Source organism: Alligator mississippiensis, chromosome 2 (genome assembly GCF_030867095.1).
Source record: "Alligator mississippiensis isolate rAllMis1 chromosome 2, rAllMis1, whole genome shotgun sequence".
Lineage (NCBI taxonomy): Eukaryota > Metazoa > Chordata > Crocodylia > Alligatoridae > Alligator > Alligator mississippiensis.
The window spans coordinates 295913490-297044467 of record NC_081825.1 but is presented as its reverse complement, the minus strand read 5'-3'; the positions used below and the strand labels follow the sequence as shown (position 1 = coordinate 297044467).

The window sequence follows — 1130978 nt, the reverse complement described above, 5'->3', positions numbered from 1 at the left end:
AATTCCAAATGCGGGAGTGCAGACCCGTAAGGGGCCCTGCCACTGGCAAACATCCTCCCTGCCTCCTGGGGCATCAGACGTTTCCAAACCCTTTGGCAGGCATCCCATGTGCAGGCCCACGCCTGGAGACTTGGGGCTTGGATGCCCCTGAGTTGTGCTTGCTCTTTCTTAGCCATAAAGCCTGGGAGCGAGCAAGGGAGGAGAGTCCCGTTTCCAAAAACTGGGCTTAAAGCGGTTGCACCCCGGAGCCACGCCGGAAAAGCAGGTCCCAGATACATGGTGCTTGCCCTGCCAGGCTAAGAAGTGACTGCCTGTGACCTGAGCCTTCGAGAGGCCGAGAAATGATCCATTTTTAAACTTGGTTCGTGACCCTTTTCAGAGAGTCGTGCCACCCACTTTTGGGCCGTGACCCACGGGTGTTTTAAGCAGCGAGCCATTCACGCGAGTGGCTTCTGGGCTGTCCGCCGTGCCGTGGGGTAAATCGTGAGAGCCCCGGGGTAAATCGAGGAAGGGCGCTGGGTGTGCCATGCCCTCCAGAGAGTCCCTCGTCCAGCAGCAGCGGCCTGGACCAGGTCCCACTGCTCGTCGGCAGGGATTACCCATGTGGCTTGGATATTTGCTTTGCTCCATCACGATCATCTTACTGGCATTGCGGGCTGCGGGTGACCTCAGGTTACAAGGAGAGTCTGCTCTCCCCTCGTTTCACACCACGCTATTTATAGGGGACGGTTCAGCGTTTGTTGAAACAAGGGGCAGGACATCGTCATAGATTCCTCCGGATCTTTTCTGATCCCAGAGATCTCATGCGGGGGGGGGGGGGGAGGGGGTCCACCGTTCAGCCTTGTGGCAGTTCAGCTTCGTAGGAAAGAGGGTTAAAAAAAAGTGGGGCGAGGGGGAGAAGTCCAGGGTCCCATCACTGAGATGCACACCTGCATTTCCAGGAGTGCTGCAGTGGCAGCCTGCCCTCTGGCTCCTATTTCTCCCATGCAACTCGTCTGAAAATGGGTTGGGGGGCTGGGGCACATGACTGATGGGGAGAGACTGCGGGAACTGGGCTTATTTAGTTTGGAGAAGACAAGACTGAGGGGGCTTGGATAGTGAAGGGCAGTTCCAAAGAGGACCGACCTACACCACCGGTTCCCAAACCGTGGTTTGCGACCCCAAATGGGGTTGCAGCATCAGTGGATGGGGTCAGGGGTGGGGGCTGTGGGTTGGGAGCAAGGGACCCTGCTGAGGAAACAGGGCCTAAATGGGGTCATGCTGAGGAAAAGTTTGGGCAGCGTTGAGCTGGGCTGTTCTCAGTGGGGGCAGATGACAGGACAAGGAGCAATGGGCTCAAGCTGCAGAGAGGGAAGTTGAGGTTGGATATTAGGAAAAACTTTTTCACAAGGAGGGTGGTAAAACACGGGCTCCCCAGAGAGGTGGAGTCTCCACCCTCGGCGGTGCTGAAGACCCAGGTAGAGTGCTGAAGACCCTTGGGGTGAGATCGCTGGGGACAGTCTGGCTTGGAGCAAGGGCTCGGTCTACATGTTACCCCCTGAGGTCCCCTCCAGCCCTCACGGTCTAGGACTTCAGCACAGGTAGCTGCCCCCTGCTCCGACTTGCATTTCTCCCATGCAAGTGATCTGCAAAGCTGGGCTCCCTGCCCTGGCCCACCACGCTACAGCTTCTCTTTCCTCCAGGGGAGGCAGCGAGGGCGGAAACCCCCTTCCAGGAGCCCGGTGACAGAGAGAAAGAAAAACAATGTGCGTGTGAGCATGTGTGTGTATTTATATATATTTTATATATGTACACACATGTGTGTATATATATGTTTATCTATGTGTGTGTGTGAATACACACACACACACACATATATATACTTTTTACCTATCTATCTACCTATCTATCTATCTATATGGGGACGTAGGTTATAACTGCGTTGGCCTAAGGACACAGGCAGGCAAGGTTCTTTGGGTAAATCTGATATCTTTTATTAGCCCAGCTCAAATTTTGATCAGGTCTAATAAAAGACATCAGATTTACCCAAAGAACCTTGTCTTGTTATATATATATATATATAAATTTTATATATAGCTATCTATATCTAGATCTATGTATATCTAGATACCTATCCATAGATAGATATCCCTATCGATATCTATGTGGATACCTATAGATAGATGTCGATATCGCTGTGTGGCCCCCCCCCCCCCGGCTCGCCGCCCCTCCCCCGCCCAGGTGTAGGTGTTGCAGGGCGGCGGGGCAGGGGGCGGTCGCTCCGGGGGGCGGGTGCTGAGCGGTTGCCGCAGCAACCGCGGGAGGCACCGCCCCTCGGAACGCGGCGCGGCCAATGGGCGGGCGCGGCCGGGCCAGCGGGCGGCTTGTGCCATGCAGCGCGCGGCCGGGCGCGGAGTGCCGCCGGGGGGAGCGGCGGAGAGCGGCGCGGCCGGGCTGCCGGGGAAACCCGATCGGCCGCGGGCTGCCGGCGGGGGGGGGCCGGGAGGGGCCGGCAGCAGCAGCGGCAGCAGCAGCATGTCTTCGGCCGCCGCCGCCGGCCCGGAGCAGCCGGAGATCAAGCAGGAGCAGGCGCTGGAGATGCTGTCGGAGGCGCCCCGCGACGCCGCCGCCGCCACCGCCGCCTTCCCGCTGGAGCCGGAGCCGCGGGGCAGCGCCCCTCCGCCGCCGCCGCCGCCGCCGCTGCCGCTGGCCTTCTCGCCGGAGCACGTCGCGTGCGTGTGCGAGGCGCTGCAGCAGGGGGGGGACCTGGACCGCCTGGCCCGCTTCCTCTGGTCGCTGCCGCCCAGCGACCTGCTACGTGGCAGCGAGAGCCTGCTGAAGGCGCGCGCGCTCGTGGCTTTCCACCAGGGCATCTACGCGGAGCTGTACAGCATCCTGGAGAGCCACAGCTTCGACGCCGCCAACCACCCGCTGCTGCAGGAGCTGTGGTACAAGGCGCGCTACAGCGAGGCGGAGCGCGCCCGCGGGCGGCCGCTGGGCGCCGTGGACAAGTACCGCCTGCGCAGGAAGTTCCCGCTGCCCCGCACCATCTGGGACGGCGAGGAGACGGTGTACTGCTTCAAGGAGAAGTCGCGCAACGCGCTCAAGGAGCTGTACCGCCACAACCGCTACCCCTCGCCGGCCGAGAAGCGCCACCTGGCCAAGATCACGGGGCTCTCGCTCACGCAGGTCAGCAACTGGTTCAAGAACCGGCGCCAGCGCGACCGCAACCCGGCCGAGGCGCAGTGCAAGAGGTGAGCGGCCGTCGGGGGCGCGAGCGGGGCTCCCCGCCCTCTCCCGGCTCTTTCTTCCCTTGCAAACATGGCGCTTTACCTTCGTCCAGCTCCTCCCCGCACCGCGCCGCGCCGCGCCGCGCCGGCCGGACAGGCGGCCCCCCCCGCCCCGGCCCGCCCCGCACACGCCCCAGCGCGGCTCGCCCCTGCTTCTCCCCGGGCTTTGACAGAGTTAATGATTGAGCCGCCGCCGCCGCCGCGGGGAGAAGGGGGGGGGGGGGGGTCTGCCCGCTGCTCTGTTTTGAAACCTGATTCTGATCCGGATCGAGTTTCAGCGCCAGCCGGGCGGGGACAGCGCGATCCGGAGCAGGGCAGGGGTTGCTTGCTGCCCCTCTTCCCCCACCAGCCCTACCCCTACCCCACCCCCGAGCCTCTTGGAGGGGAGTGAGTGAGGCGGGTTTGCACTTCAAACCGGATCTGCCCGTGTGAACGAGCGGGGCCAGGTGGAGGTGACCTCCGCGCCGCATTCCTCCCGCTCCCTCTCGGCGGCTGAGGGCAGGAGCAGGAGGAGGAGGAGGAAGGGGGGGAGGCCCCGAGGCACTTCTCAAGCAAGGGCGCGATTGTGCTGATCCAGCCCCTCTCCTCGGGACACATCAAAGGGACAAATGGCTGTGGAGAGAGGGAGGAGAGAGAAAGGAGACGGAGGCAAAATGCAATCAAGGGCGACCGAGTCAGCAAAAACCCGGCCGGGGGCCCTGCGGGAAGCATGAGGCGGGTGCGACCCCCTGCTCACCGGCTCCCCCCTCCCCCACCGCTCCCCTCCAAGCCCGCAGGCTGCCCGGGGAGTTTGGGCAAACTCCTGGGCAGGTTCCCCTTGCAGCCACACAAAGGAGGAGGGAGCAGAGGCAGCTTTCCCCCCTGTCCTTCCCGAGGACTTGGAGGGGAAGGTGGGCTGGGAGCCGGCTCGGGGTCTGCTCCCCCTCCCCCCCTTCGGCTCCTTCTCCCTTGGCTAGGAAGGTTCCTTCTCACCTCATAAATCAAAGAGGTCTGGCAACCTCCGCGGTGCTTCCCCACCTACGAAAAGGAAGCGGAGCCCGGCTGGGGGTTGTGCACAAGAGATGCCCCCGGCTCTGGGAACTCATGGGGCTTGGGGGGGGGGGCCACTTTCCCCTCCTGGGGAGAAGCTGGGGTAGTCTAGACTAGCAAAGACTGCAACCAGGGGGGTGGGGGGGGTCTTCCTGCTCACCACCCTCCCACCCACCCTCTCTTCACTTAGCACACGGGTGATCCCAGCGGGCTTTGCAGGCTTGGCTTTATTTCTGGAGACAGACAATCCTTTCAGGGTTGAACAGGGGCTCCCTGGCCCGGTTTTACCTCTCGCAGCTGCCACAAAGCACAGAGCAACTTCCCAAATGGCGGCTCCCGGCCTGGCTGGATTTCGCACATGCACGGGCCACTCCTCGGGGTAGTTGAGCAGGCAGAGAAGTGGGTCTGGGGCGGCTCCTTGGAGGATTTGGGTTAGACCGTCCCTGAGAGAGGAGGTGTTGGCAGGCCTGCAATCCCACAAAGCTCTTTGGAAGTAGAAAAAGAGAGCCCCTCTGTCTTGCCTCGTGGGCTTGGCGCCTGTTTTCGAAACAAAACACAATTCAGAAACAGCCCCTTGTTCTCTGGGCCGCGGGTGCCGCCACGTGTGTTCCCTTTGGGTTGAAAACCAATGATTCTGTCACTGTCGTGAAACATCGCGTTTCCCCTCTTTCTCTGCAGTGAGTCCGATGGCAATCCCAGCACCGAAGATGAATCCAGCAAGGGCCAGGAGGACCTGTCTCCACATCCGCTGTCCAACTCGTCCGACGGCGTTACCAGCCTGAGCCTCCCCAGCCCCATGGAGCCGGTGTACATGCAGCAGCTCGGAAACGCGAAAATCTCTCTCAGTTCTTCTGGCGTTCTCTTGAATGGGAACCTTGTGCCTGCCACTACTTCTCCTGTCTTCCTGAACGGCAGCTCGTTTCTTCAGGGACCCAATGGTGTCATTCTCAACGGACTCAGCGTGGGGGCTTCCCAGACTGTGACTTTAAACGCACCCAAAACTACTTCGAGTGCGGTGAGCAACGGGGTGTCCATCACCGACATATTATCATCCTCTTCTGAAGATGTCAAGGACTTCAAAATCCTCCAGGCTTCTGTGTCTAGCTCTGCAGAGGCACCCACATCGTACAGTCCCAACAACGTGCCCGTCTCTTTCCCGGGGTTGATACCCAGCACGGAGGTGAAAAGGGAAAGCGTACAAACTGTTGCCTCTCAAGATGGAGGCTCCGTTGTTACTTTTACTGCTCCCGTCCAAATAAACCAGTATGGCATTGTCCAGATCCCGAATTCAGGAACAAATGGTCAGCTGCTAAACGGAAGCATCGGTTTTTCTCCTCTGCAACTGCCTCCGGTTTCTGTTGCAGCTTCGCAAGGTAAACCTTTTCTTTGTTACACTCAAGATTTTGGGGGAAAACAATGGCGGGCCCTTCGTCTTTCAAAACGAAGGGGTAGGGCGGCTCTCTGGCAGCAGCCAGGTGGGGTACATAAAATGATACATTGCCCCTTCATTATAACCCCGCTATGTAACACTCACTATGCTCAATTCTCAGGGGTGAGGTTATGTCTGCTTAACTTTTTCCTTTTTTATACACTAAAGTAAAAAGGAAGGCCAACTCTTTTGTTGCCTCTTTTTTTTCCTATTTCATACTATTTTCAAACATTGTCTGCATGAATCTTCAAAATTACAGGAATGTGTTAAATTTGTGAGTATGTTGCAGCTCAAAATCCTTTCCTGTTTTTCTACTTTGTTAAAAAAATATATTGATACTCAATCTTGAGGTGAAAACCAGCAGCTTGAGGTTGCTGTTTCTTTTCTAACCAAAACACAAGGTAAAATGACTAACCGTATGGATACAACATATGGAGCCAATCAGTTGTGCTCCTAAGTTTCCATCCTGTTATTAAGACTGAGTAAACTGAAGAGAAACAGTAGAAATATTGCTGGTAGATATAAAACATGAGGATGTTTTGGATAAAAGTCCCTTTAGCCTTAGGAAAATCATGTCATCATAGACTCACATGCAAAGTATGTTAACTCCTCCCAAAAGACTGCTGTAGAGTTTGTCTTAGCATTTATTGTAGACATAGATTGATTGTTCTGGGCAGTCGGAACAAAACCTCAGTGAAGCAAACCTGGTTCTAGATCATTGTTTTGATGGGGGTGAAGTATCAATTGTGTGCAAAACTTGCACCTTATTAATCATCGGTGTCTTGGGGTTCTGAAAATGGTTAAACTCAATATGAACCTCTCTGCAATAGCAGAAGCCATGAATAATATAAGGGAAATCAAATTGTGCTGAGTTTTAGCTTATTTGAGTGATGTGTGTGTAGGGAGTTAATTATTTTTCCATTAAAGGGAAATTTTATAAAGGACACTTAGTGGAAACTATAACTCGACACAATTTTAAATGGATAAAAAGAAATAATATGCAACCCTAAAATGTGGAACTTGCTGTCATTGAAAAGTATTAAATAAATAGTTTAGCGAGCTGAAAAAGGATTGGACATTTTATTTGAATGCCATCTTCATTTTACAAGAACAAGAATAAAAACTACAAGGGCTGTTCTGCTCCAAGGCATAAACTGACAGCCAGCAAAGCTGAGGAAGAATTTCTCTCTCTCTCGAGTAGATAGGACAGTTGCACACAGAAGCTAAGAAGTGGTAGAAGCTATTATGTGACACATTCAACATTTTCCTGCTTTTAGGGAGATGGCACCAGAGTAGGCAGATGGTTCATCAGTTCCCGGTGGGAATTCCTGCATAGAGAAAAATCGGAATCCATATTTATACTGCTTAAGGCTTTTCTATAACTGTGCAAGTAGTAACTGATTTTATAGTCATACTGAAATTCATTACATATTATCATAGGTAAGCTGTTATAATTCATTTCTGTCTCATTGTCCAGTGGCTTTGAGTTGTTACCCTTCATTTTTTCTCTTTTACTGTAATACTTTTTACAGTATGAATAACCAAAAAAGAGACTCTAGGAATATCCTTGAAAATAGCAGTTAATAAAGCTCGGAGGGAGATAAGCAGTTCTTATTTTACAAATGTTCCCCAAGTGAGCTATGCACCTTAAGTGTTATAACAAAATTGTTGCAATAAAGCTGTCCTTAAAACAATTACAGCCTCTTAAAAGTGCATGTATATAAATAATATACCTTGTCTGCCTATATATAAGTAACAGCTTCCTGAAAGAGGAGAAGGATCGGAGCTGTTTAAAGTGGGAAGTGGCTCTGAGTGACGATTCATCTTGCTCTTAGACATGCATTGCAATAGCGACTTTTGCCAGACCTGCCGTATAACCAATTTCAGGTCCAATTCTTTCACTGTTACTCACTTAGAGTAACACCTGACTCACAAGCAGTGCCCTATATTTCAGTGGAAGGACCCAACCTGAGAGCAGCGCTGTATCTCGGGAGTGAGGGTGGTCGAACTCAGCTCTTACAGATATGTTCTCAGAATTAGTTTGAATAGGCAAAGGGAGGTGGATCCACAGATGTAGTCAGCCTGACGGAAGGTATTGTTTCAAGCTTGTTTCTGCAGGGTTACACGCACAGCTTTAGCTTAGCGGTCATTTAGTTTGTGTGGGCTTTTTATATACTGTTCCGCGTGTGATTTAACTCTGAGCTGAACTGAATTCAGTAGAAGATTTTTGAGGTTCTATTCTTAGATGGAGATCTAGTGAGAATTGCTAGTTGGGGCCAAAGTGTATTTATTTTAATCACACGGCTATAACCTCTTTGGCCCTTAATGCAAGTCTGAAAGGTGTTAATATACCAGACTCCATTTCCTGGTCAAGAAACAATCCTGTCAGCCAGGGCTTTTATTCCTTCGTACCTAATGTTCTCAACGCTGTTGTGAATAAAATTGCTTCTATGCTGTCTCTATGTCTAGCAAAAATTTCCTAAAGAAGTGCTATACAGCTTCCTATTGCTTATAACCTATGCTTTTTTCTTTTTCTTTTTTTTGGTCTAGGTAACATTTCAGTAAACCCAAGTACATCAGACGGGGGTACTTTTACAAGTGACTCTTCAACAGCGCAGCAGGGAAAAGTTTTCTTCAGCCCCCTCACTCCCAGTGCAGTGGTGTATACGGTTCCCAATTCAGGTCAGGCAATAGGGACTGTTAAGCAAGAAGGATTGGAAAGAAGCCTCGTGTTTTCCCAGTTGATGCCAGTCGGTCAAAACGCGCAACTAAACGTAAACATGTCTTCTGAAAACGTATCTGGCGGAGGCCTCCCGTCCATGGCTTCCTCGCTGGTCAACGTAACTCCCCCCCATAACTTCCCCCTAGCTCCACCCACCCTTTTAAATGCTGCAGAGCTGAACTCGGGTATCTCAGAGAGCCAGTCCATGTCAGCACCTGTAACAAGTACGTCTACTGTGATATCTATCAGCAACACTAACTATGCAACTCTTCAAAACTGTGCCCTCATTACTGGTCAAGATCTAATGGCATTGTCTACAGCACAGCCTGCACTTGGGGAAATAGTTTCACCGCCCGAAGACCGCGTCAGCCATCCGTCCGCATCGGTTCACCCAGATTTTGTGAGAGAGCACAGGTTAGTTCTGCAGTCGGTACCCGACGTCAAAGAGAATTTCTTGTCAAATTCTGAGAGCAAGTCGCCCAGCAACTTACTGATGCTGGATACGAAATCCAAATATGTTATGAGTAACATGGTTGACCCCGTCTGCGAAGAACTGGAAACGGACAAAAAAGAGCTTGCCAAACTCCAGACAGTTCAGATGGATGAAGATATGCAAGACTTGTAACTTTCTTGCTTTTTGTTTCAGCAGAGAAGTCTCCTCGTGAGGCCGTAAAAAGCCACCAGGTGTTTTCTCACGTAGAGAAAATACTAATGCAGCTCAAAACAGAAGAGCATTGGAATAGTCTGCCGTAAAGTACATGGGAATCTACAGTAGTGGAATTAGGTCGCCACGCTTTGTTTGCATGCAATATTCTCTTTCCTCCAGATTAAAGGAGAAAGGCTAAAGGAAACGTGGGGGAAAGAACCAACCAAGTGGGTATTGGTTTGGCTTACTAATATAGCCCTGAGAGTTTAACCGAAATCTCCACGCCATGACGTAATTTCAAAAGTAAATATACGCTCCTCGCGTTCTGTAGGAAGATCTTTATAAAATGGTAGAAACAATGCAGGAAATTGAAACCTCTCTCTAAAATAAGTAGAAACAATGCAGCCTTTTTTTGTTTTGTTGTTGTTTACTTCTAGTCCATGGGCATTGAAAAGTTTTCAAGGAACTCTAGACGGTACCTCATAAGCTTCTTTTATGTGGCTCTTTGAGGTTAAGAAGCAAAATGCAATTGCAAATAATACTGTTACTGTCTTTTTCCAGCAAGACTTGTGTTTTATAGGGAAAATCTTGCATCAAACTTTTTCAGGTTTCTAAATGTTATAACTAACCATTTGCCAGTGTGGCAGAAAAGAAAGACCATTTGAAACTCTAATTATGCAACTCAGAAGCTTTCACTCCAGTATGAATGTAAATATTGTTCCAGTTATTATAAAGGAGACTTTTTTAATTAGTACAATGGATTTTATTTATGGTTTATGTTCCCTTTCACTTTAGACACAATGCATTGAAAAGGAAAAATTGTTTTCTGGCTGTTTTAATTTATTTTTATTGTTTGAGCAGGAAGTAAACATAGTTATTTCTGACAGTTTTACTTTTTTTGTAGGGTTTTCAAGCGATAGACTGTAAAAGTAAAATGTTAATCACACGGAAGCTAGAAAGTGATCTCCCAATATCTGAGTCTGGGACATTTTTTTCCCCACCTTTGTGTTCAGTTGTTTGTTTGGTTGGTTTTTGTTAGTAGTTTTCAAATGAGTTAAGTCGTATGTATTTTTTACAGAATTCTACGTGCCTTTCTTCTTAGTGGCCTTATATCCTTGTTACTAAAGCACAGTGGCAGGAAGAATGGAGAAACTGGCCTGCAAGTATCCGTCCTCAGGGCCAAATCTGCCTGCCTTACCTTCGTGAGTAGCCCCATTGATTTCAATGCACCTGCTTGCCTGAGTAAGACAAGTAGGTCCCTTGGTCATTGCGAGTGAAATTCTGCGGTGGTATAGAGCTAGAGTTGGGCCTTCTGCCCATGGTCACTCCGGGAATTTCCTATGCTGAACACCTCTGCGGAGGAGAAGGTCTCTGCTCTGGCCCCAGACAGGCCAGCACAGAAGGCTGTGATGGCCTGAGCCAGGGAAGGGGGCTCTACAGTTACAAGGATCCACTAATCCCAATATCCTGTGCAACCAGCATGGGTGGGCTTCAGCTGCTCTTCTAGCAGGCAAGCCCCGATTCTGGGATACGCTTTGCAATGAATTTGTGCATCCCCCCTGGGACCAGGGGCTAGAACAGCAACATCCCCCCCTCCCCCCCACCAAATGACTAGAAGGGGCTGGAGCAGCAGTGTTCAGTGACTGGGTGGAGATAGATTTCACCTCTCAGGCCTCTTTATGCCCTGCAGCCTGGACAACCAGGCTCTAGCCAGATGGAGCAGATTTCACCCTTAAGCTGTAGGACTTTTCTTCACCTGAAACAGCACATCCTTCGGCTTTCATAGCAATGCAGATGTACCAACTACCTTCTGCCGACCCTTTTTTTTTTTTAATTTTAATGAGAATATAAACAGTAGCTAGAGCCCTTAGTCATATTCCCCATCAGGGGCCTGGCCCAGAGCCCATTGAAACTGAAAACCTTTCCATCCTAGACTTCAACGGGTTTCCCATCAGGCCCACAGCAAAGCATCTTTGTAAAGGACGAGAGCAGTTTAAAGAAAAGGAAGCAGAGATCACCTCAGTCCTGCACACGTGCGTCTCGGTCCCGTCCTGTCCCGAGTGCTAGCAAAAGTGTTCAAAGGAATCTGTTTTTCAGTGTGCTGTGAGTGTGACACTGACATCCTCCTCGCTGTTGTTTTGCACTATACTGCGCACAGGTCGTTCTTGTCGGTACCTGCACAGACTCTCTGAGCTGTGCTGCAGATTGTTGTTCTAGTCCAGTGGTGCTCAACCTGTGGCCTGCAGGCCAGATCCAGCCCACAGAGCCATGTCCTCTGGTCCACAGGGCTTCCCATGGATCCAGAAATTTTGCAGCAGGAGAGTGGTAGCAATTAACACTGCCACCATTCCCCTGCCACCAAATTTCCAAGTCCTGCAGGCCAAATGGCAGGGTCTTGTGCATGGGACTAGGGCTGTAAGCATGATCTGGCACAGGTTATGATCCAGCATGTGGGGCCAAGGCAGGGGAGGGCCTGATCCAGTGCACAGGGCTGAGGCTATGCAGTACACTGGTTTTGTGTGCTGGGTCGGGCCCGTAAACTGAGCCCACAACAGTTCTCTTGCCTGCAGGGCCAAGAGGTTGGGCACCACTTCTCTAATCGATACTTCAAGCCTGCGTGGAGAGTGGGAGGAATATGAGGTTTAGGTTTTATAGTAAGAGGAGCTTACTGATGCTCTCCAACCTATATGGGGGAAAAAAAGGAAGCAACTAATCATTTGGCTACCTCCCAGCTTGCATAGAGGTTGCTAAAAGCAAGCGACTGAAAATGTACACTATTACTGAATATAAAACTTAGAGCCATAGATTGCCTTTGTGCACCTCCCAGTGACCACAGGTGTGATCTGAGCACAAGGCTTGGAGTCGGGGACTCTGACTCTCTTCCCAGGTACTTCTCTGGCCCCTATTTCTGTAGTGTCTAAGCAAGCAGTTTCCAATTGGTGGTACGCAGACAACCTGTCAGTGGTACGCATTAATTGATTTATTATAATTGTGCTTTATGACAAAAATTTGCTGGTGGTACTTAAGGTTGTATTCTTTTTTAATTGGTGGTGTGCAATCCTATGACCCCAGTTGACTTCCTGCCCCTTGGGCAGGGGACTGGACTCGATGATCTTCCGAGGTCACTTCCAGCCCTAATGTCTATGAAATCTGTCAAGAGTTTGGGAACCGCTGATCTAAGCATGTTTCAGATGCCCCGAATAGCCTTGGGCAAGCCCCTTGTCCATCCTGCCTCAGTTTCGCCGTCCAAAAATGAAGACAATAATAGTCATTATCTGTGAATTAATTTGCTAATGTTTGCTCAGTTCTTTAATGGTTAGAAGCACCATATGTTATCATTTATTATTACTATTACTGCGCTACTGGAAATTGTATGCATGGGTTGAGAGCCACGTATGACTCGAAGTTGTAATAAGGCTAATGTTTTGTTTTGCAAACCTCCAACCTTCAGTAAAGGGAAGTTTAACAAATACTGGAGACATTTTCTCAGCTGTTGAAACAGTCAGATGTTATAAAGGAATTACTGTGTTGATCTACCAATACACTTTGCTGGTTAACTTTTTTTCTTTTTGCATTATTTATGTTACTGAGGCTCCGAGTTACATGGCTCATCAGCATGGTTGACATGAAAATGGTATCTGTTGTTACAGTAATAGGCATCTCAGAGTGCCTGGTACTTCTGACAGGGGATTGCCCATTCTACAGAATGTGGGATTGGAGGATATATATATAGTGTGGTGGATTGGGACAAAGCGTAAGATCAATCTATCCTAGTCTTCCAGAGATCAAGTGATGACTTTTTTTTTTAACACTTTTTTTCCCTCCCCCCATCATAAATGTCATTCCCTCCACATAACTCAATTATAACCTCATTGGCCACGTCCACAAGTGGCATGGACGTTTGGTTCCCCAGGGAGCCGCACGCTAGTTGCCCACTTGTACGGCCGCGCTTGTCTGGACTTGGCCATTGTTTCTGCAGATACATATATGCACAGTATGAAAGGTCGTTGCACAGTACAATGTTTTAACTATCCATTGCAGAAATAGTAATTTTATTCCTACTGCAAAACAAGGATAGGTCTTTCTTATATGGCCTTTACATCTATGATCAGGCAAGCAGACTAACTGCTTTCATTACACGGTATCTGTAGCCTTTTACAATAGTTTGGGCTAGATCTTCAGCTGCTGTAAATAGGCATAGCTCTGTTGACTTCCAACCGAGGAACTGGGGTGAAACCTAGGAGATTTAGATGCATAAGTCCCATTGACATGATTGGCACTGTGTGTCTTGGTCCACTGTACAGCTTTGTAAAGGTCAGCCTCGATCTTTACTAGGGTGTTCTATTGTTTAAGTGGAAGATGTATTTATATTCCTGTCCATCATAAACATCCCTCTTTCTCCTTCTAAAGTGAATGAGAATAAAGGATCCTTTAATCTTCATATAGGCTAATAAACTTCCTTTAAAAAAGTGAAACTCAGATTGACATTACACAGTGGCCATATACAAAGTAGTAAAGTGTTCACTGACATAAAGCCAAGTCCACTGAAAATCTTACTGGAAACTTTCCTGAATTCTATTAATTTTTTTCCTACAGATTCTATAGAAATCTGTTTGGAAAAATCTGCTGAAAGGTTCCCTCAACATTTCCAATTGCCTCAAAATAGTATTTTTTTAAAGGCTGTATTTAGTAACTTTAAATAACTTTTATGTCACCCAGACTTTTAGTGAGAACCAGGGAGTCATTTAATATCATATTCTGCCAATTGCATTTTTAAAATATGCATGCTTATTCCTTTGCAGATGAAACCAGCTGCATGGAATAAGCTTGTTTATGGAGATGTCTAGGGCAAATCAACCACTGTAAATTGGAAAAGCTCCATTGATTTCAGCAACAGTTTGGCCCTGCCAATGATGTGACCTTGCAGGTACACCATGGGTGAATCTGGCCCACTTACAATGGCAGAAGTGAATTAATTAACCAGGCTGATACTGAGACTGTTATAATGGGGTTTCTGAATTTAATACTCTATTGAAATCTAGACCTTTTACCATTACGGTTTCACCCTGCCTGTGACTTCAGAAAGACCGCCCCAGTGATTCAGATACAGAATGCTGCTTGCCTAACCATGTTGATGGAAAACTTTTTCTGTAAAAGAACCTTAAATTCTGCTGAACAAACTGGGAATATTCAATATCCATCAGGTGGCAATAACAACTAGCTTCTGCCCTCGGCTCCTGTGCAGCTGGATTGATCATTGATAAAGCTGCAAGGGGTAAAATATGGCTCCAGGTATGGAGAAAGCTTGGAAATTTTCCTGTTTCTAGATTTCCAGGGCCCACAGCTTTTCTGGCAAAAGTGCAGATTAGTAATCAGCAAAATGCATCCCTTCTGCTTCATAGGAAACAAGCGTGTAGGACTCTAATAGATGTATGTCGAACAGCTATCATGACCATGAGGCATCTCAAGTCATTAAAATAGTCATACTTTTAAAAATCTGGAAATGAAATAGCGGCATTTTACCAGAAAGGAGACGCACAGTCTTCCTGTATCTCTTAGAAGTTAGATCTCAAAGGATATTTTCTATCTAACTTGTTTGTTTCCTATCATTTAAAACTACCTTTGTACGTTTCTAAACTCAAGGAGCATGGGGATCTTTTGGCTGTCAGTTGGGATTCATACTCAAAGGATATTTGTTTTGCTGCATGTACTATTTGTCCAGAACTAACCAGTTACGTTTGTAATGGATATGGGTTTCTTGTGCCTTACAACAAAGATGAATTCGATACAGAATGTGTGTGTTAAAGGAGGGAATAACCAGGAGTCTTTACTGCACTGTTCAGCGATGTACACCATGCGTGTCATCCAACATTTCTGTGCTTACTTACCCAACCAAAGAGATCTAAAGTGTGTATGTTTGTTGTACTGTAATAGGGGTTTGTGCCTGGACAATTAAGTGTTTTATTTGTATTCTGAGATGATGTGAACTTATTTTTCTAAACACTATACTGAATAAACTTTATATTTATACACATCTTGTGCTGCAAACCTTTCTGCTTGTATTTTAAATTGAGTCTGCTAATTTTGGTTGGAAAAGCAATCTAAACTGAAGGCAATTGTTTTTACTGACTTATGCTAAAGGTAGAGGCCATAGTAATTGCTTCTTGTTGCTATCAGCCTAATCCAAAGCCCAGTGATGCTTATATGTGGTTTTTCTGCTGACTTTGACAGGTTTTGCATTAGCCCTTAACATTTGCTTTTAAAATCTATGTTCTACCGGACCACAAGTCTTCAGATTTATCCTTAGCCTTGCTATTCAGTATCCCCATACAGTACTGCTTTTATACCTACCTTATGCAGATGTTAGCAGTCAAAAGCATGTTTAAACTAGTACTGTTTAATATGCATTGGATAAAATTGCTTCCTGTGCATCCAGGCATTTTCTAAGTTCTTGAACATGACTTATTATTTATACTGTAGAAGTAGTCCATCTTTGATAAAATCTCCATTTAGACTGAAGTACTTCAATATTGGCCTAATTACCACCCATTCTTTCCATGCAGATTTTGAGAACAAACTGAAATTTGTATCACCCCAGCTACATACGTGTTTAAAAGTATTGTTGAATTATTTTAGGGCTGCATCCAAATTGTTCTTGTAGACACCTTGATGCCAGGAAATGCTTCTCAAATCCTCCATCCCCTCCCTCTGAATCACCACTAGTACCACCAGTTTCTCACTGGACTGGGAGCAGTGTTATGGTTAGTGATGTCCACTGGTAGCCGAGGTTCTTGCCCTACCTTCCTCCTTAGGGAGTTTGAACGCTGATAACCTACCATATAGGTTAGTGTTCTTGTCACCTGGACAGGCAGGACTGTTGCAGGTGTGGGGCAAAGCATTAAGAGAACAAAAGGAGAGGGACGCTGCCCTGTCTGGAGACTCTGAGCCCTGCTTCCAATTCTGTTTGTGTCACGGGGAAAACTGTAAAGGGTGCTGGGGGCAGCACAGGTGCCCCTGGCTTCACATCCCCTCCCAGCAAGGCTGCACTATATACTCATAATGTATTAGCTTTTACCCCTAACTGTACCTACCCCTGCTCATCATGTACTATCTGGAAAGCCTTCTAATGGCAGCCCCTCTTACAGTCCCTCCTGTAGGAAAGACTTCTTGAAAGGTATTAGCCAGGATCCCTGTGTGCCTGTGTTTGGAGAAAGGGGAAAAGACCACTTGTGCCCAGCACTCAGCCTTCTCCTGCCCTCTGTCACACCCACCTGCCATATAGGATACCAGGCAGCTCTGTTCACTGTGAAATGTTTCTTGAACTGGTGCTTCTCTTGTGATGCCTCCCACCACACACCCAGCTTACCCAGAGGCTACAGTGCCTTTACCACTGAGCTTTATTTCACCCTTTGCACTGCAGGTCAGTGTCCCCTTGCCCTTGCAACTCCATTACTCCAGAACAGAGCTATTATGAGGGCCTGACCCCAGGCACACCTCTGTGTACATGATGCATTTGGCATTAGTCATAGAGCCAGGGAGTCTTGGTCCTTGTGAACACCAGTGTTGCACCAAATCTTGGCTCCAGCTCCACACTTTCACGCCTGCGCAGCTGTGGACTCTGCCCAAGAGCTCCAGCTGCTGAAGCTAATGCAAGTTCTGAACAGACGCAACCCTTAGGTACGTATCTGCCGTGGTTCCTCCTTCTATTCCTATATCCTGGTCTGCTCTGTGCTTCAGTTTCCTGCCTGTAAAACAAAGCCTTGACCGCTTCCCTAACTCGCGGCGCTGTGGGGACGGTTCTTTTGCCCATACCTGTTCAGCCCCATGGCAGCAGAGCTCAGAGCCAGGACCAGGAGCTTCAAGCCGCCTTCCCCCACCTGGAGCTTGAGGCTGTCTGAAGGAGGGAGCACTCTCTAGGGCAAGTTAGTGAAACCTCCAAGGGGAGTTTATTGCATGCTTTTCTGCACAAGCCAAAGGAATGGCACAGGACAGTTCACTTGACTCTGAACCTGGGAATGTCCCTTCCACCAGAGAGCTTCCCTAGTGCAGGACACGTTGGCTTTGCAACCCTTGTCAGCACACGGGGCAGAGTGCAGAGGCTGCAGGGAAAGCCAGAAGCAGAACCTCAGTGCTAATGCACCTGGCCAGAGCACAGGCAGATGCGTTGGGGCCTGACTCACCCCACACCTCATTCCTGCTATGGCAGCCTTTGGAGACGTGTTGCAGGTCCCCTTCGGACAGGAAAACCAGGCCAATCCACAGCTGGTGCTTCTCTGGCAGCGCGTAAGCACACGGAGAAAAGAGGGCATAGCTTGCAGAGGGCATGGAAGCGACACGCAGGCCAGCCTTTTACAGTGGCCACCTGGTCTGTTGGAGGGAGAACACTGCACTGCTGATATTGTGCTCAGTCACCTGGAAGAAAGCAGCCGAGGCTTTAGGTACCAGCTTCATCTCACCCGCTGTGGGGAGGAGAAGCCGGGGGGTGCTTGGGATGAGGTCAATACATACTCTGAATCCAGCCAAAAAGACAAGCTACAAGAGGAGCCAGTTTAGAAGGTCATGGCTTTTTGCCCTGCAGGTCTGGGCCAGATGGATGTATGATGCCATTAAACTCTCCATCTCCCTCGATTCCAGGTCAGGGGTGAATATCCCTATTCCCAGGGGAGAATACTAGTGCGTTTTAATGGAGGGCTCCATAAGTATCTCACATATGCATACTCCTGGCCTGGGAATTGTCTGTCTCTATAGATTTCAGTGCCAAACCGATCACTGCGTTCCTGTCTACTGAGCTCCTTGGTCCTGAGGCAGGCCAGTCTATCAACTCAGGCATAAAACATAGAGATTTTGTTTAAATAATTGGAAGTGATGCTTGGGATGGGAATCCAGCTGCCGGGAAATGCGTACGCTGGTGTCTTAACACCCATAGGAGCCAGAAAGTTTAGTACTGAAGCTAACAATAAAAACTGACACACGTGTGAAAGCTCTACTGTGTTAGGGCCAGCTTCAATAAAAATAGCACCTAGTTTATGTGCTGCAGAAGCTGGCGCGAGGCTGCGAGAGTAGAGAGAAGAGAGATAAAATGTTCAGGGTTTGCGGAGAGTCCAGGGAAACTGCACGGAGCTGGAGGAACATGGGTGGGTAATCAGGAGGTAAAACCCTCCTCTTCATAAGCAAGTGCACCTTGATTGGGGCTGTCTCTTGGGACGGGAGGTGGGTTTGGGCTCTCTTGGTCTCGACCCTATGTGGCAGTGTTGTGGTATGCATTTAACTGGAAATGCCACAGAAGGCTGAATCCTGCCTTCGTCATCATCTTCCTCACTGCATGTTGGCATCGTGATTGTTGCTGCGGTGGGGTCTAGAGGCCCCAGCTTAGCTCAGGCCACGTGATGCAAGGAGTTGTACTGACATAGGAAAAGACAGCCTCTTCCCTGAGCAGCTGACAGATGAGGCAGGCAGGTGGTGGGAAGGGGAGAGGAGTTGCAGAGGGGAGGTGACTTAACCAGGATCACACAGCAGGTCAGTAGCCAGGTTGGGATAAGCATCCAGGTGTCCTTGCTCCTAGTCTGATGCCCTGCCTCTGGGACTCTGCCTCTGGAGGAGCCGAAACTCAGCTAAGGTGCAATTCCCTGTGAAAACAGCAGGTGCTGAATCTGCTGTACCAAAGCTGAGTTTTCTCTGCTTTTCTTAAAAGCTCAACCTGGGTTTCCCTTGGAGTGGAACAAGAGTCTAACCTAGTGGAATTGCTCTCCACTGGCCTCTGTGTAAAGGGGTTAGAGGCTGCTTCTGCAGACACTGATGCACAGAAAAGCCTTTCCACACATGCAGTGAGTCGCATGCAGCTGGGGCAGGAATCGGGACCTGCATCCCCGCAATGAGTTCACTGTGCTACAGGGCAGGATCCTCCAGCCCTTCCCCTGCAGTCCTAGAGGATGACTGGACAGTCTGGACGAAGTGGGTGGAATTCACTCAGAGTTGAATGATGAATGAAATAAAGAATAACCAACGAATGAGAGCAAGGGGTCTCACCTTGCTCTTCCCACTGAAGCCAGCAGCAGTTTTTCTACCCCCTTCAATGAAAGCAAGCTCGGACCTTGGCATCAGAAGGCTGTTCTTTAAATGTATGGGCAAGTTTTCATCCCATTTGTGGGAGGCTGGTATCTTTGCTACCATCTCAGAAATATTTTAAAACCAACTGGTCAGTACAAGCAACCTCCATCTGTATTAAATACTTTTTAAAAGACCAGATTTACTCAGATACCACGCACACACCTTTCCCCAAAAATCAGCCCTCCAAAACTGGGGGCATGTCTTTATCTGGGAAGCTGATTCTCCATGTTGAAATGCAAGCATGGAGGAATAGAAACATGGAGATGCTGTGTTGTGATGGCTGCTGCTTCTCTCTGGGCCAGTAAACAGCAGAGGTAGAATCCAGTTTTAACCGTTTCACAGCTGCTGTCAGATTGGCCATGGCTTTTGGCTATTTGGAAGTGACTGTGACGGGACTGACTCTTGTAGCTTTTGCCTGAAGCCGGCAGTGAGCTGGCTGAGAGTGAGCGAGCTGCTGCAGGAAATCAGCTCTTGGCCATGACTCTGGAAAGGTCTTTTTCCCCCCTGCCTTCCAAAAACAAGGTGTGTGTCCTGTTTGAGGGTGTGTGGTATGCAAGGAAATGTGGTAGCTTCTTTGGTTTAATGTGGGGTCTTTTTAACCAAAGATAGACTCTGCAGGGGCTCTATTTCTAGGCACCACGTGCATTCATGCCAGGGGACCAAACACACCCTTCTTGTCCCTTGCAGAGAGTAGCTCAATATACAGGGTGCAGCATCAGGGCAATGCAAGGAGCCTCCACAGTACTTTCCCTTTTGTGCCTGCCTGTGTAGCGTCCACACTGGGTGTGTGTTTGGCACTCCTCACTGCCCCCACCCCGGAGACTAATGGATAAAGCAGAACCAGATCAGGGCTCAGACACGCTTGGATTCCTGCTTTGCACATTGAGCATTACAACCATGGGTGGATCTAGGAGTTTGAAAAGGGGAGTGCAGATGGTGAGGTGCATTATCATCACATATAAAACAATGCATATTTTTCTTCAGTTAAAAATCAACTAGAAGCTTTATTAATATTAAGACTGAGGGCGTTACACAAATTGCCAATTGCTCAAATCACAAGCAAGACCTTATGAGGAAGGATAAGGCAAAATGCCACGTTTATTGATTAAGTGCTTAATACACACACACACCACATTCATACCCCAATTTCAAGGGCTCTATTATTCAGTTTAAGGTTGAAGCAAAAAGAAATATAACTTCATTGGAATTAGTTAAACACCACTGGCAGGGCTGTGAAATAGGAGCTTGGTTGCCAGGAGCAGCTAGCAGACAGCAGCATTGCAGCACACAGGCTAGCTTGATTGGTGGAAAATCAAGACCATTAAAAAAAAGAGAGCCTCATTAACACGTGTGGAATGAAGAATTGAGAAGGGATCGGGTAGACACAAGGAGAGGTGAAGTCAAATGACTCCTTCAGCACTGCTGACTAGAAATGCTGCTGCCACAGTGGGGTAGTTGGTTTTAAACTAAGGGTGGAGCAGAAATCACCCCCCTGGATCTGCCCCTGAGCACAGCTGTGTGTCCTGCCGCTTGCTCAGAGCTTGTGGCAAACCCACTCCTGAGCCCAGAGTGGTGAGAAGACTTCACGACGGCCGTTCTTCTCAGGACCAGCCTGCTGCCATCTGGGAGCTGAATCAGTAACAGGCAAAAGCTGCGGAGGACTAAGAGGCATGATCTCATTACTGTGCAGGGAAAGTCTCATGTCCTGATCCCCATGGACAGAGATGATACCACCTTCCTACCTGTACTACATGCTTCCTTCTTCCTTGGCTGTGACTGTTGTGTCATAATATACTTCCCAATGCTACGGACCCACTCGGGAGTAATAAAACAAGCGTATCTTCTCTTTAAAAGCTACCCGTTGGTTTTTACAGTTTCCCCTGTCCTGTGAAAATACGTTAAACACAAAGAAGCCTAATAGGAAATAGTAGAGCTACTTTCCAAAGAAGTAAGGCAGAGATTTGTAGCAGTGAGAGCAAACCCAGGGACAGGCAATTATTTTGGGTGGAGGGCCGCTTACTGAGTTTTGGCAAGCCATCGAGGGCCGCATGACAGGCAGCCAGGGCAGATAAATATTAATTTTCTAAATTTTTTAGGGGCCCCGCGGGCTGGATAGAATGGCCTGGTGGGACGCATCCAGCCCCCGGGCTGCATTTTGCCCACCCCTGAGCTAACCACTGGGCCCAGCTGGAGGGTGTATTTCCCATCTCTTGGAGTCTAGATGACCTTCCTGAAGATATGTCGATAACATAAGAACTGCTATTCCTGGCTCCAAACACAGACCCATGACCTTATCTCTAACAGGGACAAGCACGCACCACACCCAAGATTTGGGGCTGAATACAGGTACAACTGGATGAGATCCTACAATTCAGGGGTGTCAAACTCATCCAGATCCGTGGGCTGGATGGGTGTCACTGGGCTTGTCTGTGGCCAGACCACCCCCCTGTGCAGAGCTCACAGTGCCAGATGCAGCTTGTGTGCCACACACGGCGTGTACCAGCCCCAGGGCTGATGGTGCATGTGGCATGTGAGGCCAGCATGGGGCATGCGCTACCTGCAGGGTGTGGGCTGAACCCAGCACTGCAGACCATGCAGGGGGTCAATTCAGGGCACTGCATGGGGCCAGGGCCAGTATGTGGGGTTGGTCCAGTGCTCCGTGGGCCAGGTCATATACTCCGTGGGTCAGACCCAGCCTGTGGGCCATACGTTTGACACAGGGTGTCAGAAGGGATGAGCTGACAGTCCCTGCTGGCCTTAACATGGCTGAAAGAAGGAACGTGCTTTCTTGCTCATAGTGGCCTTTTAGTGCAAACAAAAGGCCAGGCTAATCTGAATGGACACAAGCTGGCATGGGCTCTTCGAATGGTTTGAAAACGCCAGCCCCCCTGAACGTGGAGCTGCTTAGACAGGCTGCTTCTAGCTTGTGCCTGTTACCCCAGAACAACCTGCTGCCATGTTTGGAAACGCTCCCGGTCAGTTAATATTTCCCCGCCGAGAGCTTAAATCCTTGCACTACGCAGGAATAATCTCTGCACGTGGGAAGAATCCTCAATAGGACGACTCAGGGAAGCAAGGCCCAGTCCTTTGTTAGCAGGAGTGTGTGGTTAGGGTGTAGGACAAGTCTATGCTGCCGGATGAGAGAATAAGACCTGATATTTCTAGAGCTTCTTAATTCCTGGGATCTTGTATCGCTTCCAAAGCATTAATGAATTAACCCGAGAGCCCTCCCACCCCTCGGAAATAAACAAGTATTACTATCCCCGTTCGACAGCTGGTGAGCACTGCCACGCAGTGAAATTACCACTGAACAACCTGCTGCCGCTCACACGGGGAGGTGACCGAAGACCTGGGGAGAGAACACAGCACTCCTGACCCCCGTCATCTCTGGAGATGGTCCGTGCTGCCAGTGCCCTTACTCTTATCCCAAGCTCTGCAAAATCTGGCGTCTTGTGTCAGGCCCCTGTGCCATCAGGCACTCGGTTAGGTAAGGCTCTCTGGTCAGTATTTTCCCAAGCTCTTGGTGGTGCTTGCCCAGAAGAGCCCACAAACATGGCATAGGCGTGCTCTTAGGACTCGAACTCCAGAAAACAGCTGAACAGCATTAAATGTGTATATCTATTTTTAAATCTCTGTTTTTTAAACTAAGGATCAGGGTCATGCCTTTTGAACCTTTGGGGGTGGCAATACTGGATGGCATCTTTATTCAATAAAACAGAATCCATCGTGCTGATGTTAAATACACGTTGGTGTCACCATGCTGCTGCCCAACAAGAAGCTGCTAATGGGACAGCAGTGAATGGATGCAGGAAAGGAAAGAATGAATCTGAAAACAAAGGAGAGAACACGGTTTTATGGATAATACCCTTCCTCAGACTGGGTTCAAGTGAGCAAATGGATCCCAAAATCCCTTGTGGTGTCTTGTAATGTGTTAGCCCTCAACCTGCATTGGGGAGCCAAAGACTAGCAATGAGGATTGCTGGTATGTAGGACAGGAAAGGGACGGTGGGAAAAGGAGAATCAGACAGAATAGAACAAATACTGCTCATACCTCCTGATCCACCAAAGCCCTTGGGTATATGTTCTCCTAGATTGGGCTTTAAGAACGAAATTCCCTTGTATATATATTTATTTTATTTATTTTACATACATATATTCCCTTGTATATGTATTTATTTTATTTATTTACTAGATCCATATGCTGCCCTTCCCAAAAAAGGTGCAGAGCAGCTTGCACTGAAGGACAAAATAACTTATAAAAGCAGCTAAAACTTTAGAGTAAGCTACCTTAGGTCTACAACAACAAATCCTCAAGCAATGCCCCAGTTTACCCTGGCTTGCAAAACACCTGCCTACATAAAACGGTCTCATGGTCAAATATTCTTAGCTGCTATAATCTATAGAGATGATCCCTGAAAGTTGCTGTAATCTAATAGCGTGTTGCAAAAGTAGTTGTGCTGTGCCTCTTGTTTTAAAAACAACCATCAACACCAAAGACAGGTGCGAAGATGAAAACTGCATGACTTTTTCTTCCGCTTCATTCGTAAGTACAGCTCAGGCAGAAATGTTTCATGTTTGAAAATGTTAACAGGAGATGGAAGGAAATATCTAATTTTCTGGGTCTGGCCCGGATGCTACCTCCAACGGTGACTGTCTCACCCGGACAGCTTATATCTGACACGTGGGACCAAAACTTAGGTCCCAAGGACATCTGCGCCTCAGTTCCCACAATCTGTAACATGGAAATAATAGCACTTCCTTCCCTCCAGTAAATGGATGCAATGAAGATAGTAATTTATACAGATACTGCAGTCATGGGGCAATTACTAGGATAGATTTGATAGCTTGAGCCAAGATCTTGTCAGGTGTTGGCGTTATTAACCCCAGCAATGGTTCATTCTCAATCCTGAGCTCTGAAGGTGACCAGCGTGGTCAGATCAGGTCAAGAGTAAGGTCTGCTCACTTGCGCTGGAGGCTGACAGGGTAGTGTGGCTGCTCCCTGATTCACTTCCCCCAGCCGTGACACCTCTCCCACTTTCTGAGGCTCTGCCTGCTGGAAGGGCTGGAGCAGATACGTGCTGGAGGTCGAGAGCAGAGGTCCACCCAGCCCTGCAGCCATTGAGGGTATGCTTAAGGCACACCGGTGTCTGTAATGAGCAGCACACAAGTGAGTGATGCTGCTAACATCAAGCCTGGCTGCTTGTGATCCCCCAGTCCCAGATGACCAGGTCTCCATTTACAGCTGGATTGAATACGGGCAGTCTTCGGCATGAGTCTGGACTAAACCCATTGCTTCTGGACTGTACCGAGACAGGTTAATCTCTCTATGACTGTGTGTCTGTTCACAGAAGAGAGAGTGGACAATGCTCTGTAGCTCTCTTTGCTAGGCCTTTTCCTTCCCTTTTTTGTGGTATCCACTCCCCTCCATGACATGCCTGGAAAAGGGAATCTGAATTGCAAGGCTTTTTTCCTTGGGCCCCATTGGTGTCTGTGTCTCAGTCACTGAAGAACCAGCGAAGTAACCTTGCATTTATACCAGTGGGACTGAGATCAGACATTGAACCTCCAGGTGATGACGTGTCCTAGGTGCAGCTGCTTGAAAGGGTTGGCGATTACCAATACAAGCTGCTTTTTGCTCTGTTTCCCACACCCGTGAGATAGTGTCCTTTGTTACGTTGTCCTGTGCTCAGCACACTGCAGCGTTCAGTGACCCCAGGGCTGGAGCTTCCACGACGTTTCTTGGCAGGCCATTTCTGGGACTAATGTGTCCCACCATTTGGAACGCCTGCCTGGTATGCAGCCTCATTTTCTTTTCCATAATATGAAATACAATCTGGCATTTAATAGCCTGGTTTGCTAATCTGTGTAAATCCTATTAATAGCAGCGTTTAGACTGACAACCTACCATTCACATGTTTGTCTCACATATCTATGGAGGTTGACGTTATTTCCCCTCATCTCGGCATCGTCACGGAGGAGGCCTTAACACCTGCTCAGAGGTGTGCCAGACAGAATAATGCTAGCTCCTGTCACTCGCAGAAAGCTTGCGCTGTTATCATCCTACTGCTTCTGAGTTCTTTCTCATGGTCCTGTAAGTCCAAAATGATGGAGGCCGGCCCCTCAGCTAATGTAAATCATCATAGCTCCACCAACATCCACGGAGGGCTGGGCATTTTCAGCTAGGTCACTGTTGAGTTTGTAATGATCAGATTCCCCCTCTCCCCCCACACCTTGCATAGCTCAGAAGCAGAGTCCAAGTGCATTGGGAGGACATGGAGCTAAATATCTCCTGGCCATCAAAAGGTTTGTTCAAAACCTTGCAGGGGAAATGGAAGCGTGCCTGGCATCAAGGCCTGTGATGGTCTGAAAACACCGTCTTGCAGGCAGCCGGGTTGGCTACTATCCCCAGCTAGCTTAGTGTGGTCTCAAAAAGAGAAGGCGCCTCTGTTCCGTTATATAATAAACCATTCTTTATTAGGAACGACAATATTTACTTTTCCTATAGTGAACTCCACTGGCTTCCTACGTCACTGGCCAACAGCAAGGGAGGTCAGCATGGAAACTGGAGAGCACCACTCAGCTCCCATGACTCGCTCCAACTTCCTACTTGACCTACAAGTAATTAGATGATCCTCCCAGTGCCTCTCTCCCCCAGTGCTTGGTTTACACAGTCCCATGGAGTCCAAATGTCTGAATGCCTCTAGGAATAGCCACTCTGCAGTGCAGGCTCCTGGGGGGCTCCCAGACTCCATTAGAACAAGGCCCAGCTGCCAGGCATCTATTGACGGTAACACACCTACTGCTCACAGGTAAACAGAGCCTGCCGGCCAGGTGCTCGCAGTGGTTTCATTTACTAGGTTCTGTCCTTCAACACCTGCCGGCCAAGAGCTATTCTGTGCTATAATCACTTCTGACCTTTCCCTCCCCGCCTCCCTCCCACCAGTGGCGTTATCAGCACCTGCCAATACATACCATCCCCTTCTGAAGAGTCAGGCGGATGCAGTGAGCAGTTAATTAAATAAAACAATCACCTGCGGGCTAATTGCTGGCCATTTTGGAACATTTAATACTGTCTGAGGATTAAAAAACAACAAACAAACCCATGCAACTCATAAAGCCTCCTGAGATCTGGCTGGGCTTAAAAGCAGCCTTCCGAAACACCCAGAAAGCAGGGGAGCTGCAGTTAGCAAAACGGGTTGCATATGTGTATGGTGTTTTACTGGACTCTGCAGAAGCCCAAACCTGTTTCTGTCTGGCCCTTCTGCACTGAGGGGTCTGCTCCAGCTGGGCTGGAGGGGCCTGCCTCCAGAGCCTGCCTAGCCAATATTTTTTTCCTTTCATTGAAGGGCCAAAAAGGGGCTCTTAAGTGCTTTTATGAAACTCAATATAGGTCAAGCCTTGTGGTTCAGAACCCATTCCGGCGGGTCCCTCTAATAGCTTTTCCTACCAGAGGGTTAATTGCCTTATGAATCCATGGCATTTCTTGTCTCTTCTTACCCACCTAACCGGCATTTGTTCCCTTCCCAAACTGCAGATTATTTCCAGTCCCTCTCAAAGCATTGCAAAAACTGGTGCACTCTTCTCACCATGCCTTGCAGTTGCTCCTAAATTGTCTTTATTCTTTACTGGCTAAGTAAACTCCTCCTGCTTTGAACTGACATTAATTCAGGAATGGCTTACTATTCCTCAGGGTTGGGGAGAGGAAATGGTATAAATAGCATTAACTGTATCCAATAAATTCTCCCCAAACTCCGTTTTATAGGAGTCCTTTATTTGTACCTGCCTTAAAGCCTGACTATGAATCATGTGTTTATTTTTAGATGTTTAATCTATTTCTAAAGATGCCTGTTGTGAGACGCTAAAAGACCATACGATGAAAGCCAAGTGCAAAATACTATAAAACCTACAACAGAAGAAGAACCAAGCAGCCAAATACAATATATGGCCAGACAGAATCAAAAATGCTGGCTCCAATACAAACCCAATTGGCATCAGAAAAACCACCCCACTCCCGAAAGGGAATAGTTTCCAACCAGCCAAAGAATGTAGCAAACAAAAGGGCAAGGGGCAGGCCTGAATCAGAATGGTGCAAACAGATCGGCTGAAATGCCTGAGACCCTCAGGGCATCCAAAAGCCGCCTGCAAGGGGCTCAGTGCACCTCTCCGGGGAAGGAGTTGCACAATAAAGAGCCCTCCGTAGCCTTCAGACCAGTCTTTGCTGAGCCTTGGGGGAGAGAGAGTCAGCTCGAAGTACCAGTGACAGACATGGTAAAAGGCCCAGAGGAGCCCTCTGTTGTGTCTGACTAGTCCCCAGCTATCACAGGCAGCTTTGCCATTCATTAACCAACTGAGCTCCAGCAGCACTGACTCGGCTTCTGCCCCACGCTCCAATGGGGAGGCTGCTCGGGTAGTTTGAAACCTACAGTACTTCCATTGCAGCCAAAAGAGCTGCAAGTTTATACCTATTTGTTCTCTTTTCGCATTGTCCCTTAGCTTGCATAGCTCTTCTCCTGCTGCAGTGTTTACTCTCCTGGTGTATTTATAGACAGCCATCAGATCCCCTCTCAGCTTTCATTTTGCTAGGCGACGTGACCCTGGCTCTTTAGGGGCCCAGACTGTGGGGAGCTCTATGCGCCAGCAGAAAAAGCCTGCCTTGCCTCCTTTGATGTCCTAGCAGTTGGTGGGGATGGCAGAGAGAGATAGTGTAACTCATTCCTTACGGCCTATCCTATGAAGATTATGTACAGCCTGCTCCTGCCACCGTGGCAGCCTTTGCACGAACGCCAAGGGAAACTCAATCAGGAATGCCTTACGGTGAATGTGACAAAAGCACTCACATCAAATGACACCGAAGGACTTCAGAGAGAAGCCAAAGACAATTGTGGCCACTCTTCAATCTTTCTCTGAGATGTGGGCATTGGCCAGGGCCTCAGAAAACCTGTGGATGAATCATTTCATCTTGCTCTACTTTGCTGTGACTGTCTAATCCATTTGGAGGGTCTGCTTTTTAGGGCACGGACTCTCTCTTCTAGACATCCAGTGCCTAGGACAAAAGCAGGTAGCCCATCTCAGGTGGGGGCTCCAAGTACCCATGTAAAACAGCAAACAAATACAATTCCTCATCAGACAGCTGCTGCAGCTTGGCTTCCAGGCCAAGAGAACGGGTCACCCCAAGTTTCAGTGCCTGCACATCCGACACCTGGAAGGTGCCAGCACAATTTTTTGGACTGAATTGGCTGCTCTAACAATCCTACAGCAATTCTACACATTCAAGTGGAGAGCTGCCTGGTTAAAAGTTATGTATCTTGCTGTTGTCATCCTGTCTTAAAAAGCATGAAGCAGAGAGAGAGAGAGTGTGTTTAGAGATGGGCTATGAGACCGATTCGTCCTGGAAGCGCTTCCTTATGAGGTCAGGTTTAAAAAGACACCTGTTGTTTTGAGAGGAGGTGAATAAGAGAGGACCTGTGAACAGGACACAGAACATCAGCTGTGGACTTCCATCCAGTTCTTCTGTAATACATGGCGGGGAAGAACAAGACAGCAAGTAATCTGATGCCAAAAACAAAAAACCATACAAACAAACAAAAAACGAAGGGAAAACAAAGTATTTCCATATTTTAATTAGCCCGATGAATTAATTGCAACAAAGACATCATTGAGGGCAAGACTTAAGCAGGACTCAATAGGTGGATGATAACAAGACTCTCTCGGCCTGTGACAGTCAGGTTCCTAAAAAAATCTACTGAGAGTTTCACGAAGAACATCAGACCTCAGCTGCAGAGCAAAGGCCGTCCTCTGTGCCACGACTGCCTCCTGACACATTTCTTGCACCTTTTTTTTTAAACTTCTGCTGCTGGCCATTGCTGGGAACAAGACTGGATGAAGAAGACCACTGTGCTGATCCAGGGAGGCAGTTCCTGTGCCCGTTACAGTCCAGCCACCACCTTCTGTTTCCAGGAAGGTGAGCTGGCCCTGCGGTGGCTTGCCCATAAGAAGGCTTGTTAACTCATTTCTGACAGTGGGCTCTAATCTGTAACTGTTGTGTGAGCCAGAAAGGTCCCAACTTGGCTTGGAGGTGACAGGCTGGAGCATGAGGGGCCAGCATGTGAGGAAATATCTCTTTCCTTGGATCAGGTGTGAGAGTAAGAGAAATGTGCTCATTTTATAGAATTATTTTCTTAGAGTATTCCCACACTTAATGTTCCCTGATGCCCTCTGCTTTGGATGGACCAGACATTATTTTAATGTGTTCAGTTGCTACATCAGAGATGTTTCCAGACCATACAGATGTGTGTGTTATGGAAAGGGCTGGAAGAAGAATGAGTCTGTACATCTAGAATATGCAAATAACTGCAACGGAGAGTACTGTCTTTACAATGTCTTCTGGATATCTATTACCTAGACTTTGGGGTCTGACAATGCACCAAATGTTTCATTGCCTGGGGCCCTTCAAAGCCGACTTGCTTTTTTAGCTGAAAGCACTAATGCAGAAAGGCAATTGGGAATTAATTATTTAATGTGATTCTCACTGGTAGAAAGGTTCTGTTCATCTTGCTTCTCAGCTGCTATTATACATATGTTGCTCTCTTCTGACTACAGTGATTATATCACAGCAGAAAACGATGGGCTAAGCCCAGTTCTCACTTACGCGGCCGTACAAAGACTCCATTTCAATCAATCAATTTACATCAGCCTGGCTAAAAGCAGAATGTATCAAAAAAACCAGAAAAACCCCAGTGTATCTCACCACAGGAGCCCCCTCAGTGCTAAGACCTCCATTACTGAACCCTCTTTTGACAGTTGTATGGGGAAAACTGTTCCTACCTACAGATTAAAACATTCACAAGCACACTTACTAGTTTGGGAAGAAGCCCGGATCCGATTCCCTGGATGTATTTACTGTACTTCTTGTTGAATAAAGGAAGATTTCTGATTCTGTGCCGCACATTGGTTTGGCTGGGTTGTCTCCCTGATTCTGTACACAAGCATCTCTATTTAAAGACTGCTGGTCCAAGTAAATGTCCTCCGAAATGGTCTCAGGATCAGCCTCATACAAGCAATTCTCCTTTTAGATCCACCTTAAGAGCTAAAGAATCTGTATCTTTGGAAAAGAAAAGAAAAGCTGGTAAGGTTTGGCTCTTGAGAAAGCTGTGTTTTTATTTAAAAGAATAAATAAAGCATAAATCGAGATGAACACAAGATGGATCTTGAGTCTGCCTGTTTGTCTCTTCCAGGGAAAGAAATGTGGCTGCCGAGATGTGCTTTCACCAGACCCCATGGCATGAAAGCTCAAATACTCTATTACACCAGGAGGATTCAGAAACAGGGATTTAATAACTGCTGCAACATGCTGCTTCTGATGGGCCATGTAACTACACAGCATACTAGGACTAGGAACGGTGCGTTCATGTGCGCCAATATATAGAAACACCTTATTTTCTCCTGGAAAGCTATGGTATGTATTTCCAGGAGAAAATAAAAAATGCCCAAGGACCTCAGGAAGGGCATTTTATGCCCAAAACTTTGTCTAACATCTCTCTCAAGTGCGTAGTTGGTCCAATAAAAATGTTTACCAAACAAATCTTGACTCCTTACCAAATAAAGAGGCAATTTTTTAACTAGAAAAAATCAAACACCAGCCACAAAAAGAACCTGCCCGCTGAGGACCAAAGAAAAAGCAACCCAAGAGCACAAATGAACCCATTCTAAGTGAATTCTAAGAGGCAAAAAGTGAAAATCCGGGAAGCATCTCTTCCAATTAGATAGAGCAAGAGTTGGAGAGGACGGAGGCATATGGACACCCACTCAGCTCGCAGGGAAAGAATTGAGAACCCCCAGACTTCAGCTTATTAAAGATGACCTTTCCCCTCTCTAAAATTTCAAAGCTGATGTTCCAAGCGCTGAACAGACTGCGTGCCATATGTAACATGACCTCAGCTCTGCTCTGCCAAAGCACTGATGGCATCACTAATGAGAGGTGAAAGGTCCCTTTCTTGCAGCTCTCTCGAAAAAACCCACCAGCAATGTCTGTACACCAAGCCCTCCCCCCCCCCCCCCAATCCCTTCCTCCCTCTCTCTCACCCCCAGCTCCTTTCCGCACAGGGTCTTGCCACCCTTAAAAGCATAATAATAGAAGGCGGGTTTCCTCCTTCCCGCGGCTGCACTGCGATCTGCCCAGTCCTAAAGAAAATATTTGTTTTGTCTCAGCATGCAAAGAGTCCAGGCAACCCGAGCGGTGCATGGAAATCTTGCCCCCCACCCCCTGCACTTCTCCCGGCTGAAGGGGAAGAGCTGTCCGCTGTTTATAAAAGCGGATTAAACCCTTCGCAGCAGCCAGGTGCGAGGGGCGGGCTGGCGGGCAGGGGGAGCTCGCCCCCCGAAGGGGTGCGGGGGCTGCGGGCGTGTTGGCGGCGGGGCGGCTTTGGCGAGGAGCGCAGCCAGCAGCCTGGGGAGGAAACCCCGGGAGCTCCGGGCCCAGGGGGGCGGCAGCGAGCCGCTGGTGTCCGGGCCCGCACCTCTGCACCTGGTTCCGGATTAGGGCTGGCGGGCTGCTTCCTCCACAAGCCGGGCCCCGCCGGGCCGTGTGTCCGCCCCTGCCCCGGAGCAGGCGGGAGCCGACTCTGCGCTCCCGCGGCCGCCTGGCCCGAGGAGCCAGGGTAGAGCCGAGCCGAGCCGAGCCGGGCGCCAGCCTCGACGCGCTTCTCCGGGCAGACAGCGCCCCCTCGCCCGGCCGCACCGAGCCCGCTCCGCCCAGCCCGGCCCCGCTCCGCGGCTGCGGCTTCTCCGCGCGGGGCCGCGGCCCGAGCTGCCCGGGCCGGGCCGGGATCGCGGGGGTTGCCGGGGACTGCGTGCGTGCGTGTGCAAGTATGGATGAGTGCACGTGTGTGTGTGCGCGCGTATGGGTGAGCGTGTGTCTGTACAGGTGCGAATAAACGTCTGTGACGTGCGTGTGTGTATGTGCAGATGTATAGGTGAGTGTCTGTACTGTACAGATGTGTCAGGGATGTATTTAGTAGCCGTGTTGGTCTGAGACAAAAAGAAATGCAAAAATGCAGAGCTCTTGGTTCAGCGAGGATGCCTTTTATCAAACCAGCTGGGACATTCAAATATATATATACATATATATAGTGCTATTTCCCAGTTAGTCTAATAAAAGGTATCCTCTCTGAGCCAAGAGCTCTACATTTTTGCATTTGTACATATGTCTGTGTGTCTATATGTGGATATGCGAGTAGTGTGTATGTGTATGTGTGCACACGTGTGTATGTGTTTGTGTGTATAGGTGACTGTGTGAATGTACACGAGTGGATGTATATGCGTGCAGATATGTCTGTGTGGTGCATGTGTGCGCGTGTATAGGTGAGTGTCTGCTTCTGTTTGCGTGTCCCTCTGTGCGGCCGAATATGCGCGTGCTTTGCATACATGTGCGTGTGTGTGTGTAGCTGTGCGTGTGGATACAAGTGTTTCGTGTGTGAGTGTACGGATGTGAGTGCACACGGTTGTGTGCGTGCATACATGTGTGCGCGTGAGCCCGCGCGCTCTCAGCTCTCTGGCCCGGGAGAGCCGGGCCGGGCCCCCCGCGGGCAGCGCTGCGGGGCGGCTGGGCGCGGGCTGGGGGCGCTGCCCGGCTGCTTTGGCGTGACTCGGGCTGGGGGCTTGCCCCGAGAGACAGGTCCCCGCGCGTGGCTGCGGGGGAAGCCCCGGGAACTGGAGCGCGGCCCGGCCCGGCCCGGCCCTGCTCTGCCCTACGCGTGTGCGGGGCGGTGCGGTGCAGGGGCGCTGGGCGGGCGCGCATGGGCCCGGGTTGCGGACTTGCTTTAGGGCTGGCTCAGCCCCGGCTCCGTCCTGCCCGGCGAGCGGAGGCCGAGGGGGCCAGTGACCTGGGCCGAGCAGTCCCGCCCGGCATCTCCCGGGCCCGGCTGCGGGGGGCTGCGGGCACGGCCCCGGCGCAGGGCAGCAAAGGCGGCCTGGGCTCATGCGGGCACGTGCTCGTGCAACGCAGCTCCACGGTATGACACACACCCGTGCACACAGACGCACACGTACACATGCACACACGCGCACACACAAACGCTCCCTCCCTCCCAAGCAGCCCCAACATCTTGAAGCAATCAGCGCCTGGAAGGGACTCGTCCCCCGGCATCTCAGGTTAAAGAAGGAGCTCCAGGAAAATGTGGTGGAGCCATTACACGAAACCCGAGCCGCGCTCATCAGGGACCGCAACTGCCATCGCATTAGGATTGATTAGAGACCAGCAGTACCGTAATGACCCGGAAAGACGGGCACCCGGGGATTATTACTACCCAAACTTAAAAAACCCAACACAAATAAATAAACAAACGGTGTCTCTCTATTTCCAGGACGGCTCATTTTGGTGCTGACTCACCTGAGGAAACGAGCTGCTTGCCGAGCTGCGCCCAGCCTGTCCCCAACGCCCGCGAAAATGTTCCCCATGAAAGCGGATCTTTCCATGCTCATCCCCGTTGTGCCCGGGCGCTATTGCACACCCGGGTGGATCACAGGCCTGGGCGGGGATTTCCGTGGAACGGATACGTGTGCATATAGACATGTGGCTATGCATGTGTGTGTGTATTATATAGATACATCTACATAGAGAGCTGATAGATAAATATCGATATCGCCAAATATATAGATATAGATATCTATGTCTACCTACCATCTAGCTAGCTAGCTACCTACCTACCGATATATAATCCGTATACGTATATAGCTATATACCTACCTATAATCCGTATGCATATCTATCTATCTATCTATCTATCTATCTATCTATCTATCTATCTATCTATCTATCTATCTATCTATCATCCATGTGCATATATCGATATCTATATCTACCTCCCTACCTACCGATCACCCACCTACCTACAATCCGTGTACATATAAAATGACCGCTGGAACAACCCGGCGTGGGGTGCAGACAGAGGCCGCACGGAAATCCCGGCCCATGTCGCCGCCTGGCCCGTGCGGGGCTCCCGGGGCCCCGCAGACCTCGGACGCGTGAGGACAGCGGGTCGCTGAGTTTGGGGGTCTGGAAGCCACTAGGAAAAAAACCCGGCCCTGCTCGGGTAAGGCGGGGGGGTCTGCCCTGCTCGGCCTCGAGCCCCCGCAACCGTGCGACCGCCCGGCCCCGAGGGGCTCCCCCGCAGCCCGCCTGGCTGGCCGCGCACCCCCGGGGTGGGGAGGAGATCCGGGGCAGAGCCGCGGGCTCGGCTCCTCCCGGCGCTGCGCCCCCAGCCCCGCACCCTCCGGGCTCGGTTTCAGCGCGGCTCGCCGGGTAATGAGCTCCATCTTCGCGGCACCACGAGCTGTTTATTGAGTGTCTCCCGGCATCAGCATCACTGGCGCTTTCCTCCGAGCGGCGGGACCTGGAGGCTTTCCCCTCCGTCGGAGAAATGCTTCTTCGCTGAGACGGCTCCGGCGCCCAGCACCCTGCCCACCCTCTGCTCCCGCACCTGCCCAGCCCCTGCCCCCTCATCCTGACCACCCCTTCTACCCCCGGCACCCTGCCCATCCCCTGCCTCCACATCCTGTCCTACCTTCCGTGCCCCCCTGCCCAACCTCCTGCCCCCGCACCCTGCCCAGCCCTCCCTGCCCCCTGCCCCCCTGCCCCCTCACCCTGCCCCCCGCCTGCTCCCAAATCTTTCCCATCCCTCCCTGCCCACCCCCCGCCTCCGCATCCTGCCCTACCCTCCGTGCCCCCTGCCCACCCCTCCCTGTCCCCGCACCCCTCCCACCCCTGCTCCCGCATGCTGCCCACCCCTCTGCACCCGCACTCATCCTGGAGCCGGCAGGCACCGCAGCCCTGCTCCCGGCCCTGCTCCGGGTACCACTGGGGGGGGGGGGGAGGGCGGGGGAAGGGTCCTGAGACCTGCCCAGCCTGCAGCTCCCGCACCCCCTGCCCCGCCGCGGCCCCGGACAGACGGGGTCCCCCGAGCCGCAGGAGCCTGCTGTCACCGGCTTTGTTTTCACAGGTGTGGGGGGGGGCGGGGGGCAGCTCCCCAGCTCCACGGGGGCTGGCAGCCCGGCCCTGCTGCGCTGCGTGCGGGGAGGGCAGCACAGATCCTCCTTGTCGCGGGAGAGGAGAGGAGAGGAGAGGAGAGGAGAGGAGAGGAGAGGCCGGGGGAGCCGGGCGCCTCCCCGGTGCCTCGCTCGGGCTGGGGGCGGGGGGCAGGGCAGGCTGCCGAGATCCGGTCTCACGTTGCAGATCCTCGCGGCAGATAGCGAAACGCGATCTCTTTTGCAGAGCAGCAAGTGGATGGGAAAGCAGCGGCCTCCTGCCGCGCGGCTCGGTTGCTAATGGCCCGGGGCTCGGGTTTCTTGCTCCCCGGGCTCGGGTTACCGCCGCCGCGCAGCCGGAGCACAGGGGCTCTGTCCCGGGAGCCGCCGCCGCTGTCTGGGCTCCGGCCGGGCGCTGCTGTCATCTCCCGGGGGCGCCGCCGTCTGCTCCGCTCCCCCCGGGCTGCGCTCCGAGGCTGCGCCGGGCTGCGGGTCTCGCCACGGGTCCCCGCGCCCCTGAGCCCTGCGTGTCCGCGCCGTCGGGGCGCGGCAGTGGAAACAAAAGGAGCAGCGGGCTGTGAGGCCCGGGGCCCGGGGGGGCTGGGACGGGTGCGGGAGCCTCCCGCGGCCCGCCGCGCTGCTCCTGCCCCCGGACCGCCGGGCTCTTGGCCGGCTCTCGGCAAGGAGCGAGGGCGGCCGGGGCTGGGGGCTGCACCCCGGGGCTGCGGGCTACATCCCGGGGCTGGGGGGCTGAGGACATCACCCCGGGAACCGCACCCCGGGGCTAAGGACCGTCCCCCGGGGCTCGGGGCAGCACCCCGCGCCGCCGCCTGGTAAATAAGGAGCTGCCCCGAGCAGACGTCTGGCTGGCACCGGAGCGGGGGGCTTGCCCCTAGACCCCACGTGGCTCTGAGCTCGGCCAAGGCGGTTTAGGAGCCTCCCGGAGGCGCTGGGCTGGCGGATCCGTGCCTCTCCCCTTCCTCCCCCTCCGCCCCCCACGCGCGCCCCCCTCCGCGCAGGGGCCGGGGGCAGGACGGGTGCCCCCGGGGGGAGGCGGCTGCGGAGGGGCCGGCGGGGAAGCAGCCGCCGGGGCCGGGATCATTGATTCGCGCAGAGATGAGCCCGCCGCTTCCCCGAGGTGACACTTGAGCCGGGGCTCGGGTTTCAGGGCCCTGACGTTGCTCCCCCGCCTGCCTCTTCCCCGCCCGGCGCGGGCGCGGCCGCTCACTCCGCCCCGGGCAGCGGCAGCGGCAGCGGCAGCGGCAGCAGCAGCCGGGCGGGCGGGCGGGCCGGGGGCGCGGGGCCCGCAGCCATGTCCATGCTGCCGTCCTTCGGCTTCACGCAGGAGCAAGTGGCGTGCGTGTGCGAGGTGCTGCAGCAGGGCGGCAACCTGGAGCGGCTGGGCCGGTTCCTGTGGTCGCTGCCCGCCTGCGACCACCTGCACAAGAACGAGAGCGTGCTCAAGGCCAAGGCCGTGGTGGCCTTCCACCGCGGCAACTTCCGCGAGCTCTACAAGATCCTGGAGAGCCACCAGTTCTCGGCGCACAACCACGCCAAGCTGCAGCAGCTCTGGCTCAAGGCGCACTACGTGGAGGCCGAGAAGCTGCGCGGGCGGCCGCTGGGCGCCGTGGGCAAGTACCGCGTGCGGAGGAAGTTCCCGCTGCCCCGCACCATCTGGGACGGCGAGGAGACGAGCTACTGCTTCAAGGAGAAGTCGCGGGGCGTGCTGCGGGAGTGGTACGCGCACAACCCCTACCCGTCCCCGCGCGAGAAGCGGGAGCTGGCCGAGGCCACCGGCCTCACCACCACGCAGGTCAGCAACTGGTTCAAGAACCGGCGCCAGCGGGACCGGGCGGCCGAGGCCAAGGAGAGGTACCGCCGGGCCGGGGGGAGCGGGGCGCCCGGGCGGGGGGTCCGCGGGGCTCGCCCGGCTCTGCCCCGCGCTGCGCGGCGCGGTGTTGTCTTGCGTTGCGCTGTGTTATGCTGCCTTGTGTTGTGTCGTGTCGCGGTGCGAGTGGGCGGGCGGGCGGGGAGGCAGGGGCAGACACACGTTCACTCCCGGCCTTTGTTCCCCAGCCGGGGCAGCGGGGCTGTGCGGGGCCGGGGGGCGGGAGGGCGGGAGGGGAGGCCCTTCTCAGCCGCCCCCCACCGCCAGGGCCGCCGCTGATCCCGCTCTGTCCCGCAGGGAGAACACGGAGAACAGCAGCGCGGCGCCCAACAAGCCGGCCCAGCTGTCGCCCCTGGACGGCGGGAAGCCGCTGCTGTCCAGCTCCGAGGAGGACTTCTCGCCCCCGCAGAGCCCGGACCAGAACTCAGTGCTGCTCCTGCCCGGCGGCCTGGCCCACGCGCGCGGCTCCGGCTACGGCCTCTCGCAGGCCGGCCACAGCCTGCCGGGCCACCCGCTGCAGGACTCGCTGCTGGGCCCGCTCACCTCCAGCCTGGTGGACCTGGGCTCGTAGGCGCGGCGCGGCCCGGCCGCTCAGACACTCGGCCCCGCGGGCCCCCGCCGCCGCCGCCCCGCGCCCCGCCGGAGCCGGAGCCGGCCCGGGGGCCCCTCGCCAGCGCTGGGAGCCACGAGGATCCCCGGAGAGCGGAGGGAGCCTGCGGGCGGGCGCGGGCGCGGGCCGGGCCGGGCCCCCGCGACCAGCCGGCGGCGCCGGGGAGACACGCGGCCCTAGAGACCCCCGAGGGGCTCGGTCCGCGCCGGCCGGGAGCAGCCCGGCAACCAGCACAGCCCCCGACCCCGACCCCGCCGGCCCGGCGCTGCGGCCGGCTCGCTGCCAGGGGACCACGGGGGCCGGCCCTCGCCCGGCCCCGGCCCCGGCCCCGGCCCCGGCCCCCTCCTTGCGCACGTCCCGGCTCCTGCCCTTGCCCCGCTCCTGCCCCTTCCTTGCCCAGCCCCAGCCCGGCCCCCGCAGGGGCTAAGACCCGGGCCCGCCGCCCCGCCGCGGCCTGGCGCAGCCCCTAGGCCGGACGTGCCCGGTCCCCGCGTGTGGCCGCGGCCGAGGGGCTGCCCGAGGACCCCCCTACCCCCCCCCCACTCCCTACCCCGTAGCTTGTGCTTTCAGGTGTCTTTTCTACTGTACCGACGCGAGTCTAAATTAAATCTCCCTCGTCCCCGAAGCCGCCGACTCTGGTTTTCTTATGAGCCCCTGCTGCCCGGGCTTTGGGGGCCGCAGCCGCGCTTCCCACCTCCTCCCCGGGCTGTGCCGGGGCTCCGGGCCCAGGGCGCTGCGGGGAACCCGGGCTCGGTGCGGGGCCCGATCCCGGCCGCACTGCGCTGGAGCCGGGTCAGGGTCTGCACGGAGGAGCCTCCCCCGCACGAAGCGCCTGTCAGAGCATCCCCCGGCGCCGGGGCCTGCTGCTCCCGGGAAACGCTGATTTCTGCCGGGGACGGGGATTTATTTTTACTGGAGGCCAGGCGGATGCTCGGGGACATGTGAGGACCGGCCCCGCAACGGGAACGGCGAGAGGGGGGAGGAAGAGAAGGAAGCCCGAGCGCCGGGGCCGCCGCAGCCAGCGGGAAGGGAGAGAAGGGGGTTGAAAATAGCGCGCAGTGGGCCGTAGGCACTGGGGCTGCGGCCCTGGGAAGGAGGCAGCAGCTCAGGCAGGGGGGGCTGCCCGCGCCTGGGGGCGAGGTGGCCCCCACATCCCTCCTGCCTTGGCTGGGGGCTGAGCCGCAGCCTGGTTTCCCTGCCAGCTCAGTCCCGCGGGATCTGCGCGGCCCGGGCCTGGGGGCCTGCGCCAGGTGGCGGCTGGAGCCGGATCCAGGTGGCCTTCCCCTGCGGGTGCGGTGGAGGCGGGATCCGCGGGCGCCTGGAGGGGACCGAAGCGCGGGGGGCAGCAGCAGAGGGGTCTCTAGTACCGGGGTCAAGGCAGCCCTGAGAGGCCAGTGCCAGAACCGGAGGGTAGCAAACACCCAGTGCGCGGAGAGGGCGCATGAAAATACCGCGCAAGGCTGAGAGCAGCCACCGGGAGCCTCGGGGCAAAGCCGGATCGCCCCCGAGGCAGCGGGCTCCACAGTGTAGCCCGGGGTGCCCGTAGGGTGGAGAAGACCGGCTGGGCAGAGAGGGCGTTTGAAAATAGCGCGCAACCGCAGCCTTCGGCTCAAAGCTGGAGGAGTAGGGGCCAGCCAAGCCTTGCTCTGACTCGTCCCGCAACCCGTTCCCCCACCAGGCGGCTGCACCGAGGTGCGGGGCAGTGCGGGCACACCAAGAGCCGGTGCCGCCGGGGCTGGGGCGAGGGGCGACCCGGGGCGGAGTAGACGGGCATGAAACGCGTTTGCCGGGAAGCGGAGCAAGCTTTACCCTGGGGGGCCGGGAGTTTGGACGCAGAGCGGGTGCAGCACGGCCCAAGGCACGGGGCACGGGACACGGGGCACAGGGCACAGTCCCTCCCGTCTAGGAGCTGCACAGAGTCATAAATTCGTTTCCCACCGTCTGCTCCGCTGGTGCAGGGCACGGGCCAGGCATAGCGCGGGGCCGCGTCCCGGGGCAGCAGTGCGGGGCACAAATGTAAAGAACCATGAATGTGGCTGCTGGAGATGCCGTGTTACACACCAGGGCATACGGCACGGGGGGCACTCGCTGTTTTACCGCGCTGTGCGATGGCTGCGCTATCCCGCTAGAATGACAGCGGTACAACACGGTAGCTTCGCTTCCACCAATATAAGTCTTACTCCGGTAGAGCTGAATAGCATCACTATTCATCTACTGCGATATTAACAGTAGGGTGCATTCATACCCCGGGTCTACATCTAATCATCATCATCTATACATGGTGCCTACGTGTGTATGTACAATTTATACTTAGTACAGATGCACTACATCCGTAGTCTCCATCCCTATATATAAGTAACACATAGTTACATACATACATACATACATACATATATATAATTATATATAGTTATACAGAGTTATATGTATATAGTTAGACATAATGATATGTATATAGTTATATATCGTAATGCGCAGTTACATATATGTAACTAATTATTACTTATGCATAGGGATGGAGACTATGTTTGTATTCATTCACCCAGGTGTGTGTATGTGTGTGTGTGTGTGTGTATACATTTGGGTGGGTCGATACAAACATACACATTCTATACATCCAAAATATATACATTATACACACACACAGATACATGGGTGGATGGATATAAACATAGTCGCCATCCCTGTATATAAGTAATGTAAAGTAATACATAGCTACACTATATATAAGTAATACATGTAGGCTTGTGTCTACACATGCACACATATATCGTTTGTGCAATCTAATACAATACAACCTGGCACGATACGACACAGTAAAATTATAACATAACATAACATAACATAACATAACATAACATAATGTATTTATTGTATTGTATTATACGATTCGCTTAGATTCGATTTGATGAAATACGACGTGATGCGATGCGGTGCGGAGTGATACAATACAATACAACACAAAGCGATCCAATATAATATAATATAATATAATATAATATAATATAATATAATATAATCCGATCCAATGCGACCCGATGCGGTGTGATACGATCCAATAAATGTATTATATTATATTATATTATATTATATTATATTATATTATATTATATTATATTATATGACATGACATGACACACGTGCGGGCGGGCGGGCGGCGCGGGGCGGACACTCCCGCAGCCCCGCACCCGGGCGGCTCCGGCCGGGCCGGTCCAGCCGCGCTGCAGGGCGCCCCCGCCGCGCAAGGGCCGGGGCCGGGGCCGGGGCTCCTGGCGGCTCCAGCCCGTGCCCGGCTCGGGGCGCTCGGCCGTCGCCTCCTGGCCCCGCGGCTGCTCTTCCCGCCGGGCCCGCGGCAGCAGCGCTGGTTCGCGAGGCGCGTGGCTGGCCCCCGCGGCAGGCTGGCGGGAGCAGGGAGGCGGCTGCCGGAGGCTCCGGGGCGCGGGGCAGCTCAGCCCGCTGTCTGCTGGGGCGACGATGGGTCCGTGCGCCCTGGAGATGCGGCGCGCAGGCGAGCCCCCCTGCTGCGGCCAGGGCTGCTGTCAGATGAACCAAGCCAGCCCTCGCCCAGGCCTGGGGCAATCAGCCCGGGGGTCTCTAACCAGAGAAACACACAGAGCCGTGCTGGCCTGGTGCAGAAAGGGGAAAATCGCCTCCTAGGCAGGCAGCCCCCTGCCCTCAGAGAGGAACCCCCTTATTTCAAGCCTGTAGGACAAGGCAGCTCTTACCAGACTGTGCTTGGAAAAGACAGCTGTTGAAGGCCCGCAGTGTCCTATTATTACTAGTGAGGGCTCACCTGGGGAACACCCCACCCTAGAGAGGGTAAAGGGGGCCTGGCCTGTTCCCCTCGAATCTACTTCCAAATAAGCTTGAGCTTAATCTGCAGGTTTGCAGCTCCTAATAAACATCGTTAAAAAGAACTTAGAAGACAACTGACTGCCCCTGGGGACCAAAAACATCCTGGACATGGGCTCTAGGGAAGGATGAAAGATGGGGGCTAATCCCTTGATTCATTCTGTAGTGGTCAGGGAGACAGGCAGGGGGATGGAAGGGTGCATGTTATAGGGCCGCTGGTTGAAATAAAATTTTTGGTTTTATAAAAAACATTCTGTCGTTATTTTCTACCTGCCTCGAACAAAAGCGCAGGTGTAGCTCGGGGACAGGCAAGCCAAGGTGCAGAGAGCCAGGACGAGCAAAGCCTCTCCTCTTTCCACCAGCCTTCACCTGGATGTACTCTGCCGTCTCCCGCTGGGCTCTGTCCACAGCCTGCAGGCCCAGCAAGGACTTCACAGGTAACTCACCTTTGGGAGTGAGCTGGAAGGCACTTCACCTGTAGCGCTTTCTCACCTTGCTCTTAGTTTTTCCGCTGGTAAAAAAGGGTTAATTTGACTTTTTCCCCCACCCCTGCCCCCCACCCCTGAAAGATTTCACACTGTGTGCAGGTCAGCCAAAAAGGAGAGGAAATGGAGAACAGCAAAATGATTAATTCTACCTGCTTTTCCCATGAGTGATCACCTGCTTTCGGGGTCATGAATAGCAGGTAGCGCTCTCAGTCTCCAGCTCTGAGAGGCTCATTTGTTTGGTGACAGCTGAGTGACAAGACCTGAAATCCGAGCTCCCAACTTTGCCTGATGTGTGGATAAAACCCTGGATGTTCCCTCAAACATTTCAGGAAATGAAAGTTGTAATGCGATCCCTTTTGCGCCCACATCTCCCCCAGCAAACACAAAAGCTCAAAGGAACCTTCTCAGATTAAATTCGGCCTGGAGATGATGGAAGGAAAATGGAGAGCAGGCTGAGAAAGCTGGAGCTGGCAGGCTTTTCTTCAGCACTTATTGGAAATGTCTATCCAGGCAGGGATTTACAAGGGTCACCCCTATCACAAGCGTCTCTTCCTCCTGCAGAAAATCAGGCCTGGTTTTCTGGATGAAAATGGCAGCTCCTTTTTCCTTCACATCTCCTGGCAAAGATCGTGGTAGCTGTCTTAGCAGGAAACTCAGGCTAGGGAAACAAATCAAAAAGGAAAAACAACCCAGCACCTGCATTTCATCCACTGGTTCCTGTTTATCAAACGTCACGGCCTTGTTCGAATTTCAGACCCCTGCACTGTGCTTTAATCACACCTCGCACTTTGCCACCATTAGCTAATAAATCCTCCGACCAGCCCTGCGTAGAAGGCACGAATCGATAGCTCACTCAGCAGATGGAGTCAACTCCTCCGGTTTCAGCATCAGCTACCAGACGTTCTCAAATTCATACACAGGCCCCTAGTTCAAAAGATGTTTTCAGCTGCTGAATACAGACTGCATTTGGGACCTGCCAGCGCTTGGAAAATCAGGCCTTTCCGATTTAGGGGCATGGGTGTGGATTTAGTTTTAAGCACTCAGGTTTGAAAATACTAGCCTTAGTGTCCAGCTCCAAATCCCAAGAGGAACAAACAGCAGAGCCGGGATTAGAAGCCAGGGCTCCCAACTACCCCTGTGTGTAGTGCAGGACAAATCCCCAGGGAACCGCTGCACTTCAGCACCAATTAAGGTCTGATCCTCTACTCCTGCCTTACTCCGGCTTTATACCAGTGTAGCTCACTGAATGAATCCAGACTTAGTGCTGGGAGCCCGCTCCTCGGTGCTCTTACCTTAAGGTGCATTGACAGCTTTGCATCTACAAGTCCATCGTGCTGTGGGAACACAGCATCAGAATCACCCCGGAGATGTCCGGGTTGGTTTATTGCTTCCCCAAATTCTGCCATCTGGCACATCGAACTGATCTTCACACCTGTGTACTGTGAGCAGCCCTCAAGGATGGCCATAAGCATACACTAGACATAGTGAAGGCCGCATGCTGCCAGCCAGACAAAGCAACAAATCTCCAGGGCCAGATTCTGGCCCCTTAGTTAGACTGTGACCAGTGGGATTGAGAGTAAAGCTATAAAAGAAGCTTGCTGTGGCCTCAAAACGTGCAGAGTAACTGAACTGCTACCATCTTTCCCAGGTGGATATGAATACAGTGTTAGGCATAGCCAACTTTTGATGGAATAACATACATTTTAGTCTCTGGAGAGAGAGGACTGCCAAGCTACATGCAGTCTGTCAGTTTATCAACCTTTTCCCCTAACAACACATATTTTTGGCTTGGATTTAATGGGGAAATGAGGTTGAAACCCATCTGTGCCTCCTGCCAACTCTTGTTTTTTCTTGCTGTTAAACTTGTCATGATGCAACGTCCCAGTGATCATCCCGAAGTGTCAGAAACTTTCCACTTTCACTCCAGTATCTATCACCCTTCCCCATCCCCACCGATTTTAAATTGAGGCTGAAGTTTCCCTAAAGCATATAATCCCAATACTAATTATAAGGTTAAAGATACAGATTTAGTTCAATTACAACTTCCTGCTTTCACTTGGTCAGAACTTCCTGAAAAATTCCCCTCTGGGACAGAGCCCCTTGTAAATGGCATTGTTAGTTTTTTCCCTAAAATACGTCTACTTAGTGCACGAGGTGCATTTACAACATTTATATAACCCAAACCAGAACTTTTCCTATTTGATTTCAGACCTGTCATAACTTGGGTGGAAAATGAATAGGAAATCTGCTCAACTCATTTTCAACTGATAGGGGACAAATACATTTTTTTCAGTTTAAAAATAAAAAGCTAGATCTTTTTTCAATGTATGGTTACTATGGTCACTGCCTGTGGTGTTTTTTTTTAATTGAAAATACTCTGTAATGGAGGGCAGTGGCATGGCTCCCATTTTACAGATGGTGAAACTGAGGCACAGGGTGCTAAAGTGACTTGGCTGAAGTCAAAGGCAGACCTAGGAACAGAAGTCAGCTCTTCTAAATTCCTATTCTACTGCCTTATCGCGTTGCCTCGCTTTATCATTTAAATATCAGTATGTCATACAGGATCTCCGAGAATAAACATTAAAACAAACTAAAGAAAACAAAGTCCAAGCTGGGCTTGTGGCTAATGCTCCCTGAAGTAACGGTCTCTTTACTGAGTATGAGCAAAAACATTTCTCGCGGGCTCCTTAGAAGTGACTACAACTGAAACCATGCATGGAGATGATCAGCGTGCCTCCTCCAAGACGTAAAGGGTCTCCACCTTCCCTGTGCCTCTCAGGTAGTCAGATGAGAGATGCCGTTGTGACGGGTGTCACTGCAGAACCCTAAGGTATCAAGAGGGTCGTGAGATCTGATGTGAGGCTAGACAAAACCAGCAGCTGACGCCCGCTGATCTGACCGTGGACCATACGGGCGTGAGGAGAGCCCGACCCACAGCATCCTTCTGCTCTCCAGAGCTTTTCACAAGGACACACCGCTGCCCTGTCCTATATTCCTATAATCCATGGGCTGCCTTCCACAAAGCCCACTGTCCTCAGGCTGGGCAGCACCGAGTAGGTCGGACCCCTGCCTCACCCTGGGGTGAGGCACCCTTGTGAAGGCAGCGGATGGACCACTAATACAGGTTGGGCAGGCCTGCTCAGGTGCTGCTGGCGAGGAGCTCTTCTCTGCTGCTGAAGTGAACGTTGCTAGGCAGAAAACCGCCAGGAGCCTGACAAAAGCCGGGGGCGTGCACATGTGCTTAGATAACAGGGCCAGCACGGCTTATATAACAAGGCCAGTGCCAGGGTGAAGCCGAGGCGTCTGACCAGAGCAGACCTAACCAGTGTGCCCTCGCCAGGCCTCTCAGTAGGCGTGCCAAACTTGTAGGCTGTGTACCCTGTGGCACTGAGCAATACACCACCATGGCTGGGTGTGCTCTGTAAAGCTGTCCTACTAGATTTGCTAATAAATTCATTTTGACCCAGGCTCCTCACCTGGGGAAAGTGGATCCGTAACAGTGCAGGGTGGCCCCCTTGGGTTGGCATGGGAAGAAAAGGGTTTACTCACTCAGTGGGGAGCAATATCACACAGCAGACAGGCCTTGGGTTTCTCCTCCTGAGCAGCAGCCAGCACCTCAGGCAGTGCAGTGGTCCTGGGATCATGATACACTAAAACAGTGGTGCTCAGCCTTTTTGCCCCGTGGTCCGTATGGGCAGTGCCTGTCCCTCCATGGGCTGGATCCTGCTGTGGCCCCAGTCTGGTGCACGGGGTAGGCACAGCGGGGCCCAATCCACCTGCCAGGGGGAGGGCAGGGGCAACCTGGCCATGATCCAGCTGCAGAGGGAAAGGGGGCATGGCCCAGACCAGAGGGGGGAAGGGGACATGGCCTGGCCCTAACCCGGCCCTGCAGGGAGAAGAAGGGGTGGACCAACCTGGATCTGGCTGTGAGGGGCTCGGGAATTTGGCAGCAGGGAATGGGTGGCCCTATTAATTGCCACTGCTCCCTTGCTGCCACATTTCCTGACTGATGGGGAGCCCCATGGGCTGGATGCCATTGCTCTGCAAGCCGCATTTCGCCCACAGGCCAGAGGCTGAGTATCCCTGCACTGGAATGGCTGAAATGCTCCCAAAGGCTCCAGGTGTCTCTAATCTCTTGGAGCGGGTCAAAAAGCTGACAGGTGGGCAGTCACCCCAAAGTGGGCATCTGCTTTCCTACAGCCAGTCCAGTCCCTTTGTGTGACGGAAATGCAGAACAATACATACCTTTCCATGGTGATGGGGAGGCTCAAGATAGAAAGGAAAATTGGTGGGAGGCCCTCAAGGGCCGGGCCCAGAGCCGTGACTCCTGCTGGTGCGCCCGTCCTCAGGTGCGTGCTGTCCTGCAGCAGGGACCAGCTTGAGCGAGTGGTGGCCCGTCGCTGTGACTGCCTGACTCTGATGCTGGCCTTGGGAGAGGGAGAGCAATCACTTGCATGTTGGAGTGGGTGCCTCGGAGAGGTCTGGGTCGGGGTCAAATTCCAGCTCAGTCAATCAAGCAGATGCCCCAGAGCTTCCCCAAATGGTTGCCCACCTGACTGGTTCATTCCAGGTAACCAATATGAAACTGTCCTCTTGGGTTCATTGAGACTCCTCCTATATCCCTGCTTGCACGGAGAAAACAGGCCAAGGGTCAGGCCCCATCGTCCGGGCTCTCAGTGCTGTGGCCTGGGATTGACACCTCTGCTGAAGCCCCCTTGACTGTGCTGCCTGGTTTCCGCTCTACTTCAGGAGAGCAAATCTCAAGATCTGTGTCTGGTCCGAGTGGGAAGCACTGAGCTCCATTTTCCATTGGGAATGAACCGAAATGAACAGGGCTCAGCAGCTTCACTGCCCCAACTTTCAGCAAAAGTTGTGGCTCGTGGTCATTGGGACTGAGGTTGTCATTTCAGCTGCTGAGTGACTTGAGGCTGAAAAACACAGCATTGCCCCCTCCCCCATATACGGCCATTACCCAAGCCTCTGTCTTACAGGGACTTCCACGTGCAGAATAAAAAACCAAAAATCAAATGGGGAAACTGAGACATGTTTCCTTTTTGTGACAATAATACAGCCATTTCCCATATTCTCCAGAGGGCTCATCTGATCCCTATCCAGAAGTACCTACACGGGAATGGAAATGTGATAACTGGGGGCTCTTCATCCTATCAGATGGAAACACTGTAAGATCTGATGAGATGCTAGACAAAATCAGACTGGATAGAAAGTGCACATTTTGAACATTTTTCCAGTAGTTAAATACCCTCGGTTTGCTAAGCCTCAGGGATGATTTCCTATCGCTAGATATTGTTAATCAAGACTGGATGGTTTCCTGAAGGTTGTGCTCTGGTTCACACAGGGATTCATTCCAGAGAGTCCTATTAAACAAGACATCAGACTTGACAACTGCAATATCCCTTTTGGCTTGATTGCTGTTGTGTGATTCAAGAGAGTGGTAAGAATTGACTTGATCAAGGTTTATAGCTACCTTCAAGGGGAAGAGATGTCTAGCTGCAGAAGGCACTTTAACAGAAAAAGGCCCAGCAGAGCCCAGCAGCTGGAAGCTGAATGTTCAAACCAGACACAAGGTGATCAAAGAGTGGGACAATATGCCAGAGGGCTTGATGGCCTCTCCATTACTTCAGGTCAAGAATGGGTGTCTTGCTAAAAGATCTGCTACTGTTCATACAGAGGTTGTGAGCTGAATACAGACATTACCAAGCAAAGCTCTATTGCAACACAAGGCAACACAACACTTGGCCCTAAAACTCAGTCTCTGAGTGTAAAATACCTAGCATGGGGCATGTCTGCAGCTCCCACTTCTGTCAGGAGTACGGTGCAGCTCACAAGATTTGGCCCATAGTCAAAGGGACATCCCATTTGTGCCACTGAGGACTGTGACTCACAGCCAGCAAACAAATTAAGCACATGCCCAGTTTAGAGGACATGCTTACGCCCTATCCAAATCAAGGGGATTTAGAAACATCCTGAGAGATAAACAGGTGCTTACAGACTGAAGTGGGGCTTTTGCTGGGTAGCAAGTGTAGGACTTGGCTCTTACACTCTCATCTGAGGCCAGTTGCAGTCCCTTGGAGTGTGGGGACACTTCCTCAAGTGCTATCTAAGTTGTAGTGTGTGCAACTTGGATTCATGCACACAGTAATGAACCGGAGGAGATCTGTCAGTTCTGCCATTGCCATTCAGTTAGTGCATTTTAAAAGGGCGGTTGGGGGGGGCGTTTATACAGTGGCAAGGAGGCACAGGAAACACACCCAGGTGCAAGACAAGACTCCCAAAAGTTCATGAGAGATTGCAGCCCAGGTCAACATGTGCAGTACAGTGGGCCATGGTCCTAATAGATGCTATAACCAGTGCACAACGCAGCTGGCTGGGGGTGGGAGCACGTTGCCATCAGTGCTTGTGTAGCGGGCATCCTTCCCCACCTGAACACATGCTCTGTTAGGGCTGAATTTTTAACCAGAACTTTCCCTATCTCGACCAGTGAAACAACCAGGCCCAAGGACCGCGGGATGAACTCTGTGCTCGCTGAAGCCCCAGTCTGGCAGTGGGACATCCCAGTCCTCCTGTGAAACTTTAGTGATGTCAGGGGCCAAGGATTGACTTGGGGATAACACGTGACTCCTCTGCCATCCCACAGAACCTAGCTGGGCAATACAGATGGAGGCCAGGGCAGAGCTGGTCCTTCACTACCAATGAAACATGTGGGCTGGGGTGCGGAAAGCAGCACACATTTTCAGAGAGTAATTTTGCCATGGATGAAGTGGGACTGAGGAGCAGAAGAGAAGGTCTGGCCCCTCCCAACTGCTTCAAAATCCAGGCGTTTCCCCAGCCGAACTTGGGACTGGATTGTGGTTAGCGAGGCAGGGGTGGATCCTAGGGGGCTGCATGGGTGCACTTGTACCCCGCTTTGATTCCTGCTCACCCATGTTTAAAACCAACTGCCTGTCTAGTTGGGCAGTGCTGAGGGAGGCACTTGACTTCATGGCCTATTATAATTGACCTGATCCCTGCTAAACTTTTCATCCCATAGGTGTTAAAAACAGCCTTCTTTTTAATGGTCTTGATGTTCCACCAATCAAACACACCTTTCTTCTGTCACTCTGCTCTCTGCTCACTGCTCCTGATAATGAAGTTCCTATTTCACAGCCCTGCAAATGGTTTTTAACTCATTCCAATGAAGTTATATTTCTTTTTGCTTTGGTATTAAATTGAATAATGCAGCCCTAGGTCCCTAGCACATTAATAAAGCTTCTAGTTGATTTTTAACTGGAAAAAATATGGGTTGTTTGATATGTGAGGATGCACCTTACCATCTGCACTCCCCTTTTCAAAAGTCTAGATCCACCCATGCAGGGGGCCTTGCCCTCTGCTTTTTCTGGGCACCAACAAGACCCCGTCCTTGTGTCTTTAAAGGTAATCTGCTCCCTTCATACTTTGTGTTGAAGTTCAAGGTGCAGACAGACCTGAGCCAGCTTTAGAGGACTTGTTTTGGGCAGTGCCAGCGACGGAGCTGAAAACTCAGCTCAGATAGATGTACCTGAGTTACAACCCCACCTTAGACTTCTGTGCAGACAGACAGTAGGAAGAAAAGATTTTATGATCCTAACAACTGCTGGACTTATCCTCCCACTCTGAAGTAGATTTCTTTCCTCCCTTAGTGCCCAATTCTTCATCCTAACACGCCTATTGGCAAGGTTTTGAAAGCAGTACTGTGATCCAGTAGCTCTTCTACCCTCATGCCCCCTTTTCCTACAGGATAATATACCCATAGCTATTTGTTGACAGCTTCCAAGGAAACTGTATATCCTGCCTTTGCAATTGGAGAGAAGGTGCTGCAATGGTTGCCAGTTAGAAAGAAGAGCTTGGAGGAGGGGAAGCAGCTAAAATGGGTGTGCCAAGCGGTGGGGAAATCCTACTTACCCTGAAACAGAGAACTGCCCATTAGCACAAGTGAAGAGGCAGAAGCAAGGGTTGAAAGCAGCCCCTGGTTAGTAGACATCTGGGCAAGGGAACTTGCTAGCAGCCTGGAGTTGAGGTCATGTTTAATTTTAGCATCCTGAGCAGTGAGCCATGAGGAAGGCTTGGTCTCCTAAACAATAAGCAGAGAATTAGTGTTCAAATGATTTTCATACGTAGAATCTGAAACCGGTTATGGGGGGGGGGGAAAAACCAAACAAAGTCGTCTCAGTAGGAGTCCAGGTGATCTCTGCATATGCAACCCTATCCCAAAGTGCACTATCTCTGTGCTGAATCTCAGCTGATAAGATTGTTCTCTGCTGGAAATCAAAGCCACAGGGATACCAAAGAGCTAAACTGGAGTCATATTGTCCATGTGAAAACCAAAGCACTTTCATGTGGAAAAATAATCACCTTGTGTTTCATAGGAACGGCCCCGGTTGGTACTTGCTCATGGATTAAGGATTCCAGCCCCCGGCACCTTTCATGTAAACTCCTGTAGCATTTTAAAGAGAGGGAACAACACAAATATAACAGGCAAACAGCATGAACCCAAAGGAAATACTCACCTTGGGTGACATCCACCATGGAGCAAAGAGACAGAACAAGTCTGAAACACAGGAGATTTTAGTGGCTCATGAGGGGGTAGGGGGGGGAGATTTTCCTCTAACAGCTGAATTGTCCATGTTCCCAGGAAAGCTCAAGGCTCATTCTTACAGATTTTTTAATATAACTAGAACAGGCTGCAAAAGCCCCTGCCAGGTTTGCTTTTCTGAATAATCCTTGCTCATAGGAGCATCCTTTTAGGTCGATTGCTGTGAGTTTTTAGTGCCACTTTTAACATTGCCCACCTTCTACAGCCTATGGGTAATATGTGCATCTAACGGGTAATATCATATAAAGGCACTTGTTTATTAGGTGGCACTACTTCCCCGACTAAGGGTGATTTTCAGGAAGACAGTCTGCTTCATTCTCTCAAGACAGTCACCAACACAACTAAGTGCCTCTTAGGCAAACTTTAAGTGCCTAAGCTCCAAAAAGCAAACTGGGCTGGTCCTGCCCACAGTCTCCAAGGCTCAGTTGAGCACCTGTGCTCAGAAAGTGCTTCCATTTTGGACTGCAAAGCTCCCTAGGCCTTCTCTGTCTGAGCTTACTCGGAAAGGATCCAGTTCAATCACTCTGGGGTTTTGTTCATGTCTAAACGATTCAGGTTGGCTTCCAGGAGGTAGGCCGGGGGACTTAATCCCCAGGAGTCCTGGTGAGACGTCTTTTAAGGCCGTTTTAAACCAAGCACCCTCGGATGTAAAATGCACAGGCAGTCATGGGAACAGGGGCTAGGGCTCCTCCGCTCACTGGGCTACAGAGGCAGGCTCCCTCTTGCATATTCTCCTTCTGGCTCCGTGATTGTTTCTGGCTGTCCAGTAGCTCATTTCCAACATGAGAGGTGGAGGTTGCCTCCCCATTTCACCTTCACAACTGCGGGCTGGGGCCTGCCCCTTGGAAGGGAGAGACTTGGGTTTAAATATCCTTACAACGCAGGTCTCCCATTCCTGGGTGAGCGCTCCACACACTAAACCAGGGGTTGGCAACCTCTGGTTTGTGGAGCCGCAGTTCAGTAACGTTTGGTGGCAGGGGGTCTCAGTGACATTCATCATTGGGGGCTTTGCCTACAAGCGCCATCATTGCTCTGGGGCAAGGCAGTGGGGAGAAGGCGAGGCAGCAGCCAGGGCCTAGCAGCAGCCCACCTAGGACCCAAATGGGCCATTTTGACTTGCCACCACAAATGCTACTGACCCCTTCACTAAGCTGCCAGGCAGAGGAGGGGGCAGCAAGGTGTCCACAATTAAGGCTTCAAGACCAAATGGGAATGAAGGCCATTAACTAACTGGCAGCCTGAGTCAGCCCCAGGCTCCAGGGAGTTCAGACACACGCTGCATTTCCTGGTCCCTCTTTCTTAGTTTCTCTGGTCTTTCAGGTTACTCTCAGAAGGCTCCTACATCTTCTGATTGACTGTACAGATGCCTACTTTGGATCATCCTCCTCAGGAAAGAGTTTCAGGCATTCCAGCCCCAAAGTGTAGGAGCCTTATGGGCTTGTCTACATGGTGGCAGCAGCCTGTCCTTGCCAGGATGGGCCTGAACACAATCTACCCAGGCCCCATCCACCCACAGGCATGCTCCAAATCTAGGCATTCAGGGGGCAAGGCCACTCAGGGGTGCAGGGGCATGATAACCCATGGCTGCACCCTGGATGGCAGTGGTGGCAGTAGCTAGGCCAGCTATGTTGGCTGGGTCAATAGTGGTGGCGGCTGACTTTCTTGGGCCCCTCTGAGTGGGTTCCCAGGGCTGGTGCCTCAGTCACCCACTGCTCATTATGCTACTGCAGGGTAGTGCCACTGGGGCCACTTGAAAGTCTGGGGTGTCCAACGGGTTTGACATCAGTCACAAGGGATGAGCCCAGAGTGTCTCATGGACGTACGTCTGGGTTTGGTGCATACCTGAAGGCAGAGGCAGGTCCAGATGGGTACATTCACATCCTGCTTTGCTTCCTGCTCCATCCAAACTCTAACACCAACTGTTGGGAGGAGCAGTGGCATTTCTATTCAGGCAGTGTTGAGGGAGTCAATTGACTTTATGGCTTAGCAGGAGCAACGTGTAAAGGGTGCACGTGCACCCCCTGAGAGTGGCAGTGCACCTCCTGCGAAAAGGCCGGCGGCGTATGCAGGTGGTCCACGATCACTGATGGCCACCACTGACACTGCCGGTGGTGCCTGTGGGTGGTCACCCACCCCTGGTCAGCGCTCGTCACCCATCCCACCCCGCCAACAGTGCCGGCAGCATCTACAGGAGCTTCACGCTTACTACCGCTGCGCTCCTGCCTCCATGCTCCCACCACCGCCAGCACAGCCATGCCCCCCCAGCCACCAGGGGCACATGCCATTCATGTGGTTTATTGAAATTTCCCTGATTCCTGCTAATCTCTCTCCACTCCACAGGTGTTAACAACCCTCTCTCCTTGCTAATAGTCCTGAAGTTCCACTATTCAAACTATCCTTTCTTTTGCAATTTTGTTGTCTGTTAGTCATTCCTGGTAACGTCTCTTCTATTTCATAGCCCTGCAGACTGTTCTTAGCTCAAGCTAAAATCTCTAATTCAGGTGTGGTATTATTAACTCAGGTGTAGAAATGACTGACAGAGAAGTATTGCTGGCACTGTCATGATGCTCAAGGAGGCTAGATTTTGTTTCATGAATCTGAAGACAAGATGTCCACTTAATTATAATGACTGCAGGACTAATGAAGCAATATCTTTTGACTATTTTTTGCTTAGTTGTGTTTTTTAAAAACTTTATATATAATATAGCAAATTAGTGTCCATTCCAACAATTATATTTGTATAGCACTAGGCCGCTACCAAAGTTTCTAGTGTCTCTTTAACTGGAGAAAAATATGTGTTGCGTCATATGGGATGGTACCATACCATCTGCACCCCCCTTTTCAAAATCCTAGATCCACCCATGCCTGGGGGAGTGGGTTGGTAAGGTGGGGATGGGACTTACTCAAGCCCTCTCTCACTGGCACACACCACTGCTGCAGTGTAGACAAGCTCTATATGACCAAACTGGATCTGGTCCTTTATGCCTTAGCTGGATCTAGGCCCTCTGCACTTTGAAAGTCAAATAATCCCTTTCCTATTTCCTAACCAATTTCTGGCTATGAAATATGTGGACAAAAGAAAAAAGAAGGGAAGGGAGCTATGTGGCTACGCTCATCCCTGTTTATTGAGGGTTATCCTCCTTCTTTCAGTCACCCATTCGAAGGTCAAGGTACCATGCTGTGCTACAGACCTTTCACCCACCCATCCCTGGTTGTTTGCTCCTGTTTGAAATGGGGGTTGCTTTAGCAGTGTTCCTGTCCTGTTCATGGTTGCTTTCTACAGGCATCGAGGTTTGCCCGCACAAATGCTGGCATGAATGCTTCTAAGCTCATACATCCATGTAGTCACGAAGAGTGAGTTTTAGATTTTCATGCATGGAGATTCACGATGGAAACAGCATATTGATAGGAGATCATAGGAAAGTAGGAAGGGGCCTCTTGGCTCATGTAGTCCTGCTCCCTGCTCAGGGCAGGATCATCCCTGATTAAGGTACAAATCAACCCTGCCTTCTACTAAACTATCCCTGGGACACTGCTCAACAAAGGAAGGGGACCCCCCCCGCAGACCCCTGAAACAAAGGCAAATGACTGAGCCCGATAAAGATCTGATCACACCTTCTTATCTGGAACTGCCTGAGCCTGTGCAATTACTTTGAGTCAATGGCCCTGGAGAGAACAGCAAATTACAGAGAAGTGCATACAATACATGTGGTCTTTTTTATAAAAGGTTCAGACACTGCTTAGAGGGACATCATGAACCTAGAATCCAGTCAATAAAGGTGAGCTAAAATAATTATCGATACCACACCCAATCCTGAGGCCACCAGCAATTGCTGGAGTTTGGCAAGTAGCATTTCCAAGGCGGCTTTTAACTGCTTTTCTTCCTCCTGCTGCTGTCTGAAATACTCACATGGCCAACGAAGGAAACGGAGCAGCAGAATAAATGAAACAGGCTACACACACAGCGCTGTCAAATGCACAAAGTAAACACACCAAAAAACCCCTGCAGATTTTCCCCCTTCTAAACTCTTTCCATTGTCATAATCTTAGATATTGTAAGAATAATTTGTTAAAAAATATCAGGCAGAAATGTGATTTGAAAAGGTAAGGGCGTCCCTTTGGTACAGCAGGGGTGCCCGGCTCTCCTCATCCCTGACCAGACCCTTAGTAAGGAGAGAATTTAATAAACCATGCAAGGAGGACTGCCTACGTATGTGCACACATATACCACCACCTCCCCACACCCACAAATTATTTTATGCGATGAGAAAGAAAAAGCCCTTCCACGCTCCGCAGAGGCAATACAACATGTAGTGGCCTTCCCTTCCCTTCCCTTCCCTTTCCAGGGGTGATGTTTCTGGCAGAGCTTATGCGAGGGAAAAGAAGACATCTATACATTTCTAAAATTCCCTAATCTTGCTTATTTTCTTCCTTTGTCTGGGAGATTGAAAGCCACGGCAGTTTCCTCAAACCCTCCCACTAATTACAAGAGAGCAGCTCAACCAATTCAGGCCCAGAAACAACATCAAGCAGTGATCAAACACAACTAACCAACACAAGCAATGTTCTTGTTAACTGAGTATTGAATATTTGCAGAAGACTGGGTTCCAGTCAAGCCCTAAAGGTTGACAAATGATTTGTTAAGCAAAAGTGGGCTAAAAAAGAACAAACTCAAGAAAACCGACCTGCTCAGAAACACGGTCCACAGGCAAAAAAGAAACAGAGGCTGAATTTAGTCTGAAATGAAAGGATAGGTAGGATTTTCTGAACTCTAGTTTACACCCTATTCAGCCTGCCTAGGGAAGGGGAGGAATCTCCTTCATCGCAGGCGTGGGGCATCTGGCTGGGGTGGCTTAGGAACAGCAAATCCTGCATCTGTAGAGAGATTGGGTTAGATGATCCTTGAGATCCCTTGGTTCAACCTTGAGAGACTCTAACCCCACAGTGGTTCATGGGAAAACAGGGAGGGCCAGACACTTCCCTGGTATAAATCAGCACAGCTCCAGTGAAGTCTCTGTCATTTCTACGCAGCATCGCCAGTCTGGGCTGTTTCAAGCTCCTTCTCACATGCAACAGTTTGCAGACAGTCCTGGCCATGTCCCACTTCCCTGGATTACCTTGCTTCCTTGTACCCTAGGTTTCTGGTACAGTTTTTCTTGACTCAGTCAGTTTTGAAGATGTGTGCACTTTCAGCGATTTGCAATGGTAAAAATTAAAGCCTCCTTCCTGCTTGGGGGTGGGAGGAAATTCTTTCGCACACATGTACAACGCGGACAATGGCTTTATTGAGTGTGTAAATCCCACTGGTTTCTCCATGGATTAGGGATGCTATCCAAAGCTGTTCCACTCAGCGGTGCCTCACATTTTGCCCAGGTCCCCAGCTGGTATAGTTCCACAGACTGCAACCAAACTATTCGACAGCAGCTGAAGACTTAGCTCTGTGCACGCCTGTGGGAACAAAAGCTTCATAGGAAAGCACCAGTGTTTCTAGGCCTGTGACAAGCACATCTGTATGCTGGGATCTGAGTGCCATCTGCTGACTGGATTCTCTCATTACACTGCCACCTGAGTATGCACAGAACCACGAGGAAGGGTGTCTTTCGGATCAGTTCCTGTACCATCATGGCTACAACATCATTGCAACTACTGTCCCCACTGTGGGTGCTATGAAATAGCAAAGACTACAAGGAAGATAAAATGACGTGTACCTATCCACCCTGAAACCTGTGGCATGTTGTTGGGTGTCCTTGGGGTTTCTGGCTTTGTGCCTTGTAGTTGTGGAGTGCAAGGGTTTGGAGTAGGCCGTTTTTAGGAGTCTCTAGGAAAAGGCCTGCAAACACGGGGGACAAGATTCTGTCACCTGAGAGGTCCCTGCAGTCCTATGTTCCTCTCATGGGTTGATAGAAAACCTTGTGAAAAGTGGTGCACCCAAGACCTCAGGAAATACGCAGGGCTGGACCCAAACTGGAGCAAGAAAAGTGAGTGCAGGGAATTTGCCTGCCTGAAAGTCTCCCTCAAAGAAAATGTTTCCATTGCAGTGAGGGCGTCTCTTCTATTCAGTCCCATCCCTTCCTCCCCTGCCTAGAACAAACAAGAGGCTCAGTTCCCTAAAATGAGATGCTTGCTGCTCAGGAACCCCATGGAGATCGGGATCATCCAGGCAGAAACCCTCCTTGGGCACCATGCTCATGCAATGGCATGAGTTGTCCGGTAGCTTTGCTTCTGTGCTATTCCCAGCTGCCGCTACTTGAAGAGGATGTAGCACAGACCAACTGTCCTCCAACCCCAGCCTTCCCTATCCTACGCTCTCTTAAAACAGAGGCTTAACTAGGTCTTTTGTCCCTTGGGTGATGGTGGCAGTCAGGGCATTGCTAACAGCTGGGCTAATGGTGACAGTGGTACCTGGGCCAGTAACATGGTGGTGGCTAGCATTGTTCTGTCCCCTCTAAGTCAGTGTCCAGGACTGGTGCCCTGCTTGCCCACTATGGTTGCTACCTGTCAGTAAATTTACTGACTGTCAGTAAAAAAAAAAAAGGGGGCTAAAAATCTCTGCCAGTAAAGTCTTTAAAAAACTTTAGCTGTCAGTAGAAATACTAAGCAGCCACCGCTTGATTGAAGCTCTGATAGACAGAACCCAGCAGCAGCACCAGATCTCCAGTCAGGAGCACAGCACCCTGCATGGAGCATTCTCAGCCATGTGCTGCTGCTGCTGTGTCCCAGGCTGCCTGTAATACTGCTGGTCACAGGTAGGCTTCTTTGGGGATCCATGCAATGATGGGGGAAGCAGAGGCAGCAGGAGTAAGGCTGGGGCTGGGCTGGGGGGGAAGCAAGGCACAGGGCATAGTTGGGGGCATCAGGGTGTGAGTAGGGGGCCCCTGGTGGAGGAGGTAGCACAGTGTAAAACCATTGCTACAGTCAAACAAGGTTGTCAACCAAGACTTTTTTACTGCAAACTTTTTACTGACAAACAAACATTTTATTATGGTTGATGTGTTAAAACTCTAAATCTGAACCCAGCCCTTGTAACTGGAGCCTGGCAGCAGGATGGGGCCTGACAGGAAAGTGACATTTACATTATGTAAACTTTTATCAATAAAAACATATGTCAGTAAAAAAAGTTGTTTGTCAGTAAAAAGCTTGCAGATTGTCAGTAAAACTTCTTCTTGGATTGGCAACCCTATCTCCTACCCCTACTTACGTTACTGCCCTTGAAGCCCAAATCCTTGGTAGGGCAGGAAGGGGGAAGGGAAACCAGAACTGGTAGATTACTTTATTCAAAATCGTCCAGATTTTTAGGATTATTAGCAGGGTTGAGTGGGTTTTTTGGCCTGTAGATCATTTCAAGGAAATTGAAATGGAGAAACTCATCAAATATAAATTGCAAGGGCTTTAGCGGCTGGAAAATATTTTGTTCAGCCAAACCCCACAGAAGAAAGAAAGATTTCTTCGGCAGGGGGGAAGGTGTGAGTGGGGGAAAGAGAAGCAGGCGGTGGTGGGGTGGAGGAGGCAGCTTCCAAACACGAACTGAAAAAGAAAGTCTGGGAGATCAGCTACATCCCAGGAGAATCTTCAGTTCTCATTTGAACAAAGAGTTTCAAACTGGGGGGAAATTGTTGATGAGCCCCAATTGCTTTGGAGAGTCTGGTGCCACTGAGCACAATTCCTGCTTTGAAAAGCCTCTAGTCTGAGCAGGACTGAGTCAGAGCTCTGGGGATGTAGGAGGCCTTGAGAAGAGTGTGAATAGGATGCTGTTGTCTTATTTTTGTCTATTGTCTATATTGCATTATTCTTTCTTCTCTTCTTGGGGACAACCGGAGACAAATGATGTCTTGGGCATAGGTTAAACAAAGGGTTGGATTCTTAGCTGATGTCAATCAAACTATCCCCCTTGCTTTGGAGATCAGGAGAGCTAGGCTGAGGACCGAGCGTGAAGAAGGGAAAGGGGAGACCAGACCATGCAATGAGTATGGTGCGTAAGGAGGTTGGGATGGGTAAGAATCAATTGACTTGACTAAGACGGTAGAAAAAACCTTCTGTCCCAGAAGTTGGGGTACATGAGGGTAGATGTCGTCTTTGGTAACATCAGCCTGACATTTAAGGAAGAATGAAGTGAACCTGATTTTTATAGGGTGGAGAGAAGCAGAAGTTCCCGTCAAGATCTAGTGCAGCAGAAGGAGCTTAGGATCTCTTGAAATCCAGGCCAGGTTCCTTTAAGCAAAGCTTCCAAGGGATGGAGGAGAGTAACAGGTTGCCTTGGAAATGCATTTTAATGTAATACCACTGGGACGAGTCAGGGAGGAAAACAAACCAGGGAAGGCTGGATTTGAAACCCGGTGGTGGGAATCACACAAAACGAAGCAGGGGAAGGACAACAAGACAGCCTTGGCTACAGCTATTTCTTTCACAAGCTCATCACATTTGGTAATAACAGCCCAGCCCTCGGAGAGGGGGGCACATTACCATGGGCGGCTGCCATGTCCTGGGGAGCTGGGGAAACTGTCCAAAGAAAGAACAAACCCTGGAGCTGAGCCCATGCTGCATGCCAGCGCTGACTGCCAAAGGCAGGAAACTAGGGGAACTAATGAACGCCCCCACTGCTGACGGCACACCGCGCCTTCCTCCCCCGCTACCGCCGCACCAGGGCTGCGAACAGATCAAGGGCGGCTGCAGAGCCAGCAGACGTGGAAATCTGCATCGCTGGCCATACCTGCTCCAGCCAAAACCACCGCCCTGCGAGCTAGTTGTGCAGAAGAAGAAAAGCAGGGAATCAGATGCAGGGGGCAAAGGGTCCAGCCCTGCCAGGGCAGGATAGAGAACCACGGGGCAAATACCTGTGGAGAGGCTTGTGCTTCTTCCAGGTCTGAAATGGGGCTGCGACACTGGGCTGGGACCTAGATCAGTCCTCCCTCTTGAGCTAGTCACCCAGCCCCTGCCCTTGGCATCAATGGGGTTTCAATTCTTCTGAAGATCAGAGATTTCCAGCTGGCGCTGAGAGACTCCTGTCGACACCAAGGATGCCCGGCTATGCCTCTCTTTTTGCCTCCATTCTGCACCTGTAAAATGGGGATAATCATCATCAGGCTTGTCTTCGTTCTCCTATTTGGCTCGTTTCATCTCATGTGGGGCAGCAGCCGTCCCCCAGTATACACTCACCCAGGGGATTTTCTACTACTATTTTGTGCTCTAGAGCAGTAGTTCTCAACCCTTGAGACTCAAGGAGCCCTCCATAGCTTTTGTGAATCGAGCAGCAGCCCATTTCAAAAGCTGATTTCTATATTGCAGTCACTTCCTGGCAGAGCGGCTGGGCAGTGGGGGGTGTGCGGAGAAGCCAGGCAGGAAGCAGCCTCATCCTATACGTACCTCTTCACACCTGCTCATCTCCTCACAGCACCCTTCAAAAGCTCTGGTAGCAACTCCGGGTGCCCCAACATCCTGGTTGAGACTCACTCTCTAAAGTCCACTTCTGCTCGAGCATCTAGACCACTTAGATGAGCACATGGAAACAGGATGACACCCCCAGGGCCTAAAATAACAGGGCCCTGAGCAGGGCTGGGGCCTCTCCAGGCTCCCCCTGCAAGAGGCTGAGGGCTGCAGAGCAGTCACAGAGCAAACCCTCAAGCCAGGGGCAAGTAGCTGGGTCACATCACTGCCAGATTGTAGACTGGCCTTAAGTACAACAACAGCAGCAACGTGACTCAGAGTATGTCCCCAGGTGCCCCGCTCTCTTGCAAGTCCTAGGCAAACCCCTCAGCTGTGTCCGGCCCTGCACCCCATTAGCAATGTGCTCTCCCTCCTGTAGATGGGGAGGCTGTGGTCTGCGTGGGAGACAGACTGCACTAAGGCCCAGTTTTCTCCATCCTCCTAGTTTCTTGCTAAACTTCCCCCCCCCAAAATAACAATGCTAACTACTGCCCCAAGGACCCGACATCTCACCCCCACAGGCTGAGCATTCACACCTTGCCAAGCTGGCAGGCAGCCCTGGTTCCTGGCATCAGCCCTCCTTGGTTTCATTTTTAGACTGATTTTGAGTGTTTTATTTTTCTTGTTTTTAAAGGTCTTTGTTGGCTTTAACAAGGTGCCCGTAGATGAGTGGTCTGCGGGGGAACAGAAAGCATCCGAAGTCCAAGGCCAGTGCAGTGGCGGGCTGGCAGGCCATTCATGGCTTCTCCTGGAGGTTCCTGCATCACAGGACCTGTCACAATGAAGCACATTTTTTTTTTCTGCAAGGCAAGGAGGGCATGGTGATTAGCCCCAAACTAAGAAAGAATCTGCTATTAGCTAATGGAGACCTCCAACGTGCTGTGAGAATAAGCTTCCCATCCTACTCTGGAGAAGTCCAGGTACCTGCTGGAAGTGACTGCTTGCTCCAGGGACACAGCTGCAGCTGAAACATGTACCACTGCCTGGGGACCCCAGCTCCACAGTCTGCTGGAAGGTCTTTCCAAAGAAACACCGTGCCCATGAACTGTGCTGGTGGTTAGTCCAGATTAACCAGAGCCTGTGCTGTGCTGCAGGAGGAAGGGACGGGTTTTGTGCACGTGTGGGCCCAGATACAAATCCTACCTGACCCAAGTGAGGAAGAACCAGCCATGGAAAATCCAAGCCCAGAGTGCTTTATGAAGAGATGGCAAAGCTTGAACTGTGATCTGTGAGAAAGCATGGGCTTGTGGTTTGGACACCGGACTGCAGGTTCAGTTCCTCGCTCTGCCTCAAACTCCCTTCGACTTGTCACTCCACCCCTATGTTCCTATCTGTATAATGGGGCTAGTAATGCTAGCTTTGTCTAGTCTGACTGTCAGCACTCCCTGGCAAGGGCTGCCCTTTCTATGGGTTTGTACAGCATGTGGCATTGCACTGGGCTTCTTGGCATGATGGATGCAGGAGTGGAAGGATTTGGGCTCAGGATCACTTTTGTTCATGAATAAGTGGAGCTGAACTGTTCTCAGTGGTGGCAGATGACAGAACAAGAAGCAGCAAGGGAAGTTTGGGTTGGCTATTAGGAAAGACTTTCTCAGGAGGAGGGTGGCGAGGCACTGGAATGGGTTACCTAGAGATATGGTGGACTCTACCCTTGGAGGGTTTTAAGGCCTGGCTCAGCAAAGCCCTGGCTGGGATGATCTGGTTGGGGCTGGTCCTGCTTGGAGCAGGGGGCTGGACTAGATGTGACCTCCTGAGGTCCCTGCCAACCCTCGTTTTCTATGATTGTACAACTCCATGATTAACTGGGGTCCTTCTATTTGCGTGTATGTACCAATGCTGTTGGAGGCTGTGAATTTTAATTAGTTGAGCCTTAGCTACGCACACAGGAGGGCTGCCTTTATAAACTGGTAACACGTGAATGATAAATATAACAATAAACCACTGCAGCCGCCTGCTATTAGACGTGGCACATTGAGGTCTTTCCTGGCGTCACCTCCTGCACGTGCGGTTGTTTTTCCTGAAAGGCCCACTGCCAGGTAGAAAGCCACTTAGATAAAGCTTGCCGGCTGGGGGTGCCATTGTGTGAAGCTCTAGTTAATTTGTTTAAAATACCTTTTATATGGATGCTATAGGATTCAGGCCCTTAGTGACTGATAAGCTTCAGTGAGCCTGACCCAACAAAGGATGTTAAAGGGGTTTGATTCTGCAGTGGTTTAATATGAGTAAATGCCAGAGCGGATGAAAGGCTGGGGGATGAAGGGCGCAGAAAGTCAGAGCACTCGCGGCACAGCACGTCTCCGCAGAGCACAACCAGTGCTCTTCTACCTGGACTCAAAGGGACTCCTTCCCACAAGGAAGCCTGAGGTTTACTCCATGTTTGATCTTTCCTAATGCAGCCAGTAAGAGCACTTGCAGAGGGCTGACCTGAGGGACATGGGAAGGGGATTGGACAGAGATCACTCTTATTCCAGTTCACACCGATCAGCCAGTGGTCCAGTCGCAGGAGTGAGATCTCACCACTTCTGGAGATGAGCCTCTGGGTCTGCATCTGAGCATCAGCACTCGTTCCTGCCCAGGCAGCAGGTCGGCCTAGATGATCTGTTGAGGTCCCTTCTAACCTTAATATCTATCCATCTGTGAATTGTGTCTCCACCCCTGCTCCCTGCGGCCCATAGGTGATGTTCTAGTTGACAGACCAGGGACAAATTTCTCCACTTCTGCAACAGCTCTTCATCATCTCCAGGCTCTTTCCTTTAGCTCAGCTGGTAGCAGCCTGAGTGGGAAGTATCTGGGTTGGATCCCGGACGCTGACCCCTGCACGCGTGCGTATGCAGCTGTAAGTTGCTGCACAACCCTTCCCAGGGGCTGGGGGCCGGCTGCCAGGTAAGAGCCCGCTGCCCGTCACTACAAAACCGGCGTGCACCCACATTTGATCTCATTTGGATTCAACCCACGCGAGAAACACCATCAGTCTGCCCCTGGACGCTGGGGTGAGAGCACGGTGATGCTTCAGCGGGTAACAAATGAAGCCTCCGCAGGCCCCTGTCCGACCCCCAAGGCACCCAGCCCCTCCACCCCGATGTTGTTCTTTCCTTTTATTTTTAGATCTCCCGTTAGCCCTTCTCTGTTTGTTTTTGGTTCTTATTATTCCTGGCTCTTCCAGTGCTTCGGTTTCCCTCCTCAGCCCTCAGCCGGATGTTTATTCTCGGTGTTTGTTTTTCCACTTTCCCAAGGCACCTTCTCTTTCAGAGTCTGCCAGACGTCTTAGCATGGCTTGGGCACCCGTGCTTGCAAGAGCTGCTCAGGGACCAGTCATTAGCTCCAGGAGCTTGCCCAGAGGAGCCCAGGCAGGAGCGGAGCTGGATACTGTCCCTTGGCTTCCTGCTGATCCGCCCCTTTGACTCCCCAACCAGCTCCGCGGTGCCAAGAATCTGCAGAGTCCATTTTCTCCGTCTCGGTGGCCTCGACCCCGCCACGTCTCCATCTCCGCTCTGGCATGAGCTGTCATTCCAGGATCACCCACTCAGTCCTGCTTCCCCTCTCGTCTCAGCAGCCTGCTCGTGGGGGAGAAGATGCCTGCTGGCAGTTGATATGGCTGCGTACCCATCCTTCTTGGGTGATGTTCATGGCCAGGGTTCCTGGTTTTCTCTGATAAAAAGAATCCTCAATTTTCAGATATAAAAAAGTAAGCCAACATCCACATTTTTCTGTGATTAAAATGAAACACTACTTATATATATATATATATATATATATATATATATATATATATATATATGTGTGTGTGTGTGTGTGTGTGTGTGTGTGTGTATAGAGAGAGAGAGAGATAGTGGTGTTTCATTAAAATGAAACACCACTAATATCTATCTATCTATCTATCTATCTATCTATCTATCTATCTATCTATCTAGTGGTGTTTCATTTTAATCATGGAAAAATGCGGATTCTGGGTTACTTTTTGGGATACTATGTTATCACCCGTGGTTAAAATGAAACACCACTAATATATAGATAAAAGGCAATCAGGACTCGTAGTAGAGATGATATCTTTTATTAGACCAACAAGATTTTTGCAAAAAAAAAAAAAAAAGTCTTTAATTGCAAGCTTTGAGGGACAAACACCCTTCATCAGGCATTGGAGAAAAGATTGTAAAAGTTCTCCTGGGTAGAAATGAAAGTTCATATTTCATAGGATTTCACAGAGGAGTTAAGAGATGGAAAACTCTTTTGGGCAGGCAGTTCATAGGTGGTATGAAGCCTCTCACCTCCTGTGAGGATCAGTGATGATGCAGATTACCTTGAAACAAAGGCAGGAGCAGGATCTCAGGTTTCAGGTTGCAATTAAATAATTTTTTTGCAAAAGCATCTTGGTCTAATAAAAGATATCATCTCTACTATGAGTCCTGATTGCCTTTTTCCTCTAGACCAATACGGCTACAACCTGGATACCTAAGATCTATATGTATATCTATATATCGATATATATCTATATTTCATAGATTTAATTTTATAGACATTAGGGCTGGAAGGGACCCCGGAGGATCATCAAGTCCAGCCCCCTGCCCCAGGGGCAGGAAGTCAGCAGGGATCATAGGATCCCAGCAAGATAAGCATCCAAATGTATCTTGAAGGAGTTCAAAGTAGGTGCTTGAACCACCTCCGATGGCAGTCTATTCCAGGCCTTGGGGGCTCGGACAGTAAAGAAGTTCTTCCTTATGTCCAGCCTGAAATGGTCATGGAGGAGTCTGTGACTGTTCAACCTCGTCATCCCTTGGGGCGCTCTGGTGAACAAACGTTCCCCCAGATACTGGTGGTCACCCCTGATAAACTTGTAGGTGGCCACCAGATCACCCCTGAGCCTGCGCTTTTCTAGGCTGAAGAGTCCCATGGCTCTCAGCTTCTCATCATAAGGTCTGTTTTCCTGACCTCTGATCATGCGCATGGCTCTTCTCTGGACTCTCTCAAGCTTCTCCACATCCTTTTTGAATTGTGGAGCCCAAAACTGGATGCAGTACTCCAGCTGCGGCCTCACCAAGGCCGAGTACAGGGGGAGAATGACGTCCCGGGATTTGCTTGAGAAGCATCTATGGAGGCAAGCCAACATTTTGGTCGCTTTACTAGCCACAGCATCACATTGATGGCTCGTGTTCATCTTGCGGTCAATCATGACCCCCAAGTCCCTTTCATCTGTAGTGCTGACCAGCGTAGCACTGCCGAGCCTATAAGGATGCTGCAGGTTTTTCCTTCCAAGATGGACAACCTTACATTTTTCGGTGTTGAACACTATCAGGTTCTCGTCCGCCCATTTGCTGACCCTGTCCAGGTCAGCTTGGATCGCACTCCTGTCTTTGGGTGTGGATGCTTTACTCCAAAGTTTGGTGTCATCGGCAAATTTGGCCAGTCTGCTTCTGACACTAATGTCCACACCATTGATGGAGATGTTAAACAGTATACACCCTAGGACAGAGCCTTGAGGGACCCCGCTGGTCACAGGGCACCACGACAATTGACTTCCATCTGTTACCACCCTCTGGGTCCGACCGCAGCCAATTCCCCAGCCAGCAGATCGTGGTGAGGTTGAGGCCACAGTTAGCCTGTTTTGCCAAGAGGTGATTATAGGATACCAGAGCAAAGGCTTTTTTAAAGTCAAGATATACAACGTCGATCTCTTCCCCTTATCCAGGTGATAGGATAGCCAACAAACCCATGCTGGCTATCCCTCCGGATATTGCCGTCAGCTAGTCTGTTAAGGATGGCCTCTTTGATAATCTTTTCAAAAACCTTCCCCAGGATAAAGGTCAGGGTGATAGGTCTGTAGTTTGCCAGATCCACTTTCCTACCTTTCTGGCACAACATTGGCCTTCTTCCAATCTTCAGGCCCTTCACCAGAGCACCAGGAGCTCTCGAAGATCAGTGCCAGGGGCTGAGCTATGATGCTGGCCAGCTCCTTGAGTACCCTTGGGTGTAACCCATCAGGGCCGGCTGACTTGAAGGTATCCAGCCTGTCAAGGTGTTTTTTCATGAGGTCAGCTTCAATGGATGGCAAGGAATCTGCCTCGCCCAGGCCTCCCTGACCCACAGTGGGCAGGGGCGCCCCTTGGGACTGGTGAAAAACTGATGCAAAGTACCCATTTAGCAAGTTTGCTTTTTCATGGACATTGGTTGTCAGTTGTCCCTTCTGGTTCAGCAGGGGTCCAATGTTGCCCTTGCTTTTCCTCTGGCTCCCCACATATCTAAAAAAGGACTTTTTATTGTCCTTGATATTTGTAGCTAGCTGGATTTCCATTGCAGCCTTGGCTTTCCTGGTTTGCTCTCTGCAGGTCCGGACCAGAGCAGAGTATTCCTCCTTGGTGGCGGATCCAGTCCTCCATCCTTTGTAGGTCTTCCTTTTAAGATGCAAGAGGCCCACCAGTTCCCTGGAGAGCCAAGGGGACTGCTGTGCCCTTTTGCTGCCTTTTCTCCAAGACAGGATGGACTTTGCATGCACATCCAGGATTGCTCCCTTGAGGAGCAACCACTCGTCATGAACGCCTCTCCCCTTTGGGTTGTGGCCCTTTAGGGCCTCACCGACAAGCCTCCTTAGCTTGTCAAAGTCAGCTTTCCTGAAGTCTAGGACTTCTGTATTGCTGACTGACTTGCCAGCTTTACAGCAGATGGTGAAGGTGATCAGCTCGTGGTCACTGTCACCCAGCTTCCCTTTGATCATTAGGTCGCTGATTAGGTCATCCCTGGATGCCAGTATGAGGTTGAGTAGCGCTTTACCTCTCGTCAGCCCATAGACTTCCTGCATCAGATAGTGGTCATCCACGCACGAGAGAAAGCTTTGCGACCGCTCGGATTTGACTGAGCGCTCCTCCCATGAGATGTCTGGGTTGTTAAAGTCTTCCATGACAATCATGCACTGGGAGCACGCGGCCTCAGCTAATTCCCTGGCAAACTCCTGGTCAAGGTCTTGACCCTGGGTAGGAGGTCTGTAGTAGACTCCCACCATAGTATCCCCTCTGCCATGTTCTATCTATCTATCTATCTATCTATCTATCTATCTATCTATCTATCTATCTATCTATCTATCTATCTATCTATCTATCTATCAAGATATATGACGTCAATCTCTTCCCCCTTGTCCAGGTGATAGGTCACCAAACCCATGCTGGTGCATCTCTCAATAGATAGATAGATAGATAGATAGATAGATAGATAGATAGATAGGTGGTGGTATTTAATTGTAATCGTGGAAAAATGTGGATTTTGGGTTACTTTTTTATATCTGAAAATTGGGGATTTTTTTTTTTATCAGTGAAAACCAGGATCCCTGCTCATGACACTTAGTCCAGGAGAGCCCTCAGGTAGCTCTTTACCTGTGTCTATGAGGTTTCCCTGTAAAGCAGCTGGTTCCCATGGGTTAAACATGTTACAACTGGCTCCACTGCTGAATGAGAGTCCCATGTAATCCCCCACTTCAGCTCGACAAGCGTGCAAGAGGATTTGGTACTGACAGTCAGAGCACAGTGCGTGGAGGCTGCTGCTGTTTGGACTTGTTGGTGCAGCCAATGCATCAGAGTGTATTTCCTTTACCTGTATGTCAGCATTGCCGGCCCCTTGTGCTTGGTGCTGCACAGAAGGAGAGACAGCTCCTGACCCCAGAGAGCTTCTGGTCTAAATGGAAAAGTATTGTTCTCGTTTTATAGATCGGGGACTGCACAGATCAAAGCACAAAGAGGAGGCAAAAGTGTTGCGGGGAGTTTGGGATGGGTCTGGAAATGGACTTATCCCTCCTGACTCTCAAACTGATCTCTTCATCAGAACAGAATTGCCATTGACTGGGTCACACCATAGGTCCATCTTGCCCAGTCTCCTGTGTCACACGGGGCAGAGGGCAGATGATGAAAGGGAGAGTGTACAGGGGATGCCCAGGCTTTTTCCACTGTTCTCCCACTTCCAGCTTCCAGTATTTAAGGTCTAGGCACGGCCCCCTCCTCACACTTTTATTCTCCCTTAGCAAAAAATGTTGCTCATTTGAGTGGCAGAGTAGACACTGCATGTTCAGAGGTTGCACGCATATACACACAGCCTCAAACGAGCACACTCATGACAGCTTTGCATTTCTTCTGTTGCATCACAACTCTCAGCAAAGTCCCTTGGAGGGTGAATGTATGTCTGCTCTTTTTGGGTAGGAAAGAGATTCATAGATGCTAGGGTCAGAAGGGACCTCAGCAGGTCATCAAGTCTCACCCCCTGCCCTGAGCAGGAAAGACGACCCCAGCCAGGTGCTTGTCCAGTCTCCTCTTGAAGACCCCCAGGGTAACTGTGGGGGGGGCAGCCTGGGGATGAACACACGGGCCAAGGAACGTGCACTGCTTCTCACCTCTGCTCTTTGCTAACCAAAGAAATAGCTTTTCCTGTGTAGTGGATTTGAATGGATGGGCTTTGACTTATGCCAACCATCCTGTTTCCACTTAAAGATTTTACTGGTACTTAGTAAATAAAACCGCTTCACTTCTCCTGAGATGGATGTTTCAGCCAAGGTGTCCTTCTGCCCCGCCGGCATCATGGTTCTTGTTCTCAGACTATATTTTGAACACAGCTTTTTCCATAGACATGTAAAAAACACGTCTTCTCCTTACATCTTTATTCATACAGGAAATTGTGAGGGGAGGGGGGGGCCCTCCATTTTAAGCTCCAATCCTGGCTCTCCCTGTCATTCATTTAAGAAATGAATAGGGACAGATGCGGAGGGCATGGCAGTGAGAAGACGTGCCCTCACCCCCAGTTCTGTAGACAGGGAGCTGAGGCACCGAGACAGATTCAAGTTGCCCAGTGTCATGCAGGAAGCCTGGGCAGAGGTGGGAAATGAGTCTCAACCCAGTGCCTTCTTCTTAGGACCATCTTTCTTCGCTCCCTCCTGCGTATGCTCAAAGAAAATGGTAAGATGTGCCATGAACAACACGTCATCCGTCCCTCGATGACTCTGAACTGGTTCTGCCTTCACCCATTGTCATCTGACACTTTGCCTCTTGCTAATAGAGTTGATCTCTAAACACCTCATATTTCTTTACACAGCTGATGAATGGAAGAGGAGCCAACATGCACTAACAAATTCCTGGAGAGAACTAGCAGATTATATGGTTAAATTCTTTCATTTCACGTGCACAAGGTTTTTACAATGCTTTCACATTCTCAGCTTGTTCCAATAAGGGCCCTCCAGGCTCTCTGCTGTGCATGTATTTCATGTAAGGATTGTCTACTCGTGAGAGATATTCAAAAATCAGCGGAGTGCCTTTCACATTTCACCTGCAGGTACACTGAAGTGGGCATTTGCGATAGTAATGTTAAATAACCGACAGGGAACCTTGAAGCAGAAGCCGGTGTTATGGGGGCTTCCTATTGTCATCCATCAAATCACAAGAAAAGCTCTAGTTTCTACCCTGTTTAACCTCATCAAAGAACATTAGGACACCCCCCTCCCACCTTGCAAAGGTGATTTACAGAGACTTTCGGTGGTTTAAAACAGCTAGTTGGGAATTTTCCATCAAAACGCTTTCTTAATAGAAAATGCAGTTTCCCCATCAATCATCTGGAAATTGCTGAAATTGTTCAGTTTTGCAGTGGAAAAAATATCAGAACAAAACAGATTGGTTTGTTTCTCTGCAACATTTCATTTCAAGTCAGCCGGCCTTCAAACACCATTGGCCTCTAGTGTCTCAGCGCCTTACGGGAGATTTGGTTCAGATGCCCCATGTCTCCATCCTCTCCTGTGGATTGAGCATGTCTCCCACGGTGCACTGCAGTCTCCCTCTGATCCAGCCATTTGGGGCATGATGGATGGATGCCATAGGTTTCATTCACCATGGGCATTGGTTCATCATGGGAGATCACCCCAGCAAAGGTGCCTAATCAGAGGGGAGAGGTGTTCAAAACGTACCTCCCATGCAACCCAGGGCACCGCAGGCAGGTCAATCTGAACGCTGAGCTAATTCAGAACAAGAAACCAAATACACAAGGTTTCCCTCCAGGAATGTCAAAACATGTGATTTTGACGGAGAAGGCAGAAATAAAACAGCTCAGACTTTCCAGACCAGCTTTTCTGCGGTCCCACAAATGACCACAATTATTTTGACTGTGTCACCATTTCATTTGGGATGAAAACATGCATTGATACAGCAGAACGTCTAGAGGCAAAACCCCCCTGTTTTGTGCTTAATGGAGAAATTCAGGTTGAGGAGTAAAGCCCCATTTCCCCCAGATGGCCACTCACGCAGTACAAAGCATCACACTCTGGTTCTCAGAGGAAGATCTTTGCTGCTAGTAAAATATGTCCAGATGCCAGACAAGAGCTCAGGCCTCGCAACAGCAGCCCCCATCTCTTTTTCCCTTTATCTGCTGCCCTTTTAGAAGCTCTGGAGGTCTCTTTTTGTCCCTTTCTGATTGGCTTGAACCTCAGGAAACCCTCCCCACCTCCTGCAAGGGAATGGGAGAAAACTCCAGTCAGGAAAACCACAGTTGACCGCTCTGTTTCTGAGGCTGGTGTGTGCTGTAGCATGTTAGCCCAGTGGTAACCAACCTGTGGGTGGGATGAATGATCCGGGGTTGGTCCATGGGCCAGACCTGGTACACCACATCAGGCCATGGGCCTGATTGAGTTTGTAGTAGGCACAAGGGCCTGATCCAGTGCATTTGTCTCAGCCATGCACACTAGATTGGGCTGCTGCTTTGGACCCAGCCCTGACCCCGCATGCACTGGACTGGGCTTAATTGGGTCTGCTGCGCCAGCCTCTCATGCCAGCCCAATCTGGCACATGGGACCATGTCATGTGGTCCACAGGGCTTGGAAATTTGTCAGTAGAGAAGTGGCAGCATTAATTGCCCAACTTTCAGCATTAATTGCCCATTTATTATTAAATTACCTTTTTGGCTGAACAGTTGCATGCTTCCTCTTAGTCCCTAAATGAGAAAACCTTGATAGATTTCTGTCTGGTGAGTTGGGAGAAGCTAATGGAGGACAACAGAGAGAGCACTTGAAGAGTGTTTCTGTATTTTCTTATAATGCTCAGCTCACACAGCAGAATTGCAGATCAAACTGTGAGGGCGAAGGAATCCGATTTCCATCCAGAACGTGCAGCTCTCCAAAAATACCATACTTTAAATTGGCATAAAGTGATTTCCTTATGTCTAGCAATGCTCCACAGCCAAGGCTCCATTTTAAGTAGAGACAGACAGAAGAGCAGCTCCCTGTTGTAACTCATAGTGCTTTACAGGAAGCGCTATGAGTTACAACAATCCCCTGGACCCAAAAGATGTTGGCTGTTGGGTCCCAGGGTTTGATGGATTGAGCTACTGTTTACAGCAGCTGTGAGCCTGTAGCCGCTCTCCCCTAGCAACACCCCTCCCCACTCCCAGTCCCAGCGCTATTTTCAGAATGGGAGGGGGGAAAGGGAGCAGAGGGAGCTTGCCCTGAGGGTTGCCCCACTGGTGCTGGAGGGTGGGGTGGATGGATTGGAGCCCCACAGGGGTTTCCAATCCACCCACCCCACCCTTCAGTGCTGCCAGGGCACTCCCCAGAATTAGCTCCCTCCTCTCCCTTTCCTCTTCTTTGTGGTGCCAAAACAAAGATTCAGGGCCCTGCCTGCCCTGTCTTTTAAATACTTGGCCCAAAGTTCATCATGCTCTGTATCATGCCCTGGTATAGTCCCATGCCAGCACCACAGTACCCAGGAGTTCACATAGCTGCATCTATATCATAAAGATGAATCTGAATATTAGAAATAACATTCATAGCCCTTGAAAGTGAGTGTTTGGCTATGATAAATCAGCTCTAATGTGCTGTAACAGAAGCAGGAGCCACAGCCCTGTCCTGTGATGAAGGAGCCCACATTCCTTGGGTTTCAAGTCGTCTTCTTCATTATGTCTCCAGTCTATCCTTTCTATATGGTCTGCTCTCAATATTCTGCACAGGCCACTGTTTCTAGTGTTGGTGTTGCCAAACCTTGTGAAGTGCACTGTGGTGCTACAGGGCATCACAGGAGATGATCCATGGTTTGCTCCTCCTGAAAAACCCACTGATCAACTGGATAGAGGTCCCATGATTTCATGGGAACGTTGCAACTGCCAAGACCCACTCTCAACCTGTTCAGCCTCCTCCATTGACCAGCAGGTACAAGAGTCACATGACCGCCACCCACTCTATGGGTTTCAAAATGAAAGAGTTACTAGGACTTTCCTGGTTTGGCAGAGAAGCCTGATTTGCACAAGGATGTCTAGGCCTCCAACCCCTAGCATAAGGTGAAGTGTCCACTACACACAGCAGTGCCTGTGGCCCTAATCCAGGATGACGGCAGCAGAGTCAGGAGGCAGGAAAACCCGGCAGGGACAGAGCGGGACTGCAGAGTAGTAGTAAGTTACTCTGGAGAGAGGGTCCCCACAGGGGAGGCCCCCCACCTCCCACAAACTGGGTGTGATATAGCTGTATGCGTACATATTATCAGGTTTATTGTTTTGTAAACGTGTACATAGATTATATATATATGTCCTTACCCTTTAATGGTTTTGTTGTGATAATAAATCTGTATACAGCTAAGTAATTGATTGATTAGACCTGACTATAGGGGACAGAGGTGGCCACTGGGCTGTTGTGTCCCTCCACAGCACACTGCCCTGCCGATAATTCCCTCAATTGGAGAGGGAAGTACAAACCTGGGTACACCTGGGCTACAATAATTATAAGTATTATTACTTAGCTGTATACCCTGCTCTACCTGGAAGGACTCAGCATGGTTTACAGTACAAGGAAAAACAACCCACAGGATAAGAAACAAGACTAGGGTCCCCAAACAACAGCCCAGAACTTCAAACCTCCACCCTACCATGACCACTTCCCTGCCTGTCACCCAGGAGAACAAACTCTGACTGTGCGTTGCAGCCTTCCCAACCCTCATTCACATATAGGCATAGCAAACCGCTTCTCACTTCCCCCTGCCCCCACACCTACCTACTCCCCAACCTCTCACCCAGGGGAGATGCCTCTGTGTTTACCCCAGTGTCACCCCCAAGCCCAACCTCTGCTGTCTGACAGCTGTCCCCCGAAGTCAAAACAGGGAAGAATCAGTGGGGAATGTAGTAGTGGATGGCAATTTGGGCAGCAGTGACCATGAAATGACTGAGTTCAGGATCCTGAGGAAAGGAAGGAAGAAGAGCAGCAGAGTAAGGACCCTGGACTTCAGAAAAAAATACTTTGACTCACTCAAGGAATGCACTGGCAGGATCCCCTGGAAGCCAGACCAAGAGGGAGAGGAGTCCAGGAGAGCTGGCTGTACTTCAAAGAAGCCTTACTAAGAGTACAGGAACAAACCATCCCAATGCACAGGAAGATGAGCCAGTATGGCAGAAGACCAGCTTGGCTTAGCAGGGAGCTCTTCAGTAAACTAAGTCACAAAAAGGAAGCTCATAAGAAGTGGAAACTTGTACAAATAAATACGGAGGAGTATAGGAGCATTGCTCAGGCATGCCGGGATGAAGTCAGGAAGGCCAAAGCACAAGTGGAGTTGCAGCTAGCAAGGGATGCGAAGGGTAACAAGAAGGGTTTCTACAAGTTTGTCGGTAGCAAGAGGAGGATCAGGGAAAGTGTGGGTCCCTTGCTGAATGGGGAAGGCAACCTTGTGACAGAGGATGCAGAAAAGGCTGAAGCGCTCAATGCTTTCTTCACCTCAGTCTTCACAGGCAAGGTCAGCTCCCAGAGCACAGCACCAGGCAGCACAGTTTGGGGAGGAGGTGAGCAGCCCCCAGCGGTGAAAGACCAGGTTAGGGACTATTTAGAAAAGCTGGATGTGTGCAAGTCCATGGGGATGGATGGGATGCACCCAAGGGTGTTGAGAGAGTTGGCTGATGTGACTGCAGAGACACTGTCCATCATCTTTGACAATTCATGGTCATCAGGAAAAGTCTTGGATGATTGGAAAAGGGAAAACATGGTGTTCATATTTAAGAAAGGGAAAAAGGAGGATCCAGGGAACTATATACCAGCCAGCCTCACCTCAGTCCCTGGAAAAAATCCTGGAGCAGATTCTCAAGGAATCCACTTCTAAACACTTGGAGGAGAAGGAGGTGATTAGGAGCAGTCAGCATGGATTCACCAGGGGCAAGTCATGCCTGACCAACCTGATTGCCTTCTATGATGAGATGACAGCTCTGTGGATGTGGGGAGACCAGTGGATGTGATAGACCTTGATTTTAGCAAAGCTTTTGATATGGGCTCTCACAACAGTCTCGCAGGCAAGCTAAGGAAGTACAGGCTGGAAGAGTGGGCTGTGAGGTAGATAGAAATCTGGCTGCAGCATCAGGATGAGAGAGTAGTAATCAATGGCTCGATGCCTAGCTGGCAGCCGGTATCACGTGACGTGCCCCAGGGGACGGTTTTGTTCCATATCTTCATCAATGACCTGGGAGATGGCATAGAGAGCACCCTCAGCATGTTTGCAGATGACACCAAGCTGGGGCGAGCAGTAGATACACTAGAGGGCAGAGCTAGGATTCAGAGTGACCTAGACAAATTGGGCCAAAGTAAATCTGATGAGGTTCAACAAGGACAAGTGCAAAGTCCTGCACTTAGGACAGAAGATTCCCATGCACCGGGGCCGACTGGCTGGGCAGCAGCTCTGCAGAAAAGGCCCTGGGGGTGACAATGGACAATAAGCTGAATATGAGCCATCAGCGTGCCCTTGGTGCCAAAAAGGCTTACAGCATCCTGGGCTGCATGGGTAGGAGTGTTGCCAGCAGATCGAGGGAAGTGATTCTTCCCCTCTATTCAGCACTGGTGAACCACATGTGCAGTACTGTGTTCAGTTGTGGGTCCCCCACTACAGAAACGTTGTGGACAAATTGGAGAGGGTCCAGTGAAGGGCAACAAAAATGGTTAGGGGGCTGGGGGACATGACTTGTGAGGAAAGACTGAGGGAGCTGGGCTTATTTAGTATGGAGAAGAGAAGACTGAGTGGGGATTTAATAGCAGCCTTCAACTCCCTGAAGGAGGATTCAAAAGAAGATGGAGCTGGACTGTTCTCAGTGGTGGCAGATGACAGAACAGGGATCAATGGTCTCAAGTTGCAGCAAGGGAAGTTTAAGTTAGATATTAGGAAGAATTTTCTTATTAGGAGGGTAGTAAAACACCAGGACAGATTACCCAGAGAGGTGGTGGTGGATTTCCATCCTTGGAGGCTTTTAAGACCCGGCTAGACAATACCTTGGCTGAGATGATCTAGTTGGGTCTGTTCCTGCTTTGAGCAGGAGGTTGGACTAGATATGACTTCCTGAGGTCCCTTCTAACCTTAATTTCTATGATTTTCTGTGATTTTCCTGGGGGTGATCAATTTGAAGGATGGCATACCAGGAATAGAGAGAATCCATCTCATCCTTCCCAATGCATGGGATTAAAATAGCCTGTAGCTTGAGATATAAAAACAATAAAAATACCTTTATGGAGAAAGTCATCCAAGATCATCCCAAGAAAAATTAAGCTTCAAGTCTATAAAACCATAATGAGACCAATGGCAGTCAAACCTGGATTCTCTCAAGCAAATGAGATACTTCTAGATCGTTTCAAATGGAAAATATTATGAAAAATCTTTGGGGCACAGTATGACCCCATAACAGAAGAATAGTGCACAATCATCCTTAATGAGCTATATCAATTGTACAGGGGCCAACCCAACCCTGATGTAGGAAATCAGAGCCCCATGACTACAGTGGCTGGGTCCCATTGAAAGTATGGGTGTGATCTAGACACCAAAGAAAAGTCCCCCTCAGGGTACCAGAGGGGAGAAGGATATCTGGAGAACCAAGATGAGCATGGCTAGATGATGTAGTGTTAGATGTACAGGCACACAACCGACAGGAATGGATGAAGATAAGGGGGGCAGCCAAGGACCTCTAGAGTGAAAATATTCTTCTTATTGACGGAGAAGCAGTGCCCATAAATACCGACTGAATGCTCATGAGCAGGGCATCTCTTGGGAGGCTAGCGAGGGTAGCAAACACCACTGAACAAGTGTCATTCAGCATTGCTACCCAAGGTCAAGGCCAAGTCAACTGATGCTACATTATGCCAACATCAGGCATCAGTGAGGCCAGACCAACCATGTCTTATATTTTTTAATTTCCCAGAGACCAACAGCATATTTAACAGGCTGCCAGACTACTGTAACACAAAGACAACAGGCATATTTTCATCTATCAAAGCCTCCCCATTGCAGCTTCAAACTGGATGCTGCTACATGCTAAACAGCTTTGCTTCACAAGAGTTTCTGCTGCCACCAGTCACATGCACCTCAGTCACAGAAGCCAACAATGGCTTTCAGAAGCCAGAAGGACATTTCTAGACATGGTGCTTAAAAGTACCTGGGACAGCTGGGGTCAAAACAGTGTACCTTCCTGCTTTACAGCAGTTTTCCATCTCATGAAGATTTTGGGCTGGCCCTACTGAACAGGGACTCTAAGGAACTGATTTTGAAGAGCTTTCCAGGAGCCTGAATACAGAGAGCACAGGAAGGACACGGGAGCGAGCGAACCACCAGTGGAAATAAGGACACTTTAGACACCAGTGGTGAGGAGCAGTAGGGGGAGGAGGGGGAAGGAAACAGGTTTTCTCCTCCAGGGGAAATAAATGCAAATGGTGCATTTGGGAAGACAAAATACTGCACCAGCTAGAAAGACATCGGGGGCCAAATTTTCAACTTAGCTACTAAAACATTACACACACATGTAGAAACAGGTATCTGCCTACTGGCACACAGAGTGACTGAGCTAGACTCTCTGGCACCTTCAGCTGCTTTGCAGGGCTCTGGCTGTGTTGTGGTTATGGTTTCTTTGTGTCACAACCGGTGCAAGACAACTATATACCATCCTAGTGGATATGGATGACTAGGGCTTTCTATCATGGAGCAGCTGCCCCCCAGCTCCTGCTTCCTGCCTTAACACCCCCCAACCAATGTGGTATAGTTCCTACAGGCAGCAAGGAGACTGATCCTTCTCTCTCCCTCAATCCTCCCTTCTTATTTGTGACTCACCGCAGTCCTCCGTTTGATTGCCCTCTTCTCTGTTCTTCCCACACTATCCTGTCTACAGAAGCTGAAGTCCTTTCAGCTCTTCACTATTCCTCTCCTTCCCAGAGGAAAAAGTAGCACAGAGGGCCTGGAACTCAGGCTTTTGTGACCATGACCGTTAGGGCTAGATCCGGTTCTATCTATTGTGCACATAAGTGGATTTAGGTGCCTAAATGTGATCCTATTCTATCCTGCTCATGGCCCTGCAAAATCATTAATGTAAAGGCTAGGTGGGGCTTCCTGACTGGAGCTCAAATTTCAGGGCAAGATGACAGTGGGTGCATCTACACGAGACACCGTAATGCACAGTAAATTATTTTACTGCACATTAGTGCATCATGGCAAAAACCGTGCTAATACGCAGTAGAATTAGTCTACTGAGCATTAAGCATCATGAAAAAACTGTTTGCCTTTGCTACTGCACATTAGCACAGGTTAATGGGCCTTTATGCAGTACCTCATAATAGAGGTATTAAATTTAATGTGCAGTAGCAAAGGTGCATTAATGAATGTGTACACGTGCCCAGCGTATTACAAATGCAGACTAGTTAATGGTTCATCAGGGACTTGAGCAGGGTGGAATAAAATTGCACTTAGGCGCTTAAGTCCACTTAAATAGACAATGAATGGAATAGGATCTGGTCCTTAGGGTCAAGCTTGAGGTCAGCCTCAATCAGCCCAAGCCACACAAGCCTCTTATGCAGCATGCATTGCAGACCACAGTAATGTCATCCACGTTGTGCTGTTTATTTCTTCAGCACAACATGAAGATGAATCCCAGATTCATTTGTGAAGCTCTTCTAAGAATCAGTTGGCAAGCTATTGGTTTCTCTTTCCAGGCTTGTATTTACTTACGGGCAGCAGAGGGAAAAAGTGGGGAGCAGAAGGGCCAGATGTCAGGAATAGGGAACCATGGGATTGCTGCTGGCAGACTTCCTATGGTCTAGGTCTGCATGCCCAGGGAAGCCCTACATGCACTGCAGAAAGGGGCAAGCTAGGAGGCAGCTGGGAACGGGGTTGCCCCTAGATCGTGGAGTTCAGAGAGTCCAACACCGTTCCTCCTGTTCCCTGGATGCAGTACTAGTACTTCTCCCGCTGGGGTATTGTTGAAGGAAGAATGGTTACAAGACATGTGCTGTCATTCTGGGAGCACATAGGTAGATGCTGACATTTCATTGACATCATCATATTTCATAAGCAGCCCTTCCACCCCCAAAAGGCACATTCCAGTCTCACAGGCTTCCATACCGCCGACTGCCGGCTACCCAGCTTAAGAATCGCTAGGTTGTTTGCTATTGAATTACTGCAGTTCAGATAACTAGCTGCTGTCACTCTGAGATGCAACCATGCTATTATGGTTTACGCTGATGTACGAGTCTTTGCAGGAGAAGGATGCATGCTGCGAGCTCTTCAGGGCTGGCCCTATTATATTGCTGGTATTTACAAGTGCTGAGTACAATGGGGGCTTGGACCTTGAGAAGCCACTACAACAGAGGCAGGCCCAGGAGTTCTTGATGTTAACGGCAAAGCCAGATGAGCCCTGAGGTGTTGGCCTTGAAGAGCGCCATTGTGTCAGAGTGACTTTCTCTCAGATCCTGTTATTTCTTGCTCTGAGTAACCCTTCTAGTGCCATTTTCTTTATATTAACATCTCCCCCCCAAACACACACAAAACAACGCTTTTACCTGTATCACAGCTCAATGTCTTGTTGAAGTTAATTAAAGAAACGGTATCAGCCAGTGATGCTCGACAGCTTTTGCCTACAGAAAACTGCTGGGCTGTGCTCCAAGGTACCGTAGATGTAACGAGACAACAATATCTTCATCAACAGTAATGGCAGGGCATATTTGCCATATGTATAAACAGAGGCAACTCCACCGTTGCAGGTTTAGTGTGGGCTGATGGAGCGATATGCAGTCAAACCCACTAAAAAGGTCTGTGATGGGACTGAGTCAGCCAAGGCCTTGAGGGTACAAACTCTCTGAGAGGTGAGATACTCAAGAACAGGACAGCTAAATTTAGGGATACAAAAACCCAGCTTCAATATTGAGGGAAAACACTACAACAGAACGAGGGAAGCCAGAGCAGAACATAAAGGTTTAAAACCCACTTTTTCCTAACACTTTTAACTCTCACCCCTTCGGGAGGCAGACGGGATTCTTCACCGTCTCTGCAGCAAACTCCTGCTTTTCTCTGGATGCCGCAGCTTCCCTGATGCCCTCGGCAAGTTGCGTCTCCCCCCACCGCTGCAGCATTTTCAGTCTCAGTAGAGGTAGACTCCCTGGTTGCATCTACATGAGATGCTTACTGCGCAGTAGCTTGTAACTACTGCGCAGTAGTGTCACGGGGCATGAACGAGCTACATAACGAGCTACTGCCCATTCAGCACCACCAGGAAGCCATGCAGGGATGCCACATTGCAGTAATGCCAGTTACTGCACAGTCATTTAGTACTTGGTTATGCACAATAACAACTGCGCAGTCAGCGTCTTGTGTAGACACAGCCCCTCTGTCTCCACCCTCTGGGGCTTCCCACCGGCAGGCTCGGTGGGCTCCAGTAGGATGGCAGGCCCTCACACAGGTCTGTGCACACTCCAGCTCCTTGGCTTATATCTCTTCTCACAGCTTCTAGACAGAGCCAGAGCTCTCTGAAAAGGGATCCCTCCAATGCCATCTAGAAGGCAGAGTGCAATTAGCCAGGCCACACCTCTATAATACAGCCTTTAACTTTTCCCTACCAAAAAAAGCCCAAACAAAACCATTCAAAGAAACCCTTTCAACATATAACATCTCAACAAGCAACACACCCACATAATTATACCAAGGTCCTAAACCCAGGCCCAGCAAAAAGCCTGCGGTACGGTGGAGTTGGCAATAACCAGAGCTTCCCGCTGGGTGGCCATCACAGGTGCTCCAATTGCTTCAACAGGTGCAAGTGCCATGTCTCTGTATTGGGAAGAACTAGAACTCAGAGCCTCAGACCTCTGCCTGGCACATAGTTTTGTGAGGTCCCATCATGTCCAACCACCCCGGCTGTTTAACAGACAAAGCGATTCTATGTTAAACATTTTGGCTAGGGACAGGAATTACACACAAACTGATGATCGGAAACTGGTTCAAATTTGTAACACAACAGAAGTTCAGTGCACGTAAAACGCTTTCAAAACGGCCGAAACCAGTTTAAGATAAACCTGGATCGATCCAGTAACAGACTTCACTGATTTAGGCTAAATCAGTTTATTGAACTTCTGTCCAAGATCCCTTCCAGATTCAAGTTAGCTCAGTCCCCCAGCATCCCAGGATGCTTTGCATCTCCCCCACAAACACCCCCTTGTGCAGTAAGTGAGCTAGCCTTAGCCCAAGCTGTCTGCTCCAGCTGAGCAGGGAGGCATGCTCTATTGCCACCCCTCCTACCCCTGGCTTCTGGCCTGGGCCACTGCAGGCATGTGGCTGCATTTCCAGAATCAAAAGTGAATGTTTGTTCACTTGCTTATCAGTTCAATTTATGCAGTTTAGATTAATTTATGAAGATTGAATCGATTCAGCCTTGGGCTTTTTGACTGTCTCTACGTAGCCTATATGCCAATGTTGTGAAGAGAGGAAAAACTCTGTTTCCAAACAGAACTGGGATGTCTTAAGGTCCCTCTCCTTCGTGGTACCATCCCAGCACTTCACCCATTCTCAGACCCATTTTTTAGGGTTTTCCTAGGTCTCTTTTTCAAGAGCTTCTTAAGCACACCCTAGAAGTTACTCCATGCTAGTGGTTTTCAACCTCTTTAGACTCAAGGCATCCTTCAGAAAAACCCCAGTTCTTAGCTTTCACTCTGTTCTTGACTACAGAAAAATAATGAAGCAGCTCTTCCATTGCAAGGACCTCAGAAGACCTCAACTGATCAGAATGGTTTTGACTCTATGGATTCCTGCCTGAAATCTCTGGGTTTATCTTGTGTTGTGTGCAGGTGTTTGCACATCTAATGGTACTAATATTACAAGGCACCCCATGGCACTCTTAAAAGGGATCTCAGAGCACCCTAGTTGAGAATGACTGCTCTATGAAATAAGAACTCACACACCTGATACAACTTAACTTGGAGATGAATACATGCCTGGCACCTTAAGCCCTAGGCAGCCAACACTCAGGCTCCGATGGTACCTTAAATCCCCAGGTGTTGAGCAAGAGCCCAAGAAGCTGAACCTTAAAAACATATTTATTTTTTGCCAGTCTGTGTCTTTACATATATTTCTTATACAGTGTATAAGAATACTTTGCTACCTGATTCCAGCTTGGAACATCATTTGCTAATTGGGATGTTGAACAGTAAATCTGCCCGGAGGAGACTGCTGAAGTGGTTGACATAAAACAGTTTGTGACAAGGTACAGAAGGACAAGAAATGAAAGAGGAGGTTTTTATGCTATACGATGCATGGAAGACGGCCATTGAAGACGAAAGTTACTCTAACAGGAGGAGTGTGCTGTATAAAGAGCAATGTGATCTGGGTTTGACATTGATGCCATGTCATTTAGTTCCCTTTCTGTGCACCTGCTAAGGGCCGCTGTTAAAAAATAATCTGTTGGTGAGGTCTTCAGCTGCTGTAAGACAGTGTAGCTCCATAGACTTCAACGGAGAGGGTCAACATGGAAATGAATGGACTTCTATACTGCAGATGTGGCCTACGGATCTGGACAGAGATAATTTTAAGAACAGTTTCAGATGTCTCCTTGTTTTACTTCCATTGCTTGAAAATATTGCCACAAGAGGGAGAGAAAAACACAAGCTGCAGCACCTCTGGAGGGAGGGTCTGCTGCTATTTTGCTGGGACCTAAAGGACAGAGGAACGCTGCCTCTCGAACAAAGCTTTCTTTGAGGGATGAGCTCTGACCTACTTTGCACTTCAGCCAGATGTTTAAATTTATGAATGCAGAGATATTTCCGTAAAACCCAAGGAGGAGAGTTCCTTTACAGCCTGTCTATGTGGCCTCTTGGGCCAAAAAGCTGATTTTTTTTCATGTGAAAATACAATTTGCGGTAAAATGCAAGAGACTTTCAAGGCAAAGAAAACATGAGAGAACACTGCTCATTTTCAAATGCCATCTCATAGATACAGCAGAAGGGAAATGCACTGTAACATTCATACCAAGCCACAAACCCCTCTCTATTTAAATAAAAAGCATAAATCATCAGCACCCAGATACATTTTCAAAGTCCTTTGGCTCTGTATCAGAAACCTCTCAGCATGTCAAACTTTTGCCTCATCCACCTAGCAGCATATTCTGGGCTCCTGAATTGGGAACACTTTCATCACACCCTAGTGAAGGCATTTCCTCACCAGTTATTCTCTCAAAGAAGCTCTTCTGCAGTCCATGTGGCAACGCCAACAAGCTTGGACTCCAGCTTCCGCACCTGAGACTGCCCCGCTCTGTGCCCATTTCTCCATTTCCTATATGGGGATACTATTTAACCAGTGACTGTGGCATGGGCTACGAGGACAAGTCAATATTTTTAAAGTGTTACCCAAGAACCAGTATCACTCACCCAAACTGGAGATGCAGCGATTCCTTCTTTTTAAGACCTGAAACTAGATCTTCAGGTGCTATAAATCAGTCCACTGAGGGCTTAGTTTCTATTCATTTAGTTTGTTACTTTTATTTTTGTATTGAACCTACCCTGGTTTATAAGCCACAACCAGCACAACGGCAATTTGAAGGGAAAAGGAGTCAGGCAGGAGGAGCACATAAAAAAGAGATCAGAACTGGCCAATTGCATATTCAATAAGATCAAGCATGTGCCAATTCATGCTTTCCTCAAGCATTTGAGAGTCTGCACTTCCCCCTGCACATCAGCCCTTCATCCTAGCTCAAAGGTACAGCTCAGTGTCTGAAAGCAGAGCTGCAATGTATGTGATCTGGGCCATTGGGATCCATTCAGTTGTCACAGCCCTTGTATCGAGCCTGATTGGCACATGATTCAATCCAGCAGATAGAGGGGAGCTTCAGACAGAGAGGGTCCCTGGTCCTTGGAGGGAAATTCTCTAATAGGAAAGACGCCTCTTTTGTCTGAGGCCCTGCCGGTGAATAAAAACCTGGCAGTTAAGGTCCATTGGTATGTCTAGACTGACACGGAGGGTAACCATGAGGATGCTCCTCGGTTAGCTCAGGCCACGTGAGCCACTCCTCCCTGCGAAATCTTGCCTTGCTGCCTGTCCAAAGCTCTCTGCATTGCCCTTCTTGTCCCTTGCACAGCACCCTTCTAGGAATCGGTCTGCCCTTGGCTAGCCAGCCCCTTCTTCTGTGCCTGGCTCTCGTTTCAGACAGCAGAGGCAGGAAGTGGGGTGCAGCAGGGCTGGGGGTCAGGTTCAGGGAGTTATGGGACGGCTGCCGGAGGGCTTCTTTTGTTTGTGTCCTGCCACCCCTGAGTGAGCCCGAACACACCACGCAGAAGCAGACTCTCACGCTCTGTAAGTCAGCACTCCCGCTCTCAGGAGTTTGATCCAACAAGCATTTTATGTACTAGGCAAGAAGAGACCAAGGAGCATGGACGAAGACCTGGCACTCCCCTCTACCAGGTATTTGGCTACATCTCTTGTGTTCCTTTTTGCATTGACCCAACCTCAGTAGGAGCGTGCCTTACCCCCGACTACCCTCTAGCCTAGGGTCCAGGCTTCCTCCCAGGAGGTGCGGGCTTCACAAGCTCAGAAAGCTAGTTGTCGAGACCCTGAGAGGCCATGGTCTGACATGAAGGGGAGTCCACAATCCTCGAAGCATAAGGGAAGTCCATTCCAGCCTGCAGGAAAGGTAGTAAAAGGGCTCAGCAACCCCCCCCCCACCCGGCTCAGTAGGCAACTCATGGACCTCCTGTACCTAAAAAGAGAAGTTTATAAAGGATGGAAGACAAGAAACACCAGGGCTGTGCGAGGCTTTGGACAGAGCTTTGGATCCGGAGGAGCTTCAGACGCTTTGGTGTCCAAAGCAGCACATCGGGTTGAAGCTCTGGATTCGTTCGGCTTTCAAAAGTGGTTCGGAGCCGCCTTGGAGATCCAGCCATAGGGTCTAATGGGGAAACCATAAAATATCTGTAACTTTGTTGTTTTTTGTCTGATTTGGATGAAATTTTCAGAGGTGGTAGACTCTGCAGAGAGAATGAAGCCTGCCAAGTTTCAAGAAGGTCGGTGCAGGGGTTTGGGGGAATGGCACCCCAAATTCTTGAAAGCAAAACTCATGTCACATCTAGGTGTTACAACACGAGGCAGGTCATAACTGCAGGGGTGGTAGCTATTACTGAGACCACAAATCCTGCCAAATTTCAAGAAGATCAGTGCAGGGGTTTGGAGGGAATGGCACCCCAAATTCTTGAAAGCAAAACTCATGTCACATCTAGGTGTTACAACATAGCAGGGTGAAAACTACAGGGATGGTAGCTCTTAATTAGGCCACAAAGTCTGCCAAGTTTCAAGAAGATCGGTGCAGGGGTTTGGGGGGAACTGCCCCTCAAGCTGCGGACAAGCAAAACTGGTGCCATGGGTGCTGAGGGACTGACTGCGTCTGTCTTGGGGCGGGAGGGGAGGCACGGCTGCAGGCCTGGCTGCTCACCTGCTGTGGTCCCAGTTACCAGTCAATCAATCATGATTCACTCAGGGACCAGGGACTCAGGGACAAGCTTAATACACAGGACCTAGCTACTACATAATGACTTACCAAGCATCAACTAGCACCTACAAAACCAGGCTAGGGAAAGGAAAGAATCACTACAGACAATCAACTGCCCCAAGACAGACACAGTCTTGGCATGAGTTTTGTCTGTCAGCAGCTAGGGGTGCAGGGCCCCAGAGCCCCCCTGCACCGATCTCCTCGACAGCTGGCAGGCGTCGTGGCTGCAGCAGGGGCCACCATCCCTGCAGCTTTCACCCCACTGCACCTTAACACACGCAGTGTCGCCCATGGCACCAGTTTTGTTTGTCCACAGCTTGAGGTGCCGTTCCCCCCAACCCTCTAGGAAAGCCAAGGCTGTAACCGAACTCCAACAGGCTACACGAACCAAAAACAATAAAAAGTCCTTCAGATATGTGGGAAGTCATAAAGAAAACAAGGGCAACATTAGACCCCTGCTAAACCAAATGGGGCAGCTGATAACCAACACCCGGGAAAAAACCAATCTCCTTAACGATTACTTTGCATCAGTCTTTCACAAGCCCCAAAGGATCACCCTGCCTGACAAGATGCAGGATTACCAGGGTAAGGGTGAACATACGCCCATCATTGGCATAGATCTTGTGAGAAAGCACCTTGAGAGGCTGGACATCCACAAATCAGTTGGTCCGGATGGATTGCACCCAAGAGTGCTAAAGGAACTGGCTGACATCATATCACAGCCACTGGCAAGGATATTTGACAACTCATGGTGCTCAGGTGAAGTACCTGAAGATTGGAAGAGGGTCAATGTGGTTCCCATCTTCAAGAAAGGGAGGAAGGAAGATCCGGGGAACTACAGGCCAATCAGCTTGACCTCATCCCTGGAAAGATCTTGGAAAAAAATCATCAAAGAAACCATTAACAACAGGCTAATGGAAGGCAACATCCTGAGAGATAGTCAACATGGCTTCATTGCGGGTAGGTCTTGCAAGGTGCTCCACCTCGGGAGAAAAAACCCACATCATACTTATAGGCTCAGCAGTGCTGCACTCACTACCACCATGACTGAAAGAGACTTGGGGGTCATGATTGACCACAAGATGCACCCGAGCCACCAATGTGATACCGCAGCTGGCAAAGTGAATAAAACTCTGGCCTGCATCTACCGATGCATCTCGAGCAAGACCCAGGATGTCATCCTCCTGCTGTACTCGGGCTTGGTGAGACCACAGCTGGAGTACTGTGTCCAATTCTGGGCTCCGCAATTCAGGAAGGATGTGGAGAAGCTTGAGAGAGTCCAGAGGAGATCCATGTGCCTGATCAGAGGGCAGAGAAGCTGAGAGCCATGAGACTTTTCAGCCTGGAGAAGTGCAGGCTCAGGGGGGACTTGGTGGCTGCCTGTGAGTACATCAGAGGTGTGCATCAGGATCTGGGGGAACGCTTGGTCACCAGAGCACCCCAAGGGATGACAAGGTCCAACAGTCACAAACTCCTGGAAGACCGTTTTAGGCTGGACATAAGGAAAAACTTCTTTACTGTCCAAGTCTCCAGGGCCTGGAGACTCCCCCCAGAAATGGTGTAAGCACCTACTCTGGACACTTTTAAGAAACAGTTGAATGCTTATCTTGCTGGGATCATTTGACCCCAGCTGACTTCTTGCCCCTTGGGCAGGGGGCTGGACTCGATCTTGCGAGGTCCCTTCCAGCCCTAATGTCCGTGAAAACTATGAAACCTTTCAGGATGAGAAAGGCACTGACATGCAGGCCCCTGCGTCCTGTCTGACTGCTCTAACCACGAGGCTATTTCTGGTATGTAAAAGGTGGGCCCCAATGGCAGAAGCACTGTCTCCTCCTCCACTCAGGATCTGAGGCCTCGGCAGCCCCCACGGTGCTCCCCGCTCCACCATCTTAGCAGGCTGGGGGATACCAAGCTGGTCCGCTTTCAAGCCGCCCAGCGCTGCCAGCTCTACGTGCTCGTGCTCCACATGATCCATCATCCTATCCTCGCGTCCCACTCTGACAACAAGTGGCAGGATACCCTAGCCAACGGTGGGAGCAAGGGGCCCCGGTGGAGTAGTCCACCTTGACCCTCTAATGAACCCATGTTGTTGCCCCTAAGCATAATCTCCCCTGCTGGTCCCTCACAGATGTGCACCTGGATAATTTTCTCAAAGAGCTTTTCCAGGACCAAGGAAAGACTAACCGGCCTATAGTTTCCTGGGTCCTCCTTCCTCCCTTTTTTGAAAATGGGAACCACATTGGCCCTTTTCCAGACCTCCAGCACCTTGCCAGAGCACCATGAGTGCTCGTGAAGCTGTGCCAGGGGTCCCGCAATGACCTCTGCCAATTCCCTCAGCACTCTGGGGTGGAGATCGTCAGGACCTGCTGATTTGAACACATCCAGTCCCACCAGGAGGTCCCTGACTAGATGCTCACTGACCCTGGGCCTGGCTGCGCCTCCCCTGGGTCTGTCCAGGATCCCGGTGGGGAGGATGTCCCAGTCCCTGCTCAGAAAAATGGAGGCAAAGAAATTGTTAAAGAGGTTAGCTTTATCACCTGGTGCAACCACCAGATTTCTAAGCATGTCCTGCAGAGGCCCCACGTTATCCAGTACCTTCTTGTTACCCCCTATGTATTGAAGAAAGGACTTCTTGTTATTTTTAATCCAGGTCGCTAGTCCCAGTCCCATCTCTGCTTTAGCCTTTCTAACAGCCCCCCTACAATCTCGAGCAATGGAGGTATAATCCTCCTTGGTGATGGCCCCTCCCTTCCATTGGGTGTATGCCTCCTTTTTAGCTCTGAGACATTCCTGGATGCCTTTGGTGAGCCATGAGGGCTTTTGAGCACGCTTGACCCCTTTGATCCATGTTGGGACTCTCACCCTTTGGGCTTGGAGGATTGTCTCCTTAAGGAACGACCACTCTTCTTGGATTCCCAAGTTGAGCACCTGAAGGCACCCCTGCCCCTCAGGCTCAAGCCTGGGTCTGGCTCCACTTCACCTCTTCACCTCTTCAGAGTGCTGAAAACCCACACAAACTTGGCTTGTAAGATGTTGGCGTGCCAGGGGTGTACAGCGGGGGAGCTGCAAGAGGCCTGATCTTTGTTGTGGCAATGCAGCCCCCTGCTCCTTCCCTGCCGTCCTCCCTGAGGTACGTGTGCCAAGCAAAATGCTTTCATGCGTCACACTCTGGCACTCGTGCCAGGGGTTGCCTACCCCTGCCATAGGGTTTATTACTATTTCCTCTGAAGCTATGGCACAACCACAGTCAGGGTCTGGTCAGGCTTGGTAGTAGCTGATCTCTGGGGGAAGGAAAGAGAAAACAGTGCTTGGATGATATTCTCTGTTGACTGGACCAAGAAGGATCAGCATGGACACGGGTGCTAATCTCCATGGGCTGCTGTCCCTGCCTCTGAAAGGATGCGTCTGGCCTGCATCAGACAGTGTGAAGGGGCGCCTCTGGGAAAACCCACTCTGCCCATTCACACCTACCCTGCATGTGCTGTGCGCCAAGAACATGCCATGTTACCTCTTTGGGTGCACATCCTGGGCATGTCCAGTGCCCATCACAGGTATTTAGTAGCTAACGTGCTCAGTATTCAGTGGCCGCTACATGACATGGCATGAGCTGTGAGTGAGTACTGGGGTCAGGAGGGTCATGGCAGAGCTTCCTAGCACTGTCCAAGATGGCACAGACACACCCAAAGTCTCCCTCAAGTCTGGCTACAGTGCTGCCTTCACCATCATCCCTCCCCAGAGCAGTCCTGGGTCACGGAGAGAGTAGCCTCTTCTCAACCTGTTTTACAAAGCCCAATAAAACAGCAAAAAAGCTAGGTTGAGTAGATCATGTGTTGAGCGATGGGGACAGCAGCATTGTCACCTCAAGACCCATTCAGGGATCCTGGTCTTCTCTGATAAAAAACAATCCCCAATTTCCAGATATAAAAGAGTAACCCAAAGTCCACATTTTTCCATGATTAAAATGAAGCACCATTATTTATATATCTACATATTAATGGTGTTTCATTTTAATCACGGAAAAATGTGGATTTGGGGTTGCTTTTTTATATCTGAAAATTGGGGATTTTTAAAAATCAGAGAATACCAGGATCCCTGCCCATCAATGAGCTACGGTAGACATGATCCTTGAATTGAGAGATTGCCAATGATCATGGCAGCAATTAATGAAAAGCAGAGAGAGGGACAAATTCTCCAGCTGGTCCTCTGAGCTCTGACAGACGGGGCTTGACTTTCCTTCAAGCAAGAAATGAGGCCTGATGAGCATAAGATGAGGACTCAAACCTCTCTCCCCTGTACCCCAGAGAAGGCTTTGTTCCTCAAAGGCCATCTTGCTTTCTAGCCATCTGCCACTACTGCACGATAGGCGTGTCAATATGGAATATTTTACTCGAGATTGGAGCTAATTACTGCACAGTAAGTGTCACCATCTACACATGCAGATGCTTACTGTGTAGTAATTTGCTTTAATTATAAATACAAGTAGCAAATTTACTTTTGATTACTTACTGTACAGTATGGCACGTGTTGACAGCTGACTGGGAGCAAATGTGCCAGTCAGCCAGGCAGCAGGGGGTGGGAGATTGCTCCCTGCCCCTGGGAGCTGCCTGCTGCCAGATTGGGCTTCACCACTGAAGCCCAGGTGGGGACAATGTCCCCCTGCCCTGGCAGCAGGAAGCTCCCAGCTCCTGCTTCCCATCAATATCTGGGAGCTGGGGCTGGGAGAATCGTATTTCCCAGCCCAGGCTCTGCGGTTGCAGGGCCAGGCTGGCAGATTCTTCTCACCCAGCACCAGCTCTGTGGCCACAAGGCTGGCACTGGGAAACTCTTATCTTCCGAGCTTGTGATCACCCCATAAGTATCTCCCAGCATCAGCCCCATCACTGTGGGGCTGGCGCTGGGGGATAGGAAGTTTCCAGCCCCTGCTCCCCAATTGCAATCAGGAACAGGGGGGCTGGGAGCTCCCTGTTGCCAGGGCAGAAGGATATTGTCGCCAACCAGGCTCTGGTGGCGGAGCCCGCCCCAGCAGCAGGCAGCTTCAGGGGGCAGGGAGCAATGTCCTAGTTCCTGTCAGGAGACAGCTGTCTTCTGGCCCTGTGCTCCCTGCCAGCCCCTGGACTAGCACCCCAGGGGAGCCTAGAGCTCCCCCTGCTTCAGGGACCCAGTGCAGGGTGGCAGGGAGCTGTCTACTACTAGGAGCAGCAAATTTGCTCCCACAGCCTTGCATGTGTAGATGCATGTCTGGGAAAGTTTACTCTGGAGTTGTTTACTCTAGAGTACACTGATCCTGCATTATTTGCACATGTAGATGCACCCACTAGGCCCTAGCCTCAGACCCTAGCCTATGACCTCCCTATCCTTGCACCTCAGGGAAGTCTTAGAAGTGGTGCCTTTAACACATTTACACTACTTTCACACCACTCCTACTCCATTAGCTTGAGTGGAGTTACTCCCTATTTGTGCCAGGGTCAGTGGCAGTCTAATCAGGCCTCAGGTGTTTTGTCTCAACTGAAGTGTCATGGTAAAGTACTGTACAGCCAGTACATAGCCCTGTGTAAGTTAGTGTGGGCATGTCTACACGTTCATGAATGTGCCTTAGATACTGTGCATTTAGTTTAGTACTTGCTTAGTAAAATACTAACTAAATGCACAGTAACTAGAGTTACTGCACAGTAGTGCTGGCCCATGGTTATTTTGTAATGCTTACTGCACAGTAGCCTAATAACACTGCACAGTAGGCGCAGTGCTAGCGTGGTTTTTAACTGCCGTGTTACTACGCAGCGTTATTAGGATAATGTGCAGTAAGTGTCTCATGTAGACGTGCCCTGTATACACAAGAATGCTGGATCCATGTGTCCACCGGTCTAGCAGTATTTTATCTAGATCAAGAAGGGTCTTTTTTCTCTGTTTTGCAGACCATTATGTAAGAGACTTCCTCTCTCAGCCTCCTGAACACAACTGCTGGGTCCTCCAGTTCTCCCACTCTGCAGCCAGTAAGAAATGGTTCTACCCACCACCAAGACCACACAGCTCTTGATGTGAAAGCTACAGTGCTGTACCATACAAATGGCAGAGGCTCACATTCCCAGGGAAATATTTGTTCCCCTAAAAAAAGAGTGATACATGTCAGTGCCTACACATGGTGGAGCTATTGCTCCATGTCAAGCCAAAGTAGACTTCACTTGGCGCTGATCATGAGCCTGTAAAGCAATGAAGAGGGATATGCAACTGTTCAGGAAAGTGAGAGCCATGGCTGACTCAAAACTCAGCCTTTTGATGCTGAAAACTGGTTAACAGTACAAGGTGGGGGGGTATTTTAAGCTTACTTCTAACAAAGTCTTAGCAGCCTTTTTTAACCAAAGGCTGGACTAAATTAGTGCGTGTCAATGCAAACTTCATATGTCCCTGAATTCCCAGTTCAGGTCCAAATTCATTATTCAGTACCCGCACTTCACAAGAGAGCAGGGTGGTGGCTTTTACTCCTCAAGTGGGGCTCCTCATAAAGACAGGATACAGTTGCAGATTTGAGGACAAGTCCATAGCCAAGGGTTCAAACAGGCTTGTTTCACTCTAGCACAAAGAGAGAAACACTTTGGGTCACCAAAGACTGAAGGTCGAGATATCTCAGGGTGACTAGTGATTCTGGATGTTTCAGGTTTCGGCAACAGAACTAGAAATTTTTTCAAGTGGCCTGATTTCCCAGAAACTGAGAAGCACCCACTCTTTGTAAAAAAAAAAAAAAGGACTAAAATTTGGCACCTAAAAATTGGAGCACCCCCAAATCACTAGTCACTTTGGATCATCTAGACAGCCCTGCTTGAAATATAACAACACTTGGTTTTCCAGACTGGCCTAGTGACAGAAGCAAAGGACCAGGAGCTGGTGACACTGAGTCACTGTGTGACCTTGAACCATTTCACCTTGCTATGTTTCAGCTCCTCCATCTTTAAATAGGGAACAACAGTATTTCTATAGTTAATCCTTACCAGCATCCCTAGCATTAATCAGGTATTTTGTTACCTACCTTGTGCTAAGCCATACGTGCTGTTCAAATGCTTTAGATTAGAAAAGACGATGAGAGCTTATGCTTCTGTTTATAATTTGTATTGCATAAAACACAGTGAAAGTTAAGATTTCTGTCCCATGGAAAATTCCAATATTTTAACATCTGTTTTTCTCCTTAGTTAGGGATTTTCAGCATAGACATTATTCAATGTCACATGATGAGGGCAACTGTCCACTTCAGGGTTTGTTAGTGCAGAAAAATCATCACACTCCTAATCATCAGTTTTGCTGGCACAAACCTGAGTACAGACACAGTGGGTGCATCTACACATGCGCATTTACTGTGCAGTAATCAAAACTACTGCTCAGTATGGGCACTCATCTACATGTACACGGCTTTACTGTGCAGTAAGTATGGTCACTTATGCCAGCTTGAGTGTAAATTTGATACCCTTACCATGCTTGTATATAATTTATGTCCAATTAGTTACTGCACAGTAACACATGTGTAGATGCCTTACTGTGCAGTAACACTGTGTGTGTGGACTGACTCAGGACTAACTGTAGTCCCAACTCAGTCCACATGCAGCATTAAGGCACTTTAACGCCTGGACGTGTAGATGCCAGTCTATTCCCACTTACTATGCAGTAATTTACTGCGCAGTAAATTTAAGCTGGCATAAATGCATGCATACTAGAATTACAGTTACGCTAGAAAAAGACCCTTATCTTTTTCCATTAGGTAAACTGCTTTCAGCTATGCAACAGAAACACTGCTGGTGTTGTGTTTCCACTAGGGGGCTTTGCTAGCATGGCTATAAGACTGATGCTTTCAAGTGTGGATAGGCCTGATGTCTGGACAGAGGAGAGAACAGAACTCTTGAATCCTGGTTCAGAGCCTCTGGCTCAAGACCATCCTCCCTCAAACCCTCAGCCTCTTCCTTGAAATCCTCTGACCTGACTCTGCTCTGCCAACCAAACACACAGAAACAGCAAAGCACACCTTCAACCCATGTCCCTAACCCTGTGATTCTCCCAGCACCCGAGGATGCCTTAAGATCCTTTCAAGAACGCCGCAGGATACCACACAAAGTTAGCACTGCGAGGTGTGCAAACACGATTCATAAGATAAACCTAGAGATTTCCGATGGGCACCCAAAGTATTAAAAACATTCGGACTTGTGGGTTTTCTGAACTCTTTGCAATGGAAGAATTGCTCTATTCTGTTCCTGTAGTTAAAAACAAGTGAAAGTTAAAAGTTGGTATTGTCTTGCCTTTCTTGAGTCTGAAAAGTTTGAGAATCACTGTTCTAACCTATCTACTCCACACCCTCTCTCCTTTCCATCTATAACAGTTCGTCCTCCCGTTGGGTGCGCGCCTTGATAACATCCCAGAATGCATGTGTCTTTTGTTCTACCCAGCCCTAGTGTTGCCTGATGTACCCAGCCAAACCAGGCTAGGAAACTCAAACTTAAGGCTGACATGTTTCCTTTAATAACTGAACACTTCCTCCTCTGTGCTGTGAGACTGTCACCTGTATATCTCCTTAACTTTGCTGGTTTGAACCAAGCCCCATAATTCATTACTACTCCACTTAAGAGGACTAGCAGCAGAGCTGAACATTCAGGGTTTGCACTCAAAGTCCCTCAAGGTTCCTCTTACCCTGGGTTTCTATATGGCTCCATAAAGGCTTGGTCCAGGAGCTCCTTCCAGTCCTATGTGTTTAGGTTTATTGCAAGAGAAATGCTTCAGTGCTTTACATTTCAGCTGCTCTAAATGATGCCACAAAATATCCCATAACAATGGATCATTAAAGGGTGCAGGACATCCAAAGCCACCAACCTGTCACTGTTACACTCTCTGAAAACATGAATTCAAGGTAGGGTGGCCATCACAGAGGACAGTCTGGTTGTCCTCTGTCCTCTATTGATATGAAACGGGATGCCTTTACGTCCTCTATTTTTCTCTTCAAAAGAACCCAGTGCCTTTCTGTCCTCTATTTTTCTCTTGAAGAAAAATAGAGGACAGAAAGGCACTAGGTTTCGTATCAATAGAGGACAAAGTAGCCAAAAACTGGACTGTCCTCTTTGATGGCCACCCTAATTCAAGGCCCTGTATTCCAAGCCAGTTATAAATTCTCTTCTTAAATTAATTCACTGCTCTACTTCCTGGATTATAGGCAGTATATACACCTAAGCTATTTAACAACTGAATTTGATGAATTAATAAGGCACCATCACCTCCTAGCTGGCTTAATAGGGTAGATTTCACTAAGGAAAACATCTTAATTATATCAGCTCATCTTGAGCTTCTGGGGAGCACCAGCTGAGTTCCCAATGAGGGTCCGTAGTTGCGAGGGGACAGTGCCAGGGGGATGGACACCAGAGGCTGGACACACACCATTTCCCAGACTGGAGGGGGCTGTGTTGTCCCAGAACAGACAGCTTGAACTCAGCTACATAGATTTTCAAAGTGACTATTATACCAGGCTCACCGTGATCCTACATCCCCTGCTAGGGCTCCATTGTCTTAAGCAGAACTATCTTGGAAACACATGGCATGATGTTTTTGCACAAAGGCATTTCTTTACCAGTCCCCAGAGGACTAAGGATTCAAAGCGGATTAAAGCAAAATTACCAGCATATCTTTGACAAAGCACTACATCTGCCGCATACACCAGGTAAAAACTGCCCAGTTCAGTCTGGGAACACACATGAGAATGGGCTTCTGGCCACAGTTCTAGTTAGGATCTATGGAAGGTGGAGATTATAGGCCTGGTTTTGAGGTAAAGTTACCCCACCATGAAGAGGAGTGATATCAGTGAAATCAAGGGTGTTGTGTTAGTATGGAATCAGCAGAAGAGGACAGCCGTGTCCACTCTTTTGTCACTAGTTGGCTCCCATGCGGTTCTCTTATTGCAATATAAACTGAAGGAGAATAATGTGAAGAGACTGGATATAAGGGATGTTTTTAATGGTTAATATAACTGCATTTCCAATTCATAGCAAGTTCCACTGGAATAGAAGAACTGTGAGCCAAATATTTTATGCTTGCTCTGCCAAGTGTCTAAGAGCAGAGTTGTGGTTACTAATTAGCAGTTTGCCAATTGATTTGAAGAAAACAACTAGGCTATCTTTGCTGCAAGGAGGAAGAATTCTTTTGCATTTTTGGATATTCATTTTGGTGCATACTATTTTTCTAGTTCATCCGGTCTCTAGCGTAACATAAAGACACATTTTTGTTGTTAGTTCCTGCCTAATTTGAGTATCTAGAAAAAACCAAACCAAAACAAAACAAAAAAATCCCAGACTGACCATCATTGTTAGCAGGTGTGGCCTTCATCTCAGTCACACATCTGAATTGTGGTCTGGTCCAAACTCACAATTCCTGATTGCTGCATTTCTGTAGTGGGCCAAACTCAAACTTTGGGAAAGATCAAAACCATCTTTTGAACATCGGGGTTCAGGGGAGTGTATATATGGGATTTTATCCCCATACAGAGAGAATAAGATGTAGTTCTACACCAGACAGTATCTTGATTTTTCCCCTCCTCCTCAGAGGAAAGCACAGAGCGCACACACAAATATCAATGGGCTCCCTCTGCCCAGTTCTGATCTCTTTTAGATATGATTGTTCTAGTTCTTAAAAGAAAATAAATGAGAGAAATAACAAGAATATTTAAAAGTATCTTTTATGTAAGGACTAAATGTCCTGGGACAACATTTTCAAAAACACCTAAGTGAATCTAGCTATTAAGTCCCATCTTCAAAAGTGATTTAGGGACATAGGGTTTGTCCCCATGAGCGTGCATGTGCAAGGGTGCACGTTTTCCCTGGGACAAATAACAGTGGCACATATTTGTGTGCCAGAGCTCCGGTTTCTGGCACCACACCTTTTTTAGCGGCTGTTATTTCTGACACGTGGATCTCCCAGTGTCAAAATAAACCACCGTGCAGCTAATTAGCAGCGTAGCACACAGGTGTATGCATGCCACATGAAGCTTGTGTTTCAAAAGGTGTTGAGGCACCACAAACTGCATGTGTGCTCTTGTGGGGATGCCCCCATAGGAGCCAAAGGGATTCACAAAGGAGACTTAGGCACTAAGTGTATAGTTAGGCTCCCAAGTCCAGCATTTAGATACCAATGGCATTCAGAGCCCCTCTGTCTAGTTGTGGAGGTACATACATTTCTTCAGTGCCTGGATGTCTGCTGGCAAAATCTAATAGGATGCTCCATATATGTCCAAATGCCTAAGCCTTGAGTGCACTGAGCTGCCTGTCTCATTTCTTAAACCCCTCTAGGAATTACAACATAGGTATTCCCCTGCCCATCTGAGTCCTGGGGCCCGATCTGGTAGGTATGCTGGGGCCCACAGATGCAAGAGAGATTTATTTTAGACAATAATTCAATGGCTGGACCATTCACTCAGGATGTGAGACTTTTGTTTAAAGCTCTTCCCTACCTGAGGAAATTCTACCTACATCATGCAGGGGACTGCCCTCATCCCCAGGCTTCGAGACATCCTGGGATGGGCCTCTCAGTCCATCTTGTTGGAGTTGCAACACTTCCAATGTTACAGTTTTCTGTGAAAGTTATAGTTATCTACGTCAAAGGGACTGGACCCTACAGTGGACAGCTGAGGACATGCATGAAAAGGACCTCCAATGTTTTTTAAGGTTCAGAGATGTAATAAGATGCGGGGATGCAACCTCAGATATGCTTGCCTTTATTTTCAAAGCCCTTCATAGCTTAACACACCCTGTCTGTCACCCTTCTGCAGAAGTTTGTTCTCGATTCTGAATCAAGCTGAGCACTTGTCAAATCTTCTAAGAAGTCATTTTTTTCTTTCTTCCCTGTGGCCCCTCAGGTGTGGGATGAGCATCCCATAAACAGCCACAAACCCACTCATTAGCCTCCTTCTGAACTTCCCCAGCCAGGTCACTCTGCAAGACGTATGTCTACCAGGCTGACCAGCAGGGTCTCATTCTAGCTTTCTCCTCCCTTTCTTTCTATGGCGGACTGTTGTGTTGCATCTTATCCTTCATTTGCAAGCTCTCCGAGGCACAGCCTGTGTATTTTTACTTATTCACTGATGATCTCAGTGGGGTCCTAGTCCATGGCAAAGTCTCTGTACCAAATGATCACCTCTCAGACTAAATGACTGACGAGTGTTTCTGCCTTGACTGGGATCTATAGAAAGGGTGTGTAGTCCCGTCTCTGACATTTGAAATAAAGACATAGTATTAAATCTTAATATAGTCAAAATTCTAGATATCTGTGGGACAGACTAGTACATCTGAGAGCGGGTCAGACTAGACAGCCTGGCACATCACCTAGATACATCAGTTTTCAAGTAGTCACCTTCTTTTTCATGGGTCTAGAGGGCCTTGTCCAGCTAAGCATTGAACTCCTCTCGCAAGATATAGCCAGTGCCTCATTAACACAGAAGTCATAGGGAGGCCACTGTCCATTTAATCCTCATGGATTAAATGGACAGTGGCCATTTATACAACATAAATGGCCACTATATAGTTGTATATATTTATACAACTATAAATACAACAAATATATGTTGTATATATTTATACAACATAAATGGCCACTGTATAGTTGTATATATTTATACAACTATAAATACAACATTTGCCCCAGTGCAGCCCACCAGAGCCCCCCACTTCCTCCTAAGAGCATGCTTCTCTTGCCTCCCCACAGTCCAGGTGTGTATCCTCTCCAACACATTCCTGGACCCAGTCTAGAGGGTGGGAAGGGCAGGCTGGAGGGTGGGAAGGGCAGGCTTTACCCTTTATCTGTTACTCAGAAGGATATGGTTGTCTGGTCAGAAGCTCTGGTCCACACGTGACTCTCGGATGCAGCAGCCCTGCTTATCAGGGTTGGCAGTACTCTGCAGTCCGGCTTCATTTCCCATTGGGGTTCAGGTGCTACTATTTCTGCCATCACTTAGGAGATTTTCACACATTGGGAAGCAGGAATAAAGATCATCTGTTTTTTGTCGAAAAGAATCTGAGTTGCCAGAACCCTTTAGAAAAACCCTGTCCGGCACCGATGCTGCGTGAGACTGCTGGGCTGCTTCTCAGCCAGTCCATTCCTGGGGATCCGTAGGCCAGCAAAGCCGGCTGAGGCCATCTTGACCTTCCCTGACTCTAGGGCTGGGCTTATAGGTGTAAGGTTTACTCTAATCTAGGCTCTTTTCCTATCGCTAGTGGTCTACTTAACTGGCAGCAAGATGAAGCCATTTTTGTGGCTTGCTTGAGGCACAAAGGGCCAATTTTTTGCTAGTGGCCCTGCCTCTCATTTGCCCTCGCTGCAGATTGATGGAGAAGCCCTGCCATTGATGTAGACAGACAGTAAGTCTCAAGCATGTGAAAGTGGCTGCAAGGATTGCTGCGTTGTCTAAGTATTGCGGTAGGGTTGGGAGATTCTAAAATAGTGTATTATATGAATTATATGCTTTGGGGTGGCCTTGATTTTGTGGGAAATTGTGGCCAGTGGAATATTTCCTGGCAATTGCAGATACCCCACATTTTTTGCAAAAACCATGAAACTGCAAATTAAGTAAGTCCTTACCTATTGCCCGAGGCAATAAAGAATAGTAGCAGTGCAGTGCCCTGTGACATGCCTGATTCAGCCCTGTGCTGGAGTCCAGGAGCACAGCTCTGCACTGTTGAGAGAGGCATTTTCAAGAGGCTATTTCCCTCCATTTTAAGGCCTTTTTCTGCTGTCTGGGTGATTGAAATGGGCCTTGGTGAAACCGGGTGTGTTTCTTTTGAAAATTTCTGATGGCAACTTCTGTGCACTGGACCCTGCTCCTCTCCCACCGCCTCATTGGCAACATCCTGTGGTAGGTGCTGGGAGACACCTCTTCTGTCTGGGGCTGGAAAAGGATCCCCCCGCCTTACAGATCCCGGTGTGGCAGGTCCCTTTACGCAGGGGTGGGGGTAGTGATCCTGATTGACTCTTCTCTGCCTTGCTGCTATTTGGACACTAATTGTTTTCTTCCCACGAGTCACCTTTGGGCCTTGGCAGGAATCTGGAAGCATCTGTTCCAAATCATCCAGGATTACAGGAATTAAAGGACCCAATTAGGGACCCAAGGTCCTGCATGCTTAAATCCTTTTATCCCTAATCCAGCGGGGGTAGGGTCCACTCCCCCGCTTTTCTAAAGGGCACCAGGAGAATCTCTTAGGCTGGTTTCTTCTGCTCCAGCACTGTCCACTCTTCTCAGTCCTTATGATATAAGGATTTACTGACTCCACAGGCTTGTGATACAAGCCATCACCAGGATCCACTTCATCCTAGAACTGTTTGCTGTATCTGTTGTCCAACATGCAGATCTTGACTGGCCTCTTCAGTCATCTCCAGACTCACCAATGACTTCCCTGTCGCTGGAAGACCATCGTCCTTGTATAGGGGGACTGCCAACAATGATACAAGCCAACCCCAAATGGATGGGTGCTGCCCTACCTGGCCCTCATATTAAACCCAAAAGGAAATACAAGGATTGGAATGACCACGGAGCCTTAAACCCAGAGTGGAAGCCACGCTGAATGACTGTGGGGCAGTGGGGAAGGGAAGTAGAGAGCATGATGGTATCGGGATGAAAACCAGGCAATCCAAGGGAGTGGCTGATTGAAACACAACTGCTGCCCACAGCTGTGATAGATTGAGATGATTGCCATTTTGGCTGATGCCAGGAGCCTGAAAAGCTAGCAGCATGAGCTGTCACCATGTGAGTGAACAAGCTGAGCATTGTAAAGTAGGGCTCTCCAGCTTCTCCTTTGGGGCAATAGGAATGGTGCCACGAACTGAGTTAGCTTCCTGTACCCCAGGGCCCAAATTCTGCTCCCCTTCAGGCAGGCAAGCAACACCTACAGGGATCAAGTTAGCTGCATGGGTGGCATTTCGGGTAACTTGGGCAGGTTTAAGATCCTGCTGCCCCTGTGCCTCTCGGCTTGCCCTTCTTTTAGGATCTCTTGTGATCCTGTTCTGCTCAGCTGGGAAAGTCATTTCATAAAAGTCTCCAAAATATTAGTTGCAAAAACACCCTTCACTAACAACTGTTGGGGGGAGGAGGAAGGAGCCCTCCTACTTTTTAGCACAACAACTTCGTGGTTGGGGCACTTTGCTCAGGGAATGGGAAACCTGGGTTCGAGGACCCCTTGAGTGGGCTTGAGCCTAGATCCCTTACTACACAGTGAAGTGCCATAACCACCAGCTATGGACTTGGCCAGGCAAGAGCCCTTTTTTCCCCTCTCCTGTTGCAGCTGGTCCACTTGGCAGCCAGGAAAGGAAGCTACAGGAGGCCAGAAGGTGAGCAAGCCAGAAGGAACCTGGCTGTCTGAGATGGACACTGCCTTGGAGAGAGAAGACCCTGCTTTCTGGCTCCTGCTCCCATTGGTATTTTTACATTTTGCATTTAACAATCATTGGATTGTGGCTCGGCAGCAGCCAGCCATTAAGTGCTGCTTACCTGTTTAAAGATGGGTCTGGGTTTGGGCTAGCCAGTCCGGAGGAGAGACAGCTAGAACCACGTGGCAGGAAGGGCATAGCTGAATAAAAAGGATTTCTTTCAAGCTCACTTTGTGCCCAGAGGGATCCCAAAACCCCAGGCAGCAGCAGGAATAAAACAGAAACAGAGAAGAAAAATAAACTGAGTGGAATAATGGAGCCGCTCAAAGCTCCAGAGCCAAAGCACAGGAAATATGGAAGGTAACTAGGAGGGACGAATAACATTTCACTCGGCCTGTCAGCAATGAGGCCAGCAAACAGGGAGGCAAATCAGGAAGGAGCCTTGTTCTAAGGCACTTGATGCATTTAATAGTTTACAGGCAGCAGAGGTGGACTGTGAAACTGCCTTACAAGATGTAAATCATAGAAAAAGGAAACATGTGAGCAATGCTTTTAAGCAGAGGACAGAGAAAGGTGAGAGTTTGTGAAGGAGCCAGTCCTACAGCTTCTGTGGACTCACAAGTCCCTGCTATGAGACCAAATTGTCAATTCATCTGCATCAAGAGACCTGGAGACTACAGGAAGATGCAGGCTTTACCCATCACGAGGAGGTTGGAATTTCCCCAACAAATGCAGTCGCCCAGACTGAAGCTTGTGCAGGACGGGCAGCGCTCCGCTTCTGTAGACAGTGGTTGTCCACCCTTTTAGGCTCAGGACACCCTTTGGAAAATGCCAGCTCAGTTTTCACTCCATGCTCTTTGCTGGGAGGCAGAGATGCTGGTTCCAGCCCCTTGTGGGTGAGAAGGTAACCAAGAACCCAGGGTAAGTGCCTAAGCCACTAGGGTAAGTGCCTAAGCCACTAGGCTACAGGACTCCTTCCCCTCCCCTCTCAGCTAGCACACAGGTGGAAACAGAGTCCAAGCTGTGAGTAAGTGCCAAAAATGTCTGAGAAGCAGCTATGTAAGAGGCAGAGGTATGTGATGAAATAGGATTTAGCTCTTGAGGGTCACCACTGTAGATAAACAGAAACCAAATTATGAAAAGAAGAGAGACTGGAGAGCATGCAGAGCTCCAAGTCAGGATCGAGCAAAAATGCTCATGAGGCTCCACATGCTGTAGCAACTGGCATCTGCCAGGACAATGCTTGGTGCATGGGAAAATATGCGGTGCCTGAGTTACAAAGTACTGTCAGTTCTAGAGCATGAAAAGCATGGACAGAGGGGACAAGCAGAGAAGCACTGGCTCAGATGAGTTTTTCACAGGAGAACGGACACTGTAAATGATGAATGGTCTACATACTTGGAAGCAAACAGGACATTAGTTTTGAGTTGCACATTGATATGCAAGCCAGTGTCTCTAGCTTAAAGAAAAGCCACAGGTAGTGTGTAGAGGGTGACACATTAGAGACTAATGGGTTCAGAGAGGTATACGTTTTCCTATGCAACACATCACATGTGAACTAGATATACAGATATCAATGCCTATAGGAATAGCTAACAGGCAGAAACTCCTGGCTACCTGTCTTCTCCCCCTTTGAGATTGTCCAATATTTTCTATTAAGTTCTTCCTTCAACCTGGCCATAGCTTCTGCCCAGGTGAGTTAATATAGCTCTCTAGTTCTACTTACCTTCCAAGTCAGTGTGGGGTATAGTTACCTCAATACAACTGGACATTGTAGTATCTGGCAATGGGCCACAGTTTAGAGGGGAGCAGTTTCAAGTTGGGATTTGGAGGTGTAACTGCTAATTGTTAGCAATTGCTAGTGCCTTTGATTACCAATCCTGGGTTAGCGGAGAAGAGTATTACAAAAATAAAGTGTTATGGAGACAGACTGTTCTATCTTTAGTACTGTCAGATTATAGGAAGGCACCAATGAAACATGGCTTGTCACCTGCAGACATTTTGTGTAACAGAAAACTGAGAACTGGAATATTTGTAATGATAGAAGATGAGGTCAAAAGAGCAGGATTTGCAAAGTGTCAGACACATTTCTGCCTATCATACAATGGCAGAAAATGTAAAGGGCCAGATCCCATTTCCTGTTCACACACCTGATGGTACTTAGCACCTGTGGGTGGGGAGTTGTACCTGCACATCTCACTTCCCAGCAAAGCACAGCAACTAGGAGGTCATGAGCAATGCATTCCCTAGAGCACTCACCAGTCTTCTCCTTGGAACTGGCTGGCTGGGCAGTTGAGAAAGGATGATGCATGGGAACAGGAGGCAAAGGGTACACAATGCCCAGGGAGCTGTGGATTTTGCCCTTGGTCCCAGCCCCAGTGGAATAGAAACTACCTTAATGCTGGTTTTATGCAATGCATCTTAAATGAAACATGCAGGAAAAAAAATCCTGGAAGAATTTAAAGCTGGAATGCCCCTGTAAATGGGTCACGCACTCGGTTTCCTTATTAAGGCCAGTCCATGCCATGGTCAGGTTTGCAGACAGTTTGTTTTACCTGGGCAACCTTGTCCCCACAGTAAAGGAACTACAACAAGCCAAGCAAACAAACACAACTCAAAACCTGTGGTCCTTCTTCAGACCTGGGATGAGTGGCACAAGCTCTGTACTTCTTCCTTGCACTGGGCTTCAGGGCTCTTTAACCCTTCTTGTGGCTCCACCCGTATTTACGCACCATGAGTTGCAGCTGGCCCCTAGCCTCCCAGCCAGGCAGCCTATGAGCCGCATCCTACCTACAGTTGGGACTTCAGCCCCTGCCGGCTGTGCCTCCTTCCACCCAGCTAATCCAGGGGTAACACCCACTTCACTGAGACACTCTCTGGGTTCACTTTCCTCCTGGTCCTTCATGGATTCCCCGACAGTGCCAGAGAGGCATCTTCTGAGCATCTTCTAAAGGGAAGCATGGCACAAACATAGTTACACAACTGCAAATAGAATCCAAACCCTGTGTAAGTGCCCTTGCCTGGCCATGTAAGAGCTACTTTGGCATGTAAAACTGAAACAGGGTTTGGCTCTGAATGTCTTTATGGTGAACACTAAAGTTGGAAAGTGAATCCATGAACAGAATCCCTTCTCCCTGGTGAAAACTGTCATATCCCAATGATTTTTAGTGCCTCGGCACATTGGAATTTTCCCGCCACATGGAGCTTTCTTTGCACGGTGGATTTCTCAGCTGCAGAGAGAAATCCCGGGTGCAAAAGAGTTCCCACCATTCGTATGCAAATTAGTGTCCCACCATTGGTCAGTTCTAAATTATTCCCACGTGGCAGCTGGCAATTGGCTCGCTAGCCATATAAAAACTTAGGGGCGTTTCCGCCCAAGTTGGAGGACTCCACTACCATCTCGTGGAGAACTCTAAGCGTGCTGCGGAGCATAGCAAACTCCGCGTGTGTCTTGGAGGAGAACTTAGGGGCCTGATCAGCCTACTCCCCATCATCGTGGTTTATATATATATATATATATATATATAGTGACGTACCCCCATGTTAAGTGCTCGTGAAGTCGTGCTTCAACGACTCATCTCAGTTCAGTTCGGTGCGGTTCTCAAGAGATCTCATCCCTGTTTATTTTGCAACTGTAATTCAAGCAAGTTATCTTCCTGCACTGCGACCATCAGCGGTGTAAGTAAAGTTTTCTTTTACAACCAATACGCTTCCGTGCCTAACTCTATTCCATCGTGGAAAAAACCCCACCTTGCAGTCCGGGCTGCTGGCCATAGCCTTAGACCGCCTCTCGGCCCCAACAAAAACCATCTACCATATATTTCTTTTCATGCTATTAAAAGCTTCCCTCCCATATCCTTCATCAACAGACTCAGCCTAGTGTATTATCCATAAAAAGTGTCCATGTAAACTACTGGGGCTGCTGCTATGTCTGCTCTTGCCAACGTGAGTGTCTTTAAACCCTAGGGCTGGCTCCTACCTGGAATTTCCTCCTCCTGCAGTGCATGTGAGTTGGGGGTGAGGACTGCTGAAATTTAATTCCAGAGGGATTCGGGGTGGATAGGACAATCCTGTGCTCACCCAGGTGAGTGCAGGTAACTTAGGTGCTCATTTCATTTTTTGCTGGACAAAATTATGGTAAATATTTTTAAGCTTCCTCTTACACTGAGAATCGATTTTAATGGAGCCACAGTAGTGAGACGGATGGTGTGTGTGTCTGTGTGTTGCTTCCTGATTCTGACTTTCCCTCCTGTGTGTAGAAGATTCTGGCTTCCTTTGGAAAAGTATTCACAGCAGTCACTGGACGCTTGGTCATTGGTAGCACTGCCTGGAATCCTGCCATTTTCAGGTCTTAAAATTCTCATGATAGAGAGGCAGGCAGAAAAAAAAGGAAGGAAGGAAATCAGTCATCTAGTCTAACCTGCTCCAGTGCTTTATTACCTTCCTAGTGAGAAAGTTTTTCCTAATATCCAACCTAAACCTCCCTTGCTGCAACTTGAGCCCATTGCTCCTTGTTCTGTCATCTGCCCCCACTGAGAACAGTCTAGCTCAGGGGTGGGCAAAATGGCAGATCTGGCTGGTGGTCAAACGCCATTTCCCAACAGCTTCTGTCCACATTGCTGTGGCCAGGTGCCAAGGAGACTCCAGGAGTGGTGGGAACATGACAGCGCGGGGCCCAGGTTTCCATGAAGATCAGCCCCAGCAGCTCTGTCAAGGTACACACGCAAGCGGGAAGCTGCTCCGGGGCTGGGCCTGAGATCTTGCAGCAGTGACAGCAGTGGAGCTGGGGCAGAGCTGTGGTCTGCTGCCTGCATGCCCCTGCCTGGGGTGTGCGGGCATTGGATCATGGCTCTGTCCCAGCTCTGGGCAACACTGTCACCGTTGCAAGATCCCAGCCCCAGAGCAACTCCCTCCCCTGCCACATGTCCTGCCAGCGCTGCTGGGCTGGTCTCCATGGAAACCCTGACCCCACATTGTCACAGCTTGACCACTCCTGGGGTCTCTATGGAAACTGGACACAGAGATAGGAGAGAGGCTGCTGTGAAATGGAGTCCTCCAAGGGCCCAATCTTGCCTGTAGACCAGACTTTGCCTGCTCCTGGTCTCGCTCCATCTGCTTTGTAGCCCCACTTCAGGGAGTTGAAGGCTGCTATCAAATCCCCTCTCCATCTCCTCGTCTGGAGACTAAATAATCCCAGTTTCCTCAGCCCCTCCTGAGATGTCAGGTACCCAGACCCCCTAACCATTTTTACAGACCTCAGCTGGACTCCTTCCAATTTGTCCACATCTTTTCAGTAGTGGAGGGCCCAAAACTGGACACAGATGTGGCCTCAGATGTGGCCTCACCAGTTGCCAAATAGAGGGGAATAATCACTTCCCTCGATCTGCTGGCAATACTCCTACCAATCCAGCCCAGGATGCCATTATCCTTCTTCCCAACAAAGGCACATGGTTGGCTTATATTCAGCTTATTGTTCATTGTAACCCCCAGGTCCTTTTCTGCAGAGCTGCTGCTTAGCCAGTCAGTCCCCAGTCTGTACCAGTGGATAGGATTGCTCCACCTGAAGTGCAGGACTTTGCACTTGTCCTTATTAAACTTCACGAGATCTCTTTTGGCCCACTCCTCCAATTTATCGAGGTCTCTTTGAATCCTAGCCCTACCCTCCAGCATCCCACTACTCCCCTCAGCTTGGTGTCATCTGCAGACTTGCTGTGGGTGCTCTCCATCCCACCGTCCAGGTTGTTGATGAAGATATTGAACAATACTGGCCCCAGGACTGACCCGTGGAGCACTCCACTTGATCTTGGCTGCCAACTAGCCATTGAGTACTACCATCTGAGCCCAGCAACCCAGCCAGTTTTCTGTCCAACTTCCATTCCATTCATCCAACCCGTGCTTCCTTAGCTTGCTTGCAGGAATGCTGTGGGAGACCCTATCAAAAGCCTTCCTAAAGTCAAGGTATATCACAGTTACTGCTCTTCCTGTATCCATAGAGCCAGTCGTATTGTCATAGAAGGCAATTAGGTTGGTCAGGCATGATTTGCCCTTGGTGAATCCATGCCGACTGTTCCTAATCACCTTCTTCTCCTCCAAGTCCTTAGAAATGGATTCCTTGAGGACCTGCTCCATGATTTTTCCAGGGACTGCGGTGAAGCTGGCTGGTCTTTAGTTCCCTGGATCCTCCTTCTTCCCTGTCTTAAAGATGAGCACTCTATTTGCCCTTTTCCAATTGTCTGGGACCTCTCCCAATCACCATGAGTTTTCAAAAATGATGGCCAGTGGCGCTGCAGTCACATCAGCCAATTCTCTCAGCACCCACAGATGTGTCACATCCGGCCCCATGGACATATATATGTCCAGCTTTTCTAAATAGTCCCTAACCTATTCTTTTGCCACTGAGGGCTGCTCACCTCCTCCCCAAACTGTGCTGCCAGGTCCGGTAATCTGGGAGCTGACCTTGCCAGTGAAGACTGAGGTGAAAAAGGCATTGAGTACTTCAGCCTTTTCTGCATCACCTGTTCCCCATTTAAGGACCCACACTTTCCCTGATTTTCCTCTTCTTGCTGACACACTTGTAGAAACTCTTCTTGTTAGCCTTCACATCCCTTGCTAGCTGCAACTCCAATTGTGCTTTGGCCTTCCTGACTTCATCCCTGCATACCTGAACATATACTCCTCTTATACTCCTCCCTAGTTGTTTGTCTAAGTTTCTACTTCTTGTAAGCTTCATTTTTTTGTTTTACCTCGCTGAAGAGTTCTCTGCTAAGCCAAGCTGGTCTTCTGCCATACTTAGATTAACTTAAACTTACTTCTGTCAATTAAATTCAAAACATCAGGATGGTTCCTTCCTGCACCCCCAGTAAGGTTTCTTACTGATAACACAGGAACAAACCAACCACACAACAATATTAGGTCAAGGCTGGTGGCTCAGGGCTTAGTTTACATGGAGTTTCTTCCATGGTTAGTTCTCGCAGAACAGTTCTTCCATAGGTATTGTGCTGTTCCTAGTTTCTCTTGACAGCCCTGTAGTGGTAGAATTAAGATGGTGTTTGTCTTTTGTAGGAAAGTCCACGGCAATCCACCCTTCCTGAGCTTCCTGATGTTTCATTCCAGTCATTTAAATGCTCACAGTCAAGAAGACCATGCTGATCACAGGGCAGAGTTATGTGGTCATAATGTTAATTCCTCCTTAACTAAGTTTTGACTGGGTGAATATCCATCATGGATATGGCAGCATTGGCTTCAAACTATTCCAGACTCCGTGGGCACCTGGGGGTGTTATGTAGCACTAAGCATGGATTCATTATCATAAGAAGGCAAAAAGGAATATAATTAAAATATGTTAAGGGATTCAGAGGAAAAGCAATAAACTATATGGAAAAAATTGCAGTCCTAGCCTGACCACCTACTACAGCAAACAAATGTGGGGGCAAATACTCAAGAGCTCCTGCCATAAGGAGAGGGCACTAAAGCTGGCACTAAGGTTGGGTGTTTGATAAGAGATAGTTAGATTAAAAGAGGAGGAGGCAAGAAGAGTCTCAGAAGTCCAGTGTTATGGGCCTAACACTGCAAAGGGTTGATTGATGCCTGAGAGACGCTAAATATCCTCAACTCTTGTGCTCAACACTTCAGGGGAGAAGCTCAACAATTTATAGGCTGAAGCCATAGGTTAAATAAAAAGAAGAAATCCTAACTGGGCTTGTACTCACAGGAATCTAGTACAGGATGGGAAATCCCCTTTTTGCAAACCCTCCAACACCATTTTACGCCAGAATGTCAGTGATAGGCTAGTGTATTTTTGATGGAATTAAAAAGTTTGAATAGTTCCTTAAAAGCCTTGTACAGCTGGGGTCTACCTTGATATAGTTCCAGCCTTAGTGTCTGCAGAGTGTGGGACCTATATGAAAGGACTTTTTAGGCAAGCCATTGTTTGTAAGGTTTGGCTCTGAATTGTTTTCAGGGCAGAAATGGAAGTTCTACCCATTCACTGAGCTCTTCTATAATTTCCAAAATTGTGTGCTCATTCAGAGTAACTTCACTCACTATAAATGCAGTCAGCGATGTTCTAAAACTTCTCCATAAGTGCTATCCTTTCTATTGTAGCACGAGCATCAGCTGGATTAAGAACATTGGTAATGCCCTTGTTTCCATTAGATGAAAATCCATTGGTTGTGATCTATATATTTTTTCACGATAAGCCTTTCATTTATAAATTCTAGCACCTGTCTTTGAGCTGCAGAAGAATGGGGTGCGCTGTAGACTTTCTTGATAAGTTTCAGCATAATTTCTTGTGAAGTTATTCTATAACACTGCCACTAATGCGTAAAGTCTGGGATTTCCTGCCTCTGCTGCTAAGGGGAAGAAGGGTTCATTAAGAAGCTATAAACTGGAATTTTGTGATAGTGTAATTCAGTAAGGGACCCTTCCAAAGCCTACTTCTGGAAATAGCCTACTCAGCTTTTAGTTTCTAGCCTTTCATTGTCCAAGTTACTCTGTTCACCAGGGCATGATCTCAGTTAGTGCAATCTCTGTGCATCATTCCAGCAGAAAGAGCCATGGTATGCAATGTAATGATGATGGATCTAAAAGATAATAAAGTCTCTCCACTGAAAAATTAGAGTGCTGTGCAACTATTTTTAGTGACCTCTTTGGTTGAGATAATGTAGCCAGCTAACTAAAACATCCATCTTAGGTGAATTGATTCTTTCCATTTAAAAAGAGAGGTGAACTGCAGACAGTTAATATTCTTGCTCCAGTAGAAGAGATATCAGCTACATAAATGGATGTATAAAGTATATGTAAAGAAATATCACATTAAATATATATTGTGCATGCACAGATATTTTTTTCAAACATTTACTTCTGTAATAGACCTATCAGTAACCCTATGCTCCCCGTCCTTTCCCTTTCTATATATGTCTGTTAGAGACACAGCCAAAGAGGGAGAGTAGTTTTGATATAAGACACTGGGTACTTTAAGACAATTTGATACAGTTCTGGAGGAAAGTATCAACATACTTTATCTTACTCCTTTAAAGTTTATCTTTTTCAAAGTGTAAAGATATCAAAAAGATCTTTAAAAACTACTAATTCCCCTGCACACAACCCCTTACCCTTCAAAAATTAAGTACTTAGACCAACATTTTTCGATTATAAAATTTGGCCAGTACAATCCACACCTAGACAACTAATTGTAAGCGTGGAACATCTGCAGCTCTTGCTGATCTCAACAAGAATGGGAGCAGACCCGGGTTTGCAAACACAGGTGCATGTCTTAGGAATACTTAGTTCCCCATAACTCATTTCTTTCAGAAAACATCCACCTAACTTGTCTAGTGCAGCTCTCATGGTCCAACTTTAATTGTTTAATTTTGCTCACATTACAATTAACAAAACATAGGTAGACATTTAGATGCAATAGGATGAGCAACAGGTGGACAAACTAATGTATCTTCTTTTCAGACTGCATTCCACAACCCCTGCATTTGTGTCTTGTCTAAGCCTCTGTCCAACAGATGTGTAAGCGTGTGCACAATTTTACCAGTGGAAGTAGTCCTTCTGAAGTCAGTGAAGTTCTGCTGGACTGAGACCTGGAGCTACTGTAGGTTTGTAGGCTGAGACCTATAACATCTGCAAAATGTTCTGTTCTACCTCAATAAAGACTTTCAGTTGATTTCTATTAATTCTACTTGGTTTGGCAATATAATAATAAGCCTTTTGTCTCTTGGGGATAATGTTTTCCAGCAAAGGCAAAAACAAATAGAAGAAAAGGACAGAGAACAGCCAAAATATTTGCAGAGCCTACTTGAATGTTTAGAAATGTACAATAATAAAATAAAGCATAGCAAGGGAAACATTTGAAGAGGAATTACTTTATGATTTTCATTGCATAGGTGTAAGTGATATAGTAAAAGAAAGTTGCAAAGGAGGCTTGGACTATGCTATCACATCAGATATCAAGATAATGCTCCTGTTATTCATAAACAGCCCTAATTTGTTTCCAGGACTGATGTGCACAAGAAGGGACCTCCAAATCGAGCCCAAATCGAGCCCATAAAGGATTATTATCAGCCAGTGACCTGCCAAGTGGGTATTATGTGAAGAGGCATCTGAGTGGGCTGGAAATGTTCCAGTGCGCAAGTGGATGTATAACAGTTCAAAACAACTTTGGGCTTTACCCAACAGTCTTTCTCTGGAAAACCTCCCAATGGTTTCAGCTGATAAAGAGTAGGGTCTAAAGACCAGGGAGGCATGCAGATGTGGACAGGGAAGCAGGTGGGAGCAAATGAATGTAAAAGCTGCTGTGAACTATAACAGTTTTAAAGAACCATTTATAAGGTATTTTAAAACACATTTTAAAAATTGGCCTGAAAAAAAAGTCTTCAGTGTAGAAACTGATGTCCCCTCATGGTGATATTTGTTACAATTATATTTAACTTCTTATTCTTAAAAAAATTTACTATAAAAGAAGCAGAGCACTTCCAGCTGCATTGCTAAGGTGAGTGTATCCCTGCACTTCTTGAAGTGTCTTAAAGCAGTTGCCCCCTATGTCCCATACCGTTGCTGTGTGTCTCCACTGAACTCATCAGGAGGGAGGTGCCCTGATGTGACCAAGGATTCTCCCACATGAATATGTGTCCAGTTTATACGGCTGTCTGCGGTATTTGAGGTGAGGCAAATATTTGCACAGTGACTCCTTCTGGAGCAATGCTAGAACAAGGCAGTTCTCAATATGACCACTGGGTGCATTCAGGCTCTTCCCCTGGGGTGGTGGGAAGAGAGTGGGAAGAGCCTCCTTGGAAAGCAAAGTCATGGTCTTGTCCTTACATTCCACTCCAAAACCATCTTGGAGTGATCATTCAACTTTTAGTCTCCAAAGGAAACCAGATCCCTTCCAGAATCTACCAACCTCCAATACATCTTCCCATAGGTGACTTTCACCAAGGACATGGCCTCCTTTCCCCAGCAGAAGAGGAGGTCCCCAGCGCAGGCTGAATCCCTTCTTGGATCCTGACAACCCAGCTTCATCCTCACTTGCTTAACTTTGGGGAGCTCTCAGGAATTGCACAGACTGGGTCCCGTTCCTCTGTTAACCCTGTACCAGACCCCAGATCCTCGCCTTTAAGGTTCTTTTCTGACCAGCGCCCCACTCCACATAAGGGTAGAATATAAGGGAGGATTGTGTCTCATGGGTGCAGAGTTCAGAAGGGGAAATGGCAGCAAAGAGAAGTATATCAGTGATGGAGCCCTTCAGTCCCAGGAACTCTTAGGGCGCTAAACCTATTTGTCCCTTATACCAACCTCTGCATTGTGGCTCTCCGCCTTTTCGGCAATCTCTCATTCCCTCCTTTACTCCTTCCTGGCCCTTCAGAGATTGATTTCCAGACTGGTGGGGAAGGGGAGAACAGGTCACCTTCTTTCCCCTTCCACCTCCTCCGTACAAACACAAAGCCTCTAGCAGCTACAGACAGAAAGCAGATGACAAAGCAGTTCAAGGAAAGGAGATGGCCATGCAAGACATTAGATGGATAATGGTGTTACGGGAGGAGGTGCGCAGGGTTCTAATCCCAGGGGTTTTGGTTCTTCCTGAGCAATGCAGTGCCTGCAGCATTTAAATGGAAACCTGCTTTTACTGGAGTGGAGACTGCTCTCCCTGGGCGTCTAGGTGGGTCTCTCCTCCATGCCACATTTCAGGTTTGTCCTGTATCATCAGGAGTAAGTGGACAGAGTGCACTTGGGAGTGCTGGCACATAGTGGTCAGAGGCTGGTGGCCAGAGTACTAGTGCTTTGCTCACCTCTCAGCAGCAAAGAAGGATCACAGCCAGACAACAGAGGCAACAGCCTGCACCAAGTCCATTTTATGGCACTTAAGAAACTTCTTTGGCATCTCATGGGCAGTGACTGTGTCATGACCTAAGGAGGCCCCTGTAATTGCTTTTGGCAACAGGAAGCCTCCCAGAGAGGTCCTCAGGAGCTTTTGTTGAGCAAGAAGCCAATGCTAAACCTGCAGAGTACTGTCAGATAAGTGGTTCTGTCCACATGTGAGTATAGGTCTGGGTGTGGGTGGGACTGGCTGCTGTTTGTGCTCTGTTTAAATAAAAGTCAAACCACAGGAGCCATCAACAGCCACAGCAAGGTCCTGAAAAAATGGTGTGTGTGTATGCAGGAAAGGGGGGGGGTCTGTTCTGTTTTCTGTAAAAGCTCCTGATGTGACACCACTTTCTCTGTCACTGTGATAGTGAGCCAGCTCTCACACAATGGGCAATGTCCATACTGCCATGGCTTTGTCCTGAGCTGAGCCTGGTCTGCAGAACCAGTTCACTTCCCTCTGCTTGAAGAGGGGAGTGGGCACCATCCTGACCCTGAACCCTGCAGAGCTAGGCTAGTTCTGTTGACTCCAGCAGCAATGGCATGGCACTTACAATCACAGAAAATGAGGGTTGGACGGGACCTCAGGAGGTCATCTAGTCCAACCTCTTGCTCAAAGCAGGACCATTCCCAGCTAGATCATCCCAACCAAGACTTTGTATATCCAGGTCTTGAAAACCTCCAGAGATGGAGATTCCCCCACCTTTCTGGGTAACCTGTTTCAGTGCTTTACCACCCTCCTGGTGAGAAAGTTTTTCTTAATATCTGGGGAGCATCCTGGTGACACTGGGGAAGCATCCTGGTGACAGAGTCCTTCAGCACCAGGAAATCTAAGGGGGTAAAGCCCTCTGACTCCTATGGCAGGCTCAGCCCCATGGCAGCCTCTCCAGGACTCATTCCCTTCTAGAACCCTTCCTCCTCCTTCCAAACCTCTGTATGCATGAGACCCGTCTTCCAGGAATGAAAAGGCAGGAGACTCATTATCTCAAATAGGACTGCAGATAACCAGAAAGCACATGGGATCAGGGCTGCCTTCTACAACCCCTGGTTTCCACTCAAATCAGTGACTGCAGGCTGTGACCAACGGTCTAGAGGCAGAAAGAGCAGGGCCTAGAAGACAGGGTTTTGCAGTGGTGACCTGACCACCCAAGGAAAATGCTTTGCTGCCAAATAACCAGAGCTGCCTAAAGCACTGAGGGTGGCAGTGCTAGGAGGAAATAGGAAAGAAAATAACCTTCAGGAGCTACTCACGCCTGCAAAAGATAGACATTGTGTGGCTAATGTCAGGTATTTCATGATTATAGGACAAATGTCCTGCTGGAAATCTTCAGCCATGGTGTCACAGGGGGTAGCAGGCTAAAATCTGCTCTGCAGGGACTGGAGGGACCAGGAAGGATACATATTCTGAAGGGAAAGAGAAATGCTAGCTTCTCCCCAGGGGGGTGTTACTTCATGGTATACTGCCTATAACCACACAGGAGCTGCAACCATCTCATTCCTCTTCTTGCGTCCACCCGCCGTGAGCTGCTAATGCTCCCAGTCCATTGGAAATCAATGGTACACGTGTCCCACTGCTTTTCAATACTCTTTCCATAGTAACGAATTACGCAATTAAAAATCATCTCCCTCTAAGACAAACTGGCCGAGCACACAGCAATTGCCCATTCAGGTTAAGCCGCGGCAACCATTTCATTTTGAATGACAGAGGCCTATTGATGCAATATCCCACAGCAGTGCCACATAGTATTTTTTTTTGGTGGACTCAATACCTTGTTGGGAATTAGGAATAAAGCATCTTGTGTCATGACTAAAAACCATAAAAATAACAATTGCAGGGGGGGAAATGCCACTGCTCAGAAAAGGGCTTTTCTCACACATGGGCAGGAGGAAGCTGCTATCACAGGATGAGTTTTATTTCATTTTATTTCACAATATACTGGGGGATGGGAGTGGGGGGAAGAGACATTGCTTGATTCCATTTTAATTGGATTTTGCCTATTAAAGTAATACAAAAGAAGATCCACAGGGTGATAGTCCAGTAGCAGACTGTGGGTGTTGCCAGCGGGTCAGATTTTACTTGAAGGACTGAGAAACAGATTCAACCAACACATCAAATGTTTGTGATGGGGATTCTGTGAGGATTCCAGCTCCAAGAGGGGCGGGCGGCAATTGAAGGGTGCGCAGAACATCCTGTTAAGTGCATGGATAAAATCAAATAAAATCAAATAAAATCAAAGCCAGGGAGCCATCTTCAGCCCCTCCCTTTTGGAAAGGGCTGTTTCCCCATGAAAAGGAAGGGGGGGGGGATCAGGGTAAGGAGTTCAGGCCTTATAACCCGGTGTAAGGTGAAGCCTGGTTTGCCTCGCAGTGGGGAGTGAGCTCCTGGAGGGCAGAGCCACTTGAGGAAACTCATTAGGGGAAGGTCTGGTCCCGGGCAGAGGCCCCAGCTCCCAAGGGCTACACTGTAGCAGAAACAGGCGGAATCCAGCGCCTGAATCGGCCGGGGGAGGGGAGCAGGGCATCCGAGGGTGGTATCTGCCCGCCTGCCCGCTCCTCCTCGAGCCCGGGGAGGGCGGGAGGTTGCAGCCCAGCGCCCAGACTGGAGCCCCGAGCTGCACCCGCCCCGGGCTCGCCCCAAGCTGCAAAGGGGGAGGGAGAAGGCGCCCGGCTGCGCTGTGCGCTCCCAGCCCCGCAGGCCCCTCGTTAGCGCTCATTAAGCTGAGCGCTGTGACAGCTTCGCAGCCCGCTGCCGCTGCGGCCGCCCGCGCCTCCCAGCAGCGGGGATGGCCCGGCGCCCCCTCCCCGCCCGCGGCCCGGACCCAAGCGGGTCCCCGCCGCTGCGTGGTGCAGGGTAAATAAGCACGGGATCCGGGGGCTCCTCTCCGGCCGGACCCGCCCGCTGGTGCTAAGGGACAAAGAGGGGGTCTGGCGTCCTCCCCGCTGTGCCCTGCGTGTGCGAGCGGCGCCTGCCCCGGGGCTGCGCAGGCCGGGGACACACGGACCTCCGGGAGCAGGGCGGGCCGGGGCCGCACACTCACCACGGGCCCTGCCAGGGCCGCAGGGCAGCGCGGGGCTGGCGGCTTTGCTCCCGGGAGTGGCCCCGGCTTCTGCACGCTTAGCTCCCGCGCCCGGAGCGCTCCACGGCGGGCGCGAGTTAGATGGCTCTATCTATCTATCTATCTATCTATCTATCTATCTATCTATCTATCTATCTATCTATCTATCTATCTATCTATCTATCTATCTATCTATCCTGATGTTATTCTTTTTAAGATCCATAACACCACCCTATGTTTCGCTCACAGCATACCTATTTACACGTACCTATCTTCATTATCCGCACACCCATTCATATAGATGCACATGCGTGTATACATATTTTAATCTAGGCTATATTCACATGCATATATGTAGACACGCACGTGTGTTTGTGTAATTCATTATATCTGGCTGCACACTGTGTAATATTCCACACGTACAATAGATATATTATATAATATCTGCTCCTGCTCCGCACGCACACGCACGCACTCCGAGGACATCAAGCCGAGCGGGGCTGTGCAGAGCGGGGTAGTATTATCGCATCTGTCTGTCCGCACAGCCGGACGGTTCTGGGGGCAGACAGCAAAGGGAATATGAAAGCAGCGGCTGTGTCGGCCTGGTATTTATATGGCAAGCGAGTTCTCTGGAGGTTCAGCTCTTGGCTGTGTTTGCGGAGGGGACATGTATGTAGCCTCCCGTAGATATAAAGGCATTTTTGTCTCTCATCGTTTTGCAAGGCGGTGTTGCTCCTGCAGAGCTCTGCTCCCGTCCCTCCCTCCCCGTGGCGGCTCCAGCCGATTCGGTGCGGTCCCCGAGCGGATCTCTCCAGCCGAGCGAGCAGCCCAGCGCGCTCCTCCGCCCGGGCGAGGCAGCGCTGAACGCGGCCGCAGACGCGCTTCCCTCCCGGCTCCCGGCGAGCACCCGCCTTGCGGCTCCAGCCCCGGCCCGGGGCGCTCAGTTTTAGCGAGTCGCGGAGGTAAAACGAGAGAATTAAAAACCGGGACAGCGCATCGGGGCCGATACAGCCGGGGTGTCTGGGGACAGGCCCGGCTTGGAAGGAGATGCGATAACGGCGAGAAAAAAAAAAGGAGAGAGAGAGAGAGAGAGAGAGAGAGAGAGAGAAAGAGAAGGTAACAAGCCTGGAGAAACCCGAGCCAGGCGAGCACCCTCGCACCTTCCCGGCGCGGTATCGCCTCTGATGAGAGACAAGGGAGCTCCTGCTCCGGGGCAGACTGGTCTCCAGCGCCTGCTCCTTGTGCGCCTCCTTCTCCCCGGGTTGAGGGCTGGGGACAGTTTGTTTGTTTTTTGGTTGTGGCTTAAAAAAATCAAACCAGACACCCCGTGGAGCTCCCAGGCCCTCCTGCCTGTCCCTCCAGCTCTGCCGCTGTCAAGACTCCCGTCCCAAGGGTCTCCCTGTGACTTTAGAGGTGACTCGAGATGACCACGAGTCTGAGCTCCGGCCCTGCGCCGTGGCCCCGGCGGCAGCGGGTGCTTCTCCCGCGGGCACGCTGCAGGAGGCGGCGAGAGGGGGGCTGAGGACAGGGAGAGAAATGACACGAGACCGAAAAAGCACAGCTCAAGCGATTTGCAGATCAGTGTCAAGCGGCATCACGCAAAGCCCCTGTGCCGGGAAAGGGCTTAGCCGGCTCTCGGGCGGGGTCCGGGGCTCTCTGCCTGCCTCGCTTTCCGCGCATTCATTTATAATCCGGGAAAGCTCCGGGACCCGCCGGGGCCTCCTCTATTCCCTGCCCCGCGCTAGACTCCTGCCTCGCTCGGAGCTGCGTGAACGGCTGATGGCGCGTCGCCTCCGGGCGGCATCGGGGAGCCCCGGGGCATTGAAGAAGGGGCCCTTTGCTGGCCAGGTGTTGCTCAGCGGGTATTTTATTATCGCTTGAGGCTGCTGCATACAGTACGGACCCTGCACATGCTCTACACGTCACCTGTGCACACAGACAAGAAGCCAAATCATCGTCATCAAGAAGAACCATGGGGGGGGAAATCTACCCTAGCCATCCCTTAAATAAGTCAATAAACATTATATATAGACAGAGAGAAAGACAGAGAGAGAGAGACAGAGAGAGTGAGGAAGCCCCTCTCTTAGTCCAAGCCCGAACAGCGTCTGTGGGGCCGAGGAGCCCGCCAGGGCCGCGGTGTTTCGGGGGCATCGGGCCCCGTGCAATGAAGGCGGCGGAGACGCGGGGCTCCTGCTGCGGGGCGCTGGGGGCCGACAGCCCGGGCCCGGCCGGGGCTGCGGGCAGAGCGGCAGGCAGGCAGGCACTGTGTTGCTCCGGCTGTCCCCCTGCCCGCGCTCAGATGTCACACTCGCTGTCGCTGGACGTGATGGAGATGGCGGAGGCGGCCGCCTGGCCGGACAGGCTGGCCGCGGGGCTGGAGGCGGCGCCCAGCGGCTCCCCCGCGCTCTCCTCCTCGGCCTGCAGCGAGCGCCCCGAGCCCTGCGCCAGCACCTGCTGCTGCAGCCTGCGGGGAAGCGGAGACACGTGTCACAGCGCCCTGCCACCGGGCTCCCCACCGCCGCTTCGCCCTCTGCAGAGCCGGGGGCAGGCCCTCCAGTCCCCCCAGACCCCTCCATCAGCGCCTTCCTCCCTGCTCCGACCCCGCTGCTCGCCCCGCTGCCCTGCTCCTGCTGGCGCCCGGGCAGGCGCTGCCTCCTCCCCCCCACTACTTCCGAAAAGGCAGGTGCACAAGGGCCCCGGGCCGAGCTCAGGCTTCCCGAGTGCTGCAGGCTGCGCCGGGCACCCGGAGCCTCCCTGCCCCGGCACAACCCCGCACCGCCGCCCAGCCCCGCGGCTGCAGGCCGGGGACCGACCTGTTTTTGGCCGCCGCCGCCCTGTCCCTTTGCCGGCGGTTTTTGAACCAGTTGCCCACTTGGGTGGGGGTGAGGCCGGTGGCCTGCGCCAGTTCGCGCTTTTTGCTGGGGTTGGGGTAGGGGTCCTGCAGGTACCACTCCCGCAGCAAGTGCCGCGTGCGCTCCTTGAAGCAGTGCGTCTTCTGCTCGCCGTCCCAGATGGTGCGGGGCAGCGGGAACTTCTTGCGCACGCGGTACTTGTCCACGGGGCCCAGGGGCCGGCCGCGCAGCTTCTCGGCCTCCTGGTAGTGCGCCTCCAGCCACAGCGCCTGCAGCTTGGCGTGCGACTCCTTGGTGAACTTGTGGCTCTCCAGGAGGTGGTAGAGCTCGCGGTAGCTGCCCGTGTGGAAGGCCACGATGGCCCGGGCGCGCAGCACCGACTCGTTCTTGTTCAGCGCCTCGCACGCCCCCGGCGCCACGGGCAGGGACCAGAGGAAGCGGCCCAGGCGCTCAATGTCCCCGCTCTCCTCCAGGGTCTCGCATACCCCGGCCACTTGCTGCGGGCTGAAGTTGAGGATGGGCAGCTGGAACATGGAGGCGGGCGCCCGGCTGCGGCTTCCCCTCCCCGCCGCGGACACACGCACACACCGCCGGAGAGAGCAGGCAGGGCGGCTCCGCCAGGCGCCGGGGAGCCCCCACCCCCGGCCCCCCCCGGCTGCGGGGTCGCCGCTCCGCCTCGCGCCTTCTCCCGGCCTCCGGGGCCAGTGGGGCGGCTGCGGCAGGCGAGTGCCAGGCGGCGGCGGGGATGGCTGGGGAGCGCCGGGCTGCGGCTGCGAGCGGGGGAGGTGCGTGCGCGCCGGGCTGGGGCTGGGGGAGGCGGCGGAGGCTGGAGCAGGGGGGGAAGGGAAGAAGAAAGCCCCCCGCGCCGGCGGGGAGAGGCTGCGGGGAGTCTGCCGCGCGATTGGAGCCGCCCGGTTTCCATGGAGGGGCCTGTCCATCACTGTCAGCCTCTGCCAATCCAGGCGCGGGGCCATGCGCGGAGAGGTTTCAGCACCTCCCCGGGCTCGACAGCGCCCGGCGCCTCGGGGACGCTGGGGCTGGGCGAGGGTTCCGCTGCAGCCCCGGGGCAAAGGCGCGGCCGGCCACACGCGCGCGGAGCGGGGCGCCCCGGGGCTCCTCGGCTCTGTCCCCGCAGTGCGGGCTCCGTGCGTGGGGGGGGGTGTCCCCTGCAGTTACACCCCTGTGTCCCACCGCCCCCGGGCCCTGCTCCGGCTGCCGTGGGGCCATCTCTGCCCCGTGCACACAAAGCCGGGGAGCTCGGCAGCACCTCGCGCCAGCCAGCAAAGGAGGGCAGGGCCCGTGGAGACAGCACACGGCTCCTAGAGCATCCCCCTGCGAGCAGCAGCGGTGGGTGTCATCGCCGCCGCCACGGTCCTGGGCCCGATGATGGGGATGATGATCATTATCATCATCGTTATGACTAGTATTATTATTGTTATCGCCACCATCATGACCCTGATCGTTATTGTTGTTGTTGTTGTTTTTATTGCTTCCACCACCGTCATCACATTAATAACAATGATTAATCATGAGAAGGATGATGACCATGATTATTGTCATCGCAATAATAATAATGGAGGTGACCTTGATCACCACTATCGTCGCCATCCGTATCATCACCATGATTATTATGATTGCTACTAGTAGTAGTAGTATTACTATTATTATCCTCGTTCTTCTTGCTGCTGTTGTGATCCCCGTGTGAACCCCAGCCCGAGCAGCCGCGGCTCCGGAGCGGTCAGACGCTCCCCGCCTGCAGGGGGGCGCGGGAAGGGGGTTCCTGCAGGGCCCGCGGGGTCCCTGCCAGGCCCAGGCGCAGCTTTGTCCTGCAACGTGAAAGCCTCGCTGCTGCTGCCGGCTGCAGCTGAGAACAGCCCTCCCGAGTGAGAAGTCACCGCCAGGTCAGGACAGCGACTCGCAGCAGATTTCAGGAATCTCTTCAAATATTGATCGTCTCCGAGCCCTGGCTCCTGAGTCTCCCCCCAGCCCGGGGACGCGGGCAGGCTCTGCCCTCCCTCCCCGTGCACCTCTGCAAATAAATACGTGCAGCGGTGCTTCGCGGTCGTGGAGGGGCTTGGACAGGCGCGAGGGTCCGGGCTGGCTCCGGGAAGGGGGAGGGAGCAAGGCGAGGGAGCTGCGGGGCGGCGGCTTTCTCCCGGGCCCCGCGCTTGGAAGGGCAGCAGATATTGGGAATTAAGCTCAATATGCTCGCTCGCCCTGCGAGTTTTCCTGGAACTGCTGTCAAAGCGATGCCTCCCTAATCGGAGACGGGGATGTCTCTTTAAAAGGGAAGGAGATTTAAAAAAAAAAAAGGAAAAAGAAAAAGCAGCTCCTTTGCCAGTTGCCTATGGACTGAAATGAACCAGATTTACATTTTCTCCAATCATCTCTCGGCAACGAGGGCCGGGGCCGGGGCTCGCCGGCTTTTCGTTAGTATCAAGTACAATTTGTCTTTTGCTTGTGAAGATTTGGTAAATCAGAAGGCAGATAGATAGCGCAGATGGTTGGAGGTGTCGGGTCAGATTATGGCACGCCTCAGTACCGCGCTAAGCTCATTCTGACGGAAAACCCTGATATTATTTTCACAGATCTACACAGTTCACTTGAAAAAAACCCCTCGGAGCCATTTACATCATTTATGCGAGGCTCACAGCTAGCGGGATGGAAAGGCTTTCAATACTGCTCATTTTCATAAAAGCAGGCAGCGCTGGGGAGAGAGGCAGTGGGGGCTCCCGACTTCCGAGCCACCCCATGGAAACTTTCCAGTGGGAAACTCGGGGCTTGGCTTCCCAGGTGGAGGCTTCATTTGTCATTGCACCCGGGATGGTGACGGGGGGCAGTTTGGGGAGGGGAAGAAAAACAAAGCTCTGGAAGAAGCGGAGATCCCCGCGGCTTTCCCCCTTCTTCCATCCCTACCCGGTGGGGCCCGGAGAGAATTAAAATGCGCGGAGCCATGCAGAGAGCGGGGCTCGGGGAGGCGGAATCTAAACTCGCGCATGCAAAACCCGCATCCCAAAAGTTGCAGCCGCGGGTGACAAGGTGACCCCGGGACCCCCGGCTCGCTGCCGCAGCTCTGGCCAGCACTTCCCCGTGCCCCAGGGTGGGATGTCTCCGTCCTGCCTCCCCCGTTCCGCGCTCGGATCCACCCGGAGCCCTGGTTCGTTAGAAGGACACGGAGGCAGGCGAGCCCCGGCAGGTGCAAGGGCCCTTGTCTCTCCCTCTCCCGGCGGCTGAGACATTTCTGCCGCAGTGCAGGGCGGCCGAAGACCGCGGATTCCCTCCAGAGGGGAGAGAGGAAAGTAAAGTAAAACTCGCTTGGTTCAGGGCGTTCAGGGGCAGTTATTTATACTGAACCGCGGTGGATTTTTTATAGGCAGGAAAGTTATCAGGAGGCGGTCGGGGAGTTGGAGGGCAGCGGGGACTGCCGGCAGGCAGAAGGAATGGATCCCGGTGAAGGGGCTCGGCGCAGAGACAGCGCGGTCTCCAGCCCCGGCCCCTCCAGTGTGCGTGCAGCCCTGCAGACCCTGCCGGAAGGGAAGGGAGAGACATGAACTCCTGCATGAACCCCTTGGAATAAAACACCGGCCCTCCAGAAAAAAACAAATGAAGCCAGGTCTGCGGGGAAGCTGCCAGGCAGCCGTGCCCGGTGCGCTCCAAATTGTTAGACTTGAGCGCCCGCCGCCGGGGTTGAAGAGCGCTGCCCCGGGGAGACGGGCCCCCTTTGTCCTCCCCTCGGCCGTGTCTTGTGAGACGAGTTCAAGGCACCGCTGCTAGATGTGTTGCCCTTTTGTGCGGCTGGAGGGATCAATGGGACGGGGCTTCCCATTGAACTCCCTTCCCCCGAGAGCAGGGTGGCACCTCGAGGGCCATTTTAGCTGGGTTTTTAAATGCGCAGGATTTGACCCTCCTTTTGTTGGAGCTCGGGCGCCTTCCTGCTGAAGATCAGAAAAGAAAAGCCAGGTCTGAATGCAGATGGCTGCCATTTTCAGTCTGGGGCGCTTCGCAATAATACTGGTCCTAGGTGTACATTTGTAAGGGGAGGGAAATGTTGGTCTCGGGAAAGAAAACTCCGCCTCGTAAGAGCAGAAGGAGTCGGGGAGCTGCGTGCGTGCGGAGGGCGGGAGATGATGCGGTCGTTTCCCCCTTGGGGATCTGCTGCAGGCAGCGCTCGTACAGCGGCGGGTCCCCGGCCGGGATAGAGGGGTTTGCTCATCCTAATACGGGGGCGCTTTGTTTTTTGTGTGATCAAGATCCCTAGTAAAAGAAAATATATATATATCCCGATGTATGCCGTGCTGACGAGCTGTTCTACAAGAAAAGCAAATATCCTTTTACCCAGCATCTGTAGCCAGGAAAATCCTCTCTCTCTGCATGTGTGGGAGCGGGATCGTACAGACATTGTCTCGATGTGAAAAAAAGTCTGCGCTACACAGCCATATTTTACATAACGTGGATCATCCCGATCATAATGACAGAATATTGCTCGTGTTGCATGATTATTGGACAAGGATCTATAAGCACAATAACTCCATGCTGCCCACGCTGCAATACTCGGTCATTACTGCTGTCATTACTAGCCCAGTTCTGACCCCACTTACACTGGGGAATTATTGCTGTGTAGCGGAATTCATAACCCGGTCCTAAATTAGGGATATTATTGCCCATTAAACCGGAAGGATATTATGCCTGTTATAACTTGCAGGGATGAACGCCCCCCTATAGACACAATCCATTCGTTGGCCTGCGGACCAGGCATCCCTGAGGAAGTGCGATAAAGTGAAATTAGGCTGCCAGACCGGTGTCCTGTGTCTCTGAACACTTTCCCCTGCAGCAGATATTTTATCACGAGGCTGGTCACCGCAGTGCCTGGCGGTGAGTTCTTCAAAAGGGAGTTTTAAAACATAGCTGAGGAGCAACTGTATTTCGTCTTTGCAATAGGTCAGGTGGCACCAAATGGTTCAAATAAAAATATTCTTGGTGGGGGGGGGTGGACAATCCTGCATTAAATTAGATGGGGGGAATTCATCAAGCTGCGGTGAACAAGTCTGCGGTATGTCGTGTTCTGGAAAGGGAGACAGCAGTGTCGGGCTGAGGCTGGGGCTGGTACCCGTGCCCGGGGAAGCCGACGGGAGCCCTGGCACTCAGGACACAAGGGGCCTGGTGCAGGCAAGCTGCTGAATGAACACGGGGAGGTCTTAGGGCAGTTTCTGCCCCGCGGGGCGATCCTGCCCCACGCCCCGATCCGCGCCGCGCGGCGCAGACTGCTGGGTGCCCTGGTGCGCTGCTGTCCCGTGGCTCGGAGCCCCCCTATTTCCTGGGGGATCAGACGAGCTCCTCGCCGAGCCATTTCATTCCGCTGCGGCAAATCACAATTTACTGTCAGGAAGATGAAAGTGCTCCTTGTTTATACAGAGGGATCAATGCATAAACATGCTAGTGTCCCGCCTGCACGTTCAAGAAGACCATCACAAAGACACAGGAGCCTGAATGCTACAGTTCTCGTTCAAAAAACCCCATGCAAATGGACTCCATGATGGGAGCAAGGACGTCATGATTTAGGCTAATGCTTTTATGTGTTTGTGAATGATTTGGAGGGAAATCACTGGCACTTTTTAATAGCATTAATCCTGCAGAGAGAGGTCAGCACTATGTTGAATTCCATAGCTATTTGCCCCTTCAAATCGCCAAATGCATCGATCAACAGGGAAGCCGGATTCGCCAAACGGAATCCAGAAGAGGTATCAAGAAACCAGCCGTGCTTTTCATGTCTATCAGGCCTCTCACAGAAATAGAAAACACCACTCCACGTTGTCACGCATCGTTTGTCAATAGTATAAACGTTGACCCAAAGTGTTCAAATAATAAGAATCGAGCACTGGTGAAATGGGGCAAATTTACTCCTGCTGCTGACGTCCATCGATTTTGATGGGTAATCCCAGGTCCGATAGCTCATACAACAGGACATCCCAGCCATATGCAACTAGTCTAAGGCAAGCATTACTCTGACCATCCTGACCACGTGCTGTAAGGCTACTTGAACGAGAATGGGAAATGCAACGCCTGCTAAACACCTCTGGCCATTGGTGATGCACGCGTTTCCTTCCCCAGGAGGGAAACCGGGGGCAGTTCAGCATTTTTAGAGGACATCAGTGATTTAGCTGAACACGCCTGAAAAAAAAACTAAACTCCCCAATTTTGCGGAAATTAAAACAAAGAAACAAAAAGCCGCTTAATATATAAACATAGCTCTTTTTAGGAATAACTGTTAGCTGTATTTTAAAGAAAAAGTAGATACTCCACCGCTGTGAATGCAGGGCAGTCTCAGCCACAAAGCGTCTGATTAAAACAACCTAGAGAGAACGGGCAGGTCAGCAGCAAGAAGTGTTGCTGGAGGGAGAAAGGAAGTTAGCAAGTAACGCGTGTCCCATTCTCCCTCACGACATGTTCGCGACTTCACGGGGTTAGAGAAGGAAACAGGAACAGAGGAAGACGGAGAGGACAGAAGGAGAAAGGTGCGCGGCAATGTCCCCCGCGCTCGGAATTACACAGGACCGAGAGCCGAAGCATCTCTTTGCAAAGGCACCTTCGCCTGGCCCAAAAGACATGCCTTGGGAAACCATTTTTAAAGCAGTTGCTCTATCTTGATATAATTCATTTTGAAGACTTGGTACCTTTATATTTGAATGGAAGGAAATCAAAATTGTACGAGATCTCCTTTGGTGTTTGTCCTGCCCGTCGTGCATGCAGTTTGTGCCATTGCTTCCTCTTAGGGCTCTTTTGGACAACACAAAAGAGCAGATGAATCTGAGCGTTTTTACCAGTGATGCTAATGATTTCTTTCTTCCACTCTCGCCCTTTCCTTCCTTTCCCCGCCATCATGGTGGCAGATCCTTCCCCTAGCAGGCGCACCACCAAACCATGGGGTTGAAATAGTCTTGGAAAGGAAAGTAGAAAATGTAGAGAGGACTGTTTGATGTTAATCAAAAAACACAATACGGCTCTTCAATGGACAGTGTTGCAGGGACTGATATTCCGTTCCTGGGCATGAGGGCTATCATTAAAAGCCAGATTTTAATAGCCAGAAACTAGGAATCTACAGAATTCACAGAGTTTAAAGAGCAAAGAAACTGCTTGGAGAAAGAGATGTGTGGTAAACTCCGCAGTAGGAGAATGTGGTGGTTTTAATTAGTTTTTGAGTCCGTACATGCTATTGCGACGTCAGGAATGGGTAACTAGCAAAACATACGTTTGAAACCTGGATTTTTATAGCACTTGATCCCAGACCTAAAAAAAAAAAAATGCCATTTCTGTGAATGAAATTGTTCCGTATTTTGAGATGCCGAGAGGCAGCGCGGTTCTGCCTGTAAACGAGGAGGCAAATGTTTTTCAGTGTTGGAATATTCCTGAACTCTGGAGGATCCCCTGGAAGTCGGTAGCATTACACATCTCATCCTGTGACTACATCCCGAGTACCACGCTCTTTTTGACCAAGCTTCAGTGATGAATATCACTGTTGCTGTTTTTGTTTGCTGTTGTCTTCAATGTCGAGAACGGAGGCATGGGAAAGAAGGCGGACATAGGATTTTCGCCTTTAATGGATTCATCTCTTACTACAAAACCGGAGAAACATAACAATGGAAATCTTCTGAAGCAATCACCATGTCCTTAGCCAGTCTGGCTGCTATGTCTACTTTTGGAAAACGAGGGATACTGTACATTTGCAGAGCTTGTTTAGTGTCTTCCGACTCTCTGGGCGTCCCTATGCTGATCATCTTGGAAAGAGGAGCACAGAAAATTGCTGGATCATTATTTTATTTTTATTTTTTTTTTTTGGATTTAGAAGCAAGGCTTTTGCCTAGAACATTTTTCTCTCTCTTCTTTCTCTAGCTGGATGCCTATGATGTTAACTACATGGTTGCATATCATTTCAAAACACTTGGGGAAAAATAAAGCTTCTTCTCGGTGTGGTTTGACTGTTTACTTTTAGAAGCGAGGAAGAGAAGGAATAGCAAAGGCATAAGAAGCAAAGGAAAATGATGATTCCTTGATTGCTTTCTCAGAAGACGTTTTCTCAGACTTTTTTGATCTCTTTATCGTTTTAGATTTTTTGAGGGCTGACATTGACTCTTAGGTTTTATTTAGAAGATATTTCCCATTACATTGGGATTACATTGGCGGCTTTGGGGCAAGAAGGTGCGGTGTCCTCCGTGTTCTGGATACCGTTTGGGGCTTTCTAGTCATTTCCATTGTTTGGAGAAAAGAGAAGCAAAGATCTGAAGGCAGTTTACCAGAGAATGGCCCACTGACGAGGGAAATATTTGTGTGCCTGCCAAAAGGAGAGAAAAGGGGCATGAGTAATAAAGCAAAGAAAGTTTAGCACCAACAAAGTGCAGTGTTGGGAGGGCCGACTGTCTGCTATCCGAGTCAGAACTTCTGGTGGTTCGCCAGATGGGTGAGATCCTAAGGGTCCTTTCAAAGCACTGAATTGACCACATTTCTTTTCAGAGCAAGGCAACCCATTCATCGTTGATTAGTGATTATATTATGAAAGACTTCTTCTTGCTTTCCCACCGGTAATAGTACAAGTCATTTACTACTAAAAAAGGAACGGCACTTAAAAAAAAAAAAGAAAGCAAATCAGCGGCACACAAAGCTCATGATATTACAGTCTAGAAAAAAAATGTTCTAGTGGGTTTGCAATTAGTGCATCCAGGTCTCTCGTTTGCTTGCAATCTGAGAAGGAATGATAGGCTGAGGCACATTTTGGACTCTCAAAGCCTCCAGCAGGGCCCGGACCTTGACATTCCTGGCTGAGTCTGTAGGCTCCCTTCAGCGGAATGAAATCCCCACGGGACTGAAGGAAAGCCCACTGATATCAACAGGAGTCTCTCCGTGGCTTTTAGATCCTTGGCCAGTAACTTCAGGGAAATACCATCTCTCCTGGCTAGTATTGCTTACATAATAAAAACATAAATATGACAGAGATGTCGTATCACTGCTATAATTAAATCTTTGCTACGTTTGTATAACAAACACCCTATTACTGGAAGTTCATATAGTTATCGTCAATATATACTCGAGGCTAAACAAACCGTGAAGCATTTGTTTTAGTGAATTTTATTTAAAGAGTTTGGGAACAGGGATATAATCTTGTAGCTTCCGATGCTCTAAGCCCACCTGTGAAAAGCTCAGGGGTGGGCAGGCTTAAGCGCTTTTCAAGCCTGACAGGTTGCTGTAGGCAGACAGTGGTCCTGCAGGTGACAGCATGAGATGGATGGAAGGATAGAGAGGAAAGATCAGGGTAAGAATTGAAGTTTACTGAAGGTTTCTAATCTCAGATCTGCATGGGAGTGAATCCTGCCTCATCCAGAGATTTTTTCTGTAAACTGCAGGCAGTCTATCAACATTTCATTTCCAGGAGAAATTTGTTTTGTACTTCCCCCCCTTTTCCTCTTCATTTTTTACTTTTTGCTGAGTGAATCAGACCTTCTTCTTTACTCTTGATGCCTAATTCGCTTTTCCTGAGGCAGCATGCCCATTTTTCCTGCCTGTGATTGACAAGAAACGAGGTTTACTTCTTTGCCTTTCTCCCGTCTCAGCACCAGCCCTGTTCCTATGTTCTTTTTCTGCTGCTGTTTCTTCTATCTATTCTCTCTCCTCTCTCTCTATGTTCTTTCCCTGATTCTTTCTTTTCTTTCTCTTTTCAATCTTGTTTTCAAGCCATCCCTACTCATTTTCGGTCTGCTCTTGCTTCCCTCTGTGAACATTCATTCCATTTCTCCTCATCTTCCTTCTCTTTGCTCTAGTTAATAACTACCAATTCCTCTAGGATTTAGATGTGATTGCTAAACTGTAATTCAGGTACCTCTGTGATCCACTGATGCTGTAATAATGCTGGTTCTGTTCCTCATTGCAGCTGCTGCTGGCAGTGTAGAGTCTCCTCAATAGTCCTGAGTATACCACGGAATTAATATCTATATCTATAGATACCTCTCAGTTAGGATACCTTTGATTCACCAGAGAGAGCTTTAGAGTAGATAAACCTTCTGCAGCTGGAGCCATTTTTCCCATCATGCCAAGTTAACTCCTAATTCTCAGTAAAGATCATCTCCCTACTGTACATCTCATCCAACTATATAGATGGACCAATAAAAGATACCCCCCCCCCAAAAAAAAATAATTCTGGCCTCTTGATTATTTTCAGGACCATTCAGGCTACAACTCTGTCACACTACTGTGCAATTATGGTGAATGGATCATCAATTAGACTGCAGAACCAGACTCAGGCTTGAGAGAGCAAGCTGAACAGTACTCCATATCACAGGAAGGATTGTCGGGGGCATTTCTTTCCTAGAGAATTCTGTTCAAACCCTACTAAAAACCTTGTTTACATGCTTTTATATTGTCAAAATGCACATGAGCAAATACATCCCATTTTGATGCAACTTTTGCTCACACAAATGGCTTGATCATTTCAGCTGGGAGTGTTTGCATAAGTGAGTCAAGGGTTGCTGGATTGCCTCGGTTGCACATACCACAACTTTGATTTAATTTACTGATAAAGTACTTGCCTGCATTGAGTACCATTATACTTTTAATGTATTTTTTTAAAAACTTGGAAAGATCTCCAAGACTGCCCAAGCTGTACTTTTTTTGGTATGAATGTAACTCAACACCAGCTTTCTAATCCTACACGAAGGGTGTTTGAACCATATTGCAGTGGTCCAATATTGGTCCAATTTGGGGCCATATTGCAATTCATTTTTACCTAAAGTCTGACCCAAGCTAGTCTGGGGAAAAATAAAATACCAACACCAAAAAAAAAACAACCCACCCCCTGCAAACCCTCCAGCCACGTTTCCTCCTTGTACAGTAACATACATTAACACCCCAGTATTATGAAGTGTCATTGTGTAGTTCATATATAGAGAGCATCAGGGTTTTCTAAAGCCATAAGGTTAAACTTTTTATATCTGTTTTTTATTTTCTCAGAAAAAAATATTTTCTTCTGAAAAATTATTTTGTATTCTTGCCTTGGCTTAGACTTTTACATCAGTTATCCAGCATACCTGGAATCATTGAAAAAAATAACTGAAACCTGAATCACAGGATTTTTAATTTTATATTGCATTTTGGTTTTGAGATTGCCCAAACTCTCCAGCAGATGGAGCATCTTCATTGCTGGTTTCTTTTAAAGCCTTTGCAATAAACATGGCACTGAAAACCTTTGTTTCCTATGTCTCTTAGTGAACAAAATATTGATCCTTTTCTGGTTCAAGTTCACTGAAAGTATTTGGCAGTTTTTACTTTGGGAACCTGCTCGGTTGATTTTTTAGGTTTTACTCAGGGTTAAACCATGTGGATACTAGCACTGAAATGTGCAATGAAGGTTTCAGGGATGTATTTGGTCAGCCATGATGGTCTGAGACCAAAAGAAATGCAAAAATTGAGAACTCTTGGTTCAGAAATTATGTCTGTTATTAGACCAACTGGGAAATCGAAAAAAAAAATGCTCATTTTCTGCAAGCTTTCAGGCTCAAAAGTCCTTCATTAGGCTCTGGGAAAGTTAAAAATGGTAAAAAGTCCCCATAGGTCAGAAATAAACTTCATTTTTGCAGAGAGGGAGCTGGAGATAGAAAAGCTGTCCCTCTGGGTCCATGAAAGCCCGAAAGCTTACAGAAAATGAGCATTATTATTCTTTTTTGCGATTTCCTAATTGATCTAATAAATAAAAGGTATCATTTCTGAACCAAGAGTGCTTGATTTTTTGCATTTCCATCGAGGATTACACCTATATTTCTGAGGGAAAATTCCCGTTGTCATGAGCATACTCCAATTTCCCAAGGAGTTGACGTGCTTCAGTACAGCTAATCCGGGCCATTTATTAGTGCAGTGGCCTGGTGGTATTTGTGCCTTTTTGCCCCGCTGTTATGGAAAATATCCAAATTCATTATTTTTAATCAGGGGCAGGGATCTTTTGGGCTTCACCACTGAAAGCCCAATTGTACGTTGCTGCCAGCTCCCCTGTGGCAAGGAGGACCGAACAGGCCTGCGCATGCCGCACGGTCAGGGGTGCAGTCGACGGTGAGGCGAGGTGCCTCTTCCCTCCTTGGGCCGCCCTGCGAAGCCTGAGCTGCCCAGTCACCCTGCCAAGAGCTCCAGGGGCCGAACCCCAGCACGTCGCAGCATGAAACTGGCCTCGTCGGCAAGGGAGCTGGAAGTGGAGGCGCCAGCCACCGGGGTGGGCAGGCTGGGCTGAGGGGAGCAGGCCCCATGTGCTCTGAGGGGAGCGAGATTCCCGCCAAAACCGCTGAGGCGGGAAGGCTGAGGCGGGAAGGCTGAGGCAGGCGCCGTGCTGAGTCCGCTGCTCCCCAGCCTGGCGCCTCAGCACCGCGGGCCAATTCAAAGGTGCCTCTTCCACGCCAGGCGCTGGTCTGGGTCAGCCCCCACGAGACCTGGCCATGATGGAGAGCCCGTCCATCCCCACAGGGAGAGGCGCCCAAGATGTCCCCATGCATTCAGACGGCGGGCTCTGTTCACGCCCCCCTTGGGCGCTTCCCCCCGCCCTGGGCTGAAATCTTTTATGTGGGGCCAAATTTCCTCAGATCTAGGGTCTATCAATTCAGTGAAGGTTTCTTCAGAGAAACACGGTCCTGGGTAGAGCACGGGCACGGGATTAGGGTGGCCATCATAGACGACAGTCCGGTTGTCCTCTGTCCTCCATTGCTACGAAACCCGACGCCTTGATGTCCTCTATTTTCCTCTTCAGGAGAATTTACTGATGGGATTAGGGTGGCCATAGAGGACGGTCCGGTTCTCCTCTGTCCTCCATTGCTGGACACCTTTCAGTCCTCTGTTTTTCTCTTGACAAATGCCCTTGGCTGCTTTTCTTGAAGAGAAAAACAGAGGACAAAGGCGTTTCATATCAATAGAGGACACAAAGGCAGAAAACCGGACTGTCCTCTTCGATGGCCACGCTACATGGGATATTCTTGCGGAAAAAACCACCCAAAGGCATGGGATAGTCACGAGGAAAGAACACCTGCATTAACATCATTTTCTAAAACATAGAAAATCAGATGGTTCGTAAAGAAAGGCTTCCCCTTTTAGTGCTCGTTGGGACGCAGGAGCTGCCATTAACTGTCACCGGCAGGAGAGGACCTAGACGGTTTTATGGGCAGCTCAGTGAAAACATCTGCTTCAGGCACAGAGTGGTCAAAAAAGCAAACAGGATGCTAAGGAGACCCATAATAATGAGCACGGAGCCTGGTTTGCTCTGATTTAAAAAAACAACCCAATTTTCAGTTAAAAAAGGTAACCCCAAATCCATATTTTTCCATGATTTTAAATGAAACACCACTAATATATATATATCTATAGATACAGATATATAGATATAGATATATACATGTAGCTCTCTCTCTCTGGATATAGATATAGATATATCTATCTATATAGAAATCTATTTAGATAGATAGATAGATAGATAGATAGATAGATAGATAGATAGATAGATAGATAGATAGATAGATAGATAGATAGATGGTGGTGTTCATTTTAATCATGGAAAAAGGTGGATTTGGGATTATTATTTTTTAACCGCAAATTAGGGATTTTTTAAAACCGGAGCAAACCAGGATCCCTGCTCATGAGGGACATACACTGTGGGGATGTAAATAGTTGCCATGCCCTCGCCTTGAATACTGCGCTCAACACCGGTCACACCGTCTCAGAGGGATGAGTAGAGAGAGAAGAGGGCTAGAAAAGAGCAAGACCATCAGAGAGGCAGAAACTGTTAGGACTGCTACGATATGAAAGATTCACAAATGACACTGAATAGCGCAAAGGAGGTATTATTACCTTTTATCATATAGGGGTCCCAATGAAATTAAATCTTTTCTCTCTGTGAATCTGAGGAAACCACATCAGCATAACTGGACTCTAAATAACCATGCTTATTAGCTGGGTAGGGGTATAAGATCTAGCTACCTCACCTGTGTACACTGTTGCTCCACAAAGGACCTGAATGTGATTTCAGCAGTAGAAGCCACGGAGATCCAGTAGACGGCTCCCAAACTGTTTAAAGGATTTTTACCCAATTCATGTACACTATGTACTGCTTCACACTTAGAAAAACAACTGTCAGGCATACACAATATGACAACAATTAAATCTGGAAGATGGTTTCTGACTTCCTTCTGGTGACATCTCTTAGGCATTGCAACAGTTTCTCAAAGAAAGTCTTAGGTTTCTGATGTAGCTGCATCAACGCCATCTTCCTGCTCTGTGCTGATAGGGTCATGTCTAGTAGAAACAGAGAAAGACTCACTCGTGCTATCACAAGTCACCGGCTCTTTTCAATAGGTATCACTAGTATAAAACATCTTGATGAACTTTTACTCAGTAGGTGATTTGTGTGTCATGGAGAATAGCTATATGGTGATACTTGATAAGACTGAGGCCCAGTTTGTATTGTAATCACTCCAGGTTTCCATTTGCATAATCTTTTATGAAGACTTGTCCCCTTCCATGTGAAAACTGCATAATTAGGTGTGGCTAAATTGTGGACTTTTAATGACCCTACATCTGAATGTCCCTCTATAAATTAGGCCTTAACAATTCCAAGGAAGAATTAAATTGTATCCCATGGACTTGGCAGCATTCAATTTTTATGTTTTAATAATTTCAATGGATAATATCAAAGCTTATTTTTAAGCATTTATTTTGATTTTTATCAATGTAAATGTTCAGGATTGGGAAGTTTAACCACATGCCGCAACAAACGCAACTACTGTAGGACTGAGCAGCAGAGCTGCCATCAGTCCCTGCTCCGCTCCGCTTTGTCACTTCCTTTTCCTTTGTTCCCAGTCCCCGGGGGTTTCTAGGAGTTGCAGTCCGAACTGCAGTCAGCACAGTTCTGTAGGACTGCTTCCCCTGTCATCACACACTTCTTTCCCCTTTCTATAAATGTTGACTGCTAACAATGGAAACATTTTTTCATCGTTCTGTGAATGGGAGGTAAAATTGATGTTTATGAACATTTATGGATAAAAATCAAATCCTGCCGAGCCTACCCATAAACAGCGTTGTTGGTATCTGAGTTGCAGTAGTGTGCATAGCATTCCTATGGACTAACAGAATGTCTGTAATTTTCTGTTACGAGTTTCCTTTATTAAGGGCTATAGCATGGATCACTTGAGTTCTGGAATAAATCTTTTCATTAATCCATCTGTGCCAGAACTGTATGACATACTTGATATCATTTCCTTTAAAAAGCAACTGGACTTCAGATGTGAACTGAGTTCTGTTGTCACTTACAATTTGTTCAGGAATTCCTAGCCTTGAAAGCAAGGCTTAACATTTCTGCTCTCTGCAATGAATTAGTTGTACTCAAACTGAATGCAACGAGAAATGTAAAACAAGTATGTACTTCAATCAGAAACATATGCCCTGTAAATAATCCAGCACAGTCTAGATGGCTTCACTTGTATAAAGTAGTTGCACTACTCCAAACAAATGAAGCGGAGCATATTTAGGCATATGTTGCATATGGCTGGTGACAATCTTGATATCTTTTATGTATTCCTAGTGACCACACAGCATTTCTGATTGAGACTTTTATTTTTACAACTCCCAAGAGGCCTTTATGTAATTCGTAGATTATGTGGGATCCTGAACTTCTGAGCAATAGTGATGCTGATGACACACCTTAGGCATTTTTTAGATAACTGTAGCCCTTTTTGAGAGAAGAAAGTTGAAAACAGTTCTGTGCCTGGTTTCATTTACTTATTGTAATGCCACATACTTTGATCAGCCTTGGACCATTTTTAGTTTTGTTTTGTACTATGGCATTAGCCATTAGAAAGGATTGTGTTTGTATTGTACAGAACAGATTGACTCTTTGGTTTCACTTCAAAACAAGTATGCCCTGTCCACCTGAATTTGCTCACCCATTTCAGAGCTGAAATATTGCCAGTGAGATTGCTCCAGGCTTGTCCTTGGTGCTTGATCTTCAGTCCTTGGTCTTTAAAGCACCTGAAAGCAGGTGCTAGAATAGGTCCAGAACAGCCTCACTAGAAAAATTCCAGGTCTGGAGCAGGTCTGCAGAGTCTGACAGATGATATGTGTTCAAGACCTGCAGTGGTGGGACACCATGGCTGCTTATGAGGATTCTCTGTTACATGTGAAATTTCTGATCCTATTCCATATGTGGATGTTAACAAGCTAACTTTATAGGCAAAGTTACAGAGCGGCGTGTAAGGACCTTTTCAGATTATATAAGCTTCTTGGCTTCATCAAAGCCTTGGTACACTGTGCCCATGTCCACATGAGATGCTGACTGCACAGTCATTACTGCAGTCTTTTAGTACTTGTATAAACAATGACAGAAATTGGCTCCAATAGCTTGAAGAGAAAAGATCCCACAGGAAGCAAGCAGCTCCCGAACCACCCAACCACAACGTACACTTCCGTAACCACTGCCACAGATCATGCAAATCTTGGATTGGATTATTCAGTCACATGAGACACTTCAAACCACTATGTCATAGGCTGCAATATCCACCATCTCCTGTAGATGAAAGGATAAAGAAACACACAAAAAAACAAGTACTAAATGACTGACATGGAGCTGACCTGGTGTGGAGCTGACATAGCTAGCCAAAGAATGGCAAGTATGTGATCCTTGAGTAGGATATACTTTCTTCTGGAGGCAGTGTTCAGCTAAAGAATGTCATTGGCTGCCCAGATCTCAAATCTAGCTCATAGCCAGTGGGTGCGTTTACACACATTCATTAATGTGCTTTTGTTACTGCACATTCAATTTAGTGCCTCTAATGTGAGGCACTAAATAAATGCACGTTAAGCTGCCCTAATGCACAGTAGTGAAAGCACATGCTTTTTTAGTGAAGCTTAATGCGCAGTAGCCTATTTTTACTGTGCATTAGCATATTAGCACAGTTTTTGATGTGATGCTTTAATGCACAGTAAAACAGGCTACTGCACATGCGTAGATGCCCCCAGTTTGGACTAGAATCTACTCTAGATGGGGCAGTGATGATCTAGGTTCTATGGCTGTACTTCGGGATGCAATGGGCCTAGGTATTGGGACCTGCTCCCAACTATTCAGGGCCTCACTTGACTGTTAGATTCAGACCTGTTAACAGACATGCACATTCCTTACTCCTAGTGCTTGGCTGGTCTCCTTGTTCCTTTGCTTTGTGATTCTTGATGTTCTACTGATTTGCTGGCTTTTGCTGTTCCTGGCACTTGGCAGCTTCTCTGTTCTCTGTTCCAAGGCTTTGGATAGTGAAGGCTTTGGATACTGGCTATCTCTTTGTTCTGACTGATGGACCATTCATGTCCTAGTCTGTACACTTGGTCCTGGCCTTTGACTTGCCTCTTGACTTGCAGCCTTAATGAATGAGCTGGATGATCCACGTCCCATGTTCCTTACATTGACTTTGTTATACAGAATGAAGTTGTCACTCAATTGGACAACTTACAGAGAGACATAATGATTGATTAATAAGATATCTTCCTCTTTCACAAGGGTGCTGTGTAGCTCTCGTAAGTACTTATGCATCAACAAGCCCTGAAAAGGAAAAGGAAACATGGATTGTTAGGCTGCATCGCACAGGGGTTACCCTGTTACATTAAAATTACTACCTTTTTCTTATCAGTGATATCATTGAAGATTACATAGGTGACCCAATCCCTAAAGCCTCTACAGTAAGCTGGACATCCTCATTAGCTTCAGCCCCAAACCTGACAAGTTTGTTGTACTTGGTAGTTTATACAACATCAAGACTCATTTGAGAACTGTGATGTCAGCCATTCAACTTCTGCACAGAAAAAGACTGCTCAATCTGCACAGGTTCAGTCAGACTCAGTTGTTGACAAGTTGATTTGGAGGAAGGTTTGCCACAAAGTCCAAAATAAGGTTATGTTGGCTGAAATATCTGTGGGGGACAATAGGTAAACCACATATTTCATTATTCATGATGGCAGGAGAGACATACCCAACACGTGCTACTCCCCCCTCCCCACCAAAAAAACCCCCAAACAAACCCTGGCAATAAATAAAAGCAAAAATTTGATAACATTTTCTTCTAATTCATGGGCGATAAACAAAAGACACACTTATGGCTTGGGGTCTCAGTCTATCATGGGCAAATAGTGTTTCCAGTTATGCATCACTTTTATTGGAATAACATCCAGGGGACAAATCATTTGTATATGTTTTTAAAAGTAATTAGATTTTCTGCAACTTCATCTTTTTAAGTAGTCATAGTCTTGCTGTGAAATTACAGAAAACATCTTGTACCAACCTATTTTAATATTATTTCACTTATAAGGGTATCCAAATAAAATTTCATTTATTATTTTCTAAACAGTTGTAGAGTTTCTACTATAGTCTCCATAGACTCTTTATCTTGTCAGGTGTAAACTGATGAATACCGAGTTTTTTCGTATTACCCTTGTAAGATGATGTACGTGCTTTTTGCACTGATCTGAACATCTTCTGTGCATGTCCCAATTTCTTTCAGTCTCTGCAGGATGTGTCCTTGAACCAACAAACATTAACATTCTCACAATGAAAGCACACAGACCTTTGAGTGTTCTCCATGTTATACTTTCTGCTTGAACCTCCATTTAATTGTTGCACACACTTCTTGTTCTTGCAACTCCTTGGCCTCTAAATTAGCAGCAATCTGTATTGAAACACATTTTAGGGTCAAAACAGTCAAATCAGCCTCCATCAATAGCTATTTTTGGAGTGCTTCACTTTGTACATCACATGTTAACTGGTCCATTACTGCAGTGGTTCTCAACCTTTTTTGTACCAGGATCTATTTGTAAACATTGATGGCCAGTCCTGACCCAGTGCCTCTCGGTCCCGACCCACTGCCCCCAGGCCCCAGCTACGCAGTGTGTGGGGCAGGAGTGGTGGGTGTGGGGCGGGGGGGGGGCAGTGGGTCAGGACTGGCCATCAATGTTTAAAAAGCTACCGTTTCCCATGTTTTCTCCTTTAAAAGAGAATCTATTTTTAAAGTTTTTTTGATTGATTTTTAAAGTTTGTTCACGACCTTTTCATATATTCTTGCGACCCACTTTTGGATTGAGACCCACAACTTGAGAAATGCTGCATTAATGCATCATTACAACTCTTTCCAAACTGGCAACTCTCTGTTAGTTTCCCTAATCCTGTCAAATATTTAGGATTTATTAAGTTTTTGTTTTGATTCAGTCTGGAAAAGTGGAAGCAGTCAAGAATCAGCAGTTATGTGAGATTATGGATATTGTGCAAGCTTTTAGAATCTCAGAAAATGTTTTGTCTGCTGGTATAACATCGATTGTTAGGCTGCATTGCAAGTCACAGGTTTGAGCCTGTTACGCTAAAATTACTACCTTTTCTTATCAGTGATATCATTGAAGATTATATAGGTGGCCCTATATAGCACTTAACAGCACTTAACAGTGCTATCAAAGAAATCTGTTTCTGAAACATCCAGCAATTTTTAACACTCCTTCTTTCTATGTGGCTAGGCATTCATAGTCCCTAGGCTGATGGCTGCATTTATAGTTTTGCTTTCACTTTTACCATTTTTAGTGGTATTTTTGGATTTAGATCTCCTCCTCCTTACTAACTTGCTCTGTTTTTCCTTTCAGTATAATGTTAAGTATATGAGAGAATCACAGTAACATTCCAGATAATCATGCTTATTAACTATACCAATACATAAGACCTAGTTACTGATTATTGATTGCAGCTCTGGCAGGGTTCTGATGGCTTCTGCAACAGAAAATAAGGAGGTTCACTAGGTGGCTTTCCAACTATTTAAAAGGGTATTATCCAATTCATAGATGCGACCCTACACACTGTTGTCCTGACCCAGTACATTTTCTAAGTTTACATTGCATTTGTCTGAATTTTTATTACTACTCATATCGGAAAATCTGCTTCACTTGTGTTGCACTTTTTACAATGTTGGGTTAGCCTTTGACAGGATGGATGAATAGATGGAAGCACTGGCTGCATCTTTGTACAGGCACACTTTCTTGCATTCCCTCAGGCCTCTAGTAATATTTTATCTGTCAAAGACACCTCTGCTCAAATGGTACACCTTTGACTTTCCTCACTGTATCTCAGAGTCATAAAGGAATCACTTACTTACAATTAGCAATGAAATAGGCATGGAAGTTCCACTGAAATGTAGGAGTTCAGAGTGGTAAAGACCAGGGCAGACTGTGAAGAACTATATAAGGATCTCACAAAATTAAGTGAATGGACAACAAAATGGTAAATGAAATTCCATGTCGATAAGTGCAAAGTGATGCATTTGGGAAGAAATAACCCAAATATACAAACACAATGATGCCTTAAATGTTACCACACAAGAAAGATCTTGGAGCAATTTGGGGCAATTCGCTAAAAATATCATCTCAGTGTTCAGCAATAGTTAAAAAGGCAAATAAAATGTTAGGAATTTTATTAAGAAACAAATTTTAAACAAAACAAAAGGTATCATTATACCTCTTTATAAATTGATGGTGCTTCCATACTTTGAATACTGTGTGCAGTTTTGGTCCCCACACCTCAAACAGGATATGGAAATATTAGGAAAGGGAAAAAGAAGGTCAATCAGGATGATCAGAGACATGGAAGAGTTTCCATATAAGGAGAGATTAAATAGGCTTAGACTTTTCAAATGAGAAAAGAGATGTTTGAAGAGAGACATGATAAAGGTTTACAAGATAGTAAATGGTGCAGAGAAAGTAAATAGGGATTTATTTTTTATTGTGTCTCACAAACCTACAACTAGGTGACATAAAATGAAAATATTAGTTAGTAGGTTTAAAGATAGCAAAAGGAAGTTCTTTTTCATACACTATGTAATTAAGTGCAGGAACACATTGTCACAAAATGTCATGGAGGCTGATAGCTTAACCAAGTTGAAAAGGGGAGAAAGATCCATCAGTAAGTATTGATGATAGAGCTCCGGTATGAAACTGGAGCCAGGCCTGTTGAAAGTCTCTGGGTTAAGGTCAGAGGGAAGAGCAATAAGGGTGATGCTGTGGTGGGTGTCTACTAGAGACCAGCAGACCAGGAGGATGAAATGGATAGGACTTTCTTCAAGCAGCAGAAATATCCCAGTCACAGGTCCTGGTTCTCATGGGGGACTTGAATCACCTTAACACTTGCTGGGAGGACAATACAGCAGTGCACAGTCAATCCAGGAAGTTTTTTGAAAGTGTTGGGAACAACTCCCTGGTGCAAGTATTGGAGAGCCAACTAGGGCCCATACTTTTCTTGATCTGTTGCTCACAAACAGGGAAGAATTCAGGGGAGAATGTAGAAGTGGATGGAAACTTGGGCAACAGCAATCACACGATGACTGAGTTCAGGATCCTGAGGAAAGAAAGGAAGAAGAGCAGCAGAGTAAGGACCTTGGACTTCAGAAAAGCAGACTGAGGGGGAAAGGAGTCCAGGTTCCATTTTAAAGAAACTTTACTGAGGGCACAGGAACAAATCATCCCAATGTGCAGGAAGACTACCAAGTATGGCAGAAGACTGAGGTGCTTGGCTTAGCAGGAAACTCTTCAGTGAGGTAAAATACAAAAAGGAAGCTTACAAGAAGTGGAAACTTGGACAGACAACTAGGGAGGAGTATAAGAGCATTGCTCAGGCATGCAGGGATGAAATCAGGAAGGTCAGAGCACAATTGGAGTTGCTACTATTCAGGGACGTGAAGCGTAATGGGAAGGGCTTCTATAAGTATGTCAGTAACACTAGGAAGATCAAGGATAGTGCAGGTCCCTTACTGAATGGGGGAGGCAACATAGTGACAGATGATGCAGAAAGGGCTGAAGTGCTCAATGTCTTTTTCACCTCAGTCTTCACCGGCAAGGTCAACTCTCAGACTACTGCACCAGGCAGCAGTTTGGGGAGGAAGCAAGCAGCCAGAAGTGGCAAAAGATCATGTTAGGGATTAATTTAGAAAAGATGGATGTGTACAAGTCTCTGTGGCCAGATGCAAAGCACCCAGGGGCTTGGCTGAGGGAGTTGGCTGACGTGTTTGCAGAGCCGCTGGCCATTATCTTTGAAAACTTGCAGCGATTGGGGAAGGACCTGGACAACTGAAGAAGGGCAGATTCAGTGTCCATCTTTAAGAAAGAGAAGATGCCTGGGAAAATCATGTGCCTCAGTGCCTGGAAAAATCATGGAACAGGTCCTTAAGGAATCCATTTCCAAACACTTGGAGGGGAAGAAAGTGATTAGAGGCAGTCAGCATGGATTCACCAAGGGCAAATCATGCCTGACCAACCTAATTGCCTTCTGTGATAAGGTGATTGTTCTGTGGATGCGGGTACAGCAGTGGATATGATATACCTTGACTTTAGCTAGGCTTTTGATATGGTCTCCCACAACATTTTTGCAAGCAAGCTAAGGAAGTACAGGTTGGATACATGGACTGTAAGGTGGATTAAAAATTGGCTGGATCGTTGGTCTAAAAGGGTAGTAATCAATGGCTTAATGTCTAATCAGCAGGCGATATTAAGCGGAGTGCCCCTGGGGTTGGTTCTGGGGCTGGTTTTGTTCAATATCTTCATCAACAACCTTCAATATAGGATGGAGTGTACCCTCAGCAAGTTTGCAGATGACACCAAGCTGGGCAGGCGGTGGGGGTAGTATATAGACTGAAGAGTAGGACTATGATTCAGGGAGACCTCAACAAATTGAAGGATTGGGCCAATAGAAATTTCATGAGGTTCAACAAGGACAAGTGCAAAGATTTGCACTTAGGGATAGAAAAATTCCATGCATTGGTACAGGCTGAAGACAGACTGGCTAAACAGCAGCTTGGCAAAAAAGGACATTGGGATTACAGTGGGCAAAAAGCTGAATATGAGTTAACAGTGTGCCCTTGTGGTGAAGAAGGCTAACACCATACTGGGCTACATTAGTAGGAGCATTGCCAGCAGGTGGAGGGAAGTGAATATTCCCCTCTATTTGGCACTGGTGAGGCCACATCTGCAGTTCTGTGTCCAGTTTTGGGGCTCCCACTACAAAAAGGATGTGGACAAATTGGAGAGAGTCTGGCAGAGGGCAACAAAAATAATTAGTGGGCTGGGGCACATGACTGATGAGGAGAAGCTGAGGGAACTGGGCTTATTTAGGCTGGAGAAGAGAAGACTGGGAGGGGATTTAATAGCAGCCTTCAACTCCCTGCAGAGGGGTCCAAAGAGGATGGAGCTGGACTGTTCTCAGTGGTGGCAGACACAGAACAAGGAGCAATGGGCTCAAGTTGCAGCAAGGGAAGTTTAGGTTGGCTATTAGGAAAATCTTTCTCAGCAGGAGGGTAGTAAAGCACTGGAACGGGTTACCCAGAGAGGTGGTGGACTCTCCATCCTTGGAGGTTTTTAAGACCTGGCTAGACAAAGGCTTGACTTGGATGTTCTAGTTGGGGGTGATCTTGCTTTGAGCAGAGGCTTAGATTAGATGTGACCTCCCGGGTTCCCTTCCAACCCTAATCTTCTATGATACTATGAGTCTATAGCAGGGGTAGGCCACCCCTGGCATGGGTGCCAGAGTGTGGCATTTGAAGGCATTTTGCTTGACAAGCATGCCTCTGGGTGGATGGTGGGAAAGGGGTCAGGGCTATACGGCCACAACAAGGATTGGGCCCCTCATGACTCCTCTGCCATCCACCCCTGTCATACCAACATCTTACACATTGAAGTTGCGGGTGTTTTTGGCACTCTGCCCAAAAACATTGCTGACCCCTGGCCTATAGATAGGGATGTAGCCTTTGAATAAGAACTTTCTAAACCTCTGAAAGCTGCAACAGGAGAAAAGCAGGACATGGACAATACTGGACATGCTCTGCTCACCCTTCCCCTCATCATCTGCTCTCTGCCATCGTGACAGACAGGACACCGAGCTTGATAGACTCATGGTCTGACCTAATAAATGGCATTTCTTGTGTTATGAAATCTTTGAGACAATTCATGTACAGTTATTTTATAATAGCATATTTGCTTTTTTTTTTTAAAGTTTGACTGACTTACTGTGTCAATATGACTTTTGAATTTTGCTGTAAACTTCTTTTTTTCTTTTTTAGCAAAGAATGAGTGACAAACTCTTAAGCAATTTAGACAAACTTCTCACTGAGTTTGGTAGGTAATCATGACATATCAAATGTTCTAGAATTAATAAAGTTTATAAATTATCCCTTCATCAAATATTACTAAGTTTTAAGCTTGGAACAGTTATCCTACTTCTATTATTCAATTTTTATTCTTTTCTTTATTTTGTTCTCTTGTATATAGAGCTTTTTGGGTATTGAATCTAAAGTTTTATTAACAAGATATAAACTATTTGTACAGGTAGATAATGATTATAGGTAAATTGTCCTGATAGAACAATAAAAACTTAAAACATTAGGTTGTTTTAAAAAAATATGGTTTTAATCCTGCAATATCTTTTTAGAAGATTATATTAAAACAAAAATGAATATTTTCTTTTTAGTTTTTCAGGTACAACAAACTTCTTACGCTACGGACCTTGCGAAGCAACAGGTCTATTGTGAGTAGTCATGCATTTGAAGTCATTTTATCAATGGTTTGAAGCCAGCTCCTTTAACTCATTTGTCTGAGTATGCCTCAAGCGTTCTGAGCTTAAAAGGTGAACTAGCTCCTAGGGATTAAAGTTTCTTTATCCTCTGTTTATTCTCCCTCATCTCAGGCACCTTTGTTTGCCCCTCCTACTATTACCTAGTTGTGGTCAGGTCCTTCAGGATAGTTAGTGGCATGATGCTCAAGGTCTTGTCCTTGCCTTGCTAGCTGGTAGCATCTGCAACTCCTTCTAGTGCCTGGCTTCCATTTGAGTTATGTCCTCCTACAAAATCCTTAGCATTACCTGATCTGCCCCTTGTTTTTTTCCATGCTTTTTCCAAGTTTGTACCTTTGCTACCCAGCTCTTTCTACATGGTCTCTTCTTGCTGCATATTTTTCCCACATTGTCAGTCCCCCTTTTCTGACTCCCAGCTGGTGTTAATGTCCTTATTGTGCCTGAAATTTCAGTACTGAAATTTAGGGGAGAAAGGATTGATTGCTACACACAATACTCTTTTTCTCCAGATACATTTTGTAGCATGTCATTTAGTAACTTTGGTTATGGTTCTGGGTTGGTGGATACGGTTGTGGTAGAGGCTTGTGGGATGTTTACCGCCTAATTAGCTTTGCAGTAAAGTCTCTGTGTAAAGTACTTGTAATACAAGTACTATCCTGCAGCAGCATTATTTACTGCACAGCATCTCACAAGTGGATGCTGATGGGGCTGCCTGGGGCACAAGGGTGTTTTGTGGGGGCTGCCTGCAGGCTAGCCCTGCACTGAAGCATCCTTGTGTCCTAGGCAGCCCTTCTGCAGCACATTGAGCCAGGGCAGAGCAGCCCTGGGCTGGCAGGTTGACCCCCAGGCCAGGGCTGCTCTGACCTGACTCAGTGTGCTGCAGTCCTGGGTGCACATGTGAATGAGGTGCTCAGGAGCAATCAACTCCAGTGTGATATTATGCTCCAGAGTGTATTGTGTCACATTAATTTCACAGGTAGACATGCCCAGGGTGTTGCAGGGTGCTGCTTACTATTAGTACTGTTAAGTGTGCAAGCACCAATACCTGATTCACAAGATAAAGCCAGAGATTTCAAGTAGGAATCCATAGAGTCAAAACCATTCTGACTTGTCATGGTCTTTCTGAGTTCTTCAGAACAGAAACATTGTTCTGTTATTGTTCTGTAGCCGAAAAACTTGTGAAAAAAAAGACCTGGCGTTTTTCCCAGGGGTGCTTTGAGCTGCGAATCATTGATCTATCCACTGGTGCTTTAAGGAAGGAAATTAAAACTCATGGCTTTCTTTCCAAAAGATGAAGTAATAATTGCATTTCAGTTAATTTTCTCTGGTCATAGCGTAAAGCCCAATAAGGTTTATATCTGTGTGTGATCAAATGTTGAATATAATACTATTATTTGATGGAAAAACCCTAAGAATAAAAAAAAGTCATATTATTCTGTTTCTGTTGGAACATTCACATTTTGTGCTGGAGACTGAATCACCTTCATATTTTAATCTATACTTACAGTAAATGTTCATACTGCTATTTTTCATTTCTTCCTTCCTGTGCCTAAATTTCTATGACAGAGTTGTAGGGCTGGCCTTATGTAAAGGAAAGCAAATGGTTAATTGGAGCATCACCATTTAGAGTTCTGCAAGCCAATCCAATTGCCCTAATTGCAAGCCTCACAAGATGAGAAATCATAGTCTGATTTCTCTCTGCTTCGCTGCCAGTAGCTTGAAGCCATGTACTTGTTTGTGGATACTATAAAATCAAAGTCAGTTCTAACAATCATTAGTAAAATTACTTTAGTTCCCATTGCCAATAGTGACTCCAGTTAAACAGACTGAGATTTGGATGAAACAGTGCAAGTTAGTCTTCACATATTTTCTTTTTGAAACTCTTTGTTCTCAGAATATAATACTTATCTCAAACTTTCTCATTGCTTGAGCTCACACGCTTGCTGCTTTGCTCAGTTGCAGGCTCCTCACTCAGATGGTGTTGCTAAACTCAAGTGTGCTGGAAGAAATTTTGAATCCTCCAGAATTTAGGCTTTTTCAGCTTAGCACGGATATATTGAAAATGCATATGTGCAAAGCGCACTAGCTCCAAGGCTTAAGTAGCTCTGAATGCATTGCTTATAATAAAGAATGGCAGGTTCCTGTCATTCCATAATTTTTGGCCAGTGTTTCTCAAGAGTAGGAGAGAATACAATAGTGGAGTTCTCTCAAAGAAAGGCTTAAGATATTTCATATAAAGTCCTGTGGCACTTTACGTAATTCATAATGGTTCTTTCCATTTATTTTCTACCTTTAGGGAGAGTACATTTTAAAGACTTCTTGCAGGAAATAGCTCATTCACTACAGTACATAATAGTTCAGCTAGTCTGTTTACAAATACAAATTATTTGTTCTGTGGCTAACTTTATAATGCATTTCCTATAAAAATGGTGCAGAAAATTTTACTGCATTTTGCAAAAAGTCATAATGACACTTTAAAAAACAAGGGTATTTAAAATAAGCAAGAGAAAGGAAAAAAATGGAAATATAAGCAAGAAAACCCCCTTTTAAAAAGACAATACATATGTCTTATATTGTTTCTTTAAGAACTCCAAGTCCTGTATGGCCAGATTCTCAGGTGGTGTAAAGCTCATCTAGCTCCATGGGCCAAATGAGCGGTGCAGGACAGGTCCACAGGATGGGTTGGGCCCACAGACTCTCCTCTTCCCTCACCTCCCACATGCCAGCACCCATTCCAGTCGCTGTGGGATCTGTGCCGCGTGCAGCACCTGCTGTAGCTAGCCCAGGACTGATGCTGCGTGCACCACATGAGGCTCAATTCAGCTGGGGTGAGCACTATGTGTAGTGCGGTCCCAGACCAGCCAGAGCAGTCACTGTCTGTAACACATGGCATGTGCTTTCCTCTGGCCAGACTGCACCACATGCAATGCATATTCTAGGATCTGCACATGCGGTGCTCCCTTCCAGCTGGCCTAGGACTGTGCTGCATGCAGCATCTGCTCCAGCCAGTTCAGGACCTGTGCTGCACGTGGTGCCCACAGGCATCGCAAGCAGCACAGGGCCCAGACCAGCTGGAGCACACAGCATGAACAGTGCATGTTGGGGTGGGTGCTGCATACAGGGCATGTCCGGGGTTCTGCCTATGGGGCCATGCCAGCACATGCCACATATAGGTCAACTGGTATCCAAGGCTAGCACTGGGGGCCCGCCGATGGGACTCTGAAGGCCAGATCCAGCCCACAGGCTGTATCTTTGACACCCCTGGTGTAAATCAGCACAACTCTACTGCAGCAGAGAATCTGATTTGCTGAGAATCTAGCTCTTCGGGCCATCGCTTTAGATAGGTTTTGTAATATTATAACATTTTGAATGATGTGACAAATATGGAGCTCAACTTAATCTTTTCTTAAAATTTTTATTAGCTGTCAAAAGTTAAAGTTAGCTTTAAGTGGGACTGGAAACACTTTGTAGTTCTCTGGTTTTGTTTCCTTTGTGCACTTTTTGTATTTGGGGATTGTCAGTTTTATTGTTTCTCTTCTGCGATCAGCAAATCAGTTTTTCCTGTTTGTCTGCATCTTTCACTTAACAAAGGAGAAAAAATCATTTTAAGAGAAGAGTGAATGTGAATGTAAAACCACAAATATTGATATAGGAATTCAGCAGCAGCTATAGAGTATGAAGTTACTTTTATTTTTTAAAGAAAAAAGCCCAATTTCTGGTTGATGGGGGTCTCTTTAAATTTGCTTTCAATCTGTGTAACCAGAAAATGTTAGGAAGTCATTTATATTACAGTTGCACCAAGATATCACATTAAAGATTTGAACCTCCTTTTGCTAATTGTTGTGCAAATGCAGAATAAAACAATTGTCACCCTAAAGAGCTAATAATAACATTAAAACATGCTCTATAAATGGTAGAAATTTTGAAGCTGCCAAATTCAAATATTATATTGTATTTACTGAAGTCTGATAGTGCAAAATAGAAATATTTCATTAATTTGGCCAGGCCTCCCACCCAATATTTTTTTATATGCATCCAGTGTATCATTTTGCATCTGTATGAATAACAAATGGTTAATAAACATTTACTTTGTTTCAGTATATACTGCGAATATTACGGAAAAGAAAAAAGAAATTTCTAGATTACAAGAAAATATAAATAAAAGTAATGATGCAATTGTTCATTTGCACAAGCACAGAAAAAATTGTAAGGAGAACTGTAATACGTAAGTATGATACAAGCTGAAGTTTGATACACACTGCATTTTAAAATGACAGATTATTGTAATGTAACAAGAAAAGTTCTCAAACAACAACTTAAAAATCATATGTGAGAGCAGAGAGAAGTATTGAAGGGGTTTTTTTTCCCCTTTTCCCTGGTGTTTTTCTAAATTGATTCTGAAGCTGTAAAATATCATTGATTCATTATTCTGGCAGTGGTAAAATTAAATTCTCCTGTAGTACTTGTTTCTATGTTTATCTATCACGTATGTACCTACAAAATACATTCAAATCAGAAATCATCTGGAGAAATCACAGATACCTTTTTTGTAGCATGCCAATTTATTCAGTCAAGCAATACACATGTGACTTTCTTAATTTTACCTTAATCTAGGCCATATGTAAGTTCTAGAAGAGGAGAGTTCAGATATACTTATGGGGATCTTTATATCAGTTTTCACTGTTAAATAGCAGTCATTTTGTGTGAAAGACATTTTTACATGGGAAGAATAGTTTTGTAGCTTAAGATTTGGTTAACCTCCCCCCCCCTTCAATGCTAATCAAATGTTTACAGAATTAAGTGATTTAGCTTTCAAAGTGTTTTGTTTTTCATTGTAAACCTGCCCTAAGTAGTACTGAGAACAGTCTGTATTAAATGAGTAATAAGTATTATTGAGAACAATAATGCTCCAGTGTGTGTGTGCACGCACATGTGTGTGTACATATACATTTGTTAAATATTAACACATTTTCCTCTCTATTTGAGCCAAGGTGTTTTGCCTATAGTTCCTTCTTATTTCACTATTTTTCCTATATGTATTGTCTTTTAAGCTGTGCTATGAATGAGTAATACAGACAGATACACAAATACTTATGCCATGAAATTTTGGTGTCATTTACCTTAGTGACTTTAAAGTTGCTATTATAAATTTATACTATGGTAACTGTAAGCAGAATTTTTCCATTGCTTGACACTTAAGAGGGATCTCCTGAGTAAGCTCTTTGGAGTTCTCCGAAGTAGTTAATATTGGAATAATTAACTTACAAAGCCTCATAGTTAGGGCACACAGCTGAGAGTGGGGAGATTTGAGTTCTGGTCCATACTCCCAGAATTATTTTTATTTTATCCAATGACTATCTAACGTAAAATGCATGAATAGGCCTGGGAGCAGGGACCAGAACCAAAATCTTCCCTCTTCCAGCTGAGTGCCCCAGCTACTAACATAAAGTCAGGCTGTCTCTTACTTCTTATACGTCCTACCAACTGGCTGCCTAATTTCCTCCTCACTGACTGTATAGGGAGCCTACAAGCCTAACTATTTCTTTGAAGGCAGAGCAGGGTGGTATCTTAGGAGCTTAGATGCTACATTTATTACATGAGTAATGCGTCGCCTGCACAATAAATTGTAACATGTCACACATTCAACAAATTTATGCTTAATATGGCAAATCAACGACAAAGACGTATGACACCTTTGTGGCTGGTTGCCATGGTGCTTTAATTTGAATGTGCATCGTGTTAAATCTTGCATGTGAGTTGCAGGACAAAGCTTTAAGAAGTGCTAGGATATGGGGAGACAATGGGCTCCCTGTGACCTGGTTCATGTCCAGCCTTGCCCTGAACCCTGAATGTGAGCTGCAAGACAAGATGTTTAAAAGTGCCAGTGTAAAGGGACTCCTGCTGTTGGGATTGGGCAGGGGGCACACTCTGGATCCAGGCCACACAGCCCCCCTGGGGCTAATTTCCAGAACTGGGCAGAGAACAGCTTGATCTCAGGGGTTAGCCATGGGGCAGCTATGTCACGGACACCAAGGCTGCCCCCAGCCCAATCCAGATGATCAGGTGATTTTTGGGATTGGGCAGGGGCAGCCCTGGAGTCCCAATGCCAGGCTCCCTGAGTATGAGCAGTTGCATAATTGGGATCTGTGGAATTTTATGGCCAATCTGAAAAATCATGTGTCCTGCCATGCATGTCTGGTATGGTAAATCACATGATTTGGGGGATTGGGCATAAAATTCCTCAGATCCCAATTGCACGATTATATTAATGGCTGTCAGGGGCTGTATCAAAGGCTACAGCCTACCTCATTCCTTTTCTTTGGTCCACCCTCCTGGAGTCAGGTACCCAATCCTTATGCATCGCAAAGCCTAAGTAGGCAGTGCAAAGGTGTCTTTCCAGATCTTGCCCCCGGGGCCTGATATAGTTAAAATAAAAGGAAAATTTAGAATGACGGTCCTAAAAAGAATAAACATTGACAAAGAAAAGTGATTAGTTGACGGGAAGACTTATTAATGCTTTCAGTTTCAGGTGCTCTGCCACCTAGTGGAATTCACATCCAAGATTTAGGATTGGAAAACCCTATATACGCATATATGCAATGTAATTTCTAGCAGTGGGGTTCATAAAAACCAGCTTGCTGATCAGAGTGTGAATAAGAAATGATGAGGAGTGTGCTGTAGGTTGGGACCGACTTTGACAGGCATTTAAATATCTAAGTCCATGCTAGAGGGAAGTTTCAGCAGATTTAAGCAGGGTTTTTTAAAACTGATATAAATCAAAATTGATTCTCAACCAGAGTATCATGGCACACTGGGGTGCCTTGAAATCCTTTCAGGTGTGCAACGCAATGTTAACACTGTTAGGTGTGCAAACAGGAGTAATAAAATAAACCCACAGATTTCAAATAGGAATCCATAGCATTAAAACCATTCTGACCTGTTGTGGTATTTCTGAGTTCTTTGCAACAGAAGCATTGCTCTACTGTTTTTCTGTATAGTAGTAAAAAAAAATAAGGTGATAACGAATTGTTGGCAATTTCTGAGGGGTGCCTTGAGTCTAAAAAGATTGAGACCCACTGATCTGTATGATGGACTTGATTATCTATAACTTTAAGTGCCTAAGTCTTCCTAGTGAAGTTATTAGCTCTATGTTTTCTTTAAGACTAATATTTACTATCCAGCAATAACTGGCAAAGCCAATTAAAGCCATAGGTTTTCAATTTAAAAAGGCTTGGGAGCTATCTGTACATGAAAACTTTTTCTGTTTTCAATATATCCAGGCATAACTTTAAAAATAGAAACAGAATTTATTTGAGTTAGCACTATTAAAGATTTTTACCTTATTATGCATTTTGATATGATCATTTAAAATTATCTTTTTAATAATAAAGATAATTAACTTTTTTTTACTTGTGCCATAGCTGGAAACCAACCTATGTAGCTCTTAGCAGGCATGAAGAATATTTGAAGAACCAACTCAAAATCCGTCAAGAAACTACAGAAAATGACCGGTAAGTGTGAAAATCTGAGATTTAGTTTCACATTAACTGTTCCAAGTAACAATATTTAATAAATGTGCTGATGTTTACTGTAAAAATCTAAAAAATGCACAGTAGGGAACTACATTTTTAACTGGGAATTTTGACTTCCTTTTCCGGAGAATAGTAAGTATCTTAATGATTGAAAGAATATTTAATAGAGAGGGATACTTGCATATTCAGAATTTTCAAGGTTATGCTCATTTGGGTTGCATTTTATCCTTATAAGTATGCAACTCTCTTACTGATGCAGTGCAGCAAAAAGAAATAGGGTAAAATGTGACCCCTTTTTAGAAATTACTTTAAATTCATTGTTACCTACATACCTATTAGAATTTCTCAAAGCCTTGCCCTTCAGCCTACAATTTTGGAAAATAAAAAAATCCTCCTTGAAACAAAGATGAATACTTTTTCCACTTTAGCAAGAATATATGGCAAAAGCTAGCAACCACTAATAAAAATATTATGTATAAAATCTTCCACCTCACAACTTCCTTGATTTATGTGTCATCACTATAACATGTCTCTCAATACACAGGAGTAGAGTAACTTCAAAGAAGTAGTCAAGTTCAAAATAATCTTTTTGGAAAGCCTTTAGTTTTTGTGTTTTTGAAATGTATGTTTCAGTGGGAGCAGAGGTTGATTAGCACCTAAGAAAAATTGGGTCAGATTTATTCTGGTGCCTAAATACTGAATTGCAAACCAGAGTTTAGGTACTTGAAAATTTTGGCTTCAGTTCACATTTTGCTGTATATGTACTTCTTTGCCAACAATCTACAATTGCAGAAATAACATGATGAGCCTGATAGCCTTTAATTAACTCAGCTAGTAGCTTATCTGTCTTGTTACTGTTCGGAACTATGTATTTGGTGAAAAAACAAGGCCAACTTTGCTTTCTGTGAGTATATGATTAAGACATTCTGGCTTTCACTAATGTAAACTGACAAACCAGAGAAGCATTACTTTTAAATTGCTTCTTTTGCTGAGTAGTTACCATTCCAATAAAAATGGATTTGATTTAATTTATTTGTCTGAGACAAATTATAAGAATGAAAAACGTAAATCATAAAATAATAAATTTAATTTTTTTCTAAAAGTGGTCTTTGAATGTTTTGTAAACTATAGTCCATTTACAGTGAATCCTATGCTGATTGCTTCAAAGCAGCAAGGAGGGCATTCAGCTAATTCTAAGTATGAAAAACATACATTAAAAATAAAATAACAACATGTAAATGTAATGTGCTGAATGCCCCTTTTAGCCTGGCTGTTGGGGGCATTCAGCACATATTGCTATACATGGAGAACATTTTATTTAAAAGATAGGTAGATTGCTTTGTATTTAATTAGGCATATAATGTGAAGGTTCTGAAAATGTTACATATTTTTAAGGTAGTGCCTCAAGTAATAATGGAATAGAAGTAACTTTGCAACTGAAAAAACAATCTGAAAGTGAGTGATATGAAGTAGGAAAAAGGAATTGTTTTGATTTAATAGTAAGGTATTCTGCATGCCTAATCCTATTCCCATAGAAATGGAATGAGAATTTTTGCTGTTGACTTTGATGGAAGCACTATTGTGCTCAAAATAGTAAACCTTTAAATAAGTGAGCCTGAGATTTGGATTATTCATAAGGATTATTAAAAACTATGTCAGTTCCCCAAGACTACCAGGGATATATTTTCATACATAGATTTATTTGGCTGGTAGTATGGGGGAAATCTCATCTCTGAAAGAGACAAAGATAATTCAGTGTCCTGCCATTATTTTCAGCAGTTTGCAGTCTAGCATCCCCAGTCATCCAACCACTTTCTTTTTTATCTGATTCATATATATTTTTAAAAATAATTTGTAGGGAATCATTATTTGCATGGTGGCAAATATTCTGTTGCTCAGTTGCAGTTTCCTCTATATTTAGCGGCACTGTTTGCATTAACTAAGGGTAATGTTTTCTAAATAGCATTCTGCAAATCTGGTGAGGAGTGTTTAGAAATTCAGTTAATTCTGAATTTGTTTCCAATTTAAATTCAATATCATCTGTGTACCAGGCTTAATGATCTCCTCTTAGGAAATGAGTTTTATATGAGGTCCTCTGGATTCACAGGTTTGAAACTTAATTATGAAATGATTTTTCCAATCAAAAAGAAGTTGAGTCCCAGATAATTTAAAGATGTTGGCATTTCTGGTGTGACCTTAATTTAAAACTGAAGTTTTGCTTTTCCGGATTTGATGATCAAGAATCTTTGGCCCTTTTAGTAGGAACAGTGGTTTATCCTAGTATTCTTGCAAAAAAAAAAAAAATAATAACCCTTCTCCCCTATTGCCATATGCTGCCTTGATGTTGCCTTACATCATGAGATAGCTGCATTTCAAGTGGTATGGCATTGTTACCTAATTGATATAGCAGTTAGAGGTGAAACATACTTTACAACTGAAAAATATTATTGTGTATTTTACACAATTCATGATAAATCTTGATCCTGGTCTTGTTCAAAAACAGATAGAGGAGAGGGATTTGGGGGTCAGGTGTTAATGAACCCCCTTCTCTGCTCCTCCCTAACATTCCCATTGTTTTAGACAGTGTTATGCTAATATGTGGTACCTCCAGAATGGTAGCACAGTGAGTGTAGCTGTATTAGCATAGTGCTGTATGCATTCTTCTGGGACCTGCTCTGAAAGCCCTCCCAAATGAAGGGCAGAATCCTGTTCACCTTATTCACCCAAGTGGCAATCACCTAATCACATAACTGCTATTTTGGCACTTATGCAGCTTTTGCTGCTGTTCCATACACAGTGTGTACACACAAGCATCCATGTAGCTACTGAACATGAGAATTAGGCTGTACTCTGTATACACATACATCTATACATGCATAAGGTCTGAAATTGTAGCCAGAAAGAAATCTGTGACTAGTGGGTGTTAGATGCTGGCAGTGGAGGAGACTTCTATCGTTTAGCTTAGTAGCTTGGTGGTCAGACTATTCATATAGAAAGTGGGAAATCTAGGTTCTAGGCACCTCTTACCCAAAGAGAGTTAGAACCTACTTTTCTCTGACCATTTAACAGAGTATTCTAATCATCAAGCTACAGGTTTGTTTATCAAGTTCCCCTCTCCACCTCTCCTTCTGGAGCTGGCTCATAAGAGCCAAGAGATGCAGCCATGGCGATTGTGTAGTCTTATAGCTAGGGGGATGCAACAGGGCCTGTGTGTATGTCTGTGCTGAAATGTTTGGAAAACTTTTACACTTGGAAACATTTGAAAAGTGACTTCTGTTCCCACCTTTGTTTTTCTGAATATAAACTTCACCTGGACCCTCTCCTTGTATTAACTACAATTAGTTCCTAGCATGAAAAATGTTTGCATTTTTTTATTATTCAACTGCCTAAAAAGATACTACTTTTGAAATGGAAATTGTTAGCAGGGCTAGGTTTGTGCTCAGCAGAATTATTGGCAGTAGTCTATATGTGCACCAAGAGGGCTGAAAATACAATTTGGCATTAGCAAGCTATCCTATAAATAATTTGCATCAACGAGGAAACAGTCCAAAGACAAGTCTTTTGTAACATGTTTACTTTTATTGATTTAACACTTTGTGAATACTTTTCTGTGCAAACTGCTTTTCTTTGGTCTGTTTTCCAAAGGCAGTATTGATCAATTTGAAGAGTTTTTTTCCCCTTAATTGCTTCAAATGACATATTTCCTCTATTGTGTCGATTGAAGTAATGTCTACATAAGTATTTCCTAGCATTGCTGGTTTAAATTTAGGAAATGTAATGAACATTTATTTAATTTGGCCTTTTAATTAATAAAATAAATAGTATCAGTTTGGGGAGATACACTCAGATAGATTATTTCAATAGAATTATATCAGCGTAAGATTGATTTGGTGATTATTCCCGCTAGGTTTTGAGCACTCTGGTTCTTCTCCAGCTATGTAAATAAATGCTTGTTTAAGTAGAAGCATTGTGTCCCATTGTGTTAATGGAACTAACTCATATGTTTAGGGATTGTCTGAATTAGATCCAGAGTACTCAGCATTTACCAGAAGAAAACTTTTAAAGCATTGGTACATCAGACTCTTGTTTTAGGAATTTGGGGTGAATTTTTTTTTAGAGCAAATCATTAGTGACAAGGGAATAAGAATTGAGGCTAGAACAGGAAAGGGACATGTTATGGACTACTCAGAAAAATTCAGTGTTTCCAAATCAACTGGGTTTTGATCAGTGTCACCCTAGAGTACACAAGGAACTGGCTAAGGCACTCTCACAGCTGTTTGGGTGCCTGTAGACATGCTGCAGGGCTGCTCCAATGTACTGTAATTACAGCACATCAGAGCAGACTCAATTAATTGAATCTGGTGGAACATGATAATTACTGAACTCCAGCCAACCTCCGTGTCTCATGTATTAGTGTCCTCACACTTCAAAATGGTGATGGGGGCACTTAAATTAAAGCTTGTTCGACAAGCTTTAGTTCAAATTCCCCCACCACCATTTTGAAGCACAGGGACCCTAATGCATGAGATGCTGTGGTGCTTTAATTAGAGTGGCTCTCAAAGCCACTCTAATTAAAGACCCCCTCCTTACCCCCAGAGCACATGTAAAAGTGCCCTCAGCATTGGCGATGCATAGGGAGTGCACACAGGTGCACGTGCGTCCCCTGAGATTGGTGATGCATCCCCTGAGAGAAGCACCGCCAGTGCTGCCGGCAGCACCTGTGGGCAGTTGCTGCTTGCCACCCCTCCTCCCCCTTGCTGTCAACACTGCCAGCGGCATCTGTGGGTGGACACCGACCGCTAGTCAGCACTCACCACCCCCTTACCCCCTCGTTACCAATACTGCTGCAGTTGCCTGCGGGAGCTCCCCACTTGCTGCTGCCACACCCCCACTGCCACCGCCACCTGCGGGCAGGCTCTGTGCCCCCCTAGCCTTCAGGGGCATGCATCGTTCATGGCCCTTAGTGTTTATCTTTGTGAATCATGAAGGACTATGAGTTTGTAGAAGATTGGAAAAGGGCAAAAATCATGTCCACCTTACAAAGGGCAACAAAAAAAGGAGAACCCAGGAAATGGTAGACCAATCAGTCTTAACTTTAATTCCCAGAAAGTTCCTGAAGGAAACTATCCATTTGCAAACACCTAAAAAATAAGGTGATAAGTAACAACCAACATGGTTTTGTCAAAACATGTTAAACCAACCTAATTTCCTTCTATGGCAGATTAAGAAGCCTTGTGGTTAGGATAGAAACAATAGACATATATCTTGATTTTAGTTAGGCTTTTGACACTGTTTCACATTATATTTTCTTAAATAAGCTAGTGAAAAATGGTCTAGAGGAAACTACTACAAGGTGGGTACACAACTAGTTGAAAAACCACACTCCACAGGTAGTTAATAATCCATGGCTCACTCTCAAATTGAAAGGGTGCATGTGTGATTCTGGAGGGCATCTGCCCTGGGTCTAGTACTGTTTAATATTTTCAATTACGTGAATAATGGAATAGAAGGTATTAAATCTGCAAGTGAGACCAAGCTGGAGGAGCTTTACGAGTCACTTGAAGAAAGTTTGCAATTCAGTTTACAGGTCAATTTGCTGCCCCGCTCTTTGAAGGGGAGCCTTTAAGGTAAGCTTCTTCCTTAACTACCCTATGTGTATTTATTAGGGGTGTACAAAATGAGAAGTATTCAATTTGGATTCGGCCCAAATCAGGGACAGTGATTCAATTAGTTGTTTTGGATCACTGTCCCAATTCAATTTGGCTGAATCCGAATCTGAAGATTTGATGCTGATTCAGAGAATCAGTGATTCATCCATAGACACAGCTTTAAATGTTTTTTCTACATGCCTTGAGGTAACAGGTGAGGCTCATGAAAGCTGCCATGGTGGGGCAGATGGAGCATCCCACAGGAGCACAGGGGGCCCCCTGTGTGCTTGGCAGCAAACCTGGAAGTGGACCAGAAGTACTAGCTCAGCAATTGGCCACAGGGGGACCCTGGGTGCCCCCCACCCCTCCCCCCCAGACCCAGGAGGCACCAGTCGCCGAGATGGGGGAGGGGGAGAGGTCCCCAACACACTCGTAGACACGCCGGAGGGCAGGGAACAACTACAAGCAGACCTGGACAGGTTGGACAAATGGGCAGAAAACAACAGAATGCAATTCAACAAGGAGAAATGCAAAGTGCTGCACCTAGGGAGGAAAAATGTCCAGCACACCTACAGCCTAGGAAATGACCTGCTGGGTGGCACAGAAGCGGAAAGGGATCTCGGACTCCTAGTGGACTCCAAGATGAACATGAGCTGGCAGTGTGATGAAGCCATCAGAAAAGCTAACGGCACTTTATCGTGCATCAGCAGATGCATGACGAACAGATCCTAGGAAGTGATACTTCCCCTCTATCAGGCTCTGGTCAGACCACAGCTGGAATACTGTGTGCAATTTTGGGCGCCACACTTCAAGAGAGATGTGGATAATCTGGAGAGGGTCCAGAGAAGGGCCACTCGTATAGTTAAGGGCTTGCAGGCCAAACCCTATGAGGAGAGACTGGGGCACCTGGACCTCTTCAGCTTCCACAAGAGAAGGTTGAGAGGCGACCTTGTGGCTGCCTGTAAGTTCATCACGGGGGCACAGAAGGGAATTGGTGAGGTTTTATTCACCAAGGTGCCCCCGGGGTTACAAGTAATAATGGCCACAAATTAGCAGAGAGCAGATTTAGACTGGGCATTAGGAAGAACTTCTTCACAGTTAGAGTGGCCAAGGTCTGGAACGGGCTCCCAAGGGAGGTGGTGCTCTCCCCTACCCTGGGGGTCTTCAAGAGGAGGTTAGATATGCATCTAGCTGGGGTCATCTAGACCCAGCACTCTTTCCTGCCTATGCAGGGGGTCGGACTTGATGATCTTTTGAGGTCCCTTCCGACCTTAGCATCTATGAATCTATGAATCTATGAACTCCCCAGTGGACCCAGAAGTGGACCAGAAATCCTTCTGGTCCACTTCCGGGTCCGCTGCTGAGTGCACTGGGGACCCTCCTGCACTCCCATGGGATGCTCCATCTGCCCCAGCATCTCAGCATTCACGAGCCGCCTGTTACCTTGAGGTATGTAGAAAAACATTTAAGCTGTGTCTATGGCCGAATCATCAAATCTTTCTGAATCTCTCTGAATCAATTCAGAGGGTTCTGATTCAATTCAGAGAGATTAAAGGGTCTCCTGATTTGATTCTAATTCGGAGATTTGGCTGCCGAATCGGGCTGAATCTCCACTGAATCAAATCAGCAACTGAAGCTTTGCACAGCCCTAATATTTATCACAAGTGGCTAAACCTCAGAAGTTAGACCAGTACTTAAGCCTCTTGTATAACTAGAGACCAGAGCGAGTGGGGAGTCTACTAGGGAGTTTACCTGGAAAGTCTCTCTCAGCTTCCTTCACTATCAGCTTGGTGAGAAGAAGCAGGTTAGCAGGGAACAATTAACCTTTCAGGACAAAGGAGTAGCAAACATACCAGCCTACAGGGGAGTTTTCTAGGGAAGGTCTGGTTAGAGAGAGGGTCAGGCACAGAGAGATTTAAGAGACCTAGAGAGGTGGTTGGAGGATGTCACAATGCCAGAGCTACTGCCTCTGTGAGTTCTTCCTCCGCTTGTGCCTGTGAGGTGTCTGTCCAGGCAGGACCACACACTGTCAAGGCTTCCACCTATGTCCTGGATTGGTGCTGTGGAGACTGTGACTTACAGTTTCCTTATCTTTCGAGTGACAGCCACGGGGGGGGAGGCATGCCTGCAATGTGAGTGGTGCCTCCTGGTGGTGTCCCTCAGGGAGTAGGCAAGAGATCCAGGAGGAAGTAGCAAGGGTCTGAAGCATCCTCCAACATAAGGGTTTGATTCAATGCTGGAGAAGACCCCTAGGACTGCAGAGGCAGAACTGCCAAGACAGTGCTAAAGAAGGAGGAGGACATGGACTCTCAGAAAGGTAGTATCTGGAAGCTTGTGACCTCCTGCAACAAGTAGAAGTCTTTATCCCCACCTGCAGTGGTTTGCCTGGAGAAAAGGTATGGAGCCCTAGCAACGGAGGAGGAGGAGCACATTCTGTTGGTGGAAGAGGCCAGGCCTCCCCAAGGTTGGGAGGATTGAGACCACTGTCACGAAAAGGAAACAATGGGTGGAGGTGGTTAAAGATTGTCTTCTGTGGGGGATGGAGCCATCTATCTGCTGGCCTGACTTATTGTCTCAGGAGGTCTGATGCTTGCCCAGAGCCCAGATCCAACATGTCACAGAAGAATTACCAAGACTCATAGATTCATAGATTCATAGATTCAAAGATGCTAGGGTCGGAAGGGACCTCAATAGATCATCGAGTCTGACCCCCTGCATAGGCAGGAAAGAGTGCTGGGTCTAGATGACCCCAGCTAGATGCTTATCTAACCTCCTCTTGAAGACCCCCAGGGTAGGGGAGAGCACCACCTCCCTTGGGAACCTGTTCCAGACCTTGGCCACTCTAACTGTGAAGAAGTTCTTCCTAATGTCCAATCTAAATCTGCTCTCTGCTAGCTTGTGGCCATTATTTCTTGTAACCCCGGGGGCTACAATTCCCTTCTGTGCCCCCGTGATAAACTTATAGGCAGCCACAAGGTCGCCTCTCAACCTTCTCTTGCGGAGGCTGAAGAGGTCCAGATGCCCCAGTCTCTCCACATAGGGCTTGGTCTGCAAGCCCTTAACCATACAAGGGGCCCTTCTCTGGACTCTCTCCAGGTTATCCGCATCCCTCTTGAAGTGCGGTGCCCAGAATTGCACACAGTACTCCAACTGCAGTCTGACCAGCGCCCGATAGAGGGGAAGTATCACCTCCTTGGATCTATTCGTCATGCATCTGCTGATGCACGATAAAGTGCCATTGGTTTTTCTGATGGCTTCGTCACACTGCCGACTCATGTTCATCTTGGAGTCCGCTAGGACTCCAAGATCCCTTTCCACTTCCGTGCCACCCAGCAGGTCATTCCCTAGGCTGTAGGTGTGCTGGACATTTTTCCTCCCCAGGTGCAGCACTTTGCATTTTTCCTTGTTGAACTGCATTCTGTTGTTTTCTGCCCACTTGTCCAACCTATCCAGGTCTGCTTGCAGCTGTTCCCTGCCCTCCGGCGTGTCCACTTCTCCCCATAGCTTTGTGTCATCTGCAAACTTGGACAGAGTACATTTCACTCCCTCATCCAAGTCGCTGATGAAGACATTAAAGAGTAAAAAGAGACTAGATTAGTCAGGCACGATCTGCCTGCCACGAACCCGTGCTGGTTTCCCCTCAGCATAATTTGTCCTGCCGGCCTCTCGCAAATGTGAGCCTTGATAATTTTTTCAAAGATTTTGCCAAGGATGGAGGTGAGACTGACTGGCCTATAGTTGCCCGGGTCCTCCTTCCTCCCCTTCTTGAAAATGGGGACCACATTGGCCCTTTTCCAGTCCTCCGGGACTTGGCCCGTGCGCCACGAGTGTTCAAATATTCCCGCCAGTGGCTCTGCAATGACATCAGCCAGTGCCTTCAGAACCCTCGGATGGAGCCCATCCGGGCCTGCCGACTTAAAGGCATCCAGTTCTTCCAAGTGACTCTGCACCATCTCAGGGTCTACGCATGGCAGTCTGGCGCCTTGCTGCTGCCTCTCTACAATCCCAGTGAGAGCCTTGTCCTGCCCCTCGCTTAGGAACACTGAGGCAAAGAACTCATTGAAGAGTTCAGCCTTGCCCCCCCTGTCCGTCACCAATTGTTTCTGCCCAATTAGCAGGGGTCCTATTCCTCCCTGGGCCTTCCTTTTACTCCCTATATATCTAAAAAACAATTTCTTGTTGTCCTTTACTTGGGATGCCATCCTCAGCTCCATGGTAGCTTTGGCCCGTCTAACTGCCTCCCTACAAGCGCTAGCAGAGGAGGTATATTCGTCTTTGGTGATCTCTCCCTGTTTCCACTTTTTGTGTGCTCCCCTTTTGGCCGTTAGGCTGCCCTGGATTTCTCTGGTCAGCCAAGGAAGCCTCCTGGCCCCTTTCCCTCTTTTTCCTCGCATTGGGATCATCTCACTTTGTGCCTGAAGGATCATTTCCTTAAGGCACAGCCACCCTTCTTGGGATCCCATCACTTCAAAACTCCTACTCTGCAGTGCGTCCTTGACTAATCGCCTGAGTTCATTGAAATCAGCTTTCCTAAAGTCTAGCACTTTCACCCTACTAGTTACCTTACCCACTCGACATTTTATGAAGAATTCTATTATTAGGTGATCACTGTCCCCAAGATGGCTACCGATCTGTAGGTCCCCTACCATGTCATCCGCCGTTGCCAATACCAGATCCAGTATGGCATTCCCCCTAGTGGGACCGTGTACCTCCTGTGTCAGGTGGAGGTCCTGTACACAGGTTAGAAACCTGCGTGAATGGTGGGACTTTGCCGTCTGCGTCTCCCAGCAGGTGTCTGGGTAGTTTAGGTCCCCCATGACTACCGCCTCTTTAGCTTTTATGGTCTCCGAGAGCTGCCTCAGGAGCCCCGCATCTATTTCTTCCCCTTGGTGTGGGGGTCTGTAGCAGACCCCTGCCACCAAATCCCTTTCTCCTTGCCCCCCATGTAGCCTAACCCACAATCCTTCTACTTCCTCAACCTCGGATTCTGTCTTGATGAGGGTTGATGTATATTGCTCACTGACATAAAGTGCAGCCCCCCCCCCTTCTTCCCCGACCTGTCCTTTCTATACAATCTATAGCCCTCAATATGTACCGCCCAGTCATGGGATGAATCCCACCAGGTCTCTGTTAGCCCTACTAAGTCATAGGTGTTTAGTGCAAGCAGGAGTGCTAGTTCATCCTGCTTGTTCCCCATGCTCCTAGCATTAGTATATAGGCACTTGAGCCCTGCGACTGGTGCCTTTGCTGCCCCCCCGCTCTGAATCCTAAGGGGTCCCTTATTTCTTATCTTCTCGTTGCTTACCTGTGCTGTAGTGCTGGCCGCCCCATGGCTTGCAGGTTCCCAATGTTCTCCTTCTTCAGGCTGGGCTGTCCTTGTGGGTTCCACATGGTTTGGTGGTCCACAGCTTTCCCCGCCCTCATCTTCTTGAACCTGAAAGCCATGGGGAGGCCAGCACTACAGAACCTGAAAGTAAAGTCTTTGAAAAAATTATCAAGGCTCACATTTGTGAGAGCCCGGCAGGACAAATTATGCTGAGGGGAAACCAGCGCGGGTTTGTGGCGGGCAGATCGTGCCTGACCAACCTAGTCTCTTTCTATGACCAGGTTACGAAACGCCTGGACACAGGAGGAGGGGTGGATGTCGTATACTTAGACTTCAGGAAGGCCTTCGATACGGTATCCCACCCCATACTGGTGAACAAGTTAAGAGGCTGTGATGTGGATGACTACACAGTCCGGTGGGTGGTGAATTGGCTAGAGGGTCACACCCAAAGAGTCGTGGTGGATGGGTCGGTCTCGACCTGGAAGGGGGTGGGCAGTGGGGTCCCGCAGGGTTCGGTCCTTGGACCGATACTCTTTAATGTCTTCATCAGCGACTTGGACGAGGGAGTGAAGTGTACTCTGTCCAAGTTTGCAGATGACACAAAGCTATGGGGAGAAGTGGACACGCCGGAGGGCAGGGAACAGCTGCAAGCAGACCTGGACAGGTTGGACAAGTGGGCAGAAAACAACAGGATGCAGTTCAACAAGGAGAAATGCAAAGTGCTGCACCTAGGGAGGAAAAATGTCCAGCACACCTACAGCCTAGGGAATGACCTGCTGGGTGGCACAGAGGTGGAAAGGGATCTTGGAGTCCTAGTGGACTCCAAGATGAACATGAGCCGGCAGTGTGACGAAGCCATCAGAAAAGCCAATGGCACTTTATCGTGCATCAGCAGATGCATGACAAATAGGTCCAGGGAGGTGATACTTCCCCTCTATAGGGCGTTGGTCAGACCGCAGTTGGAGTACTGCGTGCAATTCTGGGCGCCACACTTCAAGAAGGATGCGGATAACCTGGAGAGGGTCCAGAGAAGGGCAACTTGTATGGTCAAGGGCCTGCAGACCAAGCCCTACGAGGAGAGACTAGAGAAACTGGACCTTTTCAGCCTCCGCAAGAGAAGGTTGAGAGGCGACCTTGTGGCTGCCTATAAGTTCATCACGGGGGCACAGAAGGGAATAAGTGAGGATTTATTCACCAAGGCGCCCCCGGGGGTTACAAGAAACAATGGCCACAAGCTAGCAGAGAGCAGATTTAGACTAGACATTAGGAAGAACTTCTTCACAGTTCGAGTGGCCAAGGTCTGGAACGGGCTCCCAAGGGAGGTGGTGCTCTCCCCTACCCTGGGGGTCTTCAAGAGGAGGTTAGACGAGTATCTAGCTGGGGTCATCTAGACCCAGCACTCTTTCCTGCTTATGCAGGGGGTCGGACTTGATGATCTATTGAGGTCCCTTCCGACCCTAACATCTATGAATCTATGAATCTATGAATCTTCCCCTCCCCCCGACGAGCCTAGTTTAAAGCCCGCTGGAGGAGATCTGCCATCCTAGAAGAAAACACACGCTTACCTTTGGGGGACAGGTGAAGCCCATCCCAACTGAGCATGTCCCTCGTTGTAATGCGCAGGTCGTTGTCCAGGAAGCCGAAGCCTGCCTCGAGACACCACTGCCGAAGCCGCCAGTTGGTCTCTCTGATGCAGTTCTCTTGCCGTCTTCCACATCCGCTCACTAGTAGGATGGAAGAGAATACCACCTGTGCACCGAACTTCCTCAGCACACCGCCCAGAGCACTGTAGTCCGCCATCAGGTGATCCGCCCAGAGCACTGTAGTCCGCCATCAGGTGATCCCGCCCAGAGGACTGTAGTCCGCCATCAGGGGATCAAAACCTATGCGCCCAACGTGGGGCTTGAACCCACGACCCTGGGATTAAAAGTCCCATGCTCTACCGACTGAGCTAGCCAGGCGCTCATCCAGTTCTTTAACTATGGCCGAATCATTAAATCTTTCCAAATCTCTCTGAATTGATTCAGAGGGTTCCGATTTGATTCAGAGAGATTAAAGGGTCTTCTGATTTGATTCGGATTTGGAGATTTGGCCACCATATCAGGCTGAATCTCCATCAATTCAAATCAGCAACCAAAGCTACGCACAGTCCTACCCTATGTTATTCATTCATGTGGACACCAATGATACCGCTAGGGGTGACCCTAAGCAGATCAAAAGTGACCACATGGTTCTGGGTGCAAGGGTGAATGGGATGGGGGCACAGGTGTCATTCTCCTTGATCCTTCCAGTCAAGTGGAAGGGCCTGGGCAGAACCAGATCCATCCTGTAGATCAATGCATGGCTGCACAGATGGGCTCACCAGCTGGGCTTTGGCTTTTTTGACCACTGGATGTTGTTCCAAGAAGAAGAGTTTCTAGGAAAAGACATGATCCACCTGATGAGGTGAGGGATGAGCATCTTCACAGACAGGCTTGCTAACTTAGTGAGGAGGGCTTTAAATTAGGTTTGCTGGGGGATAGAGACCAAAGACCTGAGGTTAGTGGGGAAGTGGGTGACCTGGAGGAAGGACAAGCAGGAGGGCTTTCTCATTCTTGCTGAATGTTAGGGCAACCAATTAGTTATCTCAAGTGTCCGTACACAAATGCACGGAGCCTGGGAAACAAACAGGAAGAATTTGAAGTCCTCACACAGATACAGAACTATGACGTGATTGGAATAACAGAGACCTGGTGGGAGCTCACATGAGTGGAGCGCTGTCATGGATGGGTACAAACTGTTCAGGAAGGACAGGCAGGGGAGAAGAGGAGGAGGAGTTGCACCTTATGTAAAAGAGCTACATGATTGCTCAGAGCTCCAGTAAGAAACTGGAGACAGGCCTGTTGAAAGTCTCTGAATTAGAGTCAGAGTGGAGAGCAACAAGGGTGACGCCATGGTGGGTGTCCACTATAGACCACCCACCAAACTAGGAGGATGAGGCAGATAACGCTTTCTTCAAACAGCTAGCATAAGTTTCCTGATCACAAGCCCCGGTTCTCAAGGGGGACTTCAGTCACCCTAACATCTGCTGGGAGGGCAATAGAGTGGTACACAGGCAATTCAGGAAGTTTTTGGAAAGTGTTGGGGAGAACTTTCTGGTGATAGTGTTGGAAAGCCAATGAGGGGCCATGCTTTTCTTGATCTGCTGCTCACAAATGGAAGAATTGGTGGAGAATATTGAAATAGATGGTAACTTGGGCAGCAGTGACCATGAGATGATTGATTTCCAGATCCTGAAGAAAGGAAGGAAGGAGAGCAGCAAAGTAAGGACCTTGGACTTCAGAAAAGCAGACTTAAATTCGCTCAAGGAACTGATGGACAGGATCCCCTGGAAGGCCAATCTGAGGGAGAAAGGAGTCCAGGTTGTATTTTAAAGAAACCTTAGTGAGGGCACAGGAATGAACCATCCTGATGCTCAGGAAGACTATCAAGTATGGCAGAAGACCAGCTTGGCTTAGCAAGGAACTCTTCAATGAGATAAACACAAAAAGGAAACTTACAAGAAGTTGAAACTTGGACAAACAACTAGGGATTAGTATAAGAGTATTGTTCAGACATGCAGGGATGAAATCAGGAGGGCCAAAGCGCAATTGGAGTTGCAGCTAGCAAAGGACATGAAGGGTAATAAAAAGAGTTTCTATCATAGAATCATAGAAGTCAGGTCGGAAGGGACCTTGTAGATCTTCAGGTCCGACCCCCTGCCTGGGCAGGAAGAAAACTGGGCTCAAATGACCCCAGCCAGGTAGGCATCAAGCCGCTTCTTAAAGACCCCCAGGGTAGGAGCCAGCACCACTTCCCTCGGAAGTCGGTTCCAGATCCTAGCCGCCCTACCTGTGAAGTAGTTCCTACGGATGTCTAATCTAAACCTACTCTCCAACAACTTGTGGCCGTTATTCCTTGTTATCCCGGGGGGCGCTAGGGGAAACAAGGTCTCCCCCCAAGCCCTTCTGGTCCCCCTTGTGAGTTTATAGATGGTCACCAGGTCCCCCCTCAACCTTCTCTTGAAAAGGCTGAACAGGTTCAGGTCCCATAGCCTCTCATTGTAGGGTCTGCCCTGCTGTCCCTGGATCATGAGGGTGGCTCTCCTCTGGACCCTCTCAATATTGTCCACATCCCTCTTGAAGTGCGGTGCCCAGAACTGGACACATTACTCCAGCTGAGGCCTGACCAGTGTCACGTAGAGGGGGAGGATCACCTCCTTGGACCTACTTGAGATGCACCTGTGGATACACGATAAGGTCCGGTTAGCCCTGCCGACCGTGACCTCGCATTGTCAGCCCATGTTCATCTTGGAATCAATGATGACTCCAAGATCCCTTTCTGCCTCTGTGCTCTCAAGAAGGGAGTTTCCCATCTTATAAGTGTTCTGCTGGTTACTACTGCCCAAGTGCATCACCCTGCACTTGTCCGTATTGAAACGCATCCTGTTCTTGTTAGCCCACCCCTGCAACCTATCCAGGTCTTGCTGCAGTCTTTCCCTCCCTACTAGTGTGACCACCTCACCCCACATTTTGGTATCATCAGCAAATTTAAACAAGTTGATTTTTCACCCCATCGTCCAAATTGCTGATAAAGAAATTGAACTGCATGGGCCCAAGGACCGAGCCCTGGGGGACTCCGCTGCCCACTTCCTCCCAGGTTGAATATGACCCATCCACCACCACCCTCTGAGTATGACCCTTCAGCCAATTTACAATCCATCTGACTGTGTAGGCATCGATGCCACAGTCACCTAGTTTTTTAATGAGGATGGGGTGGTCGACAGTGTCAAAGGCCTTGCTGAAGTCCAGAAAGACTACATCCACGGCAACACCTGCATCCAATGCTTTTGTGACCTGATCATAAAAGGCAATCAGGTTGGTGTGACATGACCAGCTCCTAATGAAACCGTGCTGGTTGCCCTTGAGCATCATCCCCGATGCCGGCCCATCACAGATGTGCTCCTTGATGATCTTCTCAAAGTGTTTCTATGAGTATGCCAGCAGGTAGATCAGGGAAAGTGTGGATCACTTACTGAATGGGGGAGGCAACCATGTGAGAAATGATGTGGAAAAGGCTGAAGTACCCAATGGGCGTGTCTAAACATGCATTTACGCCAGCTTAAATTTGCCGTGCAGTAAATTACTGTGCAGTAAGCAGGAATATGCCAGCATCTACATGTGCAGATGACCTGGAACTAAATTTAGTCCCAGGTTAGAGCAGCCTAGATGTGCCTATGTGGCCACAGGTGGAGCTCCAGCCTCCGGCCACATGGCTGCTAACACTTGGGACTAACTTTAGTCTCAAGTTGAAGCCAGGAGAGGCAGCCAGCCAGGAGACCTAGGGCTGGGCTCAGGCCAGCTCTCTAGTGACTGGGAAGACCCATCAGGGAGGCCGCCTAGGTTACTGTGCAGTAATGAAGCTACATGTGCGTTACTGCACAGTAACTAATTGGGTGTAAATTTGATACCTGCATCATGCAGATTTCAAATGGGTGTCCATGATGCAGGTACCAAATTTACACTTGAATCTGTGTAAGTACACTCCAGGGCAGAGCAGGACAAGCAGCGGTAAATAGATCCCTGTGCGGCTGCTCTGCTCCCTGTTGTGCCAAGTTGCGGGGGAGGGAAGCAGGGTGACAGGGAACAGTGGCGAGCAGCTTCTCAGTGCAGGCATGTTGTTCTCTGCCACCCTGCTTCCCTCCCCCGTGACCCAATGTGGCAGAGATCAGAGGAGCTGTGCAGGGATCTCCTTGCCGCTGCTTGCCCACGCTGCCCTGGTGATGCATCTCCTGCATGCAGGGCTGCAGTGAGGGCAGTGGCGCGGGACTGTGCCCGTCAGAGCAGTGGTAGGTGCAAGGGGCACATCACCAGGGCAGTGGGGGGCGAGGGGGACAGCTCGCAGCGGTGAGGAGATCTCTGCGTGGTCCCACTGTCCCCAGCTGCACTGGGTCATACCTGCAGGGCCGCAGAGGTCCTGGGGCAGGGAAGCAGGAAGGGAGCCCATGCTCGCAGTCTGCATCTACCCTATGCACAGATCAGGGGTTCAAGGGTCCCCTCTGCCCCCCGGTGTGTGCGGCAGTGGGAAGCTGCCCTGCCTGAGGCCACAGCATGGGGGATTGGGGGCAGGGGGATGCGGATCCGGGTACGTAATGTCTTTTGACTGGGGAAAAAAGTTTCCCTAACTCCCCCATTTACATTAATTCTTATGGGGAAATTGGATTCACTTAACATCGTTTTGCTTAAAGTTGCATTTTTCAAGAACCTAACTATGACGTTAATCAAGGAGGATATAGTGGTGTTTCATTTTAATTGCAGAAAACCCAGATTTGGGGGGTTTAAAATCATAGAATTTGCATTTTTATCAGATCATTTGGAATTTTTAAACAAAGAAAACCAGAGCCCCAGCTTATGAGGAGAGATCAAAGGAGCTGGGTTTATTTAGTATGGAGAAGAGAAGACTGAGAGGGGATTTGATAGCAGTCTTCAACTGCTGAAGTGCGGTTCAGTGAGATGGAGCTGGACTGGTCTCAGTGGTGGCAGATACAGAACAAGGAGCAATGGGCTCAAGTTGCAGCAAGGGAAGTTTAAGTTAGATACTAGGAAAAACTCTCTCAGTGAAGGTAGTAAAGCACTGGAACAGATTACCCAGAGCAGTGGTGAAATCTCCATCCTTAGAGGTTTTTAAGACCCGGTTAGACAAGGCCTGGACTGGAATGATTTAACTGGAGATAGTTCTGCTTTGAGTGGCGGGTTGGACTAGACGATCTCCTGAGGTCCCTTCCAACCCTAATTTTCTACGATTCTGTGACAGGTTTAGAATTCAAAATGCTCTTGACAAATTGAAGAAATAGTTTGAAATAAGGTGTAGGTCAATAAGGACACAAGTGAAGTACTGTGCTTAGGTAGGAAGAACCTACTGCACAAAATACACAATGGAGAACTATCAGTTAGACAGCAGTTATGCAGGACATTGGGACAACTCACTGAAATCAATACAGCCTTGCCAATTTACATCATCAGACAATTTGGCCATACAAGGAGATACACTATCTCACCGCACAAACTTTTATATTCAATGGAGTATACTCTGTATCTCTTAGAGAGCAATGTCATCTCACAACTGCTTACTTTATTTTATGTATCATTCTGTGAAAAGATTCAAAAGGGAATTACAGCCAAATCAGGTTGTACTAATAATCTGACTTTCTCCAGCAAAATATCTTATCTAATTGAGTTGATTCTTTTAACAGTAATTAACTTTTCTCTTTAAAGATTGATAATTTTATGTGAAAAGCTAAATGATTTGAAGTATATTACTGAAAGGCATATTTAATGTCAAAATGTTATTGCACTTTGATGTTGAACAGGAAAATGTATCAGGATTACATTATCCAATATAACAACATTTTGAAGCAACACCAAGAAAAATATTCAGAAACAGCTCTTTCACAAGAATACTATATGAAAAAAAAGGATCTTGAAGAAATCGAAAATAGAGTTTTGAAACATTCTGAACAATTTAAATCGAAAGAAGCTGCTCTTTTGGATATGCTAGGTACCAGTATTACCATATCAATAGCAGTAAAGTATGTTCTTCATTGCAAAATCAAAGCACTGCACAAACATTAACTCATTTTTCTTCTTTCTTTCTGTTGGACTGGTTAGTATAACTTATTTTCTTCATTTAGGAAAATGGGGTATAACAGTGGCAAAAACAGGATTTCAACTAAGGACATTGTTTATCTCTGCAAGCCATGCTTGGATTGGAATCAGCTTTGTCTTAGGTTCAGCATAAAGGGTTGTCAGAGTATAACACATTTGGGATGGATTTTTTTGCTGTTCTAATTTCTATTTGTTTTTCATACCATTGCTGGTACTGTTCTGTGTATCTGTACTATATGTTGCCATTTCTATAAAGATAAGAACTTTTCCAATCAATTAATTTACATTGCCATTGCAGAGAAAATGAGATTAGTGAATGAACAAACTAAAATGCAACTTTATGTTTTCAGAGCCTGCTCCTTTTCAGTCACTTTCTGATTGGGCCTTACAGATGTATCCATGACACTGTCATCAGTTTGTGGGGAGGAAAAAGTATACTGGGCTTGTTCACAGTAGCCAAAACCATACTTGTCAGTAAATTGCAGATTAATGTTTCTAGATTATTTTGGGAATTTTCCCCCAAGGGTTAATAAGAGTAACGACATTAGGTAGATTTTCTTATGGGAGGGAGCCCTGAAGGATGAAGAACACCAAGGTTCATTTTCTGAAATTTTAATCAAAATGTTCCATTAGGGATAAGGAAAGAAAAGAATAAAGCTTTGTTTCAAGAGATCCATTAGGGCTATATGGACCCATCAGAGCTTCCTGTATGTGTTACTATGGTTTGCAAAGAGGGAGTAGATTTATTATTGGATGGGGTGGAATTCCATGGAAAATGGTATTTTTATATTGGGCCCACTGTGACCAAGGAACCCCTGTTAGCACAACTCTGGTGAAGTCAGAACTGAATACAAATGGCCCTAGTTTTTTCTTCATTCATCATATTTGTGACTAGATCTTACACACTAGAGGTGGGCAAAACGAGGCCCATGGACCAAATGTGGCCTGCCAGGCCATTCTACCTGGCCCACGGGATCCCAAAAAATTTAGAAAATTAATATTTATCTGCCCCTGGTTGCCTGCCATGTGGCCCTCAATGGCTTGCCAAAACTCAGTAAGCGGCCCTCCGCACGAAATAATTGCCCGTCCCTGCCTTACACCCTTTTCTATAAGAAACAAACTTTGATCCCTCCACAGAGAATATGGGGAACTATCTGAAAAGCAATCTTCACTGAGTTTCCTTTGAAAATCTCCCTCCCATAGCTATTTAACATCAAGGAGTGTAGCTACATGTCACCCTATGGTGACATAGTGATCACATGAGTCTACATGTGATAGGCAGCTATGTTGCTGTGGCGGAGCTCTTTCCCGTTGTAGTGCACCGTTACAGCAACATAGCAGCGAAACCTAACCATGTGCCATGCACACGGCAGAGTAGGGGCAGTTACTGCAACATGCTTTAGTACTTCCAAAAGGAAGTACTAAAGCACAGCACTGTAGCAACATTGCCATACAGTGACATGTAGGCGCTCCCAAAGGGCATAATCAAAGCCAGAGTTAAAGTCCTCATCAAATGACCCAAGAGGAGTTTTGCCCTCTGTATTGCTGTAGGTATAATTCAGAGCCTGTATAGATGGAAATATTTTCAATATAATATTCTCATAGATTTAATAGCTTAATATTTTCTACATAACATGCATATTCCTTAACATGAGAGTGCTTCTTTGAGGCAAAAAACACAAGAGGTCCTGAAGAACACTGCTGTTTTAACTCAGAAATCATTGAAACTAGAAAAAGAAGCAGATGAGCTGGAAATGAAAATTAATTATTTGAAACAGGTAACAATTTTGCTTAACTGGGTGTAGTAATGATATATTTGTATATGCTGCTTTGTGACTATGTTTTTACAATGGATCAAATCATGTGTTTTTTCACACATGGGCAAACAGGATGATTCCAGATCTTGCAATTATTGTATTGTTGCTGTCACACCATACATGTTCCAGTTAGGGAAAAGGGGAACTCCATGAACTTATGGGATCTTGACAATTGCCTTCTACTTATCTCAGTGTATGCCATCACTTTCCTCAAGGCACTGTGTAAGGGCGACCTCTCTTTCAGTTCCAAAAAGGCTGAATTAAATGCTGCAAACATCAGTCCTATTTCGTAGTCAGCCACAGGGGTTAATGCATTCCCTGTACAGTGTTTTCAGCTCCTTGCTGACATTTGAAAAGACTTTGCTGGTTAACCTTGTAAATATGAATGTACTGCATGTAAATATGATGTACATACACAACATCCGGTACTGTACATTCCTATTATTCAAACAGATGTAAGGGTAGATAATGCTAAGGGCCATGTCACAAGAGACACTTAGCACATGTTAAATGCACTTAAAACTCAAGTGTCCACATGTCCAAGTGGGATAGCATGTGCTAAGCATGCTCTTATTCTATCTTACACCTTTTCCAACAAGGAGGCTCTCCAGATCGTGGTGAGCTAGTGTTGGACCGCTCCACAGAGATAATATGATCAACTGCAGTGTTTGGGTTGGGACCCACAATCCACTGATTGTGAGTCCCAACCCCAGGAATTCACAAGAGCCTGGAACTGGTTCTGGGGGTCGTGGGAATGAGACCAACAATCAGCTGATTGTTGGTACCAACCCTGGGTCCACACCAGAGTCTCCAGCTGGTTCCAGTGTAGTGCAGGGGCAAAGAGTGACAGTTGTGGCCCTGGGACCACACGGGAGTCTCAGCTGGCTCCCATATGGTCCTAGGGCTGTGACTGATAATGAGCTGATTGTTTCTCCCAGCCCTGGGACTGCTCTGGAGTGTCCAGCTGTCTCCAGTCCAGGGGTAATGGCAGGATCCAACAACAGAGACAGTACACTCTCCTGACATCAGCTCTCCATGCCTCCCTTTGCCCACTACCAGAGGCAGAGACCTGGCTTGGGAAACTGTAGTAAGCATTACTATATAATCACTCCAAATATGTTCTAACTTTTGGTAATGTTTACTATGAGTGGAATAAAACAAATGCTAAGTGTCCCATGCAATAATGTCCTTAGCCCTTTGGGAATGTACAAGATGGAGGAGAGTTCCCAACATGTCTGCCTGTGAGCACAATCCCTTTAGCAAGCAGAAGCACCTATCCCAGCCAGTACCAGCTAAGACGCAGGGTGTTGATACCTTAGATTGGAGCCCTCGTGGTGGCGGCTCCAAACCACCCCCACCCCTACCCCCCCCCCCCCCCCCCCAGCTCAGGCTGGGCTAACCTCAGCCTGCATCTCCCACCCCTTCCTTCTCCCCCTCCCTTCCTGCATACAGCACCGGGGTCAAGGCTGGGCTGATTACGTTCAGGGACAGATGGAAGTGAATGAAGGTACTCTGCTTTGGAGCACCTTCATCTGGACCCTCATTACATGAGGGTTAATTTGTTGCACAATTGGGCACTTTTAAAGCACTTTGTAGCTGTGCACTTCTGTCAGGGCACGGCTGCAGAGCACTGTCAAGGGGCCAATCATGTGACAAATGTCACTTCTATCAGCTCCCACATTTTCCAAAATAGAAAAAAATTGGCATTGGCCTTACTCCCTGACAAAAGGCCGAAGTTTGTCCCAAACTGATGTGGCTAGCATACCAGTGGCTAGTATCACATCCAGTTGCCTTTGACTCTCCAACTTGAAAGACTAGGTATTCACTTTTACTACTGGATCCAAAGCAAGATCCTTTATCTGCCCCCTGCCACACCCAGCCCAGCATGAAGAGAAGCCCATTGTGTAAGCCAGTGGTCACCAACCAGTGGATCTCAATCCACCAGTAGATCTTGGAGTCTCTTGTGGTAGATCTCCAAACCTCTTGAAGTCAATCCGAGGCTGGGGCGGGGGCTGAGTGCCCATGTGCAGGCACGCATGTGCCCCTGCCCAGCAGGTTAATCCATGGGGGAGGGAAGGGGCGAGGGCTAAATCAAGGCCCTCATGGTGAGGGACTGTGCCGCAAAGGCAGGAGCAGGGTAAGTTGAGTGGGGCCCCGGCCAGGTGGGACTTACCTGCTGGGGAGGCACACCCCTAAATAATTTTTTCTGCCCCAATCTGCCCTCTCCTTTCCTGCCCCACAGACTTACCTGCTGGGAGGGGGGATGGTGGTGGTGCACGGTAGATCTTAGGTTGCTTTTAAATGCCAAAGGTGATCTCCTACTTAAAAAGATTGGAGAACACTGGTGTAACCTAACCACTCCTAGGTATTTAAGCTGCTCTTCCAGCGCACACTGACCAGAAGGCAATTTAGCTGCCTAAATTGGCCCACCAATTTGGTTAAATCAAAGGCACAAAAACAATGAAGAGGTTACCCTGGAGTTCTGTAAACTCTGGGATTAATTCCCGTAGAGGTTAATTAGAAAGAGAAAACTTTAGGAATAAGGTCAGCTCCTATGTAACATTTACTTTGCTGCAGTCCCCAAAAGCTGCAACTGTAGATCGAAGTCCAACTGTGTTTGGTATAATACAAATGCCTGGTAAAAAAGATTCAAACCTGTAGTAATTACTGAACAAGCCATCTAAGTGGCTTGCTATGAATAGATTTAGCATTATCGAAAAAAATCTGCAGCATAAAACTATTGTTTTTCAAGCTATTCTGATTTGTATATTTATTTTGTTCATGAATTTTTCTTTTGAGCCATTTGAAAGGACTACCGAAAATCAAAACCATTCTGAAATAGCTGATGGAAAATATAAAAGAAATCTAGAGCAAAGGAAGCAGTTTAAGGAAAGGTACCTTTTTCAACTGAGTTTTAATAGCGTGTGAACAAGTGCAACGAGCCAGAGCTTGGAACCGTATGTAAAACCTGGAGTTATCTCTGGGACCAGGATCATCCTTCCCTCCTGTGCAAAGCACCAGCTCAGAGTTTGAGTACGCTTTGATTTTAAGAAGTTGAATACATGCAGAAACTCTTCCTTATATCTAAGGATTATTGGTCTTTGATCTATACCACCACTGGTCAGAGATGTGTGTGTAGCTTTTGCAGTGAAAATGCCTCCAGTTGAAAGGACCGTGCAATTTGAAGTAATATTCATGTTATCCTGACTATCCAAAATCAGGTGTAAATATGTGGTGAACAATTATAATTATATAATTATTTGATTTATAATATAATAATATATAATATAGTCATAGATAAATTATTTACACTTACATAATATATAGCTATATATATTTAATGCAACTTGTTTTGTGCTATGCTGCTTGAAAAGTCCTGGTTAGCATCATATTAGTAAATGTGACTATTCGAGGTTATGTTCTAAGATCATACTGTAGTGAAGAGAAGGTTATATATGCTAATGTTTCTTAGGCTCACCATGACGAGAGAGAGAAACAGCTGCTTTGGAACTCTAATTATTTTGGCTTTAGGGCCCAGCTTTTCCATTTAAACTGCACCCAAGGAAAAACAAAAAAAAACTGTTTTACAACTGGGTAAAGATTTCTTATCTACTCAGATAACTGCTAACAATGCAGCTGAAGTAAATACAAGAGACAAATTATCCTTTTTGTTGGCACTGCAATTTTGATCATTTTGGGCTTCAGACTCTAGTTTGATTTCTCTTTTAATGATTAATAATTATGTGAAAAAAGAATGGCAATGTGATTCTTGTGGATTTTTTTCAATAGCAATCCAAGTATCTTGTATATGTGTTTAGTTTAACCTCAAGGTGATTTGGAATAATTTATTTCTAAGACATCACTAAAAAATTTGTGCCACCTTAAAAAATTATGACTTACGGATGGAGTCTTCTTTCAACAGCTCTGCATAAAACATGATACTGTAATTAAAATGGCAAGTATATTTGTTCTCATGAGGCCAGGCTTTTAAAGACGTAGATTGGTGCCCAGTTGACTTTTTATCTAAGTCTCCAGATGCTTTTAAAATCCCTTAACACCTCAATACTTTAAAAAATCTGGTACACACTGGGCATGTACACATGTGCCCCTGTACTGTGAGGTCATTTAGTACTTGCTAAAGCAGTCCCAGTGGTGCACAAGTCATTCCGACCCGACTGTGCAGTAGTAGTGGCGTCATATTTAGTGCCTGCTGATGCAACATTACTATAGCGACAAGCTACGTTGCTGTAGCTTCAGCTTGTCACTACAGCAAGGTAGCGTCTCATGTAGACGTGCCCAGTAACAAGCAGTCTTTCCTCATAGCCATTTGGCCTGTGCGAGTTGGCAGAGATCCGATCCAGCTTCGGATCCAGCCGCTTCAGATGCCAGGGATCCGATCCGGAGCTCTGAACTGGGTTTCTGCCTCGGTCCGGCTGAAGCGGCTCTGAAATTTCGGAGCTGCCTCAGAGATCTGGCCATAGGGTATAATGGGGAATCGATGAAATATCTAGAACTTTGTTGTTTTTCGTCTGATGTGGATAAAACCTTCTGGGGTGGTAGCACTTGCTGAGAGCATGAGGTTTGCCAAGTTTTAAGAAGATTAGTTGAGGGGTTTGGGGGAACTGTACCCCATATTCTTGAAAGCAAAACTCATGTCACATTTATGTATTACATCACAGGGGGGTGAAAACTGCAGGAGTGGTGACCCCTAGTGAGGCCACAAAGCCTGCCAAGTTTCAAGAAGATTGGTGCAGGGGTTTTGGGGGAACTCAACCCCACATTCATAAATTCATAGATTCATAGAAATTAGGGTCCGAAGGGACCTCAATAAATCATCGTGTCCGACCCCCTGCATAGGCAGGAAAGAGTGCTGGGTTCAGATGACCCCAGCCAGATGCCTATCTAACCTCCTCTTGAAGACCCCCAGGGTAGGGGAGAGCACCACCTCCCTTGGGAGCCCGTTCCAGACCTTGGCCACTCGAACTGTGAAGAAGTTCTTCCTAATGTCCAGTCTAAATCTGCTCTCTGCCAGCCTATGGCCATTATTTCTTGTGACCCCCAGGGGCGCCTTGGTGAGTAGAGCCTCACCAGTTCCCTTCTGCACCCCCATGATGAATTTACAGGCAGCCACAAGGTCGCCTCTCAACCTTCTCTTGTGGAGGCTGAAGAGGTCCAGGTGCCCCAGTCTCTCCTCACAGGGCTTGGCCTGCAAGCCCTTAACCATACGAGTGGCTCTTCTCTGGACCCTCTCCAGGTTATCCACATCCCTCTTGAAGTGTGGCACCCAAAATCACACGCAGTACGGCGGTCTGACCAGCGCCCAATAGAGGGAAGTATCACCTCCTTGGTTCTGTTCGTCATGCATCTGCTGATGCACGATAAAGTGCAGTTAGCTTTGCTGATGACTTCGTCACACTGACGACTCATGTTCATCTTGGAGTCCACTAGGACTCCAAGATCCCTTTCCGATTCTGTGCTGCCGAGGAGGTCATTTCCTAGGCTGTAGGTGTGCTGGACATTTTTCCTCCCCAGGTGCAGCACTTTGCATTTCTCTTTGTTAAATCACATTCTATTGTTTTCTGCCCATTTGTCCAACCTGTCCAGATCTGCTTGTAGTTGTTCCCTGCCCTCCGGTGTGTCCACTTCTCCCCACAGTTTTGTATCATCCACAAACTTGGACAGAGTACACTTCACTCCCTCGTCCAAGTCACTGATGAAGACATTGAAGAGAATCGTTCCAAGGACCGAGCCCTGCGGGACCCCACTGCCCACACCCTTCCAGGTCGATACTGACCCGTCCACCACCACTCTCTAGGTACAACCCTCTAGCCAATTTGCCACCCACCGGACTGTGTAATCATCCAAGTCACAGCCTCTTAACTTGTTCACCAGTATGGGGTGGGATACCATATCGAAGGCCTTCCTGAAGTCTAAGTAGACGATGTCAACCCCTACTCCTGCATCCAGGTGTTATGTAACCTGGTCATAAAAAGAGACTAGATTAGTTAGGCATGATCTACCTGCTATGAACTCGTGCTGGTTTCCCCTCAGCATAATTTTTCCTGCTGGGCTCTCACATATATGAGCCTTAATAATCTTTTCAAAGACTTTGCCAAGGATGGAGATGAGACTGACTGGCCTGTAGTTGCCTGGATCCTCCTTCCTCCCCTTCTTGAAAATGGGGACCACATTGGCCCTTTTCCAGTCATCCAGGACCTGGCCCGTGTGCCACGAATGCTCAAATATTCTTGCCAGTGGCTCTGCAATGACATCAGCCAGTGCCTTCAGTACCCTTGGATGGAGCTCATCCGGGCCTGCCGACTTAAACACATCCAGTCCTTCCAAGTGACTCTGCACCATCTCAGGGTCAAAGCTTGGTGGTCTGGCACCCTGCTGTTGCCTCTCTACAATCCCATTGTGAGACTTGTTGTGCCCCTCGTTTAGGAACACTGAGGCAAAAAACTCATTGAGGAGTTCAGCCTTGTCCCCTCTGTCTGTCACCAATTGCTTTTGCCCATTCAGTAGTGGTCCTATACCGCCCTGGGCCTTCCTTTTACTGCCTATATATCTGAATAACAATTTTTTGTTATCCTTAACTTGGGATGCCATCCTCAGCTCCATGGTAGCTTTGGCTCGTCTAACTGCCTCCCTACAACTGTGAGCTGAGGAGGTGTACTCCTCTTTAGTAATCTCTCCCTGTTTCCACTGCTTATATGCCCCCCTTTTTGCGCTTAGGCTGCTCTGGATTTCTCTGGTCAGCCAAGGAAGCCTCTTGGCCCCTTTCCCCCTTTTCCCCCGCATTGGGATTGTCTCCCTCTGTGCCCGAAGGATTGCTTCCTTAAGGCACAGCCACCCTTCCTGGGCTCCCATCTCACCAAATCTCTTACTCTGCAGTGCGTCATTGACTAAACACCTGACCTCACTGAAGTCAGTCTTCCTAAAGTCTAGCACTTCCACCCTACTAGTTACCTTTCCCACTCTACGCCTTATGGTGAATTCTATTATTTGATGGTCACTGCCCCCAGGTGACCACTGATCTGTAGGTCCCCTACCATGTCATCCCCCATTGCCAATACCAGGTCCAGTAAGGCAGTCCCCCTAGTGGGACCGTGTACCTCCTGCGTCAGGTAGAGATCCTGCACACAGGATAGGAACCTGCGTGAACGGTGGGAATTTGCTGTCTGCGGCTCCCAGCAAATGTCAGGGTAGTTTAGGTCCCCCATGAGTATCGCTTCCCTAGTCTTTATGGTCTCCGAAAGCTGCTTCACGAATTCCAAATCTAGTTCTTCCCCTTGGTGTGGGGGTCTGTGGCAGACCCCTACCACCAAATCCCTTTCCCCTTGACCTCCATGTATCCTAGCCCACAATCCTTCTACATTCTCCTCTTCCGAATCCATTTTGATAAGGATCGATGTATAACGCTCCTTGACATAGAGCACAACACCTACCCCTCTCCTCCCCACTCTATCCTTTCTGTATAGCTTACAGCCCTCAATGCGTACTGTCCAGTTGTGGGTAAAGTCCCACCAGGTTTCTGTTAACCCCACTAAGGCATAAGTGTTTTCTGCAAGCAGGAGTGCTAGTTCATCCTGCTTGTTCCCCATGCTCCTAGCATTAGTGTATAGGCACTTGAGCGCTGTTACTGGCGCCTTTGTTGCCCCTCAGCTCTGATGCCCAAAACTTGAAATCAAAATTTTTAAAAGCAAAACTCCTGTCATGTCTGTGTTACAACACAGGGGGGTGAAAACTGCAGGGGTGGTAGCTCCTGGTGAGGCCAAAAAGCCTCCCAAGTTTCAAGAAGATCGGTGCAGGGGTTTGGGGGGAACTGAACCTCAAGCTGTGGACAAGCAAAACTCATGACATGAGTGACACTGTGTGTGTTAAGGCACAGCGGGGTGAAAGCTGCAGGGATGGTGGCCCCTGCTGTGGCCATGACGCCTGCCAGCTGTTGAGGAGATCGGTGCAGGGGGTCTGGCTTCTGGGGCCCTACACCTCTAGCTGCTGACAGGCAAAACTCGTTACATGGGTGCTTGTGCAACTGACTGTCTGTGCAACCCCCTGCACCAATCTTCTTGAAACTTGGCAGGCTTTGTGGCCTCAGCCAGGGCCACCACCCCTGCAGTTTTCACCCCCCCACCCCCCGTGGTGTAACAATACACGTGATATCAGTTTTGCTTTAAGAATTTGGGGTGCAATTCCCCCTGAACCCCTGCACTGATCTTCTTGAAACTTGGACCTGGCAGGCTTCATTCTCTCAGCAGAGACTACATTATCTCCAAATTTCATCCATATCAGACAAAAAACCACAAAGTTATAGATATTTCATTGTTTCCACATTATACCCTATGGCCGGATCTCCAAAGCGACTCCGAACCGCTTCAGAAAGCCTAAAGAAGGCAATCTGGACATGCTGCTTTGGACACCAAAGCGTCCAAAGCTTCTCTGGATCCGAAGCTGTGTCCGAAGCCTCACACAGTCCTAATAGCCATTCTCATCATAGCTTTGTTCAATTCACTAAAGACTAAAGTCTCAACAAAGTTTTGCTAAGCAAGCTGTTCTGAGCAATATGTATTTAAATAGACCTTGTGTAGGTTCTCATTTTAACTGCAACTTTAGCACTACTTACTTTTCATCTCTTGCCATCCACTGATCTTTGTTCTAAGTTAAGGGGACAGTGGGCGCATCTACATGTGCTATTAAGGCTAAGCAATAAACTCCAGCACTTATTGTGTATGAGACTTATTGTGCTGGAGTTTATTGCTCCCAGATGCCACATTTACATGTACACCTGGGACTGCTGCACATTGAGGTGGGTTGGAGCAGCCTCAGCTGGCAGGGAGCCAGGGGTGTTAGCTTGCCTGTCTGGGGCTGGTCCGACTCACCTCAACATGTTGAGGACTGGCTGGCTGGGGCACATGGGTACTCCAGTGAAGGATTAGCTGGCAGACGGTCCCTGCACTAAAGCACCCTTGTGCCCTAGCCAGCTGCATCAGTGCGTACACGTGCATTGCTGCACAGTCAAAAAAACTCTGCAGCAGGATAGAACGTGTATTTACAAGTACTATCCTGCTGCAGAGTTAATGTTTCTTGCAGTCTAATATGGCTGCTCATGTAGATGCAAGATATTTACTATGGAGCTAATTAGTCTCGTCCACAGTAAATAGCACATGTAGATGCACCCAGTATCAACTTAAAAATTACACTTTTTTTCCGCCAGTTTAGTATCTACCCTTGCTACTAGGAAATTACAAAAAGTGAAAAAGATGAGAAAAAATATGCTTTCTGGTCTCCTTTCCCCACTTGTCTTGTATATTAGACAGTACTCGGTATATATTCAGTTCTTTAGCCCTTGAGCCTGTAAAGCACTAAGCATCAGAATAGTACCATTAACTTAATTGGAATTATCCCCTTACTTAAGGTATGCATATGCTAACTATGATAATTGATCATTATTTTAGTATATTGACAGATCATTACCACTTCAGATTTTAATTCTTCAAAACCTCTTTCTCCCTGTGTGGAAAGCTTTAAGGCAACCTTGCAATTTAATGGCTTTCTGAGGCTAAAAGGCTTGGGATCATCCTCTAAGTAGTTGTCTTGGGAAGAAAATACCCTTGCAAATTTATTTTATTTAGAGCAGGGGTGTCAAACTCAAACAGCTCCACAAGCCAAATGAGAGGCCTTGGGATGGTCCATGGGCTGGATTGAGCCCATGGCTCTCTCCCCCTCACACGCCAGATCTAGGGCAGCAGTGCTCACTCTAGGACCCATGTCTCATACAGCGTGCCCTCTCTCCTCTCCTCTCCCCACATGTGGTGCATATCTATCTCAGACCAGTTTCTGGGGCATTGGTCCCAGAGCAGGTGCCATGTGTAATGTGGATCCCAGAGTGTGTGCTGAGTGTGGTGCACATCCTGGCCCTGCACACAGAGCGAATCTGGCAGTGTGTAAGTTAGCTCAGGTGCAGGTGCAGCACCGGGGGCTAAATGGTGGGGCCTCATGGGATGGATGTAGCCCACGTGCTGTATCGTTGTCACCCTTCATTTATCACAGAAATGTTTTACTATTTTTTTTCTTTAGGGTGTTTGAAGAGAATGAAAATCCATATTTAGTAAAAGAGAAACAGCAGCAGCAGCAGCCATTACATCTTCCTTCCATTCCTCAGAAATTTGTCCAATCTATAAGGACTATTAGACAAACTCTGCAAGAGACAAAAGCAGGTATAATGTGCATTTCTGATTATCTTTTTATACAAGGTTAATTTATATTAGATACATTTATATACAAAATCAATATATAGGAACCATGACAATAAATCTGGCCCATCATCTCCACCATGGCTGCTTGATCGAAACTTTCTGTAGAAATTGGGCATTTAATTTTTCGTTTTATTTGAAAATCTCCCATACTTATGATCCTATGTATTTGTCATGAATAACACAATAATATTTTGTCCATTTTAGGTAGATGCATCATTAATATTGGAAAATATTTCATTGGTGAAGTTTGGCAAATATAACAGACATTAACCGCATACAATATTCTACAGTGAACTGGCTGATACTCACATATTATATGACGCATTTCCCTCAAATCAATAAGAAGCAAAGTTGATTAGTTTGGCTCACAAGTTTAATTTAACTGTGGCATGCTGTGTATATTTAATACTCTAACAATGTTAAGTTATGTTTATTGAATAATTTAGTTGGAGAAGAAAGAGAAAATCCCGTGGATCATTCAGCAATTACCAGTGTTTCCTCCAGCCTACTAGAAAATGAAACACAGGTATGTAGCCCTCCTCTCAGAAAGGCATGAGTAAAATACATTCTGTGGCCTTGCTCATTTAAATTGGAAGTGCTTAAAGTATTCCCAGTGTCACTTTCTTAAAACTAGATAATACAGGAAATAGCTCAGGATTTGGTAATAAGAAACTGGTAATAAGAAATAATTTGGTAATAAGAAATCTTTCTTCCTTAAACTGTTATTTCAAGTGCAACCAAAAATATAGAGTGACTGAATGTTATGGCAGATGGCTATTATCCAATATTGGTAATCATACTAGGTCTTCTAGCATTGTCCCTGTTCCAAAGTTGATGTAACGTATGACTGTGCGTACCCAACCCATTGCCTGGGGCAGACAAAAATTTTAAACTAGAGGTAATTTACACTAAAGAACGTAATCCAAAGACATGCCGCATAACGACATTTTTGGAGGTTTATTTGTACTTAAAAATGTAGGAAAAGAGAATGAATTTGCAGAGTTTGGGGAGAAATCAGGATGTCAGTAACTTAACAATTTTGTGTATTCCTTCCATTCAAAGTTTTTCCTGTGTTTTAGAAATGTAATGATACCATCAGGACTAACAATCCACAAATTGCCCAAGTTCCATCCAGGCAAAACCAGATGCAATTCAGGTAAATTTTCAGCTAACTAGTTTTCATTCTTGAAATGATAGATTATGATGATTTTACACAGCAGCATAATAATGCAGCCTGGTACCCAGCCCAGCTGCTGCACACAAGGACTTCAGGTTGCTGCTGCCTCTGCAATCACTGTTGTGTGATTGTGGCAAAAGCCAGTTCCAGTTGGCACCCAGGGCAATTGCCTCGCTTCAGTTATGACACAGAATTTACAGCTATTATCCACCTTTGGACAAATTCAGACAGTGTTATTTCTGTTTGCTTAGATTGCTAGCTCCTCAGAAGCAGACAACTTCCAAGCAATGGTTTGAAAATGAAGCTGTGGTGACAGGTAAAGTACCACTGACATTATTGGATGGAAGGTGCTATCAAAATGCAATCTATTCTATACCTGGATAAAATACATGATAACTGAATAGAAAAGAAAGGACGACGTGCCAAATTTCACCCTGACTTTAATACATTTCTATTTTTGTACTTTCTGCTTAGGTCACTTAGTCAATTTATGTTTTTAGTGCAGGGATATTTGACTGACCTAGAAATTATGGACAAAAATTGCAGGTGAAAAATGAAAGTCAGCCTCTGAAAGTCTGTCTAAAACAGTTCAAGAAAACAGAGAGAATGGACCAGTAAGAAGTTAACTTATTCAGGAGTCTAAATGGTCAGGCTAAGATCAGATATATAACACTTGAAAAGGAGGAACAACAAACATTAAACAAAGGAAACAAACCTGTAAAAAGGCAAAGAAGAGCTGAGAGAATATGCACATTAAATGTAGTTTTGCTGGGAATTTGTAAAGGCATCAGTATTCATTTGTAAAATACATATGGAACATGTACAAAATAAAATAGAAATGAGTGAAGCAGTAGTTACAAATAAACTTAGAATATTAAAATCAGATGGCACAAGGTCTGGCTTCAATTCCTTTTGCATAGTGTTGTCAGATTAAACCCTCGTCACCTTGTAGTAAAGTTCGCATAAGTGAAGATTTTAACTAGACTTCCCCAGATACTACAGTATGGGATCTGTGCCCACAAGATATAGGACCTCTCAGGTCATAGAGTGTAGGTTCTGCTATTTAATATGAAATATCTTACAACATTTTTCATTTCCCTTTGTATAATTTATGTTTCCCAGCCTGGCTTTTCCCCTCTTTCTTAAGATCTGTTTTATCACTCCTTGAGTATCCTGTTCACATTGTTCCTACACCAGTTACTTGCCTTCTCAATAGGTCTCTCAATAGCAATATAGCATTGGCAAGCCTTCTTCAAGTGATCTTTTCCCACACCATTGGTGTTTTTTTTAGCTACGCTATCTTTTAAAAAGAAATTCTACAGTTTGTAGTACAAATGATAACAACTTCTTTGTTTAGCAAATAAAGATGCTGAGTGTGGAGATAAGGAAGAAGCAAGCAAGGCCAAAGATTCTTTACATGTCTCTCAAGTAAGTGAAGCATTTCTGTGTCATAACTTTTTACTTCACTGAAGTACTTGCATTATCTTGTTGGCAGTGAGACTACTGGCAAGAAATAGGAAAGCAGGGCTTGGCCTCTCCTTTTGAGAGCTTTCAGTATAGCCATCTCTCTACTCACAGAATGGTATTTTCAAGCATAAAAATATTTTTCTTCCAAATAGCTACTTTGCACTCAATGATAATTTAAATTCACCAAACAGCCTCCCAGATATGAATGCAATGTTTTGAATGCTATACTAATATTACTCATGAATGGTAGAGCTTTCAGAAGGAAAAGAGAGTTTTGTCAGGAGTCAGATGGCTACAGTATCTATATGTGTTCTTTTGTGATGCTCAATTTGTTCTTGAATCTAGAACCCCAAGTAAATGCCAGACTTCTATAGCTTTAAGGAAAAAATATTATCTAAAAATTCAAAGATATAAATAAGAGATTTCCTTGGATTCTGTTCTATGCTTAACTAAGCAAGAGAATTATTGCTGTTCTGAAGCAAGCAAGTTCTAGTGTCTATTTTGACTTTCCATTATTAAAGTTTGGTACTTCTGAAAGCATTTCTATTGAAAGCCAAATTAATATTACTTAGCTGGTAGTGAAAACTGCATTTTATATCTGTAAGTGCTCTGAACTTCCCCAATATCAAACTCTCTGTTTAGGCGGCAAGTACACTTTATAGGTTTTTTATTCCACAATAAATCCAAATAGTTGAATAAAGAATATGTCTTAAGAAATCCATGACTTCTTTCTTTCAAGATGCCACTGGACTATAAACAGCTGGTTTAGAACATTAATTAGAGAGCCAGATTCAAATCCAATTCACTTGTAGATTATGCAGGCTTCTCCCCACATAAAGGAGAGTGCAGGATCCTCGGTGACAGAAAATCCAATGGATAATGTGACTGCAAAGCAAAGCAGCCACAACTTTTAATCCATAGGAGCTCTGTAAGGTGCCATGACAGCATGGGAAAAGTATTGAATGCTGAATGTGGAAGAAGTGTGGACAAGCTTGGGCAAGGATGCTCTGATTTTAAAAGTATAAAGAATTTGATTCTGGAACGTAATGATTGTTTATATCATTGAGACCATTACAGCTAAAATCAAAGAATAATCCACATTATTATCCCACCAAGAAGCATTCATTCTCAGTCTTCTGAATCCACACATTACACAATCGAAACCAAGAAGGGGAAATTGTCTTCGTTAGGCTGCTAGTATTGCACTTTGCTATTTGTTTAAGTAAAACTTGCTGAGTTTTCCTATCTATACAACTTGTTCTTGAGTATGGAGTGCAGGATGTGGGCCATTCAGAGTAGGCATTAAAGGCATCTTGCATGAATTCAATTTGTCCTCAGCAAGCTAAACCCAGTTTTTCAGTAGTGTTTCAAAGGCATCCAAATTGAAATTTTGTGTGTGTGTTATTTTGACTTGTGCTCAAAACATAAGCATTTACTTATTGATAATCTCTGTTTTAAGTTCTGTTAAAAGCTCCCTTCTAGAGTGCAACTTGTGGAGAACAATGCGTTTCACCTGCATCATAATAGACATCCACATCAAACTTCCAAATGTAAACCTTGTTTTGGGAAGAGAAAATCTGTCAATTAATTGAAATATAACTTATTTTTGTTCATTTGATTTTCACGCTGCTTTCCCCTAAATAAGACTCAGGGCAGTTTGCAATAAGAGAACAGTATGACTTATAAAACAGGAAAGCGACATGTTTTGATGATGATATTCCCAAATTCCACTAGGAAGTATTTAAACAATATTCCTTTCCATTGCAGCTAGGAGCATTAGATCTAGCAGTTCCAGCCTGAGATTTGCAGTGCTGTGTAGTGATGTACAATTAATAAAGTTGAACTGAATCTAATCTATGTTTACACTTTACATATTCTTCAAATTTCTTATTATAATCACAATTCACAATGAAAATCCAGATAAAAGAGGATACACCAATAACTACTGTGTGTAGAATATTAGTTTCTTATTACAGTCCCCTTATTTTTCATGAATGTAAGATTCTTTAGCTTGAAACAGCCTCACACACACACGCACACACACACACACACGTGCAGTCAGCTTGGTTCAATATGTATATTGAATAAAAGGAATATTGATGGGTTTTTTAAAGTTGTATATGCTGTAAACATGCCCATTATCATGCTGGGCTCTCTTTTAACAGAACATACCCACAGAATCTTTTAGATCAACAGAGGATAATCCCAATACAGCAGAAGAAAGAACTGAGACTTTTTCAAGAACCCCTGAGACGCCTGCATTTATAAGAACACCTGAATCTAATGAGAAGTAAGCCCAGGTCCCTAAAACTCCTCCATTTGAATTGTAGGATTTCATTTTTTATTTAAATGTTGTGAGCTTATGTTGATTTGTACTGCATAGATGTTTCCATTAATTGTGACACGGAAGGGCACTTTTCATATAAGCAAACGCTACACAATATTCAGATTTAATTTAGCTTATTCCAAATATGGGTTTTTTCCACAGTAGTGCTCAGTTTGAAAGAAAGAGAATATTTACACATTCAGCCCTGAGCAACTATCCCTTATATTCCTAAATTTGAGGCACTTGTGCCTCCCCCCTCAGAGTTCAGCTTGAAGGCAAGAATCCTATAAGAAGGCAACCCTGTGCTAGCAGGATAACTTGGGCAATGATGAATCATTCAGTATTTTGTGGGTCTGCCTCATGGTGCGTGTTGTTACCTAATCCAACACTGCAGTGGATATTTTGCTGCCACACTAGATTATACATTTGTATTTAACTTGCCTTTTGTCACATTCGATCTTTTTCAACATTATTGCTTTCCAGGTCAGTTTCTTCTTGAGAATCCTTTTATGCTGGATTGTATTTTCCATCCTGTGTTGTTGTGTTTTTTCCCCTCAATTTTCCTCCATATTTGTAGCGGTTTGAATGTTTCCCTTACTATGTAAGTCTTTCTGTTAAAGAGAAGCAAGATTTTTGGTGATAGCTTTTATTGGACCAACTATAAATTGTGAGAGATGTTAGGCAATTTTCTGGACACAAAGTGCCCCTACCTCAGGCCTAGGAAAGAAGCAAGTAATGCCTAAGCTACAAGGGCACTTTGTGCCTGAAAACTCATCTAACATCTCTCCCACCTATACAGTTGGTGCGTGCAATAGAAGATACCACTCAAAAACATCTTGTTTCTTGCATTTTTCCTGGATCATCATAGCTACAGCAGCATTCCAGCTGCTGTTAAAGGACATTTTCACAGTGTATTATTGATCCCGATCTTAAGCAGTTATCTCTAAACCTGTTTGCTAATAAGAATCAGTAGTAAATTATTTACTCTGTCTGGCCACAATTATAAATTGTTGATGACCCAGGAAAACACTCAAATGATGATTATTTTGCATTGGACGTGATTGACTTCCTTCCTTAAACTGCTTTCTTGGAAAATGGGGAACATTTATTACTTGCTTAAACGAATATTGTTTGCGTTACAAGAAGTGTCAATGTAAAAGCTATAAACTTAAGAAAAGGAATAACAAAAATGAGAGCTGAAAGTAGAAGAATAACCCTGGTTATGATTTAATATTTGAATAAGGCAGGCTTAACTCCCTTAAAATCAGTGAAATAGCACCTGACTATAACCATTGTGAGCTCACACTCAAGTGCAGAAGACCTACATTGAATTAGAGGGAGGACTCTATTTGGTAGCTATAGTCAAACTAATTTAAAACTTTCTTAAGATGTTGCTGTGGTTTATACTTTTCTTTTCCTATAGAAGTCAGAATTCCGGATCTGAAAAAGCAGCACCAAAATCACCAGGTTTTTCTTTCCTTATGGCCTGCGCGGAGAAGTCACCTGGATTTAACCTGTTAAGTCAGAAATCATTGAAACTAGAAAAAGAAGCAGATGAGCTGGAAATGAAAATTAATTATTTGAAACAGGTAACAACTTTGCTTAACTGGGTGTAGTAATGATATATTTGCATATGTTGCTTTGTAACTGTATGTTTTTACAATGGATCAAATCATGTGTTTTCTCGCATGTGGGCAAACAGGATGATTCCAGATCTTGTAATTATTTTATTGTTGCTGTCACACCATACATGTTCCAGTTAGGGAAAAGGGGAACTCCATGAACTTACGGGATCTTGACAATTGCCTTCTACTTATCTCAGTGTATGCCATCACTTTCCTCAAGGCACTGTGTAAGGGCGACCTCTCTTTCAGTTCCAAAAAGGCTGGATGAAATGCTGCAAACATCAGTCCTATTTCGTAGTCAGCCACAGGGGTTAATGCATTCCCTGTACAGTGTTTTCAGCTCCTTGCTGACATTTGAAAAGACTTTGCTGGTTAACCTTGTAAATATGAATGTACTGCATGTAAATATGATGTACATACACAACATCCAGTACTGTACATTCCTATTATTCAAACAGATGTAAGGGTAGATAATGCTAAGGGCCATGTCACAAGAGACACTTAGCACATGTTAAATGCACTTAAAACTCAAGTGTCCACATGTCCAAGTGGGATAGCATGTGCTAAGCATGCTCTTATTCTATCTTACACCTTTTCCATCAAGGAGGCTCTCCAGATCGTGGTGAGCTAGTGTTGGACCGCTCCACAGAGATAATATGATCAACTGCAGTGTTCGGGTTGGGACCCACAATCCACTGATTGTGAGTCCCAACCCCAGGAATTCACAAGAGCCTGGAACTGGTTCTGGGGGTCGTGGGAATGAGACCAACAATCAGCTGATTGTTGGTACCAACCCTGGGTCCACACCAGAGTCTCCAGCTGGTTCCAGTGTAGTGCAGGGGCAAAGAGTGACAGTAGTGGCCCTGGGACCACACGGGAGTCTCAGCTGGCTCCCATATGGTCCTAGGGCTGTGACTGATAATGAGCTGATTGTTTCTCCCAGCCCTGGGACTGCTCTGGAGTGTCCAGCTGTCTCCAGTCCAGGGGTAATGGCAGGATCCAACAACAGAGACAGTACACTCTCCTGACATCAGCTCTCCATGCCTCCCTTTGCCCACTACCAGAGGCAGAGACCTGGCTTGGGAAACTGTAGTAAGCATTACTATATAATCACTCCAAATATGTTCTAACTTTTGGTAATGTTTACTATGAGTGGAATAAAACAAATGCTAAGTGTCCCATGCAATAATGTCCTTAGCCCTCTGGGAATGTACAAGATGGAGGAGAGTTCCCAACATGTCTGCCTGTGAGCACAATCCCTTTAGCAAGCAGAAGCACCTATCCTAGCCAGTACCAGCTAAGACGCAGGGTGTTGATACCTTAGATTGGAGCCCTCGTGGTGGCGGCTCCAAACCACCCCCACCCCTACCCCCCCCCCCCAGCTCAGGCTGGGCTAACCTCAGCCTGCATCTCCCACCCCTTCCTTCTCCCCCTCCCTTCCTGCATACAGCACCGGGGTCAAGGCTGGGCTGATTACGTTCAGGGACAGATGGAAGTGAATGAAGGTACTCTGCTTTGGAGCACCTTCATCTGGACCCTCATTACATGAGGGTTAATTTGTTGCACAATTGGGCACTTTTAAAGCACTTTGTAGCTGTGCACTTCTGTCAGGGCACGGCTGCAGAGCACTGTCAAGGGGCCAATCATGTGACAAATGTCACTTCTATCAGCTCCCATATTTTCCAAAATAGAAAAAAATTGGCATTGGCCTTACTCCCTGACAAAAGGCCGAAGTTTGTCCCAAACTGAAGTTGCTAGCATACCAGTGGCTAGTATCATATCCAGTTGCCTTTGACTCTCCAACTTGAAAGACTAGGTATTCACTTTTACTACTGGATCCAAAGCAAGATCCTTTATCTGCCCCCTGCCACACCCAGCCCAGCATGAAGAGAAGCCCATTGTGTAAGCCAGTGGTCACCAACCAGTGGATCTCAATCCACCAGTAGATCTTGGAGTCTCTTGTGGTAGATCTCCAAACCTCTTGAAGTCAATCCGAGGCTGGGGCGGGGGCTGAGTGCCCATGTGCAGGCACGCATGTGCCCCTGCCCAGCAGGTTAATCCATGGGGGAGGGAAGGGGCGAGGGCTAAATCAAGGCCCTCATGGTGAGGGACTGTGCCGCAAAGGCAGGAGCAGGGTAAGTTGAGTGGGGCCCCGGCCAGGTGGGACTTACCTGCTGGGGAGGCACACCCCTAAATAATTTTTTCTGCCCCAATCTGCCCTCTCCTTTCCTGCCCCACAGACTTACCTGCTGGGAGGGGGGATGGTGGTGGTGCACGGTAGATCTTAGGTTGCTTTTAAATGCCAAAGGTGATCTCCTACTTAAAAAGATTGGAGAACACTGGTGTAACCTAACCACTCCTAGGTATTTAAGCTGCTCTTCCAGCGCACACTGACCAGAAGGCAATTTAGCTGCCTAAATTGGCCCACCAATTTGGTTAAATCAAAGGCACAAAAACAATGAAGAGGTTACCCTGGAGTTCTGTAAACTCTGGGATTAATTCCCGTAGAGGTTAATTAGAAAGAGAAAACTTTAGGAATAAGGTCAGCTCCTATGTAACATTTACTTTGCTGCAGTCCCCAAAAGCTGCAACTGTAGATCGAAGTCCAACTGTGTTTGGTATAATACAAATGCCTGGTAAAAAAGATTCAAACCTGTAGTAATTACTGAACAAGCCATCTAAGTGGCTTGCTATGAATAGATTTAGCATTATCGAAAAAAATCTGCAGCATAAAACTATTGTTTTTCAAGCTATTCTGATTTGTATATTTATTTTGTTCATGAATTTTTCTTTTGAGCCATTTGAAAGGACTACCGAAAATCAAAACCATTCTGAAATAGCTGATGGAAAATATAAAAGAAATCTAGAGCAAAGGAAGCAGTTTAAGGAAAGGTACCTTTTTCAACTGAGTTTTAATAGCGTGTGAACAAGTGCAACGAGCCAGAGCTTGGAACCGTATGTAAAACCTGGAGTTATCTCTGGGACCAGGATCATCCTTCCCTCCTGTGCAAAGCACCAGCTCAGAGTTTGAGTACGCTTTGATTTTAAGAAGTTGAATACATGCAGAAACTCTTCCTTATATCTAAGGATTATTGGTCTTTGATCTATACCACCACTGGTCAGAGATGTGCGTGTAGCTTTTGCAGTGAAAATGCCTCCAGTTGAAAGGACCGTGCAATTTGAAGTAATATTCATGTTATCCTGACTATCCAAAATCAGGTGTAAATATGTGGTGAACAATTATAATTATATAATTATTTGATTTATAATATAATAATATATAATATAGTCATAGATAAATTATTTACACTTACATAATATATAGCTATATATATTTAATGCAACTTGTTTTGTGCTATGCTGCTTGAAAAGTCCTGGTTAGCATCATATTAGTAAATGTGACTATTCGAGGTTATGTTCTAAGATCATACTGTAGTGAAGAGAAGGTTATATATGCTAATGTTTCTTAGGCTCACCATGACGAGAGAGAGAAACAGCTGCTTTGGAACTCTAATTATTTTGGCTTTAGGGCCCAGCTTTTCCATTTAAACTGCACCCAAGGAAAAACAAAAAAAATCTGTTTTACAACTGGGTAAAGATTTCTTATCTACTCAGATAACTGCTAACAATGCAGCTGAAGTAAATACAAGAGACAAATTATCCTTTTTGTTGGCACTGCAATTTTGATCATTTTGGGCTTCAGACTCTAGTTTGATTTCTCTTTTAATGATTAATAATTATGTGAAAAAAGAATGGCAATGTGATTCCTGTGGATTTTTTTCAATAGCAATCCAAGTATCTTGTATATGTGTTTAGTTTAACCTCAAGGTGATTTGGAATAATTTATTTCTAAGACATCACTAAAAAATTTGTGCCACCTTAAAAAATTATGACTTACGGATGGAGTCTTCTTTCAACAGCTCTGCATAAAACATGATACTGTAATTAAAATGGCAAGTATATTTGTTCTCATGAGGCCAGGCTTTTAAAGACGTAGATTGGTGCCCAGTTGACTTTTTATCTAAGTCTCCAGATGCTTTTAAAATCCCTTAACACCTCAATACTTTAAAAAATCTGGTACACACTGGGCATGTACACATGTGCCCCTGTACTGTGAGGTCATTTAGTACTTGCTAAAGCAGTCCCAGTGGTGCACAAGTCATTCCGACCCGACTGTGCAGTAGTAGTGGCGTCATATTTAGTGCCTGCTGATGCAACATTGCTATAGCGACAAGCTACATTGCTGTAGCTTCAGCTTGTCACTACAGCAACGTAGTGTCTCATGTAGACATGCCCAGTAACAAGCAGTCTTTCCTCATAGCCATTTGGCCTGTGCGAGTTGGCAGAGATCTGATCCGGCTTCGGATCCGGCTGCTTCAGATGCCAGGGATCCGATCCGGAGCTCCGAACTGGGTTTCTGCCTCGGTCTGGCTCAAGTGGCTCTGAAATTTCGGAGCTGCCTCAGAGATCTGGCCATAGGGTATAATAGGGAATCAATAAAATACCTATAACTTTGTTGTTTTTTTGTCTGATGAGGATAAAACCTTCCGGGGTGGTAGCACCTGCTGAGAGCATGAAGTGTGCCAAGTTTTAAGAAGATTGGTATAGGGGTTTGGGGGAACTGTACCCCAAATTCTTGAAAGCAAAACTCATGTTGATGTATTAGTTACATCACAGGGGGGTGAAAACTGCATGGGTGGTGGCCCTCATTGAGGCCCCAAAGCCTACCAAATTTCAAGAAGATCGGTGCAGGGGTTTAGGGGCAACTGCACCTCAAGCTGCGGACAAGCAAAACTTGTGACATAGGTGACCCTGTGTGTGTTAAGGCACAGCGAGGTGAAAGCTGCAGGGGTACTAGCCCCTGCTGCGGCCACGAAGCCTGCCAGCTGTTGAGGAGATCAGTGCAGGGGGATTCTGGGGCCCTACACCCCTAGCTGCCGACATGCAATACTCATGGCATGAGTGCATGTACAATTGGCTGTCTCTGTCTTGGGGCAGTTGGTTGTCTGTATTGATTATTTCCTCTCTTTAGTCTGTGGTTTTGTAGGTGTTAATTGATGGTAATGAACTGGTTACATTAGCTAGATCCTGTGTATTCAGCTGGTCCCTGAGTGAATCATGATTGATTGCGGGGGTGTAGGTTGTAGCCTTGTTGGTCTAAGGACATAGGCAGACAAGGTTCCTTGCGTGAATCTGATATCTTTTATTAGACCAACCCAAATAGTTGGAGAATAGTTATTAAGCAAGCTTTCGGGTTCAAAAACCCTTCATCAGGCTAAGGAAGTTTCAGCAGTCGGTGCGTGCTCTTCCTGGATGGGATGAAAAGTAAAGAAGCCAGGGGCTGGGCTGGGGAGTCAGTTGCCAGGCAGATTGTAATGTGACAAAAATCCAATATCTATATTTAGTCCATGATTTTTAGTATCCAGGAGGTTGATGAAATGGAGTTCATAGGCTTGTCTCTGGGACGTGTTGTGTAAGTTTCCTTTGAGGATCAGGACTGAGAGATTGAAGAGAGAGTGATTTTCTTGTGAGAAATGTGCCCCCACCGGTAATTGGGTATTTCTGTCTTTGATAGATTTCCGGTGTGCATTCATTCTGGTGCGCAGTTGTTGTTTGGTCTCTCCTACGTATTTTCCATCAGGGCCTTTGGTGCATTGGATGAGGTATATTTCTGGAGGTGCAGCTGTAAGATCCTGGGATGCTGATGGCTCTGTTGTGAGGTGTAGTCATAGTGGGGGTGGTGGAGATGTGTTGGCAGGTTTTGCATTTCTGGTCTGGATCCTTTTGGTGTGTTCTGGGCTTGAGGAAGTTTGCTTCTGGTGATGAGGTTAGCGAGGTTCGGTGCTTGTCTGAAGGCTAGGATGGGTGGCTCTGGGAAGATCTTTTTAAGAATAGGGTCTCTTTCTAGTATGGGTTGCAATTGTTTGAGGATTTTTCATATAGGTTCAAGGGAGGGGTGATAGGTCATAACCAGCAGTGTGCGATTTGTGCGGGGGGGATTCTGTACTGCAGCAGTTCTTCACTTGGTATCCAGGTGGCTCTTTCAAATGTGCAATCTACCTCTCTGGAGGAGTGTCCTTGTTGGGTGAAAGCCTTTTTAAGATTGGTGAGGTGGCAATCCCGGGTGTTCTCTTCAGTACAGATGTGGTGGTATCTGAGGGCTTGGCTGTATATCACAGCTTTTTTGGTGTGTTTCGGATGATTGCTGGTTCTGTGCAGATATGTATGTTGGTCTGTGGGTTTCTTGTATAATCTGGTCTGTATTTTATCATTCTGGACACTGATCATCGTGTCTAAAAAGGAGATGCTGGTGCTGGACTATTGTAGAGAAAGTTGGCTGGAGGGATGGTGACTGCTGAATTTCTGATGGAACTCAATCAGAGATTGTAGGTTTTCAGTCCAAATGATGAAGATGTCATCGATATATCTTAAGTACAGCAAGGGTTTGATGGTGCAGTTCTTGAGGAAGTCTTCTTCCAGGTGGCTCATAAAAAGGTTGGCATACTGTGGGGCCATTTTAGTGCCCATAGCTGTTCCCATCATCTGGAGGAAGTGTTGATTATTAAAAGTGAAATTGTTGTGTGTGAGGATGAAGTGTATAAGGTCAGTAATATCTTTGGGCCTGTATTCTGAGTTGTAATCTTGTTCCTGTAGATATGTAAGGCAGGCTTGGATGCCATCCTGGTGTGGGATGTTGGTATATAGGCTGGTAACGTCCATGGTGGCTAGGAGTGTGTGTTGCTGGGAAGGTGGTCTATGTTTTTAAGTTTCCATAGAAAGTCTGTAGTGTCTTGTACAAAACTTGCTCTGTGGGTGACGAGCGGTTTTAGGATTGATTCAACGAAACCTGATATTTCCTCAGTTAGGGTCCCATGGTTGGGTATGATAGGTCTGCCAGGGTTCCCTTGTTTGTGGGTTTTAGGGAGCATGTAAAAAGTCCCTGGGTTAGGTAGTGGGGGGATCAAGGTCTGTATTTTTTCTTGTAGTCTTGATGGAAATGATTTGATGGTATTGTTGAGTTTTTTGTGAAAAGGGGAGTAGGATCTTCTTGTACTTCTTTGTAGTAGGTGGTGTCAGAGAGCTGTCTGTTGGCTTCCTTTATGATTGATTGGTAACTGGTAACACAGTAGCTTAGCAGCCAGTCCTGCAGTAGTGTCTCCCATGCCCCAAGACACAGACAGTCAGCTGCACAAGCACCCATGTCACAAATTTTGCCTGTTAGCAGCTAGAGGTGCAGGACCCCAGAAGCCAGACCCCCTACACCAATCTCCTCAACAGCTGGCAGGCATTGTGGCCACAGCAGGGGCCACCACCCCTGAAGCTTTCACCCCACTGCACCTTAACACACACAGAGTCACCCATGTCATGAGTTTTGCTTGTTGGCAGCTTGAAGTGCAGTTGCCCCCAACCCCCTGCACTGATTTTCTTGAAACTTGGCAGGCTTTGTGGCCTCAGCCAGGGCCACCACCCCTGCAGTTCTCACCCCCCCCCACCCCCGTGGTGTAACACATACATGTGATATCAGTTTTGCTGTCAAGAATTTGGGGTACAATTCCCCCCAAACCCCTGCACTGATCTTCTTGAGACTTGGCAGACTTCATGCACTCAGCAGAGACAACAATTCCTGCAAATTTCATCCATATCAGACAAAAAAACCCCACAAAGTTATAGATATTTCATTGTTTCCACATTATACCCTATGGCCAGATCTCCAAAGCAACTCCGAAGCACTTCGGAAGCTCCAAACTGATTCGGAAAGCCTAAAGAGGCCAGCGCTTTGATCCGGATATGCTGCTTTGGACACCAAAGTGTCCAAAACTTCTCCGGATCTGAAGCTCTGTCGAAAGCCTCACACAGTCCTAATAGCCATTCTCATCGTAGCTTTGTTCAATTCACTTAAGACTAAAGTCTCAACAAAGTTTTGCTAAGCAAGCTGTTCTGAGCAATATGTATTTAAATAGACCTCATGCAGGTTCTCATTTTAACTGCAACTTTAGCACTACTTACTTTTCATCTCTTGCCATCCACTGATCTTTGTTCTAAGTTAAGGGGACAGTGGGCGCATCTACATGTGCTATTAAGGCTAAGCAATAAACTCCAGCACTTATTGTGTATGAGACTTATTGTGCTGGAGTTTATTGCTCCCAGATGCCACATTTACATGTACACCTGGGACTGCTGCACATTGAGGTGGGTTGGAGCAGCCTCAGCTGGCAGGGAGCCAGGGGTGTTAGCTTGCCTGTCTGGGGCTGGTCCGACTCACCTCAACATGTTGAGGACTGGCTGGCTGGGGCACATGGGTACTCCAGTGAAGGATTAGCTGGCAGACGGTCCCTGCACTAAAGCACCCTTGTGCCCTAGCCAGCTGCATCAGTGCGTACACGTGCATTGCTGCACAGTCAAAAAAACTCTGCAGCAGGATAGAACGTGTATTTACAAGTACTATCCTGCTGCAGAGTTAATGTTTCTTGCAGTCTAATATGGCTGCTCATGTAGATGCAAGATATTTACTATGGAGCTAATTAGTCTCGTCCACAGTAAATAGCACATGTAGATGCACCCAGTATCAACTTAAAAATTACACTTTTTTCCGCCAGTTTAGTATCTACCCTTGCTACTAGGAAATTACGAAAAGTGAAAAAGATGAGAAAAAATATACTTCCTGGTCTCCTTTCCCCACTTTTGCTTGTCTTGTATATTAGACAGTACTCGGTATATATTCAGTTCTTTAGCCCTTGAGCCTGTAAAGCACTAAGCATCAGAATAGTACCATTGACTTAACTGGAATTATCCCCTTGCTTAAGGTATGCATATGCTAACTATGATAATTGATCATTATTTTAGTATATTGACAGATCATTACCACTTCAGATTTTAATTCTTCAAAACCTCTTTCTCCCTGTGTGGAAAGCTTTAAGGCAACCTTGCAATTTAATGGCTTTCTGAGGCTAAAAGGCTTGGGATCATCCTCTAAGTAGTTGTCTTGGGAAGAAAACACCCTTGCAAATTTATTTTATTTAGAGCAGGGGTGTCAAACTCAAACAGCTCCACAAGCCAAATGAGAGGCCTTGGGATGGTCCATGGGCTGGATTGAGCCCATGGCTCTCTCCCCCTCACACGCCAGATCTAGGGCAGCAGTGCTCACTCTAGGACCCATGTCTCATACAGCGTTCCCTCTCTCCTCTCCTCTCCCCACATGTGGTGCATATCTATCTCAGACCAGTTTCTGGGGCATTGGTCCCAGAGCAGGTGCCATGTGTAATGTGGATCCCAGAGTGTGTGCTGAGTGTGGTGCACATCCTGGCCCTGCACACAGAGCGAATCTGGCAGTGTGTAAGTTAGCTCAGGTGCAGGTGCAGTACCAGGGGCTAAATGGTGGGGCCTCATGGGATGGATGTAGCCCACGTGCTGTATCGTTGTCACCCTTCATTTATCGCAGAAATGTTTTACGACTTTTTTTCTTTAGGGTGTTTGAAGAGAATGAAAATCCATATTTAGTAAAAGAGAAACAGCAGCAGCAGCAGCCATTACATCTTCCTTCCATTCCTCAGAAATTTGTCCGATCTATAAGGACTATTAGACAAACTCTGCAAGAGACAAAAGCAGGTATAATGTGCATTTCTGATTATCTTTTTATACAAGGTTAATTTATATTAGATACATTTATATACGAAATCAATATATAGGAACCATGACAATAAATCTGGCCCATCATCTCCACCATGGCTGCTTGATCGAAACTTTCTGTAGAAATTGGGCATTTAATTTTTCGTTTTATTTGAAAATCTCCCATACTTATGATCCTATGTATTTGTCATGAATAACACAATAATATTTTGCCCATTTTAGGTAGATGCATCATTAATATTGGAAAATATTTCATTGGTGAAGTTTGGCAAATATAACAGACATTACCCGCATACATTATTCTACAGTGAACTGGCTGATGCTCACATATTATATGATACATTTCCCTCAAATCAATATAAGAAGCAAAGTTGATTAGTTTGGCTCACAAGTTTAATTTAACTGTGGCATGCTGTGTATATTTAATACTCTAACAGTGTTACGTTTATTGAATAATTTAGTTGGAGAAGAAAGAGAAAATCCCATGGATCATTCAGCAATTACCAGTGTTTCCTCCAGCCTACTAGAAAATGAAACACAGGTATGTAGCCCTCCTCTCAGAAAGAACATGAGTAAAATACATTCTGTGGCCTTGCTCATTTAAATTGGAAGTGCTTAAAGTATTCCCAGTGTCACTTTCTTAAAACTAGATAATACAGGAAATAGCTCAGGATTTGGTAATAAGAAACTAGTAATAAGAAATAATTTGGTAATAAGAAATCTTTCTTCCTTAAACTGTTATTTCAAGTGCAACCAAAAATATGGAGTGACTGAATGTTATGGCAGATGGCTATTATCCAATATTGGCAATCATACTAGGTCTTCTAGCATTGTCCCTGTTCCAAAGTTGATGTAACATATGACTGTGCCTACCCAACCCATTGCCCGGAGCAGACAAAAATTTTAAACTAGAGGTAATTTACACTAAAGAACGTAATCCAAACACATCGCATAACGACATTTTTGGAGGTTTATTTGTACTTAAAAATGTAGGAAAAGAGAATGAATTTGCAGAGTTTGGGGAGAAATCAGGATGTCAGTAACTTAACAATTTTGTGTATTCCTTCCATTCAAAGTTTTTCCTGTGTTTTAGAAATGTAATGATACCATCAGGACTAACAATCCACAAATTGCCCAAGTTCCATCCAGGCAAAACCAAATGCAATTCAGGTAAATTTTCAGCTAACTAGTTTTCATTCTTGAAATGATAGATTATGATGATTTTACACAGCAGCATAATAATGCAGCCTGGTACCCAGCCCAGCTGCTGCACACAAGGACTTCAGGTTGCTGCTGCCTCTGCAATCACTGTTGTGTGATTGTGGCAAAAGCCAGTTCCAGTTGGCACCCAGGGCAATTGCCTCGCTTCAGTTATGACACAGAATTTACAGCTATTATCCACCTTTGGACAAATTCAGACAGTGTTATTTCTGTTTGCTTAGATTGCTAGCTCCTCAGAAGCAGACAACTTCCAAGCAATGGTTTGAAAATGAAGCTGTGGTGACAGGTAAAGTACCACTGACATTATTGGATGGAAGGTGCTATCAAAATGCAATCTATTCTATACCTGGATAAAATACATGATAACTGAATAGAAAAGAAAGGATGACATGCCAAATTTCACCCTGACTTTAATACATTTCTATTTTTGTACTTTCTGCTTAGGTCACTTAGTCAATTTATGTTTTTAGTGCAGGGATATTTGACTGACCTAGAAATTATGGACAAAAATTGCAGGTGAAAAATGAAAGTCAGCCTCTGAAAGTCTGTCTAAAACAGTTCAAGAAAACAGAGAGAATGGACCAGTAAGAAGTTAACTTATTCAGGAGTCTAAATGGTCAGGCTAAGATCAGATATATAACACTTGAAAAGGAGGAACAACAAACATTAAACAAAGGAAACAAACCTGTAAAAAGGCAAAGAAGAGCTGAGAGAATATGCACATTAAATGTAGTTTTGCTGGGAATTTGTAAAGGCATCAGTATTCATTTGTAAAATACATATGGAACAAGTACAAAATAAAATAGAAATGAGTGAAGCAGTAGTTACAAATAAACTTAGAATATTAAAATCAGATGGCACAAGGTCTGGCTTCAATTCCTTTTGCATAGTGTTGTCAGATTAAACCCTCGTCACCTTGTAGTAAAGTTCGCATAAGTGAAGATTTTAACTAGACTTCCCCAGATACTACAGTATGGGATCTGTGCCCACAAGATATAGGACCTCTCAGGTCATAGAGTGTAGGTTCTGCTATTTAATATGAAATATCTTACAACATTTTTCATTTCCCTTTGTATAATTTATGTTTCCCAGCCTGTCCTTTCCCCTCTTTCTTAAGATCTGTTTTATCACTCCTTGAGTATCCTGTTCACATTGTTCCTACACCAGTTACTTGCCTTCTCAATAGGTCTCTCAATAGCAATATAGCATTGGCAAGCCTTCTTCAAGTGATCTTTTCCCACACCATTGGTGTTTTTTTTAGCTACGCTATCTTTTAAAAAGAAATTCTACAGTTTGTAGTACAAATGATAACAACTTCTTTGTTTAGCAAATAAAGATGCTGAGTGTGGAGATAAGGAAGAAGCAAGCAAGGCCAAAGATTCTTTACATGTCTCTCAAGTAAGTGAAGCATTTCTGTGTCATAACTTTTTATTTCACTGAAGTACTTGCATTATCTTGTTGGCAGTGAGACTACTGGCAAGAAATAGGAAAGCAGGGCTTGGCCTCTCCTTTTGAGAGCTTTCAGTACATCCATCTCTCTACTCACAGAATGGTATTTTCAAGCATAAAAATATTTTTCTTCCAAATAGCTACTTTGCACTCAATGATAATTTAAATTCACCAAACAGCCTCCCAGATATGAATGCAATGTTTTGAATGCTATACTAATATTACTCATGAATGGTAGAGCTTTCAGAAGGAAAAGAGAGTTTTGTCAGGAGTCAGATGGCTACAGTATCTATATATGTTCTTTTGTGATGCTCAATTGGTTCTTGAATCTAGAACCCCAAGTAAATGCCAGACTTCTATAGCTTTAAGGAAAAAATATTATCTAAAAATTCAAAGATATAAATAAGAGATTTCCTTGGATTCTGTTCTATGCTTAACTAAGCAAGAGAATTATTGCTGTTCTGAAGCAAGCAAGTTCTAGTGTCTATTTTGACTTTGCATTATTAAAGTTTGGTACTTCTGAAAGCATTTCTATTGAAAGCCAAATTAATATTACTTAGCTGGTAGTGAAAACTGCATTTTATATCTGTAAGTGCTCTGAACTTCCCCAATATCAAACTCTCTGTTTAGGCGGCAAGTACACTTTATAGGTTTTTTATTCCACAATAAATCCAAATAGTTGAATAAAGAATATGTCTTAAGAAATCCGTGACTTCTTTCTTTCAAGATGCCACTGGACTATAAACAGCTGGTTTAGAACATTAATTAGAGAGCCAGATTCAAATCCAATTCACTTGTAGATTATGCAGGCTTCTCCCCACATAAAGGAGAGTGCAGGATCCTCAGTGACAGAAAATCCAATGGATAATGTGACTGCAAAGCAAAGCAGCCACAACTTTTAATCCATAGGAGCTCTGTAAGGTGCCATGACAGCGTGGGAAAAGTACTGAATGCTGAATGTGGAAGAAGTGTGGACAAGCTTGGGCAAGGATGCTCTGATTTTAAAAGTATAAAGAATTTGATTCTGGAACGTAATGATTGTTTATATCATTGAGACCATTACAGCTAAAATCAAAGAATAATCCACATTATTATCCCACCAAGAAGCATTCATTCTCAGTCTTCTGAATCCACACATTACACAATCGAAACCAAGAAGGGGAAATTGTCTTCGTTAGGCTGCTAGTATTGCACTTTGCTATTTGTTTAAGTAAAACTTGCTGAGTTTTCCTATCTATACAACTTGTTCTTGAGTATGGAGTGCAGGATGTGGGCCATTCAGAGTAGGCATTAAAGGCATCTTGCATGAATTCAATTTGTCCTCAGCAAGCTAAACCCAGTTTTTCAGTAGTGTTTCAAAGGCATCCAAATTGAAATTTTGTGTGTGTGTTATTTTGACTTGTGCTCAAAACATAAGCATTTACTTATTGATAATCTCTGTTTTAAGTTCTGTTAAAAGCTCCCTTCTAGAGTGCAACTTGTGGAGAACAATGCGTTTCACCTGCATCATAATAGACATCCACATCAAACTTCCAAATGTAAACCTTGTTTTGGGAAGAGAAAATCTGTCAATTAATTGAAATATAACTTATTTTTGTTCATTTGATTTTCACGCTGCTTTCCCCTAAATAAGACTCAGGGCAGTTTGCAATAAGAGAACAGTATGACTTATAAAACAGGAAAGCGACATGTTTTGATGATGATATTCCCAAATTCCACTAGGAAGTATTTAAACAATATTCCTTTCCATTGCAGCTAGGAGCATTAGATCTAGCAGTTCCAGCCTGAGATTTGCAGTGCTGTGTAGTGATGTACAATTAATAAAGTTGAACTGAATCTAATCTATGTTTACACTTTACATATTCTTCAAATTTCTTATTATAATCACAATTCACAATGAAAATCCAGATAAAAGAGGATACACCAATAACTACTGTGTGTAGAATATTAGTTTCTTATTACAGTCCCCTTATTTTTCATGAATGTAAGATTCTTTAGCTTGAAACAGCCTCACACACACACGCACACACACACACACACGTGCAGTCAGCTTGGTTCAATATGTATATTGAATAAAAGGAATATTGATGGGTTTTTTAAAGTTGTATATGCTGTAAACATGCCCATTATCATGCTGGGCTCTCTTTTAACAGAACATACCCACAGAATCTTTTAGATCAACAGAGGATAATCCCAATACAGCAGAAGAAAGAACTGAGACTTTTTCAAGAACCCCTGAGACGCCTGCATTTATAAGAACACCTGAATCTAATGAGAAGTAAGCCCAGGTCCCTAAAACTCCTCCATTTGAATTGTAGGATTTCATTTTTTATTTAAATGTTGTGAGCTTATGTTGATTTGTACTGCATAGATGTTTCCATTAATTGTGACACGGAAGGGCACTTTTCATATAAGCAAACGCTACACAATATTCAGATTTAATTTAGCTTATTCCAAATATGGGTTTTTTCCACACTAGTGCTCAGTTTGAAAGAAAGAGAATATTTACACATTCAGCCCTGAGCAACTATCCCTTATATTCCTAAATCTGAGGCGCTCGTGCCTCCCCCCTCAGAGTTCAGGTTGTCATTCTGCTTTATAGTGTGTGAGATCATATTTTTTTATTTAAGATCTCACACTGTTGTCATGAGAATAATTGGGTTTGTGAAAATCCAATTATTTCTTCATTAAAAACATACAGTAAAAAAAGGGCTGGAGAAAGAATATTTATTTCTGCAGAGGAATCTTTATGACAATATAGTATCTTCTCAAGAGTAACAACAGGAATTGAGGAAGGAAATAATATTCACTAGGTAGAGGACAGAGTGCTACAGAAAACTAAGGCAGCTACTAAACAGCTTCTTCAGAGCTGTACTTTTGCTTTGCCACACTTAAAGAACCAACTATTGGAAGGCATGATGGGGGAAGGAATCCTATAAGAAGGCAACCCCGTTCTAGGAGGATAACTTGGGCAATGATGAATCATTCAGCCTTTTGTGTGTCCTCCTCATGGTGCGTGTTACCTAATCCAACACTGCAGTGGATATTTTGCTGCCACACTAGATTATACATTTGTATTTAACTTGCCTTTTGTCACATTTGATCTTTTTCAACATTATTGCTTTCCAGGCCAGTTTCTTCTTGAGAATCCTTTTATACTGGATTGTATTTTCCATCCTGTGTTGTTGTGTTTTTTCCCCTCAATTTTCCTCCATATTTGTAGCGGTTTGAATGTTTCCCTTACTATGTAAGTCTTTCTGTTAAAGAGAAGCAAGATTTTTGGTGATAGCTTTTATTGGACCAACTATAAATTGTGAGAGATGTTAGGCAATTTTCTGGACACAAAGTGCTCCTACCTCAGGCCTAGGAAAGAAGCAAGTAATGCCTAAGCTACAAGGGCACTTTATGCCTGAAAACTCATCTAACATCTCTCCCACCTATACAGTTGGTGCGTGCAATAGAAGATACCACTCAAAAACATCTTGTTTCTTGCATTTTTCCTGGATCATCATAGCTACAGCAGCATTCCAGCTGCTGTTAAAGGACATTTTCACAGTGTATTATTGATCCCGATCTTAAGCAGTTATCTCTAAACCTGTTTGCTAATAAGAATCAGTAGTAAATTATTTACTCTGTCTGGCCACAATTATGAATTGTTGATGACCCAGGAAAACACTCAAATGATGATTATTTTGCATTGGACGTGATTGACTTCCTTCCTTAAACTGCTTTCTTGGAAAATGGGGAACATTTATTACTTGCTTAAACGAATATTGTTTGCGTTACAAGAAGTGTCAATGTAAAAGCTATAAACTTAAGAAAAGGAATAACAAAAATGAGAGCTGAAAGTAGAATAACCCTGGTTATGATTTAATATTTGCATAATGCAGGCTTAACTCCCCTTAAAATCAGTGAAATAACACCTGACTATAACCATTGTAAGCTCACACTCAAGTGCAGAAGACCTACATTAAATTAAAAGGAAGACTCTATTTTGTAGCTATATTCAAACAAATTTAAAACTTTCTTAAAATGTTGCTGTGATTTATACTTTTCTTTTACTACAGGAGTGAGAATTCAGGTTCTGAAAAAGCAACACCAAAATCACCAGGTTTTTCTTTCTTTATGGCCTGCGCAGAGAAGTCACCTGGCTTTAACCTGTTTGATCCTTCTGTATTTGGAGCAGAAAATTCATCAGATCAGGTAAGAGAGACTCTTAAGAGTATCAGCTGTTGATTGTCTCAAAGCAAAATATTCTCAGACAGTGTAGACTGCAGAAGTTTCCACCAGCTGTTGTCCTCCCCTACCAGATCATTTGTTTACTTTTCTTGTATAGACTGAAGGCAGGGCAAGGTGGCACCTTAGGGCATCTATACACCTATAAATCTGCTCCAACTCATGCTTATTAGCGGACATTAGAACATGCTGGAGTATGCTAATTAGCATGCTCTAGCAGGCTCCGCATCGTGTGTATTCATTGTCCCCACACTTCAAAATAGTGACAGGGTACTTTAACTAAAGCTTGTTGAATGAGCTTTAGTTAAAGTGTCTCATTGCCATTTTGAGGCTCAGGACACTGAATAGATGTGAAGGTTCAGGCACTTTATAGTGGCTCTTGGAACCGCTCTAATTAAAGCGTTCCTCCCTCCACCTTGGAGCACATGTAAAGATGCCCTTAGAGACTAACTTCTTTAAAAAGCCATAAGCTTTCATAGATGATGCGTAGCAGGAGCAGCAGCAGCAGCAAAACTCAGCCCCTCCTTTCACAGAACCCAGGGGCTGGACGTTGCCACCACTTTTCCCTTACTTTGCCCTCCCGCTAAATTTTGGGGAGGGGAAGCATGCACAGCAGCAGGCCTGCTTGAAAGCAGGGGCTCTGGGTAGACCCTGCACTGACCAGCTGGTGAGCTCATAGACCTTACAGCATGTGTGGAGCTCCCAGCAGGAGTTGCGCTGACATGACAAAGTCATACAGAGAGCTGCAGCCACATTTCTTTCTGCTGTGTGCCATGGGCTGTGTGGTACATGATCAATGAACTCTCTTCAATACACATGCACCACACAGCTGAAGGGATGTGTTTGCACCCTGTTTCTGAGATCCTGGATCCGCCCATGACTGGCAGCAGAATTACATTGCCTTCGTTCTTTTAAATTTTGAAAACAGCAGTGAAAACTATTCAAAGCCTTGTCAAGTTTCCACTTGGATGGAATTTGTGAATGACCTGAGCAGCAGCAGAGACACTCACCTGGTCTGTCTGTGGATGCAAGCTGAATTCCAGTTCAGAAGGTTTTTTTGCTTTACAATTATAAAGGTTGAAAATATAAAATTTTAATAGTAGGTTAGTTTCTGCAGCAAATAGTAGCAGAAAATTCCTCTCTAATCCAGAACAAATGGATTTGTCAGGTCCTGAATATGATCATGCTATGGCACACCAGTACTAATGTAATGTTTGATCCAGATTCCCTGCCCTTTACACAAGACAACTGGCACATGTAAACTTGGCAGATCTGGCCAGGGGTAAAAGCACATGGCTAGAACTCGATCGTGTCCTTAATTACCTTGGGGACTGAATCAGTTCCCTGCTGCTCCCAGAGTTGGCGAGTCACAAATGTAGCATGAATTTACTTTTGCTTCTCTATTCTACATCCTTCGACCTCAGCTGGATAGAGCATCTGAGAATCAGAACATCTGTAGCAGTTGAGTTAGAGCAACACTATGGATGTCTGTATTTAATAATCATTCAACTAATCATCACTGCAATGTTTGATTTCACTAGCTCTTTCTAATATAGCGTATATAACTTTACGCACAAAATAATATATGAAATTGACTGTGAATGCATTCTTTCTCTGGGGTATCGAGTAGCTTTAATTATTCCCCACCTCTGATTACTTTTTTGACCTAAAGAATAATTGAATAAGAGAATATTAATTCTTTGCAGAAATATACTGCTAAACTTAGAAGCTGGTCAAAAGTTGGAAACAGCAAGTCGTTTTTTGGTTTTCATGATGTAGTTTTGATTAGTGCTTCAGTTGCTGGTTTATTTACATCTTTAAGTACCTATTGAAAAAGTGAAGCATGCAATTTTAATATTTTTAAATATAACAATTTCATCAATATAAAACCTTAATTGATTTTGAGATTATGTAAAATGATGATAGATCAGCATTATATTCTAGTTTTTTAATCGTTAAATGTAATGGTTACTATGTTTCAGATGGATGAAAGTTATTCTGCAGGAAATGTCAATCCTGTATCTCCACACAAAGATATTGGTATGTTTGGAAGTAAAAAGTACTTTTATATGCCAAAATAGTTTATTTATCATTATGTAACTGATTACTTAAATAGCTGTATCCTTGGCCCCTGGTTAGCCAAAACAGTAATGTCACAATGGTAAAATTGTGAATCTGTAATTGTGTGGTCCATTGTATACATGTGTATTTGGACCAACACAAAACTGTCCTGACTCATAAGTAATGAATCCTCAGCTCAGAACTGTGCAGTGATTGGACAGTATTTGCATGAAAAAGGAGGTGTAGAAGAAGAGACAGGCAGGGTTGACATTAGGCGTGCTTAAAACAAACCATGAAGGGAACACCAAGGTGAAAGGAACAGCTGGAGAGGTTCAAAGGCCAGTCCTTAGAAGGAACTGCTAAATATGGTGAAGTGGGTGTACATATAATTTTTTTTAGAAAAAGGTATGTGATGTCACATTCTGAAAAGCAAAATTCAGATGGTTCAAACAGTGGTTTTGCCTGTAGCAATGGTTCTCTAAGCATTTCGTTTTGCTGATAGCTTAGTAAGAGATCACCTCCCCTCCCAACAACCAATTTCACTGCTTCTTGATTTTCATTCAAGATTCAAAATATTTCATTTGTAGATAGCCAGGGATGGCTTTGTAGTTCGACAGAAGGTAGTGAATGCAGTTGTCTCGTGAAATCTTCATTACATGTAGTGGCCCCAAAATTGAGATCCTTGGAACAGTATTTCTAATGCACGAATAAACATACCATTGTATGTTGATAGTCAATAAGATATTAAAACACAATGTTATGGCAATACCAATATTCTTAAAATAAGGTTTTTTTCCTAATTTAACAGATTAAGTCAAAATTCGTTTTTTCTGCAGGGAGTTTATTTGGAAAATCAGAAAGTGAGGATGGCTTTACATTTTCCTTTCCCTCTGAGTCATCTTCTAACACATTTGGAGATGGAAAAGATGACTTTAGTTTTCTATTTGCATTTGGACAAGATCAGAGATCTTCACAGTCTTCCTCTATGAAAGGGTTTCACTCTTCTTCACAAAGTACAAAACCATTTACATTCTTCTGAATACATTTTATTTCCTCTTGAATTCTTTTGTGGCTTAGCCTTGACAAGTGTTTTCAGCATCTTAAGTAAAAATACAAAGCCTTTCACCTTCTCTGTCATTTCATGTAAAAATACATTATTGTACTTGCTGCAAAAACATCTAAATGTTCATTGCTCTTTATATATAAAGAGACAATTTTTTGTTTTTATATTTGTTATTTAATATGTTGTTTCAGTAAATCTGCTAATCTCCCTCTAAACTTGGACTTGTTATAAAGAGAAAAAATGACAATTGACAAGAGCATGTTGAGTTAATTTAATGTATGTTATGCAACTTTAAGCTTCCAGTTTGAATACATTAATCTATAACAAAGCAAGTAGTGGATGGTTTTACCCAAGCTACTGCCACTACTTAGAACAACACAGCACTTGTTCATGTAATAACGCAGAATTCTTTTCTCTATAGCTTAGTATAACATAAATTTAGCTATTTTTCTGTAGCATTAAAAGCTGTTTGAATGTATTTGTTATGTTAAATGCGATATTCATAAATTCATTAACTGTTTTAATGTGTTAAAAAGGTTAGAAATAAACATCTTTGTTAGTTGTTACAGTTTTTTTCTAAAGGATCAGTTTTGTTAACATCTTAACATCTTGTTTTTAGGGTATTCTACCTTCTATTGTTCAGTCAGCAAAGATGATGAATACACAACATAGTGGAAGTAGAATAGGGCCCTTTCCATTATATGTAGTGCCATTTGAAAAAATGTGAAAGCAGAAGAGCACAAAGCAGATTTGATGAAAAGACATCCATCAGCTCTCAGATAGCTGGTTAGAAGACAGCTGTCCAGCAGGGAATGCTGAGTAATTTGAAGGGACTTCCTCTAGAACAGACAGAACTGGATTTCTTCCTGTAAAGGAAATAGCAATTCATTTGAAGAGCTCAGAAAGTGCGCAACAGCTCAAAATGTTTTTAACACTCTGGATTCCTATTTGAAATCTCTGGGTTTATCTTATGAATCATGTGTGTACACCTAACAGTGCTAATATTGTGTGGATTGCAAGGCACCCCAGGGTGCCATGGCACCCTGGTTGAGAATCACTGTGTTAGTGGGAGTGTCTGTAATTATGGCGCATTAAGTTTAGATCCTGTAATGACAGGTTACGGTGCATTAAGTTTAGTACCTATAATGACTTAATGCCTTGTAATCAGTGCTAATGCTCATTAGTGCAAATAAATGGTCTTTTTGTGATGTTAATGCATAGTAGACTAAATATACTGTGCATTAGCATGGGGTTTGCCTGCCATGCTAATGCGCGGTAGAATTAGTTTGCACTCGAAGGGTCTCATGTAGATGCACCCAGTGACAGCCAAATCTTCCTCTTGCATGGGGGACAAATCCCATGCAGTATAAAATTTGAAACTCTTTGTTGGATTATTTTTCAGATTTGCCATAGAATGAACTTCTTCCCCAACAGCAAACTGACAACATACAGAAAGGGAAGCAAGGTGAGAAAAGGCAAGATAATATTATTCAGCCAGCTTAGAGGAAAATGCTACAAATGGGGGGACTAACCAGCTGGTCTAACAGTGATGTTGTACTGTGATGGTCCAGAAAATATAGAAGAGTAAGAATTTCTTAGGGTGAGATCTTTTATGGACCAGCTATATAGCCGAGAGAAAGCTAGACAAGCTTTTGAATGTAAAATATTCTTTGTCAGGTCTTTTATCGCATGTCTGGTTTCCTGTGATCAGAAGGCTGATGCAGAATGTCTTGTAATTGAAAGCTTGTTTAACTTTATCCCAACTACACACTTGGTCCAATAGAAGATGGCACCCTAAAAAATCCTTGCCTCTCAGGACTAACCAGGAAAGGCACTAAAGCCATGTTTATCATGCCAGGCAACACCTTCAAGCACAGTGCATTGCTCCACTCAGGCCGCCTCCTAATCAGGAAGCAGAGAATCCCCATCAGTGCTTTGAGCAGAATAATTAGAAGAACTTGTGATAGTGACAGCCTGCACCAATGCTAACTGTCCTGACAATAGCATCATGGATGTGACTATGCTACTTTCAGTTTAGTGGGCAGATCAGGCAGAGAACATGCTGCTGCCAGGCATGGTACATTTTTCAGACAGATGTAAACCAAGTAGGGCATGCTTGCTAAAAGCATCTCAGCAAGTCTGCATTTCTTGCCAGTAAAAGGTGGTCTTCCACTTAGTCTACAAAGCCCTAGGAGGCCTAGAAGCTACATCCCTTAAGTTCCACTTCTTTGCTAATCTGCCAAAGCCATAAATAACCAAAGCTGGACTTCTTTTGTCACTACTGGGTGTATCTACATGTTCATTAATCTGCTGTAGTTACTGCACATTAAGTTCAGTATTTAGATAACCATAGGTGATGTGTAGGAGGGGCACGTGCCCCTCCCCCCCCCCAAGATTGGCTCTCGCTGGTCGGGGAGTTGGGTGGTGATGGCCAGTGCCCCCCTGAGATTGTGAGGGTGCCAAGAGAAGCACTGCTGGCACTGCTGCCAGCAGCAGCAATCAGCCACTGGGGGACCACCCCCACTCCGGTCCTAGTATCAGGAGGCACCGGTTACCCAGAATAACCAAATATTAAATCAATGCGCCGTACTGGAGTTACTGCCAGCACACAAGTTTTTACAGACCCTAACTATTAGGTTTGTGCGAAGCGGCTAGTATTTGCTTTGGATTCAGATTCAGTCAACTTTGGGGACAGTGGTTCAATTCAGTGATTTAAATCACTGTCCCAAATCGATTCAGCTGAATCTGATTTTGAGATTCAGCTGCTGCCAAATCAGCCAAATCTCCAAATCATACAGGCCCCATCACCTACCCACTCTTCCAGCCCGTCCCAGCCTAAGCTCCCAGCTCTTTGGAAAAAAAAAAGCCGGCACTCACTGGCTCCTGCCTGGCAGGGGGGAGCAATCCCCACTGCCCCCCACTGCCCCATAGCACATGGGGGGCTCTGCATGAGCCCCCAGAAGCCCTGAGGCTGCTTCAGCAGCCAGTGAGTTTGGGGGGGGGTTTGTTTTTTGTTCTTAAAGGGCCAGAGCTGGGGCAGGCGGGTCAGCTATGGAGGGGGGGGGCTGGGGGAGCGGGGGGGGGGTCAGGGGGCTTGTGGCAGAGCTCCCCACATGGCGTGGGGCAGTGGGAGGCAGTGGGGATCACCCCCCCCTCCCTGCCTGGCAGAAGCCAGTGAATGGGGGCTTTTTTTTAAAGTGCCTGGAGCTGGGGTCCACTTGGGCAACCATGCTGCGGGGCTGGAGGATCAGCCAGGGGTCAGGGGGCACTTGGGAGGGCTGGGGGAGCAGGTAGGGGATGAGGCCTGGCAGGGGTCACCCCATGGTCCCCTCCCCACTCTTCCAGCCTGCCCTTCCCCGCCCCCTACTTACCAGCTCAGTGTCCGGGTCCAGCTCTCTGCTGCAGCAGGCAGGGATTGCCCGAATCACTGAAGCTCTCCGAATCTTTTCCAAATTGATTCGAAGAGCTCTGAATCAATTCAGACCTTTTAATTGGTCCTCCGATTCTATTTGGATTTGGAGATTCAGCCACTAAATCAGGCCGAATCTCCTCCAAATTGAAATCAGCACCCAAAGCTTCGCACAGCCCTACTAACTGCGCAGTAGCCTAATACTACTGCACAGTAGTGTATTAGTATGGGGTTTGCCCAGCACACTGCTGCACAGTGTTATTAGGCTACTGTGTGGTTAGCATCTCATGTAGACACAGCACCCTCTCTCACCTGACAAAATCCTAAACAGGTTCAGGTTCGTCTGCAGTAGGTATGTCCCCAGGTGGGGAAAGACAGCAGATTCTGGGCTAGCCACAGGAAAGTAGCCAGACAGGGACCCACATGCTGCAAATGCCTATTGTGGGGCTAGCTGCCCAGCAATAGGATAACAGGGCAAAGCCCTGGTTAGGCAACAAGGACACTCTACAGTTTGGCCAGAGAAACAGCAGCTGAAGGTTGAGGGGACACACCTGCAGCCAGACAGAAGAAGCCCTGCCCAGAAGGAGAGGATCCCTGGGACATAAACCTGGGTCCCTGAGGCAGAGGTAGTACAGTCCTGAACTCTACAGGGAAAAGAGCTCCTGTCCATTCAGAATGGCAAGGGGTGGGAGCTGCAGGCCGTGTCAAGTACTCTCAGGGCTGAGAGAGCCAGTGAGTGAGGAGGTGGCTTGGCAGCAGTATGATGACCAAAGAGGGAGTGGAGGGGGCTGTGAGTGTTGAGTTTAAAGTGGTGGCTTGAATTTTTGTTTTAGTTTTACACCGGAGGACTGAGCATGGCTTTAGGGTTGGAAAGGAGGCTACAGGGGTGTCTGAAGGGCATGCCAGGTTTGAGGCTTGCCAAGAGCAAGGGTGTGAGGCAGAAGCAAGATAAGGCTGAAAGGGCCAGAGCCTGACCCTGAAAGCAAAGCACAGGCAGGCTGAGGCCAAGAAGGCCAGAGCCTGGCCCTGACAGCAAGGTGACACAGGACAGCCTGTTGCTGAGGGGACTGAAGCCTGAGCCCAGAGGGGGCAATGGAAGTAGCCAGAGGCTGAACAGCCAGGCCAGAGCTAGTGGGACGAGGGTACCAGTCCACCACCAGACTAACCTGTAGACTCAGGCTAAGAAAGCCAAAGCCTATACAGGAAGGCAAACAATGGCAGTGTCATCTGAAAGGCATGCCTATGGCTATGGGGGTGGAAGGAGGCCATGATTAAGAGCCCTAAGGCTTAAATAAGGGCCAATCGGCCCATGGGAGGTGACCATTGGTTCACAGTGCCAGCCAGGCACGAGTAGGTCTGCCAGGGTGCAAGAGACTCTGCAGAGAACTCTGTAGTTCTGGGTAGTGGGCAGAGGACCTGAGACCATGAGCAATCAAGTAGGTTGGTCAGGCACCAGTGAGAACACCCCTGGGTTCAGGGGCAGCCTCCCAGTCAATATCAAGGAACATCAAGACTTGACAGGTAAGATCAGCAGAGAAGGTTATATAGAGGGCTGGGAGTACGGGCAGGATCAGGAAGGCCCCAAGGCAGGGGCGGGCAATTATTTTGGGTGGAGGGCCGCTTACCAAGTTTTGGCAAGCTGTCGAGGACTGCATGGGTAGCCCGCCCCTTGATAGATGCCCCACCCCCTGGTTGCTATCTTGGGAACAGAAGCCCTGCTCCCTAACCCCTGACCTTCACCACCATTACTCCTTTCAGCAAGGGGTTTTGCCACCTCTGAACCAGAAAAATACCAAATTATATTCTAAAAATCAAACATACTACAACATTCATTAATTTCATTTTAAAATATTTTTTTGTTCTGATTTACATGTGTTTGTGTAGTGTACATAGAAGTGATAGTATAATAGCTCTAAATGAAATCTTACTCTTGTATGTTGTGGGAGGGTGGGTATAGGTTTGTGGGTGTGTGGGGTGTGGGAGGAGGGTGTATGTGGGATTTGTGGGGGGCTGTGAGCGTGTGAGGGGAGGGGGGCTAGGGAGGGTTGTGGCTTGTTTGGAGGGGATGTGTTTGCCCACAGCCTGCCTCCCCACAGGAGGCAGAGCCCCCGCCAGTGCTCCTGCAAGCCCAGGCTCCAGGCTCCTGCCACTCCTGGCCCTGGGCACTGGCATGGGGCACTTCTGCTCACTGCCACTTGCCCCCTGTTTGCCACTGATGCCCTTCTCCTGCCACTTCCCTCCCCCCAACCCCTCACCTCTCTGGCACCACATCCCAAATGTTCCTGTGGTCCTGCCGCTGCAGCTGGGAACCACATGGTGCTGGAGTATAGTGGGCAGGGGCAGGGTAGTGGGGAAATGGCAGTGGCAGAGGAGAAGAAGGGGCAGCAAGTGGGTGTGCAGAGCACAGCAACAGCCAGGTGGGATTACAGGGCCTGCGCCAGTACAGTGCCAGTGGGGCCCAGAGCGGGTCAGCAAGAGCACAGTGGCTCTATGGAGCCGGGCTGGCTCCCTTCTCTCCCTGCTTGAGCAGCGCAGCCCGGCTCCATAGAACCTCTGGCAGCCTGGCCCCACGCTCCCGCTGCTCTACTCTGGGCCCCACCGGCACTGGCCCCAGTGTACTGGCACAAGCCCCGCACTCCTGCCCAGCTGTTGCTGCACTCTACGTAACCACTCACTGCCCTTTTCCACCTGCTTGCCACTGCCATTTCTCTGCTCCCCTTCCCCTCTGCCCACCTGCCTGCCTGCCTACCCACCCCTCCAGCACCACATGGTTCCTGACTGCAGCACTAGGACCACAGCAACTGGCCCGCCCAGCCCTGAGGACTGGGAGATCGCCCACGGTCCTCCGCTGGCTTCCCCTCCGCCTTAACTGTATTTCCCTCTGTGCAGGGAGACAGGAACAGCCCCAGGCCAGAAGCCTCCAACAGCCCCTGGTAGGCAGAGGCTTCTGGCTGGTGTTTGGGGTGGGGCAGCTGGAGCAGGAGGGGGGCCGGGCCTGGCTGGACTTGCTGCTGCAGCTGTTTAGCTCTGCCACTGGCTCCCCCTCGGTCCCACTGCCTGTCATTTTTGACAAACAGCCAGGGGCAGATAAAAAAATTTAGAAAATATTTGGGGACCCCATGGGCCAGATAGAATGGCCTGGCAGGCCACATCTGGCTCAAGGGTCATATTTTGCCCATCCCCAGTCTAAAGTTTGTCAATGAAAATTTTAGTTGGGAAATTCATTGTTACTTTTTTATGGAGGCAACACTGTCAAGCTTTAATTATGACCAGTACCCCAGCCAAAAAAGCTCATCCCTGTCCTGAAGGAGGTGACAAACAGTACATAATGACAAAATTAAACTAATGGTGGGTGGACAAGTTAAGTAATCAGGAATGAATGTAAAAGGTAAGAAGAAGTGAAAACTACTGGGAAGGTCTTTGCTATATTCAAGTGGCATCTTTTTCATATGCAGCATTTACTGAGCTCTGATAATATTAGAACAGTGATAGTGAACTATAGTGCATGGCTCCTTTGATATAAAATATAATACAAAACTGTAATACTTTGCTATAAAGATGTAATAGTGACAAACCTGAATCTTAGCATGTTCTGTCACTTCATGATTGACTTTAGTAATACAAATATCTATATGTAGTATGTATTATATGTGTGTGTATAAATATACAGGTACATAAAATGAGCCATTTTTATTACAAAGAGTGCTTGCGACCTCAAAAAAAAAAAAAAAAAATCACACTTGAAAAATAGAGGCAGGGTCTCCCAGAATTTACATCTCATGTTCTGGTCTGGGACTGAACTTTTCTCTGAACATAGATCGCCTGTTCTCAAACAATAGTGTTATAATTCACAGATGGCTCATTGCCACATTCCGTTTTTTAATGATAATTGTAAGTCAAACCTTTGAGAGAAATTCTCCCCTTAGAGTTGCACTGTTTTTCTCTGCCACATAATTCTTCACTAATTTCACGTGTGAAATGCCCATCAAGAAGAGTTCTGAGCTTGTAACTAATGTGGAAGGTCCCAGGGTTACAGCTCTGAGCCTAATCCACAATGGTGATTAGACAACATTAATTGTAAATAATGGCTTTCATTTCAGTTATCTGTTGGGAATAAAATAAGATGCAAAAATATGACCTGACACTTCACACCCTTTAACCTGACACATCACACTCTTAAACAGCTAATTAAAGAGGCTGTTTTCAGTTTTAGCTACTTAAGATGTGATCCTGCAGGTGAATTTTGGATATTTATTGCTGGCAAGGTCAGACCCTTACTAACAAAGGTTTTGTTTAGATCTGCCAAGAGTTTTCAAAGTAGCTAACGCTGCTTAGCTAAATGTTAGAAGTAAAGTAGCATAATTAGGTATCTTCTGGGAAATAGTATAAATACAAAGTTTAGTAGCAATGACAAAAGAATCACTACACCATAAGAAAACAATCTTATGTCCTACAGTATTAATACGCTTAAGCATTTCAAGGAATAAGCTTTAAATGCTACTTACTGTAACAGATTGGAATGTGTAGACTTACTGTATTAGAAGGCAGTAATCTCTCCGCTGCAAGGCTGATTGCATGGGCAGCAAGCGTTGCTTAATCCTTTTCAGCCAATGGCATAAAATAGGGATTAGTTTTTCATTTACTGCAACTGAGTGGGTTGTTAGGATCCAAAGACACTAATGAGCCTGAGCAGGTGATTGGGATTCTGCTTTCACAGTTGTGGGCTAGTCTAAGAGAAAATGAATCCATCTTATAAGACAGAATCATAATTTACAAACATGATGTTTCAGTGATATTTTTTTTCCCCTAGAAAAAAAATGAATGAAGACTCTAGCAGTAGAGCACAAACCTGGCCTGCTGACTTTCTCTCTTGGAATTTGAGTTCTTGCCAGATTACTTGCCTTGGAGGCTGAATGGCTCATTTAGAAATCTCTCTGTTGCCTTGCTTTTATGTTCTGCTCTTGATGTCTGCAGAGTTGACACAAGTCGCATGCAATCAAGTCTATGTTCCTGGTGGACAGGGCCTGTCCTAATGTTCTCTGACTCACACCCAGGTTGTTTGCAGCTCAGCAGTTCTGCTTCCAGACGCATCGCTTTGTGTTCTGAGGTTAATGTCGTGCTGAGAAATTGCCTCGTGGCACAGTGTTTCTCGAATCCTGTACCTTGCTTGATTTGATGTGAAGACGATGCTCTTTTTAGCACTTGTAACACATTTACCTTTGCAAAGGTAACTGTATTTGTTCAGCCTTGTGTGCTCTTCTATCATTGATTATAGTCTTTAAACAGCCCTTTATGGCTGGCGTTCCTGTCAAATCCACAGACTTTTAAGGAGATGATCACATAAAACATGAACAGACACACTTCTTTTTCAGTTAAAGCGGTTTAAAAATATACAGCGTAGAAGTAATTTAACCCGTGATTGTCAGAAATTGAGCAACATGGCACGTTTTAGCCACAAGAGTTGAGAACCGTAGATATGGTCTAAAAGCCGGAAAATGGCCAAATATCTCATAACACACCGTGGCCCACTGGGTCATGGAGAGAGACGGTGGGAGACCAGTGTGTATGTTAGGGTAGATAAGAGGCCAAGAATGGACATTAGTGATGCTGGCGGATGGCAGGGATGAAGAAATGAGAGCTGCTTGGGATTAGGGGGCAAGCAGTTCCTGGAATGGTTAGTACTGTTCTTCCTCCTCCAGGCTGCTGTAGGCTAGAGCTGGATTGCCTGGACCAAAGCAGTTTCATCTGCCTTTTCTCCCTCTCTTGAAGCATGGCGATAGCAAATTATATTTTTTCCCACGATGCAGTGATTGGTGACATTGCCCTGCTACCATGGCTGCACAGGACTGAAGCCACATCCTATTTGGCCCTTGTGCTATATAGGACATGGATGCACTTAACAATTGCATTGAATAACAATTGTTTTATTCCTAAATGTCACAGATTGAGAACTGGTTTGTAACTGTTGAGGGGCCATGGTTGACTAGGACATGAGGAAACAGCTGGCTGCTACAAAGATAGCTTTCTTGCCAAGTGGTGCAAGGGAGCTAACTGATAATATGTGCGAATAAAAAAGGAAAAAAATAGGGGCAGTAAAGCTTTGTTCACTTACCAGAGCAGCCAGTTGCAGCAGCTGGGGATAGAGGGAAAAATGTGCAGCAAAGCAATATGGGGTGCCTGGAGGACTGACAGGAACCACAGCAGTACAACATTCATAGATTAATAGCTAAATTTGATAACCATTCAACTGCTTCAGGGGTAGTTGCACGGACTGATTTTAGATTACCATTAAATGATCTAATTGGGCAATCGTTCACAATGTGTTGCACCATCTGAAAAATCACACCACAATCACAACCCAGACTCTCTTTGATTCTCCATTTATGGAGTAGGTGTCCACATTTTCCATGAAATGTCCAGATGCCATTCAGGGAGGACCAAAACTTTCTTGATAGATCAAATCCTGGCTGGAGGGTTGTAGGGTGTGTGGCAGGTTGGTATTTGCCCAGGCTTCCCTCTACTGTTCTTCAGTGTTCTTGTTAGCATCATAGAACATTTGGTGTCCACATACAACACTGAACCACTTCACAGTGAAATGGTTCAAAGGACTACCTAGTTTTCCATGTGCGCCTTTGAACTGTTCCAAATGGCTTGAAGGCTGTTTAATGGGCTTTTACATCTGTGCCTTTCAGTTTAAGTCAGTCTAAGTGTTACATACCTGCACCTTTAGGACTAGAAAGTGCTCGGATTAATGCCTAGCCTATGTGCTGGTGGTTAGTGCTCTTTGCTGGCAAGCAGAGATACTGGTTCCAGCCCTCTCTGGTTGAGGAGCTGGTCTAGAAACCAGGTCTTGGTCCCTGGGCAAGTGCCAAGGCCACTGATCTTTTCAGCTCCTCTCCGTCCCCACACGGCTAGCACACAGGTGGAAAGAGAGTCCAAGCTATGAGTAAGTGCCAAAAATGGCCATGAGACAACTACATCAGTGTAGCAAAGGCATGTGAAGGTGAAATAGGATTTATCACTTAGACAAGCCATAGGTAGCCTAGAACCAGGATTTTTGTGCTTCTGAAGTGATGGATGCTACTTTAGCTGGACAAAAGCTTCAGGACTTTCTGCGACCACCTTTTTAAGCATAATGACTATGACATTTTTAAAGGGAAGTTTCAAGCACTCAGAAGCCTTCTAGCTCTGACCCGAGTGGGGTAGGCATGCAACCCTGGGCTGGGAGCTGAAAAAGGAAAAGCTATCTGATATACATTTTAGAGCCATTTTCCCTTAGGGAACCTTATACCAGACAGATCAGCCCCTTCTGCATGCAGTCACCTACAGCTTTCCTACCACCTTCTCCCCCTTCCAGCCTCCATGGAACAGATGTTTCACCTGTAGAGGCATAACTATAATTTCAGTGGCCTGGCCAGACATGCTACTGACTGCCAAGGAGGCAGGGTGAGACGGTAGGAGTGAGAGGGAACGCTTGGGCTCCAGAGAGAGGGGGTATGGAGAGCTGCAGGATACCACTGGGTGTTATTAGAGACTCCAGAGCTCTTTGTTTTATAAGCATAGTGAAGGCAGCTTACTAGTTTCCAACTCCAAATAATTGCAAGTGTCCTAATTACTGTACTAGCACATTCTTACTGTGTTTTCAGCTAAAAGGAGTATTTATTTTTCTGTTCTGCCTGAGCTCAGAGCACCTTACACCACAAACTAATGCTCGTGAAACGTCATCTGAGGCCAAGCCGTTCCACAGCTGATCCAATAAGATAGCTTTAAGTCATAGGTCATGTGGGAATCTTTGAACACTGAACTCTATTGAAAGGCTCCTTTAAACTTGCCACATCAGCTCCAAGAGACTTGGAAGGCATTAATTTTGAGACACGGGGAGTTGTGTCCAGCAAGCCACCACTACACTTTGGACTGCTCCTCCAGAAGTTTGCACAAGAGAAATGGGTTTCTACTAGCATGAGAGCTTCATTCTGACACCAGAAGGTATGTTGGATATATTTTTCACTTTTAGCTAGCTTTTCAAGCGGCGGCACATTGTGTTAACTCCTGATATTGCTTTTGTTACAATTTGTTGAGTTCTTGGTTGCCAATGTAATTTAGTAGAGGGCAGCAGCGATCAAAACTTATACTCATCTGATGGTTCTCTTGTATGAGCACATTCAGAAGCAAGCTGGAAGGGCCACCTCAGCACCTCACTTGTGCCTAACCTCTGTTGTGATCCAGTTTGGCCATAAGAAAGTGACTCCATGGTGCAGTGATTCTTTTGAAGTAAAGGTGAAGAAAAGCCACATCAAACAGCACTGATAAGGAGGACCCCCCCCAACTCTTTGCCCAATAGTTAAGAGGTTAGGGCACTTGCCCAGAAAGTGGGAGACCTAGGTGATACACCTTCCTCAGCCTAAGGAAGCTTAAACTCAGATTTCCCACTTCCCAGGCTACTGAGTGGACTCGGTTGAAAGTAGCTCCCATTGACGCTGGGTCACAAGAGTGCAAGATTCATAGGGCCCTGAGGAGAGGAACCAAGAGGAAATATGGCTCTCTGGATGAGCAAGGGGCACTCTCCCAGAGCCTGAAGGGACATAAGTCTGGCAAATGAATGGCTCTGCAGCTAACTGCTAGGCATCAGCCTCCTTGAATGCACCACCAAACCCAGATTAGGGACCTGATGGTCCCCAGCATGTCTGGGGAGGAGTGATCCTGCATGTGCCCCACCTGCCTGTTCCTGCTTGCACACAGCCAGCCCGACAATGCCACACTGACACTGCCCCCAGCCACTCTTGGGACCTTAGGCTTTGCTGTGCAGGGGGATGCCCCCACAGGAGCTTCACTGCTGCACGTCTGGGCTTGGCCCATATAAGTGGGAACAGGTGCAGGGTGTGCTTCAGCCAGACCTCCCCAAGAGCTCTGGGGATGAGGTGTAGCAGTCCCCTGAATGCCCTACACTGGAAATGGGGAGAATGAAGTGCATATGACTGGGGATGACTATGCTCAGTGTGTTGGACAGGGGCTGAGAGCCCCTAAAATGGCCAGTTGAAAAGCCTGAAGAGGGGGAGTGTGTCTGGAATCCCACCTCTCTCCCAGACTCGGGTCTCTCCGTAACACTGGGACGTGTTCAAAGCCTAGACACAGTCCCCCTAGACACAGGCACACATCTCATTCCTTTTGTATACTGACTCCTCTCCTTTTAAGACACTGCAGTGGTGTCTGCAGTCCCCTTTTGCCTAATAGTCTAATGCACCCACCTAGGATGTCAGAGACCCAGTCTGAGTTCCTACAGGGTTTCAAGCCCATGTCCCCATTTTCCAGCTGGCTGAGCTAGCCATGAGGCTATGAGCTGGTCTGGATTGAGGGCACTCCCCTCTCCAGGTGCAGTGAGGTCGGCATGCAGAGAGGAACGCCGAAGTGGTGGGGTCAGGAGGAGACTGTGCATAAAGATGTCCCACACGTCACCTTGTCTGGCCTGAATGAAGTGTAATTGGGAGTGTAAACGTAGAGTTTTGAACCAACAGTAGGAAATTATTGAAAAACATGCTTATGCATTAGATCAGGTAAGCGGAGCTAATAAAAGGTAAGGGTAAAGGTATGAGAATGGTTAGACATACCTTCAAGACTGCTGAGGTGATATGCTGTCCAGGGGACCCTAAGGACTGTCTGAGCAACACTCTTGAGATAGAACAATCACTTAGCAAGGTAATGAAGGGAAAAGTTGCGTTACATTCAGACCATACTAAATCTGTGCAACGTTAAGCAGCGTGAAAGTCAAAATGTGCTGTGACCAGTTGCATGTTAAGGGTTAATATTGTTTCTTGCCTGCACAGCTCTGACTTGGCACTAGAGAGCTGGTGAGCAGACACTAGGGGCAGAATACCTGGGCTCTATCTCTGCTCTGGGTTTGGGGGCAGTGAGGTGCAATTGGGAGTGGTGCATCCTGGGATGCTGGAGGACTGCAAATGACTTGTTTTGTCTCTATAGAGCAGGCCGAAGTTACCCTAACATGAGCTAAGTAGCACAGCCCAGAGTTAAGTCTCCCCTGAAAGTGGTGTAACTTTGTGTTGCTCAGAGGGCACTTAGCATGAGTTAAATGATCTTTAAAGTATGGATATTTTGCACTTTAAGGGCCCTTGTATGGTCTAAGTTCAACATGTAACTTCACCCTAACCCATTGCTTGTTAATACATTGCATTTATTTCTGAATAAATACTTTCTAGAGTGGAACTTTTTCCTTCTTGTATGTCTCATCCCTGACCACACCTTAAACGCAGCTGTTCACGTAACACAGCTACAGGGTTGGGTCCTTTTTCGTTCTCCGTCCAGCTCCATGACTTCCCCGTTCCTTTCTGCACAGTGGGCAGGCTCAGCAGGAGGGGTATAGTCCCCTCAGCCCTGCCTAGCCTATAGCATGGTACTCGGGGACACTACTGGAAGGAGCGGAAAGATGTGGGTTTGTACTTTCATCTCGGGCTATAGAGGGAACTGAACCCAGGTGAGCCCTATAACTGCTTGGTTGCTATGTGAAAGGCAAACCCCAACCAGCAGTGCTTTCCTGTGAAGGTGGTCATGGGTGCTGAACTTGACCCTATTCAGGTATGTTCAGAGCCTCCTGGATCAGACCCATGGGGGCCCAAGGTGCACTTGGTTTGTGAATCCTGAATGGCCTTAGGCACTCAGGGCAGACAGGTTGGTGGCAGGCCTGAGCCTGCACAGTGTATGAAAGTCAGGTCTCTACGCAGTTAGGCAGGGTTTTGTGGCTTGCTCACTCGGATTTAGGGGTCCACGACATATCTGGGGTGACTTTTCCAAGGCCACAGCAGAAGGCCATGGCAAAGTAAGGACTTTTGATCACATCCACCATGGCCATCTCCCTGCTGTATGCAAGTTCAGGGGCCTTCACACTCAAGCGCCATTTATGTTGGGATTTTCCTGAGTCTTAAACCCATGTGAAAATGCTACAAAGTGATCAAGAGTGGGCCTGTTCCTTCTGTGCCAGCATAAGGGCTCTTCAAATAGTGCCACCAGGATTGCTGCAGTGTGGGAAAGTGTTCCTTTGGAGCACAGTCACCATGCCCTCTGTGCTCCTTGGCTCCTCTGTGCTCCGTGGCTGGCTGGATGCTAAGCTTTTGGACTTTGCTGGGGACTTGGGGTTCTTTGCAGCTCCAGGAAACTCAGCATCTTGTGTCATCTTGCCTTTTTTTGTCTGCCTTTCTCCATGAACATGGTTAGGTCTTCAGGGCTGGGACTGTCTCTAACTGTGTTCAGTGCCTACCACAATGGGTCCCTATAGAGGCTACTGAAATATGAACAGTAATCATCCCTAGAGCTCTTATAAATGATATTTTCCAACAAATTCAGCAGCACATTTCTTTTAACCACTTGCAAAAGCATAGAAAGGAGAGTGGCTTGGATGAGTTCCCCAAGCCTGCTGGCCTGAATATAGGGTTCAGTCCAATGTCATGGTGTCCCAGATATCTCAGTCTTCAAGATACACCCAGCAGTGTACACTGGTCTACACAGTCAGTAACCAAATGCCTAAATAATAATCTGGCCACAAAATTAGGGTCAGCAGCACTCTTATGGATGTAACAAAGGGCTTTTGATGAGTTCAATAAGGTAAAACATGTCTAGCAATACAGTCCTCTTCATACAGTCTGTGATTTGGTTTAGTATTAACTTTGAAGGGGTGAAGTGGGGTGTTGGGAGGTAGTCACACTTGTTGAATCACCAGAACAGCCTTCTAATGCTATTTGGGATTTTTGTTATGGGTCTCCCATTCAAAACTTTGACCCATCCATGTTTCTTTAGCGTGTTGGAGTTGGTCAGTCCACAACCAAGCAACACCACATCATCTACTCCCTTCCACGTGCAGTAAGATCATAAGAGCCAACAACAACTTTGCCTGGCCTTGGACAAGTACCTAAATGTCTAAAATCCTGTGTGGATACTATATGTGCCCCGAATCAGTGAAAATCAAGTTACTTTCCCTGTTGCTCAAACATGTATTTAGATGCCCTACTCCAGGTGTGCTGCTGATAGTTTTGAGTCTAACATTTCTGTCTTAGCTTTCTCTTCTGTGAAATGGAAATACTTCTTTACCTCACTTGAATTTATGATTACCAATCTATTGGAAACACTTAGAGAATGAAGCGAGCACCATGCATGTGCTAAATATTGTCATCTTCTCTACTTTACTCTTGCAATAAATTATTGTCACATCAATCAACACATGTGGGGTCAGGAAGAAATTCTACCCCATGGTCAGGTTGGTATAGACTGTAGGGGGTTTTGCCTTCCTCTGCAGTGAGGGAGTAGCCTCTACATGGGGTCTCTTGAGAGTATATTAACAACCTTTTACAGAAGAAGGATGTTTCCTGCTTTGCCTATAGCAGGTTAGGGTGTTATGTCTTGGGTTGTTTCAGGGTTGACTGTGTAGCTTTGCTAAGGGGTTAGGTTATGGATTTGCATAGGGAGGTTTGGGTAGGGATGATTCTGCCGCAGTTAATGGGTTGGGCTAGATGACCTATGGAGGTCTCTTCCTTCTCTATGATTGTATGATATTCAGCACTGGAAAAAATCTGGCAGTGCTGCCTTTCGACTGCAATCATGTCTTCAGTGATTGCTACCAGGACCCAAACTAAGCTTTCCATCTACCAGATGGTTGTCATCCCTACCCCGTCATATTGGGGTAAAACTTGGACAACAAATCAGAAACACCTCAAAGCTTTCCAGTGTTACCATCAATGATGTCTTTGGAAAATCCTCCTTATCAGTTGGAAGGACAGAAGAACAAATGCCTACGTTCTGGGTCAGGGATGCTGACAGCGTCAAAGCCACATTTACATGGCACCAGCTCTGTTGGACAGAATATGTCATAAGGCTGCCTGACGTCCAACTCCCCAAATAGTTCCAATACCCCCCATTCACTGATGGTCACCGTGTAGAGAAGGGCGAAATAAGAGAGTCAAAGACACATTGAAGGCCAACCTGAAGAAATGCAATATTAACATCAATACCTGAGAGCCTGAAGCACTGAATTGTCCTCAGAGGTGCTGTGACATATGACAAGGCATCAGTCATTTAAAGCAAACTCACTGCACTATGGAGGTGGATCGTTGAGAGAGACTAAGAGAAGTGCAAGGACCTGACATCGCCAAGATCTGCTCCTTCCTCCTGGAACTATTTGCCACGTCTGCAGTCAAACACACAGCTCTTGGCATGGCCTCTTCAGCCATCTATGGACTCACTGATGACTTCCCTATTTACTGGAAGACCGTCATCCTCGTAACAAGAGACTCCTACCTCCCCTTCCCCCTGCCCCTCTCACTTTCCTATTGCAATAAATGATTGCCTTAAAATTGTTTTGCAGCATATGAACTTCTAAGTCAGTTAGCAAAACTGCCCTATAGGTAGGTGACAACTGATCAATGGGATTAACCTGATAAAGCAAAGAGAAATATGCCCACTGATCCGAACACCACTTATTCATTTACAAAGACAATGTATAAGCACTGACCATCAGCTGTCACTCCTCATGTACTGAGAGCAACAGATAAATGTAACTGTTTTTGAAGCCCCGAAAGAAATCACTACCCCAGCAGCACTCTCTTGTCAAAAACATCACCACAACTGACAGCACAAGCCACAAAAGACAGAAAACAGAAATCCAAATCATTATTTTACTTTATGCCAATATTTGCAAATGATCTGAGTGCTTTGCCCAGCCTTAGACAATCTACTTCCTTTCAACAGTGTCACCTCAGATAAGCCTCAGCAAAGGGAATGAAAAATGCATGAAATCTTCTTTGGAATTTCTCTTTCTCTCTGTAGCTATGTGAAATGGTTTATCTTAAAATCTTGACATTAGGGTATGTGAGACAGCTGGTATTATTGCACAGAGGGAACCAGAGAGCTGCCAGGCTTATGCTTTTAGGGAACTGTAATTGATAAATCTCCCTGCCACCCTTTCCCTAAGACTAGCAGACAGGCGTGGGAAAAGGGGACAAGGGCAACGCTTCCCTCTACCCTGATGGTCCCTGGCTGTCTCATGGGCAGTAGAGCCCAAGACAAAGTTGCAGTTGAAATAGTTGCAGTCATTCCCAAGCTGCTTGTGAGCACTGGCAATTAAACACCATCCCCACCCTGCTTTCCTTAGGAGCCCTGGAAAGCCCAGTGACCCCAATTCAAGTCAGACCATTTTCATTAACATCGCTGCTGCTGACAAGTAATATGCAGAGCAGAGATGATGACAAGTCTGCTGGGAGAAGAGCAAAAAACTTGAAAACCAGCAGCCTCCAGAATATCAGTCATCCACGCACGCGTTCATCAGGCCTGGAAGACGGTTGGATGATGGAAGTAAGTCGGATGATGGAAGGCGAAACCAGTGGCAAGAAGGAAACATGTCAAGAGCTGAACTAACTTAAATACCAGTGGGAGAGAGAAATGATGGCATCAGTAGTGAACTGCTCCTAATGAGGTATTTAACTGGCCCTGGGTAAAGTTAATCAGTGTTTAAACTAGTGATTCTTACATCCTGACACCCTGGGGTCCCATGAGACCTTTTGAAAGGTGCCCTAGGGTACTGTTAGGTGTGCAAACACTTGCATACAATTCACAAGATACACCTAGAGATTTCAAATGGGAATCCAGAGTGTCAAAACCATTCTGCTCTGCTGCGGGCTTTCAGATTTCTTTGCAATAGAAGAATTGCTACTTTTCCGTGATTAAAAAAACAGGTGAAAGCTAAGAGCTGGCATCTTCTGAGGGATGCCTTGAATCTAACAAGGGGTGCCTTGAGTCTTAAAAGGGTTGAGAACCACTAGCTGAGACACTCTCCGGATAATCCCTTTCACAGTTTGAGGAAGACACAGCTTGGTAGATTCATACCCAGTATTTAAATGTCCCATTGTACCACAATGGTCCAACCGGGCAGCCCACATTCCCAGCTAGTGTAGACGAATGGACGCCACTGCAGTCAATGGAACTAGGTCAGTTTACATCCATGAAGGACCTATTTTCTATATTGCAAATACCGCATGCATTGGGGCTCTTTTTATCGCCATCAGTGGAATCAGACATTTAGCTTCTACCAGCTGTTGTTGGTAGAGGAAAAAAAGGCCTTCCATATGGCTCCATAAAGCTCATCCAGGAGATCTTGGGCTTCATAGGATTCCTTACAAAATGTCAATGGCAGGTCATGTGAGTCCTGATGCCACATCACAGAAATCAATGAGATGGTTCCATTGAAGTAAATGGCATCAAAGCACAAGCCTTTAATCCCCGGCAACTCTATTATGATCGGTTATTACAAGCATTATGTACTTAATGGGGCAGATGCACGTAGCTTGTTACAAAAACACACATGGCTACATCCTGCCTTCACTTGCCCTTTGCACAATCTCTCCAACATCAGTAAGATTGAATGCCATAGACACTGGGCAACTTAGACCTCAAGCGTAGACCATTGGCGCTCTACCTTTTCCAAGCCTCGATCCAATCTAGTCATTTAAGCAAGGGAGAATGGGAGTGGCTATCTGAAACCTATTTCTCACTGCCAGGCTGTAAGCCCCATTCTCAGCAGTCTCCTGTTCTCATGAGGCTTACAGTATGGCCTGTCCAGACTCAGTCAAAGATATGACAAGCCAAGAGGGTCAGAGCAGACTTGGAGGTGATCTACAGGCTAACCACGAGGCCTTTAAAAGCAGAGATTTCAAACAGGGAAGGATATTGGGGAAATAGGAAGGGAAAGAGATGCAAAAAAGAGGGAGCAACATTTCATAGATTTCATAGATTTCATAGACATTAGGGCTGGAAGGGACCTCGGAAGATCATTGAGTCCAGCCCCCCGCCTGAGGGGCAGGAAGTCAGCTGGGGTCATAGGATCCCAGCAAAATGAGCATCTAAATTTCTCTTGAAGGTGTTCAATGTAGGTTGCCTTCAGATCACCCCTGAGCCTGCACTTTTCCAGGGTAAAGAGCCCCAGGGCTCTCAGCCTGTCATCGTAGGGTCTGCTTCCCTGACCTCTGATCATGCGCGTGGCTCTTCTCTGGACTCTCTCCAGCTTCTCCACATCCTTTTTGAATTGTGGGGCCCAGAACTGGACACAGTACTCCAGCTGCGGCCTCACCAAGGCCAAGTACAGGGGGAGAATGACGTCCCGGGATTTGCTTGAGAAGCATCTATGGATGCAAGCCAGCGTTTTGGTCGCTTTACTAGCTGCAGCATCACATTGCAGGCTCGTGTTCATCTTGAGGTCAATCATGACCCCCAAGTCTCTTTCTTCCGTAGTGCTAACCAACATAGCACTGCCGAGCCTATAAGGATGCTGCGGGTTTTTCCTCCCAAGGTGAAGAACTTTGCATTTGTCAGTGTTAAACACCATCAGGTTCTCGTCCGCCCATTTGCTGAGCCTGTCCAGGTCAGCCTGGATCACCCGCCTGTCTTCAGGTGTGGATGCTTTGCCCCAATGTTTGGTGTCATCAGTGAACTTGGCCAGTCTGCTTCTGACTCCAACGTCCACATCATTAATGATGTTGAACAATACAGGTCTGAGGACAGAGCCTTGGGGGACCCCACTGGTCACAGGGCACCATGACGATTGGCTTCTGTCAACTACACAACTCTGGGTCTGACCACGGAGCCAATTCCCCAGCCAGTGGATCGTGGAGGACCCAAGGCCACAATTGGCCATTTTCACCAAGAGGTGATCATGGGATACCAGATCGAAGGCTTTTTTGAAGTCAAGATACAGGTCAGGCTCATCATACGCACATTTAACTTGCACGAATTCAACTATACATGGGGTGGGAGGGGGGGCGGGGCTTGAGTTTGCACGCGGTGCTGCCGCTTACCTGGAGGCCCATTATGGCGGTGATGGCCACTGCCTCCAAAACCTCCCGCTGTCACCATGGAGCCATGCCCAGAGCTGTGTGGCCGGCCACCGGGCAGCAGCAGCAGCGTGGTGGCGGCTGGGTGGCATGCAGCCATCCCCACCACCACCCCGTGCTGCACCACTGCCGCTGGCCGCACAGCTTTAAGCACAGCTCCACGGCGGCGGGAGGTTTTGGAGGCAGAGGCAGTCACCGCTGGCACCATAATATGCGATTTGACTACATGCGATTTTCACCTTATGCACTGACTTCAGAACCTAACCCCCATGTAAGATGCGACTGACCGGTATATGACATCAGTCTCTTCTCCCTTGTCCAGGGGATAGGTCACTTGGACATAAAAGGAAATTAGATTGGTCAAGCAAGACCTACCTGCAACAAACCCGTGCTGGCTATCCCTCAGGATGTTGGCATCGGCCAGTCCATTAAGGATGGCCTCTTTAATAAACTTTTCTAAGACCTTCCCTGGGATAAAGGTCAGGCCGATGGGCCTGTAGTTTGCCGGATCCACTTCCCTCCCTTTCTTGAAGATAGGCACCACACTGGCCTTCTTCCAGTGGAAGAGGGAATAAGAACAGACTTGAGAGAGGAGACAAGAGAAGCATATGGAGAGAGCAGTGGGCTGGAGCATTGATCCCAAGATGGAGAGGCTGCTAACTTCAGTTGTGTCTTCCCTTCTTACTAAGTTAATGTTCTCCCTCTGTTGTAAGCTGACTTCACCAAATCCCCGTTGTGCACCTAATAAACAGACCAACTGCATTTGGGCAAGGAACCCAGCTTTGTAATGTCCTGGGCATCCTGTCCCTAACAAGACAGTCGATGGCTAACCATGAACCAATCAAGTCAGGTGATTGGAGGAATGAGTAACATCTAGCTCTTCCAATGGCACAAATGTTACTTAAAGGGCTTAATTTCCACCATTTTAGTTAGCCTTTATCCCAGCATGAGCGAGGAGCGGACCTATTTATTCATATATGATGCAAACCCCTTCACTGGCATGTTTCCACTCCCAAGTGCAGTTATCTCAGGAAAAGGCTGCAGGAAAGAAACCCCAGTGTAAGGGACAACAGTATGATGGTCTCTTCCAACTCAGCATAGTCATTTACAACGGGCGAACAGGCTCTGACATGTTCTCTCACCATCTAATCGCTTGTCGCTCCACTTGGGACCATCGTGTAAGAAACATCACTCTACACGAGCACTGGAAGTTGTGCAGTAGGAAATAGGTTGTGTCTCCAGGCCCCCGAGTATCTATTCAGCCTCAGTTTTGATTTTCAGCACAATTCATCTCACCAGAATGCCAAGACTCTCGGTGGGTTCTGTAGTTTTGACCTGAACATACTCGAGACATGTCTGCAAAGCGCTCTACGCTTAGCCTGGGTGTCACACCAGGTGAACATGTTTTGCCAAGGGCCACTGCTCTGCGAATGGTGATCTCAGATTCTCAGCTCCTTCCATACCAGTAGACTAGCACTGGCATTTAGACACCTCCAAATACCTGCTAGAAGGATGCAAAGACATCACATCTGAGGCAGGAATGGCATTTGGGTTTGACTTCTTGCACTACAATGGGAGTTGAGGCACTTACTCCAGAGATAGTCCCCTCCGCTCTGGGACCTGGATGGGATTGAGAGGCAGCATCAGTACGTACTCCCTTCTCTCCATCCTTGTGGGAATTAGAATGACAATCCAGATGATCTGGATCAGGCTGGAGCTGTGTGAACACCAGGCTGACAACTGCATTATTTGACTCTTCCCCCCGCCCCCCTGCTCCCACTAAGTGGCAACGATCTAATGGGTAACCAAGTACAGTCACATTTCTAAACCTGTCTTGGGGATGAGAGCAATGGCAAAGTGCAGACTTTTTCCCAGTCTCATTTCTATGCAGTTCCTCTGATCAATATTTACAAAATGGGACCACCTGAGCTATATAATAGCTGGCAGTCTGGATTGGTCACGCACCAGCTTACACCAAGAGTTCTTTCCCTGGCACTCAATATATGAGCACAAACCATGTTGTGGTTAGGTATTTTCTATTGCTTATGCTCCCTGCCACTTTGGCACCAATATCCTCATTTTCTGGAGTCTCTCTCTTTAGGTATCAAATCCAAAAGGACGTTGGTGACCCTGCTCTTCCACAGATCTCTTCTCTTTGAGGTACACAGAACTTCCAGTGTTGATACAATCAATCATCCATTTGGATAGACTCTTGATGTAAATCTGTCTTCCACGAGCTCTCCTTCCTTCAGTCTTTCCAGTTATAACCAGGCTTTCAATTCCCTCTTTCCTCATAATGTGTCTGAGAAACTCCAGCTTCTCTTTCTGATGTTAATCAGGAGCTTCCTCCTGCACCCTGCTCTTGACAAAATATCTTCATTTGAAGTGTGACTTGTCCAGCATACTTTCACGATGCGCCTTAAGAGCCACATCCCACTTGCTTCAATTCTCTTTCCCATGCTTGGCGATACTGTCCAGCCTTCTGATGCATACACGAGGACTGGTCTAACATAGCAATCCACAGCTCTTTACTTCGCCCCATGGAAATTTTACTATTTGTCAAAATCTTTTTCATTTTCAGAAATGCATCATTTGCCATCCCTATTCTCCATTTTATTTCATGATCGCATTTACCATCTGATGTTATCCAGCTTCCCAAGTAGTTACATTTGTTGACCTGCCTTAGCTGTTCCTTTTCCACTTTGATGTTGCATACAGGAATGATCTTCTTCTTTGTAATTACCATGCATTCTGTTTTTCTACAGTCGATACTTCTTCGCACTTTCACTAACAATTTTATCTAAAATTCCTTCCTGGAGCACCCTTGGATATCCTAGGGTTATGCTGAATGACTGGAAGCTGCTTGGACCACTCTCCAGAGTTGTACAGTGTGTAGCAGGAGCACATTACCAGCACTAAACACATGCATAGTGTAAATCATTCATCACCCATGTTTTCAAACGATCTCTAGGTAAATGCCAACCTTAGGTCCATGGCAACCAATGGGAAATCAGCTCACTGGGTACTGGAATGACTCCCTTTTATAGAATCACAAAATCATAAAAATTTAGGGTCGGAAGGGACCTCAGGAGGTCGCATCTAGTCCAACCCCCTGCTAGGATGACTAGATTTTCCTAGCCAAAACTTTGCCTATCCAGGTCTAGAAAACCTCCAAGGATGGAGATTGCACCATTTCCTGCCTGTGGCAGGGGGTTGGACTTGATCATCTGCTCAGGTCCCTTCTGACCCTCCTACTACTACTACTACTACTACTACTACTATCTCTCTGGGTAACCTGTTCCAGTGTTTTACTACCCTCCTAGTAAAAAAGTTCTTCCTAAAATGTAACCTAAACTTCCCTTGCTGCAACTGGAGACCATTGCTCCTTGTTCTGTCATCTGCCACCACAGAGAACAGTCCAGCTCCATCCTTTTTTGAGCCCTGCTTCAGGTGGTTGAAGGCTGCTATTAAATCCCCTCTCAGTCTCCTTTTCTCTAGACCAGTGGTTTCCAACGTTTGTAAGGTGAACATCACTTTTTGAAGTAAAGGGCAACCCAGGATCTAACGCCCCAGCCCCACCCCACTGCCCAGCAAGTCATTCGGTGGAGTGGGGGGGGGAGGTAGAATGAGTCCCTGTGGTGAGGGAGGGAGGGAGTGGGGCAGGGGCAGGGGCAGGGGCAGGGATGAGTGGGGTCCCAGCCAGGCCGGGCTAGGGGAGGGTCAGAGCCTGGGCGATTTGTCCAGGCACGCAGGGAGGCTCCCGCCACTGAACGCATCCCGGCAGAGGCCCAGGGGGCATGTGCCCCCCCATATCTATGCACAGGGCAAGGCAGCTGCTGCTGCATGCTGGGCTCAGGCCACAAAGCTGGGTGCATGCAGTGTTGTAGGCTCCCCCACATGCCTGGATGAGCTGCCTGGGATCCAATACTCCCCTGTGCTGGCTTGGCCGGGGCCCCACTGGCTCGGTGGCAGGGGGCACGGAGGGGGATCATCCCACTCACCCAGCCCAGCCCCAGTGGCAGGGGGCATGGTTCAGCCCAGCCACATGTATCCCACCACTCCCAGACTGAATCCGGCTGCTCCCCATGTGCATCCCACTGCTGTCAATCATACAGCCTCTGACAGCTGATCTCAGTCTGGGGGGGCTCAGAGACTGACTGTCAGAGGCTCCCCAGTCAACCAGTTGATCATGATTGACCGATTGGTGACCACTGCTCTAGACTAAACAACCCCAGTTCCCTCAGCCTCTCCTCATAAATCATGTGTCCCAGTCCCTGAACTATTTTTGTTGCGCTCCACTGGATTCTCTCCAAATTGTCCACATCCTTTCTGTATTGGGGGGCCCAAAACTGGACACACTCCTCCAGATGTGGTTCACCAGTGCTGAATAGAGGGGAAGAATCACTTCCCTTGATCTGCTGGCAATGCTCCTACTAATGCAGCCCCGGATGCCATTAGCCTTCTTGGCACCAAGGGCAAACTACTGGCTCATATTCAGTTTAGGTCATTTTCTGCAGAGCTGCTGCCCAGCCAGTCACCCCCAGCCTGTACTGGTACATGGGATTGCTCTGTCCTGAGTGCAGGACTCTGCACTTGTCCTTGTTGAACCTCATGAGATTCCTTCTGGTCCAATCCTCCAAGTTGTCTAGGTCACTCTGAATCCTAGCCCCACCCTCCAGTGTATCTGCTACACCTCCCATCTTGGTGTCATCTGCAGACCTGCTGAGGGTGCACTCTATGCCATCTTCCAGGTTGTTGATGAAGACATTGAACAAAACTGGCCCCAGGATCAATCCCTGGGGCACTCCACTTGATATCACCTGCCAACTAGACATTGAGCCATTAATTACTACTCTCTGAGACCGATGCTCCAGCCACTTTTCTATCCACCTTACAGTCCATTCATCCAGCCCAGACTTCCTTAGCTTGCCTACAAGAATGCTGTGGGAGACCAAATCAAAAGCCTTGCTAAAATCAAGGTATATCACAACCACTCGTCTCCCCACATCCACAGAGCCAGTCACCCTATCATAGAAGGCAGTCAGGTTGTCTGGGAGCTGACCTTGCCTGTGAAGACTGAGGCAAAAAAGGCATTGAGCACTTTAGCCTTTTCTTCATCCTCTGTCACAAGGTTGCCTTCCTCAGTCAGGAATGGACCCATACTTTCCCTAGTCCTTGTTTTGCAGTGACATACTTGTAGAAACCCTTCTTGTTACCTTTCACAACCTTTGCTAAGTCCCTGGATGGAATGAAAAGCACGCACCAACTGCAGAGGCTTCCTCAGCCTGATGAAGGGTCTTTAAACCCAAAAGCTTGCTAAACATTTTTTTCCAACTATTTAAGTTGGTCTAATAAAAGATATCAGATTCACGCAAAGAACCTTGTCTGCCTGTGTCCTTAGATCAACACAGCTACAATTTACACCCCTGTAACAATAAATCTTCACGCACTTTACTCCATTTTCCTTTTGTTTCATGAGGCTGCATAGGGCGTAATTTAAACAAGCTTATCCTACTCTGGGGGAAAACATTCCTGCCACAGTTTAGGTAAACCAAGCAATTATTCTGCTACTGAGCATAATTAATGCCTAATGATTTGCTCTGATTAATAGCACAATCAACATCTGCTCCTGGTAATAAGGATTAGTATCCCCAAGCCCTTTCTTTACACTGGAAGGTAGGGTTTTTTTTCATTATAAAGATTTTTTTCACTTCGAATTCTCTCTAAGCAAACAAATCCTTTTGTGCTTCCCTTGATTACATTTCATAGAGATGATCTTTCAAAGAATCTGAAAAAAAACCCTTCAGGAACTCCATCAGTATTACATGCTTGTACAAATCAAATACTTTCATTTCCAGCAGTTTAAACCAATGACATGTAGAAGTCAACAGAAGGCATCAGAGCAAAGTACGACTACTGATAGTTTAAATGATAAATATTTTGGACAGAGGGGTATCTGCAGGAACAGATCCAGCTATGCTGAAGTGGAACCTCTGTTTGATATTCCTGGGCTCCTAGCTATTGGTTAGCACTTACTCTTTCTGCTTAGAAGATGGAGTAAAAAAAGGACACATTGGGCATGTCTACATGTTCATTAATGCACCACAGTTAGTGCGCATTAAGTTTAGTAAGTACTAAATCAATGCACAGTAACTCATGGCCTTAAATATATTATCCTGTAGCAGTACTGTTTGCACGTTGTAGAAGAGCCAGAAGCCCCAGATACAGACCACATCTTGTCCATGGCACGGTGCACACGCAGAGCCCCTGCCTCGGAGGCCTTGTACAGATTAGCTAAGCTATTGGTCTCCAGCATCATCACACAAGCGCAGCTTTACTGGCGCAATAGTGCTGGCGCATGGGTTTTTAGTGACACTTACTGTGCAGTAGCTTAAAACTATTGTGCAGTAGTGTATTAGCACAGTTTTTGCCCAGCACGCTACTGAGCAGTTAGCGTCTCATGTAGACGTGCCCTTTGTGTCCAAAAGCCCGTCTAACATCTCTCCCACCTGTAAAGTTGGTCCGATATCACCACCAAACAAGCCTTGCTTCTCGCTTTTTTCCACAGCCACAACACTCCCAGCAAATGGAAACGTTTCATATCCGTGGTGATCTTTGATATTTTTTCTAAATCTCCTTGATTAGTTTCCCCTGTATTTTCCCCCATCCTACTCCAAAGAATTACAAATACAATGAGTCTGCAAAGCTAATCATTCTTCGCCGCCACTCATCTTCTATTGATCCTAACAACAGAGATGGAGGGCTGCTAGACTCAAGTGCTAATCCAATCGGATAACAGACCTCCCCATATGGTTAGTCACCAGCTTTGCCTTAAGCCAATCAATAATCACTTGGGTGCAGAAAAATAAGATTGTGTTGTGAAGGTTACTGGGCAGTCACTTGGGCTGTGACAGCTGTGACGTGCCAGGCGGTACCTAGACATTCATAGCGGGGCTTTTCTGCTACTGCAGCGTCCGCGTGAAAACAATCTGTGCAATGCAAGAGAGAACTTTGTATGAAAAGACTTCTCCCTGCCTGGGAGTGGTGCAGAGGCAAGCATTGTGTTAGCTGGGCCCACACACAGTCTGGCAGCTTATTTTTAAAGGGCAGGACTGAATAGTTTAGAAAAGCAGCAGAATTGGTTAAGGTCCTTATGTAAAGACAGGGAAGTGTCCATTAGGACGCTACACAATTGCAAGCCTTGCAAGAACACAGGAAGGCTGAGATGCAGACCTACCTGAAGGCTTTTATATCTTAGCTTGTGCAAGGAGATGTGGCAGTATCAACGGGAAAATGCACGCTACTCGGGAAGCAGCGCTATTCTCCTGGGCATGTTCATGCGCAGATCCGACACCTCAAATCTCACCATCGGAAGAAAAAGAGCCCGTGAACAGTCAGCTATTTAAATGACTTTGTTATGCCGTGCTTATAACCTTTGGCTTTTGCCTTCTGCGACAGTTCATTGGACTGAGTGTTGTTGTCTTGTGTGTTAATCAAAAGTCAGTCTCAAAGTCCTGCATTCAAAGAGAACATCTTGCAATCCTGCATGAGAATTCACACAGTCGGGGGTGGAAACGTGGCAGTCGTACCAGCCCCAGCTGAGACAGGTCGCTAGCAGCTATTGCCGAAGGCTCGCAGAGCCCTGGCCTTCCAGAGATGTTACAATGGGGACATGGGCCCAGAAAGCCCCTTCTACTCTTTTGAAACCAGTCCCCAGTGGACCCACTAAGTCATTTCAAATACATAGATTTAAGGCAGCGATGATCTGCTCAAGGGTAGTCCATCAGCAGAAAAAGTGGCTACAGTAATTCATTGGAAACATTTGTGAAGAACTGTTTGTTCTGCTTTTCTAAGTATTTTCCCTTGCTTATACAAACAGGCCACCCTCTTTCATAAAGCCACATCAGTTGCGTGTTCATGCTCTTCCATTTACATTCATACACTTTATTTTTACTTCCTTTAAAGACCATTTGACCAGGCCTTTTGAGAAATGCAGGTGTACCTTCTCCTAGTCTCAAGGGTGCAGTATCTGTGCTATCCTCCACATCGCAGAAATGGAGCTGCCATTTTATTTACTAAGGTCCGCGAACAAGCATTTTGCTAAGTCCGTATGCTTGAACTTTTCAAAACACGACTGGATCTCCACTAAAAACAGCTTCACGTCTTCCTTGTCTGCCCTTCCCTTTTGAAACGAATGGCCGTTGTGTAGCGAAACCCACTTCATGGCCTTAAATATATTATCCTGTAGCAGTACTGTTTGCACGTTGTAGAAGAGCCAGAAGCCCCAGATACAGACAACTTCTTGTCCATGGCACGGTGCACACGCAGAGCCCCTGCCTCAGAGGCCTTGTACAGATTTGCTAAGCTATTGGTCTCCAGCATCATCACACAAGCGCAGCTTTACTGGTTACGTTATAATGTTGTAGTAAAAGACTATTCACACCTTGGGTCCACATGCCAGCCCTTCCCCAAGCAACCCTTTCAATAGAGATCTTCACTACTGCCCAATACACGGCACCTGGATCTGTTTGCAAAGGAGTTGGGAGTAATATTATTTGTAACAGATTATTCCAGTGCCTCTAGGGCTGGGAATGTGCCTTCCACCATCAGTCAACACCACCTTCTGCAGCACCAAGGGCTTCCCTATAGCCTTCCCTCCTAGCTAAGGAGCCAGTATGATGTGGTTTCATATGCAAGATCTGATCAGAGCTGGGATAGCTACCGGGCCAGACTTAGCAGGGGGCTGTGTCTGAAATGCACGGTGGGGCCAGCAGGCTGAGGTCTGTTCCCGTAAGTGTTGTCCTCTGATCCCCGTAGCACCAGTTGCACTGTCGTGTATCTAGCACCGTTCTGCCTTCTTCTCAACGGGAGTCACTTGGTCGTCTTGACCAGAGGTTGCAGCATGTTAAACAGCACCAAGAGATACTGCAGGTAGTAAAAGCCACAGAGCCCCTTCTTTCAGCCTTACCTACTCCAAGGCCTCCCTTGCAACATAAAGGCACAGACAAAGCCTCATCTGTTTCTTACCTCCCTTGCACTCCTAAGCTATACCACGGCTGTTTCCTTGAGCAGATCTGTGAGTGGCAATCACTATTCATGATTGCTTAATATTGAAAAAGCACTTTGTAACTCTCAAGATTGAAAAAGAGCTCCTGTCTTGCCACTAGGTCAAGGGAAGAAGGCTCTTTTTGGATTATCTTAACTCCTTGTTTGTCTCCTTTCTCTGCCTGAAAGAGCTGATGGGAAAGGTCTCTGTTTGAAGGAGCTGTTCAGAAAAACCTGACACTTTTAATCCAGGGCCTGCCCACCTCCAAGCGTGCCCTCGGTACAGTTAAAAAACATTTCAAGTGCAGAGAGAGTTGTATTCTGTCTGCACGCAGAACAGCTGCGGGTATTAAGCCATTCCCTACCTAACTGCTCCTTACACCTTTCTAGACGGTGCAATCTGTAGGCAGAAAATGGAGTAGAGAATCCCAATATTGTGTGGCAATGAGGGACCAACCTTTTTTGGCACATGTGACACAAATTAAGCCCCATGCCCTCTGGAGTGCCACTCTGACCCCCTTCCTCTGCCTGACCTGCTGCTCTGTTTTCTGCTCCCTGCCCTATCTGCTGCTGTGCTCCTGCCCCCTCCCTGATCTGCTGTGTGCCCTGCACAGAGCCTGCCCGTGCGTTTGTAAACCAGCACCAAAGAAATGAGAAGGTAAGCATGGGCTGAGGCCAGTATAGTCCTGTGCACGTTCATTCGTCTGGAGAGTTCAGCTGCCCAGTTTCCACTGGATATTTTGTCTGTCGGGGATGGACCCAGGAATGGAAAGTTGGTTACAGCCAGGCTGGGATGAGGAGTGAGCCAGAAGCTGGAGCACCCAACAAAGTGAGCTTGGGGCTCTCTATCCCAGACCAGGGTGTGTGGAGAGTCTGGAGGCAAGCTGAAGGACTGAGAGCAAAGCCAAGAGCCGGGAACACAGCTGAGCGCCGGGAATGGGGAAAAACAGCTGAGCATCAGCAGGCAGTAAGAAGCAGGAGACTAAAGCTGCGCACTACCTGCTTCCCAGCAGACCTGCCCCACACTTCTGCCCCCGGATTGAAGAAACAGCAGGTCTGTCCTCCCCGGCACTAAAAACGAAGCTCTTCTCTGCAGCCTTCTTGGCACAGCTCGGTCTCTTCTCCGTAACGACAGCTTTCCTTGTATGCTCTGCGCTCACTACTCACAAAGATCCCCACTTTGACACGGGTGGAAAAATTCATCCATGAATAGAGAAGAGAATATGCCGTCGAGCTTCTCAAGTGCAGAGGGGAAAGCTGAAATCACATCTCATGCATTACACTAACAGACATACATTCATTCTCCTTAAATGCATCCCGGTAAGAAGGGATGGGCTCTTTGTATCTCCTAATTATTACCATATATCTGCTCCCTTTGTTAGGGACAGAAAATGGAGACTTAATAAGATGTCAACAGACAAGGAGTATAAAGTAATTGCCCATTACACTATAAATGTGTTATAATCATTAGCCTCAGGGAAAGAAGTCTAATTGAATGCAAACCCTTGATGGTTTCATTATGTTTCTACTGAAAGAAGCCAATGCCCTGAATCAAATGCTGGGCCTGATTTTCCTTGCAGCCCTGGATAGATGTATCCGCTGTGGTCAGTGGCTTTACTGCAGTGTAAGGCCAGAGGAGGTGAGAGCCAGGATCAGCCGAGGTCTGAGCCAGGATCAGAAATGGGCATCGTGCATGTGGCTGGAGAAGAAAAATTCACCATGAAGTGCAAGTGAGCAGCACCCCAAGCTCACACAGTGGCTGGACACGGATGGGGCGTGGGAGCTGGTGCAAGGCACCTTTTGGCTCTTCACGCCACTGCCGTCAATGCACAGCAAATCCACCCAACCTACCATCGGGACTGACCACACTTTCTTTCCCTTGGGCCTCCCCATCCCCCATATTTCCTGCCATCCCAAGCACAATTTCTACAGTCACCATCTTGACCTGCCAGCATGACCCCATCAATCTCTCCCTGAACCCATCACGCTCTCCATTGCATTTAGGATCCTGATCCCGGCTGCCAGGGCCTGTGGAGTTCTGCCCTGCGCCCGGGCCATCTGCTTCCCACAGGGGCCTTGTCTGGGCCACCTCTCATGCCCTCCGTGAGCTGCTCTGCCCCTCTGCACAGTAGCATAACTAAGGGTGAGCGACCGGGACCTGTGCTCAGTAAACAGGGGTGGCAAAATGGGAGCATTGGGGCTGTATGGGAAGACACCGTAGCTGCAAGAGGAGGTGTCGGGGATTGCTGCCAAGAGCAAAATCAAGCCAACCCGGGCCCTGCAGCCACTGTGGAAGTCAGGGCTTTGGAGCCTCGCTTGCCGTATAAACCTGCGGCGGTTGCAGGGTTCACCTGGCTCTTGGCAGCAACACCCTTTGCAACAGCCTCCTGCCCCTGGGCCTCCGTGCCACGTGCCAGCCTGCCTCTGCCACTATTTTAAATACTTCCTAAAAGACCCTCTTCTTCCACGTGCCCCCGGGAACCCGGCTGATGACCACAGCCCCGGGGTCTTCCGTCCGTGTTAGCACCTTGAGGGCGAGAACTGTTGCCGCTCAGTGTATTGGCATCACCGACAGGGGCAGGACTTCAGTGCTGTTGTCTCTGTCCTTGCTCCCCACCCTCCCCTCTGTCTTTCCACCTGCATCTTCACCATGGTTTGTGAGTCCATTGTGGGAAAGGGCTTTTGCCTTTCAGCTTTACCTGGGGGCATCTCATATGCCTCTGGGGGCCTTTAAATGAAACTAGCAGTGAGCAAGTTCTCATCTCATTCCAGCCCCAGAGCAGGATGCTTCCAGGTACAGAATAAGGCAGGAGCTGTCTGGATTAAATTGTGTGTAATCATGTCATTCAAGACTGTTTCTTACTATGTGCACACAAATTAAGGTTGCCCAGGAAGTCTTAATTCTGTCATTTCCTGCTTGACTTTGCATCATAAGGACATTTCCACGTCATGCTTGGCTTGAAATATCTATTTTTAAGTTTGTTTGTGGGGTTTTCAAATTCCCTCCTTTCAAAAAAAGATAAATGGCAGTGCTCATTACTTCTCCAGTGTTAATATATAATTAATACAAGGTTTAAGTGGTCAAGGCTGGCCAAGAGGTTCAAGGATGGATGCCCAGGCTTCTAGGCTGGGATGGTTAAAGCCACGCAGAAGGTCATCCAGACGTTGAAATGGGATTTTAATGTTGTCTCTCAAAAGCAATGGAAGCTGCTGACTGCTCTGCACCCTGGAAAATCAGAGGGGTTATGTAGGTGTCCACACGTGGATTTCCTTCCTGCTCACAGCAGTCCAACTAAGCGTGGTAGCTGGAAGACACTGGAGGCACTTGGTTGCAATTTGATCTGGCCAAAGTCAAGGTTCACGACCAGAGGTATTCGCCCCCCGCTGAGACCCTCGTAACGTAACAAATCAGGCTCCACATGCTGCCCAGAACCCGGTGCAGTCTTTTGCATCCATCCACCAGGAACCCAAAATGGGTCCAAAACACCCCTCTCTCAGAGAAGAAGCATTTTACACCCACCCAGCCCAGGAATAAAGTGTCATATGAAGTGGAAGGCAGGAAGGAGCCAGGCCTGGCCTTGTATCAGTTGTACATATGTGTATGGGAGAACACCAACGTAGAAGTGTGGTCCATCAGTTCCCCAAACTGAGGGCCTCCGTACATCCTTGTAGATACAAATCCGCAACTTGCTCCTTCCAGCGTGATGCAGTGCAATCAGAGTTGGCTTTAGGGATGGGTGACGTGGGTGACTGCCCAGGGCACTGTGGTCAGGGGGGCACCACACGCACACATACATACACACTCACACACAAATGTGTTATCAGCCCATGCTCACAGCAGCACTTTCCCCCTGCACCACCCCGCCCCAGGCAGGAGGATCAGTGCCCAGCCCACCCCCTGCCTCCAGCCACTGCTCAGAGGAGCCGGGCTGGGCATGTGCGGGTGGGGTGGCACCTGCTCCAACCCTCCCGCCTTGCTCCCACCTGCAGCAGCGATGCCTGCCCGCCTGCCTGCCTACCTGCCCGGTGCACCATGCTACTCCACCTCCCCACCAGACTGTGCCCCACGCCCCTGCCTCGGCCTGCAGCAGCCCCGCAGACCTGGTGGGGGAAAGCGGGGCACCAAAATTCAAGTTTGCCCAGCACGCCATTTCCCCTAAGGCCGGCTCTGAGCACAATCAAGCAATCACGTGAGAGCCATGGCTGCTCTGCACATCAAGATGCTCTCCTTTTTCCATAGGCACGTCTTAGCGTTGTGACCTTCCATCATATCCATGCGTTACTAGTCTCAGCACAGAATAATTTACAAGAAAAAAAATCAAATAGCTTGTTTCTCCCGATAGAAACAGAACAATGGAATCAACAGTGGTTCTCAGGTGTTAAGTATCACTTACCACCACTTGGGGCTTTGTGCAGGAAAATATCCAATATGCGATTTACATGACACGTCAGCATACCAGTTGGTCTTCAGCTGTGGGATCTGAGAAACAAAGCCATTTTTTACATCACAGCTTTCATTAGGCTTATGGCCTCTTCCGATCCGTCCAGCGGGACAAAGCTTTTAAGCATCCAAACAGTTTTATCATCTTTCCATCAGGTTTGGACACGGTGATTTATTGGGCAAGGAAACCAATCTTTTCTTTCTCACCAGAGTAGATCTCTAGATTTCTGTATTAAGTAGGTTCATAATACTGTCTCCTGAGATTGCTGGTGGGTTGATGCACAGCTTGCCAAGGTTTTTAGAGGCTTAATAATATTAGGATCTTATTCTTTATCACAGAAATCCTAGCCTGGTTATATAAGGGCTCTTCATATCTTAGCTTGTTGTGCATTTTCATATGACCACCCACCGTCATACACTTAAAGGGAACTCATACAGTAAAGTAGCATCTCACATACAGCAGCATAGAAAATGAGGGTGGAAGGGACCTCAGGAGGTCACATCTAATCCAACCCCCTGCTCAAAGCAGGACCAGCCCCAGCTACATCATCCCAGCCAAAGCTTTGTCCAGCTGGGTTTTGAAAACCTCCAAGGATGGAGATTGCACCACCTCTCTGGGTAACTTGTCCAGTGTTTTACCACCCTCCTAGTGAGAAAATTCTTCCTAATATCTAACCTCAACTTCCCTTGCTGCAACATGAGCCCATTGCTCCTTGTCCTGTCACCTGCCCCACTGAGACCAGTCCAGCTCCATCCTCTTTGGACCCCCTCTGCAGGGAGTTGAAGGCTGCTATTAAATCCCCTCTCAGCCTCCTCTTCTCCAAACAAAATAAGCCCAGTTCCCTCAGAACTGTGTGGACTGTTCTCTTACACACAAGGTCCAATTTAAAGGGTATTATCTTTGTTAACGGGACCCTTTCCTAGATTTTCACTAAGCCTTGAATTTGGCCCATAGGGGACAATCATTTGAAGCATTTCTTAAATAGAGAGAAACCTTATCTACAATCATTGTGTAGTTTCTTAACGATGGTAGCAAAACTATTCACAGCAACTGTCAACGTAGTCTCTCTCTCTTTCTTTCTCTTTCTCTCTTTCTCACATACACAGAGTCATTCTTCTTTTAGGAAAAAAAAGCTGTGTGTGATAGACTAGAAACAAATCCTGCTCTGCTGTAGTATGTATTGGTGCTTTCCCATGTGTTAACTGATGGTCAGGTTCCTAGTTTCATAAGAATATGAGAACATAAGTGCCAGACTGGATCAGACGAGTGGTCCAGCTAGCTCAGTATCTTGTCTTTGATAGTGGCAGAAGTGGATGCTCTGGAGAGAGTGCATATGAACAGGGTATATCTAGAGTTATCTATGACCTATTTATTACCTTCCTTGGTATCCACCATTATTGGCTTCAAGATGCCAGAGGACACATCTCTGATTGTTCTTGTTTGTTACTAGCTATCAGTAGATCTATCATATATGAATGTGTCTAGTCCTTTTTTGATCCTGGTTATATACTGTCTGCCTCTACAACCTCCTGTGGCAATGAGTCGCACAAGTTAACTATGCACTATGTAAAAAAGTACTTCCTCTGGTTGTTAGTTGTCAACCTGTCTCCTGCTAATTTCAGCGGACGCCCCTAGTTCTAGTATTCTGGGACTTTGTGAATAACAGTTCCCTATTCTTTTGGTTCACACCCTCCGTGATTGTATAGACTCGCATGAAATCGCTAGGGATGGGAAGTAGAATAGGCTGGACAATTACAGGAGACCATAGGCAAGAACTGGGCTTCGTATGAAGGGCAAACAGTGATTGACTAAACCCAGGAAAGGTCTGTTAAAGGATGTTTAAGCATGATCAAACTGCAAATAAGCTAAAAATGCTGGAGTTGTTGGGTCCGCCATTGGTGGAACGAGATAATAACACCTTTAATAATACAGAAGACAGGGTAGGGTGGCACCTAGGACTAGGCCTGTGCGAGTAGGCCGCTATTCAATCTGGCTTCAATCTGGACACTTTGGATGCCAGGGATCCAATCCAGAGCTCCAGACTGAGTTTCCACCTCGATCCGCTCGAAGCGGCTCTGAAGTTTCAGAGCCACCTCGGAGATCCAGCCATAGGGTATAAAGAGGAATCAATGAAATATCTATAACTTTGTTGCTTTTTGTAGGATTTAGATGAAGCTTGCAGAGATGATAGCCTCTGCTGAGATCATGAAGTCTGCCAAGTTTCAAGAAGATCAGTGCAGGGGTTTGAGGGGAACTGCACCCCAAATTCTTGAAAGCAAAACTCGTGTCACGTCTATGTGTTACACCACAGGAGGGTGGAAACTGCAGGGGTGGTGGCCCCTGGTGAGGCTACAAAGCCTGCCAGGTTTCAAGAACATCAGTGTGGGGGCTTGGGGGGACCTGCACCTCAAGCTGCTGACAGACAAAACTTGTGACATAGATGACCCTGTGTGTGTTAAGGCGCAGCAGGATGAAAACTGCAGGGATGGTAGCCCCTGCTCAGGCCACGAAGCCTGCCAGGCTTCAAGGAGATAAGTGCAGGGGTTTGGGGGGAACCGCACCTCAACCTGCGGACAAGCAAAACTCATGACATGAGTGACCCTGTGTGTGTTAAGGCGCAGCGGGGTGAAAGCTGCAGGGATGGTGGCCCCTGCTGTGGCCACAATGCCTGCCAGCTGTCGAGGAGATCGGTGCAGGGGGTCTGGGGCCTTGCACCCCTAGCTGCTGACAGGCGATACTCGTGACATAGGTGCTTGTGCAACTGACTGTCTCTGTCTTGGGGCAGTTGGTTGTCTGTATTGATTCTTTCCTCTCCTTAGTCTGTGGTTTTGTAGGTGTTAATTCTTGCTAATTAGCTGGTTACATTAGCTAGCAACTGTGTATTGAGCTGGTCCCTGAGTAAATCATGATTGATTGGTAACTGGTAACACAGTAGCTTAGCAGCCAGGCCTGCAGTAGTATGAATTTTTACGCCACCACAAGGTCCCCTCTCAGCCTTCTCTTGGAGAGGCTGAAGAGGTTAAGATCCCTTCATGTTTCCTCATAGGGCCTTCCCTGCAGGCCTCTAATTAGGCGTGTGGCCCTTCTTTGGACCCTCTCCGGGTTGTCCACATCCCCCTTGAACTGTGGCGTCCAGAACTGGACACAGTACTCCAGCTGCATCTGACCAGTGCCACGCAGAGGGGGACAATCCCTTCCCTGGACCTGTTTATGAAGCACCTACGGATGCACGACCAGGTGTGATCGGCTCTGCCAACTGCTTCATCACACTGACAACTCATGTTCATCCTGGAGTCAACAGTGACTCCAAGACCTTTTTCTGCCTCAGTGGAGCTGAGAAGGTCGCTCCCCAGCCTGTAGGTGTGGTGGCAGTTCTTCCTCCCTAGATGCAGCACCATGCACTTGTCCTTACTGAATTAGGTTCTTGCAGTGGGAGCAGCCTGGTTTTCAAAGGTGCTGATCCCACTGACTTCAGTTTGTGGGTGCTCTGCAGGATAAAAAATCAGACCAAACCTTTTGGGTGCCAATAGCTTCTGCAACCCAAGTCTGACTTCCCAACTGGTGAAATCACACTGGTGTGAGATCCCAGGCCCAAGAACATGGGGGGGATGGCAGAGCAGAAAGGTCTTTTCAAGCATGGATACCTCACCTCCGGCAAAAGCTGCAAAGGATTATTGTAAGGCAATGATTAACGATCAGCGCTGCTAGTCTTTAGTCAATCCAAGGGGGCCACTGATATAATCCTATTAGTGTGCTACACTCATTATCCATACTTATATCAATTAGCTGAGCATTTTAGCAGAAAGGTGAATTTAAGAAATATGGTTTAAAAAAAAAATCCAGCATAGATTTCCAGTGCAAAAATCAATGCTGGACAGCCACCAGAGTTCAAGGTCCATTAATGAATCTTATCTGACACTAATATTGTCTAATTACATTAAAATGTCACAACTAATTTCATGACTGAATAAGGTCCTTGATCCACAAATAAATACAATTTTGGTTACATTTCAAAAGGATTTCAGTACTGAACAGGAAAAAATGTGATCTTGTTCAATCCAGGCTTTTACCATTTTACACTGCCTGCCATGCATTTTACATAATGCTACTTCCTTGGTTTTTCCTTGTCCTGAAATAGAGAGTTTACACCACTCTGGGCACAGCAGAACATTTACACCAGCGGTTCTCAACCTTGCTAGACTCAAGATGCCCCTCATGAGACTCAAGGCCCCCCTCGGAAAAGGCCAGCTCTTGGTTTTCGCGTGTTTTCTTGACCGCAGACGAATAGTAGAGCAGTTTCTTTGTTGCAAAGAGCTCAGAAAGGCCACAGCAGGGGATTGGGTTTAACACTTGGATTCCTATTTGAAATCTCTGGGTTTACCTGGTGAATCATCTCTGCACTCCTCACAGTGTTAACACCACATTGCACCCTTGAAAGGGGCTCAAGGCCGCCCAGAGTGCTGCAGCACCCTGGCTGAGACTCACTGATTCACACTGACAAAGCCTGGAGCCTATTGCTTGGCGGGGGGGATCCAGGACTTCCCAAAGGGGGTGCAGAAGCAGCAACCCACGCTCCAGGTTGCTCCATGGTTGGGGGTCAGGGACGTTCCCAAGTCAGCCGGGCTGAGCTGACGCTGGGCTTAACAAGGCAACTGAAGAGCTGCCTCCCACCTTGCCTGGTCACAGCTGCCCAGCTGTGCCTCTGCCCTAGATGTCCAAACACTGGAAGCTGCAGGGGGAGAGGGGCAGGGGACAAGTTGGCTCATCCCATGGCAAGACAGGGCGCTGGGTGGGATGAGCTGTGTGCAGGCCCCGTTCTTATGTCACTTGATGTGTGGAGCCCAAATGATTTGTCGGGCACTGGGACAACTCACCTGACAGGAGAGAAAGACCTGCCCATTCAGTGCCTATGCACCCAGGCATATCTCCTCCTAATCTCGCCCTGCCAGTGGCCTCCATGCAGGGGCAATGCCCCATGCCCCATCATGAGCCATAATACACGCTGACAGAGACTTTGGAGGGTTTTATAGTCCCCTTGTCAGGGCTCACAGTCCCATCGATTCTGCCTGGTCACCTGATTCCTCATCAATGTCCTCGTGGGTGGGACCGCATGGGGCAGGGGCTGGCAGCTCACCAGCTGTCTGGTGTGGCCCTGGACTTTGCCTCTGCCTGCTGGCTTGGCTGCTCTGGGTTCAAATCCCAGTGGTTTTAAGAGCCAGGGTCCCATCGAACCCATGCCATGGGCCATCATCTCTGCATGGTTACACCAGAGTCAAAGTGTGCCAGGAAACCCGGGCAGTCAGAGTGGTGCTGACTTGTCTTTCCCAAGCGGCCCACGGCCTGTGATTGCACAGGAATGGGGATGTAACGGGTGGAGCCGGTGAGGAGAGGATGGAAAGGAAAGAGGATCCTTTCAGTCAGCCTCAGCCTTCAGAGCAAGGTAGATGGGGGCCGTGGTTCACAGGTGTGCTGGCTGATACGGGCAGAGGAGGAGTTATTTGGCGACAGCAGAATTTCCCATGACCTCTTCTTTCCAAAAAACAGCCAGCATATTCCTGAGCTATGACCAGCCCTGGGGGCAGCAATAGCTCGTGATCATGCTGACACATGCACTGAAGGAATTAATTCAACACAGCATTGGGGGGAAAACCCCATGACTCACAAGAGGAAACTGTGCTGGGAAATTGCAGCGAAGTACTGAGACGTGTGGGAGGATGCGTGTTGGCTTTCCTCAAGCACCAGGCGAATTCTGTGTTATACACGCCACAGCTTTGATTTAATTTGGTTAATTATTAATATTGATACAGTGCTCGGCACCTTGCAGACTTCTAGGAAGTTGAAGGTTTCAGTCTTGCTTTGGGAGCTGCTATCACCCACGACCCCCGTTTCCCTTGGACAGTTTTCTGCAGGAAGCATCCACTCCCTGCTCTCCCGAGGATGCTGTGGGAGCCCGTGAGATCAGGAGTCCCGGCCTGTTCTCACCCCCATCTCTTCCCTCCCCACGCAGCCTCCCATGCTCCTGCCACCTCATTCCCTCCTCCGCTCCCTTGCTCCTATTCATGGCCAGCAAAGACTGCCTACAAATGGGCCAATTCAGCAACGGAGCAGCAAAAACCAGCAACAGCTGCCGCTGGAACAGTGAGAGGATTCAGACATCCAGAGAGAGTTTCCCAGCCCGGGCAAGGGGGGTTGCCTGCAGAGAATACACACAGCAGCCACTATGCCGGGGGGGCAGGGAAAGATTTGCAGAGATACCCTGCCCCCCCAGCCCATGCCCCTGGGATCGCTCCATCCATGTCGGCATCCGGCACTGGCCACGTCTCCCAATAATAAAGGTGCACGTTCTCTGCTGCATTAAAGCTACACTTCCAGGGAGTGAAGGTCACCCTCCAGGGTGCGGCTGCATTGTGCAGGCTGGAATAGGAGCCCTAGCCTGTGTTGCACAGGCCTGGGGCAACTCGAAGTGATGGCAAGTGTTAGCTTAGTGGCTCCCACTCCAAGCCAGCTCCAACCTGCCTGTTGGGGCAAGTCCGCTGGGTATGGAGGCAGCTTCTTCCCCCAGAGGTTCCCTCCTTCAAGACATCGCTCAGTTTTCCACCAGGAGAAGGAACTCACTCTCATACGGCACTTGCTACGAATGCACATCCCAAAGAATGGGGCTCTGCCCACTGGTTCATCCCAGCTGGGGGTCATACACTGAGCATCCGGTGTGCGAGGAGACGGACAGACTTTCCTTCATATATTGTATGTTATCACAGTGGCATAAAACATACCAGCTCTTCCTGTGTTAGCAAGGAAGTTGTACTTATTTGTGTCCTCATTAGGCCCGTTCGTTCCAGATCAGGCTGTAACACCTGCAGCTGGCATTACCGAGAGCTGTGGAGAAGGAAAGCATTTGACGACGACACGCTCCTAGGGCCTAGACAGAGGACAACAGGACCGCGATGTAAACTGCACTAGGTTTGCACCCCAGTGTAAGTTGCATTGGGATCTGGAGCAGACCAGGGGCACGTCCAGAGGGGATCACATCCCCGTTTTGGACCATGCTATGGGAGCAGCAGCTGCAAACCTTTTTAAGTGCCTGAAGCAGGTGAGAATTCCTGCCCACTCCCTGAGAGCAGGGCTCAGCCACCCCAGTAGCACCAGTCACTGCTCCCACAGCCCTTCCTACAAAATCCTGGATTGGCTCATGGAGCAACTGGACCTACAATTATTGTCGGGTTGTTGCTTGCAATTGGTGCTGTTACAGCACTTGGCTATTAGGTGGCAGGAGAGCAGATAATACCCTGCTTGCCAGTAGCAAATGGCTATCCCAGATAAGCCACAGACAGATGACACTGATGCCGGTGTAATATTACACTGGGGTAAATTACTCCTGATTCTGCCAGGAGTAATTCTATATCAGACTGGGCAAAGTTACCCCAATAGAGGTACCCACCAGGGCAAACATACCGCCTCTCAAGACTGCTACAGAATGATATTACTATCGTACATACAACTGTATGATAGCAGTTAGAGCCCCTGTCAGGGCCCAGGAGCCCACCAAGCCAGGCACTGCACAAACACAGGACAAAAAAGACCTTCCCCGCCTCAAAGCATCCAGAAGAGAGGCAATGGGCAGCTGATGGATGCAGACAGGGACACAAGGAAACAACGAGGCAATGTGTGTTGGCAGGATGGGCTGAGAAGGCGGCAAAGAGGACACCCAGCTGGAACGAGAGGCAAAGTCTAGTCTGAATCGTCTAAATCTCATGCACACAGACGTCCTGCGGTGAAAGATACACCTGGACAAGAGCAAAATGCTGAACAGACCAGAGACAGAGGAGATAAAGACCAGCCAGTGGGCACTGGACACAGGACCTGGAGGTGAAAGAACCTTCCTTAATATACAGTCTAATACAGGGGTGGGCAAACTATGGCCTGTGGGCCACATCCTGTCTGCCAACTGATTGTGCCCGGCCCCCGGGTCGGTGGCTGGCTTGTGGGGAGCTGGCGGCTCCAGCTGCTGTGCTGTGCCAGGTGGGCGGGCAGTGCCGGGCACATCAGCTGAGCTCCTCCTGCTGAAGCTGCCACCCGTGCCCACGACAGCTCCCTGTGCCCACAGCCCCATCCCACATAGGGAGGTTTGGAGAGCTGTTGCACGGGTTGGGGGTGCTGACCTGGCCAGCGACAGCTCCCCAAAACTCCTTATGTGACCCACAGGCCCAAACAACTGCCCACCCATGGTTTAATATGAGATAATAGCAATATAACCCTGTCTTAACGGAAAGTTCTCTGTGGCTTTGACATCAATAGGTGTCCCCGAAGCATGTCACTTTGGCAAATGCAGCCACTCGACCTCATGGATAGTCCTGCACTTATCGTGAACCCAGCTCACCTCTCCCAGGGGATATCTAGGGGACGTCCTAGAGAGATCTTGACCTATGAAGACCTCGCCAGAGTGTGCAAGTCCCAGTGGGGCCTTGTTGGGTGGTGAGGAGGTTTTCTGGAAACCATATCTGCATAAACCGGGAGGGAATCCCATTGTGAGGAACCAAGGCAGGGCTGAAATGGAGCTGAGATGACACCTGGACACATCACACTGTGACTACAATCTAAAAGCACGCTGTGACTGCTTTGTTAGCCCATGCCAACCCAGCCCCTTCCTCATCTGACCCATCCCTCCATCCTCCTCATGACAGAATCAGAAAGCCAAAGCCAGCCTTTGCTTGCCCTGGGTTTACACTGGAACTGGAGTAACTCCAAGTTGGCATGGGTATAAATGAGATCAGCATCAGCCCAGAAGAGGAGCATAGAAAAGAGGAGAGAGAAAGTAAAGAGAGGATAGAATAGAAGCGATCGGTTTTCAGGGCTGTATGGGTTGCCCACATTTCAAGAGCAAGGGGCTGCCCGCCCCTCTTCTGCGTGACCCACCCAAAAGGTTAGTAGGGGTGCTAAGGCCTGGGCTCTCTCACACAGTGGTAGCCACTCATGACAATTTAAGCTCTGAAGGTCCCAGGTCCAAACTGTGCATTGGCCAATGTGGCAGTGGGTAGATGGGGGCGTCTGGCACTTCTTGATCAACCCCATTCTTTCCCCATGTTACAAAGGTTGGGTGACATTAGCTCTGCCTGCCCATCTCTGCACACTGCCACCCTTTGCCAATGTTTCATGCTTCCTGCCTTTATACAGCATTTGCTATAGGAGAGGTCAGGGTTGCAAGCCCCACAGAAGCTCAGGAATAGCACCTGGCCTTTTCCCAAAAGTGGGTTTGTAAACCAGGAGGCCTGTGTGTGTGTTTGTGTGTGTGCGTGTTGGGTGGGGAGTCGCCTACATGGAACAATTTCAGTGTCTCATTAATGCAAGGTCCCAAGGAGATTCAGTAAACGTCTGGTCCTTTTTCTTCATGATGTTGGCACGAGCAAGATGTGAGCCACTGCTGACACAAGACACAGTGCTGGGTTTTGTCCTACCACTGCATGTTCAGTGGGTCACTGCCATGGCCCAGGAGATGCTAAGGAATGTGTGTGCAGTCACACAGCTCTCTTTATATACTCGTCCACTGGGCAATATCCAGCTGCAATGGTCAATGGATCTAACTCATGGCAGCAGAATTTGCAGCTCCTTGAACTGGAGGGAGGACTCACTGATGCGGAGGGAGAGCAGTGGTAGTCTTCTTTGGCATTTCTTTGGCATTTTGGCATTGTGACAGAGGATGCAGAAAAGGCTGAAGTGCTCAATGCCTTTGTTGCCTCAGTCTTCACGGGCAAGGTTGGCTCCCAGAGTACAGCACCAGGCCTCCCTCAGCGGTGAAAGAACAGGGTAGGGACTACTTAGAAAAGCTGGACATGTACAAGTCCATGGGGCCAGATGTGATGCACCTGAGGGTGCTGAGGGAGTTGACTGATGTGATTGCAGAGCCACTGGTCATCATTTCTGACAATTCACGGTGATCAGGAGAGGTCCCAGATGACTGGAAAAGGGCAAACATAGTGCTCATATTTAGGAAATGGAAAAAGGAGGATCCAGGGAACTACAGACCAGTCAGCCTCACCTCAGTCCCTGGAAAAGTCATGGAGCAGGTCCTCAAGGAATCCATTTCTAGGAGGAGAAGGAGGTGATTAGGAACAGTCATCATGGATTCACCAGGGGCAAGTCATGCCTGACCAACCTGATTGCCTTCTATGATGAGGTGACTGCTCTGTGGATGTGGGGAGACCAGTGGATGTGGTGTACCTTGATTTTAGCAAGGCTTTTGATAGGGTCTCCCACAACAGTCTCACAGGTAAGCTAAGGAAATACAGGCTGGATGAATGGACTGTAAGATGGACAGAAAACTGGCTGGACATTGGGCTTAGAGAGCAGTAATCAATGGCTCAATGTCTAGTTGGCAGCTGGTATCAAGTGGAGTGTCCCAGGGCTTGGTTCTGGGGCCAGTTTTGTTCACTATCTTCATCAACGACCTGGAAGATGGCATAGAGAGCACCCCCAGCAAGTCTGCAGATGACACCAAGCTGTGGGGAGTAGCAGATACACTGGAAGGTAGGGTTGGGATTCAGAGTGACCTAGACAAAGTGGAAGACTGGGCCAAAAGGAATCTCATGAGGTTCAAGGAGGACAAGTGCAAAGTCCTGCACTCAGGACAGAGCAATCCCATGCACCGGGACAGGCTGGGGGTGACTGGCTGGGCAGCAGCTCTGCAGAAAAGGCCTTAGGGGTGACAGTAGACAATAAGCTGGAGATGAGCCAACAGTGTGTCCTTGGTGCCAAGAAGGCTAACGGTATCCTGGGCTGCATGGGTAGGAGTGTTGCCAGCAGATCAAGGGAAGTGATTCTTCTCTATTTGGCACGGGTGAGGCCACATCTGCAGTACTGTGTCCAGTTTTGGGCTCCCCAATACAGAAAGGATGTGTGAAAACTGGAGAGAGTCCAGTGGAGGGCAACAACAATGGCTGGGAGACATGACTTGTGAGGACCGGCTGAGGGAACTGGACTTATTTAGTTTAGAGAAGGGAAGACTGAGAGGGGATTTAATAGCAGCCCTTCATCTACCTGAAGGGGGTTCGAAAGAGAATGGGCTGGACTGTGCTCAGTGCGGGCAGATACAGAACAAGGAGCAATGGGCTCAAGTTGCAGCAAGGGAAGTTTAGGTTGGCTATTAGGAAAATCTTTCTCAGCAGGAGGGTAGTAAAGCACTGGAACGGGTTACCCAGAGAGGTGGGGGAATCTCCATCCTTGGAGGTTTTTAAGACCCAGCCAGAGAAAGCTTTGGCTGGGATGATGTAGTTGGGGCTGGTCCTGCTTGGAGCAGGGGGTTGGACTAGATGTGACCTCCTGAGCACCCTTCCACCCTCATTGTCTTTGATTCTTCCCTTCCTACCAGGAGGTCCCTGAGGGGCAGGGAACCAGACAGGGTCTCCTCGATTACTGAGTCTAGTCCCCTGGCACTGTAGGGGCCACGTCACACACAAAATCTTAGGCAAGTTGGGCTGGAAGGTATCTCAGGAGGTCACATCTAGTCCAAACTCCTGCCCAGGGCAGGGCAGCTGTGTCTATACCATCCCAGTCAGGTATTTGTTTAACATCCTGTTCATCTTAAGAGCAGCTAGGATTTTGGCTTCTGCTACTATTATGAGGCTGCTCCACATTCCCCGCTCTGATCGGTAACATCTTTCTTCAAAGAACTTTCTAAACATCAAGCTGGACCTACCTCCTTCCCAGCCTGGCTCCCACAGGACTAGTGGGTAGCGAGGGTGTCACCGCTGTTTGCCAAAGGTTTTGTAGCTCTTCTTCACGGGGCTTTCAGTTACCCAGGTCCATACCCAGATATGACACAAAACTTTCCTTTGCATTTTGTTCCCTTTCGATGCAATGAGATAGATTTCCAACCTCATTTAAATTCCCTGGGTCAAAGTCTTGCCTTGTGTAAATGGGCAAAGTGCTACCAACATCAGTGGTGCAGTACTCATTGACACTCGCAGGGACCTGGCCCTTTGTCTCATTTGTTTGGCATCTCCTTTAAAATTGCCCAGTCCTCAATATAAAGACTCTCGGGCGCATACATCCATTCAGACCCATCATCCAGGTTCTGCCTCCAAGAATGAGAGCCCACACTGTTAGCTTGACCCCAACCATTCGGTCTCCCGAGAATATGTATAGAAAGGTTTAAAAAAAAAAAAGAAATCAGGTGCTACATGTTTTGCCTCCAAGAGGCTCTTTGAAGAAGCAAAATTAATTTTCATCTGACGAACAGGAAGAAAAATGTTGCCAGAATTGGTATGTCTGCTAAATACTTTATATTGTGTATCAGCTGTTAGACCCAAACTTGAACGAGAGAAAACAAACAAACCCCCTAAATGCATCACCCTTTCTTCTGGGCGACTCAAAAACAGATGACAAGAAGGCAATTTTTACACCAACAGCCATCCTCAAGACATCATGGAGTCACAGAAGCGTGGGTCTAACTAACAGGTGGTTTGAGCTTGAAAAAAAGAAGTGGTTTCAAGAAATAAACATGGTAAACGCTAGGCTTTGGTTGCTCTGAGAGCTGGGCGTCTACACCGTGCTCCATCGTTTAAGAAGGAGTTTCTCTGTGGGAATAAATTTTGCAAAGTATATCAGCGAAAGCTTGGAAAAGCCCCAGCCCGAAACAGGTAGAGGCAATTGCATTTCAATCAAGTTGCATTGCAATTATATTGCGCCGAGGCGAACGGGGCGCGGGAATAAGGGCAAGCGTCGCGCGGTTGCATGGAGCATTAGGATTCACAAAGCCCATATTTCCTGAAACATCTCCTAAGAGCCCTGTAATCACCGAACGGAGACGCTGCTTAACATTTCAACTGCTCTGAGCCAGGCCAAGCACAAAAACGAAGCCGTTCTCTCCCAGTTTAAGATGAAATAATGGCAATTCGGCCGTCTGAAGCACAGCAAAGGGGAAACAAATGGAGACAGGGTATTAAGAGAGTTAATTATAGATGCAGATTAAAAGGCAAGATTGAGTCGTGGAAGAAAAGGAGCGAGTAACCTCCGGCGCAGAGATACGGACATGCAGCAGTTGTCAGTCACCTAGCAACAAGTTTCCTATCCCTGCTGTGCTCTTTACTTCAGCAAATCTACTCAGGATGTTGGGCTGTTCTCCTGACAAAACGCATTATGTAGGAGACTGAAGGATACAAAAATCCACTGTACACAACACTCTGCTGCCTATTGACCACTGATCCTTTCTCTCAACCCACAAAAGAGGCTTGCATAATGCCCTGAAAAGAGAAAAGTCTCAGCAGAGAAAACATTTGCTTGTAATTGAGATTGACTACATAATGAAAATGATGTTCTTTTTTAAATTCGGCTTGTTGAGGCCACACTTTTTTGTCTCCTGGCACTCAAAACACCTCCCCGCTGGGAAAAGGGGCAAACAGTGGAAAAACTCAAACTGGTGGGCTTTTTCTTTTCACTGAAAGCGCACACACATTTTGTAACTAAATGGGCAAGTCCGGCTCCCAAGAACTTAAACAAGTCGGGGGGGGGAAAAGGGAAAGAAAAAGAAGCAAATAGGAAAATGATGTTGAGTTTCTGCCACAAATGGCTGGCTGGCTTAAGGGGGAAAGCCATGCCCGTAGGAAGGCATAAGCCAGGCGATAGAGTTTATAATTGATTTAGCTAAATAATGGGCACTCGCAGCTGAGAAAGAGACTTCTTGTATTGCTTTATGCAGCGAGCCAAACTACAGCCAATTACAGCCCAAACCCCAGGAATACCCTGTCTACCCCCCACCTGTACATTCGAGTCAATGGCAAATTTGGCATCCTGGCTCTGCGAATAGAGGGGAGAAACTGGGAGTTCAAAAAAAACCACCCCTTAATCTTGACCTAGTGACCTCTGCTATGATTAGTCTGGTGGGTCTCTGCTCCAAAGGATGCTCGTAATGATGTTGCTACTGCCTCCAAGCGTCTCACCATGGCTATCGGCCCCGCGCTCCAGAAAGGGAATGGCACGGGTACAAACAATGCATCTTATGGAAGTTTGTTTTATGACCCTGTTTAAATCTTGGTAATCAGCTTGCATTGATGTATCAGGAATGAGTTGGGCAGGGGTGGAGACAAGTAAAGAATGGCACCAAACAAACGGTTCTGACCCTGTCTGGATCCTAGCAGCAAATCAATGCACGTGAAAAAGCAACGGCAAGAACTGAGCAGTGAATTAAATCATCCGTTCTTTGGGGCAGGGACCATTTTTCTGCTTCGTGTTTGTACAGTGCCAAGCACAGGGAGAACCTGATCCATGACCGGTGCTGTCAGAAAAAGTAACTATGACAAGGAAATTATTCCATTGCCTTCAGTGATCTTTGGCCTGGGGCCCCAATGAGTGAAACACACACCTCTTGTGGCTACATCCAAGTCAGCAGAGTCGCAACCCCTAGAATGAATTTGGTCCAGGTCTCAGTTTAGCCAATCAATGAATTGGGCAGGAACAAATGTGAGGGGCAAGGATTTCTTAGGGTGGTATCTTTTATCGGACCAGCTGTATAGCTGTGATAGAGTTAGATACACTTTCAAATGCAAGACATGCTTCTTGGCAGGAACAAATTAACTATCTACAAGCATTTGTATCTATAAGCATTAACTATCTACAAGCCCAAATCAGGAGGGGAACAAAATGTTTTAAGCTGGGATAAGTGCGTGGGATAACTGGGAGTACTGGGGACATTCAGGTAGGACACAAGCAAAACTCTCATTCTGAGCTCTTAAAATCTCTGAAAGAGCCTCTTACATGAGTTGGCAGAATCTCCATGAATAGAAATGTGTGAAGTGATCTTCCCTCCATGAGAGTGTGTACACACGTCTAAGTCACCTTAAAATAAGGCGGCTTAACTAAGTCGACTTAAGTTAAGCCACATTGATGCATATACATGTACAGCTTGACATGGGCAGCCATCTTGTGATGGCTTTGAGTCAACTTAACTAATGTGACTCAAGATAACACACCTCGGAGGTGTATTATCTTGCACCACATTTAAGTTGACTCTGCTCCACAGGCGTGTGCACACTGACAGTTAAGTCAAGTTAAAAAAGGTAAGTTGACTTAACTGTCAGAAAGTGAGTATGTGTGTACACACCCTGAGTGACCATGTGGGACTGCTGTGGAGGTGGGGTGAGGGACAGCATCCACAAGCCATGGGGTAGTCAATATATGCAGCAAAAGGCAGGACCCTGTACATAAAGGAGATTTTAACTGCAAAGAGCTATAGGAGAAAGCAGGGGGAAAAAAATCTCACTACCCTAATGAAGAGCATATAATCATATTGATCTTATGCTATCATTAATAAATGATATTATATTAATCATATAATAATATGATTAATATAATCATATTGCAAGAACACTTCCAGAGCAGGATTACATAAGGAATTTATTCATGATTGTACCTGTAAATGGAAGATTAGGGACAACCTCTTAACTTACACCATTCACTCCCAGGAAACCTGCCTGAACTGGAGCCCAGACACTGCTGTGTGGTCCTGCAGCGTGGAGAGGTATCTGTCTTCAGATAAGTATATGGCTCCACCACTGTGTCTAATAGCAACCTCTCTTCCTACCAGTCCTGTGAGCAAGGGAAGTGTTATTACCCTTGTTGTAAAAATAGGGTACCAAAGGCACAAAAAGGCTAAATGACCCACTGAAGGTGACGGAGGAGGACTGTTGAGGGGCAGGGTCTTGAGTCCAAGTCATTGGACAGCATCCTACCCAGTGGGACATCATTGTTCTGCAACGCTACTGGTGGCGGCAGGTGGGTGGTACTGGGACACTACTTCGTTCTCTCTCTCTCCGTTTCCAGACCAGGAGAAATAAGTATACCCATTTTAACCCACTAATAGGTCACATTCAGCCCTTCTTGGGCCATCAAAAACCACTTAATGGAGCAAGCTTCTTTTCTGGTGCTTCATTAAAAAGTTTGGAAAGCAGAGAGAACATTTAGTTTAATTTCTGGTCCATTTTCTATGTCAGCCTAACTTAGCTTAAATTTTATTCTCTTTTTGTGTTCTTCTTTCATCTATTCAAAATCAACACGGACGGCTTTATTTCTCTCATTTTAAGAGCTGCAATGGGCAAGAGTGGCAATATGAAGGTTTTCAGTAGGATCTAACAGAATTCGCTCCAATATTACTATAACAATACATTATAACATTTATTAACAATAAATTATAAAGCATTATATAACAATAAATTATGCAACATTGACTCCAATAGTAATATAACAATAAATTATAAAATATATTTATAAACCACATATTTAAAAATAAAGGTTTTATAGAAAAACATATTCTATGAATGGTGCAGGTCTGCTACAGATTGAGATGATGAATATTACAAATGTGCGGACTGCCTTGCCATTGTGAAAATCTAGCTCTTTCATTTTTAAATATTTTTAAATGATTAAAAAAAGATCAACCACTTTATTTTTAAAAGCTTTCCCCCTATTCTAAAATAAAGCCAAAAGAAGAATTTTTAACAAAACGCCAGCCAATGAATGCAAGCTACTTCAGACTGGCTGCAGAGTCGGTTAAAAAAAAACCAGGAAACAATACTAGGAGAGGGAAGAAGAAGCAATTATGGAAACTCAACAACATGGAGAAAACAAAAAGCAACATGGGATTTGGGGGCAGGCAAGGGCTGAAACAGCGGCACAGAGAGCTGGTGAATTGTATTATCGCCTGCTGCAGGAATTATCCAGTGTGCAAAATGTTATGGTTGAAAAAAAGAAAAAAGACAAAAAAAGAAACAATCTGTAGGAACCTGTCACTGTCGAATGCTGTCATTGTATACGGGAAATAAAAACGACCCCGTGTGAAAGACTTGAAACACATTGACTGCAACAACTAACAAAAGCTGGCATCTAAGAACATGCAACGGTCCAAAATTTTAGCAGTCGTAAAGATGGTTTGCCTATTATGTCGACCAAATAATCTCTTCACATAGAGGGTATGCAGGAAAATCAAGAAGGGGTTTGCATACAACGCTGGGGCTTTGCATGTATGATCCACTGGAATATTTGCTCTAATCCCAAATACAAAGTCCGTGGGGCCAGATCCTCTGATGATGTAAAATGTTGTAGCTCTATTGATTGTTTAATTTGTTGGCCACTAACCAGCAATCTGGGTCTTTACGTGATGGGCCAGATGAGGATTTTGGGTAACTGTATCTGGATCTAAAGAAGCTTAAAATAAGTGCCGGTAACAAATACAGAACTGCTGAATTGCGTCCAGCCAAAAAAAAAAGTGATAAAACCTGAATCTTCGGGGATTCTCTCGTTGCGATGTTAAAGTTTTGCTCATGAAAGTTTTTATCAATTAAAATGTATTATCCACCCTCTTAACTTTCTCAGGGAGGATTATCTGACATTTACTATTCACCAGTTTTGCTGAAAAGGTTAATAGTTCACAGGCTGAAGTTGGAAGTAAACAGAATGGATCATTCCTAATGCCCTTGGTTGAAATGCAAGGGCTTTGTGTTGACAGCCTAGGGGACGTAATGAGTCTCTAGTACATTCTTAAATCTTGTTTCATTTGCCCTGTGAATGGGAAGAGTAAAATTATAGTCTATAGGTGTTTTCCATGGTTCTTTCATAAGCAGGCCTCCTGACACCAATTAAAGAGATTATGTCATCAACTGAAAAGAAAACTATAACCTCGTATGTTAATGCTGTGATTACTTAAGACAGGGTCACTGGACCCCATAGAACAGTGGGTGACCTTGGTGAAATTAACTTCAGAGCTCAATTCCTAATTAACTGTTTTCAATGAAAGAATGTGCGATTTCAGGCTATTGGTCAAAATACTCACTTTTTTGTGTACATGGAGTTTGCCATTCAAAGTTAGTCTCCAAAATAACTGTAAACCTGGGTTGTGGCACGATGAGTGCTGCGCCCTGAGCTTCGAGGTCAAATATTGTTTCATCAGACACTGTTTCCTGTCGCATCCAGATCCTGACGGTTGTGAATTGTTTTCACTCGCTGCGTAAGAATGAGTGGCGTCAGCAAGAGTCACTGTATCTGAGCCCTCGTATGGGAGGATAAAACTGGAAACAAAGCAAGAGTCCCACGGTCCCCCCTAATCAGGATCTTTCCATACAAGAAGTTATAAATAGCATAATGAAATACTTTCCAACTGAATTGAAATACATATGAAAGCTCAATCGGGGTATTCATCTATTGTATTTTTCTTTAACGTAGAGCAATGCTAAATGGAAAATGGGCAACATTTTTAATCAGTGCTATTATGTAGTCATCCCTCATGTAAGGGCTAGCAGCAGATCTTCAGCTGGTGGAAATTGTTGCGGCTCCATTGACTTCATTGGCTGCACATCGCACGCTCGTATTTTGTTGCAGCAAATTGGTCGTAGATATAAATGCTGTAATTGCGCTAGTTTGTGTATCAACACCTGAAACTCATCACGAATGTTATGCACGGTTTCCTAGTGGCCATGATTATCTCTGACTTGGCTACATTTACACACACACTCTGCTACGGGGGGGGGAAAACCCACATCATTTGAAGGGTTTTTAAGTTGGAATAGATAACCAGGTGATCCTTTTGTAATTTCTCCAGAGCAGAGACTCTTAAACCCCTCCTCCTCTCCTGAACAACCCTTGCTCACATACTAAGCAGTCTAGCTCCTGAGATTTTTATTAATCCATTAATTTGGCAAACTCCCTTTTTAAATTACTAGGAAGTCAATGGGAGTTTCCCTGCTAGCATTAACGAGGGCCTCAGTTCACCCATGAACATACGCATATTGTATTGGGATAAGTTTGTAGAATAGGATTTTACTTGCAGTGGAAATTTGGGGAGGAATAATTCTCATATCATGATCTTTAAGGGCAATGGGCCACAAAGTTATAAGACATAATCTGACAGCCCCTTTTGGCTGCTGGAGTGATGTAAAGGAGCCTTATAACAAAAAAAATCAGGTTCTGTGAATTTATTCACAGTACAAAGTATAATCCTGGTCCTGCCGACGTGGCCTATACTGACTTCAGTGAAGCTTGCTTTGCATTGCTTTGCATTGCTTGCGTTAAGTAAGAGCTGTTCATCTGAATAAGCATTCATGGGATGAAGCCAAACATTTTAAGGCTTTGTGGTAGCAATATCCGCAGCTCAGCCATTTCTTGTTTCTTAATATAAATGCTCAAAAGAAATAACACCACCATCTAGAGGTCTGCTGTGCCACTGCCTTGCACCTTGTGTAGCTGAATGTCCCTGTGCAGAGTCAGTATAAACCACCACCTCAAGGATCAGCTGTTAGAGCCATTTCATGCCAGCCTAAGTAACAGCGCTGGATGCGATGCAGTAGAGTCAAGTCCTGTATGTCGTACTCATATTTGATTTGCTTCTCTCCTTTTGAGTCTGCATCGATCTGAGTGAGCATGCTTCAGGGGTGTTGGTTGTCGCCGTGTTGGTCTAAGGACATGGGCAGACGAAGTTCTTTGGGTAAATCCAATATCTTTTATTAGACCAACTCAAATAGTTGGAAAAGCTCTTCTTTGCAAGCTTTTGGGTACAAACACCCTCTTCAGGCCAAGGAAGTGCCTGCAGTTGTTTTGTGCTCAGATCCCATCCAGGAAGAGCACAAACAACGGCAGACGCTTCTTCTGTCTGAAAAAGGGTGTTTGTACCCGAAAGCTGGCAAAGAAGAACTATTTTAGTTGGTCTCATAAAAGATATCAGATTTACCCAAAGAACCTTGTCTGGATGTAAGTACGGTATTCCTGGTTGAGAGAGACTGGATAACACCTAATCCTAATCTGTGTTGCAGCAGCATCGTGGAGCCACCGCAGACAGCGGGGCTATTTGTGCCAGGGGTGGGCAGCGCACACAGAAAGAGAGAAGAGTTTACAACCAAAGGAAGGATTATTATCTTCATAGAGTCTAAAGTGATTTAGTGAAAGTCAGACAGGAGCCTGTAGGAGAGCTAAGCATCAAAACTAGATCTGTTGAGCTCCCTGTGCCCTTGCCACAGGCTTCAACTGTATGAAAGCGCCACAGAGGGTCTGGCAGCCCCGCACGATTTCTTTTCAGTGTCTTTTGACACAGGCTTTCCCTGGGTTTGTCAAGACAGTCTCAGCCTGGAAACCCCAGGATGCATGAAGCAGTTTCCTGAAAGGTCATCGTAACCCGGGCTATAAAAAACCCGTATCCAGCCCTGGGATGTGACCAGGGCCGGATTAACTGTTTAGGGGTCCCTAGGCAAACTACCACATGGGCCCTGCGCTGGTCAAGACCCCCCTCCCCACCCCAGCACTGCCACCCGTGGGGAGTGAGCTAGGAAGCAGCTGCCGAGGTGGCAAGGCCAGCAGAGGGGAAGGGAAGGGAAGGGAATGGAAGGAAAGGGAGGAGGACAGGGCCATTCACGCCACGGCTGCAGAGGGAAGGACTGGGCCCCCCGCAGTTCAGGGCCATAGGGATGTGCCCAGTTTGCCTATGCATTAATCCAGCCTTGGGTTTGACTATAGAAAACTGACCCGGGAGGCATATTTGCTCCGTAACAGAATGCCTCCTTGTCTGAGGGACCTTTTGACATCATCTGACATGAACAGGAAGGTGCCAACAGTTTCTTTTAAGTGAGAAGGTTTCATAGGCTCACACAAAATTCGGGTTGGAAGGGACCTCAGGAGGTCACATCTAGTCCAACCCCCTGCTCAAAGCAGGACCAGCCCCAACCAGATCATCCCGGCCAAACCTTTGTCTACCCGAGTCTTGGAAACCTCCAAGGATGGAGACTGCACCACCTCTCTGGGTGACCTGTCCAGTGTTTTACTACCCTCCTAGTGAGAAAATTCTTCCTAATATCTAACCTAAACTTCCCTTGCTGCAGCTTGAGACCATTGCTCCTTGTTCTATCAAGAGTTTGCTCTTAGGAGAGAAGAAGTGAGTCTGGGCATGTGCAACCTTTAATGACTTATGTGAGCTTTACCTCATTAAGCAAAGCTGGGGACAGTGACACTGAACATGGACTGGCTTATTGCTGAAGGGCTCAGTTCTTGTTGGCCCGATACTGTCATAGAAGAGGCAGAAAAGCCCTCTGCCCCAATCCATCTAGAGAGGAAACAGCCATAACTTTGCTGAGATGTGCATGTGCAAGGGAGACTGGCCAGCACCAGCAGCAGGACTTTGTGGTGGAAGACAAGGGGACATAGCCGTGATCCCTCCGGCATGCAAGGACCGGCTGGGCCGGGCTGGAGAGAAAACCGACCGCACCTTGCTAGCACAAGCTCTGGCTCTCACAAAGCCGACCCTGGCTGAGGTTAAGTTCCCTTCACTACATTTGCTGAACAGAAAAGCTTCAGGACTTTGTGGCAAGAGCAGATCCACAACCATCCCTCCCCAGCACGCCATTCTCTACAATAGCCTCAAACCCGCACACACCAGCTCTCAAAGCAAAACCTAAATTGGACCCCTTAGCCTCAGCCTTGCCAGCAGTAGAAAAACTACCCCCATGTGTCACAAATATGCGAAGGCTACCTCACTCTTACATGGCATTTTGCACTCACACATCTCCCATCCCTTTTTGAAAGGGGAGAGAATCTATCCCCATTTTACAGGTGACAGACTGAGGCACAAAGCATTGTGCATGACTTGCCTAAAGTCAGAAACCAGTGGTAGAGTCAGGACCCAGGGCTCTGCCCTAGCAACTGGGCCGTGCCATCTGGCACTGCACCACAGCAGAGATCTGAGAGACCCCACGGCTGCCCTGATCTGATAAGTAAGTGGTCAGTAAAGCCAGCCGCACTCTTTCGTGCATTAGTAGATGCATCATGAGCAGGTCTAGGAAGGTGAGCCTCCCCCTCTAGGCGACACTGGTCAGACCCCAGCTGGAGTACTGCGTCCAGTTCTGGGCACCCAGCTTCAGGAGGGATGCGAATAACCTCGAGAGGGACCCGAGGAGGGCTACTCGTATGGTTAAGGGCCTGCAGGTAAGATCCGACGAGGAGAGATTGAGGGACCTGGATCTCTTCAGCCTCCTCAAGAGAAGGCTGAGAGGGGATCTTGTGGCCATCTACAAATTCATCAGGGGGCAGCAAGGAGTAGAGGATACTCTGTTTGCCAGGACACCCCTTGGGGTTACCAGGAACGACGGCCATAAACTGATGGAGAGCAGATTTAGATTAGACATTAGGAAAACTTTCTTTATGGTGAGGGTTGCCAAAATCTGCAATGGGCTTCCAAGGGATGTGGTGCTCGCCCCTGCCTTGGGGGTCTTTAAGGGGAGACTGAACAAGCACCTGGCTGGGGCTGTCTGACCCCAGCGCTCTTTCCTGCCCAGGGCAGGGGACTGGGCTCGATGACCTCACCTAGCCGGGGTTGTTTGACCCCAGCATCCTTTCCTGCCCATGGCAGGGGGTTGGACTTGATGATCGGCTCAGGTCCCTTCCGACTCGACCAACTATGAAACTATGAAACTATGACCTACTGGGGTCCCTTCCGACCCTAAAAATCTGTGAGATTTATCATTGCAACTCTAACACATAATGGCACTTGTCACTTCTTTAAGAAAACCCTCCATGTTATTTAATTGCTGTAGTTGCCGGGGGGTCAGAGCACACCTCCTTGATCGGATGTGAGTGTAATCAAGCGGGCACTCGGGCCGGATACTTTACTGAGGGGGAATGTAGCTCACCAAACTCACTTCCCAACAGCCCTCTTTTCAGACGGCATTTCCCCGCTAATGAATGGCAAAGGAGCAGTTAGTAAACTCACAGCAAGGTACGTGTAATTCAAAGCCGGGGCAGCATTCGGCCTGCTGAAAGCAACCGCTTCCTTCCTGCTTGTTTGTCGAGGAGGGACAGAAAAAGATTGCTTCCTCCGGGAGGACCACCCAGGAAACTTTTTGTCTCGTCATTCTGACACGGTGGAGAAAAGAGATACGCCAGCCTACAGCAGTGCTTACAGCCAGGCTGACTCCTCTCTCCTTCCCGCTGGTCATTGGGAAGCTAATTGCATTAACTCACGGGCAGAATAAGGTGTTGCGACCCCTCCGCTTTCCAAAGCTTAATGGCATTAAAAATCTTTGCATTTTACCTGCAACAGGCTTTGCCGTGTGGATAGGGGCAGCACTATGAGAGGTGATGCCGCATATATTCATCTCACTGGAAAGGTGAAGAACCTGAGCCACCACAAGCTTAAAACTGCCTTTCACTGAGGCTTAAGCCAACCAGGTGCTGTTGACAAGTCTAACCCCAAGCACTATCCATGTGTTTCACTTTAGGCAGATGCTTACCACATTTTCTAGTGTATGCACTGCTTTTCTTTTTTTTTACCCTGAAAAAAATCAGAGAAATCAGGCTGGAAGGGACCTCCAGATGTCATCTAGTCCAACCCCCTGCCTGAGGCAGGATCATCCCTATCCAAACCATCCTGTACAACTTCATAATCGAACTTCTTATTAAAACTACCAGCAAACCTGAGAACACATGACATAACGCTCTAACCTGCCACAGGTAAAGCAGGAGAAGCACAGCAGCCAATGTCCTGCTGGTGTAAAAGGTTGTTACTATACAGTCAGGAGATGCCAGGTAGAGGGCATGTCCGCTGCTACAGCGGGAGGCAAAAACCCCCAAAGTCTGTACCAGTCTGACCAGAAGGTGAAATTCCTACCTGACCCTAACTATGGCATCGGTCTGACCCTGAGCGGAGGGGCAAGATCCTCTAGCCAGGAACCAAAAACTTTAAGTCCTAGCAGGAGCACTGGCACACCCCAGTCCAAATCCCCAGCCTTGGTTGCTGCCAATGCCCAATGCCTCTGATGGAGGCTAAAAACCCCCCACAATACCTGACACGTAGCAGAAAAGGAGGAGGGGGGAGGGAACTGGGGGCGGGGGGCAGGAAGGTGCCCTCCCAGCCCCATGCTGCAACCAGAAAAAATAGTCATTCTAAAATTAAAGTGAGTCACATGCACCAAAATGACGTCATGAAAAAGTCAAAATCAATTGTAACCAAGCGTAGGCGTCTACAATATTATTCCTTTTGGAGGGGGGGAGTGGGGGTGCTTATACACATGTACATGTATACTGGAAAAAAATACCGCAAGTGCCTCACTGGCTCAGATCGCAATGCAGCATGTGGGATGGAGTCCCAAATCCCTTAACTGTTGAAAGGGGCTTTGCCATGGACATCCACGGGAGCCAAAATCAGGGGTGTTTTTATTAAGCAAATGCTCCAGTAGCTGGCTGCAAGGAGTGTGATGCTGGCATTTCCCAGCGGTGTAGGGATCCAAGCACCAAGGCCTTCTCAGCCTTGAGCAGAGGGTCTGGCTATGAGGTGCAGTCCTCCCCTCTGATGGGACTACTCCTGTGAGTCATAAAGAACTGCGACAGCAGCAGACGCTTAAGGAGTTAAGTGAAAATGAGATCACATACAAAACAACCTGGTGTTGCTCCGCTGTTATGCATACAGCAGCTCAGATCAGGCTAGGGTGCTACAGGCTTGCTACAGAGTCTCAGGCAAACCTTGCATGCCACCGACCATGGGTTAAGTCCTTGTTACCTGCAACAGGGCAGCAGCAACAATCATCTCCCTTCCAGGTGCTTCAGGAGCTTGAAAAATATTGAGGCCCTCCTATAAAGATGCTACAGAAGGATGGTTAGCACCAATCCGCTGTTCAACAGAGGGGTAATTAGTGAAATATTACATCTTGGGTGCAATTTTCACCCCATGCGTTGACCTCTTCATGTCACAAAAAGGGACTGGGGCAACATAAGATGTCCCTACAAGCCCAGGATCCTGCTGGTGAGAGAAAGGACCCCGGGGGCTCTGATGGGAGAAGAGGCAATGCATGCTGCCCTGCAGGGGTCCCAGGCAGTGCCCTGGCCATATGCAACATCCCAGCACTATCCAAGTTGCAGTCCAGGATTAGGCAAGTGCAGAGATAATCTGCAAATCACCACTCCTTCCCCTCACTGCCTGCCTGGCCTAACAGTTGTCTTAGCCTTTTTATTTCCCACTGAAGCAGGCCCACGGGTCCACCCCAGCACCTGGTGCCCCCTGGGCTCTGACCAGCCCCTCACCCCCAGTCTCTCCCCTGTCAGGCCCTTGACCACATCCACAGATGCAGGCATGTGCGGCTTGTGGAACCACATATTGCATACGCTGCACGTTAAATTGTGTGCGGCGTTGCCACAAGTGACTGGTGCCTCCTGAATCTGGGGGGGCACCTGCAAAAGCTGCCAACCCTGTTGGGGGGGCACCAGCCCTACCAACAGCATCAGTGTTGGCCATCGGTAGGGCACCAGCCCTGTCAGTGGGGGCACATGCACCCCCGTGCACCCCCTACCACTCGCCTATGGGCACTGCTAGTCTGCAGCGCCGGGCAAATTTGCTACCAGGATTTCTCAGTAGCAAAAAAAAAAAAACCCAGGAAAAAGAAGTGGCACAAAATAGATGAAAATAGTGTGCACCTGGACAAACGTGGGGATGGGGGAGCAGACAGCCCTTGCCCAGGGCGCACGCCGCACACGGTGCCCCAGCCAGTTGCTCTGCCCTGGGCTGCTTGCTCCTGTCTCTGCACAGGGGTTGGCTGCCAGCTAGCCCCACACTGGGAAACCCTGTGCTCCATCCCGCCCCTCCTCTCCCCCCATAGCACTGGGAGCCTGGCTGGGAGCCAGGAGGAGCTGGGCATGGCCTGCAAAAAAGGGCACGTGCAGGAGTGTGCCCTGCAGCACAAAGTATTGGCACAAATTTGTGCCGATACTATTTGTGCCACTGCAAGCACGCACCCTGCTCATCTGGATGCGGCCTTTGGTGTTACCGTTATACCGAGGAGGCAGTCTCTGGAGGCCAGGAGTAACTTCCATGCTGCTCCTCCCTTCTGGCTCTGGCCATGAGCTTCTCTGCCCCAAACTCAGTCCCAGGCAGGGGCCTGCGGCTCCATTTAAAGAAGCAGCTCATCCCTGCTGCCCCTTGCCGACACGCTTCTTGCAGTGAGCCGTGCCTGCACTCCCCACTTTCTAGTAGCCAGGGCAGGGTTCCCTGTTACACCCGTAGACGCGTTTCGTGTAAGCCTGAAGATCAAAACTCTGCCCTTCATTGCTAGCAGGAGCAGCCGTGCTGTTATCGAGTCACAGAGGAACAGGGCTGGAAGGAACGTCCAGAGGTCATCTCGTCCAGCCCCCTGCCTGAGGCAGGATCCTGCCTACCCAAACCTGATACCATTCCCATCCTCATTGCTCATGTTGGGCCTAAATGCTCTTCCTTGGTCAGCCTCCCTGGTGCCACCCGCTCACTCCAAGTCACTGCAACTTTGCCTACGGTGTGATCCAAGAGGGAAGACGCAGCCCCCGTGCATATTGTGAAAGGGGTTGCAATGTGCAGCCATCACCATCCTGTTTAACCTCAAAAATCCATGTTCCAGGACAATATTCCCATTTTTCAAATCAGGCAATGCTGGGGTGACCTGGGTAGGGCTAGGACAGAGCCCTGTCCTTCTCCAGTACAAACTTAATCATCATAATGGAAGAGACCAGAAGGCTCCTTGAAAACTCCCTATCCGCTAAACCAGTTTAGCCCTGTATTGAACAGCGCTGTAGTGTTTTAGCTTGACTCTTTCCCTTGCTTTTCCCACCAGGGTCCGGACGGATCTGTCATAGAAGCTGTCCAGCCCCCCGTGGACTAGGTACCTGCCTGTTTGCTTGTCATTGTGCTTCCCTTGTCTATGCCTCTCTCATGTGACAAGAGACTTTTCTTTTGTGGTGACCATCACAGGGCATCTCCGCACCCAGACACACACACCGGAGACTCCGCTCTTTCATTATTAACAGGGAGATAAAGAGTTGTAGCAGCATGGAGATAAAGATTTCTTCTGCAGCGCAGAGAAGCGCCGGGGGGCCTTTATAAACACCCCCTCCCAAAGCAGCCCTGCTTTCTAATGACGTGTGAGGACTCTCTAGTGTTGAAAGCAGGGGCTGAGCCTTTGCTTTGTAGAAATCCACTGGTTTCTCATTCGATTGTGGGCTGTTCTAGCATTGAATTCACAACTTTTAATCTTGCACAGCTCCTAGGTCAGACACTTATTTTTTTTGGTTCCTCTTTTCTTCCGAGGTGTACAAGTCCCGTGGCTCATCCTGCGTGTGGCTGCCTGCCTTCGTATCATAACCAAGGCTGGGTGACCCTGGCACCAGTCCCGATTGCCTACATAGGGAGGGCACAAGAATAGCAGCCCCTAGGCATCGCAGTCACCAAGGGTGCAGGACCGGATTGTTATAACTCTGCAAAAGTTCCCTACCAAGCAAAAAGCCTTGCGTGTAACTCTCTCTGCCCTGCCCCACACCTTTCTTGACTGTCCTACATAAAAGAGAAGGAGGGGTGGAGAAGTGATCCTGCCCCTGTGCCCAAAAGGGTAACAGCTTTGCAGGAGGGCGAGTTCAAACAGGTAGACATCTCCCAAAGAGGGCCACTGCAGCAGCTCCAAGTCACTTCAGCAATGATAAAAAGCTTTTGCACAACCCCGTCCATCAGCAGAGCTTAGGCTATATCCATCTAGCACAAGGGCAGGCCATGCCAGGCACCTGCACTTGCCCTTGTAGGCGAGCTCTTCACCTGGAAGACAGCGGCATTTGCACAGTGCAGCCCCCTGGGGTAACCCGCTCTGCTCCTCAGCAGAACCAGTGCCCGGTGCTGCACGAGCACGGCTCCCCGGTTCTGGAGCTCGTATGTGCAGAGCTGGTGCACGTCTCTCTGCCTCGCACTGGGTCCCAAGGCACTTAACAAAGACAGTCCCCATTTTGCCAGTGGGGAGCAGGAGGCACACGGCAGAGGGACAACTTGTCCACAGTCACCCAGCTGCCACCACCAAACCAAATATAAAGTCCCCAGGACTCAGTCTGGAGTCCACATTGGTAGGACCCATGCACAAGCTTATGACACAGGTAAAGCTGGCACCACCTTGGCTATCAGTGGAAATGGTTCATACAAAACTGGCTCCCCTCTGAGCTAGTTGGTGCAGGGTCCTGACCTGGGAATGTGCTCAGCCACAGGTGCAGAGATCTGCCAGACTTATATCAGCAGGACTGAGTGAATGGACTCAGACACCCGCCGCGCTGCAGAAACCGAGCCCTGGGGTCATTGTCTTTTAGGGAGCCAAGTGTCCTGGGGTGACAGTCAGGCAGAGCTGGAGTGGGGCACAACCTTCACTTGGCCATTCCCTATGTGTTCAGTGCTTGAGTGCTTCTCCCTGCTGTTCATTTAGCCCAAGGCTGCTCCAGCCACGACCCATGGGCCATATCTAGCTCACAGAGCTGTGTCATCTAGCATACAGGGTTCCCCAAAGGTCCAAAAATTTATCAGCGGGGTAGCAGGGCAGCCTTAAGTGCCGCTTCCCCATGGCCAAGCTTCTGGAGCCCTGCATGCCAGCTAGCACAGCCCCGCACACTAGATCAGGCGCATGGGGCCAAAGCTGGATGTGGTTGCATGAGGCTGGGGCAAGGCAGCATGGGGCCTGACCTGGGTGCACAGGGCCCGATCCAGGTGCTGACCCTGGGATCCAGCCCACAGATCCGCCTTGCCCATCTCCTCCGACCCTCATGGCCAAAGGGTTGAGTCCCACTGATGTAGCACATCTGTTTCTGACACGCAGCATTTTTTCCTGCGGTTTTGTTCATGTCACGGAAAAACTTCGGGGAAGTCCTCTAGTGATTGCTTAAAATGTTTTAATTGTGCATGCAGGAAGCAGACGAGTCATATGAAACAGTCAGCCAAGTCTGCAATCGGCTCTTTGTAGCCAGGCTTAAGCCAGACTACACTTCATCTCTGCTGCCCTGTGCGACTTCCTTCATCAGTGAAATCCTCCCTGACAAAAGGCACTGGAGCCCTCCAGCGGCCAGTCTCAGAGCGTGTCCAAGTTCCTGCATTAATCCCTCTTCCACTCACCAAAGTCAGCGACTTTACTGCTAACCAGAAATAGTAAGACCCAACGCCTTTGCAATAGTCCATGATGGATGCAATAAAACTAACACACTCCAGTTACCAAAGTTATGCTATATCACAGCAAAGCAAAAAGTCCTCATTTGGGGCAGCAGAGAGCCCCAAATCATGCTGATCGTACGGTGCTGATCGTAACTATAAAAAGGGACGTTTATTTACTGAGATCTAGTGGGAGGGAGCTGCATAGAAGGAGGGGGTGGGAAGAGAGATTAAATTTATCTGTGATCAAAAAAGGGTTTGTCACTTCATCTGTATTTTAAATCTTTGCAGTCGAACAGGTCAATCAGCAGCAGGCTTACTGCACATACAAGATAACTTACCTGAGCCTGGCTGAGTACTCACATGGAAGGACTATACACATTTTGGGGCAAAGAAAGAAGTTTATTGCTGTGCCTTTTGTGGCTTTCTGATTGACCTGAACTAACCTAATTCATCTCCTCTTTTTTTCTTTTCTATTTTCTTTTTTCTTTCTTTCGCCATTAAGTTTTACCTGGTACAACATTGTGGATGAAAGCAGCCTTTGAAACAGCCAGAAGGTAAGTGGGAGCATTTGCTAAGATTAAAATAAGCTCTTTTTTGCTTGCTTTTTTGCTTGTGAAAGAGAGCCCTCTCTCCATCCTTCGGGAAAAAAATGCAAGATTCATGAGGAAGCTGATGAATATTTCACTTGCCTGTTTTTATTTTTTCTGAAGCTCTCTTTCAGCCCTACCTTTCTATAATTGTATGATCCACTTCAAGCGCCTGACACTGCGGCATGTGCAGGTGTATAAGTGGCAAAATGTGCATCAGCCCTGAGAAAATGGTGGCAGCGCACTTCTGAACTAAAACACATCAAAGGCGTTTTAGTTCAAAACTATACCAACACCACTTTCTGCACGCTGATGCACATTTTGCTGCTTATACAACTGCACATGGCACCGCGCAGTGCATGCGGAGCAGACTCAATTAATCATGCTGGATCTCCGGCACATCACGGGACAAAAAGGTATGTGTATAAATGCCCTGTGCTCTTTAGTTAGAGTGCATTAAGTGTGCATTAATGCCTCATAATGGAGGTACTAGATTTAACGCACATTAACTAAGCATGTTACTGCATGGGTAGACGTGCACAAAAGGGATTAAACCAAGATAGCACTATGGAAGCTACTCTACGGACTTACCCAGCTTAACTGTGTAACCTTTCCCTGGTTGTTTAAAGCCATTGGAGTGGATTTATATCCATGCTGTAGACATCTATAAGTTGTCCTTAACTCTAGAAGGAGGTTATAATGCTTTATTGCATTCCCTAGGCCCGTTCCATTAGAAGTCATTAGCGTTGTTATCTGAAAGCCGTAACTGTATGTGATACTTCACAGATATCCAAGACAACCCCGTGCAGCTCACAACCTAGCGCTCTAGGATAACATTATGTAGCACCTGAACCTGTGAAGGCTCAGTCCCTGGAGAAACAGCGTCAGGGGGTCCCACACCGGAGGTATATTTGAAGGTGGAATAGGAAGGTGGGAAGAGAAGACATGTCACAAGCATAGACCCGATCCTATAAGGTCCTGAGCTCCTTTCTGGCAAATACCGGGCACCTTTAATTCTAGGCACAGAGTAGGTGCCTGAGCTGAGAGGCTTTTCCAAGCCCAAGGATCACCTAGAGGATGGAGAGAAGCCAAGTCATGCCAGGACACCAGCAGCCTAATTAGGAGTCAATGGCTGTGAATCTCACTGTCAGCCACTGAGGCGTAGCATTGCACGTTACCTTCTCCTTTTCTCCAAGCTTATGCTGTGAGATCACATATTTACCATATTTAAAAATAAGTGAAGCATTAACAAATATTTCCCGGGGTCTCTAGCAAGACTCAGTCTCCAGTCATTGCCCCCCACCCCCAAGTGCAGGCCCTGCCATCAGTCTCCTTGGTCCCAACAGCACTTTCACTGATCCCCAGGAAATCCTTTTCCCTGGCTAGCAGCCTACAGCAAACTCTGCAGCTATAACATCCCAGCAGCCTTGTAGGTATTTCAGTTTTCACAGTCTAGTTTGCACGAACACATCAGGCGTTAAGGAAGGTAGCGCAGTTGCTTGACTTTCACAACAGCTCAGGTGAAGCAGAAATAACAGAGGCTGAAAGTACCTCCCACGGAGCCCAGATGCCTAATCTTTGTGAAACAACAGGCATGCGTGGAGGTGTAACAAAGCAAAGAAGGTAGCGTGTGACAGCAAACATCACGGGAAGGGAGCTTGCTGATTTGAATAAAGGAGCGTGTAGTGTTACGTTCCACGAGCTCGCTGCTGGATGCAGCAGTGCCAGCGACAACACTTTATTTGATACACCTGCACGCCGTACAACCGGAGACAAGAGAACGCCTCTGGATTACAATACATTTCCATTTACCCTATAAAAAAATACATTTCCATTTACCCTATAAACATGGGAACTTTGCTCCCTGGTGGAAAACTGCCAGGTCTCGTGCCAGTCATTAGCGAGGCTTACTGCAGCATTAACATCATTTACCTCTTAGGTGCATCCTGAGAACTGGAATACTCTCAAGAGACAGCAGGTCAGTTTGCAACAAGCCATCTCGTACAAAAACACCAGGAGGCCTAGCAAGGAGGTAATAGCTATTAGAATAACTGTACTTTGCCATGAATGCAGAATGTAAAACAACTGATGTCCATAGAGTTATATACAGACAGCTAGAGAGCACAGCAGACTGCATCCAGTATCCCATTTTCTTGAGCCCTGATTCAACACAAGCCTAACTTTAAGCAAGCGACCCCATCTTTATTCAGCAAAGCAAGTGCTTAAGTGCAAACATGTGTAACCCCATTGAATTCAGTTATTCCACTACTGTCTTTTCCACCCATTGTTTAGCATCTTTTGCAGCCAGCTTCCTTCCTTCCCCCATCTGTACCAAGCCCATCACCGTTTCCCCATCTCGACATGTCTGAGAACCCCCTCCTTCTTCTCACTCTATTCAGCTGGGTTGCTTTTGTGATGAAATGCTGAAGGCTTCGGCCCTGTGGCTGGTGACCTCTATGGGCCATGCTTGTGTTAGAGAAACCCAGGCAGGGCATAGAGGAACCCATGCAGAAAGTCTCCTAGCAGGGAGCTGAGTGCTGCTGTCGCTTGAAAAAGGAGCAAGAGGGAAACTGAGGCTTCTCAATAAGTAAGCGCAGCTTATACTTGGGGCTGGGAGAGATGGAGAAGAAAGAATTTAGGGGCAGATCCTCTGCTCATGTTAGCCGGCTATGTGGGTGTAATGCTGTGGTCTGAGCAGAGCCAGTGGAGTCAGGCAAAGTGATGCCTCCAGAGGATTTTTTTTAGAATCATACAAAAATAAGGGTTGAAAGGACCTCAGGAGGTCACATCTAGTCCAGCCCCCTGCTCAAAGCAGGACCAGCCCCAACTAGATCATCCCAGCAAGGCTTTGTCTACCCATGCCTTAGGCCTTGAGGAACTGATCCTGGCCCCACTTCCACGGGTTTTGGGGAGGTGTAACTCCCCTGACATTATCCTTGCTTCTCCTGGATCAGTGGTGAGATCAGGAAGAGGCCTTCGGTCTTGGACTGCAATCGTTGTCTTCCGATGGGCCTGAAGTCATTTGTTGAGCTGTACAGATAGGAGCAGTATTGCAGTGTCAGCATTTGAGGGGTTGAGTAAGCCCACGTGTGCAATAGTGACGCTGCAAACCAAAGCAGTGCCATGCGCTGGGCCGCTGCTTTCTGTCCCTACGTAACCAAGCAAACAAAGACCCTCGCTGAGTTCCCCACAACCCTCCTCCACCTACGTCCATCCTGGGCACACAGGTGCTGTGCCCCTTGCCCTGCTTCCAAACCTGCTGCCTGCCTCCGACTGCGCTCAGGAGGCTGGGACCTCGCTTCCTTCTCTCCATCCGTGCTGAAGATGCTGGTGACTCACGTTGCTCGTTCTGAACTGTGGATGCTCTGGTCCATCTCTGAATGCTTCTCCCTCCATTGCTTGTCCCGCTGCAACGTCCACTGCTGCCATGAGGCCCTGCCCAACAACTGTCTGCACGGTCAGTCCCCTCCCTGCCACCACTGTCACCAAACCTGCTGTCCATGCTCCCCTTTGCCTACGCCCACCCTGGGCTCTGGCTGCGGTGCACTTGATGACCGGCACTCTCTAGATTAACACATAATCTCCACATGGCTGTCAGTACTATTAGACTTCATCCTGCTTAGGCACCCTGAAAGTAACAGGCTTAGAGGTGCAAAATAGGGCAACCCTCTGTCGGGCAGTAACACCTCAGGGGCACTTGGAGCCCATCCTCCCCTGTCCATAGCAATGCTGGAAGGAGAAGGAGGACAACACCAAGAGGACCCAGCGCCTTGCTCTTGACTGCAGGTTTCCAGGGTTGTAAACACACACAAAGATGCCAGGCCTCACTGCAAACACATTACTGTGCTCTGGGTGGTTTATGGCACCTCTTAAAATACAGAACACACTTGGCATCACCAAAGGGCTCCCTTATTGTTTCAAGCAGTGGTGCTCAACCGATGGATCCAGACCCCCGAAGTGACTAGATCTGCCCTGCAGCATTGGGGGATAAGTGTCAAACAGCTCAGCCTGGCATGTCCCCTTCCCTCCCCTGCACCATGCCTTTGTGGCCATCCCTGGTCTATCCCTCTCTTCCCTTCTCCCCTCTGACACTGGCAGCCACCCTCCCCCCCCACCAAAGGGGACTGATGGCCTGCGAGGCGTGCGGGTTGCAAGCACCTGGCTCCGCGCTCTAAAAGACTGAGCGCTCTCAAAAATGCCAGCTCTGAGCTTTCATTCTTTTTTTGGTTTTGTTTTTGACTACGGCAAGTCTCCTGGTGGAAAGAGCTCAGTAAGCCCATTGCTGGCCAGAATGGTTCTGACACGCTGGATTCCTATTTGAAATCTCTGGGTTTCCCCTGTCGATCACGTGCAGGTGCTCTTGCCCCTAACAATGCTAATGTTGGAGGACACCCTGCGGCACCCCGAAAAGGATCTCACGGCACCCCGGTTGAGAATCACTGGTCTCTACGCACCAGGTGAGACACCCCAAACCCATTGTCCTGGAAATCTTGCACTACCTGCACCCCAGCAAAGAGCTCTGTATGTGCAGGAGGAAATAATGCAGTGCTACCTGCCCAGTCTAATGCATGCTGGCTCCTGGGGTAAGTGCTAAGGGGCACCTTGTCACCACCTCTACAACTGGGAAGGCCCCTTCTTGCTCCTCATGTTAGGGAGAATCCATACTGTTGCCCGGCCTCACGGGGCAGAGAGTAGGAGCCGGTCATCGGGTGAGCCACCATTCAGGAGAAGATCCTTCAAGCTGAGTTTGGTATAGGCTTGGAGCCTAAGAGCCAGCACAGGGGCAAAAGGGGTTTTTTAAGTGTTTCTTTATGGTTCTTTAAGGGGTCTTCGTGTGAATGCAACTTAGGGTCTAGGACCTCAGCCTGCCGTGGCTCTGTGGTTGTCTCAGGATACAGCCATTCTTCGGCCCTGGCCTGGTGCACCTCTAGCCCCACTCTCAGACCACTTCCCCCAGGGATCTCCCCATTGCAGCCAAAGCCGACAGGAGACCGGGTTTGATGTGCTGAGCCTTCATGCATGGATCTTGCACCTCCCTGAAGCATGTCTGATTTTGGCTATTTCCTACTTTAAAAGGAAGAGTCTCTTCTTTTCTTTTTTTTTTTTAATATAAAGTGTCCCACCACCATCTAGCCATCACTTGCCATTTCTTCCTTTCCAACCTTTTTCAGTTCCACCTCTTATACGGCACCTCATTGGAGATGAATTTTATGAGAGGTAACTTGTTTTCTACTGGGTATTTTCCTCTTCTGTTTAGCAGAGAACCTCTTGCCTGGGGCAACGGAGAAATAGAAACGCAGCTGGGATTGCTGTTGAACAGGAAAGCAGGCTCGGCAGCGCTCTGCTCTGTAGCCGGCCTTTCTAGCAGCTCCTTTATTGGCATGACAGCTCCAAGAGCTTCGAGGCTGCTTCTCTGCCCCCCTACGTTAATACCTTCAGTCTACATAGCTCCGCTCTATTTTCCCTTCTCTCTCCTTCCAACCCACTTGTCTCCCATTCCTCTGCTTGCCCCAGCCCTGCAATCACCCCCTCCTACCTACACCTCCTTATTAAATGCAGACCTGCCTAGAAAAGTACCAGTAAAAACAGCACCTCCTTCCTGATCAGAGCTGCCTCTTGTACCTACTCAGAGCCACAGCTACTGATTGAGTTTTTTACTGTTGTAATCCCTTTGTAGCCAGCACAGCTAAGAGGCAGTAAGCAGGATCCTCTTATTCCTGCTGCACCATCAACAGAATTGGTCATTAGCTTCAATTACAGAGGCTATTTTGGACACCTGCCCACTGCAGGCCCTGTGGATAAGGGGCTGAAGTCTGGTGGAACTGGGGAAATCAGGAGGTCGGCTGAAGCTTGGTTCTTGTTGAGGATGCCTAACAAGAAAGATTGACTCTGAAGGGTTCAGATGGGTCTCGCCTGCAAACGAGGTACATGCAATAGCAATGCTCAAATTCCTGTTCTCAATAGCAGAGTTAGCTAACAAAGGGTCACTGAGGGCAGAGCTTGGCCTGCAGGTTAGGTGATGATGAGAAGGAAGAAGCCAGGTTGAGCTTGTAGGTGTGTTTGCCTTTAAAGCATGTTTCCAGTAGTAAATCAGAAAAACTGAGCTTGACTAAACTGGGAGCCTTTCCCCCCAGCCAGCCAACATGCAGTGATTCACTTTTGGGGGTGGCACTGAGGAGTGCCCGTTTCTCACCCTCTCCACATGCTCTGTACTTTATCTCTCCTGGGATGAATCAGCTTCTGAAAATGTTGGTCATCTCAGGCATAAATCCAGCTGGCCTCACCGGCCTCTCTCTCCTGGGGGCTAGCTGCAAAAGGAGCCCTGGAGGAAGCTCTGGGTAACGTTTGACCTGCGGGTGGTCATTCGTGCACTATGCTGCGATATTGGAGAGAATCTCCGAGCAGGCTCAAGCCCCCTCTGGGCAAAGAGGATGTAAAACCAGGGTCTCCAGCTCTTGGGTTAAAACATGGGAGAGCCTTCTTCCTCCTGAGCTGAACACCTGCTGGTCGTACCTTTTGGGCCCCTGCATTGCTGTGCCTTAGATGCCAATATAGGTGCAGAACAGGCAGAGATTCATAGCTGCACACGCGCCAAGCCAGTGTGTAAGCCTACTGTGTGTGCTCAGTCTGTGAACACGTTGCTGGGGAAATACCCGCTTTCATGCGGCTACAAACCTGCCATGTAGGTAGGCAAAGGGAAGCAGACTTCCACCCTATGTCTTGCAACAGATTGGGAATTTGTTTCTGCAGACTGCTACCTCCTTTCTCAAAGATGCTACATTTCTCCACTTGCCTTGCGTCCATGGTATACCAGGACACCTGGACCTGCTCTGGGCCCCTCCGGTCCTGGCTTAGGGTGCAAATCTACTTTGCGATTACCCATTAAAGGCTTCAGCCCAGGCTGGGGATTTTGACCAGGCCATGCCAGTGCTCCTGCTGGGACTTAAAGCTGGAGGCTCCTGCCTAGAGGGTCTTGCCCCTCCACTTGGGGTCAGGCCAGTCACCAGATTTGGGGTCTGGCAGGATTTTTTACTTCATGGTCACATTGGTATGGACTGTGGGGGTTTTGCCTTCCTCCGTAGCAGATCTCTGGGTGCATATTCCTGGGATCTCTTGAGCATATACTGACAACGTTTCATAGGAACAGGGCATTGGCTGGTGTGGTCCCCCTGCTTTCCCTGTGGCTAGTTAGGGTGTTAGGTCTTGTCTTGTGTCAGGGTTGACTGTGGTTTTGCTAAGAGATTAGACAGTGGATTTGTCTGGGATGGTTTGGATAGCAATGACCCTGCCTCAAGCAGGGGGTTGGACTGGATGACCTCGGGGGGTCCCTTCGAACCCGACTTCTCTGTGATTCTTTGATTAAGCCATCTCTGCCTCCGCATTAGTCAAAGCTCTCCCCTGCCCACATAGAGCACTAAAATCCTTCTTGGCCATGGCCCTGCATGCAGCCGCTGCACAGAAAGGCAGGAAGTGCTTGGCACTGGATGGGTTCAGTGCACAGGAAATCTGCTGTGCATCCCGGGTTTCGTGCGTTCCCTTGACCTTCTGCAAAGGTGGGAGTATAAAATGGAGCTATAAGCTGCTGGGAATCAGCCCAGGAGTCATGATTAATTTATCAACCTGTTCTAAATACATCGGTTAAAATAATGTAAATGTAACGTAAAGCAGCGCAATTCCTCATTGCCGCTGCCCGGACCCTGGTGACAGCGCCTGTAGTACAGGCTGAATTAGAGCGTGCTAAAAAAACCCCCAGCAAAAGTCTCTGTTTAATGTTTCCTGTGCATCAGAAATTCCTTTTGCTGCTCAGCTGTAAATATTCTGAACCCTGCTTCCACTGCCCACAGAAATTTCCTCCGCCTATTTATACTTTCAAATCCACGCCTGATCTTATACATGGATAATGCATAGTAATGGAATAAATACCACCATGATAATGTCATCCTGGGATCTTGCTGACATTTATTAATATCTAGAGCTTTTATGGGTCAGGACATCAGGAGAATGTATGGAGTCAGTGAGACGTCAGGACAAAATCGTAGATGCATTTGCTTTTTGAATTTAAAACGGTTGGCTCAGGGACATTTCTGCGAGGTAACATTTTGAAAAGAAAGGCAAGAAAGAACGAGAGGAAACGAGGCAGCTTTACCTGCTAAAAATGCTATTTGTCATATCTGGCTAATACAAAGCAGGCAGGACAAAGCAGTTCCCGAGTTTTCCTAAGCTTCAGAACATGATTATTTTTATTGATATTTTACTAGTCCAAATCAGATGGGGCTTGGGCCGCCATGTCCATCCAGCCCTGAAGTCCATGTGCACATGGTAAACTCACTGTCCTCCCCCCTGCCCACAACAGCGCCCTTAGGCATACTAGGCTGCCTCTTCAACCAGAAGCAATGCAACTACGTCCAGCAGATGCTGGGGGCGGGTTAATTAGCATTGCTGTATAACAGTGCCAACTCCCTTCCCGTAAGCCTGCCTGAGCTTATTACAGTAGCTGCACAGATCCTGGTTCTAGAGGCAGCCTGCTCACAGAAGTGCAGCGTGCTAGAGGCTACCATTAGTGGGCCCATTGAGTTTACCGTGTACACCGGGCCTCAAAGGCAATGCAGTGAGCTTAGACATTAAGTAAGCAGCGAGACAGACACAAAGTGAAAGGCTCGTGATGGGGATTGCATGACGCGGTGCCTAGGACAGTAGGGGCCTGGACTCAATGACCCAAGAGGTCTCACTCGGTCCTGTGTTGGAGCTAATAACAATAATTATCTCCCACTGGGTGCGTCTGCATGTTCATTAATGCGCCATAGTTACGGTGCATTAAGTTTAGTACTTGTATAATCGCGTACTAAATCAATACGCAGGAACTTGCGTTACTGAGCAGTACTGCTGGCGCACGGGTTTTTTCAGACATTAACTGCACAGTAGCCTAATACTACTGCACAGTAGCATATAGCACAGATTTTGCCCAGTACGATACCATGCAGTGTTATTAGGCTACTGCACAGTTAGCATCTCGTGTGGCTGCACCCAGCATGGACAAAATGGGAGAGGAACTCTACAGCAAAACCAAGACATGAGCCCAGATGGTGTAAGACCTAGGCCAATTCCTCAGCTGTCAAACCAGCCTTCCCTCTCCTCCGGGATGAAGTCAGCCTTGAGAATGGGGAGGATGTAGCATGAGGCTAGCTTTGCATAGGATTATAGGACTGGAAGGGGCTTCAGGTCATTTAATTCAGCCCCTGTTGTAGCTATGGTGAGGTTATAATGATCTTGGGGCCAAATGTTTATATCCCAGCTGTGAAATATTGGCTAAACTCTGTGCAAAAAGCAGTTTGGCAGCAGAACTCCAAGCACACAGAGACACACAGATAGAAGGATAGGAATATTTGCATACACAGAGATAGGTACGGAGGACTTAGGGATGGGATCTCCCTAGCCAGCACACCTGCTCCTCACCCCCCGCCCCCCACTGCCTTGTTTCAGATGTCCGTGCCCACACCCTTATTCTGGCCGACAGACTGGGGTCGTACTGCTTGAGCTTCCATGTGCATGAGGCTTATAAAGTCCTGCAGGCTTTGGAGTAGCAGATAAATGGTCCATGCATTTCTACCCTAGCCAGCTTCCCTTCCCTCTGTACATTCCCTGTAAAGTCCCTTGATTCCTCCCACCACCAAGAATCTGACATGCACACCCCAAAATGGTGGCTCTCCTTGACTTCCATTAGTGCCGTGTCGCTGGGCTACCCTCTAGATAACGTAACAGCTAATACTTGCCTGTCTAAGTGGTGCCTCAAGGAGCCTCATCCATATGCAGTGCCTAATTCAGCATTCGAAGGGGTGGTGAGGGCCTCGGGATAGTCATTAATGAAACCAGGGCTGTTCGGTCAGGGGAACTGGTTCCTTGCCTTGCTGCCAAATAATTTCAGTGTGAAAAGGTTCAGGACCTAATGGCATTGAATGAGAGGGTCACCGGGTACCCTTCCTAATTAATATTATGCAATCGCTTTTTAAATGGATGCTCCCGGCCTGTTTATGGCCCCAGCCATACCTTTTTTAAGAGAAGCTAAAACCCCTGGAGCATGCTTACAAGATACTTTGTGATAACTGAAACACTACCAACAGCTACCATTATGGCCGTGAAAGTAGTTGTTAGTTTTCAATGTTCAGCATTTCCAGAAACATCAAAGTCTCTCAGGATGAAATTCCCAGGTCCCTGAGCTACCCACAGATGAATATTTTTTTGAATAAAAATGGTTCATCTGCTTTTTTAGGGACAAAGCTGGGGCAAAAATGCGTATCTGTCCATTATTATAAAAAGCACAGACTTCTTCTTCCGACACCTGCAGCGCTCTAAGACTTGGGGCTAGAGTGGTGAAGAGGGGATGCCGATTTTAATAGTGAGAGGAATTAACCACTGGGATAACTTCCTGAGGGATAGGGGCGAATTCTCCCTCGGGCCATTTTGAAAATAGGAGAATGTTCTTGTAAAAAGATATGGTATAAATGATGGGCTTGATGCAGGAATATTGAGGGGATGTTCCTTGGCCTGTGTTATATAGGAGGTCTGACTATATCTGGCCTTACCATGTATAAGATCTGGCAGGGAAATGATGCTCATGTAGAAGCCCTCTAGTGAAAATTGCATTTGTCTGAACTGTCACTCCCTGAAGGTCCATCCCTTCCACTCCTAGGTACAGCACTTTGCTGGGAGGATCAGGAGGAGGTAACGTTAAGACACAAGGACCCAAACTAGAATGGGGGGATCAGGGGCTAGAAGGCAGGATCCAGACTGGAGTCATGAGCTGAGAACTAAGAACTGGGAGGAAGGAACTAGGACTTCATGGCCTGGAGGCAGGGATCTAGATTAGAGGAGCTACTCAGGGTGGTATCTGCACTTCTGAGCTTGGGAAGGAAGGGCTGTTGTTTTATGCGGGCAGACACTTGCATGCAGGTACCCAAGACCAGCTGGGGGGTAGTTCAGCCACTGGCAGAGAGAGGCTGGTCTGGGACTTCCTATGTGAGAGCTGTGTGGGGGCTCGGTGAGATGACTTGTTGGCCTAGCCCAAGTGGCTTTATCGATTCACGTGCCGGTCTCAGCACAAGTGCTGAAGACTTAGTGGATACAGCAGCTGACCTGCCCTTTCCTTGTGTTGGGAGGATCTCAGAATAAGGTGGAGGCCGTGCTGGTGAGAGGACATTTTCACTGCCACTTCCTGGGCTGTACTCGCTCTGCGGCTGGAAAACTTCTGTCTCCAGGGCGGCCAGCCCAGTTCCTTTCCGCACAAATGACTCGCAGGCTCCAGGCAGGCAATCCCAGAGAGCAGCGACTATACAAGACACCTTTCATCAAAGTCCAGGTTTGTCCTGGGATCTCCCACTAAAACATCCTGTGACCTTCCTCCTCCTCCTCCTCCTCCTCGCTTGTGGACCGGCACACTCAGCCTGTTACCGTTCATTTGCATCACATGTGAGTAACGTGCCAATCTTTTGTAGTTCTTACTATGCGACAATTAGGGACTGACTTAAATCGCGGTGAGACAAAAGGTTTCCGTGGCCCGTTTACAGCGTGCAGAGCCAATTTCATGAGCATTTTGTGATGGCCCCACCCCTCGGCACTGATTGGTGAAGAGGCCCTGGCAAGGGGAGGAGGGACGAGGGGACGGACACCGTCTCAGTAGGTGACTTTCCTTTGTGCTGCCCCGCCCCTTGGCGCTGATTGGCAGAGAGGCCCTGGCAGGAAGAGGAGGGATGGGGAAGCAGCCGACACCTTGTTTGCTGCTCTTCGCGCCCAGCCAGTGGACGCCTTCTCCTCCCAGCAGTGAGGACTGCTGGTTCCCACTGGGGAGCCTGCATTTCTTGCTGGTTTTACAGATCGTGTGGATGGTCCCCGGATTTCACAGTTTCCAGGAAACCACAAATTAAGTAGGTCCTGAGTAATAATGTACAAAGGTCCTATTAAGAATTAAAACCCCTGGGTGCAAGGCACCGTATGAATAGGTAGACATGGTCCCTTCCCTATTCTCTTATTTGAAACTAGGCACAACAAAAAAGGATAAGGAGGAGGAAAGGGGATGGTCAGGAAGAATGGAGTGATGAGATGAGTCAATTAATATGGACTACCTATGTGCCGGGAAAAAATGGGATAAAATGCTCTCTGAATATTACTCTGCAAATCAGACAGCTGGAAAAAATGTACTTGTGGCCTAAAAGGGACTAAATGTTCTTGAATGTCTTCGTGTGAACTCTTCACACTATAGCTCTTTTGCCTTCCATTGGTTATAACATGATCTCGTTTTCTTCAAACAGTTTCTTCAGCTATTTTCTTGCTTGTATGTATAAAAACTACCAGTTTCTTAAGCTCAAAATTAATAAAATAGAGCATCCTTTTTAATTTAAACAAAAATGTGTTTTCACCCTCCTAGGATGAGGACATTTAAAGGTCAGATTTTTATATCATTCTCTTTTTTTCCCCCCCTGTGGTTGTTAAAAAAGATCAGTAGTATTGACCTTGACAACACTGCCTCTGAGGTTTACTGACAATCTATTCTGTATCAATGAGCACATAAAACTGCTGTCATGGGCTGGGGCGGTCTCAGTGCATTTGATAGCAGGCAGATCGGCTTTTCTTGACAAGACCCCAAGTGAAAAGATTTAATGTATCCATCTCAATGTGAATTGGATCGTACCCTACTGACATTAGATCCCCAGCCTCGGGGAAAACCATGCTAGATGCTGTGTGGCTGTGTTAGACTGACTTAATGGCTACGTGAAGAAACAAAGCGTGACAAGAAGGAAATAATATTGCTCATGTAGAATTGTCCATGTTTCGCCAACCCTCCCAATCCTGTTAAATATTAAAACAGGAATGGCTAAACAATTCCAGTAAGGTTTTTTTGAAGCTAAGTTTTATTTGCAGAATGTATTTTGTCTAGGTTATATAAGGGATAAAGTCATCGGTCCCTTTGATGCTTTTCGACCCGTCAGAGTACAGAAAAATCCTCCCAGTCTGCATTATATTGCAGAGAAAGTGATTGTTTGTGTACGTACTGGTCTAGCATATAACTTTGAAAAAACGAAACAAAAAAAATCCATTAAAAAGTGGTTTAAAAGTAGTGGGCAAAACCCTAACCACAAAGAAGCCGATGGAGTCAATGGAGTTTGCCATTGATTTGGTGGGGGGCGGGGGTTGGGTCACAATACGATTCATATTCAGTTGGGTTTTGCTGTGACCCTGAGGTTTGGGTTTTCCTTGAGTTACAGAGATTGATTTCAAGATGTCTCGGGCAAGACAAGTGAAAACAACAAAAAAGTGTGTTTCGCAGTCTAAATTGGTTAATCAATCATCATTAATATTTGCAGATAGTTAGCCTTACAAATTAGTACCATTAGTGCTACCTCTGCAGTTCATGTTCCTGGATGCAGGAGCCAGTTGGATCATCAGGACCCTCCAGCTCCCTGAGGACCTCCACCCCAGGGACTTCCTAGCCCGCAGCCCATTGCACCACTGCAAAGTGGACCTAAATCCAGCACATCTCATCTCCAGCTGGTCTCCTCGATGCCAGAGAGTCTTCAGGGGTCATAGGAGCCCCATGGCCACTGCTATGCCAGCCTTCTCCCAGGGGCAGGGTGCGACAGGGCTTCCCTTCCTTCCAACTTTAGATGGAGCTCTGGGGTAGAAGTCTCTAAAATAATGAACAGCGTGAAAAAAAATCAAATAGTAGATCCCTGTTTACTATGTTTCACAATACTGGAGTTAGGGGACGTGCAAGGAAGTGATTAGGAAGCAGGCTTAAAACCCAAAGAAGGAAGTTCTTTTCCACGTGGCACGTAACCCGCTGGTGGAACTCCTTGCCACAAGATGTTGTAGAGGCCAGCAATCGAGCCCAGCTCCAAAGAGGGGTGGACAATTGCATGCAGAAACAGTCCATCAGCAGGAATGAGAGGCTGGATGCTGGGCTACATGGACCTGTGGGCTGGCCCAGCATGACGTCTCTTACGACCTCCACCTGCAGCTGCCACTGGAAGCAGCTGGTATAGTTTATAGCAGTTGGTATAGTTTATAGCAGGGTGTTAAACTCACCCCAGGCTTCACACTGGATCTGGACACAGACCATAGGGGCTTCTCCCAGGCTGAATCCACGGGGCCAGCAGCAGCTGCAGCAGGTCCAGGGATGGCAGTGTGGGTCTAGGGATGGTAGTGCGAGTTGGGCGGCAGCACAGTGAGTGATGGCTGTATGTGTAAAGCCCTCTCTCATACCCTCCTCTTCCCCCTGTTATCAACAGCCATGTCCATCGGGGCCCAGGAACCCCAAATTTTACTGCAGCCTAGCTCAACCCCCAACTCCTGGTAGCCCATTGGACTACCGGCGGGCTGGATAAAACAGTTGTGTTGGCTGAATCTGGCCTGCGGGCCGTATGTTTGACACCTTCGGTTTAAAGCAACTGCCGGGGGCTGGGACTGAGGGAGCATGAAGGGTACATATGACCTTCCTCCCCAGCGGTGCTGAGCACTAGTAGGTTGTAAGACAGGTTTGGCCCCGCTGTATCCATAGCATGCCTATAGTCCTCTGCCAAAAGTTGGCCAGATGTAGCCACAAATACATCAGCTGTACCCCCCACATAAATCTTGGTCTCATATATACCCCCACAAATCCTGTCCCAAGTGACAGGGGGACTTTTGAGACTGTATCAGGGCTATTCCTCAGCTTCATTGGTCAGTGTGTTCCTATATAAAGCCTACAAGCTTTTTAAAACTGATGCAGTTTTGTTTCTCTCTGGGCTTTCTGCCATATCCATATGATGGAGGGAATCCAACCTGATAGGGAATCCCTACTTTATGCCTTCAATCAGATAATCAAGCTCTAATTGTGAACAATAAGTAACCTAAATGGAGCTGGATTTAAGTCAGGGACCACCTCAGTTGCTCACCACATTTGAGTCCAACATGGTAGGTGCCGGCTTCTGAAAGCCCAGCTTGAGAAGCTCGTCGTGGAAGCACCAATGTTAAAATGCGGAGGGCGGTCAACTAAGGGGTTTTGGACTTTGCAGATCAAAAGGGAGTTTGAGAAATGAAGAATCAGGTTGCTTGAAATACAACCTCGGTTAGAATAAGCCTCAGCGGGGTTTCATTCCACCTCCAGCCGCATCCAGCAGGTGTTGGACAAAGTGGCGGGGAAAAAAGAATGTGCAAGAAAGAACGAGGAAGAAAAGGAAAAGATTAATCGTTCCATCAACTGCAGACTCCCGAGCATGTTTGTTCCTCTTCCATGAAAGGCTCTTCCCTTGCAATCCAACACAATCACCTGGCATTTCACTTGCCTTCAGCCTTCCCCCCACCCCCCATTTCAAGCATGTAATTATTTCCACCAGGTGCATTGCTTCCACCCATCTCTTATGACTCCACCATTCATGTGGGCCTGATTGTAATTTGCCAGCCTTCACTATAGCTGCTTTGTAGGAGTCTCCTACCCCGGGTGTAGCATTACATTGACAAGGAGCTCGGCACAATGCGAAGGGAAATAGAATTTACCCGGTGAACAAAGGGTATTAGTGCACCCTGCTTCAAACCCCAGGTGACTGTACAGAATTGATTGCTGGGTCTCCAGTGACAGATGGCTTTGGTCATATTAAAAACATGAATGTGGCGGCAGCAGCGGAAAAACAAATGCACGCTGCAGTGGTCGACGGTTGCCTGTAATTGCAGGGCTTTGGGTCGTAATTCTTGCTAAATCCTACTGGTGTCTTTTAAAGTTGAAGTTAATGAAAGAAATTAGCTAGCAGATTCCATGAGGCTGTCGGGGAATATTCAGCCAGGCCAGCATTCTCCAAAGGCAAGTCTCTCTGGCATTACTTTATGTAGGCCTGGTGGGTTTCTTCCCCTCTGGTACTGAAGACCCTTGTCTCCCCTACAAATCGTGGTCCCTCTGCACCTTTCAGACCAGGCACTGGAAAAGAAGCATGCTAAAAAATGTGATGCTCTGGCTGCTGGTTAGGCATGTGGTGCTCTGCTCCCTCCGAGCAGCATCCTCCCATCGTTTCACATTACACCTCCCATCTCTCAGTTGCATCCTTCCCTGTCTCTCGGCCCTCTTTTTACAGGGCCTCTCGCACAGGGGGGACCTGCAGCAGGATGGAAGCCCTGGGCATGAGGACAATACAAATAAATGCCGACAATAATCACAAGGCAAAGGTGAGGACTGGGATTTATTTAGCAATGTGGGCCCTCCTTGCACTTTTGAGTCTAAGGAGGGCGCTCCCCTTAAGGCAGGAAAAGTCATTCAGTGGAGCACCTGCCTTCTCATGCTGGGTTCCTTATTCACTTCCTCCTTCCTGACCCTCAGGGAAATCCTGCCCCCGGCTCCTTCAGACCCCTGGCATTATGTTCAAGTCTACCCTGGCCTCGCAGCCCTGCTGTGCTCTGACTACCTCGTGTTCCTCCCCATGCTGCCACCAAGGTCAGATGTTCAACAGCACCAAAGTCCCATTTTAAAAAATGACTTGGGTATTTATTACGCTTACAATGGGGATTAGGCTCCTAAATCCCCTATGGCAGGTCTATGCTGTGATGACAGCCACGGTGCAGTCGGTCAGCCCCAAGCACGCCCTGTTCACCTGCTCCTGCTCCCCTGGCTCGCATGTGGTGCAACTGCTTTGGGGCATCTTGCTATGGCCTTGCTCTCCAGTGTGCTTGAGTGTAGCCTCTGGGGCTGACTTTGCAGTGGCCTTGGTAATGTACTTCCAGGTTTGGAGCATGTGAGCAGGGGGTGCAGGGTGTAGATGGGACCTTCTCCCCAGTGTATACGTATACTTGGGCCTCACTTTCCAGGTACAATTTTCACATGCTGTCCCAATAGCTCAAATGGACCTTCTCATCTCAGCCCAGTATGTAACCCCTCTCTCCCAACAGCTAGACTCCTCCTAACAACTCCCTTCTTCCACAGATCCTACGTGCTGTGATCCGTCACATAGATGATTTCAGCGGGACCCTCACTCAGCAGGCTTTGGTTGCAGAGCAGTTACAGTGGCCTTCTTTGGTCCTACCAACCCTGGTATGGGTTGAAGGCCTCCTTCTGGACTTCTTGCCAAAAGCTGATCCCCAGTCAACGCAGTTATAAATGGCACCTGGTCTATCAGGCTGGGGAGTCAAAAGGGGCTGGATGCAATGCTGATCACATCACTCCCTTCTGCACTATTGACTGTAGACACGGGCATGCTCTCACCATGCTAGCCTTGGGTGGGCATTTGGCTTGATCTTTCTTTTGGGGCTTCCTTAGGACTTTCTTTCTTTGCCATGTCACCCTTTATGTCAAGGCAATTGGCAGGGCTGGACCCTTGTCCCCATTAAAGTCAGTGAGTTTCCCCAGGGCCAGAAAGGTTTGCCTCCAGGGGTTTGCTGGAAGTAGCATGGCTCTTTGTGTCTTTATTTGGTCTTGTGCAAAAATGAACAGATGATGATTTGCAACAATAATATACTATCAGTGGCATTAGCATTGAATTAGCTCTCAGCTCTGCCATCAGAAACTTTACGTGTAGACTTGTGGATTTATAACCCTACCATAAACATTTGTCTTGGGCTTAAATCTGCTGTGTAAAGCCTCTGGTGAAAAATAATTGGACAGGAGCAGAGATAAAATGAGATTGATTTTACAACCGAATATCCATGCCAGGGACAGAGCATGGTGAGCAAATGACACAGAATGTGTGTCCCTGGCAAAGAGCACCGAGTATGTAAGAGAAACCATGAGACCGGGCAGAGAAGTCAGCTAAGGTAACCAGCAATTTCTCTTTTGAAATGTCAGTAATCTCCCTTGGTGGAGGGAGGAATGAATGTAAATGGATATAGTCCATGTGAAATCTAGTTGGTTAATACTACCCTGGCCGTTCCTTCCCTTTTTTCTTTCTTTTTTTGTAGCTTCACATCCTAAATTTGTTGTCTTAAAATGATTTTGTCTCCTCTTCAGCTGTTGCTGAACAATCAAAGTAAACACACTGAAAATGTTGGGGAACCACAATTTCCTCTCAACCATCTCAGCTGCACGAACCTTGGGCATTACTTCTAAAACAGTAAGTCAAAATTCGGGCAGAGGTGTCCAGTGTCTGATTTGGGGTTTTATTTTAAGGCGATGGGGTCCATAAAGTGCCTGCTGAATGGAGATGATGATTTGGCCAGGCCACTGCTTTGCAGTTCATGAATTGTGCCTGATGCTGCGGGCTCTCTACATGCAGCTGTGTCAGGTCAGAGACACCATTTTCAATGTGGAGCTCTTTCCCTTTTCTGCTGTCTTTTTATCCCTGCATCGGCCTGTAATTCCAGTGGCAAAGAGCTACTTGTGCTTTATCTTTTCAGTGAAGAGCAATTGTGTCCAGAAGCCCTGTCCAATGCTGATCTGTGTGCCTGTGCTACACCTAGCACGTGCCCTTGAAGATGTAAACTGCAGAGCACCCACCTGGCCTGCAGTCCTGGAGAAGGATGTATTTAAATGGAGGGGGTATATCTCAGGGGTCAACAATAGTTTTGGGAACATAGTGGAGCTGAGCCGCTGGGCTCCATGTCTGTGAAGACAGAGCAGAGAGATCCTGCCCAGGAAATGTGCCATGGAAATCAAAGGAAGAAACAGCACAGAAGTTTGCTGAGACCCAGGGAAGCAGAGAGGTCTAAGGTTGGCAAGCTGGATTTTACCACAATCGTACACATGAAACATGAACTCTCTTGCATCAATCAGTCAAGTCATCACCTGTTGTCCTTGCTCTCCAATTGAGTAACACAACACAACTGGAAGGTGCTTTCTAAGCAGGGTGGCTAGGCACTTTGCCCTGAAGCATCTGGTATTGTCCGTTGCTGAAGGTCGGATGCTGAACCATCAGTGAAGCAGGCAATACGCTGCACAAGAACCACCCCAACACCAGTCAAGCCGGTGACTGCCCCGCAGGGCCTGGACTACACTTAACTGTCTCAGAACGGGTGTTGGATGGTTTAAGGCAAGGATGCACTCTCGGGGCCTCTCCATCTATGCTGGCTGCAGTGGTGGTGTTCAAGCTCAGACGACCGACCACATCATCTATGCACGAATGCCCTTACGGCCCTCCTTCGGGCGCTCAAGGTCTTACTGGCATTGACCGTTCTACCTGTTGCTGGCTTTCTGGTCCTCGTGCTTCCAGCAACTGTGTGGCAACACTCGCTCCATTCGGATACTGAACCGGCCTGAAAAAATGGTTTGATCTTTTCAGGCACATCCTAAATTACAATGCAGCCTATTTGCAAAGGAAATGTGCAGACCTTATTTTCTGGGAAGTGTCATCTACTGAAGGGCATTATCCTTGCAAGCTTTAGATCAGCTGGCAGTGAAGTTTTCTGCCAGCAGGACAGAGTGATCCAGCTCAGGTCCAAGCTGGGCCAGCACTACGACCCAGTCACTGCCATTGCTGCTTTTCTCTAGCACCACCCAGCCCTGGCAAGGCATGGACAAAGCTCCCAGATGCACAGCCACCCACCTATGGCTCAGCGTGGGCAAATACCCCTACCACCAAATGCTGCCAAAGCCCCCTGCTCCATGGGCTGGATCCAGTGGCTCCATGGGTTGAATCCAGCCCTCAGGCTATAGGTTGCCACCCCCTGCATTAGATGAAGAAGACAACAAAAAGGCTTTGTTGAAGTTCATCATGATCATCAGTTAAAACCAGAACCCTTTTTTGACTACTGGCTGAAAGCCAAGTCAGTGCCCTGGGACAGTACATTTAGCATGCTGATCCAGAAGATCAAGGCCACGTATGCCCACATAACCTGAAATGTGCCATTAAAAATGGTAGGAGACTCACCTGTGAGACAACACAGGTAGAGCTTGTTCACATCATGGTGGTGGCATGTCCCAACACTGGAGGGCTTCAGCCCGCCTTGTGCGTGTCCTGCCCACCTGAGTCCACGTGCCAGCTCCTGAGCTGGAAGTTCACCCATGAGGCTGCTCTCGACTCTCCCCCAGCACCTGCGCTCAGACCTGCTGATACCAAAGACTCCCCAGCAGCTGCAAAGGGATGAGCCCAGGACAGCCTCAAGTTTCTGGAGCCCATCAGTGGATCTGGATGGTCTGGACGTGCTCGGGTCATTCCGTGCCCGGTCGTGCCACCACCCTGGCATAGACAAGCCCATAAAGAGCTGGACTCTCCTTGAGTTCCTCTCCCACCAGTTCCCTCTGGGTCTGGAGGATGGAGGATGCTTTCCACACAGACATGACATCACTTGTTTTGCTTTGTCCTTTTATATCTTCCATATGTAGGAACTCTCATTCACAAACGGAGCCAGTCACCTTACTTCAGACACAAATCGGCACTTGGGCTCGTCAACCCGCCACACGAAATGTGCCACTTGCACAACTCCAGGATTTTGTAACCGGCCAGAAGTTTGACTCTCCCCTGTTGGAGCAAAAAAAAAAGGGGTGTTATGCCCTCCCTAAACCTGCAGCTGTCGGCACAGATCTCTGGACACCTGGAAGGGGCCAGAGCCATCTGCGCCGAGGCACCGTGCACTCACTGAGGCTATTGTTAGTGGCTGAATTCCCGACGTGCTGTCATTTCACTCTGGTATTATTATTACTCAAAGCCTTTTAGGAAGCAATTCCCTGTCTGGGTTCTGCCGGAAGGGAGGCACTTCTCTTCGAGGGCATTTCCAATCGCAGCTCCAGCAATGTTATGTGGCAGGTCCCAGAATGCATGTTTCTTGCAGGGACAAGGCTTTATAAACTGTTAAGAAATATAGCGCGTGATTTAAGAGTCCACGTCTTGTCTTCCTCCAAATAGCCCTCGTACCATGGATGTTGGAAACTGGCCTGCCCCTGAAATGATAGTCCCATTTAATGCAAATCCACCAGGTTTTTGCTTGCTTGTTTTTAAATGTCTTTCCCTGCTCCCTCCCCAAGACCACTCTACTGACACCCTCAGCTGGTTTACTTGTTCCTCGCCTGCTTCCTCCTGAGTTGCAGAAGAGAACAGGGCGGGAAGAAACACTTCTGCACCTAGGGGTTAGAGATGTTTCAAGCTCACTCACTACCTCTCCCTAGGAGATGTTGCAGAAGTCCTAAAACGGGTTGCTTTCTCTCTTGCTCGCTCTCTCTGGCATGTATATGGCTCCTGCTACTGTGCCATCGGAGCATCTTGCCATTTTTAATCTGTTTAGTCTCGCAAGATGCCTTGGAGGAAGGGAAGTGCCGTTCTGCCAGTGGGGAACTGAGGTACTTTCAGAAAAGCTGAGGGTATGTCTGCAAAGACCAAGCCACCCACTCCCACTCAGCACATGCCAAGCCCAGAAATGGAGGTGACTTTTCACTGCCACTCACTCACGGACTCACCCTGGCCCTCGGCGCAGCGGTGCTGCCTCACCACTGGTTTTAGCTCGGGTAGAGTGGGAGTGGATGCATGGGTCTTACATTTTCCTGTTCACGAGGCTGTTTCTCAGCAGTGTCTTCCAGGACTGCTGTGGAAATGGTGTAAACCAGTGATTCAGCACCCTGGGGTGCCTCAAGATCCTTTCAAGGGTGTCATGGGGTGCCACACTGTGTTAGCCATGTTAGGTGTGCAAACATGATTCACACGATAAAACCAGGGATTTCAAATAGGAATCCAGAGTGTCAAAAACCATTCTGATCCGTTGTGGACTTTCTGAGCTCTTCGCGAAAGAAAAATTGCTCTTTTCTGCAGTATCAAAAAAGAGTAAAAAGTAAGAGTGAGCATTTTCTGAGGGGTGCCTTGAGTCTAATGAAAGGTGCCTTGCATCTAAACAAGCTGAGACCCACAGATGGACACAGACCCAAACTGACCTGCCCGTGATCTGCGATAGAGCCGGTTCTTGACCCCCAGTGTCCCAACTGCTAAGCTAGTGTCCTCACCACTGGCCCATCTGTTGGGAAATGCCAGCTTTGCCCAACGTGTTGCAGATTGCAAGAGGTTTTTGCTGACACTCTAAATGCATGCTCTTCACTTTGCGTGATAAAACGGGACTGTACAATAAGGGGCCTCCTTTTTTCATATATTCATAGATGCTCGAGTTGGAAGGGACTTCAGTAGGTCATCGAGTCCGACCCTCTGCCCCAGGCAGGAAAGAGCGCTGGGGTCAGATGACCCAAGCCAGGTGCTTGTCCAGTCTCCTCTTGAAGACTCCCAAGGTAGGGGAGAGCACCTTTGTGACGTCTGTTTTTTTCTTGCTGGAAACAATGACCTTTACCCAGAAAAGGCCTGGTTTAGAGCATACAGACATAAGGAATGTTTTTCGGGTTTTTTCTTTTTTTTTTCATCCAGTCAGATGGAATCAATCTCTGTGTCTTTAGAAAACCATTCGCTTCAGACTTCAAAGACTCCCCTGACCAACCGATACGCTGAAGACAGGCCATTCTTTGGTACTAGATTTCTTTTCCAAAGGCTGGTCAGGAGAGAGATCTTGCAGGTTTCCTTCTGTTGAGAATTTTGTTTTTTTAAATATCATCCTTTCATAACTGAGCAGGAAGGCACTCTCTCGTGGTCAAGAGATCAGCCAGTTGGGAGCCCCAGTCTACTTCTAGGTTCAAAAGGAACTTTTAGGAATTAAACCAAAGCCACAAAAGTCTTAGACTGGCATTTTCATAGGACTCATAATATCAGTTATTTGGCAAAGGACTCTTAGCAATGACAAGCTTCAAATAAATCAGCGTTCATCATTTCTCTCTTTGTGGTTGCCAATTTAGTGAGATGTGGGGTATATTGACACTTGTATTTAGTTAACCTTCGGGGCCTTTCAGCAGCTTTAGCCACCTGACCTGTTCTTTCCCATCTATATCTCACCTGTGGCCCTGGCACATTGTGCTTTCTGTTCTTCAAGTGCAGCCTTTCTGGGAATGAGTCTGCAGAGTACTTGAGTGCTCAGCTCTAACTGTAGGCAGAAGAAAAAGGAAGTGGAGGCAGAAGGGCTGGAAAGTAGGGACAGGGAATGGTGGGACTGCTGCTGGAGGATTTCCCGTTCTTGTAGCCTGCAGTATCTGGGTGAACCCCAAACATACTCCAGGTAGTGATGAAGGAGGTAATCCACAGGGCAGGGTGGCCGCAGACTCTGGAAGTATGAGAAGTTGAACTAGGGGGTTTCACTGTGGGTGGTTGGAGGCAATGCGCTGAAAGGCAGCTGTCAAGTTGGCTCTATCTAGTAGAGAGACATAGTTAGCCATGTTAATATGAAGTGAAGTAGAAGGCAGGGTACATTTGCACCTTATAGACTAACCTGTGTGTGTGTGTGTGCGTGTGCGTGCAAGTATGCGCATGTGCATGTGTATAAATATGTATGAAAGAGCATCTTCACAGACAGGCTTGCTAACCTAATGAGGAGGGCTTTAAACTAGAATGGCCAAGGGATGAAGACCAAAGCCTTGAGGCAAGTGGGGAAGCAGGAGGCCTGGAGGAAGAGCAAGCAGGATTGGGCAACAGGGGAGCTGCTCTCATACTCCCTGAGAAATCAGGGCAAATGACTGGTCACCTCAGGTGTCTGCACACGAATGCACAGAGACTGGGAAACCAGCAGGAAGAATTGGAAGTCCTTGCACAGTCGCGGCACTATGATGTGTTTGAAATAACAGACATGGTGGGAGCTCACATGACTGGCACACCATCATGGATGGGTACAAACTGTTCAGGAAGGACAGGCAGGGGAGAAGAGGAGGAGGAGTTGCACTTTATGTAAAAGAGGTATACGATTGCCCAGAGCTCCAGTATGAAACTGGAGCCAGGCCTGTTGAGAGTCTCTGGGTTGAGGTCAGAGGGGAGAGCAACAAGGGTGATGTGGCGGTGGGTGTCTGCTATAGACCACCACAGGTAGATGGTGGATGAGGCTTTCTTCAAACAGCTAATGGAAGTTTCCTGATCACAAGCCCTGGTTCTCGTGGGGGACTTCAGTCACCCTAACATCTGCTGGGAGGGGAATACAGCAGCACACAGACAAGCCAGGAAGTTTTTGGGGAGTGTTGGGGACAACTCCCTGGTGCAAGTGCTGGAGCGGCAAACTAGTTAGCCCCTAAGGTGCTACCCTGCCCTACCTTCTGCTTGATTTCAGACTTACATGGTGAACCACTTCCGTTTCATATATTTTCCTCTTCCAATGACCAAAAATGAAGTTAGATTATTTGTTCGTTACACTATGTCACAAACGCTGGAAATTGAATATTCCATTTTAATTCTGCACAGTCTCCCTGCTAAAATGTTTATATACTTCTGCAGGCGCTTTAGACAGGTCAAAAGGGAAGGTCCCAGCCCAGCACTTACCACAATGTCAATTAGATTTAATACCTAGGGAATACCTAGGGGCCATGCTCTTCTTGACTCACTGCTCACAAACAGGGAAGAATTGGTGGGGAATGTAGTAGTGGATGGCACTTTGGGCAGCAGTGACCATGAAATGACTGAGTTCTGGATCCTGAGGAAAGGAAGGATAGAGAGCAGCAGAGTAAGGACCCTGGACTTCAGAAAAGCAGACTTTGACTCACTCAGGGAACTCATGGGCAGGATCCCCTGGAAGCCAGACCAAGAGGGAGAGGAGTCCAGGAGAGCTGGCTGTACTTCAAAGAAGCCTTACTAAGAGTACAGGAACAAACCATCCCGATGCACAGGAAGATGAGCCAGTATGGCAGAAGACCAGCTTGGCTTAGCAGGGAGCTCTTCAGTAAACTAAGTCACAAAAAGGAAGCTCATAAGAAGTGGAAACTTGTACAAATAAATACGGAGGAGTATAGGAGCATTGCTCGGGCATGCTGGGATGAAGTCAGGAAGGCCAAAGCACAAGTGGAGTTGCAGCTAGCGAGGGATGTGAAGGGTAACGAGAAGGGTTTCTACAAGTTTGTCGGTAGCAAGAGGAGGATCAGGGAACGTGTGGGTCCCTTGCTGAATGGGGAAGGCAACCTTGTGACAGAGGATGCAGAAAAGGCTGAAGCGCTCAATGCTTTCTTCACCTCAGTCTTCACAGGCAAGGTCAGCTCCCAGAGCACAGCACCAGGCAGCACAGCTTGGGGAGGAGGTGAGCAGCCCCCAGTGGTGAAAGACCAGGTTAGGGACTGTTTAGAAAAGCTGGATGTGTACAAGTCCATGGGGATGGATGGGATGCACCCAAGGTTGCTGAGGGAGTTGACTGATGTGACTGCAGAGCCATTGGCCATCATTTTTGACAATTCATGGTCATCAGGAAAAGTCCTGGATGATTGGAAAAGAGAAAACATAGTGCCCATATTTAAGAAAGGGAAAAAGGAGGATCCAGGGAACTGCAGACCAGTCAGCCTCACCTCAGTCCCTGGAAAAATCATGGAGCAGATCCTCAAGGAATCCACTTCTAAGCACTTGGAGGAGAAGGAGGTGATTAGGAGCAGTCAGCATGGATTCACCAGGGGCAAGTCATGCCTGACCAACCTGATTGCCTTGTATGACGAAGTGACTGCTCTGTGGATGTGGGGAGACTGGTGGAAGTGGTACCTTGATTTTAGCAAAGCTTTTGATATGGGCTCTCACAACAGTCTCGCAGACAAGCTAAGGAAGTACAGGCTGGATGAATGGACTGTAAGGTAGATAGAAAACTGGCTGGAGCATAGGGCTCCAAGAGCAGTAATCATACAGGGATCCTGGTTTTCTCTGATAAAAAGTCACAAATTCTCTGATTAAAACCCCCAAATCCGTTATTAAAATTAAAAGCCCCCTGCAGCCCCTCCTTGCCCTGCTGATGCCCCTCAAACCTCCCCAATGCTTCCTGCAGCCCTGCTGGTGCCCCTCCCTGCCTCCAACACCAGGCAGCTGCAGCAGGAGCAGCATGGAGCCGGCTCCCGAACTGCTGCTGCCTGCTCTGGTGGGACCAGCTCCTGGCTCCCTCCAGCCTTGCCGGTGACCCCAGCCATGATCCACAACCTCCCAGCCCTGCCAGAGGGGCCCTCAGCCCCCTGCAAGCCCCACTTACCTCAGGCTCCGGGAGCAGAGTGAAGCTGAGCTGAGCCCGGAGTTGTGGCTGATGGAAAATCTCAGGCCCTGCCCTTTCCACCCCACTTCCCCTTCCCCTCCAGGCAGGGCTGGGGGTTTCCCACCCTGTTTGCAAACAGCTCTTGCAGGCTGGAGCTCAACCAGCCTGCAGAGTTCTTTCCAAAAGAAAAGAAATCTATGGGTTTCTCTGCTAAATGGAGAAATCTGTGTTTTCTCTGATAAAAAGGGGAAATCCATGGTTTTCTCTGTTTTTCCATGGGAAACAGAAAACCCGGATCCCTGGATCAATGGCTCAATTTCTTGTTGGCAGCCGGTATCAAGTGAAATGCCCTGGATGTTGGTTCTGGGGCTAGTCTTGTTCAATGTCTTCATCGCCGACCGGGAAGATGGCATAGAGAGCACCCTCAGTAAGTTTGCAGATGACATCAAGCTGTGGGGAGTATGGAGGATAGGGCTAGGATTCAGAGTGACCTAGACAAATTGGAAGATTGGGCCAAAAGAAACCTCATGAGGTTCAACAAGGACAAGTGCAAAGTCCTGCACCTATGATAGAACAATCCCATGCACCAGGACAGGCTGGGGGTGACTGGCTGGGCAGCAGCTCTGCAGAAAAGGCCCTGGGGGTGACAGTGGACAATAAGCTGGAGATGAGCCAGCAGTGTGCCCTTGGTGCCAAAAAAGCTAACAGCATCCTGGGCTGCACTGGTAGGTGTTGCCAGTAGGTCAAGGGAAGTGATTCTTCCCCTCTATTCAGCTTTGTTGAGGCCAAATCTGCAGTATTGTGTCCATTTTTGCCCCCCCCCCCCCCCCCCCCCCCTACAGATAGGATGTGGACAAATTGGAGTCCAGGAGAGGGCAACAAAAATGGTTCAGGGGCTGTGGGGAGACATGATTTGTGGAGAAAGACTGAGGGAACTGGGCTTCTAGAGAAGAGAAGACTGAGGTGGAATTTAAGAGCAGCCTTAAACTCCCTGCAGGGGAGCTTAAAAAGAGGATGGAGCTGGACTGTTCTTAGTGGTGGCAGATGACAGAACAAGGAGCAATGGGCTCCAGTTGCAGCAAGGGAAGTTTAGGTTGGATATTAGGAAGAACTTTCTCACTAGGAGGATAGTAAAACACTGGGACAGGTTACCCAGAGAGGTTGTGGAGTCTTCATCCTTGGAGGTTTTGAAGACCCAGGTAGACAAAGCCTTGGCTAGGATGATCTAGTTGGGGCTGGCCCTGCTTTGAGCAGGGGATTGGACTAGATGTGACCTCCTGAAGTCCCTTCCAACCCTAACTTTCTATGATTGTGTGTGTATACATATGTGTGTGTGTGTGTGTGTGTGTGTAAATGTGTGTGTATACATATATATGCATATGTGTACACACACACACACACACACACACACACACATAGCACAAGATTTTGTGGGCTGAAGCTCACTAGACACACACACTTTGGTTAACTTATAAGTTGCAAACTTACCCTGTCTTCCATCTAGTAGTACACACTCATGCTTACCAGTCCAAATTCAAGGTTTCAACCACTGTATAAGGTGGCACTTGTCACCTATTAGCTATGATGATTCCCTGACTTTCAGTATTGGGATCAGATATAGCATCCATTCAAAACAGAGTCTGATACATCTCAAAATGTGATTCTGCTCTGATAGACCACTCTAGAAATGGCATCATGAGAGTCTGTATTAGTCGGGTTTCACAGGGGACAAGCTCTGGCCACTGCAAGCTTTGCTGTTTCCAATGGAAGGGAAGAACCCAGTGTTTACTGAAATCTCAAGGTCGGGCTGAAAGAATGGTCTGTCAGGAAAAATCCTCCTGTTATTCATGACTAGGCTAATGAGAGACAGAAGTGGAAGCAGTGATACAAACAGAGAACTCAACACTGCCCTTATTATTACTAAACAGTCCCTTCAGAGCAGATCTGCATTTTCTATACTAGTTAGCATTTTAATCAGGTTCTGCGGCTCACCTTTTAATATGCCTATTTGGCTTGAACTCACATTCACAGCTCCCCTGTATTTAATTTCTTTTCGGATTATTTTGTCCCTCCATTGGCCAAGTATAGAACAGTGCCTGCAGAGGGACTGCTGTTTTGTCTAGCTAATGTTAAATGATTCAGAAGATGAGGCTTCCAGCATATCCCAAGGTAGTTTCTCAATCAACTTCTGCCCACATGGCAGGCGTTCCTTCCGTATAAAGGAAGGTACAGAAGCCAGATGTGGTTTCATATAGCTAAAAATTTCAACTGGTGACAGCCAGCCCAACAGGCAATACATCCCATAACTAATGAAGAGTTTTTCACAGGGAAATTTGCCTTTCAGATCCCAGCTGAAAACATTCTGGACGTACAATTTCCTTTGATGCCATTGCCCACAACAGTTGGCACTTTGTCTGAAGTTCAAACTAAGATTCATGCTCTGGGCTGCTATTTCATTTTGTTGCCTCTTTTTTCAGGCCTAATATTTTATTTGTGAATCAGTTTTTCATTGTTCATTTCTGCCAAGAAAGTGGATATGTTTGTTAGTGGAGAACATGACTGATTTACTGTAAAATTTTCCAAAGCATTAAGTGACAAAAGATTTCTCAATACAAGCTCCCAAATGCCTCAGTCACTTTTGGAAGCATTACACTTCCATTTGTCACAATATCATCATGATTGTGTTTTAAACAAAGTCCAGATGCGACATTTTTAGCCGAATCAGCCCATTGCACTAACGGGGCTAAGTTAATTCTTAGGGCGTTCAATTCAGGTCTACACCTAAGCCATCATTCTGGGCACTGTCTGCAAATTTTAGTTTATTCAACTCACTTTAAAAAGAAATATGCAAAGGATTAACAAGACATGCACATAACTAGCATCTTACTCTTTCCCTGCTGTTAACTTTTTCTCTCTGCAGCATTTCCCTTTCTCTTTGTTTGTTATATTCTGGCGGTATTAAATCTAATTGACATTGTAGTAAGTGCTGGGCTGGGACCTTCCCTTTTGACCTGTCTAAAGCGCCTGCAGAAGTATATAAACATTTTAGCAGGGAGACTGTGCAGAATTAAAATGGAATATTCAATTTCCAGCGTTTGTGACATAGTGTAATGCACAAATAATCTAACTTCGTTTCTGGTCATTGGAAGGGGAAAATATATGAAATGGAGGTGGTTCACCATGTGAGTCTGAAATCAAGCAGAAGGTAGGGCAGGGTGGCACCTTAGAGGCTAACTGGCTCGGAGAGGCATGAGCTTTCATAGGCCACAACCTCCTTTGTCAGATGTGTTGAAACTATGCATCTCTATCTTAGCAAGAAACAAAAAATCTTTATTCAGAAAATTTCAACTCTGTTCCTCGTAGAAAGGAAGGGTCTGATCTTGTGGCCTCATTAGGACTCGGGTGAATAAGACCCTGCCAAATTGGACCGTAAAAGAAAGATCAGATCACAGGAAGGCCTCCAATTAACCCTCTGAGCAGTTAAATTTCCTCCGAGCTCTGAGTCTGGCAAATGACACGGAAGGTCAGCCAGCGGAAGTGCAAGCCTGGCTTGAATGTGTGGACTCTTGTGAAATCATACAACAAAGAAATCGAATCTTTGCAGCTGTCTAACATCTTGCAAAGGACAACAGCGCATCACCACGTTATCGCAAAATGTTGTGGGCGGAGGAAAAAAAAAATCAGGTCAAAGCACACAATGTACAAATCCTTGGGACGCCGGAGGGGGTGGAATGCAATGACCTCAAACTGTTCTGGAAATCGATTACAGAAGGCCTACGGCTGAGGAGAGTCAATGACCCTATCTCTGTGTATCAAGAAGAAAGCATCTAAATCTCCTCTGATTGAGCTAATAACTTCAAGGATTTGAGCCCTGAGATCTCATAAATGTTGGTGGACAGCAAGGAGGAGGGCCTGTGGGAACGGCACTACACAGCAACTATTCTTCTGCATCAGGCGCAGAAATGAAAGGATGAGCTTTGTGCTCATCAGGATTGGGTTTTCTGAAGATTGACAGGGAGAGTATGCTTGTATTTGTCTTAATTTCCAGCTGTGCTGTGGGTCGCAATATAATAGGCTGAGCATGTACATACTCGAGATATACAACTGCCCAAAGAAGAATATGTCAAGAGACATCTGTCCAAAAGGGTTGGGATGCATGGTATCTTTTATCTTAAGGTCTTCTCTGACTAGGAATGCAGTGTTACCAGTAGTAATACTGATGGGAAGGAAAAGCGTGTGTGGATATATTCATGCATACATGCCTTTCCCCTGATGTGACCGGGCATTATTTTAGGACTGAAAAAAAAAAGATTAGGTGTTCAAACACAATGCAAGTTTGCCCAAGTGAATTTCAGAAGGGATTTAATGGTACTGAAATCTAGTCAATTAAAAAAAATTCCATTCGCCCCCGTTTCCTAGTCCACGTATATGCTGAATGATGGCCAAAAAAGTACTACTCATCTGTTATTTATTTTTAAGTAATAAAACTGCCCACTTCTCCCCCCCACCCCTCCTGAAATCATTAGTGCCCCCTGCCCACTCCCCCACCCCCACAACTGAAATGACTGATTTCAATATATGCTCACAGATTCACAGAAAATTCAGATTCACTGGGAAGCACTTTGGACAGTCACCTAGTCCATTCCCTTGCCTTAAGGCGGGATGAATTATAACTAAAGCATCCCTAACGCATTTGTCTAACCTGTTTGTAGAAACCCTCGGCGATGGAGATTCTGCAGCCTCCCTCCGTAGCCTGTCCTCGCAATTAGGAAGTTCTTCGTAACGTCTAACCATGGGTGGATCTACGGTTTTGAAAAGTGGGGGGACACCCATAGCAAGATGCATCAGCACCTATAAAACAATACATATATTTCTCCAGTTAAAAAAGAGCTGGAAGCTTTACTCCTATGCTAGGGGCCTATTCCTCAGTTTAAGCTTGAAGCAAAAATAAATACAACTTGATTGCAGGCTGGGACATGGATGCTGCGTTACTAGGAGCAGCTCAGGCAGCAGACTTTCAGCAGAAGGGGTAGCTTGATTAATGGAACATCAAGACCATTAAAAAGGATAGAGGGTCATTAACCTGTGGAACAAAGTTTGGAGTGAATCATGTGAATTATAATGGAAGTCAATGGACTCCCTTTCTGCTGCCTGACTAGAAATTGGTTTTAAACTTTGGTTGGGGCAGGAATCAAATGGGGAGGCGGGAAGGGACAACTGCACCACTCGGGCTCCCTCCCTGCATCTGAGCAAAATCCCTCTTGATGCAATTTAAGCCCACTGCTTCTCAACCAGAAGGTGGGAAGAGTTTATAACCGTCTCCTCTGCCGTATGAGCTTTAACATATTAAACTGTGGCAACAATGAGAGAGCAGCTCCGCTCGCAGGCCCTTGTGGCAGAAGAGCCAACCACTTTTTCACGTTAACACCGTGACTGAAATGCCCAGCAGGTAACACAAGGGTCATAAATAGCCTGCCCACATCTTCTGCCAGCTGCTACCACTCCTTTCCCAGCTCAGCCTACGCAGACCGCGCTTCGTGCTCTGCCAGCACAGCTGAGCGAAGCAGCCAGAAGTTACGGGAACGCGCACGTATAACTAGGGCTGTGCAAAATGGCACTGTTTCAACTTGCGTTTTGAGGTTTCGATGGAAGAGCGTTTCGTTTCAATTCGAAACTGCTGTTCCATTTCATTTTGACGAAACAGTGATGCTGTTTCGAGGCTGTTTCAACATTTCACCCATAGGTTATAATGGGGAAGCTCGAAACAGCCTCTGTCATCTGGCAGGCAGATCGGGGCCCAACCCCAGGAGGGCTGCAGGGGCTGTGCCACTCCCGGGACTGTGGGCCCCTGTTCTGCCTGCCAGATGAGGGAGGGATGCCGCCTGGGACCAGGGAGTTAGGGAAGGGAACTGGGCCCCATAGCTCAGTCCCCCTCCCCAGTGTTAGGATCGATCGGGGAAGGGAACCAGGACTGAGCTGAGCGCTACCGGGCTGAATTTGTTTCCCCAGCCTGATGGCTGCGCTGGGGTTGGGAACTCAGCCTAGGTGGGCCGAGTTGCCTTCCCAACCCCATCGTAGGGCTGGGGAGGGAAACTGAGCGATCAGGCTCAGTTCCCTTTTGCAGCCTGATTGCAGCACTGGGGAGGGGAACCGAGCCAGGGCTCAGTTGCCTTGACCCTGCGCTGTGATCGGCTTCCTGCAGCCCAACCACGGGAGGCAGGGAGAGCCAGGGCTGCACTCCCTGCCTGGCTGAGCCTGGAGCTGCTGGGAGCGCAGCCCTGGTTCTCCCGTCTCCCACCATCTGGTTACTTCGAAACTCAAAATGTTTCGAAACGTTTTGACTAGCCTCGTTTTGTTTCGAGGCTGTTTCAAAGCCCTTTGTTTCGTTTCAATTTTGCTATTGCCGTAACAGAGACACGAGGGGAAGAGTAAGCAGCGCCTGCTTTAGGAGAGCGCAGAGGGCTGCGGAGACCAGTGGCATGGCACAAGGCATGGGAGGGGACACGCTGGACCAAACTGCTTGCCCTGCACCACTGGCCAGATTGGCACCATGGAGAACAGCGAGCACTCTCAACCCTCAAAGGGGGCATGAGGTTGAATCTTTAAGACACCAAGCTTTGCTCTACTTGAATTTAAAAAGGCGGGGACAAAACCAAACCCCACTCTATGATCTGTTTTAATTTGCAAAACAATTGATGTCAGAATCTCCCCAGGTCTCCAGTTGTTTGTAGAGTCTTTCTGGAAACTCAAGACCTGCATGGCTATAATTAGAAAGTATTTTTTTCTATTTATTTATTTATTTATTTTTATGACAAAAGGACAGAAATGAGTGCAAGCTGAAGATACTTTCCACTTTCCCCTGTCTGCAAAATAGCGATAACCTCCTTTTTCTTTCACCCTTTATCTCACAAGTATTTATACATACACTTAAAATTGAACTTCTATGTAGTTTTTTTCAGAATGAAGGGGGTGGACCGTGAGCTTTTTTGGGGAACGAGCGAACCCCGCTGGCATTTAGCTCTGGATCTCAATTGGAACCTCTGCCTCCTACTGATACTAACTTCAAGCCAGGCTAAAATGCAGGATTTCCAGACCACATATTCCTAATTATTCTAATGATCAGGGCTGGGATTTTCAAAAAGCGTAAAGGAGCTAGGCATCCACATCCACAACTCCTGAAAATCCCAGCCCATGTAGTCTCGAACACACACTACAGTCAAAACCAAGCACAAACTCTTCTATCCTAAAATTACTGTGCACAAAGGTGGTGGAGAGAAGGACAGTAAAGCTGGGGGGGGGGGGGGGGGGTGTTTCAGTATGACCAATGAATAAGCAAATAAATGCACAATATACCATTTTAATCAACAGACTTGATTTGTAACATTTAATGAGGTCTGATGTAGGAGTCTCTTATTTAAACAACAATAAAATAATAGAAGTGAGAATATTTTATACCATAGCAGTCAAATAAACACACAGGATGTAATTGCCTGTTTATTTAGTGGAACCACTTTGCAAAAAAGAAAGATTTCTAATTCCCTTCCCACAAACACAGTCTTCCACAGTTAACAGGCTTAATGCAATTTGTTCAACTGACTCCAAACAATCAAAAAAAAAAAGGTACAATCTCAAAGTTAGAAACTAGAGTCCACACATTTTCTTTGGGACCAGGAATCTGTACATAGTACAAAATATACATTTATTGAACTTTCTGTAAACACAGTTTGAATTGCGTAAAACTGTAAACAGTGGGTGAATTACTGGGAAGAATAATTTATTATATAATGTTATACATTCTACTTAAGGAAAATAATTTTGCTCTTGTATATTACTCTGTTAAATTTATAAATTTCATAATGAAGCTGTGTATTCTGCAAACATGCTTTTCAAGCTTAAATCCCTCCATTTATAACACACTATACAGTTTATCAATGAAAAGGTTACACTTCCACAAAACGTAAAGAAGAGCTTATGCATTTTCTACAAAGACAGGCACAGCAAGTCACTACAAATGAAGTCTTTTGCTGACATGGAGTCAGCTGTGTAAGGACAGGTGAAAAACTACTTCAGTGTTTCTAGATGGCCTCCGCACCAAAACAGATGCAATGATAGATTTTGTTCAAAGGATTTCATCAAGCAGCCAGTTCTAGAAACTAAACTAAAGACTCCATACTCTTAAAACTATTCCATTTCCCCTGCATAACAGAGTCCATGCTTTTGAACGTTTCCTCATATTAACCCTTTGGCACTGGTGGTTGGGATTTCCCGGCCCCAAGCTATATGGGGTATTTTTACAACTAGAATTTGCTTGATTTAGCACTTACAAGTACTAGATTCCTGGCACCAAAGAGTTAAGTTAATCAACAGATCAGGTTAATCCAAACACTTGGTACCCAAGGTTGCAATGAATCCCAATGCCAGCAACATCATGCACGCTAGGAAACCCTGACTTCCAGAATCAAGTGGTTACACTATGGTAGTAACACTTAGTGCTACTGGATGTTCTGGGATCTGCATAGTAAACGCGGATTTTCTAGTTTAATATTTTGGATGTTTCATGCTGCAGCACTGACACTGTATCAAACTGCCAGCAAGAATACCACCTTCGTCAAAAATACAGGTGCGGTCGGTTTTCATCTCCTTGCCAGACTGCTCGGAAGGTCTGTCACCGGACAGAGAAATTGTACTACCCGAGCCTAGCACTTAAAAATGGTTTTATTCAGACATTTGAGTGCCAGAAAAATTCTCCCTGGTTGCACCTGTAGGTGCAACCTGGTTTCACCCTTTTCCTAGGCTTTACCCAGCCATAAGTAGAAAGCCGCATAAGAGAAGGAATTTTTAATTTATGCCTATCTGATGCTTTCAAGGAAAACAGTTCATTTAGATCTTGGAAAGATTAAGCAACTGCTGTTTTCTACGAAACTAACACCTATTAACATTGCCACCTTGCTCTCCTTAAAAGAACATTGAGTCTGATCATCTCGTAAAAAAATTACTGAATTTTTTCCTCTTTAAATTCCAGTTAAAACCAACCCAAGGCAGGCTCTAAATCTGCAAAAAACATGGTGCATGTACATCAGTCTCTGTAAAACTGCACGCAGGGCAGAAACCTAAACGTGCCTGCAACATTCAGGATTGGGGCCATCAAATTTAAACTTGCCTCCATAGTTTGCGTTAAGAACAGCAGTGTTTTCCTAATGTCTAAAACCCAGGAAGTGAAATGGATAACCCTATTTTCAGTGTACAAATAGACATGAAATGCAAAATGTGAAGCCACCACGAGTGAAATTAGTTGCATTGAAAGCTGGGAATCTTAATCTAGAGCTTTTGACACAAGTAAGAAGTTTAATGATTATTTTTTTACCTAAGTTCCTTTAAACCCAATAGGAAGTTTGTTGTTTTTCCTCTATCAATAATGGCACCTTCTTTACTCAGAAGGCCTGCTCCCACTGCATATGAAGAGTCCCGCTTACTTTGTCAGCTACAGGTAAAACGTACTCCTGCTTCCTGCAGCTACGGGAGATCAGGTTGATTACTAGCATGGCTCATACTTCAAGAGACTGGAGAATGAACCCCTGTTCCCCATCCCCTTCCTCCCCCCTCAGAAGGCTTCACCATCCTACACAGTGCTTGCAGTGAGCAGCACAAGCCAGATCTAAAGCGATATATGGATGCATTACGGGATTTCACAAAAGTACCTAGGCACAAACCACAGGAAATTAAGGCACATTTGAAAAATCCCACAAAGCACCTATCTGTATTGTAGGCACCCAAATATATTCTTAAAGTGTGGCCAGCAGTCCTTGGAGGAGTTGGTCTAAAAACCCAAGGCAGAGGAGCTATCATCACTGGTGAAGTAGGACACAAAAAAAACCCAGCCTGACTTTTAGCAGGTTCAGAATCAGAACATAGGAAAAAACGTTTTATTGTGAACCGGACAGATATGACTGCTGAAGTGCAATCAGTATTAACCTTGTTATTCATTTGTTTTACAGATAACTTTACAGAGAAGAACCATATTTTAACAGGAGTCATTTTTCCATTGCCAGCACAAAAGGAAATGTTATAAGCCTAACTTCCTTCAATTTTCAGCTTGAGAGAAGCTAGTAAAGATGAACCAAGTATAGGATGGTCCTTCAAGCTTGAGAGAAATCCTAGAACTGTGACTATGTGCAATGAAAAAGGGCTTTGCAGTGAATCAAAGGTGACCTGCAAAGCTAAGACAAAAATTAACTCAGAAATATACTGACGATCCACTTCCTTGCAGGTCAACAAATCATTCAGCTTGCTAAAAGTGAAAAACCCAACTTTTTCTCTCACACCGTTATTCCATGACACATGAACTATGGTCAAGTTTAAATGTACTTGGTGGCGCACAGAAGAAACAGGGGCTGCTTCCCAGGATCTCAGAAACTAGGAAGGCAAAAGAGGGCAGGACAATCATTTTGGGGACTTTTAAGAGTAAGCTGATTAAGTTTTACAGACTTTGCTTTAAGAAAAAAAAGTTGTTAAAGAGGAAGGGTATAACCATGGTACTGTCAGTGCACATCACAAAAATGGTGCAGTTCTGGAATCAATCACCGCATACAAAGGAGGGGGAATGGAAAGTCTAAGAAGTTGTTACTAGGGCTTCCCGAGTTGCCATGCTGACAATTACCATGGTACGTGGCATGAGTCTCTCCCCTGCAGCCACTGGCTCTGTTGGCAGCACAGCAAGGTGATTTTGTGTAAGCAGGCAATCCTGCAAGAAGCTTCAGCTTCCTGCATCTGTGCAGAGACCCACTGGCTTCAAGACGACTCCACGTGGACGTGGAGAACCGGTCATGCAGAGCGCACTGAAGGATCAGATTCCCAGAGCCGACACTTCCAGAACCTGCCCAGCTAAGCAAGATACTTAGTATGCACTGCTCAGCTTCTTTCCCTTTTCACGTTAGCTTTGCGGCTCACGGCAGAGATGGCGCTCATTTTGCTCAGCGCAGCACCCTGAACATTCACAGGGTCCGAGTATATTTCAAGAGGCATAAATTGTTTTTAAAAGGCCTGTCTCTCGCTGAAGGCAGAAAACAACCTAATCTGAGCCAGCCCCAGGGAGATGTAATGCTGGTTTAAGAAGTTGAATTTTTAGAAAACAGTTTATTGAAGCATATTTTGACTTGTAAGGAAGTTCAACCCTTGCAGAAAACTGCACCATTACAATTTAAAAGGGTTTGTGTTTCAGAATTGGGGCAGGACTATTGCAGGTGTCCGTTTCTCCGTGAAATGGATCATTAACAAAAAGAGTACGTTAGCAAAATTTTCAAATAATGAGCTGTCCATTATGCAACATGCTCCGAACATGTTTACACTTGACACAAATTTCTGGTATTCAAACATACCAAGCCTTCTCTAACAAAGTCACCATAATTTGAGCTCATAAAGTTTTCAAGGTAACAAGCATTTGCATGAATCTTTGGAACAAAATTAAGATACGATAGGCATTTTTTGAGTCTCTTGATGACGGCAGCCATCTTGTTAGCCTTTTGTAATGGAAACTGTACCTTCGTTTGCACAGTCCTACCAGAAATTAATATATTTGTGATGCTTTCACCCTGGACGCCTCCAAAAAACTAATGACATTTCAATTCTGTGATTTTTTTTTTTTTTTTTTAAACGTTTTAATATGGAAGCAAAATCTTATAGCCAATTCTAGAAGAGGACCTTCAAGCAAAGACTGTTACCTTTCCTTAAAAGATTCTACTGAAAGATCTGGTCCTATCTTTTTTTTTTTTGAATGATGAACACTAATGTTGAGGAAGAAGCGTCTGCCAGTTGGAAATGTCACGGGTTACCTAAGATAGCACCACCCTCAAAAAAAGATCAGCTGTAATAAAAACTATGTTCCACGTTTCAGTTTATTTCAATTACCTTACGAATTTTCAAGTTCTTGGACTGAGCAAAATGACTCAAATCTTACAGCTTTTAACCAATTCAGTTGGAAACTATGCAGTAGATCATTTGATAGTCAAGTCAGTTAATACCCATAAATACAAGATGTTAATAACTACCATGCATTACAAAAATAACCATCAAGGAGAATGCTGTAGTTATTTAACTATTGGCTAATATTCTTCAGGCATCTTGTTGTAGTGACACACTGTCCTGGGATTACCACATCTCTTCATGACTTAAATGACAATACAGATGAAATTCTTTTCTCCGATTCTAATTTCTGCTGAAGAATGAAACCGCCGCATGGTGGCAAAGGAACAAGTCCCCTCTAGTGTCACTGATTGAGCAGGCCAACTGTAAGCCCCCCCCGTTTTGCAATCCACGGTGTGTGGGAAGCCCCCAACATGTCTATGCAGCGAGTCAATAAACGGGTGCAGGAGTCTTGCAAAACCAGGGCCCACTGAAAAATGCAACTGAATCAAGTTGGATAGTGGTTTTTTTAAGTTAATGCATTTTTAAAAACCCTATCTTGAGTGAATTCCGAGTTGCATACGATTATTTGAATACAGTGTCATCTACAAAAGCAGTACAGGTCACATCCCCCCTCAAAATGATCAGTGAAAACATTTAATCTGGCTACAACAATATTCACAGAAATTGAAACCAGTGAAGCTGTCAAATGTAAAGGAACAACAGAAACTTGAACAGCATGGGAAGCAAAGTTGCCTTACAAAATGGCATTGCCTTTTTTTTTTTTTTTTTTTAAATGAGCAAGTTGGGACCATCCTATTTGAATGCATATTCAAAATACATATTTGAACGTAACAAGTGCATTTATGTCACACAAAAAATCTTCTTCCAGAGGGAAATAAATAGCACACAATACTTCAAAAAATTTTGCTATCTTGCCCCTGAGGTGCTAATGTTTTTAGCATTAAAAAAAAAGTTTAACTGGTGCAAAAAGGAAATGCACAAAGGTGCAAAAGTGCCTTTTTAATTTTTCTTTTTGCTGCTTAGTGAAAAGTACAGCTAGTCCCTTGCTAGAATATTTTATGCACTTAATTCATGTACTTCATAATTCTACTCTGTACCTAAAATGGCAGTGTTTATGCGCACATAAGTGATTCAGTGCTCTCACCAGATTAAAGCGCTGAACATAAGGCAGAAAAAGAAGGGATGGCAAAAAACATTCCTCCTTTACCTCCAAATCTAGTTACAGCACTGGTAGCAATAGCAGAATTGTTCTTTATATTCTTTAGAAAGGGCCTCATAAGAAAAGGCTTTAAATATACAGTATGTCACTGACACATTTTAAGTGATTATTGTTTGAAATATGGCTTTCCACCACAATTCTGCAATTTTTAAAGGTTTTATAATCTCAAAGTTTCCACAGTCCAGTTCAAGGTTTTGCAGTTTCCAGAACTAAACTTTAGTCTATGTAGAAAAGTAATGAACAGAACTTTATCTGCGTAGTCTAGTCCTAGAATAAGTTTAGCTTCCTGTACTTGTATACTGTGTAGTATTAAATACATATGTTCATTAGGTGCCTGCGAAGCTATGACATTATTATAGTTTTGCACTCTACAACAAAATTAGACATTTTAAGCATTTATTTGTAGGTAGGTAAGGAATTGGTTCTTTAAGCAAAATTGCTATAAATTTATAAATACAAATAGTGCTTATGTTCTCTTCATTCATGCTTGAACAGGTTACAAATTGAATACAATGAAGTAACATTTAAGCACCACACATAAACAAAAGGGATAAAAGAAAAAAATGCTGGTATATACTATACTTAATTCTGAGACACTATAAGTTACTTTTGCACTGTTCAGTGATCCCTAACTCTGCATTAGTTTTAAGGCTATATATACAAATATGTATATTTCAAAGTTAGGGAGAAGACAAATTATAGTAAAACGCAACGTACTACATTTTCCTATCAAAAAGTAATTATACACCAAAGTTTTCACTTTTTTTTTTTGTTTAGTTGCAGTAAAATATTACAATCTACTTATTCATTTATTTTACTTTTGGGGAATCTGCCTACTGAATGATTAAAGTAAACTATATATTAATAACAAATACAATATCCTCAATCTAAAAAGACAATACAAGGTGCACAAAACAGTAGTTTTGCAAACATGACTGATCTGAAAACTCGGTTTTGAATGTTCAATGGGACAAAGCTACGCTTAAATCAAATTAGTTTATTACTCCTATAAAATTTAAAAATTAGAATTTTAATAACCAACAGTTAAATATTGTCAACATGCTATGTTTCAAATCACAAATACTGTTTAACCACTACTTTCTCATTCCAAATAAATGGGCCAATTAAAACAAAACAAAACAAAAAAACCCCCACGATAAAATGTTAAGATTGTCAGGCTCTGACAAATGTATTTTCATTAAGCAGTAGGCAAATTCAAGCCAATGCACATCTCAGTGAATAAAAAGCCTGAAAGAAAGAGAGAGAGAGACATGTAAAAATATAGACTAAGATTGCTACATCCTCTAGTGTCTGTCTATGCCTTGGGCAGAAGTCAAGAGTTCTCCCCATTTTAAAAATGGGCTACAATTATTAAAATATTTCCCACATGTGAAAACCGCATTTACAATGGCACTGAAAAAGGCAGGAAAAAAGGAATTACACGTATATGGTTAAATTTATTGTTTGTTAAATCAAGCTTTATTGATAAAATGGAATTCAGACTATTTTACTTGGAACAGCAGCCAACCCAGCCACTCAGAATAGTTAAAATGCTGTAGATGCTTACTGGTATGTAGAAAGTTGTTCCTCTGTGCTCAACTGATTAGCAAATTTCATGTAAGCGTTTGTAAGAGGCAGGTGAAGAATCAAGGATTTCTAACCCCAAAATTGGTATGCCTCTGAACCCGCTCTATTATTACAGAGCATGATCTTCTGTTCCACTGAAGTCAAGCCAAATCTCCAATTTATTTCAAATGAGAACAGGAGTGGGATCACCATAAACAGCAACAGAAAACATGAACAAGCGGTATACTGTGTTATTTTTCCACCGCCAAGCAATTCACACGTGATAGTTGGGATAAACTGTCCAAACACTCAGCTTTATATAAATAAGTAATTCTTACAGTTTTGTGCACCTCTTGAGCATCTACCTGGCTAGGCTGCTGCTCCTTGCAATCCAAAACCACAACATGATTTTAAAGGGCTATATATTTGTTGCATCACACAACAAGCCAAACGTTTCTTCTAACTTTGATAGTGAATTAAAGCAGTTCATAATTAAATATGAGCATTTTGTACAGGACAATTGCACTTTACAAAAACAAAATCATACAACATAAATTGCTGGAGTCTGATTTACAATATGAATTATGGTTTGAGATCACGTTTACAGAAGTCTGTTATACAAAAATCATCAGTTCCTGGGCTAGACGTCGTACTGCTGTAGTTTTCTGGTGTAGTCACTCTCCAACACATCATATTCCCTTCGTTAAATAAAGTTGAGGGTGGACGTTAAGAAGGGTCACTGAGGTTGGGCCGCACTTTCATTTGAAGGATGAATGTTAACTCCACAGCTAGATGGGCAGTTTTACCACATATCATCAGTTGATGCGGAGTCCTTAAAGAAAAAAGAAGGAACCCTTTAAAGTCTGGAGCGCCCAAAATTACAGCAGTTTCTGGATAATCCAGACTGAAAAGGGTAAAAAAAAAAAAATGTGGATAATTTTAGGATTCTGGGGTTTTTTTTCCTTTTCATAAAGAGCTTCTTACTGGGAATAATATTTTACAAGTATTTTATACAAAAGTATAAATTAGAAATATTTACTACTTTAAAAGCTTTATCTGTCATTTTAAAGCCTGCTGTAAAGTATAAAACATTAGTTGTTTACAAGACTTAAGATACCTTGAAACATCTTTAAAACATTGTTGGGCAGCTTAACTGTTACCTGACCTGGCTAGGATAAAAACTAGTTTCGTTTACAATCATTTGAAGTCCCACTTCTCAACTGCAATGTAGACATAAAATCGCCATGTTTAAATAGCAACAGCGTAAGTATACCCAAGCAATTCCAAAGTTCACTTCAAACCAGTTCAGCCCTATACTCCTTGCACATCTTTTAAAGTAGAAATTATTTTTTCCTTTGTTTTTTTTGTTTGTTTGTTTGCAGGAGCCAAAAAGGGAAGAATGATCATGAGGGAAGAGTACTGGAATAACTGTTTTGCTTACAAGTTAAACATGAAAAAGTAGTTCCCATATAGTACCAGATGCATCCAGAAAAGGAGAGAAACTAGAATCTGGTATGACCTGATTTACTGAGAGCATAAAAAGTCAACAGGAAGTGCAAAAACTATTATATAGTATGCATACTGCCACACAGAGCTACCAATGGTCCTTAAATTGTAGCAACGTGCATGCTATACTTTTGTAGAGCAATGACACACCACTGGGCACAATTTTTATATCCAGAATATAAAGCCAATTCTCTTTCAGCTACAGGTATGTCACTTTCTTAAAGACAGAAGAGAGCATTAATGAAAGTTGCTCGACAAAAAAAGGTAACAAAACTTTCCAAGCAAGCAGGCAACTTGTTATGCCGAAACATTTAGAGTCTATTTCATTTCTGTAATTGTTAATTAACCTGGTCCATTACAGTAGCTGCAAAATCTTGTAAAAGAATAGCCCTTACAAAGCAATTCTGTTGTCAATGGAGTTAATGCTGATTTTTAAATTGTTTTTATTTTTCCTGGTGTGAAAAAGAATAAATTACGTAAGTCTTAGCATAGGATAATCCACCTATTGGGAACATTATGTTAACTGAAAGGTAAGTGTGAGCAAAGCAACCATTATAAACTAGCAAACACGTGATCAACAGAAAGTTGCAATAAGAGTTCTTTTTCATTTATCTAGACAAATTACGACTTCCCAAAGCAATTAGAAATATTTTAACTTAAACAGGTAGAAATTGTCACTGTTCTTGTGGTACTGTAACGCTACAATTTCTCCCATCATGAAGGCATCTGAGATTGTATCGTTTCCCACATACTGGGAAACCAGGTACCACAGCCAGACAAGAGACTTCTGGGTCTTGAATTTGCAAAGCTTAACAACAAATAATGCATGGAAGTTTTGTGGTTTAAGATGAAGGCAAAAAACCAGGAAAACAGGGCACTTCTACAAAACAATGGTGTTGCTTATGGAAAAACTCTCTCCATTATCAAGGGAGCTCCACAAAGTTGCACACAAACAGCTAAATGGGTGTTTAAGGAAAAGGGATGGCAAAAGAAATACTTACAGTGTCATCATTCCTATAGGGGTTCAGTCTGTTATAAACAGCTTCAATCACACTCCGTCTAAACCAAACAAAACAAAGTGATCAGTATTGTTTTAAAACCAGGCCGCACATTTCTTAAATGCAATTCCTTAGAAATAATGGCTAAAAAGATTCTGAAGATAGGGAACTCAAGTTTGTTACAAGTTCGCTCCTATGCTCCAAGGTTGACATTAGTTTATGCAGTGCTCTATGACCACTCTAAACCTAAAAAGTTTTGGGGGGTTTGTGGAAAATTACATCTTTGCCCACCATTTTTTTTACTGGTGGATTTACTGCTTCAAGGGGAATGTATACAACATTCTGTTTTCAGAAGGGGGAAGGCAAGGGAGAGTAGAATGATGAGTAGCACATGTAACATGTTTTCGTATTCCTCCTGGACATGGTAGTAATAATATGTCACTAATATGTGGGGAGTGGTAGGAGCGGAGGGAAAGTACTACACTTTTCTGTACTACTGAAAGTCCTGCATTTTGGGTTCTTTTCAAACTAGCTTAAAATACACATTTTTAATTGACCATACTTTTTAAAATATAATTTTAAATCTAAACTTTAAGTCTTTTTTATTTTATTTTTGTTTATGAATGAGTAAAAGCTTCCCAATCACACATCCAGTTTTCTCCTCCTCCAAAAGAAACTCATCTTAAAAAAAAGTTTTTTGTTTTTTGCTTTATTTTAAGCGTATTCCCATCCTAGAGAACTCCATGACATGGTGGCAAAAGTGAGTTACAAGTGTTCTGAAAATTCTTCTTTTGTTCACTTTTAACATTACTTCATTTAACATCATCGCCAAGATACAGATTAAGCACTCCAAGTCCTCTCGTAAGCGCTCAGTTGAAAAGTTACAAAGATATATTAGAATTAGCTCATAATCATTGATTTCCTATTTGTATGGTGAAAGTATTTAGGGGTTTACTACAGCAAGAATCTGAAAACCAGAAGAATCAAGTGGGGGGTGGGGAGGGCGGCAAGGCAAGGTAAGCCAAGGCCAGGAAAAGGGGGGAAAACGCTTTCCTTACCCAGAGCACAAAGAATAAGTTGGGGGGGGGGGGGGATGCAGGAATATGCAGTACTGATTGAGACTCTTTCAAGCTTTATTTACTTTCTTTGTACACCCCAGGGTACTCAAGGAGCTGGCAAGCATCATAGCCCAGCCTCTGGCACGGATCTTGGAGAACTCCTGGTGCTCTGGTGAAGTGCCCAAAGACTGGAAGAAGGTCAATGTGGTGCCTATCTTCAAGAAAGAGAGGAAAGTAGATCCAGCAAACTATAGGCCCATCAGCCTGACTTCTATCCCAGAGAAGGTCTTAGAAAAGTTTATTAAAGAGGCCATCCTTAATGGACTGGCTGATGCCAACATCCTGAGGGACAGCCAGCACAGGTTTGTTGCGGGTAGGTCTTGCTTAACTAATCTCATTTCCGTTTATGACCAGGTGACCTATCACCTAAACAAGGGAGAAGAGATTGATGTCATATATCCTGACTTCAAAAAAGCCTTCGATCTGGTATCCCATGATCACCTCTTGGTGAAACTGACCAATTGTGGCCTTGGGTCCACCACGATCCGCTGGCTGGGAAATTGGCTCCATGGTCGGACCCAGAGGGTGGTGGTTGACGGAAGTCAATTGTCGTGGTGCCCTGTCACCAGCGGGGTCCCCCAAGGCTCTATCCTTGGACCTGTATTGTTCAACATCTTCATTAATGATGTGGATGTTGGAGTCAGAAGTGGACTGGCCAAGTTTGCTGATGACACCAAACTTTGGGGCAAAGCATCCACACCTGAAGACAGGAGGGCGATCCAGGCTGACATGGACAGGCTCAGCAAATGGACGAACGAGAACCTGGTGGTGTTTAAAGATGAAAAATGCAAGGTTCTCCACCTTAGGAGGAAAAACCTGCAGCATCCTTATAGGCTCGGCAGTGCTACGCTACTAGCACCATGGAAGAAAGAGACCTGGGGGTCATCATTGACCACAAGATGAACATGAGCCTGCAGTGCGATGCTGCAGCTAGTAAAGCGACCAAAATGCTGGCTTGCCTCCATAGATGCTTCTCAAGCAAATCCCGGGACATCATTCTCCCCCTGTACTCAGCCTTGGTGAGGCCACAGCTGGAGTACTGCGTCCAGTTTTGGGCTCCACAATTCAAAAAGGATGTGGAGAAGCTTGAGAGAGTCCAGAGAAGACCCATGCACATGATGAGAGGTCAGGAAATGGACCTTACAACAGAAGGCTGAGATCTAGGAGGCTCTTTAGCCTGGAAAAGCGCAGGCTCAGGGGTGATCTGGTGGCCACCTATAAGTTTATCAGGGGTGACCACCAGTATCTGGGAGAAAGTTTGTTCACCAGAGTGCCCCAAGGGATGACGAGGTTGAACGGTTATAAACTACTGCAATACAGTTTCAGGCTGAACATAAGGAAAAATTGCTTTACTGTCCGAGCCCCTAAAGTCTGGAATAGCCTGCCACCAGAGGTGGTTCAAGCACCTACATTGAACACCTTCAAGAGTAAATTGGATGCTTATCTTGCTGGGATCCTATGACCCCAGCTGACTTCTTGCCCTTTGGGCAGGGGGCTGGACTCGATGATCTTCCGAGGTCCCTTCCAGCCCTGATGTCTGTGAAATCTATGAAAACTTTCCTGGCTAGAGGCTTCTGACCAAGCTGAAACCTGCCGTGGTTCTGATTCAATACAACCAGGGTGCAGAAAAGGTCTGCAGAGGTATCTGCATGCCCTGATGTAGCAGAAGGCGACTGACTATATTAATAATAATGAATTTCTGCAAAGGACGAAGTGTTAAATGCATCTGAATACAAAGTGAGCTGCTATGACACTAGGAACAGAACAGAGTAATAGCAGAAGGGGAAAGAGGAGGAGGAAGATATAACGGTCATTCAGTGAATCCACTCTCCCAAGCATCACCTAGTGGCCGCAGGTTTAATGAGTTGATTGTAAGACCTTTGGAAAAGGCAGGATCTCAGACATTCTGTTCATTCCTAACCTTTGCATAAGATGTACAGATTTTGGGGAAAAAAAGTCTCACTACTTTCAATGTTACTATACTCCACTAAAGTTTTGGTCTTGACTTTTTCAACCAAGCATATTGCTTGTAAATGATAAAATTAAGCTTTCCACTGCACTTCCAAAATCCTACCTCAAATTGATATCGACCACTAACTTGACATCTGATCAATCTTTATAAACATTTTGCAAGCCGTTACACATACTACTACTGTGTATTCCCAGGAAAGTTTTAGTTTTTCCACATTTCTCTTTTTTTAAAGAAATTACTCATTATTATTGGAAAGTCCCAAATAAATGAGGGAAAACAGCAAAATGGATCACTGCAAAGTGATGTACCATACACACACTGGAAGGAGGGGGGGGGGAAATAATAAAAGACCTCTCCCCTTAAGTTCTCAGCTATAGAATTACCTTAAGGTGTTAGAAGTGCACAAAAAATTAGGAAAAACTATTTTCAAGTTGACAATCTCCCTTTAAGTTACATTAAGGCTCAGTAAAGCACAAACTGGGTGCTTCTACACAAGATGTTTACTGCACAATGGACTAAGTGCAGTAAATGTCTCAGCATCTATACATGTACCTCTATTAGGCTGGAATAAATCAATTTATTCCACAGCAGGATAATACTTGTAAATGTAAGTACTATCCTGTTGCAGAGTAAAGACGTCATAGCAGCACATGCGTATATGCTGGTGGGTCTGGCTGGGGCATAAAGGTGCTTCCATGTGGGGGCTCCCTGCTGGCTAGCCCTGTGCTGAGACACCTTCATGCCCCAGGCAGCCTCTTGCAGCAAGTCGAGTGGGGGGGGAGGGAGGAGCAGCTGCAGGCCGGCAAACTGACCTCCACGACCCCTTACTAGTCAGGGCTGCTCTACCTTAGATTAATATGCTGCGCATGAATAAACTGCAGAGCTTATTGCTCTAGGGTTAATTGCTCCCAAGTGCACGTTCAAACAGCGTGCCTAGAAGCAATTAGCTCCAGAGCAACATGTTCCACAGTTTATTCATGTGCCATAATTGCACATGTAGATATGCCCATTGAAGTCGAGTCCTCTTCAGACCTTTTTAAGCTCATGCATAAGCGCTAATCCTAATACATGAGATTTCTTGAATCAGAGTCTAAGCTATTTATTTGTTCAGAGTCCTTTTTATCCAACTATAAGCAAGCTAGCATATGCTCAGTCGCACAACAGATTTTAGGTGTATTTCTTTAGATAAGAAAATTGACAAGCAATGATTAGTTCACATGCACACAACCCGAATGTAAAACATGTCAATACAGGATCAAATATGTAGGAAATAAATCCAAGAGTAACTTTTTAAATTACAATCTAATTTACTCAGCCAAACAGTGCAGCCAGAATGTGCCTTTGTCCTATACATTGTTTTTCAGGTTAAAAAAAATATAAGGGTTCCAACATTTCAGGATGATGCAACTGTGTTGTAGAAGACCAACTGTTTCCCATGAAATGGTGCATTTCCACCCCTTTCACCACCACCCTCAGAGACCTCCCAAGTCAGGTGCAGCAAGAAAACACTTGCTCACAAGTCCATCAGGAAAAACACTGTGGAAGTCAGAGAACAGATACAAAAGAATGATAAACATTCCAATTTAGTGCCACAAGACTTGGATGTGCCAAATATATCATGAATGCTTTCAAAGAAAATTGGAATATACTGTCCAAATGGCATCTATTTACAACTCTCACCATATAGCTGGCTTGCTTTTTCTACATTAAAACTATTAGCATGAAAACAAGGTATTTGTTTCTTTTGCAGTTCATTTGTTCTTGTTGTTTATTCTTCACTGGAAGTCACGACGGGCATCAGAATTCTAAGAATACTTTAACAGACACCGAGAATATTTGCTTACTCTGCTAAACTTGGGATCTACAATTTTTGACTGTTTTGAAGTTTTAATGCCAACTTAAAATGGTTAGTCTCTCATTCAAACTGAATTCACTATGGACAATAATCAAAGCAAATGTACGTAAAGTCTTAAATTCAGTACCCTATTTACTGAGGATGATGCCCAGAGCTGACCTGAGCAGGGTGCGGAGCCCTGGGCAAATCAGCCCAGGCAGGGCCCTGCCCCCACTCTGATCCCACGGCCCCAGACCTGAAGAAGCTGCTGCCACAGCGGCAGCAACCAGCTGCGTGCGGAGCCACCGCTCCGCTCCACCCCGCTCTGCGGGGCCCCCAGAAGCCCAGGGAGGGCCTGATGCGGTTTGCCCCAATTCACCCCATCCTAGGGACAGCTCTGATTATGCCAATTTTCACAAGAGAGAATTTGTATTTAATCTTAGTGAATACACCATATTGCAAAATAACAATCCATTCTATTTCTTACATTTTTAAAACATAAAAGTTGTTAATACCCATTATCAAAACAAGCAACAGGTGAGGCCACCCTTAAAGACTTAGATTATAGTTGCAGGAAGAACAGATTTATTTTAGAAATTAATTATCCACTATCAACCCTAGTCTCTGCATCTCTCTCAGTTTCAAATAAGTCAAGGTACAAAAATAGAAATTGAGAATATACAACCCTTCTCCTCCACCCCACATAAATGCTTTTTGTTTTAAGAGTGGCCTTACCCCCCCCCCCCCCAAAATCTTAATCTAGTTTAAAAGTTAATTTAGACCAACGTAAACTCACTTGCTTGCCAATTCACCCCCTGGCGGGAGGTTTGGGATGCTCTCAGTTGCTAACGTGCGCATCACATGGACTAAGTCTGGTACGCCTTCACCCTGCTTCTTTATGATCTCTGAGAATCAGAAGTACTTTTTGTAAGTGCAGTCTAAATTTAACTTAAAAAGACATGTTTAAACTGACTTTTATCAAAAAGCAGTCTAGCATTTTTTTAAACAACATTTATCATGTTCAACATCATAAACTTACTTTTGTGCCACAACAGAAAAACAAATTTATCTTGTAAAAATGTGTCATGCATTTGGGGGGAAAAAATACCAGCTAGAATTTCTTATCTTGCAGATGAAGTCAATTATGCTTTTGTAAATACACAATATGCTATTAAAATGATAGCTAGACAACAAAGGTCATTTTAACAGGCTCCCCTGGCATATTATGTATTGCACTGTACCAATGAAACATATGGAGCAAAAAGCAGGTTGTAAAATGTCATTTTATCATCTGGAATACATTAGATTACTGTCATCGTAGAATGCATGATACTTTAAAGAAATAAGAGAAACACTTTATAACTACTTGAATGTGCAGAATTACAAACATTAAAAACAATGTTTAAACTAACAAGACCCAAGAATGTCAAAGTTAAGACAACTTCATCGCCGACTCATTTAAAGGATATTTGAACTGTGGGCAACAAATACCCAATTTAACTTTTACCTAGATAAATAAGAGAATATCTACTGCAGCAACAGCACAGTTGACTATGAATGAAGTTATAAAATGCTAAAATCGAACCATGATTTTCTGAAGCAGTGAACACCTACAACTTCTGCTGAATTTAGAGAAGCCATTAGGCTCTTATCACCCTTGAAAAAACAAAAATCAAGTCTCATCAGTTTTCCGATTTACCTATTTAAAAAAAAAAAAATCTTACAAAATAAGAACTGTCAACTACCGTCATGTTTAAATATGCATCAGTTTCCCAATAAACTAGCAAGTCTTCAAGAAGTATATTTATTAGTTAGACTTGAAACTGCTGATCTTCGAGTGAGTATTATGGCATATGTATAATATCTGCATATGCAGTATTTTGTATTTAGTAAAAATCTTGACAAAATTTGAAAAGTAGTTAGCTGGAACAAGTGGAGCATGCACTTTCCAAAACTAGATGTATAGAATAAAGCACCAGTTTCCAAGTTTCATTTTTTTAACTTAAGTGAGAGAGTTAAGACACACTAAAGTTTCTGAGATCAATATATTGATACATTGGTGAACTGATTTGTGTGCAGAACAGTTTTCCAGGCTGCAATATTCTGTAAAAAAACCCAACTTCATGACATTTTGAAGTTGAACCCTTGCAAACAATATACAGTGGAAAGTTATAACCAGTGTCAAAATTTGCAGCACAAACATTAGCTGTTAATTCTAAACCTACATTGTGAGTACAAAAGGAAAACAGGTTTTTACATACCACACATTAGGCAAACATCTCAAAACGTGCCATCTTTTCAAGACCTATGGTTAAAATTCATGCTTTGCCATCTAGCATTTGCTAAAGATAAGTCTAACACTGTTAATCTGAATAAAAAGCAAAGATCTCAGATTTGGTTTGCCAAGTTCCTTTATTGTGTAATCTTGAACATCTAGTATATTCTACATTGCTCTAAAACTAAAGTTCTGCTTTACAAAAATAAGGGATTATCGCTTGCCTAAACTACACAGTTTCACAACCTACAACTGTAGTACATTTAACATACAATCTCCACTAAATTAATACATTTATACTTTGATATAGGTACAGTCTGAGTGAACACTGATGACACAATAAATGGAGCCAATGTCCTGGCTTTTTTTAAGTTACTGAATTAATTGTTATTTCAATACATCTTGTACTCTCCTTCTCTTTAACCTAGTTTAAGCCCTCTACATGGTTGTATCATGTAAAATAATGGAAAAAATACCTGTGATCCTAAAATAAAGAATTCCAAACATACCTACTTATTTTCTACTTTGAATGGCATTTTCATATAAAAATTCTAAATAAAATTTAAAATTTCAGAATTTGATTAAAAATAAGGAATTTAAAGCAACTAATTTAAGATTCTCCATTTCAATTAGCTCCTTGGAATACATATTTAATCATCAGATTTGTTATGGCCTTTATTATGTATGTTTAACAAAGCTGGTTTTAAAGTGGAACAAAAACCCCTTTAAGTCATGTTATCTCAAAAATAAAGAATCAAGACATCTCAGTAAATGGAGTTGTAGTGCAATCAAAAAAAAAAAAAAAAGTACTATATTTTGGAATGACTTCTTAGACAATCCTTCTTAGATCATCATCAAATCTTTAAAACCATTTTAAAGCAACACTAATTTACTAGAACATGACACAAAGTGACTTTACACTTATTTCACCTCCAGACATTTATTTGGCCCTCCAGAAGCGAGCCATGGAAAATGTCTCAAAATGGACACAAAAAAAAAAAATAGACCGAAGGAGTGAAAAGTAGTCCAGTACAATGGGATGTGGATAATGTTTATATTTACTAGCCTATTAAAAAATATTTCCTTTTGTTGTTCAAAATGGCCATGGTCAACCAAAAAAAAAAAAAAATACACGTTATAGAATGCCTTTAACTGCATTACTTTCTGGACTTTGCTAGTCAAAATACATATTTCATAATGCAGTTATTATGCACTATATTTCTAGCAAGTAAACATTTAGCGCGTTTAATTTTCTAAATCACACGGACTAGTAAAAATACTTTTAGAATTTCTTTATATTTTATCATTTCCTTCAGCTAATTTTGAGAAATTTTTAAAATGTTTAGTAACAGTGGTACTTCATACAGTTTAAAATAACAGCTGTAAAATTAATTCACTACAGCTCTGAAAGTTTCAGCAACGGTCATATCAGTCCTACCTCAGTAGATAGTATTACGTTTACAACATGAAACAAACTTAGTTGCATAAGACTGGTTCAGTTTAATATAACAATAAGGTAAATTTGCAGCTTTATCTTGCCATCCTCCCTTGTGTACAGCCCCATTAACTTCACTCACACAAGCGCCATCTCTCTTCACCGCCTACATACGATTTACACAAATCACTCAGGTTGCATTTTTTTTTATAAGCATTTGTAAGTCTAATTAATGCAGCTATGTGCAACATCAGAAGAAAAAAAAATGTAAGTCCAATATAAAGTGTGGACTCTAAAGGGAAGTAGCAACGTATTTTCTAGAACTGTCCACATCTTATCCTATTAAAATTAGGATTAAAGTGCTTTATATCTACATGAAAGTCTTTCTCCACCCAAATATGATGTCTCCCTCATCCCTGAAATGCAGCATTTCTAAAAATGCAAGATATCACCAATCAAATGCATTGTTCTATACAGGATAATCCCATTCTCTTCCAGCACTTAGGGTCTTCATTTACACATTATGTTTTCCTTCCATGTATTGTCAGACATCTAGACAAATTATGTCAGTTAAAAATGACGCAGCCTTAACCTGAATAAACCTTGATCTTATAAAAAGCTCATCTACACAGTGGGTTAAGATGAATTAACTGAAAAGTGTGAAGTTAATGCACATGAGTACATTAGTGTGCAGTAGGCTAGGATGTGAATTTATAGCACACCAGTTACTCTTCACTAACTTCTTCTGAAGCTGGCCCCTTGGGCAGCCAAAAAAGGGAGATACGAGGGCTAGGAAGGAGAGGCACTCACTGGAATGTCTCCTGATCTCGTTCTGCCTTGGGCTCTAACTCCCAGTGAGGTAGAAACGTCCACACCCCACTGCACTCCATCCATTTTATACAATGACTATGATTTCATAGTCATTCTATAATGACTATGCTATCTTGACTATGCTATGCATTCTATAATGACATAGCTGCAACAGAACGCCTTCAGGAGGAGCGGAGAGGGGAAAGGATAATGCCTAACTTGTGGTGTGCCGATTAGCAGTGTATTCAAATCAGAGATGCAGGTTCCAACCACCCCTGGGTGAGGGGTGCCTAGAATCGCGGTCTTATTTCCTGCAAGTGTCCTAACGACTCAGCTATTGGAGCTAGAACATTGAAGGCCCCTGTTCCTCCTCATTTTTCCGCCCCCCAGACATGAGCCAGATATGCACGTATGAGCTCAGCATGCTGCATGTGCTTACGTGTCCACAGTGCGGATACTGCCATTTGGGTACGCAAAGGGTACTTACTACCCACTAACACAGCTTTGGTATTGTGTCCTGATACTCAGAATGTCCATGGGAGTTAGTGTAGAGCAACCAGTGGGCTTACTACATATTCAGTTCCCCATCATGTAGACGCCACGTCAAAGCGCACTTACACCATAAGCGGACACGCATACAGAAACAGAGCAGCCTCAATCTATTTGACTCTTCAGAATTAAGCAGCAACAAATTTAAAACCACGCTGCTTTTGTATGAACATCCATTACAGGAGTTGGTGTACTCTGAACTTGTACACTAACTGCAACTTTAGTTAACACATCTTAACTCCAGCTGTTCCCATATTGGCAAGACTTTTGTGAAATCTCCAAAGTTGAGATTTTTATTGTTAGTGTCACATAGTGAAAAAGGAAAAGTGCACAGAGCATTCATAAAATTCAATCACTGACATGATAGTTCTGCAAGAACTCTGCATATCATGCCAATGCATGCTACTAAGGACTGTTAGCTTGCATAGTAATACAACAGATTCATAACGACAAAATCATTACAAATCCATTTTAAAAATACTGTTTTAATCTAGAAGTGAAGCTGAATGTGTATGCTATGTATATTTTTGTTATTTTGGAAACCTTAAGCATTTTCATGGTATCCACTCTTCAAACCTGATCTCTGGTTCAAAAACCTTGTTTTGATTTTTAACTTGATTGATTATTAAAACCTTTTCAATCATGTCTTAATGCCACCACTGCTAGTAGTGGCAATCTCTGTTTCTTCTACCATTTTAACATTCAAAACCAATCTGATTTTTAAAAAGTTACTATCAAGTGAGATATTACATGGCCAGCTTCAGTTCAGCATGATTGTTTAGCTATAATACTGAAATGCTGCACTTTATAGTCGTATTAGAGGCAATATTACGATTACATTATTCAAAACTATGACCCTTCAATTACACAATATACTAATTAGGGCCAAAGTGTGCAACTGTACATGGCTTTACAGAAACAGAATATTCAAACTGCCATCTTAATATTATACCAGATTTCATTTAACTACATAGGACAGAAACCAGATTTTACCAGCCTGAAGTTATTGCTGCCAAAGGTCCCATGGAGCACAAATGGATTACTTTTCCCTACCACCCTGAATAGAATTTCCAGGGTCATGAACTGCTGCCTTTTTAGCAGCATTTTGTCAGGACATACAGTATACATCCACAGGACTACACAAGGGCATTTTCCAAGATGTACACTAGATGTCCAATGGCACACAAAGGTTTAATAAAAAGCATATATGTGTTAGGAGTTTAGTTGCTTGGGGGTTTGTTTAGAAACAAAGTTACTTATTTTTGTGTAAATGATCCACCTTCTACTCTGCTTTCCAGGTACTTGTCCAACTCTGTCTCTCTCTTCACTGCCTCTGGCAATACCTTTGGTGCATTTGGAAAACAGATCAATATCACGCTCATGTTGTCTCGACTTCCCTAGTGGGGAAGAAAAAGCAAAACATTTTTTTAGATAATATGCTGTATTCCAGACACTATGTATGCACATACATTGATTTTAATCTCAAGTCCATATCAAATCGGTTTACATATTAAAGTTTGTTGTGTAAGCACTTTCGCTTGTCATGCTATTTAAACAAGAAAAAGCTCTCTTGCAAACACCATTCCAGAAATCTGCATGTTGAGAATCATTCAGCACAGATTTTTCAAAATGTATACAAAGCCAAATTTCTAAGGGTGACCTTTATAACGAACCTAGAATTGATGTTTCGTTTGTCTGAAAACTGATGTTATCTGCAAAACGGACATGGTGGGAAACGTGATGAGACTGCAAAACCAGTTTTCATCCTGCTTTAATATCTTATTGTTTAGAGGCTAATATTAAATGTTAATTGTTCAAACATCAAATGAGTAAACACGAAGAGTAAGGATATTTAAAGCCATTTACAAAACATAAACTGCTCAACAACTGACACTATTGCTCATCTGCAAATGCTGCTATTATCAAATGGGTCTTCCCTATAAATGAGTGTTTCTTGAGCCTTCTATTGGCAATGATCACAAATGATATTATCAAGTGACACAGACATCATTATCTGAACATGAGAATGCTTCTCACCATGCAAAACTTTTAGAATACAAGTGAGCAAACTGAAGACAACTTGAAGAAAATACTTGAATACCATACTGCAGGTCCATGATCTGGGCACAAACTATTAAGTATCTAATTCAAAGTATTTTTAGCTGATGAGGTCCTTGTTCTGCAGATACTTGCATACATGCTTAACTTTACCTGCAAGCAAACTGCTGGTGCCAGTCAGACTGCTCAAGTAAAGTTGAGCATGAACACATATTTGCAAGAATGGTGCCCATAGGATGCTGGTACTGAAAGAAGCATAAGGTCCCTGCAGGTAGGTATGACTTTTTGAGCAGTGCTAACATTTTCCAGAGCTGAAATTACAAGTGAGCACATAAAGCTTGACTTTAAGATGTTAGAAACTATTAGCTAGTTAACATGGTTATAGTTAACTTTCTCTCAAGAAAATAGTGTCAATGCCAAGGATGTTATCTTGCCTTTACTTGCCACCTCCCCACAAATGTACAAGCTCAGTTGTATCAATATATATGATTAACTACTTGTCCAGGGAAAGAAAGCTACACCCATAAGAATATCATTTGACATACCCACTTTTCATTTTATTAAAAAACCCTCAAAATGCTGACACACTTACTATACATGGAAAACTTTCAAACTTGGCATCTGTTAGTAACTGTACAAGTTAATAATATGCAAAAAGCTGGTTGACAGCTAAAGGCCATAACAAAGAAATGTTAACAGGAGAAAAAAATATTCTCTGTGCAGAAATGAAATTTTATAAAGAAGTTTTTTGTTTTTTAAAAATAAAAAAAAAATCATAAGAGATTTTGGCCAAATATTTGAAATTTTAAATATCAATCATTTCACAGTGATCTTGGTGAAATCAAGCCAGCAGCTGTTTAATTGTCCAATGTCAGAAAATGAAGAAAATCAGGATTTCATGTCTGCCTCTTATCTACTTCTTTTAAGGTATATTTTCCTGTTCATCTGAAAAACATAATTTCCACTTAGTTACTTCACCTTTGTGATAGTGGTACTGTGATATAAGCTGCTCAGGGCACATCCACACTGCAAAATTATCATGGCAGGTATCACTGTCCTCAAAACACGGTGTTGTTTTGTGATGGCTACCCCATGAACCAAAAACAATGTACAGGCAACCCCCATTTAGCGCTCTTAATTGGTTCCTGAAATACTGAGCATTAAGTGAAACCGAAAGCTTTTGACAATCTAAAATGGAGACTGCAAGTGTTTTTAATGACCCAAGATGGCTACCATGAGCGTTATAATGAAACTCGAAGAGTGCTAAGTGGAATCAGGCATCAATTTAAAATGAGTGGTATAGTGAAATAGTGCCAAGTGAAACAGCAATAAGCAGGGGATGCCTGTACCTGAATGTGTGTGACACTCCTAGCAATACTAAGAGCCAGGGTCCATTCCCATGCCTACAATGCTGCAGGAATGCTGTACATTGCTTTCAAAATCAAAAGCAGTCTACACAGAGCAGCACAGCATGTTTCTGGCACTGCTGTCTACCACGTAAGCATGCAGCCTCCACATAAGGCTGTCTGGATAAGACCCATTATTTCCAAAGCATATAAAAACAAGTTTCGTACATCAAAAAAAATAAATAAAAATTTAAGGGGTATTTATTTTTCCTGAAAGTTATTTCTTAAAACTGTCAGACAGCTTCCAATATGCCAGAGCACACACCATGTCTTTACATGAATTCAACTCTAGCCACTCAACAAAACTCAGTATGGAAGCCACGCTGGTCCAAGCTGTATGTGCATTGCAATTCTTAGAAGTGATACAACTGTATCATACAGATACTGTCACAACAGCGTATAGGTACCAAACTTCAGATACTCTACAGATTTGAACCAAGATGTGTATTAATTTAACTGACAGAGAAATTTCAACTACTGTAGTGAAAATATGCTTCTCCTCTTAAAATTCTGACTACCTTGTACAAGCAGGTGTCGACTATCTCATTGCAAACTTTCTCAAGGTCATCGGTGACTTCAAGCCTGGATCTTACAAAGTCACACAGCTCTTCATTTCCCATAACATCCCAGATACCATCACAAGCCAGTATGATGAACTGATCATCTTCTTCTGATCTCTCAATTTCATAAACTTCAGGCTCTGGTGACACAAGCTGCTCTGTGGGACCTTTCCCATGGACACATTTGTAATCAAAGTCCCCAAGTGCTCTTGACACAGCAAGAGAGCCATTAACACGCTGAATCATTACAGAGCCACCTGCATTCTGTATACGCTCTTTCTCCAGTGGATTACTTGGTTTGTGATCTTGTGTGAAGAAATGAACCTTCCTGTTTCTACAAAGTAAACCTCTTGAGTCTCCACAGTTGATGAAGTAAGTGTGTTGAGGAGAAATCATGACACCCACAGCTGTTGATCCGCTTCTGTCTGCACCATGTTTCTTCTCAGAAATTACTCTCATATGTTCATCAATTTGCAGAAAACCTGTTCTGATTCCATTCTTTACACTCTCCACAGAAGGTGGTCCATCAGACCCTTTAAAATCCTGGTTGCTTGTGATGTGATCTAATAAATGCTCGCAGCAATATTTGGCCACCTGGGATCCAGCATGCCCATCATATACAGCAAAAAATGACCATCCGTCAAGTCCATTTGGCAAACCAATCACGGCTGTATGCGCATCCTCCATCTCGACTCGCCAACCCTGCATACTGCTTAGCCCATAACGAAGCCCATTACCCTGCCCTTGGGCATTATGTTTCTCCATCTTTGGCTTGTCTAAAAATGCTCCCATGATGAGTTGTTCTTTTAGCACTAATGGAAAAAAAAAAAGAAGAATATTGTTATTGAGCTATTTCTAGAAACCAAGTACCCATCTAAACATGTGTCACTAGAAACTATCAAATACAGAAAGTACAGTTGAAATGTTATAATGATCAGGAAAAGGAAAAGAAACTACAGCAAGAGAATTAAAGCTGGTTCCTAGTCCTTTCCGCTATATAAGAGTGAGCTTGTGTTCAAACACAAAAGTAAGCTTTAGCTCTGCACTGTCTTCCTTTGCTTGCATTGTTTTAAGAGACTCAGTATTAGCCGAAACAACGCCTCACTTTTTGGGAATATTTAGTTGGTACCCTCCGTTAAAGGACTGCACTGTATTGACAATTTGTAGTTTTTCCAATCAAGCACAATGAACCACCGTTCAAGCCATTAAATTAGCGCACATCTCAGATTCTTAGTTGTACTATATGGAAAGCATCTCAGACTCTTATATTGTGGTCCATATTTATTTAAAACTTCAAACTTTTTAAGTATTTAAAGCTTCTGTGAGGACTACTGCCCTTGACATATTTGAAGAAATCTGTTTAGAAAGTTACAGGTATTAGACATTCATATTTTATAAAGAAGCAGGCAATTTTTTTTCCATTAGTATTTCCCTTTCCCAGTCATATGTAGGTACAGAGTACTGTATATATAGCATACCATATACACACCGGCCAAGAAACAATGGTCTCACACACACAACTATGTATGCATGTACCCAAACAGAGTATTATACTTTAGACAGTATAAACCAACAGAGGTTTAGTCTCTCACACGCTAGATGTCCATCCCACCCTTTTGATCCCTATTAGTTTGTGTAGTCATTCAAACATCCAAATCAGACAAAATTTTACATGGTCAAAAATTCTGCATCGTTCAGCCCGTGTAAGCCCTTGTTGTATAAACACAAGGTAATTTAAGACCTGCAGACCTATTCTCTTTGTGGACTAACAGACTATCAATACAACTGATTGTGAGAAGGCCAGAACTATTTTCTGGTCCAGTCCCAAACTAGACTGCTACAATGGCAGAATTTATCACGTTCACAAGGGATATATACATCTATCTAAAGAACTGATCCACTCTGTATAAACAACAGTGCCACTTTGTTAGTGTAGTTCCTGAACTAACTGCAGTTAGAAGGAATAAATTTCTCCCAGTAACCTTGCGGATTTTCTCTCACCTTCTGCCCATTTGAAAGCAAAACATGTACAGTCAAGGGCACACCACACAAGATTATTTACATTTGATCTAACTGCGGCAGCACATTAAAATATATGCATAGTTGACTGAATATGCAGTATTCTGTTGATAAGCATTCAGTGGGACAGTCAATATTAAAAGTGCAATGCTGTTGTTATTAACAGAATAACAAGTTAAAGTAAACTGTCAATTTGTAAATTAAATAGATTTTTATAGTAACTAATTATGGTTCGCAAAGTGTAGCATACATATACTGTCATCTGTGTGTTAATGGCATATCCAAAACATACATTAGGAAAGAATCACATTACTACTGCTGTGGAAAGCATGTCTTCTTTACTCAAATCAACTAAAAACCACTATTGGAATGGGAATGGCCCAAGCTCCAGTGATTTACACAGCAGTAGAATAACTCAAGGATAGAATTACTTCAGCGAAGATGTGAGATTATTTATTGCACTATAATGATCTTTGAATATTTTGAAATAAAAACACAATAAGTGGAACTGAATTGAATAATTATTGCAAAGCTTTTAATTCCTGACCTGTAACTGCTTAATTGATTCTTATTTTGCCTTTTCAAGTTCTGTAAAATCTCTCTCCTTCCCATTTTGAAAAATTCAGACAAAAAGGGGAAAACTAGAAGATAAAAACACAGTAAAAATGCCTATATAAAAATGCTGTCAAATGCAAAGTATACAAACCAAACTTTTCTTCTAGTCATGATCAGGTAGGTGTGCCTTTTAAGTCACTGTCTCTTAAAAGGAATTTATATACATCTAATAAAAGGGGATACTAACTATACCTTTAAGGTAGTTTGACCAACAACAGTCTAATGGTGCTCAATGGAAAACAATTTAAGTTTGTTTGTTTGTGGGGGGTTAAGTATCTACCCCTCCACTCATCCCTCCTCTTTCATTTAGGGGCAGGCTGAAGCTTTTACTGCTTTGTCCAAATTAAGATTTCACATGGATAATGTTAACAAATGTTACCTCACACATTTAAAGATCTAGTCTAGCAGTGAATATATAATTAGACTGGAGGATAACTACAATGTGGCTGTGGAACTTGCATCTAAGAAATTTACTTAAGTAGAGGCCACAGCGTACAGTACCGTCATTTTGAAGGATTCATCATAAGGCACATGTGGGTTGCAACATATTTTTGTGAAAGAAAATGCCAACATCCAGTTTGGTTTTTTGGGGTAAGCGAACCAATTCTTTCCCTTCAGATACAATCAGGCCTTTAAAAATAATTTATTTGAAGGTAAAAAAACTCCCACTTGGAAGCAAAGGTGTTGAGCTTGCTGTTCCTAAAGAATTTCAGCTTTCATTAAACAAAACTAGAAATGTAAGTTAATAGAAATAGCCTTAAAAATCAGGGGCAGGCAGTTAGTTCAGGGGGAGGGCTGCTTACCCAGTTTTGGCAAGCTTTCAAGAGCCCCATGGATAGCCCCGCCCCTTGACAGGTGGCCCGCTCCCTGGTCACCATGTTGGGACCAATGTCCCATGGCCACTGCCAGCAGGGCCCAGAGCAGGGCACAAGCTGGCAGGGGTCTGTGGAGCAGAGCTGGGCTGCACCTGCAGGGAGTAGGGAGCTGGCCGAGACCCTGTACTCCTGTTGCCCTGCTCTGGGCCGCACCAGCGCTGGCCCCAGGACATCGGTGTGGGCCCCATGCTCCTGTGCCCACTCACTCTCAGTGCCCCGCCCCTCCCTTGAGCCCTGTGGTACAGGCGGGGGGGCAACGTGCAGCCCCCACTCCACACTCACCGGCAGGGAACAAGCTAGTGCTGAGTTCCCCAGGGGGGAAAGCAGGATGGGGCATCAGCCACAGGGCAGGGGAGGGGCCACTTTTCCCCACGCTCAGCACCAGCTTGTAAGCCACCACTGCTGCCAGGCTGGATCCCATGCCAGCTCCAGGCTCGCACATCGGGGCTGCGCCATGGCGGCAGCAGCTACTCGGCACGGAGGAAAGCAGCCCCCACACTTGCTGTGCTGGGCAGTGTTTGCTGCTGCTACCTGCCCGGAGCTTGCACGCTGGGCAGCACAGAGCTGGCATTGGCAGCCTCACCGCAGCCACCAGCAGTGCAAGCTCCAGGCAGGCAGCAACAGCAAATATTGTAAATACTGCACAGCACGGCAAGTGGGGGGGCCGCTTTCCTCTGCGCCAAGCAACTGCTGCTGCCAGGCACAGCCCTGATGGGCGAGACCAGAGCCAGCACAGGGCCCAGGCTGGCAGTGGGGGCAGGTTACAAGCTGGTGCTGAATGCAAGGAAAAGTGGCTCCTCCCCTGTCCCGTGGCCAGCGCCCCAAGCTGCAGCCCGCGTGGGGCTGACTGTGCCTGCCCAGGACATCCCCGCATGGGCAGCGAGCTGCTGCAGCAGGGAGTGCCAGCCACAGGACAGGGGAGGGGCCTTCTTTTCCTGAGCTCAGCACCAGCTCGTTCCCCGGCCACAGTCCTCCCTTGTCCTCCCCCTCCTTGCTTTGTCATCTTTGACAGGAACCAAGGACAGATAAATATTAATTTTCTAAACTATTTTAGGGGCCCCCATGTGCTGTATTTTGCCCACCCGTGCTTAAAATACTACTGCTTTTCTGAGTCTGCAGACAAAGCTACACTGCATCTACCGTTATTTGTAGCTCCCCCACAGAACAAAAAAAATTTGCTGATTCTGCTCAAGTATGACTACTACTATTGATAACCCTGAGAAAACAGTAAAGCAATTAAACCATAGCAGTTTACCCCATCAGATTAATGTAATCTTATGAGCAGCAACATACAAATGCACCAGAGCCATTTACCAAGGACAAGGACAAACAGAAGAACAATGATTTAAAAAAGAACAAGCTTGAGGGGTCAACACAGATGGATACTTTTTCTTCCAATTTTGACCCCAGGATAGGAGGGCTGAAATGGGGCAGAACTTCTCACTACATTATGATCCAGACTTTGCTGCTCATTCCACATGTATAACATCCCCCCAGTACCAATTTTTAGCTAGCAAGTCCTCAGTATATGTCACTTCATAGAGTAAAGTGAGGGCTTCTCTAGCTACAGAAGTTGCATTGAGTTTAAACAGGTAGCTGTCATAGTTACAGGCTGCAAATAGATTAGACCTGTGATATAATAGCATGACAGCCTAAGCTAGAGCATGATACTTTCACGCAGAGACAGCAGAGTAAAAGACACTGTGCACGCACAGTTTATAAAAACAAAGATATTTTATGAAGCAGAGGTTCTTCAACACCTTTACAAAGAAACACAGAAAGGTTTCCTTCTGCCAGCATTCAAAGGAACAGACTATTCTGATCTCTTTCAGACTAGATTTAAAGCACAGCTCAATTCAGCAAAGTTCAAGGGGAAGAAGATTCCCTCCAATTCAGTCATCTCAGCAGAATGGACTCGCCCCCCATGTCTGACATTGTGCTTATAAAGCCATTTGCACAATTATTTCCCCCATTTGATCAGCACTGTTGCCTACACTGACAGCAGTAGCTTCCTAGCCAAAGTGAAACTTTCACCTCTCCCCTTACTTGCATAGGATTGATAGGGTCCAAAGCTGTTAGTAAAGATTAAAGCATCCTTCTTATTATAGCTGGAGTTAGGTAAAAAATAATGTATTTCCTGGCACTTCTCCTGGCTAACTCATGACCTACTTTTGCCCTATAGCAGGCAGATCTTGAGCAGTAAGGCAGGCAAGCACAGCTCCGAGACAAATGTAAAAGTAAAACATGCAGGGAAAGGGCTCTGGTTACAAAACACTTTCTAGGACTTGCTTGACAAAAAAACATAAAGAAACTTCAACTATGAACTGATGACATAGGCATAAACTTTGTAGCATGTGAAAACAAGCTCTGGTTTAACTAAAATACAGACTCCTGTTTCAACACTTCTACCTAGCACCTTATTCAAACAAGGAAGGAGCTTTCTGCAGAAGTGAAACCTTGTCTTCAAGTCATCTTTCTTCAAGAGAACTGAGGTGTTTTAGCCAAATATAACATTACTGGGAACAATTCTGAGGAAGTCGTAACATGCATGATACATTATTCTCTTCTAAAGGATGCAACTATCATGCTCATCCTTGAGGTCCCTTCCAACCCTTAATTTCTATGATTCTACAATACACAAGCCAGGACTTCAGAAATGCTGAGCTTCTATATACTTTCATGGAACATCAATGGAAGGACAATATCCTGCGATTTCCAAAAAGTGCGAAACATTTTGGTTGTAGTCTACAGGCAATACAAACCACACAATGTCTTGAAAAAGTGGCACCAAAAAAACCCCAACCAGTAGCAAGCACCTGGACAAGGGCCGAAGCACCAAGATTCAACATTAGCAACAAAACCAAAATAGAGTGGAACAAGCCATGGAGGCAGGCTGTGAGAAGCTGGAATCCTAAAAATAGAAAGCAATGGGCATGAAAACAGACTGATACAGCAAAAGAGGGTTACTCAACTGGACCAGGGATCCTTTGGTGGCATTTGCTAGCCAAAGCATGACCAAAAACAGAGGAGCAAACAGAAGAGCAGCAAGCAGAGAGCAAGCTTGCCCGAGAGCTGCTTCTCAAGGAAATCTGCAGATGATAAACCTGGGAAGGACTGTGATCACGCTGGAGGACAGGAGTGCAATTCTGAAGGATCCTGACAGAACTGCAGCAAGTGAGATCGTGCCCTCTATTGGAGGGTGCACACAGGAGCAGCCATATGGTCTCTACCTGAACTGCAGTATGTGTCCATCAGCTGAGGCAGAGCACAAATCCTACAAAGTAGTCAGTGGGGGAGGGGGAGAAATCAAGCCATGTTTCATCCACTGTTTTATGGCCTTTAGAAGCAAACAGGTCATAGGTTTTCATTTCTGTGCTGGCTTAAGTGAGATGATCAGGCTGCATGTAAGCAGGCAAACAAACAAAAAAATCTCTTTCATTAAGCACATGCGATAACGCCCCCCCAAAAGGAAAAGAATGTGGAGCCAAAAGGTTTTGTGGCACGTGGAAGGTGGCTGACAGGAGAAGTAAAACAAAACCAAACTATGAAGAAAATACAGGGAGAGGAAAAGAGAAAGAAGTCTAGCAGCAGAGATCACATGAAGCAGGGTTAAGTGTGGGTTAAGCAGTGCTGAAAAAAGAACAGGGAAAAACAAGCATAACAAAAAGCAGGAGAAACAGCATGGGGGAGAGATCCCTTAAGTTCACAATTCACTGCACTCACCCTGAACGAGTTAGTTTGCTAGCTGTGTTAGGCTGGAGTCAGGCAGAAGATAGGGCACCTTTAAAGACTATCTGCATAAGAAAGGACATGTAAGCTAAATGAATGCCTGCCTAATCTATCCAATTCCTATACACAGATAAGCAACTGTTACCTTCCCTTCCACCTGTCCCCAATTCAGTAAGTTTTACTCTTCCACAAATAATTAACACTTGCAAGCTATTACTTTCCCAGCATGGTGGGGAGAGGCCAAGTTTATAATCAAGCCTTCCCTAGTAATGAACTTGAGACTGCTATTCCTTTAAATGCACCAAGGTTTTCTGAATACTCACTGGCGTGTCCTAGAGACAAATTTCATTTTGTTCAACTGGCTTTTTGGGAGATTTCAGGCTACTGAACAAGGATTATCTCCTTGCTTGGTCAAAGTGAGCTCACCCCAACTTGGCTTGCATCAGGGCAATTAGGTGCAAGACACAGTGATAGTACCTCTCTACTCAGCACTGGTTAAGCTTCATCTAACCAGTAGTGGGGTAGTGTTTGCAGTTCTTGGTGCCACATTTTTAAAAGGATATAAGAGAAGTTAGAGAGGACTCAGAAGCGGGCCCCTAACAAAGCTGATAAAGGGCTTGGAAAGCAAGTCATATGAGGAGAGGCAGAAAGAGCTGGACATGTTCAGCTTCCTGAAAAGGTGCTTAAAGAAGGGACATGCTAGCAGTCTTCAAATACTTGAAGTGCTACTATAAATGAAGAGGGAAAGCACCTTTTCTCTGTTGCTACAAAGAGAAGGACACAGACTCTTGAAGTTGCAGCAAAATAAGTTTAGACTGGTTATCCAGAAAAAACTTCTTCATTGTCAGAATAGCGAGGCAGTGGAACAGGCTGCCTAGAGGAGTTATGGACTCCATCGCTGGAGGTATTCAGGAAGAAGTTAGCCGACTACTGGTGAAGGATGATCTAGGCATGCCCATCTTCTATCGTGAGTACTTCCCATGCTTCTGGCCTTTGCCGATTTCACTGGCCCCCTTTCTGCTACATATGTCAAGATGTTTTTAAGCCTCCCCCAGGAGGTACTGGATGTTGGCTACAGCCAAGGCTAGGAACTTTCACTGGGCTGTGCCAGTGTTCCTGCTGGGACTAAAACCCAAAGGTTCCTGGCTAGAGGGTCTTGCCTCTTCTCTCAGGGTCAGACCAATTGCCATATTTGCGATCAGGAAAGATTTTTACCCTATAGTCAGTTGGTACAGACTGTGGGGGTTTTGCCTTCCCCTCTAGCACAGGGGCATGGGCCTTCTACCTCAGAACTCGACTATGTATTTTTTAACATTTTATAGGAACAGGACATCGGCTGCCATGGTTCCCCTGCTTCAACTCTGGCAAGTTAGGGTATTAAGTATGCATTGAGTCAGAGGTTTGTGAAGAGTTTGGATCAGAGGTTGGAAATGTTGTTGGGCGGAGCATCAAAAACACCCACAAACTCAACCTGTAAGATGTTGGCACACCAGGGGCAGATCAATGCAGCCCAGACACTTTCATACTCTCTGTTCCGAGGCACACATAGCAAGCAAAATGCCTTTGCATGCCACACACTGGCACGTGCCAGGGGTTGCCTACCCTTCCTCAGACAGAGGGTTGGACTAGATGACCTCTAGAAGTCCCTTCTAGGCCTATTTCTATATAATTCTCTTTTCAACATATTTTTAATTGTACAAAGGATCATTTTAGCCTTTGAAGTTTAGGAACTCTCTTCTAGGATTTAGACAAAAGGGACATTTCTTAGTAAAAATATAAAGAATATAAAACTTTTTTCTATTAAAAAAAAAAACCAAAAAAACCCAAACTTTTGAGACTTGTGACCAACTTGCTTTGGGAGACCCCAAGGGTATGGACACACTGTCCTTTTAACTGTTTAACAAGGAAAGAGGGAGCTGTTGTTAAAGAGTACAAAGCAGCTGTTATGATCTAACTGTTCACCTGCAAGATCCTGTATCAACACGGGAGAGCTACAGTGCCCTGGCTGAGACTGAAGCTAGCGAGAACTGCAGCTCCTTTGCTACACCTGTATAGCTACAGAACCATAGGCTAGAAATAGATGCTGCTGAATGAAGCAGATCAGCTGCACCGTGTGTCATGGCACAACTGATGCACTTCACTGAGCAAACACATGTCTCCTTGTCCTGCCCTTGATGGTTCAGGACAAAGGACAACGTGATCTCCCTGCTTAGCCAGACCTGCCTTCCCCCTGACTGCAGACAAAGGGGGGGGGAGGAGGAGGAAGAGGCAGTGGCCAGATCTTCTTCAGTGGAAGAAGCAGGGCTCTTACCCACTTCAGTCAGACTCGCTCCCACAATCACAGGAAACAAGTCTAGCTGAGCAGGGAGCCCTAGCCTCCCTGCTTGTAGACAAGCACCCCAAGAGTCCCTGGGGTACCTCTCTGTAAATAGGGAAAGCAGGAAAGTGTTCGGAGGGCTTGAGACCCTCAAGCCCCAAAAGCACTTGCCCAGAATGGCTGGAGAGTAGAGTATCGAGCAGCTCAGACTGCTCCTACTCCCCCACCACAGAGCTGCAGAGTCTATTACTATATCTTTTTGTCGTGACACTGGTTTTCTTTTCATGTGGCACAACAAGGGTAGCTACATTTATCTGCTCACAATTTGTGCCACCGTAAGCTTTATAGTGATACAAACAGGATATCCGACAATGTCTATTTCCACCCATACAGACAAAACTGTTGCACTGTAACAGTTTAAAAGGGTATCTATGTCAACAATGCAATCATTGTATTTGTCCATATCCTTAGAGATGTTCCTATGTTAATATCAAGGGAGACAATTTTCTGTATATCAACCTTTAGCAAATGTATTTAAAATTTGCTAATTCATTCTAAAAAAAAAAAAAAAAAGAAAGAAATAGCTCATTCCCTTTATTTCACAAGGACCCTCCCCCTTATTGGATCATTAAAGCTTTAACAAGAAAAGCAACAGTTCAGTTAATTTTGGAAGCATTTACTGATTTGTATTACTTTAGGCTGCCAGAGTTCCAATTGTGGACCAGGTGCCCATGATGACAGACTATACAAACAGAACAAGACAGCTTCTGCCCCAAAGAGCTTACAATGTAGGCATAAAACCAGAGACAGAGTATAAAGGGAATAATGACAGTATGCTATGTAGTGGTCTTCAAGCACCAATGTCCTACTGTCTTTGGTAAGATTAGGAAACAGAAAGGACTGAAAGAACATAAAAACACAGCTTTGCAGATGACTGTAGAGGGCTCTTCCCAAGATGAAGGTGCAAATATGTTGCACAAGCCTGGGTTACTTGCATTTTTAAACAAATATTTTCTTCCTGATTTGTGTACTATACTCTTTCAGCTGTCTCCCACAGTTTACCATACTGTTTGATTCAGCACTCTGAGCAGATTTATCATGATTTATGGCCTTTTAAATATGCTATTAAAAGCTGAATAAAATACACACCCTTCAGGCCCCAACCAGGATCAAACTCTGTGGTGCCACATACTGCAGCAGAAGTCAGAGCATGACCCAGAGCACACAACCTAAAGTAAACAGGACAGACAACACCTGGGAGAAAGTAGATTTCATGCCATTTGACAAGGAATACAATGAGATGCAACAAGATGAAGACCAGAAATACACTGCAAACTTCTGCAATCTAATTACATCTAACAGTGGGGATGTAAAGTGGTATGAAGTTCCCAGCATGCCTCCGTAGTTATGTCAGCAGAACTGCACTTTTGCCAGTAAGACTTATTTTGCTAGAGGGAGGTGAAGAGACAAAATAAGTTACACCTGAAAGAGTGCAGTTCTGCCCGTATGAAATGGTGTCCATACTAGGGAAACTTTACTAGTCTACCAGAGCAGTGCAAGTTATTCAGGAAACTTCCCTTTGCATAGGCCTAGCTTCAGTGATGGGCTCAGGGGTGCGCAGAAGTCTCCAATACAGCCCAAGATTTTATCTCCTAATCCAGTACCTTAATCAAGATCTGATTCTGTTTTCTGTTTACACTTTTCTCCAGTCCCAATCCTAGCTTTCTGAACACTCACCACACAAAGCAAGGAGTCAAAACATTATGAAAAACACATCTTGAATGCCCTTGTTGAAAATAGCAAACACCAGTTTCTCAGCCACTTAAAATATTCCTGCAAGTCTCCTGGTTTCTCTTCAGAGAACAAGATCCCCAATCCTACAAAGGGAAGCAGGTCTCAAAAATCTCCACTGATTTGTTCCCTGGCCATATTTAGAGCCATCTCTGCTTACTTGGCTGCAAAATATAGGTTTTATCTATGTTTTGCTCTATAGGAAAATGAGTGGGATTCTTTTATGGCTCATGTACCACAGTTGTTAATTAAGACCAAATTCATTTTTTTTTTTAATTAGTACATGAGCCAGGAAAATACAAACTGAAATTTGTGAACTTCAAAAAAAATTGAAATAAATTAAGTAAAAACAGGGACATGTTACTTTAATGGATCTACCCTTTGGAGTACAACTATTTCTGTATCATAATTTTCCTACTTCCTTTAAGTCATCTTACTATTGTTGATTTCTTTTTCTCATCATTTGAACCAAAAAAGTTACCCTGATATTTGGAATAACATGGATGGCTTGATCCACTGACAACCTTCAAGCGGGAGATAGTTGGTAATTAAGAATAGCAGGACCAATAATATAGCCTCCCCTTCTAGAATCTAACCTTAAGCCAATCAAACTGTTTTCAGTCTGTAGTTAACTGGATAAGATGTCATGTTGGACCCTGTTATAATATGGCAACATTCAAAGCAGCTACAACATGGTTTGGCCTAAGGGTGCATCGATAAAGATTTTCTTAGCCAATACCAATAGCCAATTATTAACCAACCATATCGACCAATGCCGATCTGATAACCAATATTTAGTAATAATGCTAGGCATTTTAAATTACTGACATAAACCTTTTTTTGGCACACTCCAGCAGTCTCATGAATCAGCGTCCTGGTGCTTAAAATTGGCGGCAGGGGTGCTTGAGCTATAGCTTGTCAAATGAGCTTTATTTGAAGAGCTGCCACCAGTACTTTTAAGCTAGGGGACACTTAAGCTGAGCCAAGCAAGCTGAAGGCAGATGTAGGCTGCCTGCTATGGGCTCAGAGCTCTCTGCCCCATTGCCTTTACCCCTGGAGCTTCATGTCAGCCATGTGCCCCCTGCTCACCTGACAGCAGGGGATACAACTTGCTATCCCCCACTGCTGCTGGGCAGGCAGGGGGTATGCAGCTGGCGGGGGGTTTCTAAAGGAAAGGCAGGAGAGCAGAGAGCCCTGAGCCCAGAGTAAGCAGCCCACATCTGTCCCCCAAACAGATCTGGAGGTCACGTGCCCCCCCCATGCCTCCCCGGGGTGGTACATGCAGTGGTGGGGAGCCACTCACCCCCCCCACTTGCCCCCCCAATGACCAACACGTGGCTTCATCCTACTTCCCACCCTGGCTGAGCAGCACACCCAGCCCCACTCCTTCCCTCACCATGGGGGCCTCAATCTGCCCACCTCCACACCGCTTCCCCTCCATAGATTTACCTGCAGGGAGCTGCTTTCCACGCTGCCCAGCTGTATTCCTGGCCAAGCTGCACACATGCTTATGACGTCCCCCGCATCTCACTCCCAGCAGCCCCAAGCAAGACCCCTTGCAGGCTAGAATGCTGCCCACCTGCAAGGGAAAACCTGCCATTTCCCGAGGGAACCCAGGCATCGGGGGCCCTGGCCCCATGGGGGAAAGGGAACCCAGGCATCCAGGGCCCTGGCCAGAAGGCATAATTATTGGTAAACATTAGCTGTTACAATGGCTAAAAAAAGCCAATAGCCAATAATGTAATTTCCCTTTTATCAGTGCAAATCCAATAGGCAACTGATATATCGGTGCACCTCTAGTTTGGTCTTCTATCATGGTTGTCAACAAGCAGGTTCTGCAGTCTTGCAACACAGCAGCTTTTTGTACTTTAGCAAACCTTGTTTTGAGATAAGCAGCTAACTGTACTGTATAAACAATACTTTCCCCAAAATTTCCTGCCCCTCAATGTTTAAAGAGAAAATATATAAGATTAAGGCTAACAGCAACCCAGGTACCCAGTCAAGCCCTTCACTTTTGGATTGAACATTTACATCCATTATCTTCCTGGTATTAAAGCACCAAAGTTTAATGAAGCACATTAATCAGAAAGTAAAAACAGTCTCAGAATACTAGCTCTATAAGGCAGAACAACTGGAGCTCTAAAACAATAAAATTCAGCAGATTATGATTTTAACGAGTTCTGTAATGTTAATTTTGCTAAATGTAATTTTACCAAGCTCTATAATGTTATCCACTCTACCATGTGTCAGTCACTGGGCCCATTCATCTATTTCTCAGAGCTCAGTGGCTGTGTGTAAGTACCCTCCTGAGCTGCTCTGAAACTCAGGTATTCTTTCCTCACATATATCATTCCAAAACCCTGCTTCTTCCTTGAAAACCTAAAAACAAAACAAATCACACAACTCAATCAACTATTCCTCATTTACCTTATGAATGAGCTGCTCCTTTACATAAAAGGAAGAGAGATAATGTCCAAGGAAAGAAACTGTATAAAATGGAACTGAAACCTTATGTAGATGGTGGACAGAAAAATATAGTGTGCTTAAAATCAAATGGAAGTGCAGCCAAAGTGTGCCTACTAGAACAGAAACTTTGTAGAAGTTACACCCGCTTCCTTCATCTCTCTTCTAAATCAAAAGTATGAACTTAAGTTTGTTTGCAAAGGAAGCTAGCATATGCAAAAAAATGTGGTACCGCACAGTGATCCCACATGTTACATAACTCGTGTTATACTTGAGCAAGTAAACACTGCAGCAACAGCTGGTGCGCAACTAGTTGGAAGACAGTTTGTCAAGTTTCAGTTATAAAATGTTCTCTTTCCGGAGGAGCAAGAAAAGCAGCAAAAAATGTTTATTGAACAGAAAGTTTCAAGATGAGACGGCATTTTAAAGTTAGACATGGGGTAAAATTCTCTCAGTTTGAAGTACAACTCAGTCATTTGAAACCTCACCTCTGGATTATAAAAAGACACTTAAAAGGCACAAAATGTTACAGTGGTTCTCAATAGTCTCAATGGTTGACTAAATATAGATTCCTAGTGGATTAAGCAATTTAGTGCAGTCTTACCTATTTAAATAAGATGTTTTAACAGACTAGGATAATGAATAAAGGAGCTATTTTTTGTATCAGTAGGACTAAACTTGTAGTTCAGTTAACTTCTATATAAGTAAGTTAATTCATTACACACACACACAGAGCGGCAATGGAGTTCAGGGGGCCAACAGACTATTACACCTACTTGGAACTGGAGGAACACCAGAACCCGAGAAGGATAACATACAAGAGTGTTTAAATCTGGCACATCATGTATTGCAAGAAGGTGGGAAGAGGTGATACAGCTGAACACAACAAAATGTAATTTTGATTTTTTTGTTTGTTTGTTTGTTTGTTTAAGAACCAAGGAAATACTTTAAAATAAATGTTATCGTAATATTCTTTTAGCAAAGTGCATCAGCTGGGAGCAGATTCTGGCATTTCCATTGTAAATATATATGATGCGGCTTTTAATAACATGACCACTTCCCCTTCTCCTCACCCCATGTCATTCAGTGGGCAAAAGATGTTTAATGAGAAAGCTGTTCTGTATTGTTTTCATAAAATAGAGCTTTAAGCTCCTTGTGTCTTGACAAGCAGAATCTACTGTTCCCAACCCTACCAGGTGCCAGATCTCCTTCAGAAAGTTATGCATGTTTTTATCCCCTTCCACCTTGAGAAAAGAATGAAAAGGGATGAAGCTCCAAAGCAGCTACACTGTACACCTCCTCTATCCACAGAGTCACAAATACTGACTTGCTCAGACTGGGAAAGGAGGGTTTGGAATCATTCCCTAACATGGTGATCCTCCTGCATACTGAGTCTAGGTCCTAGCTCTGGAATAAGGAGCCTCTATGAAACCAAGTACAAGGGCTTTCTGGGCTTCAATGAAGTGGGAAAGGAACACTTTGGCTTGTACATATTGTTAACTATCACTTTCTGAATTTGAACAGAAGTGATGCTGTCTCCTAGAGACCACTGGAACTGAGGCACTGAATGTAAATTATGTGAGAAATGGCCCCCACTATTTTCAGTAGGATGTTGGCAATGGCCTAAAGACAGTAATTCAATCATTATCATTCAATTATTGCACTGATAATCATTCAGTTAGTTGAGTTTATGGGCAGAACAAAGTTCATTGTGATCACTGTTTCATTCCCTCCTTAACAACTGGACCCACACTCACTTAAGTATATTTTCTGCTCTCTCATGGCTTCTTTCTGCTTCAGCAACATGCTTCTCTTGATTAATTTTATATAAAAAATGTTTAGTTATTCCATACTGTGGATTAATTCATTTAGCCTAAAGGTAGTGCTGAATATTTTAAATGACATTTTCACCTGAATGTGTCTCCATCTGTTTTCTACCCAGTCCTAGGTATGGATGCCTGAAATGGATTCATCCAGAAGCTAGTAATGAGATAAAACCAGGGAAGAGTGGGATTAAGGGACCACCCCATAGAAAAAAATTACTTAACTGAAATATTTTTGAGCTTTTTCTAAATACTCAGGCTTATAAACACACCCACACATAAGCAGTAGCTACTATCCTAAAAAAGCCTAGAGATATATACTGAAATGCTGATTTTTTAATCTACAATGTGTGGATCAAAGGACACTGTACTGGTACTGAAAAAGTCATTAGCAAGATCTTGGGAAAGCTTCACTGGCCTCCTTCAATGAATCTGAAAATAAACAATTTCAGCTTTTTGTCTTTTTAAAGCTATCCAATCTTTTTGCTTCTTAATTATGTCTAATGATGCCTTTGAAGTTTTTTTTTTTAATTTTTTAAAAATATTATAAATGCAAGGCTCGTCTACTCTAGAAAACATCACACGAAGCAGGAGTGAAGGTTTAGCAACTGAGAAATGAAGAGTTTTTTATTTATTGTTTTAACTGTTTTTGAGGGAAGTCACTAGTTAATAAAAATAAAGATTCTTGACCACCATCTCTTTAAAGCACAAAAAGCAACATATATTCTGAAACCCCTCACATTAAACCATTCTTCTAGTAATAGTAAGAAACTCGCCACTCCTGACATTTTGCTAGTAAAAATATCTAGTGAAAAATAAATAAAACCTTTTAGCCCTTTTCTAATTCATGAGGAAATCAACTCATAACCCACCCTTTTAAAAGACCATACAGCTTCTCTTTAAATATTTACCTTCACATCTTTGAAGTTCAACTTGGTTAAAAAAAATGTAATGCTAGTATTTTGTTTACCCCATATGTCTATCCTTAAGAACTGCATCATATACAGAATGGTGCTGTCTACTCTAAGTGCTGCATCTTGCTCTAGCAGGGAAGAGACTTAAAACATTCATGGCCAAACTTCTGCTCAAAATGGTAAGGATGACAAGGCTCAGGAACAGTGTGGAATTATGAACTTTTCTGTCCATATTCAGTGTGCTTAACTTACTAACAAAGCACCATATTTACCTGAATCCAAGACTACTTCAAATTTAAGATAACCCTCCAACAATTAGATTTTTATACATGGAAAATTATACATTTTTCACAATCTTCCATGTATATGATTTTATTTTTGGAAGGTCATCTTACATTCATCCCCACAGAGCAGCAACAGGAGGCAAGGGACTAGATGCCTGTCCCTTGCACCCCTCCCCCTGCCACTTGTAGCCCCCCCAGGTATCTGCCCTCTGCCCCCATCCCCCTGCCACATGCACTTCCTGTGCCTGCCCTCCAGTGCTGCCTACCATCTCTTCTGCACCACTCTCTGCCACTCCCCTTTCAGGCAGCAACTGTGGCCCTGGGGGCAGGCAGCAGCAGCAGGCCTAGTCTAACCCAGCCACAGCAAGTCTGGGTTGGTGCTGGGCCAGGGCTGAAGATAAGCAGCTGAGGGGGGAGGACTGCACCATCGTCTCTGTGCCAACCCCACCGCCAGCAATATATAACAAGTCTCCCCATGGGCCCCACCACTGCACAGTCTCCCCTGATCTCACCATCCCCTGCAACATGAGCTACCCCAGCCCAAGGCAGGTGGCAGCTCATCTCCAGCTTCAGTCCCAAACCTGAAGCGAGCCAAAGCCAAAAGTGAGCTCCTGCCTGCCCAAAGCCAGTACAGGCAACCCCTGCTTAGTGCTCCAAACTGTTCCCAAAAAAACAAGCGTTAAGTGGAACAGCATTGAGCAAAACCTGCTGCCAGCTGTACAATGCCCGCAAGCATTATAACGAAACTCGGTGAGTGCTGAGTGGAATCAGGTGTCAATGTAAAACCAGCACTATAGCGAAACAGCTCTAAGTAAAACAGTGTTAAGCGGGGGGGGGGGTCCTGTACACTTGAATCTAAGACTAGGCTTTTTTCCTCTCGTGTTGACTAAGGAGAAAAACCCTTGTCTTGGATTCAAGTAAATACAGTAGTACTATTCTATTACTGTACAGCCAAGCCAGCTAGGGACTACTTGTTCTTTTGCTACACAAGTTACCACATTTTAAAGGCCTTATATGCAAATGAACAGTCATGAAACATGTGCCAGAAAGAACATGGACTGACCTTCAGATTCTAGCACGAGTTTGCAAGATCAGCAGTTAGAAAAAGTCATTTTTCATTTCTGAGCAATAAGTCGTTGAGACCGAAACATGGAAGGCCAGGTCATCATCTCCTAGGCCATAATAAAATGAAATACTTCAGCATGTAAATAGTCCTATAAGGGTCAGCAGGACTTTCAAAATTAAGCATGTACTTAAATGCTCTTTTGAACTGAAACTGTGGTTATCAGAACTTAATCATACTTTACACTGGAATGGCCAGATTTTGTTTTATACAAAGATTCATAGATTTCATAGACAGTAGGAGTGGAAGGAGCCTCAGATCATACAGTCCAGCCCCCTGCCCCAACGGCAAGAAGTCAGCTAGGGAAAGAACTTGTAGCCTGTTGAACAAAGCCACATTTTTAAAATAAAATCTGTTATCTAGACCACAAAACTGCTAATTACAACGGGGGGGGGGAGGGGATGGAAGAAATCAACTTTTACTTTTCACTCCATTTGCACGTTAGACATTTTTCCATAACACTGAACACGTATTAATCTCAGCTTTACTGTGATATTAAGATTTTGTTTAATTTCACTTTCAGCTATTCTTTCATTAATAAGAACACAAACATTACATCACTGTACATGCAGGATATTATTTAACTCATATTTAAATGATTAAAACTATTTCATCTTGTTTCCACCTTTGAAGGAAATGTTTCCGTCTGATATTTGGTCAAATTTGTCCCCAAGTTTATTTTAAAACCCTGTTTTGACAAAATCCTCTCCTACTAAAATAATTAGAGAACACTTATGTTGTTTTTAACCTATATATTTCAACAACTTCTTAAAATAGTCATTGCACCCCCCAAAAAATCCAAAAAAGGAAAAACATCCCCCTTTTTTTTTTTTTTTAAACACCTGAGAAAAGACTAATGCCCATCACTGAATTCTGATACACCAACATACTATGAAAACAAAATATGAATAAGCTAATGAAACAGATGCTACAAGTGACTGCTAAAACTGGGGCATACATACATAGTCATTTTAACAAGAAATTTTAAAATATTTCTTTAGATTATGGATTACTGGTACACAAAGTCTTCCAACTAGACACTATGGCTCTCTATTAATATGCAAGTCAAAGATCCTCAGTTAGTAGGACACATACCATTTTCTATCCCTCTTTATTTTGGTTCCCCTCTCATGCATTCTTACTAGTTTAACAATTTCAAAACTTTACACCCCTCCCTTCTAAATCAAATGTTTATGTAATTCCCTCTTATTTATAGAACAATGTTACCTTGAGACACAAGAGACACAAAAAGACAAGACCTCCCCAATGGGACATACATTGTCTGGATATGAAATACAACAACCCTCGTTGGATTGCATTTTAGGTACTTTCATCCTATCGCAAATATTTTCAGAGCTTCGACAGGCTTTCAAGCAGTATACTCCATGTAAAGTCATTACCCATTACCCTCTCCTATCTTTATGGAGATGGGAATTTTTTTATTTTTTTTTTTTGAAGGGTCATGGCAAATTTGACAGATGCAAGATTTTTTGGCACCAAGATTAATATAACTGAAAGATATTAAAGGAAAAAATGTCACTAGGGACTCAGAATTGTTAAAAATAAAAGCTGTTAAGAACAAGGATAAGACCAGTATTTGAAATCATTTTAATTAAAAAAAATAGATACGATTTCAGGTGGACTCTCTCTTTAAAGCCCTGACATGATGATTCACTGATCAGAGGATTAGCAACTGCTTGTGGCTCAATTCATACAAGAAAAGGCTATGCAAGTTCCCCTATGCTGTTTTGCCTAGCCACTGCCATCTTTGTTATTCAAGTCACTGGTCTTCATAGAACAGCAACTCATGCCAAAATGAGTATTTTTATGATGTGGATCAGTCACCAAAAGAATCTAGGACAGAAATAAAGTGTACTTGTGGTTTTCACCAATCAAAACCTGAAACCAGATTTTCACAACCAACATAAACCATCAAATTGACCAATAAGCTTCATTTTATCAAATGGACATTTTACACAGCTGTTCTATAGTCTGTTGAAAAAGCAGTTCAAGATTTTAGAAAATACTTAACTCTGACTTGCTTTATGACATACCTTACCCACCCCAGCTTGCTTATTAAATAGAAACATAATTTGTTTTTACTGAACTTCTTCCTTCTTAAACAATTTTCCTGAGCCAATCATGAGAGAGACAGAAAGAGATGCTCAAATGCTCAATTTTGACATTTGAAGTTCTGCAAATTATTCAAATCACTGCTATCCTGCTTAAATGCAGTTTGTTTAGATCCTCATTAGGAAGCAGATGCTCAATCCGAGTTGTACTAAAATGGCCTAGTGTAATAAGATCTCCCTTTTATTGACAGCTGCATACTTAAACATACAAGTTGCATAAGTTTTCAAAATGAATTGTGCCAGAATTAAATCTTTCAAATATTTTAGGGACGGTTAATAAGACAGCTGATGTCAGCGAGAATGCAACTCAATTTAACAGCGTTTAAGCTATCTTTTAGATAAGCAACCAGCTTGATCTGACAAGGGGGGGGAAGCAAAAAACCTGATAACAACAACAACAACCCCCCCCACTTTGCAGAACGCTATTTGCATCCAGCGATGGAGCCAATCCTGCTTGTTCAGACGCGTTCGCTTCGACCAGCTCTCCCCATTCCCCCGACAGAGGGAGGAGGATGGAGCGAGAGTTGCAATGAAACGTCTCCGACTTACCGACAGAGATTCCCACGTAAATATATATATATTTATATTTTTTTGTTAAAAAGCCAACTGAAGAAAAAAAAAAAAAAAACAACTAAAAAAAGAAGGCAGAGGGAAATAAATCTCCGCATCCTGCCCATCCACAACTAAAACTCGACCCCGCGAACCAGAGCGAGGCCTTGCAGCGAGTCAGCGCGGCGCGTACTTATGTAAGGCTCGGCGTGCCCGCACCGCGCGCGGCGGCTCTCTGCCCCTCGCGGGGGTCGCTGCCGCCGCCGCACAAGAAAGTTGCCCCTCGTTAGGGGACCAGACGCCTCTTCTCATAAATGACTCGGCCTTGGCGCGGGGGCAGAAGCCACCCGTGGGCGCGAGCGAGGCCTGCTCCGCCGCACACCACGGGGCAAGTGCGATGCGGAGGCCGAGCCGGGGGGGGAGGGGGGGACCATTTTCCTGGCCCAACTTCCCCCATGCCCGGGGAGGAAAGTGGGGGGCTGCCCACCCCACCTCACCTCACCCCACCGCCCCGGGGGACCAAGCGGCGCCTGGCGCAGGCCGAGTGTCCCGGAATCCCTCACGACGTGCCCCCCCCCCCCCCGCCCCGGGGGCGCTAGGCCGCGGCCTCGCGCCCCCCTCACGCACTCACCCCGCGGCGGCGGCGGTCGGGCCCGGCCTCAGCTCATTCGCGGGCGGCGGAGCGCGGCTGTGTGCCCCGGGGGCCCTCCGCGCTCATGGCTCCCCGCTCCGCGCAGCGCCACCGACCCCCGCGCCGCCTCCGCCGCCCTCCGCGCCAGCGCACGCGCCCCCGGCCCGGCCCGGCCCGGCCCTGCCCGGCGCCACTGCGCATGCGCGCGCCGCCCCTCCCCCGCCCTCTCCGGGGGTAAAGCCCCGGCGGGCGCTGGGCGCAGCGCGCGACGGGACCCGGATGTTGGAGAAGGCCGCGGAGCTATTACATCACCCTGGCGCCTCACTGCGCCTGCGCGGTTCGCTCCGCCCCGCCGGGTCGCGGGGGCGCATGCGCGCGCGGCTCGGAGCCTGGAGGGAGTGGGGGAGGGGTGGTGGCTGCTTCAGGCCCTGTGAGTGTAGGCACTCGTGCTAAGTGCACCCTCATTTTAATCCTTGCATCAGGCAAAATAGTAGAAGTGTTTAAAATGCACTAGGCGATGCGGACTCGTAGTAGAGATGATCTCTTTTATTAGACTCACTAGATTTTTGCAAAAAAACAAAAAAAAATCTATTGACTTCTCTGAAATCTGATGAAATAGGAACGTTCTTGGCTACCCGGGAGAACTTTTACAGTCTTTTCTCCGATGCCTGATGAAGGGTGTTTGTGCCCGAAAGCTTGCCCTTCAAGATTTTTTATTTTTTTTCCAAAAATCTGGTGGGTCTAATACCTGAGATCATCTCTACTACAAGTCCTGGTTGCCTTTTCCTCTAGACCAGGGGCGGGCAATTAAGGGCCACTTGCTGAGTTTTGGCAAGCCATCGAGGGCTGCATGGCATGCAGCCAGGGGCAGATTAATATTAATTTTCTAAATTTTTTAGGGGCCCCACGGGCCAGAGAGAATGGCTTAGTGAGCCGCATCCAGCCCCCGGGCCGCATTTTGCCCACCCCTCCTCTAGACCGATACGGCTACAACCTGGTTACCTGACAAAATGCACTGCTCACTTGGTCTAATAAAAGAGATCACATCTACCCAAAAAGCCTTGCCTGCCTACGTATGTCCTTTGAGCGACACGGCGACCACCAGAAAACCCGGCAAAATATAGGATCGTTTTTGAGGCAGCAAATTGATGCAGCAACACCTGAGTCACTCAGGAGTCTTAACAGACTTCCGGGCTGGCCTTGAAATAAAGAAATGCTTCAATTTGGATAAGCCAGTTCTCACTTGCTGGCCGCTTATATGAGCAATGTAAAATAAATAAGACTTATTTACAGTGGTGGCCTTAGGGTTGTTGGGCAAGAGAGTCATTTGGGGCCCCTTAGAGGTACTCCGTTAGATATGAACCCGCCACAGCTGTATTGTGGATGTTTTTAATATTCGGGGGGGGGGGGGATTAGATAAACAGTCGAGTGTTAAAATGCAAATAGAGCCACTTCCTTGCAAAAACGTAACCCCCCCAAAAATTGTTGCAAAATTTTGAGGCCCCCTAAAGTGTGGGGCCCTGGGCGGTTGCCTGGTTTACCCTCCCCTAAGGCTGCTCCTGCGTATTTGCATACTTTATTTGCATCAGTGTTCAGGGTTATAGCTTTTCAGCAAATACAATCACTTTGAGCTTCCAAAGCGATAATTTGTATTTAAGATCTGGCAATGCTGTGTGTAGCTCCCTCATAGAGCAGTGGGGCTGGAAGGGACGTTCATAGTTGTCTAGGTCCAGGGCTCCAATTATACTTTGATTCTCAGGGCGGGGGTCTGCAAAAAAAACTGGGCTGCTTGTTACGATGCCCTAATAAAATCGGAGACCCCCAAGTTATGGTTTTCAAATCTTACAGAGAGGCTCTCATCTCTTATGGGGGGGGCTCAGCTTCCCCCAGTTTCTCTGTAATGCAAACCCTGTTTGGGCCAACCTGCTGCCTGAGGCAGAATCATCCCTCTCCAAACCAAACCAAGCCAAACCATCATCTAAGTCTCTGTTAGACTGGTCAGCCCTGACACAGTCTGGCAGAGCAGCACCCCATCCTTGCCCACCCTAGGACACACATGGGTAAAGGACCCCTGCCCTGGGACTGTAGGCAAAAGCCCTGCTTTGGAGCTTGCCTGTGCCTGACAGAGCAGGGAATGCCCACCTGCCCTGTTACCCCCAAAGGGTCACCCTATACATGGCCAAATGGAGGCCCAGTCCAGTGTACACCCCGTCTGCCTGAGCACCACAGGGGCGATACAGTGGCAAGCCATGCAGACATGCACTGCTCACAGTAATGCCCCTTTCTGCACTCACAGCCCCTGCCAGGTTAGTCTATAGCAGTGCTGCTCCACCTTTTGGCCAGGCGTGGGGCCAGACTGTGGGCTGAATTAGACCTTGCACTTCAGGATCAGGCCTCATGCTGACCCTTTCTGATCCCAGGCCAAGAGAGGATGAGGAGGGATATGCTGCCCTGTGTGCCTGATGTAGCACACAGAGCTATGGCCTGCTGGGCTCCCCACAGACCTGTGGGGATTCCTGTGGGTTGTATGACATGGTGCCAGGGCTGGATCCAACCTGTGGGCTGGGCCCCTGTAAGGTGCAAGTATACCTTGACTTCAGACTAACATGGCTGACTAGTATGTCTCTAAATAAATGGTCTGTAGGCTTCATCCCTGAAAACGCATGGCCTGCAATCAATCTAGTCATGGTTTGTTACCGGTTAATGCAGATTTGATGGTAATGTGGCTTATGTTGATTCACTTATTGAAGACAGAGTGTTGTCAAGAGGGAGCTGAGTGAGTTCAGTTTAGCCAGCATCTTCCTCATGCAAGTAACATCCATTACTCACTGCAATACTGCAGAAAAGGACCTTGGAATTACAGTGGATCTTAGGTTGAATATGAGCCAACCTCATGCTCCTGTTGCAAAAAAAGCCAACAGCATCCTGAGCTGCATCAATAGAAGTGTCACTTGCAAATCAAGGGAAGAGATTCTTCTACTCTGTTCAGTGCTGGAGGCCTCAGTTGGTGTACTGTGTCCCGTTTTGGGCCCCATGCTTCAGTAAGGTTGTGGACAGTTTGGAAAGAGTATAAAGCAAAACAACAAAAATTATTAGGGGCCTGGGAAGCAAGACTTGCACAAAAAGGCTAAAGAGCTGATTCTGCAAAAGACTGAAGGGGGGGTTGATAACAGTTTTCAAATACCCAAAAAGTGATTATAGAGGGGATAGAGGTAGGCTTTTCTCCGTGGCTGTAGGGGACAGGACTAGGAACAATGGACTCGACTGCAGCAAAGGTAATTTAAGCAGGAGTTTTAGAGGAGTTTTCTGACTACAAGGGTGATAAAGCATTGCAGCAGGCTATCTACAGAAGCAGGGGAATCTCCATCTTTGGAAGTTTTGAAGAGCAGGTTGGATCAGGGGTGGGCAAAATGCGGTCTGCGAAAATTTTAGAAAATTAATATTTACTTGCCCCTGGCTGCCTGTCATGTGGCCCTCGATGGCTTGCCAAAACTCACTAAGGGGCCCTCCTCCTGAAATAATTGCCCACCCCTGGGTTAGACGGACTTGTCTGGGATGGTTTAGTCAGGGATGATCCTGCCTTGAGTAAGGAGCTAGACTAGATGTTCTTGTGATGTCCCTTCCAACCTTATTTTCCGATGATCAAGGATCCAGGGAGGATCAGGATCTTCCTCCTTAGGGTCCTCCCCATACACTGGCCGGTGTGACTGAGAAGCCACAATTAGAACTGCTTTGCCCTTTCATGCTGAAGCTGGAGGTCTTCCTAATTTGCCTGGGCTTATGCAAGTTTTTAGGGAGGTTGCTTGGTGGGGTTGGGGAAGGGCCAGGGGTGTTACTAGGAAAGATGTGGAGAGGAAATGTGTAAAGCTTCCTTCATCAATTCACAAGTAGATCAGAGGCTGAGGATTTTCAGGGCTCAAGTGGGTCGAAAGCAGGCTGGATTGGGCCTGTCATGGACTCCATTTCCCAGCAGCCCCTGCCATGACAGCACAGGGCCAGGGTATCCATGGAGTCTAGCCCCAGCAGCACTGGCAGGGCACACAGCAAGGCGGGGAGCTGCTCCTGGGCTAGGATCTTGCCGCAGCAACAGTGCAGTTCGGAGCTGGGGCAGAGCTGTGATCCACGGCCCGCACACCCCAGGCAGGGGCATGGCAGCGGATTGCGGCCTGCCCTGGCTCCAGATCATGCTGTCACCACTGCAGGATCTCAGCCCTGACAGTGGAGCAGTCCCTGCCCTGCTGTGCCCTACCAGCGCTGCTGGGGCCGGTCTCCATGGAAACCCTGACCCCAGGCTGCCATGGCACCACCACCGCTGGGGTCAACGTGGAAACCTGCCAGGGTGACACGGGCAGGGACTGCTGGGAAATGGCGCCCGGCCACCAGCCAGATCCACCAGTTTTCCCACCCCTGGTCTAAAGACAGTCACTTCTTGGGAAAGAATGGGGACCATGGACAGGAACCATCTCTGAGGGGGCATTCGCAGGGTAGGAGATACTGCAGAGCGATGAGGTGGTGGTGGGGTGATCTCAGCTGGAGGATTAAGGAGGCTGTGTGGTCTGAATTAACTGTCATCTTAGATTGCAGTCAGAGAGAACTGATCTCAGGACAGCTATATATAAGGCTGCCCTCACATGAACGCCAGAAAAGCCTTCAGCCAATTGCAGGAGACACTGGTGGATGCACTCAATCCACGTGGCCTCAACCTTTGTGTACCACCAAATGAAGAATTATTTCGCAAGGGCTGTAATGTAAATAGGGTCTATATAACAGACCAAAATCCTTCTTTAGTCAGTCCCTAGAGATAGCTAAAAAGACTGTAACATACAGGAAAAAAATCCCTTCTGCATAGGGCTTTCCTGCACGACAAAATTTTATTTGTGTTTAAATGTGATTGCAAAAATTCAAGTTAGCTGACACGGCTGGCCATGGCTGACTGGTAGGTGGACATCAGACCAAATTGTATTCTGCATTGTGTCAGCTAATCATGATTACTAACACAACACGAAACAAAATTTGCTCTAGTTTACAAAGGCCACTCAGCCATGCTCAGCATCATTTCAGCTAACTCAACTCTTAGCAAACATATTCACATGCAGTAAGTTTTTCTAGTGAAAACAAATCCCCAGCGGAGTTAAAGTTCCTGGCACTTTCACACATGACCCCCCTAAACCGTCCCCAGAACCTTCACCATATTTCACACCAGAGGAAGAGACTTTGGAAGATCTAGGTGTAGCTCCTCGATTACCCTCCATGTGATTAAGGATTCCCTTTTAGTACCCAGGCAAAATAATTAGCATTTTTTAATTAGGAAAAGTTCTAGAAAATACTATTAATTTTCCAGTAATAGAATGAACCTCTGCAAAGAACTGCTAAGGTGAAGTGTCTCCAAACATGCACACACAATTTTACAGCCTCAAGTTGGTAATCTTCAAAACCTCCCTTCCCATCCTATGCACCAAGTACTTTGATACATCTGTTTTAATTCTTTGAATTGTGCATAATCATAATTGATATTTCTATTTTAATTATTGACTGCTGCTTGTTGTATTTTTGCAATGCAAACTGAAGCTGGCCAAAAGCATAGTTTAGCCTTTCTTTTTCCTCTGCTGTCCTACATTTAAGCTACTGGAACGAAGGAGTAGAGTTTTACTGCTGTCATTTTCTATTTATATGTTTTACTTGGTAAAAGTGATAGAGTCAGATTACCAAAGTGTACGGTGCAAGTTTTATTTCGTTTGCTGATTTTGCCTGGCCTTCTGTATTGGCAAGGGAAAAAAAATGTTTATTAGAAATTCAAAGACCACACTTGCTTAGAATAACATGGAGCTGTGTGCACCTATATTTTTCTTTATTATATATTTGTAGCCTGAAGGGACTACTGTTCCCAGAGTACTGTTCTTTATTCTCTATCTAGACAAAAATTGAGACGAAATGGTGACTTCTGGGACCTGTAGTCTGTGAAGGTATAAGGGCTGCAATAAAAGGGGCAGCTGCATGCATCATTATACAACTTCCTCAGCACTGGATAATTTAACAAAGGTGAAGAATCACACAAAGATTTGTGTTCCTCTACACTGAATGACGAACTTCAGTAGATTAAGGGAAACAGCCTTAAAGCTACTTTTTTCTGTCCCGTTGTAGTTTCTGCTAAGACATTTTTTCAGTCCCATTCCTGCCTAATTTCCGGCTATTTTTTTCCCTATAAATGATATCTAATGAGAATATTTAACATACTAGAGAGCTAAGTCAGTCCCTATCTTTACTACAAAACCACAATTCGCTACAGACTAAGGGTGAGGGGGAATTTGTCCTGCTGATTTACTGGGATTGTCCAATTAGGAAGCTAGCACTTGTGTTAATTAGGTTTAGGGCTGTTCTCTTGTCAATAAGTGTGATTAAGTATGTTTGCTACTAGGCTCATATGACAATTCAAATGAATTTTAGAGCCATCTGAAGATTCCCCTTGTTAAAGACCCCTTATTCTGTGTCAACCTGGTTGAATCCCTCCCTGGGTGTTGGTGTCCAGTATTTTTTCTCATCTGGTGTTAGTAAGACTTGGCATCCTGGTTACATTTTTTATCAATTAGCAGATGCATTCAAACTGTTAAAAAAAAAGGAAGTCAGAGTTCTCTTAAATGTGGGCTCACATTTTTTTAGAAGGACAATTTAGGACAAATAGTAACCAAAATGTTAACATCATTCAGATCTGTTGATTCATAAATAACTGAACTAAGCTTAGTCCAGGGACTCACATGGAAGCTGTACTAGAGGTCAGCAAATACAGGGTCTGTTTCAGTAGTTCTTAGTAATACATCGTTCTTTCTCTTCCTGTCTGCCAGTAGTGGGTGGCAGGGATGAGAAATACTGTGGTTGAAATTACACTGTATCCCAGAAACTTAGCATTAAAACCTATATGCTCTGGGTGCCAATATGAGACAAGATACATTTGCATTTCCCTATATGACCTATTAGGTCATTGTGAGAAATAAATGTTTTTTTTGCAGATCAAATCTAGAAGGTTGATGGCTAGCAAAAAGTGTGCCCCTGTCTTCCAACAAGCCTAGTCATCTTCTTCCTAAAGACCTACAAAATGATGATGTAGACCTGTCCTCTGGCCATTCAGCAATATTTGCATAACTCTTCAATGCTTCTCTTACCATGCACTAAGATATCATATTATCAACATCTGGACTCTTTAAGTTTACATTGCAGTGTCCCTTTTGTATCCTTTTGTCTTACAGGCACAGTCAGACTTCCAGATCTGGAGAGGTCCCTTTCCCTGCATAGAGGTTCAGACTGGATGTGGAACCCCTCATAAGTAACTGAGCCTGCTATGCCATGTAAGGTTGGATACAGTTTGCAGTTGTGAATCATCACTGGAGATCACTGTAGTCAGTTCTGGTTTCTGATATGAGTTTTGCAGGCCACTCACAATAGCTTCTGCATTATAGTGAACTTCTGGACAACATTGGTGATTAACAGGGTCCTTGGACAAGCTGCCAGAAACCACTAAGAATTTCCCAGGTGCATATTTTACAGTAGGTTTAAATCACCTTGGCATCCAGGCAGCATCATGTCTAGAACTTTATATTAATGATACATGTGGCTTGTAGCATTATGCACCAGAAGTTACAGGGACCCTGTGAATATCATCTGTATCACCCATGCTTGTACGCTTGCCAAATATCCTCTACAGGGGTGTACCTAGTCATGGAATCTAAAAGCCATCTGGAACTATATGGTACAGGCTTCCAGTCATCTCAGTCGAATTGCAGAAGCACTCTAGCAAGATCACATCTACAGGCATCTGCTGAAATAGCAGCACACTTGAAAACTTTACAAAATGCCTGCCCTGGGGATGTGGTTAATAGATTGTAAGGTCATCAAAGGCACGCACCCGTGTTTTTTCCCCAGATCCAAATGCAGAGCTGAATCCAGGGGAGTTTAATGGCGTGGTTGCACCCCTGCCCACCCCCCTTCCACAGTCAGGATCATGTGCCAGTGGCTCCATTTCCCCATGTCTGGGTCCCCTGTGGTGCCTGAGGTACATCTGGAGTCCTGGCCTGGAGTGGGACACCCAAGGTGACAAAGCAGAGAGCAGGTGAGGAAGTAGGGGGATCCACTTACTGCCACTGGGGGAGCAGCTGGGCAGAGTGCCAGACAGGCCTGGGGACAGCATCAGTAGGTGATACACCCTTTCAGGTGCTCCTGCTCATTGCCTAGCCCTGGGGGTCCCCTTGCAGTCCCAGAGCAGGCAGTGAAGTGGGGGGTTGCCCACTGACCCTTGGGTTAGGGTCAGCATTAGGGATTCATGTCAGGGTGGGATACGGGTGTGAGGATGTGGTGAGAGCAAGACTGTGCTCTGAGAACTGTGCATTATCAAGGGGATTCAGGTCTGGGGAAGAGTCACAGCACCTGCTCAGCAGTAGGATTAGGAGTCAGCAAGACTCACAGGTACAAGGAACTGGGTGTCTAATTCCCTTGGACCCTAAGACCAATCCTACCCCATGACACAGGGTGTTCAATACCCAGGTGCTGCTGATTTCCATGACAGCTCCAACCAGCACTTGATTGGGCACTTGGGTGATGTTGCTAAAAGACAAAGATAAAAGTTCCTGTCTGTGCGGACAGTGATCCCGAGGGAAGGATGCTCCACAATCAGTCCTGAGGAAGAAGCAGAGACTGGACGGCTCCGCAGAGACACTAGGACTGCTCTGGGGCTGGGTCAGTGCCTAGCTTTGCTGTGAAGAGGAGGGCACAAGGAGAGTAAAGCTTGGGGTTCTGCTGTGAGGCAGGAGGCCTGGCCTCAGATCCCAGCCCTGCAGCACACCCTTGAGCTAGGACCTCAGGGTGAGCCTCTCTGGGTCTCTGCACTCTTCCCAGCTGAGCAAGGGAGAGGCCCCCAGAGTAGGAATCGGTGGTTTTCTTCTACCCAGTGGGGGGTCTTTCCCTCCTCCCCCACAAAGCTTAAATACCAGCTTTATACAGACACAGCAGTGAGTTAATATGACATTTTATCTCAAGTTTTATTTCAGTCCCAAGTTATTTTCTCTCCGTTTTACTCCCACCATTAGATCACACCTCGCTACAAACATTTGCCATATAAAGCCCGCACATGTTCTGTCAGAGCTCAGGAAAGTTGCTGCGCTGGTGGCTCTATATCAAACAAGGTTGATGATGTTTCCAAGGAAGGCATTTTAATGAAGGGCCTTAAAAGAGTTTTTAGTCAGTGATGGAGTCGAAGGGTAAATGGAAACCAGCCTAGCCCCAAGAAGATGAGTGCATTAACATCACACAGCGCATATCCAGCAGCTCTGATCAAATACCAGCTACAGGAATGGGCTGCGCGGGGGCTGGGTTCAGCAGCAGCAGGAAGGTGGGTCTCCCTTCCTACCCGGACCCCTGGGGCAGGGAAGGGGAAGGGGAAGCCCCTTTGCCTATAGCTTCTGCTGCTGCCGCTGCCCCAGCTGAGCCTGGCCCCCCACGGTCCAACTGGAGGGGCAGGGGTGGCTCTGATGCTTTCCCCACCCCTGAGACAGCAGGGAAAGCAGAAGTGGCAGGAGGAGGAGTGGGGAAGGAGAGGGGATGTAATGTGCCTTTGAGCTCACAGGGAAAGGGCAGTTTATTACCTGCTTTGGGGACTTAAGTCCGCTGAGGTTCCCTCTGAGAAGTCTGCCATAACAATGTGGGGGGGCAGGAGTTCACCTACCCCTAACATTTTGGCCACCCTGAGTGAAGGTCTGCCCTTCAATGGTATTTTTAAAATACATATCTTTTTATTTTGTTTTTACAAAAAATCCAAAGTGGATTTGAACTCCAAGAGGACTTGAAAAAACAATCATAGTACCCAGACTAAGGCTATTCAGTCTGAAACAACATGTACACAGCTTCAGTAGGAAAATTTTAATTCACATTTTTAATAGTGAACAAGAATTTAGATATGAAGTTAATGAGCTATTCCCTGTCATTGCAGTGGCAGTGGCAGGGCATTGGCAGTACCCATGTCTCCCCTGCATTTACCTTACCCGTGGCATGCTGTAGGATGTTCTTGGTGTTTTTAGATATTGTTATTGAACCAAATGTGTACCTGGAAGGGGTATAGACAAGCATTGGGATAACACTGTACCCTTCCTCAGGTCTAGGGAGGGATAACCTTTATTTCAAAGGTAGTAAAGTGCTTTATGCTTGTTCTGTCTGGCTCCTGTTGGGTTTTTTTGTTTATCAGTCACCATTACCAATCATTTTCACTGTAATGTATATATATACCCCTCCCCCCCACCCACACACACACACACACACACACACACACACACACACACACACACACACGAGAAGCCATATATGAACATATTGAATGTGATATTAATTCAGCCAATTGAGCCTTAGGTAGAAATTTTTTGTATAAAATGACAGAGACTCAGTATGCATTATTCTTGATAGCATTTCCTGAGCTCAACGTTCTTATTAGCTAATATTTGGATAACTGTTTAGGAATATTAGATTGAAAAGTCAGGTAGCAATAGCAGAACCAGAAGATAACATGCTTACTACTCAAACTTTAGGCAGCTCTCGAGTACTTACAGAGGTTGGGTTCAATTCAGTGCAGGATGGTACTTTCATGATGGTACCCTGCCTCTGAGATGCAAAGGAAGATATTTGCCAGGACTGTCAGAATTCTCAGCTGTCAGGAATGAACATTTCTAATGTCTGTCAATACAGCTGGTAGAAGGCTTGTTTGGTTCAGAAGACTTTTTCACTCCCAGGTCATGGTAGAAGAGCTTTGCAGAACAGAACGTGTTCTACCAGTTCAAGCTTTAGGCCTTACTTCCCATATTTTCTTGCATACAGCACACCCCTGCATATAATACATGCCTTGTTTTTCAAAGGCAGCATGAAGAAGAGAAAATCTTCCTTGTAGTAACTGGGTGCATCTAGACGAGACCTTTACTGCAGTTGCCTAATTAGCTCCATAGTAAACGTCTCAGCGTCTACATGTGCAGTGTTATTAGGACAGAGTAAATTAAATAACTCCACCTTAGGCTAGTACTTGTAAATACAAGTACCGGCCTATGGTGGAGTTTCTTACTCCACGGCAACGCACATGTAGATGCTAAGGGGGCTGGCTGGGGCACGAGGGTGCTTCAGTACAGGGGCTGCCTGCTTGGCTAGCCCCGCACTGTAGCACCGTTGTGCCCCACCAGCCCCTCTGCAGCACATTGAGCCAGGCTGGAGCAGCCCTGGGCTGGCAGGCTGATCTCTGGGCCCCCCTGCCAGCCAGGGCTGCTGCACCTTGGCTCAACATGCTGAGGTCCTGGGCACACATTCCAGTATAGCACCTGGGAGCAACAAACTCTGGTGTGAACTGCGCTGGAGTTTATTGCTGTGAATTAATTGCATGTGTAAATGTGCCCACTGAGTAGCAGTGACTTGGGTGGCAAGCCTGCTTCAAGCCTGCTGCCAGCCCTGTGCACTTGATGGGGCCTATAGACTGACTGTATGCACTGGGTCTGGGTCCATGTGCTGGATGTGACCCTATGCACTTGCTCTAGTCCCATCCACTGGCCTGATCTGGCACATAAGGCCATGGCATCCAGCTAGGGGGCTCCCAATGGGTTGAGAAACTTGACAACTTTGGGAGCCACAGCAATTAATGCTGCCATTGCTCCCCCATCACCACATTTCTGGACCTGTGGTGGGCCGTATTTCTCACAAATAACGCACCCCACAATTTTCACCAGCTGGTTTTGAGGGAGAGGTGTGGTTTATATGCTAAAAAATACAATCATTCATCTGATGGTTACTATGTGCCAGAAATCAGAGTGTATATAAGCCATTGATTTTACTTCTTATCTGGAGTTGGTGCACAAGTGCCTGGATGATATGTTCATTGAAATAGTCTCACTTCAGTGGTTCAGGATCAAGTCTTTGGTCATTATCATCCTTGAGAGTGTAATAAGGTTGTAGTCCAAGCCAGTTTTTTTGTAAGCCCTGCTACTACTGTCGTTCTATTTAGCCTAAAAATTAACTCTGTTGATTCTTCTTCAGACAAAGAGAAAAGTATTTGTGAGAAATCATTGGCACAAAATGACACTTCTGTTTGAGTCATCAAGACCTTATTACATTCTCATCTTCTTTTATGTGAGTTAATTTTAAAACAAGAGATTGAAATTTTATAAAAATTGGAATTGCCCAAAGAGTACGGATGAGTTCAGAGAAGAGGGTAGGACTTTACCTTGTTAAATAAAGTTTCTTGTATGACTAGTTTTCTACTTTGAATGCTGAATCTGATTGTTATCTTTGTAATTGTAACAGATTTGTTTTTACTGCATTTGTTTATGTAAATCTAATAAATCACTTTTATTTAATTTGGAGCTTGTTAGCTCCAACTCAGCTAATGAGACCATTTTTTAAATTAAATACTTAACTAGAGATGAAATAGTATTTGGAGATCTTTGAAATCTGAGCCTTCTTTGACATCTAGTAAGTAGCTGATGGGCTGCACCAAAATTTCTCCACACTCTTGAATTTAGGGAGTGTTCATAACCTGGGACTGGATGTTGCCGCTTGACACCTTCTTTAGTTACAACATTGCTAAGGTTAAATTTAGGTTCAGTGGTTTTGCGCTGGTACAGTATGACCATCGCAGGAAATAAAGGCAATGTTAATGTCTGCTGGCAGACAGGCCACAGTAGACAGAAAGTGGGTGTTGGGTCAAATTGATGTGTGTAGGACTTCTTTGAAAAGAACAACTCCAGCACATTGGATTTTTGGCAGAGTTATTTTCCCCTCTTTTGTTTCCTCTCCTGTTCTCCTTCTCATGTACTAAATATGCTGTGCAACCTGCATGATGAAGTGTTTGTGTTTCTTTGGGGATAGAGTGGAACAAAACACTAGCAAAGCACAAATTGAAAGTGCTTATGGAAACAGTACAAAGTCAATAGACCAGGATGAGGTGATTTATCAGATGAGGAAACCCTCATAACCTAGGACATATGATTCCAGGTTCTGAACCAAGCCATTTTACAGAAACAGACAATCTTATGATGAAGTACAGCATATATTCCACAGCTTCTAGCCACATGAGCTACACCCCTTAGAAAGAACCTGATTCTCCGCAAAGAATGGGTGGTGGTAGTTGTCTCTCCTCAGGAAATTTCAACCAGGCCATTATATGAGAAGACTTAGAAACTCCTGGAAGACATTGGACTGTATTTTCCATACCTTGGAAGCCATCTCTTGCAAAAGGCTGATGTGGACAAAGAAATCCAGCATCAACTTAAATTTGCAAGCGCAGCCTTCAGACACTTGAGGAAATAGGTGTTCGAAGATCGCAATATCCGATCCAAAACCAAGCTCATGATTTATCAAGCAGTCATGATCCCCATCTCAGAGCTGAGATATGGACAACATACAAGAGACACCTCAAATCACTGGAGAAGTACCATCAACGCTTTCTGCAGAAGACCCTTTGAATCTGGTGGGAAGACAAATGCACTAACATTAGCATTGTCTTGCAAGCAAACATCATGAGCATTGAAGCGATGATCATCCAACATAAACTTCACTGGGCCAGCCACATCGTCCAGATGGTTAACTTCAGACACCCAAAGCAAGTTTTATTCTCCCAGCTCAGTCAAGATGTACGCTCAAGAGGAGAGTAGAAAAAGTGCTTCAAGGGCGTTCTCAAGGCCAACTTGAAAAAATGTAATATCAACGTCAGCTTGGAACACTATTACCAAGGACTGCCCCAAATGGAGGAAGAGTCTGCTGCAAGGATCTCAGTACTTTGACACCTTACAACAGGAGATGGAAAAACGGGAGTGGCAGAAACAGCGTGCTGTGGACCAGATCAAGAATCCAGAGCCACCCACCATGCACAGAAATGCGTGCCCGAGTTGCAACAGAGTCTGTTGATCCTGGATCAGCCTCGTCAGACATATTCTGACTCACAGATAAAGCAATCATGGAAGACAATCATCCTCAACTGTGTGGGATTGCCTATATATATATATATATATATATATATATATATATGTATACACACACACACACATATGTTGTGGCAGTTATGCTATATTATAACTGTTCCCTTGCAGTGGTTTATTCTATTTTAACATTCAAAACCAATTTGATCATTCTTTTAAGAAGATCAAACTGGGGCAAAAGGTTTTTGTCTTATCAGTGGCGACACATAAGGGGTGTATAGGGGGTGCATGTGCACCCCATGAAAGCAGTGGTGCCCCCCGACAGCCAGTGTTCCCGGGCAGGGGAGAGTGCTGGTGTACACCCCCCCACCCCCCCGGAGGGTGCTGGCCGGGGAGTGGGGGCACCAAGAAAAGCAGTTCCCCCACAGCCGATTGTGCTCACCCAGAAGTGGCAGCGTGCACCTAGAAGGACCAGTGGGTTTGTGGGTTCGGCTGTGGGGGGACCCCCACCCTGGGTCACTGACTGTCTGCTGGGGGAGGCAAGGGCCCCCCCTGACTCAGGAGGCACCAGTTGCCCATGTGTCTTATAAAAACGTAAAAGAAATAGTTACATTAGAAAAGTGAAGTATTGATAACATTGGAAATCTCCATCCCCTGAGAACTAGACCAAAAACTCAACACACTGGACAAAGCTGCCTTTGGATAGCACAATTTACAGTCGCTGCATATGATGCCTGCACTTGAAAGCAGCAGTTGGAACTGGACCCTTCCTAAAGATGAAAGGCTCCTTACTGATATGAGAGGGAAAATACAAATGGTAATAAAAGTACAACCTTAACAGCAAAGCAATTCATCTCTTTAAAATACAAAGCAGACACTAGATACTGCATGCAGTTACTCTCACACTCTTGTTCAACTTAGCGTGAATGTAGGGGAAAGCTGGAAAGCTTCCATCTCTTCTTCTGACTGCAAAAGTAACTTGTAATAATAACTATGGAGAGGGGAGGGACTCATTAATGCAACTTGATAACATGAGCTATTAAACCAGATTTCAGTAACACTTCTGGAAGCAACTCTTAAAGGGCCAGTTCCACTGTCCTCCTGGAGTCAGCCCAAGTGCTGCTGTTGATTCCAGTGCAGCTGGATCAGGTCAGCTTTTCACACTGGGCTGGGGAAAACATTAACACTGCCAAGGTGATTTTCATTACTAGGGTCTCGGTCAGTTCTTGAACGATCAGATAGTCAACCAGCAGTGCTGCCTATCCTATGCTTTTATTTAAACACTCCTGGAAAACATGATTAAATGCTTGTCTGCTTTTGAGCTGAGTAAAGTGATTTTTTTGCATAATTAAAAAGCTCAGCAAGTTCTTTTATTCACTTCATGAGAAGCATAGCCTTGCTATTTTATGCATCTCTCCTTAACCTATTGAACTTGGCACATAGGCTCCTTGAGAGTGTGCTCCATCCTTGCTGCAAGCTACAGCAGCCTTGAGTCACTTTAACTTGTTCCAGTTGCAATATTCCCCCCAGATGCCATGCAATGAGCACAGGCTCATTGAAGCAAAAGGTGTTTCAACTCCATCCCTGGTCATCACCTGCCCCTTGCATACATAGTGGAGTCAGGAATGTCTGACATAAGGTTTTTCTATCCCAGTTCTATATCACACACAGATTTTCCTAATTGGCTGTTTGAGATAACGTCCTGCCTTTTTTGCCTGCATCTGATACCCACACTTCATATCATAATTTCCTTACCTCTCTACCTCCTTCAAAATATATATTTGTACCTACACAGGCCCACTCATGGGCAGATCTAGGATTTCAAAAAGTGGGGTGTGGCTGATGAGACTGGAATAATGGGGATACTCTCTACATCTCTCCCCAGACAGATCACATAGTAGCAGCATCTGCTGGGAGATTTATGAGTCCCCAAAGCAGGTATGACTCCCCTGCCCCCTCCCCCCTGGCTCTGGGCACCTCTCCCCAGGAGAAGTTGCCTCTGGGTGCCTGAAGGAGGGGCCTGCACTGTCCCTAGCTGGCCCAGGGCGGGAGAAGTCCCAGAGCTGTTCCTGCTGTAAGGTGCCAGGCTCAGTCGGGGACAATGGTGGTGTCAGCAAGTGCCCCTTTCAGCACCTGCTCCCTGCCCAGACCCCCTGTGCATCTCCCACTGGCTGGGAGCAGGCACTGGAAGGGAAGACCGTGCACTGATGCCAACACCCCTGACCCTGCCTGGCACCCTGCATGGCTGTTCCCCACAACTGGAGACCCCAATCAGCGGGGTAAACCTGGGAGACAGGGTGCAGGTACCCACTTGCTGGTGCTGAGCCCAGCGACTCATGCAGCTGCTCCCCACAGCCCCTGGCCAGAGTGGGGCATGTGTGGCATAGGGCTTCTACCACCCCCCATCAACTGGGGACAGCAGTGGCAGGGGAAGATCCTCCCTTCCTCACCTGCTTCCTGCTTGGTCTCCTGGATATTCCCCATCAGCCCAGGGCTCAATCCATGCCTCTGACTCTGCAAGGAACAAAAAGCATCTGCAGCTGTTGGACCCTGGAGTCACTAGCAGGTGATTTACACTGTTGAAGGGTGTGCAACCATGCCACTGCACCACCACCCCCTGGATCTACCCCTGGGCCCACTGCCCCAGTGCATATTCCTGTCTCTTGTTGGCATACACAGAGGGAGTCATAGTTTCATAGTTTCTAGGGTTGGAAGGGACCTGAAGAGATCATCAAGTCCAGCCCGCAAAGTCAGTAAACTTTGCGAACCTGCCTATAATCCCATAATAATATGTGGGATGTCAATCTCAGACCCTGTTCAGAACATGGTTGGCTTCTTGCCTGAGAAATCCAATAAATTCACATCTTTCATTCTCTTGAGTTCATTATGCTGCTGAGTATTGTTTTTAAAAAGGCCCTATTGGTTCACACATCAGAAGTGATCTTTCTACATTAACTCTGGGAGCAAAACTCTTGTAGACTGAACATAGGGATATTTCTATTGAAATCCATCACCTGATTATAAGTGAGGAAGCTGTGCTATTTTGTGCTCTCACATGGACAGGCCAGCAGAGGGTGCACGAGTTAGCTAATGAACCACATTCTCAGATTTGTGCTGACATTATTGACCATGCTGGTGCACAAAAAAGGAAGTAAACAGGAAAGCCGCATGGATTTAGTGTTCCAGCCGAAACAAAGGGGAATAAATCAATGAAAATGAAAGGAAAAAAAAAAAAAAGCTGGCCAGGAGAGAGACTTTATTAACAGACTTTGAGAAGAGCGTTACTAACAAATTTGTTAGTAATTGTTGATTTTTTTTCAACATAGTAATTCACAAAAATATCATACATGTTAGACATGGAAAAGGTATTTTAGTCATCTAATTGTGTCCTTGCCTGCCCTCAGCCCCTAGAGGATTGCTCCTGTCACGTATCGGTTCATGTGATTAGTTTTAAATGGCTAAAGAGGAGGCTTCCACGACTTCCTATGGAAAATTATTAACAGTCTTGGCACTGTTATATATTATTCTTTGTATATTCACTAGAGGATCAAATTGCATTACATTATGCCTCCTGGTACTTGTGAAATGAGAAAGTTCTGGAGAACTCCTGAGGTCTCCAATCAGTGAGTTTTCCCCTGGACTCTGAATTGAATTAATCACTGCTATACTCATTTCTGAGATGAGAAAAATGATGCACAAGAAAGTCTCTCCATTCACTCTAATGCTCAGTGATCCCTTAGCGATCTGCTCTGTTACAAGCAAACTGTACCTTCAGACGTGGGACTCAATCTATGCATCTTAATTCTCAGATGACAGTGATGACTAGTTATTATTATTCCATATGGTTACCTGTTGTCAGAGGAGGGTGAAATTATGTTCTCTCAGGCCATGCCAAAGATGATTTAGTCCAGTAGTTCCCAAGTGTTATAGACAAAAGGACTGCTGCGAACTTTTACCATTCCTTGTGGATCACCACACCTCTTATCCCCAAGTCTTTGATTAAAAAGGGGTGTGGGTGGAGTTTGCACTACCCATGAACTACTTACCATGGCCTCGTGCACCGTGCAGGGTCTCTAGATCACAATACACTAGACATCTGCGCTCTAATCTATTACTCACGCTAAGTTTCCTGAGAAAACGCCCATCTGACTTTTGTAAATTGACCCATTCGCATACTCCAATAAAGAATCATAAAGAATTTCCATGGCAATGTTGTGACACAAGCAAAAATCTGTTATCATCAGAGGATGTTTTATGCAATGAACTTATACTCTGTCCTTTTCATAGTTATATAAACACAGATGGTTTAGTCACCGCCATAATGTAAACTGAAGACAGTGTGTTATGAACAGAAAATGTATGATATCACTTCAGAGCTTCTGGTTTCCATCACTTTCTGAATCATAAACATACCTGATCTTTACATAAACTGTCCATCTTTTTAGACATTAGAATTTTCTTGGATATTTTTATTTTTCGATGACCAGGGGTACATGTGTATCTTATGGCAATAAACTGGGAACATCGTTGAAGGCACTGTGGTCTGAAGAAATTAATTCAGCCTGTACCATCAAGCAACTCTAAATTTTAAATCCCACTTCAGGGTGAAATTTGCCATTCAGATGACTTCCATAAAGCATATGCACTGCTTAAGTCCCATATAAACCCTCCAATAGAGCTTAAAGGAGATTAAGGTGTGCATAACCCTTGTAGAAGTCTTCTGCATAAGGATCAATTTCCTCTCTCGGTGAGCCCCCGACAGCCTCATGTTAAAAACATATTCAATCATCAATTATACAGGACTAATAAGATAGGACCAAAACCATGTCAAGTCCTTTAGAAAGAAGAATAAGGACAGTATCCCTGCTCCAAGCAGCTTGCAATTTAAATGAAACAATATACAGGCAAAGAGTGGAGGAAAAGGCAAGTGAATAAGCAGTGGCCAGGCACATCTATGCATGCGCTTTAATGAACATTAGCCTATTTTAATGAGCATTAAAGGGTGCGTCGACACATGAGGATACATCGTTGTAGCAATGTGCTATGGCGAAGTAGCAACTGCAGGTGTCTACACATGACTAGCAGCTACTTTGCCGTAGCACCGTGCTCCCCAATATAGTGTGTCGCTGCAGCAAAGTAGCTGATAAAAATAACCGTGCACCATGCAAATGGTACAATATGGGCTGTTACTGCACTGTGACTTAGTACTTCCTTTTGGCAGTACTTTTTTGGCAGTTCCTTTTGGCAGTAACAATGTCGCCATAGTGACATGTGTAGACATACCCAAAGCATAACTAAAAAAAGTGCTATTTAGTTAATGCGCATTAAAACAGGCTAATGCGCATTAAACATCACTAAAATAACATGCTCTTTAGTTAATGCAATTTAAAACAGGCTAATGCACGTTTTTCTAGTACCTCACAATGGAGGGCATTTATACACGTGGTCTGGGAGTGGGGGAGTGGGGCACTTTATTTAAAGCAGCTTCGAGAGCCGCTCTAGTTAAAGCACCCAGAACATCTCATGTATCAGTGTCCCTATGCTGAAAAATGGCAGCGGGAGACTCCAGCAAACTCAATTAATTGAGTCTGCTCTGACGCTCTGTAATTACAGCACGTCAGAGCAGCTGCGCTGCATCTATATAGGCATGTGGAGGTACTAGATTTAATGCAAATTAACTAAACCACGTTAATGCACATGTGGATATGCCTGGCATGTATCTCCCTTATGAAGAAGCACTTAACACTGTAGTTTCCCTGGCTGGCTCCTTTTGTGGTTGGTCAATTTTTGCATTACTACTTTTTGTATACCAGTTTTATATTTTGTCACTTAGCAGGGATTTTTATTTTGTTTTTTATAGTGGGGAATAAAAATGAAGGAGAATGGCCTGTGCACAGCATTGCACCAGTTTAATTAAAACTTTGATTAGTTAAGCCTGTGCAAATCCTCATGTGGATACTTAGTCTGGTGTAAAAGTGACATTTTTGGTATCGCTTAAGTTGATTGAAAACAAAACAGTTTAAACTAAGGGTGTCCATCAGGAGCCTTCAGCCGGTTAATTATACTGATTTCAAATTGACTCAGGTTAAACCTAAGCTCTGTTGACAACTCCTAACTGATTTTAGGTAAACCAGGGCAAGTTCTGTGTGTAGACAAGTCCAAAGGATTTTGGGACAAACATGAACACCACGTGCCCCCCGAGGCTGGGGGGCACGGCAAGCTCCTGCAGGTGGCGGTGGCGCTGTTGGTGGCAGGAGCGTGGCAGCGGTAAGCGGGGAGCTCCCGCAGGCAGCTGCAGTGCTGTCAGCAGCAGGGGGGGTGGCGAGCACTGACCAGTGGTCGGCGACCACCTGCAGATGCCGCTGGCAACATTGGCAGCAGCAAGTAGTGATCACGGATGCCCGCAGACGCTGCCAATGGTGTCAGCAGCGTGGCGGGGAGGCGGCGAGTGACGACCACCCCCAGGCCCCGCCGGCACTGTCAGCAGCACCTTTTTGCCGGGGGTGCACCACCATGCTCGGGGGTGCACGTGCACCCACATGCACCCTCTGCGTGTCGCCAATGGGCACAAGGAAGGAGTTAAAGGAAGAGAGGATGGAGGCCTTGTGGACTAGGCAAACAAGCAGAAAGGTGGGGTCATGTGGGCAAAAGATAGGGAGAAGGCAGGTTGTCACATAGGTTGGGTGGGGCAAAGTGGTATAGTAGGTAATGAAAGGATGAGGGCAGAGAAGGATGGGTAGAGCTCACCTGGGTAGGTTATTGAACCCTAGCACCAGAGGGAAGTAATTATTTCCCTCTGTTCTGCACTGATGAGACCAAATCTGCAGTACTCTGTTCAGTTTTGGGCCCCCCACTACAGACAGGATGTGGACAAATTAGAGAGAGTCCATCGAAGGGCAACAAAAATGGTTCAGGGGCTAAGGGACATGAATTATGAGAACAGGCAGAGGGAACTGGGCTTATTTAGTCTGGAGAAGACAAGATTTGATAGCAGGATAGGAGATTTGATAGCAACCTTCAACTCCCTGCACAGTGGTAGAAAGAGGATGGAGCTGGACTGTTCTCAGTGGTGGCAGATACAGGACAAGGAGCAATGGGCTCCAGTTGCAGCAAGGGAAGTTTAGGTTGCCTATGAGGAAAAACTGTATCACGAGGAGGGTAGTACAGCACTGGAACAGGTTACCCCGAGAGGTGGGGGAACCACTATTCCTGGAGGTTTTTAAGGTCTGGTTCAATAAAGCCCTGGCTGGGATGATCTAGTTGGGGCTGGTCCTGCTTTGAACAGGGGGTTGGACTAGATGTGACCTCCTGAGGTCCCTTCAACCCTCATTTTCTATGATTCTAAATTTAAACCTGCTCCCACTGAAGTCAATAGCAAAACTCCCATTGACTTCAATGAGAGCAGCGCTATACCCCAAATCAACCCCTGAAAAATAACAATTACTCCTTCAGGGGACCGCAAATGAGCATCAGCTAGCTGGGGTGTGTTTCAGTTTTAATTATTTCCTAAAAATGCTAACAGGGCCACAGCTTAATTACAAAATAGAGCATTTATTAACTTCATAACTTGTAGTTGATGTTGATATTAAAAATAAAGACTAAATGAAATGCACAATGCCTCAAGGTCTGGCTAGATATCTTATTACAAAATGTATTCTGGCCTTCAATTACATTATGTAGGCCTTTCTGCGTGTGTGTGTGTGCGTGCACACGTGAGCATGTGTGTGTGTGTGTATGTATGTGTGTGTGTCTCCTCTCCTAGCAACGCTACAACAGTGATGCATAGGTGACATAGCAAACCTAACAGCACTGAGGCAATATTGGCCTCCTCCCCGTTGGCTCTTGCTTTCGGATGGACTTGGTCTAAAATTATATGTATTCTTAATCTAAGCAGCGATATTTTCTCCTTGGATAAACTGCTTTGTTTTCATCACAATACTATGAGGAAGTACAGGACTGCTCTACTTGCTCGATACCCACTTTAATCTTGGTGTTCCTGTCAAAATACAGGAAATAGATGGCAAGGTTGATTTGCACTGTATAAACTAACCAAAGTATGTGTGCGTATGTGTGTGCGAACCTTGTCTGCCTGTGTATATCACAAGCTTTTCTGGGCTGGAGCTGACTTCAGCAGCTGCTGTGAAAGGACGTGCACAAAGCTGCGTATAAGGAGAAAGAAATGTGAATACAAAAGCAGAAGGGAGGGGCAGAGAGGGAGAAAGGGGAAGGGAGAGGGGAGCAGTGTTGGGAGAGGCAAGCAATATTCCTATCTGAACGAAAGGAGTCACAAAAGCTAATCCAGGTAATTGCATAAGAATCCCATAGTCCCAGTTTACACCGATTTAACACAAAGTAAGATGAGTTTTCAAACTTGTGTTGCCACAGGCACAGAGCCGGATTAACCCTTTAGTGGGCAAACACACTTGTGGGCCCCTACTTTTTTCACTCAATAATTATAACATGTAAAATAAGCACAACTATGCATTAATCCGGCCCTGCACAGGCACTCAGATAATCCCAGCTAGTTGTAGGGGACTTCTCTTGACTACCAAGTACATCAAAGAAACTGCATCTCTGCTGTACAGAAACTATTCCTATCTCTGTTCTTTCAGTGTTATGACCTGGGCTGGCAGAAGGGCATCTGTAACCCTCTTATGACCATTCAAAGAAATAACATTTTAATCCTCAGACTGTGTACATTGTACCCACCTTATGTTTGCCTTCCACTGAAGCACTCTTGGCAGTTCAGAGACCCTGGGGCAGTAAAGCAGGCAGGCACTTGTGTTCGGTAAAGGAAACTTATTTGAAGGGATGTCATAGCCCCCTGGAACATTTCAGTGCTCCAGGAACCACGCAGAAAAAATCTGAAAGAGTTTAGAAAGGGTCTCAAGACACAAAAACTCTGAGATATGCTTACTTATACCACTGGGGTTGTGGGTAATTAACTTAAATAGCTTTTTGAGCTTCAGTTTAATGATTCTGTAGAAGAAAAAAGGACATTCCAGAATCGGGTTGCTAAAACACAGTTTTGTTCAACCCTGTTCCTCTTCTAGAATTTCTTATGAGGAAGGGGCAACATCCTGGGTAGGACTGAAAATGTGATAATAAATGTGATGTGGCGGTAATGGAACAGCAATGGACACATCCTATGAAACGATAATAGGTGCATTATGACCTGGGATCTGGGTTTTCCATTCACTACGGAACAACACAGAAAAATTCAGATTTTCTCATTTCAAGGAGCCTGCAATGGGCTGGGAGGAGCGGGAGCAGGGCGCTCAAGAAGGGGGTGCCACGTGCATGTCTGCATGCACACATACATGTGGCAGCCAGGGAGCATGGAGAGCAGTTCCTACAGTTCCCTGCAGGTAAGTTGGGAGGGGGGAACAGGAGGGTTTGAGGCCCAGATAGGGAGGGAATTGGTCAGGGCTGGGGCTGGGTATGCTACCCATCAGGGCCGGTGCATGGGGCTTGGGGCTTGGGGCCCAGGACCTGGGTGGGTATGTGCAGCCGCGGCGCCTTGGCAGGAAGCACCATGGAGCCACAGTCGATTCATCTGGTGGGCAGCGATGGGGCCGGCTCCCTGCCACTGCGCGCACTCCTGGGAAGAGTATGGGGGATACGTGCCCCCCAGATTTGTGCGCAGACAGGGGCAAATGTGGGCAGCCAGCTGCTGGCTTAGGGCTCTCCATGCTGCTGCCCTCCCTCAGGGGCCTCCAGGAGCCTTGCACCCCCACAAGGGAATGTGGCCCCTGGTCGCCCCACAGCAGCAGGAGCAGTGGCATGGACTTGTACCCCCTGCTGCTGCTGGGTGGGCAGGGAGCACCTCTCCCTAGCCCTGCCATGCCGGGTCCTGCCTGCTGGGCCGTGGGTGGGGAGGATGTGGGGTGGGGAGCAAGCAGCACCAGCATGGCCAGGGGGTTGTGGATCAGGAGTTAGGAGCACCAGCAGGGCCAGGGGGTTGTGGCTTGGGTGTGAGGGGCAATGGCATGGGCAGGGGTAGGGCACCGGTATATCAATGCTGCTCAGTGCCACAAAGTGGGGAGGGGGGACAGTCGCAGCTGGACCCACATCCTGGTGAGCAAAGCGGGCAGGGGGAGCTCTGATTTTCTATGATAAAAAAACTAAAACCAAACACCAAAATACAGCAAAAGTTCTGTTAACCAGCATTTCACAAGCCAGCATGCTCAATTAACTGGCATGCCGGCTTGTAAGATAAAGTGAAACCAGAAGTGCCCACCGTGGCACTTCCAGTTTCTCCAAGCCCCCACGGCCTGGGGCAAAGCAACCTGCGCTGCACGGCCCCGGGGCATAACAGGCTGTGCAGCGCCCGCCTCCCTGCCCTGCAGGGCCCACAGGCTGCGGGAGGGGCGGAGGGAGAAGTGGTGGCCCAGGCCGCTCAGTTAACCAGCAAATTTTGTTATCTAGTATCCCCCATTCCTGGGGGATGCCAGATAACAAAGCTTTTACTGTATATAGGTATTTAAAATTTATTTTATTATAATGATTGAGGCACTGGTAGGCTTTCATATTGCTTTAAAATAGTAAATATATCAATAAAACTTTGTGTTCAACTGATACCTATATGTATAGTGGTGTTTCATTTTAATCACGGAAAAACACGGGTTTTGAAATCAGAGAATTTGTGATTTTTAAACAGAGGAAACCAGGATCTCTGGTTATGACAACAGAAGCAGAACAGAAAACCAAATAGCATTTATTTAGGTGTCTGGCTATAGGTGTCAATAAAGCTAGCAATTATATCGATTTCATGGGATAATAATGTAAGTTATTACAATGCAGCTTTTATTTCTGTATGATTTTGTAGCAGTACAAGCGTAGCAAAACTGCTGCAGTTTTAATCCTGCTTCATTCAGTGTCAAAGCTAGTCGATTTAGTTCATCTGCATGGCTACAGGATTGTGCAAGTGTAAGTCAGATCATAACTAGGGACCTACTGAATTTGGAGTGGCTGCCCCCAGATTTTGCAATCTGTGTGTGATGCCAGGCACCATTTTCACGGCAGAGCACAGTGAGTCTCCAGACCTCTGATTGGCCAAGGAGCCCCAGAAGTCCTCCCCCTCCATGGAGACTGACAGATGTCTGGGGAGGGGTGGCCCATCAGAGGGGTGGGGGAGGCCGCCATGTTCAGCCACGAAAATCTGACCTACCTCCATGCTTCAGGGTGCCAGGGCTTTCCACCCTTTTCTGTTTTTGTATCTCTCTTAGTTTTTCCCCCAGTTGCTGCTGATTTCATGTCTCCTCGCACACCCCGCATATTTTTGCAGGGACCGGCCTTTTTCATGGGTACCGATTGAACTTGCTGTTTCCTCAAGAATTGCAAAATCGCAAATTCGGCAGGTCCCAAATAGTAACAGCTGATGTGCACTCTCCCTCCCCTTTTAAAGCAGCTAAAATGTACATTTGTCTGTTCCTTCTGATTTAACTATGAATTGCCAAGTCTCAGTACCACGGTTTGAAAATCCTGGATCTTTTTATTTACTGTGTACCGTTTACCAAGCAAAGCATTATCCAGAAGAAACTATTTCACAAAGTCTTGCTCTGTTACCATAGCAGCCAGTATTGCTTGAGATAGTCAAATAGTATTTTCATGTATTTATACAACAGCATATTTAGGGACAGCCTTTGAAAAGTGAGAAAATGAAAAAAACTGACAACAGTGGATCTGGGAAAGAAATATAGAATGCCGTATAATCAGCTCCTAACTCAGAGGGTTATGATTATGGCTATAGGAACTCTGCTAAAACCATCTATATTTAAGAAATATGTACTTTTTTGTGCCAAAATTAGCTCTACTTTAAAATACTATGTGCAGTGATACTCTTTACCAGTACAGAAATATTTATATATGACAGTGGAGTATACTTACTCATTTCTTCTGAGCAGCTGAACATTAGTGTACATTGGGTGTTGTTCTGGTCCCGTCTTGGTTGTCTGTGTGGCCAGTCTGGGTCATCCAGGTGATATCTTTGGCACTTATATACGGGGCGGAAATCTATTCCTGGCCACTAAAAATGACTACGTAAGCTCCTGGGAATAGGCACTAGCCATAAAATGGAGGAGGGCAGCCTTGCCATCTTCTGTTCCCAATGGCCAAGTAGTTGCAGATCTTCAAATAACGATTGGGATCTGAGGAATTTTGTGCCCTATCCCAAAAATTGTGCATCCCACCATGCCAGACATGCAAGGCAGGACATGCAATGTTTGGGATGGGACATAAAATACCTCAGGACCCAATCACACCACTACAAGGCTGCAGATTGGGCAGGGGCAGGCTCTGTCCCGGACTCTGGGATAGCCCTGTCCCTGATCTCCATGCAGAGGTGACGTGTAAGCGTTGACAGTGGGGTTTACAACTCGACACGGCTGCTGCTCCCACTTGCCGGGCACTGGCTCTGACCAGGCTCCAGCCCCATGCCGGGTGGTCAGTGCAGAAATTGCACCACTGATGCTGCCACCCCCACTGCTGTCAGGCCCTGTTTCTGGCTGGGCTGCAGCCCTGTGCCCCACCATCAACGCAGAAATCTGGGGGGGCACATGCCCCTCCCCCCATGGCACCTGTGTCCCCATGCCCAGTGAAGCAGATTAGTAAAGGATAGCCCTGTGTCTCAGTTCAGGACCTGGAGCTACCCCCAGCCCAATCCCCCGATTCCCAGGACCCAGGGCTGTTGAGGGCCCATGTAGACAATCAGGTGACTGTCAGCCCTGGTCCCAAACGGTGTCAGGTCCTGTTCCAGATCTGGGGCTGTCCAGGGATGATGCTGACAATCACCTTATTGCCCTCATGTTATGATCACCCTTTTTGCCCTCCCCCAGAGGGAATGAGAGGAACAGGAAGACAAAGCAAAGTTCTTGAGGACCAAACTTTTATTTGAACAATATAGCAATGCCCCTATTGTCAGTAAACCATTGGAGTGCAGCTCAGTTGAGTGAGGGAGCCTCACTTTCTGCTGGGAGGGCCTGGTGAGGAGGTACCAGTTATATCAGGGTGCCTTCCAGGGGTGGCCATGAAGCTCCTGGAATCCCTTCAGCCCTCACCCACTCTTGTCTCTGTGGACTGTCACCCCTTCATTTGCCCATCATGCCTTGATGTCTTTGCTTTATATAAGGGAGGCTGCCCCAGGGCTTCCCCAATCTGCTCTCTTTCTAATGACCACCAGGTGCCTGTGGTCATTTCCTTATGTGCTCACTGGGTGGCTCCATCTGTCCCTATACCATGCCCCATGCCTCACAGATGTCATCACTCACTGATATTCTTTTTCTACGCTCTCAGCCCCGCTCCGGGCTATCAGATCTTCAGGTCCCACACTCAGTCCCCTTGGGTTCTCGGACATCCCTCACTCAGCCCTTCTCTGGGCACTCAGACCCCTTGATCTCTAACTCAGCCCCTCTCTGGGCTCACTGAGCCTACATTCAGCCCCACTCTGGGCTTCTGGACTTGTTGGTCCCACTCATAGCCTCTTTCTGGGCTCTGGTCCTCTAAATGGTCTCCTGGGGACCTCTGCCACCCCTTAGTCCCTTCCCAAACCTCAAGACTGCTGCTGGCTTTATTCTCCACTTTGGTATTCTGAAGCTGCAGCCATGCTGCTTAAGAGATGTTCCCTCAGCAGCCTCTAGAATTTTACTGCCTGTTCAACTCAGGGTCTGGGCTTACATCTTGTCTAAGCCCAGCCCTCTCCTAGTCAGGTGGGGCTCTCATTAGCCCCCTCCCTCCTTACCACCTGCAGGCTGCTTTTCCAGCTGCCTCTCCTCTTAAACTGCCAAACATAAGTGTCCTGCCACACCAGTTGCAGCCTGAGCTTCCTTCTTCTCAGGTACCAACTTCCTGCTTGACATTACTTACATAATGGAACAAGAACATAATGTTGGACCTAAGGTCCACAACCTATCCAATAAAATCAAATATAACATAATGAACAGCCAATCAGAGAGCATGCACAAGGGTTCATCGATTCACAGATGTTAGAGTCGGAAGGGACCTCAGTAGGTCATCGAGTCCAACCCCCTGCCCTGGGCAGGAAAGAGCACTGGGGTCAGACATCCGCAGCTAGGTGCTTGTCCAGTCTCCTCTTGAAGACCCCCAAGGTAGGGGAGAGCACCACCTCCCTTGGAAGCCCGTTGCAGATTCTGGCAACCCTTACTGTTCTTCCTGACATCCAATCTAAATCTGCTGTCCGTCAATTTGGGGCCATTGCTCCTAGTTACTCCAAGGGGTGCCCTCGTAAATAGAACATCTCCTATTCCCTGCTGCCCTCCCCTGATGAATTTGTAAGCAGCCACAAGATCACCTCTCAGCCTTCTTTTGTGAAGGCTGAAGAGATTTAGGTCCCTCAGTCTCTCCTTGTAGGGCTTTGCCTGCAGGCCTCGAACCATATGAGTAGCCTCCTCCAAACCCTCTTGATATTCTCCGCATCCCTGTTGAAGTGCTGCGCCCAGAACTGGATGCAGTACTCCAACTGCAACCTGACCAGTGCCACATAGAAGGGAAGCATCACCTCCTTGGACCTGTTCATCATGCATCTGCTAATGCATGATAAAGTATGGTTAGCCTTGTTGATCACTTCGTCACATTGACAACTCATGTTCATCTTGGAGTCAGCTAAGACTCCAAGATCCCTTTTTGCTGCTGTGCTACTGAGAAAGTCATCCCCCAGCCTGGAAGTGTGTTGGTGGGGTTTTTTTGCCCAGCACTTTGCACTTGTCTTTGTTGAACTGCATCCTATTTCGTTCTGCCCATTTTTCCAACCTGTCCAGTTCCACCTGGATCCGTTCCTTACCCTCTGCTGTGTTAATTTGCCCCATAATTTGGTGTCATCTGTGAACTTGGACAGGATGCTCTCCACACCCTTGTCCAAGTCACTGATGAAGACATTGAATAGCACCAGTCCGAGAAATGAGCCTTGCGGGACTCCACTGCCCACATCTTTCCAGGTCGATATCGACCCATCCACCATCACTCTCTGGGTGTGACCCCTAAGCCAATTTGCCACCCACCTGACCATGTAATCATCTACATCACAGCCTGTCAGTTTATTTACAAGAACAGAATGAGATATCATATCAAAGGCCTTCTTAAAGTCTAGGTAGATGACATCTACCTCAACTCCTGTGTCTAAGCATTTTGTGACCTGGTCAAAAAAGAAACAAGGTTAGTCAGGCAGGATCTACCTACAGTGAATCCGTCCTGATTTCCTTTCAGCATTTTCCCCCCTGCTGGGCTCTCACAAATGTGATCCTTAATGATTTTTTCCAGAGTTTTCCCAAGGATAGAGATGAGACTAACTGGCCCCTAATTTCCTGATTCCTCCCTCTTCCCCTTCTTGAAAATAGGGACCACATTGGCGCTTTTCCAATCCTCTGGTAGCATGAGTGCTCGAACAGCCATGCCAGCAGCTCTGCTATGACACTGGCCAATTCGTTCAGCACCCTTGGATGAAGTTCATCCTGGCCTGCTGATTTGAACACATCCAGCCCCTTCAAGTTCCCCTTCACAAAGTCTGCGCTAACAGTTGGTGGGCTGGTGTCCCTCCTGTGTCTATCTATGGTCCAGTTGGGAGATTTATCTTGGTCTGTGTCTAGGAACACAGATGCAAATAAATCAATGAAGAGCTCGTCTTTGTCCCCGTCTCTGTCACCGATTGCTCTAGTTTGTCCTGTAGGGGTCCTATGCTCCCCTGCGCCTTCCTTTTGCTCCCTATATACCTGAACAAAGATTTTTTGTTGTCCTTAATTTTTGTCGCCAGCCTCAGTTCTAATCCTGCTTTGGCCTTCCTAACTGATTCCCTGAAAGTGCAAGCCAGGGAGGTATACTCCTCCTTGGTAGCTACCGCCTGTTTCCACAGTCTGTATACCTCTTTTTTGCCCTTAGGCTTTCCTGGACTTCCCTGTTCAGCCAAGAGAGCTTCTTGGCCCTTTTTATGCGCAATGGGATTGTCTCCTTCTGCGCCCATAGGATTGCTCCCTTGAGGAACGACCACTCTTCCTGGACCCCCATTTCACCAATGCTCTTGAGCTTTATGAAATAGTTTCTTCTTAGTTAGCCTCACTAACTAATCTCCTGAGCACACTGAAGTTAGCCTTTCTGAAGTCTAGCACTTCAGCCCTGCTGGTTAGATTACCCACCCTTCACCAGACAGTGAATTCAATCAATCGGGGGTCACTATCCCCTAGGTTACCTTGTACCTGCAGATTCCCCACCAGGTCATCACTGTAGCTAACACCAAGTCCAGCTGTTTCCCCTTGTGGGATCGTATACCTCCTGCGTTGGGTGGAGGTCCTGTATGCGGGTTAAGAACCTATGTATTATATTCTTTCCCTCCATTATGGCCATTGGTGAACTTCTCTAATACAGCATGTTATTGTGTTATTTTTATCTTGACCTTCATTAATTATCTGCTGTTGCAGAGCCAGGAGGGGGAGCTCACTAGTTCACCCCAGCCATGTGGGATGTAGCATGTGCAACACAAGTTGCTATTTGTCATTCTGTTTTCCCAAGCTTGTAATAAATTCCCTGTCTTCCTGCTGCTTTTTCCTGCCACACTTCTGGGTTCTTTGTGAAGTCATTAAAATGTGCCTCCAGGGCACATCTACACATGCCCCCCACAGTGCAGTTGTTACTGTACCACCATTTAGTGCTTGCGTTGCCATTACTGCACTGTCCCAGCAGTGCACAGTTATTTTTAGCAGCTACGTCACCGTAGTGGCACGCTGTAGCAAGGTAGCTCATTGCTATTGCAATGTAGCATTGGCGTCACAGTTTGTGCCCACCGATGCTACATAGCCATAGTGATGAGCTATATCACTGTAGTGTGTCCCTACGGTGATGTAATGTCATGTGTAGATGTGCCCACTGATCCCTAAAGTGCTTGGTGCACCTTGTGCAGAGTTGCTAAATTCCTGTAAATTTATGAATGCTCCATAAAATCAAGCCTAAAAACATCTGTCAGTAAAATCTGTAAGAAAATTATGCCATCTGTAAAAACAAGAAGCCACCAGAGTTTCAGTCGCGCTCCCTGGTCAGAAAAAGTCTGGACATAGATAGAGCACAGCATTGCCACCTGGTGTCTGAGCAGAAGCACAGCACCCTAAAGGGAGCTCTTCCCAAGGCTTTGTCAGTTGTGGGATTCTCCACAGCTTTCTGTCCCTCCTCCCAAACCATGTGCTCTTGCTGCTGCTTCATCCCCTTTGCCAGTAACATCTCTTGTCTCACAGGTAGGCAAACAGTCGCCATTTATTGGGATAGAGATGGGCTGGTGGGGGTAAGGCTGGGGTGCTGAGGGGGGGGCAGCATGTTGTGGTGTGTTATTGTGGAGTATCAGGGTCTGGGAATGAGTAGGAGATACCTGGTGGGGTGGGGGAGAATGATATAAAACCACATCAGAGACAGTTGCCAACCCCCACCTTTTTTCTTTTACTGACCAGCTGCAAAACTTTTTACTAATGACTAACTATTTTTATTGTGTTGGATAGTAAACCCTTAAATCTGAGTGCAGGGTCTGGTGAAGGGTTACATTTACATTATGTAAAACACATGTCAGTAAAAAAAGTTTGACTGTTAGTAAAAAGCTTGTAGATTGTCAGTAAAAAATCTTACATTGGGTTGGCAACCCTGACCTTGTGCAACAGAATTGTGACATTGGTGACATTCAGCCTGACTTAGGTTGCCTCCTGGCTTCCATCCTTGTTAATGTTTTTCAGTGTTATGTGTCATGGTCTGTTTAACAAGTGAACATTAGTTCCATATCGGTGTCACTCTCCAGGGCTAGACCATTTTTCCTTCAGCATGCTGCCATCTTGTGCACAGTAAGCCACTACACTATGGATACCCAAATAAATAACATCAATTTCTTGAGCTGAAGGAAAAAAAGAACCAGCATGAGATTTGCAAAGGAATTCAGGTGCCTGAAATGGGATGTAAGTGCAAGAAAGAGCTCTACCGAAAGCCTTGCCTAACTTGTGTAGCCACTTGAGATCCTGTAGGCTCCTACATTTGCTGGCAGACTGACCTTAGGCACCTAAAATTCTGCTATGACACAGGCCAGAGGTACCATTATCTTGGCTGAGCTGAGTCTCTAGATGTCAGTATCTGAGCTCAGGTCATTTGTGGTTTACAGACTGAGGGTGTTTATACATGTGCTTCAGGAGTAGGGGCTGCGGGAGGTGGTTTAATTAGAGCAGCTCTGAGAGTCGCTGTCAGCAAAGCACCCGGAGTGTCACATGTATCAGCGTCCCCACACTGAAAAATGGTGGCAGGGGCACTTTAACTAAAATTTTTTGAGCAAGCCTTAGTTAAAGTGCTCCTGCTGCCATTTTTCAGCATGGGGATGCTGATACACGTGCTACTGGAGTCTGTTGGATTGCAGTAATTACCACGCTTCAGCAGACTTGATTAATCAATCTGCTCCAAAGCGCTGTAATTACAGCGCATCAGAGCAGCCTTGCTGCACATGTATAGGCGCCCTAAGTGGCTCTGTGCATTGGTTCCCTGGCAGACCCAAATGAACAGGTATTCTCCATGCACATGTAACATTGACTGACATCTTGGAGCGCAGCACCCAGAGTCACTGTCATTGGGAAACAGTGGTGGCAGTTCCCACCTTTTACACAATGGCCTAATAGTGCTCACTCAAGAAGTGGGACACCTGGACTCAAGGCCTTCTTCAGCCTAGGGGGTCTTATCCCCTACATCGCTGCCAAGTGCCTAACAGCAGGCTAAGGCCTAGGTTGTGCTGAGGTCACCCTCAATCCTTCCTGTTGAAGCTGGCCTGCTCTATACATTGATTCAATTTTATCCCTGTCCCAAAGACTGATTATGTGTTTTATCAGATGTATAATGTTGCCCTCAGCCCAGACTCATCCATAATCTTGGCTTGGGTATGTCTGGAGGTTCCTGGCCAGAGGGTCTTACCCCTCTCCTCAGGGTCAGAAGGATGCCATATTTGGGGTCAGGAAGAAATTTAATTCATGGTCAGATTGGTACGGACTGTGTGGGGTTTTGCTGCTTTCTGTAATGGGGGACGGAGAGTGTGGCCCCCTTCCAAGGATCTCTTGAGCATATTTTAACAACCTTTTATAGAAGCAAGACATTGGCTGCTGTGGTTCCTCTCTTTACCTGTGGCAGGTTTGGGGGTTATGCCCTGTGTTGTGTCAGGGTTAATGGTAGTTTTCCAAAGAGTTTAGATGATGGATTGTACAAGGTGGTTTGGATAGGGGGTTGGACTACATGACCTCTGGAGGTCCCTTCTAGCCTGATTTCTCTATGTTTTCTATGATTTCCCTGGGAGGTAGGAGATGCCTGTTTGGATTCCTTCAGGCTGGGGAGACTCTACGTCTCACTTTCGCAATGAAAACTTTAACCATTAAGTTATTTGGCAAAATGGATCACAACTTAGATGTGCAAGTCTAAGAGGCAGTTTCACACAAGTGCCTAACACTCGGCAGGGAGGTGCTGAGAAGCACCCAAAAGCCATCTGAAGTCTGAGAAAGAGGCAAGATTTCAACACACTCCTCTCTTCCATGCTTCCTTTTGGCTGACAGAGGCATCTCCCTGCATAGTGCACAGAGTTGTGAAACTTAATTCTAGGTGTCTAACTCTATTTAAAGTGTTAGGAATTTAGGCACCTAACTCAGGTTTGAACTACGTGCCTAAATTTTAGGGGCAGGGACATAAATCCCCGTAGAGCTGCATCTACAGGAAGTTATTACCTGTTGAGAGCTTACAAGCATCTTAACTGTGTTACAGACATTAAACAACCACCAACCGACCCAGATTAGGAACTAGTATCTACTCTTCTGCACACAGCTATGTACCATGGTACTAGCTGTGGTACAGTATTTTGAGTGGTGATGGTGCTCCTGAGTTAAAAGGGAGCAAGTGTTTGTCTCTTTGTCCTAAAACTAGATGCTTCCTTCCACTCCAGACATTAAGCGAGGGATGCCTTTGCTGAGCTGTGAAGCTGCTACTCTCCCTTACTATTTCTTCATTTACAACATGATATTTTGTGGATGGCCCAGTCAGGTTTCAGTCCCTGTTGTCTGCCTGTACAAATAATCCCTGGATCACAGCCGTTGCAATCCAAGTACAGGACAAGAGATGGCAGGTGGGCACAGCAAACAGCTGTGGTCAGCTGAAGAAAAGAATGAGGAACGAATGTGCCCTAAGCTCCTTTTAAATCCCTACTAAGACCCACTTCCATTATGAGTTTCCAAAGAAATTAGTCTATTCCTGATGTGGCTTGAGGGCTACTTAAGCACAGGTGCTATCTACCAAAACAAACAAGCAAAATATATTGATAGCAAATTTTCATCCCTCTTTTCTACCTTTCTCTTATAATGTTTGTAGGGTGCAAGTACTTTAGGGGAGGGACTGTGTTTTACTATGTTTGGTCAGCACCTAGCACAACGTGGGCCCAACCATGAAAATTTATACCAGCTGTGCGTGCAGGTGGGGACGATGTTTCGTTCCATGCCCCCCGCCTCATTTCCCACTGCACAAGATTTAGAAAGAGCAGCAGTGGGCACAGTTGCACGTGAAGTTAATGTGCCACAATAAACTCCGGCGCATAGTGCACTGGAGTTTATTGCTCCTGGGCACTGCAGGGTTTTTTGGGGTTTTTTTCAAATTTTATGTAGCCCAGGCCAAATCAGCCAAAACTAATTCCAAATCCAAGAGTCCAGAGACAGAAGTGGCCCTACTACCGGTACATATCTTCCACCCCCATCTGGGGCTTCAGATGTTCCCAAAAGCTTTTGCGGGCATCCTACTTGCAGGCCCAAGCCCAGAGGCTTGGGGTTTGGATGCCTCTGAGTTTTGCTTGCCCTCAGCCATCAGGCCTCAGGAGCAAGCTAGGGAAGAGTCTCCCATTTCCGCAAAGTGGGCAGAAAGCCAAGGTTAACTATGCATTACCTACACAGGTACTATCCCATGCCACCAGAGTGGTCTTTCCCGGGTGTGACTAGGAAGCCACTGTGGTGATTATAGTATTTCTCCTAGGCAAGCATAGACTATGCTTGATCTGAGCCTTCAAGAGGCCGTGAAGGCCACTACGTGTGATCTTACCCTAAAAGAGGCCAAGACGTGCACCTGGGCCTGCAGCATGCTGAGCCGGGGCAGAGCAGCCCCAGCCGACAGGGAGTCTGGGGGGTCAGCCTGCCAGCCCGGGGTCGCTCCGACCGGGCTCAGCGTGCTGCGGAGGGGCTGGCTGGGGCACGAGGGTGCTGGGGCACAGGGTTAGCCTGCAGGCAGCCCCCGCACCGAAGCACCCTCGTGCCCGGCCGGCTCCATCAGCGTCCACACGTGCACCGCTGCACGCTGAAGAACACAGCCATAAGACAACGCTTGTTTTTATGAGTACTAACCTACCGCAGAGTTAATTAATTGACAGCGGCCTAATAGGGCTGCACATATAGATGCCATGACCTTACCGAGGAGCTAACGAGGCAGCTCCGCAGTAAACGTCTCGTGTAGACGCTCCCGCGGAGGCCAGAAATTTCAGATTCCCGCCTGGACACGGGGTGCAGGCGACCCCCCGAACCGGCGGGGCTGGGAGGGAGCACGCCAGCCCCGTTATGGCTTAAAGACTTCTAGAAACACGGTTCTCGAGCCTGGCTCAAGGAGCCGCCTCGCACGTCGATAGCGGGCAAGGTGCCGCGGTCCCTCCGGCCGCTCGCCGTGGCCGGCTGGATGTCCTTGGGCACGAGGGTGGCTTGTGTGGGGCCGCCTGTTTGGTGTGGGTGGAAACGCTGGGGTGGGCTTCTCGGCCTCGCCTGGGCCAGGGTGGAGGCAGGAGGCAGTATGTGAAGTCCGGGCCCGGGGAGAGTGGGTGGAGGACGGGGCGTGTCTGGTTCCTGCCGGGCCCCGAGTCGCCGCAGCGGGGCCGCCCGTGGCTCTGGGCGGACGCGGGAAGGGCGCGCCAGCTACCGGATTTGCCCGAAAACATGAAATCTAGTATTATGGAGCGCAACAGCTCCGCCCCCGCGGGCGGCGAGGGGCGGGGCGGGGCGGGGCGGCGGTGACGGGGCGGGGCGGGGCGGGGCGGGGCCAGGCGGCGGCGCTAGAAAAGCGGCGGGAGCGGGAGCGGGAGCGGTGGGGGTTATGGCGTGGGATTGCGGCTGGGCCTGTGTGGTGGCCTTGCTGCTGGGCGCCGTCGCGCTGCTGCGGCTGGCGCTGCGCTGGGTGCGGGCCGACGGCGACCTGACCCTGCTGTGGGCCGAGTGGCGGGGCCGGCGCCCAGGTAACGCGGCCCGCGGGCGGGATGGGCTGAGCTGAGCTGCTCCTCACAACTGCCCGAGGGGCCGCTGTGGGGCCTTGCACGCCCGCCCCTGTGCGTGCTCCCACCCCCGGGTGCTGAGCCGTCGCCCCCTTTGTGGGGTCTGAACCCCTGCCCCCCTGTACGTGGTGCCCCTCTCCCCCCGGGTGCTGAGCCCGGCCCCCCGTGTCCAATGCCCGCTGTTCCTAACCCGAGCGCGTGCAGGTTTTAACCGTGAGGCTGTCTGCCACATCCGCCCCAAAGTGGTTTTCCTCTTCCTCGGCTCTCCGGCCTCCGCGTCCCGCCCCATTGCCCCTGTGGTGCCCCGGAGCCCGGGCCGCTTTCCCGTCCGAGCGGGAGCGAGCTGCGCCTTCAGGCTCGGTGCAGACGTTCAAAAAGCCCGCGGTGGAATTGGTCTCGGTTGTGCCGTTTTCCGTAAGCAGCGTAATTTAGGCAGCGAACGCCACGTGCGTCTGTCCGTGGCGGGGGGAGACTGGGTTCTGCCATTTCTAGACCAGTCTGCGCCACGCTTGTGTTTGTTGTGGGTATGGACTGGTTTCCAGTCGCGGTAGTGGTGGAAGTGATGTCTGTACCTGGCCTACGTGCCGGAGGCTGCAGGGGGGGGAAATGGTGCTCAGACCCAGCTCGCTTTCCCTTCCAGCATCCGCTCTCCACCCCCATGATCCGACCCAGTCGGTGGCTGTTCGTGTGGCTTTTGCCGCATCCCTCTCCTTAGCTGACTACTGTGGGGACTTCCGTAGGTTTCTGTAGCTTCACAGGACCTTTATCTTCTGTCCTCCAAAGCGCATAGGCTGTCGTAGCGGCCCGTCTGCTCTTCAGGAGTCCGACCAACATAGTCTGTTTCATAGCTGGTCGGGTTGGAAGGGATCTGAGCAGATCATTGAGTCCGACCCCCTGCCATGGGCAAGAAAAAGCTGCTGCCCCTGACCATGTGGGTGGCCCTCCTCTGGACCCTCTCCATGCTGTCCTCCTGAAGTGCGGCGCTCAGAACTGGACGCAGTTATTTGATTAGAAATGACTTCTGCAGGCCTTCGTAGGAAGCTCTGATATCGCAGAAACTTGCTTTTCCAAAAAGACTCGAAGGTAATAGGAGCTCAGTCTAGTCCCTGCGGCAACAAGCTGATTACTTGAGACCTCAGTTTGGTTGGCAGCTCTGCATGCTTTACAAAGGAAAGCTTGTGCTTTACAATTACTTTAGTTGGCCTGTAAAGTGCGTATCTGCCCTGAATGTGCAGAGCCCACCGAAGACGGGAATACTACAGGGGCAGAAAATACAGCTGTTTGGTGCGTCTTGTGGGCTCATGGCCTATAAAGATAAGAGACAAGACACCACGGGTGAGTAAAAAAAGTAAAGTAAAGGTCAAGCTGGTGATTTAGCAAGGGAATTGCAGGTGATTTAACAGTAATTTGTTTGCCTTCAGGTTCACTTTGCCTACTATTAAAGACTTCTTCAAGGATAAAGGACACACCCCATTTCAACATAAACCTAGGTCTCTTTCCTGCTGTAAACATCCACATTAGTACGTACATCGGGCATGTTTCAGCTTTGAGGAATTTGTCCAAAGGCAAAATAATGGTCTACTCCCATAAGTGAATATTTTTTGGGGGTATATAACTTAAATACCTGGATGCATGAATAGTCAGGGAGACAAAAGGGGCCTGTCTTTTCATGGCTCCTGAGACTTCTCCAGGTGCACTGATGAACAGACCCTCTGGCTCTAACCGGAGTTGCAGTGTTCAGGATCTCTGAAAGCTCAAGGTTTTTGCATCCTACATACAATTTTGAGGCTTAACTCTAGGGCTGCAGAATGCTGTATATCTGATCTGATGTGGTATGCAAATGGACTAGAAACACTAAAGCACAAAACTTTACTTACCTAATAACATTGATTTTTAAATGGTTCTAAACACTAGAGCGATATTGCACATACTGTGCTTGTTTATCCCACTGGGAGGTGTTTTACAGATTTTTCTTCTATTTCAGTTGACAAAGGCCAGGAGCAAGTTACACCTGCCTGCTAGGCAAGCTTAGCCCTTCAGTTCAAGCTGTAGCAGCTCCTTCTCTTCATCCTGGGAGTCTCCAGTTCAGTCCCCAGTCTGTTGTCCCAAAGGGTAGTTGTATCAATGCACTTCTAGTTTCATCAGTCTGTATAATATTGGCACCAATAAAAGGAAAATTGACATTATCAGCAATCAACTTTTTTTGGCTGATGTGGCTGATAATGTTGCTGATTTTTAAATGCCTTGTGCATGTGCACAGCTGCAGCATGTGTGGGCTCAGGAATGCAGCCTGGCAGTTTGGAGAGCAGTGTCCCTGCTGGTAAGTTTGGGGGGGGGGGCAGGGCAGGGCAGGGCAGGTCGAGGCCCTGTGGTGAGGGAGGGAGTGGGGTTGGGGCAGGGGTAAGTGCTGCCCAGCCAGTGTGGAGCGGGGCGTGGGACAGCCATGAGCAGCTTGTCTGGGGGGTGGCTTCTGCTGAGCGCACCCCTGGGGAAGACATGGGGGCATGTGCCCTCTGGCTCTGTTTATGGGTCGAAGGCAGGCTGCTGCTGCAGGCTAGGGCCAGGGGCAGCCCTGGGCTCTTCCTAGTGGGGGGCTGGGCTGGAGCTGCACTCGGGGTGGGCAGTGGCACTAGGAGGGAGCACTATGGGTGGGCTACAGCTACCCCAGAATTCACCATAGCCCCCACTCCCAGTGCCACTGCCATCCATCCTGAGCCCAGCACTACCCCTAGCCCTAGCCCACAGCAGCAGCCTGCCCTCGCAGGATCTGAGGGGCGCAGACGCCCTGTGTTTTCCTCCACAGGTGTGCACAGCAGCAGGAGCTGCCCCCCTGCTCTGTGGAGGAGCTTGCCCTTGCCCCAGCCCTACTCCTTCCCTCACTGGGGGCCTCAATCTGCCCCTTCATGCCTCTTCCCTCTTCCCCAACAGACTTATCAGGTAGATGCTACTCTCTAAGATGCTGGGCTTGCATATCAGCAGTTGGACTGGTATTGGCTGATATGGCTTGTTAATTATTGGCCACTGGTATGGGCCCAAAAAATCTTTACTGGTGTACCCCTAGTTGTAACCATAACAAGATCTGACCCTTAACATACTGCTTACATTGACACTACCCATCTTTTGTTTTGTCCTGCATCTTTTTTGCTACTAGCTCTCATTCAGTGGTATCAGTGGCTCAGCTACTGACTCAGTCTGTATGCTTTCTTTCTGGAAAGCATATGCTCTGTTTTTGTTTCTGGAAACAGTCATGTATTAGATTACATGAAGGTCCAATCTACTTAGAAATGTTCTACCAGAAAAATGTGTACTGTATGATGTGTATAGCCCTGTTTGAAATATCACACCACGGATAATGCCAAAATGAATTTGTTTTTTCCACTAGATTCATGAAAAGCAGAACTTTTGGCTGCATGCTTCTCTTCTGATTATTAAGCCAGGCAACAAATGCAATGTTGACATAAAATGCATAGTTCTTCTACACTACAGTCAATTCAGTAGTGATGCCTATATATTTAAAAGGATTTGGAAAGTACAAGGAAAAGCTCAGAGAAAAATTTAATGGGGAAGGGAGGGCAACCCCTTTCCTAGTTGAATGTATAGTTCTGGTGGACAAGGTTCTTTGGGTAAATATGATATCTTGTATTAGACCAGCTCAAATTAGTTGGAGAAATTCTTTGCAAGCTTTTGGGTTTAAATGCCCTTCATCAAGCCGAGAAGCATCTGCAGTTGATGTGTGCTTTTCCTGGATGGAATGAATAGTTTTGGTGGATATATTGTCACTTTCCACGAGCAGTTTGGTTCACAACTCATAATTTGTTTCCCTCTCATAGGCTATACATTATGCAAGGGACAACTATGACTGTTGTCACACTTAAGATAGGACTGCCCAACTTTAGAGCAGTTGTGGGGCGGGGGGTGCCTGCAGTGCTGTGCCTCTGGCACTCCCCTCCTCCCCACACTGCCACACTAAGCAGATGCTCCTGCTTAGCTGCAGGCTTCCTGGGACCCAGGGGCTGTACCAGCCCTTGGGACAGTGGCAGGAGGTAGAAGCCAGAGGAGGGAGAGAGAGTCCAGAGACCCTCGGAGACAGCAGCAGTTGGAGCAACGGGGGAATTGGTACCTGGGTGGGATCCCGTGGGCTGCAAATTGGACAGCCCTAACTAAAGAGATGTACACTCCATCTTAATCTGTAGTCTCTGAGGCATTTAGGAGCTGTTTTGCTCCTGAAGCTTGCCAGGTTGATTCCTTGGATCACTAAAATGTGCATGGAACAAAATGTGCTGTGGCCTTCACCCAAATAGTTGTAAACTGCAGAATCTAGATATCTGTTGGCAGCTTCTTCCTTCCTTTCCCTCTTTTTATTAAGGAGCCATTGTCTAGCAGAAACAAGAACTTAACCCTGGGTAGTGGGAAAGACTAATGCAAAACAGGGTCCAATAAACTGACTTTCAGGCTCTCTGCCCTGCTAAGAGATTTCTGAACTTTTTGTGCATCTCTCTCTCCCCCACTTTTTTAGCAAAATATCTGACAAGTCAAGGGGTATCAGACACTGCTTTCTTCTCATTCATGAAGCCCATCATCTTCTCATAGAAGGAGATCAGGTAGGTCAGGTATGACTTGCTATAGATCAGGGTGTCAAATTTGCCCTGGTCTGGATCCAGACATAAGGGTGCTCCTCCCAGGATGGATCCATGGGACTAGCGGAAGAAGTGGTGATCCAGGGGACTGGTGAGGGGTCTGGTAAGGGCAGGAGCAGTGGCAGAGGTCTGGGGGCAGTAGCGGGGAGAATCTGGCAGTGGTGGGGTCTCGCAAGTGCAGGGCAAGCAAGGTCTTCATCTGCACAGCCCTTGCACGTCCGTCTCTGCTGGTCGCCATTCAGGGATCCTGAATTCTGCAGCAGCCCTTGCCCCTAAGTTCTGTTAGCTTTGCAGGCTGGATGGCAGGGCTCTTCAGGTCATATTTGGCCTCCAGGCCATATATTTGTGACAGCCCTACTGTCCCCATATGTTTGGCAGCCCTACTGGTGCTGCCTGTTCCTTGGTCTCTTCCAGGTGCCTAGGAATAGATGCCTTAATGATCTGTTCTGTAATCTCGCAGGGTACTGAGATCAGACTGACCACTCTGCAGTTGCACTTTTTATAAAGATGGGCACTACATTTGCCCTTTTCTAGTCATCCAGGACCTCGCCCAATCTCCCTGAACGCTCATAAATGGTAGCCAGTGGCTGCGTCTACATGAGATGCTGACTGCACAATTGTTACTATGCAGTCATTTAGTACTTGTAGACGCAGGTACTAAATGTCACCAAACAGCTTTTAGGTGATGCTTACTGCAGCGGGTCATTACTACTGCTCAGTAGTGTCGCATCAAACTTTATGCCATATGACACTACTGAGCCATAGTAATGAGCTACTGTTCAGTCAGTGTCTCATGTAGATACAACTTGTGGCTCTGAAATTTGCCTCAGCTAATCCCTTCAGTATCCTAGGATGCATCTCATCTGGCCCTGCTGACATAAGCAGCCAGTTTCTCTAAGCAACCCTTAACCTGTTCTTCTCTACTCCTAGGCTGCTTATCTCCTCCCTTACCTTTGCTGTCATTTGCATTTCTCATCTGGTAGCTGCTTTATTTGCAAAGACTGAAGGAAAAAAGTCATTTAAATACTTCAGCCTTCTCTACATTACCTGTTACTAGATTGCCCTCTGCATTCAGGAAGTGTTCTCCACTTCCTTTCATCTCCCTCTTGCTTCTGACATATTCATAGAATGCTCTATTGTTGCTTTCTATATCTGTGGCTAATTGCATCTCACTTCTTGCCTTGACCCTCCTGACATGTGTTTTATTCCCTGCGTGCCCCTGCAATACTCTGATTTACTTTTTTGTAAGATCCCATTTAGAGTTTTCAGCTTGCTGAAGAACATAGTTTAGCCAGGTCAGCCTCCTCCACTACTTTTTGCATCAGCATAACTTGCTCTTCCATCTATAATCTGGCCTCCAAGGTACAACCAGTCTCCTGGACCCATTTTTCCCTTTCAGACTTGCCTTCCATGGGATTCGGCCCACCAGTTCTGCAAGTTTGTTATCTTTTCTGAAGTCCAGCGTCTCTATTCTGATGCTCTTTCCTTCCCTGAGGATCCTGAACTCTCATTTCATGGTTGCTGTCATCAAAGTTACCTTCCACCTTCATATTTTAGAACCAATTCTTCCCTGTTTCTGTGCAATAAACATGGCTATTGGAGGAAAGAGCCCTCCTGTAGCAAGCAGTGATCAGTTATCCTTCAGGTCTTTCAAACTACTTGAAAAATCCCTATCTATCCTAATATAGGAAGTGCAACACCATTTAAGATGCCCTTGGCACCTGGCATGATCCAGAAGGCGGGTGGCTGAGTTTTGAATTGCCTAATCCTTTTTGAGAATGAAGTAATGGGCAGTCAAAGTGTGGGGCAAGTAAACGGTGCCATCTGAAGGCTGCAGAGTCACGGAGTGCTTTTTCTTGGCTGTCAGCTGAAAGATAGTGACAGGTTTCCTACCAGTCACAGAGGAGGAAATGTAACTTCAACCAAAATCAGTGTCTGGAAACAGCGGTTCAAATCCTTGTTCCCTCTGTGTGCCTCAGTGGCATGTGCAAAAGTGCAGTTCTTGGCACCATGGTTTTGATAGCAGCACTGCATGGGCAATACTGCAAAGCATGCTCAGTAATTAATGCACTGTTTCCATGAGGCTTCCTAGGTGAATAGGATGACCCAGGTGCACACAGAGGGGTGGCAGGTCCCAGAATTGTACTTGGGCAAAAATCATGGCTGGTGGAAGGAGAAGGTCTCTCCTTGAGCCAGTGGCATACTGGTTAGGGGATTTTCCCAGGGGTGAGAGAGGGCTTATAAGCTTCCCACTGCCCAGAGGAGGTTTGAACCTGCTTCTCAGCCAGGAGCTGGAGCCACTGGGTTATGGACAGGCAGTGTCAGCCTTGTCTCCAGCCCTTCCCTTGAAGCTGACCTACTAGGCAGCCCAGAGAGGAAGATATGTGGGGTCAGGAGGAAGTGAATTGGTGTTGACCTAGAAGGGAAGAAGATGGGAACTGGGCCTCTGTTCCCTCTGGGACAGGAACTTTCCCAGTGCATATTAAATATAAGATGCAGTGAGCTGGCTTCAAGGAGAGGGCTGGGCAGTGCCTGGCACAGGCCGTGGCTAGGGCACTTTGGGAAGTAGGAGATGCAGGTTGAAATCCCGTCTGGGCGAGGTAAGCCCAGAACCCAGGTCACCCGCTCCTTGGGCCAGTCCCTCACCGCAGGGCTGAAAGGTAGGAGGGCTCTTTGTTCCCTTCCCCTAGTTGGCAGGTGCATGTGGAGGGTGGAGTCTGTTTTGCCACAGGATGAAATAGGCTCCCAATGGCATCAGTGCCAAAAACTGCAGTTCAGCAGCTACCTAAGTTTTTGGCTACATTTTACAAAATAGGATTTAGCCCAGCGTGTCCAGGAGAACTCCCAAGCTCCTAAGTTACCGGGAAAGCAGGTTTGTCAGAGTTCCCATGTCACAGTAAATATGTTGGTTGGGGCTAACTCAGGATGTTTCCTACTGTTTTCCCTTGCCTGCTTGGGGTTAACTTCAGCCAGCTGTTTTTCATTCCACTGCTGGATTTTTGTGTGGCTGTCCCACCTCTGAGCCAGCAATTTGTTGGTTTGTTGTTTTTTTGTCCAAGTGGAGAATGAAGCTTTCTGCTGTCTATGCATCAGTATAGGAGACCTTGCTTTATCATCTATGGGGCCAGTAGCACTTGCCATAAAGGTTCTCTAATGCATCTCATTAAGCCACAGTATAAAATGCTAGGCACTGCATAACTTGAAATGCAGGCTGACATCTTTCCAAGCTTAGTGTCTCCCTTGGGCTGGCTGGCTTCTTTTTCCCTCCCCTGCTCTGGAAAATATTTGGCTTTAAACTGCTACATTCCTACTAGAGAAGAAAATATATGCTTTGCTCATGTCAGAACTAAGAGAACTTTTGATGCCTTTTTCTGTGGAGCAACTCTGCTGACCCCATACTTTGGAGGAGAAGCTTGGTATGTAGCAATGGGTGTGACGGCCTGTGTCCTATTCAGACTTGGCTAATAGTTTGAAAAGTTGCTGTGTGCACATGCGCAGGAGGGATTTCTTAGTCTAGCAGCCAAAAATATGTGAAGATCCCTCCCTTGCTAAACAGCTGTAGCTGTGGGCTGCTGGCTGGAACGCTGGGCACCAGACCTGACCTGTGCTCCTACTGACACTTCCCCCACACCCCTAGCCAGCCAGCCTCAGCCACAGAGGGGAAGGAAAACGTATGAAGAAACTACAGCTCGACCTGCTGGGGTGGGAAGGGAAGCTGGAACTAGGAGATGTGCTGGTGGGGGAAGTGGGAACAAAGAGCAGGGTTGGGGGTGGGTTTGGGACTAGAGACCAGAGGTTTCTTATAGTGGGAACTGGATAAAGAGCTAAGCAAGGGAACTGAGATTAGCTGAAAGAAAAAAATGGGAAGGGGTGAAAAGCTTATGACATGGGGCAAGGAACTGGAGGTGAGGATGTGGGAGACTGCGTCATGTGGGGAAAGGGGTAGAAGAGTGTGTGCCCATTAGTAACCATTCCAGATGTGGAGAAAACCCAGGAGTTGGGCCTCGCCATTTGCCTGCTCTCTTTAATGACTTATTAAAGCCACTGGCAGAGTCTCTGCTCATCTTTCCAGTGCTGGCCCACATGGCAGATGACAAGCTATTATTGCTTCAGGCTCTTCTGTTGTCCCAAGTGGTAGGGTGTGTGTGGTGCATCTAACAGTATGTGATTATGCAGCTAAAAGTTATAATCCTGCACACATGCAAGTAGCTGACTTTAATTGTGGCATTTCCTGATTTTGAAGCATTTGATTTGGTATCTTAGTAGTGTTCTCCTAATGCAGAGTGTTTTTGGAACTGCTTTTCTTGGATGCAAGATGGCATGGAGCCCCTGATGAGCGGTCTCTAAGCAGAGAAGGTGTCCTTCTTATTTCCTGAATGCAGTCGCAAATGAAGAATCTCCTACAACTTGGGTGTTTTTGTTTTGTTTTGTAACTTCTGTTATGACATCAGAGCAGAATAATGGCACAGTGTGGCCAATAATATCAATATCCAGTCCGATGTAGGAACAGATGGTCTTCTCCTGATAATAGATAAGGGCAGCTCATCCATCAGTATAAAAATGGCACTCCATTCCATGGCCTAGTGATAAATGTGTGCCCCCCAGGATCTGGGCACTTGTGGCTGTAACTGGAGATAAACCAAGTCTGTCTCTCTGTCTCTCGCACAAAGTCTGTTCAGAAAATGCAGCAGCACCACTGACTTTGGGGAGCCAGGGGGGAAAGGGGGCAGTGTCCCAGATATCCCCTCCCCAACTTCCTCCTAGTCACCCTAGCTGTAACAAAATTCACTTATGCTGCAATTCTAACATGATGCCACATCTTATTTTAAAGACTAATAATAGCCTGGATTAATATTGGATTTATTTTGCCTCATCTGCATATTGGGGCTTTGGTGCAAAGTACTTGGAAGGTGGATTTAAAAATCATATTTAAGGAGGAGGGCTCAATGCATATTTTGATCTTGCCTAACTTCTGATTCTTCTGCAGACCTTGGCAGGGTAGGATTATCTTCATCTACTTGCAAGGGAAAGCAAAGGAAGGAAATGCTCCCCTCCTCCAGCTTGGTTAAAGAGTTAGAGACCATGTCTTCACAGGCAACTCATCTCTGGATGGGGGTTCACTTGGTGGGGGACAACTACTGTTTGTTAACTGCATTGTTGGAAAAAATCTTAGTAGAGATAAACCTTGTCTGCCTTAGTGGAGATGAGGCACTTCTGCTTTACTTCTGAGGCCAAGTATGGGAAGACAGTATAGAGCAGACTGCACAGAGGTCTTGCAGTAAATGCTGCAAAGGCTTGTCTCCATTTAGAGCTTTATAGGAAATAACTGATTTTTCATGACTGTTTGCTGGCTGTTCAACCCAATAGAAACTAGGAAAAACCCTTGCCACTAAAGTCTAAACCTAACACCACCTCTTTCTTCAACTTCCCAAAAATTCAAGTCCTTTTGAGCTGGACAGATTCCTCTGATATGCCTGGCTTATCAGAGGCAAGCACTCCTTGCAAGTGTATTTACTCAGTTCTTGCTGGTTATCATAGCAGGCAACCCACCCAGTCCACAGTGACTTGTATGAAGGCCATCTGTCTCATGTTCCACCATCCCAGTTAAATTGGTTTAATGAAGCTTTTCAGTGAATATTACAAAGGACATCCATTCTGTGGTGGATTTCCATGTTTATAGTGGCAAGATGCATGTTTTTTTTCCCTGATATTGATCCTTCTTTATGAAAACTTATGCTATTTTATGGAAGATCAGCTATTAGCAGATAATAGAGCTTCTGTCATAATTTAAAATGGACAGACCCTTTAACCATTCAAAAAGCCTTTGGTATGGAGCACTGATTATTTTATTGTTTAAACTGTCTCTTCTTTTGGACATGCTGCTTCCAATCAGCTAGGTTTAACTTGTGTACTGTGAATCGGATGGTCAGCTGCTGTTAATCAGAACAGCTCCAGGGAAACCAATACTAGTTGAGGTTGTCTTGACATTGGGAAGGAAAAGAATTTCAGCGTTTACCAAACTCCTGCAGTGTCAGACTAGAGAGCGTATATAAGCCTCATGTTTTGGGATGTTTTGAGTGAAAGCAAGTGTTGTGAATAAAGTTCTGGTCTTTAATCTGTGTAAAGCACAGTGCAGCTATAAACAAGGGCGGAAACCATACTTGAAGTGTTTTGGGCTTTAACATTCTTATCTATACTATCCAGTGTTGAATGTAAATGGAGGGTGGAAGTCGAGTTAAAAACATTTTACAGTCCTAATAATTTTGGGAGAGTTTGTTCCATCGATGCAGTTCGTACACAAACCCATGTCAGACCACCTTGTTTGGTTTTGCATGTTGTGTTCAGGATGGCCTTTATCAGGCTCTTGTCAGATAAGGTGGTTGGAGTCTTGGGAAATAGCAAATCCTTATCCCTGCTACACAAGATCGTATGCGAGGGAGCAATGAGAAGAGGTCCTAGATTTCAGCTGGGGAATTATGTCAGTAAGACTTGCTGAAGTCTTATTGGGAATATGATCCCACTGTTTGAAAGGCTACTTCGTTAAGAGATTGAAGTTCTTCCAAAAGGGTTGCACATTCAATTTTTCTCTGTACAGGAAGCTGCAAAATGCTGCGGCAAGAAGCGCTTCCTAAACTGTAAATAAGGATTACATGTGAAATCTGTAACTAAAAATGGCATTTGAGTTGCCTCCTGTGACTCCCTTGCAATGTATTAAGAGGCAGGAGAGTACAGGCTCAACGCTGAATCTTAAGGCAGTGTCCATTCCTTGTTGCCAGCCAAATGACCCCAAAAGACCATGAAGAAGGTATCTTTCTAATGACCTCTCTTGGACAGGAACTGCAATGCAATATATTATAATGCAGTGATATAGACATAGTATATGGCATCAGTACAAAAGAACTGATGCATCTGGGACTGGATTTTATCAGAAGTAGAACCTACCGGTATCTGTCATCTTTTCTCCAAGGTACAGTAACCTCTATAACCACAGCAGCATTGGGCACCTATACATTCAGGCTGTGCGATGCTTCGGTCCTCTGATTCAGTTTGGTAGCTGAATCTCTGAATCGAATCGGAGGACCCTTTTAATCTCTCTGAATCGATTCAGACATAGAAACAGCTTTAAATGTGTGTGTTTGTTTGTTTTTTGTGGTGTTTTTTCTACATACCTCTAGATATCGGGCTCATGAGTGCTGTGATGCTGGGGCACACGGTGTCCCACAGAAGCTTTGGCGGGGGGTTCCCAGCGTACTGGGCAGCAGACCCAGAAGTGGACCAGAAGCACTTCCAGTCCACTTCTGGGTCTGCCATGGAGCGCACAGGGGACCCCCCCTGGCCTGGATGGGTGACTGATGCCTCCTGGGTCTGGGGGGGCATGCGGGATCCCCCTGCAACCAGTTTTGTTTTGTTTTTTTGGTGGGTTTTTTTTCTGAGCAGGGGGGGCCCAGCGCACTCCCTGGCAGACCCGGAAGTATACCATCAAGCACGTAGAGGGGGCCCCCCTGCACTCCTTTGGGACGCTGTATGCACCCCAGCATTGCAGCGTTCGAGCTGCGCTGGTACCTCCAAGGTATATAGTAAAAACATTTAAAGCTGTGTCTATGTCTGAATTGGCAATTCTCAGAATCGGCATCGACTTCTCGGATCCTGATTTGGCCAAATCAAATCGGGGACAGTGATCCAAATCAACAAATTGAATCACTGTCCCTGATGTGGGCCGAATCCAAATCAAATAGGGCCCGCTTTGCACATCCGTACTATACATGTGTCTGAAGCCTGCTCTGACTAGCAGACTTGATTAATTGAGTCTGCTGGAGCATGCTAATTGGGACACTCCAGCAGCCTTGGCATCATGTGTATTCAGCATCCCCACACTTCAAAAGAGTGGCAGGGGTGCTTTAATTGAAGCTTGTTGAACAAGCTTTAGTTAAGCACCCCTGCCACCACTTTGAAGCACGGGACACTGAGTACAGGAGATGCTGCAGGCACTTTAATTAGAGCGGCTCTCAAGAGCTGCTCTAATTAGAATGCCCGCCCCCCCCCCCCCCCCCCCCCGCACATTTAAATGCGCCCATTGATTCCCATGGGAGTAGCTGTGATAAAAAGTACAACTCTTTGCCAAGAACCTGGCCCCATACACACAAAGAAGAGTTATAGTGGCTGTAATAACCTCATGAACTACAGTAGATGGAGGGATCAGCAGGGTAATAATGATGGAACAGTTCGTATGTAAGATGACCCTTTACCCCTTTGCACCTGAAAGCAGACTGTCTGTTCCACTACTGGCAGATGGGAGGAACTTCACCCCTTTGAGACATCTTTCAATAACAGATTTTTCCTCCCCCTAGTATCTCCTTTCCCCTTCATGAAGCAAAATAAAATTTCCAAGGAAGCTGCAGCACTAGCACTGCCATACCAGGTGATGCAGTCCCATGTGCCTCTGTTCTTAGGATGTGTGTGTAGAGCTGAGAAAGGAAGTGGCTGTGGCAGGAGCTAGTAAATTTGGCTCTGGGTGCTTTCCTGATCCAGCCCCACACCTGCCTAGAGAGATGCGCGGTGGAGAACCACTGCTTTGCAGACTGATCTCCAGAGTATTGCGTTGCTGCCACTATGGCTAGGTAGAGCTGTCCTGTGACCTCTGTTTCCAGGAAATGGGTGCAGGACCAGATGGGGAAAACATCCACCCTATTTGGATGCAGTTGCAATGCTGCAAGCACTTAATAAATGTTAGGATCTCATTGGACACTGGCACTTTTACGACCGTGTCACCTAGACTGGCTTAGTCCTGCACTACTGCTCTGATCTTGGCTCTGAGAAGGAGAAGGTAAACTAAGGTGTCCAGATAATTCAAGTGGATGAGCAAACACCTCTCACTTCTCACCTTGCAAGAAGGGATTTTTCTTTTCTAACGCTCCAAACAAATTGAAGGCTGCTCCAAGAAATCCTTCTATCAGAACTCTGTCCAGGCTGACCTGGACAGGTTGGATCAATGGGCGGAGAGAAATAGGATGCAGTTTAATAAAGGATAAATGTCAGGTACTCCACCTGGGAAGGAGGAACCCCCAACACACCTATAGGTTGGGGAGTGTCCTTCTCAGCAGCTCGGAGGCAGAGAGGGATCTTGGAGTCATAATTAACTCCAAGATAAACATGAGCTGGCAGTGTAACAAGGCCATCAACAAGGATATTGCACCTTGTTGTGTATTAGCAGGTGCATGATTAATAGATCAAAAGAGGTGATGCTTCCCCTCTGTGGCACTGGTCAGGCCGCAGTTGGAGTACTGTGTCCAGTTTTGGGCGCCGCACTTCAAGAGGGACGCGAGGAATCTGGAGATGGTCCAGAGGAGGGCCGCTCACATGATTAGTGGCCTTTGTGATAGACCCTATGGGGGGAGGTTGAGAGAGCTGAATCTCTTCAGCCTTCACAAGAGACAGCTGAGGGAAGATCTTGTGGCTGCCTATAAATTTATTAAAGGAAGTCAACAGGGAATAGGGGAAGCACTGTTTACTAAGGCACCCCAGGGAGTGACTAGGAATAACGGGTGTAAACTAGTTGAGAGTGGATTTAGGTTGGATATTAGGAAGAAACTTTTCACAGTAAGGGTGGCCAGGATCTGGAACGGGCTTCCAAGAGAGGTGGTGCTATCACCTAGCTTGGAGGTCTTCAGGAGGAGGCTAGATAGTCACCTGGCTGGGGTCATCTGGCCTCGGTCCTCTTTCCTGCCAGGGAGGGGGTCGGACACGATGATCCATTGTGGTCCCTTCCAACTCTACAGTCTACGAATAATTGCTAGGCTGACTCTTGCTTGTTGATGTAGACCTGCATGGTACTCGGGAGAAGTAGATTAGGAAGTGGTACAAACCTAGGATAAATCAAATTTGCTCTTCCCTACTTCCACAGAAGATCTGTTTAACACACAGGCCAGGAGCACCATTATTAAAGCACCTCTGAGGAACCATTGCAGATAGTACAGGGTTTAGTATAAGGGGAACCAAGCAAGAGTTGTGACAACCTGTGTTTCAGCCCAGATGAATTGTTTTCCTGAACAAGCATTGCTCTTTTAAAAATGGTTTAATTTACTATAATAAGCATGGGAGAAGAGTAGAATGGTATAACTGTTTTAATAGCAGAGGTACTATATGGGAAGAGATGAGGTTAAAAGAGATCCTATTTGAAGTAATGATGGGATAAATAGATATATATCTCTCTCTATCTAGATATAATATCCTTCTTGTAGATTTTTAAACTACCCAAAAGAATTGGGGAAGCAGGGCCTAGGGACATCTCTTAAATTATTTAAAAATTCTACAAAGGATATCAAGGGTATCATTCTCACTTTATATGTATAGCTTTTAACATCATGTCTTTTTATGCAACTACTTTATTTTATAAGACTCTTGGCTTTTATTCCTGCTACATTCTGTGAAACGAAAGGGGAAAAGGTGAAGAGGCACACTAAGTACACTGTAAGCCAGTGGCTCCATTTCAGGGAAGTTTTGGAGGGGTGCCTGGAGTCTAAAAAGTTTGAGGATCACTGCTTTAGACTAACTGGTGCTAGGAGGCTGAGCTGTCATAGGTGATTGCCTACTTACTTAGCATTTGTTGCTTATGAAAAAATATGCCTCTGAACCAGTTAGTCTCTAAGGTGTCACCCTGCCTTGCCTTCTGCCTGGCTTCAGACTAATATGGCTAACTGCCTTTTTCAAGCACTTCGTCATAGCCAACTGTCCTGTATTATGCTGTTTAAGCTGTCTTGCTGCAGGGTTATACCACAATAGTTAATGGTTAACACCATTATGATTTGTAACTCGGTAGGTTTGTTTTTTTTCATCTTAAATGCTGCTTAAAAATTAACCATCAAAAGCTTTTCTGAGTAAGAACATTTGTACTAAAGCAAATGAGGTGTTGCATACCTGATCTGCAGCACTTTTTAGTCCGAATTCTTTATAGGAAAGCAAAACCCAGTAGATCGAAGTACTTGGCGTCAGTACAATACCTCAGTATTGACAAAATATCACCTGGCCTCGGCCGGCCTTCATTGAAGGAAGGCATGCCTCCTGAACAACCCCCACGAATGTATTTTAAGTAGCTTTGAGATGGGAGCTATGATTGGCAGGACAGAAATGGGATTAGTTTTCAGTAGCAAGAGGGTGGAAAACAGAAGTGCATCCATGTTGGGAGGACAAATGTAATGTCCTTTCCCCTTCAAATAGTGTTAATTAGATTTTTAAAAAGTGGTGTGCTGTAGAATGAACTGTGTGCCCATTATAGCTAATAAAGGGAGTTTTGAGTTGGGGCATATTGGGATTACATATTGTAAAGAACATTATGGTGCAGTCTTTAGATTTATAAGTAAGAGGGAGCAGTGGTGAAGGTGTTTTGCTACAGCTCCAGGAGCATTCACTGAAACTCTGCTTTGCCTTCCTGCCAAAAGCTGTCCCCAGTCAACCCAGCTGTAAGCAAGGACCTGGTCACTTGGGTTGGGACATTGCTGGGGCTGGATGTGGTACTAGTCAACCCTCCTTTGTGTGCTAGTGGCCACAGAAACTAGCATGCCTTAGCCATCCATGCTGGCTCTGTGGGGCCCCTGATCGCCCATCTACACATTGCTGTACAGGGACGTGGCTATAGCACTGTGCTCTAGTACTTCCTTCTAGATGTACCAAAGCAGGGTGCAGTACAGGTGATTTACTGTGCTATGTGTGGTTGGTTTTCACTGCTATGTTATCATAGTGCCACTCTATACTGGGGGAGCGCACTGCTACGGAGACATAGCTGATGATCATGATCATCATGAACAAACCTGACTGACGGTGCAACCCAGCTCATGGGTCTAGTTCTGCTGCATTGACCCTCCAAACAAGAATTGGTTTGCTGTTTTCAGACTATCCTTTTCTAGAATGGGATAGCACTTCTGTTTCAAACAAGCCCCTGTTAGTGAAACGGAGACAACTTGACTCGAGTCTTGACCTGTGTAATATCTGTGTGGCTAAAAACTATTGCAGTGTCCTGTTCAGCGCCTGCTCTTAGAGATGCCAGGGAGCATCTGTCAGGTCCTGAGTGGTGGAGTCCTGTATCCACTAACACCAAACAGTTGCTAACAGCACGTGACCAATGTGAATCGGTGTCTAATGTGCTGCTGGAAGGCACATGGATGCTGTGGGGACCAGCCTGGTATAAGAACTTCCCAGGGGCCAGGAGGCTGATGGCCAGCTCACTCCCAATGGGTTTTTCTATGACTTGTGAAAATCTCATTCATTCAGCAGCATCTCTGGATGCCAGAATACTTCTAAAAACTTGGCCTTGAAGACTGGATCCTGGTGCTCCTTTATGTGACCTAGTAAAACTCCTTTCATTGACTTCAATAGCTGAGGGGTAAGCAACTGAATGGTGCAGGGCTCCTGGCTGCATCAGATTTGGACCAAGGCAGGTAAACTCCCACCCTGCCTGCACTGAGTAGCCTCCTTTGGCCAAGTTTGTTGTCTTTATAGCTATGAAGAGAGAATCCAGGATTAGGAAGAAATTATTAGCCAGAAGTGTCCAGCTAGGCTCTTTTTTCAGTTCTGTGCTGTCACTTGTAGAACCTGCCTTTTGATGTTTCCAAGAGTGTTTTGCGGCTTGCTTTTAAGTTCACACTTGTCCTTGGAAGCCCTTCATGAATAGACCTGCCCAAAACCGGTTCCTAGAGGCAAGTTTATCAGGTACAAAAAATTGACGTTTAGCCCCAGTGGCCTTTGAACGTCCTGTTCAAGCTATAAAGAAAACAGGACAAATGTCACAGCTGCTTTGGACAAAACCCCCCTTTTTTCCCCCTCCACCATAACAGTTACAGAAAAAAATTAATGGATTTATCCTAAATCTCAAACGTTGTTCTTGCAAATGTCTAACCCCCAAGTTTATTCTGTTGTGGGTTTTTTTTCCTTTTCTTGACAGAGAAGGAACTGCCTGGCAAGGTTGTCTGGGTGACAGGAGCCTCAAGTGGAATCGGAGAGGAGTTGGCCTACCAGCTAGCAAAGATAGGAGCTCTGTTGGCTTTGTCCGCAAGAAGACAGGATGAACTGGAAAGGGTGAAGAAGAGGTGTCTGGGTATGTATTTTTTATACTCCTGATCTTTGCGACTTCTGCCGTGGTAGAGTTGCCATACCAAGGTCAATACTTGCATCAGGAATACATTCCATAATCGAATTGGAAGTGGTTTTTCTGTATTGATCTCAGCAGTATTCCTGCTCAGAGCAGGGAAGTTGGACTGTATGATCTTTCGAGGTCCTTTCCAGCCCTTAATTTAGAAAATTTCCATGTTACAATCTGGTAGCTGGTCTGTAACTTGTTATGTATTCAGAAGCTTCTTCTGAAGGAGGCAATGTTACCATAGCAGTAAATTTAGGCACACAGTAAGAATCAAATCTATAACTGTTGTACAACTAGCTTTTGGGTACTTCCAACACTACCAGGTATGATCAGGAGCTACTTGTGTAAGTATTGGTTCCAAAACGACTGAATATTTGACAAATCTTACCAGGCATCCTTCTAGCCAGGCCTCTACATCGGAGACATTGACCGGTATGAGGAAAAAAACAGACGGGATTGGGAGAGAGAAGTTGGAGAGGCCTTTTGAAGAAAATATAGCAATCAGGCCTGATTATTTCCCCCACTCCATTCTGGCTCCTACAAGTGGTACATATGAGGAGTCTGTTTTCCCATCCTGCTCTGTGCAGCTTCTACTTCATGGCCTTTCTAGGGCCAAAAATAATTGGTTAGATCTTGCTAGAGGAGCAGCAAAATGAAATGGATTAGATCCTTATGCGACTGCAATGTTACCTGTAGTGTTGTGCACAGCAGGTAAGCTTTGGCATTGCTGTCAAGAATGCCAACTTGTCATTTCTGGGGAGGAGAAAAATGTTCAGGATGAGCTGTCTTTAGGTTAATGGAGCCACATGACTTTTGGGAGTCTTAGCCAAATTACAGCAAAATCAGTCTCGAATGATTCTGAAGATTTCCTGTTTGTGATTAGGCAGTGAGTTTGCTCTTCTCAGCTAACAACTGGACATAATCATGCCTTGACGGCAGTTAATGTTTGACTGATCACTTTCATTAATCAGATGCCATTTAATAATCTGATCAAAATCAGTTAATTGATGCAGATCTGTGGAAGCAAATCTTAAACAGGCCTTTACATGTATTATGTGTAGTTTAGTTGCAAATGTTCTTCCTTGTTGTCTTTTTTTCTCTTGTCCCCCTTGTACCTACCAAGGTCATCTAACCCTTTTATTTTTTCCTGCCACTTCTCAGTACCAGTAGTTGGCACATTTCCTCCCCCCCCCCCTCCAAACTTATAAAAGGAACTCCTTTTTGGCTCTAACTTTATAGTCCTTCCTGTCTGTTTCCCCTCTGTGGTGGACTTTAAAAACAATACTTACATTGACATTTCACATGGAGTAACAGCCTGGGAATAACCAGGACTTGCTTAAATGAAATATGTAGGCATGGATACCATGTGATCTTGAGAGAGGCTCCCTGGATCAGCAATACCAGCTGTAGGTAGGGTCCACAAAGAGACCCGTTAGTCCAAAGCAGCTCTGGATCTGAGAAGCTGTCCTTCTAGTTCTGTGGTCAGTGCAGGTGGGACACTGAAACTGTCTTGGGCAAGAATGATCTAATTGGACATGTGAAAAACACTTGATTGAAGGATCCCAAGTGAAATGTAGAACTGTACCCTTGGTTGGCATAAATCAGTGGAGCTCCTCAGACTTCCCCACTGGTTGTCTGTAGCTGAAGACCAGGTCTGCATGGGTTCACTTGTAAAACTACCCTGAAATAAGATTAAATATTACTCCTGAATCAAGAGTGGATTGAAGCAAAGAGAACTTGCTCTTCCCTGGCATATGTGGTACTTGCAGGTCAGTTCCCAGGCGGGGAGTTGGGCAACCGCATGCAAAAATATTTGCATACTATGTAGCAGCTGAGGGTGGGTTGCCTGCTTGCCAAGTGAGGGTCTGCAGCAAAATAAGCTATTGGTTTGATAAAGCAGTTGACATAAGAGCCAAGAGCAACTGCAGGAGATGGGTTGGAATCCCAAATCGGAGCAGAGCCTAATACAAACCTAAGGCTCTTTGCCAATGTGTAAACAGACTTTGTCACCCTCGGGGAAGCTTCAGTGCTGTGTTCCCCAGCCTGGCACATGTAGTGCAGGAGTGGGTTTGTGGAGCGTGCTGGAGAGCTGCATTCCCAGCAACGTTGCGGAAGTGGTAGAGGCGTAGTGTTACTTGGAACAACTTTCTTTTGAAATGGATAGCTCGGGATTATATTTTGGCTCTGCACAGCGGAAGCGTTAGCCAAGAGAGAACTATAGCTCTAATGAGCTGTTAAAAATCAGTGGTAAGTCTGGCCAGTAGCCTGACATGAGACACAAGTCACAAGAATGGACACTTGGGAGATAAGTGGTGCAACTGCTGGTCTTGAATGGTCTGGCCAGAAATGCCCAGAAGTATTTAACTAAGGCTCTTCTTGGGGTATAGTTCTGCTTTGATTGATCTCCTGTGGACCCTGTGCATGGCATATCCTGCAGATATATTTGCAAAAGGGGCTCCTGTTTAGGGAATCTCCTTGGTGCTGGGTTTGCTCACCCACAGCAGATTTCTGCATGAAATGGCTGAGTTCCCCATCTGTGAACTTGCTGTCGCTGCTGGATTCTAGGCAAGCGCTGCAAATATCTCTTGCATAGGACTAGATGGGGCCTTCTGGGGCTTCATGTCTACGCCAAGCCCTCACTGGCAGCACCACTGTATACTCTTGTTCACAGATGTATCAAGCTGGACCTTAAAACTACATGCATTTCTTGATCCAGCCTGTTTGAGGTCCTCCTTTCTCTGATGCTTAATACTCCCCTTCTCTCTTTCAGCCTAACCTTACTCCTGACCAGTTTGTATCCTTGTCTGTCTCGTGCCAACTGGGTAGCTAGCACTTAAAACCAAAACAAAAACTCTACTGCAAAGAGAATTTTTAAAGCCACACAGGAGTTTAGGCAGTAGCTGACTTGCAATCTGTATTACAGATGGGTGCAAGGGATAAAATTTGGATCTGGAGCCTATATTACTGTCTTAAGTCTGTGGCTTCAGAGCATAGTAAGCTACATTGCATTTATTGCTTATTAAGATTGTTTCCAGAGAGTGCAGCCAGAGTAGCTGGTGGGCTGTAAGTTCACACCTAACCTTGGTTTACACTAACTTCTCGATGGAGACGCGCACCCATTGCTTTGGAACTGTTACACCTGGAATACGCCATTGCTTCCTTTAAAGAGGAAATGGCTTGGACTGCATTTACAGGGCAGGCTGCTGTAGGGAGCTGGGGAATTTGAAGTTTTAGAGGAAGTCAAAAATAAATACTTGAGGGAGGATGGGTACCAGAAGCTGGCTACATTTAAAGCTTGCTAGGGTGACTATGTACCTTGCTGCAGAAAGCAGTATAGAGACATGAAGGAGACCTACGGGGAAGTTAAATGTTCAGACTTGGAAAGAAGTTGTTGGACTAGCTGGGGAGTAGGGGGACGGAGGAAGGAAGAGATGCAAGCAGAGCTGGAGTCTTAGAGACCTCCTGAGCTCCTGAGTAGAAGAACCTTGAATTCCAAACCCACTTCTTTCTGAAAACTACACAAAATAGTACCTTCCTATTCAATATACTCCTCCAGGTCAGATATGCTTGTAGTAACAAAATGAAGTATTTGCTGTCTCTTCTTGCTCTTATTTCCTAATGCAGCCAAATGACTCGTGGTCTCCAACTTCTCGGCAATCAACAGCAGAAGTTGTCAAAGTTCTGGCTGGCTGCTCCTGCCCACACCTATTGCAGGCAGGGCAATAACATATGTGTTTTTAGGAATATAGTCTAGCCCACAAACTTTCTGATGTGGAATGGAAAAACCCAGAGTCAGGTGCTACCAGCAGTAATGTAATTTTACACTGCACAAAATGGGGGTTATTGCCCAGTAGGTTATTACTCCAAGTGCACAAACACTCTGGCAACCTTTGCCACAAATGCTACCCATGCAATTCAGGGGCCTGTACTAAGGGCATAACCGGTTCAATACTGTTTGTCCAGCACTGTGAAAACAAGGTTTAGTTCTGTCTGTATATAGGATAAATACAGATGTAATCATTAACAAATCATGCTGCAGCCCTGGACTTTTGAACTGAACGGTGCTGTTGAGGGAAGAAAAGATCCATGCATCTGTGTCATGTCCCAGAAACCTGGCTGAGACTACCCAAGATCCAAATAAGATGTTAGAGAAGCATGTGGTGGTGTCTAATTCAAAACACTTAATTCTTCCATCTTAATTTGTGTTTTTATCTTCTCAGTGTTTCCCAAGCAGCAAGGGCAACAGGCGATTATTTAGGACACAGGCTCAGTACCACACTTGGACAGGTCAGTTGTTCAAAACCACTAGAATAGCTAACCCTTGGCATGGACATATGCACTGATGGCAGCTGGTTCTGATAATTTACTGTTCAATTCGGCGGCCTTCATAAAAGAAGGAAAACAGATATCCAATGTAATACTTCATTTTATGAGAGGGCATTAAACCTTTTGTAAATCCCTTTCTCCAATGGTACTGTATTGGATTGCCATATTTGACAGCAAATGAAGGCCTGGCAATGGAAGATGGCCAAGTCCAGCTGATGGAACTGCATAGACTAGTAGGTCCATCCTGGGGTCTCTGAACTGGCATGGAAAAAACTTTGGCCAGCTCTACACTAAATCCTTCAGCTGCCAAGTTGCGCGGCTTAAGGAGTTTGTATGCTTGTCATACTTGCCATGAATGTGAAGACACTTTCACTGTAGAGGTCCCTTTTTGTTGGAACCACCTTCTTAATGGGCAAGAAGGAAATCTGCTTAAGATAAGAAAATGCAAACTCTCACCAGTACCAAGGTTAGCCAATTGAAATCCTCATGGGGTATGGGCAGATGAGCCAATTGCATCAATATTAAAGGGTGCTGACACGGACTTAGGAGCAGTTCTGTCTGCATGGCTGTAGAGATGCAAGTGTAGCAGAACTGCTCTGGTTTTAACTCTGCTTCATCTGTAGGATGTAGTCACGCATAACAATATCTTGATTAGAACTGGTTCACAATTGTCTGAAGTACAGGCAGTCCTTGCACTTGGGGCAGGTTACGTTCCTGGAAAAGGCGCTGTAAGTCAAAACTATGCAAGTCGAATCTGATTGTTTCGGGGGGGAGATGTTATAATAGGGGGTTACGTTCCTGACCAAGGGCCTGATGCCCAGCCTTTTATAGAAATGACCATAAACACCGTATTTAAATCAACTATTTAATCAACTAGAAATGATATACACTGTACAGTACAAAGCTTTCTGAAGTGTACTGTATATAAATCAATTAAACAAGGCAATACAGTAACTAATCACATAAAATTTTATTTAATTGGAAGCTGAAGAAACACCTTCATCTGGGTCATGGTGTTCAGAAGGGCTTCTTTGGGGAGACTTAGGGCCACTTGATGGCTTTTTGAGAAACTGATCCAGGGATGTTTGTTTTGCTGCCCTGTCTTTCTCGTTGTGAATTTCCCCATGGTGCCGTAAGTGCGAGGATCCAGCGCCATAAGTAATAACATGGGTGTAAATGGCGGAGCACCGCAAGTGCGAATCGCCATAAGTCAAAATGCTGTAAATCGGACTGCCTGTACTGTGGCTCTGACACCAGGGGTGGGAGAAAGCGCCCAGCCCAGCATGCCTTGCAGTGTTGGGGAGGGGCAGTAATTGCAGCTATGTTTTGGGGAGATCGTGCTTTGTGTGACGTGTGGTTGATTTTTCTGTTTTTTGTTTTCTGCTTTCCTTTCTCTGCTAAACAAGAGTTCAATAGCCTGCACATGGCCAATGTCTGCAGTGCGCTTCTCTGACTTGGGGGCGGGAGGGTAATGTTTGGACCCATGCATTTTGATTCGCAGGGGCTAGGGGGACATGAAGAGGGGCTTCAGTTGAGGGAGTGAGGACATAGCTGGCTGTTAAAGAGATGGCTCTTATTGAGCAAGCACTGCAAGGGAGCTTGGGTTTAAAAAGTGCCAATAAAAGGGTAGGAAAGGACCATGTACCAGAGTGGCCAGTTACAGCAGTATGGGGTGGGGGAGGAGCAAAGTAGTGTTGGGGGCCTGGAGGACCAACAAGACCCTTGTCACAACTGATGTGCACTCCTGATCAGCAGCTCCCCCTCTCCACTGAAAGCAATGTAAAGGTAGGTTTGCTGGTGCCTATGCAAGCCTTGCTGCATCTGTGTGTTTACAGTTCACTGTGCAAAAGGTCCTCCCTTTTGTTTGTGACGGGATGTCTTGGAGCACTGAATGGCCTCCTGATCCTCTCCCCTCCTTCTGAGAAGGACTTGTGACTAGTTCTGTGTTTTGCAAGTGTAGATATTAAAAATGCCCTTGAAATTGCATTAAACCCACTGTCCTCACTTTCTGCTTGCAGTTGGCCTTGCAAATTTAGTGAGGATTTTATTATGAATAATTTATGATCTCTCTCTCTCTCTCTGTTATAGTAGTGAGTCGCTATAAAACTCACAAGCACATCGTGGCTGTTACATACTTGGCTTTTCCACTGTTCCTCTTAATTTTCATGACTCTAAAACTTTTTATTTGTTTTTATAAATCCATTAAAGTATTGAGTTAGATCAAACTGGCTGCCTTCTGGCCGTGAGGGGATACTTAGCAAACACAAGGCATTCTTACTTGTTTAGCTCCCAAACACGGATCTGCTGACACGCACAGATCATGCTTTAATCCTTCCTTTGCCTTGGGGAACGCTTTCTGTAGTTGTACGGCAGCAAACATTCAGCTGCAGTGTCTAGGCTTGGCCTAAAGCCTTGGCAAAATGCTAGCAGTGCCCACCCCATGGCAACCCAGAGTGCAATCACAGTTTGGCCACAGCTGAACAATTAACCTGGAGGCTAAATGTGAAAGATCACATTTGCACTTTCTTCTTTTGAAGGGTTTGGCTATAATCTCCACCTCAAAATCCTGTTGCAGTGTCCAAGAAATATGCAACTTCCTAATGGAACAAAGCACAGTCACCCAGTGCCACAGCAGCCCAGCTCCTTTAAAAGGATCTCGTGGCTCCCCTGTTTAGAGTTGCTGGTTTAGAGAATGCAGTGCTGTAACCATGTCAGCCCAAAAGCTCTCAGAGCTGAGGTGCAGCTTTTTGACTCTGCCCTTGTACAAGCATTATGATAGGGCTCCATGACCTGATGCAGCTTTGTAGAAAATGAGTTCTCTGCTTGGTTTTTTTGGGGTTTTTAAAGCCCTGTGATCTATGCTCATGGTGAGGAAGTGGGCATCACAGAGCTAGTGAATCATTCACATTTGTGCTTAATCTTCAGTTGCCTCCTTTAATTTCAGAAATCAGCAGCTTGAGTGAAAACGATATCCTTGTTTTGCGCCTTGACCTGACTGAGCGAAGCTCTCATGAAGCTGCAACCAAGGCTGTTCTTCAACATTTTGGCAGAGTAAGTTACCTGTTTGCACTGAGGTTTTCCCTGGCAAATGCTCCCACCGCTCTGCCTTCAATTTTGGTAGCAAATCAATTCATTTGACACTATCCACATTAAATGGGCAGAGAAGCACATGAGGCCTTGATCCTGCAGTGTTCACAAGGTGGTTTTGATTTAAATCACTGGCCAGGAAGCCTCAATTTAATCACTGTTTTCTCCAAAAAGTGCATTCTTGTTGTTTGATATAACTTTTATTACAATATTCCTAAACACAGGGTCTTTCTCATGACCTTGAAAGCCTGCTGCCATGATAGGTTTTCCCTTCTACCATACCACTCCCTCACTAGATCCCAAATCAATGGAGAGGCTATACTCAGAAGCTTATCCCTCAAGACTTCTAGAATAGTCTGCTCAAAATGTTTTCTCTTTGGTCTCTACTGCCCCTCCCTCCTTGCATCTATTTCCACACTCCTCCTTGCCCGAATCTACTCCACCCCCAACAATCCTCTATTCATTTAACTTGAAACTGTTTTTTAGAGAGAGGTGAGGGCTTGACTCTGTATGCAAACTTTCAGAGAGACAATAGGGCCGATTGGGTAAGTAATCGGGTCTGTTATCTCTCATCTCCATATGCTGCTGTTAACAAGGATGTTATTTCTGGAGACACAAATCCACAGTTTGAGAACTGAAACTAAGCATCACAGAGATGCTTAATGGGATCTTCTAGACTGAGCACTCAGTCCCATTGGGTAGAGTGGTTTTCTTTAATCTTTACTAATCTGTAGAGCAGCCTCTGGGAACCCCAAAAGATTGAGCCCCTAATATAGTCCATAGCCTTTTGTGACCTATTTTTATAAAACTTTTCTGAGAACGTTGCATGAAAATATTGTCTCAAATAGTATATAATTGGTTTTAATTTAAGATAGGTTAGAGCTCAAAGATATCATCATGGAATAGGGATTATAACTTCTATCTTTATATAGCTTTATTTTTTTTTTTAAAGTATCTTGGCAAAAACTAAAAAAAATTCAATTAACTTTAAAAAAATCTTTTTTTTAATCCAGCCTCTGGGTTCACCACTGGCTTCAGTGATATGATACATGGGTGCAAGAATAAGCTAGTAACTTCTGGCTAACGGTCTGAGTCCAAGGATTCAATTGGCTGTGACTATAGAGAGGCTCACACTCAGTTGATTGTACAATATAGCCAGTGACAACCATTCAGTTGGTTATCGTGTAACTTTTTTTTAACTCGAGGCCCACTGAAAATACAACCCACTGTTACTGTGTCTTCATTCAAAAGTCAAATGGACAAATGCAAGTTCAAAGTTTTGTGTCCAGTCTCCAGCATTATCTTGTTCTAATTCCAACTGTGGTGGAAATGTAGATGAGATGAAGTTGACTGAACAAACTTGTTCTTGGTGTGTAGCTGTTCTACTCCAAACGGGCAGTTCTGGGTATGAAACTAAAGGGGCGACAGCAATCAAATCCAGTCAGTTAAGAATTGAGTGCAGAGTTTCAGGCCACAACTCCAGCCCCCGCTTGCCAGTCTTGCACACTTGCTACCTGTTTCTGTCTACTACAGTAATGCCCCATGTAGGCAGAAGGGTTTGCTTACAAAGATCATCATGCAGTGCCGGGTGTTGGATGTTACTTGTTACAGCAGTGCTTAGAAATGGTGGGGCCAACATGTAGTTTTCCAGCTGACCAGTGTTTCTCTAACAAGCTGCAGGGGTTTAGGTTGTAGCCAGGTTGGTCTAAGGACATAGGCAGACAAGGTTCCTTGGGTGAATTTGATATCTTTTATTAGACCAACCCAAATAGTTGGAGAATAGTTATTAAGCATGTGTACATTTCTCACTCTGATTGTTACTGGTTAACATAAAGTTGCATTCAAAATTAGCTGAACCAGAGTTTAGACTTCAAACCGTTTCAGGATTAGGATTAAATGCTTGAGTGTCCTCTTTAGCATAAATACTGTCTCAGTGCTACAAAGCTAGAAGATACTAAGGGCAGGGGATGAACTGGGTCAAGTCTGCACTGCATCTGCAGATACAAGTTTCCAAAGGAAACAGGCTTGACTTGTTGCTGCATCTTTCCCAAAGATCGATATTTTGGTGAACAATGGCGGTCGCTCCCAGCGCTCCCTGTTTGTGGATACGAGTGTGGACGTCTACAATGCCATTATGGAGCTGAACTACCTGGGCACCATCTCCTTAACAAAGCACGTCTTGAATCACATGATTGAAAGGAAGAAAGGGAAGATCGTGACTGTGAGCAGCGTCATGGGTATCATGGGAGCCCCCCTTGCCACTGGGTACTGTGCCAGCAAGCATGCCCTGCAGGTAAGATTTTAACTCCAGGAGCTTTGGTGCTGTTTAGGCATAGAGTAAAGTTGTAGCTTAATGTCTGGCTCAGCATCTGCAGCAAAAGATTTGTATTAGTCACAGACTAGTGAGAGAGACCCTCATGAGAGAGGTTTGAGCAAGAGTTTATACTCGCTGTGGGCTTTTTTTCTGGTCTTCAAATCTTGGGTTGGGTATTTAAGAAATAACTTCTCTCATTGTCTGTACAAGCAAACACCCATCGCTGTCCTATTCATTTCTTCTGTGGATATTGAACAACTGACTCTGGGAATTCCTGGGAATTCGTGCACGGCTAACAAATGGACTGTTCCCTTTTATTAAAGAAAGTGTGAGGTGGCATTAAGATTCGATGGTCACAACCTAGACTTCCAAAATGACACCTCCTGTCTCCTTTAAAGCTTGCTTGCTTTAGAGGATTTATTTCTCTGCTTTCCAATGCATTTTTCAAATTCTTTCTCCACAACCATGGAGGGAGACAGTAAAATGAAAGCTGAGTCTGTCCTAATAGCTGATTTCCAGGAGCTGAGGCTTCAAGGAGAGCAAAAAGGGTCACACCTGCTCTGTGACTATCGTATCAAGGGGCATGATGAAATCCCCAAAATACAAACAAGGTACAGAAGAGCCAGTTACACCCTCCTGTCCTTGCCAGGCTTTATATACCAGTGTAAAACTAAAACTGTTGCACTGAAACCCTGGGCTGCACAGAACTTGCAGGGTTTTGAAAGCAATGTGAATGCATGGTGTCTACTTCTAGCAGAGGTTTTTCCTGTTTGCTATTCCGATTCCAAAATGTAAAAGTGGACACGCACACTTCACAAATCCTGCCCCAAATGTTCTTAAGAGCCATGTCAGAAAAGCCCATATTCCATAATGAACCAAACTCTTGGATCCTGGTTGTACAGGTGCAAGGGGCAGAAGAACCACACTCTGCCCTGGACCTTAGGTTTGGTCACAGTGAGTGCATGTTTGCCTCCCTTGCTCACTACATGCACACAGGGTGAGGGGGCTGGCGATCTGCAGACAGCTGGGCTTGCAGCAAGGTGGGTTAGGTGACTGTACATTTTCCTGCTTGGGGCAGCTAACTGGGCTTGTCCACCAATGGCACAAGGCTGCTGGTTCCAAGATGCAGCGCAGCTCTTCGGTATCCCTCATGCATTTCAGAGCCTTCCTCTGAGCTTTAGAGGGTTTCCGAAGGATGAATTCTCCCTGCAGCACCTAGTGAAGCATGGGGAACCTTCACCAGAACCCCATAAACCAGCCCTAGGATGTCCCACTGCAGTTGCCATTGGCATCTTCCTACTCTTAACTTGTGACCTAGAAAACCATGAAACTTCATCAGCAGATATATACTTCCTTTAGTATGAGGAAAGACAGTTTGCGTAGATGCTAGAGTGCTTTTTCCTTTTTCTCACGCTTATTAGCTCAGATCTCAGCCAGAGGCAAAATACTCTTGCAAAATCCCCAAATGTACAAATCCCTAGTAATAATCCCAAGTAATATCAAACAAGGAATTATCTCTAATGAGAATGAGGCATACAGTCTGGTCTGATGTACTTCAGTAAAAGAGAGACTAGGGAAGGTGTAGTAGCTCCTTGAGGAATTCAAGTTTGTCTTGCGGCAGGAGCATCTGAAAGAACGCTAGAAGCCACGAGTGTCGAGCACTCGCATCGGTAGGGCCAGAGGGTAGTAGTGGCACAAAATACTTCTCACAATGAACCTCCTAGACATCGGCATCCTGCCCCTGTGTCTCAACATGCCTTGCAACAAACTGGGGGTGGGGTTTTTTGCTCTCTTTTTCACCAGCACGGCTGTTGTTTCCTGATCCCTGGCTGGCTGGCTGCAGCTGGATTTTTTTGCAACTACTTGTGAATAGATGCAATCTGGATTTCAACATTTGTTCTGTGAATTCCTTTTAACACATGGCGGTGATTCTGGGAGCTTAAACTGCAGTTCTGGTCAGTGAGGCTAGAAAATGGTGCTTTGCCCAACACCTGACTCAAATGCACAAGTGACTTTGCTTCACTGCCTGACGCAGAACTGCTTGTTCCCTTAACACGTGCAAGCGGCCGGTTCTGTGAAAACAGCACAGCTTTGGAAGACTGTGCCAGACTAGTGACAACACAGCAGAGCCTGGCCAGTGATTAGATTACCCAGAGCTCTTGGCAGATCTACATACTGGGCAGTGCTGTTGAAACAAACCCCACCCATGTGCTCCCACTTCTTCTGTTGCCTTAGGCACTGAAGCCCCTATCTGCTGAGCACACTTAAGGCTGAGGGAGCAGGCATACACTCCCTGCATAGTAAATTGACTTATGTAGTAAAGGGGGAGTCCCCATCCCACAGACTTACTATACAAAATAGTAAAGCTACCCTACAAAAACTTGTGTAGTAACTTTACCATGTGGAATGGTTTGTACTTGGGCTGCCTTGCGTGTTCACTCCCTACCCCATTTCAGTGGCCGTTGCTGGGTGCAAACTAGTTCTTTCACCCCTTAGTGGCATAGTGCTGTAACAGCACCTGCTAGAAGCTGACTTGGGAGAGGCAGCTGTGTGCATGCTCCTTGCCACAGAAGAGCACACCCAGCACTTACCCCAGAGGTTACCCCTATTGGGAAAGCTGTTTCGTACCAGCAATGTCACTTCTGCTCCATGAGGGCCTGTGAGTAATGCTGTAAGGCCAGAAAGTGACCATAGTTTTTTTGCCCTTTGGCAAGCATGGAGGGGTGTATTTTCTCAGTAGTGTTCCCTAGCACAGCTGACATGATGGTGATCTATCATGGTGATCAAAGCAGACTATAGCAGGGGTAGGCAACCTGCAGCATGCATGCCAGAGCGTGGTGCGTGCAGGCATTTTGCTTGGGACTTGCGCCTTGGGGAAGGAGCCGGGGCTGCATGGCCACAACAAGGATCGGACCCCTGGCAGCTCCCCTGTCACCTGCCCCGGCGTACCAACACCTTACAGGTTTAGGATGTGGGTGTTTTTGGCACTCTGCCCAAAAACGTTGTTGCCCCCCTCTGCTCAGTAGCTCTTGATGCATGGATCTTGCAGGTCTCTATTAGACAAGCTGCCTTTTGGCTTCAGCTCTGATCGATTGAAGTGTGCATGAGAATAAGTGCGGGTTTCCTCCACCTGCCAGGCTGCAAGTAATCTTTGTGACATGCTTTTTTTGTTTAAACCCACTTCATCCATTGTGCAATACCATAAACACTCACAGTGTGCTCTTAATCCCTAGGCATAATTTTGCTAAACTGCTGTGAAGGTTGAGAGTGAACCAGTATCTTTAAAAAAATAAAAAGCTTTGCAAGCAGTTCTTAGTTCTGTTAAAATAAAGAAACCCAGGATCCTTGGAAATGAACAATTAAGCTACTAACATGGCCTTAACATTGCTTTAAACCATGTGGGGCCAAACTTTTTGCAAGGTGTGACGCAAGTTGCCCTCCTTGGTGCTACTCTGATTCTCTTTCCCCACCTGATCTGCTGCTCTTTCTGCTCCCTGCTCTATTTGCTGCTATACTCTGTACTCCTTCCATGATCCACTGCACGCCACACATGACATGCATGCCACAGGTTGGCAACCCCTGCCAGAGTGCTGTCAGACTCCAGGGTTTTCTTCTTTTTTGAGTAGCAGATTCTGGAACCAAACAACCTATTGCAAGGTTTCAGGATGGGGGGGGGGAGGTCCCTCTTTTTTATAAAAGGGGGGTGTTTAGAGAGAAAGCTTTAACAAGTTCAGCCTAGAGTTAGAAAGAAACCTGAACTGAAACCTCTTCACATCCTGTGAGGCTGGGGGTAGAGGTTGGTTCTGGGGGGAGGGAGTTTGTTTTTGAAATCTCACACTTTCCTAGTCTACACTTGGATGAGTGCAAAACCCTTCAATGCCCTTTAATATTTTTAAAATAATCCCGAATCTAAAAGCGCACGCACGTCCCCCAACACACACCGTGTCTGAACAGCCAGCAGCTGGAGCTCGGGGCAGATGCTTGCAATCCCTTGTCTGAACTCTGCCACAGGTGGCACGGATGTGGTGCGAGCGGGGGGCACAACTCCACTCTGCGCTGCCCCTGCTGCTGCGAGTGGGCACTGGGCCTGGCTGGGCTGCCACCCCATGCCCTGCCATTAGTGCAGAAATCACACCACCACCACCCCACTGCTGCCAGGCCCTGGCTCTGGCCAGACAGCAGCCTCGCACCCTGCTGTCAGCGCAGAAATCTGGGGGAGCATATGCCACCCTATCCCACCCCTCCAACACATCACGAATACACTTGGCAGAGCAGATCCTTGAACCTGGGCTTCCTGTGCCCTAGGCAGGCATGCCAACAGGTGCCTTTTTGCAGGGGTCTCTGACATTTTATTTCTCTGACACCTCAAAAATTGGGGTGAGGTGGGCACGCTGGTAGGGAGGGAACTACTGCAGCAAGACCTGGATAGGCTGCAGGGGTGGGCTAACAAAAACAGGATGCGTTTCAATACTGACAAGTGCAGGGTGCCGCACTTCAGCAGCGGGAACCGGCAGCACACTTATAAGATAGGAAACTCCCTTCTTGAGAGCACGGAGGCAGAAAGGGATCTTGGAGTCAATGATGACTCCAAGATGAACATGGGCCAACAGTGCGAGGTCATGGTCGGCAGGGCTAACCTGACCCTATCGTGCATCCACAGGTGCATCTCAAGCAGGGCCAAGGAGGTGATCCTCCCCCTCTATGCGACACTAGTCAGGCCGCAGCTGGAGTAATGTGTCCAGTTCTGGGCACCCCACTTCAAGAGGGATGTGGACAGCATTGAGAGGGTCCAGAGGAGAGCCACCCTCATGATCCGGGGACAGCAGGGCAGACCCTACAATGAGGCTACGGGACCTGAACCTGTTCAGCCTTCACAAGAGAAGGCTGAGGGGGGACCTGGTGACCATCTATAAACTCACTAGGGGGGACCAGAAGGGTTTGGGGGAGACCTTGTTTCCCCTAGCGCCCCCGAGGATAACAAGGAATAACGGCCACAAGTTGTTGGAGAGTAGGTTTAGATTAGACATCCATAAGAACTACTTCACAGTCAGGGTGGCTAGGATCTGGAACCGACTTCCCAGGGAAGTGGTGCTGGCTCCTACCCTGGGGGTCTTTAAGAAGCGGCTTGATGCCTACCTGGCTGGGGTCATTTGAGCCCAGTTTTCTTCCTGCCCAGGCAGGGGGTCGGACCTGAAGATGTACAAGGTCCCTTCCCACCCTACTTCTGTGATTTTTTTTTAGCAGAAATGTTGTCCTGGATCTGGGGAGCAGGTCCTGTGAAAAGTTTCATGCTGCATTCCCAGGGAAAGTTTCACTTGTGACAAATCAGCATTTTTCCAACAGAGCTTACTAGAAAATCCTCTCTGTCCAGTTGTGGATACTCTCTGTTTGTCCCGCCCTTGCCCTTGGTTAATTTTATAAATGTGGAAACCTTCGGTTTGGAGGAGGTCGTATACTAGTGTAGATTGTAAAGCTCTGTATATAGAAGGCTTGCCAGGGTGGTGACAAAGCCTCAGTTCTTACTTTCGCTCTTGAACAGCTGTGGCTTCTGAGTCTACGAAGTATGTGCAATAGTCCTTTATTTACTGCTACTTGTTCAGTTGGCAGCATGCAGCATTTCAGTGAAGAACTGGGAATAATGGACTTGAGTGTGTGATTCTCTAATTCATATAATTATGAATTACCAGCTACCAATTCATATAATTAATAGCACATGGAGTCTCATGGGATGGGGAGGAGAGGAGCACGACCTTCAGCATGCTGGTGAACGGGGATTCTGTGCACCTGGTATGTGGACCTGCCATGAAGACTGAGCAATGAAGTGTTCACACACTCTTTATATGATCAGCAACTTTTAAAGCCTCTGACTTCAGTAGACAAAAGCAAGTTACCTGAGCTTCCTCTGAGCTGCAAACTTTGAATCTTTCATTTCCGGAGCAGACGCGCGGTGTTTCTAGAAGTAAACGTGCTCCCCTCAGAACTTGACAAATGCTGGCGTCCTTGCCGGGTTCACCACTGCTGGCTGCCAGGGCTGTGCGGGCATGCTGGCACCCAGGCCAGCCGCCTCTGCCCTGGGAGTTGGGGAGCCCTACAAGCCCCTGCCTGGAGCCTGGGAGGCCATTCCAGTATTTCTGGCTCTCCTGAGCTGTCCTGAAGTCCAAGAGCTGAGGTTTTGCAGGTCTTCTGTGCTCCCAGGACCTATGGGTCCTGGATGTCCTGGGGTCCCCGGCCATACCGCAGGAAAGCCAGCAGCATTCGTCAGAGCTGAGGCAGTCTCGTGAAGCCTGTGGTATTCAATCTGTTGGTATCTTCAGGCATTGCAGTATTCATCTTAGCTCTGTTCATGTGCCCAACAGATGGTTTAGGTTGCTGGTGGCCTAACAAAAGCGGGGGGCAGGAAGAGGGACCCAGGCATGGGAGCTGAGGGGGTGGGTGATGCACAGATTCCCAGGCAGAAGGGGTGGTGGACCTTTCGGGGAATCCCCAAAATGGATGGGGGTGGCTCACAGAGTGGGCGGGAATCCTGGGAGCCTTGATCTGTGCTATGAGCTTGGTCTATGGCGTCTGCGAAAGCTGCAGCCCTCTAGTGAAAAAGCTCTGTAGCTTTAAAGAAAGCAACACTGCCCAAACCAGTTTCCAGACACTCCTTTACAGCCCTGACCCTGGGGTCTAGCCAGCCTCGGCTGTCGTGTGGACTAGATGCTAAGGGCTGGGCTCACAAAGGAGGCTGGGGCTCGCTGTTCAGCTCATCGTCCTGCTTTTGAGGGACCTAGTAGCACCCACAGCCCTGAGTTAAATCCCCAGGACCCCTGTGCAATGCGTGGGGCAGGGTAGGTGCCTAGGAAGAGGGCACACAGAAGCCAGCACCAAGCAGACAGCTGCATCAGTTAGTCAACGGGAATTGCCAAGAACAAGGGTATGTCTTAAATTCTGGAGGAGGACCTTCCTTGGGTGCCGATTCATAACCACAATTTGAGCCCTTGGCTCATCCAGGTCATAGGAGATGCAACCTGGTCCCTCCTCTGCCTGTGGGGATGAGCACTCGCATGTGCCCAGGACCACCTTCACCACCATGCTACAAGTTACTTCAGGAGAGGGTGCTCTCACCGGCTCGCCCCAGAACCCGTCACTTCAAGGACTGCTCGGTCACTGGGCTGGAGAGACCTGGGTTTATCCATTGGAGCAGGGGCCACAACCCAGGTCTCCTTTCTCCCAGGTGAATGACCTACTGCAAGGCTGGGTGGTCCTCTTTACCCCTGTGTGTGTGTACACCCCTCTACTGCCCATTTCATTATGTCCCACCAAGGCTGTAACAGGCGGGACTGAGCCCCCTTCCACCAAAAGACACCCAAAGACCTGGTGGGTAAGGCCTGCACTATGGAGGTGGCAACATGGGCTTAGGGCCTATCGGACAGAGGAAAGGAATTGAACCTGGGCCTTGCATGCGTTTCCCACCGCCTTCCCTGCTCTGCACGAGGAAGGGATGATCTGAAAATGCCTGACAGCGAGAGCACCGTGTAGGAGAGCCAGGCAGGGGGAGAACCATGTCTGTGGGGCTCGGGCGTGCGAGAGCAGCGCATAGCGCACGCCTAGAACAGATGCTTCGGCATGTAGGGAACTTGAATGCTGGAAACCTCCCAAATTAGGTAGCAGGCTGTGAGGGTCTGCATGTTGGATGGAGGCGTCCCTTTGTGCCGACAGCACCTCCAAACTGTGAGAAGTAGGGCTGTGTGAAGCTTCAGGTGGTGATTTAATTCGGAGGAGATTCAGTCCAATTCGGTGGCTGAATCCGAATCGAATCGGGGGACCAATTAAAAGGGCTGAATCGATTCGAAGCTCTCTGAATCTTTGGACGATTCGGGCAGTCCCCAGTCGCTGCAGCAGGGAGCTGCAGCCGGACTAGGAGCTGGTAAGTGGGTCCGGGGGGTGGGGGCTGCAGGTGGAGGGAGGGGACCATGGGGGGACCCGTGCCAGGCCCCATCCTCTGGCTGCCCCACTCACCCCAGCTCCTGAGCTTTAAAAAAAAAAAAAACAAGAAAAACCCTACTTGCCGGGTGCTGCCAGGTGGGGTGCAATCCCTGCTGCCCCATGCTGCATGGGGGACTCTACCATGAGCCCCCTGACCCCCACTCCTTTGCTCCCCCAGTCCCCTGTGGCTGGCCTGTCTGCCCTAGCTCCAGCCCTTTAAGGGGAAAAAAACCCTGGGACTCACCGCTCCTGCAGCGGGCTCAGGGCTTCAGGGGGCTTGTGGAAGAGCCCCCCACGGGGCAGTGGGGATTGATCCCCGCCGGGCAGGAACGATGAGTCTGGGGGTTTTCTCAGGTTTTTTTTCCTTAAAGGGTTGGAGCTGGGGCAGGCGAGGCAGCCGTGGGGGCGGGGGGCTCGTGCAGCATGGGGGCAGTGGGGGTCAGCAGGTATCGCCCCCTCTTCCAGCAGCACCCAGTGAGTCGGGACTTTTTTTCCCCAAATACTGGGAGCTGGGGCAGGCAGGCAGCCATTGCGGGGCTGGGAGAGTGGGGGGGGATGGGCCTGGCTGATTTGCAGATTCGGTAGCAGCTGAACCTCCGAATCAGATTTGGCCAGATCAGTTCAGGACAGTGATTCAAATCAGCGAATCAAATCACCGTCCCCCGAATTGGCCGGATCCGAAGCAAATGCTAGCCGCTTCGCGCAGGCCTACTGAGAAGCGCCTTCGTGGAACGTCCCAGGGTGGCTGTTGTAGGAGCAGGGCTGCTGGAGGGCCAAGCCAGGCCCTCTCCCTGGTGGGCGCTGCCACCAATAATAAAAGTCTTGCAGGGCAGATCCACCCTTGGCTACGCCTGAGCAAACTCGCTGCATTCGGCACTTCCCAATGGTTCTTGTCTGCGTGGTTCGAGATGCATCTGCCAGAGCCGAGCCTCGTGGTTGTAACGTAGAAGTCCTGATGTGAGCTGGCACAGACACCAGCTCTCGCTGCCAGGCTTCTGGCTTGCAAGCACACCAGCATGGCTTTGAATATTTACCTGGCAGGTGCGAGTCAGAACTTGCCTTTTCTCCATCACCACATGTGGGGAGAGCAGCATTTCAAACAGGAGAGCCTAAGCAAGGTACAGAAGAAAAGATACTTGTTTAAATCTAATCAACATCCAAACGTCCAACCCCGTGCAGAGCGGACCTCTCATGATACGTGTGGTTAAGCAGCCGTGTTGCAGTGAAGTAACCGGTCCAACTATTTGTCCTTTGGATAAATTATGGGGTTGAGGCCCAGTCTCTCTAGAAGCAGTAACCAAAGAGTGAGCCTGCAGGATGGTGGGGGTGGCAGGGGCTGCTTGCTCTGTGCTGCACCAGAGTTGCATGGGGGCTAGCAGTCCCTGGCACCCCCAAATGCTCTGGTCACCAGGGTCTAGTTCAGCCTCCCTGAGCCTTCCAGCCCTAGTCTAGACAGGGCTGAGGACTGCAGGACACAACTCTTTCAAGATGTGCCTGCCCCAGAGGTGCACAGTGTCCTAGCCTAAACAATAGCTTCTGCTTAAATGACTTCTTAAAAGAGATCATAACCAAGAGCTGACGAATTGATAAAACAGAGGCCAATCAATGAAAAGAGGAAGTGTTCGTTAAACTCCTGTGTGTTTAAATTGCACTGGAGCCACGTGGGACTTGTCAGCTGTGGTTTGGTCACCTCTGGATACAACCACCCGTTCACGGATTCCCAACCAGCAGCCTCCAGGCCGCGCAGCGCTCTGGACTGCAGCTCCCCCCACGCGCTCACCAGGCAGGCCCTGCGCCAGAAGCCAGGAGTCTAGTGCGAGCGCTTGGGGACAAGCAGCACGTGTCGTCTTTGCAGTTCGAGCTTCTCTTGACTCTTGCTTTGGTGCTGTGTTTCGGTTCCAGCCCAGTTCAGCTCCACACGGAGCCAGGGCAGGACTGCCCACGTGACTGCACGTCTAGCATCTTGTGCAAATCCGTCCTGGGAGACTTGCGCTCTCCCTGTCATACAAGCTGGCTACCCCTTACTTCAAAGCCTTGTACCTGCTCTTGCTACTCTGTCGTGCCAAGAGGGAGCTGAGGAAGGGGGTAGGTGTTTTAATGACATGGCCTGCTTCTTCCCATGCTGCTATTGCAGTCCTTTTTCCGTTTTCTCTTGACGCGATTCACTAAGCTGTGAGCACCAGTGACTGCTGTGGACTCCAGATGGAGTTACAGACACTCGATGCCGCTCAAATTAGCCCCCCCGGGGCGCTCAGTCCATGGGAGATGGGCAGACAAAGGGCCCTGGGTGCAGGGAAGGGCATTGTGCAGCTGACAGTGGAAGGGAAGAAGCATCAATGATTTCAGCTAATCTCATCCTATCTAAACATATTTGGACCCAGAAAAGCCTTTTGGTCGGTTGCTAAACGTGAAAGATGAAGGAAAGTGGTGGTAATTGCACTTAATGTAATAGCTGGAGTTTGCACAGCGCACGGCTAGAGCTCCAAGCTTCATTAGTGACGCCTCTTGGGTTTAATCAGTTCACTCTAGGAAGCTGCATAAGTGTTATCTTCACTCTGTAGCTGGGGAAGACAAGGCACAGGGAAATAACAAGGTTTTCACTTCCTTTCTTCTAGGGTTTCTTTAACTCTCTTCGGCCGGAGCTTTGGGAGTACCCGGGAATTGTCATCACCAACATCTGCCCAGGCCCTGTCCAGTCAAAGATCATACATAACGTCTTTACTGAAGAGCTCACAAAGGTAAGGCGCAGCCGTGGCTCCCCTGAGACCGGGCTACAGGAAATGCTGAGCCTCAGACCCAGGGAATCCTGAATGGATGCTTCTGGTTCAGAACCTGCCAGTCCCTCTGTGCCAGCAAACTTGTAACTTCCGGCTGCAAAAATCTGTCTAATTAGCACAGCCAGCTAGAGGGTGACCTGAGACTGGCCGCCTAACTTTTAGGAGCCTGTGCCCTTCCTGAGCTCAGTACTTGAGAGCTCTGCGCCTTGCCTCCCCCTGCATCTGGAAAGGTGTTGAAGTGCCTCAGCTGCATTGGCTGGTGTGCACCGCTCTGCAGAGGGGCTGCTTGGGATCTGGCACCATGAACCTTTTGGACAGGGTGGGATATATGTACTGTCAAGCCTCTCCACACCGTTCGCTTTGTATGGGAGAAGGACCCGTTCTTCTGCCCAGCTGCCCTTTGCAGCTGTGGGGGAAGGGCATGGAGTTCTCCCTCAGTTTTGCAACGCCAAATACGTAGGCAGCTGTTTGTTCCACTCACAGATGTTCCCTGTGCAGTTGACTGTGATGCAATTGTTGGCATCGCTGCTAGAGTCAACAGAGCCAAGACGGGCATCTTATTTCCTGTTGGAGGCCAACGGAGGGGGAGAGAGAGCCTCCTTTCATTTCAAAAGTGCTCATAGTAAAAACTCCTAGCAAAAACTAGCAGTGGGGGTTGAACATGTTGTCAGTGTGTCCACGGACTGCCTGGTAGCTAGAACACCTAGGCTGAGTCCATGCTGGGCAGATTCTCACCCCTTTGTATTTTCATAAGAAATAAAACAGCCTTGTTTTTAAAGCTCTTGGCATAATTGAAACCCCGTAAAGAGCAACTGTACTGACTGGTATTTTCACTTCACTTGAAAACCTGGCTCCTTGATGGCAAAAGATCTCACTGCTGGGGGCGGGATCTGCCCAGGAGAAGTGGCCTGCCCCGTGATGCTTTTCACTCCAGGCATTCGAAGAGCAGTCTCAGGAGCCTCCACTTAAGCAAAACCTGGTGTTGGGTATCCTGCCCAGTACACAAAAAAAAAACCAAAGGATTGTCCACTGCATTTTCCAGGAGACGCACTAGGGTGTGTGTGCATGACACTTTAAAGCAGGCTAAATGCTTTTGCACCGCTTTAATGGTGCTGGTGTTTGCACGCCTTAGCAGCATATTGTGCATTAATTCCAGCCACTGTAGGAAATTCCACGGCATAATGCACCTCAAATAACTTGGGGTGCAGCAAACTAAAGCTCCTCCAGAGGAGTTTTAGTTTGCTGCCCCTACAGTTGCGGAGCAAAGCACCGGGCTCTGTGTACTGGTATTTTATTATGCTCAGAAAAAGATGCAATAAGCTGTGATTCGTGCAGATGAACAAGGTAGAACTGCCACTTTGGGATGTGAGACAAACAAGGGAGCAAGGAAATACTGTCTAATCCCTGTTCTTACTGGGTTGCTTTCATGCACATTGGAAACTTGCCAGCGGCAGTAATGTTTTTCTCCAGGTAAAAATTCATCCTAACTCCTCACCTCCTTTGTGTCTTCCTAGTCCCTAGAAAAGCCAGGTGATCAATCCCACAAGATGTCAACTGACCGCTGCGTTCGGCTCACCTTGGTCAGCATCGTCAATGACCTGAAAGAAGCCTGGATCAGCGACAACCCATACCTGGCAGTCTGCTACCTCTGGCAATATGCACCCACCTGGGCATGGTGGCTGTTGGGCAGGATAGGCAAGAAAAGAATACAGAACTTCAAGAGAGGAGTGGTAAGCCAGCCCGGCCAGCCTACCTTGGCACACACTTGCTGCACACGAACGCTAGCCGTAGTTTCTGTGCCTACTAACTCTCACAATAGCTCCTGAAGGTGTTCCAGGAGCCCATTGAGCAATACTACCCACACTTTTCAGGTCCTCTATATACAGCCATCTTCCCCCCAGGGGCTGCAGTGTATGCAGTGAAGCCTTTTATTTTGCTAACATTGCTTGGCAAGTGTTGTGCTTCTCTCAGATTGAATCTACAGTGACACTCCTAGGGACAGGAACCTGTTAAGAGAACAGGACATAGGCACTCCAGAGTCACAAGGGAAAGTTTAAGGCAGTCTTTGCAACCTTCATACCACCCTTCCTGCCCATGTGCACAGGAGTGGTCTGATCACAGGCCGTTTCAAGTGAAACACCAGTCTTTTGGGCAAAAGTCTTCCAAAGCGTAGAAAAAATCAGGAAGTGGAAAATATCTAAATGGAAGTGCTGTGTTCTCATTGCAGGATGCTGATGCCTCTTATTATCAAAAGGTGGCAGCTTGAAGAAGGACCTGCTCAACGTCTACTTGGAGCTGGGGCTGAGGGCATCTCTTCTCTTCTTGTAACACTTCAAGTGGCGGCCTTGCTTTTTTAATCCATAGCACTTTTGTCATCATGTACCTTGACAAAAGTAATAAATACAACTCTAAGCACATGTACTTAAATAAAAACATGTTTCTAAACACGTTTTGCTATAGCCTTCTATACAGTCCTTCCATGGGCTTATAACAGGCCTCCTGACCTTGTTACTGCTGTTGTATCTCCTGGCTGTCATGAATTCCTGTTTTGCTCAGGGGTGACCAAGTGCAGCCCATAGAGCTATGTCATCCGGCCTGTGGGGCTCCCCACGACTGGGAATTTGGCAGTGGGGGACCCATGGCATTAATTACCAGAGCAGGGCCACAGACCAACCTAGGACACAAGATTCAGCCCACAGACCAGCACGGTGTTATATGACATCTTCCATACTACAAGAGCTAGCTACCTCAATCTAGGGACCACAGACGCTTAGTGTCCTTACACCATGGTGTAAGGTTCGTGGTGTGTAGTTTCAAGTCCCCGGTGATATACAATGGCTTCACACAGGCTGATCTGCTCAGGTGAGAAAGGAAAGGTCTGTGCTGGTTGTGGGCATTGTTCCTCTTTCTGGGCTAGTCTCACCTCTACAAGTGTCACCGAAGCTGCTGTGGAGAGGCTGGTCTTTGCGAGTGCATTTTAAGTCCACAAGGGGATGGGTATGTCACAAGATGGCATTGTAGTATCTAACTTCTAGGACTGCTCAAGCCCTTTCTTGGGCAGCAGGAGATGGGCCTGCTGCCATTCTCCTCTTAGTGAACAGATCCTGGACCAGTGCTCCCATTACTGAGCTGGGACATCTGGGTTCATTTCCCTTTGTAGGAACTCCAACCCGTTTCCCAGCTTCCAGGCCCTTTCACTAACCACTAGCTTGCAACCAAATCTGGAGGAAGATGTGTGACTTAACTCTACTGCTGAAGCTGTTTCCCTTCACAAGATGTAAAGGAAATGTTATAAACACCTGGAGCACTGGGGCAGCAATCTCCCATCTCTAGCATGAGCACCACAACTACACTCCTGTAACATAAAATAGCTCAACTTTGATTTCAAGGGAATTAGACACTCAAAGTATCTGCACTGCAAAAAGTTCCCCTGAAACCAGAGATTAATGTCCATGGAAGTCTGCAGGGTGAGCGCCAGAAGCATCCACTATACAAGTAGTTGGGCTGTGTGCCTGGAAAAGCAGGTCTCAGGGCACCTATGAAGAACCAGGGTTAAAGCCAAGGTGTCCCAGTTAGCAATCTATCCCTCACAGGGCCATCCTCCCTCCTTAGTGCTATGACATTGCTAGGAAGGGGAACAGCACCTGCCAAAGTAGTGACTGAATCACAGTCCTAAGCACTAGGGCTGTGCAAAATTTGCCCAGTTTCATTTTGAAGCTGTTTCAATGAATTTTGAGCTCAAAACTGAAACTGAAACGAAACAGAAGAAGGGCACTGAAAACGTTTTGAAAGTTTAAAGTTTTGAAGCCAGGCTTACTTGGCTTCAGCACTGGCCCCAAGCGGCAGCACCAGCCTCCTGACATTGAGCAGGCACTTGGGGCTTGCCCGCACCCCTGGGACAGCTGTGGGGGCTGTGCCAGACTGCTCCCGATGGTGCAGGCCCCTGATCTGCCTGTCGGGTCACAGAAGACTGGTGCTGCCACCTGGGACCAGCACTGGGCGCAGCCCACACTGGGAACACTGGTGCTGTTGCTGGCCCCAGCCAGCAGCACCAGCCTCCTATCATCCAGCAGGCAGATGGGAGGTCCACACCCCCGGGAGGAGTCTGGGACAGCCCCCACAGCCCTCCCAGGGGTGCAGGCAAGCCTGGGGCCAGCAGCAGCACCAATCTTCCTGGTGCTGGGTGCAGGCTGTGCCCATCACTGTCCCAGGTGGCAGGAGCAGTCTCCTGTGATCCAGCAGGCAGATCAGGACCCCCCACACCTCCAGGAGTCAGCAGAGCCCTTCAGCCCTCCTGGGAGTAGAGAGGGCCCTCGCTCTGCCTGCTGGATCACAGGAGGCTGCTCCTGCTGCCTGGGCCAGCACTGGGCACAACCCATACCCAGCACCAGGAAGACTGATGCTGCTACCCATCCCAGCTGGCAGCATCGGTCTCCTGTGATCCAACAGGCAGATCGGAGGCTTGCCTACACCCCTGGGAGGGCTGCGCTGGACTTCTCCCTGGGGTGCGAGCCCCTGATCTGCCTGCCAGGTCACAGGAGGTAGGCGCTGCTTGCTAGGGCCAGCGGCAGCACCAATCTTCCTGATGCTGGGTGTGGAATGGCCTATGGGCAAAACGGCGAAACTTTCGACAAAACAAAACGAAACGAAATACTGTTCTGTTGAAACATCAAAATGGAAGCCAAAGCGGAACGGTGCTGTTTCACACCGCCCTACCGAGCACTTTCACCTGAACCTCCACCCCGAGAGTCCCCATTTATCTGATTGAGAGTGCTACACTTGTGGCTTTCTACCACTACAAATTACTGTGCAGGGAAAAAACCAACACGGAGCATTTCTGTGGTTGATGCTGTTCTCAAAGAATGGATAGTTTAACTTGGTTCGCTGATGTAAAACTCTCTATACTCCAGAGCCTGCCAATGCCACAACACTTACCAGTATATAATGTTAACATACCATCTTCAAAGGAAAGGCGTTTAAGCTCTAATGCGGTGCTTCTAGACTCCAGGCACCCTTTGGAAAGTGCCAGCCGTTAGTTTTCAGTTTTGTGCGTGTAGAAAAAACACTAGAGCAATTCTTCTGTTGCAAAGAATTCATAAAGACCACAGCTGGTCTAGTGGGACTCCTAGCTGAAATCTCTGGGTTTATGCTGCACTCGTTTGCACACGTAACAGTGTTAACACTGCGCAGCACCCTGCAGCCCCCCTGCAAAAACCAATACACCCTGAGGTATGGTGGCAGACTAACTGAGAATCACTGTTCAAATGGGTAATACTTACGACAAAGTAATCATCATAACTGTTTTCAAAATATCAGTCACTTTTCCAGCCTCTTAACTTTTCTGCTTTTTTCACTTCAGACAATTTGCGTGTTATTAGCATGAAGTCTGTAATGCTATTACAATTTGTGCTAAAACCACTGGAGATGAGCTGTGGTCAACACACGACTGAATACAATTAGCTGTATGCTGCACATATACAGACGATTTTCACATAATACTGGTGGCTTCTATTGTCTGGAACACTTGCTGGTGGGTGGTGAGAGCTGGTAGGTTGTAAGGCTAGCTTTCCAATTCGTTTCCAGATGTCTACAAATGTTTTTCAGAACAAAAAAAGGATCAAGTTATACATTCACTTATGGCAAAGGAGAAACTAGCTTAGCAGCTTTAGAAGAAGGACCTCTCTCAGAAGACAGTCATTGCAGAAACTTGTGTTGTTTCCTTTAGTGAGAAGAGGGAACTAAACACAGAGAGGAGCAGATATAAGAGAGACCAAGGGGGAGAGAGGAAAGGGCAGACATTTCAGGGTACAAAATGAGGAGGAACAGAGAGGCAAAATTAGTAAATTATTCCCTAAGAGGACAAAGCGCATTCCACCAGGTCGTAAGAAACCCACGTCCCTAAATCCTTCTAGACCACATCAGGAGCTGCTACCCCTTCCCTAACGCAGCAATATGCAAGCGTAAGTGGGGTGGAGGCAGTCTAAGCAACACTCTGAAACTCAGTTGGCCCCATGGGAAGAATGAAAATCACTGTTTTGTCCCCAAAATGCTGGCAGGAGAAGAATTGAACACATCCAACCTTTTTTAAACAACTTTTTTTCCTACAGTTGTAGACAATTTCCTTTACCTAGCTAGAAAGCTTCTGATCATTTCTATGTCCTGAACATCACATTGTATAATCCACCCGCCATCCCACAGGTGAGTAAGACATGGGCTTCACCCATTTGAAGTAACTCAAAATTTCTCTTTTAAAAAAGTTATTTTTCTGAAAGTTGAATAAGAAATCAGAGTCTGAAGCAGATTTAATGTTCTATGTGTAGGGCTGACTGTGAATGGTAGATCACATCATGGGTTTACAACAGAAACCTCCTTAATACCTCCAAGATCTCTTATAAATATTTGTACCCTTTAAACTCTGTTTAACAAGCACATGGGTTGCATAATCTGCTAATATAACTACATGATTGCCTAAAGGGATTAACTGAAAGGTATGCCTCTTCTTGCATCAGCAAACTCAGCAGCAGGCTGGCCTCTATTCAGACTTTTCTGATATGAAAAAAGACTTAAAGGTCAGTGATGCACACTGAATGATCAGTGTTGTGTAATATTAAGACTAAAGACACTGAAGTACAAATAATTTTCTCATGAAACTGATCTGATTTAAATTAACTTTAGAGAAAAAAGGCAATTACTTACATCTTGGTGAATAATAGCTAACAGCTCCACCATAATTGCTTAAAGAGAGGGGAGGCGGGGGGTGACTTACTGAGTGACTACTAGCAAATGGCAGGCAGCGGGGCATTTCAGTTTTATCTAATGCAGACCACTATATAGATAATTTGAACAAGTCACTTGAGACATGTGAAGTGGCCCAAAAGTGTTTTCAAAGATACTAGTACTACTATGAAGCAACTGACTGCCAAATCTATGCCAGGAAGGGCCTAGAATAGTTGAATGAAAGCAGTAACTCTGGAATAAAAAGTAGAGAAAGTTCTTTTAAAAAGGTTTCAAGCTTTCTCTGTTGTTGTCGTCAAGGAATAATACAAGACGCAAATGCATTTTATAAAAAGTACAATTTTCACAAATGCTACCCTGAGAAAACTAATCCTCTTGGAGTCAACACTGGCTTCCCTTTTTACTTATGTGGTCTTCTCATCAGCAGGATCACATAGACCAGAGACAGGCAACCTTTTCTGGCTGTGGGCCAGGATGGTCACCCAAGGTCAGAGGCAGGTGGGCCGGCGTTTGTCCCTGTGGTAGCATGGGGAGCATGCTCACTGCCAAAACCTCACGTTTGTGAGCCGGGTCCGATCCAGCCTGCAGGCCATACCGCTGCAGCCGACCCCTAACACACGAGAGTGTTTCAGAAACTAACAACAAAATAGCTGCCCACGCGGCCTGCCTGTGGCAAAGTGGGAACTATGCAGCAGCAGGGAACATTGACGGTGGTATTGTCGAATGCACCCATGGCTTACGACTAGAGAAGTGATATGGCTCGGTAAATGATCCCCACACACTAACGGGGTTTTACTGCAATATTGCTGCTACTTTCTGAAACACCCCTTGTAGATTGTTTTTAGTAAAATGGCAAGATTCAGGTTGCTAATTTACAAAACCTTTCTTGCCCACATAAGTGTACATTTCTGTAAAAATACTTCTTCCAGACTTCCCTTATTATACAGCAGCTGGTAGCACACTACAATTCAGGACAATATTTACAGCCATATATTTTAAACAAGTGCTAAAATTAAACTCAATTGTATATATAAAATGATCAGAATAAAAAAATACATATAAATAGTTGTATGTACACTTTGGTGACCAACTCTGTGGTCTGCTGTACTATAATGAGCTGTAACTTCCCTACTGATGGAAGTCACCTGTCAGACTAGTAAAAAAGAAAAGAAAAAAAAAATCAGAATGCACCATAAGGAGTTAATGGCCAGAATCATGTCTCTTCTGTGAACTGGAAATCAGGGCATCTTGAAGCAGTGGCTTCTTGCCCTGACAGCAACAAAGGAGATGGTATTTTGAAAAACAGGTTTGAATGCTCTTGCCTGCTGTAGAATTTGCCTCTGGCTAGCACCGTTTCTGTGCAAATCAATCCTTATTGGCTCGGCACACACATCCAGTGCCACTTTGAGAGCAGGATCTTCACACTTCTAGTGTAAAATGCAGCACTGCTTTTTGTTTCCCCACATGCAGCTAGAATGTACAAAAGACAGCACAAAGTCTAAAACAAAGGCACATGCAGAGGTTCTGATGAATAGACGGGATAGCCAAGGGGTGGGTCGGCCGCCTGCACGGTCAGGTTCCTCAGGAGGACCGGGTGCGCTTGTATGCTGTAGCGTTCCTCATCATCGTTGGTAGCGTACAGCAGCTCCCAGGAAAGGTTTGCCCATTGGCCTCGGACAGCGTCACCGTTTAACTTTCCCACCTGCACTAGCAGCTTCTGAAGGGTGAGCACTCTCCCAGTGTAAACTCCCTTAAAAAAGTAAAACCATACTTAGGAATGCTTGGTATGTGTTCTAGTCGGCGTTAACACAGACATTTCTGGTATGAAGTGAAAAACAGAGCTTGCATGCTGAGTACTGAGCCGTAACACTGACTCCTTGGAAATTTTCAATGACAGAGGAAACAGAGGAGACTGTATAAAAGTAGCAAGGGTCAGGTTTTCAATTTGGCAATGCTTTGATCCCAAAATTCACATATACTAAACAGTGGGAACGGATCACTGGAAAATGAAAGGGGTATAGGACTCTAGACTACACTGCTGTATATATCTGCACACAGAAAGGCTTCTTATTAACAAGAATCATCAAGTCCTAGCTGCTCTGTCCTTGTACACAAGAATATCACAGGAGAGTCAGCAAATACTGCTGCATCTGCTGAACAGCTGCCTGGCAATTTCAAAGAATAGACACACAGGAGTCAGTCAAGCACTAACTAGTTCTTTGAGTGCAAAGCTCTCGCATCTTGTAAGGCAGGCAGACTAATAAATAAGCAGAGGAAAAAAAGACTTTAATCCTGCTCATCAGCAAAATTTTCCTCTTACCATGTTAGGATCATGCCCCAAGGAAAAGAGATACGGCTTTTCTTTTAAAATTGCTTGTTGCCACTCAATATCAGATACCAAACCAATGTACCAGTCATTTTCATATTCTTCTAGATAGTTAACCAGCTCTTTGAAGCTCTCTACTGGACCCAAGCTTGCTTGGTCAACCATGAGTTTAAATGTATATCTGAAAGACACACAAACACACATACACTGCAGAACATGATTCAAAATACAAAGCCACTTCAAGCCATTTCAAAGGTTGTTACATAGTTGTTTCAATTAGATCAAACATATGAACTAGTTATTGATAATGCGAGCAAAATATTTAATTTCAGTATCAGTACACATTTGTATATACTACCTGGACACTAAATAAGGTTGCTCTTTCACTTAAGAATAAAGCCGATTCAAAATTGTACATTGCAAAGATGCAAGTATACTCTCAAGCACAAATGCTCATTTTTGCAGGTGTGCTTGTGTTATACTCCGAGTTAGTTCTTACCTGAATGCTTTCAGTGCAAGCTGGAACAGCTCTGGTTTTCCAGTCAGCCAATCCAAGCCAACAGACCAAGGAATACCCCCAGTGTAGGCTCTAAATACATGACTAGGAGCAGGAACTGTACTGTCTAGTCCAAACAAACCAAAACAACATGACAATACACCATGGATATACAAGTCTTTCAAAGCTTTGTCTTTAGTAAGGTCTTCAAGTAAACTGGCAGGCTTTTCTTCCAAATGAAAAAAATCCAGCTGACTCAAAATGAAATGGTACCACTCTTCTGGAAACCTCTGCCTCATCTCATTGAATTTGGAAGCAGGGATGGGTGCTGTTCTCCATTCTTCAGGTATGCTTAGCAGCTCCGAATAGGAGCAGCTAAATTCAAGTGAAGGTAGTCTTAACACTTCCTGCTTTTTTCCTTTATCTAGAGCAGGAAGTCCAAGTACAACGGGTCTGCATAGTTTATCTTCAAGTGGTGTCTTTTGTAGAGCACCATCTCTGCTCTGCATTTCTACAGATCCTGGAATAGACAAATGCATTCTTGGTGCAGTTGCTGCTGGTCCCATTTCTTTTCTCTCTCTCATTCTCCCAGTGGGCTCAAGATCAAAAAGATCACTATCATCAGTCCAGTCCTCAATTGTCTCTACACTAAAGCTATCTTCATCCCTTACAGACCTGGGTCTTTCCACTGTATTGTTAAATGCTTTCTTGTTTATTGGAAATGATTCATCTGTGTCCTTGTCTGCTTTGTCCAGCTTCTCACATGTTTTCGATTTGTTATAGAAATACTGGACTAGCACCCACACAAGCACTTTAATAAAATCATCTTTCAGCTGCTTTAAGTTTTCATGAGAATCAATTATTCCAGACAAGACATTTTTGGCATCAGAATACAGCCTCACAGGTAGAGCTGTGCAAGGGGTTAAAATGTTTCCAAAATGATGATTGAGAGAGAGAGTCTTTGCATGCTCCTCACGCTCAAAGGCCATTGCAAAAATGTCATCAACTCTGTGAGCTTCTGCAGTGTGACAGGAGGTTTCTTGCAACTCTAGCCCCTACAGCACAAGTGGAAATAATTCAGCTTTACTCTGCATATGAACAAGCCTTTAAAAACTAACAGGCTCTTTTTTCTTGCAACAACTATTCCCAGCAAATGAAAACTATGCCCAGTATTTCCAATATTTCCGGAACTAACAGAGCAATCACTTGCAATTTTAATAGCACTCAGCATCTTATTTGATGGACTGACTAACAGTACTTCACGCAATACTACCACTTCTGAACTTGCTTTAGAGCCATTCGGTTCCATCTGCCACATAAACTTCAGTCCTCACAGATACCCACTTTAAGTTTTAAAGTCTTATACCACAAGCCAATTCAAATTATATAGTACTTCCATGCTTGTAGAAACTGGATGCGTCTATACAAAACAATGCGCAGTAGACTGACTGACTCTGCATTACAGCAAAAACCATGCTATTAAGCTAATGTGCAGTAGTATTAGTCTACTGAGCATTAACCGTTCAAAAAAAAGCATGCGATCGCACTAATGCACATTAGAGCAGCCTACTAAACATTTATATAGTACTTCCTCTTGAAAGTACTAAATTTAATGCACAGTAGGCACTGCACATTAATGAATGTGTAGATGTGCCCACTATTTCTTGATTTGCAGGTTCTTGTACAATTTGTCTATGCCCTTCAGATGGTTTTAAAGATTATGTTATGGTCTTAATATTGAGAAAAACCCTTTTAGTTACAAAACTAAACCAGATCAGGTTAACATAACCAGTAAAGAGTCTTAGTCTTATAGAATGTAAGTATTTTTGCTTGTTCTGTTGGAGGAAATAACACAGAAAAGGATTTGCACGTTTCCAAAACAAAGGTTTCAGTAAATATTCACCTTAATATTAACACAACAGTATGTGAAGCCTCTTTCTATCACCAATATCCATATCAGTCTGTCCTGAAAACGGCACAAGTAGTGTGATCCAGGTAAAAAGAGACCTAAAAACAGCAGAAAAAGAGGCTTCAATTTTTACTGCAGCGTTTTGTTGATTACTTTTTCTTCTAAACAAAAGAAAGGAAGCCACTACGGAGACACTTCCAGCATGAAATCAACTGAACTAGTCTGGATAACTTCTATCTTAAAAGAACGAATTGAGCAGCAATCTAAACTACTTAATTTTAAACAAGTCATGGAAAAAAAAAAATCAGAGAACTTCCAAAAAGACAAAAGGATTAAATTTAGGAACACATTTTTCAAACAAGGCAAAAGATGTTCTAAGGGACTATACACTTGTTAGCCTAACATCTATCTGTTCCACGTAAAATAATACAATAGTTATTTTGAGCTTTACCAACAAAATTTAGAGGGTTGTACAAATCAGCATGGAAGTTAATCTTATTAAACAAACCTGCTGTCTTTTTTTTTAACTTTTTTATGGGCCTGGTTGATAAAAACAACTGTGCTAATAAAGCATGCTTGGACTGCTGCAAGGCATATGACTTAGTACCGTGTAATATTTGGATGTAAAAGCTTGCGTTATGTGAAATGAACGAGGCACATATTAGACTAAAAACTGACCTACTGACAGATCTCAAAATGTGTTGGCTAATAGGGAAATATCAATGACCAGGGCTGCTTCAACTCTAATTAAAAAACAATGTATTATTTTTAACAATAATCTAAACAATGATACAAAAATCTTTAAAAATCTTTGCTGGTAAATTTTGCAGGGGACACAAAAATGGATGAGGTAGCAAATAATAAAGGGGGGCAGTATTACACATTCAAGTTATTGGAAAAAATGCATAAAGCAGCAAAGGTAAAAACCAGGGCTCTCTCTTTCAAGGAGAATGCTCTCATTGCTGGGCATCCTCTCCCTCTGGTCCCATGAGCTCCTCATTCTTGGAGGTGGAAAGTGCACCCCCCACAAAAGCCTAGCCTGCAGTCTGGTGGTCAGGGCGTTCTCCTGGGAGGCAGTAGTTACAGATCTGAACTCCCTCGCAAGGGCAAAGAACCAAGGCTCTCCACTTCCTGGGCAGTTGCCCTAACAACCAGCTTACAGGGAAGACCGTCACAAACACCTGTGTTTTAATACAAAGGGACGAGTCAGTAATCCACCCCAAAAGAGGAAACATAGGCACTTAAATCCAGGAGAGGACTTTGGACTGCGAATCCTGATCTCACATAATCACCTAAGGTGGGGCTGCAGACTTTACATCTAGAGGGGAATTTCCTCTTTTTGACACGTCCTATTGGCTACACCCCCACCCCAGCTCTGTCCCATTCAACATGCTGGATGCTGTGAACCCCATTCAGACACCTAAATCTCACCACTGCATTGCACAGGAATCTTAGGCTCCAACCTGGGCCTGCTAATTCCACTCCAGGGAGTAAAAGCAAAGTATAATAACAGTCAATCCCACTACACTGAAGTCCCTTTGTGGATTGGAGTCGAAATGCTTAAAGGATCCTCTCTGGTCATTTTCCTGTCATAACTTCCATATACTAAATGACTTTAGAATATGCAAAATAAAATTATAAAACCAAAAAAAGGACTTCTGGCTCATAAATGCCATATCGGCCCTCCCAACCAAGTAGTTCATAGCATATGTTAAGGGACAAGTTAAGAGTAATTGAAAAGGACGCAGCACATGCACTACCAGGTCCTAAATTACCAAACTTACACTTGGGAACCAAGAGAATTTTTTTAATTATATCAACTCAGTTAGTCACTAGTTGTTCAGCTAAAAGGCACAAAGTTTCATCAAGACAACTCATTTTTATCTTTGCAGTTTTCTCAGTTCAATTTGGAAAAGCCTCATTCTTTACGGATTTCAATTTCTCTGCAATGCTCATCATACTATTCAAGCACTGATTTACTACTACTACCTCAGAAATACTCACTGATGATCCTATGGCATTGTTATTCAAGGATCTCAAAACACTTTCAAATCTCAGTTTACCTATAAGGCATAGCAGCTGTTTGCAGAGACATTAAGGCAAGTTTTCAAGAGCGTCCAGTTTTGGGTATCCAACTTGCCACGCTCACAGATTAATTTCAGAGGTACAGAGCAACCACAACCCAAACGGAGTCTCCTGTTCCTCAGCATCACTCGGACAAGCTCTACCTGTCAAAGTGGGTGGGTATCTTAAAATAATTGAGTATCAAACTTAAATGGGCTTTTGAGAATTACAGTGTAAGGGCCCAATTCAAACTGATCTTGTAGGCTCTTCCATTTAACAGTTATTATTGAGGCCTTGCCCAGGAGGGTGACCCAAACTGGCATGGTTAAGCACCAAAGATCCCTACAGCAAACAGGAAGACTTAGGTAGCTCCCAGGTATGTGCCGAGCAGATGTGCTAACAGGTGACCAATAGGAAATGTTGGACACTGGGGTCTGTCTGAATTCCTCCTCCTCACTGGACCACGGGCATCTGACTCAGGGCAGCATGAGCTTTCTGTTTTTATAACCAAAGGCTATCTAACTGGAAACCAGGTGGCCAATCTGACTTACTTCAGAGAAGGCACAGCAGTCCAAGTCTTGCAGCCAAAATGGAAGTGCCTAAAGAATCTCTATGCTTAAGTGATTTGGTGGGCACAGAACAGGGGTGATGAAGATTGCTCTTTGTGCCTTCGGTGCTTATAAGGTCAATTAAGATTTGGCCCCTAAATGATTTACCAGAGTTACATAACAAGTTAAGGGCAATGCTAATACTCAGGAGTCCTCACACATCAAACTTTCTGCTCTGGCCATTAGACCTCCCTGACTCACACAGAAGTCCCCTATCAGTTTGCTCCTCTCCCCTTCTACTCAGAAGTAAAGGGGCAAAGCCAAATAAGTAACCAAGCTGCTGTTCTTCTCTCAGCCTTAGGTTAAAGCCTATTATTTCACCAACACGTCTGAAATCTTCCTAAATGTGGCAATGTACGTATGCTACTAGCACACTGCTCGTTTGTATCACCTTTAATTTAAATGACTAATTTTGGTTTCATAGTGCAGCAAGATATAATTGGTGAAAGCAAGCATTCAGTCATAGTTAAAATTTAAAACAAGCTTTTATATTGCACCATGCTAATAAGTGCACTTCCTTGCTAATATTTTGCTTTTATTGCTATTTTTGGTAAGTGCCCTGCTGCTGTTATGAAAATGCTCTTATGTGTTCTCTTATTGCCTGGCACAGTGGACTTCTTTTTCCTGAGAAAACTTGCTAAAATTACTTTACTTCACACATCTTTGGCACTGATATTTAAGACACTGAATATAACTTGGCGAAAGTCTCTGCATCTCTTCTTCAATTGTCTTGAGTTACTAAACCTTATATCTACTGCCTCTAAATACCAAGACCTCTTCAACTCTGCCTCTTGACCTAAGATGCCATCTAGGTTTCTTAGATAAATACTTATCCTTTACCAGTAGGCTAAAACACACTTAATTATTCCCCAGGTTACCAATTCAGGCTCAATTGGTACAGACTGCTGAGGGTCTTGCCATCTTCCTTGGATCTGTCAAACATATTTTAACAACCTTGCATTGGCTGTCCCTGTCTCTCTGCCTTATCTGTTGCAGGTTAGGGTGTTTTGTTTTGTGGCTGCATCAGGGTTGACTTTAGTTAACTAATAACTTAGAAAATGGTTTTGTATAGGATGGTTTAGATAGGAATGATTCTGCCTCTGGTGGAGGGTTGGACTAGATGATCTGCAGAGGTCCCTTCCAGCCCTACTTTTCTATGATTCTGGTTACACGCATGGTAAGTGTTTCTCAGAAAAATTCTTGCCATTTCAGAGATTGTTTTGTCTTCAAATGGGGAAAAGAGACCTAGTCTTTTTTTTCACCTCTGTACAATTAAAAAACAAATGGAAGCAGCTTCTCATACATTTTAAGACACAAAAAGGACCATTATGAGGCTCTAGTCTATCCTCCTACATAAATATGGAATTCCAGCAAGTGGCTCCTGCCCATAACTTGCAAATGAATTAGTACCTATCCTCTAGAAACCCTTCTGGTACACACAAGTCATCTGGTGGTTACCTGCTAAGGAATAAGAGATGGGTCTTTACTGTGGAACAGCTAAGGGGGGTGGTAACTGCCCATGTACAGGCTCCTACATTGCAGCAGATGAAGGCTAAAAGGCTGTGTTACCACCGTTTTCTAGGTTTGTGAAATTCATTCTAGGGGACATCATCTCTCACAGGCAGCAACTGATACACAGCAGAGCCCCAGCCCTTTTACTTCATAAAGACTAGTTCTTGTTCAATATATACAAATATCAAGAGCAATATTCTTCTTTCACCACTACACTGGTCATTAAAATACAGCATTCTGTTAGGAGAATGCAATAAACACACGCACACACTCACTCTCTCTCTCTCTCTCTCATTTTCAATAAGCCCTACAAAACACAGTGTTGAAATTTTAACCTAGGTAGCAAAGAAAGTTATTTAAATCAGATGCAACAATTCTGCAGTAAGACTGTATATACTAAAGTACTCCATGATCTTATCTGCAAATTCTTTTACAACCTGCTTGCTTATCTACCTACCTAAGCTACCAGCTGCTAGTGCAGATTGCAGTGCGGCAGCCAGACTTGGAACCATCTGCTTGTAGTACACGGTATCGGAACAAACAGATGCTGTTGCACCCACAGATCCTGGCCAGCTTCGGATTGGTCTGGGAAACCCGATCAAAAATATTGGGAGAGTGAAGAGAGGCAGCAAGGGGGAAGACAGCACCGCAGAAACAGCAATGAAGGCCAATACAACAGGGAAGAAAACAATGTTGAGTGTAATTAATGTGGTGGAGGATTTACGACGTTGCTTTTTTTCGGTCCACGATGTCAAGAGAACAGTTAATGCAAACTGCAGCTTTGAGATAAACTGAAGTAGTCGATCCCGAATGACACCAACCTGTATAATAGAAAAATACTTTTTCTATCAGCATCTTGGCACATTCAGCATTGCTAGAGATCTTTCAGCCTCACACAGAAGAATTCTGCGGGCTAAGTGAAACTGTCATTTACTGTTGTACTAAGAGCAGTTCTGTGTATGCAGAACGTGTCTCCATTCCCACAAGTCCTGAGCCCCAATTTTAGAAAAAGCAGAAAAGAACAGACTAGGAAACAATAAAATAATACAACAAGAACTACCTGCTTAGTTAAAAAAGAACGTTTACCAGTAAGAGTCTGATTCCTGTATCCAGGCTCCTGTTCCACCATACATCTGTATTAAACACCAGCATCTGTACTATTGACACCACCACTATGTCCAGCATGGCATTCTCTGTATTTTGCCAGACCTAGGACAGAGACTGATTATTTGTGGTACCAGGAATCCACCCTTTCTCCCGCTTCTTGACCTGGAGTATATTTAAGTTGTAACTCCTTATTACTTTAGGGAAAAATATCTTCTACATAGTACATATTAAAAATATGTCAAATTACCATTCTTAAGATTCTTGTGAATCCAATGCAAACAGACAGAGAATGAAGATTTTGTAGGGAACAGTCTAGTGAAATAAATGCTATCATAACAAATGGAGACACTGCAATGAAAAAGAGAGACGTCAATAATTTTCTTTGTAAAATTCCTACAAAAGCACATCATTTGGCTAGTTTTATAAAGGGTACATTGCAGAATGGAAATCTTAGCTTGTCCCAATCAAGCCATTAGTAATTGTCACAAAGCCCTTTCCCACCCTGCTCCTGAAACATTAAAATAAGATAGCATATTCTTATCCAGAGCCAAACCCTGCAAACCGAGTATTCCAATTAACTTCAGAAAAGAATCATGAATTAAGTTAAGCGTAAGCATGAATACTTAAGATAAATGATGTGAAAAGTGTTTCTGGATCATGTCTCCAAAACTGTTACATCTACAAAAATAAGCTCAATTTGGACTAAATACCATCTCCTCTGAAGCAAGTGGAAAATCCATCATGTACTTCAGTAAAAGCAAGGCTGGACCTTGTATTAAAAGACTGCAAGGAACGAACATTTTAACTGATGTCCACATTTTCTCAATTCAATTTTGTTTTGGTACTGTTTTATCAAAAATGAGAGCAAAGGTTTTCAAAAAGTGACCAGCAATTTGCAGGTGCCAAGCTTAAGACACTCTAGGAAGTCCTATTGTTAGAAAGTACCAAGCACTCACATTCTAAAGGCCCTTTTAATGTGCCTTGTGCTGAGCACCCAAAAAACCTCAAACACACAACACACCACCGGTCATTTCCAAAAACCTTGGCGCGTTACTTTTAATTCTGAATGCACAACTGCACAAAAGTCTTAATGCAAATTTTCAGCCACTTAATTCTTCTTAGAACACGTATTTTAACTCGCACACAGAGAAAATGTTACTGTCATGTTAATCTCCCCTAATCATCTTGCAAAAAGCAGATAGTGGAATTCCTACCTAGTGTTAGTAAAATCCTTCTGACAACACCAACTTTCATAAGCCTTCTTTGCTTCTCCATGAACACAGTCACAGTCCTGATATCCTTTGGATAAAAGGGATTTCGGAAGACTCCAAACAAGTATACTCTCTGAATCTCTCTAAGAATCCACATAATTAGGAGTAATATGATCAGAAAGTAACTCACTATAGCTTGGGGACTGTCTTTGGACAATGCTGTAAAACCAGCAAAGTGGTGCAGCAGGCTAGCTTCTATAAGAGCAAATGTCAACACAGTCAAATAGAAAATGAATTCCCTTCGCCCAAACTGTATCCTAGGACCACTGGATAGAGTCTTAGACTTGCTGGAAGCTAAATGGCTGCTCATGGTGTGCTTGAAGGAAAAACCAATCTCACTTAGGTTAAGACTCAGTATGAACCCAAATCCAGTCATGAAGAGGACCACACCAAGAGTGCTGGGAATGAAATACGATGCTATAGCTGTTCCAGCAGAAATGAGAAACATTACTAATAACCTGTGAAGGAGAAGAAGAAAAAAAGATTTGCTTGAAAAGAAAAGGGTTAGAGACTATACTGTTATATTTATCGTTATAGAAATAAAATTTACTTTGTGTTACTCGACATGGGTGAACCTCCTAGGACCAACTCCAACACTTGTTCCATTCCCCATAGAAAAAGTGCATCGAGCAGAGGCAGAATTCCCAACGCCCATAAGAATGGCAGAAACAGAAATAAGATGTGCAAGATCTGGTTTGTCTGCTCTAGGACGGGTATGTTACCAGCAAACCTGGATGAAAGAAAAAAACATATCTGACTTCTATGAAAGGAAACATGAACAGATACTGTACGAAGAGAGGCAAGTTTAAAATGTATCCACCCATATTCAAATGCCAGAATCTTCAGATTTTTGTTGATAAGCTAGATATTTAAAATTAATGCTTGGGACATTATCAAACTATAAGCATAAGAACATATATGATTTTTTGATGCTAAAGATACAGAACTCCCAGAATACTGTGACAGTCCAAAATAAAGAATGCTTCAAAATTAGGAAATTTTATACTGAAATGGCAAGCATAAAACAAGGAGCCAAAGATTTTACTAAGGCCTTGTTTAAATGAAAAGTGTAAAGACATTATTTTAAACCAATATAAGTTAAATCAGTGCAACATTTTTCTTATATGCAAAGCCTTTTAAATTAATTTAAATGAGTAACTAAATTCTTCTCAGTCAATATCTGAATTCTCCTTAAGAGTCACAATGTATTTTTGTACAGAAAAACTATAAAACCCTTTTGTAAATATACAAATGTACAAAAAGCTTATAGATAAAAAGCTGATATTAAGAAGTCTACATAACTTAGCTAATATACAAATAAGCCCATGGTAATTATCTTAAAAATCACATGCTAAAAGATTTTTAAAATATTTGGTTTGCTCCCTTTTTGCTATGAAAACAGGCCTGGAATATTTGGCTTACAAATATCAGGAATGTCAGAAATCTAATCTTCCTTCATTTGGATGGAAAACCTGTTGAGGGTCTACAAAGTATGTACTGTGAATGTTATTACTTTAACTGAAGGAACAACGTGGTCTGAATCTTTAAGAAAAAATAACTGAGTGCAAAACTAGAAGAACAGTAGAATTAAGTTCTGTGTTTTTAATACAGGCGATTTACTTAAAGAATGAGACGTAGCCTGCCAAATTGATACGACCGACACCTAACAAGGAGTATATGAAAAGGAGCTAAAAAGTGCATTTTTACCCTGAGACACTTTGCAAATACCTTGGCTGAGAGAGAGATCTGAAGAGGGGAATATAAAATTATGTTCTGTTTTCCAATCTAGACCACTACAAAAGCATTTAGCAATCCAAGGCTAAATTTTATAGGGACCATAACTGTCATAAGTTTCAGTTTCCAACTCAGTTTCTGGACCTAATGCATTTTATGCAAAGTCTCTTCTTTGCAGCTTCATTTTGGTTTTGTTGCAACCTTTTACATGGGTTAAATTGAAGAAGTGCTGAAGTACAATATTTGTATACAGATCAAAACTTTCTGGAATGTGCAGTGTTTAGACCCATAGTATCATGGCAGGTTCATTTCTCATTTAAAAGTAGCAAATTTGATATATATTTAGAAAAAAATAAAATGAAGACATTTAAAATCCATAATATATTGCTTGATAATGGATCCCTAAAAGAATGGGGATGCAATAATTTAAGGCTACTTTACTGGATTTGCGATTGCAGATGGCAATTTTAACTATGCAAGACCAAATTTTTGAGTCTCTTAACTTCTCTTGAAAAGCTACACAATTCCAAAATTTCTGCATGCAAAGTAAAAACGCGAGTTTCTACTGTAAGCATGCCAGGCTTTTTCCAGTTGGATAACATCTCTACAACTTTTTCAAGAGTTATTTCACAGCATCCACCAAGGTATCTGCATATGTTAATCAACATTAAATTACATAAACATTAACTTAGGTTTACCTGTATGCAAGATCCACTGCAATAAAGACAAAAATATAGAAAGGTCTCATCAAAGCAGTAATTTCATAAGTATCCAGTGCTTGGAAAGCAGCTGTCTCTGTAGCCGTATTTATGATTAATGAATATTCTCCTATACATATAGTCACCCATCCAAACACAAAGATCATAACAGTTCCTCCAACGTTATCATACAGCAAAGTTATTCTGTTTGGTAGCAAATACCAAGTACCCAAACCACACATGACCCCAGCAAGAAATGAATGAAAAACAGTGTTCACTATATACTTCTTGCCTGGAATAATAAATTTTACTGTCTCTGAACCTAAACAGCTAGAAAATTCATACTCGTCTTCATCTGTTAAGGTATTTGGAACCTGCATTCTTTCTACCGTCACTGTTCTCTGTCTCACGTTCAGATTTGTCAACTGGAGAATAAGTGCTGTAACAAGCATCAGTCCTCCGGAAAGTGCTGCAGTGTAATAGTCTTTCATAATATCTAACTGGTACAAAAGTGTTCCTACTCCTCCCAAAACCCATGGTGTTAGGAAAAGAATAATCTGATTCACATATATGTAAGGAGGGGCACAATAGCCTAATTTAAATCGGGGACCTCCCAGGACAGTCTGTGGAAAGCGCTTCAAGAAGAACTCCTGCTTGTAATCATTTAGTAGTGGTACATCTGGACCCATTCTTATTATTCAGGAATCTTGGATGTGTTTCATTTTTCCTGTAGTGAAGCAACGAAAGGAAAAAGAAAAAAGCAATGTCACTAAATGCAACTCAAAACTTCACCATAAGATACAATTGCTTTGCCCTATTTTTATAGTGCCACACAGAGTTCCACCAGGTTTTGCTAAACTGCATGACTATTAGCAAACTCTAAAATGGAAATACATTACTGTATAGTTTACAATATATTTCTAAATAAAAAATATACTAATTTGCCCAACCAAGGGACAATAGGCAGGACTTCTTAAACTAAGAACTGAGGTAGAAAACAGGACTGAGAACAAAAGAGCCTAGTAGCACTCACTTTTTAAAAAACATATCTGGGAATTCAATGAAAGAAGGATTTTAATCCTAATTGCCTTCTACCAGACATGTACAGTCAGCCTTATATTTGATTATTGCTACAGGTGTCGCAAGAAAAGAATGCATTAATGCATTGCATTTGCCAAGCCTCTGTGTCCTCCTACTAGAATATTTAATACTTAAGTGCTTGAGTGAACAAGATACAGCTTATTTTCACGGAGGGAACAATCACATGATCTGCAAGTACGTACTGGGACACAGCACTGCATTAGAAACAATGGAAATGAGACTTATGCAGAATTTTTGCATCCATGTGACTGGCCAATAGTAGGCATTTTCTCTAATTGATATTTGCTTTCATGTTCCTTTAAACCAATGCACAACACTCTTGATAAAATGTAAAGTTGTAATATACTGTTCTTATAATGAAGAGTTGTCACTAAGTAGTATAATAGAAGAAAGCAATATAATTTTCCATAACTACTGTGACACTGGCATTTCTTGTAACCGAGGTGAAAAAAGCAATTAAATGTAATGTGGAAACACTACCAACATACACATATTGGAGAGGGCTGTTCATTCCAATAAGGTCTAGTTTGTAATTGAAACATAGATATACATCCTAGTAAAATTTTCTAACAGCGTATTTAAAAAAAAAAATCTGTTTGCATACAAGACACTGGAATCATGTAAATAAAAAGGATTAGCATTTTTAAGTACTGCATATGCAGTGATGCCAGATTGAAAAAAAAACAAACCCAAAAACTTTGATGTGCAAAGACTGCACTCAAGTGTATATAGAGAACCGGGTTTTAAAAGAAACAAATCAGGGTGAAACTCGAAAGAATAATGCTGGCAGCTGTATTTTTGCTGTGTTTTTTATTGTTTGCTTAGCTTTAGTCTGTATTTTCTTTTCTAAATTTATATTTTCTCAAACGCACACATAATATTAATCAATAAAACATATTTAGACTACAAGTCCTGTGTAAACAACAGGCATATTTGAGTGAAACCCAAAATACAATTCTTCTACTTGGGTGCAATCCAAAGCAACAAAAGATATTATAAAAGCACCATAAAGCCATAAAAATATTTACATAAGAAATCTGAGACTTAAAATAACACATATGGGAACCAAGTAATCTTAATTTTTATCTGACCTCAAAATGGATATGTTAGGTCCGGACCCTCAAAAAAAAGTTGAGCATGTCTTAGCAACGGCACTACACAGAACCCAGCCTTCCTGCATGCCCGGGCAGTTCCAGACTGGGATCTTGCCTGGTTACCAGGCTGGGCTGGATGGTAACAGTTTGTTATTGCCAGACAAGGTTTACATACATCTATGTATCTTAGATACTATGACAACAGGGGTGATGTACATTTCTTAACCTCACGGTACATCTATACTTGTGAAGTAGGAAAGGGAAAATACTATCCCCGTTTTACAGATGGGGAACTGAGGCACAGTGAGACTTTACCTAAGGTCACAGAGAAAAGCCACAGCAGGGCAGAAATCTTGGTCTCTCAAATTCTGCTCTAGTGGCCTCTGTGAAACCATCCTTGTTCTCTACAGAAAGGAGACTGCTAACTATAACTTGAAATTCTTGGAGTTGCTGATGGGATGGGATGGCTTTTGAAGGAAACCCCTAGTTCTGATACAGGCAGTCCCCAGACTTACGACACAATTGGTTCCTAAACACTGCGTCTTAAGTCAAAACGTAACTTGGAACCAATTTTCTCATAAGAAACGATGTTATAAATGAGGGATTGGTTCCTGAACTAAGGCCCAATACCTTATTTTCACCAAAAATACTCCAGAATTTTGTACTGGATCAATTATAGATGAGTAATATAGCTACACTAATGTATTTATATTGTAAATTGCAATCATATTGATTTGGAAGGACTTCTTTGAGGTGACTTTGCTGGACTTTTTGAAAGGCTCTTGGATGGACATTTTGAAGGGCTCCTCGCTGGAGTCTTCTCAGGAGTCCTGGCTGCAGATTTTCCTGGAGTCTTGTCTGCTTTCTTAAAGAAAGCGTCCAAGGAAGTTTGGACAGATGTCCTCCAGGGAGATGAGCGATGCAGCGAACTTGCTCGCTGGCATGGCCTCGCATCCGATCAAGCGTTGTAAAGTCGAAACTGACATCATAAAGTTGAAATTTATAAACGTTGTAAGTGCGAAATGCTGTAAATCGAGGACTGCCTGTATTTCAGAGCACAATATGGAACACAAACTGTATACTTCTCATTTGCTGAAATTATGATGCCATAACATATGGGATTGAGAGTTATTGCCATAATAAGTTAACATTGTAATTAACCATCTGCTAATATAAGCAGAACCAGAAAAATACAGGCCTCAAATTCCCAATGAAAACCATGTAGGTCTCTTCCTGCTCAAGTAAGTGCAGCAGACGCCATCACATAAATACCTGGCAGTGTGTTTGTACATCATTAGCTTCACAAAACACTACAGCAATCTGTTCTAATCAGCAAGCAAAACATCATTAGCTTTTCCTTCATGGATTAAGACTGAGTTACATCAAACACCAGTTTTCAGTCTACGGAACACAGAGACTTTTGCACTCCAGGGCAGCAATGCAGAGGACAAAACCCAGGATGAACTGGGCAAAAGCTGAGGGATAAAGCCATCATGGTTGCTGTGGTGCAAGGAGGGAGAGGCCTTCCAGAAGAGATTAGGCAAACTGCAAGTCTCATCTTTAGGAAACATTGCAAAACCTGTGCTTAAACCTTTCCACTGTAATGCTATACGTCTCACTCCTGCCCTTGACTAAAAGGCATCAGGAGGATTAACAAAACAACCAGAAAAAAAAAAAAGTGCCTCCCCCCTCCAGCCAGAATTGTTACCCCAGAAAGAAGGAAGAGGCATAGACTCTACTAAGCCCATACGGATCTTAACTATCGCTCTCAACCTTTACGATCACCGAACTCAATCAAGTCCAGCTCTACAAGGTGGTAACACCAGGCAGGGCAGGGGTGGATAAGACCAAGCACCAGCTGCTCTCAGTGACGCATCTACCGAAGCCTATGGGACAGCGGTGTTGCAGCACCTGTGAACGCGCACACCGACCTCTGCAGAAAGAAAACAGAGACGACCGTGCTACAGACCAGTCGTTCTCAGCCCGGCTGGGCTCGAGTCCTCTCGCTGCAACAGGGCCCCCTCCATCCCATCACGCGTGTGAACTGACTGGTGCCCCATTTCAAAGCTAGCCTCTGTGTTGCAGCAAGGCCAAAGTCAGTTCCTTATTCCTGGTTCCCTATTCCCAGTTCCAGCTATGTTACAGCGCTTCCCTCCTTGCAGAGAGGCCAGGCATGGACAGCTGCACCTTCCTTATCTGCTCATCTCGTCAGCTCCTGGATAAGATGAAGGGCGCCCGGGGGTACCTGAACACGGGGATTTCTGAGCCTGGGATTTGCCTGTAGGATGCCAGCCTGGATACCGAGTCAGGGACCAGATGAACTCCTAGGCAGGCCTACAGGTCTCCATATATCAATGCATCTTAGATACTATGATAATAAAAAGGATGCACATTTCTTAGGCCCTTGCAACACATTACATATCTACTGCAATTCACAGGCGAATCGCACAATAAATGTAGACTGGTCACACATGCCAAGCAACGATCACGCAATTAATGGGCAAAACATGCAATAAACGTAGAGCGGCCACCCGTGCCAAACATCGATCATGCAATTAACAGGCAAAACACACAATACCGTAGAGCGGCCGCCTGTGCCAAGCAATGATCACGCGCTTAATGGGTGAATCAATCGCACAACACACCAGCCACACGCGCCAAGCAACGATCACGCACTTAACGGGCAAATTGCGCAATAAACGTAGACCAGCCACAAGCGCCAAGCGATGATCATGCACTTAACAGGTGAATCACACAATAAATGTAGACCGGCCACACACGCCAAGCAAATACCACGTACTTAACGGGCAAATTGCGCAATAAATGTAGCCCGGCCACACACGCCAAGCAACGATCACGCACTTAATAGGTGAATCGTGCAATAAATGTAGACCAGCCACATGCGCCAAGCAACAATCATGTATTTAATGGGCAAATCGTGCAATAAACGTACAATACACCGGCCACACACGCGTTACATTTATTGCGCGATCCGCACGTGGAGCGTGTCCGTTGCTTGTCGCACGAGGCCGCTCAACACCGCTCGCACGACTCGCCCGTGGAGCGGCCCCACGCGCCGTGCTCCCGACGCCGCCCGGGGCCCTTCACGGCGCCGAGGCCCCCCGCGTCCACACTCGCCACGTTTACCTGGAGGGAAGGGGGCGGCGTCGCGGACGGTGGGGCGGGGTGTGGGGGGTGGGCCGCGGTGCCCTCAAGCCCCCTCCGCGCGAGCGGCGGAGCCCCTCCGGGAAGCGCGGCGCTGCGGACCCCGGGGCCGGGAGGGCGGCGCTGCCCCCATTTTACAGCCGGGACGACTGAGGCCGGTTCGCGCCGGGGCCCAACAACGACCTAATGGGGGCGCGAACCGCCCTCCCCCGCCGCCATCTTGCCCCCCGGCGGGCGCCGTGAGGCGCGGCGCGGCGTGGCGCTGAGCGGCATGGCGGACCGCCTCCCTGTGGGCGGGGCCTCGCACAAGATGGCGGCGGCTCCCTCAGGCGGGGGCATTACCTCCACGCGCCCGCGGCCCCGCGCGTGTGAGGGCCCACCAGCACCCTCGGCGGGGGCCACCCTCCGAGAAATCCTCCGAGGGCTTTGAGTTGGTGGAAGGCAGCGCAGCGGGCCTGTCCCCGGGCCCCCAGGGCGAGCGCGTCGCCATCAGCGCTTCGTAACCCTTTCCTCACGGCGCCCCTCGGGCATCGCGTCCCAGCGGGCGGGCCTGTCCTCCGCAGCCGGGACGGACGACCACCCTGCCCACACCGCTCATCCCGCTTGCCCTTCGCTATTCCTCTGTCTCCTTTCTGAGGGGTGGGCGGTGTGGACGCACCAGGGGTTCATAAAGAGGCCTGTCGTGATACTTCCCTCGGGGTTTGTAACTCCCTTCGGGGTGCGCGCCTGCCAGCGGAGCGGCGCCATTGCCGTTCCTGTGCGGGCCCGCGCCCAGGATCCTCGTGCCTCGGGGGCAGCCAGCACGTGCCAGCAGGCAGAGCGACCTGGGCATGGCGGGGGTTTCCCCCTTCTCTCGCCGGCGTGAGATGGGCGCGTGCGCGAGATCGGTGGTGGGCGCAGACCCCTGGTTCTCGAGCAGGGGGTTGTGGCAAGACCCTGTCAAGGGCGCCGCAGCGTGCTTCGCGTTGCCGAGTGTGAGAACGTGATTCACGAGAGAAACCCGGAGAGAGTCCGAAGAGGTTGAGAAGCGCTGGTATAGATGCACGCTCGCTGGCTGTTCCCAAAATACTTACAAACAGGTTAGACCGTGGTTCTCGGGTTAGACCAGTGGTTCTCATGTGGGGAGAGGGCACAGGAACGAGCCAGGGGTGCGCAATGCTGGCATCGCCACAGCACAGAGACTGCCCCGTGCACCTCACGTGGCAGGAGGCGCCTGGAAGCCGCGTTGGACGCTCCTCGTGCGTCCTGTGCCGAGCTTCACATCTGCGGATGTCCTAAGGCAGGGGTTTCCAAACTGCAAGACATCTCGGGGGTACGTGCGAGAAACTGTGAAATGGCAGATTTAATTTTCATTTATATTATAGGCATTTAAGGGGTTAAAATATAAAACACATGCTGATAGAGGTATGCGGGCAGCTGGCAGATCTGGAAGGGAGTACTCAATAAGACAAGGTTTGGGAACCTCTGTTCTAAGGATCCCACCTCTTAGAAATTACTCTGCATTTTGGGTAAGGACCTCTAGGCAGGCTGACCACCGATCAGGATTGATAGGATTTGGGATTTTAGATTATACTGTATTGTAAGACAGCTTAGTTCTGTTAACTTTATAATCAGTTATGGAGTATATCTAGATATATTTGTGTAATGCGTTATCTGTATTACATTCTTATTAGTTTGCTTGCTATGTTAATTTTTGCAGAAGTTGAATGACGTTTGCTGTATGATTGCTTCATTGAAATTTTTCTCTGCTGGGTACAAAAGGATTGGTTTAACTTTGCTCCTTGGAGGTTGGAGGGGAGGGGGCTTGGGGGACAGGACACAGTGGGGTGGGAGTAGGAGGAGGAACCTCCTGAGTTCCTAGCCCAACTTTTCTATGACGCATGAGAAGAATGAGATACTTCTTGCCCTCATTATGCCTGTTGGCTACTTAAAAATGCTTGTTGGTGCCCCTCTGCTGGCTCCCACAGGGAGAGTGTTGTGTGGCTGGGTGAGTGGGTGTGTGTGTGGCATGTGGCGGGGGGGTGTGGCTGGGTGTGTGTGTGTGTGTAGTGTGGCTGGGTGTATGTGTATGGCTGGGTGGGCATGGCATGAGGCCAGGGTGTGGCTGTGGTGTGTGGCTGTGTCGGTGTCTGGGTGTGTGGCTGGGGGTGTGTGTGTGGCATGTAGCTGTGTGGATGGGTGTGGCATATGGATGGATGGGTGTATGCGGCATGTGCCTAGGTGAGTGGGTATGTGTGTGGCTGGGTGTGTGTGTGTGGCATGTGGCTGGCTGGGCATGGTGTGTGGCTGTGTGTGTATGTGTGGCTGGGTGGGTCTGTGTGTGTGTGGCATGTGGCTGGGTGTGTGGGGGGGGTGTATGGCATGTGGCTGGGTGGGTGTGGCGTGTGGCTGGGCACGTGGCATTGCGCACAGCCGGATGCAGAGCGGCGGCAGCACGGGGCAGTGGGTGGTAGCGCTCCATCCCTGCCACCCACCCATCATTCTTGACAGGCACTTTGCTAGTCCAGATATAAAATGAGCCAACCAACTATAAAGTTAGTGCTTGAAAATGTGTAACAACTCTATAGCTGGTTTCTATCCAGCTTTAATTTGAACGTGTAGCAGGGCCCTATCTCTCGGAAAATGGCTGTACAGACACTGGATTTTTTTATGGCTGCATAGCATAAACAGGACAAGAGCTGTTGTATTTAATTCTAAGAAAAAAAGTAGCATACTAAAGAACATCATTCTCCATTCATCTTTAAGAGTCCATGCATTCATCTCCTAAATTTATGTAAGGCACTTATCACTATGGTATCCAAACACTAATTGAATTAGTGCATCAGTGCATGTGTGTCTATGTATGAAAACCCCTTAGGCCCGGATTATGAAATGTGAGAAAGAAACAATTTAGGTGGGCTGACAAATCATAAATGTGTAAGTTGCTTTATACATAGATAGCTATACCAGTAAAAGATTTTCTTTATATTTAAGAATTTTGCAACTCTACACTGCAGACTTTTTTTTAAGTTCATTAGAATGATGGAAGAAGATTACTCAAAATTTTATTCTGCTACTGGCCTTTTATTTTTAAAGGTAACCATCATAATCTGAATTTCTGAAGCATGTCAGAGAGTCTTGTACACAGAAATGACAACTGTAACAATATAGTTGTCTGATTCTGCCCGTCTTTCATCTCCCGATTAAGAATGTGGCATGTTACTGTGAAAGGACCATTTTCAAAACATTGAGCTGTCACAACCCAAGGGTGTGATTTTTGTTTGTGCGTGCTTCAGCACTGCTAAATTATTTCCCGCCACTCGTAGCTTTCTTTGCAGGGTGCATTTCTTCGTTGCAACAGAGAAATGCACGTTGCAAGGAGTTCCCACCATTTGTATTCAGATTCGTGCCCCACTATTGGCCAGTTCTAAATTATTCCTACGTGGCGGCTAGCGATTGGCTTGCTGGCTGTATAAGAGGCTTGAGTGGTTTCCGCCCAAGTTGGAGAACTCCACGACTATCAGGAGGAGGAGAACTTCAAGTCTCGTGAAGATCTCTAAGTGCTGCGGAGCCTATCGGACCCAGCGTGTATCTCAAGAAGGCTATAGGGGTCTGATCAACCTCTCGCCTCTCCCCGTCGCCGCCTGATCCCTCGACGTACCCTTCCCTGCGCGCAAAGTTCCACGGAGCCTAGCAAACTTCGTGTGAGTGAATCCAGAGCTCTACCCGGGGTTCGAGTCCTGCAGTTTTTTAATTCCCGTCGCTGAAATCCCATTGCGACGTACTCTCGAGGTTTTTGTTCATCTTCCCGTTGCTGAAACCCCATTGCGACGTACCCTCACGTTCTGCAGGTTCGAGTTTTTGTTTTGTTTTGTAACCGCAACTCAAGCAAGTTTTCCTGCCTGCACCGCGACCATCTTCGGTGTAAGTAAAATAATCTTAACCGCTAAGCGTCCGTGCCTAATTCTAGCGTGCCGCCTGTCTTCCCCGACCTGGCGTGTCCGGGCTGCTGGCCACAGCCCACTGCGCGAAAAAAAAAATCCCCCGAGGGCCTCGGACTGCTCCCGGCCTGCACATGAGGATCACTTAATTTTACAATAAAATTAACAAAGATAAAACTATTAAATAACTTTAACGCATAAGACTCGTACAAGGAAATCAAAGTAAATAGAAGGAACAAATACACATTATTCTTTCTGAGTCTGGGTCTACTCAAATCGAGGCAACTGGGAGATTTCATGGGCAGATTGTGAGGCCAGCCGCCATTTTCACAGGCTTATTGCAGTGGGCCCAGCCCCATGCTTCTGATTGGGTGAGGAGCCCGGTGGCTCCTCTCCTCTGATTGGTTGCGAGGGCTGTCCATTAAATGGCTCCATCCCTTTCTGTCAATTGGTGGAGACACACAAGACCGCAAAACAGCAGCGGCGTGGTAAGGTTGGCCAACATTTTGCGTTCCCATAGGCGGATTATTGCATGGGCCCTTGGGGTCTGGGCCCAGGGGCCCCTGCCATTCAGGGACCCATGGATGCCTGGGTTCCTTCAGGAAAGGGTGGGTTTTCCCTTGCAGGTGGGCAGCGTTCCAGCCTACAGGGGGTCCTGCTTGGGGCTGCCAGGAGCAGGACGCAGGGGGTGCCTTGTGCATGCGCACGGCCAGGAATGCAACCGGGCAGCGTGGAGAGTAGCTCTCTGCGGGTAGGTCTATGGAGCAGAAGGGGCGTGGGGGCAGCAGCAGATTGAGGTCCCCAGGCCCTGTGGCAGGAAGGGGCTGGGAGCGCTGCCCAGCCACAGAGGTGCATGGGAACCAGGGCTGGGGCAGGGAGCAGGACAAAGCCACATGGGGGGGCATGTGCCATATTTGTGCACAAGGAGGTTGCAGGCTGCCCACTGTGGGCTCCAGGCTCCTTGCTCTTCTACCTGGCAGCAGTGGACAGGGGCAAAGCGTAGGGGGTGCATGCGGGTGTACATGCACCCCTACAAAAAGGGGGCTTACTGTCACTGCTCCTGCCGCTGCTGCCGCACTCCCACTGCCATGCTCCCCCAACTGCCGGGGGCACACGTTCATGGCAGTGGGGGTGATGAGTTGTGCCTTCTGCTGCCAGGTGGGCAGGGGATGCGTGGCTGGTGCAGAGTCCCCAGGGAAAAGGCCTGAGGGAAAAGGAAGAGTGGACTGCCCTGAGCCCACAGTGGACAGCCCACATCTGCCCTTGCCCCACTCAGCCCTTCTCCGCTCCAGCCGTGGGGGTGGGGAGAGAGGGCCAAGAGCAGTGAGGAGAGGTGGGCAAGTGCCACCCTACCCCCAGCCTGGCAGAGTCTACCCAGCCTCCCACACAGGGCACAGAGACCTGCCCTGCCCTTGGCAGCAGCAGCAGGGAAAACCCACCCCTGCCACCACCACTGGTGTCCCTGCTGGGGTGTGGGGAGCCCCCAATTTTCTGCTTGCCCACAGCCCCAGTATATCTTAATCTGCCACTGTGGGCTCCCCTTTGTGCCAGCAGTCCCCCCAAACCACAGCAGCCATGGGGAATGCTGACTCTTCCTGGGAAGCCAGCATCTTATTTTCAGTACAATTTTGTGTTTTTCTGCAGATTTCGCAGGTATTGCCTGATTTCGTGGGCAATGCCAGATTTCACAATTTCCACGAAAGCACAATTTAAGTAGGTCCCCTATTTATGAGCCTGTCTCAGGGGTTTGATCCCACATTGTACCACTATGAATTATTTTTTCATGCATTAGGGAATGCCAACCAAATAAATAAGAAATTTAACTTCAATAAACATGCATTTAATAAAAAATAACCTGATAAAGTTGGCTAAGTAGTGAAGAATATGCAAAGGAGTTACAGAATATAAAGTAAATAATTGAGTACAAAACAAGCGGTATGTGTACAAGCCAAAGGAAAACATGATTGTCATTTAAACAACCAGTAATCAAATACTACTAACAGCATGCAGCATCTATTTTTTAAATTCATAAAAATAAAATTAGACACTGAACATGCTAAATTAAAAATTCTTAACTGAAGTTAAACATATTCAAATGAGATTATAGTGTAAGAAAGAATCAATGTGAATAGCTTAGGTTCATAGCAACATAATATAATGTGTTTAATAGAATGGAAGTATTAATATCAGGGAGGTAATATCAGGGAGGTAAAACAGAAGCCAGTATCTAAAAAAGGGGCCATCTAAAAACTTAAAAAATACCTTGATGAAATTATATAATTCAGATTAACAGAATAAGCAGTATTTCTTTGGTCAAACTGTTAGTGAGGATACATGTAAAGTTGGTATACACATTACAAGATAAATTGAAAAATCAAAAAAACTGCAACTTCTTTTCAGATGTAATTCAACAAAGTTAAGCTACTCGCAACCTATTTTACGTAAAAAACAGAATGACAAGCGTCAAAATAATGGGTTCGCATAAGATACGGGGACTTTTATTAGTAGGTGATATTGAAAAGAACCAGTAGCCAAGATAAAAGCATTGCCTAAGTATTGGTAGCCTATACACGCAATATCAAAGCTGAGACAAAGTTCAACAAAAACAATATTTCTCTTTCCAAAACAGATCATCACCACACAAGCTAAGAGGGGAGAAAAGAGAAATGCGGGGATGTGTATGTCTCACACACAGGGAAGAAGATGAGAGGAAGACGTGAAAAAGTTATTACACATCGGACAGGAGAGTAGCGACCAACTGTTCTGGGACTTTTACTACAGTTCCAAAATAAGCTGATTTGACAAGACGATAAAGTGCAGTGTAGGCAAACACAACAGCTGTCGTTTGCAAGTTTAAATCATTGTGCAAGTGTATATAACACAGCAGAACGACAGTGTTAATGCTTTTTTAAGAAAACAGCCACTTAACTTGAAGAGCATTCTGGTGGCCACCTTGGCCTCAAAACACTCCAAAAGACAAGTGGTCTCCGCAGAGGTGCACTGGGTTTGTTAAAACAACCATTGAGCAATGCACAGCACAGCTTTACTCCCTGGAGTCCTGTAATTCAGATTTATTGCTATCTTACTAAAAGTTTCCTGACTTGAACATGGTTAAATGCACTTTATGTCTTTCTTGTCTTTAGATGGCTCTTCTTTTGTAATTTGGAACAGAATATTTAGTCAGTGTTTTTGGAGGTTGTCTAGGTTATTACATTAATACTCCCCCTAGAATTTAAATCTTTGCCAACACAAAGGATGGCTTTAAGGAACAATTTTTCTGTAAAGTAATACTTTCCATTCTCAAAGGCAAAAATCCTGCTTTTCTTTCACAGTACCAGATTTACTTACAGTACTAGCCAGGTTTATTGAACAATATTGCTTTGCTCAATCTCCTTGCCCTTAAGGAAGACAAGACAATATTAACCTCAACTGCTGTCCATAGTTTCTCGTGTGGAAGTTGACAGTTTCTTGGGGCCATGACAGACATTAGACTTACAATTTGATAATGCGTTACAACCCGTAACGTGATACACCTGCATGGGGTTATATCTCGTTTAGGGGCCCAATCATCACGTGATAACTAAAGCTCAATGGACGTAGTTTAGCAGAACCAGGTAGTTAAACCAGGTTCTGCGACTGGTTTTATAATCTCAATCACATTAGGGTCTGTCTGTTTTGAGAGTTACGTAGTTCATCCACCGTGTGTAGCTCCAGAGCCTGTAATTTTTTATCTCCACACTTCCTTGTTGTGGAATGGGAGCAAGTGAGGTTAAATCAGGGGTGGGCAAAATGCGGCTTGTGGGCCAAATGCCAGGCCGTTCTAAAAATTTTAGAAAATTAATATTTATCTGCCCCTGCTGCCTGTTGTGTGGCCCTCAATGGCTTGCCAAAACTTAGTAAGTGGCCCTCTGCCCAAAATAATTGCCCACCCCTAGGTTAAATAGATAAAAACAGATTCTGCTGGTTTTCCTGGAAATGCAAAGTAGTCACTTTTCACCTGGGGATTTGCCAACTTGAAAATTCAAATAGTCATTTGAGCTAGTAGGTTTCAGCGGTGGGATCCTGGACAGTCCTAAAGCTATGTGTCTTCAGAAAAGTTTCAGAGGGTCGTATCAATGAAGGATTCAGTTAAAAACAACCTTTCTCTGGGAGAGGAAGATTCTCAATCATTTCTGCTTCTGCAGGACATGAATAGGGGCTGTGTGGAAAAACTTTAAGATGACTTTCTGTTGCTACTCTCTCTACCTTATTACAGATAAGAGTGATCTCTTGTGCTTGTTTTTTTCCATTTAGCTCCACTGATGTTTTTGGACCATCTGGCCATTTACCATTAGGCAAAGGAACATAGGTTGTCAATTTGCTTCTTACCAACAACACTATAATCTTTCTATGGGTTTTATTGTTCAGAGAGTGCATCTACACATTGCCCGACGACGACATAGAGACACGCTATGTCACCATATGGCGCATTACAGCAACGTAGCAATCACGTAGGTCTACATATGATCGGCAGCTATGTTGATGTAGCAGCGCACCCCCCCGGGATAGTGTGCCACTACAATGACACAGTGACAAAATCTAATCATGCACGGCATGCACGGCAGAGTAGGGGTGGTTACTGTGCAGTGCTTTAGTACTTCTAAAAATAAGTACTTCCTTTTAGAAGTACTGCCTGCAGTTACTGTAAACACACTCAAAGATGCAAAAAGGGCACTTGCACTAACTCCAAACCTTGAAAACTTCATCAAAAAACCATTTAATTGATTTACTTTGTACTATGTGTCTTTTTAAATGAGGGACATGGTACAGGTAATGTAAAGAATCTAGGTTTTTTGGAGACAAGTAAAAATTATCTCAGAACAACCTTTTTTTTTTTTCACCTTAACATTACTTGCATTTAGTTTCTCCAAAACCCCTGACTAAGATTTATTTACAACCTTGTGAGGTATGACTTTAGCAAACATAAGAGAGAGAATTACTTGTTTGTATGGCTAGGTTATGGTATTCTTTTAACATTTCTATACAATATATTAAAGATCTATAGCAAGCGCATCTTTGTGCTTGACAAATTACATCCCATCCCAATTTACTGATATAATTTTATATTCTTATGAAAATATTGATCCCTTCCCATTCTAATTGCTGTTATTTGTAAAACATAAATAAAAACAGTGGGCTGAGACAAAACGGTTTTTTTTTGCCTTTGCATTCCTTGTAGCTGAGGTTTGAAGACTGGGAAAATAATTGTCTGTTCTCCTTTCACACAATTAATTTCCTGTTCAAAAAGATATATAAGGATTCCAGTCTGTGTAAATCAGCAAGCAAATTACCTGAAAGGGAACATTATAATTTATTCTTCTAAGGTCCACCCAGAGGTTTCTTTGGCCTTATATAAAATGTGGGCCATCTAAGAGGATGGATGATTTCAGATAAATGCTGCCAGACACTAATAAAGTTTGGTTCCAAACCTTCCAAGTCTTACACAGATGCTTAACTTTAATCTTATGAGCAATTCATGGGATTGCTTTTGTACTTAAAGATAAGCATGTAAAATCAGAGGAAAATAGGGCTGTAGGGACCTCAAAAGGCAATATCTTACTTGTCCAAAACATCCCAGTAAAATGCATGTCTTGAACATACATTAAAAACTTCCAGGGTTGGAAATGGCAAACCCTCTAGGTAATCTGTTCCAGTGCTTAACCATTTTCATAAATGGAAAAATCTTCATAACATCTAACCTAAATTTCCCTAGTTGCAATTTCAGCGCATTGCGTCTTGTCCTGCTCCTTGTGGACACAGAGAGCAGATGTTCAACATCCTCTTTATACAAGCTCTTTTTGTCTCTATAAATTGGTATCAAATCCCCCCACAATCTTCTCTTCTCTTTGTAAGGGTGGCATCACACATTCAACTCAAACTATGAGTGGCTTGTCTTTAAAACATTTAGAGGGTACTTATGATGGGTCAACACCCTTTAACAGGGGAGCTCCATTTTTAGTGCCTTTATGATCCTTTAAAGGTAACATGCAAAATGACTCTTACTAAGGGCAGTTAAAACTCAAACATGCAAGTTCAAGCAGTTTAGCACATGTTAAATGCCTTCATATAGATTAGTAAATGAGAGAAAAAAAGGTTGCTTACAACTTTTTTTTCCAAGGACACTAAAATCCTATTTTGTAACCCGCCAGCTGATGTTGCTGAGCAGAAATGAGCAAAACCAAGATAGACAGCAGCCCTGATTAATTCCCATTTTACAGACTTCCTTTTCTGGCTCCTTTGCTCACCTCCCCTTGTTCTCTGTGTACCATTTTAGGAAGGTGAACTTGCCTGGACCTATGGATATGAGCTATGCTTACCTGTACTTCTACCACTCTGTGAACAAATGCCTTTAGACAAGGTGGCTCTGGGCAGTGGGAGAATGAGGCTTACTAGAAGGATAGTTTCTTTCCAGTTGAATTTATTCCATTAAAATAAACTCGCCTACAAACTCATCCTGACGAGGTTGTCCCCTTAAACACTGACTGAGCATAAATGCTGGGTTGTTTCATAGTTCACCTCTAATCTATGCAAAATAGAAATATAAACTAAATAGTATCTGTTACATCAAACAAAATTATAAATTAGTCAGTCTGGATTTCACAAACATAAATATACCGTATTTCCCTGAATGCAAGATGACTTTGAATTCAAGATGACCCCCAGTAATTAGATCCTACAGATGGAAAATGTATGAATGTATTAATAATTTTCCATATATTGTTTTAGAATCATTATGGAACAGCTGTCTTAAATTTGCACCCTTCCCCCCTCCACAATGCTCCAGCAGAGAAAGTGGTGGTAAGGAGCAGGCCAGCAGGGGCACCTGACCTTGTCCTTTGGCCCCTACCCCCCATCAGTTGTCCCCTCTGATGCCTAATACCCCACTACCTGTGCACCCTGCTGCCTTCCGCCCCGTACCTGTGCCCCCCAACAGTGTCTGCACTCTATGCTACCTGGTCCCCTCCATGGTACTTGCACCCCCTGCTGCCTGCCCCCTCCATGCCTGCACCTTTCAGTGCTTGCCCCCACCCCACAGTGTCTGCAAACCCCTATGCCTGCCTCCCACAGCTTCTGTCATTCCCCCCACCACCACCACTACCACTTACCATCAGTCACGGGTGGCTTTGGCCTCCACAAGGCCTGGGCCAAGGAGCAACGGGTAATTCTGACTCTGGCAGACTCTGCAGCAGCAGTTGCAGTGGCAGCAGCTCTGGTTTGGAAAGCTGGAGCTGCTGCCACCACTGCTGTGGTGTGTCTGGGTCAGGGCCACAGCTACAATGTGCTCAAAGCCCTGGGCTGGAATGGGGCCAAAACCATGACTGGTGGTGGCAGGGGGAGCAAAGGCATGGGGGGGCAGAGGTGGTAGGGGACAGGTGGGGTGGGTGGGGGCAGGTAGCTGCTGTGGCTCCAACTCCGGCCCTGGGCCAGGACTAGAGTCAGAGCTGCAGCAGTTTCCTTCCCCTCCCCACTCCCCACCTTGTACTCAAACCCAAGATGAGGGGCTTTCAACCCCTACATTGAATGGGTAAAAACCTTATCGTGGATTTGAGTAAATACAGTATCTAGATACATCTGTGCAGAGGGAGAAAAGCATGCCCCACCAATAATTATCTTCAGGATATTAAATTAAGCCCAAAAAGGGAGTACACAACAGGATTTAAAATTATAACAATGGTAACAGTGGAGAGGAAAAAAATAGAGAGAATATATGGCTAGAGTTGTAAAAAAGTTTGAGGTAATACGGACAAAAAGATATACCTGTCCCCCACTCACCTCCCCCACTGTCAGGACCAAGCATCTGTAAGTAGGGTGAAAAAGTGGGAATACTGTGAGCAACAAAACCAAACCTCCCCCCCACAAGTACTGGTGCTATTCTGAACTTTCTGTAAGTTTGTTAGAAATAACAGGAAGACCACGGATAGTGTAGGTCCTTCAGTGAATGGGAGGTATCATGGATGACGCAGAGAATGCTAAAGTGTTCACTGCCTTTTTAGTGTAGGCTTCTCAAAAAATGTCAGATGATAAGCACAGTTTTCAGCAAGGACAGGACCTAGCATAGAGAGAGAACACGATTTGATGAGATTCATCCCAGAGTGCTCAAAGAACTGGCTGAAGTAATTGCAGAGCCATTGATTATCATCTCTGAGAACTCATGGAGATTAGGCAAGAGGACCAGAAAAGGGCAAATATAGTGGCTACCTTTAAAAAGAGGAAAAGGGAAAACCTAGAAAATGTAGAGAGTGGGCAATTTAACTTCAATACTTGGAAAGATACCAGAGCAGATCATCAATGAATTTATAGGCAGCTGAAGTGATAAGTGATAATTAACAGCCAACCTGGATTTGTCAAGAGCAAGTCATGCCTAACTAACTCAATTTCCTCCTATGACAAGGCTTTGTGGATGGGAGAGGCCAATGGTAAGGTTGGTAATAGTAAGGTTTTTGACACTTGCTCACAACATTCTTATATAGAAGTTAAGGAAACAGTCTTGATGAAACTGCAGTGAGGTGGGTTCATAATTAATTGGAAAATCATGCTCAAAAAGTAAATGATTGATGGCTTAATGTCAAACTGTGAGGAGGTATCAAGTGGGGTCCCCCAGGAGCCTGTTCTGGGTCCAGTACCGTTCAATGTCATAATTCACGAGCTGCTTTGACCCAGCTCGGTGTGCTGCAGAGGGGCTGGGGCACAAGGGTGCTGGCAGGCAGCCCCCACGCTGAAGCCCCCTTGTGCCCCGTCAGCATTTACATGCGTGTTGCGGCAGAGTAAATAATGCCACTGTACGGTAGTACTTGTGTTGGGCAGTACTATCCTAGGGTGCCATTCATTAGTTTACTGCAGCCTAATAGGGCCGCACTGAGGCTTTACCATGGAGCTAATTAATCAGGTCCTCAGTAAACATCTCATGTAGACACACCCAGTCCCACCTATTTAGTGCTTTCAGAAACCATTTGGATCTGGCCATATATGCTTTCCAGATAAGCATATATGTATACCACTGCCCTTTACCTAATGAAGTGTTCAAGGGTAAAAGATGTAACCCCTGGTTCACAGGACCCTTCATCATTGACCTCAGGAACTTTTGCTCTCCTCAAACACATTTATTTAGGTTGAAAGGCAGGAAAAAAAACAACGTTCCTGCAGTTTTGACCATGAGCCAGAGAAAGCTGGGAACCATTCAAATAAATTCGTACACTATAACAGCAGCTCGAAATTATCTTCACATCCTAGTGGTAGAGGTTGCGTTTCTGGAGCAGCATGTCATGTATTGTGTGTCTTCACTTATAACCAAGAAATCTATGTGGCCATGCAATGAGGTCTAAATGGCAACTGTGAAGTCTGTGCAGCCACAGGACTGTTACACTCTGTCAAACTGACGACACAGACTGTCCCATAGCCAACACGGGGCTGTCACTTGAGATTTCAGTAGCACGCAAACTTGCAATTCGTAATTCTCTCTCTGTCTCCTTCTCAGATCAATGGTAGTTGCTCAAAACACAAAAGCAATTGAAAGAGACTTTGAAGACAGAAGAGCCCTTTCCAAAACAAAATATTTAAATAAACTGCCTCCATAAAACTAGCATTTTTTTTGTACTCACTGAACACATCTACACAAGACACTTAATTCACAGTAGCCTAATAACACTGCACAGTAGCATGCTGGGCAAAAACTGTGCTAATACACTACTGCACAGTAGTATTAGGCTACTGCACAGTAAGCTTCACTGAAATCCATGCACCGGCACTACCACGCAGTGACACTAGTTACTGTGCATTTACTTAGTACTTTTTAAAGCAAGTACTAAATTACATGCGCAGTAACTACTGCGCATTAATGAACATGTAGACATGCCCACTGGGTGCGTCTACACGATACGCTTTACTGTGAAGTAGCATAGTTTACTGCACAGTAAGCATGTGCGTCTACACGTGCACATGAATACTGCGCAGTAAACCTTGCTATTGCAAGTAAATTTGCTACCTGCAAATGCAAGTATCAAATTTACTTACAATTACTAACCGCGCAGTAGCATCCATGTAGATGCCCAACCAGGAGCAAATCTGCTCCCGGTCACTTGGCCACTAGGGGGCAAGAGATTGCTCCCTGCCCCCGGTACCTGCCTGCTGCTGGGGCAGGCTCCGCCACCAGAGCCCAGGTGGGGACTCCATTCCCCTGCCCTGGCAGCAGGGAGCTCCAAGCCCCCCATTCTGAGATCACAATTAGGGAACAGAGGCTGGGAGAACCTTATCTCCGCAGACGCGGAGCCGGTGCTGGGAGATCAGAATCTCCCAGTGCCAACCCCACTGTTACAGAGCTGGCACTGGGAGCTCCCTGCTGGCAGGAGCTGGGGAGCCTGTTTCCCACTCAGCTCCACGATCATGGAGATGAGCAGGGAATAAGTTCTCCAGCCTGTTCCCCTCCTAGCTCCACGATCACAGACAGAGCTGAGCAGGGAACAGGCTCTCCAACCTCTGCAATCGATTGTGGAGCAGGGGCTTGGGACTGTCCTGGTTAGTGGCAGGTCCCAGCCCTGTGCCACGATCAGGAGATCAAGGATCAGGGCTTGGAAAGAGCTGCAGGGTTGGGGCAGGTCCCAAACCCCTGCCCTGATCCACTGGTGGGGCAGCTGCTAGCAAGCCCTTGGCTGGGCAGGGAATCCCTGCCTGGCTGGGGTCTTGGTGCTAGCTACCCTGCTGGCAGACCAGGGCAGAGAGTGGGACCTGCCCCTCCCCTGGAGCTCTTTCCAAATCCCCTGCCCTGATCAGGGAGTTGAGGCTGGGAGCTCCCTGCTACTGGGGCAAGGGGACATTGTCCCACCCCAGCAGCAGGCAGCGCACCCCCACACCTCGGGCCAGGGAGCAATGTCCCAGCCCTGGCCAAGAGACAGCTGTCTCCTGGCCCAGTGCTCCCTACCAGCTTCTGGGCTAGCACCCAGGGGGAACCTAGAGCCTTGCAGGGCCCTAGGAAGAGAGAGCAGTTTATTGCTATTAGCAGCAAATCTGTTCCTGCTTCCCTACGTGTGTAGATGCCTGCCTGGAAGCATTTACTTGTGAGTAGCGTACTCACAAGTAAACTGCTCCCGGATCTAATGCACATGTAGACATACCCATTGGGCGCATCTACGTGGGATGCTTAATGTGCAGTAGACTAATTCTCCTGCGCATTAGTGCATCATGGCAAAACCCATGCTAACGTAATAGTGCACAGTAGAATTAGTCTACTGCGCATTGAGCATCACGAAAAGACTGTGCACCTTGGCTACTGTGCATTTATTTAGTACATGTTAGAGGTACTAAACTTAATGTGCAGTAACAATGGCGCATAAATGCCCATATAGATGCGCCCATTGCAAGCAAGAAAAGAGAGAAAATCTAGTTCTGTGCTGAACAAAAAAAAAATCACTTAGCCCACTGCTCAAATGTATGATTTTAAAGAGCTAATGGAAACTGAGAAGGAGAAATGAAGATAGCTCCAAACGTATATGACTTAGAGATGTTCTCCCTTCAGCTGACAATAATAGTATTGGAGGCACAATACCAGTAGTTATTTTTTTTTTTTTGGCCAAAGGTCATAATTAGTCTTGACTAATCTCTTGTGATTATGTCCTCAAAACAAACAGGAGAATAGAGGTATGATCTCATCACAGCTCTTAACTGAAATTCCCACAACATTTAGGAGACGGAGCACTCCCCCAGAGCCCCCTTCACGGTCTCCACCTGCTGTTATCAAATTAACTCCATGAGCCTGGCTTGTCAATCCCCAACTCGGTCTAAAAACATTTTTCCGGTAACAACTAGAAGTCCTGTTACTCATCTGCTTTGCCATTTAGCCATGAAGGGAGGTCTAATGTGCTTTTACTCTACTAAAATTGTATTATTAGAGAATAAAACTGAAATGGGAAAAGATGGGAAGAGAATGAAGACAGCCACTGTTCTAGAAACAGGAGCAAAAGAGCATCATGTTTTCATGTGTCAGTGGTTGTGGGGGGATATGGAGGGGCAAAAGAGATCCTGTGCAACTCATGGGGAAGACATCACAATACTGGAGGGTTTGCTTGTTCACCACATGAAGTTCCTGAATAAGCAGGCTTCTTTAGGGAAGATGAAGGGGGGATCCCCACATTTTGTTGTGCATATTGGGACCAAAAAGGAAAAACTCAACATGTATAATTTACCAAGCATTCATTGGTTATGCTCCGGTACTCAATGCACTACAAGGAGATGAAATAATCCTTGTCAAATTGTTTCCAGTCTTTTTCAATATTGTCCTCTACTCTTAGAAACTTTCAAAACGGCACTTTCTGAGCAAGTGAATTTAAAATGGTTCTTCTTCAGTGCTTTGTGCTTCGCATCTCTAATAAGGTCAGACAGATTCTCACAGTTTCCATTGCTAATATGATTCTCAGCAAATAGAGCAGAAGGTTCAGGAGAACAAAAGAAGTGATCTAATTTTAGTAATGGTGCAGGCAGGGTCTATGTCATCTCGCTCTCTCTTTTATCCTCCAGCCCCGTTGAACGTCAGAACTTCTCCCAACAGTGCCTCTTTTCAGCTTGAATTGCATTCTTGTTTTGCATCAAGAACTTGGCAGGATGGATTTTCTATAGCTTTCCTCCAGTAGTATGTAACAGATGGGACGCATAGATGAGCTTGCTTGTTAAATATTAGAATTATTCCTGTTGTGCTGTTTTGCATAAGAGAAGCAAACAAGCTACGTTCCTAATCTGAACATAACATGCACATAGAAAACAGGTATACAAAACTACTGAGAAAAGCAAAAGGCTCAAGAACAGTACAGTCAATGCAGTGAAAAAGGAGTTAGATATACCATACTTGGAGGAAAACAATATGAAAGGCTACAAAATAGTGGAGGCAGAAAGTTTTATTTCATCCTAAAATGTCTATATGCTAGCAACATTTCAGTAACACGTTGTATATTGTGATGTTCATTTAGAACAAGAGGCAGTGCAAATTTGCACCTTTGCAGACTGACTAACTAAGTCAGATATGGAGAGCACAAGCTTTTGTGAAGTGAACTTGGGTTCACGAAAGTTTGTTCTCTACATATATCTTATTTAGTTAGTTTATAAGGTACATATCTACCCTGCCTTCTGACTGACTTCAGACTAACATAGCTAACTACCTCTCCCTGCATTTAGAAGAATTCAGTGCCAAGTGTCATCTTCTCTTAATTCATTTTGTGTGATATGTACAGAAGGAGGCAGGCATGCATGAAATCCATACATACTCCAAATATATTACCATGTTGTTACAGAAGAATTAATAGTGTAGCCTGGGTACACCCAAGGGTGTGCCCTATTCTCAGTCAGATGGCATGGGTAGGCAGGAGGGGGTGCTGTGAGAGGGACGCCCGAATTTCGAGCGGATCGCTCTTTCCTCTATAGAGCTAGCCCAGGCCCAAAGTTCTTACCTATATACAATGTACTGAATTACCAACGTGTGTGTGTGTGTGTGTGTGTGTGTGTATATATATCTCAAACTCTTCAAGATAGATATAATTACAGATATAGGTACAAATATACATATAAACGTCTGTTAGCAAGAGGAAGTTGGCCCTAGGGAGGACATTTGGATAAGCACCTGAGCCTCAGGCCCAAAAGAGGGGTGGATCCCAGGACAGTCAATCCAGCAAGTTTATACCACAAGTGGGCTAGCTAATAAAGACATCCTTACAGAGTCCATTATACAAATTAACACACCCCACTATTTATAACACCAACAGTAACAATAGATACTGAATAAGAAACATAACTTACCAGATGTTAGATGCACCCTATCTGGGTTCCAACCACTTGGTCCCTCAAATGGGGTAGGGTCTTCTCCCCCCAGGGTCCCTTGCCCAGGGATGCCTTCCCTGTGGGACCCAGGTTCCTGGTAACTCACAGTCCTCCTTTGGGGGCTGTCGATCTGGCCTCTGGGTCCCCACACTGTCTCAGCCCTCCTGGAGCCGTTGGCTTCGAGTTGAAGGTTCTCCCCTCTGGCCCCTGGGACCCGCATTGGGCGCCCAGGGAGCTCCTATGGGAGCCGGGCCCTCACTGGCTCCACTTTCCCAGCCTCACGCCAGGGGTCTTTCCTCTTCCCAGGCTCTGCTCTGGGCACCAGGGCTCTTTTGGTTTAATGCTGATCCACATTGTGGGGCTCTGGTTATCTGGCCTGGAACTAGGGCTAACTTGAGCAGCCTCGAGCTGCTCCCAGGGTTGGTTCTCCATGTGCCGAGCTGCGCGCCATGTGGGGCCCAGGCAGCCTTGAGCTGCTCCCAGGACCGGCTCTCCACGCGCCGATCCACACACCACCTCACCCAGCTGCTTGCCGGGTTTGCAGGCTCAAGTTACCTTGAGCGCCTCCCAGAGCCTGAGCACCGTGCGCTGATCCATGCACCGTCGAGGCTCAGGCAGGGTCCCGATGATGGTCTTCTCTGGAGTTCCTCTTTCCTCACCGTCCTTCACTGTGTCTGCCCAGCGTGCTCAGCATGCTGGGCTTTTATTTACACCGGAGGCCCCGCCCCTGAAGTCTGCCGGACCTGTAAAGCGCAGTCTTCAATCAGGTCCAGGGGCTCCTCACATCCCCACCCCCTCCAAGCAGGGGCAGGGCAAGTCCCTCCCAGCTGTTACCTGATTGGTGGAAATGTTCCACCAATCCAAAGTGTCCTTCTCCAAGCCAGGCTTGCCAGGCAAAAGCAGCGAGCCCGCCACACTAGCATACAATTTTACACAAGACCGAATTTGTGTGTTTGATAACGACATCAGTGCCCAAACCAAACTTCGCATCTACTAGGCGGTGGTCATCCCTACCCTGCTGCATGGGTCTGAAATTTGGACAACACATCGGACATCTGAAAGCTTTGATGTATCAGTGCTGTCTTTGGAAAATCCTCCATATCAGTTGGAAGGACAGAAGAATGAATGCCGGCATACTGGCCCAGAGTGGTGTTACTGGATGTAACATCGAGCACCCACCACCAACCAGCGTTTAAGCCATGTTTATATGGAACCAGCTGCATTGGATAGGACATGTTGTAAGGATGCCTGACAACTGGGTCCTGAAACAGGCCCTGTATACTGAACTAACTGACAGATACCACTCCAGAGGTGGGCAGAAGAGATGCAAGGACACTCTGAAGGCCAATCTGAAGAAATGTGAGATTAACATCAGTACCTGGGGGACTCAAGCACTGAATCATCCCTATGTGGTGCCATGATGTACAACAGGGCATTGATCATTTTGACCAAACTCACCTCATTATGGAGGTGGATAGACGAGAGAGACCAAGGGAAAGAGCTGTGACCTGACATCACCAGGATCTACTCTTTTCTTCTGTAACGATTTGCCACATCTGCAGTTGAACATCTGGCTCTCAGATTGGCCTCCTCAGTCGTCTACAGACTCACTGACTTCCATATTTCGTGGAAGACTGTCACCCTCCTATCGACGGGCTGCTGCTGCTGAAGACAATGGGACTCAGAGGTTTTCATTTTCCCCAGTTCTGCTGCTCTCCAACATGTCTGTCAAAGTGGGGAAGCTAAGGGGTGCCTAAATAGTGATTCACTCTTCTTACTATTGCTATCAGACAAGTACGGTGTATTGTAACACCGATTTCCTTGTGGTGGCAGCCATCCTGCCGCTTGTCAGCCTTCTAGGAAGAACCTAGCAATAAAACACATGGTGAATTCCTGGTGTTGTTGTTCAATTCATGTGTCATGTGGTAGGGTAGAGGAAAAAACCCATATAATTAGTTTAAAGGAAGACGCAATCTTTTGATCTTACTTTCCTATGTTCCTTCTCCACAGGTGACTGGTAGGGGGGGCATGTGCCCCTCTAAGATTGGCCCCTGACTCAACCCTGCCCAGGATGGGGCAGTTTTTTTGCCACGCAGGCCGGTAGCATGTTGGGGGGGGGGGGGGGCACTAATATGTGGCACAGAAGTATAGGAGTGGATATGGGGCTTTTGGCCTGCCCCCAGGCCCAGCCACCAATTGTGCCCCCCCAGACTCAGGAGGCACCAGTCACCCCTGTCCTTATCACTGAATTATTAGGGCTGTATGCCCCCAATCACTCCTACAATGTGGTGATTTCAAAATTGAGACAAAAACCTTACAGGGGTATAGGTTTCGTAGTTTCAACATGGCTATAGCCATGTTGGTCTAAGGACATAGGCAGACCAGATATAAACCTTGCAGTTCTGGGCTGTTTCTACACTCCACCTCTCTGTGCCTTAATTTCCCTTTCCTCTCCTGTGGAATAGGTATAATACTCTCCAGGGGTGAGGCTTACAATTTGCAAAACGGATTTGATGTCATTCAATTAAAACTGTGATGCGAGTCCCACTTTGCCACTATAGTAACAAAACGTTACCTTTGTTAACAAACCTGTGTAACAAAAACTTCATCGTTCTTAAAAGCAACAGATAATTACAGGTTGAGAGAGGTTTGCAAAATTCAATAAATGACAAGGAAATCACAGTGGGTCTGAACATTTTCTCCCAGAAAAATGTGTGGTAATCTCAACCAAAAAAAAAGTGCGCACAAGCTAAGCCAAGGAGCTAGAGCTAACACTTTCTATGATGACACTCCTTTTCACGGACTTGTCTGCAGGAGGAAGGATCTTTTGACAGGCCTAAGGCTCAGATGGGAGTTTTAATTAGAGGAAACTGCAGACTTTTAAGAGGGGGAAGGGTGAGGAGCGGAGCCCGTTGCTATAGGATTACCGTTAATTACCATAATAGATTGTCCTCATTAGGGATGTTTGGAGGCAGGGATGAAGCCTATCTTCACTCACTGCTTTTTCAGCTGTCTTGTGGTGCCCTCTTGAGGACAGAAAATCACAAAACGGAGAACAAACCGTATTCGCAGCTCTTAACTGTTTCCCTTGCTTGCCTGCGTGCTGAATTCAAAACCGCAGTTCCTGCGATACACTGTTTGAAAATCATTGCTGACTCCTTAAAGAAAAGTCCCACGTAACAGATGAAGAACTGAAACCTGAATCAGCAAATCACGTTGGTGCCGCCATTCACGGTTTCTCATGTATCAGGCTAGAAAAATCTCTTGTATCTCAATGGGATTTCCTATGCATTCCCAGTTCCAGAAACGAAGACATCCTTTCAAAGAAAACTAAGGTCATTCATGTATAACTTTCCCTTACTTCTAAGGATTGAATGTGAAAGCCAAGTTAGGAAACACTTCTTAACAGTACCCCACTGCCCAAACAGGAAAGCAGTCTCTAGGTCAGTTGTAGATGAACTGTGTTGATAACCATCATACACCAGTTGTGTAGGCTGGTTATACTGCTTCCGATACCTGAACTTATTGTTTAGAGCTACATAGCACTCTACGGGGGCATCTTTACATACATGGCACTGCATTGTGTCCTGCAGAGTTACTATATCAGGTGCTAGGTCAAACTTTCTGTCTCCAGAAGATAAGGACCCACAAGGCCAGCAATACACAAATCCTTCACAATCCAACACAAAATCTTTGGTGCAACTGCAGCAGCACTTGCAAATATTCAGTATTGGGTTATGGGTAGTGGTTAAAATAGGTGATGTGTTCATGGGGAAAGTAGGCGAGTGAGCTCTGTGTCCTTCCTGGCTCTTTCAAAGTCAGGTCTCTGGTTTTGATTACTATTGCCACACTTCTCTGAGGGAGTGCAAGAGGTTAGCTTCCCTTATAATAGCCATGGTTAGCCCCTTGTTCTGGAAACCATCTTTTATCACAGACAACCCCTTCATATATTATCTGCTCTTGAATCCAGGTTTGGGGAACGGGGCCAACCCCAGAAATATCTGGAGTTCTTGGAGCTCATGAAATCAGTGAGTTTTGTTTTAGGTTGGGGTAGAGGCTGGAGACTGCAGTGGAAGAGCTGGAGTAATGATCTTTGACTAATGAGCAATGAAGATCATGGGTGCATGTTGAGTTATCTCGGCTACAGCTCATATTGTTGATTCTGGACTGTTATTGCCATGAATGTGATACTTTGTACGGGCAGAGGAGTCAGCTAGGCTGGCCTCACATCTCTCTTTCTAAGAGATCCTACAATAAAACAGGGCAATTTTTCACTGTTCCCATTCAGTGATTACATAGGGCTTTTGGGAAGCTTATGAGAAAGTATGTTTGAAGCACACTACAAATACCAGTTTCCATATTCCCATCTCTTCTTACCAAGAAAAGTTGGAGATGACACATAGAGGGTAGAGGAGACGTCATCCCTTATATCCGTATCCCCAAAGGGAGTAGGACGTTACTTATCATTTACCATTTTTTACTAAGGTCTTTAGACTGAGTCTTGCCGGCCTTCCAGCTGCTTCTAGATATGCAGACACTAGCAATTGCCGAAAGTCTATCAATACACTGATCAAAGTAGAGAATTTGGTGATACCGTTCTGTTCTCTTCTTTCGGATGCTGATCTTACCATGGCTATCCAGGTGCTTGTCCCCTCCAGGCTGGGTTGCTGCAGCGTGCTCTCCATGGAGCTATACTTTCACGCCATTTGGAAACTGCAACAAGGACAGAGCCTTTAGTCTTCACTTCTCCCAGCTGCTGTCCCAGAGCCCAGACCCGATGATCAGCAAGACTTCTCCTCCCCTTGCAGTCTTCTGGGGAGGAAACACTAGCTTCCAGCTCATTTGCAGGATAGGAGGGTTTGCTTTTTAATGCCTTTTAGGCCAGAGAGACCTGGTTTTTTAAAACATCTCTGCTTCTAGAGGATTTGGGATGGGCCTGGTTGGGAATCAGTATAAGCAAATGTTGGGCAAGTGTCCAAGGCAGACAACACTAATCCCCCACAAATAGCTGCTCCTTGAAATTTAAGGCACCAGCCCCACTTGTCTGAAAAGGGGCAAAATGGCCTAACGAGTAAAAAGGTGTTGATAAAGCCTGGGTTCCCTGTGACAACATGACAGTTCACGTGGTTTAGGAGTGGTGCCACGCTGACCCTGGCTTATTCTTCTTGTAACCACCGCGATTAGAAATCCAGGTTGCGAACTCTGCGGGGCAGGGGCCACGGTTTTGTTGTGTGTCTGTGCAGTGCCTAGCACAACGGGGCCCTGCTCCACAAGCGGCGCTCCTCCATGTTGCAGTCATTCAAATAAAAAAATTAAGACCAGTAATAAGCCCTGGCAAGGCAATCACAGTCACAAAAGAACAGGAGAGACAGAAAATGCATCTTCTGTCTGTGCGGAGCACGGCCCTTTGCAGCCTGGGAGCTGGAAAACCAGGGGTGCAGCCCACGGACCTGTCAGCCGCTGAGTAAACCTGGCAAACCTGGGACCCACACCAGCGCTCTTCGCTGTTTCTCTGATCCCAGGCGTTGCAAAAGATGGTGTGCTCGAAGGAACGGAGCCCAACTCTAATCAAACGCACAGAGAGAAAATAACAGAGGGAGAGTCTGTCCGTCCCGCTCTGCTCCCAATCAGTGCCCCTCCCTCCCCCCCGTGAGCCGGTGGCCGAGCAGGGCTGGTAACTTCCTTTTGTCGGCATCGACCAATCACGCCTGGCTCGCGTGTCCTCATCGTTCTAGAATGTCCCGGCTTGTTAACCCAGCAAATCGGTGACTTTTCTGGGGCTCTCAAGGCCTCCCGCCAGGGTCGCCACGCTGTAAACACGGCCCTTTCTTCCAATCTGTTGCCAACGTTAGCGGAATTCCTCAAGCACGTTACGCAAGAGGATGAGTTGGCTTTTCCATTTTTTTTTAACCTGAATCAATTGACAGTATCAGCCTCTGCGTCACGTTTAATCCTATATCCAGGACAGCGCTGCTTTCTTCACAGGCCAAAGCAGTGTCCCTAACTCCCCCCATACCCATCATCACCCCACCACCTTCTCTCCTTTGATACACAACGTATTTAATGAGGTTTCCTTGTATGCATGTGTAAGACAAGGCGCTGTTTTCCCTATGCTGACTGGGGGGAAAAAACCTTGTCTTATATTTGAGTAGATATGGTAGTTCCCACTGTCTTTAATACAGATCCTTGTATTCCCAAATAAGGGTACAAGATCTTACAGTCCTTGCTATAACAGATGGCAACCTTGGACCTTATGAAGTATCTAGCATCCTGCTTTTTTCCTAGTAGCCACCTCTCTCCTCCGTGGTCCCCAGCATACTTGGCCAGGAATCTCGGGGGGAGATTTTTGGCTTTCTTCCAGTTGACATGCTTTGAACTGAAATAATTAACGTTTAAAGGAATGATTTTGGTGTGACATGAAACCAAATGGTGTGACATGCAACAACATTAATGTTGTGCTTCATATGGAGTGTATGAACTAGTCATGAAATGCAGGACTCTGGGAATTTTTTAAGATGGACTACTTTCCTTGAGTAGGCGAAAGAGCAACTTACACTAAAAAGCACTAAAGTTTATACACACAAACAGTCTCGTTGAAGTCAAATGGCATGGACTGATGTGAATAATGTTATAGATTCATAGACTGTAAGGCCGGAAGGGATCTGGGAAGATCATCAGGTCCAGCCCCCTGCACCAAGCCGGAAAGATAACGGGGGTGTGCTTAAATGGTTGCCAGATTGGGGTCTCAGAGGCAAAGGAGTCGGGAACATAAATAATAGCTTTGCCTTCTCTCTCATAGAGCAGAGCCAAAAAATAATGAGACCGTGTGAATAAAGAACAAACATAATAATCAAGCTCGAAACCTTTCTAGAAAATTAGCACCTTTTTCATAATAGTAATGGCTGCTGCGAAAATGGTACAAAATATTAACTGTCAGGTTATAAGCACCCTGCCTTAATCAACATGCCTCAAGTACCACTGATGTGTCCTCAAAGCTGTTGCTTAAATACTATTTAAGGTCAATTAAATAAACAAAAATGGTTCAAGCCTAATAACAGAAAAGACATAACTAGCATAAAGACCTGTAATGGTCAAATGATTTGGTGTTTAGCCCTTCTTGATATAAGACAGAGCAGTTTAAAATGTTGGAACTCTTGAAGGTGATTTTGAAGATGGAGAAGTGACTGCACTGCACAAACAGCAATCAGAGACAATTAAGAGAACTGGGACAAGTGCCTCATTCTCTCTGCGGACTGCATGGGAAATTATACTTTACATTGCCGTCTCGTTGCATTTAAAATACGGCCCCCAGCTAAGTCACTTTTCAAGACCAACTCCAATCAAAAGATATTGCTTAAAATCTTCCTATTACGGTAGAAGTGAAAGGAGTGATTGTCTATGCTGATGAGCCTAGAAGATTGTCTTGGAAAGAATTTGACGGTTTTGTCTACCAGGCCCATTATAATGTTATTACCGCCCCTGAAGAAGGCTGACAAGGCCTGAATGAGTGTTGTGGCGGCTTAAGAAAGCACTCCCCTGCTGCAGATTTTGTACAGCTTCTGTAAACAGCGTTCCCTGCCATAGGGAGGGTTGTTTTTTTTCCAAGCTTACTCTTCGGATGAGTCTTGGATTGTGGGAACAGATTGGCGAAAACTTTAGCAAGGTACAGAAAATAGATCCAACATAAAGGCTGAAATCAGGGCTTCTTACGATGCGTTCTGAGTCTCTGCTGTACAACTGCAGCCAGTTAAAATCTTGTGAAGAGCGAGCTAACTATTCGTGAGCAATATTTTCTACTAGAAGGCGGTAGTCAGCACAGAACATTTTTTGCATCTGATTCACGAGCAAATATATTGATGTGCTGCAGCTGCATAATGCCAGGGATCTTTTTTTTTTTTTTTGCAAATGCAGGAGTATAATCTGCCGTCAGACCTCTCGCACCTGCCCGGAATCGAGGCTTTTAACAACACTCCACAGTGCCGAAATAGGGCCCTTCATTTCTGCTTAGGTGATCACATACAGATTGAAGGGCTTAATTTTTAATTCCAGACTATACTGGCTTGCATATCATCTACGTAATAACATAGTGCTCGTTCATGTGTACGCTGGTGTGAATGAGGACAGGCCATACACAAGATGAAAATCCTACCCCGTCACTACTCAAACAAACGCTCCCTTTGACAACACAGAGAGCAGCCGCGCTGCCCACCTCACTAAAGTAGATCAGAAGATCATTTTGGACCCACGACACCCGTTGGAAAATGCCAGCTTTTAGTCTTCACTTGATTTTTGCCTACAGGAAAAAAATATTAGAGCAATTTTTCTGTTGCAAAGAACTCAGAAATCCCACAACAGGTCCGAAGGCTTTCAACACTGTGGAGTCCAATCTGAAAGCGCTGGGTTTCTCCGGCAAATCATGTTTGCACATCTAAGAGTGCAAAGATTGTTTGGCACCCCACAGCACACCTGAAAGGATCTCAAGGCACCCCAGGGTGCTGCGACACCTTGCTTGAGAAGGACTGATCTAGATGTCAGAGTTACCGCGACATGGCCCATGAGCCCTGAGGAAGGGGAAGTGCTTGCTTGCTCTTTCCCAGGAGTCTGCAACCAGATGCAGCAAGTCTCAGGCTGGAAATGGATGCAACCGTTATGCCTCCATAACGAGTTTTATGGCAGCACAAAGAGAAAGCAAAAAGATGTCCATGCCCATTGTCATGCTGCAAATGCCTTTGTTTCTGGCAGTGACAACAGATAGTTACAATTAGCAGGATTTAGTTGGCCTAAGAAAAGATATCACCTCTGCCCAAAGACTTCACCTGCCTTTTATAATCAGTGCTGCTTTTGTGGGGCGGACGTCTGTTTGCTTTTTGGTGGGAGAACATGAGCAGCCTAGAGCCGCCTGCACCTTCCAGCCGCTCCAGGCAGACGCTGCCAGGGCAGAGGGACCTGGTCCTGCATGTCCCTACATTTCCCGCAGGATTGGGCCCTCTCTGTAAGTGGGGAATACGTCACCCATTGTCCTGCATGATCAACAGAAGGAACGACGGGTGCGGTGTTTCACCCAAAGAAGCAGATCAGCTTCATTTGGCCACTTTTATATACGTCTGCAGCATGGTCCTTGCTCCCCCTTTTTTCTAGCTTGCAGGGAAGTACTGTGAACAGCACTGCCTATGGCTGCTTACTTTCCCCTCCACTTTAGCAGGCTGGTACCATGGCTGGCTGGCAAGTGGTGCTTTTTGCAAGGGGTGCACCGCGAAGCTCAGGGGATGCACATGCACCAGCGTGCACCCGCTATGTGTCACCAATGTCAAAGACATCGATCTTTAGTGAGCGGGACGGTAGAATGAAGGACTTGGAGGCCCCAGGACATGGAGCTGAGGCTCCAGCGCTGGTCCACACACTCCTGGCAAGTTGTGCTGATTTCTAGGGGACTATCTGTGGGACGTGGTCCTGGGGATGACCGTACACTGCATCCAACCGGAAGGCCTGGAGGCAACATGGTGGAGCTACTCATGGCAGGGCAGCTCCTATGAAATACCACAATTGTGCAACCTCTGGAGTAAGGTGCCTCAAAACCCTAGCTCCCACTGTCTTGTGGGTACTCCTTGATTGGAGAAAGGCTAAGGGGCATCATCCTGACAGAAATGCACCCTCGCTGAGGCATTAGGCAGTCCGCAGCTGTTCTTATCTGTTGCTGGCTGCAGCTTCGGCCAGCCATCGAGGCACTGAACATCTGGACTTGGTCTGGCTTTTGGATTCTGTGTAAAGGGGAGCTGGCAGGTCTTGGGCAGCCTCCGCTCCTCCATATTCTTGCCTAGGCGTACACGGCGAGGGTCTTGGTGTGATGGTTGCAGGACTCCTACAAGGAGATTCATCAGGCACCTGACTAGACTCTCATGCACACACCATGATCCAGAGGATCAACAGGTGCCTGGTACCTGTGCAGCAAAGTATTACGCATCAGGACAAATGGTGGCAGGCCTGGGCTTGATGTCTGTTAAGAACTGGGGTCTGGGCATTTGGGGAAAGTCACCTGATACACAGGTAACGTCCAGGGACCGGGTTCCCAGGAAGCCAGGAGTCCAATGCTGGAGTCCTGCGGGAACCAGCAGCTGGTGCCGGAGCAGGATGAGCCAGAGTCCAAACTGGAATCAGGAGCCCAAGCCAAGTCAGGGTCTGCTGGAGCCAGGCCCAGATTCAGGTATGCCAAGGCTCAGAGCTGGAGTCAGTTTACCAGGAATCAGGGCCAGAGATCCAAGAAGTAAAGTAAGGAATCAGAGGAAGTAAATACCTAACTCTCTGCCCAGGCAGGACACTGCGGACCAGGCCTAGGGTTTAAGGGCTGGAGCAGGTGGGACGTGCTGCCTTGGCCTCAAAGTATTGGCTGCCCTGATTGCCCTGCTAAGACCAGCTGGGCCAGGGCACTGATCTGGGCTTGCCGCAGGTGACGCGTTTCTCTACAGCCTCAGGAGACAATCTGCCCTGATCCTGTGCTTGGGACCAGGGCTCTGATCTGGCCTCATTATGACATCCCACGTTTTGAAAACCACTTAGCAAAAAATCTATTTTTAAAAAATCCTTGAATTATTATTGCTGGTTCGAATGAAGTCAACAGGATTTTTGTCATTGGCTTCAATGGAATCCAGATGTATCCCCTAATGTTATACAAAGATACAGCTGCTCTTAATGTTTCATATGTACCCCAAATCTGTAAGTCTTGAATGGAATGATCGTATAGGTATCAAATGGATGTAGAAATGAAAAGATCCTGTCTTCAACTGCAGATCCACAGTTTGCTCTGTCTATACCTGCCTCAGGGACCAGTGGGAGCAAAGATGCCAACAGAATTTGGCAATCTATGTTGGAAAGAAATGCCAGGACTGAGGTGGGATTTCAGCAGAAGAAATGGCTTTCAGTTATTCACATTATCTGCTCAAAGCCCCAAGTCTTCAGTACCCGCACAGTAGGACAAAGGCCTGACTGATCTGAGAGCTGGTGCCAACCCATCCATGTAGCAGGACAGATCATTAAGCATCCAGCAGAAACAAGTGTGGGTTTTGAAGGCAGCATTCCCAGCAGAGGGTCTCTGTACTGGGGGAAGTCAGGGAGTGAACGAAGCATGGATAGGAATGGTGAAACTTGGGTCTTCTTGTTAACGGTCATGTTGCTGGAGGTGGCTTCATACACACAAAATGAGGGCAATCATAAAAGGGATTTTCCTTTGAGTCCTGGCAAGAGCGGAGAGTGAAAACATCTGCGTGGCCACAGAGATCCCATGTGCTTCTGCAGAACTTCCTTCCTGGCTGGCGTGTGGAAGGGCAGCCCCTTTTATTACCGCACTCCTGCTGACTCCAGCGTCATGTGCATCAGCATCCCCTCGCTGAAAAACGGTGGCAGGGAACTTTGAACTAAAGCTTGTTTGATGAACTTTAGTTCAAAGTATCAGGGATGCTGATACATGTGATGATCGGGCACTTCTAATTAGCGCAGCTCACTAATTAATGTGCCCCCCTGGGCCTCCTGAAGCACGTGTAAAAACGCCCTATGATTCTATGATCTTCCCAAAGGAAATAGTTTGAAGTTAGCCAGTGCCCTACATTTAAATTACATTTAATTGTCAATGCAACGTGAAGATCTGCAAGGCAAGCTGTTCTTCTAAAGAGACATCAACGATCTGCACAATAAAATGAATTTAAATGATCCACTCCACAAATCAGGGGACGATAATAAATCAGAAATCTTTCCCATTCGAGCCTCTCGTTGTGGGTTAGCTGTAGCTGGAAGCTGTTACCATGGGAGAACTCATTCGTGTCATTTGTCAGCGGTCCACCCGTCTGCTTGCAGCAATAAATGTCATTACCGAACCTGACCCATCTTTACCTTGATTCTTGCTGGTTACAAAAGAGAGGCTAAGTTTAGTGTCTATGGAGCTGCAACTATATTCTCACCCCTACACATCAACAGATCAGCGCTGAGGAATATCGGTGGGTCCATATAGGAAGCTGGCGCTGTAATGTTTCAGGGTCTATCTCATTTTGACACATGCAGCACATTAACCTCAAAGCCTAATAAATCAGCACCTTTCATGGACACTAACAGGCAATTTAAGAGTTTTTTTTCTTTTTTCAATCTAGGTTCCAAGGGTGACCTCTCTACTAATGTATGAGCCGACAGCTCTTGCTGTGTCTGTAATACATCATCTCAGTGCCTTTCTGTACCTCTTAATTTTGCAATTAGATGGGCGGGCAACGGCACTTTAAGGGTTTCTTCTACAGGTGATGCTTAAAGAGGCTATAATAACTAGCATATGCAGAAAGGGAATTAAAGAAAAAAGGAAATACATTGGAAGACCATTAAACATATGAAACTGCCAACAGGCATGATTACATTTATTGTTCAGGAGGAAACGGGGTCTTCCTGAATGCATGAATTTGGCCCTATCATGAAAGGACTGGACGCTGCATATGGCCTGTCCCCACTAACAGGCAGAAGCTAAAAACAACTATCTCACCCCAACATTAAGGCAATGTAGTTATGAAGTGAGCAAGGGGGGAATAGATCAAAGATCTCTCCGCCTTGTTATGTTATTCGCCCCCTCGAAAGAAACAAGGCAATCCACGTGCACAAGAATTAGAAGAATTAACGCAGGACTTAGGTTGCGTTGCAGACTAAACACGTTCCTGTTAAGCAGAAGTGCACCATATGCTCTCCAATACCTAGACACAAAGAGGCGCCACCTTCACCCCATTTTCCTATGGAGCTGGAGGACACATTGGTGGGTTTGGGGCAGAGCTGTAAAGCCCTTAAATACTTTTTGGTTGTGGTTGCAATAACTCACATGACCCAGTCGCCTCTTTTTGAACATCAGTTGCTTTGCTAGGTTTTTGTTTTGGAGGAGAAAGTAAGACGAACAACAAAATGCTGAAGGTGGGAGGGAGATTTAATGTAAAGAAGATTTAGGGGAGTTAAGTCTTCCTCTTTCCCGCAGTCCAATGACATGCCTCCTGGAGCAGCTACCAGGCGAACCGCCACCGTGGGACGGCACGTCTTGTAATCCGGTTGTCGGTCTCTCTCCATGAGACAGTCTCCAAGTAGATGAGTTTTGAATCTCCTTAGAATTAAGAAGGGTTTGGCAACCAAATTAATTGTTTTGGAAAAAATCCTCCTTTATGGATCACAAAGAGGATAAAAAGGGGGGAAACGTATCCTCTGTCAAGGTTAGTCAGATGTTCTTTTGGAGTGACCATGATTTCCTCTTTAATTCCTCTCCTTGTTGACATTCCCGTTAAAAGACTAATGAGCACTATGTTTGCTGCCTTAATGCTACTCAACCTTGTGTACATTACGAAATCTTTGCATTAAGCAGCCAAATGGGTTGAAATCCTAATATAAGGCAGACATTAAAAACAATTGCACTCCCCTGTAGGCAGGCATAAAAGCACCATATAAATTGATACACTACAGTACAAGTGATAATAATTGCCAGTACACTGTACTGTAATTTGTTTTAAAGAGGCGATTGGACCCAGACAACTGAGAGCATGCATCATACTGGCTCAGCAGAGCTGAATTATTTTGCCTTTGGATTTTTAATGTTTCTGTACTTACCCCTTTAGCAGCAAGGTTGAGATACTTTGGAAAAATGTACAATATGTATTATTAATGCCCTGTTTAAATAATAGTAGGCGATTAAGCAATCAGTGGGTAATCATTTCCCAGGTGTATATCTATTTATGTATTTTGTGGATACACGATGTATTCTTGCAGGGGCTACATTACTTAATTATCCAATGCTTTTAAAGTGATTTGGTAAAAATAGGTGCCCCAGAGAAGGTATTATTATTTCAGAGGCTGCATAAAGGAAGCTGTGGTAAAGAGACTAGTGCTAATAATGCTTTAATACATAAAGCCAGGAGACAATTCTTTACATGGCAAATTAAACAGTGAAATATGTCAATTTTGACTCGAGTTCTATCCCCCTAAACTACCCTACATTCATTTGCTCTGGCTTTAAATCCCTCCATTCTAGTGTTCTCCAGCCTCCGTTATAGAATTGCAGCTTGCTTTTCACCTATCTCCTAACAGTTTAACATAGATGTCTGGGTCCAGTCCATTGTTCCAATTGTATATAGTTTAAAAAGCTCTGCAGTATTTTACTCTTTCCATTGTATCGTGGCTTCCCTGAGTGCTCTGCTCGCTGCATTTCACTTGTACTGGCTCTGTTTTCTAAACCCATTTATGCCTTTTTCTCCTCTACACACTTGTTCATTGGGGAGCTTAAATTGACTTCTCTCCATTCTGTTTCCTTAACTAAAAATGCACCATTAAGGTTGATTGAAGTCTTTTGAAAACACTTCATAAAAAATGAAAGGCCATAAGAAATTAGGCTACCAGTGTTTGCAAATACCTGTTTTCAGCCAAATTGATGGGAAGGAATAAGAAAGAATTGAAAACTTACAGGCATATATCAATAGCGTTTTATGCTACCTATTTTGTGAGAATTGGAAAAACACGTCTAAAGCATATTGGGGAATAAAATATTAAGACATTTCAACAAAATGTGCCAAAATGTAGCTTTTTGTCACTTAAGACCTTTAGCCCCTGAACACAAGGAACAGTTTTGAAGAGACAGAGAGAACTAGCAGATATTTGGATCATACTGTTATTATTTTAGTAGCTTTCCAGTTTTAGAATTAAATAATTATTCCCAAAATATTCTTCTTCAACTACTGCTATTGCCCTTGTAGCTGTAAATAATTTTTAAAACGCACAACAACATACTTCTCAGGTCTGAAGGATGTACTAAAGAGTCTGCTTTCAAATAGAGGAAAATTGTTAGGTTAAACAGTGAAACTTTAAGGCTTTTTCCAGCACAAACACTTCTGTGCAATGGCTGAAGACATCAGGCATGTCTAACACTTGTATATGGACAATTAATTAACAAAGACACTTTGTTTTTCAAACGAACCAACACAAGGAAATTCTGGACAGCACACATCTGTCAGGGAAACTTGTATGGGCATATGGACATGCATCTCACTTTAAAAAGAGAATTAGCATAAGGGTTTCACACAAAAGTGAAAAACAAGTGCTTCAAAATCCAAAGTGATGTGATCGAAGATGGCAGCCAACTTGTCAAAGCAGCCAAGATCTCCCTCTCTGAACACGAGACATTCCAGCTGTTTCCAAACATCCCCAATGTTGCTATTTCTTAGTAGTAAAAAAATTAGAAATTCCCTAACAGAACAATCCTTGGCTTTTAGATTACTCACGATACCTTTCTTTTTCAACCAACTACATTTTAAGCCCAGTAGGTTTTATCTGCTAGCTCTGTTAACTGTGGGATTTTTAAAAATGTTAGAAAGATTTCTATGCATTCACATGGACAATAACTCCACCATGCTGAAAGACCTTAAATGTCAGGGGGAAAAAATTCTCAAAAATTAGCATAACATAGGCTTTGTAAAAAACCAAAAACCTAGTTTCTTCCATCACAAAATCTTAAAATGTAATAAATATAGATATCTATATAGATATCTATATATGGAGATATATAGACATGTTAACCCGAGTTAAACAGACAAAATAACATGAGTTAAAATTTTTAAGGCTAAATTAACGAGGACCAAACACCGTGGTGTGTACCAACGCTCATATAGCTCATTCTCTCTCTCTATATATATTGAAGTCTTTTGAAAACACTTCATAAAAAATGAAAAGCCATAAGAAATTAGGCTGACAGTGTTGCCTATATATATTTATATATATATCTATAGATAGATAGATATAGATAACTATATATATTATATTTTAAGATTTTGTGGTGGAAGGGGATCTCTCTCTCTATATATATATGTACATGTATATGTACGCAAGTATATGTATGTGTGCGTGTGTGTGTGTATATATATAATACCAGCTTTTAGGTCTGTTCAGTGGAAACCCTTGCCATGGCAATATAGCATTGCCTTTAGCAATGCAATTCATTTTAATTTGTGTTTTATTTTAATTTTATTTTATAATAGAACAAGATAACTGCCAGACTTAAACTACCCTATTATTTTATGGAATAGCGTGAACTCAAATTGCAGCTCGCTCCCTTTAAGAATTCTCCCTTTAATGGAGAAAAAGAGCAGCAAGATCAACAAGAAAAGTAGCTAAGTACGCGGGGGTCATTCAGAAGCGATGAGTTCTATAGCAGACGTACAAGAAAAACCTGTCAGTTTCCATCCCATTAAACAAGCTAAGAGCCGCGTGTGCGACTCGCCGGGATTACCAGCCATCCCCTACTAAGAAGTGCACCAGCCCCTGATCACAGGGAGCTATAAATTATTCAGTTCCTTTTATGCAAATAATATTTCATAGAAAGCTGGGAGATCCGTAATGGGAGGAAGAGTAACATCCATTTAGAAGAATTAAATGCTGGATGAAATGAATGACACTTTACAGGCAAAACCTATTGAAGATGGCACAGTTCCGGTACCTTTTTAAACGGGTCTGTGCACACAGATGCCAAGTTTGTTGAGGGGGATTTTTTACTGTCGACGCTACACAGGTAGAGAGAATGAAGCAGTAGCCCATGATTCCTACTTTCACAGACGTGCTCAAGGGGATCACAGAGTTGCAGGCACTGCAGAGTCCAGCTTCATTTCTTTTTCACAGATTTCATAGATATTAGGGCTGGAAGGGACCTCGTAAGATCATCGGGTCCAGCTCCCTGCCCAAGGGGCAGGAAGTCAGCTGGGGTCAAAGGATCCCAGCAAGATATATGTCCAAGTGTTTCTTAAAAGAGTGCAGAGCAGGTGCTTGCACCACCTCTGGGGGGAGTCTATTCCAAGCCTTGGGGGCTCGAACAGTAAAGAAGTTTTTTCTTATGTCCAGCCTAAAACAGTCTTCCAGGAGTTTGTGACTGGTTCTTGTCATTCCTTGCAGTGCTCTGGTGAACAGATGTTCCCCCAGATCCTGATGCACACCCCTGATGTACTTATAGGCTACCACCAGATTGCCCCTGAGCCTGCGCTTCTCCAAGCTGAAAAGCCCCATGGTTCGCAGCCTCTCTTCATAAGGCCTGTTCTCTTGTCCTCTGATCATGTGTGTGGCTCTCCTCTGGATTCTTTCAAACATCTCCACGTCCTTCCTAAATTGCGGAGCCCAAAGTTGGATGCAGTACTCCAGCTGGGGCCTCACCAAGGCCATATACAGCAGGAGGATGACATCCTTGCTTGAGATGCATCAGTAGATGCAAGTCAGAGTTTGGTTTGCTTTGCTGGCTGTGGTGTCACATTGGTGGCTCATGTTCATCTTGTGGTCAGTCATGACCCCCAAGTCTCTTTCGATCATGGTGCTAGCAAGTGTAGCACTGCCAAGTTTGTAAGTGTGACAAGGGTCTTTATTCCCGAGGTGGAGCACCTTGCATTTCTCTGTACTGAATGCCATCGGGTTTTCATCTGCCCACCTTGCAAGCCTATCGAGGTTGGCCTGGATCACCAGCCTACTCTCAAGTGTGGACAATCTTTCCCAAAGTTTGGTGTCATCAGTGAACTTGGCCAGTCCGCTTTTGACACCAGTGTCCAGATAATTTATGAATACATTAAAGAGTACAGGTCCAAGAACAGAGCCTTGGGGGATGCCACTAGTCACCGAGTGCCATGTTGTTTCGGTTCGGTCACCTACCACTCTCTGGGTCTGACCTTGGAGCCAGTTCTCCAGCCATCGGACTGTGGAGTAGTCGAGGCTGCACTTGCCCAATTTTTCCATGAGGACATCATGGGACACCAGGTCAAAGGCTTTTTTAAAGTCCAAATATATGATGTCATGTGAATGCTTCTAAAATGCCTGGTTGTAAAGCAGGGTTGGGCAATTATTTGGGCTGGAGGGCCGCTTAAGGAGATTTGGTGAGCTCTAGAGGGCTGGAGGGCTGGGGGTGCTAACCTTGGCATTGGCCCCCTATCACAGATGTTTTCACCATCTAGCCTAGTGCAGAGTGGTGGGGGCAGCCTAGGGAGATGCCGATTTATCCTATCTAGCCCCAGGCCCATCCATCCTGCACCCATCGCCGGGGTGCTGGATGAAGCGGGTGGGCAGGTATCATCTCTGTGGAGACCGGTGTAGGAGCAACATCCAGGAGCAGGCTGGCTGGGAAGGGGATTGCAGGGTGGTGACAGTGTGGAGCTGTGATCTGCTCCACGTTCATCTTTGTGACGGGCGCCAGTTCCACGGGGAATCGCAGGGCAGGGAACTGACACCTGCTGCAGGGACAGGCAGGAAGTGGAACGTTGCTCTGCTCAAGGCCCTGACCCTGTGCTGTCACTGCCCTGAGATCCTGGCCCTGGCTGCGGCTACCACCTGTCTATCCCACTCTCAGACGTGCTCCCTGCCTGCCTGCAGCCCCAGCCAAGCACACCCTGCCCACAAGACTCCATCAGGCACCCCTCACAGGGATGAGGGGTGAATGGGTTGGGGTGCCTGGGCAGTGGGGCTGAGGGCTGGCAGTGGCGGCAGTGGGACATGCACCTGCTCTCAGGCAGCAGGGTGTCAGGGGCTGCCAGGAAGCCAAGTCCAGCTGTTGTGCCACTCCTGCCCCACTGCCCAGCCCCACGGACTACAGCTCCCGGCGTGCTCAAGAACCAAGCATGGGGACAGAGCAGGCTGCGCCAGGTGGCACCTGTGTGTCCAGGGGGCAGTGGGACTGGCCACATGCACCACAGCCCGGGCTGCCCCCTGCACCTGGGTCGGCTGGGGGAAAGGGACCTGCAGGCTGGATATGGCCCACAGGCCGTATTTTGTCCACCCCTGCTGTAAAGGATGTTTTGAACAATGCATGGAGACTTTTTGACCCAAGATCCACTCTTTCATATCTTAGGCTGCTTTCCTGTTAACTTTGATGGACATAGAGGGTCAAAAATGAATCTCTGATGTAATGTTACGGGAACGTACTGGGCCAAATTCACCTTTGGCATTTGTAGGTGCAACTCCATTTCTTTCAGTGGAATGTAGCCTATTTAATGCAATGAATGATACACGGATGGCAAAGACATACCAAGGCTGCTGTCAGATACCCTTCCAACAGCATGGGCTAGTAGGTGTGTTTAGAAAACTGGGGGGGCATCCAGACAAGGAACTGAGTGCATCTCTGCTGTCACCCTCTAAATCCATGTCTGGGCTCTTTCACTGGAGTTTATCCCTTTTCTAAAAACCAGTAACCTAATTAAAGAGAGCCCTTGCTGTAGCTTGTTTGCCTGTCTGGGCCCAGTCTAAGATCAGTCAAGGGGACAGGTATTGTTCACCACTGGTGCTGCTCCACTCTTCGTCACAACAGTAAGAGCAACAGCTAGTCACACTTACACAAAACCAGATAGCAAAGGAGGGGCAGGAGACGGGGACGTCTGTCTGTCCATGGGCTGAGATAATGGTGTGAGATGTTCCCAGTTCTACTCTGGCTTCGCACTAAAGCAGGGAAGTATCAGGACACTTCATTTTCAATTTTGCTGCTCTCGCGTGGCCTCGGTTTATCAGTGTTACGACTAATGTTTTCAAATAGTTGGGGTGCACAGAGAGTGCCGGTGACAAGTATTAACAAGCATCAGAACTTTTTTTTTGGTGGGAGGTAAATTTAAAAAAGATTAACACACATTTCCCTGCTAGAAATCAAATTGCCTCAGATTGACAGACGTAGTTTTAGGTCCCTGAGGGCAGTCAGCTGCCTTATGACTCAGTGCATTTGTCGTGTAAAAGCCCTTGGGATGTCACTGCACTGGATGCTATGTTGCTTCTATCTTTGATCAACATGAGCTACCCTGTCATTCACAAAGGAAGGAAATATTTTGTTAATAAAATGAGACTGAACAGCGGATCGATGGAATCCAGCTAATACCCAAAAAACAGCCTGATGTTTTCCTTCCAGAGCTCTATGCTGCTAGAAGAAAAATAAATTGGAAATAGGCAGAATTTAAAAGATGGAGGTGTAAAAATCTATGCAAGGCAGAGAGAAATGGAGCAAACTCAACAGAACTGAAGCCAGAGCAGCTGCATTTCTAATTGGATCAAGCTGGGCATTAACTGCTTTATGTAAAGAAAAACTGCTCACCTGGCACCGGAGGTTTCTGAACAGAATGCATGTACCTGTCCAGCCACTGCATAGTCTGCTGAGCGTGCTAGGTCTAGGTGTGCACGGTTGTGCATCCACAGGGCAGAGAGAGAGCCAAAAATGCCCAGGGACATGGCTATGGAACTGCCACTTAGAAGCACAGAGGGGAACAGACTGCCACCCCCAGTGTCCCCGTTTCAGACACACATTTCCCCTTCTTCTCCTCTGTGTTGTCTGCATCACGTCCTACTCTACACTGCAAGCTCTGAGTCCCATCCTAAGTGGGTATTGACCATCCATGGGTGAGCTGCTGGTGGAGAAATCAACCCTATTGATTGCACAGCAGTCAGCCAGTGCCTTCAGAGTGGCAAGACTCAGGCCTAGGGCTTTCACAGGGAGCTGTCTCACTCCAAATAACTGCTGAAGTGAATGGAGCTACTCCAGATTTCCATAGATGTGCATGAGAGCAGCATCTGCTCCAACAAGCCGCCAGCAGACAGGCTGCAGGAAATTCACAGTGCAACAAAGACACCTCGTGGCTGTTCTGTGAACTGCTCACATCACCACCACACAGAACAAAGAAAACAACCCAAAAATGTGCCCCACATAAACAGGAATGCTGCCACCCTGTGCAGCAGCTATTGCTGAGTATCCATCGGTACATCTGCTGCAAAGTGTAAGAAACCCCGTTGTCCTCTTACAAATCCACAGTGCTTACAAGGGAAAAATACAAATGTATTAACTGAATGGCTGATTTCATGTTAAAAAGATACTCAGTTGACAACTATTAGAGGTGGATTACCAAAATATTAAGAGACTCCAATTTTAAGACAATCCACTAATTTTTTAGCAGCCATATAATTGGGGCCCAACATGAAAAATGTACATCATGCACATTACATAAAGCTTGGGATGAACAGCTCGTTTTATTCCATTAGAACAAGTATCCTAAAGTCTTTTAATAAAGCCTTCTAATGCTTAATTTGTAACCTGGTCACTTATTCAGATGACTTTTTAAATAGCCATGCAGCTAGTCTTATTAAAGTAGATCAGTAGTTTACTGGCATTTTGGCATTTATCCTGGTGATACTCTGTGGTATCTTAAATGTTTGTTATAAAAAAATACAGTACAATCCTACTCTAGGAATATCCTGTGGGATTTTAATTGTTGTCACTGAATACTTCTAAAAAATAAAAATGTAAGAAGCAGGTCTAATGGGGATATGAAAATTACAGGTCATATTCTGGCTTCAGAAATACTTGAGTGACCTCTATTGACTTCAGTGGCCACGCGTGTGAGCATGTGTATGTGAAAAGGTTGCTGTGGATAAAAAAACCCAAATGTGTACTATAATGAAGTGGCAGTTTCCATAATACGCCCCCCTCCCGGCATATTTTCAGGGCAGTGGATGTAGGTGGGAGTTTTTCCTGTGTAAGAATGTAGCTACTTACACACTGACATTTTTCTTCCCTATCTACCTTTGCGAGATGACACACCGAGTTCAGTAAAACTGAAGAGTAATTAACTCACACTGTGCAGAATGCAAGGAGTTCATTCACATTTTTCACACCATTTGTTATGAGCTTTTATACCACGACTGTGAACCTAAGAAGAATGGACTAAATTACCCCTGGTGTAGCTCCCCTGTAGTTTGTGAAGGAACACGAAGGAAGAAGCTGGCACGTTATTTCACTCGTGCTCATTATTCCTACAGAAAGTTACATTCGGGTTTGCCTGGAGGGGCTATTGGCGGGCCTCCTGCAAGAAAGAAGCATTGCGAAGTCAAACCACACAGACACTCACTTAGACCAGTATCAGCAATAAGCCACGTATTTTAGAGCAAGATAATAAAGCAAATAATTGGCTGTTCATTTGTATTAGACACTCAGCAGGTGACTACTATGTTATCCTAGATGCAAAAAACTCCAGGCTTGCTGGCCCTTGGGTAGCATCTTTCTGGGCATATTTGTGTATGAAATTGTTAGTAATTAAGGAAATTCCTAAAGAAATTCCCAGAACAAAAATAAATAGATAAATATGAAGTTACGGTCAAGAGTAAATATGAGTAATTTAAATGTAAAATGCGTTAGAGATGCTATGACTACCCTCAAGACAAGCCCAGGAAATTCAGGTTTGATTTCTATCAGATCACAGCCTGTTGAGGTACAAAAAAATAAAAAAAGCATGGTTCAGACTCCTAAACAGCTTTAAATCTGACCAACAGTGATGCCACAAGGGAAAAGGTATGAAAAACAGGTCTAATTTACTTGTACACATGAGATGACAAACAGTCTGTTGTCCTGTTGCTGTTGTGTGATGTCAGGCATGAGCTAAGGTCCTAGGGGTGCCTTCACTCCATGTGTGATACTTTAATAGGGTTGGATTTCTTTGAAGTGTAACGTTCAGTGTAAGGCTCCTGCTTTTTCACACTCGGCTTTGTATTAGCATGAGATCCTGCACAGGATCTGGAAGAGAGCTCAGGAAGAGGGAGGCATGTAAAGGGAGGCCAGCTTTCCTGGTAATGCAGGATCCCTCCTCCAACAGCTCACAAACAGCTTATTCTCAGTTTCCCTCCCTAGGCTCCCTGGGCCTGTTGTGCAAATCGACCAGCCGCAGTCCCCAAGTAGTGTGTGCTGCTGTAAGGGAAACACTGTTCTGGTCTACACAGAAAATAAGTGCACCTTCCAGATCAGTAGCATCCCAGACGTTACGGAGCATGAGTGAAGTTCAACCCCGCAGGGAAGGGCAGCCTATACGCTGCAGTGACTCACATCCCACGTAGCTCAGGGCTTTTCCGCTGACTCTTTGTGTCTGGAATCGGCATGTGACAATGGAACTGACTGGGGAAGTCAAGGCTTGCACAAGAGGTCCTGAGTTAATGCACCCTGGGCCACAGGATGCATTAAGCTAGTCAGCACTGAATCGTTCCGGGAACACCGAGCCTCTGCGCAGAGGAACCAGCAGCTTGGCTGTCAGGATCATGCTTCTGGCTGTGGTGGTGCCTGTGGTCAGATGAAAAACCTGCACCAGAGCTGCACTGAACAACTGGAGACAGAGGCCATTGCTTCCCCAGGGGAACTGGCCCATTGGAGCTAGGTTATTGTGTCAGCCCATCACACAGGATGAGTCTTATCACAGCTTTGGATTGGTCCATCTCATCTGGGTAAACTTCAAAAGAGGTCTGCCCAACAATGCAGGAGACAAGAAATGTGCTTCCCACCATAAAGAAAAGGGCGTGGGGAGGAAAGAAACTTGTTTTGCATGAATCCAGCTGGCAGAGTTCTTATTTCTGTTCATTACTTTATTGCTACCGGGGTTCTGCTATTAGTAGTATCACTTGTTAGGGCACCTAATCAGTAGGGTGACCACATTATTTTTAAGGAAATCTGGGATGGGGGTATGAGTGGGGATGGGGGGTCATGTGCACGTGCACGTCTCCCACTGCCCCAGGGCTTCCACTTCCGCTTCCCTGCACAAATGCACACACATACCTGTGGAAGGCGGCAGCATGGAGTGCGTTCACACACAAGGGCGCTAAACTTGCCCAGCCCCAACCCCGTGGCTCCCAGGAGCCCTGATGATGGAGTGGGGCAGGGTAGGACAGCACAGAGGCCCACGGCCAGGCTCCATCCCTGGTGTGCAGGGGCAGGACTCGGCTGGGAGCAGCCCTGTGCGGTGCTCCCTGGGCTCCACCAGCCTGTGCTACGCAGCTACACAGCACCTCTCCCCTGCCACCAGCAGCTGCCCAGGGACACCACGCACAGCCCAGGCCCCAGCAGCCACAGCAAGCAGATTAAAATACAAGCCAAAGCAATGCATTAACGGTGGCTAAGTTTACCACGCCATGCTAGGGAAAAATGGCAGCAAGAAACCAGGGTCTAACTTCAGTTCAGGTCTCTAGCATAGCTTTGTCTTCCCATTACAGGCTAGACTTGTCAAAAGCTTTGTCTATGCTAGAGATGTAGGGCCAGACGCTCTTCTCTTAGGTGCTAAGTGATTTCTACCTTGCTCAAGTCCCTGAAAAATCATTAATGTACCTTTCTTGCTAGCTGTTTTGCCAGACAGCACAGGGACTGCAGCACACGCATGTGGGCTAGGGGCCTATACACTCTGACAGAGGGTCCCTGTAAAAACATCTCATCTTGTTTGCTTTGGAGATGGTTGATGACAGCAAATTCCACCAGCTAGTTTTGCTTTGTGTGTAAAATATGGATTTTTAAGAGTGCTGCTTTTAACTGAATGCTGGTAGACGTCTCCTGGCTCTTGGGTTCATGAAGAGGAAAAGGCCTTCTGTGCATCACTCATTTTTATATTTTATGCCTTGGCCACTTCTCTTCCCTTCTCTAAATGTTGGTAACCATTCCACACCCCTAAACAATTTTTCAGCATCTCTAGATTCTTCTTTTTGTTATATTTCTGAGATGGAGCAAACAGCTCGATTGTGCTATTGAAGGTGAAAGACTTATCCAATGTATACAGTGGCAGGACAACATTTTTGGCATTATTTTCTAAGCCACACTTTACACTTCCTCATACTTGGTTTGCTCTTTTGATTGGCATTATGGCTTGTGTGAGAGCAGGAAAAAATGTCACCCTTTATTTTCATTTTTATAGTAAAAATGAACCAGGATGTGTAATAATGTTGGTAAATAAAAAGTCCTAAAGTTTTCTTTAGGTGCCCGCTGTTTCAGTTTTTGCTGTATGTCAGATACAATGACAAGAAATAGATTTTTAGTTGTCTCAGAATTCTGGAGTCTTCAGATAAGAAAAATGCTCTGTTGGAGCTCAGTCCTAAAAATACTAACCACCGAATACAGGACTTATTTTAATGTGCAAAGAGCACATCAGAGTGACGCTGTAGCTGTGATGGTCCAGAAATTGTGTGGGGGCAAGGATTTCTTAGGGTGATATTTTTTACTGGACCGACCGTGTAGCTGGGATAAAGTTAGACAAGCTTCCAAATGCAAGACATTCTTCACCAGATCTCACTGAGGCCTGATGAAGAAAAACTTGCGTTTGAAAACTTGTCTAACTTTATCCCAACTATACAGTTGGTCCAACAGCAACCAAAGGTGTCCAATAGCAACCAATAGCACCAAAGGTGATGCCACCCTGAGGTCTCTTCCCCATGTGCAGGTAAATGCATGATTTGATCTAATGCATGATCCAAAATGATTGCGCTTCCTGCCATGACACACATGCGTGGCAGGAGACACGACTGTGGGATCACGCATTAGATCCAACTTCACCTTATTGCCAGTGGAGGGGGAGTCTGATCCTGGGCTCCCTCTGCATTGGTAAGAAGCAGGCTCCCACAGCTGGAAGTCCCCTTTGCTGAGGGGGCTCCCAGTTGCGGGGTCAATGTGGAGCCAGGACCAAGAGTCCCATGCCTGACTTTTTAAGGCAGGATACCTAATTTACATCTTTAGCCAGTCTAAATTTATTGCACACTTAACAAGGTAACTGCACAATAGATAGAATATGTAGAAAGGGCCTAAGACATCTTTTCTTCTTTCATTGTATCATCATTTTTTAAAATTACTAAATGAAAGTTCTCAACTCTGAAGTGAAGAAAATCAAGGAAAGCTAGGAATAGCTACAGAACAAAATAACTGGACCTCTGGGATAGCTGCTTACACTTTAACTGGTTTTCAGGACATAAACTAATGAGTTTGAGTCGTTATTTTAGTACTAACATTTGTATATGAATCCTTTTCTGTCTTTCTAGTTACCTTGGGAGTCCTTTCAAAGGAAAGAGAGAGAACAAAATCTCCAGCAGAGGCTGGCAAAATGTGCTGTTTTAGTGATGGGACAAAAAGTTAAGAGGGGAAAAAAAACTTAGTAGCCCTGAAAAGATAACACAGTAGGAATTCCCTGCATGTATATTGAAGGAAGGAGGAATGGAAGCGTTGTACTCGTGGACACAGGAAACACCTGTTTATTGCTGATAAAACTCTCACCTGCCCTCGTTTTCCTTGCCGCTCTGGTGTGCTGGTGCAGATCGAGACGTACCGCTCTGATACGTCAGATGGCTTAGGAGATTAGCAGCTGCTCCTCTGATTTGCCTGAGAGCTATTTCTGGGTGGGCACTTCGAGGATTATTTGTCGCCATTCCTGGGTTCTTAGATTTCTTAGCTGAAGCACAAAATGTATATGGATGCACTAATCATAAAAGCAGGGCTCCAGCTGCATCCCCTGCAAACGCACTCACCTCTGTCTGTACCACCCAAGAATTCTACCCATTCCTCTCCCCTACAGGCTGCTGGAGACAATTCTCCAACTTTCCTAATGCTTGCTGATATGCATAACAAGAACTCTGCAGTTCAAGTCATCTCTTCCCTTTCCAGTTTTTGGTATAGTTAAACATGCCATTCATACATTAATATTAACACCCACTGTTTCTAGAATAAAAAAAAAAGCTTCAGAAATAGGTTAATCTGTATGGGAAATACTTCAAACTGAACAGAAGTTCCAAAAGCAGGAAAAATATTGCTGAAAATTGATACAAGCTGAGGGAAAATGCTAACTTTTTTTTCCTTTGCAAATCCTTGAGCTTCACTACAATCCTCTTTACAGAGTTTAAAAGTATATATAATCATTTCAAAACAGCTAATTAGAAAGGAACTGCTGCAATCCTCATTTTTTTTAAGGTAAGAGAATTGCTAGAGGTTCCGGATCAATTTAAAAGGTAGCAGTGGCAAGTTAAAGTGCCCTTTTACAATTATTCTATTTACCATGAATTTGCAAGAGAGGTGTAACAACATTTTGGCACCCTGGGTGGTGTGGGGTGGGAGTAAGTGCTTATGTCCTCACACAGGAGCTACTGCTGCCTCAACGCAAGCTTCCCAAACAGGGGATGCTGCTGGTGCTTTGCTTGCCCCCCACCCCCTCTCCAAGTTACACTACTGATGTGCAAAGTAATGTCAAGTATTAGAAAATACATAAACCAATATGAACATGAGCCACCAATGCGATGCTGTAGCTGGCAGAGTGATTCAAACACTGGCATGCATCTACTGATGCATCTCGAGCAAGACTAAGTATGTCAATCTACCGCTCTATTTGCCCTTGCTGAGACTACAGCTGGAGTACTGCGTCCAGTCCTGGGCGCCGCACTTCAGGAAGGATGTGGAGAAGCTTGAGAGAGTCCAAAGGAGGTCTGGAGAGCAGGTCATATGAGGAGAGGCTGAAAGACTTGGGACTGTTCAGCCTGGAGAAGAGAAGACTCAGAGGGCTTGGTGGCAGCCCATATTAGGGGCGTACATCAGGGCCTGGGGGAACATCTGTTCACCAAGGCCCCCTATGGGAAGACAAGAAACAATAGGCACAAACTAATTGAAGATCGCTTCAATATAAGGAAAAACTTCTTTACAAGTCGAATGCTGAGGGTCTGGAACAGACTCCTCCCAGAGGTGATAGTCACCCACCATGGCGATCTTCAAAAAGCATCTTGATGCCCACTTTGTTGGGGTCATCTGACCCCAGCAGTCTTTCCTGCCTAAGTGCAGGGGTGTGCTGGACCTGATGATCTTGTAAGGTCCCTTCCAGCCCCTAACATCTATGAATTTATCAATGTATAACTATTACAAGAAAATAAAGTGCTACTATTTTCTTACACTCACTTTTATTTGCTTCATTCCATAAAGGTTCTTCAACCGCATAAGTAAACGTAAGGTCAGGTCCAAAAAAGTGGTTGATGCCTTCAAGCATATTCACGTTTGTTATTTTGAGGGAAGTAGGTTTTTGGAAGGTAGCTGGGAATCCAGAAAACCCAGACTCCAAAGGAGAGGTTGCAACTGGGAAGCCCTTCAGAATAGCATGGAAAAAAAACAAAACAGTTTGCATATCTTGGTGTTTAAGACAAAAATACACCTGATTCATAGACCTGCTGTTACAACTTGATCCTACAACTGCTGACTAACATGAGATGGCCTTGGAGAGAGAGAGAATGGTTTTGTGGTTAGGACACTGGACAAGGAATGAGAATTTCTTGACCTTGGCTTTGGCAGAGAACTCAAGTGACTGCAGACAAGTCAGTTAATCTCTTTGCTTCAGTTCCCTTTCTGTAAAATGGGGATATAACTTTTTTTTTCTCCTGCCCTCTCTGTTGTCATGTTGGCAGCAAGATAGCAAAGGTTAGGATTGGCTCTTCCTACATATGACAGCCCCTAGCACAGTGTGGTTCAGATTTTGTCCAGAACCTCAATGAACTAATGTAATACATATAAGAACAACAACCACTAATAGTCATGTCAATGCAGAAATCGAGAGAGTAAAAAACAGTAGGATCAGGCCTTTGGATTCCTGTTACTGACTTGAGATTTGACTTTTTCATTTTCAGGTGGGCTGCCTGAAGAGAACGGTTTGGTCGGCTGCATGAGGACATAAGAGGGACACTTCAGGAACTAATGTACGAGCAGCATGCTGGTGCTATTTCAAAACGTCAGTAGGATGATACCTTTGAGTATGTAACCTGACTGTAAACTGCTTGCTGACAGAAGGTTTGTAAAAAGGCAGCAATGAATGAGCATTTATAATGTTGTACCAAGTGTTTTGTACGTAAGACTATGTACTCACTGCTTTCTGTCTTGACTGATCTAATACTGAGTGCAAGTCAGTGCCTATTTGTTTGTTTTTTTCAAAGAAATTCATTATTTTTAAATGGAAAAAATTAAGTGCCAAAAATATAAAATGCACCATGTAATCGACTGTCTGCTGTTCAAGCCACCTCTAATTCAATAATGGAAACATTCAACATGGAAGACAAATATAACCAGCAGAACAAATGTATTGGATGGAATATTATGTACTGAATGCTCTAATGGCTGCTTCAAGAAGTGGTAAATAAGGTGCTAACCTAGTTTTTGCTGGGAAAATCTCTTTTGAAGCTTAACATCAAAAATGGTTTTTAAAGTTTAGACACCACCACATGGCTTCATGTCTTGCTTTCTAACAAGCACTTTAAAAAGCACAGCTAAAACGCAGCTGACAAACTTGAAAAATCTTTTGTGTTGTTCCACTTCAATGACCTAATGAGATAATGGCTCAGTTCTGTTCTAGCTAATGAGGTATAACATCTCCACTGAACCTTAATACCAAACAGAGATTTCTCTTAAGATCTAGCCTTAACATGCTTCTCTTGCTTCTATTCATCCTGCCATATTTTTATGTAAGTGATGTCCAATGTATAAAAGTATGGGTCAGTTTTGAAATAAAAAACACTTGCACACGGAGGGGCTGAATCCACAAGTGCTTAGAATTCTTGAATATAAGGGTTGAAGCTTCAAGTAGCAAAAATGTGCTCCTAGCAAAATAACTCACTCAGGCCCCGATTCTGCATAGGGTTGTGTCAAGTACATCCACACAGAGAGCTGTGATAGCAAATGATTCTGCAAACATGTGCTGAGGTGTACAGGGACACTGAGGTACCTGGTTAGAAGGTGACTTGCTATCAACATTAGCTCCAAGATCAAGGAAAAACAAATGCCACCTATTTTTTTTATTTGTACTAAAAGAGCACCCAGAGGCCCTTATCACAATAAGGCTTTTGACATGCATGACAAAAGAACTGTTTGTGCCCCAAGGAACTGACAGTGAGGATATGGAAGACACCAGAAGGATACAGCCAGCAAACGGGGAGAACAAGGTAAAAGATTCACGTCGGTGTAATAAGCAGTGTTTGTAGCACACCACTTGGGTTGGATATAAGAGGTGCCGAGTGTTTTGTAGGCAGAGGAGGGTAACAGAGTGGTTTTGTAGATGTCTGCGAGGAGCTCTCCTCATACATGGCACCAGGATGTTTGTGGGAAAGCTGAACTAATGGGCAATACAGATGGACCTTAGTGAAACCTATAATAATCCTTGCTATTTCTATATGGCACTGTTTAATCCATACACTTCAAACTGGTGGGCATGAACCATTAAACAATTTCATACAGAAAAGAACCAAGACATGAACAGCAAAATAACTTTCTTAGTAATTCAGAGTCTCACAGCATGTAGGTAGCAGAGCTGGGCACAGAACCCAGGCATCCTCACTATGTTACATTTATCCTGTCATAGAAATGGGCAGTTGAAAAATGTGTGTCGTGCTTTGCATAGAAGGAGAATCATGGGAGAAATTAAGCCAAGTTTTGGAGAAATTCCACCTCTGGGTATGAGCAAACCCCAGTTTGCTGTGGTACGACAGAGCTCTCAGGATGTGGTCTGTGGTAACGAGCAGCTTTAGCTCTTGTGGGCAAGGCTGCACATTGTGTGTTGGTCTCCTATCCCAGCCAGCTTGTTGTTACATCTAAGAAACAAAGTCAGGGATCAGGACCCCATAAATAAAGAGATGGTTTGTGCCACACAAGCTTGCAATCTAAGTATAGGATAAGAGGCAAGAGGTAGATACAAACAAATGGATAAGCAGGCACCAGGAAATAATAAGATGATACTGGCTGGAGAGACAGTCGCTGCTCTCAATACAAACGGCAGTCAAGGTTTTGTTGGTGTCACAGCACAGAGGAGTTTCAGGGAGAGATACAAAGGAGGGTGATAAAGTAGCTTGGCTAGGGAGCTTCTCCTGAGCATAAGGGGCAGCCCAGGAGAAATATGAAGGTGGCTGAAAGTTTAACAAGTAGATGATGAAGCTGGAAACAGTGGCCACGCAGGGAGTATCCTCCCCCCACCCCACAAGCAGCTTCTGAGCAGAGACAGTTGGCAGGGGATAGTATAGAAGGGGCAATGAAAAAGACAACAAGAAGCTTCCAACAGGAAAGGCAGAAAGCAAAATAGCTTGATACAGACAGCAGCAAAAGAGGTCAGTGCAGCTGTGGACAGCATATTGCAGAGACATCATTATGGAGAAGCAGGGAGGTAGCTATCCCAGACTGAGACTTTCAAAGGAGCCTGAAAGAGCTGATCACCCTGATCCCAATGAAATTCAACTGTTTCTGTGGGTCTCATTTCTTCAGCTCCTTTGAACATCCCATCTGTTGTCTACTCAGTGTGGTACAACTGCATCTGGAGTATTGTGCTCACTTCTGTGCATCTCCTCATCATAAAGCCATTTATAAATTGAAGGTGACACGGAGGAAAGCAATAACAATTACCACGGGGGCTAGGAGGAAACATTAGAAAACTTCCCTATGACAACTATGGAGAAAAGGTCATTAGAACAAGCTTGTAGAGCAGCAGTTCTCAACTTTGTTAGACTCAAAGCACCCTGTAGAAAATGGCAGCTCTTAGTTTTTCCGATAATGACAAAAGAGTAGATCGATCCTTCCATTCAAAAAACTCAGAAAGACCACAAGAGGCCAGAGTGTTTCTGACCCTATGGAATTCTATCTGAAGCCTCTGGGTTTGTCTTGTGAATCATGTCTATGTATTTGCACACCTAACAGTGCCAATATGTGCAGCGCCCTTATAAGGATCCCACGGCAGCCCAGAGTGCCAGAACACCCTGGCTGAGAATCACTGTTCTACTGTGATTTGAAGGGCGGAGGGAGGAATTCTGTAGAATAGTAAGGATGGATTAAATAAAGGTTAATGAAGTCTGAGAGGACAAATTTCTTACTGTGTGGGGCTGGACACTGGTTTCCAACATGAAGTGGTGGAAATTCTATTACTTATGCCTGAATCAGACCAAATGTATCTATATATACAGAATAATTCTTCACTAACAGAGAGGAACTTAAGGACTGAAGAAGCCCTTTCCATTTCTATGTTCTGTGATTTCAGATGGAGTCCAATAGAGTGGACATCAGATTTACCTGCTGTTCTATTAAATGGAGCTCTGCTTTCACCCTCTCCTCCGTGCTCACTGCAGTGCCATCTAACACCTGGAGGTTTGGCAGTCGACACACAAGCAATAGGCGGTGGAACCCTTTGCGAGACACCTAGGGAGAGGGAACAAAAGTTACCCTGAGAAGTGAATCATTATCCAGAATGATATGAGGCAGATGATGTGGTCTGCAGAGCAAGTTGTTTGGATCAAAACTTTCCCGGCCACCATCTGGGAAACAGAAACAAAAATGAAGAGAGAAGACCATACACTTGAAGGGAGGACCAGTGATGAGGCAGGGAGTGATACAGACAGAAAGTGATAAAAATCAAGTGTTATATTTTAGTCCAGAATGTGATTTAAAAAGAGGGCCCCTTTGTTACCTGAAGGCCTGTAACAGTGTATCAAGTTCTACTGTTATTCTCCTTCATTAGCAAGGGTCTGAATTCTGCTAATCAGAGGCATAACAGCAGAGCTCTGTGCTCAGGGCAACACTGACTCCTGCTGTGCTGACTGCAGCAGCCCTATCAGCTGCAGCTGTAGCAATGGCTCCTTTTGTGTGCCCCCACTCCAAAATGAAACACATGGGGTTATTGCTCCAGTTTCCCCCCTCCTCAGTTAAGCTGCTGCTGCTGATAGAGGTTCACTGGTACTTGGTGATTCGTGGTAGCAGGGATTTCTTGTTAAGGCCATGTTGGATGTGAGAGCGGTGAAAGTGACTCTGAGTGAGGAGTCCAGAGGTCAGGGCCCTAATTCTGATAAAGAACTACCAGGGCCAGTGAGAACATGTGGGCAGGAGTTGATGCTGCTGGCCTTCATTGCTCTTGTTTGGTGTCCAGGTACTTCACCCGTTGCAGCCAGGTTTGTTTTTGTGCTAGAGCTGCAGCTTGCTAGGAGTTGAGACTGCTGTGTCTGCATCCATTTACCTGTGTCATATGGCTCTGGCAGAGACTGTTTGGAAAAGAAAATCTCACGACTCTAGGAACCAGTGTTGATAAGCAAATGGCATTTCCATCCTGCTCCAGAAACAGAGCGCATAGCCCTGTTGGACAGGCTACCCTGAGGAGTTTGCCTAAAGTCTTGCTTCTAGTTCCTCTTATCAGTATGTGAAATGTGAAGGGATGTTTTCATCCTGGGCTAGGACATGGGCTCTATTTTCACCCATGCTGGTAATCTGTCCACTTTGAAGTGATGACATTGGCTAAAATCACTTGAGCGCCGAGTCCTCCAATGCCTTGCTATAATACTCCCCCATTTCAGAAAGTATCATAGAATGTCTCAGACTTGATTAATTGAGTCTGCTGGAGCATGCTAATTAGTGTGCTCCAGCAGCCTCTGCATCTTGTGTATCAGCATCCCCGTGCTTCAAAATGGTGGCAGGGGCACTTTAACTAAAGCACATCAAACGAGCTTTAGCTAATGTGCCCCTGCCACCGTTTTGAGTTGTGGGAACGCTAGTGCATAAGAGGTTGTGGGTGCTTTAATTACAGCAGCTCTTGGAGCCACTCTAATTAAAGCACCCTCCCCATCCGCCCACAGCACGTGTAAAAACGCCCTCAGATCCTGATGCCTAAGGGCCTATGAAAGGCAATAAGTGCCATGGACAGGGTTCATAGCTGAGATCCACATTGATGCAACCAAAGTCTATTTCATATTAGAAGCCAAACTTATTTCCGGTTTCCATTCACAGCTGAAAACTGTTTGCTTGATGACACTTTTAATTCTGATTCTTCTAAAGCACCTCAAATACATAAACTGAGACCCTATAAAACTTACTCAAACTGTTGGTCCCACTGCATTCAAACCCACCCCTTTGAAGTCTCTAGTTTTGTGTTTGACTGAATGGATCTAGTCACATTCGTAAGTCTTGACAGGGACCAGAGTTATGTCTTTATAGTCTCTTCTACAGAGGCGGAAAAACGTGGTGATAACTTCATCCCCTCTGTATTATATTCTTCTAAATGTTATGTTCCCAAAGAAAGAAAACGCAAAACAAGTCTAACCAAACTGAAAAATAAAAGCAGAGTTAGGGGGAAAAAAATAAGCGTAAACGTGTCATAGAGACCTTTTATGAGTGGAGTTATATAAATGAACAAAAATATAGTTGCAGAAGATTTTTTATATTGAAAAAAATTCAGATCTTCTTTATCAAACTATGTTCTGTTTCCAAAATATGACCTATTTTTGGAATATGGAAAAGACAACTCACTACCACAGCACGCACGTGCAAACACAAACTTTTTTTTATCGTGCAGCAAAACAATACACAGATGAATTCTTGCATTCAAATTGCTCTGCCACTGTGACAGACAGTGACGGTGAAAACAGACATCGTCTTTCTTCACCTTTGTGTTGCTATGAACATTTTTATGGCAGCAACAAGCCCAAGCAAACTGATGTCCCTTGCCATGCCACAAATGCCCAAAATATGTGGCTGTGATGAAGGTGGTATCAAGTTGTGCTGCTATTTAGTGACAGACATCTGTTTGTTTTATGGTGCAAGAGCATGAGCAGCCTGGAGCTACCTATGCTCTCCAGCTGCCCTGAGCAGGTATTCTGTGGGCTTGAGGGGCCTGATCTTGCATACCCAGGAATTCTCGCACAGGATTGGGTCTCTCAAGACCTGGAAGCCCCTGCCTGGCTTTCTCCGCTGCCCAGGGCTCATCTCTGTAAATTTCAGGGCACGTCTCTATAAGCAGGGAAAGCCAAGGTTTCCCCACTTACAGAGATGTGCCCTCAGGAATCTCTGGGGCGCATCTATGTAAGTGGTGAAAGCAGGGCAAGTGCACTCAAGGTTCAAGAGTCCTGATCCTGCCTGGGAATTTCCAGGGAGCACAGGACCAGGCCCCTCAAACCACAGGAGAAATGAAACTTCGTAGTTAAGTACAGAGAAATTCTTAATACTTTTAAATGAATCAGAAGGGTAATTACCAAGAACAGTAACTGAAATGTGCCCCTAGTTTATGCATACTCACTGGATTTCCAGATATTGAAAGCTCTTTAAGGCTAGGAATAACTTCAAGTTTTTCCAGTTCAGATAGTTCCTGTTCGAATGTTAAAAAAGAAAGTTATTGCCAAGACATTTCACATCTTACAGTTAATTAATATACATTGGAACAAATGCAGGGGTCTTTACTCGGGAAAGTCCACTGAAAGTAAAGGGAGCTGGCCTGAGTAGGAGCTGCAACCTCTGGCCCACTGAATCTACAGTATCAACACAAACACATTGTACCTGGATTTTATTATATCCCAGGAAAAGTTTCTGCAGTTTTACCAACGACTGCAAATTGTTCAGCTCTCGTATTCGGTTTTCCTCCAGGTGAAGTGCACAAAGGGAGCTCTGCTTAGCAAAGGAGCTTTCCAAAATCGTTTTAATGCGGTTATGATCCAACACCAGCTCCTCCAGAAGCTGTAGGCCCTCAAGCCCCTCAATCTGACTGATTTCATTACCTGTTGGGCCAGCAGTAACAGTAGGGAGTGAGATGCAATATACCTGGCATTCAGTGTTACCCAAAAAACAATCTTCAGCCAAAGCAACCTATAAGCTTCCTAGATTACTTGAACATTGTATAAACAGGTCTTTCTTTGTTGATCCATATTCAATCTACCACATTCCAATTCCACTGGGTGCTCTGATGCAGAAACCAATGGTAGAAATTGCTTTGGTAAGCTCTATATAAAGCAAATTATCTTCCTAATTAATACTGGGGATCCTGAAGAACAAGCCGCGGATAAGTCATTATGGCTGCTTAAATTCTTTGAAATGGCTGTAGCTAGTAAGGTAGTGCCACACATGCCAACATCTCTCTGTCTTAGCTAAGGGTCCAATCTTGCAAGCACTTGCAACAAAGCAGAGTACTAGCTCTTATATGTAGCCCTAGTGATGCCTTAGGGGCTACATGTGGCAACAAGAACTGTGGGCTAGATTCTTAAATGAGATCTGGAGGGGCCACATTCTAACTAGTCAGCTGGGAATTTCCTCAGCACAAGAACCAGCTGCTGGCAAAAAGCTGGAAGAGGAGTTTTTCTGCATCAGCTACCCCTTCTCTTCCCACGGTAGGGAGACTTAATCACAGTGCAAGGCAGAGGTCTGCTGTTCTATATGTAAAGCATCTTCTGTCAATGGCATAAGTGAGGGCAGTCCCATATGCGTTCTCTTTCCTACAGCACTAGCACAGGGACTAAAAGCCTTCCTAATCTAACCCCCAACCTATACTGAGTGAATATGGAACCATCCAGCGATTCTCCTATGGCCAAAGCGGTGTACCAATACACTGCAGAACATGAAATAACGGCAACAAAAATGCTGTTATTACTTACCCTGTAAAAAGAGAAACTTCAGGTTTTTCAGTCTACTGAGCTGCAGTTGGGTCATGTTGCTAATTCCATTGTAGCCCAAATGCAGAACTTCTAAACTCTGCATTATTGGAGGCAGGTTTTCACCAAATCCCGCATCCCTACAACAGTATAGAAAATAGGAACATAAGTTCATTTTGTTCCCATTTTGTAACCCTATCAACCCTTGGGAGGGTTTTCCCTCCCATACATATCAATTGAATTAATTACATGGTGGTAAATAGGGATCTACCAACTGGACCAGGTTGAATATAAGTGATTCCAGGTTCCTACACAAAGTCTAACAAGCGCCGAAAGGAATCTAGTGTTTGGAGTTACACTAGGCTTAGGCAGACTTCCATGCCGGGAAGCTTGGCCAAGTTTAGTTGGATGCAGACCACAGGCATCAAACAAACATGGAAAACCACTCTTCTGCCCACGGCAGCCTGAGCACGTATAAAGGAAACAGCTGGAAACTGCTGCTGAAGTCAGTAAAATATTTATGGCAATCTTTGGGTTTGTTCTCACAACAGCCAAACAACAGGCAATATCCTACTACTTTGTTTGTGAAAGCTTCATTTTTGTTATGCTTGACCCATAATCAGGCAGATTGAGAAAAACACTGCAGTCTAGGGGTCTTATTGCACCTTTGCCACTGACTCATGATGACCCAGTTAACTTTACAAGGTACTGAGCAAACTCAGTTTTCATTGAGGTGTGTTGTTGCATTGGTACTACTGATGGTGACTTGACTATCCCGGTTGTGTGCAAGCAGAATAAAACTCAATCAAGCATCAGCACATACTTGGTGCTTCAAAAAGTTTGGTTTTACCAAGCTGAAGAAACCTGTGAGCTGAATCAGCTAGAGAAACAAAGTTAAAGAGAAAAAAAGTGAATGTTGATTTGGAACCATTTATGGATAATTTACTAGGAGCCTAAAAAAGCTACAGTCCCACAATTGAGAAAGAAGAAAACAAAGGTAAAAGAAACAATTCTAGGGAATGAAAAAAAGTTGATAATGATGATAAAAATTAGAAGTTAAGAATCATAGAAAATTAAAAATAGTAGCATAAGGCCAGAAGGAGAAATCAGCAGCTAGCAGTTAAGGGGAATACATGAGTTTATAATGTGTATTAGGAAAAAAAGGAATCCTAACAATGGTGCTGCTCCATTACTAGATGGCAACAGAATTATCATCACTAATACAGAAAAGACTGAAGTATTAAATACATATTTCCAGTCTGTATTTTGGCAAAGGTCATATGTCCTGACAATGATCATCCAAAACTTTCTATGTAACCCAACAGGAACTGAGGAGGATGTTAAAGAACAGCTACTAAAGTTCTATGTTTTTAAAAGAGCAGGTGTGATAACTTGCACCGAAGTCTTATAGGTCTGGTCAAAGAGCTCTCTGAGGCATGAATGCTCATCTTCAATACATCTGGGGAAGTTAGTAAATACTAAAATAAAGATAATGGTTTGTCCTTTATTTAAGAAAGATAGATGCTACAAACTAAGTGTAAATCTGCCTGTCAGCTCAACATTGATCTGAGGCAAAATATTGGAATTGTTGACACATGACTGGACTAGTAAGAAAATAATAGGGGACACACAATGAATGCCAATCAATATGGCTTTACTGAAGATAGGTCTTATCAAACAACCTTGATATCTTTTTTGATGAGACTGCAAGCTTTGTTGGTAACAATACAGCACTGACATACTACTGCAAGGTGTTTGACTCAGCAATGGCACACAACAAAAATAAAGATATTAAAAGCTAGCTAATTAAAAGGTCTAATAATGACACTGTAAATGGGGAAGCATCATGGAGCAAACGTGTTTTTTGTGGGTCCTACTAGGGTCAGTTCTTGGCCCTCTGCCACTGTACCTTCATATCAAGGAACTGGAAGAAAACAGCATAATTACTGATGGAGTTTGTGGATGACAAAGATTTGGTGAGTTGTGAACACTGAAAAAGAAAGATTCCTGACATAGGTAAGCTGGGCACAAGTAAAAAAAAAACACACTTGATTGCAGCCACGTGTAAAATGGTGTGTCTGGAAACAAAGGGCATCTATACATGTGCAGTGAGATTGCGCTGATGCACTGTAATTACAGCACATCAGAGCACACTTGATTAATTGCATCTGCTGGAGCATGGTAATTATTGCACTTCAGCAGTCTCCAGCGTCACATGTATCAGTGTCCCTGTGCTGAAAAATGGTGGCAGGGACGCTTTAACTAAAGCTCATTCAATGAGCTTTAGTTAAAATGTCCCTGCCACCATTATTCAGTGTGGGGACACTGATACACATGATGTTCCAGACACTTTAATTAGAGCAGCTCTCAGAACCACTCTAATTAAAGCACACCCCGCTCCCACTTCTGGAGCATGTCTATAAATGCCCAAAGAATACAGGCCAAATTTTAAACACGGGGATGTTATCTTGGGAAGCAGAGTGTGAAATGATCAGCTAAACAGGAGGTTCTATGCCATGCTGTGACCAAAAAGGCCAATGCAACATGCTGGTATAGCCATGGGAATACTGAGGAAGAGTTTAAAGAGACTGGTGTGGCTAATACAGGAAGAGTGTGTCTAGTTCTGCTGTCTACAATTCAAGGAGGATGTTGCAAAATTGGAAAGGATTCAGAGGAGGGGCACCAGAATTAATGAACTGGGAAGTACATACTCAGTATGCGTATTACTTATTATACTGGATTCAATATATTTACCTTATCAAAGGCAACATTAAAGGGCTATTACTGAAGAAAGAGCCCTTGGAGCTCTTGTGGATAGTTCTCTGAAAACATCAGCCCAGTGGTTAGTAGTCATCAAGAAGGTGAACAGAGCATTAGGAATTGTTAAGAAAACAGAACAGAAAATGTCATTATGTCACAGTATAAATCCATGATGCACCCATACCTCGAATAATGTGTGCAGTTCTGGTTCCCCCTTCCATTCAAAAGAAGACAAAGAGTGCACAAGGTGCTTATAAGGAAACATTTAAAACTAACAGAAAGTTATTTGTTACACAGCACAGAGTTAACTTGGGAAACTTGTCACAAAATGTTGTGGAGACCAGTAATTTAACCAGGTTCAAAAGAGAATCAGGTACATTCATGCACGGCAGGCCAATTGGTGGGTATTAAATATGTAGCTTCCAAACTAGGACTCCCTGGTTCTCTGAATGCTGGATGCTATAGGGAAGAGGGTAAAAAAAACCTGTAGGGAAAAATGGTGGAGCAGCATACACACAGGCAGCACTCCCTTGCACCACGGAGAACCTCTAAATGTACAGTATCTGGCACTGCAGATATGTTTCTGGCACCACATACTGCATGGCCGCGCTCATCTGGACATGGCCAGGGAGTCACTAAGCACTCTGCAGTATTGATCCTAACCTATAAATTCAAGTCAGTTGGGCTGAACACTTCAAAAGTAGCCCCTGATGTTGGGTGTTGCAGTCTTTGCCTATCCCAGATTTAGGTGAGTGACAAGAGTCTTAAATGGAACTCAAACAAAGATGAGACCCTCTAAATACAGCAGACTCTCTGGAAAATGTTGGCCATAACAGTTCTGTCTCATCAGTACAGTAAAGAAAATACTGATCTACTTCACAGGAGGCCTGGGATAATTAGTTCATAAGCCAAGTTCACTTCTGATGTAACTTGAGAAGACAAAGGAGTTACATCAGGGAAAATCAGGCCCAATGTTTATGCCAAGGCAATAGCTATTTCCTCATAATTTAATTAAAAACCCTTGAATAACAGTTAATTGCAATATATATTTCATCAGAAATCATTTTTTTATTCCTCATTTTCCTGTTTAAGAAGTTGGTGACATTATAAAAGCCAAATAAAGCAACAGTAAAGAGGTGATTCAATGAATGTCATATGTGAGCACAGAAGCTATAGCTCCCAATGCAGAGGGCTCTGTAATCACTAAAGAAAAAGGTCAGAAATGTCTCACACTTCAAACTTTCCCTGCCCATACAACCAGGCTCTGTGCGGACGGGGAAACGGAGATTGGGGCTAATGGAACCCACTGCACAACCCAGAGTGATGCTGTGGCCTCCGGATAGGAAGAGCGGGCAGCTTTAGCAGTGTGAGGCTTTTGTGTGGATCCTCTGAATTACCTCACTGGGAAGACAAATGTCCCTACAGGCAAATGGCAGCGCATCCCTTCGAAAGGAGATTTATCATCTAAAAAAGTGCCAGCGATGCATTAGTGGGCAGACACTCAGCTGTCAGCAGGAGGAACACTCCTGCTGTCTCCATCAGAGCCCCTGTATGAGCCCACAAGACCAGGGAAGAGCAGTAGTATCTCATGAGCATCCTAACCGAATGGAAATGAAAACAGATTCATCATCTGACATACAGGAGAGCTGAATCAGCTCCACATGTACTTCTGCTAGTGCCTTTTCCCCTAAAGGATCAAAACAAATTTAGGCACATAATCACACCCTCCAAAACAAAAGGGAAAAATCTGGGACAAGAAATACACCCAGGCAGATGCCAAATACACACCAACGAATGAAGTAAGGAAGAGCTGAATATCTGGCTGAGAAGTACACGCGTATGCAGCTACATCTTACATCTCTCTGCGATGTTCTGGAACTGTAATAACATTCACTAAAAAGTAGGGAGGGAACCCTGTGTAGCAACTCCCCACGGCCTGTCTGATAGGACTGTTGTGAAACCGGCTGTGGTCATTGTCAGAGCAGTAAAGCACTGACTGAATGAGCCTTGACATGTGCCTGAAGTTTCAATCCTCTTAGAATGCAAAAACAAGGACTGTAAACTGAAAGCTGATTTGAAAATGTTCTTCAGGACATGAGCTGACCTAGTGTGTCGACGTCAAAAGAACGTAAAAAAGCTTTGTGGATGTCTGCTCCAGAGTGTGAGAAACAGAGGCATATCTGCGAGATGGGCACAGGAGAAGAGGGTTATTGGCAGGACAAATGGCTGCCAGGACTAAATGAAGGATCAGGGAGGAAATGTGGATGAGGATGTAAATACCTTTATAAAAACTCACTGCAGCATGAATGAGTCACTAAGGCATGACGCTCGCTGATTCTACTAACTGATTGTGACTGCTAGCAGGATACTGACATGCATAAGGCAAGCTGAGTTATCACACACCAGGCTCTAAGGCCGGGGCAGGCAATTATTTTGGGTGGAGGGCCGCTTACTGAGCTTTGGCAAGCCATCGAGGGCCGCATGACAGGCAGCCAGGGGCAGATAAATATTAACTTTCTCATTTTTTTAGGGGCCCCGTGGGCTGGATAGAATGGCCTGGTGGGCTGCATCCAGCCTGAGGGTCACATTTTGCCCACCCCTGCTCCAAGGGGTCAGTATGACCTTTCAATACTGTCATGTCACTGTATACAGTTTTTGTTACAGATTTCAAATACAGAATGAGCTTAACTGTTGATTGACAAACATGACATCGCGTACCAGGCAGAGGGACTGAGTTAAGGAGCTACCCCCAATCAATCAATACCAGATGCTTCAGAGGCAGGCAGGAACGTTCCACGCTATACTTAGACCAGTGATTCTCAACCAGGGTGCTATGACACACTGGGGTGCCTTGAGATCCTTTCAGGGGTGCTGCAGGTTAGCAGTTAGGGGTGCAAACATGCTTCACAAGATAAACCAAAAGATTTAAAATAAAGATCCATAGTGTTAAAAAAATTCTGTCCTGCTATGGTCTCTCTGAGTTCTTTGCATCAGAAAAATTGCTGTGATAGTTTTCCATAGTGAAAACATGAGTGTAAACTAAGAACTGGCATTTTCCAAGCAGTGCCTTGGGTCTGACAAGGGGTGCCTTGAGCCTAAAAACCATTGAGAACCACTGACATAGGCAGTCATGCTGTGCTATACAAGGAGAATGGGAGCAGAGAAGACACTTAACTTGTTTTCCAAAAGTTTAGAAGGTGTTGAGAGGCAGTAGTGGGGTTACAGCAAAGAGCTTTTCCTCTGCCAAAACCGTTCTGTACAACCATCACTCAGGCTCTCAGTGCCTCAGTTTACCAAGCTGCGTCAGAACATAGAGCTAGTGATAGAAGCCTGAGCAGCCACTGCTGTTACTGACTGAGAATGACACACTTCTCTCTCCTGAAGACAGCAGGAGGGAAGCACCACGCTGCACTGTTACTGGTCCCACCACCTCAGTAACTCAGGATGGAGGAAATGAATCAATCAGCTGCCCCACAAAGGATCTGCATGCTCCCACATGTCAGGGGTGAGAGTGGAGGGGTGCAGAAGGCCCTGCCCTAATCAGAACACAGCCCAAGCAAGGTGGGGAGGAGAGAGTTTTCCAGACCCCTTGGGTTCTCCTTTTTCAGCAACAGAAGAAAGGACTAATAAGAAGTCATTGTAAAATGTGACTCTACCTGCTTCCTTTAGAAAGTCCTTGCTGCCCATAGCCACTAGAGGTCACTTTCTGGTACAGCAGCTGCCTGTTTGTTAAATGGCTTTGGGACTTTTGTCTGGGCATTATGGACTCAATGTGATTGTAGTTCAGACACAATACCTGCATAAAGCAAACCACATTGTTAGGCTATGACACAATTAATGTAATACAGAAGTTCCATTGCTGTCTGGTCATTATTTTGAAAAAAAAATCTGATCGGCAGGAATAAGAGAGATTAGGAACTTTACAAAAGCGAAAACAGTTTATAATGATCACCGCTAGAAAAACAGGGAATAAAAGGACAGAATGTGTGACTAACTCACCTTGACGTTAGGCAGGAAGACTAAGCCACTGAAAGAGGTGAGATTGTTGTTCTGCAAATTCACACTGCAGACGTTTCTAAATTGATCAGCTGGCACCAGATCCACCGTTCTGAATTGAGTCATGAACACAGGGAAAGATAAAAGTAGAAGCTGAAGCAGACACACGACCTAAACAAGCCCGCCTGTGTTGTGTTACTCACCAGAAACCTAACATCTTCCTTACAACAAACACACCCTTTTATTTCCTCAAGAGTAGTCAGAGAGAGTTAACTAATGCCCACATTAAAGGCAAACATCTGTTTTGCTCGCATAATCGGAGTAACTGGACTTTCTGAGGGCAAGGTATGAGAGGTGCAGACCTGGTGAGGAGAAATCCACCCCCGTCAGCCCAGAACCAAGGGATGAGCCTGCTGCATGGGCTCTGCATCTGGATGGATGCCCCAACCCCGGCCCTGAGTCACCACCACTGGTACTCTCCACAGAGTCTGGTAAACTCTCACTAAATCACATATGGGATGAATAATAAATCCAGTAGGGTTCAATTAAACCCATATAAACCCACTAGGATTTAATTAAAATGGTCACAGTCATAACTTAGTTAGTAGACAACTAAAGTTTTGCCACTGGTGTCAATGGAAATAGGGTATTAGCCCTCAGTGAAACCCTTCTGGGCCATATAAGACCAAAGGCTAAGAGTCAATTGTTATAATCATCTTTACTGAGGTTCTTTCACTGACTGATTTAAGACACCAGGAGAGAAAAAAAAATTGTCAGAAGACCAACATGTCTATGCAGACCACAGAAATGCTTTCCCTGTGCTTGTCACTACAAATGAAAGCTGGCAGAGTGTAAATGCTGGCAGGTGATGTGTGTGCTGCAGTAGGGCAGCGTACGCCTGATGAATAGGCATTTTTATACTCTGGGGTATGTGAAAAAGCATGTAGTGCAAGTATTCTCTGATCATTCAGAAGTGAGTGCCCTTGAGGATTTACTGACGTGTGTTTAGATGCAGCACGGGATAACATCACGTGGATCATTCACAACACAGGAAATAGCAACACAAAAATATTTGTGCCCAATGTGCCTGTTCTCTGCGTAGGTTTTTAGCCAGATTTCTGATGGATCAGAACAGGAATCAGCTGAGGCAAATATACCTTTTCTGACCACAAGAAGTCACTTGTCTAGATGCCCATCCAAAATGTGCAAAGTCAGCACAAATCCTTGTCTGGAGAAGAGAAGCATCTGAAGACAGAGACCATTTCCTCACCGACTCTGAGCAAAAGTATTCTGTTTGAGCTATGACATACCAACTCTGTGGATAAGACATGAAGATTTTACCCATAAACAGCTGCACATATGAGCTGCATTAACTAAGCGCAGGTTCTGCTTTCAGTTATATTTTCCTAACTAGTAAATGCCATTTTTACCATATCAGTGACACTTTTGAAAATTACTGTACCTGATGGTGGAGCTTGTCCAGTTTAATTCTTGCATTTTAGTGAAGTTGGAATGCCCTAATCTTTCTGCAATAGTATCACAAGTCAGTCTACCACCAAATAAATCCTTGGCACTCTCGACTTCTGCTGGCTCCTACAGGATGACATTTAAAAGTGAACTCTGCTGTATTAATGCAGACCTAGGACCTCCATAATATTGCAGGCATGTAAAGTTTCAGCTAATGGTGTCATTTTTAAAAAATTATAAGGACCTGAAAAATCAGACCTTGATATAAAGATGCCTTCAAAGTTATAATTTAGGTCACGGATCAGCAATGTTTTTGGGCAGAGTGCCAACAACACCTGCAACCTCAACTTGTAAGATTTTGGCCTGCCAGGGGCAGACATTGGGAGAGTCGCCAGGGGCCTGATCCTTGTTGTGACAGTGCAGCCCCAGCCCCTTCCCTGCCCCACGGCACGTGTGTCAAGCAAAATGCCTTCACATGCCACGCAATGGCACACATGACGGGGGTTGACTACCCTGATTTAGTTTTAAAGCAGTAATGTTACATTGGCTATATTTTTACTGACTAGGTTAATGACAAACATCCATGTGCTAAACTACAGAGTTGTGATGTAGATGATAATATTATTAGTTAACTAGCAAAATGTCCATCAAGAATGATGGGGAGAGAGGGGGGCAGGGATGGAGACCTGCGTCTGGCTTTGCACCCTCCCCCCACTGCTGCAGGTCTGGGACCGCCTGCCCCTTCCCCCCGCTGCTCTGGTTCCACCCCTGCTGTAACCCCACTCTGCGCCACTTCAGGTCCAACTCTGCTCCCATTGCCGCTCAGGGTCTGGCCCTGCTCCCCCCCTCACCCTGCTGCTCCAGGTCCGGCCCTGCTCCCCCCCTTGCCCCGCCACTCTGGGTCTGACCCTGTTCCCCCACTGTGGTCCCGTCCCACTTCCTCCTCCGCCGCTTCGGGTCCAGCCCTACTCCCCCCACTCCTACCACCATTTCAGGTCCGGCTGCACCGCAGCCACATGCCCTGCCCCTGATGGCCACATGCCCCATGCCCCTTGGCTGCGCTGCCGTGGCTGTGCACCCCTTGGCAGCGGCCACGCGCCACCCGGCCGTGCGTCCTCCCTTCCAGCCCCCTGCCATGGCCCAGCTTTTATTATATTAGACTGATTTAGTAGGTGTTAGAATTTTTCAAGATGCTCATGCATCACTGTTGCTGCTGCACCTAGGAGTGCTAATAATCATGGAGCAGGGCTCCTATGGTGCAAGGTGCTGTACAAACAGAAAGATGGCTTCTGCCTTACAGAGCTTGCTACCTAAGTATAAGACAAGAGTCAAAAGCTGAACAGGGACAGATGAGGGAATACTAGGAAACAATGAGAATATTGATCAGTGTGATAGGCAATGGTCTTGATTTAGAAAAAAAAGTGTTTTAACAAGATTATGGATGCATACAATAACTTACAACAGCAACACCATCTAAGGCTTTGAGTGATGCGAGATGGAAAATTACGAACAAGCGGTAGTTATCTTGTTTCCACACAATTAGATTACCATACATGTCCAGTATTATCAGATTAATTAAACCCTAAGAAAAAAAATACACAGATTAAGCCTTATTATTATCATCACTCCAAACATTAGTGAGCAAAGACATTCAGGCTGCTCTGTATGTTTGCCTGTAATCCCTTTCTTCAGCTCACAACTCCATGTATCAAGTTTGCAACAACATTTTATAAAACCCAGGCCTTCTCATGTACACTTAGGCTACTTGATATCCATTTGGTTGCGTAAAGCAGGTACAAATTACGCTTGTACGTTGTTTAAAGCAATTCTGCCTTACCAGTCTGCTAAAGGGTCTGAATGTAAATGAAAATCAGGTCTTCAGTCTCTTATTAAGTTAATAATGCTTGAGCCTTTGACTTAGTTCCTGGTATCATTCACTGACTGCATCTGATGTGCAGAGTAGATGGCTCAGGGACGATAATTTTTAGCCCAATCCTGATGAGTGTTTAGCACCTCCTTCCCAGTGCTGAGCACACAAATCCCGACGGAAGATCAGACTAGAGGGTCTTAAGGACAATTACCACAGGTCCAATTTTTAAAAATGGACAAATGCAAGCCTTGCAGGGACAATTTAGGCAATCGCTTGTTAACATGGCTGCCTATATTTATAGGAGGTATAAGGTAATTAGTAAAGAGCAATTTGCAAGTTTGTTCCCTGCTCTTCCAGCCCAAACCTAAAGCAATAGCAGCCACTTTACCTTCAAGTGATATATCTCTTGGTTGGTAGATACATAGTTATTGCTTATGTAGAGTTCTATTAGTGCATAGGCTTTCTGCAAACCAGCCAATGAGGTGATTCTGTTGCTCTCAAGAGAGAGGTAATGAAGATGAGACAGGTTGTCAAACACATGTCTCTCCAGGCTGATGAGAAGATTATTATTTACACTAAGTCGTGTTAGTTTGGTGAGTTTTGAAATTCCTGGGAAAATAAAGGAGATATCCTTAACAGACTACAGTGAAAAGCAAAAGGAATGGGCAACTGAGATGGTAAAACAAGCTACACGCAATACGATTTGGCATCCAGGTCTGATGCCAGCAGGATCAGAAGGGATCACTGATGGCCTGTTCTCCTAGCAGCCCAAAGACTGTCTAGGGAGAGGCCACTAGGGGGAGGCATCACCCCTAAAGCAGCAGCAGAAGTCCTTGGGACAGGCTTTGAAGCAAAGGGGATGTGGAAGTTTAGAGGAGGATATAACAACTGCCCCAGGGTTACTGGAACATTGGATCTTAGAGTTTGCACACATAAATCTCTCCATTTAAAAGTGAATGTTTTATAACTTGAATGGTTAATCACCATCACATTTTAGAGATTAATGACCAAAGAGATTGCAGCTATCACAGGAACTATTATATTTCTTGCACCAAGTGTACAGGCTACAGCAAGTTTGTACACTAAAAGTGCACATGCATCCACACCTAAAAATAGTTTTTGACGTAAAGACCTAGACTTTGCTTTTTTAAACACAATTGCTCTGCCTCACCTCTTCTCTTTGTTTCTGTCAAAGATTCATCACAAGAAATACCCTGGGGTCTTCAAAAGGAGGCTGGATAATCACCTAGCCGGGGTCGTTTGACCCCAGCATTCTTTCCTGCCCATGGCGGACTTGATGATCTACTTAGGTCCCTTCGACCTTACCAGCTATGAGTAGAGATAATTTATTTTTTAATCTGAAACCTTTAAATCATATAGTTCAGAAAGCAATACAAATAAAAAAGACACTAGAGTGGAAATGTTTCTATTGTGCCCAACTTAAATGTCTTGATTTAAATTAACTTCCTCAGTACAGTACCGTCTAGGTTTGAAATGCAGTTTCCATCCAGCGTGAGCTCTTCAAGGTTGAGGCAAGATTCCAATCCTTCTACTTTAGTTAGATTATTGTTGCTAAAAGATGCCCATTTTAAATTCCCCAGTTTCTCCAGGTTGGCAATTTTGGAGAGATGTTGTCCATCAAAATCTAAGACCGTGATCTGAATTAAAAGAAAAAGTCTCAGTCAGCCAATCTATCTGGAATTTAATTCTGACAAATGCTGCCATCACAATAATTCTACCAGCGTTTCCCACTGATATCAATAGGAGTCTCTTCCTGAATAACACTGAATGAGCTACAGCTCCACAATGCAATTCAGGTTTTCATTTTAACATCTTCAAGAAGACTCCACCACTTGCACCAGAACAAACCATGATTGTGCAGTATAAGTAAACATGCTCTCAAATGCCCAATGCAGGTAAATCTAGCATCAGAAACATGCATAAAATGTTTCTAGTATAAACCAGATCTCAGCACTGGATTAATTTAACCCTTTCTGCAAACATAGAATAAGAATGATGTGATTGGTTAGCCTGTTGTCACGTCTTAATTCTAAAATCCAGAGGTGAAATCTTGGTATTATGGAAGTCAACGGTAAAACCTTCATTTCCGATGGGTCAGGATATCACCTGAATTTGTTAGCTCGGTATTCTATTAGGGGTTCAATGTTTGCTAAGAAAGGATTAATCCTAGTTTCATGGTTCCCTTTTATCTCTGATTCAGCATAAACATATTCTTTTCTTTCCTTTAATGTCTGTATCGTATTCATCTGTTTTGTTTTTCACGCCTGAAAAACTCTTGGGCAGGGATGAACTTAGATCCAAATGCATGTTTCTCACTTGGTCTTGTCAAAGAACTGTTTTTCATCTGCAGTGACTGCAAACACTCACTTCTCAATACCTTCGTGGCAGAGAGAAAGTGCAATCAATGATCTCTTCCACAATGTGATGGCATTGCCATGACTCCACCCTTTCTCAGAAAACAACCAGTAAGGTTACTGTATGTTTTATTAGGCTAACCAAGCATCTTAGCTTGGGAACTTGCAGGTTAGGTCTTTGGGGGTCCAGGGTACTCAGCACCATCTCTGATCTACACCAAGCAATCATTACAGAATTCAAAGCTGTTCTTTATTTTTGCTATGCTGATAGGCAAAATGTTCATTCTTCTAGCTCTTGTGATGTCCCTTTCTTTCTGCAAAAATATCTTCTATCCCTACATGAACTCGGTTAATAATACCCCAAAAGTGTAACGCTGTGTGCAGAAACACTGGCTTTCTTGGCTGTTTCTGCAAACATGCACTTTGTAATGCACGCAGAGTAGACCACTATGCTCATCAGCAGAAACTGTTTTCCTCTAGCTATTTTGTACTCTGCACTACAAATTGAACTGACAGAGGAGCTCTTAACCTTTTATCCTTGGGAGATTAACGTGATTTCAGATGACAGGTCAGAGCATGGATTATGACCGGTCAGGATGACCTTGGCTCTTCCTATATGGTTTTCAGTTATATAATATGCTTCTAAACATAACTGGTTATTCAAGGTAAGAGACATTATTTGAAGCAATACCATCAATGTGCTTAGGCCTGAAATTAGACCTACCAGCTTTCTCCTTGTAAGTGGGCTTGGTGTTGCATTTTATTAGAACTCTTTGAATACCTGAAAGTTTCAAACCTGCCGGCTCTGCAACTATCAGTCAAAAAGCTCTTGTTATTAGAGAAGAAAAGAGTAGCAGGCAGAGATGGCTACAAGGAAAATAGCCAGCCAGGGGAAGTGGCAGAGGCTAGGAATGCCTATCACACAGCTGATTACTCTGCAATAATCTAGCAAGGCAAAGCCCTGCTTGGACCAGCAGTAGTAAGTTGCACTGGAGGCACGTCAGCAAGCCCACTCAGGAAACACCTGTAGCAGCTCAGGGAGCCACGTGACCAAATGGGACATGGCTTCCAGCCATATGAACCCAGGATCTGAGCCAGAGGAGGCAGTTGGAGGCAACAACTCCATAGCAAGAGGAATGCAGGAGATCTCTTAACTGGCACCAGGGCTATCTTGAGGAAGGTGAACAGAGTGATGATGCCCTAGAAGGGAATATTACCTGGGGTAAGGGGGAAACCCTATTATGCAGGCAGGTAGCCATTGTCTATGTTTGGACCCAAAGGGGGCTTAGTTTGTATTTGCCAGAAGGCTTACTCCTGGGTTACAGATTCAATGATGGTTTAAGAGTAGCTGAAAGGGAGTGAGCAGAGGCCATGGTGGGGTGCCCGAGAGGTGCCTGGAGGCACTTGGGGGCTTAACCCACATCAGGGTGCTAGATGGGCACACAAATGTTTAAAGCCCTGCTAGCAGCCCAGACCTGATGGGGAGATCCAAGCCTAGAGAGGAAGAAAGAAAGGCTGAAGCCTAGTTTGGACAGGAGTTGGACAAGGGCCCGGGGAGGCCAGAACCAGGGCCAGGGGGGTCTTGCATACAGAGCAGATTCAATGTCTAAGGCAGGGCAGAGGCAGCCCTAGAGGGGTGAGACCAGGGTCAGGGGCCCAGATGGAGCCAGAGTATGCTCAGTGCACAAGGGAGGGCAGAGATAGCCCCAGAAGGGCAAGATCAGGGCCAGTGGCCTATAGCCCAAGCAGGACACAATCTGAGAGGGAAAGATTTGGGCTGGGACTCAGAGAAAAGGGGCTGAAGCTGGGAAGGCTGAGGTCCCGAGAAGTGTATAGAGGCCTGAAGAGGCCTGGTATCATGTTGAGGCCAAATGGACACCAAAGTCATTTATTGGTAACTTCTGCAAGGCATGGCTGTGATGTAAGGGGCAGTTGGAACCACATAATTAACCCTTAAGGCTCACAGGTGCCCTAGGGCATGGCCAGGCTGAGAGTGCTCATACAGAAAGGGCAGGATTGAGACCGGCAGAGTCCAGGAGGGACCTGCTGGCTGTTAGAGGAACTGTGGCTCACTCTACGACCCATTAGGAAGCCTCCCTTCCAATCAAACAATTACATCAAAGGTGTGGCAGGTGAGTGAGAAGGGGCGGGCACCCTACAGCTGGAGTAGGGTATGGGTTGTGCGGCCACCAGGGGCCATTCCAGCTGTCCCTGGAGCACCAACTCGGTTACAGGCTCACAAGAAAGGAGCGGGCATACAGAGAAGAAAGAACTGCACAATACATATGTGAAACTGCAGTTGTATCTTTTCAGCTTAAGGTCCAAAATATCTTGAACAGTCTAACAATTTTAGGGAAAAAGTACATGTATACTTAAAGATTAAGACCCCAGCTCCCCCTTCAGATGGGTACATAGCACTTATGCAACTATATTAGCTAAGTAAGTGGCATTTTGGGCTATTCAGATGCTAGGTTCTCCTCACCATAGTAGGGTTGAATGTACTTATCTTAGCTCCCAGAGGTCCTAACCAGCAGGCCAATGGCTAGATACCCCTGCTGCTGAAGCTGGCTTACTGGACAACCAAAAGGAAAAGAGATGTGGGGCCAGGAGGGAGCAAGGCAGAAGGTGTGTAGTTCAGTCAGAAGGATGCTGCCTGGAAGGCAACAACACTAGACATCATTGTATAAGTTCTACTTTAACACAAACAGAAGTTGTGAGCTTGATACAGAAATTCCTAGGTGAGTTACTCTGGTTTGTTTTATGCAAGAGTTCTTTAAGGGGCCCTTTCCACCTTAAAAATCTGGGAATGCTAGAAAGAAATTTCCACCATGGGAAGGTTATCTAATAAATGTCCATTGTGAGGGTTCTTACCACCTCCTAAGAGGAATCTGGAAGCAGCCACTATGACTGACAAGATACTCCACTGGCCTAATTGCTAGTTTAATCTGGCAAAGATTCCTGCTTTTGTTGTCACTGTTGTTCTAAATGTTGACACTACACTGCATTATAAAAGGGCTCCAAAAGATATTTATAATCAGCACATATCAAGTCATCAAACAAGCAGAAGACAAAGACATGGCAGAAATCATCAGTGCAGACTTGCTTTATATTATAGTTTCAACCTTACCATAGAATACCAGTTGCTCTTGAGCTGTGTCTGCAAATCCACTCTGTTCTTGCTAAACTGGGTCAGAATTTTGGCATAAGAGAATACACTAAGAACGTGTCGCCTCTCTTCATCAGTCCTGGAGTTTTCTAACAGAGATGACTGACAAAATGAAAATACTGTATAAGGTAATGTACATATTCCATAACCTACCACAAATGAAAAGACCTTATAGTGTGCAATCCTCCAATATAAGGAGATGGCTCAAATATTAATAAATCTAACAGATATTAATATATCTAATTCTATATCTAATATCAAATATTAACATATCTAACAAAGATCTACTAGGTCTAGATCTCTTCTTTGTTAGATTTTTAGGATGTATTAATGAACAAACAAAAAAGATCAAACAACTAATCAGGAGAAATCTTGAAGCCTTCCCTTCATTTCTGCTCATCTCCTGCTCTAATTAGTCCCAGTTCTAGTCAATGAGAGATTGTCTGAGTAAAGACAAAATAAAACCTGAGTAAAGTTCTCAGGAATTTGGGTCCAGTTGTTTAAAAAAATATTAATAATTCATTTAGTACTTTTTGTATTCCCACCATTGTCTATAAGAGGAAAAAACATAGTTAATTTTCTGCTTTCTGAGGGGAGTAGAAATTAAGCAGAGTTGTTTTCAACAACTTCAAAATTATATCAAATCTATCATACTAAGGCATTTCTTTGTGTACCACTGTACTGCCTGTGTCAGCAAAGTACTAAGTGGCAGCAGTATTTATTAAATGCCTGCTGCTTCATCACAAATTCCTGACAGCACAAAACATGGCATTTTCAGAATGCGTGTGAAACTAAGTTTAAAAAAAAAAAAAAAGATTAGAGAGAAGCCTTTTTAAAACAAATGTTGAATGGCATGACTATGTCTATGACTTGATTTCTCCACTCTTGCATTCACTGTAAGTTACAACAAAATGAAACATCAAACCTGTGTGATCTTGGACCCAGCGATATAACGCACAGCATCTGCAGCCTCTTCTTCTGTGATCAGGACCCCGTCTAAATGAGTAAGTGCCTTTAATCGGCCAATGACACTCAGACGCAATGAGCCTGGCTTGGGAAAAAAAGCAAAGGCACTTCATTTCTTCATATTTTATATCTGATTTTATTTTAAGCTGTTGATAATCTTTCCAATCCAATCTGCTCTTATTTTATGTAAGCAAATGCTTGTACCGAGATTGGTCTTGTGTGTCCACGTACTGGAGCCAAGGGCATAAGGTGCCCCCTTGCTGCCCTATACAGCCTACCCCTAGCCTGAGCAGCTAGGGGGTGGGAGAACAGCTGCCAGAAGGCCATCATGTCCTCCCCACTTCTGTGGGCTGAGAGCGAGCAGAAATGTGTGAAGAAGGGGCCGAATCTTGCTACCCCTGCACAGGCCACAAGGAATAACGTAAACGTGAGCAAAGTTTGAATGTGGCACTCATGTCAAAGCTGCTCTAGATGTATCAATCAGCAAATAACCCTCCTCTGGAAGTGAGGAAGAGGGAAAATGTGTCTCTCAGGGACTCTGTGTCAGATTTCTTCTAAAACCATTTCTGCAGCTTTCTACCTGGAGGTTGTGACTGAAGAAAATGGGCATGATTATCCACTACATCAGGGGTGGCCCAGCTGCGGCACAGGTAGCCTGTGTGTGTGGCATGTGGCAGATGGGCAGGGGACAGGGAACAGATTGGGCAGGGTAAGGGATCAAAGTAGCACTTGTGGGGCTGGGGTGCAGCATGGGGCTTAAATTGTGGCACCCCTGCCAAAAAAATTGGCCTCCCACTGCACTACATTAAGATCCTGACAAGCTAAAGGAAGCTTCAAGTGGATGTAAAAATTACATTTACATCTGCTTTTAGGCCTCTTTTGTAGCTGAGTGGTGTAATGGGGCCTCAACATATGGAAGAATCAGGTCTAGCATTTAGCTCCTTATTGTCAAATCACTGTTTTGGGTAGAAGGTTTTCCTGAGAGGGTCAGGTTTTGACACATACCTTATGCCACGGGTTATGTCTGATATCAAGACTGAGTAAGTTGGGAGTGTGTTTACGTAAGACATTTATTTCTTCCCCAGTCTTTTTCAGCTGATTCCAGCTCAGGTCAAAGTACTTCAGTTTGCTCAAGCCTCTAATGCCTTCCAGTGTGATCACATGATTATGGCTTGCATCAAAATACTCCAGGTTGGGCTGCAACATAGTAATGATTGGAGACTAACTGTACATAAAAAAACAACGGCAGCAAAAGGAAGTATTTGGTAATGCACTTGGTTGTAATGGACTTACAAAAGACATGATTCAACCAGATTACATGCTCAGGGTGTCCTTTACTTGGTAGCTCAAAGCCTGCCTGGACAGAAGTCTGGATAAACAATTGAACCTTTGAACGTTATGTGAGCCCAGCCCATTCTCTGTCCATGTCTACTTCATCCACCAGCAATAAGAATGCCGGTGGAATTCATCCCCATCTTGATCAGCCAAGGAAGGCCCTGTAGACCTTTCGTATCAGGCTGAATGGGATAACTGCATCAGTTAAGAGTGGAGGAATCCACAGAGAGTCCTTATAGATTTCATAGATATTAGGGCTGGAAGGGACCTCATAAGATCATCGGGTCCAGCCCCCTGCCCAAGGGGCAGGAAGTCAGCTTCAGTCAAAGGATCCCAGCAAGATAAGCATTCAAATGTTTCTTAAAAGTGTCCAGAGTAGGTGCTTGCACCACCTCTCTAGGAAGTCTATTCCAGGCCTTGAGGGCTCGGACAGTAAAGAAGTTCTTCCTTATGTCCAGCCTAAAATGGTCTTGCAGGAGTTTGTGACCATAACCTGAGTTTGTGACTGTAAACAGGAGTTTGAGGGCCCTTGGAAGACCCTCCCCATCAGCATTATTCTAATTGTTCATGAGTCACAAGAATCCTCCAGAAAGTTCTTGTCTCCCTAAAAACCTGGAGGTCCCCCAGCCAATGGGCCATTTCTCTCAGATGCCTTTAGTTTAGAGGAGTTGATTTCCCTATTACAGGAAAACAATGACTTGGGGCCCAACTCCTGCCTGTGTCTGGGAGTAGAAATTCTTCTTGCCCTAGTGCCAAAATAGCAAGAGAGATTTAACACTCCAGCCCACTCCCCTTCCTTGACTAACGCATATCCTAAACCAAAATGATATATACAGACAACACAACATAGTCTCTACAGTGCTAATGGTTACTTAAATGGGTACGGCATAATATGGGCTTTCCAATGAGACAACACATGCCACATCAGTACAATAAAACACAGGGAAATATTCATGACGTACCACAAACCCCCAAAGTGTACCCGGGCTCATGACAGATATCGTTTTATTGTACAGATGGGGGATCTGAGGCAAGTGAGCTGAAATGACCTGCTAAAGGTCATCCAATAGGTCAGTGGCCCAGCCAGAGACAGAATCCAGATCACCCAAATCCTAGTCCTGAGCTCAGTCTACAAGCCCACACGGCAAAGGAGAGGCAGGGACAAAGGCTTGATTTGGAGGTGGTGGGTTTCCCCCTTTCTGAGTAAATCTAGCTCGCTGTCATGCAAGAAATATGAATCTATTGCAGAACTTCTGTGTGCACAAAAGATTTTCTTTCATCAAAATATTCCCTTTAGTTCAAATTTCCCTTAAAAAAATGCAGAGCAGTGTTACTTACCAAGTTGCAAATGTCATCTAATGAAGTAAATTCATTAAAGCTGACAATGAGCTTTCGAAGCCCAATCAGTCTAGGGATGTCCCGCAGTTTGCTCAGGCTGTTCCCATGCAAATTGAGAACCTAGGTCAAGAGTTGATGAACGGTTACAACTCTTCTGAATGCCCAGTACTGAATACTGAATACCTAATACCTACAACTCTTCTGAATACCCAATACCAACCTTTCTCTAAACACTCAAAAGCCTTGCGTGTTAAGAATGTCAGAAAAAATATAAGTAGTCTATGGTTACAAAGAAAGACTTAAATGATAGGAAGATTGTGAGGGGAAGTCTTATAGACATGGGGGGAAACCGTGTCTTTTATTTCCTGTTTCAAAGGATATTTGTTCTTTTCTCCTTGAAGTAACAGTGGGAAGGCAACTTACACAGTGAATGGTGTCGTAGCAGGAGCAAAAAGTTAGTTTCCAATAGTATTCCACAGATAATGAGAGAGGAGATGCCTTTGTAGAACAGGAAGAAAACTATTCCAGCATTTCAACAAAGACTGCCTCCAAATTAACTTTAAAAGGGGCAAGACTATAATATCCCATAAACAGCAGGAGGGAAAATATAGTCAGTAGGTATGGGAAATCCTGTCAGCTCATGGGGCAGACCTGAGATTGGAACACCTGAGAAATGATTCAGCACTTGTAAATGCTAAATGTAAGGGGTAAATGTTCAGTTCAGTTTGTGCAGACAAAATGGGGAAGTGCATGTTCAAGACGGCAGTTAGATGGGGAATGGCAGGCACTGCACATGCAAATACCTGTAAGTTTGGACTATTCATAGAAATCATAGAAAAGTAGGGTTGGAAGTCTGAGGCAAAATCAACCCTAGCCAAACCATCCTATACAAATGCATTGTCTAACCTATTAACGAAACTACACAATCAACCTTGACACAACTACAAGACATAATACCTAACCTGCCACAGGTAAAGTGAAGGAACCATGGCAGTCAACATCTGGCTGCTGCAAAGGTTGTTAAAATATGCTTGAGAAATCCCAGGAAAAGAGCCCATGACCCCCTGCAACAGGAAGGCAAAACCCCCATAGTCCATACCAATCTGACCATAGGGTAAAATTCCTTCCTGACCCCCAATATGGTGATTGGTCTGACTCTGAACAGGCAGGGTGAGGGCAAGGCCATCTCTAGCAGGAATCTCTGAGTTTCCGTCCCCGCAGAAGCACTGGCACATCCCAGTCAAAAGCTCCAGCCCTGGCTGAAGCCGACACGCAATGCTTCTGAGGCCTATTGTACGTATGCCTCTTGCACTGATATTTTAAAATCTGTGGCTAAAATTTGAAGCTAGCTACATACTTTGGATGATTCTCCATCAAGTTGGATTTGTGTTTTTCCAGTGCCAGAACTGGCATAAAGTCTGTCCAAGAGCAATCGCTACAATTACACAACTACACATCCAAGAAAACTCAAGGTTCAGGTTGGTCCCTTGAGCACTATCTTGTTCTCACATACACTAGCTTCAGCAATTTGCAGTGGAGTTACTTCCCGTGGTAGAACCAGGAGTAAGTTCAGAAACTGGTCCAATACTGATGTGACGGGCTAGCTGGCAGCGACCTAGCCCAGGGGTTTTGAAAGGGCAAAAGATGACTGGAGGACTTGGGATTCCCTTTCCTCACCAATCTGGTAATGATTTGGCCCAGGGGTTTTGAAGGGGTAAAAGACGATTGGAAGACTTGGGATTCCCTTTCATTACCAATCAGGCCCCAGAGACTCGCCCCTCATGTCCCCTGATTGGCCCCTTGGGTCATCTGGAGGGGGATAAAAGGGGCAGCACGGCTGACTCAGGAGACCAGTGAGGGACTATGAGGAAGGAGCTTCAAAGAGCTGGCAAGAGCTGAGCCAGCGAGGCGGAAGCAGTTGCCCCAGAAGAGCCTGAAGGAGCAGGACCTGCAGGCAGCAGTCGGACTCTCAGCAGCATGGTGCGTGGCTGGCAGGAGAGGCTTCCCGTTGGGCTCCAGGATCCCCTATGAGAGGCTGTGGCTGGCAGGAGAGACTTCCCACTTCAGCAAAGATCTGAGCAGCGACCTGAGGGCTTCCCAGCTTGGCTTCCAGCTCCTCCAATCGGAGACCAGGCAGCTTGACGTGAGGCGGGGGCTCCAGGAAGATCAAGACCCCTAGCAGCTTGGAGCAGTACCAGCACTAGTGGCTGTGTGGTAGCATTCCTGCCTACCTGTGGGAGACCCAAGTTCAAGTCCCAGCTTTGGTGACTTGGGGTGAGTGAGCTAACAAGGAGAAATTCTTCTTGCAGTGGAAAGGGGCCATTGTGTTTTCTCCCTTTCCAGGTACCTAGGCCCTATATTTCCTTGTCCTTTGACATTTTGCATTTTGTGCCTTTTTATATTTCCCCAACCAGTATTGTTTGCTCTGCTGTTTGTGTTTTATATTTTGTTAACCCTGTCTTTTGCCAATGATTGTAAGTGTCTAACCATTGTTGAATCCTGCCCCTTGGGGCACTGTAGTGTCCACCATACCCCCTGATTATGCCTGTTATGTTCCCAGTACTGTTCCCTCATTAAAAGGTATATGGTTAAGTCCCCACGGGTGGTCTGGCTCTGCTCTATAGGGGGAGGACAGTCCCTACACCTCCCACAGCGCTTGTGCACCTGCTTTGACCCGTTCAGTTGGAGAGGGGGTACCTTTAGGAGTACTGCCCAGGTTACACTAGTAATGAGTATTGCTTTGCAAAATCATCAGCATAATCATGTAGAGACATAATGTGTAGAGAGGACTGCACTGTGATCTCACACCAGATTGAAAAATTCTTTTACTTTTAATAACATTACTCTGGCATTAAATTAATAGAAGCAACTCCAGAATCAAGCACAGATGATAGGTTAAAGTTTGGACTTCCTACCTTTCATTGGCTTGGAAGGCAATCTAAAAAGATACGACACAGGTTAAAGAATGAATTTGTCCTGCTGCAGTTTAACAGACAATGCTCACCATGATTTGGCTGTAAATATTGGCCTTAGCAACTGAAAGCACTGTTTTTTCATCCAAGCAAACAATTTTTGGTCTGGCCTTTACTGCAGGCTCCATATTTAGTGCTTCATTGTCCAGTTGCAAGTCATGAGACAGTATGAATCCTTCCGTGTTTCTGTTTCCTTCTTCTACAATCACGTTGTTGAGTATAGAGAACAAGGATTGAATTTTGACCTAAGCAAAATAGTATTCATCAATATTTGTCACAGTTCTAATTTTCAGTCAGGTAAATTATGTAAAAATGTATATACAAATTCACAAAATTAAAAGATTGCCATTCATAAGAGAGTACCTCTGATTATGCTTATGCAAGCACCTGAATATTAGTGTTTGTTAAAAATCCTATGTGTCATAGGGTTTGCCATATCCTGCCACATAGGATACCCCCACTGAGGACAACAGAAATCAGCTGTCTTGCCAAGCACCAAACTTTGCAGTTGTTCACTGTTCAGCTAAGGAGAATTCAGTAAAGCTATCTGGAGTAGGCTTGGCAGAGGCAAACAACCCACTCAAATGCAACACAACCTCTTCCCCCTGAGTCTCTTTACACTCCTCCTTCTCTGTAGTTTGTTTGGAAGGGTTCCTGGTTCAGATCCTGTGTGTCTTTTATGAGCAAAGTCACAGGTTCACAAGGCCAGTCCACTGTGGAACTTAAAAAAAACAAACAAACGCAAAAAAGAACAGAAAATCCTTTTTAATTAAGGCAAAACCCATTCAGACTATCAGCTCATGACTATTGCGCAGTGGTGTCACATCACGCTTCCTACCACACAACACTACTGCGCAGCAGTCACAAGCTACAGCGCAGGCAGCGTCTCATGTAGACATGGCTATTCTCTTCTTGGCTCTCCATTTACTGCAGCAAAGATGATTTCATCTGACTTGTTGGGGGGTTTAGAGTCAAGCTGCTGTTGCCTGTGTGGGGCAGGCAGCGGTGGCGGTGGTGTTGGGACAGGTGGCTAGAGGGGGCTACGGGGAATTTTGGGGTGGCTATAGTCCCCCGCAAGGCCCTCCCTAGCACCACCCCTCCTGGCAGGGTGCGCAGCAGGATGTGGAGCTGCTCCACAACCAGGCTGGGATTTTGTAGTGGTGACAGTGTGGTTTGGAGCTGGGGCAGAGCTGCGATCTGCAGCCTGCATGCCCTAGGCAGAGATGTGCAGGCAGCGGATCACGGCTCTGCCCTGGCTCTGGACCACACTGTCACCGCTACAAGAAGCCGGGGCACAGATTTCAACTGGTTTTTTCCTCTTGACCTCCAAGGTCTGAAGCTGACCCTCCTACACCCCAGGAAGAAAAGCAAAGTTCATACCAGCGTAATGTACTCAAATTCAATGAGGTATTCCGGCAAGACCAGCTCATGATCGAACACAAACCACTCACACCGCCGAAGGCTGCAATCACAGCTTGTGTGTTCCAAGGAAGAACATGCTTCTGCAGTAGGAAAAAAGAACCATATTCAAGATGGTGTTTTACACAGGTTTTCCAGTTACAATGGGTATAATGAACTTAAATATCTCTCTCATTTAAAAAGTTCAAATTTGAAAATAGAAGTCAGTATTTGATTTGTACCCTCTTTACATATCCTGTTGTGGTTTCCAAAAATATTATCAAATTTTACTACAGAATCTGTCACTTAAATTTATCTTTTTCTAAGGCAAGGCTGTTCCTCTCCAGATCCTCCCAGGGCAGTAAAGAGTAGTTCCCCAGCAGACTTCAGTACCAAGGAGACATACACAAAAGAAACCACTGCTCCTTCCCTTGTGCAAGTTCTAGGAAGGCAGGGATGGGGAATTGGCAGAGACTGGACTCTAAATCCCCAACAAGTCAGATGAAATCATCTTTGCCGCAGTAAATGAGGAGCCAAGGAGAGAATGGCCATGTCTACATGAGACGCTGGCTGCGCTGTAGCTCGTGACTACTGCGCGGTAGTGTTGTGTGGTAGGAAGCGTGATACGACACTACTACACAATAGTCACAATCTACTGCAGTCAGCATCACAAAACAGCTGTTCCTCGGTGCGACTGGCCAGTAACTCTGGTTACTGTTTGTTTATACAAGTACTACATGACTGCACAGTAACGACTACACAGTCAGCATCTTGTGTAAATGCGGCCAGTAGCACATAAACACTGATGTAACCTTAACATTGCGCTAAGTGCCTCCAGGTACAGTACCTGTATCAAAAGCAGATGTACCACTTTGTAAATGCTTCCAAGGCCGGAACACCGAATTAACGCCTGGATAGTTGACTTGACTGATGGAATCCTTCTCACGCGCTGGGGCACTACGGCCAAGAAAAGCTTTGGCAAGTATGAGTTTCCCTAGATACAGAAAGAAAGGAAACGTAATGCTCACACTACCAAGTCTCACCTCAGTGCACGGCAAGTAAAGTGTCAGTGGTCAGCTTAATAGTGGAAAGATAATCTCCTGGCCTTGGAGGTGAATGATCTAACAGGGGATATCTGTTTTAGCTCTTGTTATTATGATGTGATATTTATGTTGTTCATGAAACACATGCATTTTGGGACAAGAGATTTATCTAGGGCTAGCAATATTTAGCTAAAATTTATAGGCAGCCAACTCAGAACTAGAAAAAGAAAAGTGGCACCAATGTTTTTCTCTAACCTGTCCTAGGTGCTCTGAGTTAGCACCATCCCTTTGTTTCTGCGTTTCTTCCTATAGCTTGTGAGGCATTGAGTCTAGAAAGACTCAGCTAATATCTCATAGTTCCCAGAGGGAGAATGTCTCCCTTAGCTGCTTCACAACCTTGTCTGACAATTACCTCTCCAAATGCCAAGCCATTGTCTTAGTGAAGCTTCCTAATACACAGATATGTCATTAAGCCAGGACATCAAGACTCTGAGTTCCTCTCTAAGGACCTGCCCACCCTCTCACAGCTACCACTGAACTTAAATCAGAAGTTTTTGTAAGTTTTCCTAAATTTGTGATTTAGGAAATAAGCCTTTCAGCTGTCAATACACTTTAGACCATCTTTCCAAACTACTGCATTACCATGCCTGAATGGTTCCTCAGGATCTCTGCTATTTTTGCCTTCAGCCTCAGCTTGTTGTTGCAAGAATTCTATTCTGGGACATTCAGATATACTTAGACTGTTAGAGAGGAGAACGGCTTCTTCCCCGTTAGGCTGCTGCAAAGATTAAAGCAAGATGTGAGCATGTTTATTTGGCTCACAAGACTTATAAGAATGTAATGACATTTAACCATAAACTTGAAAATAACCAATTGATTTTTGGAGGAGTGAGAGGGAGAAGAGAGAAAAGTACAGGAGCAGAATGATTTCTATGATATCATAATTTAGACAGGAAGAAAAAAATAAGAGACAAGAAAGATCATAAACTCTTTGGAGCAGAGACTGTATCTTGCACCCTCAGGGGAGCCTGTGAATGTTGCCTTATCTAGACAATCTGATTTGATTTTGTTCAGGGTTTCTAGGATATTCCTGCCGTGTCTGACTGGGGCCAGAGGAGTCCTGGGAAAGAAAGCCCAGCAGTAGAGTCATGTGGCTGAAACTGCCAGTACCTGATGCAGGGAATGAGAAGGATGAAAGATGACAGTCATTACTGTATGAACACAAAAAAAAAATAAAATTATAAAACAAAATGGCTGGGAGAAACCACCAACTTGTTCCAGAGGTAGAAAACTTTGGGGCCTGAGCTGAAAGACAGACCTAAGTCATGGAGCCTTCTGTAATGACGATGTACCACTCCTGATGCACCACTTGCATAGAGGAGGCACACAGACATTAGAGAGAAGCTGTGCAACAAAAAGAGAAGGAGCTGGGGGAAGACAAAAGGGAAGCTGATAAGCCTATGCTGGGGATGGTAGTGAAAAAGCAAAGGATTCACAAGTATCTACAAGGCGGCAAGGAACAAGAGAAGTAAACAGCAAGAGGAATAAGGACAGGAATAAAAAGGGGGAAAGAAGAACAGGAAGATAGGTATGAAGAGATGAAAGGAGAGGGGATGAGAGAAGCACCACTTAAGACAGCTTTAGGTTTTACCACAAGCTACTAAACAATAAACATTTTTCTGTCTATATTTCATCTCACCTTGTGTTCTTCCATTCTCTGGAAACCATCCTCAAGTATCTGCAGCAGTTGCTTTTTCTTTACTGGCAATTTTGGGTCAAAGACATAAAAGAGATAATCCAGCATCTTCCTGTAGTTTCTTAATGAAAATGAAAAGCAGGGAAATATTTTAGTATTTCTGTTGCAACAAGAGGCAAAAAGCAAAAAAGAAAACCCCAGATACCTTGCCTCAACAGTATACATTCATTGTATGACACTAAGAACCACTTGGATTATAATTAAGGGAACTTCCCCTATCTAAGAAAGGAGATAAGTAATGTTGCTCAATAATGCTGATAGTATCTGATATCTGAAAAACATTAAAAGATCTAGGGCTTGTGGCCTTTTGTCCATTACTGATCTTTCATAATGTAGGCGGGTTGTCTCCAACTCCAAAACCCACTTTTTATTTGTATTTGAAATATCAAATCCTTACCTCCCTCTCTTTCCTTGAGGTCCCTAGCAAGATAACTGAATTAGTGGAAAGGAGGCTGGCTGGGTCATAGCATCCCCACAGAAAACATGGCTTGGTTAATGGAAGGTTGTATACATACACACACAAATTCACTGCCCCAGTGAATGTAAAAAGACAAAAAAAACCCACACATTAACTGTACTAAGATCTCTATTAGTAACAAAGTATTAACATGAGGTCATAGATTCATAGATGTTAGGGGCTGGAAGGGAATTCTTGAGATCATCAGGTCCAACTCCCAAGTGCTTGGGTAGGAAAGACAACCCCAGCAAGGTGAGTATCCAGATGTGTTTTTGAAGATATCCAGAGTAGGTGATTGCACCACCTCTGGGGGGAGTCTATTCCAGACCTTGGACACTCGAGTCGTAAAGAAGTTTTTGCTTCTAGGTCAGTAAGTCATAAAGTGTACAAGGAAATGGTCACTGCACAAACTGCATCCTGGAGTTGCAGGTTGTGAAGAGAGAATGAGTGACAATTATGCGCTGTTCTTTTCAGCAGCGAAGGCCAAGTCCTTCAAACTGCTGAGACAAGCAGATCTCAGTGCCTGCCCAGAGCTCACTGCAGGATTGGGACTTTCAACTTTATTCAGTTCACTACCTCCCAAAAAATGGCGAGAGCTAACATTTCTAGAAGTAAAGGTTGACAGCACGTTGTTGGTGTGCAGTGCTTTGTTAAGCAGATCTATCACTTGAACTCACACAGTTTAAATGTTTTACACAGGATTTGCTGCACTAAACTGTCCCTAAAATGCATACACTTACTCTGTTTCATTTACATTTTCTTTATCCAGCAGCATTTGTAACTTCTCTTCAAATTTCAACCCCAGAATACGGTTGTGCACTCTAAAGATGCGATTTATTTTCACTCCTGTGATACCATACACTTTGAAGTCCCAGGCACAAAATCGGGACAGGATTAGATCTGAGCAGGAATTAAACCTGTGTCCAGGAATGCATAACAAAGAGCACTGGATCAATAACATTTTTCTGTGTGACATTTTTGTAGAACGAAAAAAAAAATTACATAATGCAGAACCTGATTTTTTTCCCCCGCTTGCTATTGAAGGGAAAGAAAAAGACACTTTCAGCTGACTTCTCGTTACTTTTCATCCCATCCAGGAAGAGCACACACCAACTGCTGAAACTTCCTCAGCCTGACGAAGGGTTTTTGAACCCGAAAGCTTGCTTACATTATTTTTTCCAACTATTTAAGTTGGTCTAATAAAAGATATCAGATTCACCCAAAGAACTTTGTCTGCCTTCTCTCTTACATGGCTTTACGACTTAGCATTTTTAACTATAAACATAGGAACACATATGATCTTATTCAACCAACATACTGAAATCATGTAGCAAACATTAACATTAAAGCATTTGTCATCCAGCAGGTTTCTCTCCCATCTGCAGCAGTATGCTTAAAATGCCATATAGCACTGTGAAGTCCTTAACATATCCCTACGGTCACTACGTTTAAGCATGAACACTCCAGAATAACAAAGCTGGAGCTCAACCCCTATTTGTCTTACAAAGTGAGCAATCCCACAGGAATCAATGGGAGTACTGTATAAAATGAATGTGAACCTATAAAGCTATCACTACAGCAAACTGAGAGAGGAAGAACAGCTCTGTAGTTACGGCACTAGTCTGGGACTTGGGAGATAGGTTTCAATTGCCTTTGTAAACTTGGGCAAGTTACTTAGTCTCTCTGTGCATTTATTTCTTGTTTGTAAAGTGGAACAATATTTCCTTACTCATAGGGGTGTGGTGAGAGCAATTTTATTAGCAACTGTGATCTACTCAGATGCACAGGGCTTAGAAAACTAAAATACAGTTCTTAAAATAATTCATTTCTGGAAATACACATGCAAATCAGCAAAACCTGGGGAAGCAAAAAAATAGTAACCAAATATATATATATATATATATATATATATATATATATATATATATATATATATATTATCAGTGGCCAATTTTCTTAAAATAGACAAATGCAGATCTGCTTGCAGCTAATAAAAACAGTTGTTTCTTTAAAGGGCTTTCTGCTAAGATCATTCTTACTCAGACATCTGTATTTCTGTTCCCAACGCTATTGGCATCATTTCTCATTTCTCCTTGTCAATATGAAAACTTCCTGACCTTTACCAACATTTTAAAAAGTCCAGACTGAAATCACTGTTTATAAGGAAGCAACCAATGATATGACTGAGCACGCAGCAACCTACAGCGTTCTAACAAATATCCCTGAACATAAGGAAAGGCACAGCCGAGGTGGACAAGCTTGGAGTACTCAAGCAGAAAACAGCCCCTGAAATATTGTCAACCTAAATTTGAGTCTCCCTGCAACACTGTGTCAGGATATGTATACAGAGACCATGTCAACAGATTCAAATGCTTCTTTACACCAAATAGTAAAGCTAGCCGGGAACTTACTATCACTGCTGTCACAGTAGTCAAAATAGCTCTTAGGTATTTTAGTTTTCCATATATTGTTAGTATTGCATTTCATAAAAAGCTTTATGCATGTAAAATAAAAGATAGCAATTATCAGGCAAACTCCTGGTGGTAAGTATTCCACTTTCTATTGAGTTACTTACTGATTCTTCCTTCGGCAAGCCCTCACAGTCAAGAATGATTGTCTTCCATGATTGTTTTATCTGTGTGTCCAAAGATGGCTGATGAGGCCTAACTGGGATTGACAGACTACCACAGCTTGGACGTGTTTCCGTGTGAGGTGGGTGGTGCTGGATTCTTGATTTGATCTGTGACAGTTTCTGCCGCTCCTGCTTTTCCATCTCCTGTTGTTGTCGTCAGGTGTCAAAGTACTGAGAGCCTTGCAACAGACTCTTCCTCCATTTGGGGTGGTCCTAGGTGACAGTCTCCCATGACTTGACATTGATGATGCATTTTTTTCAGTCGGTCTTAAGGACATCCCTGAAGTGCTTTCTCTGCCCTCCCCTTGAGTATACACCGTGGCTGAGCTGGGAGAATAATACTTGTTTTGGGAATCTGGAGTCGGACATCTGGATGACATAGCCAGTCCAACAAAGCTGATGTCGGATGACCATCACCTCAATACTTGTGCTGTTTGCTTGCAGGAGGACACTAACATTGTGTGTCTTTCTTTCACTGGATTTGGAGGATCTTCCTCAGGCAGAGTTGATGGTACTTCTCCAACAACTTTAGCAGTCTCCTGTACATTATCTATGTCTCAGCTCCATGCAGTAAGGTGGGGATCACAACTGCCTGAGCTTGGTTTTGGATCTGCTGTTGTGATCTTAGGGCCAGTTTCTTCACTTGCACATTTGAGGCAATGTTGGATTTCATTGTCAATGACAGCCTCCTGCAGGAGCCTCCTGGCTTCCAAGGTATGAGAAATGCTCAGTGTTCTCCAGAGTTGCACCGTGGACCTGGATTACCAGAGCTGGGAACTATTCATCAGGAACTTGTTGGTGGAGGACCTTAGTTATCTGAATGTTAAGCATCAATCACCATTTTCTTGTGTGCCTCAGTAAAGATGTCAATGATTGCCCGAAGGTCTGTTTCCAAGTAAGCACACACTATAGCATCATCAGTGTACTGGAGCTCAATGATTGACATCAGGGTGGTGTCAGTTTTGGCTCAGAGTTGGCTGAGGTTAAACAGGATATCATCCACTTCGTAGTTTAGCTCCACTCTGGCTGGAAATTTGTTGGTACAGCAAAAGCTCTGTTATTCAGCATCCCCCGAAAATGGGGGATCAAATATGCCGGTTAATCAAATGTGCACTGTCTGGTGTACTCCCTGGTGTTAGTATGCCGGGGGACAGGGAGGGGGCACCCCGCACAGACTGCTTTGCCCCACGCAGGCTGCTTTGTTCTGGGCCATGGGCCGAAGAAGTGAAGGAGAAGAACTCGGCTCGCAGCGGCGAAACCGGAAGTCGGACCTCCGGTTTCGCTTTTGCTGTGTCCCTTGAATGCCAGTTAGTGGAGCTTTCCGGTTGATAAAGTGCCGGATAACACAGCTTTCGCTGTAGTCAGATGTAGCATTGCACCAAAGAAGAGTGTTGGAGCAATGACGCAGCCTTGCCTAACTCTATAGTTTTAACCTCAAAGGAATCTGTGATAGATACATTACTGAGAACCAGCACTCACGCACTGTCTTGGAGCAGATGGTGAATGGTGATGAATTTCAGTGGGCATCCGTACTTCAGAAAGATCTTCCACAACATTTCTCGGTAGACAGTTGAAAGCTTTCATGAGGTCAAAGAAGGCCATGTAGAGAGGCTTATGTTGTTCCCAGCATTTCTCCTGCAGCTGGTGAGTTGTGAAAATCATGTCAGTTGTGCCTCTTGATGCCCTAAACCTGTACTAAGATTCTGGGAGGTGCTCTTCAGCAAGTGGAAGGAGATGGTTCAGGGGGATTCTCACAATGGTCTTTCCTGTGGTGTACATCAATGCGATCCCTCCGTAGTTTCCACAGTCGAACTTGTCTCCTTTCTTGAAGATTGTCACAATCATGGCATTCCTGAGGTCGTCTGGGATTTCCTCATCATTCCAGATCCTTAAGATGACGGCATGAAGCTGTGATGTGAGCTCTTCTCCACCCTTCTTGAAGATTTCCACGGGGATTCCATCCGCTCTACATGCCTTGCCATTCTTCATCTGCTTGATGGCTTTCCTCACCTCGTCAAGAGTTGGAAGGATTCTGAGATCATCTCTGACTGGGTGTTGTGGGATGGAGTTGAGAACACTCTCACCAACAACAGTCTTGATTGAGAAGGTCAAAACGCTCCTTCCAATGGGCATTGATGGCTCCCCTTTCCTTGATCAGGTCTCCTCCACCCTTAGGTCTTAAAGAGGTTGGTCCTTGAGTGCTCAGTCCATAGATGGCTTTGGTGGTATTGAAGACACCGCATATATTGTGGATGTCAGTGAGCTGTTGAATCTCCTTAGCCCTGTCTTCCCACTATTTGTTTTTCATATCACGGGTCCTGCTTCCTTGGTTTGTTAGAGATTCAATTTCTTTTGCTTTGCATGTCATTTTGCCGTTCACAAAAGGCCTTGGGCTTATAATCAATCAACTTTGGGGTCTCCCAGTCATTCTTATCAAAGCAGTCTTGATGTTTCCTGGCAGAGAATCCGAGTGTTTCTTTACAGGCGCTGATGATGGTGCCCTTGAGGATACCCCACACACTGCTGACATTCTCCTATTGGTGATTGGAATTCACCAATTTTTCATTGACGCACTGAAGGAAGAGTTCTCACTTGCTTGGGTCCTTGAGTTCTTCAATTGTGATCTTTCATTGGCATTGCTTTTGCTGTAGCCATCATCTAGGAGCCAGTTTGAGTGACACAACCAAGTAGATGAGTCAGTGATCAGTCCAGCAATCATCAGCTCCTAGCAAAGCTCGGGTGATGCAGGCATTGTTGTGACCCCAGACAATGACATAGTCAATCAGAAGATCTAACATCTTCATTTGCCTGCTCTGTCATTGAGGACTTGTAGACCCATGGCTGGGGTCTGGGCAGGCTTATATTAGTGGTGACCTGTAATCACCATGTCAAAGCACCATCAAAGGATATATGTGGCTTTTCAGGAGGGAAATCACTGCCATCTGCTGTCCTCAACACATCCTCAACAGCAGCACATGGTGGTGCTGCTGCTACTTGGTCCACAACTACTTATTCATCAGAGTTACCCCTGCTTATTTCAGAGCTAACCTTCCCTGAAGGTCATTCCACTATCTGCCACTTGTGGATGCTTTGGGTAGCACTATAGCTCTGCCCCACAGTTACTTACTACTACTGACCCACTGAAATGACTGGCAAAACTCTCCTTGATCTCAATGAGATTAAGATCAAGCCTGCTAACCTCCAGCCTTGTTTTGTCCAAGGAATATATGTGAGGATGCCATCAACTTTTAGATGCTTTATACTCTTCAATCAAGTGCTAACGGAGTGAAACTAAATTGAAATAGCTTTTACAATGAAAGGTCTAAAAAAATCCATATAATTTCAGTTTCATATGTACTGAGAAGAAAGTTACTAGACGATGTTTTTATTTTTTTGAATATTTATATATACACTGTGAAGATAACAGCTCATTTACATAATTACAGCTACTAGAACATTTTATTGAGTAACTAATTTAGACTATTAAAGTTACTAAATCTCTTTTTCAAAATGCTTTTTAGAATAAAGAGCTAAACTGAATTCTTTGTTTTGAAGGTGTAAGTAGTGCCAAAAGTTACTCAGAGTAGTTGATAGGCAACTTTTTATGATTTTACTAGGCAGCAATGTAGCTTAATGGCCAGATTACTATAGTGGGTTTTAGCTTTGTCTCCATTCCTTCTGGAACTCAATCTCCCAGCTGTAAAATGTGAATAATGATATTACCTATTGCAAAGCAGTGTGAAACCAACTTATGAAAAGTGCTATTTCAGGGTATTTCCATAAACAATAAAGGATAGAATGACAGATTTCAAGGAATAAGGCAATGAAAAATTAAAGAGGCAGTTCTTCTATACTTGTCCACTGGGGTTTTCTGCCACTTCTACTGGAAGGTGAGCAGGGGGACTGGGCATTCCATACCTTCCATGCCAGATACATGGGCTCTGTGTTGGCTCCTTCTGGGGTAGTGTAGAGGAAGGTGGAAAAGGGCCAATTTATTGGTCACAAGCTCCTTTACAGGAATCCAGATGACTCATTGCACTTACTCTAACCAGGGGTAGAAGCTGTGGAAAAGCTATGAGCCCACTCCATACTTTACCCATGGGTTAAGAATCGATTTCATTCTCTCAAGCTTCTGCACAGTTCTCCCAACAAAAATAAGGGTCTTGAATTTAACCACAGAGACCAAATTTAGACTTAGCACTAGCGGGGTTATTTCCTACTGTATGTTAATGAGACTTGTGCCTAGACCTAGATATGTACCTGGGGAAAACAGTTCCTTTAGAGAACCACAGGTCATAACATACTTTCTAGTTAAAAAATAATCACAAACCTTTACAGTAAGAAACAGGGCTTAAAACATTATTTTGCAAAGAGCTTTACCAGGAATCAGTTGATGAACCTTCTTCAAAACATGTGTTTCCCACTGTTTCCAATTCAGTCCGTAAAAACTGCACTACTAAACTATTGCTTTTCTTCTTCTTTTTAACTTCCATCTGGTATATTTTTTCAATTCTGTAACAGAAACAGAAAGGTCAATTTGGCCGGAGTTGTCTTGGTTTCAATTTTTACAGCATGTGGTTAGGGTGGCCTTTTATGATTAATCCTGTTTTTGCAAGAACTCTGAGCTTCATTCTTTATTTTGCTTTCTATTTATTTTTCTGTGAACTCTGATGCTTAGGAACAATATGGCATTTGCCACCATGTAGAGAAAGATTCCGTGTTGACCTGAGATTCTTTCATTCTGTCCCCAGCATGGGGGTTTCATTTTCTGTCCAGTACTGAAAAATGTTCTGGTCCAAATGCCAGCACCAAAGGGTTGACTTAACATATAGGCCTGATACAGACAACTACTCAGGACACCAAACTTCAGGGCATGGCCAAATGCTTGCACAACTCCCTCAACTGTTCCATACCTGAACAGTCTAGTACAGTTATTTTCAACCAGGGTGCTATGGTACCATGGGGTGCCTTGAGATCCTTTTAAGGGTGCCACAGAGTGCTATGCAATGTTAACACTGTTAGGTATGCAAACATGATTCACAAGATAAATCCAAAGGGTTAAAAAAATCCATCATGTTAAAACCATTCTGACTTATTGTGGTCTTTCTGAATTCTTTGCAACAGAAAAATTGCTCTGTTATGCTTTTGTAGTAAAAAACTGAGCGAAAACTAAGAGGTGACATTTTCCAAGGGGTGTCTTGAGTCTATCAAGGGCAGCCTTTAGTCTAAAAAGGTTAGGAACCACTGGTCTAGTAAAACTGCACATGCCCCACTTCCCTTCCTTATGGATTGTTCATCTATTCCTCTGAGAACCATCTCTTGCTCAATGCATGATCCAGTCCCTCTGGGTCAGTGGTAAGGATGTGAACAGTTAAACATTTAAACGTTCACATATTGATAACCAGTAATACCTTACCAGTTATTGTTTAACATGGAGTGAGATGGGGAGCAGTCCAGCGGAGAAAGTGGGGAGGGGGAAGAGGGAAGCGGTGCAGTGCCCCTAAAGGTGGCAGGACAGGCAGGAGAGAAGGAGGAGACGAGGGGAAGAGGGGCCTACTACTTAGTATGGCAAGGAAGTGGTGAGGGAGCTGCAAGGGACCTCATCCTTCTGCTGGTAGTGCACCCCAGCCCCTTTCCCACCATCTGACCCAAGGCACATGTGCACCTGCTGCCAGCAATGAGCCAGGACTCTGCAGACCCTAGTGAAGCTGTTTACAGCTCCCAGCCACCTGCCACCGCCAGCCCGGACTCCAGGCAGGCCCCTGCTGCCCACAATGGAGTCCATCACTTAAAATCTATAAAAGCCCTTTTTTGTAGGGAGATGTTGTACATGAGTCTCGTGCTGGTCACCTCCTCAGGGGTGGATTACAGTCATAAAGCACTTGTCTCTAACTCAAGAATTCTAAGACAAGTGCAAAAATTATGCTGGAATTACACTGCCAATATCAGAGTGGCAATCAGAGGGTGCCTACAGATGTTAGGGGCTGCACTTTATACAAAGCACCATGAGTTAGCGTCATCTGCACCCCTGATCCAACAAACATTTGTCTGTTGGGTCAAGGGTGGGGGGACTCAAGCCTGCCTGCTCCAGCTCTCCTGGCCAGCAGGTGAGGGTGCTCCAGCAGCCTTGGAGGAGGCTGCTTAACTGCCCCTCTCCCTTGCCCTCCTCCCCTCCCCCCCAGCTCTGGGGCTGTCAGCAGGGAAGGGAGCAGCACCCAGCCACAGGCTGTTTTGTTTTGCCAAGCCTGAGCTGGAGTGGGGAAGGGGTGAAATGGAGTCCCCTCGCCTTGTGGGCCTGGCCTAGCTCCCCCTAGTACCCTAGCTGGGGTAGCTGGGGGACAAAGGCAGTGAGGTGAAAGGGCTCCATTCCACCCCACCCTGCAGTTCAGGCTGAGCAAAACAGCCCAAAGCTGGGTGCTGCTCCATTTCCTCCCTCCCCTACTGACATCCCCAGGGCTGGGCTAGGCTGAGTTGGTCCACACTAGCCCAGCCCCACCTCTCACATGAAAAAATACCCTAAAGGGAACACAAGTTTCCAAGGCACTTTGCTTTACAGCACCATAATCTAGCAGCTAATTTGACCAACGTTCATTTTTCATGCAATGGGCCATTTTAAAAGTACTCTGCAGCCTTGCACATGTGTTACTTCACTTGTGTAAGCACCCAGAATAGCAGGAAGCAAAGGTTTGACCTGAGCTTCCAAGGCATTTTGATGGATTTTTTTGGGATCAGTAAAGTTTTCCAAGCACTGATTCCTATAACTAAGGAACTGTTTTAACCCTAGATATTTTTATTTAATCCTTGCCCTATTGGTTGAAAGCACTAACAACATTCTTGTAACAAGTTCAGTTCCTACCAGTGTCCTTAATTCAGTAACCCAGTTCATAGAGGCTACTGAACAGCCACTTTAAAATATTTTTGTAACAGTATCAGCTTAGCAGTCATTTGAAATAAATGAGAGAGGCTCCAAATTCTATCATCAAAACTACCAAGCACCATCACACACAGTTTAACAGTGCACATATTTCTAACTGCAGCTCTTATGTAATTCATGGAACATACTCATCCAGTTTTCTGTTCCAGAATGTCATCCTTTCTCTCAGAGCATCTAATTTCTGAGAAAATATCTCCTCAAGACTTGGCTCCTCATTGGCCTCATCTGTGTAATCACTCTCATCGCCCACATTTTCAATATCAGTTTGTTTACTCTCAGCAGATGATCTGTTGCTCTGGATTTTGTCTGATGTCTGCAGCTCTGCCAATTCACGTTCCAGCTGTTAAGAGAAAATGCGTTGACATGCAAAGGCAATATGTGAAGTTAAGCTATGGTTGGAAACTTACTGTATTTATTTCTCAGGGAAGACAGGTCTTGAAGAATCACACTAAGAAGTGAACCTGAAAATATCAACTAGAGAATTAATGCACTAAAATAATTGTTTCCTTAATTTGTCAGTAAATCCAGTGTTGCACTGTGCCTTTCCTGACCAAGATGGCCAACTCTGACCTGAGCAGTCTCATCAGCTCTTGAAGGCAGTAGAGCCAAGGGTTCATCTCTTTTGTTTATTCCCGAGCAAGACTGAACCCATAGCACTACAAGGCTGACATAGAATTCTCTTACAATTGAATTTCTTTTGAGTATTGGCTTGACTCTAAGACAGTGGTGCTCATTCTTTTGGCCCCACAGGCCAGATGAGTAGCACAAGGCTGGTCTGTGCACTTGGATCAAGCTCTGCACCACCTCAGCCTGGCCACAGGCCACCTCCTCAGCCCATGGGCCAGATTCAGCCTGAGAAGCCATGTCATCTGGCCTGCAAGGTAACCCAGCCATTGTTCCTCCACCGCCACATTTTTGGGCCTGCAGGGAGCCAGATAGTATGGCTCCGCAGGCCAGGGATTGGGCACCCCTGCTCTAAGACTTGGGCAAATTCACATTAGGTGAAATTCACTTCTTGATGCTGAGACAACACAAGGCCTATGCATCGCTTAGGTACCACTTACGATCTCTGTACAGATTAAGTACCTTGCAGGTCCTGTACTGATCAGATGCACAGTGATAAATTTCCCCTGCAACTCAGTGAATGGTTGAAAAATAAAAGGTCAAAAATCCACTAGACAGGGAAAAAAAAAAGAAAGATTTTCCCATCTTATTTCTACTATTAGTTGAAGACACATTTCAGACTGAAATTGCGTTGTAATTGCACAGCAGTTACATCTTTACTTGAAATTCTTACTTGATAGATCCAAATCCCACTACAGTGAAAACAGAGGGATGCTGGTAACTCAGGTAACACTATGAACAAATCACTGAGTACAACTGAATGATGGCAGATAATATACATGCATGCTCTTTTTGTGAACTGAGTTCTTTCTTGAGCTTTGCTGACAAGTGAATGTTTCCTCCTATCAATTTAATGCACAGGGAGGCTTAGGGTTTGTTTGTTTTTAATTTCTAGCTGAATTAAGAGAGAGAAATTATATTCCAAAGAAATCTAGGAATGCGCGTGCACACACACACATGCTCTTACAGTTTAGCTTCAGAGTAGTGAAGCCTGATAATCTCAGCATGGCATCATTCAACAAAAAACAGACTGCTCATTTAATCCCATTTCTTAACAAGTGCACTCCATTTAACATCTCCCTGGAAACTTGCTACAGGAAAATTTTAGTTTATAATATTTTGGTAGATGCCTAAAAGTTGTATAGCCAAGTGTTTATCAGCTAGAAGGCTGGTCTTATTCAAAGCCACTTTGGACAGCTTTCGAGTGACTTCAGTGAAACTCAAATATGGTCCATATACTCTTAGGGTACATGCAGACATCAACCGCACCTGGTCTACAATCCTGCAGTTTACTTTAAACTAAGTGATCATCAAGGATCCTGGTTTTCCATTTCCCACGGAAAAACAGAGAGAACCACGGGTTTCCCGTTTTTATCAGAGAAAATGAGGATTTCTCCTTTTAGCAGAGAAACCCGTGGATTCCCTGCTTTTGCAAAGAGCTCTGCAGGCTGGTTGAGCTCCAGCCTACAAGAGCTGTTTGCAAACAGGGCGGGAAACCCCCAGCCATGCCCGGAGGGGAAGGGGGAAGGGGAAGGGCAGGACCTGAGGCTCTAAGTCAGCCACAGCTCCACTCAGCTCAGCTTCACTCTTCGCTCCTGAAGCCTGAGGTAAGTGGGGCTTGCAGGGGGCTGGGGGCCCCTCTGGCAGGGCTATGGTTGTGGTTCACGGCTGGGGGGCACTGGCAGGGCTGGGGGGGAGGGGGGCAAGAGATGGCCCCCCCCACCTGAGCAGGCACAGCAGTGCAGGAGCCGGCTCCATGCTGCTTCTGCTGCAGAGCCTGTTGTTGGGGGCAGGGAGCTGTAGACTTAGGTCCCTGGCCCCATAGCCCTGGCAGCTGGGGGCCCCCTCCAGCAGGGCTGGGAGGCAGGAGCTGTGGATGGGAGTGAGAGACATGAGTAGGGTGGGGGGCTGTTGTGGGGGCAGTGAGGGGCACCAGCAGGGTTGGGATGGCTTTGGGGGTGAGTGAGGGGCATCAGCAGGGCTAGCGGGGGCTGCAGGGGGCTTTTAATTTTAATAATGGATTTTGAGGTTTTTATCAGAGAATTTGTGAGTTTTTATCAGAGAAAACCAGGATCCCTGGTGATCATAGATTGGGAGTGGTGTGTCTGCGGGTGGGAGGGAGGTTGGAGGGCTAAAAATAGCCCAATTAGGGACAGGGTGTGGGGTAAGAAGAGCACAGCCCCTGGGCTGAGGCAGGCAACCGGGCTTTCCCAGTCCCGGCATTGTGCTCTAAACATGTGAAGACATTCACTAGAAAAGGTGAATTCACTAGAAAAGGTAAAAGTTCAGACATTCCTGAACTAATGTACTTCCACCTCCTCAGGTGATATAATTTAGATTGGGGATGCCATTTTTGGCCCAATTTAACTTCCCCAAACATCTGTACAGATCGGCACTTAGATCAACCTAAACCTCATTAGTAGTGTGTACCGATCGGCTGACACTGATCTGATTTCCAATACAGCTGCCTCCAGCTGGTAAATCCAGCGTGGTGGAAGGGGAGTGGGTAGGGAAGAGGCATGGTGGGGGCAGATTAACGCCCCACTGTGGTGAAGGAGAGGGCAGGGACAGCGACAGGCACTGCCCAGGTGGGGCGGGAGGGGGGCCCAGAGCTGAGGTTTGTTGCAGGGGGACGGCTCCTGCTGCTGCTTGCACCCCAGGAGGGCATGTGGCCCCTGTATCTGCACAGGGCAGGGCGGGCTGCAACTGGGGCTGCGTGGGGCTCTTCTTGGTGGGGGCTGGGCTCAGAGCAGGCAACAGCGGTGCTGGGAGGATGCTGCATCCACCCCAAATTTCACTGCCACTCCACTCCCAGTGCTGCCGCCATCAGCTACCTGGCGCAGCCCTGGCTCAACTCCCCGCCTCCACCTGCATGCTGGGAAGAGCTGGGGCTTAACCTGGCGGCTGGCAGCGGTGGCACTGGGAAAGGAGCAGCAGCAAAATTGGGTGGATGCAGCATCCTCCCAGTGCCGCTGGCACCTGCTCCGAGCCCAGCACCCACCGAGAAGAGCCCTGCACAGCCCTGGCTGCAGCCTGCCCTGCCCCACACAGATCTGGGGAGCATGCCGCCCCCGTGCAAGCTGCCCCCCAGGCTTGAACCACCCCTCCCAGGGTGCAAGCAGCAGTGGGAGCTCCCTCCCCCGCCCATGAGCTCTGCTTCCACCACACCGGAGAGCTAACCAGCTCTCCACGCTGCTGGCTGTGCTGCTCGCTGACTGGGCATTTATTGGCTAAATCATCGGCCCCATCAGACCAATATCCAATACAGCCAGTTTTCTTTATATCAGTACCAATCCAATATCAGACTGATGTATCGGTGCACCTCTACTCATTAGTTAGAAGGAATTTTAGTTGTGGGTGCTGTGGGGAGCCAAAGAGAATCAAATGAGTCGATTAAAAGTATCAACGAGCTATGCCTCCCTTATTACAATCAGTGCTGTAGCGACCAGCTTCCAAAAACTGTTCCTACATGGTAGTAATTGAATAGCCTATGGTCACAGTGGTCACAGTTTGGTTCATAGTGAAGAAGACCTATTTCCAAGGGAATTTCAAAAATAATTCCAGTTTCAGTTGTGCTTGTGTGATGAAGTGCTGTAGTTTGTTTCAAGGGAATCTACCCCTGTTACAAAACTCACCAGTACAGCACTGTACCTAGACTCCTGGCAGCCCCAGGTGAACTTTTAGTATTAGGCCCCAATCGCCAGAGATAACAATAATAATAATGTTTTAATTACCATTTTTGGTCCCCCTTTCTGTCTGGGCCCGAGGCAGCCACCCAGTTTGCCCATGCCTGTATTCTGCCCTGCACCAGTACAGACTGCATCTGTCCTCATCTACCTTGGATTGCCAACATGCTCCTTCCATTTAGAGGGAGAAAACAAAATGCCTGTGTTGTGTGTGTTAAACTGCATATACTACTAATAGATTTGGCACATGGTAACAGTTCTGCAGATTCTGCGCCCTCATTGGCAAGCCCAGGGTTGATGAGGATGGATGCAGTCTGTACTGGTGGGTTTTATAATTGGCGTAAATTCCCTTGGAACAAACTACAACACTCTTTGTGCTTATCACACAGCCACAACTGAAACTGGAATTATTTTTCAATATTCAGCTGCCTTTGTTGTCTCAAGATAAGTTTAAAGACCAATAGAAAATTCAGTGAGGACAGACTGTAAAAAAAAAAGTTTTGCTGTTCAGAATTGTTGGGGTTTAACTGGCATAGCACAAAATAAACTGTTGCCTAATACGTTGCTTATGCTGTTTGCAAAGAAACTGGAAGAGAATGTGTTTTCAGTGAAATCAGAAAACTGTAATACAAGAGCTGGGCAGGAAACGGTTTTCCAATTTTATGAACATTTTCTGTAAAAGGATGAACATGAGACTACAATATTCTTGAGAAAACAGGGTACTCTACCCCACAATGTCCCATGACATGTCAAGGAACACATGTGAGAGATGCAGGTTCAAGCCCCTGGTCTGATCGATTCAGAGTACGGACCCAAATCCCAGTTATCCACATCCCAGGTAAGAGCCACAATCACCAGGTTATTGGCTATCTAGGGTAGGTCTCTCTCAGTCTTTCCTGCTGGAGCTGTATTGAATAAATGCTTATTAGGCCAAAGAGGCAAAGGGGCTCTCTTGTGATCAGACATTACAACCTGGATCAAAGAAACCTTTTGCAACAAAAGCTTTGTTGAAACTGGTTTATATCCAGATAGATACAACTGAAATCTGAAATTAGCCACATATACCTATTTAAAGCATTCTGCTGTCCAAAGTTCTTCCTCCTGCCTAATGTTTTAATTACAACATTTCTCAGAAGATACATCTCGCTGATGTTAACTTTAAACTATTTAAACTTACGTGTTTTATGGTGCAGCTGATCAATTTTATTCGATCTTCTGGCAATTTCTGTAATTTGCATTTTCTTTCCTTTAGTTTTTCAAGTTCCTCATTGAGCTGCCTATGAACACTTTTTATACGCATGTTGTAGTACATTATTTTTTTCGTTGCTGTAGTCTTATGTGACAAAAACAACAGGAAAAATTATGAATCAGCAAAACAGCATTAGCAAAATAGGACCAGTAATACAAGTATCTTATTCTTCCTAAGAATATATTTTAATAGCAAAATATTGATGAATTCAGGTTTGCCTCTTACATTTCTAATCTTAAAAATTACTTTGGGAACTGTACATTCAATTCTTATGGCGTTATAAAATGGACTATCTGTCCGGCAATGAAAACAGTCTTATGCTACAAGAACTTAAAAAAATTAATTCATTTTCAGAACCAAGTACTTGTATTAACATATAAATTGAATAAATAAGTACATTCAAAATACTCTTAAACTACACTGACTTAAATTAGTTTTGCTTTATACCCAAAGAAGTAATCTGATAGGATCATGAGGAGTGCTTTGCATTCAATGTATTAGCATTCATGCTTTGCATTCATGTATTAGCTAGTCCAACAGTTACACTTGTTGTGAATACCGTTCCTCTAGTGTTTTGCAAATGGTTAGGCTGCCTACACACATTCCAATAATGTAGTAGAATTCTCCCAGGTTTGTCTACCTGGTAGAAAAACTTATCCAGAGTCACGTACATAAACATTCAAATGCGGAGGCTCTGAAGACTGGAGAGTTTGCAGTGCTGACACCATGTAGCTCAGAGGTGAGGGGTTCCTGTGCACACATCTCAGAATGCTCTGCATGCTCTCTTAGTCTGCCTAGCAACAGATAGTAGCAGTGCATGCAGTAGCCCTGATTGGCTGACCCAGACTGCCCATGGTAAGCCTGCAGCATAATGTGGGGAGCGTGAAGGGGGCATGTTCTGATCTCTGCTGGAGCAGCAGAGTCCAGCAAGTGACACACCGTCTTCCTGGGAATGAGGTGGAGAAGAGATGCTGGAGGACTATGTTCACTTCTGAGAGAAACCACAGCATGTACACACATTTGCTCTTCCAGGAGAATCTCTCCAGGGAGTGACTTAATCTTGGTTGTTCTCAGGTTATTTTCTTCCTAGAGTGGCCATTTTTAGTCTGGGAGAAAAAGCCTGAATATCTGTATACCCATGGTTTCTCCTGGGACAACAGCAGCAGCAGCTCTCCCAGAAGAAACTAAATGTCTGTACAAGACCTTTAAAAAGAAATTGTCATTTATGACTATAGTCATACAAAGTCCCTAGTGCTATAGGCAAAAGACTGATGGCAGGCCTCAAAACCCAAACATATCATATGACTTGAATTACAAAAAAAAAAAAAGACAGACTGTGTAAATATTTGTTGCTATCCTTTTCTAACTAAGAGTTACATTTGACATGATTTATTTTACAAATACCTTACTTGAACAGGACGGCTTGAAGAAGTTACTCCATTATAGGATGAACAAGGTAGCAAAAAAGGACAAAACTTTTAAAAAGTCTTTAGTCCTATGCTTGGAATATTGGAAACATTGCACATATTTCATCAGATTCTCTCATGGCCTCTGCTCTTATCTGATATATTTCTACATGACAATTATAAGCAAGTATACTAGTAAACCTTTTAATTTTTTAAATAACTGCATGCTGGATTTTTCTGTTGTATTTCTTGTAATTATTGCTTTAGCTACAATCTCTTAATATAAACACCTGTAGAAAGCAGAGTAGATTTGTACCTTATATAATGTCTGTATACATAGAAACTTGGCATTCTGTTTTAGATTGTTTAAACCAAAGGTGCTCAACTCCCAGCCCATGGGCCAGATTTGGCCCCCAGCACCATGTCATGTGGTCCATGGGGTGCCCCACAGCCCTTTGGCTATATCAGGCATGGGGGGGTGGCAATCCTGGTGCATGGGGGCTAGGCAGGGGTGGCACAAGACCCCAGAACCTGATCTCATCTGGGTGGGATTGGGCCTTAGGGTCCAGTGCCACCTTCTGCATCAGGATCAAAGCAGGAACCAGGACCATCTCCACGTGGCCAGGGTTAGGTGAAGGCAGTCTGGGGCCCTGCAGCCTGTGAGCAACACTGGTTTAAACAATGGCAGGTCCATTTTAAAATGACTTTGCTTACACTACATTTTTGAGGGAGTCAAATAATTCTAATTCAGTAACATTCTGCTTCTCAACAGCAAAGAATAATGGTGAATACTAACAACACCCAGCCTTCCCAAATTGTTACTTAGGCCTCTAAACAAATAGAGATTTCAACAACAAAAAAGACAGATAAAAATTGGGTTTTTTACATTTGCTTTCAGTTTTCAAAGCTTTTGTGGTTCATATATTCAATTATTTTCTCTCAGGTTAAACATAATTTTTTTAAAGGAGAGAAGGGAGTCTCACATAATCATTTGAAAACCAAATATTTTGAGACTCCTGACAAATGACAAAGGTTGTCAGCACTGCATAGCATTACATCTGAAACAGGTATTCCACCTGTTGGCTGAAAGACAGAAGCTGGGTAATAATGGCTAGTTGTCACTAAAAACAAAGATCTAGAGAAAAAGAGACTGTTCATATTGTTGCCACAGCTAGAGGATAAAATCTATACTTGCCTCTGCCAGGACCTTGATTTGGGTGTGGGATACATCATATGTATCAAGCCTTTGAAGCTGAGGCATGTGATACAACACATGAGTAGCATAATTACAGAGCAGGCAGATGGGATTGGGCTCATACTGAGGATCATTCAGTCCCAAATCTTTCAGGTGAGGGAGCATTGCCAAGTTGGTAAGTTCCTGAAAAACCATGAAAAACACCAAGACAAAACATGATCATGCTCATTATTAAAACGAGCTTGCATTTCAGCATGAAGGCCAGTCACCATTTTTAACACTAAAGGCTTCATACAATGGAGGTGGGGGCAGTGGGACTAGGCAGATCTGGGGTAGTCTCTGAAGGCAGGAGCATTGCATTATTTTCCTTTTCTGCCAGGCCCCAAGATCCTCCCCTGCAGGGACTCCCTTGGCATAAGGCTTCATGCCCTGGAGAAGACAAGGTCGGATCAAGGTGATGGATATTCTGGTGGCACATTCCCCAAACCTGTGATTCCTTTTCAGGTAACAGCTAACCCTGTAATGGTTAATGTGCCTGTTTCTCCCTTGGAGTTGTGATACTCCAGCCCTCACTCTCTTCAAAAGGAGCTTTGTAGGGGCAACAGCTTGTGGATGATGTTTTCTCCAAGTAACAGCTGCAGGAGGGAGACTGGGAGGCAACAGAGTCTCAAGGTCTACATGTCAATGAATCTGTGCCTCTATGGAGTCCACAAGACCTATGCAGATTTTAGAGGGTCCACTTATTTTGGGAGTTGCTCCAATTATGTGGGAGTGATGAGCCCTCAGAGGAAGGTGTCTATGAAATGAAATTCTATTTCCAGCTGTCAGGAAGAAGTTGCTCCTCTGAGGGAAGAATATGAACCTCAGTATCCTGACTTGACCCTCCTTCTACTTCACAGCAGCAAATCTGAGACCAGCAGCTCCACCACAAATTAGCAAATCATCTGGCTGTGCCAATAGGTGGGGAGTTAACTTCATGCTTCCCTGAACAGAATAATACAAAATGCTACACATGATGTAAATTCAAAGGGGCCAGGCTATAATGTTGCTGTGGGAAGTTTAACTCTTATAATCCCTGTGATAAATTCACTATTGGTATCAGTCACTAGAGACAATCCCACTTATAGCAGAGGTCAGGGTAGATCGGGGGGGGGGGGGGGGGTGTACAGCGGTGTGGACACTCCCCTCCTTTCAGTCAATCACGCTGCAGAAGCAGCAGTTGGAGCCTTGTTTTTTAAGTCCTGGAAGTAAGTAAGAATCCCCCCCTTTCCTTCCATGCTCAAATACCAGGTCTCCTCCCCTTCTCATCCCCCCACTGTTGCTGTCTCCAGCTGTCCCGGAGATATGAGGGCAGAGCTCTAGAGCTGCTCCTGCCCACTCCAGCCAGGCTCCATGCATAGCCAAGCTCAGCCAGGAACAGCAGCAGCAGTGGACAGGTTCCTCTCTACTGCTTGGTCCCCCATATTCTCTGCCAGCCACAACCCACCCACTGCTGTCACTGTCACTAGCTGAGCCTGGCTCCTTGTACAGCCTGGCTGCAGCAGGGCAGGAGTCACTCTTGAGCTCCCCCTTCCTGCCCCTGCATTAGCTGGGGACAGTGGCAGCAGCAGCTCATGGGGGACAGAAGTGGAGGGGAGGGAATGTGTCACTGAACACAGAGGCCTAGGGAAGTGAGGAGGGAAAATTTTTACCTGCTTGAGGGATTTAAAAATAGTCTCCTGCTCCTCTGGGGTGGTCCTGCTCCTCTGGGGTGGTCTGCCCACTATGGTGTTGGGGAGACAGGGAGGGGCAGGAGATGCAGCCACTCCTTCAGCACAGTTCACTGCTCTTTACAAAATCCTGGAGTTGCCCATTGCAGGAGTGAATATGCCCCACCATAAATTCTCAACATTAACATAACATCAGTGCTCATTTTTGCATTTAACAGAATAGAACTTGAGTTTGTATTTTCAGCAACTGATTCTGATGTTGGTTATTATATCAAAACAGTCACAGCTCTCTACCTATTATACTCCAGCATTAAGTGCTAGCAAATCACCCTGCTACTTTACTCCAGTGCTACTTGAGCTAAGTGGCACGTTAAAGTTTAATTTCTTTGGTGACAGATTGCCTGGGATCAACGTCAGACAGATAGCCTGCCTGCTTTTCTTCAGAGGGGACACAAAATCTGTATAAAACATGAACCTTCACATCACATCACAAAAATACCCTATGCTAGAAGATCAGTATGAAGTTTTGTAACGTCAAATACGCAAGTTAGGAAATGACAGAAATGAGGTAGCCTGTGCAATCTTTTATTTAATTTTTTTTGGTTCCCCTGTGCAAATGCAGTTTTTAAATATAGGGTCACATACTATCTGCTCCCATGGCCTCTGCCCCATTCAGTGCAAAGGTAGGGCAGTGAGAAGCTAAATGAGAAGCTATTCAACATTTCCATCTCCCAGGTACTTTTTTCCAATCTACTCCTTATCTTCCTCTACACCTATTTTTTGGCTCTTGCTGCTTCCTTGTTTGAACCAAATACCTTTCTCTTCTAAATTGCTTGGGCACTAATAAATGCAGGGCTGACAGCAGAGCAGAGCCAAGGTCCCTCCTCTTAGTTAGGGTGCCTGGTCCCAGCCTGACCACCACAGCAGCAAAAATCTTACTGAGCAGCTACAGGCATGGGCTGGAGCTCGCCCAGCTGTCCTGCTTGGCTGACATATGTACAGCCCTAGTTATGTGCAGCAGGAGCTGGGAGAGGATGAGACATAATCAGCTGCTTTTATGCATGACACATGCACAGTCTGGTCAGTGATGGGAGTTGCAAGAACTGGAACATGCTCAGGGAAGCTGGAATCTTTAGGGACTTTAGCAGCTGAGTTCTAAGTCTCTAATAGGCATGTGCAAACTGAAATTTTTTTTCTAAGGCTTATAACTTGGCCGAACAGGGGAGGAATTTCACAGGAAGAGCCAAAGTCACCTCCCTAAACTAAAGCAGCTCCTTGCCAGATTGCAAACCCATGATCCAAAGTATGTTTGTGAACCAGAATGTCTCAAAGAACAGGTTGCAATGTCTGGTTATGTTCCTTAACCTCATCTTCAGAAAAGGCTTAACTAGTTTGTCTGACACTTCATAAAGAAAACCTTTGGCCTGAGTCAGACACCAAGCAGGGAACATTTCCAGCCTAAACGGCTAGAGTTAGCAGTTATAATCAACTGGCAAAAGGGTCTTCTGATAAGAACTGGTAGGCAATTTTAATATTAGGAAGAGCTACCAGTCCAAACTATAATAAAAGTTTGTAGAGCAAGGACATTTATTTGTTCTGCTTGCACTACTGTTTTATGCTGCTGTGCACATTTGCTCTGCTATATAAACAAGTACCAGTAATACAGAGATATCAAAAGAAATGCTAAAAATTAACACTACATCCTCTTCTAGTTTGTATTAGACCTGCATATTACTCTTCATTTTGTGTCACAAATCAGTTCTAGATAATAGTTAAAAACATAGAAATGAAACATGAGGCCTGAACATACCTTGAAGGAGCATATCCTGTTCCCAGAGAGGTTTAATATTTCCATTTGCTTGTTGAAGTCAAAACAATTTCCTAACACAAAACACCAGGGCAAGCAAAATTAAGAAGGGGTATATTTGCACCACCTTCCCCTGCCCATTAGGGGAAATTCACATTTCCATCAGATACAAAGTTATAATCATGCAAAATATAACCATACAAAGATATGCTTCACTCTTACAAGGGATTAAATAATATACAAAGTAATTTTTTTAATTTCCATTCAAACATATACAGAATATTTTTATTAATATATAAAATAAATGGTGAGAAAAAACCAACAGATTTACCACAAAGGGACTGATTCTGTTTTTACTGAGGACAGTAACAGCTTGCTCCTCATTACACCAAGGACCCTTTATACCATTCTCGCAGTGTGAAAGAGCCATAGCGGGGGCAGGGGTATAGGCTGTAGCCATGTTGGTCCAAGGACACAGGCAGACAAGGTTCTTTAGGTAAATCTGATATCCTTTATTAGAAAAACTCAAATAGTGGGGCCATACACCCATAGATGTCCACGTAAATAGTCACAGATAAAGCAACATAAAAGGGTCTTAGTGTAAATGTGAATTAGCCATGGGGGGTTTGCTACTAACTTTAGCAGGACCAGGACAGGACATATAAGACTTGACTCTGCACCTCTCAAGGCAACAGGAGTTGCCATCAACTTGAATGGAAGCAGGATCAACACAAAGACATTATTCATCATAATCATAAAGTAATTATGCCGGAACACTATCACCTACCAATGGCTTCTATGAAGTTTCCAGCAAGATTAAGCTCCTTTAAATTCTGCAGCATGTGCAAACCCTGTAAATATTGTAAATAAGATAACTTTAGTCCAACACCAATACTGCAACTGGTGAAGAGAAAATAGACTGAAAATCAAAAGCAGCTCATTTCAATTTAAAAAAGCAAATCAAATTAGGATCAAAATACATTTTTGTTCTTTTACGCTTTCTTTTGGCCTGTAAATAGACCAACGATGAATGTTATTCAGTGTGAATTATTGTGGAAAATCATGTAAATTATACTGCAATGAAAATAGTCTTAGTCTGGGGGCTCCTTGGCTTCACAGCTGCTGCTTAAAAAGCCAACAGCACAGTACCCCACCATAGGTGCAAGATTGCACCCATGTGCAGTGCATGCCCAGAAGAGGCAGTGTTAGTCTGACTTGGCTCGCCTAACATCTGTATAGATCATGCACTTCAACAGGGCTTTTTGGTGCTTTTGTTTAATAGTTGATTGAATCAGCTTTAGATAAGAATGCTAAAAAGCACTGCTGAAGCCCCTGATCTATACAGAAGCTGGGGAGCTGGATCAAACTGACACACTGCCTCTTCTAGTAAAGCGCTGTTTTTCTGAGGGGGGTTCCTCCACATCTGTCAGCGGCCATAATGCCGAGAGATAAGATACCACCGTCATTTGCTGTGAAATTTCTAACAAACGGTTTCGTTAATGTATTTGGTCTGCTTTGATTTTGCTCTTCCTGATTACTTACTCTTTTCTCTCATTCTCCACAGCCCCAGTCTCTCCTTTCTTTATATCTCATTCCCATCAGTCATTCCATCTTCACTTCCAATGCTGCTTCAGTTTCTCCCTCATATTCATGGAAATGGCTATAAGACACTCTTTCCTCCTCCCCTATCTGTAACTATGAATATATTGTGTCTAAATGTGATCTGATTTACCAAAAAAATGGGTCCTCTCATTCAGACCCTTCAATCCAGCCAGTTGCTTCTCTCTAGGATTGACACTGGGTTTTTTTCTACCCATGAGTGCAATTTTTTCCCAACACCCAAGGGTCTTCAGCAGTCTGTGAACATCAATCAGCTGTATGCTGTGCTGCCTGCTTCTGAATCTCTATGCCAAGGGAAGCCCCATAGAGATGATTGATTACCAGATGCCAGTGTTCCTGGATCAGTTCATCCTGCCAATAAATTCCCATAGAACTACATAGCTAAATCTCAGACTACTATCCCGTCCTCCTCGTGGAGGAAATTTTAAGGTGGGGAGGGGGTAAGACTCACCTCTATGTCCTTAATCTGATTATTATTCAACCAAACTACTTTCAGCTTGATTAGACTCTCCAGATTTTCAATTCTGGAAATCCTGTTGCAGTACAGGTAAAGCTTCTCCAGATCAACACAGTTTTGCAGGTTATCAATTTTCTGCAGCAGAGGGAGACACATTAGTTTTGAATAAGCACCAATGTGCTCTTGAGAAAAAAGGCATTCTGCTCTTCAAAACACCACAGGTTTGCACAGAAGACCAGAAAGACAGTTCTTAGCCAACCCGATCTCCTACTGGTTGAAGCAACTGTTTTAATCTTCCCAGGCCTTTGGATTGAATCCACAAAGAAAAAAGAAAGTAGCTGCTGCAGAATTTAAATGATAAATATCAAAGAGGTTCTTTGGAAACAATATTATTTTCAATACAAAGCTTTTATTTTAGCCACTTTCCTAAAAACAGGGTTCACTGCATAGTTTAAAAAAGTAGGGGTCAACCGTTTCAGCAGGCATGCCACAAAGTAGCCCCGTACCCTCCCAGAGTGCCACTCCAATCCCGCTTCCCTGCCCGATCTGCTGTTCTGCTTTCTGCTCCATGCCCTGTGCTATCTGTCCCCTTCCCAATCTGTATGCCACACACACAGGCTGCCCATGCTGCTTGTGGCACATGTGCTATGGGCTGGCCCCCCTGGTTTAAAAAAAAGGGGAGGGTAGGTTGAAAGAGAAACAAAATGATGCATTTGCAATGCAATACTTTAAAAATAGGTAACCTGAGCATGATTTAATGTGGAATCTCTTTATACCTAAAGAGTATAAGAGACTCTTTGTACCTAAAGAGTCTAAATACCAGTGCGCTTACAAATATTTGAGGGTCAGATTCTGTCCCCCTTACTGAGTAGGATGGTCTTAGTCTTCAAATAGTCAACAAAACTGCCTACGGAGGAAAAAGAAAAGGAAGGGTTTTTTTGGGTGATTTAAGATTATTGTACCAACTATATAACTGGGAGAAGTTAGTCAAGCTTTCGGGTATCAAGTGAACTGGTTGGAATGTGCTATTCAGTGTCAAGGGGTCAGAATCTGGCCAATGTTAGTTGAAAAGAAAAATCAGAGAATTCACTTACCGTTAAGCAACACTCAGAAATCCATAGCTCTTTGAGTAATGGGCAATATTCCAGGTCTGAAATCTTTTGAATGCTTTGTCCAACGAGAGTCAGAGTTGTTAAATTTGGGAAAAAAGACATGCCTACTATTCTGGGATAACCTGAGAAAAACATCTCCAGCACTGCAGTTTCTGGTCCTTCCTGATCAACTTTCTCATAAGACAATCCATTACATGTGCACTGGAAATATAATGCAATCATTATTATTGCAATTATTATTGCCCCCTCCATGTCTACTGTCTGAACAAATCATTCTGGATGAGAATAGCTTAACTCCCACTTAAAGTCAATTAGAACTGGGTGCTTAAATATCACTTGAGTCTGAAAATCTCTGCAGTTAAATGTGTTTGCAACTTTGCTACACTTTTGACAACATCTGCTGTGTGATGTGAGTTATAAGAGACAAAATTATAAGTCCACTGCAGGAATTCTTCAAATCTAGCCTGAAAATGCACCTTCAATTCCAATAAAAGGATCGAATTTTCATTCTAATGTAATTATGATACGGACCAAAATTTCATAATGTTTCATTTAATCTATATTTATATGGTAAGAGGAATAGATAGAGTCATGGATAAATGGGTCAATGTTTCAGTTCTGTGTCACTTAGTTCAAGTAATAACCGGTAAATACAAGGCTCAATCCAGAAAAAGTACACATAAAATGTCATTAAATCCTAAACATAAAAAAGATATACTTTCTTCTTCTAAGAAGTACCACTGAGCCTTTTCCTTCAGTCCCTACTAACCAAAAACTCCCATTACTTTAACTAACAGCCTAATTCTACTCCCAGCTGGGCCACTGAGGTGACTGGTGTAGGATGGACTTTAAGAAATTTGGCTTCAGTAGACAACGCAGGATTTATTTTGTTCAGTGCCATTCAAAAAGCTTCTTTATATATATCACAAGACTGAGAAAATTACCTTGAAATTCTGTTCTCTGAGGATGTCATCTTGCAAGACCCTCACTTCATTAACTTTGCTTCTTTCTTGCTTCTGGGAGGGGAGAATCACTCCCTTCTCAGAATGGTTTTGATCTTTCCAGACTCCTATTGGCATCAAATGCCAGGTACCAACCTATGAACTTCCCAGAAGGCAGAGTTCTTTCTGTACAGGTGGTATTTTTACTTAAGTATAAATTAGAACCTATTTTGGCAAACATATATTGATATTGAGTGATATTTTGAGAGTTACATGCCCCCACCAATAAATACAAAAAACTTGCAGACACTTACCAGCTCTTTAATGATATCCGCTGTGTACTGGTTTTGGTTGTCACTTTGGATCATGTTCCAAGCACTTACAAGTAATAATCACCATCTATCTGCTTGAAGAATGACAGTATAATTAGCTGCTGTATATCCATCCACCCACAGAACTAAGAGCCACAGAATTTCAGTTTGAAAGAAAATCTCAGTTCCTAATAAATACAGTATCAAATGTATCTTTAGCAGGGTCATAGTTATATTAACAGAGGAAAACTGGTAATTTTTTAATGTTTGGACTTGTTATTTTAATTCTATTTATATTCACATATCTTAAGGTCAGCAGGGAAAATTAGTTCACCTAGTCTAACTTCCTATATATACAGGCCAAAGAATTTAATTCAGTTACCCCTGTCCTGAACTTGACAGCTCAAGCTTAGCTAAAACGTATTTTCCAGGAGGTCATTGGGTCTTGATTTAAAACACCGGCGCCTGGAATACTTACCACCTCCCCTGCAAATTCATTCCAGCATTGAATCACTGCTAACAAAACCTGTGCCTTATGCCTAACCTCCACTTTTCTAGCTTTAACTTCTAGCCCTCAGTTCTTCTGGTACCTTTTTTGTGTTAGATAAAGAGCCCTTTATCACTGGTACTTTCTTGCACTTCTTCGGCTTCTTTTGACAAGCTAAGTATATTAATTTCCTTTAGTCTTTCATTGTAAGGCATTTTCTCCAGGCTCCGTATAATGTCTGTGGTTCTCTGCTTTGCCCTCCCCACTTTTTCAACATCCTTTTTATAATCATGCACATAGATGCTAGCGCAGCTTTCCAGTATCATTTTACCAGTGCCATTTGCAGAGGTTAACACACCTCCTTACTGCTGCTCATCACGCACTTGCTTGTACATCCACGGATTGCATTAGCTCTTTTTCCTACAGCGTGGGAGTTTCACTCCTATGTTCACTGGCTCCTAAATTCTTTAAGTTACTGTTTTTCAAGATCCAGCTTGTTAACAAACGACATTGCCAGGGGTCATCCTGTCACCCTCGAGATACTGCTCTTGTACTCCTCCAAGCTTTCATCCAGCCATTTTGTAAAGGAAAAAGGCTTTATCCCATTTCAAGAGCTGGGGGAAACCTAACCGAAACAGGTGAGAGCTAGGATTTGGAGTGAACCCTGCTCTTTTCAACGTCTCATAGGACGATGAGCAATCGAGGCTGGGTCTTTCCCGCGTCTCACCTTAAAGACGGCAAATGCCAGACTCGTGAAATAATGGAATCACAGAAACACAAGACCCCAGAACCAAATCAGACATCTCAGCAGCCGGCCAGCCCTGCTCGGGGCAGAAAAGGATCCCAGACACGGACACTGGGACACGAGCCACGTGCAGCACTCGCTCCGGCTGGTCTGGGGCACAAGCCACGTGCGGTGCCCGCTCTGGGACACGAGTCCTGTACGGCGGCCGATCCAGTTGCTTGGGGACACAACCCACGCGCAACCCACGTGGCACACGAGCCACGTGTAGCGCCCGCTCCGGGGACACGAGCCACATGTGGCAGCTTCTCTGGGACACAGGCTGCATGTGGCACCTGCTCCGGCCAGTCTGGGACACAAGCCACACAGGCGGCCGGTCCAGGACATGAGGCCCATGTGGCACCTGCTCCGGGGTGCAGTGTCACGCCACCTGGAGCGGGCGCTGGATTCATCTGGGGGCCACTCCTGCCGGATCCAGTCCCAGTTGGCCGCACACAGTGTGGGGCTGCGGGGGTCCCGTGGGCTCCTGCCCCCCAGGCCCTTGGGCGCCAGCAGGGGGCGCCTGTCCCTCGCCTTCCCCCTCCCCCTCCCACCAGCACGTCACCTACCTGGCGGACGCTGCTGACGGTTGTGTACCGCCCCCACGCTGTTGCCTAGGCAACCCTCGCGCGCCCGCCAGCAGCCAACCAGAGGCGGCGGTGCAGTCACGTGGCTGCTCCCGGGGGCGGGGCGCTCGCCGCGGCCGCCTGAGGGCCGTGTGGCATGGCGTGGCGTGGCGGAACGGGGCGGAGCGGTCGCCGGCGTGCCTGCCCCCGCGGGCCCGTCGGGCCTCGGCCCGCGCCGGTGCGTGCACGGGAGGGAACCCGGCCCTTGTCGGCCAGCAGCCGGGTGTTTCTCGTTATTATATATCTGATCTATCAAACTTACAGCTGTAACCATCAAGACAGCGCTGCTCGCAGATTGTACAGACACGGTTATATCATGGATGTGTGATTTATAATCATAAAGAAAAATAAATCCTCCATATGCCTGATAAAAATGAAAACAATCTCATATAAATGATTTATAATCAAAGAAAAAGCATCATAGATCTGCTTTATAATCATGACAAATATATTTATGATTTATAATAAAAATATATAATATATGATTTATAAATATATATGATTTATAATAATAGGTCATATAGCTATGATTTATAATCAAAGAAAAATATGATTTATAATCAAAATAGATCTCATATATGATTTATCATAAAATATACAATATATGATTTATAATATAAATATATATGATTTATAATCATAGATTGTATAGCTATGATGTATAATCAAAGAAAAATATAATCAAAATAGATCTCATGATTTATCATAAAATATATAATATATGATTTATAATATAAATATATATGATTTATAATCATAGATCGTATAGCTATGATTTATAATCAAAGAAAAATATGATTTATAATCAAAATAGATCATATATAACAAAATATACAATATATGATTTATAATCAAATATATGATTTATAATAGATCATATACCTATGATTTATAATCAAAGAAAAATATGATTTATAATAAAAATATATATGATTTATCATAAAATATACAATATATGATTTATAATCATAAATATATATGATTTATAATAAAAATAGATCACATATATATGATTTATAATCAAAGAAAAAGTATATCAGATATATGATTTATAATCATAAAAAAATATGCTCACTGAAAATGACCAGGTTATAGCCAAAATGTACACGCGTGTGTGTGTGTGTGTGTGTGTGTGTGTGTAAATAATGCTTAGGTTTTCGCCTCTATGAGAGGCTAAAACCTGACCATTTTATAGAAATATGTAAGTAGGCAATTGCTGATCCTCTGGATCGAGGTGTATGTGTACATTGGTGACGCTCGCCACCAGGCAGTCTCCGTGCCCCCGCCAGCCTCCGGGGGCATGCGGCGTTCGGGTGTGTGTAAGAGGGTCTAACCAGGTACCTGCTGAATCCATTTGTACAGAGTCCTGCGACCATCAAGACCTTTGACGTCTACGCCTGGCCAAGAGTGTGGAGGAGAGTGTGGAGGTGGAGGCTGCCCAAGACCTACCACCCCCTTTACACAACTGACACAGAATCCAAAGGCCAGACCGAGTCCAGAGGTTCAGCGCCTCAATGGTTGTAGCTTCTGCTAAAGAGCAGCAGGTAAGAGCTGCTGGTGATTGCCTGATTTTTTTTGTATGTGTACATGTACTGGATCGTTAAAGGATTTTGTTGTTGCATCATTGTCAATATTTCCTCCAGGGAGAAGAAACCTGTTTTCTTAATAGCTTACAAGTTGTCCCAGCCAATGCTATCATCCAGCTCTTTTCCAGCTTTGCAGCACTCGTTCACATCGCCAGGTGTCACTCCAGTTCCATATAAATTCCAGTTCCATTCACTTCCAGCATCCGTTCCAGCATGGGTTAGTATTGGGTCCTTTTTTTTTTTCTTACACCAAGAAGTTTGTAATAAAATAAACCTACAATTTTTATAAATTGGCTCTCCAGGTAACACATCATGACACAACTATGAACACAGGATACAGTCTGAACTTCTTATATAAAAGGAGAAATTAAAATGATGCTAGGTATAACTAGGGAATAAAACTCTGCATCCTTTTAACTTCAAAATAAAAGCAGCTATTAGTACTACTATTAGTATTACTATTAGTATTCTTATTAGTTATTGGTTATTAGTATTACGCTTGGCTGTTAGTATTATTGTAGGGCAGTGGTTCTCAACCTGGGTGGTGCAGCATCCTGGTGTGCTGTGGGAACCTTTTAAAGGTTCTGGGCAATATCAGCACTGTCAGGTATGCAAACACCTGCACATGATTTACAGGATAAAACCAGAGATCTCAAATGGGAATCTATGGTATCAAAAACATTTTGCTCTATTGTGGTCTTTCTGAGTTCTTAGCAACAGAAGAATTTCTCTCATTTTTCTGTAAGCAAAAAATGAGTGCAAGCAAAGTGCTGACATTTCCTGAAGCATGCCTTGAGTCTAACAGGGAGTTACTTGAGTCTAAAATGGTGGAGAACCACGGCTATAGGGATGTGTGTTTAAAATAAATGCGCTTTTCATATGCTGCTTTGCCTAACAAAAAGTTTGTCTTGTCCAGAAAGTGATAGTCACCAGTTATTTCCTGTGTGAATGGTGAGGTGCCAGAAAAGCCTGATCCTCCATTAAAACTAGCATAGAGAGCTGGATCAGTTCATACCAACTGACACTTAGATTTATCATCTTAATAAGCGTCACAAATTTAAAAACAGGTAGACAACCATGCATTAAAAGTAGGCAGTTAGGTCTAAGACCGGATGACTAGTAGTACAAATAATCACAAAATGCAACAGCCTTTGTTTCTGAGCTTGCTTCTGACTGATTCATTATCGGCACTGTGTAAGGAAGCCACATGATCAAATTTTGGCACAAGAATTTCTCTCTGAGAAGGAATTTTTCATACACTCTTCTTCCACCAGTGTTGTAAGATTAGGATGAGCATCTTTCTAAAACACCTTCTGTCCTCCCGAGATGCAAAGACCTTCCCAAGGTGACCTGTTGTGAGGAGATCAAATGTGTTTATATGCTACCTCTAATCTCTTCAGCTGCACCACACGCTCAGAGCCCCCTTCCAATATTAATCACAAACTCAGATTGTGAGACGCAGAACTGGCATTCCCACTAGATAATTTTTCTCTTGCCAGTTTATTAAACTGTTAAGCACTTCTGCCATATTTGTAGGTACAGACTTTTAAATCCATGAGACCGCAGCCATTAGACCTATATTTGAATGTAAGTGATTTTCAAACAGGTCTCAGAATGACTGAATTAATCATCTGTTTCTGCAGTGTGTGATCTTTTCCCTGCCACTGTAGCAAATTCTGCTAAAACATTTTAGTGTAATTTGAGACGTTCACAGTTTAGCAAAAGGACTTATATAAATGCTGATGGTGCTTCACAACTGTACATTTATTTTTGGATTCGCTTGCTTATAGTCTTGCTGATTATTTTAGTGAATTTTGAAACCACGGATCATCAGCTTTTCTTATATTATGCATCACAAGGCCTGTCATTGCCTTTTCCCAGTGTTGACATTTCTATAGGGCAGTAGGCAATGTGTTTTCATTGGGGATGGAAAGCAGTCAACACTGTATTTATTTCTGGAACCTCTACCACCCTGAATTCATAGCTGTTTGCAGTCAATATGCAATTCTTAGACTGCTGCTGTCGGTATCAGCAATAGTCGTCTGAGGTACAGGGTATCTTTTATTCATCCAAATGCCTCTAATATCTCTGCCTACTTTCTTATACCTAGATAAAACATTATACTGGTACCTGGCACAGATTATATTATAGAAATCAGGTTTCCCCCCCATGAGTTGTAGTTAATGAAACTGATGCAATCTTACCTGGCTTTTCGTACCAAAAAGATATAATACAGCTGTATGCTTTGTTTGCTATCCACTTTTAACAGCCTTGGTAGTCTTAGAGTGATGTTATAGCCATGATGGTCCAGGAATTATGTTAGGGGCAAGGATTTATTTGGGATGATATCTTTTATTGGACCAACTGCGTGATTGCAATAAAGTTAGACAAGCTTTCAAATGCAAAACATTTTTCATCATGTCTGAGGAGGGAAGCAAGCACAGCAAAAGTAAAGAGCAGAGAGTAGAGCTGTGAAATTGGAGTACGGAGGGAAATTCCTAGGGATAGCCAACCAACAAGTAGCAGAAGAAAAGAAGCTGATTACTGGGAGATCAAGGCCCATCAAAAGGGAGTGGGGGTCACTCATCAATACCTGTTTTGTGGAGGAAGAAATTCAGGAATTGAGTAGATTATAGTGTGTCAAAATATCAGTATTGGTGTTCAGTCCTTGATCCTTAGGCTAGGTACAAAAATGACACCTGAACCAGTATAAATGATCAGAAGCCCGTCTAAACCTGTAACAGAACAGAAGTTCAGTGCACGTAGACTGTTTTCAGAATGGCCAAGCCTGGTTTAAGATAGACTTGAGTGGAAGTAGTATCAGATCTAATCAGTATAGGTTAGACTGGTCTATCGAACTTCTGTCCCAGATACCCTCCGGACTCAAGTTACCTTGCAGTCCCCCGGCATCCCAGGAGAAGTGGGGGAAGGAGTCCCCTTTCCCAGTGCCACCCCCTGAGCCAGGCATCTGCACACACCTAGGGGGAACCTCATGCCCTGGTGGGTTTCCCTAGCCTGGGCTCACCCTTAACTGGAGACTGCCCAGATGCGGGGAGCCCTGCGCCAAGGTTGATTCCCCGCCCCCACTCCGTGCAGCTGGGACGGCTGCTTAGCCCCACCCCTGGCACCAGGATGGGGGACTCCTTCTCCTTCCCCACTGTGGGTAAGATACTCACAGGGGCTGGAGCTGAGCAAGTGGCCCCACCGCACAGTGGAGGGAGGGAATCCCCACAGCTGGGCAGACTAGGGCTCAGGGGAAGCCTGGGCCAGGGCTGAGGCATGGGGCTCCCCCCATATGGGCAGATGTCCAAATCCAGTGGGCCGGCTCCAAGATGGGGGACTCCTCCCCTCCCCCTATGGGTCAGAGACTTGCATGGAGCAGGGAAGTGGGGTAGGAACTGAGCACCTGGCCCAGCCATGCAAGGGTGAGGAAGTCACCCAGCTGCAGTGCTCCCCGCAGCTGGTCGGACCAGCTCAGGGGGACCCCAGGCCCGGGCAGTGAAAACCCCCTGAAGCATGGGGCTTCCCTCACATGGGCAGATGCCCCGCTTGGGGGCTGGCATGGGGACGAGGGAGTCCTGCAGGGGGGCCAGCAGGGAGTTGGGGCATATGCTAGACAGCTAAGCAGGGATGGCCCCCACTTGGCTTGGCTCCGCAATGGCCAGCAGGCTGGATGGTGTGCTTGAGTGCCCCCTGCCTTCTGGCTTCACCAGCGCAGGCTTCTGTGTGCCTTTTGCAACTGAAGAGTGAGCGTGACTTCTCTTCAGTACTAGTCCAGTCTACACAGCTTAGAGAAACCTGCATCGATTGGATCGATTCCGCCTTGGGCTTTTTGACTGTCTGCACTTAGCATCCAGCCAGCTTTGAATTTTTGTTCCCAAGTTTGCCTTTTAAAGGTGTTCAGATTTCCCTCGAGCACAAGGGTAGTGAGGTCAGAAAGGGTATTGTGGTTCTGTAAAAAATGTATTCCTACTGACATATGCACATCTCTGTCCTTTATGTTTTTCCTGTGCAAGTTCCTTCTGGCGTGTAGTTGCTCTTTAGTTTTACTCACATAATTACCATGAGGGCAGTTGATGCATGGGATCAGCTATATCACATTGTGGGAAAGGCACGTGTAGGATCCATGGACTCGGATGGGTCTGTTGTGGGCGTATTGGCTGTAGGGGCAGTGGAGATGCACTGACGTGTTAAGCATCCCATTTTATGTCAGTGGAGAGGGGCGAGTTTGAGTTAGGCAAGGTTGGAGGGGTTGTTTGAAAGCTGAGGGGCAGGGAATAAAGCATTGTATTTTAACTGACTTGGAGACAATGGTATGCCCTTTGATAGGTTTAAGAATATAGAAAGCCACTGATTACAGCAGTGGTGCTATTTTCCATTGTAAAGAATCATTTGTATTTATTTATTTATTTTTAAACACTTGGTTGTGCCTTCATTTGGAAAGTAAAGCTGTGTAGATGCTTGCTGGATTACACTGCCTTGCCTGGAGAAACTTCTTGCCATTACAATGAATGCAGTTGGAATTGTGATAAATGTAGGGTAGAGAGGGCTAAGGTGTTTGTACCACCACTGTATATCATCCTGCTTAGAGCAAGTCTAAGTGACGCTGTAGAAGTGCCAGCAGGTGAATTATTATAACCTCTTCTCCAGCCCTGATGCTTCTGGCCTTTAATGTTCTTTAAATGCTCCGACTGATTGAGCCATATTAAAAAGGCATGGTTGACTGCTGCTGAGAATAAATACTTTGCAGTGCCTTACAATCACATAAAGAGACAAGTATCATTTTAAGCATCCAACCTTAGTTCAGAGAGGATAATACATCTTTGAAGATTGGCTTAAATTCTTGCAGGCCATCTACTCTTGCCCTTTTCTCTGAGGTGTGCTATTCCTATCCAGGTGTTAGGTGTTGCTCCCAAGCACAAAGAAGCCACAACTGATAAAAAGGTTCCTCTTTGGAATTAATTTTAAAACCTAACTAAACAGAAGCAAGGTCATCTATGTTGCTAGCTGGGTTAATTGAAAACCAGCACTCTTGATTAGGCAGTCCTGCAGATACAAGATGTGGTCTTATCTTGTTTGAGAACTGCTGTCATGACCGTTACTACTATCCTTTTAGACAGTAACTCCTGATTGCATGGAAAGACAGAGAAATAGATTTCATAGACATTAGGGCTAGAAGGGACCTCAGAAGATGATCGAGTCCAGCCCCCCACCCCAGGGACAGCAAGTCAGCTAGGGTCAAAGGATCGCAGCAAGATAAGTGTCCAAGTGTTTCTTAAAAAGTGTCCAGAGTAGGTGCTTGCACCACCTCTAGAGCCAGTCTATTCCAGGCCTTGGGGGCTTGGACAGTAAAGAAGTATCCAGCCTAAAATGGTCTTGGAGGAGTTTGTGACCGTTTGACCTTGTCATCCCTTGGGGTGCTCTGGTGAACAGACGTTCCCGCAAATCTTGATGTATACTCCTTATATATTTATAGGCAGCCACTAAGTCACCCTTGAGCCTGCCCTTTTCCAGGCTGAAGAGTCCCATATCTTGTAGCCTCTCATCATAAGGCCTGTTCTCTTGCCCTCTGATCATGCATGTGGATCTCCTCTGGACTCTCTCAAGCTTCTTGACATCCTTCTTGAATCGTGGAGCCCAAAATTGGATGCAGTACTCCAGCTGCAGCCTCACCAAGGCCAAGTACAATGGGAGGATGACAACTTGAGATTTGCTTGAGAAGCATCTATGGATGCAAGCCAGAGTTTTGTTTGCTTTACCAGCTGCGACATTGCATTTGTGGCTCATGTTCATAAATAGTTGCATGAACAATGCAGTGCAGTCTTGAGGTACCTACAGCAGCTCAGGTGCAGGAAGCATTCTAGTCGTGGCAGTGTAGACCACCTGGTAGGTAAATTAGGTTGCTGAACTATTACTGGGTACCATGAACTGCAGAGATACCTAAGCTAAAATATCTGTCTCTTTTTTTTTTTTCTTTGGAAATATGGGGCTAGGCATCTTGGATGTTCATCTAACAAGACATAGTCCTCACCTAGAGTAGAGTCAAGAACAATATTGCTCAAGTAAGAATTAAATAAGGACTTCAGTATTTGGCTGAAGAGCAGCAGTGGAGTAATTATATTTACAGTACAGCATAGCCTTAGGACTGAAAAAAGTTATGTACTTGTTAGAAGTATGCTTTTGCCCAAACTCAATGGAAACAATGCCTATTAACTACAGGAACAGTCTGCTGGAAGCTTTTCCTGATTCATTAAGGCTCATATATTTGTGTGAGAGCACCTTATGCCTCTGATAGTAGTCTTGCTGTTGACAGTCAATTCAGGGCTGCTTTAGGGGTCTTGACATTGAGGATTCCTCAACATTTTCTATTACGCAGTTAAACAGAGTACATTTAAGGTGCGAAGTAGACATAAGGACTGAAAGTTTCTATGCAGCTAACCAGAGTCTGTTAGAATGTCAGAAACTCCCAATAGATTGGTACTTTGTCATTGTCCTATGCAGCTCTGCAAAATATGCACTTATCCAACATGCAGGTCATTGGAATAAAATGTACTCTGGTAGCAGTTATCTTCTAGTGTTATAAAGGGAAGAAGGATGTTTATGTGTTTGTTCAGATCTTTCTTTTAATACCTGCATTCAACTGTAACATCCTGGGAATGTTCCACATATTGGTGTATATTTGCCAAGTTTATTTGGATACAACTTGTTCTTTGGATACAACTTGTTCTGTAAGGATACAGCATTAAAACTTAGTTGAGAACAAGACAAAATGCTTCTTAAACATCTTTCCATAATGGAGATGAATTAAAACAGTATTGTCATGGATGACCTCTATCAGCTTATATTTGCTGGACATCTCATGCAGCCAGAAAAAACCTAAAAACCTTTGTTTTTAAAAATAAAAGGTGATTATAGGCTCAGCAGTGCTACGCTGGCTATCACTATGGAAGAAAGAGACTTGGGGGTCATCATTGACCGCAAGATGAACATGAGCCTGCAATGCGATGCTGCGGCTAGTAAAGCGACCAAAACGCTGGCTTGCATCCATAGATGCTTCTCAAGCAAATCCCGGGACATCATTCTCCCCTTGTACTCGGCCTTGGTGAGGTCGCAGCTGGAATACTGCGTCCAGTTTTGGGCTCCACAATTCAAAAAGGATGTGGAGAAGCTTGAGAGAGTCCAGAGAAGAGCCACACACATGATCAGAGGTCAGGGAAGCAGACCCTACGATGACAGGCTGAGAGCCCTGGGGCTCTTTAGCCTGGAAAAGCACAGGTTCAGGGGTGATCTGATGGCCACCTATAAGTTTATCGGGGTGACCACCAGTATCTGGGGGAGTGTTTGTTCACCAGAGCGCCCCAAGGGATGACGACCAGGTTGAACAGTCATAAGCTACTACAAGACCGTTTCAGGCTGGACATAAGGAAGAATTTCTTTACTGTCCGAGCCCCCAAGGTCTGGAACAGCCTGCCACCGGAGGTGGTTCAAGCGCCTACATTGAACACCTTCAAGAGCAAACTGGATGCTTATCTTGCTGGGATCCTGTGACCCCAGCTGACTTCCTGCCCTTTGGGCAGGGGGCTGGACTCGATGATCTTCCGAGTTCCCTTCCAGCCCTAATGTCTATGAAATCTATGAAATCTATTTATCAATGCAGGAAGTCTTTTACCCCACGGGGGGTAGTTTAATTCTGGACTTCACTCTGATGAAAAAAGAAAAGTTAATCACCCACCAAAAAATGAATGATCTGTTAACATCAATATTTTATTTAGTATTTTGATTTATATCCTGCTTTACCCAGAAAGGGCCAGGGAACTAACCCACAATGGAACTTTATAAAGGGCCAGTTTCCCAAAGCTTAAAACAAATTGTCTGTATAACTGACTAGAAACATAAATTTAAAGTGGGAAGTGCTAAGAAAAATGGGAACAAAACAGCCTACTAAATTATAAAAGCAATATTTTCACAAGTGCACAAGAGTTACTTTGGTCAAGAAAAATCTTTGGTTAAGAGTATAAGAAAGCCATGATAAAACATAAAATAGAAGTAACAAAGCACCCCAAAACTGACTAGATGCCAAGTCTCAAAATGCAAAAACATCAGTAGCTGGGCCATTACTAGCAGGATCCTGGAGTGAGTGATTGTTTGTCTGATGTGTAATAATATTTATATCAATGGTCTAGATAAAGATCTAAAAAAATCTTTACTGGCTAAATTTGCAAATGACACAAAAAATGTTGGGATAATGAGGAAGGGGCCAGGTTACTGTAAGTGAATGATCCAAGCTGCCTAGTTAAATGGTCATAATTTGTTTTATAACAATGGGGAACTTTTCAATCTTGCAGACCTAAGCAGAGCTGAAGCTGAAGTTAGACAAATTCACTCTTGAAATAAAATGTGCTAACTCTAAGGGCAATGAAGCATTAGAACAGCAAATGAAGGCAGGTGATAGAGTCCATCACTTACAGCCTATAAAACAAGATTAAATATCTTCTTGAACGAGATGCTTTCAGCCAGCTCTTTGGGAAATTCTACAGCCTGTGCATAGAGGCCAGCTGAAATGAACACAGTGCACCATTAGGACACCAGTATTTAGATCCAGATCTACCTGTGCTGCAATATGAGCATTCTGGCTAAGTACAGACCCTCAGAAACCCTGAGGCTAAAATGATTCAGTCTTTGCAGCTCAGTCTAAGTTGCGGAGTTTGAACCAATAAGCAAATGAACAGACATTCACTTTTGATTCAGGAAATGTAGTTACATGCCTGCAGTGGCTCAAGGCAAAAGCCTGCCAGCCACTCCATGGCTTTTCCCCTTCCCTGCTGGAGTGGAGGGACTGCTTGGGCATGGGGCGGGGTGGGGCGGGGGAGGGGGGGGGAGTAGCATTGAATTCATAAAAGCTTGAACAAGAATAGTTCTTTGTCTGAAAAAACTATAAACTGAAAATTATAAACGCAGCCTGGAAGGTGTTTTCACTTACTCTTCCTGCTGCCCCTGAGATCTCTGGGATTTGCAGTCCACAACCACAGCAGCAGGACTCTGCGGGGTTGCTCATCACTTCCTCTTCCTCCTTCCAGATGCCTCTGGGATTTGTAGTCCATAGTCACAGCGAGCACTAAGGAAGCCGGCAGGGCAGGGCAGGACAGCTCTGTACTCAGGGGAAGGTGAGTTTAACTTTCCTCCCTGGCCCCAGATCTCAGCCAGGGTTTGCCTGGGAGGGCTAGTGAGCCAGCCCTTGCTGCCCTAGCTAGGGAGCAGAGGGGCAGTGGGAGGGCCAGCCCTGCTCTCTGGAGCAGACAGCACAGCCCAGCCCAGGGCTGCAAAGCATGCTGGGATGCCAGGGGACTGTGATTTAACTTGACGTTTCATAAACCGGTTTGACATAAATCAGCTAAGTCTGATATTACATTCAACCAGGTTCATCTTAAACCAGTTTCAGCCACTTTGAAACTGGTTTCTATGCACTGAACTTCTGTTCTGTTACAGGTTTAAACCAGTTTCTTATCACTTAAACTGGGTTATTTGTAACTTCTATCCCTAGCCTCTGTGATCATGCAGCAATAAACTTTTGACCTCTTCATTTTGACAGTCAGTTCTCTTCATATTGTGGTTTTGTTTCCCAATATTAACTCCGGAACCCCTAAAAGAAGGGTGACTTTTCACCTTAGTAGCTGCAGCAGATTTTATGTAACATCTAAGCCAAAAAGAGTCTTCAGTGAAATGAAGGAAATTGTCCACCCTTTTTTCTACTCTCACTTTTCTCTGTGTCATGTTGGCACGTCTCTTTGTCTGTGAGGCACCATGGAAATTGAAAAGCCTCTCAACTGGAACAAGTGCAGTCAGCTTTCTAATATGAAATAGTACCTTAATTGGTCTGTCTGCTTGGAGGAAAAGGGCCAAACCCTATCAATCCAAACTGGGGGAATATGATGAGCAAAATCTTGGATCTAGTACGAACAAGTTCTCACAGAGCTATTTACATCCTGTGATAAAGAAAGAGATCCAGACCCAGCATTTATAGCTTAAAAATGCTGGAAAATTGCTGTATCAGCCTGGATTTGATCACATTTAAGATTAGAAGATGTATTTATTTCACAGTGAGATTTCACAAAGGTTACAAAAAACCTACGCATTACTAGCGTAGATGCATGATAAAGGTTGATGCTTATTGGTAAAGAAAAGCAGTGAATGCCAGAGACAGTCATAGCATGTCTAATGACACTTTTGTTCTATGCTGCCATTTAGATTTTGCTCCAGGAAAGCAAAAACCTGGCAAACTCCAATGCTCTGGTAATTAAACTATGAGAAACAGTCATTTTTTGTGCTCCCTGTGAAAGTTTCTTCAATGAAGAAGCTAGTCATCCCTTCACAGGTGGCATGTTATATACCAATTTGCACCTCAAATTCTCAAATGGGAAGGCTGATACCAATGCATATGCCTTTAGTTTATTCCAGTGATGAAGAAAAATAACCGATTTATAATTTTAGGATGTAATGCATCTAAAAAACTCCAAGAACACAAAGCCACTCCACAGAGAAAGTTAAGTTTACATACGATTCGTCATTATAGCGCGCACGCACGTGTGTGTGTGTGTGTGTGTGTGTGGCACTTAAAAGCTGAGATAAATATTGAGAATTGAATTAAACATCCTCTCCAATGTTACTGTTCTAATTATTTATTAAACCTCTTATTATGAACAAAGGAAAAATGAAAAATAGGGGAAAACAAGAGTAACTACATAATAATGCCTAACTCCAAAGGAGGACTGCAGAGTCCCTAGTTAGAAATTTAATTTTTAAAATTAGCAATAACACCATCCTCTCCCATTGTTTTGGAAGTCTCAACCAATGATTAAATAAAATTTAGCAAAAACAGCTCATACCCCTCTGGTCATGTATGTGTGCATTATCAGTAGGATAGATCTCCATTTCTACCATGGCAGTAATTAGACTGATACTTGCATTGAGGTGTTAGTCACGACCAGTGCAAATGAGAGAGCTTCCAGAAGCTTGAGCAGAGCTTGAATGACTATAGACTTGTATAGTCAATAATCACTTTGTGCCTGTGGTGCACCTGTCTTCTGCTTATCAAAGAATGTGATCGGGCTTTCACCAGCATACAGAATAGGAATGCAAATTTAAAAGCAACATTAAAAAAAATCCAGTTGTATTTCTGAAAAATTATTTGGTTGCATGGTGAGTTATATGACTGTAACAGGCTAGTCTCAGCCCAGTAGTACATGAAACTATGAAACTGGAGGCTCTGGCTTGGCAGACCTTGCCATGGTCTCTCTATTGCTTCTGTGACATCTGACAGGGGCAATGATTTCAGCACACCTCATTGCACAACAGCTTTCTGGTCAACTCAGCAATCAGCATGCAAAAACATCCCACCCCAAGAAAGTGTAGCTCTTTCTGATAAATAGTTTGACAGGCCTGAATACCTGGTAGGAACTTCATTAAAATTCCCTGTGAGGAGAAGCTAAATGTGATGGGTGGAAAAAGGCAGAGACAGCAAGTAAACAAAATAATAAAGAATATGGATCAAATTGGAATCAGCTTAGAAGCAGCTAACAGGGCCTAATGCGAATCACCACTTTGAAGGAGTCATATCAAGGGCATGCCCTCAACATGGTACATCAGTGGGTGCAACACAGAAGAGAGAGAGACCATCTATTCCCTAAAAGCAGAGAATAAAGGTACTGGCATAACAGATTTTATTTACAGCTGGCAGAAAAGCCAAAACACATTGTGTGCCCCAGACCTGTTGCTCTTGGTGCTTGAACCATGTTTTTCAATCCTTGGGCTAGTTGTGATTAACATCACTCTTTCTGCTAAACTTCCATAAAAGGAAATTCATAATCATATGCACAGACAAAATCTGCAAATAATTCATTCATATAGAGCTTGGCATGAGCAGTGTCAGCAGAAATGTCTGCCTCCAGCAGTGACATACCACCCACTTCCACAATGACAGAAGAGGAAAAATTAGAGACAGCTTGAGAATGTGTTGTTTCCTGATTATGTTTCCCAAAAGGTGATGGAGCTCAGCTTACAGGGAGGCCACATAAGAAGAAACAGAGGAATGTTAGTTGTAGAGCTGTTTTTACAAACCCATTCTATTCTGCACCCATTAGTTGACCTATCTCAGAAAGAGACAATGTTGGGGGGGCAGTCTGTGTTCTTTGAAGTAGAGCCCTTTGGGAATTTTTACCCTTTTTTGGCCAAAATCAACACTTTTTCGCAGGAGTACATCCATTTAAATGACACTTTCCTTGGGAAAGGCTTCCCATTCCCACATTCACATAGAAGAAGCATCAGCGGCAGATTAGTGTGCCAATGCAGAAAATGTAGATTCAAGTTCCTGCATCATTGGCGTCATAGGGAACGTCTGTAGCCATTAAGCTATAAGTCTATTTCTGACCCAATGAATATATAATTACTTAACAGAACACCTCTGATGAGAAATTAAAAGAGCCCTAATGCAAAAGGGCCAGCAGTGCCATGGTTAGCCCCCTCTCTGTATCTGTGGGAGATCCAAGTTCAAGTCCTTCTGAATCAAGAAGAGAGCAAATAAAATCAAATCTGATCTTCTACATCCCATCTGATCCCCTTGACTGGGATAGATAGAAGTCCTCACTTCTCATATAACATTTACAAAAGCCTCTATTTCATCCCTCTGAAACAGGAAGAATTTTTTAAATCTTGAACATTTTCACGGACAGGAAAATTGTTTCCTCTATGACACTATGCAATACCAGAATTTCTAGGAGAGAAAATAAAACTACAGATAGGACTGAAACTCAGAATAGAGATCAACATACCAGGGAAAAAAACCAATGGAGTACAAAATTGATAGCTTGAAATTAAAGACAATGGGAGGAGAACAAGAAAGCCAGGAAGGAGAGATGTGAATGAGTGGAGAGAGATCAAGAAGCTGTGCCTGTAGTTTAGATTTTGAGAAAATATAAGATTAAATAAGAGGACAACAGAAATGGGGTAGGAAAAGACTAAAGGTCAGATGAAAGGATGAAAGGACTAGAATAGGAATGAAGAAACAGAGGTGGAACTAGAGAAAGAAAACAGTATACGAACGGCAAGAAAAGTCCCTTGACTGACTTCCTGTGTGAAACCTGTAATTTGGGGATAGTATGTGCACTGTAAAATGATTGTCCTGAGACCTACTCCCTCATACTTCACTAGAGCTAGGGACAGAAGTTACACATAAACCATTTTAAGTGATCCAAAACTGGTTTAAACCTGTAACAGAACAGAAGTTCAGTGCGTACCAACCAGTTTCAAAATAGCTGAAACTGGTTTAAGATAAACCTGGTTGAATACAGTATCAGACTTAACTGATTTAGGTCAAATAAGTTTATGGAACTTCTGTCCCAGACCCCTTCCTGGTTCCAGTTAAATCACAGTCCCCCAGCATCCCAGCATTTTGCAGCCCTGGGCTGGGTGTCTGCTCCACAAAGCAGGGCTGGCTCTGCTCCCTAGCTGGACCAGTGAGGGCTGGCTTGCTGGCTCATTGCCCTCCCCCTGACAAACTCTGGCTAGGGTCTGGGGCTAGGAAGGGGGGTTAAACTCACCTTCCCCCAAGTACAGAGCTGCTCTGCTTTTCTGGCTGACGTAGTGCTGGCTGCAATTGTGAACTACAAATCCCAGAGGCACCTGGAAGCAGGAAAAGGAAGCGATGAGCAACTCTGCAGCATCCTGCTGCTGTAATTATGGATTGCAAATCCCAGAGACCTCAGGGGCAACAGGAAGAGGAAGCAAATTTACAGCTTATGCTGGCTTTGTGCCAGAGAGCTGTGCTATAGTGTCCCCTGGCTTGAGCCACTGCAGGCATGCAGCTGTATTTCCTAAATCAAAAGTGAATGTCTGTTTATTTGCTTATCAGCTCAATCTCTGCGTCTTAGACTAACGTGCAAAGACTGAATCAATTCAACCTGAGGCTTTTTGACTGCCTGTATTTGCCTATGAGTTTGGTTTGAAATGAGGAGAGTGGGATATGTAGTTTCAAAAAATTACAGACAAGAGTGGCAAATAATTTATCTTTCTGATTTTGAATCTCTAATTTGCAAGAACTAGGAAGATTAATAAGAAAGCCATGAAGACAACTCATGCCCTGATTAAGTGTCTGACTCTGACACTACTTGTGCTTAAAGGCTAACACATACCAGAGTATTTTGCTGACTCAGTGCCTCCAAGTGGAAAGCACCGACGAAGGAGGGCTTGGTACAGAAGACCCGATAGAACTCAGAAGAGAAATAACCCATGACGGTCCGGCTTCCCCAGACATCATAAGTGCTATTGATCTGGAAAGCCAAGCTTTTAGGCTCAAGACTGATAAAGGAAAGGGCAAATTAACGTACTTGTTAGCGTTATACTTCTTTGGTATTGGCAAGGCAGGAAAGGCACATTAAAAGGGTCATACAATCTACATTAGAGTTTCCCTGGCCAGCAGATCCAAGGTAGTGCTGTCAGTGAGGAAAATGAAAAGGGGTCATCCAGCAATTACTCTCCTCCAAGCCTAATTTGCATTTCTAGTGAAGTGCCTGAAACAAATATGGAGGGAGCAAGAAGATAAAATCACTAACTATCTGGAGGATAATGAAATCCTGAGCAGGAGGCAGCATGGGGTTACATGAGATATATCTGGTCAGTCAAACTTGATTGCTTTTTCAATAGAATTACAAATTTAGTGGATGGAAGGAATCCAGGAGTTTACTTTGATCCAAGTACAGGACAAGTAGTTGAAAGGGTGTATCATGAAGTCTCTTTAAAAACAAATAATATGAGTTATTTTAAATGCAAGGATTATCACTTATGAGAGGGTTAAACACTCACAGAGGCCCTTGTAAAAAGCTGGCCTCTAGGACCAGTAAAGGAGAATCTCCCTTTTTATAGAAAACAAAGTCTTTTTCTGGCAGTTTCCCAGGAAATCTGGTGTAATCTGGTGTATGCCAAGGCAAGCCAACAGGGAAGAATGAAAGGACTGCGCAGCTGGATATTACTTCTCTAGCAGGAAGGTGGAGCAGGCTATTAGGAATTTCCCTGTTCTTGGAGTAACCATGCAGCATTAGCCTAATTCTGCTCCCATTGAAGTTAATGGAACAACCAGCAGTCCGACTGCTGAGGGTCTGCACCGCTGACTGTTAAGAATCACTGAGAACAGCCTTCCTCCCCAGTGCCCAGGCCAAAGCAGTTTGGAAGCCTACCAGTGCCTCAATCACTATAATAAAATACATTCTAAACACCTACAAATTTTGGTGTTTGATTTTGGATTTTTTATCATGGAAAATCAGGGCTCCCCTCACCCCCTTCACTCATCAGGACGTGGGTCCAGCTATGGCTGTCCCCCCTCCCTTCTCCACTGCTTTGTGACACTTGAGCAGCCCTGATATGCCGGTGTCCTGCATTTGCCAATGCTAGTGTGCCTCACTCCCAAGCCACAGCCCCCCCAGCCCTGCTGGTACCCCTCATTTCTGATCCATGCCCCCCCCCAGCCATGTTTGTGCTCTCCACTTCCCACCCACAGCCTCCTGGGCCCTGCTGGTGGCCCTCACTTCCTACCCACAGCCCCCTGTGCCCCCCAACCCTGCCAGATGGGGCCTGGATGGTGGTACAGCTGGAGTGGAGCCCATGGGAGATGGGGGTGGGTGTGGGCTGTCTGCTGTGGGCTCAGGCTCCCCACCAGGTTGCCCCACCCCCACCTCAAAGGCCTTCATTACCCAACTGGCAAGACAATGAGATATTGAAATAATCTGAAGTAATCCCACCTCCTCTGCCTCATACTTGGAGAGTTTTTCTTTCAACACTTAGATTTCAACACTTATATTTACAAAAAGTTATTTTGCAGATGGCATTCTGTATAGTGCTGCTGCAACATTTTGCAAGATCAATAGTAGAAGTGGCAGTATGGTGAGAGCAAAATGGGGAAGGATACAATAAGACAGTACAATAAATCAAAAGACTTGATTCTGAGAAGCAGTAACTGGAGAATAAAGGCACATCTGAAATAATGGAGTAGATCCTTTGTGAATGTACACTGCTGTAGATCCAGACCCATATATCCAATTATATAAGGAAGCTGATTTTCATTTATGCTGTTCCATGTTTTATACTTCAAATGTTTCTTAAGAACAGCTAGAGCTGATCCTTAGTATGAGGTGCAGATAGGAAATCTAATAATGCTGGCGTGTTGTCCTATTTTTAATTTGAAGACAAACCATAGTAAAACCATGAATATTTGGTGAAACAAAGCTTCCTGAGACAGCTTCCAGTTTTTGATATTTCATAGATTTCATAGATTTTCCAACCCCCTGCCCTGGGCAGGACAGAGTGCTGGAGTCAGACCACCCCAGCGAGGTGTTTGTCAAGTCTCCTCTTAAAGACCTCCAAGGTAGGGGAGATTACCACCTCCCTTGGAAGCCCATTCCAGACTCTGCTAACCCTTACTGTAAAGAAGTTCTTCTTAATGTCTAGTCTTCTAGTCTAAATCTGCTCTCTGTCAGTTTGTGGTTGTTGTTTCTAGTTACTCCAAGGGGCACCGTGGTAAACAGAGCATCTCCTATATCTTGCTGCTCCCCCTCCCAACCTCCCTCCCTGACGAATTTGTAGACAGCCACCAGATCCCCTCTCAGCCTTCTCTTACGGAGGCTGAAGAGATCCAGGTCCCTCAATCTCTCTTTGTAGGACCTTTCCTGCAGGCCCCTAGCCATCCAAGTAGCCCTCCTCTGGACCTTCTCAAAGTTATCTGCAACCCTCTTGAAGTGTGGCACCCAAAACTGGATGCACTACTCCAGCTGTGGCCTTACCAGTGCCGCATAGAGGAGAAATATCACCTCCTTAGACATGTTTGCGATGCACCTGTTAATGCATGATAGAGTGTGGTTAGCTCTACTGATCACTTTGTCACATTGTCGACTCATGTTCATCTTGGAGTCAACTATGACTCTGAGATCCCTTTCTGCTGCTGTGCTGCCCAGAAAGTCATTTCCCAATCGGTATGTGTGTTGGTGGTTCCTTCTCCCCAGGTGCAGTACTCTGCACTTATCCTTGTTAAACTGCATCCTGTTTTGTTCTGCCCACTTTTCCCGCCTGTCCAAATATGCCTGAATCCGTTCCCTGCCCTCCAGTGTGTCTACTTTGCCCCATAATTTGGTGTCATCCGTGAATTTGGACAGTGTGCTCTCCACGCCCTTGTCCAAGTCACTGATGAAGATGTTGAACAGCACCGGCCTGAGGACTAAGCCTTGGTGGACACCACTGCCCACATCTTTCCAGGTCAAGACCAACCTGTCCACCACTCCATTAGCCAATTTGCCACCCACCTGACAGTGTAATCATCTAAGTCACAGCCACTTAGTTTTTGTATGAGAATGGGATGTGACACTGTCAAAAGCTTTTTGTAAAATCCAAGTATATGTTTAGAAGTTTTGGTTCTTTAACATTAAAACTTTCCCCCCTGCATTTCTGTAGACAGTGATGTCGTTATCCTGAAAGGGATCTTTTAATCTACCATTTTGACACCACATTCCTTAATGAAATAAATATTAATTCGGGGCATTTTGGAACTCCCTGTACCTGGTTACATGGTTGACTTCAAGCTGTTGCTCTTTATTCCTAACCAAACTGCCAAACCACTGGTATTTTGGAATGTATCCAAGAGCCATAGATGTGGAGAGCGAATCATTAATGTAGTAACAAGCTCAAATTCTCCAATTACTTTAGCATGGAGTTGCTTGACATAACATTGAATATTGCTAGTACCAGAGGGGGCAATTTCTTTCACCAAAAAATGCATATTCAGGTAGACTGCAGTATTTAATTAATTCATGTAATTTTTGTGGAGTTGTTACAGTCGGGGAGGAAATGAAAGTGCAGTCAAGTCAAAACCTTCTTCTTTGACATTTAAACCTCTAAAACATTAAAAAATGTTAAACATGGCTGGAATCAATTAAAACTTTCAAACTTTGAACTTTTTTTTACCATTTATGCCTTACAAAAAAGCTGAAACAAGACATGTTGTTCAGAATACATATTTTGTTTGACTCAATGCTTCTTTGGAACTGTAATCAAATGAAAAAAAATCAATTTTTAGCTCAGTTGCAGCAAGTACTGATGTTTTGTTGGATGAAATCTAAAACTAAGGGCTCAGTCCATCAAAAATATGTGTAATAATAATACCTAGCATTTTATATTCCGAAGGCAGTGATCCTCAAAGTTGGGTAAATAAATCCCAACCCAGCTGGTGGGTAAATAAATCCCAACCCAGCTTGTCTGGTCTCTGAGTGTGCCCCCTGAAGGCCACCCCAGGCATGGCTTGTAGACCAGGAGGGTGGGACTTGGGTTCCTTTCCACAGGCGTTTCAGTCCCCAACCCTCCCTGATTGCTCCATGGCCCTGACTCAAGGACTTAGCTTTCAGTTCTGCTCCTGAGAAAGGGACTTCATCTCTTGTTGGGGAGAACAAGTGCAACTGCAAGTTCCAAGCAGCAAAACGACAGCTCCCCTCCAATAAAAACATGTATTGGAGCAAAGGCCACAGAACAAGAAGTCCTTGCCCTGTTTTTAGGATTAAGGAGTCCCTAGATCTCCAGTCCAGCCTGCACAGCCCTGAGTACCTGAAAATTACTTTACTAGTCCCTGTGTTCAGGCCATCTAGCCAGGAGCTGACATCCTTCTTGTCTACTCTGCTCTGCCCATTGTCATGCTTATCTTCTGCAGCTTCTCTGGAGCCTCCAGAAAGTTAGGGACCATCTCACTGTGGTTGATATGTCAGCAAAGCTATTCAGATCCTGTTGATGCTGTAACTCCATCTGGTCCTGTTGCTTGATCTCTTAGCAGAAGGGGCCTTCTTAACTTTTCCCCCTCCATGTAAAAGCTAGTTGGGTAAACTGAGGCACACAGCATTATAACAACTCAGATAAGATCATTGCAAAGATATGTGAGCCTCCCAATAGGGAACTGTTTAGGAAACCTTTTCCAAAGGAAGTAAGGAGACTCTTAGGATAAGCTGGCCTATTAGCAACTGACCCTAGAAAACTTTCTACCAACATGAGTCCATACTAAAAGCTAGCTTTATAAAGAAAGCTGTTCTCTGCAAAATAACTCTGGGTTTTATTGTGCAGCTTTTAGTACAAGGCAATTGGTGCAGTTTCCCAAATATTGGTTAGATGATGTGTCAACAGCTAGTCAGGATAGAGGCAATTAAGACAAACAAGTGCAAATAGGTAACCTAAAGGGAATGGTTAGGTATCTGGGAATTACCAAATCATTATCATTGTAAATACAACCCCCTCCCCCATAATTTTAAATGATTGTATAGAATAAGTCCTGAAGCTCTAGCAGTCTCTGAACAGCTTCCAAACTTTCAAATCTGCATTAAATAATGTAGTCATTAATGCCTGTTTCTACCTTCAGTGTCAGAAAAGTAGCCCATAGTTGCCTGAAAGATAACTGCCTTCAGAACCTGTTCAGCAAGATAATAGATCAATAAAACTGCAGATCAGCACCCAGGGCTTTAAGAGGAATATAATTTAAAGTAGCAAACTCATTGGCAAGTGTATGGGTCTCCAACAATTCATTGAGAAAGCAAGAGGGCTGGAAGCCACGTGCACTGTATGATAGGTCAGGATCTCGCCCTTTGTTGTCTTCCTCTCATCACTGCCAATATATGGGCAGCATGATTTAGGAGCCCATGCTCCAGGACTCTCTGAACATAGGTTTCCTGTGAAAGTGTCTCTCTCTGATCTTCATTCTGGGTTTTGTCATGAATTATTACCTGGTACTGCAGAACCTGCCATCTCATAATTTCCCCTCACTTTTTGAAGCTTTTTGCAGATTCCTAGCAATTGCATTTTTCATGAGCTAAGGGTGTTAGTCTTATGCCAGACCTGGAGGAACAGTAGATTGCTCCTGTTTTCCAACTTTCCAGCAGCAAAGTGACTGCTGACATAGTTCTCTGTGTCGTGGGAGTATGTGAGCAGATCCACGCCTGAGAAGCATTTGCTTCACCTAACATAAAGCCCTGTAAATATGCAGCTCTTTTAATTGTCCTGTTTGCCTGCCCTTAGCTACTCCTTCCCTCCTTCTATTTTGAAGGGCAGAACCTCATTTCCTTCTCCCCAGTCTTTTATTGACTCTTGTTGGCTTCTGTGCTTATCCATTTATCTGACAGTACTTAACGTTAATGAGCTGATAGAAATTCAGATATAAAAACTGCAACGAATTGGGCTTTGTTTTGTTCCTTCTTGAGCACAAAGGGACTGATTCTGTGCTGCTTACCCTGGTAAACCTGCCTTACAGCAAGATTTAATTTTAATAGGAAAGGTGCACTGCGATATTAGATATGGGTAGGTACCTTCTAACTACCTATGGTTATATACATTGTATAAACTTGTTATTGTTGGATATTTGCTTAGGATGATGTCCAGTTTTACAAGTTGCTCTACCTGCATCCAGTTTATACTATGTTTATACTATAAACTCTTTCCTAATTAAAACCATTAAAAAATGAAAAAAGTGTTTTTTCCACAGTCCACCAGGGGGCCTTGTACTCACTGCAGCATATCACAGAAAAGGTGACTTAAATTACACAGTTTACAGTCTGTAAAACCCAGCAGAGCTGTTATTTCGAGTGGGCTGTGTTTTTGTGAAGGCCCTCATAGTTAAACTCTATTCAGAAAAAAAACCAAAACAAAACAGGCCACTCTTGTATGTTATAAAAACCTTCATATGTATTTATTTTATTTTCTTGTAAAATACTGAGAATCAAAGCGATGATTTTAAAGGTTCTCCATATTGGGGATGGTACCTGAATACCTTGCCCTTGAAAGCCTGACGTCAGCTGGAGTTTTGGGTGTGCAGAGCATGCAGGACTCATTCTGAACGTTTAACTCAAGAAATAAAGCAGCAGATGGGTTAAGCTAGCGTAGGCTTGCAGGTTGTGATTTCCTATTTGATAATGCAGTATACTGAAAACATGACAACGCGATTTTTTAAAACAAAAAGCAATAATGTCCTTTTTGAAGTACAGGCATCAAGAGATAAATGACGTGTCAATTAAAATTCACAAACAAATCCCAACCCTACAAAAGTTACATGGGGCAAATGTCTTTGAAGTCGGTAGGACTACAGGCCGTCCTCGACCTACGATGTTTCAAGTTACAACGTTTCACACTTAGTTTATAAATGGACATCCTGTTTCAACCGTCTGACAACAGTTTCAACTTTACAACGCTTGATCCGATGCAACGCCACAGCGGCAAACAAGTTCACTGCATTGCCCATCTCCCTGGAGAACATCTGGCCAAACTTCCTTGGACACCTTCTTTAAGAAAGCAGTCGAGACTCCAGAAAAACATGCAGACAAGACTCCTGAGAAGACTCCAGCCAAGAGCCCTTCAAAAAGTCTAGCCAAGTCACCTCAAAGGATCCTTCCAAGTCAATATGATTGCTATTTACAATATAAATACATTAATGTAGCTATATTACTCATCTATAATTGATTGAGTATAAAATTCTGGGTTATTTTTGGTGCAAATAAGGTATCAGGCCTTGGTTTAGGAACCAATGCCCCATTTATAACATTGTTTCCTATGGGAAAACCGGTTCTGAGTTACAGCGTTTTGACTTAAGATGCCCTTTTCAGGAGCCAATTGTGTCGTAAGTTCCAGGACTGCCTGTAATTATAAATGAAAATAAGGGCTCAATTCTGCGTTTCTGTTAAATCTATAACTTTAAAGTTCCACTAAAGACTAAAGTTCCCATGCTCTCAAATTTGGCCTTGGGTATAACATGTTCACTTAGCCTTCAGCTCATCTCATAATTTTGTTTTTCCTCACAACATCCTTGTGAAATATGGTTATCGTTATTTTACAGGTGGGGATCCTCGATGCAAGGGGGGAAGTTAGATCCACAACAGGGATCCATGTGGATGTTAAGCATTCAGTGTAGTGATGCCTGAGCTTTAGGCATTGGCATTTAATTACTTAGTGGAATAATAATGTGCAAATTGGTCTCCTCCTACAGTGGCTCAGGCACCTCAGAATGGGATTCACCAAAGCAAGCTACTGACTGAGGAGCTGCCTAAACTAACCGACACAAAATACTGCAGAGAAGGATGTGTTTTAAATACTGCTACTCTCTAGGACTTTGTGTAACAGGGACCAAGCCCTGTTACTGAGAATAGCTGTCGAGGACCGCAAGGGCAGTCCCGCCCCTTGACAGAAGCCCCACCCCCTGGTCACCATCTTGGGACTAGAAGTCCCGCCTCCTAACCCCTGATCTTTGCCACCAGAAGTCCTTCCCCTTGTCCCCAGAAGGTCTCCTTTTGGGAGGGGGGTTTGCCATCTTAGAATCAGAAAAAAAACACATTATATACTAAAAAGCAAACATTGACAATAACATATTTTAATTTTATTTTTAAAAATATTTTTGTCCTGGTTTGTGTGTGTTTGTGTGGTAGACGTAGAAGTGACTGCATAATAGCTCAAAATGAAGTCTTACTCTTGTATATTATAGGGGAGTGTGGAGGGGTGGGGGGTACAGAGGAGTGGGTATGGGGTTTGTGTGTGTATGTGGCTTGGGGGGGGTGGATGTGGGTGGGTGGGTATGGGGGGTTTGTGGGGATGTGTGGGTGTGTGTGTAGGTGGGTATGGGGATTTGTGGGGTGTGTGGAGAGAGAGGGTGGTGGGTGGGGCAGCCATGCGGGGGCGGGGGGAGTGAGTGCTTTTTTTTAAAGCACCGGGAGCTGGGGCAGGCAGGGCAGCTATGGGGGGGGAGGGGGTTGGAGGAGTGGGGGATGGGGGGCTAGGGGAGCAGGCAGGGGATGGGGCCTGGCAGGGGTCCCCTCATGGTCCCCTCCCCCAACCCCCCCGTCCCCATCCCTGTCCCCTACTTACCAGCTCCGAGTCCAGCTCCAGCTCCCTGCTGCAGCCACCGGGGACTGCCCAAATCATCGAAACTCTCCAAATCTTTTCCGAAGATTCAGAGAACTTCGAATCAATTCGGACCTTTTATTTGATCCCCTGATTCAATTCGGATTCGGAGATTCGGCCACTGAATTGGGCCAGATCTCCTCCGAATCAAATCATCACCTGAAGCTTCGCACAGCCCTACTGGAGACTGTCCCTGGCGGTGGTAGCTGAAGGAGTTCCCTGCACTGAATGGAGAAGCAATACAGGAGGCTGGAGGAACTGTGAGCAGGCCCAGGAGGGTTCAAGCTGGGAGAAGCTCGCAGAGCTGAGCAGAAGCCCGGGGAGAGCTTAAAGAAAGGTCCCCCAGCTGCACTACGTTGTGTTTTTGTGTTTTGCCTTATGTTGCTGTTCATGCCACAAAGCGTGGAAGTGACTGGAGGGGAGAAAAGGAGGCCACTGAAGATGCCCCACAGAGGGGCTTAGATTATTGTTGAATTGATGGCCTGCTAGGTCCCCTGTGAACTGTGACAAGTCCATCAGAGCCCAAGAGGTGGTGCTGGGCAGGGCACCCAGGACCACTGTTCTGGATCTCTGGAGGCAACTTCCCAGAGTTACTAATAACAGCAAAGGTGTGGCAATCTGGGACTGGATGGTACCTGGAGTGAGACCAGACTGGAAGGGATGAGACTAAATGCAGGCACAAAAAAACACCCTTCCCATCACGACCAGTGGATCCTGTTACACTTGGGTGCCCTACTCTGGCCTGGAAGGAGGTGTTTCCACTGACTCCAAATTCAGATACCTGGACCTTGTCTTTGGGCTAAGTTTTTAAGTTCTGTTTCAAAACTTGAGCAGGGGTCAGTCCTTCCTCTCAAAACGTGGTGCAGCTCCTCTGTCCCTTCCTTGTCCTCACCTCCCCCAACAAACCCTTTTATGGAGTACCAAAGTGAGCAGAGCATTTCTTGGCAGTGTCAGAGGCCTTGGTTAGATTCCCTCCTCCCTCCGAGAGGATGTGAGCCCACATGCTCCTCCTCCTCCAAGAAGAGCGCTCTAACCTCCTGACCACATGGTATTTCGGAGTGTTCACGCTCAGCCCTTTTTATTGAAGAATGGATGCATTTACTAACCAGGCTAACTAAATATTCATTATGGCAAAGAGGAGTGTGACTTTATGGCCTAATGTTCAAGGTACTTAGGAGCTGGATGGGGTGGGTTCCAGCCCTGTTTGGCTCAAATTTTATTGAAGCATGTTCATCAGTGGCAGGTACCCCAGAGTTGGGGGAATAGAGGATCTATACTTTGGACTTAAGTACCTAAGTCTATTGTGCTTTCTAGCCTTGAGGGGTTTCATACTCCATGGTAAAACACAGAATTTAAACCTGGATCAGCCAGATGCTAGGGCAATGCCATGACCACTTCTCTCCTCTTTTAATAAGAACTTTTGTTTTGTACTACAGTGTTTTTTTGCCCCCTTCAGTTGCTCTCTGACTCATCTGTCAGAGACCTGTGCCCTGTATACTCATGTGTAGTTTTTAAGGGGCTGCAAGAGTTGAGGGTGGGAGACTCATGAGCCACTGGCTTCAGCTCATGCTCACAACTGTTGAGACCTAGCCATGCCTTTCCATCAATGGAGGCTATTCCAGCCCTGAATCTGGAATGGGAACAGAAGGGCATTGCTGACATTTCAACTTGCAAAGGAAAGGACACAATCCTTGCACAGTCCTGCAGAGATGTATAGTTCTTTGGACAAGGTGCTGATGTTAGGATGCCTCTTCTGAGTCCTCCCTTGGTCCCATGTGTTATCAGCTGATTTGGCAACAGAGTTAGGTTATTCTTCTCCCTGCAAACAAGGGAAGTGCAGCCCACGACAGTGCCCACATCTTAAATTTCTCAGATTGGCTGCCTGCAGCATTTCAACATGTATTATTCAGGTTTAATACTGTTTCTGTCTGTCTCTCATTCTTGTTTTGCCAGTTTATGATATTTTGAACGTTAAATTTCCTCCCCAAATAAAACTCTTGCCAACTTCACAGGGATAAAAGAATCGTGAAATGGATAAGTAGAAGCCAGAAGTCCTGAGCCTGATCTTTTGCTTTCTTTAATTGCCTTTGCAGAAGTGCCATTCCACTGATTCACATTGGTATATGAGGCAAGAGAAGCAGGCCTGTGCTGTAAAAGGGAAATAAAAATAGGTGTGCCAGTGAGGTGTACCTGAGAAACCATGAGCAGGACTCTGATGGGAGAGAAGTCTGGTGCTAATGTCTGCTCCAGAGCCGTACGGTGGAAGCCATGTGCAGTGCACCACCCTCCAAGATCATGAATGAGGTTAGATTGCTTGTTATCTATTGGCACCTTATCTATTAACAGGCTTTTTACATGTATGTGGACACAGCAGTATTGTAACAATGTGTAGCTGCCCTATTTCTCTCCATCAGGTAACAAGTTGGGCAGCTCTGAGGACACAGCATTGCATATTTATAATGTGTTCATTGTAGCTGAAGTATTGTCAATATTCACAGAGTAGTAATTCAAGGACTTAAGCATGATAAATGCAGCTCTTGTCAGCTCTAAATGATACAATCTCCTGTGTGTTTTAAAAGTCCTAGGGAACATAAGGAAATGACTGCAGTTCTCCTCTCTGCAGACAGGTTCTCTGCTACCCTTGCCTGCCGCACACAATTCAGTGTAGAAATGCTAAGTTTTATTGGGCTGTATATGCTAGTGGCGTGTAACCTGTACGACAGCTATACTGATGAGTTGCCAGGAACATGAAGGCTACCCTTCATCGCTGCACACAGGTAAATGTATCTGGGCACCAGTGGGGAAGTGAATGCTTGCTTCTAATGCCCTTGTAGAAATCTGGAAGGGTGCAGGTACAAAATGACAAAGGGGCAAGGGATGGATATTCCCAGGGAAACTGCTCCTGTTTTTCCAACAGTAATCGACTTATTTAGCACTAGTGAGGCCTCACCTGTAGTGTAGTGTCCAGTTTTGAATGCTGCTCTTCATGCGTCACTGGGACTTACTGAAAAGATGGAAGAGAAGAGCAATAAAAATCATTGGAAGTCTAAAAACCATGACATTAAAAGGAAAGGTAGGAAGAACTGGGATGATTTAGTCTGGAGAAGAGAAGATGGGGTGGGGATTTGATAAGTCTACAAATACAGAAAGGGTTGTTATAATGAGGGTAGTGATTCATTCCCTCTGTCCATTAGACGCTGAACAAGAAGCAATAGGCTTAAATTGCAACAAAGGAGACTTTTAGGTTGGATATTGTTAAATACTGGAACAGATCATCTACAGAGACTGGGATCATCACTGGAAGGGCTGGAAGTGCTGGCTAGACAGAATTTTAACTGGGATAGTTTAGACAGCGGCAATTCTGCCTTGAGCCAAGGGGTTGGACTAAAACGATCTTCCTGCTAGCTCCATGATTCTGTGAAGGCTGGCTTTGCTTTATTGACATACCCATATGAAATGTCAGCTTGAATCTTTTGACTGACCACTGCTTTTGATTTGTAAAAAGAAAGGATCTGTTCCTAAGCAGAAGCACATCCAAAGGAGCCTGCACAAACAGCAGCCTCCTTAAGTAACTCTGGGTATGATGCTTGGCAGATGCTTAAAAGTCAATAGGTTTCTTCCTCAACGCTTGTCTCGGAACATCTTGAGTTTATTGATTCTAACTGAACTTTTGTCTGACTCTCTTTGGGTTTTGCTTACTAGTAGGTCTGCGTATGATGTCACTCTTCCCTTTTTCAAATAACCTTTGGTTAGGCTTCTTTAGTCTGTTTACAATGCACATCACAGCACAGCAAGAGGAAAAAGCTAATAATATGCTGAAGAGCCCCTTGGAGAACTCTGCATGCTACTTCAAGCTACTATTTAATTCTCCAACGGCTTCAAAACAGATTCTGCTCCTCCCCCAAGAGATGAATCCTCACGGAGCTTCTGCTTGACTGCTGGTGAAACCCAAGCACTCAGTGTATCTAGTCCTCCCATCTCTAGCCAGTTGCCTACTTTGCTCAGTACCCCATGTTGTGTGTTATTGTGTTTTCCTTGTACTGTCCCTTGAAGGCCAAAGCCCTCATGTTCAGCACTGCAGGGTTTAGTTTGCTTGTGGCAGTTTTGTGGCGCTGGGGACTCCATGTTCTCTGCCATCAGGAGCCAGGGGCTTTCTTGGTTCCTCTCCCTCCACCGGACTGGACTGGGTCAGGTCAAGTCAGAGGCAGAGCAAGTATAAGTTCTGCATATATCTACTGAGGGTCATTGTTAAGATCCACCCTGGATAGGATTCCAGAGAGTTATGATAATAAATAACTGTTAGTTCAACACAGGGGTGTCCAAAGTGGTGTTGCTGAACTCACAACGTATCACCCCACTCCTGTACAAGTAGAAGCTGGAAGAAGGGTGGACCAGGGACTGTTTACCAGAGTCCTGATGGTTTTCTCTCTAATATGTGATATGTAAAGACATCCATACAATACATTGCTTAAGGTGGTCAGAAGTGAGATGATTAAGTGTTGCCATGTAAACTATTACAGTATAAAATTGCCCTTTTCAGATGAATGGCAATTATTCCCTCTGCTTCTAATGGTACTGTTGCTATAGATCAGAGTGTCCTAAACTTTTTCTTATTGCATACCCCTTTCCAGACTTACCAGCTGCTCATGTACCCCTACCACCAGACATTTTATATTTTAACCTCTTTAAATGTCAGTTATTATTATAATGAAAATTAAATCTGCCATTATACAATTTCTCCCACATACCCCCCAGAGATGTCTTGCATACCCCCAGGGGTACATGTACTATAATTTGGGAACCCCTGCTGTGGATGTGGAGGACCAGCTTGGCCAGGCATTTTTGAGGGCATCATCTCTGATGGCATCTTCCTTGCAACTGGAGTCCAGAAGCATTTATGACTTTAGTAGAAAGATCAAATGCTGCAGGAATTAGGGGTATATCCACACTGCAGTGACAATGTGCCATGTGCCACTGAGGAAATAAGTCCCACCTATCAGTTCCCACTCCAAAGGCATTAACCCTAGAAATGAGAGGGTAAAGATGTCCTGCTCTCCCAACTTCTGCATATGCTGGAAAACAGTTTTGAGCAGTTTTGGGGGTACCTTCAGGGCATCCTTAGTGGTTTCAATCCAGGGGTAATGACTGCAAAGCAGAAGTAGATGAATGGGGTTTATTCCTGCAACTGAGCTCTCATCCACTGTAGTATATGCATGGGTTGTGGTGACCGATGTAGGGAAAACTATGGTTAAGAGGCAGTGGAGTCTTTGCTTTCTAGGGGATACAGGCAAATTTAAGCAAAATACCAATAGCCACACTGTTTTCAGTGGAGTAGCTGTCAACCTTTTTTAAGGCTCAAAGTAGCCCTCAGAAAATGTTATCTCTTAGGTTTCACTTGCTTTATGACTACAGGAAAAAAATAGAGCAATTCTTCTGTTGCAAAGACCTTGGAGAGTCCACACAAGGTCAGAACATATTCAATGCCATGGATTCCTATTTGAAATTTCTGGGTTAATCTTTTGAATCTTACTTTCAAGGGTGCCTTGGGGTGCCGCACAAGCATCTCAAGGCACTCTGGTTGAGAGTCACTTCACTAGAAGCTATAATTGAACCTTGCTCTTGTACAAACACATGGTAGGAAACAGTCCCTGTCCTCGAGTTTGGGGTATGGATAAAGCCCTCATCACTAATGAGCTTGCTATTGCATCATGCCTTTCCTTTCTACAGATGGGAATGGGAGCACACAGAGTAAGTGATTCATCCAGGACTGGGGGTCTATGACATTTGGGAATCTAGCCTTTTGAGTCCCAATTCAAACCAAGCCATCCTTCCTTCTCAGCTGTTCTGGGGCTGGCTTGGGAATTGCTTTCTTTTTTCTTAGTTAGGTCAAAAAGCTTTTTGCTTTCTTTTTTTCTTTCTTCCTGCAACCAATTTGCCCTAAAACTGCAAGAATAAATCCTTAAGGAAGAGAAGCTTATGTTTCTATTGCTGAATCAGCTGACCTGCTCCACCAGGTTCCATGCTCTTTGCCAGTAATGCTGTTACTGAGACCAGAAACCCCTCTAGGCTCAAAGTCACTCTGACCCAGCTGTGTACTTCAGCCCCAAAGCACAAAGGGCTGTAATGGAAAGGGAAGCAATTTGCGTGTGCTTGTTTTTAGCCTTCACACACTGAAAGCCTTGTAATATCCTGAAGGTAGGGACCTGAGCAGCAAATGCTGCTGATTCTGCTGATTACAACAGGAATTGAAGTCCTGGGATAGCCAATTTTCAGTGCAGTACAATGCAGAGTGCAGGATGATCCTGTGAACTAAGAGTATGAAGGAAAAGTTCTGTTTCTCTGCACCCCATATTGGTTCAGCTCCATCCCTTGCTGGGTATAAGCAGAAAAATCTTTCCTCAGCCAGACCTTCCCAAAAGCTTGGTGAAAATCCACACTGGTGGATCTGGTAGAAGATCCACTGGCTTCCCTTTGTACAGAGATCCAGGGGTGTTTTAAAGCTTTGTGAATGCATTTACAAAATGGAGGACTTTTTTAAATCAAGCTCTTCTGTTTCCAGTTGTTTCTAAATGATGATTTTTTTTTTTGCCTGCCATGCTTATCTGTATGGCCAAACTTTGCTGTCAGAACCCCATGTGCTGCCCCTAGTGAAGTCAACAGGAGCCCAAGACAGGCACTCAAAGCTGGAATTTCACAGGCCAGTTTTCAGTCTTGATCAGAAGCTAACAATTTAGTGATGTGAGATGTATTCCAGGTCATCTCAGAACTGCACAGGCTTCAGTGAACTAAAGAAAATCCAGCCTTGCACTCTGATTGGGAGTTCTGTAGCAAAAACGCTGGTCTGCTTTATGCCACTCCTGCTACTCCCCATCTCTCTTTAACAAGCAAGCAGAGGTTCTGTGGTTACTCCTTCTGTAATTCTCTACCATAACAGTTTTTAGGCTCTTGCTCACAACCATGCAGAGTGAGGCTTGCCTTTGGAAGATGTACCTGATGGTTTCTGGCATGTGTATATAGACATATAGGTCCAGACATAGGCCTGGTATCATTCAATTGATATCAGTGGCTTGCTGTCTGTAGGTAGGGTGGTCTTAAGCAATGGGGATTATATTCTTTTTGTGTTTACTGCTCTAGATGTAGATCAGCGTAAGTCTTGCCAATGCTCATGATTTTTGGCTTTGTTCTTAAAGTCTATGTTTTGGGAATGTGCAAAACTTAGCTCATGAGAGTTGGCAGCTCATGAGAGTTGGCAACACTGAGCAGTGGTGCTCAACCTCTGGCTCATGGCCAGATCCAGACTCTAAAGTGATTGAACCCAGGCCAGGGCATGGGGCAGTGGCAGTGCTGTGGCAAGGAAGTTTGGCACCCTGAGCAAAGCCCGCAGCAGCCTGCCCTCTCCCCGCACACAGATCCGGGGGGCATATGCCCCCCATGCTTGCCCAGGAGTGCACACAGTGGTGGGAGCTGCCTTTCCCCTTTCCCCACACCCTGCAAACAAGCTGCTCGCAGCTCCATCTTGCATCCCACCCTGGCCAGGCAGCACCTGTTGGCATCCTTTTGCGTCGGCACCTGGGGTGGTCACCCTGCTCACCCCCACTTGCTACGGCACTGATCGGTGGCTAGCAACCTCGTGTGGCACGTCTCCTTCCCTGCTCCACACCACGTCACTGATACTCTCTGCAGCTCTCTCTGCTCTCTTCCTCCCCACTCCCCTATGGCAAGCGCTGTTTTTGCTAGAGGTAAGTTCTCATCCTTTCTTCCTCCCCTCCCTCTGCCACTGGCATCCACCTCCCCCATTCTCTTCCCTCTCCACCTACCAGAGGGGAGTGTTGTCCCACGATACAGACTAGTTGCAAGCCCACAGCCTGCCACTCTAAATGATTGAGAACCACTGCTGTAGCGCAATGCCCACACAGTGACATTGGTATAAATCTATAGTAAGAGTACATGTTGCCTTTAAAAGGGAAGCCATAGGTAACTTCTGTTAGATACTAGGTTTCTCTTTCCTTCCCTGGAAGACTAAGTTTCACAACATGATGGTGATGAATCCAGGTCTCCTTGCTGAGTTCTGTATGCTGTTTTAAGGCGACTAATTGTATACAGCCCATCTTAGTGTGTTTGGGACCCTGTATGACTAAAACAGCAGGCAATACCATATGTGCTAACAGAAGGCTAATGCAAACCAACTGGTTGACATCCTCAGTCTGTGTGCTGCTGTTGGTTCTAGAATATAGCTTATAGCCATGTTGGTCTAAGAAGCAGAAGCAGATGAAACTCTTGTGCTAGAGGTGATATCTTTTACTAGACCAGCAAAATAATAGCAAAATAAATGTCTCTCTTTGGGTGTTTTCTATCTGGGAGAACTTTTACAATCTTTGAACTCTCTTCTCACTGGAGATGGGTGTTTGGACCCAAAAGCTTGCAGAGAGAACATTTTTGCTACTATTTTGTTGGTCTAATAAAAGATTGCCCCTAGCACAAGAGTTTTGTCTGCCTGTGGTTCTAGACCACACATGCATTATTGTACCAGAAGAGAGGGAAATCTGTCCTCATTCAGTCACTGCCTTGCTAACATAATAGTCAGAGTGAGTGCTGTGCAATATGGCCTAACCAATAGGGACCAAGACTCAAAAGAAACACTGCTATTGAACACGTGCCTGGCTTTGTTTTCTGATGTAATTAATGACAAACTTATACTTGGAAGTCTTGCAAAAGGTATTTCTACATTCTCTTTCTATTAAGTGATGTTTATCTAGCAGGCTTACCTTTCAGAGCTTGGGTTGAGTCCCAAGCTTGAGATCCTGCTGTTTTGATTGGTGGAGCCCATCCACCAATCAGGAGGCAGCAAGAGAAATAAAGTGGGGAGGGGGAGGGGAGGGGGAGAAGAGCTCTCCCGGACCTGATTGCAGACCGTAAACTGTCAGGTCTGGAAGACGTCAGGGGCGGAGCCCTAGAGCGTATAAAAGGAGCTGCGTGCCCAGCACAGGGGCAGTGCAGCGAGGGACTCAAGAAGAGCAGAGCCAAGAAAAGCTGGGGAGCTCTGTCCCAGCGGGCAGTAGGCCCAAGGTTCCTGAAATTGCCACTGGAAGAGCAGCCTTGGGAGCGGTGCGAGACCGCTCGGGCTGTTGACAGTGCATAGGGACGGGGCACGGAGACCCGGCCCTGGAGGCAGTGTGAGACTGCTCGGGCCCATCACAGTGTGTGGTTCGGTGCATGGAGCCCAGGCTTTGGGAGCCACAAGCGGCGGCTTAAGCCTGCAACCCCAGAGGGCCAGCAGGCCACACAGTGCACAGGGTGGTGCACGAGGTAGTGGAGCCAGGGAGCAGCAGAGGCTGCTTGGGTTAGCCACCCAGTGTAAGGACAGACGGCCAGAGCCTGAAGGGCCTGGCCTGTGCTAAAAGAGCCCTCAGTGTTGAGCCAGGGCATGGAGAAATAGTAGTACTGCAGCAGGAGGCCCAGCACCCAGGAGCCAGCAGCGGTGGCGCAGCAGCTGAGAGGAGCTGAGCCCTCAGTGCCCAGTGCGGGGCACAGGGTGGGGAGGAGCCCAGCGGCGCGGGGGAGGCCTGGAGAGGCGCTGCAGCAGAGGAGACCCATCCCTGTGCTGTGCCCTGACCACCGCCACCTGAGGGAACGTGAGTCATTGGGCCCTTGGGTCCCACAGGGGAAAGATGTTTGGGGCGGGCAAACCCGGAGAAGGGGCTGGGTGAGCAACCCCCCACCTAGTCAAGGCCCTAAGGGGAGGGGCCCCTGGTGCTTCTTGGATACCCACCAAGGGCCCCCATTGGAAGGAGGACTATCTCGTGCCATGGGCCAGGGACTATATTAAGGAATAGATGTTATTAAGATTGTTCATGTTTGTGCCTTATATTTTGTAATTGAAATGTATGGTGATGTATGGTGTTGACGCTGCTAAAATTGTTTTATTGTGATGATTAAATAGTGTTATTTAGGGTTTGACCTTGGTTATAGGTTAATGTTCACTGTGTAAATATATGTATTGGATATTTAGCTTTATGATTATGTATATTATAACTCAATACATTGTATATCGTTAAGAACTTTGGGCTTGGGCTAATTCTATAGAAGAAAGAGGGATCTGCTTGAAATTCTGGCATCCCCTTCACAGCACCCCCTCCTGCCTACCCATCCCATCCGATTGAGAATAAGGCACACCCTTGGGTGTACCTGGGTTGCATTTATAACTTATTTCCAGAGGATACTGAGATTACAAACCATGGGAGATGCTGTCTGACCCAGGCATCCCTTCCAAATGTTTCATAGATTCATAGATGTTAGGGTCGGAAGGGACCTCAATAGATCATCGAGTCTGACCCCCTCCATAGGCAGGAAAGCGTGCTGGGTTCAGATGACCCCAGCCAGATGCCCATCTAACCTCCTCTTGAAGACCCCCAGGGTAGGGGAGAGCACCACCTCCCTTGGGAGCCCATTCCAGGTTTTGGCCACTCTAACTATGAAGAAGTTCCTCCTAATGTCAAGTCTAAATCTGCTCTCTGCCAGCCTATGGCCATTATTTCTTGTGACCCCCAGGGGTGCCTTGGTGAGTACAGCCTCACCAATTCCCCCCTGTGCCCTCATGATGAATTTATAGGCAGCCACAAGGTTGCCTCTCAACCTTCTCTTGCGGAGGCTGAAGAGGTCCAGGTGCCCTAGTCATTCCTCGTAGGGCTTGGCCTGCAAGCCCTTAACCATACGAGTGGCCCTTTTCTGGACCCTCTCCAGGTTATCCACAACCCTCTTGAAGTCTGGTGCCCAAAATTGCACACGGTATTCCAACTGCAGTCTGACCAGTGCCCGATAGAGGGGAAGTATCACCTCCTTGGTTCTGTTCGTCATGCATATGCTGATGCATGATAAAGTGCAGTTAGCTTTGCTGATGACTTCGTCACACTGACGACTCATGTTCATCTTGGAGTCCACTAGGAATCCGAGATCCCTTTCCTCTTCCGTGCTGCCAAGCAGGTCATTTCCTAGGCTGTAGGTGTGCTGGACATTTTTCCTCCCTAGGTGCAGCACTTTGCATTTCTCCTTGTTAAATTGCATTCTATTGTTTTCTGCCCACTTGTCCAACCTGTCCAGGTCTGCTTGTAGCTGTTCCCTGACCTCCGGCGTGTCCACTTCTCCCCACAGTTTTGTATCGTCCGCAAACTTGGACAGAGTACACTTCACTCCCTCGTCCAAGTCACTGATGAAGACATTGAAGAGTATCGGATCAAGGACCGAGCCCTGCGGGACCCCACTGCCAACGTCCTTCCAGGTCGATACTGACCTGTCCACCACCACTCTCTAGGTACAACCCTCTTGCCACCCACTGGACTGTGTAATCATCCAAGTCACAGCCTCTTAACTTGTTCACCAGTATGGGGTGGGACACCATATCAAAGGCCTTCCTGAAGTGTAAGTAGATGATGTCAACCCCTACTCCTGCATCCAGGTATTTTATAACCTGGTCATAAAAAGAGACTAGATTAGTCAGGCATGATCTACCTGCTACGAACTCGTGCTGGTTTCCCTTCAGCATAATTTTTCCTGCTGGACTCTCACATATGAGCCTTAATAATCTTTTCAAAGACTTTGCCAAGGATCTGGTGGTGAGACTGACTGGCCTATAGTTGCCTGGATCCTCCTTCCTCCCCTTCTTGAAAATAGGGACCACATTGGCCCTTTTCCAGTCCTTCGGGACCTGGTCTGTGTGCCACGAGTGTTCAAATATTCTTGCCAGTGGCTGATTGTGAGGGTTTATTTTCCCAGGGCCTATATATAAAGCAGCTACTAATACCACCATACCCATGAAACAGTGGGAAAATAAGTCCTTTTAGTACAAGTAAGATGTGCTGCATCCCGATGCTCACTAGAGCTTTCTTGTTTTATTAATATCTATGTAGGATGGTGTTTGCTCCAGGCTTACAGAAGAGAACTTTTCTCACAGCTTCCTTTCATGAGTGACCAAGGACAAATTCACTGAAGCCAGGCTTTAGCTTTTGTATTGTAGATTCAGCATTATCTGTGCAGTTTGCCTTGAGTAGCTCTCAGCTTGTAAGCTCCTTGTCATAGTGGCTATGTGGCTTGTTTTTTGGGTTTTATTTTCCTGTTTCTGTACAGTAATCTACATGGTTTTGATCATTTGGAACTTAACACTCACAATAGTGCTCAGTGCTATTCTTGGCATGTATGAGAGGTCTCTTCCTTTAGAGGTTTCTATACCGCTTTATTCAGACTTGGGAGCTACCAGAGTCAGATTCTGGCTTGAATCCACCATCCTTCTGCCTGGGGCTCACTTCGATGGTTGTTGTTAGTGGCCTAGAGAGTCAGGAAACCTTCTAAGACCATGTCCAAGCCCCCTCAGTTTGTGATATGGCTGACTGAACAGTCTTCTAGAGATGACCATATTTGCAGCATGCTTCTTCTCTCTGGTTTTGAGCACGTCTATCACTGCAGCTACTATAAAAGTAACACATGCCCTGTTGGAAAAAAAAATGCAGCCAATCAAATGGCAAAGTGAGTGGGTTTTCCCTTTTAGCCTGAAGCTCTCAAGGCTTAGAGATTGCCCTCCTGGCTATAAACTCAGTGTCAGAGAGTTAGAAGGACCTCAGGTGGCCTTTGTAGCACCGGGGCTCTATCCTGCTAGACTAGCCTGGGGCTGTATCACTTGAGTTTCCTTTCCCTTTGCCTTTCTGGGCTCAGTGGCCTACAGGTCTGTTCCAGTATGAGTTGGACTTGAGGAGGGGGTCACAGTCTCTGGTGACCAGCAGAGTCCAGTGGGCCTGTGTGGCAGGACTGTATAGATCTTGCAGGCATGGCAAGGACTGATGTCTTTGGAGTGGGGAAGAGGGACCTATTCCTGCAGTGTGGGATGAGACAATCAGTCCCCCTTACTCCTGCCTGCGGAGAGGGAGGAATGAATGAATGGTTTGAAAATGTGCCTCAACTGACAAGCCCTGGCTGCTGCAGTGTATCTAAGGATACTTCTAACTACAGTGGCATTGGCACAAAGGACCACTGATTTGGGGACCTTGGGGGCAGTTGATTGGGGTAACTGCTCCTGGCTTTGCCCCTGACTTGCCACACGGCAGGTTCAGGAAGCCTCCAATCCTTCAGGTGACCAGTGCTTCCAGCAAAGAGCTGGAGGGGGTTTTGCAGGTGGTGGGAAGAGCTGCCTGTGCTGTAGTGAGAGGCGCTTGATCCCTCCTGCCTCAGTTTTCCCCATCTGTATGAGCAGGATGTGGCGGGGGTGGGGTGGGGGTGGAGTTGTGCAGCTCCTTGCATGCTGCTGTGCAATTCCAAAGCCTGCTGTGTTGGAACAATGCGACCCCTAGATAGAAGGAATCTATCTTCCCCCTCCTCACCTGGGAGGCGAATCGGTCAACAAGCCAGCAAACGCAAGGGCAAGGAGGAGAGGCAAACCCAAGCCCCGCCAGCCTCGTTTGACATGACAAAAGTATCGTGATGCCCCTTTCTAAACCCATGGTGTGTCCACACCTTGGATACGGTGCCCAGTTCTGATCCCCACACCTCAAAAAAAGATATAGAGCTAAAGAGGGTCAGAGAAGAGCAACAAGGATGATCAGTGGCATGGAGGGGCTTTCCTCTGAAAGGCCAAGCCTGCTCAGTTTAGAAAAAAGATGCGGGGGGTATGGCGTTTACAAAATAGTAAATGACAAAGAGAAAGCCAATAGGGACTTCTTATTGACTCTCTCACAACCCCAGAATGTGGAGTCACAACATGACAGGAGCCGGTCGTTTAAAACCAACAAAAGGATGCTCTTTCTCCCGCAGCGTCCAGCCCAAAGGGACCACCCTGCCTAACACGATGCAGGATGACAGGGGTGAAGATGAATATAGGCCCACCATTGGCGTGGATCTTGTGAGGGAACATCTTGAGAGGCTGGACCCCCATAAATCAGCTGGTCTGGATAGGTTGCACTCAGGAGTGCTAAAAGAACTGGCAGACATCATAGCGCGATCACTGGCAAGGATATTCAAGAACTCGTGGAGCTTGGGCAAAGTACCTGAAGATTGGAAGAGGGTAAGTGTGGTGCCCATCTTCAAGAAAGGGAGGAAAGAAGACCCAGGAAAATACAGGCCAATCCCTGTTTGACCTCAACCCCTGGGAAGATTTTGGGAAAAATTATCAAAGAAACCATTCTTGACAGGCTAACAGAAGGCAACATCCTGAGGGACAACCAACACGGGTTTGTTGTGGGTAAGTCTTGCCCGACCAATATCATTACCTTCTATGACCAGGTGACATATCACCTGGACAAGAGGGAAGAGGTTGATGTCATATATTTGGACTTTAAAAAAGCCTTTGACCTGGTGTCCCATGATGTCCTCCTGGAAAAATTGGGCAACTGCAGCCTCGATTAATCCACAGTCCGATGGCTGGAGAACTGGCTCTGAGGTCGGACCCAGAGAGTGGTAGTTGACAGAACTGAATCAACATGGCACTCGGTGACTAGTGGTGTCCCCTAAGGCTCTGTGCTTGGACCTGTACTTTTTAATGTCTTCATAAACAATCTGGACATTGGTGTCAAAATCACACTGGCCAAGTTTGGTAACAACACCAGACTTTGGGGGAGCGTGTCCACACTTAAGAATAGGCTGGTGATCCAGGTCGATCTTGAAAGGCTTGCAAGGTGGGCGGATGAAAACCTGATGGCATTCAATATGGAGAAATGCAAGGTGCTCCACCTTGGGCATAAAAACCCACATCACACTCACAGGCTCGGCAATGCAACACTTGTTATCACCATGACCAACAAAACTAGGGGGTCATGATTGACTATATGATGAATATGAGCCACCAAAGTGATACTGCAGCTAGCAAAGCAAATAAAACCCTGGCTTGCATCTACCGATGCATCTTGAGCAACACCCAGGATGTCATCCTTGCACTGTACTCGGCCTTGGTGAGGCCGCAGCTGGAGTACTGAATCCAATTCTGGGCTTCACAATTTAGGAAGGATGTGGAGAAGCTTGAAAGAGTCCAGAGGAGAGCCACGCGCTTGATCAGAGGGCAAGAGAACAGGCCTTATGAAGAGAGGCTGCGAGCCATGAGACCCTTCAGCTTGGAGAAGCGCAGGCTCAGGGCTGACTTGGTGGCAGCATATAAGTACATCTGGGTGTGCATCAGGATCTGGGGGAACGTCTGTTCACCAGAGCACCCCAGGGGATGACAAGGTCCAGTGGTGACAAACTCCTGCAAGACCATTTTAGGCTGGACATAAGGAAAAACTTCTTTACTGTCCGAGCCCCCAGGGCCTGGAACACGCTCCCCTCCAAGGTGGTGCAAGCACCTACTCTGGACACTTTAAAGAAACCTTTGGAAGTTTACCTTGCTAGGATCCTTTGACCCCAGCTGACTTCCTGCCCCTTGGGCAGGGGGGCTAGACCCGATGACCTTACGAGGTCCTTTCCAGCCCTAGTGTCTATGAAATCTATGAAAGCGCGGAGCTCGCAGCCACCGGCTGTGGTGGAAGCCAACAGCGTAGCCGGATTCATCGAGGGACTGGACGGTGCTTGGAGGAAGGGGGCATCGGTGGCTGCAGAGCCTGGGTGCGAGGGGACAGCCTCTGCCCCACAGCCTCCTGGACCTGAAGTGCTGGAGCTGCAAGCGAGAGAGGAGCAGGGGGGTTGGGGAAACACTGCTCAGCCCCAGCTTCCTCTCCCTTCCAGCCTCCACTGGCCGCCGGTGGGGAGGCCTGCGGTCTGCCCCCCTCTTACGCTCCGATCTGCGACTCCTTCCCGGGCAGGTTTGCAAACAAGCACCGCAGCTCTCCCACCGCGGGGGGCTCGGCCTGCCTGGGGCTATCCCGGGCTGCAGCTGCCCCGGGCTTCCCCCCTGCCCCTCTCCCGGGGCAGCCGCCGCCTCCTGCCCTGTGATATGCCAGCCACAGGGTGACGCAGGGGCTGCGCGGATCCAGCATTTCCACCTGCGTAGTCGGCGCTGGCAGCAGCAGCAGCAGCAGCAGCAGCTCCGCGCCGCCGCCCGGCTCCATCCCCGCCGCCCCCGCGGCTGCCGCAGCCTCTCCCGCCGCCAGCATGTCCGCGCCGCCGGCTCCCCGCGCCCCGCCGGCCGGCTCCGGGGCCCCGCGGGCTGCGGACGGGGCCAGGCCGGGCGACGCGGGGCAGCAGCAGCAGCAGCGGGCGCTCGGCGCAGCCCCGGCGCCCCCGCCCGTCGCCATGGCGACTGCATCCACAGGTAACAGGGTGGTACCCAAGGATGCTCACAAAGCGCCCGGCCTTCCCATATGGGCTGAACCCAGGGACATGGGGTGGGTTGGACCCAGGGGTGGGCACGGCGCTGCGTGCCTGGGTTTGCCCAGGGCTGCTTTTTCTTTCTTTTTTTCTTTTTGATTGGGGGTGACCCGCAAATGGTGGTTGGGGGCTGCGGCTTCGTCCCATCCGTTTGTCACATTTGACAGGTGCTCTGATTTCACTCTGCTTTGGGGCTGGTGCCCAGGGGGGCGGGAGCCTCTTCTGGCAGATGCGGGGCTGCTGCTAAGGCACCTGTTTAAGAAACGCAGAGGGTTTCTGCTAGAATTCAAGTGCTTCTCTTTATATTTTTCTTGATGGCACTTTTTCCCCTCTTCCCTCCTCCTTCTCCATTGCTAGCCCGTGGGGGAGTTGACATGCCGTCTTTGCACTGGGGAATGGGCTGCTCTGATTTAAGTGCCCATCTGCTGAAGAAGAGGGAACCCCCTTTTTGGAACTTGAATGTATTCAACTTGTCTGGACTTTAAGTTGGGGGGGGCAGGGGCTTGAGCTATAAACTAGTCATAGTTATGCAATAACTGCAGAGGCATTAGGCACTGCATTTTGGGTTGGGTCCCCTCCTGATCCCTTGCAGTCAGAGGCAGCAATTCTTTGTGCTTAATCACATGCGTTATATGTTATATGAACATTTGCAGACAGCTCTGTTGCAATACTGCATCATTCCCCCTCTTTCCGGCTTTCCTAAGGGGGTGTGTGCTCAACATGGATGTTTTGCTGCTGCCTTCCTGGCTCTTGGTTGCTTTGGAGTTCAGTAGTGCAATGGGATCTAACACCCGTTGGCTGAGGTGGAAAACACTTCAGTGTTTTTATAGCTTTGGACAGGCTGTAAATCTGCTGATGCTCTGCTTATTAGCTAATCTCGGTGGTAGGTTGTAGAACGTGACTATACACTGGCAGGGAGGCAGATGGCTTGAAATGTGAGGCCACTCTGTGGTTTGTGCTTATAAAAAGGGCATGGATGGGGGTTTCGAGGTGGGTTTCTCTCAAAAGTATAATTGCACAAAGAGAAACCTCATGCTCTGCCTGTATTCTCTAGTGGAGACGAACATGGCAATCTTGAAGCTTAGAGTATATAAAGAACAAAGAAGGGTGGTTTCTGAAATGGTATAAATCTCTACTAAATGGAAAAAGCTATGGTTTCACTATGCAGTGAAAGCTGCTTCAGGTTTAAATTCATCCATCAGACTCAGACATTCTGAATGCAGTGCATTAGGAAGAAAGTGGCTAGCTATGGGAGAAAATAGGGAAAATATTGCTTTTGGACTTCTCTACAAAAGGGCTTAGCAATAGATTTATTTGTGCCAACAGTGGGGAGATGAAGGGTAGGGGGAGGGAGGGAAGCAAAACTCAGCAGTACAAATGCTATCTGAGGTTTACTTGTTGGTTGTTGCAGACTGATTAGACTTCAAATTAACAAATTAGCATGATGCTATTGTGTTTTAAATCTCTTAAATTCAGTATATTTTAATTTTTATCGTATAATTGAGAAAAGGGAGGAGGAGCTGATAGTACTGGATAAAGCAGCATCCCATTGAATGTATCCGCTCATCCACGCCTGACTCTTTTTTTTTTGGTTGCTGTTATACTTCTTATGATTTCCCTGCTGCAAAACCTGGATACGTATGACTGGTTATTTTATTTTCAGTTGCTGAATAAAAGGTTCTCCTATATTGCAGAATAGTAGCTTTTAGTTTGCTAAAATCAGTTCAGTGTTACTGCTTATTGAGAGGTTTCCTGCTTGTTTTACCCAGTCAAACAATTAGATGGAAACCAAAAACTGGGGGGTGGGAGGGGGGATTTGACTGGCATAGATGGAGCCAGAGAAGTTGGCGAAGCTAATCGTCACTAGGTAGAGAGGCAGCAGGGATAGTTCATGGAATAAATGCAAACAAATAAAACAAAACATGGAATGACCAATCTGTGTTCCAGCTACCTGCTTAGATGTTATATACCTCCTTCCCAAACTCTTGATCTGTTACTTTTATCTGCCAGGTGAAATGCTTTTTGGGGTAAGAACTCATATGTACTAGTCATTTCCCTAATACATATAAAATAAATACATAAAAATGAATAATATCAGCAATTGACTATTACCTGGACAACCCTTCTTATGAGCCCTAACACCTTGCAAGCTTTCTTTTGTTTGAGATTTTGTTATAAGCTTGAAAGCCAGCCAAGGATTGTCAAAAGATGAGGGCATATTTTCCAGCCAACTCAGGGCTCTGTTTTGAGCCTGGCTGGCTGGCTTGATATCAAAACTCGACCGAAGGGTTTTTGTGTGATTGAGGAGTGAAGCACAACAATTCTTACAGGGGTTTCAGTCCCTTTTCGGGGACTTCCATTCAAATTGGTATCGACTGAACCTGAAAAAAAGTTCATATGCGTTCGTGATGGGGGGAGAGAGAATGAGAGAGAGTCGTGCTTCATAAAGCAATGATAATTAGACCCTGAAATTGGCTCAGGCAAAATCTGTGCTTTGGGAAACTACAGGTTTCGCATCTGTCCTTTCTACTGCATGGCTGCTATATGAGAAACTATGGAGGTGAATCTGTGTCCATAGAGAGTCCAGATGAAAGAGGTGAGCTGCTTTGGTTGTTGCCCAGCACATCAGTTGAATGGCTTCTCCTCTTAAAAGCACTACCAGCTCCATCCCAAAAATGTGGGTTTGGTTGAGGCCGGGAAGGACTTCGGGGCTGATATTGCAAGGATTAAAACAGCAATGCAAGATTTTTTTTTCCAGCAGTTGTATGTTTCTGAAGAGAGCTCCATGCCACCCAATACACCATCTGGACACGGGTTCTGTTATTTATTTTTATACATTGACAGTAATTAAAATTCTTTGAAAATTTATTTCCAAATATATTACACAGGCTGATATTGAGCGTTTCCTGGGATAAATACATCTGGCTTCCCTCAGGAAAACAATGACAAGACGTTGGAGGTAGATTCAGTTGCCGGCACACAGGTGCGGTAGAGGGGTGTGAAGGGAAGAGGGCACAGGAAGTCCTTTGTGCCCTCGCTGCACCAGCATCCTGTGAGAACAAGTACAGGTGGGTTTGTTCAGATGACAGATACCTCCAGTGGGGCACAAGTGAAGCATGGCCTCCCTGTCCTTCTGCACCAAGTGGTGGAATGGGGCCAGCCCTGAAAGATCCCTATATCCCACGGCTAGAATAAAACCATGCACACTGTAGACCTGTGCCCCACGGCCCAGTTGCTGGGGTCTGGTAAGAAAGGCAGTATCTCAGATGCCTCTTTCCCCTTAGGCTTCGTGTTTGTGAACAAAGGATTGAAAGTGAGTCTCAAATGTCACTGAGGCAGGGAGGCCTGGGCCTGAAAGGCTGGAAACTCTCTGGAGGGAAGGGGGGCAGCTAGGGTGGCCATCAAAGAGGACAGTCCAGTTGTCCTCTGTCCTCTATCGATATGAAACAGGACGCCTTTATGTCTGCTATTTTTCTCTTGAAAAGAAAAAAAAGAGGACATAAGGCATCAGGTTTCTTATCAATAGAGGACTGAGTAGCAGAAAACTGGACTGTCCTCTTTGATGGCCACCCTAGGGACTGCTCCATGCAGCTTAGCGGGGTGTTTAATGACAGGAGCCGTTGCTCTGGGGTCCCAACCAACACCACCGTAACAGTGCATAGCTGGAAGAAGTGCCACACTCCTTCAAGCAAATAACCCAGCAGCAAGGGTGTAAGTACTGGGGCTTGCCCTGCCACCACCCCTGCCTCTCCAGCAGAGAGGAGACCGCTGCTTCTTCCAGGGAAAGAGAGGTTCTTGTTGCTGTTCTGGCAGGGGAGTGAGGGACACCGTGGTGCCAGCACTGTACCTAGACTCCTGGCAGCTCTGGGCAAACTTTTAGTATTGGGCCCCCCTTCACCAGAGATAATGATAATAATAATCAGACAACAACAAAAAATTACCATTTTTGGGCCCCTTTTCTGTCTGGGCCCCAGGCAGCCATCTGGTTCACCTGTGCTTGTGTCTGGCTCTGCATGATACTATACTATGTCCCACCTTCTTAAGGATGCTTCCCTTGCCAGTGCTTCTGCAGGGGTCAGGGCTGCAGGACAGATCCACCAAAGGGCTCGGTGTTTCCTTGGCTGCACCCTCATAAATGGCGTAGCTACTTCTGCGGGCTCTCCTAGGACTCTGGAGGCATCCAGCCCGCTTGGGATCTCTGCAGGCAGAATATCTCTTGGGCTCCAGGTGCCGCAGTGCCCTTCTTGCCCTTCTTCAAGTGGTGGTGGCTGTCACATCTATACTGCGACGCAATTAGTCTCACCTGATTCCTTTTGCCCAACGTGATAAATGTTCCTCGCAGAAAATGCAGCGCAGCCAAAGCCTGCAGGAAAAAGAGAGCTTAGATTGGACAGGTCAGCTCATATATCAGTCCATCCAGTCTTTCCCATCTAATTACCCAGGGGAATGAGGGCAGTGCAATTTTGCAACTTTAGAAAGAGAATTTAATCTGGTTTTCAGGGCAGCAGCATCTTGGGAAGAGAGACGGTTGGGGGCTGATCTTGTATTCCTTTTCAGGGAGAACTCCTGTTGGAGTCCTTAAGCTTTCCTGGGATGTGGGGAGGGGTTGGATCAGGGCGCACAGATCCACGCCTCGCAGGAGCGGCATGCTTACTTCCCAGTATGCTCTCATCCACAGATTGCTGATGTGAAGTTGGCTAGAGTCATTCCCACTCTCTCTGAGGCTTGATATTTGACATTTATCTCCAATTTCCCCTGCTTCTTTCAGCCATGAGTGACTATGTACTAGCACAGGGTTTTTCATGTCATGAGTGCTAAGCTATGGGGATTTATTTATTTAAAAAAAAAAATGCTTTTAGAACAAAGCACACTGTGAACCCACCCTACAAGCCATCTTCATTAGGGGACCTAAAACATTCACTATAACTTCCCATGCATCCTTCAAAACTTATTTAAAGACCTCAGGCCAAATATTCACCATCAATGAATGATCACAGTGGACTTGTCCATGCTTATGCCAAGTATATCATGTGTGTGGGTTGTGCTGAGTAATCAAATTGAACAACCCCAGAAAACTTCAGAAATATCCCTGTACATCACAGAGGTGAATCAGATAATCTAATAGAGCTTCTTGTCAGCTTTTTCCTCCTCCCCCTTCCCACCCCCCACCTTTATGCTATGATGTGGTACAGATCTTTCAGATGTCTTCTGTTTTGGATCATAGCGTTTGTATCTCTTGACTGTTTATTGGCTTGCCACAGAACAAAGACTTTGGAACAGCAGAACTCCTAGTGACAATGCCACCTTCTCTGGTTGTGCCTCTGTCTCCTGTTCTGTAAAATGGGAAGAATGATCCCTTGACCCCTTTGTAGAGCAGTTAGAGGTTGATAACTGAAAAATTGTATGTAAGAGCAAAATGTCCTTGCCTTTAAATAAAAACTGAACTGGAATATGGTTTCCTAAGTCCATAGAAATCAAATTTGAGGAAAAAACTCTCATTCCCATGCCCCAGTATAGGAGTGGTATCACTCTGATACCAGCAGTCTGTATACAGGCAAAATTTTGTTATGATATTTAACTAAACTGCTGACCTTAAGCGGGGTAGGGGAAGTGGTCAAAGCCATCGGGTCTTACATTGACACAAGTTATTCAGCTTACAGGATTGGAACTGAATTGAGGTGGGAGACAAGAAGCACTGTGAGCTGTGACTCACTTCTGATGCAGGAATCTCATCACTCAGTAATGCAGTATTTTTACATGCAGGCAGAAGAGCAGGGAGAAGGAAGGAGACCAGCTTCTCATGTCCTAGTTCCATCAACCTATGGATTTCAGGATGTCCTGTAATGTACTTTTAGTTTAGCTAACTGCCTAGGCAGCAGGCTACTTCTGCAGCTTTAATACCCCAGTGGTTGGGGGGGAGGGGGGATCTAATCCCATTCTTTTGGAGCAGCAGCTACTTCAGATATTTTCCATTGAGTGATTTGCATATTAAATTAAAGAAAAACTATTGAGATTTGTAACTGTTCTGAGTTTTTTTCCCTCCAATAAGTGCCAGCATGAAGTGAACTAGCATCTACAATACTGTATAGTGAGAGGAAAGGGAGTGGGAAAGAGGGAACTCAGTGAATGGACGAGGAAGGAAGAGTGGTGCAAGCTGATGTTGTACATGTGGTAATGTCTGTACCAGACAACTGTTCAGATGCTCACTGTGCCACAGTATCGAGTGGAAAAGTGTGGGTACACGCCACTAACACAAGACACTTGCAGTCCTTTTCAGATATCCAGGCATCCACCAATACGTTGGTTGATAGCTTTTGCATCCTAGGGCAGGTTAGATACCTTTCAAGTGAGCGGCTTAATGCATACATCAGTTCTTACTTACTGATCAGTCAAGACTGATTCTTTTTCCTCCGAAGTGGGGCAAGAGCACATTCAGGTTTACATTTTTAATGCAGCACTTCTGTTCTCTCATCTATTTCTGTCCTGGATTCCCTTCCTAACAAGTAGGAACACTTTACAAATGCTGGGCTTTCCTTCTTTTAACCGAAGGAGTTGACAGAGCAAGAATCTCTTTCCCCACCAAGTGGTAAAGTTCTAATTACAAAAAGCAAAGGTTCACAGAAGTGTATGCACAGTATGATTTCAGTGCTGGGACAGACTTTTGCATACGTACTATTTCAGGTTCTAGACAAAGTTTTTCTTTAGAGTCATTCATTTCCTCCTCCTTTCTCTAGTCATCTAAAGCAGGTCTGTCAAACAGAGTGACCAGCGGCTGAACGCCCTCCACCAATATTCCCCTCCCATCTGTGTGCCATGTTAGGGAGGGCATGTGTTGTACCACTTGGTGGGCTCCTTCTCCCTACACTGTGCTACTGTCCTCACATGCTGCACTATGTGCCCCCTTGCTGTACCATGCTGGTGCCCCCATGCCATGCCATGCCATGCCATGCCATGCCATGCCATGCCACGCCACTCAGGGTCCCTGTGACCTACTCAATCATGGGATGCCTTAGCCCCATGGACTCTGCCATTCTGCCCCAGGGCTGGGAAGCTGGAACCAGATGCTGGAAGAGGGAGACAAAATGCAGAGGTTCTGGTGGCAGCACCAGCTGGAGCAGTGAGGGGAGCAGTGCCTAGACCTGGAGCCCAGGGGTTCCTGGGTAACAACTTGGAGGCTGGATGCGGCCCATGGGCTGTCTGTTGGACAGCTGTCCCTATTCAGTAAAATATTTAAGCACATGCATAACTTCTGGAGGGGATAAGCACTTGCTGTGTTCTTTGTTGAATACAGCACATGCTTAAACAGTAAGTATGAGTTTTGCTACATCAAGAGCTAAATGACTCAAGACCTCCAGAATGCATGTGTTAGAGCTGACAGTGCAGCACAGGACACTTAACTACCTCAGTTCACCTGCGTATAAAATGGGTGTACTAATACTTGCTTACCCCACTAGAGTTGTGAGAATTATCGCTTGGAAAAAGACATTAAGATCCGCAAATGAAAGTCATTACAGAACCGCGGTGTTGTCATCTAATTGAATCCATTCAATGCATCCAGGTCATACCAGGCAGGAATGGGAAATGAGTTTTGAAGCATAGCCCATCCCAGCCAGCTTCTTTTAGATAGGAGGAAAGCAGTTTGTATACTGAATATTTTCTTTCTAATTTATTTTAAAATTGGGTTTTTCCATCCTTATTTAAATAGCAGCTGGTAAAGGAGTTCTGTGAATATTTCTTTTATTGCAGTAATTAGACGCCTGCCCTTGATGCAGCCTTCAATTATCATGAGATCTTATATAATAAAATATAGCCATGTGTTCTGAGATTAGTTTGACACAATTGCCATTAACAGCCACTGTTTTCTTAGCATCTCTTTGTGCAGCAGTGGTGCCGTCTGTAAGAAAAGATGTGCCATGCTGAGATGTGTGGTCCAGAATGTAAATGGAGGTGGATTTAGCCACAGGGGAAAGCCTGTACCATGTAAACCCATATAACCATATAAGTTCTGGTCTTTGTTGGCCCTTATAAGGTAGACAGTTTGCAGCAATGGGAATTGTACCCAATTTTCCGTTGTGAACTAGTGCTGAACATAACTGCATTTGGGATAGTCAGTAGCATAAAAGGTGTCTGAATTGTGATCAGTAACAAGAAAATGCATGGGGCAGTTTGGTATCAGATGAAATGAAAAATTTCCTTTTGGCGAGGAGAGCCCAGGAAAGCACAAAAGGTAGCAGTTATTCTCGTTTGTTGTCAATGCTAATGACCATCTTCCTCAGAGTCTCTTTAGAATAGTGGTTTTCAACCTTTTTATATATGCGGGCCCCTTTGGAAAGAGGTGCAAATTTCGAACGGCGGTGCACACCCCTTTGAATTGTAAGCGTGGGTATTCACATACTTTTGATTGATCACAGCCATCTTTTGCGGACCCCTTAGACACAGTCTGTAGACTCCTCAGGGTTTGCAGACCATGGGTTGAAAGCCGTTGCTTTCGACTGATGTAAATCAGCTTTGTGCAGTCAATGTAGATTTTGGTATAAAACTCTGCTGCAAAGGCTTGCCCAAAGCTCTGGTGTCTGACAGAGAGCTGCAAACGTGGCAATGGAGGATTTATCAAACAGAAAATGATCCAAAAAAGCTGCATTTTCTCTTTGCTCCCACTCTACCATGGGTCAGTTCATGGCTTAGTCGTGTGACCGACCCCATCGATCGTTGCTGGACTCCAGTCCCACCTCCATTGCTTCACTCCTCACCAGTGTCCATCCAAATGGATGGACTTTGCAGCATTTTTGTGAGGTGACAGAATTCAGGCGATGGAAGTCATTGGGGGTTATATATACCTGTTGGAGCCTAGATATGCCTTCAACCAGGGCTTAGACAGGCTCGCAGAACCAGCTATAATGGAATATAGACTGAGAAACAGATTATGTTTAGGACTCAATCCTGGGCTACTGGCATTGACTTCACTGGAAACCGGATGAGGCCCTTTTGGAAGCAAGCAAGCAAGACTAAAAGGGAACTTTCTTGTCTTTTAACATCCAGTTCCTCTTCTGTGCTGCTGTTTGCTCCTCCAGTGGGAGTGCGGTGAAGGAGGAGTTGGGTACGCTGACCTGACAGGATAGGGACAGAGTTGCCAGCAATTACATTGTGAGGATGGCTGGTGAGAAGGCTTGGCATTGTTTTTTTGCTCGTCTAAATGCCACCCACAAATGGCACGATAACTAAACAATCCCGAGATAGTAGCTTGTACACCTGGGATACAGGCAGCACCTGACCCAAGCACACTCGCTGCAGCAAACGTCTCTCCTGCTGAATTTGAATTTAAACCGGGGTTCGTTGACAATAGACAGGTCTTCATCCCAGAATAAGGCAAAGCCACGCATGGATTCTGCCAATTCAGCATCCGTGTTTGACCATATTACGGTCATAAGGATTTCCCTCCCCGACCCGTCACCTCCTAGAGATTTTTGCCAGTGGCAAAAGTAATCTGTGTGTAGATCATGCTGTACGGGGAGGTGAAAACAGCCTGACAAGCAGGTCCTTGTGTGCTATCAAGCCCCATACTATCTATCTACTGCTGCTGTTCTGGAGGGTCCATGGAGCACTTTTCTCAGGTTTTTGAGGGGTGTGACCAGAGGAAGTCTGCCCCTGCTTGGTAGGATATTGTTTATGCGGTGACTGGCCTGTGCATTTTGCCTGAATCTTAACTAGTTCTTTCTTCCAGTGATCCCGGCTTGTGTGCACACACATCGGGAGATGCAATTTAAATTTTTTGGACACTGATCCAGCAAAATGCATAATAAAATGCTTAAACGTATGCATACATCTACTCTTATTGACTTGAGACAACACGTTGGAAGCTAAGCTTGTGCTTTTCTGAGTTTTCAGACACAAAGGAGAACACATTTTTAAAAAAAATAAGTGATAAAAACCTATGTCCTAATTCTGTGAGATACGGTCACTTTAGGTCATTGCTTTGCATCTCCCAGAACATGTTATGCCTGAAAAATCACCTAGTTCAGGCCAACCTGCAGGATCATGTAGTTCTGGCCAACCTGTCACACGTGCCACAATTGGCATGGTCAATCTGTGTGTAGCACATGGAAGACCAGAGAGAGGACAGGCACTACAGTGGCAGACTTGGCAGGGAGCAGAAAGCAGAGCAGCAGTTCAGGCGGGGGAAAGCGATTGAAGCAGCATTTGGGAAGGTTGCAGGATGAATTTGTGGCGTGCCTGCCAAAAATGCTGGCCCCTGCTGATGTAGTTCATCATTATTACTAGGGACCTACCTAATTCATGGAGAGAGAGAGCAATTTTAGTGGCTTGGTCGTGGCCCGAAGAGCGTTTCACAGTCATTTCATGGTGGCCCTGCCCCCTTGGCACTGATGATGGAGAGGCCTCCGGGGGAATTAGGGACGAGGGGGAGGCCACCATCTTGATTGCTGGCTACCCCTTGTGCGGCCCTGCCCTTCGGCACGGATTGGTGGCAGCTGCTGTTTTGGATGCTGCCCTTCGTGCTGCTGCGCCAGCTCCCAGGCAGGCTGCAGTGGCAGCAGGGACCCCTGGCTCCCACTGGGAAGCCAGCATTTTTTTTATTATGGTTTTTTTGGTTGATTTCCTGGGAAACCGCGGCCAATGCCATTCTTTGCGGCAATCACAGAGGTCGCTGTTTTTTGCAGTTTCCGCAAAAATTGCAAAACTGCATTTTAAATGTGTCCCTAAGTATCACAGGAAATGCTCCTAGATCTTTCACGGGCTGCCTAGACCAAAAGAATGATCGAAAATAGAATATTATTATGTTCTGATTTGTGACCGGTGCGGCATCCTGCAATATCGCACGAGTCTGAAGTTGATTATCTTCTATTCGCTCGTGCAACCTTTCTTGTTTCTGCTTAACTGCCATAATGTAAAGTTAATGTTTTTCATAGTTGTTTCACTTTATTGATCTTATAAACGTATCCTTAACATTTAACGTCTTACTGCTTTCTTATGATTTCATGACTGTCCCCTAAAGCAAGCAGATATGATCTATAACTCTTAGGTCTTAATCAGCTCACAGAAAAGAATACTGGGTTAAAAGTAGAAGTTCTAACGAGACCGTGTCAGAACCGGAAGAAGCCCCAGAGCAATTAATTTCTTCAGAGAGCAATCTTTATGGGTGAAAGTATATTTGATTTTAGAATCGGTGGCAATGGCATACGTCTCAGTTTGTCACTCGCCGATAGGATCACTTTGAAACCGTGTGACTGACTACAGAAGAAAAGGTTGATTTGTATACATTTTGAACCCGATTTTAATGGCTGGTATCTAATTCCATGCTTTAAAAATATCATTCCCCCCCCGCCCCCCCCCAGGTAAACTGTCTGCAGGAACTAGAAAGTGGGAAAGAAGAGCGTTTGCCTCCATAGGGGGATGGTACTACTGAGTCAAAAGGGGGACCTGCTCACTTTTTACATGGCCAAGATAGAGTTCGAGAACGTGGAACTACATCTTTCTGGATGGCAAGCGATCAGATAAGAGCTTCCTGCAATTTGAGTGTTCTGTTTAATTTTTTACCACATATTTCAATTTTTAACGAATTCCTTTTCTGCTGAAAACTTTCCAAAAAAAAAGAAAAAAGGCAATGGAAATGTTTCAAGAATAATACACTTCAGAAGCAATTTTGGCTTGTTTTTCAGGGATAAACAATGCACATCAAAATCTAGTTAGTGTTTTCTTTTCAACCAGTTTAAATGTCAGTAACATTTTAGAAATGCACATTTTACCCATTGTTAATCCTGTAAGAGACAATAGGCTCTGTGTAGGCCTAAATTGGAGCAACATAGGTTATAAATGTAAGTGTTAGGGGGTGGGTGTTGTGGTTCTTAGTAATTCTAGAAAAGAACAAACAGATTTGCAGGATTAAAAAATAAATATCTCATGCAGTAGGGGCAATACCCATGTAGGACAGTGGTTCTCAACCAGGGTGCCACAAAACCCTTGGTCCACGGAGTGAGCACTGCTGCTGCTGCTGTAGTGCGGTGGAGGTGCGCAGTGTGCTTGATACGCAGCCAGACCGGGAGAGGCTGCGGCAGGATCAGGTGCACCTGCCTGCATTGGGGTTATCTAAAGCAGGCAGGTCTGGCCGCAGCCCTTCCCTCTCTGACCCCATGCAGTACCTCCTGGAAACAAAGGCTCACAGGACGGGTGGAAACTGTCCTCCTGTGCTTCTCTTCCCAGGAGTGTGGGTGGGCTGGGGGCTGCATACCAAGAAGGGATGCTGCAAAAGCAGAGGCTTCTGCCTGCTTTGAGCTTATCTGATAAGCTCAGTGCAGGCACGGGTGGGTGCTCCTGCTGCAGCCACTTCCCCGGCTGAGAAGCACTGGGGTGAGCTGCGGCAGCACAGCAGTGGTTCTCAATTGGGGTGACACCAAATTACAAACAAGCTATGGAGGGGTGCCCTGAATTGGAATCTAACCTGGCTGAGAGCTACTGGCATAGGATCTCCTGCAGTCATTTCAAAGTATATCTTGGAGCAGTTACCAAGGCCATTTTTGGCATTTTATTCTTATGTTTATGACAGTAGCATAATGATTAAGTAGGCATCTGGAGCAGCAGCCTGTTTTTTGTACCCCCAGCCAAGTCAGTCCCCAGGGTGGTGGCCCCGGTCACTCCACTCCCCAACCCCCTGGGGCAGTTATGCCCCTGATTTTGAAGTCATTCTGCTATTAAAACCCTTGGTGCATGACAAAGTCCCTGTTGTTCTGTTCCCACATATGCAGGCCAGAGCTAAGGGGTAGTGCTCTGTAAAATACTTGAAATATACTTTTAGTTTGAACATAGTAAATGGACCATATACATAATCTCAAATATTTAGTAGCACTACTCAGCCATGATGATATCACTCACACTTGCTATTTACATGGGTTTTTATGAGGTCATTCCTCACTGTGGCATTTGAGGACTACTGAAAAGCAACTGAAGGATGGGAGGCTGAACACATACATCACTTCACAAACGTGCAGTACTCTTTGCCTTTTTTGCCTCTTGTGTTGTAATGGATCATTCTTCCAACCTATTTTAAGTAGAACATGTAGCATGTTGGATGCTTGGCAGATGAATTGAATCATGCAATGCACTTGTGCGTGTCTGCTGTTCAAGTACACCGTTGGCTTGTGTTTGATAGCCTGCGAGCAAAAAGATATTTTGGCAGGCTGGAATAATTTACGATGGCTTTTTATGGAAGTGTGAATAATTCAACCGTTGTTAATAGATCAGCCCTGGTCCTTGAACTACCAAACTATCTTTGCCGCCTTCTTGATTAGGTCTAAATTAAAAAGGAAAATATATAATCTAGGAAGCTTTCCAGGGTCATCTTTAAAATGTTGAGCTCAACATTGTACTAAGTAGAAAAATCCTTCCATGTAGAAGAATGCTAATAGCAATGGTGGAGGTATGTTTCTGGTTACATGCTGGATGGTGAGGAAGAAGTAGAGAACAGATTATATATAGCTAGAACTGATCACAGCTTATTTCCTAAAGGTGGTTGCACCAAGGAGTCTTGCACTGATACCTGTGGATAGTTCATCGTTAAGATATTTAAAATGGTATAGAGAATAGCAGTGAATTTGTCAGGTTTGTCTTTTGCTAGTGGAAGTTATCCATATATAGTGTTGTGAATATTTGTTGCTCCCAGTAGTATCGATTGGATTTTCCCAATTTCCACTACTGGCCTGTTTTTGGGACATGAGTGTGAAGCGTGTTGCATTTCTTCCCTCCGTGGTAGGTCTACAGAGAATAGTTCTCTACAACTGCTGTCAGATAACAGACTCGATGAGCGAGCGAGAGGTATGCGTTCGTAATGAAGGGCCCCAGGTCAGGCCCCATGCTGGGAGTTACGGCTGTGGAAATATCCTAATGAAACATCTTTTCTTTGGAATTTGCTAGTTCATCAGAACTGAAACAGTCTGCAGAAGCAGCTCGATTTTGGGGGGGGGGGGGGTAAGGTCCCAACAGAGCACATCCAGAAGTCCAACAGGATCCTACTGGATAAGCAGGTTTCTGGCCAGCTCACTTTGCAGCCCATTATACAAGACTGTTGGGCTTGGGGACCACTGGCTCTCTGGGCCTGTTGAGCAGTCTACCATGCAGATAGCTTTGGAGCCAGCTTCTCTTCTCTGTTGTCACAACCCAAGGGTGTGATTTTGTTTGTGTGTGCTTCGGCACTGCTAAATTATTTCCCGCCACTCGGAGCTTTCTTTGCAGGGTGCATTTCTTAGTTGCAAAGAGAAAACCCCGGTGCAAAGGAGTTCCCGCCACCCGCATGCAAATTTGTGTCCCACTATTGGCCAGTTCTAAATTATTCCCACGTGGCAGCTAGCGATTGGTTTGCTAGCCGTATAAGAGGCTTGAGTGGTTTCCGCCCAAGTTGGAGGACTCCACGACTATCAGGAGGAGGAGAACTTCACATCTCGTGAAGATCTCTAAGCACTGCGAAGCCTATCGGACCCAGCATATACCTTGAGAAGGCTACAGGGGTCTGATCAACCTCTGGCCTCTCCCCATCGCCGAATGATCCCTCAACAAACCCCTTCCCTGCGCACAAGTTCCACGGAGCCTAGCAAACTTCGTGTGAGTGTGTCCAGAGCTCTTTCTCCGAGTTGTTTTCTTCGGTTGACACGACGGGCTCGCGTGTTTAGAGCCTTCAACCAGATTGGGCTAGAGTTCGCATGGAAGGAACTCTTGTCCGCCTCTCTTCTTTTCTGTCTGTAACTGCAACTCAAGCAAGTTTTCCTGCCTGCACCGCGACCATCTTCGGTGTAAGTAAAATAATCTTTAATCAACCACTAAGTGTCCATGCCTAATTCTAGCCCGCCGGCCTGCATTCCCCGACCCACGTGCCAGGGCTGCTGGCCACAGCCTGCCACGCGCCCCCGAGGGCCTCGGACCGCTCCCGGCCCACACATCTGTCACAATGAATTTTGAAGCGTTTCCTTTTCATTCCAAATCAGAACCAGTGCACATCTCAGAATACCAAATCCTCCGCAAAATGGATAGCCTTTTTCCACAAGGCGCCAGTCATTTCATTTTTGTTACGCACTAAGGCTTGGGCAGTCTGCCTAGTGGCTAAAGTGAGCCGATTAGCTGCAAGTCCGAGGGATAGCTGGGTCAGAGTCCAAATCGAAGTTGGAACAACGCGCAAGGAAAGGTCAGGGTCAAGCCGGGTCGAGTACCTGGGGGAGCCAAACTGCAACCAGTCCGAGTAATGAGGCAGAGGCACAGGTTGAAGTCCAGGCAGGGTCAGCAACATGTGATCAGATCTGGAATCGGGATATAGGAGCAAGGAGACAACAGGGCAGTCCAAGGGCAGCAAGAACTGTTGTCTTGGGCAGCTTCCATAGGAGGCTTTATATAGCCAGGAGCATCGGGCTAATCAGGGGTCGGCAATTGGAGGCCTTTTCCGAGTGGGGCTCCTTTTCCTGCCACATCATAGACTCCTTCAAGTGGATGCAGCAGCATGCTAAACTTGATGCAACGCGGTGCTTTGATCGTTCCTAACAATTCTTTCCAAAACTTTATCTTCCATGACCATTTTTCTGTTCCCACCTTCAGTTTTGATTTTGGAATGAAATCAAATTTAGAAATATTTGGATTGTCTCTAGGACAGAAATTCTGATTTCTGACCAGCTCTGCACCCCGCTAAGTTCAAGGCAACAGGCCACAAGAAGCCAAAGGCTCAGTCTGCAGTGGTGCACGCTGCCCTGGATTGATAACTTATTTTTTTGCCCTTACTGCTTGGAGAGCAATGACACAACCACTCTACTATCAGCATGAAATTACATTTCAAATGACAGAAAGGCTGTTTATTCTAAGGTTAATGTACTCAACACAAATGTGACCTTTACTGCCTGCCTGGTTCAGTGAAGATGAAGTTGTCCTGGTGTCCATTGTGCCTGATTGGTGCAGAACCTGATAACCAGCAAAGTCTCTTCCTTTGTGATTGCATACGGCTTTGCTGTCCATGCAGCACAGAATGCACGTAGCCATTGGAAATCCTCAGTACGGCAGGTGCCCAGTGCACTTAGATGAGTCAGATCAGAGTTTTCAAGTAAAATTACATTGCACAGTGTTTCCTCTCTTCATTAAATAATGTGACCTCACTGTCAGCATGGCTCAAAGGAAGCAAAATCAGTGATGAAGCTCCTATGTTCCTGGACTAGATAAAACGCAACTTCCAACCCCGCCCCATTCCATTTTGTGCTTATGGCAAGACCTGATACAGCAGTGACTCTTAAATGATATATGAAATGAAACTCTAAAAAGCCATTAGATCCCTTCCCCGGCAGCACAGATTGTACTTTACAGTCAGTGGTTTAAAATCCCTGTTGTGCTTGATCTCTATCTTGGAAAAAAAAAACTGAACCAACCTCCACCTCCGCTGAACCGAGGCATGAAGGAACTGCCAGAACAGATGAAATCCAGAGTCCATCTAGTCTGGGCTCTTGCTTTGGACAAGCGTCCAGCTTCAGTTGCTTCAGAGGAAAGTGCAAGAAACCCCAGCAATAGGAAGATGTGGGCTGACCTCTCGACAACACTGGGTCTCAATCTCATCTCCAGTAGCTGGTGATTGGCTAAAATACTAAAGACCAAAGGTTAATATTGTTTGGTGGTGGGAATTCTAATAACTCGAGGTAGCCTCATTATCCATATAAATATCAAACCTCGTTTACAACCTTGTTAGGTTTTTGGCCTCATCTGGAGTACTTCAGTTAGTTGTGCTGCACCATCTGCAGATGCACACTTGGCTTTTTCTACTTTTTGAGGGCTTGGTGTTTCAACCTTACCATTCTTGCAATGTCTTTGCATTGCTTGGAAATCCTGCTCGAGATCATGAATTTAATACTCCATGAAGGGGAGCCTTGTTCTGGGTTTACACGTGGGAGGTGGCCATGCCTTTCCAATGCCACATGGTGGAGAAGGGAAGTAAACCTGCCTCTCTCAAGTCCCACCAGACTGTCTTCCTTCAGCAGCACCAGCTAAGTAGTCTAGGTGCCATAGTTAAGTCTGTGTATGTGTGTGTGTAGTCCAAAAGATTGCATTCTAGATGGGTTGGACAATATAAAATATTTCCCTAATGCAAGTCATCAGTGGAGCTAAATGTTCACGTCTACCCAGCTTCTGCACTCTGCAGGGAGCATGGCCCACCTATCCATGTGCACCAACTCCCCAGAGTGAGGCACCGGATCTGCTGTGTGCGGTGTGCTATTGTTTTATTTCCAGGATTTAACATGGGTGGAAGGTGAAAGAGCAAGCAGGGCCTGCTTCGTAGAGGTGCTCCTAGGCATACCTCAGAAGAAGTGTAGACACATCCTCAGTGACACCCCTGCTCTAACATGTCACAGTCTCCTTGTCGTCCTTTCCTCTAACTAAAACCACTAACAGACTTTCTCTTAAAACAGGCTTTTTGTGTATTTTCTTATGCAATAGCAAGGTTTTCTTTGGGCTATTCTCTTTTATTAAACCAATTGTGTAGTAGAGTTAGACCAGCTTTCGAACACAAGATATTTATCAGCGACCTGCCAAAGAATGCCTTGCATTCAAAAGCTGGTCTAACTCTACTGCACAATTGGTCCAATAAAAGATGTCACCCAAAGAAATCCTTGCTTCTCTCATAATCTGTGGACCATCATGGCTACAACATCACTCTTACAGTACCTTATGCAATGGGAAAGACACAGTGAAAGTAATGCACGGCCCCGTCAAAGGACACGGATGCTGATTTCCTAGCAAACAGCTCAATAGAATTTGATTTGTCTTGGTTCCTCTCCCCGCCCCTTCTCCAAAATTATTAAGTTACATCTCCCACTGGGCATCGCTTGCACTAGAAAGGGAGAAGTACATGAGGTGGCAGCAGGCAGGACTTCTCTTTTCCCGTTCTCTTTGCTTGCGCTGGTTTCTAGCAGCCGCTAGCTTTGGGCAACCTTTGCTGTGATACAAAGCTAGGTGGTGTGAGCAGTATGGAAGGGGACAATGATTTTGGGGACAGAAGCAATAGCAAATGTGCCAGCAATGTGCTGCAGAAATGACAAGTGTGATTCTTGGGGGCATTGCATGAGGTATTTCTAGGAAGCAACAGGTGAAGGGTTGAGATCATTGCACAAGGTGCTGGAAACCCTCCCCCCACACACACATCTTGAATACTGCAAATATTTTTTGTCATGCTGTTCCAAGAAAGACGAATTCAGACTGGAGCAGGTGCAGAGATAGGCTACTCAGGGACTCCTGTCTCAGGAGAGAAGACTAAAAGAAACTGGCTTGTTCAGCCTTGCAAACAAAGGGTGTGGAAGACATGCTTTTGCTCTTAATAAATACATCGGGGGGCAAACACTAGGGAGGGAGAAGAGCTATTTAAACCTAAAGGACAATGCCGACATGAGTCCAAATGGATATGACCTGCCAGCAAGTGCTTTTAGACTAGAAATTAAAAGGTTTTAGTAAATAGGAATTGTAGGGACAAAAGCAGTAATTCAACCATGGAGCTTAATACATGTATGAATGGGATTTTCTGAGGTGGTTGCCTGCACTATTGGCAGGTGGAAGTTCCCTTCCAGACATCTCTGTGTTCGTACCTAGCATGAAATGTCATGCACACCTATTCCTGCTGCCATGTCCTGAAGTAATGTAGGAATCACATCAACATGAACATCCTCAAAAAATCTGAATCATAACTTTAAAAATCTGGTGCCAGGCTTCAAAATAGTCTGAAATGATCTTTTTTTGTTTTGAAATATTTTTTTTCCCCTGGGGAAATGTCATAGAATCAATATGATTTTCCAAAAAGTAGCAAAACGAGGTTGGTTGAAATAGCTTTCTCTGGAAATATATTCCAGTTGAAATTCTCCAGATGACTGTACGGTTAGCAAATAATTTAATAATAAATCATTTACAGAAAAAGCTAGGCATTGCTTTCCAAACGTGTTCATGTTTGTGAGCAGATTTCTTTTCCTGAGATTCATTTGATAGCCAAATTGGGCAATTTTGCCCTCTCTCAAATCTTCCCTCCCTGGATTGATCGTGAATATGCAAAATTTGCTCTGTCTTGCTTAATTGTAGCCTGTCAGATGAGTCACATGGCCGCTTTTATTTGGGGACCTTGATCGGATGAGTGTGCAAGCACGTCTTTGATTAATACTTACTTGGGCTGGCTTTAAAACCCTTTTTCTTTGCAACTTTGACATGTGACTTCAGTAAACATTTATGGCTGTAAAATATCATTTCTCAAGTGCTGCTGGACGTTGAAGTACAGATCTGGCTGAAATACCATCACTAAGACATGTGGGATGTCTACCTAACAATGTTTCTATCATTTGCTCCACAGGCAAATAACAATAATTTACAGAAATATCATAATTAGTATTTTTTTCAAATGGAGAAACTAATTTATAAGATATCGCAGGTAGCTTTGTATTTCTTAGAGCGTGAGCAACGTAGAAGAGATATGAGGAGGAGTCCAGGCAGCAGCAAGTGAACAAATGACAGTCGGTTTAGTGATGAAGTGGTTTTATATGAATAAAGCTCTTTGCTCACTGTACCAACGATTATTTCTTGTGTTTATCACGTGGCATCAGGTAGGAATGGCTGGAAGGCCGGGAACTTCCTCCGATCTCTTAGGAGGGGGTGGACTTTCATAGGCAACAACCTACTTTGTCAGGCGCATTTCTGTATCCAGATTCCTCAGAAACCATGCTTTTGCGCGACAGCACAGCACAACACAGCTACACTATTAAGCGAACCATCTCAAAGTAACTTTGGCAGTTAAGCCAAATCCAGGTCAAAATCTGTTGCGCTATAATAATCACTTTAAAACAAATGTGGTCTAAAACATTGTTTTAGAGAAGAAGACATAAGCATTATCTGGAGAATATGTTGTTTTGGTTTTTGGGGGGCAAAGTGTTGCTATTCAGAGTTATATAAAATGGTTAAAATTCATCAGCAAAGTGGAAAACTATGTTACCCCACAGCCAAATACAACGTGATCATAGAACAGCATAAAAAGAACACAAATATTTCTTTGGGTTTACAATAACTGGGGGTAGGGGCAAGTGATCAGTAAAACACTGCAATTCATTAGAAATGCAAAACTCCAGAACTCTTGGTTCAGAGATGAGACCTTTTGTTAGACCAACTCAGAAATTGCAACAACAACAACAAAAATCTTTTTCTGCAAGCTTTCAGGCTCACACGCCCTTCGTCAGGCTCAGGGAAAATTAAAGATGGTAAAAAGTCCCCATAGGTAGGAAATAAACTTAATTTGTGCGCAAAGGAGACTGAAGATGGTAGTCTGTTACTCTGCCTCCCTGCAGTTCATTAGGCACATTATTGTCCACATCTCATGCCCCCTTTCTCTTCTCTCTTTCTTTTTTTCCTTGTCTCCTCACTTGCTTTCTCAGCACATGTTCCCTCTTAGCAGTCTCCAAGGTACAAAGATCTGAGAAAACTGACAGGTGATGCCTTTCTGCACAGCAGGCCTCTGTAATATTAGATGTGACCCTGTGATGGATGGGAGCAGCAAGTCTTCTACCGCGTTGTCATTAGCGGGGTGCAGGTGACAAAGATGATCCTTGTCATGTCAGCCCAATACCAAGAGGGCAGAAAAATATTGCTGTCTAGGAACTTTAGCCAAACTGAACACGGGCGTCGGAAGCAAAGCCATTAAATAAAACCTGACTGAAGAAAGGAGCTAGGAAAGGGTTTAAGGGGTTCTCAGCACTTCTGAAAAACGGGTCATGTAGGCTCTGAATCAACAAAGCCCTGAAAGGCAGGCTTATTTTTAAGCATGTGCTTATGTTCTGTTTGGAGCCTTATTGTTTTGCTGACATGTAGATTAAGGTGTTAAATATATAGACACCAAGAGGCTGGATTTTAATAATCTACTCAAAAATAGTAATTTCTTGTCAGCAAAGAAAGCAACCTTCCAACACTGCTTCTGCCAGGAATTTTCCTAAATTTTCATCATCATTTAATCCCCCCCACTGATATCCTTTGCTTGCTCCTTGGATTGTGTGATCTCATCTTGCCCTAGTGTAGTTTCATTGAGAGGCAGATGAAGCTGCACGTCACACTCAGACCGTGGAGTGTGAATCAGTGTTAAAGTTAGCACGTGCTGGGAAGAGTTGCACATTAAAGGTTAATGCCGTTTCTTGCTCCAACTTGCCACGAGAGTGCTGAAGAGCAGGGGTCTGGGTAGGACACCTGGACTCTATCCCTGCTCTGGGTGGGGAAGGGGCTGGGTGTGGTGCATCCTGGGATGCTGGAGGACTTCAGATTGCTTGTTTTTATCTCCAGGGAGCAGATTGAAGTTACTAGGCCTGTGCGAAGCAGCTAGTATTCGCTTCGGATTCAGATTTGGCTGGTTCAGGGGACAGCGGTTCAATTCAGTGATTCGAATCACTGTCCCAAATTGATTTGGCTGAGTCTGATTCGGAGATTCAGCTCCTGCCGAATCTCCAAATCAGGCAGGCCCATCCCCTGCCCACTCTCCCACCTGGCAATGGCTATCCCGCCCTTCCCTGCTCCCAGCACTTGGAAAAAAAAAAGCCCCAACTCATCGGGTGCTGCTGGGTGGGGGGGTAAGCCTCCCGACCCCCCCCACCCACTGTTCCAGCCCCCCATGGCTGCCCCACCTGCCCCAGCTCTGCCCCTTTAAGAAAAAAAAAAACAAAAAAACCCTGGACTCACCGTTCCTGCTGGTGGGGGACAATCCCCACTGCCCCGCGCCATGTGGGGGGCTCTGCATGAGTCCCCCGAAGCCCCGAGGCTGCTGCAGGATCTGGTGAGTCCCGGGGTTTTTCTCGGGTTTTTTTCCTTAAAGGGCCAGAGCTGGGGCGGGCGGGGCAGCCATGGGGTTGGGGGCTGAGGGAGTGAGGGGGGATCGGGGGGCTCATGGCAGATCCCTCATTAGATGACAGTTAATTTGTCACGCAATCGGCCACTTTTAAAGGACTGCAGCTGTGCACAATGTGTTGTGTCATGGCTGTAGAGCGCTTTCAGGGGGCCAGTTGTGCAACAAATATCACTTCTGTCAGCCCCTTTATGCACCTCACATGGAAAATTGTTTCCCTCTCTGCTGAGATAATTTATTAAAAGCACCTCTTGGTGTTTGCTTCACTGTAGCACCCTCCGGCACTTGGAGATGAAAGGCAGTGAAAAATGAATAAATCAAAGCTTGCAACAACATGGGTCTGAGGGATATATAATTTAATTTGCATTTGATAAAACCCATTTTACTTCTGCTGGGGATGCAATTGAAACAGAAAGCCCACGTGGCTGCATGTCTTGCATCTGATTCTCTTCCTCCCCGGTATATAGCTCAGCTGACTTCTGAGGAATTACCTGGGTACATGGGAGGAGATCGAGGCCTTTGTGTCGAGCCCTCTCTTCCTGTTACAAGAAAGGTTGTGGCATTTCTATTGTGTTCAACACCTGGCTGTCAGCTGCTTTTTGTCCTGCTTGCTTCAGGGTTGTGAACACGTTTTAGCAGTGATGTGTATCCATGTACATGGAAAGGTGCCAAAACCGTGTTACACAAGCAGATGCACACTTGGCATTTTCTACTTTTTGAGGGCTGGGCTTTTCAGCCTTACCATTCTTGTAATGTCTTTGAGTTGCTTGGACATCCTGCTAGAGATCATGGATGTTCAATATGGTTGGCCCAGTCTCTCCATGTCAAACACTGTGAGATTTTGATTAGTGTGTTAGTACGAGCACATACCCATGCCTATGTTACATTTTTTGCCTGGGATATGTGCGTGACAATATTTACAGTTGGGAACTTCTCTTGTCCTTCTCAAAGCTCAGCAAATGCCAACTTTGCCATTACTTTTCAGTGACAGGTTTTGTGCGATGTTGGTACTCGCCCTGGCACTTTGGGGAGCCTTCAGACAAGCACTAAGTAACTCAAATAACTGATTTGTTCTATTTTTATTATCCCAGAGCCCTTCCTTATTCAGCACACAAGATGAATGGGTAAGATTTGGTAACATCTAACCACTGTAACCATAGGGGAGAGTCCTACAGAGGGAGAAGGGCACACAGAGCACATGGCACGGCACAGGGGAGCAGATGTAGAGGTGGCAGGGACTTCTGGAAAGAGGTGGGAGTGTGGCCTGGAAGGGGGCTGATTTCAGGAGGAGCGGAGGAATCCCAGGAGCCCCTGGTATGGCCGTGTCCTTGGCCAACATTAGCTTGACAGAAGCTAAAAGGGGTGCAACCTCTTTGTCTAAAATTTTGTCCATGTATGCTGCTTTTCAGAAGTCAAACTATGTACGTGAGGCCTTCATTTCCTAAGTAATCTAATGTGGCCCAGCCAAAACATAACCGAGAGTCAGTTATCTGCAGAAAACAGAATTCTTGTAATGGCAGGATCCTTGGGAGCCCTTCGTAGGGTGGAGCCAAGGGGCAAGTATATTCTAAAATAAAACATTAAGCCCGATTGCAAACCTCCAAATACGTTTTGGAGACATTTAAGGAGGATATTTACAGTGTTCTTTTCCTTCACTAGGGCTGCAACTTCCTTTGAAAATCCCAGCTGGAATTCTTCTATTAAACAGGCCCATAGGTTAATTTATTAACACTTTTGACTACTGTATATTGGACGAGGCCTTACTACAGTGACTCTCAACCAGCGTGCCACAGCACCCTGGGTTACTTTGAGATCCTTTCAAGGGTGCCACATAATGTTGGCCCTGCTAGGTGCGCAAACATGATTCACAAAATAAAGCCAGAGATTCAGGTAGAAATCCATAGTTGTGGTCTTTCTGAGCATTTTGCAACAGAAAAAACCTATCTTACTATTTTTCTGTAGACATGAAAAGAATGAAAACTAAGAGCTGGCGTTTTCCAAGGTTTGTCTTGAGGCTATCTATGCCTGCCTCCAGTCTTAAAAGGTTGCGAACCCCTGCCTTGCTATAAAGACCCGACTATAAACACCCAGGGCCAGACTCTCAGCTCATATACATCAGCATCAGTGCACTGAAGACAATTCCCTCATCCTTGAAGAAAACCAAATCCAGGTTGGCTTCCTGTTCCCTGCTATCCCTGTATGTCCTTGAGCTTTGCAAACATCTGCAAAAATTAAAAAAAACAACCCAAAACAACTCATCTCCTCTGGGGATTTTGTCCTTTGTGAAGGGAGTTTGCCTCCTGTAGTTTATGCTCTACTGACTTTCTCCTAATTCATTCCTGTCTCCAGCTCTCCAAGAAAATATCTGGCAACCACTCAGACAGCTTTGGTTTTCCCTTTTTGTTTGCTTTGACTCGGAGGCATAGAAGTCAGTGCACACCACACTAAACACTTTATTAATTTCACACAGTGTGCAAGCCACTGCCTCGTGATCTGTAGCCGTGGAAGATTAATCTTGAATTGACCTTTCTCGAGTCCACAAATGGAGACATTTGTCCTATTTACCACTTCATTATGAAGCTCTGATTACTCTAGCGGGGATAAAAATATGAAAGTGATCAGCCATCCTGGATAAGCTCATCCAGCTGGAAGCAGGGATACATTTTCCCCCATTTTAAACGAGCCACATGCATTATGGGAGATTTTTTTACCTCCTTCTGAAGCTCTTATTTGCTACAATTGGTGTCAAGGTATTGTAGTGGCCAGTGGTTTATTCTGATGAAATTATCCTGCGACTAAGCAAATAAGCTACTTGCTACCCTGCTCTTGAAGACTATCAGGAGTTCATACATAGTTTTGCAGTCTTCATGCATAGTTCATGCATAGCATTTCCAAGGTAGTGTAATATTTTGCAGGCCAGTTCTGGCATCTGAGTTTGTCCAGTCTCAAATGACTGAGCAGTTTTGCTTCCGCAGAAAACTGCCAGTGGATCAGGCTCCTTGCCTCTTCCCCATGCACCCCAGGCAGCTGCTGGAGATGTTCTTGGCTACAAGTTGGGCAACGCTGTGGCAGAGAGCCCTTTAGCCCCTTATTGGTGTCATTCTCTTTTTTTCAACTCTTCTCTCCCCTGGTCCTTATAGGAACAGTCCTTTTGGACAGTCTGGGAATATGGTTTTGGTGCCTCTTCAAAACTGATTTTTTTTTTCATTCTTCTCTTGAGGACAGTGTAAAGTGCAGTGTTGCCTGCTGGGACAGGGCTGAATTTGCAGAGGTAAGGTCCCCTTGGAAAACAGATGGGACAGAAGCTGTCAAATCAGCAGGTTCCCAAAAGCAAAGAAGGCAACCGCTCCCCTCCGGTTTCTTAGTCTCAATAGAAATGTCCAGAAGTTTGTTGGATATGGGAAAGTAACTGCTGTTCATAGGCTAGCTCTTTAGCTCACGTAGATTGACGTATGTCCCATTCCACTGCCTTATGCCTTACGCACGCACACGCACCCCCCGCACGTGCGTGCACACATTCAATTTGCAGTCTACTGCAGAAGAATAAAACAGACTGTGTGCGGTATAAAAACCTCACCTGTCTCCTATCAGGAGCAGCCTCAGCGTCAAACATTTGTTCCTGAATAGGATGCCGGAGTTTCTGATGGGAACGTGCATAGGGATGTGAATAGGATTTGCCTGGTCTGCCATGTTGTCTGTTAAAATCCCTTGGGCCCCAAGAGCCAGTTGCAAGATATGTGATTAAAAATAAAGGGGATCTTTTGCCTGATGGCAGATGTCTGAGCTTACTCAGTGCTTTCCTAAGTTTGTTGCTAGCTGAAAGGGCAGTGAGGCCCAAGGAGTGTCTGGGGCAATTTAAGGCATAGGCATCCATCCCAGGTCAGAAGGATGTGTAATGACTTCCGTGGATCTTCAAGCAAGGAGCACAGGCTGCAGGAGGAAAGAGCATGGAGGAGGTGCCATGAAGCCGGTGTAAGAGGCTGCAGGCTTATAGCCTGGAGCAATTAGCTAGCTGGTTAGTAGGCTGCTCACCTAAAGGGCTACAGCTGGCTCAGCCAATTAGTAAATGAGGAGATGTCGACTGGCTGACCTGAAAATAAAAGCAAACAGGAAGAGGAAGTGTGTGAGAAGACTTAGAGGGGGAGTTGTCTGCATGAAGACACAGGTCTCCCCAAGGAGGAAAAGAGTACAAGGTGAGAATTAACCCAGGCCGGTGGTGTGCATAGCGGGCTCTTGGCACTTTGTTGTGCTCTGTGGCGTGGAAGAACCCAGGGCATTATCAGTGTCGCGAAGCCCAGAGAAATACCGCGGTGAGGACCAGGTAATCCAGACCTGGGATTTAGTTCAAAAGTTCAAGGACTGATTTGAACTTGGTGGAGCCAGGAGGCCTGCGACAGTCCATCTCCTGGCACGGGTTCAAGTGTTACTTGCAGCTGCAGCATGTCTGACTAGGCTTCTTTCTGAAGAGGTTTAGTTTTGGAAACATGGCATCCTCTCTTGTTGGTACCCAGCACAGGCTACGTGGCACAGTGTGTCGGAGAAATTTTGGAGTGGTTTAGCAGCTGGTCCTTGGAAAGAGGGAGAAGGATGTGGAAAGGGAAGCGTGCACTGGAGCTGCAGTGTTTTTTAGATGGATTGGCTGGTCCATGGGGATGTGCTGCCCTTCCCACCCTTCACCTCTAGCCTTGTAACCTCCCATTGCTGATCCCACCTTGACTGCTCCGTTCCTGACTCTTATCTAACAGCTTCCTCTTGAGGCTTGCAGTGTTACTCACTAGTCATCGACTCTTCCCTCCCTCTGGCATTTCTGTGGAAATTTTCTTGGCCCCCCTCCTCTTCATATCTGATCTCACTGCAATTTCATGTTTCCAGGCACAAGCCGAGCTCCATCACGGCAGCACTTCAGAGTCAGCTCGAGGAGGAGGAGAAAAGTGGTGACTCATCAGGCTAAGACCTAGGAAGCAGCTGGGTCCGACTTGGAATAAGTGGAGAGGGGGAAAGGTAGCTAGAGGTGCTCAGGGAAGAGGAAATAGCGGGTAGGGACAACTGAGCCAGTTCTGAAAATAGGACAAAGGCCTGGTTTTATGGAAGTGGGGTGGGATGCTAAGAAATGCAACAGATCAGGAACAATCCCAGTAAACTAAGGCACCCTCATTAGTTACCCTGGGGGCAATAAGTAAAACACTGGAGATAGTTTGTTTGCTGTAACATTTTAGTTTTGTCATCAATTTTTGGGTTTTTTCTTTCCTAATTTGTGGCCAATCCTTCTTCCCAAAATGTTGGTTTTCAAAATTCTTTGACTTTCAGTTGGGGGGGGGAGTAGAAAAAATCATTGACAGAAGCCTTTTAAACTGATAGAAAATAGACATCAACATTAAAAAAAATTCCCATGTAGTTAACAAAGGCTTTTTTTAAGCTTGGAAAAAAAGTTTTGGCTGGCCCTGAAACACAGCCTGCAGGAGCTTCTTCCAGTGCTTTCCTGCTTGTTCTAGACCTTGGAAACATTGACTGCTGGCTCCCTTCTCTGAGTTACTCTGATCCGGAAGGAGTCATGAAAGCCTGACTATGGCTTAAGACTCGACCTCTGGGATGCCTCCAGCTAATGACTGTGGTCTCGCAGCCCAGGAGTCGGCCTCCTGTGAAGTTGTGCTGTTGGTCCCCAGACTGCCACAGTCATTTGGGGACCAACAGTCAGAGAAAGGGGAGGCAACTGAAACCAGCGTCCTCAGATGACTACGGTAAAAGTACAGTACATGGTCCTTCAGGATGTACCTTCATCCCTGACTTAACTGCAGATAGAGGCATAAGGACATGGCTGATCCTGCTTCTGCCATGGGTATTTTGCATCTGGCAGGGGGTGCTTTTATGTATAAATCTAGCTGTCCCACCCACAACCCTCCCAGGGTCACAGGATTAGCAAAAGTGGTCCCTGCAGGGAATGGACTTGGGGTCTCCAGCAGCAAAGTGGAAAAGAAGCCCCGCTTTGTGGCCATCTTCTATCTTAGGCCCTACATCTACAGTGAGCCCAAGTAGGGTCCACATTGGTGCTAGTAATCTGTCCTTGCAGAGCAGCAAACAGTGCAGAAGCTTCAGAGTTTGTCCACCCGATCTTTGTGATTTCTGTTAATGCGAATCAGAGGTGAGTGACTGATATAAGAGACCACTTGCACTGTAGGACATCCTTTCAGTACCTGCTGTAGTGAATTTAATTTTTTTTCCCCAGTAGTGTTCAGTCATGGCAGTGGATCTCAGTGTCTCACTGTTTACTGGGTTCATTTCTTATCATTCAGTTTAAAACTGTTTGGGGGGAGGGGGTTTTGTGGGGGGGGCAGCTAGTAGGTTGATTTTTTTTTCACTGCAGTTCTATTAAACCTACAAATGTGCGCTGTAAACTTTGCACCGATAGACAGTGCTTGTATGTCACAGGGACACCATCCACCTAAACATTGCTAGACCTGATGGCTGAGTGAGCAGTGTCTTGGATTCTGCTTTTTTCTTCCTTATAATTTTCCGACCAGGTCTGATAAAACACATCCTATAGCACCTTCACCCCTTTCTGTTATTTATAGAGTCTGGGACCACTAAGACCAAAAGAGAACAGAGGAGGAAAATTAAGTCTGTCTTGCTTTTCATTTTCTTTTAAGCACTGGAAATGTGGACATCGATTAATGACTTTTCCAGGAGTCTGAGGATTCCTTCTGGGTTAAGAGAACTCCAAGTCAAGCAAAACTCCTCCAAGTTTTGCAGTTGTGGTTCTCTTATTCCATACATACTGCATGACATGTTGTTTTACTGTGATCTTAGGATCACAGGGAAGTATGGCCAAAAGAAACTTCAGGAGATCATCTAGTCCAGGTCCCTGCTCGAGGCAGGGTCATCTCTGACCAAACCATCCCAGCCAAGTGTCTGTCCAACCTGTTCTTCAAAATTTTCCAGGGATGGAGATCCCGCAGCTCTAGGCAGCCTGTTTCAATGCTTGACCAGCCTCATAGTCCAAGGGTCTCAAAGATCTTGTCCAAGCTCTCTCTCTCAGCTGGAGGGTTGATAAGCACCAACTGTTTATGTAGACTGGGGTTTGCAGAGGTCTAGGGAATGTGACATACTTTCATTGTGTGTCTGTGAAAGTTGAGTACCTAACTCCCATTGTCCTTTGTGAAAATCCCACTGATGTTGATGTGCAAGGTTCAGTGAATCCATTCCCATGTGGACTTAATGTGATCCTGTTTAGAGGATACTGTCTGCAGGTATATCCTGAGTTGTGTTCAGCAGGAGGACGAAGCTTATTGAAACACCTGTGTGGACCTACACATATCCTGTTGTCAGGAGAGCACTTTCTCTAAGTGAAGACACAGTGAAGTGTAGACTCTGTTTACCCATCAGAACACATCAGCCCGATGGGTCAATTGATTTAGGAAAAGCCCCAGGAATGGCCTCATATTGCCAGCCAGTTGCATTTGCAGCTTGTACAATATTTATGCATGAAGCCTTGCAAACTGTAAGATTTTTAGTTTTTTAAGCAGAATATCTATATATTTGTGTCTGTTATCAACCTCTTCAACCCGGCTGCTTAAGAGAGCTCTACTGCTATCTAAACTCAAACGACTGCAGTGTCAGGTCCAGAATGATGATAAGTTAAATGTCCATAATACAGCAGATTGCCAGCAACTAGAAACTGCTGGGTGTGGGGACGCTAAGGTCACCCTCCAAAAAATGAAAATCAGTTGAAAATATAGGATACATGCCCCCACTGGACCCATACTGAATAGGTGAGATGCCCTAAAAGAAGTCCAGTGTCGAAAATAGGAGTGGCCTCTTAAATTGGAAGAAGTGACTGGTGTACACTGGGCTACACTTGGAAACTGAGAAAAAGGGTCAGAGGCACAAGTGAGGGGAACGACTGGGAGTAGTGAGCAGAGAAACCAATCTGCAACATAAGCTGGATAGAAGCGGAGAGCACTGAGGTTGTGCAGTCTTCAGTGCAGCCCGAAGACAAGTGCTGCAGAACTGCTAATGGCCTGAAACCCTGAGCTGGAAAAAGCCCTTCCAGGTACTTGGGTTATCTTGTAGGGCCCAACTCTTTTACCTGTGAGATGCAATGGACTCTCAGCCCAAAGTGGTCAGGCTGCAAGCAGCCCTTGTGCCCTATGGGATAGCCCACTTCAAGACCAGGTTCATAGATTCATAGATGTTAGGGTCGGAAGGGACCTCAATAGATCATCAAGTCCGACCCCCTGCATAAGCAGGAAAGAGTGCTGGGTCTAAATGACCCCAGCTAGATACTCGTCTAACCTCCTCTTGAAGACCCCCAGGGTAGGGGAGAGCACCACCTCCCTTGGGAGCCCGTTCCAGACCTTGGCCACTCAAACTGTGAAGAAGTTCTTCCTAATGTCCAGTCTAAATCTGCTCTCTGCTAGCTTGTGGCCATTGTTTCTTGTAACCCCCGGGGGCGCCTTGGTGAATAAATCCTCACCAATTTCCTTCTGTGCCCCCGTGATGAACTTATAGGCAGCCACAAAGTCGCCTCTCAGCCTTCTCTTGCGGAGGCTGAAAAGGTCCAGTTTCTCTAGTCTCTCCTCGTAGGGCTTGGTCTGCAGGCCCTTGACCATACGAGTTGCCCTTCGCTGTACCCTCTCCAGGTTATCCGCATCCTTCTTGAAGTGTGGCGCCCAGAATTACACGCAGTACTCCAACTGCGGTCTGACCAACACCCTATAGAGGGGAAGTATCACCTCCCTGGACCTATTTGTCATGCATCTGCTGATGCACGATAAAGTGCCATTGGCTTTTCTGATGGCTTCGTCACACTGCCGGCTCATGTTCATCTTGGAGTCCACTAGGACTCCAAGATCCCTTTCCACCTCTGTGCCACCCAGCAGGTCATTCCCTAGGCTGTAGGTGTGCTGGACATTTTTCCTCCCTAGGTGCAGCACTTTGCATTTCTCCTTGTTGAACTGCATCCTGTTGTTTTCTGCCCACTTGTCCAGCCTATCCAGGTCTGCCTGCAGCTGTTCCCTGCCCTCCGGCGTGTCCACTTCTCCCCATAGCTTTGTGTCATCTGCAAACTTGGACAGAGTACATTTCACTCCCACGTCCAAGTCGCTGATGAAGACATTAAAGAGTATCGGTCCAAGGACCGAACCCTGCGGGACCCCACTGCCCACACCCTTCCAGGTCGAGACCGACCCATCTACCACGACTCTTTGGGTGCAACCCTCTAGCCAATTCGCCACCCACCACGACTCTTTGGGTGCGACCCTCTAGCCAATTCGCCACCCACCACGACTCTTTGGGTGCGACCCTCTAGCCAATTCGCCACCCACCACGACTCTTTGGGTGCGACCCTCTAGCCAATTCGCCACCCAAAGGTTGAACTGTGGTCCCTCATGAATTCAGGGCCTGTGTTTTTCTTGGAGAAAGGCTGGCACCAAGGAAATGGGGCTGTGTCCCCTTTAACCTTCCCTTTTTCTATCCCCTCTTAGCTGCTTAGATTTCCACAGGTCTGCCTGCCACCCTGTGCTTCCTCCGGGGGGGGTGAAGCTGTATGTTGTCCTTACTGGGGACACATTGGGACCTTTGCGATATGCTATAATGTTAAAGCAAATCCCACAACATTTTCTGTACCAGCGAGAAGTTAAATTCCTTCTGGTGCCAGACCAGAGCCCCATGACTGCACAGCTGGCAAACAGCTGGCTTAGAGCTTCAGCTGAATCTTTCAAAGCCACCTGGGTGGTTTGACGCACATCTTGCATGAATGTTAATCCCATTAACATTACTGAAAGAGAAACATCTATACCCAAGGAGGAGATGTGTCTAAATCCCATAGTTGCTTTGCTAAATCTTCTCTTAGTATTTGGTTTTTTCACTATGTCCTTGTCAGAGCCCCCAAACCCTCCTCAGTTTCCCCCTGTACAGATGTGGCATCTTGAAGGCTAAATGGAGTTTTCTTGATGCTAGCTGTCCACATGAGGGGAAGCCCTTGAGAGTTACTCAACAGCACGCAAAATGACAAATGCACTGTGCATGGCAGTGGACTTGCAAACGTGCATGTGCCATTGTGTGCCTGATTTCCTCTTCCCTGTGTTTGCGTATCCCCCTGATCTGTTAGGCATGTGACTAGTGATGTGCAGGTGCAGTACGGAGGTGCAACTGTGCTAAGTGTATGCAGAAGTTATGCATGAAGCTGAGTGCCCATTTTTTGACATGATCGTGCATGGCTTGTTTGTGGCCGGACTGCCAAACTCACCTGGGACTTCAGGCCGAATCTGGACTGTGGGACTCCTTGAGGGCTGGGGAACCTGGGGCATGGGAATGGCCACCGGCCACCGTGGTGGCAGCAGCAGGGGGTCCGGCAGCAGTGGTGGTGGCGGCAGCTCCAGAGGCAGTGGAGGGGTCTAGTAGCAGCTGTGGGTCTGGAGCCTGTGGCAGCAAGCTTGACTATGGCCAGTGAAGGCAAAAGTCTCTGAATTCAGTGGCAGGCCACACACCCCTAAATTCTGGTGGCTCATTGGTAGTCCAGCAGGCTGGGTAGAGCCGCTCTCATAGAAGATGAGGCTTGGAAGGGACCTCAGAAGGTCCTCTAGTCCAATCTCTAGCTCAAAGCAGGACCAGCCCCAACGATATTTTTCCAGCTAGAGCTTTCTTGAGCCGGACCTTAAAAATGGCAAAGGATGGCCCTGCAGGCCGTGTGTGTGATACCCTTGGTTTCTGGAATTTGGTGATGCAGCAAAGTAATACAGCAACAAAAGAGAGGCATTTTAAGATGTCCAATTCTGGAGAAAAAAAATCTCCATAGGGGAATCACTTAGACTGAGAACTAAATCACAAACTGAAATGAGTCTCACAGCGTCTTGAAGAGGAGCAGAACTCCCAGAATCGGTATCCTTAGGTAATTATGTGTTTCTTCCCTTCTAAATCGTGAGAACTCACTCTTAAATAATGTGTCCCTTGCTAGTTTGTTCATCTGTAAATTTTCCTGGCAGGTGAGGTATAAATAGCTCTGAGGCACTAGCAATTCACATGTTCTTTTCAGAACACAATACTGAGTCATGATAAAGCCACCTACTATAGTGATTTTAAAGATGCTCTAATTATGTTAAGTGTGAGCCTCATGCCTGAAAAAGAGATAAGAAACTTACCCTATTCTGGTTCCAACAAAACATAAATTCTATTTAAAAGAAAAAAAGATTACAAAAGCGTGTGCTTCCAGGATTTTCTTATTATGTATTTTTCCAAGTATGGTTTAAGAAAAACTAGAAAACTATTCACCAAAATCAACACTTAAAAAATATGGGTGCAAAGTCAAGGACCCAGACGTAGGGAATGCCATGATTATAGTTTCCTGTATTGTTATATGACAAAACAAGCCCTTGCCAGGCATGGCTATACTTTTTATTATTTTATTTTCAGTAAAAATTAGTTTGATAATATTTTTATAATCTTTAAAAAATATTCTGCAAAGGCTTTTTCTTTTGGTAGGAAAAACAAAATCATCAGTTTTCTTTTGCCAAAAACCAAACTTGATTTTTCAAAAAATAAAAAAAGAAGTAAATTTTCAAGAGAATATATCTCTGTTAAAAATGCTGACCAGTTCCAATATGCACAAAGATGACAGTAATTCACAACTCTTGTGTCTTGTAGCTTTGAGTGTTTGCCATTGCAGATACCATGTCACAGTTTGGATATGATTTGGATGGTGGTATGGAATGGGCTACAGATACACTGTCATCAATCTAGAAAGGCATTTCCTAGCTCAGGGTTGGCCAACCTGCGGCATGCAGCTTGGGCAGCTTCTGTGCTTGGCATCTGACAGAGCGGGGAGGGAACAGGCAGTATAGTGGTGGATAGGGCAGGAAGCAGCAAAGCAAATGAAGCAGCAGGCTGGACACACGGCACAGGGCATGAAGCAGAAAGCAAAGCAGCTGATTGGCTGGGGAAGGGGATCAGAGTGGCATTTGGGGAGGGTGTGGGGCTCATTTCTGGCACATCTGCCCAAAAGGTTGGCCCTCGCTGTCCTAGACTGGGTCATGTCCTGGCTGTGATCCATGTCCTGAATTCGTCATTGTGACACGAAGCAGTGCAGTAATAAATATGCCAGTGATGTGTGCTCTGAAAAACAGAGTATGATGTATAATGGGCCAAATCATCAACTGGTGCAAAGTTGTGCATAGCATCATTGCTGTAATAGGACTGACACCAGAAGGAGAGGGGGCCCAGTAGATTGTTTTTAAAAAACATAAAACCCAGGCATTTTTCCTCCTTGTTCCTGTGTGTGAAACATCTACCAGAGGCAGCAGGACTAATAATGTGATGATACAGCACTTTTAAATAACATTGATCTGAAACAGCAGGAGAGATCGAAGTTGACCAAATGCGTTGAACAGGGCTGAAATCTGGCCAGGACACGTGTCTGTTGCTAAAGTACCTGCAGATCTTTATTGCCCTTGAGCTGGCAAGACCCAGGTTTTATCTCATCTCCTGGACGCAGTAGAGTTCTCCCTAGCCCAGTAGTCAGAGACTGGTTCAGGACTCATCCCACCAACACACATAACCAGGGCAGATCCAGGGGGGGCACTGGTGCACTTGCACCGCCCCCGCCCTTTGATTTCTGCACAACCTGAAGTTTAAAACCTGCCACTGCCAAGCAGTTGTAGCATTTCTAGTCAGGCAGTGCTGAGGGAGTCACTTAACTTCATGGCTCTTTGTTATCTACCTGATCCCTTCTAAACTCTTTATTCCACACATGTTAACAGCCCTCTCTTCTTTTTAATGGTCTTGATGTTCCACCCATCAAGCAGTCTTTTGTTCTGCAATACTGCTGTCTGCTAGCTGCTCCTGGTCATGAAGCTCCTATTTCACAGCCCTGCAGATTTGTTTTTTAACTCATTCCACTTAAGTTATATTTATGTTTGCTTCAATCTCAAACTGAATAATGCTGCCCTGGGCCCCTAGCATATTAGTAAAGCTGTGTTTATTTTTAACTGGAGAAAAAGGTGTTGCTTTTGCACCACACAATTGCACCCCGTTTTCAAAATTCTACATCCTTCCATGCACATCACTGTTGTCACATTACCTATCTGGATTGTCTTTGTACGTGAGAACAAGTCTGTTTCTTAGCCCTGGTTATACAGTGGAATCGGAGCCTATGGGGTCTTCCTAAAGAAAAAAAATTGGAAGTGAGTCTTAATAATGCATGGTCAGCAGAACTGCTCTCTCCTTCCTTTTGCTCCACTACCCATCCATTCAACAGACAGTTGTGATTAGAACAGCCATGTATCTGCTTTGCTAAATATATTGCATTCGTGCATGCTAGAGGAAAGCGTTAGTGATATTGGGCTAATTCTATAATGTGCCATCTCTTTCCTGCTCGGTACAAAACCAGGAATTTTGTGTTGCCTCCCTCGACAAAGTCAAAGGAAATATGGGCAGATTCTCAGGGCTAGCCATAAAAGTCTCTTGCTTCCATTGAAGCTCAAGATGGAAATTAAAAATATCCCTATATTGGCAGATACTTCTGGTGCATTTTTAGCGTGTAGTTCTGGTGATCGCATTGATTTTCTGTGAGCAAAGCCTCAGTGATTCATACATGTCACTAGCAAATCCGCAGCTTTCCCAAACGCATCACGGGGCTTCATGGCTCTCCGTGTCTCAGCTCTTTCATTGTTAGTTCCTGCTATGTATTTGATGCTTATATGGCAATAACACGGTAGGGGTCTTTGAAATGCTCTAAATGGCAAGATTCAAAGGCAAGCATGTTCATTTTACCTTGTGGCAGATGAGGCAGTACCAAAATAGTCAGTGGAAGTTTACCCAGGCACAGAGAGGAAAGCAGACTTCTGGGGCTGTATGCATTAATGCTGGGATACAGCAGGCTTTGGCTAGTGCTGATCATATTCCCCTTTTTCTTTTCCTTCTGATGGTTTCAGTCATTCAAATACAGCTGTGATCATGATTTAAAAAAAAGATTTATATATTTAACTTAAAACATGATTTTAAAAAAGGGTGTGTGTGTATGTGTATAAATTTTGTGTGTGTGTGTGTAAGTAAGTCTATCATTTTTAAGTTATATACATATAATTACTGAAAATGATAAAAGGCATATTATTAAAAAGCAACATCGTAAGTGATGGGGTGACTCTCTCTCAAGAGTTTCATGACGTGCCACCTGACCATTGCTTTCTGGTTGTAATATTACAGCAATTCCTCCCTGAACTCTTGTCTTGTTAAGCAGCTGCAGCCAGCAAAGCTGAAAGTCATAGGGAAAACCCCACACAGGATAATGAAATTCAGATTTCTCTCGGTCCTCGGGGAGCAGACCAGAAAAGTGAGGGTTTGAGACAGAGATAAGGACATGCTTCTTCCCTCTCAACTCCTCTATCCTATAATCTGAATCGGGGGAGGTAAGAGAGGAAGCGGTTGTTTAAGAATGGGGGGGGGTGTTGCGGGAAGAAAACGTACCTTTCACAGCTCGGAGGTCAGCAGACAACATCATATTTTTCAGCCTGGCCTAGATAAAACAGGCTGGAGAACTGCACCGAGTTGTTCTGTCTTTCACTCGCACCCTGCCTGAAGTGTGGCATGTGCCTGTATTGGAGGAGGGATGGGAACCAGGAACTGGTTTTTAAGGCCCCTGTCTTGTATGGTTCTATGGTATTTTCTTAGATCACCTGCTCACAATAATTTAGACCATTTCTTTTCAAATATTCATTAACTAATCCTCACCTCTCCTTTGTGTAGCAGACAAGTAAATATTGTCCGAGGAGGAAGGAAGCAACTTATCTGGGGCATCCACGTGTCAGGACTAGAACCCAAATGTTTGCAGCTCAGTGGTCCCGTGTTAGACCAGGCCCTTCATTTTCCACACAACACAGGAGAGAGAAAAATGCTCTGGAAACTTTTCTTTATCAAAATCACTTCTGCTGTACAGTACAGAGCTGGAAATGATATGACCAAGTGGACAAGCTCTTTTTTAATCATCCTTGGCAACTTCTGTGTTTAATAATAGAGCAGAATACTGGGAATAAAAACAGCAGCACACGCATTTGCGTTCCCAGTCGGTCACTTGGTTTGGCTATCTTCACACTCCTTACTATGCACTATTTACAAAATGGGTTTTTGTTTGGACAGTGCCTCATCTTTATTTGAAGAGCAGTATTTATTAAGGTTGTGCAAAATCAGTGTTTCGTTTCGAAGCTGTTTCGAGGCACTTCAAGCTCAGAACAGCGAAATCGAAACAAAACAAAAAGCTTTGAAACAAAATGAGGGCACTCGAAATGTTCTGAGTTTCCAAGCAGCCCAGTGGCGGGAGGCAGGGGAGAACCAGGGCTGTGCATCCCCATGGAGCTCAGCCTGGCGGTGGGAGGTGGAGCACAGCCCTAGCTCTCCCGGCCTCATGCCAATGGGCTGATGGAGCCTATCAGAGTGCAACCCTAGCTCTCCCCTGCCTCCCGCCACCGGGCCGGATGACAGGAGGCTGCCACTGCTGCCTGGGGCCAGCAGTAGCATCAGTCTTCCCCGGCGCTGGGTGCGGGCTGCACCCTGTGCCGGTTCCAGGTGGCGGCGGCAGCAGCAGCAGCCTCCTGTCATCCAACACACAGATCCTGGGCCCACACTCCCGGGAGGAGTCTGGCACAGCCCTGCAGCCGTCCCGGGGGTACAGGCCCCCGGATCTGTGCGTCGGATGACAGGAGGCTGCCGCTGCCATCAAGTGTGACGAGTTTTGCTTTTTGCAGTTTGAGGTGCAGTGTCCGAGAAACCTCTGCACCTATCTCCTTAAAACTTGGCAGGCTTCCTGCCCTCAGGGGCTACCATCCCTGCAATTTTCATCCAAATCCGGCAAGAAATGACAAAGTTTTAGGCATTTTCATGATTCCCCGTTATAGTCTATTGGCCAAATGTCGAAACAGCAAAGCAGTTTCGTTGAAATGAAACAATGGTGTTTCACACAGCTCTAGTATTTATGCAATAACAGGAGTATTTGCTATTCATATCCTATTACCAGTTATTCTCGTCATCCACTAAGGGAACATAACCAGTACCATGTGGCTTGCATGTTCAGTCATGTCATGAATAATAAGTAGCAAATAGGCAAAATAGTGGAAGAGCATCTGTATAAAGCATGCAGTGAGAACTTGCAAATAATAAATAGATTTACCGAAACTGGAACTCATTCACAATTAAAAGGGCCTAACTTGCTGATGGAGCAGGCCAATTTTTTCTTTTAAATGTGATGCCACTTAATCTCTCAGCCCTGGCAAAATGTCCTCCCTCAGCAAAAATGTTTCAATAAGGCAGCAGATATCCCACTAACATGGCTGGCCTCTTTATTTTTTATATTGGGAGTGTTAAAAGCAAACAAACCAGACCTCTTTCAAAGTTAAGGTCCTCCTTAGGAGGCTCACCATGTAAATCTATAAGAGACCCTCACTCCAAAATTTTTCCAGTCTAAATTGCAAATAACTTTGCTCCTTGCCATGCTGTCTCATGGTTTCTTTGTGCTTTCCATCTGTGTATCTGTCCATCTCTCTCTATCTCCCTGTTGTTTATTTTTCACTTTTAAATTGTAGGCATTTGGGGGCTTTTTTCTCTGCGTGCAGAATGCCTGGCGCAGTGGGATCCTGGTTTGTGCCTTTGATTCCTAGGTGCAGTTCAAATGATAATAGCACGCACATCCCAGGTAAGTGGCATATATTTTTTTTTTTGCAACGTGTGAGTGTTTAAATATGTTCAACGCTGAATAATAGTGTGGTCAATTGATTGGTTTTTTTTGTTTGTTTGCTTTTTAAAGAGCTTTTCGCTCGCTCTCTCCATCAGCCCTGGCTTGAAATTCTAGCTTGTTGAATTGGCAAAAGTATTAAAACACCATGTGAGGAGCCTGAAGTAGCCTAGCCTAAAAGCAAGTTGCACTGCAATGGACCGGGGTTTTTATTTCCCCATTGTCTTTCTGGTGCTGCGCGAGGCCGTATGGGTTTGCTGCAACCCAGCATGGCACCAGACAAAAGGGAAGTCTTTGTGTGTCGCCTAGAACAGCAACAACAAAACATCCTTATTGTGCTCCTCCCTCTATTGAGCACAATAAAACCTTTGAGGAGCTCCTGAAAAATCTGATCTGGTGAGCGCAGGATACCTGAGGTTTCAACCTACGCATATCGGAAATCAGCAAGGCTTTCCAGGCCCCCGTTCTGGAGAGCGGAGTGGCCAGCTGGAATTGTCAGATAAGATTAGGCCCTTAGAGGCAGATATATTAACCCACAAAGCACCAACAGGAAGTGCCTCTGCTGCACACCCAGGCTGGAAAACAATTTAGGAAGGCAGAGAAGTGAATTAGCTGGTGGGTTGGCTTGCTTGGCACCTGGGGCAGAATCGCATCTCGTTGTGACAGGGCCACAGGTGCTCAGATTCCCTCGGCGTTACTAACTCACTCATGCTCTCCAGATTCTTTAGAAACCGGTTCTCGCTGATTTTTGTTGCATCCCACATGCTTGAATCACTTTTCCAGTCTGTTGCTTTTTCATATTTACACACACACACACACACGGGATCGCAGGCGGTGCCGCCACTTTGCAGTACACGCCGCGTTTGTCTCTCCTGTGATGATCAATTCCTGTCTTCCTCGGGGTGACGGGATTTATTTTTAGGTGCCCCATCTTATGTGCACAACCGTCTCCTTGGCATGCTTCTTTTCATGAGCAAGGGTCAAGCAGAGCAAAAAGACATTGGTCTTCTAAAAATAAATACCTGATGAGAGATATATTTCAATGTCCTCCCAACTCCTGTGAGCACCCTCCAGCCATGTCTGCATTGGGAGCACTTTGCCACTGTAGCTATACCACCAGATATACTGGCAAAACATTCCTCCTGTGGATACAGCTTATGCCAAATGGGCTGTGCTTTTGCCAGCATTAGAGTGGACTGCATAATGGATGTATTGGCTCAAAGGCTGAATGAAACATTGGAGGAAAAAAACACTCAGTTCAGGTCAAAACAACACATTCTTTAACTTTTTTTTAATGGAAAAAACTGGGAAAAAAATAATTATGGGTCCATTGGAAACATTTTGTTTGAGATGTTTTTTGTTTTCCTTGTGGGCTGTTTCAACCTTTTTCTTAATGACTTTTTCTTTATCATTTAAGTCCGCTTTCAAATGAACTTCAGAAATAAACCTCAACCTTTTTAGAAAATGCCGACACACAAGTTTGGGGCATTTTCATTTTGAAAGTGTCAAAATCTTTCAGTATGGTTTTCTGAAATGTTCTGCCCTTTTTTTTTGGACAGCGGGGGTCAGCCTGACTCACCGCGTTTAGTTCAAAGTCACGGAATAGTTTCAATCCTCCCCAACTCCATTTTCCAGCAAATTTGCTATTCATCAAAAAAATCTTGTCCAGCTCCAAGTGGTGCAGCTTACAGCAGCCTCCCTGTGGCTAGCTACACTAGCACAAGCACCGGCCCGGTTCTTCCTATCTGATAACACTTATGCTGAGGGCTGCTACCAACACAGCTGTCAATTCTGTCTTTTCATAATGCTGACAGACACAGCTGTGGTTGCCAAAATTTGACCTGGCCTGTGTCTCCTTTATCAAGTCTCCCTTCACACCCTATTACTTCATCCTTGCCAGCGATCTAAACTCTTCCCGTTAAGCCTCACCCAGTGCATGATTTGTATTGCATGCTCCCAGTGTAAAGTGCAACGCCGTTGACTACCATGAGTTCGGTTGAAGTCAGCAAAACCAAACCAAACCCTGCTGTGCGATTGAAGTGTTGTGAAAACTAAAGCCAGTGCAGTAACTCCTGAGGTCCCGCAGTTAGGTTCTGCAACAGCTTTCCGGCCAAAGTAGTTTGGGCAAAACCCCTAACTAATGTATGTTCCCACATGTCCCTTCCCCCTGCCACCCTCAATGCCCACCTCATTTTGGAAAGGAGAATGAAGAAAAATATCCTTGTGTGGAGTTGTGGCCAAAAGCTGAATACATGGAGCAGCTCACCTGCCCTCGGCCGGATCACTGGCTGCTTTAGGGCAAAGCTAGTTTTAATCCTCTTGCTACCATGGCTGAATTGGCAGTCGCTTTTGGCAGTGGCTGAGAAAAAATTAAAACTGGGCTCCACCTCTGCATGCTGGCCGGAGAGCGGCAGAGTCCCTAGCCACCAGTAGTGTCCCTGTGCAGCCATTACAGCATCTCCATGCTTTAATTCCAGTGCAGAAATCAGCTTCCCTGCTTAAGACATGCCCCCCAATTTTGGAGGGCTGGGTTTTTTTTGGGGGGGTGGAGGGGGAAGGTGTGTGCATGTGATATATGAGTAAATATGGTCCTTGTAATAAGGAGCTTGGTCAAATTGTGAAAGGGATGACATGAGGTGGTGGTGCGTAACAGCAGAGGACTGGACTCCCTGAGCCAAGAGGTCACTTTCTAGTCCTGGTTTCCAGTGCTCCTGTGAACATGCACCATATTATTTGTGGCAGCACATAAGTATTTTCAGGGTTGGGTCCTCAGTTTCTCTGCCCCCCTGAGCATAAACCCAGCATCAGTCTGTGGACTTTGCTGTCCATCACGCTGGTCTTTGCAGAGTCGTTTGCACAATTGCTTGACAGAACAAGAAGCAATGGGCTCAAGGGAAGTTTAGGTTAGATATTAGGGAAAACTTCTGCACTAGAAGGGTGGTGAAGCAAATATCTGGTTCACTGCTCTCCCTGTGTAGCATCCACTTCTGCCACTGTCAGAGACAGGGTACTAGGCTAGATGGACCATTGGTCTGACCCAGTATGGCTCTTATGGTCTTACGCAGGGTACTAGGCAGAGGTGCCAAGTACATGGGGGCCCGAGGGCCCTGGCCCCTTTCAGGAAGAGGGCTGTCGTCTGAAATGCGTAAAACTTTCCACATGTCCATCATCTTAGGCCTAAATAAAAGTTGGTGCCTATGGTACTAGGACATCTCACCCTGTGTTTTTAAAGCCTCGCACACCCCTGTAGCCGGTTGGAGCAGTAAAAGCACCTGCTGCTAGGAGTGTTGGTATTATGGCTATGGTCCATTGGCAGTCATGAACACCACAAGGAAGAGTCTGTCAGCGCTGCTGCCCAGTGTCCTTTTATCCTGCTGCTTTACTCCTCGCCTGGTAGAGGAACTCCAATAAAATGAATAATAATTCTTGTAGTGTGCTTCTTCCCAAATTAGATAGGTACATGCTGGTAGTCCCAGTGCAATAAAGGCTCCTGTGAGCTCTGCCAGCTGGCTCACACAGCAGTGAAATCAGGACAGCTTAGCAAACAAACCCAGGTCATACCCTTCCTCCCAGGAAAAGGAAAGTGGCTGAAACTCCTCTGTTATTGCAGCCAATGGGAGTTTTAGCATTGACTTCTGTGAGGCCTAGATGTCACTTTGAATCCCTCCCAGACCATGCGCAGCGAGCGAAGGGGAACGAAGTAGCATAAAAGAATGCTTTACCCGATGCCCACCTCTTGGCTCTGCCTTTTATCTAATACCTCCCATCAAATCTAATCATCTAATACCTCCCATTGAAAAACGTGCCCCAGAGCGCTGTTTACCAAAGGCAGACGGTAAGCATCAGCGGGATTTGGAATCAGGGTTTGCATCCTTGGAGCACAGATTTCCTGCCCCCCAGGAGAAGAGACGGGCGTGCTAGCTCAGCCAGCGCGGAGAATGGCGATTAGACACGACCCGTCCTGTCCCAGCCTTGCAGAAGAAATCTTTCCACGTGGCTTTTCCAACCCAGAGCGCACTTTTCACGAGAGGACAGAGATGGTGATCAGACATAAAGCTTTTGCCAAGGGTCACTCTGGCTCTAATACACACACAAAGCTGCTGTGGCAGGGGAGAGAAGGGAAGGCATGCTGCATTTTGAAGAGGCAGTGGTGCTCGGTGGGCCACACTGGACTGTGTAAGATGTGGGGTCCTACTCTCAGGTCTGCCACTTTGTAGTTGTGTGTAGGCTTGAGCCTGTCTCTTCCCTGCTTGTTGTCCCTGCTCTTCCTCTTACCCTTTCCTTAAGTAGCTTGAACACTCTGCAGGATGCTCCCTCCCAGGGTGAGTTTGTGTGGTTTGGCAAAACTAGACCCTAGCTGAGGCCTCTCGGCATATAGAAAAAAAGAACTGAACTGGCACTTCCCTCCCCTCCCTTCATGTTCTTCACCCTGGTCTTCAGTTTCTCCCTCTTTGTTTCCATCTGGCAGGATCCTGCGCCCTCTGTATGTATCCTGAGCACAATGTAGCACGCCTCATTTCCACTTGTGTTTCCCAGAACAAGTGTGGGAATCTGGAAACTGGTATTGTAATAACTTGCAGTCTCCAAAGATGGTAGGACAATATTACTGGTGTTACTGATAAAGCCCCATGGATAGGCCTAGCTTATTGAGAGATTGTAAGCATGGAGTAGAGAAGAACACCTCATGAGCCGGCTACTGCTGTCCACAAGGGTTTCCAGTTTTGGGGCACTGCTTACTGATATCTTCTACCTTTCAACCTGTGCTGACATATCTTGCAATGCACTTTTCAGGGAGTTTGTTGCCGAATAGCCTCAGCTTCTTTCATGGCATCTCTCTGGATCTTGCTCACCTTCCCAACACTGATTAGAAAGATCTCAATGCCATGAAAGGACACCAGAACACTGCAGACTTCTTCCTTCAGGTGCCATGTTTGATCATCCTTCATGTGTATTGAGCAAGAAGTTTCCCTTTGGGGAATAATCTTGTTCCAGTGTCGCTCACCAAGTTGGGATGCATCCTCAGAGCACAAATGTCCTCCCCCGTAGGAGAAAAGACGGGTTTGCTAGCTCAGCCAGCACAGAGAATGATGATTAGACATGAACAGTTCTGTCCCACAGCAGCAACAGCTGTGATGCTTATAACCTGTGCACTGACCGATTGCTACCACTGTTTTTAAAAAGCATCATCATGTGAGACCTCAGTATCTCTCCTAGCAGGAGCAACTACTTTGGACATCATTAGACTTGCACATCATTAGACCTGGACTTCATATTAGACCTGAACTAAAGCAACTGTTGAACCAAAGAACCGTGGAGCTTTTTATGCACTAGACGTGTATATGTGTGTGTGCATGAAATGTGTAAGGTACCCTAAAGACGCTCATCATGGAGGCAAACAGGCTGAATTCATTGGTCTGTCTTTGTTCTCGAGATAGAGAAATGCAAGACGAAATTATAAAGGGAACTGGCAAGAACCGCAGGCTTTCCCTTTGTGAAATATGGCTGCATGCTTCCAAGGACGTTTGGAGGTATCACAAGTCAGTGTAAAGCCAGGAGGAAAGGATAGTGTTATGGAAAGGCCAAGTAAAGTATATAATGCATTGTATGTGTTTTCTCAACACATACTTGTGCATAAAATACAAAGCTGCTTAATGAATAGTTTCTCATGTTGTTCTCTGCAGACAAAGCCTACTAGTGCAAGATCCTAGCAAGGAGACATGTACGCATTGGGCCAAAAGCTGGCTTCATGCCAGGCTCTTTCGAAGATAACACTTTCCCATATGAGGCAAGTGTGAAGCTGGAGGAAGACAGCAAAGTGGGATTCTCTCACTGTGGCCTTTCCCAGATTAAGTCACACGCAAGCCAATAACTTAAGGCTTTGGTCTGCAGGACAAGCAGCTCAAATTATGTCTGAACACCCTCTTTTCACTATTGTCCTTGTGAGTAGAAACCTCCTGCAGCATCCATAACCACTGAGGATGCTACCAGTCTGCCCTCTGGGTATGGAAAGGTCATTCTAAGCTTTTGTATAAAGGCCACCCTCGTATCACTCTTATTACTGTAGTATTGGAGCCCCTTCCAGTAGAGCATTAAGCAGTGTGATAAATGCCTGCCTTTGTGGCTGTGAGTAGGGTTGCGGTAGTGGGGTTTCCATTTGCTGTGAGGTTGGATGTGCACATTGCTGTGTGTGCTAGGAAAGGGCTCCTAGCACTTGGGACAGAATGTGGGGAGTTGCCTGATGGCTCTTTGTTCCTGGGGGAGTTTGTCCCATGGTCTTGGAAGGCCCCTTTAAAAAGGTCTCACTCTTTTTTTCTCTCTCACTCACTCTTCCACAAGAGGAATGGTTGGAAGAGAAAAAAACAGAATTTCAGTGGTGCAGGTGTTCAGCCTTCATAGAATCTGCCCAGATGCAGGGAACTCCATCACATTTAATTGCACTATTTAATATTTACTATAAAATATAAACTGGGTTTTATAGGTGGATTTTGGCCCAAGGTCAATAGCCAGGCCTTCTATTTTCTCATTTCTTTAGACCAGTGATTATCACCCATTAATGATGTGGACGCTGGAGTCAGAAGCAGACTGGCCAAGTTTGCCGATGATACCAAACTTTGGGGTAAAGCATCCACACCTGAGGACAGGAGGGTGATCCAGGCTGACGGGCTCAGGAAATGGGTGGATGAGAACCTGATGGTGTTTAACACCAAAAAATGCAAGGTTCTCCACCTTGGGAGGAAAAACCTGCAGCATGCTTATAGGCTCAGCAGTGCTACGCTGGCTAGCACTATGGATGAAAGGGACTTGGGGGTCATGATTGACCACAAGATGAACATGAGCCATCAATGTGATGCTGCAGCTAGTAAAGCGAGCAAAACGCTGGCTTGCATCCATAGATGCTTCTCAAGAAAAATCCCAGGATGTCATCCTCCAGCTGTACTCAGCCTTGGTGAGGCCGCAGCTGGAGTACTGTGTCCAGTTTTGGACTCCACAATTCAAAAAGGATGTGGAGAAGCTTGAGAGAGTCCAGAGAAGAGCCACGCGCATGGTCAGAGGTCAGGAAAACAGACCTTACGACGACAGGCTGAGAGCCATGGGACTTTTCAACCTGGAAAAGCACAGGCTCGGGGACGATCTGGTGGCCACCTGTAAGTATGCAAAGGGTGTCCACCAGGATCTGGGGGAACGATTGTTCACCAGAGCACCCCTAGGGACAACAAGGTCTAATGGTTATAAACTCTTGCAAGACCATTTCAGTCTGGACATAAGGAAGAACTTCTTTACTGCCCAAGCCCCCAAGGTCTGGAGTAGCCTGCTATCAGAGGTGGTTCAAGAACCTACATTGAACACCTTCAAGAGAAAATTGGGCGTTTATCTTGCTGGGATCCTATGACCTCAGCTGACTTCTTGCCTCTAGGGCAGGGGGCTGGACTTGATGATCTTCCGAGGTCCCTTCCAGCCCTAATGTCTATGAAATCTATGAAACCAGGGTACCATGACACCCTATGGTGCTGCGAGATCCTTTGAAAGGTGATGCTGAGGGTGTGAGGATATAAACAGATAAACTCAGGTTTAGGCTTATCCTTGCCTGGCTGCTCCCCCACCCTCACTTCCCATCTGCTCTGCAAGGAGGTACACATTGTAATATATACATTAGCTTTTGAAGTATGGTGAAAAGTTATGGAGGAGTGCCACGAGTCTCATGCCTGGTACCTGGAGTCTAAAAAGATTGAGAACCATTGCTGTATCACATGTGTTGAGGATCAGAGCTAATTCAGGTTTGGACTTTCCATGGCAGGCGCTGTATCTGCTGTCAGATACTAGATGTATAGTTTCCATTAAGTAACAGTTTGTCAGAACATGGTATTGGCAGCTGGATTTTTCAGCTGCTCAGTTATGAACCCTTCAAGCCTCAGCTGAAGTTTTGTACTAGGAGAGATGCCAAGTCTAACAAAAAGGAGGAGGTAATGGGAGCAATGCCTTACTGGGAATGGAGGTGTTGAGAGAAAGATAGTTCAATAGACATACTAATCCCCTCTGCAAAGGCCTGTTGTTGCTTATTGAGCCAAAGGGATACTGCTGCATATTGTAAATATTCATCTACTTAATTATCCTCACGTGGCACTTTTGCATTGTGGGCTGATTGCCTGTTCTCTCCCATGTAAAAAAATAAATATGTATACACACACACACACACACACACACATTATTATTATTATAATTTTAAACATGGATGGCTTTGCCCTCCATTTTAAATTACAAAGTCAAAGATCTGTTAACTTTTTCAGGCTATCTTTGGACATACTCTCGTGGCTCAAGCTGGGTAAACTTCTGTCTTTTCCATTCCTGAGTACCCAACCATTAATGCCATTGCTATCTCAAGTGCTGCCCTTGTGCTCATGCATGCAATTCCTGTTTGACTTCAGTGGAGGACACATGCTTTTGGGGCATAACGTGGGTATGACTCTCCTGTCCTACTTGATAGGATATATCTGTGAAAGCAGATTACTCCAGCCGCATCAACCAGAAACAACTTTAAGAATCTACCAGCTCATTTGAGGTTATTGTACTAGAAATGCTTCCTGGCTCTATCTCACCTACCCCTGTTTCCACCCTTTCTATAGCTAACTACAGGAAGATGGCATATGATATAGAGAATGTGTGGCATCGATCCTTCCAGGCTGCCCTGTTTGCTTTGCTGTCATTAATACCAGTTGGTTCAGTCTCCAAAACTATTTACTGTGTTACAAAAGTCTTGGCTTCCCCCAACAAGTGCATGGCAGTGAGAATTCAAAGCAACAACTGAGAAATTGAATGTTTTAGATCCTCATTAAAAAACTCAAGTACTGGGGATTATTCTCTTGTTTCTTCTGTTGCATAATCATTCCTTACAGCATGAGCTTTTTAATAAATAATTAGAGCCAGGGATTTGCAGAAAGTGATGACCAAACAGCAACAGATTTGCTGAGTGATCCACGGGGTGTTTCATTAGGCACTAGTTGCTGGTCCTAAAAGCCTTAAAGGAAATTGCTTAAAAGGAACTGGCAGAAATTCCCCAAATCTTCCCCCCTCCCATCCTTATTGAGCAGTTAAGGGTCAAAGACAAGGATGCTGAGGTGATAAAAAGTTAGTGTGCAGTCAGAGACTTGCCCAACAACTCCGACGTTTCTGTATTTTATGGGTGGATCCCAAAATATCATGGGGGGTGGGCAGCAGCAAAGCAGGCCTCTGGGATTGAGGCTGCCTCGATTCTCTTCCCTGCACTTCTTGGCCTTTAGGAGCTCTTCCTCCACTCCCCGCTCTCCCGCTCAATGTTGATCCAAAATCAGTGGATGCCAAGGTGTCCAATGGAGACCTGCCTCCTTCAGGGCCAGATTATCATTGGCATTGGACAGCATACATTTCTTTGTAGAAACCATAGATGTCTTTTACATTTGAACATAAGAACAGAAGAGCTGCCATTGACTGGCCCGTCTTGCCCAGTCTTCAGTCATGCAGGGGCAGAGAGCGGATACTGAAAGGCAGGGTGAGCTGGGTCAGACCAGGGTTTTTTCCCACTGTTCCTCTCTCATATGCAGCTTCCAACTTACTGTCCTTAGGCCAGCTCCACAGGCCTGGGAGCTCTTTAGTGATGACCTTCAGCCTCTCAAACTCTTCATTAAACTATGCAGGGCCTCTGCCTTGGATGTTCTCCAGGGTCCCCCAAGGCTCAGTCCTTGGGCCCGCACTGTTCAATTTCTTTATTAGTGACTTGGGTGATGGGGTAAAAAGCAGCCTGTTTAAATTTGCTGATGATACCAAGATTTGGGGTGAGGTGGGCATGCTAGTAGGGAAGGACAGATTGCAGCAGGACCTGGACAGGTTACATGGGTGGGCTAACGAAAACAGGATGGGTTTCAATACTGACAAGTGCAGGGTGCTGCACTTGGGCAATGGGAACCGGCAGCACACTTATAAGCTGGGAAACTCCCTTCTCAAGAGCACGGTGGCAGAAAGAGATCTTGGAGTCATTATTGACTCCAAGATGAACATGGGCCGACAATGCGAGGTCATGGTCAGCAGAGCTAACTGTATCTTGTCGTGCATCCACAGATGCATCTCAAGCGGGGCCAAGGAGATGATCCTCCCCCTCTATGCAACACTGGTCAGGCCACAGTTGGAGTACTGCGTCCAGTTCTGAATGCCGCACTTCAGGAGGGATGTGGACAGCATTGAGAGGGTCCAAAGGAGGGCCACCCACATGATCCGGGGACAGCAGGGCAGACCCTACGAAGAGAGGCTACGGGACCTTAACCTGTTCAGCCTTCACAAGAGAAGGCTGAGGGGGGACCTGGTGGCCATCTATAAACTCACCAGGGGGGACCAGCAGGGTTTGGGAGAGACCTTGTTCCCCCTAGCACCCCGCAGGGTAACAATGAATAACAGCCACAAGTTGTTGGAGAGTAGGTTTAGACTAGACATCTGAAGGCACTACTTCACTGTCAGGGCGGCTAGGATCTGGAACCAGCTTCCAAGGGAAGTGGTGCTGGCTCCTACCCTGGGGGTCTTTAAGAGGAGGCTGGACGTCTACCTGGCTGGGGTAATTTGAACCCGGTTTTTCTCTCCTGCCCAGGGCAGGGGGTCGGACCTGATGATCTACAAGGTCCATCCGACCCTACTTCTGTGAATCTATGTATCTATGTCTTTGCTCATTAATGCTCTTAGATGGCTGGTTCGGGTAGCTTAATTAGGTCTGAGTTTCCTGACCCCTTTCCCTGTTCCAAGGAATCCTTGTTATCTTTCCTGCTGGTTGGAGCAGGCCTGTTCGGGATTGTCCCTACTGGACTTTGCTATGCTTGCCTGGTATCTTTGACTCGTTTCCCAGGCATGCCATCTCTGTTAAAAGGCAATCATGCTGGTGTTTGACTTCGGCCCAGCAGCTCTGGTTCTTTCTAAACCTGCTTGGACCTTTAAGTCGTTCTCTTCTGTTGGTTCCCCCACCCCATCCCCTGGATCACGGTATCATGTATACTAACAGCATCAGAGATGCCTAAACTTTCTGCTCAGCATCTGATGAAGTGAGCTGTGGCATCTCTGATTCTGTTGGTCTATGAGGTGCATCTCTGCCCTGCCTTCTGCCTGACTTCAGACGAACACACTTAACTACCTCTCTCAGAAGCATCTGTGTAACCCTTCGTGCCCTCCACAGCTGGGTTATCCAACTTCTAAGTGAGCCCTGGGGTGCACAGCTCCCAGCCACACTAGTTGAACCCTGGGCTCCCAAGCCACCTTCCCACCCACTGTACCCTGCAGGTGGATGGCCGCTGTACCCCATTGTGCTAGCAGTCCCCACTCCCGACAACATTAGATGTGCCCGTGGCTGCTGTACCATGCATACAAATGCCCCTTGCTACTCTGCATATGTGCCCATGGCCCCCACGCTGGTGCCCTGGATCACCTTGCAAAATCCCCCAGTGCCGTGGACTGCACCACCCCATCCCCTGGGGCGAGAGGAGGAAGCAAAAAAGCCAAAAGACAGAAAGGGGGAATCCAGAGAGCTTGGCTGTAGCAGTAGTTGGGGTGGTGGAGGGGGATGGTGTCTGGGTGGCAGCCTGGGGGAAATCCCTCACAGGCCACGTGCAGCCCATGGGACAGCCCCACTCCGCAGCATAAAAGAGTGGTGTTTTTCTGTAAGACCTCCATGGTGATGAACCAGCCCAAATGGCGGTCTGCAGGCACAGGCTGTGTCTACACAGCAACCTTATTGGGCCTGGCAGTAAAGCTGCTCCCGACTCTGAAGGCAATGTATCCATGTGGTCATGATGCCACGAGATGGCTAATTAGTATGGGGGAGGTCAATTGGTGCCGTCAGTCAGCCATGTTAAATAGCCCATCCGAAACACTATGAGAGCCAGGATTCGCTGCTTCTGTCTTTTGGAGGAACCAGCGCAAGGGAACACAGCGTGCTTGAGGGGAGATGTGGTCTCGGTATCTTCCAGAGGAGATGCTGAATGCAGGCAAACATGTTCTGTGTTTCTAAAGAGCGCCTGCATGGAAAGATGTTGAGTACTACTGCTCCCTCCGCAAATGCCTCCCCTTGCAGGCCATGGGGAATATCCTTATCACATGTTTTTATTATTTCTTCTGGGCCTACACCTAAGCCAAGGTCTCCATTGCTCTTCCTACAATGACCAGCAAGTGTTCCCACTCTGCTGGTTCTTCTTGTTCAGAGTCTCCCAGAGCAATATACCTGCCAAGTGCCTTTTTTAACTTCTGCCTTCCTTAAAATGAATACATTAATAAATGTCTGAATTGCTTCAGGCTGACAGGCTCCTCCTCTGCTGCCGCAGCATTATTCACTGCTGATGGGAAGAGGTCCTCTGAGTTAGGTGCAGGAATCATGGGTTGCTTTGGACTCTTTCAGCTTTATTCTGTGCTCTGTTGAGAGTCTTTATCCCCTGCTCCTCTAATGAATGCACCCCTTTGATGAGTCCAAGAGCTTGACAAGGTTTTTAACGCAATAATGGCTAGGTTTTTTTTTCCCCTGGTGCTGTTAAAAATTACCTCAACCATAGCTACACAACACTGGGTTTTGAATGAGCTGTTACAACTCGGAGATCTGAGTCACTGTAGATAGTTCTTTAAAAACGTCAGCTTGGTGTGCAGCAGCCCCCAAAAAGCCAATAAAATGTTGTGAGCCTCATGAAGAAGGGAATAGAAAACAAAACAGAATATTATCATGCCATTATACAACTCCATGGTGCGCCCATACCTTGAAACAGCGTGTGCAGTATTCCCACATCTGGTTCACACATCTGAAAAAAGATGTAGTAGAATAAGAAAAGGTGCAGAGATGGGCAATTAAAATGACCTGGGATATGAAGTAGTTGCTATACTAGGAAAGACTTGAGGCAAAAGGCTAGGAAAGGAAAAGGCTGGGGGGCGGAGGGATATGATAGAGGTTTATAAAATCATGAAGGGCATGGACCAAGTGAATAGCAGCTGCTGTTCACCAAGGTCCAGAATCCTAGAGCTCGGGGTACTCACTGAAATTAGTAGGAGACAGATTTAAAACTAACAAGAAGTAGTACTTGTTTATGCAGCTTGTTACTGGAGCGAGTTAAAACCAGCGTACTTGGCTGTGACATAGGAGCTACATTGCCCGAAGCAGCTAGCAGAATGGCAGAAGAAAGGCTGGCTTGGTTGGTGGAACAGCAAGCCCATGACAAAGGAGAGGACCATTAATACCTGTGGGGAAACTTGTGGAACTCATGGCCACAGGAGGTGTGGAGGCAGACAGCATAGCCAGGTTCAGCAAGGGACTAGACACATTTAGGGATAGATAGATCTACTAGTAGAGTTTGAACAGAACAGGGGGAGATGTTTCCTCTGCTGCCTCTAAACCAATCCCAGTGGATACCAGGTAAGATAATGCAGAGGGTACGGATGGCTCTAGATACCATCCAGTTCAGTGCTCTCCTTCTAAAGCATCCATTTCTGTCACTGTTGGAGACAGGATACTGACCTAGATGGACCATTAATCTGATCAGTATGGCACTTAGCATTTCCCCTTGGCTATTTCCCCATACATTCTGATCACATCCTCCCCTAGTAGGAATTAGCTCTCTGCTGTAAGACCTGAGGCTTATGTGGTTACCTTCTACTGCCTAGAGCTCTTCTCCAAGTGCTGATGTCATGGCTTCTGGCGTCTCCTCAGCATTCACATCTGTATCGGAGTTGAAAGTAATAAATGTCCTATTTGCTGCCAGGTTGGCAGCCCAATCCTCACCTGCTGCAATGTTACCCACTACCTTTCTGAGCTATTGCTGTTCTTGCCAGCAGAATGCACGCTGGGAATGGCATCTGAAAACTCTGGCAAAGTGGTGTAACCCATCGTAGTCCTTGCCTCTCTGGTCAGAGTTCAGCCATTGCTTTGTTGCTTGTTGCTTGTCCCAACACAAGCACCTCCAGTGCAGTGTGATGGTGTGTGGGGAGTTTCTGTGGACTCCTGCTATGGACTTGGCCTGCCTTATGGCCTCAAGTCTCTGTCCCTGTAGTATTTTGGATCCTCTATCATACCCACAGTGCCAAAGCACTGCTGACCCTTCACAAACCTCTTCCTGAACTGGGTGTCCTTCCTTTACTTGTCAAAGTCAAATCCCTTTTTAGTCTGATCAGTCATGTTTTTGCCCTCTTTTAGTGCTCGCTGTTTAAACATATGTCTCTCCTGTGTTTCATTTTTTCACATTGAGAGCAGTACTCCTTAAATTTACTGTAATGCAGTTTTATAGTCAGCCTTCTGTCCCAGACTTAATGCAGGAAATATTAAAGATCATGAAGTGCTTTAGAACCAGCTCTTCAGAGAAATGCAATGACCTTCTCCTTGTCTTCCTTTTTTGCTGGCACCAAGTGCAGGTAGAGTGAAGAGCTGTCTAAACCTTTTCTAACTGTCCTCTAGATTTTTGTAGAGTTTCAGCTCTCTTGGGGCTTTTCACTGCTCCATTTTCCTGATCCTGGGTGTTCGGAAATCACTAGGAGCCAAGGTATCAGCTCCATTCCCTGAGTTCAAACCAGTTAGCATAACATAAAAGTGGTTCCAGCAGGCTTGTGCTTAAAACTTTTAAAGGTAGTTTCCTGCACTCTCTGTCCTTTTCAAATGTGCACATGAACTGTGTGATATAGAAACCTATTTATTTACTAGTGTTTCCCACCAATCGTGATGCTGTTTTAAGGTGTTAAGAGTAGGAAGGAGAATATGCTTGCAAATGAGACTCAAGGTGTTGTGCCTGTGGGGAGTGCAGAACAAAAGCGACAGCATTAGAGAATGGTGTGTGGAGTAGGACTGGCTGGATGTTTTCTACTGAAACTGGTTTTTGAGAGGAATTTGGGGTTTTGGCTAATCAGTCGGTTTTTTGTAAAGGATTTATTTTTACATGGAAAAGCGTCCTTGGAAATTTCAGCCCCAAACTTTTGGTTTGGAAGTTTCCACTGAAAGAAAGTTTGCAGATGACACAAAGCTGTGGGGAGAAGTGGACACGCCGGAGGGCAGGGAACAGCTGCAGGCAGACCTGGATAGGTTGGACAAGTGGGCAGAAAACAACAGAATGCAATTCAACAAGGAGAAATGCAAAGTGCTGCACCTAGGGAGGAAAAATGTGCAGCACACCTACAGCCTAGGGAATGACCTGCTGGGTGGCACAGAGGTGGAAAGGGATCTTGGAGTCCTAGTGGACTCCAAGATGAACATGAGCCGGCAGTGTGACAAAGCCATCAGAAAAGCCAATGGCACTTTATCGTGCATCAGCAGATGCATGACGAATAGGTCCAAGGAGGTGATACTTCCCCTCTATCGGGCGCTGGTCAGACCGCAGTTGGAGTACTGCGTGCAATTCTGGGCTCCGCACTTCAAGAAGGATGCGGATAACCTGGAGAGGGTCCAGAGAAGGGCCACTCATATGGTCAAGGGCCTGCAGACCAAGCCCTACGAGGAGAGACTAGAGAACCTGGACCTTTTCAGCCTCCGCAAGAGCAGGTTGAGAGGCGACCTTGTGGCTGCCTATAAGTTCATCACGGGGGCACAGAAGGGAATTGGTGAGTATTTATTCACCAAGGCGCCCCCAGGGGTTACAAGAAACAATGGCCACAAGCTAGCAGAGAGCAGATTTAGACTGGACATTAGGAAGAACTTCTTCACAGTTCGAGTGGCCAAGGTCTGGAACGGGCTCCCAAGGGAGGTGGTGCTCTCCCCTACCCTGGGGGTCTTCAAGAGGAGGTTGGATGAGTATCTAGCTGGGGTCATCTAGACCCAGCACTCTTTCCTGCTTATGCAGGGGGTCGGACTCGATGATCTATTGAGGTCCCTTCCGACTCTAACATCTATGAATCTATGAATCTATGAAATGGCTGTGGAAAAAAAATGAACAAAATTACCAGCATTTTCGTTTTCATCAGCATTTATCGGGAGGAGGAAGGTGGGAATATTAGACCAGCTGCAATGGAAAGGAGGGAATACGTGACTGAGTTATAGCCTGCTCCTTCTCTACCCTCAGGAGAACAGCTCCAGACAGGTGACTGCGGAGGTATAATGAGCATTTTCTGCTCCTTAAGCCAGTGTGCCCTCAAAATCAGCAACTGTGGCTGGTGCCCTGATCATCTACCCCTAGCTACCCAACTGGATGACCATGTCTCCTTTTCATCTATACAAGCAGCGGTCCCTTCCTTCAAAGAAAGGGGAAATCACTCCAATTCCTAGATCCAGAAAGCCCAATGTGATGATTTAAAATAGAAGGTCAGATCGAACACCCCATAACTATTTTTCAGGTGGTCGTTACGATCCTGCAGCACAGTTCTGTAGTCTATGGAAAGCTGCCGTGTCACCTAGTAAACGGCTCCCAACTCCCCTAAGTTTTGGTCCTTTGCCCCTCTGCCAGAAATGCCTTGGGAGGCCTTGTCCATTACCCTGAATAAGGACATTCCTGAAGGAACGCTGCCAGCATCACGGGCTTCCCGTCTTATTTTTGCCTGGAGGTACACACGTAAGCAGAGTGAGCAGTGGGTGCTAATTACGTGGAAGCACATTTTGACAACAGAGCAGTAGTGCTGGCGCATACAGAAAAGTTGCTCATTAAAGCAGCGTGACAGTCAGCTGGATTCTTGCAGACATTAACAGTCTAGTGTTAATTCAGAGTTGGAAAATAACCACTTTCCATAAAAGTTCTCAATTAACATCTCGGTTGTTACATGAAGTGGGAGCTGCTTAACTGAATGAGACCGTCCCTCCGGCCAGCCAATACAGCAGCAGTTGGCACGTGTTGTGTCAGTGAAAGGCTCCATCCATGGATCTCAATCATCTACATAAATGATTTCTGGGTGCTTTCACACAGGGGTACACCATAAAGCACAGCATGAATGCGATGCCCTTGACTTCAGTTGGAGTTTCACTGGAGTGCAGTTTTCAGGATCTGGCACCATTTCAGTGGTGTAACTTCTAACCCAGGGTTTTGTATCCTTTGTGACATGGCTGAGATGATCAGAAGTTAGGTGCTAGCACAGCTGGTCGCAATACAAACAGCTCAGTGCGTTTGAAGCTAAATCCATCTTGGACAACGATCTTGCTTTAATAATACATGTGGGGCAGTCTTCAGGATGCAGGTGCTGAGCTGAGGTTCAGATTACGAAGACAATTATAATGGGAACCTTTGCACGAACAATTGTAAACCTGACTTTCTGTTTTTCCCTGGCAGCTGTGTTTATAAAGGTTTCCCTCAGACCTTTGGCAGGGCTCGTGGGAGGGCCGGGGTGGCGTGACAACACCATGGGAGCACACCAGCGGCTCAGGCTTGAATGCACAACTACACAGCTGGGCAGAGGTGATGTCTGGAGGCTGCATGTTCCTTCCAGGAAATTTTCCAAGCAGCAAAGAAAGACAAAGGGCCAGCTGCAAAATGGCTCTCAGAGCCATTTACACCTTGAACGAAGGGGAGCTGACCTGGAGGGGGTGCTCCTGCCCTCTGGCATTTGGCATCACCCCTGCCATTGGTCTCCAGCACTCGGCAGCAGCTCCATCCAGGGCACTGACTCTTAGATCACTGGGAATGTGAACCCCGAGCAGCCAAACCGGCAGGCAGAGGCAAAGTCCACAGCATCGTGAGACAACTGGTCACATCCCAATCCCAGCCCAGCCTGGTTCCTCCCATGAGGACATTAATGAGGAGTCAGGTGATCAGGAGGAACCTATAGGAATTGTGAGCCCCTGCTGTGGGGGGACTATAAAACCCCTCCTATTCCCTGTGGGATTTCCTGTTCTTGCTCCTTGGACCTCTCCTTGGCTCCTGTTTGCTCCTGCCTGATCCCAGCCTGATCCCGCCACAGTCCCTGCCCCTGCTGTGTTTGGACCTCCTGGCTCTGATCTACCGTCCTGACCATGATGCCACCTCAGCCCTTGGTCTGACAACTCTGACTGCAATAGATACCTGGTGTGACCCCACCTGACTGTTAACTGCCCACTGCCTGGTCGGTCCTGATACTGAAATTGCTGGTTACACCTCTGCGCATCCACCAGCTGCCTCTGAGCTTGGGCTGGCAGGGCCCCCCCTTAAGGGCAGCAGGTGGCAGGACATTGGTGTCCTGTGTGTCCACCATGGCACCCCATCACACGCTTTTACGCTGGGAAAATTGCTAAGCATGCTGCTGCACCAGTCATAGCAATGGTGGAAATTGTGTTGTGGACCTACCTTTACCCACAGTGTCAGCTAACCCTACCTCCCTCTTCTCTCTTATTTTTTATTTTAAATGGAGCTTATAGTATATGGTTTGGGCATCCATAGTGCTCATATGCATACCAGATGACCCAGTCCTTGCCTCCAAGGCTTACAGTCTAAGGACATGAAACTACCTAATGTTTGTCCCCAATCCACAGGCGTCTCTAGTGATCAATCAATAACTCCTACTCATGCCATTGAGAGCTTTATGTACAGTGTTAAGGGTCATTAGGCCACCTCATGGCTTTAACTGGGTGAAGGACTCTTCTGCTAATTGGCATGTGCTTCTGAGGGGGGCAGGGCAGGGCAGGTGTTTCTCCTGGGACCCAAGACTTGTGCCAAAGACTGTCTTCTATTGACTCAGCTGTCATCAGTGGTGCTTAGTGGTCATGCTGGGGAGGTGAAGTCAATAGATGTGATGCTAGCCATATCAATCCCTGGTAGGCTGATGGCTACATGCATTGGCATGCCTTCACCCTGCTACCTGGGCTCTAGATCAGTGGTTCTCAACCTGTGGCCTGCAGGCTGCATGCGTCCCACTCAGCACATTGCTGCAGTCCACGTGACATCCTGTTAAATGGATACACAGGAAGTAAATTGTGTGGGTATAGCCCACATAACACATCGAGTGCTGCAAGTGTGGTCCATTATGGCAAATAGATTGAGAACCACTGCTCTAGATGGTCCTTGCATCTGATTTGATTGTGGAAAGGAGATGGGTAGTATCCTGATAGGTAGTTTGGAGGCTGTCCAGTGAGCCTTCTTTGTCTTCTGTGGCAGAAGCCCCTTTGTATCCAAAAAGCAGCAGTGGGCATATGTAGCCTTTTATGTATGTATTTTGCTATGTTTTATTCCAGACCTCATGTCCCCAATTAAAACATGCATCTTAATTTTGGGAGGCAGAATGTAGAAAAAGAAGACTTGTCCAGAGGCATGGTGATATAGAGTAAATCCTCGTGGAAACACAGGGTGTCCAGGGAGCGTGGTGTCCCAGAGGCAACAGGAACTTCCTAGGGTGTCAGGACAGAAACAAGGTTAGGCCCCAGACTCTTGAAAGGGCAGTAGTTAAAACAGTATCTTCTTCACAGTAAATGGCTCTTTATAGAGATTCCTGTAAATAATCAAGTGTTCTCATACCACAAGCCTCAGACAGATACTACAGGCTGCATGCAGCAGTTCACTTGCCCGCAACCAGTTCAATGGCTCTTCAGCCAGTAGCTACTGCTTCACCAGCGGCTGGGGGGGGTAGGGGGAGGGTTGGCACTGGTTTCCACCCCTGCTCTGTGCAGCCCCAGGAAGAAACAGCAGCATCCTGGCAGCCCCGAGTCAGTCACTGCTTGCTCGATTCCACCCTGCTTCTACTTTAGCCAACAAAAATCATCTTTCTGCTTAAAATGCCCACCTCATTTTGGAGACCTGATTGCTTTTTTGCAAAAGATGCATGTAAAACATGCATAAGTATGCTAGTCAACGTGGTTTTTTGGTCTTATCTGTGGTTTTTTGTCATTTATGTTTCTTAGTGTTGCATAGAGAACACAGAGAAACCAAATCCATTGGGCAGGCCACTTACAGTGAATACTTGCTATCCAGTGGCATTTATATTCATTTTATTTATGGCGTTTTCTAGACAGAGAACAGAAACTACAGAAAACAACCTGGAAACAATAAGTGCCATCAACAACTTTTATTTAATAGTGTTCACTGCACATGCACAGTCAGCTTTATGTACAGTTAGCAGGAAGAAATCGGGTATATAAAATTATTCCAGCTTTTAATGCTAGAGGTCATTGGGCTGTGTCCTCCACTAACATAAATCAGGGGAGCTCTCTTGACTTTAGTGGCTCTATGTCAATTTACCCCAGTTGAAAATCTGGTCCTAAGATTTGATCTGAGCGACTGTTTTGTAAATGGGGTTCATCTTTAGTAGCAGATGTCACAGATGTTATAGAACGAGGGAAAGTTTGTAGACATTTTTATTAATGTTATAAACACTCTGTCTGTGTCTATTTATAGGCTCATTAGTGATTGTATTCCTGGCTAGAGGGTGAGATAAAGAATGTTTCCTGTAGGAACTAAAGGCAAATGTTTAATACCGCAGCAGTGCTGGTAACAAAGCAAGCGGAGGTTCACACTTCCCCATACTGACCCTGAGGAAGAAGCCCAGATAGATATCACTCAAAGATATGACCCGAAGTACTTGAAACTATGAACGACAGCCATAGCCTGGCAAATGGAGACACTATTCGGGAAACAACAGGTAGAAGACTGCTCCAGATCCAAAAAGGGATTCAGGCACCTAATTCCTATGTTGGTGCCCATGCTCCTATTGATTTCCGTTGGAGTCTAGGCCCCAAAAAAGGAGTTAGGTGCCCGAGGGGATGTATGTCTACATCTCAGCAGCAGATAGCTCAGCCTCACTGCCAAGGAAATGAGCTCTACCTACCTGCTTCTTCTCCAGAAAGGCGGTGTTGAGGATGCTCTACTGGTGCTTCTTGCACTGTGACCAGGACATGAGCTTTCGGTATGTTTGAGAGGGATGGTTGGGGTTTCCCGGGGTGTACTTATCCCCTCGATTTGCGGTTGACATGCACAGAGCAGTAGTGGGTGGGAGGGCTTGTTTCCTTGGTGTGACTTAGGACTCTGCTGCCACATAGATGTATCTTTTGGATCTGGCATGCTGGGACTAAGAGAAACAGGCCTTGAAGTATGTTAGGTTGCCAAAGGTCTCCCTGTGGAAGACCGGTGGGCCCCTGGTAAGCTAGGCGTACCTACAATCTGCTTGTGCTTTTGAAACAGTCTTTCTGAATGGCTTTTGTTCCGAACAAACAATATTTTGCTTTCTGAGGGCTGGCTCCTCACTGCATTGTCCTGTTATTGCTGGGGAGATGAATGCAATGGCAGGTGCCGAACTCAGCAAAGTCTGCTGAATCACCTGCAGTCTGTTGCAAGGGGCTGCCAGCTAGGCCTGTGTGAATAGGGAAGTATTTGATTTGGATTCGGCCGATTTGGAGGACAGTGATTCGATTCGGTTATTTCAATCACTGTCCCTATTGAATTTGGCTGATTCAGAATCGGAGGTTCAATGCTGATTCAGAGATTCAGATCGGCCGGGGAGAGGCAGGCACAGCTGGGCAGCTGCAGGTTCTCCCGTGGCTCCTCTGGCTGTGCCTGCCTCTTCCCAGGTGGGGGGAGTCTCAGGAGAAGTCTCCATGGCTGTCCTGCCCGGCCCCATCTCCCACCTGGCCCCAGCCTCCCAGCACTTAAAAAAAAAAAATCCCCGCACTCACTGGCTTCAGTAGTGGGGATCAGGGCTTCTGGGGGCTTGTGGCAGAGCTCCCATGCACAATGTGGGGCAGTGGGGATTGCCACCCCTACTTGGCACCCATGCAGCGGCTGCTCCATGGTGCGGGTGCAGCGCGGCTTGGCAGGGCACTGTGTGCTGTCTGGGAGCTGGGGCCACTGGGGTTGAGCAGTGCTGGGCTCCAGCTGGCACGTGGAGCTTTCCCACCTCCCAGACAATGCACAGCACCCTGCTGAGCTGCACTGAACCTGTGCGATGTGACGCCTGCTGCATGGGTGCCAAGCGGGGGGGCAGGAGGAGCGATCCCCGCTTTCCCCCACTGCCCCACACTGCATGGGGGGGGCTCTGCCACGAGCCCCAAAGGCCCTGATCCCCACTGCTGCAGCGATGAGTGCAGGGCTTTTTTTTTTTTTTTTTAAAGTGCCAGGAGGCTGGGGCTGGACTGGGGATGGTGCCGGACAGGGCAACCATAGGGGCTTTTCCCATGGCTCCCTCTGTCCGGGGAGAGGCAGGCACCGCCGGAGGAGCTGCGGGGGAACCTGCAGCTGCCCGGCTGTGCCTGCCTCTCCCTGGCCAATCTGAATCTCTGAATCTTTCCAAATCTTTTCCAAATAGATTCGGAGGCTTCAGATTTGATTTGAACCTTTTAATGGCTCTCCCGATTAGAGTCAGATACAGAGATTTGGCCACCGAATCAGGCTGAATCTCCTCCGAATTGCATTGGTGACTGAAGCTTCACACAGCCCTAGCTGCCACCTCCGTGCCTAATCTGAATGCAGAATCAGGGGGCTGTACCCTGACGATGGACTTAAATGGGGTCAGAGAGGCGGTGAACTTGAGCACTGCTGCAAATGGGTACAGGGGAAGAGGGTGTGTTTGCACAAGGATGAATCTCCTCAGCCATGCAAACATTTACACCTCAGCAGAGTGCAAAGCAGTATTTAGGTTTCTCCAGAAAGATGCTCAGAGGTTGACTTCTGTCCCTTCTGCAAAACAAATCAGAAACCTGCTTACAGTGGGGGAGAGTGAGCCTGCAAGCAAGAAGTAGCTTCTTTTTCCCAAAGCATGCATGAATTCCCTCCACCGCGCATGCCCAGGGCACTGAGCAGCATATCTTGTGTCTCAAACAAACAGCCCTTGTGTCTATACCATGTCCGCACTGACAGGTCGACATGTCCTCCAGTATTTGAGCCAGTGTGTTGGGAATAAGGCAGGCTGATCTTCATTGGCTCCACTAAGCTTTTCCTACCAGGTGACAGCTGAGAATAGTGATTTTGAGAGGAGCCAACAGGGGATTTTGAATAATAATAGGAGTAAAAGGGAAGAAGACTCAGAAGGGAAATGCACTGACATTTGGACATGCGTTGTACTGACTGGAAACAGACATTAATTGATGGTAACACCCTAACCCTAATGCATCATTATGTGTATCAGGTAAAATGACATTTTTGGTACTCCAGGCAATCTTCCACTGTGCCCTGGAATTTATTACTGCTATTATTTTGGTGAGATCAGCTTCCTTGTACACTCAGAGCAAAAACACTTGCAAAGCTAACATCCAATTTTTCCCCTGCACAAATACTTTCTTAGTGAAAAAATAATGGGACAGAGTGATATTTAAAGCCTTACATAAAAGATGCAATTTATTCTGCAGTCCAGGGGAGTGAACGTTTGCATTGATTTAAAAATTGGCCATTTTTAGCCTACTATTTTATGCAGCAGAAAATGGCTTTTACCTTCAGCGTAAACATCATATATTATTCCTTCTCAGTTCTACATTCATTAATTTATCCTTGGCACCATCCGGACAAAAACGCTTAATTCAATACCCTTTTTACTCTTCCTTGCTTTGGAGTTTGACTTGTGAACAGTTTTAATCAATAAATGGCAGAACAGAGTCATTTTCTAGGGGACTTGGAGTCTCTCCTGAAGGCAGATGTATAAAAGCTCTTTCTTTGTGACCATGATTAGGAGCCCTTCCATTCTTCTGAAACACAGCATTTGGAGGAAGTGATGGAGGTGATGACACTTCTCTCCCTTTATCTTGTAGCCCAGCAGTTAGTGCACTTGCTTTGGATGTGGGAGACCTTGGTTCAGTTCCCATCTGGGCCTGATAGTTCACACCCACACAGCAGTGTAACATCAGAGGTGGATTCAGGATTTGGCAAAAGGGGGTGCAGTTGTAGGGGTGACTGCACTGCCTGCTCCTAGCCTCCCTGCCTCTGGCACAGGCAAGCCCTCTCCTGCTGCCCCATCTAAGTCCCAAGACCCCCTTCCCCTCCTCCCCTGCCTGCCACTGCCAGGTGCTGTCCTTGGAGGGAGGGAGGTCCTGCCTGCCCCAGCTGGGCTGTGCTCACTGGAGGCAGCAGCAGAGACCAGGGGGCATGTTCCCCCTCCCTGTACCTGCTCTTGGGCTGACAGGAAACACCTGTGGGGAGCAGGTGGGGAGGGGGAATGCATCTTCCCTCTGCTACCACTATTACAGTCCTGTGCAGCCCAGCTGGAGCAGGTAGGATCTTCCCTCCCGCTCCTCCAGCCCCAGGGGACTGAAGGAGAGGAGCACAAGAGGTGAGGGGGCATGCCTTTGAGCACGTAGAGGTAGGAAGCGGGGAAATGCTTATCTTACATGAAACTTAAATCCCTGGCTGCTGCTCCAGCAGCATGGTCAGAAAGTAGGGGGAGGGGGAAGGGGATGCAGGCATGCCACTGCATCCCCTCTGGATCCACCTCAGTGTAACATGGAGTGGGAAGAGGGGCAAGTAGGACACTAGCGTTGGGTACCAACTTAGTAGGGGCACCATGATGATGCCTACATCCCCCCTGGCAGCAGAAGCAGCCTCGCAGCATTGCTGTTGCAGCAGCAGCTGAGTGCATGGACACCCGGTAAGAGCAAAAACCAGAGCGTGCAGACCACACTGAGGTAGCAGCAGCCAGGGGCTGTTTTTGGACTAGTCCTTGTTCTAGTCCTTGGACTAGAAAGGTTCCCAACCCCAGATCTCGGTGAGATGCCTGAGAGTTTTAAGCACCTCTGACTTGGGGAAATTTCAGGCCTCCTCTACGTTCAAGTCACTTCACCTCTCAGTTCGGTTCTCATTGCTAACCAGCCTCCATAGTTTATCTGTTTGAAAATCAGAACCTTAGTTTCAGATCTAATTTTGCTTATTTTCCCATTCAGTTTAAACAGAATCAGCTCGTGTTCATTTGACCCAGGGTTATTTTCTCTGACCAGTCCTTCTATAGTGTCCTTGTCACCTGCCAAAATCAACTGCAGAATAGCGTTGCCTCTTTCTGATTCAGGAACTATTTGGTGAGAACTTTTTTTTTGGCTCTCACATCCAACAAAACCACAGAATTTGTATTGCTTTTCTTGTTTGCAAGTAAATTTAGCAGTTACGCAACACAGTAAATGGTTTCTCTGTCTTCACACACTATATGCACAACAAACTTAGCTTATAATAACTGAAAACCATGTTAACATTGACTAGAGACAGCCCAATCTCATTTCACAGCCATATTTGTAATTGGCAGACATTGGTTCAAGGGCATTATCATTCAAATTTTCCTTTGCGAAGAGTAGCCACTTCAAGGAAAAGATGCATATTTTTGTCCCTTTTCAATTAATAAGCTGCTGATGCTGCCTGGCTTCGATACCCTGAAAATGAGTTTGCATTTCATTGTATTTCAGGTTAAATTAAAAGTGGATGCAAATGTAATTTGTAATGTAAAATGTAAAAATGCATGTGGATGCCTGCTGCATCTGAAGTGAGAATATTAATCGTTGTCCTGCATTACTATGCTCTGTACAAATTCATGCACACCCTTGCTTAGGCTACCTATTAACTAAGGGTTGTTTTTTCAATCGGCACCATGAATCTCTGAATATTCCTACTGTTGCTGTCACATTAGTTAGTTCATATCTATAATGATGGATGGGTACCAATGTTGCATTTAGGAAACTCTTCCTTTTTGTTGTCAAAATTTGGGAAAGGTGTTCATGATAAAGCATCCTTAGAGCTTTTAAAATGGTACTGTGTAGATTAGGGGTGGCCAGCCTGTGGAACGAGTGCCACAGATGGTACAGGCTGCTTCTGTTTGTGGCACGTGACAGACCAGTGAGCAGATAGTGCAGGAAGCAGAAAGCCGAGCAGGAGATCAGGCAGGCAGCACAGGGCAGGAAGCAGAAAGCCGAGCAGGAGATCAGGCAGGCAGCACAGAATAAGGAACACAGCACAGCAGCAGATTGGGCAGGGGAAGATGATCAGAGAGGCAGGTGGTATGGGGCCAGGGTATGGGGTCAATTTGTGGCTAATTGTGCCAATAAGATTGGCCACCGCTGGTCTAGATGATGCAGTGCCGGGTTTCAGCATCCAGTAGGCATGTTAAAAGAAGATACGTTGAGGGAATAGCTTTGAAGTCTTTTCAGGTTGCCATTTGGGATCTTAGAGCAATAGTTATAAAACCTCATGGGGAAAGAAATGAGCTGGTGAATGTGACTAAAATCCAAACATGCTAAGCACCTAATGTATTGGATATGTAGAAGAAAGATAAAGAATTGCATTTCCCATAAAGTACTTTTAGATTATATAAAATGCCCAAGGAAAAGTGAAAATTCTTCTTGAGGATTTTATCCAAAGCTTGTTGAACTCTTTGCAGGGAGCATGGCCTGCCTCTACCTGGGATCTCTGGGTTGTATATTAACAACCTTTCACAGAAGTAGGAGTTTGGCTCCAATTGTTCTCCTACTTTACCGGTGTCAGGTTAGGGTGTTATATCTTCTGTTGCAATCCGGGTTGACAGCAGTTTTATAAACAGGTTGGATAATAGATTTCTATAGAATGGTTTGGAAAGGGATGATTTTGCTTCAGGTAGGGGGTGGACTAGATGACCTCTGGAGGCCTCTTCCAGCCTGACTTTTCTCTATCTTTCTATGATCCACAGAAAGATTCCCATTAGTTTCAAGGGACTTTGGATCAGGCCTTTAGTTGTAAGACACACTAACGTTGTGCTGATCAGAATCTAGTGGGTCAAGCTATGATTTCAAGTGCCCTTTCTGTTCTGGCAGACACTGATACATTGATAATAACAGAATTTCAGGGTCTTTTTTGATTTACTGATGAAAAGGACTGTAGAAGATATATGGGTTTCTATTGTTCTACCATCTTGTATCAAGTTAGTACATTGCAAAGTCAGTTGCAGTAAAGAACTTGCTACCTGGGATGTCTGCATGATCCAGCTACTCTCCATAGTTAAGTTTTAACGGAGGATTACTCAATTTGGGAGTGTATCTGTATCAGACCAGCATGGGAAGCCCTTTTCTATTGATGCTGCTTTGTTTAAGTATTCAAGCACGTTGCTCTTATGTGCTATAGGCTATTTCCAGCTCTAAAGTCCTTTTCAGCAACTCCTCTGCTCTGTTCTGTGCACACACAAATGATAGTGTGTGCGCGCCAACTCTGTCTGTGCCAACCCCCACTCCTATAAAGCACTTTCCCTCTGCACTGAAGTTGCCCTCAGGTGTGAAGATCCCAGTGGGTCTAGACACTGAACCAGGACTTGGAAAACTTGGGCTCATTTTCCAGCTCTTCCATAGACTGCCTGGACAATGCTGGACAAGTCAGTCCATCTTTCTGGTCCTCAGATTGCCATGTATGAAATGGAGACCATGCTGCCTCTCTTTTCTTTATATGGCAAGTTCATCAGAACAGGGACACTCTCTTCTAATAAGTTGTAAGGTGTTGAATGCAGTGGGATCCCAATGTTGGCTAGAGCCCCTACACCCCACCCCAATAGAAAGCAACTGTACTTACTGAGACTGAGAAGTGGGAAATTCAGGCCTGCAAAGAGATGCTACTTCCTGAGCAAGTGGCTGAGGCTCTGCATCATCACAGCACATTAACTCTTTGTGCACAGCTCTGTAAAACACATTCAGGGTTAGTTTCTTTTGGTCGGTTGTTCTTTCTTTATCCCCTTTCTCCCTCTGCTGTTTGCCATTTCCCTTGGCGGCCCCTATAGAGGCATCTGCTGGATGAACCTTTCTGACAAGGCCTGCTTCTGGCTAATTGGATTTGCAGGTCAGTGTCCTGAAAAGTACGTCGACATTCTGAGGCTTCTCGATGACCCGATGACTGCAACCGTTCTGTGTAGCAAATTGGAGACAGATTTATTTGTCATCTTAGCTGGGGTCAAGCAAGGATGTGTTATTGACCCAGCTCTGTTCTCCATTTTTTTTGACAGTCATCTTGGTTCTCATTAAGGACCACCTACCTTCTGGAATGGACACTGAATACCAAAGGATGGAGGGCTCTTCAATCTGAGACATTTTTGGTGGAAGACCAAAGTACTCAAAACAACCGTCCTTGACCTTGAATACACTGATGACTGTACCATCCTTGTGCACACTGAGAAGAACTTCCAGACCACACTGGATCTTTTTGGAGAAGCCTACTGAACTTGGGCCTCTCTCTCAACATCAAGAAGACTAAAGTGATCTGTCAGCCTTCCCTGGGCTATAGATGTAATCTCCCCTACTCCCCCTCCCAAATTACCATTGAGGGAAAGAACCTGGAGGTAGTCAAGTATTCCCCCTATCTTGGTAGCTACCTTTCTCAGAGTGTGAGCATTGATGAGGAGATCCAGCACAGGATCTGGTGTGCAAATACTTCCTTTGGGAAATTGCTTTGGCATGTCTTTTATTCATCTTGACCTCCAGAAAGACACTAAGATCGAAGTCTACTATGCAGTCATCATTCCTACCCTCCTCTACAGATGTAAAATGTGGGTAACCTACCATTGTCATCTCAAGAGCCTGGAGAGGTATCTCCAACAATGTCTCAGGAAAATCCTCCACATCAAATGGGAAGATTGTTGCACAAATGCCAGCATCCTCATGGAAGCCAATGTTACCAGCATTGAGTTGGTGATCCTCAAGTACCATCTTAGCTGAACCAGATATTGTGTGTGGATACCTGTCTCTTGACACCCAAAACAGGGGCTCTTCTTCCAACTTAGTAATGGTCTTAGATCTTGTGGTGGCCAAAGGAGACACTACAAGGACACACTGAAGCATATCTCAGGAAAATGGATGCCAGCATCAAGAGCTAGGAGAAGCTGGTTGCTGACCATCTCCAAAGGTGCCACAACCTCAACCAAGTGGCAGCCTATTTCAAGGTAAATTGTCTTGCCCTTGAAGCAGAGAAGAGAGAGATCCTGGCTTATGACCTATTTTCCCCTGCAGAAAGACCTGCAACTTCTACAGACAGGTCTCTGGTTCAAGGACTGGACTCTTAAGTCACCTCAAGACCTATCAGTGAACCATGGTAGAGATCACGGGATTGCTGATGATGACAGATTTGCAGGTGGAGCTCCTGTGCTGCTCTGAGCACAGAAAGCAGAATCGATCAAGTGTGGACCTTCTTGCTGCTCAATGTTATCAACAACCAGCTGTGTAATTCCAGTAAATGCTTCTGACTAGCTGGTACAGACCATTATTTATCTCATCTAGCTTAATAACTTTTCTGGGAAAGACCTACAAAACTGAACCCTGTCCAGAGAACGTTCAGTTCAGCCTATAGACTTCTGTAGCAGGAGTATTGTTCCTCCTTACATTAGGAAAGTAATTTCTATTGATTTAATGCCTGTTAAATGTTATAGGATTTGTTCCATAAGGGAACATGAGCTTGATCTAAAGCCCAAGGTGAATGGAAAGAGGCAGACACTTTAGTGAGCATTTATTCAGTCCCCATAGAGGCAATGTCAACACATTTGGTGCTCCTTCCAATCATTATACAGAACAAAAAGAAAATGCTCCATAAAATATTCTGTCATTTCAGCATCAGCACAAGAAGTATCCCTGGCATCCTGTCAAATCTAGACTACTTTGTAATGTTAGCAGGAAATGAGGTGAGGTATGGTATTGATTAGTGGGGAAGGTCCATATAAAGAGCCACACATAGCACCAGCTTCATTGTATTGAACTTCTAGAGATGTATTACAGCAGACAGCAAGTAACTGTGGCAATTGACTCTGGTGTTGGCAAGAAAGAAGTCAGCATTGCCAACCATTATATAGGAAACGCACGTGTATTCAACAAATATGATTTCCATTTTGCGTTGGGAAAGAAGCGGGAGGATATATTTATATCTTGCAGTGATAATGAAGCTCTACGTATTCCATCTCTAGAGAAAGTGTTAAGCAGCAATCAATTAATATATGTAAATCTGAGGGAGTATTAGAAGAGTTGGCCAAGACGTTTCTGGATCTTAATGCTGAATTTTTTTTATTTTTTTTTTAGCAAATCTTGAGACACTGGGCAAGTCCTGAAGGACTGCAGAAAAGCTAATGCAATATTAAAGATGATTAGATAGGGTGGTCCACATAAATATAGGCCAGGCTTAGTCTGATAACAGACGTGCTGATATGAAACATAGAAAGGCTGATATAGGACAAAATCTCTATAAAAAAAATTAAAGAATGGTGATGTGATTAGGGCCAGTCAACATGTTTCTGTGGAAGATAGGCCTTGTTAAACAAACTTGCTACCAAGTATTAATGAGAGCACAAGTTGAATTGATGAAGTTAACAATTTTGATGCATCTGCTTGCACTTCTATAAGGCATTGATCTTGGGCATTCCATTAAAAAATAAGGCTATGCAAAATTCAGTGTAGCTCATATTAAATGGATCAAAACTGATTAACCGATAGATCTAAAAAAATCTGCAACTGCAGACTCAATGTCTTGTGGAGGCATTTTCAGTAGGATCTTGCAGAGAGCTTTTCTTGGCTCAGTGCTGTTCTCTGCCTTTGTCAGTGATTTGGTAGAAAATATAAAGTAATTGTCGGTAAAAATCGTTAAATTTTCAGATTACACAAACATTGTAGAACCAGTAAAGAGCAATGGAGGCAGACCAGCTGGATCGTTTCTAATCGTGTGAACAGTGCATGTTTGAATGTGGGGAAATGAAAGGTCATACATCTAGATGCAACGAATGTCAGTCACATTTAGAGGATGGGGGGATGTATCCTGAAAAACAGTGACTTTGGATAGGGCTTAGATTCATAGATTCATAGATGTTAGGATCGGAAGGGACCTCAATAGATCATTGAGTCCGACCCCCTGCATAGGCAGGAAAGAGTGCTGGGTCTAGATGACCCCAGCTAGATACTCGTCTAACCTCCTCTTGAAGACCCCCAGGGTAGGGGAGAGCACCACCTCCCTTGGGAGCCCGTTCCAGACCTTGGCCACTCGAACTGTGAAGAAGTTCTTCCTTATGTCCAATCTAAATCTGCTCTCTGCTAGCTTGTGGCCATTATTTCTTGTAACCCCCGGGGGCGCCTTGGTGAATAAATACTCACCAATTCCCTTTTGTGCCCCTGTGATGAACTTATAGGCAGCCACAAGGTCGCCTTTCAACCTTCTCTTGTGGCCTCTCAACCTTCTCTAGAGTTAACTGTAGATATTCTTTTGAGCCAGACCTCATGGTACAATGTTGAGACTAAGAGGATTAATGCAGTCCTCAGATGTGTACGGAGAGGGATTTCAAAGTGTGAGGAAGTGATACAACATGGGTACAATAGTGGGACCATTACTAGACTGGTGAGTCCAGTTTGGGTTTCCATGCCTCTCAAAAGAGATTGAAAAATTGGAAGGGATTTAAAAATGCTCACAGAAAGATCTGAGCTCTGGAAGAGACCTGTAGTGAGAGGCTTCAGAAACTGACTGTGCTTCATTTACCCAAGAGAACATGAAAAAGTGATTTGCTTATGGTCTACCTGGAGAGCGGATTTGTAATATCATATGGCTCTTTTACTCAGCAGAAAAAGGCATAATGAGATCCAGTGGCTGGAAGCTGAAGGCAAATTCAGATGAAAAGTGGGGCACGAATACATTTCAGTGAGGCTAATTAACCACTAGAAGATTTTACTTGCAGTGAGTGTGGATTGTCCATCCCTTGAGGTCTTTGGATCCAGGGAAGGTGTCTTTGTGGTACAGCACTCGTTTGGCATGTCAGTGTAGCACTCGGTGACAGCAGCATGCAGAAAGCCATACTAGATGATCAGACTTGCCCCTTTTGACCTCCAAATTTCTGTTACATCAAATGGAAATTATCCACCAAGTCAGGCCCACTCCTTAGTGACTGCATCCCTGAATGGTGAATGAGTATTTTAGTGATGAATTAGGCAGCTGTCAGTTCTCAACTCACTGTCCTATTGGATTTTCTAGTGAAGTATATAAAACCAAAAGATCCTTGATTTGGCCAGGCCCCACTTCCCAAAACTATGAACACTTCTGTTTATAGCATATGCAAGACTTGGGCTCCAAGTTTCCAAGCCAACCAGAGGATTTTGCTAATAGTGTCATCCATTCAGAGCTTTTGGTAATGCACTAGTAGTACATGTTTGGATGCTTCTTGCGTTCCTTTCTGTGAATTATGGTCCCTGTCTTGATCATATAGGCTGTCCTCTGTGTTTGGCACCAGAAGTAAAACTCTGATTTCCTGTAACTAGCAGGAGCTCTGTGTGCGGAATGGAAAGCTTTTACTAGCTTGATACGAGACTGTCCACGTTCCAAGCAGCTGGGGCCCCGCAAACTCTGCTCCAGCAAGGGAGCCCTATACCAGCTCCAGGCTCACCCTCCTCTCCCCCTGCCACGTGGCACTCTCTACCCCCTGTGCTGGGGGCAGAAAATAGCAGCCAGAGGATGGAGGGTGAACCCGGAGTCTCTGGTTGTCTTTGCAGCGAAAGCAATATGGGGAGTGGTGGCCAAGCAGGAACTCCAGGGGCAACAGTTTAACCCCTTGCAGGATGCACGTGGACAGCCCTGGCTTCATATATTAATATTTTATTTGCATAAAAATTGTGAGTGAATCAAGTCTTGGGCAGGCTTATTAAGGGAAATAAGCGCTGGGTTACGCACTGAACCAACCCAAAACTTTCCATTTTTGATGGATTCAGTTACATGTGCCCAAACACCCAATGTCTTACTGGTACTTTTACAGAGGCCTGCGCAGTATTATGGTAACTCAGTCGATCTACCAGTCTCTGCTTGGATAATGTCTGTAGCTCATGTCATGGGCCTCCATCTGGGCCAGAGATAGCTCTTAAGTGCACTGAGCAGGATAGGATGAAAGATGGCAGACTCCCAGATTGCAGGAGGCTGGGCAAAATGTCAGTAGAGGAATTGCTGGGACAAAAGGAAGGAGTAAATTTGGTCATAGCCAGAACGCTGATGTACCTGAAGAGAGAGAGAGACTTTGCTCTCAGCAGGGCTGGGAGATAGAAACTATCTAGAGGCCTGGGAAGTTTCTGATAACCATGCTTTTCACTCACAGGTTTGCCTTGGTATTTCTTAAAGGCCCTTGATGCAGCAAAACACATGCTTCCAATCCCTTAGCCTTGAGGGGGCTGCTCACACTCTGAACTGAATGTGTGACTAAGTGTGTTGCTCAGTTCTGGCCAGCATGCTTTACAGGGATGTAGGAAGTGTCATGTTCCCATTTTACAGATGAGGAAAGTCAGGCACAAAGAGGAAAAGCGACCACAAGGCAGTAGCAGAACAGAGTCCCAACCTTTCCTCTGAGCTCAGAGCATCATTAAAATGGTTACGGATTTCTTTGAATCAAGCTGCATTTTTAACCTGGCCACTGGTTAAAATACTCAACAGGTGCAACAGGCTTCTTGTTTGTTAATTGAAATGAACTGATAGCAAAAATGTCTACACCAGGTGACACTGGTAGAATAAACTGTTGGCCTGGACACATCAATTTAGGGTTTGGATTAATTTCACAGCCTGTGAGCAACTTTCTACAAACAGAGACCTCATTATTATGGGCAAATGATTGTCCATTGCACCTGTAGGATGGAGATTAGACTATTCTCTTTGGCCATAGGGGATAGAACTAGGAGCAAACTGCATCAAAGGAAATTTTGGTTGGAGAGATTAGAAAGTACTTTCAGACTGAGAGTGCTCAAGCATTGGAGCAGGCTGCCTAGAGGAGTTGTGGAATCGCCATCTTTGAACATTTTTAAGAGCAGGTAAGGCAGACACTTAGCTGAGATATTTGAAGCAGGGACCACTCTGCCTTGAGCAGAGGGCTAGATTAGAAGACCCGATGAGCTTCCCTTCCAGCCTTACTTTCCTATGACCCTATATAGAGGGTCCTGCTGAAGGCAGTGGGGCTCCATGACATCGCACCCATTCCCTTTGTCCAGAGACACTGGCAGGATATGGGCTGTCGTTATGAGGGTTGGTACAACCAGCATTACTCTTTTTCTTTTCTTGGCAAATTGTTAAAGGCAGTTTCAGAGGACCCCAAACTATGTGTGAATTTGGGTTGAATTTGTCAAATACTCTCCACTGAATAAAGCCTGAAGAAAGATACGGACATCTTGAGACCATGCATTTAGACATTCTCCAAATGAAACGTTTCCATCTGGTGTGTTCATAAGGGGACTTAGGCGCTGCCATGCATCCAGCAAGGCAGAGGTGTTAATACTGCTCCCCCTCATCAGCTGTAGAGCCCCATGGCTATGGCACTCACCTGGCATGTGCGAGATGATGAATTAAGGTCACCTCTCAGACTCAGAGTTATACCTGGATACTTGAATATCCACTGGACCAAGAGAGAGCCTGCATAGCCTTGCTGGTTAAAGCATTCTTCTTGGGGGCAAGATGTAGGTTCTGTTGGCTTAGAAATGGTATTTAAAGGTCTGTTTTTGGGGGGAATTGGCTTATAGGTATAGATATATGCATTATAAGGGGTCAAGATAGGCAGCAGGGGTTAACTGAATTTCTAAAGAGCTTGGGAAACACACACACAACAGTCTCATGGCCCTAAAAGTAGACGGTCTGTCTAGCACAACAAGGGCAATGGATAGACACAGCCTTCAAAGCAGACAAGTTGTCTGGCACAACAAGGACAAGCCTGAGAAACAAAGGAAGTATGTCCCATAACACAAGATAAGTGACCCCAGCAACAAGGTCTCAGAGAAAAGGGGGGCCTAAGTCCCGGTTTTGGGGAAACAGACCAAATTAGGACCAGGCCCGGAAGTCTACGTGGATGTGTGACCACAGAGAGAGCACCAACCAGAGATAGCCACACATGAAGAGTCATTAGGAGTCATCAAGGGGGAAGGAGAATACAAAAGCAGAGACTTGAGAGTAACAGAGGGTCCTTCCCTTTGTCTTGTCCGTCCTTCTCTTCCTTGAGAGGGGTCCTCATCCCCATCCCTGTCCCCTGGGAAGGGTCCCTAAGGTCACCATGAACCGAGGGCATACCAGCAGCCCGTGTCATGCACCCCACTGGAGGGGGGCTGTGGGGCTCGGCATCCCACCTCCAGACTGCTGAAACCTAAGAGAAAGAGCCTCAGAGTGGAGCCTGCATCCTAACCAGATGTACTTTGACTCTGATGACAGCCCTAGGATTGGTAGATGTAGAGTTGTTTGATTGTTTGTATTGTTGTTTTTCTGTTCTTACTCTGTATCAATAAATTAGCCTATTATCGACTGGCAGGTGTTGTGGTCGGTCTGAGGGTTGTGCCCGCCTGGAGCAAAGGTATAGGTGCTGGGTCCAAATCCAGTGTCAACAGGTTCCAGTTCTTGTTCTAATACATATTGAAGTACTTTATCCACAATGGAAGAGCTTGAGAGAGACCCACACGTGTATTACCTGCAGGCTCTGGTTCAGGCACTGTCCTAGGAAGGGGAAAACCTGCTCAAATCCCTACTCAGAATCAAGCAGTAATGGGATTTGAACCCAGGCATGCTACAGCCCCAGGGAGCATTTGAACCACACTGGTTTATATGAATGCAATGACTTCATCCTCACTGGTCTGGTAAGCACGTAGGCCCTGGATTAGGAGAGCTCTTCCTCATGGCCTTTGTAAGCCTAATTGCCTTTGTGAATCTGTTTTTTTTTTTTTTTTTTACTAAAAACACCTGAAAGCCAAATAACTATCCGATTTGCTGAAAATTAAAAGGGAAAAAAAAAAGAAAATCAATTGTGTGTCAGAATGAACTGACTTTTAGTTAGGCCTCTGAACTGAATGTTCAGTTAGTCTCACAGCCCTAATGGCGAGTACAGGAGTTCTTTCTACAGATAATGATGACATATTTGCAATAATTTAATGGAGTCTTCACTTCGGGGACTTGAGATCAGTTTGGAAATTGTAGAATCAGAGGGTGCGTCTACACGAGATGCTACATTGCTGTAGCGATGTGCTATGCCACTGTAGCGGCCACGTGCATCTACATGTGACCAGCAGCTACTTCGCCATAGCAGTGCGCTCCCTCATTATAGTGCATCACTATGGCAAAGTAGCGGCTAATAATAACTGCACCCGGCATACAGCGCAGTACAGGCTGCTACTGCACCATACTTTAGTATTTCCAAAAGGAAGTACTAAAGCATGACGCAGTAGCAATATTGCCATACGGGCACGTGTAGACACGCTCATGGAGAAGTAGGGCTGGAAGGGACCTCCAGAGGTCACATAGTCCAACCCCCTGCCTGAGGCAGGATCATCCCTATCCAAACCATCCTGTACAAATCCATAATCTAAACTCTTTGTAAAACTGCTGTCAATGCCTGATAGGAAGAATTCCAATAATAATTCTGGTTCCTAGCACCAATTTATTGTGATATGATTTACATGGTCATCGTCACCATGTTGTCTAGGAATTTTGCTGGGCCAGGTATTTTGCTGGGCAACAGAAACTTGGGAGAAGTGAGTAATTCCATGCCATTGAGCATTGGTCTGTGTTTTAGCTAGCCTTGTAGAAATAGCAGTGGCTTACACATGTATTTATCTCCCCATCCAATGTGGGCACAAAGGGAACCAACAGAATGGAGAACAGGAGGCCCCAAATCCATAGAAGAGTGATTAATGGAGCTAATAGGGCATGCTGCCTCCTTTGCTTCACAGCCAAGGGAAGCCCCTCTCTGGTGAACCCCCAGAGCCAGGACCCTCTGGGTCTGGAGGGAGCACCCTTGGATGAGGGGGAGGTAGAGCTGAGCCACAGCCTTTCTCTGCAATCTCCCTTTCCATGAACCTAGCAAGGCAGCATAGATGTCCAGGGGAGGTGAACCCCTCCATGCAGATTAGGGTTCGGGTTTTCCAGCAGCTACCATGTCCCAAATGAAAGAATCTGCTCCAGCTCGTGCATGCATGGCCTAGAGAAAGCAAACTATCTCTGTGCAAACCAACCAGGGCTCCCAGCCTTTGCAGCAGATCATGTTTATTTATCATGGCCCCATGTTTGCTGGATGACAAATTAATTTAATAATGATGCTCCCCATAGAGTGCTGGTGAGAAGACCCAGAATAAGTACAGCTGTAGTTATCAAACCCCAAAGTTAATTTAGAAAAGAGGCATCAGGGCAGGCAGAGCAACTGAAGCAAATGAAGAATAAAAATAATCTTAAAAAGGCAAGGTTAGCTGTATTTGTTTTTCCCGTTCGGGCACTATTCCTACCAAATATATTTAGTTCTAAAATATACTGTTAAAATCCATCGCCTCTTGCATGCTTCATGGTAGACCACATAATTACTATTATTTCCTGCTACATTTGCTGGGCTCAGACTGCAGTGCTGCAAAGTGGGACAGGGTATGAACTGCAGTTCATTTATTAATGCTCTGTTCCATTGTAGTTTTAATCCCAAACAGATGGGTCAGGGTGGTTTGGGTACCGGTCAGCGAGTGCATGCTGACTCGCTCGGAGCATTTTGTATTCAGCACAGCGCTATGATGACTAGGCACAGGAGCCAGCACTTAGCACCGAGCCCTGTTGTCATAAATTATTCCAGAATTTTGGAGACGAAAGAACTAATCGCTTGGAGAACTCTGCAGGAAAAATGATTGCCTTCCATCTGAAATGGAGTTTGGCTTTTAGACCTTTTGATGGAGCATTTCAATGTTTGATAGCAAGTACTTTCAGTGTCGTCGGTGTTCGTTAGGTGCCAGGGTTATTTTTGGACCCGAAGGGAATACAGATAAATGTAGCGTCCTTGTGATTCATATGGTACTCTGCTCTTCAAGTGACATTCCAGCGTTAGTTCAAACAGTGCTTTTCTCCCACCCCTATGCTGCGGGATAGAAAATGTATCCTAATAATTACAATAATACTGTGCCTTCCCCCATGAAGGATTACCCCTTATTTATACCAAGAGGTCATTACCCATATTAGCCTGAAATCAGGCAGAAGGAAGAATCGATATGCACTTGAAGACTAACTAAATTATGCATGCATGCATGCACATATATATACACACACAGGGTGCACCTACACATGCATTAATACGCCTTTTCTAAGGCACATTAAATTTAGTACCTCTAATGTGAGGTACTAAATTAATGCACATTAGGCTGTTCTAATGCACAGTATTGCATTTGCATGCTTTCTTAGTGACGCTTAATGTGCAGTAGATTATTTTACTGAGCATTAGCATGATGTCATGGTTTTTCACATGACACTTTAATATGCAGTAAAATATTATACTGAGCATTAAAGTACACATGTAGATGCATCCCTCCACACACACACGCATGCTTTTGTGACCTGAACTCAAGTTTACAAAACCTGTGCTCTTCATATACCTTATTTCATTAGTCTGTAAGGCGCATGTTGACTCCACCTTCCACTTAATCTATATCCATGTGTTCTAATAATGCAGCTCTGGCCGTGCCCTCACCTTACCCAGTACAATCCACTTCTGGCCAGTCTTCTCCTTACCCCTCTGGCAAAGGCAGGGGGGAGGTTGCATTGTGCAGATGTCTTAGACCCTGGCAGACTTCCAGCAGCCCTGGCTTCCTTGGCTGGGGTAAGCCAGGTGCAAATGTAGCACAGGTAAAGCTATTAAGAGAATTTTCAGCAACAGAATTGAATGACACCCAGGTCATTGTTTGATTTGGGGGCATCTCATATCAGTTACCTTGGCGCAGCACAGGCAAGTACATTCGGCAGGTTTTATTAAAAAAACAGTCTTTTAAAAAGAGCCCAAAAGAGAGAGAGAGAGCGAGCCTGCATTATTTTGTATGGTCTCAGCATCTTTTCACTGCAGTTGTCTCTGCTTAACATTGAAAAGGCTTCCTGTTGTTGGGAAATACATTTCTAGAGTAGCTTTCTTTGAATAAGCATCTTCCATTATTGCTCTTTGTAATGGGCATGAAAATTGAAGGAGAGTGTTATTATTATGACCTCCTGGGCTTCAGCTCTGAGGAGGGGAAGCCATTCTCTGGAAGAGGGAAATAATGGTCTTTTACACTTGCATAAAACCATTCACTTAGAAGGATCCTGAAAAGCACTGCTACTTCCAATACAGAACAGACTCCCATTGACTTCAGTGATATCAAGGTAAATCTTTATATTTGTGAGATGGCTCTCCTCCCACCTCTCCCCCCCACAAAGAATGGCCACCTCTGCGGTGTAATGAGGCAACTGTTGAATGCTACTTAGTGATGCTGCATAATAATTTGGGACAGAAAGTGAGGAACACTGTAACATAGCTGCCTGAAACAAAGGCAGGGTGAGCTTCCAGAATGCCTCCAGACAGTCTAAAGCCTTCACAAAATCTTTGGTTGGGACGCCACTTTCTATGTCTTCTCAGAAAAACACCTCCTGCAATGGGGAAATGTCCCTAAAATCAATGAGCAAGGAGGCAAGTCACTTAAATGCCTCAGTGACCCACCTCACCAATATCCTTGGGTCCCTGTCCCTGCCCGGTTCAGTGAGATCATAGTCTGGCCACCTCAATAATTGCAGCAGCTGAAATTCAGAAAGTAACTTCAGAGACCCCTTTGCACTTGCACAGATCCTCCTTCAGGAAGAGGGCTAGTGCCTTCCAGACGTTCCCCCAGATCCTGGTGAGCACCCCCGATAAACTTATAGGTGGCCACCAGATCACCCCTGAGCCTGCGCTTTTCCAGGCTGAAGAGTCCCATGGCTCTCAGCCTCTCATCATAAGGTCTGTTTTCCTGCCCTCTGATCATGTGCAGGGCTCTCCTCTGGACTCTCTCAAGCTCAAGAAATACATTCTTTTGAGGGTTTTATTACCAACCCCTGAGCTGCCTGTTGTCTGTATGACTTCTTATGGTATGCGTAGCAGAAGGACATTGTGTTAAAATTCAGACGAGTCCTAAGTTCAGGTCCTGCAGAGACTCATGCCTGCTTTCAACTTTCAACACGTGCATAGTCCAGTAAATTCAATGGAAGTTTTTATGTGCGTAACATTAGGCATGTGCCTATTGACAAGATCAAGTATTTTAACCACCAAACCAGAGCTATTCCAGGGATCCAGCAATAGTGTGTTGATAATCCTCAAGTTCTCCATAGCTCTCTGGCCATACTCCCAAATCACTGTGGTTCTCTCTATCTCATTCCTAGCAGGCCTGCTTTTTGGTCTGACATCTGCATAACATTACCAATAGCTCTGAAGTTTCTGTTTCACAGGGGCTTTGGATCCAGAAGCCAGTTGAGGCATATGGCAGGAATGGGGTGGGAGAAGGAAAACATGGTGGAGAAGAGAAAGGTGGCCAGGGGCTAATAAGATAGGTGAAAGAAGGAAGTGGAAAGGATGGAGCACATGTGAGAGCCAGATAGAAAGTGAAGAGGGAAAGAAGGCACAGGAGACAGAAAGACAAGGCAAAGGGGAAAGGGGATTAAGTGAAACAGGAAAGGCAAAAAGGCAGGGAAAGACACAAAAAATTAAAGAAAGCAATGGAGAAACTGAATAGCCAAGGAAGAATAAGAAATAAAATAGGAGATGGGATGGAAAGAAAGAGAAAGGGATAAAGAAATGAAAAAGAAATAAATGCTAGAATTTTAAGTCTGGTACATTTAAATGTTCCTTATTCCTGTTAAGTCTAGCCTTTGCTTTGGGGTTGGTGGGTTTGTTCTTTTAAACTTCTATATCAAAATGTACCACTGGGCTTTCTACCTTTAGAGGAAGTGGCATAAAGTTCTGGGTCACAAAGGCCAGCCGGTCCTCTCTTTTTAGATGAAATACAGTAAGACCTATCAGAGTAAATCCAATGCCTATAAATAAATAATCAGGTTCCTGTTGATGAAGCTGCTGTTGAGTGCTATTCTTGGGCATGCATAAGGCCCAAAAGACAATGATGCCCTGGAATGAATGCAAGTAAAGACTGTGCCATGAATAATCTAATGTAAACGCTGCATCACCACAAGCTTTTTACTTTTCCTGACTGGCCAGCTCTCTAGTCCTGAGTAGCAGCACCTAGCGTGGACAGGGGATGTAGACAAGGGGACAGGAGAAGCCTAGCATGCCTGCAGAGCAGAGGCTGAGCTGCACCATGGGCCTTGCTGCAAGCCTTGAGCATCTGTGGTTTTGATGCTGTCAGATCCCTGCTCCCTCAGGAGGCCACAGCGGATAGACTGACCTAGTATGGGGTCCACCAGCTTCAGTGTGCCACCTCCTTGACTGATCTCTACTCTCTCAAGCTCCATGGATGCTTTGCTGCATTGATCCCTGGTTTCACTGCAGTCAGCCCTATAGGGAAGAGCATGTCAGCTATATCTGGTCTATGATACTTCATCAAGTAGTGGTAATAAAGCTGTGCGTGCAGAGGTTAATTAAAGCATACATCATCTGATCTGTGAATGCCCTCCAATGCAGGGGTGGCCAGCCTGTGGCTCCGGAGCCACCTGCAGCTCTTCAGAAGTGAATATGCATCTCCTTGAATCTTTGCACAAGCACACAGTGACCAGCTCCCATTTGGATATTCCATTCCAGCTTCCATTTGGGAGCTGGTCACCGTGTGCTTGTGCAAAGATTCAAGGAGACGCATATTCACTTCTGAAGAGCTGCAGGTGGCTCCGGAGCCACAGGCTGGCCACCCCTGCTCTAATGGATTCCCTTTCTAGGGTTTAATGATCCCACTGTTTTAGGGTCAGATTCTCCCATGTGCTGCAGCTGCCTTGCGCTTCACAGCAGGTATAGTTTGGCTCTGAAGCCAGCTTATTCAGTCACAGGACAATTGTCCCAGTGGAGGGGGCTGGGGAGAGTCTGTGGTGCAGAGCCACGCAGAAGCATCTATACCACCCTCCTCCGTACAGCTGGTAAAGCATTAGAAAAGAATCATAGAAATTAAGGGCTGGAAGGGACCTCGAAAGATCATCGAGTCCACCCCCCCTTCTCTGGGCAGGAATACTGCTGAGATCAAGTGATCCCAGCGAGGTGTCTGTCCAGTCTCCTCTTGAAGACTTCCAAGGTTGGGGACTGCACCACTGCCTTGGGAAGTCTAGTCCAGATTCTGGTCACCCTTACTGTAAAGCAGTTCTTCCTTGCACCCAACCTGAAACCATCCTCTAAGAGTTTATGGCCATCGCTTCTTAGTCCTCCCCTGGGGCTCCCTAGTGAACAGTTTTTCTCCCAGCTCCCGATATTCACCCATTACATACTTATTGATGGCCACCAAGTCCCCCCTCAGTCTTCTCTTCCCCAGGCTAAACAGTCCCAGATCCCTTAGTCTTCCCTTTTAAGGGCTGTCCTCCAGGCCCTTAGTCATTCTTGTGGCCCTTCTCTGGACCCATTCAAGGGAGCCAGGCTTGTTTCTACAGATGCCCTGCCAAGACTCAGCTGCAGTTCAAACCCCTTGGGTCTGGTGCCAGCTGGTAGAAATCGGAGCAACCTCAAAGCTGCTCTAAGTCAGTGCAGTAGGACTGGCCCTGTCCTCAGGGCAGCATCCAAGAGTGCACACACCTCTCCTGACCTTCCCCCATGCAATCTGGCCATAGCTGCAACCTGAGATTTGAAGCGATTCCCTTCCCCTCTGTCAAAGGGATTTTGTCATTGACTGAGAATGTCAAGAAACAAAACCAGGTTTGGTTACACTCATTCCAGTCCACCTTCTTGTCTTTTCCTGCAGCTGCAGTATTTTACCAGTGACCTATATTATGCGGCTGTAGTCACTTGGAAATATATAAAGTAGGACACTGGCACGTTTTGTGGAGCTACAGGAGCAGCTTAGCTCGCAACAAAAAGAAAAAAAAAAGGTAAAAACCTCCTTGTCCATCTGCCATCTAACTTCACTCATCTGGCTCTCGTTAGAGTTGAGCTGATGGTAGAGACTTGTTCTACTGAGACATCTCATGCTAAAAATGCCTGTAATGTGCATTGGGGGCTGAATGCCAGTGCATTGGCTTTCCCGGTACATGACCACCAGGTTGAGGAGAGGACACTGGCTTCCCTTTTAGCCTAGCTTCTCTTTCCTTTTATAGGTCACCCTGTTTACAGCCCCAGCACCCTTACTTTGCCATGTGCCCTTCAAAGGGTGGGATCGTGTCATCTGGTGGATTCATGTCACTAGCTGCCACGTGGTGTATTTGTCGTACACAGAGTTACTGTGCTGTAGACTTGTATTATTACTGCAGACAAACACTATGGACTTTTGCTAATAGCTGTTGAAGCAGGATTGCATTCATGATGGTGGGGGGCAGGGTGTTACTGGGCTTCGAATGTTTGATAGGGGTCAGAATTTACAAGTTCAAATTCTTTAATTACTCAGACTTCTAGGAGTGCCTTTGGCTCGGGAATTGAATTGGCTGTGCTGTGAGACCACCAGAGCTCTCTGATGTCAGCTGAGTAAATAGCATCTCTCAGAAATGAGCTATTTATGCTTTCACTTCTGGCCAAAATAGGAAGGTGGAAGAGCCCAAAGACTTTGTGCATTTAGATGCACAGAAATGCTAAGAAGGTGTGTATCCGTATGCTAGCGGCATCTTCAAGTGACTGTAAATGGAATTTATCACCTGTTTGAGGCCCTGTAATATTGCTAGAACAATGTTAAATTGCTTCTGTGTAAATGAGACTCAGGCTAGTAGTGTAATAGCAGTTTAAATAACCCTCTTTGAACCCCCGGTCCTTCATATAATTGCCTGCCCTCACTGTTGTCATCCACACCCCCCTCCTCATTTTTAAATTCCTAAGGGAAAACATTCACCATCAGATTTGGGGTGCGTCAGAGCAAGGCAGGGAGATAAGGGCCCTTCATGGACAACAACCTGGGCTTCCCCTCTGCTGAACTCTTTAGTGTTAATATGGTGTAGCAAGAGGCTGGTTGGCTGGAGCTCAGGCAGGTAGGGATTAACATGAAAAAGTTGATGAAGTATTTTCTGACCTCCCATGTAGAGCTGGTTGGAAAGAATAGGGAGGTTTCTGCTAACAAGTGTTGCTATTTTGCCATGAAAATCCGAAGCAACAAGACACCAAGCTCCATTGCCATGGGTGTCTCTTGGGTGCCATGGGTGTTTGGTGTCTCTTGTCCATTTTCCTTTGCAGGCCAGGTTTCCTGATCAGACTGTATTTTCCACAAGGCACCACAGTCTTTGAGCAGTCACCTTACAGCAGGTGTAGTCCAGGTAGAGAACGCGGTCCCTAGAGGAGAGTGGGAAGATGAGGCACTTGAATTGCATCACAATATTGAATTGGGGGAGGGAGGGAATGGATGGGACTTGAGTTTTCACTAAAGAAAACCCCCCAAACATTTTCTGCAGAGTCCTGAAAAATGAAGCAGAACTTATTTTGAAAATCCAGCTTTCAGTCAGGAAAACATTTTAACAGGACATCTGCAGTCAGCCTTTTCCCAGAGTGCCAGTGCGGATTGTGGGTTTAGGCAAAAGTGTAAGCTGGTTTTGTGTCCAACCTGGCCCCTTTCCGTCCGGCGTGAATTCCCTGCACTGCTGACTTAGTTTCTCTTTAGCTAAATGAAGCCTGTTGTTTGGATATTTAAATCTCTTCCACTTCTGGGGACACTGCTAAGGATTTCTGTCTCATTTACACTAAGGAAAAGAAAAGGTAGCAGGGCCCTGTTCCACTGTGCACAGTATATAAAGTCTTCATCTGAGCTGCCAGGGGAGGCTTCTGCCTCCACGTTGATTTTGTTCCAATGTATGGGATTTTAAGGCAGTGCCTGTAGGAATTTTCATTATGTTGTTACTATGGCAACCATCCTGGTGTGTGAGGAAGTGTTTTGTGGGCTAGCATCCAAAATCTGCTCTGCAGACAAATTACATCCAAATCCTTCTCTCTGCACTCAGCCCTCGACTGTGGCAAGATAATACTCAAAGTCACTTTTCTGCCTGGGCCAGGCAGGGGCTAGAATGGCAGCAGCCCAATGGCTCTGTCCCTACGGCATTCTCAGAGACCACGGGGTCCCATGCGCCTGGCCTCCTTTTGTCTGTCCTTTGGCACCCTGCCTCAGAGGGCTGTCTGCACGGACTCTGTGCCACTCAAGGGTCCTGCTGCTTCAACGGTCCACCACTTCACTCTGCAGGTTAGATACGTCGCTGGGGTCTGAACCCTCCGTCTCCTGTTCTGGTGCCTACCCCAGCATGGCCCTGCCTCTCCACCACAGAGCTTTGCCAACCTGCTTGACCCCACCTGGATTTTCCCCAAGCAGAATTTCTTTCTCAACACCCTTCCATGCTAAATAGACAATTCGAGTTTCCCATCACTATCCAGTTGGTCAAATGTAGAGATGCACCTTAATGACTAACTGAATCAGAGGGACATTAGAAAGAACTTGCTTCTTCAGATGCTGTGAAAGGGCATGCACAAAGTGGTCTATTATAGAGAGAGAGAGATCTTAATACAAAAGTGAGAGAAGATAGAGACAGAAATTCAGAAAGCCTGAGCTTGAATTGATTCAATCTTACTCTACCCTGCCTAGGTTGAACCAGTTTGCAACTGTACAGACATTCCCCCTGGACTGAGAAAATGTCAGCATATGCCTGCAGTGGCTCAAGCTAGAAGCCGAGGGATGCTAGAGAAGCCCTCCCTTCTCTTCTATAGTGCTAAGCTGAGGGGGGCATGGCCAGGCCCAGGCAGGATGCTCTGATTAGGGAGGGGTTTAAACCCCCACCCTGCCCGCATGGTCCTAGGCTTTTTCTTGCTCACTGCTCAAGGGGCGGGAGTGTTGCCAGACCCCAGCCCCTGGCTAGCACTCTGAGACAAAGGGGTATGTGCAGTGCATGCATCAGTTGATGATACTGAGCTCTTCAATCTCCCCCTCTCTGCTTCTTCATACTGTCTGCAAATCTGGCAGGCAAGGGAGCAAGCAGGGAGCTGATACCACAGTGTTTATCAGCCCATCAACAAAACCAAAGCCTCTCTCATTAGTTCAAGCTTTTCTTAAACAGCTTTTTCCAAGGAAGGAACAGTGGGACATTACCAGCTGACCTGTTGATTAGCTCCAAAAAGCCCTACATGGACACTGTTCTGTCTGCTTCTCTCAGTGAAACTGGAGACACACACACACAGACAGCTCTCAGCATTAGCTAGCATACCACATGCCTAGGGTCCATGGGGCTGGGGTCCATGCTATAGGAGATGGGAAGGAGGGGGGGGTCCTTGCTTGAGCAGTGAGGAGGGGGTGGGACAGGGGGAAGCCAGGCAGACCCTGCTGTGCCTGCAGTCTCTGCTGGAGCTCTGGCTAGGGAGCAGAGGGGTGGGGCCAGCCCTGTTCTCAGAGTCCCTCAGCATCCCAGATGCTTTGCAGCCCTGGAGCAGACAGCATAGCCCAGCCCAGGGCTGCAAAGCATCTGGGATGCTGAGGGACTCTGGTTTAACTTAAACCAGGAAGGGGTCTCAGACACACGTTACATAAAGCGATCTAACCCAATTCAGTTAAATGTGATACTGCATTCAGCCAGGCTTATCTTAAACCAGTTTCAGCCATTTTGAAACTGGTTTTTGTACACTGAATTTATGTTCTTTTACAGGTTTAAACCAGTTTCTGATCACTTAAACCAGTTTATGGTCCGGTTTATGGTACCGGTCCCTTTGGCTAGGGACAGACAATGTCTGTCCCTAACCAAAGAGAGGGGAGGGGTTCACAATGGAGAGAGGCAAACAGATGATAAACCCATAGGGACAAAGGAGTCAAAAAGGCTAATCCAGGTAATGGGATAAGATTCCATAGTCCCTATATAGACCATACTTAACCCAGCCCAGTCTGTGGATGGTTTCTTGTTGTGCCATTTCCCATTCAAATTGACTTTTGAAGTTCTGCTGTTTAAGAACTAAGGTCAATGGTGAAATGGTCATGGAGGTTAAAGTTTTCTGCCACCGGCTTGTGTGTGTTCTTGGACTTGATGTCAGAGCTGTGTCCGTGAGAGTTGTGAACGTGTTGAATCTGCAAGTGTGAATCTTAAATTGCTTCCTGTTGAATCTGCTAATTCCAAGGCATACATAATTGTACTTCGTTCTGATGTGGCCTTTGCAAACCTTCACCATGGTAGATAGGAAATGAATTTCTCAGTGGAGGATTCCAGGCTCAGTTTGACGGAGGTGTGGAAGTTGTAAAAATCCAGGTGGAATTTCTCTAGAGATTGTTTCCCATGTGTCCATACGATGAATATGTCATTGATGTATCTTTGGTATAGCGAGGTATGAGAGGGCAGCTGTGGAGGAAGCAGACTTCAAGGTCTGTCATAAATATTGTGGGCATATGGGCAGCCATATGTGTGCCCATGGCAATACTATTCATTTGTGGGTGTAGGGAGTCTCCAAATCTGAAATAGCTGTGTGTAAGGACACAGTGGGAGTGTGAGATAGAAACAGAAGAAGTGTCCTTTTCAGGGATCATGTTCTTTTATGGCTTGCAATCCATCCTCATGAGGGATGTTGGTGTATAGTGACATGACATCCATGGTAGTATAATGGTGGTTTTTGACAGCTTGTCAATGGAGCTCAGTTTCTTTAAGAAATATGTTGTGTCTTTCAAATAGGAGCTCCAGTGGCATATGGAAATAGAAGAGAGTCAACATAGCCAGAAACTCCCTCCAAGGTGGTGCCAGGACCAGGGCCAGAGACAATGGAGACTCCGGGGTCTCCAGGTTTGTGGATCTTGGGTAATATGTAAGAGTTGCCTGCCCTGGGTTTGTAGGAAGTAGAAGCATTAAATCTCTCTTGTGTTTCCAGAGATAGTGTCTTGAAGAGGTCATTTAGTTTTCTGTTGTGCCTTGTGGTCCTTGGTCAGGAGTTTGTAAAACTTTGCGTTGGAGAGTTCTCTCTTGGCTTCCTGCATATATCACATTTTTTACATGACAACAGTGAACATGTTGCATGATCATATCAGGGTTGTTTTCAAGACTGAGTATGGTGCTCTGTTTTGGGAGGACTGTGGTTGTAACATAAAGGTTGTTGGGTTTTTTGGCAATCTCAGAGTGCGAGCGGAGGCGGAAACCTCCCTCCCTTCCCTGTCTTTTGTATTCAAATCCCTCTCTCATTTTGGTAGCCTGCTCTACGCATGTCCTTTCATAACATCTGAAGAAGCAAGCTCTCGCTTGGACCAGAAGTTGAGCACAACTGGTCTGTAAGATGCATCTCTGCTCTGTTACTGGATTTAATGTCAGGTACTGAATTCATGAAATGCTTAGGCAAGTATAGTCCATTCTCTGAAGAGAGCATTTATTGAGCACAACAATTTGTAATTTCAAGCATAAGGCCAAGAAAAAATAAAAAAACTTTGCCTAAGTTAAGACACAGCCAAATAAGAGACAGCGAACAACACGCACAACTCGGTCTTAAGTCAAGACATGGGCATTTTGCACAAGTTGTCGGGGGCAGAGTGTCTCTGCAGCCAGGCGTTCAGAGGCTCTTCATGGAGAGTCTCTTGGTGCTTGCTGCTGAGAGTGGGCCCGCAGGCCTCATCTTTGTCTGGATTTTTATAAGTGATCTGAATCCTCTTCTCCCCCCCCGGGTGCCTTGACAATGGCAAAATTCAGCATCTTCCATGTTGCTGGGTTGCTTAGTTGGTCTAATAAAAGAGATCACATCCTCCCAAAGAACCTTGCCTGCTTGACCATGACATGTTTCCACATCTGTCCTGTACCCCACGTCTCCCCGTCCCAGGATGTTCCCAGTTTTCACAGGATTTACTCTGTATGTGGTACAAGGTGACACCGTTTACCAAGCGTCTGCTGCTCACTTTGAAATGTTAATGTAGTCCCCTCTGCCTCTCCCCCACTTTCTCCATTGGCTCCAGAATCAGTCAAAAGACCCACACATGTGTTATGACGGCGTCAGGTCTTTGCCAACAGTCCTGACTTCAGGCCAGGTATCTCTCTCGACTCACTCCAGGTGTGCTGGCTCAAGGAACGCACAGCCCCTCTTGCCGATTTCTTTAGGTGGGGAGAAGCATCTTTTCATCCGTGACGACTCCTTCACCTTTTAAAATCTTGAAGGGGTTTTTTTTGGTTTTGAAATCAGCTGTCTGACTAGCGCTAACCGTCCCCTCCATTCCTGATCTAACCTCAAGAGAGACCTGCCACTAGTTGAAAGGCTGCATTTCTTCATACAGAAGTCAAGACAGCGATGAGTCCCAGATTGCTCCTTCAGCCCCTGTTTATACAAATTGCTTCTGAGTAAAGCACAAGATGTGTCATAGTGAACCCAAAGCCAATTTTCCTTGAGCATGCTACATCAGTAAACTCATTTTGTTATAGAAAGTAGTGCCACCCCAGGGGAACTCCTAGACAAAAGAAATGCAGCAAATCTCTCAGGAAGTCTTTTGAGTTTTCTGAGATCCAGTTAGTCTGAGCTATTTGACTGCCCTTGCTCTCCACGGGAACATACTTGACTAGTGTCGTAGCCGTATTCATTCTTGGGCTACCTTGCTCAAGCTAAAAACAAGTCTCTTAAAACAGCGGCATGTGATTCGCCTGGCACATCTCATGCAGGTTGCTTCACTTTGCTTCCCAGAGCAGGAACACTTTTTTTTTTGCTGAATACAGAAACATAAGGTGGGATTCTGCCTTCCTCCTTCACGCTAACTTATGCTTGACCCTGGGTTACATCCCGATTATCACTAATATCAGCAGGGCTTCTCGCAGCACAAGTTTGTGAGTGAGCCCACCCAGATCGATGAGTAGTCTGCCACTGTCCTAAGCAGCATTGATCTGGTTTTTGGACAGATAAATTCAGCAAAACCAGAGCTTCTAGGGAAGAAACCATTTGTAATTTCAGGTTGAATTTTGTTAATAATTGTGACCTTCCCAAAACGGAGGGGAAAATACAAAACCATCAAAGCACTTTGTTTCAGTAGTGTCAGGGTGCAAGGTTTGGTTTCAGAAAGGCCCAAGCAATTGGTTTTGCTATTTCCCTTTTTCAATTTTGTATTTCAAATGGCATCTTTCCTATAAACATTAGATAGACCTAGATTTGAAAACGAATTTTAAAAAGGGGCTATATATCCTGAAAAAAAAAGAAACAAGCCCTTTTAATTCAAGTCGCATGAAAAATTTGGGTCGATGCAGAATGAGCTTTTGCTTTTCTTTTATTTCACCAAAACCTTGAAAGGTTACTTTTTTGGTTCAACCCAAACCAAACTTTTTGATGATGATGATGATGATTTTATTTAGATACCAAACCAAAATAGCCATCATTTTCCAGGTGTAGTCTATAGGCACTTCTTTGTGTGAGCAAAGAAGGCAGCATTTGATTCCCAGCCGGCGAGACCAGCCGTCTCCCAGCCGGCGAGACCAGACAATACATCTGGAGCCGTCCAGCCTTACTCCTTGTGTTATGGATCACACGTCATTCCCTGCTAGTGTCTGTCCAGATCTAGGTGAGACAGGGAAGGCACATTGAGACGCTTCATGGTTATTCCATGTATTTGTTACCTTGGTGGGAGAGTGAATTTAACATCTAGCATAATTTTTCCTCCCTTAATCTCAAATCGCTGCTCCTTCCCTGCCAGTCATCTGAGACTGCGACTAATTCCCTTCCTTCATTTTCGTGGATACCTTGAGGGTATTTATAGACTGTCATCGTGTCCTCCTGTGAATCCTCCCCTTTCAGGAGAAATAAATGTAGCTGCCTCGGTGCCTTCCCCTCGTCTTGCTATCCCAGGGGCCTTACTTTCCAGGGCTTGTCTCCTTGGTGCCGTCTTTTGTAGTTTCTCTCGCTTTTCTGTGTCTTGTCTAAACTGTGGGAAACCAAACGGCAAGCGGCATTGTTGGCTCCCTTGTCCTGGGGTGTCTGTAGACAAGCACTCGTGTTATATGTGACCTCTACACTCTTGTACACAGTGTATCCAAGAATAGCATGGAGGTTTGCACGTTGTTGGGCTGGATTGTGAACTCTCATTTCTTTCGCCGTCCCTCTCTTTGTCTTTCTCACGCTTCCCTGCAAGCTCTCTCGCATCTGCACTCGGCTCACTGGGTACAACCCACCCTTTGAATTTTCTCTGCCCACTTTGCACTTTGCTTCTGACCTGCTGTCAATTTGTTGCCTCTCTCAGTTAGGTGATCGTGCTAGATTTCCACTTTCCTGTGCGCTGTGGATGGTCCAGGGAATTACTAATCAACACGGGCCTCTGGTACGGTCACTTGGACATCTTACCATTTAGCGTTGACCTCCGTGCGCTGTCGACCTCTTTCCAATGCATATGTTGAATGTTTGTTACTGTAGATCAGTGATTTTCAACCAGGATGTTGAGGCACCCTGGGGTGTCCTGAGATCTTTTGAAGGGTGCTGCTGAGGTGCGAGGAGATAAGTACAGGCTCAGGCTCTTCCTTCTCTGCCCACTGCTTTGTTCCCACTGTCCAGCCCTTCTGCAAGGACAGAAGCACTGTAATAAATATATTGGGTTTTGAAATGGAGAGCTGCTTCATTCACAAAAGTTATGGAAGGGGGGGAGGGAGGGTCGAGTCACATAATGGGTACCCCAAATCTAAATAGGTTGAGAACCGCTGCTGTAGATGAAACAAGATTTGTGACATGATGCGATGGTTTTTATTTAACCAGCAACGTGTACAGGTGGGAGTGATGGGAGACAAGCTTTTGGACTTCAAACGCCCTTTCTCAGGTCCGAAAAAATTCCATCGCAAGCTAAGGACTGTTTTCAGACTGCCCCACAGAAGGGACTGCTTCTTTTGCAGACCTCATCAAGGGCATTTGATGTCCAAAAGCTTGCCTGATGCCTCTCCAGCTATACAAGATGGGCTAATAAGAGGTGCAGCCTTAACTCCCAAATTTTTCTTCTCTCATATTCTCTCACGGCATCATAGCTACATCAACAGCAGCTCTTTTTTGGCAGATGACACCCCACTGAAAGTATTATTAAAACCAAGTGCACTCTACCCGCCGGCTTCACTGCTTTCCCTTTGCTTCCTAAATCAGTTGCTGAGTCCAAGAAAGCTATTAGATTTGTTTGGCCGAGCCTATTTCCAAAAAAAGACTACTGCTGGAAGTTATTAGATGCCCTTCTGACTCACTTATTACAGTAGATTTGCAACGATTTTGTTTCCCAGAATTGACATCATGCTACTAAGCCAATGGCTCTCCAGATCTTTCCTCCTGTCTTCTTAAAGTGATTCAGTGCATTTATATCTCTTCTTGGTCATCCACATTTATCATTTATGCTGGAGGCTTTTACAGCAGCTAAACAGAAATACTTAAAAAACCCAATTCTACTGTTGCTTTGCTTTTGTAAATGGGATGTACTACGTGGTATATTATGAACGGGGATCATGGTTTTCTTTGTTTAAAAATCACAAGTTCTCTGATAAAGAATCAAAATTCTTGAATTAAACCCCCCCAAATCCGCATTTTTCATGATTAAAATGAAACACCACTATATACGTAGGTATCAGCTGAACACAATCTTTTATTGATATATTTACAATTTTGAAACAGTTTGGAAGCCTGCCAGGGTCTCAATCATTATTCTAATACAATAAAAGGCAAAGCACTTCCATCTGTGTGTCTGTCTGTCCGTAACGCTCCGGGCCAGCTGCGCATGCACCGCCCCGAGCCTTACTAACAGACAGACACACAGGCAGAGGTGGAGGCGGTCAGAGCCAGGCTGTGCTCCCTGCTGCACGGCATGGCAGGGGGAGCAGCCTGGCGTGGGGCGTGTGGCCGTGCAGGTAGCAGGTACATGGCCATGCGGGTGCGGAGGGCATGGGAAGTGCCTTCTGGCTGTAGCCCGTGGCTGCAGGGCAGGGCATGCCCCCGTGCCCGCTCCCTGCGTGGCACCCTGCAGCCGCACGCCACGCCCCACCTGTGCACCACGCCCCCTGCATGCGCTTCGCCACACCCCAGGGCTGTGCCCCACTCCACGGGGCTGCAGCTGGTGGGTGCTCCCCCCACCGTGGCTGCTCTATGCGCCACACCCCATGGCTGTGGACTAACCCCCCCCCATACTCTCTGCAGCACGCCCCGGGGCCACTCCCCATGCCACGCAGCTGGCGAGTGCTCCCTGTCCCCTGGCTGCTCCCTGCGCTATGCCCCCCTGCACGCCCTGTACCACAACCCCGGGGCCACTCCCTGCACCGTGGCCACTCCCTGTGCCACGCACCATGGCTGCACCCCGTCCCCCCATTCATGACAGGCATTTTGCTAGTAATAAATAAATTCTAAATACCTATACACTTTGGTGTTTTTCTTTGAATTTTTTTATTATGGAAACTCAGAGCTTCCCCTGCCTCCTTCACTCACCAGGGCGCAGGTCCAGCTGCAACTATCCCCCCCACCCCAGCTGCTTTGTGGCTGAGCAGCCCTGATGTGCCGGTGCCCTGCCCATGCCATTGCCCCTCACTCCTGACCCACAGCCCCCCAACTCTGCTGGTGCCCAGCACTCCCCACCCACAGCCCGCTGTCCCCTCCAGCCCTGCCAGAAGGGGTCCCCAGCTGGCCAGGGACCCAGGTCCACAGCCCCCTGCCCTCCTGCAACAGCACCCAAGCCCCAGCTGCCACCCATGGGAGGCAGTGGCTTCTGTGGTGGATAATAGATGGCTGGGTGATATTTAAAGGTGGTATGGAGGATCTTCCATCAGAAACTCTAGTAAAGCACAGCCATACAGATATTCAGCCCTTGAAATCCGTGGCACAGAGGTGTGTTCCCTGTTTCAGTTATCAGCCTGTTGGGTGCCTCTGCTGTGAATCAGCTAACCAGTTTTAGGAGGTCTTATTTGGCTGACTTTTTCCCAGGCCATCCTTGTATCATCTGTTCAGTACATGCCATCTGCCTTTAGATTTAGGCTGTCACAGGTCAATGCAACCCTTTTGAAGAGAATCAAAACCTCATCAGAAAGAAAGGCAAGACAAGAAAAACAGACTGGAGTGGCCCTTCTGCACGCTGCTGCTTTTAATGCCAAATGGAGGATGCAGCTATACTTTAGAAGAGGGGTGAAGTCCTGGGAACTCTGTTCCTTCATTGAAAAGCAAGAGCAATAGAGAAGGAGAAAAAATGACTGTAAAACAGGTTTCTTGGAATTGCACCTTCACCCACTGCCCTGTCTTGGAACAGTCTTCTTTCCAGGAACCCAAACCCAAGTGTCGCCTCTCACTGCACAGAGACACCTCGTGGGGAACAAAAGACTCCCCAGACTCTTGCTAGGACTCTCCTGAAACAGAAACCAGTTTGCCCTCAGGACTCTAGCAACATCTGTGCCTTTCCCCCTGCATCAGATTATTCAGCAAATGCTAGAGGATATGGGCAAAAGGCAACTATTTTTTAGTTGGGATCTTTTCCCTTCAGGATACTTGAACTTTTTTTCATAAATTTAAAATTTTCAGCAAAAAAAATGCTGAACCTGGAAAAGGATCACTTTTTGGCAACAAAAAATCTGTTTGGGCTTTCCAATTTTTTTCTTGCAAATGTTGGAGGGAAACACTTTGCATGAACATTTTTATTTACTTGAATACCTAACTTTTTGTCAAAAATAAAAGTTTTAGTGGAACATTTTTGACTGGCCATGCCTGATTCTGCAGGCTGCTAAGGCTTTGTTAGCCAACTTCTAAGGGATTTCATCTTCTAAGAAATGTGCTACAGCATATTCCCTGGGCAGTACCAGCAAGATTGAAAACAATATTCAGGATTGACCCAAATCTGTTCAATTGACTTCAGTTGAACAGAGTTAGTCCAATGCCAAAGGGGTTTGAAGAATGACCCCCTGCTCCTCCTTCCTTAGGAGGGTTAATAAAGACTGTTGTAACTCATATACCAATGATAAATGCTTTGCGAGTACAGCAGATAGAACAAATCTGTTAGTGCCACCTGGTCATGGGGCAGCTGGTCTCTCCATGATGGCAACTTCTAAATGTGAAACTGTTAAAACACATGGGTGCCTTCCCTGAACTCCCCAGAGATAAGCACAGGTGGTGACTGCCGGCTCCCCAGGTAGATCCAGCTGTGAAAGGCAAATGTGTGCAGAGCCCTGGTGCTCTGTTTTTAGGCTAGGACTTTTAGGAGTATCACCCATTTCTTTGTATCTCGTAGAAGAAACTCGGCATGTAGATGCATTCAGAAAGAGAGTTAAATCATCTTGTTTGCCAAGCTCCCAGATCATGGAAGTACCCATTAAAACCAGGAAGGCCTCGTAAAATTTAGGACAGGCAGCAGCTCTCAACAGGAGAAATGGAAGAACCCGATGGGAACACGGAAACAAGTAATTTTGCAAGGTGCGAGTCTCCATGTGCTGGCTGCACATGCCCAGTGATAAAAGCACACATCCTGGAAGTTGCTTGGCACCTTCTGCAGTGTGCTGGGCACTCTCACTTCCCTGTGAGATCAGTGGGAGGTGAAAGGGCTCAGCATCTGGCTGAAGGCACTCGGTACCTCCTGGGATGAGACCTAGTAATGTAGCATTTTTCATGACATTTTGGGCTGTAGTGGAGGGTTATCCCCTTATCTACATATCCCTGCTAGGTTTAACTCTTGCTATGGAGGTGCCTGTTCCTTCGGGGAGCAAGAGAGGGAGGAACCCTGGCTCCAATGCCCTTTCCTTGCCAGCCTCAGTAAGTGTCCAAGGCAGCAAGCTGCCTGAGAAAAAGGGTGGAGGGAGCCTGGGGCCAGGTTGAGAAGGCATCCGAGTGCCCAGTTTTTTTAATCACTTGGCATAACTCATGGCTCGTGCTTTTGGGCACCTCCCTCCATCTTTTGGTCCCTAGGTAGGCCTGTATGCCTTCCCCCGTGCCAGGATGGAGGAGAGGAGGCACAATGACTCTCACCTTCATTCTTTGCTCTGATCTCTGCAGTTTGTACCCAAAATAATCGTTCTTGCGTTCAGCTCAGAGATGAAGTCCTGGCATGGAGATCATTAGGGCCCAGCACTAGCCTAGTAGAGGGGTGGGCAACTCTTCTGGTTTTACTTCACAGGAGCAAGTAGACCAGATACAAAGGGAAGAGGTTATGCTTGCTTATCTGTTGTGCTAGCTGGGGTAGCAACTGTGAAACGCGTTTTCCTGTGGATGTTATGTAGGTTACCAAAGACATCATGATCTGGGAAGTTGTTTGATCCGTTGTTTGTGTAGCCGAGAAATGGGCTTTATCATGCCATCGGGCGGGTAGCGAGGGCACGCCATTGCATGTTCCTGTCTGCTTTGGCCCAACACCTGGTAGCTCATACAGGGGCGTATTTTCCCTGGCATGCGTGGGTGAGATACAGAAAAATGCAAGGTACTCCACCTTGGGGGAAAAAACCCACAGCACGCTTATAGGCTCAGCAGTGCTACACTCGCTAGCACCACATCTGAAAGAGACTCGGGGGTCATGATTGACCGCAAGAGGAACATGAGCCACCAATGTGATGTTGCAGCTGGTAAAGTAAACCAAACTCTGGCTTGCATCCATAGATGCTTCTCAAGTAAATCCCAGGGTGTCATCCTCCCGCTGTACTTGGCCTTGGTGAGGCCACAGCTGGAGTAGTGCATCCAATTCTGGGCTCCGCAATTCAAGAAGGATGTTGAGAAGCTTGAGAGAGTGCAGAGGAGAGCCACGTGCATGATCAGAGGGCAGGAGCACACGCCCTATGATGAGAGGCTGAGAGCCATGGGACCCTTCAGGCTTAGGGGGGACCTGATGGCTGCCTGTAAGTATATAAGGGGTGTACATCAGGATCTGGAGGAACGTCTGCTCACCAGAGCGCCCCAAGGGATGACAAGGACCAATGGTCATAACCTCCTCCATGACCATTTTAGGCTGGACATAAGGAAAAATTTCTTTACTGTCTGAGCCCCCAAGACCTGGAATAGACTCCCGCCAGATGTGGTGGAGGCACCTGCTCTGGACTCATTCAAGAAATGATTGGATGCTTATCTTGCTGGGATCCTTTGACCCTAGCTGACTTCCTGCCCCTGGGGCAGGGGTTGGACTCAATGATCTTCGAGGTCCCTTCCAGCCCGAATGTCTATGAATCTATGAGATGTTGTACTTCATACCCACAGCACAAGGGGTGTGCGTGTCACAGAGCCTGCCTTGTGCTGCTCCTCCTGTAGTGGATAATACCTACCCCAGCCCCAACCAATGAGTTTTAACTCAAATTGTAGCAGATTGTGATGTTAGCCCTGTTTTAACCCCCCAGATGCCAGCCAGAATGGCCATCGCATGCAAGCGCTGAGCCAAGGGACACTCTTACCTCAGAACAAAAGGCTTTCTGAAACGGTCGTTCAGAATTAAAGCTGTCAAGCTCTGACAAGCAAAGGGCCTTTTCTCCTTTCCTCCTTTCAGCGAGGAGGAAAGTCAGTCAGTCAGCAAGGGAGGCTTTGTTATCGCATAACCCAGAGCACAGATTTCTGTTTGCCTTAATATATCCCTTGTCTCCGGACTGTTAGACAGTCATGGTTCTGCTTTGGCCTTTGCTTTACGTTTGAGCTGCTCTCTTAGTCCAAACAGCAGGGACATCTTGCTGGTCCCTGGCCTCAAGGGTTAAGTGGTCAGGGCATGTTTCTGGTTATCAACCCTCCCCCCACTGCACCCCCAAATCTCTAAGAATATCACCCCGCACCCTTGCTTATCATTATCTCTTGCACAGGGGGACAGACCCCCCCACACTAATCTAAGCAGGCTAATAGAGGAGAACCCACTTTTCTTACATCTTGCAAGATCACAGGTTCATAGGAAAGAAGGGCTGGAAGGGACCTCAAGAGATCATCTAGTCCAGCTCAAGGCAGGATCGTCTCTAACTAAACCATCTCAGCCAAGTCCAGCCTGCTCTTGCAAACTTCCAAGGATGGAGATTGCACACTTTCTCTTGGCAGCCTGTTTCAGTGCCTGACCACCCTCATAGTCAGAAAATTCATCCTAATCTCCCATCTAAACTTCCTCTGCTGCATCTTGAATCCATTGCTCCTAGTCCTGTCCTCCACAGCCACAGAGAAAAGCCCAGCTCCATCCTCTCTCGCGTATTTGAAGACTGTTATCAAATCCCCCTCTCAGCCTTCTCTTCTCCAGAATAAATAACCCTAGCTCTTTCAGGCTTTGCTCATAAGTCATGCTTCCCAAGTGCTAATACTGTTTCTCACTCTCTCCTAGACACTTTCCTATCTGTCTGGGGCCCAAAACTGGACAGGCTACTCCAGGTGAGGCCTCACCGGTGCTGAATAGAGCAGAAGAATTGCTTCCCTTTGTTTGTAGGTGTTTGTAATAGGGCTGTGCAACACTTTGGGTGGTGATTTGATTCGGAGGAGAATCGGCCCAATTTGGTGGCCAAATTTCCAAATCCAAATAGAATCAGGGACCAATTAAAAGGGCCAAATCGATTCGAAGCTCTCTGAATTGTCAGAAAAGATTCGGAGAGCTTCGATGATTCGTGCAGTCCCCAGTGGCTGCAGCAAGGAGCTGGAGCCGGATTCGGAGCTGGTAAGTACTAGGGGCGGGGAAGGGGGAGGAGACCATGGGAGGACCCCTGCCAGTCCCCGCCGCCATGGCTGGCCCGCCCGCCCCAGCTCCCAGTTCTTTAAAAAAGAGCCTGACTCACCAGGTGCTGCCGGATGGGAGGCAATCCCCGCTGCCCCCCACTGCCCCATGCTGCATGGGGGGCTATGCACAAGCCCCCGACCTCCCCTCCTGCTGTCCCAGCCCCCCCCCATGGCTGGCCTGCCCACCCCAGGTCTGGCCCCTTAAGAAAAAAAAAACCCCAAGACTCACCAGCTCCTGCAGCAGCCTCGAGGCTTCGGGAGGCTCATGGCAGAGCATCCATGTGGCACGGGGCAGTGAGGGGCAGCGGGGATTGCCCCCCACTGTGCAGGAACAGTGAGTCCGGAGGGTTTGGGGTTTATTTTTTCTTAGAGGGCCAGAGCCTGGTGGTGGGGGCTGGGATGGGAGGGGGGTTGAGAGGCTCATACAGAGCCCCCCATGCAGCGTGGGGCAGCGGGGGGCAAAGGGGATTGTGCCCCTACCCGGCAGCACCCGCTGAGTTGGGGCTTTTTTTTCCAAGTGCTGGGAACTGGGGCAGGCGGGCAGCCATTGCTGGGTTGGGAGAGCAGGGGGCATGGGCCTGGCTGATTTGGAGATTTGGCAGCAGCCCAATCTCCAAATCAGATTTGGCCGAATCAATCTGGGACAATGATTCAAATCACCGAATTGAATCACTGTCCCCCAAAATGGCTGGATCTGAATCTGAAATGAATACTAGCCGTTTCACACAGGCCTAGTTCGTAATGTTTAAGGGTAAGGACATGCTGACAATTTGCCATAGAGTAAAAGGAGGTGCAGCTTTACTGCAGGTCAGGAGCTCAGTGGGAATCCTCTAGCTCCTTGGCAAGTGACACTGCCCGGCGGTAGCTTGGCCTTCCCTGAAAGCAGTGCTAGGTACTTAAAACATACAGGGCCAAATCTTCAAGGGATATAACATGAAATCAGCCAGCCTATGCTGGTTGATACCTGCTGTGGATCTGCTGTATACTCTGCCTCTAGTGTAAGAAGCTAACTTCTTTTTTTAATGCAGCTTCAAAAACTTCTCAGTATATATTCAGGCATACTCTGTGACCCACTGCCTCCCAAAAATAGAAATCACTTAATACAAGAACAAACAATGCCAGCCTTTCAAATCTCAGGCCTTCTGACTTGGCTTACTAACTCATTGGCTGTATGTAGCCCGTTCTCCTTATAGCATTTTTTGAGGCTGACTGCTTGCGTTTCCCTGTCTCCTTCGTTCTGCCCTCGTTCGAATTCTCACTTAGGCTGCATCTCTGCTACACGCTGTCTCCCAGCATTTCCCTCAATGTCTGCTGGAACTGCCTGCCAGTAGTAGCAGCCACTTGCGGACACTATGCTAGCACTCAATTTGTTGCTCTTAATGGTCAAGCCACATTGCTGGGAAAATGGTGTGGAAAGCTATAGGGGGGAAAAATAGTCAGATAGTTCCTGTAGCGTCGCTGCCCTTTTCTTGTTTCAGGTTCATGTAGCCGTGTCCTCTCTGACCTAGTTTCTGCTGCTTTCCCGAGGGCCCTAGATTGGATCCTGATTGTGTCTCATCCTCCGCTTCTGTCTGTTGGCTTGGAGGGCCTCATACGTCTATCTGCGGTGGCAGTTTTACACAGGTGTAATCTCACCACCCCCCATGGAGTCACTCTGGCTTTACCCCAGCCCTGAGCTCCTAACTGCTAGCTCGCACAGTGATGGGATGTATCTGACACTTTGCTGCAGGTGACAGGCCTCGTTACAAAATTAATTTTCCCCTTGAGAGCTTTCAGTGATCCTGGCTGAGCATTGTTGTAATTGTTGCTCTGTCTCTTGGACAGATTTATATTGCTGAAGCAGCTTAGACCTCAGGGGGAGCTCAAACAATGCCTACAACAGACAGGGGCCAGCTCTTGCAAAGGATGGTAAAACAAATATGCTCCTTTTTAGGAAGTTTAGTCATGGATGACATGCATACGAATGTCAGTGCTTCAGCCTACCCTCACTGGCTGCTTATGTGAACTGGATCCAAATGCCTCCCTGTTGTAAGACTTACCCCTGCTACCAAGCATGACCTCCCTCAAACCAAGCTCTGGAGCTCCACTCCCCTGCTGCATTTTGAAGATCCTGAAACTTTAAGCCAGAGGCCTCCTCTCTCCTCTAATGAGAGCCTGTTTTTTGGTACGAGGCTGCAGCTCTCCTTGGGGATTACTCAAGGGGCTGTTCTGGCCCATCTGTTTTGGGCCCTAAATCAAATTCAGACCCTAGATCTTTACCCATCTTGGAGATCAGACCAGGCTGGTCTCTGCTCCTCTGCGCTCTGCCTCTGACCCTTCTGGCTTCCCTCACCATCTCTGGGAGGACAGGCTTGGGTGTCTCCCCTCACAGTGAAAGGAGCCAGCATTGACAGCAGTATGTCTGCTAGGCTTGGCTCCGTATCTACACCATATCCCAAGGGCTGTTGTGTTCCACAGCAATGCATGAGGTTTGAATGCAGCGGTAATTGGGACCCAGCTCAAATCCCAAGCCTAGCAGTGTCTTGGGGCTGGAGGACGTGGGATGGAGCTTGCAGGCGGAGCAGCAAGAGACTTTGAAATATATAGCTTGGCCTGACTTGGGTTCTTTCCCCGCTGGGTGGTGACAGAAACACCAAGCCATGGGGGAAGAGCTTCAGGAGAGTCTAAGTGACTTAGAAGCCAAAGTCTCCTATTCCAAAGTCTTTTAGGAGCCTTGAAAGCCTTATAGTGCTTAACAGTTTGCATGTATAAAGGTATGTAGCTGCCTGATTCCCACACAGGAGCCAGGCCCCTAAATACCTGCCAAAATGTAGGGCTAGCTAAGCCATTTTTGAAAATGTAGCTCAGGGGCTTAATTCACTTTGGTGCTTTCAAACAGTTTTACCCTGGGTCTCCCTGAAGTTTGATCCTTCCAGTGGCAAGGTTGGGAGACCAGAAAGAAGACTGCATCATTCTCCCGTCGTTGCAGTTCAGTTGCCTCTGAAAAGTACATCGCGGCTTTGTGGGCAGATGTTTAGCAGGCCACGCTAGCCAGATTACCACTCTCAAGATTACGGGTGCAGTAACGGTGCCACGTGGGTCCGAGCCTGTCCCTTCATCCCTAGAGAGGCTTGGTTTTCAGTTAAAACTGCAGAGCGGTATACGTATCACCTCCAGATAATGACCCTGATACACGAGCTGCAGCAGCTCTGCGAGTTCCTATGTGGAACATGTCACACCTTCTTTTTAAAATAATAATAATTTTTAAAAATCCTCTTGGTGCTGCTCTGAGATTTCTGTTGATGAAAGGGACTTCTCCTGCCCCTTATTTTTGGGCCTTCTGATTGCACTGGGGAGAGCTGTCACAGCGGCGCTTTACTGCCAGAGCAACTTTTTAGCACTCTCAGACTGTTTGCTGAACTGGAAAGCCTGCAGGCCAGGCGTGCACTCTCTTTCCACTGGTGAAAACGCTGAATCATTTATTATCCGGCCGCTTTACAAATCAGGCTATGTACCTGTCCCCTGATTCTGGGAGTGAGAGTCGGGGTTGCTTTACTTCGCCAAGGGTTGGGCCCCAGGCAGAGGCCTGAGTGCCTTTGAATAGTCCACGAGGTAATAATTATAGCTGTAGGGAATGGCTTTGACTGGGCCACATCCTGTTCATCCCCAATGGGGTCCAGGATCAACTCCTCTGAGGATGTTTTTGCCAGTGACAATCTTGAAGGTTGCATACAGTCGTCACCCTTGTGTGGAGCTTGCCCGGTGCTTGCTCCATGCACAGAGCTCTTTGCAGAAGCAAGGGGACTCCATTTACACTGGAGCTGCTGGATCCTTATTTAACAGCACTGGATTCAGTGCTGCTGCTTGAAGCCAAGCAGTGCCTTGTGCTCGGTGCTGCCGCCCTCCTCCTGAGCACGTGGAGGAGCGGCGTCCTCCAACTCGTCCCTCCTGCAATTCCCGTTCAACCCGCAGGAAGCCGGCAGCACCATTGCTAGATTACCAGATATGTGGTGCCTCGGTGTCTCCCCACTTACACAGTGTAATGCTAGTCTTCAAGGTGGGGTGTGATAATCTCATGTCATGTTATCTCCGCAGCCCTCCCACCAGGAGCGCCTAGCAGCTCAGCAGCACCGTGATAATTGGCCCAGCTGGTTTTCTGAAAAAGTGACACGTCTGCTGGCAAGAGTGTCGACAAAACCCCAGTCGTGTCTTCTGGGATATCTCTGTTAGGCCCTCGAGTGAAAAGAAGATGAGGAATGATGTTACAATTGCCTAATGCATATGTAATGGCTTCCTCTTGACCAACACGTGGGATTGAACCTGAGCTGTGATAGTGTGAGCTTGGTGCCAGGTGAGATCCCTGCAGAAGGGGGATTTGTAACGTGTGCTCATCAGTGGGGTGCCAACTTCCTCGGCTCAAAGGAAGCCCATTGTGAGGCCCCTAGGGGTAGGTTGATCCCAGACAAGCCCTGACTTCTGCGATCACTGCCCCTGGCCCAGGGAATTGTCTAGGGAGCTACAGAGCTAAAAGCATGAGCTGAAGAGCCAGGGCTCTGTAGTCTGGTGGTGGAAGAGCCCCCACCCCGTCCCCTGTGGACTGGGTGAGAGGAGGACCTGTGACGCTCACCGCTAATTAACACAGGATGTGAAGAATTCAGGGCTTGCTCCACATCTCATGAGCTGTCAGTCATCGCTCGCTCCCCGGAGGTCAACTGAGCTGCCCAGATGCAAAAACAGAAAAACAAAAGGAGAATCAGACTTGCTTTTTCCACCTCCCTCATCTTTTTTTCTGGCCCATGGCTCAGCCCGTTCTTTCCCCACACTGCAGTTTTCCTTCTCGGCTGCTGAGATGAGCTCCATGAGAAGGATGGACAACTATGGCACATCTTTGTGGAGGATACAGCTACACAGCACAAGCCAGCACTTGGAAAGGCCCCTTGAAATCCTTTCCAAGCCTATGATTTCATGCTGCACCCACAAGCTCTTGACCCAGAAGCAGTGGTGCTGTGTAACGCAACACTAATAAACTCCCAAAGTGACACTAAAGCGTCTACACTCCAGAACTAGGAGCCAGCACTTGTGGGGTGTCTCAGCATGACGAGGCTTTGTGTTGTACTAACCGAGTCTCATCCTCATGTGATGCCTAGTTTCTTTGTCTCAGGAACCAAAGCAAGAACAAAGGAATTGCCATTGACTGGGTCAGACCATAAGTCCGTCTTGCCCGGTATCCTATGTTGCACAGTGGCATGGAGTGGGTGCTGAAAGGGAGAGTGAACAGGGTTTGACTAGGGGTTTTTCCACTGCTCCTCTCTCACTTGCAGCCTCTGGCATTTAAGGTCTAGGAAATTCTGATTCAGAGGCTGTGCCCCTTGCTCCCAGGCTCAATAGCTACAGATGTCCCTTTCCTCCAAGCATGTGTCCAGTCCCTTGTTGAATCTGGCTAAACTGTCAGGTGCCACCGCATCTGGTGGCCGCAAGTTCCACCTTTAATGACACGCGGTGTTAAAAAAGAACTTCCTTTTGTTAGTTTTAAACTGACTACCTACTAGTTTCATTTTGTGAACCCCTAGTTCTTGTCTTCATAGATCCATAGACATCAGGGCTGGACGGGACCTCGCAAGATCATCGGGTCCAGCCCCCTGCCCCAGGGGCAGAAAGTCAGCTGGGGTCAAAGGATCCCAGCGAGATAAACGTCCACGTGTTTCTTAAAAGAGTCCAGAGTAGGTAGGTGCTGGAGTCTATTCCAGGCCTCGGGGGCTTGGACAATAAAGACGTTTTTCCTTATATCCAGCCTAAAACGGTCTTGCAGGAGTTTGTGACCATTGGACCTTGTCATCCCTTGGGGTGTCCTGGTGAACAGGCATTACCCCAGATCCTGATGCACCCCCCTGATGTATTTATTAACTCTTGTGAGAGTTAATAAGAAATTCCTATTGACATTCTCTTTGCCATTTGGTATTTTGCAAACACTTATGTCCCCCCCTCAATCATCTCTTTTCTAAACTGAATAGGCCTAGCTTCTTTCGTCTTTCCTGATACGAAAGCCCCTCCATGCCACTAATCATTCTTGTCGCCCTTCTGTGGGCCTTTTCAGGCTATGTGATTCGGGGCAGCATGAACTAGTCATCTTTTCATCTCTCCTGGTAGTCTCTTTGTTCCTTCCGTGGGTGGCGTGAGGAAATAATACCCAGAATTTAAACACAGTTAGGACTGCACTATGTTTCACTTATACTGTCCACCAGACAAATGCCTCAAAACTTGATTTCCAGCCAATTGCAGTTTCTCCTGGCCATGCCAGCGTGTGCTGCGGCATGCTGTGCTAAATGTTGCACGCTGGTGGGGTCGTGAGAGGCCAAAAGAAAAGGAGTATTCACCTCTAGGCCTGGTTTGCAAGTAGTAAGTTAGAACGGGGTTCCCAAACTGTGGTATGTGTACCCCTGGGGTACACAAGGCGTCTTTGGAGGGGTACACGAGAGAAATTGTGGAATGGCAGATTTAATTTTTATTATAATAATGATTGGCATTCAAAGGGTTAAAATACAAAGCTGGGGTACCCGGGGAAGCTGGTAAATCTGGAAGGGGGTAGGAATCTGGAAGAGGGTATGCAATAAGAAAAAGTTTGGGAACCTCTGAGTTAGAACAAAGGGCACCATCTGCTGGCTGATCAGAGCCCTCTTATTGCTGCCAGGAAGGAGAGTTCAATCAAGCATGGGCTTAGGTGTGTGCTTGATCTGAGATGGTCTGCTGGCCTCCGATGTGTAAAGAAGATGGAGACACAAAACCATCGATCAAACATAAGGGGTACTACTGGCATAGTTGTGCTGCTGCCACTTGTCCCTGGGATACGCCTGTGCACGCATGCTCCCCCAGGTGGAAATGGAAATGGGCCAGCACCTGGGCTGGACCAGCAGCCTTACCTAGGGTCCTGGGGCCCTCTTGAGGCTCCGGCAGCAGCGATCCAGGTGTGTGCAGCCTGGCTGGCGGGCAGAGCCTAGCTCCGACTGCCAAGGATCCGGCTTCAGGTGGCACACGCTGCCGCCACATGCATTGCACCGCTTTTTTCTTTCATGGTTTTTTTTTGACACCGTGATTTCCTGGTGTCAAAAAAATAGCCGCGTTGCAAATTAGCAGTGCAGCGAATGCCTGCATGTGCAGCGCGTGCGGTTTGTGGTGCCGCAGGTGGGTCTGCAGCGCTGCAAACCGCATGTGCATGCTCGTCTGGGCGTGCCCCCACAAATCAACATAGGAGGAAGGGGGAAAGGAGGATATAACGGTAATGATTTTGTTGCATGCTAGAAGCGCAGGTGACTGATAAGGGAAGTGAAAGGAATCAAAGAACTATCAATGGGCATTAGGGTTAAAGACAACAGGGCATATTTCAGAGCATAGAATTGAAAAGATGCCTAGGTCAGATGTATGTTCGTTGCCGGATGCAGACGGTTAGCTCATGAATAGTGATGCAAAAAAGCTAGACATGTTCTTCTCTTTATTTGGAACGAAATGGGAGGATCTGTCCATCTGTTATGATGTATGGATGAGGTCTGGACATTTTTCAGGGGTTGGAAAACAAATGTGAGGCTTTGGGAGCTCAGTTTATTCAGATTATAAGAGGCTGAGAGGACACTTGTTCACTGTTAGGTGTTTACACAGAGAAGATACCTGATAGTGGTGGCTTTTTCAGTCTCGCTGACAAAGGCTTTACAAGATCTGATGGCTGGAAGATAACATAAACCTTGAAATAAAACACAGCTTTCTAGCAGCACATGTAATTAAACATAGGAACCACTCATTAGGGGAAGTGGTAGGCTTACCCCTTGGAGACCTCAGCTTTCTACTCCCTATTTCAACTGAAAGCCAATGCTGCCTCTTGTCTGTGCAGTCCCTGCACTCTCATCAACAGGTGAATGACACCATCTGGTTAAACCAGCCTCAAAGCTTGCACATGCAAGCAATTGTGCCTGCAGATAGGAGCAACCCCATGGTTCAGGTTTCTACCTGGGAAGCTAAGAACCCACTGGCTCAAACTGTATGTGCAAGTAGCCACGTGTCCAGTCAAAACTAAGGTGACCCTGCTGTTGGGAGCCATTAGTTGCAGGGGCACCCTGTGATTATGCATCATGTGAGAAGCCAGCAGGAAGCGAAGATCGAGTCAGATAGGTGAAGGAGTTGCAGTAGCGTTTCAAGGTCTCGTTCTTGTCAACAGAAATGAGAAGCAATGGTCTCAAGTTGCAGCAAGGGAAGTTTAGGTTGGATACTAGGAAAAACTTTCTCACTAGGAGGTTGATGACGAAGCAGTGGAACAGGTTACCCAGAGAGGTGGGGGAATCTCCATCCTTGGAGGTGTTTAAGACTCAGCTCGACAAAGCCCTGGCCGGAATGATCTAGGTGGGGCTGGTCCTGCTTTGAGCAGAGGATTGGACTAGATGTGACCTCCTGAGGTCCCATCCAACCCTCATTTTCTATGATTCTGAGTGGGAGGTTCATTAAATTCGGCATTGGTTGGAAAGTGCATTGAAAGCTGTCTTGGTATCTCAGTTCTAGCAAAGCTTGCTTTTCTAGTGAAATGCACATTGTAAAACTGATGTTTTCCCATTTGAGTTTTCATTCCTTCTTTGAAATGTTAGTAAATTTTATTCTGAAAAATTATGAAGGCACCATACGCACTGAAACCTATTCTGCTTTTCCCCCAATTTCACGTATCAGGCTGTCTGTCCGTCTCTGGAACCCATTGCAATTGCGTTGCATGACCTGGCTGTGATCCGTAACTCACTGTTTTGATAATGTGTGTATGATGTGAACTGCTAGTTACTTTATCTACCAGTCTTTAGCAATTTCCTGGCACATGCAGAATATTCTAAATTAATCAGTGAATAAGATTGAACACCCCTCCCCTGTCTGCAGGAATTAGAATCATCACTTGCATTTAAATGAGCTATTTTTCTTGGTTATTATCATCAGCTAATTTTTAGTTCCTGCTCCACAATGTTGGCACACTTAATCATTCTTTGATCACGACTGGGCGTCAATTGCCTTTTTAAATTAAAAAATTTGCCTGGTATTATTCTGTGCATTAGTTGCTTCTGTAGCTCTAGAGATCTAGCTGTGTAGAGAAGGGTTTTTAAACCCAACAAAGGGTTTTTAAACCTGAAAGCTTGCTAAAAGAATTTCCCCCAACTATTTAAGTTGGCCTAATAGAAGGTATCATATTCTCCCAAAAAAGCTTGTCTGCCTCTGTCCTGACACCAACACGGTTACAACCTGCACCCCTGTAGCTGTGTAGAGAACATTTTGGCCATTCGCTAATTTAGCCTTGCTGCTATAACATTGTCTTTTTCCAAATCTTTTATTCTTTTCCATCACTGAACATGCATTTCATAAATGTAGTTTAGAATAAACTAAGTGGGCAACTACTAAAATAGTTTTCGGAACCTAGTGATTAAGCAATACTCTACATTGACCTAGTTCAATATAAAATAAGTGGGCAGAAAACAACAGGATGCAGTTCAACAAGGAGAAATGCAAAGTGCTGCACCTAGGGAGGAAAAATGTCCAGCACACCTACAGCCTAGGGAATGACCTGCTGGGTGGTACGGAAGCAGAAAGGGATCTTGGAGTCCTAGTGGACTCCAAGATGAACATGAGCCGGCAGTGTGACGAAGCCATCAGAAAAGCCAATGGCACTTTATCGTGCATCAGCAGATGCATGACGAATAGGTCCAGGGAGGTGATACTTCCCCTCTATCGGGCGCTGGTCAGACCGCAGTTGGAGTACTGTGTGCAATTCTGGGCGCCGCACTTCAAGAGGGATGCGGATAACCTGGAGAGGGTACAGCGAAGGGCAACTCGTATGGTCAAGGGCCTGCAGACCAAGCCCTACGAGGAGAGACTAGAGAAACTGGACCTTTTCAGCCTCCGCAAGAGAAGGTTGAGAGGCAACCTTGTGGCTGCCTATAAGTTCATCACGGGGGCACAGAAGGGAATTGGTGAGGTTTTATTCACCAAGGCGCCCCCGGGGGTCACAAGAAATAATGGCCACAAGCTAGCAGAGAGCAGATTTAGATTGGACATTAGGAAGAACTTCTTCACAGTTCGAGTGGCCAAGGTCTGGAACGGGCTCCCAAGGGAGGTGGTGCTCTCCCCTACCCTGGGGGTCTTCAAGAGGAGGTTAGACGAGTATCTAGCTGGGGTCATCTAGACCCAGCACTCTTTCCTGCTTATGCAGGGGGTCGGACTCGATGATCTACTGAGGTCCCTTCCGACCCTAACATCTATGAATCTATGAATAATTTACAAGTCCCATTTTGCTCTGTGGTTATTTAGACATGCCCGTACTCTTTCTACTACGTGCAGGTGGTAGAATCGTAGTCCCTTTGAAATACATGAGAGTGTTACCATTAACTTCAATGGGGCCGGTATTCCACTCAAGGAACAGCATTCATCCAGTGTAGAGAAGAGCTCAAGACCGATGCATGACTTAAACAGGTCCTCAAATAGCACTTAGATGGGACTCACCAGGAGCCCTGTATGAATGTTTTGCACAGGGGATGAATTTTAACCAGAGAGAACTCAACCAACCAGCCACGAGAGTAGGGGCAACTTCTTGTTGGAAGGACAGCAAAGGGGAGAAAAAGTTTGCAAGTAAAAAAGTGCCTTGCCAGAACATGCAAGTTTATGGGAAAGTCTTAAAAATCGGCAGATTTCCCTACTGTTTTGGGAAGTGAACCAACACACTAGACAATCGCATTTTCATTTCCATCAACCCTCTCTGTAAATATTCGGATATATTGTTTCTCTGAGGCTTAGGTTACCAAACCTCCTGACTGCTCCCTCTTTCAAGCAGTGAATAGCCTTGCTTTCTCTGAATTGGCAGGCAGGTTTTTTGCAACATTGGAGGAAAAATCCAGATAAAACCCTTTCAAACAAGACTAAATTTAATCCTGATACTGCCACCAATTACCACTGCTATTCACTGGCTGCACTTTTGCCTCTCCTTCCCACGGATATTGAACTAGGCCAATGTAGAGTATTGCTTAATCACTAGGTTCCGAAAACACCATTCTTTAATAAAAATCAAGTCAGCTTTTGTAGATTTACAGATCTTTCATAGCCAGACAAATAGCTCGTGTATTAATAGTTTTAATAAGATGCACTTCTACAGATGGCTTTGAAGTTTTAAAATCATCCCTTCTATAAATGGCTTTGCACTAAACCCAGTAATTCATTTTAGCACCACTCAATAGTTTTAACTCCACAGTGGCCCTGAGAATTGACATTTAACATTGTGCTCTGTTAATATATAATACAGCTGACCCTCAGAAATAGCTTTTAATTTCATTTAAGGAGCACCAGTTCAAAGTATTGTTTCTGATTGAGCTGTGGTTTACAGAAGCATTGAAAACCTGATCTGGAATGAACAAGGAGTCTACTAAAATTAACTGCTACCATCAGCAATACTATTGTTAATATATCTTTTAAAATGTAAATCGTGTGGATTTGCCGTTATTTTTACATGGTTTAATTTTTTGGTTTTGGAAAAACAAGTCCTGAAATAAGATGACTTATTTTCCGTAGCATTTGCCATAGCTTATGATTCTTTGGGTTTTCTTTCATTCAAGTTATGATGTTGAGCCCATTATGTCATTCTTGGAGTCTCTTACAAAAATATTAAGCAATCATGTTTTATAGCGCTAAAACCCACTTGCCTGCTAAGCCGAACCCAACAACTTTGATTTCCCTTTCACTAAGCTATTAATAAGAAGTCATAAGAGTTTCATGGGAAAGCCCATATGGCATGTGTGAACAGAGGTTCCTCCAACCCATGGACAGAGGCTGGAGGAGCAAAGCAAATAGGGGGTTGTGGGTACTTCAGATAAACTCTGAATTTTCTTTGATTGTATGCCTGTGCCTTTCTTCCTGTTGCTTCAGGAACATTTATGGAAAAATATTTTTGCTTGCAGAAGGAGGAAGTGTTGTGAGTAAGTGTGTGATATATGTTTCCATTGAGTATTCATGCCAGAAGGGTTGGCACAGCCATTTCGAATGCTCTTCGGATCTGATCCAAAGCCAGTTGCAATCAATAGGATTTTTCCCTTCCAATGACTTCAGTGGACTTTAGCTTGGACGGGAATCATGTACTAAGAGTACAGCTCTGAAAGCCTGTGACATAGAGAAACCAACCACTCGCCCAGCACAAACGGTAAATCACACCTGGCAGATACTGGCAGCGGCCATCAGGAATAATCCTCAGTCAGCGATCCCCAGGCTGAAATATGTTGGCATAAACAATTCATCAAATAATTTCAGCAAACACACACATTTGTGAGAATGCATGGCTGTTTAGGGATGATTTGCAAGGAGAAAAAAGGCAAATTCAGCAAGAAATCGCCTGGCTGTGAGCTGCTTGCCCATTGCTGGCTTGCTGCGGGGGGCTGGTGTCACCGCCGAGTAACAGCTGTTCTCACACACTCTGGTAGCGCCAGGGCAGCGTTGGAAGTGGATGTTTGTTAGGCTGATCTGCCTTCTCCCCCCACACTTCCCTCCATTCCCATTTCACTATGCTCTTGTTTTATGGCCCTGTTCTCCTGTAGATTAAAACTGGAATTTACTGTTGCATCTCAGGGGACACAGAACAAGAGATGCCATCCAAGGAAACGCAGCAGAACGTATCTGGCTGTAACGCAGCTTTGCTCCCTTTCTATTCCAGGCTGCTCTGAGGCTATTGCAGCTTTGGACAGAGAAGCATCTGAGTGTGCTATACTTTACTTCACTGGCAGTTTTCCTTCCCTGTGCCCTGGAAGGTCACTGATTTCAGCTGGGCTCCAGCAGTTGTGCAGAAGCCCATCAGTGAGCAGTCAATAGCAAAAAGGTGGGTATAGTACATAGATGAGAAAATACCCGTGGGCAGGGGAGATGAACAAAACAACAGCAGAGACACCTGAGTTTGGATCAGCCAGCCAATCACTGATTCTCAACCTTTTTTAGATTCAAGGCATCCCTTGTTAGACTCAAGGCAACTTAGTAAAACCGAGGTACGCCTCAGCTCTTAGCTTTAGCTCAACTTTTGATTACAGAAAAATAACAGAGCAGTTCTTCTGTTGCAGAGAACTCAGATAGACCACAGAGCGTCCGAATGGTTTTGACATTCCTGGTTCCTACTTGAAAAATCTGGGTTTATCATGCGAATCACATGCGGGTGGTTGCATACTTGGCAGTGTTAATAGTGTGACATCCTGTAGCACACTTAAAAAGGATCTTGCAGCATTGTGGTTGAGAATCAGTGGCCACAGTGGTCTCAACAGTTGCTGGTGTCCATCAAACTAACCAGTATGGCAGATCAGTGATCTGTAGGCATCATGGCAAAGAATCGCAGTCAGTTGAGGGCCCTATACCGGGTGCCCTGGGTGCCCAGTTTGAGATCCTGGGGTCTGGTTTGCAGAATTGCTGAGCGCACACATCTGTAACTGCTGTCTGTGGGAGCTGTGCACAAATGCTGCCTACTCTGAATACCAGGTCCTGAACATCTCAGATAGGTCACCCACGTGTTAAGGATCCTTTTGATTTTAATCTCTCTCTGCCTCAGCTCCCCGTCTGTAAGTGGGTTTAGTACCACCTGCTCCCCTCCCAGGGTGGCTGTGCAGACAAAGCACTTAGATAATAGAGTGACGAGCCCATGGGGAAATCTGTAATTGTGTTTTCAGAGCAGGCCTTCGGTCGTGGGCAGGAAATAAGTCATGGGGCCACACCTGAACAATGACGGGGTGTCAAAATGTTGAGTAGGGCCTTATGAAGTGAGCACTGCCCATCCTGCATGCCGAATGGTGCAAAGACCCTCCAAAATCAGTCGTGCAGGATCGTGTTATTAAAGACTTCTGGAATGCATTTCCATAGGGGGACCAAGTTCGTTCTGTGCAAGGAAACTTCATTCTGGCGTGGCCCAGCTGTGCAGGAGTTGACTTTGCAACCTGAACAATGATCTCCTTATGCTGTTTGTTTTCCTTCCGTGTCATTGGACTTCTGTTTCATGTCCACAGCACGCAGCCAGAAAGCAAGGGACTGAGAATGACTTGCAGCGTGTGGTAGTGGAGAGCTGTTCATACGCCAGAGTCACACTCGGAGATGCTGCACGATTCGGCACGCACGTGGTTAACTGGCTACCACTCTCCTATAGGCACCAGCATCGCTTAGTCAGCTTTGTTCCTATGCGTCCCAGTTCCACCAGCCCCTATACAGACCTGCCATTGTATCAGGCTGCTTGTCAGAGGGGATCTGGCTGTTCCTGTTCTCCGAGCTGGCCTTTATATTAATGTATCAATTAGAGAGTGCTCCTGGTTTTATAATCCAATTAGTGCCATCCCCAGGAACTAAAAGTGCAACCAGGAGCATTAGAGATTAAATGTATGACAACAGGCAGGAGCTGGGGGGGCTGGAGGGGGAGGCAGGACATTTAACCTTTTCGTGCTGAAGCTCTTCCTCCCTCCCCTGCCCCCTGATAATCGAATCTGCTTGCTAGATGCTTCAGTCTTCCTAGCTCAGGTCCTCAGCCCAGTCTTGTTCCCCGCTTTGACAGCCCCAGAGTCTTCCCATTGCATGCCAGCCTGCTTTCTAATGGCACAGAAGTGTCTTCCCCCTCCACCTAGTCCCCGCCTGGCCCTGACCCTACTCCTTCTTCCATCCTCCCTTTCGCTGTGAGCCAAACCTGCCTCTGAACTTCTCCGGATGAGAGGGCTGTGCAGTTCTGCATTTGCACCCGCTTCCCTTAGAAGTGGAAGCCGGAAGAGCCAGCTGGGCTAGCCGAGAAGGACATGGGTTAGTAGTTAGAGCACTAGCCTAGATCTAGCATTAGTGCCTGCATCCTCCTCCTAGGCAGGTATGTAGTATAATGGCTCTGTTGGCATGGAGTCACAGAGTGCCTGCCCAGTGAGTTAGTGTAGAGTACCGGATGTGCTTTAAATTCATGCCCTCCCTTCTTTGCTACCTGTCTGGTGAAAGCAAGCTGGCAGCATCCCTGTGCCTTACTTCTTTGCTGGCAGAACAAGGCTGACAAACTTCTCTTGTGCTTTGAGTGTGTAATAAAAGGTGCTGAGGTGTTGTTGGCTATGTGAGTACCTGAAGTAGATAGAAGCAGAGAAAATGGGACTGAATGTGAGAGACCCTTTAATGCATTCCTCTGCCCTAGGCAGGATCAGCTAGAATGAAAGCATTCCTGACGGCTACTTGTCTAACTTGATGCACTCGTGCACTTTCCAGCACCTCCCTACCTCAGTGCTTAACTATCCCTCCAAGTAGAGAAAGTTTACCGCTTAAACCTCTCCTCTTGCAGTTTGAGCCCAGGACTTGTCCCGTCCCCAGGGGACATGGCAAATAGTTTATAACTTCCTTCTTTGTAGTGATCTGTTACTTGTTTGAAGATTGCTTTCCTGCCCCCCAGTTTTCTCTGCTTTCGACCGAACAAACCCAGTTCTTCCAGTCATTCCTCCCAAAATAAAAATCTCCGGGCATTTTTGTTGTTCTCTGAATTTTCTCTGCTTGGTTCATATTCTCTGGAAATGCGGTACTCAAAACTGGGCCATGGGCACACTACACCGGGGCCTTACCCTGTGCAGCGTGGAATAAGGGGATTCCTTCACAGGCCTTGCATGCAGCCCATCTTTTGATACATTTCTACATTTGGTTGATTTTTTTTTTCCTTCCCCCCCCAACAGCCTGACATTGTAGACTCAAGTTCAGTTTTGGATCCACTATCACCCCCAGCTGCTTTTCTGTGAACCACTGGCTAGGCAGTCATTCCCCAGTCCAGATTTGTGAAGTTGATTATTCCCACCATACTGTACTTGGCCCTAGTCCTTACTGTATTGCTTCCTATTTATTTCAGACCATTTTCCCTCATTTATTAAGATCATTTCAGTTTCTAACCCCATCCTCCAAAGTCTGTGTAACTCTTCTCAGTTTGATATTGTCTACAAATGTCGTAAAGTATATGCCCTCTTTTATCATCCACATCATTAATGTGGTACCAGATGAAGCCCAGTAAGTACCAGACCCAGGGCAGGCGCTGATAGAGGCTCACTTGAGACATCCAGTCTGAGATGGAGCCATTGACCTTTGAGGATGCTTTTCCAACCAGCTGTGCATGCACTTTACCTTAGTTCCTTCTAGACCATACATACAACCCAGACCATATTTCCATCTTTTGTATTAATAACAGCATATGGATGCTGTTAAACAGCAGGCAGAGTGTTTATAATTTTTAGGTCCAAAAAATGCTTTTGGCTGTAAACACATTGATCATAATTTTGTCAGCAAAGAGGAACGGAAAACGGCTGACTCGTTCCTGCAGCTGCGTCTGCCCGTTCTGGTGGCGCCCGCCCAAGGAACCGCTGTGGAGGTAGGAGGGGGTTGAGGGGGTGCTGTTAAAAGGCCAGCTGAAAACGAAGCTGCAGGCTGGTGGACTATTACCCCCAGAAACATCTTTTCGGAGGAATATTGGTGTGCTGACCACATGAATAGTCCTACAGGAAATATTCAGTTCAAGAGTTTTGCTTTCTCACTAGAAAGCTGCAAAGTTGGGACAAACTTTGGCTTTTGGGGTTTTTATTCGACTTTGAGCAGAGGCATGCCTACCCATAGTGTGCCCTGGGCAGTGGCAGTACAATAGTACAGGAGCAATGACCAGAGGTTGGCTGCTTCTGGGAGAGACGTCACCTCTTTTTTTTTTTATCACAAACATGGGTGTGGAGTGGGTGTTTAAATACTGACTTCTTCAGCAGCATGCACAGCGGCTGCTGGAGCTGGAGCTGCTTCAGGGAAGTTGCAGGGCGTTATGGGGGGTGGAGGATGGGAGGGTGAGGTGTCCCCCTACTTCCACTCCAGTGCCTCCTTAGGCAACACCCATGGTTCGTGCCCTTCTTGTTCACCCACCCTTATGCTACTGGTTTTGGTTTGGCTTCATCTGCATTCATTTTTGGTTTTTCAGTGGAATTGTATGTGGAATAAAAGCCAAAGCATTTCCGACCAGCAGTACTAAGGCTCTCTTCCAACCGGTACAACACTGGCCTCTTGCAGAAGGGCTCAGGCATCTGAGCACAGTGTGGTAATAGGGTCAGGGTCTTGTCACACGTTCACTTGTGACAGTTGCAGGTCATGGGAATGTAGTAACCTATTAAAATCAGGACGTATTCAGGAGATGACCTGGGCCTGAAAGGGAACAACTTTGCCATGCCGTGAGAGTACTTAACACGTGCTAAACGGCTTGAACATGTTTCTGCTTGAGTTTTAACTGCACTTTGTAAGGGTTAAGTTGAAGGTGTGACACCACTCCTAGGTCCCCATCTCCACTTTGGCAAGAAGGCCATAAAGTGCTTATCAGGTTCATGAAAGATGCTCATGGAGGGTGGAGTTCCCCATGTAGGAAGTGCATTAGGAGCAAGGCTGAGGCTAAGCGGGTCGGGCTGGACTAGTTCCTTGATCCACCACTGTCAGGTTAGCTCCTTAGAGCCAGGTGTTGGGTGCTCTACAGAGCACCTCTGAAGCTGGGGGAAAAAGCAGCCTGGGGATGATGACATACAACTTGATTTGCGTTCCCCTAGCGTCCAGGGCTGGATGGAGTGCACAGTGCACCATGGATCTACCTAGTGTTTGTAGGCATATTTTCCAGATGTTCTGCCTCTTCTATTGGAAAGGCAAAATGAAGAAAGTAATGCTTTTTCCAGTCATGGCTAAATGATGACTGCAGGGGATCCTAACTGCAGAGATTTGGCTGTGAGAGGGTTAATGCTGTAGTTCTGCCCCAGCAGGGTGAATTTTGCCCCCTCTCCCCCTCCCGGAGGCTGGAAAAGCAGCAGCCCTCTTGCAGCACTGTCTCCATGCTTGTCTGTGTTCCAGCAAGGAAAAATCAGCCCTTGCACCTCAGTTCTGGATGGCTGGTTTTTGAGGAGAAGGGTGTGTTTACTTGTATGCTTATGTCATATACAAATAAATATGGGAGATCTCATATACTGGGGTAAATCCAGAGTAATGCCAATGAACTTGGTGAAATTATTCTTGGTTTATAGCAGTAATAAAAAGACGTAATGACCTACAGCCTACTATAGGCAACTAAAGGCAACCCAGGCAACTATAGGCCAGTCAGTCTCACCTCCATCCTTGGAAAAGTCTTTGAAAAAATTATCAAGGCTCACATTTGCGAGAGCCCGGCAGGACAAATTATGCTGAGGGGAAACCAGCACGGGTTCGTGGCAGGCAGATCATGCCTGACTAATCTAGTCTCTTTCTATGACCAGGTTACAAAATGCCTGGACGCAGGAGTAGGGGTTGACTTCATATATTTAGACTTCAGGAAGGCCTTCGATGCGGTATCCCACCCCATACTGGTGAACAAGTTAAGAGGCTGTGACTTGGATGACTACACAGTCCGGTGGGTGGCGAATTGGCTGGAGGGTCGCACCCAGAGAGTCGTAGTGGATGGGTCGGTCTCGACCTGGAAGGGTGTGGGCAGTGGGGTCCCGCAGGGCTTAGTCTTTGGACCAGTGCTCTTCAATATCTTCACCAGCAACTGGGACGAGGGAGTGAAGTGTACTCTGTCCAAGTTTGCAGATGACACAAAGCTATGGGGAGAAGTGACACGCCGGAGGGCAGGGAACAGCTGCAAGCAGACCTGGACAGGTTGGACAAATGGCTGGAAAACAACAGAACGCAGTTCAACAAGGAGAAATGCAAAGTGCTGCACCTAGGGAGGAAAAATGTCCAGCACACCTACAGCCTAGGGAATGACCTGCTGGGTGGCACAGAGGTGGAAAGGGATCTTGGAGTCCTAGTGGACTCCAAGATGAACATGAGTCGGCAGTGTGATGAAGCCATCAGAAAAGCCAATGGCACTTTATCGTGCATCAGCAGATGCATGACGAATAGATCCAAGGAGGTGATACTTCCCCTCTATCGGGTGCTGGTCAGACCGCAGTTGGAGTACTGCGTGCAATTTTGGACGCCGCACTTCAAGAGGGATGTGGATAACCTGGAGAGGGTCCAGATAAGGGCTACGCGTATGGTTAAGGGCTTGCAGGCCAAGCCCTATGAGGAGAGACTGGGGCACCTGGACCTCTTCAGCCTCCTCAAGAGCAGGTTGAGAGGCGACCTTGTGGCTGCCTGTAAGTTCATCACAGGGGCACAGAAGGGAATTGGTGAGGTTTTATTCACCAAGGCACCCCCGGGGGTTACAAGAAACAATGGCCACAAGCTAGCAGAGAGCAGATTTAGACCGGACATTAGGAAGAACTTCTTCACAGTTCGAGTGGCCAAGGTCTGGAATGGGCTCCCAAGGGAGGTGGTGCTCTCCCCTACCCTGGGGGTCTTCAAGAGGAGGTTAGATGAGCATCTGGCTGGGGTCATCTAGACCCAGCACTCTTTCCTGCGTATGCAGGGGGTCGGACTCGATGATCTACTGAGGTCCCTTCCGACCCTAGTATCTATGAATCTACATTGATGTGGTACTTGGCAAAGAAAACTTTGCTAGCCTGATCTAGCAAGCATGCAAACTTAGGACGTGGAGAGGCAGCAACATGTCCCCAATCGCACTGCAAGTCCATAAGAAGTTCGGGTGTTGTCTGCTGCTAGGGACAGGCTGTCTGCTAACTGCTGTTGACTCTGATCAGCATCCAGGTAGCCTTCCCCCTATTCATTTGTTAAGCTTACCTGTATGGCAGATCAAATTGTCAGGTGTAATGTGCCTTACACTATTTTCACAGACGAAGCAGAAAGCGGTAATTTGCACAGACTAAGGAGAAACTTTTTTTCTGTGCAGGCGCAGGACTCCCATTCTGGCTGGCATGTGCAGAAGACTGTGGGATGATGTCCTCAGGCCTAGACTAGGCACCTTTTTGGGAGCTATGCTTTAGCTAAACACCAATTCTTGAACTCAGTAGAGGGGCAAGTGGGTGAAATGTAATAGGTTTGAAGAGTCAGGAATTCAGACTACTTCATCTTTATGGTTCCATCTCATTTAAACTTGAGGGAGAATCTCTCAATCTGTAGCTGAGTCCTGGCAAAATACTTGTTGCTAATTTTATTTTCCAAACAGGAATTAGCTTTCTGAATACAGACATACAAAAAACTAGAACTCTTGGTTCCAAAATGATACCTTTTATTAGACCAACTGGAAAATGGCAAGAAAATTGTCCTTTTCTGCAAGCTTTCGGGATCAAAGTTCCTTCGTCAGGCTCTGGGAAAAGTGTAGATGGTACAAGATGGTAAAAAGTCCCCATAAGTAGGAAATAAACTTCATTTTTGCACAGAGGGAGCTGAAGATGGAAGGCTGTCCCGCTAGGTCTCTGAGAGTGTCTTTGCGAGCTGTGTTGAGTATCGCTTTGATGTGTTGATCAGGTAGGATTCCTTCCCTGGAGGTGTCAGATGGCAGGCAGGGAGGTAAAAAAACTTCCTTCTTCTGCAGTGAAGTTTAAAATCCAAAATTGGCTAAAATTCGGCATCTTCCATGTTTCAGGGTTGTACGGCTACCAAGTACACCTCTAAATACAGAGGTATTTATGCCTCCCCAGCACAGTTTACTGCTATTTACAGCACTTGTTTCTCCTTGAAGAGCGTTCACCTGCAGTCTGGTTGTAGTTTAGCAACTTTTGATTTTCTAGGGAAGGTACGAACATGTGGCTTCATCATTCCATTGCCGTGACCTCCTTTTACTAGTGAATTGAAATCCTTTAAATAGTAACAAATCTGTCAAGACCTTTAGGGCAGGATAGAAACCTTCCTAGTTACCAGTAGTACCTGAAGACAGAATTAAATGAATGAGTCTATCTACACTATCTTCTAGTTATGCTATTTCATAGAAGGCAGAGAAAGTTCAAGCGTGACCTCTGGCTGGGGTGCCTCAGTTGTTGGTTATACCACTGTTTATCTTCTTTTAAAACTTTGGCCACATAGTTTGATGCTTAGATGAGGCCCGAGTGCATCTGAACCTCTTTCCATCAGAAGCTGATCAGTCTGAACTAGTCTGGACCCTCCAGCTCGCCCGAGCTTCACTTGTGGCCCTGAAGGCCTGGCAGGTCTGGAAACAAGGCCCCTGATTTTGAAAGCTGGGAACTGAAAAGTTGAGACACTTATAAATAGAAGTCACTTGTGGAAAGAAAGAATTTAAGCAACTTGGCAAGGGCCACAAAGAAGGTCAGTAGCAGAGAGCGGACTGGAATGTGAGAACTGCGAACAATGAGAGAAGTAGCAAGCAGTGTTTGCACCCAGGGCTGGGCCAGCGTTAGCACTGACCGCCTGCCATGTGCCTCCTCTAAGTCGGCACCTGGGACAGATGTCCTGCTCGCCTGCCTCTGCTTGTGCTACTGCTACAGTCCCCCAAGCTGTGCTCGTATGATGTGCTCGTTTAGTATCTGTGAGAGCTGCTTTTTCCAGGTATTTTTACTCTTACCATTTATTTGTGATACAATTAGCACCTTGCAGTCCCAGCTGAGACAAATGGCACCGAAGGAGACACAAGTATGAGACAAGGGTTGTTGTTTTTTTGTGCTATCTTTTAGTGGACAAGCTGCATAGTTGAGAGGAACGTTGGATAAGCTTTGGGGTGCAAAAAAGCATAAGTGTCTGGGAAAGAGCCAGACAGGCTGAACTAAATAACAGGAAAGCAATGGGTTGTGTTTAACTCCAGGTGAACAAAACCATTCTCTTAAAGGAACAGAGCTGGCTGTGAAGTAGGAACAAAGAGAGGTGACCAAAGATATGACCCAAACAAGAGAAATGCTGGTCCATGGGCTGGATCGAGCCCTGTGTGCCAGAATTGGGCCCTGGGGTCCAGTGCCACCACCTCTCTGCCCCACATACCTCCCTGCCCCAAATCCCTCTTCCCATGACCCCCTTGTATCTTGACCCAGAGCACTTCAGCTTGCCCCTCCTCCGACCCCATTTTGCTGGCAGAGGATGTGTATTGCTCTTTGACATAGCAGGGCCCTTGGCAAGGCTTTACGAGTGCTCGTGGTGCTCGGGCCAGGTGCCAGATGATTGGAAGATAGCCAATATGGTCCCCATCTTTAAAAAAGGGAGGAGGGAGGACCTGGGCAACTATAGGCCCGTCAGTCTTACCTCAATCCTGGGGAAACTCTTTGAGAAGATCATCAAGGAGCACATCTGTGATGGGCCGGCATCGGGGATGATGCTCAAGGGCAACCAGCACAGTTTCATTAGGGACAGGTCATGTCAGACCAACCTGATTGCCTTTTATGATCAGGTCACAAAAGCATTGGATGCAGGTGTTGCCGTGGATGTAGTCTTTCTGGACTTCAGCAAGGCCTTTGACACTGTCGACCACTGCATCCTCATTAAAAAACTAGGCGACTGTGGCATCGATGCCTACACAGTCAGATGGATTGTGAATTGGCTGAAGGGTCGTACTCAGAGGGTGGTGGTGGACGGGTCATATTCGACCTGGGGGGAAGTGGGCAGCGGAGTCCCCCAGGGCTCGGTCCTTGGGCCCGCGCTGTTCAATTTCTTTATCAGCGATTTGGATGATGGGGTGAAAAGCAACCTGTTCAAATTTGCTGATGATACCAAAATTTGGGGTGAGGTGGGCACATTAGTAGGAAGGGAAGGACTGCAGGAAGACCTGGATAAGTTGCAAGGGTGGGCTAACAAAAACAGGATGCGTTTCAATACTGGCAAGTGCAGGGTGCTGCACTTCGGCAGCGGGAACCAGCAGCACACTTACAAGATGTGAAACTCCCTTCTTGAGAGCACGGAGGCAGAAAGGGATCTTGGAGTCATCACTGACTCCAAGATGAACATGGGCTGACAATGCGAGGTCACGGTCAGCAGAGCTAACCAGACCTTATCGTGTATCCACAGGTGCATCACAAGTAGGGTGAAGGAGGTGATCCTCCCCCTCTACGTGACACTGGTCAGGCCGCAGCTGGAGTAATGTGTCCAGTTCTGGGCACCCCACTTCAAGAGGGATGTGGACAACATGGAGAGGGTCCAGAGGAGAGCCACCCACATGATCCAGGGACAGCAGGGCAGACCCTACAACGAGAGGCTACGGGACCTGAACCTGTTCAGCCTTCACAAGAGAAGGCTGAGGGGGGACCTGGTGACCGTCTATAAACTCACTAGGGGGGACCAGAAGGGTTTGGGGGAGACCTTGTTTCCCCTAGCGCCCCCCGGGATAACAAGGAATAACGGCCACAAGTTGTTGGAGAGTAGGTTTAGATTAGACATCCGTAAGAACTACTTCACAATTAGGGCGACTAGGATCTGGAACTGACTTCTGAGGGAAGTGTTGCTGGCTCCTGCCCTGGGGGTCTTTAAGAAGAGGCTTGATGCCTACCTGGCTGGGGTCATTTGAGCCCAGTTTTCTTCCTGCCCAGGCAGGGGGTCGGACCTGAAGATCTACAAGGTCCCTTCCCACCCGACTTGTATGATTCTATGATTCTATGATTCATACCGGGATTGGGGCCTGGAGGCCTGGTGCTACCCCCTTCTTGCCTCCATATGGCAGAATTGGGCACCCCGTCCCACCCCTATAGGCCAGGAGGCCATCACCATCCCCCTCCTGCCCCCATGTACCAGGATTGGGCTCCGGGGGCCTGGCACCACCTCCATGCACTGGGATTGGGCTCCAGAGGCCTGGTGCCACCCCCTTCTGGTCCCCCACACCAGGACTGGGCTGTGGGGCCTGGCATTGCCTCTGCCCAGCCCTGCACACTGGGATTGGGCACCCAGCCCAGCATGCAGGGCTCAGGGATCCCCATGGGTCTGGAAAGGCAGCATGAAGGTGGTGGCGCCGCTCTCCTGCTGCCAAATTTCTGGACCCCTGTGGAGCCCCAGGATCCAGATGACATGGCATCCCAGGCTGGATCTGGCCCACAGGCTGGGGGTTGAGCCCCCTGATGTGGAAGCACAAGACCATTCAAAAGGGAAAAGGGTGGAGAGTTATGAGCCTGGGGCCTAATTATCAGGAGAATTGAAGGGGTCTAAAGATCACATCAGATCAGATCAGATCCTATGGGTGCCTAATAGGATCTGCAGAAGAGCCGGAGCAAGTTCAGCACCTAACCTCTGCTTGTTCTCCCAAACCGGCTTCAGTGGAGCGCGGGTACATGCTTCACTCAGTGCCTCTGGGCATCTCATGGGGTCCCTGCTTGCATCTTTAGCTGCCTAAATATTTTCAAAGATCAGCCCTTGGACTCTAAGCAGACAAGACAGACAAACAACGGGAGTGGAAACAGGCACAAGGATGTGGAGTGACTTGTCTAAGGACATCTGTCAGCTCAGTGGTAGAGCCAAGAATAATGCCCCCCATTTGAGGCTGAAACAAATACCTTGCCCACTAAACCACGTAGCTTCTGCCCGTCAAAGCAGTGCAGCAGCTACTTTAGCTCCAGTGACAGTTTGGGCTTGTTAGGCCCAGATCCTACTCCACCTGCTAGCCACCAAGGGGGACTTGGTTGCCTAAGTGTGATCCTGTTCCACCACGCTTGAAAACAGTTAACACAAACGGTGGTAGGTCCTGCTTTTCCTTGCTGTTTTTTGTCACCTAATCTTAAGGCTAAAACGATGTTGTGTTACAAAATTAAATTCGTTATCTGTTTTTCAGAGACCCAAGTAGGGTGGAATAGGATCATGCTCGGGCATCCCATAAGGGGAATAAGATCTGGCCCTTTCTGTCACAGGTTCCAAGTTCGGTTGCCATGAACGGAGGTGCGGTGACTGTGGGTGTGTTTGACCATGGCAAAATGACACACAAACTAGGCTACACATGCATAGTGTTCTGTGTGTCCTTTCACCTGTGTGTATGTTGTGCCAGGAAATCTTTCACTTTTTTCTCTGAATTAATCTGATTGCAGATTTATCTTCCTAAAAGCTGCTGATCCTTGGGGCAAGTGTGCCTTTACTGACAGAACAATTGAAGGCCCCGTTCACTTTTTCACTGTGTGCTGTTCCTGTGTTTTGTTTTAGGTGACCCTGCATCCTCCCACTTCTTTGATTACACGTCTACAAAAGCCCCGAACGGAGGCGATGCATCCTTCTATACTACTCTGATTTCAGATGTCCATTATACGACTCCACGGGATTCTTCCTACTTCACAGGGATTTTGCAGCCAGAGAATAGCCACGTCATCTGTTCAGACAGCACAGAAGGGTTTAGCACGCTGGGGCACGCCATTCAAGAGGTGACTGGGTTTGAGTCCCACGGCTTGTTTAGCTCCGATTCAGGAATAGAGTTGACTCCCGCAGAATCCACCGACGTCAACAAAACTTTAGCGGATCCCATGAAAGTAGAAGCTTATAAATATATTGACATAAGCAGATCAGAAGAGATCAAATACCAAGAAAAATGCGAGACGAGCCCAGAAGACAAGAGCGCAGGCTTTCTCGATAGGTCTCCTGAGGCGTCGGCCAAGCCGAAGCACGGTTCCACCTCTCTGAAAACTGCTTTTGAGGAGACCAAAGTGGCCAAAGGACAGAACTTACTGGAAGAGGAAATGTTTGGTGACCATCAGAGTGCCTCGCTGATCACCTCGCCGGTCAAGATCACACTCACCGAGACAGAGAGCACAGGAGAACCTGCTAGCAAGGAGACAACTATCCATAAGCAAGAAACAGGTCTGAAACCAAGCCATGAAGTGGTTCCAGTGGTGACCGTGTCAGAGCCAGAAGATGACAGCCCAGGGTCTGTCACACCACCATCCTCTGGCACAGGTAAAATGGCTGGTACCCATTTACATTTAATCCTAACAGCACTCAAGTTAATAGCAACATTTCTATTGAATTTAATTGAAGCCAGGCTTTTGCCTGCTGTGTAAAAATAGCACCTGCTTTCTTTGCTGCCACATTACCTGCCTGCATTTGAAGGTCTCTTCTGTGCAGAGGAGAAGGGCTGTATAGCCTGTGGCAGTGCCACCCTGACCCAGCTTTGCTGGTTCTGATTCAGAGCTAGTTGCAAGGGGCACCTCAGCTTGGTGCAGCTTTGAACCATACAGGCCTGCCTGTTCTGACCAAAAGCTGTGGCCTGATTCATAAAGGTGCGGAGCTCCAGCAGCTTCCCCAGCTGGAAGTATAGGTGCCCATCCCCTGTAGAGAACAGGCCTGAAGGCTCATGTATTTATATCCTGCCCTATTCAAAAGGATCAGAGCAGCTTACAGTGAACAGACAGACATCCTACAGGCAGGAAACAATAGATTCCCCAGACCACGTCTCCAAAACTTGAGATCTCCAACTCCCCATCCCTTAACTACCACTTCCGGGCCTGAAGCCCCATACCAGAAAACCCTACAGCTAATCCCAACCATGCCTTCTAACCACCACCTACATCCGGGTATTAGAAACTTCCTATTTCTTCCATTTCTTGTCCACCCACTCCCCTGCCTCGCTCCCAGGGAAGATCCCTACCTTCTCCCAATGTGCCTTCCGAGCCTGCATCCCTTTCTCCTCTAGAAGGGCTGTGACTGCCCCACAATGACACACTACTCCTCCCCCTTCTCCAAAAAACACAACATTAAATTCAAAAAAGAAACAGAAAGACCCTAAGGGGCAGTGCTAAGGGCATGGTTTGGTGGTGCCCACCCAGGAAGGTCTGCCTACATGGGCCTGCAGAACGGCTGTGTCATCCTCCTCCTATTCAGGCAGCTGAGATGGTGCCTTGCCCGGGCCCCGGGGGTGGGGACAGGAATGATGACAGTAGATCTTCAGCCCAGGCAAGATTTTACTGCTCTTTGCTCTGCTTGTGTTGCAGCCAGTATGGGATGGGGAGAGCAAGCTGGGTACTGTGATTCAGAAACGCAACTGGGAAACACACCTGGGCGCCCCGGGCTGGACAGTTTTCTACTACAGCTCTTTATTGGGCACAACGTACTCACACCCCTAAACCCTTACCCGTTGTGTCCAACCCACTGTGCCGACCTGTGGAGAACAAGGGGCTCCTAGCCTGCATGCACAGCCCTGCTCTTCTCCCTTCCTTTGCAGCCCTGAGGTGAGACTGTCTCCAGAGACCATGTGAAGGCTGGAAAGGCCTTATTGTCCACTAGTACAGCAGGGCACTGGCACACCTTAATTTAGAAACAAGGACTTCTGAGTGTAAGCAGGACCAAAAGCTAAGGATCAGGAAAGGGTTGGTTACATCTGACCCTGGGAGACCACATAGGGGGAATATTAGGGACAAGGAGTTTTCCCTACCCCCTTGCATGTGTCCAGCTCATCCCTGCTAGGGATCCTGGGGTGAGCACATAAGCACCTACCAAGAGCAGACTGAGCTGCAGCTGTGTTGTTCGCCTACCAGCAGCCAGAGGAGGAATTTGGAGGCTGCTGCTGCTGCTCTTTTGTGGGGTTTCTTTTGCCCTCTGAAGCACTGAACATTGGCTGGAGCTTGGGTGGGTCTCACTCATATAGTTAGACACATTGATGGGCAGATGTGGAAACAGGAAGGTTTTTCTTTAGGCTAGATTGGTGCAGACCATGGGGATCCTAGCCTTCTTCCATAGCACAGGGCATTGCACTTTCCTAGGAACACCTGGGCATGTACTCATCCAATAATTTCTCTGCTGTTGCAGTGGGAGAGCGTTGGCAGTGCCTGTGGGTAGGGGCATTTCCCCCTCTGAGGGTGTTTGGTGGCTGTAATGCATGAGAGGGGCTGGAATGGGCAATCTGGAGGCTCTTTGGACACATGGTTGCCTACAACCACAGGGGACCAGACCCGATGGCCCAGGACACCCCTTTCAGTTCCCTATTCCTGTATTCCTGGGATCAGCTCCAGGCTGTGGCATAAAAGAAGGCAGGGTAGATTTACATCTTATAGGCTAACTAAATCAGAGTGAGTCTATAAGGTGCAAATCTACCCTGACTTCAGCCTAACATGGCTGCCTACCTCTCTCTCTCTATGGTCAGAGAACTTTGCATTGGTTTGACTGTAATATGTCAAAGCAGAGCAACAGGGCAAGCTGCTTTGAATTGCCTTCTCAGTTCTGGAGAAGAAAGGGACCTGCACAGATGCAACTCCTTCGTAGGCATACAGGCTGGGAAGGGGACATGCCTAATTGTGGGCTAGTAAGGGATTGCCAAAGTTAGGGCACTGGCAGCATGGAAAACTTCAGAGATCATTGCAAAGGTTTCAGCCAGGACCTTGTTAGGGGGGGTTTCTAGCTGAGTTATGGGAGAGAAAAAGTTGAGAACCACTGGTTTGGGGCTCCCTGCTCTGTGGAACCCACGGCATCACAAGCAACTATTTTTTTGAAAGGAAAACACACACAGTCTTGTAAATAGGATCTTTAACGTGCTGCTCAGTGGGTCACCTTGCCATGGGCACAGTCTCTTCCATGTTGCTGGCCTGCCCTAAACTTTGACAGTATTTATTATTTCATCCCTCTTCAGAGGCATGTCTATAGTACCACCATACATGAGTGCCTCATAATCCTTAATGCCCTAATCTAGTGATTTTCAACCTTTTTTCATTTGCCGACCACTACAAATTTTGAATGAAAGTGCAGACCCCTTTGGAAATTTTGAATGGAGGTGCGGACCCCTTTGAATTGTAAGTGTGGGTATTCACGTACTTTTGATTGATCGCAGTCAAGGTTCCCTCTAAGGTGTGTGCGTGTGCGGCTGCACACAAACTTTTTTAGGCCGTGCACCCACCGGGATAGGAGCTAGGCTGCGGCGTGGGACATTTACAGAAGGTAAGCTCCTCCCCGAGGCGAGGCAGAGGCAGGGGCGGGAGCCTGGCGCAGGCTCCGCCAGCTCCAAGGAACTGCTCTGCTCCCTCACTTCACCTCGGGGAGTGAGGAGGCTGGGGGGTGGAACAGTTCCCTGGAGCCACCGGAGCTTGCGCCAGCCCCCAGCCCCAGCCTCCATCCCTGCTTTGCCTCACTTCAGGGAGGAGCCGCTACCTGCCCCGAGTGAGACTCCGCCAGCTCTGGGGAACTGCTCCATGGGCTCCACCGGCTCCAGGGTGGTGCTCCACTCCCTGGCCCTGATGCCATGTGCCTCCTTGCTCCCCAAGGCGAAGTGGGAGAGCAGAGCAGAGTCCCGGACCCAGCGGAGCCCATGCCAGGCCCCAGGCCCCCCAGGCCATCTGTAAGCAGCTAGAGTAACTTACGGTCCGATTTTTAGAGGTATTTATTGCAACACCTACCAACTATTAAAAATCTAGCCCTAAGTGACACAGGGATTCTGTTACAGATAGCCATTAAAAGTAAGACTCCCTGATCCTCATCTAATGCCCTCAACACTGAACCATGCTTTCTCTCTGAGCTCCAACATAGACTACCTAGGACCATCACATCAGATAAGCATCCTCCTTCCCACTCAGAATCACAAAATCATAGAAAATTAGGGTTAAAAGGGACCTAATATCTAACCTAAACTTCCCCTGCTGCAACTTGAGCCCATTGCTCCTTGTTCTGTCATCTGTCACCAGGGAGCTAGAGAGGATGTAATAACAGCCTTTCAGTCTTCTCTTCGTCAGACTAAATAAACCCAGTTCCCTCAGCCTCTCCTCAGAAGTCGTGTGCCCCAACCCCTGAACCATTTTTGTTGCCCTCTGCTGGACTCTCTCCAATTTGTCCACATCCTTTCTTGGGGGGTGGGCAAAACGGCACAGTATTCCAGATGTGGTCACACAAGTGCCAAACAGAGGTGAATAATCACCTCCCTCAATCTGCTGGCAATACTCCTACCAGTGCAGCCCAATATGCTGTTTGCCTTCTTTGCAACAAAAGCACATTGTTAGCTCATGTTCAGCTTATTGACCACTGTAACCCCCAGGTCTTTTTGCAGAGCTGCTACCCAGCCAGTCAGCTCCCAGCCTGTACTGGTGCATGGGGTTGTTCCATCCTAAGTGCAGGGCTTTGCACTTGTCCTTATTGAACCTCATCAGATTTCTTTTGGTCCAATCCTCCAATCTGAGGTCTCTCTGAATCCTAGCCCGTAGTGGATGGGTCAGTATCGACCTGGAAGGGTGTGGGCAGTGGGATCCCGCAGGGCTCGGTCCTTGGACTGATTCTCTTCAATATCTTCATCAGCGACTTGGACGAGGGAGTGAAGTGTACTCTGTCCAAGTTTGCGGATGACACAAAACTGTGGGGAGAAGTGGACACGCCGGAGGGCAGGGAACAGCTGCAAGCAGACCTGGACAGGTTGGACATGTGGGCGGAAAACAACAGAATGCAATTCAACAAGGAGAAATGCAAAGTGCTGCACCTAGGGAGGAAAAATGTCCAGCATACCTACTGCCTAAGGAATGACCTGCTGGGTGGCATGGAGGCGGAAAGGGATCTTGGAGTCCTAGTGGACTCCAAGATGAACATGAGCCGGCAGTGTGACGAAGTCATCAGAAAAGCTAATGGCACTTTATCGTGCATCAGCAGGCCAAGCCCTATGAGGAGAGACTGGGGCACCTGGACCTCTTCAGCCTCCGCAAGAGAAGGTTGAGAGGCGACCTTGTGGCTGCCTATAAGTTCATCACGGGGGCACAGAAGGGAATTGGTGAGGTTTTATTCACCAAGGCGCCCCCGGGGGTTACAAGAAATAATGGCCACAAGCTAGCAGAGAGCAGATTTAGGTTGGACATTAGGAAGAACTTCTTCACAGTTCGAGTGGCCAAGGTCTGGAATGGGCTCCCAAGGGAGGTGGTGCTCTCCCCTACCCTGGGGGTCTTCAAGAGGAGGTTAGATAAGCATCTAGCTGGGGTCATCTGAACCCAGCACTCTTTCCTGCCTATGCAGGGGGTCGGACTTGATGATCTGTTGAGGTCCCTTCCGACCCTAGCATCTTTGAATCTATAAATCTATGAATCTACTCTCCTTCAGCACCCTTGGGTGTGTCACATCTGGCCCCACGGACTTGTACACATCCATCTTTTATAAATAGTCCCTAATCTGTCCTCTTACCACAGTTGGCTGCTCACTTCCTCCCCAAACTGTGCTGCCAGGAGCAATAGTCTGGGAGATGACCTTGCTTGTGAAGACTGAGGTAAAAATGGTATTGAGAACTTTACACTTTTTGGGCACTTATACACATGACACTGCTACCATGTACACATGATGAAAATGTCACTTTGTGTGGCTTAATAGCATCACACTGTACATGTGCAGGAGTTTTGGGGGTTATAAATGAGTTGGATGTAAACTCCCAATGTAGTTAAGTTTGCAATGTTGCATATTGCAATGGTGCAGCTGTCATCTCGTCCCCTGGCCATGGAAGAGGTGGGCAGGCTCTGCCAAAAATGGGGATTGGGCCTCTCACTGCTTCTGACTTCAGCAAGCTCCTGTGGTCAGTAGAACACCTAGGGCCACCCAGGAATGGGCTGTCTTGCCCCTGGGGCAGCATGGGAAGGCCACAGGAGGGTGTCTGGGATTGCTAGTGGTGGTGCATGGGGTGCTGAAAGTCTGGGTGGGCTGCTAGCTGGCCGGGTGCTGCCCCAGCTTGAAGGTGCCTGATACAATGCTTCCTCTAGCCCACCCAGGCTTCCAGCACCTCATGCAGCGAGGGACCCCATTCTTTTTTTCTGCAGAGCCTGCCCGCATCTCCCACAGACAGTGAGTGACCTGACAGCTGCATTGTTGCTCCCAGCCTGATCCAACTCTTCCCTGAGCCTGCCCACTGGAAGCCTACTGGGTGCTGCTCCCCAGGTGAGCATGGGGAACAGTTGGATCAGGTTAGGTGCTGCCTCCAAACTGGGGCAGCATCCAGCCCACTAGCAGCTCACCTGGGCAGCCCTGGGGGGCACTGTCATGGTGGAGGGAAGGACCAGGGCCCTCTGCCAGCAGCTCGCCCCCCGGCTGTGGACAGGCTCTGACTTCAACAACAACAAAAAAGGATCAGTCCCCTCACCATAGCATGATGGAAAAATTGAAATGGTGGGTTTCAATTAAAAACCCACCGTTTCAATTTAGGGGGCATAGAATAAGACCCTGAGGACTAAACCCCCATCAAATGTATAACTGCTCTTCTACATCATCTCTCAGTAGGTTGCCTCTCCCATTCAGTAAGGGACTCACACTTTCCCTGATCCTCCACTGGCTACTGGCATACTTGTAGAAACCCTCCTTGTTATCCTCACATCTCTTGCTAGCTGCAACTCCAATTGCATTTTGGCCTTTCTGACTTCATCCCTGCATGCCCATGCAATATTCTTATATTCTTGCCTAGTTGTTTGTCCAAGTTTCCACTTCTTGTAAGCTTCCTTTTTGTTTTTTTGCTCACAGAAGAGTTCCCTGATAAGCCAAGATGTCTTCTGCCATACTTGCTAGTCTTCCTGTGCATCAGGATGATTTGTTCGTGCATCCTCAGTAAGGTTTTGTTTAAAGTACAACCAGCTCTCCTGTACTTCTTTTCCCTTCAGACTGGCCTCCTATGGGATCCTGCCCATCAGTTCCCTGAGTGCACTGAAGTCCATTGTTCTGAAGTCCAGGGTTCCTACTCCACTGCTCTCCTTCCTTCTGGATCCTGAACTCAATTATCTCATGGTCTCTGATACCCAAGTGGCCACCCACTACTACATTCCCCATCGATTCTTCCCTGTTTGTGAACAACAGGTCAAGAAGAGCATGGCCCCTAGTTGGCCTCTCCAACACCTTTTCAACACTCTCCCAAAACTTCCTGGACTGTCTGTGCACTGCTGTATTGCCCTCCCAGCAGGTGTTAGGGTGATTGAAGTACCCCATGAGAATCAGTGACATTTTTGATGTGTCACTCATAAGAGTAGTGGTTAATGTCTACCTGTGCACTCCCTACTATACAGTATTAAATAATGTAAAAATTATGGACAGTTTTACATGTGTTCTGGGAGGCGTGGGGGGTGCTTTAATTAGTGTGACACGCAAATTAAAAGCGCCTGAGCATCACGGGTATCAGTGTCCCCACACTGAAAAATGGCAGCAGGTGCTTTGAACTAAAACTCATCGAACGAGCTTTAGTTCAAAGCGCCCTGCCATCATTTTTCAGCACGGGGGTGCTGATACACATGATGCTAGAGTCTGCTGGTGCACATTAATTTCCATGCTCCAGCAGACTTGATTAATCGAGTCTGCTCTGATGCGCTGAATTTCCAGTGGGTCGGAGCAAGCTCCCTACACGTGTATAGGAGCCTAATGAAAGCAATATAAAAATTATAAGCCCTAACCTCATGCCATTTTAAAGTTTGAAAATGTAATTCAATTTTAAAAAGTGAAATCTTGATGTTTCTAAAATGTATTCTCCAAAAACGTATTTTCCACTTTGCCTGAAATTTAAAAATGTTGAAAACCAAAATGAGAACAAACTTTGAAATATCAATATTTCCCATTAGATTCAGGCTAAGTACAGACATTCAAAAAGCCTGAGCCTGAACTGATTCAATCTTTGCAGTTTAGTCTAACCTTCGTAGATCGAACCAATTTGCAAGTGAATAGACATTCACTTTTGATTTAGAAATGCAGCCATATGCCTGCAGTGGCTCAAGCTAGAAGCCAGGGGACACTAGATCCTCTCTCTCCCACCAGCATGGGGATCCCAGTTGGGGTCTGCCTGGCTTTCCCCACTGCTGGCTGCTGCCCAGGCCAGCTCTGGCCACGACCCCACCATGCAAGTCGGCAGTCGCAGGGAAGCCAGGCAGACCAAGACTGGGGTCCCTGTGCTGGTGGGAGAGAGGGGAGGTGTGGGGTTTAATCCCCCTCCCTGCCTCCCTTTCACCTGAGGCACAGTCCAGGCAGCACCAGCCATACCCCCTGCCATGTGAGTGGCCAGTGCGGGGGAAAGCTTGATCAGACCCCAGCTGGAGTCCCCATGCCAGTGGGAGAGAGGGGAGACAACCCCCACTCCAGTGGGGAAAAGTCTGGTGGGGGCTGCTCTGCCCCTGCCAGGCAGACTGGGCTGTGCCAGCTGGGTTTCCCACCTCCATCCCCTTGTCAGCCTGCCCTCACTGCCCCAGCTACGTAGCAGAGGGGTGGGGCCAGCCCTGCTCTCTGGAGCAGACAGCACAGCCCAACCCAGGGCTGCAAAGCATGCTGGGATACAGGGGGACTCTGATTTAACTTGAACCAGGAAGGAGTCTGAGACAGAAGTTCCATAAACCAGTTTGACCTAAATCAGTTAAGTCTGATACTGCATTTAACCAGGCTTATCCCAAACCAGTTTCGGCCATTTTTAAACCAGTTTATGTGCACTGAACTTCTGTTCTGTTACAGGTTTAAACTAGTTTCTGATCACTTAAACTGGTTTACATGTAACTTCTGTCCCTACCGTAATAGTCCAAATTTTGACCTGCTCTATGGCTTTCCTTTAAGCAGATGCTCTAAGTTCACTCAAAATTAACCATGTGCTTTGAATAGAAGTTAAAGGAGCCCTCTGAAGCAGTAGGTCTCTGATAATGAAGTTTAGCAGGAATTTCTCAATAGTCATTAAGTTTGAAGTTCTACTTTTCCTTTATTTCTCTAGAAAATATTCTATTTGATTTCCAAGTAATTTTCATTTCATTAATTTAATGTTTTGTGCACTGAAAGGAAATTAAAAACCCCCAGGCATTAATTGTTATTTTTGTAGCCTTTAATGACTGTAAAAGTCTTGTTTCAGAACCATCATGATATTTGATAATCATATTTCATAACCATAGCTTAGTATTGCGTGGGTCAGTATTATGGATTAATGGGTTTGCTAATAGCCTATAATGCCCTCCACGCATTCACACAAGGATTCGTTGCAGCATTACCATGGCTTCCCTGGTTTTCTCTCCTTGGGAGCAAATCCGGCCCCCCAGCACAGTCTGTGTGGCTGGTGTAATACGGCAATCTGTCCCTTTAAGAATGAACAGGAGTCCCTGTTGAGTTAGCCCACCTGCAGGGCACTTAGATAGAGAAGGAGTCTCCTGCTAGGAGCTTTTAAAAGCTCCCAGAAGAATTAGAGAGAGGAGGAAGCAAGCTGTGAATGCAATTACTTGCTAGGAGAAGTGGGCCAAGCTGCTATGCTGGGAGCCAGAGCCAAAAAGCCCCTTCTCAAGTGCCCGAGACAGGACAAGAGGGTTTTTTTGAGTTTATTTGTTGGTTTGTTTGTGGCCTAAGGACTGAGTTACCTGCGGGGACCGGCTGAGGGGCTCTGCAGGGAGCAAAAGCCCACCTACAGAGGCTAGCAGGCAAGGCAACCTGCTTGTAACCAGCCTGTGGATTAGGCCCTGGGAGAAGGAGGGCACTGGCTATCGAATCACATTGCCCATGAAGCCCCTTGGCTCTGCCTGCACTATTTTCCTGGCTCCCTCTCCTGTTGTCTGTGCCCCTGGGGAGCTGGGCACTGTGCCTGTTTCTTCCATGGGAGCTAAAACTCCTGCACTAAACCCACGGCAATTCTGTTGTGTCAGGGTGCTCCGCAAAGGGTGGGTGGCAGAGCGACTGAAGTGTGTCCAAGTCAGGTAATGATAGGATGGGAACGTGGGGGATGCAACATTTCCATGGACCATCAAGACGACAACTGACATCCACAGATCACCCAGCCCTGCTTTCCTGAGCCTGTCTGAATTCCCTGCTGAAACATGTAGTTGTTCCCTCACCAGTTTTGCAGGGGCTGGTGCGGGCAGCCTACCAATGTGCAATAAGGCTTTGGTTTCTTGATTTAAAGCAACATTTGCAAAAACAATGATGCCCTGTTGTGTGTGTCCCGCCCCTGCACGGGGCTGGCAGAGGGATAATGCTGTGCCCTTCACAAGGCTGCTCCGGTGAGATGGGCAGAGGAACCGGGTGCAGGGGACCGGGGTGGGGGGATGCCTGATGATTCATTGTGGACAGTCCTGCAGCCCTGATCCTGTCATAGCCAGTAAAAGAGAGAGGAAGATGGAAGTGAAGAGCAGCACTGCTCAGAGCCCTCGTGGGGAGGCAAGAATCATTTCTACTTCACTGACCCAGCCATGGCCCAGTTCCAAGAATATGTTTGGCCCCATGGTTTATTTCCCAGTGCACGGTACCACGGACTTTGCAGAACAAAAGCGCCTCTATTTGGCTTTGGATGAGGAGGAATGTGTATTCCAGTCTTGAGCGAACGCTGCATTAAATCATATGCAATTAAATACAAGTAAAATGTTGGGCTGGATTCTGGGCTTTGTTTGTGCTGGGCAGAACAAGGCAGCGGTGCTCGATCCTGATGCTCTTTTACCCTAGTTTGGGCTCTGGAGACAATTAGAGCAGTCCCAAGGCTGCTCTAATCTATCTTCCACCTGGCAGGGGTCTCCAAGGTGCTAGCCAGCAGCTGTGTGTGTCGTAGCACACAGCCTCTGGCTACTTCCCCTACACAACACTATGTGTAGGGGCTGCAAGGAGGGATGGAGAAGCCAGTTAAGTTAGTGCTGTGGGGAGATGTGCCTGATTTCTGATCCCTTTTCACTCCTGGAAAGGAAGATCTACAGACTCTAGATTTATATTTCTAGTGATGGGTTAATTTCCCATGGGTCTGAAATCTGTTTTGGAAGAGTACCCTAACATAGTCCATGGGGTCTGAATGGTCTGTCTGAACCTATTGACTCTCCAGTGTGGGGTGGGGTAGTTTACATAGCTTTGCAATGATTTGCTATTTTGCTGCCCCTCTAAAATGAAGGGCAGCCCTAGGGAATTAGTATTGGTGCCTGCTGTTATGCAGCAAGTTTTATCCATTGCATGTTCTCTGGGATATTTTCCATTGATTTTCAGCATCTTTGTGATTTTTTTTCATCAAATATAAGAGTTCACTGATACAATGCAGTGTTGTCTGCTTATCTACACAAGAGTAGCCCAGGTAGAAAATCCTGTGATGTCTTTCCCTTGCTCTGCTTCACATGCAGTTTCTGCTTCCAGCTGGTCACAGAAAATTGATGGGGAGCACAGCTTCGCTTGCAATATCTCAGCACTTTTGTTTCCAGTACAAGCCGGGAAGTGAAGAGAGAATTTTTTTTTAAAAATCAACCAACCGAATGTTTAAGGAGTTGGGTCAGTTCTGCTGTTATCTAAATTATTTTATTGGTAGTAAAATGATACCTGTGAACAGGGATGGATTGGGGGGGGGGGGGGGGGATGCAGTGGTGCAGTTGCACTCCCCTTTAATACCTACTCCACCCAAACTTCAGAATTTCAGGCAGTGCTGAGAGTCACTTGGCTTTATGGCTCATTGTCATCTCCCTGATTCAGGCTAAGCTCTTGCCACTCAACAGATGTTAACAACCTTCTCTCCTTTTAAATGGTCTTGAGGATCCACTATTCAAACTAACATTTCTTTTGCAACGTTGCTGTCTTTGCTAGTCATTACTGGTAATGTCTGTCTTCTGTTTCACCATCCTGCAGACTATTTGTAGCTCTACCAAAAAAAACCTGAACTCAGGTGTGGTAATATTAATTCAGGTGTAGAAATGACTGACACTGAAATATTGGAGGCACTGTCAAGACACTCAGGAGGGCTAGATTTTGTTTTTTGAATCTGAAGAAGAGACGTACATTTAACTATAATGACTACAGGACTACTGATCCAATGTCCTTTGACTATTTTTTGCCTAGTTCAGTGTGCTTTTTTAAACTTTATACATAAGGTAGCAAATGAGTGCACACTCCATTCATTTCTGTTTGTTTTTGCTTGCTCCTAGCATATTAGTAAGCATCTAGTTTTTCTTTAACTGGAGAAAAATATGCATTGTGTTAAAATATGCATTGTGGGATGATGTGCCACACCATCTGCACCTTCCTTTTCAAAATCTTAGATCTGTCCATGTCTATGAATTTGTCAAAGGATCAAAATGAGGGGCCTTAGGGAGGCATCTTATAAATAAGCATATGCAGAAGTTTTGCATATGCTTACTTGAAGGTGCACACTCAAGTCCCAGTGATTTAAAGTTAAGCCCATGCTTAACTGCTTTGCTGGGTAGGGATAGATTGCTGGAGAGGGGCTTGGCTTAGGACAGAGGAGATGAGTGCAGAAGCTTAGGAGAAAGGGAGGCGGTAAGTGGGTTTAGGTTAAAGGTGGAAAGAACATGATGACCCTTCATCCTTCATTCACTTTGTTGTTATTAGTACCTGATTGTGGCACCAGGCAAAGCCTTTGTATGGTCAATACACCGGTGTACATAAGTACTGTACAAACACAGAGGTGGACATGGTACCTGGCCTAGAATACAAGTGGTGAAGGTCAGGCAGGCAAGTGGGAGATTATCAGATGCAATGCATACAATCTCTGACAAATGCACAAAAAAGCTACATGGAGAGAGCATGAAGGTTGCAGTCAAGCACTGATTTCACTTACAACATGCACATGCCTTTATAATGGATACTTTTAGAAAGTTTTGTTATTACATAAAGATAAATAGCTGTTTTAAGAAACAGCCAGAAGTATCTGGCTTCTACTTGGAAACCTCACAATAGATGCTTATGAATGATCCAGAAAGACCTAATTTCCTCAGACCCAAAGCCCACACTGTAGTCAGTGGATTTGCTCCTTTGTATCCAGATGGAGATGAATTAAAATGTCAGATATAGACCTAAAAGGGTCAAATTATGTCAGTCCAAATCATGAGGTCTTTGCTCATGTGCCATTGAGACTTAATCTAAACCAGTCCTCACTGGCTCCAGTGCGAGTTTGTCCCAGTAAGAGCTGAATGAAAGGCTTGATTTATTTATTCAGCTGTTGTTCTGGTGAATGTTTAAATACCACCACGGGCATCACGAACATCATATTTGATGCACAGCTCACGTTGGATGCATCTTTCTAATCCACGACACTGGGAACGCAATCCCAACTGTGTTGTGCAGCGGAAGAAGACTATTTCTGTCTTAAAAAGCACGGTACCTGTTGTGTACAAACCCCCGAAAGATAAATAGCTGTTGCTAAGAGATTGCTACTGTTTTATTTTTTTCTGTAGAAGTTGTGAAGAGTGATTTTAAAATGCTTTCTGTGTGCGCGCGTGCACATGTATATTGAGGTGCCTGATTTTGAACTTGAAGTTTCCGTTTTAAAAGCAGAGCTAAGCTTCCATTATTGAGGCACCTTGCACAAGGCACTTCTACTGTGTGTGTCCATTTTCCATCAGTAAAATAGTGAGAATGATGCTTATTTCCTTTGCAAAGGCATAAGGAAACTCGGTATTATTCTTATTCTGCCTGGCTGCTTTACATCTATTGTGTCTGTTGCCTAAGCACTCCGAAGTCAGCTGTGTTAATAACTTTCTGTCTGTCTTTCTGTTTTTCTTCACGCGGGATGACAGAACCGTCTGGCTCCGAATCTCAAGGGAAATGCAGCCTCTCCGAGGATGAGCTCATCAGTGCCATTAAAGAAGCAAAGGGCTTTACCTTTGAAGCTGCTGAAGCCCAGCGATCACAGGGTGTTTATGCAGAAAAAACAGATCAGAAAGCCAAACCTGGGCGCCCGGCTGCTTCAGCGCCCCCAGACAACGAAGCCAGCAGTGCTGAATCCGGAGACTCGGAGATTGAACTTGTCTCTGAAGACCCACTGGCCGCAGAGGAGGTGCTGCACTCCAACTACATGACCTTCAGTCATATTGGCGGGCCTCCTCCATCGCCTGCCTCCCCTTCCATACAGTACAGCATCCTGAGGGAAGAGCGCGAAGCCGAGCTCGACAGTGAACTGATCATCGAGTCATGCGATGCCTCTTCGGCCTCTGAAGAAAGTCCAAAGAGGGAGCAAGATTCTCCTCTGATGAAACCGATAATTATGGACATAATCCAGGAAGAGAACGGTTCCCGAGCCGATGCTTCAGACTATGAAGTAAGTAACACAACAGAGAGTAGGATGAACAGGGAAAACCTAGCAGAGTCCGCGTCCTATCTGAAATGCTCTTTTGTTGCGCCCAAAGTAAGTGTTGAGCCGCCCGCCTCTGCCGTCAGTACTGAAGAACTAAAAGAAAGAATAATTCTGAAGAAACCAATCGAAGAAACGGTTGTTAACCAAAGTAAACTGTCTTCCAAGGACTCTGAGAAAAGAAGTCCCTTAGCTTCACACCAGCTGCGGTTTTTAAATAAGCAAAAAGGTAAATGCAGAAATTTACATTGTCTAAATAACGCGTTTTTCCCCCCCGAATTTAGCTGTGAAGACGGGAGATGTGTAAGATCCCCCTATGATGGCTTTTCAGTAGAAAGGTTGAAGCTTGAAAAATTCAAGGCTTTTTTGTTGTTGTTGGGTTTTTTTAGCAGCGTGGGGAAATGAACCCGTGGAAGAGCTCCCCAGGAGATACAGTGGTTTTCACATCACTTAACATCAAGAGACGGTGTTTCTAAAAGATCCACTTTAGCTTAGCCCCAAGGGTTAATGAGTTATTAGGATCAACGCAGAAGTCATTGGTTGGAGTTGTATGGCCTGTGCAAGGCATGAGGTAAGACTGGACGGGCCTTAGACATCTCTCAGTAGGACTACTACAACGACAGCGTGATTCTGCCTTTGCAGCCTATCTTCTTCTCTTGTCGGGCCCCTTCCTTTAGTCTTAACCGACCCAAACTCCCATTCCCATCTGTTCAGGTTTTTCTGTTATGCCCTCTCCTGCCGTATCGTGGTATCATCCATGCTACTTGGAACAGCGTGACGAACGTCCACCACACGTTGTTCTTTCCTTCTCTCCTCTCCTCTGAGAGGAAATTACATTTGGATTTTAAAACAAAGCACCGTAGTTATTTAGTGTTGGATGCACTCATTTTATTAGCGAGGCAGGTTGAGGAAAGGCGCTTTGCAGAAGGTTTGTAGCGGCTCTGGGAGGTATCCTTTACCCCCACCCAATGTACCGGGTGTTAGCTTAAGTTGGAATGGTGGCTATAGTGGTTATAGTAAATGTTTGTGATAATATTGGCATGTTTTAGTTTTTAAATGATGAAGACATCTGGTTCTGCAAACACTTGCATCTGCAAGTAACTTTACTCAGGCATGAAAGCATTTCCTGGACAGGTCCATTGATCAATGTAGGGATGACTCATAAGTCAGGGGTCTTGAGAACAAATCATAAATAATTAGCTCTACACAAAATAATCAGTCCAAGCAATAAGTCAGGCTCTTGTGAAAAAAGATGGGGAGAACAGTGCTCTGTGGGGGGAAAGAACCATTCAGAGGAACAAATGGTTTTCTGATGCAAAATGCTGTCTGAATGAATGAGTGGTTCAACCAGCACCACTGGTTGCTGGTTGAACCCCCTCCATCCCTCCAACCCCCTCCATCCTTTCTGTGTATACTCTCCAGTCTTGTGAATGGAATAAGTACCGCTTCATTTTGTTCTTTCCAAAGCCCCAGTAATGCTAATGCTTAGATTCTGGATTTCCTTGCGGGGGAAATGATGAAACTGAGAATTACTGTGGAGCTAAATACTAAAGACCTTAGTCTAGTTTGGGTCCTTAACATGCACAAAACAACCATTCAAGTCCAGGTTGGGGGTGAGATTGGCGTCATTACCAAATGAGTAAAACCCCCATGAGGGTCTCAGGATGTGACCTGTAATTATCAGGTGGGAGTAAGTCAGTGGTGACTGAATCAGCTTCCAAGATAGGTTTTACATGTCACTTGTGTCATTCAGAGCTGGTGGGCTGCTCTAATCTGCCATCCGCAAGGGACCACGTGCCTGGGCCGGGGCTGGGCTGGCTGGGGTGACTGCTGTTCTCATCCCCTCTGTAAGTGAAGTGACCTACACCACGGGAAGGAGAGACACCTGTGACCCTGCTGCCTGTTAAAAAGGGCATGAAGAGAGCAGAGCACTGCTTATGTTTCAAAAAACCATGATTTTTTAAAAAATAAAATGGACTGAAAAGGGTGTTTAAGCCCACAGCCTGTGAAAGGGAGGCATTGCTGAAGCCCAGGTAGTTTGCATGTGGGTGCTGTAGTTGTGTTTTGAGTGAGGAAGCTTCCCTGTTATTCAGCTCAGCCAAATACATTTGAATCCTGACCTGTAATAGCTCTAGTTTGGAGGTGTCTTTAAAGCAGACTACCACGTAGCATGGTGTCCTTTATGATGGGAACAAAGGTCCGTGAGAGAGGAAGATGAAACTACTTAACATAGAGCATTATCCACCCCCTGTGTCAAATTGGGATTGACGTCTGCAAGGTGACAGGTTAGTGCCTTAATTCTCTGGATGACTGTGTCTGATTGATGGCTTCTTCACGAGGTCTCTGAGGGGTCCCTCTTTTCTGTCCTTGATGCAGATGCATAAGTGAGATCGCAAGGTGTGTGATGGGAAAGTTGGATCCAGTTATTTTATGGTCTGCTTTATAAAAGCGTGAGGAACAAGAAGTCTTGGTAAACAGTGGTCCTGACTCTTTGCTGCAGCAGAGAAGGAGCAGAGCTCAGGACTCACTGACTAATTGCCTCACCCACATTGCAGATGAAGGCAACCGGGGGGCTGCTCTAATCTGCCCTCCCCAAGGGACCACGTGCCTGGGCAGGGGCTGGGCTAGCTGGGGTGACTGCTGTTCTCATGCCCACTGTAAGCAAGCACCCAGGACTGGTGCTCTGGTGCCTACCCCCCAATATGCTACTGACTGTCATGTTCAATGTTTGCAGAGCAGTGAGATAAATTAATTCTTAGATTACTTGGGGGTAATAAATTAGCATAATTCAGGATAAAAGGTGCATATTTTAATCCTGTAAATGCCGAGGGGTCAGTCCTCCACTGCAGTGAGCTCACTCCCAGCCCAGCTTGTGGACGAAATAGCATAGAACAGGTATGATAAAGCTTTTGATTTTTTGAGCTACTGGGGAGACTGGACACAGGGCTTGGCCTTGACCTAGCCCCCTCCAAGTGAGAGGGGGACCAGGACAACATCTATCCTCCTCTTTCTGCCTGTTCAGACCTGAAGTCTTAAGAAATGCCCTGGATGCCAGTGACAAGCTGACCTTGCTGCTGCCCTGTCAATGTTGAACTCTCGAAAAAATTGTGAACTGTTGTAGTGTTTGCCTTGCTTGCTCCCTAGGCGGCGCTCACAGCTCTCTGGATGTTATTTTCCAGCGCGTCCTCTTGTTATGGGGTCACTTGCTCCCCTGGGAGAGACATGCACATCTCTCATCAAGGTCGACAGGAATTGCATGTGTGAGTCTTTAGGCAGAAGCCAACTTCCTCCCTTGCATAGCTCCACCAAAATGCCTGGAGTCACAGAGGGGATGAATCTGACCCAGTTCCCTCAATTATTCTATCAGCATCGTTTGTCCTACAATGAGTTTGCCTCATTGCTTAAACCAATATCAGTCGCTGTTAAGGCATGTTCCCTTGCAGCCAACGCAGAGGATTCCCACGTGGGCTCCCACGCTGTTTCCTGTTATGCCGCAGCATTTACCATTTCTAGTCTCTTAAAAACAGTGGTGGTGGGAACCTTCCCAGCTCAACAGCAGTGACTGGCTACTTTCTCATTGCTATTTATTGTTTGTCAGGCCCTGGCCGGTGCTCAGTACAGTACTTCCACAGCAGCCTCTTTTTTTGCTCAGAACCACAGTCTAGAGCACTCTCTGGAGTTCAGCACGGCAGGGCCTGCACCGTTACCGATGGGCTAGTAAACACGCAGAGCTGCGGAAACAGGGCCGTTGAGATTATTGAGGCCAGGCATCCCTTGAGACGATCTAGGCCTTGTAGGCAAGAGATGGGCCAGATTGTCAGCAGGCATAAACCAGTGTAGCTCTCCTGGAGCCTTCACTCACCATCCTGTTGAGCATCTTGTGATGTTCCTGCAAGCCCTGGGTCTGGAAAGCCCAAGGGAACCTCAGCTTTCATTTTCTAGCATTTTAGCTTTCATCATCACAAAATATAGCATGAAACCATGAACGCCACCAGCCGTGGCAGAGGAGATAAATAAGAAGCTGCTCCAAGCCACCTTCTCTTCAAATCTCTTAATTTTTAAGACAGTCTCAGGGTATTGGGGCCTAATTTGTGAAGTTTAAGGCACAGGGCTGGGGATATTGCAGTGGCTCAATATGACTCCTTCAGGCATCACTAGGGTCTATTAGAGTATTTGATTGGGAGGATCCTATAACCCCACGTCCTAATCTGCCTACTAATGGCTCATCACAGAAATAAGTGTGTCTAGGCTCAGGAGGTGAACCTCTTCCACCCTTTAGCTCTCCTTTCCTCTCATTAGGCAGTCTGGTGCACCTCCCGGTGTGGACCCTAGTCTACCCTAAAGGCACACAGGCCTCTTCCAGTCCAATAGGAGACTCCCAACACTCACTGCTCATGATTTCAGGATCCTAAAAGTCATGTGACAGAATAGGGTCTTGGCCCATCTTGTAAAGAGTAAGAGTATGTTTGTTCCTCAAGACAAGAATTCACAAGGGGCTGAATGAAGTGACCCGAAACTTTCTAAAATATTGAATCTCTAGCTAAGAGTGCAAGTCTGCAAAATGTCAACCTCAGAGGAGCTATTCTTTAAAAATATTAGAAACAAATAAGGAGTTATAATAAAAGGCATGGTGGAACTATACAGCTATAGTTTTCCAGTACTTAGAAACTCTATAATATTGGGACATTACCAACTGAAAAAAAATGAAGGCAAAGTTCTTCCCAGTGGACAGTAACTGCAACCATATCATTGAGTTTAGCCCCATAATACACTTCAGATTGTTTCATGGCTCCAATTACTTAGTCTCAGATTCGATGTAGTTCAAGAATAGTCAGTCATCACCTGTTCAATTTATATATAAATATTAATTTATTTCCCAACTCTGTATCCTGACTGCATAGGGCTGACTAAGGTCCAATGTCCATAATGAAATCATTTTTCAGCACTAAATACACCTTTCTCATTCTGATCAGGGTGGATAACTTCTGGGGCTGAACATGAAATACAAAATAAGTTTGGAATACATGCTCCATGGAAGAAGGTACAGATTTATTTCTTCTAGAAGCTAAATAATGTTAAGTCTCACTATCTCACTATCAAGCTTACTGACTGCTTTATTGTCAGCTCGCTGAATAATCCCTTTAGAAAATCTCTGTTTTTGCCAGTGTCCTATAATCACTCCCCTTCTCTCCCAAAAGATATTCTGGAGCACGGACAAGAGATGTATGATTTGCACAGTGATCATTCAAAGTCTCTGTTTAATGTTTATTGCCATCCAGTGGTAACGATGAAAATGGCCATTCATTTCTCACCTCCATTTTACAAAATCTGTCATCCCTTGCAAGATAGGAGATATTTCCATGCTGTTCACTACTGAGACATCTCAGTAATTTTTGTCCAAGATCAAAGTGTCTTTGATTGCTCTGTACGCTGTACTTTTCTGATCAGAGGTGCTTTCACATGAAAGTCATATGATCACTGGTCCCAATGTTATTATCCATCCCTTTTTCTTTTGCAAATCAAATAGGTAGAAGCGACTGCCGACAACTTGCCACAGCTGCAGTCTAACCTGTCATGTCTGAGATTTATTTCATATTGTATGCTCAACAAACAAAATGAACCAGTGACTGTAGATATGAACATGGGTCCTCTGGTTTGTTCTAAGAAAGTCCTGTCTTGCAGCATCAAAAGCCAAACAAGATAGACCGGAGCCTCACCTGGTGTGAGCTGGCATAGCTCTTGGACTTTTGTGGAACCAGCTGAAGACTGGGACCCCAGTTCATGATAGGATTAGGTTTATAGGCATCTGAAGAAGATACTGCATGGAAAAGTGCCTCCTTTCAGAATACAGGGAATTTTGAAATCCAGCTCCGTCCACCCTCCCTGAAAAGACTGGACTGAAGCAAATCGGGAAGAACAGCTTTCTATCTCCCAGCCCTATTAATAAAAATCACCCATCAAGTTTAAAAAAAACAAATGGAGGGAAGGGCAAGGATGTGATGGAGGGACGGCTATCACAGACATAAGATAGGACGGGTTGGTAACATTTTTGGCTGGAGTGCCAAAAACACCCTAATTTCAACCCACACCTTGACTTGGCGTGCCAGGGGCAGACGAGGGGGGGAGCTGTGAGGGGTCCAATCCTTGTTGCTGGTGGCAAATGCACGGACACCTCCAGGCAGACGGCGGAGCAGGGGCTGGGGTTGTGCCGCTCTGGCCCCTTCCCTCCTGTGCACCCCGAGGCACACGTACAGCCATTGCCATCCTGCTCTCAGCAGGCGGTGGACAGAGTGCAAACAGCTGCGCTGGGGTCGGAGCCCTGTCCTGGCTCCATGGCCAATGGTGGATGCATGCACGCCTCAGGGCACACAGCAGGGAAAAGGCTGGGGCAGCGCAACCCCGGCCTCTCCCATGCCAGCAGTGAGCCGGGCAGGGGCTCCACAGACCTCAGGGCCGCATGCAGCTGTTGCCGGTGGTGGGGTCCAGAGCCTGGTGCAGTTGTTTGCAACCTCCTGGCTGCCTGTCACATCCGGCCAGAGCTCTGGGCAGTTGCTGCTTGACACAGCGCCAAGGCTGCTTACAGCAGGACTTGCAGCCTCCCGGCCTCCTGCTCTGGGCAGCCCGGGCTCTGTAGCCAGCAGCAGGTGCTCAGAGCCTGGGCTGGCTGTAGTGTGCCAAGCAAAATGCTCTGGCACACATGCCAGGGGTTGCCAACCCCTGATAGAGGTTTTAAACTGGAGTTACACAAGGGCATAAGTGCTTTAGTCAGTCATGGCTGCCAGTGCCCCAAAGCCCTGGGGCACTGGCAAGTTAAAAAGATGTTGCATGCTGTTCCCTTGAGTGCTGCCTGTTACCACAGATTGCAAGTGATGCAAAACAGCTGGGGTCAGTCAGGCAGTGGAAAAGGGAACGTTTCTCTCCTTCTATCATTTACTTGCAATGCAGTGAAGTCAGCATGGCTGCTGCATGTGCACCTTACGCCGTGAGCCGCACAAAAGTTGTTTGGTGCTATTGCTAGCTTGGAGTTGGGAGCAGTCACACCCTTACTCTAGAAGCCTTCTCCGACTGTTCCCCATTTGCACGGCTGTGACTTGCCATAGAGGCCTGGTGAGCCGGGACAGGACTAGGAGCTGCAGCTTTGAGTGGCCACTAGAGGGCCGGTGAGCCAGGACAGGCTTCTATCCCGGCTCTACAGGCAGGGGCGTGAGAGCTCCTGGGATACTGGAGGACTTCAGCTTGGGTGGCATATCTGTGGGGAGTGGCTGCAACTACCCATGGAACAGGAGATGAGTAGTGTAGATCAGCGATAATCCTGCCCTTGAGTGGCTTAATTTTAAGCTGCATAATGAGCGCTTAAAAACACTTTAAGGTGTTAATGCATGGACAGTCCAGGGGTTAAGAGCTCCAGGAGACACCCAAAATGACCCATGTAATAAGGCCCTACCAAGCCACATAAGTAAGAACTCTAATTCTGGGTCTGCCATTGCCTCACTGTACAGCTCCTGGTCAGTCACTCTGCATTTTTCTCTGTTTCCCATTCTTTAGAATGGGTCCAGCACACAATCGCCTGCCAGAGGTATGGATATGGTAGCTGGCATGGCACCTAGCATTTGCTTGGAAGCCACTGAATGGCCTTATGTCTCCCTCCATCAGGGCATGCCCTGCCCCACACAGGGTCTCCAATATGCAGTGGATGCTGCCTCAAGATTTTGGTCCACTTCTAGGAAAACTTGAAATTCATCTCCTCACAATTTCCGTCCCTTGGGGCAGTGTAACAATTAGTTATTGAATGTCTGTGCCATGGTCTCAACACAAAAATGCTCAGCTTGGTTATTCTTAAACATTGGAGCAATCTGTGGGGAAAACACCTCGCATCTGGGCGAGTTCTTCTTTCCTTTCTAAATCTGAGCAAGTTCTGAACAGCGCAGCGCATGAACTCTGTGTGTCAAATTCTGCCCTCTGCGATGCCCCTGGGATGAGTGCTGTTGGGTTAAAATCTGATCCTGCATATGCTTAAAAATGTAACTGGAAACAGAGCTCCATATGTCAGTAACACCTCTGCTTCCCATCACCCCACTTACCGTGGGCATTTGTGGTAGAAGATCAAGCACGGTGTTTTCTACATGGGACAAAACAGAGGTTTATACCAACACCAACATAAATCTTTTCAGAGCCAGATGCATGTCACTTTTCATTAGTCTTTCCATCCTATCCTACATTTCTGAGCATAGCTTACCCCATGTCATACCTGGTCACACCAGAGAGAGACTGATCCAAGACTGTAGAAAGATTCTCCAGGCATTATGGCACCAACTCCCCCATGCTAAGGGACATCACCACAAAAACACACCCTCCCAGTATGAAACACACTCCCAGGATGAAAAAACATAAGGCAGCTGCTGCCTGGAGCACAGACAGCACCATTGGCCATCTCACAGGTGCATACTGGCACATGCCCAGTGCTGCCCAAACAGTGACTGCTCAGCATTTGGCCTGTGGGAAGTGGAAATAGTGGGTGGATGGGCTCCCACAGTCACATTCCCTAGCACAGTTGGAGGCAGTAGAGACTGGCCCTTCTTAATACTGGGGAGGTGTGGTCCAATGTTCATGGGATGAGCCTGATGTCTGAGTAGACCCCGGTTCAATTCCATGATCTCCCACAAAATTACCATATCTCTTGTGGCCAATTTGTAGCTCATCCGCTGTGAAATGGGACTAACAGTACTTCTTAGCGTTACAGGGCTGTGAAGGGGATAAACACACCAAAGAGATGGCCATGGAGGCCCACCATGGATGGACTTCAGACAGCTCTGGGCTTGCAGACTGTAGTCATTTGCTGCCAAGGACACCCCCTTCCCCACCTCCTGCTGGCCGGCCCCTTCCAGGTGAAGGTCGTTTCTGTGGGAAATTGAAGGTGTTGCAATAATGGTGAACGATGGTGAGCTAAAGCCAAGAGGTGTTCCCTTTTCCATGAAACACCCAATTGCCCTGGTGTGAATCAGCTCAGGATCATGCAGGAATCACAATGTTTTGGAACTTTTGACCAACTCAGTGCGAGGCGCTCAGGCCTAACAGCCTTGGTCAAACCTGCCCCAGCCAAGCCTAATGGAGCAGTAGCTAGTCAGGCTAGCCTCTCCAGCTGTTCTTTGGTTCATTAGAAAATGAGTTCCTCAAAGGACACTGAGAACCACTAGCCAGGGATTTAGGACACTAGCCCTCAGGCTGGTCAACATTTGTGCCTATGACTGTTTTGTCAAGTCCCTCTCCAGATGGGCTCTTGTTTCCTTGGCTTCTGACCCTGTCCTAGCCTTTCAACCCTGGCCTTACCTCCTGACCTTCAGCTTACTTCTGTTTCCAGACAGGACTGCCCATGCTTACATACAGTGACCCAGGATACCACAGGTAGAGGTGAATGCGAGAATATCTTTACTGTCTGCTGATTATCTCTGTATTACACCCCCACCCCCTTGGGATGCTTCTTGAATAATGGCTCTGAATGTTCACAAGTATCACCACAGCCCTCTCCCTGGGAAAGGAAGGGGAATGAAACCAGCATCTGAACTTTTTTATGGAAAAACATACAACCTCCCTTTGCCGGGAGGGGACCAGATGGCCATGTTAGCAGGTTTAGGAGGCTTGGTAGAAGGGGTGTTGATAGGTTCTGACTCAGGATAAGGACCTGATTGTATTGGAGGTCCACCAAGTAGTGCAACAAGATGACACTGGATTATTCTTGTTGGATGATTCACACTCGATAGTTAGAGTCAAGCGGATGATACGTTCCTAAACTGTTGCCTTTTCTTGAGAATCTTCTACCCAGAGGTACTCTTTGGGATTCAATACTCTCAAGGATTTTACCTGGATCTCTCTTCTTTGGTAGGCTCTGCCAGTCAGGCCTCCTTAGGCCTCATTAGGAAGGAATGTTTAGGGTAGTGGATTTCTCCTTCCTCCCCATCACTAGTTTAACAGGCCCAAAGTCATTATCTGGCAGAGATGCTAATCAATAGGGTCTGTAGGGGGGTGGTCAGGAAGGCCAAGGCGGAAATGGAACTGGGACTAGCTACCCAGATCAAGGACAACAAGAATTCCTTTTTTAAATACATAGGGGGTAAAAAGAAGGCACCAGGTAACATGGGGCCTTTGCAAGACACGCTAGGAAATCTGGTTGTCGCACCAGACAGCAAAGCTAACCTATTTAACAATTTCTTTGCCTCCATTTTTCTGAGCAGGGACCAGGTCACGCCTCCCACCGGGACTCCCATAGGCCCCAGGGGAGGTGCACCCAGGCCTAGGGTCAGTGAGGACCTAGTCAGGGAACTTCTGGATGGACTGGACGTATTTAAATCAGCTGGTCCTGATGATCTCCACCCCAGAGTGCTGAGGGAATTAGCAGAGGCCATTGCGGGACCCCTGGCATGGCTTTACGAGCACTCATGGTGCTCTGGCATGGTGCCGAGGGACTGGAACAGGGTCAATGTGGTTCCCATTTTCAAAAAAGGGAGGAAGGAGGACCCAGGAAACTATAGGCCGGTTAGTCTTACCTTGATCCTGGGTAAGCTTTTTGAGAGAATTATCCTGGTGCATGTCCGCGAGGGGCAGCAGGGGAGGTTATGCTTAGGGGCAACCAGCATGGGTTCATTAGAGGCAGGTCCCGTCAGACCAACCTGGTGGCCTTCTGACCAGGTCACAAAATCCTTAGATGCAGGTGTCGTGGTGGACGTAGTCTTTCTGGACTTTAGGAAGGCCGTCGACACTGTCTCTCACCCCATTCTCATTAAAAAACTAGGGGACTGTGGCATCGATACCTATGAAGTCAGATGGGTCACTAACTGGCTGGAGGGCCACACCCAGAGAGTGATGGTGGATGGGTCATTTTTGACCTGGAGGGATGTGGGCAGTGGGGTCCCCCAGGGCTCGGTCCTCGGGCCTGCACTGTTCAACGTCTTCATCAGAGACTTGGACGAGCGGGTGAAAAGCACCCTGTTCAAATTTGCAGACGACACTAAGATGTGGGGGGAAACAGGCACGCTAGAAGGGAGGAATAGGCTGCAGTCAGACCTAGACAGGTTACGGGGGTGGGCGGATGAGAACAGGATGGGTTTTAACACTGACAAGTGCAAGGTGCTGCACCTGGGGGGGGAGAACCAGCAGCAGACCTACAGGCTGGGGAACTCCCTTCTCGTCAGTGCAGAGGCCGAAAAGGATCTTGGAGTCATTACTGATGCCAAAATGAACATGGGCTGACACTGTGGGGACGCAGTCAGGAAGGCCAACCGCACCTTGTCTGCATCCACAGATGCATCTCGAGCAGGTCCAAGGAGGTGATCCTCCCCCTCTATGCGACACTGGTCAGGCCGCAGTTGGAGTACTGCGTCCAGTTCTGGGCGCTGCACTTCAGGAGGGATGTGGACAGCATGGAGAGGGTTCAGAGGAGGGCCACCCGCATGGTCAGGGGGCAGCAGGGCAGGCCCTATGAGGAGAGGCTACAGGACCTGAACCTGTTCAGCCTCCACAAGAGAAGGCTGAGGGGGCACCTGGTGGCTGTTTACAAACTAGTCAGAGGGGACCAGCAGGCATTGGGGGAGTCCCTGTTCCCCTGAGCACTACCAGGAGTAACAAGGAATAACGGTCACAAGCTGGCAGAGGGTAGATTCAGGCTAGACATCAGGTACTTCACAGTCAGGGCAGCTAGGATCTGGAACCAACTTCCAAGGGAAGTGGTGCTGGCTTCTGCCCTGGGGGTCCTTAAAAGGAGGTTAGACGAACACCTTGCTGGGGTCGTTTGACCCCAGTACTCTTTCCTGCCATGGCAGGGGGTTGGACTTGATGATCTTCTCAGGTCCTTTCTGACCCGACCAACTATGAAACTATGAATAGGTCAACACAGTGAGACGAGGATCTGAGGATTTAGAAATAAGTTGTTTTGGTTTCTTTACCACAAGTTCTCTTTCACCATTGCACTGGGAAAATTGACCACAAGATGAACATGAGCCTGCAATGTGATGCTGCAGCTAGTAAAGCAACCAAAACGCTGGCTTGCATCTATAGATGCTTCTCAAGCAAATCCCGGGACATCATTCTCCCATTGTACTCAGCCTTGGTGAGGCCACAGCTGGAGTACTGCATCCAGTTTTGGGCTCCACAATTCAAAAAGGATGTGGAGAAGCTTTAGAGAGTGCAGAGAAGAGCCACGCGCATGATCTGGTCAGGGAAGCAGACCTTATGACGACAGGCTGAGCACTATGGGGCTCTTTAGCCTGGAAAAGCACAGGCTCAGGGGTGATCTGATGGCCACCTATAAGTTTGAGGGGTGTTCACCAGGATCTGGGGGAACGTTTGTTCACCAGAGCGCCCCAAGGGATGACTAGGTCGAACGGTTATAAACTACTGCAAGACAGTTTAAGGCTGGACATAAGGAAGAACTTCTTTCCTGTCCGAGCCCCCAAGGTCTGGAACAGCCTGCCACCGGAGGTGGTTCAAGCACTTACATTGAACACCTTCAAGAGAAATTTGGATGCTTATCTTGCTGGGATCCTATGACCCCAGCTGACTTTCTGTCCCTGGGGCAGGGGGCTGGACTCGATGATCTTCCGAGGTCCCTTCCAGCCCTAATGTCTATGAAATCTATGAAAATTGGGACTGGGCAGCGAGTAAGACCGTAGATATCTGAGATGGTCCTCAGCTTCCCTATGAGGCCTCTAGGAGGCTTGCAGAAGTGACTTGGTCTGGAGTGCCATAACAAGCAGAGGTGGGATTTACCCTCTCCACATCTGCACTTCTTGTGGTATTGAGCAACCTGGAAACATCAGTGGATTTGGAGGAATAATCCATCCCCAAGTCATAGGTGGTGGCAGTAGCATAGCTGGGCAGGGGAACAGGGGCAGGGAAGTGGGACACCACCCCAGGGTACCAATTCTGACCGGCAATCACAGCTTCCTGCATTGTTTCACACCCTTGCTCTCTAGTCTTCCTCGCACCCCATTCTTCCCCCCCTCCCTGCCAGTCTGTTCAGGATGCCAAAATGGCTTGTTACACCTCACGGTGGTGGTATCCAAATGAAAAAAAAAATCCGTTTCAGCTTCCTGCCATGGTTTGTCTGGTAGAGCAGATGGTAGTACTGGTTCCAGTGGGCTAATTCGTATGTGAGCGTAAAAATCACATTGCTCAACTCTGTGTTGTAGTTATTTGTTCATCCTCCAATGCCAAGCAGACTGTTCAGCTCTCATCCTGCAGTTTGGTGTTCCTTATACAGTCTGTCAGGGATTTCCCATTGCCTTGATGCCAGGGGTAGCCAGTCTGGAACCCGTGAGCAGCAGACACTGGTTCATGGTAAGATTCCTAGGTACAACCCAGTCTGGTTTCATAGTAACTTCCGACTTCGTCCAGCCTTCTTCATGACTAGTCAAGGCTTTGCTCAATAGTTCTTCTGGTTCTTTCCCTTCCTCAGTAACCTGTACAGAACCCATAAAACCTTCTGGGAGCTGCTCCTCATCTTTATCCTCGTGCTGTGGTCTATTTGAGATTGGGCCCCTGGAAAGTGGATCAGCTGTGGTGAGATTCATTGCCAGGAAATGACCAATCAAGAACTGAAACCTTGTGAGTCTCATTTGAAAACACTGTAACCCAGGTGGGACCTCATCTAGGTCTTTTGAACCCAGAAGAGCACATAGCAGCTTGTGGTAAGGTTTTACAGGAGATTTTAGAACGAATAAAAAAGTCTCTGACAAGTTCACGTGCCCATATCATGGCAAGGACCTCTTTTCTTGCTTCCGTGGAGAGCTGCTCTGCCTTGGCGAGTGTTCATGGGGCATTTGCTCCTGGGCTTGCCTAGCAGCTCTCTCTACGTTCTTTCGGGTTTTAGACCTTTTTCTGCATGTTTGGCCACTAGCTCTATGCAGCTTTAAGGTAGTTATGGCTGGGTTGGAGAGCTGTTTTCTCTTTTTTCTCTCTGGTTTTCCTTTTCCCCCTTCCCTTTTTGCTGAGCTGATGTGTGAACTGTTGGGTCTCTATTCAACCCAATTTCTCTCCTCTGGATACCCAGGACATCAAAGTCTGGGCAAGTGCAAGACTGTTAAATTTCCTGTTTACACCTCATCTCACCTCTTTGTTATTTCCCCTAATGGCCATCCTGTGTTGTGGCTCTAAGCGTTCATTTTTAAAGCTACAGAACGTGTTCTTTAATCTTTGCCAGATAGTCCCAAGGGCCTCATTGTAAGCAACAATAGACCCATGGGAATCCCTTCTATTTTGGTGACAACATCATGAAAGACCCCTTGGACTCCTGCATTGAAAGGAGCACACTGCAGTTGTTTCCATCCTGGCTGAAATCACGCTTGTAGCTCCACGTTCTCCAAAAATATCATGCAGTGCCATTTAAAAAGAATGAAAACAAATGGGCCTTTCTCTTCTAACCTCTGTGTCTATCTACGGCTGTTGCCATGGAGAAGCAGATTTTTGCAGCTTCACGACAAGTTAGTTTTCCCCTTGGTGCCTGGGAGTTTTACGTATCACAGGTGGTTTTTTTGTTAGGAGGACCCTTGCCTGAATAGTGTTAACACTTCCCTTCCTTTGAAAGCACATTAGTAATTCATTAAGATTCTTGTGAGAAACAGGGAGCTTTAGCTGAAGGGCTGAACACTATGGTACTCAGTTTTGCTCTGCGTTTTTTAAATAGACCGGCTCAGTAAGCGACCATAATCCACAGCAGAGCTTGGAACATAAGGAAATGTTAGTGTAATATTTCAGTGCCATCTGCTGTCAGTTCTCCCTCGCACTGGTCCATCTGTTTGCCTTGCCCTGGTTTACTTTTTATAGAGCTTGAATAGCTGGGCACCATCCAAAAACCCCACGTTGGTGAAAGGGGTAAACAGTGAAGACTTTCCTGACCTTGGCCGGAGGGGGATGTGGATGTAGAAGAGACAAACAGGGCATTTACCACTGCACGAGCTGCAGGTGGCATTTTTCAGTCTTCATATAGTTTTTGGAGGGTGGGGGGACATCACAAGAAGACTCTAGAGCAGAGGCAGGCAATCATTTTAGGTGGAGGGCCACTTAATGAGTTTTGGTGCACTGTCGAGGGCCACACGGGTAGCCCCGCCCCTTGACAGTTGTCCCGCCCCCTTGTTGCCATCTTGGGACTGGAAGTCCCACCCCCTAACCCCTAACTTTTGCCACCAGAAGTCCTTCCTCTTGCCCCCCGGAAATACTGCTTTTGGGAAAGGGGGTATGACATCTTAGAACCAGAAAAAAAAAATCATACATTAAAAGTCAAACACCTACTATAACATATTTTAATTTTATTACAAAAAATATTTTGTCATGATTTATGTTTGTGTACTGGGTATAGAGGTGATTGCATAATAACTCAAAAATAAATTCTTAGTTTTGTATAGTGTGTGTAGGTGGGTGTATGGTAGGGTATGGGTGTGGTGTGTGTATGGTGGGTGTGTGTGGTGGGGCATGGGGGGGATGTGTGGTAGAAAGTGGGTGTGTGGCGGGGTATGTGAGGAGGTATGGCTGTGTGTGGGGGGGCGTAGGATATGTTGGGGGGTTGTATATATGTTGTGGGAGGGAAGGAAGCAGGGAGGAAAGCCCCACATGCTACAGCCAGCTGCCTTTCCTGCCAGAGGCTGCACAGCACCAGAGAGAAGCCTCAGATGCTGGAGCTGGCTGCCTTCCCCGTCCCCCAGGGGAAGGAGCCTGGGGCTTCCCACCCCTGCAGCACAGCCCCAGCGGGGAAGGCAGCCAGTGCCAGCATGTGGGGCTTCCCTCCCTGCTGTGCGAGTGCAGGGGCTGCATGTGAGTGGCAGGGAGCACCGGCGATACAGGCAGCCTGGCGGAGGCTGCACCCCTTGCTGCAATGTACAGCGCTGGCCATAACCGTACCCCACCAGGCACTTGCTCCCTGAGCACCCTGCCTGGTGCTGCTCCCACTGCCTGCCAGGGCTGCGCACCATGGGGGGAATGTGAGGGGGTCCCCACACCCCCCACTCTCCCTCACACCCACACACTGCCCACCCCAGCTCCATGCTGCCGCTGCCCCCTGTCCCCCTGGGCATGGGCTCCTCACTGCCACCAGCCCCAGTCCCAGCCCTGTGCTCTGGGCTCCCTCCCACCTGCAGCCCTGCCCCTGCTGCTCCCCTACCTGCTGCCTGGAGCAAGCAAGAGACCGGGGAAGCGCGGCAGGGCCCTGGGGGCTTCAGATGGACTGGGCACTGCCCATTCAGCTCATTGGGGGAAAGGCTTCAGCACCACTGCCTAAGAGGATGGAGGAAGTGGGTTTGTAAAAATGTGAAGCAGGATGACTGCAGTGAAAGCTTCCTGCTTGTCTAGGGTGCCAGGGCGAGGAGCAATGGGCTCCCCAGCAACGCCAGGTAGTGATGGCGTGGAGCCTGCTAACCCAGGGAAGGGATTTACATAGGAGCTAGTGACTTGATACAGAAGGAGAATATTGCGCATAAGTGGAAGAGAGGGCAATAGCCAAGGCAGGTGAAAGGCAACCTGTTCTGTTAAAGCTTTTGGTTTCATTTGGCTTTATGTATGCTAAGCCAAATTGCACCGCTTCTCCCCCCGCCCCCCCGACTGAGGGGCAGAGCCAGCAGGGAGCTGGAGTTGCAGTCGCAGAGGGCAAAAGCATGGCACAGATGGACAACTGCAATGCAATGGAGACAGCAGGAAGCACCACACCTTGGAGATAATCCACTCCAATAATCCTCTGCAGAAAGTGGAGCCTGGTGGTTCCTACAGGAATGATCACAAGAGGAAACAAGCTGCTGGCTGGCAAATAGCAAGACTTTCCTAAGGCCTTTATTTTCAGACTAGTGCATTGTTCTCTTCTAGTCGCATCCAGAGGGGTGCTCAGGTTGGGCCTGGCTTTGACCCTGCTTCCTGGGGTCTATGTGTGCAGCAAGTGGATGCAAAATGGAGCCTGCTAATCAAATTCTGGTCCATTATGTGTACTGAGAGGCCTGCAGTGGGAGGTGGAGAGAAGGGATTTACATAGGGAGGGATTTGAGCAATGCATGGGGCTCTTAAAGCTCTCTAGCAAGGCCTGTGGCCCTCACCCCCCATTAGGGGACCACAGACCCCTGCCTTGTTCACCACCGTTCTTGAATCTGCCTCACTGACGAAACCGCTGATCCCATCTAAAAATTACATTTCACTTAGCTAATGATCTTTTATCCCCAAGACCTGGGGTGATACGAGGGGATCTACAGATGGTTTGCTGGGACCCCGATGAGCTTGCTAAACCAGACCTAGATGCTGAACCCCAATAGTGGTTGAGTGGCACCTTGCATCCTGCTGAAATCACTGGGACTACTTACAGAGTGAGGTCCTATCAACTGAGGGAGAGTGTGTTGGACTCCGATCCCCAATATGTCCAGCAAATGTGGCTCTGCGTGTGTACAGTGCAGATTGATGGGGAGCAGTGTGGCCCAATGGATAGGGCGCAGGAGCATCAGGCAGAGGATCTGGATTCTCCTAGCTTTGTTCCTGACCTGCTGTGTGACCATTTCTTTTTTTCCATGCCTCAGTTTCCTCCCATCCTGCATTGTCTATGTAGGCTGTAAGTTGTCTGAGGCAGGGACTTTCTTACTACCAGTCATCCAGCATAGTGGGGCCTATAGTGTGTTGATAAAGTGCTGGGTGGGGACATAAAGTGAACCCAATCTCTTGAACTCGGCATGTTTAGAGTCAGTCCAAATTTTGCACTTACCGTGCCAAAGCCAGAGCAATTGAGGCAAGAAGGGCTTGACAAGTGGAATGAAAGGCTGGGGGCCAAAGTCAGATCTGGTGTAAATGGGATTCAACTTCACAGACTTCATTGGGACTCCAGGAATCGCTCACATGTCTGTTTTGACCTGTGCTGCAGGCCACAGGATATTAACTTGCCCTACATGAATGCCCGTAATACTACATTTCCCTCTCATGAATATACATGCAGGGGTTCTGGGAGGGATGCAGAGAACTCGTGCGGGCCTGAGAAGACCGTGAGGTGCTTTTGAAACGCTAGTGGTTGTAGGGGGCAGAGGATGCACCTTCTCCCAGGGCTCCACCCTAGTTTCATAGTTAGTTTCTAGGGTCGGAAGGGACCTGAACAAATCATCAAGTCTGACCCCCTGCCCTGGGCAGGAACAAGTGCTGGGATCATAATACCCCAGCCAGATATCTATCCAGCCTCCTCTTGAAGACCCCCAAGGTAGGGGATAAAGTAACCGTAAAGTAATGTCTCCTGATGTCCAGCCTGAACCTTCTCTCTAACAATTTGTGGCCATTATTCCTTGTTATCCCAGGTGGTGCCCCGGGGAACAGAGCCTCATGTATTTTCCGCTGGTCCCCACTGGTGAGTTTATAGATGGCCACCAGATCCCCTCTCAGCCTTCTCTTGTGGAGGCTGAATAGATTCAGGCCCTTTAGTATATTTTCATAGGGTCTGCCCTGCTGCCCCCGATCATGCGGGTGGCCCTCCTCTGGACCCTCTCGAGGCTGGCCACATCCCTCTTGAAGCGCGGCACCCAGAACTGGACACAGTACTCCAACTGTGGACGAGGTGCAACATCCCCAAGCAAGAGGCAAAAGGAGGAAAATCACCGACTCAGATTGGTTTTGAAGAAGCAAAGAATGGACGTGCCTTTCTGCACAGAAACCTGAAAGCAATGGGGTGAGCAAAGCTTGGCCTGAATGGGCAGAGTATGTGAAACCTGGCTTTTTGAGTCCCGCAGCAGGTTTGCTCCCTTTGGAAATGTTGTTTTCCCATGTGGATGAAGCTCCAGGAGCACTGCGTTGTACTGGAGCAGAGGTTGGCTGGAGGAGGTCATGTTGCTTTGAGGATCCCATTTGCTACAGTGGGATTTTAGTCCACTGCTTTCCCAGGGCTTCTCTCACTGCCCCAGCAGCACGGGTTTTTTGGTTTGGGAATTTTTTGTTTTTTGGTTAAATTTGTTTGCTGATACGTGCCCTGTAGTTCTGATTCTGCATCCACTCTGGTTCCACTTGGAGGGGCTGAACCAGTAACACACATAGTGCCATAACTTACACCAGTTTAGTAAACTGAAACAAATTACACTAGGCTCTGGCAGAAGACGGAGCAGAAACAAACTGGTTCAGAGAGGCATGAGCTTTGGTACACGGCACCGTGGTTTGTCAGATGCTGGGAATGAAAGCATACATGCAGCCATCATGGGTTAGCTCAGTGATTCTCAATCAGGGAGATCCTTTCAAGGGTGCCACGGGATGCCACACAATATTAGTACCATTAGGTGTGCACACATGATTTGCAAGACAAATCCAGAGTTTTCAAATAGGAAACCACTGTGTCTGTCATAGTCACATTAATACGTTCTACTCTGTTGTGGTCTCTGAGTTCTTTGTAACAGAAAAATCATGTTTCTGTAGTCAAAAAGAGAGTGAAAACTAAGAGCTGGCATTTTCCAAGGGCTGTGTCGAGTTCAGCGTGGGGTGCCTCCAATCTGAAAAGCTGAGAAGCACTGGGGGAGCTGCCTGCAGTCGGTGGCTATTCCAGGATTTCACCACCAGGTGGCAGGGGAGAAGGTGCTTGCCCGTTTACCTGGAGCAAGTGCCTACCCTGGGATACACCGCAGACCCAGGGTACTGGCCTGAGATCCTTTTAAGGGTGACCCATAATATGAGCACCGTCAAGTGTGCAAACACCTATGCATGATTTACAAGATAAAGCCAAATAGGAATCTGTAGTGGCAAAACCATTCTGACTTGTCGTGGGCTTTCTGAGTTCTTTGCCACAGAAGAATTGCTCTAGTATTTTTCTCCAGTCAAGAAATGAGTGACAGCAAAGAGCCTGCATTTTCTGAGGGTCCCTGGAGTCTAAGAAGAGGTACTTCAGTTCCAACTACAGGGGACTTGAATCTAAAAGGGTTGAGAACCACTTGTTTGGGTACTAAGACCAAGCTCTTCACCTTAAGTGTCTAAAGGTGCGCTTACATGTTACACTTAGACCATGCTAGAGACATTTAAAACGTGAACATCTGCACTTTAAAGCTTGTTAACTCATGCGAAGTACCCTTGGAGCATCTTAAAGTTAACCCTCTTCAGGTGAGGGTTAACTCTCTGCGCTACCTAGTTTGTGTGAGGGAAACTTCAGTCTGTTCCATGGAGATAAAGGGCATTTTTACACTTGCAAGCAATGCAGCACCAGGCACTTTGAAGTGTCCGGTGCTGTGACGCTTGCTGTTGTATAAGTGGAGAAATGCACATCAGCCTGAGAAAATGGCAGCGTGCTTTTGAACTAAAAGACAGTGAAGGTGCTTTAGTTCAAAAGCGCACTGCCACCATTTTCTGCACGCTGACACGCATTTTGCTGCTTATATAACTGCACGTGGCACAGCGCAGTTCGCCTCAGCTTGCTTAATCAAGCCTGCTCCAAAGTGACAGATCTCCAGCACATCGCGGGGAAAAAAAGTATGCATATAAATGCCCAAAACGAGCAATTTTCTGTCCTCCCAGAATGCACCACTGACCAGGATAAAGCCCAGGTGTCCCGGCTCCTAGCCATGCCCCTGCTCATGAGCTGTCCAGGCTAGAAACAGTATTAACCTTGATGTGTGACTGCTCACAGCATGTTTTAACTTTAACGCCACTTAACGTTCCACAGATTTAATACAGTCTAAGTGTAACGTGTGACTTCACCCTTACACTAGGCCATGAAAACCGTAGTTGAGTTGCTAACTACAAATAGCCCAATAGTCAGATGGGCTCAATGGGTGCGTCTACACGTTTATTAATGTGCTTGTGCTAGCGAGCGTTACATTTAGTACCTCTAACATGAGATACTAACTACATGTACATCAGGCTGCCCTAATGTGCAGTAGCCAGCATGCATGCTTTTTTTTAGTGATAACGCTTAGTAGCCTAATTTTACTGCATATTAGCGTATTAACATGACTTTGCCATGACACTCTAATGCACAGTAAAATTGGCTACTGCACATTAAAGTGCACATGTAGATGCACCCAGTGTTTACCAGTCACTCTGGAATCAGTGGCGTGACCAGGTGCTCAGCCCCTTCTAGACTGAGGCCATTTTAGTGGATTGAAGAGCACAGTACAAGGACTCTGGCCCTGAATGCTGTGGCCTGAGATAACAAGTGCTTCTGAAACACTAGGTACCTTAAAGAGGGCAGAACATACATCTTCTGTCAGGGCTTTACTCTGTGCATGAGCCAGGTACAGCAGGCTTCTACTTCTGCACAGCAAAAGTATCACTTCTAAGCAAAAGGCTCTAACTGAAGGCTTATCTTCAGGCCGGGATGGGGATACCACACCAGACTGGACAACATTTATAATTCCATTAAGTCAAGATATGTCATAGCTTAAAAATGCCCAGGCATCTGTATAATGATGAATGGATAGGGCCAGCTGGATATGTCATGTATGGAAATGCTGAGACCCGTGCAGCCATGCATTGCAATGTCTAACCCTGGAGAGCAAATCTTGGAGAGTTGGTTCAGTGAATTTCTGTCAGTAAAAGTACATATGGAGCAAGAAATGTGATGTCTGAGCAGCAAGCAATTTCCATGCAGTGCCAGCTGTCTCAGCTGACAGGTTGGTTAAAATGGGGTGCAGTGCATAAGTACTGAGCTGTGGTTGCAAACGACAGCCCTCTGGGTCCACACACAGATGCCAAGGAGCCAAGCTCTGTCTCAGCCTTCCCAGAGGAGCAGCTATGTGATGTAACCTGGTGCTCCTTCCTCTGTGCAAGATGTCTGATTACAGGGCCAGTATCTTTGGTTGCATAAGTCCATTGCTCACAGAATCAGCAGAGATGCCTGACACTTAGCCTCCATCAAAGCAAATCTTGTAACTGTCTCCATGCCCACAGAGGGCCCTGCCCCCCAGGGATAAATTTACTGTACAGACCTGGCATACAGCACTGAAGAGGAATGTGCTGTAGAGCCCAGCTCTGTGGAAGCCCCCCTTGTAGTGGATGCTAGGAAAGGGGGACCGTGTGTGAAGCAAGTGAATCTCTTGTTGGAGGAGGCAGAGGCAGCTCTTCAAACCTGCAGCAGTGACCCTGTGTAGTGGATGCTGGTCCCAGGGGTGGCCACGATGTCCCCTGGTGCCTGATCAGCCCCTTCTCAGGCTTGCTCCCCTTCACCTTACCAGCCATGCCTTGTTATTAGATCCTGGGAAAGGGAGGCTGCCCCAGGGATCCCTGATCCCATGCTGCTGTTCAGATCTCACTACTCAGCACCTTATGGGCTTATTACGTGGCTCCAGACATATCTCACATGACGCCCATGCCTTGCAGATGTTATCGATTAGCATCACTCCTAAGTCTATACTGGGATGCAGTCTCTGCCACTGCTGGGACTTGCAATCCCTGTGCCGTCAACCTTCCCAGCCCCCTCCTGGGCTCAGGCCCCTGTCTCTGTCCACCCACACCAGGGCACTTCACCCATTCTGACTACTCCTGGGTGCCTAGTCCCTCCAAGGCACTGGACCCTCCTGATGCCCCACCAGGCACCAGACCTTCTCTGGTCCCATCTCCACTCTGTTCCCAAATTCTGCCCCTGTTCCCGGGCTGATTGAGACCACCACCAACCCTTATCTCAACCCCTAAACCACCAGACCCTGCCTCAGCTCTGAGGCTGCCTTCTCTTAACCCCTGGGAGTGCAGTCTCCCTCTGTCTGCTACTGGTCCAGGAGCTCCTTCCATATCAGCATCTGGGGTGGGACTGACTGCCCCCAGCTGTGGCCCTGGGCTTATCTCTGGTTAAGCCCTGCCCCTTCCTGGTCAGGTGCTCCCCTGCCTTCTGTCTCAACTCCTTTTAAAGCCCAGCACATGTTACACCCTGGCACAGCTCCATACATAGGCAACTCATAGGGGGGTCAGGAGGGGGCACATACCCCCCTGAGATTGGCCGCCACCGTTGCTGCTGCCAGCTTCTTTGGGTGATCACCTCTTGCCATCCACTCACTGATGCCAACGCCACTGCCGGCATCTGCAGGTGGTGCTCCCCCAGTCTCAGGAAGCACCAGTCATTCATGGCTCCATTGAGTGGAGCAGGGGGTGATTTTCTGGGCCAGCTGCTTGGGCTTGATCTGAGGGGAAAGACTTGCCCCTCTTGCATTGAACTGCTGACAAGGGAGGCTTCTTTAAGTCCTGTTCTGTCAGAGGCATCACTTATAAGATTTGTGCTGTGGGCGCAACCCCAGTATGGACATGGGAGATGTCACTGCTACCAAGGAGAAGCGTCGGCATGGTGCTGTCAGCACCCAGGAGGTTAATGCCCCCTACAGCTCCTGTTCTGGCCCAGTGCTGCCAAAGCCTATTGCCCTGGGCCATGACAATGCTAAACATGACTTCTGCCCCCTCCTTGTGTGCTGCTTTGATTCCCATTGTCACCGGGACTCGTGTCCAGTCACCACTGCTAGTTATACTACTGTATCCTGTGCTGTGTCTGTCTTCTGTCTTTGCTTGACAGTTATTCCAGTTTTATGCCCTGGGATTCCCTTGTAGGAGCTGCTGCACCAGTTTGTATTGGTCTCTTTCAGCTGATTCATCAGCACAAACCCATCTGTGGGCAAATCCCTTTGTATATGGCTCGACCAGTGCCACGCACTGCTAAAGGGGTATGCTACCGTCTCAGGGCACTCACCTGCCACAACTTCATGGTAATAATTGGAGAATTCTCTCCACGAGAAGGAAAAACTGGCTCCGCCATCAGGGCTGTGTCCAGTATTCCAAAATAATCAGTTAGGGCCTGTAACAGAGCCTTACAGGGGGCTCCTCCACCCCAGTTCCCCTGACACAGTCCTTCGGGCTCAAGTACAGGCTCCTGCTGCTAAGGCATCACAGCTAGGAGTAGCTCTCAGTACCTTCCTGGGTGACTCCCAGGAAGCCTCTGCAGTCCATTAGAAACAAAAACTCAAAAATATGGGCTGGGATATTCCTCATCCCTGGCCTCCGTTGCTCTCCGGTACAGGGTTTCCCCTCTTACTGCTGCTTGTGTCCTTTTGGGCTCTCCGCCCTGCACTCCCAGCCTATCAGTGCTGGTTTCTGGTCCCCAGCTGTAGCTAATCTGTCCTATATTGAGGGGAGACACCTGGGCTGAATTAATATCAAGTGACTCCTCCCATGAGGTTATATATAAGCAGCCTGGGCTGTTCCAGCCTTGTCTTAGTGTTTCAAATAGGGCTTTCCCCTTCCAGGGGCTCTGTTTTCCAATGGGAACCTTAAGGAGGCCAGACTGTCTCTCTGTTCTCCTAGGGCTCTCTGCAACACAGGCTTTCCCTGCTGGGATGCTGGGATACTTCTCTGCTTGAGAGCACTCTGCAAGTAAGGATTTAGTCCTTTCCATACTCCTAGACCTATCTAGGGGCTTCTTCTGTTTGCTGCCTCTGAGCAGGCTTTGCAGTTGCCCTGTTTCAACTGCTCCTGTGTCCTGCCCCTTTACTATTGCAGCTGCTGGACTTCTAGGTACTAAGGGGAAGGGAGCAAGCGTAGATTTTCCTCCTCCCACTTTTCCTACTCTTCTACACCATCCAAAAACAAGCCAACTCCTTCCAGGCCTGTGCCACTTGCAGACACCTAGCCCACATAGATGTGCCCTATCAGAAACTCATCCATCTTCCGTACACACAATGCCAGCAGTCACTTGTGCTGAGGTAGCAGCCTCCCTCCCTCCCATGCTTTACCCAGTCATTTCAAGCAAGAAGGCATGCAGTTTGAAATTGCCCCTGGATGCTTCATTTATTAATGTGAGGAAAGCAAGCTGAGCTCCTGAGGTCCCTTCCAGCCCTACTTTCCTATGATCCCACAGACAGAAACTTGGCTGGGATGGCTTAGTCAGGGCTGATCCTGCCTCACACAGGGGGTTGGACCTCCTGCAGGCCTCACAAGCCAGACTGTCCTGTGATCCTGCCTTTCTCTGGGAGCCTCGCTATCTTCCTTTAAGAGCTGGGGAAGCTCAAGTGCAGGAATGAAGTGACTTGCCAGCCCCATGGGGAGAGTCTCAGAGTCCAGGCCAGATCTTTGGAGGCCCAGGTCTCCTTTGCTCAAGATCTAGATTTTCAGGGTTGAAGTCTTTGCTGATATAAACCTACTGAAGCCAAAGACATTGTTTTTTAATGCTACATTAGACAGGGCAAGGTCATGTCAGGCTCTGCACTGGTGCATCTAGGGGAGGAGAGGGCAGGGGGAGCACAGATGTGCTGACTGAGGCTCTGGGGTCCTCAAAAGAGTGGGATTTAAAGAAGTTAAAGTTGTGATCTGTCTCTGACCTGCTTGGAGGGGCACACGATAACACCACCCCCCAACCCCCTGCAGTAGCAAAGCTGCTGACATTTGGACCCAGAAGGCATCCTGGCCCAGACAAACAGACACCCTGTGAGGGGCCCTCATTACAAACTGCACCCCCCCACCCCCTGGATTCCTCAGGCACAGGCTGTGGCTTCAAACCATAATCTAGACTCTACTGATCCAAGTGCTTTGAAGAGAAGGAGCATCATCATTAGCGTCTATCTAATACTAACCCTGTGTGGCACCATCACTTCAATAGAAAAGAGCATCGGGGGGCTTCTCTGTCTCTGTGCAGTGTCTGCAGTGAAGAAGTACTCTTGGGGTGAGTGTATTTTGGAATTCAAATCCTTGACAGTGTCCGTTTCACTATGTCCTGGCACTTAGTCCGAGCCTTGACTCAGCACTTAGGACAAGGTGATTCTTTTAATGCCAAGTCATGCGTTTATTTGGGCTGGGACATTAACTACTGCACTGCATTGCAACTTTTCAGCTAAAGCAAACACCCCTTCCAGCTCCCCCGACTTAGCAATGCTTTGCCAAGACTGCAGATAACCCAAGTAAATCTCAAAAACAGCTTCCCTGCTGATGAAACCCAGTGCTGCCCAGTGGCATTTCCATAACTGAGCTGTTATATGCACTTATGATACATGTATGATGCTTATTAATCAAGTCTGCTTCTATGTGCTGGAATTCCAGCATGTCAGAGCAGCCTCAGCACTCATGTATAGGTGCCCATAAGCACTAAATTTTATGCTCATTAAGAAAAGCGCATTAATGCACACAGACATGCCCACAGCCTGCCACCCAAGTCCACAGGCACACTCTGCGTTCATCCCCACAGCCTGCTCTCAGGCCTGCTGTCTCTTCATAAACACAGATAGAGGTGGAAATCAGGGTCTGCTATTTAAATGCTAAGAGAAAAGGAAGATAATTTGGATTACCTTTCAAACATCTCTTCCTCCTGTTGAGGGCTGAGTTTCTGACTTTCTTATTTGAAACTGGCCATGTTGACCGGACTATGGAAAGATGACACAGCTTTTCCTAAGTCTTGATTTTTGCATTGGCTGATTCCAATAGTTAGTTAGCTACTAGACTTGACTCGTTTTCAAAAGGAACTTTGGAATTGAAACATTCCATGGAAATGCAATGATTTTGACAAATTGAAAAAAATACTGAAAAGGTGTTTTGTTTGGTTTTTAAGTGGGAAACATTTGGGCCTTATTGGACTGTGTGAGGGAGCAGTCTTCTTCCACTTCAGAACTGTGTTGGGTTATACTGACCTCCGTCTCTTCCTCCCACTCGCCCACCACGTCTGGAGGGAAAATGGATGTTCAGAAGGATGGAGTTCTTGACTGGCACATCCGCTTGACCCAGGTGTGGTTCTTTTGCAGGGCTCCTCCTTCCCTACAGCCTGCCCCTTTCTTCTTGGGTCGATGGTAACTATGCTCCAGGGATGGTGAGTAGAGACTCTTTCTGGTCTCTTCCTCTCTGGTCCTTAACTCACAGTGTCTTCTTCTTCTTCTTCACCACTGGTTTGGCTGATGTATAATCACTCTCATAAAATCAAACAATAATTATCTCAATTAACTCATTTGCACTTCTCCCCCTGCTGGCCCCAGGCCTTCTGACCTTATCCTCCCCAATTGGCCCCTTCTGGAAACAAAGTCCAGCTTCTGTCTTAACTCTAAATCAAATGTTCAGGAAAGGATTTTTCCTCCTTCTTTCTCCCCCTCACTATTCTTCTCTGGTGTGGAGGAATTAAATCAAAGAAGGGGCTTTTTAGCCCTAGCCCTCAATACCTTCTGTTCCTTTATACATCAGAATTTATGAGTGAGTCCGTCAGATTTCTTCTCCCTCTTTGCAGGCACACTCTGCCCTAGACTTCAGGTCCCTGCTGAGTTCTCCTCACCAGCAAGATGGTATAACCCTTTTCTTAGTCTGTCTGCCTCAGTTTCTTTCTTGGTCCCCACTCTTCCCAGCAGACTGGCTCACTTTTCTCTCCCTCTCCCTCCTTCTTCAGCTGGTTCACACCAACTGTTTTTCCCCGGTGGTCTTTCCCCACCGGGGTCCCAACTCGGGTTTCTGTGAGGACAACCCTCACTGTCACTCCCCGTCATCCACGTCTACTTATCTTTTGGCAAGAGTGGGTTGATCCTCATGCGGGCTTGTCCCAGTCCTGGCATCTCTGGAGGGTCCAGCATGCAGGTTTCTTCTTCAGGTTTTTCCCCTCATGCAGGCTCCTGTGAGATTTTCCTGCACTGGAGATGCCAAACACCAAATTCTCTTGACATCCTCCTTTTAAATTGCCACTTTCCACTGTGGGTCAATCAGGACTGGCTCCCTGGAGCATGTGTCCTTGTGCTCCTGGGATTGCTGGTAGCTCTGGTTCTCCGTGTTCCGGAGATGTGCCATGGGTCTGGACCCAGACAGGTGAATTCCTGGCCAGCATGGTCAGTCCCATGGGAGCATGGCAGGGGTGGGGACCCTGTCCCTGCCACAGACTGATTTTGATTTTTAATTTCTAACTGGCCTTTTTATTTTCAAATAACTTTTATAAATTATAATATAAAATTAGAAAAAATCAAAATCAATCAAAAACATTTTGGTTTTGGCAAAACAGAATATTTTGATTGGCCCGAAGCTGCTCGTTTTCCAAAAAGCTCCTACTTTGGGGGAATTTTTTTTAAAGGTTTGTTTTGAAATTTGAAAATGTTGAAATGTTTGAATTTTCTGCAGAATAGAAATCCTCAAATCTGTGAATTAGGTGAATTCGGCTTCTTAATATGGCCTCAATTCAGCATGACATTTCAGCATACATTCTTCAGAGATGCAAATTAGCTATCCAGCTCCCACTGAAAATCAATGAAGATTGAGTACCTAGGACCCTTTGCAGTCATCGGAAAATCCCAGCCCAATATGTTGCTGAACAGTGATAGACTTGAACATGTGCCTAAAAGCTTTGCTGGGCCAAGGCATCATTAATATGTGATCCCTAAAATGGTAGGTAGTTTGATAGTGGAGTATTTTATTTGCCCAGGAGGAAGTCTGAAAGGTAGGTGAAGATGCTTCATGTGAGTGTGATTAGCAGGGATCCTGGTTTTCCGTGATAAAAAACCACAAATTCTCTGATAACAATCCCAAAATCTTGGTTAAAATTAAATGCCTCCCACAGCCTCCCCACAGCCCACCCCCCACAGTCCCCCACAGCCCAGCTGGTGTTCCTCATTCACCACCCCCCCAGCCCTGCTTGTGCCACTTCTCCCCACCCATAGCCCCTGCCCCCAGCCCTGCCGGAGGGGACCCCAGCTGCCAGGGCTATGGGACCAGGGACCCAAGTCCACAGCTCCCTGCCCCCAACAAGGCAGCAGCTGCTACAGCAGGAGCCCAAGCAGGAGCATGAGCTGGCTCCCCCCCGTTGCCTGCCTGCTGCGGGCTCAGGTAGGGCTGGCTCCCAGCTGCAGCATGCACTCCCGGGGGCAAAGGGGACCCGCAACCCCAAGATCTGTGGGGGGCGGGGGCAGGGCATGTGCACGCTGTGGGATCATGCTCCCCACCTTACTGCCCTCTGGAGTACAGAGTGTACAACCTGGCACTGCAGTACACGGGATGTGCACGAAAGCTGCCTGCTGCTACGAGCTCCACACTGCCCTGACCATGCTTCCCCTCCAGGCAGGGGCAGCAGCAAGGGACACAACCCTGTGCTGCCCCCATGCCTACAGAGGAAGTGTGGCCAGGGCAGCTTTCCTGCATGGCCCCGCTGTTCCCTGCTGTGCCAGTCGCATATGCTGTGATCCAGAGGGCCTGGGGGAAGGCAGCAGGATGGGGAGCACAGCGTTTGCAACCATGGATTTGCAACCAGCCGGGCACTTTAGCCAGGGCGGGGGGAAGAGGGGGTTTTCAGCCTCCCCGCTCCCAAATGGAGTGCCTGGCTGGCTGCAACCCCCCCTCCCTGGCCGGAGAGTGCCCAGGCTGGCTGGAGACTGAGTAGGGAGGCTGCAAACCCCCTGCCTCCCAGCTGGAGTGCCCAGCCAGCTGCAAACCTCCCTGCTCCCTCAGCCCCCAGCCAGCTTCCCCCACAACCCTGCCCTGCCCCGCAACACCCAAGCCCCACTTACCTCCAAGAAGACTGAGCCTGAAGCAGCTTCCAGTAAGTACGAGCATTGGGCCTTGCCCTTCCCCCTCTCCCTTCCCCTCCGGGCAGGACTGGGGGGTTTCCCTGCCCCTTTTGCAAACAGCTCTTGCAGGCTGGAACTCTGCATTTTCTCTGATAAATATGGGAAATCTGTGGTTTTCTCTGCTTTTCTCTGGCAAACAGACAACCTGGATCCCTGGTGATTAGTCAGGAATTAAATATGTACATGAGTCTGGTGAGCTTTTCTGTTTTGGACATTGAGCCTGCTACGTAGTTGCAAAGCCTTGCTGAGCTTGAGTAAAATGGTGCATCGAGGTGAATACTGGCTTACCTAGTGATTAACTCCAGGGATTGTGCTAGTAGGGATTGGTATATGAGGAACTGTAGTTAAATTCACGAAGTTCATTCTTTTTCGAAACATTATGGTCATGTGGAATCAGAGCAGGATACAAGTCAGAAAATGAAAAGAACACAATAACCCACAAAGTAGCCTAGTGTGCAGTCTACGTGTAGTTTTTTCTTTCTTTTTTTCCCATGTGAAAAAGACAAAGAAGTCTGTTGTTTTCACCACCTTGAATCTCTTGCTTTGAACATTGTGTTTACCTAATTCTGTAAGTCCTTGTTTCCAGACCATCTGAGCAAACATCCCTCTTTTACTCTTATGTCTTGTCTGTCTATCATCAGGCTGTTTCAGGCTTAGATCAGTCCTTACACATGTACCCAGGTTCCTGGTAGAACCATCTGCCAGGACCTTGAGTGTTGTATGAAGGAGACAAGGTTGCTTAAGAATGACTGTGATGGTCCACAGACCAGCCTCACACACCAGAGCCGATGCGCAGGGAGGTCTGGGAAAGTGCGGGTACAGTGCATGTGCTGCATGCAGTGCCCACACTAGAACAGCCTTGTGTGCTGGCTCTGGTTCATGGGGCCAGTCTGCAGGTCCAATCCAGACCAGCTTCAGAACCAGCTCACAAAGCCAGTGTGGCAGGGTGGCACATGCACAGCAAACCAGCACCCTGTGCTGTATGCAGGGCCCACAGTGCCAGGTCTAGCCCTACACACAGCATGCAGCACCCGCTGGACTGGCTCTATTTGCCACATGCAACGTGCAGGGCTGGAGCCAGTGCATGCTGCATGAAGTGCATGGGGTCATTCTGACACCCAAGGGTCAGATTTTATGGCCTCACAGGCCACATGTGGCCTGTGGAGCCATATCCTTGACACCCTTGGTTTAGCAGAGTTTACCCTACTGCAGTTGTCTGTGCAAGACCAGAACACAGTTCTGTTCCCGAGGCTTTAGAGAAATGCATTTCTTCCTTCTAGGTTACAACATTTATTTTTCTTTCAGATGTCAGGCTTCGATTTTCTGACATTCTTGCTTCTATAACCACACCACAAAGCAAGGAACAGTTTGCGGGGGAAAGCAAGGAACAGTTTGCAGTTTGCTATCTTGAGATGAAAGGCAGTTCGCTTTTGAAGTGGCTTCATTTTAGGATTCTCGTCACTGGAAAGTCAACTTGAATTCTAGCTCAAGTACTGCTCCTAACACTAATCCCATCATGGCACCCTTCCCTTGAATGCACTGGTGCTTTTAACTCAAGCTGGCCTAGTAGGAGGAATAAGCTAAAGCTAGAGTTAGCAGCTGACAAGTTAGGCTAACAACTTCTGTCTGGATAAAGGCTAGTCTAGCTCCACTCAAATGTTGCTAGTCCTCCAGTGCCTTTCTACAACCTCTCCATAGCCCCCTTTAGGGCCCAGAAAGGGTAGAAGAGTACTCCCACACTTCATCTGGAAATAATTCATAGAGAAGCTCAATTTACTGCAAAGTAAAGAGTCATATTTTGTTCCCACAGAAGTTAGATACCATCCTAGGCACAGTGGGTGCATCTACACATGCTCATTAATTCAAAGTAGGCTTACTGCACAGTAAAAATACCTGGGAGCACGTCTGCATGGGGGAGGGAAAGGGGTTAGCCCCAAGCTCCAGGGGGTGAGGGGGAGCTGTCCCACCTTGGGGGTCAGCTCTGTCCTAGCTGGGGGGAGACCAGGCTGGCCCCCAGGCAGGGGTTAGGCGGGGAGCTGTCCTGGGTGCTGGGCAGTTGCTTGCCAGCCACATAGAGATTGGGACCTGCCCTGATCTCCACAGGGCAGGGAGAGCTGTCCTGGGTGCTGGGCAGCTGCCTCCCAGCCACATGGAGCTTGGGAGCAGTCCTAATCTCCATGTGACTGGCAGGCAGTGTCCGGCTGAGCCGAGACAGCTCTCCCTGCACCCTGTGGCCCCCTGGTTCCTAACCTGACCAGGAGCATTTTCTAAAAGGTGTCAGTCAAAATGCACCACATTATATCAAATTATTCTTCTGCTCTGGAATATCTGCTGGAGCTCAAGCATGCTGACCTGCCCATAAGTTTAGTTATGGGACAACCAATAGTCATCTCATCCTACCATCCACCAGTTGATATCCAGATTGTATCCACAAGTCTTCTCTCATCACCCTCAGATTACAATAGTGTTTGACTAAGTTGTTCTCTGTTCTCCTCTCTCTTGTTCCACACTTCTAGCTCCCCCCCCCCCCTTTGAAACTATATCAACATGCTTTCTGCCTCATGAAGAGCACTTTTCTGCTCGTGATCCCTTTGGCAAGAAGGGTGGGTGAGATCTAAGATATCAGGGTCTTTTGATATGGTTGCCCATAACATTCTCACAAGCAAATTAAGTACAGGTTGGATGAATGGACTGTAAGATAGACAATTGGTTGGATCATTGGGCTCAGAGAGTAGTAATCAATGGCTCGATGTCTGGTTGGCAGCCGGTGTCAAGTGGAGTGCTCCAGGGGTCAGTCCTGGGACCAATATCTTCATCAATGATCTGGAAGATGGGATGGAGTCCAGCCTCAGTGAGTTTGCAAATTACATCAAATTGGGCAGAGAGTAGTAGATACACTGGAGGGCAGGGTTAGGATTCAGAAAGACCTAGACTAATTGGAGGATTGGACCAAAAGAAATCTCATAAGGTTCAATAAGGAAAAGTGCAAAGTCCTGCACTTAGGACAGAACAATCCCATGCACCAGTACAGACTGGGGGTGACTGGCTGGGCAGCAGCTCTGCACAAAAGGACCTGGGGTTACATAAGCTGAATATGAGCCAACAGTGTACCTTTTTTGAGAAGAAGGCTAACAGTATACTGGGCTACATTGGTAGGAGCATTGCCAGCAGACTGAGGGAAGTAATTATTTCCCTTTATTCAGCACTGGTGAGGCCACATCTGCAGTACTGTGTCCAGTTTTGGGCCCCCACTACAAAAAGGATATGGACAAATTGGAAAGAGTCCAGTGGAGGGCAGTGATAATGGTTTGGGGGCTGGGGCACATGACTGATGAGGAGAGGCTGAGGGAATTGGGCTTATTTAGTCCAGTGATTCTATCATCCTACTCCCTCCTACCACCCTTTACCTGGATAAGATCACCCTAGGGAACCACCTGAAGTTTCTGCTCATGGCAGTCTCTGAGTTTCACCTTGGCAGGATTCTTTCAGAAGCCTCCTTCCTCCCAAGCTGAATCTGCATCGTATTCACTTGATATTAAGAGATCATTGGCCTCTTTTCTGCAGAAGACCATCCCCTTCCAAAAATCTCTGATGCTATTTGTCTCCACTGCTGAGAAATCTGCAGGCACAGTGATGTCTGCTCAGAAACTACCCAGCTGGATATTGGGTTGTGTGAAATTTTGCCATAAGCCCCCCTGTGGTTTTTGTGAGATGGGCTTGCTCCACCAGAGCCCAGGCCACCTTCATTGCCTGCCTGCATGGTGTCCCTGTAAGTGATGTTTACTCCACGAGCTCAGGATGTATCTCTACCAACAGCGGAAGCCTGCTGGGCAGATGCTGTATTGAACAGGGTGGTCCTTCCATCTGTTAGCCAACAGGACACCTAGGCCTACTTCCAGATTTGCATGAGCACTGCATCAGAGCCTCTGACCATGAGCATTTGTATGTAGACAATTACTTAAAGGAGAAAAATAAGGTCCTTACCAGTAACTGGAGTCCTTGGAGACCTGTGATCCACGTGCAGATTTGTACCCTATCTTCTTTCCCCTCTTCCTCAGTCAAATAGATTAGAGGATTAAGGGGTTGAGAGAGCACCAAGGAGCAAGATGTGTATAGGGCATTATGAGGGGTGGGGCTCAAGTGCACTTTACAGATACCGCTAAGGCAAAAAGTCTCTGATTGAAGCTTAGGGCATAAGAGAGATACTTGCTGAGAACATGCCTGGGAACAACTGCTTCTCAATGAACTCCAGGCGCTGGTCCCTTTCCTCGCTCCTGCTCAAAAGCAGCAGCAAGGTGTATGTGCACCATGTCTCCATTCTCCTGCCTTACAGCATCTTGCTGTGTATCTGCACTGTGGCTTGTGCCTCCAGGGTGGCTAATCTGGTGCCCCACAGGTCTTTCTCTTCAGCGTGGCAGCATCTGTGTCAGTGTTTTTCTCCATTACACTCAGAGAGTGGCTTGAATCAAAACCCAGGCTTGAGGTCTGGGTTCAGAACCACACGTGCAGGTCTGCTTTGGAGGGCTCAGGTTTTCACCTGGAATTTCGGCCCCTGAGTCAAGCCTGTTCAGCTGTGGGATTCTGTCCCTACCCTGGTAAGGGCATGAAGATCCAGCCCGACGGTTTGATCAGGCCCGTCTCTAGAACATTTATGATGGGATCAGGCCATAGGTCTGTCTTGCCCAGTCTCCCGGGTTACACAGGGGCAGCGAGTGGATGCAGAAAGGGAGAGTGAATTGGGCGTGACCAGGGTCTTTCCCCTGTTCCTCTCTCACTTGCAGCCTTGAGTTTTAAGGTCTAGAAAGTTCTGATTCAGAGGCTGTGCCCCTCACTCCCAGGCTCAATAGCTACTGATGCCCCTTTCCTCCAAGAATTTTTCTAATCCTTTTTTGAATCTGGCTAAACTGTCACCTTCCACCACATCTGGTGGCCACGAGGTCCCCACGTTAGTGACACATGGTGTGAAAAAGAACTTCCTTTTGTCCATTGTAAATATACTACCTACTTGTTTCACTTTATTGTTCTTGTATTGTGGGAGGTAGCAAATAATAAATTCCTATTTACTTTCTCTTCGCCATTTAATATTTGGTAAACATTTATCATGTCTCCCACCTCGAGCTTCTCTTTCCTAATAGGCCTAACCTCCTTAGTCTCACTTCCTATGGAAGCCCCTCCATACCACTAGTCATTCTTGTTGTCCTTCTCTGGTTCTTCTGTATTGGGGTGGGCAAAACAGCGAATCTGGCTGGTGGCCAGACTCCATCGCCCAGCAGCTGCTGCCCGCGTGGCTGGGGCCAGTTTTCTTGGAGACCCCGGTAGCAGCCGCACTGTGATAGCATGATTTCTGTGGAGACTGGCAGGGCACATGGCAGGGTGTGGAGCTGCTCCAGAGTCAGACTGGGATCGTGAAATGGTGACAGCATGGCCTGGAGCCAGGGCAGAGCCATGATCTGCAGCCTGCATGCCTCGGGCAGGGATGTGCAGGCAATGGATTGCAACTCTGCCCTGGCTCCTTGCAGTGGTGACAGCGTGGTCCAAATCTGGGGCAGAGCTGCAGTCTGCTACCTGCACGTCCCTGCCTGGAGCATGCAGGCTGCAGATCACGGCTCTGCCATGGCTGTGGACCATGCTGTCACCACTACAAGATTGTGTCTTGCCGTGTGCCCTGCCAGCAGGGGCAGTGCTAGAGGGAGACTTGGGGGGGCGCTATAGCCACCCCAAAATTCCCTGTAGCCACCCCTCCCAGTGGCAATGCCGCCACTGCCCAGCCCACACAGGCAGTGGCAACTAAACCCACCCTGCTCCCACCTACAGCACAGCCCCTGCTCAGCCCTCCCACAGGAAGAGGCTGGTGCCACTCCTGCCTGCCAGCACTGCTGGGGCCAGTCTCCATGGAAATCCTGGCCTTGCGCTATCACAGCCCCTGCTGCTGGGGTCTTCGTGGGAACCAGCCCCAGCCACACAGGCAAGGGCTTCTGGGAAATGGAGTCCACTGCTGGCTGGGTTTGGCCCGTGGGCCAGACTTTGCCTGCCCCTGTTCTATATCCTTTTTGATATGTGAAGACCAAAATTGGGCCCAGTAATCAAGATGTGGATACACCATGGACTTATAAAGAGGCATGATGATGCTTTATGGTTTATTTACAGTTCCCTTCTTAATAATCCCTGATAATTTTCTTTCCTTTTTGACAGTCGTTGAGCACTGAGCTGATGTTTTTCTTGAACTGTCCACAGTGACTCCCAGCTCTCTTTCCTGTGTGGTAACAGCTAATGTAGAGCCCATCATAGTGTAGGTAGAGCTTAGGTTATTTTTGTCAATATGTGTCACTTTACACTTCTCTACGTTGAATTTCATCTGCCGTTTAGTTGCCCGTTCACTCAGTAGTGCCAGATCCTTGTGTAGTACCTTACAGTCTGCTTTGATCTTTACCACGTTGAATAATTTTGTGTCATTTGCAAATTTGGCCACCTCACTACTCACCCACTTTTCCAGATCATTTTTAAATATGTTAAGCAGCACCAGGCCCAGCACAGATCCCTGGGGGACTCTGCTGTTTGCTTCTTTCCAACCCAAAAACTGACCTTTTGTACTCACCTGTTTTCTATCTTTAAGCCAACTTCTAATCCACAAATTGACCTTCCTTGTAATTCCTTAACTACCTGACTTAATTAAGATCCTCTGACGGAGGGCCATTTTTGGAAGTCCAGATATACTGTGTCAACTGGATCAACCCGATTCACCTGCTTATTGACACCCTTAAAGAACTCTAGTAGGCAGGTGAGGCATCGTTTTCCTTTGACAGTAGTCATGTTGAAGCTAATTTGAAGCTGAAGCCAGGTGTGTATATTTTCAAGGCAAAACCCCCACTTGGATCCACACCATGGGGTTGTTCTCTCCAGTGCCCCTTTCTGTTGCCTGTTTGTTACATGCTTGAATCCCATTGATGTCAACATTGACTTTGCATTGAGAGCAAGAAGGGATGTGCTGCTGTAGCACATCCCACAAGATCTCTCAGTATTTGCCTCCCTTACAAAGCTTTGTTTAGGGTCACCCAAATACCACAGGTCTTGGCTTTGTAGGGACTCCTACAGGACTGATGTGCAGCCAAGGGTCTGTTAAGGAGACACTTTTGGTCTGTGTGTGTGTGTTGGGGGGGTCCCTTTCTTTTGATGGTGAGACAGCAGGAACAGCCACACAAAGTCAGGTGCCCAGGGGAAGATGGGAGCCTCTTCCTTTCCTGATGTGAGTAAAAGCATTGCCTTCCATGCTGGAAAGACATGCTCAGTTAGTTATTAGCATTATTCATTTCTCAAAGACCCTCTCCCCAATGGGGAGTTTATAACAGGGTTGTGTTCCGTGTTCTTTCTGCTGGTACATTTTAATCCTTTTGATCAAAAAGCGAATCTTTCAGCACTGCAAAACTGCTCAGCTGATCAAAAGGACCAGCTCTACCTTGTTGCCCACAAAGAAGCTCAGAGCACTAACTAGCTATCAGCTAAGACCTGCAGGATGCTGCTGGGGCTGGTTCCCAGAGATGCACATCTAACTCTTAATTCCTTTAAAGCAGATGGCAAGAACAAAGAGCTGTTGAAGCAGATGTCTTTGGTCTGCTGTAGGACTAGGTCATCATCTCATTCCTACCTATCTGATTGCTAGCCCCTTCTCACAATGAGGTTATGCTCTAATAAACCCAAATATAGAGAGAAGCTGATGCCGTCCCTCCAATACTGTTCTCACTCTCTCTTGGGATAGGCAATGGGAAGTTGGCCTGGGCAGAATCTTACCGCATAATTAGGAAATGCAGAAAGTCAAAGCAGCAAAGACTTATCCGAGACTTTGTATAATGGCAACTTAAGGCAGTCTAGAATGGTTACCCAACACTCATTCATGTTTTTTTCCATGTACAAAGATGTTTATTCTCTGGCCACAAGGAGAAACCTGCAAAAAATCATGGTAGCCCTGTTAAATGGTATTATAGGAAGGAATAAGAATGGGAAGGAGAAAAAGGGAGATGGTTGCTAGAATTACATCTTGCAGGAAAGTGTCAGGAGAATCCAGATTTGGATTATTTAAATTGCAAGAGAAATCAGGGGGACGGAAAATGACTTTGAAAGATTGGATGGCCAGGGATGGCTGTTAGCATGCATGAATTGTCATCTGAATTCACATGGAAAACCTTCATGCTGAATTTTTATGTGTATGGCTTGTTTTCCATCCTGGTAGATCCCTGTTGAACCAGGCTCCCAGTGTTTTGGCGGCTTTACAGACCATCCCTGGCTCAAATCACTTACAATATAAAATTTAGCCTGGCATAAGAAAAACAGGCAGTTTGCATAAGTCATGTGTGAGGTCTGTGGATCTCCACCACTGTAGGCCAGGTCAGGCCATGGCTGCTGTCTGCCTCTTCACTTCATCCCTTCTGTTCGGGTCGAGGGCATTTTCTGATTTCTTGGCGATGGGGACTGTTCCAATAGGGACTGTGTGATTAGCAGGGATCTGGGTTTTCCATTTCCTCTGAAAAAATGCGGACTTTCTCACTGAAAGGAGAAAAACCGGAGAAACTGCAGGTTTTCCCTTGCAGGCTGGCAGAGTTTCAGTTTGCAAGGGGCTGTTTGGGGATGGGGGAGGGGAAACAGGGTGTAGGGGGCAAGGGGCACTACATGCATGTGCATACACACATATGCACGTGGAAGCCAGGCACTATAGTGGTGAGCAGCTCCCACAGCTCCACACAGGCAAGTCTATGAGGGGAGGGACATAGGCGATGTGTGGGTTGGGCGGGGGAGCACAGGTGATGCATTGGGGGGGTGAGGGGGCATGTGCCCTCCCAGATTTCTGCACCCAGAGCAGGGCAGAGGGCTGCAGCCTGGCCAGACTGTCACCAGGCAGGAGCCACTTCCACAGCCTAGCAGGTGGGAACTGGCGCAGGAGGGAGCACTGCGCTGTCATGGCCACTGAGGTGAGGTGCGGTGGCACTGTAGAGTTGTGCCCCCCGCTGCAAGGGACACCTCACCTTGGCAGTCATGGTGGCTTGGCCCTCCCATGCTGGATCCTTGATGCTAGGCTGCAGAGGCGGCTACTGCCTGGTGTCAATCCAGTGAGGCGGCAGCTCCATTCCCCACTGTGGGTGCAGAAATCTGGGGGGGCACATGCCCCACTTGACACATCACCTGTTCCCCCCCCTTCCCCACACACCAACCCAGTTCCCCACACACCCACCCCCTTCCTCATACCCTGCGAGGCTAAGGCCTGGGGTCAGGGGGCAGCAAGTTGGGAGTGAGGGGCACCAGCAGGGCTGGGGGGTGGGGGGCTATGGGTGTGAAGTGAGGGGCTCCGACAGGGCCCAGGAGCTGCAGGTTGGGAGTGAGGGGCACTGGCAGGGCTGGAGAGCTGTGGCTTGGGAGTGAGGGGCAATGGCATGGGCAGGGGCAGGACACCGGCTGGGCTGCTCAGTGCCACAAAGCAGCACAGGGAACAGCTGCAGCTGGACCCACATCCTAGTGAGCAAAGGGAGTAGAGGGAGCTCTGATTTTTTTATGATAAAAAAACTAAAATCAAATTGCAAAATCTATACGTATTTAGAATGTATTTTATTATAAATTGTTTTAGAATGGTAAATATATCAATAAAATGTGTTCAACTGATACCTATATATATAGTAGCATTTCATTTTAATTGTGGAAAAACATGGATTTGGGGTTTTAAAATCAGAGAATTTGGGGGGGGGGGGTTTAATCAGAGAATTTGGGGGTTTTAAACAGAGAAAACCAAAATCCCTGATGATTATTTATTCCCTGCATATTCACGAGCTCAGCCAACCATTCACAGCTGTAACCTGGACATTCCAGCAACCAGGGCTACTTGTCTACCAAACAGTGAACCCCCTTTTACTTTCAGGCTCCCATGCAGACCAGTGCTGCTGGAGGCAAAGAAGAGAGAGAAGAGATTTTAAAAGCTCTTGTAATTACTTGGAAATCACCAAGGAAAACACAGTGTGCATGTGTGTTCGTGTGTTAGTGCAGCTGCCCCCTGCATAGCTGATCTAGTACTTACTACATGCCATCCCTCAGACCACGGGGGCTTGGGGTGAGGTGTGGCTGGAGACCCCAGGCCAGCAGGAGACACCAAGGGGCTGGGCAGGGAGCAGGTGCACAAAGAAGGGGACCAGTCTGCTGCCACTGCTGCTGTCCCTGACTGACCTGGGCACTGGGGGAGCCCTAGAGCCACTCCTGCCCTGATCTAGCTAGGGAGCTGTGGGGATCCACTGTGCAAGGTGCCAAGGCTTCCTCTTCCTGTGCCTGGTCCCTGCCTGTCCCCATCCCATGTGCCCTACTGGCCAGGGAGCAGGTGCTGGAAGAAAGAACCTGCCCACTACCAACACTGTTCCCAGCCAGGCCCTGTGTCCATGTAGCTGTTCCCTGCAGCCCCTAGCTGAAGCAAGGAATGGCTCTGGGGCTCCCCCCTATGCCTATGCTAGTTGGAGACAGTGGCAGCAGCGAGCAGTTCCCCCTTCTTGGGCACATCCAGACAAGTGTGCACGTGCATTTTCCCAGGGACAAATATCAGCACATAGTTGTTCCATTGCTACTTGTTCCCAGGAAATGCCCATGCATGCATGCTCTGGTGTGCAGCAAGTTACCCCAGGTGAGGTAGAGGAGGATGGATCGAGTACATGGACTGGCACCAGCAACATTACCTGGGGTTCTGGGGACTTCCTGGGGCTCCAGCAGTGGCGATCTCACATGAAGAGCCTGGCTGGCAGCCAGAGCATGGCTCTAGCTGGCCAGGTTCCAGTTTTGGGCAGCACACTTTGCCTCCGTGTGCGCTGCCCTTCTTTTTCCAAGCATTGGGTTTTTTGATACAGGGATCTCCTGGTGTCAAAAAACCCACCATGCTGCAAATTAGCAGCATGGTGAATGTCTGCATGTGCATTGTGTGAGGTTTGTGGTGCCATAGACGTGTCTGTGGCTCCTCATACCGCACATGCACACTCATCTGGATATGTTCCTTGTGCCTGTTCCAAGTGGTCCCCACTAGCCCAGGGGCTCCAGCGGTAGGGAGAGGTTGCACAGGTTGCTGGGCTGGGCTTGGGACAGCAGCAATGGTGGCAGAAGGACAGTGCAACTGTGCTACTGCATCCCCGCGGATCAGCCCTTGGAACCCTGAAAATCCTATTCCAAGAGCAGAGATCTTTATATAGTGGAGCTAGGCCAGGACAATATTGTTCAGCCCATGACAAAAAATGGCACAGTGTGCAGTGCTGTTGTTCACGATTGTTTTCATGTCACTATATCATGTCTTCTGTTTTAGGCAGTGACCATGCACGTGCTTCAACACCCACTTAGCATTCTTCAAAGCAGTTATCATACCAGGTAAACCAGAATGTGCCTCCTAGCCATGATATTTTTTGGTATCATTTCAGTACGAAGAAGATCAATCAAAAGACAAGGGAGAAGGTCAGGTAGACACGTACCAGGCTTCTGACAGGGAGGAGGGGATGCTTTAACGTCTGCTTTCCACTATTATTTTGTTCCAAACCCTCCCCCCTAATTGGATTTATCTGAGGAATGGTCGGGAAAATTTGTAAATGCCACAATTGTGTCTGTAAGTCAATACGAATGCAGTAATCCCAAGCAATTACTTTCTGTGGTCTCAAGTAACCTAACTGCATCCCTTTCATAATTAGCAGGATGCCAGAGACAGCATGTCTAACATTTACTTTCTAAAGGAGCAGAGTGAAAGGCAAGGCACTTCCTACTTCAGCTTGTTATTGGTAAAGACAGATAATGAACTTTAACCCTATCATTGCTAGCCCACTGTGCTATCTGGCTGCTTGTTGCATAGGGCAGTGGAGACTGCTTGTGTGCCTGAGCTATGAGATCAGCTTGATTTTTCGAGCTGCTGCATTTCATATGTTCCATTTGATTCAAATGAACACAAGATGTGCTGGGTGACTCAGTCATTCTGCACCCACAGGATCCCGATATGGTTGAAGGTGGGATCATCCATGCAGCCTTCCAGCTTCTACAGCTTGTTAGAAATGGTACCGCTGCTAGGACTGGCACTTTGCATTATGGGGACTTGAGCACAATAGCAACCAGGATGCCATATGTTCCAGCACTAGCTATTTAATTGTAATAACCAAGCCCTGTCCTTACTGGCCTAAAAGCATTAAGTATAAGCATGTACCTCTTCATAACCCCAGCCATGGAGGTAGTAGCTCTCTCCCTGCTCCAGGTCATGTGAAGCCACTGTTTGCATTCCTGTGCACTGCTTATTTCTGGAGCCAATGCAATCCCTACTGAAGGCAAGGGGAGTCTTTACACCAACTCTAATGGGAGATAGATCAGGCCCTGTATCCGCGAGTTCCTTATCTTGGCACATTCTGGGTGCCTGGATCTTGTCCATGTTTATGTGCCTTTCGCCTTACCTGAGTGTACCTTTGAATTCTCAAACACTGCACTCGATCCTTTGTTTCCTCTCATGATCCTAGATCCAGATCTTCCTTTTGCTCCTTCTTTTTGATGGTGTGGGAGAAGTTCAGCTCATCCACTTGTTGCATCCATCAAGAATGTGATCTGGGTTGCCATTCATTGCCTTTGCTAATCACAGCCGTTTCCGTCAGGCGGCACGGTGAACACTACACCTGCCAGCCTTCCAGACAACAAAAGCTACCACCGCACAGTGCCAGAGTAATTTGCTCTCGTTTCAACTTCACTCTTCCCCGGGCAGACCTTGTTTACTCGTGTGTTTTTATAATACAGATGGTTTTAGCTTCCTATCTACAGTCATCCCCATTGCTTGCTCTGTGCTCTTTCATATTTCCTCTGAAAAATGATGGTTTTGTCATGTAATCCCATTAGACCTTCTCTTTGCAGAACTCCACGGGCTGCATATCTGATCACAAGCCTAATCTATTATTTGTAATTAATTTGGTCTGCTCCTCTGCTGCCTCCCACAATTTGGTATCATTAGATAATGGCATCATCTTCAAGGTCATTCATACACAGCACAAAGCAAAGAGCCACAGCTCTCATACTAACCACGGTGCTACCCTCCCCTACTTCTCTCCCTGCTTTACTGTTTGATTTTATTGACAGCCTCTTGTTTCCTTTCCCTGAGCCAATTTCTAATGCATTTTGGTTGCTTCCTGCCTCGTACACCCTGCTTTATGACTTTATAAATCAATCTTCTGACTTGTGCAACAGCAAATGCATTTCTGAAATCCTCCAGCTTTCTCTGCACCGGTTTCCTGCTTGCGTTCCAGCTCAGTTGTACGGGCTGAGAATTCAAGTATGCTCATTGCCCTTTGCTGAATTGCAGATCTGGAAATCTTCAAGAACCTCACCCTTAAGGATCTGAAGAGCTCACCGAATTGGCAATTGGGTACAGAGCCTTCCTTTTTCTGGCCATTGGTTTGAACTGAGCTACCTAGTAGTTGGCTGTTTGGTGGCATGTGTGAAATTAATTCGTAGTTTAGTCTAACTCCTAGGAAAAAGTATCCACTTAAAAACCTTGGCACCATCCCATTTGGTGCCACATGACATCTCTGTTGGCAATCTGAGTACAGAAGCCAAGTGCTAAGTGGGTATAGAAACCAAGCAACTGTTTGCCCACTATCTGTGTATCTGTCTAGGATCACAGTGCTCATCACCGTTAGAGACGGCTCCTCCAAATGATGTGAAGAGAAGCATTTGCAGGACAAAGCATGTATGGTTCAGTTCCCAACAGTGCACTTTACCATCTGGCTCTGTCAAGCTGGCACCTTGCACTGGCCCTGAGTTCATGTGATGGGAAAGACAGCGTGTTCCCTCAGAGATGTCCCTCAGAGATGTCAGGATCACAAAGGATCATTACTTAAAGCCTTTTTGGACTCTAAAAAGTGGGGCTTGTCATGGTTACAGGGCTATCTACATCTCTGTCCCCATCCTGACTTGTGAATGCCTCTCCCCAGGGACTGGGCCTCCTGTCTTTACCTTTCCTGGAGTGGACTTCCACTATTCTCCCATGCACAGACCAGGCCCTGGGCTACAGTGCGCTGTAGCCATGTCTACACTATCCCAGTCTGGCATTAGGGACCACTTCAATGAGATGTGCTTCATCTGCCTCAAGTGCCTTTGAGAGCCTTTTGGTGCACAACCAACGCCCCAGTAAGCCGGCTACTCAAGTCCGGGGTCAGGAGGGCATGTGAATCCCCTCGTACGATATTGGGGCACTGTAGATGTGCCCCATGTGTCGGCCATGCCTGGCCAGCAAGTCCGACGTCAGCCCTGGCATTGTCTGTTCTTCCCTTCAGGAGCCTGGGACCAGTGATTTCCAGTGCCAAAACAGGTTCCTTACAGCCAGTATTCTTTGTTTCATGGTAGAACCAGAAAATGCTTTTTCTAGCTAAACAACATTTTTGCAGCAGCCTACTCGCATGCCTTTCTTAGTTGAAGACTTCCCTTCCCTAGTGATATTCCAGTGCAATGCGGTGGCCAGCCGGGCAAGCAACACGCTGGCATGCATTAACCATTGCATCTCATGCAAAACTAAGGAAGTGATACTCCTGCTGTACTCTGCACTGGTGAGACCGCAGCCAGAATACTGCATCCAGTTCTGGGTGCTGCACTCCAACAAGGACGTGGAAAAACTTGAGGGTCCAGAGAAGAGCCACCCATATGATCAGGGACTTGCAAGACAAGCCGTATGAGGAGAGGCTGAGGGACTTGGGCCTCTTCAGCCTACAGAAGAGAAGGTTGAGATGGGACTTGGTAGCGGCTTACCGCTATATCAGAGGATTGCATCAGGAGCTCCTTGAACAGCTGTTCACCAGAGCACCCCTGGGGAAGACCAGGAGCAATGGGTACAACAAACTCCTGGAAGGTCACTTCAGGCTCAATTCCAGGAAAATCTCCTTCACAGTCAGGGTGTCCAGACTGTGGAATAAGCTCCCTCCAGAGGTGGTGCAATCGCCTACCCTGGAAATCTTCAAGAGGACACTGGACAGTCACCTCGCTGGGGTCACTTGACCCCAGTTGTCTTTTCCTGCCCAGTGCAGGGGGCCAGACCCAGTGATCTACAAGGTCCTAACAATCTATGAATCTATTCTAGGTCCTAGGATGTCTTCCTCAAACACCCCACCAAGGGCTGATGGCTGGTTCTTCTGAACATCAACCCCTTCCTTTAAGAGGCTTGATTTTTGACCACAGCCAGAATTCATTTCATCTCTTGCAATCCTGGGTCTCTTAGTGTCCTGGCATTCTCTCTTAACAGCCCTCAAGCATTTGAGGAGAGGTGGTTGGGTTTTTGCTTGTAGCTGTGTCCGTCTAAGGTCATGGGCAGGCAAGGCTCTGAGTAGATAGGATCTCTTTTATTAGACCAACTGAGTAGCTGGAAAAAAGTTCTTAGCAAGCTTTCGAGTGCAGTGACCCTTCATCAGGCACAGGGAGCCTCCGCTGAGACTCTTTGAGGAGAGGTGGCTGATTTCAGCCCAGTCTTTCTTGACAGCACCCGATCAAACCAAAGCAGCATCTTAATATACGTATCTTCCTAATAATCAGGACAATATGCAGTGTTCAGGAATCATTACAGAGCAGCTCCAAATGCATCAGGTGGTACTTTCTGGAGGAAATCTCCCCCAGCAGTAAAAATCATAGCTTAATGTTACTAAAAAATGATTTTTAGTGTGTTTTCCATGTCGATGGTGAGTTTTTATGGTGTGTCTCCGGAAGATAGATCTGTGTTTTGAGGAATTATTATAGTTGTTCTTAGTTGTTGTTACTTTATCACGCTCAATAAGGCTGTTCATGGAAAATCTGGCAGGTTTCTCTCTTGGTTAAGTTCAGAAAAGCATATCATTCTCCCTGTGATGAAATGCCACCAGATTGATAGCAGGAAGGTATATTTTTGCATGTTTGGAAATCATCATGAACATTCACTATTGTCATATAATTACAATAGTGCTTAGAGACACCAACCAAAGTCAAGCCTGCCTTGTGTTGTACGCTGTATCTAGACTTATCGACAAGCGGTACCTGCCTAAGACAAAATCTAAATACAGTAGATAAAACAGACAGGTTGACTTCAGTGGGATTACTTCTGATTTCCACTGGCAAATTAGATCAGAATCAGGCTTTGTATTTGTAGGCAGATAATCTTCCATTTCTCCAAACGGCGCGAGTCCTTATTTTGGTCTCTTGCCCTTGCAGAGAACACGCAGCCTGCGTGTCTGAGCCTTGTCGAGAGCGTGCGTTTTCCTTTGCTTATGTCACTTCCCTTCGCGTGCTGCACGGTATTCTCTTCTTCAGGCAATCGCAGCACCACTGCAAGCAACAAAAGACCACATCTCATTTTATTCAGAGCACACGCCATTTCCACTGAGAGCGAACACAACTTGGATTTCATTCTGATGCAACGTATTTCAGGCCTCGGCTTCCAGAATCAGGAGCGCACAGGCTGAGTCGAGCCACCAATCCTAAGAAAACTCTTCTCCTGTATTTCATTTTAGTTTAGTTTTTAATTGATCCAGTTTTCCCCCCTCTTGGACTCAGAAGCAGGACCTGGCAGTCAGAAGCCAACACTGAAAGGAGCTGATTCACAGCTGTTGGCTGTCAATTCCCTTCTCTGCTTCCATGGAAACACTCCTTGGCGGAGGGGAAATTAGGTAGACGGTTAAAGTAACCACTGCCAAGGTAGTTGCTCTTCTTTATCTTGAATGACCCATCTCCCAGAAATGGAGGGAGGGCAATCCCAAACTGGGGCAAATCTGGAGTGTCTGGGAAAGGATCTCCTAAACAGCCATCCATCTACGCCCACTGGCCTGTGCCAAGATCAGCAACGTGGCAGTGAAGCCACACCGGGACCACCCCTCCTGCAGCCACTTGGGAGCGTGCTGAAGACAGAGGTGTGAAGAGCAGGGCTGGATTAACCCTTTAGTGGTTAGCCTGAGCCAGTCAAGACCCCGCCCTCCCCAACCCGGTGCTGCCACCCGCAGGGAGTGGGGCTCAGAGCCGCCGCTAGGAAGCAGCTGCTGCTGCAGCAAGGCCAGTGGAGGGGAGGGGAGAGGAGGGAAGGGGAAGAAAGGGAGGCAGATGGGGCCATTCGCGCCACCGAGGGGAGGACCAGGTCCCCCCGCAGCTCAGGGCCCTAGGCATGTACTTAGTTTGCCTATGCGTTACTCCAGCCCCGTTGAAGAGAATGGCTTGGCTTCCCTATATAAGTTTGGTGCATGCATGTAGCAGCAGGTGAGGCAACCTTAGGAGGATCCTTTCCTGGATTATGCCAAATCCACTGGGTGGTCCCATCCTCACTGGCATATGTACAGCCAGGAAGTCACCCTTAGCCCTCTCTTCCTTCCTGGGCCCCAAAAGGTAACTAGCTCTCTAGAAAGCTTTGAAGATGCCAAGTGCTTTGGGAATGTAGAGTGTCACAGTCCTCAGGTCAATGGCACCTCCAGCCCCTGCTTGGTCTTCTCCAGGGCTCTCCACTTGGGTGGCTGTTGGAGACCAGACACCTCTCAAGGGCAAAACCCTCCCTCCTACTTTGGGTTCTTGGGCTGCAAGCTCTTATCTGTGCTGCCTTCCTTCAGGACCTGCAGTCCTCCAGCCGGCTGTCAGAAAGCAAAGCATTAGCTATTCAGAACAAGAGCTTTTAAGAGAATGCAGATCTTGAGAACAGCCAGCAAACAGGCATGTCTGGCTTTCCTGGCACTAACCCCTCTCCACCCTCAGAGACCTTGGCAGAGCTGACGCACTTCAGGTCCACTGCAAGGGCTGTCTGTCACGGTCACAGTCCCGTGCACGCTGGCTCCGGGAGGGTGTTGCCTTCTGTCACTTCATGCAGATTGAAGTCCTTTGTTGTCTTATGTCTCTCAAACCAGGTGAAAGCAGCTTGTGTTTTCTCCAGAAGGAGGCTAAACTTTCCGAAGGCTGCCTACCTGTGTTGCTTTGCTTTAACCACCCTCTTCTGCCTTTACTTCCTGCAGGAAACATCCCTGCCTAGGGAGCCAGGAATACAATTGATAACAGAGTCAGGGATATTAATATTTAATATTACAATATTTATACAATATTGTATTAATATTTAAGGCAATAGCCTTTAATAGCCCATGATTCTGCATTAAGTGCTATTGCCCAAGGCTTACGGATCTCCATTATAACTGAACTGCTTGTGCTTGTGTTATTGCTTATGCTGTGGCATCTAGCCACAGCCCTGAGTGTGCAGTCTCCATCCCCTCGGGATTCAAAGGGAACATGGTGCAGCCACCTCCTCCCCAGTACCCCTGGCCTTGTTCCCAGGCCTGGCCCACTACTCCATGCTCCCTTCATCTCTTACCTGAGCACATAGAGGGATTTTTCCCTATGGCATTTCAGGGATTGGACACACTACTTAAAAATCTTGGGTAGGCAATTGTCTTCCCTTGAGCACGTGATGAGCGGACCTCAAATGTTGCTCTATCTTTAATTATGTGGCAGCTATGGGGGCAATTCCAGCTTGTCTTAGTTAGAGCAACCTGCAGCACAGGGGTAGAAAGCTACCTACACACGCCTTCAGGGTGACAAGTGGGTCTGGCCCACTGAGCATCCAGCCCACAGACCAGACAGGCGAGTAGCCTGGACCCAAGTACAGCAGGAAGGAATTCTTGTTATAGTGACTCCGGTGTTCTGCCTCAATCTCCCTGTCTGTGACACACGGCAATATTTTCTCACCTACATCGCACTGGTGTTTAATTAATGTTTCAGAGCCCTTTGAAGATGAGCGGCACCATATGTTCAGTATCCTTCCCCCAAGGCATATGTCTGTCCATTATAACTGAACACTTTCTGGGTGCCATTGCTTACATGATAATTATAGGGATGACTTCACCCACTCCTGTATCACTCTGTAATGGGATGTGGTGCACATTTGTCAGCCCTGGGAAGAATATGCTGCAGTTTAGGACAGGAAGTGAAGAAGAACGTCAGCAATTGAGGTTGCAGGTTAAATTTAGGGATGAGATACAGGGCACTGTTGAAAAAGTCAGAAAATCATTGTGTCACTAACGGTTGGAAATTTGAGGTTGTAGCTCCTCCAGAAGATGACACCATCAGTAGCTCTCTGACTCCAAGGCTTGGGACCTTTGGTGCTGATGCACTGTATGCCCTGACTCACCAGCTTGTATTTATCACTTGGAGGAAAAGCACAAACCTGAATTCTTTCCTGGCTGCCGAGCTGTGAATCAGCATAGTTTCATTGGGCCAAATCCGCAACTGGCATAATTTGACAAATTTCCACTGGCTTCAGCAGAGCTCCCCAGCTTTCCACCAGCTGAGGCTTGCCTTTCGTAGTGTTACTCCTGTCTTTCACCAGCGTAACTGGGAGCCACGACAAATCCACTATTTTCAATCTGACCCGAGGGCAGTGCTCATTAACATGCCAAGAGAGCTGCTTTTCACGCAGCTTTGGTTCTAATGAGGCACTGAAATGAATTTATTGCTCTGCAATATTCATTTGAGATTTATCCTTTTATTTTTTTTTTAGATAAAAATCACTCTCCCACCCCCACCAACTGGTGATGGGCTATTCAAATCCAATTCCATATGGGAGCCAGCACAAATTCATAGGAAGGCAGTCACTGACATGGAAAGGAGCTCTCTCCTGAAGCATCATCTCTGCCTAAGATGTTGGGAGTCAGATTCTTGCCAGTGTCGAGGCCTCTGATGACAGAGCTCAGGAATAAAAACCCCAGTGAAATGCTAAAAAGAAGTGGAGACTGCCAGAAAAACAATAAAAATGGTGGTGTTGGCCCATTGCAGAGCTGCTCACTTCAGGCCGGGAAAGCCACCGCTCATCCTTTTCAACATTTTTAACTAAGTTCTTTCTTTCACGCCGGTGACAAATGTCACTTCGAGCCATTTGAAAGCTCATCTTGATTCGCACTAATAAGAGCCCTTCATTAATTATTCAGCTTTTGGGAAATCTGCTGAGGGGTTTCTGACACTTCGAAAGCACCGAGTAATTGCCACATTTACTTCCCAGCTAATTGGGAGGCAAAAATACAGCGAAGTTCTGTCTCTCTCTATGCAGGTACGTTCGGGGAGACAGGATGCGGCTTGTCTCACTTGGGCAGGAGCCTAGGATGTGGGGCAAGCAAGGGGCTCTCTGGCCCCACTAGTATCTGTAGGGGATCTTACCTTCAAGCACACAGCCTAGTCCCTTCTTCGTTACGTTAGGGTGGCTGCGTTGTGAGGAGTGCTGGCTACTAGCATGTATGAGCAATAAAGACACCACCATTTCCTATGCTTCCTCCCCCCTTGCAGTTGCTCTGACTCCCAGAAGCTGTCACTGGGTTCAATATTTGCTTTGCTGGGTGTCAACGGAGCCCGGATTCGCTCTGTCTAACGTTGTGAGGGGTAAGGAGCAGGAGCCCACGGTGCGGCTTTCTATTTGTCACTTCAGGCTGGTTGCTAGAGCACGTGATATAATGCAGCCGTTTCCTCTGCCTTCCTTACTGAAGTAAGTAGGTCTGGAGCACAGGATCTCAACCTGAGCAAAGCAAACCAACCTACCGGGGCTGTGAATAGCGCCTGCTGGAAACCAATGCGAAACCCTGGTATTTGGAGCTGGTGCATGAACTGGAGATGCCAAAATCATCTTCATCTTGAAAACACCAATTTGTGTTGTTTTCCCACATGAAATAATCTCCCTGCCCTCCAGGCAGCTGCTGACAGAAACTGCAGTTAAACTGACCAGAATATCAATGTCCATCAGCAGCTCCCCAAGGCTTTTGGATCCAAGACTATGCATGAAGCCTGCACTCTTGCGCAGACTGTCCTAGGAACAGGGGCCTCGCACCTTCCAGACTCCCGGGCGGCTGGCTCCTCCCGGTCACCAGCTCAGAGGATGGTTGAAACTGGGGGGTTCCCTGGCCTGCTGCACCCCACATGGTGGGGCTGATCTGGAGCCACAAACCTAGGAAGCTTGTCTCAAGACAGCCAGTTCTACAGCAGAGAACCAGAAACCTGAAACACCCCAGGTCTAACTAGAGTTCAGCTTTCCAAGAGGAACCTAAGAGCCCCGTCTCCCAGGATTGCCCATGCAGACCCAGGAGCTTTGCTCTGGAAAGCCTTGGGTAGAGCAAGGTCTCTCAGGGCTTTTAAGTCTGCAAGGCTCCAGCTTTGCAGCAGGGAGTTTAGGATCCTGGAGAGCTTCCAAGGTTTCTGAGCTCTGCCCCACAAAGCCGAAAAGCCCTGGGATCACTGGCTCTGTCCAATGTCCTCATGGTTACCAGGCTCCTTGGTGAAAAGACAGGGGAGGGGGGTGCCCCAAATTATGGGACCTTGGTATCTCGGTGGGATGCCCACTTCAGCATCCCACCGAGATACCAAGTGGGTTTCAACAACTGGCTTGAGATGCAACAAAACATGGCTGCATCCAAGCTATTTCTGAGAAAAATTAATGTGCCCGAAAGCCTGCAATTAAAGACACGTTTTTGCAAAAATCTTGTTGGTCTAATAAAAGATATCATCTCTACTCTGACTCCTAATTGAGAAAGATGAATATGTTTTCATCTCTTTTTTCCACTGCTGACTGTTCACAAGCAAGCCACAGTTTCCCCAAATCTATGTCCAATTTAAAATTAGCTAATTTATTTTATTTATGTCATTTCTTTTTCTTTCTTTTTTTTGCAAATAATCTGGGCTCTGTATCTTATTTGCAATGAATTTGTTTTAAGCATTTGGGATTTGAGATACAAGCTCTTTTGAGTGGACAGTGGCACGTGGGATTTCTGTTCCCTGACAGCAGAAGTGTCATTGGGAAGAATCAGGTGTTTTGCCCAGTTGCTTGGGCAGGTGGATGAAAAGACTTCCATGAATATTTTGCCATGTTCAGTTTGGCCTGGCAGGAAACTGCCTTTTGCTAATTGATTAGTGGGAATTGAAACAGGTGGAGCATATATTTAAACATTGCAGCCAATGTTCTGCAGTGGTCAGTCGGTCCTGGCGTTATGCCTTGCAATGGTGGTTGAAGTGCCAGGTGAGTTTCTTTGGAGCTTTTGTTGATCCCACAAGGTGAATTTTTACTCCTGGTCTTGCAGTTGTGAGTTAGGAGGAATCCAAAAAGTACACGCTGGAATTTATAATTAGGGACTTACAAAATGGCAGCCTGTAGGTTTCTATTCAAACTGCAATTCAGCTTCAGCTTTGGGTACAACAGCTTTTCAGCCTGCAAAATCCAGAGGTGAGTACTCTGATTTCTGACATTAAAGTCCCCTTCTGACATTAAAGTCCCCTTCATCTTGCAGCCAGCATCTGCAAACACCAAAGCCATCTGTATCAAGGGAATTCACTCTTTTACCTTCAGATGGAAAATGTAATGAAGTAGTCTGTCACCTCACTTCATTTACATACAATGTTTGACAGTTCTCTCTCTCTCAGATATGTTATAATCGTCTGTTTAATGAGGCCATTTGCCTTCCTCCATTAATTACTACTTCTTCTACTGTATTCATGAACCAACTATTACTGGAGCTTTAGTGGTTAAATGTGCAGTGATGTGATAAAACTTTCAGTAAACTTTCAAGCCACTTATTCAATGACTAATCAAGGCTAGATAATTCTGTTTTAAGTGTTGATCATTTTCTGTGATCTTCAGTCACACAAGAATATTGTACTGAGCTTCTTCTTCCAGAAGGTGGGAAGGGATAGAAGTAAATAGTCTAAAGCAACCATCAGTTCAAACTTACCCACAGTAAAAGAGGGGTTTGTTGGCTGCACTTGGTTTCTAAGTGCATTTGGGAAGATAAGGATTGGCATCTGGAATCAGACCAGTGATGGCTATACTCCAGCATCCTGTTTCTGATTCAGGCTGTATTTTGGGTGCTGGTTGTATAGATTTAGCTTTCTCACTGCAAAAAGGAACAAAGCCAATTCTTCCAGTTATCCTGAATGCAAGGGAGCTGTCTTGCTGAATAGTTTCAGTGAGGTTTCACCCAGCCTTCCCCATAACAATGTAATGATGTTAGGAAACTGGTTTAGTAGTTCACTTTTATGCACCAGGAAACAGCAGCACGTATTGAAGTGGAACAAATTTGAATGCACTTTCAGGACCAGAGGCTGCTCCCTCTAACCATAATCAGTACGTTTATACTCCTTGAGCAGTCCCACTGTTACTTAGTGCTATTTATCTTTGGTACTTGTCTGACCCTTATCGTTGTAGCACTGGAACAGCTCCTAGTCTTTAAAAGCACCTATATATGTGCTGGACGTCAGCTTCAAGGTGTGCTAATTAGCATGCATTGGAGCAGATTCAATCAAGTCAGCTGGAGTGTGTTAATTGATGCGCTTCAGCAGCCACTGTCATGTCTATTCAGTGTCCCCATGCTTCCAAATGGTAGTGGGGGTGCTTGAAATAAAGCTTGAACAAGCTTTAGTTCAAGCGCCCCCACTGCTATTTTGAAGTGTGGGATGCTGAATACACGTGACACTGAGGGCACTTTAATTAGAGTGGCTCTCAGAGCCACTCCAATTAAATGCCCACCCTGAAGCACATCGATCACAGTGTCATAAAAGGCAGGAAGTACTTTTACAAGGTGGGAAACTGAGGCACAGAGCTTTTCCCAGGGAAACCACAGCTGACAGGGGAGCTGAACTGTGGTCTCCTGAACTGTGGTCCTAAAAACTGCTCTATCCTTCCTCTGTGGGAGCAACAGGTTGTCTTCCTAAAGGGTGGCTGGCTGTCTTATCATGCAGCTCTGCTTTAGTCTTGCTCTCTGAGCTTTACATGGTCTTGCGGAGCTAATTTTAACCCTTATGCCCCCCAGAAAGGAAAACGAAATCATCATCTTTTTTGCAAGGCAGACCTCTTCTCTGCACAGAGGACAAGGGGAGGCGGCAATGGGGTTTGGTTTAAAACCCCAAGACCAAATCCATTTCCCAGCAGGAGGTCCTTGGATCACTGCGGGGTTCGGTTGCTTCCCTGCTAATCCCTTCTGTCTCCTGCCTCATTTCATTTTGAGTTTAGCACATGTATATGCAAAAAAAAAAAAATTAAAAATCCAGACTCTGTGCTGACCCAGGAAAGTCCCAAAAGGTCATCTTCAGCAGGGTGGACCTTCAGCGGGGCAGGTATTCAGCACACATGGCTGACTCAGGGTCGTTGTGTCCTGGTTATGGCTTCACTACTACCAGCCCTGGACCCCAGTCTCCATGCCACTCTGCAGCTCCATGCCACTCTGCAGCGTTTTGGTGACCCTGCTCTGTGCCCATAGCTGGCGTGTGGTGGCCGGGGGGTACAAGTGTCCTGTGGACCCACAAGGCAGGAGCCTGAAGCTTCACCCTGGGCTGCCCCTGGTTGCCCATTCTGTAACTGGGCCCTGGTCATTCAGGCTGGGGAGTCCAAGGTGGCTGGATATGATGCCAGCTGCATCACATTCTTATGTGCAGGCCCTCGTCATGCCGGGCTGTTCGGCTTGGGTGGGCCTTTGACCCAGTCTCCAGAGGCACCTTCCCTCCCTCCGTCACCTCGGTTGTGCATAGCCGTTCTCCGAAGCCGCAGCACAGAAAGCACAGCAACAGCATCCTCACCCTTCCCCTAGGGAAGCAGTCCTGACTACTCACACTGCCCTGCTCTGCACTATGTTCCCCCAGGCTTATTTCTTCATAGACCTGCCCAGGCCCATAACGACGTCAAGGAATCAAGGTGTCCCCTTTGCACCTCTCTCCAGCCACAGTGGTTAGGCTCTATCTCTCTGGAGCGAGAGCCCTATTTCACCTGCATTTCCCCTCTCGCGGTCTTCTAGTGTTATTTGTATGTCCTGTAGTCTAGCGCTTAAAATAGTTTATCTTCCAAGTTTGCCTGCAGGAAACAATATTCCTCTCCTGAAGAAGCCTAATTCCCAGACAGCTGCCTGTATTGCTGTGCCTTGTCCTTGGTGTTGCTAGAGACGATATTAGTGCTGCTGTTCCCTCTCACACCTCCTTTGCTTAGCCAGCTCCCTGTTTCCAAGGGACACAGTGCAGAGACAGCCCCCTTCTGCACGTCCCCAGCCCCCGGCATTAATCTGAAAGCCTTTCCAAGCTGCCATCCAGATTAGCAGCCAGTACATAGGCTCACCCACATCTGCACCTCAAGCAGCCTGAGAATAGTGTAGAGCAGCGGTTCCCTATCTGTGGTACGCATACCACCAGTGGTGCGCAGACACCCCGGCAGTGGCGCACGTTAACAGATTTATTACAATTACTTTATATGACAAAAATTTGCTGGTGGTGCTTAAGGTTGAGCTGAAAAATTTGCTGGTGATGCTTAAGGTTGCATCATTTTAAACTGGTGGCGTGCAATCTGGCAGAGTTTGGGAACTACTGGTCTGGAGAGCATGACTGCTTGCTCCCAGGCCTCCCTCTTTGGGGGAGAGAGCGGTCTGGGTAACTGCGTCTTGCCTCCGAAGAGAAGCCGCTGACCTCACTGTGACGAGAGAGGCATTTTGTTACTCTTTAAATTCAGTTTCATTTTAGCAACGTATGGCCACTTCCCTGAAATAGCTCAAGTTGCGGAAGCGCCTGTCAATCGAGGCATATATATATATATATATATATATATATATATATATATAATCATGAATAAGTAGAGGGAGGTGGCAGATGAATTTGCTGCATTTTTCTCTCCGAAGGGTACGATGTGGTCAGCTCTGGTGTTGGCAGACATTACCTGCAACACAGGGCACTCCAACGTGTTAAATCACAGTATTAACCAACCAAGGTACCACCCCCAAAACTGCTTTGGTGCCTCCTTTCTTTCCTCATTGAGGCTGTGCAAAGAGGGTGATAGATGTTAGTTGGGCAGCAGACACCCCGCACCGCATGTCAGGTTCATTCAAGAGGTCCCTGAATGAGCAGCAGGCATTACTGCTGCTCCACAAAGAAGCAACTTATGCCTGTCTTAGGACAGCTGAGGTCAGAGCACGATCAGGGTCTGGTAGACTATGGTGCTCCACCATTTAAGCCTGTTTCCAAGAGCTTTCTAGATGCAGTGCTGGGGGAAGGAAGGCTCATGCTCTTTCCTCCTCCATCCCTCAGGCACTTGCCCAACACAGAACCGGATTTAGCCCTTCCCCAAAGATGGGAGGAACTTGGCTTCCTAGCACTGCCAGGACTTCTCTACAGGCTTGTGTGATCTCCACGCAGGTCTGAAGATGATGAGAATAAAATACCTCCATGCTGTTGTCATTTAAACTCCAGGACTGTCTAGAGATCCTCGTAGACAGCAGGTGCTATTGGACTAGGGTCTATCCAGCAGCATTAGATGCCTCATAGATCTTCCAGTTTAAATCAATGACACAGCCAGAGTGAGGGCACAGAGAGATTAATCAGTGCCCAAGGTCACACTGGACAGCTGTGGAAGAGCTGACAGTTGAACCTCTTGAGTCTCTGGGCAGAGACTTAACCACAAGCCAGCTTTCCTTTCCATTGCCAGTACATTAAGAGATCAATTAATGAAGAATTAGTATAGTGCCAGCTAGAGTACCAGCCACAGTACGAAGGATGCATATGTAGCATCCAGGGAAAATAGCATCAAGAACCACAGGAATTGGGTAGAGGCACCTGAAACAGCTTTAGTGCATGCTTTGTTAAGGTCCCAGTCCTATTAGGCTATTCAGTGAGTCCACGGGAGTTTGAAGAACTCATCAGCCAATAGGGTAAATTCTTAAAGATGAACGTATGAAAGCTTCACCCATTGAGAAAAGAAATGCCCAATGTTAAGGCTCTAAGCACTGAAATAAATAGTCCTAGGAAGGAACTGAAAGATCTTTCTATGTCAGCAGCAGGGATATATTATTTTTATTATTCTTGCAGTGCTGAGGGAGCATTTAAAGCCAAGGAAAACCATTTGCTCCTGAACAGCTGGGAATAAATCCTGGTTGGTTCTTATATGTTAGGCCTGCTTTACTCTGTGTACCCAGCTCTTATCTAGGACTGGAGTATGAGGGATCACCAAGTCTATTGGGTAGTCTGTGAAGTGGATCTTTGTCAAGTTTATAAAGAGGAAAATGTAATGGCCAACTCTGTAGAGTACTGGGATGGGTTCAGTGGTGCTTTTTTTCTTTCCAGATAGCAAAGGTTCAATGGTCGATGAGAAAAGTGTCTTTTAATAGGCAGGATTTCCCCATATGAAAGCAAATGGCAAAATCCTTGAGTTCTTTTTGTAACAGACCTGGTTGTAAACAAGGGGCCTGATCTTAAAACTGGCTCCATGTGGGTTGAGTCCTGTGTGTGTGTGGAGCCACACCAAGGTCAGGTGAACTGGGCTTTTACCCACCTGTTCAACCGCCACATCTTCAAATCATGATGCCTTTCAGTCTTTTTTTTGCTTAAGCTATAGTCAGGATGACATGAGATGTTTGTAAGATTGTGTTTGTTGCAATTTTTTTTCAAAAAATGCTATTTTTGTAACGGAGACCATGAGTTGTCCAGTGCTTGTGCCATGAGGCAAACTTGCAAAATAAAAAAATGTGAACATTTTTGTGGCAATTCGTAAGAGGGAAATATACTCAAGTGCTCTGTATTTTAGTGTTGATCTCCCTTCTGCTCAACCTAGATCAGGAGATCTTCTCCTGGAGCAAACGAACAGATCTAAGACTGAGCATGTTCTGTCTCATGTTCCCATGACCTGCTCAAATAGAGGAATAGGAGGTCCTACCGGCTACCTACCCTCTCATTTCCCATCACACCCAACCACCCCTGCGAGGAGAAACAACAAAGCCTCCTTCCAGTACCTTACAAGTCTGGTGCGTCCACTCACAGCTGACTCATATTGCATGGCTATTACCAAAAATTTTATGACAGGCTTTGGCTTGGAATGAAGATTGGCATGAAAAATATACTTGCACTGCAGTGAGCGAAGGAGAAGAGTACAGACTGCCTTATGCTAGCATAGCAATGTCTTGAAAACTTCTTGTTCCTATCAGCAACTCTTTTGACAGCTGATATAATAACCAGACACATGAAATGTTAATTCATAAGATTTCTTGAACTAGAGGTACCCAGATCAGACATAAAGTTAACCAACACATGTTACGGACTAGAACTCTGAAAACAGGGTGTAGTCTCTGTTCGGTGTCTTTGAAAGACAGAGCACAACTTGGCAAAGGGCAATACTAGGGAACGGATGACTTGTGCTCTCCAGACTTTGGATGGCTACAGAGGCTGCGATGGCCCTGATACTAGCACGGGTCTCAGGGTGCTCGGCCTTCTGGCCATTTTACCTTGGCTGCCTATGATATTTTCTGTTGTGCTGTGGGCAGCACAGATGCTCTGAGCCCTGCATCTTCTACCCAGGGCAACATGTAGGGCCTGAAATGTAGTCAAACTTTCAGCTGTACAAAGATCCGTAATCAAAATATGATCGCCATGCACCTTTAGTCTTCAGTAACCCACAGATATTTCCCATAGCTCTTTAGAACGTGGAGATTTTTATGTAGCTTCTGAAATAGCATCCCTGCTACTTCCCTCACTAAAACTGAGTATAATGCAACCAGATGAAATGGTCATCATCCTTAATATCGTTAGTCTGACAAAGCTCTAAATGCCAAGAATCATACAGTCAAAGATCTGGGTTCATCTTTAGTACTCCCCATTATACCTTGGTATGGAAGGAGCCAGAATTACATTAAAAAGAAATCTAACCAATGGAAATTTCCTCAAAGTCGTAGCACAGTTGGTTAGACTGAAAATATTTAGAGCTTTGCCTTTGAATTGTTTTGCATGAAAGGTTTGAGCAATATCATCGATCAGATCATATCAGTCTCAGTCGTGATTCGAGATTGGCCATGCACATTGACTGCGGCATTCTGTATCCGGGCTCCGAATGCATGTCCATAATCTACACAGCTTGACACGCATGACAGATACATATACAGTTGGGTTCTTCAACTTTCAGTCAAGGTCAGGGGTCACCTGAACCTAGCATTCAAGGGTGGGTATGACTTACCAGTTTCTGTAGCCAGTGACACAAGGGAGTGATATAGCTAGCGTCTTGGCCAGACAACTTTGACTCCCCAACCCAAATGACCATTGCTATACTCTGTCACAAAAGCCGCAAGGTGAAGAGCTAACAGCAGCCATTGGAGTCAGGGGTCATGTGACAGGGGTACGAGTCTGCAATCCTGACTGCTACTCACAGGGGACAAAGGAGAGTCAGAGGCGGAAAGCAAGTGAGAACGAAGAGAGATTGAGCCAAATGCATCCTTGTGCCTCCATAAAAGAATGGTGCTGCAATAACCCATCATTATGTCATGAGGTTTGTAGCCAACGTGCAGTAACTGTCTGCTGCAGTGATGCATAAGAGAGTTTTATGTCTCTTTAATTCGATTCAGTGACCAAGGGCTCTGCAGACACAGGTGCCACTGCCGTGGGTGTATCCACAATGCGTGGCGAGTTGTGTACATTACAGACATGAGCTAGGAGCCTCCTGCAAAACATTGAAGTCAATGTGCATGGCTAATACCCCTCTTTTGAATCCCCTCTTTTTTAAGTAGCAAAATTAATCAGGCCATATCAGAACATCACCTCTTGCCAAATTTCTTCTTTTTCAATTAATCCAGAAACACACACAACAAAAAATGGAAACTAGTCTTATTGTTTGTATAGATGCTTAAAACGACCTAGGTGAAAACCCACTTAGTTATTTAGTAAAAAAAAAAATGTGATTCCCAGCATAGGACTATGAGAAGAGATTTCAAACTGAAGGAAGTTTTTTAGGGGGGCCAGGGAGGAGGGAGGGGTTGCGGTTGTTTAACATGAATATTCAGATCATAAGGTCTTTGCCTAAAACAGCACCTAGCAAATTTTCCAACTTAAAGATGAAAATTTTAGTATATTAAGATTTTTCTCCAGGTGTTAGTTTTGCATGTATGGGAGTGATGTTACCCAAGAACGACGAGTGACTTGCAACTACCAGTTGAGGAGGTTTCTGTTAGTTCAAGTGATGGAGGCTTGTGTTGCTGGAGCCAAAAGGAAAAAAAAAGTGTTTCAATCTTATTTCTCCATGGCTGTGAATGTGTGCGACTTACCTAGTCATTGTGTCCACCCACAGCCCAAGGGTTTGTTACAGTTGGATTCACCGGTAGCGTCCCAAAACCACAGTGAAAAGGGGAGAATTTAGTTTTTGCTATATATTTAACTAGTAAACGAGATTAAGTTTAATGTGCAGGTATAATGTATGAATACAAATATTTAACACGATGTCTAATACGAGCCTGGGAGCTGGGTGGGTATTCCTGAATTCTACTTGATCTGCTAGTCATCATTTCGTGTTTGATTTATGGCTTTTGGTGTCCTGGGTTCCCCATCAGTGAAACGGGCATAATTTTACGTATCGTGACACGCTTGGATGATGATTTATAGGTGAACAGTGGTGTGAAAGGGCAGAGCACTGCGCAACTAATAAGTATCCTTGATACCACTACTGGTTAACCATCGAGCACCTCACAAACCGTTCTTAACTTACCCATGACAGCTCTGTCTGCTCTGAGACGCAGCGTGTGCTGGAGGGGTTTTGGCACAGAAAGCAAGCCTGGCCTAAGAGAGAGGCCTTGCAGAGCTGGGAGGAGGACCCAGAAATCCCGTCTCAAACTTCAGCTCTTACAGCTTAATGCTGGTGGAGGTCCCTTCGGGCCCTGATGCCTGTGACTCTACGCAGCACCACGGGGCCACCCATTACACGGCCACGACTGAAGAACTAACTCGCCCAGACTTCACCATCCCAACCCCTCTCTTGGGGCTTCTCGTGCGACACATCCGCCGCTCGGTCCCCCGTTTGTGTGTGTGTGTGTGTGTGTGTGTGTGCACACCTGTAGTACAAGCGCTTGGGTGTTTGGGTGTGATGCGCACGTGCGCTGCTGTCTCCTGTGCCGGGGGGAGGCTTGCTGTCCGTGTCCCGGGGGTGACCTTGCGCACAGCCCGGGCCGCGGCGCCCCGCTCGCAGCGGGCTGGCCCGAGCGCGCAGCGCAGCGCAGCGCAGCGTGTGCCCCGCCGTGCCGCGCAGCGCCGGGCACGCGGAGCCGCGAGCGGGGGCACTTTGCCCCGCGGGAAAGGCGAAGCAAACGCGGCGTTTCTCAGGAAATTTCTGGAACACGAATAGTCACCATTGACTAAACCCCACAGGGCGCGGCACACCCCCCCCCTCCCCTCCCCCCCGCTCCTACCCACGCCCAATTTGTTTTTGTTTCTCCGCTGTCAGATGCACTTAACCCTTTCGGCGGCGGCTGCCGAGTGGCTGCTTTGGATGCGAAAGGCAGCCGCAGCCCCTTTTCAAAGGAGCCTGCTCCCTGGGGCAGCCACATCCCGGTGCTGATTTGCTGCAGTGGAGACCGCAGCGTTTACAATATGCCCTCCCCCCGCCGCGGCTCTGCTTGCAGCACCAGGCTGTAGCCAGTGCGCGGCGGCGGCGGCAGCGAGAGGGAGAGCCCGCGGAGCTAGCTCTGCGCGCCCGGGAATGCCGGAGTGACCGCCCGGCCCTCGCCACCCCGCACCATGCAAGCCAGCGCCGACTCCACCAAGATGGACTGCCTGTGGAGCAACTGGAAATGTCAGGGTATTATATCTCTTCTAGTGTTGCATGCCTAGAGTGAGGGGGCGAGGGAAACCATCCATTTTTGCATTGTTCACCTGTGGGCCTTCGCATGTTTTGTTTTTTTATCCCCCCTGAAGATTTTCCTTGAGGGGATTTTAGGAAATCACCTCATTCGGGGTCTTTGGATGTGTTTGCTGTCTCCAGTTTTCAGCTGCTTCATCTTGCGGTGAATACAGCAGCGCCTCTCACCAAACACCCATCCCTCCGCACGCTGCCTTTTCCCATGCCCTGACTCCCTCCCCATCGTTTCATGTCTCTCGGGCTGTAGAAGGTCAGCCCTTGTGAATTTGGGTCTCTTTGGGCTGGGGACGGGGTGCGACAGTCACCTTTTGCATCTTTTCTGCTGGGGCACACCCATAGTGAGCCCGGGGGCTGCTGTCAGCACAAAGGAAATGTAGGTTAGGCATTATCTGTCATCATACCGAGCCTGCTGTGGCATCGCCATGCACTTGCCAGTTTGCTGGGCTCCAGCCTTGAAACTGGTCCCCGATTGCTTTTCGCCCTCTGTTTGCTGTAGGGAAAAAATGTATGTATTCTGATGTTTTGCTCCTCTGTTGAGCAAGCGTAGAGAACAATAGAGCCTACCTTGTGTTATACCAGATTTATTTTGAGACGGTCCATATTAGCGCTGGGTGTGGCCGGCTACCTCCTAGCTTGCCTTAGACAGCTTTTCAGCCATTTTTATTCAGCTTCACACTTCCCAGCCAGCATCCCTCCTTTGTTGTGGTAAAAGGCTGGCCGTGTAACACTGCTTGTCGAGCAGATTACAGGGGGAACAGAAGCAGGGATGGAGCCAGGCTCGTAAGCTTGTGTGGGTATCAGGCAGGTTTTGTGTTTCCTTTTTAATTGTGCAACGACTGTTGTAACAGGAAGGTACCTGTTTACTTGGAGCCCGGAGTTGCATAGGGGAAATGTTCTCCTTAAGGTCCCTGAGAGAGAGATTATGCCGGTGACAACTGATTAAAGGCCCACGGCTCGTTCTGATTTCATGCCATCAATAGCACAGTGTGCATTGTAACAAGAGGCAGAAAACCTTGCTGAACATGTAGATTTTCAGGGGCAGGTAGGTGGGAATGGGCATACCGATTTTCTTCTGGGTGTTGCTGCCGATGTGTTTGAAATTTGCAGTTCTGTACATTATTCTTCTCTATACCCTGAGCATAAGGAGGAATAGCTAAAAGTAAACAGGTGCACCTGTTAGTATGAGCCTCTAGGAGATGGCACTTCACCCGAGTCAATCAAGGAGCAGGCTTCAGAAAAATGTGTGTTTGTGTGAGAGCTCACCACCAAGGTGCATGTATTTGAAATTGAATTCTGCGTACAAAATGCCATTCAATTCTTCTTTTTGTTCCATATCTTGTTAGAGAGACTGGCTGTTAAAATGCTGCTCGTTCTTGTAAAAATGATAGATCTGCTGAGTCAAGTTCTCAGATTCACCTTGACTTATGCCCAGATTGGATTCTTTTTTCATCTTTCTCACAAAAAAAACGAGGAAAAAGAATTAATTAAAAAAGATAGGGCCACAGGGCACGGTATTTTTGCTGAATAGTTAATAATATGGTGGTATCAATCCTTAGGTGTACTCCCCTTTGAAATCTAAAGGCTTAAAATTTGGATCACATGGACTAGAAAGAAAAATGCATTGGGATAAATCATTACCACTGTTTGTTTATCTTTTCCTTTCTCTTTTTATGCTTAAAAATGAAGCATCTGCAGTGAAACAGGGAAAGGACAAAAAGCATCAAGAGACATTGGCAATGTCAGTAAAATCCATTTGATCAATCCCAGATGATGCACTGTGTGATGCAGAAGGGTAAACCCAAAAAAAAGAAAGAGAAGAAAAAAGAAGCAAGTACTTCTTTTTTTTTTTTATGTAGTCATCATAGACATTGTGTCAGCACAAAATATCTATTCTGCGGAAATTGTACAAAATTTCCAGCTTCATTAATTGTCTGCATCATCATTGCTTCGTCTCCGATAACTTCTAATTAAGCTAAGGAAACAACAGATAAAGAGAAGAGCCATAGCAAACAATTGCAGTCAGAATATACTGTATTATGGAAATATGAGGTTGGGATTAGCGCACATTTAAATTTACTAGAAATTCAGCCATGCAGTTAACTACAATGAAAGACTGGGGCTACAGTATGTCTGATCCTCGTAAGGTTTTGGGGTAGGTGCCCTGAAAGGGAATTGTTTCTTTTGAAGAATAGCAAAGCATGCAAGATGGATCTTTATACCTTCTATCAATATTCTTTGTGTTAATGAAGATACAGTCGATATTATACCAGTGTGAAGTGTTCAGACATATTGTGGGGTGTTCGCACCTAACTATATTGCATGTGTGACATGATTGTGTCAATGGCAGGCTATGATATAATCCTATGGGAGAATGGAAGTGTCATCCTCCCCTGCCCGGGCATGTTCTCCCTTAAAAATATCTCTGCAGAGTTTGGTGAATGACAACCAACTTATTTCATTTACGCCTTTACCAGTGGATGGCATTGTATGGACTGGGATCAAACTAGCTATTATGCAAGAGTGTGCAGAGGTACATTTCTGCTGGTCATGCCGGCTAACGCGGGCCTCCATGCATTAATATCCACCCAAAATCCACTGCAGAATGTGCAGTGTAGTACTTCAGGGATGATGTCACACACCCATTGTGCAGTGCTCTGAGCTCATGCCCAAAGCATGAGTTTCAGAGGCTGAGCTTTTGGGAGCAGCTTGAAGACACAAGATGCAGCTCCTACCAGCTGAGATGCATGGTTTGGTAAATCAGGCTACCTGGCATTTCACAGGGCTGTGGAACAACCCTCTAGGACCCCTTCAAAGCCATGCTTACGGTATATACCAGGGTTGCAAAAGCCAGGTGCCAGTGTTGACTGGGAACACTGGAGTCCTGCCCAGCTACCTGTTGCTTTACTGGAATATGGTCAGGAGCAGGGTTTGCACTGGCAGCTCTTCTGAGCATCCTCCTACTTTCTCAGTTAACATACAAACTGGCTTTAATGTGTCATGAAACATTTCTCCATGGGAATATATATTCTCTGCATTCAGCACCAGTAGGAATATTCACCAGTAATAATATTCTTTGCCATTAAAAGGTAATCTTGTTAACAGCTTTGGGCCAGTGTCATAAAATGGTAATATCTTTCTGTTGGTATTCCCAGTCCTTTCCACTTTTTCAGGGCTATAACAACTATAGCAGAAGTGCTAACGTCACGGCCCTGTTAGATTCTAACGAACTTGCAAATTCTGCTAAATACTTGTCATCAACAATCTCAGACAGGACACAAGAAGAGGAAGTGACACCCGACTTCAGCAAAAATTGTGGGCTCAAACCTCAGCTGGTATAAAGTGGTCAGTACAGTTCATCAGTGCTAGGTGACCAGCTGGCATAGCTCCATTTAGTTGCCTTGACTTCTGTAGCACATCCCTAGACTCTATCCCAATGGAGGGCATAGCTTCTGATGTCATGGGTGATGTCCTATAAAATAACTAAAGTTGTCAAGATTTTTAGAGACCAGGGCAAAAAAAAAAGAATCTTCTGATTTCACGTGTTCTTTGTCACAAAAATGATAAGGCTGACCTCATGAAAATCAGCAGGAGGTACTGCATACTCCCTAAATTAGACTGTTGCCTTTCAATGGCTTGCTGGTTTTCATAATTAGCCCAAAGTAGAGGGAAGCATGGTGGAGATGGCAGAGGGAGATGCAAATTGTTTATTGCGGGCTGTTTAACTGCAAGGACCCTGCTGGAACAGTTTAAGTTTGTATGAGCAGACTGAGACTTTGGACATTTTTAGACATTTTACCTGCAAATTGAGTCAGCGGGTGCTGGGTGACCTGATGCATGTACCTAATTGTGTTTTTTTAGAGCTACACTTGTGAATATATTATGTTGGAGTCCTGTTTGGAAATCATACCTTATAGGCTCATCTCTGTTGACCTCAATGGAAGATTGTTGCTGTAGATTTATACAGATGCAAAGTCGCTGAGAGGGTCCTAGTTATTTGGTCATTCACATTGTATTTAAAACACAGTCCTTATTGCTACCTCTCCCTTTTTTTATTTTTTTTTCCCTTTCAAGTGGGCTTCAGCCTGGTCCCAGCACTAGTCTGCAGGCTGCTCACCTCATTGACACTCCAGATAGCTGTACCGACAGCTCCCCAAGGCTGCTACCTACTTCCTCAGACGGGCCTGCCCGCTCCTCTTGGCTACAGGCTTCCTACAAGCTGCCTTTGCAGGGCATTAGGAATAACAGGACTCATCAAGTATTATCCATGCACCTTTTCCAAGGAAACAGAAAGTTTCATTTTCTCTTAGTTTCGTGTTTTCGGCTGAAATTTATCAATTTTTATTGGAACAAAACAAGCAAACAAAAAATGTCCCATTCGCTTGAATTAAGGCAAAGCATTTGGGGGGGGGGCATCTTTCCCATCCCCTGGTGAAAAAGGTGGGGAGGGAGAAGCAGAAAGGGTAGGGGGAAAAAAACCCTCACTTTAATTTTGATTCACTCAAAGCCACATTTTTATACCACTGATGAACATAAAACATGTCAGTCATTTGACATAACAGAAGTGCTAGTTTCGTGAAAACAAAATGCACTGATCCTAGGAAATGGGCTTTCTGTGCTATGCCTGAGCCACCTCCTTGCCTATCACTGCCCGTCCAAGTAGTGCACATGGACTGTCTACATGGTCGTGCTGATGAGGAAGGGGCTGAGCTTTCTGGTTCACCCAGCTGGGCAGGTTTAGGTCCATGTGCTATGAGCATGGCTTAGAGGTGGGCACTTTATCCAGGAACATGAAAGGGCATGTTAAAGGCCAGTTTCCTATTGCAGGATCTCTGTAGGGAAAGACACAAAACGGCTCTTCCATTTTATGCCCTCTCTACAGGGCCCAGCACCATTGCCCTTCCTCTTTGCAGGCCATGCCGTAGGGTTTTGGAGGCGACTGGTTGTGCGCCTCCCTGTCTGCCTCACCAGAAGCTGGCATAACTCAGCCCTGTCCTATTACTTTTACCGCAGGCAATGGGACAAGCCTGCAAGGGACAATGGTGTGGCCCCAGAGGGGGAGCAGGAAGAGGAGCCACGGGATGAGACACGAGCCAAAGCCAGCTCCTCCCCCTCCCCCTCCCATGAGGCTTGGGACAATGTGCCTATGCTGCTTTTTTCCTCCCTTTTTTCAAATCTGGCCTTCACCTGCTCTCAATTTGGGACAGAGCTGGAAGGGTGAATGCTGGGGCACTCTGGAAAGGCTTTTTAAAGGTGTTGCTGACCTGCCGTTGCTGAGGGATAGTGGAAAGAGACAGTCCTGTGTAGTGGTTACAGCTTGGAAGTGGGAGTCAGACCTAGTTTCCATATGTATATTAGTGTATGGCTGTGTGGGAAGCCCTGGCCAAGCCACTTGCTCTATGGCTCTTGGCTCACCTAGATTTAAAATGGTAATAACAGCAACCGCATCCACGTAGGAGTGTTGTTGGAATTAATTAGCATTTGCATGCCAATCACTTTGAGCACCTTGGATGAAAGGCACTAAGCTCCTTTTGTATTACTTATTGTTACTGGGTCTTGCTTAAAGAGCCGAGTCCTCGCAAAGTTTGCAGATGGGTTTCCTGCGTCAGGTGGGCTTGGATCATGAGCCTCTCAAGACCAGATTCTGCCCACAGAGGTACATGAGCAACCCCGTGGATTGCAGCCTGAGCTACATGAGTCTAACTGAGGCTGGAACTTGTTCCTTTGATGTTCAACCAAACTTCTCTCTCTTCGGGGGGCTCATGCATAATTGATCTAAACCAGGCAGAGCCATCAGGTAAAGAGTGGAGAGCAGGAGAAGCAACTGCGTTAGTCCTGCTTTTAGAAAACGGCTTGCAAATTCCAGTATAAAAATAGGGTTTCACTGTCACGGTGCATTTTGTGTACCGCCTTTTATGTGCCATTGTCCAATCTTTGCTAGAAGCTCAGCAGTGGTGGTTTACTTGTCTGAGAACAGGTTTAACGTACTGAGCCAACATCCAGCAGATAGGCTGGAGGATGGGCAGGAAAGGGGAGGGGAAGGCGGTAGCCTAAGTCTCAGAGAGATATGTCTCAAAACAATCTTAAGAAAACTTCCTTTGTAGCAAAATTGCAGCGTGGCAGAGTGCCAGGTAGATCCCTGTTGTCAGGCCAGCCCCAAGCCAGGACCTACCTGGGATTTTTCACCATCTGCTATTCCAAAATTAATCCAATTTACCTGCTGTAGCAGGGTTTATTGCACTCCCAAAGCATTCTTCTTCCTTCATCCTTTGAATGAGCCAAATCTTTGATTAAATAAAAAAAATTGAAAGTAACCCTGAGGCCATTGATTATTACTGAAAGACAATAATGAGAGCATTTGTTGTTCAGGGCACAAACCTCCATGTGTTGTTTCCTTACTCCTTGATTCAAAATGGAGTATCTCCATGACTGATTTGATACGTCCCATAGACTCCACCCTTCAGTTCTTACTCAAGCAAAACTCCCGTTGTTCCCAGCACAGCTTCAAAGCCAAGAGCTAAGATATAGAGGACAGGCCTTAATATGTCAACTACTTTGATATTCTGTTGTCTTCCATTCCGGCTGGATTGCCTTTTGTTCCAAGGCCATCTAGTTTATCTAAGCCAACGTGATGTTACAAAAATGTCAGGGGAAATTTGATAGCTTTGAACAAAGCCCATTTCATATGGCAAATGCTGCTCAGCTGTCATGTCACAGAATACATATTTTTCAGATACAAAATACATCCTGATTTTTCATTGCCAGGATAAAGAAAAAAATCCTTTGAAGCAGTCCTTTTAGATTGCTCCAAAGATGAGCAATTCCAAATCCAGCGAGTGAAATGATACGGTGGGGGCATCAGCTAATCCTGAAAGCACAGATTGAGGTCAAAGGGAGCAAGACTAAGTGCTGTGTTATTGAACGGGCTTCTCTACCCTTCTGATATCAGACCTTCCTTATAGTTAAGGATGTACCCGAGCCATGAATTTTGAAATGCAAATGTCTTTGACTTTTGGGTTAGAGATAAGGAAGAGGTCTAGATCTGTAGTCTTGGCCCGTGTGCATCTCATTAATTGTAGCATGTTCCTATTATCGTGGGTATTCAACAGTTTTGCTTCTTCCTTGTGATTTGGATGTCTGATCCAGTTGGATTAATATGTCTGCAAGGGGTCGGTGATATTATTTCAGCAGCAAATAAGCAGTAGGGCGGTTCCTCCAAAGAAATGGGATTAAGTCCCATTTGTGTGAGGAAATACCATTGCCTTCTGTGGGAATTTTGGAGATGAAGAGCTCTCAAGACTTGTTTCTTTATTATTGTCAATACTGTAACTTTGCTAACTATAGATCCAGTCTTGCTCTCCGTACTCATGTAACCAACAACCTCATGGGTAAGCCATTGGCAATGGGATATCATTCAGAGGCATGAAGAATCCTCGAAAGAGTAGGCATTTACTGGATCTAGTGTTCATTAACATAGACACCTTTTTTCTTGTGTCTTCTATCATTACACTGTAGCAATATGGACAGATGAAACAAGACCATTAAAATTGGTTATGTGGCTTCCTCCTCTAGCTAGTTTGTATGTCTGCTCTGTCCCATGGTAAGAAGGTAAATTACTTAATTTAGGGTAGGTAATCTAACAGTTTCTGGGGTAAACTGCCTGAGTTTAGCTTCTACTTACCACTGGATAGAGCAGACATGCAACAAGTTGCTAGGGATAAACTGTAGCGAAGTTAAATTCTGGCCCCCAACTCAGTCTAATTGCTTCATCTGTCCATGCACTTTACTGCGAGCATGCTGCAAGAAGCCCTAACTCACTCTCAAACACCAGCATCTCATTTTTTGAGGTCTAAGATTGTTTTCTTTTTTCACTCACAGTCACACAAGTTACTACCCTTGCAGGAAAGCACTGAAAACCATTACTCAGTCTGAAAGGAGTCCTACAAGTGGTGCGTGGAACCACCAAGTCACAAGAGCCATGTGCAAATCCTATTCCAAGTCTCTTGTCACAAGAATAGGGAGAACAAGAAGCAGGCAAGCTATCTGGCTCTCTGAGCACTGGCCCAAGAAGGTGCTGGCAGGAGTCCTTTCCATAGCAGTAGGGGGTATGTGAGATAAAGGGTTGAGAGGCAGGAGTAATAATGGAGAAAACCATTTTGAACAGCCAGGTCATTCTGGATCGGCTGTGCAGCTCATGGCAGCTGACTTCTGAAAGTGTGATGCACCAGGCAATTCACCAGAGGATGCGCCTGTCTGGACCACATTTTACCGTATTTACCTGAATCCAAGACAACTTTGAATTTAAGATGACCCCTCAATAATTAGATTCTATATATGGAAAAAATATAAATTAGTTATAGTTCTTCAGGTATAGAATCTAATTATCAGAGGATCATCTTAAATTTGTACCCCCTTCCCACACTGATACAGCAGGGAAAGCAGTGACGGGGGGTAGGCATCTGGGGAGCGGGTGGGGGGGTTAGACAGCTGGGGAGGCAGGTACCCCCCTTGCTTTCTGCCCCCCACAGTTCTTCCCCCTGCAGCCTCTTCTTCCCCTACAGTCTCTGCCCCCTGAAGTCTCTGTCCCCGCTTGCCATCTGCAGCTTCTGCCCCTGCACAGCCTCTGTCCCCAGCAGTCTCTGCCACCCTTGCTCCCTACAGCCTCTGCCCCCTTCCCTCCCTTGCTGTCAGACCCAGCTCCTGCTCCGTTCCCTCCTGGGGCGCAGAGCACATGGAAGTGCAGCCCCTGCCCAGCCATGCAGTAGCATCCTTGGGTTGGAGATGCTGCTGCTGCTGCTGATGGTCAGCCAAGCAGGGGACAGAGTTTCCATGTGCCCCATGTCCCAGGAGCACCTGGAGCTAGAGCAACACCTGATACTAAGTGGGAAAGGGAGAGGCAAAGATTGCAAAGGGCAGACAACGGAGCAGAGGGTGCAGGTGAAAGGTGGGGCAGCAGTTAGCTGCTGTGGTTTAGTCTCTGGCCCCAACCTGAACTCAGGGCCAGAGTCAAAGCCTCAGCAGCTGTCTGTCCCCCTCCCAGCCTTGTACTTGAATCCTAGACAACGGGTTTTTTCCCGTATGGTGAATCGGGGAAAACCTTGTCTTAAATTTGAAAAAATACATTAAATCCAAATAATGAGAAGATGAGGAGGACCCCTTCTTTGCCTAAGCGAGGGGCACGACAAGTCTCTCACTGGGGTTGTAGAGAGGCAGCAGCAAGGTGCCAGACTTCCATGCGTAGATCCTGAGGTGGTGCAGAGTCACTTGGAAGAACTGGATGCCTTTAAGTCGGCAGGCCCGGATGAGCTCCACCCGAGGGTGCTGAAGGCACTCGCCGACATCATTGCAGAGCCACTGCCGGGAATATTTGAACGCTCGTGGCACACGGGCCAAGTCCCGGAGGACTGGAAAAGGGCCAACGTGGTCCCCATTTTCAAAAAGGGGAGGAAGGAGGACCCGGGCAACTATAGGCCAGTCAGTCTCACCTCCATCCTTGGCAAAGTCTTTGAAAAAATTTTCAAGGCTCACATTTGCGAGAGCCCGGCAGGACAAATTATGCTGAGGGGAAACCAGCACGGGTTCGTGGCAGGCAGATCGTGCCTGACCAACCTAGTCTCTTTTTATGACCAGGTTACGAAACGCCTGGACACAGGAGGAGGGGTGGATGTTGTATACTTAGACTTCAGGAAGGCCTTCGATGCGGTATCGCACCCCATACTGGTGAACAAGTTAAGAGGCTGTGACTTGGATGACTGCACAGTCTGGTGGGTGGCGAATTGGCTAGAGGGTCACACCCAGCGAGTCGTGGTAGATGGGTCGGTCTCGACCTGGAAGGGCGTGGGCAGTGGGGTCCCGCAGGGCTCGGTCCTTGGACCGATACTCTTTAATGTCTTCATCAGCGACTTGGACGAGGGAGTGAAGTGTACTCTGTCCAAGTTTGCAGATGACACAAAGCTATGGGGAGAAGTGGACACGCCGGAGGGCAGGGAACAGCTGCAGGCAGACCTGGATAGGTTGCACAAGTGGGCAGAAAACAACAGGATGCAGTTCAACAAGGAGAAGTGCAAAGCGCTGCACCTAGGGAGGAAAAATGTCCAGCACACCTACAGCCTAGGGAATGACCTGCTGGGTGGCACAGAGGTGGAAAGGGATCTTGGAGTCCTAGTGGACTCCAAGATGAACATGAGCCGGCAGCGTGACGAAGCCATCAGAAAAGCCAATGGCACTTCATCGTGCATCAGCAGATGCATGACGAATAGGTCCAAGGAGGTGATACTTCTCCTCTATCGGGCGTTGGTCAGACCGCAGTTGGAGTACTGCGTGCAATTCTGGGCGCCGCACTTCAAGAGGGATGCGGATAACCTGGAGAGGGTACAGAGAAGGGCAACTTGTATGGTCAAGGGCTTGCAGACCAAGCCCTACGAGGAGAGACTAGAGAAGCTGGACCTTTTCAGCCTCCGCAAGAGAAGGTTGAGAGGCGACCTTGTGGCTGCCTATAAGTTCATCACGGGGGCACAGAAGGGAATTGGTGAGGTTTTATTCACCAAGGCGCCCCCGGGGGTTACAAGAAATAATGGCTACAAGCTAGCAGGGAGCAGATTTAGACTGGACATTAGGAAGAACTTCTTCACAGTTCGAGTGGCCAAGGTGTGGAACGGGCTCCCAAGGGAGGTGGTGCTCTCCCCTACCCTGGGGGTCTTCAAGAGGAGGTTAGATAAGCATCTAGCTGGGGTCATCTAGACCCAGCACTCTTTCCTGCCTATGCAGGGGGTCGGACTCGATGATCTATTGAGGTCCCTTCCGACCCTAACATCTATGAATCTATGACCCACTGTGCTGGCTGGAAGGACTTTTTAATGAAGTGAAAAGAGAAAATGGGGAGCATAAGGGGAAGAATCGACCTTTGCCAACGGGTGCAAACATGTAGGTCAGGTCAGTGGCAGGACCACTGGCATCAATGGCTGAACTCCTCTTGTCTTCACTGGGGCCAGGCCTTCCTCCCAGTTCTTAGAAATAAGACTCTGAGCCTGTAAAAGATTTATATGATGTCATGAAAATAATGTTCAAAAGCACATGTGTTTTACTGGGGTGTGCTAAGAGAGACTTCCTGAGCGCTACACTTATAAGTAGGCCTGTCTGATGCTGCATCTATTTTTATTGTGCTCATCCCTGTTGTACCAAGGCATCGTTCTTTCAGACAACTAAAAATTCACACGGTAAGAAATGGAGCCAGAGTCAACCCAGAACCTTTGGTTCAAGTATTCTGGAACGTCCTGGCTATTTGCCCCCAGATCTGGGTTTCCTTGTTGCCCTTAGTTTATAATGAGGCAAACCAAGCCTGAAATTTCTCACAGTGTGGGGGCTGCTCGCTGCTTTGTGGCTCAGGCTCATCTCTAATAATAAGTAGTAGCTGTCAAGTGCTAGTCCAATAAACACTATTAACCAACAAGACCGTCTGTGTTAAATGAGGGTTCCTAAGTTTCCCGGTGCTGCTGCAGTCTGAGACATTAATTATAGTGTTTGTAAAAGTGCAGAGAGATTCTTTGCTGCTTTTCTCATCAATAAAAATACTAACAGGGTATCACAGAACCCTAGATCAGCGGTTCTCAACCTTTTTTTGTACCAGGACCCATTTGTAAACATCGATGGCCAGCCCCGACCCAGTGCCCTTCACTTTTGACCTGCTGCCCCCAGGCCCCAGCCCCGCAGTGTGTGGGGCAGGGGGAGCCCCAAGCATCTGGACCTCTGCCACAGTTGGCCATGTTTTTCTCCTTTAAAGGAAATCCATTTTTAAAGTTTGTCGATCCATTTTTAAAGTTTGTTCGGGACCCTTTCATATATTCTTGCGACCCACTTTTGGGTTGCAACACACGGGTTGAGAAACGCTGCCCTAGAGAATAGAGCTTGAAGGGGACCTCAAGAGGTCACCTAGTTCATCCTTACACAGCATCAACTGTACACACTAACCATTTTCTGATAGATATTTGTCTAACCACCCCTCAGCCCCAAGTGATGGCAATTACCATCTGTTCTGTCATGCAACTGTCCTCTCTGTTAGAAAGTTTTCTCATGTCCCATCTAAATCTCACTTGTTACAATTTAAGTTCTGCATGTCAGCTGGGGCGAGGACAAGAATACGGGAGTAAAATTGCTACATGGGAGATTTGGGTGGGATGCTATAAATAAAGCTTTCCAACTTCAAAAGTAGTTAAATCCTGGGATAGATTACCAAGAAAGGCTGTAAACCTCACCCATCTTCCTTTCCCCAACACGTGCTCACCTGTGAGGGAGTGTGTTTTGTGATGCCATCGGCATGCCGAGAAGAGCGTAGCCTTGCACTTGCTCTGCTTCTCTTGTGAGCCATTCCTCGCGTGTGAAGGCTCACTTCAGATTTTAACGTGGGATAACACGCTATTTATTATAATGCCATAGAACATGCTTCCTTCCTTTATTTCTCATGAGCTTTTGTATGTTAGAGAAACAAGCTGGGACAATGGAAGGAAAAACTGTATGGGGCATTTTCAGCATTGAGTAGGCAGGCACTTTGTGGGATCGACGATAACTCCTCCCGTGCTTTAAACTGTTCATTTGAAGGCATTTTTAGACTGGAATCCTATTGGATACAATGCTTTCCTCTGGGTTTTCTCTTTAATATATACAGAGAGTAAATATGCAGAATCTTGAAGGCAGGGGAAACATTTTATATATCATTTGATTCAAAACATATAACATCTGGCTACAATTCAGTGTCTCCTTCAGCTATAGGGCACTGCCCAGGTAAACCTGAATGCACTTTAGTGCTGCTGGCTAGCACACAAACCATTGGACTTCCGTTGTCATTTCTGTGATGTCATTGGATCTTCTGATGCGTGCAGACAGCTCTCTCGGCCTTCGTCCCTGGTCTGTCTCCTCCAGGGGTGGGCAAAATGCAGTCCGGGAGCCAGATACGGCTCACCAGGCCATTCTATCTGGCCCGCGGGGCCCCTAAAAAATTTAGAAACTTAATATTAATCTGCCCTGGGCTGCCTGTCATGTGGTCCTCGAAGACTTGCCGAAACTCAGTGAGCGGCCCTCCACCCAAAATAATTGTGCGCCCCTGATCTATGCACTGTCCAGTGTAACGGTTGTGTGTACAGTAGCGTGGCCAATGTTCATGATGCCCGATTACAAGAGCGGTTTTCCACAAGAAACAAGGACTTCTGCTAGGGGAAGCTTCAGGGGCTGCACACAGGAAGGGTCCTTCATGGTGTAAGCATTACAGGCAACAGCCGTTTATTGCTGAGAGGCTGAGTCTACCTTGCAGCACAAGGGTCAGTTATGCTCCTTGTGAATCATCTATAGGCAGTTGCATACCTAACAGACACTCACCAGCACCCTTAAAAGAATCTCATTGCACCCTAGGGCACCACAGCACCCTGGTTGAGAATCAGTGGTTTAGCGAGATACAATTATATTGAAAATGAAGGCTGGAAGTCTGGTTAATACTCTTGACAGCTTCCTCTTCCAGTGTTTCGTGGAACTCAAGCATGCTGCTTTGAGGGAAAAATAATAAAGAAGCTGGCATTTAAAATGAACTCTTAGCCATCACATGTATCATAGGATCATACAGTTGGAAGGCCACAAGAGTCATCTAGTCCAGTCTCTTGCATACGTGCAGGCTGCTCTCTTTCTAAACCATAACACCCCACAAAACTCTTCAAAGAAAGCGATGGTGCTGGTTTGTTATAGTCTGAGGACCTGCTTCTGCTCACATGGAAATAGTTGGTAAAACTCCCATTAAATTCATTGAGGCAGGATTTAGCCCTCGCAAAGTGGAAAGGGTTCTGAGTCTGATGTGGCTTTGGTAAATCATAGGCTAAAAACGGATATCATCTTTCTCCCGGAAGAAAGCTTTTTGAGATCCTACAGATCCCAAGCCCATTGTCATTCTTTAAGTACCTGTGAAGTGTCTGAGTTAACACTGTTTCCTGGGACATTTTGGGCTCATTCCAGTTAATTGCCCTTCATTCCCATGACAAACTACATCAAGGGCTATGCCACAGGTTTTGACTTGGATTAATCAGAACCACCTCAAATACAAGGTCTGTTTTTAGCCATAGAGACCTTTCTTCCTCTATGCAGGCCTCCAGTATTCTGTTCTAGTATGATGAACCCCAAATAACAGAGCTACTGGCATAAAAGTAATGTCACCCTTGTAACGTTACGTTAAAAAAGAAACCCATGAGGCGCTATTGCTAGATATGCCTGCAGAAGCTAGAGATTGTAGTCCAGAGTTTTCAAAGGAGCCTTGGGACTTAAGTGCCCAAAATCCATTAAAATTGATTGGCATTACAAAGCATGTCCCCTTACATCCTTTTAAACATCTCAGCCCCAAATATCAGGGGCCCGACAGCTTATGTTTAGACTACAGTGTGACGAGCTGGCCCCAACTGTCTGCCATCAGACGGGATGCGGATTATGTATTGATGGCGTGGCCTGTCGCAGACAGCTCACTTCATGCATATTCAGGACAGACTTCTCAGGGTCCCTCAACTGTAATTGGGTTTGGATAATTGTACACTCACAAAAATGATGCAGCTAGTTGATTGATCCCAGCTGGTCATTTATCTGAGGTTACGGCGACTTGAGCAGTCTTTCATTCTGGTTGGGGTTTTTTTCTGCCGGTGCTTTCTTCATGCAAATTGGACTGGGGAAATGTAATGATTGTTTTTAGTTGATGATGTGAGGAAACACTTTCTCTTTCTCTCTCTCGGTCGTAAGCCAGTGTCTAGGTCAAGAGAGACGGGAACGTCAGTGCTGTCTTTATTCAGGCTTGGTGCTGGTCCAGTTGGTTCTGGGGAGCTTCTCTAGGGATGCTAGGTCCACGTGTGAATCCTGAGCCAGACTCCCTGCTCTGTTAGTATTACTGAAGCTTTCTAAAACCAAGGCTGAAATGACCACTTGTCTGATGGTTTGGTTATGCACAAAGGAGTGCTCATGTGAGGTCGTCAGGCTTCCATCCACTGAACCTTAGATTTGAATTTGAGGTGTGGAACATGACGGACCCTGAGGTCACTGAGCCAAGAAGCACCAGTGCTTAGACCCTGAACTGACTTTACACTTCAAGTAGCAATATGATGTATCTATTCTTGTTGATTTAGACTTTAAACTTCCCTTTCCTATGTTTTTAAACAAAAACGGGGACTAAAGTGCAAGCAGTACAATCATTTGTTTGCTCAGCTGAAGACAAGCGGCCTGATACCCACGGGGCTGTGCCATGGGGAATCCATTTATGTCAAGGCAGGTGTGAAATGCTGCTGTGACGGGGTGGTAGCATTTACCACCAGCTTTGCACTGGTGCAAATGACTGTCCCAGGTGAAGGGTTAGGGATGAATCAAGGCCAAGGACTCTCACTGAAATAGTTTTCTCTGTCTCAGAGTTAGCTCATGCACTATGCCTGCATCCATTTTGTAGTCCAGAACACTCCTTGAGCTGTCCACTGTGCTCTTGAGCTCTTTTGGCACCCATAGGCACAGACTAAATATCTGAGGCAAGACCATAGCCCACACTGGCTCATGTGCACTGCTTTGGTCATGTAAAGTGATTGGAAAGCTGACAGCTGCCCAAAGAGACCCCCAATGTAGACACTGCCATGGCTTTTATATTACCTGCAGCAGAGAAGGCATACTCATGGGAACAGGTTCATGGCTGGGGCTTCCACTGGCCTTCAAACCACTGCAGGTACAGTCTACCTGGGTAGCCCCAGGGCATACATTACAGTCCCTCCTCCATCTCCTTCAGATATGTCCCCCTCTACCTGGCCCAATCCAGCTCTGAATTGCTGCAGATGACAACCAAGCTAGGGCTTGGGCAAAATGCAAACATGCCCTCTTTGAAAGATTTCACTTTTTTCAGGCAAAGTGGTACATCACTATTGCAGAAGGCGTTAGAAATGACTCGTATCCAGAAGCATCTGTAACATATGCCCTGACCTTTTAAGCTGTATTTTAATACGCTCAATTACCAAAGACTGGATCCAGTTCAAACCACCCAAGTTTCACCAGTGTGAAAACTGCATGTCAACTGCACAGATTTCCAGGACGTGAGCCTGAGTGACACCATCTGTCCTGTTTGCTCAGTATGGCTGTATCCTGGTTTAATGACTTGGGGCAAATCCTGTTCCATCTTGTGGACATGGAGACCCACCAGACCCAGCCTGATCCCAGGTTCTCCCAGCAAGTGTGAGAACAGGACAAGCCAGTCCACCATGGCACATGCCCATGGGGCATTGTCTAAAGCAGTGCTTCTCAACCTTTTTAGACTCAAGGCACCCTTCAATAAACGCAAGACACCCTTTGATAAATTCAAGGCACTCCTCAATAGTCTCAAGGCACCCCCTGGAAAATGCCAGGTGTTAATTTTCACAACTTTTTTGAGCACAAAAAATACTAGAGCAATTCTTCTGTTGCAGAGAACTCAGAAAGACCACAACAGGTGTGGGTGTTTTTAATACTATGGATTCCTATGTAAAATCTCTAGGTTTATCTTGTGAATCATGTTTGGACGCCTAGCAGTGTTAACACTGTGTGGCACCCCGCATCACCCTTGTAAGGATCTCAATGCTCCCCAGGGTTTCACGGCACTCTGGTTGAGAATCACTACCCTAAAGGCTGGAGGGAAGCTTAACTACTACTCCCAAGTCCGGGAAAACTTCCTTTCTCCTAAACTAAACAGCACAGTTCAGATCACTGATCTGAGCCCACTACCAAGAATTTGCCCCGTGTGCTTTAGGAGATGCCAAATCCATCAAAACTAACCTTATAACATATGCCTACTTCATCTGCCTTGCATTCTGCGTGGCGTTCAAGCTCGCACTTGGGATGTAACTTTTCCATAAAGGTAACATGCCACAGCAATCTTTGCAGCCTGCACTGATAGTTGCATGGTACTTTGGAGATGCATAACTCCTTTCCCAGGTTCTCACTGGCTACCGCAGGAGCCCAGTTGTTTTTTATATCTTATATCAGATGTGCACTGGCTTCTAGTAGTTGCGTGTGGCTGACTTGATATATATCCATTCTGCGTCGAGTTTGCCGCAATGTCCTCATCAAGCAGCACCTCTCTTTCTTTACAATGAAACACCTTCCATCAAAGAGAAATCCCAAACAATATGAGGCGGCAGGAAAAAAGCAACGGTAACGTACTTATGGAGCGAGCAGCTTTTCTCTGCACTGCTTGTTATTTCTCTAGACAAAGTGCTGACAACTCATTCATGCATCAGCCAGTTATTTTATTAATTGAATTCATGAATTAATCATTTCAAAATTAACATGCTACAAGAACAGCTCCAGCTGGGAGTCATCTGAGGTCAGGAAGGTGCACACTCGGGATTATATTCACACCCAGGTGGGCACTGTGTTAGCCATTGATGCGGGTAACACTTCTGGAAAGCTCTGCATGCCTTGGTGAGAATATAACCCTGTGCTGGAATTTGATATAAATCATATTGCTTAATGAAGGGATTAGAAGTTGCCTTTGTCCTCTGCTAATGTAAAGTGTTATAACCCCATTCATTCAGGTTCATTTCATTTGGCTCAGCTGGCGTTCATATATTGACCCAGTCCTTATTTATGAGGCACTGCTTTTCCTTGGCGTGAGGGTCACCATTTCATCACCATGTGCCTTTGCATCCGCAGTGCTCCTCCGAGCTAGTCGGCTAATGCTCGCGTGTGCTCGTTTCATTGATCCTGCATAGCTGGAGTGAAAATACTGCCGTGTGCAGTGTGATCAAAGGTACTGCGGGTGGGGTTTGCATCAAGGCCTTGCCCATATCAACTAGTGGGCTTTTTTAGGAATTGGGGTTTTTAGGAAGTTTTCAGCACAAATATGAACTGTGGACTTCAATTAACACCTCAATCCCACAACCAGATGCCTGAATTCTCTCAAGGTCACAGGCTTTCTCACCGCCTGCTCTGAAAAGATGCTTGGCAATGAATTCATTGAGTTCGGGTATCCTGAAAATCCATCTCTTTTTAGTTGGACATAGCATGGCAAGGGCAGTTAATCCATTGCTCTTAGGCCCCCATCCTACAAACATGAAGGCTTTTATAAGTAATCACACACAACTGTATAGGACCGCTTACATGTGGCAGTGTTTCCATAGTGGAGACCGAGTCCATACATTTAGAAACATAAAGGAGTTATGATGTTATTAGAGAACTCCTGTTTCATAGAAAGTGAATAAGACTTGGCTTAACAATTGTAGTTTTTTGTCCACAATTGCAACATGATGAACAAAAGTGAGTAACAGCAGTAGTTGTGACACTAATAACTAGGTTGTAGTAACGAGTAGTCATGATAGCTCACTGACTACAGGCAAACCTTCAGTAATGACTCATAGCTTTGGAGATTAAAATGATTGCTGGGCTAATCATTTATAATGTTTTATTTGATGAATTTTGCCTCTCTTTCTGGTGAATATTCAAGTTGTTGCAGTTTGTTCTTTGTTCAGAATTATCCTGCAGCCAACATCTGTGACTAGTGCTTGGTCCCATTCAGCCGTTCATCGTAACTATTCGGTGTTTTGTGGTAGGGCTGGAGTGGTGTAACTGCGATAGTGAGAAGGTGTGGGAAGCAAAGTGTGTAACATCTGAGCTGTTTTCACTGGATACGTCTGCTATATGGCATGAATCGTTTCTCAGGTAGAATGATATTTACTCTTAGAATCAGACTTAAGAGGCAAAGATTCATGGTCATGAATTTGGAAGTCAGATTTCATGCATATTCTGCAATATTTGCTTTATATTTTACTTTTAGGATAAATGTCCCCCCCCCCCCCGATAAGATTAAGATTATTTGTTATGGTCTCAGTGTTAAATGAACCCAAAAGGAGAACTTGTGCAAAACCTAAATGATATGTTTGCAGAAAATGTTTTATGGCACCAGCTTTGTTTAAGTTAAAATCTATCATCGATACAGAAACAGGAAGTTGGCTGAACCTCAGAAAATGTCTTAAAAGTATCGTAGGATGCTTATGTTCCAAACAGATAGTCACCAGCTTTCAGGAAATGGGACCTTTTATTTTTTTTTAAACATCTCATCTGAAAGGGGTTCCCTAGTACTGTAATGACTGGGATGAGGTTTATTTTTGCTGAAAAATTCAACAACAACAAAATGTTCATCCAAACTTTCATTGTAACTTGATTTTTCATTGATAAAGTAAAATATTTTTCAGGGCTTGGACAGACATTCACTTACCCCAGTTTAACTTACATTGGGTTTGTAGACTGATACAAACTACGCCAGGATCAGTAAAGGCAGACAGTAGATGCTGTTATAGCATCTTGCCCCCAAGTAGTGAAGAACTAAGTAATAGCCTGTTGGCATTTAGCAACGGCTGCTTCAGGCTGGCAGTGGACAGATGAAACCTCAACGGGCATAACATACAACAGTAGAGTTTTACCCTGATTTTTTTTAGGGATACTGTAATTCTCTAGCAGATTACACAAAGATACCCCAGTTTACTGGTTGTGTCACCTGTCTGCTACTTTTTTGCACCGATGCAATGATCCTTACATTATATAAAGATTTAATCTATTCAGCACCTTCTGTTGTCAGCAACTAAAAGCTGAAAAATATTTTTCCAAAAAATTGAAAAATATTTGTTTAGGGTTTTTTGTCAAAAATCCAAACTTTTCAAAAGGAAGAAAAAGAAACTTTTGTCAAGAGATACTTCACCATCAAAAACCACATTTTCCATCAGAAGCAATGGTTGGGAAATGTTCCAACAAATACCACTGGCAGTAACACATACCCCTACACGTTATTGTCACTCTGGAAACAAGCCCAGTTATGGGCCTGGGATTCAGACCAGTGGCCATATGCCTCAAAGGCAAGAATATCACACACTAAATCATTTTGATAATGAAAGACAGGGACTTCCAGCCAGAGTTTGATCTTGGTTGCCCCCACTGATGTCAACAGAGCTGGATCCTATTTATTTTGTTGTAACGGAAATGATCTTTCGTGTTTTGGTCTGTCTGAAAATGATCTTGATCTTCCGACTCGTCACCAGCAGATCAGTTTGAAGCTGTTCCAGTGTTAGAGTCTGACTTGTTTCTCTTCCCTTCCCAGCTATCGACCTGTTGTACTGGCGTGACATCAAGCAGACGGGCATAGTGTTTGGAAGCCTCCTTCTGCTGTTCTTCTCTCTGACCCAGTTCAGCGTCGTCAGTGTTATTGCCTACCTGGCACTTGCTGCGCTCTCAGCCACCATTAGCTTCAGAATCTACAAATCAGTTCTACAGGCCGTGCAGAAAACTGATGAAGGCCATCCTTTCAAGTGAGTGCTTCTCCGTCATTGCCAGGGGTGTTTGTTCATCGGGTACAGAATTCATTCTTAGTGACATTCATCTTTCTTCATCTGCCATCAATATTTGTATATACGCTATACATCTTGTTTTATTCCTAATGGAGGGGAAACGTACCTTCCCTGTGTCTGTGGTCCAAAACGCTCCTGAATTGTATTTGCTCAAATTTAAAAACAAAATCAAGATCACCCTCCAGGTGATCACCCTGAACATTTGAGCTGGAAAGTTAAAACATTTGAGAAGTTGCAGGTTACTGGGAAGAAAGAAGGGAAAGCCTCATCTGCATTAAGCACAAATATACTTTCTGTTGCAGCAAATATACTTTTTCTCCCAGTAGCAAGGATCTGGGCCGTTGCTTGCTTTATTGAATGACTAGATAAATGTGCTTTAACATGCATAATGCTGTGTAAATGCTAAGTGCTGATACTGTCTTCAGAGTGAACATGCTTTGTATCTTTACCCCATTGAGGTTAGACTGTCAACTGGAGGAGTGGTTCAACTTACTTTGTAAAGACAGAAGGTATGAGATGGGACCCTCTGCAGATTGACTTTTACCCCTCTCGTGTAAGGGTAACTAGAACCTGGAACACACTCCTGGCAGAGGTGGTGCGGTCGCCATCCTTGGAGGTGTTCAAGGGGAGGCTGGATAAGCACCTCGTTGAGTTCATTTGAGCTCATTAACCTCCTGTCTGTGGCAGGGGACCAGACTTGATCTTCCAGGTCCCTTCCGGTCCATTGATTCTTTGATGTGCAAGTGGAGAGAGGAGTCCTTCAACTTTCCAAGGCCCCTCATGAGAACCTTCAATGGGGCCAGGTTGTGCACAGAAAGAGGAGTGAGGGCTGGGACAAGCTGGGATGGGGACCAAGCAGAACAGAGATGAGCCACCCATCACTCTGCCCATCCACTCCCAAGTGATCCACCGAGTTTCATAGATACAGTTAACTTGATAGGTGGTTTTGTACCTCTTTGTGTGTGCATCATAGTACTGGAGAACCAACTTTTCGTTTGAAGCTGTGATGCCAGGAGTGGGATTCCAGTGCTGATGCAGAGGCCCAGTGACTCTGAGCAAATTACTTTGGCCACTTGTATATCACCTAGTATCTGAGGGGCTAGACTGGACTCAGGGCTTATCTCCTAGTGTGGAAGAACCCCACATGCTCAATGGCCTGATGTGATGGAAGAATCACAAGGGTATCCTTGTATGACCTCTTCATATTGGCTTCTTCCCTTGGTTTGCACCAGTGGAGCAGCAATGCAGCCTGTAGATATGCAAGGGTGGGATATCAGTACGCAAAGGTAGCACTGGATGTCAATGGCTCTGTGGCCTGTAGTGTCCATAGCACACAAATAAAGCTGCAAAGAAAATGGGTCTCTGTGTAGTAGGGAAGAGCAGGAAAAGGAAAGCATGAGAGGGAATGAAATGCAAGCTTGCCCATGTTTTGTAATGGGTTTTCTGTTTTTGGCAGAGCCTACCTGGAGATGGAAATGTCTCTCTCACAGGACCAGATTCAGAAATACACAGACTGTCTCCAGTTGTACGTGAACAGTACAGTCAAAGAGCTGAGGAGACTCTTTCTTGTCCAGGACCTGGTGGATTCCTTAAAAGTACGATTTTCTTTCACATTTCCAGCTCCAATCTAGAGGAGATATTTTAAAGATTAGAGTACTGTACTGATTCCATTAGGTTCAAGAGTTATAGTGTCTGCTGTCTAAACTTAGCTGTGTATTTCTGTACAGCATAAAGGTTCCTCTCCTTTTGGTTCTAATCTAACAGTGTAGTGACTTAATGCTATACATTTGAATGTAGTGATCCACAATATTAGAAAAATTAAATATATAGGGCCAGCTGCTCGGTTCATATACAGTGTCAGAGTCCCAGTGAAGTCCATAAAGCTATACTGAGTTACGCTGTAAGGATCTGGACCAAAGACAGCTGTCTTCTTCTCCACGCTGTAATGGTCCCTCTGTCAGTGCTGCAGTGTACTGCATACAGCCTGCTAGCAGCATCAGTTTGAGACTCACTCATCTCTAAGTAAAATTAGGATGTGATACTTCTCTTCCTCCTTGCCCACCAACCCATCCCCTCTTTTCATCACTTCCTGCTGAAGAAGTGTGTCTTGTTCCTGCCCACCCATGACAGTTATTTATGAAGTGCTTGATAACAAAAACACATTTAGCATCCTCCAAAAAATAAAGAAGAAATTATCAAGATGAAGATTGGCGGAAGTCAGGTTCCTAAATTAGCAAAGGAGTCCTGGAAAATGTCACCCAGCAGCCCCAAAGTGTTTACAGTCTCAGACATCAATCAAGCAAAAAACCCTACTTAGAAAGACCCCCAGTGGCTAGGTGTCTACCCAAGCCAAGCTCATGTAGCATCAGGTTCTGAAGGTTGTATGTGCAAAAAACCAATACAGAGGATGAAAAGCAGAGAGACTGGGGGAACAGAAGAGAAGGTAAGTTATCCAAAAAACCAAACAGGTGGTTGATTTCTTTTGCTCTTCATACACTGTAAATGTTTGGGGGGGCTTTTTAAATTGATTTGAAAGCTCACCAAAAATTAATGTTATCTGCTCCAGATGTTCCTAGTTCGGAAGCATGCTGGCACATGTATGAGCAACGATAATGACATTTTAATATAGCAGAGTCCTAGCTAGATAAGTGAAGCCATTTACTCTTGTGCTGATACTTGAGGTGGGTGTTTGGAGAGCTAATGCTTTGTGTTTAATTTAGTTTGCAGTACTAATGTGGCTGCTGACCTATGTTGGAGCACTCTTCAATGGCCTGACTCTTCTGATAATGGGTAAAAATGAGCATTTATTTTAATGGGTCTTTTTAACTTCATTAAGCCTGGCGATTTCTATTTAGAAAAATAACAACCTTCGCTGCGCAACGTGCCTCCTCCATAATTGGTCAGTTTATTTTGCTTGCTAATAAATATTCCTTACATCTCATTCTGTTGTTTCCAACTATTTGCATAAGGCTGTGTTTTAGCTGCTTCTCAGCTATCAGGCCTACATTGATGATAAAACTCATGTTTATAAGATTCAAGCACTTCAGTTTTAATACAGAAATTCTTAAACGCCATGCCCGGGGACAGCCGTCACGTGCTTTGGCTGCTGTTTAGCATGCGTCTTGTTTTCTGTGTGTGACAACTCCTAGACTGTAATGCTGCGTTTTTTCCCCCCAGCCGTGGTCTCGATGTTTACTCTACCTGTCGTATATGACAAGTACCAGGTAGGTCTGTCAAACATGGTACTGTTGCAGAGGGATTGACTGTACACGTGGCTCTGATTGTTGATGTCATGCTGATTTCTGGATGTCTGTTTCTGTTCTTTGTAGGCACAGATTGATCAATACTTGGGGCTTGTGCGGACCCACATAAACACTGTCATGGCAAAGTGAGTTCAGCAGCAGACTTGACAAGAAGCATCACTTTTGCTCACTTGGGCCTTCGGGCACACCTCTGTATTGGGGGTGGCACCTAAGGCCATTCTGCCTCTCAGACCATCACCTACCCATGCCCCTGGTGCCTGGCAGGGAAGTTCAAGGCCATATCCCATGCAGAATGCAGTACTCTGCCCTCCGTGGCTTAATCTCACCTTTCAGACAAGAGTAGATCAGGGTAAAGGCAAGTCCAAATCCTCCTTTTCCCTCTCATTCCCACTTGAGAGCTATGGAGGGAGCAGTCCTTTTATTATATGGAGAGGATGCGGCCAGCAGCAGCAGCAGCCTTCTCTGGCTGCCTCCATTTTTCCTTACTCAGCTACTTGGCCACTTAGGACAGGCAGAGACAGACGAATTGTAGCCTCTCCCTCGCCGTCAGCTCAGTGTTTGTGAATGGCTCCAGAGTGCAGTTCTGCCCAGAAAACAGTATCTTCCTCCTTTTCTGACCCGTTGTCCCCGTATTGCAAGCCCACGTGTTGAAGGCAGACCAAGAAGCCTGAGTCCTTCATATGTAAGCTTTAACCAAGGTGGGCTAAGCAAGCCTGAATTCCCAGCACTGAGCACCCCAGGGCTGTGGTAATATTAAAAAATCCATACCCAAATGTTGCATTTTGACCTCATCTCTAGTTCCCTATGGATGGTAACGTGCAGTAGGATATCAAAGGAGTTCCCAGTTCACTGAGCACATCCAAGGCACAGGGCAGTCACTAAGGACCAGACAGCTTGCTCCTGCATGTCGTGCATTCCTGTGTGCCCATAGCCATGCCACGGACCCACAATTCCCCACCAGCAGTGTCCCCCAGGACACTGCCCTTTCCATCACATAATGCTCCCTTCCTGCAGCAGGGTAGTTATATCCACGCAGTGTTAAGAGTGGACAAATTGGCCCTATCTGCATCACTGAGCCATGTCTGTAGAGCTTCCAGTTGGGTGGGTACCAGACACAGAGCAGCATGACATGTTCAAGGCCCCAGTTTGGGGTCTAAATGTGGTCTTATCCCAGCTCCCTTCTTTCCCATTCACAAACTTGCCCTCTCTTTATAGCTGTTGGACACATCTTGAGTGAAGGCAAAAAGCAATGGTCACCTTCTAGCTAGGAAAATGAACAATCTTCCGGAATGGTTTGGATGAACTGCAGCCTGACTGTGTGATCCTTTTTTTATTTCTAGGATTCAGGCTAAAATCCCGGGCACTAAAAGAAAGGCAGAGTAAAGCAGCCATCAAGGATCCATCAACGACAAGTAGTGAATAATGGGGGAGTCTGAAGTGAAACAGCTCTTCTTACTCTTTACTGCAAATTTATCGTTCCTTTATTTTCCTCAACGCCATGATCTTAGAAACATAAAACACCGAAGCAGCTTTTTTCCCCTGCTGCTTCTGTACTTAGAATATTTGCAATCACTTGTGTCACGCACTAAAGTATAGTAAAGAGAAAAGTGTTCTAGATGTGGTTTTTTTGTGTTGCTTATAAAGTGCATGATGGTGAGAGCCTAAATAATATTGACCTCTCTCTCTATCTCTCTCTCTCTTTCTTTCTCTCTCAATCTCTCTTTCTCTTTTTTTTTTAGTGTTTTTCCTTCTACTGGCATCGCTTCTATAACTTTTAATGTTACATGTGACTAGGGCTTTCCTGCTTAGTGCACTGATGCAATAGTTAAAATTGCTTCTATGTCACTGGGTTGCTGGTTGGGTTCATCTTTATTAACTATATAGAATCGTAGACTGATGTTTTAGTGTTTTCCAGCACAGACAAAATAAACAGTAATCGGTACTTATAGTAGTCAGTTTTGTATAACTAATACAAAAGCGAAAACCCAGTACTTTTGTTGTAAGGGATTGACAGGCTGATGTATGGTAACTGGAGAGTTCCAGCTTGTTAAATTTATTACAATTTGTATTACATTCTCTGTAGTTCCTAATGGACTTAATTATGGACTCTGAATATTTGCACTTATGTACTTGATACCGAATGCAGAAATAAATGTTACTAAATGTAAAAAGTTCTCCCTTTTGTCACTGCCAAGGTTGTATTAGAGCTTGCAAAGGTGAGAACCAAGTTTTTATAAGGGAACCGGGAGGGTGCACTTGTCAGCCTGCCTATGCCCATTTTTCATGCACGACAAAATGGTGCAGTCCCCCAGAATGGTGTGTCTCAGTTCATCTGCCGCTTTCACATCTTGGGGAGTAAAGAATGGAAATAAAGCCAGCTTCCTAGTGCCGCAAGGGTTTCGTTTTGTTGGTGGCACTGATCTAGTTCAGGCACGTGAAACAAATGATCAATGAACCAATGAATGGTCAATGAACCGTTGCAAATAATCAGTTGCCTGATTACCTACCAAAACAGGGTTCAGATCCTAAGCAACACACCACCGAAAACAGTCTGCACCACACAAGAGATTTTTACTCTCCCTCTATTATTCACTGCTACTGCTTTAAGGTGTTTTATTTCTCTGTCTGGGCCAGCCTGTGAGAATCAGTGCTGAACACACACATGCTGGGGACCAAAATGGATGTTTGCTTCAGTTCCAAGTTCACCAGTCCTTTTAAACATTGAAATTTAGTTTTTAGGAGCATGAAATTTTAGAACTTGCTTGAATTAGGACTGACTGGGATGGCTGGAAACACTTCTGTCTACTCCAGTTTGAGAGAGAAAATTGGGTATTTAACTAAATACATTTTTTTAGGGAAAACATGTTTCCCATGGAATTTTTTTTTTTAACTTGAAAAACCCCCAACTTTTTTGGCCCAAAATGATCGGTTTTACTTTTTTAACGAAATTTCACGTTTTCTGGAAAAAAAACTGGAAGCTCCTGGAATACCGCATATCTCTCCGATCACTGCAAGCTGCATTTCTTGGTTGAAATCATCATGTTCTCGTGTCACTTACTGCCCAGTCACTGTGACTATACGCATCTCAATCGTGGATCGAGCTGTCACTGTGCCAAGCCCTATATAAACGTGAAACAAGATGACAGCGCCTGCCTCAAAGTTGACAGTCTCCATTAACTCCATCAAGGGACTCTCAATTTCCACGAGGGTCAATGCAAGGAGAATCAGAGTCCTAGCAAGGTTATTTCCATCTCATTCAGCCACTGTGAAAGAAAACCGAATTCTTCAAAGCCAGAACGGTAAATCTGAGAGGCAGAATGAACAGATGATCCAGCAACAGCTGAAATTCACCTTCATTGTCACAGCCTGGAGTTTTTTACTTCCCAATGAATACCAATTGCCCCTTTTTCATTTAACATGTTTGGCTTTAAATACCCTTGCATGTTTTATAGATCTCATTCCCATCTGTGCCACAAACATCTTTATAGATCCAAATCACAACTTTGTGTCCTCTTGAAGAGAAAAATAGAGGACATAAAGGCATCCGGTTTCATATCAATAGAGGACAGAAGACAACCGGACCGTCCTTTATGATGGTCACCCTAGCCAGGAGTCTCAAGTCTATCCATTGGTGCCTAAAAAGGTTGAGAAACCACTGCAATGGGCTGCTTTTTTAATTGGTGTGAGCATTAGATTGTTTAATTTGAAGCCAGCCATTAAATATTAACACACTGACCATCCACTGCTCTAATTGCATATCTGACTTCCATAGTTTCACGGGGGCAGGGTCTAGACTGCTGGTTCGGTGAAGACCTTGTACATTAAGCTGAGGGGAAACCAGCACGGGTTTGTGGCAGGCAGATCGTGCCTGACCAATCTAGTCTCTTTTTATGACCAGGTTACGAAACGCCTGGACACAGGAGGAGGGGTGGATGTTGTATACTTAGACTTCAGGAAGGCCTTCGATACGGTATCCCACCCCATACTGGTGAACAAGTTAAGAGGCTGTGACTTGGATGACTACACAGTCCGGTGGGTGGCGAATTGGCTAGAGGGTCGCACCCAGAGAGTCGTGGTGGATGGGTCGGTTTCGACCTGGAAGGGTGTGGGCAGTGGGGTCCCGCAGGGCTCGGTCCTTGGACCGATACTCTTCAATGTCTTCATCAGCGACTTGGACGAGGGAGTGAAGTGTACTCTGTCCAAGTTTGCAGATGACACAAAGCTATGGGGAGAAGTGGACACGCCGGAGGGCAGGGAACAGCTGCAGGCAGACCTGGACAGGTTGCACAAGTGGGCAGAAAACAACAGAATGCAGTTCAACAAGGAGAAATGCAAAGCGCTGCACCTAGGGAGGAAAAATGTCCAGCACACCTACAGCCTAGGGAATGACCTGCTGGGTGGCACGGAAGTGGAAAGGGATCTTGGAGTCCTAGTGGACTTCAAGATGAACGTGAGTCGGCAGTGTGACGAAGCCATCAAAAAAGCCAATGGCACTTTATCGTGCATCAGCAGATGCATGCCGAACAGATCCAAGGCGGTGATACTTCCCCTCTATCGGGCGCTGGTCAGACCGCAGTTGGAGTACTGCATGCAATTCTGGGCACCACACTTCAAGAGGGATGCGGATAACCTGGAGAGGGTCCAGAGAAGGGCAACTCGTATGGTCAAGGGCCTGCAGACCAAGCCCTACGAGGAGAGACTAGAGAAACGACCTTTTCAGCCTCCGCAAGAGAAGGTTGAGAGGTGACCTTGTGGCCACCTATAAGTTCATCACGGGGGCGCAGAAGGGAATTGGTGAGGATTTATTCACCAAGGCACCCCCAGGGGTTACAAGAAACAATGGCCACAAGCTAGCAGAGAGCAGATTTAGACTGGACATTAGGAAGAACTTCTTCACAGTTCGAGTGGCCAAGGTCTGGAACGGGCTCCCAAGGGAGGTGGTGCTCTTCCCTACCCTGGGGGTCTTCAAGAGGAGGTTAGATAGGCATCTAGCTGGGGTCATCTAGACCCAGCACTCTTTCCTGCCTATGCAGGGGGTCGGACTCGATGATCTATTGAGGTCCCTTCCGATCCTAACATCTGAATCTATTTAGTGGGTCTCTCTGAGGACAGACAATCTTTGCTGTTGGTGACGGTGTGTGAAGAGGGCAGACCTGGTGCAACTCCTGGGTTGTGTGATGAGTTTGTGGGTCGTGGAGTAGTATATGGGGATTTGATTATGCTTTTTGTTTTTAATCCAATTTATGGCACATGAGTTACTGGAATCAGAAGAGATCACAATTCCCCAGTGGGTAGGCCCTTTCATTTTGATGCCTCGTTTACATTCAGAATAAAACACCACAGCAAACAAGCTTAATTTATAAATGAAATAAATGTTTTCAGGACTGAGTAGAAACCCAGGAGATAGCTCAGGTGGGATCATAGGGAACTAGAGTGGGATCAGGTGGGATCATAGGGATCTAGAGTGCCATTTGTTCTTTTCCAGCTGTTTCACATCAGGGGAACTTTGCACATAAGTGTTTCTGGATGAAATTCAAGAGGAGACCCAGCAAGAAACTTAATGGGTTTCACCTTAAGTCCTCTTGGTATCAGAGAGGCTGCCCAAGTGCTTATCATTGGGCATGTATTTAAGCAACTCACTGACATATCACTGCCTGTTTTGAAATGTGGTTACTGTGGAAGTTGCTCCTGCAGTGCTCTCCCTTTAAGTTGGCTGAGATATTACTGCTGATAGTGTCTGACAGCATTTTTTTCAGGAGGGAAGATGGGGCATTTTCAAGCCAGAATGGTCACCTCTTTTGGTGACTCACCAGAGCGGAGCTTTATTGAGCTTGATGCAGACTGACGATTTGGGGTAAGTTTTGGCTTGGATGGGGGGCATCACTGGGTTGTGTGTGTTACCCTGGATAGTGCAGGAAAAGGACTTGTGTCCTGTGCAGTATTGTGCCCTCTTCTATGTAATATGCCTGTGTGGTGGGCACATTCAAAATGAAGAAGGACATTTTAATGGAAGCAAAATTTAATCCTGGTGCACAGGCTCGAAACCAGGAGTGGAGGTGGGTTGGTGACTAACTTCAGTAATAATCTCCTTGGCTCTGCCATGCGGCATGCCCTTGAACTGTGGATTTCATTCTTTCATGTTGTATCTCCTGCAGATTCTGTGGATCAGGTCTTCAACGGGTGTTTGTTGGAAGGGAAGCTTGTTGAAGTCAAAATTGCTCTGGCTCTTTACAGTAGAGGAGCCATACTGCTTTATATCACCCATGAACCTGGCTCTTTATTCCTGAAATATAGATTTATTGGGCTGCTTGAAAGGAAAAGTTACTGATTTTTAATGTCTCTGTTCCAAAAACTAGTTTTGATTCCCTGTCTCTGTCTGCACTTAAAATATTCTTTTTTTCTTCTGCCAGCAGACTTAGCTGCTGCTGAACTATTACTGAGCAATCTTTATTCTTTCTCTGTTCTTTAACACTAATCTCCTGGGAGCAGGAACATAAAGCCCATCAGTTCAGGGAAGGCCATGAATCTGGAGCAGTTTAGGATGCACTAGTACTCTCTAGCAGCTAGCCCCCCTTGCTTGGTACAATGCATTCCACTTCTCCTGCACTTCGAAGTGGCCCAAAGTATACACTTCTAGTATTTGTAGGGCACAAGCTTTTACTTTTATCCACCTTTCCTTCTTGCACAGGACCAAAATATCCAAATACAGCGAGCCCCAGCTGTGGCTTTCAGTTACTGAATGCAATCTCTTCATATTGGCTGTTGGTGGAAAGAGAGCAGCAAAAGCACTCAAGGGAAGCAATAAGGCTCACTAAGTGCAGCAGAGTGTTTAGCTGTTAAGGGTCTTTGCAAGGTCCCATTGACCAACAGCATTGCAGCAGCAGGGTTTTCAACCTTCCCACCAAGGCAATGAGCCCCATCTTGCTCTGCAAGCATCCACATGGAAATGCTGCGAGGAGGATGCTCCAGAGCTGTTAACACTTCTTGTCCTACGCAAGGTGGTAGGGTGGCCCCTCAGTGCCTCACTTCTGGGGTTAACTCCCGGTTGGTGGGACATGATGGGCAGCTCCAGCACCTGGACCAACCCGAAGTAACACGTAGAGGAGCATGGATGCTGAGAGCAGAGGCTGCTCAGTTGTATAAAACCTCTTTGGAGCGTGAGAGCTGGCTACACTTGTATGGGCTGGGATTTCCTTCTAGTTTTCATCTTCGTTGTGTTGCCAGTTCCTTGTCAGAATGTGCGTGTGTGCATGGCAAAGGGCGCCTCACTGGGCACGTCTTCATGTAGCACTGGACATCGCAAGATGGCTGGCTACAAGAACTTGGTATCTAGTAGGTGTACTCAAACATGCCACCTCTACAGGTCAGCCATCTCAAGCAGCAGCACCATCCTGGATAATGCCTCTGGCTGTGACTGAGCTTGCTGGTGCCATCTATGTAAGAGGCAGCGTGCCTATTCTGGGTGGTTGCACCAGGAAGGACAATAAGTTATTGCAGGGTTCAAATGCATGCATTTTTCCTTCCTGCTGTATACATAATGGGAGCGCGAGATGTGCGCCAACCAGACAAAAATGCCAATTGATAGGCGGGGTGCGTATATGTGAAAGTAGGGTGAAGGGAGCAAGGTAATGGCAGCAGCTTTTATTATCTCATTTTCGTACATAAAAAGGATCTTCTCTAGCCAGGTTAGACATCCAGTAGCATAACTAGGGTAGGATAACTGGGGAAGTTGCCCTGTGCTGACTGAGGAGGGGAGGGCCTGAAAAAGGCCACTGTTACTAGCACACTTGTTCAGCTGCGGTGACATGGCAGCAGCTGGAAGCTGCCACTGCTCCCCTGCATCCTGCTTGCCCAGGGCCCCTGGCTGCATTGTTTTGCCTCTGAACGCCAGCTGGTAGAGGCCCAATTTATTTCCTGATTATCATCATAGATGCTGACTTGGAGGGAGCATGATGCATGCCATCGATAACGTTTTTATGCTGCGCAATAAGATATCACCCCAGGCAGAAAATACACATAATTATGAAAAATGTGTCATCAGAACCTCAACTTTTCTGTTCTCTGCTCAGCAAATTTGGAGCTTTTAGGGAGCAATGGGGCGAGGGGTGCAGCTGCGGTACTGCTAGAGCGGCTAGGAACGCTGAGGTCCCACTGCCACCGTCTCCCGGGGCCGTATCTTGCAGGTGTGAACTTTTGAAGGCCAGAATGCCTGCTACCTCTCTTTTCCCTTCTTCCCTTTTGGCCCCACCTGCGGAGTTCATCATCAAATCCTGCTGAAGATACCGACTTCAAAGAAGTGATGAAGTCAAAAACAAGGCCTGCAAATTTTTACCTATTAAATTTTAAGAGATAAACGAAGGAAATTTCCCATCCGTGAATCTTTAAGGTAGGGTTAATGTTATACATTTGTGTCTGATCCTATACATCACATTTCAGAACATCCGTTCTGAAGGCCGAGAAACCCAGTTATGGTTGGGGAAACGAGATTAACAGCAACCCTCTGATATTTTTTCTACATATAAACAAGGAAGTCCCCATCATGCCTCGTGTACTCTTTCCAGGTCTCCTCGACTTGCACTGCATACAAATGGTACAGATCCAGAGCACGCTACCCATGCATTTCCAATTGGCCAAGGCACGGTTCCAGCTCACCGTTCACAGGAAGCATGCCTAAGTTTCCCACTTCCTCTGATGAGGAGCAGGTCAAATTCAATGAACGTAAGGGTCCTTTTGGGTCTTGAAATCAGTAACAACACCCAATTTACTTCTTAGCCAGATAGCAAGCAACCCTATCTCTCCCTCATTCACCTTACTTCTGCCCTCCAGAAAGTGGTCTAAACCTTCTCATTGTTCGGAGCTAGCAGCCATTGAGCTCAGTTGGTTTGAGCATGGTGCTAACAACACCAAGATCACCAGTTGATCCCTGGTTGGACTAGATGATCTCTTGGGCAACATTCAGATGAGCATGTTTGATTCTCTGGAGAAGAGGTGTGCCGCCAGCTGTCCCCGGGGAATGCCCCTGCCATGTCTGCTCTGACACGTGGCAGGTTACCCCACGGTAAGGGCTACAGCAGCCTTATCTGGGGCTACAGAAGTGGTGATCCCACTACTCAGAGCCTGGTGGCCAGGCTCTGGTTTTTGAGTGGCGCATGTTGTCATCGTGTGCACCACTCCAGTTTGCCTTTTTTGCACCGTTTTTGTTTTTTTTTTTTGCCCCCTGGATTAAAAAAATACACTGCTCCCTTGCAGCGTGGAGAACAGATGAATGTGAGGTATGTGGCGCTGCAGACGTGTCTGCAACGCCACATACTGCATGACCACACTCATCTGGCCGTGGTCTTGAGGTCCCTCGCAGCCTGCCTTCTCTGTGAACCTGTCCAGAATAGTCCAGTCACCTGAACAGGGAGGCAAAGGCATGGAGCGCATTGTGCTTTCATGCACAGCTGGGGATGGAGTCAAGGCCAATGTAGACCTCATGGACTAGAGTGAGTGATAGGCGAGCGCCCTACTTCATCCTTGATTTCATGTCGTCTTCTGTGCCAGTAATGTGCTCCCAAAGTTGGGCTCAGATTCCCAACTGATGGAGTTGGATAGCCATTACAGTGGAAACAGCAGTTTGAGTGTTGTTCTGTTCTCCGGGTGTCTCAGTGCATTCGTGTGATAGCTCTTTCTTTAGGCTCCCAGCTCTTCAGCACGAGGCCAGTGTCTTCCATTATTTCGGATGCAGCACTGAATTCTCCCTCACTTGTTCTTTTATTAAATCTGATATATGCGCTCACATGGATCTTTTCCGCACAATGCACAAGAAAAAGGCTGAAATACCGGTAATAGGGGAGTTTTGCTTCCATAGGGTTCGAATTTCACCCAGAGACTGACCTTAGCAGCATTAAGACATAATTACCTCCCAAACCCATGGACCGTAGGGCAGCGAGATGTGCTTATCTGTTGCTATAATTGGAATAACTATCTGAGGTCAACATTAAGATATTTTTGTATCAGAGTACAAATTTGGAGATGGGTCTTGTTACAAACTTACCTGTTACTATGCAAAGCTTTAGTGTGTTGGTCCATTTTTTCATCCTATGGCCTAGTGCAAATATATTATAAAACTCACTGTCCATGGACTTTGTTTTAACACATCTTTTAGCTAATCTGTCACCAGTCATTAAGGTATCCAGCTAAGATTACTATAACCTTTTCCTTTTTTGTGTGTGTGTATCGTTTATTGAGAACAGAATTCATAGCCAGTAAAAAAAACTCTACTTTTCGCTTTTATTTCTTGTAAATTGCCATTAATTTTCCTATAGAGCAAGTGACTCTACATTGCTGCTTTTCTTTATGACATAAAAGAATGTTTGTGATTAACACGTACATCGTACTACTAAAGAACAAGGTCAGAGTTGCAATCAAATGTAGAAACTTAATTGTAAATATCTTTGCTTTTGAAGGTGTAAAAAAACCAAAAATTATGCAATTATTCCTGTTTAAAATTTAATTGATATCCTTTTTTTTTTTTCATCCTCAGTTATCTTCAAGTGTATATTTTCAGATCAAAGCCAAACAAAACAATTCACTAGGGATAAGGGGGAAAATTGTGGCGTTCTCACAGGCAAGATGGCCAAGTGTCATATAGCTAAAAGCATAATCACTTCAGAATAGAAATGGTCCTCACATAATGTTAGCTGTCTTGTCCAGAAAACAAGCAGGTGATAATTCCTCATGTAGCCTCTCTGCTGTTAAGTCTCATGTTATTTTGGGAACCTAGAGTTTTCCTACACAGGACTGCTAGAGCACCTGGAAGCACTGATGCATAAAACATCAAAAAGATGGTAACTTTAATGAGAATGTGAAATTGTATCAGATCCTCCTCTGGAAAAAACCTCTATTTGGCTTCCACTGAAATAAGAATAGCTGTACCAATTTTCAACAGCTGAGTAGTATCTGACCTATCATCTTGATGAAAAGATTTAATAGATCATCATAGATCATGACAGATGATCAATCGTTAAGCATCAAGATGAGTGGCTCATGATCTTGATCTTGTCATAATTGTGATAGGGACTTCAAAGGATCTCCTCTTATTGCCTGCGAATTAGGAGGTGAACACGTGACATATTTACTCTGGAGTAATTGATGATGGGTTTCTTCTGCAGTAAATGTATCGAACCAATAAGAGGTATGGGCAGTTATTGGTTTGGTAAGTAACGAGAGCGTTTAAGGCGAGCTGTCGGTAGAACACAACCTCAGATTGAATGGCCGTGACTCGATTCAGTTTAAATTAAGTAGAAGGATAAAGAGAAAAAGGTCTGTAAATATTTCAGTTTCAGAATCCTTGCCAGCTGCTGCCTCACCCCACAGGGCTGTAGTTTCTGCTAGTGGCCATGTATAAAACTGCCCTTAGCCCTTGCTGCAACTAACCCTCTTTCTTAGCCCTTGCTTATGCTTCAGCCCCAGCAGTTCTTAAATTTTCCCTTGCTCAGGGCTGTATCGATTGGATCAGGCATCACATAGAAGACAGATTCAGACACTGGCGAGTCTTTTTAGCACTGGGTCATCCCTTCTGGGCCTATAGCGCCTGGGAGTTCAGAGACCCGCTTTCCAAGTCCAACACTGCATGTTTTGGAGACTGGCGCCCTAGGCATTTGCATCCAAAGCAAGGCCCCCGTCACCAGGCTATATGGCATTTCGGTTGCTCCTGTTGGAGCTGTTCCATTTGTGCAATCAGGATTAGAGGAACAGCAAGGCCAAGTGACTCTCTCTAGTGCAGTGGTGAGGATGCTCACCAGAGCCATGGAAAAATCAGGTGCAAGTCCCTAGGCTACTGGTATGGAGCAGCTTCAACAAGAATGACTGGGCAAGCCCTGCTCCAGAAGAGCCCATTGCCTAGTGGTTTGGACACTTGCTGGGAGCAGGAGACCTGGGTTCCCACCATGTTCAAAATCAGTGGGGATTTGAAAAGCTTCCCGGTTAAGTGCTCCTCTTTCCCGCTCTATTTTTTCACAAGAGCCGACCTGGCTTGGGACGGACAACTCCAGCAAAGCCCTGGCATTGCGGGTACGAGATGGGAGCCTGCGGGATCGGGGCACAGCCAGCCAGGCAGCCAGCTAAACTCAGGGCTGAGGCCTAACCCAGCATTTCCTACCATCAAAGTTTAAGCAGCTCCCTGCTCAGCCTGCTGGGTTGTGTGAATCCCATTCTGCAGTATCCATCTCCGCCTCGAAAATGCCCGTCGAGATAAGGCATGTGCCTTGGCACTGGGGATTATCCCAGGTGGCAGAGTGCTGCGACCCCCAAGTCCCTCCGCAGATTTGGCTTGGAGCAACTAAAAATGCGCCGTAGTTGCTCTGCAAGGAGCTGCAATAAACCTGGCAAGGCGGCGCGCGCTTCTGAGGGGCAGCACCTCTCTGGCAAATCTCTCCTCCAAGCCGGGTCTGCGTCGCCCACCGCTCCTATGGGCTCCAGCAGGCAGGATGCGCTCGTCCCCCAGGATGGGCTCAGGGCAAATGATCCCACAAATGTGATGAGCCAGATGCGGAGGGGCGCGTGCTCCAGCCCTGTGGGTGTGCGGCGGCCTGCCAGCGTCGTGCAGGTCTGCAACGCAGTTTGTCACAGCGCTGCAGCTCCAACGCTGACTGCGGCGGGGCACGGGCGGTGACCGGAGCCGCCTCGGCTACCGCCTCGCAACGAGACGGCGGCCCTAAGCCGGGCGGGGCGGGGCAGGCGGGTGCGTTTGCAATTCTGCTTTTCTTACCGGACTGCAAGGCGGGGTGACATGGGTGCGGAGCCCTTCTCTCCCAGCGCTTCGCCGGCAGCGTGACCGGGCCCCGGTTTTCGTGCTCGGGTGTGCTGTGCGCCGCGGGATGCGTCTCCTCGCTGCCCGGCTTCGCGTCCAAATCGCCCCGCTTCTTTGCCGGGCGGGCGTCCGCCTCGCCGCGGGGAGAGCAGCCGCGCGGCCCGGCCCGGCCCGGCCCCGCCCGGCCCCAGGGACAGCGGCTCCGCCCCGCCGTTTGTTTTCAAAGCCCGGCCGCGGCGCGCGGATGGCGGCGGCGGCGGCGGCGCTGGGGCGGCTGCGGGGCGCGGGTGAGCGAGCGGCGCGGACAGACGTGCGGCACCCCCGGCACACGGACACCCCCCCGCGCGGCACCCCGTGCCTACACTGACAGCCCCCTTGGGACGGGAACATGCTGCCGCCAACCCCTGCAGGGACAGGCTGGCAGACCCCCACCCGGGACAGACACTGCTGCACCCCCATGCACAGACGGACAGCCCCCCATGGATAGATGGACAGACCCCCCCATAGATAGATGGACAGCCCCCCCCATAGATAGATGGACAGACCCCCATGGATAGACAGACAGCCCCCCATGGATAGATGGACAGCCCCCCCCATAGATAGATGGACAGACCCCCATGGATAGACAGACAGCCCCCCATGGATAGACGGACAGCCCCCCCCATAGATAGATGGACAGCCCCCCCCATGGATAGGTGGACAGCCCCCCCCCATAGATAGATGGACAGACCCCCATGGATAGACAGCCCCCCCATGGATAGACGGACAGCCCCCCCCATAGATAGATGGACAGCCCCCCCCATGGATAGGTGGACAGCCCCCCCATAGATAGATGGACAGACCCCCATGGATAGACAGACAGCCCCCCCATGGATAGATGGACAGACCCCCCCATGCATACACTGACAGCCCCCTTGGGACAGGAACATGCTGCCACCAACCCCTGCAGGGACAGGCTGGCAGACCCCCACCTGGGACAGACAGTGCTGCACCCCCCATGCACAGACGGACAGCCCCCCATGGATAGATGGACAGCCCCCTTGGGACAGGAAGATGCTGCCGCCAGCCCGTGCAGGGACAGGCTGGCAGACCCCCACCCGGGACAGTCGGACACAGCCGGATGTCCTGCTGCTGCTCCCTGCACTGCCCACTCCTGGAGCCAGCGGGCACGGCCCCCCCCAGCTCTCTCTGCCCGGGGTGGGCTTGGGGTGTCCTGCCTGCCGCTGAGGCCGCATTAAGCCAGCGCCCTCTTACTCATGCGTGGGTGAGGGGGAGACCTTGCACCCAGCCCAGCTCGGAGGGAAGCAGGGCCACGAGTCTGTGGTTTGATGCTGTCCCGCTGGAAGCACACGCAGGATATCTGGACGGACAGGCACCTGGCTAGGTGGGCCGGCCCCAGCACTCTTTCCTGCCCAGGCAGCGGGTCGGACTCGACCTGCTGAGGTCCCGTCCGACCCAGGTAACATCTCTGAATCTCATCTATGAAGCTAAGGTCTTCTGCCACATTGAAGGCTGGATCCATCCTTGGATAGAAGCAGAGGGGGCACAGCGGTCCCGGTTGGGTTGCTGCTCGCAGCGGGGCCTCTGAGGACCTGTTAAAGTCCCTAAAGTAGGCAAAAATCCTCCCTCCTTTCCTGCTCAAAGAGATACCCCTCACCCACATCCCCAAAGCCATTCCTGCCCCCTGCACCAGGGCCAAGTGCAGCTGGGGCCAGAGCCCAGGGCAGCAGGGAAGGACAGGGGTCCCCTTCCCCGCGCCAGCTCCGGGCAGGGTGGGGGGCCTGTTCTCCCACCAGGCTCCCACCACTGTCCCCTCCCCAGCTGAACCCAGGCCCAGCTCAGCGGGGCTGACTGGAGCTTCCCACAGTGGAGAAAGCAGCAGGGGAACTGGGGTGGGAGGAGGAAGAGGAGGGGAGGCTGCGGCTGAGCAGGAAGGGGAAGGGAAGGGGGTTTTCCACTGCTCCTGGGACTTAAAAAACAGTCCCTGGAGGCTCCCGTGGCACTCTCTGCCCAGACTGGTGGGGGCAGAGGAGGCTGGGAGCAGGGGGTGCAGCTGCCCCTGCAGTTTGAGTTGCTGCTCGTGCACCCGCTTTGGGAAACCGTGTGTGCATGAGACGCACTGCCCCTCTGCTGGGCACACTGAGGCTCCAGCACTGGGGTGAGCTTTCTGCCAACCGAGCCCTGCATCTGTGCCGTGTTCCTTGTGGGATCAGGGCTTAATTTTGAAGATGAGTATTAGTCTGACTTCTTATTTTTGATAAATACCTGCTTAAACTCTGGCTAGGACAGCGGTACTGTCTGTGGCTGCTCCGCACTCTTTGCTCACACTAGAGGTCACAATCTGTTGTATTAAGCTGATCAACATGTGCCTAAAAATCACTGAGTTAAAAAAATCCTTAAGAAATGATCACTGCATGTAGATGATGCATTGCTGAGGTGTCTGCCATCTTTATCTGTGGCTTTTGCCTCCATCTTTTTGGTTGGTCTGTCCTGTACATGGCCATCTGGTTACTCTGTGGGACCCTCAGACACTTTGGCAAGCCTGTGAGTGATTATCTATCTTGGGTCTCTCCATCTTTATGCTGCCGGACTGTTCCTGATTTCTGCAAATCTGCCCTCTTCAAAAGACTAGCAGTGAACATTACTCTTTGTACATGAGTAAATCCTACCCCCACATCCCCAAGGCATGGTATTAACATAGTGGGGAGACTGTTTATGACAAAGGGATCTACTTGGACCTCCATTTGTGGTGATACATTGGAGGATTAAATGCATTTCGTGCACCGAGCAAGTATGGTCTTCAGGTGCTGAGACAGGTGCCTGTGGTCTCTTATGAGGCTCGGAAATGGGCACGTGGCATCTGACGGGAAAGGCAATTTGACAAACACTCAAAACAGCATCTTCCCTGCGGGGGCTTTCTTAAGAGGTTAGAAGTCCTTGAATCAACTTGAATGTTAATATTGCCCAGGCAATATCTGCCAAGAAGCTGGTTATGCAGGTCTCAAAAGGCCTTTCTTGGAAGATAAATCTGTCCTCTAGAAGCACACTTATCACTCTGTCTTTCACAAGAAACACAATTTGCTCTCAGGGCAGAGAGATGCAGCATTCAGAAACCTCAGCAGCCAGCAATTTAGTGCTCAAGCTTTTGTGAAGGAGGCACAGCAGTTACTATGAACAAGAAAAAAATGATTTGGGAAGAAAGATGCAGCACCATGTAGAGGGAAGAATTGTTTTAGGTGAGTTTAAACCGGGGGAGCTGAAGAGGAGTGATCGGATTTGCTAAAGGAAAGAAAGCAATTAGACTGAGCACCGCAGGGAGGAAAACATTATTAGACTGTGGGATTTTTTTCTTGGAAAAGTAGTGAAAGCCCCTTCTCTGACTTCATTTCAAAATGCATTGTATTGGACGGCTGGACAGGCTCTTTGGAGTGGCGCTGGGCTGTGGACTACTTTTCCATTAGGTTACCATTTCATGTCTGACTCTGGTGAATAGTGTTATGGTCTGATAACTGTTTGGTGGCATAGGTTACATTTAATCACTAGTCTTGGATAAGCCAAGCTACCAAAATCCACCATTGGTAGCTTCAGCAGAGAGACCAAGGACTGCCCGAGGCTAGAGCCTGAACCTCCTATCCTTAAGCAGGTCTCTTTTCATGAGGCCTGAAACACCGTTGGTAGTGTGGTGATTACCAGGTTCAATAAAGACAATTATTAGGCATGAATGAGAAGAACTGAATGAGAACTTTTATTGTGGAGCAGTAGGCAAACCTCTATAGATCCTTTTTCTCTCTTCTCTCTTTAACTAGCCACTCTCTAACTGAAGGACCATTTCCCAGTTCCCAATTTCCTCAGTCTCCTGAGTTAGGGGGCATCTCCAAATTATAATTTCCGTGACTACAGGGAGGTCATCCTGATTATAAGGCTGGCTCAGGTGTGCCAGGTGCTGTAGAAACGTGCAGTGAATGGAGCTCCTCGCCTCAACCAACTTAGTCTAGAAGCCAAGACGTGATGGTCAGAGAAGTGGGATAGGGTGAGATGAGATGAGGTAACACAAGATCTCACCTGAAGCCAACTTTGACCTCCACTTCTGGTGATACGTTGGAGAACTAAATGCATTTCACACATTGATCAACCATTGTCTTTGGGCGCGGAGAGAGGTGATGAGACAGATGCCTGTCTCACTTTTATATCTGATTTGTTAAAATCAAATATAACCGGGAATTCGAATACTTACCTTGCAGTGACAGGGACAACCTCATCTGCCGGTCTGCTATGTCCAGAGAGTAGCACGTTGCGGCGTAGTGAATATGACAGATGTAGCGAGCTTTGAAGAGAACATTTTATATTTAGACTTTTTTTTTTTGTTTAACAAAATGGGGAGCAGGGACCACATCCCAGGTCCTCTTCCCTCCTCACTGAGCTGTAGCGTCATGCTCCTTTTCGATTGCATGAGGCTTTTGCTCTCCATCCAGCTTCAACAAGACGGGTGGGGAGGGCTCCACCCAGCCTAGGGCAAGCAGCGGGGTCAGGCATTTGGGGACATGCTAGATCCCTGATTTCCTAATCCTCGGCAAATGATTTTGCCATAATGCTGGGGGAAGAGAGAGGCTACTTCTTTTTCCTCCTCCACATGCACTCAACATCAGATCGTTGCTAGCCATGCCCTGTCCTTGCCTAAAGGGATCAGGGACTTGGGTAGAGTTTAGTTGCTTCCCAGCACCAGTTTGGACCACGACAGGCTTGGGTAGGTTTAAACACCTTACGTAGGTGATCACATCATTACTTTGCATTTGCCGTAGCCCATGTCTAGACCTCTTGAAACAAAACAGAGGCCCCTGAGCGGTTTTGCGGCAGGGTTGATTAGGTCTGCTCTCTGTGATTTAACCACCTACATTCTGCCCAGACCCTGTGTAGGTACCTATAGGGCTGAGCAAGATCAGGCCCTAGTCCTTAAGTTTGCCTGTTTATAGGCTCATAGGAAAGTGGGGCTGAAAAAAGATGTCATCTAGCCCAGCCCCCTACTTAAGGCAGGAGCATCCCTGACAAAACCATCCCAGCCAAGTGTCTGCGTAACCTGCCCTTCAAACTGCCCGGGGATGGAGACTCCACAGCTCCTCTAGGCAGCTGCTTCCAGTGCTTGCCCACCTCGGAGTCAGACAGTTCTTATGTTAAAACTACTGACAAGTTAGTTTTCACCTTGCATTTGCTATTTCCGGTTAAGAATGCATTTTTTTTCCTAGTGAAGACGTAGTCTCCAACCTCCAAAAGCAGGTGCATTTAAAAAAAAGACACGCTGCTGTCAAGAAGACCCTTGTTTTGGTTTTTCCCAAAGCCCTGCAATTATTACTCCAGTTTAAATTAGATTAACTTCAGCAACACAAAAAGTATCCTCTCTGGCGACTGCAGTCTCACCTTGGGCTCAAACGGATGCCGTTTAATGATTCTTGTTGAGAAAGAAGAAATGATTCAAGCCATTAAATGGATTTTGAGATTAATTGCATCTTAGTTTGACATTTAAAGATAAAACATTTTGATCTGTAGTTTTCATTTGATCTTAATGACTTTCCACGCTGAGGATTATAAAAAGGTTATTTCTGCAGAATTTAAACTGGTAATCACTTTGTGATTAGACACGATGGCCCTCTCCTGTGACTGTTTAATCTGCAACATCTGTATCTGTCTTTAATGTTGACAGGGGGTGAAGGATTGCAGAAGGTGCTTACCTTGTACCAATCTATGACAGACCTATTCCTAATAGTTTTGGAGTAAATTTGGTTCCCTTTTAGAATAACCCTTGCAAAACAGTGTTGCAAAACTCAAAAGTTGAAAACGAAGTGCCGGATATTAATCTTACACTGTTCTTAATGCAGAAAAACAATTGAAAAATGAAGAGTTTGTATTCAACGAGGAAACGGTGCAACATCTGGAAGCTGCTATTGAAGCTATTAAGAAACTGGTAACGTAGCATCTAGCAGTTTTAATTGTTTCGTGTAACTGGTATATGGGAAAGATTTACAGTTTGTAGTGAGGTGAAATGACTGCCTTCTGTGCTGTGCGTCACAGTCTCGCCTCAAAGAACGAGGGACAGCTCCTGTCTGAAATCAGGATGACTGAAATCAAACTGGAGCAGCATGAACCAAACAGCTGATCAAGGGCTAGGTGTTCAGTGAGCTGAACTGCGGTTTCAGCCCCGCAAATACGGGATTGTGTTACCCTAGGAACTATCTTATATTTAGTGCAAAAGTATGCCCTTCCACTGAGATCAAGAAAGGAAGGATGGCCATGTGGTCTGTGCAGTAGATGGATTCAAAATCAGGGCTGTGTTCCCATCTCTAGCATTGACTTGATTTTGAGCAAGGGATTTAGGCTCCAGTTTTCAGAGGACTGCTCATACAGAGCTGTCTGCAGGATATGCGCCTTCTCCTCTTAATCCCATCTGTATGAAGGACAAAAATATTTTCCCTCTCAGGACTGTGAGGATACATCCATTCACGGTTGTGAGTTTCCCAGATGCGATGGTAGCAAGGACCATAGGGAAACCAGGATTAAATAAATCATTTTGACATGGGTATTTTGACCTGTGACCCCAGTTCACTCTTTTCTGGAGTAATTCTTAGCGGTCTTCTCTAAAGACAAAGGAGGACTCCAGCGTGCGTGGTAAAGGGCCCTATGCGATATCTCTTCTCTGGGAAACGGCTGGTCTTGGACAATCGGCATCTGTCATAGCCCTGCGGTTGGCATTAAAGTCAGAGTGGCTTCAAAGGCATTTTCTAAAACTCTCCTTTTGTCCTTCAGGGCTACTCTAACTTGCCTGTTTCAGCTCATTCCTTCGGTAATCCATCATCAGTGAATTATTTTATGTCATTGGCTGCGATCGGTTCAACAGGCTATAATGTTCCTAAGTTTTCCATTTTACAACTGATTAAGAATGTAATTCATAGCTGATTGAAAACCTCTTATTCCCATCTCATTTCTTTTACATTACTACCAATTACTTTTTCTCGGGTAGGTGTTATGACAAGCCACTGTAGGCCTATAGAACTGACACCTTGGAAAGTGAACCTGATGCATCATTTCTCTCCGTCTTGCCTGGGTGGTGATGGTAGTAGATAGCAACACAAGGAAAGCCATAAAACGCCGGGGCAGGCATTAGATATGGGCTATACAGGCAGCTGCCCAATTCACCATTTATTTTGGGATGAATCTTTTTTCCTTACCATCTAAGAGCTGAAAACTGCATCAAACTGTGAGCTGGGTGACCCAAACGGGCCCCTGTCAGTGTTTAGGGGTGCTTCTTGAAAAGCCCAAGAGCCAAGAGAGAGAAATTCAGTTTGAGTCCAGGCCAGCTGGCAACCTTTCACCCCAGAACAGCTTTTGACGGGGGTAGGTCTCTATTGCTTAGACCATCTCCCATCCAAGAACAGAAGGTGAGAAGCCAAAATCTAGTCCGCCGGTGTGGCCGGGGCTTGGCTGCCATCCTAGCGTGGCTTTTGGGGTGATGTGGGGGGTATTTTGTTTTGAAAAGCAGGAGAGGCCATGGCTGTGGTTAGGGTGGCAATACAGGGTCGTCATAATGTCCTTGTGCACTTTTAAACTTGAATAACTTAGGTTGTAGGTAGGATGGAAACGATCTGTCAACAGCATTTAAAAGCAAACTTATTAAAGTTTTAGGACAACTAGCGTACGCAATGCAAAACTTCATAAGTAATAACGAATTTATTCTTATTTCAGATCTTTTGACAAACAAAAAATGGCTATTGTAGATGTGAAGGTAAACTGTGTACTAGGACTAGCAGAATTGAAATCCATATCAGCTGTGAGAAGGAAATGGTGGTTATGTTGAAGTCTAGCATTGTGTACTCGAGTTGTCCTAACACTTTAATACCTTTGCTTTTAAATGCCGTTTACAGATTGTTTCTGTCATACCTATAACCTAAGTTATTCAAGTTTAAAAGTGCACAAGGACTTTATGAAGACCCTGTATATAGCAGTAGCTGTATAAAAAGGAGGAGACAATCTTTTCCAGATGTTTGTTATTAAGTAGTTTTGCTCTAACCTGCTCTTATCCCTTGACCGGGTATTTGCTTATTGTCAGGAGGAAATAAGAAGACGCACCCATGAACTTCTAGAAGAGGAGACCATAAAAAACAGTAATCTCCGTTTCAGAATCCAGAACCTCCCAGACCTGATTACCGAGGAGATGACAGGTAAAGCCAGCTCCGCCAGCCCCGACCGAGACTGTGTGGGAGCTGAGCTTTGTTGTCGTGGGAGAAGTCGTCACATAAAGGAAGCAAAAACAAAAAGTATAGGACTAAAAATCTCTGATCTAAAATAAGCATCATTAAGAACAGTAAATGGTCTCCCAGAACCTGCTGGTGAATGGGGACACGTTTGGCACTTTCTGATTCGACTAACATGAGTGAGACGTAGCTGGGGACAACAGCCGTAGGGTAGGGTCACAACAGGAGGTCTGGGCCCCTGGGCTCTCGTTCCAACTGTGCTTTGCACTTCCTGGGAAACTTGGGGGTAAGTCTCTAGTATGTACTTTGCCTCAGTTTCTTCATCTGTGAAATGGGGATAACAGTGCTTCCCAGCCTGTGAAACTCAACACTTTCCAGATCTCAAGATGTACAGATTCATCCCTGCTTCTTTCTCCACCTTCCACCCCCCACACAAACACACGCCTCCCATCTGTTTCCTCCTTTTCCAGTGCCCCTGTTTTTGTGGTTTTCTGTATCTTTAGCAAGGAATTCCTTTCCCAAGGGGGTTTCTTGATATAAAATGTGGAAAAGGTACAGTACAGTAGAAATGCAGCAGGCTTCTCCAAGTCTGTAAATGCAAATAACTTGGACAAAATGTGGGGGCAGTAAGTTGCTGAAATAAGGTTTTGCTTTTTAAATGTGTAAGAGAACCGCTGCCCACTTTCAGGTGACATTTGTCCGGCGATACATTAACATTGCAGATACCAATCCACTGACAGAGTGTTGTTGCACATGCTTTTTTTTGTTGAGATCAGCACGTTTAAAAAACAAATCTCTTTCTAGCTCTCGTTTCGGCTGCCCGTGAAGCCAACGCTGCTAAGATCCATCAATTGCAGACTGCGCTGAAGGACGTCACACGTGAAACCGAACTGCTGGATCAGAAGCAAACCCTTTATGAAAGGGAGAATGCCACCTTGTGGTATGTGATTTGTACGGGCATAAGTAAAATCATGTTGGGAAAAGACTAGGAAGAAATAAAACAGAATCGGAGCCAGGGGGCTTCGTCACTCCTACAGGCAGTAGGACGTGCTCCTCAGCAGCTTTTTGCTGCCGCATGAGCTCTGCTTTTGAGAAAATCTTGTTTTTTTTGAGTAGCAGTCACGGTCTAGAGCTTCCTGCCCCCTGCTGTTAAGATACACTGGCTTGATAGAAAACTGACTGCAAGTCTGGGGAGGAGGAGGGGGAGTCTTCTACCTGCAATGAAGAGCATCAGAAGAAAGGCAAAATCAATGATAATTTTGACTTTGCAAACCCATATCCCACTCTCCAGCGGGCAAAAAGAAAACATACTAAAGAAAGCCTCGAGCTAGGAATTCTCTGCCAGCATCCCTGATGGCAAGCCCCGTCTGCCCTATGGAGCGCCCTATTCTCCATTGCTTCGTGGGCACGTGGGGCTGGGCTGGGATTTGCCTTGTTTCTGCCAGATTGTGTTTCTAACCCCTTCTGCCAGGGCACTAGAGCTGTTTGAAAAAAAGTCACAGCTTATTTCCATATCAGGAAACTTGATTTTTTTTTTTTTAATTCTTTCTGTGCTTGAAAATAGCTGGGCCACTTGTTAATGGAACTAGAAAAAAAGCACATATTCATTAGGGGAACAAAAGAAAAGACCCACGCCTGAAGAAGTAAAACATGGAGAGAATGCTAGGCCACGGGAAGGGATGCATTTAAATAGCAAGTGTCGATTGTCTTGATTAGCAAGATGCTCAGACTCAGCTGAGGCCCCAGGCCAGATCTGGACCCCAGGGCTCAAGGCAACAGCAGCGGTGGCAGTGGTGGTGGTGGCGGCAGCCATGGCGGAGGTGCACAAGTCGTAGAGGGCAAGTGAGGGCTGTGTTGTACAGACCTTCCTTGCCCACCTAACAACAAGGATCACGTCGACCAGGCCGTGCCCCCCTCTGCCCACCGTCCCGACTTCCAGTAGCCCGCCATTAGCCCAGCAGTCTGGATGGAGCAACTCCAGGGGCCAGATCTCGGGCCATATGCTTGACCCTTGTGATCTCGCTTACAGACATTGCTACATGCACCATTTATCCCATGTATGATGCCATCCTTGTCTGGGTCACTAATGTGTGCTTTATTCATCCTAAAGTGCAAATAAGGGTTTGGGTCCATTACAACACTGGAGAATTTTTCCTTTTACTTCAGTGGGCCTTGGGTCAGGGTTTTTGTCTGATTCGGAGGCATGCAGGAGAATTCGTCTCCGTCAGGGGTGGATCCAGAGGGTGCAGCTGCATCCCCTTCGATTCCTGCTCCACCCAAAGCTTCAAACCAACTGCCCGGCACTTACAGCAACATTTCTATTCAGGCAGCAGTGAGGGAGTCCACTGATTAATGTCTCATGATAACCTACCTGATTCCTTCTAAACTCTTCATTCCACGGGTGTTAACAACCCGCTCTCTCTTTTTAATGGTCTTGATTTTCTACTAATCAATCTAACCTTTCTTCTGCAATTCTACGGTGTATTAGCTGCTCCTTTTACCGTAGCTCCCATTTCACAGCCCTGCAGACTGTATTTTACCTTTATCTGAATATGTCAGCTCAGGTGGGAAACATTAACTCTTTTGAACATCAGCTCAGATATGGAAATAAGTGTTGGTGAAACACTGGATGCACTGTCAAGATGCTGAAGAACGCTATGTATTTGGTTTATGAATCTGCAAGAGATGTACATTTAACTCCAATGACAACAGGAATAAAGAAACAACAGCTTTTGATGATTTTTGCCTAGTTTTAACATATAGCGTATGATATAGAAAATTAATGCAAGTGCCAATCAAGTTATATGTGTTTTTGCTTTTGATTTTAAACTGAATGATATAACCCTAGGCCCCTAGCATATTAGTAAAGCTTTGAGTTACCTGGAGAAAATAATTTGTGTTGTATGTGATGATGCAGCACACCAGGTGCACCTCCCTTCCCAAAATCCCAGATCTGCCCATGGTCTCTGGTTTATTTTCTCCAGTGAGGAGCAAGAGAAATTGTGGGTCCGGCATGAAGCAGCTGTAGACTTCATGAACCAACAAATGGCCAAGAGAGTTAACACAAAGATTCTCTTAAGCGAGGTTTACAAGAAAACCAAAAATGCAGAGCAAGATATAATCAAGAAAAAGAAAGATGTGCAAGAACTGAAGGAAGCCGTAGCTAGAGAGAGGACATTTCTCCAGGAAGAAAAAGACGCATGGGACAAAAAGGTAAAGATCCTGAGCTGTACTCCATTCTCATAAAAGTATAGCTGTGAATATGGTTCCAAAAATTAAATGGTTTTAGGAATGGTGATGGGATACTTATGCGGAATAGTGCATTGAGCTGGCTTTCATGCAGCCAGTTTGTGCTTTCTGACAGTACAATGCAATGTCCTAGCAGAGCTCTATATCAGGAGGGAGGGCGTGCTTGTGTGGGTATTGGGGTTGTGTATTGTGTGTGGGGTTTTTGTATGCATGTATCGCTTATTCTCCTAACATACCCAGTGAATTCTCATTCTTGTTTAATTGCTTTCCGTTATGAACAGAGGGAAAAAAAGAAAAGTACCTTTATTTTACTGCCGTTATATTTTCCTGCACTTGTTCTTTGTACTTGAGTATACTTAATTTCCTTTAAGAGACATTTTTAGGGCATTTTTCAGAAAGAAATTAATTTTCTTGCAATCTGGCCAAAGTGTTTTTCTGTAGAACAAATTATAGGCCTAGAGCTATAAAGGCCTAATCATGTGTCTGGTTTAATGCACAGTGAGTAATCCTGTTGAAAGTTGTAACATTGAGTATGTGCATAAGTCTTTGCAATATCAGGATTTAATATTGTATTTTCATGAATTAAAAATAATACCTTCCTATAGGATTTGAACAGCTGGTACGTAGTTATTACCTCTGCGAAAATGTCTTTTCTTTTAGCTCAGCTTTTTGCTTGAATGGCTTCAGACCGCACAGTTTACAAGGCTAAAGATTTTTTCTTAAGCTCAGCAATTTGCATTAGGTTGATTATGATGAACTAATGATGTTTTTACATGTAGAAGGCAGAGATGAAAACAAAACTGGATGCACAGAAGACAAAATCGTTATTGAAAAAAAGAGAATATGAACATTTGCTTCCAAAACTGTTGGATATTCAGCAACAGATAACCCACCAGGCAGCGGTAAGGAGAAAATTGTTGGCTTCTTGCAAGATTTTTCTTATTTCAACCTGTGTTTTTCCTAAAAGGAAAAAAAAATTAGTTGTCCAGTTATGAAATGAAGAGCCCTGAGGTAGGGGAAAGAGGCATAAGTGAAGAGTTGTAAGGAAAAGGACGGAGGGGTTATCTTTGGGGATAGGGTAAAAACAAAAGGCTTTTCTAAATGACTGATGCTGTTGCCTCAAGTACTCCAGCATATGAGTGACGTTAATACAGAATAGGGTGCCACCGTGGAGGAAGTCTTCCTCCTGGCTGCCATACAGTCTCATCTGGTGAGGTTATGCCAGCCAATTCTCCTGATAGACAAGCTCAGAGGATGAACACGGTAGATTAGTAAGCAGCAACTCATGACCCTGTTCTGCCTATATACTGGGTTACTGCCCATGTGGAACCACTGGTAGTTTTTGAGACTTAAGAGAAGACACGACAGATATTTAATAGATACAAATGCCGAAGAGCATGAGGGATTATTTAGGGCAGGGATTGCCACAGTGAAGCACAACTCGCCTGTTCTCTTCCCCAAAATAGATATACTGTATTTACTTGTATACCACGTGCACCTTTTCCCCACAAATCCACCCTCCAGTCGGGGAGTGTGTCACAACACAGTGAAAGAGATCCCAACAGCAGGTTGCATTCAGATATGGACTCATCAACCAAGGGAAGTGATAGAAGCCCTGTTGTTTGGGATGTTCAAAAATAAGCTGGACAAAGTAACACATCCGCAATCACGCAGGAATAGAAACAATTTAGGGAGAGGTCAGAGCAAAAAGGACTAAAAGGGCAATCAAGCTAACTCTTCCCTCCATCCACTTAATCCTGGCTACGAGCATGACCTACCTAATGCCACGTTCCTCTGTTTTTCATAGGAGTAACTTCTCTGAAAACAAGTGTCTTCATCTGTCTTTAAGTTATCTCTTCACTACAAAGTTAACATAGGTTTAATTGCTCTCGAGTTAATCTACCTCAAGTGAGAGCAACCATGTTTTGAGCTGCTCAGCACGACTGTGTTAGCAGGTGCTGAGCTGTGCTAACCTGGAAGATAACTATTCCTCCTGACAGGCCTGCCAGCCTGAGTCCAGCATACACCTGTTTTTGAGATAAGGGAGTCTTTTGTTTGAATGGGTATAGAATAAGGGAGGATCTCGATTTTATGTGCGAGTTAACTCCCATGGTTTTGTGTGTGACAGTCCAGTGTGACTTAAGGTATTACACGAAAAACATACACAAAAGTGACATGGGCTAGGGATGGAAATTATACATAAGCCGGTATGAGTGTTCAGAAACCAGTTCAAAACTGTAACACTACAGAAGTTTGGTCCCCATGAACCACTAAGAGGTGCGGACAGAAGTGCAGCTCCCCAGTCTAACTCGCGGTGCTTCACAGAGAGCATCATGAGTTAGACTGACCCTCCCGACCCAACACATGTTAGCTGTTGGGTCGGGAGGGTGGGGTATTGAGCTCCAATTTGGAGCCCAAGGGAGAAAGGCTGTGTCTCTGCAGCTTCTTCCCCTAGCCCTGCTCCCCCTGTCCCAGCCCCAGTGCTGCCTCAGCATGGGAGGGGGAGTAGGCAGGGGAGGGAGGTTTCCCCAGCTTGCATGGGAGGAGGAAGGCAGATGGATTGAAGCCTCCCTTCCTCCCCAGAAAGTGCAGCTAGGAAAACCCCAGACCAGACCTCCCTCCCCTATCTTGTCCCGCTCCTATCCTGAGACAGCACCGGGGCCAGGCTGTGCTGCAGCGGCCCAGCCACCAGGGCAGACACAAGTTAACGAAGGCGCTCTACTTTGACTTCTTGACTGGCTGTACTTAGCCATGATGTTTAGGAAAGGAAAGGCCAGCAACAAAAGGAGTCCTTTGGGTATTGTTTGTAGTAATATCCCATACTGGCACTAAATGTTTGTGTATTTAATAGGCCATTCAGAAGGAGAACCGTGAGATAGCACAGCTGAACGAAAAAATCGAGCAATTAACATGGTTATTAGAACATAAAAGGCTGCGAGGCCTGGAACTCTCCAAAAGGAAGTGAGTATCGTTTGATGCTTTGATTCCTTTGCTAAACTTAAATGAGCATTTAACATTTGCATGACTGTTAAGGAACATTAATAACAGTATTGGTTTGAAACCCGTCAGATCCTATATATACGGGAATTTATTTTAATCACAAATCTAGCAACCGCAAATCAGTGTCTGCACTCGCAAACATTGGTCTTGGCTTCTAATCCAGACGGCGGCCGCACAACCCATTGCTGTCCCTGGGAATCAACACCTTCTTCTCCCGCTTCCCCGCCTCCTCCCCGAAACTGCTGCAGATCATCTAGCTGTCTGGGGGCATGGGTTTTTTTAATAAAGATAAAGGCTGAAATCAAAGTAGCAAGATCTTGGGACCCAAACCACTGCTCACAGAAGCCAATGGGAATCTTTCCATTTCCATCAGGAATGCACACACAAAAAAGCAGATGATATATGAGTAAATTTGAAGGAATTGCTGTGGAATAAGTATTCACAGGTGGTGTATGTACAACCAAAACTGTCACTTGCTGCTTTGGCGATGTGGGCAGGGGAGGTCAGACATCACACCCAGCACCCTGTCCCCATCCTGTCCAGCTGAAGTCCCTGCACACCCTGTAATGCAGAGTCTGTTTCCCTGTGTGCTCCTGCGGGTACAAGAGACCTTAGGGAAAGCCAAGTCGTGGATCACCCTAAATGGCTTCTTCATTGGGCTTGTAAATCACCTTTCCTGGAGATTGATACTGATGTACAGATATCGCTTATAATTTCCCTATTTTTTTAACTATTTGTCCACACCAAGCAGTGTTTCCCAGCTGGTGGCAATATAAAGCACAGGGATTTTCTTAGCCAAGCAGATTTCCAGTTCAAATCCTGCCATGCTTCCACCAGTGGCCAATAGCCAATGTTTCAAAAGCAACCCCCTCCAAAAAAAACCAACCAAGAGGAAACTGCTAATCCCTGAGCCCTGCATGAATGAGCTTGCTGCTGTGAACCCTGAGATTTGACTGCCATTTTCCCTACTTGAAATAAGGACGTGTTGTCATTGGGTAATAAAACTATCCAGCTTTGTTCTTGAAGAAAAACCCAGCTGTAGCCCAGTATCGAACAGTGCTGTTGATCCTGTACACATTGACACACAATTAACGTTACTGTGATGCGCATCAGTGACATTGGGACGGTTCTTGACTACAAAGAAGTCACAGTACCACATCACAGTAACGTACTGTGCGCATCACAGTAACGTTAAAGAGAAGCATGTGTGCTGTTTCCAGGCTCGGGCCCTTGACAACCTCCTACAGCAAATCCTATGGAGTGGTTGCATGAGACAAAAGCATTGTCCTTTTTTTGTTGCCTTGTTATATTTGCGTAGCATCCTGAAATGTAAGGAGCTTTTTCTTCTACGTAGATTTTTCTCACCAGTATAGCTAGCTCCTCTGTTATATAATTGGTGAGTTAGTTAAACTCGGTACATTCCTTCCTTCTCTATTTTTTGGGCACAGATCCAATGGGCTTCTTGTGTTTCCATATCCCTGAAGGGCACTAGGTATTTTTTCCTTTCCTATTTCCTATACATCAGGTGTCTTCCTCCAAGCATCTTTCCTTAGCTAGGAGCAGGCTCCTTGCTCAACCCATGAACCACCCAGAATAGACAAATGAAGTGAGTAACTTTCATGCTCCCAGGACTCTCTGTTAGGCCACCAGAAGCAAGACTAATGCATTTGTGCTCATCAGCTTCCAATCCACACCCTCCATGAACCGGGTATTGCCATCACTGAGAGGCTACAGCAGCAATCCAACCCTATGACACTGCCAACGCTGTCTGCCCTTACCTCCTTAACGGGTTTTATTCTTCTCAGGCGTGTACATAGAAACACCAAATGATGAGTAAAAATATGTTTTTAATAAAGGTGAAGACATAAGCAAATTATCATGTCTTGTGTTGACGCTTAAGAACATGAGTATAGGAACATAAAATATTAGCTGTTGCTCACCGTCCTTTATTTAATTACACTCCTGAATATCTCTACGTTGGCTTTGTTTGTTAGAGAGGATCTTGATTCTGACCTGTTTGTCCTGCAATCAAAAATTAGCCAAGAAAGAGAAAGTTTAAATAATGAAATAAAAATGGTAAGAACTAGACTCTTTTTTTTTTTTTACTAATCACGTTAATCCTTTCTAATATATTTAATAATTGGGCAAGAGCCTGTGTAAATGACAGAAAGATTACACCAACATGGATACACCTAATCAGAGCCACCAACAAGAATCCCAACCAGTTGGCCTTCTTCCATGGTTTCATAGTCTGAGGTATCGTGTGAATTAGTTTGGTGCATAGTTTTGGGGTGATGTAACTGTGATGATCCATAAAAATGTGAGGGGCAAGGATTTTTGTGGGTGATATCTCTTATTGGACCAGTTGTATAGCTGGAAGGGACCTCGTGGTACAGTAGTATCCAAAAACTTGTCAAGATCCTTCCCAGTTAAATAGCTTCTCCAATAAAAGGTATTGTCTGCAAAAATCCTTACCTCTTTTGTGCATAAGCAACATTGGTTTCTAGCAAACCCAGTGGTCCTAGTGGCTGTAAAAATAAATACGAGCATGTGTTGACACTTATTGTATTATTGTACGTTTTATTTTTGTACAATCACAGAATCACAGAAAGTGAGGGTTGGAAGGGACCTCAGGAGGCCAAATCTGGTCCAACCCCCTGCTCAAAGCAGGACCAGCCCCACCTCCATCATCCCAGAAAGTGCGATTATTGAACAGAACTATTTCACAATGTGCTTGGTTACATTTTTAGGTGAGCTGGAAGTGAATGAACACTGGACTTTATTATTATGGAGGAGAGGCAGCATGAATTACTGTGTGCTGAGTTTCATGCTCATGTCACTAGGCTACTACCTAAACCCAGCCTCACTATTTTATAGCTAGCTCAAGTGCATGGAAGCAGCTCTGCAATCACCTCTGTGACTGCAGCACAGGCATATCTATCCTGGAGCAACCCAAAGTATCCAGTGTGCATTGCTGTATCTTTCCCTAGGCTTGTTTGAAGGGAACTCTGCAGCCATGGATGGGTGAAGCAATGGTAATACAAGCCTCATCCACTTTAATGAACTGTAAAGTGCTTTCAGATTCGCTGCTGAAAGATCTGTTGGCAGTTCAAAATGCTATTCTGTAGAGGAGACAGAGTTGGAATGATTATTCAGTTAATATTGTTGGTGTTTATTCCTAGGCCGAGGAAAAATTACACAAGACTGAATGCATGAATAAAAAACTTAAAGATGATAATGCATCTAAAAAGAACCACTATCAGTTATTAATGAAGGAAGAAGAACATTTGCGTGCAAAGCTGGATGGGGCAGCAAAAGAGTAGGTTTAAACTGCCAGCTCTTTGGTACAGAAAACCATCTCCTGGTTTTTCAGGAGGTGGCGGTTTCTTACTGAAAAATAACATTACTGTGAAGGTCTCATTCATTTCTATCTCTTGGTAGACTTGAAAACTTAGCAGCTTTGCTGGATGCGAAGTTTGAGGCTGTGGCCAAGCGCCTGATGGATGAGAAAAGTTTGGAGGAGGAAATCGAGAGACTTGAAGATACCTTTGAGTACGTCACGTCTCAGCCCTGGCTGTGGGAAATGACCTCACTGCTGCTTAGACGTTTGAATTTGAGAGTCTGAAATGTAAGGTGGATAGATACTTTATATGGAGAAGTGAATGCAGAAACCAGCCTGCAAACAACAAGGTTTGCTTCCGGGCGCACGAGAGAGAGATATGGCCTGGGGGCTATTATTACAGGCAAAGTGCCCGCAAACAAGAGTTCAGGGAAACATTACGGGAACAATACTGAATGTGTAACTCACGGCCCAAATCCCAGACCAAGCTACTGCCCCTTCTAGGTAGTGCAAGGGCTATAAATCTTCCCTAGCAGGGCTAGGGGGGATCCCTGGGCTATGTAGGTTTGGTATGACTAGTTCTTTGATCTTCTGTGACTGGGGATGTGTTTGAGGGGAACCTAGCCCAGAGCACTGATCTCAAGCAGGTGGAGTAGCCTTTTGGGACGGCTGCTGCTGGTGCAAGTCAGAGCAGTGCCAAAAGGGTCCCATACGGATCACGGGGGTCATGCTCAAAGATGGCACCAATATACTGTCCGCTACAAATTCAGCACAGACAGGAGTGCAGCTCCCCACTGTGACTGAGAACACTTTGCAGGAAACGACCTGAGTTATAACAATCCCCCGAACCAAACAGAAGTTCACTGTTGGTCCCTGGGGGGAGAGGGATCTAGCTGCTGGTGGCAGCCTGGAGCCAGCTTCCCATCCCTCCTGTCCCTCCCTCCCTCCCTCTTCCTAGCAGAAGGGGAGGGGGAAGGGAGCAGAAGGAGCTCATTGTAGGGGTTCGCCAGCTGGTGCTGCAGGGTGGGATGCATGAAATGGAGTCCTCTCACCTTGAGGGGCTCCAGTACACCCACCCCACCCTCCAGCGGGGACTGAAAAAACCCCAGACTGATCTCCCTCCACTCCCGGGGCAGAGCGTAGATGCAAGTTACAGGAAATCCGTCAAAAGGAAAAAACCCTTTTTTTCTTCATTCTGCCTTCCCAGCACAAGGTGTGTGTCTTATTTGGGGTGCATGGTACATGAATAAATAGTGATACCTAGTTAAAAGTCAGCATAAATGAAACAGTTTGCAAATGGATTTGGATGCCAGGTTGGCTTCTAAGGCCACGTGTAGAGGAAATGAGGGACATGTGTTCACCACACTTAAAAGTGGGTTAAATGCTTTTGCACCACTTTAATGGTGTTGGTGTTTGCACGCGTTGGCGGTGTATTGCACCCTAATTCCAGCTGTTGTAGCAAATTCGGTGGCATAATGTGCCTTAAATGACTTGGGGCACGGCAACCTAAAACTCCTCCTCCGAGGAGTCTTAGTTTGCTGTCCTACAGCCGTGGAGCGAAGCACCGGGCTCTGTGCAGCTCCGCAGCTCTGCGGGAAGCCCTGCAGGCAGCCTGGCACCAGCCCGGGAAGGCAGGCTCCGCTCAAGAAAAGAAAAAGCGATAATCTTTCCCCACCCCCCAGAGCCTGCCCGAGCCATGCAGGGGCCCGATGCTTCCCTCCATGGCTGCGGTGCCCCTTGGGACCGCCTGAGCCAGATGCTTGCAGGCAGGTGCCACTTTGGGGGGACGCTGCTGCTGCGGAGGGAAGCACCAGCACCACCGCAGCCCAAGGACCGCTCTGCCTGCCGGCAGCTTGTCCTCCCCTCTCCACAGCCAGAGAGGCAGGTATATGCATGGGTGCATGCACGACACGGGGGTTTACTTTGCCCTAAATTGAAGCAGTGTTTTTAAAAACCCATCACTTCCATTTAGGGCCCCCGTTTCGTCTACACACGCCCTAAATTCTTACCCTGTCATGTCTCCTCCTGTAGTGCATGCATCTCCGGCGGGGACAGGGTGCATCGAGAACGGGCCCCACGCTAAAGACGTCTGTGTTAGTCGTTGTTCACAAAGTTAACATACAAGAGGCCTGTTATTTCTGAAACTTTTTTCCCCGCCCAGGAACATGCAAGAGAATTTTGGAAGAGAAATCGAGAATCTGGAGTACAATTTAAAGAGAGAGTGCGAGATGAGGTAAAATTTACAAATTGCCATTTGCTTTAAGACAGTCCAAAAGATGAATGAGTTACCGAAACTTTCTTTACGTCAGGGGGTTGGACTAGAACAGGGGTGGCTAGTCTGTGGCACGGGCACCCCAAGCGGTATGGGCAACCTCCGTGTGCAGCACGCAGGAGACTTGGAAGGAGACAGGCCACAGGCTCAGAGAGGGCAGAGAGCAAAAAAAGGAGAGCTGCAAATTGGGCAGGGAGGGAGCACTGGATGGGGAGCAGAAAGCAGAGCAGGAGATCAAGCGGGGGCCCAGGGCAGAGAACAGCAATTAGAGCATCTGATCAGGCAGGGGACGGGGATCAGAGTGGCACTTAGGGAGGTCGTGGGGCTAATTTGTGGCATGCCTGCCAACAAGGCTGACCCCCACTGGGTTAGATGATCTGAGGTCCCTTCCAGCTCTACTCTTCTGTGTCATTCAGTCAAATAAGACATAACAGCAAGTTCCTAACTGCTTGAAGATCAGACTCTTTGCAAGATAAGGAGTGGTGAATTTGGGCAAGGCACTGAAATTGCAGCCGGGGAAGTTGCATTTTGGTTTCTTAAATTTTGCTGCAAGTTCATTTGGATGAGGTATTCTTTTTCCCTCTTGCGTTAAGTCATCATGATACTTTTGGGCAATGACTACAGCTGAATTTCACCAGGTGGGTCTCTCTTTATCAGTGATGTGTTAAATGAAACTGATATTCAAACCAGAACGTTAATGAAGCACTTGGAGCTTTTCAGATGAGCGACACTTATGGAAGTTTCTGTTGCCGTATCCTCATTTCGCTCCTTTTTATTTTATAGAATTATAGAAAAATTAGGGTTGGAAGGGACCTCGGGAGGTCATCTACCCCTCACTCAAAGCAGGACCATCCCCAACTATATCATCCTAGCCAGAGCTGTGTCAAGGTGGGCCTTAAAAATCTCCAAGGATGGAGATCCCACCAATTCTCTAGGGAACCTGTTCTAGTGCTTCACTACCCTCCTAGTGAGAGAGTTTTCCTAATATCCAACCTCAACTTCCCTGGCTGCAATTTGAGCCCATTGCTCCTTGTTCTGTCATCTGAGGACAGTCCAGCTCCATCCTCTTTGCAGCCCCACATCGATTACTACTGAACCATTGATCACTGCCCGTTGAGCCTGACAATCCAGACAGTTTTCTGTCCACCTTACAGTCCATTCATCCAACCTGTACTTCCTCAGCTTGCTTGCAAAAATGCTGTGGGAGACAGTATCAAAAGCCTTGCTAAAGGCAAGGTATATTGTGTCCACTGCTTTCCCCGCATCCACAGAGCAGTCATCTCATCACAGAAGGCAGTCGGGTTGGTCAGGCATGACTTTCTCTTGGTGAATCCATGCTGACTGCTCCTGATCACCTCCTTCTCCTCCAAGTGCTTAGAAAGGGATTCCTTGAGGACCCGCTCCATGAATTTTCTGGGGACTGAGGTGCGGCTGACTGGTCCGCAGTTCTCTGGATCCTCCTTTTGCCCTTTCTTAAGGATGGGCACTGTATTTGCCCTTTTCCAATGGTCCAGGACCTCCCCCGATTGCCATGAGTTTTCAAAGATAATGGCCAGCAGCTCTGCCATCACATCAGCCAACTCCCTCAGCACCCTTGGATGTATTGCATCTGGCCTCATGGGCTTGCTACACATCCAGCTTTTCTAAATAGTCCCTAAACCTGTTCTTTATGGCTGATCCTGTGACACTGTGGTCAATGGGAGCTTTGCCATTAAATTAACCTGGAGCAGGAGCAGGCTTTGAGGCTTTATGGCCCATTTTTCTGAAGCATTTGGGAACTGCAGGAGTCAGTGGGAACTTTGAATGCTCCAAACACCAGCCTGTGAACACGAAGGGCTCCATCTTTTGTGCTCACTAGGACAGCCCTACAATTCAGAGAACAAGAATGACCTACAATTATTATTGTTATTATTTTTGCATTTCCAGTTAGGTCCACTCTTCCCCTTTCAGCATTTAAATAGACCCTTCTCTTCAGTTTAACCATTTCAGCAAACCTTTGAGAAAGGAAGAAAACACGGTATCCGAGGACTACCGCAAGCCCCTTATCACAAGTGCTGTGCTTAATTTCCTATTCTTGATGTCTGCCAAGAAGCAGCTTGCAGCACCCTGCACCCTGCGTGGAGGCGCTGGTGAATGGATTAGGATACCAGGCAGCCGTTTCCTAAATCAAAGTCCTTTCATGTGCAAGGAGCACATGTCTGTTTAACTGCATGCGCCGTGGCAGAGGGTAGTTAGGGGAAAAGCTAGTTAATATAAATGGAGTTCATGGGTAAGAGGCTAGTAAATCTTCCCCTGGTTTTCTCTGAGGTTTCCTGAGCAAACTCAGCACGCCAAGGACTTGCACCAGGGACAGGTTTGTGTCCCCACAACTCAGCCGTGCTAAAGACTTGCTGCTCTTCCCGCCCAAGAGGGACTTGTCTTCTTTGCAGAGAGGAAGCTCTGGGTGCCTCTATCGGCTTCTTTCTCCCCGGAGGCCTCCTAGTCGCTTGTAACTCGTCTCCTTACAAAACCAGGGACTGAACATCTCGGACCATGTTGTTTCTTCCTCTGTATTCTCCATGAGAGACGCCCCGGTCCTGGGAATGCCTCTGCCCCTGCAGTGACGGATGGGAACCTCTCACAATTAAAGCCATCGTCTGCTGGGTTATTTTACGCTCGTTTTTCAGCCAGCAGTGGTGTCACGTAGCGGGTGATACCTTTTATGTGTTTCTCGCTAGAGCGCTGCTCGAGTGGAAACGCCTTCACCTGACAAAGCACATGGAGTTCTTGGCGACAACAGACGAGAGTTTCCTCAATGAAACCAATGAGAAGCTTAAAGTTGGTAAAAAACGGCAGACTGAACTAATTATGAAGGTAGGTTAATGAGCTGACACGGTAACAAATCCCGTAATCCCCCCCCTGTCTTTCACGCTGGTTCTGCTGAAGTAATCACCTTTAACGGCTCCTCCGCTGGCTGGTATAAATCACCATTTCAAAGCCTGAGGATCTGGCTTTGCTAGTCCATTAATAACGGTTTTAAAGCAGTGGGCACTGTGTTTTAAGTGAAACCTGGAACCCTGTTCACTAGCCCAGAGGTTTTTTTGAAGGTTACAGGGGAGTCAGAGCATGTTGCAGAAATAATTATTGCTTGTCATTTTGCTTTCTGGCACCAGAACAAGAAAGCTGAAAAAGAGCTTATGCGGACTGAAGAACGGATCAAGAACCTGGGCGAGGTGTTAGATAAAAAGGAAGCTGAATACAAGGACTACAAAGAGAGAGAAATTGAAAGCATAAAAGTTCTGGAGGCAAGTGTCATTAAAAAAAAAAAATCTCAAGGAGTTTCACATATGGCGACACATTTTCTGTAGGGACAAGTTGTCAGCCGTCTCCATTTCAGTGTAGTTATTCCTGTTCGGATCAGCTGAGAATGACCCATCCGCCAATAACTGGTTGAGGATAAATTGAGTCACCCCATATTCACTCTTGGTTTGCGGCGCTGACACTGAGAACTGGGGAATTTCAGCTCGGGGCATTTCTGTGTTAAGTAAGTATTGCTGAAGTTTTCAGCTTAGGCACTTAACTCCCATGGAAATCAATGAAGTTCCTTACATGTTCCTAGCCATATGTTTGTGCCTGTATTTATCTAGTTCAGTGGTGCTCAACCTTTTGACCTGGTGGGCCAGATGAGGGGCATGCAGGCTGGACGGAGCCCTGCACTCCAGGATCGGGCCCTGCACCGCCCCTGCCTGGTCCCATGCCTGGAGAGGGCGCCAAGCGCCCCTTGCCACCTCCACCTGGTCCTGCGCGCTGTGGGAGCCCTGTGGACCAAATGACTTTGGCTAGGGACAGAAGTTACACATAAACCGGTTTAAGTGATGATTCAGCAACTGGTTTAAACCTGTAACAGAACAGGAGTTCAGTGCATATAAACCAGTTTCAAAATGACTGAAATCAGTTTAATATAAATCTGGTTGAATGTAGTAAGTATCAGACTTAACTGATGTAGCTGAAACCAGTTTATGAAACTTCTATCCCAGACCCCTTTCTGGTTTAAGTTAAATCAGAGTCCCCCAGCATGCTCTCCAGCCCTAAGCTGGGCAAAGGATTGGGGCAGGGTGGGGTTGTAGGGGAGGCACGGGCTGCCCCCCCATAGGTAAAACCCAGCTGGGGTCTGGGGCCAGGGAGGGGGGTTAAATGCCCCTTCCCCTGAGTACAGAGCTGCCCTGCCTTGCCCTGCCGAACTTACTGAAAGTTACAGCTGGCTGCAACAAATCCCAGAGGCACCCGGGAGCAGGAAAAGAAAGTTATGAGCAACCCTGCAGAGTCCTGCTTCTGTAATTCTGGACTGCAAATCCCAGAGACCTCGGGGGCAGCAGGAAGAGAAAACAAACACACAGCCCATGCTGCCTAAATGCCAGAGAGCCATGTTGTAGCGCTGGCCCAAGCCACTGCAGACATACGGCTGCATTTCCTGAATCAAAAGTTAATGTGTGTCCAGCTGTTTCTCAGTTGAACTCTGCAGTAGAGACTAACCTGCAAAGACTGAATTGATTCAGTCTTGGGCTTTTTAACTGTCTCTACTTAGCCATAGTACCAGGTGCTGGATCTGGCCCATTGGCTGCAGGCTGAGTATCTCTGATCTAGCTGAATGCCATGCCAAAAATGTGTCCATCAATAGATGAACAAGTACGCATCTAGGTCCAAATGGAGTCCTGAATTGGTTCTATATACCCTAGTCTACAAAGGCCCTAATACAGCACCAAACCATACTCCTTCAGACTTTGTGAGCAGTCATAAAGGTCAGGCCCTTCTCCTGTGCTCGGGATGTAGTGCAAGCTCTCTTCCTAGGGGATCTTTCCCTACTGTGCGACTCAGCTCTCGGGTTGACAATACCGATGATTCAGATTAGGGTAAATCGATCATCATCAGCGTCTGAAACATCCCAGCCTGTCAGCCCTCTCTTTATCACTGTGTTTGCTGGACCTGGATAAATAAGTTACACCAGATCAATTCTCATGTGCCCCTGCTGTCAGATCTGGCAGCTTCAGACAGTGCAAATGCCAAAGACTTGAACTCCTCATCTGATGTCTTTGATTCTGTCTGGCTGACTCTGAGGCCCCTGACAGACATTATACTTAAAATGTGATTAGCTGTAGTAACCTGGCCACACGTTCAGTGTGTGATAAAATGAGGAATAACAAAGTTACTGCACAAAATGTGTACAATAACTTTTTGGGTGGTCCCTAGTATGCCTTGCACTGAACACGTGGCCAGCGCCGGGTCTCTGGAGCGTATGGGATTCCCGTGTGCTCCAGAGGCTGGGAGCACCCCGCAGCGGATCGAGGCTCCCAGCTGAGCCAGACTTGCTACTTGCTGGGGCTGGGGGGGCTGGGATCGGGCTCCCCCTGCACTGGCAGTATGCTGCAATGGGATCTAAAGTAGGATCCCACAATTGCTCCTCTTGTTTTACACATGTGGCATGGTAGGCAGCTTGATTGTTGGGATCCTGCATAGGATCTCATCATGCTTTTACTTTAACATCTGTCAGGGCCTGAAACACCATGCAGCGAACATGGCAATGTTGTCAGAGGATCAGCCTTGTAGGCTAATGTCAGGAGCCAGGGCAGCAGACCGGCTAACTTCCCCCCGGGTGGCCCTGGTTACAAAGTGAGCCTGGCTGCCAGTGGGCAGACTACCCCCAGCTGGTCCCAGTTCCCTCCATGGGCATGTCTGCTTGTTTACAAGCGGCAGCTCTTTTGGTGCCCAGGAGGTTACTCTTCAAGACAGAGGCTTCCCTACCTAGCCTTGGGCTACTGGCTTCTTGTCCTTAGTTTAGCGGGCTTTTTTCCCTGACTGTTTTTTCTCTGATTGGTAATGACCCAGTCCCTGGGTCCTGCCTGCTCGTGGTGTCCTGGGTCCCGCCTCTTTGTTCCTGGTGCTTGTTTCTTGGGCCCTGTTTGTTGACTTGGCTTCATCCTTGTTCGTGGTTCCTGCCTGCTGATGTCTTGTTTCAGACTCCAGCCTTGACCTCTCGTGCTCCAGATTCAGTCCAAACCCCTCCTTTTTGAGAGCTGCGTCCTGGGTTGTGGCTTAGCTTGGCCATTGTCCATGTCCTGGTCCCTTTAGCTTCCTGCTTGGGACCCTCTGGCTAGTGATTCTTGTGCCCTGGCCATATGGACCCATTCGTTTCTGTAGGAGGAGCATCACAACATTCACCTTAATTTGCAACTTGTCTTTCAATAACTTTGTATTACTTTTGGAAGCTCAGAATAGTGCACATGCTGCCTATCCAACTATTGCACTGGCTGTCTCATTTTGGATATTCAGTTGCCTTCCATTGCCCATGCTTCACACACGCCTGTTGACTCCGCTGTTTCCAACTCATCTGTTGTGCTTCGTTTTTCAGTGCCTTCATTCTCTTCTCCCATCCTTGGACTAGATTGAAATAGGATCTGGTTTAATAAAAGGGTAACACACTTTGCAACCTGTTGATATATTTAGTCCTGACTCCCTATTAGCGTGAGTAAGGGTAACTTGGACTCAATCATGGGGAAGAAATCAGAACTGCCTCCAGTCTTTATTCTGTCTCTGGGAAGTGAGTCCAGGTTCCTGGCATTATTCCAGCCAGGATTTCTCTCTTTCCAAGTGCATCATTTCATGTCTGAGCCCCTCCTTTCCTTTCCCCATTTGAACATGTTCCATAATTCTCCTTAATTGTGAATTGCTCTTGTTCCCATCTCCTTATTTCTTGTAATTTTGCCATTGCATTAAAAGTTAAATGAGCATATGCTGTTCCATTGAAAAGTCTTTTGATATCTCTTCATTTTATTCCTCCTATGTACTTCATTCTTACTGATTTGTATTACAGTTGCAAGTAGGGGACCAAAAAAAGTGAGGGTCCCATTATGTCAAGGGATGCTCTTACATACAATTTGGGTATTTCCTGACCCTGAAGAGCCCACAATCTGGGGTTGTGATTTTAACTCAACCTACAGGACTTGGGTGTCCCATTCCCAGTGGGAAATGTGTCCAAATCCCATTTGAAAATGTTAGTTTAAATAGACAAAGTGCAGAAGAAAGAAAAGATTAACTCTTTTTGCTGGTGGAGAAACTGGAAATGTCTACAAGTGCATTAATGCACTATTGCTGCTCTGCATTAAGTTTAGTACCTCTAATATGAGGTACTACATAAATGCTCAGTAGCTGGTGCTAATGCATCGTAGCAATTGTGCACGGGCTTTTCCTTTCGTGAAGCTTAATGTGCAGTAGACTAATTTTACTGCACATTAGCACGGTTTTTGCTGTGATGTGCTAATGCACAGTAAAACTAGACTATGGCTCTTTAAGCATCTTGTGTAGATGCACCAACTGAGACACAAGTTAAGGGTCAGGGTATAAAGGGAGTTGGTGTCCTGCTCAGTATTTTACCACTTAAGTGGCTTACACAGTGAAGTCTCCTTTGGAGACCATTTTGAAACTGAGCTATCGGTTTAAACATCTGAATTTAAATGACTTGCCCAGGATTACCCAGGGGGTCTGTGGCGAAGGTAAAAGGAATACAGTCCTTCCAAGTCCGGGTCCATAAGATGTTGCTTCTAACTGCATAGACTGTCAGAAATGTATTGGTGTGATCAAGTCGATAGCGTAAGTTCCTGGTGTTTTGTCTTTCTCTACTATGCTGAGTTACTACATAACCCGTGATGTGTAGACGGATCATTAATTAAACTTTGTTTTCATTAAAGGATGAAATCAAAACTGTCATGGAGAGCCTGAATCAAAAAGAGCAGCAGCTGAGTTTGAGAAGGCCAGTCGCAGAGGAGACACAGAGAGAGCTGGAGGAGAAGCACGCCAAATATGAAGAACTGAGGAAGAAAGTTTCGGGTGGGTAGGAGGTTGCTCCAGTACATCTTGACGCTTTTTACTAGTGTGCAAGAAAGAGGGCTGACTGTCTCACAATCCTTGGCCTACTTATCGCTCAGCTGAACTGTAAAGCACAGCAAAGCTGGAAGGTCCTTGTACACCAGCTGGGTTCTGACCTTGGGACATGACTGCCACGTAAATAATCATTAATCGTAAACCTATGCAAGGGACCATTTACTGTTGTAACATGCTGTGCTCTTGGAGCCGCGTTCAGCCCAGGGGACAAAGAGAGACGAGAACCCGTGTCCCTCATTTACAGGTCTCAAAGATGAAGAGGCCAACCTGACGAAATCCATCGAGCGCTCGCTCAGGGCGACAAGAAGACTCCAAAAAACTACGGTAATGGTTATCATCTTCCTGGATGTCGTTGGTTAATGCCCCCAAAATTGGTTTGTTTTCCTTCCAGTGGAAAGCATGCACCCATGTAGACTGCAAGGGATGCTGCCAGCCTTGGCTATTTTCAAGGACAAGGCTAAGCTTCTCCCTCTCTGGTCTTGTGCGTTGTTATAGTCTCCCACCTTTCCAGCACCCTCTTCCTAGAGCTTCTGTCGACCGTGATGCAGGCAGGGGTTTTCTGGTTGGAAGATGCTTGCCCAGCCTGACAGACACCACAGAGACATCCTCACGTACCTCATGTAAAACTCTGAGCTGGAGCCCACTCTTGCTACCCTTGGCCACACGAGTGGCACTAATGCAATGAGAGGAATTACTTATGTGAGCAAGGGGCTGCAATGCCAGGTCCTGTGTGAACCCTATCACACTACAGAAGCTTACCACTGCTGGGCAAGGTCCTTTCACAGCTTCAGCAACTCACATTTGCAGGGAAAATACCTCCCCCGATTCAATCTCTTCGTCTCATCAGCTTGGTTCATCTCTTGGTGCAAAATATACTACTGGGAAATAGCACGAGGAGGAAGATTTGCCTAGCTTGCGAGAGAGACATTAGATATGCTAAATGCAGGGGTCCTTGGTTATAAAGTCACAAACCGAATTGCCAGATACATTCCTAGATTGCCTGATGCTGTTAGGGCTGATCTCAGTAGCTCTTGGCCTGCAGCAGACCCACAGGCACTGACACTGTTCCTTGTTCAGGGAGGGAGGTGCCCCTCAGGATCCGAAAATGAGGGCTGGAAGGGACCTCAGGAGGTTGCATCTAGTCCAAGCCCCTGATCAAAGCAGGACCAGCCCCAACTACATCATCCCAGTCAAGGCTTTGTCCAGCTGGGTCTTAAAAATCTCCAAGGATGGAGACCCCACCACCACCTCTCTGGGTATCCTGTTCCCCGCTTTAAGCCTACTTAAAAGGGCAGTGATGTCACCAGAATCATTTTTCAAATTTTTTGAGCATGCCTGCGGCCTTCATCAATATAAAATGTCTTGCATGTCACTAGGCTCCTTGATGTAACCCTTTATGAGACAAGAGGTGTGTCTGCACAAGACACTAACTGCACAGTAGTGTAATAACGCTGCACAGTAGTGTGCCGGGCAAAACCAGTGCTAACACGCTGCCGCGCAGTAGGATTAGGCTACTCTGCAGTTGGTGTCTGTAAAAACCCATGTGCCAGTGCTACTGCACAGTAGCACCAGTTATTGAGCATTGATTTTAGTACTTGGTTATCCAAGTACTAAACTTAATGTGCAGTAATTATGGTGCGTTAATGAACGTGTAGTGTCCATTAGCCTGCAGCCAGTGTTCAGTAGTTAGCGACTGGGGCTGGAAGGCAGAAGGAGACTCTCTTTCCAATTCTGCCATTGCCTTGTGGACCTCGGGCAATTCATCACCGCCTCTGTGCTGTTCTCGATGTGCCTGGTAGAGACGATACTCCTTTTGTAAAGCACCTTGAAATCCTTAGATGAAAGTTGCCACTTTAATAAACTACACAGTCCTTTATTTATTTGATAGCAACAATTCACATATGAATACAAGGTGAATTGCAATGAACCTAAATAACAAAGGGTTTCTTCGTGGACAGGCTGAGCAGAAGAATGAATTGCAGACGAAGCGTGACGCAGCTTTGGAGCAGCTGAGAGACCACACAGAGGTTTTGAAGCTGCTAGAGAGAGACATTTATGAGGTCGACAGAAAGCTTGAGCTTGTGAATGCAGAAAATGGCAGGTTGAAATTAGTGAGTAACACGGCGCTTCCTGCGCAGGCTTGTCCACGTGGAGAGCTCGGTCTGGTTTTCCTTCACAGGAAGGAATGGAAATGGAGGAGGATGGAAATTAAGCCCCAAGGCTGCGTCCAGACGAGCACGAACTTGTTTCCCCAGGGACAAGTAGCGGTGGCACGTCTTGTATGGCTGGCTGCTTGTCCCTGGGGAACGTCTGCGTCACGTGTGCTCTGGTTCGCAGCAGGTTACCCTGGGTGGGGTAGGGGAGGCTGGCCCCGGCAGCCTTACCTGGGGTCCTGGGGGCCTTGGGGAGCTGCAGCTGTGGTGCTCCTGCAGCAGGGAGCCTGCCCGACAGCCAGCTAGGCATCGGTTTTGGGTGGCATGTGTTTTTTGCGGCAAAGTAGCAACACGAGGAACATGTGCACATGCGGCGTGTGGTGCCGTGGGTGGGTCTGTGGCACTGCATGCTGCACATCTGGACATGGCCCAAGAGTCCAATTTTGCTTTTGGTTGCACCTGTGGCACTCCTTTTAACTTTAATGGGAGACACGTCGGGATGTGGAAAGTTGGGTCTCATCTTGTTGAGTAGAAACATTTTCTGCTACGCCCAATCCACTACCCTGCTAGCTGAGGGAAAGCCAAAGGCTGCGATGAGGTCAAGGCATGGGGTGGTGCGGCACAGCAGACAGTCATCCCTATTGCCTTACATGGCTTACCCGTATTGAGGAGCAGCGTTCAGGCTGGTTCAGTGCCTGCCAGAAAGCCCAAAGCCACCCGACTGAGAGGGAAAAGTCTCATCGTGCATATTCTGAGCAACAGCACGACCTGCTGCAGTTCTAGCTCAGAGAAACTTAATTGAGAGTGGTGCTGCTCTCCCCAGGCACTCGGGAGAAAGAAAACGCCAATAGATGTGTGCCGCCTTACCGGGAAGTAAGATAATGCTCTGCTGTTGCACGACTTGCCTTTCAGTGACTGTAGGCACTCCTGCCTTCTCTTGCCGGGACCCTCCTGTGCACTTAGGTGAGGTAGCAACCAGTGTTGTCTATCCTGGATAGACGCTGCCTTGTCTAAGAGCTAACGGTAAAACTTGCCAAACCGCCCAAACTGACGCAAGCATGTAAGAGCCTAATTCTCCTGGAAAGCAGGTAGGTCTCAATGCCTGAGTCCGTGATGCTGATGGGCCTCGTTCCTCCAAGAGTCCCAGTTCCAGCAAGGAGCTAAGCTCTGCTTCCTTCTAAGCACCAGGCGCAAAGGAACTCATTACCCAGAAAATATCCGAGGCCATTAGACTAATACTTTGGTAAAACCACTCAGGGCTGACACCACACCTCTAGTAGCCACTCTGCGCCAGCTGTCCAAAGGGGTCTGTGAAGTCTGCTGTATCTGCTTGCAGCCTCGTTCAAGTAAATGCACATCATGCCGTCCTAGGAATAAAACCCTCCACAGACCTCGCCAGTCTGATTGAGGGGAGAAATTCCTCCCTGACCCCGGTTTGGCGGTTAGTACAACCCTGAGTGGAAGAGTGAGACCCTTTGCTCGCCCCGTAGCACTGGTGCACTGATTTGGGGCTTGTATTTATTCTGGCAGCTATTAATGTGTGTGTTCAACAAAGTGAAATGGATCCTGATGTGGAAGGGGAGCGTAGCAGTAGAGTGATTTGTCCCAGGGAATATATATCCAGGGTGTTTCTGAAGGTGGCCAAAATGTCTAGTCACCAGGCAGAAGAGACAGTGTGTAACATCTGAATTGTTATGATTTCTCTCCACAGTGCAATGCACGGATCAAAGCAGATATTTCCACCATGAACTCGGAGGCGGAAAAGCACAAGTCAACAACAATCAAAATTCTGCAGGACTTGGCAATCCTTCGCGGTAAGGTGTTGTCGGAAGAAATTGCTTCTTGGCCTTTTGGCTACTATCAAGCGTGACCGAACTCCCAGGCCTCCGGGCTCAGGGCTTGCCTATAGATAGAGGTCTACCCAACTCGGGAAGGCAGCCGGCCGATTTCCTGGGGTGAGCCCAGAGCTGGCGGTCATTCCCATGGGCTGATCATGGCAGGGTCCCCCCATGCCGGTTGTGAGGGCTGTCCGTCATAGAGCCCCACCCCTTGCTGCTGATTGGTTGAGGGTTGTAGTGTTGCCCCACCCCTCAACACTGATTAGTGAAGAGGGGTGGGGCTGCATGACAGGCAGCCCTCTCAGCCAGTCAGTGGGGAGGGGCAGGGATAGCAGCTATCTTGGGCTCCCCTTTGTGCTAGCAGCCCCCCTCTCCTCCATCTGGGGAGCCAGCTCTTTATTTTCACTAAGGATTTTTGTGGTTTTTATGGGCACTGCCTGATTTTGTGGCCAATGCCGGATTTCACAGTTTCCACAAAATCACAGTTTTGGTAGGTCCCTACCCAGAGGATGCTTGTCTGGCTATAGGGAGTATCTGAACTCCCAGATCTATTGGTCTGGGAGGAGGTGTACTGGTTTGTTTAAAGTTATATGGCTCACTGTCGCAGGGCACTAAGGTGCCTGCTCCTTTAAGGGCTGAAACTGCCTGGGGAGGGAGCCCTAGCAGTCGGGCAGGAACCCCTCAGCTGCAAGTTACCGTGGCAGCAGGAATGAGGGAATTAGCCCACACCTGCAGGTGGTCAGCTGACCAGAAGAGGCAGGGCCTGGGGCATATATAAACCCCAGGGCTGGGACCAGAGGGTCAGTTCTCTGCCAGGAGCCAAGGGGGAAGGAGATCTCCTAGAGGAAGCTAAGCGAAGAGGCTTGACTGCCCATTCGGCTTCTGGTAAGATTAAGGGACTACAGGAGCTCAACAGATACCCTGGCCTACAAGGCACATAGTGCTGGGGGGAAGGGTGACTCTTTGAAAGGGACAGAGCACACCCTGAGCTGCTTGCAATATGTTAGAGCCCAGGGGCTCGGATTTTGATTTCTGTTTGTAAACCGGTGGATCGGGCTGAGGCTATTGGGGAAGGAGGAGGCCTCATTGGGGGCCCACTGCAGTATGGGGACCCCAGCACCAGTGTGGGCACAGTGACAAAGAGGGTTGAGTGGACCCCAGCACCAGGGGTGCAGTGACAAAGAGGGGTGAGCGGACCTTAGCGCCAGGGGGCACCAAGAGAGAGACAGGGCTGAGGAGAGCCCAGGGATGACCAGAGGCCAAGTTAAACTAAGGCCTCAGAGGGACACTGTGTGAATGCTATCTGCGAGGCTTGGGGCGTGGTAAAGGGGTGGTTTGCAGCCACACATCTAGCCCATAAGGCTGAGGGTGTCTTGAGAGGCATCCATTTTCAAGCGGGACCCGAAAGGGGTCTGAGAACGCACAGGGTTCAGTGGAGTCCATCAGGACTGTGCCCAAAATACAAACTTGAGGGCAGCCTCCTTATCTAGTACAGTTACAACAAGACGTGGCAGGCGAGAAAGAGAGTGCCTGTTGGGCAGGATTGGCACAATCAAGGAGTCCTAGGGGTATCACGGCCATCCCTGGGGATCCCATCCCGTGACGCTCATGGATATCTACAGACATGGCAACAGACGTGTGTTGATTTGGACATTGGGGATTTAAAAAAAAAAAAAGCTCAACTACTTAAAAATCACTTTCTCAGTGCACCTTTTTGACATAGCCTACTTGCCCTTTTCACTAGAGCTTCTTCTGAAGGCATGGTCAGAGGACAGTTACATTCAAAAGGTGAGTTTCAACTCTGTTGTACATGGTACTTTTTAGCAATGAAAATATTTTGGTTTACATGCAAAAAAGAATGGTTTGTACTGTAAATACTGCTCTATGTTTCTTCTAAGAGCACCTGTTCTGTCTGAATTGATTGTAATTGCCTAGCACGCCGGAAGAATACAGAAAATGATCGTTGTCTAGCTCTGCATAAAAATCCTGATTGCAAATGGTCCTAGATCGATGCTTTATTTTGCTTATCCGAGGTTCAAACCTAGCTAAAAGTGGCCATCCTTCTTTAAATCTGTGCCACGCGGCTGTACAATCTTACCTTTGCCCTTCCAATCCAGATTGCCAATCTAATACTGTTTAGACTGGGAAGAACCTTTACGTTCAACAAGAACTTAATGGAAATACCCCTTAGATATTTCAGGGCAGATCATTCGAGCAGAAGGGCAAGTTTTGCCTCCTGTTGAATGAGCCAGGAAAAAGGACCCAGTGAAAAATTTGCACAAAGGTTGGTTCCAGAACCGGGTGTAAATTGACATTGCCAAATAAAGCGGATCCTCTATGGCGGGATGTCCCCTTGCACAGCTGATTCGCTTCAATAAGTGAAATGCACATTGCCCATTGTCCTGCTTATTGATCCTGCAGGACAACAGGCAACGTGTTCCCCGCTCTGAGACGTGGCCCTGAGACTCTCCCAAGGCTCATCTTTGCAAGCCTGGAGCTCCGGCTTCTCCTGATCTCAGATGTGCTGCAGAGATTTCGGGGGGTGTCTGCTGAGGGCAGCTGGAGAGCATGGGCAGCTCCGGGCTGCCTGCACTCTCTTGCCATAAAGGAAGTAGACATCTGCCATGAAAAAGCAGCACAAATTACTACTGCTTTCTGCTGCAGCCACAAAGGCATTTGTGACACGATAAAGGACACGGACATCTATTTGCTTTCATGTTGTGCCATCGCAAAAACTGCTCGGGTGGTGCAAAGGCAAGGGCTGTTTCCCGCCTCAAGGCCTTGGGCTTCGTGGCCGGACACACTGTGAGATAGCAGATGGTACCATCTGCTATCCCGATATTTTGTGATTTTTTTCTTTCCCCTCACAAGAACGTGATCTTCCTACTCTGTCTTGTTACAGGAATTTGTGGAGACTGAGCAGGAAATTCTGAGGGCAATGGCAAATTTAATAGCAAAAGTTCAGCACAGAGAGCAAAAGGTTGACAGCATTAGCAACAGGCTTCAAAGTAACTTGGATGGACTGGATTCTTTACTAGGAAGTCAATCTGTCGTGAATCCCTGGTAAGAAATACCACCTCTTTGCTTTTGCCTCCTGCTAGAGTTGCATTTATTTATTTATTTATTAATTAAATTATGAACAGACTGAGTGGGGGGGGTAGGGGGGGGGGACACCAGCAGGGTGGGGGAGGGGGAGGAGTGAGGGGCACCAGCAGGGCTGGGGTGGCTGTGGTGAGGAGTGAGGGGCCTTTCATTTGAATCATTTTGGGGTTTTTATCAGGGAAGTTGCAATTTTTTTTATCAGGGAAAATCAGGATCCCTGCTTATTACTGCAGTACCTCTTGAGCTCAAGTTGTATTTGTGCCATTGGTGCTAAAGACCCTGGTATTAAATCACAGCATCTGTGCATGTAAAATCATAGAAAATGAGGGTTGGAAGGGACCTCAGGAGGTTACATCTAGTCCAACCCCCTGCTCAAAGCAGGCCCAGCCCCAACTAGATCATCCCAGCCAGGGCTTTGTCTACCTGGGTCTTAAAAACCTTTACACGGCTGTAGTCTTGTTTTCATGAGATGTGTTTTATAGTTAGAAGATTTGGAAGCAAAATGACGACTACATTTGCACAGCTTTGAATCACTTGGATGTAGGTACTTAAACAGCAAACAAGGGAAGGCAAACGGTGGAGCTGGACACTGAATGATGAAAAGCCCACTAAAGGAAAATTTACTTTCTGCTTTCCTAAGGGCCTAAAGTTGTCATGCATTCACACATGAAACTCCCACCGAGGTCAGCGAGGTGTCTTTGCATGCAGGCATTGCAGGGCCCTGCAAACAGGCGTCTGTTACTCCTAAAGCTGCACCTGCAATTCTGTTTCTTTTTTGTGCTACTGAGAGTGGGATCAAGAGAAAAGGCTGTTAATTAGTCTTCTGTGCTTGTATTCCAGATACTTCCAGAAGATATCAGGACGCGCAAGGTACGTATTAGCTTAATATCCCCGATACGCGCAACCAGGACACACGCTGATGTAACTAGGATACATTTACCAGCTGCAAGCTTTGCGAGCCATGAGAAGGGGATGTGTTAGGGTCTGATACAAAAAGTCCTTGATCTCCTTCAGTGATGCAGGTATCACTTGTGCTAGCTGGGGTTTATTTTTGCATTGTGTTGCCTCTTTAGAGCCAGATGTTTCAACAGGGAGGCCTGCTGTCCTTGCATAGAAATGCCATTCCCGGGAGGTTGGGGACTTCTCTAAATATGGCCCCTAGACCTGTTGGTTTGGTGTCCTGTTATCAGGGATCCTGTTTTTCTCTGATTTAAAAAAAAAAATCACAAATTCTTTGATGGAAAAAACCTCAACATTTGTGATTTTAAAATGAAAAACCACTAATATCTTTATTGATCTATTTACAGTTTGGAAGCCTATCAGTGCCTCAATCACTATAACAAAATAAATTCTAAATACCTGTACATTTTGGTATTTGATTTTGTTTTTTTTATCATAGAAAATCAGAGCTCCCCCTGCCCCCTTCACTCACAGAAGGCAGGTCCAGGCCCCTCACTCCCAAGCCACAGCCCCCCAGCCATGCTGGTGCCCCTCGCCCCCCCTGGCCCTGCTGGAAGGGGCTCCCAGCTGCCAGGGTTATGGGGCCAGGGACCTAGGTCCACAGTCCCTTGTCACCTGCAGCAGAAACTGAGTCCTGGCTGCTGCCCTTGCAAGGCAGCAGCTGCTGCGGCACAGTAGAGCCCGGAGCCTGCCTCCCCCTTCCCCATGGGTGGCACGGCCAGAGCAGAGCCCGTGGGGGGCGGATGTGGACTGCCCACCGTGGGCTTAGGTGGGGGCAGGGGGGACACGTGCCCCCCAGATCTGTGTGCATGGTGGGGGTGGGCTGGCAGCTCCAGGCTCGGGTCCCCACCCTGCTGCCCTGCCCTAGGACCTCCATAGCCCAGTGGGTGGGACCAGGGCAGAGTGGGACCAGGCAGGGAAGCTCCTTGCCACTGCATGCTCCGTGCTGCCCTGGTGACATGAGCCCTGCCCGCCTGGCAGCAGCAAGGGGCACAACCCTGTGCTGCTGCCCGCACTGCTGCCGGGTGGGCAGGGGGGGTGCCTTGCCAGGGTGGCGTGGAGCTCCTGGCAGTAGCATAGAGTTCTCTCCATCCAGCCCTGCTCTGAGTCCCATCTGCTGAGCAGTGGAAGCCCCCAGGGAGGGCAGTAGGGCAGGCAGCCCAAGCCTGCAGCCGACATTTCGCACCTGCCCCATGCACAGATCTGGGGGGCATGGGGCACAGATCCCCCCTGCTCCCCCACGGGTATGCAGTGATGGGGAGGCAGCCCCGCTCCCCCAGTTGCCGGCAGCCGTCTCCACTGGGGTCTTGTGGGTGCACATTCCAGCCCCAGCCCCCAAGCCCCACACTGCCCAGCTGGGCAGCAGCCCCAACCCCAGCCCAATTCCCTCCCTCCCTCCCTATGGGGGCCTCAATCCCATCATCCCCCCCCCCGACTTACCTGCGGGAGCTGCTCTCCAGGCTGCCTGGTGGCTGTGTGCATATACATGCACATGGCACCCCCAGCTTGACTGCCCTCCTCTCGCTCCCCCCAGCCCCATTCAGGCTGGAGCTCTGCCAGCCTGCAGAGAGCTCTTTGCAAAATTTGCATGTTTCTCCATTAAAATGAAAAGTCTACGTTTTTCTCAGGTAAAAGGGGGAATCCACGTCTTTTTCATGGGAAATGGAAAACCCAGATCCCTGCCTATTGTGCACTTGTGCATGGACAGTTACGGCATCTGTGTGTGCAAATAGATGGCTGCAAAATTCTATGGAGGATACTTTCTTAATTGCCCGTTAAATTTAAATGCACGTGTCTTGGTGCCATATTTCCAGATGTACAGATTTGCATACATGCAAATGATAACTTGTGTACATGCTAAGCAGATGTTTTCCTGTCAAGGCATAGGGTTATAATTACCTTGTTTCCCTGAATAAATAGCTATTTGCACTGTTGTAGAAGCCAGTTCTGACATGACCATCTTCCCTGGCTGCTAATTGGCATTTTGGAAAATAAAGCTATCAGGAAAAACAAAACACTGCAGTAAGATTGATGGTCTACTGAATTTACAGTTGAACAAGGAACAGTAACATAGGGCATGCTGATTTAGCACCCAAAACACACAGATAGCTTTGAACTATCTGCATGGTGCCCAGAGCTATCCTCTCTGCCTGCATCTGCATCCACTTTGCTGCAAGATGTGGGTTGCCCCTGACAGTTTAGTTGGGTAAAGCAGCCAACAGCATTCGACGGTCACTTAGTGAAAGGGCATGCTGACGGTTCTGTCAGTAAATGCAGAAGCCCAGCCATCAGGAGACAATTTTTGCTTGACAAGCTCTTTCCAATCGTATTTTCATATGCTTAAGCTTTCACCAGGTCATTAGTCAGCCAAGTTGGATACACTTCTATTGCCTATTCTGTGTGAATTAACCACTTTTTGGAAGGATGAGCGTTTTCAGTCTATTGGCAACCCCTTTTTTTTTCTAGAGATCCCTTTTGAAGACCTCTACTTCACCCTGTAGACTGCTTTGTGACGTGCAACCTGCTATCAGAAATAAGGAAAGCATTCCCTTAATGGGATGGGGACTGCTCCCTAGTTTTGGTAACCCCGTATCCCATTTTCCCTATTCTGGTAGCTACAGGGCCTTAATCCAGAAAACAAGGGGAGTCTCAATGCTCTTGTCTTCCCAACTCAGTGATGAGCTTGGTTGCTGCCCAGCCTGTTTCTTGCTCTTATAATGCTAGTGTTGGCTGAAGACTTAGTGTTGTGACTGAGTTCACACCAGCCGGCTGTGGAGCACCTGTTGCAGGAAACAGATGATGGTTTAACTGCACAAAACACAAGCACAGTGGGGAGTGGGAGAGCGCTGGACCATGCAGGCTCCAGCACTCCTTTGCACTGACTCCAGGTGATCTACAACTCTTGTTCATTAACTAGCAGAAGAGAAAGGATTCAACCTCCTGCCACATAGAAATATGCAGACAGGGTATTAAGAAAACTGGCTGAGCCGGAAGGCTAGTTTGACATACAGCAGATAGAAGTTCATACATTTGAAACATTCTGAGCCCGAGATGCAGCATGAGAACACCTGCCTTCTTCTCTCTCCCAGCGCTAAGGGCAGGGGCTTGCTGGACTGCATGAGGTTGTTGCACATATAAAATACTAGTATGTAATTATAGCTGCAAGTTCAGGTACTGACTGCTTTGTACTTTGTCACAGGCCAGCTGGGCACTGTGAGTAAATCAATTTAGTTGCAGACTGACCGAGCACTGCAGCTTTATTAGCCACTGGGCTTTTTGGTTTGGGATTGAGGAGGTGATGTTGGGAAAGAAAGCAATGACAAGTTTTACTTATAAAAAAAAAAAAAAAATGAATTTGACTTATAACAACAAAAATATGGTTTGCACATATGACAGTTAGTAAAAAGGTTAAGCTAATAAACAGACAAGAAAAATTAATTAAAGAAATCAACCAAGAGTTCCCACTTGGTTAGTAACTTATCGATAGTCCCTCAGTCAGATACATGTCAAGTTGATTCAGCGAAGTCAGGCATCCTCGATCCACACTTTCAGAGGGTTGTACCAGGGGGAGATCCCTCTGCCAGGATCTGGTCCTCACTCACACAGGGAGTAAGAGAGATCTGGGGTAATGGGACAGCAGTGACCCTTCTGTTCCCACTTCTGTTCCGTCCTTCCTGAGGGTTACTTAGCGTGCTCTTTTATTTCCTGTTTATGCTAATCTGTTGGTTATATAATTATTTATAATTTTATTCTAAAGCTGTTGTCCTATGGGGTTAAAAGGTGTTAGAAATCATTACAATAAGTTACTGCCCAAGCTTGAGTTTATCCAATAAGCAAATTGCACCACATCACTTTGGGGTCTGAGATTAACATGTTCCTGCCTAAGTTTATTTTACTGACCCTAAGCAGAAAAAAATTAATTAAATGAGCTAAGTCTGCGGTATTATTTTTTAGTTCTGCTTTTTAAAATTCATGCTGTTTCAAGATTAGTATAAAAAGCTATATATAATTCTTGCGGGTTATACTCCAGACAGACAGAAGACAGTTGCATAAGCTCCATTTCAGATATCTTCAAAAAGCATTTTCTTTTGTTGTAATTGCTTATTAACCCTTCTGGTTCTGGCCATCACAGTACATACTTTTTTTTTTTTTTTCCCCAGGAAGACGGGGAGTCCCAGCGATGGCTGACAGACACCAGAATCTTGTGCCAGAAAACCAGTTCTATTTTCCTGCTCTGCTCACAGACATGTGTTGTGAAATAAATAAGGTACAAACAAAATGGATATGAATCCCAGCAATGTATTTACAGTGACATCACTCATCCGGAATCATACATACTGGTCATGCAGTAAGAGTGCAAATGCAGCTCGTTCCAAGGGTGTGTTTATACAGTATTGCATTGTGCTGTGCTGAGATACTCAAGGTCATGGTGAAGAAGCTAGCTTAGGTATTGGGAACAGAGTAGCCACATTAGTGTGGCAGCCTACCCAGGCCAATTAGACCTGCTTCCCAGGCTGAGGTAACCTACCCTGGGCAGAGTACCACACTGTTGCCAGGATCTGAGCTAACTTGGTTACCTCTGCACACCACAATGTTGTGCTATGTAGACATAGCTTATGAGTCCATATTCTCTCAGTCTTTCTGAGGTGTTGTGAGAAGCGTTTGGTTCAGTAACAACCTGACTAGACACCGAAGACCCAAAGGATGAACGAAGCTCTGAGGGTGCTTAATCCAGGTGATCAGGACAGCTTCTTGGCACAAGTTGATTTAATGTCCATTTGCTCCCTCTGAAAGTATGCGTGAGGGCTCCGTATACTTCGCAGTCATTAGATAGAAGAGGGCAGGGGTGGGTACCAAAGCCAGTAGGGGCAAATCCTCCTCCAGCTTATCCAGCTTGGAAATCGAGATGATTCCATAGGCATGAAGTAACCAGTGGCTAAAGAGAACAACAAGCCTTTTCTTCCTGAGCAGAAGATCTTTGAAAGACTTGGGGGAAAAAAAGGAAAAAAAAAAGTTAGTCTTTTCCTGTTTAAATTATGCCTGATTCTCAAGCAGGTGAAGTGGGGCACCACGCATGGCAAGGTGCTGCTTGAGGCCTGTTGGATGTGAGAGCTGCAATTTGACCCTGGATACCACTAAATCTGATCTCTTCCTAGTCTACCTGGGGAATGTCATCAAGGACTGGCTTGTGCGGGTTTCCTATAGCTGGAACCAGATGCCAAAAATGAAAGTTTATTTGTATGCAGCATAAGCAGTGGGAAAAGTCCAAGTGTATGCACACAAGTACACACCAACTCCAGATGACACTGTGGCAGAGGAAAGAGCTCTTTGGCCACACATGAACAACATATGTGCTTACCTCATCTCATGCTTGGTTTCTCAGGTATCTACAGCTATAACATTGGGCATGTCCTGATGAGCAAGCACATCCATGCAGAGACACATTTCCCACAGGACAAAGCAACCGCCTGTATTTGACCCGGGTGGGGTAGAGGAGGCTGGGGCCAGCACCTGTGGTCTTATCTGTGGTCCTGGGGGCCTCCTAAGGGAGCACCAGCACCCAACTGGCTGCTCACAGCCAGATCATGCCTCTTGAATGGCCAGGCTCTAGTTTTGGCAGCACATGTTGCTGCTGTGCTTGCTGCGCCACTTTTTTAGCGGTATCCCAGTGTCAAAAACACCCATTGTGTTGCAATTTAGTGGTGTGGCAAAACGGGAGCACATGGGCTGCAAACTGCACATGTGTGCTTGTCAGGACACACCCACTGAGTTTTAAAGGAATAAGAAAAGCTATTTTTACCTACCTCAACTTCAGAAGCTGACATGTACACAGCCAGGGTGACCAACGATAACACCAATATAATATAAGGGAAAGCATAATCTAGAAACAAACAGTGGACATATCAGAAGGAATACACACCCAGATTCAGTTCATTTCAGCAGGAAACAGTTACAGCCATACCCATTCCTCTGAATCACTGCAGCCCAACACAAAAGCAGCACAAACAAGAGCCAAGCATGAGCTATTTTGTTTTTGGTGGTTTCAAAGCTCAGCTTCTTGAAGGTCCAAATGTCTATAATTCTAGTGAAGAGCTGTTACTCACTGTATAGCAAGCTGCTACAGTCTAGTCCTACACCCTCCTTCAAACTAGAAACGTGGGTAGAAGAGACTCACGATGGCAGCGGGGGTAGTGCTGATACTGAAGTAGCACTCCCTCTTCCCCAGCTGTCAGTCAAAGAACAGCTAAACCCTTTAAGACATTTCCTCCTCCTCCCTGCCATTCCCCAAATTGAGATCCCTATACCCAAAGAAAAGGGATGCAGTCATTATCACTAAGAGTTCAATTTATTTCCACTCCATGTCCCCTTGCCAGACACTGGCTACACTGGAGTATGTCCTAGACTCTCAAACAGTCGCTTCTTCCCAAATGCATCTATCACCGTTTGCTAACTCTTGTATAGATTTTTTTTTTTTTTTTTTGGAAATCTGAATAGAAAGAGCTGCAAAGAAGTCTGGCTCAGTAGCTTCACTGCCTAGATGGAAGGTCACTGCTTCTTCAGGATGAGTAGGAGGTCATCTCATCTGTTCAAGTGCATGCTTTAGACCAGTGGTTTTCAACCTTTTTTCATTGGCGAAACCTTAAAAAAAAAAAAATAGTGGGGGGATGCGGACCCCCTTGAATTGTAAATGTGGGTATTCACACACTTTTGATTGACCATAGTCATCTTTCTGGACCTGTGAGTCTGTGGACCCACAGGGGTACACGAACCACGGTTGAAAACCACTGTTAGAGGAAATGACTTCAGAGATCTTGGTTAGGCTGACTGTACATTCAACCCTACAGCTGATGAACTGTCACCCTCCACTAGCAGCAGCTACGGGTAGATCTGTTAGCTACATCTGCTTTTGATCTAAGATAGGGGCTTCTTGGTTTCCGAGCGTTTATTCCCAAGACTGAGAGGTTGCATGTCTTTGTTGATTAAGTGACTCTGTGTGCAGTGATCTATGACGTTACAACAGGCCTGAGGCAGCAATGGACCAGTAAGCATACTTTCCGGACAAACTATTCTTCATAAAGTTAGGGCAGTGCTGTCACCCACACAGCAGGAAAGGACACTTTTTCCACTGTATTAAAGTCCCCTGTTGGAGGTGCATGCATTCTTAAGTGACACACGCAACTTACAGAGGAGGCCTCCTCCAACAGCCTGAAGCACAGTTAGAATAGGGAAGAAGTAGAGGGCTGCATAAATGCTTTTAAATCTGTCCGACTTTCCTAAGCCACAGGCGATCTTCTTAACCAGAAGAGGTCGAAGCAGCATCATCAACACTAGGCAGAAGGCATAGTAGATAAACACTATGGTGTATCTGTAGAGGAAAATGTGACAGTTACTGTTTGCATGACCTTAACTTCTGGACTTCTACCGTAAGTGCCAGGCTGTTTCCTGCTAGAAATGGTCTCAGCTCTGAAGGGGTTGCAGTCAAAACACCCAAGTGATGGGAAAGGGGAGCATAGGCACGGAGTACTGCCCTGACCTACCCCACTTTGTGGAGCAGGACAGTGGGAGAAATGCAAACAAAATACAGGTTTTCTGACTCCTGCCTACTAGACCACACCCACCTTTGGAGAGTGACAGCACAGGGGGAGGTTACCAAAAGGCTCCTCAGATCCATTGTTGTTTGATAATGCTGCACCCTGAAGTTAATGCTCTTTTTGCATACACCATGCATCTTTCTTCCAAAAAATAGCAGCTGGAAATTGGAGTGTTTGTAAGCAATATAGTAAAAGCACTTTTTGAGCAAAGTGGAAGTAAAGCCTGCAGGGATCCATAGGAAGCAGAAGGATGAGCTGGCTCAGCTTCTACTTGCTGATACTCAGCTACTTACTACAAGGAAAGGCTACTTCATTGTGCCTTTAAAAAAGAAGGGGTATATATTATTCTGGGGCATGCTCTATGTGAGAAAATACAGCATATTAAAATTCACCACTGCCAGTCCTCTATCCGCCCAAACCCTCACACAGTAGGCAGTCTTTCTCGGTGCTCATTGGCAAGATTGTAAAGATACAGGCATCTCTTGTTTGGAAGGATACAGGCACACAGGATGTGAGATAAATGAGAAAGTGAATTCATAGTGCATTGGATATTCTGCATCAACTCTCTATCTGCATCCTGTTGCCCTGGTTAAATGAGAACTACCTTATCTCCTTTTTATTAGGGGCAACCTACCCTGCATCTACTGCACCATGAGACCATGCACACAGACAGGTTGCAAAGCAGGTGATGTGCTGCGAGTTCACGTTCCAGCTTGCCTTGCAGTAACAGGTTCATAAGGACAAATTCCAGGACTACCAGTAACTCCCACTGTGCCTGTTTTGTCACCACTTGCATGGGAACAAGCAGAATTCTCCTAGAACACGAGGCTGCAACAATGAGCAAACTCACTCCCAATAAAGCTGTGGTCACGGGACACTGAGGGCGTTGGGTGGTTGGCTGACTGAGCTGGCAAGCTGCTGAGTGCTCTGGAGAAGCACACGAGAGTGAATAGAGCAAATCACCAACTTCCAAAGGTTTGTTTGGACAGCGCCTGGTTTGGCTCAAAGCCTCATGCATTCTGCACCTTTGTGGGGACCGTTAAGGGCCCTCATTGATACAAGAATGAAACAGGACAGCAGGAGCCGCAATGCTGAGGAGAAACCTGATGCCATCTCCCAAGTGAAATCTGACTTAGTTAGCACTTGTGTTGTCATAAGAAGTTCTGATCTTTTTTCCCCTCACTTGATTCAAGTGCCATGTTCTCTTTCACATTCGTGATTGGCTTTTAAATAAACCTCCATGCTGCAGGAATTGTCTGAATCTAAGTCAAATGACATGCATTTGGGAGGACGCCCAAGTTGCCCTCTCACAAGGGAAATAGGAAAATAGTAAGTACGTTTTGCCAATATAATAACTGCAGTTGAGTGAACAGTTAAAATCATGAAGTACAGAGAATTCAACACTAAATTAAGGGGGGGAAAAAACTGAGTGGAACAGATCTTGTACTCACAGAGGATAGACTGCTTCATGAGTGCAGTGAATAGTGGTAATGTAATCCGGGCTTGGGTTGTACAGCATCGTATACCAGTCTGACAACATCACCACCTTGCAGGAGCGGATGCACAGGGAACCCACCGGGTCACTCACAAGCAGCGTAACTATAGCTGCGACACTGCATTCAAATAAGGCCGTGATGTGCTGGAACAATGCACTGGAACTGGAGGGAGGGAGGAAAAGGTACTTCATGTCACTGTTACTACTAAAAAGAATGAAAATGCTGACTGAAAAAATAGTCTTTCAATTTTGAACTTCTGCTGAGTTAAGGACAGGACAGGAAACCACCTTGCTGACCGCTTTAAAACTTTATTTTGTAATGAGCGGACAGTAAAGAGTCCGCACATTAAATCCACATAATCCAGGATTCAGACAGCTTTACACGTACAGTCAGACTGTGTTTGAGTGTCTGAAACTAACCTTTGCGCTGTTAGCAGTCTAGCAAACAACCAAGATCAAACTACCAGAGGAGGTGTCTCCTCATAATGCACATCACAGGTGCATATCACAGATCCTACGTGTGCAGTGACCTGGAGCCTGAAGGCTGCTTTTTACAGGCTACCATGCATTGGTTTAGGAGCAGCGCTTTCAAACAGTGTCATAATTTGCCGTGCTTTCATCTACTGGGACAAGCACATACACAACACCAATGTAACTAGCGTCCATTTGCACCCGGATGCAAGTTATATCAGTGCCCAGAGGAAACAGATTAGCTTGAAAGAGGCAGCTGCCTGCCAAGAGTAGGTGCTATCACAGTGCCCCGCCGCTAGGTGAGGAAGTCTGGAATAGCCTGCTCTGAGCAAAGGGCTGCCCTAACATACAAGAAATAATGGCCACAAGCTAGCAGAGAGCAGATTTAGACTGGACATTAGGAAGAACTTCTTCACAGTTCGAGTGGCCAAGGTCTGGAACGGGCTCCCAAGGGAGGTGGTGCTCTCCCCTACCCTGGGGGTCTTCAAGAGGAGGTTAGATAGGCATCTAGCTGGGGTCATCTAGACCCAGCACTCTTTCCTGCCTATGCAGGGGGTCGGACTCGATGATCTATTGAGGTCCCTTCCAACCCCTAACATCTATGAATCAAATGACCTGACCTACAGCAGCGTGGGGTTGCTCAGTCCGTCTGCACCACATTTACATCCAGGCACGTTATAGAGGTATTAATGCACTGCACATTCACTGTTTAAACAGAACTATCACTGAACAACGAGTCTATATGCTTGCAATAGGATTATCCTAGTATTTTTTCATAACAACAACTAACAACAACAACTGTTGATCCTCCTGGATTATGGTGTATGCACAAGGGTCATCCAGACCTTTGATGCATGAGCCTGGGCAGGAATTTTTGGAGGAGTGGAGGCTGCCCGGACCTGCCATCCTACCTTTAGGCCACTGAGACAGCAGGCGGCCTGGGCTCGAAGCAAAGACCAGACTGAGTCCAGATGGGAATCTAACCCAGGTGTCCCGTGCGGCAGACAAGGACTCTATCAATGAACCACAGGGCACTACTACTACTACTATTACCATCACCACCACGCAAGTTCCTACAAGACAGACATCTTCTGCACGTGAAAACGTCCCGGCGCCCAGTTTCACTCATTTCCTTTCATTTTTATAAACCGGCGTCTTTCCATTCGTTATACTCGGTTACTACTTCTCACACTCGATTACAGGCCCTGCCACGTCGCACGGATGCGCGCTCAAACGGATCTCTTCCGACAGGCTGCAGAACGAAAGGCTTTACTCGTTTTCGGTCACCGAAGGTTTTAATACCAGTTTGAAACAGAGAAGTCGTGGGAAAAGTACCGTGTTCGTACAGCACGAAGCAATCGCGGCGCGCAGCACGGCTGCTACGCCAGGTGGCTACAAAACGCGGCGTGGCCACGGGCTCAGCGGCGCGTGCCGCCAAGCATCTGCGCCAAATGCAGACGCCCGCCCAGGCGCCCGGCGGAGAACCGCGAGCAAACAGCTCCTCACCTCTTCTTCCCCGAATACCACTCGATGAAGAACCAGTGCAGCACCAGGGGCAGCAGGGCCATGAAGCCCAGGTACAGCCAGTCGTAGCGGTCTGGGGACTCTGTGCACGGCCGGCAGATCTTGTGGTCATCCGTCTTCTGCCCCCTGGGACACACCTGTAAGAGCAGCCCCCGCCCAGGGCCGCGGTGACAGTGTCTGCAGCGCGGGGCGGCCTTCCCCGCTGCTGGGACCCGAAGCAAGCCCCGACACCGCTGCACCGAGTCCCAGGAGCCGCCTGCCCACCCGCCCCCTCTGCCGACGCTGCTCTCGGGGGGGGTCGGCCCGGCACCCACTTGCTCCCGGCTCCCCTCGAGCGCAGCTCCCCGGGGCCCGGCAGGGATCCACCTCCCCGAGGCCCGGCCGGGGGGCAGGCAGCGCCCGGTGCCAGAGCGCGGGGAGGGGGGTGGGGGGAAGGGGGCAGCGCTCACCCCGCAGTCGCCGTAGATCTCGGCGGAGCCGTTGGCGGCCAGCACGGCCCTCCCGCAGTACAGGCCCAGGCAGGCGGGCAGCACCGCCACGGCCTGCATAGCGGCGAGTCGCGGCCGCCCTGGCGGCGTCGACGCCTTCTAAGTGCGTCACTTCCGTCGCGGCGGGTTCCAGCCAGAGGGAGGGAGGGCGAGTGCTCCACCCAATGGGGGCATTGCCTGCCCGGCACCCGCCCCCCCCATAGGCCGACGCTTCCTTTCCAGTGGCCAATGGTGGAGCGAAACCAACTTGCTCCTTCTATTGGCGGGGCCTCTCTAAGCCCCGCCCCTCCCCTCCCTCATAGGCCGGTGCTCCCCTTCCGTTGCCCAATGGTGGAGTGCAGCCTGCCCGGCTCCTTACCGCCCCTCCCTCTCTCCTGTCAGCCACAGGCCTTACCTCCCCACGCTTTACCCAATGGCGGAGCGAGGCCAGCCCGGCTCCTCCCGTTCTATTAGCGGGCCCGCTCTCAGCCCCGCCCCGCCCCTCCCCTCCCTCATAGGCCGGCGCTCCTCTCCCATGACCCAATGGCGGAGCAAGACCTGCCCAGCTCCTCCCCTTCTATTGGCGGGGCCGCTCTCAGCCCCGCCCCTCCCTTCCCTCTGCTGCCCCATAGGCCGGCGCGCCCCTCCCACGGCCCAATGGCGTGGCGCCGCGCCCTGGCTCCGCCCCACAGTCAGTGGTTGCAACCGTGAGGCGATGGCGGGGCTGGAGCTGCCGCCTCACGCGGCGGCGCTGCCGGTGCTGCGGGCCGTGGAGATGCACGCGGGCGGGGAGCCGCTGCGGGTGGTGCCGGCGGGGCTGGGCCCGGGCCCCGAGGGCGCGACGCTGCTGGAGCGGCGGCGCCACGCGGCGGCCGAGCTGGACCACGCGCGGCGGCTGCTGCTGCTGGAGCCGCGCGGCCACCGCGGCATGTACGGCGCGGCGCTGGTGGCGCGGAGCGAGCTGCCCGGCGCGCACCTGGCCGCGCTCTTCCTGCACGGCGCCGGCTACAGCGCCATGTGCGGCCACGCCGTGCTCGCCCTCGGCCGCCTGGCGCTCGACTACGGGCTGGGCCCCGCGCCGCGCAGCCCCGAGACCCGCGTCGTCATCCACTGCCCCTGCGGGCCCGTCGCCGCCTTCGTGCCCTGGGACGGGCAGCGCAGCCGCAACCCCGTGCGCTTCCGCAGCGTGCCCGCCTTCGCCGCCGCCGCCGGTACCGCCGCCCCGCCCCCAGCACCCCCAGATCCTTCCCTGGGGGCCTCGGGTGGGGGTTGGCCGGGCCCTGTGGCTCGTGGGCCCCCCGGCTACAAGGTCTTGCCCTGTGCTTGGGGCGCTTTGGGTCGGGAAGGGAGGTTGCCCCTCCGCGGTGGGACCGGTGTGCGCGGGGCGGCGGGGGTTGCCTTCCCCTGGCGGGGACCCGGCCTCTCCCCAGTGCACGCTGCGCTGCGCCTCGCCCTGGCGCGCTCCAGGGAACGGGGAGAGAGGCGCTACGTATCCTCCGTTGAAGGGCAGGAAGAAGCAGGCGCGAGGGAGCCAGACTCGGCGGGCCCCGGCCAGGCGGGAACTGACATTTTAACAAAGTCTGTACCGACTCTTGACTCTCCGCAGAAAAACTGGGCTAAGTGTGGACCTGGCAGATGAAATCCGTGACCAGGTCGGGAGGAGGAAGAAGCCCGCTCGGTCGGGCTCTCCGCAGATGAGGGCCTAACGTTTCCGAGACCTCTGGCTCGGCTGCAAAGGGCAGAGCTGGGGATAGAGTAGAGGCCCCAGGATGTGATCCCATCCCCCGTAGCGTGCTCGTTATTGCATAACCCTGCTCGGCTTTGTAAGTAGCACTCGGGGTCTTCAGTCTAACGTTTGCCCACGTCTTCCCCCTCCACGCACTAGCCTCTTGGCTGATCGGCTTCCTGCACCTCTTCCATCCCAAGACCCTTGGTGTCTGTCTGCTTGTCCAGTTAATCAGCTGCACGTCTCCCTCCCGCTCTTCCTAATTTAGTTTTTACCAGTTTTTATTGGGATCTCCAGTATTGTCTTCGTTGATTCCCGTATAGCCTTGTGCTCCATTCTTCCATGTTAGAGCCTGCCTTTCCATCTTAGTTCAGAGTAAAGCTGGCGGGGTCATTTAATCAACTTACAGCTGCATTTTTGTTGGGCCCCGCTGTATTTATAGATGTTGGGGGCTGGACGGGACCTTACAAGATCATTGGGTAAATCTGATTGCTTGCCCTGTTTTAATGAGCACAAGGGAAGTTGGAAAAATCTGATTCTTCTTGCCTGAAGAGCATGACTTGCCTAACAGGTTAAATGCAACTCCTCAGAATACAGTCCTTGAACTTGGAGAAAATTGTGCCCTCATTTAGGACCAAACCAAACTTCTGTTAATCCAGGAGTTTTTCGGTTGACTAATGGAACTTAAAGACTTACTACTTGTTTACTGTCTTCTGTGTTTATATGTCAAGTTGTCTTCCCTATCGCTGTGCTAACAGTTGCACTAAAATCAATGGGATTGCACTGGGGGCAGACTAGGGACAAATTTGGCTCCACGTGTTAAGAATATAGGGGAATGGTCTCTGCGCTCGTGCATGTATATTGTTTCCCCGTATCTCTGCATAGACCTGACAGTTGATGTCCCTGGCTACGGGAAGGTGGTGCTTGACATCGGGTATGGTGGAGCTTTCTATGCCTTTCTCAGCGCAGAGAAGTTGGGCCTAGATGTTTGCTCTTCAAGTGTGAGAGATCTCGTGGATGCAGCAACTGCAGTCACAGAAGCAGTGAAGAAGCAGGTACAGTCGCATGCCTTCCTACCCTGAAAGCTTCTCTAGCCATGTGCTTTGTTTGCTGGGGAGAGTGGTTTCTCTTGGAGTCTGTTAACAGAGTTGTTACGTTTCCTGTATAACATGGTGAGAAATAGCAGACCAATCTTTCTCAGACCTTTGTGGCTTCTGTCTAGTTGTCATCTCATAATCCAGTTACTGTTAAGCTCTTTGAATTGGTACAGCAGTGGTTCTGCAGTACCTTATGGTGCTGTTGAGATCCTTTTTAAGGGTGCCATCGAATGCCAGTCAATATTATCATTGTTAGGTGGGCAATCACCTGTACACGATTCGCATGATAAACCCAAAAGATTTTACGTAGGAATCCACAGTCTCCCAACGGTTCTGAGCCACTGTGGCCTTTCTGAGTTCTTTGGAATAGAAGAATTGCTTTATTATTTTTCTGCACACAAAAAACAGGTGAGAGCTAAGAGCTGGCAGTTTTCAATGCCTTGAGTCTAAAAAGGTTGAAATCTCCTGTGCATGGGGAAAAGGGTGACTTGATATGCAGATGCATGTGAGGGCAGAATGTGTCATGGTCTGTCCAGCAATTGTAAGGAATGCTGTTAACAACTGTCTTGAAAATTGGGCATGGGAGAGTTTTTCAGGGACACGGGCCGGCTGTCTCTAGTTTAGTGTGCCCTGTTGCTGATAGCCACCACTAGCTGCTTCACAGGAAGGTGTAAGAACCCTGTGTAAGGCAGAATTAGAATCGTCTACCTCTTCTTTTCGGTTTTACATTTACTGTCTTTTGAATTGAAAGTATTTTGGGGCCTTTGTAGTGATGTTGGTGGCACAGATTCCATATAACTCCCCAGTGCACATGTGCGTCTCACATCAGTGTGTTAAATGAAAAGGATGTATGTGTAGAGCTGGAAACTTCTTAGAACAGGGCTGTCAAAATCATCTGGCGCCATGGGCGAGTGGTGCAGGTCTGGTTCATGGGCTAGATGAATGGTGTGGGGTCAGCCTCATGAATCAGATTGGGCTCACAGTTTGGCCCCGCGTGTTGGATGCAGCAAGCATCCTGGACTGCCCAGAGCAGTGCTTGTGTAGTGTGTCCTGGACCACCTCCTCCCCCCACTCCTGGGCCGTGGGGCTGATCCACGTTTCTTGATACTGTTTCTGAATTGCTCTTTAACAGAGAAAAAGTTCTGTAAAGCTTCATTTGTACTCTGCTGCCTTTCTTCCCTTAGCATATTACTAAACTGCAGCCATTTTGTGTTTGAACATTGTACCATATAACCGTAATAATACACAGCACCTAGCTAGGACTTTGTGTTTTCAAAGCTGCGTACAAAGATTGACTGACTCAGTAGCTGTACAAAATAGCCAGGCTCCTTATTTTATTGGTAGGGAAACCCTGGCACATTGAAATGAAGTGACTTTTCCAGTCAGTAGGTGCCTGCAGGTGTGGACACAGCATGACTGCGGTAGGTTTACTCTAGGTATTACTCTATAATCAGCAAATGCATAACTAGCTGCTTAAGAGGACGGCACATAATAAGTGCTATTATGATAACTGGGTAGTAGGTGGAGGAAGCTAGTGAAGTTACAAGGATGTTGTTGCAGAGGCAGGTTGAAGATGCCAGACTTGTACTCACTTTGAGGTGTGACTTTGCCTTGGTGTGACTTACCCAGTGTCAGACTGCGTCACACGTCTGCTCTCCTTTTACTTTGCCCAAGACCTGTCATGGGTCTGTACCCTGTGTCAGAGCCCAAGTTGACCACTCTGGAGTTGCTTGCTATATTCAGTCCTGTTCTAGTCTATTCTACCCCCATATTGCCTCCTGAGTGTTTGAGATTACAGAGCAGTATGTCACAACTACACATTAGTTTAAAATTGTTGGGTTTATTTATTTGAAATGTGCCCATGGCTGTAGCGTGCCATGGCAAAATGTACCCACTAGGCTCTTAGTATTCTGTGTCCATTGTGTTGTATAGACATATACACCCCCAGCCAACAGTAACATGCTGGTGGGTTTTAGTCAAATGAATGATAGACCAGAAAGATGCCTCTTGATTAGAGAGCTAGAATCAGTCAAGTCTAGCCCAGTCCCAAGTAGGGGGTGCACCGATAAATGGCTTTCTGGCCAGTACCCGATTATTAACCAGCCACATTGGCCGATACTGATCCAGTAGTCGATATGCAGCTTGGCAGCTTGGACAGCAGCTCTCTGCCAGTAAGTCTGTGTGGGGGGAGGGACATGGGGAAAGGAAGGGGCATGGCAGGAGCAGATCGAGGCCCCCACAGGAAGGGAAGGAGTGGGGCAGGGGCAGGCGTTGCCCAGCCAGGCATGTGACCCTGTCAGGAGCGGGACAGAGCTGCAGGTGGCTCGTCCACGGGGCACAGGGAGTTGGGGAGTGGGGGGGCAGCTCCCTGCTGCTGCACATACCCCCAGGGGAGGCATGTGTCCCCCAGATTTGTGTGTGGGGCAAGGGCGGGCTGTGGGCTCAGGGCGAGCGGCTGTGCTGGCCTCTTCCCAGTGGGGGTGCTGTGGTGGGGCTGTGCTCGGGGCAGGCGGTGGTGGCGCTGGGAGGGGTGGCTGCAGGGAATTGTGAGGTGCCTGTAGCCAACTCTATAGCCGCCCTGACCCAGCCCCCACATCAAGAAAAGGCTGGCATAGCCCCTGGCCCTGAATGTGCAGTGGCATCAGCCCATGCACAAATATGGTGGGGGGAGGGAACATGCCCTCTGTGTCTCCCCAAGGTGTGCGCGCACTGGCCGGGAACCACCCCAGCCCCCTGCATCCCCCGGATGAGCCACCCTTGGCTCTGTCCCACTCCCAGCAGGGCTGCATTCACCACCATGGCTGGGCAGCACCTGCTCCTGCCCCACTCCCTCCCTCACTGTGGGGTCCTCAATCTGTACCTACCCACCACAGATTTACCAGCTGGCTCTCCAAGCTGCTGGGTTGCATCACTGGCAACATGCATGCTGCATCTGTGCGTGTGCACAGCACTTATTGGTGACATTATCGGCTACACTGGCCAAAAAAAGCTGATTGCCAATAATGTTAATTTTCCTTTTATCGGTGGTGATCCGATATGGGACCAATATATAAGTGCACCTATAGTTGCAAGGATTCTGAGGGTTTGTGTTTCCAGGTGAAATTTTGCAAATCTACAATTTTTAGACTTAAAAGAACCTGAAATAAGGAACTTGGTTTCATCGTTATTAAGGAAGCCATTGGCATTCTTGGGAAACCAAAAAGCATGCCTAGGTCTCCTTTAGAAAGCTGTTAGAACTGTAGCATTAGGGTAGCATCTCTGTCTACATCTATCACCTTGGGGAAGCCTTATTGCAGGTTGGTGAAAAGATCTGCTTGGAGCATTGGTTTATTAATCTACTCTCTGTGGTGTTTCCTAGTTCAAACCTCATCACCCTGACAGTGAAGACCTTGCATTCATCTATGGCACCATCTTAACAGATGGAAAAGATGCATTCAGTGATGAGCCAACCACCAACATCTGTGTGTTTGGAGATGCACAGGTATGAAAGCCCGCTACTTGAACCGTACGGGGGGAATGACTTCCTGTGCCGTGTGTATTCACAGGGTACCTGGCACATAAAGCTTCTGCTGCCTCTTGTGCTGTGCAGAATGCATAACTTCGATTTTTATACTTCAAAAGATATTGGAGTCACTCTTTCCTAAAATAGTGGAACCCAGACCATTCATACCCAGGTGGTTCACAACCTGCTTCATTCTCAGCATGTTCCTGAATTAAGGACAAGCTGCTCAGCTCTTTACCTCAGCTTTTACTTCCAGCCATCCCATGGAGTTGATTGGAGAGGCAGTGTCCTTTGAAATAACACCCAGTGAGCAGTTGGAATACCTTGGAGGCTCTGCATAGCTATTTACTTTGGTTTTACAGGTACTTTAAAGCTGGCTTGCAAACCCACATTTTCATAAGGGCTACAGAATCTAACCTTTCAAACTGGCTGTGCTGTGCTGTGGAGTACATGATTTCAGTACAGTGAGAGTAAAAAAGTTGCTGCAGACTTTAGATGTGTTTTTGTCCAGGACTAAAGATATGCTTAGTTGGTGAGATTCCCTCAGTTGTCACAGGACAGTGATCTGCAGAACAGCAATTACATGTACCAGCAAATTCTTTCGCTAAAGTAGGAGCTGAAGTAAGTGGCAAGCCTGAATGCAGCGTAGTTTTAATGCTCTAGATCAGCGGTTCTCAAACTTTTGCACCTTACGTCCCACCAACCATTTTGTCAAAAAGCCCTGGTCTCACTACGATAAAAACAAAAAAACCCTTTTTCCAAGAAGTGTATTTTTACGTTTACATGCATTTTAGGCCCCCTACCTTTCTCAGGAATGCCACTTGTTTTGGAAAAGTCCCACCCACATGACCTCTGTGATTGAGAAACACTGCTTTAAATAACACCTAGAAGTATTGAATTAACTTGGTTCCTTCACTTCTGCCTGAATCTACTGAATTTCCTTGGTATTTCTTGTCCTCTGACAAAGCCATGGGCCAGAAAAGTACTGCCCAATTGTCTGCATTCATATGGGATGGAGCTGGAGTGGGGTGGGAGGCTAGCATTTGTCTTTTCTTGAAAGTCTGAAAGAACTCAGCCATATTTCTTCCTTCCTGACTTAGGTTGACAGGAGTCCCACAGGCTCTGGCGTGACTGCGCGTATTGCCTTGCAGTACCACAAGGGCCTCATCAAGCTGGACCAGACCAGAACCTTTAGGAGCAGTACGACTGGTTCCTTGTTCACTGGGAAAGCTGTGGAGGCAAGCAATGAACTCCTCTTGTCTGCCTCTCTTGCATATTTGGTGCTTGTCCAAGTAACAAGCTAACAGCATCAGCTTGTAGTGGGCATGGTGCAGCTGTCTCTGAACAGCTGTTCCAGCATAGTTGCTTCTGATCTGTAGTATTCCTCCTCTTTCAGCCTTGGGCTAGTTCTGAACAGAGGTTTGACAAATTGGGTGTTGGTGAGGAGTACGGTGTTAAGTGTGAATACAAATTAAAGTTCAATAGGAAGTGCTTTTCTACACAGCACTTAGTTAACTTGCAGAAGTTGTTGCCATAGGGTGTAGAGGGAGACAGTATAGCCAGGTTCAAAAAGGGATTGGATACACTTATGGAGGCATGTCTGCCGAGAGCTATTGAATAGAATGGCCAGGGATGCATCCTCTGACATCCCTAAACCAGTGATGATTGATGCCAGGGGGCTGGATTACTCCAGACCTGTACTGTACATATACTCTTCCTGTAAAACCTCTGCAACGGCCACCTTTGGAGACTGGATACTGGGTTAGATGGACCATTGGTCTGACCTAGTACCGCAATTCTTAAGTTCTTTATTGTCCGTGAGGAAGAAGGAATGATACTAGGAGACCTAGAGTAATTGGGGACATTAGCAGAAAATAAAATGAAATTTTAAACGAGGGGATAAAGCAGTCTTGGATGTCTTGGGCAATGTCACGTAGAGAAGAGATTCAGTGAAAGCTGCTGAAGTGACCCTGCTGAAAGAGACATGGGGCTGCCAACAGTGGTTTAGTATATACAGTGAAATGCAAGGAAAAAAGGTGGGGTAAATTTTCACTTTATAGATTATAAACTAAGAGATATGTAGCATAAGCTTTTCTGAACCTTTTTCTCACTTTTTCAGAAAAAAGCTATGTAATTTAGCACACACTGGGCCAAAGACCCTTCTGAGTAGGAGTAGCAATCCTCTAGTATGGCTTTAATATGAGGAGAGCCAGAACCTTTCTAGGCAGCTCTGGGCACCAACTGTTCAGAGAGAGATGTCCAAACTGGAAGGAGTTGAGTGAAGAGCACCAGCAGCATGGTCTGTCACGGGTTTAATTTACAAAGGAGGATTGTCACTGTTGCTGAACTCAAGGAACACCTGAAAGGCTGCCGACGCACGGTAGACCTCATAAAGAGGAAGGGCAAGGTACTGGAGAGGGAAAGGTTGAACAACTCTGAATCTTCTCCAAAAAGCTATTTGACCCAGAAAGAGCAAGAGTCCAGTAGCTGGACTTGCTGGAGATGATTCCAGTTCCATTCAAAGTGCAAAATGATTGAGCTAGCAAATGTCATGTCTGAGCATTGTTCTGCTCTGAGCGCAGTAATGGTAGCTGGCCGTCCTGCAGCTCCAACCAGAAGTCCTTGTGGAGGCTTCTGGTTTTCAGTGCTATATACAGCAGCAGTGCACTTCCTGCCCCTTTCCCCGCGAGCAGGCTGTGAGGCTGTCTTATACCAAAAAGAAGCTTTTGCCAGGGTGTGGCTGATTTGCAGACCCAGGGGTGGATTAATAGGGCCTGGAAATAGGGAAGGAAGGGAACTTGTTGGTTTTGGTCCTGGGGGTCTGTATGTCTAATCGAGGTAACAAGCAAGTGGATAGGACACCTCCCCCCCCACAAATGCCCTTTCCTATGCTTCTACCCTGAGAGCACTTTTCTCAACACACCCAGATGCCTAAAGCAGGCGAGGGAAAGAGCTACTTCAGCATAGGAGGAAAGTCATCTGGACCCAATGGACAGGCTATAAACCCAGTGGGCCCCTTGCTTCAGTGAAGTTGCCATGTGTAGCAATAGATTTGCTTATCATCAGACATAGGGTCTTGGAGCAAATGGAGAGGTGATCTGGTAGCCATGCCTGACATTGCAGTGCAAAGGCTTTTGTTTACTTGTAGTTGTAACTGGGCTGGGTTGAAGGTTGCCAGTGCAGTGTTATCCGTGGGTATGAGGTGGTTTCTGTCCTGACTGTATAGTGAGACTCTGTTTAACTGTGGAAAATACCTGTATGCTAACTAAACTTGAACCTAAACTTCTTTTGTTCTCAGGAAGCAAAGTGTGGTGATTACAATGCTGTCATAGTAGAAGTCTCGGGAGAAGCCTTTTATACTGGAACAGCAATCTACACTGCGGAAGAGGAAGACCCTCTGAAATACGGATTTCTCATAAAGTGACCTTCTTAGCCCTCATGCAGTAGAAAGCATTTAAAGAAGAGATCAAAAGCATGGTCTCTCTCTTCTGCGGAGGAAGGAAATCTCACAATATTTACCCAACCTTATAGTCTGAATAGCTTGCTGCATTTCTGGAGAGTTTAAAAATAAGCTGATTTAAATATCCTAGAGTAGAGCTAGAAGACTTTAGTGGTATAATGATTGCTGTTCACTATAAAAGAATATGGCCTGTAATCTCTCTGTGTAGCATGAACATAGATCATGCAAGTCTATTTGAAACGGCCTTCATTGTGCTTTGCAGGTTTGTTTGTTTTTGTCCATGTAGTGGTAGACTAGTAAAGAAAGCAGGGTTTAAAGGAGCTTTTTTAAAAATGTTACACGCCTCTCCTAAAAACATAATGTACTTAGCCTCATCTCAGTGCAGAAATACTATTAAATTTGTGTTTCAACCTCCTATTTCTCCTCATGATTCAGTTTTTGTGACATGCCTTCAGTCCCCAGTAACTGGTTCCAGGTACTTGGTTTGGATGGTTTATTTTTCATTGACCTTCTCAACTCTGACCATGGCACCATTCTTTTCTGAAGTCTCAAATTCCCAGTTCATTCTTGTTCAGATCTGTCCACAAGTTTTCCTGCTCGCATTATGTATCACCTCTCTAGACCCTGCTACTCTCTACCCGATTACTACTACTACTCCTATTTACCATTTCTCCACTTTTTGGCTATGGATCTATTAGACTGCACCTGAAGGAAGTTAATTGTTATTCTTTTCATTCCATACTTCCTTCAGCATCTGGTTCTTCCAGCAATATAATCCTTCCGTCCCAATAATGTTATCAACATCTCCAGGCATGTTCTCTGGCATTCCCTTTTGTTTTTGGATTAGAAGACCTTGGGAGCAGGGACTTATCTCTCTGACATGAAAAAAACAAAGAAATGATCAGCAAAACCCATGATTTTGGTAGGACCAAGATTTGTCCCTCTATTTGTAAAATGTTGCAGGTGACTGTAGCACTATGCAAAAGAATATGGAATCCACTATGGCTTATTATGTGCTTCAACAACAGGAAATGTTCTAGGGAGGAGGACTGCTATGAAGAGATGCTATTTCCAGTTGAGGTCAGATGGATACCATCTTGTGCCAACCTACTAAGGAGGGCTTTAAACTAGGTTCCATTGGGGATGGTGAGCAAAACCCTCCAGCAACAGAGGAAACAATCCAGAGGGGAATGGACCAGAACAAGCAGCTCACTCTGAGAGAGGGCCAGAGAGCCACAGGACAGCAAGAAGCAGCGCAAAATGGAAAATGATAGGTCAAAATGCAGAATATATCTGATGTATGCAAGAAGTACGAGGAATAAACGAGGTGAGCTGGAAGCTGCGGCCCGTGAAAAGAGCTATGACCTGACTGGCGTCACAGAGACCTGGTGGGACAGCTCTTATGACTAGAATGTCAACACTGAGGGTTGCATATCAGAGTCCTTTCTTCCAGGACGGGTTTGGGAGAAAAGCTGGTGACATTGCCTTGTATGTCAGGAACATACACACTTGTTCCCTGGGTTAGGAGGAAGAAAACAGAGCAGAATGCATTTGGGTGAAGATGGAAGGTGAAAGATGTGGCACCTATGTAATTGTGGGGGTTTATAACAGGCCACCAAATCAGGAAGAGGAGATGGATGAGGCAGTCTTCCAGGAGGTGACCAATCTATCCAAAAGCTATGGGATGGTCCTGATGGGAGACTTCAATTTTCTGGACATCTGCTGGAAGAACAATACAGCCAAATATAAAATGTTGAGCCTAACTTGTGTGGAGGACAGCTTTTTGTTCCAGCAGGTTGAGGACACAATTAGGGGATCACTTATCTTGGAACTTCCCCTGACCATGGGAGGAACTGGCAGGGCATGTGAAGTTGATGGGCAACTTAAGAGGAAGTGATGATGTGAATGGAGATGGAGAAAGCATGAGGTCAGCAAAACTAGGGCACTAGATTTTAAAGAGGAACAGTTCACCTGACTCAAGGCATTAATAGGTTTGGTGCCATGGGAAGATAGGCTGAAGGATAAAGGCACAAAGGAGGGCTGGGAGCTTCTAAAGGGCAGTATTAGAAACCCAACAAAAAACTGTTCTGGCATGATGGCAGCACAAAAAGAATGACAGACCAATGTGACTGCACAAGGAGCTTCTAGGACAGTGGTTTTCGACCTTTCTTTCATTTGCAGACCTCTAAATAATATTTTGAATGGAAGTGCAGACCCCTTTGAATTGTGAATGTGGAAACTCATACTTTTGTTTGATTTTAGTCATCTTTTCTAGACCCCTTAGACATATTCTGTGAACCCCCAGGGCCCACAGACCACAAGTTGAAAACCACTGTTTTAGGACGTCTCAAATGCAGAAAGAGCTGCATCTGGCATGGGAGAATAAAAACAAGATGAGGAGGCTCTATAAGTATGTTGGCTAGAAAAGAAAGACCAAGGAAGAAGTGGGTTCACTATTAACTAGGTGGGGGGAATCTTTCAACAGAAGATGCAAAGAAGGTGGATCTATTCAACAGCTACTTTGTCTCAGTCTTCACAAAAAAATGAAGCTGCACCCAGTTACCTAATAAGAATTATTTGGAAAAGGAAGAGGACAAGCTGAGGGAAGAGATAATAAGAGATGGTCAGGCAGCTTTTGATGGGTCCGAATGAATTCAAGTCAGCAGAGCCTGATGAGCTTCATCCCAGGTTACAGAAGGAACTGAGAGGAGATCTCAAAGCCCTTGGCAATAATATTCATGCAGTTGTAGGGGATGGGTGAGGTACCAGAGGGTTGGAAAAGGGCCATCAGTGTTTCTCTTAAACAGAAGTTCCCTGTAGTTCCCAGGGAACTACAGAATTGTTAGCCTCACGTTAGGGCATGCTCCAGTAACTTAGCAGGTATTAAGGAAGTCCAAGTGCAAGCATCTGGAGGAGGCAAAGCTGAACACAAGCAGCCAGCATGGATTTACTAAAACGAATTGTATCAAACAAACCTGATCTCTACCTGTGATAAAGTAACTACTTGGGTGGATGGGAACATAATGTACTTGAGTGGATGGGAATACAGCTATGGATAGAGTGTATCTGGACTTCAGCAAGGACTCTGACAAGGTCCTTCATGACTGTCTCAAACTGGAGAAATGTGGGCCAGACAAAACTATATGATGGATAGATAGGCAACCGGCTCACTAACCATGAGCAAAGGGTAATTATAGATTTCATAGACATTAGGGCTGGAAGGAACCTCGGAAGATCATTGAGTCCAGCTCCCCGCCTGAAGGGCAGGAAGTCAGCTGGGGTCATAGGATCCCAGCAAGATAAGCATCCAATTTACTCTTGAAGGTGTTCAACGTAGGTGCTTGAACCACCTCCGGTGGCAGGCTGTTCCAGACCTTGGGGGGCTAGGACAGTAAAGAAATTCTTCCTTATGTCCAGCCTGAAACGGTCTTGCAGGAGTTTATAACCATTTGGCCTCATCGTACCTTGGGGTGCTCTGGTGAACAAACTCTCCCAGATACTGGTGGTCACCCCTGATAAACTTATAGGTGGCCATCAGATCACCCCTGAGCCTGCGCTTTTCCAGGCTAAAGAGCCACTTGGCGCTCAGCCTGTCGTTGTAAGGTCTGTTTTTCTGACCTCTGATCATGCGTGTGGCTCTTCCCTGGACTCTCTCGAGCTTCTCCACATCTTTTTTGAATTGTGGAGCCCAAAACTGGATGCAGAACTCCAGCTGCAGCCTTACCAAGGCCAAGTACAAGGGGAGAATGATGTCCCAGGATTTGCTTGAGAAGCATCTGTGGATGCAAGCCAGTGTTTTGGTCGCTTTACTAGCTGCAGCATCACATTGCAGGCTCATGTTCATCTTGTGGTCAATGATGACCCCCAAGTCTCTTTCTTCCGTAGTGCTAGCCAGCATAGCACTGCCGAGCCTATAGGGATGCTGCAGGTTTTTCCTCCCAAGGTGGAGAACCTTGCATTTTTCAGTGTTGAACACCATCAGGTTCTCATCCACCTGTTTGCTGAGCCTGTCCAGGGCAGCCTGGATCGTTCTCCTGTCTTCTGGTGTGGATGCTTTGCCCCAAAATTTGGTGCCATCAGCAAACTTGGCCAGTCTGCTTCTGACTCCAACGTCCACATCATTAATGAAGATGTTGAACAATATGGGTCCAAGGACAGAGCCCTGGGGGACCCCACTGGTGACAGGGCACCATGACGATTGACTTCCATCAATTACCACCCTCTGGGTCCGACCACAGAGCCAATTCCCCAGCCAGCAGATTGTGGTGGACCCAAGGCCACAATTGGCCAGTTTCACCAAGAGGTGATCATGGGATACCAGATCAAAGGCTTTTTTGAAGTCAGGATATATGACTTCAATCTCCTCTCCCTTGTCCAGGTGATAGGTCACCTGGTCATAGAAGGTAATGAAATTGGTCAAGCAAGACCTACCCACAACAAACCTGTGCTGGCTATCCCTCAGGATGTTGGTGTCGGCCAGTCGTTTAAGGATGGCTTCTTTAATAAACTTTTCTAAGACCTTCCCCAGGATAGAAGTCAGTTTGCTGGATCCACTTTCCTCCATTTCTTGAAGATAGGCACCACATTGGCCTTCTTCCAGTCTTCGGGCACTACACCAGAGCACCAGATGCTCTCGAAGATCCATACGGCTGGGCTATGATGCTGGCCAGCTCCTTGAGTGCCCTGGGGTGTAGATTTTCAGGGCTGGCTGACTTGAAGGTATCCAGCCTCTCAGAGTGTTCCTTCACGAGGTCAGCATTGATGGAGGGCAGGGGATCTCCCTCACCCAGACCTCCCTGTCCCGTAGCGGGCATGGGCATCCTATGGGACTGATGGAAGACTGATGCAAAGTACCCATTTAATAGGTTGGCTATTTCCTGGGTGTCCGTTGTCAGTTGTCCCATCTGGTTCAGCAGGAGTCCAATGTTGCCCTTGCTTTTCCTCCGGCTCCCCACATATCTGAAAAAGGACTTTTTATTGTCCTTGATGCTTGAAGCTAGTTGGAGTTCAGTTGCAGCCTTGGCTTTCCTGGTTTGCTCCCTGCAGGACCAGACCAGTGCAGAATTATAAACATATAAATGGATCCATGTCAGAATGGCAGGATGTTTTGAGTGGAGTCCCACAGGGATTTGTCCTGGGTCCAGTGCTGTTCAAAGTGTTTATTAATGATTTGGATGCTGGCATAGAAAACATCTTGAGCAAGTTTGCAGATGACTCAAAACTAGGAAGGGTTGTGAACACAGAGGATGAAAGCGCAATGCAGAAAGATCTCGACAGATTGGAAAGCTGGGCTGTAACCAACAGGATGAAGTTCAATACTGACAGTTGCAAGGTGCAATACCTCAGGGAATATAGTCAAAAATACAAATACAAAATGAATGGCACTTTCCTGGATGGCAGCAGTCTATGGAGAAGGATCTGGAGGTCATGGTAGATCTCAGATTCAATATGAGCCTGCAGTGTGGTGCAGCTGCACAAAAGGTGAATGCAGTTTTGGGATGCATCAATAGAAGCCTTAGGTATAAGACACAGGAGGTGATCTTGCCTCTCTACTGAGCACTGTTTAGGCCTAATCTAGGGTATTGTATTCAATTTTGGCTTCCATATGTTAAAAAAAACCATGGAGAAGTTAAGGAGGGTTCAGACATGGGCAACAAAAATGATAAAGGGCTTGAAAGGTAAGTCATACAAAGAGGCTGAAGGAGCTAGGTATTTTCAGGTTGTGGAGAAGGTGTTTAAGAGGGGACATGCTAGCAGTCTTCAAACACTTGAAGGGCTGCCATAAAGAAGAAAGAAAACACCTTTTCTCTTGCTGCTGAGAGGAGGATGCAAACCAAAGGCTTGAAGTTGCAGTGAAGCAGGTTTATATTGTATATTAGGAAAAGTTTCTTCCCTGTTAGAATAGTGAGGCAGCGGAATAGCCGCCTAGGGAACACGTGGACTCCCTGTCACTGGAGGTGTTCAGGAAGAGGTTGGACAGCCACTGGTTGGGGATGGTCTAGGTGTAGTTAGCTATGCCTATGCTCTACTGTGGGTATTTCCAATGTTTCTGTGCTTTTCTGGTTGGTGTGCAGGACTGGAAATGACACTGGCACTATGGTCCCCCTGCTTTACTGGCAGGTTAGGGTGTTGTCTTGTGTCAGGGTTAACTATAGTTTTGTTAAGAAGTTAGTGGATTTGTATAGGATGGGTTGGATAGGGAGGTCCTGCCTCAGGCAGGGGGTGGACTAGATGACCTGTGGAGGTCCCTTCCAGCCTGACTTCTGTCTGATTCTGTGATATCCTAGTTATTACCTAGGTACTAGTCCCTGTCCTTTTCTGCAAGCTGAATTTGAATTGTACAAGGCAAGATCCTATTCTATCCAACAAGCATGAACTTATTCCACTCTCCTAAGAGTCCATGAAATGCCAGTCAATAGAAAAGATGGGTGCTCTGTCTGACTCTTAAAGTTTAGAAGAGAGCATACTGCAGAAACATTGGTGTTCATGGTTTTTCAGGGGCTTCAGCAAGGTAAAATAGGATTGTACTTGGATGCCTCAGTATTACTTTGCCTGATGGATAGACTAGGATCTGGTCCCAAGGGTGCAGAATTGCTGGGCCAGACTGGAGAAACTTGTGGCAAGTTGATTTAAGAAGTGTAGTAGCAAAGATGAGTAGTGCAATCATTACTGTAGCACCCTGTTGTTTGGATGAGCCTGTTTTTCCATTGACTTCCAGGTTGGATACTGACCATACATAGTTGCCTATAAAAATTGTCAGTGGGGCAGTGGGCTTTTTGCTTTGGCAACCAACCGAGATGGCAAAGACAACTAGCAAAAAGGGGATGAAGGGCCATAATGCAGAATCCTGCAGTAAGCACCTCACCAAGTTTACTGATGGTTTCAGCAGAAACAAATAGTTACCACTGCTCATAATGCAGAGTTAATGTCCACTGAGATAAATGGGGCAGTTCTGGCCTCTGTTCATGTTTCAGGATACCTGTGGGTACAAGAAGGCAACTCCACAACAGCTTACACTCTGTTATTTTCAAAACCTCAAGGACAGAAAACCTATTTCCCATCTGTCTCTTCTTGCTCTTTAAATCCACACAAGCTTTAGAAGATGGCTTTATCTTTTTAGTCTCTAGAAAGTTTTAAACCCCTCTTAAATCAGCTGACATTTTAGTAAATTTTGGATAGTTTTAATTTAAGCCTCTTGGAGGATGTATACTTTTAATTACTCTGATATGGTGTATTCTTGTCGTATGGTAGATATAAACAAAGTGGAAGAATTACTAAAACCTTGAGGCCTTCTCTGCCAGAGAAAGAGAGAGATTTATTTCAATAGAACACAAAATGTAAGTCTAAATCAATATGGTTATATTAACTACAATCCCTTCCAGAGATGCATATAAAGGCTTTTGTTGTTGTTGTACTTAAGTTACTTGAGAAAAGTGTTGGTATAGATTTAACCCTATCCTGGAGCCTTGTGCAAGGCTTACACTAGTACAACTTGACTCTGTAGTCACAACTTAAACTACCCTGGAGTGGAGGGGTCTAAAAGGCTTATTGAGTAAGCAGGTTCCTGGACTAAGAGTTGACAGTAGTTTCTGTTCTGCCCAAGTGCAGCTTTGTGTCCACTGTGAATTTTGTTGACAAAGGAAGATCCTGGGTTGTGGATTAGCTCAAGGAATAGATCAGGCGTCCCTGGCTCCATGAGCTCAAGGACCGCAGCATGTTGAGACAGGTCAGAGCAGCCCCATCTAGCTGGGGCCCCAGGGGTCAGCCTGCCAGCCTGGGGCTGCTCCCCCGGCTCTGTGCTGTGAAGGGGCTGGCACCCTGCACTGAAGCACCCTCATGCCCCAGCCAGCTGGGGCAGGCTACGCTGAGTGGCATTATGGATTACTCCACTGCCTCTTGCAGCCAAGGGAAGTATTTTTGTTCCCTTGAAAGGCCATGTAACAAACCACCTGAGAACACATACATGTTTCAATCCCCTTTGACTGTAGAAGACCTATAGCCCAGGTCTCCTGCCTTAAACAAAATCTGTGAGTCCTGCTCAGCCCTTTGCAAGAGGAACTATAGGCGCCTCCCATCAGGAGAGGACTCTGGGCTCTGTATATTAAGTAGTGAAAGTGTGTAAACTGTGAAGATAGGGAAGTGGACCTGGCAATCCTTACTGGCTAGCTCTACATAGCTCCCTGCTTAGTGCTTAGCGTGATGCCTGTTTGGGGTCACCACTCTAAGACCCCTGACTTGCCCTGACTGCACATGGGGTTGGGGGTGTGGGGACAGGATACTGGCACCTAAGCATTTAAGTGTGTGGATGTTGAAGTCAGAGGGTACTTTTGATAAGAATAATCTACTACTGTATTTTCTCACCTACAACATCCACGTTTCCCCCCAGAATAAACCTCCCTCCCAAAAAAATGGGCCGCACGTATTAAGCAGGGAAGCTGACTTCCTGCCCAGGATAGAAGCACCCTGCTTTGATTCCTGCTCCACCATGCAGCAGCTGTGACATTACTATTCGGGCAGCTGAAGGAGTCAGCTCACTTAACGGTTCATTGTTCTTCCAACTCCAGAGATGTTAACGAACATCTCTTCTTTTTAATAGTCTGGATGTTCCACTAATCAAGCTAAACTTTCTTTGGGCAGCTTTGCTGTCTGCTCCTGCTTCTCTTCCTGTTTCACAGCCCTGGAGACTCTTCTGTTCTTTAAAAAAAAATAAATAAATCATAGATCCACCCATGAACACCTATCTTCAGCAGCAGCAAGGTTTTAAGCTTCAGTTACTCAGGAGAGGGAGAGCGAGTCAGCTGAAGATTAGGCTCTGGCCCTGGTCCAAGCAACCCTAATGCTGGAAAATGCTTTTCTTTTTCATTCTGCCTTTCAAAAACAAGGGACGTATTATACTCCAGGGTGTGTTGTCTGCTAGAAAATACAGTATTCTTTGGCCACAATCACAGGGTCGTACGAAAGGAGACATGGAAGGGACCTCATGAGGTCTCATCTAGTCCAGCTCTCTGCTCTCAAGGCAGGATCATCTCTGACTAAGCCATCCCAGTCAAGAGAGAACTGATGCAGAGCTGTACTGGTGTTACTGGGAGTGGGCTACTGCACTGGGGAGGCCGTGTGCAGGGTGGAAGAGCTCCATGTGCTCGGAGCGCTGCGCTGCTTGTGCTGGAATAGCCGGTAATCCGCAGCCAGCGTATCCTGCACCCTGCACCCTGCGCGGCAGCCATCGTGGTGGGCGACCTTACCTGAGCCCAGCAGGGCATCCCAGTGAGGCTGTGCGCGTGGGTACCGGGAGAGGTTCCCCAGCAGCCCGTCTCTGAGGATAAGCAGGGTTTGGTGGTCCTAGACCACCTAGTGGTGCCCGGTCCCAGTCCTCACCCCGTTGGGACGAAGTCTTGGCTTCCTAGAAGAAAGGCAGGAGGAAGCGCTGGGCTCCCGTAGTTGTGTGTGTGTGTGTGTACGTACTTGCATGAAGCAGGGTGGGTGTTCCAGTTGTGTGTGTATGAAGGGGGTGCGTGAGTGTGTGTGTGTGTATGTGTATCCATGTGTATGAAGGGGGGAGTTCCAGGTGTGTGTGTGTGTGTGTACACGTTCCAAGTCATGTACGCGTACGTATCAGAAGGGGGGCAGTCCGTTTGTGCATGCGTACACGGACGGAGGGTCTAATCGTGTGTGCGTGCATGCAGCATTTCACACTTGTCGGTGTATGTGTGTACACGTGTATGAAGAGTGGATTTCTGGTTCCGTGTGTGTGTTCCTCCAGTCATATGTGTAGGAAGGGGTGGCTGTTGTGTGTGCATACCTGAAGGAAGACTCCAATCGTGCGTGCATGTGTGCACGTGCGCACTCGTGCGGAAGCCAGTCTGTGTGCCTGTCTGTGTACAAAAGGGGATTCCTGTCATGTGCATGTGTACATGTATGAAGGGGGGGGGGTCCAGTCGTCTGTGCTTCTGCCCACCTACGAAGGGGGATTCCCGTCGTGCGCGCGCGTGTCCGTGTACGAAGCGGCAGCCGGCCCAGTCGCGTGCGTGCGTGCACGTGTGCACACGCACAAGTACGAAGCGGCGCAGTCACGTGCGCGCCCGCACACGCCCGAAGCCGGGAGCCCCCGTCCTGCTCCCTCCCCCCCCCCCCCGCCCAGCGCGTTCGACGGTTGGCGGTTGGCCGTTGGGCAGCGCGGCGTTGCCCGGGCAACCGCGGGCGGCGGCGACGTCAGCTGCGCGCGCCCCCCAGCCGAGGCGGACGCGGCGCGGCGCGGAGCTCCCGGCGCATGGAGCCGCCGCCGGGCAACGCGTCGCGGGCAGCGGCCGCCAACGACAGCAGCGCCGCGGCGGGGCCGGGCCCGGGGGCGGGGACGGGCGCGGGGGCGGCGCTGCTGGCGCTGTCGGCGCTGGGCAACGGCGCGGTGGTGCTGGCCATCGCGCGGCACCCGCAGCTGCGCACCGTGCCCAACGCCTGCGTGCTGTCGCTGTCGCTGTCGGCGCTGCTGGGCGCGCTGCTGGCCGGGCCGCTGGCGCTGGTGCCGCGGCCGCGCTGCGGGCTGTGCGCGGCGGGCGCGGCGCTGCACGCGGGGCTGGGCGGCGCCGCCGCGCTCACCACGGCGCTGCTGGCCTTCGAGCGCTACCGCGCGCTGGCCCGCCCGCCCCGCCGCCCCCTCGGCCGCCGCCGCGCCGCGCAGCTGCTGGCCGCCGCCTGGCTCCTGGCCCTGGCCCTGGCCGCGCCCGGCTACGCGCTGGCCGCGCTCGGCCACGGCCCCGGGCCCGGCCCACGCTGCCTGCTGCTGCCGCCCTCCTGGCGCCTGTACCGCGCTGCGCTCATCGTGCCCTGCTACCTGCTGCCCTTCGCCCTCATGTGCTTCTGCCACTACGGCATCCGCCGCGCCGTGCGCCTGGCGGCCGCCCGCACCCAGCCCCTGCCCTCGCCCTTTCCCCGGCCCTCGCCCGAGACCCGCACGGCCACCACGGTGCTGCTGGTCATCGTGGCCGCCATCGGCTGCTGGGCGCCCTACTGCGTGCTGGGGCTGGCGGGCGCCACCGGGCGCCCGCCCCGCTCGCCCGCCTGGGACGCCGCGGCCGGCTGGCTGGCCTGGGCCAACGGGGCCATCAACCCACTCATCTATGCTGCCCGCAACCCCCAGCTGGCCCTGCTGCTGGGCCGCCGGCGCCGCCAGGGTGGCGGGGGGTACCGCGGCGGTCGCCACGCCGCTGCCTACTTGGCGGGAAGGGGCGGCAGGCCTCCCGCGGCCGCGGCGCCGGGCCAGGCGGCCACGTGGGCCTGCAAGAACCCGGCCCTGCTGTTCTGCCGCGACGGGCGGCTCGACACCCCGTCCGACACCGCCCCGCCGGCCAAAGCGGGCGCCGCGGACACCAGTCTCTGAAGCCGGCAGCGACCGAGCGGGAGAGACCTGCCTGGCGTCGTCCGGCTCGGGACGCCTGAAGTAGACCGGCCGAGGATGTCTGTGCGCGTCTGGCCAGGGGCACTTGGATTAGTCTGGCCCAGGATTAGCCGGTCTGGGATGTCTGGACTAGTTTGGCCGGGGCGGCCCGAATTTGACTGGCCTGGGGACACCTGGATTAGGCTGCCCGGGGCTGCCTGGATAAATCCAAGACGTTGCCTGAGACCTTGTGAACGAGACTGGACAAAACAGTGAGAAATAGGGAGCAATCTTGTCCCCTGCAGAAGGATGGGCTCAAATTGCTGGATTAGTCTGGCCTCCCTCGCTCGGGACGTTGTGGACTAGACAGCACTGGGAAATAGGGGCCAATCCTGCCCCCTGCAGGAGGATGGGCTGGGAGGGCTGGAGGGGCGGTTTTCCCCGTCATAAAGTTTCTTCCTTCTGTTTGCCAGCACGGGAGATGGAAAACGCCTCGAGGGACAGCTGCGTGATTTCAGCAAAGGGGCCCACATGCCAGGCCAGGGAGCTCTGGAGAAAAGGTGGCAGCCATCGCTTTGTGCGGCTCATCCCCAAAGGGCAAAAAGTGCCGGGAGGAGGGTGAAGTGTGCCCCAAGCTGGCTGCCTGCCAGTGACTCGCTGCTAAGTAAGTGCCAAAACGCCAAAATACTGACTACTGACACATCCCACTGTGAAACTGCATCCTGGCAGGAGACGTTGCTTTTCCCTGTTAGGTGCGGACAGCCTCAAAGCTCTGGACTGTGGTGACACGCAACAGCGTGAGGAGGATCATCGTTAAATCACAAATGATGTAAAGCAAATGGAGGTACCTGCAGACTTAAAAAAACACAAGGGCCACGTTGTTGAGGGGGAAGTGGGAAGGTGGGAATGAAGTGCGAATGCCGTGGGAAGCTGAGGACAGCTGTGTTGGGGTGTGCGAGAATTTGGTCAGTCGAAGTACAGGCAGTCCTCGGATTTACGACACAATTGGTTCCTGAAAACTGTCTTAAGTTGAAATGTTGTAACTCAGAACCATTTTCCCATGGGAAACAATGTTATAAATGGGGGATTGGTTCCTGAAACAAGGCCCGATACCCTATTTTCACCAAAAATAATCCAGAATTTTGTACTCAATCAATTATAGATGAGTAATATAGCTACATAATGTATTTGTATTGTAAATAGCAATCATATTGATTTGGAAGGATCCTTTGAGGTGACTTGGCTGGACTTTTTGAAGGGCTCTTGGCTGGAGTCTTCTCAGGAGTCCTGGCTGCAGGTTTTCCTGGAGTCTTGTCTGCTTTCTTAAGGAAAGTGTCCAAGGAAGTTTGGACAGATGTTCTCCAGGGAGATGAGCGACGCAGCAAACTTGTTTCAGATCAAGCGTCATAAAGTCGAAACTGATGTCAGAAAGTTGAAACGGTGTCAATTTATAAAAGTTGTAAGTGCTGTTTGTTGGAACTCAAAATGTAAGTCGAGGACTGCCTGTATTACAAATGTAGGAACGGGGTCAGGCATCGGATGTGACAAAGCTCAGGACAAGGCAAGGTACAGGTTTGGAAGAGATGTGACATCCAGCGCGTGTGCGTGGTACAAGCTCCCTGCTCGAGATGGACAAAAGCTGCTAATATTTCATGCTGTTGAAGCATATTTCTGTAAGGCACTGGGGAAAGGCATGTATTGTGTCAAAGGGAAGAGAGAGAGCGAGCGCAATCATGGACCTCGTGTGTATTTCAGGGTGTAAAAAAGTGGCTGGAATGGCAGGCATTGCTGTGCTAATTGTAACACTCAGCAGACCCATTAGCATTTGAAACCTGGTTCTGATTGCCAGGATCAGTACTACTGAGAAACAAAACAGCTTCAGTGAAACGCACATCCAGTTCTCTCTGGATTTATACTTTTGTCCACAGGCTCAGGATCTCAAAGCCTTAAATTAATACTTTTATTTGGAAATAAACTAGAATTTTGACCGCCTTTGCCCTTCACCAGATTTAAATCTGAAAGGGTAGCCAGTAGGTTTCCTTGTACCATATTTCACAATATCATGGTATCATTGTTTTATCAGCTTTTTCAACTGTTTGTGACTCAAGCGAATGTAGATCATTATTTTGTGAGACAAGAGAAATAAATGGTCTTTTATGCAAGAGAGAGGACTGCTTCTGCCTGTCATTATTGCAAACTAAACATGCCAGGAGAAAGAAGTGAAAAATAATGCCCATGCTAATGATACTGAAGCACAATTTAAGTGCAGGGGAAATGTTAAATATTGGTGCATTTCTGGCTGCTTTAATTACTATCCTGTTCTATTTAGGGCTTTATCAAGTTCTGGTTTAAGTCTGTAGCAGAGAAATACTTTTGTGGTGCTGACGTTTGCACGTGGATACTCTGATCTTGCTGAACATACAGTGGTTTAGTAGTTGCGTTGAGGCAGACTAAGATTTCACCTCATTTTACAAAGGCTAACTGACAGCCAGCAGGTGGTTACAGCTTCTCATAGAGATAGACAAGGTGCTGTCTCCCCTGCCGGTGAATCTTAATGTCCACCAATATGCATTAGCCCCTGTGTCTGCAGTAAGGTGCAGATACTCAAATTGGCTTGAAATTAGTCAGTTCGGGTCTTGGTAGCAGTCTACAGGAGCATGGAGTAATTTAACCCCAAGAACTAAATGGGCTTTTAAAGTCTTCTCTGTGAAAAGCCTTTGCTGAGGCCTCAGTACTAGTTCTGGATTTTGTAGAACGTTTTATCGGATTTATGCATTTGAAAAAAAAGGGAGGCTTGCTCTGGCTCTGTTGCTATATTATAAATGCATGTGTAGGCATAACATGGAAGAGTGGATAGGGATGAATAAAGTCTCGGGATTGAATATTCCACCTAGCAGTTTCCTCTGCAGTGTAAGCTAATAGAAATTGCAAGCACACCTCCTGCCAAAACAGCATATTCCATGCTGGGGCATTGCCTCACTGTCGGCTTGGGTTGCTGTTGCACTTGAGACATTAAATATCCCATGGCAAGTTCTCTAGGAGCAGGGGTGTTAGTACTAGGAGCTGGCCACATCCCAAAAGTGGGAGTTCCCTGCTACCTCCTACAGCCTCCCCTGGACTTCCCGTCCAAAATGGTACGTTAAACCTTTGTCTCAAGTGGTATTGCTCTGTGCTTGTAATGCCATTGGCAACGTGTAGGGGGTGCACGCGGGTGCATGTGCACCCACTGAGATAGGCAGCGCAGCCCCTGAAAGAAGAACTGCCAATGGTGTCGACGGTGCTTGTGAGCAGTCACCTCTCCCCGCCGCCACCACCATGGCCACCTGCAGGAGCTCCCCACTCGCTGCCACCATGCCTCTGCTGCCAATGCTGCCGCTTGCGGGTGGTCGCCGGCCCCCCCCCCAGCCTCCAGGGGCACGTGTCATTCATGGGTAATGCACTGATGCAGCTGTGCTCTTTTCCCATTTAAGACCCCAGTTGCTGCAGTCCTGACATAAGACGTGCTTTGCTTTTGAGTCCCGCTGGCTACCACTGGGTATTAAGCATGAAGCGGGAACCAGCCTGCTGTGGTCTGAAGTGGATCAGTGCAGGCCCAGTGACAGAAATGTAGGCCCTGGAGGAATTTGTTGGCGGAAACTTAGGCATCAACAGCATTTAGCCAGTGCCAGGATTAGGTGGGTCTTTCTGATGCCACCTGAAGCTTGTAAGAGATTTGTATGGGCAAAGTGCAAATTGTGCAGATGGAAGGTTTGGATAGGGGCAACCCCACTTCAAGCAGGGGTCTGAATGACTAGAAAACTACCTAAAGACCCTTCCAGTCCTTTTTCCCCATAATTTTGTGATTCTGCAATGCAAGGCTGAGGCTCCTTTGCATGAAACACTGATGTTCTCAGAAGTCGGACGTGAGGATTCTTCACCTGGTCGTTTTCAAAGCAGAACCACCAGCTAATCCGATAAAAATAAAGGGCATGGTATGCCGAGGCTAAGCAGGGAGGCAGAGTTCAAACGGACATACCATTTGAGCTACAAATTCTTGTGATAGCCAAAGCCCTCAGCCATGGGTTAGCTGACCACATGTGGGACTCTGGGGTCACCAGTAACTGACCACAAGATGCATAGTCAGTGCCATGCAAAGCCATGCTACCTCATCTAGCACAAAGAAATCTAATCTCTGATAGTGGTAGTGTCATATTCATCCGTTTTCCTGGGAAACCATTCTCCTCATACTGCTGCTGCCTCCTATACATCTCACTTCCTTGTCGGATTTTTTTGGACTGCAAAATCACTAGTATTTATAGAGAATGGAGTGGTCCCAATAGGAGAGCTGTTGAGAGATCCACAACAGAATGGCTCAATGGTCAGAGCACTCATAAGTGGTACAGGAGAATGAGGTTCAAGTCCCTGTTTCTAAAGGAAAAAAAAAGTAGGGATTTGAACCTATTCCCCCTGAGGGCTTTGGTGTCTAACCCCAAGAGAAGGGCTGAATATCTACCACAAAAGGAGGCATCTACCTGGTGACAGAGCGGTCCCTTCTGGTTAACTTAGATCAGTGGTGCTCAGAGTACCCCGGGTCTGGAAATGTGGCAACAGGTGAGCAGTTGCAGTGTTAATTGCAGCAGCTCTGGGAGTCCCCTGGCAAGTAACACAGCCACCTCTCCCCTGCCGCAAAACTTCAGACCCACGGGAATTCCCAGAGGCTGGATGCTGTGGCCCTGCGTGCTGGAATGGGTCAGTGCAGGGGGCTGGGCTGCAGCCAGACCCAATGCAAAAGGCTGGACTCGGTGCTTAGTTCCAGACCCAGTGCATAATGTCTGATCTTGTGTTCTGGCACACAGGGCAGGTTTGTGGCCCTGGCCTGCCACTCATCCTGCATGTGGGCTGGAAAGGTTGAGCCCTGCTGACTTAGATGTTCCCCATTCAGTGAGCTTCCAAGGACCCCTCCTTAGGCACTGAACTCTTGCCATGCGGTGCGTGGGGAGCCCAGACACTTCACTTGGGGCTACACGTTCCACTAAACAGCAGGGCACCCAAAATCCAGACACTGCAGAGCCTACATGTGTTTGAGGCTCTAGCCCCAAGTGAAAAGGAGATTTAAGCTCCATGTCATTCAACTGCTTTTCAAAAAAACAGAAGATAATGTTCATAAAGCATCTTTTTGATTTAGATGGTGAATATGCTGTCTGCAATAATAAACCTGATGTACTATGTTTTAGAAGAGAAACGTTCAGCTCTGAGGCGTGTAAAGCACTTCAAAATAAAACTGATGGTACTACTCCCATGGAAATCAATGGTCGTTTTACCCTCACTTTAACTGGCGATCTGTTCAATCCATTATTTTTTTCACACTCAGTCCAAAGGAAACTCTTTGTGGGCCAGTTATGAAGCGTGACAAACTGCAAGTGTATAACTAAAGTCTAAAAGGAGTGACACAGCTTGCAATCCTCCTCCTCATAGCTAAATACGTCCAGTGAACTGTATAACCATCACCCGTTTTATTCCAGCACTATTACTGGTCACTGTAGTGTAATGTTTTATTAAGGATATAAAATACAGTATTACATTCATGAATTTTTACCCTATCAAACATGGGGCAAACCCTATGTAGTCATAGTAAGCAAAACCTATCAAAGTCTCTACCTCGTTGATAGAAATTTCATTAAAGATATTCTAGAAAAGGCACAAAAAATGTAAAGCCACTCACAGACGTCAGGGCTGCTTTTTATTTGAAACCTCTCCCTAAGAAGGAAAGCATAGGTAAGCAACCAACACCGAGCATGCCCTGACCTTTAGCTTAGTGGAACTGTTGAGCAGGCTGTCATGAACAATTTGAAAGCACATCAGACAAAGGGCCTCTCCTGGTACGCTGGGAAACCTCTATGCTGCAAGCAGCTTCGAGATATGTCTGCAGAGCTGGAAAGTCAAGGGCAGATCCTTAGCTCGACACTTTGATAAACCGTGCTAGTCGAGCTGTAGATCTGGCTCTTTGTCTGAACATAGTTGAATTTGTGTGGGGGGGCCTAAAATTATAATGCGATGTCTTCAATTCATTGTATGCAAGTACATTCATTATTCTAGAGTCATAGGAAAGTAGGGCTGGAAGAAACTGCAGGAGGACATCTAGTCCTGCCCTCTGCTCAAGACAGGATCTCCCCATCTCTAAACCATCCTCTACCAGGGTTTGTCTAGTCCAGTGGTTCTTAACCTTACTAGCCTCTCAGAAAATGCCAGCTCTCATCTTTCACTCTTAATTTTTGACTACAGAAGAAAAATAGAGGAATTTTTGTGTTTTGGAGAAGTTAGAAGGACCACAAGAGGTCAGAAAGTTTTTAACCCTGTAGATTCCTATTTGAAATCTTTGGACTTATCTTGTGAATCATATTTGCACATCTAACAGTGCTAACATTGTATGGCCACCTTGCAGTGCTGTGCACTTGAAAGGATCCCAAGGCACCCCAGGGTGGTGCAGCACCCCTGGTTAAGAATCACCAGTCTAATGTTATTAAAACTTCAGAAGCAAACCTGCACATGTAACTGCCAGACCCATCAAATATGCCCTGTAACTTGCCACAGATAAAGCGAGGGGAATGAGGGCTCTGCAATAAGGGTCCAGCCCTGCTGGAGTGTTTCCATAATTGCCTGCCAGCACTTACCTGCCATTGAAATCAGCAGACCTGATCATGCTGTTATTGGAATTAATGGGAGCATAACCAGGCCCTCTGGGAGATGAGGGGGGTCAGGACACTGCAGGATCCACCTCACTGTTCTGTTAGCTGGACCTAGAGAAATGAAGAATAGCTAATTGTGCCTGTTCACGCAGGGCCAACAGGCCATGTCCTGGGGACTTTTAAATTCACCTAGAAAGCAGCTTCAGGGGAAATTTTTCTTATTCTTCGTACATTTTGTAGACTTCAGTCATGCAGGAAACAGAAATCATGTGGGCAGGTGAGTAAATGCAACATGCACCATGGCCACAACCTGGACTCACCCGCACCCAAGGGGCCACTGCTAGTTCTGCTCTGCCCTCATGGAGTGGATCGGATGAGCCTGCACACTAAAACACAGTAAAAGCAAAGTAAAGTTCTGCATGTATGTTAGATACTGAACGTGGTTCCTCTCACCCATGCATTTGGGCGCAAAGGCAGTCCCAAGTCTTTCACCTGTGTGGGCAACTGCAAATCATCTCCACAATAACCAATCCTAGGGATTTTGCCAGACGGGGGCAACTTGTCATTCCAGCTGGGTTCTGTCCAAAATGGCAGTGCTGGAATAACTCAGCAGGTGGAACTGCTCAGACATGGCTCTGGACTTGCAACGGCTCCTGGTCAGGCTGACCCAAGCCCCTTGAAGGTTGTTACAGGTTTCTTTAGAAGCAGCTCAAGTCCACTTGTTAAGCGCAACAGGCATTATGGAGCCCGTTCTCTTCAATGGACCTTTCTTCATAGATTCATAGATGTTAGGGTCGGAAGGAACCTCAATAGATCATCGAGTCCGACCCCCAACGGCCTGAAGCCAACTCAAATCAGAGCTGTCGTATCTTTAGGTTACAAGCAATCCTTACCTTATTTCTGAAGCCTTTGTAGCACTAGTCTTAGCATTCCAGCAGGAGGTGTGCTGGTGGTGTTACTGGGATGTTGTACGGTAATGGCGGCCGGGGGCCTCCGGGTTTTGTACCAGGTGCAGCATGTGCACGTACAGAGGCATTTTATTAGGAGTGCGCTGGCTTCAAAAGTACAAGCCCCAAAGTAGATTTGCATAGAGTTTGTGCCTGAGACTGACGCTGCGTGTTTCAGGAAGAGAATACCACTGGAAATGTACGGCTTAAGCTATCTCTACTGGATATCCAGAGCAAGTAGGTTCTGAAGGGCAGATTCATCATAAAAACGGTTACAATCCTGAAAATTAAATTAGAGCCTAGACTTGTGAAGCGATTATGGAATTAAAGCTCTGAATCACATAAATGAGTTATGCAGTTATTTTATAAGGAGTATTTTAAAGCAGTGGAAGATGGGCAACCTCTTTGGTAGGCACACCACAAATAAGCCCCCCACTATCCCTGAGTGTCACTCTGATTCCCTTCCCAGCCCGATCTACTGCTCTGCTTTCTGCTCCCTGGCCTATCTGTCACTGTCCTGCCTGTCCCCTGTCCAGTCTGCTGCATGCCACAGTCAGAGGTTGCGTATGCCACATGGGGCACACCAGCTGCGGGCTGGCCACCCTTGGTTGCAAGTGTCCTTACACTTATTTGTGACCCAAGTCTGCGTTTATACTAATCAGAGTTCACATGCGGTTTTACATGCATTAGATAACATGTTCTTAAAACACCCACTCTGAGGGATGTTGTGGGGAGGGAGAGGGTAATAGCCCCATTTACAGATGCGAAACTGAGGCACAGAGATAGGATCAAAAGTTTTCACTGACTCTGGATATTCAACTTAAGATGCCTAGGACCTGATCATTAGTTTCCTGTAGCACTTTGACTGTTGAAAGCACGGCTCCCAGTGACTTCCTGCCAGATGTGCTCAGCACTTCTGCAGAGCGGACCCCAACAGATTGAGCTGGGGGCCCAGAAAATGAGGACTGTATGCTTAGAGACCACCCATACCTCATTCATTCCTCACCTTAGCCACGTACCATGATTCATCTCCAGGAACATTACTTCCAGTCTTAAACTGAGATCATCAAGTAGCAACAATACCCAGTTCCAACTGCAGACAGGAGAAATGCAAATTTTGTCTCTCTGATTTGACATGACAGTTTCAAGCCAAGGTAATATTTAGCTGGATCAGACAAGTTATCATCTGCGATATGACATGGTATTTGGAGCCTGCCTTCTGTTCTATCAGGAGCTGTTCTTCATACTTTTGTTCACACCCAGAGATTAGATTTATCCTTGTTCATTGAACTGAAGCACCAGAAATCTCAATGAACTCCTCTCAACGCATGCAGATCCTGCACAGGCACAGCACAGGGCTTTCTAATACCATTTCTTTATTCGAACCAGGTTTTAATTTGAAAGATAAGGAGCCTATTCTTCCCAGTGACATTCCTATTTCAGGCCACCTGACCCTTTGTCCTAATGGCTGGCCAATTCCTTTGTAAAGTCTGATGTTCTTTTTCACAGCTACAACACACTGTGTTTCAGTGCAAAAGCCTACAGCACACCACTTCTGCACTCAGAAACATTCGCACTGTCACTGAATGGAGGCTTTCAGGAAGCTACTATCCAACACTCATAGGCAATGGGAAAGCTTCCCCTAATGCCAGGGCTACGCAGATTTATAGACTTGCTTACCTGTGCGTGTGGAAGGTCTAGTGATTGTAATGTTGGAAGGGGGGGGGTGCTTTTTGGTCTAGGCAAAGGGACACACACACACACACCCACCCACCCTTAACAGGCTCGGGGGCCTATCTGGAAGTGACTCCCCTCCTTACTGTGATGCTGGGGGGTTCCTGTGCCTGCACTATCCTCCCTGGCTGCACAGAGCAAGGCCTTGCTGTGGGAGGGCAGGCAGGTGAGTATGTATTGCCTTCTGCCTCACCCACCACAAGGTTTTGCTGCGCGTTGCAGAGGGCACAGGAATGCAGCAGTGAGGGGCATGGTATGAGACTCCACGCTGAGCAGCATTATGGCGCGTTCCCAACTGGTGCGATTACAGCCAGGTGCACGCGTTCTGCTTAACCCACCATGTAGTTAGGTCTTCAAAGAAATGCCATGTCAATAGATGGGATTGAGAAGCTTATCATATAGCCAGTAAAGCATGCTCATAGCCTGGGGCTCTGCAAGCAAAATACTTTCAATGTAGTGGGGTTGTCTGCAGGATATCCGGGCTAAAAGCTGAACTTTATATAGGGATTTAGCTATATCTTTAAGTCACATGCTTTTTCTTTTTTAAATGCCTGCATTGGGTACACACTCATGACTAATACAAGAACGTCCCTGTTGGACTGAGCAAATGTTCACTGATACTTTGTAGGGTGTGCGTATGTGTGTGTGTTTTTTGTGGGTCTCTGATTAACATTGACGGCTCGCATCGCTCTAGAGCCAGTGAGGCCTGAGTGATGCAATGCAGAGCGGTGCAGTTTATCACATAACCCCTCTGGATCCATCCGTACAGCCATTAATCTAATCTAAATCGCCCATATAAGCAGCAAAGAGCCTGACTGAAAGGTCAGTGAAGCCAGTGGGAGTTTTCCTGCTGACTTCAAGGACTTTGAGCACCAGGCCCTTCAAGAGGGGCCTCCTTGGGGGTCTTCAAGAGGAGGCTGGATGGATGTTTGGCTGGGATGATATGAACCCGGCACCCGTTCCTGCCCGGGGCAGGGGTCAGACCTGATGATCTGTTAAGGTCCCTTGCAACCCTAAGCACTAGGACGCCATGAAGCGAGAACAGCATCACGAATGAGGCTTGCTCCCAATGTTTCTGTCCTGCAAGACAGGAGGCACTGCCTTTCCCCTCGGGCTGCCTGGAGTCTACCTGCCCAGCTCTGACTGGCCTACAGACTGGTCGGCCAGCAGGGCAGAAAGCTGTCCAGCTTCGTACGGTGCATGGGATTCATGTCAGCTTAGCTGAAGTAAATCTTCCTTAGCGGACAGACTTCAGCTGGGGAGAGGAGGCAGCACGTTTGGAGCAGGGCTGCGGGGGGTGATCCTCCCCCTTGCTCTTGAGTCACACTCCCCTCTTCCCCTCCTCTGACAAGAAGGAAATGAAGGCAATCGTCTCTTCTTTTCTCGTGGCTTGGATTCAAATGGAAGAGGCCAAGGATGCAGTTCGTGGGTGTAAATCCCAGAATCATCTGCAGGAGGCCCTGGGGTCTCTGCTTCCCAGAGCTGTCCCTCCCCTTTGTTTCTGAATGAAGAAGGCACCAGAGGAGCGAGCAGAGGACCCCCAGTGCGAGGAAAACTGGCCAGGCCCTGCTGGTGCTGTCCATGGGCACATTCACGAGGGCCAGAGAAGGGGAAGCGGGCACTTCGGAGTCATGCCTAGGTACCGGCTTCCCTCTGAGCGTGCCCCTGGACTATGGTGATGTCCCTCATACAGGTGCGACGATGCACCTATGTTACATCTGTGCTTCTGACCATCTCTCCTCACAGCTCTGCACATCCTGCCCTTGCCCCTGCACCGCTGGCACAGCTGCACCCCAGAGACTGACTTGGATTTGGCTGAATCTCAGTTTGCTCTGATGGGTTTTCTACCCAGGTACCTGGATTTCCTCTCGCCAGGGCAGCTGCGGAGCATCTGCGTAGAAGGCCATTCCCCAAATCAAGGAAGGACAAAACCCAATGATTCTGACATTAAAAGCCCCCAAGTCATTTAAATGGACAAAATCTAGGAGGCAAATTCATTTTGGATCACTGACCCCAAGCTTTCCCTCACCACAGAACAAATAGCATTTGATCAGCCAAGCCAGACCCCAACACTGAACTAGGAAAAAAAACCTGCTCTGTATCACAAGGTCACGTACTTGTCTGGTGAAATCTCCTGGGCCCCGGCCCTCCCGGCTGAACTGTGCTCAGGGCCGCGGCGTCTAATCTGGTGCATTTTACAGAACATTTGAGAATGTCGTAACCCCGAGGTTGTTTCAAGTTTTGAATGAAGCAGTTGGATGTGGCTCATTTCCAGAAAACGTGACTCCAGCTGCAATCTCCTCTTCCTGGTCGGCTAGAAAGACCCTCGCTGTAGGAATGAGCTCATTAACGCTTCATTTAACTGCAAAAGTATTTCACAGGTGTCTTATGAGTTGGGGCAGGCCCACAGCAAATGACCTTCAGACAGTCCCCTTGGTCGTGAGTTTTGCTGGATGCAGCAGCAGGTACGACAGATCCACTGTGGCCTTGCCAGGCTCCAGATCTGGCACTAGGTTTCAATGCAGAAACATCATAAACTACTGGTACAAGGCATCACTGGTTGCTGGATCTCTGTGACGGTGTTTAGGCAACAACTGCCTATGGGCTCTGGGAGTCAGGGCTGGGTCCAGAGGGGTGCAGTGGTGCGGGCAGACCCCGCTTTTGGATTGCACAGGACCACAGGAGCCCTTTCTAAAGTTACTAAAGCAGGTGAAAAAGCCTCCCTTCCCCTTCCTACTCAAAGGTATGGCTGCTCCCTGCCTCATCCTTCCTCCCCCCGGCTTTTCTCCACTGTCCAAGGGAAGGGATGGATGCACCTGCCTGCCCTGCTGCTATTGTCCCCTCCTATGGTCGAGTCCAGCCCCTGCTCAACCCCACTAGGTCTGAAGCTTCCTTGCCCCTGGACAGCAAAGAAAGCAAAAGGGGCATCAAGCAAGTTGAGGGGGAAAGTGGAGGAAGAGGAGCAGGGGGTACCTGCCTCTGAGTAAGGGGATGGGAGGGGGGCATTTTCATCTGCTTTAGGGACTCTAAAAAGTCCCCAGAGCAGGGGTGGGCAAAATGCAGCCCGGGGGCTGGATGCGGCCCGCCAGGCCATTCTATCCGGCCCGCGGGGCCCCTAAAAAAATTGAGAAAATTAATATTTATCTGCCCCTGGCTGCCTGTCATGCGGCCCTCGATGGCTTGTCAAAAGTCACTAAGTGGCCCTCCACCCAAAATAATTGCCCGCCCCTGCCCCAGAGGCTCCTGTGATGTGGTGTGTCCTCACTGGGGTGGCAAAGGAGGCTGAGAGCTGCTCATTTGTGTTACCCCCAGTGCTGTTTCCACTGGCGTACAAAACCCATGCGAATGAAACTGGGGCGGGGAAGGGGGGGGTATGTATCCATGTCCAATGTGCTGAAATAAATGCTCATCACATGACCACCTGGCTGCACTCTGACCACTCACTGCCGAGCCCCCCTGCACTGTGATAGATACATTTGGTATTTTAAATGAGTACCACTCAAGTCACAAAAGTGATGGAGGGGGCCTCGGGTCCAAACCGGTGAGGGCTGCGACCCAGTGCTCTGCTACTTGCCGTCATCAGGAACAGGCCACGGGGCTGGTCAGGCCTTTGGGCTGCCCCAGCATGGCCATGCTGCTGCCCTCATTACAGTCGTATGGTTACTGGACTGGGTGAAGTCACTGGCTTCAAAGGTCTGCATCGTTTTACACTGCTCTAATGCTGATTACACCGCTAGAAAGCTATCTGTCTAGGCCCAGTCTTGCCATTTCACTGTCACACATCCCAGGCTGGGCCAAGGGCCTGCGGGGCCAGCAAAAACAAGTGCTCAGCAAGGACAGTGATGCACATGCCATTTTAAAGCTTGTTTCTAGGGTTAGGCTGGGAGTGCGGGCACTCCTGCAGTCCCCTGTTCAAGGTGCAACGGGTGCAAACAGCCAGCTCCAAGTGTCAGCATGTATCATGAACACAAATGCCAGGACAAAGCCAATCTGAAGAGTTGCCAGGGCACCTGACATAAAAACCAGGGCTTTGAGAGAAATGGGAGTTGCAGTAGAAATTATGGAATTAAATTATATGATGGGAACAGTTTGTCTGGGAGACCTTGGCATTTTCTCTCTCTCTTTCTCCCGCTGTCCTATCTGGCCGTCCCTATTGCTGTCTTCTGCAATCTAAGAGCTCGTGATGGCAAACCCGAGCTGAACGAAGCTTTGAGAGTCTTTGCCTGGGCCTGTGGCCTCTCCTTCATCCTAGCGCAAGGGGTGCACATGTAAATCTAAGCCCTGTTCTAGGAGTCCCAGCTGGGCACCGACCCTAAATCTGCACCGGGGAGGGTTGATCGGCACCACATGGTAAAGTGACTTCCCTTGATTCCTGCAGAGTGAAGCTTTCCTGAACCAAGACCCTGTCGGTAAATGCATCATAAAAGGATGCTATTTAAGGATCCCCCCCTACATAATGCAAAGTCTAATAACCTTACATCTGTCTGCTTGCACCACTGAGCGTGGCCAAGAGTGACGGTCCGCCAAGTAAGGGTGCAACAGAGCAAGTCGAGCCTAGCCTCCGGGCTGGCCTGAAAACAAGCCACAGACCTTGGGGAATGCAGCAGAATTGTATTAAAGTCAGAGGAAGCCAGGGCCGGGTGAACCCTTTAGTGCGCCCTAGGCAAACTAACTCACAGTCCTCTACTTAATACTGTATATTTGTATGACTGTTTTCACTCAATAATTATAATACCATATGTAAAATAAGCACAGCTGGGCCCCTTCTTCACTTAGGGCCCTAGGCATGTGCCTAGTTTGCCTATGTGTTAATCAGGCCCTGGAGGAAGCCAAGGACACACCAGCATATTCCTTCATATACGGGCCTCTGCCTTCGAATAGCCCAGAAAGCGACAGTAGATGGCACTACTGCTTGCTCTGCAAAACTGAACTCACAGATGCACCAGATCTTGCTGCCGTTTGAAATACAGACCCTGTCCAGACCCTTTGCTGAGAGCAGTGGACCCCGCTGAAAACGCGCACTCTCTTGTACGCCGGCATCATCACCGTGGCTTTGACGGCCCAGACCGACACCACCCATGGACACACGGAAGAGTCTTGACGGGGGGGAAAAGCCGCAGTTGCCCTGCACTGAGTTTCTCTTGCAGGTTTAGAGTACGATCTCCTTGCAGAGCATCCAGCCAGCTCCACAGCTCCCAGGCACCCTGTGCAGACGGAGGGCTCCTGCTACAAATGCTCTCCGCTTTCTTGCATGGATCTGCGACGTCCAGCCACCCACTCCCAAGCCGCAGGACTTCGGGCACAGGTACAAAGCAGTCACAGAAATGGGCTTCAGGGAGAAATCTCCAAACTCACTTCAGGGGAGCTGACTCGGGTGCCGGGGGCGGTCATGTTGCGGCAGGGATTTGCTAGACGTGCCGGGTAAGAGTGCACCGCACTGCTGGGGGTGCCCGACTGCCATCCCTAAGCTAACTACTCTCAATGTCCAGCCTGGGCTGCCTCGTTGCACAGTAGACACAGGCACTGACCTTCAGGCAGCATTTGGCGTGCACCAGCTTTCCCTAAGCTGCTTGCATGGTGACACCGTGCCCTCCCTCTTCCTGACCTTGCGGGGGTCTCCATAGACTGGCGCGTGCGTGCGTGAGCCCCCACATCTGCAGGGGCGCCACTGGTTTCTGAAATGGTGCTGAAGGTAGTTCATGCTAAACCAGGTTCATTCACCATTTGGCTGCGCTGTTGGTCAGTAGCAGGGATTTTCCTGTGAGTGTGAGAGGAGCCAGGCTGAGTGTGCTCGCACAAGGCTACACACCACACGTGGAGCCCACCAGCCCCTGACAGAAGTGGGCTCTGAATCCATCACTCCCTGCTAGAGTTGGTTGGAAATTTTCTATTGAGGCACAAGCTCCATTAAAAAAACCCTGCCGGTTCCTGGAGTCTGAAGTGCTCATTTGCAGCGTTTTGGGGTCAACAAAACTTTCTCTGAATCCGTGGAAGAGTCCAGCATTCAGCGGCAGGCTCCTACCTGGATTCTCAGTGGGTCTGCCCCAGGGGAAGGGACTGGCAAGCCCGCTCTGATGAGTGAAATCCTCCACGGTCTCGTCACCTTGCTGCTGGCAATATCAGAAAGCGGCGCAGCGATCGCCTCTTCTACTGAGCGGCTTCCAGGCTCAGCGAGCCTCCAGCAGGCCTTGGGTTTGGTCTGAAGCAGAGCCAAACATAATGATGGCAATGATGATGGCGACAACGATGACAATAATAATAGGCCCAAATTGCCCATGATTCGGAAGCCCAGGGCAGGAGCATCCACTGAATTATGAGAAAGGAGAGAGAAAAATTGCAAAGGCAAAGGTGAGGAAGGAAGGCACTAAACGAATGGACCGGGGGCGGGTTGGGGGCCCAAGCACAGTCACAGCACAGCTCATTGCAGTCTCCAGGGTGGCAGTCAGGAGCCACCTGTGTGTAGCACACGTCTGCCACGTCGTCTCTCCCTGGCACACGCGACACTATTACACAGTGCTTAGGAGCCAGCCATGAATGGGGTCTTGTTGGAAAAAACACGGCGTACACTGTCCCTCTCCCCAACGGGCATCTTTTCCTGGGGGGGCTATGCAGGGGAACGCCCCATCCAGAGACTCTCCATCGGGGCACTTGCTTGGCATCACAGAAACAAGGGAAAGTGCCTTATCGCTTAGGACCAAAGATCTTGCCCACTGCGTAGTAACCTCACAGGAGTCATAGGAGTGGAAATCTCAGCCAAATGAGCTGGGATTTCAGCCCCAAAGCTGACACAACAGCAGGGTTTGACGGAATAGGACCGGGCTGTGCGCAGGTCCATACTGAGCAGTGCATGCTCAGGGATGAGTTTTTACAATAAATAATGCGTGTGTGTGCATGTGCGTGAGTCCATGACAAGCACCAGTTTGCTTTCATGCTGACACAACCCTACACCAGTATTCAGGAAGGAGGTGGCCACACTGCTGCTTTGGCTGTCAGGGGTGACTTCTGTATTCCCACTCCAGCCTCTGGGCAGCAGCCTGGGTTAGCACCACAGGCCTCATTGACAGCACAGGCTCTCCCAGGCAGGGCTCTCCATGCTGCCGGGCCATGCCCCTGGCCACCTGCGTGCTGCGCTGCAACTGGGCGCATGCACGGGGCATCGATCAGCCGTTCAACCTGTTCACAATATCAATTCCCCGGATTGCTGTCAATAGTCTCCAGGAGATCGATGCCAATTCTGGTAGACTCCCAGCCGATCGGGGAGGGTTGGCAACCCTGCGGGGATCTCTGCTGGAGGCCAGCGAGCCCGGCTGACCCTGCCTTGCCCACGCTGCTCGCAGGCCCGTTCCTGATGCCCCGGCTCACACAGAGACCACAAGGCATGCGGGTTTGGCGTGCCACCAGGACGAGCTACATTCGCCTTCAGCTTGTTTTGTGCTGCACAAATCAGTGTTCCCACAGGGCCAGTGCCTCCGTGGGTGCAAATCAGTGGAGCACTGCTGACACCACTACATCGATGCTGATAAACACTCCTGGAGGACTCAGTTCCTGCTCCCCCGCCTCCCAGCACTCCCATTGCCCCTTTCATATCTTCTTTATTTTTGCTCGCTCCCGGTCAAACCCCCCTAACTGGCCAGACGCCCAGCTTACTTCTTATTTCCCATGTGCACATAGTCCCTGTGAACCACCAGACAAAGCAGCAGCCAAGTTTATATAGGGGCAGCCCCTCAGCTCCAGCAGCCAAGCCCAGCAGCTCTGTTCAGGCTTTCAGCCAGCTAGGGTCTTCCCCAAAAATCACCCCTGTGCAAGAAACCACCACCCCTTAGCTCCATCCACACATGAAGACCCCCCCACCCCGGAAGATAAAGGTGCTTGGGGTGCTTCTTCCAAGTCACGTATCCAGGTTGTAGCCGTATTGGTCTAGAAACAAAAGCGATCAGGACTTGTGGTAAAAGGGATATCTTTCAGCATTTTTGCACCTGCAGGCAGGTAATTTGAGACTGTATAAGGCAAAAAGAAAGGGATTCCACCCCCGCTGGGCTGATTAAACCGATCTTTTAAAAACCAACTAGATTTTTGCAACAACAACAACAACAACTAATCTTTAATTGCAAGCTTTTGGGCACAAACACCCGTCTTCAGGCATGGGCAAAAAGGTTGTAAAAGATTTCAAAAGGTTATAAGAGAACTTTTACAGTCTTTTCTCCTATGCCTGAAGAAGGGTGTTTGTGCCCGAAAGCTTGCAATTAAAGAATTTTTTTTTTGCAAAAATCTAGTAGGTCTAATAAAAGATCTTACCTCTGCCATGAATCCTGATTGCTCTTCCAAGTCATGGCATTAGCCAGGCTCTGTGCAGTTGGGTCAAGGGGTACTTGGCTTTTATATGAGCATCTTAATGCCAGCATTTCCACTGGATTGCATTGTTGCTGATTGCAAAATTTAAAAGCTGATTGCAAAATCTAAAAGCTCCTTTCTCCAGCCAGCCTCTGAAATTCACTGTTTTCTCCCTTCTCCGGCCCGGAGAGGGCACTGTGAGCCTGTTTCAACCTCCTGAGCCAAAGGGCTCTGGATAGTGTCAGCCCAGCCCTCACCCAGCAGCCGGACATCTTCAGCTCACTGTCGGGCATGGGAAGCTTGTTCACACATGCTGACGATGTCTCCTTGCCTGACCTTCCTCAAATCCATCCTAGAGCCGGACTGTAAGCTTGGCATGAGCATTGGCAGAAGCATGTCCAAAAGCCAGCAATACACAAGTAGACAAAAAATCGCCTCTTTTTGCTTAGGTGCTCTTTGTTTCACCCTCCCTTTCCCAGTCCACGTCCCTCCCTAGTTCCCAGACCTGCTTCCAGCAGGTGGGTGCAGCTGCTGCTATCGAACGCCCTGGCTGGTGAGCACCGTTCCTCCCGGGGATCGGCTCAGCTTTCTGGGCTGACTCTTGCCCCACAACCTGCTGCCTCCTCCATGCATCATCAGAGGCAGAGCAGAAGACACGTGGCAGCTGCCAGGGGCGAGCAGCACTCCATCACCTGCCTGGACCCGCAGCAATGGCAGCCCAACCCGAGGCTCTGGTGGCTGCAAAGCAGGGCTTTGTGGGGGTCCAGGATCAGTAGCCGTGAAGAGCGAGGGATCATCCAGCATGGGGATGATCCTGGGCCAGCTGGGCCCTGGCGGGAAGCTGAAGCAAACATTGAATGAAGTTCCCTGGGCATCTTGCAAATAAGGGGCGGTTACTGCGCGGTATTCCTCGGGTTTGAAATGGAAAGTGGGGATTTTAACATCAGGTGTCTGCTTATTAATGGCCGGAGCTGCCAAAGGTCAGCATCTTGTGCCTGCAGGCAGGTACTCTGAGACTCTATAAGGAGAAAAGAACGGGAATCCACCCCCGCCAGGCTGATTACACCGATGGTCTGAGTCCTTCCCAGCAGGCCAAGTATGGGAAAGGGGCACTGCAGGATCACCGCCGCTAAGCAGGTTGTTTATCAACTCCGCGCAGCAGGGAGACACGAGCTTTTTTAGTTGGATGAATGAGGATTAGCCCCTGCAAGGGGTGGATTGGGGAAGATACGCCTGCAGCTCTCACTTTCTGATTAGTATGGAAAGAAGGAAACGCTCCAGAGATCCCGGGCCCCTTCGATGGAAAAGCCGGCAGCATCTCCTACCCTCTCCCCCCAGCCTGAGACATCCCCATAGGGGGACTGTCTTTTTGTATGACGTATCGAACAGGCTAAGCACTGCTTTGAACCATTCTTTTACCCTCCGTTCTAATGGCACAAAGCCCTGGACAGGTCTCATGTAACGGTAACAATCAGCCTATACAATCGAGTCCTGCCATGAACAGCTGTGAAGTTAATCACCGTTACACACTCCAGACCAGCTGGAGTTCAGCAAAGGGCTGGATCACAAACTCTGCCGTCACTGGGAAGCATTGAACAATCCTGGGTTACAGAGAGGGGAGCCTTCACAGCATTGCCAAGAACAACCTCTTCTATGTGTGGCTGCACTTAAAGGAGGCTGGAACAAATGGCCTTATGACGGGCGGACAGAAGCCTTCTGCTCTGACGGACAGAATACAAAGCATTGTACTTAACAGGTGCAGTTCCCAGTTCGAAGCTGATTTTTTAAGGTTTATTTTTTTGAGCAAGAGTGCTGAACAAAAACAAGAAAAGAACGAGTGCCGGGAGTCTTGCGGGAGCGATGTGGAGAGAGAAGCATTGCATTATTAGAGGGGAATTTTGTGATGGAGAACAAATGCTGTTGGACTTCCTAGGAATCACAGATGGTAACCGTCCAGCTAACACACAAAAAGATTGCGATCGAACCTGCGTCATTCGCAAGGAGAACACTGAATGGATCACTGAATTAACTCGGTGCAATGATCACCACTTCATTTTCTTTGCTAGGTACAAACAGAAGAAAGAAATCCCAGCCACTAATAAAAAGGCCACTTTCCCAAAGCTAGAAACAAATCATGAAGCAAAAGCAAGCGAGGGAACAGAAAGTGAATGACAACTGGGGACTGTACTGCTTCAAGTGCAGGTTCCTGAATCACATGCATTGCGCTTACTAAGATGGCCTGAGTACAAAAGCTGGATTTTAATGTCTCCCCCCACCAAGTCTGGGAGGATCCGAATTCTTTCTAAACCGAACTGGTATCTAAAAAGTGTAATTAGGACAAATCAGTGATTGTAAGATGCATCCTAGACAAAGGGAAGGAAGCGTTACACGAAGAGTCACAGTGTGGAGTGAACAGCGCTGAACCCAAACCCTCCGGCTCGGTCTTACACATGCACACAGAGTAGCTCCAGTTTAACTAAATGATGTGTAGACACTTTTAAATCACTGCAACTCTGATGTCTGGCCACTAACTTTCCTCTGTAGACTTGAAGACAAGTTAAAGTCTCTAACCACTGTTATAGCAATGTGTGTGTGTCCACACAGGAGTTTGCATCAGGGGACTCAACTTATGCCAGGTTGCACACAGTCAAGGCCTCCATCACAAGGACTCATTAGAGCCCCTGGATGAATGGTCTCAGCTCTTTCTGAAGTCTCCTCAGCCCTGGAGAGTGTCGGGATCCTCTAATTCAATGGATAAACTGATTCCCTATGGCACCACAGAGCACCCCGATTGCTGAGAGCTCCTCTCCCCGCCTAGAGTAATATTAGCAAAACCTACTCCCTGGGCCCATCTACACGAGACGTTTACTGCGCAGTAGACTAATCAGCTGCACAGTAAACATTGCATGTCTACATGTGTGCCCCTGTTAGGCTGGAGCAAACTCATTTACTCCACAGTAGGACAGTATTTCTAAATACAAGTACTATCCTGCTGCAGAGTAAAAAACTGCAGTAGTGCACGTGTAAATGCTGCCCCAGCTGTCTGGGTCATGAGGGTGCTTTGGTGCAGGGGCTGTCTGGCAGCTAGCCCCACATTGAAGCACCTCATTCCCCAGCCAGCCCCTCCACAGCATGTTGAGCTGACAGACAGATGACAGACTGACTCCCCAGGTCCCCTGCCAGCCAGGGCAACTTTACCCAGCTCAATGTACTGTGCGCACGTTCAAACAGTGCACCCGTGAGCAATATACTCCCGAGCAATACTCTTTGGAGTTTATTCACGTGCATTAATGGTTTGTGTAGATGCGCCCTCCTGGGAGGCAGGATGTAGAAGCTAGGTAACCAGGAAAACAGAGAGGCCAAGGCATGCACTGGGGAGTCCATTAAGCTCACACACTTTTCTTAATAAAAGTGAAGGTCACAGTAAAAATCAAAGGCCTTTGAAGGCAGCCAGCAGCCGCCTTATCTTGTTCCTCGGCAATGCCATAAGGGAGGCTATTTAAGGACAGGCAGGCCCGGTGTGATGCTTGAGGGCTCCAGGAAGGGCTACTCCAGTGGCCATTTCAGAGGCAGGAAATCCTTTGTTTACGAGGGCTGTGCAAAATGTTGCCGAGTGTTTCATTTCGAAGAGCTTCAGACTCGAAACAGCGAAATTGAAACGAAACAAAAAGCTTTGAAATGAAATGAGGGAGCTCAAAACATTTCGAGTTTCGAAGCAGGCCAGTGGCGGGAGGCAGGGGAGAGCCAGGGCTGCGCTCTGCCTCCTGCTGCCAGGCTGAGCTGCACCAGATGACAGGAGCCTGCTGCTGCTGCCTGGGGCCAGTGGCAGCACCAGTCTTCCCTGGTGCTGGGTGTGGGCTTCGCCCTGTACCAGTCCCGGGTGGCGGCAGCAGCCTCCTCTCATCCAGCACAGATCCGGGCCCCCAGGAGAGGTCCAGCACAGCCCCGCAGCCCTCCCGGGGGTGCGGGCCCCCAGATCTGTGCCGGGTGACAGGAGGCTGCCGCTGCCGGCAAGTGTCACGAGTATTGCTTTATGCAGCTTGAGGTGCAGTTTCTGAGAATCTCCTGCACCTATCTCCTTGAAAGTTGTCAGGCTTCATGCCCTCAGAAGGGGCTACCATCCCTGCAAGTTTCATTGCAACCGGGCAAGAAATGACAACATTTTAGGCATTTTCATGATTCCCCATTATAGCCTATGGGCGAAACGTCAAAACAGCAAAACGGTTTCAACTAAATGAAACAGGACAGCGCTTCGAGACGAAACGAAACACTGCTCCTTCGAAATGGCTGTCGAAATGAAATGATGGTGTTTCGCACAGCCCTATTGTTTACCACACAGGAAGCCCGCATACTTTTTTCTCCTTCACGGGTCTTCTTCCACAGGAGATTGGGGATGAAATCTTAATGCGGTTTCTAAGGATGCCGTTCCAAAAATGAACAATACTAGCCAGAAATGCAAACACTGGTCCAACCGGGATCCTCTGTGGTAGTGGCTCCTGCTCTTGTCTGGGTGCGAGCCCACTTCTGGTCTGAGCCCTGATGAGGCCGAATGTCTGTGGGGGGCTGCAACGCTACTCATCCTAGCTCTGGCTATGCCTAGCTTGGGAGCCTTCGATCAAACAGAGATTTAAACGCATCATCTCATCTGAAGGGTTCGATCCTGTCAATGCTTTCAGAGCTCATCTACCATGCTGGGATCTCCATCACATGCAGTCATGGCCACTGCTTTGTTTGGTTTCACGGGAAGACCTGGAGCCCCGGACTTAGCTCTCCCTGGGCAAGCGCCCTTACACTAAGCTGGACACCACAAGGCACCAGTAGCATTTAAGATGCATTTCCCAGAGGGCTTACTTTTGCTCCCAGAGGAATAAATACCATTGTTATATTTGTTACATACCATTAAGGCAGCTTCCTGCTCCTCCCTCTCCTTTGAAGGCATGGGCACCTCCCTTGGGGTTGTAGGTCCCTGTGGGGGGCTGAGGTACATATTCAGGACACTGAAGCTCTCAGCACTGTGGGCCCCAGGTCTTAATTTTGGATCTGAGCCTAACGTGCTTTGCCCAAATTCCCAGCGCTTTGCAAATCCCAGCCAGGTCAGCCTGTTCCCGCCAAAAGAAGGGCGCTGGGCGAACGGTGCTGGGAAAAATAGGGTGGGATGTGTTCTTAAATATTCCTCATCTTTAAGGCAGCCCAGCCCCACTTTAAAGATGCTACCACTAATGGCTCTTGGTGCATTAGCAACAGCCAAAATCACCGTGTGAGCCTCCATCTAGAGCATCCCGCAGGCCGGGGAGGCTGCATCGGTTTTACCCTCGTTCCCAAGCCTGGTCTCATGGGGAGAAGGGCAAAGGCATGGTGCACCCTGCAGCAGGAAGAGAACCGGGAAGGGAATGGCCATGCTAGGTCAGGCCTAGGGATGCCTAGTACAGTGTCTCCAACACAGACAAGTGCTGCCTGCCTTTTAGAGGAAAAATATAAGACCAGGCCACATGCAAGGTGATCCAGCCCATGTCAGCCCCTCTTCGTTACCAGGGGCAGGTTACAGCCCTGATAACTGAGATGAATGTCTATGGGCCTCGTTTTCCCAGTCTCATCTAACCCCTTTTTGAGCCCAGTTATATCCTCGGCCTCTACGACAGCCTGTGATGATGAGTTCGACATGTCCAGCACCGGTCTCCCTGCAGGTGCACAGAGAGAGCAGTGGTCTCCTTTCTGCCCAGGATTAGATGGCAAGAAATAAACAGGCCAAGAGGTTTTTTTTAGGGTGACCAGCTGCCCTGTACTTTAAAGTCACTTCTCCTCTCCCTGTCTCAGGTTCATCAGCTGTAAAATGGGCACAGCGATACTGCTCTTTGGGAAGTGTTTCGAGCAACATGGCTAAAAAAAAACTAGGTCATATTATTTGTATTAGGCAGTTCAATTTCAGTACATGTTTAAACCCCACTGACTTTGTTGGGGCTAATCATATGCTTAAAAATTGGTGCTGATGGGCAAAGGGGGGGGGTGATGCCTAATACTGCACGATCCCATAGCTTGTGCTGTCCTGTGAAAACCAGCCCTTGTCCTGTGCTGTGGATACACTCCTTTCTCTATCCTGGGAGCAGCAGCAGGGACCCCGCCACTGTCTCACGCCAGTCTCTTCTCTGCTGGGTACGGCCCCCCCACTTGTAATCCTTGCTGGGACTTCCTTCTAGCTAAACCCGTGTCCTGACTCAGCAGCCGGCCGGGAGGAGAAGTAGAACGCGTGACAGATTCAGTTTAAAAATAGATGGGAACGGCCGAAAAGATCATTTACTCAAGGAAAAAAAAAAAAAAAGACAAAAAGCCAACCCCCACCCCCAAAACGTGTGCCACGGAGGGATGGTTCATGTCAGTCGCTTGCTGCTGGGGCAACAGCTTGCTTTGCAACAGCTGATGGAGCAGGGAGAAGGGGGAAGAGAGCAAGCGAGAGATTCTCCTTAGGGGACTTGCTGACGGGAGGGTTTTTCCCTTTCCCACCCTGCACACGGGTTCAGTGCTGCTGAGCCATGATCCCCCCTCCACAGCCCTTTCTGCAGTGTCAGGGCTGTGTGTGCAGACACCCGCCCGCAGGGAAGGTGCCCGTGTTGCAGAGAAATGGGGAACATCTCAGATAACTGGGCATCCACATTCAGCGCGGTACCTGCACCTCCTGCCACCACCCGATCGCATGGAGTCGGCCCTGCCTCCGGGCTTCCCTTTCAGACAGGGCTAAGGGACTATCTTTGCATAGGGTTGCATCCCCCTCCCCTTCACCAACAGTATCAAAGCCAGAAGGGAATAAAAATGGGGGAAGAAGAGGAGAAGAAGGTGTCACGGCAGGGCAGAGCTCAGTGGACCGGAGCCCGTGCAAGCCAGCGGGGCTGGGACAGCTGTAAAACAAGAGGCTACTAAAAGCAGCCTCCTACCTAGGGAGGGCAACATTGGTGGCTCTCATCAGACCAGGAGGGAGGGCATCAGGGCTCCTTCCTCCTGTAGGGACCCCACTACTTATCCCACGTGGGTTGGGTGATTGGACTAGCTGTAGCCCCTGCCTCCCAAACAGTGCTCAGGAGGGATTCCCTCCCCAAAAACTGTGGGCCTTGGGATTGACACCCACTTCACTGCTGTCTGAGCGACTGTTTCGGGCCATCTCTGGACTCTGGTGGATGTTGCTGCAATCGCCCCAGGCTCCGCTTCACAACCCGGCAGGATAAGGGTGGATGTTTTCAAGAAACGAAATGGGAGACATGTGCAAGGCGGCATGTGGAGCCCTCCCTTCCCGTTCTCTCCCACTCCCTGCAATAAGGACGAACCAGAGCTTCCCTAAAACAAGCAGCAGGTGCTTGCCAGGGTAAAGTCCCAGAAACAAAAGCACCTGATGCGGTCCAGCACGTGCTCGGATGCGTGGCACGGCCGGGGCGGGTTTCACCTGTGCCGGTCAGCAACTTCTGGTGTGGCACAGTCCTGTCCCCTGGGCTGCGAGACCAGCGAGGACGGCAGCTGCTAACTCCATTTCCATGCTCCAACTAGAAGGGATGCAGGGTTTCCCAGAGCCGGCTGCCGGGGTGAGGAGGAGGGAGACTGGAAGTGACTGTGCGAGCTGTTTCCGTTTGCAGTCACCGAAGACTTCAAGGACCCAGCCCAGCGTGGGCTGATGGATCCTTTGCTAGGATAAGATATTAAACCTCCAGGTCTTGGGTCGCTGTCCAGGTGATAATGCCTTGCGATGCCAGGGAGGTTGGGCCCAGCTTAGTAGGACTCATCCCTGTGCTGAAGCCAGGCACGGAGCCGCCGTGCTGCTTCCGAGTTGGGTCTACACGAGGCACAGAGATCACGTTGGCCATCTTTGGGGGACTGAACCGCCTCTTCTCACTGCAGTCATTCCCCCTTCTTTCGATCAGACGGACAATGGACGTTCACCATCACCCCCTCGACATCACCCTCCCATCTGGTAGCTGGGTTCTCCTGTCCTTCCTTTTCTGCAGTCTCCTGCCCACGTCTTTACTTCTCTCTGCTCGCTTCCATTCACGTGCTCCCCTCTGCCTTCCTCAGTTGTGATCCTCTGTTGACAGATACTGCAAGACAACCACTCTTTCTTTTGCCTTGCTTTACACTCGCTCCAATTCCCTCTTCTCTATTGCTACACAGCCTCTTCAATGGACTGCCCTAGTTTACTACGCTCCATCTAACCGGAGCGGTTGCCCCCAAGCCCCTCCCGGCAGGTGCCATTTCCAGCTCTGCCACAGACCTCCAGAGTGGCCTTGGGCAAGGTGCATAAAGCCCAATTTTTAGCAGCACTCAATTAACTCACCCGACTCGCCAGGATTCAGGCTCCAGAAAGCAGCAAAAGCCAAAGGCTTCACGAGCATCTACGTGCTTTTCTTCCTCTGTTATACAAGGCCAATCCCTTACCTTGCAAGGACGAGTTCACAAACACCGGTGAAGCCACGGCTGTTAAGACCACACACAAATAAATGAGGAGTATCCACATCACCAAGACTGACTAGAATCAGTGCCTTTTAATGAATGCGCTCATTTAGAAATACTTGATTTTGGTTTGTCCAGATGGCATTAGCATCATCCATTGTCAGAAAAAGAAAAAATTGGGGCTGGGGGAGCTTTTGAATAGCTGAAGGTTGGTTATACAGAAGAGGGAGACTGCCTGTTTTCTGCAGCCTTGGAGGACACAACAAAGGCAATGGTCTCAACTTGCAGCAGGGGAAATTTAGGTTGGAGATTTGGAGGACCTCGCTCACTATGAGGGTGGTTAAAGCATTGGAACAGGCAACCTGCAGAGGCCGCGAAGTCTCCATCCTGGGAAGTTTAACAGCAGGTTAGATAAGCACGCAGCTGGTTTAGTCGGGGATGATCCCGCCTCAAGCAGGAGGCTGGAGTCGACGACCTCTGGCGGTCCCTTGCAGCTCCACTTTTCTATGATTCGCATCCTTTAAGAGTTTGGCTTTCTTTGGCTGAGACGCACAAGAGCAGCCCCTCAGCAAACTGGCTTGAAAAACAACGCGCGGGCACCGGGCACGTACACGCCATGGAGTTCTCTCTCTTTATTGCATATTGCCATCTTAAAAAAATGTACAGTCTCATAACATACACGGCATGTCCCGCTAGCTAAACTACTAACAGTCTTACACCTACACAGCTAACTTGCTCCACTACTAAGCTAATAAGGTCCATAACATATACTTCAGTTTACAAATTCTTACGGATTTTTTTTCTCCTTTTTGGCATTATTAAAAAAAAAAAAAAAAAAAATTAAAATACACACCTAAGAGAAAAGAGTGGCTACTTAAACCAGCACCAATCTAAAAGTATTTTTTTTTGACAATGGCACATGGAGTTTCCTGCACACAGCCTTTTGGGGGGGAGGAACAAAAAACAAAATAAAACAAAAAATGGCAAATACAGCCCAATAATGAGACCAAGGTAAAACAAGAAGGGTCCTGGAAGGGCAAGAGGAACGTTATCAACCAAGACCCCGTTCTGGCACTGGCATCTGCCCTGACTAGGGTCTCCTGGCACTCCGCCTGCTCCAGGGGTCCCGGGAAGATTAGCCAATACAGGGCTTGGGGGGTCCATGTCTTTTCAAATCCCAAATGCAGCAGTTCCACCTACACCAATCATTCCTTAAATTGGCAAAAGCAAAACTTTTTTTTTTTTTTTTTGCCCCCAAATGTCCATTCCCTAAATCGCATCAGCTCCAATTTCTTCAGCCATAAATAAAAATATAAATAGAGGCACTTTAGTTAAGGAACAGACTTATCATCGTTACCTTTTTCTTTTTTTTCACCCCCATCTTCTTAAAGCAAAGTGCTTCACTCTACCTATTTCAAATTTACAGGTTTTGCAGATGCTTTGAGACTAGGTGCAGGACTTTATCGAGCCTTATTACTGCTTTATACGCTAGTCATCAAGTCTTTTTTTTTTTTTTTTTTTAAATACAGTGCGTCGAGAGTTGCAATGAGGAAAAACAAAATGGTAAAACCACAGCTCTTGACAACTCTAATTTTTAGAGTGATATTTCACAGCTTTTACAAAGCACGGAGACCCCTGGGCTCCAGATGCTAAGGACCATTTTTTTTTTTTTTTTATACAAATTATTTTAAACAGCATGTTTGCTATACACTACATACAGGAAAAAAATGACAAGCCATTCCCACCAGGAATACCGATTATATGACAAACTTATTTCAAATAGTGTTACTATCTAGTGCAACAGGGACAAACTAATCTCTCCACAGGAAAAAGAACAAAAGCACTGGTGGTATCAAAAGGTTTTGTTTTTTCTTTAAAAAAAACACCACAAATAAATAAAAACAAAAAAGTAACAGTCCTCTATATATTCTGTATAATTTATATAAAGCGTTACTATGTTAATGGCATTTTTTTTTTATTTTCCAATTTTTTTTTTTAACTTTTTTTCTTCTGTATTAATTATTACTCCCTGAGAGCTTTGGAATTTTTGGACTGACGTTATACAGGTAGTTTTGCTTACAAATTTTAAATGACCGTATAAACAGCAAACCACTCAAAAAAAGCACGTCGTCAAGCGACAAATATTTCTTGGCATCGTTGCTACTGTGTGTCCGTTAAAAATGAGGCGGCCTGATTCAAAACCCACTGCAGCTTACGCGGGTCTTTTCTTTGACCTCAACGGGTTTTGGATCGAGCCCTCGTGCACGAATTAAGTGACCTTCAGTTCTGATCTACATATACAGAGGATACAGTTTGTCCCATTGAACGAAAAAGGAAAGAATTACAACACACACACGCAAAAATTCTGCTTTTTTATCGCAGGCAGAAAACCACCCCGCTCCCACTTCTCATTTGTCTTGGGCAAGAAAATGTTATAAAAGTATAAATGTCTGTGTATTCTTGGAGCAATAAGCACATTCTGGTCGACTCGGTCTTCAGTGAGATCAGGGGTTGCAGTAAGAGAAATACAGCGCTTCCCAAAAACAATGGGAGAGGAATTATCAAGAGAGCCGACGGTGCGAGCGCGCTGGACTCAGCACAAACGCACAGATGTTCAAGTTCTGAAGAACAATAATAATAAAAAAAGGAGAGATGGATTGTTTTCACTTGACTTTTGAAAAACACGGTTCAGATTGCGTGCAAGGCCTCCCTAGCAGACTTTTACATGCTGCGCCCCCACACCGACACCACACACGCCCGGCTAGGCCCACGGACCTGCGCCAACACCATCGCCGGTCAAACAGTGATGCCGTTTGCGTTGCGCCCCCTCCCCGGCATCAACGTACCCCACAATAAAGAACTCCCAAAGGGGATCAACTAAAGAACACTTCTCAATACCTTTCTTTACCGCGAGGAATGGGTTTTGCCAACCGTTTCCCCAATAACACAACATTGTGCTTGTGCACCTGAACAACTACTTTGGGAACAACATGGTCAATGGGAAGGAAATGGAATCCGTGCTCTGTAACAAGCGGCTGTGTGTGTGCGCAGGACACACACACAGTGCAGCTTGGCACACTCGCTCCCCCCACCCTCCCACCCGCACACTTGTCTCTCCACACACACGCACACACGAACGGTCAGACTTTTTATATGTACAGTACATATATACAGATGCTTATTCACTCGGAGAACAGGACGCGCCACTGCTCCGGCCTGAAGGACAAGGCAGTATAATGAAAAATCCTAGCCACTTCAAAGAGACCGCTAATCAGTTTTCTAAAACAGTTTTTGTTTAAAAAAACCAAGAACAACAAAAAAAAAACAACCCAGGAAGAATCAGAAGTTGAGTTTCGTGACGGGCCTCTCGCGGCTGCTGTCCGTCAGCTGGTTGGTGATGCGCTTGCGGTTTCGTTTCAGCTTCGAAAGGTCTTTGTCGAAAACTTCGCCTGACCTCAAGGCCGAAACGAGGTCGTCAAACTCGCCGCCTTCCTCGCTGTTTTCTTTAGCCTTTCTGGCCTTGCGTTCCCGCTCGCGCTGCTCTTTGAGCTAGAGAGGAATCAAGAAGGGGAGCAAAAATTAAGCCAGTTCCCTTTAAAGTGCTCACAGATTAAGGCCCTCTTCTGTCTTTTGGGGTTGGTCCACACTTCAGTTTTCGTGTCCTACAGCCTGGAAGGGGGATGCAGTCGCACTGGTATAAACATGGCTTATCATCAGTACGAGGCAGTACCCATCTACCACCCTACTGAGTCAGGTGCTGCCTCCAAGTCACATGCCTTGCCTGCTCGCTCCTGTCCTACACGTGCCCAAGCCCAGCAACTCAGCGGAGTCAGCTTTGTGGGGCTCGGGGCATTGCTCTCAGGCACTCCCCAGGACAGGAGCCATCCTGGGCTCTTCAGCGAGGCAGTAAGACATGGTCTCAATCGTCTTTGTACCTGATTAACTGCATCCATACTGGGTAGAAGGTGTGCATGGCCAGCTTTAGCAGATGCAGTGGAAGTAGAGACAAACCCCCACGTACAGCTCTGACTACAGCGGTCTCGACCCGGTAGCGCTGGTCTGCACAGAGCGCATTATCTCCTCGCTCTGCCTTACAGAGCCGCATGCGTGACCTGGGCCCACTGCCCTGGACATCTCACGGAGGGGGAGCACACGGTCCTCTCTGTGCCTGGCTCGTAGGGGTTTAAACAGTGCCATTTTGAGGGACTGGATATTCCAATACAAAGTTTGGGTCCATATTCCAAAAATGGAAAAGGAAACAAAAACAGCAATGATAAAAATAACTCCTGCTTATTGCCTCCTTATCTTGATCGATGACAGACGGAGACAGGTTTTTTTTCCCCCCTTAAAAAAATATGAATTTTTCAAAAATTAAACGTTTCCAGAGGATTTTGGGGGGGAAGGGGGACAGAAGAACACATCGAGTTGCTGAAATGTTCTGTTCTACAACAAAACGGCTCGTGCCAGGAGTTGGGAAGGAGATTGCTTTTTTTCCTTTCAAACCCCACATCTCCCCCGACTACGGGACAGGCTCCCTTCTCCAGAACAGAGCTCATCCGTTATCAGAAAGGAACATCTGAAAAACAAAGCGAGTGAGAAGCTGCTTTTGCTTTATAGCTGGCTGCTTGACATTATCCAGCTCTGTGAACGTTTAGCAGGCAATCGTTTTGGTGGGACTCCAGTAGAGCGACAGAGATAAGGCAGCCCCCTTCCCATGGACACTGCCCAAAATTGCAGCGCTGGTATTGCTGCTGAGATAATGCTCCTGTTCTCACGTGGAGGCAGTCGCTCGGCAGCGACTCTTAAAGGATTATGTCAATTAATGATATTCACGCAACACGGGGCCAAATTCTTCGGTGGCGCGACCTTGCTAAGGCCCACCGAGTTCGGAGTCCAAGCAAACTTGGCTACCTTTATTCATTTGAATAAACCCCAAGTCGGCACATCTCGCACATGCTGAGGGAGCGACCCACACAGGAGGGAGCCAGGGCTGCTAGGACACACGTAACGTCTGGTGTGCAGCATGATTTTGCCTCTGCTGAGACCTGCATGGTCTCGACAGGCAATGCTGCTGCATCGGGTTTGAAGCTGTTAGGTGCTGGATTTGGATTTAGCTCTGTGGCTGTGTTAAAGCCACAGGACCCTTTTTAATTTTCCAAGGGAAGCAATTATTGTCATTCACTCTTCGTATCAGAGTAGAGGATCGGACTGAAACCGGGGCTTTATCGTGCCTCTGGTTGCGGGGACTCCTATATAAGCCCTTGCCCCTAGAAATCTTAGTTTAAAACAGACTGGGCAAAGCGGACCCGCCCTGGACACCTTTAAGTGTATAAAAGACATGAAGGGAAGAAGAGAAACAACATAATTCTTGCCCTCGTTTGAACTGAGGCTGAGACGGGCAGAATGGCATGGGCACACTGTATTCGTGGTGTAGTCAGCTGACTTTGCTCTGCGGTAACAGTGAAGCGGACACACACAGCACATCCTACTACATCGCGAATCACTTGGATCCAGGGTACAGTAGCAGCGTGGGTGTTGCTGCTCCTAGAGGAGTCAAGGAAAGCTTTACCCTCTATTTTAGCAGGGACAGTATTAGAAAACTTTTTCAGTACTAGCCACAGGGACTGAATTCAGTCTGACCTTTGAGAGCGTGCGTAATTAAAAAAGTCGCCCTCCTTTCCCCTCCCTGCCTGGCATCCGGAGGCAAGGGCAGACACCAACTCAATTGTGCCTGCGTTGAAGTCACCCATGTGACACTGCCCCCGGGTCCTCCTCTCACCTGTGCTTCCATGCGCATCCGGCGCTCCTCTTCCTCCTTCCTTTTCCTCATGTTTTCATTCTCTTGCTTGGCCTCCGTCACAGCTTGAAGAAACTGGTCAAAGATCCCAAAGAACTCATCTGGTTGCATTTTGTCCATCTCTTCTCCAAAGTACTTCACTGCCTTGGTAAACTGGGGGCAGAGCAGGAAGGAATTAGTTAAGCCAATGGGAGAATCTAGTGAATTAATGAAACCTTCCCCTGCAAAGCATCGGCCTGAAAACTAGGGAAATATTTAAGGTGGCAGTGGACTGATCAGCGGAGTAAAGGAAATATTGGGTCTCGATCCGTTCAAGTCTTAATTAAAAAATCCATTTGATTTCATTAAGCAATGAACCCAGAGGAGTGAACATGGAAACTTTCCTATAGGTTCAGACACTAAAATACTCTCCTTCTAAATCGCACAAGTTTTTTCACCTCTGTTTCTGCCTAATGTCCTTTATTACCTAACTTGCTTTCATTAACTAAGCAGCAGTAAAAAGAAGGAAGCAAAATATCACGGTGCCAAAGACCGAAGACATAAAACTCAGAGTGAACCCGGCAGGGGTAGGGAAACTTGCACTTTTAACTTTTCTTTGAAGTATTTTTGGGGTATTATTTATCGTTGCCACATGGCTCAGATATTAAAACCAAATGTGTTAGTGACACTTTAAAAAAGATATTTATTATTCAAGCTCAAAAACCGCACCAGAAAGGGGAATAGGGGGCGTGCTGAGCCTTCAGGACTGTTTGGAGACAATTAACGCGAGCGATTATAGCAGCTCTGAAGCCAAGGTTGAGACAACAAGTCCATTATGAGCCCAACTCCACGTCCTTGCAGATCTGAGGGAAGCTCTCCTTCAGACTGAGACTCTTTGTTCTTGCTTGTAGCTTGAGGGAGATTCTGCGTGTGCGGAGAGTTTGTTTTTGAGGTAGCTGAACTTTCTGCTGGTAGTGGAAAATGTAGGGAAACATTTTTGAAAGGTGACAGATGAGAAAGGGCCAGGTTTCTACAGCACCTCAACCCAGTACCTAACTCCCGCCGAGTTCAAGGTGGGGCCTGTCTCGTCGCGCTTAGACTCCTAGGTCACTTTTGGCGAGGAGACGCGGGTAGGTTTGAAGATCTTATCTTTATGTGATGTAGACTATTAACGGAGAAGACAGGAGAGGAGTGCAAAGGCCGACTGTGATGATGGGGAGAAGCACAGAGCTAAAATTGCCTCTCTCCTGTCTTCTGAAGGCGGCAGAAGGTCTTTATGGTTGCTTTATTGTGGGTTGGTTGAGCCTTTATTATGGTTGTGAAGCCTTTCTGAAAGGAATAAGGAGTACTATGCCCAGTTTTGCACCCCCTGCCCCCACTACAGAAAGGATGTGGACAAACTGGAGAGAGTCTGGCAGAGGGCAATGAAAATGGTGAGAGGGCTGGACATGAGTGATGAGGACAAGCTGAAGGAGAAGAATTAGATTGAGGGGGGATTTAACAGCAGCCTTCAACTCCCTGCAGAGCGGTAACAAAGAAGATGGAGCTGGACTGTTCTCAGTGGTGGCAGAGAACAGAACAAGGAGCAATGGGCTCAAGTTGCAGCAAGGGAAGTTTAGGTTGGCTATTAGGACAATCTCTCTCACCAGGAGGGTAGTAAAGCGCTGGAACAGGTACCCAGAGAGGTGGTGGACTCTCCATCCTTGGAGGTTTCTAAGACCTGGCTAGACAAAGTCTTGGCTGGGATGATCCTGCTTTGAGCAGGGGGTTGGACTAGATGTGACCTCGCGAGGTCCCTTCCAACCTGAATTTTCTACAATTCTATGAAAACTAGTTTGAGAACCTGGACCCAGCAATGACTGGCTTTTCTCAGTCAACCTTCCAGCCCCTAACATCTCTGAAACCATGACACAGGGCAAGTGCCCCACTTTTGAAGCCCGAGAGCTTCACATGGTCTGGGTTATTTCTATTACTGGTATCCGAGCCACGGCACATGTTGCTGTGCGTTGCAGTTGTATTTCCTTCTGCTGTTCGACCAACAGTAAATGCAATTGCCTGGTTGCCTTGTCATCCAGTTGTAACGCTGCTGACTTTTTGAAATGTTCAAAAAACGAAGACACAAATTTTGTTGCAATTAAAAAAAAATCAGGCATCACATGAAGCTTCAAAGATGCCCCACAAGATCGTGCCGTGGGACCTTACCAACTCCTTTGCTTCCAACAGAAGATCTTCCACGTCAGAGAAGCTGAAACTGGCTAACGTGATGAACTGGCTGACGACGGACACAAACTTGTCTCCTGGTTGCAAGACCTGAGATTTCTGAAATTCCAGCTCCTTTAGGGAAACAAATGTAATTTGGGTCAGTGTCTGTTTAGAAAAGGACACAAAAATCATCACATTTAAACACGCCCAACTTTTATATTGCCTTTAAAATAAGCACCATTAAAAAAGAAAAAAAGCTGACCCTGAAAATGTTATACAGTCTCTTTCTCCATGTAGCAGCTGTAGTGTCTGTAAGACTCCAACTACTAAAATGACCTGATGACGAGGCCTAGGATCTAAGAATAAGACTGCGGGCGCTGAGACACAGGATGGATAATTTCTCTGTTCTACTTGGTCTTCTCTGCTTTTGAGAAGCCAGGTGCTGAAATGCTCCTTTCAACACACTGTCTGCTCAGGAAGAGCAGAGGGACACACGGCCAACTGTGCAGAGGGACAGAGGTGGCCGGGCTCATTCTAAAGGTGACCCGTCTTGCTACAGCAAAAAAATAAAAAAAAAACATATTCATCCAGTGTGATCCTGTGGGATGTGATTTTGCATGAACATGACTGTTTGCAGTTTTACTTTCCCTTTCAGGCAAGTTCAAGTTTTCTAATTTCATCTGTGGAACGGATGGCACTGGCAGCAACAGCCCCGCAGCTTAACAATTTGGCAGGGAAACAGCTACATAAGGGGACACATTGCTCCAAGCTTAGCTGCTACTTTCTACTGTTTCTTCTTGTACCTTCCCATTAAGGTCAAGAACATTCTGCGTCAAATTCAAATAAAGTACGCACAGTTGCAGACCAGCAACTTGGGGTTATTTATGCACTGCTTGCTCTTCTGAAGAAAATAAAGTTAAAACATAGCTCGCTATATTTTTTGGTTACTGAAGCATAAATCTACCTATCATCATCTTTTACTGTTAAACGCAAAAGAGTTCTAGCTTTAAAGCAGGGGCTCCCAAACCGTGGTGCATGTACCCCTGGGGGTGCGCAGGAGAACTTGTGTAATGACAGATTTAATTTTCATTATAATAATAATTGGCATTTAAGGGGCTAAAATAGAAAATGTATGCGGATTGGGGTATGCAGGCATCTGGTAAATCTGGAAGGGGGTATGCAGTAAGAAAAAGTGCGGGGACTTCTCCCTTAAAGAAAACTAAAGAGGTGTGAAGCCCGGTATTTTATTTTAGCAGCTAATATCCAACTTGCTGCTACCGATATACTATAATTTCTCCCATATCACATGCCCCCAGGTAAAGCACAACTCTGGTTTTGGAAAGGCAGAATGAAAATGAAAAGATTTTTCTGGAGTCTTCCCTGCTTCCGCACGGGCCCACCTCTAGCTGTAGGATCCCAGGCACGTGCAGGAGGGGCAATCTGGAAGCAGATGCGACAGAGTTAAAGCTTGAGCTTTTTAGCTGCAAGGAGAGGGTGAGTGATGCTGAGAACTGGACTCTGCCCCTCCTTCAGGTGCCTGGGAAGGGAGCACAGCTCCCTGCAGCCATTCTTGGGTAGAAAGCAGCTTCCTTGCTTAAAGCACACACCCCAATTTTGGACAGCTAATTTTTTGGGGGAAAAACATGAGTTTTGTAGGCCATTAAATATAGGGTGCCTGTGTGCATGTATATATATGCATATACACATGTGCATGCACATTCATACTTACATGTATGCTCTAGACAGACAGACAGACCACTCATACACACATACAGCTGCTCAATGATGAGCCACCATCATTGATTGGAGCTGCACAAAGCATTGTAAAAAGCAAGACAGTGTACTGTGCTCTCTCATTTTCTGGCTCAACGGCACAAGGAGCAATCATGAGGCCATGATTTTTTGGCGTTTCCCTCCCTGAATCTATATCCACTTTTGCATGTGGATGCACAGAGCCACCAACTCATCAGCATGCATTATCCTTCTCCCTCCTCCCTGGGGGTCCCATGCTCCAGTACTCCCTCCCTGTGATTCCCGCGAGGTCAGACTGAGCAAGAGAAGCTGTGACCAGACTTGTGGGCCCCACGGGGGACAGTTTTGGGAGCCAGAAAAACAAAATCCCTCATTTGATGCAAAGGAACGGCTTTGTTCAACAAGCCCATGGCTAAGCTAACCCAACCCCCCCGTGAATTTGTTAGGCATTCGGATGATTTATATCCAGCGTACAGTAATTCCTATCCCAACGCCGTCTGAAGAGAACAGGCGCACATGCAGGGCAGGAAGGAAGACAAACTGATCTCCAGGAAGCAAGATAAAAGCAGCTTTGCTCGGGGTTTCCTGTCCTGCCTCCCTGAGGATGGATGCTCTGATGCTTGGAATCAGAATAGACTATTAAGTGGGTAAATAATACTTACGGTCTCCACAGCTCGCAGCCCGCTCCTCAAGGTGTTTATTTCTTTCTCCAGCTCGGTCATGCTGTTGGAAACGGCAAGATTGTACAAGGGTCAGCGGCTCTCAGGCCATTCCAAGATGTCACATTCAATCAACTGTGCCTTCCCCTTGCCAAAAACTCCCAGAGGGCGTTTCCCGTTCACAGGTGAGTGCCCCTCATCCGCTGTGAAGACGGGTGACTCTGAAGCTGGATCCAGCCATTTATTTCACAGCTCTGCTCATTTCATTAATAAAAGGGACACTGTCAAGTTAAAACAAGCTGTGGGTCAAAAATTGGCCACACAGCATAACACCCACCTCTGGAGACTCCTGGATATAGGAGGCAGGGTCCTTACCCAGCACTGCCCCGGTAGCTACCAAGCAGTGATGGGATAGCAGTTTCCCCCCCAGGACAGTTTGCCCTCTCCTCCCCTCTTCACTTCCCAATTGCCACAAGTCCCCTAGGACTCAGAAGAACGGCTCCAGAGCTAAACGAGGTAGGCTGAATAGGCCATGCATCCTGAAGGTATTTCCAGCACGGCTGCAACAGGCAAGGAGCGGGACCTACAAGAATGATTTCTCCTCCTCTCCCCAAGCACCTGGGGTGATGATCTCTCCTCTCCAGCTGACGGACCTTCAACTTCCCCACCCAACGGGAATTATTTTTAAAAGAATGACATTAGGTAACATCTGTTTCTACCCTATGAAGAGGAACAACTCTGCTGGGATGCGTCTTGGCACAGCTGATCTACTTCAGTAGGCAACACACATTACCTGTTGTCCTGCCCATTAGTATTGCGGGACAATGGGAGACGTGTCCTCCCAGAGCTTGAGGGGTCCAGTCTTGCACACCATGGCAATTCCTGCCCAGGACTGGGCCGCTTGATCCCTGGAAGTGCCTGCTCAGCTCTCCCTACTTGCAGAGATGTGTCCCTAGGATCTCCAGGGTCTCAGTAAGCACGGAAGACCTGGAGGTCTTGGGAGCGTACCTCTGTGAGTAAGGAAAGCCCGGCGGGTGCTCCCAGGGCTTGAGGACCCTGACCAGGACTGGGAATTTCTGGGACTTGCAGGATCAGGCCCCTCAAGCTCCTAGGACACCTGCCTGGGACAGCTGGAGAGCGAAGGCAGCTCCAGGCTGCTGGCACTCCTGCAACATAAACAGATGCCTGCCACTAACAGCAGCACAAATTGATATTGCCTTCACTGCAGCCACCAATTTTGGGCATCTGTGGAGTGACAAGAAGTATGGGCATCTGTTTGCTTGGCCTTTGTGCCTTCATAAAAATATCTATGGTAGTACAAAGGCAACAAAAGGCGATGCCTGTTTTCACCTATAAAGACACCATTCCTAGACAAAGTTTTTCTTCTGAGTGTAGCAGAAACTGCCCCAGGTCCTATAGGAAGGGGGAGAAAGACCAGAGTCTAATGAAGAGGTTCAGGGGATCTGGTGTTGACCGCATGCTGCTTGGGCATGCCTCTCTTTGCTAGGGGGTCTCTTGGCCTTGTACACACCACCCTGCTCCCAGAGGCTTCCTCAATGAATTTTACTGACAGAACAACATTTTATCAGAAAATATAAGTCCACTGAGCCTGCAAGGTTTGTTCAAAATATCTGATTGGCCCAGTACTTCTAAGGGGTGGACCACATATTTTTTTTTAATTCCTCAATTACTAATAACGAGTGAAAAGTATTAAGACTCGGTCTGTTTTAAACATGAATATACTTGCTACCACCTAGGACGTTTTGCAGGTTGCTGCTCTTTGATGGTGAATCTAGGCTTTGCATTAAAAGAGCCCTTTGAAACTAAAACGAACCACAAGCCGTTACTAGGTTTTGTGAATTCCACACGTAGCCACCCTCTCCCAAAACCAAGATTGTCTGACAGATCCCCCGTTATATATATATGATACAAATCTAAACAAGTTCCTCATTCACATGCGAGTTAAGCTTAGAAACAGAACCTCTGACTCAGCCAAGGCACACCGAGATCCCAGCACAGGAAGGCACGTGCTCAGGTTTTAACAGATAAAAAAGCCTTATGGATTTCAGTGAGACTTAAGCCCCTACCTCGGGGTTTTACTAAACAGGGATTCCTCATTTAGCTTGGGCTTAAATGCTTTGCTCAACCAGCGCCACGGTCGGTTTATAGAGAAATGCCATCATTTTAAAGCAGTTTAAGCAGGTAAGATTTAACAAATAATGGCTGGATTGTCAAAGAATGTGCAAGAGGCCACAAAACTTGCACCGAGGCTGGTCTTCGATGTTACATGATTGCCTAATAACATGCTTAGTTAAATTACCCCCTCGACTTGCCTATCCTTAAATCCATTTACCTCCATAAAAAGTGCGCACATACATCTCTGCAATCTGTGCTGTTGCATTCACATTTAGGTACCAGGTGCATGTCTGCAACTCCATTACACTGGCTTCCTACAAGAACCATGCATGTGTCGCAGGGTTTTTTGCATCAAACATTTTTGCAGCAAGTGTACAAGCAGGCAGAGGTGGTTCCAAGTGGCTCTTCTTGCAACAGGACGTTTATAATGTGTTGCTGTTATGTCTGAGGTTTAAAAGGCCACCTCAGTTGACATTTGCTTGTGTCAACAGCTCTTTGCGCCTTCCCAGAAGCTGATTTCAGACACCGGAGAAGGGGATGAGCTCACACAAGCAGAGGAGAAAATGGTAATATTACACTGTAGACAACAGTTTGCCAGAGTTACCACGTACAAACCGACAACTGCTCTACTTACTTTACTTTGGCTGCTTGAGGGATTTCTCGCAGTTCTTCATGAAGACTGAGGACTTTGGGATATTTCTTTTCAACTATAGTTATGAGATAGTGCAAGAGGGTAATGTTCCTGTGATGAGAGAGAGAGAGATGACATTGTAATAGCAGTACAATCCACTACACGGGCCAACAGGCTGGAGCCCACAAGCTCATTAAGTCTAATGACTTGACTAATTCCAGTGCATGCAATTATTTTTTGCTTGCTTAAATGTTTCCTGCAGTTCTGCCGAGTTACAGCACTCTTCTTTGCTTGTCCTATACTACATAGTGTTGCTGAGCCATGCAGTAGTGGTTGGGGCTGCCCACCTGTAGGAAAATTTGAAGGTGGCAGGGAAGCAATGGCCATTATTACTTCCACCCTTCCCTGCTACCAAATTCCCACACCCTTTCTCCCTGTGCAGCCAGGTTGGCGTTGGGGATGGGGCTGGGCTATCCCCCCATACAGCTGAATTGGAGCCAGGCTGCTCCCTGCCCCCTCTGCACAGCTGCATGGGGCCCTGCTATGCTACATCCGGCCCCCCATTAGATTGGGCACTACCTATCTGGCCCACTGGGAATAAAGGTTGGGCACCACTGGTTCAAGGGATTTCTCAGGTGCCTTCCACTGTGGTGTCCAAGTTATTTTTGAGCATCCCCAGAAAGGCAGTAGTATCCTCACAGTTTCCCCCCTTCCCCGTTTTTGTCGCATGGGTACTTCTCTCTTCCTGGTTTGTCTTAACCTATCCTCTTCCCCTCCACACACAGAACGACGTTTGCTTTGTCTGAAGCAATATTGTGGTATAATTCATGAGAGCTTAAAGGGCAACACTAAATTGCAAGTAATAACTTCTGGGGGCTTTTCAGAAGGTGCAAGCGCTTCTAAGGATAGGCTCAGGATGGGCTGCTCACTTGTCAATGCTGGACTTTGTGTCTGCAATCTTGTTTAGGCTGGCGATTTTGAACCCGTACGCATTGCCTCGCTGGCCTTTATTCATGTAGTTTCCAAAGGCCAGAACCACCTCCAACAACTGCTTCAGGCTCTTGCTATGAAGCACTGCCTTGGAACCAGCACGGATGGCTAGAAGGGAAAACAGGACACGTTGCATGTTACTACCCATCAACTCAGAGGTTTCAAGTGATTTAAAGAACGAAGTCATCAAATCAGAAGATGCTCCCTCTTTCCAAAAGCAATCCTGTCAGCAGTAATACAGTCAGAGTCTAATCTCCTGCTTCTCTCCCTCATTATATGTATTTGACACTTCCACGGAGCTCGGGTGTATTCACTGGCATTAAACAGTCTCTTTTTCACTTTTTAAAAGGAGAAAAACCCACAAGGACAGCCCTGCTCTAACAAATCAATATGCCAACTGCTTGAGGAAGGAAAATATTTTTCTTAACTCCAGCTCAATTTCCAGATTCCATACCTCATTAGAAACAAAAATACCGGGTATCACAATGAACAACAAACACACCAAGCAAGTCCGCTCTGTATGAGCAGCACGATCACCGCGCAATACCTTCCGTTTCAGCAGGAAGTTTCTTTGCAAACAAAAAACAACAGACACCCGCATGTCACATACCATCAACCTTGGGCTTGACTTCTGCAACTCTCTCTGCAAACTTCTTTTTAAAATACAGGGACTGCAGCCTTTGCTGATAATGATTTATCCTGTAGGATTAAAAAGAGACACACAAGTTGAGTTCCACCTGCTGCAGACAGCAAGGGGACTTGGCCAGTATTTCTTTAAAAAGACATTTCCCCTTAACCTATGGTGAGATAGGAAAGACGATGCCTTAACTTGAATCGGAGTAAAAACCGATGGCAGCGTAACTCTGAAGCGTGTGATTAATTCCATCCCTGTTCAGGATGCTATTAAATGCAAATACCACCCTGAACTGGGACTCGGTGCTTTTCCAACAGACCACTGGCACACAGAGAGACACCACGGCTATCGGTGTTTTGGAACCTGAACCTTCAATACCAAAATGCAAGCTGGATAAGCTCCAGCTCAGCCTTTTGTGCAGGAACAGTCTGATTGACTTTCGTGGGGCTACTCCTCGGCTCCAACGCAGTCGCCTGCTTCAGCTGAATCAGAGTCTGTTGGTGAGCAAACAGGCTAAGCCAGTTCCTGGGCCAACCCTGGAAGACCGCAGGATCACTGACTCTCAGCTCCATACCAACACCGAGGGTAATAACTTCCTCAGGACAGCTCAGCTCTGTTCATTATCGCTCAGGCAGAGCTCTACACCTGGCATTAAAACACCACTTTTTTATTTGGTTAAGGCATTTCCCTGAGGAAACTAGAGAGTCTTCCTGTTTATTATCCCTTGGATTTTCTCCTTTAACTTGAAAAGAGGCAAGCAAAGATAAAATTATTCATGTCTTGTGCCTCCAAGACCCAAACAACTGCCATAAGGGTCAGGAAGGAGTGATGCTCCTCCTACACTTCAAATGCTGCTTTGTGTGTTGCTCAGCTTCCTCTGAAACATTAAAGACATCTATGGAGGTGGAGCGCTGGACCTCATGGCTTCAAGATCTACCCAGCATCCCATGTTTGTCCATCCTAATATAACAGAACAGTGTTTACAAGGTACAGAAGATGAAGGACCATTTCTCTTGCATTGTATAATGTGGATGGTGCTTTCTACTCCTAGCCATGCGGTAGAAAATCCCAGTCTTAAAAATTCAGATTAGGAGAGAGGGGTTGTAGGTGGGAAGGACCTCATCTATCCCAAGGGCTGCTTGGTAACGGGTCCACAAGAAATGAAACATGTGAACAGATTTTCAAACCAAGACTCCCGTTCTGTTACAGATATATTTTGCAGCAGCGCTGCAACTCATCTGCTCATGCACCATAACAACAGATGCGGTGGGGTGTCCCGGCAAACCCCTGCGAGCGTACCTGCTCATTTCGAAGAGGAACCGGTCAGCTTTGGCCATGCGATCCAGCTCATGCTTGTGCTCTTCCAGGAGGTCAATGTCACCTTTTTCAGGAACAAATTTCAAGAGCTAAAAAGAAACATGACAGATGTAAGCCGTGCCTTTCTTTTTATATAGCATCTTTCACATTAACAGCAAATGAAATATTGCCATAGGCACTTCTATGCCAGGATGTCTAAGCCACTTATGAAACGATTCAGCGTGGGTTACGAAATACCTGGCAAGTATCATTTTCCAAAACAACATCCCATAGGATTGCTCCACTGTTGCCACCAACGCATAATTTAGTTTTACACCTTCCAATCTGCAGTTGCACCACGTACGTTGCAACGCGGTAAGTTTAGATGGCAGCAGTGAGTTCTGAAACTCCCCGGTGACTGAGACATGGAAAGAAAAACCCATTTGTTGCCACTTGTTTTTGTTTGCAGGCTGTATTTCAGCTAATTAATCCCCCTAGCTCTCCTGTAAGGGTACAAGGCTGACCTCAGTTTGGTGGAAAAGGAAAGAGAGCACAATTAAATACGTTGCCCAAGGTCCCAAGGCAGCTCTGTGGTATTTTAGCTCATACCTGTATCTAGAATGTAGTGCAGCGACGGACGGGGATGGCAGGGGACGTAGCCCTTGGTCTGCTGCCAATATAACTCCATCTGTTCCCAAGCTGGCCTGGTGCTTGGCTGAAACCAGCTTATGGATGACCACCAGTTTGTTTCAATTGAAACAGAGGTGATGCTGGTACATAGAGGAATCTGTGGCCCTGGCATAGTCTCATCTATGAGCCTAGGTAGCATTGGAGTGACAGTGTAGCCATGTTGGTCCAGAAGTTATGCAAGAGGCAAGGATTTCTTTAGGTGACATCTTTTATTGAACCATCTTGGGCTAGAGTTCAACAAGCTTTGAAACGCAAGACGTTCTTTTTCAGGTCGGAAGAGAAAAGCTAGCACAGCAATTGGGGCTGGAGATATACAGCCAATGCAGGCCAAGTCAGTCTACAGCATAGCAGGCTCTGGGCTCTCTTACTGACAAACGGTTCATATACACCAGCATCCACAAGCAATAGCTAAGAGACCCCATGGATTCCTGGCAGATGACACATCTGGGGAACTTCCCAATGGACTACAGCAGTCTGATGACATGGGTCCCAAATCCCCTAGGCTAAGGAAGCAGCAGCTAAGACAAAGTACCTTGGGGCTGAGCTTACATAGCTTAGCTCTCTCCAGGCCCTGGGGGCTGATTGGGTAGGCAGAGGCACAAACACTGCTATTCCACCCCCTTGCACCTGGATTCATCCCTGGGTAGTGTGCCAAGACAGCAGCAGTGTATGTAGAGTTGGCTACGTGCCGCCTGCAGGTTCCCTTCTAGCACGGAAATCCTTAGCTGGTTTATTACAAGGCCCTTTGTGTTGCCCTTGAGAAGCCGGTAACTTACTATCTGAATTTCCCACACTGTGTTAAACTAATGGATTTTAAGTAGATTAAAAAAAACCCTCCATGAAATTTAAATATCAGCCTGGAGCACACTGACGCAGGGCTATAATCCCAGGAGACACGATTACATCAACAATGAGACACCGAGGCCCAGGCATGATATCTAGGGTGTCCCTCCTACACCAAAGGTGACCCTAGGTGTGGTGCATCCTCACATGCCTGACTGCGCTCCTAAACAGGCTACTTAAATCTAGATGTGATGAGGGGCATTTACTTCTCATTTCTGGCTTCCTTCATCTTTCTTTTCATCTCCTCCAGCACCTCACCAGCACGCTGTGAACGGCGTGTGCCTGAGGCGAAAGAGAGGGCATGCTCCAAGAAGCAGGACCCTGGGTTTTATTTGCTCATGAAGTGCCAAGCCCCCCTTTGAAGTCCAATAATAAATCCTTCAGGCTCACTGTAATATCGCCTGATATCTTTCCTGGGCTGGGAGTCCAGGGGACTGATCAGATTCCTGCCATGCACAAGTGTTGCAATGAAGCTGCACTTGCCAGCTCCAGCTTTAAGAGGATGTCAGCTTTGTGTTTCACATGCCAATGTAAACCCAATCTCAGGGCAACTTAAAACCAGCACGCTCGGAGGACCACCACTCCAGTGGTTGTAAACGGTCTTTTAGATGCAAAATTATTAAGAAAAGCACTGGGAAAAGCAGACCTCAAGTGTTTCCAAAGACCGTGGTTTTGTTCAGCAACAGAACGACCTGTGATGGAAAATCTAGGGCTGGAATCTGAGCTTGAGGGTTCATGGTTATGAAAAAGATGCTGCTCAGTTCCTCTGCATTTTTAAGGAGTGGAGCGTCAACTGGGTTTGAGAGGAAAAGAAGAAAAGGCTTGTGGATGCAAACTCACCTCTGAGCCACTGGCAGTCGTTACACAGAGTAATTTTTTGACTCATCATTCCTTACTCTGTGGACAGGCTTTGATTTATTTTGAAAAGCAGTATTAAAAAGGAGGCACCCCAACAGAAAGAAGAGTATGTGTCCATCACCCACCTGTTCCAGCATGTCCTTTGGTAGGTCCTCTTGTTCATCCATTGTTAAAATTGCACGTTTGATTTCATCATTGGATAATTTCAGCCTGGGAAAAAAAATGGGAACAGTGTTCAGAGGGGTGTTTACCCATGCATGAAATAGCACTTAATGAACCGTCCCAGGCATTTACATGTTTCCGAACCGGCCCTTCAGGATATGGGTTTGCCTGGCCAGCTCAGGGGAGACTTTTGCTAAGCTTGTACTACAACCCAGGCACATCTCAGAAATCCTGCAAGTCCTTTCTGCAGTCAAACAACTTTCCACAGGAGCTGGTGAAACTCAGTCATTAGCTTGAGGGGACCATCTGGGCCTTGCTTCTGTTCCACTTTCCTATTACTATGGCATTCCTTAAAATCTCAGTCACTTCATGAGTCAAGGACAAGATGATTAGAGACAGAAAGAAGGGCTCATGTCATTCTGTTATATAACGCAACACGTGAATAATAATGGGGCTCTTCTACTTTGTGCCATTTACACGGCACCTTCCAACCATTGACATATATCACTAGTTGGTTCTTCAGACTTATTTGTCCAGAAGGAACAGGGAAAAAAGCGAGCATCTTTATGCAACTCCAGAGCAGTATGACTGTTAACATTAATATACTTCCTTTCAGGCCCCACCCTAAACCCTGGAAAGATTGAGCATAAGCATTGCTGCCTAGACTGGAGGATTGGTTCAGTTATCAGAGCATGCCCTTTCTTTCATCTCACAGAGACGCAGGACTGATGAGGACACTTGGTGATCTTTATACGGGCAGTCCTCAACCTACAACGTTTCGAGTTACAACGAGCGGCACTTACAACCTTTATAAATTGACATCCTCTTTTGACCTCCTGAAGTCAGTTTTGACTTTACAACGCTTGATCTGACGCGACGTCATGGCAGCAAACAAGTTCACTGCGTTGCTCATCTCCCTGGAGAACATCTGTCCAAACTTCCTTGGACACTTTCTTTAAGAAATCAGACCAGACTCCAGGAAAACCTGCAGCCAGGACTCCTGAGAAGACTCCAGCCAGGAGCCCTTCAAAAAGTCCAACCAACAGCCTTTCAAAAAGCCCAGCAAAGTCACCTTGAAGAAGTCTTTCTGAATCAATATGATTGCTATTTTCAATATAAATACATTATGTAGCTATATTGCTCATCTATAATTGATTGAGTACAAAATTCTGGGGTATTTTTTATGAAAATAAGGTGTTGGGCCTTGGTTCAGGAACCAATCCCTCATTTATAGCATTGTTTCCCAAGGGAAAATCAGTTCCGAGTTGCAACGCTTCAACTTAAGACGTGGTTTTCAGGAACCGATTGTGTCCTAAGTCTGAGGACTGCCTGTACTTCACTAGCTAGGGGATACTATTTGGAACCGCGTGCACATGTGTGTGTGCGCATGCAATCTTTGTCTGCCACACAGTCTGAAGCCTGGTTATCCCTACAACACTGCAATGTTTTGGGGGTGAAGGGGCAGGAAAATCATCAGGCACCAAAACCAAGGCTGCCATCTTGGTGGCCACACTAGGCATGGACTTCCAGAGCTGCTACAATTCGAACAAGGGAGCCGATAAGCCTTATTCAGGACCAAAACAGATTCAGACCTTCTGTAGACTGACTACCAAGGGGAGACCTGCACTGAACAGGACCATTTCCCATCGACCCTAAGGATCCCATTGACCCTCAGGATCTGGGTCAATATTATTCAGTTCTCTCAGGTGGTTATTAGGCAGAAGATAAGTGGTGTGCTTTCTGCTGACCTTTCCACCTGGGTCTTCAAATTTTATTTTCCCCCATTTTATCTGAAGCCACATAACATCAACACAAAGGGTATTTAAGCACAAAACCACTGGCAGCAGCAGCCAACGTTTTCAGAAATGACAAGGGATTTGGGGAGTCTGAAACGAGACTCTGAATTGCCTGCGTTTCAATGAACAGGTGCTTGGTGCTTTTTGAAAATGAACTCTTGTTAGAGTGTTTTAAACTAGAAATCAGAAAACCTCCAGAGATGCCCCAAATTAGTCACTTCTATAAACGTAGGCCAGTGTTTGATGCCTAATACAAAGTCTGTAACGGTGGCTACATTGGGTATGTCCTGAGCACCAATTGACAGAAGCGCTTACTTACACTAGCCATTAATTAGAGCTAATTGGGTCCACACCACACTCACTGGAAGGGATGGCCTTGCAACATTTTGCCTTCTGCTGGATACATTTAAATGAGAAAGGGAAGCACACCCCGCTGCAGCATAAAAGAAAGGGCATTGCTTCCAAGGAAAGAAGACAATGCATTAGACATGCTGTTTGCACGGCATCGGAGCGAAGGCTGTTTTGTTTTCAATAATGAGAGCTCTCGGCACCCCTCAAGGCACTATTTCCCCTCAGTTTACAGAGCACAGCATCTAGTTTTATCCTATGATGGAGTAATTAAGTGCAATCAAATGTATATGTAGACTGTGACAAGGGGCTGGATGGGGCACAAGGGTGCTAAAGTGTGGGGGGCTGCCTGCCACCCAACCCCACACTTAGCACCCTTGTGCCCCAGCCAGCCCCTCCGCAGCCCAACACAGCCACCTGGAGCCCGGGGCTGACTCCCGGAGCCTGCTGCCAGCCCGGGGCTGCTCTGCCCTGGCTCAGACTGCTGTGGTCCTGGGCGCACGTGCAGACGCTGCACCCGGGAGCAGCTGACTCCAGTGCGAACTGCGCCACTTGACTGCATTGCACTAATACCGTGTGTAGACGCACCCAGTATGATGATCTGAGATGCTGGTGAGTGCACTAGTGGAGTGCCGCGTCCAGTGCTGGTGTCCTCACTTCAGGGAAGGAAGCTGAACAACTGGGGCAAGCTTCAGAGAAGGGTCACAGGAATGAATTGAGCATCAAGTCCGACAGTGGGAGACTTTAGAGGCTCCACCTATTTAACTTATTAAAGAAAAGGTGAAGGCGTGACTTGAATCACTGTCCACTTAAAGGAGGGGCAAGAAGTTTTGTGATTAGAGGGTGTGCTAACTCGGCAGGCAAAAGGTAACATCGAATGGCTAGAAGATAAAGCTAGAAGAGGAAGGCTATCGGTCTACGGGAGCCATCCATCCACGGATGCAACCGATCCTTGTTCACTGGAAATCTTTAAAACAAGATGGGGAATTAAATTCTAGCGTCTCTGAGATCTCCATATACCCAATAGCCTCAGTGCAAGCAGACTTTTGCTTTAGATGGACTGGTGTAAGATACTCTCCAGGGATGGTCTGGATTATGCAAGCTGCAACACCAGATGATCACAACAGCATCTTCCAGCTTTCTAGATTTACCACTCTTTAATATTACAGGCTGATGAATCCTAACCACTGGTAGTTTGGCCATTACTGATAATACTGCCCCAGTGTAGTAGAAGAGAAGTTTAATTAATTTCTGTATGTGTTTTGTTTTTTTTTAAAGAATCCTAATAAAGTCAGGAAACAAAGACACAAAAGTATTTGCTCCGAAGTTCATCTTGGGTTCAATCTTGTTTTATGCAAACCAGTTCTCTTTTACTGGACATTTCCACGTGCAGAATCCTAGCACCAGAAGTTGGTGAGAAAAAATGATGGCTGACCTGGGGAGAGAGACAGCGGAGACTACACTGGCACTGTCTGTACCATTTTATAGGGCCACTGTTCATGTAACTTGTCCCAGAAGAAGGGACATATATTGCTGTCAAATGGACTCTAGCAATCACTCCGCCTAATGCAGTGGGGGCCAACCTTTTTGGCAGGTGTGCCACAAATCAGGTCCCTCACCTTCCAAGTGTACACCAATCCCCTTTCCCCATCTGATCTGCTGCTCTGTTTTCTGTTCCTTCGTTCTTCCCAGTCTGCCATGTGCCACACACTGAGGCTGCCCATGTCACTTGTGGCATGCATGCCACAGGGTGGCCACCCCTGGCCTAATGCATCCCTCCTCTGGAAGAAGTGTACTTGTGCATGCCAGACCCGTCCAAGGGGAGGAAGAAGGTCATATTAGGGAGAAGCCTGGTAGGATTGTGCAGCGCTGGTACAACTCCTCCTAGTTTAGATGCACGCAGATTTCTTCTGTGAACTTGAGCAAGTCAGCCGTGCCTTCAGTTCTTAACCTTGCTGGGATGTTGCAAAGACAAAGGACCGCAAATTGTTGAGACATTACAGGAATAAGGACCACAGAAGAGAGATCATCAGACTTCACAGTTCCAGGATGTGGATGGTCCCACTTGTGCAGCATGGCAGGTTGATAAGCCGACTTGAATAGACAGGCAGGGCTTACAGTGCTTAGGGTTCAAGTACTTGGAACAGGCCTAAAACTACTGGTTCCACGTAGCAAACCCACAGAACTGTTTTTTTCTGCAGGACATGAAAACCTAATGGCTGCCTGAGGCTGCCTGGCCATCCCACAGGGAGAATGCAGTGCTGATTCTCGCCACTCCTTAAGCATCATTTGAGGTCCATGTTAACTCGACTCCTGGCAAACAACTGCCCTACTCCTCTAGAGGCCTAAACGGGCCAAGGAGCCTTATGACAGACTGGTGGAAATGGCATCATCAGAAAACCTTGCTGCTCCATTCCCAGAAGCAATGGGGTCAGCTGCTTTTGACAGCCACGCTCTAGCAGATGGTGGAACTAAAGCCCAGAGCACTGCAGAGAACTAGCACCTTCAGGATGGTCGGATGCTTGTAACCCTTCCCACCCCTCAGCACAGCCAGCTCTTGCGTGGAACGTCGTAGGGCTCTACGGGACTTCAGCGGCCGTTACAGATAGCACCGGAGGCTGAATTTAAGCTACAGCATGAACATGGTGTGGGAAGTAGCAATGCAGGACTATCATGCTGGAACCAGTATTCCTGAGCCTAGGGCTCCGAGGCATCACCTTTGCATGCGAGATCACAGGTCTCTCTCACTATGCAGTTCTTGGTTTTCCCCGAGAAGACTGCCAACCAAAGTCTTAATGAGCTCCAGTTCTAAGGGCATTTTTTTTTATTTGTGAAGGACTACACAGAACTAGTTTTCCATCTGCATGCTGGGTCTGGACTGAGATCACCCATTAAAACCATATCAGTCTCACAGCGAATGGGTGCTAGCTGCTTTCTATCGCCACCATCCCTGGCCATATCCAAACCAGCATCCTGGGTTGCTACAGACTTTGCATTTAATGAGCAGAGATTATGAAAAGCATAAAAATGTTTCACAGAAATCACTAAAACCAACTGCCAAGACCGAGAGTGCTCCTTAATGTCTGCCGAAAAAAAAAAAAGCAGGGCGCCAGAATATAACAACTTCTCAGACCATTTGATGGGAAAGAGGCCAGGGAAAGCTATAAGCTTATCTACAACCACAATAATTATCATTGTTGGCAGCTGCTGTCGAACGCGAGCCGTCTGAGAGGAACTGGGTCACTGTATTTGCTGTCACGGGGATTTAAGCCTGGCAACTCAGAGATGCAGAATGACAGCTCGCAAGCCTGACAAACGCAGGCTATTCTGTGAAGCTTTGTAGACACAAACGAAGACTGTCCGAAGTGTGGAAGGGAGAGACAAATTCTGTGTGGGAAGCGATCCACCCTCTTAAAAAACCCGTGTTTGGGTCAGAAAAGTGCTCGACAGATGGGCAGAAAAGACAAATCAAACAAACCTTTCCCCTACATGAGGCTTAGGAAAGGGCATAAAGCAGCTTTCACGTGCATCCTACCAGGAACAGGACAGGCCTCTCCCGTGCTAAAACAACCCTACCCGGGCTGAAGATGAGATGTGGTAGTTTAGTTGAATTAAGGCCCCCAATGCATTGACATCAGCATACTTTGAGCTACACTATAAAAAGCAGTGTTAAAAATGTGTATGTGTTAACATTACTAGTTTAAAGAAAATCCAGTGATCTCACTAAGCAGTAATTTCTCCCAAAACAAGAGAGGCAGGAAAAAAAATCTACAGAGAGATAAAATATCTAGGTTCACTGTAATCTTTCCATGCTGCAAACCAGACAATGGCTTACAAATGTCTCAGCTAAATAAGGAAGGGACTGACCTTGCCATCCTTTCGCATGTGAAACTCCCAGCAAACTGGGAGCATTACATATTTGTAGGCACAGTAGGATTCTAGCTGCTAAGAGCAGCGTTTGCTGGGAGACAGTGTTATAGTCTTGCTAGGTTGATACGTGGCACCCGGATGAGCACTCGCATTTGTCTTCAGAGTACTCCACACAGGAAAGCAATGTCATCCTTATTCAACAGGCAGAGAACAGAGCCACACAGTAGTCAAGTGACTTGCTCAAGGCTATGTAAGAAACTAGTGGCAGAACAGGGCGCTGAACCCGTCTCCCAGTGTCAAACCCACCTCCCTGCTGCGCTGCAAATAAGCAGTGCGGCAAGTGCCCGCATGTGCAGCGCGTGTGGTTTGCGGAGCCACGGACAGTTCGTGGCATTGCAAACTGCGCAGGCACGCTCATCTGGATGCGCACTTTGACTTCAGTTGGAGCCCCTCACAGGTTTAAACTTTAAAGTATATTCTGAAGTGTCATTAATCAATGAGGCCTCTGTTTTATTAACAAGTCTTCATATTCTAATATGGAAAGAGCAAGGAATTAGTGTGTCCCGTCCCATCCCCACCTCGGCTTGGCCACTGCCAGAGCCCAGAGTGCAAAACTTCATAGCTGCATCTCTGCTTTGCAGACTGGGCTTCAGCAGAGGGGAACAATAATGGAGAGAGGGCTGGTGGACATGACTTCTGAGGGCAGGCAGAGGGAACTGGGTTTATTTAGTTTGAAGAAGAAAAGACTGAGGGTGGATTTGATAGCAGCCTTCAACTACCTGAAGGGAGATTCAAAAGAGGATGGAGTTGGACTGTTCTCAGTGGGGCAGATGACAGAATAAGAAGAAATGGTCTCAAGATGTAGCAAGGGAAATTTGGGTTAGATATTAGGAAAAACTCTCAGTAGAAAGGTAGTAAAGCACTAGAACAGGTGACGCAGAGAGGTGGTGGAAGCTCCATCCTTGGAGTTTAAGGCCCAGCTACACAAAGCCTTGGCTGGGATGATCTCGTTGGGGTTGGTCCTGCTTTGAGCAGGGGGTTGGACTAGATGTGACCTCCTGAGGTCCCTTCGACCCTCATTTTCTGTGATTTTAATTCAAAGCACTGAAAAGTCAAAAACTGGGCAAGACTGAATTCCACAGGAAAATTTAAAGCAATTCTTAGCTTTATAGATAAAGCAAGTATGCTCATGTACCAACTTGGACAAATGTTTTCATTTTTTTTTTTTTAAGGATATTTATCATTTAATCACTCCTGCTCTCAAGCCACAGTAAGGCTGGCTTTCATTTTCACAGCAGTTGATCTTCACTTACTTTTACCAACGTGCCTAATTGCACGTTTTATCACAAACACAATTCAGCTTTAAAAGACGGGATTAAATTTGCTCGTAAGAACCAAATATGACCCTTCAAACAGACAGACCGAGGCTGTAATTCCATCAAGGGGGTCTGATAACACCACCAAGAAGGCAGAGTTGTGGGGAGGGAGTGCTTATAGGTTCAGGCCTTTATTACTTATAGCCTCAGTATATGTCAATGTTTTGGGGAATGCAGGTGGTACTGAATTATTGCCCGCAATTCTTTCCGCTCAGCAAGAGCTCTTCCCAGCCTTCCTTTCGCTTCCCAAGTCCAAAATGCTAGCTCAAATTTGGAAATAAATTGACACTTTCAAAAAAAACAAACCCCCACCAAAAAACAACCCAAAAAGACTCGGTGTCACATAACCTGACCCCCACTGAAGTATCATTTTCCAAACAATACCACTTGCCTTTGAGATTTCTCTGCACCATAGTGGAAGGGGGTTCTGTCTCTCCTTGTATATTTAGAACCTGTTTCCTCTCAGGTTTAATACCGCTGGCTTAATACAGTGTTGAAAAGTAAGTAAAATCTGGGCAGAACTAAACAGAACGATTCCAGCCATGCTAAGCAGCTGCGGTGGCATTTCACTACCTCTCAGGGATTTCAGAGGTAGTGAGTTTCTGTGCATCCCACTCAATGCATTCTGCAGCCCGAGACTGCACAGCAATGCAAGATGTAATTCCATATCTGGGTTCAGGTGTCAGTGAGACCACTCTGGCTTTATTCCCATGGTTCCTGTCACCAGAATCCCTCCAGGGAATTGAGGCACGATCTCCGATTCGGGGCATGTCACACAGCTTGAAAGTAGCAGAGCCTCAGTAATTTAGAAGGACACCATCCGGAAAACAAGTCACAGAGGACAGGCAAGAGAAGCGACCACGGAGAACCCGTTTCTTGACATTAAGCGTACCTTGAGAGAAGGATATTGCAGTTTTGGGCTCTCCGGCCATCTATGACGGAAAGCTCCTTGACTTTATGTCTGGAGCTCAGCGTGTCATCAATGGCATCTTCTTTCTGCAAAACACACACAGCCGTGAAGAAGGAACCGCGCATCGACATTAAGAACCCACCGCGCATACCAGCGTTTTCTAGAATCGACTCCATTAATCAAGAGTGTCACCAAGGCTTATGCGTAAAATCTGTAGCCTGTAACTGAAATATAATAAGCCATTTCATAAATCAGAACATGCTTTGAAATGCACGGGTTAGAAATGTAAATATTTTCTCAGACAGGAAGATTTAAGAACCTAGAAACACAGATGCACTGTTGAACAAGGCCAGGCTCTCCTAGCCTACATATTTGTGATATTTCATTAAATCCTCTCTTGATATATTCCATTAGGGTCTGTCACGCAGAAACAAGATCTTTACAAGTTCTGTTGCCACTCTCGACAGCCACAGCATCTGCTCATGCTGCAATTAGCAATGCACTGGTTACACACTTAAAACTTTATAGGCTCATGAACACCAGCTGCAACATTTGTTTTCCTTTAAGAGCGGGATTTCCAAAAACAGCCAAGGGATTTACGAGCGTGATGACCTGTGCTCCTGAATCCCCTAGGCAGTTTGAAAGTCTCCCTCTAAAATAATAGAAGAGTATGCAGAACTGAAGGTTCAGATGTCCAGGTGAAAGTACCTACCCACATGTTTAATGCAGGTTATAAAGCTGCCCACAGAAGTCATGCATCTCCAGTTTTAGCTCCAAGCTTGCATGATCTTGGTTAATATTAATAAATGAATACCTGGTTATTAGAGCACTGTGGCAGGAACACACCCTGGGGCTTCAGGTCACATAGGCTAGCAGATGTGTATCAAAGTGCCTAATAGCTCAATAACTTGGACACCCCTGACTGCTTTTGTCCTTTCACGGAGCAACTAAGATATGATTTTTTATTTATTTTTTTTAAACTAGGCCAGGATGACCTAGGAGACTGCAGATATTCAGGTGGGCTCAAAGCTGGTCTCTCCCTACTTCCACTGGAGACATTAGGAGCAGAGCTGAAAGCCAACAGGCATTAGGAAACTTGTGGCATGTGCACATCTCTTTGCCGTGCTGGGAGGGTTGCCATGCCATGTGCCCTGCTGCTGCTCTGCGTGCACCAGATCCCAGATGTGATGCACTACAGGAGCAGTCTGGTGGCTCTTTTCTGCTCTTCAGCCCTCTGTCCGGGGCATGCTTATTAGCACGTGTTCACAATCACCCTACGGGCAAGTCTACAAATGTTCCCTGCAGGTCCTGGGATGGGCACTCCCTACTTACCCACTTCCTGTCTCCTCCTCAAGCCACTCAGGCTCTAAAGGGCTTGAGAGCAGCTGCTGGGAGATCTTTGGAGCAGCTTCCCCACAGCTTTTCTGGACTTGAAACTATGGCAGCGGGAGGGAGTGGGCAGGGTGTGCTTGGGCGTACAGGGAGGATACCCTTCAAGGTGGCCACATTGCTTCATGTCTGGGGTTGGGCATGCTGTACAAGGGAGACCGGCTTCAACATAGTGCTCTTGGGCACAGCAAGGTGGTCGTGTAGACATGCCCAAAGTCACGCTTAGAGAGAGAACATAAGTGCTTGTGAAAACATAACCCTTGTTCTCAAACTCTTGCACCTAATGCATGTGTGCATGCGATACACTGGAGAGCACAAAGCTTGGCCACTGCTATCTTAGGTTATCCAACAACCTGGCTGATTTCTTCCTATTAATTCTTGAGCTGCCTTGCTGCACTGGCTCCTTTTTGCTACCTAATACAGGTCACAGTGAATTCGTGGCACTCATTTTTTAAAACGAGACATCCAGTAGTGCAGCGCACAGCCCCTCCCCTTGGTCAGTAAGTGTGCTAACTTGGCATCGATTCTGCTTGAGCTGAACGTTAGCAAACTCATGGCAATTAAACAATTGTTAGGTTTTTGGCAGAGGCTCACTTACCTGTTTGGAGTTACTGTTCACAAAGAAGTCCTACAGCCATAGCAGAAGCATGGAAAAGGCAGTAAAAACACATGCCATTCAGTGGTCACAGCAAAAACAGAGTCAAAGCATAGTCAGAAAGAACATACAAATCAGAGGTCTCTGCTGCAAGAGAAGCACCCAAGAAGTACACTGGCTCTGAGAATGGATAATGCCAACGGGAATAAAAAATGCGCTGAACAGTAAAGGGATATAAATGAATGGGCACTGAATGGGAAAAGCATGCCAATAAGCAACAGGTGAGAGGAGCGACTGGGCACAGAAAAGGTGAGGGAGTGAAATGTAGAAGACAGTTTTGGAGGATGGCAAAGGACTTTTCCTCTCCCTAGCTCGAGAAACTTTTGGGCAAGGGTCGACGTGAGCTGGACAAAGCAGCATCATTCATTTTGCATATCGTGGTGGGGAGAAAACTGCTTTCTGATGCATCTTGATGAATTTGAAAGAGTGAAATATCAGCGTAGCTGCGAGGACGAGCACTTAAGTGAAGCTAGAGCAAAACCATTTCTACCGTGACAATGCTTTTAGGGGAAACAACCCAAGGTGTATGGCACTCGGTGGATTTGTTTGCCCCAAAGAAACGCCATCTCAACACCAGGCTTGCCCTCAGCTGTCTTCAGGTCCGTGCACGTGCAGGGCTTGTACAGACCCCCACGGCATCAGCCGCCGTTCCACTGGGCTGAAAATTCATGCAGTCAGGCTCTTCTTGTGAAACCACTAAAAAAAGAGAGTGTGTTCGTCTTGTTACCTATGGTGGCATTTTGCCCAGCACTAAAGGCTCTGTCCTACAGCTGGCATTGGGAGCAAAGGTCAAAAACGGGTATAAAATAGTACTTAAAATCTAGCAAATTAACAACAGCTTGAGACAAGACGCCGTGCGAGAGATTTGCTCCAAATCCAGGTGATCCACAGCAGTGTTTCCTTTCTGGCTGCCCTGTTTGAAAGCAGCTGTCAGTCAGGATAGCTGGTCTGTGTTATGAATCTCTGAACAGATTTCCATTGTGGCAACATTTTTCAAGGAAATCTTGTTTATGCAGGTCCCTGCTGGCTGCCTGCCAATCAGTTTAGGAGTGAATGAAGTGGTGGCAGGGAGGGGAATGATTATACGGCTGATACGGAAAACGTCCTAGGCATCGACTAAGCAGGCACCTTGTAATGACGCTGATCTTTAGCCTTCAAGTACAAGTTTAGGGACATTCTCTCTCTTTGCTTTTTACACAAATGATTTTAGCCTCACTCATGATTCAAAAACTTAATTTAAAACGCTTCTGAAGAGTAATAATGAAATAAACCTCACCCAGCAGGAAACCAAGTCAAAGGCAAAAGAAGATCAGAGACAGCCTGTGCTGAGCTCCCATATCAGCGCCGGCTCAGCCGACAGGCCGGAGCAATCTTTCACGAAACGAACACGGCGTTGCACGAGGACGACCTGCCAAGAAACTGTGATATTGCTCAGTGGGGAGCAGAGCTCGGATTCCCTACCGCCTCCACAGGGCTGCACCTGGCGCCTTTCTGCTCCTGTTCGGGAGTGATCCCATCAAGACGTGTCAGTCCTGGGGGATGTGGGTCTGGACAAAGACACCTCTGGAAGGCAGAAGCTCTTAAGTGGCCCCAAGGGGGAATAATGGATCCCAACTGATTCAGATGAATAGCTGCTTTTGTTCCTTTTATTTTTCATGCTCATAGAGAAGCTGCAGAGCTGGAGCCCGAGCTGTTCTTACGCTGTCAGTGTTTAGCTCCGCACATCAGCCAGCGTCTCGGCCACCCTGGAAGAGCTGCACGTTCAGCGTTTCACATCTATAACCAGCTCCCCTAGGGAGTCAGGCAAAGATGCCTTATATGCACCGCTGGGTTACAGGCTTGCTTTGCACCTCACATGGCAGTACCTTGGTTCATGGACTGGGGCAATACACATCACAATTTACAATACAAGTAACTGAAACACTGATGTCTTGTTGACGCTGATGGGACTTAAGCATCATCTTAAGTCCTTTTGTGAATCAGGGCTTTATTCTGGGAAAGAGCACATTTTTCCATTTCCATGCCCGAAGCCTGATTTTAATGACAGCACTAGCAAAACGCTGCTGCACTGGTAGCGCTTGGCTGGTTTGTCATTATAGAGGTTGAGGGTGGAAAGCGGGGTTTCCAGCTGGCTGAGTTGGATTCCAGAGCAAAAGAGATAAGACCAAGCAGAACAGGTCAAAAACGACAGCAGAAAACACAGCCAGCGAAAGGGAACAAGGATGAAGAAATCACTCATTCTCCATTTTCCAGAGGCACAGACAACATACAGAGCGCGACACCCGTTTCCTTACTGCATGTGCTGAAACAGAAAGTCCTCACATGAACGTATTTCAAGGAGTGCAGCCTAAATGAATCCCATGCCAGGTGATATCACGGGGGTTATTTAAAGAGCCTGAATTTCATGACCTTCAGGGCATGTTGAGAAGTGTTTTTATTCCCCCCAGACATTTGAAAGGGAGTGGGAACGTCAATGGGAGAACTGTTAGAACGGAAAAGGGTGTCAAGTTCCTGGTTTGCTGGTGGGGACATACCGAACTGTCTGACTTGATGGTAGGGAACCGTACCGCTGCACATCGGGTACGTTTGGAACAAAATCCCAATATCCCCACTTTCTATCCTGTGCTTTGGGTAAAACAACATCTCCTCCTATTCTACCTAGCTATTAGCCAAAATGTACTGTCATCTATTTGCCAACACAGTAGCTTGAAAGCAACGCTGTCTGAGAATCTAGGTCCCCAAACAAAAATAAGTTCTCCAAAACCCAATGCGATGCATTTAATGTTTGGGGATAAAACTTCTCTCCAATTGAAAGCTTCTCCTTGAACTATTAGAAAACTCAAAAGCTGAGAACACTGAATTTTACCCAATCCACTGATCAAGCAGAGGGGCCAGGCCAGAAGCAGAACGTTGGTCCAAATGGTGAATACTCATACTGCTTCTACTAGCTCTTCTATGGCAATCAATGACTTTAAAACAATTTCCTTTCAAGTTGCTAATAAATTAACTGGAATTCAGGGCAGGTGGAGCTGTCAGATCAAGGGAGCGAGGGATGCACTGCGTTGGGTTATAAAATAATCATTTGTATTCACAGGTGCTTCTGTAAGTCATGAGTTACCGTTGTTCCCCCCCTCCAGGATGACAGGGCTGTATGATTTCCCAGCACACAATGCTCCCCTCGCATGCATCACACAGCACGAGGGAGGCTGCGCGTCTGCAGTGAATGCCAGCATGCTGCGTGAAACCACTGCTCCGTTCTCAGCCATCACCACTGAGTCCCTGCAGCAAGGTGTCGGGGCGTGGAGGAGGTAAGGAACACCACCCTGCATTCCTGGCTTCCCTCCCACCTTGGTTCTGCGGGTGTCTCTTCTCAGTCTTTTGCCCAATGGTGACAAATTCCTCACTCACCCAAAGATTTGCTATGAGGAATCTCTCACTTAACTCTCTTGCAGCTGTTTCTGATTCTAGCTCTGCTCCAGTACTCTACACCAGAGATGTCAAATATCTGGCCCATGGAGACCCATCAGCCAGCCAGCCAGCCCTTGGTGCTGCTCCTGGGTCTGACATATGGCATCCACCTTGGCTGTGGTCTGAGACCTGCAAACAGTGCCCCCCTCCAGCCCACTCTGGGGCAGTGCAAGTCCCAGACTGGCTAGAGTGGGTGCCGTGTGTGTCCTGTACTAGCTGAAGCAAGAGCTGAATGTACTGGATCCGGCATGGGGATGGGGCATCTGTGGGGTCATTCATCTGGCCTGTGAACCGGCCCCATACCACTCCTCCAGCTTGTGACCAGACAAACTTGACACCCATGCTCTACGTTTCAACCTCTGCAGTAAGAAATTTGCCTATTCAGGCTGGGCAATGATGACGTTACTCCAGGGGGGACATTTCTACGCCAAGGCTCAGAAGGGCTGGAGGGATATGGTTTGCTGCTGGCATCTCCTAGCCGGATGTTAGGAATATTCAGAACCTTCTACGGCTCTTTGGTCCGTGTGCATTTGCTCTCTCCTGTTGGACACTCTCCTGAACTGGGCCACCTTCACCGGTTACAGACAAACAGTTGCTTAATTGGAGGTTTTTATCTTGTCCATGGTTTTCATCCCAGAGTGCTCAGAACATTCCCTGGATCCTGGCCCAACAGCCACTGCCCCTCATACCCGCCTGGGACTTCACCCGGCATGACTTGCAGCTGAGAGGCAGCTAATAATAGTCTCCTGTCTGATCTAGTGTGGATAAATGAGTCATGCAAACAAACAGGAGGCCATGGCACCCATCTGCACAATTAGCTCTCTCATCCCTGCTTCCCTCCCCCTCCTGTTTGATTGTTCTCACCTTCAGACACACTCTTTGCAGCTATCTGACAAGTGCATGCCTGTAGTCTAGCCGTGCCTTTCCAAAGCAACAGGAGAAAGCCAGTGTCACAGTCACTGACTCCCAAGACATGCTCCCACCACCCTGCCTTGTTAGGTAATGCTTGACTTTTGCCCTGCTCTAATCTGGGCAGATATCACTACCTTGATTAGCTCTAGGAAGAGATTAAGCTTGCACCTTTGGTAAGGAGCTTAGTGGTGGGGTCCCAGCAACACCCTTTGTGCTCACAACTAGCAGAGCACACCCACCACTCATTGCGTACAAAGTTCACCAGCATTAGTGTTAAAAATGCCCTTGAGGTCCATTGCTTCGGACATTTTTGCACCTTCTGCTCTTTGCCTATGCGTGACCTTGATTGAGAAATGCAGGTGCGTACATTAGTGTTTGCTCTTAAACATTTTCCTAAGTTGGGCTCAATTTAGAAAAAAAACTGAGATTCAAAGCTGAGGCTCATTTACAGTCTCATTTTTTTTTTTTGTTTGACAGTCACATTTTTCTTGTGATAAAAATAAAAAGAAGAGCTCCCACATGAGGCAGATGTGGCTAAAACTTAAGCCTTTTTTGGCGAGAAATGGACATAAATTCTCAGGCCAGTATGTAGAAGTGAAGCAGTTGCTCCTAAAAGAGGATCCAAAAGCATGACTCAATTGTAGCCACATCCGGGGGTTATTTTCGGCCACTCCTGGTAATTTCTTCTGTGATCCATCTTCATTATGGCCATGCGCTCACCCCGAAACACAAGCTTGTCAGGTGCATACGTGGTGTGATGAGATCGTAACAAGGAGCTAACCAGCATGTCAGAGCAGCATGCACATGAGCGAGAACTGACCAAACTGACCTGACAAGTTAATAAGGCATTAGTGCGAAATGATGATAAAATATATCATTTCAAGATCACGTCTGCCCCAAAGCAATTTAATAGCCTGTGCGACTCGCACGCAGGACAAGCCCATTACCTGCTGTCTTTGGTAAGCAGAGAACGTCCGTTCCAGGTCTTCCAGATCTAGGACTTTAAACACTTTTGCATCATCAATGTCGGCCCACACGGTCCCCGACAACTTGTTCTGAAACACAGCAGCAGCATTGAATGCAACTTGGCTTTATTTCACTTCTGATAAACACTCACCGACCAACATCCACACATCGCTTGTCCCCACCACCTGTGCAGAGGTTAAGTGATGGAACAAGCCTGTCCCTTCCTTTCTGTGAAAATGGGATCGTTAAGCTCTCCGAGTCATTCTCTTTTGATAGAGAAGAATGCAAGGGAGCACTAATGGGCACCCGCTATAGAGGCTTACCTCGGGCAGCTTAGACCAGTTGAAGGATTTCAGGGCGTTTGTTGGCTGAGGAATGTTTTTCTTCTTGAGGGCCAAGCCCAGCGGAGCCCCCGGAGGTGGGGTTATCCCTCCGAGGGGAGGGGGACCAGGCGGAGGGGGTGGACCCCCAGGAGGAGGAGGTGGTGGAGGAGGAGGTGGGAGAATACCACCAGGCAGAAGGGGTGGGGGAGGTGGGGGAAGCATGGACCCGGGAGCCAAAGGCGGTAAGGGGCCACCAGGAGCTCCAGGGGGTAGAGATGGCCCTCCCGGAATGGCAGCGCAGATGGCTCTCTGAAAGAAAAGAGATGGCACCATCACAAAAGCAGTCCATTCAAAGCATTTTTACAGCATGGCTTAGCTCACAGGCCAGTCGCTGAGGGTTCCTCTTGCTATGGTGCACACCCCTGGCCCCAGTATTTAACTCATTCGTCAAGGACTAGTTCAAGACGTGCTGAGCTTACAAGGCAGAAGCTGAGGACGCGGTGCCTGTATGGCTGCCGTCATCTTGGAAAAGACTGCAGAGTGGGCTGGAGGCCTCCAAACTGGAAAGGCCGAGTGTCTGCAGCTTGAGCTCTTAACTGCCTGAATCCACTATGACCTACCATTTCAGTGGGGGCCATCGCGATGGCTGACGCCAGAGATGACACCGGGGAACCTCCTGGTCCCAAGCATGGGTGTGCAGGTTGTGAATGGCCCAGGCCAATATTTCGGTGCTGCAATAGTTTAGCACCCTCCGGATCAGTGATCCCCCCAAATTTTGCTGGCCCACAGGCCACCACACTAAGTGAACCACTGTGGGCAACATCAGGTTTTGAGACTGTCCTGCAAGCAGCATGGGTCCCGTGACCTATGGGTTGGGGACTGCTAGACTAACACCAAAATGTTTTCTGTGGGAAAGACTCTTGTGTAGCCCACCTAGGACATAGTCAAGGGACAAGGTGGTATCAGCATTATGAGGCCAGATCCATGGCTAGGTAAAAACTGCCCCATATCTGGCAAACTACAACTCAGATTTCTTGCCAACACAAGCCAGGCCTTTCCCACACAACAAGGGAACAAGGCGGTGTCATGTGCAGAATTTGTCATCTGTTTTCTCAGTTTACTGCAATGAGGAAACCTGGTATTTAGCCATAAATGGGAAAAGTATAGGCAGCCCTCACCCGGTTGAGCTCGTGGAGCTGTGCTGTGAGGTCTGCCACCTGTTGCTTGACTTGCTTGTGCTCTGTCGACTCTTTTTCAAGTTTCTCTTTCATCTTGTTTAAGGTCAGCATCATCTCCTCCTTCTCCTGCGCCTTGGCATCGCACTCTCGTTCCTTTTTTTCCAACTTCTGCAGAAGCTCGTAGTGTTCTGAAAACACCCCCAGATTCCATTAAATCAGCCAGACTCCCCTTCCTGATGGTGAACTAAATACGTACTCAGGAGTATAAAACCCATTATTCCCAAAGGAAAACAGGACCAGCTCTGACCCATTACTTCCTACCTTTTACACAAGGGCATTTACCCATCATTAAAACAGCACAGTCGGGACTTGGTGCTGCATTTATTGAGACTTCCAGAAGTGCCTCATGCAACAGCAGGGAATTGGCAAATGCACTTTAAAATGCATGCGCACGCACACATGCATGCATGCACACTGAAATCCTTGGCCTATTGGTATCCAGGGCAAAATTCGTACTAACTTCCATTATTATTATACCCCTACTATCTTTAAGGGAAGCAGTTTTGGACAGGACAGAAGTCTCTGAATCTCTCAGCCCCTGGTGTGTGCTTTCATGGCAATATTTGAGGGTTTTTTGATTGATGCTGCCAACTACAGTTTTCTGACTTGGCTTTGGCTCGGATTCAATGAATTTAAGCAGGAACTTAAATTCCACTGACTTGAAAGGCACGTAAGCACAAGCTTAAATATTTTTGTATGAATCAAAATGCATTCTCCTGTTGGGCCCACACATCTCATTGCTACCCATCCCATTCAGTCTGCTGTAAATAGTCTAACACCCAATGTAGCAAGAATGAGCCCCTGGCCCCCCCCAACATTGTAATTTTGTCAATACATGCCTTTTTTGATCCAAAAAAATTGACATTTTGGGGGTCCAGTTTTCTATCGTAACACATTTTCACAGAAATTGAGCTTTTTTCCTCCTTTCAAATTCCCGTGGAAAGATATAATGAGCATTTTGGGCTCATCTCTAATTGTGAGAACTATGGATGAAGTGCAGTTTTAGCTTAAACTGATATATAATTTTTACAGATCAAATCAGCAAACTCAATTCCGGGGGGGGCGGTGTGTGCATGCGGGCACGTATGTATGCCGCCTCTGAGAGACATTACGTTCAAGACATGATTAACTGGTTAATGGCATCTTAAGTTGTGCCCTGGTTTCACGTTCAATCAATTAATGGCATGATAAAATGACGAATAAGCCAGAAAGTTATTATTCAAAATATGCAATAAATTTGTGGCTGGTTCTTCTCACTGAATTGTGGTCAGTGCTCCCAGCTGGAGGAACACTTTGGAGCCCCTTAAGGCTCCTCTGCTCTTCAGAGGCTGGGAGCGCCCATCACCTAAATGAAGCTCCCAGCCGGAGAAGCGCAGGGAGCCAAGCTTGCTGCTCGCCGGTGCAGAGGGAGCTCAGCATCACGATCCCAGGGTCTCCCTGACACCTTTAAGTTAACATCTGTTGGGTGCCTGTGTGTGTACAGTTATACCATCTATTTAGCCTACAATATAATACATTATATTTAAATATACATTTGTATTTATCTAATTTGTACTTTTCTATCATTTACCTTTTCGCATTTTTTCTGCTTGCTCTTTCCACAGCTTAACTTCATTTTCATTAACCAGCCTGAAAAAAAAACCAGACGAGTAAGTTTATAAAACAATCCTTCCAGAGTAAATGCAAGGTTCTAGGCTACAGCTGGAGGGAAAAGCCCTTGCATAACATTTGTGACTATTTGTTCACAGGCAAACCCTGAATGGGATGTGTTGGTATTTATAACTTCTGTTATTTGCTGCCATGAATATTCATGCTAGCTAATTTTTTTTACATGCAAGGTCTTTGCATAGCTAGCTTGACAACTCTGTGGGGTTTTCAGTTAATCAGGAAGCTGAAACAACATGTGATTTTGTTGACCGACTTGCTGTAGAAATGCAAATGATGAATAAGGAATACTGGACAGAGGTGCCCACGGGCCATTTGTAGGTTAACTTTGGTTCAAATGTGCATTTCACTGAATACATTCAAACAAATCCCTAAAAGTCCAAGTCTGTTCTAGATCATTTCAAAGCACTGTTTCCCATGAAGGTGTCATCCTTATCTACTTAAGACAATCAAGGGCAGGAGACGGAAACATCAATGGCAGCTTACTTTGAAATTCCTGAATACTAAGATATTTAAAGGAAAAACAGTAAAGGCAGATAGGTGGTTAAAGCTGCCTCGGAGTGTGTGAATTATTCAGATAGCACCTGCAGATTGCAATAGTAATATGTTATATTAGGATGACAACTGCATCCAAGCACGATTCATACAGGAAGATGAGGTCTTACATTCGGACGACGTTCTTAATATTAAAGTTCTCCAAGGGAGTGGCGTCGGGGTCCTGCCCTTTGTCACTCTGTATGACAATTTGCTGTACAATCCTATCAAGCAGTAGCCAGTACTGGACAGTGTTACCACTTCTTTTATCTAAGTAGAAAAGAGGGAAGAGAAAGAAATGAGAAAAAAAAAAACCCATGCTTTCAGAAGTTACTTTTTCATCTCAAAATATACATCTATACAGGCATGGGTTCGTATTAATACACTTATAGAGGCCCAGAAGCCTAATCTCAGACATGGCACTGATGCTGGGTGCGATACACAGATGTTGAGAGCCTCCCATGTAGACCTTAAAAATGACAGGAAAGACATACTTGCAGAGCAACTTGCCTGAAATCATCCTGTTGTTCACTAGCAGAGACAGGACTATAACCCAGGCCTCTTCCCAAGTTTCCTCATCAGCTAGACCCTATAGCCTTCTTTCCCAGCTACCTGCAGTTTGGTATTTAACGTTAGCAAATTAAAGAGACCTATACTGTACTGTGCATTACTCCATAGTATGGCTGGAAAGGACTTCACGAGGTCATCTAGATCAGCCCGCTGCTCAAGGCAGATCAGCCCCGATTAAACCATCCCACCCAAGGGTCTCTCTAACCTGCTCATGAAAACTTCTAAGGATGGAGATTCCACAGTTTCTCTGTAGCCTGCTCCAATGCTTGATCCCCTTTATAGCCAGAAAGTTCCTTCTAATTTCCATCTTAAGTTTCCCCTTGATGCCATTGCTCCTAGTCCTGTTCCTTTTAGCCACAGAGAAAAAGCCCATCTCTATCCACTCTGTAATCACCTTTCAGGTATTTGGAGACTGTTATCAAATTGTCCCTTAGTCTTCTCTTCTCTAGACTAAACCTTAGTTTTTTTGGCCTTTCCTCATAAATCTGGCCGCCCAGGCCCTGGATCATGTTTGTCACTCTGCACTGGACTCCTTCTAAACTACCCATACCCTTTTTGAAGCTCAGGGCCCCAAACTGGACATATTCCAGGTGAGGCCTCATCAGTGCTGAACTGAGGAGGAGAATCACTTCCCTTGATTTGCAAGTGATGCTCCTGTTGATACAATCCAGCATACTCTTGGGGTTTTTTGTATTTTGGGGCAACAAGAGCATGCTGTTGCCTCAAATTCAGCTTATGGTCTGCTGCAACCCTTAGGTCCAGCTTCAGGAGAAAAATCGGGAGCTTTCACGACAGGGCAGAAATAAAAAGCCACCCCCCCCCCCCCCAGAAAGACTATAAGAGGCAGAGCCTACTTACAAGGCATTTGGAGACAGTGGTGAAGGATAGACATAAAGTGCGGGTATGCTTCTGTGTGAGTCAGCCTCTTTCTCGTAAGTTCAAACATCTGAGTTGCACTTTTGGTATCTATGTGAACCTGTGAGCAACAAAGAAATCAGGGTTGAAGGGAAGATGGCAGACTCCTGGCCCCCTCTGACATCTTCACAAAGGCAGATCAACAAGCTGAAGTGAGAGAGAACCTAATCCAGCCAGTTGGGCATTACAGCTTTGCAGAACCACCCCCGCAGGGACATAATGAACACAGCAAACAATAATATGATCATTCACACCATGATCTATCCTAGGATCTTGGCATTGTGTTGACTCCACATCCCTTGGTTGATGGGCCCACGTAAGGGACTCTAACACTCACAGAGCTAGCCTCCAAATACCTCGGCTTGGTAGGACACTATTATTGATCCAACGTGCATCACAGTAAAAGAAAATGGAGCGCAAAGTAAATGATACAACTTGTGCACAAGGTATCTGTAATGGACTCAGGGACCAAACTTGGATTTCTTGAGCCTTAGCTCAGCATCCTAAGGACAAGACGATACCCTTACTTGCAAGGGCAGGAAGGTGTTGCATGCTCATCTTGATCTTAAGCAAAGATGCAAGAATGATCCCCCTTTCTTTTAACAGAAGAGTGGACAAAAGAGTTAAGTGACTAGCTAAACAGGCATAGGCAACTGTACTTTTTAGCTGCTTTAAAAGCTGAGGAGTTGCTGGTCTGGAGAGCGTATCAAGCATTGCAATAAGTATTTACTTGTACGATCCTGCAGTAATACAAATTTGCCAAATCACCCGAACTTGGACCTGGAATGCAAAGGGTTAAGGTTGCAGCAGTTCTGCTACACCATAGGACTGTGGATAAGTAACAGCTTAAACCATTATGGTTTGACACTGATACAATCGATACTCTGTCTAAACCCCCCATCAGACAAACAGCAGGAGTACAGCAAGGTACTAAATTCAGATTTCCAGTCTCCCAGATTTATCCAACAGCAATGCCCCATCCTTTCCCACAAAGAAGCACCTTAAGGGCATGCTTATTTTAAGCGTGAACAATTGCATTAATGGTCAGTGTTCGTACCAGTTCAAATCTTTTTGCAAATTCCAGTTCATCTTCATTTCTAAGCATTTCAAAAAAATCTAAATGCCTGGAGAGAAGAAAAAAAATATGTATTAAGCATATTAGAATGAACAAAGTGGTCAAATGATATGAAAGCATGTGACAGTATCTCTAAAAATGATTTTCTAGAGATGATGGGTCAAATCTACAGGACATTTAGTCAAGTTAAATAATTAGAGCAAGTAACTTAGAGTTATAAGAAAGGCAGTTAGCTATGGCATTTGATATGGCAAGAATATCATTGACAATCATGCTTTCTCTCTGGCACAGTCTTTGGGGAAAAAAAGGATAGGAGGAGGAAAAGCAGTGCTTGGCAAATAGTGGCAATGCACATGTGATTTGTCAATACTACCCAAATCCTAGTTAAAACCTAATATTAGGGTGAATTGAGAATGAGGTGGTAGAAAAACCTTGGTTTTGCCCAGTTGGCACATAGGTGAAGAGCACCAAGACATCTGAGAAAGGTAAGCTCATTGCATACAAGGCAATAGGCAAGATACTGCTGTCCCACACAGAGCAAAGCCCCCATTCAAGTCAACTTTCACCCACTGTTTTGAACAATTTGGGATTTGCTTAGAGGAGCCCGAGACACAGAACATGGATTTTACTCTGAGTGCTAGGAAGCAAGTCCGAAAAGATACAGGGACATAAGAAAATCGGATGCACGGTAGTAAACGAGCTGCAAGTTCCCTTCCAGCATGACTCACCTGTCTAGCGTTGAATTTTCATGCTCCCTTAGCTTATCGATGACGGGCTGAATTCCCAGCATTAGAAACTCGTATCGAAGATGGAGTCTGAAATCCAGGCTTTCCTGAAAAGAGAAGTTGGAGGATGAACCCTGCAAGACGCCTTCCCACACGAGCTTTGTGTGTCCCGTTGCCCCAAGAAGCCGCCTGCAACTCACCACGCCTGCCCCTTGGCTCAGGACGGCATTAATGAAGGACATGATAGCTGTCTTCAGGCTCACTTCATCCCGATACCTTCCCGTACTTTTATCCAAGTCATTGATCAGGGTCTGTCAAATATATGACATGTGAAACCACAGGCTGGAAAAAATGATTTTCTGAACAAATTACCAAACATAGGCAAAAACTAAGGTTTTCTTCCCTCCCTGAGTTTTCTGAAGAGAGTAGATCTGTCGTTATTCACTGGAAATCATCTCACAGGGCCAGGTGGGATTTTAAAGCTCCAAGATTGTGCCTAATTTTTGCTGGACAATTCAGAGAAGAACCAACAGGGAGCTCCTGCTCCAGGTCCTTGGTCTGCTGCAGGCCTGGCTCATGCTGGAGCCGTTTAGGGCTGCTCTACCTTGGACTGTCTGCCTGCCATCCCCACAAAGCCACTCCGGTGGGAAATGACCTGGGCGCTTCATGCACTGGCCACACCAACTCTCCAAAAGCCCACTAAACAGAGGGTGAGGGAAACGAGGCAGAGGAGATGACCCTGATCAACTATGGGGGATGTATCTGGTTTCCAACTAGGCAGCACAGGGCAGGGAACCATCCCTTCTACATTGAAGTCTAGGAGCGTGGGGCTGAGATGATGGCCACGTACCTGAAAGCGGGTCCTTTCGCTGGCGTATTTCTGGTAGTGCAGCATGGCCTCCAGTACCTTTTTGTGGCCCCCGGGAACCAGGCACACAGCGCCCATGATTTCCAGCACTGCCACCTTCGTCTTAATGTTCTCCGTGCTCAGACTCTGAGCGATTACATTGATACTCTCCGAGTGGGCCAGGACGTGGGCCCGCCCCAGAGAGTTGTTCATTAGTGCTTTTATGCATCCAATGAGCGAGGTATGTATACGAGACTCGGCGGTCTCATAGTCCATGCTTTTTAGGAAGTTTAGGATACACGACAAGCCGTCCAGGTCGATGAATCTGGTTACAAACCTGTCAGAAAGAGGATCGCTTTAAATCACACAGAAAGAATCCCCTATGCAGCGCATGAGGCTGGTTGTTTCTCCCGTCCCCCTGTTGCATTGAAAGCTCCAAGTATTTTTCTGCAACAGATTAAATAGCAAAGCTGTCATAAGCTTTCTCTAGTTCAGAGCAAGTGTGTCCAAGGGTTAAACACGGGAGAAATCAACCAAGCCCATTCACAGTTGTTACTGGACTGCATTTCCTTGGTGATGGGGCTAGCACTGAAATTTGTCCCAGTGCACCTCTGCCATGTCTAAGGCAAGGGCACATGAACAGTAACCATGAGGTTTAGGAGGGCACGGATTTGCAGCAAATCAGTTACTCCCCTATACCCGCCTGTGTGTAGGAAAGCAAACTTCAGTGCAAACAGGGTAAGCTCCAGTAGTTTTAATTTACTGTGGGTAAAAGCATGCACACCAGCAGTTAGCTCAGAGCAGATGCTGGATTGTAAGGCCTCACCCTGGCAGGAACATGTTGCTAAATCAGCTAAAGATGGGGTAACACATCTACACCAGGAAGATGCACCCTAGTGTAGCTACCTTGGTACGAAACTCTCCCTGAGCCCCCACCTACCGTACTTTACTTCCCAAGCAGTCAGCCAGGACCAGGCCCATGTCTGACACAGGACTGAAAGGGACCCCTGGGTGACTGAGCCCAGCTTCCTCCTATCATGCGTAACCACCTCATCTAATCCCATTGCAATCGAGCTTGGACTGAAAAGGGGATTTTGCCCCATGACTCCTGCTGTTCCAGAAGCTCATTCCTCTAAGCATTAGAAACCTTCTAATTTCTCCAGCTCACAATTATTCACAGCCAATTTATACCTATTTGTTACTGTCCCAACATTGTTCTTTGTCTTAAGAAGCTGTATTTCCCTGGCACTTAATGCCAGCATATTTTTAGAAAATAAGCTTATCCTGGGTCTTAATTTTGCTGGACTAAAGCCGAGCTCTCCTAGTCTGCTCTTGTAAGACAGGCTCGTTCTCCCAGCCCTCTCTGAACCCTCTCCAGAGTGAATTTCTCTCTCTCTAACATGGTTAACAGATGAGCCGACACCAGTGCCTAATACAACAGTAATAATACCACCCTATCTGTACTGGAAACACCTTGTCTAATATATTAGGATTGCATTTGCCTTTATGGCTGCCTCTCCCTGGGGGCTCATTGACATTTTATGATCAGCTCCTACAATCTTGGCTTTCTCCTCCTCTTTCTCTGCTGTTTATTTCACATTTATTTTCTAAACAGAAGATTAAAGATTTTATCTAAGACAAGTTATACTGTTTCTAAATACACAATTAACAGGTGACATGGAATAAGGCCCAATGGAGATTCACTCGATTGTGAAGGTCACGTACACCCTGCATCATTTGATGACATTTGTATTTGTGCAAGACACATGCCTAATGTCTAGATGGACTAGATTCATTGCATCCATGTAGAAGGATACCTGCTGAGCTGGTGAATGCAAGAAAAGCATCCTGGTGCTCTCTCTTTGTCTTATAACGTACGGAAAAGGAATGGCAGAGGTCGCAGGGGGCCATCCACTAAGGGGTTAATTGAAATTGCAGCCAAAACTAGCTTTCAAGTGCTTCCTAACACTTCAACTGAAGCCCCTGTCAAAAGTAACACTCATTTTAGTGAGAGCAGAAGGTGTCCCGGAGGATAATATTTTCATGAGCACCTACGTCCTATCGCCATTCCAGATTATTTAAGTTTCTATGGCATTAAGGTGGTTTTGAAAGTTTTACACCAAATCAGCATCTAGGCTGGGGTTTTCCAAGGCAACAGAAGAGTGCCATGCCTGAATTTCCCTGTATTTCAAATTTTTAACAGGTAAAATTTTTAGTGAATCCACAAACACTAGCAGCACTTTGAAGCTGATCAAAAATGTTCTCATGGGAACAGGCTGATTTCAAGAATGCATTTAGGAAAAAATATCAGGATTTGTTTCAACAAAGCTGTGTCTTTATGCTAAATATCACATCGAAGGCTTTGTTTTGCAAACCGCTGCTTCATTTCAGAGGTCATTTCCCATTAAGGTAGTAGCCGGGCAGTCTGCAGGGGTAGGTTGCTGGGATGCTCCAGCTGTTTGCAGTGGCTTTGGTTTCAATGAGCGTCCCTCTTCCGATCAGCAGTGCAGCGCCAGCCATGGCAGTGCTCTCGCTGAGTGGAGACGCGATGGTTTTTTGCGACAGAAGCTACAGCAAACAGCTGCACGGGCTTATCCTTTCCTCAGCCACCTGCTGCAAAATTCACTGGTTGGAAACCGGCCAGATACGAAGAAGCCGGGGTCGACTGTATGAACACCACAAAAAACTGGATGCCTGAACAAAATGGTTTAACCTACTAGAAACAAAATCCTTCTGAACGGGACGCTGAAAGGGAGCTGTTGTTCCACCTCAAAAAGAAAATTTCAAAACCACATGATTTCCCATGAAACAGAAATTTTGCTTCCCCCACAGCTCCACTGGACATGTTCATCCCTCATTCACCCGTGTGTTACCCAGAGGTGGGGCAGCGGTCTGCGTCCGACTGAGCCCGTCGGCTGGGAGTCCTTGGCTCCCAATTTCACACTCAGCCCTGACATCATCCGCTTTTAAACATTCATTTTTTATTTTTAAAATGCCCATGCTGGAAAACACAGCCCAAAGCCAAGACAACATCAAGAAAACAAGGAAAGGGAAAATTGCCTCATTGGTTTCGTCCTCAGTGCGGTCTTCAGACTTTCTATGGTTTTATTTCTCTCCTCCTCATCTTCTTTTTCCAAAGCGATTAGCGATTTTCTCTGCAAATGGAAAAAGGCAGATTTAGGAGACGGGGCTCAGCTCTCTTCCTGTGCAGACCAGATACACCAGTGCTTACTCTCTTGTACAGTGCAATAGGAAGGCTAATGTTTGCTGTACTCTGCAGCTCTGACCAAATGGCTGCGTCAGCAAGGCACAGCTAAAATCAAGACATGTGCACAATAATATTCTGGGATGAAATATTTATGTGTATTGTGTTAATGTCTACAGACTTTCATAGCACAGCGCAGGGCACCAACGGGTTAGGAGTGGTGCAGACCCAGAAGAAACAGCACCAACCGTGCCCTCTCCCACCGTCCTGAACACTTCTTCATAAATTCTCTCCTGGTCAGGGAAGGATCATCCCTGTTTTCTAGATAAGGGAACTGAAGCAGAGAGAGGCCAAATGAGTCACCCAGGCTCTCACTGCAGCTAGTCAGGAATAAAAGACAATATCCCAATCCTTTTTTGTACACCATGAACATGAAAACAAGCTCCCTTCTTTACTTTGCTCTGCAAAATTAGTAACTCTGTTTGCTTTTGGAGGGGGGAGGAGAGAGGCGAGCATGGGGGATGACTGCACAGCTAATGCTGACCTTCTAAAAAGATCATCATGAGATTGGTTTAAAAATTCAGGAACGAAACCGAGTTCTTTCTATTTGCACGTTCATTTTCAAACCTTGATTATTCGTGTTTTTGAGCTTCTTTCCTCAATAACAACCACCAAAAATTTACTTTAAAAAAACCAAACCCATAAGCAGAGATCCTCATATGAATCGCATGACTCCAGGATCAGAAGATGAGAGGAGGAAATGGCTCCCTATCAAATACCTCAAAAATTGTCATGAAAATCCTGCGAGTTTACTGACACCGGAGCTGAACAGTAACTTTATACATAAACACGCCTGAGCCTGCGTATAGGCACACACACAAATGTCTGTTCGCTGTGCATGTTAAACTCCATTTCTCTCTCTTTTGCACATCGCTATTAGCAGCAGGCAGCGTGGAGATATACATCAGGCATGCTCAAAGCTAACAGCTTTGTCTATTTGAATGGGAAAGCTGCAGACTTGCTGGCTTCTCTCCTTACCCACCTGGATTTTGTTTCCTAATAGAGGGAAATGTCCATCAGTGAAATTCTGAGCAAACAATGAACAATAAAACAAAGAGGTGGTTTTGGAGGGGGTTTTTTTGTTGTTTTAAATGATTGCTTCCGCTAAAGCCGTCTCCTCACTGGTGATGCGACTGGACAACGGTCCGCAGAGCGCTACAAAGAAGGATGCTGCCCTGCAGAAATGCTTGATGAATGATGTCCGTGAATAAGCCGCCAAAAAAATCCACGTGGAAGTCAGGGGGTGTCACTTCATCTCCTCTGCATGGCCAAGGTGGGGTGTGCATGGCAGGACAATGCACGACTGACACTTTGCAATGCCACAGCCCAGCGCCCACATCTGAAAAGTGCCAACGAGCAGCGTAACCACACCAGGCTTACGAAAGCACCCGAAAATGCTAAATCCCCAGGGTGGAGGGCTCTAGCCTCTTGGACTGGCAGCAAAAGCCTTTGTGCCTTCCAGCAAATGGAGCAAAGAGGGTTTTCACCTGAGTGGAGCTGGCGGCTCTTCTAATTCTCACTGACATAAGGTAAAGCAAGTGCCATGTATTGATTTTCTCTTCTTTAATAGTAATTAACAATTCCCCCTCCCCTTCCTGGCTTTCCCCCTCCAACTCTGCTCCTGCCCGAGGGCAATTAATGAGCTCAGAAGTCAAGCAGGGCAACAGAGGTGGCAACAGGCCCTTCTCCCACGCCTCGCTTCCCATGTGAACAGACCTGGGTTACTCTTCCAAGTGCTGGAAACAGGAGTGGTTTGGATGCGCTTCATCAATCCAACAGCCACCAAACAGGGCTGAAACACTATCGCGCCCAGCGAGAGGGCAGACTGAGGCATGGCTACATCAGGCCACTCACAGAGAGGATGCAGGATAATCGTAACGGTCCTGCTCCCATTCCAGACACTGGGGAAGCTCCCCGGCCTGGAACCGCTGCCGAGTCAATACTGAGCACTTTTGGTGCTGCTGAGAGAAAGGAGGGGAGGGCATGCCGACAGAGCACGCGTCCAGATGTCCTGTAGTCCAACAGCTGCAATCACGGCCCTGTGAACGCAGGGCAAAAGGTTTCTCAGCATCACAGGGATGCGCCAGGGCCAAATTCTGCAGCAGGTACAATTGGGGAGTGGAGGGGGGACCCCTGAAAGATGAATGCAGTCCATAGACCATCCCTTGTGTTGCTCAGATATTGCATTTCAGTGGGACACAGATGATGGAGGGACAGCACATGGCTGCATGATGCAATTAGCCAGGAGAAGCTGGAGGTTTTGACAGCAAGGGGGGGACAGGCAGGGTTTGGGGAATACATGGGGAGCTCTGGAGGTTTTTAGCCCAGGAGGAGGGATACTGTTGTTTCTCCTCTCCCTCGACTAAGCATATATGTAACTTGGACTCTTAGTCCCCCGTCCCAGCATGCAACAACAGCGGCAGTCTCTCACTGCAGCCAGTGGTGACTCTTGTCTGCACCCAGTGGTGACAGGCCAGCCGGGCTGTCAGCAGGGCAGTAGTGGGTGTTGCACATTAGGTTTCAGAGTGAACACATATTCACGCCGAATGGAGCAGGCTGTGCAGTTCAAAGCTATCATTTCAGACTGCCCACCTGTAGGTCCAGATTTACCTGGGCCTATTTTGCTTTGCTACCACTAGGCAGAAGCATGCCCTGGGTTTCTTCATAAGTCAGGACTCCTGCTGTGCTGCGGGGCAGATCCTACAGCATGTCCAAATGGCTGTGGAAGGGCAGAGCCCCTGGGGCCCTGTGTGTTCAAGTCCCACAGGAGACCTGCCCATCAGGAAACCTGTGCGCTATGTAGGACTCGACAGCTGCTCTGGGAACAGAAACTTTCCAAGAGGAAGGGGGTTGGGGGGAGAAATCACATAATCAACACTCCAGATGTTTATTTGCACAGACAGATTTATATGCAGCCTTTGCCTGGGCCGGATTACAAGGATTGCAATTCTTTAAGCCTTTCGGAGGACATTAATTCAGAGGCAGAGGACCTTGCCCGAGACCTTCCACCTCGCAGAAGGTCATGGAGTGAAAAGGGGCTCCACAATTTGGGCTTCAACTGCTTTGAGGGCTGAGGTATTGGGTCCACCCTGGCAATAATGCAGGGCTTCCCCTGAAGTGCCCGGCACCACAGACAGCCTGCAGTGCAGCCTTGCAACTTGCTCGCAGGCTGGATCATGATGGCAGCAATGGGGGCGGTGTCACCTGCCTCGCTCCCCCCGCGAGGCCCGATTCCACCAATTATAGTGGGACCCCGGAGTGGGTTTCACCCCTTGCCGTGTTATAACTGTATAGGACAAGACCCATGGCTACTTTCATGTGCCATGATACTGTAGTGACCTAGCCCAGTGACATCCCATACATTGAAGTAGTTAATACTAGAGGTGCTCCCTTTCCACTACAACTGATTTACCAGCCGGACACTGCTCTTCAAGCGGCTGGGCTGTATATCAGAAACCAGATCAGTATCAGCCAATACGCCTCCTTAAAAATCAGCTATCGGTATTGGCCCCCAAAACCTCTAATCGGTGCACCCCTGGTTAATACGTTCCACTTGCCTCTCCTCTTTGATCTAGGGCCTCTCGTTAAAGCCATTAAAATGGCTGGAAACTTATTTTTGGGCCTTCATACAAACAAATGTGGCACTTCTCCACTGCAGTTGCTTGGACAGCTGAAGCAACAGCACCCAGATGTCCAACAGCTGCTTTCCCCCCTTCTCATCAATACAGCCCCGGCTTGGTCCCTGTCCTAGTAAGGGAGCACTTTCCTGCGAGGAGCTTGGGGAGTAAGCAACGCTCCATGGTAATACAGGTGGCAGACCTGGGCCCTTGCCTGCCCTGACCTGTGTTTCTTCCTGTGCTGCCTCAAGGGTGAGCCCACCTCTCTGTAAGGAAGCCGTCCTGGGAGGCTTAACTTCCGCCCCGTAGCAAAGGCTGGGAGACAAGGCAAAGGAAGAAAAGCACAAGTTCAGAGCCTCAGGGCCCTGGTAAAATGAAAGAGCCACATGAACTCCTTCCTTCAGCCAAGCCCCATTAGTGATGTCTGGAGGACTGGCAGATCAAAGGCTCTGCAGAGCTGGCAAGGCACCGGGAAGCTTTGATCACAAAGACTATCGGCTTCTCGCAGCCAGGGTGCAGGAGAGCTGACCAGAGAGAGGCCCAGCTTCTCCAGGCAAGAGGCTATGCACATGCCCACGATCCAACCCAACCATCCCCCTGTCACTCCAGCTTCCCCCAACAGGCTTTCCCCTGCTCCCTCCCATCTGCCCATCACGACCTGTGACCTTGACCCGTCTCCTAGAGCTTTGGGACCAATGCTGCACCCTACAGCTACGTACCCGAGCCCAAAGATGTTCGTTCCATTATTGCCGCACGTGGAGGGAGTTTTCTTTGAAATCGGAGAACCGTGATCTTTTAAAGAAACTCATAACTAAACTACAACTCAACAAGAAATTATATAACCCACCTGGCTAACATGAAACGTGGCACCTTTCAGTCTTAAAAAGGGAAATTTCTAACTAAGAAAAAAAACGCAGGGGTTAGAATAAGTCTAACACTTAGAAGCCTAAAACTTAGTCAACTAGTGCTTTGACCTTCATGGCAGTGCTAGAGCTGTAACTCTAAAACATTTGGGATTAGACGGCTAATGGTGCTATGGTGCCAAAGTCTTTGCTTCCAAAGCATTTCTTTCAGATGAGGGCAGATGCACAATTTGCTGAGTATCAAGCAATTAGAGTGCTGCCTTGCTGGATAGTCTACCTGCCCAGATAATGTACAGCAATTAAGGAAAAAACAGGAGGTGCCTGGAGAAAGACGAATGCATTTGAAACAGAGGAGGTGGTATGGGGGTTGGGGAGAGGCAAGATGGAGAAGACATGTGTGGTTTGAAAAGCAGCTATTAAAAGCTAAAGCAGCATGGTTTCCCACAGCATTCTTGCCTAGTCTGCGTTTGTCTTTCAATTTACAAGCTGTCAGGGCTCGGACCACACCTATGTTTGAGTCTTGCAAGGGACTAGGCACAACGACAGGAATAATAACTAATAATTTTGTGTCCATAAATATCCTCTCATAAGCCGGCATGCCCAGAGAGATGCACTTATGGGCTATGCTTGGAATGCAGTGTCACATCAAATGCCAAATCCAGGCTCTCAAAACATCTTACCATCTATAGCATCCCGGGTCCCTACATCAAGAGGACCACAACGTAGTAGAGACAGCCTGCTGGAGCCAGCGACTATAGGAGGTGTCTGTTATAAGGCAGTGACTTGTGTTGCGAGACGAGATAAGTAAGAGGGACGGGGGCTGGAATTTTCAAAGAAACTGAAGGGTTTTAAGAACCTAATTCCTGTGTAAATTCAAGCTGTTTCCTTAAAAAAAATGCCAGCCAGAGGAAAAATGCCAAAGCACCGCATGCCTTTAACCATGAAATTACAGCAGCCTCTGCATGGCCTGATAAGATAGCCAGTGTGAGCCATCCTTACTTACTCACGTCGTGTGTGGGTGCAAACACTGTATGGAAAATGTACAATGAAGACAGAAAGTTGACTTTTGAGGGGGAGAAGAGATGGGACTTGGAATGGATTCTCTGACCCAAAATACTTTTGAGATTGTATCTTACCTACATTTCTCCATAAGATTAAAAAAAAAAAAAAAAAAGATTTATGCCAGAAAAGAAGATTTATTAAAATACTTACAGCAGCCATTGAATTTAGCTGATCAATGTAAAACTCAGGCCAGCTGGTTGCTCCTTTGTTTTCTTCCTGGTCCTGAAAAGAAGCACAACAGAAGAAATAGGGTTACTTTCTCATCTTCTCTGGACTGCCCCAGCATACAACGATCTCATTTACATTGGAGTAATCACCAAGCTTGATTTTCCACATTCGGAATTCACCATGCGAGACGTTCGCATGCAGGCCCATTACTTGGTCTATTTAATGGAGAGATCTATGCTTCGAGTTATCCCATATGCGATATATGTTACAAGGTCTGATTTTAACTAAGTGCTTCCCAATTATACACGGCCGCGGTCTAAGGTTCTTAGACGCTGTGAAATTCTAAACCCCGATTTTTCCATACTGATACTTTAAAATGCTTCAAGTGAAAGCTTTAGAGGGGACAGCTTTGTTGCATGTGCTAAAGCTACCTTCGGACATTTTGTTTTTAAATAGCAATATAGCACAAATATGTAAGTCATGGATTCCACGTAGAAAGAAGCTGCCACTTACCTAAATTCATACCAGGTCATTCAACAAGAACAAAAAGACACTCACTTTGGGGGTGTCAAGACTTCTCCAAAAATACCGGGGTTAATGACCTTCCCAGCTATAGCCTTTCAAGGGTTCTTGGGTCTTTCCACACCGCAACCCCGCATGCCACTATTTAGAAGCAGCCATCCTCAGATGTGCTTCCAGCTCCTCAGCCCCCAGATGTGGAAGAATGGCAAAGGGAGCCTTCCAGGACCAGTTGAAAGGAACAAGTGTACAGAAATAGGCTCATAACATCCATCATTAAGCCAACTGCTGGCTCCTGTCTTTGGCTTCACAATTTAGCGGCTACACTGCATGATTTAGAGTCCATCCGTCTCCTCTGTAGATGACAAGACTGCTGGTGGGGATACATCAGACATTTTCAGGCCCTTTTGTGTTCTGGTATATGAGCCTCTGGCTCTCTTTGAAGGGAGTAAACCTTTTAATGTTGTCTCCTACCAAGAAAATATCTGAGAGCTGGAAGATAAAGCTATTTACGGGGTTGGAAATGTGCCCTCGTGGTAACAACTTCTTGATGAAAGACGCTTCCAGATTTGTTTTCTCTTCTTGAGAGCAGGTTTCCCCTGCCTTGAGAGTTTACTCTTTCATCCCCATGGAAAAGGAAAACAAGACATGGATTTTTTTAAAATCCAAATACAGAAAATCATCATGTTGGCAGAGGGTGACAGGCAGCATCACCTTACTGCTGTTTGACCAAAGAAGTGGGTATCGCAGTATCTGCAACACAGCAAGTACCACAGCACCCTTCTTGGTCTGAACGTGACACAGATAAACTGAATCAAGAATAAATGTGGACTTCTAAAGGGTAGACTGTGATGCACCAAAGGGACAGATCACTAGAGTCAGCTGGACTGAGGAGCTCAAGGACTTGAATGTGGAGGAAACCTGAATGTTTCTTTAAGCGAGAGTACTAACACACACAGGACGCAGTCTTCCAAGGAAGGGATACAACTTTTAGAAAGGGATTCCAGACTGAATGGTAAAAACAAGGCTTTTGATGATTTGGAAGGAAAGAAGACTTAAATAAAGACATACAAGTAAATGTAAAATGGGGTATAATGTAACAAATTCACTAAAGGATGATTGCATGAGATTAACTTGATAAAATAATAATCCATTTGGTGGCTTGGTAGAGCTCACCTAGCTGGACTTTACTCGGGCACTTGAGGTAGCAATGACTTAAAGTGAAGGTGAAAATCTGAAGGAACTGTGGCAGGGCACTTGCAGCACCGGGCACTTTAAGGGCTGAGCCAAGCAGCCAGCAGGTGCTTGATTGCAGAGGACATTTTAGATCTCTGGCCACCTATATAAACACGGCAGTTTGCTGCTGGCAGCAGGCAGTAACATTGCCTGGCTGCAAGGCTGAATGCAACACCCTGGAGGTAAGGGCAGGAGCTGTAGGGGATGGTTTGGAGGCTCCTGGTCCTGGGCATGACCTAAAACTGCACCCTGCTGGGAGTGGGTGGCCTGGTGGGGCTCCCAGTGGGCAGGAGCCTCCAGGAAATGCCAGGCCAGTTACTACCCTGGTGAAAGGTGGGTTGGAATGCCTTAATAACCCCAGCTCCCACAACTGGATGGGTTACCCAGTAGAAGGGCCAAGAAGGCGGACCCAAGTTAGAGAGGGGGCTAGAGGCTCAGAGACCTGACTTGAAATCCCTCAACTGGTCAATGCTGGGGTCAGGACCGGAAGGGTCAAAAGGGCGAGGGGGCACCGCGAGGGATGCCCAGAGCTGAGGGCCTGGGGTTTCCGACTGGCTTTGGAGAGGAGGCCAGGGCCTGTGTGGCCAAGGGTCCCGGTGGGACCACACACAAGAGGGGAAACAGTTCAGGGAGCTAGGCAGCTCTGAATGAGGAAGGAGCGGAAGGATCCAGTTAGGGTCCAGAGTGGAGGATTCTGGGGCCCAGTGTGGGGCTGGTGAGGTTAAGATCTGTGGATGCCATCTGCAAAGCTTGGGCTGCAGTGTAGGGGAGGAACGGAGCCCCAGATTTCATAGACATTAGGGTTGGAAGGGACCTCGCGAGATCATCAGGTCCAGCCCCCTGCCCCAGGGGCAGGAAGTCAGCTGGTGTCAGATTACCCCAGCAACATAAGAATCCAAGCATTTATCGAACATATCCAGTGTAGGTGCTTGCACCACTTCTGGGGGGAGGGGGTCTATTACTTTGACAGTAAAAAAGTTTTTCCTTATGTCCAGTCTAAAACAATCTTCCAGCAGTTTGTGACCATTAGACCTTGTCTTCCTTTGGGGTGCCCTGGTGAACAGACATTCTCCCAGTTCCTGATGCACACCCCTTATATACTTATGGCACCAGGGCAAGGAATGGGCAGCCTCCTACCTAATTAATATCATAATTATAAATCATCAAGGCATGGCAGGCGAGAAGGTGGGTGGTTGGCCCAGAAACAGGTGGGCAGGCCAATAACAGACTGGCCCCGAGAAAGCCCCCCGTTACAAACTGCAAGGTGGCTAAGGCATCGGCTCAAGGGAGATGGCAGCAGATGGTGCTGAAAGGGAAGGAATCAGGCAGGAGGGAGGACACTGGTGGGACTTCTCCCATGGCAGTCTTGGGAATGAGCTAGGTTCATATTTTCATTAAGGACCTTGCCAGCAGGGCCTGAACTCAGGACCTCTCATATCCAAGGCACAAGACTCTTCCTTCAGGCAAAGCACCGAGTGCACAGCTGGTAGGTGCATGAAATAGGGGGCACAGATCCAGGGCCAAATGAACCCTTTACTGGGCCCTAGGCAGAAAACTCACGGACCCCTACTTTTTTTTCCCCCACTCAATAAGTATAATACGTAAAATAAGCACACCTGGGCCCTTTCTTTACTTAGGGCCCTGGGCATGTGCCTAGTTTGCCTATGCATTAATCTGGTCCCTACTACCCAACAGCCAACCCTCTGTGCCCCTCTCCCCCTTTCACTCATCCATCGTTGCAAATACCAGGGGCTTCGCTCAGTCAGGTGGGACTGCACAGGTCACACTTTTGTGGCTGACTTCCAGACTGCTGATCTTTCCCTCCTGCAGGCAAATGTATTATTCTATTCTACAGGAGTTTTCCCCATTCAGGCACGCCAATTTAAAGGATAATGTTACGGCATTCCCTCCCAAGTTTCAATCTGTGCTAAATTTCAGAATCAAACCTTCTGCCCCCTGCCTCGCCAAGCTATTTATACCCCGCAAAATAAGGTCTTATAGTGGAACTGCTGACCCAGGCTTATTTCTGGCCTGGAGAACCAGGCTGATGTTACAGGAATGTCAGACAGCCATATCTGCTCCGAGTGCAGTTTTACAGAGAAACTGTTTGTCCAAGAAGTCAATGATCACACGTAGAAAATTGAGGTTAAAAAAAAAAAAGAAAAAATCAGTTTTGATGATTGGGTCAGATAACCCTGAACACAAGCAGGTGGGCGCGAGCTTCAAGTGCAAGCATCTCTCTAAAAATATCCACCCCGCAGTGAGCCTGCAGCCGGTGCATCAGGAACACCAGATCCTCTTGTAAGGCAGCCAAGTCTGCAAATGAACCCGTTCCCCTCACTTACAAGGCTGGTGAATTCACGGTCAGCTCCCTTGTTCCCAGGGGAGAGTGGGGAGCACCAGCTGTCTCGCACGAGCAATGTGCATTACCAGAACGATCCGAGAGAGAGAATTAGGTCAGTCCCAGAGACGACCATCGGTTTGCTTAAATGGCCCACAGCCAAGAACCAGCATTAGAAAGCACCGAAAAACAATTATGCTGTGTATGAAAAAGGACAAGGTTACAAATAAACACAGAATAAAAGTCACATTGTTCATTAAAAAAAAATCCTTGGATTTATGTTGTGCTTTCAAAAGCAAGGCACAGAAAAGGAGCCCTTCCTTTAATAGGGTCATTCTCATTTTACCGTCAGAAGGGGCCAGACAATTCCCACCCTCCAGTGATTCCTACCTCAAGCCCGTAACTTCTGCTGAGCAAACACAAGGCTTTCAAGAACTTTATACAGGGAGAACTATCCAGCGGCTACCCTGCTTGCTCTGCAACCTCAGCACTTTCCAAGCAAACATCCCAGCCTTCCTCCAAGCGTTAATAAGCACCTTTGTGTCCAACACATTTCACTGTCTTGGTTGGCACACTGGGATTCCCCAGTGCCAACACCGCAGCGTGCCGATAGTCCACTGAAAGCTCTCCACATTTGACCCTGTTAGCTAAGAGGTGGCAGCAGCAGCCTCCTAATACGAATCATTATTTCCACTTCATTAACGATACATCAAGCTGACTTGCAAGGGAACAACCACCCGATTTTGTCCCAAAACACTGGGCCACCTGGGGTTGTTTCAAAACAAGACAGTGCTTGGCACTTCATCAGCTGTCGGGTCCTGGATACAGCTGCTCAGGCAATTCCTGTCTCTTCCCAGAATGGTTGAATTTTTGGCAGGATGTCAATAAAAGAAAACACTGTCTCATACCATTGGGGGGGGGAGGAGGGTCCTTGTGGAAGTCCAGGTGCTGGGATGGCACCTCTGGAGGCACATCGCTCCAGCCGGGAACCCAGCCCATTGAAGAGAATGGAAGTGCAGGACCCCAACCTACCACTTCCATGAGGCTGCATGATAGCATTTTCCCCTCCAAAACGTTCAAGTTGGACATTTTTGGGGTTCCCAGGTTTTGGTTCTCCCTGAAATGTGTTGGCTAGCAGGGGAGATTATGCTTAGGGGCAATCAACATGGGTTCATTAGAGGCAGGTCCTGTCAGACCAACCTCACTGCCTTCTATGACCAGGTTACAAAACCCTTGGTACGCAGGTGTCACGGTGGACGTAGTCTTTTTGGACTTCAGGAAGGCCTTTGACACTGTCTCTTACCCCATCCTCATTAAAAAATTAGGTCGCTGTGGTGTTGACGCCTACACAGTCAGATGGGTCACTAGTTGGCTGGAGGGGCACACCCAGAGAGTGGTGGTGGATGGGTCATTTTCGACCTGGAGGGGTGTGGGCAGTGGGGTCCCGCAGGGCTCGGTCCTCGGGCCCGCACTGTTCAATATCTTCATTGGTGATTTGGAAGAGGGGCTGAAAAGCACCTTGTTCAAGTTCGCAGATGACACTAAGATGTGGGGAGAAGTGAACACACTAGAAGAGAGGGACAGGTTACAACTAGATCTGGACAGGTTACAGAGGACAGATGAGAACAGGATGGGTTTCAATATGGACAAGTGCAAGGTGCTGCACCTAGGGAGGAAGAACCAGCAGCAGACCTACAGGGTGGGGAACTCCCTTCTTGTCAGCACAGAGGCAGAAAAGGATCTTGGAGTCATTATCGATTCCAAGATGAACATGGGCCGCCAGTGTGGGGGACGTGGTCAGGAAGGCCAACCGCACCTTGTCATGCATCCACAGATGCATCTCGAGCAGGTCCAAGGAGGTGATCCTCCCCCTCTATGCCTCAGGAGGCACCAGTCGCCCATGGGCACTGGAGTTATACTTAAGGTGAGAGACCCAGAGTGGAGTCTGGGAGGGAAAGGACCAGATCCCATTCACTCCCACACAAAATATCGTCACTTGGCACAGCATGCAGGACCTCTGGGACTGATGACAGGCAGGAGAAGAAAGAGACCTTCCTCTTCCCAAGAGACAAAGAGAATTGGGAGCTTCAGGTTTATCCAGCCAACCTGAGCTGGAAAAGGGCACTTCTGAACTGTGGTATCTCAGCTAAACATCTCCCAATCCATCACCCAAAATGCCACACACCACAGCTCTCCTTGGGCAAAAGCTGGAGTACGGAGAAGCTCGATGCAGCCCCAAGCTTTGAAGGTCAGGAGCCTGCTCCCTCAGTAGGGGATCCTTTGAATTTGCCTTTTGGTTTGAGTCTTTAGGATCTACCTGGGTCACATTTTCAAGTTTCTCTGCAACTGCAAGGTGAAAAACTTCCATTTCATGAAACAATGAAGTGGAGAGTCTTACGTAGCCACTTGGATACGTATGGAAGCTGGGGCTTCCAGAAATAACCCACTAATTACTGCAAGAGGTGGCAATACTGGTTACACCCCATGTCTGAAGAGCAAATAGGGGCAGACCTACGGGAAGAACAAGTTTTTGGCCTAGGGTCAAAGACCATCTGTTACTGAGGTTCTGCCCCCAGCAGCCAATCTCCCCAACTGCCCGCCATAGTTTAGGCTGAGAAGTAGAAGGCAACTTTTAGCCATTAGAGAAACAAGCTCCTGAACCAGCCTCCAGCAGGAGTAGTGGGGACAAAAACCCTAATTACTTGTAAACTTGTCACATTTACTAACAAGATTATCCAATGTAAATGCAACGGTCTGGACTTGACAACTCCATTCCAGCCTTAGGTTCTTCTGTTGATATCTAGAGACCCGTAGCAAAATCTCCCCAGATTATTTCAGCAGTGAAAAAACTCAAGAGCAACCTGTTTCTTTGCAGGGAGAGGGGCACAGATGGCAAATGCGGTCTCATTCCAACTCTGGTTTTCAGAGACAGGGCTCAAGGAGGAAACGGCCCTAATGACAGGAGCAAATCTCATTTCCCTCCACAGATGCACACAAACCAATTTCAAAGAAGTTAATAATATACTGGCAGTGGCAGTTCTGATTCATGAAGCAATAGGATCCCCCTGCAGGCTAATGTTTTCAATGAGTCCCAGAACTTGCTTTGGTTTCTGAGCAATTCAGCTCTCAGCACCACCTCCGGCTAATGGCCTTGATGTTTCCACCATAATAAAAATACCTCCCTCTACAGAACTGCAGCTACAGCATCTTCTCTCTACTATAAAGGGTGTTCTCATAAATTTCTACTCAGGCCATCAACCCCATCATTAACCCTTAGAAAGAGCCTCAGGCATTGCTTGTCTATGACTTCCTTTTAAGATGTATAACTAGATGCATTTTGAACCAACAGCTCAGGTCCATGCCCCAAGCCTGATGCATTCAGCATGCTCCCCGTCCCCCTACAAAGCTCTTACCGGGGAGGGGTAGAGGGGCTCCCTGGACTTTGGAATTCAATATTCATCTGCAATGGCAGGACTTGACACTGTCAATACGGACAAGTGCAGGGTGCTGCGCTTGGGCAGTAGTAACCGGCAGCACACTTACAAGATGCGAAACTCCCTTCTTGAGAGCACGGAGGCAGAAAGGGATCTTGGAGTCATTACTGACTCCAAGATGAACATGGGCTGATAATGCGAGGTCACGGTCGGCAAGGCTAACTGGACCTTATCGTGCATCCACAGGTGCATCTCAAGCAGGGCCAAGGAGGTGATCCTCCCCCTCTACGCAACACTGTTCAGGCCGCAGCTGGAGTGCTGCATCCAGTTCTGGGCACTCCACTTCAAGAGGGATGTGGACAACATTGAGAGGGTCCAGAGGAGGCCACCCGCATGATCCGGGGACAGCAGGGCAGACCCTACAATGAGAGACTATGGGACCTGAACCTGTTCAGCCTTCACAAGAGAAGGCTGAGGGGGGACCTGGTGACCGTCTATAAACTCACTAGGGGGGACCAGAAGGGTTTGGGGGATAACAAGGAATAACGGCCACAAGTTGTTGGAGAGTAGGTTTAGATTAGACATCCGTAAGAACTACTTCACAGTCAGGGCGGCTAGGATCTGGAACCGACTTCCGAGGGAAGTGGTGCTGGCTCCTACCATGGGGGTCTTTAAGAAGTGGCTCGATGCCTACCTGGCTGGGGTCACTCGAGCCCAGTTTCCCTCCTGCCCAGGCAGGGGGTCGGACTTGAAGATCTACAAGGTCCCTTCCGACCCTACTTCTATGATTCTATGACTTCCTTATGCACTGATTTTCAAGCAAGGGACAAAACACCCAGGAAGCAGCTTTATTAAGGTGGCTGCCTGTGTTGGGGTGGGAAGGTGGGAGGAAAGGCATTGGAAGGAAGAGCCTGTGTATCTGCCACGTTTATAAGCAGCCTCTGGAGAGGCTCTCATACTTCCCTGGGGATGCTCACACATTTCACCCTGTAGATCCCCTTCCGATGGGACCTAAAGATCTGGCCTTGCTGTACACCTGAATCATCACTTCTCAGCAGTTGCACAGGACTGTGATAAAGACAGCTCTGCCCTTTAAAAATCTCCCATTGATATAACTGTGTAAACTGCAGCTTTCCCTTTTCTGTTGATCTCATGAGTTCTAGGGGTGCACTGATAGAGATTTTTGGGGCGATACCAGCAGCCGATTCTTAAGGAGGCGTATCAGCCGAGACCGATCCAATTTCGGTCCAATATGCAACTCAGCAGCTTGAAGAGCAGTGTCTGGCTGGTAAGTCTGTTGTGATGGAAGGGCAGGGGGGAAGGAAGGGAACAGTCAAGGCCCTGCGGTGAGGGAGGGAGTGGGGCTGGGGCAGGGCAGGTATGGGACAAAGCCACAGCTCATCCACGGGTTGTGGGGGTGGGGGGTGGTTCCTGCTGCTGCACACACCCCTGGATCTGTGCAGGGTGGGGGTCTGTGCCCCTGGATCCATGCAGGGTGGAGCGGGCTGCCACTGCAGGCTGGGGTTGGGGAGGTGCCAGGCTCTTCCTGGTGGAGGTTGGGCTGGGTTGCGCTCAGGGTGAGCGGTGGCAGCGCTGCAAGGAGGGACAATGGGGGGGACTGCAGCCACCCCAAAATTCACCATAGCCCCCCCCGCCCCCGGCTCTAGCACAGCTCAGCCCAGCCCCCACCGGGAAGAGCCTGGTGCCGCCCCGGACTCAGCCCGCAGCTGCAGCCCGCCATCCCACCCTGTGCAGATCTCGGGGCACACCCCCTCCCCATGCCCTCCTGGGCTGCGCACAGCAGCAGGAGCCGTCTCACCCACCCACACAAGCTGCAGCTCTGTTCTGCGCCCCACCACACCTCGGCTGGGCAGCACCTGCCCCACTCTTTTCCTCACCACAAGGGCCTTGATCTTCCCCCACCCCACGCCCCTTCCCTGCCCCATCCCCTTCCACCACAACAGACTTCCCAGTTGGACACAGCTCTCCATGCTGCCAAGCTGCACTCATCGCCGCCTACATGCTGCACTGCGGCTGCACATATGCAAGCGGCGTTTATAGGCCACATCAGGCCAATTTCCGATACAGTCAATTTTCTTTATATCAGTGCCGATCCAATATCAGACCAATGTATTGATGCACTTCTAATGAGTTCAACAAAAAAGTACCACCAGCCCCCTTGAAGAAACTATACCCAATTCCATCACCCCTCTGTGGCCTATTTTGCCTCCTTAGCACTGTTTCCCACCCTCCCATGCACTGAGACCAGCATTGTGAATGACAAAAAGCACCTTTCCCTGCCCTGACAGAGAACAAATGAGGCAAGGATTTCTTAGGCTATTCGAACAATGAAAAATGTTATCATGCCAAGGCAAGGGCAAAAGCCTAATAAACCTCAAGCAAATTTCCCTGCTGTATAGATCCTGCATCTGAATGGATGGCTATAAAGCCAGCAAGTCTTATGCCATACTAATCGACTTTCCCTGGATGCCAAAGCTCAGAAATATTATGCGTCGTGTCGCTAATCAATGCAAGTCCTAGATATTGAATTCCACGGAGAGAAAGCAAACCGGCTTAGGTAAGATCAAATAATAGCAATTTCCCACTAGTGTACAGTAACCTATCAGTCTGCATGCAAAGCAGGACCGGGCTGGCCTTAGACAAATAAGATTGTAAAAAGAAGTGTTAATCTTCTGGCTGCATCTACACCGCAGCATTTAATGAAAAAAAAATATATGGCCAGTTTGTAGCAAGCAAACTAGGCTGTAGATCTACAAAGCAGCTCTGATTGAAAGGCCCATAAGGCCCATAAAGTCCGCACGCGTCTCTTGCAGCATCTCAAACCCCTTTGAGACGCTGCAAGAGGCATGTGCGGGAACAAAAAAAACGTTCCCCCCACTGCAAATTTGCAGCAGGGGAGCAAAATTAGACTCCAGGGGGGAAAAAAACCGAACTGGGACCGTGCCCTGACCTATGGCCATCAGCCTCTTCTTAAAAGCCGCTAATGAAGGAGATTCCCCAGGTTCCCTGGACAACTTCTTCCACCAGCCTAGTGGTTTGGAAGTCTTTCGAAACTCCTCTCAATCTGCTTTGCCACAATTTAAATCCATTGCTTCATGCCCTCCCCTCTGCAGGGAAGGAGAACAGTTGTCCGCCCTCTGATTTATGACGGCTTTTCAAATGTTTGAAAGGTGCTGACATGTGCCCCACCTTAATCTGCTTTTCTATGATGCAAACATGCCTACTGCCCTCAACCTTTCCTCACCTGGTTGACATGCCAACCCTATTATCCACCATGCCACACATCAACAGGTTTTCTCTGGTTTCGCCACATCTTTCTTAAATGCAACTTAGCATTTACTGTTCATATTCCAGCAGCATGTGGAGGCTCACGGGGAGACTGCAGCCCTATTTAGCCAAGACCTGTATAGCTAGAGGCAGGCGAGGTTCTTTGGGTAAATCTGAGATCCTGTATTAGACCAACTACAATAGCTGGAAATATTCTTCTTTGCAAGCTTTCAGGTACAAACACCTTTCCTGCAAAGCTTGCACAGAAGAGTTTTTCCAACTATTTTAGGTGGTCTAATAAAAAAAAAAGATATCGGATGTACCCAAAGAACCTCGCTTGCCTATGTTCTTAGACCAACACGGCTACAACCCGCAGCCCTAAACATGGAAGGTATAGCTACAGAGGAAGAGATGGCCACCGGCCCACCATCTTAACAGCTGAGACATGTCAAAGACAGGGAAGGAAACAAACCCAGGGAGAGAAAAGGATTTAACCAAGGTCATAGACCAAGGCAGCAGCAGAGCTGAGAATAGAGCCGAGCGTCCTGAACCTCATGACTTACATAGCAGACCGTGCTGCCTTGTAGTGTTTTACTGGTTGCATGAAGCATCTCTATTTTCCTGTAAAGGGAGACATTTCAAACTTATATTAAACCACTCATCTTGAGTGAAGGCAGCAAGTTCAGAAAAAAAACAAATCCACTATCGAGGGGGAAGCATCTCCTTTGGGATACAGACTCAGTGCTGTCCCGTTCCAAAGTATCCCTGGGGTTTCATCTCGCTGCCAACCTAGGATACATTTCTGGCCACATTCAGGACTGCACATTAAAATCATCAGCTGCCAAATTCCGGTTTGGTTGGCTGCAACGACGCTTGCAAAAGAGGCTTCCACAACTGTCAGGAAACCTAACACCTACTGTTTAATACAGGGACAGTATTCATTTCCCAGCAGGGTCCAGGAGAGGTTGTTGTGCTGTGGTTCGGTGGGCTATCCATCAAGCATTTATTGAGAGCTTGGCAGCTTAGTATTTTAATATTCACTGAAATCAGAGTTTGCACAGTCTTAGGGGCACAAGAATAGACAGCAGCTGCCCATTTGAGAGTGTTAGATTTACCTTCCTTGGGTAGATTTGTTCAAGGATTCAGATGTCACTTGGGTGTCCAAGAGCTACTGCTGGGGAAGGAGGTGGCTCTTCCATGCTTGGAAGTTATTTCATTAGCAAAGCATGATGGTAACAGCTTAATAGCTGCAACTTATCCATGAAAAAAACCTATAAGTCACCAGCATATAGATCATTAATTTTCTACAGTCCAATTTGAGATGCTTTAAAAAGAGCCTAATCTTTCAGAGCCCTCTCAGCCTCCGTAGGCCAGGCCCCTTTGGGTCTCTCAAAGTAGAACATGAGCCCCACCAGAAAACCACTGCAATGCATTCAAACTCAGTAGTCACCTTTGAAAACCACTGCCTCTATTAAACCCCTGTGATTCACCATTGGATATTACCTGGGCTAATACAAACCCACAAGCTTATTTACAAGGCATATTTTGGTCAAGCCGTTTCCTTCAAATCAAAACACAGATATAGGAGAATGCAAGGCAGAGGGAAGCAGGGGAAAGGAGAATTCCTCCTTCCTTGACCAGTGGATCACTGTGGTTGCCTCCGTGCAGGTAGGAGGTAGGGCTCCTCAGCTGAGAGAGACCACAAGGCCCTTTCCTCGGACAAAACCAGGTTGCTCTCCAGCAGCCACGTTCTTTTCTCTCCAGCAGATCTCGCCAGTTAGTTGTGAGCACTTGCTTCCAACAAGTTCAAGCACCGGTCTTTAAAGAGTTGCTAGGATGTCATCCCTTCTTTTTAACATGAAGTTTGGGCCCATTCTCAGGGTTGGTAAAGAGGGATAGGGGTGACATTTATTGGTAAGCTGAGGATGCTCCAATACTTGGCTTCCAGACAGTCAAAGCTGGTGGCAATGGCTAAGGTTGCAATTTCTTCCTGGCAACTGTTAGCAGATCCGCAAGCAGAGTTGTAGGAAAAGCAGCAAGCCATGGAGAAGTTACCAAGTCCGTGTGCTTCAGGCTTGCGACAGCCCAAGAGCAACTTTACTGAGTGCATTCCCCGTCTGGGGAGCTGTGCCCCACGGGAGTTAAGAGTTTAGAGGGCTAACGCCCACACTTTTTCCTAGAGGCCAAGCTCCCTGTTAAACCACGACTCGCAGGATCCTCTGCGCTCTCCTTCTGATGGAGGGCCAACCTGCATCATGACAGTCATGGACTTCCTTCAAACTCAAAGACATTCATGACAAACCCATAGCCTTAGAAAGCCCTAAATAACCAGGGACCAGTCAAGCTGCGGAGCTGATCTTTCCCTGCGTCATACTGACGTGGCTGCGGTCAGCAGGGCACCAAGCTGGACCCCACTGGAAATCCAGGGCTCCGAGTTCCAGTCTCTGCTACAGACATGCAGTGGGACCTTGGGCAAGTTGTTTCAGCTTCCGTTGTCTCTTCTCTTTCCCAGCCTTCCCACGGTCACCTGCCAATATCCCTCTGCCTCCAGTGGTGTCACAAGGCTAAATTCATACCATTTAGTACAACGCCTGGACACTGCAGTTTGTGATGGTCACTAGCACGCATTTACCTACACACGTACATTGACAGCTGTGTTAGCTGCAGCACACTCGTGTGCACAGAAGTGTGGAGAGTTCAAAGTCTTCACTTTGCAGCGATGCCTGGAGTAGTGACACTGGGCTAAGTCCTAAGCAGTTTCCAACTGAGGACTTTCTGCCTTTCCAGGACATTGTTATACAACAGCCCTACAGACACATTCTTGCTCCAGGACATTTGTCTTCAATGTCACCTGCAGTGTCCTGCCACGACGCTCTTCAGTCTCAACGCCATTAAAATACATTTGCTGAAAAGAAAAAATACGAACCTAACCTATTGACTCGCCGAACAATAAACGTTAACATCATCAAACACAGCGTGTCCACGGTTCCCTTCACAATCTGCTTACCAGAGATGAAGTAAAAAAAAAGAAGAAAGAAAAAAAAAGGAGCTTCGTGAGTCACTAAAGCTGCTTCCTTTTGTTGGCAAAAGCTAAGTCATATTAGCATTTCAAGGGCGTGCAGGAACCAAGTGAACTAACAGGTACGGCCTGTTGAAAAGCAAAATTGTTGATTAAATATTAAAGAAAAACCGACTCGCTGCTCAGGCTATGCAGCATGTCTTGGTATCTGATCCCATTGTCATTCCTGCCGTTTACTTTTGAACCTTGCAAAGACAAACTCCTCCTAAACCAGCAATAAGCCCTGTAATGAGCACATCTATCCTCACGTTCGGCCTTGGGAAAAAAATGCAGCTTGTCGGCACAGAAACTGTAATTCTGTCTCGTGCTGTGCAGCTGTGTCAGTTCATGGAGAAAGTGGCTGGGCTCTAATCAGGAAGAGCAATCACTTCTCTAAAATAAAGGGTATAATATGTATTTATGAACCTAATTGAGAGGAAGAAAACATATGGTCCCTGCTCAGGGAGGAGAATGTATACTTCCTTGCTCGTTCAGAGAATGTTATTAAATCTCATAAGCAGAAATTAATTGCAAGCAGACTGCTACCCAAGGGAACACAAGACACTATAATGTAGCGGTGACAAAAACTAAGTGTGAAAACTCCTCTAGGCAGGAACCAAAATCCTGCACAAAGAGGAGCTCAGGAGCAGAATCCAGATACACACGGCTGACAAAAGCCAAAGAGAGGTTATTGGTGAAGTTAGTCTGGCAGAAGACAAGGTAGATTTGAACCTTAGAGACCAGCTCTGACACCTGTGCCAGTACATTCAAGCAGGGCCTGGTGTTCTGCTATAACAGCAGCCGCTTTCATTTCTGCTGCAAGCAAAAGGCAGATTCGCCGTGCTAACTTGTGCTACATTTTGACCAGGGGTGGGCAACATACAGCCCAGGGGCCAGATCTAGCCCACCAACTGATCGCATCTGGCCCGCAGCTGCCCGGGAGCTGGAGCCCAACAAGGGCCGGATGGGGGGTGGGAAGGGAGGCAGACCACAAGTGCACCTGCACTGCACCGCCCAGGCAAGCTCTGCTTGCATGCACCTCCAGCCAGCCCCCAGGACTTAGCGCGCAGGCAGCCCCCTATGCAAATGCACGCATGCTCCCCACCCATTCACACACAACATACAAGTAAGACTATCTTGAGCTGTTAAGCAAATCGCCTCTATCTACAGTACTCAAAAATCAAGACAAAAGTGATTTTTTTTTTTACTCAAAAAAATAAAAACCAAAAATATTTTTTGAAATAAAATTAAACTACGTTACAGTGGATATTTGATTTTTAGTATACGATTGGTTATCTATATGTTAAAATGGTATCTTCTGAAAACCTGTGCGTGCATGGTCCTCGACAACTCATCAAAACCCGTTAAGTGGCTTGCCAGCCAAAATAATCGCCCACTCCTGATTTCGACAAACAGGGCTATTATAAAGGGATGGTGATCAGTTGTTCTGTACATCTACCAGGAGACAAGAAAAGAAATAATGGGCTTAAATTGCAACAGGAAAGATTTAGGTTGGGATTTAAGATGACACTTGTCACTACGAGGGCGGTTAAGCACTGGAATAGATTACCTGGAGAGGCCGTGAAATCGCCGTCACTGGAAGTTTTCCAGCGCAGGTTAGAGACAGGGATGATCCTACCTCATGCAGGGGGTTGTTTTGAGGTCCTTTCCAACCCTAGGTTTCTAAGCCTCTGTTCAAAAGCAACTAACAGCTGTTATGTGAACACCAGCTCCATCCATTCTAGTTCCCTCCTGAAGCAAGTGCGTCTACAAACAAAGTCTTCGTCCTTCTCACTGGTGACAAGTATTCGGCCACCAGTCACAATTCAGTGCTGCTGGCCAGTAAATTCCTGCATTTGGGCATGCACACAAAGCGTGATGCAACAGGGACATCCAAAAATACTTAAATAAATAAATCAAGGGTACTTCCAGGGTTGGGTTTCTTTAGTTCACACTTATTCTTTTACTAAAAGATCTGGTCGCTTTATCTTCTGAACTTGCTCTTTGAGAAGAAAAGCAAAACAGTGCAGGATGCCCAGACCTGGGGGAGGTGGTAATCAAGTGAAGGTCCCTCACTCTGGCTTCAGATTCACAAGGCTGAGCCCCCAGCTCTGGACTTCTCCCAAAAGGGCTACCCTCATTTGACCCAGCTGTAAATGGGAGTTGCTTATTTGGGCCTTGTGACTCAAAAGCAGCTGGATGCGATTTTGGTCACATCGCTCCATCGTATGCCATGGGCATACACTGGTACACCTTGGCCATGTTAGCCCAATGGGCTGGTAGGCTGAGGTGGACCTCTGATGTGCTTCTGCAACTACAGCAGTCAAAGTGGTTAAGCAAAGAGACTCTGTACAGTACAGGTCTCAAGCCAATAGTCCCAAATTCACCCCTTTCAAGAGGGCTGGAAGCTTTCTAAGGCAACCAAAATTCATGATGTTGAACAGACTGCAGATCACTGCTGTAGATCTCTTAGGATCTAGTCTGTAGCACATCCCTATGGATGCCTGCTACCAAGACAGAAGCTCTTAGGCTTTCACAGTAACCCTGGTTTAAAAATGAGCCTGACAACAGGCACGGGCGTGTGGAGCCTTATTGTGAGCCACGGTCATGCAGGGTACAGGACACAAGGCAGGCAGGCAGGCGCAAGCCATGCTCAGAGAGATGCATTCAAGACAAAATAAAGGACACTCGTCTTAAAGACATAGTGCCATTCAGTGGGTGTCTTTCTTCCAACTTGGTACCCCCAAAATATGGGTGCTCCACCATGACTATTGGGGGCACACAGCTAAGGTACCAGGACACACAGAGAAAGGTGATCGGGCCTAAAGCCGAGGTGCTGATTCTGAAAGGTACCCAGGCTTTGTCCCTGTGCCCCAAGAGCAAACGCATTATTTTGGGGTCAGAGTTGGACCCCCTGTAACTAAATCCAGTTCCTAAGCCTTGTCCAATAGTTGCAATCAGGCAGGGTGCCCTCCATCACCGCCCACCCCATACAGCTCTGCGGTGACGCTTATCCGCTTGCAGACCAGCCGTCACCCTCCACCCCCTTTAAGCTGCTGCATTTCACATTTACAAGACATACCTGCCCTCCCCCATCAGGCCTGGGCATGTCCTCTGGGGATCTTTCCTGGTAAGACGGGCTACGCAGATATTATCAGCGTTCCCCATTGTCCTTGGCTCATTTCACTTGCTAGCTGGACTCATGCTATTTTAATGGGGCCCCTGTACTGCTGAATGGCAATGAGCAATTACCCTTCACTTGACCCCAGTTCCCATCTGCCATGCTAAGCCTAGAGGGAAAACAAGGAAAGGTTAAATGAGATCCTTTCCCTGGGAGGCTCTAAAGGCTCCAGGGCCTGAAGCAGAGCCCTAAAGTTCATCCTGCCGTAATGCAATGGCATCCAGAAAGCAACATGGCAGGAGCCATCTTATCTAGCCCTGAAGGGTAGCACGGCATGCAACCATCACACGGCCCCTCAGGGGTTACCGAGACCTGGCCTCGCCTCCTCACAATTACCTCTGAATTTTCCTATGCAGACACACCATTTGGTTCCTAGCAGTAGCTCAAGAGGAAGAGACAAGAAAGGTGCCAGGGCGAATTAGCATCTTTGATGCACAGGCCCAGCTTGGGATAGCCTGAAGGAAAAGCAATAGATTCCTCCTCCCATCCCTCCCACCTCCGTGCGGCCGCTCTTCACAGGGTAGGAAGGGAATTAGATCAAGAGCAATAACAGCAGGCTGATGATAAATGGGGTGGAAAGGGAAAAAGGGAGGGGGCTGGTAATCCTTACTGCAGCCCGTGCTCCAATGGCCAGAGGCTGTTTGTACAGATGTTACATTTCCACTCTGCACCTGTGGCCTGGCCGCAGATGTGGGAAGCGTATGCACGCCTCGGAGCACCTTCCTGTGTTGGGCTGGTGTGCGGACAAGACAGGACGCATGTCGGCATCCCAGGCCAGGGTCAGGAGTGGCTGAGAAAGAGGGAAGCGCTGTTTGTTTAGGCTCAAAGAGGAAGTGGTGGAGCACAGGGGTCCCCAAAGGGAGGAAAGCCAAACAGCAAAATAGGCAGAGCTGCTCATTTAGCATTAACTGGCCGGATTATAAATATTTCCCTTTTCTCATCTCCCCCGGGGCTCCCTCATTTCCTTCTTCCAATCCCGGCGTAAAGAAGAGTTCGCGGTGCAGTGCGACAAAACCTTGTTAATGAATGCTAACAACTGGACGAACTCACCACTGAGCACCAAGGGCTGCACCTTAGCAAGTAAAAGGAGGGGCGTGTGCGGAAGAGGATAACGTGATGCTGCTTCGTGTCTTGGGGGAGTTTGGTAGGTGCTGACGCTGTGAGTAATGTTCTGATGAAAAAAGCTTAGGGTCACTTGTAGTGATGGTGAAGGATCATACGGTAGAGCCTGTCGAGAGGCAGCTTGCAAGTCTTTGCTCAGGAAGGGGAGGAGACTGAAAGTGCTGTGTGTTCACTAATGGGGAGGGGAAGCGAGGCTGGATTGCAATGCACTACCTGTCTGCAAGACGCGTGCAAAAAAAATTGTAGGTCACCAATGCACTACCTGTCTGCAAGATGCACGCAACACCAACACAGCTGCTCGGGTGAAGGCAGAGTATGGACTCATCAACTTGACCTTGGCAGGCCTGTGGGCAGCCTACAGGCCTTCCAGCCATACTTGGAAGAAACAGAGATGCGAAGTTATGCCCCAGCTTTTCACTGGGAAGCGAGTTCTTCAGCCATGGAGGGAGGCCACTTGGGCAATGGGAAGCCACTGGAGGAGGTGTACATTACTGCGGAGAGGAACAGGGAGAAGGGGTGCCACACCTGCAGCAGGCAGCACAGGGCTGTCCACATCTTTCACGGCAAATGCACGCACCCCCTAAGACAGTGATATTGGGAGGCACAACCTGCTTTATGGAGTCATCAGGTTGGTCCTATGCACAACAGGATGAAAAGTCAGCTGGAATCAATTATGTTAATTATCCCTCAAAAAGCTACAGCTGGTCCAGCTTTACCAACCTCTATACCATCTTGCTCAAAAAAAAAAAAAAAAAAAAAAAAAAAATGCTGGACAGGCCATTGGACCCGTCGTCAGAAATACACTGCAATACCTCTATGTACAAGTATTTCCTGCCTGTGGCTGAGGTAGCAAGTGCTGATAGAGGCAGCACTGACCACTCATTCTTTCTCCCAGGCCCACAATAGTATCTGTTGTGCAGTTGCTGATTAATGTAAGGGAAGAATGGCCAACATGAATCACGCTGGTGTTAACAGCACTGAACAGATGGAGGAACAGAGGAAACTTGAAGTCTAGAAAGCCACGTTGCCGGCAACTCTCTTCATTGTGTGTTCTCAATAAATGGGCCATACCTATTCATTTGAGGATGTAGAGGGTTTATTGCGAGTCTACTGTATAAACACCCAGTTGGCCAACTCCTACATTCCTTCAGGTTCTCACAACTTGGTCCTTTTCACTATCAGTTTCTCAAGGCAATGACTTCACTATTGCTGCCTCTGACAGATGGAGTGAGGGTATTTGTATGTGACCCTTTCACTTCAGCAGTTGAGAATGATGATGCCATGCAAGTCCCAGCTTCCTAGGTAAAACATCTGCATTTTTAAATATTCCAATCTAATACCGACAATCTGATGTCATTTTGCAGTAGGAGCTGCTATTTCAGCAGTTAGCAAATTACCGTACGTTACTTTCCCCCTCAATTTGGAATATTTACAACAAATTACTCAGGCACTTGTCCCCCTCGGGTATCTTCCACAAGGGTTGTTGCAAAAACTGTAGGGTACCAGTACTCCCCACCCCTAAAAAACAAAAAAAACCCCCGTCTCTACAACATATGTCTCCTTCTCTCCTTGTCTTCTCATTTTGTGGTTCCAATGTTTTGGCAAAATTTATAGAAAAACATGCTAGGAACCAAAGGAGCTCCTACACAGTAGCCCAGATGTGCGCTCCTTCCCGCTCTCTGTCCGTGGGAAATTGGCTGATCCTGCAATTTGCCTGTTTCACACCACTGCTAAGGTCACGGGCACATCCTACGGCTAAGCCTGATGAACAAACCTAGTGCATCTCATCAGCGCCTGGTGACGCAAGGAAGGTAGCGCTGAGACAAAGTGCCTCATTAACGTCAGTCTTCTCCAGGAAAAGGTCAGAGGTGCAGAGGCCCCGGCGGATGTGCTTTGGTAGGAGGTGGGTAGCAGGTCTGTTCTCACTGTATGACAAGTGACTAAAACCAACATGGCATTTGGCTAGGAGCGCAATTTGAATGTTAAGCTCTACACACCCATCCAGCTTGCTTGTTTGGTTGCTCATTCACATCCCTCCCCTGCTTCCCTCCTCCACTTCTCTTCTTTCCTACTGCAGGAAGAAGACGATACTTTCCCCACCTCTCCCTGCCACTCGCTGTACAGGGGAGGCTTCTGCACCGCCTCTTCCCAGCAGCAGTTTGCTTCTTTTGCTCCCTTTGGGCGTTCCTAACTCATCATCCCCAGAGCACCTCAGCAGTGACCTTAATACTGAGTAACACAATACATCTGTGGCCACATCAGAACTTAGAGTCCCATTCAGCACCCCTCATTAGGGAGTTTGTGTCACACTTCCAGATCTGTTCTCATTCAGGGATCTGTCTCAATGTCATCCTGAAGACGCCACCGAACTGGCTCTTCCGGTCTGAAGTTGACGGTAGCTCAATGCACGTAGCTATGCTGCAATCAGAGGTGGACCTGCCACTTGAGACACCCTGGAAGGAGCTAAGATAACTTGGGTACAGGTAACAATGCAGCAGCAGCATGGAGTTAAATGGAGGATGCAATATTGGAACCCAAGATAATGATTTAGCACAGCCGGCCTGGGCTGAACTCTGCACTGTTATCAAGACGCACGCTGGCCAGTGTCAAGTTAGCTCAGGTAGCCTGCAGTCCAGATGTGGCCCAGGGCAGGAGCTGAGTTTGACACCTTGAATGACACAGAGGTAACTACTTTGAATGAACTACAATTATGCCTTTGACTGGAGTGTAACCATACCCTGAGACAGCCATCTCATCCCTGCCTGAAACCTAGGCCTTCATCCTAGCAGGCATTAAGGCTACAACCCAGTCCCCTTTATGTTGTGGGATTACCACGCCAGTCACCAAATGGACACTTCATGGCAAACTCCCTTCGGGCCACCAGACCCAACACGGCTGAAGAGCGCTTTGCTGTTGTACTGATTGACAACTCCCATTCGTGCAGCAGACCCAAAATGCTGGGGGGCTGTTCGGGGGTTAAGTGTGCAACTTAACCTCTCCAAAATGAACAGAAGAAAGGGCTGATGAAGCGAAGGGAACCGGGGCTGCTTTGAGCTAACTATTGCGTCTGCCTCTGTCCCCGTCTCCTAACGGGATCAGCACGTGCAGCCCGAGGTGCTTGTGACCCATTTCAAGCTGCTCTGCAGCAATTGAAGAATAGGGTTTGTTGGCCTGGTTACTGGGATGTTTACTGTATGAAAACACTGGGTTACTTCCATAGAGGACTACCTGGGGAAAACAGAAACAGGCAGGAAGGAAGAGAATGGCTCAAGATAGCCAACTCTGAGCAAACACTCGGGAGTCATTAAGGGACTCTGCCAGGGCTATTAGCTGCGATGATTTCACCTCCCATCTTGAGCCAACCTGCAGAACGTATCTGGAACAGGAAAGGGCCGAGTCTAGGAATACAGAAGAACAAGAGAAATAGAGCAGGGTTTCAAAAGGGACCCTTGCCAACTCAAAGGAGGGACATGATTGAGGAGAACTAGACAGGCGCAAGTGAGAGGGACTGGAGAAAACAGACCCATCGAGGTTATTTTTCAGGAATGAGAGGTAATTTGCCATGATAGTCTCAAGTCAGGCAGAAGGCAGGGCAGGGAGGCACTTTTGAGACTAACTCATCGGGGAAGGTAAGACAGACATGCAGATCTGCTCTTCATTTCCATTCCCCCCCCCCCCCTCAAAAAAGGTTCCTGCCTACTGCTAAAACAAAGGACTTAGCTTCAAGAAGGCTGCTTGTCCTTGCTGCAACCGGTCAAACTCTTGAAAGGAAGAATCACGAACACCCACACTTAGATTGACCAGCTGAATAAGAAGAGTCAGTAACCGAGGCACTACCATTGAGGGCCTGGTTTAGGAGTGGAAGACCTACAAAAACACACCTGAAGATGAGAGGCATTAGGCTTTTTACCCGATAGGATGTACCCAGAGCAACCATAAGGAGGAAGAGATGAGTTCAGCCTTGTAACCATGAGGATGACATTATTGCACACACAGGCACTTTTTAATATCTGGTGTATATATGGATCCTGCCTTTGGTACTGGACTGCTGAGGAGCAACCCAGCCACAGCAGCCTTGGAAGGCTGGCCTGGACTTTAAAGGCTCAGAAGCTAGTTTAAAAGAAAAAAGAAAAAGAAAAAAGCCAGAAGTAGCCCCAAGTGCTATGCCTGCCATCACCTTCTCCTTTGGTAAGATGTTCCCCTGTCCCTTTCAGCTCCAGAAAGGCCCAAACACCGCCAGAGCGTTCCCAGCGAAACATTATTCATCATGCCAAGAAATCCACAGAGTAAACTAAAATACAGACCTATTCCCAAGCCTTTCCCTAGGGCTCATCTCAGATGTTACTCAGAAAGAAAGACTTCAAAAACAGTCAGACAGCAGTGAGTGCAATTTTTGAACAGATCAGACCAAATTCTCCGGCGGTCTAGCAACTAGCCCGGCTCCGTGCAAGTTTGCCGCGTTTATACCAGCAGTGCCTTTGGCTCGTAGTGGCCCTTCAAATACCCCGAATCATCCCAGCCAGTCAATATTATAACGATTCGATATAAAAGGCAACGAGCAATGCTCTCTAGCATATTGCTAAACACTTGAGAAGTGAAACGATCCTGCCGGCATCACTGGCCAAGTGCTGAGACGGAATAGGATTTCTCTCTGAGCCGATAACTTCAGTATCGAGACTGGCACGTAACAATACACATCAGTCTATTTTTTAGCACCCAACCAGCTCCTTGCTTTTCCCAGAGTTTAAAAATTATGCTAACAATAAGCAAATACAGCATGACCAGATGCCTTTCATGGTCAGATGGTTCGTTGTTTAAAAAAGCTTCAGTTTTAAATCCAAAAAGATTGCTAACAGATGCAGGTTTTGGCTGGAAACTGGGGAGAAAAAACCTCGCTTAAACAAAAGAGTGTGTTGTGATTGGAAGTAAAGAGGGAATTACCTTTAAAGATAAGAACCACAAACATTTCCTATTGAAAAATATCCCCAGCCATGCACACAGCTCATTTTCTGTGCCTTTCAGTGAGAAGAGCTAAAATGTCATCTGTAGACTGCTACATCTGGCACGATAGTTCAACCTGCCGTTGCAACAACAATCGCAGGTATATACTCTGGACACAAACAGGCCATGAAATATTTTTTCATTTAACCCAGATGATGAAACAGGGCAAAACTCCAAGCGAGAGACTTGGTGCAAGGGAGAGAGAAAGACTGGGTCACTTTCTACTACGAATCTTGGTATTACACTGAAAGCGGTTTTCAAGTAATTGAGATACAAACCTCCTATCTTCCCAAGCTTTGTGAATGAGTCACATGCTGAAGATATGCATGCACCCGCTCGCTGGGATATGAAAATCTCCAGAGATAAGGGTGGAAAACACTTAGACAGGAAAGAAACCATCTCATCTGGCTGGAAGAGAAAATAAATAAATTTGGGCTCACCACTCACTTCTCCGTTTACCTCCTTCCTCTTTAATGGTCTCCCAGCACATAATACTGAATTGCTCTCAGTTTATACCTCCAGGGAATCTCCATTTTACATTGAACACTGAAGAGACTGTAGATTTAAATGTAAGCTTTCACTGCACATGCAGTTAGCCTAATAAAACAACAATAATGCACCCAATATTCACTGTATTGAAGCATCCTATGCATTAAAAACCCTTCATAGTACTCTTCTGAATCCCCTTGTCCAAACAGGTTTTCACATTCCTCCCCAGCTTCCACCTGATTGTACAGATGTTTCAATAACCAGGGAGCTGAATGTAAAGTGTGAGGACTAGTGTCTTTCCTTCAGCTAGTATTTGGCCAGCAGCCCACTCCATATCATTACTGATGACTAGCTTCTAAAATGTATTCTGCATTTCCTTTTACCTCCCTACATTTGTAAGATCATAAAGCCTGGCTTCCACTACAGAAAGTTACATCAGCTGAAATGAGCCAAGATCCTCTGCAAGTACAAGGTACAACATAATTAGCATCAAGTATTGTATATTAACTTAATTTTGAACAGGGACCCTCTGTCTTAAAGGACATCTCCAAAGATACCCTTTTCCTCTGGAGGAAGCTCGTTCCCTCTACCCTAACCACCACCTAAAACCTGGGACCCCCGTCCTTCCTCTCCATACTTTCTAACAACATCCTCCCTAGCAGAATAGGGCCAGTGGTGAGAAAGTGTTTTAGAAGAGCTATAAAAACAGGTCATCATACAATTATAGTTACTTTTCAAATGTTATTTGATCCCTCTGTCTATGCACCTCCATGTCCTTGTTTCCCTATTTTATTACAGCCGTGCACTGGCCTGACCACTTCAGAAAGGACCTTTCAACAATAATCCTTCAACCCCTTTCCTGATGGAGTGCTGCAAGACTGCTCTATGTAATGCCTCCTGTACTCCCTGCTTGGGTCACTGCCCACAGACTTACAATTCTCCATTACAGGGCATTTTCTTTTTAATTGATCCACGCAGCTCCCCATGCTGTAATAAATCTGAACCCCACCCCCCACTCCTAAGGCAAGGTGCTTTGTTTCTCATCACTTGCCTTCCTGCAATCAGTATAAAGATCTGGCAGACTGGCGCGCTGCAAAGTAGGTAGAAAGCCCTGCTAATCTAGGACGGCAGCTTTCGCTCTATGGGGCCAGACCAACAGCCGCCATGAGTTGGTCAGGCAGCAAGGCTCGGAGGGTCTTCACAGGACCCGGCAAAGCTTGGCTCCCACCTCCAAGTGTCGTACTTCAATTTTCAAGTGAGGGCACTGCGCAGCCCTGTCTGGCAACGTTCAGATGAGCAGGTCACAAGCAACGGTCCGTGACACCTGAAGGTGGAAATCTGCAGGGTGGGTGAGAGTCCCTCCCAAAATAAGGCTGCCAACCCCGGTCTACACCTCCTGCAAACACAGGGTAGGAAGGGCCTGCCTGGGTCATCGCACCCAACCCTCTGCTCCTGCAGGAAATCATGGCAAATCATCTTTTTCATAAACTGATCAAGCTCCACTTTGAAAGCAGTTAGCTTCTTTTCCCCTTGGGGGAGGGCCCACGGGGATGTAAAAATAGCCACGAACAACTGGCACCACAGCAACTGGTGCTGCCCCAGGCGTTGTGTGGCTGTATCAGGCATACACCTCTGAAGCCTATTTCCCATCCTGCCATTGAAACCTGCTCTCAGGGCTCCAAAATACTCCAGTTTCTTTAGTTAGCTATCATAGCATCTTTTGCAAAGTAATTGCTATATTTATTAGTGCTTCATTGTTATAAAAGCACGTAACTTTGAAGGAAGAATGGGGTGTCCATGAGACATGGGTGCGACCTTGAATCCTCCGCAGAAGCTGCCCAAGGCAGTATAAAGGGCCCTTAGGGGCCCCTCGCTAGTCCCTGGGGGTCAGCAGGAAACAGATGACCGCTAAAACTTAGAAAAGATGTCGGCAACCTTTTTAGGCTGCTGGCTTGGGTCAGAGGCGGGTGGGTAGGTGGATGCTAGGACACAGTCGCCGTCACCACATCTCCCCGTGGCAGCCTTGTGGGGGAGCAACTGGTGCTGGAGGCTCCTGTCGCTGAAGCCTCGCAGGCCAGATGTTGTCAACCTCTGGCTTAGAAGCAAGAAGGAGGGTGAAACAGGGCTATGGAGTAAAGCAGCAGCCCAGTTACTTGGGGATGATAACTGGCAAAGTCTTTATGGCTAAGACAACAGGGTTATATATATTATGCTCAGTGTACACCCACATACACATATATCACACACACACACTGAGCATAAACTCATGAGAACAGCTCACTCAAAATGGTGACAAAACCGCTCCTTCAGGTACATGACCATAAGCTGCCTGTGCTATGGCACCAGTGCAATTGCTTTGGATCCTGAAAAAGCAGATTCATAATGATCTGTGAGGTCAGGAAGGGATTTTCCTTGAGGGCAGACGGCCAAGGCCCAGCGGAGATTTGCTGCCCTCCTGCATGATGTGGATGTGATCCTTTTTTCTAGGATTGTCTCAGCATGTCCAAAAGAAGAAGGTCCTTGCCATAGCAATGCCCTAGTCATTGGTGGTGACTTCATCTTTCCTGCCCCTTCTTGTGGCACACAATGGGGTTTTTGTGGTTTGGGGATTTTTGCTTTTTTTGTAAAAAGTAGGTAGGCAGGGACTGTGTTACAAGAGAAAAAGTGTTCAGGGCTAAAAGGGGCCTCCTAGGCCATGGGATTAACAGTCCCATGCTTTCCCAGGCAGTCATTTATCCAAATGATTCACCAGATAGTTCACTTGGACCCCTTTCTGGAGGGTATCCTACACAGGGGTGGCACGTGTGGTTCAGTGTAGGCATTCAAAAGAGCAGAGGAGACAGGATGGCTGCCAACAGCCTGCCTGGAGCAGATGCTCTTAGGGACCGTTGTGGATGACTGGTTGCCTGTGAATGCAGGAGACTGGATTTAGTGCCCTGGAAGGTCCCATAAACTCCTCTATAACCCTGAAGAGAGGAGGAGTTATTGATGCCCTGGTCTTTTTGCAAAGGCTGATTTGAGTCTCTCTGTCTCCTCCCAGTCTCTCAGTCGGTGGTTGACTGCTAACAGGTTTTTGTAGTTCTTTGTAAGAAAAAAAAAAAAAGTAGACTTCTAAAATTTTGTAATCAGCTACTTTAAAAGTCCTGGTAAAGCAGGAAGTGGAGTGCAGGTTTCCAACAAGTTGATGGGGCGTGTGCGCCTGTGTGGCAGAACAAGGAGAGAAGAGATGCTTGAGCCAACAAAGTCATATCCCAACAGATTAGATAACGTGTGGGCTCCACACACCACATAATTATAGGGCTGAGCTTGATTTAAAGCTCTGTCATCTCTGTGCTTATCCAGGCCCACTAGTATACGACAGCACTGAACCTGGAAGCAGTGATGAAGCATTTGCTGCTTATTGTCTTGTTGATTAAGAACTACGCCTGCAATTTGCTCGCATCTTTTCTCCCCTCAGATTTAAGTCTGTGGCAGCCTGGGATTATTCTGTGACAATACATATACATATTTCAGTGCTATTTACTAGCAGCAATACAATGTATTCCTACAAGAAAAACTAAGCCTGATGTTGGCCTGAAATGGAGGGACGCGTTGATGCCGTTGAGATGTGCAGGAACAGTGCATATGCTGTGGCATTAAATGCATGCAGTTTATGACCCCAGCAGTCTGGCATTTCATAACCTTGCTGCTTCAGTTGGCTAAGAGAAGTAATGGGCACAAGGGAGTGAAGTGATGGGACTGTTAATATTTCTGCTGCCACCAGAGTCCTGGAATTGCACAATTCCTTGCACTCGCTCCCCACCCAGACGATACAGCCCTCTCCGGGGACAACAATGCAGTCAGGAGTGGATTAGGGTTCTACAAACCACCACTGGAACAAAGAGGTTAAAAGTTTTCACTTCAATTTAAAAAGAAAAAAAGCAACCAAGTTTGCACAAGGATTATACTTTGAACCCACTAACATCTAGGGCTCAAAACTTGGATTTCTGTATCAGGAAGTTTGCCCTCAGCTTACAGGAGTGTAGCAGAGCTCCTCTCAGACAGCTCAGAAACGCACACCCCACAGCAGCTACACGTATAGATGTAGTAAGAGGATGCTCTTATCAGATTTCTGCTTGTCACTCTGGCAGTATGTCTGAACCTTGGCAGCTCTCACCTGTTTAAACTGCAGGTTTGTGACCTCTACGCTGAATCCAAAGCTCCAAGGGCTGAGATTTGACCTCCCCTGCACATTACTGTATTGGCACTTCAAACTAAGAGCAAGAAGATGGCTGGGGAATAAATCGCCTATCAGGCCAACTATTAGGTCAGCATTCAGCCTGCGTTCATAAATCACATACCGCTAGAACAAGCCAACAGGGCTAAATGAGTAAGAGAAGGAGTGCTGGGAACAAGAGTACTGGCTTTTAAAATGTTCGTAGTTGACACTGATAATTGTTTTAGTGGCATCATTTCAATAACCACATAAAGGTGTCTTTTCCCTCCCTGAGTTAGGTTTGATGGCAGCTATGATCTGTTCAACAGAAAGACTGTGCCAATGATGGCACAGTTTTGCAGCTGTGATAACGCACCACCAAGGCAGAAGCTGAGTAGGTCCACCCACCCCATGAGACCGTGTGACAAGGGGCTCAGTGCAATGGGTTCATCAGCACCAGTGAAGCTCTCAATACACAGAGCCCTTAATGCCAGCTGACTGCATCTGCTCCATAAAAAAACTGCTCCAGCCCCTGCCTTCAGCACTGTATTGCCTCTTACATCAACATCACTTAGGCTAGGGACAGAAGTTGGACATAAACTGTGTTAAGTAATCAGAAACTGGTCTAAACCTGTAACAGAAGAAGTTCAGTGCACATAAACCAGTTTCAAAATGGCGGAAACTGGTTTAAGATAAACCAGTTTGAATGTAGCATCAGACTTAACTGATTTGGGTCAAACCAGTTTATGACACTTTCGTCCCAGACCTCTTCCTGGTTTAAGTCATATCAGAGTCCCCCAGTATCCCAGCATGTTTTCCAGCTCTGGGCTGGGCTGGTCTGTCTGCTCCAGCAGAGAAGGGTTGGAGGCAGGAGAAGAGAAGCAGGAACTGCCCCCACCCCCAGGCAAACCCCGGCTGGGGTCTGGATCTAGGGTGGGGGGCTAAACCCCCCTTCCCCTGGCTAATCTCCCCCTTCCCCTCAAGTACAGAGCTGCCCTGCCAAACTTACTGAAAGTTACTGCTGGCTGCAACTGTGGACTACAAATCCCAGAGGCACCTGGAAGCAGGAAGAGGAAGTGATGAGCCACCCTGCAGAGTCCTGCTGCTGTAATTCTGGACTGCAAATCCCAGAGACCTCGGTTGCAGCAGGAAAAACAGAATACACAGCCCATGCTGGTTAGTGCCAGTGAGCCATGCTCTAGCGCCCCCCAGCTTCTGATCTGAGCCACTGCAGGCGTGTGGCTGCAGTTCCTGAACCAAAAGTGAACACGTGTCCCGTTGTTTAATCTCTGCAGTTTACGCTAACCTGCAAAGACTGAATCAATTCAGCCTTGGGCATTTTGACTGTCTGTGCTTAGCCTTAAAGCCAGCCTCTCTCCCCTCAGTTTGACAAGCTATTCAATTATCTCAGACACAAGAGCATCACTGAAGAAAAAACATCCCGAGAGAGCAGCACTTATAGGAAATGCTAATTACCTGGACTATTTGCCATTAAATGCATCTTGGTTCCATTCCATTTTCCAAAAGGAAACAGGGCAGTCCTCTCACAGGTGTGAGGCATGCTACTTGCATGTTCACTAGGGCTTTGCATACACACACGTATTGTGGGTTACTGGCATTATGCATGTTAGTTTAACAGGCAAAGAAATGCAGCCAGTGCTTTCATTATCACATGTGGTTTTATGGTGCATAGATTTCAAATAACACTGTTTAAAGCTAATTGCTTTATTAATGAACTGGTGACTTAAAGCAGTCTTGGTCTTTTATCAGTGTTGCTGCATTTTAATTATGCAGAGCGTCCAAGCTTAGGTGCCATCTGTCATCCTTAAGATGGTGCAAACTTCAGTCTTCCTTAGTCTTCACAGTCTAGGTCAAATGGGGGCCATCCTACGGCACACACAAGCCTCTAAACAGACTGGGGAGGGTCAAGCAGCCCAGTGGTAGATAGGGCAGAAAGCAGAGCAGGAGACCAGGCAGGGGAAGGAGATCAGAGTGGCGTTCAGGAGGGTATGGGGCCAGTTTGTGGCATGCCTACCAAAAAGTTGGCTTCCACTGCTCTAGGCTGTACAACCTCAGCCTTTACACCCTTCAGGTTGTGTCTATACTGGCTCCACACTGCTCTTGATAGAGCTGACAAAAATTAAAATCTCCCCATTTACTCTTGCTGTGCATAGTTCAAACCTGGAATTATGGAAGCAAGGACTTTTGGGAGCGCCCACCCCTACCATCCTGACATCTCAACATGGAGAGTGCCAGAGCCCCTGCAGTGTCCTTATCGCCTCAGTTTTAGACAAGGGGGATCTGTTTAACCTGTTTTCCCTTAAACATGCTGTAGCGATTCACAGTAACAAAACATTTCTCTTGAAGTCTCCAGGACAGTTCAACAAACCCTTCAGAAAAAAGTCTTTTTTTAAAACAGAAAGTAAGGAATGTGGCACAAGAACCAATCCCTGCACACAGACAGATGCATCCATTGCATATATAGAGGGGAGTTTCTTACTTTTTTCTTACTGCAGTAGATCTGCCATTTCTTTTCTGCCGGAAGTGCAAACATGGCTTCTCGGTGTTTGTCTGTGAGGTCAAGTTCATCCTGTGGGGAAAAACAGAAACACACAATTTTAGTCTCCAAAAAACACAGATAAAAGGAGGCAAATTTGTGCAGAACTAAAGCCCAGCATAACAACCACTGCCGAACACCACCACTGCCCCAAAGTCATTAAATTTGTCCAGGTCAATAATGACAATTATCCATGACCTCTCTCTGCTTTTGGAAACCAGCTCTAAAACCAGTCGATGGGACCATAATTGTTGGGTTTTTTTGCAGTTACTTTCATAGAGCAGCTTTATTACATTCAGCAAAGCATGCTTTTTACCACAAAAACCCACCTAACCAAGAGGTGCAGGGAAATTTCCGCTATAGCACATCTGGCCAAAAATAACTGTATGGAGTACAGAGTTATGGCTCCATATGAAGTAATGCATCTAAGGTGCGTGTAAATGAAGAACAGCTCGCTAGGACATTCTTGACCAACCACAACTCATACTGACGTTTTGAATAGATCCTCACCGAACCCCACCACTCATCTATAATTCTTAATATTTTAATTATATTTAAATTTGGCCTTAAAGGCAAGAATGTGGCTCGCCGTTGTGGGCACTGTAGCAGACACAGTAAGAGAAAGTCAATCTCACAGAGGCAAAGAGATGATGAGGACAAAACAGTGGCACTAAGGATGTACCGTTATCCTTGTTTTACAAAGAGGCTGGAGGAACAGAGAAATGAAGCAACTGGCTCACTGTCACGCAGGATGTCCAAGGCATGAACCCAAATCTCCTGAGTTTTAACCCAGTGCTAAACGAAGCATTTGAGAACCCACCTCAGTAGTCTGGTAGATTCACTGCAAACTAGAAGTAATGTCCCCTCAATCTATCTCCCCACATTGCTAACTTTGCTTTGCAAAAGGATGGGGGTTTTTTTAAACTCATCTAGTCTACCTCTACAGTGTCTACATGGAAAGAGTGAAAAATATAAGCTGTGCTTTTCATACAGGTTCAGAGAGACTCCACCACGCTAAGGTCCTGGTTGTGCTGCATTGTTTTGAAAAGGCAGTCATTTGTACTGTCACCTTTTGCAATTATAGGCAAATCCCATCTATTCTCAACTTCCAAATCTCATTAAGAAACGTGCAAGCCAACCCAAGATGAGACCCATATTGCAATCTCCTAGATACAGGTCAAGGCTTTTATTAGGAAATTAAATACATTAAGATCCAGGCAGAGTCAAGATGTGTGTTTCCAAAACAGACACTGATCCAATAGACATGGATTTCCACTAAAATAGCTGATGCTGGTTAAAGTCTTTTAATCTGCGTGCTGTGCTGCAGGAGCAGCCAGTGCTGCAGGAGCGAGTGCACCATTATTAACCATCTACAGCCCAAATCACCTCAAGAACCGGCTTGCGTGGAGGCTGGCCAGAGGCTGCTGTATCTGGAATAATTAAGTGACTTTTTAAAAGAAAGGAGAGAGAGTGAGAGGCAGAGAGAGGCTGGCTGGTTGGATTTAAACACTTATTAGCAAAGTTTTTATTTGATTTTGTAGCAGTCTTTAAAGGCTTCCATCAGGGTCCCACTGAGCTGAATGCTAGATAAATGTATAAAAAGCAAAATGGTCTGCTTGTTCAAAGAGCCGGTATAAGAACAGCTGGTATAAATGCAGGAGCATGTTCCCTTTGGTACAGGCTAGGGGAGAAGAAAAAAAAAAAAATGAGTCTCTACTTCTTAAAAAAAAATAAAATTGGCCGTCTAGAGCAGCAGCTGATATTGCAGGAAGCCTGGTACAGCAAACTCTCCAGGCTTAGAAGAGAAGTGAAAAGGATTTAAAACTATGGTGGGTTTCTGCTGCTGCTGCTGCCAGTCTTCAGATTTGGGCGTCGCAAATCTGTTTGCTTAAAGCAGAGCTCCGGCAGATGGAAGGGGAAAAATCAAGTCAGAAGTGTGCTGCTTACAAGTTCATTTAAAACCTATTGCACGTATTGATTGAATTTCCCAAGGAAACAACTCAAGCACAGGGAAGACCCTATGGGCCCTTTTCAATTACATGTGCACTGCTAAGCTTTATTTCTTAGTGTATTGATCATTTGCTCAAATCAAATGTGCAGACGGTCTTCCAGTGTGCGAAAGAAAATTTACAGTAAGCCCCTGGATTTCTACAACAATTATTTCAGTAAAGAACGGTCTGTGTCACAGCAGTTGATGTTCCCTTGCATGAGAAAGGAATACAAGTATTCGAGCTCAGTCAAGCAGTCAAAACTCCCATCATTATTCAGCCTGGGTCATACAACTGTTCTAGGGTCTGATCAAATGTTCACCAGAATCAAAGCTATCTTGATCAAAGCATCGGGCTGGCATTTGGGGGACCTGGGTTCAATACCCCTAGGGTAGTGCTGAGTTATGACATGCTGAGGCCCTAAACTATGTCCAGCTTAAAAGGCCCCATACAATAAAAATAATCCACAAAAATGGGTTTTCATGAAATTTTAAGATGAATTATTGTGATTTCTGCAAACATTTATTAACTCAATATGAATAACAACTGTGGAGCCATATATATGTATATTTTTGTCATATTAGAATGAAAATGTCCAGGTTTTTTTTTTTCTCTTATTTATTGGCCCCTCATACTGTGAGGCCCTAAACTGTAGCTTAAGCCTAAATCCGGCACTGCCTTAGGGTCTACATCCGGGTCTGTCCCTTATGATCTAGGACAAGTCACTTCATGTCTTCCTCTCTCCTGCTCCCATCTGTTAAATGCAAATACTTCCACCGTGTGTACATATGCATGCATGCGTGTTGGCCATAGCAAACATTTATTAATAAGGTTAATTAAGCCTCACTAATCAATAGGTCTGTATAACTGCAAGGGAGAACTCAAAATGGGAGGGAGTTTTCACTTGGTTCCCATGGATTATCTTCTGCAATTGCCACTGCTTAATATTTCATGTATATTTAAAGCTGGACTCTTACCAACTAATATTTACTGAATTGGGAAAAATAACTCTCCTAAAAAAATACAAATAAATAAAGTTATCAAAATGTATGGACGTGCAAGGAAACAAAGCTCAATGGTGAAGACTCACAGGAGCGAGGACCAAGCCCAACTGCTACCCATTACACTATGCAGGGAGCGTTCTGCCCGTTTGGGATTCAGAGACTGAATCTCTCTCTCAACCTAATGCAGTCAAATAAAATTTCCCTCTGTCCAATTTCTAACAGGTTCAGTCATCAGAGAACACAGCACGGTATTACTCAGAAGCACCTACAAAATGATCTCACAGGATTCAAGAAGGGGGCATGCTTGAGTAAATAACAGGTGGCAGCCAATGAATATGAAACACCCTATAATCAAGGCAGTGACTAATGAATGTTATCAGGAAAATCAGCAACTCAAGAGCAAAGGCTTGATCCTTAACAGTAGTTTGGGTGCTTGGAAGATATTATGCTCCGATTCATACAGCAGGAGCACTTCCAGACTTTATAAGTCTAGGAAGACTATAACGGTCCCTGGAAAAGGACCTGGCAGCCTCAGTTATTCTGCCATGGATTACCCTTCAGACCCACGATCTCTTTTGAATGCTATCTGGGAAGACAGGGGTGTAAACTGTAGCCATGTTGGCTTAAGGACATAGGCAGACAAGGTTCTTTGGGTGAATCTGATATCTTTTATTAGACCCACTTAAAATATTTGGAAAACAATTATTAAGCAAGCTTTCAGGTTCAAAAACCCTTCGTCAGGCTAAGGAAGTTTCTGCAGTTGCTGTGTGCTCTTCCTCTTTTCCCAGTTTTTGGAGACAACAGCACATAATGAAGGGTCTCACATTCACCAGGGATGTTGCTGTAGTATGTAGCACGCTGCGGGGCAGGCGCATACAACCATACCTTGCTCCTTTCCAAACGTTAGTAATGAACTGGAAGATTTGGCCAATTTATCAACTTTATCACCCATTTGCATGCTGTGCTAACATCCTTAAATTGGCTGAATTTGGTGCCATATAAGTGAAGGCCTGAGTGCAGGCTGCAGTCTAACATCTCTGCAGTCCCCCGGCCCCTGCATTCATTGCCCTTGAATCTTGCCCTTCTAGCCAGCTCCCACAGAAAATATTGCCAGCGTTGCCATTTCAAGAATTTCATTTGAATTAGGTCAAAGGCACATGAAATAACAGACGATTCTGCTACTAAAAGGAAGTCTCTACCAAGAGTGTTTTTACTGGAATTAGACACGCTTCTTTTAAATATTTATCCCATAGAGTTAAACTATTAACCTTTCAGATGAGGAAACATTTCCACATGCACCTCGATTTGGATATATGCTTTAAACGCTCACATTGCAGATTTAATTCCAAAAGCTTGATACGGGATTTCAGGCTGGTACAACATAGCGACAGGATTTGCTTTGCTCCCGGCTCAGCACATTCCCACTTAAAAATAAAACCCCAAAACCTGTGACTGCTCTAAAGGCTCCTTACACTTAGGGATGACAGACAGAGGCCCATTAAGAATATGATTATAAACATTTCTTTCAAAATTATTTTTTAAAGCATGTGGTTTATTTCATAAAATTAAATTGGCAAACTGTGTAGGGATAAGCAAAGAAGCAATATCATGAGTTCTGCCATCCCAAGAAAGAGCAAACTTTAAGAAAAATTTCAGGCTAATGATGGATGGAGTAATAGCATGGAGGGGTACAGAAGCACGGTGAGAAAGCAACGAGGGCTAGAAATAATATTTGTTGGGAAAATGATGTCAGAAAATAAAGTCCCTGCCTTAGAGTTAAAAACAACAAACCAACCAAAAAATACCCCACACAAGTGCAAAAGTTTGAGCTGGAACGTTTCGCAGAACAGGTGGTTACTCGGACGTTTTTCTGAAGGCCGCTGGCCAAAAAATGATGTGTGACAGCCTGTTCCCATAAGCGAGGACCTTGAAACAGGCACAAGATCCGGAGTTCACAAGCAAGAGAACAAAACTCCATTGAGAGAAACCTGGAAGAAAGAAGGAAAACTGAAGCTGGAAAGAGCAAGACCTATTCAAGGGTAGGGTTGGGTGAAGCTTTCGAACAGAGACCAGCAAGCTGCATTTGCATCTTGACGGGAATATAAGGCAGTGGAGGGGGGACGAGAAAGAAGGAGACATGATATGAGAAATAGCGAATGATGACGATCATGAAATCTGGTGGGGATGAGGAACAGGAGGTGGAAGACGTGGCAGAGATTTGAGCTGAAATAGGAGCCAAAATGGCCAAAGCATGTAGAACATATTCTTTCTACTATTTTTGTTATATATTAAAACTATGTTATATTCCAGGAAGAAGGAGATGAGACGCAGAAGAAAGCACCTGGGCGTGCTGGAAAAACCTTCTACCCCACAGGTCTGTCTGCACAGAGCCCACCCACCCAGGTTTCCTGATGATGGCCTGGGGCATCATCTCAGCTGAACAACCTCAGTAACAGATGTCACCTGGAAGGTAGTATTGCCGTTGTTTTAAAACAAAGCTTCATCTCTAAATAATTGATCACCTTTCATGCTCCTTTGCTTCTGGAGGAGATTTCCCAGGCTCCCGCACCCATTTCGGTCCCACCTCAGCTATTAAAATTTTATAAAATCGCACCCAATGGCAATCCTGCCATTCAACTAGGGGAGAGCCATTCGGCGACAATTATCTTCGATTGCTGCCATGGGTCCGCAGGCACGGTCCCTTTGCTCAGCGTCAGACCCCTGCTACAAAATGGGGGCTTTAATGGATGGTTGAAATCATGAAAGACAACAAGGCATTCATAAGGGGAAAGGCCTGATCCCAAACTATCCCAGTACTGTCTTGAAAACCTCAAGTACAGTTTACCTGGAACAAATCAAAACTAAATAAAATCCAACAATATATTTTCCATTACAAAAAAAAAAATAAAAGTAAAAATCGATCAATATATTTTTATATGAATCCCCTGGAAAACACCACTGTCCAGTTTTCCTTTTGCACGTTGCCTAGCACAACTGGGTCCTCATCCTTTGCTAGGGCTAACACCCGTATCTTCAAATACAAGCAAACACCGAAGCTGCCAGTCAGGGCTTCAGACTTCAAGGGGTACAAGAGGCCTATTTACATTACAGAACATCTTTCTCAAGATGGAAACAACAGCCGACTCATTAAACGATTAGCGAGTCCCTGCTGCTAATCAAGGTCCTTTGTCTGGCTAAGACTTAAGACCGGATGGGCAGCTGCCCATCATCATTTTGAAGTGCAAGCAACGGCACCACTTTCTTTGTACTGCTGGGCAAACACTTAGAAATGGACATCAAATGCTTTTTTATCCTCAGGAGACTAGGGGAGAACAAAGCCCCATTAACTGGCAAGATAAGGAAAAACCGCAGCCCGAGACGCTGGGTACGCTGCACTTTGTCATATGCTAGTCGAGTCGGCTCTCCTAGGCAGATACTTAGGTAACCGTGGAATTTGAAATGGCGCCTACTGAGAACAGCGTGATACAAGAAGGGGGCAAGAGACTGAATTTATGCCAAATGTAAGAGGGCTCCGCTATTCTGCTTTAAAACCCACATTAAAATAAAGTGCTCATTTTGCATCCTTTCCTCTGCATCTCGCCATAAGATGGAACCGCTGCATTAATGAACGAGCAACTTGATGAAGAGCAGGTGCCCGGTGCAGCGCCCTGCACTGCTATACGCACACTTTAGGACAGGGTTGCAGAGCTGACAAATTCATGCCAAGGGCAACATTTGGACATACATGGCACAAAGCAGACATTAAAAAGCCTCCTATAGAAGTCGGCATCAACTTCCTTTCTCAATGTTTGTAGCAATGTTTTGGTCCCTTTCCAGACATTCTTCCTACCATTCACCCATGCGATTTATCCAAGAACGCCATAGCGGCAAGGGAAGTTGCAATCAGCACGATTTCCTCCGTGCCTTATCTGTCTTCTTTAATGCTGCTGAATGTAAGATGCCTTTTTCCACCCCCAATCGGAGCAACTTACAGCACCAATTTTAATTATGATACCAATCTGCAAGCAAGATGTCATTTAAATCATCTAGTTTATAATCTTGATTTTCATTTACACTGTTTAATTATTTTCCTAACAAAAGATGGATTTCCATAGATTGGTAATCATTAAAGCATGTTTACATGCAACTAAATCCAGGCTGTAAATTAAGCCCAGTACTTACTTATTGCTAACTACCAGGAAACATTATATCTATACATATTTCAATTAGGAAGTTAAAGCTCACTTAAACAGATTAAACAATTGTGTGTAAAAATTGGGATAGACTGCTAAACGATACATTTTCTTGTTTCCTCCTCATAAGAAAAAAAAATACCCATTTTTATTTAGCATTTTCATCCACAAATCAAAATACTTCGCTGGAGTTTTTTAAATATACTTTTTACATGCATCAAGCTACTTTTGGAAGGAAATTAGAATTCAATTAATGCACAAAAGTAGTTTTAAATAGCTTGATTAGTCAAATGTGGTGGCTTTAAATGTGCTGCATAAATGAGATTTATTTGAAATTAACTCATTTATTGAAAAAAGGAAGCATCACCTGTAACTGAAATAACTATCTGGACACCAGCTCTTTAGTTTTTCGAGCATTTTGGATGCTTGTGGACATGAAAAAACAAACAAAAATAACCTCGCACTTTACCAGAAATAGCGCGTTAGCTCAATCCAGCTCTGTATAGATTGGGTGCTTCAGTGGGGCTTTTTGGCACTTTTTTCCAAAGTCAATTCAACCAACTATTAGATAAAAGCGCCAGAAAAGCCCCACTAAAGTGTCCAATCTATATTGATGCTGCAGAGCCAGGTCGAACTAATGTGCTGCCTCTTTTGGGCATGCGCTGGGCTTGGCGCAGGACTGTGCTGAGCATAAAGTAAAGCACAGCTTGTTTGGGGTCGTTTTTTTCTGTCTGCAAGCAACCTTAGATTTCATCCTCACATCTCATTTTTATTCATAGATTTTATTAAAAGGAAAAGAACATCTCTCCTGATTTTCATTTCCACATCCATTTCTCAATTATGGACTAGTTCATTCAATTAGCTGAAACGAGGAAAGCATTCTCTCCCCAGCTGCAGACAGGGCCACAGCTGTCAAAAGCTGGTTTCAGGCTCAAACACTGGTTCTGGGTGTTTGGTACTTCAACCAGTTTAAAATGTTGGCAGCTGCTAGATTTCCTACAATTGAACTGGCTATAGTAAGTTTAAGCCAATAACAGAGGTGGTCATAATTTCACATTACATTTAAAAAAAAAAGTTATTTAAAGGAAAAAAGAAATCCTTTCTTGTGGCTTTGCTTTCCAAAAAGTCATTTATTTTAATCTACCCTACCATCTTGTGGTCTCTTTACTGATGGCAAAGGGACCTTTCTTTCTCTTTAATTGATCACACACTACCCAGAGAGCCTGGATTCCTAGGTGAACTGAGCTGAAAACAGGACTGCTGATTTGAGTTGTTTCATGTTTAAAGTACATCCTCCGACCTTAGCCAGACTACAGATGATTTACAAGATAGCGCACACACTCAACTTCCCTCTTCTTTTACTGAGATAAGCAAACTTTGTAAACCAGATAAATAGGATTTCCTGGTGTACTGATCCTTTATTACTGTGATCAACCAAATGGATTAAAAATGAAGCCTGGGCTGGAAGAAGGAATGTGCGTACCATCACTGCTGTCCCTGGCTGAGCCCACCTCCCCACAGCCCCCGGCTGCAGCAGGGCAGGAGCAGCTCTGTCTGCTCCGCACCTCCAGGACAACACCAGGTCACCTTTGTGCTTCTGCTCCCTGCCCAGGTCTGCAGTGTCCCCCACTGACCCAGGGGTTTCATCCCTGCCATGGTCAAGGACACCCACGTCAATAAATCCTGGTTTTACCTATGGTAGTAAGCAAAGAGTCAGCCTTAAAAAGTGAGGCCATTTCTATGTATTAAACAAGTGTCCACATTAAGTGGTGCTGAGATTCCCCCCCACTGCAACAGAAGAAGCTGAAAGAACTTGGCTCCTTAAAAATAAAGAATAATAAAAACAAAAATAGAAGAATCAGCCCAGTTTATTAGGTGTATAACTATGATGTGCCCCACGACAGACACCTGTATTTGAGAGGTCTTTCACTTATAGCTAACATGCCACAGCTGTTTTATGGCAGGGTGCTCGAAAGGATTGACCCAGAGATGCGCTCACTGGTAGAACTGGAAACAAAACCCAACTGCTAAACCTGAGCAACAAAGTGAGATTAACAACCATGTTTGCAGGACTGGAAAGGACAGCGCTACTTTGTGTCTCCGTTGGGGGGATGCTTCACGTTGGTCCTGAATGAGTGAATCAATATAAAACTAGTCTCCTTGGATGCAGAGATGACATTTGAGGAGAAGCAGAAAGTCAGACTATTTTAGCCCTGAAGCTCCAAAACTTCCACTCTGTCAGAGTTATTTCCACTCTAAAAACACCCCTTTCTGGCTCTGACTGGTTTTTATACTCCTACTTTGGAAGCGGAGCGTCGTTTTAATACAACTGTACAAAGTAAAGAGGCCTGTCAGGAAAATGGAGCTTCTCAATCTTGAAACACTGCTCCCAGTGAGACATTCAGCGCAAGCTGGCAGCAGCCGGCACTGTTAAATGTAGCCTTTTCCCTCTCCCCTAACCAATACTTTTTGAAGCAAAGCTTCAGCTTGACCTGGATTTGCTTTTTATGCTGTGCTCATGTGCCACTTAATACTGGAAATGATCTACTTATTTTTCTTGGGCTAAAATTTGCTTTTCGTGGCACTCCCAGAGATTGCTGATAAGAGTTTGGTTGTTCGGTAGCGCTGTGCGAAATTTCGCCACCAGTTTTGTTTCGACCCGTTTCGAGATTGAAACAGCAAAATCGAAACGGAACAGATATAGTCAAAACAGCCTTGAAACAAAACAAGGCAAGTCAAAATGTTTCACTGTTTAGATGCTGTTTCGATGTTTCGCCCATAGGCTATAATGGGGAAGGACAAAACAGCCTATAACATTGTCATTTCTGGCCTGATTTGAATGAAACTTGCAGAAGTGGTAGCCACTTCTAAGGGCATGAAGCCTGCCATGGTTCAAGGAGATAGGTGCATGGGGTTCAGGAAAACTGCATGCCTGGCTGCATGCGGCCACAAAACCTGCCAGCTGTTAAGGAGATAGGTGAAGCAGGGTTCTGGGGCCCTGTGCCCCTAGCTGCTCACAGACAAAACTCATGACATGGGTGCTTGTGCAACTGACTGCCTCTGTCGTGGGCCAGAAGCAGTTCCTGGCTCTGTATTGATTCTTTCCTCTCCTTAGTCTGTGGTTTTGTAGGTGTTAATCCTTGCTCATTAACTCATTACCCTAGCTTGCTACTGTGTATTGAGCTGGTCCCTGAATGAATCATGATAGATTGTGTAACATAGTAGCTAGCTAGCACAAGCACCCATGTCACGAGTTTTGCCTGTCAGCAGCTAGAGGTGCAGGGCCCCAGAACCCAGAAGCCCCTGAACATATCTCCTATCTCCTTGACAGCTGGCAGGCTTTGTAGCCTCACCAGGGGCTAGCAGGCCTGCAGTTTTGACCCCACTGTGGCTTAACATATACACATGACATGAATTTTGTTTTCAAGAATTTGGGGTGCGGTTTCCCCGAATCCCCTGCACCCATCTCCTTGAAACGTGACAGGCTTTATGCCCTTAGAAGGGGCTACCATCCTTGCAAGTTTCATCCAAAATCAAGCCAGAAACGACAAGGTTATAGGCTGTTTTGTCCTTTCCCATTATAGCCCATGGGCGAAACGTTGAAACAGTTTTGCCGTTTTGACGGAACAGAACGGAACAGCTGTTCTGAATTGAAACAAAATTCAAAACAAAACACTATTCCGTCAAAATGCCAAAACACTGGTCGAAACGGAACACTGCCATTTCACTGCTGCTACTGTTCAGTGCCGAGTACTATTAAGAAAGGAAAATTAAGATCTCTATGCTTCAGCCCTCCTGAGCTGAAGGCAGGCATTGACCAAGGCTCTCTTAGACTAGGGAGAGAAGTTGCATATAAACCAGTTTAAGTGATCAGAAACTGTCTTAAACCTGTAACAGAACGGAAGCCCTGTGCACATAAACAAGTTTAAACCATTTTGAAATGTTTTACTAAAAACCTGGTTGAATGTAGTATCAGACTTAACTGGTTTGGGTCAAACCAGTTTATGAAACTTCTGTCCCAGGCCCCTTCCCGGTTCAGGTTAAATCACAGTCCCCCAGCATCCCAGCATGCTTTCCAACCCTGGGCTAGGCTGGGCTGTCTGCTCCAGAGGGGAGGGCTGGCCCCATCCCTCTGCTCCCTACCTGGAGCAGTGAGGGCTGGCTGACAAAGGGGGTGGGGAAAGAGGGGGCAAGGCCAGCTGGGGATGGGATCTGCTCCCCACAAGGTAAACCCCAGCTGCGGTCTGAGGCCAGGGAGTGGGGGTTAACCCCTGCCTTCCCTTCCCCTGCTCAAAATTACTGCTGGCTAAAAACGTGGGCTACAAATCCCAGAGGCACCTGGAAGCAGGAAAAGGAAGTGATGAGCAACCCTGCAGAGTCCTGCCATTGTGATAGTGACTGCAAATCCCAGAGACCTTGGGGGCAGCAGGAAGAAGAAATAACCATAGTCAGAGAGCCAAGCTCTAGCACTCCCTGGCTTCTGGCCTGAGCCACTGCAGACATGTGGCTGCATTTCCTGTATCAAAGGTAAGTGTACATTCACTTCTGCTTCAATTTCATCTGTGCAGCTTGGGCTAACCTGCAAAGACTGAATCAATTCAGCCTCGAGCTTTTTGACTGTCTGTACTTAGCCTTAAGGTCCAGGGTATTACAAGACTGTCCCTCTCATGACACAGAGATTATATAGTGTTTTCTGTACTGTCCAGTGAGACTGAGCTGAAGGGAATGTAATGGAGGCAAAGTTAAAAATCAAGACCTCCCCCTTCATGCTATTTCCTGCAAACCTGCAAGCTGCCTTGAGGAAATTAAACAGGGATTTATCTAGTAAAATTACTTCTCGTTCAAGTTACTTCCTCCTACGAGCAAAGCAAACCCCAGAATTTCACTTGTTCTTCCCTGAACCCCCTACACTAGCTCATGAAGAATTTAGTGCAACACTAACCAAGTTAGGGACAGGAATAGCCACGCTAGATGTGACGCATGGTACATCCAGACCAGTATTCTATCTCCACCCTTGGCCAGTACCAGAAGTGCTTGTGGTTGGAGAAGGATTTAAGTTAAGCCTGGACTCTCCCCTCAGGAGTCTGAATCATTATTTAGAGACTATCCAGACATCCCTTGCCTATGTATCGTCTTCTTTTATGAGGTTCAGGGTGGAAGGCACATAATAAGGCAGAACATTTCTGCTATTTTTCCATCTTAGCAGCATTTTCCCCTGAAATGAAGATTTTGTCATCTTTCCTGTACCTATAGCTCGGGTCCACACCATGTTATAATGCAATCCTTCACAAAATTACAGTTTAGAACTGGGCAAGCATTACAACAACGTGATGCGTTGTGCTGTTTTAATAGCAGAAACAGATATTGCAATTACCCAAATGATTCTGCTGTGATACTGTTCCTCCGTGCATTATTTCATTCCAGGCTGCAGAATGTGTGGGGGCAAAAAATTCTTATTTCCTAGATGAGTAGGTGTGTGACTTTGATATCAGACAGCTACCTATCAAAACATATGTTTAAGGGATTATCAGAGGTCGCATTAAACAGAAGGTGATGAAAACAAGTATTGGTTATCACGCAACAAGTAACAGACTGAAACACAAACAAATGCAGTAATCACGGATACCTATCGCTGACTTGGCAGGCTAGAAAGAGCAACTGCAAGACACCTAGCTCCTTTGAATGAGCTGAAATTAGACAATCGCATTAAAGTGACCTGTGTGAGTCACACAGCCAACCTAACACACCATGTTAATAAATCGTTCTTCAGAATTATAGAATCATAGAAAAATTAAGGGTGGAAGGACCTCAGGAGGTCATCTAGTCCAACCCCCTGCTCAAAGCAAGGCCAACTAGATCATCCCAGCAAAAGCTTGGTCCCCTTTGGTCTTAAAAACCTCCAAGGATGGATTTCCACCACTTCTCTGGGTAACTTGTTCCAATGCTTTACTACTCTCTTCTAGCAGTAACGTTTCTTCTAGTATCTAATCTTAACTTCCCTTGCTGCAATTTAAGACCATAATATTCCTTCCTCCAACATAAGAAGCAATTTTACCTTTAAGAGGAAGGATGGTCCTGTGACTAAGGTGCTGGAATGGGACTCTGGAGATGCAGGTTTAATTTGGCCTCTGCTACAGACTTCCTATATGACCTTGGTAGAAGAGTTGACTAGGCTGTAAGTGGTCAATCTGAGTGGATTATGCTAGGTTGGGGTTTACTAGAGTGTAATCCAAGGCCAAGTCTAATATCAGTCCTACTCCAGGATAGAAAGCTGATGGCCATGGTCAAGGGTGAGGTCCCAGTCAGGCCAAGCAGTTGATCCAGGCTGGGAGGTCCAAAGACAAGAATAAGAACAAGCAAACACAGGCAGGAGAGTCACAAGCCAGGGGTCTAGAGCACAAAGTCAGGTTTAGGAGTCCCAAGAAGGTTCAAGACACAGCAAGGAGGCCTGTTGCTGAGCCAGCTCTCTGCTCTCTGATCTGAGCTTATATAGCTAGTGTGGGCAGGGCTTCTCTCTGAAGAACAGCCTGATCACCACTAGCTGGGTCTCAGCCCTGATCTGCCCCAGCTGTAACGAGCCAAGGCCCACTCGGTTAATTCACTTCATCTCGCTCCCATCTCTTACCATAGGCATGTGCTGTGTCTAATGCCTGGGGACTTTTGGCACTCCCATAATTCAACAAAAACAGTCTTGATCCTTCTCCCTTGAGAAAGTATGGACTGGCAGAGCAGTTAAGGTTTCTGGCAAATTCAACAAGCCAAAAGGCCGCTCCCAGTTAACCCAGCTATAAATGGGTACCTGGTCCAGGAGGGGGAGTCTAAGGCATCTGCCAAGTGCAGCACTGACTACAGACACTGGCATGCCTGGAACACACCAGCCCGACATGCACCAAGACCCTGATGGATCTTACTTTTTTCCTTCCTCTACCTTGAGGATGTGATAAAGATTGCAGCAAAGGATGGGACAATCAAAGTGGGAGGAATCTCCTGCTCAAAGTTATGTTTGTTGCCATTGATCAATATTGCCAGGACACCAAAGTCACAGCCCTAGTTTTGCAAACAGTAGTTGGCTTGCTGGTGACTTCAGTTGTGCTTTCAAACAAAGTGCCCACATATGCACTAGTACTGATGCAGCAGGGCTAGCCTCTAGGTTGCCTGTTCCACAAACAGGAGTCAGGTTAAAAAAGGCTAAGTACAGACAGTCAAGAAGCCCAAGGCTGAATCAATTCAGTCTTCTCAGGTTAGTCTAAGCTGCGTAGATTGAACTGATAAGCAAGTGAACAGACATTCACTTTTGATTCCAGAAATGCAGCCACATGCCTGCAGTGATACGGGGCAGAAGCTGGGGGGTGCGAGAGCATGCCTCCCTGCTCGGCTGGAACAGACAGCTTACCCTACAAGACAGGATTTGAAGGGGAGGTGCAAAGCATCCTGGGACGTTCGCCGACTGCGAGTTAACTTGAATCTGGAGGGGATATGGGACAGAAATTCAACAAACCGACTGAATCTAAATCAGTTAAGTCTGATACTACATCCAATCAGGCTGATCTTAAACTGGTTTCAGCCATTTTGAAAGCAGTTCACGTGCACTGCACTTCTGTTGCGTTACAGATTTGAACCAACTTCCTGTCACTTACACCAGTTTGTGTGTAACACAGGGGTGGGAAAAAATGCAGCCCGCCAAGCCATTCTATCCGGCCCGCGGGGCCCCTAAAAATTTAGAAAATTAATATTTATCTGCCCTGGGCTGCCTGTCATACGGCCCTCAATGGCTTGCCAAAACTCAGTAAGCAGCCCTCCACCCAAAATAATTGCCTGTCCCTTGTGTAACATCGGTCCCTAGCCAGAGTCCACAGCCTCCACACTCAACTTACCACACAAGCACACTCATAAGAAGTACATTCCTGTTCTGCTTTGGGAAAATATCAGGCATTTTAGAATCAAATTAGCTCTTTTAGAGCTCCTTTAAACTCAAAGGGATCCTCAAGCCCATGTAATAAGTCTCCATGGTGCAATGACCAGATGCAAAAAAAAAAGTAGCAGTTCCACCCTTAGTCTCAATTTGCACATGAACTTGCAATGCAGAAGCTTTGCCATGCCTCCAGGCACCATGTTATTTGTGGGGACAAAAATCCACGTGCTCTTCCGCTTTGCGGCAGAAACCAAAGAGCGAAGCCATTTAATATTGGGGGGGGGGGAATCAAGTTCACTCACGATCTCTAGTAATAAATTAATTCCCCACTTGACACTGCTATTAACGCACGCAGCATTTACGGTGTACCACCTCCTCCTAATTGCCATGTTATTTCCACCACCAAGCTCGAGTTCTAAACAGCGCCCTAAATGCTTTGTGAAGTTAATGGATTGCTCGTGTACGCTTTCCCAAACTATTAATTTACAAGCATCACTATGCATGTTGCTGTATCACTCCTGAGAGCTAAAAAGCTAAACACCAAATAACTAAGTGCTTACAGGCTAGCAGCTGGGAGGGAAGGTTGCCATTCTCAGATTCCACAGAGAAAAAAACCCCCATGAATTATTGATTTGGTAAATCTCTAGGTTCCCAGTGAAGCTGCAGCTAGCATATTATTTCAGAAGCAAAGCTTCAACTGTTTTGCCATGCTTAGTTAGAGGCTCCTGGCTTCAGGGTCAACATTTACATGACGTTTTCAACAAGTCTATGATTAGGTTTGGATGCGAAGACTCCAATCTATTCTCTATAGGTTCCTGGGCTTCCCTCATCACTATGGCATCCAAGTACTTTCCACCGGTGCAGAAAATGACGTGGTTAAGATCTGTCACATAAGATTTGTTCACTCTCTTATCCGCTTCATGGAAGTCATCTGTATGGGTTAGAACGGGAAGTCCAAAGCCAAGCAGACACCCCCTTGCACAATACTTTTGTAGACAGATAATGGAAATCCGTATGATGGACGCAGAGCTGCTGATGCAAATAAAACCGCAGTAATAAAACCTGGGCTGTGAAGAGCGGAAGTCATCACGTGGCAGGCTCGTTAAAGTGCAGAGAGCGTTCCACTTCAGTGGTGGCCCCCACTGAATGAGCATTCACAGGCTTATCCATACAGTGTATATAAAGCTGGGTGAAATACCAGGATTAAATAGAGAGATTATACATTTGTTCCATAGGAAGAGCAATAAAGTGATTTCTATAGCATCTTACCCACACATCCTGTGCACTAGCCAGAGCCCTACATAAATGAGATTAACTCGGCATTATCTCTTTTAAACAGCTAATCTCAATGGATTTTGGATGCTCTCTCGCACAAATTACAGGAGACCCAAAGAAAAAAAATGCTCCACCAATGTGCATCAGATGTGAAGTAAATTCACATGGAGCCACGACCACTATAAACTACAAGACTTTTTTTGATTGCTAAACAGCATCTCAAATTCCAATTGCTTCATAAATGTGAATGGAGAAACGTTCGAACTTCAGCGTCACAGAGGGGGAAGACATAAATCACAGCCCTTGAGTGCACACATGGGAACATCTTCCCTCTACCAGATCCCCACTTAGATCAGTCACAAATAATTTGGAGCACTAACCATTCGCTGCTCTCAGTGTCTGAAGGGCTGTGGTCTACCCAAGGACCCCTGCCCAGGGCATTTCAGTCTTCATGGATGTGAAAAGTGAGGAAGAAACAGTGACAGCTCCTAGCTGACCTCACAGTGATGCTGGCTGGTCTCGCAGGGAATGATGGGGGCAATTTTCATGAAATCCTAAGCGGTTTAAGAACATGAGACTCGTTGGCTTTCAAACGTAACTCTTCGTTATCACTCCAGCATTTTGGAAGAGCCCCAGGCAGCACTCATCTCACCTCCTACAAGCAAGTCTACTTCAAGGGTGGCCAACCTATGGCACGGGTGTCACAAACGGCATGGGCTATGTGTCTGTGGCACGCAGCAGAGCAGGGAGAGGACAGGCAGCATAGGAGCAGACATGGCAGGGAGCAAAAAGCCGAGCAGCAGATCAGATAAGGGAAAGGGATCGGAGCAGCGCTCAGGCAGGGTGCCATGCTAATTTGTGGCACACCTGCAAAAAAAAAAAAAAAAAAAAGATTGGTCCCCTCTGGTCTATTTGATGCAGGGCTTGGTTTTGAGAGAAGGGACAGAGCATTTTGTGGAGGCAAGTTAGTTATTACTCCAGCTCCTCACCTTCGTTAGTAAGATACCTTACACTACTGGGGGCCAACCTTTATGGCAGGCATGCCCCATTCCCTCCCAGAGTGCCACTGATCTCCTTCGCCTGATCTGCTGCTCTGCTTTCTGTTCCCTGCCCTATCTGGCACTGTGTTCCCCTCTCCTTCCTGCATCTGCCACATGCCACAAGCTCCCCGGGGCATGTGCGCTGTAGCCTGCCTGCTTTACACCATACGCGCTGTTATCCATGTTAGGAACCTCTCCACGCCTTCAGAAACACAAGGCAGCTTGCTTGACAGGCAGAGAGAAGGATGTGGTGCCTGGACAAGCACTTCTAACTAAACACAATGGAAGAGACTCGACGCTACGCAGAATTTGGTTTCATTCATGCGCAAGGTAACCCAATGGGAAACAAACCAGTCCTAGGTCACCCGGCTCATATAAAGAGCCTGGCAGTTAAACAAGACTCATCTTGCTCTTTTATTTATGGCACGATAGGGTTGCCGTAACCCGATTCTGTAGAGAATGTATTTGACCCTGCTTTTAAACGTAGGATTGGGGAGCAGACAGATATTGGAGAACAGGTTAAAAGGGACCATCACCCTGGTTGGGAGGGCCAGTCCCACTGCCTCAAGCAGTTGGACCTGTATCAGGAGATAGCTTGGATATCCGGTAACCTGTGTGATGAAATCCAGACTTATCATCACTTTATTGTTCTCTAAACCAAACTCTCCACACCAGCTGCCCCTTGGGCCTCATGAATGGGAAGCCAAAATGCCATCGACAGCAACAAGCCTTCTTCATCTCCAGCATGCGAGCACCTCTGCGCAGGGATTGCCTTTTGCTTGATACAGCCACAGCGGCTCACACCATTGTGTCCTGCCTTCACTAAGGCCTGGGGGTGCATCCCCTGTTGAACACTACAGCCAACAAGTTGTTCTTCGGGCCATCAAACGGCCCATGTTACTAGCAAGGCAGATAGGATCCCTATATCCAAATTCACCTGGCATTGTTATTAATATAACTGTATACGCATAGGTTGTAGTAGCCACAAACTGAACAGCTTCAAAACTTGAAACATTTTGAAACTCCTGAAACATTTAGAGCTCCCTTGTTTCACTTGGAAGGCTTTTGTTTCGTTTCAATTTCATGCATTTTGAGCTCAAAATGCATCGAAACAGCTTCGAAATGAAACGCTGTGTGCAATTTTGCACAGCCCTAGCCAGCACCTACTCTGGACACTTTTAAGAAACACTTGGATGCTTACCTTGCTGGGGTCATTTGACCGTAGCTGACTTCCTGCCCTTTGGGCAGGGGGCTGGACCTGATGAACTTGTGAGGTCCCTTCCAGCCCTAATGTCTATGAAATCTTGATCTATCCATAAATGAACTCAGTCACTATTATCATAAAGTTACAGTAAGTTAATCTCCCTGGCTTCTTTACTGCCTTTTACAACAGGGAATACTTTGGAGAACCTGATCTAGTTATTTGAGGAGTGAGCTAGGAGTCACTAGGCCTCCTGTGCTCTGTTCCAGATGATATCCATGTCTCAATTTGAGTTTAAAGGCATTTAAAGCTTCTGTGCTTCCATCCATCCAGCCAAGGGGTGTGTGTAACACTCACTTAAAAAGACAGGGTGCCATGCCAGAGCAAGCACACAGTATTATGTAAGAAACCTCAGAGCAACAGCTGGGACTGGCATTTGCAAGGGAATCTTTTACTCATCTGATGAAGAGACTAGATGTTGGCACAACACGGAAAGTATCGTTAGCACAGGTGTAACCTAACAATGCTGTTACATGCAACCTAGACGGAGTTTAACCTTTGAAGAAGTGCTGAATCGTTACAGCACAGGTGTAGTAGTCTTTTGAGAGAAGCTATGACATATGCATGGCTCACTGCTTTATTCAGTATATTTGGACAAAAAAAATGCTTCCTAGAAAACAGGCACTGGCATGTGGGCCAAGTGCCTGGAATCTGCTTATGACTGCTTCTGTTCCAGGACTGGTGTGAAGGTTGCAATAGAGGGTTACATTTATTTACCCAGCATCAACATGGCAATCACCCTCCAGTGTGAAGCCAGCATGTAAGAATTGTGGAAGAGCAGCAGTATCCATGACACCAATATTGCCAACTAGGCAAGTGAATGATGAGCAGGACCAAGCAAAAGCAAGTACTTCTGCTCTACGACAGGTAGGGTGTATAGGTGGTTTTGCTGGAGTATGAAAGGACTGAAGTAACATTTGGAAGTGAAATCAAAAGCTAACTGCATCCTCCAGATGTGCATGGATCCAGCAACATGAACAGTTCCCAAGGAATTGTGAAGCATGCATCAGCTAAAACCCAACGAAACAATTCACTTTGTAGAGGCCCATGTCCACACTGGCACTCTTGGATGGCTAAAGCTGGCAGTAGCCCTGACAGAACAAGAAACACAGAACAGCTTTTCAGATGGGGCCTGGTGCCCACCAAAGAGATGTTCCTCCAAGGCTCTGACTCCAGGTCATTCAAACTGTGAAAGAAAAGGAAGAAGGGGAGAAGAAGAGAGAGGAAAAAAAAAAAAGTGAATGCTTGCCTGGAAACCTGACAACGTTTTCATGTTCTCTAAGCCAGGGAAGGTCAGAGTCTGGTGGATACTCCTTTGTAGCTGGATGTGCATTATCCACTAAAAGTTCAGGCACTGACCAGAATATCTTCATCTGTTTAAAGGGACCAGAATACCATTATGCTGCCATTCTTCCAAGGAAACACTGGAGGATGCACAGGCTGTTCTTGGTGTCACAAAAGATAAAGCTAGTTTGGCTGGACAAGTCTAGCTGCACCAGCTGAAGTCAGCTGGTTTCCAGCCATGGTAGCTAAACGCTGCAGGTAAGGTACGTAGAAGCCAGGCCCACGGGTAACCCAGGCTTGAAGCAGATGAATGTATAACCAGTCATGAATCAGTCACTGATCGCTTGTGCGTTAAGAATGCAACTGGGTTTCACACTCAGGATGATGGTCATATTTAAGGCAAGATAAGGGTTTCCAGCACTGACCCAAAGAAAGCAGATCGTCTCTCTGGCAAGAATCCGAAATAGAGTTGGCAGAGCTGGCTGAACTGGCAACTGCTAGTATTTGCTGTACGAGTCAAACAAAAATGCTGGCATGACCTCACCATTATCGCTCCCAGCTCATGTGGCTAATCTCAAGCCTAAAGTATTTGAGATGTGCACTGCTTAAATCCCACTTTTGTAAGAGCTCATTGTGATAGTTCACAGCCTAAAAAACTAAAAATCACAGAAATATAACAAGAAGCAAGGAGAACAGATGGCCTAATGATTAAGGCATTAGACTAGGACCCAGGAGATCTGGATTTAGCCGTACAAAGCTTTCCTGTGTGATTTTGGACCAGCCACTTGGATCACCCTGTGCCTCAGCTCCTCAGCTGTAAAATCAGTATAATACTCCCACCCTTCATCCGATTCTTCCATTTAGACTGCAAGCTCCCTGGAAGCAGGACCTCTCTCACTATGTGCCTATATAGACCCAATGAAGCCTTGATGTCCACTGGGCTCTTTAGGTATCACCATAGGGTTGCACGAGTCAAACTGGGAGGAGGAGGAGGGAATTCCTCCAATTCCCATGGAGCTGGCTTCCTAGGTAGCTAATGATTTCTAGTTCAACATGGTCCTGAAGTGAGTTTCTCCCAGTAATAGCTACTGAGTTGTATGGGAGCTTACGTACACAGCTCAACACAACGGGCTCCCAGGGCTACCCTAACACAAATGGACAGCATCACATCTCTCTATAGCAACAAAAGCAACAGAGAGCTGGAAGTGATCTCCTGAGTCCCATCAGCCTCCATCTGATGCAGACAACCACATCATGCGATCCCATTCATAAATGTATTGAGGTCTATCCTAAAACTACTTATCGGTTTTTGCCCCAGTATCCCTATTGGGAAGCTATTCTTGAATGTCACTCCTCTAAGGGTTAGAAACTTGTCCTAAAATCAATTCCATCAACTTCTACCTGAGAAGTCTCAGATTCCCTCAATGCATGTCGAGTCATTTCAACCCACTGCTCAGGTGACAAGGTGGATTCTAACAGTCTGTGTCAACGTGGAGGAACAAGCCCTTTTCTGAGTGGTTCCCGGCTGCAAGCTGCATGGCAGTGTCAGGATTTCCCAGCTTTTAAAGAGAGAGGTTTCAAACCCCAAATCAGGCATCAGCAGCATAAAAAGTCAGCCCAGCGGTTCCACGTGTTTTTCTGTCTGCGTTCCAAATATTATACACAGTGGGCTCGTACAAAAACCACAGGACGTTTTCCAAGTCATTTAACAAATGCTGAAAACTAATCTTTGATTCCAACAGATTACAGAGCGCAATAAGGAGCTGGTTAACCAGAGGAATCAGTAAAAAAGGGGGTAACCCCCCCCCCAAAAAAACCCCAAAACTGTGTACATGAAGTCCCCTCCTTGCCCTGTTAAAGTGCTGTTTATTTTTTGAGGTTGTCCTGACACCTTTAATATTCTGCAAACTTTCAAAACAGTGGGAAAAATACCCAGAGTTGCTTGCAGATATATTTTTATATGAAGCAAAAAAAGTTATAAGCTTCTGCATTGCTACCTTGCCTTTCAGGCAAAGGTGGCAGATTAGAATTTGCTGCCCGATCATACAGCATGGATTTCATTTCCCTTGGTTGACTAAAACCTTGTCTACATGATAGGGACAATACTAGGCCAGTGCACCTATGTCAGTAGAGCTGCCTTGTAGAAATGAAGCGTGTATTGGCAGAAGAGATTTTTGTGCTGGCATAAATGACAACCTCCTGGGATGACAGAAGCCCTCTCCCAAAAGTGTAACCGCATCTGGACCGGATGTTTTGCTGACAGAGCTACGTTGGCTAGGGAGAGCCATTTTTCCATGTCAGTAGGTGACACAGTTACATCAGCAAAACTTTGTAGTGTAGATCACACTTGAGTCGATTCTCAAGCCATCGGGCAGGCTCCAAGAGGACTACAAGGATCTGTTTCCTTGAGAGGAGCTTCACCCTTAGCCGGCTGGTGGAAAAAGAAAAATCTTGGCACTGTGGAGTGTCTGCTTACAGTACAACATGTAGGTGGAAGGAGGTAAAGAGTTATTTATCATCATGCTGCCCAGTTAGCAGAGGCCACCCAGGAACCTAAATGCTTCCCTAGGCAGAGTGACAACAGCTGTCCATAGAATAAGACATGAGGAAAAGGGAGGAGATAGCAGGTCCTTCCCTACAAGAAGAAACCCCCTTGAGAATGTGGGTACTCCAGACCTCTTATGTAAGAGCGGGATAGAGCAGAGAGACAGTCCTGGCAGCCAAAGGTTCGGCAAATCATCCTGTCCCTGAGTCTCTGGGGAAGTTCCCCCACAGGTAGAGAGGCCCATTTTCCGACACACCACAATGCAACAATCCGATTTCAGGAAGTCTGAAAACAGTTCATTTGGACATTAACATTTTTTCAAAATTTCTGTGCTACAAAAAACTATCAGGCTCCCAACTTTTTCTATCCAAAAAGACTACTGAAAGGCCGGGCTTCCATGTGGCATGGGAATCCCAAGGATTATTCAGCTCGAAAAAAACAGCGCCCCTTTTATTGCTTTTTCTTTCTCCTGCCAATCGGAACAGAAGAGTCAGCAATGATTTGGGGGTATATAAGGGGTCCTCCCAGGACACAGTCTTTTATATCACCACAAGAACCACAATTATGCCTATTGTATTCAATCCTACTGCCAAAAATTGTAGTTTAAAAGAAGCCATGTGCCTCCTAGGACCACGCCCAAAGGCTCCAAGGGAAAAGGAGGAGCATGCAGGAACAGGACCCAAAGGTACCCATTACTCCGATGAAACAGAAGATGCGCCTACACTCACGGGTGACTGGTGCCTCCCAAATCTGGGGGGGCACCAGATCACTGATGGGGGGGTGGAGGGGGTGTCCTCAGCAGCCAATCACCAAGCCAGCAGCAAAACCGGAAGTACGCTTCTGGTTTCATGGCTGGCGTTTCCAGGGAGTGCACGGCCGATCTTAGGGGGTGCACCCCTTACACGTCACCAGTGCCTACGCTTCCTGCTTAGACTCCATCACCAGCTACACTGTCATGATGTGAAGCTGCATTATCATCAGCTGAAGCTCTCCTCCTTCCAGAGCGTCCATTAATGCCAGTAGAGAGCAGCCATGAAACAGTGAGAAATTGCACAACTGGACCAGCTAGAGACATATTTCTTGCAATAACAGTGCTAGGTCACAGAGATGCCTAGACTCCACTGACCAAGCTACTGTCCATTCATTCTTCCCAGTCCTTTTCAGCTCTGCATCCTGGCCTGCCTTTTCACCCTGGCTAGCACCACTGGTAAGACGAAAGGTTTCGAGTGGGCCAGGGCAGAAGCCTAATACCATGAAAAACCTCCAGAAAAAAAATTAACTCAGCTGGCAGACTCCCTGGAGAAAGGCCCAAGACTGGCCCAGTCATTGCTGGGTGCAGATGGCCATCAACCCTGCTGCGCTGGCAGGGGTGGCATGTGGAGCCAATGGCATCTCAAGCCAAGGGCTATCAGTCTCTCTCTAGAACAAGCACCAGATCTGGCTGCAGTATCCATCATCTGTGCCTGAATGAGACCGCAGTCCAGAGGCAGGGATCTCATCTGCCTGTTCAGGTCCACCTATGCAATCTGCTCCAAATGAACCACACATTGCAAAATTTAAAGGAAAAAAAAAAAAGAACGGAATGAGAGTGGTGTGCAGGACAGGGATATCTAATCCCAAGAGCTGGTTTTATGCCAGGAGTGATACATGTCTAACCCCAGAGCCTGGAAGCTCTACAGCTGCTGAAGGGGAAGCCATGATAGCTCATGGAAATCCCTCTGCGAGGATGGAGGGCATCAGCAGGGCAGGTAGGGCGTTTGGAGATTTGGGAGCTTCTGCTGGTCATCTCAGAGCAGCCATCCATGTAATTCCTTCTCATTATGAGCCTGTTTGAAAACTCTGGGGCCCAACCCACTCTTTGTTAAAAAGCCAGGGGAATATCTGTTATGGACTGCACCAGAGCAGGATCAGCCATGGTGGCCGACCACCTCCCAACGACAGCCGCGCACTACCGTTTTCACAAGTCACACTCACCACAAGCTCGCTGAACATGACATCCAGCTCCTCCCCGGGGGGCATTGGCAAGGCGGGCTCCATGGTCTGCAGGGCAAAGTTGCTGTCATTGCGAAGCCGGTAGGTGATCTCCGGATGGTCGCTACTTCGGAAGCAGCAGAAGATGAAGGAAATGCCTCGCCCGCTTCTTTTCCTTGGGGCCATCGCCAAGCTCCTCCGTGTCCCTTCCTTCTAGCTACTAAATCCTACAGAAAGAGAGAACAGCAAAATGCTAAAAAAAGTACTCTGTCAAACTGGGTGCAGCTCTACTGAGAAGAGACAGACGCGAAGCCACCCACATATACGACTTGCAAAAAAAAATTCACGTTTCCGTGCCAAATATTTGTTGCAATTTGACATTTACGATTCTAGCAATCTTGACTGCTGCGCTAATTAAAAAGATTCGTGTTCTCTGGGGGTTGTAATCTCTGTTCAGCTCTAGCTGAAGCAAGAAGTTATCCATGGGCAATGGCTGTCAAGCAAGGGCATGGGATGCTGCTATCCCTCCAATTCACAGAGCTAAAAAACTGAACCAGCCCCTCAGACTCCTCGTCTATCCCACTCTTCCGGAGATGCCCCAAGATGCACGCAGTTGTTTTTATGCCAGTTATGCTACTCTATACTGCTCCTGTTACCTCTTAAATAGACGGGCAAAAGCACCTTCAGCTCTACGACAGAAGTGCAGTTAAGACTCAACACATTGGCACTCTAAGAAGTCCTACTTGAGTCAAGTGATCAGTAGAAATAGTTCAGAGGAACCTGTTCCCGAAGGCCTTTACATTTCCAGGGACAAATCCAGAGTAGCAAGAGTCACAAACACCCCCTTACAGTTGGCTTTAGCCAGGACTGGTGACCTGCCCTCAAAATAAGAGCTTGACCTTACACACAGTTGGAAGATGTTTTTAAAAAAATCTCATTTAATATTTTTTTTTTTTAAGGAAAAAATCATCCTGGGGCTGTGCAATTACACTGGCATCCCAACCTAAAGCCAGAGCTTGGGCATCTCAGGTTTAAGAAACCGTCACCACTGGATGAGATTCGGTAGCTGTGAAATCACGCTCATCATCCCCTCCTATCTGAGAGCTACATGGTTAATCATTTGCAGGATGTTGGAATCAATAGATTTTTTTTTCCTAGAAAAGTATCCGACACCAGGCACAATGCTTCTCTCCCAATTAGAAGTCTCCCAAAAGAAAATGTGTCAATAGGGAGGAAAGGCAAACGTATAGGGTTTTTTTTTTAAAGAAGGACATTAGTGCCATGTTCCACCCTTTTTACAGAAAGGAAAACTGTGGGTACTGGGACGTTAAGCCACTTTGTACAGCGCCGTGCAGTGAATGAGTAGCAAGGCCATTTACTGTCATGCTCCAGAGCCCCGCAGCTTTGCCCCTATATCAGAACTCAAGATCTCTTCTTTTGTTTCAGATTTTCAAACTCTTTTCAACGTTTAATACTCTGTTTTATTTCTGAAAACTATAAATATACGCAAGCTATGATTTGGACCTTAAAAAAAAAAAATCAAAGGAAAGCATTTCTATGAAGAATGTCTGGCATTCAAAAGGTACAGTTTACATAAAACATCAGTAGAGTCAAATCTGAATGGCAGACCAAGGGCAAGATTTATTTCTGCTTCGGTATTTAAACCAGACATATGGCAAACAAGGCAAGGTATTTTTTGATTGGCTCCAGCTCCAGAGCTATTGGGATTCATAATTACTATGCATGCAACATAAAACACTGCAGTTGGATCATTTGCATGATAGAAAGGCAAGCCCAGTGACTTGTAAGAAACACAGACTCAGGAAGGGAAGGTTAGCTGGGAGAGGCAAACAGCACAAGTCGCCTTTGGAGCGCTGCTGAATCCTTATTAAATGGGAAACATCATCAACAGGCCACTTCCCAACATCTTCTTAAACTAGAGGGTTTCAGAATGGGCTCGCTGCGTCTACAGCGGTCTCATCATTGCACGTGCACGTTTACCCAGAATCTGTCACACACGACAAAGGCTCAGCATTAACTTGAGATCCAGGTGACTGCCCTATGCCCAGTCTCCACATTTTCCAGTGCTACGCTTTAAACACAGTTGCAGCAGCCAGGATGTTTAGATGTTGCAACTCTCTCATAAGACTAAACAGATTTTTAAGATCAGAAAGGACTGTTAGATCATCTAGTCTGACCTCCTGTATAAACAGAGGTCAGAAAATTTCATATGGTTATTCCTGAATGGAGCCTAATAAATCGAACCATGCCATCCCAAAAGCATCTAATCCTGGATTTGGAGAGGACACTGCCGGAGATGGCAAAGTTGCCCTTCCTCTTGGTACTTTCTTCCAATGGTTAATTATCATCACTGCTACAGTAAGAAGATACAATCTAAGTATCAGGTTGGATTACAAACTCGAAGTCGGGAACTTTTTTTGTACGATATGTGTGTTTATGCAGCAATAACCGCAATGAAATCCTTGGATTCCAAGGTGTTGCTGCAGCACAAATAAATTCTTACATGGTGTAAAAGGTATCTAGCATTTCCTGGGGAACATTTAGCCACAAAGGAAAAAGGGGGGTGGGGAGGAAGAGAAGAGAAGCACCAGAACATTATGCTTACGAGTTTACAAGCTCCAAGCCTTAAGCACTACTTTACTTGCGATGAAAGTGATGCTGGTCCCCATGTCCCCTACCCTCCAACAGGCTCTATCTTGAATCAGGGTGAATAAGGATAACTGTACATTGAAATACTGCAGACTTACACTATTATACCTGAGCCTGGGAACATGCAGAGATATCCATTGCAAGAAAATCACGCTATCTGTCATGTGGATAAAAATACTGCCTTCTGCCAAGAAAGTTCGTGCGTCAGGCTGCAATGGTCACGACCAGGTTTTCTACCAGGCTCTAATATGCAAGTCTATTCTAAAGAAATGGCTTATTTTTTTGGCTGTCTCCCTTCCCTTGCCTGTATTCGGGTCTGGTTTTATACCCCTGGGGAAGCCAGCTGAGGTTTGGGAATTATAACAATGGAATATAATTAATTACAGAGATTTGCTTTCAGGGAGCTGGGGAAGATAAGGGGGAATTTGTTTTCCCTCTGCTTAGATAACCAGTCATTGAAACTGTTCAGCAGGAGGCTTCTCAGTCACTATGCACCCAGCCATAAGGATAGACTGTTTTTCATTTCAGGATACTCGTGTGACACTCCCTCAAGCCTCAGGCTTTGCAAAGCACTTTTCTTTTCCAAAACAGCGTGACAAGCATTAACTCTCAATATACCTTGGTGATGTTTTATCCCCAGAGTACACATCGGGGAACAGAGGCAGAGCTACTAAAGAAAAAGTTGCTAACTAACTTTTGGGGTTGCCTCATACAGGACTCTCTGGGCTGGATTTTAAATCCTGAGCATTCAAATCCAGCTGGACTGGGTAGGAGCTCACCCCTTCTGGAGATCAGGCTCCAAAGGTCAAGTTGAATACCCAACATTCAAGACACTGAAAAGAAGCGGTGCTTCTGAAATTGTTGGCCCAGTGACTTAACCAAGGTCTTGTAATAAGTGCGAGACTTGGGATTAGGCATTGGATACCAGCTCTGTGATTAGACTATAGATAGTGAACATTATCATCCAAGTGAGATTGCAGAGAAGAGAAAAGAGAGGTCATTAACCACATTAGTCTGAAGTTTTAAAGATGAACTCGCTAATCAGAAAGGCATAAACTTTCATTAGCTACAGCCTACTTCTGGTCCTCTCTTTGTCAGAGAGCTGATGGAGGTCAGTGATGAAATCCAAACGATCCCGTCAAGGAGGGCAGAGAAGCATAGCCATTAAATGTGTCAAAAATTGCTGCCAGAATGAGAACAGGACAAAATCCAGAGATCCTCTGGATTAGCTTCAGTTATTCCAGGTGTGGCAGTGGTGGGGATGGGTGCTTAATAAAGTGGAAGGGAGAGAAGGCATCAACACCTTGCAACAACTGGAATCACCGCATATGGATACGAAATGGCTGGACAGACATCTGGCTGGTGTCATCCAACCCCAGCGCTCTTTCCTGCCCAGGCAGGGGGTCAGATTCGATGATCTGCTGAGGTCCCTTCTGATCCTAGCAGACATTCATCGCATCTATGAAATACCCACAGATACGAGACACCCACAAAAAGACTGAAACAGAATTTAGTGACTGGGTCCGGGGAATCAGGGAGCAATACTAAGGGTCCCAGGAGGGAAAGTGGAAATCCAAGAGGATTTTTATAGGTTTGGGGGTCAAATAAATTAGCACAAAAATAGCAAGCAAAAGAAACATTTCAGCCCCAATGCTCCCATGCAACCTTAATGACACGACAGGGAAGATCTTGCTACAGGCAAGTATCTGCACTGGAATTTAGAAATCATTACATTGGACAAATCGGGGAAGTTACACCGTGACCAAGCAACACCCGTGGAAAGGAGCATTATAGGAACTTTTCAACTTTCTATAAGCTCTCTAGAGCAAGAATCATGGTCTTGTTCTGTGTTTGTACAGCACCGAGCGCAACAGGAAGCAGACCCCTGACAAGAGCTCCCACTGTAATATAAATTCACGGTAACAAATTTGCATTGAAATACCTTGTCTCTAGTTTCATACTAATTCTCCTACCAGAACGATCACTTAAAAAAAAAAGGAAAAGGAGGCAAATGCACACAGAGTTGTAACAAATTTCTAGAAAACATGGTTTTCTTGAAAGATTTCAGGAACGGTAGTTAGTTATCTGCCCCCTGCTCTACCCTTCTGTAAGAAGTGGTGTTACAGTGTTTGGGACCAACCCCTTGTCCTCATGTACTGAACATAAAAGGGACGCAGAAAATAAATGTGCACTTGCATGTGCATGCAGCAAAGCATCTCCAGGGCAAACGAGGCAGGTGAATTCAATTTTGGTTCCCTTGAAAGACAAAGGCAGGGGATTGGCTTCTACTGCCCAGAAAATCCCACACACGTCACAGGAAAGCACCAATTTAAAAAAAAGATTAATAAGAGGGGAGGGAAAAGGAAGAAATTAGAGACTACAGGGACACACAGGTTCCATGTTTTCCCCACCCTCATTCAACAGCATCTCATTTGCTCTGCTTATCTTTTTTTCCTCTTTTGTTTTTTTGCTCTGACCTTGCATACTGTTCTGTACCGCACTGATGCGATGCCTCCTAAATCCTCTCAGGGCACGGGCGTGTGGGGGGTGTATCACTGCTCTGGAAACCCGAAGCAGCAGGCAGTTATTTTAATCAAGCAACTTTCCCCTCCCTTTCCTGCAGTTTGGCCTTTACTGCACTGCTTCTTTTAATTAAGCCACAAAGGTGACGGGAAGCCTTAGTTAGAAGTTAATCAGACCTCTCTTTCCAGCCACTCCCTGCTTCCACAAAGAGTCATAAACAGGCAGGTTAGGAGTTAAGATCCCACCACCGCAGCCCTTTCCGAGGGCATGTTGGCAACGCTTTTTTAAAGACAGCAGCAATAAAAAAAGAAAGGGGGGCTGGAGGGGGGGGGGGGGGAGAATGACACTCCTAAAACAATATTTGAGAGGTAACATCAGTGGTGCACTTTTAAAAATGAGAACGCAGATACTTCCACTGATACGCGGTGGGTACACGTGGCATACCGCCTCTAGGACAGATGCCGAGGAGAGACCACGGACCGTGGAGGCCTCCGTCTCAGTCCTTGGCTCCTAGCGGCCCCCTGCAAACTTTTAGTATCAGGCCCCACTTTGCCAGAGATTATGATTTTTTTTGTTGCAAAAATCTATCACATCCGTGGTATCGAGGTCTTTAAATAGTTCATTCTCAATTGATTGCCAGTCCCATATATGCGCAACATTAAAACTTTTTTTCTGCAATTATAATTTTTTCCCCCCCATTTTTTGCCCCTCTCTGTCCAGGACCTGGGTGGCTGCCTGGTTCGCCCATGCATGTGTCTGGGTCTGGGCATCGCCACTTAATTTTGGAAACTGATGCATGTGGAGCAGGCACTGGAAAGCTGGGCATCCTTAGGAGCAGCAGAAGCAACAGAGATCTAACCTCAGTGGCTTCTCAGCAGGGTGAAATGAGACTGCAAAGCTCCCCGTTACTACAGGCAGACTTCTTCCCAAACTGGAGCATTGTACCCGTCACCGCTCAGCTTCTGCGGGGATGCGGCGTGTATGTGGGGAGGGAAAAGGAAGCACAAATCGCGAAGGGGGTCTGGAGGCAGTGCTGTTGCGGCAGATGGCATCTGTAACAAATGCCACCCGTGGGCCTGTTCACACTACAACATGCTACACTGCACTATCGCCAATGCCAACAGCAGTCCAGCTGCAGCACCGCAGAGCTGGAGGTAGGCTAGCTTGCCCTCCTGAAATGGATAAAATCAAATAAGTCACTCCAAGAAGCGCAATAATTTAGTCCACACCAAGCTCTGTGTTGTTGAGACCAGACTGCTACCCGGATGTGGGGTAAGCGAGTTTGAAACTCATCTTAATATCTCTCAACTACATTGCAATGGGCATGGGAGAAAAGGCCAGACCCACTGAGCCCAGATGGCCTATCATCAGGTTTGCATGGGTAGCACATACCAGTTTCTGCAGCCACTGACATGCAAGGGAGTGATAGGTCTGGCATCACATCCAGCTATCTCTGTTTCCACCATCTGTACAGCAAGGCAGCCATGCACAGGTAGTCAACAAGTGGACAGTGCTTGGAACAGATCCAGTCCAAGGTACAAAGATACATCTCTGGAGACATGACTCCCTAATTAATTATTGCCACTATGCCACCAGGGCACCTGCACTGAATTCTTTCACAAGGACATCTTAGTGTGCTTCACCACCAGCCCAAACCTTAGAGGGCAGATGCTGGTCTTGCCATCAAGTTCCCAACTGGCATCGCTTTCCTAATGCCCCCACTCTGCAACAGCATAGAAAACAGGGCACCCAGATTGAGTCTCTCTTAAAAGCTAGGTTTAGTTAAGCATATCTTAGAATCATAGAAAGTTAGGATTGGAAGCGAGTTCAGGAGATCATCTAGCCCAATCCCCTACTCAAAGCAGGAAGGGCCCCAACTAGATCAACCCAGACAAGGTTTTGTCTAACCGGGTCTTAAAAGCCTCCAAGGATGGAGAGTCCACAACCTCTCTGGGCAGCTGCTGCAGTGCTTCACTACCCTCCTAGTGAGAGACTTTTCCTCAATATCCAACCTAAATTTCCCTTGCTGCAACTTGAGCCCACTGCTCCTTGTTCTGTGTCTGCCACCACTGAGAACAGTCCAGCTCCATCTTCTTTGTAGCCACCCTTCAGGGAATTGAAGGCTGCTATAAACCCCACCTCAGTCTTCTTTTTTCCAGACTAAACGATCCCAGTTCCCTCAGCCTCTCTTCATAAATCTTGTGCCCCAGCCCAATAACCATTTGTGTTGCCCTCTGCTGGACTCTCTCCAATTTGTTTACATATGTAAGTAAAATCATTGGGAGGGCTCCCGGGAGGTCCCCTAGTCCAACCCCCAGCTCAAAGCAGGATCACTCCCATCTAAACCATCTCATCCAAGCATTTGTCTAACCTGCTCTCTAAGACAAACAGCAACTGAGATGCAATAATACCCAGTGTGATCCTCTGCGCTGATCCCCCAGGAGTGAAGTATCCGCTACCCTAGGTCAATTCATCCACAGCTCACACCGTTCCACTGCAGCCTGCAGAGTTTAAGCTGGAGAGGCTGACATGGAAGTCTTTGACGTTTCTCCCAGTTGTTGAATGGTGACCTCATTTGCTCGTGAAAGCTGGGGGGCATTCTGCCTACACGGACAGTTGCTGAGATTGTCACTAAAGCCAACAAGCTACACAGCCGCGGAAGCCGAGAGCATCTGGAAACACACTCTCCCCACAGTCTCATCTTACAAATTGCCATCCTAGAAACATTCACAACCCACAGCAGAAGCCTGTTTCCACGGTATCACACATGCATCAACTTCTAGTGCTCATGCATATATATACATACATATATCTCTATGGTATTCAATAGGATATATATCATGGTATTCATATAGGAATCTTAGCTGTCCATCATCTCTGAACTACAATGAACTAAAAAGAAAGGAACAGACTCTGTTCTGCCCCTTAGCCCCTGGCTTTCATCTTTCTTTGATTGATACCTTATGGGCAAACTTCTTTAGGGAGACAAAAACAGTTTCTTATGATTGTTTTGCACCTAGAGCTTCATGGATGCTACTAGAATTCAAAGAAGAAACCACTAATTAGCTTGCTTTGCTTTTTTAAAAGGAAAATGAATTCTCAATTTTCTTTTCCAACACTAACCCCGTAGTAATACATGCCAGAAGTCCCCTCCTGTCTTTTTCAAGTATATCCATGAGCTTCAAGTCTGAAGAGGGAAAAAAAAAAACAACTCAAGACAACTGAGGGCATACTGTGTCCCCTCCACCATTACGATCTCACTTAAAATAGGCTCTCCCTGTTGGTCTGTTATATCCACCACTTCTCTATTCATACCTCCAACTTTTGGTTTGGGATGTTCTCCTTGTTTCTGGATGACACCTAGCAAAACAAGGTTGTCTGGTTGCCAGCCAGCTCTTTCATGAAGAGGCTCCACAAACAGGGACCTTAGAAAGCTCTCTGGGGAGGGACTGTCCTTTTGTTCTGCCTTTTTAAAGAGCCTAGCACAATGAGGTCCTGGTCTACTGAGAACTCATGAATACTATGTCAATACAGAAGTCTAATGCCTGGTTAACATGAAGTACTAATAAAGGAGCGGGCACACTTAAGTGGCAGCAAATCTAGTAGGCAACTGGCCTTTAAGTACAGAAGCCCAGAAGGATTTCAAATCCAGCCCACATCCACAGCCAGTAGCTTGCATCAATATTAGCCACGCTCATGAGCTCAGACTTGAAACAATTTTTATTAAAACAACCAAACAGTTTTACCATCCACGCCACACAATTCCCAAAGCTTTTCTTGTATAAGAAGCATCTTTGGGCACAGACTGCAAAGGAAGGACTGATTGGTCTGACATATGGGCCCATCTGCAGGACCTGCTTTTGATCCGAGTCTCAGAAAGAAACGGGCAGTTTTTATTATGTGAAAAGTGTTCTGTTCTTGATTCCCCTCACAAAATTACATTGAAATGATTAGAGTTAATGGATAAACACCAAAGGGAAGCCTTGTGCCCTGGCCTACTTTTTTCCTCCAGATCAAATCATCTGTACTTCAGCCACAGAGGAGATCCTGGAGATGTCCTATATACTCCCAGCAGCAGACTGGTTCGGGTCCAGCCCAATAACACGGTGACAGAGAAGAGACCCAGACTCCTGTGGAGAACTCCTCACCCATGTGGCCTTTCCTTCTCATTTCTGAACTTGGCTTTAGCCAGCTTTCCCCTCAGCAACCCCACTGCCAAGAGATACGGAGCAATCCCCATCAGCCCCCAGAGCTTCTTCTGCATCTTTCTGCTCTTGCCCATCTCATTCTGCCAGGGTCTTCTCCACAGCATGTCAGACAGGTGTGCAGGACACATCCAGATGTGCAATATCTTCACGTGCTCCATCCTCAGGGAGAGGCAGGGAACCGCAAGCACAAGGACTTCTGTGCATCCTATCTGCAAAGGCATCATGGTCTGAACATCTGTTGGCCCCTTGCCCGCGGCAGGGCTGCGTGCACCCGAGTGGTGACAGGCAGATGTGTAGAGCTGACACCTTGTATTTCAAGCAACCCACTCTTCCCCCTCAGATTCCTCTCCTCTCCAATCAGCCCAAATGCCATATTACCAAAACCTGAGAAAACCAAGACGTTCAACTCATCACTAGCTCCCCCTACCCGCCCCAAGGTGGGTTCCTATATTCAGCACTGGAGGCAGTCACCTGTGCAGCTCCGGGACACGGAGATGTGTCCATAATTGGTAGGTCTGAAAAACCGTGCAAGGGTCTGCTCCTCATATCCCAGACCCCCATGACACAGTGGGCCCTTACTCTGGAGGGCGGGTGGTATCGTTATACCGTCACAAGCCAAGAGGAGGCAGCACATGAACCACACGTCTGTGCAGACCACAGCCGCGTGGACCACATGGGAGGAGCGCCATCCCCACGGATGGAAGATGATGCTGGAACACCGGTTGCAATTTTATTGTGCTACAAGAGTTTACAGCTACACAAAGCTGTACATTTTGTGGGCATGTTACCCACACCCCCCCACACAACCCCACCGAATAGTGGCCACTGTCAGAGAAACGGGCTGCTTTATCAGACCCATCCTCTCATCCCTGCAAGTTATTTTTTTGAGGGATCCGGTCTGAGCCCAACAGACGGCTGTTCCTACAATTTAGCAGCTTGTAGAACAACCACCCCCTCAACAATTTCCTTTAATATTATGAATACGTCTGCACCTCGTGAGCTACAACCATTTCAGCACTCTACACTTCTTGATTAAATATAAATGAATCACAACTGCACCTTCTCACTCCTTTGCTACAGAGCGAAACAAATGTGGAAGCCGTGCAAAATCTGCATGCTAACACTGCCACGTCTGTCAGCTACTTTTCTGCGAGCCCCATCTGCTCACACTATAAGAGAAAAAAAAAGGCTCACATAAAATGTGTTTACTACCATTTGTATTCTCTTGCTTTATTGTGTACTACTATAGTGTTCATCAAAAATTGAAATGTGCATCTGGGCCTGATGCCTTGCAAGAACATATTTCACTCAGCTTCAGGCTTAATGAGTTTAGAGCACATTAAATGAACTTCACCATTAAAAGAAACACACACAAGGTGCCAAAAATCAGACTGGCCTATGCACTAGCCGGTAAACAGTTATTATGAGCTTATATTCAAGGGGACAAAAGTTTAAATCTGGGTCACGGGCATATGACAAACACTAGAAAATTTGTGGTTTTTTCCCCCATTACAGGAAATTTAAGCTTATTCCAAGCACCTCAAAGCTAAGATAAATCTTTTGCTATTGCCAGAATCAGCTATAATTAGAGACAAAACAGTTAAATCATTTCAGACTTCAGTACACCAGAAGTTTCGAGGCTGTATGGTTTCATAACCGCATAAAAGCATCATAACAACTTTTTCAGCATGCCTGAACAAGTTTCCAATCTTGGAAGACAGAGGTATTGCTGGTTTTCTAGGAGTGCTGCTGCCAAGCAGCAGGAGAAGTTGTTTTTTGGTCTTAAATCTTTCATATTTGAGAGAATGCTTGAAGCAGGAATCAATCCCTGGGAACCTGGTATTGATGGGGAAATAAAATGCCTGCAAGAAGGACGTTACCTGGATGTGGTCTGACCACCCCCGTTTCAGGACAGATAGAAGTGGAAATGAAACGGGTTACATTTACAGTACATCTATAATTTACATCCCCTCCAACACAACCTGCAAGACCTCAGCATCTGCTGTAGCAGCATGCTTGGGGCTAAAAATGAAGTGCTAGGCTTGATGCAGGAATTACAGGATGATTCCTTGGTCTATATTACAGAGAAAGTCATAGAAGAGGATTATTATGGTCCTTTATGTCCTTATCAGTCACTATGTCAAATCTATAGTAGCCTTTAGTGCTGCTTATGCCACTGGTATATCAAGACTGTTAAGTATAATTGAGGATTTGAGTATTATTATGCTGAAAATTTTCTGATCAGGGAGATGGAAAAAGAGGCATCCAATTCTAGGGATCAAAAATCCTTGTTTGAAGGCAAATCAAATTTCCTAATAAACTCCACGTAGGTGCCAGCATCTGTTGAATCATAGTTTCTGGGGTCGGAAGGGACCTGAACAGATCATCAAGTCCGAGCCCCTGCCCTGGGCAGGAACGAGTGCTGGGATCAGAATACCCTACCCAGATATCTATCCAACCTCCTCGCCATCCAACATGATTCACAAGGTAAACCCAGAGATTTCAAATAGGAATCCACAGTGTTAAAACCATCTGGCCAGCTGTGATCTTTCCATCTTATTTGCAACAGAAAACAGGTCAGGTGCAAAATCACTGCAGATCTTTTCTTACTTGATCCCTGTCATGTCCATGCTGACATTTGACATGGACTTTCAGAGCTGGGAGGTGGTCTGCGATTATATGGATCGAGTCCTGATTGACTGCATTCATTATGGCCTTCACAACCCAGTTCTAGCAAACTCATACTTCTCTCTTTGTAACAAAAAGACACTCTATCCCCCCCCCCCCAAATCCTAACACGCACACTTGGAATTGCATCCTCCCACAAATCATAAATAATTTGCTCCCTGAAATACAATCACTGCACATTTAAGGGCAGCATTACACAAGTGGAGACAGCTTTTCTTGGGCCGAGAGATTCTTTTCAAGACTCTGGAAGGAAGGTCACGACGGGATCTTTAAACAAGCGGGCTGCTCTTTAGGAAGGGGGGATCACATGCAGGTGTTCTGGCAACCTCTCCCAAAGCCCTGCAAAAAAAAGCAGCTTCAAAAGCAGCCAGAGAAATTTTCTGCCCTCAAAACTCTTGTGAAATGAAAATCCCATTGATGGGTCATTCCCTCTTCTTCCCCCTCTGTGCGCTCTGTGTTTTTTGTGGGGGGTTTTTGTGGAAGCAGCTGTTGAAGAAGCTATTGTGAGCATGGACATGCATTGTCGCACATCTCAAAGGATAAGACAGCCTTTTCAGAACCAAGTCAGCATTCAGGGAGGGATTAAGAGCCAAACTCAAAGCCTTGAGCCTGACAAGTCTCCCCCCCCCTAAAAATATGAAGACAAGATGCTCCTGAAAATTTTCCTTAGTGGTGCAGCAGCAAAAACCCCGATGCCTGGGGGGATCTATGGTCAACGTTTCCCGAAGCGGTCGTGCAGAAATAAGGGTGTGGACAACAGGAGAAGCCACGGTTCGTAAGTCAGGAATAGAAAGACCCGACTAGGAAGCAGGTGCACATCTAAAGCCTTGCAGATTTTGTCAGGGCAGCTCCAGGGGGCAGGAGGACAGGGAACAGCTAATAAGCCAACGAGACGCTAACACCGTGCAACCGGGGCAGTATGGCAGAGCCGATCAATAGGATGCTACTGAAAGGCCTGTCAAAAATATCTAGGGCAGTATTGATTGTCCCACCGAACAGCTGTTAATTTAGCAAACAATACGTCCATAGACTGAAGAGTCCTGGTGGTAGATGGACTGCGGGGGAGAAAGGCATACCAACCCCCATCTCCCGGAAACCACACAATCCACAGCAGGTTCATCTGAAGCTAAGTCCCGGGGGGACGGTAGCAAGACTATTAGTGTGTCAGGTTGAGAGAGGGCTCTAAGCTAATTGGGGATGCAAATGCCTGTCCGACTGCAGGCACACGCTATCCTGGACGACACAATGGGAGACAAAACCAGAGACTCCAGCTCCAGCCCTTTCAATTTTCACAAGCTGAGGATCGGGCTCTGATTTTGGCTGGGTTTTAAATACTCTTTAAACCCAGACGGCAGCAAACGCCTTCCCACAAAACCTCCGCGCAGAAGCCTGAAGGAAGCTGATGCTATCGGGAGATTAAAATCCAGCCCAGCGCATCCTTCCTTCTATGCATACAATTAGTCACGTATGGCAAATCACTTCATGAGCTAATTAGGAAGCGAGCGACGCTGCAGATGTAGAGACCACCTCCCGGAAAAGGGAGAAACGCACATGGCTGCAAGATGAAAAGCTCCCATCTCTGTCTTGTGCAGTTCATTTTAGGAAGCAAATCATCTTGGAGACACGTACTCAGTACTCCGAGCGATTGCTCCGATGAGAAAAAGCTCGATACCTAGCGATTCAATGGACTCTTTCCCCAAGTCGGACAGGAGTCACTTGGCAAACAGTATTGTCAATTAGCCTCTTCCCCCAAAACAATAAAAATAGTTCATCAAGGGGCTTGGGCTTTATTTTTAATTCGCCTTTTCCTTCCTTTTGGTGCCTCTGCCCCCTCCAATGAATATTTGGGCTCTGACCTTGATTTATTGAATGCAAAGTCTCAGTGGCTCAGCTTTCCATTTCACTGCTCTCCATTCCATTGTTAATCCCCCGGGTGAGACAATCTGTTCAACTGTAAGTCACCAGTATAAGTAATTCAGGTTTGGGTTTTTTTCCCCTCCCTGGTAAGCCTCTAATTAATTTGGCATCAGAAACAGAATTCAAGTCATTCAGTACCAAACCGTTTGTTGTACATCAATTTAACATCGAGTGCCATCACCATAGCAACGAACTGCATCGCCTCCCAGGTTACTCCCAGCTGGCTAATTTTGGAAAATATTTTGAGATTTAGAAGTGTACATATTTAACATCCAGGCTACTGTTCAGGGAGGGACAGCTAATTAATCAAAGGTTAAACTATAGTCAGCATAAGCATGCAGTTCATCATAGTCACATCCGAGGTTACCATTTCAGGCTCCAGAAGAGTGTGGCACCTAGCAAGACGTTTTAAAAATAAATAAAATAAATAAAAAAAAAAAAAAAAGACAGCCAAGCAGCATGGACCCATATTTTAGCGGCTGGAAGTGAGAAAATGTTGGGTTTCTTTAAAAAGCAAGAATAGATTTCAAAAGATGCAATTAAGCATCCCCTGCAGAACTTGTAATTCAAGAATGAATACTCCAGAAAGCGCCCGCTTTGATGGCAATGCAACCGTCAGTGCAAGCACCGAATGCAAGCTACGATCAGAACCGATTTCGTTTGTTCCCATCTCCCCCTTTAAATTTCAATTCTGAGCCACAGGAAGATTCCTCGAATCAAACACTGGCTTTACAACAGCACACAAACGGTTGGCAAATGATCCTTCGAGATAAACAATTCTCACAACAATACAGAAACGCTGCCAACTGTTTTATTGCTCGCATGCAATAAAACGATATAAAATGCACTTGTTTGCTTGACTCAAGATTTGATTTTTTGCAGTACCACAGTGATAGCTTTGTAAGCACACTCATTTCTCCAGCCCAATTCTGCTAGCAGTAGGGCCATAAAAACATATTTTATCACATTAAGCTTATAAAAAAGTCTGCTCCCATTTAATAAAGGACAACCCACTAAACCACCCAATCGGAAAAAAAAAAAAAAAAAAAGAAACCCTCCCAACACACACACACACACCCAACCCCCAAAAGTACCAATGAAAGCAATGCAACTTGATGCAATTTATAAGAATCAACTACTTGTAGGCTGCATGTTTTATTTAACAGAGCTATTGAAAAAGTCCCTACACTGCAGGATAACTCCCAGGAGGGAAACTTAGACCAATGCCGCCCCCCAATACATAATTGAAAAGCGAAGCTTATATAATTATCTTAATTACCTGCCCTGTAGACTAATGGAGGTTTTACATGTTGCCTGAGGATCATTAGCCTATTTAAATGGAAAAATGAAGGTTTCGTCTCATTTTGCCTGAAGACTGCCTTGTATGTTATTGTAGCAACCAGACAGGCCTAATAATCAGGCGCGGCAGCTCCCCATGTTAAGCCTGGTTTATATTTAGAGTGGCAGCAGTTTAAATTAATTCTGCACATCGGGATGGACCGCTGGGACTCCCTGGGTGGATGCACTTAACTGTCAGAAGCCCCTTTAAAATGAATTTGGTTTAATTCAAAAGAAACCACATTTAAATAGATTTTTCAGCAGAGCGCGCCTCTACCACTTCTCTTCCCCCACCGCGCGCGCGCATGCACGCACGCACGCACACTTTTAACACTGGTTTGGCCACATCTGTTTTGAAACCAAGTTAGTGACAGCAGAGTAGCTTTCAAACAGTTAATGCTTTAGGCATGGTATCCATCTCCATCCGTACAGCCGCTGCCCCAAACTGGTTGCCCGTTTGGAGTGCTTCCATTCAACAGATGGGTGTTTCCAAGAACCAAACCTCTCCTTATACAAATGTGTTACTCCAATTCTCCAAGCAGCCATTTACCACACAAGGAGGGTGATTTTGTGGCCCAAATCCATCAGGATCTTCATACCCCTCAAGCTATTTGGGATGTTTTACTTTAAGTTCCAGGTCCCAGAGACAATTAAATGCAAGTCCCAGATTTCATTTAAAAACAAGAACTTTCAAGCCCTTCATTTTTCAAAGAGAAGAGCTTAAAAGTGACCCAAGTGCACTCTAACAAATAAAAAAGTAAATGATATTTTAAATATCAAGGATATAGATGTAGGTGATATAGAAATATAGGAGGCTGTGACTTCATTCATAGTTGTACCTATACTTGTCTGGACACCCAGTGTTCAAAAATGAGGTTCCCCCCATGCTATTAACTTCAATACACACACACATAACATATATGCACACATACAAGTTAAATCTCATAGTATGGGGGGACCCCATTTTTGAACATTGGGTGTCCAAACAAGTACAGATGTGACTGAAGTCACAGCCTCCTTTAAAATCAATAGCCAGCCCAGATTGCTACTGGGGATTCGTATTCGGGCTAAACCCTTTATTGGGAAACAGGCAGGAGAACCACTGTGCTTGCTCTAACAGGAAAAGCTTCCATAACTAATGCCAGGAGGCGTGTGCACATCTACATTCAGCAGAAATCGCAGCTTCATTTGAATTGCTGCTGTGCAGGCCAGCATCCACGCCAAGCAGAACAGTGTCAAGGACATCAGAAAGATACTGCAAATAAAAGAAGAAAGAAAGGGGGGAGTGCTGAGAGGTTTCCCTCGAAGACAAGGCAGGAAGAAAGGTCCCGTGTCACCAACATGCTGGTGGTGGGAAGGAGCAATCGCAACATGCCGGGAGTTTTACGTTGGAGGAGAGCTGCAGTGTCAAGTCGCCAGGTAAGCTATAAAACCCACAGCATTCCTCCCATTGCTGCGGAGGTGGTTGGCTTACCCATGGCTCATGTTAGGGAGTCTTCGTACCAGTGCACATGACTGAGTCATGCCTTAAATGCTCTACGCGGCCAAAACAACAGCCTGAGGTGAGAACACCACCAGCCCCTACCTGTCAAGCAGTTTCCTCATTTGCAAAACCCACGCAAACCGTGAGCAACTGCTAGAGCAAGAATACACAACATGTACGGCACTCCCCAAGCTCAGTGCTTTGCATCTGACCTCAGTGGTCCATTTCCGACTCACACTCCAGCATCCTTACTCGCAAGGAGTGCTGTGCACCGACAGCTCCTACTCAAATCAGTCAGGATTACACCTGTCGAGTAAGCCAGGCTGAAAAACATGCAAGGGGGAGCAGAAACTCATCCCCCCGGGGGGTCTGGACTGAAATCCTGCAGGCCGACGGAAAGGATACCCAGACCTCAAGATGATTTTAATGCAACCGTTCACCACCCAAATGCTGGTGTTTCTTTAAACCACTCCTTTGTTCTTTTGATCCTGGTTTTTAGAACCGCTGCTTATCAGATATTTGTCAATGATTTTCTAGATGATCTGGTTTGGACGACACCAGCCCAGCACTCTAATGGGAGAGTCTCTCCAGGACGCTGATAGACAAAGTATTCCTGACATTCCTTCAACGGCACCTGAAGCAACAGATGGTGCAAGAAGCTGCAGGGCACAGCTGTGCTTTGCACTGGAAGCGTGCAACCTAGCGTAGCCTGCAATTCATTGCTTTGTTTTCATTGATCAGCCTGGCAGATCACCCTTGTCCAGATACGTGCATCGCTATGGCGACTATCAATAAGAACAGCCTCCGACTGTGCTCGAGTCCCAACAAGCTCTCTATGTTGTGATCTGGTTACAGTCATGCTACGGAGCTCAGAGCGAGGGGAAGACAGAGAAAGGTCAGACGTGGAGATATCCTGCATTTCCTCAGTTCTCTAGGAGGTGCCTGTAGCCATAACACACAATGCCATTAGCAGGGGCAGCTCACTCGTTACTGGTTAAAAAGGGAGGCGAGCGCAGACAGACGTCTTGACAAACGCAATCTCTCCAGAGGTGATGTTTTTGAATGCTTCGCTCATGAAAGGGATGCTGCCTCGAGGAAGCAGGAAATGGCTGGATAAGATTAATGACTGCTACAAACCGAAGCTCCCATATCAACACAAAACAGACATGAACTTTCAGCACCGTGTTATCCCAGCCCTTTCCAGCATGGAAAGACGGATGGACCGACACGTGCGCCCACACCCACACCGTGCACCAGTTTCTACAGTAAGAGGCACATAAGGCAGGCCTGCGGCCAGCTACCTCATTTATAGCTAGGTCAACCCCAGCAGCTTTCAGTCTGATCCCGGAGCGGGACATAAACTCTTCCTCCTGGATCCCTACAAAGATGCCTTCACCAATCTACCAACATGCCGAGATGGGACCAAAACCCCCCAAACAAACCACAAGGCTCTGTAATGCATCCCTTGGGTGGCAGGTGGCTGGTACCCCTATTTACACTGTGGACAACCACAATGGGATGAGGAAGTTCAGTGAGCCAACAGTCCGATGAAAAGCGCATCCCATTTGCATTGAAACCACAAGACACTTGTCCTCTTCCTACGTCAGCAGTCTCCGGCTTTTTTAAGTAGGAGATCGCCTTTGGCATTTAAAAAAGCAACCCAAAATCTACTGTGCACCGCCACCCCCCACCCAGCAGGTAAGTAAGGGGAGGGAAGAGGGGGGGCAGATCGAAGCAGAGGGAGAAAAAATTATGTGGGGGGCACACCTCCCCAGCAGGTAAGTCCCACATGGCTGGGGCCCCGCTCAACTGACCCCTGCTCCTGCCTCTGTGGCACTGTCCCTCACCGCGGGGGCCTCGATCTAGCCCCCGCGCGTTCCCTCCTCCATGGACTGATCCGCTGGGCTGGGGCACATGCATGCATGCATACGGGCACTCAGCCCCCCACCCCAGCCGTGGATCGACTCCAAGATCTACTGCAAGAGGCTCCGAGAACTAGAGGTGGATCAAGATCCACTAGTTGGTGACCACTGTCCTACGTAGTGACCAGGGGTTTGAGATGGCCCTTTTTTTGTGTTTTTGCACTGGTGTTTGTGGAAGTGTGAGCTCAGCAGCTCCAGAAGAAAGCAGCATAGATACAGTACAGCAGCATTAATGAAGGACTGAATGCTTTTCAAAAGCCACCCTCACCTACACACTCATCATTTCCATTAATGTTTCTCATCCTATTAAGGCAGTTACATACAAGAAAAAAAATGACGGTTTTGCCAAATTTGAAAATAATCTATTTTATTGTTAAATCACTTTGATTGCCGCTGAAAGTGAAAAGTATTTATCTACAGTAATCAGCGTACAAAAGAAAATACGAGTTCTGGCTTTAGACAGGCTTTGCTATGGGGAGGAAAATCTTTGCCAGGCTGTGATATCTCACATGGAAGTGAAAAAGCGACCCCATGGTTCATAACCACCGAGTATAGTGGATGACAGGGAGTGCATCTAGAGCCTAAACATTTCATTGCATGGTCTGGTTCCAAAGACCACTTTCACTTTTATTAACTTTGAGATCGGCATTTCATTTCAGTAGCCTATTCACTCTTGATCCTCTGCACAAAGATCACAGATACTCTTTAATGGCACCAAATATCCAATGTGTGCATTTAAAAAGAATCAGCCACCCAAACTTTACTCCTTAAATTTGGCAACTAAATTCATATGTAGGCACCTATACTGGATTTTCAGATATGTTGAGTGCTTGCTGCTCCCACTGGGTTTAACAAGAACTGCCAGAAGACAGCCCTTTTGGAAAAACGATATACATTTTCACCCAGTTTGGTGCTCTAAAATTTAAATTGCTACAGTGAAAAGAGCACTTGAAGTATACAGCTGTTTTATAAATGAGACCTTAGCTGCTTTCCAATCCATAACGAAGCAAATAGAAGGCTCGCTACGCAAATCAATCTCGGGACTGATCTCCGCTAATCTGTTTTAATTCAGCACTCATCACCATGGTACTTAATAACCCACTGTTTTTAGATTGGCTGTGAGTCCTTCCACTGTGCTATTAGAGAAAATAAGGCACAAGGGAGAAAGTCAGGTACAAAGGAATAAACGAGGTGCACGTGGAAGCCATAAAGAAAGCAGGGCTTGGATAAAACTTACCGGATGACTACTAGCTAAGTGGCAGATGAATGGAGTTTGGAAGCTCACCAGCACAATGGAGCGATGCAATGAGAAAGTCAGCTCCCTCTCTCATATGAATCCTTACAGGGAAGCATGAGGGTGCTAGGATTCAAACTAATGTCCTGCCCTGAGAGCCTTTTGGGGTTCTCCTGTCTCCCACACCTACCTAAGGCTCACGAGGGCTTAAACTGGAAGCTTTAACCCCGTTAAGTATAGACCAAGCAGCACTCATCACTGCTTAGCAAGCTTCCCTTCCAGGATATCAAAAGTACCTAACAGACATTAAGGTAGGTCTTCACTTCCAAGCATAACCATGAGAAGACAGATGGGCAACAAGCATCTGGCTTGTTAACCCCACCTCTGAGTGTCCGCACTATAGAAGAGACGAGGTTCTTTGGGTAAATCAGGATATGGGTGACACTGTAGAGTCATAACCTGTACCCGTGTACCAGCCTTCAGGAAGATGTTGCTATTACCTGGGTTTGGCCTGAGGATACCTGGAGGCATATCCCAGGGTTCCAAGCATATCACTATCTTCAGCCTCTCTAGAAACTGGTTTGCAAGGTATTATGGGAGAAGTTGTCTGCCTTTCCCTGGCTCCGATGCATTAAGTGAGGGGCTTGCAGCACCTCAGCTGCTTTCTCAGATAGCCAGTGCCAAAATTATGGATCCATCACAGGTCACCCAGCTACTCCAGCAGGACACCGAGAGAGCGAATATGGGACAGGAGGACCTTTCAGTGCAGTTTCTAGCCTAGCACCAACAGGGTTGTGTCCTTGCTGTGCAGGTCCGTCTCATAATTGAGAAATTATGTTCATCTTCTTGTAGGTAGAGTTCTCCTCCTACTAACTCATCTGCTTGTTGAGGCTGTATGTCAGTCATTCACAGCACCTCTAGGGAACAGCCGGCATGCCTAATCCTTACTGTCACGGTACGTCAGCAAAACCAAATGCAGTATGCCAGAGAGATTTGGGAGGGAAATGAAGATGTAAAATTATTGACAATGCTCAATTTAAAACCAGGCCTTTACCCCTATCGGCTACTCCCACCTGCTAAACCATGCAAGTCTTACTGAAAAAAAACAAAACGTTATAAAAGTTTCCCCCTCCCCTTCATGTCTCTCTCTAATTGCATGTCTAACAAGCATCCTCTCTGTCTGTCAAGTGCTGAATCTGTAGCTGCACAGGGGTTAGCCTGAGATGGGTTTTTTTTTTCCCCCTCAAGTAACTTAACTAGCTGCTGTAGACACGTTAGGGCATGGAGGAAGAAGAGAATACAATGCTTTCACTCCCAGCCTTGCAAAGGGTTCAGTAAATGCAGACCTTTGCTTCAAAACCCTAGTCCCAGTGAGGTCAATGAAGCTACACACATAACGCCTTTAGCCTGACTGACTACTTCAAAAGAAATGAGTCTCATTTGAAATGATTACTTGTTACGTGTCAAACGCATCAGTATTCTCGCTGTCAGACATGGGCGTGTATGCTTGTTATTTGTTAAAGAAAGTTCAAAAACAAAACACACACAGAAAAGGGAAGGAGAGATGCAGCTCTCTTATATTCGAGTAAATACTGTAGGTTTATAAGATGATCCCCCCCCCCCCCAATAATTAGATTCTATACATGAAAAATTTATAAGTTTGTTATAAATTTCCAGGTACAGAAACTGATTTTTGGAGGCTTATCTTGAATTTGCCCCCCTCCTTCCCTGCTACAGCAAAGAAAATAAATCTGGAAGATCAGATGGCTTCCTTGCCCTCTGCCCCCTGCAAACCCTTCCCTGATATCAGACCCTGTTCTCCCTGAGCACACGGAAACGAGAAGCAAATTTGAAAACATGGACCTAAAAATAAACACACCTGTAGTAACTTGCATATAGGGAAATTACTACAGGTATCCTAGACTTAGTCCATCCAAAATTGATGCAGTTTACCTCTTCTGAAACTACTGCAAGTTTTAGCACAGGTATTCCACAAAACACACTTCTAAGCAGCACTTTGATACCTACTTACACATAGTATAAACAATGCATAATATCAGTTCAAAACAAAAAAGCTCATAATTTACCATATAGTTAATTGGGCCGGGCCCCAGTAGAGAGACAGCAGCATGTCAAGCCATGGTGACCCCATAGCCCAGCAATGCTCAATGTGTGTATATGCCAGGTACCCCCCCCAAAGTACCCATGTGCTAATTAGCCCCCCACTCATGGCTGGAACCAAGTGTTCTTGTCAAGAGTCTGGGGATCCTCCAAAAATGTGTATGCAGATGAGGTGTAATACAGCCTGGTCCAGCTCCATCTTATGGAGGGTAGGGCCACACAAATCCCACAAGGGATTCTAGGTGAATTTGTCTGGGGCCCCATTTGGTGATGCCTGCCAGACATTTATGGCTGGTAAAGAAACAGGATTCACTGGAAATGGGAAAGAAAGGTGCAGCTCAGCTGTGGGAGCGAAGAGGAAACCTAAATGTATTCAATATAGTGGCTCACCATGACCACAAAAACAGTAAGCACTGATGGGGACTGAATGCAATGGATAACAACCACATCTTATTCAGATGGGCTGCACTTTTGGCTAAGATCAAATACAGCATTTTGACAGGTTGATAGGGGTACAGTTTCTATGTATAGATACAGATACATACAGGTTTTAATATATATAGAAATATTTTTGCAATACACACACACACACAGGCCTGCTACTGAAGTACCTCCAGGCCCGCTGGTGGTTCCCTGCGGAGGAAACCCATACCCATTTTATTTGATTTTTTTGGCCCTTAAAAAAAAGTTCCCATCAGGATGTTTGCCTGACATGGGCCATGTTTTTTTACAGTCCTGCTCAGTGTTGGCTGTATTCAATCAACTCATAATTGGTTTCACTACTGAGCACATGCTGCTTTTGGCAGCGGTTTAATGATAAACCATGTGTTTAATGAATTTTCCTTGTATGCAAATGTAAGGCGAGGGGCTGAAGGGCTCCCCTGCCCCGTGCTGATTGGGAGGAAAACCTTGTCTTATATTCGAGTAAATATAGTATTCTAAGACAAAGCTAAATTTAATTATTCCTCTTTACTTCACAAACTCTGTGGGTGCTGGCCTAATTATTCCTACAGCTCTGGAAGTCACTGCCTCCTCTTGCTCGTACGAGGGCCTAGAGCAGAATTGTGGTTTATTTTCAGATCCTCTGACAGTGGAAGTGACAGCAGGGAAATGTAAACATGTCTCCTCAAAAGACAGCTTCCATGCTCCCTGAAGACAAAAGCAAGCCATCAGCATGACTGTCTTGCTTTGAGAAGCAAGGGCACAGATCAAGGGAGTCTTCCTTTGTCTCGAAGGAATCATGCTACTAAAATTGCTGTTGTCCAGTGGTTCTTCCCCCCTCCCCTCCCCAAGCTGTGCTAATATCCAACCTCTCAACTATACAACTAGGAGGGACAAACGCCCAAATCTTATCCAGCACCGTAGCTTTCATTATTGCTTTCACCAACAGAAGAATACCTGGTCAATTAGAGGAAGATATATTTCCCCTGTAGCTGCGCCCGCACTGGCAGAGGTTCACGTTCATCTCTCATCACTGGGATACCGAGCAGCTAAAATGGACTCAAAGGCCCCTGACACGTTACATTTAAGACTCAATTAACAGGTTAATCACTCCTTAAATAGTAACTGCCCATATGCGCAACTCAATTTAAGGCAAAATAATGCAGTAAACAAGCCACCAAAGTCATTCCACATGTAATGTATAACAACTTCATGGCTTGTTTAGGGGAAGTAGGAGGATTATGGCACTCCGTTTCCGGGACCTTAGGCTGATATTTAGGGGCTGCAGTGCTGTTCCTATATTACTACCACAGGCCCTAGGGGCATCCCCGTCCCAGGAGATGGGGAACCACGCTCGGCATTTTACTGCCTGTGCTTGTTGTGCCTTCCTTGCAGACATCCTGAGGTGCCTTCCCCCAGAAAACCAGTGCTCTGCAGAATGGCTCAATGCTGTCCGCCCCCTTCGCCCGGCTCCCAGCCCGCTCACACAGCCCAGCAAAGACCTCAAGCCTTCCCGGCCACCACCACCCATCAACAAATCCCCCCTCATTCCTGCCAAAGCATCCAGTCCAAGCTGCTGCCTCCAAAGAAGCCTCTTCCCAGCACCCCCAAGAGGACCCCAGTGGTGAGTCCTCCTGGCTCTCCGAGTCTGGGCTCTATCCTTTTGATCCTTTGAGCTTGAAGGGCACAGGCACTGCCTAGATTTATGCCCTCAGGCATCTCCTCTGCAGTCAGAAGGAACATGTACCCAGGAATCAGCCACAATTGACACCTCCTTGTACTGCATCCTCATCTAGGTCATCCCAAAGAACCAGCCCCCACACCGATCCCTGCCCAGGAGCCCACTTCATACCAAAGAGCCTCCCTCCTCACAGACCTTGCTGGTCATGGTCCCTCCAACTAACTTCAAGGCAACGGGCACCAGCTGCACAGGCCACGTCATGAAACCACAAGGTCCATGAAACCACAAAACTCATGAAATCACAAGAGACACCAATTGCATGGCCAATTCCCACCCAGGATGCTGGGGGCACTAAGGCTTGGACCAAAGGTCCCCAGCTTCATCTAGTGGCAGAGGGCAACATGTCTTGGGCTGGCAAACCCTCGCCTTTTCATTCTGGGGGGAGTCTGGGATCCCGCTGGTGACTGATCTGTCTTTTCTTTTCCTCCCATAGGTCAGTAAATACAGACTTTTGCCCACTTCTCAGAAGGACCCCCACCTCCTGTTGATGTTTCACCCCAGTAGGGAAGTGGGTGCTTCTAGGAACAATGGTCTTAAACACTGGGGCGGGACAGGGCTGCAGGGTGAGGATGAAGCTGGACTGTGCTCAGTGGTGGTAGACAACAGAACAAGGAGCAGTGGGCTCAAGATGCAGCAAGTGAACTTTAGGTTAGATATTAGGAAGAATTTTCTCACTAGGAGGGTGGTGAAGCACTGAACAGGTTACCCAGAGAGGTACTGGCACCTCCATCCTTGGAGGTTTTCAAAACCTGGCTAAACAAAGCTTTGGCTGGGATAATCTAGTCGGGGATGGCCGTGCTTTGAGCAAGGGGTTTTACTAGATGTGACCTCCTGAGGTCCCTTCCAACCCTCATTTTCTATGATTCACAATTAGAGACCTGCCCATACAAGATCAAGTAACGAAAAACACTGAATACCTGCAAGTGGTTTATTTCAGTGGATTTGCTGGTGTCATCAGCACAGGCAACACAGGAGGGACTTCTGACAGCAATGAATATTACATGCCAAATGGAGACTGAGATCAGAGGGGAAATATACATCACAGCCAACATCATTAGGTGGCTATAGGGATAAAGCATTCCCTAGCAGAACAAGTGTCAATAGGTTGTGGAATACCTTAACTACGTGGCCATGCTATAACTATACTAACGCACAGCTCCCAAGCTATTTCATCCACACTGGTAGTGGCACATGAGCTACATGTCCTCCCAATTTACTTCACCAATTTTTTTGGTGGTACATGCACTAATATGGCTTGGGAACCATTACTCCTTCTGGTGAGCCTGTGCACTAGAGTATTTTGTGTGAACTACTACTGCAGAATGCTTGCAAAGATCTACCGACACCCACACATGCAATCAGGGGTTAGAAGGCACCATGTGACTGTGGGTGCCGAGTATAGCCGGAACGGGGCTACGCCAACGGAGTGGAATTAGGCACAAATGCGTACTGGTTGAATTGAAAAGAACTTTACTTACAAACTGGCGTACAAGGACTTGCGTCGATGCACACAGTGTAGGCAGGCTCTGTACAGGTTACAAACAAAAGAGAAAACCGGGTGGCACACCGATGTTTCCGAGCATGCAGGGTACGTCGGGATGGTCGTCGACGGGGAGTGGTTGGTGGTTGATCAGGCCCCAATTTTGCTCCAAGGTACACGAGGAACTCATTCCCAACGTACACGCGGAGTTCTCCGGCTTGGGCGGAAACTACTCAAGCTTTTATACGGCTTGTGAGCCAATTGCTAGCCGTCGGGTGTGAATAATTTACAACGAGCCAATCGGTAGCACGCATCCAAACGGTGCAACTGCTAGTTTTGGCGGGAACTGATCACTGCACCAAGGCTTTTCCCACCGTAGCGAGGAATCCCTTGCACCGAGTACTCGCATCGTGCTAAGAATTCTGCCGTGTCGAGGCACTTTTAATTACTAAGTACAGGCAGTGACCAGAGTATCCAATCACAAAAGAGAGAGAATATCAAACATCTGCAGTGAACTGTACATGAATTTTCTACTATTGAACAATTCATCTTCAAGCTTCAGTCAGCCAATGATCTTGAATCAATGTAAGGACATGGGCATTTGCATGCTGATTAACATTAACAGGAGATAAAGGACTAAGAAATTATTGACAAATAATTACTGTTATTACTGGCTTAAGTTTTAATTAATACAAACTCTATGTTACTCCAGTTTGTGAGCCAATCTTTATTCTCATTTACAGCCATGAAACACCGTGGAAATATAAAAGGGGCACAAATAAGGTTAAAAAAAAAAAGGGTCCTTCGGCTGTTTTAAAAGAAAAAAAAGAATCCAATACCACATACTCTGCAAAAAAGAACCTAGCAGAACCAAGCAATGCAGCATAATAGACTTGATTTGAAAATTTCAGTTCATATTTGTCTTTCTGGCTACATCAGACATTCAGTTTTATATTCTAAAAAGCCAGCTTTTCTACCAGAAGTCTTCAGAAAAGATACTTTACTAGGATCATAGCCAGTCTGTGAATGGATCCAGATTCAGAATTTTTTCTGAACCCACCAATCACTGGCCAACCGTACATATAACTGCCTCTGCTGTGCAAAGAGACAGCCCACAAATGACATCATATAAAAAAATATGTTGTGCTGGATCCCAAGACAGAGCTTGGCCTTTCCACGCATTTAGACCCTGAGCTCTCAGTGGGTGGTCTAATTAAGGAACTGGGCACAACCTACACTTAAATTAAGACTAAGCTCTGACCTTCATTAAAAAGTCCAGTGATAACTGATGGTACACAATATATTTTAAGTGCAATATTGACAGACCACAATATACTTTCATATATGATGCATAATTCTATAGCCCAAGTCAGGAAATGCCTCTTAATGACCTTTCTTTATCAAAAGGAGAAAGCTGCAGGCAGAACATTTATTAATACACTAAAGAATAACGTGGAAAAAATGGTCTCCTAATCTCTCAATGAACTATTCTGGATGACAGAATTTAATGGATACGCTGACCCCCCGGGAAGCTAATGAGTCTGAAAGATTTTCTACTTCTGTACCAGGTTTTCAAAGGGGAGGATGGCACAATGGAAATCAAAGACTGTCAAACCTATGGTCAACATAACCTAACCCCAGGGGTGCTCAGTCCCCAGCCCCCGGGCCCGGTCCAGCCCCTGGCACAGATCATTCAGCCCATGGGGCTACGCAATGTTAGCACTGTTATGTGTATAAACACAGTTTTATACTTTCTAGGGTCAGAAGGAACCTAAACAGATCATCAAGTCCGACCCCCTGCCCTGGGCAGGAACGAGTGCTGGGATCAGAATACCCTAGCCAGATATCTATCCAACCTCCTCTCTGTCCAACATGATTCACAAGGTAAACCCAGAGATCAAATAGGAATCGGCAGTGTTAAAACCATCTGGCCAGCTGTGATCTTTCTGCATTATTCGCAACAGAAAACATGTCGGGTTTACAGGGCGGCGTGGGGCACACAAGACTGGACAGAAGCAGCATAGGGCTCCCAGACCCTCTCCCATCACAGGACCTGGTAGGGCCAGCATGAGGCCTGATCCTGGAGCGCAGGGTCCAATCTAGCCTGTGGACTAGCCCCATGCCCTTCATATGGCCCACTGGGCAGAAAAGGATGAGCACCACTGGTCTAACCAGTTCTTCATCACCAATATCGAATTTGAACAAGAGAAGTTTTCCATATACACATCAGTTGGATATACTGCTCTTAGGTGGTCCAGACTGAGATGGAGGATCAGGCAAAGAGGAAGTTCTGCGGCGTTCAACTAGCACCAGCATCAACGGGACTGCAGCAAGCTAATGCCTGGAAGTGCAGCCTGAAAACTGAATGACATTCCTAGGAAATCTCATTAATAGTTAGAGGAGAAGAGAAGACTGCAGAACGCACGTTCATCTGAGCTCAGGTATAAGAGTAGATGATGGTTATAAGCATTCGGTATCCTTTTTTCCACTGCCATGTTTTAGTCTGCTGCAAAGCAAGCAATTTGCAGGAATAACTCCTACCCTCCTTCTGGCCACTAAATGTTGAAAGAACTGGTAGCCCTGTGATTATCAAACCATCACATGTACAGTTCTTCCCTTAGGTTAGTGATTCGCAGAGTGGCTTGAGAGCCTTTCAAGGGTGCAACGGGGCGCTTTACAACCTTAGATATGCAAACGTGATTCACAAGGTAAACCAAGAGATATGAAACAGGAAGTCACAGTGTTAAAACCATGTTCAGTTATTTGCGACAGAAAAATTGCTTTATTATTTTTTCTGAATTCAAAACACCCCAAACCACTGAAAACTAAAAAGCTGGCATTTTTGGAGGGCTGCCTCGAGTCTAACACGGTTGAAAACCACCGTCTTAGGTCTTTAACACCTAACCTAAGATGGAGAGAAGTTCTACTCACCTTGTACGTAACAGAATTTTCTATTCAGAAGTACTGGGCTCCATACAACTAGGATCTCAGAAGCCATCCAAAAGCCCAAAAGATTTCCATCTCTTTCAACTGAATATTTTGACATGATCAAAAACTGAACTATTTCAAAAGAAGTCTTTCCATCAAAGTTTACAAGGGCTTTGGATCAGGCACTTTGAAGAACAGAAAAACAAAAACCCTACGAGGATGATAAAGTCTAGACACTACAATATATTTCTCCCGTCTGATCCAGTGGAGCTAAGCGCCTTCCCTTGATCTAGCTGACATGATCAAAGCCATTGACATCCCATTCAGAGCCCGCCTGAAACTTTAGCTTCCAAATGTGCAAGTTATTTTAAAAATCGAAACCAGGCTGACCCTCTTGTTCTTTTGCATTTTATGAGGCAAACTGGGGGTGCGCCCCAGGCTTCTCCCCCTGCATCTGGATCTGGCCAGCTGCCTTGCATTTCAGTAACGTAGCTGAGATCTCGGACTGTGACCTTGTGACAGCGTCTCTAGAAGTGAGCATGTGTAAATGTCCAGATGTGGCTACAAGACCAAACCCGAGATCAACGTGCCAACGCGGGGGGTGTCACTTGTGAACTATTCCATTTCAAGAGGCTGAGCCCCCAACATTTTGGCTTTTATGCAAAACTTCTGGAGACTGGACTGGGGATGAAATCTGTTCTCTTTTAGAGCCACCTTGCTTTGCAATACTGTTTCTCAACCCTTTTTAGCTGGGTGTCATATTCTTTCGATGTGACAAAATGTCACTGTCCACTTACATTTGCAATGGGGGAAATCAAGAGTCTACCAGTCCTAAGCCTAAAATTTGTGTCTGGCTGTCTTCGGTCTCGGTTCTTATCCCATTACCCAGACTAGCTTTTAACACTAGCTGTTTATTTTTTTTTTTTTTAAGTCCTTCAACTCTCTTTTTTAATCCCTATTGATATTTTCAACCTATCTTTTGCCTCTCTCAGCAGTGCCCCCTTCCCCACCTCGTCCTTTTCCTTTGAATTTAAAAATTCACCCCAATTTTAAACTCCTTGGATAGCATCTGAGGAAGTATACGAAAGCTCAGCCTTCTGAACCAGTTAGTGTCTAAGGAGCCACCCTGCCCTGCCTGCCTGCAGATTAATAGCTAAATACCTTCCTACTGTCCTCAGTGCAAAACAGCTTAAGTGGTACATTATTATAAAAGGATTTCCTCAGCTGGATCACGTAATAGGATAAAATGTTAGCACTATGACCTTTGTCAAGTAGGCAGAGCAAAGGATATTTTTTAACAACACACCAAGAAACGATGTTGGGAAACAAGGTGTTTCACAGAAACTGTGCCTTAGCCTCTCAAGGGAGTATTTCACATATAGACAGGGTGGCACCTGATGAATACAGCATTCATCATAGTATCTGATGAAGTAGGCTGTTGCCTAAGAAAGCGCATGCCTCCCTGACCTAGTCAGTGTCTAAGGTGCCATCCGCCCTGCCTAATGCCTGGCTTCAGACTGACACTGGTAACCACCTCTACATAGGGACAGAACAAGGATAACAGATACTTGGCATTGCAGAATGAGGGTATATATGCAGGAATATGCCATTTGCTTTGGAGACTGGAGGTTTTCATGCCTGCTGAACTCCAGTCCTAACGGCCTTTTTCAGCCCGCTGATCCTGGCACATGGCTGGAAGCTGGGCTCTCCAAATCATTATTCCCCGTTTGGCCTTAATACTTGATCCCATTCACAATACGCCATCTAGTTGAACGCCACTTTGAACACATGCACGAGACAAGTATACGGCTGCTTTCCCATTAAAAATAGTTAAGATCGAGCTTGGAAAAGTTAAGCAACCGAGTCAAGGTCACAACATTCATCCTTCCCCTTTTCCCTGACTTTGGCTCCACTTCCCTATCCCTATTGCTCTCCCCACTCCACTGTTGTTACCAAATCTTACTCAGTCTCCTTCTGCTGCCCACCCTGACAATGTTAGAGGAAGGAAAGCTCCAAAAATGCGTCTGTCATTCTTCACATTTTGAACAATACAGGAAAGGAGGAAATCCTTGTGTCTTTGGTTTAAATAGAAGTTCGAAAGCTTCATGACAGCTGATTTACAGGGTACTCTGCCCCAAGCAGTAACCTGGTTTTTGCCTGGAGCCAAACCTACAAACAATTAAAAGGTGATGGCCTCCTCTTTAAAAATGTTCATCTTAAAGCTTACATCTCAGGAAAAAAAAAAGCTTGCTTCCTAACACGCTCAAGAAGGGGTTAAGGCCCCCAGGGACCCACAATGCAAGTCTCAAGGCCTGTTATGTTGTTGGTCCCGGAGGGCTGGGGAGAGGGTGCATACTTCAAAAACCAACTGAGGCAAGTTCTCAAAAGAGAATCAGACATGAGAAAGTCACCTTTTTACATGAAAGCTGAGAGAAAGTTGAGTTTTTCCCCATTTCCCTTGCAGCCAGTTTCCTAAGGTGATGCACAGCCTCTCAAACATACCGACCTAAGGCAGGGGTATCAAACTCAGCCCACCTCCTCCATGCTGAATCTAGACTGCAAGGGTCCATGGGGGGTTGATGATGGTGGCAAGAGCTGATGTTGCTCATCCTCCCGCTACCAACAAGCACTCCCAGCGAGGCTGCGTGCCACAGAATTCGACAGCTAGCCTTACCCCTCCATTCGCCCCTTCCCCAAATTTCCAGCCCTCCCGTGAATTCACGGGCCATACAACACAGTTCCACAAACCGGATTCGATTCACTTTGAAGAACAGAATGGATTGGATCCCATTCACAGGCCACAAGTTTAGCACCCCTGCTGTGCAGGGTTTTGAATTTAAAGAGGATGTGACACGAAGGAAGCCAACATCGGCTCACAAGAAGAACTGGACCACTGGCCAAAGAAAGCAAGATTACTTCATTCACCATCAATTAACATGGCTGAGGGCTGGCAGACAAGAACATTGGATTATGGTGCACAACAGACGCACACCATCTAAGTTTGCTTTGGGAGTGAACTCTAGAGACAGATTAGTTTAACTGCTAGCCTCCCTTCCAACTTAGTCCTGCTGTAAATTTGACATTTTACCGCCTGATAAGCACCTATAAAAGGCTTAATTGTTTTCTTCCCCTCCAAGATATTTCCTTATTTGTTGCAGTTTAGTAACCACTTTTCTCTCAGTGTAACTCGCATCTCGCCTGCAGATATTGGTCTGTAGCAGTAGATGCTCTCGCATTTCAAAAATCCTAAAAAGGAATGCTGGAAAGTCATCGTATTTTCGCCGCTCTAGGCACTCATTTGAATTCTTAACCCAAGGCAAGCTCTTCAGAAAGTGCAGTGTGCATTAGAAGCACTGGAATCTCTTGCCAGAAACGATTATCATACAAAAAAAATGTTTTTAAAGCCAGTATAGTTGCTAATGGGAGCTAAAGGAAACACACAAGTTCAGAAATGCTATACAACTGATCAAGAGGAAGAGTATAAAAATATCCCTTGGGCATACAGGGATGAAGTTGGGAAGGCCAAAGTGCAACTGGAGTTGCAGCCAGCAAGGGATGTGAAGATAACAAGAAGGGTTTCTACAACTATGTTAGCATAGCAACAAGAAGGTGGTCAGGGAAAGTGTGGGTCCCTTACTGAATGGGGGAGGCAACCTAGTGACGGATGAGGAACAAGCTGAAGTGCTCAATGCCTTTTTTTACCTTGATCTTCACAGGCAAGGTCAGCTCCCAGACTACTGCATGTGGCAGCACAGTTTGGGGAGGTGAGCAGCCTTCACGGGTAAAAGAACAGGTTAGGGACTATTTAGAAAAGCTGGACATGTGCAAGTCCATGGGGCCAGATGGGATGCATCTGATGGTGCTGAGGGAGTTGCTGATGTGACTGCAGAGCTGCTGGCCATTATCTTTGAAAGTTTGTGGTGATCGGGGGAGCTCCTGCATGATTGGAAAAGAGCAAATATATTGCCCATATTTAAAGAAAGGGAATAAGGAGGATCCAGGTAGGTACAGACCAGCCTCACCCAAGTTGCTGGAAAAATCATGGAGCAGATCCTCAAAAGAATTTATTTCTGAGCACTTGGAGAAGAAGGTGATTCAGAACAGTCACATGGATTCACCAAGAGCAAGGGCCTGGATCAACCAGATTGCCCTCTATACCGAGATGACTATTCCGTGGATGTGGAGAAAGCAGTGGACATAATATATCTTGACTTTAGCAAGGCTTTTAATATGGCCTCCCACAGCATTATTGCAAGCAAGCTAAGGAAGTATGGGTTGGATGAATGGACTGTAAAGTGGATACAACACTGGTTGGATTGTCAAGTTCAACAGGAAACAATCAATGGCTCAATGTCTAGCTGGCAGCCAGTATCAAGTAGAGTGCCCCAGGGACTGGTCCTGGGGCTGGTTTTGTTCAAGATCTTCATTAACGACCTGGAAGATGGCATAAAGTGCACCCTCAGCAAGTTGGCGGATGATACTAAGCTGGAGGGTAGGGCTAGGATTCAGAGTGACCTAGACAAATGTGAGGATTGGGTCAAAAGGAATCTCATGAGGTTCAACAAGGACAAGTACAAATTCCTGCACTTAGGATGGAGCAATCCCATGCACCGGTACAGGCTTGGGGCAACTGGCTGGGCAGCAGCTCTGCAGAAAAAGACCTGGGGGTGACAGTGGACAATAAGCTGAATATGAGCCAGCAGTGTGCCCTCATTGCCAAGAAGGCTAACGACATCCTGGGCTGCATTGGTAGGAAAGTTGCCAGCAGATTCTGCACCGGTGAGGCCACATCTGGAGTACTCTGTCCAGTTCTGGGCCCCTCACTACAGAAAGGATGTGGGGAAGTTGGAGAGGCCAGCAGAGGGCAATGAAAATGTCTGTGGGGCTGGGGGACATGAGTTATGAGCAGAGGCTGAGGGAGCTGGGCTTAGTTAGTCTGGAGAAGAGAAGACAGAGCGGATTTGATAGCAGCCTTCAACTACCTGCAGGGGAGTTTGAAAGAGGATGGAGCTGGACTGTTCTCAGTGGTGGCAGATAACTGAACAAGAAAATAGGGTCTCAAGTTGCAACAAGAGAGGTTCAAGTTGGATAGTTGGAAAAAACTCTCACCAGGTAGTAAAGCACTGGAACATGTTGCCTAGAGAGGTGGTGAAATCTCCATCCTTGGAGGTTTTTAGGGCCCAGATTGACAAAGCCCTAGCTATAATGATCTAGTTAGGGACAAGTCTTGCTTTGAGCAGGGGGTTCAACTGGATGACCTCCTGAGGTCCCTTCCAACCCTAATCTTCTGTGATTCCAAGATAGCTTTGGCCCCAAAGAAGAGACTAAAACTTATCCATTCCAATATGAATTACTGGCACTACAGGAGTACTTTGGAGCTCTAGTCATAGGCCAGGCAGGACCCGAGTGAACGAAGCACTGTGCCAAAACAGGAAGTAAAGTAGTAAGAAGATGTTTCTAACAGGATGAACTTTCTTATTATGAGAGTGGGTAAACACGGGAATCGACTACCCAGGGAGGCTGTAAAGCCTCCAAAGACAGAAACTTTAAAGAGCAGGTTAGAAAAAACACTTGGCTGAGACAGCAGAGTCAGAAGTGATCCTGCCTGGAGCAGGGGTTGGACTAGATGCGACCCCCTGAGGCCCATTCCAGTCCTTTATCTGTGATCCATCCGCTTTGCAGGTTTCAGTGCAGGCACCGCACAGGGATCTCACCCTCATTTCTGACATTGAGACAGATTTCTCATCGGTCTGCCTGCTTTAGGGCAAGCACAGTGCTGCTCAGGGTGCCAAGAAGAGATTACCCTGGGTAATCCGTAGATAGAAATCACCCACGCAGAGGCCTCACACAGCTTCTGAATCACTCCAGCTCCATGTGATCCTGCTCGCCTTACCCAGCCCTTGTGCTGGCCCTCTGGATATGGGGGTGTGTTGATCACAAGGGCAGGCATGCATTTCTGCATGATGGCTAGTACAAATTAGCATACAAATTACTGAGCTCTAGACAGAATAATTGAGGGGGGGGAAATCTATGCCCTGCACTTTGCAGGAGATCAGACTAGAAGATTGTGACAGTTCCTCCTAGCCTCAAAACTCCAGGAGTGTATAAATACCATCAAACAGAGCGAGCCCTCCAACCCTGCTGGTGATACAGCATCCCGGACACTACCAACAGCAGTCAGCAACACACAGGACCAACGGCTGCAGGCATCTCACAGCCGCGGGAGCTCAATCACCCCCGTTTCAGTTCTAACGAACAAAGGAAACAGAAAAGCAAGGGGCGAATTCTGTGCATTTTCCACAAATGATTTAGTCACACTTCCTTCCAAATGGTTTCCCTTCCCATCAGGACAATAACACGGGAGCAGATGTATTCAACCACTCTTTGGGCCACAACGTTCGAGTGACATCGTCTCGTTATTTTAATCAATCAGGCTGCTCAAAAGCAGTCAGTACCACACCTGCCTCCTGCGGTGCTTTTCCCCATTCACGTTTTCCTGTTTCCCAGCATTATTTTTTCATTTCTTCCTTGCTGCTGTGTGTGAATAGTGACACACACACACACACACACACACACACACACACACTGCACGCACAGCATGCACAGTTAAGTCAAATGCACAAATTCAACTGATAAACAAGACGATCTGTTCCTTCTCAATTAGCCTTGGGCAGTCAAATGCTTTTATATAGAAGTCAGACTATTCACTTGCGCGGGAGGGGGATCCTTTTATTAATTATGCTAAAAAAAAATTACAGGCTAAAAAAAATGAATGACACTAAAAAAAACGAAGACCAAAATTCTTTTCATCTTATAAATTTTGGAACCATGTTGGTTTTTTTTTAAAAAAGGACATAAAAAAAAGACAAATTAAGGTTATCCAGTCCAGCAGGGTATAGCAAGATTTGACTCTAAGGAGCTACATTACATATTGCTCAGATCACAAAGGCATGCCTCAGACACATACAGTCCTCTGGTCTTTAAGAGCTGGTGTTATATAAACGAGCTGGAACACGACTTGCCCTCACTGATGCTGGGGTAAATCAGGAAGAGCTCTTGTGAAGCCGAAGGAGGAGTTAGTCTAGATTACTCCTTTGCGACTCCCCAACAGAATCTGCTCCGTTTTTTTCTACTTACGTAAGCAGCGGGACAGACAACCTGAGGAAATCAGCTGCTGCCCTACATGATTAAGCGAAGCTGACACAGCCTGCTGACAGATAGATGTGCCCTTTGGAAGCTCCAGAGCAAAAACAAAGTTATAAACAGACCATCGCTAATTATTCCGATTAAATCCGGGAGGAACTCAAATACCTGACTTAGCTGAATGATCGCCGGGAGCAAAGGTGATGTTTGCATGTGCTGTCTGACACATGGGGGGGAGGAAGGAAGAGTCACAGCCTTTCCAAAACAGGCTTTTTGGTTTTCAGGCTTCACATGGTACGAGAAGTCTACCATGCCCTGAAGGGATTCTGCCTATTATTCTTAAAATTAGACCTCAACAAAAAATCTAGCGTATCGACTTAGAATTGCGTGACTCAACCGTCTGGCCATGTTTCTAATCCCATAATACAAGCCCCTTGCTGCAATCAGACTAGGATTTCTTTTACCCTCTATAGTGAGCAGTCGCATACTTTTAAAGATTTTAATTGAAAAAGTCAAAGAAGGACACAGCAAAGATGTTCAGGACAGCAGATGCAGCACATTTGCTCCTCTGATACAAGCTGAAGCTACAGAGGATAAGAGTAGCTGAGGTCCACATGTGAGGATGCTCCAAGGCTTCATGGAAAAGGAAGCAGGGGGGATTAGGAGATCCCGCCACAGCTCAACCCTCTATTGCGATCATGGAAACCAGAGCGTCGTAATGCAGTTAAGAAATACAAGTAGGCCCTGCAGGATCCTTTACGCTAGGCAGTGCACGGAGAGGTACGTTCATCAGACACCACCCTCCTTTGCTCGTCTCAGAGGACAAGCAAGTGGCCCCCTTTTCTGCCCCTCCATCTTCATCCCCATCCCAGCAAATACCACCGTGCTAGTAACAAAGCATTGAAGTCTTAGCCCTAACCTCTGCAACGGATCTGTTCAATTCTGTGCATGAGAGGGAGCCACTGTAGTTAAACGCCCAACCCTGTTCATACCTTGCTTTACGTAATCTGTCTTTTTAACCTAAACCAGTCAGTACTTGGAGGGGAAGGGAAACTCCTGAGAAAGAGCACCGCAGACAATCACGCTTGCAACTTCAAGTGACAACTTCATATCACGGCTCGTTTGCCACGCATCAGTGCTTTCGGCCTTGTCTTTAGTTCCATTCTCCCGTCTCGCGTGATGGAGAGCGGTGCGGTGACTAGCTACCCTGTAACCAGCCTCAGAGAAGGACCTGCATGTCAGCAAGAGCACATAAAAATGAGCCTGCGATGAGTATGCACACAGAAAACAGATGCACAAATTAAAAAGACCCTGGCCAAACTATACGGAAGCAGGCTGGGGGTCTCCTTCAGCAGTCAAGGATGTGACCCAAGCCCGTTGGCATCAGGGAAAGCTGTCAATTGATTTCAGTGCATGTTGCATCATGCCCTGCGAGAGAAATTGTATTCTGGGCCAGAGCTGGAGACGGAAGAGCACTGCACTGGCACTAATCACTTCTAACACGCAAGGATGTGGGCACATGCTATTTTGGATTTCTCTTTTCTGCCATTTTGGATTTCTTTCCACAGTTCAAAATCTCATAGGACACAGAGAGGTTTAAAACATATAAGCTTTAAAACACAGAAAGCCAAAGGCGGCCGGTGCCAGAACGTGGGGTGCAAACCTGCCGTTAGATATAAAATAAGGGGGCACCTGCTAATGGCATAGCCCAACCCGCATTCTCCTGGGCAAGTCTGCAAACCAAACTCTGATCTTGCAGAGCCATGAAGAGACCTTTATCACAAAGCTTCCCCAAAAGGGGTAGCTGTGGATTATGCTCTCTGTGCTTCAGGGCCAGTCTCTCATAGGCCACTTCTGTACAGTGTAGCCTAAATACATATGCCAGGTGTTTTATAAAGATGCATGTTCTGTGGCTTGCAAAAGCAGCATTAGGGAGGGATGAGGGGCACTGCAATAAGAATTTTTAAATTGCTCTTGACAGGAAACATTGTGCTGAAATATTGAAGTTACAAGTAACTGAGCCTTCCTAACGGTGTTATTCATACCCCTATTTTTGGGTTCAGTTCCTCAGTCTATAACATCCAGGAACCACTTGGCGCACGAATGAATTCCTCAAGTTCCATATGCATACCTAGAAAAATTAGCTACGTATCTGCAATTCAATCCCTTGCTCCAAATTCCAAAATGCAGCTTCAAGAGGGACAGAGAAATATCAAAACCGTGCCTCGCATCCTTGGAGAGCTCCAGTAACTTCTCTCCCGAGGACTCTCTGCAGCACAACACAGAGCAGAGACGCACAGCGTGGAATATGTAGAGCAAACTAAGCCTCTGAGGCATGAGTGTAGGATGAATTTATCGATTCATGGAAAATGCCTTTGAAAGTTACTTCATTCAGACAAACAGGATAAGACAAAATGAGGGCTGTATTAATGACCCAGAAGTAGCCATTTATGATGTCATGTGAGGCAAGCCTGGATCTCAAGTCCCACGCACCAAGCAATGTCCCCCCTAAGGTGTAGCGATCCGTGAGTGCCCCGCTTCGGTCCGTGCGCTCTGCCTGCTCTCTGCCTCGGTGCCTCACTGCAGCCTTCGAAAGCGGTGTGGCGCCATGTGCGTCCCACCGCTGGGTGGGCTAGGCAGTGAGGCACATGGCATGGCTTTCAAAGGCAGCAGTGAGGCACAGAGGCAGGGAGCAGGCAGAGCGCAGATCCCGCCTGCCCTTGCCCCATGCAAAGATCAGGGGCCGGGACACAGGCCCCGTCCCCCACTCTCCCGGATGATCTGCCAGGCTCCAATTGCCCCGTGACACAGCCGGGCCATGGGGCAATCAGAGCCCAGCGGCTTGTCCAGGGGTGCAGCACGGGGGAGAATGTGCTCCCCCTCCCCGGTGGTGCACACAGCAGTGGGAGACACAGCTGCCCGCCCGCCCGCACCCCTGGATGAACTGCTGGGCTCCGATTGCCCCAGCCTGGCTGGGGCCCCGTTTGCGGTGAATGGGCCCCTGGCTGGGCTGCGTCATGGGACAATCCCCACGGTACAGGAGGGAGCGGGGCAGAGCCCTGCCCCTACTGCACTCCCTCCTGCATCATGGGGGTCTCGATCTGCCCCTCTCCCTGCCAAACCCAGTGAAACTTCCCCGTCTGCAGCTGCGATCCTAGCTGGGAGCATGCAGGTATCTCAGCGTGCCCGCCCCTTCCCCCTCCTGCAGCAGCCTGTGGCCAGGTTGGGGTCGGTGCGTGGCATTAAAAAGTTACTGCGCGCCATGATTTTTTCTTGTGCACAGCCACACGCACGCACAGCTTAGAGGGAACCTTGGCACCAAGGGGATTTCTTTTCCACCTCCATTGCATTGAGTGAAGGGAACAAGGAGAAATGGTCTCAAGTTGCAGCAAGGGAAGTTTAGGTTAGATATTAGGAAGAATTTTCTCACTACGAGGGTAGTAAAGCACTGGAATGAGTTACCCAGAGAGGTGGTGGAAGCTCCATCCTTGGAGGTTTTCAAAACCCATCTGGACAAAGCTTTGGCTGGGATGATGTAGTTGGGGCTGGTCCTGCTCTGAGCAGGGGGTTGAACTAGATGCGACCTCCTGAGGTCCCGTGTCTAATTTTCCCAACCCTAATTTTCTGCGATTCTAAGGGAGAAGGGGCAGGGATGAATGCCTACAAGAGAGAGCACCGTGACACCACATTCAAACAGACTCCACCTAAGGGAGCAGGCTTCAATCCTGACATAAGCACCAAGAGTAGGTAGACTGGGTATAGCAGTGATTCTTAACCAGGATGCCAGGGCATCACAAGATCCTTTGAAGAGTGCTGGGGAAGTGTGAGAAACCAAGGGAGGTGAGAGGAGATGAGCAAATAAGAGCAGGTTCAGCCTCTTACTCCCTGGTCCTCACTACCCAGCCTCTCCGCATGGAGGTAAGCACTGTAACAAATGCATTCTGTTTTGAAATGGGGTGCCATTAATTAACACAATTTACGGAGGGAGCCTCGAGCCTAAATAGGCTGAGAATCACTAGGGTATAAAGCAATGCTTGCCAATGTTCAAACGATGTGCTTGGCTGCATGCTTCAGCTAAACAGCGATTGATCCCAAGTGGGAAGGCGAGGGAATAAGGGGGAGAGAAGCCACCAGATAACAGGCTGCAAACAGAGCAAAACATTGAGCTTGGAAGAGGAGCTGCCTTTGGGACAGAAATGCCACCAAAAAATTCACCTCCCCGCCAACAAACCAAACCAGCTGTCTGGAAGGTCACGCAGAGCCACTAGCTGCAGGAAGCAAACCCTGTGGGATGGAAGACGGCTTGGGAAGAACCCTTCCGATGCAGCTGTAGTAATGTTTAGTAACAGCCAACAACACACCGCAATAAGTGCACGGGCTAGATGCCGCCGCATGGGCTAGATGCCACTGCAGGATCAAATGAACCGGTCTTGACACAAGACTCCATTTATTAGGCTTCTATGAGCAGAGGAGGACCCACACAAAAGCAGATGCTCCAAATATAATAATCCAATAGCTTGTTATTCAGATTCAACTACTCTGGATGCTTCCAGTGTTTTGACACGGACCTAAAACCCGTGGTTTTGGTTTGCCCATTTAGTTTGGTTCCTCCAGCTGTTTCTGCAGATGTCACCTGCTGTTGCTCCTCACTTGCACGCACAGATCCTGTTGTTCAGGTTTGGTGGTGCTTTCAACCCAAGCTAAGAGTGAGAAGGTAGAGCCCAGGTTCAATCTCTACCCAGGATAGTAACCACCCACTTGGCCACAAGGACACAGGCTGGCAGGCAAAGATAGTTGGTGGTCACATCTCCCCGTACAGTTGGGGCATGCACAAGGAGGCATTTGGTCAGATCCGCTTTGAAGAGGCATTTCTCAGATACAGTCTAAACTGCATCTCAGCAGTCTCTCCTCCACTCCTGAGGAGCAAAACTTCAACTGGCAGCGCTGAGCTCCCCAACAAGATCAAACCAATGCAACCCAACACTGTTTGAGTATCCAAGCTCACAGTCCAGGATCAGACGACTGCCACATTTAACCTTTAAACAAGCAGTGGAGATAATGAGGCCCTGCTGATTTCTCTCTACCACCCCAGATGCCTCCGTTGTCTCCAGGTGGAGCGCTCTGGAGTAACACGAAGTGAGAGATGACAGTGCAGGCCCTTCTGTGCTGAAACGTGGCTCTGGGAAACACCTGCAGGGTGAACAGAGGAAGGAAACCACCCAGGCCTACCCCATTAACAACAGGTTGTCTAGTTCAGGCAGCATCTAGCCCAGGGATGTGTCCTAGTTGCAGCCACTGGGGATCAAACTCTGGAGCACATTTCTTGCGTGGAAATACAAAGCCCCTAGGAACTGCAGTTGGCACCAATGCATTTTCCAGTGGACTGAAAACTAGGGATGTAAATATTGTTTTAAAAATGATCCATTTAACCTCCTCTACTTATATCAGTTAACCGGTTAACTGATAACACAGGCCTAGTTCTGGCTGAGGGCTGCAAACCCTGGGCCCGCACCTGTCCCACTCTACCCTGCCCTGGGGAGGGGACCACAGCCACCTGCCTAGAGCAGCACGGGGACCTGGGGGCCATGAGCAGACCCGCTCAAACACAGCTGCTGCTGGGAGCCAGTCCCCAGGGCAGGAGGGGAAGGAGATGCAGCAAGCCCCGCCAGACAACACAGCCGCATGAAGCTGCGGGCAGCAGCAGCAGGCAAGGGGCTCTCTCAAATCACTGCAGCTACTGGCGCACTGGAAAGGAAGGAGCAGACTAGCTATAGGTACTAGTACCATAGGTACTAGTCCCCCCCGCCCCTTCCCCTCCTTGCTCCTCCCTCCTACCCTGCTGAGGAGCTTTCCCAGCCTGCTGCTGCTGCCTGCAGTTTCATGGGGACTGTGGCAGGAACCACAACTGCAGCCAGCCCCAGCCCTGGCCCCCGGGCAGTCACGTGTCAGCAGCAGCAGTGGGCAAGAGGCTTTCCCAGCCAGCTCCTGCCACCCGGAGAACAAGTGAGTACAGGCAGGGGCTAGTCTCCAGGAGAAGCATGGCATCAGTTAACCATTTAAACAATAACATTAGGGGAGCTTAGACAGGTACTTAACGAACCAGTATTTGCATCCCTAGTTGTTACCAACTGTTGTTATTTCCACTGATGCCAGGGAACCTGTGGCTAGCAACTCCTGGTGGAAATCCTTACCAAGATGTAAAAACCAAACGATTTCTGTGTCTGTCTTTGTGAGCAGCCTCTGGCACCGTCACGCTCTGGCATCCGCAGGGTCGAGGACACTTTTTACTAACAACAAAATATTTATTTATTTTACTGTTTGGCATTAAAACCCTAAATTTGAACCAGAGGTTTGGCAGAAGAGTTACATTTACATTACATGAAACCACATGTCAGTTTAAATTTGTCCAGGGTCCCCTGGTTCAAATTTGTCCCAGAGGCTGGCAGAAGGGTTACATTTACATTATGTGAAACATGTGCTAGTAAAGACGTGTCAGTAAAAAAAAGTTTAGTTATCAGTAAAAAGTTTTGGTGTTTTTTTGGTTTGCTTTTTTTTTTTTTTTTTTTTTTTTTTTTTTTTTTTTTTTTTTTTTTTTTTTTACTGTCCCTCTACAAAAAAGTCTTGGATTGGGACCCCTGCTATACAGTAGCAGTGGTTTTAGATCATTTGTCCTGTACCCTCAAGTTTCCCTTGCTCATCCCCAGACCATGATATCCCTCCCCCTGATTGCACCCTGCATCATGCTTTCCCCCACCCCACAATTCCCTCCAGCCTTATCACTGCTATCCCTGTTCCCCCTTTCCCAGCACAGACCTCCGAAAGGCTACTGTCAGCTACTTGTGAAACAAGTGGCGTCACAGGCAAAGGGGATGTAGGAGCAGAAAGAACACATGGCTTTGGAGCAAGGGCAGGGAGCTACAGAGAGTCTGGTGAGCCCCAGAAAGAGCGCCCTTCAGGGTACTGCCCTTCTGCTCAGAGACCAGGTAGCACTGCTGTGCTCTGTCTATCCAATGCTGCTGGCAGCTTCTTTCCAACCACAGAGCTTGATTGAAGCTCTGCTGGCTTCCTGTTTTTATGGATGGCAGAATTTTCTGACAGATTTTACTGACAGGCATTTTTAGACTTGTTTTAATGGAGTTTCTGAAAATATGCAGACATTTGGCAACTCTGATCCCCTCCCAAGCGACACTAGCAAGATTGATCGTCTCAAGGAAAAACTTATTGGTTGCAAGAAAATCCACCAGAGTTTGAGTTAGAGGTTCAAAAACTGTTTTAGATACAATGGAAGAAAAATAAATTCCTACTGCCTGGTGCAAGAAAGCTTGCAATGAGGCATGCTGCCCTCTCAACTCACCCAGTACAAAGAGAACAAAGGAAGTGCCTGCACTCCCGTGATGTATCAACCCCAACCAAAAGTGACCTGGCCTTGCTAAAACAGACAAGAAAAACTCTGTGCAGGGCTCTGCCAGTAAATCAAGTCATGCTCCAAGGACAGTTCTGTCCTGACAGGGAGCAAAGGAACTATTTCACAGAGCAGTGGTTCCAGAGAAAGTTTCAATACTAAATGTACCTCTCCCTCCCCACCCCAGAGAGACGGAGACCCGTGTCTCTCTACAAACCAGCTCCTACTGAACTGGCACATGATAAGATGAGAGAATAGCAAAGATACCTCTTCTTTCTTCAGCCAGTAGGTACCTAGAGAGAAATGTGCTCAGATGAGTGTTTTCAACTGCAATTTTGAAGCAAACTTCCTCACCTATAAACATGGTATTTACTCATTAATGCAAAGCAACCTTGAACAGGCTCTTGCCCGTGATCTGAGCCACTAGCAGGGAAGGACAACAATACACCAAGGACACAGCATTGTGGTCCTGTGGATTTTGCTTTACTGTCCCCCATGCAAAGACCAATGCAGCATCCCGTTCTACGAACAACATCGTATCAGCATACAGTAGTCACCATTCAAAAGTCAGCATTTGCACACAGCAAGGGCAGGAGTAATCAATAGGCCAGTGATTATAACACACACAAGGTATCTCCAATACCACAGCTTCCCCTCCACTGCAGACTTCGAGTAGGAAATGGCTGTGGGAGGCCAGCTGTGCCCCAGCTGTTGGCAAAGGCAGACTGGTCCATGTTTACCAAGTCAAAGTGGCCAGAGCCCATTGTTACAAACATGGAGAAGTGCTTCACATGCGAAGAGGCACAGGTGTTTCCTTCTGGCAACCTATGTTCCCCAGGTGGCGTGCAAGCGGAAATAAAGCTGGGCTTATGAAGTCCCATCGGTAACAAAAGTTGTGTGCACACAACGCACTGGATGAAAACAAATCCACCTGTACCAAGTCCCACTGACTTCACAGGCTCTGCTTTGAACCCGTTTTTCTTTTACAAGGTGCTAAAGGCTCTTTCTTCACCCAGCAGCAGGGGTGAAGCAAAAGCTTTGCTGCTCTTGCAGCCACCAGGCAAAGTCTCAGCTCATGGCTCCTGCAAGTGATTCCTTCCACCAGCATTTCAGAGGCACGTGGCCAGTGTGGATGCACGGCCAACAGACACCGATGGCTGAACAGCAGAAAGCTGCACACAACCTGCTGACTACAGCTCCACTGGCAATGCTCATTATGCAGCTGCCTCTCCTTGACAGTTTAACATGGGCAAGGGAACGGGGGACAGGAGGACACAGATTATCTGCACTGGGACATTCGGTCAGAGAGAAAGGCCCCGATTCATCAAAGCACTCAAGCACGTGCTTAGCCTTAGAAGCACAGACACAGTCCCCTTGAAGGGAAAGGCTGGGAGTTTTCAAAGACAGCCCTAGTGCTTGCTATCCAGGAGGGAGTTGGAAGCCCTACAGTCAGGTGCTCATATCGGGAAATCGTTAGGAAAACATCTTTATATAGTGCCTAGCACAATGGGCTCCTGGTCCTTCCCCAGGCTTCTCAGATGGTAATGTAATACAAAAGTGGTTTGCATTTTTCACTAACCGTGCTGTTTAATCACACGCGGGTAAGAAAGTTTCTAAATTTCAAGCCTGCAGCATAATTAAATATATATGATAGCATCTTTCTCTGATGTACCAACCCAGTTAGTCATCTTCACACAGTCCAGGTGGTCTTGTCACGCTTCTACTGACGCCTCTGCCGCAGTAACACAATCCAATGTTACATGCATTTAATACCCACATAATAGGAAGCAACATATTCATATTCAGAAAGTTTAAAAAGTCGAGAGAGACCATTAGCTCATCAGGTCTGATTTTTTGTCTATCGCAGGTCACTGCATTCACTCACTCACCTATCTTGACCCAACTGCATACATTTGGAGGACGTGCTTTAGTCAAAGAAAAATCCAGGCTGGATTATTTCTGCTATGGCTAAATCCACCTCACTGCCAGAGATCTGCGCTTTAGTCCTAATGTGAATTTTTCCAGTTTCAGATTCCAGCCATTGGTTTGTTGCTAGATTAAAGAGCTTTTTAATACCTCGTCTTCTCTCTCTTTCTCTGAAGGTCTCATACACTGTAATCAAGTCACCTCTCAATTTTCTTTGAGAAGCCAGCCAGCCAGAAGCCTTTAATTCTCAGTACGAGGCATTTTCTCCAGCCCTTAAATCATTTGTGCCTCTTTTCTGTACTCTCTCTAATTAGTCAACATAATTTTTAAATATGCAGACACCAGAATGGCCTGCCGTATCCTCGGGCTGGTCTCACCAGTCTGATACAAGGGGTTTCATAAATCAATTCCCCACCTCTACTCACTGCTTTCCTTGTTCACACATCTAAGGCTTGAATTAGCCCTTTTTACCCTTGGGCGCTGGCACTGAATTTTGTCCGTTGTGACCCCTCAAACCCTGCCCACAGAGTCACTGCTCTCCAGGATACAGCCCCATGTCATCCTCATCATGACATGTGAAATGATATACTTCAAATTAGTGGCGAATTTAGATGCGGGAACTGACCTTCATTACTAGACCCGAGGTCTGAAGAACCCCACTCAAAACCCCTCCGATCAGACATTATTAAAACTCACCTGCGGTCAATGTAGATTAGAGAGGAGCACCTGACGCAGTAAGGCCGCTGCCTATGAAAACGGATGCTTTTTGGAACCGGTTAGTCTTTAAGGTCTCAGATACAGACTTGGTTTTAAACGTTATGAATTTAGAACTGAGAACACGTTTAGCACAGATTGAAACATGTGATGCATGTTTTCCTTCTTAGTTTGTTAAGATTTGCTGGTCTACCGTGAACCACTTTGTATATTCAGTACTGGCAGTGGGGAGAGGGACCTGTTTAATTGTTTAATCTTGATTGCTGTATTTATGATGGGTTTGTAGTGATTTTCCTTTGATAAAAATGAACTCTATTTAAAAAAAATGACAACATCAGCTTGGACACCCACGTGGTAAATTCTGTATCACCTGATATCTTTGAATTGATATTGCTTGATAGCTCCCGGCGGGGGGGGGAAGGGTGCAGGCACCTACCCTGGAGATCTTTCAAAGGAGACTGGACGCACACCTGGCTGGAGTTATTTGACCTCACCAGTCTTTCCTGCCCAGAGCAGGGGGGCTGGACCCGATGATCTCCTTCCAGCCCTAAACTTCAGTGAATCTGTGCGCCTCCCTGCCCCGCTTTCTGCCAATACAGATAAGCAACGGATATTGCATCACTGGGAGTTCCCTGCAGCACGGCTCCCAGCAATTATTTGTTCAAATGAGAAAGGTGTCCCCCACACCACATGCATATCCTGCATGGGAAGGGAAAAACTCTCTTTGCAACCCTCTAGATGCAAATCATCATGGGGGTGCTGCTTTGACTTGCGTCCTCTGTAGGAGAAATTTCCCCCAGCAGGTGTTGGTTCAGTCTACTGTGTGCCTTCTCATATCTCACTCAGGCGTGTAGAGATAAGGACTTGGTCCATGTAAGCAAACTTCACAGAATAAGCTGTTGCACTTGCAAAAAATCAAGAGAACCAAAGTTCGCTTCCTCGCAAGCAGTCCAATTATAGAGCAATAGCTGCGTCTCCCGCTGTGACTGAAGATCACCGGGGAGAGCCATGTCTAGGCCAGCTCTGGGCAGGGTTTGATGATATTCTGGGTAGTACAGCAGCTGCTGGTACAGACTGCGGCTATTCCCTGCCATTACTCACAAAGGAGCAGGAGGGAGCACCAGTGGGAAGCTTTAATGAGGAAGCCGAGCACAGATTCAGCTTCAGGAATAGTACAGACAACCCAAGAGCTGACTTAAGGAAAAGCCACTTCACCGCCCAGGCTGAGCAAATCCCTTTCTACAGGAGTGCTGAGAAGTTGGCATGCACAAAACCCAGCTCTCCAAACCGTGGCTAGAGCATGAGGCCACGGCACAGACCTCTGCCATCCTGGTGGCCCTTCCTCCACTCTGCGAGCCCAAGCAATTGTTGCACCAGGTGCAGAACAAGCTGGGAACCAGGTCTAGTTTTGATTTCATACTAGGGCCCTCTGCATTTCCTCACTCGGAGCTAGCTCAGAAACTTGTTCCCACTGCTATATTGGGAGCCGAGTCACTGGATTGCTCCTGCCGAGAGCCCTTGGGTTTCAAAAAGGATCATACTGTATTATAAGACTAGAATCGTGGAAGCCAGGTGTCTGAAAACGAGCTCCTAAATAAGATTTCAGGTACGTATAAAATGAACAGGAGGCTATTTATAAAAGTACCTACCTAACTATACACTGAAGAGACCAGCTTCAGCACTGTCTGAACAAGGGGCCTAGTCTTTAAATAATTAATCCTTTCAGAGCCATGGGACACATCAGCTCCGATACACGGGCGTTTCATAGCAATCTATGTACCTAATAGAGAGGAATCTGTTCTCACGCTGCACTGAGCGACCTTCGTCGTCTTGCCACAAGCATGGTCTTGCAGGAAGGCAAGGCTGGGGATGATGGGCAAGGCCACATAGAAAGACAGACTCACACTGTGCGTGCGAACTGAGTGCCATTTCATCACGATAGCCAGGCTTTCCTTAGCGAGGATACACCACTAACACTGCCTACAAACAGGGACTGAGGCTTATAGCCCACAGCATTTTTAAAGCCACTCAGTCCAGGACAAAGTTGAAACACGGCTAGGTTCAGAAAGGCCCTAGTGGTTTCAAAGTGGGGCACCATCCAAAACGCAGAGGTTTCGGGAGCGTGCACGTTATTGCAGTCAAGCCTCGAGTTGATGCTCGGAGAACGTGAGGGCTGGTCATGAAGGATGCCTGTACACGTGCTCCTTCGCGTTCGATTAGAGCGCTCCAGGCATAATGTGTATTAAGACCCCATGCTTTATCTAACTCTCCTTCAACGAGGGTTCAATAAGGCACCCCGGAGCATTTTAAAATGCATGCGGGCGTAATGCATTGTCCCAGCGTTATAAGAACCAGCTTGCAATGAGTCCCCTGGCCATTTTTTAATGCATGAGGGCATAATATGTGATGCTGCAGCGTTTTAATTAGAGCAGCTGCCCAGGAACCGCTCTAGTTAAAACACTCCCTCCTCCAACCATGTGACTAGGCAGCCAAAATGCCCCCGGGATCTACCACCCCATGAAGAGAACCACGTGAATCCCAAGTTCTTATACTGCATTCTCCTTCCTAATAACCAAGTACCTTTGGGTGGTTCATTCCCAAAGTCAAGCGGATTTTGGTTCCCTGCCTCAATCCAAGGAGAAGTATCCATAAGAGCAGCTCACTAGGCCAGGCCCTCTCTTGCGTGAGGGTGTTGAGGGGGTGCAACAAGACTGGTGGGAAAAGACCCAGAAAGCAACATCTGATGTGCCGAGTTCCCCAAGTGCTGGGGTGGGGGTCCGTGTTGTATTGCTCACCTTCAGTAATGCCAGGACAATGACTCGGGTGGCATTTTTAAGACTCGTGTCAAAAGATGCTGATTTAATCTGAGCAGACCCCTCTAAGTGTGCGTGCGCATGTGACAACTTGCAAACGCAACATGGTGCGTTTTATTTGACGTTCATATGCAGCCAGAAGAAGAGAGGGCAGTCCCGGGACTTCATGTTGAAGCCATTGAAAAATCATGGCTCTGGTCTGCAAAGACAAGTCTTTGGAAAAATGCAGTTGGCCAGCAAGTCCTGGTCTACTTTGGAGAGGTGGGGATATACAAGGAGAGAACCGCTCCCCCTGAAGAACAAGAATTCGAGAGAGGGCCCAAGGACTGTAAATGTCTCGCCTGCTTTATTTTTTTTAACCCTTTTGAGGAACAGATTTGTTGTATGCCTGGACTTATTCAAACACTGCTGTTGTCAGAATAATGGGCCACAAGAACAGGAAGACCAGACCCAACATCCCACTTCCTCCCGTCATCTGCAAGGAGATCTTGGTAGCGAATGCTACTCGGACTCAGACACACGTAGGTGTTATTAGCATGGCCTGATCCTTACTAGATCTAGGAAGTCCCAGACGCTCACTCTCCCCCACCCCCCAAAACCTCAATAACTGTGAGCAAACCTTACTGCTCCCTGAAGCTCCTCAGTTACACCTGTTCATCCTTATCTTTCACATGCCATAATTAGGTTACTTGTTTCTTGGGCTGGTATTCTGATACTTCCATCTGAACAGAGACAGCATCTTTTCCTGTGTTTCTAAACTCTCGCTCAAACCTCATTTTAATTCCCCAAACTACCCCGCTCCAATAAGCTTCTCTCAGAAGTGGTTTGCTCCCTTCAAGACAGCCAACAATGACTGCCGCTAAGAGATACTCCAATTTCCAGCTGTCACTTCAACTTTCTGGACAAGTCCTGATGCAACTTGAATTGGAAGAGACAGAGCAGTGAAAGCTCAGCAGGAGCACTGACATACCAGAAAGCATTTAAACAGAGACAGGCATGTATGTGATTTATTCTAATTATTAAAGGAAAGGTTTGGGTGGGATATTAAGAAATAATTATCAAGTGTAACACTTGCACATGCTGTACACAGACCATTACTAGAAGATCATCCCAAGAGCATCCCTCACTTCCTCGCCATAAATGCTGCATGCGCTAAAATTTCTTTAAGGGACTCCAATAAAAAGCAGGTTCTTTGCTACTTGGAATTCCATCAAAAGGAAAAAAGGGGGGGAAAAATAGGAAAAAAGGAAAAGCTCTGATGCCTGTGACCACAGAAAAGGCATCAGCAGTTTTTCCATCTTTTCTTATTTTTATCATGTCTTTCATGATATTTGGTATATATCAAGTGTATATGGGCCTTGTGGTTCTGTAGAACTACCTGAAATATCACTCAAATGCACATTATTGATGGCTCAAACCTCAGACTGCAAATAAGAAGCACTCAATTTTCTCTCTCTCTTTTTTTTTTTTTTTATTTAAGGGAAGTGTTATGATTTCTCAACCAGTCCCACGGTTTTCAAAACACAATTCGCTGCTCTGGAGCCTTTCAAAACTGACAACCCTGCAAGTCACTTCCAGTCTCTGATTTACCCAAGTTCTTTGACCATTTGTAACCACAAACACAAGGAAGATCCCTCCCAAGATGCTACTGCTGGTTCCTGCATTTCTCCAGTGTTTCCAGCACTGCCACGTATGCGGCGCACATTAAAAGTCACCTCCAAGTGCACGCACTGGCTTTGTCCTAGCTCAGTGTCCCACTCCGCCTCGCTGCAGAGCCGCTTGGTTTATTTATGGGCGAGGACAAAGGTGTGCTGAGAACTTAGCAATGCTAACAAAGGCTGCATGGATAAGCCTCAAACAGGATTAAACCAGGGCCCTGATCCTACAATTAGATTTGTCCAAGCAGATCCTTGCATCTACATGAAGATTTGAGGTCTTTAAATAGGGCATCATACAGGTCTCCAGTAAATGTCTGTAGGATGGGGGCCTGAAGGGTTTGCTTTTCTTCCCCTTCCACCAGCAATCCCCAGTTTGCAGGCAGCTGATTTAAGAACCTGGCTTCTTCCCAACTACCATTTAATAAAAAGATCAACCGATTTTACTCCTTTTTATTCAGAAAATGTGTTCTACCGTGGCAGGTTTTTCAGAGGCAGAGAGAGCTTGCTTCTCTGGCATGAAGCTTTCTGTTATGGTTAAGGCAGCCATATCATAGGCACTATATTTTAAAATAAGCAGAATAATAAGGATTTTCTGCTTAGTCTCCGGCTGGTATTGCCTTTCCCTCCCTGTGCGATGTGCACGAGGCCTGACTTTTCACGGACCCATAACAAGATCTTAATTTGTCTGCTGCCATCATAGCAGAGCCTTGGCCCTAGGTTAGTAGGAGCTGAGGACTGTGTAGCCTTTAGCAAATGGATACAGGGATGTCCTCCTCAATAAGCAAATAGATGCAGGATTGCCCAGCTTAATACCACAAGAAGCTAGTCCACGTCAGTGAGCCCTAGGAACCCCATCTAGTCTTTTAAATGACATTATGCAGTGGGATTTTTGACCATCATGGGGTGCATGGGGTTAGCTTAGCATGCATTAGCACAGCTGCTGCCCAGGCCCCCCCCCCACTACCCTGCATCTTACGATGCATCTTACCCTGCATCCTATGATGATCCACTGGGTCCCTTCCGACTGTATAATCTATGAATCTTCCTACAATTTAGTGGGCTGCTGAGTACAGGAAAGCTTCGAAGTCTGCTCCTGGGCACTCGTGCACCATGAACGACTGTTAACAACGTGGGAGAGACGGCAAACCTGGCACGACGGGGTCTTGGGGCCCAGTGTCCTGCACACCCCATGCAGATGAGCCTTCTCACCTTCACAAAGACCAAGCACTCAGGTTTTGGGCTGTGGTGGAAAGTGGGTGCATCATCACATGGCCATCATCTGGAGTCTTAGGGTTGCCTTGGATGTAGCTGTACCTACCTCGTGCAAGGACGAGAGAGCTGGTAAACCTGCAAGACTGGGCACTACGTAACTCTCCTCCCACGGAAGCTGAACTCGGGCTTCAGGTGAACTGCCTGCATCCTGCCTACCCCACCGCGTCTCAGGCACTGCAGTACGGCTATGGCTGTCCCGCTGCCTTTCGAACTCTGCTCCCTACCGCTAAGAGAAAAAGAGGAGGTAGGATCAGGAAGGTCCCTGTCCCTGGGCAGCAGATATTGGGCTCACAGCGACATACAGGACACTGCTCATCTTTTCCCTCCCCTCCCTTCAGTCTCTAAACAGCACTGCATCCCCTCCCCTCCTTGCCCCCGAACTCCTTCCATTTGGATCTGGGGGTAGGGGGCGGTTTTCAGGTAGTTAGAAAAAGCTTTAGCTATTTTTAGATTTCTTTTTCAAGCCGGCAGTGCATCCACAGGGTGCGACAGCCACGTCACAACATATCATTTCACTGCTCTTGCTCAGACCCCGTGGCAAGCAAATGAGTTTGGGAAGAGATGCAAACTCCGACCTGCTGGGTGACTGCCGGCAGTGCCGAGGCCTGCCTCCGAGTGCTGTTCCACCTTGCTAGGATTGAACATCTTTGATTTTCGTCGAGAACTTTACAAGAAAAATGGCAAGAGAGCTGGCTCTTGCATGCGGAAACTGGGCCGGGGCTACTGCTCAGGTCTCCCCAGAATCAGCTGCAGTATCCATTCTGCTACTTTGAAAGACCTTTCCATTCAACAGAGAATGTGTTCTCCCTCACAAGGATTCATTTAACTGCAGTTATCAATTGGCTCCGTCTAAACTAGCTGCATTTAGTTTTTGTTCTAGTCCTTTCCTTTGGATATATAGCTAAAAAATTATTGCATGGGACATTCCAATAGCAGCCAGTGACCTACTCAAATTCAGCCTGTGCTTTGCTGCATTGACACCTTAACGTAGTCTTAAATCATCTAGATTCTCTCATAGGTCTTCAATCCCATGTTTTTGTATCTGGCTTTTATAATTAAAACATCCCGACACGTTCACAAACATGTCCACAAATAACTGAAGAGTTTTTGGACTTCTAAATTAGCCCATAGGTCTCACACACACACGATCCAATACGAGCGAAGGGGAGAGAGGTTCTCTTCTCTGCGTGCCACAGTAGGTCCAGGCATCCAATAAATGTAAGCGATATCTGAAACTAAACATGATGCACAACGTACAAGACATGCAACATGCCAAAGATATTTGTACTGGAGACACCGTGATTCCTCCATAAATGTCACAACAAAGTGTCACGATAGCCTTCGCACGTACACCCCATTTTCGAGAAGCACCAGACATTACACCAAGGTCGTAGCGATCAGATTAGTGACATCCTCTCATCACCTTAGAGATCCTCTCTTGGCCCATTAGGAAAGGAGATGCTGATCATTACTGCAATAAAACTGGATTAGTCTGTTCTATGCCACTCCTAGACCATCAGTGTATGGCTTTATGTCTGTCAAGGGACAAAAGAAAATGTTTACCCCATTCTTTGACAGCGTGCGCGAGAGTCACTTGTTTTCCAGTTTGCCTGGAAGGAAAATCATATTGCCTTGCATTATGAGAGATGAGTGGGAAGGAGATAAAAATGCATCGTTTTTTCCATCACAACAAAAGAAACTAGTCCTGGGACCACATTTTAGTATGACTTAAACATTAAAACACACACACGTGTGCAGGAACTCTTAGCAAATGCTCACATCTGGATAGCTTGCAACTGGGCTACTTTCCAGTTAAAGGTTGCTGCACAATGTGATGCTTTTTGTTACACATAAGTACTGCACTAGAAAACAGTCCTGGCATGGCAGATGAGCTAAGCCATGCAGCTTCTCTAAGGCCCTAGAAATTATTGGAGATTATGGGATTGGAGATTTTTCTCCCAAAATGAAATACATGTCAGGGAACCAGTACTCTTGGAAAGATCAGCGCCTTTTCCCCAGGTCCCTCAACCTAACCACCTAAAATCAAGAGTTACTCTTCAAAGTCTTGGCCTTGCTGTTTAACCCTGCAGAATTACGCAGTATTAGCAGCTGCATCTGAGATTCACCGATGTCACCTGAAAGATTCCCATTTACTCAACGGGCTTTGCATCAGACCTCATGTCTGCTGTGCTATCTATACTCTGGTTTTGCAAACACAGTAACCAGAGGGCCTTACTCCCAGTTTCAAGAAACAGAGCTGCAAAACAACTGAACCAAACACCCCCAAGCTTACACATCTACAGACCCTCCCTGCAACCAAATGCTGCTATGTTTATCCAACATACACCCACCCACCCTACACACTCAGCTATTTTAATCCCTCTGACTATTAATGGATGCTCTGCTGAAGTTGAATAAGACACTGGCAAAAATCTCATTTAGAGATCAAGATGAGCTTAATTGGTTTTTCACCAGACCTGCACAAAGATGGGCGATTCCACAAATACAGTTGTTAATCTGCCCATTATACTCTTTAAGCTCCTACTGACAAAAGGGAGGGGGAGGGAAGATGCTTGAAGGAATGTAATATTTCAAGTACACATTTTTCTTTGTGCTCTTAAAATGAGTAACCATTACCAGGTCTTGAATTAGAAGCTAGAAAAACTGCAAGAACAGGGGTTTTAAGTAGATTAGCCAGAAAGAGACGGGCTTGGGAGTTTTTGCTTCTGTTTCACCTCCAAGATACAGTACACAGGACTGTCACCCATTTCAGTTTCCTGTAGTGAAATCTCATCAGCTGTTGTTCAAAGATACAGTCAATACTAACATGGGTGGGGAGGTGAAACATGCTTACTTGAGATACTATCAGCTTGCACGTGGTACACTGACGGTTTCGTGGTTCAAACGTGGAACAGAAGTGCGTCCACTTCCCAGCTGTGCTAAAACACTTCCTGCATAACTATGAACCACAACCTAAGAGATGTACTCAGAGCCCACTGGAACCAATGGAAGAACAATCCCCCAGCTAACAAGGAGGGAACCCTTGGGCATAAATGCCTGGCACTGCACTTCCACCTGCCCCTTAACTATAGAAACTGGGGATGTGCAAATCCCTGCCTTGCTGGTGGGCCAAGAGGGTAACTTCAGCATCTGCTAGGTCAGGGGCTGGGCAACCTATGGCCCACAGGCTAGATCCAGTCTGTGAGGGGATTGGATCTGGCCTACCCAAATCCAGGAAAGGGTGCAGTTCAGCCAGGTGCACCCCCTTTTTCCACCCTGCACTGCTAATCCCCTCCACAGCAGCCCCCCCTCGCTCTCTCTACCCCTTCTTGCAGGTACTGCTTACCATTGCCACCGCATTCAGCCCTCCCCATTACTGTTGTGGATGGGAGCTGGCAGCACACGACGGAGCAGCAGCATGCTGCTTGGGAAGCAGTGGCCCATAAGTCACAAGCGGCCAGCATGCCACTCTAGGAGATCCCTGCATTAGGTGATGTGAATCAGAGCCATTGCGAGCAGTGTAAGCGTCCAGATCGATAGAGCGCACAGCCTCCCTGCTGACGAGCAAAAGGCGCTGGAGGTCTAGGGAAGGCGCTCTCAGTTCGGGTAACATCTGCTCCTCAATTTTTTCACCATTCATAAGCGTTCATCCAAGTGTCCCCTCCTTCCCCCCCCCACAATAAACCTGGAGTGCGACCTAGATGGATAACTCCCCCTCACATTCCCCCTGCCCAAATACCCATTGGGCTAGCGTGGCTACAGCACATCGGTTTCTGTAACCAACAGCGCACAAAGGGATGACATGGTCGGCATCATATCCAGCCGCCTTTGACTGCCCAGCCCCAACAAGCAGGCAGATGAACTGGGGCCAATCTTCAGCAGATGTCTGGAGCGAGGTTTGAACTCTTGTTGCCCAACCACAATGAAACATTGCACCACAGCTGCCTGCTCCAAGGGCCGTGCAGTAATTCAGAAGAAGGTTTTTCCAGACCTGCCGATTAGAACTTACACAGCAGCCTAATGACAATGCTGCAAGCCCACAAGCAGCTACAGCGAAGGCACAGAAGTGCCAAAATGGCCCTGTCATATTGACTGCTCCCTCGGGCACCAGCTTCGAAATGGTGAGCTGTTCTATGGGGCTGCAAGTGCACAGGTAGGCCAAAGGGTTGGGTTTTGTTGTTGTTTTTTTAATCAATCCAAATCCAGTTTCAGGTCACTGAAAGACTCTTAACTCCACCAGGGAAGAGCCCATTCACACAAGGCATCTCTACAGTGTTTAATTGATTTTCGATCACAACCCAGGAAGCAAGCGCCGACAAAGCAAGTGCCTGTGGGATTTAAAGGGCTGCTATCAACTTGACAAGCCTCAGGGGCTCCCATTCCCAAGAGGGGACACTAAATTGGGAGTTTCTCTGCGTACGGTCTAACCTTTCGAAGGATAGAGATAGTGACCAGGGCCCCAATCCTCCATGCCTATCCTCGCAGTGAATCCTTCAACCCAAGCGCAGCCTTGCTGGCTCTACATAGCCTAGGTGGGCACACCAATGGTTGCAGAACCAAGGCATAACTCAGAACTGCAGCAGAACTTGCTTTCACTGTATTTCTCACATACGATGCACACGCCAACATGCACCAGCTGGTTTTTGGGGAAAAGGTGTATGCTGGACGATTGAAGGGGCTGCCTGAAGATAAGGGAGGTAAGCTTTGGAGAGGGAATGTCAAGTTGCAAGTGCCACTTTCATGGCTTGTAATAAGTCTGTTCTACGATGTCTCACTAACAGGACCAGGTGCAGTACTCCAGCTGCTCTACAGCATTCAACTGAAAATGTTGGGCAGAAACCCCCCCCACAAAAACCAATCCCCCCCAGCCAAAAAAAATAAATAAACAAAAAATAAAATTAAAAAAAAAAATCAGGCTTTCAGCTTCCCACAAATAAATGTTTTCTGGTTTGCAGTTTATATTGACCAAGAGCTGAATGCTCAAACAGCAAAGATGAACTGGAACGTGCTCCTGCATTGCATCATAGGAACTGCTGTATAGCCCCTTTCTTTTCTATGGAGAAAGTCCCAGGACTCCCAAGCACCAGGAGGGGAGACCACTGGTATGGTTTGTAAGATGTGGCCCAAAAAAGGGGCATGGCCCCAAGAAGGGAACAGGGGCACGAAACAGCTGAGCTACAACCTCTGCGATACCCTGCAGCAGCATTTCCAAATTAAACCATTTCAGGACAACACTGGAAGATCTACATTTGCTGCACATCTGTATTGTACGGTGGGAGGGTGTGGAAGGGATTTTCCAACCAACTCTACTTAACACATTTAACCAGCATGGTAGCAACACAGACACCAACCTCAGCATATCACTGTACTGTATTGTCACAATACAATCACTCTTTCATGCTTCTATGGCTGAGTTTTGCCTCTAACCATAAGCCAGAGAGCAGCATATAGCATTTCAAATGATGAAGCTATTAAAAGTCTATGGAAAATACCCTAAAAGCCATGTACAGTTTTGAGAATATTTCCTCCTTTTCATAGTTTTTTTTTTTTTTTTAAATCACCAGATTTTAGGACACAAGGGATAAAATTTACTGTCATTAAATTCTGAGACTGTATAATTTGATTTTCAGTATATTGATTACCATATGAATTTTAAACATCTGAGCCCAGTTTTGAACCATCTGCAATTCAGAAATATTTAAAATTCATGTGCTAATAAGTTGTACAAAAAAGACTAGTGGCATTTAGGACAAAAATAATTTTGAGAAAGCTATAAATATTCAAGATGGTTTGGAAGTGTGGATCGCAGACTAAGTTAACTACACAGATTGCAGTACTTCATGTTCTAGAAAAAATTATTTCCTCTTTCTTTGTCTCCTGTAATTATATAATTAGCTGAATTTGCGGTGGTTTCATTGCCACAGTCAATTCTCTTGCAATTTGTCAGGGCTTTCATAGAAGAGAAAAAAAATAAATTGGAGATCAAAAGTAGAATAAAAATCTCCCAGAAGAATAGTCCATCTCTCAACAAAAAAAGTCTTTGTATTTCAGGACCAGGAGAAGGTATCAGAACTCAGTTCTAGATTCAAACAAGTGATTGTGCTGGGTTTGGAAACCAAACCCTCGTATCCGTGGGTTTCTAGTATGCAAATCACCAATGTAAAATATGTTAACAGGGTCCGTGTTTGAAATGCCGTCTCCTGTAAACAAGCTTGTTCTGGAGGCGATGCGGATTAGTACAGTTCAAACAGTCCTTAGTGCGATTTACCAGAATACCCAGGAGCAGATTTGCAAGTTCAGCTTTTCTGTTGCAGAACATTCACTTGGCACAGAGTCAGGCAATGCTCAGGGTCCAGCTAGGCTTAACCTTACAGATGCCTACCCAGTTGCATGGGAAGCCTACAAGGAAAGCATAGGGGCAGTCCCCAGCGACTGAAAGGATGCAAGATGTGTTTGAGAGGTGGTTTGGGATGCAACCAATGATCATAGCCTAACCATGCAGTAGAAAGACTCCCCCTCATTTTAGATGGGACTAAACGGTGGGCAAATACTCCTAGCAGTGGCTATACACTGGTTTCTGAGTTCACATCTGTGCAGAGACATTTGCCAACAAAGGATTTCCAGGAAGCCAGGCATGAAGTGACCATTCAAAGCTTTCACATATAGACATTTGCAGCATAGAGGAGAACAAGGTGCTGAGATGCAAGGCGAGGGGGTCCCTGGCAGCCCCTGGCAGGCAGGGCATAGAGCCTGTTTAAACAAACAGATTTACAGGCACTTGCATACGCACATGCACCCTTGAGGGAAGCAGCTGTACGTACCTCAGGTGCATCCAGGAAGCAGCATGCGAGAGCTTAGCCAAGTTTACAGCTCCTTCAAGGGCCGTTTGATTACTGGGAGATGCAGAGAGCCACCAAGATAAGTCTGCTCAGAAAGGGACTACTGGCCCAGGGAACTTTGCCTGTTCCACTGCGGCCCTTAAAAACCAACTGGCATGGAAGAGACACCAGATAACAGCAAGAAGCAAAATGGCAAAGGCACCCCATTTGGTCAAAGCATACGGAGCAGAATGGGTCGATGATTATGTGGTGGTCGATTTAAAGTGCAGGGGTTCAGCCGCAGCAAGGACAAGGGGGAAGCAGGTTCCAATCCATCTCCCTCGTCTTGCAGCTGGCTGGAAGAGCAAGAACAACTGCAGCAGCTTAAAGGACGCTCTAGTTTGTGCCAATTAGTCCCGAGCTTACATTAGCAAGGATCATCCCAGTACCAAATGCCTTGAATCTTTCCATCAGCTGCCCACAATCCCCATTAGGCCTGGAGGGACTGGCTCAGAGTTGGCTAAGCAATTAATATTTCCCATGGCAATTTTCACCTTGACACTCTCACATGCAACTGTTTCCCTAGTTACTCATGCTTCCAAGGAAATAACCCTCATCTTCCCCACTACAGCCAGCTTTGCATCTAAAGGGGCCTTAGCACAGGCCTGGGTCTCATATAACAGCAAGAAGAGCTCTGAAGCTTGCTGAAATCATAGCCTCAAAACTGGAGAGATTCAAGACAGAACTGCCAATGTTGTGAGGTTCGATTCTTGTAGTACAAAGAGAACGTGCCTTCCTAGCTATTGAGTGTCTGCAGTCAAAGCCCAAGTGCTGGATTTGCCCGGCACCAGTACTGACTTGCTAGTCTAAATCACTCCTGGCAAGGAAAAGAAAGAGAAGAGCCACATCTCACGTAGAACTGGCCATGCTGCTTTCAGGAACAGTCAAGTCCAAGCGCTGCCTGAGGGTAAAGGTGACAATTGATGCAGAATGGGTAGCTCTGAATCAGTCCTGCGGGTAAAGCAGCTCCACATGCCCAGCGTTCAACCACTTTCTTTCTGCTGAAGTTTATTCACTGCTTTATGTTCTCTCTACTGCAGTCGTGCTGAACCAGGGTGCCTCGGGATCCTTTTAAGGGTGCCACGCAATGAGGTGGGCAAGCACGATTCACAAGATAAACCCAGAGACTTCAAGGAGGAATCCAGTGCATTACAACCATCCTGCCCAGAAGCGCTCTAGTATTTTTCCATCACAAAAAGGAACAGAATGGAAACTAAAAGCTGGCATTTTCTAAGGGTACCTAGAATCCAAAAGGGTTGACAACCACTGATCTTTGGACTCGCTATTCGATTGCTGGGGAGAGGATGATGATGTCACCTCCAAATGAAAGCCGCAGGCCAGAAACAAGCAAACAAACAAGAGAAGGAAATGAACTCTGCGTGGACCCTATTTATAGCTGGAGATGCTGGGAGGCAGCGTTAGAGAGTGAGCGCAATGGCTCAATGCAGGAGCTACAAACTACGAAACATTCAGACTCTCAGAGGAGCTGGCAACACCTGTTGAGTTGAGACGTCCGACTGCATTGAGTAAGCCACAGGGTAACAAGGCTCTCCGTGGCGTGTGCCCTTTGATCATAGTACAGGGCTGGGCACTGCATTCGCAGTGACCCAAGAGCAATTCAGCACAACCTTAAGGAAGGAAAAAGTTTGCATAAGCCTAACATTACAATCCCCAAATCTCCCTACTCTGTCACCACTTCTCCCCAGAGACACCTGAATTCACCGGGCCCATGCCTTTAGTGCCCAGAAGTGTCTTGGGTGCCCACAGCTCTACGTACAACCACACCAGCCTGGTGCCAAAGTTGCACCAATTCTCACAGGGGTCCAGAGACTAGATGTAGCAGGGCCCAAGTCTTCTGCAAAGCCAAACCAGTTGGCACACTCCGAGCATGCAGGACACCAACTGGCCCGAAATGCACAAAATGCATTCTCAGCAGCTTTCTGTTTAAAGCATCAAGGTAGTAAGGAGGCAAGCTTAACTCTAATAACTCTAATAAGAGCCTACCTGCTCAAACCCACTATCCAGGATAGGGCCCTAACCCTTTAAAAATAGGCTAGAAAATACTCAAGAGTGGGGAGGCATCACCCACCCCTTCCTGTGGGCACGGTCCCTTCTATATCAGTAACACAAGATTCACAAAGCCAGGACAGCAAACAAGACGGAGTCCCATTCTGCAGCCCAGTGGTTAAGGGCAGTCGACCAGGAGGGGCAAAAGTCTTTGGTTCTGGTCCCAGCTCTCAGATTTATTGCTGTTCTTTGTCGATTGATTATCTAATGTAAAATGTACAAGCAGTGATGAGCACATCAGCTCCAGCCTAAAGCGGCTCACCCACAGCCCTGCAGGACACCTGTGGAAGGGCCTGGACAGAACCTGCATGTCCCAGCTCCCAAATCTCAAGATGTCCACATGCCGTGGAACACAAGACAGCGTACAGATACTCAAGCTAGCCTGGACCGCATCAGCAGAGCTCCAACTGCCCTGCTTTCAGGACCCAGACAACACATTTCTACATTATGCTGCGATCTACAGCACAACCTTCATCTCCTAAAAATTAAAAAAAAAAAAAAAAATTGTCCAATCCACAGTTTCCTTACTCATGACTGCTTTCCGCTGCTAACTGAGCACGATCACAAAAGAATGACCCGAAGAAGAATGCTTTCCATTCAATAACTTGTCTAACTTTATTCCAACTATGCAGTTGGTCCAATAAAAGGTATCAACCCTCCTCCCCTCTCCCCCACCCCCCCAAAAAAAAAAACACAAAACAAGAATTCTTGCCTCTCATATGATCATAAAGACATTTTTAGGCAGAAATATTTCAATTGGCACAGACACCTTATTTTTCACTGGAATCCACCACATGGTCATCAATGAGTGATACTGGGTTCAGTCCTCTTCCTTTTTTCGAACCTAGAGCTATTTGGTCACTGATTTTGATAGGCACTGGATGCAGCGCAGCACGGTGCATAGACTAAGCCCAAAGCCTTCTGCATAATGCAAGGAAGCATTTGAGCCAACAGACCTGCCTTTAAGGCCATTACACTGTGCAGACATGGACAGCAGGATGCAGTTAAGCATCGTGGCTAGGAGTGCATAGCTAAATACAGCTTATCAGAAGGAATGTGGAAGGCAAGACATGAAGCCACTTGCCTGACAAGGCAAATAAGCCTTAAAATAATTTGCAAGGCCCTGTTTGTGCACTGGAACTTAGTTCTCCCCCAGACTAAAACGCTCTCAGTAGGTTACCTGAAAAACTTAAGCCTTCTTAAGATGCTGAAAAACAAAACAGTTTCAGGAGAGAGAATTGAAAAAATGCTGCAAGATCTCAGTAGCCTACCTTTGAGCAAGACATGGGCAGATGGGCTAAATAGAGTGAGCAAGAAGGCTACTTCATCATGGCAAGGAAATACTGCCTTAAGAGGGCTCTCCTCTATTCAGCCAAGGTAAAACAGGATCCAGGGGCCAGAAATGGAAGGTAGAGGAATGCCAGCTAGAAAACAAGGGGCACGTTTTCTAACTATGGGGTGAACAACTCCTAAAGCAGGATCCCAAAGGACGGAGCAGGTTTTCCATCACTTGAAGTCTTTCAATCCAGAGCACGGGATCCTCTGAGTTATGCACGATAGCACCATCACATGGATTTGACGCAAGGATTACTGACTCAAGTTATTTGGGTCTCTTTGAAGCTGTAGGTTTGTCTAATCAGCCATAACAATCTCTTCTAAGCTTCAAGAGAAACTGGTGTTTTTGAACGGCAGTGTACCCGTGCCTATGGAATTAAAACAGTCGTTAGAAATTCCGATGCATCTGGCTGGGTAGCAATCCCAATTCTGCTTCAAGTGAAAAACAAGGTCTTGATTTACCCAAGTCTCAAAGCTCCTGAATCCCTAGCTCCTCATGGTGCTGAAAAGTCCAAGCGGACAGCGATGCATTTCATGGGCACAGCCAGAAAGCTGGAATGACGAGTCAAGCGAGTTCATCTCTCTTCCTCAGCCCGAAAATGCAGCTTCTGCCATCCAGGGTTTCCATCAAGCCCTTGCTCCAGCCTAAAGCCCAGCACTGCCAACCCCAAATATTCAAAACTCATGGGAGCTACTCATGGGAGTAGCTTAACACATTGGGAATCAAGTTAATTTTTCAGGCTATCCTCTGTAGGGCTAGAAGCTAAAAACAATAAGTTTTGAAATGAAAGCCAAGAATCGCACGTGATTACTGGACTCCAGAACCTGGAAATTTTCCAATCTTCTGTTTCTTGGTTTTGATGCTCAGATCCCGAAAGAAGTGCTCTAACTCCCAACCTAATTGAGGCCTGAGATCTTGCAGAGGCCAGTGGAAATACGGCAAGGGCACATTGAAGGCAGACCTCAAGAAAACAGATGCCGACATCAAGCGCTGCGAGGACCTAGCTGCTGACCAACTCCAATGGTGCCACAACCTTGACCAAGCAGCAGCTCATTTCGAGGTAAAGCATCTTGCTTTGAAGCAGAGAAGAGAGAGCAGAGGAAGGAAAAGGAGAGAAATCCCAGCCTACTCACTCCTGCAGAAAGACTTGCAACTTCTGTGCACAGATCTGTGGCTGAAGGATTGGACTCCTAAGTCACCTCCAGACCCATCAAGAGCTGTGATAGAGATCATCCTTGAACCAAGGGATTGCCAGTGACATAAACCCAAGTGAAATGGTAACACAGAAGTCACTGTCCCCTGGAAGAACCCACAGAGGCTGGACTTCATCAGGCAAAATCTCCAGCTTGTCTTCGCAAAGCACCCTCCTGTCTAGCAAACCACAACCTCATGGAGCAGCAGAAGCAGGCCAGGAAATCAAGCCCGCTGTGCTATCACCTGCCTACTTCGAATCATTGCATTAAATGGACAGGGAAGACACAGACAAGAGGGGGAGGCCAAGACAACTGTTTAAGACAAGCACTACTCTCAAACTTAATTGCTTTACAAACAAAGGTTTACTAGTTAATCCTCCCCTCCCCTTGGAGTCTAGGCAAATACTACTATCTAAATCACGCAGATCCTACTACCTCCAGTTTGCCAGCAAGGTGAAGTCAGCTGCCCAGAGCTCGAGAGGAACTGGGTATTCCCCTCCCATGCCAGACTCAGACCATGCCTTCCTGTAGTGTCTCACTCTGTGCATGTGACGGCACGCACGCTTTGAGCATTTATTTGGATGTGAAAAGCATTACGCTACCGCCACTTGGAAATAAATAGCCATCAAAGCCGCTTCGCGCCAACTCCAGTTTTTTAGCATAAGAAGAATCTGTGTGTTATTGTTAAGTCATACTTTTCCTTTTTTTAAAACATGTAGTTCACTTTTAAACAGAATATTTAATAGCCCTAGTTAAGTCGCATTCGATTACAGCCAGGGAAGTACATCCTGCCGAATGTGGCAGCGAGGGGCGATTCACGGCAGTTGCTGCTTTTTGAAGAAGAGTTGAAATATTTCAATTGGGAAAGCCAAGGCAGAATGCCAAGTGGCCAACAAAATCTTCCTTTGGGAAAAGAGCTAGAAGAAATCTTGTCAAGCCGGCTTCGGAGATTTCTGCAGCTGACAGCTGGGTGCTCGGACTTATCTGCTGGTGAAGTGCCCGCGAATGAAAACCCCGAGTATCTATAGCATCTGAAAGTGCTTGCTACTGAGTCTGAAAGGCAGCCCCCCGGGCCTCTCAAAAGACTGAAAGCGTGTTGATTTATTTTAAAAGCTTCATAGAAACAGAAGGGCCTGATGCTACCCGCGATTCGGGGCCGATCGGAAAAAAGGCTGCACCTTAGAAACAACTTCAGTGTAAGGGCGCTACTAAATTGATGCAATAGGTATGTAGCAAACGGATGCAATAAGCCTGTTAGACATGAGGCACGTGGTAGAAGCCCGCCCAAAGATATGCTTGATGGCCATAAACAACCTGTTGACCTTTGGGACGCCAGCTGATTAACCATTTATTAACTCTCAGGAAGTGGAAATAAGCTAGACAAGACCCACTCACCCCCCACAAATGTCATTTTCCCAACTATTTGAGTTGATCTAATAAAAGATATTGGTTTTACCCCCCCCAACCAAAAAAAAACCCACAACCCCTTCTTTGCCATGTGGAATCTAATAAATTTGGGGGAAGCTCCCAGCTTGGGGGCACAACTGGTGCTAGCAAAGAACCCCGTGCAAGAGCTGCCAATTTTCCAGCCAGCATGAATCGAACTCTGCTCACTGTCCCTTTCCAACCCCCCCAAAAGGGCACTTGGCATTTGCTTTCGACACTCCCCAGCTTCCCCTCTGCTGCCAAGCTCATGCTGGGTTTCAACAGCTCGGAGCTGATGGACAGAGCATGTAAATAGCAGGCGAGGGGAGGAAGCGCTGGCCCTCGACAGGAACCCAGACGGCAGGGGTTATGCTCCTGAGCAGCAGGTAAACAACACTGGCAAGCGGCTGAGGATTGAATCTCTTTGCACCTCCTGTGCGGGTTTCCAGGAGGAGAAATCACTCGGCTGTGAAGTGCATGGAAACAATAACAGTTCAAAAGGCAGGGAGATAAACAGAGCCCAGCTAGACTTGCTGTCCCCGGGCCCTTCTCGTCCTTTGCTAGGAAGATGTTCTGCAATTCCCTGTCCCCTACAACCCTCTCCCTCATCCGTATTGGGGAAAAAAAGGGTTTGGAGCAGGAGCTGACTCAGTTCAAGACCACTATTGCTCAGCCTAAAGCACAGAGGAAGAGCCAGTGCTGGTTTACACCTCACCCATCCTGTTTACTTCACGGGGGCTGGCACAGGGTGTACACCAGAGTCTAAAATTGGGTGTACACCTAGTTCGCTGATGAAATCTAATCTACTTGGGACAGGAACATCAGGAAGAGATTGACTCCTCACCCATGCATAAGCCAAGGAGCAGGCAGGGCTCAGTACCACAAACTGCCAAGTGCCTTCAGCTATCCCGAATGCTTGCAGAAAAGGACAATTTTCTTGCCATTTTCCTGTTGGTCTAATAAAAAGTATCATTTTGGAACCAAGAGTTCTAGTTTTTTTGTATGTCTTCAGCTCCTATTGAATTTGCACCTTGGAAGAGCAAAATGAACTGACAACATGGACTTTCCTTTTGAGATTCATATTCCAGCCCAGGGCAGACAATACTGATATGCAAAACACTGGCCTTCTAGGGCTAGTCACAGATCTCTTATCCTACTGTAACCAATTAGCAAGAGACAGTAACATGGGAGGCAGATGACTGGCTTAAAAGAAACCAGAGGTAGTTTAGTCTGTAGGCTTCAGGAGCAATAGATCCTTCTCAGGTAACAGATTTTGACACGGTGGGACTAATGTAATCCTCATGGAAGTGATGAAGTTAGTGCTTGCAGGGAGACGCATTTGTTTGACCCCCTCAGCTGAAACTCATTGCCAAGAAGAAACCGTACTTGTAAAACTTCCCTTGCGCAAAGCGGAACAAGACTGTTCTGGCTCACAAAGAGCGGTAACCCGCAGCCATCCAAGAACTGTATCAGGCATCATCAAGAACAAGCTCTGCGGGAGAAACTCGCAGAACAGGACAGCTAAGGCCTCTCGGTAGCTCACATTAACTGTTTTGGAGACAAGGGTCTGAGGAAGTAATCAAGAGGTTGCACTTTTCTGAAGTGCACTGGATGTCCAAATTCTGCACTGATTATCTGAAGCACTCAGGGCTTACCATGCTCATCCAGGGTACCAGCCCCAACACCTACAAACCTCCTGTCGGATATCTAGTCCCCAGTGGGGAACCAAGACCTGGAATACCAATGCATCGTCTAGCAATATTAACATCCTCCAGAGACCTCTGTTTTCTAGGAAGAGGAAACGTCTCCAACTTGAGGAGACAAGACATTTCTTCTTTTCCTTTAACTTCTTGCAACAGGAAAAAAAACAAAACAAAACCAAGAGGGGAACTTCAGCTCCTAAGTATCCCAGCAGCATCCCACATCCCCAATCATGTAAGCACAGCCCTGCCTGGCTAACACCAACCCGAACAGCTATTTTAGTTTTAAATGTTCACCTTCAGACTCCAAGGAGGAAACGCCGACCTCACTGCAACTACGTCTTGCCCAGATCAGGCTTTCACCCCAGTATCCGATCTTTCAGAGCTGCTGAGCTCTTGCTTCTTACAGACACTCACACACGCGCCCCTCGCCCCTCCAAAATCAAACAGCAGGTGCCAGCATCGCAGTCATCGCCAAGAAGTTGGATCACCCAAGACTAGCAACGTTTGCCGACGCAAGTAGCCCCGTTCAGACTGCAAATCTGTGGCAGCATCATAGTCTCTAGAGTCCTGGTCCGGAGCCTAAAACCACAGACACACGCCGGTTCTCCCTCCGACACCGGTGCACATTTATCACAACATAATCCGTACGATAATCCCCACCCCTGCTACTGCGGTGCTGAATTAAGACGGTCAAGTCCTCAGAGCAGGGACTTGATCTTCACGGAGGCTCTGCAGGGTGCCGGGCACGCACCTCGCAGCCTGTCCCGAACGCAGGGCAGACCCCAGCAGAGCGAAGTCCCGGACCCCTGGGCCCCGCGGAGGCTGCTCTTGCGTCGTGGCAGCAGGGAAACACGGCGCGGGAGAGCTCGCACGTCTGCTCAGATGCCTTCAGGGGCACCGGCAGATGCAGCGACCTCCTTGCCGCCCCCCAATGGAGAGCGGGCAACGGGCGGGGAAGCAGGTGAACCCCGACAGCTGCCAGCAGGCAATGCCTCCGTCTCCCGTCTTCTCTCCCGCTCCTTTCTGGGCTGGCCGTCCCCTGTCATGCAAGGTGGGGACGCTGCCTGTCCCCCAAGGCTGGAGCCCTGAGCTCCCAATTGGGGGGGGTGGGGAGGGGTCTCCCTGCAGACTGCAGTGGTCGAGCAGGGGCGCAGACCCAGTGCCACCCCGGGGCACGGGCAGGGATGGGGAGCAGGGACCCTGGGGAGGTTAGCCTGGCAGGGGTAGCCATAGCAACCGGCCCCTCCATCCCTTCGCCGCGGTGCAGGGATGCAGCCCCCCGCGCCCACCTGCCCTCACCTCGCCTCGCCCGGCCCGGCCCGAACCCGCTCGCACGGCTTTGTTAGCGGCTCGCGGCTGCAGGAAAGGGAGCCGGGAGGAGGCGCGGGGAGCAAGGGCTCGGGCTGCACCAAAACCCCCGCTCCCCTGGGGTTTGTATTGCGACGCACCGTGCACGCTACCCCGTGCCGTGCCGTGCCGTGCCGTGCCTTACCTGCAGCGCGCGGACATCGCGAGCCGCCCGCCCGCCGCGGCGCCCTGCCCACAATGGGAGCCGGCTCCGCGCGCCCCTGCCCAGCCCGCAGGTGACATCATCCCCGCCCCGCCTGATAGGGTACAATGTGCAACGCAATGCGCAGGCGCAGCTCCTCCGCACCCCCCCCCACACCGGAGCCGGCGGCGCGCGGCCTGCTGGGAGTGGTAGTTCGGAGGCGGCGCCGCTGCCCGCCACCGCCCTGGAGGCGCGGACTACATTTCCCGCCCGCCCCTGAGGCGGGGCAGAGACGGCTGCGACCAGCTGCACCTGGCGGCCCCGGAGGGGTGGGAGAGGGGGTGTAGCGCCAGGGGGCGGGGTACACACACGAGCAATTACACACACACACACGCACACACACACACACACACTTTATACACACATACGACACGGACAACCCTGAGTCTGCAATGATCTCTATATACAGGAAACCATGTCTCAACATACATTCATATATACATATACATACACATATAGACATGTTTATATACCCACACATATATATATACACACACACACACATATATACATATATATATATATATATATATATATATAGACAGGTTTATACACCCACACACACATCTATATCTATACATATATATACACACACAAATATATATACAGTACATACATATATATATATATTTTATATATAAAAGGATCATTGCAGCCTCAGGCTTGTCCTGTCTCCTCTGTGAGGAGATTATTATTATTTTTTTTTAATGTTTCGGTGTTGCAAGCCAGATTGGCCAAGTCAATTCCAAATCCGTGAGCCAGCCCAGAGCCGTAAGCGGCCCTACTACTGGCAAACATCCTCCACCCCCCTGGGGCTTCAGATGTTTCCAAATCCTTTGGCGGGCATCCTACTTGCAGGCCCAAGCCCGGAGGCTCTGGGGTTCGGATGCCCCTGAGTTTTGCTTGCCCTCAGCCGTAAGGCCCCAGGAGGAGTCTCCCCTTTCCATAAAGTGGGCATAAAGCCAAGGTTAACTATGCATTACCTACACGGGTACTATCCCATGCCACCAGAGCAGTCTTTCCTGAGGACGTGCACAAGAGCTGCCACTGACTGCCTCAGACCACCGCTGCGTCCTGCCCAGTGCCGTGTCACCCCGGGGCAGCGAGCCGAGGCTGGAAGGGAGAGTGAGCGGGGTCTGAGCAGGGTTTCCACCCCTGTTCCTCTCCCCCAGGCAGCTGCCAGCATTTCAGGGCTAGAAGCTGTGACTCAGAGGCTGTGCCCCTCATGCCCAGGCTTGATAGCCACAAATGCTCCTTTCCTCCACACTGTCCAATCCCTTTTTGAAGCTGTCGCCACCAGTTCCACACTTTAATGATACATGGTGTGAAAAAGCATGGTAGCAGGGGGGTTGCACTGGGGCACTTGCACCCACTTTGATGCCTGCTCCGCCCATGGCGCAGCTGGGAGAGAGCTAGCTGAGCTCTGGACTGCAGGATTCCTGGACCGCTGGCTCTTGACCATGTAAGACTCGATGAACCCCTCATTAGACTTGAGGCACCCCCTGTGCAGCTTTGATGAACCAAGTAGCACCCCCTTTTAAAGACTATTTTATATTTTGCTGTGCATGTCTCCATCTAGAATTTTGCAAAGGCGGGTTGCAGATGGTGAGGTGCATTATCCCGTATGAAACAACACATGTTTTTCTCCAGTTAAAAAAATAAATGAGAAGCTTTACTAATATTCTACTCATACACAAGTAATATCAGCAAGTACACAAGCAGATACAGGGGAGAGTTAACCAGCAGGTAGCCACCAGCCAACATACAACAAACCAACCAGCACAAATCTACAGGGTAGATTCATTACTCATTGGTTAGGCAGAAGGCAGGGCACATTAGAGATCAACTGGCTGAATCCAGGCAGACTCCAGTCCAGAGAGATCACAAGCTAAGGCTATGATACTGCCAATGCTTACAAACATCCCTGACTTTATATGTGAAGAGGCCGCTGGATTCCAACGGGGCTGTAATCATGCATAAACATGGCCAAGTGCACAAGTGTTTACAAGATCAGGACTTTGGTTAGGACTAGATGCAGCAAATGCATGGGAAAAAACCCAGGAAGGAAAGGATGAGGTTAAGGTAGAATGAGCCAGTTATTAGACCTCACAAGACCTCCTCAGGTCACCACCTTGCTAGCCAATGCCAGCAGATAGTGCTTTGCAGACATTTGTCTTAAGAAGGATCTGAAGTCAGAGTCACATAGTGAATCTTCCCAGGGAGCTTTTTCCAAATGATATGAAGGAAAAAGCCCCAAACATCAAGATAAAAGCAACTTGACAACCTGAATTTGAAATTCCTTTTTCCAATCATCATGTGGGATGTGCAAATAAAAAGGAGGGTCATATACAAGCCAGATCAATATCCAAGGTGCTTTTAGCACGGTCCAACAAGATTGTCCCAACCACCAATGTTCTCTGGATGTGATCTTATGTTTTATAAATCACTTTCAGAAGTTTCTACTCCAAGTCAGCCTGCGGTCCTGAAACATTGGACTATGGCCGACGCTCCATTTGGGCTGAAATAACCTTTTTTGGGCAAGAGGTGCCTGTAGAGTGCCTCTCAGGTCACACGGGAGAAATAATGGTACATTTTGGAGCAGATCAAATTCAAGCTCAAATCAATGGTATGCAAACACGGCAAACACACTTTTGGTGTGGGAATCAAGCTTCTCAACTCTTGCGTTACCTTCCTTAGTCATGTTAGTCAGAAGAAGTACAATGAGCCAGAAGAGGAGACGCGCCCAGAAGAGGGATTATATTTCATATGTGGGCAGGTACATAACCAAGAGATGTAAGGAGCGCTAGTGATGGGGCAGTAAAAAAGAAGGGAGGAACTTCCTTGTGAGAGTTAGCGCAAGGGGTATATACACAACATGGTGTAATACAGAAAGAGCAGCTTTAATGACCCTAGCAGGCCTGCCTTTGGTACAAAACTTACAGTCCTTTTTCTTGGGAGCAGCAGCCAGAGGCACCAAGATCAGAAGAATGAACCGTTTATACGCATGCCTATCTATCTTACCCAAGGCTTACCATTTCCCAGAAGACTTGGGAAGACACCAGCTGCTTGAGACACTCCTGCAGGGCTTGCCTGTCTGTCCATGTCAGTCTGTTTCTCCCACGAACAGCTCAGTGACAGCTCCCTTTCCCACTTGCTCTCTCCAGGGAGTCACCTTAACTGTTTAATAACTCTCTAAGCTCCCAAACTTGCCCAACTAGCTGTGTGACTTGACTGAGGCCTGGCAGTAGCATCTCCCTAGTTAATAAGGGCTGGGCTGTTCTCTTGTAATTGCCTCTCAAGAGTTTGTTGAGAGGCTGGTTATGGTATTTAGGGCTATTTAGGGCTACTGTGTTCCTTTGCTCTTCATTATTTCTCACACACACCCCCGCCCCCATTATTAAATTAATACAGCCATACAGGGCCATGTATTTAATAACCCAGTATAGCCAGATAGGCACGGTCTCAAAATAGCAGGCACAAAAGTATTACAGATCATTATGTATTACAGATTATGATGCAGTGGCTACCACATCTCTGCCACATCTCCCTAGTCTTCCATTATGAGAATGAGCATTTCTGTTCACACACACTACCTGGGGAATAATCCACGGTGCTTTACGGCACTTGTTATTTGATACTGTTTATTGATTTTTTTGCATAACTAGATCAAATCACTTTCTCTCTGCTGGAGAAAATAGCTTCTGGTTTTATATTTGGAACAGTGTATTAAGCCCATCTCAGAGTTAGATGTTAGGTACTCACTAAAGCCTAGAAATGTTCTCGGAGCTAGACACATGTCTGATCAATAATTTTATTATCCTTTGGGCATCGCTTTTCTGTGCCGCTGAAATGAAATTCAAGTTTGCATTTAAAAGAACGCAATATAGGACTGTATGATGCAGTCCTCTCATATGGTTTAGACCTGCTCTTAGACCTGCTCCTTCTTGTCCAAAAGTTAAACAAAACCACACTTTTTGTCTCACTACAGGGCCTCTTACCCTGCTCCACTGAAGCTCAGAGAGGATTTCCACAGTGACTGAAGTAGGGGTTGGATCTGGCACCGAGTGAGGATTCAGTATGCTGTCTCTCGCCCTGAGAACATACCTCTTGTCTTTTGTGGTTCACTCATTGATTTGGGAATCCGTCTTTGGAACCGAATCCCACCTCAAATGGTGTTATGGCTGATAAGTATGAATCCAGTCTATCCACAGGATTCAAATAAGCTTCTGGTACCTGGGAGAGCAAGTTGAAACAACATCTTGAATAAAGGTTTCACAGGCTCCGAAAGAAAGAAATGCCTTTCCCTAGCCAGGCTTCCACTCTGAAGGTGTTACCTGGGAATGTTAGTGGAACTAGAGTCAGCCATCCGTGTCTACAACTACTTATAGACTTAGCCCTTGATTCAGCAAAGCACATAAGCTGCTAAGAAATTCTCATCAACCTCAACAGTTAATCACGTGCTTCAACTTAAGCATGTGCGTAAGCACTTGGCTGAAGCAGGGTGGACTGTTCCTAGGCTTAGAGCTATGCTTCTAGGCTTCCAGGGCCTTGGATAATAGCATCCGAGGAATATTTATTGCAAAAGCAAGGGGGTTTCCTTTTCATGTAAGATGTGCTCAGGGAAGGGTCAAATGTCAGAAATAATTACTGAGCATCTGGAAATTATTGTGCAACTTCTAAGATGCTGCCTTTAATTAAGAACGTCCACCAGAAATCTCTCTCTTGTTCATTAGAGCACATGCTTTTACCTCAGGTTAAGTTGCCTGCGTGTGCTTTGAAAGACCCTTTCACAATCCATGTGGAAATCCTCTACTGGCTGTCATTTGCAGGGTCCCTAGTGTGAGTCCTTTTGCTGCTTCCTTTTCAGAAACAGCTTTGGTATATCAGGCTGTATGACTCAGAGGTGTGGTAATGAGATATGAAGCATTTGCAGGCCTGCTGATGGCATAGGAAACCATTAATAATATAGGCCCTAAGTGCTTTTGCAGCTGTCTTTCACCCTAAAACTCTCCATAGGGTTGTCTTCTTTCATCTGCTTATTACATTTATCAGAATGGCCTCAGTGCTGGCTTGTCTTTCCCTTGCCTACTGCTTTTCTCTACCTTTTCCTTCTCATTAGATGCTTAGGTTGCAAGATCCTTGATGGCACTTTCATGTGCATACCGTGTCTACAACCAAGTGGTCCTTGAAGCATAACTGAAGCCTCTGGGCATTAATACAATCCACATAATAATAAATAATTAAGCCAACACCTGGGACTTTGTCCATTCGGGACTTTCTCCATGCCGGGCTGTGCCCGAACCCATGCTGACATCAGTCCCTCAGTACCTGTCCCTGTCTTTCAGGGTAAAGAAACTCCTATTAGGGTGAGATCAGCTTGGTCCTTTTTTCTCTCTGCCTCACTACAGTAGAAGATTCACATTTTGCATGGGGCAGTTACGTCAAAATGCTGGGCAAAGAACTGTTCCTAGATATACACTGGAAATGCCAACAACTAGAAGCGTAACATGATGTGATTGATTGTGCTTGGAACATTATTTATCTAGGGAGATAAGAAAATTCTTTGTCTAGGGAGAGCTCAGAAGAACATTATTTATCTAGGGAGAGATCAGGAATCTCCACTGGACAAGGAAGGAAGAGTCATGGGGTAGAGGCAAGATGGGGGAGAGAGCATTAAAGTCCAAAACTAGATACTCAGTCTGTGCAAATCAGTGCAACTCAAGGAAGTGATGCATTTATTCCATGTGTAGGCCTCACCCTGGTAGCTCCAGTGAAATGAGCACTGAGACATTCCTGTGCCTTATCTGGCCCTTGAGTAGCAGTTCTGACAGCCTGGTGATGGGTGCCATGCAAGAGCTACATAGGGAGAGACACTATTGATATATTTTTTCTGGCATGGGTAGCATTTCCTGTCTTTTCAGAGGGGCTAGCATAAAACCTAGGCATGATTTCAAGCCCTCTTGGGATGCCACACTAAGGCTTCAATGGCAATTGAAGCAGGGGAGGGGGAAGGAAGCTGGCTAACCCTGCTGACTTTCTGCATCGGGGGCACCCCCAGCCACCTTACAGTGGTTGATGAGTTAGTGAAATGAGGCTGTGTCCTCAGAAGGGCGGAAACCTTCATGCCTCAACTTGTAGGAAGGGACAGAGCAACTGTATGAAGTGGAGGGAAAGGGCATAGTCCTCCCAGCTCATCATTGCTTCATTCCTGCTACCTTGTGCATACCGAGGGACTTTGTCTTCTGCAAATATAACCCCCACACCATAGATGCAAACAGAGCCTTTCACCCCCCACACCACCGGCTGGGCTCCAGCCCAGCTCCACTGACCCAAAGGCATTTAAGGCATCTGTGAATCTTTAGGTGCCTAAACACCTTTGAAAATGCAGCCCTTAGAAACTGAAATGTCAAGGATTGTCAAGCAATGTTGGCACTTGGAAGTCTGAGTGACTCTTGAAAAATGGGGCTTAAGCTCCTAAGTCACTTCTTGGACATTTTGTCCTTTGTGACTTGCCCCAGGTGACAGATCTCCTGAATCCCAGCCCAGTACATTCATCACCAGAACGTCTCTATCTTGCCATCTTTGGCCCGTTAACTTTGACTGGGTCATTAATTTTTTTTACAGCTCTGGACTCCAAACATTTTTCAGCACGTTGCCTCTGCTCTCTCAGAACTGCAGAGCTAAGAATTCTTGTCCCTTGGCACGCGGGCTTGGAATGCGAAGGCTCAGCAAGCCGCACTCGTGAAACTTCCCCTTGTTAATTATCACTGTTTCACAAGCGATACACGCTCCTGGTATCTTTCAAAACGCTACTTTCACTACTGTAGGTCCCGTAATTGGATTCCTCTGAATACAAAGGACTTGAGATTGATCTGATACCAATGCAGAACAGGAATGGGTCTATTAGTCTGTGGCACTAAAACTGAGAGGCAGATCCAGCCCAGCGTGTCTGTTTGGACTGGCAGAGGGTGTCTGCTTAGCCTTGGAGATTATCTGTGTTGGCTGCATGTATTTTTTTTACAGGGGATTTTGGGTAGAAGAGGAAGGGAAGGGCTTTTATTTGCTTTCTGGTTGTAATGTCTACGCTGCAAATCCTTTGGCTGATTTGTGCTACATTTTTGTTGGAATATTTGTGCATTGCGAAAGGCCCTTGCTTCACAGCAGGGCAGGCTAGTGCTCATGCTGGAGTGGCATGCCAGGAGACAGACGGCATGCTGGGTGAACTATGTGATGTGGAATGCTGCATTGCAACACCTGATGGCCTAAAGGCTGCTCTAATTTGCACTGGCAGGAGAGGTCTCATCAGAAAGCTCTGCTGGCCGAGGATGAGGTGGAGTGCTCTGTAACCCTATTTGACCCCTTCCTTCTCCTGGTGTATCTTCTCCTGTCTTTGCTCTGGCCATACCACCCAGTGCCATAGCAAGGCAAAGGCGCCTTGCAAACTGCCCTGGGCGCCAAAGCGAAGGAGTGCCAATATGTGCTGCCCAGCTGAGGCAGGACGCAGGATGGAGCTGTGGTGGGGTGGGGTGCAGGACGGAGCGGTGAGCAACTTGTTTGAGGGGCATGATGATGGGGCAAGGGTGGTTCCCACCACTGCATGCACTCCCAGCTGAGCATGGGCAGGGGGGTGCCCTCCACATCTGTGTGCAGGGCAAGCGTGGGCTGCTGCTGTGGGCTTTGCCCCAGGCGCCAAACTTCCTTGCCATGGCACTGATACCACCTCCAGAATCTCCCATACCTAGGATTACTCACCAACTCCACTAGTTTCAGTTTAAGATCCCTTTGCACCTCTTGGGCACATCCAGATGAGCACATGTTTGCCGTGCCACATACCGCACACTCTGGAGTTCTCTGCACTGCAAGGGCATGCTGCCTGAGCATGTGCTGCTCCATTTTTTTTTTCCACAGTTTTTCTGACCCCTGGCTAGTCAGAGGTAAAAAAAAAAAAAAGTGGGAAAAAACCCCAAAGCAGCGCATGGTTGGGCAGCATGCGCTGCTAAAAAGTGGAGCCAGGCCCCTCGGAGCTGCGTTGCGGCTGCTGGCCAGGCTCTGCCCAGCAGAAACGCTGTGGCAGCAGCTCCAGGAGACCCCCAGGATCCCTGGTAAGGCTGCTGGGTCCAGCACAGTGCTGGCCCCAGCCTCCCCTACTGCCCCCAGGGCAACTTGTCGCATGCCAAAGCATGCATGGCATGGGTGTTCCCCAGAGACAAGCAGCAGCAGTGCAAGGTGTGCTGCCGCTACTTGTACCCGGGGAACCAAATGTCCATGCATATCTGGACATGCCCCTTGGCTTTATATCAGACCAGGATGGGGTATGATTGAAAGCTGTTGTTATCTAACGGCTCTTTGAGGGCCTATATGAACTAAACTGACAATCTCAGTTGAAATCTCAATAGAAAGGTGCTCCTACAAAATAAAAGCCCTTGTATTTGGCACAAATGGAGCTCTTGGCTGGTGAATGGCAAAGGCTTGAACAGGCAGAGAGAGCGAACTGCAAGGTCAAAGCAAGGACATTGTTTTCTAGGACTGTCCACCCAGCACCTTTGACGAGCATTCATTCATTCCACAAAATAAAGCATGATCACCCTCATCACCGGCACGCACTGGTGATTATGGACTGGTTGTTCTGGCATCTTATCAGGTTCTTTTTTGTTCCAAAAGGGAGCTTGAGCACACTCTTAAAATACTGTGAAATCCACAATACCCACATTTAGAGAGTCCAAGAAATATATGTCACCTGTGACAGAGACCCAGAGCCAGCCTACAGGTAGCAAAGTCACCGCAAAATGGTATCTGATACAAACAGGAGGGGCCAGCAGGATGGGGGAGCAAAAGGAAATGCAGCCAATGCTCTAAGGCTGCATAAGATAGAGGACCAGGCATTATAGCCTGTTTTGTGGTTTGTAAAGTGACCTCAAAATGGGCAGAGAACCTCTTGTGTAGTTTAGTAGTTTGGTTCACCCCTGACATAAGGGTCAGCCATGCTCCCAGCACAACTTATGCCTACCTGTATCAGGGGACCAGAATGTGCATGGAGCCAAATGAGTCAGAGTGTATTCATTTTGTGCTTTCTTACACCTCCATATTGGTGGATTTTCTTGCTACAAGGCCTTCCTATGGCCTACTCCACCCAGAAGTGACACTCTAACCATAGTCTAGGTGACCACCCATCCCTAATTGTGTGGGACAGTCCCATAATGGGAACCTCAAGTCCTGGTCCCAGGCTTCATGACCCTGGGACAGCATTTGTCCCAGATTTGCGATATCCAGGTTAGGGAAGTGGTGGGTTTCCCACCAGTTTTGTTTTGACGCTTTGTGGTCAAAACAGCAAAATCAAAATAGAACAGATATGGTCGAAACGGCCTTGAAACAAAATGAGGCAAGTCGAAACGTTTTGCTGTTTCGACGTTGTTTTAACGTTTTGCCCATAGGCTATAATGGGGAAGGTTGAAACAGCCTATAACGTTGTCATTTCTGGCTGGATTGGGATGAAACTTGCAGAAATGGTAGCCCCTTCTAAGGGCATGAAGCCTGCCTAGTTTCAAGAAGATATGTACAGGGGGTTTGAAGAACCTGCACGCCAAATTCTTGAAAGCCAAACTCATGTCACGGCTGCGTGTTACACCACAGGGGGGTCAGCACTGCAGGGGTGGTAGCTCTTACTGAGGCCACAAAGCCTGCCAAGTTTCAAGGAGATAGGTTTAGGGCTTTGGGGGAAACTACACCTCAAGCTGTGGACAAGCAAAACTCGTGCCATGCGTGACACTGCGTGTGTTAAGGCGCAGCGGGGTGAAAGCTGCAGGGATGGTGGCCGTTGCTGCGGCCGTGAAGCCTGCGAGCTGTCGAGGAGATCGGTGCAGGGCTTCTGGGTTCTGCAGCCCTGCACCTCTAGCTGCTGACAGGCAAAACTCATGTCATGGGTGCTTGTGGGACTGTCTGTCTTGGGGCACAGGGGGAGACTACTGCAGGCCTGGCTGCTAAGCCCTGCTGTGGCCACAAAGCCTGCCAGCTGTTAAGGAGATAGGTGACGCGGGGTTCTGGGGCCCTGCACCTCTAGCTGCTCACAGGCAAAACTCGTGACACAGGCAAAACACCTTGTTACGGCACGGAGCCCGGAATTGGACGCAGTACTCCATGTCATGAGTTTTGCCTGTGACCAGCTAGGGGTGCAGGGCCCCAGAACCCCCCTGCACTGATCTCTTTGACAGCTGGCAGGCTTAATGGCCACAGCAGGGGCTAGCAGCCAGGCCTGCAATAGTTCCCTCCACCTCGCCCCAAGACAGATACAGTTGCACAAGCACCCATGTCACGAGTTTTGCCTGCCTGAGGCTAGGGGTGCAGGGCCCCAGAACCCAGAAGTCCCTGCACCGCTCTCCTCGACAGCCGGCAGGCTTCATGGCCTCAACAGGGGCCACCACCCTGCAGCTTTAACCCTGCTGCACCTTAACACACATGGTGTCACCCATGTCATGAGTTTTGCTTGTCTGAAGCTTGAGGTGCAGTTTCCCCCAAACGCCTGCACCTATCTCCTTGAAACTTGGCAGGCTTTCATGCCTCAGCAGGGGCTAGCATCCCTGCAGTTTTGACTCTGCTCAACTCATACACATGACAAGTTTTGCTCTAAAGATTTTGGGGGTACAGGTTCTCTGAACGCTCTTCACCTATGTTCTTGAAACTTGGCACGCATCATGCCTTCAGAAGGGGCTACCACTTCTGCAAGTTTTATCCAAATCCAGCCAGAAATGACAAAGTTATAAGCTGTTTCAACCTTCCTCATTATAGCCTATGGGCAAAATGTCGAAACAGCAAAACGTTTTGACGGAACGGAATGGAACAACCGTTTCAACTCGAAATAAAAGTCAAAACGAAATACTATTCTGTTGAAACTCCGAAATGCTGGTCGAAATGGAACGCTTCTGTTTCACACAGCCCTACTGCTTGGGGCTGCTGGAAGCGGGACTCAAGGGGTGCCACATGCGTGTGCATGCCTGCACACATGCATGTGGCCAGCAAGACAGCCAAGCAGCATGGAGAGCAGCTCCCTGCAGATAAGTTTATGGGCGAAGAGGGTTTGGGGGAAAAGGGGCATGAGGGGGCCAGGGCAGGGTCGGGGGGGGGAACAGATTGAAGCCCCCGTGGTGAGGGAGGGAGTGTGGCAGGGGCTGGAGGCACTGCCCAGCCAGGATGGTGCATGGGGCCTGGGGCAGGGAGTGGGATCAGAGTCATGGGAGGCTCATCAGGGCAGCTGAGGGGGGACAACTCCCTAGTGCTGCACACACTCCCGGGGGGGGACATGGGGGTGCCCCCCAGATTTGTGCCCAGGGCGGATGCGGGCTGTGGGCTTGGGGCTCCCTGGCCTGCTGCCCTCCCCTGGAAGCCCAGTGCTGGTCATGTGCACCTTCCTACCAGGCAGCAGCAGTGACAGTGACATGGAGTTGTGCCCTCTGATGCTGCTGGGCAAGCAGGAAGTGCAGAGCCAGCATAGGGCTCCTGGGTGAGGGCAGCAGGGTGGGAAGCCCTGAGCCTGCAGTGGGCAGCCCACACCCCCCTCCCCCTGCACCCCACTCCACTTGGCTCTGGTCTGGCCATGCTGGGGTGGAGGAGAAGGTGGGGTGAGGAGGAGAGGTGGGCATGTGTCCCACCTCTCCATTTTAAAAAGGTGGTCACCCTACACACCAGCTTACATATGCCAGGCTCTGCATCCCTCTATATTTGGACCCAAGTAACTTATATCCTCAGTAATGACACCAAATTGTTGAGGCCAGCTGAGGGTCTATCTGATTCTGTACAGGGGATATTTGCACTGATGTGGTTCCATAGATGGTGCAAGCAGCTTGTGAAAGAGTGCTCTACCCCTGTGGGCACACCCCATCCCCATGCAGTGCATCTACATCGAGTCGCCAGATATTACATCATAAGTTTCCAAAGCAGAGAGTGGCCCTGGCAGGAGCTATGATGCAGCTATTGGGAGGCAAAACAGTAGCATGGACACAGACGGTGGGCGTGGGGGTCCTGGCCCAGCTCATTGTAATGTAGCTCCAGTACAGGGTTTAAAAACCAGCTGAAACCATTGCCCTACTGATGAAGGAAACACATTGTCACCCCCGCAGCAGCGTGTCTGAGCAGTCTGTTTATCATACCGGATTAAGAAACACCAGTTTCTATTTTTTTGGTGGAGATAGCATGAGTAAGAGCTGACTGTTTTCATTGTTACCTACCATGCCCTTTTGAAAGGCAACACTGATATTACCATAATATTGTACCTTCCCTGTTGCAAACCCACATGGAGAGAGCCTATGGGACTCTTGCCAGCAGCAGCAAGAGATGTCACCCAGAGGAGCAGGATCGCTGGCTGAGCCATGCAGCAGATCTGTCCCCAAGCAAAGGATGTGGGGAAGTAAAAGACATGACCAACTGCTGGCATCTGATGGCTTCAGCAAGAAAAAAAAAAGAAGAGGAAGTCTGAATCCTCTTCCTGATGGACCACACAACAGCACATTTGGCAGCGAATGGCACTGCTGCTGGCATTTCAGAGGAGGCAACAAAGACTGAATCATCATGAAGTCACAGCTATCTTCTCACACAAGTAATTTTCTATAGTACTTAGTACAGTGATTCTCAACCAGGCTGCCACAGCGCCATGGTGTGCCATGCAATGTTAGCACTGGTAGGTGTGCAAACATGATTCAGAAGATGTCAAACAGCAACCCATAGTGTTAAAAACCTTCTGCACCGTTACAGTCTTTCTGAGCCCTACGTTGTAATCAAAAAAGGGTGGAAGCTAAGAGCTGGTACTTTCCAAGGAGCGGCTTGAATCTATAGAGGGGGGCCTTTAATTTAAACAGATTGACAACCACTGACCCAATAGCTATGACAGGCGATTCTAGAGAACTATGTAGAGAATCACAGAAAAACAGGTGCGCGGTGTCTCAATAGATCGCTTAGTCCAGCCGCTGCTCATCCCTTTCCAAACTATCCCAGAAAAATATCGGCTTAACCTGCACTTAAAAACCTTCAGCGATGGTGCTTCCATGGCCTCTCTAGGTAACCTGGTCCAGCATTTAACTGCCTTCACAGTTAGAAAGCTTTTCCTAATACATAGCTTAAATCTCCCTTGTTGCAGTTTAATCCCATTATTTCTTGCCGTGTCCCCTGTGGACACAGAACCATTCATTGCCATCCTCTTTATATAAACCCTGTTTTGTTTTTGAAGATTATCATCAAATCCTTCTCTATCTTCTCTTCTCCAGACTAAACCCTCCTAGTTCTTCCAACCTTTCCTCATACATCAGACTTTTTAGACTTCTGATCATTTTAGTTGTTCTCTACCAGACTCTTCAATTCATCCAATGTGTGAAGAGGTAATGGATAAAGAGGTCACTAACATGCCACTCGGCAACACATAACATAGTTCTTGGATGTTGCAGGCCTGATAAAAGTTGGGGTACGACACCCAGCTTCTTCTAGCTGTTTTTGATCTCGGCTCTGACCAGCTCCCTCCAGAACATGGTTCAGGTTCCCGGTCTGGGAAAGCCAGCACTACCATTGCCAGCGTGGTAGCCGTTCTGTGGAGAAAGGACCTGATTTTCCAGTGCTTTTGACACAGTCCCTCCATTTACTTTTGGGCAAAGTGAAGGCAAAGTAGGTATAAAATGCTACCAGATCAGCAAGAAATGGATTTCAAATCCACATGGCACTGGTGAAAAAGTCTAGGCCTGGAGGAGTGGAAGAATCAGACCTACAACGGGACTTCAGGTTACAGAGTGGTCAGTCCAAGATCTAGGGGCCAGTCGTGGGCTAACACGGTTAAGGTGTACTAGTTTCTGTAGCCAGTGATGCACAAAAGGGCAGTGCAGGCAGCATCACATCCAGCTGCCCATGATTCCCCAGCCCAAATGACCAAATCTCCATTTCCTGCTGAATCAACTGGGGCAGCTTTTAGCATAAATCCAAAGCAAGGCTTGTTCTCACACCTGCAGAGCCACAGGACTCCCTAATCCGTCTGCCCACGGCCCATTGCCAATTCAGGACATTTCAAAATCATGAGCTTCACACGCAGCCAAAGAACCAAAAAGGGAGTCACCTTCCAAAGGGGAAAGTCCCAGCTTCTCTCCTGGGCCAGCGTCGGCACCTCCAAAATGGCTCATGAATAAAACCCTTCCCCCCAACACAGCGTTTTCCCTTGGCTGTGCCAAACACAGTAATGGTAGATGAAAGGGGAGAGGAGGGGAGGGAACTTTTGCCCTCCACGTTCAGTAACTGGAACAGACCCGAGTTATCCAAGCGCTATCGCGGAAGGAGGTGGGAATGTTATCACAGCCCCATGCAAGTTAATGGGATTAAAAAACCCTTTTTTTCCTCAGATCCATTATTCTCCTGAAAGGTTGTTGGCACCAGACCAAGTAGGAGCCTTTGATTCCATAAATACACCACAATTATCATCCAAGGAGGCTCTGCCATTGGACTCTCTGACAGATCAGCAGGGCGCTGAAGAGGCACTTAAATCATTTCAGTCTAAGAACGCCCTGGGCTGTAACAGCTCCCCCGCTGCTCTGAAAAGGCCACCCCTCTTCCAACAACTTCTCACTATTTTTCTTTTGATTATAAAGAGGATAATGGATGCAGTACAGCGAGAGCCCCAGAAACCCTAGCACTAGGGTTCCCGGTGATTTCCTAAGCCATAAGCCTGGAGCTTGTGTTGGTTTGCAAGTGCCCAAGAATCTGGTGGTGGAATTATTTCCCTTTTGTGATGCCTGTTTATTCATCTCCCTATATTTCTCCTCACACCCCATAAAGCTGAGTCTGTTTTATAGCTTCAGGTATTCCAGTCGGGCAGTTTGCAGAGTGGTGCGAAAAGCACATCCTTGTAGAAGGTCTTAAAATGCCAAAAGCAAAGAATAAATGCCTTGCTCCTGGCACTGTCACGGTAAGACCATGCCTCCCACCCAGCTCTCAGAAGTGATTCGATCCCCTGCCCGTTCTGCCTTACAACACATATATCCTTTGCCAAACATACCACTAACTTCCATCTCCAATTCATGGGCCCCCTAAGCTCTCCTGCCTCCTTAAGGTAGGTTTTTATTACTTTTAAATTGCTGGTGATTTCTTTTGCAGAGGCATTTTTGATTTGCTTCAGATTATCCAAATCCAGCACTCCTTCAGAGCTCTGCCATATAAGGCTGGGCTTTTCAAGAGGGATTTAGGGGAGTTAGGCGCTCAGCTTTTAGTGGGAGTTGGATATTTCCCTCCTTTAGGTAATCTCAGTTTAAATCAGGGCATCATTATCTTTATGCAGCTGTTTTTCTTAACAATCCAAAGAGAAGCTTTGAGGTTATAATCCACTGATGTGAAGCCAGATTCATAGACTCTTAATTCCTGTGTGTATTCCCTGGTTTGTTGATTTTTTGTAAATCCATGTATTTACCAAGCGCCTCTCAGCATATTCTTTAGCCTGCCAGTGTATCCCACAGCTGTGCTGAATTCTATCATCATTTATTTTGCCTTCCCAAAGTACCTTCTCTCTGAGGGACATCAAAGCAGAGGTTGTTAAATATTCTCTCCACTTTTCAGGTGGGATAATTGAGACACATACTGCTTCTAAAATTAGCCCAAGGTCACATTGGCCAAGTACAGACATTCAAAAAGCCCAAGCCTGAATCAATTCAATCGTGCAGGTTAGTCTAACCTGCATAGATTGAACTAGCAATCAAGTGAACAGACATTCATTTTTGATTCAGGAAATGCAGCCACATGCCAGCAGTGGTTCAAGCCAGAAGCCGGGGGGTGCTAGAGCGAGCCCTCACTATGGCCAGGCCCCGGTGTCACAGGATGGGGTCCTGCAGGATGGCTGGGATCTCCCCAAGGCCCCCTCACCATGCCAAGTTGGCCCAATGGGCACCCTCTATTCTCGCCCGCCACGTCTTTGATGGTATGAATGATAGGGAGGCTGCCTTTAAGTCCTCTTGAACACGGTCTTGATTGATTCTCTGGACCTCGTGGGTTTCCGGACCTCTGGTGGATCCCGCTCCAAAACAGATGTCCCAATGGGTGTTTTGGGGCACCCTAGCCTTATGGGCCATGCGTGGCTCCAACCACCCCTTTACCACGCCCCAAGCCTCACAGATGGTACCGACGTTGTTTGGTCTGGGCCTTGTTGCAATTCAGCCCCCTTGTCCTCCCTGGGTTCTTCGCAGCTCTGTCTTGTTTGGCTCCTTACTGGTGCTTGGGCTTTCCGCAACCCTGAAAAGTGCTATGCCCCCTCTGGTGCTGGGGTCGGTGCACCCCAAATGCTGCGCCCTCTCTGGCACCGGGGTCGGTGCACCCCAAATGCCATGCCCTCTCTGGCACCGGGGTCCCCACACTGCTGTGGGCTCCCTATGAAGCCTCCTCCATCCCCTAACAGCCTCACCCACACCACCGGCCTTATATAACAATAAACAAAAATTCAAGCCACCCAGCTATAACGTCATTCAAACCCTACCGGGGAATTATCCATCCCTCAGCACTATCAGAAGCTGCTCCTGCAGTCAGGCCTCTCTCCTTTGCTTACTTTGGGAGAGCTCCTTCCCCCTTGGCTGCTGGCAGGGAACTCCTTTCCTGGCCTCAGCCCTGGGGTTTATCTATGAACCAGGCCCTGCCCCTTCCGGTCAGCTGACCACTGGCAGGTGTGGGCCACTAGCTTGTTCTGGTCGCTCTGGTAACCCACAGCTGGGGCTTCCAACTCACTGCTAGGGCTCTTCCCTTAGCAGTTCCAGCTCTTCAAAGGAGCAGGGCACCCTAGTGCTCTGTGACACCCAGGGGATGTGGCCAGGCCCCGGCAGGATAAGTATGATTCAGGAGGAGTTTAAGCCCCCACCCTGGCCTGGACAGTCCCATCAGGGTATGCCTGGAGGGGGAAGGGGGAAGCAGCATGTGCCAGGCATTTCCAACCCCCACCCCTCACTGCTCGAGCAGCGAGAGGGGCAAAATGCCTGACAGGGCCTGGGTCTGTGCCGGAGGGACAGGTGAAGAAGGGGAGGAATTAAACCCCCCTCTGTCTCCCATGAATGACTGGTGCCTCCTGAGACTTGGGGGCGGGGGGGGGGCACCATTTATAGGCGACAGTATTGGTGGCGAGTGGAGACTAGCCGCAGATGCCAATAGCAGTGGCAAACAGGGACTGCCTGCAGACACTGACAGTGGTGAGCAGGGACCGGCCACAGATGCAGGCGGTGGTTGTGGCAAGGTGGGGAGGGTGGTAAGTGGCGACCACCCACAGAAGCTGGTGGTGGTGGCTAATTTCAGGGGGGGCACATGCCCCCCCTATGCATTGCCTATGCCATCTCCCACTTGCTTCAGGCTACAGCCAGAGCTGGCCATGCCCCCCCCCACCGCTCAAACGGAGCGGGGGGGATGCCTGACAGGGGCTGTTATGCCCCTGCCAAGCAGACTCTGGATGGGGTTCCCCAGGGGAGAGAGGGGAGGGAGGAAGAAATAAACCCCCTCCCTGCCCCCTTCACTTTAGGTTGCCATGTCCCCTGCCCTTGCTCTGGCTAGAGAGTGGAGGGGCAAGGCCAGTCCTGCCCTCTGGAACAGAGAACACAGTCCAGCCCAGGGCTCCACTGTATGCTATGATGCTGGGGGACTCTGATTTAACTTAAACCAAGAAGGGGTCTGGGACAGAAGTTTCATAAACTGGTTTGACCTCAACCAGTTAGGTCGGATACTACATTCAACTAGGTTTATCTTAAACCAGTTTCAGCGATTTTAAAACTGGTTTACGTGCTCTGAGCTTCTGTTCTGTTACAGGTTTAAACCAGTTTCAGATCACTTAAACCAGTTTATGTGTAACTTCTTTCCCTAGCCATTAATTGCCAGATCTAGAGTCAGGGCCCAGGGGTCCTGTTTCTTAGGTCTCTGATCTAATTGCAAAGCAACATTCCCTTTCATCACAAGAACCTTTCAGAAAACCTAATACATTGCTGAAACTTGGCAATCATAGAGGCATAGTTAGCTATTAACCTGAAGTCAGGTAGAAGCCAGGGTACATGTACACCTTATAGATTAACCAAAGTAGTCTATATATATATATATACACTTTACATACACGCAGATATATATATATATACACATATGTATATATGTATAGCTATAGCTATATATCTATAGACATAGAAATAGATATAGATATCTATACCTGTATCTATCTCTCTATATCTATAGATATATATCTATGTCTATCTATCTATCTAGATACATAGATAGATAGATATAGATACCTATACATATATGTATATATATAGCACAAGCTTTCATCATCAGACCATGAAATGAGTTTCAGACCACAAAACTTGTGCTCTATCTATCTATCTATCTATCTATCTATCTATCTATCTATCTATCTATCTATCTATCTATCTATCTATCTATCTCACAAAAACTTGAGCTATATATATATATATACAGAGAGAGAGAGAGAGGTGGGTGGATGAGAATAGGATGGAATTCAACGCAGACAAGTGCAAGGTGCTGCATCTAGGGAGAAGGAACCAGCAACACACCTATAGGCTGGGGAACACGCTTCTTAATCAACACAGTGGCAGAAAGGGATCTTGGAGTCATTGTTGACTCCAGGATGAACATGAGCCACCAATGCAAGGAAACGGTCAGTCAGGCTAACCGCACCTTGTTGTGCATCTAGAGATGCATCACAAGCAGGTCCAGGGAGGTGATCCTTCCTCTCTATGCAGCATTGGTCAGGCCACAGTTGGAGCACTGTGTCCAGTTCTGGGCACCGCACTTCAAGAGGGATGTGGCTAGCATTGAGAGGGTCCAGAGGAGGGCCACTCTCATGGTCAAGGGGCAGCAGGGCAGGCCCTATGAAGAGAGGCTAAAGGCCTGAATCTATTCAGCCTCCACAAGAGAAGGCTGAGGAGGGACCTGGTGGCTGTTTAAAAACTCACCAGGGGGGACCAGTGGAAACTGGCTGAGGCTTTGTTCCCCCCGGGCACCACTGGGGGTTACTAGGAATAACGACCACAAATTGTTAAAGAGAAGGTTCAGGCTGGACATCAGGAGGCATTACTGTATGGTTAGGGCTGCCAGGCTCTGGAATGGACTCCCAAGGGAGGTGGTTTTCTCTCCTACCTTGGGGGTCTTCAAGAGGAGGCTGAATAGATATTTGGCTGGGGTGTTATGACCCCAGCACTCATTCCTGCCCATTTCTGACCTGATGATCTGTTTAGGTCCCTTCCGACCGTAAGTACTATGAAACTATATCGACCAAAGTATGTGTGCACTATAAAGTGCAAATGTACCCTGCCTTCTACCAGAAGTCCAGGTGCCATAAGGATTCTGACTGGTTTCTGTACTCTCCATTGGTGTACAAGCTCTCCTCCTGAACACAGAAGTGAGGTGGAGTTTTCACTGAAACCAGTTTCAATTGTTCCCATCAACATGACAATATAGGCACCTAGAAGACAGGCCTTCTCTGTTAACAGGAGACTGCTATCTCAGTGAAGCCACCAGTATGAAATGTTTATGCACCTTTTATGAGACTTGTGACATGCTAAGAAGGTGCTGAGAAGAGTAGAGTGGCCTTGCCTCTTTCCTCCACTTCACTTCAGCCTCTCTTGCTTGATTTCACAGTGTATAGGACCCTTTTCAGGCACCAAGAGGGAATGGTGTTTGCCACATACTTATCAATATGCTGAGGAAAGGGGGGACAGGCTTCTCTTTGTCGGCCACTGCTGGAAAACCTACAATCAGCCCAAGCTAAAGAGTCTTACCAACACAAATGCCCTGCCAAGTTGATAGACCACAAGTTGAATTGAAAAACTGCTGCTATATATCATCAGAAAAACAACCATCACAGCAATGACCACCTCTTACACAGGACATTCAGGGACTAATTCAGCACTGTAACAGAGAACCCTAGCCCTGTTACCAAGACCCAGGGCTGCTCTTTTAAGACCTGGGGCTACAGGAACACTAAGCACCAGGAGGGTAGGGGTTAGCAGCCCAACCACCTAGGCTGGTCAGCTGACAGGAAAGGGATAGGCCTCTGGGCACATATAAACCCCAGGGCCAAGGCTGGCAGGGGGAAGGTCTCTGGTAAGCAGCCAGGGGAAGAGAACTCCTGCACAGTAGAAATACCCCAGAAGGCTGTGGCTGATGAAGCTCCAGTAGTCTACAAGTTACCCAGAGGTGGGGAGGGGGTACTCAAGGCTCGAGGAGCAGTTTGGGGTTTTAAGGAGCCAGAGTGTGGCTTATAGGACTTCTATTGTGTTATAGCCCAAGGGCTCATGTTTGTGTTACTGTTTGTCTGGTGGACCAGGCTGAGGCTATTTGGGGAGAAGGAGGAGGCCTCAGTGGGGCACACTACTGTGCAAAGCCCCAGCGCCAGGGGGGCGCAGTGCCAGGGGGTGATCAGGCCCCAGCACCAGGGGGGCGCAGCAACATAGAGTGAGTCATCCCAACGCCCTAGGGCGTAGGTTGACATTTATACCATCTGCATGGAAAGATATTAATAAATTATACATTTGTCTTAGATCAGGCTTTTAATCCTTCCAACATAACAGGTTTATTAGCACAAAACTGTTCTTTCCACATTATTTACACAGACAAAAGCCACATCTATGCTAGAAACTTTTGCCTCTGGTGATTTCCTTTAGATATGGGATTTTTAATGACGTTTTTAAATCAGCAGAAGGCCTTGTATAGATCCAGTTTCATCAGCCAAAATGTGCCCTTTCTGGGGTAGCCTACTTTGTCACAGAATGTGTGTAAGATACATTGTCAAAAACACACTTTTGCGGGTATAAATTCTTCCCCCATGGAAGCTTTGCCAGGATATCCTCACGTAAACAAAGCTCAAGTGTCAGGTGCTAAGTGAAGACAGCGTCAGTGAATTAATGACTTAGGTGACAATGCTGTAATTCTCATTATCTGGACACCTAGTAGCAATCACTTAGAAACATTGTGAAAAAGAAATCAAACATCCCAGCTTTTATTCTGGAGCAAAGATCATTTCACCTGGTTGAGTCACTTCATTTAACAGGGAGAGTTTAAAGTTGCCTCTCATAAAAGCCATATTTGCAAGTATTTCTGTCTACACTGGCAAAATAAACCAATTTAATTCATCCTCACACTGACCTCTTGGTGGGTAATGAGCTCCTTTTTCTCTTAAATATTTATCACAAAATTAGCTAAACAAAGGTAATGAACAGATGTGATGCTGTGGGTGCAGACAGAAGTTACATTTGTTGGGTGATCGGCCCCCTGAAAGCACTATACAGCTGTGCTGTGACACACATGCACAGCTGCAGAGCACTTTTAAAGTGACTGATTGTGCAACAAATTAAACCTCATCTAACGAGGGATCAGATGAAGGCTCTCCAAAGTGGAGCACTTTAGGGAACTTGTGTTTCCTAAGATCAGTCTGTCAGCACAATTGGGCTGGGCTGATGCAGCTCAACTCAGCCCTTGGTGCTGCCTGCAGGAGGGGGTGGGGCATGGATTGGACCCTCCCCCGCTCCCCCCAACCTTGCGCCTCCCCAGACAAACATCTGTTGGGTCAGGGATTTGCTCTAACTCATGGCACTATGCAAAGCGCCATGAGTTTGAGTGGGGACCTGAGCATCTGCCAGTACCCTAAGGTGGTTTAAAAGGCAGGGGAGGGGTTTACCATTCAGGAGAACTCATCAGCTGAACTAATGTAACTTTCATCTGTCTGCTCCTGTACCATGATAGTGGACCTAAGTCACTGTGACTGTAAACCTGAATGAAACTGGCTTAAAGTTACAACAATTTAGTTTCTACTTGCAGCAGAAAAGAGTGGACAGAGAAAGGAGTTACACTAGATAACTATTATAAAAGTTATAAAAAGAAATAATTTTAAAGCACCTTAACAGTTTATTCATACTCTTTATGTAAAAATTAAAAAAACACAGTCAGTAAGTAAGAGGTTTGGAGGACAGAACAGTGAGGTTGAAATGCCTCAGGTAGGTTGAATTCTAAAGAGCCCAGATGGAACAAGCAAGCTTCCAAAACCCAGTCATCCACAATGAGAAATGCCCCTTCTGTGACATGATGTAACAGCCCAGGATGGCCTTTCTTCTTTGCAAAGGGCCTTACCATCATTTCCAATGTTGCCTCTACTTGTGACTAATTATGGGCACAAGTGACTTGACCCTATCTGCAAATCTGGTAGGTAGATATAGAAATTACTTCATTTGTATTTACAACTTGGTGGAATTGCAGGCGGTTTCTAAAAATCCAAGGCCATAATATTTCCATGTGCATTGCATGGGTGAAAGCAGTTTGGTCTGAAGGTCCACAAGTTCTGGAGATGATCATTGTCCTAGTGGAACATGCAACGTGCTCTTTAGAAAAGACTCTCCAATACAGTTATACTCCAGGACTGTATTTTGTAACTGGCACTTAGACCTTGAGACAGGTGTTTACATATAAATATTATATTTTTTTCCTATAAAAAAGGAATCAAAGGGCTTTATTTTTATTGGCTTAATCTTGAAGGCACTATGCAAGAGGAATTCATTGCAAACAGAGAGAGAGAACTATTACAAAACATTCTCTGTTGCACAGGAACCCTGGCTTACCAAACAAACACAGCTGTGAACCAATATTCAGAAATTGCAGTGCAGCTTCCCCATGTCTCACTTTTACTATTCTAAGCCAGTAGCTCCTTGACCAATTTTGCAGCCACCTATAAAAGTAACCAGTCTTTTATTGGGCTACTGTCCATCTGTTTAAAACAGGTTTCTCCCTTTCCATTATGTAGGCCCAGGTGCAAGGAGACAGCTTCACTTTGCCAGGATATAAAACTGACCCAGCATCCCATAAATTTGGGCTAACGAGAGGTTATCTTTTTAAAGTGACATGTAGCATGTTCCATCCTTCAAGGCTTTTGCTAACATTGACAGATCCCCCTGAGTGCTTTCTGTCTGGTTTTACAGGGGCGGTGAGATGAAAAGGCTAGATTGTACATGCAGGATCTGCCCTGTGTCAGAAGCGGCTCGGAGCTGTGACACACACCGGGAACACCCCAGGGAAGAAACTGTGATTCAGCGAGACATAATTCTGTCTCTGTTACTGGCCCATCCCAACAGCAGGCAACCAGCCCCCAGTGCTGGCTCAGCAGTGCTGGCTGCTGTACTGTAATGCCAGAGCCAACATTCCCCGCCCACCACCTACTCCCCTTCTATTTGTATCAGGCAGAAGAACAGACATGGAGCATCCACTGATTCCCAGGGACCTGGGGCAGACATCTACAGAGGCCAGACACAACAATATGAGGGAAGTGCTACTCATGTGAACACCATGGCAAAGCCACTGTAGCCTGAAGCCCAGTCAAAATATAAGTATCTTGCCCAAAATGAATGAGCGAGGCAGTGTCAGAGGTAGGGGTGAAGAGCAGTACTTTGATCCTACCCTGTGCTCTCCCTTAGACACTGGCCCCATGTGGTATAGGACACAGACTGGATTGCCACACTTTCCCTGTGTACTCCCATAGGCTAGGGACAGACATTAAAAAAGCCTGAGCCTGAATTGATTCAATCTTTGCAGGTTAGTTTAACCTGCAAAGCTTGAACCGATTTGGAGGTGGATATACGTCCCCTCTGGACTGATAAAATGCAGGCACATGCCTGCAGTGTCTCAGGCTAGAAGCCAGGGCCGCTAGAGAAGCCCTCCTTTCCCTTCTACACTGCTGAGCTGAGGAGGGCGTGGCCAGACCCTGGCAGGATGTTTTGATTAGGGAGGGATTTAAACCCTCACCCTGCCTGCATGGTCCCAGGCTTTTCCCTGCTTGCTGCTCAAGGGGTGGAAGTGTTGCCAGCCCCTGGCACTGTGAAGCAAAGAAGAGGGCCAGGGGGGGTGTGTGCAGTGTATGTATATATTGATGATACTGAGTTTTTCAATCTCCTTCTCCCTGCTTCTCCAGACTGTCTGCAAAGCTGACAGGCGAGGGAGCCAGCACAGAGCTAATAACACAGCATTTATCAGCCCATCAACAAAACAAAAGCCTCTCTCATTAGTTCAAGCTCTTCTTAAACAGCTTTTTCCAAGGAAGGAATGGGGGGACATTACCAGCTGACCGGCTGATTAGCTCCAAAAAACCCTAAATTGACACTGTTCTGTTTGCCTGTCCCAGTGAAATTGGAGACACAGACAATTTGTCCACACACACACAGCTACCTCTCAAGATTAGCTAGCATACCACATGCCTAGGGTCTGTGGGGCTAGGGTGTGTGCTGTGGGAGATGGGAGGGGGATCCCTGCTTGAACAGTGAGCAACGAGGAGAGCGTGGGGCAGGGGAAAGCCAGGCAGACCCTGCTGAGCCTGCAGTCTCTGCTGAAGCTCTGGCTAGGGACCAGGGGGGTGGGGCCAGCCCTGCTCTCTGGAGCAGACAGCACAGCTCAGGGCTGCAAAGCATCTGGGATGCTGGGGGACTTTGGTTTAACTTAAACCAAACTTGAAACTGGTTTACGTGCACTGAACTTATGTTCTGTTGCAGGTTTAAACCAGGTTCTGATGACTTAAACCATTTCTGTGTAATGTCTGTCCCTAGCCCTAAGCTTCAAACCACGTTTACCTGGTGTTCTTGAAGCCTAGCAAAGCATTCTCCACTCCATGTGGCAGAGCTGAGATAAAAAGGGAAGGCAGAGAGCTAACCAAAAGATTTCCCAGTTTCTTGTTTTGTCCCGCGGCTGCCCCAGGAGATGAACTGTAGCATAACCGTTGTACAGTCCATTCAGTTCAGCAGTGTATTCATGTTGGTGCTCTTATCACCACGCAGCTATGAATTTCTTTCCCCAGTCCTTTTTATCAACATGAACGTGGCCAGCAACACTGTATTCATTGTCTGCAGAATGGACTCTATTGTGTTCTTGCGCAGATGGACTGTATCAGTTTATGATTCTCCCTTTTTTCCTTTGGTGAGGAGGCTGAGGAAATGTTTGCAGGAAACCTACACACTTGGGGCGGGGGGGAGGGATGGAAATAAGAAAAATAATCCTTTATAGTTTGATCTTCCTGCCAGCTCGGCCTTGGAGAAGCAGGCTACTTTGTTTAGTACGTATGTGTGGTCCTTGTGTGATCTAGAACCGGGATCAGTGAACGGACTGACTTGAATTTGGACTCCAGTGCATTATTCACTCCACCTGGTAAGCATCCACAAACTGCTACTTAAAACCGATGGAATTGGAGGGGATGGCCTGCATCCTCAGCTCCTCTATCAATTGACACCCACAAAGAGCAAATCCATTTTATTTTAGTAAATCCAGTTCCATGGAGTAAGTTGACTTGGAATGAAAAACAAGGAATCTGAAGGACACCAGAAAAGTATTTCATCATTTTCTTTCTTAATCCTCTTAATATGAAGCGTTCATAACTTCAGGCTGAAAACAGACTGTAACCAACCTAGATTTTTTTTTCTTTTGTGACTGCCGAACTAGAGGCAGTGCTTATCAAAACCAGGCTTCTAGCCTTGCATGAAAAACCAGCCTTGCAGAAAAGCCTTGCATACCAGGTCAGCATGTTTATAGTTCACACCTGCTAGAATTTAAAAAATCCAGCGGTTCTTGGTTAAAGTGTCTTGCTCCTCTGCTCAGGGTCAAACCGATCACCACATCTGAGATCAGGAAGAAGATTTACCCCATGGCCAGACTGACATAGACTGTAGAGGTTTAGCTTTGCTCTGTAGTAGGGGACATGGTTTTTTTCCTTGGATCTTTTGAGTGAATTTAACAGCTACTTCATTTTCTTGCAGTGGCAGGGCATAGACCAGTAGGAGTCAACCATTTTGGCAGGAGTGCCACAACTTAAGCCCTGCAAGCTCCACAAATGCCACTCTGATCCGCTTCCCCTGCCTGATCCAACACTTTAGTTTCTGGTCCTTACCTGATTTGTTGCTCTGGTTTTTGCTCCTTGTCCATGCTCCACATGTGATCTGCTGCTCAGCTTCCTGCTTCCTGCCCAATCTGCTGCTGTGCTCCCTGCCCCTCTCCCCAATCTGCCACATGCCACACACAAGCTAGGAGCAGAAGTTACACATAAACTGGCTCAAGTAATCAGAAATCGGTTTAAACCTGTAACAGAATAGAAGTTCAGTGCACATAAACCAATTTCAAAATGGCTGAAACTGGTTTAAGATAAACCTGGTTGAATGTAGCATCAGACTTAACTGATTTGGGTCAAACTGGTGTATGAAACTTCTGTCCCAGACCCCTTCCTGGTTCAAGTTAGATCACTGTTCCCAGCATCACAGCATGCTTTCCAGCCCTGGGCTGGGCTGAGCTGTGCTGTCTGCTCCAGCACAGAAGGATTGGGGGAAGGCAGGGATTGCCTTCCTTCTCCCCCCAGGCATGCTGCGGCTGAGGTCTGGGGCCAGGGAGGGGGGGGTGACACTCACCTTCCCCTAAGTTAGAGCTGTCCTACTGCTAAACTTACTGAAACTTAGTGCTGGCTGCGACTGTGGACTACAAATCCCACACACCTGGAAGCAGGAAGAGGAAGTGATGAGAAACCCTGGAGAGTCCTGCTGCTCTGATTCTGGACTGCAAATCCCAGAGACCCCAGAGGCAGCAAGAAAAGGAAGCAAACACACAGCCCATGCTGGCTACATGCCAAAGAGCCATGCTGTAGCATCCCCCGGCTTTTGGTCTGAGACACTGCAGACATGTGACTGCATTTCCTGAATCAAAAATAAATGTGTGTCCAGTTGTTTCTCAGTTTAATCCAAGCAGCTTAGACTAACCTGCAAAGACTGAATCAATTTAGCCTTGGGCTTTTGACTGTCTGTACTTAGCCACAGAGACTGCCCCATGCCACCTGTGGCATGCGTGCCACAGGTTAGTTACCCCTGGTATAGAGAGCTTCCTCATCCTCCTGCTTTGCCCACAGAAAGCTAGGGTGTTTTTGATGCTTTGTGTTTGAGTTGGATAAGGAGGTGGTTTGCAAAGTTTTTAAGAGCAGGTAGACAAACACTTGTCTAGGATGGTTTAGATAGGGATGATTCAGCCAAAGGTCAGACTAGATGATTTCCTGAGGTCCCTTCCAGCCACGTTCCTTTGTATGCCTGTTTTCAGACAGGTCTGCAGATTTTTGCCCTAATGTGGCAAGAATGTGGGTGCTCAATTCATAAAGCAGGCTCTTCAAATCCTTACACAAAGCTGCACTGCATGTGAAAACCATCGTTGGCTAATCCTCCTCACTAAGAATGTGTGCGGAGAAGGTCAGTAAAACAAATAGGGAACTACAGTGCAGATACCTTAGAGCAGGCTGCATTAGTCATCAGCGTTACAGCTGGAGGTTGTTAATCTGCTGGCTACTTTCAAGCCAATTATTTTTATTTCTGTTTACAAAATAAGAAAGCAAGATTACTGTGCAGGCCTTGAGGCATAATGCAGCACTGATGGTGGTAAGACAAAGAAAATGCAGGGCAGGTTTGCACACAGATTATAGGTACACTCTTCAATTAAGCCTGAGTCATCATTTACATTCTGATTTGAGGGTATTTAAATTTGACCCACAAAAGCCCCATTTATACAATTAAAAGGATGAGGTTCATAGGCAAACATATCCAAGCAGTTTCTCATTTAAGGCCCTGATTCTGTAATTTAATATGGTATGCTGTATATTCATGCAAGACCACTGGAGCGCATAGCTAGATGCCAGTGTCTGTATATAGCCTCAGTCTTGCAGTTCACAATGCACAGGTGGATTGCTGAGCAGAACCCCATTTGAGGTGCACTGTAAATTGGAGGTTCAGGGAGTAAGCCATTTCTTGACTTCCAAATTTTCTATGCGTGGAGTTGTCCTTGTTATTGAGATCACATGTGCTGATTGCGTTCTTCTGCATTTTGCCATTTTTTTAATGCAGTGAAGAAACCTAAGTAACCTCTAACTCTAACCTATATTTTATTGCAGGGAATGGTCAATCTAGGCAGGATTGCCCAATCCCAAACTCCCAGAATGATAAATTGGTCTCTGTCCAAATTAGGAGATTTTTGAAAAATAAATTCAAATTCCGGTTTTTTGCCTTCTGCTTTTTGAATTTTCTGCAGACCTGTTCTCAAGTGAGCAAGAGAGCTAGAAACCACTTCCCCTAAAACATAAAAGGCAATGGTTTAATGGACTCACATGATTACAAGAGCTGGGACCTTCAGAAAAAACAGCAAATACCACAAGATGTGCAATAAAATCCTGGGAACTGACAATAGATGTATATGCAATTATTTAAGCAGAGAGGCCAGAATTGGATCCATTATGACCCTCATTGATAAAGTGCTATTAGATTCAGTGGGGCTTTTATAGATAGTTATTACCAGGGACAGTTCATAATTATTTAGTACACACTGGGAGAAAGAAAACAGTAAGCTGTTATGCCAACAGTCTCTAGGTGATGGAAATCTTTATGGCTGTCACGATGTTTCTTAATGTGCTTATGGATGCAGTATATAAACATTTGGTACAGACAGAGTTCAGACTTTCCTATGAGGGATTCACTTCCTTCTGCTGCAAAACTGTCTCCATTTCCAAGAATAGTCACATGCCTCTATTTTGTTCTACTCCAGTTCTTATCAGAGCTGATTTACATTTTAAAGTTTAGATCAGTGGTTCTCAACCTTTTTAGACTCAAGGCGCCCCTTGTTAGACTAGAGGAAGCCCTTGAAAAATGCCGGCTCTTATTTTCTACTGGTTTTTTGATGACAGAAAAAATACCAGCAATTCTTCTGTTGCAAAGAACTAAGAAAGGCCACAAAAGCGCAGAATGGTTGGAATGCAATGGATTCTTTTTTGAAATCTCCGAGTTTATCTTGTGCCACGGCACCCTGGCTGGATGAGCATCACTGCTGTAGACTGTTTAACAAGGAATTCTGTCAGTATTTCAAATTTTGGAGAAAAATGGGGCGGGGTAGAAATCGAATGATATTGTTTGATCTGGTTCAAACTGATCCAAAGAAATCTAAATTACCTACACATTAAAAATCTCAGAATTTCATGTAATAAAGCAGACAAGGACAGGGATGATATGCAATCACATGATATGATAATGATATGATATGGATAATATGGTATCAGAATGACATTTTGGAACTATCATCCCTCCATTTCTCAATGAATTATATGTCTCTTACACCATGCCTATCACCATTATAGCTGAGCACCTGCAAACGGGTCAGACTGAAGTGGCCTTAGGATGTACGAATGACCCAGATACAGTAAGATGGAGGGCAGTTTGTCCACTTTCACTGTAAGGAGGCTTATCTACCTTGGATTCAAAGCAGCTACGCCCAGAATACAACCCTGGTCCCACTGAAGTGAGTAGCAAAACTTCTATTGACTTCAAAGGGGTAGCACACCTTCACCCTTGAAACCTAAAGTCACAGGACTTGAGCAGACAGGCCTTCTCTCACGCTAAGAAGCCATTTCTCAGGCTGCTCGTTCAGACTAAGGCTGCAGGCCAGCGCCTCTCCAAAGACAGCAGCAAGGGGAAGGGCCTTTCACCGTCCAGCACAGGGACAGCCTTGGTGGGGGACACTGAGCATGCGAGACTTCCCCTGGGTGTCCGAGGCCTCTGCTGCCTCTACCGGGAGAGATTATGCCAGACACAACCTGGTTTTAAGCCCACAGCGTGGGCAACAGGACAGCCTACACAACACCCTTTTGTGTGCCTTGCCAAGTATTTGCCCATCAAGCTGTACGAGCTACAAAAGCCGTGCCTGTAATACAGAAGGTAGCAATGCCCTGAGCTTGGCAAGTCTGTTCTCAGTCAGTGCCAAGAGGCTTTGTCCCTTCAGGTCAATACTGACCTTGGCTTGCAAATCAGCAACCCAGTTACTAGGCACGTGTCCCTCTGAAGGTAACGGCTAGGGCTGCGGTCTCGGAGCGGTTGTCCAACCAGTTGATACTAATGGAAATTACAGGGCAGGTGTCAAGCT

General features: G+C 46.7%; 15 protein-coding genes, 5 long non-coding RNA genes and 1 other non-coding gene across 33 annotated transcripts; 10 read left to right on the top strand and 11 right to left on the bottom strand.

The window, feature by feature from the left end:
• The first annotated feature begins 2345 nt into the window (after positions 1-2345).
• LOC102559939 (homeobox protein SIX4) lies at positions 2346-15129 on the top strand. The gene is made up of 3 exons (XM_059723376.1): positions 2346-3233; positions 4977-5671; positions 8278-15129. The coding sequence occupies exons 1-3, from the start codon at positions 2371-2373 to the stop codon at positions 9072-9074; spliced, it is 2355 nt and encodes a 784-aa protein (XP_059579359.1). The 5' UTR covers positions 2346-2370; the 3' UTR covers positions 9075-15129.
• Positions 6759-32275, bottom strand: LOC109284752 (uncharacterized). The gene is made up of 3 exons (XR_002092323.2): positions 31718-32275; positions 30059-30303; positions 6759-7055 (listed from the first exon to the last, which is right to left on the bottom strand). It is a non-coding gene; the product is annotated as an uncharacterized LOC109284752 (long non-coding RNA).
• A 2350-nt stretch (positions 32276-34625) lies between these two features.
• SIX1 (SIX homeobox 1) lies at positions 34626-38345 on the top strand. Its single transcript, XM_059723375.1, has 2 exons — positions 34626-37094; positions 37408-38345. The coding sequence occupies exons 1-2, from the start codon at positions 36535-36537 to the stop codon at positions 37679-37681; spliced, it is 834 nt and encodes a 277-aa protein (XP_059579358.1). The 5' UTR covers positions 34626-36534; the 3' UTR covers positions 37682-38345.
• A 79087-nt stretch (positions 38346-117432) lies between these two features.
• Positions 117433-118522, bottom strand: SIX6 (SIX homeobox 6). Its single transcript, XM_006267870.2, has 2 exons — positions 117951-118522; positions 117433-117601 (listed from the first exon to the last, which is right to left on the bottom strand). The coding sequence occupies exons 1-2, from the start codon at positions 118520-118522 to the stop codon at positions 117433-117435; spliced, it is 741 nt and encodes a 246-aa protein (XP_006267932.1).
• Positions 118523-130296: 11774 nt separating this feature from the next.
• On the top strand, positions 130297-207705 carry C2H14orf39 (chromosome 2 C14orf39 homolog). Its single transcript, XM_059723374.1, has 26 exons — positions 130297-130397; positions 142115-142169; positions 142522-142578; positions 146722-146848; positions 150045-150134; positions 168517-168704; positions 169162-169204; positions 170469-170589; positions 173428-173522; positions 180709-180848; positions 181334-181413; positions 181967-182043; positions 182316-182380; positions 183422-183492; positions 185697-185821; positions 187281-187446; positions 190280-190374; positions 196949-197088; positions 197571-197650; positions 198203-198279; positions 198552-198616; positions 199658-199728; positions 201933-202057; positions 203847-203982; positions 205998-206055; positions 206913-207705. Exons 2-26 carry the CDS (start codon positions 142121-142123, stop codon positions 207113-207115), a joined length of 2544 nt encoding a protein of 847 aa, XP_059579357.1. The 5' UTR covers positions 130297-130397; positions 142115-142120; the 3' UTR covers positions 207116-207705.
• Positions 163018-163090, bottom strand: TRNAK-UUU (transfer RNA lysine (anticodon UUU)). The gene has a single exon. It is a non-coding gene; the product is annotated as a tRNA-Lys (tRNA).
• On the bottom strand, positions 207397-215674 carry LOC106739048 (uncharacterized). Of its 2 annotated transcripts, none has more exons than XR_009460326.1 (2): positions 215054-215674; positions 207397-208005 (listed from the first exon to the last, which is right to left on the bottom strand). It is a non-coding gene; the product is annotated as an uncharacterized LOC106739048 (long non-coding RNA). The 2 variants fall into 2 exon arrangements; XR_009460325.1 differs by having other exon boundaries at positions 215082-215674.
• A 92563-nt stretch (positions 215675-308237) lies between these two features.
• PPM1A (protein phosphatase, Mg2+/Mn2+ dependent 1A) lies at positions 308238-349021 on the bottom strand. Of its 3 annotated transcripts, none has more exons than XM_059723373.1 (6): positions 348858-349020; positions 327551-328404; positions 324848-324965; positions 319296-319404; positions 313579-313636; positions 308238-311903 (listed from the first exon to the last, which is right to left on the bottom strand). In XM_059723373.1, the coding sequence occupies exons 2-6, from the start codon at positions 328382-328384 to the stop codon at positions 311874-311876; spliced, it is 1149 nt and encodes a 382-aa protein (XP_059579356.1). In that variant the 5' UTR covers positions 328385-328404; positions 348858-349020; the 3' UTR covers positions 308238-311873. The 3 variants fall into 3 exon arrangements, with proteins under 3 accessions (XP_059579356.1, XP_059579354.1, XP_059579355.1); XM_059723371.1 differs by having other exon boundaries at positions 311886-311975; positions 348858-349021; XM_059723372.1 differs by lacking the exon at positions 348858-349020 and adding an exon at positions 345486-345594 and having other exon boundaries at positions 311886-311975.
• A 35859-nt stretch (positions 349022-384880) lies between these two features.
• DHRS7 (dehydrogenase/reductase 7) lies at positions 384881-425755 on the top strand. Of its 2 annotated transcripts, none has more exons than XM_019480004.2 (7): positions 384881-385034; positions 402642-402794; positions 410107-410213; positions 412303-412542; positions 423147-423269; positions 424823-425038; positions 425536-425755. In XM_019480004.2, the coding sequence occupies exons 1-7, from the start codon at positions 384896-384898 to the stop codon at positions 425572-425574; spliced, it is 1017 nt and encodes a 338-aa protein (XP_019335549.1). In that variant the 5' UTR covers positions 384881-384895; the 3' UTR covers positions 425575-425755. The 2 variants fall into 2 exon arrangements, with proteins under 2 accessions (XP_019335549.1, XP_014454255.1); XM_014598769.3 differs by lacking the exon at positions 384881-385034 and adding an exon at positions 386357-386405.
• A 3837-nt stretch (positions 425756-429592) lies between these two features.
• On the bottom strand, positions 429593-449299 carry PCNX4 (pecanex 4). 2 transcript variants are annotated; one of them, XM_014598777.3, is made up of 11 exons: positions 449111-449299; positions 443769-444495; positions 441887-442066; positions 441280-441794; positions 440313-440413; positions 440045-440167; positions 439416-439779; positions 434769-434872; positions 432869-433920; positions 432364-432550; positions 429593-431793 (listed from the first exon to the last, which is right to left on the bottom strand). In XM_014598777.3, exons 2-11 carry the CDS (start codon positions 444455-444457, stop codon positions 431542-431544), a joined length of 3567 nt encoding a protein of 1188 aa, XP_014454263.2. In that variant the 5' UTR covers positions 444458-444495; positions 449111-449299; the 3' UTR covers positions 429593-431541. The 2 variants fall into 2 exon arrangements, with proteins under 2 accessions (XP_014454263.2, XP_019335531.2); XM_019479986.2 differs by lacking the exon at positions 449111-449299 and adding an exon at positions 445961-449062.
• Positions 449300-449413: 114 nt separating this feature from the next.
• On the top strand, positions 449414-496204 carry LOC109281272 (uncharacterized). 2 transcript variants are annotated; one of them, XR_009460324.1, is made up of 2 exons: positions 449414-450207; positions 495313-496204. It is a non-coding gene; the product is annotated as an uncharacterized LOC109281272 (long non-coding RNA). The 2 variants fall into 2 exon arrangements; XR_002087880.2 differs by having other exon boundaries at positions 449414-450440.
• On the bottom strand, positions 479807-555743 carry LRRC9 (leucine rich repeat containing 9). 3 transcript variants are annotated; one of them, XM_059723367.1, is made up of 32 exons: positions 555638-555743; positions 554365-554583; positions 553265-553405; positions 551981-552044; positions 551197-551267; positions 547678-547860; positions 545005-545160; positions 539646-539857; positions 536964-537095; positions 530692-530868; positions 529438-529555; positions 528381-528516; positions 527543-527689; positions 526678-526799; positions 525330-525542; positions 522326-522445; positions 520658-520849; positions 519612-519737; positions 518648-518788; positions 514626-514803; positions 513534-513754; positions 512735-512857; positions 511271-511401; positions 509812-509920; positions 509469-509608; positions 503056-503192; positions 501968-502185; positions 501711-501779; positions 498725-498850; positions 494594-494777; positions 492932-493106; positions 479807-488729 (listed from the first exon to the last, which is right to left on the bottom strand). In XM_059723367.1, the coding sequence occupies exons 1-32, from the start codon at positions 555689-555691 to the stop codon at positions 488690-488692; spliced, it is 4575 nt and encodes a 1524-aa protein (XP_059579350.1). In that variant the 5' UTR covers positions 555692-555743; the 3' UTR covers positions 479807-488689. The 3 variants fall into 3 exon arrangements, with proteins under 3 accessions (XP_059579350.1, XP_059579351.1, XP_059579352.1); XM_059723368.1 differs by lacking the exons at positions 479807-488729; positions 494594-494777 and having other exon boundaries at positions 492894-493106; XM_059723369.1 differs by lacking the exons at positions 479807-488729; positions 492932-493106; positions 494594-494777 and adding an exon at positions 496456-497262.
• Positions 555744-558890: 3147 nt separating this feature from the next.
• On the top strand, positions 558891-821686 carry RTN1 (reticulon 1). Of its 4 annotated transcripts, XM_019480011.2 has the most exons (10): positions 558891-559072; positions 559172-559331; positions 720061-720804; positions 734277-735059; positions 816003-816210; positions 817706-817844; positions 818970-819039; positions 819427-819473; positions 819579-819637; positions 820853-821686. In XM_019480011.2, the coding sequence occupies exons 2-10, from the start codon at positions 559328-559330 to the stop codon at positions 820893-820895; spliced, it is 2097 nt and encodes a 698-aa protein (XP_019335556.1). In that variant the 5' UTR covers positions 558891-559072; positions 559172-559327; the 3' UTR covers positions 820896-821686. The 4 variants fall into 4 exon arrangements, with proteins under 4 accessions (XP_019335556.1, XP_014454324.2, XP_006269754.2 ...); XM_014598838.3 differs by lacking the exons at positions 558891-559072; positions 559172-559331 and adding an exon at positions 598106-598280; XM_006269692.4 differs by lacking the exons at positions 558891-559072; positions 559172-559331; positions 720061-720804; positions 734277-735059 and adding an exon at positions 795658-795826.
• On the bottom strand, positions 817703-832489 carry LOC132248870 (uncharacterized). Its single transcript, XR_009460323.1, has 2 exons — positions 832264-832489; positions 817703-817876 (listed from the first exon to the last, which is right to left on the bottom strand). It is a non-coding gene; the product is annotated as an uncharacterized LOC132248870 (long non-coding RNA).
• A 60-nt stretch (positions 832490-832549) lies between these two features.
• LOC102572641 (uncharacterized) lies at positions 832550-857024 on the top strand. The gene is made up of 14 exons (XM_059721353.1): positions 832550-832592; positions 838176-838261; positions 840401-840512; positions 841350-841485; positions 843530-843758; positions 844574-844696; positions 846646-846755; positions 848789-848870; positions 849977-850113; positions 850236-850346; positions 852296-852367; positions 855124-855259; positions 855559-855690; positions 857010-857024. The coding sequence occupies exons 1-14, from the start codon at positions 832550-832552 to the stop codon at positions 857022-857024; spliced, it is 1524 nt and encodes a 507-aa protein (XP_059577336.1).
• Positions 857025-860131: 3107 nt separating this feature from the next.
• On the top strand, positions 860132-868730 carry LOC132248445 (uncharacterized). Its single transcript, XM_059721391.1, has 7 exons — positions 860132-860266; positions 860565-860644; positions 862279-862431; positions 864185-864287; positions 866056-866099; positions 867214-867374; positions 868254-868730. Coding segments are annotated over exons 1-7 (663 nt in total). The 5' UTR covers positions 860132-860145; the 3' UTR covers positions 868255-868730.
• A 3922-nt stretch (positions 868731-872652) lies between these two features.
• JKAMP (JNK1/MAPK8 associated membrane protein) lies at positions 872653-880050 on the bottom strand. The gene is made up of 6 exons (XM_006270313.4): positions 879905-880050; positions 879438-879592; positions 877417-877623; positions 875558-875739; positions 874178-874254; positions 872653-873359 (listed from the first exon to the last, which is right to left on the bottom strand). The coding sequence occupies exons 1-6, from the start codon at positions 880001-880003 to the stop codon at positions 873141-873143; spliced, it is 939 nt and encodes a 312-aa protein (XP_006270375.2). The 5' UTR covers positions 880004-880050; the 3' UTR covers positions 872653-873140.
• A 565-nt stretch (positions 880051-880615) lies between these two features.
• L3HYPDH (trans-L-3-hydroxyproline dehydratase) lies at positions 880616-890124 on the top strand. Its single transcript, XM_019480017.2, has 5 exons — positions 880616-881133; positions 882534-882703; positions 886104-886226; positions 887348-887485; positions 889546-890124. The coding sequence occupies exons 1-5, from the start codon at positions 880638-880640 to the stop codon at positions 889669-889671; spliced, it is 1053 nt and encodes a 350-aa protein (XP_019335562.2). The 5' UTR covers positions 880616-880637; the 3' UTR covers positions 889672-890124.
• Positions 890125-896821: 6697 nt separating this feature from the next.
• LOC132248868 (uncharacterized) lies at positions 896822-899806 on the bottom strand. Its single transcript, XR_009460322.1, has 3 exons — positions 899507-899806; positions 898950-899107; positions 896822-898401 (listed from the first exon to the last, which is right to left on the bottom strand). It is a non-coding gene; the product is annotated as an uncharacterized LOC132248868 (long non-coding RNA).
• Positions 899807-899909: 103 nt separating this feature from the next.
• Positions 899910-903244, top strand: GPR135 (G protein-coupled receptor 135). The gene is made up of 2 exons (XM_059723365.1): positions 899910-901350; positions 901552-903244. The coding sequence occupies exon 1, from the start codon at positions 899975-899977 to the stop codon at positions 901079-901081; it is 1107 nt and encodes a 368-aa protein (XP_059579348.1). The 5' UTR covers positions 899910-899974; the 3' UTR covers positions 901082-901350; positions 901552-903244.
• A 24546-nt stretch (positions 903245-927790) lies between these two features.
• Positions 927791-1101076, bottom strand: DAAM1 (dishevelled associated activator of morphogenesis 1). Of its 2 annotated transcripts, XM_019479982.2 has the most exons (26): positions 1100979-1101076; positions 1033266-1033489; positions 1008733-1008822; positions 978351-978422; positions 972454-972548; positions 969397-969730; positions 968747-968857; positions 968550-968653; positions 967804-967870; positions 966690-966807; positions 965393-965531; positions 964633-964691; positions 963003-963190; positions 961825-962133; positions 961483-961590; positions 956099-956128; positions 954094-954197; positions 945775-945859; positions 943262-943368; positions 941939-942027; positions 941268-941436; positions 940342-940449; positions 937575-937635; positions 935161-935292; positions 932962-933132; positions 927791-930731 (listed from the first exon to the last, which is right to left on the bottom strand). In XM_019479982.2, the coding sequence occupies exons 2-26, from the start codon at positions 1033446-1033448 to the stop codon at positions 930522-930524; spliced, it is 3243 nt and encodes a 1080-aa protein (XP_019335527.1). In that variant the 5' UTR covers positions 1033449-1033489; positions 1100979-1101076; the 3' UTR covers positions 927791-930521. The 2 variants fall into 2 exon arrangements, with proteins under 2 accessions (XP_019335527.1, XP_014454318.1); XM_014598832.3 differs by lacking the exon at positions 956099-956128.
• Between the last annotated feature and the right edge of the window lie 29902 nt (positions 1101077-1130978).

What these genes read in the sequence shown, in the direction of transcription:
- PPM1A (XM_059723371.1), bottom strand. Translation starts at nt 328,384, where the DNA reads ATGGGAGCATTTTTAGACAAGCCAAAGATGGAGAAACATAATGCCCAA. An exon ending in TCGACACCTGCTTGTACAAG is followed by an intron (nt 324,966 to 327,550) that starts GTAGTCAGAATT and finishes CTTCCCCACTAG; the next exon opens with GGAAGTCGAGACAACATGAG. An exon ending in CCTGGAAAGCAGAGTAGAAG is followed by an intron (nt 319,405 to 324,847) that starts GTGGATCATTTA and finishes TCTGATTCTCAG; the next exon opens with AGATCATAAAGAAGCAGGGT.
- L3HYPDH (XM_019480017.2), top strand. Translation starts at nt 880,638, where the DNA reads ATGGCGGGGCTGGAGCTGCCGCCTCACGCGGCGGCGCTGCCGGTGCTG. An exon ending in CAGAAGCAGTGAAGAAGCAG is followed by an intron (nt 882,704 to 886,103) that starts GTACAGTCGCAT and finishes GGTGTTTCCTAG; the next exon opens with TTCAAACCTCATCACCCTGA. An exon ending in GTGTGTTTGGAGATGCACAG is followed by an intron (nt 886,227 to 887,347) that starts GTATGAAAGCCC and finishes TTCCTGACTTAG; the next exon opens with GTTGACAGGAGTCCCACAGG.
- RTN1 (XM_014598838.3), top strand. Translation starts at nt 598,121, where the DNA reads ATGTCCGCGCCGCCGGCTCCCCGCGCCCCGCCGGCCGGCTCCGGGGCC. An exon ending in CATGGCGACTGCATCCACAG is followed by an intron (nt 598,281 to 720,060) that starts GTAACAGGGTGG and finishes GTTTTGTTTTAG; the next exon opens with GTGACCCTGCATCCTCCCAC. An exon ending in ATAAACACTGTCATGGCAAA is followed by an intron (nt 819,638 to 820,852) that starts GTGAGTTCAGCA and finishes TTTTATTTCTAG; the next exon opens with GATTCAGGCTAAAATCCCGG.
- PCNX4 (XM_014598777.3), bottom strand. Translation starts at nt 444,457, where the DNA reads ATGGGTCCAGATGTACCACTACTAAATGATTACAAGCAGGAGTTCTTC. An exon ending in TCACAAGAATCTTAAGAATG is followed by an intron (nt 440,168 to 440,312) that starts GTAATTTGACAT and finishes TCTCTGTCCTAG; the next exon opens with GTCTGGCAAAATACAGAGAA. An exon ending in TGGGGCATGATCCTAACATG is followed by an intron (nt 431,794 to 432,363) that starts GTAAGAGGAAAA and finishes TACTTTTTTAAG; the next exon opens with GGAGTTTACACTGGGAGAGT.
- JKAMP (XM_006270313.4), bottom strand. Translation starts at nt 880,003, where the DNA reads ATGCAGGCCGTGGCGGTGCTGCCCGCCTGCCTGGGCCTGTACTGCGGG. An exon ending in AGATCTACGGCGACTGCGGG is followed by an intron (nt 879,593 to 879,904) that starts GTGAGCGCTGCC and finishes CTGCTCTTACAG; the next exon opens with GTGTGTCCCAGGGGGCAGAA. An exon ending in TGTTGGAGGAGGCCTCCTCT is followed by an intron (nt 874,255 to 875,557) that starts GTAAGTTGCGTG and finishes GTTTGTTTCTAG; the next exon opens with ATTATGCTTTCCCTTATATT.
- LOC102559939 (XM_059723376.1), top strand. Translation starts at nt 2,371, where the DNA reads ATGCAGCGCGCGGCCGGGCGCGGAGTGCCGCCGGGGGGAGCGGCGGAG. An exon ending in GCCGAGGCGCAGTGCAAGAG is followed by an intron (nt 3,234 to 4,976) that starts GTGAGCGGCCGT and finishes CTTTCTCTGCAG; the next exon opens with TGAGTCCGATGGCAATCCCA. An exon ending in TTCTGTTGCAGCTTCGCAAG is followed by an intron (nt 5,672 to 8,277) that starts GTAAACCTTTTC and finishes TTTTTGGTCTAG; the next exon opens with GTAACATTTCAGTAAACCCA.
- SIX1 (XM_059723375.1), top strand. Translation starts at nt 36,535, where the DNA reads ATGTCCATGCTGCCGTCCTTCGGCTTCACGCAGGAGCAAGTGGCGTGC. An exon ending in GCGGCCGAGGCCAAGGAGAG is followed by an intron (nt 37,095 to 37,407) that starts GTACCGCCGGGC and finishes TCTGTCCCGCAG; the next exon opens with GGAGAACACGGAGAACAGCA.
- LOC102572641 (XM_059721353.1), top strand. Translation starts at nt 832,550, where the DNA reads ATGGCGGCGGCGGCGGCGGCGCTGGGGCGGCTGCGGGGCGCGG. An exon ending in TTGAAGCTATTAAGAAACTG is followed by an intron (nt 838,262 to 840,400) that starts GTAACGTAGCAT and finishes GCTTATTGTCAG; the next exon opens with GAGGAAATAAGAAGACGCAC. An exon ending in AGACTGAACTAATTATGAAG is followed by an intron (nt 855,260 to 855,558) that starts GTAGGTTAATGA and finishes TTCTGGCACCAG; the next exon opens with AACAAGAAAGCTGAAAAAGA.
- DHRS7 (XM_019480004.2), top strand. Translation starts at nt 384,896, where the DNA reads ATGGCGTGGGATTGCGGCTGGGCCTGTGTGGTGGCCTTGCTGCTGGGC. An exon ending in GTGGCGGGGCCGGCGCCCAG is followed by an intron (nt 385,035 to 402,641) that starts GTAACGCGGCCC and finishes TTTTCTTGACAG; the next exon opens with AGAAGGAACTGCCTGGCAAG. An exon ending in TTCTTCAACATTTTGGCAGA is followed by an intron (nt 410,214 to 412,302) that starts GTAAGTTACCTG and finishes TCTTTCCCAAAG; the next exon opens with ATCGATATTTTGGTGAACAA.
- C2H14orf39 (XM_059723374.1), top strand. Translation starts at nt 142,121, where the DNA reads ATGAGTGACAAACTCTTAAGCAATTTAGACAAACTTCTCACTGAGTTT. An exon ending in ACACCTGAATCTAATGAGAA is followed by an intron (nt 185,822 to 187,280) that starts GTAAGCCCAGGT and finishes CTTTTCCTATAG; the next exon opens with AAGTCAGAATTCCGGATCTG. An exon ending in ATCTCCACACAAAGATATTG is followed by an intron (nt 206,056 to 206,912) that starts GTATGTTTGGAA and finishes TTTTTTCTGCAG; the next exon opens with GGAGTTTATTTGGAAAATCA.
- LOC132248445 (XM_059721391.1), top strand. Translation starts at nt 860,146, where the DNA reads ATGGAGAGCCTGAATCAAAAAGAGCAGCAGCTGAGTTTGAGAAGGCCA. An exon ending in ACTGAGGAAGAAAGTTTCGG is followed by an intron (nt 860,267 to 860,564) that starts GTGGGTAGGAGG and finishes CCTCATTTACAG; the next exon opens with GTCTCAAAGATGAAGAGGCC. An exon ending in AGGACAGTTACATTCAAAAG is followed by an intron (nt 866,100 to 867,213) that starts GTGAGTTTCAAC and finishes GTCTTGTTACAG; the next exon opens with GAATTTGTGGAGACTGAGCA.
- LRRC9 (XM_059723367.1), bottom strand. Translation starts at nt 555,691, where the DNA reads ATGATCCAAAGTGACAACCAAAACCAGTACACAGCGGATATCATTAAA. An exon ending in AGAGCAACTGGTATTCTATG is followed by an intron (nt 514,804 to 518,647) that starts GTAAGGTTGAAA and finishes CTTTTAATTCAG; the next exon opens with ATCACGGTCTTAGATTTTGA. An exon ending in GGACTTTCTAAAGGAAGCAG is followed by an intron (nt 503,193 to 509,468) that starts GTAGAGTCACAT and finishes ATACTGTTGTAG; the next exon opens with GGATGCGGGATTTGGTGAAA.
- DAAM1 (XM_019479982.2), bottom strand. Translation starts at nt 1,033,448, where the DNA reads ATGGCCCCAAGGAAAAGAAGCGGGCGAGGCATTTCCTTCATCTTCTGC. An exon ending in CTGAGGACGAAACCAATGAG is followed by an intron (nt 969,731 to 972,453) that starts GCAATTTTCCCT and finishes TCTTTCTGACAG; the next exon opens with GTTTGTAACCAGATTCATCG. An exon ending in TGAACAGTAACTCCAAACAG is followed by an intron (nt 954,198 to 956,098) that starts GTAAGTGAGCCT and finishes TGTGTTTTGCAG; the next exon opens with AAAGAAGATGCCATTGATGA.
- GPR135 (XM_059723365.1), top strand. Translation starts at nt 899,975, where the DNA reads ATGGAGCCGCCGCCGGGCAACGCGTCGCGGGCAGCGGCCGCCAACGAC.
- SIX6 (XM_006267870.2), bottom strand. Translation starts at nt 118,522, where the DNA reads ATGTTCCAGCTGCCCATCCTCAACTTCAGCCCGCAGCAAGTGGCCGGG. An exon ending in GCGGCGGCGGCCAAAAACAG is followed by an intron (nt 117,602 to 117,950) that starts GTCGGTCCCCGG and finishes GCTTCCCCGCAG; the next exon opens with GCTGCAGCAGCAGGTGCTGG.